General features: G+C 43.2%; 1 protein-coding gene, 2 non-coding genes and 1 pseudogene across 4 annotated transcripts; 1 reads left to right on the top strand and 3 right to left on the bottom strand.

The window, feature by feature from the left end:
* Positions 1-304462: 304462 nt before the first annotated feature.
* LOC126236956 (cGMP-dependent protein kinase, isozyme 2 forms cD4/T1/T3A/T3B) lies at positions 304463-887381 on the bottom strand. 2 transcript variants are annotated; one of them, XM_049946654.1, is made up of 15 exons: positions 887107-887381; positions 652166-652332; positions 346094-346207; positions 337377-337482; positions 337120-337183; positions 334360-334437; positions 332697-332791; positions 327243-327389; positions 319961-320108; positions 311901-312064; positions 309632-309809; positions 309391-309520; positions 308406-308532; positions 307980-308042; positions 304463-306341 (listed from the first exon to the last, which is right to left on the bottom strand). In XM_049946654.1, exons 1-15 carry the CDS (start codon positions 887142-887144, stop codon positions 306176-306178), a joined length of 1785 nt encoding a protein of 594 aa, XP_049802611.1. In that variant the 5' UTR covers positions 887145-887381; the 3' UTR covers positions 304463-306175. The 2 variants fall into 2 exon arrangements, with proteins under 2 accessions (XP_049802611.1, XP_049802610.1); XM_049946653.1 differs by lacking the exons at positions 652166-652332; positions 887107-887381 and adding an exon at positions 538768-540293.
* On the bottom strand, positions 703958-704032 carry Trnas-uga (transfer RNA serine (anticodon UGA)). Its single transcript has one exon. It is a non-coding gene; the product is annotated as a tRNA-Ser (tRNA).
* Positions 877933-878050, bottom strand: LOC126238436 (5S ribosomal RNA; annotated as a pseudogene).
* Positions 887382-909849: 22468 nt separating the features above from the next.
* On the top strand, positions 909850-909972 carry LOC126237759 (U4atac minor spliceosomal RNA). Its single transcript, XR_007545203.1, has one exon. It is a non-coding gene; the product is annotated as a U4atac minor spliceosomal RNA (small nuclear RNA).
* The last annotated feature ends 243461 nt before the right edge of the window (positions 909973-1153433 follow it).

Genomic DNA, 1153433 nt, shown 5'->3' with positions numbered 1-1153433 from the left:
CCGAGCGCCGACTATAACATCATGTTTAAACTCGCTGAAATCTTGATAACCGGCCATTGTAGCAGCGGTAACCGATCTAGCAACTGCGCCAGACAGTTGTTGTCTTATATAGGCGTTGCCGACCACAGCACCGTATACTGCTGGTTTACCGTATTTGGATACGCATGTCTGTACCAGCTTTTTTGGCGCTTCAGTGTATTATCCATTACGGATGTTAGTTAGGTAACGGTTGTCTTGTTTCTACAGTAATAATCTGTAGCATTCAACCGTAATTTTTGCCCTACTCACGACTCAACAACGCGTTTCTAGAGACAATGCTCTCATCATCAGATTGTAAAACTTAGCTCATTAGATCAAAACGGCCGGCCGGAATGGCCGAGCGGTTCTAGGGGCTTCGGTGTGGAACCGCGCGACCGCGGCGGTCGCAGGTTATAATCCTGCCTCGGGCATGGCTGTGTATGTTGTCCTTAGGTTAGTTAGGTTTAAGTAGTTTTAAGTTCTAGGGGACTGATGACCTCAGATGTTAAGTCCCATAGTGCTCAGACCCATTTGAACCATTTGAGATCAAAACGCAAAACAGTTCACTAACACGACTGTGGCGTCACAAAATAAAACGGAATAAAAACGCTTTGGGCGCTGTGTCCTTGTCTTACACTAGAATCGACGGCTTCAGTCAGTGGCTTCGCGTCTCACACCGCACGCTGCAGCAGGCAGCGCCCTCTGATTCGATGTAGGCTCAGAGTGTCAAGTAGACGCCTATGCAGAGCTTCGGGGATGGTTGTCAGCTGACATGTCCAAGGCGTTACAGCGTGAGCGCAGCTATTGACTCAACCGTAATGCAATGTTATTGGCCGCCTACATTTTACTCATTTGCTAAGTGTACAGTCATCAGCTTAAGGCTTCTTCGTCGAAGAATTATTACAAATTTCTGATTATTTATCTGTATAAATATAATTCTACAAAGGTGTTAAGAAATCTCATTTCCTTGTCATTACCTTGTGCATACAGAATATTGCCAAGTTTCTTTTCATGAATGTCGCTCCAGTTCCTTCAGCAAGTCGAGTTTTCTCCCTCTCTTTTCTAACTGCAAGATTTCAAAGTTTCGTTCTAATCTCTTAAGGGGATGTCCTTGTTCCATTTTATTTCCTGATCGCCGAAATTCTGTTGCTAGACTTTTTAACGTTTTAACCTGACGAGCAAAGTTTTACAATCTGATGACGAGAGCATTGTCTCTCGAAACGCACTGTTGAGTTGAATGTAGGACGAAAATTACGGTTGAATATTACTGATTATAATTATAAAAACTTTATATAATCAGTTGACAAAAGTCATAGCAAACTTCCTGATATCGTGTCGGACCTCATTTTGCCTGGCGTAGTGCAGCAGTTCGATGTGACATGGACTCAACAAGACTTTGGAAGTCCGCTGCACAAATAATGAGTCATGCTGCCTCAGTAGCCGTCCATATTTCTGAAGGTGTTGCCGGTGCAGGATTTTGTGCAGGAAGTCTTTCGATTGCGTTCCATAAGTCTTCGATGGGTTTCATGTCGGGTGATCTGGGTAGCCAAACCAGTCGCTCGAACTGCCCACGAGGTTCTTCAATCCAATCGTCAACAACTGTGGCCGGTTGACATGGCACACTGTCATCCATAAAAATTCCATCGTTGTTTGGGAACAGGAGGCCCCTGAGCGGCTGAAAATGGCCTAAAAGTAACCGAACGTATCCATTTATAGTCAATGATCGACTCAGTTGGTCGACAGGACTCAGTCCATTCCATGTAAACACAGCCCACACCACTATGAGGCCACTACCAGCTTGCACAGTGCCTTGTTGACAAGTTGGATCTATGGCTTTGCAGGGTTTACGCCACACTCGAACCCTACCATCGGCTCTTACCAACTGAAATCGGGACTCACTGCCGAGATCACGATTTTACAGTCGTCTAGGGTCCAACCGATATGGTGACGAACCGACGAGAGGCGCTGCAGGCGATGTCTTGCTGTTCGCAAAGGCACTCGCGTCCGTCAGCTGCTACCATGGGCCATTAATGCCAAATTTCGAAGCACTGTCTTAACGATTACGTTCGTTGTACATCCCACATTGATTACTGCGGTTATTTCCAAAGTTTTGCTTGTCTGTTAGCACTAACAATTCTACAGAAACGCCGATGCTCTCTGTCGTTAAGTGGCCACTGCGTTGTCCGTGGTGAGAGGTAATGCCTGAAATTAGATACCTTCGGCACACCCCTGATACTGTGGACCTCGGAATATTGAACTTCCTAACGATTTCCGAAACTGACTGTCCTATGCGTCTACTACTATTCCGCGTTCGAAGTCTGTTAGTTCCCGTCTAGTGGCCATAAACACAACGAGAAACTTTTCATATGGACCAACTGAGTTCAAATGACAACTGCGCCAATGCACTGCCCTTTTATACCTTGTGTACGCGGAACTACCGCCATCTCTATAATTATGTGCATATCGCTATACCATGATAATTGTCACGGCATTGTAAGTACATCTCGTACGAAATGCATCTCGTAGAAAGCTTAATATGCAACGAGGACTATGAAGGTTGTTCACTGAGGGCGTAAGAAATGCTGTATCGTATGATAGCAGTCCGGCACCCTGCTACTGTAAGGAAAGTCCCATACTGCCACCAAGTGTCGGCTATAGTAGAATTGGGTTAGCCGTGTTTGGGACGACGTAGTAGGCGTTGCGCAACAGCCGCCTCTTCAGCCAGTCGGCTGTCCTTCGGTCCGCTAAACCGGCGGAAGCCGCCTCTCGGACCGGCGACCCCACGGCGCCGCCACCGGTTATAACCGGATCTCTGATCGCCGCATCGTCACCTGCCTGCTGGAACCTGCGACGGCTTGGCGCCGCCTGCTCGGCTGCCTATCTCACAGGGCACGCAGGGGCTCCCTCGTCCTTCCGTGCGTGCGTCATCATGTTTATACAAGTGGGAGATTGTAGCGCTTACAAGGCGAGACGATGAAAATTAATGAAGTGAATTAGCCGTCCACTCTGATAACACTTCCCTATTAGCAGATAAAACAAATCTTACCTGCAGATCTCCCGTCCCTTGGTTGTGGAGGCATCAGAAATCTGCACTACTATAGGTGTTACTGTTGGCAGAATAAATGAGATATAAGAGGTGATCAAAAAATTTTCGTTCGAAGGCCATACAGTCCAGACTCGAGATGCCAGTCAGGCAAAATCGCCATGAGCATTGAGCCAGTCGTCCCACGGACGCACCAGATTGAAGGTGCCTATTCGGTAAAACACCGTGTGCTACTGCGTGAATTAGTCCGTAACTGCCTACTGCAAATTCTCGTCCGATAGGAATCGTTGCCCCTTCGAGACCTTTTTTGAGGGACCGAAGGCGTGATAATAGTATGGTGAGAGATCAGGACTATAAGGCGGGCGCACGAGTGTCTCCCGCTGGAGTTGACGTAACTTCGGCTTTACGACATTTGCGATATGGGGACGCACCATCACAAAACTTGGCGCACAATGACACAAAGACGGTTTTCGACAGACATACTGCCCCACATACATTCTTCATTATCCAACGGATCTCTGCGAGTGTTTGTTCTTCGGCAGCCAGGAAAAGAATAAAAGTACGCTAGTCCTGTTTAGACACGATTGGTAATAATATCGCCAGAGTCCACGTACCGCATTTACTGCGCATCCATCGGAAAGACACCAATCCACACCGACTCCTTGCCTACACGTTTTGTGCTTATATATCTGCGTCGGACTCGCGTTACGTTACGTACACGCTGCAGCAACGCCCTGAAAGGGAAACATTTTGATCGCCCCTTCATCTTAAGAGGAAGGGGAAAGGCTAAAAACAAGTAACAGACAAGCGGTAAATTAATAGAATAAACATACAATGACCGTTAAGAAACAATATTAAATGGGAGGTACCGGCCGGTGTGGCCGAGCGGTTCTAGGCGCTTCAGTCTGGAACCGCGCGACCGCTACGGTCGCAGGTTCGAATCCTGCCTAGGGCATGGATGTGTGTGATGTCCTTAGGTTAGTTAGGTTTAAGTAGTTCTCAGTTCTATGGGACTGATGACCTCAGCTGTTAAGTCCCATAGTCCTCAGAGCCAATTGAAGCCATAAATGGGAGGTAGCGTTGTTACAACATGGTACGACCTCAGTCCTCAGTTCTGGGTTACTCGCCGGTAAACTGGTCTTTCATAGGAAATACAACAATCACAGAAAAACAACTGAACAAGATATCTGGTGAAAGGCAATGAACTATCAGAAGTAACGACAGGAGAGAACGCATTTGGCCGTGAGGAATACGAGATGCCGAAAACAAAGGGCGGTGAGCGCTGCATCGTGAATTCGTTGTGCAGGCTGTTTGCACCACAAGCGGCTGCGTCGCGTAATTACGCGGGGCGAAGTTGGCGCGTGCATACTGCCGCAGTGCGACCGAAATTCTACTGACTGGTTACATACTAATGATAGCCAGTTCGTGTTAAACAAGATGATAGCAACCTCGTCAATAATTACCAGCAAAGTCGTGAGGCAGTGTACGAATGAGCAGCGTATGAGATCTGCATCCGAATGCGGCGTTGTGTGCTTTTATGCTCTCCGAGGAAGCACCATGCAGTGGAGTGTCTAGTTTAAGAAAAAGTAGTTCCTGTAGCTAGCCGTACCGGTGACTGGAGTCTAGCATTTACCGTTCCTGTTGCTTTTTGGCCCAAAGGACAGGAAGACGCTCCATGTGCTGGTGACAGAAAAACGACTCCCAAGAGGGAAACGTTTTCTTTCATCACTGACGATTATGAGGGAGAGATTGAACGGAGCGGTCTCGTCCTTTACCGATTTACGCCATACTGTGGATTTCTTAAATTAATTTATCGACTGATATTAATCCGCCCTCACTATCCAATAGTCATCTATCTGGGTAATACTTTTTACTTAATTACACAGTCGGTCCGCGACTGATACCACTGTACTTGTAATTTAGTCTTCTGTGTGAATTGTGATTATAAACATTGGTTATCAAGTAATTAAGCAATCTTCCATTGCAAGGGAGTGGACTACACAGCCACTGCGACCGTCCCACGTGTTTGTAATACATCGTGGAAAGACCTCGCGTTTGTAAGAGGAAGCACGAGGCTTAAATTGGGCCAGGTTACCGCACACTGCTCGGAATACCTTAACCTGTAATATTTAACAAAGTACTTGCCACAATAATTTTATTTTGCAACTCTTCCATTGATCTGTGTTTGCATACAAAACAACAATATAGGAATTCTGGGCCCACCTTGCTGGAAAACACTTTTGTTATTTATTTATTACCCATCATCGGTGGGTTTCTTACTCTTTTTACTAAACGTCACAACATGGTATTTAAGATTGCTGTCGCTGTTTGCGGTATATTTTCTGCGTTTTTCTGTTGCCGTTTTTCTGGGCATACATCATGTCATCTGCAACTGTGTGAGAGACTTCGTCGGACGGCTTGCAGCTACTTTTATACACAGAAAAACATAACTTTCGCAGTTCATTTATAATCCAAAACATAACGTCATCTTGCTGTTCTGTGTATAAAAGTAGCCGCAAGCCGTCCAACGAATCGCTCACACAGTAGCAGATGACATGTTGTATGCCGAGGAAAATGGCAACAGAAAAATGCAGGAAATATGTCGCAAACAGCGATAACAATCTTAAATAACATGCTGTAAATAAGAAGTAAAGAACCCACAGACTATGCCGATATTTGTCGCTGAAACTGGTTCAAGGAATAAATATGTAACAAAAGTGTTTTACATCAAGGGGGACCCACAATTCCCATATTATTGTTAGAGTACATGCTGCTTACCGATTATTGGAAAACGCACGTAATTAGATTGAAGCCTTGGAACTAAACAGAATTCAGAATCGCATCTGAGTTACTGTTGAGGCACCAGTGATTGTTGAAACGCTTGATTTGAAAATAATTTATTTTCCGGTAGAATTGCACATAATGGTAATACTAAATTACTGGTTTCGGCTATCATTGCCCACGACTGAGAATGTAGTTTCCTCACTGACTGGAGTTAACTGCTGCATCTTCCTTGTGGTCTGAAAATAGTCTCTCAGAAGCAATACCAGCGTCCAGCGTGGGTGAAAGAAGTAACAGTATTGTAAGCAATTTTTATTATACAGGTTCTCACACTGTGTGATGGATTATTGATGTATCTGTGGATATCTATCCTGAGCGACAGTCTTTTGAAACTTCTCAGTCAAGTCGAGTCTTAAAACTTCCGGTGAATGTTTCGTTTTGAAAAGAGGAATCAGTCTGTAAGTGAAAGAACTATTGAATAATGTGGGAGGTTAAACGTTGAGATAGGCTTTTCAGCTACAAACTTGCGACTCATTGCTCCCGCATGAGATGGGGGTTACCTACATCGCGATAAAATCGCGTGAAGTGGAACGGATGTACCTGTTGGTGTCAACGTAATAAACATGTTTCTAATCTCTCTCGTAAATTCTTATTTAATGTTCTACCAGTAGCCAGAAATCCACGCGAAAGAATCTGCTGTCGAAAAGTACCATCGGTATTGCTGTACCCACTAATTAGCGGTACTTTAAAATATAACATTCTGTCTGTTGTTCATAGGCAAAAAAAAAAACAAAATTGCCGGAAATTTTGTTCGAGAAGTTCTCGTCATATTCAGTCATGGGTTACTAGTCTTGATAACACTCAACTCCATCGCCCACTTGTCTTCATGTAAAAGCATTTTGAACAAGCTTTTTTACATGTTCCTACAGTTCAAATCTTCACTCACGATCCGCAGAATGACCTGGATATTTCTAGGAACCCAGACCAATCATATTTCTAACAGTGGGATAGAGGGGGTTAAGTGGAAGGTTGCAGCAAAAAAAAAATCCAGCCGAGACCATATGTCCTTACATGTGGACTACATAAACGACCTAGAAGGCAACGTCTGTGGTTCCCTGTGACTATTTGCATGCGACAGTGTTATATGCAGTGGCGTCACTTCCTTAGGAAATTGTTGTAAAACTCTTGGTTCAAACAGCTTGACTATCAACGTCGACATACGTAACGTGTGATGAGTAATCAAACGAAAAGACTCGACATCGATGACGTGGCATGGCATTTCTATTAGGTCGTAAGTTTTATTTCATACAGATCGCGCTTTATTTTGTGGGGCCTGTTTCATTTGCCTGTTTTGTCTCAGTGATCTAATTGCAGAGGGCGAGGTTACTCTGGCGTTGTTTATGCATTTGCCGGACGGGAAGAGTGCGAAGGTGAGCGTCGTCCGCTTTATCAGGCAGGACAGACAGTGCGTCCTATCGCGGCCTCGGTCCATGTTAGCATAAAAGAAGACCAGTGACTAACGTCGTGTTTGCTCTCTGCTATCTCACAAGACGCTCATTGTTTGTCTCCGAAGTCGACGCTCGAGACAAAAGCTATCCGGTTCGAACGACTAATCTCACAAGAACGAGAGAATGATGAAAAACGACTCTAGGGTTGCATGTTTTACTCTTACAACATCGAACGAGCGACACACAGAACAATAGCTACCCATTACCCAGTTTCATACTATAAAACAGTGAAAAACTAAAATTTTTGTAGTTCACTTGAGTTTAATAAACCTCAATTTGTAAGTAATTTGCGTACAGACGCCTGCATTTCCTATTTGTCCTCAATTACGTTTATTAATTGACATTGTCAGCTGCAGTGGAAGCGATGTCACACTAACTATGGTTGTTATTCTTGTCACAGAAGTTTATTCGCCCAGATGGGGCAATTTTTTTTCTTCATAAATGATCTGAAGATGGCGATATAATTTTGTTGAAACCAGTAGTCACAGTGTATTTTTGTGCGATCTGCGCGAATAAACTTCTGTAATAAGAACAACAAACGTGTTTTGTTTGCCCGAGAAATAACTTAGTATCTTAAGCAGCACGTCATCGTTTCTAACTACCTTGAAGACTACACTAAGAAAGTCTTTCTCTTAAAAATGTAAATTAAATGCGTGTTAAACCCAAAATTTGCAGTGAGGCAAACATTTTTAAAGTTTTATATTATTAAAGACATACTTGACACTTTAGAAGTTAAGAGTATTCCTGGATGTGCAAAAGTGTTATCTAATATATCTGCAAAGTCGTCGTCATATTTTCTCGTTGTTCCTGATTGATAATAAGTCACAAACAAAACAAAGGTCATTGGTTCTGATTTTAAACACACCATTTATCTATTTCCGGCTTCCTCTTACATAATTATTCTACAGTGGTGCGTTTCGTGTTTTTCCATTTTTCTCCCTACTCCACTCTAGACCATCACCTCCTTTCGAGAGTCCCTTCGTGTTTTTTGTGTCCTTACCACCTCTATTTTATATTCTTTTTCTGAATTTCCTGTTCAGTGAAAAAAAAATATAAATGTCCTGTGGCATTACTGGCCTGTTTATCCTATGGGGTGGGTTTAGACGCCTGGCGGAGAACGTGTTTTTCCATCGCGCACATTGGCGTCACCTTTCCATGGAGATACATGAGAGTTGTATCGTATGTGTATTTTTAGTGTGTTGTTGTTGTTGTTGTTGTTGTTGTCGTCATCTTCAGTCCGAAGATTAGTTTGATGCAGCCTTCCATGCCACTCCATCCTGTGCGAGCCTCTTAATCTCCGAATCTGCAGCCTACATCCATCTGAACCTGCTCACTGTATTCATCCCTTTGTCCCCCACTACGATATTTACCCCTCAGACGTCCCTCCAATGCTAAACCGGTGATCCCTTGATCTCTCAGAATGTGTCCAGCCAACTTATCTCTTCTTTTAGTCAATTTGTGCCAGAAATTTCTTTTCTCGCCAATTCTATTCAGTAACTCCTCATTAGTTACGTGATGTACCCATTTAATCTTCAGTTTCTTCTGTAGCACTACATTTCAAAATTTCTCTCGTCTTCTTTCCTAAACTGTTTATGATCCATGTTTCTCTTTCGTACGTGGCTGCACTCCACAGAAATAGCTACAGTAAAGACTTCCTAACACTTAAGTCTATATTCGATATTAACAAATTTCTCTTCTTCAGAAACGCTTTCCTGCCATTGCCAGTCTACATTTTATATCCTTTCTGCTTCGGCCTTCATCAGTTATTTTGCTGCCCAAATAGCAAAACTCATCTATTATTTTAAGTGTCTCATTTCCTAATCTAGTTTCCTTACCGTCATCCAATTTAATTGGACTATATTATCCTTGTTTTGCTTTTGTTGATGTTCGTATTGTATCCTCCTTTCACGACACCGGCCATTGCTCCTCGAAGTGCTTTGCTGTCTCTGACAGAATTACAATCTCATCCGGCAAATCTCAAGGTTTTCATTTCTTCTCCTTGGATTTTAATTCCTAATCCATTTTTTTTTATTTTTTTCCTTTATTGCTTGCTCAATATACAGATTGAACAACAAAGGGGATAGGCTACAGCCCTACCTCACCCCTTCTCAATCACTGCTTTCGTCTCATGCCCCTGGACTCTTGTAACTGCCATCTGGTTTCTGTACAAATTGTAAATAGCCTGTCGCACCCTGTATTTTACCACTGCTACCTTCAAAATTTCAAAGAGAGTATTCCAGTCAATTTCCTCAGAAGCTTCCTGTAATGCAACAAATGCTATAAACGTAAGCGTACCTTACCTTAACCTATCTTCTAAGGTAAGTCGTAGGGTAGGTATTACCTCGTGTGTTCTTGCAGTTCTCCGAAATCCAAACTGATCTTTGTCGAGGTCGGCTTCTGCCAGTTTTTCCATTTTTCTGTAAAGAATTCATGTTAGTTATTTACAACCGTGACTTATTAAACTGCTAGTTCGGTTATTTTCACACTTGTCAGTAACCGCTTTTTTAAAATTGGAATTAATACTTTCTTTTTGAAGTCTGAGGATATTCCGCCTGTATCATACATCTTGCACACCGTATGGAAGAGTTCTGTCATGGCTTTCTCTCCCAAGGCTGTCAGTAATTCTGACGAAATGTCGTGTACTTCCGGGCCCTAGTTTCGACTTAGATTTTTGAATGCTCTGTCAAATTTTTCTCGCAGTATCATATCTCCCACATCATCATCTTCATCTGCGCCCGCTTCCATATCTATAACATTTCCTTGAAGTTCATCTCACTTGCATAGACCCTCTATATATTCCTTCCACTTTTCAGATTTCCTTCTTTGCTTAGCACTGGTTTTCCAGTATGTTGATGAGTGTAATGGATGCGTGGATGCGCGTACAGCGTACTGTTAAGTTTGTGTTGGATGATGATGATGATGATGATGATGATGATGAGAGGAGGGAGAATCTGAACACGGCGCTGGCACGCAGCCTGCGCTTCCAGAATAGCAGTATGGCGTCGCCGAGCTTAACGTCCTCATCTGACTGATAGTTCACCATCAAGAGAGTCGTATGTCCTCAGTTCATGGGATATTGCGCAGAGGTTTGCAATTTAATTCACGAAATTGGCGCAAAGATTGGTTCTCAAAAACTTTCCACCATCACCTCTGCTGCCATTACCAGTCAGATACTGTCAGCGAAAATTTCATCAGTTACGAAAATTAGAGCCGGTTGAGCTTCGAGACGAGTGAAACCGCACTGGCGCTCTTCACTGACCACGGCTAAGGAGGCGTGTACTGCTGAGGAGCAATATACAGCTGTAGCGCCTGTATCCATATGACGCTAAGTATTTGCAGAAGAAAATGGTTTGTGGGACCTTTGAGCTCTTGGATGTATACTTGATCATTTTCTATATTTTACCAAGTTGGGTGAATATACTATAGCCTTATGTGCCTGAATATTTGGATTTCTGCGTTAAAACTAGAAGTTTGCTTATGAAACTATGTTCCCGGCAACGCTAAGGTGATCCTGCGAGTAAGCTTTAACTCTCAGTTCGTCATTCTTTTTACCATTATGGTAAGCTTCGTTACATTCGCTTTACTCGACTTACTCTGTCCCATAAGTGTCTGAAATTGCGTGGGACAAAGCAGAATGACAGCCACCAAAGCCATAGTACCGTCAAAATTTCATAATCTATTCACTTTATCAAAACCAGTTTTCGATTAATGATATTCCGGGAGCGTCAAGTATGTTTGAATATGATTAATACTTTTTATATGTGATGACACAATTACATTTTTCTGAGGAGGATGATGTATTTTTCTTGACAGAATTTGATAGCTATTGCAAAAAAAGTATGGTCATATATCACATCTAAAACATTACAGTGAAGTTTTTGGCATGTGAGGTAGGCTAACAGAGAGACGAAGTCTATGTTATAGCGCAGTTTCAGCTCTATTCTTCTTCTCTTCCAAACACTACCTAACAGCACGGAACCAGTGGCATGCCGCAAACGTTGTTAGGTACTGTTTCTAGCTGGTTTACGAACGTCATTAAGAAATAAAATCAGTAAAAATCTTACATTGTAATATCTCCTGAACTGCAGCACATTTCTGTATTCTCTATTAGTTTTCCGGCCTCGTGACATGCTGTAAACGTATAGCGAAAGGAAAGACTGATTTGATTTCGCATTAAGTCGTTAGGAGTGGAAGACAAGCTTTTTCTCCTCTTCGCGAATAACTACAGGTCGCAACAACTACTTAGCTTATTTAACCATTGCACTCACATGGAAGTACAGCTTCAGGTCTCCCTTCACATTTCACTATTACTGATGATCGTAGCGCATGGACCGACAATCTCTTCATTGAGACAAAGAGTCATTAAAGAACTGGACACGTTCTGCAGACGAGGGTAAAGGCACTTTCATTCAAGTCTTCCCTGATGCCCCTAAAACGTTTCACCTCAGTGTCAAGACGTTCGCCTAAACAATGCTACCTCTGGCGTGTCAGTCCTCACTCCCGTCCTACCCTTACTTCGTTTCAAACGACACATCAGCATTGAGATCACAAAACATTTAACTTAACGCACTCTCTGCTGCCGGAGAAGGCCAGAGATCATAGGTCGTGACTGTACCAACAACTATCAGTTGTAGAATTTTGGAACACATATTATGTTCGAGTATAATGACTTTTCTGGAAACTAGAAATCTACTCTGTAGGAATCAGCATGGGTTTCGAAAAAGACGATCGTGTGACACCCAGCTCGCGCTATTCGTCCACGAGACTCAGAGGGCTATAGACACGGGTTCACAGGTAGATGCCGTGATTCTTGACTACCGCAAGGCGTTCGATACAGTTCCCCACTGTCGTTTAATGAACAAAGTAAGAGCATATGGACTATCAGACCAAGTGTGTGATTGGATTGAAGAGTTCCTAGATAACAGAACGCAGCACGTCATTCTCAATGGAGAGAAGTCTTCCGAAGTAAGAGTGATTTCAGGTGTGCCGCAGGGGAGTGTCGTAGGACCGTTGCTATACACAATATACATAAATGACCTTGTGGATGACATCGGAAGTTCACTGAGGCTTTTTGCGGATGATGCTGTGGTGTATCGAGAGGTTGTAACAATGGAAAATTGTACTGAAATGCAGGAGTATCTGCAGCGAATTGAAGCATGGTGCAGGGAATGGCAACTGAATCTCAATGTAGACAAGTGTAATGTGCTGCGAATACTTATAAAGAAAGATCGCTTACCATTTAGCTACAATATAGCAGATCAGCAACTCGGAGCAGTTAATTCCATAAATTATCTGGGAGTAGGCATTAGGAGTGATTTAAAATGGAATGATCATATAAAGTTGATCGTTGGTAAAGCAGATGCCAGACTGAGATTCATTGGAAGAATCCTAAGAGAATGTAGTCCGAAAAGAAAGAAAGTAGGTTACAGTACATCTGTTCGCCCACTGCTTGAATACTGCTCAGCAGTGTGGGATCCGTACCAGATAGGGTTGATAGAAGAGATAGAGAAGATCCAACTGAGAGCAGCGCGCTTCGTTACAGGATCATTTAGTAATCGCGAAAGCGTTACGGAGATGATAGATAAACTCCAGTGGAAGTTTCTGCAAGAGAGACGCTCAGTAGCTCGGTACGGGCTTTTGTTAAAATTTCGAGAACATACCTTCATCGAAGAGTCAAGCAGTATATTGCTCCCTCCTACGTATATCTCGCGAAGAGACCATGAGGATAAAATCAGAGAGGTTAGAGCCCACACAGAAGCATACCAACAGTCCTTCTTTCCACGAACAATACGAGACTGGAATAGAAGGGAGAACCGATAGAGGTACTCAAGGTAACCGTCAGGTGGCTTGCGGAGTATGGATGTAGATGTAGATGAACTATGCTTTCCGTATTTTATTTACTTCACTGGCGCACATTAAAGGCGGAACAATTATGGAGGTGGAGGCGGGGGAGGAGGAGGCAAGGTAGCTCTTTAACTCTTCCCAACACATTCTATACACTTACCGGCCAAAACGATAACTGTTGAGCAAATTGCGGTGATTTTAAAGTTTGCTCAGAAGTTTCCATTCTCAGAAGTAATAATAAATAAGAGAGTGGGTATGTTATTAATAATAAAATCATTAACCCCAACTTCTTTTCCTCTAAACTCATGAGTTCGTATCATTTAGTCCCATTAATTCAGAGCAGGTGAGCTGTTTGTCGTTTAGTGGGATGGCGCCTGATTATTATACTAATGAAACTGTGAAGCTGTGTTCTGTAGTACTTTACCAGGTTCTCTCAGACGTCAATAGGAGGACATACAGTGAAAAATTTCGGCGCTGAGATGAGCTTTGTTGATTTTAGTAAAAAAAAAGTTTTGCGAGGGCAGTTTTCTGAGTTTCTGTCAGGTTGTCATGTTTCTTTGTCGCAAGAATCTAAAAAGTCCTTTCGTTAGTGCCGCACTGCTGCACTGCGGTTAAAGCCTGGTATCCACACTCAGCTCACCTGTAGCAGATGCTTTGACCACTCCCTTCCTCATAGACTGGGCCGCAGCACAAAGCAGGAGACGGACTAGGCAAAACTTGAGGCACATCGCGACAGACGAAAGTTTGGTGGCCTGGCCAGTAACCTCCACAACATTTGTTGCTTCAGTCCTTAAATTCACTTGTTAAACACGTTTAAACAGAGATCATGTTGCATATACTGATGTCTGTGACACTTAACTAAGATTATATGGCTGGCCGTTGTGGCCGAGCGGTTCTAGGCGCTCCAGTCCGGAACCGCGCTTCTGCTACGGTCGCAGGTTCGAATCCTGCCTCGGGCATTGATGCGTGTGATGTCCTTAGGTTAGTTAGGTTTAAGTAGTTCTAAGTCTAGGGGACTGATGACCTCAGATGTTAATTCCCATAGTGCTCAGAGCCATTTTAAGCCGCGCGGGATTAGCCGAGCGGTCTCAGGCGCTGCAGTCATGGGGCTGTGCGGCTGGTCCCGGCGGAGGTTCGAGTCCTCCCTCGGGCATGGGTGTGTGTATTAGTCCTTAGCATAATTTAGGTTAAGTAGTGTGTAAGCTTTGGGACTGATGACCTTAAGATTATATGCAAAAATTTCAGACAACAAAACGAAACATGGTATAGATTACAAGATGAGAGTTTTTCATGCAAAATCGTACAGAAAAGGGCTTGATAAAGAATTTCTCGAACTCAATATACTCAAAAGAAACACTAGTTGCAGCTGACTTACATTCCCAACGTAATACCTGAGCGTTTGTGAAATCTAAGAATCCCGTCATGCATTCGGGAGGACGACGGTTCAATCCCGCGTTCGGCCATCGTGATTTAGGTTTTCCATGATTCCCCTAAATCGCTCCAAGCAAATGCCGGGATGGTTACTTTGAAAGGACACCGCCGACTTCCTTTCCCGTCCTTCCCTAATCCGATGGCCGGCCGAAGTGGCCGTGCGGTTAAAGGCGCTGCAGTCTGGAACCGCAAGACCGCTACGGTCGCAGGTTCGAATCCTGCCTCGGGCATGGATGTTTGTGATGTCCTTAGGTTAGTTAGGTTTAACTAGTTCTAAGTTCTAGGGGACTAATGACCTCAGCAGTTGAGTCCCATAGTGCTCAGAGCCATTTGAACCTAATCCGATGAGGCCGATGACCTCGCTGTCTGGTCTCCCTCCCCCCCCCCCCCAAAAAAAAAAATCCCGTCGTCATTAACAATTCCTTTTTTAATCTTTGAGCCAGGGACGTTTTACTCACAGGTGCAACGCTAATCGACTGATGAATAAATTGAAGTATTTTCTTGCTCCGGGAGCCATTTGCATTTTCTTTAACCTGTTTCGCACCATACAGGCATCTTATTCGTCAGATAGACAAGAACCTACGTAAGAAAGTTTTAAAAGCTGTCTACCTATACCTAGAAAGAAAGAACAAATGTGGTCTTAAGCGAGACCACGGTTCACCTTTCAACATGAACATCACTACTCTGCAACTCACAGTTAAGTGCCTGGCAGTGCCTATAGCGCCCTTCCTGATTTATAGGCTTTCTCTGGTGCGCGGGTAAATAACCACGATGGCTGGAACTACTACTGACACCTGGGCGAGCTACTGGTGTGGTGAAATTTCGTGAATGCTAATGTGTTGGTAAATATGTTGGAGAAGTATCCATTGTAAAAACCACGCTGCCTTGGCTGCACAGTGGATCGAGAAACTGGCTCACAAAGGAGCGGTCAGCGACATCTGTTATACAATCGGTCGACCATCAGGCTTTCCGAACAGAGCATCGCTGAACATATTAACATGAAAAACTTAATTGATTGTAACCTTGTCTTTTGTTTTTATGTTGAAATCTCGTTAATGGTGTAGGTGGAAGGCCAGATTTTATAACTGAAATATAGATAAACTTAATAATCATTCAAGGCTAGTTAGGGAAAATCTGCTCATTGGAAGTTTTATGTACGAAATAAATCGAAGTTGCGTTACAACAGACGCTGGTCTTTGTTATTGGTGTTTGTAGTGACTGAAGTGTTTGACTCGTGTATTCACTTGGCACCAATCTACGATGAGGAGTTTTATGTAATTAATATTGAAGAAAATTTTTGAGGACGAGCTACGTGTTTTAGTCCTTCATATTTATATACGCTCTTTGGGGTTTGTTAATTTCGGAAATATCAGCGAGATCAGGAACTTTTCGCCAGCTGACTAAAGTCAGTCTGCTGATAGATTACGGGGTTTAATTCAAGCCCCTTATTGTGTGGGATCTCCCTGAAGTGATATTTACGTGGTGAAAATTCTTAAAGTCAAGTAGGGCCTTGGGTAGACTGAAGAACGTTCCCCCATTATAAGACAGAGCACCACTGTAAGGAATGCACTTGCGATGACCTCTGAAACATGAGCTTTACCGCTCTAGTCGACTGACCTCTCTAAAGACATTTCCTCGCAACAGTAGATTTATAGTAATGTGAAACCAAAAGACACTTATTGACTTTTCGAGTTTATTAAGATGTCAATACAACACCGCAAAGACATATCACTCCGTCTTAAGCCTCTTTTCTGTCGCAAATTATAGGGTGCACGAACGTTATGAAAAGTCTTATACATAAAAAAAGTTTTGCATCACCCCGGTTCCCACAACTCCTGAAGATAGACGTTGACTGTGGATATTGAATCACAGACACAGTCCCTTTGACTGTTCATGGATGTCACCAAACTCGCCCAAAGATGTAAACAACCATCCATGAGCAACGCCTATTAGACAGAGGGGGTCCGACAGTCGATCAGTTCTAGTCATTCCACCAGGAAGGAGGTACATGGCTCATGTTGTCTGTAGTTCAACCATGCCTAGACGGTCAATACCGCAGTTCGATCTCGTCCGCATCGTCACTTTGTGCCAGGAAGGGCTCTCAACAAGGGAAGTATCCGGGCGTATCGGAGTGAACCAAAGCGATGTTGTTCGGACATGGAGGAGATACAGAGACACAGGTACTGTCGATGACATGCCTCACTCAGGTCGCCCAAGGGCTACTACTGCAGTGGATGACCGCTACCTACAGATTATGGCTGGGAGGAACCCTGACAGCAACGCCACCATATTGAATAATGCTTTTCGTGAAGCCTCAGGACGTCGTGTTACGACTCAAACTGTGCGCAATAGGCTGCACGATGCGCAATTTCACTCTCGGCGTCCATGGCGAGGTACATCAATGCAACCACGACACCATGCAGCGCGATACAGATGGGCCCAACAACATGCCGAATGGACCGCTGAGGATGGGCATCATGTTCTCTTCGCCGATGAGTGTCGCATATGCCTTCAACCAGACAATCGTCGTAGACGTGTTTGGAGGCAACCCGGTCAGTCTGAACACCTTTGACACACTGTCCAGTGAGTGCACCAAGGTGGAGGTACGCCGCCGGTGGTCATGGAAGGCGCGGTATAGGCTGTACAATACGTGAATGCCATCCTCCGACCGATAGTGCAACCATATCGGCAGCATATTGGTGAGGCATTCATCTTCATGGACAACAGTTCGAGCGCCCATCGTGCATATCTTGTGAATGACTTCCTTCACGATAACGACAAAATATCAAATGGCTCTGAGCACTATGGGACTTAACTGCTGAGGTCATCAGTCCCCTAGAACTTAGAACTACTTAAACCTAATCAACCTAAGGACATCACACACATCCATGCCCGAGGAAGGATTCGAACCTGCGACCGTAGCGGTCGCGCGGTTCCAGACTGTAGCGCCTAGAACCACTCGGCGGATAACGAATCGCTCGACTAGTGGCCGGAATGTTCTCCAGACATCAGCCCTATCGAACATGCCTGGGATGGATTGAAAAGGGCTGTTTATGGACGCCGTGACCCGCCAACCACTCTGAGGGACCTACGCTGAATCGCCGTTTAGGAGTGGGACAATCTGGACCAACAGTGCCTTGGTGAACTTGTGGGTAGTATGCCACGACGAATAAAGCCGTACATCCATGCAAGAAGACGTGCTACTGAGTATTACAGGTACCAGTGTGTACAGCATCTGGACCACCACCTCTGGATGTCTCACTGTGTGGTGGTACTACATGCAATGTGTGGTTTTCATGAGCAATAAAAAGGGCGGAAATGATGATTATGATGATCTCTATTCCAATTTGCTGTACAGGTTCCGGAACTCTCGAAACCGAGGTGATGCAAAACTTTTTTTGAAGTGTGTATAACAAACAGCGCGATAATGTCGAACTAGTGCTGTCATCAGCTACGGCTTTGTCTTTAGTACGCATTCTTTGTTCAGTGCTAACGTGTATGACCCAAATTCGACATTTCCTTGGTGGGAGCACTGGAAAGGCGAGCATTTAGCATCCCCAGCATTACTAAGCCGCTATTTGAAGGCTGCACAGCGGATGCGGTTTTAGAAAGCCGACGTCAGTGCCCATGTGCTATTGCATAACCCCGTCTAATGGTGATACTGATAGCAGTCGGTTGTCACTGTATCCTTTACGAGGCTTCATCGCTGAGTTGTTATAGTCATATTTTCAGTTATTTACGAATTCAGTTATTCTTCACAAAATGCAATATATTTCGTACTTAAATCCTAAGCGTCTTTCATTACTAGCCAGTCCCATTCTAAACTTGGGTGGGCAATATGAGAAATGATGGATAATGAGATGCCGTAAGAAGGTACACTTTTCCGTATTATAGGATAATTCGATCCTGACGAATTAAATGTTTGTAGTGAAGCTCAAGAAATATGAGAAGCAATTTGCTCACTTTGATTCAAGCGAGTAGAATTTACGAATATGTCTGTCGCAGATGAAATCAATGTATGCATGATGATGGTAAACTAACCATTGACAATGTCACAATATTGAGAGAATGAAATAATTGTTCGTGTTTTACGATTTCTAGTTAAGTTCTCCTTCCATTATCTACTTCTGATGACCCCGTCGACAGAATGTTAAACCTTAATAATACTTTCTTTTATTGGGAATGGTACACAGGAAAATAAATGAACTGAATTACCTCATTTATTAACATATTACATGAAAGCAAAGGTCGTACTGGACCATAATTCAATATACGAGGGAGTCCTGAACAATAATCTCTCCGAATTTTTATGTGAAAACTCTTGAAGCTTTCTGGATAAAACAAATGATATTCTACATGTTTATTCTACAGTCTACATATTTATTTCCCAGCATAGTCATCCTGGCGACGAATATATTCCTTCCAAGGAGAGACCAGTTTGTTGATACTGTTAGAGTAGAATATTTGACTTTGTTGACCTAACCACAACTTCACTTCTGCTTGCATCGCTTCATTGCTACCAAAGTGAAGTCCTCGGAGGTGGTCTTTAAGTTCTGGAAATAGATGAGAATAGGATGGGGCCAAGTTGGATATGTATTATGGAGGATGATAAATGACAGTGAACCCAAGGCGTTGGATCATTAACGATTCTGTAGTGCTCGTGTGTGGCCTAGCGTTGTCCTTCTGAAGGATAGGCTGCTCCATGCGTGGATTAACTCTTCGAATTTGGAACTCGATTCACTACGCTGATCCTCACGCGTCGACTCGGTAATGCTACATACCGCCATGTTACACAATATAACTCTGAGCCCTCTAGCGGCAGACGCCTGCAAATATGTAGACAGGAAGAATAATGATGTATAATGTCATTAACGTTTGTTTAGTTTAAAACGATTGAAGTGTTTTCACATAAGAAAGTGTCGAATATTTTGTGAGATGCTACTACTCTTAGAGACACAAGTAAGTCACATGGGTCTGAAAATGTATACTTTCTGGAATAAACACTTCTTTACGGGAACAATGCACCCTTCTGCACTCCGTCGTAAAGAATGACGCACCCTTTGAAGTACAGCCGGTTGTTATTGTACCTGCTGGCGTGCATCGAAGACGCGGCCGTGTAGTGCCCACACATCATTCGCATGCATGGCATAGACCAATTCCTTCAAATGTCACCATAACCAAAAGTCCAGGAGACTGATATCTGGAGAACGAGCAGGCCAACGAACCCCCACACCCCCGACCAATGCCGCCGCAATGAAATGTATGCATCAGATGTTCGCACACGTTGCGAAGGAACTATGTTGGTGCACTGTCATGTATGAAACCACATCTGTATTCGTTGCTACAATGGCACAGCCTCCAGCAAGGTAGCAATACATTACTGAGAAAGTCCAGATAATGTGCCTGACGTAACCTTCATGGTAACACATATGGCCATATTAATATATTGTAAAGTACGCCTACCCATACGTTGATTGAGTATCGGTGTTGATGCCCGCTTTGCTGAATTGCTTGGGGATTTACAAGCTAGTTATGGAAATTCACAATACCATACCTTATGAATCATGCCTCATCGGTAAATAAAATCTTGGATGTGAACAGTGGATTCGCGACATACTTCTGCAACATCCATTGACAGAATTGCAGTTGCCATGGTGATCCTGTGGCCTTAGAGCTTGAAAGTGATGTAGATGATATGGATACAGCAACTGCTGGTCCCAGGGGTTTCTTTGCCCAGAGGTAGCACACGCTCCTCCATGTCACGCGTGCGGACTGTGCAAGGGTACCTGTGTTCCTCAGACGCTGTAAAAGTCGGCCTAACAGCTTATGAGAGGATATTTTTCAGCGTAGAGTATTTGGGCTGGCAGGCAATGTCCATTTGCTAAATCATACAAGAATATCGTATCCGCCATTTCACTTGTCGATTATTCCATTGCTAACAAAGGGATGAAAGAGAGGAAATCTAAATGTACTACTCCATTTGCACGTACACCCAACGCAATAACAGTAAACACACAAGTGAATCCGCGTTTGGAAGAAGGTAAAACACCATGATACGTACCAGGGTTGACAGTACTGTACAATAACGCACACAAACACGACGAAAATTAACGTAGCCTAAGACACGACTCTAATCACACAACTGTCTGCAGACCACCCAATGGTAGGTACAGTTCTGTGAGAAGACATAATATCTTGCTGACACATTTGACGGAGCGCCAAATATATATCCGCAACCAAGTGTCGCACATCCCTTCCTATAAACACGTGTTTGTCTCGGAAAAGATGTGTTTCCGGCCCCATGTTTACTGGACTTATCTTTCTTGTTTCGATGTGTACTATCACTTCTCAAAGCATTCGACATCTTTTTTGAACACCCTGTATTTGTAAAGATACCTAGAGTGAATGGAAAGACAAAAAACGACAGGCCTACATCAGTCGGAAAAGCGAAAACTGGCTTATAGCGGAGCTCGTATTCCCTAGCACGGCAGCCCTCGAGCAACAGGCTGTGTCTATCAGGAAGCCGCACTGCCAGGCTGAGCGGTGTTGACAGATTTCGACAGCGCGCCGCCACTATCGGGCAAAGGTCGCAGGCGGGTCTGCGCGCTATCTACTGTTCTCACCACCCCCACATTCCTGCCTCACTCGCACGACGAAGCTGTATTTAACGGCGTATTATGTGTTTCTCCAAACCAGTCCCATGGTCCCGCACAACTATCAAAAAGAAACTATACGCGGATGAGGCTGAAGATGATGATGCCCATGGAAGTCGTTCTTTTTTTTTTCTTTTCTTTTTTTTGCGCTCGACGTTAGGCTCTTTAGCGCCCATATTAAAATAGTGAGTAATATGTGCGACTAAAACGGTAAAACGTTACATCATTAAAAATTTATTAAAAGAAAGTAAACATCACACACACACACACACACACACACACACACACACACACACGAGCGCGCGCTACGCGACTCATACGAAAGTGAAACACACGGTCATGAACATTCTCGTTAGTGGCATCTTGTCTCTGAATATTGCATTGACTCTGAGTCAGACTTCGGCGGATAATTACCTATTGTTTCGTTAACTGCTTTCCATTGTACAGCTCAAGTTACTTGTTTGCGCCCATCATCCGACGATTGACGTAGCGAGAATCGTCTAGGCACGCTATTATCAAATTCAATCAAATAAAAAGTATGTGTCCTGCTGATAAGCAACGACAACTGTGACAAGCGGAGTGCTTCCCAGTGTGAGTGCATTTTGTGTCTCCATTTGTTAACTGCTGTAGAATGAAATATGATCATTCGTCATGTACTGCGTGAACCGATTTCTACTTTCGGCGTGAAGGCGGGTTGATGTCACAGGTGGACTGCTGGTTGGAAGTCCATGCCGTGTACTTAACACACTCCAGCAAAAATTTCCAGCCTCAGGTTCGGCATCCAGATCAGCCTAGGAGGACAAGCAATGATGCGAGATATCGCCCGATGTTCCGATGGTTCGGAAGAATAGTACTGTAAGTGCGCTCCCCTTTAGTTTGTTCTGTTCTTGCTGCAGCTGCCGGAGGGGCAGAGCAGGACCGTGGCAGAAGGCTTCAACAAGGCGGTCTGTAACGTAAGGCAATCGTGTTAGTACTGCTCAGAAATCGTCACAGAAGGGAGCGGCTGCAAGGAACAAGACAAATTGTGCAGCGATTTGTACAACAATGGGCGATCGAAATATTCACCGATTAGTCACAGATAATTTGGTAAACCTACTGCAGATGTTTTTTGATGTAAGAAGCTTTAACCTGTCATCATGCGTCAATCATCGGTCAAGGAAACCATCTCAGATCGGTCGTTCTTCGCGTTATGGTAACATGAGCCACTGTGTTAGTCAAGGGATCTAACCAGGAAACAGATCCTATTTTGAAAACTTACACTTGTTTAATAACACTCTAATAACAAGATAAACAATGTTATAAGTAAACTATTCTCTCAGATGACAAGTTGGTACATGTAAGTCAGAAGTGTGTACAATAACAGACGCGAATTTTAACAGCCCTGTTTTTTGTACTTTTATTCTGCACTCCAGGGAGTAGAACTAGCTGCTGTAGATCCTACCTGTTAGAGAATCGCTATTCTTTTCAACCGATTTCCGGAAAAACTGACAACGGGAGGGAGGGGCTCACAACTGGGAATAAATCGAGGAAACGGATTACCTGTTTTGGTATTTGCCTGAAAACCAAGGGAAACTTCCCAAAAGCCTTGGCCAGAACGGTAGGATTGAAACTACGTTTAATTTATTTCTGGAAAAAGGTTCTCCATTGTCCCATAAAAAATTAAAATTTTGTGTGTGTGTATGATGTGTATCTGCTGTCACCCAAAGGAGACGTATCTCATGTGTAATCCAATGACCTACGAGCATTTGAATAACCAATCCAGCGGAAAAATTATGTGCTTGATGACAGGTGGCAGGAAACCCAGGAGAAAAATGAAACGAAGATCGTACAATTTTCCACCAGAAGAAAGAGCTGACAAAGAGCGCGATGGGGCAACAGCGTGTTGGTTGACCTGACTGCGTGGATTAGAACGCGCAAAAGCAAGGCAGGACGAAGAAAGTAAATTATTTTTTATTTGAGGAGGGAGATATATACAGTTGATAGTTCTTTGAGCGGGCTGCAAAGGAAGTAGTCTATCGGAATTCGAGGGCTATCCTGCTCCTTCAACATATGCCAGTTAAAAGTAGGACAGATCCTGTATTCGTTTAACTTGTACGGACAGTTATGCAACCAGCACCAATGGCTTCTGTACGATTCCTTCAATTCTTTGTGAAGTTGAATCTTATTCCTCTCTTAGTGTCATATCTCAATACAGAAAACGAACGCGAGAGTTTTCACGACTTCAATACGTTCCATGTGTAACGTGCGTTTTCTGACTTCTTGAACTCTCTGATACTGAAGGAACACTTGTGGCTACTAAATATAGGAATTGTTATCAGTAAACACCAGCTGAGGAATAAGCGAATTATCTAGTGAATGTGTTATTTGAAATGGTACGAAGAAATGATAGCAGGACGTAACTATTGTTTTCCGTGAATTCGCTGTGCCCAGTTGTCAATGATAGTTGACAGCACAGGTAAGAGTATTTTAGCCTAGCTCTACGTCATATTACCGTAAATAAAAGCTAGCGCTAATATGTTAAAGTACTAAAAGAACGAAAATCTTTTACGGATTTTCTGATGATTTCGTTGCAAAATAATTATTTCTTGAACTGTAGTTTTGTGGATCCTACGACCATAAACTAGAACTAGAAGTTCTTTCTTAGCTCTTCATTCTTGTGATAAATGACCAACGAAGTCCTATAACATAATTCATGCCAAACACAACACAATACTTTCTAAGAAGCAATCGTATGAAACGTAGACAGGTGAGCAAATACAAAAAAGTATGTTGTCTTACGACTGAGATGACTAAGCTATACAGAAGAAATATATTACATGTGAAACTCTGACGAAGTAGAAGTAGGGTAAGGCTCAAGTACTCTCGAACGAATTAGAAAAATTTGGACAAGCGTCTGGATACTTAGATAATCTGGATATTTCGATAATACGAAACAAACATAAACGATGTTCAGAAGGCGCGGATGATAACATAAGATAACCAATGAAATTAAGAATAACAGTGTTAAAAATGACGGCAAATGCAAATTGAACAGTAACCGAACTCAGATGTAAATATGGGGCTCCGTTGCACTCGTATACACAGACAAGCCAAAATATTATGACCACATGGCTAACAATGTGTTCGCCATCCTTGGAACGTAACACAGCTGCAATTCTGTGTGTTATATATTAGACAAGACCTTCGTAAGTTTTCGGAGATATGTGACATCAGCTGTCTACGCAAAAGTAACACAATTCACGTAAATTACGTGACGATGGTTTGTGGGTGTGGAGCTGGCGTCTGATGACGTACCAGATGCTCCTCAAATCAATGCAGTATGATCCTCGGCTTGTGATAGGAACGGGTGACCTACTGGAAGATGCCATTGTCGTCAATGAAGACATCGATGCTGAAGGGATGTAGGCGGCCCGCAGTAATGTCCACATAGCCCACACTCGTTATCGCGCCTTTGACTACAACGGCACGTCCCATGGACACCCAGGTGAACGTTCCCCCACAGCATAGTACAGGTTGTTTATAGACTGGTTATACAAAAGTAACATTTAATTGTGAAAAAGGGGAAAAAATTACAGAAATGTTTGATACAACACTGAATGTAGCATATCTTCAATTTGTATTTATAAATGTTCAATGTGGCTACCTTTTGTAAAACGGCAAATGTCCCATTTGTAATCAGGTTCCTGCAAAATCCTATGTAGCAAATCTTGACACACGGTGGCAACTGCTTGTTATCCGTTGTCGCAGCTCGATACGTTTCCCGGATGCGGGGGAACAAACATTCTACCAGTAACGTAGCCCCATACACAGAAGTCAATTGGGACTAAATCACGTGATCGTGGTAGCCAGAACATTGTTCCACCGTGTCCATTCCAAGTCGGCACACTCCTACGGAGATACACGGCAACTTCACGAGGGGTGGTGCGCCAGTTTTCTGGAAAATAAATTCTGCGTCCATCCTGTCGTAATTGAGGCATTCGACAACGTTCAAGCACTTGCAGGTACAGTATGTGAGTTACAGTTGACTTGACAAAAAGAAAGAACCATAAATCTTGTTACTGCTTACTAGGAAAAAACCATTATCTTAGGTGAACCCCGTACATGTTCGATTACGTGACGTGGTTTCTATTCATCCCATGTCCTAAGATTACAATGATTCACTTTACCGCAGATGTGGGAAGTGGTTCGTCACTGAACCTAATTTTATTAAGAAAATCATGTTCAGTCTGCATTTTGCTAACCATTTCTACACAAAACTGCTCGTTATGCTGTGTCACTTTCTGTTAAACCTTGCAACAGTTTCAATTCGCAGGCTTTGAATGAGAGGCGTTTCCGTAATATGTTCCACACTGTAACGCTAGGCATATTCAATTCTAGGCCGGCACGTCGCGTTAATTTACCCGGACTAGGAAGGTAAGTCTGCTGATCTGTCCAACAGCTGTGTCAGAAACTGCTAGCCGACCCTGACCCAGCTTCCTGTGTGATACACAGCCAGTTCCGATCAAATGATTGAACCAATTAATAAAAATTTATCATAGAGGTAGTAGCTTGCAATATTTAGTCCTGAATTGTCTCTGAACTGTAGAAGTGGATCTGGATTCATGAAACCATAAAGAATACTGCACACGCTCTGCACTGTTATACGACTAAATGATGTCTGTTGGAATAACTCATTCGCGCTTGCCACCTAGTGAGAACGTCGGTAACTAACAGTGTTAGATGGGAATAGAACTTTAAGATATACTGTATTCATTGATGTATCTGATATTTCTGTAACTTACTTATCCTTTTCACAACTAATAGTAATGGTTGAGGACTGCGGGGACCCTGCCACCGAAGGTTCGAATCCTCCCTCGGGCATGGGTGTGTGTGTTGTTCTTAGCATAAGTAAGTTTAAATTGTGTGTAAGTCTAGGGACCGATGACCTAAGTAGTTTGGTCCCTTAGGAATTAACACACATTTGAACATTTTTTTGAGTAATGGTTGAAGTCAGCTGCGGAGCAGCATGTTCAACAGTGTGCGCTGAACACTGTGCTCGAAGCACTTGTGCCTGCACCGTAATGGTACTCCGTCATCAGATCTGCCATAGATCGCCTTCTATCCTGCTTTACAGGACAGGCCAGTCTCTGACTTCCAACACCTTGTCACTTATTCACGGTTTCACCGTCCTTCATCCACTTCCCATAGAGCACGCGACAGCCGACCAACGTAGCTGCTCCAGGACTCATTCTGGAAACATCCCCCAGGCTGTGGCTAAGCCATGCCTCCGCAATATTCTTTCTTCCAGCGGTCAAAACTGACTTTTTTGATAGGCAAAAAGCGTGAAGTGGCGTATAAACTTCTTCAGTCAGTTCAGAGATGGAGGTACTGGACCCCAAGGATCTGATGGTTGCAGAGTGGCGTGTCGCAACCGAAGCGATAGTGGAAAAAGTGAAAATTAGTCACGGAACAATTTTCAACATATTGCAAAAAATGGTTCAAATAGCTCTGAGCACTATGGGACTTAACTTCTAAGGTCATTAATCCCCAAGAACTTAGAACTACTTAAACGTAACTAACCTAAGGACATCACACACATCCATGCCCGAGGCAGGATTCGAACCTACGACCGAAGCGAGCGCGCGGTTCCAGACTGTAGCGCCTAGAACTGCTCGGCCACCTCGGCCGGCCAACATCTTGCACATCACGAGCGTGAGAAAGAGCGACATCTGCTGGCTCCTGCGACAGATCACCACCATTTCAATATCCAACCAAACCGAGGCACGATAAGAAGTGTTCAGCTGTGTCAGGTCCATTGACACGACTTCTGTAGCCAGCTAATCGTTATGTAGGATAGTTGGGTATATTTCTATGGCTCCCCAGGCATAGTAGCGAAGTAAGCCAACGTGTGGATCCAGAACCGCCCGTCAAGGTGAATACGCAACCATAAACAGTTTTTTGGGATTATAGTATGGTGGTAACTGTTTATGCTCGTAATGGCAGAAGTTTACTGCCCAAGGATACGGCAGTATTTTTGCCCCACGAAACAATGGCTCATTCTCGAGAGAACACAGTCATATATGATGCTACTTTGAGCTATCTGTAACAAGGTAATTTTTGAGCCTGGGCATCCCTTATCAGTGAAAATAAGGCTTCTATAATCAAGGTCTCTTGTCATCCATCGTTAGGGAAAATGCGTCGGTCTGATGGAAGAGCATATAGAGAAGAATCAATAACCTCACGATGTTCCATGATCGTAGCTTGGCACCTTAAAACTGCCCACGAACGCCCCTTAATGGTAGGCTAGGGCAGAAGTGCTGAACGGGCGCCTGCGATGTAGACAGCCGGTGGTACAGGTTTTGAAAACGACGCAGGCAGACGCCGCGCTTCCGGCTGCAGGCCACACAGTGACACGCACGGCCCGCGTGCTGCGGCTGCGTCGGCGGCAGACGGTCAAGGCTGGTTACATCAAGGCCGAAATGCAGCACAGCGCCCAATACACTCTCCGCGGGAGTGCCGTCGCCTTAAAAGGGAACAGCAACCTACTGCGCTGCATGTTGAACTCTACCGCAGAAGAATGTATCGCCCGAAAGAGATTGGTTCAAATGGCTCTAAGCACTATGGGACTTAACATCTGAGGTCATCAGTCCCCTAGAACTTAGAACTACTTAAACTCAACTAATCTAAGGACATCACACACATCTATGCCCGAGGCAGGATTCGAACATGCGACCGTAGCAGCAGCGCGGCTCCGGACTGAAGCGCAGAAATAGATTGTTCCGACTAAAGCAATTTTCTGATTTTATTGCTCTACTGACCACACACAGCGAAAAAAAAGAATTCGTGGACATTCGACCTGAAATGCCTATAACTCTGACTAAAGGCAGAAGAATCGTTTCATGTGAATTTTTCTAAGAAAGGAAAAAAGAGAGGTTTACGATAAGACCACACCAGGTAGAGCACAAGTTCATGTAGGTCAGATGGTGCAGGAAATCAGGAGCGGCCTTTTCAAAGAAACAATTAGTGAATTCGGCTTAATCGGTTTAGTGGAAGCACACAGAACCTAAACCTGTAGCCCGGACTGGGAAATGGACCACTTAAAGCTTTGCTTGATACGAATTTCACACAACGCACTTCTCAACATCGATAGTCATAATGTCTGTACCTTCACATTACAGTGTCCTTAAGACACGTGTGTGGACTCCGTGACTTATGGAATTTTGGATCGGTCCTGCAGGCGTGCTCGGAGGGCTGAACTTGCGTACTTGCTTCGGTGATGCATACACTAAATTAAGTAAACGATACGAAGATTAGCGTAGCCCCTGCGCAAGGATGATCATTTAAAAAATAAAAAACTGGTTAAGGTGACCTCGCGATGAACCTAAATACGGGTTCGACTCCCAGTCTGGCACGGATTTTCATTTGTCACGAAAAGGCGGAAAGCCTCCCTCGCGGGGTGGAATCAGAGCTAACTATTTGTAGTATCGTTCCCAGAACCGATCGCGGTACTCTGGTTTGGAGCCGAGTGGAAGGCTTCAACCGGAGGCTCAGACGATTCTGCGGAGATCGGGGGTGCAAATTTCTCGACCTCCGCTATCGGGTGGAGAAATGTAGGGTCCCCCTGAATAGGTCAGGCGTGCACTACACGCCGGAAGCGGCTACAAGGGTAGCGGAGTACGTGTGGAGAGCACATGCGTTTTTTTTAGGTTAGAGAATTCCCTCCCTAGGCCCGACAAGACGCCTCCTGAGACGCGGCGAGGTAGGAGTAGGCAAAATGCAACAGGGAATAACAATATTAATGTGCTAACAGTAAACTGCAGAAGCGTCTATAGAAAGGTCCCAGAACTGCTCTCATTAATAAACGGTCACAACGCCCATATAGTACTAGGGACAGAACGTTGGCTGAAACCAGACGTAAACAGTAATGAAATCCTAAACTCAGATTGGAATGTATACCCCAGAGACAGGCTGGACAGTGAAGGGGGAGGCGTATTTATAGCGATAAGAAGTGCAATAGTATCGAAGGAAATTGACGGAGATCCGAAATATGAAATTATTTGGGTGAGGGTCACGGTTAAAGCAGGCTCAGACATGGTAACTTGATGTCTCTATAGGCCCCCTGGCTCAGCAGCTGTTGTGGCTGAGCAACTGAAGGATAATTTGGAAAATATTTCGAGTAGATTTCCCCACCATGTTATAGTTCTGGGTGGAGATTTTAATTTGCCGGATATAGACTGGGAGACTCAAACGTTCATAACGGGTGGCAGGGACAAAGAATCCAGTGAATTTTTTTTAAGTGCTTTATCTGAAAACTATCTTGAGCAGTTAAACAGAGAACCGACTCGTGACGATAACATATTAGACCTTCTGGTGACAAACAGACCCGAACTATTTGAAACAGTTAACGCAGAACAGGGAATCAGCGATCATAAAGCGGTTACGGCATCGATGATTTCAGTCGTGAATAGAAATATTAAAGAAGGTAGGAAGATTTTTCTGTTTAGCAAAAGTGACAAAAAGCAGATTACAGACTACCTGACGGGTCAACACAAAAGTTTTGTCTCAAGTACAGATAGTGTTGAGGATCAGTGGACAAAGTTCAAAACCATCGTACAACATGCGTTAGATGAGTATGTGCCAGGCAAGATCGTAAGAGATGGAAAAGAGCCACCGTGGTACAACAACCGAGTTAGAAAACTGCTGCGGAAGCAAAGGGAACTTCACAGCAAACATAAACATAGCCAAAGCCTTGCAGACAAACAAAAATTACGCGAAGCGAAATGTAGTGTGAGGAGGGCTATGCGAGAGGCGTTCAATGAATTCGAAAGTAAAGTTCTATGTACTGACTTGGCAGAAAATCCTAAGAAATTTTGGTCTTATGTCAAAGCGGTAGGTGGATCAAAACAAAATTTCCAGACACTCTGTGACCAAAATGGTACTGAAACAGATGATGATAGACTAAAGGCCGAAATACTAAATGTCTTTTTCCAAAGCTGTTTCACAGAGGAAGACTGCACTGTAGTTCCTTCTCTAGATTGTCGTACAGATGACAAAATGGTAGATATCGAAATAGACGACAGAGGGATAGAGAAACAATCAACATCACCCAAAAGAGGAAAGGCCGCTGGACCTGATGGGATACGAGTTCGATTTTACACATAGTACGCGAAGGAACTTGCCCCCCTTCTTGCAGCGGTGTACCGTAGGTCTCAAGAAGAGCGTAGCGTTCCAAAGGATTGGAAAAGGGCACAGGTCATCCCCGTTTTCAAGAAAGGACGTCGAACAGATGTGCAGAACTATAGACCTATATCTCTAACGTCGATCAGTTGTAGAATTTTGGAACACGTATTACACTCCTGGAAATGGAAAAAAGAACACATTGACACCGGTGTGTCAGACCCACCATACTTGCTCCGGACACTGCGAGAGGGCTGTACAAGCAATGATCACACGCACGGCACAGCGGACACACCAGGAACCGCGGTGTTGGCCGTCGAATGGCGCTAGCTGCGCAGCATTTGTGCACCGCCGCCGTCAGTGTCAGCCAGTTTGCCGTGGCATACGGAGCTCCATCGCAGTCTTTAACACTGGTAGCATGCCGCGACAGCGTGGACGTGAACCGTATGTGCAGTTGACGGACTTTGAGCGAGGGCGTATAGTGGGCATGCGGGAGGCCGGGTGGACGTACCGCCGAATTGCTCAACACGTGGGGCGTGAGGTCTCCACAGTACATCGATGTTGTCGCCAGTGGTCGGCGGAAGGTGCACGTGCCCGTCGACCTGGGACCGGACCGCAGCGACGCACGGATGCACGCCAAGACCGTAGGATCCTACGCAGTGCCGTAGGGGACCGCACCGCCACTTCCCAGCAAATTAGGGACACTGTTGCTCCTGGGGTATCGGCGAGGACCATTCGCAACCGTCTCCATGAAGCTGGGCTACGGTCCCGCACACCGTTAGGCCGTCTTCCGCTCACGCCCCAACATCGTGCAGCCCGCCTCCAGTGGTGTCGCGACAGGCGTGAATGGAGGGACGAATGGAGACGTGTCGTCTTCAGCGATGAGAGTCGCTTCTGCCTTGGTGCCAATGATGGTCGTATGCGTGTTTGGCGCCGTGCAGGTGAGCGCCACAATCAGGACTGCATACGACCGAGGCACACAGGGCCAACACCCGGCATCAAGGTGTGGGGAGCGATCTCCTACACTGGCCGTACACCACTGGTGATCGTCGAGGGGACACTGAATAGTGCACGGTACATCCAAACCGTCATCGAACCCATCGTTCTACCATTCCTAGACCGGCAAGGGAACTTACTGTTCCAACAGGACAATGCACGTCCGCATGTATCCCGTGCCACCCAACGTGCTCTAGAAGGTGTAAGTCAACTACCCTGGCCAGCAAGATCTCGGGATCTGTCCCCCATTGAGCATGTTTGGGACTGGATGAAGCGTCGTCTCACGCGGTCTGCACGTCCAGCACGAACGCTGGTCCAACTGAGGCGCCAGGTGGAAATGGCATGGCAAGCCGTTCCACAGGACTACATCCAGCATCTCTACGATCGTCTCCATGGGAGAATAGCAGCCTGCATTGCTGCGAAAGGTGGATATACACTGTACTAGTGCCGACATTGTGCATGCTCTGTTGCCTGTGTCTATGTGCCTGTGGTTCTGTCAGTGTGATCATGTGATGTATCTGACCCCAGGAATGTGTCAATAAAGTTTCCCCTTCCTGGGACAATGAATTCACGGTGTTCTTATTTCAATTTCCAGGAGTGTATGTTCGAGTATAATGACTTTTCTGGAGACTAGAAATCTACTCTGTAGGAATCAGCATGGGTTTCGAGAAAGACGGCCGTGTGAAACCCAGCTCGCGCTATTCGTCCACGAGACTCAGAGGGCTATAGACACGGGTTCACAGGTAGATGCCGTGTTTCTTGACTTCCGCAAGGCGTTCGATACAGTTCCCCACAGTCGTTTAATGAACAAAGTAAGAGCATATGGACTATTAGACCAATTGTGTGATTGGGTTGAAGAGTTCCTAGATAACAGAACGCAGCATGTTATTCTCAATGGAGATAAGTCTTCCGAAGTAAGAGTGATTTCAGGTGTGCCGCAGGGGAGTGTCATAGGACCGTTGCTATCCACAATATAATTAAATGACCTTGTGGATGACATCGGAAGTTCACTGAGGATTTTTGCAGATGATGCTGTGGTGTATCGAGAGGTTGTAACAATGGAAAATTGTACTGAAATGCAGGAGGATCTGCAGCGAATTGACGCATGGTGCAGGGAATGGCAATTGAATCTCAATGTAGACAAGTGTAATGTGCTGCGAATACACAGAAAGATAGATCCCTTATCATTTAGCTACAAAATAGGAGGTCAGCAACTGGAAGAATTCCATAAATTATCTGCGAATACGCATTGGGAGTGATTTAAAATAGAATGATCATATAAAGTTGATCGTCGGTAAAGCAGATGCCAGACTGAGATTTATTGGAAGAATCCTAAGGAAATGCAATCCTAAAACAAAGGAAGTAGGTTACAGTACGCTTGTTCGCCCACTGCTTGAATACTGCTCAGCAGTGCGGGATCCGTACCAGATAGGGTTGATAGAAGAGATAGAGAAGATCCAACGGAGAGCAGCGCGCTTCGTTACAGGATCATTTAGTAATCGCGAAAGCGTTACGGAGATGATAGATAAACTCCAGTGGAAGACTCTGCAGGAGAGACGCTCAGTATCTCGGTAGGGGTTTTGTTAAAGTTTCGAGAACATACCTTCACCGAAGAGTCAAGCAGTATATTGCTCCCTCCTACGTATATCTCGCGAAGAGACCATGAGGATAAAATCAGAGAGATTAGAGCCCATACAGAAGCATACCAACAATCCTTCTTTCCACGAACAATACGAGACTGGAATAGAAGGGAGAACCGATAGAGGTACTCAGGGTACCCTCCGCCACACACCGTTAGGTGGCTTGCGGAGTATGTATGTAGATGTAGATAATTGACGTGAGTCCTGACTCCCAAAATACGAATCCATTTCGCTACGATTCATTTTTATGGAAGCTGTAACTTAGCTAAGTACCTCACAAATAAAAACACAGATTACGTAACATATTTTCTGACCGTGTCCGCCAGAGCCAGTCTCCGGTGTTTGGGTGAAGGAGGTTTTCTCCAGTTGGAGATCATGTTCCAGCCTTTCTGTAATTCTTCTAAAAGTCATGGTGGTTTTAGTAGGATAGGAGATGTTTCAGGCATCTGTTGGAAACAAAGGCCCTACTGGGAGCAGTATTTTTTGGTGGAGTGATATGAGGGAAAGCGAGAATTGTCGATGACACTGCCTGCATATGGCTAGTACGTCTGATTGGGGAAAAGACTTGAATGATAATATGTGAAATTATACTTTACCACTTAGTCATACGTTCCCATCGATATCTTTTGGGTAAGCTGGCAGCTGTGCTTTGATTTGGAGTTCTTAGGAACGGTGTTTGTGGATGGGTGGCCGGGAATGTCAGTGGTAACTTTGGTGTGCCTTGGCTGTTTCTAGTAACTGTATCTACGCCCTGTTTGGGTATCACCTTACATAAGATTGTTTTGGTTATTAATCCTCTGAGTTGGCACTTGATTTATTTGGAAAATTGATTTGCGTTCTTCAATGTTAAAAGGAAAAGGAGTCAGAAGTGGTACCTTAACTTCAATGTACCTTTTTAAGATGCTATTCTGTGTATGTTAGTATTGTTTCTCTGTGTGTAAAGCTCTTATACCTAATTGTACTCTACCCATGTAAAAGTGGTGTCTTCCGATGCAAAACGTAAATACCGGCTTCTGACCAACTTTTCAAGCCGAACTTTTGGCGTCCCTCGTCGGCAAACACTTGGTTCTAATTTAAACTACTTTGCGTTACTAATGTTTTTAAAAGAGGTCCAATCTCTTTTGGGGCGCATTTAAATAATTCTTTACATTGTTACTTATTGGCGCCTCTAAACATTTTTGCATTATTGATGTTTTGACCATAATTTGGTAATTGGTCTCATCTGTTTTGGGGTGCATTTAAATAACTCCTTCATATTATTCCTTATTGCCGGCTTCCTAATATTTTGATTTTGGGGGGGGGGGGGGTGCGTTACAGTACAGTGACTGTATTATTTTGATAAATGGGCTCTGGTTACCAGTGTGTCCTTGATGTAAATTTGCTGTACTGGAATGAAACCGTTTACTTATTCTGCTGAGTCTGGGCTCAGTAGTCCCGGTTCCCTGCATCCTTAACCACCTCACGTAGACAAGAATGAATTATATCTTTTGTAACTCAATGTTTTATGTGAATGTACCAAATATGTTTCGTTTGTTCATGCTAGGCATTTTCAGTGGGACCACTGAAATAAAACATTAAGCGGAAAAATATGGAATTTTTTGTTATGGATATGGTGAAGTAAACTGAAGCAGCAGCTGAGGGAAAATGGCTGCAAATATTAACAGTACAAATACGCAGACTGTTTCTGGAGCTCACGACATCGATGAGAAATTTACTGCCAGCCCAGTCCTTGTGGAGTTGAGTTGGCAGGACGTGAGCCCTGTAGGGTGGTGTTGGTTTTTGACTGAAGTGATCCTTCGTGAGTAAAAGCTACTTTTCACATACAGAATGATTACAAGGATCAGAAGTACAATCCCGCGTGCAGACGCGGAATTCTCTGCAGCCCTTTTCCGGTTCTCTACGTGAGTGTTGCCTTTTAATGTGCATGTCAGTGGGCAATAGGTAGACGCATCTTTTATCAGGAAGTGGATCCGTTAACTAACTGAAGCTAACGTTAACTAAACAAAATTGACATGGTGAGGTTTAACTGAATCAAATAAATTTCATTTATTTCCATGGAAATTTGAGTGTCCTTTTATGCGTGTGTCTTGACGTACTGACGTTGGTCCGTATTACTGTTTTGTGTTTGTGGCGATTATCAATTAGAATGAGTAATGGCCAGTTGGAGGCGGCCAATGAACTGTTAGCGGTTTACATATTGCAGTGCAGTGGCTATATCTCTGAATCTTTCTGAAACTGGTCTGATTGCTCTTCGGCTTTGTAGCAGTGAGAAGTTTGATACTGCCTCGTGAGTTAAACTGAGGCCGGTGACCGCTATTTACAATGATTCAATGTGCGAATGGAATTTCGCACGACACCACGTAAACTCCGAGAACGGGTGAATAGAACGTTTCAACTACTAACAACCAGGATTAGACTTCTGCCCACATCTGGAAAATATCATATGGCTGTTAGTGTCTTTTATATGTTGTATCTGGTAGCTGCTGGGATTATTCGTTTATTATTCACCATTTTCGTAGTCCAAAAGTAAAGTCCCTAAACAAAAGAATACAGTCACAATAAAGACATGTTAAATATTGAAAAGGATATGGCCAGTCAGTCATGACTTTCAGCCTATATTTCGTTTTCATTTTCTGGTTTTCATTACTTTAGCCTTTCCCCCTTTGAATATGATTATTCTGAAACTGTGACAATCCATAATTAGCTTCAGATTTGGAAAGTGACTCCTTACTGCTACTGAAAACCGCGTTTTTTTGTTTTACGGGAATGGTGTCATGTATTCGAGAAGAAAATGAGATTTATGTAACTTGTGGATGACAGCGATTTACCTAAGCTCCCGCAGCATTTCAACTGCAGCATAATAAAAGTATGTGGAGTACAGCGACCGTTAATACTAATTAACACTTGTTTACACAGACTACAGAAGAGATATCTACATAAGCTGTGATTGGCGTTGTTAATCTCTTCATACGTTCGTTATACTCTGCTACAGTACAATCTATTGTCTCGGGGAATCTCAAGCATACAGTTTGTCATTACTACTTTCGTTAAAAAAATAATGAAATAAAATAAAATCTGCTTCAGTTGTGTTGATTACACTTCAAGGACGTACTTCATAAACGCTTCAAGGTATCGAAACACCGGCGTAACTAGGGCGTAATTTGACAAATACTGAATAGTATCGAAACAGCTGTATGAAGCAATAAATAAATTTTATTAATTATTTTATTAAATATTCCTATCGTGGTAATTCTCCATGATAATGCAAGCTATCGAGAAACACTGTCGCGGTCAGGAAAGCAACTGACTGTCGAAGAAACAGCAGAATGACACAGGTGTAGCTGATGAAGTAGTGCCTACTGAAACCAAAGATTACATTGCACCAACACTGACACGTGCCTCCAGCGTCTTTGTTTTCGTTACTACGTATAATGTGGCAAATAAACCTGTTCAGTTTCTCCGCGTCAAGCGACTGCACACGTTGCAGAGTGGAGCTTATTCGTAAAGCTCTGTATTCAGCAACAACAAATTTTTCTATGTCTCTGTACTTGATGTGTTTCTGATGTTCAGTACAGCGGTGAGCAAGGTTCGAGTAGACTGTTCTATATAAATATCGCCTTATTCGCTTGCAAAACTGTTGATACCTGGGACTCTGAGGAAATGGCTATCCTGCACAGGGCGCAACGTCTCTGGTTTTCTTAGGTGTCCGAAAGAGTTTGTACTCCAACATCTGTTTAAACTTCGTCCACTTCACTTGGTGTTGTTCCACAGAACGGAACGATAGCCATCTAATTTTGTGGTATTGCTTGACTAGATATAGATTTGCAATTTCCAGAGAGATCTGTCTATTTTATGTTTCCCATGGTCACTCTGTCTGAATACAGAGCTTAGATGATTATTTCCGCTGTCAATATGTTCTCGTACGATATGCTTTTGGCTTTGTATCAGAGTGTTCAGCGAAGCTCTCTTTTGGGGAGGAAGACAGAAATTCTAAACGTTCACTTAATGGTCAGTGTGAGTAGGTTTACAGCACACAGAGCGTCCAAGCCAACCGTTTAACTTCCGCTCAACTTGAACACCTAAGCAGAGTACCTGTTTCTCCCTCTCCATTTCCACAGCGAACTTTACGCTGGGATTTATGTTGCTGGTGTTACCAGTGAATTCCTGCAATATTTCCTACCCATGGCACCAAAAAAAAAAAAAAAAAAAAGGTTTTCATCAGTATGACGAAAAAAGCAGGACGGCACTGAGAAGCATTGTTTAAGGCATGTTCTTAGAAATTCTCGAAGAAAAAATTGACAGCACCTGATGATGAAAGTGGACCCATGGGCGTTCAGTCGCTCACTTTATAATACACTGTCTACGAAAAAAAAAGAAAAAAATTAAGCAGCCAGAGCGGCAGGTGGAAATGAAATGAAATGAAATTCCACAGGTTGAGAGGGTATGTGATGCTCTTTTAATGATTACAATATCGAGTCAAATTTACTAAGAATTTGGCAGTATGAGCCAACTTATCAGTATGACGTTGCACCTGCTCTGGCCGAGATTCACGCTATGACTGTTGGAAGAGATTTTGTATGCTCTCCTGAGACAAGGTGCTCCACGCAACAGTTGTCACTGGTCCTTGTTATGTTTGGTACTCTCACTGTGCTGGAGTTGACATCCGAACTGGCTACACGCACATTCTGTTGGCGTCAGGTCTGTGGATCTTGCTGGCGATGGGTGCACTTCAAAATCAAGTATTAGTAGAGGCATGTGCCTCGTGTTGACCAGCATTCTCTCTTTGGAAAATTATAGAATGAAGTTGTGTCACATGGAAGGTAACACTGGAGGAAGTTTAGAACTTTCTGTAGGGGTTGAGGAGGAGGATATGGTAGAAATGAAGGCAAGAAAGATGATATCGTCAGCACATGAAAGAAGATGGATAATAAAAGATGGTGTTCAGATGTTAGATATTCCTTTTCGTTGTAAAAACTTGGTACCTGTAGTAAGTAATCAATAAATCTTTAATAATTTAAGGTGCAAATGATATAAATTTGGAAGACGAAAGAAGACTTTCTAGGTGCTAGCAGTTATAAACAGCTGCAACAGTCTGAAACGTCATAACCTCACTGTCCATTCACTACTAATTGTTTTACTACATAGGTTATGAACCGCATTGCTCTGATATCTCAGAGCGTATATACACTAATAATTTGTACATCGGTTTAGGCAGATAGGAGTAATACGATCGAAAACAAGTCTGCAACAAACATTGCCGAAAAAAGGTTAGTATACCCTTTTAGAGGCTTCCAATTCATTCAAGATTTATTGTTGCAACAGTGCACATTGAGGACATGAAATGATTCCGTTCACAGGTCTGTAGCACAAACGGTTCTGAGGTACCAGATATTTAACCACGCCAGCCATACTAGCTTCCACCGACGGCGATGCAGGCGCTGATTGTGGCATCCCGTCGATCGCACAGATTGCGAATGCTGGCCTGGGATGTGTTACGCACGCGTTCGACCTGCTCACATAGTTCAATAAGAGTTGTTTGTTGACGAGTCACACGAGTCACTTCTTGTCCCATTTTATCCCACACATGCTCAATTGGAGGCAAGTCCGGAGATCGTGCTGCCCGGGAAGTTACTGCACGGCTTTCAGAGGACGATGAGGTTTACAGGCAGTGTGTTGGTGAGCATTATCCTGTTGGAACAACACATAATGTTAGTGTTGCGACAACGGTAAAATGATGGGTCTAACATTATTCTGCTCTTCCTGAGGCTGATTAGCGTCTCCTCCAGAAACATCAAGGTGAACGGGAGTTGTAGCTTATCACACTCCAGTCTGTAAGGCCTGGTGGTGGGGCCTGAGTGTTTTGGATGAATGCACTCTAAGAGACAGCTCTCACAATGGATACGTCGTATGCCTTGCATCCAGGCAGAATCTACTTCCATTTCTGTGGACCATGACTGGCCGTTCTACCTTTCAAGTGACCTTCTGACGGCACCATAGAATGCTGTGGCTTGAGTGGAAGAGGGGCTAGAAATGTGCGTGCCCGTAATCCCACTGCTAATAACTGGTTCGCAACAGTTCGTGTTGAGACGCCTGGGTTCACAAACCCTCTTATGGGTTGGGGTTGGGTTGTTTGGGGGAAGGGACCAAACTGTCATTGGTCTCATCGGATTACGGAAGGACGGGGAAGGAAGTCGGCCATGCCCTTTCAAAGGAACCATCCCGGCATTTGCCTGGAGTGATTTAGGGAAATCACGGAAAACCTAAATCAGGATGGCTGGACGCGGGATTGAACCGTCGTCCTCCCGAATGCGAGTCCACTGTGCTAACCGCTGCGCCACCCCGATCGGTCAAGCCCTCTTATCTGTGTTGTGTGCCACTGCTGCTCTTACAACACGACAACCCTGGCGGGCGTCTGTGCAGCGTAGACGTCCAGTACCTCGTCTACAGGTGTCAGAATGTTCACGTGACCACTGATGCCAGCGTCGTTACACTTCTGGCACAGCACGTCCAACTTGTGAGGGAGTTCGAAAGGACCATCTCGCCACTCGGAAGACAGCAATTTGCCATCTTTCCAACTTGCTCAGTTGGCTGTAGGAAGTACGAGTGCGTATCCATCGCATGGTTGCTTGCTTGCTTCACCCGTTTGCACCACACTGGACCTGGCTGCAAGCACTCCCTATTAATGGGCAGACGCAGATGCCGCTCTGGTAGCTATGCCACCGGGCTATCTGTTGGCAGGCGACGGTGAAACCATCATCAGTACATCTACTATCCTCCAGGTGGGATATACCGTCATCAGATCAAAAACGACGTCGTCTTTCCAGGGGTACTAATTTTTTTCCGGAAATATATGTTAGAACGAACTGTCTGCAACCGCAAGTGGAGGAATAACAGCGGTCCGTTATCGAGCGATAGCAGATACGTGTTACCTCTTTGGTTGCGAGTGCTCTTAGTCCATCTGCATGTAATTACCTGTTAAAACTTACCTGCCCTTACCCGGTATGCAGTCGTTCCTACACTCCACTCCAACTTATGTGGGATCGTTAATTTTCGCATGAACACAACGCAGCTCAGGAACAGTTTCGTACCAATCAAACAAATAATACGCTACCCCGGTAAAAAAAAACACGGTAAATTGTTGGAACCCTACGTTCTATTAGTTTGATTCACATCAGTACAAGAAAAACGTAACGATACAATAGTCATGCGCTGTAATTCCAGAAGTCTGTACAGTAGACGCTGATTCCGATTAATAAGAACCACTTTTACAGTTAACTCACCAGGGACTGCCATTTGACGTCACTTTAATATTGCAGCTGCCGTGCAGGACTTGAAAAATGCAACTCCAAGACAGTTTTGAATCTACTGGGCAAAAAGATACACAGCTTTATCCAAGACGATAAAAGTATTTCCCCATACAATCACAAACAGAAGGTCGTCAGCGACGATTTAATACAACACTGAGGAAGTTCAAGACTAAATAATAACCATCGTCGTACACATCACGTGCATGGTGTGAGATGACGTAATTGCACGACATAAGCATATTAATAAGCTTACTGCGCCACTGAGGTGCAACTGCTATCAGCTGCAGGTTCTTTCCCTGCCAACACCCGACGCGTTCTACCTCGAAAAATGGTCTGTGGCTTCTATTTATAACTTTTCTGCCGACTGTGACTTCAGACACGTCACTATTCCTAATATTTTCGTTTTTGATGTTATTGTGCACTACACTACTTCCTCAAGTGTCAAATATCTAGTACCATCGCTTGAACTAATTTTACAGTAATGCTAACTCCTTAAAAATGAATTCTTCTAGAGGGATTATTTTTCCTTCTCACACCTTTCAGAGACTGAGACCTCGTGTTGCTAAGGGCTGTCTGCCAACCACCCGTCAACCTGCGTCATATTTTCAGTAGTATACATGCTCCAAGACTCCAGAACGAATTTCGCTCCAGCCCCGCCATGAATGACTTTCATTTCACCAGGCCCTCAGCTGTACGACCGTCGGAGGCGGCCATCGTGCACTCCAACGAATTCTGATGCGCACGCTCCATTATAACGCAAACATCAATCATCCAAAGGTCAGATAAGAAGCACTTTGCCATAATTCATATTACACTACACGGAGCACCCATTAAAGATACTTTCCACTATTTCTTCTCTTAGTTTATTGACTTGATTACTTGGTCAGTGAGATAATAGATCACTGCCTCACCTGAAGGTAAGTTATCAGTAAAATTCTTATTCGAAAAAAATTCAGAAGTATCGCTGGGACTTCGTTGTATGTTCTCTTACACTGAGGTGACAAAAGCCATGGGATACATCCTACTATCGTGTCGGACCTGCTTTTGCACGGTATGATGCAGCAACTCGACGTGGCATGGACTCAACAACTCGTTGGAAGCCCTAGCACAAATATTGGGCCATGCTGTGTCTATAGCCATCGCTAAACAAGAAAGAGTTGCCGGTGCAGGATTTTATGCACGAACTGACCTCTCGATTACGTCCACAAACATTCGATGAGATTCATGTCGGGCGACTTGGGTGACCAAACCATTCGCTCGGATTGTTCATGATGTTGTTCTGACCAATCGCGACCAACGGTTGCCCTGTGACATGGAACATTGTCTTCCCTAAAAATTCCATCGATATTTTGGAATATGATGTCCACGAATGACAGCAAATAGTCTCGAAGCAGACGAATATCCAGGGGACCCAGTCCATGCCATGTACACACAGCCCACACCATTATGGAGCCACCACCAACTTGCACAGTGCCTTGTGGACAACTTGAGGCCATGGTGCAAATGGCTCTGAGCATTATGAGACTTAACATCTACGGTCATCAGTCCCCTAGAACTTAGAACTACTTAAACCTAACTAACCTAAGGACATCACACAACACCCAGTCATCACGAGGCAGAGAAAATCCCTGACCCCGCCGGGAATCGAACCCGGGATGAGGCCATGGCTTCATGGGTTCTGCCTCAAACTCTAACCCTACCATCAGTTGTTTCCAACTGAAATCGAGACTCAGCTGACCAGGCCATGGTTTTTCAGACGTCCATGGTGCAACCGATATGGTCACGAGCCCAGGAGAGACGTTGCAGGTGATGTCGTGCTCTAACCACAGGCACTCGCGTCAGTCGTCTGCTGCCGTAGCCCATCAACCCCAAATTTCGCCGCACCGTCCTAACGGATACGTTCGCCGTTTGTCCCACACTGATTCTGCCATTATTTCACGCATTGTTGCTTGTCTGTTAGCACTGACAACTCTACTCAAATTCCGCTGCCCTCGGTAGGGTTAAGGGAAAGCTTTCGACCACTGCGTTGTCCTTGGTAAGAGGTAATGCGTTAAATCTGGCATTCTTGACACGCTCTCGACACTGTGGATCTCGGAATATTGAATTTCTTAACGCTTTCCTAAATGGAATGTTCCATGCGTCTAGCTCCAACTACCATCCCTTGTTCGAAGTTTGATAGTTTCCGTTGTGTGGCTATAATCACGTCTAAACCTTTTCACTTGAATCACATGAGTACAAGTGACACCTCAGCCAATTCACTGCCCTTTTATACTCAGTGTACACGATCCTATCGCCATCTGTATATGTGAACATCGCTATGCCACGAATTGCCACCTCCCCGTATATGGATAATCATCGCCGACCACACATATTCGATGTTGGCAGTGATGATAAAGGTTTTACACTACTGGCCATTAAAATTGCTACACCAAGAAGAAATGCAGATGATAAAAGGGTATTCATTGAACAAATATATTATACTAGAACTGAAATGTGATTACATTTTCACGCAATTTGGGTGCATAGATGCTGAGAATTCAGTACCCAGGACAATCACCTCTGGCCGTATTAACGGCCTTGATACGCCTGGGCATTGCGTCAAACAGAGCTTGGATGGCGTGTACAGGTACAGCTGCCCATGCAGCTTCAACACGATACCACAGTTCATCAAGAGTAGTAACTGGCGTATTGTGAAGAGCCAGTTGTTCGGCCACCATCGACCAGAGGTTTTCAATTGGAGAGAGATCTGGAGAATGTGCTGGCCAGGGCAGCAGTCGAACATTTACTGTATCCAGAAAGGCCCGTACAGGACCTGCAACACACGGTCGTGCATTATCCTGCTGAAATGTAGGGTTTCGCAGGGATCGAATGAAGGGTAGAGACACGTGTCGTAACACATCTGAAATGTAACATCCACTGTTCAAAGTGCCGTCAATGGGAACAAGAGGTGACTGAGACGTGCAACCAGTGGCACCCCATACCATCACGCCGGCTGATACGCCAGTATGGCGATGACGAATACACGCTTCCAACGTTCGTTCACCGCGATGTCGCCAAACACGGATGCGACCATCATGATGCTGTAAACAGAACCTGGATTCATCCGAAAAAATGACGTTTTGCCATTCGTGCACCCAGGTTCGTCGTTGAGTACACCACAGCAGGCGCTCCTGTCTCTCATACAGCGTCAAGGGTAACCGCAGCCATTGTCTCCGAGCTCATAGTCAATGCTGCTGCAAACGTCGTCGAACTGTTCGTGCGATGGTTGTTTTGCAAACGTCCCCATCTGTTGACTCCGGGATCGAGACGTGGCTGCACAATCTGTTACAGCCATGCGGATAAGATGCCTGTCATCTCGACTGCTAGTAATACGAGGCCGTTGGGATCCAGTATGGCGTTCCGTATTACCCTCCTGAACCCACCGATTCCATATTCTGCTAAGAGTCATTGGATCTCGACCAACGCGAGCAGCAATGTCGCGATACGATAAACCGTAATCGCGATAGACTACAATCTGACCTTGATCAAAGTCGGAAACGTGATGGTACGCATTTCTCCTCCTTACACGAGGCATCACAACAACGTTTCACCAGGCAACGCCGGTCAACTGCTCTTTGTGTACGAGAAATCGGTTGGAAACTTTCCTCATGTCAGCACGTTGTAGGTGTCACCACCGGCGCCAACCTTGTGTGAATGCTCTGAAAAGCTAATCATTTGAATATCACAGCATCTTCTTCCTGTCGGTTAAATTTCGCGTCTGTAGCACGTCATTTTCGTGGTGTAGCAATTTTAATGGCCAGTAGTGTACATTGGTGTTGCAGGTTAGGATCAACCATAGCTCCTATGGACTTCGGCAGTTTTACCACTCTGACGTGGCTCAGAGGTTGATCAAGTATTTGTGAATCCTCTCCTCTGTTGTACACGAATTTCTCTCCTTGTGATCACATTAATCCATAAGCTTAAGATATTCCAACTAGTATCCTCACTCGAGTGCAATGTTTTCTTATTTTCACCGGAGTAAAGCAGGTCGTTAGCAAATTGGACTAACACTTGGTAACAGAACGATTCAAATCCCGTGCGGCTATCCAAGTTCAGGTTTTAATTCTGGGACGATTCTTCTGGAAAGGACATGGCTTATTTCTTTTTGTATCCTCCTTGCAATCTGCGCTTGTGCTCCGCATTTCATGACTTTGTTGATGATTACAGGTTAAACCCCGATATCATATTCCTTCCTCGTTTTAATTACACCACTGATCCGAACCATAGCGTGAGAGCACTAGACGGTAACATACTGTACCTCGATCTGTTCCTTCTCCAAAGAACCTTACGAAAAAGCTCTCCTAATACCACTAAAATCATATTTTGGTTCTGACATGTCACAATGATGATATTTACAATACAATTTTTAAACTTTATATTGACCACGAAGGAATTCAACATTAAATAACGTTTAAAATCAACGTTTTACGAGAAACACACACTGTAGGTTAGCGAGCATTTCGCTCTCATTTAAGTATATGGCCGAAAGAGTTAGCCTACAGGAATTGTGAAACGAACTCTGTCGTCTAGGAGCGCGTGTCACAAAGAGCGCAGATTCACCACGAGATGGGGAAAGTCACAGGCGTCTATTGTCTATTGAGGAATAAGCGCTGTAGTGTGCAAGTGAGACAGACGAGAACCTACGTCATAGCGAAACCCAGTAGAAGCCCTTTTGGCCAACGAGACGTAGCAATGTTAAATATGGCGGACCTAAGATCGCCCATAAAGGGAAACGTTAATGGAAACTATTTAATTCTGTAGAAATGCAGGGAACCACGCCACAGTAATTTTAATCTGCCATTCTCCATAAAATTTCCTCGTGATCCTAATAAAACTTAAATATTGATCATATCTAGAATAGTTTAGGATTTACTGTTAAAGTTAAATTAACAAGTTTTGTAACAAAGACCTGAATGCTAAAATCTGAACGCTTTCGTCTATCTTAACGATCGACTTCATATAAAAGCGCGTAATTAAAATGACAAACGTTGTAAATATCAACTTTATAACTTTATTTGTTTAAAAGATATGGTAAATTTAAATTATCAGTATTTTCAGTTAAGCATCAGATCATCAGTTCCTCCACATAAAACACACTGAACGATGACAGCCTGCCACCTTATTGAATCATTAGGTAATAGAATATTTGTTATAAATTTTAGTGCATAATAGTTACTTTTGTTCTTTATTTATTTATCAGAAAGCACATTGGTGCAAAACTACTGGCCGTGACATTCAAAGTTAAGAAGGAAATTATATTGGTTCTATGTAAAAGAATTTAACGTTTATTATGTATTGGATATTATTGTTACTTTATTTAGAACGTGGAAGTGGTCAAGCTTTGATTATTTAAATATATTAAAACGTAAAGTAATGTAGAATAAGCTGTAGCCAATCAGATGGGCGGCTTCAGGAAAGGGAACTGTGCTAGTCAGTTAAGCGAAGAAGTCCGGCGCGCGGGAAACGCGGTCGGAGACGGGCTGAGGGCAGTTCTGGTCTACACACCAAAGGGAACAGTTCGGATTGGGCCGCAAAAGCGGACTGTCGGTCTTTAGGTAGCTAGGAAGTGAAACGACTTAGAAAATTTCGCGCTGTGTGGTATCGTGGAACTTCGTCTCTGCGCGGTGAGCAGCCGCGCTCCTGGTGTGAACTCTTAACTTTTCGCAAAGTTAACGAGGTGGAGTATCGAACTTGTAATTCGCTTTGACATTGTGAATGATCTAACTGTGTCAAATGGATATAAGCTCGAGTGTGACAGTAATTCGAAATACGACCACTTTCGCTATTAGTTTGCTTTCTAAATTAACATTGTTGTTGTTATTATCTTCAGTCCTGAGACTGGTTTGATGCAGCTCTCCACGCTACTCTATGCTGTGCAAGCTTCTTCATCTCCCAGTACCTACTGCAACCTACATCCTTCTGAATCTGTTTAGTGTATTCATCTCTTGGTCTCTCTCTACTATTTTTACCATCCACGCTTCCCTCCAATACTAAATTGGTGATCCCTTGATGCCTCAGAACATGTCCTACCAATCGATCCCTTCTTCTACTCAAGTTGTGCCACAAACTCCTCTTCTCCCCAATACTGTTCAGTACCTCCTCATTAGTTATGTGATCTACCTATCTAATCTTCAGCATTCTTCTGGAGCACCACACAAATACTTTCAGAAACGACTTCCTGACATTTAAATCTATTCTCGATGTTTACAAATTTTTCTTCTTCAGAAACGCTCTCCTTGCCACTGCCAGTCTACATTTTATATCCTCTCTACTTCGACCATCATCAGTTATTTTGCTCCCCAAATAGCAAAACTCCTTTACTACTTTAAGTGTCTCATTTCCTAATCTAATTCCCTGAGCATCACCCGACTTAATTCGACTACATTCCATTATCCTCGTTTTGCTTTTGTTGATGTTCATCTTACATCCTCCTTTCAATAAACATTATTGTAACCAAATCGCAACTGTGTGGCCCACATCATTTATGGGTCGTTAATTTAATTCCCGATATCATTATTACTGTTATTATATGTTACGTTAACTTTGTATTTCGCAAACTTCTCATCAGCCAGACAATTTAACCAAAGGGTCACAAGTGTCTAATTTAGGGTGTAGAATGCAAAAAAAATGGCTCTAACTACTATGGGACTTAACGTCTGAGGTCATCAGTCCCCTAGAGTTAGAACTACGTAAACCTAACTAACCTAAGGACATCACACACATCCACGCCCGAGCCAGGATTCGAAGCAGCCGCGTGGTTCCGGACTGAAGCGCCTAGAACCGCTCTTCCACAGAGGCCGGAGGTGTGTAATGCGACACAGATGCTGTTCAACCCCTTAACGAGTTTGAGCCAAGACATTTCGACGAAGAGGAACCGCATGTGAGCCCGAACATCTTTGGGATGTTAGACCGCAACACAAACATATTAATCAAAAAGATTTAAAAACTGGACAGAAATAAATTATACCTCGTAGTTATCCAGTTACTTCTGTTTCTTTTATTCCCCTAAAAATATTTATTTAAAACGAAATATGATTAGTAAAAGAATGAGCCTTTGATGAGTGATAGAGGGGAAACAAGAGGAGGTATTCGTTTTACTAAAGTCTTTCCTAAAATATGTTTAATGTTACCGTCTGGAAAAAGTATCTGAACCACCATCCATCATCGCATACCTGGTAACTGAGGACTGAGCACCTTGTAAACTGACGCATGCAGTGATGAAGAATGGACACGAAACACGACGAGGAGGCTACCTCCACAGTCTCTGTATCTTAAGGAGTGTGAGTAAACTCATGAGAAGCACGTGATTCCGACGTGTACGCCGCGCGGGATTAGCCGAGCGGTCTAGGCGCTGCAGTCGTGGACTGTGCAGCTGGTCCTGGCGGAGGTTCGAATCCTCCCTCGGGCATGGGTGTGTGTGTTTGTCCTTGGGATAATTTAGGTTAAGTAGTGTGTAAGCTTAGGGACTGATGACCATAGCAGTTAAGTTCCATAAGATTTCACACACATTTGAACTTTTTTTTTCGACGTGTACATTTGCTTTAGAGCCAATAAAGTTTTAAATTAAGATTCGTAATTTACGCTAACAATGTAGGGAAGTTATTCTTTTGAATTTTTGTTTTTTAATGAAAGTATCCACGCAGCGGCAGAACATTTACATTATGCAGTCAGATGATTATTTACAGTCCCATTAACGTATACTGTGCTGGTTAAAATAGTTTATCCGTGGATTTTTGGTCGGTTTCCTTAAAAGCGATGGTCACCCATACAGAATTACGGTATGGACTTTACATTTTATTCGACGTTAGTGCTTGGGATCAATTCCACTGAGACAGACTTTAGAAACCGCCAAAACCCAGGCTAGCCATGAGATGGTGACAGGACTAGCCTTCGGTCACAGAATAAAAGAACAAAAAAGTAATTGCCAAATAGTGGATGAGCCATTGTCCAGCACTGGAGGTGGGACGGTAGAGGACAATGGCATGGGCGAGATTAACATTAAAGATAAAGAAGTCGTCGTATCTCCACAAATACCTCAGAACTGGAGGAATCCTGCGAACTTGAAAAGGATAGCGCGCGTGACAAATGCGCAATTGATGCCGAGCATTAAAGAATTCCCGCTCTCAAGAAAATATGCCACTCTCCAGGCTTTAAACATTCATTGCAACACAGCTCAGTCAGGGTGAAATAAGATCTTGCCTGAAGAATGCTGGAGGCCGCTTTAAACGTCTAACTCCTAACCATAGGAGGATGGTGTGTATGCGCGGAATGTGAGTCTACAGAATGAGGACAAGTCGTTCCCAGCTTCAGCTCTATGTTAACTATCGCTAGCGTCGCCCAGTTTGGGGCAGGGAATGCCTAGTCTTAGTGAAGGATAAGGAAAACAGTAGTTCCAAGTATGAAGGTACGTTGCGCAAGGTGACGCTTGGAAGGCAAATAAGGCACTACAGGTTCATTTACAGGCACCACTCTTTGACGCAACTCTGTAACAGTCTCTCAGACGGACGAACGTTAGCACACAGAAACATCCGACAGACGTCATCACAAGCAACCACACTAGCGGCTGCGCAATTAAACAGCCTAGAAAACTGTCCTTTTGTCAAACCAGGAAAAATGAAGGTCAGAATGTAACACTGTCGCGGCACATTGTGTGGAATTATGTATCACATTATCTTCCTATGACTCACTGAGTTCTTTTTCTTCTCTCTTTGATATGAAAAAAAGTTATTGTTTATGGGAAAGCAGGTGTTGCGTCTTTCCTACGCACTTGGAGCTATACCAAACACATGTTAATAGTAATTTCTAATGGGATACTGACTGTGACCTTGTTGATTGGAAGATCCTGCCATTTGCTTGAAGTGACTCAGGAAAATAACAGAACACTAAATCTGGAGGGCAGAACCGATTACTCAGAAAAAGACTTTGATGTTTTAACGATTATGCTGCCTCACACATTTTGGTTTGTATCAGTAACCTTGGAGAACAACCACCACATGCTGAAGTCTACAATTCTACGATACCGTACATGATGTGTCCTGCAAATACAAATACAAAAATAGGCGAACGTACTGAAAACAACTGGGCAACAAAAAATCGGGACTATTAGAAACAAATTCCTTAGTTCTGGCAGAGTAATCACTTCTGTACTCGTCTTATTAGCAAGGTAGTACAATAAAGAAATCCAGTGACGCAGAATAGCATTCACAGTAACTCTATCCTTGTTACTGTTCTGCCCCCCCCCCCCCGCCCCCACCACGCGTCCACGGATTATATCGTCTTCCGAAGATCCACAACGAAGGGGCTCCTCTTCGGACTATCGCCAGTGGTATTGGTGCTCGGACATAACATGGGGTAAAGTACCTAGCAACCGCGTCGACTCCAGTAGCAGGACGGTGCGTGCATCACATTAAGAACTCGGCTGATTCCGTACATCTATTAGAGAGACTGCAGTTGACTGCAGTTTTGATGTAGTCACTCTCTCTATTCACGCTCCTCTACCTGATTCGTTACCGCTAATTGATGTGAGAATTGGTGTTGAATTAACGAACATATTCGACATGTGTAGACTTCTACTTACTTTTTTAACTAATGACCAGTTGTATGAACTGCGACATGGTCCTGTTGGAGATTTCGAGTAACGTGCCCTGGTATTGGCAGCACTGAAACCTGCATTTTTTCAGATATGTAGACGATACTTTTGTTGTCTGGTCACATGGAAGTGAGAATTTAAGAGGCTTTTTAGAACGTCTGAATTCATCCACTCTAATATTCGCTTCACGATGGAAGTGGACAAGGATGGTTGCCTTCCCTTCCTCAATGTGTTGGTCAAGAGGAAGACTGATAATACAACGGGACTTGTCCTTTATTGAACGCTATTTACACTGATTTATACCTTCAGGCTGACAGTTGTCATCATTCTCCTCAAGGCGAAGGTGTATTTTCTACCTTGGTTCGTAGGACCCAAGCCACTTCAGGTAGTAAAAGTTTATCAACTCGAAGACACCTTTCGCCACAATGGTTATAGTGTAACGCAGACGTGCTTTTCGCTTTCGACCAACCGTAATCTACGGAAACATGAGATGAAACTTTTTTTTTCGGGCACCACTTAAGATTATGGCCCTTTTAGGATCTGCAAAGGATGATCTTGGTTTGAATAAGGCAGATGTCTACCGTATCCCTTGAAGTTCTGGCATGCCACAAGTTACATTGGTCGCATCATCAGGACCGTGGAGGACCTGTGTATTGAGCGCAAGTATTACACATGCTAGCAACAACCGAGCAAATCTACTGTTGCAGAACACTGTCTTGCCACCAGTAATCCAATGGAACATAACAACACGAAGAGTCTGGCATGGATTCCAGCTACGCTGATAGTATTAATAAGGAAGCACTTGAGATTTAATCAGCATGTGACCTTTTCAATAGAAATTAAGGCTCTTGTTCAAAACTCTGCTTGGAATTCTGCTCGTTCTCTAGCCCAAACAACAGAGGTACAGAGTTTTTTTTTTCTTTTTTGCTGTCTATAACTTCTTGCACGGCGCTCTCTCGTTGTATTTGTGCCTTGAAGCTAACTGGATATACATCTGTCAAAATATCGGCGGTTGTCGAAGACCTCACCCGGCTACGTTGCATTAGGTTGTTTGAACGTTCTATACGCCGAGAGAAACAAGTTTTTGCTGCAGTTTAGTGTGTCACGTCATCTGTTGTCACAATGTACATATTATCAACAACATAGCTTGCTTCTTAACTACGCTTTAGTGCCCTTATTATGCCACTTATCTGGCTGTTTATTTCCAGATACAGTCTGTTAAGTAAGAACGTAGTCCGCTTTATACACAGATGATAAAAGATATCGATTTGTTCTTTCACAACCCAGCAGCGGGGACCGTCGTCCACGAAGATCATGAAAGCAGCTTACGCGTCGTGTTTCTCAAAGATATTTGATGCCGACTGTCAAATGCTGGTTCATCGACAAAAATGAAGACTGGGTGCTGCAGGACGACAATGAAGCGAAGCACCGCAGCAGGCTTTGCAGCGACTGGAAAAAGGAGAGAGGTGTGCAGGTACTGGATTGGCCCTCCGACTTGCCTGACGCTAATCACATTGAAAATGTATGGGCTTACATAAAAAAAGAAGTTACAACGAAAAAAGATCTTCACTTTGAAACAGCTGTCAACGCAAATTCGGTGCGTTTGGAGATCTGAATAAGAGGAAAATCTGGTTTCAAACACGCCTCGGAGATGCCAAGCAATTATCGATGCTGCGGGTGACTAGATGTATTATTAAATGAAATTGCATTTTCCTTTGTTCATAAATGGTGTATGTAAAATTTTAGTTTGTTTTCGAATACATTTTTCTACTGATTAACTCGACCACGATCTTCCTTAACAGACTGTAACCAGCTACGCGATAAAGTTTCGCCCCTATGGCCAAGTCCATGAAGAACGTTTTATAGTTAGAAGACATGCTCTTTGTTGACATGTGGCTAATGAGATATTTCTGTGAGCATAACTGGTAAACATGTCAGCGATTTCAGTTCTTCATCGTTTCTCTTGGGTAAGACTCATCAGTTGATGCTGACCTGCTGACTTGCCGAAGACTATCCAGAATAAGCTGCAACATACGCAAAAGTTGAACATAAAGTCCAAAATATTGCTACGAGCAGTTTATGTGTAGATCATAAATTAGACACAAGTGCTTGTAAGTTGCTACTGCAGAATACTTTTCTTGTAATTGTAACAGTCTACAGATCCCCTCTAGGACACTTCCAGATATTTATGAGAAATCTAGATGTATTATTGAGCTACCTGTGAGACAAGAACAAACGGTTAGTGTTAGTAGTTGTTGGAGATATCAGTGTAGGTTTCTCGAAAGACTGACAGAAAAAATGAACTGGAATCATTTTTCGTCATTTGGGTCAATATTCGTTAGTTACTATCCTAAAAAGTTATCCAGAAAGTGCATTAAGAAAGAAGTAAGCCAAGGCTAACTAATGGGAATAAAATTTCATGTCAGAGAGAGAGCGAAATGTATATAGAGGCCAGAAATAAGTCAAGATCAGTAAAAAGAATACTGTAATATTTTTAAGGAAAGTCATTAATACACCCTCAAATAGTGTGCCCTGACAGAAACTAATAATGCAGATAATAAAATTAAAAGTGTCTGGGATATTGTGAGACAGGACAATCAGTCAGCGTACAAGATACAACAATTAAACAAAAAGAGAATATTGTTAGATATTCATGATTCACAAATTGCAAGTTTAATTTTACAATCACTTCATAAACAGGTTTAAATGGTTCAGTTCAAGAAGCAAGAATTATACATTTCGTTCCACAAACTTCAAGCGACTGGAAGTATCACCAACATCCATCGCCGGCCAGGGTGGCCGAGCGGTTCTAGGCGCTACAGTCTGGAACCGCGCGACCGCTACGGTCGCAGGTTCGAATCCTGCCTCGGCCATGGATGTGTGTGATGTCCTTAGGTTAGTTAGGTTTAAGTAGTTCTAAGTTCTAGGAGACTGATGACCTCAGCAGTTAAGTCCCATAGTGCTCAGAGCCATTTTTAAACCAACATCCATCACTAAAATTAACTGAATTATAAAAATTCTAAAAAAAAACGAAAGTTCATATGGTGTTCATGGTATTTCAAACAGAATTTTGAGAAGTTATTCTGACTTAATAAGCAATGTCCTCAGTAATATACCGTATGTAACGCGACACTGTAACGGGATTTTTCCAGACAGATGAAGATTTACAATTGACGGAATGTTTTTATAAAAAACGTGACCAGAAAGACTTTAATAATTATAGTCCAGTTTCCTTACTGACGTCTTTTCCAAGAATACTCAAAAAAGTAATGTACTAATGACTGACCTCATATTTAAGTAGAGACAACTTACTTAGTACATCACAGTTTGAATTCCAGTGGGCTTGCTCGATAGAGAAAGCTATTCATACGTTCATTTACCAAATTTTACAAGCCTTAAATAATAAAATATCGCCAGCTGGCACTTTTTTGTCTCATCAAGGCTTCAGATTACGTAGATCATATTACTTTCTTACAGAATTGATGGATTTATACGCAACTGGCAAAAATCATACACAAAGAACAGAATGCAAAACGTTGTGCTGAATAATTCAAACATTGTTGAAAGAAGAGAAAACTAGTTCAAATGGCTCTGAGCACTACGGGACTTAACTTCTGAGGTCATCAGTCTCCTAGAACTTAGAACTACTTAAACCTAACTAACCTAAGGACATAACACACATCCATGTCCGAGGCAGGATTCGAACCTGCGACCGTAGCGGTCGCGCAGTTCCAGACTGTAGCGCCCAGAACCGCTCGGCCACCCCGGTCGGCAAAACTTTTGTGACTGGGGAGAAATCACGAAGGGAATTCCACAACGTTCAGTTTTGGAGTCCATTCCTATTCACTGTATATGCGGGTGACCTTCCACTTAATATTCATCATACAGAATTCGTACTTGTTATTGAAGATTAGAGAAAAAGCAACAGAAGAGATTTTTAATGATGTTTTTCAAAGAATTATTAAGTGGTTCTCTGAAAATGAGTTCTCCCTTAATTTTGAGGAGACACGCTATACTCAGTTCTGTACAGCAAATAGAGATGTACCAACAATTGATGTAGCACATGAACAGGAGTAAACAGCACAGAATGGTCCAAACTTTTGCGTTTACGTACTGATGAAAACTACAACTGCAAGAAGCATATTACATAGCACCTCACAAAATTTTAGTTTCTGCTAGTCTTGGAAACAAATGAATCAACCTCCACACTTACCATCTTGTATGGAGTAATTTTTGGGGGTAAATCATCACTCGGGACATAATGACTGCACAAAAGCGATCAGTAGGAATAATATGTGTTCATCTGTATATGTCATGTAGGCACCTCTTCAAGAAGTTAGGTATCTTAACTGAATCATTACAGTATGTATATTCCCTGACGAAATTGGTCATATATAATTCACATCCATTTGAGAATAGTAATGTCCATATCTATAACTCTAGAGAAAAAAAGGAAAAATATCCTTACTGCCCATTACTGAAGCTTTCAGTTGCTCAGAAAGGAGTTCAATAAGGAGTAACAAAAATTTTTGATCATTTTCCCAATCCCATAAAATGTCTGACAGATAGTAAAGCAAGTTTCAATCTAACCTAAACCCATGGGCAACTATTCAGTGGAAGAATTTTAGTATAAAAAACATGTAACCTGTAAAAATATTTAGTTTTACGTGTTATTTTAGGATTAGGACTAATAAATGATACCTTAATTAATGTCAATACTAATCATATGTTGATAGCATGTAAACTAACTCGTTCCTCAACTCTTTGATGAAGGAATCGTTCAAATTATTTACCGAACACGTATATCACCTAAACTTAGGTGACAAAACGAAGTCAACCAGAAGAAGATAGCTGAATTAACACAAAAATATACCACTAAAGCAGGAAACCACAAATGAACTAACAACAAGTACACTGTAAGTGTTTACGTCAAATACTACGGTCACTCCAAAAGATATGCACACTATTTTTGTAAAAATACAGTTTTCATTCTGCAAGTGTGAAAGTTTTACAGTGTGTAGATACATCCTTCCCGCTTGTTTTCAAAGTACTTCAACCTGTTCCCGTGAGTGGCGCCGTCACAGCATGTCTTCAAGATGGCTGCTACACTTGACGTTCGTCAGAAGCAACGTGCTGTCATAGAATTCCTGTGCTGTGAAAACGAGACAGTGGGAAACATCTATAAGGGGTTGAAAAAGGTGTATGTAGATGCTACTGTCGATCGCAGTACAGTTAGTCGGTGGGCAAGCAGGTTACGTGATGAAAGCGGGCATGGCAATATTGAGGATTGTCCTCGCAGTGGCAGGCCTCGTACTGCACACACTCCAGACAATGTGCAGAGAGTTAACGAATTGGTGGCCGGCCGAAGTGGCCGTGCGGTTCTAGGCGCTGCAGTCTGGAACCGCGAGACCACTACGGTCGCAGGTTCGAATCCTGCCTCAGGCATGGATGTGTGTGATGTCCTTAGGTTAGTTAGGTTTAAGTAGCTCTAAGTTCTAGGGGACTAATGACCTCAGCAGTTAAGTCCCATAGTGCTCAGAGCCATTTGAACCAACGAATTGGTGACTGTCGACAGACGCATCACAGTGAACAAATTGTCACGCTACGTTGGGATAGGGGATGGAAGGGTTTGCAGAATACTGAAAGTGTTGGCGTTAAAAAAGGTATGTGCCAGGTGGGTTCTCAGGATGTTGACAGTGGCTCACAAAGAAACAAGAAAAACTGTATGCAGCGAACTTTTGGAACAGTACGAGAATGGTGGAGATGAATTTCTTGGAAGAATTGTAACAGGTGATGAAACATGGCTCCATCATTTTTCACCAGAGACGAAGAGGCAGTCAATGGAGTGGCATCACGCAAATTCACCCAAGAAAAAAAAATCAAAACCACACCTTCTGCTGGAAAAGTTATGGCTTCGGTGTTTTTCGGTTCCGAAGGACTCTTGCTTGTAGACATCGTGCCAAGTGGAACAACCATAAACTCTGATGCATATGTGACGACACTGAAGAAACTTCAAGCTTGACTGAGTCGTGTTCGACCATATCGTCAAAAGCAGGATTTTTTTCTGTTGCACGACAATGCACGGCCACATGTCAGTCAAAAAACCATGGAAGCGATCACAAAACTCGGATGGACAACACCGAAACACCCGCCTTACAGTCCTGACCTGGCTCCATGTGACTATCATGTCTTTGGGAAACTGAAAGACTCTCTTTGTGGAACAAGGTTTGAAGATGATGACTCCCTTGTGCACGCTGCCAAACAGTGGCTCCAACAGGTTGGCCCAGAATTTTACCGTGCGGGTATACAGGCGCTGGTTCCAAGATGGTGTAAGGCAGTTGAGAGGGATGGAAATTATGTGAAGAAATTAAAATATTGTTCCTAAAGGATGTATCTATACACTGTATAACTTTAAAACATGTAGAATAAAAGATAGATTTTTTAAAAAAATAGTGTGCATTTCTTTTGGAGTTTTGTACATCTACATGTTTCTTTTAACCGTAAGTAAAATCATAAAATAGTTGAAAGTATATGAATGTTAAAGCACACAATAGAAACTGTATCATGGTAACATACATGTAGTTATTGTCGTATGTGAAAAATCTGGAACATGCAAAATATAACATTTGGCTCACTTTAAAACTGTACCCGGAAAATACTGTACCCGGAAAATACTACAGTCTACAATGCACAACAACATACAATAAATATCGTGTTTGGGACAGAAGACCTTCAAGAGACAAAAATAACAACCTGGCCCATAGACAATTGAGACTGCTGGAATCACGAATATCATATGCATTAATTTTTCAGTATGTGATTAAGACGAACTCATAATGATAACAAAACTAAAAATAAATGTCCAAAGACCATCTTCATGTACCTCAGCCTCATTTAATACAAATATCCTAGGTACAATTACTTAAACAATGTACCATCAACATACCTCGAACAGCACAGAGACAGTATGGCACCAATGTACCTAGAAGTTCATAGCTACATTGCATCAGCCTTTCTTTCTTTTCTTTTACTTGTGCCTTGATTCATGGTTTCGCACGGTCGGTATGATTAGAATCGGATCTGGCAAGGATAATTTTAAGGGGTGGCCAGATGACCTCTCTGCCGCCACCTCGTACCCCCCAGGATGGAATATGGGAACCCCAGCAGTCTGCGTCTAACGTAATCCATGGAAGAGTGCGAACATATTCAGACGTTCAAAAATGGTTCAAATGGCTCTGAGCACTATGGGACTCAACTGCTGTGGTCATCAGTCCTCTAGAACTTAGAACTACTTAAACCTAACTAACCTAAGGACATCACACACATCCATGCCCGAGACAGTATTCAAAACCTGCGACCGTAGCGGTCGCGCGGTTCCAGACTGTAGCGCCTAGAACCGCTCGGACACTCCGGCCGGCTGTTCACACGTCTGCGAGTCGTGTAACTAAGGCTGAACGTGGGGACCAGCCCGGTATTCACCTAGTGGATTGTGGGAAACCGCCTAAAAACCACATCCAGGCTAGCCGGCACACTGGCCTACGTCAGTAATCCGTCACACGGATACAATCCTGGGCTAGCGCGCTTACCCGAGTCCAGGAAGCAGCGCATTAGCGCTCTCGGCTAATCTGGCGGGTCAACTACACTGCATCAGTATTGGGGAACAAAATGTGGAACGCTCTCCAGTGCCTGTTGATCTCTTACCATATACAGCACACACAAGTGATACTCAATGCACAGCAGCACACTCTCCAGGAAAGGTGTACATAACGAAGTGTAAAATAATTTTGGGAAGTTCCAGTCAAAATGACACATTAAGTGCAATTGCGAACACGGTACAAAAAGAATAACACCGCAAAAAATGCAACTTATACCGAATGTGATGTAATATACAGGGAACTATGAGGAAAAAGAAACGCAATTTGGATATACACTCCTGGAAATTGAAATAAGAACACCGGGAATTCATTGTCCCAGGAAGGGGAAACTTTATTGACACATTCCTGGGGTCAGATACATCACATGATCACACTGACAGAACCACAGGCACATAGACACAGGCAACAGAGCATGCACAATGTCGGCACTAGTACAGTGTATATCCACCTTTCGCAGCAATGCAGGCTGCTATTCTCCCATGGAGACGATCGTAGAGATGCTGGATGTAGTCCTGTGGAACGGCTTGCCATGCCATTTCCACCTGGCGCCTCAGTTGGACCAGCGTTCGTGCTGGACGTGCAGACCGCGTGAGACGACGCTTCATCCAGTCCCAAACATGCTCAATGGGGGACAGATCCGGAGATCTTGCTGGCCAGGGTAGCTGACTTACACCTTCTAGAGCACGTTGGGTGGCACGGGATACATGCGGACGTGCATTGTCCTGTTGGAACAGCAAGTTCCCTTGCCGGTCTAGGAATGGTAGAACGATGGGTTCGATGACGGCTTGGATGTACCGTGCACTATTCAGTGTCCCCTCGACGATCACCAGTGGTGTACGGCCAGTGTAGGAGATCGCTCCCCACACCATGATGCCGGGTGTTGGCCCTGTGTGCCTCGGTCGTATGCGGTCCTGATTGTGGCGCTCACCTGCACGGCGCCAAACACGCATACGACCATCATTGGCACCAAGGCAGAAGCGACTCTCATCGCTGAAGACGACACGTCTCCATTCGTCCCTCCATTCACGCCTGTCGCGACACCACTGGAGGCGGGCTGCACGATGTTGGGGCGTGAGCGGAAGACGGCCTAACGGTGTGCGGGACCGTAGCCCAGCTTCATGGAGACGGTTGCGAATGGTCCTCGCCGATACCCCAGGAGCAACAGTGTCCCTAATTTGCTGGGAAGTGGCGGTGCGGTCCCCTACGGCACTGCGTAGGATCCTACGGTCTTGGCGTGCATCCGTGCGTCGCTGCGGTCCGGTCCCAGGTCGACGGGCACGTGCACCTTCCGCCGACCACTGGCGACAACATCGATGTACTGTGGAGACCTCACGCCCCACGTGTTGAGCAATTCGGCGGTACGTCCACCCGGCCTCCCGCATGCCCACTATACGCCCTCGCTCAAAGTCCGTCAACTGCACATACGGTTCATGTCCACGCTGTCGCGGCATGCTACCAGTGTTAAAGACTGCGATGGAGCTCCGTATGCCACGGCAAACTGGCTGACACTGATGGCGGCGGTGCACAAATGCTGCGCAGCTAGCGCCATTCGACGGCCAACACCGCGGTTCCTGGTGTGTCCGCTGTGCCGTGCGTGTGATCATTGCTTGTACAGCCCTCTCGCAGTGTCCGGAGCAAGTATGGTGGGTCTGACACACCGGTGTCAATGTGTTCCTTTTTCCATTTCCAGGAGTGTATATACGAGGTGTGGCTAGAAAAAAACCGGACTAGTACTGGTGAAACAATAAAACGAATGCAATAAGGCTGAAAGTCGCGTGGCCTGTCACGTGACTCTCGCTCCGCCTACTGCTCGAGTTTCATCTGCCTCCTGCACTCAGTCTGCCCGTGGCGTCTGTTTTAAGTAGTTGACGTTTTGTCTGTGCGTCGGAAAATGTTGAGTGTACAGAAAGAACAGCGTGTTAACATCAAATTTTGTTTCAAACTAGGAAAATCTGCAAGTGAAACGTTTGTAATGTTACAACAAGTGTACGGCGATGATTGTTTATCGCGAACACAAGTGTTTGAGTGGTTTAAACGATTTAAAGATGGCCGCGAAGACACCAGTGATGACACTCGCACTGGCAGACCATTGTCAGCAAAAACTGATGCAAACATTGAAATATCGGTAAACTTGTTCGACACTTTCCTTGTCAACTCCTGTTAACTCAGACACTGCTCTGATTGTTAAACGGCGATCTTGTCGAACAAGTTTACCGATATTTCAATGTTTGCATCAGTTTTTGCTGACAATGGTCTGCCAGTGCGAGTGTCATCACTGGTGTCTTCGCGGCCATCTTTAAATCGTTTAAACCACTCAAACACTTGTGTTCGCGATAAACAATCATCGCCGTACACTTGTTGTAACATTACAAACGTTTCACTTGCAGATTTTCCTAGTTTGAAACAAAATTTGATGTTAACACGCTGTTCTTTCTGTACACTCAACATTTTCCGACGCACAGACAAAACGTCAACTACTTAAAACAGACGCCACGGGCAGACTGAGTGCAGGAGGCAGATGAAACTCGAGCAGTAGGCGGAGCGAGAGTCACATGACAGGCCACGCGACTTTCAGCCTTATTGCATTCGTTTTATTGTTTCACCAGTACTAGTCCGGTTTTTTTCTAGCCACACCTCGTACTCCTATGAAACCAGCAAGTAAAGTTCATGACGTAACAGAAAGCTGTGCGAAGAGAGTAAACCAGTAATAGAAATATCTAGAATATCTAACATAACAGTGGTGACAAGTAAATTGACGAGCATTCCAATCCCTCACCCTAGGAAATGGACAAACCTGACCGAAAGGAAAGAAGCTAATGTTGAAGAATTGCTCATGCAAGCCATAGAACACATGAGGTGATAAAATATATATTTCTTTGTTTCAGATGTGGCATTTGTTAGCACGTTGTAGAGTATACACTCCTGATGTATGGCAGGTAAGTTTTAATGGGTATTTTGTTGCTATCCATGTATATGTTCATATTTTTATGATATTTTCTCTTCGGCATGCGCTGACAACTAGTAGTAAGAAGTTCTGTGGTACATGGACCAAGGTTTAGCTTTATAGTGGTGAATACAATGAGATTACTTCTCTTTTAGCTTAGACAGGAGCTGAGTTTTACACATAAATCATTCGCTTGTTCATGTTTTTGGTTTTCACTGATGCCTATATTTTTAGGTATGTTTATTTCGTGTTATTCTATAATGACGTAAGGGTATCTACATTATATCATGAGCTGGCTCCATACTTTCATGTCACTCGCGCTGGGTTAGATTCAAGTGAATTAAAGTTGTCTGCATTACGTAGTGTGTTAAATACATTTAGCAGATTTGATCATCTTTACCATAGTAGAATATATATCTAATCGTTTTGCTGGTTAGAACCCCATTTCTTTCCTTCCCACTTTTCTACTCCCTCCCTAATCCCTCCCTTTTGAAACTCCGTGACATTACAGTTGTAAACGCTATTTTTGCTTATTCGCGGTAGGATCTTTGACTAGAGCGAGAACTACGTCTGATGTTGGTATGCATTGGCGATTGGTAGTATCTTAATGGTTAGAAAATTAGATTTAGGTATGAAAGTGATTTTCGGTTATTTTAGGTCCAGTCCTGAGGCTGATATGCTTTGTTTTTCGTCTGTTATCGGGTTTTTTTACTCTTTTCGACTCAGTTTTATTTAATATTAGTGTCACCGTTTTTACCATATAGTTCCATGCTTTTAGCGTTCATATGGCAATTACTTGTATCTACTTTCATATATGCTTTTTGCGTATGTTGTACTTGGGGTTTTCTAGCTCCACTATAAGATGCATCTCAATAGCTAAAGTATCCCTCCATCTACACACTCTCTCCTTTTAATTAGGGAGGATGGGTTACATGTATTATGCTCGATCTCTTTATCTTTAGTGGTACTTTCTTTTGTTCCTTACCTGATATAGTTATTATACATCGCCTAATTTAACATGGACTTTAAAAGTTGTGATACTAATTTAATGTTGCTACCAGTACAGAATTTTGTATATTATTTATGTGCCGAGTTTACTTCATCGTTTCTCCTCTATGCTTAAATGCCACTTTTGTCCTCCCTCCTTCCCGTCAACCATCCTCTCAAGCCCTTTCCTATTCCCTGTTATTACTATGGTCGTTGACGTTATTTAATTTCTTCGCATTTTTAGATGCAAAGAATTTAGCAAGTATTTGTTTTTCAGACTTCATGTGTATATGAAGCTGGTAGATTGCGATTTTGTAGCCTTTTGCTGTTTAAATGTGTCTATGTTTCTCTACAATTCATTGAGAGAGCGTTTGACTGGTTTTTATTGAAATTCAGTGTCATCGTTTTATGGGTTCCGTGTTTTTAGCAATCATGTGACATTTTTATGCAATTTATTATAGAATCCTTGCTTATGCTGTGTGCTTGGTTTGTTTTTATGTGCGTCGTTGTAACATGATATCACAACAGTTGACTTATTCCTCCCTAGCGACCTCCTCTTTTTAGTTACGTTTTGTGACTGGATTTTCGGGATGAAGTGACCACTGTCGCTGTGGTTCTGACTTGACCAGGTGGTTACTTCTGTACCTTGTAGATAGTCTGTCCCAAGCAAGGTATTTCCGTACGCTGTTGTGCATTTATATGTGGCCTGCAATTAATCTACATCATTTTGGTTTCTTGCTGCTACCTTCCATTTCTTACATTACTTTTGTGTTCTTCCACATACGTCTCTTTTTGTTTGTAAAATGAGCTGCGGGCTTTTTGTTTGTAAATTACTGTATATGTTTTCAGTTGGATCTTGCACCTTTGTTAAATCTAAAACTGCTGTAGACTTGTATTTTAGGAGTACAATTTTTAATTTCACATACGGCAGTAACTACATCTATGGTAAATATGATACAGTTTCTACTGTGTGCTTCGACGTTCACATACTTTCACCTATTTTATGATTTAGTTATGGTTGAAGGAAATATGTATTTGACTTAATCACTCACAGTGTATTTGTTGTTTGGCTCGGCTCTGAGCACTATGGGACTCAACATCTTAGGTCATCAGTCCCCTAGAACTTAGAACTACTTAAACCTAACTAACCTAAGGACACCACACACATCCATGCCCGAGGCAGGATTCGAACCTGCGACCGTAGCGGCCGCGCGGTTCCAGACTGTAGCGATTTGTTGTTTGTTCGCTTACGATTTTATGCTTTTGTGATATACTATTTTTATATTAATTCAGCTATTAGATGTAGTCATTGCAGCTATTTATATTGTTCCTTGGCAAATAGTACGTCAGAACGGTGTAAGTGTTGCACCGCAACAAGTCGTTTGAAATAAATTTCTGTGATGATACGGTGGTGGTGATTCGTTTTCTTTACTTATATCATCAGCTTTTGTCCCACGTCTGCGTGAACGATGCACATTCAGAAGTTGAACTTTCAAGTCTAGCGTAACATGTATGCCGAAATTCTGAGCTCTCTGCCAAGTACACCAGGCATCGACGAACACCACCAGACGATGCACGTATCCTGGCGAGAAGCGTTTCTTCGTAAGGAACTGGTGTGACGCACGCGCAGGCACACGCACAAAATCAAGATACGTCGGATCACGGGATCGAGGAGGCCATGCAGTTGGATCTCCATTTCAGATCCAACACATGGGATATTTGGCACTGAGTCACGTAATTGCTCATAAAAGTGTGCAGTTTGTCTGTCTAGTTGCGTGCACCCATACGTATAGAGAAATAACATCTTCTTTGCTGAACTAAAGGTACCTGTCCGCTGATTTTCCTTGTTGTTCAAGACATTCCAAAGCTTTCACTGGCTCATTGCGCAAGCGTTTGAATCACCCTATATACTGCATGCAACCTGATAAACCGCGAATAAAACTTCGTTATGGTAGACCATTCCTTCATGTGCTCCGATTTTCATTTTGCGCTCGCGACAGTTTTGACATTGATCCATCCGATTCTTCTTAAGCCGTATCATGATAACGCTTTTCTGTAAATCTCATTTGCAAGTCGTCTGTTTCATGGCTCTATGACACCAGCTAAAATAACTTTCTGGCTCCTGTGACTCCTGCAGATTTTAGTAACTACGGATGTTTATCGTAGATTTCTGCTCATTTGTTTGAGTTCAGACCATTCAGTGATCTGTCGAACTGTGACGTCATTACTGGATCATCCTTTTCATTCACATCTGCCTCCTCGTTTCTTCCTCCCATCACGCTTCGGGACAGTTTTTCTCTGTCCCACTAATTTTCGTGGTATTCCTGATATCTTGCTGCTGTTTACTCTTAACTCACCAGAGATTCCTTATCTGAATCTCATATGTTAACACATTTACTTTTTATTTCCAGGCCGGCCGCTGTGGTCGAGCGGTTCTAGGCGCTTCAGTCCGGAACCGCACTGCTGCTACGGTCGCAGGTTCGAATCCTGCTTCGGGCATGGATGTGTGTGATGTCCTTAGGTTACTTAGGTTTAAGTAGTTCTAAGTCTAGAGGACTGATGACCTCAGGTGTTAACTCCCATAGTGCTTAGAGCCATTTGAACCATTTTATTTCCTTACATTCCGTTTAAGCTTTCTGTGCGTCACGATTATTATTCGTACAATCGTGTTTTCCTCAAGTTCCTTAGATGTCTCTCTTATCCATTCAGCGTCAGACTGTTTAGGGTACCCATTAGCCACGTTCTTAAAGGACGTTCATATATTTTCTCTCTTCATTGGTAATGTGGAGCATTACGGAGTTTTCCACGAATTTACCCCCGCGTTTTAAGGATATTTTTCGTGTTCTGTCCTGCCTCAAGTATTCTTTTGTTATGTTTCGCGAATTTTCTACGGAGCTACCTTGAGTGCTTCCACTTATGTCATTAGTTATTGCCTCAGGTAATGTCAACGCCGTCTCATTCTGTCACAGATTTTCAATATTCATTTCGGTTCATAAAACTCTTTTTATGCTCGTGAATATTGATTGTCACTGCTTGATCATGGACTGAGTCTACGTACCCATAATACTCGTCTTACTTGGTGTAATTTAACGACATCAAAATCCAGTTTTACCTGGACTGACCGCTTACCTCCGACCACAGGTCATCATGAGGCATGTGGCATCATTTGGTGTTGTATCGTCCGATAGTTATTGCCAGTTTCCCCATTTCATCTTTGTTCGCCAAAATCTACTAAGCTTCCAGGGAGGAAGAGGTACAAGATTCGTCGTCTACGTGAGGTGGGCTAAGTTGCTAATAGCAACACGCTGGCCTTCAGCATCCAATCCCTTCTGGGCACGTTGTCACATGACCATAAGACCACCGTTCACATATAAGGATGCCGAGCAGAGTCCCTCTCCTTTGGGTTTCGACTTCGAAGCGAATACAACTTCACTGCAAACTTCGATAGTAGATGTGTTCCATACGGTAACTACGGAACTATATCGACCATACACACCCGTCGAGCTTAGCTGTGAAGATGTGTTGTGATCCCTCATACACAGCTTAACAGTAGCAACGGTACACTAACAAGGGAACGTTCCCAAGCGTCAATAAAAGATCGTTATGAAACTTGGCGGGTGTGTAGAGGAGGCAAAATAGTACAATGCGCTGTTTTGTCGAAAGTCGACATGTTAAGAAACGTGGCTGTTGTACTAAGGTTTATAATTTATAAAAAAACAGCTACCAGCCACATGTATGGTTTAAAAAGGTTTATTATCTTCAGACCATGACCGGTTTCGGATTTTTTTTTTTTGCAAATCCATCTTCAGATGGCAGTTACAAGCATTCTAAGTTGGACCTAGTTTTGTTTTTGTTATTCGTTTGCTGCACTGGGAAAGAAAAGAAATATTTTTGTTGACATATCGGTAATGGTATTTTTACAAAAGATTAACTTCTTTTACAAAACCTAATTGCTCATGAGATAGAGTTTTGTTTTAAACTTAGTAAACGTGCAGGTTAGTGTACTTACGAGCTATGTAGCTCTGCCTGACGAAATATTTGTGCGTTTATGTTTTCGAGCGCAAGCTTAATACACTTTCCAATATGCACTATGTGAGTGCTATTCCATTCAATGGACGTCACTTTCAACCTCATCATCTTAATTACACACGCAGCACACACGAATAACGTTTACAAAACGTGGCCCAGCTTCATATTACAAACGAGAACAATATTTGCAAAGAGCTTACAGTCATAACGATGTTAACTTACAGATGCTGTATAGTCGATATGGGTACAGTAAAATATCTCTTTGCTATTGTATGCAATTAATCTAAATCGGAATAAATAAAATTACATACAAATAAGATTACAAACATTATATGTAGTACAGAAATACTGTGTGTTACTAATTAGTTGTTACAATTTTAGGAGATAAATTCTAATATATGACATGATAAGCAATGCACATGTTTTCGTTATGCAATGTTTCAATGACATATAAGCAGTTTTTGGGGGCCTGTATACTGAATGTTTTTAATGGAATATTAGGCTTAAGTTATTTTAAAAAAGTGAAAGCTTCTTCAAAGTTATTGAGGAAGGGGGTGTTAACTGACTCTGTCTGTTCATTCAGAATGAGATCAGGGAACCTGTTTTTATGTGTATGAATCTCAATCTCCTCTAAGAGATTCAATGTGAAACCCTTGTCTTTGAGGTGTAATATCTGCAGGTTGTTTTCTATATTCTCAACTGTATGATTGTTTTCTGCAAGATGGGTGGCAAAAGCAGATTTGCTTAGGTTTTTCAGACGTAGGGCATCAAGGTGTTCCTTGAATCTTGTTTCAAAAGCTCTACCTGTTTGGCCAATGTAGAATTTAGGACAGTTGTTACACTTAAGTTTATAAATTCCAGATCTTTTATGGGGTATGCTATTGTGTGGGAGTGAGTGTATGACTCTTTGTTGGAGTTTGTTATGGGTTGAGAAACTGATTTTGACATTCTTCTTCTTGAATAGGTTGGAAATTTTGTATGAAAGTGGGCCTATATATGGTAGGGCTATATATTTTACTGATTTTTTGTCTTTCATAGTTATTGTGGCTGTTGCTTGTTGCAAAGACTTATTGCTAGCAATTTTTTCTTTTGTTTTTTGAGAGAGTGTGTCTATGATTGAAGCATCATAGCCATTATTTTGGGCAATTGATTTGATTATGCTGATTTCTTTGTGCTGTTCAGTGGGGGTGAGGGGTACTTTATGCATACGATGTAGCATTGACCGGAAATTAGCCATCTTATGTTGGTTCGGGTGGCAGGATGTGTTATTGATGGTAACATCTGTGGTTGTTGGTTTTCGAAAGATACCAAAATGTTGTTTGTTATTTATGTTTGATATTTTGAGATCCAGAAAATTGATGCTATTATTTATTTCATGCTCCACTGTGAATTTGATGTTGTTGTGTAATTTGCTCAGATCTTCAGCTAAGGTATCAATTTCGCTGCTGTTACCATCAAAAAGTAATAGAGTGTCATCTACGTATCTCTTGTAGTAAATTATTTTACTGTTCCTTTGGTTATTGGATGAGAAGAACTTTTGCTCAAGATGGTTAATGTAAATATCAGCTAATAATCCAGCAAGACTGCTACCCATTGCAAGGCCATCATTTTGTTTATAGACTTTATTATTGAAGGTGAAGTAATTATTAGACAAGACGAGTGTGAGGATCTCTATTAACTCATATATTTCTGGTAGATTGATCTTTTTGTGTTTTAAGAGGTTACTTTTTATTATGTTAATTGTTTCATCTACTGGGATGTTAGTGTATAGGTTTACAATATCTAGTGAGGCAAATGTAGCTGTTGGTGGTATGTGGATGTCTTTCATATGTTCTACAAGGTCCACTGTGTTTTTAACTGTATAACTATGTTCGAACATGTAGTAGGTGGTAAGGAGATCCTTCAATTTGCTGCTTATGTAGTATGCTGGGCTGTTTCTTGAGTTCACGACAGGGCATATGGGGGAATTTTCTTTGTGGATCTTAGGCTGTGACCGAAGTTTCGGTGCAGTTGGATTCATGGTAATGCAGTCCCGAATTTCATATTTATTTAAGAGGGATTCAAAACTGTTGAGTAATTTACGAAGTTGAGCTTGAAATTTTGCTGTGGGGTCTGATTCTAGTTCTGTGAAGTTATTGGACTGAAAAAATTCTAGAGTTTTTTCAATGTATTCTGATTCATACAAAACAACAACTGAATTTCCTTTATCAGCCTTTACCATGAGAGCTTTGTTAGCAGTAAGTTTATCATTGATATCATTAAGAATTTTTTGTTCATTATTAATTATATTATTTTTTGAAAGCATGTGTTTAGTGATGAGTTTGTTGGCTTTAATTGCCAACGCATTTTTCTCATTGGACTTATGTTTGGCAGTGTCACATGCCAGTTTTGTAGCTGCTATTAGGTCTTTTATGTTCTTATTAATTAATCTTGGGGCAATATTATGCTTGAAGCCTTTATCTAAGAGGTTAAGTTCATTGGGATTGAAAGAAATATCTGTTGTGTTTACCACTCTGTTATAGAATATGTGCTTCTGCTGTTCCCCAGTGTTACGTGGTTCCTTTAATTTGAGTTGAATGAGGGATTTTAACTTCTTCTTGTGCCTAGAGGACATATGTTGTTGTTCTCTGCTAAGAGCATGATTAATATGGTGTATTACATATGTGAACTGTAGAGGTGAGAGACTATTTCCTAATTGTAAATGCAACTTCTACATAGATTTATTCAGCTTATCTTTCTTCTTATATTGTAATTTGATTTCTGTTTTTATCCAAGTAGTTTCACATTTTACTTTAGCAAGCATAGCAGCTTTTGTTTGACTATTGACCTTAACTTTAACATAATTTGGGGTCACTTTTTCTAACAGACATCTTTTGTTGAATTTTATGTTGTTAATTGTTTTCATTACATCAGTCTTACATTTTTTGAACGCATGTAACATTCTCATTACCTGGCTAGGTAAGCTTAACGCTATTTTGTCGAAAGTCGACATGTTGAGAAACGTGGCTGTTGTACTAAGGTTTATAATTTATAAAAAACAGCTACCAGCCACATGTATCGTTTAAAAAGGTTTATTATCTTCAGACCATGACCGGTTTCGGATTTTTCTTTACAAATCCATCTTCAGATGTTACCATCAATAACACATCCTGCCACCCGAACCAACATAAGATGGCTAATTTCCGGTCAATGCTACATCGTATGCATAAAGTACCCCTCACCCCCACTGAACAGCACAAAGAAATCAGCATAATCAAATCAATTGCCCAAAATAATGGCTATGATGCTTCAATCATAGACACACTCTCTCAAAAATCAAAAGAAAAAATTGCTAGCAATAAGTCTTTGCAACAAGCAACAGCCACAATAACTATGAAAGACAAAAAATCAGTAAAATATATAGCCCTACCATATATAGGCCCACTTTCATACAAAATTTCCAACCTATTCAAGAAGAAGAATGTCAAAATCAATTTCTCAACCCATAACAAACTCCAACAAAGAGTCATACACTCACTCCCACACAATAGCATACCCCATAAAAGATCTGGAATTTATAAACTTAAGTGTAACAACTGTCCTAAATTCTACATTGACCAAACAGGTAGAGCTTTTGAAACAAGATTCAAGGAACACCTTGATGCCCTACGTCTGAAAAACCTAAGCAAATCTGCTTTTGCCACCCATCTTGCAGAAAACAATCATACAGTTGAGAATATAGAAAACAACCTGCAGATATTACACCTCAAAGACAAGGGTTTCACATTGAATCTCTTAGAGGAGATTGAGATTCATACACATAAAAACAGGTTCCCTGATCTCATTCTGAATGAACAGACAGAGTCAGTTAACACCCCCTTCCTCAATAACTTTGAAGAAGCTTTCACTTTTTTAAAATAACTTAAGCCTAATATTCCATTAAAAACATTCAGTATACAGGCCCCCAAAAACTGCTTATATGTCATTGAAACATTGCATAACGAAAACATGTGCATTGCTTATCATGTCATATATTAGAATTTATCTCCTAAAATTGTAACAACTAATTAGTAACACACAGTATTTCTGTACTACATATAATGTTTGTAATCTTATTTGTATGTAATTTTATTTATTCCGATTTAGATTAATTGCATACAATAGCAAAGAGATATTTTACTGTACCCATATCGACTATACAGCATCTGTAAGTTAACATCGTTATGACTGTAAGCTCTTTGCAAATATTGTTCTCGTTTGTAATATGAAGCTGGGCCACGTTTTGTAAACGTTATTCGTGTGTGCTGCGTGTGTAATTAAGATGATGAGGTTGAAAGTGACGTCCATTGACTGGAATAGCACTCACATAGTGCATATTGGAAAGTGTATTAAGCTTGCGCTCGAAAACATAAACGCACAAATATTTCGTCAGGCAGAGCTACATAGCTCGTAAGTACACTAACCTGCACGTTTACTAAGTTTAAAACAAAACTCTATCTCATGAGCAATTAGGTTTTGTAAAAGAAGTTAATCTTTTGTAAAAATACCATTACCGATATGACAACAAAAATATTTCTTTTCTCTCGCAGTGCAGCAAACGAATAACAAAAACAAAACTAGGTCCAACTTAGAATGCTTGTAACTGCCATCTGAAGATGTATTTGTAAAGAAAAATCCGAAACCGGTCATGTTCTGAATAAACCTTTTTAAACCATACATGTGGCTGGTAGCTGTTTTTTATAAATTATAAACCTTAGTACAATGCGTATTTTTCTTTGGGCCCAATTTCGTTTTTAAAGCGTAAAAAGCACCCCGAAACATAATTTAGCATTTTAAGTTTAAAGGGAATATCTTCGAAACGATGATATATAAAAACATTTTTCATATAAAAGTTGATATTAATTAAGTTGCAGAAAACTCTACAATTAAGCTTTGAAATACTTTTAATTTTTGCAAAATACCCCACCATGGTTAATTTTCAACATAAATTGAAGAAGCTTTCAAGATTCATACATCCCTGCACAATAAAAATATTATTTTTGTAAAATAAGCTATACACAAGTTTTTTCAATATACGGAATTAAAATATCGAAACATTCATTACCATTCTAATTATTTTTTTACTTATATTTTTTAACTTTTAAATTGTTATTTTACGTTTTACATTCATGATTTCTTTTAATTTTTAGTTTCCCGTTTCACATAGGTGTATTTTATTAGTTGAAAATAGTAAGTAACTCATTATTATGACAGAAAATAATTAAAATAACAATAATCTGCAAGAAAATGCTTAAAACATAACTTTTTTTACAACATGTACATAAAATGAACGAAATTTTTTCACGTAATATACACGACGGAGAAGACAAACAAATTTCACGTGTGATTATATAAATATCCTGATTTGTGTCAGCTATATTTCAGTTCATTGGTAATCCTTGCCGAAGAGAACTTATTATGTACTAGTGACTGCAGTTTGATTGTATTGTTTCTCAAGTGGAGATTCACCTCATAATCATCATAATCATTAAACAGCACTAGATCTGAAAATCTTCCCGCCAACTTCTTCCAGCATCGAAAGCCATATACGTTCCACGGCTGTACCTGTGCCATCGAGGCCTTTGGGATCACCAGACGTTTCTTGTCCAGGGACACTACGGTCAAAACGGTTTTTTTCCCATGCTGACCACCCGTCTTTGTACAATTGTGAAAGAAAGTAATGATGAATTTAGACCGCGAAATCGAGAATCCCTTTCTGAAGCGCTGAGTGTCCTTTTTACAACATGGAAATACGTAAACAAACGTCTGACCGGGTCTATTTGAAACACGCTTTCTTTCCCAGTGAGTGTAGAATACCTGTATTATTGTTAGATTATTGCGCTAGTCACTGCGAAAGAACTGTTTAGAACATCGTAACTGAAGTCAAGGAACTTGTTCATCTGGTCATCCCAAAAGGCTAGACGGTACACGTACAGCCGCCGTACATATGCGTCTTTCGCTGTTGGACGAACAGTGAGAAGTTTGTCAGATTTGACAGTTGGGAATGTTCTCTTGTTGGTGTATCGTTGCATGAGGGATCACTACGATCTTTACAGTCATGCGCGACGAGTGTGTGTAGTCGGTACATTATCGTACTTACAGTATGGGACACACGTTCTATCAAAGTTTGCAGTGAAGTGCCGTTGACTTCGAAGTCGAAACCCAAAAGAGGGGTACACTACCCGGCAGCCTTGTGCGTGAGCGGTGGTCCTTTGGTCATGTGACCACGTACCCAGAAGAGATTGGTTGCTGGAGGCCAGCGTGTTGCTGGTAGCAGATCTCGCATTCTGCACCTCTCCCTCGCTTGAGGCTTAGTGGATTTTGCTGAACAAAGACAAAACAGAGAAAAATAGTAGTGACGATAACTATCCAACGTTAAGACGCCAAAGTATGTGAAACGTTTGTGTACGTCGATGTATATAAAAGCCGAAATCTGACATCAGATAACACTGACTAGCTCACACGCGTACTGTTCCTCCCATAATCTGATTACCCTTGTGTCGTACACTTCTTTCAATGTTCTGTAGACTTCACACAAGTGAACTATTTATTCTGAGTTCTTGCTTGATAAGGGGCAATGAAAATAACTATACTAGCCACTGCCATGACGAGAGGCAGACACTAAGAAAAAAGACGAGACGAGGTTAACCAGGCTGGCTCAGCACCGACTGGAGCGGCAGGGTGCTATCTGTGTACTGGGACCCGGCGCGGCGGGCTGTTGACTGTCGCGCGTTCGGCCCTTCTGAATGAACACAGCGCGTGTTTTCTGCTGCGTCACACACCACAGATAGGGGCCCGCGGCTCTCTCCGCCCAAGGCACACAGCAGAATTTTCCATCCACCCCTGGCCTGTCGCCTTAAGGTAATTGTGGGCCAACATTTGGCTGCCTGAGGTGCCGGGCAGTGACACCAGACCAGCTGTCCCGGCCGCTGCGGCGTCTCGAGGTCGTCCAAACAGAAGCGACCACACAGCAGCTGCTGCCAGCACATTCGTCCCATGTTTAGTGTCGCCTCGATAGTTGGCCGGCCTGTTTATGTACCAAACACACAGCGCTCGCTTACAAAATTGATAGCCTCGTCACCGAGATGCGTTCTCCAATTCGCTAGGAGCCATTTTATTCCACACGGATCAAAACTACGCAATATGCAGAGAATCACGATCCTACATCACTGTCTCAGAATACAAAATTATTTATGATTTTAATTTACTTCGCTGGATCACGTATATTTTCCTCAGCCCATTTGTGGTTGACAATAATGCGAAAAAACGTCGATATGATTTCCAACTTCACCCTCTTGCTAATCGAATTAATGTTTTCGTTCATAAAACTCACCTCTCCGTAAACAAATTTTTTTGATGGCTTGTAAGTTAAACTATCTGAAATCATAGAACTTTTCGCTGTCGCTTTCTCACAGTAGCCCTTGACTGATGACTGTTTTGAAAAACATCTGAATAACTTTCAGTCGAGGTATATGCCGCAGCTTCCGTACAAGGGCACCACAAATCGTTTCCAGAGCCACGTGACTTTAAACAAATATAAAAACTCCAAGATCCGTGCGTTCTTCCGTCGTCCACCTACATGCTATGAAATTGTCAAAAATGTGTGTGTTTATACCCAAAGCTAAGAAACGTACAGAAGACCACAATGTCAGGAAGCGTTACGGACACTTTGTTGGCAACCTACTAAAAATGTTAGATCTCACTTAACAGATATAGTGGAAAAATTTGTAAACTTGTGGTAAGGTCTTATGGGACCAAACTGCTGAGGTCATCGGTCCCTAAGCCTATACGCTACTTAATCTAACTTAAACTAATTTACGCTTTAGACGACACACACACCCATGCCCGGAGGAGGACTCGAACCTCCGACGTGGGGAGCCGCATGGACCGTGACAAGACGCCCAAGACCGCGCGGCTACCCCGCGCGTCCAGATATAGTGTTTAATAAATAAATGTGATCATCAATGTAAAACTCAGCGTACTCGTAATCCGTCTGCTGTAATTTCAATGGGTTTTTTACTTCATCACATTTCGAAGATCCGTTTCTTTACCAAAGCTTCAAGTGGACATCGAAGGAGCTTCATTGCACGACAACACGCTGGAGACGTGTGCCTGTGAATTATGCTGATTTCTGTTCTATATAGTATCGTGATGAAGTAATCTCAGTATTCAGATATTCAATAGTCTAGACAGTTTCACGTTACCACGTGTACATCTGGCACTCTCCGAACTTGAATTATCAGTGACAACTGGCTTTGTTAAGTTTGACTTCCGATGGTGCTTGTGTCAGTAGTGATCATCACCGTATCTCGGACCACGCACTACATTATTTAGATAACATACACCTGAGGATGTACCTGCATCGTATGAAACCGGTTTACTAGTCTCTGACCGACTAGAATAAAACAGTAACGCGGCAAATTGAACTCTCAATCAGTATCATCAGCATTTCAACACCTCACTATATTTTAATTTGAGTGTTTGTTTCAGAGCGTAATGAGGTAACTTCCACTTTTTCTCCGAAGGAGAAGACGAGAACTTACGGCTAACGTAGAAATTTATCTGCAGCAATACTAAAAGTACATTACAGTACCTACTGACGTCTATCGACAAAATTTAATAGTTTTAACACTTTTTCTGTTATCTCAGTGTGAAAAGAGTTATATTTCCAAGGTCATGTAATGTTTTCTTTCTGTACTACTATTTTTTCATGTTCTATTGCTCTTGCATTGCCCACTACTAGTTTCTTATTCTTTACTATTTATCAATGTAATAGGTATTGTACCGATGAATCCGTTAACTCATGCAGTACGTAATGACTGAAAGATTGCTATTCCATCGTGAAAAAGCAAAGTTACTGAAGTCACCGACAGTGCATACTCGATACAAGAAATCACGTTATCGGGCGTAGCAGGGCATTTCAACCAAGTAGCATCGGTTATGATAAAAAGGGTAAATAAAATACTATTAAGATGACAGAAGAAATCACATGTAACCGTGGGTACTCCGAAATCAATTACAACTCAGTATCACAAAAACAGGGCAACGTCCTTACCGCAGTGGTAATACCGGTTCCCGTCAGATCACCAAAGTTAAGCGCTGTAGAGATTGGCTAGCACTTGTATGGGTGACCGTTCGGGTCTACCGAGTACTTCTGATAAGTGGGGTGCATTCGGCCCTTGTGAGGCGATTTGAGAAGCTAACTGACCGAGAAGGAGCGGCGTCGGTCACAAAAACTGACGACGGCCCTTCATATCGGCTGAGGATGACACGCCCGCCGGTCGGTACCGTTGGACCTTCCGAGACCTGTTCGGACCGATTATAACAACAAATATTTGTGTGAAAAACACCAAAACCTGCACACTTTAAAAGGAAGATTAGGACCAAGATCAACTGTTTACATCTGACTCAATCAATTAAAGACAAACTTTACATTGATTTTCACTCTTGATATTCTCACCCGTATAAACGGTTACACTCGAGTTAGCTAATCAGGCCAGAACACAATGTGTAGGCATTTTTGTAGCGAAAAACTTTAGATATCTTAAATTTGGACATTTATGAAAGAAAAAGTATGCCCGCATCTCGTGGTCGTGCGGTAGCGTTCTCGCTTCACACGCCCGGGTTCCCGGGTTCGATCCCCGGCGGGGTCAGGGATTTTCTCTGCCTCGTGATGGCTGGGTGTTGTTTGCTGTCCTTAGGTTAGTTAGGTTTAAGTAGTTCTAAGTTCTAGGGGACTGATGACCATAGCTGTTAAGTCCTATAGTGCTCAGAGCCAAAGAAAAAGTATAATTTAGAAGAACGTTCATCTTTCAAGCTGAGTTTTTCTTTTACATTGATACATTGAAAAAACATTTTTCATCTCATAGAATATATGCGATTTACTTGTGAAGAACAACTATTGTCTCTAGGGACGCAAGAGAAAATCCTCATGATAATTTATTTCTAAGACGTGTCAGCGGTAAAAATGAAGAAAGACATATCAAATCAATTGTACCTGAGCCCGATGGTATCAGCATTCTAACACAGATATTAACGTTGCGGTGTTGCCTGTCACAATAAACAATAAATCATTCGTTTACTTGCTACAGAAAAATAAGATGCACGGAAAATTTAATGGGGATGAAGAGAAGTCAGGATGTTTATTATGATAAAATTTTGCGCACTCCACGTAGATAATTAGGAAATACTTATTTCACATCTCTAAATGGAGTGTGACGTATAATGATTTGCAAAAATAGACCAGAGGAAAACGCACCTTCGGATAGTACTGCCACAGTCATAAAACACGGTTGGCTAAATACAAACTGGCAGCAATGAAGATTCTGGGACAAGTTCGTCTCTTCTACAGACCAAGACAGCCGTACGCAGAATCAACAGGGAACTGCAAAAAGAGTCAGTTCACCATTATACCTACTCTCTTGTTATGCTAAAACAGTAGGAAATTTTTAACATCCTCCAACAGCACGGAAAAAGTGTCGGACGGGATACAACCTCCTGTGAAATAATTCCAAGAGGTTTCTCTGAAATCGATCTATGACAAATCTTCCGAAATCTCGGGATCAAGAAAATAATTTCGTTTGATCGTGATGGATGTCTCTTTAGCGGTGTTCACATAGAGTCTGGGATTACTGATCATGACGCAGTTGTTACAACAATGATGGGTATGTTACTAGCCTAACTTCAGTAAAAGAAATAGGCAGCCACATGTTTCATATCTCAAACGGCACTTGCAAACAACTAATTCTATAAATGAGTACGTAGAGTAAATGCAGCAAAGTGTGACAACTTCAGTGACAAAAAACATCTCATAACATAAATCCTCCTAGATTCGTCACAAATTTTGGCTGCGTCTTAAAACTGTCCATGGTGCAAAACGTAATGCCCAGATACTTTTTGATAGTAAGGCGACGGAAATCTAAAACAGCTATTATGTTAAACGCTGCTGTTGATGTTTTGGCCGTCAGTCCGAATGCTGATTTGATGCAGCTCTACTCTATCCTGGGCAGGCATCTCCATCTGTTAATAACTACTGCAACTTAAATCCTTCTAACTATGCTTAATGTATTCATTTCTTCGTCTTCCTCTACAATTTGTACACACCCACACTTTTCTCCAGGATTAAATTGGTAATCAATTGATGTCTCAGAAAGTGTCCTATCAACCGATCCCTCCGCCTAGTAAACTTTAGCCACAAATTTCTGTTCTCCCCAATTCTGTCCACTACTCCTTCATTAGTTGTGCACTCTATCCATCTAATATTCAGCATTCTCCTGTCGTACATCATTTCAAGAGCTTCTTGTCTGAACTGCCTGTCGTCCAGGTTTCGCTTCCGTACAAGGCGACGCTCCAGGCAAATACCTACAGAAAGGTCTCCCTCACACTTAAATTTATATTTATTTTTCAGAAACGCTTTCCTTGCCATTGCCAGTCTACATATTTTATCCTCTTTACTTCGGCCATCATCAGTTATTTTACTGTCCAAATAGCGAACACAAGCGCCTGGTTTTTTAATCTAATCACCTCAGAATTACATGGTTTAATTCTGTTACATTCCATTATCCTTGTTCTGCTTTTGTCAGTGTTCATCTTATATCCTTTCAAGACACTGTCCATTCCATTAACCTGGTCTTCCAAGTCCTTTGTTGTCTCTGACAGAACTGTAGTGTCATCGGCAAACCTCGAAGTCGTTTTTTCTCCCTGAACTGTAATTCCTTCTCGAAATTTTTTATTTGTTTCCTTTACTGCTTGCTGAATAATATCTGTGATAGGCCGCAATCCATTCTCGCTCCCTTCTCAACCAAATAACGTTTCGATCTCTATATTTTACACCCGCTAAATTCAGCAATTGAAAGAGTTTATCCCAGCCAACATTATCAAAATCATACTCTAATTCTACAAATGCTATGACCTTAGGTTCGGTTTCTTTCATCTATCTGCTAAGATAGGTCATTGGGTCAGTATTGCCTCGCGTATTTCCACAGTTCTCCGGAATCTTCCCCGACGACAGCTTCTGCCAGTTTTTCCATTCTTCTGTAACTACGTAATTCTTGTCAGTATTTTGCAAACATGGCTTAGGAAAGTTTTAGTTCGGTAATATTCACACCTGTCAACACCACCTTCCTTTCGAACTGGAATTATTACATGCTTATTGAAATCTGGAGGTATTTCACCTGTCTAATGCATCTTGCACACGAGTGCTAATAATTTTTTCATGGCTGGATCTCTGAAGGGAATCAGTAGGTCTGAAGAATTGTTTATTCCAGTGGCTTGCTTCCACTTAAGTCTCTCTGTGCTCTGTCAAAGTCTTCTCTCATTGTCACATCAACTACCTCATCTTCATCTACTTCCTCTTCCGTTTCTATGATGTTCCCTTCAAGTTCATTTATTTTGTATACCCCTTCTACACATTGTGAGCTTTCCCTTTTGCTTTGTACTGGTTTTCCATTTGAGATATTGATATACGTGCAGGCACTTCCCTTTCCTCCAAAGTTGTCTTTAATTTTCCTACAGGCGGTATCTATCTCTTCCTTAATTATACACGCTTCTATAGCCTTGCATTTCTCCTCTAGACATTCCTGATTAGTAGTCACTTTCCACTTCCTGCCAGTCTCATTTTTAGACATCTGTATTTCTTTTCGCCTGCTTCATTTGCTGCCTTTTTATACGCTATTGGTTCCATCAGTTAAATTCAATATATACTGTGATATATATCGATTTCTGTTAGGCTTCGTCTTTTTATCTATTTGGTCCTCCACTGCCTCCACTATTTCATCTCCAAGTTCCCAATTCATCTTCCACTGTATCCCTTTCCCCGGTTGCAGTCAATCGTTGCCTGCAGCTCTCTCTGAAACTCTGAACAATCTCTAGTTCTTTTGAATTATACAGGTCTGAACTCGAAACTTTTTGCAAATTCATCAGTTTTAAACTACAGTTCACAGTCAATAAATTATGGTCAGAGTCAGCATCTGCACCCTGGAAATATGTTACATTTTTGAATCTGGTTCCGAAATCTCTGTCTTACCATTATATAACCAGTCTGAAACCGTCCAATGACTCTAGGTCTCTTTCGTGTATATCTTCTAAGAAAATGTTTAAAAATGTTTATACGAAATATTTTGTCTACATCGAAAATCGTATATAACATTGAATTTGATAACTAGTTTCGGTTGTCCACACGACTATCCTGAGATCAATCTTGGTAAAGACACTGAGTCAATGTCTACAGTAAGGTTACCCCGCATCGCACGCGTACAGCGATACATTCTCGTACACTCTGAAGAGCCAAAGAAAGTGGTACACCTGCCTAACATCGTGCAGGGCCCCCGGCGAGCACGCAGAAGTGCCGCAACACGACGTGGCATGGACTCTACTGGTGTCTGAAGTAGTGCTGGAGGGAACTGACACTATGAATCCTGCAGCGCTTTCCATAAATCCGTAAGGATACGACGGGATGGAGATCTCTTCTGAACAGCACGTTGCAAGGCATCGCAGATATGGTCAACAATGTTCATTCCTGGGGAGTTCGGTGGCCAGCGGAAGTGTTTAAACTCAGTGGAGTGTTCCTGAAAACACTCCGTAGCAATTCTGAACGGGTGGGGTGTCCTGCTGGAATTGCCCAAGTCCGTCGGAATGTACAATGGACATCACTGAATGCAGGTGATCAGACAGGATGCTTACGTACGTGTCGCCTGTCAGAGTCGTATCTAGACGTATCAGGGGTAACATATCACCAACTGCACACACCCCACACTATTACAGAGCCTCCACCAGCCTGAACAGTACCCTGATGACACGCAGGGTCCATGCATTCATGGGGTTGTCCCTATACCCGTACACTGCTATCCGCTCGATACAATTTGAAACGAGACTCGTCCGACCAGGCAACATGTTTCCAGTCATGAACAGTCCAATGTCGGTGTTGACGGGCCCAATCGAGACGTAAAGCTTTGTGTCGTGCAGTTATCAAGTGTACAAGAGTGGGCCTTCGGTTTCGAAAGCCCATATTGATGATGTTTCGTTGAATGGTTCGTAAGCTGACACTTGTTTACGGCCCAGCATTGAAATCTGCAGCAATTTGCGGAAGGGTTACACTTCTGTCACGCTGAACGATTCTCTTCAGTCGTCGTTGTTTCCGTTCTTGCAGGATCTTTCTCCGGCCGCGGTGGTACCGGAGAGCTGATGTTTTACCGGATTCCTGATATTCACCGTACACTCGTGAAACAGTCGTACAGGAAAGTCCCCACTTCATCGCTACCTAAGAGATGCTGTGTCCCACCTCTCGTGCGCCGACTATAACACCACGTTCAAACTCACTTAAATCTTATAACCTGCCATTATAGCAGCAGTAACCGATCTAGCAACTGCGCCAGACAGTTGTTGTCTTACGTAGGCGTTGCCGACCTCAGCGCCGTATTCTGCATTTTTACATATCTCTGTATTTGAATGCACATGCCTATACCAGTTTGGCGCTTCAGTGGAAGAGTCAATGAAGTGCTGGTTATACTAACGAGACACACTTCTTATGGATTCGAATAGGTTACAACCAGGGTTGATCTATTGTGCTTATTTGTATATTTTTTCTACTTGGATTCGAGAAGTTATTCTATGTAACAACGAAGTGTAAAATGTTTCATTCTCAGGAGCAATTTTAATCAGCATGGTTTCGAAATACTTTTTTATCTCGTTGATATGGGCATCACTTTAATAAAGTTGCACCCTACATGAAAATCGGCGAAGATATGCTGACAATGCGGTGTAACCTTACTGTATACTTTTACTCAATGTCTTTACCTTGATTGTTCTCAGTATGATTCTGTTAACAACCGAAACTAGTTATCAAATTTAATGTTGTATACTGTTTGCGACCTAAACAATGAAAAGATTTTGTGTAAAATTTGTTTAAAATTTTCTGAAAGTACTTAAGATGGCTTTCTTCATTCCTTGATGATGTGAGGCGTTACTAATAATGTTCTTTCATGGTCCTTAAAGAAGTGTTGGCGATGACAAGTTATGCTATGGGCAATATTCTACCAGATATGTTCCTCTTTCATTTATTAACGTTAAATATAGTTTTGTAACGACCATTCTCAGAGGAAAACATAAGAATATAGCTTGCCATTCCTTTGCTACCCATTAAAATTAAAACATCATGAATGCGACATGATACAAGCGTCAAGCATAAAACATGCTTCAATATACAAATGAATAGCATTTCAGCGTAACTGCACAAACCAGATAGGAGTAACGCCAATACATCATGTATGTAAGGAAAGATTACGCAGAGCATTCCTCATTCCGAGATAACATATAACCGTTAGTTTCCGGCCGATGTGGCCGAGCGGTTCTAGGCGCTTCTGTTTGGAACTGCGCGGCTGCTACGGTCGCAGGTTCGAATCCTGCCTCGGGCATGGATGTGTGGGATGTCCTTAGGTTAGTTAGGTTTAAGTAGTTCTAAGTTCTAGCGAACTGATGACCTCAGATGTTAAGTCCCATAGTGCTTCAAATGGTTCAAATGGCTCTGAGCACTACGAACCTGTGACCGTAGCTGTCGCGCGGTTCCAGACCCCATAGTTCTCAGAGCCATTAACCGTTAGTTATTAGTGAGAAGGTCATACTAAGCTTTGTGTAGGAAGCAGAAATTTCTACTAGCATGTGTCTCAATTCGACAGCATAGCGGCAGGATCGTGACCTATACATTTGTTGTGGCATAGTATTGCTGCGTACGTTGGCCGGGATTCTACAACTCTCATGCTAATATGGAATCGATGGGTTCAGAATTGTCATTCTCATCATCACGCGTTCTCAAGCGCCTAGCGCCCGCGAGTATAGGCAGACTGCTCAGCAGTACAGCATCGTACAGGAGCCGACGTACGTTCAGTCAGAAAAAGGGCTTGCATGCAGCGACGCAATTATGACACAGTCAGTGTGACAACATCTGGTGCGTCACTGACTGTCAGTACAACGATTTTTGGAACTTCCTACGACGTTGTAGCATGGAGAGGGACACCAATAGTGATGCGCCCAACGACTATATTGGACATAAGAGAGACACAGAGTTACCTTTTCTGATGAGTTCCGGTTCTTCGTGCAGCATCACGATGGACATACCATGTGTGAAGAGTTCGAGGACAACGAATATTTCTATATTACGTTCGTCGTCATCATATGGGCCCAACACCTGTTATGATAGTATGATGTACCTTTAGGAACACGAAAGGAAAAAAATTGGAAATTTGTGGTAAGGCCTTATGGGACCAAACTACTGAAGTCATCGGTCGTTAAGCCTACACACTACTTAATCTAACTTAAACTAACTTACGGTATGGACAACACACACACCCATGCCGGAGGGAGGACTCGAACCTCCGACGGGGGAGCTTCACGGACCGTGACAAGGCGCCTTAGACCACGAGGCTATTCCACGCGGCCAAAAAAGGCTTAACACAGTAATTTGGCCAACAGGTGTCGTCAAATGGGGTGAAGTTGATCGGTTTTTGAATTGGAACTTAAATATTTCTGAAACCACTAAAATTAATATATTGGTTTCTCTTTTGGAGCATAAGTATTAAGCTAAAGAATAAAATTTTTGGTTTCAACTGGCTTTTGCTCTAACAGATCGAAAAAATTTTAAAATCTGTGTCGCTCAGTTTTACTCCTCTGGGAGTGAATTTCATTCATTATTTGCTATGTGATAAACGTGGCCTGTTTATCAAAATGGCTCTGAGCACTATGGGAATCAACATCTGTGGTCATAAGTCCCCTAGAACTCAGAACTACTTAAACCTAACTAACCTAAGGACATCACACACATCCATGCCCGAGGCAGGATTCGAACCTGCGACCGTAGCAGTCGCGCGGTTCCTGACTGAGCGCCTAGAACCGCTGGACCACACCGGCCTGTTTATCACTTCAGGGTGACTTTAATTGTTCTGAAACTTTATCAATAACTGAAAGATAAATCTGGGATAATAATTTCATTTTCATGCTAATTTCAGAGTAGCATACAAAGAAATTTTAAGGACAAAAAAATGTGATCACAAATTTGCTTCACGAAGTTCCATAAAAAAACGTATGCTGTGTACATTGAACTCTGACATGTTAACGTAAAAAGAAAAATCCCTCTTCTTCCAACTACTGAATTGGCCAATTTTTATACAACATCTGAAAGCTAGATTCTGTTAATATCATCAACTACAATCCACACAAAATCAGACTCATTTCTACAAAGGATTGTAACATCTGGCTGCCCTTGGTATTTCGTAAGAACTTTTCTCTTAAAGTGTTTCACTGTTTTCTTGGAGCAGTGTTGAACTAGCACCCATTCAGACTTACTTGGACATATCGAAGATCTAGAGCGGAAAGCGGAAATCCCCAATTAGCACAACTGAGATCCTGTCAGTAGAGCCACTTCTTCTTTGTCACTAAAAACCAGCTGACCACCTTCTGTTTTACCATAATGTATATTACAATTCCTTTGGAAATTTTATACTCTTGGTTAGCATTGTTAATGTTTATTTTTCCATTTAAAATTTCTATGGGAGATTTTTCTAAAACATGCATACCATATTTCTTAAGTTCAGCTGATTTACGTTTGTAAACAGGCAGCATTTCCACATTGACAACTCTTACGATCTCAGCTATAAGAAGCAACAAAAAGAACGGTGACAAACATGACAAATACATAAGTTAACATACAGACGTTTGCAACATTCACTTCACCACTCCACCACTGCACTGTTGTAAACAATAGTTGCTACATTCACTGTCTCACATTGTTGCTGCGTTCATTAGGTCACTTTCTTGTCGTAATACGAATGTTTGTTCATAGAAGGACAGATCGTGAAAAGACGGTCAGTTTCTCCTCCGGTTTCTCAGGTGGCCATACTCACCTCGTTTCCATCAAGAATTTGCAATGTTTTATTTCTGTCTCCATGAATACGTATGAATAGACTAAGAGAATAACTTTTGTTATTGCTCTAGTTGGCGTTGGGATAGGTCAGTGTAGATCATTCAAAAGACCTAAACAAATGAGTAGTTTTGTTTCAGCCTCACGGATAAGTATTAGCTCACAAAAGAAGTTTTAAAAAAATCAGTTCTTCTGAAAAGGATTAGTATTCAGTCAGAAATTCAGAGCGCAATATATTTAGCCATTTCCACGAATTAAAGCACTTTGTAGCAATAACTGTAATAATTTAAATAATTTCCATCCGCAAAATATAGTTCTGTAACATAAATTACTTTTTGAACTTTTCGGTCGACTGCTCATCAGAAGTCAACTTCATCTCATTAGACGGTATTACGTTTATGGAGATCTGATGCTGTGTCCTCTATCTGAGGTGTTTTTCAACTACGATGGAGGGCTGAAAAGCAATACCTCAGAATTTGAAGGCACTTGAAGATTTTTAAATAAAACAAACTTTATTGACATCCTACATCTTTATTTTTTATGTCTTCAAATTTATTTCTCAATATAGTCATCCTGGCAACGAACACATTTCTCCCGAGAGACCACTTTACTGATATCGTCACCGTAGAATGTTTGATTCTACTGGTGGAGCTACATCCTTATCTCTGCTTGTGCCGCTACATCCTCATCAAAGTCAAGTACTTGAAAGTGTTCTTTAAGTCTTGTAAGTACTCCAAACTCTGTCACAGTTGAAGTTAGCACCACCTCTTCCAAACATTATGAGCATCAAAAAACCAACATTACTGATGTCGATACAGTCATCACCGTGCACAGCTTTAATTATTTCATGGATTTCAGTTGGAAGCACGTTTTCTGTGGTTATGAACTCGATAACGGCACGCTGTTTTCCACGCACCAATATAGTTATGTTATACACCACCATGCTATGCCCAACAAATTGGAACTCTCTAGCTGGGAAGGGCTGCAACTTGAATCATCGAAGCGGGAAAGTCGACCGAGTAATATGCATAGCATTTAATACCTCAACAGATATTGAAAACAGAATAAAAAATCAGCATGCCCTCGTACGAGATAACCCAAAATCACATGTTGGTCGTGCTGCCCTGATCTACCATGACACAGAGAGGGTTCGACTGTTCCCTGAGCAGCACCTGCTCCAGATCTCTCGTCCATTGAAAAGATCTCGTCATGGGTTGCGGAGAGCGTGATACGCTAATGCTGACCAGTGATTCCTACTCAAGATCTTTGGTATAGACCTGAGGCAGTACGGAGGGAAATACAACACTTCCTCAGCTGGGTTGTTTGTTGTTTGTTTGTTTTGCTTTCGGGCGCAAAAACAACTGGGGTCCATACGCGCCCACGTCAAAACTATAGAACACGAAAACAGAGAGGAGTTAAAAAATGACTAAACGTCAATTCCAATTGACATAAGACAGCTAAAAACAGGGACGTGGAGAAAGGGCTACTAAAGACCGTACAGAAACGGAGGTCCAAAACTAAAATTTAAATTTGCTTCGCCATATTGCTTTGACGGATAAAAATTAAAATGCAGCCGACAGCCCGCGCGTCATTTGCTAAAACGGCCGATAACTCACACGACAAACCCAAGTGGGAACGTAAACGGTTAAAAAATGGACATTCTGCCAGGAAGTGGCGGACAATTAAAACTTGGGCGCAACGTGTACAAAGTGGTGGGGGAGCGCCACTTATCAAATGACGTTGGCTAAACAAGCAGTGCCCAATACGCAAGCGAGTTAAAATGACTTCCTCCCGGCGGGAGGGCCGGGAGAAGGTTGTCCATGCCTCTGGGAGAGGCTTAATACTCCTGAGCTTATTCCCTTGAAGGGAGACCAATGGCGACGCCAAACGGACACCACCTCCTGACAGACGGCAACACAGAAATCATTGGAGGGAATATAGGAACTAGTGGGCTGGGGTACGACGCCTGCAGCCTTGGCAGCAGCGTCAGCAGCCTCGATTCCTGGCAGACCGACGGGACCAGGAACCCACATAAACTTCACAGTAGCTCCACCAAAAGTGAGCAAGTGACAGTTTTCCTGGACCCGTTGCACTAAGGAATGGGCGGTGTACAGCGCACATAGACTTTGAATGGCGCTGAGAGGGTCTGAGCAGTGGACACAATTGAAAAGCCGGGATCGCCAGGTGTACTCCCTGCGCTGACAACAGGCGAAGAGCTCGGCTTAAGCAGTCTGCCGGAAGCCGATATCTAAAGAAGTGGGCGCCAATGACGAAGACACACCCGACACCACTGTCAGTCCCAGAGCCATCAGTGTACACAAAGGTACTATCGCGAAATTCCATGCGAAGGTCGTGAAACTGAAGGCGATAAAGCGAGGCTGGAGTAATCTCCTTAGGAAGCGAATGTAGGCCAAGGTTAACACGGGCTACTTCACAAAGCCAAGGTGTTGAAGGGTTCACACCCACCGGGAAAGTTGCAGCTAGTGTGAAGTTAAGCTCCAAAAGCAAGCGCCGAAAGCGGACTCCAGGAGGTAACACAGAAGAGGAACGCGCCCCATACTGGCGATCAAAGGAATCTTCAAAGGAGGAGGCATAGGATGGGTGGCCAAGTATGGCAGACAAACAGCATGCATACCTGTTGAGGAGAAAGTCAGGGCGGTAGGACAGTGGCAGTTCTGCTGCTTCAGCACACAGACACTCAACTGAGCTAGTGTAAAAGGCACCTGTGGCAAAACGGATGCCATCATGGTGGATAGTGTTGAGGCGGCGTAAGAGGGATGGACGTGCAGGCGCTTAACAAAGAACCTATAGTCGAGTTTCGAACGGTCAAGGGACCGGTACAAACGGAGGAGGGTGACTCGATCGGCACCCCAGGAAGTACCATTGAGGACATGTAGGACAATGAGGGACCATGTACAGCGGGCTGCCAGGTAAGACACATGGGAGGACCAAGAGAGTTTCCTATCAATCACGAACCCCAGAAATTTCGTAGTTTCAACGAACGGAAGGCCAACAGGCCCAAGATGTAAAGATGGTGGGAGATACCATTTGCGCCGCCAGAAGTTCATACAGACGGTTTTGTCAGTGGAAAAACAAAAGCCACTGTCGTTTCTCCAAGAGTAAAGACGATCAAGCCAGCGCTGAAGACGCCGCTCAGTGAGACAGATCTGTGGGGAACTGAAATAGATGGCAAAATCGTCAACAAAAAGGGAGCCACAGATGCCTGGTGGAAGACAGGCCATTATAGGGTTAATGGAAATAGCCAAGAGGACGACGCTCAGGACGGAACCCTGAGGCACACCGTTTTCCTGGATAACTGTGTCCAACAAGGCAAAACCCACACGCACCTTGAAAACTCGGTCTTTTAAAAATTCCTGAAGGAAACAGGTCAGGCGGTCATGGAACCACCACATCTGAAGAGTACAGAGGATACAAGTTCTCCAGCAGGTGTCGTAGGCATTCTCCAAATAGATAAACACGGCCACAGTCTGGGATTTCCGCAGAAAACCATTCATGACATGGGTGGACAAAGTAAAGATATGGTCAACTGCAGAACGCTGCGCTCGAAATCCACACTTTGCAGTCGTTAGTAAATTGCGAGACTCGAGCCACCATACCGGCTGGGCATGAATCATACGTTCCATCACCTTACAAACGTAGCTGCTGACAGAGATGGAGCGGTAGCTAGAAGGAAGGATTTTGTCCTTACTGGGCTTAGGTATGGGTATGACGGATGCTTCACGCCAACGTTCGGGAAATGTGTTCTCTGTCCAGGTGCGGCTGTAAGTGTTAAGCAGAAAGTGCTTGCGCGCAAGAGAGGCGCTGCAACATCTGAATGTGGACAGCGTCTGGCCCTGGGGCGGAGGATCGGGATGAACTGAGAGCATGATCTAGTTCACTCATAGTAAAGGCCACATTGTAGCACTCACGATTCTGAGAAGAGAAGGGTATCGCCCGAGCCTCCTCAGCTCGTTTCCGGTGGAGGTAGGCAGGGTAATAGTGGGAAGAGCTCGAAACTTCCGCAAAATGGCGGCCCAAGGTGTTGAAGATACCAATAGGGACCACGATAACATTGTGTGCTACCGTCAGGTTGGCAGTTGGAAATGGATCTTGGTCCCGGAGACCCATTGGAGGTTGGCCCATGTTGTATCCGCGGACCCAACGGAATAGCGCGCGCGCCCTGCCGTCGCATCGCTTGCCACAGTTTCCCGTCGCGACCGCCGGCGGCGCATGGCGTTGCCGCCGATCGAAGACATCGCGCCATTGTTGAGCTGGGGCCTACAGCGCCCTAAGGCTACACGATATAACAGGAGCGCTGGCCCCGAGTCAGGGAGTCTTGCAGACAGCTCGTTGCAGTCGTCAGTGCCGTCGTTCGTTGCCTGGTTAGCTAGCTCGCTGTGTGATTCAGCATTGTATAACGACTTACGCCACGAATCAGGAATATTCTTTGGACACTAATTGGAACTGTATCTACGGTACCCTCTTCGCTGTCAATAAAGCTAAGTAACTGTTTTATACTAGCTGGCGCTTCTTTGTCACTAATCGTGTCCTGCCACCAGATTTTAGTCACAACCTGGTCACGTCCTACTCCATATCCAAATTATGGTTGCCACGCCCGGGCAACCATAAAAGCCCACATGACAGAGGAAGGGGTGGAACTGTTAAAAGAACTAATAAATGAAATCCAAGCGTCTAGGACACGACATGATAAAGAGGAACTGTGAGGAATGGAATGTCCTGCAGCAGTAAGGATAAAGTTTACGAGATATTCCACCTGGTCATTACAGCTAGGAAAATCTTGTTCTTCGAAGTTCGCCAGGGAGAAGTGAAGCTGCCAGTCGGCCTTAGCAAGCTGCCATTTGTGTATGCACATGGATGGGGTAGGAGTCAGCAAACGGATAGCACATGGGAAATGGTCGCTCGAGTAGGTATCAGAAAGAACAGAACACTCAAGATGATGGGCAAACTGTTTAGTGCATAAGGATAGGTACAAATGGGAATAGGTGTGCGAGGAGTCACAAAGGAAAGTGGGTGCTTCAGTGTTAAGGCATATGTTGGTTAAGAAGGTCAACCAAGAGGGCACCTCTCTGAAAGGTTTTGGGAGAACCGTAAAGTGGATGATGAGCATTAAATTCACCAAGTAGCAGAAATGGGGGAGGCCCAACAAGCTGAAGAATGTCTGCCGTGGTGACATCAAATGACAGAGGAACATAAATGGTACAGACAGAAAAAGTCAGGTGGGGAAGGAAAAGGCGAACTGCAACAGCTTGAGGACTGGTAGTCAGGGAGATGGGTTGACTATGAATGTCATCCTGTATGGGCAGCATGACGCCTCCATGGGATGGAATGCCAGCCTCAGGAGGAAGGTCAAAACGAATCGGTAAGAAATGTGAAAGCTCAAAGTGGTCATGAGGTCGCAGTTTCGTTTCCTGAAGGTAGAGTACAAGGGGACTCTGCATTGCAAAAAGTAGCCATAAATCCTCTTTGTGGGCCTGAAGGCCACGAACGTTCAATTGGAGGAGAGATGATGAGGAAGAGGTGTAGGGATGTCATCTCAGGAGCTGCCGAGTCACAGCCAGTGAAGAGTCGCTACCACATGGCACAGAAGCAGGAGGATCCTGCTCCATGGGGTCCACACAAGCATCGACTTACTTGTGCGGTTGGTCTGTGGAGTGCAACGCTGAAAAACGGTTGGTGGTACGCACCGGCGACATGGAGGCCAGCCAGGCTAAGGTATCATACGGCGACACTGTCGAAGAGGATCTTCGAGTTGGCGAAGGAGAAGACCCTTTTGCCTTCTGTGGACTTCTTCGAGCCTTTCCGGTTAGAGGAAGACTCGGGTGTTGTTTGGCTGGATGGATGGAGGAAATCTTCACTGAAGTACTCCTTCTGTCCTGTCCGGCCTACCAGTTGTGTAGCTGGTGGCTTCGGCCCTTGAGGCCAGAGTTTGACGGCTTGTTGCACAGCTGGACGAGGGGATGGCGATGCTAACTTGACTGTGGGCGATTTCAGAACTTCAGAGCTGAATTGGAGGTCGCATGTTTGCATGGCCATGTCCTTCATGGAGCGAGGGGTAACAAGAACAGAACTATAGGTGCCAGACGGGAGAACACACGGTTTGGGACTAGCCAGTAACTTGTGAGCGACTGGGTAAGGCACTTTTCCCTTTACCCGAACCTCTTGGACAGCCCGCTCATCAAGATACTTGGGAAAATCCCGAGAGAAGGTGGCGTGGCCGCCATTGCAGTTGACACAGCGGGTAGAAGGAGATGAACAATCGCCCACGTATGCATCCCTACCACAGATTAAATATTTGACTGGGTGTCGACAAGACGTTCTAGTGTGGTTGAAACGATGACACAGGTAGCAGTGCATCAGGTTCGGAATGTACAGCCGGCCTGTGATAATTTCATAGCTTTCTTTCATCTTGGACAGCAGCACCACTCTATCAAAAGTGAGGAAAAGAGAGCGGGTGGGCACTAAGGAAGAATCTATCTTTGTCATTACACGATGGACGGCAATGACATCCTGATCAGAGAGGTAAGATTGGATTCGGCTTCGGTCAGACCGTCGAGCAGGAAGAATTCAGAATTCTATGAGCCCCGACATGAACAGGGTAGCCGTGAAGAAGCGATGCGGCATGCAGTAGTTGTGCTTGTGAATCAGAAGTAGTCTCCAAAAGTTCTACGAAACGCTTCATTCCGTTTACGTTTCGTAGACATTGATTGTGAAGATTATTGGCTCATATAAAATTAATTGTTGGTAAGGCGGGTACCAGGTTGAGATTCATTGGGAGAGTCCTTAGAAAATGTAGTCCATCAACAAAGGAGGTGGCTTACAAAACACTCGTTTGACCTATACTTGAGTATTGCTCATCAGTGTGGGATCCGTACCAGATCGGGTTGACGGAGGAGATAGAGAAGATCCAAAGAAGAGCAGCGCGTTTCGTCACACGGTTATTTGGTAACCGTGATAGCGTTACGGAGATGTTTAGCAAACTCAAGTGGCAGACTCTGCAAGAGAGGCGCTCTGCATCGCGGTGTACCTTGCTCGCCAGGTTTCGAGAGGGTGCGTTTCTGGATGAGGTATCGAATGTATTGCTTCCCCCTACTTATACCTCCCGAGGAGATCACGAATGTAAAATTAGATAGATTCGAGCGCGCACGGAGGCTTTCAGACAGTAGTTCTTCCCGCGAACCATACGCGACTGGAATAGAAAAGGCAGGTAATGGCAGTGGCACGTAAAGTGCCCTCCGCCACACACCGTTGGGTGGCTTGCGGAGTATAAATGTAGATGTAGATGTAGATGTAGATGTAGATGTAGAAGTAGAAGTAAAGTGACATTCTGTAAACGACAGCAGGATTTCACAGGGCCGGCAATTGCATCATCACCTTTCTGAATAATAAACAGATTTGCCATGGCGAAGGACTGACAGTCTTCAAAACTTGAGACCAGGAGGAGCCGTGGTGCTGACGGAAAGGTCTTTGAATCGTTAGCTTCATTCCGTTTACGTTTCGTAGACATTGATTGTGAAGATTATTGGCTCATTGCGAGAAAATCCCCCATCACTGCCAGCATCTCCGATGGCGCGCTCCTTCCAAAGGGGGCCCCCGTCACAAGGGGGCACACCAGCCTTAGGTGATTGTTCATACCTCAGGTCACACCTCCTAAACACCTGACAGAGGGACCAATAGGCAATCTTGGAAGGTTGCAGCTCAGGCAATCATCCCTCCTTGTGCCTGGTCTGTACCAGGGGGGTACGTGCAAACACTACCTGTCGAACCGGGGCTGGGAGTCACGCGTTACCCAGCCACCTGTTACGCGTCAGACCCGTGGGCCGGCCTTCAGGAGCGCACAGGGAGGAAGAAGAAAAAGACGAACCTCAAACGCCGAAGCGGAGGAACGAAAGGAGAGGTAAACAAAGAAAGGAAAAGGGAACGAAAAAAGATGGTGAGACTGTTCTTACGTCAGGGATAGAAATGCGGAACATTTTTAATAACACCCCTGACATCTTCCCCAAAGGAGGGGAAGAGAAAAGATGCTGCAATGGATGGAGCCCCGTGGTAGCCCTCGGAGGGTCCTCAGCTAGGTTACAACCACTGTTGCTGCTCGAGACACAGTTGTAATTTTAATCTTAATAAAAAAAGTAGTCAAAATCGCTATAATATCTTTATTTTTGATGGTAACGGAGTTTCAGTGTGTGAGACCATGTGAGGACGAGAGGCTCTAAAGCATACGATATTTGTAATGTACCGTATAACAAAACCTGTCCACTTTAAAAGAGAACATAAAAGCAACATTAGATATGATCTATTATCTGACTAACACATCACTTTATTTCATACAACTTATGTTGCTTTTACACTAGTGCTTAAGCAGGACAAATTTTGCCATACATGACACTTCATAAATATTTCTGCTGTGAGCCAGCCGCGGGTATCTGCTGTTTTCTTTTTATTCATTCCACTGCATTTTCCCTTTTTACTATGTGTTAAATTGATACCGCGATTTTCGCTGTTTTCTCCACCCCTTTCCCTATGTGTGTGTGTCCGCACGCAGATTTTCTGGCCTTTCTTTACGTTAGTATTCGCAGTTCTCATTTCAGTAATTTTACAGTCTTTTTCAAAAGTAGTCTCATTACATTTTACGATACATCTTCATTCATTTCAGTGCCTCTATCTGAAGGTGGTCTTATGGACCGAAACAGGTTACCAGAATCGAAAATAAATAAATTATTGTGCTTTTTATTCCTGTTTATTAAAATAATACGTACTGTCACCGTGGGTCCACAACTATGTTGTAAATATTTATCTACGCAGTAAATTTCGTGTGCTGTACGCTCCCAAAATCAGTTATAACTTTAATTTATTGTTTCTACTGTACTGTACATGCACAAGAAGCCTTTTAGAAGATCTGGGATCAGACGCCGGTCCTGGGACTCAGATTTAGATTTTCTGTGGCGTTCCTAAATTGTTTAAAGCGAATGGCAGGAGGTTCCTTCAAAAAGGCATGACCAATTTCCTTCTCCATCCTTGTCCTACGGTATGTGCACTTGTATCCTGTTTTCATTGTCGGCTGAACCTTCCTTCCATCCTTCCTAAAATCTATGAGGTTTTCTGAATAATAACCTAATTACTTGCTTTGGAGAAAACAGCCTTATGCATGACAAGCAGTATACATATGAGTAATGCATGTTGTGTGAATCAAATTGGCTCTCTTCAGACGTGTTGTCCTAACGCCGTTGGTAGGGGTAACCAGGCGGGGTCAATATTTCTTTCAGTTCAGCATTGACAGGTACTAAGGAAGAACACGTCTGTATGGCTAAACAGAATGTTCGCTGGACTGAGGGTTTATTGGAAGGTAGATGCCTGTCCTTATCCTCAATAGAGGTTCGCCCACGAACAACGAGGTAATACCAAATAGCGCCAAGTGTGATTGTGCAAATACTGTTCATAGTAAACGACTTAGCGAATATTGTTAGTTTAAATCGGCAGTTACCTATGTGAAAATACTGTTGGCCAATAACTGTAGTAGTAACAACTAATGTTCATGAAGTTTCAGCGTGGTGCAGCTAGCGCACCTCAGAAAATTAATGCTGTCCGTCTGCGGCGTTGTGCTGGAGTCGGAGGTGTACAGATTTTCCGTGCAGCCTGCATGCCCCTCTCTCCGCCGCAACCAGTAAGGCAGCACAACCTGCCGCAACGGAGACACAAGGGCACAGTGGTTAAAGCAAGCCGACTTGGGTTTCCGCAATCCTGGCAAATTTCACGGGACCCGGCCAGCCTACTGCACCTGACAGCAGGTTGCGCTATCAATCCAACGTTACTACAAAATTACCAGGCGTGTGTCTGCGCAGGCAGTCTCACTTCAACTGAGCTATCTTAGCGGCGGGAGCCACAGAATAAACAAACCATACTTAAAGGATATTGAGGATAAATAAAGAATTGTGTAATACATACTACCCAAGAAACAGAGGCCAAGTCCTGCGGGAAAAAAGTTATCGAGTGTTTACGAGGCAGCTTCCAATTAACCGATAGGTTTCTCGCAATGCAAATTGTGTAAAAAGGTATTAAACACTCATCCGAGAACCTCGAGTGTGTTACGACATGTTTGTAAATTTGACCAACACCTTCCTCATCCATTTATATAAATCAGACAAAGACTTATTCACTGACAAGTGTGTGGAAATGGAAATTTGTGCTAAGGACTATGGGACCAAACTGCTGAGGTCATCGGTCCCTAGGCTTACACACTAATTAATCTAAGTTAACCTAACTTACGCTAAGGACAACACACAAACCCATGCCCGAGGGAGGACTGGAACCTCCGACGAGGGAAGCCACGCGAACCGTGAAAAGACGCCTGAGACCGCGCGGCTACCCCGCGCGGCCAAGTGTGTGGAAATGTGTGCTAAGGACTTCAGGCCATTTTCTAAGTTTAGGGCGCAGATTAACTGAGATATGAAAAACAACGTGGCTCAGCGGTTATTAAGAACCACATCCTGGTGGTATGCAACGTAGTGCGAAGAAAGCTTAGTATGAAAGAGAAGCTTCTTCTTTCTGGCATGTAAGACATGTACTATTAACATTAAACTAATATGAAAAACGAACCTCGTATTTGCTAAAATGCATTTGGGAAATTTAGAATGAACTATTTTGGCCACTTAGAATGAATTCAGTGCATCCATAATACACGTCTTGGGAAAAGTAGTTGAAATTTGTATACCTGGGGGCCATATTCGGCTCGAACACAATAAGGTTACAGAAATTAAACTTCCAAAAGCCTACCTTAGTTGATGTTGTAGTGTAACCGATATTTTCAGATCCTTCGGTACAAAGGATGGCCGGCCTGTGTGGCCGAGCGGTTCTAGGCGCTACATTCTGGAACCGCGCGACCACTACGGTCGCAGGTTCGAATCCTGCCTCTGGCATGGATGTATGTGATGTCCTTAGGTTAGTTAGGTTTAAGTAGTTCTACGTTCTAGGGGACTGATGACCTCAGATGTTAAGTCCCATAGTGCTCAGAGCCATTTGAACCATTTTTTGGTACAGAGGATTGTTCTGCTTACTACAGAAAACATGTATTAGGTGTGACCTGATGATGCTTCCAGGAGGAGGAGGAGTTGGAGGAAATTAGTGTTTAACGTCCCATGTAAAACGAGGTCATTAGAGATTGAGCACAAACTCGGATTAGGGAAGGATTAGGAAGGAAATCGACCGCGCTCTTTGTCAAAGGAACCATCCTGGCATTTGTAATGATCCTTCGAACAGAAAATAGCTAGTACTAGTCGAAACAGGCTGAAGTTGTAGAGAAAACGGTACTTTTCAAAATAAATGGGTAAGCGTGAAATACGTTGAAACGGAAAAAAGGGAGAAATAAAATTCACCGTGCAATGACGCAAAATTAATACATATTTCACTGTGCCCCGTCTTATGATACTCGGGTAAAAAACAACTTTTCATCAACTTCCAAACCCTACTCATAGCACTACAATGAAGGCGTAGAGCGCGCGGAGTGGCCGTCCGGTTTGAGGAGCCATGTCACGGATTGCGAGGCCCCTCCCGCCGGAGGTTCGATTCCTCCCTCGAGCATGGAGCATATATATATATATATATATATATATATATATATATGTGTGTGTGTGTGTGTGTGTGTGTGTGTGTGTGTGTTCTTAGCATAGGTTAGTTTAAGTTACTTTAAGTAGACTGCAATTGTAGGGACGGATGACCTCAGCAGTTTGGTCCCTTAGGAATTCACACACATTTGAACATTTGAAAGGGTACAAAACAAACTTCTACGTAGCGTACCACAGCGGGAAGACGGACAGGAAAGCGGGACTCCTATATCTGCTTGGACTGGCCACAGCTTAGCTTGGACGACAGCAGAGCAGCCTGCCCGTTCTGCTGAAAGCGCGCGGCAGCTTGCCTGCCTAGCTAACAGGCAACCATGGGCAGGTTAAAAGCGGAATGTGTACACCACTGGAGTCAGTCAGCCTAACCCCTACTGCAGACTGCAATCACCGCATGAGGCTACGACATGTTGCTCGGACGTTGTGGCAGGTGTTCTAGGCGATAGTAAGAGAGACGCCTTTAAATGTGAAGTTTTTTGGTTGGCTTTCACCGTGTATGTTATGACCAACAATTGAAAATACTGTTTACTGGAATCCGAATAAATACTGCAACAAGTCGGTAAAATTTTTCAGTTCTTAGTAAAGAGAGTTGGGAGCTAACTTGGAAAAATTTCCGACAAAATCGATCTGCTGTACAGTCCATCACACCGATATGTCAAGAGCTTCTGCTTGCAAAACTGTCCCAAATCAAAACCGAAAGCCTTGTAACGGCCCAGTTACACACATTTTCTACTCTCGACAAAATATTAACTTCAAATATAAGTGAGGGGGGCATTAATTTCAAATTGTTGCTGAGTGTTGCGAGAAGGCTAATGTAGAAAAATCTTTTTGTTAATATATTTGGAAAAAATTATGTTTCACATCGGCGAGTTGGAGCCTCCAGGCTGAGAGTTCCAGGGAATGCAGTGTTAAGATGACAGATGCGAAAGCGGCGGAGGCGTGAATAAGTACCTAAGAGGCGGCGTCCACAATCACAACCGTCACAAAAAAGTAGATTTCAATGGTTCTACGAGGGCAGTTCAATAAGTAATGCAACACATTTTTTTTCTGAAACAGGGGTTGTTTTATTCAGCATTGAAATACACCAGGTTATTCCCCAATCTTTTAGCTACACAACACTATTTTTCAACGTAATCTCCATTCAATGCTACGGCCTTACGCCACCTTGAAATGAGGGCCTGTATGCCTGCACGGTACCATTCCACTGGTCAATGTCGGAGCCAACGTCGTACTGCATCAATAACTTCATCATCTGCGTAGTGCCTCCCACGGATTGCGTCCTTCATTGGGCCAAACATATGGAAATCCGACGGTGCGAGATCGGGGCTGTAGGGTGCATGAGGAAGAACAGTCCACTGAAGTTTTGTGAGCTCCTCTCGGGTGCGAAGACTTGTGTGAGGTCTTGCGTTGTCATGAAGAAGGAGAAGTTCGTTCAGATTTTTGTGCCTACAAACACGCTGAAGTCGTTTCTTCAATTTCTGAAGAGTAGCACAATACACTTCAGAGTTGATCGTTTGACCATGGAGAAGGACATCGAACAGAATAACCCCTTCAGCGTCCCAGAAGACTGTAACCATGACTTTACCGGCTGAGGGTATGGCTTTAAACTTTTTCTTGGTAGGGGAGGGGGTGTGGCGCCACTCCATTGATTGCCGTTTTGTTTCAGGTTCGAAGTGATGAACCCATGTTTCATCGCCTGTAACAATCTTTGACAAGAAATTGTCACCCTCAGCCACATGACGAGCAAGCAATTCCGCACAGATGGTTCTCCTTTGCTCTTTATGGTGTTCGGTTAGACAAAGAGGGACCCAGCGGGAACAAACCTTTGAATATCCCAACTGGTGAACAATTGTGACAGCACTACCAACAGAGATGTCAAGTTGAGCACTGAGTTGTTTGATGGTGATCCGTCGATCACCTCGAACGAGTGTGTTCGCACGCTCCGCCATTGCAGGAGTCACAGCTGTGCACGGCCGGCCCGCACGCGGGAGGTCAGACAGTCTTGCTTGACCTTGCGGCGATGATGACACACGCTTTGCCCAACGACTCACCGTGCTTTGTCCACTGCCAGATCACCGTAGACATTCTGCAAGCGCCTATGAATATCTGAGATGCCCTGGTTTTCCGCCAAAAGAAACTCGATCACTGCCCGTTGTTTGCCACGCACATCCGTTACAGACGCCATTTTAACAGCTCCGTACAGCGCTGCCACCTGTCGGAAGTCAATGAAACTATACGAGACGAAGCGGGAATGTTTGAAAATATTCCACAAGAAATTTCCGGTTTTTTCAACCAAAATTGGCCGATAAAAAAAAATGTGTTGCATTACTTATTGAACTGCCCTCGTATATATTTGTCAGGAGTAGTTTTGTATCCATTTTGGACTGACACATTTAAGGTTTCAGCAAGCTCGGGCTATTGCACTTAATATTAATTGATTTATTTTTAACGATAAGAACAAACAATTACTGGGAGCTGAAGAACGTATATTTTTCTTTAAATAACATGAAGGGGTTGGATGAAAATGTAGAAACACCGCGAGAAATGCATGCTTGGACATAATAACAAGTCTGCAGCTAGTGGTTCGAATGGCTCTGAGCACTATGGGACTCTGAGGTCATTAGTCCCCTAGAACTAAGAACTAGTTAAACCTAACTAACCTAAGGACATCACACACATCCATGCCCGAGGCAGGATTCGAACCTGCGACCGTAGCGGTCTCGCGGTTCCAGACTGCAGCGCCTAGAACCGCACGGCCACTTCGGCCGGCCTGCAGCTAGTGCTGGTCTATTTGACCACGAACGGTACATTTGAGATGTCCTCAAAACATGGCAAGTGTCACTCAAGGTCGTAACAAAGTTCTGTGTAGTTGTGAGTGCATTATGTCGGGACATCTGAATTCGAACCTCGGCAAATAGTTTCTGCTTGTATGATGGATGCTTTCGTGACAAGGTAACCGAAGTGTTTGGCCTTTTAAGAGGCACTGCGTCGAAGATTTATACCGCATACACGGAAAGAAGAGAAACCTCATCCGCTCACTCACAACGCGGACGATAGTTTGCGCTTGAATGATGGTGACAGACGGTCTTTGAACAGAATTGTGACTAAAAGTGAAAGGACGACGGCTTCAAAAGTCACTGCAGAAATCAATGTCGCACTCGTGGACCCTGTAAGCACCAAAACAATAGGAAGGGAGCTGCCGGAGCGGAAAATTGCTCAGCGAGCTGGAACTCCAAAACCGTTCATCAGTTGCGCAACGGGCGTTAACAGGCAAACGTGGAGCTGGGAGTTATAAAAAAAAATGGTCCAAATGGCTCTGAGCACTATGGGACTCAACTGCTGAGGTTATTAGTCCCCTAGAACTTAGAACCAGTTAAACCTAACTAACCTAAGGACATCACAAACATCCATGCCCGAGGCAGGATTCGAACCTGCGACCGTAGCGGTCTTGCGGTTCCAGACTGCAGCGCCTTTAACCGCACGGCCACTTCGGCCGGCTGGGAGTTATAAAACCTGGACTGTGTAGCAATGGAAGAAAATCATTTGGTCACATGAGTCTTTTTGTACAGTGTTTCCAACTTCTGCCCGAGTTTAGTCCCAAGAGTGAAACCTAGCAGGGATTCGTTGATAGTTTGGACGGCCATATCGTGATATTCCAGGGGCCCTATGGGATACTCTGCAAGGTCGTACTGCGGCCAAGAATTGTGTGATCAGTTTGGCAGATCAGGTCCTTCCCATGGTACAATGATTGTTCTCAGGTCAACGTAAGCACATCAAAACTCTCCTCCTCCGAAAGGTGATACGTTAAAGTGCTTACTTTCAGCTCTGTCCAATATCGTTCATCTTTACACCTGGAGTCAAAGAAAGGGCATGATTCCCCTCAAGATAACGCCACCCGTAAGATTTCCAGAAAGGTGCGATTTAACGACCAGCTTTTTTAATTGTGCCCTTCGTCTCCTGAATCAGTTACTGTAAAAGGGGAATGTGGCTGATGCGGTACAACGAAGGCCCTTCCTGTTATATTTTAACCCAACTGTCTATCAGTGCAGTTCTGTATGTCGTAGCTTATCTAAATTTGGCCCTAGGAAAAGGGGGGAAGCGTAGAGGTGATGGAATGATACAATTTTCTGACATGATAACTATATTGAGAAGGGAATTTAATTCCTTATGACTCTTGCTTTTATTAGTTACAAAAGTCTTCTGCACACATCTTCAGTAGGGATGGGCAATCCGCTGATGAACTGATTCAAAGAGTGAGCATTTGGGAATTTGGAAACACGAGCTGTAGCTTGTCCGATCCGAAATTTCTCTTTAGCGCCGTCAAAGAGCGGAATGAAAACTGTTTGGGAGTGGGAGGCAATCACTGTCCCGGCGCTCCAGTTCAGAGTTTGTGTGGACCTGGGACAGGGGGAGCGGGCATATTCAGCGGCCGCAAGACAACTACACTGACGTTAGGAAAATTAAAAAAGGATCAGCTGAAATTGAAACAAGATTTCCCAACGAAATGAAACTGTAGTTACGACATTTTGCAAAGATTTTCTCTAAATAAAGAGCCAATGATTTATCGCTTCAGGTAGAAAATCGCTCACTTTTAGAAATTTTGGAAATTTGTGGTAAGTTCCTAAGGGACCAAACTGCCGAGGTCATCGGTCCCTAGGCTTACACACTACTTAATCTAACTTAAACTGATGTACGCTAAGGGCAACACACACACACACACACACACACACACACACACACGCCCGAGGACACGCTACTACCCCGTGCGGCTCCGCTCACTTTTAATTTAATAGATAAGAGACAGTGAGATTAGGCAAGACGCAATACAAATTTAGAAAGTTATCGACGAACTAACTAAAGAAGTGTCCTCAGATAAAAGTTACACTGTCAAAAATGAAAATCTTGCCTACATCAATGGTGCGACAAGCAATAGTTTTTAAAGGAAAAAATAAAGAAAAATCTCAGGAAATAGATGTAGCTTATGACAACTTACTTAAAGGCTTGTCAGATCGGTGATTAACAAATTTTTTTTACTCAGACAACTCCACTGCAGCCCCTGTTCAAACCGTAAGAAGTTGCAGATGATTTCACATTTCGTGAATGATACACGAACGTCGTAGTAAAAATTAAAGCGTTGACTGTTTAATAAGAATAAGCACATCTGAGTCCCTAACAAGTTTGCACCGCAGACTTATTTGACTTGAAATAGTGATCATTCAAATTTTTGGAAATCCAGGAAACTTCTCAACACAAGTCTGTACAAATTGTTTCTCAAAATATAATGTATCACAGCTGCGTCAGTGCCCTGTGAAGCTATGTCTTCAAAAGAAAGGCATATAGGCACTAAAAAACGAAACTGACTTCGAGTAATTGAACAAATTTTGTTCATAAATCATAACAGCGATCAGTTTTATCTTCTTAGGTCTGTATGTTCTCCCACTAATTGTAAAGAATGAATGTAGACAATTTTTAGAAGTAGAAAACAGAATTTAATTATTACAGTCTGTATTTAAAATTGTGTATCTTTCAATTAAATTATATGAACTTAACAACAAGGAATGTTATTTTTATAATTTCCTCGTCGAAACCGAAAGAGTTCGAAAGTAATCCACACGAATTTTTTATAACAACTTTAAAAATAAGCTCACAGAATACCAAACACAAGGTATATGCTTCAAGAAAGAAAATGGGCCATTAGTCCTAAACAATCAAGAAAACTGCAAGGAACTTGGCAAATATTTCATTACTTAACCATCGAGAATTAACACCAAGATTCCCACCTCAAGAACCTCTGCACACTAAATCAACTACATTTCCGCCAAAGGAAGAAATGCCAGAGAGATCAGAAGACTGAAAGACAGTACAGTATTGTAGGAAGATGGAATCATAGAAGAAATTCCCGAACAAGGAGGCTGAAACACCACAAAGGAAATCACCAAGACCATTCGAGTCATTTGGCAAAAATTACAAAATCCATAAGACTGTAAATGCGTCACTTCACCCGTTACATAGGAAAGGAGACAGAACAGATGCACATAACTATACCGGAATCTCATTAATATCAGATGCATACAAAATTCTGTAGAAGTGTCTTCTCGACTGAAACCAAAATCTTAGAATTTTTGCTGGATTCAGGCCGCTCATGTCCAGAGCAAATAGTGAACCTAAAGCTAATCCTAAGATGTCAACGAAGTTGTAGCAAAAAGTTAGGCTGCATACTAGTCGATTTCAAAAAAACCTATGACTCAGCTGGCCGGGAGATAGAGCAATGTCTAGATCTGAATACTATTGCAGTCATAAAACAGACAGCAGCGCGGGGTAGCCGCACGGTCTGGGGCGCCTTGTCACGATTCGCGCGGCTCCCCCGTCCGAGTTTCGAGTCCTCCCTCGGGTATGTGTGTGTGTGTGTGTGTGTGTGTGTGTGTGTGTGTGTGTTTGTACTTAGCGTACGTTAGTTTAAGTTAGATTAAGTAGTGTGTAAGCTTAGGGACCGATGACCTCAGCAGTTTGCTCCCTTAGGAATTCGCACATATTTGAACATAAAACAGGCACTGACAGACACAAAATCCTAGATTAAGTTTATGGGAGAAATCTCAGATCCTTTATAAATATAACGGGCTTAACACAAGGAGATAGACAGTCTCAATCAGTTTTCAATTGCTTTCTTGAGAAAGTGATCCAAGAATGGCGCTAACAAAAATCAGTCCGCAAAACTGACCAATAAGTCACTTTTAGACAGGAGCAATTTATCTACAGATTGTCTAATATTTTTAATGACTTGGCAATCTTACATCGTAACATTTCATCAGCCCAAAACGAGACTGAATTCTTGAATGAAACTTGAACGAATATTCCCTTACACCTTTTGAAGGAACAGAATGCAACCAACGAGCACGAATATTCAGGGAAATGAAAGTAAAGAAAAGTAAAACGAGTTCCACAATTTAAATTTCTCTGTAAAATCATTCAGGAAAATGAAACTGGAACAAAATCAAACGAAATTAGATACCAAAAGATGAAAGCTGCTTACCGCCTTATCTAACGTATATACAACAAGAAATACATTTTCGAAACTAAAACATTACAATGCAGTAATGGAACCAGAAACACTAGTTCTTAACAGGAAAATTGGCACCAGAAAGAGTAGAAAATGATATACAAAATCGTAGGGAAAATTCTATGCCCGAAACATGTAGACGAACATAACCGAATCAAAGACAAATAGTAAAACTAATAATCTACAAATATCCATAGTGTCATTATAAAATGCAGGTTAAGACGGAATTACAAAACACAGTCAAAGTCTTTAACAACACGCTTAAAGCACGATTAAATGTACTGATGAGATCACAAGTGATTTGAAATTGGCAGGAATTATACCATAAGATGTCCAAAACCGTGAAATCTTCAAGGTCAAAATCCACAAATGGCAAGCTGACCAAGGGGAAAAACCAAAGAATAACGCTGTAGCAGCATGGTCTGAAGAGATAAAGGAAGCACACTGGAAGAGAGTGAAATATATACAGGCACAAAGTAACGAAAATGGCCACCTGTAAGTACTTTTCTCAGTCGTAATGAGCTTACTCGCAGATAACAACAACAACAATTATTATTATTATATTTATTATTATTTTATTATTTCCCAAGTTGTTAAAAAAGTTAAGAATGTTGTGGTGATAGCTTTGATTTTTACTGAAGATAAAATGTAGGACATTTTCGGAAATACTGAGACGAAACGGGTACTTATTAATATTTCTCTCTACTAATGAAAGAGAACCAAAGCAGATAAATTCAAAGGTGTTAGGCTTGAATTAAAAAGGCAAGGCATCTTCCTTTCACTTACTTTAGTGAGTGATGAATAATGAAAGAGAGTGAGTAGATTTCAGCGAGTGAGCAATCCTGATTGTATCTCTGGAAATACCACTTTTGCCCACCTCTAGTCCACATTCTGCGAAGTCTTCGCGGCCATTCATACACTTTCGTTAAATTACTATTTCATATGATGTTGTCATGGGTTTGAGAGGGAACTGATTATTGCTTAAGTGAGTGCAAAAACATACTAATGCTGTGCGTGTTGAACATGCAATGTGTGCCAGGAAAAATGTTCAGTATTTTAGAAAGCAATAATACAAACAATATCGAATTTAAAAATTCATACAAATATTTTCCCAAATACCCGTGCGTTTAATCTCACAGTTGTTTCCATGTTGCATTTGTAAGAAAGTTCATAAAAATTACCAAGTAAATATAATTACTCGCTCAAGTAGTATACTAGTAGAAAACGCAATTATTTATAGTAAAAATTAAACATTCTAAAGACGCACAGCGTCTTCAAAGCACGTTAATTGCAACCCCTCTTGGAAAGCTTTGGTGCACTTTTGTTTGATGATAACAATACTGTTGAAATGAAATGAAATGTCGCGTGGCTAGGGCACCCCATTGGGTAGATCGGTGGCGTGGTGCAAGTCTTTTGAGTTGACGCCACTTCGGCGACCTGCGCGTTCAGGGGGATGATGTGATAATGAAGACAAGACAACACAACACTCAGTCCCTGAGCGAAGGAAATCTCCGAACCAGCCACGAATCGAACCCGGACCCCTTGGCACAGCATTCGGCCACGCAGACCAATCATCTATCGAGGGATAATACATGATATGGGCAAATCACAGAGAACCTAAACCCGTATTTCGAGACGGAATTTGAACCTTCTTAATTCAAGTCCAATATGTTACCACTACGCCACGGCTCTTAGCTATGAAATTAGTCAATCAGTGCATCGCTGTCATAAGTGTTACAGATAAGATTACGTCTCAGACATCTGTATCCACACTGAAACCTATGCACCAATTAATAATTGGACGAAAGTTAGCCCCGCGTTTTTAACTCAAATTTGTCCTCACAATACCCTACTAAATATTCATTGTTTTCCCTGAAACATCCAGTATAGTGTAAAAATTAAGAGTAGAGCAAAGAAATATATATGCAACAATACTATAGTACTATTTGCTCTTCTTTTCGTCTTTTATGAAATTGGATGAAATTGTTAGTAATCATAAATATTGACACCATTACAGCCAATACCAAATGATGCGACGTGCATCCAGTACTGAAATAAAGAGTGGTTGCTAGGTGTGGAATCACATTTCTAAAACAAAACGGGTGGGTAACGGAAGTATAAAGCGAAGCAGTATGAGGTGGAATAGGGGGTAAACCTGTCATGTTTGTTATGTTACCAACATGCGACCATTTTAGAAATGGACATCTTGGATGCAACTCGTAACTTTATAATGGAAATGGGGTTTTGTGACTAGGGATGGCGGTTAACGCTGAAACAACCGGTTTCCGGTTACAACTTTTTTCTAAAACGCTCAAAATAATCGGTTTCTGAAACAACCGTTTTTCGGTTGTTTATTCCTGTTATTATCTATAACAAACGTAGAAATCTAACGAACATGGCTCGAAGTAAACGTGGCTATCACACGTCCTGATGTAGTGCAGAGGAAGTGTACATAAATTCTGCGCTGTCTTTAGAGGAATGACCATGTGTTAAGGTGGCCTTTGGCGCAGTAAATAAAAGTGGAGAGCAGCTATTTTACAATCGGGTAACAGCATTATGGCCGGGTCAGTTTATAACATGTCAGTGCAGTGGAGTTAGAACTTACAGACATGCAAGGCGGTAGGCTGTTGCGTAATAAGTTTCATCATAATAAAAGTTCCGGTAAAATCTATAAAAATTTTCTTCGATATAAAATTTCATGACTTCATACTTTGCAGTACGGCATTTTCAGTGTTTGGACCTATGTATTTAACGCGTGAATAAAATAGTCACGAAATACACGTTTACGTCAATTTAAACTTCGTCGGGAAACGACATTCATAGTAAGGCTGCATCAGCCGTAACAAATATCACGTTTCATAATTAGCTGCCCTATATTCTATGCCTCATTAATTAAAAGAAATGTAAGTTTCATTTCATCGTCATTTCTCATCGGTGCAACCGTTTCAGGAAATGAATTTGCCGCGAAAGTCATTAATTAGCTACCGTGAATGGATAAATCTCCGCAGAAGTACTATCAGTGAGCACAGAATTGACTCGTTGACAACAGTTTCTTGCGCCGAGCTGCCTTGTTCCGACTCCTCCTCCTCTCCGCTTCCCACCTCTTCTCGCCGTGAGACGGCTGGTTGCTTACAGCTGATGCTTAAGCGCGAGCCAGCTCACACAAGCAAACCGGTGAACAGCCCGGCACTACGTGTATTTCTGTATATGGAGGCATGTGGAGGAAATAACTGTGTATGCGTTGGAGATCAGAATGTCGGAAGACGGCTCTTACAATTACACGAGAAATATTACGGCTTCTCACAAACAAATAGCATTCAGATTTGGCTTCTGTGTGGAAAACCCGTAGCTTGACCTTTCCCCTAATCAGAATGTATATGGGTTTACTACCAACTGCTTTGTGCTGTTGCATATCCAAGCATATTGTACGCTACACGGCAATTTGACGTTTGGCGCCCTCCTCCATAGTATTGCTATCTTAACGCCAAGAGGAGCGCTAATGAACGCTACAGAAAATAACGAAGCTCCGACAGCTAACAGATACATGAATAAACTCACTGGTTAAACATGAACGACGCCTTTGACGCAGTGTCTTTCACAAGAGGACGACAGCAGGGGCTGAAGTTTATCTCGAGCGAGATAGATGCATGCACCACGCACGCACGCACGCACACGCACACACACACACACACACACAAACACACACACACACACACACCAGTACTTCAGACGTCAAATGCTCAATGAGGCCTCAGTTTCTGATCTGCTGCTGTTCTCACGTTGCCCATTGAGTAGATGAAGGCTAGAAACAAAAGCCGAGATCTGTGCCCTTATCTTCTTTTGAGTGGTGTCGTCACACTATAACATCCAGAATGGCTTCAGTGGCCGGAGACTGTCTCATTCCGAATATCTGCAGTCAATTACGAGACATATTTCTTAAATAAGGGAAGAGACTAACAGTCAGAGTTTTACGTCTTAACTTGTGATATGGTTACATGATGCATGTTTCGGTAGTAACTATATGAGCAACTCTTTGCTCATTTAGATCTCCTCAGACGTCTACGACTGTATCCACTGATAGACTGACTGACCTACGTCTACATACATTGAAGAGCCAAAGAAACTGGTACACCTGCCTAGCATCGTGTAGGGCTCCGCTAATAAGCGAAGTGCCGCAACACGACGTGGCATGGACTCGATTAATGTCTGAAGTAGTGCTGGAGGGAACTGACACCATGAATTTTGCAGGGCTGTCCGTAAATCCGTAAGAGTACGAGGGGTGGAGATCTCTTCTGAACAGCACTTCGGAAGGAATCCCATATCCGCGCAATAATGTTCATATCTGGGGACTCTGGTGGCCAGCGGAAAAGTTTAAACTCACAAGACTGTCCCTGGATCACTCTGTAGCAATTCTAGACGTCTGGGGTGTCGTATTGACCAGCTGGAATCGCCCAGTCCGTCCTAATGCGAAATGGACATGAATGGATACAGGTGATGAGACAGGATGTTTAGGTACGTCTCACCTGTCAGAGTCGTATCTAGAAGCATCAGGGGTCCCATATCACCACCTGCACACACCCCACGCCATTACAGAGCCTCCACCAGCTTGAACGTCCCCTGCTGACAAGCAGGGTCCATGGATTCATGAGGATGCCTCCATACCCGTACACTTCCATCCGCTCGATACAATTTGAAACGAAACTTGTCTGACAAGGCAATATGTTTCCAGTCATCAACAGTCCAATGTCGGTGTTGACGGGCCCAGGCGAGACGTAAAGCTTTGTGTCGCGTAGTCATGAAGGGTACAGAAGGGGGACTTCGCCTCCGAAAGCCCATTTCGATGATGTTTCGTTGAATGGTCCGGACGTTGCCACTTGTTGATGGACCAACAGTTTGCGGAAGGGTTGCACTTCTGTCAAGCTGAACGATTCTTCTCAGTCGTCGTTGATTCCATTCTTCCATGATCTTTTTCCGACCGCAGCGATGTCAGAGAGTTGATGGTCGTACGGCAAAATCCCCACTTCATCGCTACCTCGGAGATGCTGCGCCTATAACACCTCGTTTAAACTCACTTAAATCTTGACAACCTGCCACTGTAGCAATCTACCAATTGCGCCAGACACTTGTCTTTTGTAGACGCCGACCGCAGCGTCGTATTTTGCCTGTTTACATTTCTCTGTATTTGAATACACATGCCTATAAAAGATTCTTTGGCGCCTCCGTGTACATAATCCGCAAGCCACCATACGCCGCATAGCGGACGGTACCCCATACCACTACTAGTCATTCCCTTTCGTTTTCTGTTTGCAAATAAAACGAGTGAAAAACGAGTCTAAAAGCCTCTGTTCGAGCCGTAATTTCTCTCATCTTATCTCCGTGGTCCTAACGAGAAATGTACGTTAGTGGCAGCAGAATCAATCTGCAGACGACCTCAAATGCCGATTCTCTAAATTTCTGCAATACTGCCTCGCGTATAGAGCGTCGTCTTACCCCCAGGGTTTCCCATTTCAGTTCATGAAGAATCTCCGTACCACTTACGTGCTGATCGAACCTACCGGTAACAAATCTAGCACTATGCCTATGAACTGCTTCGATGTCTTCCTTTAATTCGACTGGAGGGGATCCCTATAAAACCTCGAATTAGGAATGAAATTTTTCTGCTTTTTTTCTTCATTTCTCGTGTTATTCGTTAAATCCTCATTCATTTTTCGGGAACTGAATTATACTCATTCATCATCAGATAGATACTTTTGCTACTATTTCCTACTGCGACTACGCTAAAATAAGCACATAAATTTGGATATCTGCGTAACTCAGAGTCAATGACTGAGACTGTAGTATATAAATCTTAGGTGCAGGTGAAAATTATTCGAAATGAGCGTAGATCCAACGAATTGAGTGGCAACACACTCCGCATTCCTAAAATTATCTCGCCCTTGTCTCTTGGCCATACAGTCACATAAGTTATCCGTACGATGTTAAATCCTTATTACAGTGTGATTCAGTGTTAATCAACATACAAAGCGGCTCTTTCTGACATGGTAACTGCTTGTGGTACTTATCTGCGAAACGTAACTTTTTTCTCCTTTGAAGTATTTCGATATGCATCGGTTGGTCGATTTGGGGGAGGGGACCAAACAGCGAGGTCATCGGTCACATCGGATTAGGGAAGGATGGGCAAGGAAGTCGGCTGTGCTTTTTCAAATGAACCATCCCGGAATCAGCCTGAAGCGATTTAGGGGAATCACGGAAAACCTAAATCAGGATGGCTGGACGCGGGTTTGAACCATCGTCCTCCCGAATGACAGCCCAGTGTGCTAACCACTACGCCAACTCGCTCGGTTTTGCATCAGTAGCAGCATTGCTCTTTGTGAGAAATAAATGTGTGAAAACATCGCAAATAAATGCAATGTTAAAGTTTCAGCCTTAGGGCAAAATGTAAATAACTGCAGTACGCTATGCTCACTCCATAGACATTCTTGACTTATCGCTGACCTGCCCGATCATTCTGTTAAAATGGAAAAAAATTAATCTATACTCTCTGTAAATGTGAACAGATGAAATGATGTATTGTACGTCAGTCTGACAACAGTCATGTCCTTCTGAGTAACTCATCAGAGTACAAACACAGCTCTCAAATGACAATATGAACCTTCTATTATTGGAGAAGATTTTACTGTGTTAAAATATTGAGAATAGAGGTCAAAACGCACTGTGAAAAACAATAATTTGTGTTTTATGACTCTGTATGACGAATAAAATCGACCACTGTTCCGTTCACAGTCACATAACCAAAACATATCTTGAGACGAATACAAATAAAATCACTGAGCCTAGTGAGCGACCAAAAGCAACCACACAGTTAAAGTGATTAACATTTGTGATTCGTAACAGACGAAGCCAAAGTATCAGCTTTCTAACGCACTTGAAATTAGTTTTTATGTTGCATCAGTACAGGCGACGCATGAAGAAATATAGTTATAAACATTTCGAATATAGAAAATAAAGTAGGTGGGCAACGTTCTCGGAAAAGCGAATTATCGTTGAATACCCATGTTGTTACCCCATTAAAAAAATTGTGACACAGTGAGATGAGGTTGTGGTAGAAAACTCGCCTGTGTACGTAATTTTCATGCTTCGTTTAGAAGAAATCCGGAATAGTACCTTCAAATGCTGAACAAATGTTTATCATATTTGTTATATGTCATAATAATATTGATGTCGATGTGGCTCCAATCGTAATAGTAACGCAACTGCATAAACTAATGTAAAAATATGAAGTTACGATTAACAGTACTAAGAAATACATAGACAGCATCCTGGCAACTATTGCAATGGAAGGTCAGTCGTTCCTCCTATTAGCAGTTTTCGCAGGTTTATACCAACGGAAACCGCTAGAAGAGCAGACTTCGTCGATTCCAGCGTAGGACAAACTTATATGGGCTACGCATCCTTGTAGATGCCCGCTTGTTGGGTAAACATGACACAAACTGCGCAGTTCCCGGCTCCCAGTTATCTCGCACCACTATCACCCCGCGTATGTACACCGACTCTGTATACAGTTCTTCCAAACAATAAACAAACGTCATTTTGCACACAGTCATTGCAGGGATAGAAATATCACTATTGCAATGCATCCAGATAAGACTCCTTTCCCGTACCAAACCTGGCCTAAGTGAAAGCTATTCTAGATCTCACATTCAGGAAAGGCGGTAGGGTCATTCATTATAGCTATAAAAACTCATCCGTTTTCACCCTGGATTTAGCTTTATGTGAGAATCTCGCCTTCGTCCAATAATGGAGACAATCTTGTAACTAAAACTGTGCGATGTTTGCAAGAATAGATCTTGTTCTGATGTTTTCGTCAGGAAACGTAACTCACAAAAGGGGAGAACGAAACAGCAGCACTTGCATATAGCGTTCAAAAGTATTTTATAGAAAGCATCAGTTGCATTTATATAAAGATACGAATGTGACAGGAAAAACTGCCAGTGGATATTTGAAAACTGTGTAATTATAATCCATTTAGTACAAAACTACATTTAGTTTAATCTAAGTTACCTTGCATCAAAACAGAAATAACTATTCTTCTAGCTCAAAGGTACCTTGTAATCTAAGTATGTAACAATAAAGTGAAACTATTTTGGAAACTGAAGAACAAAACAGTATTTCATTCAATATGCAAGGGCTTAGATCATAGCTACAAGTCTTTTTGACATTGAATCACAAGCTTTTGTGACAGGCAAGTGGGACTTTGCCAAAAGGCAGCAGCAAATTCATTCTTGTTTGAATAGCTTCTATGATGAACACGTCGATCCAGTGCATCTCAGAGGTGTTCAGTTGTATTTAGATCCGGGCTCTGGCTCGGCCACTCCAAACGTTTGATTTTTTATCTGAAAATATTTTTTTTTAAATGACCGGAGTTTTGAATATTGTCTTACTGAAACACCCTATTATGTGATATATTCTTTCTCCCAGGCACAACCATGTTCTTTTCTAAAATGTCACTGTACGGGAAACGATGCACTGTGCCTTCTATTTGGACTACTGGACCAACTCCACGTCTATAAAAAGATCCCCGCACCGTGATGCTGCCACCAGCGTGGTTTTTGTTGTCCATTTGGTTTTTTGGCCGACGCATATACTACACAGCTTCAGAAGAAAATACAATGAATTTACTTTCCTCACTCTATAAAACTTTGGATCGAAGTGTGGCATTCCAACTTTGGTCTTTCTTTGCAAACTCTATCCTGGCCTTCCCATTTTTTGAATTTATGGGAGGTTTACGCGATGGGGCGCGATGGTCATCTACCATTCACATGTAGGTTCAGTCCTTGTTGCTGCTCCAGATCATTCCGAATTTGTCTAGTCGACTGACTGCCACTGCAAATCATTCTATCTTCCTCCCCCCCCCCTCTTTTTTTCATTCGAGGACGACCTGACCTTGGATTATTGGCTAGTGTTCCTTCCTTTTTTTCCATCGCTTCCACACACTTACTAGTTTTGATATGCCATAGCCGGCCGCGGTGGCCGAGCAGTTCTAGGCGCTTCAGTCCGGAACCACGCTGCTGCTACGGAGGCAGGTTCGAATCCTGCCTCGGGCATGGATGTGTGTGATGTCCTTAGGTTTAAGTAGTTCTGAGTCTAGGGGACTGATGACCTCAGATGTTAAGTCCCACAGTGCTTAGAGCCATTTGAACCATTTTTGAAATGCCATAGTCTCTAACAACGCTAGACTGCGACCTTCCTTTCTTCAAAGCATCCAGTACAACTTGTCTCACATCAGGCGTGTATTCTTTGTGTTTTGGCATGCTTCTAGTTGTTTCTACAAGTAAACAAACATTATCTGAACGCCTAAGCCTTAACTAGAATATTTTTGAGCTAAAGAAATAGGCTTTTATAGTCACAGTGTTAGTGTATTACCTTGGTCGCGCGGTTTAAGGCGCCAAGTCACGGATTTCGCGGCCCCTCCCGCCGGGGTCAAGGATTTTCTCTGCCTCGTGATGACGGTATTGTGTGCTGTCCTTAGGTTAGTTGGGTTTAAGTAGTTCTAAGTTCTAGGGGACTGATGACCATAGATGTTAAGTCCCATAGTGCTCAGAGCCATTTGAACCATTTTTGAGCCTCCCGCCGGAGGTTCGAGTCCTCCCTCGGGCATGGATGCGTGTGTTGTAAGTTAGTTTAAGTATTGTGTGCGTCAAGGGACCGATCACCTCAGCAGTTTGGTGCCTTAGGAATTCACACACATTTGAATATTGAACATACCACTTTGCTTATTAACTACACATGTAACCGCAGCGGCATGAAGATCCTGATGGAGTGACACAGTTATCTGCATTGCTCTGTTGTTTTTTTTTTTTTGTTATGGTTTTAGGGCGCAAAACTGCTACTGTCATTAGCGCCCGGTCTGTGACTTAGGAAAAGGTAAAAAAACGAAACTGGAAACCAGCAGGAATGGGAACGAAACTCAAAAAATTGGGGAAACTAAAGACAGAAAGAAAGCTTAAAAAAACCACTATAGAAGGGGGTTGGTTGTCCCCAAAAAGAGCTTCAAATGACTGACGTCATCTCACTGGCACTAATAAACTCGAGAACGCGATCGGCTGAGCGCGTGTCATTTGCTAAAATGGAAGATATATCAGGCGACAGCTGTAGACGGGCGCGTAACGGAGTAAAATAGGGCATTCAAGTAAAAGGTGTCTTACCGTCCACAGCTGAGAGTAGTGGGGACAAAGTGGGGGAGGATCGCCACTTAAAAGATGTCGATGGCTAAAAACACAGTGCCCTATGCGGAGTCTAGTTAAAATTACCTCCTCCCGACGACGCGTTCGGGAGGAAGAGGTCCAAGCACAGGGAAGAGCTTGCTCTGTTGTGACTGCATGCAAACAGTACTGACAAAACAACACTGAAACTACAGTATACCTTTGAGCGCCACTGCATGTACTAAAGCGAAATCTGTTTAAACTGAATAAAGTAATGGGACTGTATAATTTTGAAACTTTTCAACATAAAACAGTACCCATGGCATCTTGTGGTCCACGTCAAGTCCGCTGCTAGTTGATTATTAATATTACATCCATTAAACTGGTCGGTCAACCTTCATTTGTTGTACTCTCTCACCTTCCAAGCAACTTGGCAGAGGAATAAAGTTCAAAAAATTAACTGAATGTGTGAGACAATAAGTAGAACGCTAACATAGAAGCTAAGGAAGGAAACAATGCTGAAATTCTTCAAGACTATGACGGTAACAGCAGTGTTAGGCGGTGCTGGAGCGGAGGTCCTTGCTAGCAAAAGCAAAATCAGAGTACAAGCCCCTGAAATTTGATTTATTAGATTAGTTGTGTGGGTGACATAGGACGACAGCAGGAAAAGAAGACATACAAAAACACTTCACATTTGCGACTTGAATGATTAAATCTCAGAATACCGTCAAAACCTGCTGTATCATGTGGAGTAAATGAGCGAAAAACGTTTGTCAACATCTGTCTACTTAGAGGGTTCTGCGAAATGTGTGGATCAGAGAGACGGAAATTTCAAGTTCAAGGTTCTCACGAGGTCGAAAGCCCTATTGCATGAATAAGATTATTATTATTATTATTATTATTATTTCTTTACTTTCTCAGACGTTATGTCTGGTCAAAAATGGAAAGTGACGTGGACCTTGATCAAGTGTGACTTCCTTTTAACTGTACGGTATATGTTATATTGCATTTAGGAACTTTCGGATAACTGAACATGTATCAATAATTACGGATTTCTGTAGTTGTATATATAAGTTTGGATGTAGCTGTATTGCATTGATGTACTGGTGGATATTGTGTGGTATGACTCCTGTAGTTGATAGTATAATTGGTATAATGTCAACTTTATCCTGATGCCACATTCCTTGACTTCCTCAGCCAGTTGGATGTATTTTTCAACTTTTTCTCCTGTTTTCTTTTGTATATTTGTTGTATTGGGTATGGATATTTCGATTAGTTGTGTTAATTTCTTCTTTTTATTTGTGAGTATGATGTCAGGTTTGTTATGTGGTGTTGTTTTATCTGTTATAATGGTTCTGTTCCAGTATAATTTGTGTTCATCATTCTCCAGTACATTTTGTGGTGCATACTTGTATGTGGGAACGTGTTGTTTTATAAGTTTATGTTGTAAGGCAAGCTGTTGATGTATTATTTTTGCTACATTGTCATGTCTTCTCGGGTATTCTGTATTTGCTAGTATTGTACATCCGCTTGTGATGTGATCTACTGTTTCTATTTCTTGTTTGCAAAGTCTGCATTTATCTGTTGTGGTATTGGGATCTTTAATAATATGCTTGCTGTAATACCTTGTGTTTATTGTTTGATCCTGTATTGCAATCATGGATCCTTCCATCTCACTGTATATACTGACTTTTCTTAGCCATGTGTTGGATGCGTCTTGATCGATGTGTGGCTGTGTTAGATGATACGGGTGCTTGCCATGTAGTGTTTTCTTTTTCAAATTTACTTTCTTCATATCTGTTTATGTTATGTGGTCTAAAGGGTTGTAGATGTGGTTATGAAATTGTAGTGGTGTAGGCGATGTATTTATATGAGTGATTGCTTTGTGTATTTTGCTAGTTTCTGCTCGTTCTATAAAGAATTTTCTTAAATTGTCTACCTGTCCATAATGTAGGATTTTTATGTCGATAAATCCCCTTCCTCCTTCCTTTCTGCTTAATGTCAATCTTTCTGTTTCTGAATGTATGTGATGTATTCTATATTTGTGGCATTGTGATCGTGTAAGTGTATTGCGTGCTTCTAGGTCTGTGTTACTCCATTTCACTACTCCAAATGAGTAGGTCAATATTGGTATAGCATAAGTATTTATAGCTTTTGTCTTGTTTCTTGCTGTCAATTCTGTTTTCAGGTTTTTTGTTAGTCTTTGTCTATATTTTTCTTTTAGTTCTTCTTTAATATTTGTATTATCTATTACTATTTTTTGTCTGTATCCTAGATATTTATAGGCATCTTTTTTTTCCATCGCTTCTATGCAGTCGCTGTGGTTATCCAATATGTAATCTTCTTGTTTAGTGTGTTTTCCCTTGACTATGCTATTTTTCTTACATTTGTCTGTTCCAAAAGCCATATTTATATCATTGCTGAATACTTCTGTTATCTTTAGTAATTGGTTGAGTTGTTGATTTGTTGCTGCCAGGAGTTTTAGATCATCCATGTATAGCAAATGTGTGATTTTGTGTGGGTATGTTCCAGTAATATTGTATCCATAATTTGTATTATTTAGCATGTTGGATAGTGGGTTCAGAGCAAGGCAGAACCAGAAAGGACTTAATGAGTCTGCTTGGTATATTCCACGCTTAATCTGTATTGGCTGTAATGTGATATTATTTGAATTTGTTTGGATATTAAGTGTGGTTTTCCAATTTTTCATTACTATGTTTAGGAACTGTATCAATTTAGGATCTACTTTGTATATTTCCAATATTTGTAGTAACCGTGAGTGGGGTACACTATCAAAAGCTTTTTGGTAATCAATGTACGCGTAGTGTAGCGACCTTTGTTTAGTTTTAGCTTGATATGTCACCTCTGCATCTATTATCAGTTGCTCTTTACACCCTCGTGCTCCTTTGCAACAGCTTTTTTGTTCTTCATTTATAATTTTGTTCTGTGGTGTATGTGTCATTAATTTCTGTGTAATGACTGAAGTTAATATTTTGTATATTGTTGGTAGGCATGTTATGGGGCGATATTTAGCTGGGTTTGCTGTGTCTGCTTGATCTTTAGGTTTCAAATAAGTTATTCCTTGTGTAAGTGTATCAGGGAATGTGTATGGGTCTGCAGTGTAACTTAAATAATTTAGTTAGATGTGAATGTGTTGAGGTGAACTTCTTTAGCCAGAAATTTGCTATTTTATCTTTTCCAGGGGCTTTCCAATTGTGAGTAGAATTAATTGCTTGGGTGACTTCATGTTGCAAAATTATCACTTCAGGCATTTGTGGTATCATCTTGTATGTGTCTGTTTTTGCTTGTGTCCACCGTGCATGCCTGTTATGTTGTACCGGATTTGACCATATGTTGCTCCAGAAGTGTTCCATGTCTGTTATGTTTGGTGGATTGTCTATTTTAATGTGTGTGTTATCTATTGTCTGGTAAAATTTCTTTTGGTTTGTGTTGAATATTTGGTTTTGTTTCCTTCTATTTTCACTTTTTTTGTATCTTCTAAGTCGTTTGGCCAATGCTTGTAATTTCTGCTTCTTTTCATCTAATTGCTCTATCGCTTCTTGTTGTGAGATTTTACCTGACCTTTTTCGTTTTTTTTCCTGACATTTCATTTCTTATAAATTGTGTTAGCTGTCCGATGTCTTTTCTCAGTTTTTCTATTCTGATCTGTAGCCTGTGTTGCCATGCTGGTTTTGTGGGTTTCCTCTGTGTGTTGGTTGGCTCTGATCTCTGCCTAGTGTGTATATTTAGTGTAGTGAGTGCTCCTATATAAACCAGTAGTTGTAACTCTTCCATAGTTGTGTTTTCATTTATTTTGTTGTGTATGATTGTGTTGATAGTTTTTATTGTTGTTTCGACTTGTGGGTAATTTGGCGGTCTATGCAAGAATGGTCTAATGTCTGTATTTGTGTCTTTGTATTCTATATATGTCAGCTGAAATTTTTCTTCTATATCTAACATTGTGTCACTCCGTGTTCTATTTGTGCTTGTTCTGGTGGCTGTCTTAAGATTTCGTTTTCCTCTGATTGTTTAATTGATGCATGTTGTTCTTTGTTTGTTTGCTCTGGGATGTTTGAGTCCATTACTGTATTTTCTACTTCTTCTGATTGCACATTATTTTGTTCCAGTATTTGTTGTACTTGTTGTTTGATGTTTTCTAATTCTGACTGGGGTATCCTGTTATTTTTTTATTATTACACGGATCTGATCAGCTAGTCGTTGTTCTGTTAAAAATTTTAATTCTGGGTATCTGGTAATAAATGTTGTGTGTACTTGTGATCTGTATCCAGTGGTGTTGGTTCCTAGGTTTGTTGCTTGGTAATAACAGAACATGAGGTGTCGATTAACTTCATCTGACCATCTCATCCTCTGCCTTTGTTTTCCTTCTAGGGTGGTTGCAAAACACCTCTATTTGAATTTAAATCATTTTCCAGTTGGCTAGCAGTGTCGTTACCATTGTGCGCGGGCATAGGGTTCAAGCGTCGTCCCCGACCATGACGGCGCTTGTCCGAGGCTTCTTTAGTTCTGTCCTGAACCAAGTAATCACACTAAAAGGGGGGTTAGCCCTATTAGTGGTTTGTTCTTTTCGCCGCCTTTTACGACTGGCAGAACATACCGGAGGCCTATTCTTTTCCCGGGCCTCCACGGGGTTTATTATTATTAATATTATTATTATTATTATTATTTCTTTACTTTCTCAGACGTTAAGTCTGGTTAAAAATGGAAAGTGACGTGGACCTTGATCAAGCGTCACTTCCTTTTAACTGTACGGTATGTGTTATATTGCATTTAGGAACTTTCGGGTAATTGAACATGTATCAATAATTACAGACTTCTGTAGTTGTATATATACGTTTGGATGTAGCTGTATTGCGTTGATGTACTGGTGGATCTTGTGTGGTATGACTCCTGTAGTTGATAGTATAATTGATATAATGTCAACTTTATCCTGATGCCACATGTCCTTGGCTTCCTCAGCCAGTTGGATGTATTTTCCAATTTTTTCTCCTGTTTTCTTTTGTATATTTGTTGTATGAAATGATGTTATTATTATTACTATTATTATTATTTCTGCCCGTGTTGTTCTTACAATAAGTCATCAGATTCCGCACACACTATTGCCATAATGTCCAAACTCAATCTGTACGAATTCTGCTATGGTTGATCACCTAGTTACCAGTTCAAGAAGCCACATTCAGTATCTCCATGTTATTTATGCCACTCCTTCCACTCTTAACAAAAATTTAGTTTATACACAAGAAAATACGAGCAATCTATTGTGCATTGGTGTTGGTTTGGTGCCATCATCTGCCTCAGTGGTTGCATTCTTCAACGCTCACTTATTCAAGGATGGCGATGACACATTTACTACACATGCTTACATTATTTACTTATTTAACCAGATATATTAGGCCCTTTAGGCTGTCTCTTACTTTTACTTCTTCTTCTTTCGAGTCATCGGTCTTCAGATTGGCTTCGCGCAGTGTCACGAATTCCTCTCCTGTGATAACCTCTTCATCTCCAAGTATTACTTGCATCCTAAGTCATAGATTATTTGTTAGATACGTTCCAATTCTGTCTTTCCCTACAGTTTTTACCCTCTACAGCTATCGCCAGTAGCATAGAGGTTATTTCCTGATGTTTTAACACACGTCCTATCATCCTGTCCCTTCTTACATAGGACGAGGATTTTCCATATACGCTGATTTTTGTATCACTTTTTAATGAAAATAATTTCGTTATTGTAGTTAAAATAGTACTGTTAGTGATAAAAGAAAAGAATGATTTAAAGCAATATTTGCATGTATCTAATGCCTCTGGGAATTACAGTACTGACTATAAAATAAAACAATAGCAATATTAGTATTAGTACTATAGCTGCTGCTACTGCTACTGTTACTGTTACTTATAGTAATAGTAATGAGCAAGTACACAAAATTGAAATATTATGACTAGGTAAGTACTAAAAAAGAGAAATTCAGACGCACTGCTTCGTGAAGTGATTAAGGGCTCGTGGCGAAACATATTACTGAGCTATAGTAGACTGAAGAGTACTTTCAGGTACAAAAGCAAAGACTGGTGTTGTATGAGATCGGTCATCAGCTGTCATTCCGAGTTATAACTGTGATTCAGTTATGTAATATTCTAAAGAGTCATTGTAAACACAGGATCTTACAACGGAAAGGGATTAAAAAAAAAAGACAGCTTCAAACTGCCGAACAGTACTGGCGATTAACTTCCAACAACGCGTCCAACCAGCCACAGAGTCTCTTACAAAGAAAGCGCAGTGAGAGTTCCAATGCAAAGCCCTACACAGCGCTGCAACACAGAAGCAGCCCACTTACAGCAGTATGTCCAATACGTCATGAAAATTACGTCGTGGGTATACTTGCCGTGTGCCGATGTATGAACGATTATACTGTTTCGGGACTTCGACCCAAATATATCTTTGTGGCTGTGAATATTGGCTTTGTCATGGATAGGTGCAAGCACAATTAGAGTCCCATTTAAAGAAGAAAGCCTACGCTTAAATTAAACAACGGATGAACTGTTGCACATAAAATTTATTTTAATGGCACCGGAAATTATTATACGCTCGAATGACGAAAGACAGCCTCAAAATTCTACCGCAGGATAGGAGACCGTTTAGGATCTTTCAGTTAAAGTATTTGATTCCAGTCTGTCTTCAACACTATCGTGTGCTAGAGGCACGAAAGGAAATAAATCGGAGCCTACGCATGCCCTCTTTGTTCCCCCCCACCTGTTACACCCATCGAGTCTTAGAAAGACATCTGTGTCTAAATTTACGGAACGAGGTATTTTCTTTTAGCCATATCTTCTCCAGAAGCATTACCTAACATTGCGAAATATGCCCGATGTCGACGAGATGTTCCGGCAGAGATTTGACACTAGAGTCTGACTGAGCGTTGGGCATCCTGGTGTAGACCGCACAGTCTAAATTGAGTAAGAATAGAAAACAGCAGTCAAGAGTGATCAATATATCACCACAATTGTGGTAGTAGGAAGATCAAAAACAGAACAGAAAAACAATCTGCAACGTAATGAGCATTATTTCTGAAGACAAAAACGTAAAAAATTGATAGATAACTTATAGTCCTCTATAAGACAAGAAGAAGGAAAAAGGATCAAGGTTTTAACTTTCGTCAATGATGAAATCATTGAAGCACGTACAACAACGTGTACGCCCTTCTCATACGAAGCACTACTTCATTCACCTAGCCAGTTACGAAAATCACGAGAAATCTACTAAAAGGCCAGACAAGGATTTGAATACTGGTCTTCCAATGTATTAACTATTGTGCCAACTTTCTCAACAGAAGAAATTTATCTTGACAAGTAAACCTATGAACATCGTAAAAGGAAGGTAACTGCTTGGTTTTTTTTAATGTGTTTGTATTAGGAATTGAGAGAAAGACAATGGTGGAAAAATAGCAGATTGAAGTAATGGGGATTCTGCCGTGGAGGATGGACACCTGAATGAGAGGCACCCAAAGAAAAACAAACAACGAACTGCTAACAGAAGGTCGGCCGGAGTGGCCGAGCGGTTCTAGGCGCTACAGTCTGGAACCGCGCGACCGCTACGGTCGCAGGTTCGAATCCTGCCTCGGGCATGGATTGTGTGCTGTCCTTAGGTTAGTTAGGTTTAAGTAGTTCTAGGGGACTGATTACCTCAGAAGTTAAGTCCCATAGTGCTCAGAGCCTTTTTTTAAAAAAAAAAAAAAAAGATGAAGATAAAATTAATAGTTCCTACATCACCCAATCCTTGGAAGTATATGATGATGATGAATTCTTTACATTTGATCAATTTTCTTGTTGCTGTGCTGTTCCGCATTTCTCGATAAATTGACGTCGCATTTATGGGTCTTTTAACTAATAAACAATGCAGTAATGAATATTCTGTTTCTCAGTCCAGGACGAATACAAGATGACATGAACTGAACAAACAGAATGTAAAAAAGAAATTGCGAAGGCACGTAACTATGTGGCCGTAAAATCACGTAAGCGTTGCTTCTAGTTAGTTATTTTTAAAACAGGAAAGTGAAGAAAACTGCTTGTCATGGGAAAGGTAGATTTACCTAGTGTATTACCCGTGCATAGGTCCTTGTAAACCAGTAACGTTTCTTGCGTAGATAATAAAAACAGCTTGATTCACTATGTATTGTCTGTAAGAGGCAAAGCGTTTAATTTGTGTTACAAGTAGTGCAAAGCAGAAAATAAATTACGAAAGTGTCAGGCGTAAATAGTTACATTACTGAATAAAATGTTTCATTTTCTTTGGACGTATAAAATTTACATAATCTCGATTTCTCAATGAATGTCTACATCGTCCTACGAAAAAGTAGACAACACTCTGTTGGAATATTTTGTGAAGTCTCAGTTCACTCCCAATAGTCTCTCTACAACTGAGATTAGATCTTGACATCACACAGGTTACTGAAATTTATGTATGGTGTCCACCAACGGGTCAAATAGTACGTTTTACTTTGTGATTATGTTTATACTTAACAATATTCCATTTCTCATTACTGGACTAGAAAAAATTGTGTCAAAACACAAAATACGCCAGTACCTTGTGGTACTACATTCTCATACTTCGCTAACTACGAGTATAATACAAGAATCATCATTTACGGTCCTTCCGCTTCAGAAGTCTGCAATCAAATATACTCAGTATGTTCTGCACCTGTCAATCAGAGCTTAAGCAACGCCCAAACGATTTCGGAGTATAAGGAAAACCTTCAAGAACAGTTGACAATTGCCTCGATATTTCTAATTGCTCTTTGCTCTGTTCGAATAACAATTTGAGTTATGGGAGCACGCAAGCCGCTGATTCCGCTTGATTACACTGTGGCAAAAATCACATGTCTCAAATGGTTCAAATGGCTCTGAGCACTATGGGACTTAACATCTATGGTCATCAGTCCCCTAGAACTTAGAACTACTTAAACCTAACTAACCTAAGGACATCATACAACAGCCAGCCATCACGAGGCAGAGAAAATCCTTGACCCCGCTGGGAATCGAACCCGGGAACCCGGGCGTGGGAAGCGAGAACGCTACCGCACGACCACGAGATGCGGGCTCACATGTCTCATTTATGAGTGCGAACGCCATATTATTTTATGTAATTCAGAAGTGAAATAACCGAATTTGATGGGTCACTTGTATCATAATGAGCGTGCACTGAAAATACTCTGTATCAAAGCACTGGGGCATTAGAGCTCAATAAAATTTGAGTAGGAAACATTTTATCTTTTATCCTTATACACAATGATATTATGGGTTTACGAGTCATATTGCAATCTATGTAGATGCATAAAACGTTTAGTTGTATTACGGTGTTAATGAAAGGAAGATCAGAGATTAACATCCCGGCGATGATGAGGTCACTAGAGGCGGAGCACAGGTTCGAATTGTGAAAGGAAAACGGCCGCATCCTGTTCAGAAGAACCATCCCGGCTGCCAGACTTTGCAAAGGGCCGTCCGTGCACCGCGCTTGTTCGTGATATAGAGCAGATGTCAGCCATGCGTCTCTATATACAGGGTTATTACAAATGATTGAAGCGATTTCACAGCTCTACAATAACTTTATTATTTTAGATATTTTCACAATGCTTTGCACATACATACAAAAACTCAAAAAGTTTTTTTAGGCATTCACAAATGTTCGATATGTGCCCCTTTAGTGATTCGGCAGACATCAAGCCGATAATCAAGTTCCTCCCACACTTGGCGCAGCATGTCCCCATCAATGAGTTCGAAAGCATCGTTGATGCGAGCTCGCAGTTCTGGCACGTTTCTTGGTAGAGGAGGTTTAAACACTGAATCTTTCACATAACCCCACAGAAAGAAATCACATGGGGTTAAGTTGGGAGAGCGTGGAGGTCATGACATGAATTGCTGATGATGGTCTGCACCACGACCGATTCATCGGTTTTCCAATCTCCTGTTTAAGAAATGCCGAACATCATTATGGAAGTGTGGTGGAGCACCATCCTGTTGAAAGATGAAGTCGGCACTGTCGGTCTCCAGTTGTGGCATGCGCCAGTTTTCCAGCATGTCCAGATACACGTGTCCTGTAACGTTTTTTTCGCAGAAGAAAAAGGGGCCGTAAACTTTAAACCGTGAGATTGCACAAAACACGTTAACTTTTGGTGAATTGCGAATTTGCTGCACGAATGCGTGAGGATTCTCTACCGCCCAGATTCGCACATTGTGTCTGTTCACTTCACCATTAAGAAAAAATGTTGCTTCATCACTGAAAACAAGTTTCGCACTGAACGCATCCTCTTCCATGAGCTGTTGCAACCGCGCCGAAAATTCAAAGCGTTTGACTTTGTCATCGGGTGTCAGGGCTTGTAGCAATTGTAAACGGTAAGGCTTCTGCTTTAGCCTTTTCCGTAAGATTTTCCAAACCGTCGGCTGTGGTACGTTTAGCTCCCTGCTTGCTTTATTCGTCGACTTCCGCGGGCTATGCGTGAAACTTGCCCGCACGCGTTCAACCGTTTCTTCGCTCACTGCAGGCCGACCCGTTGATTTCCCCTTACAGAGGCATCCAGAAGCTTTAAACTGCGCATACCATCGCCGAATGGAGTTAGCAGTTGGTGGATCTTTGTTGAACTTCGTCCTGAAGTGTCGTTGCACTGTTATGACTGACTGATGTGAGTGCATTTCAAGCACGACATACGCTTTCTCGGCTCCTGTCGCCATTTTGTCTCACTGCGCTCTCGAGCGCTCTGGCGGCAGATACCTGAAGTGCGGCTTCAGCCGAACAAAACTTTATGAGTTTTTCTACGTATCTGTAGTGTGTCGTCACCATATGTCAATGAATGGAGCTACAGTGAATTTATGAAATCGCTTCAATCATTTGTAATATCCCTGTATAATTGAGGGCGACCAGTGGGAGAATAATACGTATTAGACAGCAGCTGGATTTGCTAACATAGGAATTCGTCATTTGGGGGGGGGGGAGGGGTTCCCCCAAATTCTGTCTTTGCCGCAAATTGACGTTTCTGTTATTGATATTTATATATGTATATACGTAATATTTCACCCTTTACGTCGAAATGTTATTAATTACCTCGTCTGAAATCAACTCTTGGTTATGGTGACAAAATTAATTTTTCTGTTTTTGATGCTTACTGGCATTTGCATTACTGATAAATACATCATTTTGCACTATATTGAAATATTATAGTGTATCAAAAAGTTCGCCTCGAAGACGTCTCTGGGTTGTGGTGATAAAATGATCTATAGCGTAGCCCGACGTCTAGGTTAGTTTCGGATATAACTATTTGTCAGTCAGTTGACAAAGTTATCGAGTGGGAATATTTAAGCTCGGTCCGAGGCCTAGGTTAGGTTGGAAGGTTTCTTTGTGGATTAGCGAAGACAACTAACATGAATGTGAAATATAGGTTGTGGCGGTAGATTGATTTGTAGCTATTCGAAAAACTATGTTAGCCAGGAAGCTGATACTTCTGTTTTACATTATTTTCTCTATATTTTCGTCCGGTTTCCTGCAGTACATATATAACTTGCCACGTTATAGTGCCAGTCCTATACAGCTTCATTTTGGAGTTTCTTACTTTATGTACATGAAACTCAAAGATGCTCCAATACAGTGCTGACACTACAACGTGGCAACTTTAGATGGGAGTTTTGGTGTTCTGAGCTAAGATTGTGTCTAAACTACCTCATTTGAGACACTACCATACTCAGCAGTCATTTGCGCCACAGCTGTTACTGAGTGCTTCGGTAACTCAGCTTTCATTTGATTAGTATGTTGCACTATGTTTTCACTCCCGATTTTGAAATGAGTGAAAGTACTAATGCTGCTACATTAAAGGTTTTGAGTAAGTCTTCTATGACACCAGTAGAGGTCGGCGGTCGCTATGACTGCCCTACGAGAGGAAAGTAGTGCCTATATCGCCACCCCTTCTCCTCATGCCACGCTTCCCAAAGCGGTCTAAGTTCTCTCCATTGTTTACGCTCGCGCCCGTTGCCTTGTTAAACTGTCCGCACTATACCTGGCATTAAGAGCCCAGTGATAAATTATTTATTGCATATTTGTATGTGCTTTTCCCCTGAAAACGCGGTGTCTTTCTCCGGAAATTTAGTTTTATTGCACTCTAGTACCTGGTATGTTAAGAGTGTTGTTAAGTTAAAAATTTCATATTTCCTCTGCAATCTAAAGGAAAACATAGTGTTATGTCATTGACTACACAGCAGTTTCGCCATCATAATTCCCGGTAACTTCCAAGAATGTTTGCCTGTCGAAGCCGCGGGGTCCAAACGATAGATATCGAACGTGCCATTGTAAATCTATCACGCGACTGTGGTGGCGTGCGTTAAGCGCATGTTTATAGTGGTCACTACAACAGCGACAAAGGAAGAGCGTTACTAAAATACTTGTAATTACAAAGGAAACGACTTACGTCACTCGTCGTCGTTGTCGTCCTGAGGAAGTCCATCTGAAGTGCATGCTACGGCAAGCATTCCCATTTGCCGCAACGTGGGTAGACTCTGCCAATGTCTCTCGAAAATATGGCTAGAGTGTCACATGCCTTAACTTTTCCTTGCAACTGCAAGTTTTGGAAATACAGATGTTGAAACAAGTAGAGTTAGTTTCTTTCTCCTGGACGCCCTTCTCTTTTAACGGAAGATTTCACTGATTTCCACAGCCGCTCGATTTTCTGCGTGTGCACGCTGGGGTCATCCGAAGACACGAACTCTACAGAGTGGTTGACGAACTCGTGGTCGAATCCTTCTGCTTTCAGTGTCTTGTAGGACTGAAAGTCGTCTATAATCACTTTACTACCGGGCAGTATAAAGTATCCCATCAAACCGACTAAAGTTACCTTGCCTCTAGACAACACTCTTACAACAAAGCACTTCCGGGATTCTCGTTATATACCACCGAATACCAAAATACGTTTTATATCATTCTTTAAAGGTTTTCCTCTCTGGTTTTTCCTTCTTGCTATGTGCGATTCGTCCACTTCAACAACTTTGGTTCACCGATCAGTACACTGTCGTTCGTCACTATTACATAAGACACTTATCTGCAAAACACGAAATAGTGGCACACGGTATTAGTAGATAGCACACAAATAATTTATCATAACGCCCGCCACCACAGTCGCGTGATCTATTTACAATAGCACGTTCGATATCTATCTTTGTAATTTCCAAGAATGATTGCCTATCGAAGTTGGAGGGCTCCAAACGATACATATCGAACGTGCGATAGTAATCGATTATGGAAGCATCGTGGCGCGCGCTATGATCAATTATTTGTGATAGTCATTTTTATTAGATTTGCGTTGTTTCTTCAGTTCATGTACATTACATTCCCACCGTAATTGTTTGTGATTCCTTTGGGAAATCGACACGGTTTCTCTTGATAGCGAGTGTAATGTCTGATGCTTCTGACGTTTCTTCTGCGGATTGCCTCATATGGAAAACTCTAATTCCATGTATATCCAGCATAGACATATGTTTGACTTTTTGCCGGAAATGTGGACTTCTGCCGGACGAGGAAAGGAGGGACTGTGTTGACTGTGGTGCTGCGAAGTCTGTGGACACTGACATTCCGTTGCAATTTCATTGCAGACTTTGCGGAAAGCCAACCAGCATCATAAAAAATACGTGGATCGAGTCCTCCAAGTTATAAATTGAGACGAGCGTAATTCTCGTGTCATGCTGGATTTGAGAGTACACGTTGCAAGCGATAACATCAGAAACTGAGTTATCGGCAAATACCGTGTGTGACTACTTCGGGTTTTGCCGAGAAGTGCGCTACGTGATAGTGAAAAATGACAATGTGCCAATTGGTGGACCGAATAAAACAGTAAAGCAGACGAATCTCATATTGCTAGACGAAAGAATCAGAGAGGACGACCTTCTAAAAGTGAAGTAGATCATATTTGGGTTTTCGGTGTGATAGAAAGGGAGTCCTGCAAGTGTTTCATTGTAAAGGTATTGTCCCGAGACAAGGTGACTTTAGTGAGTCTCATAAAACATTTCATACTGCCTGGAACAAAAGTCATCACAGACGGGTTTCAGTCGTACCAGACTCTCAAAGCCAAAGGATTCGACCACGAATTCGTGAACCACTCTGTGGAGTTCGTCTCTTCAGATGACGCCAGTGTCCATGCCCAGAATATAGAACGGCTGTGGAGGTCTGTCAAGTCTACTATAAGAAGAGAAGGGCGTCCAGAACAGAGGGACGAACTGTACTTGTTCCAGTACCTATACTTCCACAACTTGCGTTTGCAGGGGAAAGTCATGCATGCGATACTCTGCCGATATTCCTGCTCGATATTGGCAGAGTTTACCCTGGGTACGGGAAAAAAGGAATTGCCCCTGTCGCTTATACATCACGCGGACTGTCACAAGACGATAACACTGACGACGAGTAAGGTAAGTGGTGTCCTTTGAATTTACAAGTGCTTCTCTAACGCTTTTCTTTTGTCGTTGCATACTCGTAACGCGCGCCACGAGGCTTCCATAATGGATTTAGTATCGCACGTTCGATACGTATCGTTTGGAGCCCTCCAACTTCGATAGGCAATCATTCTTGGAAATTACCTCTATCGTTTGGACACCGCGGCTTCGCTAGGCAAGATAAGTCAGTTTCCGATGATTTTGCTTGCAGGATGTAGTCCCGAATCCAGCAAGATACAAGAATTATGCTGGTCTGGATCGATATTTGAATAGTCAAACCATGTGTTCTTGCTGATAATTGTTCGTTTTCCACAGTTTCCGCAATGAAATTGTAAAGGTATTTCACTACCAGAACTCTTCTTACGAAATTTTATAGACTTCGCCCCATCGCAGTCTACACAGCCCTCCTTTCGTCATCCGGCATTAGTCCATATTTCCGACAAAAATTCAAATAATTTTCTACATTGCGTAAGCATGGAATTAGATTCTTCCACATGAGGCAATCGGCCGAAGAAACGTAAATAATACCAGACATTCCACCCACTACCAACACAAATTGTCTGGGTTTCCCTAGCAACTCACAAATAATTTATCATAACGCCCGCCACCGTAGTCACGTGATCGATTTACAATCGCACGTTCGATATCTATCGTTTGGACCCCGCGACTTCGATAGGCAAACATTCTTAAAAATTACCTAATTCCCCATGACTCCTAACATAGGCAAACATTCTTAAAAATTACCTAATTCCCCATGACTCCTAACGAGATACATTACCAACATACACGTCGGAGTTTGCCCATAACGTTAAAGTGGAATAACTGACATTAATATAAATATAATAATTCTACGGATGAACAAATAGGATTTGCGTGTTAAACACTCACCACGGATCCATGCACCTTCAGTATTAGATTAGATTAGATTAGTTTTCGTTCCATAGATCCGTGCTGAGGAGATCCTCGTGGATGTGGAACATGCCAATTTTTTTTTTGAAGCTAAAATAACAATACTAATAGTATGAATATATACATCATTTGTTTCTATTAAAAAATTCGTCAATGGACTAGAAGGAGTTGGCCACCAGTAAGTCTTTCAGGCTCCTTTTAAACTGATCTTTATTTGTAACTAAATTTTTAATGTTTACTGGCAAATTATTGAAGATGAGTGTTCCTGAGTAGTGGACCCCTTTTTGAACTGAAGTAAGTGCTTTTAAGTCCTTGTGCAGATCGTTTTTTGTTCCTGGTATTGTACGTATGAACTGAGCTGTTTGTTGAAAAAAGAGATATATTATTTAGGACAAATTTCATTAATGAGTAAATATACTGAGAGGCAGTAGTTAGTATACCCAGTTCTTTGAAGAGGTTTCTACAGGACGTCCGTGAATTTACTCCAAAAATAATACGTATTACACGCTTTTGGATTCTGAAAACTTTTGTTTGACTTGAAGAGTTACCCCAAAATATTATACCATATGACATTATGGAATGAAAGTAGGCAAAATATGCAAGATTTTTCATTTTTATGTCGCCTATGTCTGCTAACACTCGAATTGCAAATACAGATTTGTTAAGGCGTTTCTGCAGTTCTGTGGTGTGCTCTTCCCAACTGAATTTATTATCAAGTTGTAATCCCAGGAATTTAAGACTGTCAACCTCTTCTATCTGCTCTTCTTCGTATTTTATGCATATGCTGGGTGGAAACCTCTTACAGGTTCTGAATTGCATATAGTGAGTCTTTTCGAAGTTTAATGTCAGTGAGTTGGCTTTAAACCATTTATTAATATCCATGAAAATATCATTAGCAAGTCTTTCTAGAACTACACTTGACATACTATTTATTGCAATACTTGTGTCATCTGCAAACAAAACGAACTCTGCTTCTGGCAGTGTAACTGATGAGAGATCATTAATGTACACAAGAAAAAGCAATGGCCCTAAGATGGATCCTTGTGGGACACCACATGTAATTTCTTCCCATTCTGATGATGACTGATGACTTAATTCACTAGTCCCTTGCACTGGCACCCTTTGTTTCCTGTTAGTGAGGTATGACTTGAACCATTTTGCAGCACTGCCCGTGACACTATAGAATTCTAATTTACTTAAAAGGATGTTGTGGTTCACACAATCAAATGCCTTTGACAAATCACAGAAAATACCTGCTGCATGTAATTTGTTAGTTAATGAATTAAGTACATTTTCACTGTAGGTGTAAATAGCCTTCTCGATATCAGAACCCTTCAGAAATCCAAACTGTGTTCTTGATAATATGTTATTTGTGGTCAGATGGTTGAGCAGCTGCCTGTACATTACTTTTTCTAAAATTTTTGAGAATGCTGGCAAAAGTGAAATCGGTCTGTAGTTTGATGGTATCTCTTTATCCCCTTTCTTGAATAGAGGCTTAACATCTTCATATTTTAGCCAGTCAGGAAATGTCCCAGTTATAATTGACTGATTACACAAGTAACTTAGAATTGTACTAAACTCACAAGAACATGCCTTAATTAACTTTGTTGATATTTCATCGTACCCACTAGAATGCTTTGTTTGTAAAGATTTTATTATGGACGTTATTTCTTTTGGTGAAGTGAGTGATATATTCATGTACTTGAAGCTATTTGTGAAGGCTAGTTTCAGATATTCAAGGGCATTATTTACTGATCCTGAAAGTCCCATTCTATCAGTAACGTATATAAAGTACTTGTTAAATAGATGTGCCACACTATGCCCATGCGACTTCGATAGGCAAACATTCTTAAAAATTACCTAATTCCCCATGACTCCTAACGAGATACATTACCAACATACACGTCGGAGTTTGCCCATAACGTTAAAGTGGAATAACTGACATTAATATAAATATAATAATTCTACGGATGAACAAATAGGATTTGCGTGTTAAACACTCACCACGGATCCATGCACCTTCAGTATTAGATTAGATTAGATTATGGCATTCCACATCGTTCACACCGAGCATGCGTCAACCAACGACAAGCACACAGGTACAGCGCACTGAGTAAACTAACATAGCAAAGATACTGTACGATACACCAGAGACAGAGATTGCGTAATGCGCGTTTCACAATAATAATCCAAACTTGATGTCATTTTGACGTCAAACGCAATATCGATGACCACATAATTAGCTACCGACTTTGTGAAAAGGAAGAATATGAATATTGCTGTTCCTCGCAGCAATTTAAATTGTCCTCTTAGGTTCCTGGCTAACCACATACCCGGAAATCGCTAAATATTTATTTCATTCTTCGTTCTCAGATCAGATTTAATGTATATAACATCCAATATTGCGGGCCATACTTTTACTACACTCATAAGAAAGCGACAGAAAAAAAAATTGCTTGTAACGAGACGCGAACCAACAACTTTCGACTCTATAAACCAGAACGCTATTCATTAACCACACGACGTTTAACTCCTATCTTAGTTATCATATTCTTTCTTGAACGGTTCTATCGTTGATGCATTATTAAGTGACATTTCATGATAATGGTGATGTGTTTGTGATAAATTTTCAGTATTCCGTTACATTGAAACGGCATACTGCAAATTATAAAACAAGTGTGTTCAGTTTTAATTGACAATAACTCACTCCTAAGGGAGCACTCTTAAATGAAGGCATTGACCGTCGATAAATCATTAAGTGACATTTTATTATAGCAATAATTATAATAAACAATTCCAAGAATGGCGTGTTTTTATAAATCTCGGGTAAGTGCGCATGAAATCTTGTGAAAGGCCAGTATCGACTGCTAGCGAAAGTCGGTAGCCGAACATGCGGTCATCGATACAGTGTGTGACGTCAAAATGACGTCACGTTTGCGGGAATGGTTGTGAAACGAGCAATACCCATATGCTATGGAAAAGAACGCAAAGAATTTGTCAATTTACTTACTCCTTTTACATCGGTGACTAGCAACACAGTCTAACAAGACAATTGCGATATTCCGTCGCGCTTTTGTTACCCACAGCAATAGCAGCGCCCCAAGGGACCACCAAGTGACACTTCTGAATACGATATCTGATGAGGGCGAATACTAACTTTATATTGGTTTGTAGCATAGTTTTTACAATAACGATCGTACGTACTGCCATAAAAATCGACAATAACTAAAAGACAACACCACATTCGTCTTTCTTTAGTTTCCTAAGGATCCTGGGAGATCCGGACCGGTACATTACAGGATAGTTTATTTAGGACTCCCTTGTAACGTACAGACATTTACTGAATAATTTCGTTGTCCTTTAATAATAAAAATTGTTAATAAATACCAGAAGGCTTGACCTTTTGCAGAAACACGTTGTAAATCTACCTAACAAAGCAGAATTTTGTTCGCTGCGCTTTCAGCCAAATCATGTAGTGTGGAACGTAGGAAATCCATGTTGTTGTTGTTGTGGTCTTCAGTCCTGAGACTGGTTTGATGCAGCTCTCCATGCTACTCTATCCTGTGCAAGCTTCTTCATCTCCCAGTACCTACTGCAACCTACATCCTTCTGAATCTGCTTAGTGTATTCATCTCTTGGTCTCCCCCTACGATTTTTACCCTCCACGATGCCCTCCAATACTAAATTGTTGATCCCTTGATGCCTCAGAACATGTCCTACCAACCGATCCCTTCTTCTGGTGAAGTTGTGCCACGAACTCCTCTTCTCCCCAATCCTATTCAGTACCTCCTCATTAGTTATGTGATCTACCCATCTAATCTTCAGCATTCTTCTGCAGCACCACATTTCGAAAGCTTCTATTCTCTTCTTGTCCAAACTATTTACTGTCCTGTTTCACTTCCATACATGGCTACACTCCATACAAATACTTTCAGAAATGACTTCCTGACACTTAAATCTATACTCGATGTTAACAAATTTCTCTTCTTCAGAAACGCTTTCCTTGCCATTGCCAGTCTACATTTTATATCCTCTCTACTTCGACCATCATCAGTTATTTTGCTCCCCAAATAGCAAAACTCCTTTACTACTTTAAGTGTCTCATTTCCTAATCTAATACCCTCAACATCACCCGACTTAATTAGACTACATTCCATTATCCTCGTTTTGCTTTTGTTGATGTTCATCTTATATCCTCCCTTCAAGACACCATCCATTCCGTTCAACTGCTCTTCCAAGTCCTTTGCTGTCTCTAACAGAATTACAATGTCATCGGCGAACCTCAAAGTTTTTATTTCTTCTCCATGGATTTTAATACCTACTCCGAATTTTTCTTTTGTTTCCTTTACTGCTTGCTCAATATACAGATTGAATAACATCGGGGAGAGGCTACAAACCTGTCTTACTCCCTTCCCAACCGCTGCTTCCCTTTCGTGTCCCTCGACTCTTATAACCGCCATCTGGTTTCTGTACTAACTGTAAATAGCCTTTCGCTCCCTGCATTTTACCCCTGCCACCTTTAGAATGTGAAAGAGAGTATTCCAGTTAACGTTGTCAAAAGCTTTCTCTAAGTCTACAAATGCTAGAAACGTAGGTTTGCCTTTCCTTAATCTTTCTTCTAAGGTAAGTCGTAAGGTCAGCATTGCCTCACGTGTTCCAGTATCTCTACGGAATCCAAACTGATCTTCCCCGAGGCCGGCTTCTACCAGTTTTTCCATTCGTCTGTAAAGAATTCGCGTTAGTATTTTGCAGCTGTGGCTTATTAAACTGATTGTCCGGTAATTTTCACATCTGTCAACACCTGCTTTCTTTGGGATTGGAATTATTATATTCTTCTTGAAGTCTGAGGGTATTTCACCTGTTTCATACATCTTGCTCACCAGATGGTACAGTTTTGTCAGGATTGGCTCTCCCAAGGCCGTCAGTAGTTCCAATGGAATGTTGTCTACTCCGGGGGCCTTGTTTCGACTCAGGCCTTTCAGTGCTCTGTCAAACTCTTCACGCAGTATCGTATCTCCCATTTCATCTTCATCTACATCCTCTTCCATTTCCATAATATTGTCCTCAAGTACATCGCCCTTGTATAGACCCTCTATATACTCCTTCCACCTTTCTGCTTTCCCTTCTTTGCTTAGAACTGGGTTTCCATCTGAGCTCTTGATGTTCATACAAGTGGTTCTCTTATCTCCAAACGTCTCTTTAATTTTCCTGTAGGCAGTATCTATCTTACCCCTAGTGAGAAAAGCCTCTACATCCTTACATTTGTCCTCTAGCCATCCCTGCTTAGCCATTTTGCACTTCCTGTCGATCTCATTTTTGAGACGTTTGTATTCCTTTTTGCCTGCTTCATTTACTGCATTTTTATATTTTCTCCTTTCATCAATTAAATTCAATATTTCTTCTGTTACCCAAGGATTTCTATTAGCCCTCGTCTTTTTACCTATTTGATCCTCTGCTGCCTTCACTACTTCATCCCTCAAAGCTACCCATTCCTCTTCTACTGTATTTCTTTCCCCCGTTCTTGTCAATTGTTCCCTTATGCTCTCCCTGAAACTCTGTACAACCTCTGGTTCTTTCAGTTTATCCAGGTCCCATCTCCTTAAATTCCCACCTTTTTGCAGTTTCTTCAGTTTTAATCTACAGGTCATAACCAATAGATTATGGTCAGAGTCCACATTTGCCCCTGGAAATGTCTTACAATTTAAAACCTGGTTCCTAAATCTCTGTCTTACCATTATCTAATCTATCTGATACCTTTTAGTATCGTATACAACCTTCTATCATGATTCTTAAACCAAGTGTTAGCTATGATTAAGTTGTGCTCTGTGCAAAATTCTACCAGGCGGCTTCCTCTTTCATTTCTTAGCCCCAATCCATATTCACCTACTACGTTTCCTTCTCTCCCTTTTCATACACTCGAATTCCAGTCACACATGACTATCAAATTTTCGTCTCCCTTCACTATCTGAATAATTTCTTTTATTTCATCATACATTTCTTCAATTTCTTCATCTGCAGAGATAGTAGGCATATAAACTTGTACTACTGTAGTAGGTGTGGGCTTCGTATCTATCTTGGCCACAATAATGCGTTCACTATGCTGTTTGTAGTAGCTTACCCGCATTCCTATTTTCCTATTATTAGTAAACCTACTCCTGCATTACCCCTATTTGTCTTTGTGTTGATAACCCTGTAGTCACCTGACCAGAAGTCTTGTTCCTCCTGCCACCGAACTTCACTAATTCCCACTATATCTAACTTTAACCTATCCATTTCCCTTTTTAAATTTTCTAACCTACCTGCCCAATTAAGGGATCTGACATTCCACGCTCCGATCCGTAGAACGCCAGTTTTCTTTCTCCTGATAACGACATCCTCTTGAGTAGTCCCCGCCCGGAGATCCATATGGTACGTAATACTTACGTTATTTAACGTATGAAATAAGGCATCACGATTGTAAGTTAAGGGAAAACCATAAGACGTGATAATAAAACTGATTCCCAATATACACTCCTGGAAATGGAAAAAAGAACACATTGACACCGGTGTGTCAGACCCACCATACTTGCTCCGGACACTGCGAGAGGGCTGTACAAGCAATGATCACACGCACGGCACAGCGGACACACCAGGAACCGCGGTGTTGGCCGTCGAATGGCGCTAGCTGCGCAGCATTTGTGCACCGCCGCCGTCAGTGTCAGCCAGTTTGCCGTGGCATACGGAGCTCCATCGCAGTCTTTAACACTGGTAGCATGCCGCGACAGCGTGGACGTGAACCGTATGTGCAGTTGACGGACTTTGAGCGAGGGCGTATAGTGGGCATGCGGGAGGCCGGGTGGACGTACCGCCGAATTGCTCAACACGTGGGGCGTGAGGTCTCCACAGTACATCGATGTTGTCGCCAGTGGTCGGCGGAAGGTGCACGTGCCCGTCGACCTGGGACCGGACCGCAGCGACGCACGGATGCACGCCAAGACCGTAGGATCCTACGCAGTGCCGTAGGGGACCGCACCGCCACTTCCCAGCAAATTAGGGACACTGTTGCTCCTGGGGTATCGGCGAGGACCATTCGCAACCGTCTCCATGAAGCTGGGCTACGGTCCCGCACACCGTTAGGCCGTCTTCCGCTCACGCCCCAACATCGTGCAGCCCGCCTCCAGTGGTGTCGCGACAGGCGTGAATGGAGGGACGAATGGAGACGTGTCGTCTTCAGCGATGAGAGTCGCTTCTGCCTTGGTGCCAATGATGGTCGTATGCGTGTTTGGCGCCTTGCAGGTGAGCGCCACAATCAGGACTGCATACGACCGAGGCACACAGGGCCAACACCCGGCATCATGGTGTGGGGAGCGATCTCCTACACTGGCCGTACACCACTGGTGATCGTCGAGGGGACACTGAATAGTGCACGGTACATCCAAACCGTCATCGAACCCATCGTTCTACCATTCCTAGACCGGCAAGGGAACTTGCTGTTCCAACAGGACAATGCACGTCCGCATGTATCCCGTGCCACCCAACGTGCTCTAGAAGGTGTAAGTCAACTACCCTGGCCAGCAAGATCTCCGGATCTGTCCCCCATTGAGCATGTTTGGGACTGGATGAAGCGTCGTCTCACGCGGTCTGCACGTCCAGCACGAACGCTGGTCCAACTGAGGCGCCAGGTGGAAATGGCATGGCAAGCCGTTCCACAGGACTACATCCAGCATCTCTACGATCGTCTCCATGGGAGAATAGCAGCCTGCATTGCTGCGAAAGTTGGATATACACTGTACTAGTGCCGAAATTGTGCATGCTCTGTTGCCTGTGTCTATGTGCCTGTGGTTCTGTCAGTGTGATCATGTGATGTATCTGACCCCAGGAATGTGTCAATAAAGTTTCCCCTTCCTGGGACAATGAATGCACGGTGTTCTTATTTCAATTTCCAGGAGTGTAGAATCAACCAATTTCCCAATTATTCGTAAATCTGAACCACAAACGCCAAGAACCTTCAACACGTTCGCTTCTGAAGCAAACGTGGTGACATTTAGTAAAATATGCGTTTACTGTAAAGTCGAAAGAAATGTAAGAAAGTGCGAATCATTGGACACTACAAAATAATTAAGCTTCGAGGAAAGTGGCTATGATAATAACAACAGACAACAACAGAAATACATGCTTCTCATACATGAAATCTATTTGCTTTCTCTTGCCTTCAGCGGAGTAAGGAGCAAATAGAGACATATTCGAAAGTATTTCTTCATGAATGAGTTGTAGCTAGCGTCATAGATTCAGTTTGATTCGGCAGTTTTTAAATGTATTTCACAACAACTCATGTCTCTTGGTTACTTTTTAACGCATGGAACACAAAACATAATAATTACTCCGTTAATTAAGTAGAAAATAATTAAAAACAAACACTACCCTTACGACGCATGCGACTGCTTTCTCACCTCTTGGAGCACCAGTTCGCTCCGGCTGTCAAATGGTAACAACTTTCTCAGCAGTGTGTGCATTGACTGCATGTGTTAGACTGGGATTAGAAACATTCCCATACAAGTGACGGCCTTGCCGTAAGAACTTAGAAAATAGCTTCTGAAAAATAACGGATAAATATGAGGATGTTACAGTCTATTCTTCCTTAACGCTTTAAAGGACACAAAGATGCTTTTTCAGGGTGAAACCATTCTACAAATCATCTGTAGCCACACCTATACCATATATTATATGCAAGATACAGACAATAGCTTAACTTCCCGCCAGGGTAGCCGAGAGCGCTAATAAGCTGCTTCCAAGGATTCGCGTAGGCGCTCTGGCCCCGGATCGAATCCGACCGGCGGAGTACCGACGAGGGCCGGTATGCCGGCCAGTGTGGATATGGTTTTTAGGCGGTTTTCCACATCCCGCTAGGTGAATACCGGGCTGGTCCCCACGTTCCGCCTCAGTTACACGACTCACAGACATTTGAAGACGTTCGCACTATTTCATGACTTACACTTGACGCAGACAGCTGGGGTACACTACTTTCGTCCCAGGGGGTTCAGGGTGGCGGCAGAAAGGACATCCGGCCACCCTCTGCAACTAACACTGCCAAATCCGTAATAACACGGCCGACCTCGCGTTGAAGCAGGACAAGGCCCAAAGAAAGAAAGAAATAGACAGTAGTGTAACTGACTTTCACACTGCAGAGGTTACGAGTTGAAAAATAAATTTGTTAGGGCAATTCGCTTTTTACTTACACATATTCATACAGCTGAATAACATCGTGAACGATAAAATACAAAAATCAGGAAGGCTGTTCCCAAAAACCTTTCACTGTCGAAGTCGCCCCGTCGCGATTTCTGTTACGTCACGCAGTGGTGTCTTTATTGTAGCAATTTACGCACATTACAATATCGATGGCCGTCAAATAGTCCCAGTAACTAGACGCGTAGGGAGAACTAAAAATTTGATCCGTGAATTCACCTACACGGAGGCTTTAAATCAGGGAAATATTCAATGTGTTTTCGAGGATCACACGCCACGATTTTTGTGTCTGAATACACTAGAAATGAAAATGAGCGTTTGGCGTCCTTGGCCGGGGGGCCCCTTGCGGGGCAGGTCCGGCCGCCTTGGTGCAGGTCTTATTACATTCGACGCGACATTGGGCGACCTGCGCGCCGGATGTGGATGAAATGATGATGAAGACAACACAACACCCAGTCCCTGAGCGGAGAAAATCCCCGGGAATCGAACCCGGGCGCGTAGGACGGCAATCCGTCACGCTGACCTCTCATCTGTCGGGGCGGACTCCGAGTACACTAATTCAATGTCACTGACTTCTGAGAAATGCTTTTAGATCATATGCTACATTAATTTTATAGATGAGTTCTGCAGAGTTTTCTAGACACTAATTTTGTAATCAGAAATTCTTTGATTCCTCATTATCTATGTTGTAGCCTTCATGTATTTGTGAATGAAAGGAATGGAATCGATGTCAGCACATTGTCTGGCCAAACGCAGCCTGCAAATTTGGATCGAGTTTAAATTCTACTACTTGTTTAAAGACAGATTTAATTATTTTTACGGAGACCAAACATTTCGGGCCATTAGCTGAAAGCGATTCCTACGCATAACACTACCGCGTACATTCCACCAGAAGTTAACATTTGTGTGAGACGTTTAAGTTCAATAATTTATCATTGCTTGAATCGCAGTATTTAACTACCTTGAAAAAAGCATCCTAAAATAGTATCGAGTAGCACATTGCAATCAGTTCTATATTTTTACAGACATAATAGTAATAATGTTTTTAAAATCGCACACATTCTGATCGACCAGTAGAACCGACGCAGTGGTTAAGACAGTGGAGTCAGGTACTGCAGGACGACGGTTCTAATTCCCATCTAGCCATCCGGATTAAGGCTTACCGCGGTGTCCCTAAAGCACCTAAGGAAATGGCAGAATGTGTCCTTTGAAAACGGCATGGTCGATTTCCTTTCCTCATCATTCCCCATTCCGACACTGTGCCCCATCTGCAATGACCCAAATGGCGACGGGACGTTAAACCCCAATATTCCCTTTGTTCGGCTGTTGTACAGAGATATGAGTCCAGGACGGCGTAGATGGAAGTGCACGGCATTGCGTCCTGCAGGCTCTCATATGAGCATATTATGTGTTGAACATACACAATTCATAATAACGTCTAAAGTAATTTGTTAAAAAGGATATATTTCTATTATATGAAAAAAGTGAGGGTACAGAAGTAAACAATCTTTTCACACTGACGAAAACACTGCTACACAAAAATAAAAAATGATCTCCAACTGCCTGCGCACAAACTTGGACAGATTGTAAAATAATTCCAAAATCCAAAATTATGGCTACCTCAGATAAATATAGCATCCGATAAAAGATAGTTATCTATTAAACATCGATTGAACGGATGTTGGAATTGTACATAGGGACTGCCATGTGCTACGACAATGACAGATAGGTAGAAATATGCTCTAACACAAAAAACGACGCACCACGAAGGAATCATCTGAATGGGACGCAAATCGGTAGATGTGGTGTACATGTATAGACAAACAAATTAGCATAATTTCAGAAAATTTGGATGAGTTATTCAAGACAAAGAGCTTCAAACATTGAGCAAGTCAATAATGCACTGGTCCACGTGTGGCCATTATGCAAGTAGTTATTTAGTTCCTCCCTTCAACTTAAACCTCACTGCTCAGGATTATCGTGCCAAACTCCGTCAAACTGGCGAGTTAAATCGTCAAAATCCCAAGCTGGTTGGAGCGCCCTATCCATAATGCTCCGAATGTTCTCAGTAGGGGTCGAGATTCGGCGACCTTTCTGGCCCAGGTAGAGTTTGCCAAGTACGAAGACAAGCAGTAGAAACTCCCACCGTTTGCGGGAAGGCATTACCGTTCAGAAATGTAAGCCCAGGGTGGCTTGCCAAGAACGGCAACAAAAATGGGCGTAGAAAATAGTCGACGTCCCGATGTAGTGCAAGAGTGCCCTGGATGACAACCCCAAGGGTCTCTGCGATGAAAAGAAATGGCACCCGAGACCTGGATGTCGGGCCGTATGGCAGACGACAGTCTGGTTGGCATCCCACGTCTCCAGACACACCATCGTTCTGGAATCTGATTGAGTGGAGTAGAATTGTCTTCAGTGATGAGTCCCGCTTTGAACCGAGCCACGACGACCATCGAAGACGTGTATGGAGACGCCCCAGACAGCGATGACGTACCAAGCTGACTGTCGCCCGCCAAAGTACTCGATAACAGGAGTTATGCCTGGGGTGCCATTCATTTCATAGCAGGGCCCTTTGATTGTCATCAGCGCCACCCATACAACACAGAGGTACATCGACGACATCATACGCCCAATTTTGTTGGCCATCGTGGCAAATCATCCAGGGCTTACATTTCAGCGACGTAAGCCCCCCCACACAGCAAGAGTTTCTACTGTTTGTCTTCGTACTTGCCAAACCCTATCTTGGCGAGCGAGGTCACCGTATCTCTCCTTAATTGAGAACATTTGGAGCATTGTGGGCAGGACGACCCAACCAGCTCGGGATTTTGACGATTTAACGCGCCAATTGGACAGAATTTCGCACGATATCCCTCATGAGGGCATACAACAACCATGCCAATCAATGCCAAGCCGAATACCTACTTGGGTGAGGGTCAGATGTGGACAAATGCGTTACTGACTTGCTCAATTTGTGAAACTCTCTCTTGAATAAATCATTCAATTTTTCTGAAATTGTGATCATTTGTTTGTCTGTACATGCACTTCACATCTACCTATTTCCATTCCATTAAGAAAATTTCTTCCTGGTGTGTCGGTGTTTTTGTCTTTGCTTGCATAAGTACGACGCTTCGAACACACATATGTCGTCAACGGATCAGTAAATAATAAGAAGGAAGATACAAGAACACATATTTACAACGGAATGGCAGTAACGATTTTGACATTGAGGGTAAGACGTGGTCTTTTACAGAAGCACTGGGACAAAAACTACGGTAACATAATTTCTACGAAAAGTCATAGAACTCTATAAGATGGACAAGAAAACTAACCATTAGATAAAACATAATTAAAAGTCTTAAAAAATTAGAAGAAAATAGGAACAAATGGGAAGATTACACAAAGAAAACATACAAAAGAAGACTACCCAAGCAGGTACAAGAACATAGACCTAAAGTGCGGAGGGATGTTTGAAGATCTCGAAGAAGATGGGGGTAACTCTGTACATGAAACCGTACCAGGGGTTTAGCATAAACCGGAAACTAAAGAACAGGAAGAAGTGTTCCCACTTTTTTTTTTTTCAAAAACAAAAATTGCTTTAATATCTGTACAAATAGCCGGCCGCGGTGGCCGTGCGGTTCTGGCGCTGCAGTCCGGAACCGCGGGACTGCTACGGTCGCAGGTTCGAATCCTGCCTCGGGCATGGGTGTGTGTGATGTCCTTAGGTTAGTTCGGTTTAAGTAGTTCTAAGTTCTAGGGGACTTATGACCTAAGATGTTGGGTCCCATAGTGCTCAGAGCCATTTGAACCATCTGTACAAATAAAATGCTACAGTTATTGATCACATACCGTAGTTAAACATCATTCCATCACAATCCATTTATGTAGCTTAGACGTTACTGGAAATAGTTAAAGTTTCCAGCTTGAGTGCCAAATTCTGTGTATTCGACCTATTTCCTTCTTGATAATAATGAAAGTAGAATATAAGTTGCAAATGTCAGAGAACTGTTGATAAAAAAGTTCTTCCTCAGCGAAATATCACGCATGAAATTTAGATTTTGTAGTGTGCGGTGGTGCTGAAAGCCTACAGAACTCTACTGAATCACTGAAGTATACAAAGTCTTCTAATACTTTAGCATATTATGTACCAGCTTCTTCGCTTATGAATCAGCTCCTTTATCCAGCCACTGACCAAAATTGAAATTTTATTGAAAAATCCCAATCGGTTATCGAACACTTGAAATTCTGAAATTGAGATTCACCATGTTGTTTAGCTTAAGATGTGCTCCATATATTGTTTAAATTGACGGTTCTTTGTCGGAAGATCGTTTATCGTAACTGTAGCAACAGCTGTAGCATCCCGCAGTTGTGCAGTTCAGGATTTAGTTCTAGGTAATAAAACATCTGAATAAATCATGTGAGGATTCTGGCGGCTTTCCATTCTGTTCCTATAATCCTTACACAATGTTGAATTTTTAATCTTGATGATAAAGCCCTATTTATTTGTACAGATACTGCATACTAATTACACTTATATAACGTGGTCTGTTTTATACCTAAACACTTTTATGCAGTACGACATCTTGAACAGCAAGTCACGCGCAGAAAGAATGATTAAGTTGTCAGCGTTTTCTCATCGATGCCAAGTGGATAGATAAGGGCAACCTAGCCGACAGGTGCCTAGCAGGTGATCGCTGAACTTGCTCCTGTATCAGAAATAACTAACCAGTCTTAACACTTTTCCTCCTGCGAGACGACGAATAGCAAAGCCGCTGCTGCCGGCTTGGTCACACACCAGATGTGTACCCAGGGACGTTGTTGCGTAACTTGTAATCCGTACGCTGCACCTGTGTTGCTGGCAGCGTGCTACGCAGGCGCTCTTGTTTATGCACAGCTGAATCTGTAAAACCCAGGACAGATACTGGTACAGACAAATATACCATTAAAATACTAGTGAGGCTTTAGTCTTTAGGATGTAACACGCTGTCCTACAGCTATGACAGTCTCCATCCGTTGGTAAACGATAGGAAGGCAGTTGATTCTCAACATGGAGGAGCAAAGTTCGATTTTCTGTGCGGCCATTCAGATTAAGATTTTATGTAGTTCTCCTGAATCACTTACAGTGAATTTTATATGGTTCATTTGAAAACACCATAGACGATTTCCTGCTCGATTCGCATACAATTTGAGCTTATATTCGGTCTCATAATGTCCACACAACGTTAAGTATTAATCTAAAAGACGAAATAATCTTGATAGTATCTGAGGCAGCACGTATACTCCAAATTTTGGGCACCAAAACTAATAGCAACGTAACAATAAGTACTTGATGGAAATATTATGTCAATACACTGAGTTCCCCAAACAATTATATATCGTTAGTCTGGAAAAAGGCCCACGCAGAAATCAACAACAATAACATGCTGAATAATTAGGCAACGTAGGCTGCTACATCCAAGAGAGTTTTAACATCAAGGTGCCACTGACAGATGTGTTGCAATCTGTACGGAACAATTTTAAAAAAGCCTAAAAGGAAAATTTGAAGATGTCAAATAAAAGCAAAGGACTCACTGCAACCAACTATTTATGAACTCATCAGCACGGCGATGACTCATCATATGAATTACTCGTATGAGGTTTAACTACAGGATTTTCATACAACACCTCCGCCGCTTGAACTTAAGTCGTAGTGACAATTGCAACTGCGTTGACATGAGAACGGGAAATGTAAATAGTTTTTTTTTTCAGGAAGTAGCTGAGAGGGAGGTAGGATGTCTGCACATACTCTAATAAACTAGAAACAACTTTTCATTGCGTTAAACTCTCAAAATTTTTACGGATGTTTAATGAAAATTATTTCAGAAAGTGGTTAAATTCAGTACTTATGGTACTGAACTCCGAGAAAACTTTTCTAGTTTTCTATCGGTGTTAAACAATCATTTTCCTCAAATATTTGTAATCAGATTACTATCGATGCCTTGTGTAATTTACATCATGTGTTCTAGTTATGTATGAGGGCATGCGGAAAAGTAATTTTGTTTGTCAAAAGTCTTAAAGCTTATTAAATAGAACAAACGTCATTAACATTCCACATCTTTATTCTTCATGTCTACGTACTTATTCTTCAACAAAGTCACTTTGGCGACGAACACATTTCTCCCAAGGAGAGACCTGTTTGTTAACACTGTCACTTTAGAATATGTGACTTCGCTGACGGAGCCACAATCTCACCTCTGCCTGCACCGCTTCATCGCTATCAAAATGAACTCCTCGAAGGTGTTGTTTAAGTTTTGGAAAGAGATGAAAACAGGATGAGGCCAAGTAGGGACTGTATGAAGGATGATCAGTGACGGTGAGCCAAAGGCGTCGGATTATTGCAGATGTCACAGTGCTCATGCGTGGTCTGGCATTGTCATGCAGAAGCAAAGGATGCGCCATGTGTGTGGACGAAGTCATCGAATTCGTGCTTTCAGTTTTGTGAAGGTCTCTCACGCTCCGCCAAGTAACATTACTCACCGCTACGCTAGGCTCATTTCACAATTGTCGGCCAGCCCTTGAAACGGAGCCGTGTACACGGCGTGCCACCGAGGCGGTTTCACATTTATCCGGCGGCTGTTGCGTACGGCATGGCACGGTAGCTACTTTCATTTTGTCCTTCCCAGTCTCTCAGCACAGTCCAAGCGAAATGGAATGTGAGCAGATGCTAAAATAGGTTTTAGTATGTCGAAACTGTTTCATTATATGGCGAGCTGTTGATAACCTGTCATCGGCGCATCATAATTCATTGGGTAACAACTGCAGGAACAGATGAAAAAAGAAATATAGAATTCCAAACTTTCAAAATAATTTTGTTAATTTATTGATACGTAATATTGTTAAAGAATAAATGACGATAAAAAATAAAAATTTAAACAAATTAGACTTTCTTGTTTGTAGATTAGCCAGTTGGTACGAAACAGATGAATTTTAAGAAATTTCTGATAAATTTGGTGGATAAAAAGGTGGTCGTGAACGGTGCACGCCTAAATTGTCGCAGCACATGGAGATCCAACTGCAGAAGCTGTCTGTTCATCGGTGGCGTTGTTGGCAGGTTGAATAACCTGGTAGAAGTAATGAACAAAGATTGACGAGCCTTGTGCCCATCCATGCTAAGAAACAGTTATAGTCACATCACTATTTCTTGATTCACTTCATCGTTTTTCAATGTTTACCAAGATCTGAAGCAGGTTATCTCATATTCGTCAAATGCGTCTGAAGACGGACTAATGCCTCCGAAAGAAGGTTGATGCCGATCTATCGTTTGTTTAAAAACGTTGGTCAGTTCCAGTTCCACAGGATCTGGTTTATGCTTTCTCTTCCTTTCATCTTATTTCCTGGACTTATCGCCTTTCTTTCAGCGGAAGTCAATGTCACAATCAACATCAACAAGTTCTTCATTACCGATCGACATGCTCCTACCTAACACTTTTGCCTGAAAGACATAGAAACGAAAATGTGTTCGTGTACTTCACAAGCTCCATAAATGAGCAGAAACCAACTTGATAAGTAAACTATAACAAAAACTCAGTTGCAAAAATTGTTTCATCGCTAACTGTAACTTCCTTATGTTTCTTTTTTTTCGGACATCTAACCAGCAGGTGCTCATTTACAGACCTTCACTACAGTTACAGACTGGACGTATCTTCTACAAGTAAACTAGTCAAATATATGCGTAAAAGTGTTTGATCTCTGCATAGCTAATGCATCTCCATGCTTCGAAAGTGCAGTGGGAAACAATTGCTCACAATTTCTTACTGAGAGTAATTTTTCCCCTCAAATGGATGTATTTCAATTATAAAGAATATCCGTCCATAGTGTTGATAGCAGTGGCAGATTCATTTGACCGAAATATGAATGTCGATATTGGAAGTTATGGATAGAATTGTTAATCAAACACGTTCAAAGCGTTCTACGTGGCAGTCAGTAGTAACTAAAGAACTGGAAATTTCTGAAGTTGAATATCTTCCTGGTTCAGCCGGCCCCAACATACCTTACTTCTTCGTCGGAAATGAGGTTTCTGCACTACAGAGACGCCTTCTTCGACGTTATGGAGAAAATATATTGACAGCTGCCAAGAGAATTTTCAATTGCCGCCTTTCTAGAGTTCGAAGAGACGTAGAATGAGCCGTAGGAATACTGAGCAACAAATCAAGAATTTTTCGAAGACCTTTAAACTTGGGTCCAGTGTCACTTTGTGAGTGACAGAGATTGCTATGAAACTGAAGATCCATTATCGATAATTGTTCTTGAACAAGTGCGGACAGCTAGACAGGTACGTGAAGGAATTTTAGTAAATAATCTGAGGAACATAATGATGTATTATCTTTTGAATATAGCTGGGTTTTAATCTGCTACTTTTCTAAAATACAATTCCCGGACAGACTTAATACTTGGCCCAAAGCAAAAACATGTTTGAACACTGTCAATAACACACCTTTTGAAGTATTTGAACAACTTAGTTACCGTATACATTTTGATTCCTTGTCGTCCAAGTTTTGAAATGATACGCTTAATTTATTGAATACATCAATCCACGTACTTTTTGTTGAATCATATCCTTGCAATATCTTAGAGTTTTGTCCCACAAAACTGGCCGTTCTTCCACTAAATAAATTAATCGCTCGATGTCTGTTTCCCAAACTATGTGCATGCCTACGAGGTGATATATTTTTTGCTTATTTTTTCTATCGTCAGTCTTCTGACTAGTTTTGGTTTGTGTGGCCCGCCGCCAATTCCTTTCAGAGTAGCACTTTCATCCTACGTCCTTATTATTTGCTGGATGGATTCCAATCTCTCTTCCTCTACTGTTTCATCCTCTACAGTTTCTTCTAGCACCATGGAACTTATTCCCTGACGTCTTAACAAATATCCTGTCATCCTATCCCTCCTTCTTGTCAGTGTTTTTCCATACATTCCTTTCCTCGCCGATTCTCCCTACAGCCTCCTCGTTCCTTACTTTATCAGTCCACTTAATTTTCAACATTTTTCTGTAGCACCATATCTCAAGTGCTTCGATTCTCTTTTGTTCCGGTTTTCCCACAGTTCATGTTTCACTGCCATACAATGCTTGTTCCAAACGTACATTCTCAGAAACTTTTTCCTCCAGTCAAGGCTTATTTTTGATTCTAGTAGACTTCTCTTAGCCAGGAATGCCCTTTTTGAGAGCGATAGTCTATTTTTTAAGTCCTTCTTGCTCCGTGTGGCATGGGTTACTCTGCTACCTAGGTACATCTAGATCTACATTTATACTCCGCAAGCCACCCAACGGTGTGTGGCGGAGGGCACTTTGCGTGCCACTGTCATTACCTCACTTTTCTGTTCCAGTCGCGTATGGTTCGCGAAAAGAACGGGCTGAAAGCCTCCGTGCGCGCTCGAATCTCTCTAATTTTACATTCGTGATCTCCTCGGGAGGTATAAGTAGGGGGAAGCAATATATTCGATACCTCATCCAGAAATGCACCCTCTCGAAACCTGACAGCAAGCTACACCGCGATGCAGAGCGCCTCTCTTGCAGAGTCTGCAACCTGAGTTTGCTAAACATCTCCGTAACGCTATCACGCTTACCAAACAACCGTGTGACGAAACGCGCTGCTCTTCTTTGGATCTTCTCTATCACCTCCGTCAACCCGATCTGGTACGGATCCCACACTGATGAGCAATACTCAAGTACAGGTCAAACGAGTGTTTTGTAAGCCACCTCCTTTGTTGATGGACTACATTTTCTAAGGACTCTCCCAATGAATCTCAGCCTGGTACCCGCCTTACCAACAATTAATTTTATATGATCATTCCACTTCAAATCGTTCCGCACGCATACTCCCAGATATTTTACGGAAGTAACTGCTACCAGTGTTTGTTCCGCTATCATATAATCATACAATAAAGGATCCTTCTTTCTATGTATTCGCAATACATTACATTTGTCTATGTTAAGGGTCAGTTACCACTCCCTGCACCAAGTGCCTATCCGCTGCACATCTTCCTGCATTTCGCCACAATTTTCTAATGCTGCAACTTCTCTGTATACTACAGCATCATCCGCGAAAAGCTGCATGGAACTTCCGACACTATCTACTAGGTCATTTATATATATTGTGAAAAGCAATGGTCCCATAACACTCCCCTGTGGCACGCCAGAGGTTACTTTAACGTCTGTAGACGTATCTCCATTGATAACAACATGCTGTGTTCTGTTTGCTAAAAAATCTTCAATCCAGCCACACAGCTGGTCTGATATTCCGTAGGCTCTTACTTTGTTTATCAGGTGACAGTGCAGAACTGTATCGAACGCCTTCCGGAAGTCAAGGAAAATAGCATCTACCTGGGAGCCTGTATCTAATATTTTCTGGGTCTCATGAGCAAATAAAGCTAGTTGGGTCTGACACGATCGCTGCTTCCGGAATCCATGTTGATTCCTACAGAGTAGATTCTGGGTTTCCAAAAACGACATGATACTCGAGCAAAAAACACGCTCTAAAATTCTACAACAGATCGACGTCAGAGATATAGGTCTATAGTTTTCCGCATCTGCACGACGACCTTTCTTGAAGACTGGAACTACCTGTGCTCTTTTCCAATCATTTGGAACCCTCCGTTCCTCTAGAGACTTGCGGTACACGGCTGTTAGAAGGGGGGCAAGTTCTTTCGCGTACTCTGTGTAGAATCGAATTGGTATCCCGTCAGGTCCAGTGGAATTTCCTCTGTTGAGTGATTCCAGTTGCTTTTCTATTCCTTGGACACTTATTTCGATGTGAGCCATTTTTTCGTTTGTGCGAGGATTTAGAGATGGAACTGCAGTGCGGTCTTCCTCTGTGAAACAGGTTTGGAAAAAGATGTTTAGTATTTCAGCTTTACGCGTGTCATCCTCTGTTTCAATGCCATCATCATCCCGGAGTGTCTGTATATGCTGTTTCGAGCCACTTACTGATTTAACGTAAGACCATAACTTCCTAGGATTTTCTGTCAAGTCGGTACATAGAATTTTACTTTCGAATTCACTGAACGCTTCACGCATAGCCCTCCTTACGCTAACTTTGAAATCGTTTAGCTTCTGTTTGTCTGAGAGGTTTTGGCTGCGTTTAAACTTGGAGTGAAGCTCTCTTTGCTTTCGCAGTAGTTTCCTAACTTTGTTGTTGAACCAACATTGTCAGTGTCGGAACAGAAATTTTCGTTTTGATCTGTTAGGTAGTCTGAAATCTGCCTTCTATTACTCTTGCTAAACAGATAAACCTTCCTCCTTTTTTTATATTCCTATTAACTCCCATATTCAGGGATGCTGCAACGGCCTTATGATCACTAATTCCCTGTTCTGCACTTACAGAGACGAAAAGTTCGGGTCTGTTTGTTATCAGTAGGTCCAATATGTTATCTCCACGAGTCGGTTCTCTGTTTAATTGCTCGAGGTAATTTTCGGATAGTGCACTCAGTATAATGTCACTCGATGCTCTGTCCCTACCACCTGTCCTAAACATCTGAGTGTCCCAGTCTATATCGGGTAAATCTAAATCTCCACCTAAGACTATAACATGCTGAGAAAATTTATGCGAAATGTATTCCATATTTTCTCTCAGTTGTTCTGCCACTAATGCTGCTGAGTCGGGAGTTCGGTAAAAGGAGCCAATTATTAACCTAGCTCGGTTGTTGAGTGTAACCTCCACCCATAATAATTCACAGGAACTATCCACTTCTACTTCACTACAGGATAAACTACTACTAACAGCGACAAACACGCCACCACCGGTTGCATGCAATCTATCCTTTCTAAACACCGTCTGTGCCTTTGTAAAAATTTCGGCAGAATTTATCTCTGGCTTCAGCCAGCTTTCTGTACCTATAACGATTTCAGTTTCGGAGGTTTCTATCAGCGCTTGAAGTTCCGGTACTTTACAAATGCAGCTTCGACAGTTTACAATTGCAATACCGATTGCTGCTTGGTCCCCGCATGTCCTGACTTTGCCCCGCACCCTTTGAGGCTGTTGCCCTTTCTGTACTTGCCCGAGGCCATCTAACCTAAAAAACCGCACAGTCCAAGCCACACAAGCCCTGCTACTCGTGTAGCCGCTTGCTGCGTGTAGTGGACTCCTGACCTATCCAGCGGAATTCCTTAACTTCGTGTGCTCCGTGGTCACCAATCCTTATGTTAAGTTTCTCGGTGTTCTGATTTCTGCTTATTCTCGTTCCTTTCACCTTCCTTCAATTTACTCTCAGTCCATATTCTGTACGCATTAGACTGTTCTTTCCACTCAGTAGAACCTGTAATTCTTCTTCACTTTCACTGAGGATAGCAATGTCACCAGCGAATCTTATCATTGATGTACTTCCACCTTGTACTTTAATTCTACTCTTGAACCTTTCTTTTAGTTCCGACGTTGCCTCTTCGATGTATAGATTGAACAGAAGGTGAGAAAAACTACAAACCTTCCTGACACCCTTTCTACTCCGAGCACTTCGTTCTTGATCTTCCACTCTCATTATTTCCTCTTGGCTCGTGAGCATATTGTCTATTACCGTCTTTCCATACAGTTATCCCCAGTTCTCTCAGAATTTCGGGCATCTTGCGCCATTTGATATTGTCGAACGGTTTTTTTAGTCGGCAAATTCTGTGAACGTGTCCTGATTTTTGTCTAGTCTTGCTTGCTTTATCAACCGCAACGTCAGAATTGACCTTTCCTAAAGTTAAACTGATCGTCATCTAACACTTCCTCAGTTTTCTTCTGGACATAATTCTTGTCAGCAATTTAGATGCATGATCTGTTAAGCTGATTGTACGATAATTGTGCCACTTGCCAGCTCTTGTAGTCTTCTGAATTGTGGAGATGATGTTTTTCCGAAAGTCAGATGGTATATCGCCACACTCACACGTTCTACACAGCAACGTGAATTGTCGTTTTGTTGCAACGTCTACCAATGACCTTAGAAATTCTGATGGAATCTTATCTATCCCTTCTCCGTTATGGAAATGGAAGAGGATGTAGATGAAGATGAAATGGGAGATAAGATACTGCGTGAAGAGTTTGACAGAGCACTGAAAGACCTGAGTCGAAACAAGGCCCCGGGAGTAGACAACATTCCATTAGAACAACTGATGGCCTTGGGAGAGCCAGTCATGACAAAACTGTACCATCTGGTGAGCAAGATGTATGAGACAGGCGAAATACCCACAGACTTCAAGAAGAATATAATAATTCCAATCCCAAAGAAAGCAGGTGTTGACAGATGTGAAAATTACCGAACTATCAGTCTAATAAGTCACAACTGCAAAATACTAACGCGAATTCTTTACAGACGAATGGAAAAACTGGTAGAAGCGGACCTCGGGGAAGATCAGTTTGGATTCCGTAGAAATGTTGGAACACGTGAGGCAATACTAACCTTACGACTTATCTTAGAAGAAAGATTAAGAAAAGGCAAACCTACGTTTCTAGCATTTGTAGACTTAGAGAAAGCTTTTGACAACGTTAACTGGAATACTCTCTTTCAAATTCTGAAGGTGGCAGGGGTAAAATACAAGGAGCGAAAGGCTATTTACAATTTGTACAGAAACCAGATGGCAGTCATAAGAGTCGAGGGGCATGAAAGGGAAGCAGTGGTTGGGAAAGGAGTGAGACAAGTTTGTAGCCTCTCCCCGATGTTATTCAATCTGTATATTGAGCAAGCAGTAAAGGAAATAAAAGAAAAATTCGGAGTAGGTATTAAATTCATGGAGAAGAAGTAAAAACTTTGAGGTTCGCCGATGACATTGTAATTCTGTCAGAGACAGCAAAGGACTTGGAAGAGCAGTTGAACGGAATGGACAGTGTCTTGAAACGAGGATATAAGATGAACATCAACAAAAGCAAAACGAGGATAATGGAATGTAGTCAAAGTAAATCGGGTGATACTGAGGGGATTAGATTAGGAAATGAGACACTTAAAGTAGTAAAGGAGTTTTGCTATTTAGGGAGTAAAATAACTGATGATGGTCGAAGTAGAGAGGATATAAAATGTAGACTGGCAATGGCAAGGAAATCGTTTCTGAAGAAGAGAAATTTGTTAACGTCTAGTATAGATTTAAGTGTCAGGAAGTCGTTACTGAAAGTATTTGTATGGAGTGTAGCCATGTATGGAAGTGAAACATGGACGATAACCAGTTTGGACAAGAAGAGAATAGAAGCTTTCGAAATGTGGTGCTACAGAAGAATGCTGAAGATAAGGTGGGTAGATCACGTAACTAATGAGGAGGTATTGAATAGGATTGGGGAGAAGAGAAGTTTGTAGCACAACTTGACTAGAAGAAGGGATCGGTTGGTAGGACATGTTTTGAGGCATCAAGGGATCACAAATTTAGCATTGGAGGGCAGCGTGGAGGGTAAAAATCGTAGAGGGAGACCAAGAGATCAATACACTAAGCAGATTCAGAAGGATGTAGGTTGCAGTAGGTACTGGGAGATGAGGAAGCTTGCACAGGATAGAGTAGCATGGAGAGCTGCATCAAACCAGTCTCAGGACTGAAGACCACAACAACAACAACTCCCTTATTTCATCTTCAGTCTTCCAAAGCTCTTTTAAATTCTGATTCTAATACTGGGTCCCCTATTTCCTTTATATCATCTCCTGTTTCTTCTCTATCACATTAGACAAATCTCGCCCTCATAGAGGCCTTCAGCGTACTCTTTCCACCTATCAGTTCTCTTGTCTGCATCTAACAGTGGAATTTCCATTGCACTCCTAATGTTACCATCCTCGCTTTTAATTTTATGGAAAGTTGGTTCGAATGGCTTTAAGTACTAAGGGACTTAACATCTGAGGCCATCACTCCCCTAGACTTATAACTACTTAAACCTAACTAACCTAAGGACATCACACACATCCATGCCCGAGACAGGATTCGAACCTGCGACCGTAGCAGCAGCGCGGTTCCGGACTGAAGCGCCTAGAACCGCTCGGTCATAGGACCGTCCACGGAAAGTTGTTTTGGCTTTTCTATGTGCAGAGTCAGTCCTTCCGACAATCATTTCTTTTTCAGTATTTCTAAATTTTCCATGCAGCCATTTTGTCTTAGCTTCCTTGAATTTCCTATTTATTTCATACCTAAGCGACCTGTATTTCTATGTTCCTGAATTTCCCAGAATATTTTTGTACTTCCTTCTTTCATTGATTAACTGAAGTCTTTTTTTCTGTTACCCATGGTTTCTTCGCAGTTATCTTCTTTGTGCCTATGTTTTTCTTTCCAGCTTTTGTGAATGCCCTTTTTAAAGATGTCCATACTCTACAACTGAACTACTACGCTACTCATTATCGCAGTATCTATAGCATTTGAGAACTTCAAGCGTAACTCTTCATTCCTCAGTACATCCTTATCGCACTTAAGAAAACAAAAAGGAAGGCTTATTAAGCTTATCCATTACGTATGTTTCAGAACCCGTGACTGTTTATTCAGTTTAAATGCATAAAACTGCAAAAAGGAACTTTTTTTGAAATAGTTATTTATTCATTCCATGAACCTGTTCTCGAACAATTTTGGGCTAGTCTTCAGATGGTTTTCCGGAAGTTACATATGTATTTCAAGCATGATGCTGAGTGCTGGCTCTGTGACAAGCAGATGGAACATGCTTTAACGGATTGCCATAAGTGTTGTTTACCTATCGATTTGGATTCAAAATTTAATTTTGTTCTTACTGCGACATGGAATGAATAAGTAACTATTTCAACAACAAAAAGTGACTGGTGGCGGTTTTGTGTATTTACAAACAGAAAGGAAAACTACAGTAGGATGAACGAACTGATGCCACGAAGGCTACCCTGCCCTTGCACGATTTTTTGCGCGTACACGTCATCTTCTGCTTCCCCCAGGTGCGAAGGTGATGACGCCACGGAAAACAACAAGGGACGTAAGCTCCCTCCATGAAAAACAAGGCCACACCATAACACCACCGCCTCCGAATTTTACTGTTGGCACTACACACGCTGGCAGATGACGTTCACCGGGCATTCGCCATACCCACACCCTGCCATCGGGTCGTCACATTCTGTACCGTGATTCGTCACTCCACTGTGGTTTGGTACGCGTTCCCCTCTCTCTCCACATTACCTAATGGCCGAAATCACTTGCCACAGTGATGCAAGATTAGTCGGAGAACATCACACTGGGCCACTATTGCTGATCTCCACTAACATGCTCCCTACACCAATGAACTCTTTCTCGAGGATGGCGTGATTGAAACGGGATGCATTTAAAAGGCTTCCGAGCATATAAACCAGTCTGATTAAATCGCAGCGAAATGCTGCTGGCAGGCACGCGTATCGGTAGCGGTTTCAAGGTCTGCAGCGACCTGCGTAGGAGTGAGATGTCTGTTCCTTTTTGCAACACAGTATGTTGCACTAATCGGTTCCACCACCACCTTCGTCAAACACCGTACTGTATGAACTGTCTAAGGCAATACAAAGCGTTCGTGCTGAGATTTCGATGCAGTTAACACGTCACGCCCTCTACACTTCCTTTTACTTTTATTGGTCAGGTGTTCCATAGCCATTGTCGGTTGTCCCGTAGCAGTTGGCAGTGCTTCCTTAGCAAGTGGCAATTGTTCCTTAGCAATTGTCAAGCAGTGTACGAGGAGGGGAGCAGAAGACATTTACAAACTACCGTCCAGTACCCATGGCATCCATTTTTTAACTATTATAACACACTCTGAGCTCAAATGTAATGAGGCATCTTGAAGAGAGAACCACCTCCATGCCAACCAGCATGACTTCCGGAAACATCGACCATGCAAAAACCAACTCACTCTTTTCTTACTTGACGGATCAAGGCAGTCGGGGAGATGTATTTCTTGACTTCCAAAAAGCATTAGACTCAGTACCACACCCTTGATCGAAAGCACGATGGTATGGAGTATCAGATGAAATTTGTGAGTGGACTGAGAATTTCTTGGTAGGGAGGATGAAGCGTATTATCCTACACGAGGACTCATCAGCAGATTTAGAAGTAATTTCTGTTGTGCCGTAGAGGAATGCATTGGGATGCTCGATGTTCATGTTGTATATAAATTATCTTACAGACAATATAAATGGTTACCTCAGATTTTTTGAAGCTGATGCAGTTATCTAAAATGAAAAATCTGCCCAAATATTCAATCAGATCTTGATAAGAATTAAGTGTTGCAAATATTGATAACTTGCTTTAAATGTTCGGAAATGTAAACTTATCTACTTAGCAAAACTAAAAAAAGTAATATCATATGACTACAATATCAACGAGTCACAACTGCAATTGGTTAACTCACACAAATACATGGGTGTAACAATGCAGTGGAACGGTCTCATAGATTTAATCGTAGGCAATACAGGTGGCAGACTTCGTTTCGTTTCATTGGTAGATTACTAGGGAAATATAGTCTGTTGTGTCTAAGAATCTTTCATACTCCGTTCGCTAGACAAACAAACAACTCGTATTAATGAGTTTAATTACAACAAGACAATTACAATACGTTACTTTGATAGATGAGTCGCAAGCAAAGGGTGACATACAAAATAATCAGTCTTCTCCAGAAGAGGCAAACAAGTCTGTGCGATCCCTCCCGCCGGAGGTTCGAGTCCTCCCTCGGGCATGGGTGTGTGTGTGTTCCTAGCATAAGTTATTTTAAGTAGTGTGTAAGTCTAGGGACCGATGATCTCACCAATTTGGTCCGTTAGGAATTCACACACATTTGAACAAGTCTGTGCTACCTACAGATTACTCATGATAAAGGCTACGATGCCTCGGCTAACGAAGTGACTAAAGTTAAAGCTGCTATCGAAGTGGGGCACGGTGCTTATGTCCTCTTCGCCTAGAGGCTGCTGCTGTCGCGTTGTTGTCTTGGAGGCAGGTCGGTGAGCGTGTGATTGGCTGACCTCTTCTCACAGCCCTCTGCTCTCTGTCGTTTCCGACTGGCGTGCCGGCGCTGACTTTACGCCGTAACACAATCAATCTACAAACGAGGATGCTTATAAAATGCTCGTGCGACCCATCCTGAAATATTACTCAAATGTGTAGGACACTTACCAAAAAGGAGTAACGGAGGATATTGAATGTATACGGAGCAGGAGAGCACGAATAGCCGCCATTTTGTCTTACCCACAGTGTCACGGAGATGCTGAAGCTACTGAATTGACAGACACTTATTCAAAGAAACAAATTATCCCCAGAAAGTCTACTTGCAAACTTCCAAGAACTAGCTTTAAATGTTTGTTCTAGGAGCAGATACCACCCCTTACGTATCGCTCCCGTATGTGTCGCGAGGATAAAATTAGTTTAATTACATCTCGCACAGAGATGTTTAAACAGCCATTCTTCCGGCACTCCATACGTCAATGGAACGGGAAGACGCCCTAACAGCTGGGTCAGTGGGACTGTCATGAACTTCAAAGTGGCTTCGAGTAGGAATTCAGGTGTAGATGTGGACTACATGAACATTTTTTTGGATCACCTGCTTCAGCTTCACGCTTGTTTTCCCCGACGGCGATGGCATTTTCTACCAGGATAACTGTCCGTTTCTGCCATAATCGTGTAACAGTGCTTTCAGGAGTGTGACAATGAACTCACGTTGATGTCTTTGCCACCAAATTCGCCTGATCTGATGCTGATGAAGACATCTGGGACTTAACTGTATGAATAATTATGGTTAATAGCAAGGTGTGTGGTTTGAGAATGGGCTTGTCATCCCGAAACAGGTGACCACAACGGCTGAATTTTACATCACTGCAACTGAGACAGATGAAATAAACAGTTATCCAATTTCCTCGGTACTGAACAGTTGCGGACTTGCCATCCAGTGGCAGCATCGTTCGAATAGGCAAAAAAAACCGTCAGATCGCCGAAGTTACGCAGTATCGGGCTCGGCTGGCACTTGGATGTGTGGCCGTCCAGGTCTGCCGAGAGCTATTGGCAAGCGTGCTGCACCCAGCCCTTGCCAGGCCAACTTAGGAGCTACTTCGTAGAGAAGTAAAGGCTTCGGGGACAATGGCCGGGAGAGCGGTGTGCTGACCACATACCCCTCCATATCCGCATCCAGTGACGCCTATCGGCTAAAGATGGTCCCGGCGGAGGTTCGAGTCCTCCCTCGGGCATGTGTGTGTGTGTGTGTGTGTGTGTGTGTTTTTGTCCTTAGGATAATTTAGGTTAAAAGTGTCTAAGCTTAGGGACTGATGACCTTAGCAGTTAAGTCCCATGAGATTTCACACACATTTGAACATTTTTTTGTCTAGAGATGAATCGGTGGTTGGTCGGTACCGTTGCGCCTACAAGGCCTTTTCGGACGGAAAAAGTTTATACGTCAGAGATGTCACTCTTCGTACAACTATATTTCTCTGAGATCCTACTATTTCATTTAGTAGTTGTCTCATGTACTCTGTACCTGCTGTTCTGAACTGGGGCTGAAGGATTTGTAACTGAACTATACAGAGATAATAAATTTAAAATATACACAAAAATGACTTGAAATTTAAAGCAATACGAAAAAATTAAGAGCTTCATGTTCAGATTAAAGTTACCTTGTGTAGGAAGCATCATACTCACGATCCACTTTACGTTATGTTACGGACAAAACAATCAATAATCCTTTGTAAAGGAGTAAGAGTGGAAGTATAAAAAAAGTGGAGTAGTGTACCCTCTAAATTGATACTCTTTAAAATATTTACAAGTAATGTCCGAGGAAATATTAAGATCTTCGAGTAAGAATGCACGGAAGGTGATCGCATTGTCGATGTACTGGACGACAGTGAACGCGCGAACATGATGCGGGTATCGCGGTGAAAGACACAATTCTTTGGCGAACTCAGAAGACGGAGGCAATAAACACGCTGGTGCTGTCCGAATGCTAGAATGAATGTTTTGACTTCGAACTGTTCGTTGAAAAGACAGTTTACATAGAATTATTTTCCAGTAAATTTTGTGGTAATTAAAGGAAGATAAATGGGAAGCAATTTAAATAATAGTAACCAGTTACAACTAAACTGTGGACAGTTTCACTTACTACATTACGTCTATAACGGCAATATCGAAAGTTAAATTAACTTTTGAGAGACCGTTGAACTGCGTGTAAAGGATGGCTCAGGAGGAATGGTCAACATTTAGGGATATGACAGGAACGTCCATTCGAAATCTAGAGAGCATGAGCTCTAAAATGCGTACCTTAAGAGCTATGAGCACTTCTTCAGCAGAAGAGATCTGTTTCACAGTAGCAAACTTGAACAAATGTTTGTAGCTCTTAAGGTATGCACTTTAGAGCCCATGTTGACTGAACAGCTTTCTCTTGTTTGAGTCCTCACTACCATCTCTTAAAATATGGGAAGCAAAGAGCTTGCAGCAGAAGAGATTGGTTTCACAGTATCGAAGAATAAGTAGCGCTCATAGATCTCAAGGTATACATCTTAGAGCTCGTGTACACTAGACTTCGAATGGTCGTTCCTGTCATATCCTAGGCCACCATACGTATGTTGCTAGTATTTTACGTATGACGATTTATAATCTTACCTTATTGAAAGTATGTAGCGGTTAAGTGCCACTTGTGATTCGCTTCAGAATAGGGACTATTGTCTTTATGTTTTGAATAAATATAAAAACTAGTACACAAGGTGGCTTTCGGTTAACAAGTTTACTTCAGTGGCTCAGTTCTGTTACTTATTACGAAACTAAGGAACAATACAAACTTGTGCAGTAAGATTAAACATTGCAGTTTAATTGGTGATTCACTTCAAGAATGCTAAATCTCCCCACTCCAGATGTTGTCTGTGCCTTATTCAAGAGCTCAAATTAATAGCTTTATAAAATTTCTTAGAAAAACAGGGGGGGGGGGGGAGACTGTAAAACAATGAGAGTGTATAGTCTCCCGGTTTTTGTCGACCAGAGTGATCGAAAGGAAAACATAAGAATGGGTTAAATCCTTGATACAGAAGAGGCGGGAATGCAGACAACATACAGCCAGAAAGGGATACAGCAGAAAATTCACAGAAGTAATGCTATCTGCAAAGTGGAACATAATGATCAATTCAATTAAAAAATCTACTCGTGTTAATAGTTTAATATGAAAGTAAAAGCTTGTCCTGAAATTGAACTTCTGGATCACAGCGCATGTACGGAAATGTGAAATGAATAACAAAAACTTGGTCTTACTTCGGTATGAGGGCATGAGTGTGCATTCGGAAATTTGCTGCTGCATCAAGGACTTGCTGTAGTGAAACGCTTTCCCTCTAGGATATAAATCTGGTGATTTTTCTCTGACTAATCCGATGTCTTCGTTTAAAGAGTACGACCGACGAGTCAGAGGCTTGACAATTTAAGTCAGGAAATTGGCTGGCAGCAACAAATGCCCGTTGCTGCAGATTTCTCATCGTCACCTACTGAGCTTCTATGAAACGTACTGTGTCGTCGAGTATCATGATCGGCACAAGAGGTCTCGACCACCGCAGAACACTGCACAGCAAAGCGGTATGACGAGGCGCCAGTGAGATGCTAGGGAGAAGCCGTGCCTCCGGCAGCTCCGAGGCGCCACCGACACGCCTCTGCCCTCAAACAGCGTCGCCAGAAGCCAGGGGAGGCAGTTCTGTTCGAGATCGGATCCTGCCCACTTCTAGGAAGTTTCTGTCGGAATAACGTCGTGGTCCTGCCTACTCACTGTGGCACAGCCCATGCCAGCCGTCGGAGAGTGAAGAGAGTTCCGTCTCCTGTGAACTGCGCCTACGCGCCAACGCTATGACAACTGTGTCAACAAATGTTTAAAACTTGTCTTTTCTAATGACTGTAATGAAGACACAGTACGGGCATTCTGAACTTTTATCTATTCGCCACTCAGTATAATCGCGGCTCATTTAGTGTCTTCTGAACCGCAAGTGCAGACGTGCAGTTTCATAGTTACAGCCGAGTTTGGCATGCAAAGATAAGTTTTGTTGTAATTAACAAAGTATTAGTTCTTCAGAGTGTTCTAATTAAGTGTATTATTTCTAGCTACCTCTGTGTCCGAGAAGTCGGACACAACAAAACGATCATAGGTCCACGTATCAATTGTATTAAGTAGTTCATGTCTTGTTCCACCTTGGTTTATATTTTCTTCCAATTTCTTCAAACCTATCATGCTTTTGAGGCGTGAAGCTCCCTTTCTACGAAGAGTGGTCAAGGTCCGTCTTGGGTGCTATCTCGCTAGATCGACGACCTTAATCTTGTAATACTGCGGAACATAATCGCTTTCTGGTTTCGTCCGCTTCTCTTCGGCCTCGTAATCGTCCGATGAAGATGAAGCGACCTCTTCAGTTTCTTTAAACACACCTTCTTCGATGTCCTTGTGGGCAATCAGTTTGTCTTGTTCCACGAGTTGTTTTCCTGCTATCATCTGAAAAATTCTGCGAAATATTTCTTCTCCAATTTCCATGTATTCTTCTGTTATTATTAATGCACAGGGTTTCGAAGCGATGAGACTGATTTGGAGAAGGAGCTCTTCACTGTACACAAGTGCAGTTTTTGACTGTACTTTTGTAACTTTACTGTAAAGCGATTCGGCTTCACAATCATGCACACGCTTTCATGCTGTTGAAGTGCCGGCCACACCAACACAACTACTCGCAAAATCAGACATCTTGGTGCGTTGACATGTCAGTACCTCGAGGGCTAACATACGAATGAAGTATTCTTCGTGTTTGTAACAGCTGTTCTCATTCTTCCTTCACTAACCGAAAGTTACCGGCAAAACGGGTCCACATGATGAGTCGTACCGTACTGTACGTATATTTGGAAAATGGACTCATGGTAGGTTGAATGTACCTGCAGGAATACGGTTATAATGGTAAACTATTTCCAAAATGTTAGAGAAAAACCAGATTTTTCAAGGTCAAGATTATGTTAACAATAAATGATTCCTCAGATATTGATAATTTGCACAATCATAATAAACCTGTTGTTTAGAATTACGTGGGAACGAAGGGAAAAGCAACAGTACTCCCTCATCTAACGAAATCAAACGCTTACTCGGCCGGGTGCGGACTCCTTGGTTGCTGACGACCACATTTTAATATATAGCATGCCTAAAACTTTCAAACTCGGTTTTCTAGACTACTGTTGAGCGTTGCGACTTCCATTTCACATACTTTGAAGTCCTAGCAATGGTCTACACGCTTTATCAATATGAATCAAATCTGTGAGGGCAACCGGCCGAAGTGGCCGAGCGGCTCTAGGCGCTACAGTCTTGAACCGCGCGACCGCTACGGTCGCAGGTTCGAATCCTACCTCGGGCATGGATGTGTGTGATGTCCTTAGGTTGGTTAGGTTTAAGTAGTTCTAAGTTCTAGGGGACTGATGACCTTAGAAGTTAAGTCCCATAGTGCTCAGAGCCATTTGAACCATTTTTTTCTGCGAGAGCAAGTACGCACGGTTCCCTTGTAAGCCATGTGACTGTCCACGAATTTGATGTTCGTCACTTTCTCAGTCCCAACTGTTTAGCGTATTATTATCTGATGGATTGTTTCTTCGTATTCCATAAATCATCGTACAATTATTTCTTTACTTCAAATCGGTAGCCGGCCGCGGTGACCGAGCGGTTCTAGCCGCTTCAGTCCGGAACCACGCGACTGCTACGGTCGCAGGTTCGAATCCTGCCGCGGGCATGGATGTGTGTGATGTTCTTAATTTAGTTAGGTGTAAGTAGTTCTAAGTTCTAGGGGACTGATGACCTCAGATGTTAAGTCCCATAGTGCTCAGAGCCATCTGAACCATCTTCAAACCGGTGAAAATATTTCGGGTCGAAGAACCCACGAAATTAGTTACGAATTACTTTTCTTCCGGGACGTTACCACAGTCGCATAAGATTTCCGAAATGATAACATTTCCGACGTCGATCATCATTCACCTATTGGATAATTTCGTAATTTTATGTTTGCGTATTGTACACTAGTGGCTAGACAGCTTGTTGATATGGACGACAGCTACCACTTTACAACGACGTGATAGCTGAAACTAGCAAATACGTAAAATAAACAAAAGTTACCGTCGATGAAATGCTGTCATTTTAGCTAAAAAAGTTCTGTATGGTCAAGCAGGTCACCTGCTAAAGTTCCCTGCAAACCTACGTAACGGCATGAATGAATACTATCGACCCAGAACCTGATGGAAATACACCTCTGTCAAAATTTAAAAGAATTCTTGAGGTTGTCAAAGCCTACGAATAAACGTAGATTTAATCGTGGGAAATGAACGAGAGTGTGCCGTCACGTATCTAACTAGAAGTTAACAATGACACAATAAATTGTTGAGGAGCTCAAGGAGAATAGAGAAACATTGATTTTAATGTACTATACTGCCCTTGGAACGTTTAGAGTACAAAGTGCAAAAAAACGGTAAGAAATATATATTGTCTGACAGTAGGCTACTGCAAGTGGCTTAAAAACTGTATCGTTATGAGTGAAGGACTGTATAACACTCATTGGAGCAACGTAGACATCCGTGTGCTACTTAGAAGAAACAAGTACTTGAACTGTCGAAAGAAATAGATACGTAACCAAGTATTGCATTAGAGAGTAACGAAAACTGGTTCTGACGAGGAAATAAAAGTTTTCCCACCTTGCGTTGAGTTAAACATGTTTTCAAATGTCATTAGGATACAAAGTGATTCGTCAAGGTTGCAAGAGATGAGATTAAGTTACGTACTCTGAAGGGTACCTGCTCAGTAACTAGTCACTAGTTGGCTGTTCACTTAGATATGAAATATAGTTCAGCAGGCCACAAATGTTTTGTCAGCGTTTTGGAAGCTAATAAAAAAATCTTCATCTGCTTCTCTACTTCCACTGTCTGTGGAAGGCATCTGTTCAAAGCGCGTTCTTTCCTCTGCCGTAAATGCGGATGAAGGGAATGCGTTTGTTTATTACTGGTCATTTCTTTTCGGTCCGCGCTCGACAGTGCACATTAGAAACATGTTCGGAAAAGCCGCGCCAAAAAAGCGATTTTTCAGGGGGTCATATCTCGGGTTCTGTTGATCACAGATATAGGGTGTCAAGTATTTTGGACAGCCCTTGGCCTAGCAACAATCTGTATAGCTATCGACAGAAAGGGAACACTGTAGCTCTCCAACAGTATAGAGGCAAAATTTTGTCTTTTCACACTACCTCCAAACCAAGAAAATTGAGTAAATCGTCTGGATCTTTTCCATTTGGTGAGGTCAAGGTTGGGCCTTTGATGGATTAGAAAAGCACCAGTTGTTCCTAGGCGGATACTGAAAAACAATTAAATACTACTATTTTTTCGTACCAAAACTACCACCTGTAGAGACGGCCATTTCTATTATTCCAGTTCACGGCAGATCGTCTAAATATTTACATGTTCTTAAGATGGTCTTCTCTGGGGACCTATGAACTTCTGCGGTATCATTATCCGTTACCGACATCCAGAGGTTCAAAGTTACCGTACTTATGCATGTAAAATATGTACGTAATACCCGGTCTGAGTAGTGAATACATGGCAAGAGTTCTGGGGTCATCGCATGTGTTCTGAGGTCGCCAAACTATGTTTATAGTCCAGAATGAGATTTTCACTCTGCAGCGGAGTGTGCTCTGATACGAAACTTCCTGGCAGATTAAAACTGTATGTCGGACCGAGACTCGAACTCGGGACCTTTATGTTTCCAGTCGTCATTCTTTCATCAATAAATAATTTGATGCGCCGTCTCTACACTGTGTCACATCAAATTCTTTGTACTTGCAAGTCAAACAAAGCATTTTTTGTATACTGTAAAGTAAAAAGGCAATCAGAGAAGTTGGAAATAAAAATATAGGTACAAAGAACGTAACTGCGAAGAAACCGTGGCTAACAGAATAAATACTTCAGTTGATCAATGAAAGAAGGAAGTACAAAAATGTTCAGGGAAATTTAGAAACACAGAAACACAAGTCACTAAGGAATGAAGTAAAGAGGAAGTGCAGGGAAGCTAAGGCGAAATGGCTGCATGAAAAATGAGAAGGAATCGAAAAACAAATGATTGTAGGAAGGGCTGACTCAGCATGCAGAAAAATCAAAAAAATCTTCCGTGAAATTAAAAGCAAGGGTAGTAACATTAAGAGTGCAATGGGAATTCCACTGTTAAATGTGCAGAGGAGAGAGCGAATAGATGGAAAGAGTACATTGAAGATCTCCGAGGCAGAAGACTTGCCTGATGACGTAATAGAAGAGGAAACAGCAGTCGATATTAGAAGAGATACGGGATCCATTACTAGAATCGGAACTCAGAAGGGCTTTGGAAGACTCAAGATCGAATGAGGCAGTAGAGGTAGATAATATTCCACCGGAGTTTCTAAAATCATTGGGGAAGGTGGCAACATAACTTCTATTCGTGTTGGTGTGTAGAATGTATGAGTCTGGCGATATACCATCTGACTTTCGGAAAAACATCATCCATATAATTACGAAGACTGCAACAGCCGCCAAGTGCGAGTATTATCGTACAGTCACCTTAACAGCTCATGCATCCAAGATGCTGACGAGAATAATATAGAGAAGAATGAAAAAGAAAATTGAGAATGTGTTAGATGGTGATCAGTTTGGCTTTAAGAAAAGCACCAGAGAGGCAGTTCGGTCGTTTCTGTTGATAATGGCAGCAAGACTAAGGAAAAGTAAAAAGAAAGTTCGTAGGGTTTGTCGTCCCGGAGAAACCGTTCGACAATATCAAATGGTGCAGCATCTTAGAAATTCTCAGAAAAATAGGGATAAGCTGTAAGGAAAGACCGGTAATATCCAATATGTACAAGAGCCAAGAGCGAATGATAATGATGGAAGATCAAGAATGTAGTGCTCGGATTAAAAAGGGCATAAGATAGGGATGTACTTTTCGCATCTTCTGTTCGATGTATACATCAAAGAAGCAACGTCTGAAATAAAAGAAAAGTTCAAAAGCGTAACTAAAATTCAGGGTGAAAGGATATCAATGATAAGATTCGCATTGGAGATCACGAAGTGAATGAAGCTAAGGAATTCTGCTACCTAGGCAGGAGAATAACCATGACGGACGGAGCAAGTGGGACTAATATACAGACTAGCGCTGCAAATGTGGCATTCCTGGCCAAGAGAAGTGTACTAGTATCGTATATAAGACTTAATTTGAGAAAGAAGTTTCTGAAAACGTATGTTTGGAGCAAATCATTGTATAGTAGTGAAACATGGACTGTGGGAAAACCAGGACAGAAGAGAATAGAAGCATTTGAGATTTGGTGTTACAAAAGAATGTTGAAAATTATGTGGACTGATGAGGTAAGGAATGAGGAGGTTCTCCAGAGAATAGGCGAGGAAAGGAATATATGGAACATTCTGACAAGAGAAGGGGACAGAATGGTTGGACATATGTTAAGAAATCAGAGAATAACACCCATGGTGCTAAGGGAGCTACATAGGGTGAAAAATGCAGAGGAAGACATCCAGAAAATAACTGACAGCGTAGGTTTCAAGAGCTACTCTGAGATGAAGAGGGGCTGGCACAGGAGGGGAATTCGTGGTCGACCGCAACAAACCAGTCAGAAGACTAATAACTCAAAAAAAAAGGGAGTGTATCCTAAAAATTTTGTGCATTTTTATGTAAAGTAGTTGGATGAAAGATGATAAACTGTCAAAACTTTACTGACCTACAAAATTTGTTTTTATAAATGAAGCACACCCTGCTGTAGCAGAGAAAAGAAGGGGACCAACTGGAACGTACTCCTGTCGAAGCACAAAAAAGGTGTATACACTCCTCCTTAAAAGACTCTGATAGAAAAGTGAGGCACCAACAGCCTCAGTTCTCATTCCGCCGTCTTCACGAAAAATTTTGGCATGCAAACATATTCGTGCTTTTTTGTGCTGAAAGGGAGTAGTAGAGTGAAAATGATGACGGAAGATAGAGGAGACAGTGCCAGTGGGAGAGAAAGTGAGAGGAGACAGCGATGGTGGTAGAGAGACACTGACAGTAAAAGAGAAAAAGACGTGGAGGGAAACAATAGCAGTTGGAGCAAAAGAGAGAGGAGACAGCGAAAATGATAAAGAGATGTGAGTGGAGGTCATACATAAGATTGGCGGTGGGGGGTCTGGTTCCCCCAGATCGGCGAACTTTAACACTAAAGAGTTTGCCCATTTTCCACCATCACCTATAAACACGTGTTACAGTTTCACTGGTCTAGTAGTCAAAATCTTGAGAAAACTATCTCCAAGGACACGTATGGAGAGGGGAGAAAGTGACCGAAGAGAAAGACAGCTGACTGTAAGCTAGAAAGAAAGAGACAGTGGCAATGGGTGAGAAAAAAATTGGGCAAAGAAAGTGGCAGTGGGACAGAGAGACTATGAAAGTGATAGAGGAGCAGCAGTAGTAAGGAAGAGCGAGAGAAATGGATGAAGACAGTGAAAGTGGTAGAGATAGACAGGAGAAGGTGGCAGCGTGAGAAGGAGACTGTGGGAGAGAGACATACATATAAAGTGACAGTGAGAGAGAGAGATGCTAACTATGACGACTCGTCTAATAGAGTAAGAATATGTTCAGATTCCAAAATTTTTGGTGAGGAACATGGAATTGGTGTTAAGGCAATAGGTTCCCCACGTCTCTGCCAGAATCTTTTCCAGAGGACCTTATTCGCCTTGTTTGTGCTCCGCTCCAGGAGCATTTTTCAGCTGGTAATTAATATACTTCATTTTTATGTTACAGTGGGCATACAACACGTATCTTTCATAATGCTCTCAGGAACTATAAGACAGTGATCAAAACCGAATGTCTGTACGCAAGTGAATGGCTCAGAATGACAGGAGAGGCTGGGCTGAGGGAAGCTGTGAGAATTCAGCGCAAGATCCTTCTCAACCTGATGGGTTCTATGATAACAGGCGAACAGTATAGACTTCGAGGAAGAGAAGAGTTATACAGGGACAAAGAGCGTCTTACGAGGTCAGTAAGAAAACGATGACTGAAGTTGTATGGGCATCAGTTCCGGATAGATTCCACCTGACTAGTGAAGCAGATTTGTAATGCACTGGGCAACAAACCTAAAGTCTCGGATAAAAGGTTCAAGGGACTAAGTGTAGCTCAGGAACATTGAAGTGAATCAAGAGACAACTCTCCGATCAAAGTAAAGATAGGTAATAAACAGTTTTAAGGTCTTCCACGAAGAGCAAAAGCAGAACAGCGACTAGACAGAAGAGAGAAGACAGACGGCCAGACAAACAATAAAACGTTCTTGGGTTGCAAAAAAGGATTCCAAAAACGACTTGATGTGACACTGACGTGACATGGCCATTTGACGTGGTCTCCAATAGCCCCGAATGAAACACCTAAACACCGACCGGACAGGTCTCGCATATGGAGAGACATGTGGCCAGCACACCACTCTCCCGACCGTTGTCAGTTGTCGTGACCGGAGCCGCTACTTCTCAGTCAGGTAGCTCCTAAGCTTGCCTCGCAAGGCCTCAGTGTACCCCGCTTGCCAACAGCGCACTGTAGGTCACGGACAGTCACCCATCGAAGTGGCAGTAAAGCCCGACAGCGCTTAAATTTGGTGATTTGACGGGAATGGGTGTTGTCACTACGGCACCACCGTTGGCAAAGGCCCTAAACGAGTGTTAAAGAAATTGTACCTTTTAATTTACATATGTTTCTGTAACCGATATAATATGTTATAGTTAAAATCCAGTCACTAATTATACTAATAATAGCACTTATAACAATACTCAAAAATTAGCCGCGCGGGGTAGCCGCACGATCTCGGGCGCCTTGTAACGGTTCGCGCGGCAGCCCCCGTCAGAGGTTCGGGTCCTCCCTCGGGCAAGGGTGTGTGTGTTGTTCTTAGCGTAAGTTAGTTTAAGTTAGTTTAAGTAGTGTTAGGCCTAGGGACCGATCACCTCGGAAGTTTGGTCTCATAGTACCTTTACACAGATTTTCTCAAAAAATTATTCCCTTTAAGAGCTCCATCGGGATTCCACTGTTCAGATTTATTATCTCACTAGCTTCGCGCACATTGCATTGCTCGCGTTTCTTTTTCTGAACTAGTACTAGTTTTATGCACTGTGTACATGTAGGCACCTAAGAGCTCTTATTGTATTAATAGATTCAGTATTGTATTACTCATTGCTCCTGCATATATATTTTAGGACCATTGTAGTTTGCTGTATGCACTTTATTATTGACACTCGCAAATAATGCGGTAGGCATAACCTTCTGAAGAAGGGCACTAAGTGCCCGAAACCGGCAAAGAAATTAAATTTCATTTATGCATCTGCCTGATTATTATTTCATTATATACGACTACAGTTTCTGAAGGTGGATAATATAGTAAACTGAGGTTTCTGTTAATCCTGCATTTTGAGTTCTTATTGTGATATTTCCATAGAAACTTCCATCGACTAACACATATTTTTCTTTTTATTCCTGACTGAGAAACCGAACACCAGTTTTCATAGATTTAGCTTTAAAAATCTTTTAATATAAGGAAATATTTCATAGGAGTCCAGACCCAGACCTCTACGGTTATTAGGATGGAACCAAGCAGAGTGTGGTGGGGAGAATCTGTTTACACTCGAGAGTGTCAAGGAAGCATTATTCGCAACAAAACATTTATTAATCAGAAGTACAGGAGTGTCCTCTTAAGCCGCTGGCAGACCCAGTCAGCAGCAGCGAGCACACATCGCCAGCAGTTCTGCTGCATCACGGAAGGCTCGTGTGGTGGTCGTCACATGACGGCTCGGTCGCTTGTCCCACGTGCCGGTAGCTTCGGTGCTCGCTCGGCAGCGGTGGACAGCAGCATCTGTGGGCTGATGTCTGAAGCGCTCTCGTTGGACAAGTGCGCCCAGGAGACTCGCCCGCCTGAAGTGCTCGCTGTCATGTAGAATCCGACCCGTGGCCTCCAATTGGGAGCCAGAGGCCGGCAGCATCAGTGACGGCTGCAGGAACGGGGCGAGCAGCAAAAGCGGCTCCCCGACAGCGGCGGACGGTGTACAGCTTCCTGACTCCACCGGTCAAGCCCCTAGTAGGCCAGCAGAGTGACAAGTCTCTGCTACCCATCGACGATGACTTAGAAGTTGGCGCTGCAGCTTGCCGTGACAGAGTCCCTGTACCGGAACTTGATACTCCATAGATGATTGTAGACGCTTAGATGAGCAGGGGGTGAACTGACACAGCGTCCCTTGTTCCGCGGGACTCCTGCAACCAAGAGGGAGATTAATAAAGGCGTAGTATTTATAATGGTACTTTCCGTGCGCTCTGCTGCAGCGGGGGTTGCAATGACATCACGTTTTCTCGTGTGGTCAGCTCTCCTAGTAGCTTCAGACTTTCGTAGCTTCGTCCTTCAGACGCCCTTTTGTGCTGAATCAGTGGCTGCACCATTACCGTTGCGTTATAACTGGGCTTTCTTGTGTACCTCTGCTCTTTCACCAGTGTGACAGTGTTTGTGTGTTGCCACAATGTCACTGTGCTTCACATGTGGGGTAGGGCGCTCGATCAGTCTCGCATGCCGCAATCGCTTCCGAGTTCATCCCTTCCTGCTCAGCATCTCCTCCTAGCTGCCAGTTTGCTGGTCACTGACTCAGGCGTCTTGACTTATGGAGTCGCCAGAGAAAGATTTTAACAAATTTTGAGTGTGAGCTTGCTATACTATTCCGTGGTGCAACATCTGCTCCTCCCTTCAAAACATTCGGTTCGAATTTTTCAGCTTTGATTATCTCCGCTGCAATCTCATCGTCCAAATTTAACAGTAAAATTGATACACGGCTCAATTTAATTATCCTTCTATACTCACGAAACGGAATCACATGATTTCTTGGATTCTCCTTTACTTCCGAAGCATTATACTCTGTGTCAAACTCATCGAGTTAAGCGCCTTGATCCTTATCGACACTATTCCTTACTTGCTATTACAAATTTCATAAAATTACGAGTTTATCTAATAGTTTACACGTAATCTCTTACTAGGCCTAGATTTGTTTAAAAATCAATCGATGTGTATTTGGTGCACAGGGAAACATGACTGATGTACTGGCTTTCGTTTGAAGCAGAAGTAGATACACAAATCACAATTAAAATCACTACAGCTCTGGACGATGTCACGCTGATAGCTGTGATACCGTGACTTTGCCTTTAGCGATACTCCTGTACGTGCCGAAGGATTTGCTCTGCTGTAAATCTCCCTTTCTGTGTTGCTACTGGTTCATCGAGTGAGCGTAGGATATCTGAGTTTTGGAGATTATTCAAGAATGTTAATTTTTGGCTATGGAACACCTCTAGCGGCTTCTAGGGCCAGTACAACACAGACTATGTCCACTTAAGTGTGGTTGTATCAGTAGCCGTAGATGGTAGACGAAGTGTCGTGCCTGCTGTGTCATAAGCTATATCATTTAAGATGATTTCGCCGTTCCGTAACTCCATTCTAGCTATCCCCCTTGGTTTTCCGTGTTCATAACAATTTGTAATTACAATTTCTCGGCCGGCCACGGTGGTCTCGCGGTTCTAGGCGCGCAGTCCGGAACCGCGTGACTGCTACGGTCGCAGGTTCGAATCCTGCCTCGGGCATGGGTGTGTGTGATGTCCTTAGGTTAGTTAGGTTTAAGTAGTTCTAAGTTCTAGGGGACTTATGACCTAAGACGTTGAGTCCCATAGTGCTCAGAGCCATTTGAACCATTTTTGAACAATTTCTCGCGAACTGAGTAGACCCATTGTGTGTCCACTCTCTGGAAAAGTGGACGAGACGTTAAAATTTCCCTTTGACGTTCAATCGCTTCAGGTTGTCCCAAGAATGACCATGCATCGTATGCCAATTCTCCAGTCTGTATCATCGTACTCGGAGGGGTCTTAAACTCTCCCTATGACATCCCTGTAAGTCTTCCAACGACACCAGTGAGTAGTTATCCCTTTCCCTCGGAAATATTAGTACTCTGTTTGTACCTATACCCGTTTGCCACTTCTGTCCTTCAAGACCCTCATTCCGTTTTGCCATCTGAGAAAAAGGAACGCTTATCACTTATCCTCCGCCCGGCGAAAGACGAGGCTAAACGGAAAAGATTATAGAACCTCACGTGCAAAAGTGGCTGGCTCTGAGCACTATGGGACTCAACATCTGAGGTCATCAGTCCCCTAGAACTTAGAACTACTTAAACCTAACTAACCTAAGGACGAGGCAGGATTCGAACCTGCGACCGTAGCAGTCGCGCGGTTCCGGACTGAAGCGCCTAGAACCGCTCAGCCACCGCGGCCGGCACATGCAAAAGTATTATTGTTTCTATCCCATAACATTTGATGCGAACAAAGAGAAAGTAAACAAACACCGAAAACATACTATGAACAGAATAACAAAAATCGTAATACTCCCCAGGTAATATAGATAAAAAGAAACGTACTAAAATATAGTCAAACGATAATCTCAAATCCTATCTATCGATGTGATCAAAGTGCATAAGGCATATCGGACGTATTTCACGTATTTCACTCACAAGTCTTCTGTTCGTTTTCCGCTTCCCTATATTTCTTATTCCGCACTGCGGACAGTGACTGTGCATGTACACAGCATCCAGCTCTCCCTTAATGGCTTAATTCATCCAACATGAATAATCGATATTTTTGTTCACATCTGTATGTTAAAGTTGATGGGTGTAGACTGTTTGGTCTGCACAGGATTCTTTTATTTTTCTTTAATAGAATTTTTATGTATTCCACAAATTGCAGTTTCATCTAAACCGAATTAAGTCCATAGAAGCATGGTCCTGTCCAAATGTATTTTTGGTGAGAGTTGGAGGTCTTAGTTAATCCCGCCTTTTTTCTTGTGGTGATACTTCCATAGAAACTGTCATCCCCTAACTCACATTTACTTAGAAGCCAAATACAGATTTTCATAGATTTAGCTTCAAAATGTTTTAATGTAACAAAATATTTTCATAAAAATTATCGTCCCCTATTTCACCCCCTTAGGGGTTGAATTTCCAAGAGACAGTGAAACATGTATCTTTTTCACCATCTGAGAAACCAAATACAAATTTTTAGAGATTTAGTTTCAAAAATTCTTTCACAATGAGATATTTCCATAGCAACTTCCATCCCCTATTATACGCCCTCAGGAGCTGAATTTCCAAAAACACCGAAACACGATTTTTTTTCCAACCGAGAAGCCAAATAGAAATTTTCTTAGATTCACTTTTCAGAATGCTTTCATATTAAAATATTTTAATAAGCATTTTCATCTTCTATTTCAACTCAATAGGGGTTGAATTTCCAAAAACACTGAAACATGATTTTTTTAATTTCCGACCAATCAGTGAAATACCAATTTTCTTTGATCTAGCTTTAAAAATTATTTGGTAGTTCTTTAACAGTGTTTTATTTTCAAAAAATTTCACTGGTAAAACTCCGCTGAGATACCGTTTGGTCCAGGTGTTTGTAAGATAGTGTCTTCGACCTCCTCTTCATCGATTTCCACAGTTAAGGTACTTTTTTCCCGCGTCCGAGTCTTCCACGAAAGTTGCTTGTTAACTTCTGCTGAGCACCTTCGTCGATGCGCTGAGTGCTCCTCAGTGCTGTGAGTTGGTTAAACGTGGTTGTCCTAAATTCGCTTTTTTCGTGAGCAATGTCCCATCGCTTAGCTTAAATTCAGTGAATATTTTCGCATTTGTTTTTTTTTCTCCCTCATATCAGAAGGTTTGTTGCCTTTCAGTGTTATTTTGTTTCAATTTTTGTCTTCGCAAAGTCCCCTATTAGTCATTCGTCTGAATGGTGCAGGTGAAAGGCACCGGAAGCAGAATTCCATCGCCTTCCTCTGCCAGAAACTTTTGATTCCACAGAGACAAGAGCATTTTTCTCATATTTGTATATTTTAACCACGTTTCTATTACTGAACTGCGTGTTTTCAAGTTAGCTCCAAATCTGCTAGAAAGCTTCGCGACATACTGTGTTTGCAGATGTGTGACTTTTAGTTTCCACAATCATTTTGATCGGTGTACTTCTTGTTTCTCCATATTTATTGTGATTATGTATGCAACGTGTTCGGAAAAAAGATGGGTAACGATACCGGCTGTAAAAGATAGGTAAGGCAAAGTTCCGAGTTGTGGCCCTAGACGTGTCAATCGGGACCGATCGACCGCCGTGTCACCCTCTACCAATGACATCATCCGATTTCTTGACCTTCGAACCGCTACTAATCAGTCGAGTAGCTCCCCATTTGGCCTCACGAGGATGAATGCACCCCGCACCAGTCATCAAAGAAAAATCCCTGGCAGCGTCGGGAACTGAATACGGGTTCCTCGCATTGCACTTACCGCACTGATAACACAGCTACGGAGGCGGACTATACTGACTGGAAAACTCAAAAAAATGGTTCGAACGGCTCTGAGCACTATGGGACTCAACTGCTGAGGTCATTAGTCCCCTAGAACTTAGAACTAGTTAAACCTAACTAATCTAAGGACATCACAAACATCCATGCCCGAGACAGGATTCGAACCTGCGACCGTAGCGGTCTTGCGGTTCCAGACTGCAGCGCCTTTAACCGCACGGCCACTTCGGCCGGCTGGAAAACTCAGTTTTTTCAATTATCTAAGATGTAGATTCGGTACAGCCGGCTGACTGATTGGTTACGTGCGTGAATCCAGGTCGAGTGCCATGCTTCAGTTCCCAAGTATCTCTTACCGTATTTCCCGGATTAGACGTTAATTCTGTGTATTTAATAAGTTTAGGTGTTTACTCCTTAGCGAAGAGCACGCAGTTAAAGGCTTCTGCGAAGATAATAGTTTCTTGAAGTTTTCCGAAAGGAGGAACAATTTCGCCTTTAAAGAACTCCACTTTCCCTTGCTTATTAGTACTTCCGCACGGTACAGAGTCATTGATTATTCCGGTATTGTTGAAGGTACCGTCGATTCCTGTACTGTTTGGGAGCCGTTCCATTTCTTTTAATGATATTCCTTCTCTTTTGAGAATGGCTGTTCTCCTGTCCGTCACATTTCCAGGATTAATTATGGCATTGTTTCCCCTTAATTTTTCTAATAGGATAAATGTTACTTCCTGCAGCAAGACTACGTCAGTTTCTGCGGAGTATAAGATATCTTGTAGTTTACTTAAGTGTACAGCTGAATATCCTTTATTGGTGTTCACTGTCGCAATTATATACGCCTGTTATGAGTTCATGTTCCGCTCCTCTGAATGCTGTTAATATTCGTCATGGTGGAAACGGTTTGGACCTCCCTTGCTGATTTCTGTTTCAGTGAAGTGTTGTCCTCTATTCTCATCTCAGATATACGTTGGCCAAGTAATACTTCCTGCTGTTTCGGCTGCTCTCTACCTTGAAGACGATATTTTAGGGTATTCCTTTGTTGCTGCCGTTTTCTCAGAAGATATATACGCAGTGTGAAGGTCGGGACCGAGGTTTTTACATTCCTTGAACTCTCTGCCGGTTGGACTTACGGTGGAGGAACTTTCTTCACACTAAACAGCGTTAGCTGCACTCGTTTTCATGCTCTTGTTATCAGACGTTTGCTCGATCTGTTTGTTACCTACTCTTGCAGCTTTCTCACGTACGAGTTCAGCCATCTGCTCAGTGCCATGTCTGTATGCTGCTTCTTTTTCTTTTTCTTTGGAGAAAACTTCTTGACATATTTTCAGACTTACTTGAGACAAGGTTTGGTTGCTGGCTCTGTTGTGATCTTCATCGGAGACAGTGTCGGATTCTTCCTTCTTCTCCGCACCCTGTTGCTCTTGCGTATCTATGTTCGTTTCTATGTCATGCTTCTCAGGCAGTGCTGTCTTTGTGGGATGACTACTTTCTATAAGCAGATTCTTATCAAAGACCAGTTCGTTTTCGTTCACAACTGAAATCCCAGTGCCGGAATAGTGACAGCTTGCTGCTGCATAAGTTAACGGCAGTGCGGTAGTGTTGATATCAAGGGATGTGTTACACTTTCACCAATTGGAAGCTGGGCCAATCGGGACTGAACTCACTGTGCGCGGACGTGGCCGATTGCACCATACACAGTGCAGGCACGTGGCTGCCCGTCATATGTGACGACTGCACCGTAACCACTTACATAGACATACCACTGGATATGTTTCAGCAAGTCTACTTTTGGCTGTCTGGCCCCATTTAAAACTAGAAATTAGCAGGCAGCTGTCCCTGAAATTGCCTATCATGTTCCCATACAGGGAAATTATTTTTTGTTCAAAAAATGGTTCAAATGGCTCTGAGCACTATGAGACTCAACTGCTGAGGTCGTAAGTCCCCTAGAACTTAGAACTCCTTAAACCTAACTAAGGACAACACACACATCCATGCCCGAGGCAAGATTCGAATCTGCGACCGTAGCGGTCGCGCGGTTGCAGACTGTAGCGCCAGAACCGCTCGGCCACCAGCGGCCGGCATTATTTTTGGTACTCAGCGTTTATTTCGAAAAAAAGTCAGAAGATTCTGATAGTTCGGAGACCAAGTCCTGCAGAGCCCACGATAACTTCACTTATGTTTCCATTGCCACGTTTGAATTTCATCATCCTCCAATAAAATTCAATTATTTTGTTACAGAGCTCGGTACTGTTCAGCTTTACGTAGCCAGCACAATTCAAAACTTAAGTAAGAGCGCCTAAAGGTAAAAAAATGGAAATGAGCGTATGGCGTCAATGGCCGGGAGTTCCCAGTCGGGAAGTTCGGCCGGCAAGTGCAGGTCTTATTGAGTGCGACGCCACATCGGGCAACCTGCGCGTCGATAATGGAGATGAAATGATGATGAGGACGACACAACATCCAGTCCCTGAGGAAAGAAAATCTCCCTCCCCAGCTGGGAAGCGTCTAAACGTAATTTTCATCGATTCCTCAAGCATCGATTCAAATGTGAAGGAATTCATTATCTTTGAGTTACAGTCAAACATGAATTTGAAAGTATCTTTTCGTGTTGATGGTGACATTACAACATTCTATATCAATAACTTCTTTGAGTCCTTGCTTTCTACAACAGCAAGGCACTTAACTCATCCAGCAGAGCTTTGTTTACAGTAGACAGCATCGAGAAACGGCCCTTACGCACACAACCGCCCCCACATGCAGAGTACTCCTAGATCATATGTGAACTGCAAGATTGCAATGAAATGCAATGCATTCTTGAAAGAAGTATGGATGGAAAAGGCACAGCCTGGGATCCTTCCAGGCAAAATTAACAGAGAATATCCAAGGGAAATCGTCACGTTTCTTCAGAGTTTCTTTGTGCGAGTGTGCCAGTGTTCCATTAATGCCACACACAGTAAGTAGTAGAAATTTTGATGTAGGTGTATTTACAGAAGCCGAGAGAGAGAGAGCTGTGTCTGTACAATAAAGGATGGAAATTGCATTCCAATATAATAATGACCATGTTGAGAAATAGTATATAAAATACATTTTTAGGATGGGAAATACTGTACCGATAATGTTGAAATGTGGCTAGTCCTTTGGGGTCGCCTTTCTTTTACTCTAATTATTCAATTCATAGAGTCTTATCTAATGTGGGTAAATGTACCGTGCTCTGATAACACTGTGATCGATGTGATGTTTATTAAAGAGGGTTGATAATGGTTGAGTACTAAGTTCATTAGTAGCTTATTACATAGAGTAATTTGTCGTGACGGGACTGCGTTTATGTTTTAGTGGACCGTTACGTCTGCAGCTAGGCTAAGAAAAGCTCGCTGCGCACAAAAAAGTGGTTCAAATGGCTCTGAGCTCTATGGGACTTAACATCTGAGGCCATCAGTCCCCTAGAACTTAGAACTACTTAAACCTAACTAACCTAAGGACATCACACACATCCATGCCCGAGGCGGGATTCGAACCTGCGAGAGGTCGCGCGGTTCCACGCTGAAGCGCCTAGAACCGCTCGGCCAGACCGGCTGGCCTCGCTGCACACAGATGGCGAAAATGTCCCAGAAACTCGACACTGAATTTTTACAACTTTTGTAACCAAGTCGCCACTGCCCAGCAACTTGATGATTGTTCTTGGCCGGGCAGAGAGGACTCTTCTGAATCTCCATATATCTACCTGCTGTTTCCTGTGAACTTGCTGTTAGGATCGCGAAAAATCATTTCGCACAGTGACTGAAGTGGGCCGGCAAGACAGGACACCCGTCACAATGTCACCATCGTCGCCACGAGAGTTATGTACGGTGCTTTTCTTTAAAATAAAAAAATAAAAAAAAGTCACGCAGGCACCTTCACCAGGCTGCTACCCGCGCGCATGGAAAACAGTTTCTTGCTGGGCACGTCGACTATGATGTCAGAGGACGTACAGCCGTATGACTGGAGGAGGAAATTTGCCCGTCATCTAGAGGGAAGCTCTACAGAACAGAGAATTGAGAATTTTGTGATCAGCGAAGGGAAGCTTTGACGGAATTTTTTCTTTTTTTTTTGTCGTTTTAGCTTCTTGAGAGTACTCCAAATGGAGTACTATTGGAAAATCATAGTGAAGAGACGGAGAGAACATTCGGGCTGAGGCCACAGTGTGAGTAAGATTCGGACCTTGATTGCACAGTGTGTTGGATCGAGTTGTTGGCCAAGGGCTACGATGGGCGTTAGAGCGAGGATTCGGGACATGGACGTGGAGGACGAGACTGAGGTCAACCGTTCGTGTCGACGCACAGGTATGCCGCATTGCTGACTGCGGCTGGCGTATGATGAGTACTCCGCAGTTTCATCAAAGTAAGAATGTTTAACCTGAACTTCCCCGTCCATGATGAGCGCTTTCAAACGGCAGCAGTTGCTGTCCAGTTCGCATTTCGTGGTAGCTCGCAATTTTGCAGTTCACAATCACTGTCAACGAATTAGTTACCGTCAGATTGTATTATCATAGTTAACGCCGCAGTAGGAGTTAATTTACCACCCGCCCCCAAACTTTGCCACCCGTACATCAGTACACACACTTCATTTCACTATACAATAACTTGTATGTAATCGATGTTGTTTGTCAGTTCATGCCCATTGTCATTGCTGTTGCAACAAATTTATAGTCACTTAAAATCTGATCCGTTATTTCAGAGGATATTTTAACCTTATTCATTTATTCACTTCATTCATTTATGTGGGACTTTATAGTAATTATTGTGGAATATCATACATCGCGCAACTTCAGCTTCATTGCTAAGGGTCACCATCTGCCATATACTTGTATTTTTTCCGTCGCGCAACATTCTACAGTAATGTCACCGAAGGGTCATTCTGTGCCGCAGGACACTCTGGAAAAGAAATTCAGTAGAGATATGCCATGTATCTTCCACCAAAGACGCGTTGCAGCGTTCTTGTTCAAGGAAAATTCCTAGAAAATATGCACTACGCGGTGGGCCACAAATTCAGTTGTCACTTGCAATCCTTAGACTTTGTTTCGCCTAACCAGTGCGTAGTGCCCATAAGTCAGTTGATATTACCAATTCAAGGTAACGATGTTTGGTGTTATCTGGGAAACAATGACTAGAAACTTAATACAGAAGAGCGTTTCTTATTTTCCAAACATGGCGGAAGTGATGTTTGTGATTCCTTCCTCTAACGTTTTCCAAACATCCAACCTTCCTCTCGACAAGGCATGCACAAGTTAAAATTTAAGATTTGAAGAGACTGGGCCGATACGGCGCTTTCTCGTTCAGGTAGGGTGAAGTCTGTTACTATAGATGAGAATCGTAATGTTGTTTCGTAATATTTTGTCAAATGTATTTTATTTATAAAATAAATATGACTGTTCCCATATTTGGTATAGTATAATGACCGCAACCAGTCACAATAGAATGGTGATTTTTTTTAACACACGACCGGTTTCGGGCTTGTGCTGGTTTACATTCAGGTCATGTTTCCATACTCAGTGTTAGAGATCACTGTTTAAATCGGAAACAAATTATAAGATGATGACTAAATAGACACAAATGAACGTTTGGAAGTGGCTTAGCATACTTACGTAAAGCTGGTGTATTCGTATCATTTTCATAGTACATTTGTCACATTTTTGTACAAAAGTATATCGTTTTTTACATGTTAACTGTATATAGCCACCATGCTAATTACTGGTATTACCATATTCCGTCTTTGATAAAGTAGTGGTACCTTAGATGTTGGTATCTTCAGACACACATGCACTCACAACACTCAACGTGTTTACATTTGAAAAGCAGATGTTATGGCTCAAAAATGGCTCTGAGCACTATGGGACTTAACATCTGTGGTCATCAGTCCGCTAGAACTTAGAGCTACTTAAACCTAACTAACCTAAGGACATCACACACATCCATGCCCGAGGCAGGATTCGAACCTGCGACCGTAGCGGTCACGCGGTTCCAGACTGAAGCGCCTAGAACCGCACGGCCACACCGGCCGGCTTTATTTATCAGTCTGAGGTATACTAAAAAATGAGATATATTCCGTCAACATTCGCGATGTTGAGCACTTGAAGGGAAATCCTATCAGAATTTGAAAAACTACGCTCCCGGAAGATTTGCGACAAATTTTGTAAATCAGTGTTGAAAAGATGCAATATTGGCCTAGAAACCACTCTGAGCATCTTCGTAAGTTAATTGGATCCTAGGCGTATTTCTGTCGATAATAAAGTGATATTTTCATATGTCAATCATTATTGCAACAAACGCATTTTTTACAGTTGACTTAGGGCCTACCTGTATTTCAACAACAGCTTCAGTTATAGCGAAACGGCTACAGGAAAAATGTGTAGAAATCGAAAGAGAAATGGCTGTGAAAAGCACAGATTCAGCATATAGACAAGCCACAAACACCTTCGTTGAAATTAATGACAAATGCGTCAATATTAATAATTCCACTGTTCAATGCAGAGGAGAGGGCGGATATGTAGAAAGAGCAAATTGGCACTGAAAGCCTCTACAGGGGGGATGAGCTGTCTTATGTGACGGAAGGTGAAATTTAGAGTCGATTTGAAAGAGTCAGAGGATCCAGTACTAGAATCATAGTTTAACAGAGCGTTGGAAGACCTGCTACCAAATAAGGCAGAAGGCATAGATAACATTCCAGCGGAATTTTTAAAATCATAGGGGAAAGTCGAAACCAAACTACAGTTCAGGTTGGAGCCCCGGATCTATTGGGGCTCTAGACATACCATCACATTTTTGGTGTAATATCATGCAGGCAATGCTGAGGTCAGCAAAGACAGAAGAATGCGAGAATTATTTTACAACTAGCTGATAAGAAAAATATACAGGGAAAAACTTACAATCTATTTGATGGCGATCCATCTGGCTTTAGGGAACGTAAAGGCATCAAAGAGACAGGGCTGAAGATGCGCTTCGTAACTGAACCATTGCTTAAGAGAAATCGAGACATCTTCATAGGGTTTGTCAACCTAGAAAAAAAGTTAGACAATTTATAACGGTGCAAAATAGAGAAAAAGTCTCAGCAAATTAGGTGCAAGCTGTAGAGATAGACGGGTACTATACAATGTGTACAAAACCCACAGGGAGATGTATGTAATTCTGGCAAAGAGGATACAACTTGAGAGACAATAACAACATTTGCTGATAACATTTCTGTATTCAATGAAAGTGAAGAATAATTACAGGAGCTATTGGATTGAATGAACAGCCTTTGAGTACACACTGTGCACTGAGAGTGAACCGAAGAAAGACGAGTAGGAGAAGTATAGGATTAATGAGATTAGCGATGAACTTAACGTCCAAATTGGGAGTCGCTAAACAGAAAAAGTTAAGGAATTCAGTGCAAGCGAAAGAACTCGTGGCGGATGAAGCAGGGACGACATTAAAAGCAGACCACAGTAGTCAGAAAGGACATACCTGTACCTTGACAATATAAGTGTACCAGTATTAAATATCGGCCTTGATTTGAGGAAGAAATTTACGAGAACGTACGACTGGAACACAGCATTGTATGGAAGTGCTTCACAGGCTGTTCGAAAACAGGAAAAGAAGAGAATCGAAGCGTATAAGGTCTCGTGTTATAGATGGATGTTGACAGTTAGGTGAACTTCGAGGAGATCGAGGTAAGAAAATCACACACCGAGCATTTTCCGACGATGTGACGTTGTTGCCCAGCCCTAAGAAAAAACTGATATAGAAGAGCGGCAGCGTGGAGACGGCTGCGAGCAGAATCGGTCTCCTTATGAGCTCCAGTTCGTCAACCACTTTGAAATTCTGGTGTATCCGGTGATGAGCAGCACTCACGCCTATTCAAGAGACCCACTCTACCCCCGGTAGTCGAAACCTGATCATACAAAAGGATTCATAATTACAAATATCTGGAGGTAATCCTTACAGAGGGCACATAGCGTGAGGCGGAAATCAAAGCGAGAATCCAATCCGCAAACCGATCATACTTTAGTCTGAGTCAACTTTTTTAAATCATGCAGCCCTTCAAGGAATTTCAAACAGATACACCCCGTGCGGCAGTATAGTTGCAAAACTTGGAGTATCCGGAAATGAAGACTTAAATAATCTTCTAGTTTTCCAGCGAATAGTTTTTAGTTGGGACGTTCGTGAAATTGACCAAAAGTATCAATGTATTTTATTTATTAGTAGAACTCATGGACAATACGTTCCCAAAGTTTCAGTGATGAAATCGCAGATGAACTACCTGAAAAATAATAAAATATGTGACACTACCTTCCTGCGACGCCCACTTTTTCGAACCAACACTGCAATATTAACTCAATGAATAACGATTCCGTGGATTACTTTCAAGCAAACTTGCGCAGAATGCAGCTTAAGTCCTGTGATATACACTCTTTGGTTTCATAGATCATCTGTGACTCAGTTCCGTATCACCATGTCCCTAAATTCACCCATATGGAAATGAAGCCCTAAAACCACACTATCATCTTCTACAGTTGTCAGAATTGCAACTTTTCATGCTAATCTATTTAATTATGGGAACGAAGGGGGAGTGAAGGTATTAAAGAGAATGGTCTTCAAAACAGAAAATTACACTCAAGACACGTTGTGAATAATGATTTACAACGCCTCTCTGCATCTGAAAAGACAGTTGAAGAATCAGTTAAGATCCTGAGTACAAATATGGGGCCTTCTGAAGAGGTGACATAAGAAAAAGCGTTAGGTTGGTTTTTAAATTGCATTTCCTGAAAATTATGTTTTTTTCTCAGGATCTATTAAGGCTGGCGTTATGAAATTTTGTACACTTATTTCTATACACCTAATAAATGTTGTCTAAAGAGTAAATTTTGAAATGTTTAGTGTAAGCTGAGATACAGGGCAAAGTGCTTGGAATTTTGCATGAACTTTATATTATACTTACCAAATTGTAATTAATTATTAAAATTCTCCTATTTGTCATATTCTAAAAACCTCATGAGACAAGCTTACTATATGCAAATAGATTAAATAAAGAAAATATTGCAGAAATCTCTAACAGTTTCTGAGAAAAAGGTACATATATTATTTTTTTTAAATAAAATTTTTAAATTCCATAAGAAAGTTAAATACGTATAATCAAAGAAACTTAACAGTAACTGTGTTAATTTCATGCAAAGCATAGAACAACTTTTCATTCCCGTATCTCCAAAATTGTGGATTTGGAGCATCTTTGAAATAGTGTTTCTTATAGGAGGCTCTGTGGTCTGCCACAAAAGGTAGATCACTGGAGAAAGAAGGATCCGGCATAATTGTGAACTAGTTGAAAGGTACAATAGACACAACGTTGTATGCCTAACGAAAAGGAAGCGCCTAGTATTAGCGGGACATATCGCTCAGATGGATAAACACCGATCGTCTTTGAAAACCAGGAATTTTAGTCCCTGCGGAAGAAGACACAAGGAAGTTCAACGAAAAATTGGAGAGATGCAATCAAAGGTGTCCAAATTTTCTTTCAGCAGGCCTGCACCTATATCCGCCACAACAATTAAAGCAGCTCAACCTGCGCCAACGGTCCGCAGCTCGTGGTCGTGCGGTAGCGTTCTCGCTTCCCACGCCCGGGTTCCTGGGTTCGATTCCCGGCGGGGTCAGGGATTTCCTCTGCCTCGTGATGACTGGGTGTTGTGTGATGTCCTTAGGTTAGTTAGGTTTAAGTAGTTCTAAGTTCTAGGGGACTGATGACCATAGATGTTAAGTCCCATAGTGCTCAGAGCCATTTCAACCATTTTTTTGAACCTGCGCCAACGGAGACACAAGAGTAAATGTGTAAAGCAGGCCAACTTGGATTTTCGTATGCCTGGCAAACATCACGGGACGCGTTCAGCATGCTGCACCTAACAAGTTGCGCTATCAGTCCAACGTCACTAGCCGGGTACATTTTTCTGTAAGTAGTTTCACTGCAGCTCACAATAACGGTGGGAGCAGCGAAATGAACAAACCAAACTTAAAATAGATTACGGAGAAATAAACGATTGGGGAATATACACCAGTCACGAAATGGAGCCCAAGTCCAGCAGCCGAAAGTTGTCCTGTGTTTATGAGGCAGCTTCATATAAATCGGCAAGTGTCTCTAAAAGCAAATTGAGTAAAAAGTTACTAAACACTCATTTGGGAACCTCGAGTATGTTACGAAATGTTTGTAAATTTGAATAGCAGTTTCCTCACTTCATAGGCATTTTGAAAGAGAGCAAAGACTTTGTAGCTGACAAGTGTGTGGCAATGTGTCCTAAGGACTTGAGGCCATTTACCAATGCATAGGCTTTCTAAATTTAGGACAAACATTGATTGAAATAGAAAACATGTGGCTGAGTGGATACTAAAATTCCGAGGGTATGCAACGTAGTGTGAAGAAAGCTCAGTATGAAAGAAGAGCTTGTTCTTCCACGCATGTACTTTTTAGATTAACATAATATGAAAAACGAACTTCGTGTTCGCTAAAATGCATTTTGGGAATTTAAAATGAACTGTTTTGGCCACTTAGAATGAATTTAGCGAACCCGCAGTACACATCCTGGAAAAAGTATTTAAAATTGGTATAACTGGCGTCATATTAGGCTGGAGCACACTAAGGTTACAGCAAATAGACTTCCAAAACCTTACTTTAGTTAGCGTTGCAGTATATAGACATCTTCAGGTTCTTGGGTACAAAGGACCTCGACTTTCAGAGATGGTTCTGCTTACTGCAGAAAACATGTGTTGGGGGTGACTTGATGCGTGTCAAATTGAGAATAGTCAGTATTAGCTTGAAGATAGTGAAGTTGCGGAGAAAACGGTTCACATCGAAATAAATAAATAAGCCAAAAATACGTAGAAAAGGAGAAAAGAGAAAAAAATCCACCGTTTCGTGGACTACATAGACCCAAAATGAATATTTGGTTCAAAAATGGTTCAAATGGCTCTGAACAGTATGGGACTTAACTTCTGAGGTCATCAATCGCCTAGAACTTAGAATTAATTAAACCTAACTAACCTAAGGACATCACACACATCCATGCCCGAGGCAGGATTCGAACCTGCGACCGTAGCGGTCGCTCGGTTCTAGACTGCAGCGCCTAAAACCGCACGGCTACTCGGGCCGGCAAAATGAATATTTATTCCATTCAGTCTCGTCTTGTGACACTCAGGTAAAAAAAAGACTTTTCTATACTTCCCAGCACCTCATAACTCTACAATGAAAGCGTGCAGAATAAACTGCTACGTAGCGTAGAACACAGGAAGACGGGCGGACAAGCAGATTCCTTTAGTTTAGCCTGTTTGATTTGAACATAGCTTGGCTTAGATGGATGTAAAGCAGCCCGCCCTTTCTGTTGATAGCGTGCGGCAGCTGGCCTGCCAGGTTAACCAGCCAGCATGGGAAGCTCAAAAGTGGAATGTGTACACCTCTGGATGGAATCATCGAGGACTTGCTGCTGGTCGGCAGAGAAGGTGACTGTCAACATAAGGCACAAAAGAGAATCCAGTGGAAAAGAAGCCTTTGTAGCTGCGAGTGGTCCTCTTGACTGGATCACGTAAGGTAAAGTAAGTAAAGTAAAAGGTGAGAGAAGACCCAGATGATGTACCTTTTCAGGCCGTAAAGGGGACAAGGATCTGATATCGTCCTGTGACAGCGGGTGGCGCGCGGTGCAGGTTGCGGATGTGAAGCAAAGAGAGATGTGGCGTGCAGTGGGGCCAAGTCCTGCAGGGGCAGCGTGGCGGGGCTGGTGGTGGCTAACTGCGCAGTTTGCTGGGGTGAAAGAGCGCCGCCGGACCTTTGGAGCCGCCCGGCCACGTGAGCGCTGCGCGTGCACACAGTGCCACGGAAGCGCCTGTCAGCCCAGCCTGCACCGGAATGCGATAAGCCCGCGGCTCAGTAAACTACTGCCCGCCTTGGTTGGTAAACGTAACCACTCAGTCCGCCTGTGCGGAGGAGTCAGCAGCATGGGGCCAGGGCTGAAGTTTGGACTTAAGCCCCTCACAATGCAGAGCAAGCAATAAAAGGGAACTCAGCGACAGATAAAAATTGGTTTGAAGATAGTTGTAGACTTCTCGACTTCTTAAAATTTGAAATATACACTGACGCAAAAAAAGACCGCAACACCAAAAAGTAATTAATGTAGAGTAATGAAATCTCGGGTATACATTTGTCCAGGTAACATATTTAAGTGATTAACAATGCAAGATCGCAGGTTAACGTACGCGCGAGATAAGCCATTACAAATGTGAAATGCTGGTACATTAATAACCGATTTAACTGCCAGAATGTTGAACGCAAGCATGCAAACATACATGCATTGTGTTGTACATGTGTCGGATGTCAGTTTTTGGGATGGAGATCCATGCGCGTTGCACTTCCCCAGCCAATTCAGGAACGGTTCATGCTTTTTATGGATAGCTCTGGAGTTGCCTGATGATGTCCCATATGTGTTCCATTGGAGACAGATCTGGCAATCGAGAAGGCTAAGGCAACATGTCGGGTTAGAACAGCGGTATGTGGCCGAGCGTTATCCTATTGTAATGCACCCCGTGGAATGCTGTTCATGAATGACAGCACAAGAAGTCGAATCACCAAACTGACGTACAAATTTCAGAGTGCGTGGGCTAACCGCGAGAGGGGTCCTCCTGCCATACGAAATCGCACCCCAGAGCGTAAATCCAGGTGTAGGTCCAGTGTGCCTAGCACACAGATAGGTTGGTTGCAGGCCCTTCTGACCAGCACACGGTCGTCGCCGGCACTGAGACAGAACCAGCTTTCATCAGAAAACACAACAGACCTCCACCTCGTCCTCCAATGAGCCCTCGCTTGACGCCACTGCAGTCACAAATGGCGGTGGTTTGGTGTCACTGGACTGCACGCTACAGAACACTTGTCCTCGAAGTAACAGATTTGTAACGTTCTTTGCGTCACTGTGGTGCCAACTGTTGCTCAGATTGCTGCTGCAGGTGCAGTTCGATGCGCCACAATCAAACGCCGAACAGGATGGTCTTCCTTCTCGTTAGTGACACGTGGCCGTCCGGAGCCCGGTCTTCTTGCAGCCGTACATTCACCATTGCTGACAGAAACCGTTTACAGTGGCTGCATTCCTGCCGAGTCTTCCTGCGGTATCGCAGAAAGGACGTCCAGCTTCTCGCAGCCATATTACACGACCTCGTTCAAACTCAGTGAGGTGTTGATAATAGTGTCTTTGTCGCCTTAAAGGCACTCTTGACTAACATCAGCCGGCCGTTGTGGCCGAGCGGTTCTAGGCGCTTCGGTCCAGAACCGGGCTGCTGCTCGGTCCAGGTTCGAATCCTGCCTCGGGCATGGATGTGTGTGATGTCCTTAGGTTAGTTAGCTTTAAGTAGTTCTAAGTCTAGGGGACTGATGACCTCAGATGTTAAGTCCCATAGTGCTTAGTGCTATTTGAACCTTTTTTTACTAACATCAACTCACAACATCCAATCTCAAAGGTAGCTGACTCTCAAGACCGTTACAGCGTGTACTTAAGGCAAACCTGATTTGCACCCTGATAGTAGTGACGTAACGTTTTCATCTATGCGAAAGGTTTTGGGACGACAAACGTAAATGAAAAGACGCAAATTATTTAACATGAGTACACACTAGTTTGTTAATAGTGCTGTTGCTGCGGTCTTGGAGCCCCATGTGTTGTGCAACATCCATTTCTGTCAATATAGTTCATTAGTTTGACGTTCGCTGTGTTTGTATCTATAGTATTTGGATAGGAACTTGTCGTTCGCTACACTGACCATCACTTGCGCTTTTGTAATGAAAAACACAGAAACAATAAACTTATTTTACGCAAAAGACGTCATTTTCCTGCGTGACTCTGGATTTTACTTGAGATAAACGCTGTCTCCTTTCTTTCGTCATTTTATCCTCTTGAGCATTATGCAGCGGCATTAAATAAAAATTATCGCGCTACACGATATTTGTAGAAGGCTGAAGAGAACAAAATGCCATGCCGTCCCTAATACGAATTCAACATAACGATAGTAAGCACGGGCACGACTACCATAGGTGTGAAGTTCTGTGTTATGGACGACGAAAACTTTGCAGTTCTTGTGTGTTTTTGTTGCCATATTATTAATCGTTCATTCTGAGAAGACTCTCGGTAAGGTTGCTGTCGAGACCAGCTGTTTCGATAGAATTCGGAAGATGGTGCGCGACCTTCGACAGATGTTCACCTCATCATTTTTTTCTCTATTTTCCGTCTTTCCTTTAGTTTCGTCAAATTCTTGGGGGAATGTACCGTCTAGGCAACCAATTGAAGGCAGTTTGTTTGTTGCCATACGAGTTTCGCTTCATTTATTTGGGAAGCATCATCAGTAGCATGTAATACATGTTTCGTTTCTTACATACAATAAACGTATTATGTGGTAGATATAATATGCTGATATATTACATTTTCTCATGTCTTTCTCTTTTCTTTTAGGTTAAAATAAACTTTTGTAGCAGAAAGCTCGAAATTCGAACATTCGTTCGGTGTTACTTACGATTTCCAGCGCTGTTAACTCATGAGTGTGGTCCTGGAGATGTATTCGTTAGTTTCCATACTCCAGCTGACCGATTTCTGACGTTCTTTCACCAACATTTGTCTCATCGCATATATTACTTGCCCTTTCGCCGCGCGTGATTAGCCGAGCGGTCTCAGGCGCTGCAGTTATGGACTGTGCGGCTGATCCCGGCGGAGGTTCAAGACTTCCATCGGACGTGGGTGTGTGTGTGTGTTTGTCCTTAGGATAATTTAGGTTAAGTAGTGTGTACGCTTAGGGACTGATGACCTTAGCAGTTAAGTCCCGTAAGATTTCACACACATTTGAACATTACTTGCCCTTTCGATTTTGTGATCAACATATGTGTGTTTTCGGTGTGTAGTGCTGCCAACTGTTGTTGGGTGTTTGTAATTCCTTTGTTTGTGTTGTGGTTTGATATTTTTTTCATTTGTGTGTGTGTGTGTGTGTGTGCTTGTATTTCCTGTGTGTAATTTGGTAATTCTTTCCTGAGAGGTTTTTGTTTATTTTAATCGATATTTATTAGTTTGTTTGTGTGTGCGTGTGTGTGTGTGTGTGTGTCTGTGTACTTTTCTGTGTGTAATTTTTTTATTTTATTTTTATACTATATATAAATACGTGTTTGTGTGTGTGTGTGTGTGTCTGTGTGTGTGTGGGGGGGGGGGGGGGGGGAGAGAGAGGGGAGGAAGGAGATTCATTAATTATTTATCCACCCCACATACACACATAAACACATTTTTATATATACTACAAAGAAATAAAAACATTTACACACAGCAAAATACACACGCACATAGACACACACACAAACAAACAAATAAATATCCATTAAAATAAAAAAATCACCCTCTCAGGAAAGAATTACACACAGGAAATACACACACACACACACACACACACACACACACACACACACACACACACACACATGAAAAAGTATCAAACCAAAATACAAACAAAAGAAAGACAAACACATAACAATAGTTGGCAACACTACACACCGAAAACACACATAATATGTTGTTCACAAAATGGAAAGTGCAAGTAATATATGCGATGAGACAAATGTGAGTGAAAGGACGCCAGAAATCGACCAGCTGGAGTATAGAAACTAACAAATACATCTCCAGGACCACACACATGAGCTAACAGCACTGGAAATCGTAAGTAACACCGAACGAATGTTCACATTACGAACTTTCTGCTACGAAAGTTGATTTTAACCTAGAAAGACATGACAAAATGTAATATAGTAGCTTATAATATCAATCACATAATTCGTTTATTGTATGTAAGAAAGGGAACATGTATTACAGGCCACTGATAATAAATAAAGCAAAATGCGTATGGCAACAAACAAACTGCCTTCAGCTGGTTGCATGGACGGTACATTCCTGCAAGGATGTTAACTTGTTTTCAGTTGCTACCAACGTTAGCTTTCAATACTGCGTGCAAAGAGTATCTTCACTGAACGTACCAGTAAATTTAAGCAGTTTCAAAGTCAATTATACAGGGTGGTTCACATATCCTACTACAAGGCTTCTGGGGTTATTAGAAGTGATTTGGTAGATAAAGCTTTGATCAGGAACTCGTGCCTGAAATATACCGTTTGCATGTAAAATATAAGGGGCGATCAAAAAGCTTCTGCATGAGGGCATTGCTGCAGCTTATATGAAACGTAGCGCTACTCCGATGCAGATGTGTAAACACAGACATGTAGCCGAGGGATTAGTGTGGTATTCTTGTCTTCCTGAAGTGCGTGCGGTAAATGCAGGAACGTAAACTATTGCAACGTTATTACCAAATGCGTCCAAACAAAACCAACGTGGCGTTATTCTTTTCTTCGCTGCCAAAGGACAGACACCTATAGACATCCATCAGAGAATTTAGAATATGCATGGGGCAGCGTATCTGTCGAAATCCACAATTGCCGAATGATGGATCCAAGCTCCGTGTTGGTCGTCAGTCGACACTTTACCAGTCGATCAGGGAGGCCAGTCTCCACCGGTAGACTCAAGGGACAGACACTCAAGCATTTACCCTCTAGTCCTGATCTCTCCCCATGCGAATATTGCCCCTCAGTGCCTTAAAAAAGGCAATCAAGGGTCGACGATTCTTATCGTACTAGGTTCGGCAACAGGCACTTGGCGGACTTCTTCACGTAGCAGGACATGGTGATTTACCAAACGGGCATCTTCAACCCGGTGTGTCGATGGGACGATGTCTCGATTTTCAAGGCGATTTTGCCTGATTGGCATACCGATTTTGAACTGTACGGCCTTCGAACGGAAACGTTTTGATCGTTTCTTATAAGATTAAACATCAGATCACTTTCAGCTCTGACATTTCACGGTATGCATAAAATTTGAGAGGAGACTGTTGTCTACAAGAACGACTGCGAGAAACTGGTATGTTCCGAATAAGGAGGTCTGGCACGCGCCACACTCATGACTGAAGAGGACGTCGTTCGTCACGTAGGAGAGAACCTGACGATGAGTACTGGAAACACAGCACGTGCAACAGATTGCTGTGAAGCACATACGGCAGAGCTTACTGTCTCTGCCGTTTGCGTACGATGGGAGTTTTGAAAGTGATCAGATCTTCATACTTACTTTACTTCCAAACTACATTTCCGGACATGGGTTCCTTCTCAAAGCTTTATCTACTAAGTCCCCTCTACAATCTCCAGGAAGTCGTAATAGAGACAGTGAAGCACCCTTTATGCGATTGCTATGTGATCATTAACTCCGCGTGTTGCGTCTGATTTCGTTGACAAGCACACAGACTCACTGAATCCATTTTCGTCTCTTCACTAAGGTTGACTAGGAGAAGGCTGTCGGTACTGGCTCAGCCTATCCGGTACAGTACCTCCTGTAAGTCACCTAGCCGAGAGTCTGAATGCTGAACTCGGTTGTCAACCGTTCCTTGACTTGAGAAAATCGAGGGGTGTCGTCTCAACTTAATTCTCGGACCACCGCAAAGGCGAGTAATATAGACGAGAAACAATTGAAATCACTGAAACTGAACAAATCTCCAGGCCCGGATAGAACCCCTATTACATTCTTTACCGATTTGCGGCTGAGTTTGCCCCTCCATTAAGAGCAAAAGGTAACTTTAAATCAAGAATATATTAATCTTTTTATTGATGCCTAGCTCTTCCCGGCCACGCCCCGCTGAGGCTCACTCTGTTTAACTGGAAAAGAAAGAAAAGAGAAAACACACGTTTCTAATATGTTTAGGAATTGGATATATTTCCTAATCTCCTTCTACCCCCTGACTGTGCCCAGTTCCTCCTCCCCCTCTCTATGTCGGTCTCTCCTCCTTCCCTTTCTCTCTGTCCATCTCGTCCTTTCCGCTTTCTATGTCCATTTCCTTCCACCCCTCTGTTCAACTCCAATTCCCCCTCTCTCTGACACTGTACCTTGTTCATTGTTATTACAAATTCAGATTTCGTAGTAGTATTCTAATCATAAGCCGATAGGTCATAAACACAGCTTTCCTGTTTGCTAACAACGTTTCACTACTATATATATATATATATATATATATATATATATATATATATATATATATATATATATATATATATACACTCCTGGAAATTGAAATAAGAACACCGTGAATTCATTGTCCCAGGAAGGGGAAACTTTATTGACACATTCCTGGGGTCAGATACATCACATGATCACACTGACAGAACCACAGGCACATAGACACAGGCAACAGAGCATGCACAATGTCGGCACTAGTACAGTGTATATCCACCTTTCGCAGCAATGCAGGCTGCTATTCTCCCATGGAGACGATCGGGATGTAGTCGTGTGGAACGGCTTGCCATGCCATTTCCACCTGGCGCCTCAGTTGGACCAGCGTTCGTGCTGGACGTGCAGACCGCGTGAGACGACGCTTCATCCAGTCCCAAACATGCTCAATGGGGGACAGATCCGGAGATCTTGCTGGCCAGGGTAGTTGACTTACACCTTCTAGAGCACGTTGGGTGGCACGGGATACATGCGGACGTGCATTGTCCTGTTGGAACAGCAAGGTCCCTTGCCGGTCTATGAATGGTAGAACGATGGGTTCGATGACGGTTTGGATGTACCGTGCACTATTCAGTGTCCCCTCGACGATCACCAGTGGTGTACGGCCAGTGTAGGAGATCGCTCCCCACACCATGATGCCGGGTGTTGGCCCTGTGTGCCTCGGTCGTATGCAGTCCTGATTGTGGCGCTCACCTGCACGGCGCCAAACACGCATACGACCATCATTGGCACCAAGGCAGAAGCGACTCTCATCGCTGAAGACGACACGTCTCCATTCGTCCCTCCATTCACGCCTGTCGCGACACCACTGGAGGCGGGCTGCACGATGTTGGGGCGTGAGCGGAAGACGGCCTAACGGTGTGCGGGACCGTAGCCCAGCTTCATGGAGACGGTTGCGAATGGTCCTCGCCGATACCCCAGGAGCAACAGTGTCCCTAATTTGCTGGGAAGTGGTGGTGCGGTCCCCTACGGCACTGCGTAGGATCCTACGGTCTTGGCGTGCATCCGTGCGTCGCTGCGGTCCGGTCCCAGGTCGACGGGCACGTGCACCTTCCGCCGACCACTGGCGACAACATCGATGTACTGTGGAGACCTCACGCCCCACGTGTTGAGCAATTCGGCGGTACGTCCACCCGGCCTCCCGCATGCCCACTATACGCCCTCGCTCAAAGTCCGTCAACTGCACATACGGTTCACGTCCACGCTGTCGCGGCATGCTACCAGTGTTAAAGACTGCGATGGAGCTCCGTATGCCACGGCAAACTGGCTGACACTGACGGCGGCGGTGCACAAATGCTGCGCAGCTAGCGCCATTCGACGGCCAACACCGCGGTTCCTGGGGTGTCCGCTGTGCCGTGCGTGTGATCATTGCTTGTACAGCCCTCTCGCAGTGTCCGGAGCAAGTATGGTGGGTCTGACACACCGGTGTCAATGTGTTCTTTTTTCCATTTCCAGGAGTGTATATATATCCTAAATGTGCCCATAACTTTATTACAGTAACGTGTAATGATTTGCGGTAAATCCATCGATTACTTTTCGAAATTTTTGGTAACAATGTTTCACCTTATTTAACCGTTGCCTGTTACACACACACACACACACATATATATATATATATATATATATATATATATATATATATATATATATATATATATCCTGTGTCCTTCCGAATATTCATCAGTGTACTGTGTACAAGTTTGAAGTAAACCGGTCAAGAAGTTTTCGATATTTCTGGTACTAGCGTTTCCCATTCATATATTTATTTACATATTATAGGTATTTAAAAATAGGCATATAAAAGAACGCACGTATTCACCTCCAACGTTGTGTCAAAATTTCGAAGCAGTTACAAGAACTTCCGGAGATTTAAGATTTTGAACAAACGAACTTTGACATTTTTATATAGGTTTTACCAATTATTATTATTATATATGTGATTTATGTACCATATGGTGCAAAAGTGGGTATAAAAAAAAACACGCGCGTATTCGAATGCAACGTTGTGTCGATATTTTAAAAGAATCGGTGAAGTACTTTTGCAGATTTGAGATTTTCATCAAACGAACATAAGGTTCTAGCTAACAATGTAGCCCCTTTATTATTTATAAATGTATTAATATACCATATAGCGCTTCAGTATGTACATAAAAACACGGCCGTAATCGAATGCAATATTTTCAAAATTTCAAAGTAATCGGTGTAGAATTTTCAGAGATTGCGATTTTGGACAAACGAACATGTATGTGGGGTAAATATTGTAGAAGTAGGCGAATGATTGGGTACAGTAAGCAGGTTGAAACGGATATTGGTTGCAGTAGTTATGAAGAGATGAAGAGGCTTTTTCAGGATAGAGTAGACTGCAGAGCTGCGCCAGAGCAGTCTTCAGATGGAAGACGAGAACAATAGCCATGGTCGGATCGAGAAAACAAATCCAAAGCAACACAATTTGGTGATCCCACCCCTATGTTTTCCCCTCCCTCCCTCATACGTTAGTTACCTTTCCTTGGGGCCTTGGTGGGAACTTTCAAAATCAATAAGTAAATCTAAATCTAATAATCATGGAAATAGTTCCTCCCCCCCTCCCCCCTCCCCCTCCCCCTCCCCGCCTCCCCCTCCCCCTCTCCCCCCCACCCCTCAGCTTAGCGCTTAAAGCGGCCACTTGTTTCGCTTGGGCCTTAAATCGTCCCTGGAAACAACAATAACGACACGTTTCTTTTATTTCTTTTATTTACGTTGAGACTGACACTGACCTGTCCGTGCACAATGATCTTCAGGACTTACCGTTCAGTAAACAAATTATAGGTGGCAGCGGTTATGAAAATAAGTATTTGTCTCAAACGGGGTATACTCTTGATGAAAGACGATATCGCGCTTCCGGTCTAGGCAAAGTGCACAGATTCTCACTCTCTTCCATTCGTCAAGCGGCTACGGAGTCACTTCTTTTTGCGCTAGTGAACGGTCGACTTCCGTCCCCATCCTGTACAAAATCCGTGTTTGTGCTCCGACTCTTATAACCTCGATGTCGCCGGAACGTTAAACTCAGTCTTTCTTCCTTTTCCTTCTAAAATGGCAGTTCCTTGATACATGAGGATGTGTACTATGAATAGATTATTGTATCCACAATTCTATTATCGCTTCCTCGTAAGTTATTCAATGTACCCATCTAATCTGCAACATTCTTCTTCAGCTCCGTGTGTCAAACCCACCTATACTCTCCTTGTCTGAACTGTTTATCGTTCAATTTTTCACTACCATAGAAGGTGCCAGTTCACTCAAATACCTCCAGAAAACTTTCTAACACTTCAGTTTATACTGCATGTTAACAAAATTCTTTTTTTCGAGGATGCTGTTCTTGCTATTGCTTGTCTGCGATAACATCATATCTACTTCGGCCATAGTCAGTAATTTTTCTCCCCAGTAGCAGCACTCATCTACAACGCTTAGTGTCTCATTTCCTAACCTCATACCCCAAGCAAAGCTTAATTTACTTCTACTACATTCCACTGTTCGTGTCTTATTTTTGTTGGTGTTTATCTTATAACCAATTTTCAAGACACTATTCATTCCGTTCGACTGCTCTTCCAAATTCTTTGCCGTCTCTGACAGAATTACATTGTCTTCAAGAAAGTTTCGAGTTTTTATTTCTCCTCTCCTTAACACTGATTACCTTTCCAAGCTTCTCCTTTGTTCCCTGTACTGCTGCTCAATTTACAGATTGAATGACGTTGGGGATAGGCTACAGGCCTGTCTCATCCTGTCCACAACACCTGTTTTCTTTTCATGTCATTCGACTTACCAAATTGCAGTCTATTTTCTGCACAAATTATAAACAACCTATTGATTCCTGTATTTTATTCGTGCTACTTTCAGGATTTAAAAAGTTTAGTGCCGTCAACATTATGAATAGCTTTCTTTAAATCCGTTGTTGATGTGGTGGTGGTCTTCAGTCCAGAGGCTGGTTGATGCAGCTCTCCATGCTACTCTATCCTGTGCAAGCTTCTTCATCTCCCAGTACCTACTGCAACCTACATCCTTCTGAATCTGCTTAGTGTATTCATCTCTTAGTCTCCTTCTACAATATTTACCCTCCACGTTTCTCTCCAATGGCGATCCCTTGATGTCTCAGAACGTGTCCTACCAACCGATCTCTTCTTCTAGTCAAGTTGTGCCACAAATTCCTCTCCTCTACAATTCTATTCAGTACCTCCTCATTAGTTACGTGATCTACCGATCTAATCTTTAACATTCTTCTGCAGCACCAAATTTCGAAAGCTTCTATTCCTTCCCTGTCTAAACTGTTTATCGCCCATGTTCTATACATGGCTACACTCCATAAAAATACTTTCAGAAAAAACTTCCTGACACTTAGATCTATTCTCGAAGTTAACAAATTTCTCTTCTTCAGAAACGCTTTCCTTGCCATAGCCAGTCTACATTTTATATCGTCTCTACTTCGACCATCATCAGTCATTTTGAGGCCCAAATAGCAAAATTCATCTAATACTTTAAGTGTCTCATTTAATTCGACATTCCATTATTCTCGTTTTGCTTTTGTTGATGTTCATCTTTTATCCTGCTCCCTAGACACCGTCCATTCCGTTCAACTGCTCTTCAAAGTCCTTTGTTGTCTTTTACAGAATTACAACGACATCGGCAAACGTCAAGGTTTTTATTTCTTCTCTCTGGATTTTAATTACTACTCCAAATTTTTGTTTTGTTTGCTTTATTGCTTGCTCAATGCAGATTGAACAACATCCTGGATAGGCTACAATCCTGTCTCACTCCCTTCTCAACAACTGCTTCCCTTTCGTGCCCCTCTATTCTTATAACTGCCATCTGGTTCCTGAACAAATTGGAAATAACATTTCACTCCCTGTATTTTACCCCTGCCACCTCTAGAATTTGAAAGAGTATTCCATTCAACATTCTCAAAAGCTTTCTTTAAGTCTGCAAATGCTATAAAAGTATGTTTGCCTTTCGTTAAACTGCCTTCTAAGATGGACTGATGACCTCAGATGATAAGTCCCGTAGTGCTCAGAGCTATTTGAACCATTTTTGCCTTCTAAGATGAGACGTAGGGTCAGAATTGCCTCACGTGTTCCTACATTTCTACGGAATTCAAAATCATCTTCCCCGAGGTCAGCTTCTACCAGTTTTTCCATTCGTCTGTTAAGAATTCACGTTAGTATTTTGCAACCGTGACTTATTAAACTGATAGTACGGTAATATTCACACCTGTCAGCACCTGTTTTCTTTGGAGTTGGGATTATTGTATACTTCTTGTAGTCTGAGGGTTTTCACCTGTCTCTTACATCTTGCCCATCAGATGGAACAGTTTTGCCATGGTTGGCTCTCTCAAGGCTATCAGTAGTTCAAACGGGATGTTGTCTGCTCCCAGAACCTTTTTTCGACTTAGATATTTCAGTGCTCTGTCAAATTATTCACGCAGTATATCTCCCATCTCGTCTTCATCTGCGTTTTCTTCTGTTTCCATAATATTGGCCTCAAGTACATCACCGTCGTATAGACCCACTATATAATGCTTCCACCTTTCTGTTTTCCCTTCTTGGCTTAGGACTGGCTTTCCACCTGAGCTCTTGATATTTCTATAGGTGGCTCTCTTTTCTCTAAAGGTCTCTTTAGTTTTCCTGTAGGCGGCATCTGTTTTACCACGAGTGATATACGCTTCTACATCCTTACATTTGTCCTCTAGCCATTCCTGCTTAACCATTTTGCCCTTCCTGTCAATCTCATTTTTGAGACGTTTTTATTCCTTTCCGCCTGCTTCATTTACTGCATTTTTATATTTTCTCCTTTGATCAGTTAAATCAACTTCTCTTGTGTTACCCAAGGATTTGTACTGATCCTCGTCTTTTTACCTACTTGATCCTCTACTACCTTCGCTATTAATCTCTCAAAGCTACCCATTCTATTGTATTCCTTTCCCCAGTTCTTGTCAATCGTTCCCCAATGCTCTCTCTGAAACTCTCTACAACCTCTAGTTCTTTAAATCTATGAATACTATAAACGTAGGGTTCCCTTTCTTCAGTTTATCTTCCAGGATAAGTCCTGCGTCAGTGTCACCTAGTAAGTTACTACGTCTCTCCGGAAACAAAAACCGATCTTCCATGATGTTGATTTCAACCAGATTTTTTTTCCCTTCCTTCCGTAAATAATTCGTATCTCTAGTTCCCACCTATAACTTGTCACACTGACAGTTCTGTAATATTCACACTTGTAAGCACCTGCCTTCTTTGGAATTGGAATTATTATATTCTTCTATAAGGTTAAGGATATTTCACCTGTTTCATATCGTGCATAAATAGACGGGAAAGTCTTTTACCCTGCGATTGCACTACTGACAGTAGCTCATTGGAAACGGTAAAACCCGTAAATTACATCGTTTGTTAAAAAATAAATAAACTGAAGCACCCAGGAGACAGGGTCGGCCGGCCAGTGTGGCCGAGCGGTTCTAGGCGCTACAGTCTGGAACTGCGTGACCGTTACGGTCGCAGGTTCGAATCCTGCCTCGTGCATGGATGTTTGTGATGTCCTTAGGTTAGTTAGGTTTAAGTAGTTCTGAGTTCTAGGAGACTGATGACCTCAGAAGTTAAGTCACATAGTGCTCAGACCAATTTAGACAAGGTCGTATGTCAATTTAGCTTCGTATACGGACCCACCATCCCACCATGGAAGGGTATGTAAATAATTAGAAATGCAATTCTCTGCGACAGGTAGAATGGCTACCAGAATGCGTTAGTGTTGCTCATGTTTAATGCTGTTACCTGGCCTGGAAAGACGTGTAAGAGGCGTGAACAGCATGAGATGTTGCGTGACGACTGTGAAGGACATGGAGATGCCGCGTACTCGTGAGAGACTGTGTCATAAGCGCCTCAGACTCTGAAATGGGGCCTCATTATGGGTCTTCATTTGACGGTTTATCAAATCGCGCAATATTCAGATCTGCGGATCATTCCCAAATTACAGCGTCCCGATGTTAGACTACATGAGGACGTAAGGGTAGACAGACTCGTCGCCAAGGTTCCGGTCGACTACGTTAACGACCACACCGGAGGATCGCCTTATTGTGCACCAATCACATCGTAAGCCCTTCACAGCTGCGTCTAGCCATCCAAGAGCAAGTAGCGGACTCCCTGCGACATTCTGCGGCATTCCGCGCCACTGGCCGGAGATAGCGGCAGCCGCACTAGGGAACTATCGCCCTAGGCGCTAGGCTGCCGTTAACATCACAACCCAAACGGCTGGCAGAAAACCCAAAGAGATTCTAGTCATACATAAAGCACACCAGCGGCAAGACGCAATCAATACCTTCACTGCGCGATAACAACACTGATGACAGTGTCACTAAAGCAGAGTTATTAAACACGGTTTTCAGAAACTCCATCACCAAAGAAGACGAAGTAAATATTACCGAATTCCAATCAAAAAAACTGCCAAGACGAGAAACATAGAAGTAGATATCCTCGGTGTAACGAAGCAGCTTAAATCACTTAATAAAAGCAAGGCCTCCGGTCCAGATTGTATACCAGTCAGGTTTCTCTTAGAGTATGCTGATAAAATAGCTCCATATTTAGCAATTATACACAACCACTCACTCACCGAAAGATCCGTAACTAAAGACTGGAAAATTACTCAAGTCACACCAATACCCAAAAAGGGAAGTAGGACTAATCCGCTGAATTACAGGCCTATATCACTAACGTCGATTTGCAGTAGGATTTTGGAACATGTACTGTGTTCGAGCATTATGAAGTACCTCGAAGAAAACGATTTATTTACACATAGCATGGTTTCAGAAAATATCGTTCTTGTGAAACAACTAGCTCTTTATACTCACGAAGTAAGGGGATGTCAAATTGATTCCATATTTTTAGATTTCCAGAAGGCTTTAGACCCGTTCTTCACAAGCGTCTTCTAACCAAACTGCGTGCCTACGGAGTAACGTCTCAGTTGTGCGACTGGATTCGTGATTTCCTGTCAGAAAGGTCACAGTTCGTAGTAATAGACGGTAAGTCATCGAGTAAAACAAAAGTAATATCTGGCGTTCCCCAAGGAAGTGTAGCCGGCCGGTGTGGCTGTGCGGTTCTAGGCGCTTCAGGCTGGAACCGCGTGACCGCTACGGTCACAGATTCGAATCCTGCCTCGGGCATGGATGTGTGTGATGTCCTTAGGTTAGTTAGGTTTAATTAGTTCTAAGTTCTAGGCGACTGATGACCTCAGAAGTTAAGTCGCATAGTGCTCAGAGCTATTTGAACCATTTTTGAACCAAGGAAGTGTTATAGGCACTCTGTTGTTCCTGATCTATATTAACGATATAGGAGGCAATCTGGGTAGCCGTCTTAGATTATTTGCAGATGATGCTGTCATTTACCGTCTTGTAAAGTCATCAGATGATCAAAACGACTTGCAAAATGATTTAGATAAGATATCTATATGGTGCGATAAGTGGCAATTGACACTGAATAAGGAAAAGTGTGAAGTTATTCACATGAGTACTAAAAGAAATCAGCTAAATTTCGATTACGCGATAAGTCACACAAATCTGAAGGCTGTAAATTCAACTAAATACTTAGGGATTACAATTACAAATAACCTAAACTGGAATGATCCCATAGATAATATTGTGAGTAGAGCAAACCAAAGACTGCGATTCATTGGCAGAACACTTAGAAGGTGCAACAGGTCTACTAAAGAGAGTGCTTACAATACGCTTGTCCGTCCTCTTTTAGAATACTTCTACGCGGTGTGGGTTCCTTACCAGATAGGACTGACGGATGACATCGAAAAAGCACAAAGAAGGGCAGTTCGTTTTGTATTATCGCGAAATAGGGGAGATAGTGTCACGGACATGATACTTGAATTGGAGTAGCAATCATAAAAACAAAGGCGTTTTTCGTTGCGACGGGATCGTATCATGAAATTTCAATCGCCAGTTTTCTCCTCCGATTGCGAAAACATTCTGTTGGCACCCACCTACATAGGGAGAAATGATCATCACGATAAAATAAGAGAAATCAGGGCTCGCACAGAAAAATTTAAGTGCATTTTTTCCCGCGTGCCGCTCGAGAGTGGAACGGTAGAGAGACAGCTTGAAGGAAGTTCATTGAACCCTCTGCCAGGCACTTTATTGTGAATAGCAGAGTAATCACGTAGATGTAGATGTAGATGCGTTAGTAATGGAGCCGTGACCCGGAAGCACGGACCGCTGATGATTGCACTGCGTTCTGTGATGAACCACGGGTCTGCACCTCCCCAGATGACCATCGTCGGTGAGTATGGGTGCGACATGTGGAGAGGCGTCATCCTTCCAATGTTTTCGAGAAGTACAGCGATGTTAGTCCCTGCGTCATGATGCGGGAAGCCATCGAAGATGGCATCAGATCTCGACTAGTAGTGACTGAGGCAACTCTGACGGATCAACGGTACGTCACGGACATTCTTTGTCCTCGTGTGACCTCTCATACGATAGTGTCGTGATGGCATTTTCAACAGGACAATGCTCGTTGACATAAGACATGTGTCTCTATGACTGCCTGGTGTTGAGGTATTGCCGTTACCAGCAAGATTCCCAGATCTGTCCCCTTCAGAATGCGTTTGGGTCAAGGTCAGACGTCAACTCCGTCCCAGAGCCGGTATGCAGGATATTAACGAGCAGTTACAACAGTTGTGGGCGAGCTTGCCTCAGAGGCCACAACAGCTTTATGACACCATTCTCAAAAGAATCAAAAAAATGGTTCAAATGGCTCTGAGCACTATGGGACTTAACAGCTGAGGTCATCAGTCCCCTAGAACCTAGAACTACTTAAACCTAACTAACCTAAGGACATCACACACAACCATGCCCGAGGCAGGATTCGAACCTGCGACCGTAGCGGTCTCGCGGTTCCAGACTGGAGCGCCTAGAACCGCTCGGCCACAACGGCCGGCCTCAAAAGAATCACCGGATGCATCATGCCCAGGGACGGTGCACTTATACTGATAATAGAGCTCGTTCTACCAAGTTCTTTGTATACCGCACACGATTTTGTAATCACTGAAGTAACATCAAATACCCTCTCAGCCCCTGATGTTTCATTTCGTTTCCTCCACATCCTCTGGATGCTTCACGTTTTTTGTGCTCAACGTATCTAAAAGTAACCAGATGCCAATTGCCAGGTGATAAAAGACAAGAAAACTAAATATAAACGTGCATTGAACGGTGCCACTGAGTCGACCCGTCCTTTAAGGTGTTACGAGATGTGTTTTGAAAAACGAAAAATGTGATCTCTTGAGTAAATAAACGGAAATACTCCGTTTCCGATGTCACCATACACACAGTGAGAGTGTGAGCATAATTAGTGCTGGTGTTTTCTCGCATGACAGATTAACAGTGAGAAATTGCGCCACAGCCGCCGCTGCTGCCGCCACAAGCGTTCCTGGATTAGGCTGCATATCAAAGCGACGCCGCACCGGCCGCAGCCTTGAACCAGCTTCCACTAACTCTCTGCCGGTTGAGAGAACTTTGAACCCCGGAAAGCGACGCTAATTCTGATGCGGATCGTCTGATGGTATCTCACTAATCGACTTACAAAGCTGACAGCGACATGGTAAGTCGTATTAGAAAAGTCTAGAGAACGGGAAATGTGTTGCACATGGTAATGTATTCGAGCTGCAGTTTTGGATCGGACATAATCTGTGTTTTATGTTCTTTACATCCGATGTTCATTAGCATGCGCAGAATGTTTCAGAAATAAAGAGCAGATGTCACATGTTGTTAGAGAAAACGGTAGACACACTCATATCTGCATCTGTATTCCAGAAGCTACCGCGCAGATCGTGACGGACACTATAGAGAAATATCAGCCTCATTTTCACCCCTTCAAATGCTACTCACAGATGATATTCGCGCCGGAAGACTGTCAGCAGCCCTCCGTATTTCTCTAATTTCAGTGTCGTGGTTATTATGCGAGTTGAATGTTCGAGGAGGTAGTATATTGTCAGAACTGTCCAAGGACGTACTGCCAGTTCTCCGTGTCCAGAGGACACAAAACTTCGACAAACACAACCGGCAGTACACCTATGGATAGCTCAGATAACAAGTATGCCAATGGAAACTAAAGAACCACGCGTAGCATGTTTCTTGAGCCATTATGGGACGTCTGCTCCCGGAATTTTGTGAAAAATAGTAATTCTACAGGCTAAAAATTAGTGTTTAAATGGCAATAGGAAGCTATCAGGAGCATCGCAAGACTCAGTCGTCTTGGATCACGTAGAGATTACTTCGAACAACTAAATATACTGAAGCGCCACAGAAACTGGTATAAGCATGCGATTCAAACACAGAGATATATAAACAGGCAGAATACGGCACTGCTGTCGGTAACGCCTATATAAGACAAGTGTCTGACGCAGTTGTTTGATCGGTTACTGCTGCTACAATGACAGGTTATCACGATTTAAGTAAGTTTGAACGTCGTGTTATAGTGGGCGCACGAGCGATGGGACACAGCATCTCCGACATCGCTGCGGCCGGAAGAAGATCCTGCAAGAACGGGACCAACGACGACTGAAGAGAATCGTTCAACGTGACAGAAGTGCAACACTTCCGCAAATTGCTGCAGATTTCAATCCTGCACCATCGACAAGCGTCAGCGTGCGAACCATTCAACGAAACATCATCGATATGGGCTTTCGGAGCCAAAGGCCCACTCGTGTACCCTCGCTGGTTGCCCAACAGAAAAGCTTCACGCCTCGCCTGGGCCCGCCGACACTGACAATGCACTGCTGATGGATGGAAACGTACAGACTAGACTGCGAATGTTCGCAGACAAAACGAAACGCCACATCTACTTGCAGTAATCGCTCTTGGATATCTGTTGGATAACTTCCGAAAACCGTCTTATGAGCAATGGAGTCATTCCTTGCCTGATGTTCGACTTTTACCATCCCAAACCGGTCAGCCTGGATGCAAAAACTACCTATTATTTCAATTTCGACTTCGACGTCGTACAAAAAAATGGCAAAAGAAATTTTTTCGTGTCATTTGGCTATAAATTTATAGTTTTCGGATTTGTTCCTTTAGTTGTACTGTGAAACCTTTCATTTTGCCAAGTTTCATGATTCTAGGCCAAAGGGAAGTACCCTATAGGTTTTGTTGAGTGAGTTTGCAAGTATCAAAATATGTGAGCTAAATGGCTATAGATTTTGGTTGCATTAACTTAGAAGCATATATTTATTAAAGGGGCCTGTAGCCTCACTATGTACCAAAAATTTCAACTTGATACGCCTACTTGTTCCTGACAGAAAGCGGTCGACAGTCAGATAAGCACGTCATTCTCAATGGAGAGAAGTCTTCCGAAGTAAGATGATGCTGTAGTACATCGAGAAGTTGTAACAATGGAAAATTATACTGAAATGCAGAAGGATCTGCAACGAATTGACGCATGGTGCAGGGAATGTTAATTTAATCTCATTGTAGAGAAGTGTAACGTGCTGCGAATACATAGAAAGAAAGATCCTTTATCATTTAGTTACAGTATAGCAGGTCAGCAACTCGAAGCATTTAATTCCGTAAATTATCTGGGAGTAGGCATTAGGAGTGGTTTAAAATGGAATGACCATATAAAATTAATCGTCGGTAAAGCAGATGCCAGACTGAGATTCATTGGAAGAATCCAAAGGAAATGAAATCCGAAAACAAAGGAAGTAGGTTACAGTACACTTGTTCGCCCACTGCTTGAATACTACTCACGGTGTGTGATCAGACCAGATAGGGTTGATAGAAGAGGTAGAGAAGATCCAACGGGGAGCAGCGCGCTTCGTTACAGGATCATTTAGTAATCGCGAAAGCGTCATGGAGACGATAGACTCCAGTGGAAGACTCTCTGTAGCGGTCGCGCGGTTCCAGACTGTAGCGCCTAGATGTTAAGTCCCATAATGCTTAGAACCATTTGAACCATTTGGAATGCGGAAAAACCGGGTGTTATGTGGCATTGGTGGTGTCAAGGTTTAAGGTTATTTCTTCTTTGCGTGACACTGTCGCATTGGCATGTTGAAAAAGTAGTTATTTCCTCAAATTCAAAAAATATTCGAAATTAAACAAACAGTACCCATATTTGTTGATTTCAAAGGCATATGATCACTTCGAAAGACGGACACTGCTGAATGTACTAGAGGAATTCCAGGTTGATAAATAAAATCAAGAGAACTGAGCCCGCCGGAGTGGCCGAGCGGTTCTAGGCGCTACAGTCTGGAACCGCGCGACCGCTACGGTCGCAGGTTCGAATCCTGCCTTGGCCATGGATGTGTGTGATGTCCTTAGGTTAGTTAGGTTTAAGTAGTTCTAAGTTCTAGGAGACTTATGACCACAGCAGTTGAGTCCCATAGTGCTCAGAGCCATTTGACCCAAGGGAACTGATCAAACAAACCATGAAAAGTTAACTTTTTGTCAGATCTTTCTTAAACGTTCGAAATCAAAACTGGGAGGCAGACGTGTGGATGGATTATTGTCATTACTCAGAAATTTAGTTCTGGAAAAAGTGATCATGAATGGGAAAATGAAATTAAATGTGTAAATATTGGCCGACCGAAGTGGCCGTGCGGTTAAAGGCGCTGCAGTCTGGAACCGCAAGACCGCTACGGTCGCAGGTTCGATTCCTGCCTCGGGCATGGATGTTTGTGATGTCCTTAGGTTAATTAGGTTTAACTAGTTCTCAGTTCTAGGGGACTAATGACCTCAGCAGTTGAGTCCCATAGTGCTCAGAGCCATTTGAACCATTTTTTTGTAAATATTGACAGATGTCTCCAAAATAATAATCGCCTTCATTGCCTAGCATTTGCAGCGGGCACTGCAATCCTCTTTGATAACAGACCAGAAGACATCTGTTACGCCGCGCGGGGTAGCTGCGCGGTCCAGGAGTCCTGTCACGGTTCGAGCGGCTCCCCCCGTCGGAGGTTCGAGTCCTCCTTCGTGTGTGTGTGTGTGTGTGTGTGTGTGTGTGTGTGTGTGTGTGTGTGTGTGTGTTGTCCTTAGTGTACGTTAGTTTAAGTTAGGTTAAGTAGTACGTAGGGATCGATGACCTCAGCAGTTTGATCCCATAAGACCTTACCACAAATTTCCAATTTCCAAATCTATTCCGTAGAGAAACTCCATGAAATAGCGGTAAAACTGGGCTCCAGATATCATATGTAATGTCGCATTATAGGGCATGGACTAGATCAAGATCCTAGAATCAACATTTCTTTACCATATTCGGCAAAATCTATCAAGTATCTAAGAGAGCTTACTGACTTATCGGTTTACACCGCTAGAGCATTTCTGCATGACCGGAATTTTCCCTTATGTTGCAAATGGCCGTTCTGAAACATGCAGATTCAACACCAGTTTCAAAGCTGCATGCGCTGTTCGACCACTAGCCAACAGTGTCGCTACAATCTCCGAAGACGCCATATTCTAGAAAATATCATTTCTCCTGAATGAGACTTAAAATAGCGCCAAAGGCTGGTCTGTGGCCAATAAGGGCTTATTAGTTTTAGTAAATATTTCGAGAGCATTAATGCCATAGTTCCTTTCTCTCAAACAGATTTCTGTCTACCCCCTCTTGACCATTTCGAGGTTTTGCCTCAGCCTAAAACGAAATCTTTGTTGTTAATAGAGATACATTTGTCCTCAAGAAGTATAAGCGACTGCTTAAAAATTTCCGCCATGTAACTCGAGTTAAGGATTTTGTTAACTCTTTATGCATCTTTGAGAATGTCTTCGCTTAAATAATCTTTAAATTTATCGCAAAGGTTCTGTGGGTTTGATAGAGTATATGTCGTTGTTATAACGGCAAAAATATTCCTGAGTTGCTTTGGTAAAAAGGTGCCAAATGCCTCTGCCAACGTTGTGTCCCAATACTGATCATTTTCAAGCAGTCCGTGTTTCTGACATGCTTCTCGATGCCTTCACACAGATGTCCCTTGAAGGTTTTTAGATCTTTAATGGATGTTGGTCCTCGCACAACGTGAAGCAACATTATGACGTAGTAGCATTCAACATTGGTGGGATGAACAGTATAGACACGACCAATAGTATCAGTTGCGCGTACGTTAGTATGACCTGGAGCTTGGGCTCCCCTCTTCCTCCGGCTTAATATTTTTCGTGGAACCTTCCAGAGGTAGCACATCGGAACTTCTTCCTGGCCTCGCAATGGACAGTTGCCTAGCTACTCTGCTAGTCAACGCCGGCCAGAGTGGCCGAGCGGTTCTAGGCGCTACAGTCTGGAACCGAGCGACCGCTACGGTCGCAGGATCGAATCCTGCCTCGGGAATGGATGTGTGTGATGTTCTTAGTTTAGTTAGGTTTAAGTAGTTCTAAGTTCTAGGGGACTGATAACCTCAGAAGTTAAGTCCCATAGTGCACAGAGCCATTTTTTTTCTGCTAGTCAACATATACATCAATCATTTAGAAACATCCTTCTTCCGTGCCAGTTTCACAACACAGAAAAAATTATCTATTACAAATGCTATGTGTATGACACACTTCTCTTATTTGATTAAACAGTAGAAGAAATTAATCAGTTTGCAAGAGAGTCCACCAAAACATAAAATTTACTGTTGAGCATGAAACTGATAATGACGTACATTTCTTGGATCTAAAAATCAGTAAATGCAATGGTAAACAGAAATTTAAAATGTACAGAAAATCCACTCCACGATCAACACAAAATGGCATATTATAAGACAATCCTCAAAAGAATGGAAAAAATTCCCTTAGACACAGAAGATAAACTAAAAGAACTAAAAATAATCTAACTAATACGCACAATAATGGTTACAACTCTGATACCATCAATAAACTTCACAACAGAATCAAAAATAACTACAGAACGAAGATATCTCTAAGTCCAAATAAAACAGCACTTTAACACAAATACTTCCTTCAAATTCTGCGAAATATACCTACATACCATTCATTGGTAAAGTGTCATATCACATTGCAAAGTTATTCCGTGCCAATCGTATCAAAATTGGTTTTTCCACGAATCATAAAACGAAAGAGGAAAGTGATCATGACTTAAAAACTGAAGTACACTACAGGACTGGCATTTATAAACTAAATCGTTATGTGTGCCCAAAATTTTACATTGCCCAAACTGGTAAGAGTTTCAACGTACGGTACTGTGAACAGATGGATGCTCTCAGACTCAACAACCTAAATAAGTCAGTTTTCGCTACTCACTTGGCCCCAAACGCAAACACAGTGATACGAACCGAAGAAAACTTAGAGGTATTACATTTAGCAGAAAAAGGAGTGCAGACGAATTTGTTAGAAGAATTAGAAACATACAATCACGTTCACAATAAACCTGCTTACATACTGGATAATCAACTCTAATTAAAAAGCCAAATGTACCTCCTAAATTTCATACAACACCTATAATTTGAAAAGATAGAAATAATAATTAATTCACAGAGACAATTCTTCATTCGTTACCAGCATCTCTCAAACCTAAATAATTAACTGTCCAACTATGTAAAATTACCTGTACTATAGAGAAGTATTTTTGAAGAAGCTCCAGAAGTGTTCCATATCCGTACACATATCACGTTCTTTGGTACATCAAATCAGCAGCCGATGTAAACAAATGAATCCGCCATCTTGTATTTAGTGCAGTTCATTTATCAGTATGGATAGTAAAAGAAAATCAAACGTGTCTTATTATATGCAAAAGAGGCCTTTTCATGAAGTAAGTACAATGTATAGAGCACATAAAAGTATAAAACTGTGTAATCAACAAAGCTTCGTTTTATTTTAGGACACAAACGTAAACCTTGCAAAGAAGTGAACGCTCAGGCCCGAAATTAGTAATGGTACAATAAAATAATTTTTAAAAATCTTGTGGCTAGTTGCAGTATTTCCTACGATGCTACTGCGATTGATCGGATTTTTTCTTATAACCACACCAATACGTATCCTTGTAAAAAGAGTTCGCTTTTGCCATTCAACCGAATACATGTCAATAAATTACATACGTTTCAGCCTAAACACTTTTGCTTTTATCTCCTGGTAGTCAGTCTGTGCCTGACCTTCCGTAAGTTCAACAGTCTGCGGCCTATTGAGGGTTACACGTACAGTTACAAAAGGATCCGGGAAGCCATAGTTGCTGACATAATAGGACATTGCTTCTTGAGCATATTCTTGCATGTGCCTCGGACTGCCAGTGAAGGCACATATAATATAAGAATATATGTTGTTGTTGTTGTTGTTGCCCGCATCTCGTGGTCGTGCGGTAGCGTTCTCGCTTCCCACGCCCGGGTTCCCGGGTTCGATTCCCGGCGGGGTCAGGGATTTTCTCTGCCTCGTGATGGCTGGGTGTTGTGTGCTGTCCTTAGGTTAGTTAGGTTTAAGTAGTTCTAAGTTCTAGGGGACTTATGACCACAGCAGTTGAGTCCCATAGTGCTCAGAGCCATTTGTTGTTGTTGTTGTGGTCTTCAGTCCAGAGAATGGTTTGATGCAGCTCTCCATGCTACTCTATCATGTGCGAGCTTCTTCATCTCTCAGTACATACTGCAACCTACATCCTTCAGAATCTGTTTAGTGTATTCATCTCTTGGTCTCCCTCTACGCTTTTTACCCCCCCCCCCCCCACGCTGCCCTCCAATACTAAACTGGTGATCCCTTTGTAAGGTGTCAGGCAAATCCAACACCTTCCGTGAAACCCCTGACATGATAGCAAATCCGACAGTATGTCACATAGTTCCGAATAAATCCTGACATTAAATTAACCAAAGTAATACGATCAACGAGTGAGCAAATGGAATACCACAGACTAACACAAGAACGCCTAAATGCATGTCATACCTTCCCACCGTGAAACAGACGCAGTTCTGAGGGGAGGAACGAGAACAGAAGCCGAGAGCAGAATCGTGTAGGCTAGGAGGCCCTACGATAAGGGACGGACACCCACGTCGCCAGCTGACCGCCAGGACCACCCCCAGCCCATGTTAAAAGATAGAGCCCTCCAGAAGAACAGTATAGATCTTACGATAACACTAAAAGGGCCACACCAGCTGCAAGTTTTAGCGTGAGACTTTTTCGCGTCTCTGTTACGTTGCAAACGTTAAAAACATTGCCCCACCACGAAAAGTATAACGTTTCTCATTGGATAGACAGAATTTTTGTAGGTGGAGCTTAAGGTTAACATTGAGACCCTGACTGGTCAGTTGAAAACACAGCCAGATAGCTTTTTTAAACCAACTTCGGTACATTGTAGTAAGGAGAAGTTAGGAGAGAGTTGCTTCCAAGATGGCGAGCTGTGTGGAGCTGCGCCGCCCGCCGCCCCCTGACGCTGCCTAAACACCGTCAAGGTAATGAACGCACGTGATGCCGCATAACAGCGCATAACGCTTCATTCAGAACTGCAGAAGTCTCATCTATTACACCCCCTTTTTGCGTAATACTAGTGTCGATCATCAATTAAATCTCATGGTGTTCACATTTGCTACTTGAAGTAAAAATCTGAAACGCGATGATTTTTCTGTTATATAATTATTGAGAAGCCACACCAGCCACTGTAATTTACGTCAAGTTAAATAAGTAATTAAAAATAATTGAGGGTCAATGTAGACCATTTTGATAGCTTTCTCTTTTATGAAACTTAACTTAAATCTAGATTATAGATGTGATATGGCGTAGGTCATCCTTCAATCTATTGCAGAACTTGGAAACCCATTCAGGGAATATTCGTTCACATTTTTGTTGAACGCAGTTGGTTTTTATCATCCTGTATTAAAATATTTCCTTTTATCAATAGTGCAATTTATAAACAATGTTTTGTGAGTAGAATAAAACTTCCAATGGTAAACTTAACTGCTTTTTCGACGTTATTTTACCAGCTAACTAAAAATAGGAAAGCCTTGAACCCCTTCCACTAAATTTAGTTAGTAATAAGATTCTTTTACAGGGAGTGCAGTGGAGCTGACGCTGAAATAATTAAGTATTTGATTATATATTCGCTAGTCTCACTGAACTCTTCTGAACTCTACATGTCATGTGTGGTCTGGCGTCTCCTTACCAGCAACAGGTCCCAGGTTCAAACTAGTCAATTCCCTAAAAAACACGCTCAGAGCGTCGTTGCGCAAAAGTGGTAGGGAGACACGACTTAGAACAGACACCACGCAGAATGTTAGACCTTGATGCCTCAGAACATGTCCTACCAACCGATCCCTTTCATGTCCCTCGACTCTTATAACTGCAATCTGGTTTCTGTACAAATTGTAAATAGCCTTTCGCTCCCTGTATTTTACCCCTGCCACCTTGCGAATTTGAAAAAGAGTATTCCAATCAACATTGTCGAAAGCTTTTTCTAAGTCTACAAATGCTGGAAACGTAGGTTTGCCTTTTCTAAATCTAGCTTCTAAGATAAGCCGTAGGGTCAGTATTGCCTCACGTGTTCCAACATTTCTACGGAACCCAAACTGATCTTCCCCGAGGTCGGCTTCTACCAGTTTTTCGATTCGTCTGTAAAGAATTCGTGTTAGTATTTTGCAGCCGTGGCTTATTAAACTGATAGTTCGGTAATTTTCACATCTGTCAACACCTGCTTTCTTTGGGATTGGAATTATACTATTCTTCTTGAAGTCTAAGGGTATTTCGCCTGTCTCATATATCTTGTCAGGGCTCGCTCTCCCAAGGTTATCAGTAGTTCTAATGGAATGTTGTCTACTCCCGGGGCCTTGTTTCGACTTAGGTCTTTCAGTGCTCTGTCAAACTCTTCACGCAGTATCATATCTCTCATTTCATCTTCATCTACCTCCTCTTCCATTTTCATACTACTTTCCTCAAGAACATAGCCCTTGTATAGACCCTCTATATACTCCTTCCACCTTTCTGCTTTCCTTTCTTTGCTTAGAACTGGGTTTCCATCTGAGCTCTTGATATTCATGCAAGTGGTTCTGTTTTCTCCAAAGGTCTCTTTAATTTTCCTGTAGGCAGCATCTATCTTACCCCTAGGGATATACGCCTCTCTACATCGTTACATTTGTCCTCTAGCCATCCATACTTAACCATTTTGCACTTCCTGTCGATCTTATTTTTGAGACGTTTGTATTTCTTTTTGCCTGCTTCATTTACTGAATTTTTGTGTTCTCTCCTTTCATCAATTAAATTCAATATCTCTTCTGTTACCCAAGGATTTCTATTAGCCCTCGTCTTTTTACCTACTTGATCCTCTGCTGCTTTCACTGTTTCATCTCTCAAAGCTACCCATTCTTCTTCTACTGTATTTCTTTCCTCCAATCTTGCCAATCGTTCCCTAATGCTGTCCCTGAAACTCTCTACAGCCTCTGGTTCTTTCAATTTATCCGTATCCCATCTTCTTAAATTCTCACCTTTTTGCAGTTTCTTCAGTTTCAATCTACAGTTCATAACCAACAGATTGTGGTCAGGGTCCACACCTGCTCCTGGAAATGTCTTACAATTTAAAACCTGGTTCCCAAATCTCTGTCTTACCATTATATAATCTATCTGAAACCTTCTAGTATCTCCAGGCCTCTTCCATGTATACAATCTTTTTCTGATGATTGTTGAACCAAGTGTCAGCTATGATTAAGTTATGCTCTGTGCAAAATTCTACCACGCGGCTGCCTCTTTCATTTCTTATTCCCAATCCATATTCACCTACTACGTTTCCTTCTCTCCCTTTTCCTACTGCCGAATACCAGTCACCCATGACTATTAAATTTTCGCCTCCCTTCACTATCTGAAGAATTTCTTTTATTTCATCACACATTTCTTCAATTTCTTCATCTGCAGAGATAGTAGGCATATAAACTTGTACTACTGTAGCAGGCGTGGTCTTCGTGTCTAACTTGGCCACAATAATGCGTTCACTATGCTGTTTGTAGTAGCTTACCCGCACTCATATTTTTTTATTCATTATTAAACCGACTCTTGCATTACCCCTATTTGATTTTGTATTTATAACCCTGTATTCAGCTGACCAGAAGTCTTGTTCCTCCTACCGCCGAACTTCACTAAGTCTCACTATATCCAACTTTAACCTATCCATTTCCCTTTTTAAATTTTCTAATCTACCTGCCCGATTAAGGGATCTGACATTCCACGCTCCGATCTGTAGAACGCCAGTTTTCTTTCCCCTGATAACGACGTCCTCTTGAGTAGTTACCACCTGGAGATCCGAATGGGGGACTATTTTACCTCCGAAATATTTTACCCAAGAGGACGCCATCATCATTTAACCATACAGTAAAGCTGCATGCCCTCGGGAAGAATACGGCTGTAATTTCCCCCTTGCTTTCAGCCGTTCGCAGTACCAGCACAGCAAGGCCGTTTTGGTTAGTGTTACAAGGCCAGATCAGTCAATCATCCAGACTGTTGCCCCTGCAACTACTGAAAAGGCTGCTACCCCTCTTCAGGAACAACACGTTTGTCTGGCCTCTCAACAGATGCCCATCCGTTGTGGTTGCACCTACGGTACGGCTATCTGTATCGCTGAGGCACGCAAGTCTCCCCACCAACGGCAAGGTCCATGTTTCATGGGGGGGGGGGGGGATAAGAATATATAATATTATATTCTTATATTGTGTATTCTTATAAGAATATATAAGAATACATAATATAAGAATATAATCAGCCTTCCTACATTGGTGACTTCCGGTTATTTGCTACAGCATGTCGTAAGTGAATAGTCATCAACACAGAGTTTTTGTTGATTTAGCCTGATATAAAGAAGCGTCTCACTTTAGAACTTTACGTTCATATCCACGACGTACTGAGGAAACAGCTAACGAAATTGTAATATTTTGTTTGACGATCCCTCTCTCACCATGATGCGTTGCGCATAAAACTCCATAGAAGAAACTTTCTCTTGTAAACTCTTTCCTGTGATAAAGTGGCAATCATCCTGGTCACGCCACAAGATGATAGGATACTGCACAGCGTCGTGTGAACGGTGTGTTTCTGGAATCCCCAACAATATTTAGGTCTCTGAACAATGTCACAGTGATCGCATTTTTCCAGACCAACAATGACATTGGCTACATCATTATTGGTTGGTGCGTTAAAATTTAGTTCCAGTATTGTTACCAAAATTAGTCTTCTTCAAACAATAAAAAGTTTTTAGTTCCTCAGGCTAAGATGCTCTAAATTCCTGCGCCCTTTCTGGCGAATTAGCGAAAGAATAGGCTAAAGGAGTGAATAATGGCCCATTAAAAATCCGTTTGGGGAAAAAATTTGATCTCTAGCAGCTGTTCAACAGAAAGATGTGAGTGTGTGCAGTATCACGAGATTTCACGCCATTGCCGAAAATCTATCCACAGTGACATAGAGCGAAGGCTTGGGACGCAGTCGATGGTGGTCGATGCGTCAGTAAGAGGCTCCCTTAACACTTACTCAAGTGGATCCCGCTACGTGACCGTACTGGATTTCCTCCACACACTTGGCTCTCGTCATGCTCATCTTTACCAGTAACAAAAACACAGTGCTGCGTTGATGCTCTAGATCTATACTAACATCCACACTCTACAAACCACTGTGATGTGCATGGCAGAGGATACCACATATTTGGGTTTCTTCCTGTCCTATCCGTGTATGGAGCGCCAGAAGACTGACATTCATCAAATCGTCCCCATGGTACACAAACACCTCTCATAAGCAGCTTGGAGCCAGGCGCTGGCAGCCAAGTCTAGCAGAGCCTGTAACTCAAATCATCTTTGCACACTAGCTGTTTCGTGACTGGTACATTTAGCCATCGCGAGAGCGTTACAAATCTCACAGAAAGTTTGAAGTGGGACACACTTGCAGATAGACGACGCGCCAAACTGAAGGGGCTACTCACTAAATTCCGAAATCCGATCTTCGCCGAGGATGTAGAGCATATATTATTTCTACCAACTTTCAAATCGCGCAATGATCACCATTCAAAGATAAGGTAAATTAGAGCTCGTACTGAGGCGTTCAGACAATTGTTTTTCCCTCTCGCGATCCGCGAGTGGAACAGAGGGGGGGGGGGGGGGGGGGGGGCACATTTTACTTTGGCGCGAATTGTGCCCTCCGCCACAAACCTCGTAACTTCGTAACGAGCACCAGAAGTAAAATGACCAGCAACCACATCATAGAATTAATTTTAAAACACCATAATAATGGTAACCAACACTGAAACCACAAATTATCATGAAACTACAATGGGAGAATAGAATGTGTAAATATTTCAATGTTAAACTTAGTAGTTTCCTAAAAATATACTCAAAAACATTAGGGGAAAGTGAGGCAATTTTGCGCACCTAAGGCATCTTGGGTATAACCTTTATTCTATAATACCTACAGGCTCCAATATTAGTACAGCGTTAACTTCATGTGTATACTGTAACATATCTTAAAACCATAAATATACAGCTACACGCTGTAGAAAGAAAGTGATAATTAGACATCATTGCATTGCGTCATTTTACCCGACATACCGGGTAAAATGAAGCAGAAAGTTGAGTAAACTGGCGCAAGCAATGTTATACGGTGTTTAGTTCCACACAGCTTATAATCTAAAATATATGTATTGAATTTTATGTTTATTTAAAACCGAACAACATAGTACATAAAGAAAATAGCGAAATATCACTTAAACTAACTATGGAACAGATACAGAACAATAATAATCTTTTTCTTATAAGACAGTGACAAAAATGAAGAAGACTCGAGTATAAGCTTCTTCAGTAATTGGTGTCTTGCATATCTGCAAAGCAACTAACGCTTCTTCAGACAGGAGTCACAGTTATAGTTTTCAGAAGTGTCCCACCCACAGCATTCAGAATGACACCAAAAAGCACAAGAAATACACCGGTACCATTTCTCGCCATCTTTGCCGAATTCACAACAGACTACGCTCAGAACTTTGCCTCTGGTATGTTGTGGTGGATAGCGCTCTGTCTAATATAAGTCCCATTATGGACACCAGTGATGGTATTTCTTAATTCACGCGCCGTCAAAGAGGCTCTCTGTTTTACGGGTGTACGTCCTCGGCATCTGAATACAGGAATCCGTTCTCAGAAAACTGATGTACGATGCTACTTTGACTTTCATTATGTTACCTACATTCATTGGTGTGAAACTTCAGTGGGGTAAAATGACGAACTTGGTCTCTATGCGTCAAATTACCCCAACAAGCATGGCTTATATGAAACTAAACTTCCACACTCGCGCTTTGCTTAAGACAGACAATATGTGTATAATCGTGAGTGTTACTGTGCAGAGATAGGTGCAAAAAAACTTGTATTTTATCATAGCAGGAAACGGCTTACCTCTAAGAAACTAGAGATCAAATATTAGAAGAAAAATAGACAAAACACACTCTCGCTTCTTGCGCCGACAACAGGCAAGTGACGGTTCCCACGTTCTGTATGCTTATTTGTATAACTAAGCACCAGGTGGCAGCACCCATCAGTTAAGACTAGCTCTCACAGTTAACGACAGACTGACGTGCGTCATTTTACCCGTTTCGCCAAAATCCCCTACTCGAAGAAAACATGTATTTCAAATTTTTAATACAAAAACTAATATGTACTAAAATATTAACTTCAAATGGGTATATCGCCCTTCTTCATTTATTATATTTTCAAGTATTCTTAACAGCCGATTGCTTTCGGGCGATGTTTTCACGAGTAAAAAACGAGGCAAAATGGCCGGCCGATGTGGCCGAGCGGTTACAGGCCTTTCAGTTCGGAACCGCGCTGCTGCTACGGTAGCAGGTTCGAATCCAGCATCGGGCATGGATGTGTGTGATGTCCTTAGGTTAGTTAGGTTTAAGTAGTTCTAAGTCTAGGGGATTCATGACCTCAAATGTTAAATCCCATAGTGCTTAGAGATATTTGAACCGATTTGAGGCAAAACGTAGCAATATTACTATATTCGACTTCACACAAAGTACACAGCAAGTGACAGGGTTTCCTCGGCAACTTTATTTCGCCGAGTCACCCACTTTACTTCCTTGTTTTCTCGTCTGAACTATCTCATATACTTCTTCCTCGTACAGGTTTCTCTCTCGTGAAAGTGACCTTTCGCTTTAATAATTAGTCTGTAGAAGTGAGTCTGGATGACATCGATATCAAGCACGATATGAACAACCGTGGCAGTTTGAGAAGGGATACGTAACTGGTCTGTACGAGTGTGGGTTATCACTGAGATCTATAGCTGCACGTTTTGTCAGTTACGGTGCGATTATCATAGCAGGAATTTACAAGTGGACGGACAGAAGTTCACGAATCTGATACGGAATTAAACCGACGGACAACAGGGCACAAACACCTGCGTTAATGCGTTGTTCCAGAGGAAGTCCCGAGGAACAACAAGTATTGCACCACACATGATAGGGCAAGCAGCTGCCTGTCGTTTTCGTGCTGAAGTCCTGCCACACCGTAAAAGACATTCACTGCTCTCATAGGTGGGCTCATAATGATTCTTTGGCACCTGGAAAAGCCAAGTTGGGCCGACGAATGGTAAGAAGTCGTCTGTAGTGATGAACCGCGCCTCTGTTTAAGCCGCAAGTGGTGACCGACCATGTACCACGGAGGAGGACAGAATTGATGTCATTGTCGAAAGCAACCTAGCTCACCAAAAGGGATGGGGAGTAGCTACCTCTAAATTAAAATCTCCATTAAGAACGTTGAAACTATAGTGACTGCCCAGCACCATGCTGACAGGATTCTCAATCCAGCAGTTGTCTTTCTGACGGTAGCCAATGTGGACGGGATGTTAAAGGAAGATCATGCTAGTCTTCCAACAGTAGGTATATCTAGTGGAATCTCTCCGAAGGTGCTATGATCCTACAAGCGTCAGAACCTGAGATCTATCGAACATGAGAGGGACGTAAATAGGCGACGGCACTATTTCCACAAACTAGATCGAAATGTGGGAGATGTTTCACTCACGATTCGGAAAGCAAACATCATAATTACGCAAAAAAAAAAATATCCAGAACTTAACTTTGCTTAGTTCAGCGAGCCTGCCGATGGTAGCCGAGCGGTTCTAGGCGCTTCAGTCTGGAACCGCGCGACCGCTACGGTCGCAGGTTCGAATCCTGCCTCGGGCATGGATGTGTGTGATGTCCTTAGGGTAGTTAGGTTTTAGTAGTTCTAAGTTCTAGGGGACTGATGACCTCAGATGTTAAATCCCGTAGTGCTCAGAGCCATTTGAACCATTTCGTTCAGCGATGTGTCCATACTGTAGCACCCGCTGAATACAACCTTAACAGAATTCTGGCGGAAAGTGCTAGCGTAGGAGGATAAAGCATTACTATTTTGTATCTATCTAAAACACATCTTCCACGTGGGATTAGAATTTATAAGCACACTTCTTCATGATGAAGAATTTTCATTATACTTAGTGCCCTCAGAACACAACCGACCTGTAAATTATACCCTCCTTTTTCCTTATTACTGAAGTTTTATAGCCCTAAAAAATAAAAATACCGAATATAACACTTAACTGTATCATGACCAAATGCTGCCCATTATCAGTATTATGGGACTGTAAATTTTGTACATGTAGTAGTAGTACTTGTTGTCATCGTTGTTGCGGTCTTCAATCCTAAGACTACTTCCATGCAGTTTTCTGCATATATATCTACATCTACGCAGTTATATGCGAGTGCAGGCTTTCTCGGCGAATTTCACGAGTTGTCAGCCGAGTAGCATCGTCGTCTCGTAGCAGCTACGAGAATACAGCCCGTGAAGACTTCATATATCTACGCAGTTACTCTGAAATACATAATTAATTGTCTGGCAGAGGGTTCATAGAACCACCTCTAAGCTACTTCTGTACCGTTCCACTCTCGAAAAGCGTGCGGGAAAAACTAATACTTAAATCTTTCTATGCCAGCTCTGATTTCTCTTATTTTATTATAATGATCATTTCTTCCTATGTAGGTGGGCGCCAACAAAATAATTTCAACCTGTGTGTAAAAAGTTGGTGTTTGAAATTCCATGAGATGGTCCTTTTAATGACTGCCACCCTAATTCGTGTTAATACTGCGTGATAATACAAAACGAGCTGCCCTTCATTGAACTTTTTCGATTACCTTCGTCAGCCCTATCTCATGCAAATCACACACTGCACACATGTACTCCAGAAGAGGCGGACAAAAATGGTTCAAATGGCTCTAAGCACTGTGGGACTTAACATCTGAGGTCATCAGTCCCCTAGACTTACAACCACTTAAATCTAACTAACCTAAGGACATCACACACATCCATGCCCGAGGCAGGATTCGAACCTGCGACCATAGCGGCAGAGGTGGACAAGCGTAGTGTAAGCAGTCTCTTTAGTAGACTTGCTACATTCTCTAAGTGTTCTGCCAATAAACCGCAGTCTTTCATTTGCTTTCCCCTTAACATTAGCAGTGTGGTCGTTCTCTGCGACTGCTACGGTCGCAGGTTCGAATCCTGCCTCGGGCATGGATGTGTGTGATGTCCTTAGGTTAGTTAGGTTTAATTAGTTCTAAGTTCTAGGGGACTAATGACCACAGCAGTTGAGTCCCATAGTGCTCAGAGCCATTTGAACCATTTTTTTTGTGGTCGTTCTCATTTACACTATGTGATCAAAAGTATCCGGAAACCCCCAAAAACATACGTTTTTCATATTAAGTGCATTGTGCTAGAACCTGTACTCCATAACAGCGATCTCAGTAGTCATTAGACATCGTGAGACAGCAGAAAGGGTCCCTCCGCGGAACTCACGGACTTCGAACGTGGTCAGGTGATTGGGTGTCACTTGAGTCACACGTCTGTAAGCGAAATTTCCACACTCCTAAACATCGCTAGAATCACTGTTTCCGATGTGTTAGTGAAGTAGAAACGTGAAGGGATATGTACAGCACAAAAGCGTACAGGCCGACCTCGTCTGTTGACTGACAGAGACCGCCGACAATTGAAGAGGGTCGTAATGTGTAATAGGCAGACATCTATCCAGACCATCACAAAGGACTTTCAAACTGCATCAGGATCCACTGCAAGTACTATGACAGTTAGGCGGGAGGTGAGGAAGCTTGGATTTCATGGTCGAGCGGCTGCTCATAAGCCACACATCACGCCGGTAAATGCCAAACGACGCCTCGCTTGGTGTAAGGAGCGTAGACATTGGACGATTGAACAGTGGAAAAATGTTGTGTGGAGTGACGAATCACGGTACACAATGTGGTGATCCGACAGCAGGTTATGGGTACCGAATGCCCGGTGAACGTCGTCTGCCAGCATTTGTAGTACCAACAGTAAAATTCGGAGGCGGTGGTGTTATGGTGTGGTCGTGTTTTTCATGGAGGATGCTTTCACCCCTTCTTGGTTTGCGTGGCACTATCACAGCACAGTCCTAAATTGATGTTTTAACACCTTCTTGCTTCCCACTGTTGAATAGCAATTCGGGGATGGCGAATGCATCTTTCAACACGATCGAGCACCTGTTCATAATTCAACGCCTTTGGCGGAGTTGTTAAACGACAATAACAGCCCTGTAATGGATTGGCCTGCGCAGAGTCCTGGCCTGAATCCTACAGAACATCTTTGGGATATTTTGGAATGCCGATTTTGTGCCAGGCCTCACCGATCGACATCGATACCTCTCCTCAGTGTAGCAGTCCGTGAAGAATGGACTGCCATTCCCCAAGAAACCTTCCAGCACGTGATTGAAAGTATGCCTGCGAAAGTGGAAACCGTCAGCAAGACTAAGGGTGGGCCAACACCATACTGAATTCCAGCATTACCGATGGAGGGCGCTACGAACTTGTAAGTCATTTTCAGCCAGGTCTCCGGATACTTTTTTCACATTGTGTACGTTTTTCGTAATTGCAATCCCTAAGTATCTAGTTGACTTTACAGCCTTTATATTTATGTGAATTGTCGTGTAACTGAAATTTATCGGATTCCTTTTAGTGCTAACGTGGATGACTTCGCATTTTTCATTATTTAGAGTCAATTGCCACACTCTGTATCACACTGACGTATTGTCTAAATCAGTTTGAAATTCATTTTGATCATCTGATAACTTTACAAGGTCGTAAATGACAGCATTATCTGCTAACATTTTAAACTGGCCGGTAAAATTGTCTCGTAAATTGTTTGTGTAGACCAGGAACAACGCAGGGCTTGTAATACTTCCTTGGGGAACGCCAGATATTACTTCTGTTTTACTCGATGCTAGCCATTCATGTATAGCCCTCTTTTATCTCTGCGTAACTATGCAACCTATAGTGTCTTGAACCAGCTCACTCCACACTTCTTACCACTCACACGTCTCTGCATTGCCAAGCTGACTTCTCATTCCTTGGTACCTCAGGATGTGTCCAGTCGACGGATCGCTCCTTTTAGTTGAGTTGTACCATGAATTTTCTCACCATTTCAATTCAGTATCTCTTGATTACTTACGTGATCCAGCAATAAACATCTTCAGCACTCGTCTGTAACACCGCACTCTTATTCTCTGTGCTGTCTATCTTTGACGACTGTACAAGATTACACCCAATTTAAATGCTTTCTGTTACATGTTAACACACTTTTCTTTTTCAGAAATACGTTTCTTACTATTACTAGTCTGCTTTTTATATCCTCTCTACTTTTCCCATCGTCGGGTTTTCTTATGGCCAAATAGCAAAATTCTTCTTCTTCTTCTTCTTCCGTCATGCATTAGGCTTTCCCTCAGCCTGTTGCAGCTACACCTGTCCTTCCATCGTTTTGCCGGTCTTCCAGTGCATCTTTTACCTTGCGGATCATATCGCCAAAAATGTAAAATTCAGTGTCTTATTTCCTTAACTAATTTCCTCAGCTTATTTGCTGCAATTCGACTACACTCCATTACTGTCGTTTTACTTTATTGATGTTCATGTTCTAATCTCTTACACTACCACTCCGTTCAACTGATTTTCCAAGACCTCTGCCATCTCCCGCACCTAGTTAAAATTAAAATCTCAATTTTTTAATAAACAGGCCTTGAAATATTTATTATTCAACTTCATTATCCAGACGTGAAGCACGATTTCCTCAAAAACCTCAAAATCCTTATCACCCAAGTAGCCAAAAATATAATTTAACAGAATGATACTAGGATTTCTACAGCAGATAACCAGAAATGGTGACCTTCATTTCACAAGCCTTCCACGCAATATAGAGTAACCTCTGGCATCTGCGTCTCGGCCTTTAAACCTCACGCAATGATCGCTTTGAATGTCTTGTAAGTGCGTACCACGTACTGTTTCAGAAACCTCATTGCAGCTTCATGCAACAGGAATTTGGAGCAACAGCAAGCAGCCACAAGGTAAGGCAGACTCTTGCACAATGTCCATTATACGTCCTCGGGATTGTTTCAGCAGAGAATTGGTCTTTGTGGAGCACCATTGATAAAGTGAGATAGCACAGACGCGCAAAGCACGTGCGTATATCTGACAGCCGTCATTGCAAAGAACAGCGAGAAGTGACAAAGGGAAATCATCGTGTGTTCATCGAGTTGACCCAACTCTGCATGAAGATGACGAATTTGTAACATTCGATACAAAGGAAAGTACACTGGCCGCGTGTGAATCGCCATTCATACCGGTCTTTTGTTTGCTCCATTTTTAACATTCCTTTCCAGCAGCATTCATAATATAAAGATTCCATTTGTACGTAGTACTATGTGTTCTCTCTAACGACATTAATTATGCTCATGTGGGAAATTCTACGAAACTATTGAATAGGCTAATAATGTGATGGGGCGAGGATCTCATCGCGTTAAAGTACGAATTTTACCAATTGTAACGTTAGAGTATTAAAAACTAATTAGCAGGAATGCCAGTTAAGTTATGAGTAAAACAGAGAAACTATATCAGGTCACCGTTTTATAAAGTACATTTAAAGCGGAGTGTCCAGAAGACATATGGAGAATATTAGTATTGTATGGTCATCTGTTCTGCTCACCAGATATTGTTGTACACTCCTGGAAATTGAAATAAGAACACCGTGAATTCATTGTCCCAGGAAGGGGAAACTTTATTGACACATTCCTGGGGTCAGATACATCACATGATCACACTGACAGAACCACAGGCACATAGTCACAGGCAACAGAGCATGCACAATGTCGGCACTAGTACAGTGTATATCCACCTTTCGCAGCAATGCAGGCTGCTATTCTCCCATGGAGACGATCGTAGAGATGCTGGATGTAGTCCTGTGGAACGGCTTGCCATGCCATTTCCACCTGGCGCCTCAGTTGGACCAGCGTTCGTGCCGGACGTGCAGACCGCGTGAGACGACGCTTCATCCAGCCCCAAACATGCTCAATGGGGGACAGATCCGGAGATCTTGCTGGCCAGGGTAGTTGACTTACACCTTCTAGAGCACGTTGGGTGGCACGGGATACATGCGGACGTGCATTGTCCTGTTGGAACAGCAAGTTCCCTTGCCGGTCTGGGAATGGTAGAACGATGGGTTCGATGACGGTTTGGATGTACCGTGCACTATTCAGTGTCCCCTCGACGATCACCAGTGGTGTACGGCCAGTGTAGGAGATCGCTCCCCACACCATGATGCCGGGTGTTGGCCCTGTGTGCCTCGGTCGTATGCAGTCCTGATTGTGGCGCTCACCTGCACGGCGCCAAACACGCATACGACCATCATTGGCACGAAGGCAGAAGCGACTCTCATCGCTGAAGACGACACGTCTCCATTCGTCCCTCCATTCACGCCTGTCGCGACACCACTGGAGGCGGGCTGCACGATGTTGGGGCGTGAGCGGAAGACGGCCTAACGGTGTGCGGGACCGTAGCCCAGCTTCATGGAGACGGTTGCGAATGGTCCTCGCCGATACCCCAGGAGCAACAGTGTCCCTAATTTGCTGGGAAGTGGCGGTGCGGTCCCCTACGGCACTGCGTAGGATCATACGGTCTTGGCGTGCATCCGTGCGTCGCTGCGGTCCGGTCCCAGGTCGACGGGCACGTGCACCTTCCGCCGACCACTGGCGACAACATCGATGTACTGTGGAGACCTCACGCCCCACGTGTTGAGCAATTCGGCGGTACGTCCACCCGGCCTCCCGCATGCCCACTATACGCCCTCGCTCAAAGTCCGTCAACTGCACATACGGTTCACGTCCACGCTGTCGCGGCATGCTACCAGTGTTAACGACTGCGATGGAGCTCCGTATGCCACGGCAAACTGGCTGACACTGACGGCGGCGGTGCACAAATGCTGCGCAGCTAGCGCCATTCGACGGCCAACACCGCGGTTCCTGGTGTGTCCGCTGTGCCGTGCGTGTGATCATTGCTTGTACAGCCCTCTCGCAGTGTCCGGAGCAAGTATGGTGGGTCTGACACACCGGTGTCAATGTGTTCTTTTTTCCATTTCCAGGAGTGTATAAATATTGAATACTCGGAAACGACGCAGTCCAATGTCGGATACTATTTACCTTAATTAACTTGGTGAATTTTCACGACAGATCATACACAAGACTACTTGTCTTCCACTTCTGATCAATAACAATATTCTCACATCAGGGATTCATATACTAGGACATAGTGTCATCAGTAATTTCAACAAAAAATGGGACTTCCTCGAGCAAGTATAATTTATGGTCGTCGGAGCACCTATTGAGTTAAGTACAGAGGTGTCTGACTGTCTAGGCTACCGAAGTATTTCAATCCTGTAAGTTTCAAATGTAACAACTTATGACTCTGCACTATAGAAACTCTTCGACTCAATTTTCCGCTACATTATATAAAAATAATTCCAAATTATTACTGTACTTAAAATTATTGAGCCCAGTACTTTATTGTACCACATTCGGATCTCCAGGCAGGGATAACTCAGGAGGATGTCAACAGAAAAAACAGACTTTAAAAAGAGTTTCTTGTAAGCAGATTCAGAACTGTTTCTCCTGGACCACGAGCTGTAATTCTTCCAAGTGTCATCGGTGTCATTTAAATTCCTCTGCAACACAGAATTCCCTGTGGGAGTCATTGATTAGCGATGGCTGGTCTTGTCTTTCTCGGAGCCGGTGATTTGCCCAGGAGATCAGGGAGAACGTTAGCCAATGCCCAGCTCTCTTGTTCCTCCAAATCGAAATTCATATCCTCAGGAGAGAAGTCCCCATCTGAGAGGGAGAGAGCTCGCCGATCCGTAGTTTAACTGCCACTTTCTTCAACTTTGAACTACTTTTTGAAGGACGTTTTTTCTTACTTATGGGAGGAATTGGTTGCTTGGGTTGAGGGGACGGCTGAATAGGCTTTTGATCGTGAGCAGCGGTATGTAGCTTAGGTTGTAAGCCCATCGCCGACGGCGTCCGAATGATTTCTGGTTTTCCCCCACACGTACACCGATAACTGCACGTGCTCGTACTTGAATCTTTAGTCCGAGATTGTGTGGAGAAATCACACTTGGCGATTGGCTTCTTAAGGGCTGATGCAAAAGAAGTAGCAGAACCCGGAGGTTGCACAGCTTTGAAAGCTTTTTAGCTTCACAATAGGGTATGCGTCTCGTGACTTTCAACTCCTGAACTTCCCTTTCTTCGTCGTAAACCTCACACTTTCTGCTTCATACTGGGTGGTCCCCAGAGCAGTTTCAACATTTTGGAGGAAGTGTACAAGAATTGCCTGATTCGTGAGCTGAGCCTCCACAATTTCCAAACGTAGCCGACTCATTACATCCCATACTGGTACGGCCAAATGTTTGACATTTTACTGAACGAAGTGGCGTATTTGGCGCACAGGTCACGCATTGGGAAGGACGACGGTTCAAACCCGCGCCCGGCCATCCTGATTTATGTTTTCCGTGATTTCCCTAAACCGCTTTAGCAAATTTCAGGATTACAATGAAATGAATACCCTTAGCTGCATACAGGCGTCGATATAAGTCATTGGGGACAGCTGAAAATGTGTGCCTCGACCGGGACTCGAACCAGGGATCTCCTGCTTACATGTCAGACGCTCTATCCATCTGAGCCACCGAGGACACAGACGATAGTGCGACTGCAGAGACTTACTTGTCTCTGGCACGCCTCCCGTGAGACCTACATTCGCAACTTATTGTCCCGCACTATATTCATAGTGCCCCTGCCCACATACTCATTACTCTCGGCTTCACTGCCATATATATATATATATATATATATATATATATATATATATATATATATATATATATATGAAGATGGTATCCGTTCTTTCGCACATGTTCGAAAGAACAGATACCATCTTCATATATATAAAGTTCAGGATGTTTCCTTTGAAAGAGCACGGCCGATTTCCTTCCCCATCCTTCCCTAATCCGGGCTTTTACTCTGTCTCCAATAACCTCGCTGTTAACGGGATGTTAAACACTAATCTCCTCCTTCTTTGGCATTTGAAGCTTCGCATTGGGTTAGGAAAAATGGGAGAACCTTAAGACGGATACAGCCACAAGAATGTGTTCAGGTAATTCTGGAGTGTTAAACGTTGGAATAAATGTAGCAGACTTTTACAATGTGCCATTTATTCTCCTCATGTCCGCCCCCGGTAGCTGCGTGGTCAGCGCGACAGACTGTCAATCCAAAGGGCCCGGGTTCGATTCCCGGCTGGGTCGGAGATTTTCTCCGCTCAGGGACTGGGTGTTGTGTTGTGCTAATCATCATCATTTCGTCCCCATCGACGCGCAAGTCGCCGAAGTGGCGTCAAATCGAAAGACTTGCACCGGGCGAGCGGTCTACCCGACGGGAGGCCATCGTCACACGCCATTTTTTATTCTCCTCATATAGTTCTGCACTTAACAGAAGTTAAGGGTGTTATGCAACTCAGAGTCGACAAGGTAGTCATCTAAGGCCCTAGATCCCAGAAGGTTAGACACTTGGTATGAATTAGCAGTTTCAACTAGATGTGTTCCATCATGAAGTCGTTTGACACTTTTTAGGGACCCAGCAATACCCTCCAACGCCTTGTGAATACAGAAAGGGGAGATCGTCTCAAAGGTTACAATGAAAGTGTTATGGGATACTAGTGCCCTATTACTAAGATTCTGAAACTTCAACTCGGTAGGAATGACCAACCGAGCTCTCTTTGACGAGTTAGTGTAGGTACTACCTGATGGTACACCAGCCCCATCATTAGCAGTTGTTTGATGAGACAATTCCATAGGGATTCCACGGGACGCTAGGGAAACAAAAGTCGATCCAGGCACAGCCCTGCATACCTGAGCAACTCTTATACGCGGAGCCCCTGGCGGATTCTCAAACTCTGTGGCACTGGTACAGCAACGTGATAATATTATAGAGAGAATTCAGTCGTGGTTGCAATAAAGATGAATTTATTAGTTCTTCCTCTGTGACGCATTTAGCCTGCATTGGAAGGCACCATCAGACAATCTAGGAAAATTACAAAACCCAGTACAAATGTGACGGCCATACACAAAAGTTCTAAAACAATACACCACGTGAAAATTCTTTAAGTTTACAGCATAAAAGTTACACACCCAAAGTTGTGTTGGGGGCCGGGCGAGGGCCGTAGCTAAAGCTCTCATAGTATGAAATAAATATATAAATTTTTAACACTTATCGTAATATGGGTAAATAATCATTTATGAAATGAGGAGTCAAACGCACAAACGCATAAAATGACGTCCAAGAAAGAATGGGTCAAGGACATGTGTAACGCTAAAATACAGAACAACGCCGACGGTCGCAGTTTGTACTTAAAACAAGAACGACGTTAGGTCGTACAGAAGACACAGACATCATTTGACTTACCACATGGAGACGACGCCCCTTAAACACAAAATGGAGCCTGTTTACTTCGGTCACATATGCACAACCTTACGTGTTACCACTGGTCTGGCTGGACGAACACTAAAGCCCACGGCCTCGTAGTACTGGGAAACCCGCCAGGTGGCGACGCGACGATACGGTTTCTAACTATGGAAGGCTGTGTGTAAACAATCGGGAAGAACGCCCAATCTCTGAACCAATTCACGAAATCATTTGAAGATGTGCGTCATTGCATCGAAAAACGCCTGATTTTTCGACAATAACTGTTCGTTTAAAAGCCTCGGAGATCTGAAGCGAATATGTTTCGAAATTTTGAATTCCTCAAGCAAATTTAATTTTCGCCCTTTATTTTCTAGTGCTGGATTATAAGATTTTCCAAACTAGGGGACTGATGGCCTTTAAGATGGTTCAAAATGGTTCAATGGCTCTGAGCACTATGGGACTTAACATCTATGGTCATCAGTCCCCTAGAACTTAGAACTACTTAAACCTAACTAACCTAAGGACATCACACAACACCCAGTCATCACGAGGCAGAGAAAATCCCTGACCCCGCCGGGAGTCGAACCCGGGAACCCGGGCGCGGGAAGCGAGAACGCTACCGCGCCTTTAAGATGTTCGGCAAAGGGGAACTATTTTTAATTTGCCATTCTTTCGTTAGCAAGTGTTCGCTGCATCTAACAGTAAATTACCTGATTAGTCGGTTGGTCATAATGGGGAAGAGCATACAGAATCGAGCTACTTCGAGAAAAATAATTTGGACATTAAATACATTAAATAACTTTACTAAATTATACGAAAAGGACCTAAAAACGTAATCGCAACTCATGTACCCTCACATACATCATAAGTGGAGGGAGGAATGGGAGGAAGGGTGACCTAGGTTTGCAAAGCATTTTTGTGTTCTGAATGTAACCGTGCACCAGCGAGATGTGCTCTATCCAGTTTATGTGCTACGTAACACAGATTGTTCAATCTTTTCCTAATAACATTGTCAGAAATAAGGAGCTAATAAATTGTTACAACAGCAGCTCGAAAATAACTAACAATTAGCGCTTCGAATCAGTGGAGGTTGAATGTATAGCAGACACACTAGTGGAAGGTTTCTAAAGATATCGAAGGAAATCCTATTTTCCATGAGTTGCTAAAAAAGATCCCCTTGGAGTTCATGACTTTGAGGGTAAAAATTAGTTTTGGATGTAGGCGATTGGAAATTTGGAAAGGAGCTCAGACTCAGAGTTGCAATATTAAAAGTTTTGGTTGGTTTTGTTTTCTAGGGGCTGGGATATGTAGTTACCGCATTACAGGCCAAACACTGCTGAGTCTACAGTATACGGTAAGAATACACACATGAATAGAATGGTCAGAGGTTTCTATCACTCAGCAATTGCGAATTATAAACGTAACATATAAATTTATAAATGAAAGATTGCAATTAAATGAAATCTTCAGGTACTATCTTAACGACTTTAAATGATGAGTACAATAATAAAAGTAATTTTGAGAATGCAGTATATTTCTGCAAAACACTTATTGGTGTCGATGGTCCAGCAATTAAATTAAATATAAGTTGAATAACAGGGAAACAATAGATTCCTACTGCACGTAATTAGTCATGGTTCAAATGGCTCCGAGCACTATGGGACTTAACATCTGTGGTCATTAGTCCCCTAGAACTTAGAACTACTTAAACCTAACTAACCTAAGGACATCACATACATCCATACCCGAGGCAGGATTCGAACCTGCGACCGTAGCGGTCGCAATTAGTCATAAACAACAACTTAGCTGACGAAATATTCACTTCTAAACGCACACTACTTCTTCACTATAGAAGCCACAGAAATCTCACAAGTGAACAAGTTGGCACTCTGAAGTTTTTCTGTCTGCCGCGACCACGCGCAAACCGCTCCACACTCCATGACTCTCTCGCGGCTGTGCGTCCGTCGCATTCCCTGCAACTATTCCGGACTCCCCGTGTCCTGTGTGACTCTCCCTAACGCCGCACCGTTCAGAACTCCCGTCCAGCACCTCCCGTGTTCTGTGCCATACTCTTCTCCCACTTCCATCCAGTCTCCCCATTGATGAGTGCTGTGATTGGGTAGAGCGCTCCCACCATGTCTTCAAGCCAACGCACACTCACAAACATAAAACACTTTCGAAATACTGGACTTACATTTAAATACCTTAAAAATAAATAAATATTCCTACGGCTGGACCATAAACACTCTCTAACACACATTATTAAATACATAAGTAAATTAAATAGACCTATATCAAAGGAATAGCAAGCAAAAGTAGGCCAGTAGCCTAATATCTCTGTGCTTTCTAAAACACAGTAAATAATTGACCAGTTTCTTAATGAATGGTCGCAGGTTCGAATCCTGTCTCGGGCATGGATATGTGTGATGTCCTTAGGTTAGTTAGGTTTAAGTAGTTCTAAGTTCTAGGGGACTGATGACCTCAGAAGTTAAGTCCCACAGTGGTCAGCGTCATTTGAACCATTTTCTTCATGAATAGTATATATTGGATATAAACAAAGACATAGATGAATAAATATATTTATAAACATGCTGCTACCATTTTTTCCTGTCACTGTAGAGTACTTATGGTCTGACGCGATCGATAGTAATAGACCACTTTGACCTCCAATAACTCATGTACTATTCAAGTTACATGCCTGTAATTGATACCAATTTAGGTTTACACTAATAGCTTTCTAAAGACATGTCGATCGACGAAATCGGATGAAGCGTTTAGCTTTTGGAAATTCGTTGCTGGGTGTTACTTGTATAATTTGCTGTCAGATACTAAACCTTAAAGTAATAAAGATATTGAAAATATGATTACACCATCAGAATCGTCGTGCAAATTATAGTAAAGTACATGTTTCTTTTTGAGGTATCATTGAGGTATCATGATTTATCTGGCTACTATTAATTTCTATTCGAACTGTGAAATGTCTGCCATGACGGTTTCACAAAGTCCGCCATCTTTGGCACTCTCGGCATACAGCTCTCTTTCATCGACACAGCGTCACTATGGAATGCCCTGCCACGCGCTCGGGCTGGACCCCTCTTGCTTCGGCCGACATCCGGCACCACGTGGTCGGCCTGCCGAACGGCCCGCGCCCGCCACGCGGCCCGTGCGGCCACGCGAACTGCGAACTTAGAATATTTTCAGGGCGCCACAACTCGCCCGTTACCTCACAATCTTTATGAATATCAAGAACTCATATTGCAAGCCAGTACTAAACGAGGGGAGGAAGTCTGAATGTTGGTAGACATATTTAAAAGAGCTGGAGTAAGGAAAGATAACTGAAGGCAATGTTATAGAATGGAAAGAAGATGTAAATGAAGATGAAACAGAAGTTATTATACTGAGAGAAAACAAAATTGAAAAAAAAGCCGAATCTAATACTGTCGGCTTTTTCTTTTCATTTATTTAAATAATGTTACATTTAAGGCGAAACGGAATTCAGTGCACTAACTGCAAACACTAATACTTTTAGTGCTCACAAGCACAATGCAGTGATACTATAGTACGATACACTAGAGCTTCGTCAGCAAAAAATGTGAGAGTGCTGCTAACCCTATGTGGTAAAGCATTTATCTATACTGACAATAATAGTGCTTCTATTACGCTTATTTGGTAAAAATTAAATGTCACTGCTTCTGTCAAGCATGCGCCTTGCAGATAACATTGTTGTTGTTGTTGTCTTCAGTTAGCGGACTGGTTCAATGCAGCTCTCCAGGCTATAGTAAGCTGTTGCGCATAATTGCAGCCCACAGCCCCTGCCACCTGGTTACTGTAGTTCAGTCTGTGCCTCCCTCTATAATGTTTGGCACCCTTCCCACCTCCTCCCATTTCTCTCCACTAATAACTACACTGACAATTCCTTGATGACCCAGAAAGTGCTCTATCAACTGATGCTTTCTTTTGGGTCAGGTTGTGCCACAAAACTGAAGCTATTATAATAGCTCTACATTGGTGATGAAATACGAAATGGTAATAGCCATGTTGTACATATTTTGATTACAATGAATGTGAAAAATTTTATTCTTCTTGAGGGTATCAACCGAAAATCAGCACCACTGGTGATGCTTTACCTCAATAAAGCGCAACGCGACTGGTGAAAAAAATCACGCATTTTCTAGTTGCATCGACAGAACTAAAATACCCTCAAGAATTATAAAGCAATTATGGACAAATGAAAAAAAGAAAAAGTTTATATTTGACTGTCGCATTTCGGTTATATTTTAAAGGACCTCTGCCACAACATGTAGCCCAGTTGTCAACATTTCCTACTGAAGAAGACGCTTTCATAAACGTTGAAACCATGGTAAAAGGATTTAAACAATCCTTTTAGCTTTGCAACTGACTTGCTGTTTATTGTTCAAATGTGTGTGAAATCTTATGGGACTTAACTGCTAAGGTCATCAGTCCCTAAGCTTACACACTACCTAACCTAAATTATCCTAAGGACAAACACACACACCCATGCCCGAGGGAGGACTCGAACCTCCGCCGGGACCAGCCGCACAGTCCATGACTGCAGCGCCTGAGACCGCTCGGCTAATCCCGCGCGGCTGCTGTTTATTATTTTTGCAAGAGGGTATATAATTGCCCGCAGCTCGTGGTCGTGCGGTAGCGTTCTCGCTTCCCACGCCCGGGTTCCCGGGTTCGATTCCCGCCGGGGTCAGGGATTTTCTCTGCCTCGTGATGGCTGGGTGTTGTGTGCTGTCCTTAGGTTAGTTAGGTTTAAGTAGTTCTAAGTTCTAGGGGACTTATGACCACAGCAGTTGAGTCCCATAGTGCTCAGAGCCATTTGAACCATTGGTATATAATTTTTTTCGACTTTGTGTTTTCTAGAGAACTGTGAGACTTTCCTATGAAATCAATGGATATAATCTCTGTATATAAAAGGCAATGTCCTAACTGACTGACTGACACATTATCGCCTGGCCCAAACCGCTAAAGATAGAAACTTGAAATTTGGAAAAGGTGTGGATCTTGAACTGTAGGTGTCATTTAAGAATGAATTTTTTGAAATTACGACCCTAAGGGGGTGAATCAGAGGATGGAGGGTTTTTTAAATGTTACTATTAGTCAATTTTGAAGCTAGACCTACAAAAATTGGTATTTGGTTTCTAGGTCAGAAGTAAAGAAATACGTGTATCAAATTTTTGGAAATTTAACCCTGTGGGGATGGAACAGTAGGTGAAAGCTGTTTTTGAAAATATATCGTTATTAAAGAACTATTAAAGTATTTAAAGCTATATCTATGAACAATGGTTATAAACAAAAAATAAGTGTTTCATTGTTTTTGGAAACTGAACATCTAAGGGAATGAAATAGAGGATGAGAATTTTTAAGAAAATATTTTATCATTAGAGCATTTTGAAGATAAATCTATGAGAATTTAAATTTAGTTTCTCAGTTAGAAATAAAAAATACGAGTTTCACTGCTTTTAAAAATTCAACCACATGGGGGTGAAACAGTGATTCAACTTTTTATGGAAATATTTCATTATTGATGCTAAACCTATGAAAATTTGTATTTGGCTTCTCTGTTAGAAATAGAACATACCCACTTCAGTGTACTTCGAAATCCAACTCCTAAGTGGGTGAATAGGGTCAGACTGATTCATTGACTCGTCATCCCCAGCCCAAACTGCTAAGGCTAGAAACTTGAATTTTGTAGAGGGTGCGGATCGTATACTGTAGCCATCACTATTAAGGGCATTTTCGAACTAGAACTACGAAAACTGAAATTTAGTTTCTCAGTCAGAAAATAAAAAATAGTTTTCCAACATTTTTGGAAATTCAGCCACTAAGGGGTAAAATAGAGGGTGAAGTTTTTTGAAAACAAATAATTACTGACGAACTACTAAAGAATTTTTAAGGCTACATCTATGACAATTGGTATTTGACTTCGTGCTAGAAATTAAAAAAAAAATACGTGTTTCAGTGTTTCTGGAAATTCAAACTCTAAGCGAGTGCCATAGGAGATGAAAATTTTTTAGGAAATGTTTCGATTCACAAGAAGATTTTAAAGCTAAATTTATGAACGTTGATATTTTACTTCTCTTTTAGTTATAAATATTTGTTAGGGGATGAAAGCTGTTGTGGAAATATCTCCACAAGAACGCTAAAGGCATGATTGACAAAATCTTTGGATTCCAGCTACCAGAATCGCTTTTTGGTCAGAAGTACATTCGAAAAAGACCATGATTATACGGCATTAATTAGCGCAGAAAGCTTACAAGGTGTTGCAATTTGTGAACAACACAAAAATTCTATTAAATAAAAACAAAAAAATCTCAGCAGGCCATACAATCTTCGCGAAAGAAGCAGCGCGAGCTAAGCTAGTCTCTGTAATATTTTACGTTGTGTGAATATAAGTGAGCTCTCTGTCAGGCGTGAGTTTGTTCGAGTTTGTGAACTTTTATAAGCTGATGTACTTACTGACTGAATATGTGTTTTTTATATTTATTTTGTTCTACGTTTATGGATATTGAAGTTTTTATTTGTGTGTACCATACACAGAACAACATGACAAGCGTATGTTCAAAATAAGAAAAGTGCGTTTTAATAGAGCTAATATAAGAATTCTACACACGTCCATTTTCATGAACAAACTGTATGGTCTGCGAGCCAAATAATAACCATAACTGTCGCTGGAGAGCGCTCAGAGCGCAAAATCACGTTAACCGGCTCGTGTCGTGTGCCGACGGCGTTGTGTCTCGTGACGTTGGATGTCCCGTCTACACGCACGTTAGCTGTCTCGTCCCATGTGACAACGATGTGGGGACAGTTTTGGACAAGTTGCGAAGATCCGGTGTTCCACAGGAAAAAGTTGCGGAGTTCGAATAAGTCGGAGCCCCAGGTGAGCTGTTCGCCAACAAATGTCATTGAGCAAGTACCAGATTACACATCCAGAGACCGTGTTCTCTGGCTACAAAATAAACGAACAATCCTTCGACACTATGTTGAGGTTTCCGTGTTGTTAAGCCGGGACACAAGCACGAACGGCATAACCTCAAGAAGATAGTATCAGCGAATCGTACATTCGTGGCATAAGCTCACCGGACAAAATGTCAATTATCCTTTAAGAGAGCATACTGGTCGCTATGGAGCGCTATAAATGATGTAGAACTTCTACAGACGGACACGTGACTCTGCACCGCTCATGGAAGTGATAGCAGTGAAGTGGTGTGTCTGTTCAAGTCGGACTTATGCAACCAGCGCAGTAAGATAGGTGGACGTGCAGACGTGACAGAGTAACCGAAACGAAACGAACTGCCGTGTTTGAACGTGCCCACAACCACACTGTGATTGAAAATGTCCTGTAAGTTGGCATATCAACATGGACTGTGCAAACTACAAGGAATGGTGGATAGCATGCAGTCGTGTGAACACAGTCTACGAACAGTGGTTGCAACAACATCCTAACCGACAGGGACTGGGTACGAGTGTGACGCATTGTTAGTGACAGTTGGTTCCGCAACCCACATCGACTGCTGCCGTCAGTGAATACAGGTCCATCTCAATCAGTCTCCCAATGAACACTGCGACGGGAACTGCATGCAATGACATTTACCTCGCAAAAGGGCATGACTCACAACTGCTCAGTTTCAGTGGCCCAAACAACGCAGAAATTGGATGTTGCTGATTGGAGCGTGTAGTGTGGGCTGCTGAGCGACGGCTCAAATGGCTCTGAGCACTATGGGACTCAACTTCTGAAGTCATTAGTCCCGTAGAACTTAGAACTAGTTAAACCTAACTAACCTAAGGACATCACACACATCCATGCCCGGGGCAGGATTCGAACCTGCGACCGTAGCGGTCTCGCGGTTCCAGACTGCAGCGCCTAGAACCGCAAGGCCGCTTCGGCCGGCTGCTGAGCGACGATTTTGCCTCGTTTCAAATGACGCTAGACATTTAGCTTACCGACTGATCAATGAGGTGTTTAACCCACAGTAAAGGGAGGATTTAGTTCATACCAGAGATAGTTTTGTGGTGTTTCGTCAGTGTTTCTCTTATCATACCATAGTCTACTCATTCATGTCACTGTGAACATGAACCAGGATGTTTATTTAAATATAGTGAACAAGTGCTGACCTTTCTTCTGAATCTTTGATCTGGGTATGCTGTCGACATTGCCGTCTGTCAATATGACATTGGACTTGTTCGCAGGGTTACAAACATACCTTCCTGGTTTTACAAACACTCTTTCTCATTTTCGTACCTCGTCTGGCCCGCTAAATCATCCGATATTAATCCCACAGAAAATGGCTAGGACTGTTTGGAATAGCGGGTGAAACACAATGGTCAACGTCACTGCAATACGGTAGCCTTACAGCATCTAATTATCGAGATGTGGCATACTTGAAGAAATTTACTGACTCTTTTCCCTGCCGAACTGAGGCCAGTATCAAGATTAGAAGCGATGTTACACTGTATTAGCGTGACGTCTAGTGGAAGTTACTGTTTTTTTCGCTCTATATGTTTAGCCGTCCAGCATATGTTGTCTCTGGGACACTTTTATCATCCTAACCTACAAAAGAAAGCACACAACTTACAGCTCTAGATGTTGTTTGATTATAGCCTCTTCTTCTCAGGCGAGACTTCTAGTATAAAACTAAAGTCTTTTTTTTTTTTATACAGGACGTCCCCGGAGAAATAGACAGTATTCAGGGGCTTGACAGGAAAAGCCTTTGCAGCAAAAAGCTTTATGTGCATATACCCTCTTGCAACCTAAAGACGGCCGGTGTGGCCGAGCGGTTCTAAGCGCTTCAGTCTGGAACTGCGCGACCGCTACGGTCGCAGGTTCGAACCCTGCCTCGGGCATGGATGTGTGTGATGTCCTTAGGTTCGTTAGGTTTAAGTAGTTCTAAGTTCTAGGGGACTGATGACCTTAGATGTTAAGTCCCATAGTGCTCAGAGCCATTTGAATTTTTGCAACCTAAGTCCTCAATTATTTTCTGGATCTATTCCAATTCCTGTCTTCATCTACAGTTTTTTTTCTCTGCAGATTCCTGTGGTATTATAGGAGTCATTCCTTGAAACAGATGTCCTATCATCCTGTCCCTTCTCCTTGAAAATGTTTTCCACATATTACTTTCCTCTCTGATTCTGCGCAGAACCTCCTCATTCCTTGCCTTATCGCCGGCCGGAGTGGCCTTGCGGTTCTAGGCGGTACAGTCTGGAGCCGCGTGACCGCTACGGTCGCAGGTTCGAATCCTGCCTCGGGCATTGATGTGTGTGATGTCCTTAGGTTAGTTAGGTTTAAGTAGTTCTAGGTCTAGGGGACTGATGATCTCAGATGTTAAGTCCCGTAGTGTATAGAGCCATTTGAACCATTTGAACCTTGCCTTATCCGTCCACTTAATTTTCAATATTCATCTCTAGCATCACATCTCAAATGCTTCAATCCTCTTTTTTCCAGTTTTCCCACAGTCCGTGTTTAATTACCATACAATGCTGTGCTCCCCACGTACATTCTCAAAAATTTCTTCCTCAAATTAAGGCCTATGTTTGATTCTAGTAGACTTCTCTTGACCAGCAATGCCCTTTTTGCCACTGCTAGTCTGCTTTTGACCTCCTCCTTGCTCCGTCCGGCACTGGTTATTTTGCTGCTAGGTAGTAGAATTTCTTAACTTCATTCACTTCATGACCATCAATTCTGACGTTAAATTTCTCGCTGTTCTCGTATCTGCTACTTCTCATTACTTTCGTCTTTCTAAGATCTACTCTCAATCCATATTCTGTACTCATAACATTGTTCATTCCATTCAGCCGATCCTGTAATTCTTATTCACTTTCACTCAGGATTGTAATATCTTCAGCGAATCGTATCATTGATATCCTTTAATCTTTAACTTTAAACCCGCTCCTGAACCCTTCTTTTATTTCCATCATTACTTTTTCGATGTACGGATTTAGAGTAAGGGCTAAAGACTACATCCCTGTCTTACACCGTTTTTTCTCCGAGCATTTCGTTGTTGGTTATTCAGCCTTATTATTCCCTTTTGTCTCTTGTACATATTGTACATTACCCGTCTCTCCCTGCAGTTTACCCCTATTTTTCTTAGAATTCCGAGCATCTTGCATCATTTTACACTGTCGAACGCCTTTTCCCGGACGACAAATCCTATGAAAGTGTCTTGATTTCTCTTTAGTCTTGCTTCCATTATCAACTGGTGCCTCTACCTTTCCTAATGCCTAATTGATCGTTATAAAAAAACTAATACATCCTCTACTTTCTTTTCCATTCTTCTGTATTGTATATTATTATTGTCAGCAACTTGGATGCATGAGCTGTTAACCTGATTGTGCGATAATTCTCGCACTTGTCAGGTCTTCACACTTCGGAATTGTGTGGATGACATTTTCCCGAAACTCGGATGGTATATCGCCAGACTCTTACATTCGACTCACCAACGTGAATTGTCGTTTTGTTGTCACTTCCCCCTATGATTTTAGAAATTCTGATGGAACAGTATCCGTCCTTTATTTGATCTTAACTTCTCCAGAGCTGTTTTAAATTCTTATTCTAATACTGGGTCCCTTGTCTCTCCTTAATGGACTCCTGTTTCTTTTTCTATCACATCCGACACATCTTCCCCCCTTATAGACGCCTTCAATGTCCTCCTTCCATCTGCCCGCCCTCTCCTCTGCATTAAACAGTGAAATTCCCGTGCATCTTTAATGTTACCACCCTCGCTTTTAATTTCACCGAAGGTTGTTTTGACTTTCCCATAAGCTGAGACACTCCTTCCCACAATAATTTCTTTTTCGATTTCTTCACATTTTTCTTGCAGCCATGTCACCTTACCTCCTTGCACTTCCTATTTATTTAATTCCTCAGCGACTTGTATTTCTGTATTCCCGAATTTCCCTGAACCATTTTGTACTTCCTTCTTTCATCGATCAACAGAAGTATTTCTTCTGTTACCCATGGTTTCTTTGCAGTTACCTTCTTTGTACTTATGTTTTTCTTACCAACTTCCGTGATTACCCTTCTTAGGGATGTCCGTTCGTCTTCAACCGTACTGCCTGCTGAGCTATTTCTTAATGCTTTAAGTATAGCCTTAGAAAACTTCAAGAGTATCTCGTCTTTCCTTAGTATTCCTGTATCCCACTTCTTTGCGAATTGATTCTGCTGACAAATCCTTTAATCTTCAGCCTACTCTTGATCACTACATTGTGATCTGAATCTATATCTGCACCAGGGTACAATGCAGTATCTGATTTCAGAATCTCTGACTGACCACAATGTAGTCTAACTGAAATCTCCCCGTATTACCCGGTCTTTTCCAAGTATACGTCCTCCTCTCGTGGTTCTTGAACGGTCTGTTAGCTATTACTGGTTGAAATCTTTTACAGAACTCAATTAGGCCTTCTCCCCTCTCATTCCTGGTCTGAAGTCTATATTCTTCTGGAACCTGTTTTTAGTCCTTCCCCTATAGCTGCATTCCCTCCCCTTATGACAATTAGATTTTCATCTCACTTTATGTACTGTATCACCCTTTCAGTATCCTCACATACTTTCTCCATCTGTTCATCTTCAGCTTGCGGCGTCGGCATGTATGCCTGACCTATCATTTTCGGTGTTGGTTTGCTGTCGATTCTGATTAGAACAACCCTATCACTCTCTGCCCTACCTTCCTATTCATAACGAATCCTACTCCCATTATACCATTTTATGCTGCTGTTGATATTACCCTGTACTCATCTGACCAGAAATCCTTGTCTTCTTTCCATTTCACTTCACTAATCCCTACTACATCTAGATTGAGCCTTTGCACTTCCCTTTCCAGATTTTACAGTTTCCCTGTCACGTTCAAGCTTCTGACATTCCGCACCCCGACTCGTAGAGCGTTATCCTTTCGTTGGTTATTCAGTCTTTTTCTCACGGTTACCTCCCCCTTGGCAGCCCCCTCCCGAACATCCGAGTGGGGGACTATTCCGGAATCTTTTGCCAATGGAGAGATCATCATGACACTTTTTCAGTTACAGGCTACAATGCAGTGGTTTCCTTTGCCTTCCACAACGTCATCCCGTTGATCATTGCTGATTCTGGCACAATGAAGGTGGCTTCTTATAGCGGAATTCTTCGGCCGCCAGTGCTGATTATTAATCAGAATGTAAGCGATGGCGGGCTTCGAACCCGGAATACGTTGATTACTAGTCAACGACGCTCACCCTTGACCACAGGTTCACTTTTGAAACAGAACACATTTGATGTACATTTGTTTTTGGACCAGTGGTATATACGTATGTGTGTTATCTAACCAACCTCTTTAACGTTTTATTCTACTTCACCTTACCCAGCTGCTTTTCATCTCTTTGCTCGTATGTCTTTCTGCCATAGGAATAGGACTGGACACAAAATTGAACCCTACGGGCTTCTTTGTGATTTCTTTCCAGTTGCTAAAATTTTCTACCTTTTCAACATTATTTGAATTATTCAGCACAACTTCTTGCATCCTATTTGTTAAATGTGATTCAAATTAATTGTGTGGAAATCCATCTGCTGCATAAATAACAATTAAATAACAATTAAATGTGATTTATGACGGAAATCGTTCGGAATAGGGCACATATCCATATAAAGTTCTTTTATTCAAATTAGCTTTCATGTAATATCTCTGAATACTGACCATAGCTGTATTATGGCATAAAATGAAAGCTTTTTCGGCGATTCCTGCGTTACGTTGCAATTTTATGTAATATATGTAAAAACGAATATGGTACACCTCCGTGATATGCGGGCAACATATCACTATTTCAGAGGTCCGAGGCTTTTTATTTAGCGTAGGGCTTTCATGGATATGGTGTAACATAAAAATAGTATGCATAAAACGAAGTGATAAAATTTCACAGTGTAGTCAGAAAAGGATAAAGCAGAAAATACTAACAGTATATAAATAAATTTGTATTGTAAAGCTTAGACCATTAATCCAGTCCAGCGTAGAGTTTGAAGCTTCTAAAAAATGCAATGTCATTAACAGTCTGACCAGACTCTACGCAAACACATGTCGGCGATACGGCTACTCCCCACTTGAAAAATGAGTCGTGACAGATGCCATGTGGCATTCCCATTCTGTTGAGGCTTTTCCATACGTGACGAGACACTTCTTCTCCTGGCTGTGCTGAAGTAGTGTCGAAAATGCGTGGAGCCTGAGCCGCTTTCAGGGCTTCCCAGTGTTGTCTCCATAAGTTGTTGATTTTTAAACTGCCCTGAAAAGTAGTGCTGTTAATGGTAGTGAAGGGATCTAGACTTTAGCGTCTACAGAGAAACGTTAGTCATGTCACTGTACAGTGGAAGGTGCGGACTGGCTACAGTTTTGTTGTATTCTTTAACTACTTTTTCGTGTCTGTCTTCTTCACGTAGTGGCTGTTTAACCAGAGTGGAGCGCAATATTCGGCAATCGATTACACAAGATTAAGTGCTGATTCTCTGAGGATGGTTGCGTTCACCCCCCACCCCCCTCAAGTGTCAGCGTACAATTTATGGATTTTATTGTTCCTGGTGTTGAGTTTAGCTGCGGTCTTTTCTAGACGCGTTTTAAAAGACAGTGTTCAGGTCACTGTTATCCCTAAATATTTTGAAAAAGTATTATAGGGAAATGAGCTTTTGGACCAGCTTGTGAGTGCTAAAAGGAATCCGTTAAACTTCGGTTACACGATGAATCAGTCAAATCTCAAGGCCGCAAATTCAACTAAATACCTAGGAATAGCAATTACGAACAACTTAAATTGGAAGGAACACACAGAAAATGCTGTGGGTAAGGCTGACCAAAGACTGCGTTTTATTGGCAGGACACTTAGAAAATGTAACAGATCTACTAAAGAGGCTGCTTACACTACTCTTGTGCGTCTTCTTTTAGAATACTGCTGCGCGGTGTGGGATCCTTACCAGATAGGATTGATGGATTACATCCAGAAAGTTCAAAGAAGAGCAGTACTTTTTGTATTATTGCTAAATAGGGGAGAGAGTGTCGCTGAAATGATACAGGATTTGGGCTGAACATCATTAAAACGAAGGCGTTTTTCGTTGTGGCGGAATCTTCTCACGAAATTTCAATCACAAAATTTTCCTCCGAGGGCTAAAATATTTTGTTGACACCGACCTACATAGGGAGAAACGATCATCATAATAAAGTAACGGAATCTGAGCTCACACGGAAAGATATAGGTGTTCGTTTTTCTCGCGCGCTATACGAGATTGGAATAATAGAGAATTGTTGCGAAAGTGGTTCGATGAACCCTCTGCCAGGCACTTAACTGTGATTGAAAAATATTCATGTAGGTTAGTTGTAGATGTTGAATTGTGTACTTGTGACTTTAGACCTACTTGTTTATTATTGAGGTGAAAGCACGAGACTTCAGTTTTGGTCGTTTTTGGAACTAGTCTCCTGTCGGTAGAGTATCTCCCCAGCATTGTAAAGTCTTCCGATAAGATGTTGCTGACTTCTTCTATAAACTTACTGCGGCATCCAAGTACAACTCCATCTAGGCCTTGCTGTAGAATGAATGACTGGGATTTTAGTTCCAACTTCGATGATAGTGGGAAAATGTTGGCTGTGCGAAAAATCTTCCAGAACTTTCTTTGAAACTGAAGTCGGACGGTTTTGAAAATCCTCAGGGGCAAAGCACATGTCTGGATTCGTTTCCGTATTCCAAGCAGCTGATCTGGAAGAATTATGTTCTTTGGCTTCAAAAATTAGATTAAGATTATAGGAATGAGGCCAGCTTACAAGATGTTCATCATTTTCGCCAGTAATTCGCTATTTCCAGCAGTGTGGTGACTATTAGCAAGGCAAGGCAAATAAGGCTATACAGAGGAAGGAAGAGAGAGCTACACTGTGTGATCAAAAGTATCCGGACACCCTCAAAACATACGTTTTTCATATTAGATTCATTTTGCTGCCACGTACTGCCAGATACTCCATAGCAGCGACCTCAGTAGTCATTAGACATCGTGAGACAGCAGAATGGGCCGCTCTGCGGAACTCACGGACTTCGAACGTGGTCAGGTGATTGGGTATCACGTGTGTCATACTTCTGTATGCGAGATTTCAAAAATCCTAAACATCCCTGGGTTCACTGTTTCCAATGTGATAAGCAAGTGGAAACGCGGATGGACACATACGGCACAAAGGTGTACAGGCCGACCTCGTCTGTTGACTGACAGAGACCGCCAACAGTTGAAGAGCGGCGTAGTGTGTAATAGCCAAACATCTGTCCAGACCATCACACAGGAATTCAAAACTGCATCAGGATGCACTGCAAGAACTATGACAGTTAGGCGGAAGGTGAGAAAACTTGGATTTCATGGTCGAGCGGCTGCTCATAAGCCACACTTCACGCCGGTAAATACCAAACGACGCCTCGCTTGGTGTAAGGAGTGTCAACATTGAACGACTGAACAGTGGAAAAAAGTTGTGCGGAGTGACGAATCACGGTACAAAAAATGGCTCTGAGCATTACGGGACTTAACATCTGTGGTTATCAGTCCCCTAGAACTTAGAACTACTTAAAGCTAACTAACCTAAGGACATCACACACATCCATGCCCGAGGTAGGATTCGAACCTGCGACCGTAGCAGTCGCGCGGTTCCGGACTGAGCGCCTAGAACCGCTAGACCACCGAGGCCGGCAATCACGGTACACAATGTGGCGATCCAATGGCAGGGTCTGGGTTCGGCGAATGCCCAGTGAAGGTCATCTTCCAGCGTGTGTAGTGCCAACAGCAAAATTCGGAGACGGTGGTGTTATGATGTGATCGTGTTTTTCATGGAGGGGGCTTGCACCCCTTGTTGTTTTGCATGGCACTATCACAACACAGGCCTACATTGACGTTTTAAGCACCTTCTTGCTTCCCACTGTTGAAAAGCAATTCGGGGATGACGACTGCATCTTTCAGCACGATCGAGTACCTGTTCATAACGCACGGCCTGTGGCGGAGTGCTTACATGACAATAACATGCCTGTAATGGACTGGCCTGCACAGAGTCCAGACCCGAATCATACAGAAAAACTTTGGGACGTTTTGGAACGCCGACTTCGCGCCAGGCCTCACCGAGCGGCATCGATACTTCACCTCAGTGCAGCACTCCGTGAAGAAATCGCTGCCATTCGCCAAGAAACCTTCCAGCACCTGATTGAACGTATGACTGCGAGACTGGAAGCTGTCATCAGGGCTAAGGGTGGGCCAACACCATATTGAATTCCAGCTTTACCGATGGAGGGCGCCACGAATTTGTAAGTCATTTTCAATCAGCTATCCGGATACTTTTGATCACATAGTGCAGCATTCGCTCACTTGAAGGAAATTGGTTGTGCCCACTTTGAAATATTTTAAATAAATCAAGGAGACCGTAAATGAAGTTGATAAAACGACTTTCGGATACTTAATCCCTGAACTTGGGTGGTTCTTCGGAACTACCCTGCACCGTTACCACGTGCCACTTTTATTAGTTACTGTGTGTCTGTTTGTAACGTATACCTATATGCATATAGGTGAATAGACAGTAATATATTCTTGTTCCTTATGGGAATTGGTTAGGATGGTGGAGGGTACGCCACACCAGTGTTATCTATTTTCTATCCAAATCCATTCCTATATGGAGCAAGAAAAAATAAATGTCTCTGTAGGACTTTTCATTTCCATGGTTTCTCATTTAAGTTCCTCGAGCATTATGATTGTAGCTGCGAGACTGTGAATTCGCTGAATGTCTATTGCCATATTTGGTTTACTCCAAACACTGGAACAATACTCCAGAATTGGTCGCACGAGCGTATTGTATGCGATATCAATTGCAGATTATTTCATTATACCATAATCGTTCCAAAATATTTGTCTTCCATTTGCCTTCTCTAATACTGATTTTACGTGATCGTCCCATTTCATGTCGCTTCTTAGTATTATCTCCAAATGCTTACATGATGAAACGTTCTCAGGATATTAGATACTGTTGAGTTCCTTCTCGTCGTTCTATTATCTTACATTAAGAAGAAGCTACGTTCAAATGGCTCTGAGCACTATGGGACTCAACTGCTGTGGTCATTAGTCCCCTAGAACTTAGAACTACTTAAACCTAACTAATCTAAGGACATCACACACATCCATGCCCGACGCAGGATTCGAACCTGCGACCGTAGCAGTCGCACGGTTCCGGACTGCGCGCCTAGAACCGCGAGACCACCGCGGCCGGCGAAGAAGCTACGACTCATTTCACAAAGTGAGGATATTACGTAAGTCTTTCTGCATTTCCTTACGATCATCTAACAGCGATATTTTCTTGTACACTAAAAAACTGTGATGAAATAAATTTCTGGCCAACACAAACAATAAGGCTTCTCTTCTTGCTCCTTGGACCAGAAATCAGCCAACATGTGTTCACATGTGGGATTTTTCCTTTTTCACACATACGAAGATAGAGAGGTTGAAGGATTTTGCCTGTCTAGCAGTAGCAGACGTATTTGTCGGAGCAATGGCGGTAGCTCTGATGGGAAAAAGAGTTTGTGAAGAATTTGTGGGCAGCCGGCGTGTTTGCTGAAACAATGACAGTCACCGTGAGACTGTTAGCTGAGAGCGTTCCACCCGGACACCTGTCATTGTTTTCGTTCCCATACAGGCTCCGACCGGTAAGCCGCCTATTAGGTTATCTGCCCCATTGTGTTCGTCAGTGGATCGTGCTGAGTTTGTAAAACGAACAGGAATGCGGCTCTAACTGGTATCACGCCACGCTCCACCACATTATAAATAGCATCCCACGATAGGATACTCACGCGTAAGCGAAACTCTGAGCAAAAGAAAAGGGTCTATACCCAGTGTAGGTGGTTCACAACAACTGTAGCTATGGATGGACCAAAGTAGTCAGAACCGCAAGAGGCTCAGAAATATCTCAGACATACTTTTAACTGAAGAAATAATGGTCTTCGCGAAAGTTGGTCGTACAGTGATAGCGTTTCTGATTTAAAAGGAATTGTACAAAAAAAGGAGGCATTTGAACACAACTTCAGGTGTACCCCAGAGAAGAGTGTTGGGGCTCGTGCTGTTCATGTTGTATATTAATGGCGTGGCAGCCAATGTTAACAAAGAAAGATTGTCGGTATGCATCTGTGTGGGCTCTAATCTCTCTGATTTTATCCTCATGGTCTCTTAGCGAGATGTACGTAGGAGGGAGCAACATACTGCTTGACTCCTCGGTGAAGGTATGTTCTCGAAACTTCAACAAAAGCCCGTACCGAGCTACTGAGCGTCTTTCTTGCAGAGTCTTCCACTGGAGTTTATCTATCATCTCCGTAACGCTTTCGCGATTACTAAATGATCCTGTAACGAAGCGCGCTGCTCTCCGTTGGATCTTCTCTATCTATTCTATCAACCCTATCTGGTACGGATCCCACACTGCTGAGCAGTATTCAAGCAGTGGGTGAACAAGTGCACTGTAACCTACTTCCTTTCTTTTCGGATTGCATTTCCTTAGGATTCTTCCAATGAATCTCAATCTGCCGTCTGCTTTACCGACGATTAATTTTATATGGACATTCCATTTTAAATCACTCCTAATGCCTACTCCCAGATAGTTTATGGAATTAACTGCTTCCAGTTGCTGACCTGCTATATTGTAGCTAAATGATAAAGGATCTTTCTTTCTATGTATTCGTAGCACATTACACTTGTCTACATTGAGATTCAATTGCCATTCCCTACACCATGCGTCAATTCGTTGCAGATCCTCCTGCATTTCAGTACAATTTTCCATTGTTACAACCTCTCGATAGACTACAGCATCATCCGCAAAAAGCCTCAGTGAACTTCTGATGTTATCCAAAAGGTCATTTACATATATTGTGAATAGCAACGGTCCTACGACACTCCCCTGCGGCACACCTGAAATCACTCTTCCTTCGGAAGACTTCTCTCCAATGAGAATGACATGCTGCGTTCTGTTATCTAGGAACTCATCAATCCAATCACACAATTGGTCTGATAGTCCATATGCTCTTACTTTGTTCATTAAACAACTGTGGGGAACTGTATCAAACGACTTGCGGATGTCAAGAAACACGGCATCTACCTGGGAACCCGTGTCTATGGTCCTCTGAGTCTCGTGGACGAATAGCGCAAGCCGGGTTTCACACGATCCTCTTTTACGAAACCCATGCTGATTCCTACAGAGTAGCTTTCTAGTCTCCAGAAAAGTCATTATACTCGAACATAATACGTGTTCCAAAATTCTACAACTGATCGACGTTAGAGATATAGGTCTATAGTTCTGCACATCTGTTCTACGTCCCTTCTTGAAAACAGGGATGACCTGTGCCCTTTTCCAATCTTTTGGAACGCTACGCTCTTCTAGAGACATACGGTACACCGCTGCAAGAAGGGCGGCAAGTTCCTTCGCGTACTCTGTGTAAAATCGAACTGGTATCCCATCAGGTCCAGCGGACTTTCCTCTTTTGAGTGATTTTAATTGTTTTTCTATCCCTCTGTCATCTATTTCGATATCTACCATTTTGTCATCTGTGCGACAATCTAGAGAAGGAACTACAGTGCAGTCTTCCTCTGTGAAACAGCTTTGGAAAAAGACATTTAGTACTTCGACTTTTAGTCTGTCATCCTCTGTTTCAGTACCATTTTGGTCACAGAGTGTCTGGACATTTTGTTTTGATCCACCTACCGCTTTGACATAAGACCAAAATTTCTTAGGATTTTCTGCCAAGTCAGTACATAGAATTTTACTTTCGAATTCACTGAACGCCTCTCGCATAGCCCTCCTGACACTATATTTCGCTTCGTGTAATTTTTGTTTGTCTGCAAGGCTTTGGCTATCTAAACTACACAAAAGAATTACAAGATCAGTTTCTTGAAACAGTATCATTTCCCCCCATTGCGACGCATAACTGTCAAAGGGCCTAAAGGGTGTCTACAACTGTCCTCCGTAATGGTGCAAAAGCGTGGAGCCCTGTGACCTCACAAACGGGCCCAGCGATGCTTCAAAAGCAAGACGTTGACACATGCGAAAAAGAAAGGCCAGAGCTCATAAGCTCCTGTGAGGTGTAAGGTGGGGGTAAAAGAGGTCACATGGGTACCAATTTTCTTAAATCTGCCCAACACCACCGTCGATGTGTCACAGAATGGGAAGATCGTCACAGCTCCCCCTCCCTTACTAACATCTCGCCCCTATTCTTGACGCCTCTGCGATGGAGGTTAGATCGGCGACGCACAGCGTTGAAATCACGCGATTTTGTTATGAGTGGCCGGGGAAAACATTTCAGACACATCGCTCCTCAGAATCGACATGAAGTGGCCTTTGTGTCACAAAAGGCGCCAATGAAATCTTCCCTTTCCTTGGGGCTTTCATTTACACATATTTCGCAGCCGAAAAAGAGTTCACAATGCAATGTGAAACACAACGACGTTCTTGACAACGCATGGCACAGATGACAGGTCCAGACGATTCACCCATTCTCTAAGAAAATCGTGGGGCTGCAGTCCCATTAAGCGTGATCTGACCCTTTGGAGTGGAGGAACCATTCAACGAAATTTGAACTTGATCCGAAGCTACAAAAGGTGTTCATGCTTTTTCAGCCCTCACTGTGGCGTGATCCTGGGGTAGTGTGACATTGAAACGGCAAAGGGTCTTTCTGATGCTCCCCCAATTCGGCAGCATCCTCAGTACCACCTGCGCACCTTTAATAGGAATTTTATTAATGGCCCGTCGAACATAGGCCGGTGTGAGGTGGAGCGTACACTATTAAGTTAAGTAGTGGTTTTGACATAGTACATATGTACTTTTTGTGTTTCCTTTTCTTTTTCGTTTATAAATGTATAGCTATGGTGTTCTTTTAATCATTGACAAAGGTCTTCTTAGGCACTTGTGGATTTTATTGTTGTTCTGAAGAAGGTGTAGTTATCTACGTCGAAACCTGGGTTAACACTAGGTGCCTTTTCGCAATCGAGGCGGTTTTTAGTTTTTTAATAAATTTTAATAATGTCTCTGCACGAAACACACTACCTGCCAGCGGGATAAACGAACCATTCGACACACCTCAGATTTCAAATGTGACCGGCAGGTGCTAGTTTCAACAGGGTTGTCTGTCGTGGCGACTGGTAGGGATCAGTGGGTGGATGCCTCTGTACAGAGACATTTTTAAAATGCCTGAAAAGGTGCAAAGGTGGCACCGAAGGTGTTGCCGAACTGAGGTAGTTTTAAGAAGACCCACTGCCGTTTTATTCAAGTGCATGTCAATGTTGGACTCCCATGTACGCATGTCATGGGAGTGTGTGAAACAGAAAGGCTTAAAAAACATAAACATCCTTTGTTGTTGCAGATCACGTTCGAATGTCGCCGAATGGTTTTGACATCAGGTCAAAAATTACGGTCGCACTAAATGGATCATATCATGTTCAGTGAGGTTGCAGCCCCACGATGTCCGTAGAAAAGGAGTGAATATTCTGGGGGCAATCAGCAGTGTGAAAGGCTGCCAAGAACATCGTTCTGTTGCACACCGCACTGTAAAGTGTCGCTTTAGACTGAGAAATGTGTGAAAACGAACGCGCCAAGGGAAAGAGGAGGTTTCGGTGTCGCCCTCTATGCCACCTCCTGCGGCCTTTTCGTGTCAGTTCTGAAAGGCGGTATGTTCGAAGAAAATCGCTTGATTTCAATGCCGAACGTCGCGGTTCTGGCCTCCAACACAGAGGGGTCAGGAAAGGGGCTGAGATGTGGGATATGGGGGAGGGGGGGGGGCACTTTGACGGCCTTCCTATTATGAGAGGCATCCACAGGGGCATTGGGCAGAATTTTGGTGAAATTTGATGCCAATGTGACCTCATTAACCCGTCTTGCAACTCACTTGAACTTATGAGCTCTTCGCCCTTTTTTTTCGTATTTGTTGACACCTTGTTGTCTGAAGCGTCGCAGAGCCCGACCGAGGATGACGTCACAGGGCGCCACGCTTTTCCACCATTAAGAAGGAAGGTTGTAGGCGCCTTTGTGCCAAATTCCACAATTCTGCGCCACAGTGGGTGGGGGGGGGGGGGGGGGCTGAGGCGGGGTGGGGGGGGGGGGGAGGGGAGAAATGATGGGGTTTAAAAAAGTGACCTTTTACCTGTTTTGCGCTGTGTATAATAAAGAACTACATGGAACAAGGTATGAAATAATTAATTCAGTACTTGATTACATGTCAAAGTGATGCGAAGACATAATTTGCTTGAGAAACATAAACCTGTGCATTTCACAAAACCCAAAAACGTAGTTCTCTATGACTACAACATCAATGAGTCACAAGCTGGAGTCAGTGAACTCCTGAAAACGCCCAGTGTAAAAGTTTGTAGGACTATGAAATGGAATAATTGCATAAGCTCGGGCATGGGTAATACAGGTGGCAGACTTCGGGTAGTTGGTGGGATACTGAGAAAAATGTTAACAGTCTACATAGGAGATCCTCATGCTAACCATCCTAGAATGTTTCAAAGTCAGTGGGACCCATACGTAACAAGAATAACAATGGGTATTGTACGTATACAAAGAAGAGCAGCGTGGTTGTTCACAGATTTGTCTGAATCATGGGAGGCGGTCACGGAGATGCTGAAGAAACTGAAGTGGCATATACTTGAAGAAAGACGCCAAATTTACAGTGAACGCCTAAATATTTCGAGAACCGGCAGTAAATGAGGAATTTAGGAATATACACTCATGAACCAAAACATTATGACCACCTGCTTAGTAGCTTGTTTGTCCGTCTGTGGAACGAAGTACATCACTGATACTGCGTACCGTTTGATGGTAGGTTTCTGGAAGTTTGTGGCATCAGGTGTCTACGCACAGGTCAAGCCATTCGCGTAAATAACGGGACGCTGATTTGCGTACGCCGTGATGGCGCCCGATACCGACCCGGATGGGTTCCCATAGCATTTACATCAGACGAATTTGGTCACCGAAACATCAACGTGAGTTCACTATAATGTTTCTGAAACCACTGTAGCACGATTCTGGCTCCGAGGCACGGACACTGCTGAAAGATGACATCGCCGTCGGGGAAGACATCAAGAGTAAAGGGGTGCAGATGGTTCGCTGCTGACAGCGTGTCTTCGATTACTACCACAGGTCCCATGCAAGCGCAGGGGAATGTCTCCCATAGCATAATACTGCTTCCAACAACCTGCGTCCGTGGCGCGCTGCGCGTTTCGAGTCGCCGTTCACCTGGTTGATGGTATTTCTGGAGACGACCATCGATCTAATGTAGCAAATACGTGATCCAACCGAAAAACCAACACGCCTCCATTGATCGACGGTCGGATCCGGATGGTCTTGTGCCCACTGCAATCGTAATTGGCGATGTCGTTGGGTTAGCATGTGAACACGTAGGGGTGGTCTGCTGCGGAGTTTGATGATCAACAATGTAGGATGATCGGTGTGCTCCGAAACGCTTGTGCGTGCACCAGCGCTGTGCTCTTTCGGCAGAGGTGCCACATATCACCATCTGTCCTGCTTTACAGAGCAGACAAGCCTCCGAACCTCACGTTCTGTGAACTGTCATGGACGTCCAACCATTCAGCGCCTAGTGGTAGCTTCAATGTCCTCCTACTTCTTTCCGCAGATTCTCGCGACAGTAGCACGTGAGCACTCCATCAGATTCGCCGTTTTCCAGATACTCCTTCATAGGCTCTGCGTAATAACAATCTGCCCTTCGTAGAAGTCGTTTATCTTAATGGATTTCCCCATTTGCAGCTCATGTCTTCGCTAGGGTGACCCTCGTCCGTGTCCGCTCCACATTCATACTTTTGTTACCGCGTCACTTGCCCGCAACGCCACAAGGTGGGCAATGGTCATAATGTTTTGGCTTGTCAGTGTATACTGGTGTGCAACACATAAGGGTGAAAGTAACTTTGGTGTGATGTATCTCTGTCAAGTAATATATTTCGATGAAACTTGGACCACATTAGAAAAGCTGCTACAGTATAGTACAGAGGATAACTGAAAGAGAAAACATAATCAGAGAACAGAAATGACACTTTTATGCAAAGACAAGAACTACACTGAAGATTTACGTTGTCTCTCGCATGTTACAATAGGCGGGACTAGGTTCTTAACAGGATTTGTGACCACCGTCGAAGGGCATGCTCTGCAACATGCTTCCATGCTGGCCGCGATGCTGGTGAGGCGTTGTAGTGGTAGGGTGTTCCATTCCTTCAGCAGCGCGGTTCACAGCTGCTGGATGGTCGTTGGTGTGGTGCATGTGAAAGTGCTGCATTGAGTCTCCCCAACGCAGCCAGCACCTGCTCGACGGGATTTAAGTCGGGGGAACGGGCAGGTCAGTCCATTCGCCGAATATCCGCTCGCTCCAAGAGCTTCTCCACTTGCGTGTTCGATGCAGTCGCACATTGTCATCCATAGACGTGAATTCAGGGCCGAATGCATCACTGAAAAGACGGACATGGAGAAGAAGTACAGTGTCACAATAACGCTGGTTGGTGAGCGTATCCTGTTCAAGGATTTGGAGGCAATTTTCCTAGGTGCCCTACGTACCCGTGTATGGCGAGAAGTTGGAACACATCATAAATCGTGGTGACTGCAGTGTAGTTATTGTATTTGCATAAAAGTGTCATTTATGTTCGTCTCATTACGTTTTCCATTCAGTTACCTCCTGTACTATTCTGTAGCAGTTCTTTCTTTGTATAGTCCACGTGTCGTCGACCTATGTTTCTAGACAGTGACACATCATAGGAAAGTGACTTTCGTCCTTAAGTCTTGCACACCAGTGTACTACAGCCCCCGACGTATCGCGCTCGTAGGGAACGCGAAAATATTAAACTAACTATAGGAGGTACACAGGGATTGAAACAATCGTTCTTCCCGCACTCTATAAGCGAGTGGAACGGAAAGAAAATGTGTGGTTCAGTGTGAAGTACTCTCTGTCAAGCATTTCACAGGGATCTTCAGAGGACAGTTGTAGATGTAGCTAAAAGGTGACCGTATTTCTGAAACAAAAAAACGGGGTATTTATAATTTTTCTGAACGAAAAAGGCACAAATGAGACTACGTAAAATTGTTTCGTCATAAATACGAAGATTTCAAAACTAATAACAAATAAATAAATAATGCGTAACTTACATATATTGTAGCTCTGAATTCACTCTACTCAACAGTCTGGTAGAATTATTACTGCAGGAGCAATTCCTCATTGATATTTTTCTGATGAATGTATCTTCTTCAGTAACTCCATATTACCAAATGACTTTTGTAAAAATTTACACAAATGTGATTAAAGTTTACATTATTAATCAACATAGCTGAAGTCTGTATTGAAAGAGCGTTCTTATTATATGTCCACAAACAATTAACATGACAAATCTCACGTTCGTTGGGAGCGTTAGTTTCAGATAAACAAAAGAAAACAAAAATGAATCATTATTTACATTGACATTCTCTTTAACTATTCCCACTTTCCTAATACCAGCAGTATCAATTCTCTTTATGATGAAAATCATTCCACTACTATCATGACAAGTACAATTTTCTACTATTTCAGTGAAAACAGACACAAATGTCAACAACTTCCATCTCCTTGTCACACAGTTTTTCACTTAGATTTTCACTGGATTGCATCTACTGAATCTAAGTATCTAATTTTTTTCAGAACACATTTTTAAATTACCTAATTTTTTTGTCCAAGTGTGGATTTAAATTACAATTTTTTTTATGTTACAACTATTTTTGTCTAACTTCGAATTCATTTTACCCTTAAACCAACAATTTCTAAAAGACTCTCATTAGTATCATTCATCCCAACTATTCCCTGCTCCACATACATTTGTGACTATTGCTTCAATTTTACCTTTTTATTACTCATTAATCCTATACCATGATCCTCTACTTTATCATCACAGTAGTCAGTAGATGAAGGCCCTGACATGTCGTCCATTATTTGGCTGGCAACAGCCTCATCATAAAGAAAATGTTCCTCTAATTTTACCCCACTATGATCATCAGATCACTTTTAACAACTACTTTATATTCATTCACAACATTTGGTTCTTCTTCCTTATCTTCATGCACACTGTTGTTAAGGTCACTCTTAATGTTTACCATTTGATCCTCACTGTCAAGTACACCGTCTTCTTCTCCCTTGTCACTCATTTTGCCAAACAGTTAATTACACTTAAAAAACAAAAACACTTTAATTTCAAATTGTTTCAAAGCCAGTAACTGCTGTTGTTGAAATCTGTTGCTGTTACATTTCATATCCACCATTGCTTACTGCTTCTGCTCATAATTTCCACACAACTTCCTCATACTTCTTTCCTAGGCAGGTTGTTGACAGTTGAGTTTCATGTTGACTGGCTGATGCTCAAGATGGTATCAGTGGGGATGTCGGCTAAACTCATTCTCCCATTGGTCGAAGTCCTCTTTGTAATGGTATCTGCCAGATGTCACGTTTCACATAATATAATTTGCACTGTCCCATCCACTGTACATACTGTCCTATCTCTAGTCTTAACATAATTTTAATTCATTTATGCCATATGAGAAACCAGTTCACTGTTTAACAGTCACTTCACCACTGTCTTTAACCACCTCATTTCTTCTTAATTGTTCAAGAATGTAACAATACTTAAAATGCATGAGTTCTAATTGTGCCAGGATGAGACAACTCTTCACATAGCAGCAGCAGGTGTGGCGATACTGACCTCATTTTCATAGTCTTTCCTTGGTAGCATCAGTCCCAATCACCACAAAGCTAAACATCTAAATGAATATGTGATGGTGTTTGCTCAAAGCTGTACATGACACCGTAATGTAGATTGCGCTAACACATACATTTCTTTCTCACTAAATTCCGTTACTAATAATGGTGACCAATTTGTCAAGTATGAAAATTTATTAGCACGCTAAACTAGACCACCACCTCCAATTACAATGGTGAAGTTAATTATTCTATTATGGCACAAAAGACAGCCCACATTTATGCAAAACAGTCTCAATTTTTATTTAGCACTATTGTGTAATATTTTATTACAAAAGAGATTACACTTCAGTAGTTCAGTTAATCCAGTTCAACAATCACTAGTTATGATGACAGTAACATTGCACACTCTTGTTAATCACAACACAGTTCAATTAAAATGTTCCTTAATTTGATCTTCTGTAATCACTTGAAAGTCTTTAAAGACTAAAGTCCTTGAATTTTGTAGATTTTCGTTCATGTATTTTACAGGACACATGCACGACTGTGGCATGAGCTAATGTCTTACTGATGAGCTTCCCAACTGAGAACTGCCAATTTTGGGAGACGTCCAACTACTTACAGAAATATTTTTAGTTAGAAATTTAGAAAAATATATGGATACTATTATCCTTACGTTGTGTAGGTCCCCATGTTTACATGTATAAGCACCACATTGAAAATCAGGGTAAATTACATGAAATTATTAATTAATGACTTAATTAATCAGTGCTATATGTCATACTGTACAAAAAGTAACAATAGTAGGTAGTCGAAAGAGGTTATGACAAAATCTGCAATGAAAAATGAGGTGGGTTATGAACTTTGATGCTGATTACTTTTTCAGTTAATTACTTTCCGATAATTGAAAGTTCTTTACAGGGAAGTAGGATTGCTAGATTTTCTGTTGGTATGAGTCACTTTTCTCACTTCTCTCTCATTTAGCTCATAAAGTTTTACACATTGTGAGATGTAGTACTGACATCAATTAACTGCATTAACTAGTTTTGAGTTTTCTAATGAAAACTAATTACAGTACTGTAAACAGAGCAACCAAACTAATAACATCAACAATAAACTCAAGTGAAATTAAGACTAGATAAAATCCTGAGATTTTTATGTGTGTGTTGCATGCCAGTAGATAAATGTATTGAAAATAAGATAAACAAATTTTTCAAAATATGTTTTTTCTGGGAGTAGAAGCAAAAGAAATTAACAGGTGGGAAGAATCCACCATACCCACAGACTCTTCAAAAACTATTGTGTTTGCTGAGGAAGCAAGTGTACTGATAAAAGATCCAAACAATGAGTACCAGACACAGCCAGGATGATAACAGAAGAGGCTTACAACTGATTTACAGCCAACACCTTAAACCTTAACCTTGAAAAAAAATCATATTATGCAATTCCAAAGAATTAAACTGTTTTACAGGTATCAGAAGTAGAGATCAGTGGGCATCCAGTGGGTGATCCTGGGTGTCAAGATGGATAATAAATTCAGAAATAACTGATGATGGTTGAAGTAGGCAGGGTATAAAATATAGACTGGCAATGGCAAGGAAAGTGTTTCTGAATTTGATAAGATCAAGTATAAATTTAAGTGTAAGGAAGTCCTTTCTGAAAGTGTTTATGTGGGATATAGTCTTGAATGGAAAAGAAACAGGGATGATAAACACTTTAGACAAGAAGAGCATAGAAGTTTAGAAATATGGTGCTACAGAAGGATGCTGAAGATTAGGTATATAGATCACATAACTAATGAGGAGGTAATGAATAGAATTGGGGAGAAGAGAAATTTGTGGTACAACCTGACTAGAGGAAGGGATCAATTGGTAGGAGACATTCTGAGGCATCATGGAATCACCAATTAAATACTGGAGGGAAGTGTGATGGGAAAACATCAGAGAGAGAGAGAGAGACCAAGAGATGAATACAGTACGCAGATTCATATGGATGTGGGTTGCAGTAGTTAATCAGAGATGAAGAGGCTTGCACAGGATAGAATAGCATGGAGATCTGCATAAAATGAGTCTTTGGACTGAAGATCACAACAACAACAAAATAAATTGAGGTAGCACCAGCAAGTGGATAAGCTCAGTTCTGCCTGCTTTCCACTCAGTAGTCTCTCTCACTGTGTTGATCAGCAGACAAGATTGCTAGCAAATTGAATACTTTTACTAAATTTTGCCCTATTGCATGACCTCCTGGGACATTTCAGCTAAGACAAAAAAGTATTTATTGTACAGAAGTTTGCAACAAGAATACTGAGCAAAGTTAAGAACCAAACATTTTGTAGAAGCCCCCTTCTGGAATCTACGGATTGGCTCAAATGGCTCTGAGCACTATGGGACTCAACTGCTGTGGTCATCAGTCCCCTAGAACTTAGAACTACTTAAACCTAACCAACCTAAGGACATCACACACATCCATGCCAGAGGCAGGATTCGAACCTGCGACCGTAGCAGCAGCGCGGCTCCGGACTGGAGCGCCTAGAACAGCACGGCCACCGCGGCCGGTGAACCTATGGATTCTTGTACTTAAATATCATTCCATATAATCTCTAACGATAGAGCTAAATGTGAGCATTAAAAATTTCTTTACTTTATGGGTACATTTTGAGATCAACTTTGGATCAATGCTCCAAACTTTTGCTAGTACTTTCATTTCATCTACAATTACATCAAAATTATTTCTGTAGGTAACTAGACTGCTTCATGAAGCTTGAAGAAGTTGAAAGGTATTTGTTATCACAAGTCTATGAGACTGCTGTAGCTTGGAAACTAGGTTAATATTTTCCAAAATCTTACTCTGAAATATGAGTGCAAAGACAGATTCAACAGTTTCCATATTTTCCATTACATTAGTACTTCTTCCCTCCCAACTTCCATCTTACTCTTTAAAATGATACCGGAGAGGCACCACAAAATTTGTATGGAATTCTTTGTTTGACAACAGTGAATATTATCTGGAAGACCGTCTAGTTGGGCAGAGTTTTTTCAAACTTGTTGTGACACATGTCTCTGGTCTAAAACTTTCATATACTTGTTTTCATTGAACACAGAAGCACTAAAGAAGACAAAAAGCCCATTGCACTTTGTATAAAAAAGTTGGAGTTCCACCATATTCATGATGGAATCATTTAGTACCAAATTTAAATTGTGTGTTGAACAATGTATAAATTCAGCATTTGGAACCCATACTTTAATTCTTGACTGCAAACCTGAGTATTAACCACTCATAGATGCAAACCATAGACCTCAGCACCTACCCAGTTCTATGTCCATCTTCTCTATCTCAGTTTTTATTTCAACAATGTAGGAAATGACAGATTGCTATTTACCATAAAGAAAACTCGTCAGGTTGCAGAAAGACACAATTAAGACACTCACATATAGTTATTGGCTAAAGCCTTCATCAGTAAAAGAGAGACACACACATGCCATTCATACACACAAAACCTAAAAGCAAGCACACCTCATGCATGCATGACTGCCAACTCCAGCATCTCAAGCTGGAATGCCACATCACGTGGGCTGCAAGCAGTGATCTGGAGGGGGCGGGGAAGGGGAAAGGATAGTAGTCTAGAGAGATGAACACTGTCCAGTGGAGTGTGCAAGGACTAGACTGCCAACAGATGCAGTGTCAAGAGGTTGTGAGACATGGAGTTTGGGAAAAAATATCAGTAAAGGAGAGGAGCAGGAAAAGATGGGTGGATGTGTTGGTAGAGGACAAAAAAGGGCTCTGAGCACTATGCGACTTAACTTCTCAGGTCATCAGTCACCTAGAACTTAGAACTAATTAAACCTAACTAAGGACATCACACACATCCATGCCCAAGGCAGGATTCGAACCTGCAACCGTAGCGGTCGCTCAGTTCCAGACTGTAGCACCTAGAACCGCACGGCCACTCCGGCCGGCGGTAGAGGACATTTGGAGGGGGGGGGGGGGCATGGAGGGTGTGGGAACAGTATGTTACAGTAGGCTGAGGCCTGAATAATTATGGGAGCAGAGAATGTGTTGTAAGGATAACTCCCATCTGTGCAGTTCAAAGAAGTTGGTGGTGGAGGGAAAGCTCCGGATGGCTCAGACAGTGAAGCAGCCATTGTTCAGCAGCGTGTTGTGCCACTGGGTTGTCTACTTTGCTCTTGGCTATAGTCTGGTGGTGGCTGTTCATTCTGGTGGACAGCTGGTTGGTAGCCACACCTATATATTAAAAAAAAACTGTGCAGTGACTGCAGCAGAGCTAGTAAATAACATGGCTGCTCTCACAGGTGGCCTGGCCCCTGATGGAGTTAGATAAACCTGTGAAAGATTGGAATAGTAAGTGCTGAGTGGGTGGATTGGGCAAGTTTTGCACCTGGGGCTTCCACAGGGATATGACCCTTGTGACAAGGGGTTGGGACTGGGAGTGGAATAGGGATGGACTAGGATGTTGTGGAGGTTGGGTGGATGATGTAACACCACTTTAGGTGGGGTGGGAAGTATTTCGGGTAGGGTGTGCCTTATTTCAGGGCACAATGATAAATAATCAAGGTCCTGGTGAAGGATGTGGTTCAGTTGTTCCAGTCCGGGATGGTTGCTGGTTTTTGTGGGTGATGGGAGGATTGGGGGTGTGAGGAAGAAGGGCACAGGAGATCTGTTTGTTGTCTAGGTCTTGGGTTAGTGTCTGTCTGTGAAGGCCTTGGTGAACCCTCAGCATATTGAGCAAGGGAGTTTTCATCATTGCAGATATACTGTCCCCAGGTGGCCATGCTATATGGGAGTGATTATTTGGTGGAAAGGGATGACAGCTATCAAAATGCAGGTACTGTTGGTGATTGGGTGGTTAAATGTGGACAGAGGTGTGGATGAAGCCTTAGACCTTAGAACCTTCCCAGATCATCTCCCCTGAAACCATTTCCCTCCTTGCCCCTATGACACCCTGCACACCCACCTTCTACATGCTCCCCAAAATCCACAATCCCAAAATCCTGGATGCCCAATTGTGGCTGGTTATTGTCCCCCACTGTAAGTATTTCTGCCTTCATTGACCAACACCTCCAACCATTTGAGCGCAATCTAGCGTCCCATGTCAAAGACATTAACAATTTCCTTCACTGATGCTCCACTATTCCCACTCATTTACCTCCTAGACCCCTACTGGTCAATGTTGACGCCACCTCCCTATACACCAACATCCGTCATCCCCAAGGTCTCAATGCTGTTGAACACTACCTTTCCCAATGTTATTTGGACTCCAAACCCACTATCTCATTCCTCATACATCTTACTATCTTTATCCTAACCCACAATACTTCACATTTGAAGAGAAGGTATATAAACAAATCTGCGGCACAACAATGGGCACCCTCATGGCGCCCTCCTATGCCAACCTTTTTTGGGACCATCTAGAGGAGATCTTCCTAGCCTCTCAAAACACCAAACCCCTGGTTTGGTTCAGGTTTGTTGATGATAGTTTCATGATCTGGAGTCAGGGCCTAGATGCTCTACCTTCGTTCCTTCACAACCCCAACACCTTCTCTCCCATCCAATTCACATAGTCGTCCTTAACCCAGTGTGCCACCTACCTAGATGTTGATCTCCTCCTCTCTCATGGCTTCATTCACACCTCTGTCCACATTAAAAACCCCAACCACCAACAGTACCTGCATTTTGACATTTATCATCCCTTTCACACCAAATAATCACTCCCATATAGCTTGGCCACCCGGGGATGGCATATCTGTACTGACAAAAACTCCCTTGCTCAGTATGCTGAGGGTTCACCAAGGCCTTCACAGACAGGCACCATCCCCCCCATACCTAGTCCAGAAACAGCCTCCCATGCCATTTCCCCTCACACCCTACAGCTTCTCACCAGCTCCAAGAACCACCACAAAGGAATTTCGGCTTCATCACCCAGTACCACCCCAGAATGGAACAACTGAACCACATCATTCACCAGGGCTTTGATTACCTATCGTCATGCCCTAAAATGAGCGACATCATATCCGAGATACTTCCCATCCCTCCTAAAGTGGTGTTCCATCACCCACCCAACCTCCACAACTACCAGACCCAAATCCTTGCCTGTGGAAGTCCCAGGTGCAAAACCTGCCCTATCCACTGACTTCCTATTCTGGTCCTAACACAGATTTATCCTACCCCATCAGGGGCCAGGCCACCTGTGAGACCAGCCATGTCATTTACCAGCTCTGCTGCAATCACTGCACGGTTTTTTATATTCCTATGACTACCAACCAGCTGTCCACCAGGATGAATGGCAACTGCCAGACTGTGGCCAAGAGCAAAGTAGACAACCCAATGGGACAACATGCTGCTGAACGATGGCTGCTTCACTATCCGAGCCGGATCCTTCCCTCCACCACCAGCTTTTCTGACTTGCGCAGATGGGAGTTATCCTTACAACACATTCTCTGCTCCTGTGAGTATCCTGACCTCAATATATGGTAACATACTGTCCCAGCACCCTCCACCCAACACTTTCCACCCCCTCTGTCCCATCCTCTCCTCCCCATTCTCATCTCCCGCCCTGTTTATTTGCAGCCATCTACCATTCGATCCAACCATCTTTCCTCGCTCCTCTCCTTTTTTTTGCTCCTTTTTTCCCCACCTCCCTGTTCCACAACCTCCTGATGCTGCGCCTGTTGGTAGTCTAGTCCCCGCACACTCCACCAGACAGTGTTTCTCTCTCTCCTTACCTGTACACTACTATCTCTTCCCATTCCTGCCCCCTCCAGATTACTGATTGCATCCAGCATGAAGTTGCATTCTGACCTGAGGTGCTGGAGTTGGCAGTCATGTGTGAATGTGGTGTGCTTGCTTGTTGTGTGTGTGATTGGTCTCTCTCTCTATCTCTCTCTCTCTCTCTCTCTCCTCATACTGACCGAGGCTGTGTCTGAAAGCTATGTATGAGTGTCTTTTAATTGTGCCTTTGTGCAACTTGATGTGTCTTTTTTGGAGTAAACAGCAATCTGTCTTTTCCTACATTATGATATACCTACCTGGAGTTTCCATTGTTTGATTCAGTTACTATTTTTTTAAAAGTCTCTCAGCATCATGATTCCTTACCTCATGGAATCCTAAAAATGATTCTTTATTTTAAACTCCTTTGTATGTGGTTTGCTTAAATCTAAGTTCAAATACATTACAACAACATTAACTTGGTCCTTTCTTTGTGCATCAAAAGCCGTGTCTACAAAAAGTGATAAGAATGGCTACTGTATAATTTCACCAATGATCTGCTCTACAACACATTCACTTAACTGTTGCATCACCTTGTTTTGAATTTCTTTGTTCACACATCGTTTATTAGCTTTTTTTATTTGAAAATGTGCCCTCAGAAGAGGATCATATGTGGAGAGGAGGTCTACTGTAATTAAGAAATTTCCTCTCTGTTCCCCTATTTCAGACCCACAATGGCCACAGAAAGCAGTTTGACATAGAGCTAATGTCCTTATTATAACTGGTATCCTAGAAATTATAGCTTTCTTTTGGTTCATTAAGAGTTTTGTCATGTTACCACATGCTTTAAATAATAATAATGTCATGTGATGAGGGCCTCCCATCGGGTAGACCGCTTGCCTGGTGCAAGTCTTTCGATTTGACGCCACTTCAGCGGTTTGCCCATCGATGGGGATGAAATGATGATGATTAGGACAACACAACACCCAGTCCCTGAGTGGAGAAAATCTCAATTGACAGTCCGTCGCACTGACCACTCAGCTACCGGGGGGGGGGGCAGAAATGCTTTAAATAATACACATAGTTAAATGTGTACTACAAGTTTCATGTGCTTATTTTCTCCCTTAGACTCACCAATCATTAATTTGTCCCCAAAATATGGGGACTACTTAACATGTCCCACTCCCCGCATTGCAGGGTATATAGGGCTGTTATTTACACTATTGATTCAGAATGACGTTTTATATTCTGGTGCAAAAAACTGTAATACGTTGCCAGTGGACATCAGGCAGGAAATTGAAAATCCCCAAATATTTAAATACAAAGTAAAAAAATACGTCTTAGCCGCACCTTCTAGAATATATTTGAATGTGTAGCCTCATGAATGTAAATATGCCAACTGTAATATTTGTACAAGACATATCCTGATTTTTCCAGTATATAGACAGCTATTAGGGGTCTGTGCAAAGTTAAAATACTTTGTTTGAAGTGTAAACTGAGTAGTGCAGCAGGAGAAACAGTGACCGTTTTTTAAGTAGCTGCTTTTATACATATATAAAATAATCTGGAAGTGGCCAGCAGTGGAGTCTTCTTTCTGTTAGTGTGTAACTGAACTCTTTCAACATCCTTTAAGGCTGTGGCATTTCTGGCACAGGGTTCCCTATCTTTGGGAACATTTTTCTTTGGAGTAGTGAGACTGGCATGAACTTTCTGCTCGTGATACGGGTAACAGCCATAATTATCGTATGTACAAGTGTACAACAAATGTATATTTCATATCAAAGTGAGTTATCTCTCTACTAATCTCCTGTGATAACCACAGTGGTGACTCTGACATTGTGAATGTCTCATCCAGAGTTATTTGTGCTTGTTTTCACCATTCACGCACATCGCATGCCAGACTGCATTGTTTACATCACAACACATCTACCTGTGACTTTCGGTGCAAGTGTAATGGGCCCCATTAACTCTTACATTTTTGAATACATCTTTAGGAGAGGAAATGAATTACCAAATAAAAAACACAGGTGCCATTTAAAAAAGACATACCGCTGTTCGTATCTCTGTAAAAAACAAAGTTACAATGAAGGCAATCATGCTGATTGATGTCCCCCTGACAGCTAAAGAACATTTGCTCAAAACATTTTCTAATTTGCATGGACAAACAGTTATTTAGGGTGGTCAAGATAAATGGGACACCCTGTATAGTAGGAATGACTCTCTTAACCATAAAGTTTGTTTGTTACTTTTCAAACCTATAAATTATTAATGCTGCACAATTTCACATTATTTTAAAATCCATTCCTGAGGTGTTAATTGTAGAATGAGATCTTATTATTTAACAACATTGCAGAAGACTCTAAGCCCTTGAATATGCTCAGTAAGCTCATTATTATAAAAAGGAATCAATATGTAGTTATTAACAGAACCAATGCACCATTTGATACAGCAGAACTTAACATTTTAAATACAGGTCTTAAATATAATGTCGAAATGCCTCTAGATCAGTCTGCTGTTACTGAACTGATTGTTCATATGAAAATTGCCATGAATACTGCCAAGCTCAAAAGTTGTGAACAAGCTAAGTTGCAATAAGCTTATCTCAAAACAAACTAATAACATCAATCATAGGAGAAAGTCTGCCCCTGGTAGCTGAGCGGTCAGCACAATGGAATGTAATACCTAACAGCCCGGATTTGATTCCCAGCTGGGTCGGAGATTTTCTCCGCTCAGGGACTGGGTGTTGTGTTGTCCTAATCATCATCATTTCATCCCCATCGACACGCAAGTCACTGAAGTGGCATCAACTTGAAAGATTTGCACCAGGCGAATGGTCTGCCTGACAGGAGGCCCTTGCCACATGGCATTTCCACAGAAGAAAAAGAAAAATAGTTGTCTTTTTACAGTGAAGCACATTACTAAGAACCTCAAAGAGAAACACACTCTCATCATAAAATCAGATAAAGGCAATTATTCTGTTATCTTTTATAAAAATGACCATGTAAAGAAAAAATTGGAATTGTTTTGTGATAACAACATTCATATCATTAGTAAGGACTCCAGTACTAACTACTTTCCCCCAAAAGTCCTAGCTACATTACTAGGCATGAATCCTAAGACACCAACTTTATGTTCACAAATTAAGATTCATAAACACAGTTGGCCTATTCATCCAATTATTAATGAAATTGTTGCCCAAGAAATTACTAGTTTTTCTCAAGAAATACTATACATTTACATCATTCTCTGTCAAAAATAGGAAAGAGATTATCAACTCTTTTAAAAAATGTCACTTTTCCTCCTGACCAAGTACTCACATCTTTTGATATTGTCACAGAAGAAGCCGAGTAGTGAAGTCGCATGGAGGGTCGTGAGTTCAAAACTCACTTGAACTGTAACATTCTAATTTCTATATTCGGTTTGAGTACATTCTAGAAGTATCCACAAGTGGCACGAATCATTGTACTGGAATGATCTGTAGCTGTACATATACCGTATGTGTTCTGGCCGAAGGCAGTTCACTCCGCGCTCTTGTGTGTGGTGTGTGCAGGTGCTGAATAAACTTTCTTAAGTGAAGTTAGTGTTCGTCATTCCTCTACTTACATCTTCCTCTACGTCACATTATTCTGGTGAAGATGCCGGGTTTCGGAACTTGCGATACCTCACATTATCACAGTGGCTCCCATCAGGCCACAACAGAGCTGCCATTTACGTGACGAGAAACTTGAGTTTGAACCCTATTCAACAGATCGCAATCTATCAGAAATGGAAGAAGAAGAGGACGTCACAATGACAGCAACTGTGTGCCACCACATGAGACATCCTTCCGGGTTCTCTGGTGACGATGGCCAAGATCCACACAAGTGGCTGAAGGTATATGAGTGTATAACCAAATTTAACAAACACCGTGTGTTTGACTAACGTATTTTTCTACTTGGAGGGCACTGCCAAGCAATGGTATGAGAACAACGAGGAGAAGTTCTCAAGCTGGGAAGTATTCCAGGCGGAAGTGCTCAAATATTTCGGCGACACACAATGACAGAAGTGCAAGGCTGAAGTTAAATTAAAGTGCAGGGCACAGTGTCCAGGAGAAACTACAGCATCCTACATTCAAGACGTCTTGGAGCTGTGTAAAATAGTGGATCCTAGAATGAGGGAGGAAGATAAGGTTGCACATCTCATGAAGGGCGTTGCTGAGGACATGTATCAAGCCCTACTCCTGAAGGAGGTTTCGACAGCAGACGATTTCATAAAACGGTGCCAGTATATCGAGACAGTGCACCAAAAAAGAATTACACGCAAGAAGTTTGAACGACTTCCAAACGTCGTATCAATGTCTGTGATGAAGGAAGAAACTGATTTCACAAGTATTCTTCGCCAGATAGTGAGAGAGAAAGTTCGGAAGACACTTGGATTGCACGGCGAGAAGAAAACTGAGGTCTACATCTACATCTATATCTACAAAGATAATCTGCAAATCACATTTAAATGCCTGGCAGAGGGTTCATCGAAACACCTTCACAATTCTCTATTATTCCAATCTCGTATAGCGCGTGGAAAGAATGAACACCTATATCTTTTCGTATGAGCTCTGATTTCCCTTATTTTACCTTGGTGATCGTTCCTCCCTATATAAGTCGGTGTCAACAAAATATTTTCGCATTCGGAGAAGAAATTTGGTGATTGGAATTTCGTGAGAACATTCCGTCGCAACGAAAAACACCTTTCTTTTAATGATGTCCATCCCAAGTCCTGTATCATTTCTTGACACTCTCTCTACTTTTTCGCGATAATACAAAGCGTGCTGTCCTTCTTTGAACTTTTTCGACGTACTCCGTCAGTCCTGCCTGGTAAGGATCCCACACAGCGTAACAGTATTCTAAAAGAGGACGGACAAGCATAGTGTAGGCAGTTTCCTTATTAGGTCTGTTACATTTTCTGTGTCCTGCCAGTAAAATGCAATCTTTGGTTAGCCTTCCCCACAACACTTTCTATGTATTCCTTCCAATTTAAGTTGTTCGTAATTGTAATACATAGGTATTTAGTTGAATTTACGGCTTTTAGATTAGACTGATTTATCGTGTAGCTGAAGTTTAACGAGGTCTTTTTAGCACTCATGTGGATGACCTCACACTTTTCTTTATTTCGGATCAACTGCCACTTTTCGCACCATTCCGATATTTCTTCTAAATCGTTTTGCAGTTTGTTTTGATCTTCTGATAACTTTATTAGTCGATAAACGACAACGACATCTGCAAAAACCGAAGGTGGCTGTTCAGATTGTCTCCCAAATCGTTTATATAGATAAGAAACAGCAAAGGGCCTATAACACTACCTTGGGGAACGCCAGAAATCACTTCTGTTTTATTCGATGACTTTCCGTCAATTACTACGAACTGTCACCTCTTTGACAGAAAATCACAAATCCAGTCACGTAACTGAGACGATATTCCATAAGCACGCAATTTCACTACGAGCCGCTTGTGTGGTATAGTGTCAAAAGCCTTCCGGAAATCGAGAAATACGGAATCGATCTGAAATCCCTTGTCAATAGCACTCAGCACTTCATGTGAATAAAGAGCTAATTATGTTTCACAAGAATGATGTTTTCTAAACCCATGTTGACTGTGTCAATAGACCCTTTTCTTCGAGGTAATTCATAACGTTCGAACACAATATATGTTCTAAAATCCTGTTGCATATCGACGTTAACGATATGGGCCTGTAATTTAGAGGATTACTCCTACCACCTTTCTTGAATGTTGGTGTGACCTGTGCAACTTTCCAGTCTTTGGGTACGGATCTTTCGTCGAGCGAACGGTTGTATATGATTGTTAAGTATGGAGCTAATGCATCAGCATACTCCGAAAGGAACCTAAATGGTATACAGTCTGGACCAGAAGACTTACTTTCCTTAAGTGATTTAAGTTGCCTAACTACTCCGAGGATATTTACTTCTACGTTACTCATGTTGGCAGCTCAGATGCCTCAAGAGGTCATAAGGGAAAATAAGTGGAAAAGACATTGAACCCGATCTCTCGTCCTTCACTTCCCTTTAAAACGGTAAAAAAGTCGAGACCCAGGCGAAGTTAAGTTCCTACAATGCTGCATGAGGAACCTGTTTACCAAGGAAGACTGATGTCTGAAGGACCCGGGATAACCAAGACGTATGTTTCCACTGCGGACGACCAGGAGATGTGGTGCGCTATTGTCGAGAAAGGCAGCGGATATTTGATGACAGCAGACCGATCTTAGTCCACGCCAACTCCGGGACGACGAAGATGAACAAGAAGATGTGGGTGCAAGACGACGTCGGTCACCATCGCCGCAAGCTAGTCGCTGGAGAGAACACTCCCCAACACGGCGATCAAGGTCTCCATCGCCGTTTAGAAGCTCCAGCCGATCACCTAGCCGCTGCCACCTGGAAAACTAAAGAGTGCGACCTTCTTTGAAGATGAGGCCGCCGAAGAGAAAAATCCTCCATTATCGATCACTGCAAAAATGATAGGAAACTACGTCGATATCCTCATGGATGGCCGACCAGCCCAAGCTCTTGTGAACTCTGGAGCATCAAATTCAGTCATTTCGGAGAAGGCCGGCCGCGGTGGTCTCGCGGTTCTAGGCGCGCAGTCCGGAACCGTGCGCCTGCTACGGTCGCAGGTTCGAATCCTGCCTCGGGCATGGATGTGTGTGATGTCCTTAGGTTAGTTAGGTTTAAGTAGTTCTAAGTTCTAGGGGCTGATAACCACAGCAGTTGAGTCCCATAGTGCTCAGAGCCATTTGAACCATTTCGGAGAAGTACCGTCGCCAGTTGCAGAAAACCGTATTCGTCGATAGCAAAACATCTCTGCCGAAGGTGGCTAATGGGAAATATGTAAAAGGTACAGGAAGACGTGTCATGCGTGTGGGTATAAGTGGCCATACACAGCCCTTAGAATTCACCGTCTTACAAGAGTGTAGTCATGACGTCATTCTCAGATAGGACATTTTGAAAGTTTCTCAGGCAATTATAGGTTGTGGTTACTCGAAGATTATGCTAGACAAGATGAGATACTGTGGACAGGAAGATGCGCATCTGAGTATGTGGAGACCATGTGTGCTGGATGAAGTGATCATTCCTGCAGTCAGCGCTAGAAAGGTAACTGTCATGTGTCATGCCATCCATCAACCCATGGATCAACCCATGGATCTTGTAGTGGAATGTAAGAGAAGCAAACCACTGAAGAATAACTTGGTCATCCCAGCCTCTGTCGTCTCGTTTAAGAACGGATTCGGTGAATTGTGGACAGTTAACTGTCGATGAGAAACGCAGATCCTTCCAAGATAAACGCTGAGCCGTTAATTGCAGAACAGCTGAGAGTCATAGAAACCTCCCATGCCAAGCCTGTGGGCGAAATTAGCGTTACCACTAAGAGACAAGATCTTCTAGCTCGACTATCATCAGACCTCACTAAGGAACAACAGAAGAAGCTACCTGCCATTCTTCAGGAGTTCTCTGCTTCAATCCACATCCACAGGTGAAGAGCAAATTAGACAAATTGATAGTGAAGCACCGGATTAGCACTGGAGACCATCAACCAATAAGCCAGAGAGCATACCATGTGTCAGCAACAGGACGTTGAAATACACTCCTGGAAATTGAAATAAGAACACCGTGAATTCATTGTCCCAGGAAGGGGAAACTTTATTGACACATTCCTGGGGTCAGATACATCACATGATCACACTGACAGAACCACAGGCACATAGACACAGGCAACAGAGCATGCACAATGTCGGCACTAGTACAGTGTATATCCACCTTAAGCAGCAATGCAGGCTGCTATTCTCCCATGGAGACGATCGTAGAGATGCTGGATGTAGTCCTGTGGAACGGCTTGCCATGCCATTTCCACCTGGCGCCTCAGTTGGACCAGCGTTCGTGCTGGACGTGCAGACCGCGTGAGACGACGCTTCATCCAGTCCCAAACATGCTCAATGGGGGACAGATCCGGAGATCTTGCTGGCCAGGGTAGTTGACTTACACCTTCTAGAGCACGTTGGGTGGCACGGGATACATGCGGACGTGCATTGTCCTGTTGGAACAGCAAGTTCCCTTGCCGGTCTAGGAATGGTAGAACGATGGGTTCGATGACGGTTTGGATGTACCGTGCACTATTCAGTGTCCCCTCGACGATCTCCGGTGGTGCACGGCCAGTGTAGGAGATCGCTCCCCACACCATGATGCCGGGTGTTGGCCCTGTGTGCCTCGGTCGTATGCAATCCTGATTGTGGCGCTCACCTGCACGGCGCCAAACACGCATACGACCATCATTGGCACCAAGGCAGAAGCGACTCTCATCGCTGAAGACGACACGTCTCCATTCGTCCCTCCATTCACGCCTGTCGCGACACCACTGGAGGCGGGCTGCACGATGTTGGGGCGTGAGCGGAAGACGGCCTAACGGTGTGCGGGACCGTAGCCCAGCTTCATGGAGACGGTAGCGAATGGTCCTCGCCGATACCCCAGGAGCAACAGTGTCCCTAATTTGCTGGTAAGTGGCGGTGCGGTCCCCTACGGCACTGCGTAGGATCCTACGGTGTTGGCGTGCATCCGTGCGTCGCTGCGGTCCGGTCCCAGGTCGACGGGCACGTGCACCTTCCGCCGACCACTGGCGACAACATCGATGTACTGTGGAGACCTCACACCCCACGTGTTGAGCAATTCGGCGGTACGTCCACCCGGCCTCCCGCATGCCCACTATACGCCCTCGCTCAAAGTCCGTCAGCTGCACATACGGTTCACGTCCACGCTGTCGCGGCATGCTACCAGTGTTAAAGACTGCGATGGAGCTCCGTATGCCACGGCAAACTGGCTGACACTGACGGTGGCGGTGCACAAATGCTGCGCAGCTAGCGCCATTCGACGGCCAACACCGCGGTTCCTGGTGTGTCCGCTGTGCCGTGCGTGTGATCATTGCTTGTACAGCCCTCTCGCAGTGTCCGGAGCAAATATGGTGGGTCTGACACACCGGTGTCAATGTGTTCTTTTTTCCATTTCCAGGAGTGTATATGCGACGAGGTAGAGAAAATGATGAAGAATGACATCATTCATCCTTCACAGGGCCCATGGTCGTCACTAGTGATTCTCGTCAGGAAGAAGGATGGCAGTTGGCGCTTTTGTGTTGATTACAGGAAGCTTAATAAGATAACTAAAAAGGACGTTTACCCTCTTCCACGAATTGAGGATATACTAGACTGTGTGAAGGTGGCTAAGTTTTTCTCAACCATGGACATGTACTCGGGATACTGGCAAATCGAAGTAGATTAGGCTTATCTCGAGAAAACTGCATTCACCACCCCTGAGGGCCTGTATGAGTTTAAGGTAACGCTGTTTGGTTTGTGTAATGCACCTGCCGTGTGGTTTGTGTAATGCACCAGCAACTTTTGAACGAATGATGGATAATCTTCTAAGGCACCTGAAGTGGACGATGTGTCTTTGTTATTTAGATGACATTATAGTGTTGTCAGAGGCATTTGATGAACACATAAAAAGACTGAGGGCCGTTATTAAGTGTCTCCAACAAGCCAGACTGAAACTTAATCCAATAAAGTGTCTCTTTGGAGGAAAAGAAATCAAAATACTTGGGCACCTTGTGTCAAATGAAGGCGTGCGACCAGACCCAGAAAAGGTGAGAGCTACAACGGAATTTCCTATTCCTAAAAGTACTAGAGATGTGAGAAGCTTCCTCGGGTTGTGTTTTTATTACTGTCGTTTTATCAAAGACTTTTGTAACAAAGCCAGGCCACTCCAAGAGTTGTTAAAAGCTGATGCTAAATTTATCTGGGGTGGTGCTCAACAAGATTCTTTCGATGTGCTAGGAAAAGCTCTGGCGACTGACCCTGTACTTTGTATGTATGATGAGAGAGCACCTACATAACTGCACACAGATGCCAGTGGGTATGGGATCGGTGCTGTTCTGGTGCAGGCTTCTGATGTAAGAGAGAAGGTTATAGCCTATGCTTCTAGGACACTTACAAAACCCGAGAGAAACTACTCAACTACAGAAAGAGAATGTCTTGCTGTGATCTGGGCATGTGCAAATTTCGACAGTATCGCTATTGAAGGCCATTCATAGTTGTTACAGACCATCACTCACTTTGTTGGTTGACAGGTCTTGAGGATCCAACAGGACAACTCGCCAGGTGGGCACTACGTCTTCAAGAGTATGACATTACTATAGTGTAAAAAAGTGGAAGAAAACACCAAGATGCCGACTGTCTCTCAAGAAACCCTGTGCAAGGCCATCAAGTCTTTTATGAAGATAGTGATTTTGTCGCTGCACGACAGGATCTCTCTGCTGAGCAGAAGAAAGACGCCAAGATCTCTCAAATTATGCTTGCCATAAATCGGTCAGAGGATGTGAAAGGACAATTTAAGGTAGTTAATGGATTACTTTGCAAGAAAAACTTTGATCCGTTTGGAAAGAGGTGGCTACCAGTGATTCCTAAACACATGTGCTTAGATGTTCTGCAGAAATTTCATGACACACCTGAGGATGGACATTTAGGATTTATTAAGACATACGATAGGATCCGCAAGAGATTTTTCTGGTCAGGTTTATTTAGGAGTGTCGGTCACTATGTGTCGCACTGTCGAGAGTGCCAGAAGAGAAAGGCAGTTCCTCAGAAACCACCTGGCCGACTCATACCACACCAGTCGAAACGCCTTTCCAGCGTGTTGGGATTGACGTCTTCGGACGATTTCCAACGTCCACTAGTGGCAACAGATGGATTATTGTTTTCACTGATTATTTGACACGTTATGCCATTACAAAAGCCGTGAAAACAGCCGAAGCATCCGAGGTAGCCAAATTCATCATGGAAGACATTGTATTAAAACACAATGCCCCACTGTCGTTAATTACGGATCGAGGGAAGTATTTCAGTCGAATCTTGTGACAGAGATAAACCGTCAGTGCAACATTACTCATCACATGACGACTGCCTACCATCCGCAAGCTAATGGGCTTACTGAACGTCTTAATAAGACCTTGGCCAACATGCTATCAATGTTCGTCAGTGTTGAGCAGAGCAACTGGAATGAGGTGCTACCTTTCGTGCTACCTTTCCTACAAGACTGCCAAACAAGACGCCACAGGATTTACGCCATTTTTCCTGGTGCATGGGCGTGAGGGGACTACGACGATGGACACTGTGTTTCCGTCACATCCTGATGACGTGGACGACGACTAAATCGGCCAGGTGTTAACCAGAACTGAGGAAGCTCAGCAGTTAGCTCGACTCCGCACGCTGCTGGCTCAAGAAAACGATTTAAGCTAGCTTCCTACTTCTACAGAGTAGATATGGATGGAAGAGGAGTTGCCACATTTATTAAAAACTGCCATAAATTCAAGAACATTGACATTAATAAATTCTGTTTAGAGCAGCATCTAGAAGCATGTGCAACAGAAGTAGGGTTCCATAACAGATCCTATATAATAGTAACTATTTACCGAGCACCTGCAGGAAATTATAATTTATTCATAAATCATCTAGAAGCTCTTTTGGGTTATTTAACAGTAAGAAATAAAGAAATTTTGATTGCTGGTGACTTTAATACAGATTTTCTAATTCAATCTTCCAGTAAACATTTACTGAAGTGAGTAATGTTGTCTTTCAATCTAACTCACACTGTAAACTTTCCAACTAGGATCACTAAATCCTCAAGGACAGCCATTGATAACATTTTTATAGACAAATCAAAGGAAAAAAATCATATCATAAAACCTGTAATAAATGGACTATCAGATCATGACATGCAGCTCCTTGTTTTAGATGTAAATTCTAAGCAGATTATCAAGACTGCTAAATCTGAGTACAGGAGAGTACTCAATCAACCAAAAATTGTGTTTTAGAAAACTGCTCAAAGATATGAACTGGAAAGATGTTTATAGTGCTCATGACATGAATGAAAAATATAACACATTCATGAACAATGTCAGTACCATGTTTGAAAACTGTTGTCCTCTAAAAGTTACTCAAATTAAACAGAAGTCTATAATAAAACCATGGATCACACAAGGAATAAAGATTTCCTGTAAGACAAAAAGGAAAATGTATCTGTCGACCAAGAATAGCTCCAATGCTGATGATTTAGCTAAATACAAGGAATACTGTAAAATATTAAAAAAAGTAATTCAGACATCTAAACAAATACACTACGAGAAGAAGATAGCAATGTCAAGGAACAAAATAAAAACAATATGGGATATAGTGAAAGAGGAGACTGGTAGAACCAGAAAGGAACAGGAGCAAATAGCACTAAGGGTAGATGACACATTAGTAACCGATGGGCATAGTGTTGTAAATCTATTTAACAAGTACTTTATATCTGTTACTGATAGAATGGGATTTTCAGGATCAGTAAATAATGCCCTTGAATATCTGAAACTAGCCTTTACAAATAGCTTCAGGCACATGAATATGTCACTCACTTCACCAAAAGAAATAACTTTCATAATAAAATCTTTAAAAACAGAGCATTCTAGTGGTTACAATGACATATCAACAAAGTTAATTAAGGCATGTTCTTGTGAGTTTAGTACACTTCTAAGTTACTTGTGTAACCAGTCAGTTATAACTGGGACATTTCCTGACTGGCTGAAATATGCAGATGTTAAGCCTCTATTCAAGAAAGGGGATAAAGAGATGCCATCAAACTACAGACCGATTTCACTTTTGCCAGCATTCTCAAAAATTTTAGAAAAAAGTAATGTACAGGCAGCTTCTCAACCATCTGATCACAAATAACATATTATCAAGAACACAGTTTGGATTTCTGAAGGGTTCTGATATCGAAAAGGCTATTTATACATACAGTGAAAATGTACTTAATTCATTAAATAACAAGTTACAAGCAGCAGGTATTTTCTGTGATTTGTCAAAGGCATTTGATTGTGTAAACCACAACATCCTTTTAAATAAATTAGAATTCTATGGTGTCACGGGCAGTGCTGCAAAATGGTTCAAGTCATACCTCGCTAACAGAAAACAAAGGGTGTCAGTGCAAGGGACTAGTGAATTAAGTCATCAGTCATCATCAGAATGGAAAGAAATTACATGTGGTGTCCCACAAGGATCCATCTTAGGGCCATTGCTTTTTCTTGTGTACATTAATGATCTCTCATCAGTTACACTGCCAGAAGCAGAGTTCGTTTTGTTTGCAGATGACACAAGTATTGCAATAAATAGTATGTCGAGTGTAGTTCTAGAAAGATCTGCTAATGATATTTTCATGGATATTAATAAATGGTTTAAAGCCAACTCACTGACATTAAACTTCGAAAAGACTCAGTATATGCAATTCAGAACCTGTAAGAGGTTTCCACCCAGCATATGCATAAAGTACGAAGAAGAGCAGATAGAAGAGGTTGACAATCTTAAATTCCTGGGATTACAACTTGATAATAAATTCAGTTGGGAGGATCTCACCACAGAACTGCAGAAACGCCTTAACAAATCTGTATTTGCAATTCGAGTGTTAGACATAGGCGACATAAAAGTGAAAAAGCTTGCATACTTTGCCTACTTTCATTCCATAATGTCATATGGTATAATATTTTGGGGTAACTCTTCAAGTCAAACAAAAGTTTTAGAGTCCAAAAGCGTGTAATACGTATTATCTGTGGAGTAAACTCACGGACGTCTTGTAGAAGCCTCTTCAAAGAACTGGGTATACTAACTACTGCCTCTCATATTTACTCCTTAATGAAATTTGTCCTAAATAATATATCTCTTTTTCCAACAAATAGCTCAGTTCATACATACAATACCAGGAACAAAAATGATCTGCACAAGGACTTAAAAGCACTTACTTTAGTTCAAAAGGGGATCCACTACTCAGGAACACTCATCTTCAATAATTTGCCAGCAAACATAAAAAATTTAGTTACAAATAAAGATCAGTTTAAAAGGAGCCTGAAAGACTTACTAGTGGCCAGCTCCTTCTACTCCATTGACGAATTTTTAATAGAAACAAATGATGTGTTGTATATATTCATAGTATTAGTATTGTTATTTCACCTTAAAAAAAAGTGACATGTTCCACATCCACGAGGATCTCCTCAAGACGGATCTATGGAACGAAAAACTAATCTAATCTAATCTAATCTAATGACGCGTGCCACTGACCTGCTGTCTACCATCCTGGTGACCTCGTCTGGATCTTCACTCCTGTTCGGAAGGTTGGTCTCTCTGAGAAGCTCCTCAAGCGCTACTTTGGATCTTATAAGGTTGTCTGGTGTTACTTATGAAGTTGAAGATTTCGACCCTGACACAAGACGACAAAAGACCAGAGATATGGTCCACATCCTTTGAATGAAGCCTTATAAGGATCCTGCAACCCATGGCAAATTCGAAGCTCCAGCGACAGGTAACAAGCCGAAAGGTAACAAAGAACTAAGCGGTAAGGGAAGTTCAAAGAAGATCACCGCCAGGGCGAACATCAGTCATCAGGAGTCGGATTATGCAGGACCGATGACTCATTCCCGGACTAGGACGACGTAACATCGAGACGCTGTTCTCTTAAGGAGGGAACAATGTCTCAGAACAAGTCAACTAGCAAAGTCGCCGTAGTGTAGCGGTTATTGTTGCATGGAGGGTCCTGAATTCAAAACTCACCTCAACCGTCAAATTTTTATTTCTATATTTGGTTCAAGTACATTCTAGAAGTATCCACAAATGGCAAGAATCATTGTACTGGAGTGTTCTGTAGCTTACTCCGCACTCTTGTATGTGCAAGTGCTGAATAAACCTTCATTAAGTGAAGTTAATGTTCGTCATTCATCTACCTACAACTTCCTCTGTGTGACAATATTCCAAATTTCTACACTAACATTACTGTAGACAAAATGATCCATATTACTGAAGACAATTTCACTAGGTACAAGAAATTGAATTCAAATGAAATTAAAGAATTTATAAGATTTTTTGAGAATAATCCCAAAGTGCAACTACTTCAGTTTAAACATGAATAAGATGAAGGCCTTATTATAGGAAACCGCCTTGCAGGATATCTTGCTGATATCTTCATTAATAATTTTGAAATACATTTTTAATGCCACCACACTCTAGCCAATAGCATTTCTTTCTGTAGATTATATGTTGATGAAACCACCATTTTATTAAAAGGAGATGTGGAGGACAATAAATTTACATATGAAATAGAACATCAGCACAATGAATTAGTTTTCTGGACCTGAAACTATGTGAAGCAGATGTGAAAATTAACTGTGATGTTTACAGGAAACCCATCATAACTGATAACATCATTCATGTTTCTTCGCGTTACCCCTTTAAGCACAAATTGGCATTCTTTCATGCTATGATCGACTACATTACTGAGGTGCCCCTAACCCTTTCTGCAGTTGCCACTGAACTTAATAACTTAAAGTATATAGCTGTCAAAAATGGATACCAAGCAAGGCTTATACGAACCTTTATAAAAATAAAAGCAACAAGAATATAAATTTCTCTACACTCAATAAAAATAGCCCTCCTGTTAGGAAATACTCTACAATCCCATTTCTAGGTGACAGTCCATACCATACAACTAATTTGTTTGAACAGTGTGACATCAGTGTGTCCTTTATGACCAGTAACATTGCCAAGTTGTTCTTTACACATAATGACAAGGATAATCAATATGTGACAATGAAGTGTAATGGGATAGATAAAAAAATCTACTCAAAAAGCAGCAGCAGGAGAATACACACATGAAAATGGTTTCACTTATGCAAGCTTTTGGAGCCAGTGGCTTCTTCTTCCAGCAGAAGGGTTGAAGGGGAAAGAAGAGGAGTGAAGGAAAAGGACTGGGGAGATTTAGAAAAGGGTTAGAGTTTGGAAATGTCACCCAGAACCCCAGGAGACTTACTGGACAGTTTGCGAAGGAAAGACTGATTGCCGGGGAATGAACCATACAAGATTTGAAAACCCCAGAGCTCTGAGATTTTTCAGACCTCATCTGGTGCAGTCCTCAGCAATCGGTCCTTCCTTTTCATCCCTCCCATAAGTCTCCCTTGACCCACAGTTCTGTGTGACTTCTCTGAACTCTGCTCCTTTTCCTAAACCTCTCCAGTCCTTTTTGTGCACCCCTCTTCCGTTCCCTTCAACCATTCTGCTGGAAGAGGGAGCCACTGTCTCTGAAAGCTTGCATAAGTCAAACCTTTTTTATCTCTGTGTTCTCCTGCTGCCACATGGTGAGTAGATTTTTTTATCTATCCAATTACACTACAATGGGAAACCCAGGATGGAATGTAACAATACCAGAGAAGGAAAGTTGCTACTCACCATATAGCAGAGATGCTGAGTCATGATAGGCACAATAAAATGTTTCACACACTCATAGCTTTCGGCCATTAAGGCCTTTGTCAGCAGTAGACACACACGCGCACACATACTCACGCAAATGCAACTTGGACACACGTCTGCAGTCTCAGTGAGCTGAAACTACACTCCAAGCAGCAGCACCAGTGCATGATTGGAGTGGCGACTAGGTGGGGGTAAGGAGGAGGCTGAGCGGGGAGGGGGAGGGATAGTATGGTGGGAGTGGTGGACAGTGAAGTGTTGCAGTTTAGACAGACGGCGGACGGGGGAGGAGGTAAGTAGCGGAAAGGAGAGAAATGAAATTAAAAGACTGGGTGTGGTGGTGAAATGACAGCTGGGTAGTGCTGGAATGGGAACAGGGAGGGGGCTGGATGGGTGAGGACAGTGACTAACATAGGTTGATGCCAGGAGGGTTACAGGAACATAGGATGTATTGCAGGGAAATTTCCCACCTGGGCAATTCAGAAAAGCTGGTGTTGGTGGGAAGGATCCATATGGCACACGCTGTGAAGCAGTCATTGAGATGTGTGGTATCATGCTTGGGAACAACATGATTCTTTCATGACATTTTTGCTATCTGAATTGAAAGTGAGGACACCTTATTCACATTCCTCCAGAACCTCAACAACTTCTCCCCCATTTGCTTCACCTGGTCCTACTCAACCCAACAAGCCACCTTCCTAGATGTTGACCTCTACCTCAGAGATGGGGCTACATCAGTACCTCTGTCCATATCAAACCTACTAACCACCAGCAATACCTCCACTTCAACAGCTGCCACCCATTCCATACCAAGGAGTCCCTTTCGTACAGCCTAGCCACCCACGGTTGTCACATCTGCAGTGACGAACAGTCCTTTTCTAAATATATCAAGGGTCTCACCGAAGCCTTCACTGACCATAATTATCCTCCCATCCCTGTACAAAAACAAATCTCCCGTGCCTTATCGTTCCAGTCTCCCACCACCTCCCAACGTCCCACAGTCTGGCCACAGAGGAGCATTCCCCTCGTAACTCAGTATCATCTGGGACTGGAGCAACTTAATTACATTCTCTGCCAGGGTTTCGATTACCTCTCGTCATGCCCTGAAATGTGAAATGTCCTACCCACTATCCTTTCCACCCCTCCTACTGTGGTATTCCGCCATCCACCAAACCTACACAATATACTCATCCATCCTTACACAACCCCTGCTCCCAATCCCTTACCTCATGGCTCATACCCCTATAATAGACCTAGATGCAAGACCTGTCCCATACATCCTCCTACCACCACCTACTCCAGTCCGGTCACAAACATCACCTATCCCATCAAAGGCAGGGCTACCTGTGAAACCAGTCATGTGATTTACAAGCTAAGCTGCAACCACTGTGCTGCATTCTATGTAGGCATGACGACTAACAAGCTGTCTGTCCGCATGAATGGCCACTGACAAACTGTCGCCAAAAAACAAGTCGACCACCCCATTGCTGAACAAGCTGCCTAACATGGTACCCCTCATCTCAATGACTGCTTCAGAGTGTGTGCCATATGGATCCTTCCCACCAGCACCAGCTTTTCTGAATTGAGCCAGTGGGAACTTTTCCTGCAGTACATCCTACATTCCTGTAACCCTCCTGGCCTCAAACTTTGTTAGGCACTGTCCTCACCCATCCAGCCCCCTCCCTGTTCCCATTCCAGCACTACACAGCCATCATTGCACCGCCACACCCAGTCTTTTAATTTCTTTTTATTTCTCTCCTTTCCACTACTTACCCCTTCCTCCCTCTACATCTTCTCTCCTGCCCTCCATCTAAACTGCAATACTTCACTGTCTGCCATTCCCACCATTCTATCCCTCCCCCTTACTCCTCCAGCATCCTCCTTACCCCCACCCAGTTGCCACTCCCATCATGCACTGGTGCTGCTGCTCGCAGTGTAGTTTCAGCTCTCTGAGACTGCAGATGTGTGTGCAAGTTACGTTTGCATGAATGTGTGTATGTGTGTCTACTGCTGACAAAGGCCTTAATGGCCAAAGGCTATGATTGTGTGAATCTTTTTATCATGTCTATTGCGACTCAGCATTTCTGCCATATGGTGAGTAGCAACTTTACTTCTCTGGTATTGTTTACCAAAAGAACATGTTAATAAGAAATGGAGCTGACACATCCATTACAGTAGACAAGAAACTCAAATTGACTAGTATACAATTTGAAGGAGCATGTAAGATTATTCAGGTAAGATATAGTGTCAATAGAGCACATAAATTTATAACAGGACCCCTCTATCAGTCGCCATGAGTCACATTCAGATATATCTGAAAGCTTTTAAGAAACCTCAGCTTGCTAGTGGGGTTGTACCTCAATCATGCTGTCGTCTTTGGAGGAAATGTTAAACATTCAACAGCTGACTGGGCCAGTTACTAATTTGTTTGTGGTTGGCATGACAAGATATCATGCAAAACAATAATAAATGCCTTCTCCAAAAACTACCTAGAACAAATCAATTGGAAGGTCACTCATTATAGAAATATAGTAGATTTAATGGCAACAAATAGATCTGACCTCATTGAGGATGTCCATGTTGAACCTTTTATCAGTGACCATGAATCAGTTGTATCAACTGTGATTACCAAAGTACAAAAGGCAACTAAAACAAGTAACAAGATTTACATGTACAGTAAACTAAATAAAGAGGCAGGAGTGTCATATCTTGAGGGAAACTCAAGCTTTTGAAATGTAATACTGGTCATCAAAAGGCCAACTTGCATTTTTCTCACACAACGCCATTTGATCAAGGCAGTCAAGTGATGTAGTATTTCTTGACTTAGAAACAGCACTTGACTCAATACCACACTAATGACTGTTGATGGAAATATCATAATTTGCTGTTTATCTTGTATGTCAATGGACTGCCAGGTGGTATTAATAGTAATCTCATACTTTTTGCAGATGGTTCTGTTACCATAATGAAGCACTGTCTAAAAAATCTGCACACAGTTCAGTAAATTCTTGATAAAATTGTGAGCACCAATCTACTATTGATTTAAACCTGTCCAGGCAATGGCAGTGTCACCTGGCAAGGAATGACTGCTTGTCAGACACACCAACAGTTCATGTAGTGTTAGTGAGCTTGCTGTCCATCTGTAGAGTGGGGAAGGTGCCCAATTTATCAGAGTTTGACTCGGGGCAGATTGTGATGACCTGGAGGCTCTGCATGAGCATTTCAGAAATTGCATGACTTGTCAGGTGTTCGAGGAGTGATGAGGTGAGTGTCTTCAAAATGTGGCAAAACCAAGATGAAAACATGTCCAGACATTGTAGGCTTGGGCGGCCACCCCTTATTACAGATGTTGGATGTCGTATGCTTGGCAGACTGATCAAACAGGACAGGCAGTGAACTGTGGTGGAACTAACATCAGACTTTAATGCTGGGAGGAGTTAAAGTGTGTCTGAACACACAGTGCACTCAACAATCCAACAATGAGCACCCACTGCCGATGACTGATGCACGTGCCAATGTTAACATCACAACATCGGCAACTATGACTGAAATGGGCATGTGAACATCAGTACTGGACATTGGTGCAGGGGTAGTGTGTTGCATGGTCTGATGAATCATGATACCTTTTTCATCACACCAATGGTAGGGAGCGAATCAGTCACCTTTCAGTGGAACAGTTCCTTGACATCTTTATACGGGACAGAGACAAGCTGGTGGTGGCACCATTACGTTCTGAGGAACATTCACATTGGTATCTGTGGGTCCAGTGGAGCTTGTGTGAGGCATCATGATGGCCAAGGAGTATTGAACAGTGGTGGCAGTCCACGTACACCTCTTCTTGACGATCATGTTTCCCGACAGCAGTGGCATTTTCAACAAGATAATGCACCATGTCACAAGGCCAGGAGGGTGTTAGAATGGTTCAAGGAATACAGTGTCAAGTTCCTATTGACATGCTGCCCCCCCCCCCCAAATCACCAGATGTGAAACCAGTCAAATATATCTGGGACTTGATTGAACATGGTGTTACATCTCATCGCCCCCTCCCCGGACGTTTTGGGAACTAGGTGACTTGGGTGTGCAAATGTGATGCCAACTCCCTCCAACAACCTACCAAGGCCTCATTGCTTCCATCCTACAATGTGTTTCTGCTGTTGTCCATGCCAAAGGTGGACACACCGGCTTAGGTAGGTGGTCATAATGTTCTGGCTGATCAGACTTTTTGAGAACTAGGTGACTTGGGTGTGCAAATGTGGTGCCAACTCCCTCCAGCGACCTACCAAGGCCTCATTGCTTTCATCCCATGATGTGTTGCTGCTGTTGTCCATGCCAAAGGTGGACATACTGGCTTAGGTAGGTGGTCATAATGTTCTGGCTGATCAGACCTTTTGAGAACTAGGTGACTTGGGTGTGCAAATGTGGTGCCAACTCCCTCCAGCGACCTACCAAGGCCTCGTTGCTTTCATCCCATGATGTGTTGCTGCTGTTGTCCATGCCAAAGGTGGACATACTGGCTTAGGTAGGTGGTCATAATGTTCTGGCTGATCAGTATATAATGGTAACCTCAGATTTTTTGCAGACGGTGCAGTTACCTATAATGAAAAACTGTCTGAAAGAAGCTGCATAAACCTTCAGTTAGACCTTGATAAAATCTAACTGCAAAGATGGGCAACTTGCTTTAAGTGTTCAGAGTGTAAAATTGTATATTTCACAAAATGAAAAAAACATAGTATCTTATGACTATAATATCAATAAGTCACTGTCGGAAATAGCCAACTCATATGAATACTTGGGTGCAACTCTGTGTAAGGATATGAAATGGAATGATAACATAGGCTCATTCTTAGGTAAGGCAGGTCATAGATTTTGGTTTATTGGTAGAATACCGGAGAAGTGCAGTCAATCTACAGAGGAGATTGCTTACAAATCACTCACACAATCAGTTCAAGAATAGTTTTCAAGTGTGTGGGAACCATACCAAATAGGACTGCCAGGGGATATTGAACTTATACAGAGATGGGCAGCAGGAATGGTCACAGGCTTGTTTAATCCATGGGAAAAGTGTCACAGAGATACTGAAGAAAATGAACTGGCAGAGCCTTGAAAACAGATGTTAACTATCCTGAGAACGTCTACTAACAAAGTTTCAAGAACAGCTTTAAATGATGGCTGTACAACCCCCTAGATATCACTCATATAGGAATCATGAGGATAAGATTAGAACAATTACAGCATGCATGGAGACACTGAAACAAATATTCTTCCCACACTCCATACACGAATGGAATGGGAAGGAACCCTAACAATTAATACAATGGGATGTACTCTCTGCCATTGCATTTCACAGTGGTTTGGAGAGTACAGATGTAAATTCTGATGTAGTAGATACTAGCTGATGATGGCTTAACTGCAAATCCTGGGAATAGAACCCCAGAAGAGGGAACAAAACTTGACGTGCAAGTCTATGTATGGGGGAGTAGAAAGTCTGAATACCTCCTAGTGACAAGCATGATGAAAGAAACAATGTGACTAGCATAAAGAACTGAACAACTCTTTGCATGTAGCCCAGAGCATAGCACAAAATGAGAATGAGGTCGAGTATTTTGATGTCAGCTTTAGAGCTGCTGGGCCAGGTCCATTGCCATCAGCAAGCAAACACATGGGTCAGTGCCTCCACTCATCCCCAAGGTCTATATAGGACAGGTCTGGTCACGCTACGATGATCCTTAGTGATCGCAGGCATTTTGGGTTTAGCCTATTACGTGACTGTAACAGATTGTTTTTGTACTGGGTATAGATTTTGTCACTAGAAAGTGTGTGTATTTACAAATGGGTTGCCTTGCTGCATTGAATTGTAGCAGCAATTCATCTAAAGGGATCAGATTATTCAGATTTCCTCCAGACAAAGATCGGAGAGCTAAATGGTTACAGAACTATATGAGAGACAAATGGAATCCAACAACACATTCCAAGTTGTGGGAGGTAAGTAAATTACCAGTTAAAAGAATTACAACTGAACTATTGTATGATTTCTATATAAGTTATATGTTTACAATTTTTTTTAAAGCTTCACACTGAGGATTCACAGTTCGAGTTAAGGAGAGCTGATGGAAGAAGATTGCTAAAATAGAATGTCATTCCAATGAAATTTGATGTCCCAAATCCACCCAAACTAGTTTCTCCTAAACAGAAACATCCAAAAGCAAGGACAGATGTCAATGAAGGTGAGATTTTCATCAACATTTTTCATATGTAACCATATTTCTGATAGAACACAGTTGTTTACTTTAATATAGATTTATGAAGATAACCTTCCAATCTATGATCAGTTACCATCACTTGTGTAACCTGAAATGATGCTAGTTTACGAGGAGACCAAATCAGTGGTGAGCAAATTGTGCCCAGAATTAAACTGTAGATGCACATAAATTTACAAGAAGTATTTCTGTTTAAAACTCTGCTTTGGGCCTATTGCAGTTTCTGTTGATTCTCAGTACTGTACTGGCATGCATTTTGTCGACAACATGGGTTTGCACAGCTTGTTACTGTGTGATGTGGTCAGTGAAATCTTTCATATTAAGCAAAATTCATAAAGTGGAAGATAGCAATTGTCACACTTGACGCACTAATTGTGTTATGAAAGTAATGTAGCTGCAAATGCAAAGTTGGGATCAGGCAACTTGGTTTCATAGCTGAGTGCATTCCAGTGTTTGTTTAGAGGCACAATGCTGATAAGATGGTTACTGAAAAGGCTGTTTCAACTTTTGTCTTCTTTTTTACATTTTTAGCTGTGAAATAATGGAGTTTTGTAATTATATTTCCAGCCACTGAAGCGTTTGAGGAAGAAACACATGAACAGAAAAAGGAAGCATGCAGTACAGATGAAGATACTGTTGCAAACTTGCAGTTGCAAAACAAGAGACTGAAAGCAGATGTGAGTTTTTATAGTGATGTCACTTTCATCATTAATAAAATCCACTAGTGATAAACGTGTTATAATAATTGTCATTTAATATTTTAAACATAGCTGCACAACAGCAATGGTTTCACATACTAAAATTATAAACAGCCGACCAGTTGCAATGGATAAAGAAATTCTTTACCTAGGTTTCGACAAATATAAATTTGTCTTCTTCAGAAGGTAACAATTTTACATTAGTAAGGACTAATGTACCATCGCCGTTTTTACAATTGTTGACATAGATCCATGTGTCAAAAATAAAATATAGCCCTTGAATTAGGGTTTGTCACGTTAATATAAAATAGCTCATGGATCTTGCAGAGCTTACAACCAACTTCTGAAGAAGACAAATTTATATTTTTTGAAACCTAGGTAAAGAATTTCTTTATCCATTGCAACTGGTTGGCTGTTTATAATTTTATTAATTGTCATTTACATTTATTTTGATGGATTTCCAGGAAAATGTAAAACTGATACCACAGTGTTGTTTGGGATTGTGTGTAAATAACCCTTGTGTAAATTTGAGTTTACAAAAAAATCTCCCAGTTTCAGCAATTTCACCATCATTTATCAAAATAAATATTTGTAAATTATCGGAATTTTCTTCATTGCTAACCTTTTCTTAATCATGATCCCTCAGTCAGTTGCAGTATTGGTTTGGTCTGGAGCAGTGAAACCAACATTTTTACGAGGCATGCTGGTTATACAGAATGTGACCATATTCGTTCTCACTGCAATACTGGTATGTATGACTTTTGGCTAAAGATACAATTAGTAAATTGTATTACATTGGAAGGAAAAAGGCCTTTTCATTAACAAAAGTCTGCTTTCCCCAAAGGTATCTGGGAAACATAAAGTTGTGTGTTATGCTTTAAATAGTCTGTAATTGTTCCCTGCCTTCCAATCACTGAAGCACAATGTTATTAATAAAAAAAATGTCTGAGGGGTGTTGTCGTGGAATGGAATACCTAGTGAGCTTTTCTGGCCAGATCTGTTTTGCCTGCTATCATTGTTTTTAATCAGTTTCTTGTTTTTAGGTGCATGAAATGGGTCAACTTAGCAGGTAATGTTATTAGTAATTTTCCCGTGATACATTACACAGTTTCTCTGACTCATTTGTTCACTCAGAATACAGTACAGATATAAATGTCATAAACTGTGTTGTGGTGCTCTAGCCCCAATATGGTGGCTCCATAAGGAACATCGGTGTCCAGATCATCCCTGTATAGACCTTGCCCTCTTTGACAGCCTTATGCACTATTCCCCTACAATACTCCTTCCAGCTCATCTGAATCCATCTCGATGTCCAGCAGTGGGAATATTAAATCCCTCCTCTCAGTAACTGCTATATAGGGCTTCTCCTGTGACCTCTGTTGCAACAAAACTGTAGAGGATACAAGACTCCCATACAGCAGATCGACCTTTAAAGAAGACAATGAAAATGCAGGTGGCTCCACTGGAGGGGCAGAAGATGAGGCTGCAGTAATCACTGGTCCACTGGCATCATTGGTGATGAAAAGTTATTGCCTGGAGAGTGGAGGAAAGAGGATGCCAGTTCAAATTCTGTGAGCTCTGTGCTGGTAGTCATGAGAGCTATTCCCACTAGCACCCTACTCCACAGTCATAGGTAGGATGGTGGAGGGCGTGGTAGGGTTGTATCAGGTGAGCATGCTGTTACAATTGAGAGCCACACACTGGAATAATGCCACAACCAATCTCATCACCTAGTTGGTTTGGAGAGAGCAGTGCTAAGAATCCAGCTGGTCATGGACGCAACTGACTGTGATGGTGGATCAGCAGCTACCAACTGACATCCACTGCAAACAAATGTTGAACTTAGTGGCCTGCCACTACACCTGGCAGCCACTCCTGCTGCTGGGCAAAAGATCGGGCACAAATGGCAGTCCCGTGAGGGAAGCACAGCAGGCCATAATAGTCTAGTGCATGCAACTCAGGGTGCAACAAATCCAGAAGACCCCACAGCTGACACCCATCATATGTTTCCTCTGGACTGCACCTGTTAACTGGTGTCACCCTATATGTAGCAAGAAAAGTGGACAGGGAGCCATCATGGGACAAGACAGGTATAGACTTCTTTATTTGAGTTTTGAACATTTGCACAAATCATGCCACTTCCCAGTTAGAAGCCAGGTGAAATAGGGCTGCCCTCAGATGCCAGGTACTATTTCAAATGCAAAAATCTGCAAACTCCTGTGACAAGAATTGCTGTCTGTTATCAGGGGCAAGGGTCCAGGGAGAACCCTCCATAGCAAAAATTACTAACAATGTGTGAATAGTTGCTGTTGACATTGCAGAGGACAGTTTGGTAATTTGCAGGAAATTTGACAATCCATTGGCCACTAATGACCACATGCTTCCCAAAAAAGGGCCTGCAAAGTCAACATGCACCCTATACCAGGGATGCTCCAGAACTGGCCAATGGGAAAACTGATGCAAAGGAGCAGCCTGGTTCTGTGCACAGGCCGTGCAAGCCTGTACAAGGTGACAAGGTGTTCAATATTGTGATTTATCACCAGGCAGTAGAGCTGACACTGTATCAGAGCAATTGCACGAGGAATACCCCAACGTGTCAGAGGCAGCAACTGGAGGATGCAAGGACACAGTGCCAGTGGGACAATCACATGACAGCTTTGCTCTTCTGATGCAAGCATGAGGACTCCCTGAACTATGTTGCACTGATCCCACAACAGAGAAAACATATGTCACACTGAATCTCTCCCCTGGACTTCTGAAGCAATTTCCTGGAAAAGTGGGTCAGCAGCTGTGACTTCCCATGCCATTAAAGGAAAAATGAGTAATGTCAGCTGCAAGGTATTTTCCAGTGCAAAAATGGAAGCATTCTGTCAATTGAACTCTGGAATGTATCCTGTCAACAACTGTGAAAGCACATCTGCATTAGCATGTTGGGCAGTGGACAAGTAATGAATGTCATAGCAATAATTACCAAAAAAGAGAACACACCTTTGCAGCTGGTGGCTAGCCTAAGCTGCTAGCTTAAAGGAAGGGCAGAATAAGAAAATCAGGAATTTGTGATTGGTGATGAGTAAAAAATAGCTCAATACAAAAAATTATGAAACTTCTTGACACCAAAAATGATAGCCAGTGCTTCCCTCTACACCTATGAGCAGTTACATTGTGCCACAGAAAGTGTCCTCAATGCATAAATGATGGGCTGCTTGGTGCTCTATGTGTACTAAAGTGATGGAACTACATCAGTGCCATACAGTAACACAGTGGCAGCCACTGTTAATGGTTTACCTGGTGTAAAAGAAGTCAGACAGGAAGTAGAGAACAAACATTGCTTGAGGGACTGAAAAGACCATTGACAGTCTGCAGAGTACATGAATTTGACACCATTTTTGTGAAGCTAGTTAAGAGGATGGCATATGTTTGCTACCTGGAGAATGAACTTAGTAGAATAAGAAACCTTGCCCAAAAAGGGTTGGATCTCCTTTAGGGTCTTGGGTACTGTCAGGTAGATGATGGCTTTGACATGCTCATCCTTAGGGTCAAGACCATCATTGCTAAGCACATTTCGCAAAAAATGCACCTTTGGGGAGGACTACATTTTTTCCAATTTGCAACAAAGGCTTTTTGCTAGAAGGTGTTGGAAAAATACCTACAGATTTTTGAAAACACTTCTCTTGTGTGGAGCCTGAGACCCAGAAGTCATCGGGGTAGCTGGTGCAACAGTGAATGTTCTTTATCAAGTGCTCCAAATAACATTGGCAAATTCCCAGCACAGATGAAATTCCAAAGGACAAGCACTTAAACTGGTAATGGTGTTTTATCCATCTTCAGGAACTGTATATGAATTTATTGAAATTACCAGCAATTCACTGTACATGACCAGAACACTGCCAGTGGTAGCAGTCATGTCTACAGGAGGTGTGCTTGCTTGTGTGATTGTGTTTGTGTTTTCTCTGCTGAAGAAAGCTTTGACTGAAAGCTGTAATGTGGAACAGTCTTCTCATTGTGACTGTCTGCAGCAATCTATCCTTTTCTTGATATTCTGACCTGGAGTTCCTATAAACAAAACTGTTATTCAAAAGGTGTGCTTTGTGAAATTGGGTGTGGCTGTCACTGCAGTACAGGTGTTTGATGGAGAGGATTATGAGGACTGGAGAAAACGTGAATGAAAACATATCTGAAAATAAAGAACTGCTGTACAGTGGCTTCAGCAGCAAAAATGAGCTTGGACAGTATGTTTATAGATGTGAAGAAGATAATCTAACTATAACGAACTATGTACTCGAAGTGATTACAAACAAACTATTGGAATTTGTGAATGATAAGAAGAATGCATGAGCTAACAAAAAAGGTTGATGAGTTATGCTTGAAGGAATTTACAGTATTGCAAACTGTTTGCAGAAACAAATTAAACAAATTGAGGTTAAAAGGCTGTAGTGACAGCTGAATTCACTAGAAATATAATTCAAATGACTGATTTAAATAACAAAGATGGAAATGAGGGTAGAAAACCAAATCCATTTCACACTGGAAAGAAAACTTCTACAAGCTACCAAGAGCAATTGTGTTATGGATGGGGCAAACCAGGACATTTAAAGAGGGATGGTCACCAGTCAGGAACAATCACAGATTTTGTAGACACATGGTGGACATTATAGGGGAAGTGGTCTAGGCTGTTAACAACATGGGCAAAACTACACTGAAGTGACAAAAGTTATGGGATAGAGATATGCACATATACAAACAGTGGTACTATCACATACACAAGGTATAAAAGGGCAGGGCATTTGTGAAGCTGTCATATGCACTCAGGTGATTCATATGAAAATGTGTCTGATGTGATTATGGCTGCACAACAGTAATTAACAGACTCTGAATGCAGACTGGTGGTTGGAGCTAGATGAATGGGGAATTCCATTTCATAAATCATTAGGAATTTCAATATTCTGTGATTCACAGTATCAAGAATGTTCTGAGAATAAAAATTTTCAGGCATTACCTCACACAATGGACAACGCAGTGGCTGACGGCCTTCACTTAATGACTGAGAGCAGTTGCATTTATGTAGAGTCATCAGCAGTAACTGACAAACAACACTGTGTGAAATAACCACAGAAATCTATGTGGGATGTACAACGAACATATCTGTTAGGACGGTGCATTTAAATTTGGCATTAACGGTTTGCGGCAGCAGGCGACCAACATGAGTGCCTTTGCTAACAGCATTACATCACCTGTACCACCTCTCCTGAGCTCATGACCATATTGATTTGACCCTAGCTGACTCTAAACCTGTGCTCTAGTCATATGAGTCCCAACTTCAATTGATAAGAGATGATGGAAGGGTTCAAGTGTGTTACAGACTGAAGACATGGACCCAGGTTGTCAACAAGGCACTATGCAAGCTGGTGGTGGGTCCATATAGTGCTGGCTGTATTTACATGGAATGGACTGGGTCCTCTGGTCCAACTGAACTGACCTTCTTGAGGAAATGGTTAGCTGGGCTACTTGGAGACCATTTGCAGCCATTCACGGACTTCATGTTCCCAAACAACAATGGAATTTTTATAGATGTTAATGCACCATGTCACCAGGCCACAGTTGTTTGCGATTAGTTTGATGTATATTCTCAAGTGAATGATTTGGCCTCCCGGATCACCCAACATAAATCCTGTCTAACATTTATGGGACATAATTGATACGTCAGTTTGTGCTCAAAATCCTGTACTGGCAACACATTTGCAATTATGGATGTATATAAAGGCAGCATAACTCAGTATTTCTGTAGGAGGCTTCCAATCATGTGTTGAGTCCATGGCACCTCAATTGGTGCACTACACCAGACAAAATGAGATCTGATACAACATTAGGAGGTATTCCATAACTTTTGTCACCTCAATGTATTTGCATAGTGAGGGTAACGACCACTGTTCATGTGGTTGAAGTGAGCACTGTGGTACAAGAGATGGCCATTATATGGGAAGCAGGGGCTATCAATAAAACAGAAATGGCATAAGTATCTTGATAACAGAGATAAAACCCATGACAGCATGGAATAATGCTGAGTCAAGTAATAATTTACAGATCAATTGGTTGTTGGATAGTGGTTGCTCAAATGATGTTTTTTAATAATGAAAATTATTTATCTGTGTGCATAACTTTAAAAGAGCATGTTAATGCAAAAACTGCATATGGTAAAGCTTTGGAAGCTACAAAAATGACACAATTCCAATTGAAATGAAAAATATATTTTATATTAAAGACATGGATAGGAATTTATTAGCTATTCTAAAGCAATAGAAAATCATAAAACTGTATTTGTAGATAATACATCAAAAGTTTTTGATAAGGACAATAACTTGATTGCAATTACTCTGAAAGAAGATAGGCTATAGAAAATGATATTTACAATGTAGAAGAAAAAGATTAATGCAAATAATGTCAGAAGTAAGTATAGCATGTCCATAAAGGAGAAATGGCATTGTACACTAGGACATGTAAATTTTAACAATCCAAATATGTTGTTTAAACATCATTTAGCAGATGGATTACCAACAAATTTAGAATCAAAATTTATGAAGTGACATACCATTCCTACATATACTCAGTTCTTAGCTACAGGATTCTTTTTGGGGGATCAGAGGCACAAAACATGGACATAGTTTTTAAGCTGCAGAAACAGGCACAAAGAATAATAAATGGAAGTAGTATTTGAGCAAATTTTTAAGAGATATTTGAAAAATTAGACATCTTTACTGCTCCAAGTGAGTACATCTGTTAATCTGCAGTGCTTTAGTGTGTATCATGGAAAATATTACAAAATACTGCACCAGCCCCAGATCAATGATGTAAGAATGTTATTCAGTCCTATGTATGCCAAGGTTCAGTGTCACACCTCTTCACACAGTATTCTTCTATCGCACGTCACTTTATAGCGCACTGTGAAATTCAAAAGTGTATATTTTGTAATGTAAGCCATCAGACCTATATTCAGACAGACAATTAATACTGGGTGAGATTATTTGTGACCAGGAGGATTAGAACTCTTCAGAAAATTTGAACTCTTTGTTGTCTATTAGCTAATAACTTTCTCTTTTGTGTGACATAAAATTAAATATGGGAAACATAAAACCAGCAAAGATGTGAGAAACAAGGCAGTACACATTTCTTCAATTCCTAGGTTCCAGTATTTTTTTCTCTCTAATCTTGCTACAACTTTACACAGCATGCTTTCCTTTCTGTGAAAGAATCTATTACCTCATCAAAGTTTGTCAAACATTTTGCTACATGAAAAATCATAATGTTGTTGCCTAAAATTGAAAAAGCTGTTAATATGAATAGTACCCAAGACTGGAGTGATTTCTCAATTTGATTACATCTGTTTTGTCACTGTGTGCTAGATAAAATGAAATAGGCCTTTCTACCATTGCAGCAATTGTAACACAGGCAAATAAGCGAGACTATTTTGGCACAGTTTATCATTTTTATGTACCTCATTTACATAACTAACATGACAGAACATAATTCTTGAATTACCAATATTAAATGCCTATTGGCCATACTACAAGCTAAACGTTTTGTGTTAGGAATTAGTTTCTCATTTGATTCATTCACTTCAGTTTTTCAAGCATGAGATTGAAAAGTAGTACTATGGAATTTTCATATAAATTTGGAATTGTCATATTTTTCCACATAATTTGTATGATGTCCCTGTTTCTTCTCCTTCCTCAATCTAACAAACAATCTTGTCATCACTAATTCTGTACCTATTCCTGCCATTGTCGAAACTTATTCTCCAGTTAACTTCACTAATCTTGCCAGAATCATATGTTCATTTATCCCACCTTTATTCTCCAATCAGGCATTTTCATACGACACATTTTCCATGCTGTTCCAAGAATAGAACTTAAGCAGCAGATAACTGGGGACTGTGCAACTGTTAGTGTAGCAGTCTGGCAAAAATGTTGTCAAAATTTCATTTTCTTGGCTACACAGAAGATAATGTGTAATCTTTCTTACCTGTTATTCCTGTTACTCATTTATTTCCACTCTGGTAGTCTGAATCTATGGATTTCACAAATAATTATAACAATGCTGATCATTTACACACATAATCAGCCATATGAACAAACAACGATTTGGCATTCACCCATTTGGGTTTATTCGGCTCAGCTCATATAGTCCCATCCCCTTTTGTCTGCAGGAAAGTTCTTCATGTGATGTGATGGGGATTCTTCTGGGAGAGACATCACATACACTATGCATGCATTCTAAAATCATCTAATAACTTGTCCAGAAATCAACTTAGAATGTGTTAAAAAATGTACAAAAACCAACTGGGTTGCATTTCTAAATCATATGAATAATTGATAGACCAAAAGTGGGCTGGATGCTAGGCACTTTGTGAAACAAGACTTTTTTTCTTCAAGAATATGAATTTGGCACCCACTGGAATTGTCACCCAGGGCAGATACCCTGGTTTGCCCTTCCCGCACCAGATCAGGGTCTGTACTGCACTAATAGCTCTATACATAATCATGGAACAGGAGCCAGTTTGGAGTTATATATACCCATAAAAAGCAAACAAAAACTCAAAAGAGCATTTTATATTGAGGGATAACATTATGCAGTAAATTTCACAAGATTTAAGAAAGACTGCTAAAATACATCTGTTTTAAAATGATTCGAGTGTCTATAATGGCAAACTTAGTAAGTAGTACCAACTATGAACTAATAAAGTTAATACTGGTAGCAGTTGTACTACAACTGCTGCTGCTGTCATTAATAGTAATAATAATAATAATAATAATAATGACAATAATAACAATAATTATAGTATCAGATATGAAAATAATTTATAGGTGTACGAAATAGATGTTTTCAGATCTAGCGAATACTAGAAAAGGAAATTTAAGGAGACTGCACCAACGAAGAGTACTAGGGAATGAGGAAGATCTGATAGGAAGGAAGGATGTAAAAGGCTAATTAGTGCATGCAGGGACATTGCTGCTGTAGTAGATATGTCATTAACAGTCTTCTGAAGCTGGAGATATTCAGTTTTCTACTGTGATGTGGGAGGTTATTCCAGACTCAGGTTCCTGTTACTGAGAAGGACTTCAAGAAAGTGGCTGAACAATGGAGTGGGACAAAAAGGATTTTGGTCTGATGGGAATGGGTGTTTCTGCAATGTTGTTCAGATGAGAGCAGTGCTTGATTTGCGTGGGTACGCACCGGTACTCCACAGCTCAGATTTTAAGCTGTGGTATGATGGAATTTTATTTTTACCAGTACAAATGTCGTACTTGCACTTTTAATATGAGTGGAAAAGTGTTAAAATAACATTTTAAAAATTTTAAATTTCAGGTACATCCCTCCAGAAGGTTACAGCACTGGAATCTCCATTTTAAAAAATCAAGCACTGAATAACAGTGTTAAGGTCAAGGAGAGATATGACAGTGTTCATTGATAAGATAGTAGAGAAGACACAGGGTATGGAAATCTCTGTGTTTGTCTGCATGCAGCCAGGATAGCTGTGAAAATAATTATGAAATATGCTCAAAGAGTCAAACACCACAAATATAACAAACACAGACATTCATAACCAATTCCATGCACCATGTGCTTTCCTGAGAAAGACCTTGTAGGATAACATCATTGTAATTGATAATTAGAAGTATAAGTGTTTGTACATTTTTCTCTTTCATGTAAAGAGCTTTTATGCTTTTGTAGGGCAGGTAGTGATGCTGATGCCTCCTTGCACGCTTCAGTTACATGCTCATGACAGCCAAATTTAGATTTTTATCTATTATTACTCCCAGATTCATTGATGAAGGAGAGAAGTTGATATTTGTTCCATTTAGGCTTGAAGATGGTAGGGATTCCTGATATTTTGAACTAATGAGGTTAGAATGACTAACCAGTTAGCTTGAGCTTTGGATAGGTTGTCAGTATATTATGCCACACCACACCATAACACATTTACCACAAAAACAATGATAAAAGATCAAGTTCCCAGAAATTAATTGCTCCCATCTCTTGACATAGGAGGGTGCTTTGATCATTGTCATTCTGGTAGAAAATGTGTCATCCTGGGGGCAGGGGGATGCACATTGTTGCATGATCATACCGAATTGCAAATCTTTGAACACGTACACTTGCTAGTCAAAGTTACTGTGACACTGTACTCCTTCCGCACGTGCATTTGGTCCTGACTTCATTTTTACAGATGATCACGACATTGTCGGACAGCGCAGGTGGAGGAGCTCTCGAAACGAGAAAGTATTCGGTGAATGGACTGGCCTGCCATTTTCCTGACTTAAATCCCACTGAGCACATGTGGGATGTGTTTGGGAAATTACTGCAACACGTCCACATGCGCGAACAACCATCCATCAATTGTCAACTGTGATGGTGGAGAAATGGAACACCTGATGAAGGAATGGAATGTCCATCCACAAGCAATCCGTGCAAAGCTTGTAGCAAACAATGGAGCATGTTGTGGAGCATGGTGATCATGCACCCTATTAAGAACTATATTCTACCTTTGGTAATGTCCGTGGGTAATGGCCTGCATCCATTTTGGTTATGTAGACAGATTGGTATTGAAATTCTCAATAGCTGTCATCAGGTTTATTGGTTTTGTACTTAGAAATGGAGATAATCAGCATACATATGGCATTTGCAGTAGGAAAAAACTGATGACACATCTTTTATGTACAGTGAAAAAGAGTATAGGACCCAGTACCAAATCCTGTGGGATACCTGATGCTACCTGCCTCCATTGTGACTTTAAGGTGCTGGACATGATGTACTATTGGTGATACATCAGGTATGAGCATAACCCTTGTACTGCACATGATAAGAAATTTAGGCTGCTAAGTTTGGCAGGAAAATATCAAAGTTGGTAGTGTAAGAGACTCTGTTGAAGTCTAAGAAGAATATGATAATTGCCTCTTGTGCATCCATGGCAAGCGTTAGGCCATCTGTTACCTTTATTGAGTCAGATGTTGTGCTATGATGTTTTGCAGAAATTTGGTATTCATCTAGTACACTGTTTTTAGTTAAATAGTTTGTCAGGTGGTCATGGACTATCTATTCTATAGTGCAGAAAGCATGCAGATAAATCAGTTATAGAGGGTGCTATGTCAGGGTCCTTTTTAGATAGTGGCTTAGCTAGTCTGTGTCTCTAGGCCTCAGGGAAAACATTTGTGGTTAAGGAGTGGTTGAAGATATCTGTTATAATGTGCAGTTAATGTGCAGTAGTGTTTCAGTAATAAGCTTCATCATCGACTGTGATGCAGTCATGTCAAGTAGATGCTTATTTGATTTGCATGATGGCTTTTATGATAGTATTGCAAATAACATGCTTTAGATAGAATTTTTTGTGGTTACAGTCATTTACCCCCTTGAAGTAATCACTAAGTCTCTATTTCATTTGTGATTCAGTTGTAATTGCAGGTAATGTGAAGTACCAGTTCACTTCTTTGGCTGGGGAAATGTGATCAGCTGCAGCTTTTACATTGCCTATACCATAACTATGCAGGTTTTTCCATAGGACAGCTGGTCTATTTCTGTTGTCACTTAATGTGTAGGGATATCTCAGTTTTGTATTTCTCACTGCTTGACTGACTCTGTTCCACCTCTGTTTGTACACAATGTGATTTTCAGGCATGGCTTTTAAGCCAGGTGTGCATCGTCTCTGATATCCATTAGCTGTTTTAATTCTTCAGTTACCCAAGGTTTAGATTTCCTTCTTAGTTTTCCAGTCTTTAGTGGAGCATATTTGTCATATAACTGAGTAAATTTGTTAGTAAACCCATAAAGTTTTTTTGTTTATCCCTGAGAAGTGAATTGAAGATATCCCCCAAACTATTTCTTGGCCCCAGTTGCAAGTTCGGATAAATTAATGCATTTGAAGTCTCAGTACACAGCCATTTGTGATTTCTTTCTGAGACATTCTAGAGAGTATGCTATGAAAATTGTGTCATAAGCAGACATGCCAGGTCCAGATATTTGAAAGCTACGAGTTACTGTGTTTGGGTGTTTCATTGCAAATATATCTATGTGAGTGGGACTACTGTTCTTATGGTGAATAGAAGCAAGCTGAAGAAGTGACACATTTGAAGAAGAAAGCATCCACTTAACTTTCACACTGGAAGGACTATTTTACAGAAAATGTATGTTAGTGTCACCAACTATAATTATAATCTTGTATGTCAATTCAAGACTTGAAAGAGCAGTTTTGACGAATACAAAATTCCTACTTCAGGAGGTTTGTAGAGGACACATATCAGGCACTTTCTGTTAAGGGATTTGATCACTATGGACATACATTCCTCTTGTTTATCCTCATTATTGTTGGATGTGTGTAGCATAGCAGGTGATAAATCAGAGCATATGTACACCCCTGCTCAACCCACTTGTCTGTTATACATGTCGTGTCTCAGAAAGATGTAGCCTCCAGATTTACCTAACTTGTGGGAATACTTGGTCTGAGGCAAGTCTTCAATGGAAGTATTACGTGGATGTCTATGTCTTGAAATATGTGACAGGACTAGTCAACAAGAGCTGACAGAGATTGGACATTTGACAGTGCAATGTGAAACCTAGTGTGCTCATGCGTAAACCTTGCAAGGGTGTTGCTACAGGGCATTAGTAACTCTGGGCTAGCAAGGGTATATCAACAAACTATACTGGGGTGCTCCACAGTAGGGGAGTGAGGGTCCCTGGAAGGTATCTTCAGGGAGAGGGGAGGTTCTGTGGCCAAGTCCAACAGGCTTCAACATCAGCCATTAAACAGCCCACTGGTGTGGGGAAAAGAAACTCTCTAAACAGAGATAGAATAATCTGTACACTACAATACTATAAACAAGATAAATGAAATAAAAACAAAGTGTACTATTAATGGTTCTAACAATAAGTAAAAACAGTTATATGACAATAAATTGCTAAATAAAAGTGGAAGTAAGAGAAAAAAATTAATTGTCTGAATAATGAAATAATTAACTATATTGGCATTGGAAGACTGAAAATTGAACAGAAAATTTATAATTAGTAACTACTAAAAGTAAAACTGAATATACAAATAATAATAATAACAGGAAATTGTTTTAAGGAAGGTCTTAAAAAATAAATTATTTTTTTACAAAATCGACACAAATGTAAGCACATAAACTGGAAACAGCAAGAACTACATGTTTCTTAGCTCCTAAAGCATAAGCATAAGAGTTCATCTGTACTGCAGACTGATCTTTCCCCATTTTTAGTCTTCACTATTATCATGCCATCATTTGTCCACACTTCTTTTAGCCTTAATCTCGAGATCCCATTGCTCAAAATCTTTAGTCTCTCAGAGGAGAGATCCTCACGTATTGTCAAATCTGACTTTGTGAGTTCTTTTTCACTCGGAAGATTTCAGATTTTCTTGTAAGACACAAACTTCACTATTAATGGTCTAGGTTCTGAAGATCCTGGCATCCTATGTCCCACTCCATGAATTTCATCAATGTTGTTCATTTTCACCTGCAGGCCTAGCTTCTCTTGGGCAAGACCGATCACTAATTTGTCTATATTCTATATGTTTTCCTCAGGAATAGTAAACAGTCTGAGTTTATTATGTGTCTGTATTGTTAAAGTTCATCAGGTTTCTTGATCACCTTCTGCTCAAGTAATCATGCCCTGTCCTCTGGTTTTTTTTTTTTTTTTTTTTTTTTTTTAAGATTTGTTCGGATCTTAGACCTTGCTCACATTTGTCTGTGGAGTCTACCATATTTTGGCCATCACTGCTGTAGTGACAGCATCAGTGATGGTCTGTACAGTGAGCCTGAGCTTGTTTTGTGACCGGAGCAAGGCACTTACCTCAGTCTTCATAAGCGTTGCAACATCGTGAATTCTGGACAGTGTGGCTGCAGCTCACAGTGTCAGACTGACACTGGTGCCCTCTCCAGACTGGCTGCTGGTGATGCTGCTTGTGGTTTCATAATTATCCATTTAAAATGAAGTTCCAGGTTACAGATTTTCAGACTTGAATACTGTAGTTCACGTCATATAGGAAGGCAGCCCTACTTTCAACTGTTCTGTGCATCCCCCATCTTTAACTGCTAGCCGGCAATAAGATTCTTTCATTCTCCGAGCAGCTAGACTGTGAGAATCTCTCTCCTCCATGCTGTGCTCTTGCTGAATTTCGTGGCAATGCAATTTCATACACAGAGCAACCTAATTATTCATCCAAATGTTAATGTTATTTTCTTGTACCAATGTAGCTGTAAATGTGTATATGTAAACGTTTTAGTGTGATTTACAAATGAATATGTCAGGTGACAGCAAGAAACATGAAGTTCCTCACAAGCAACTTTAATTAAATTGCGTGCCTATGGAGCATTGTCTTAGTTGTGTGACTGGATTCATGATTTCCTGTCAGAAGGATCAGAATAAGTAAAACTGACAAAAAAACCTTAAAGTAAAACAGAAGTGATATCTGATGTTTGCAAGGAAGTACCGTAGGCCTTCTGCTGTTCCTGATCTAATAAATTATTTAGGAGACAATCTGAGCAGCCTTTCTTTAAACTGTTTGCAGATAATGCTGTGATTTACCATCTTATAAAGTCATCAGATGATTAAAACAAATTAGAAAATGATTTAGGCAAGATATCTGAATGGTGAGAAAAGTGGCAATGACTCTAAATAATGAAAAGCCTCACGTCATCCATGTGAGTACTGAAAGGAACCTGATAAATTTCAGTTTACAAGATAAAACACACAAATCAGAAGGTTGTAAATTCAACTAAACACTTACAGATTACAATTTTAAATAACTTAAATTGCACTAACTACATAGACAATGCCGTGTGGAAAGCAGACTAAAGACTGCAATTTATTGGTAGAACACTTAGAAAATGCAACAAGTGTACTAAAAAGATTACTTACACCGTGCCTTTCTGCCCCATTCTGGAGTACAGTTGTCCGGTGTGGGATCTGCAGTAGATAGGATTGATCAAAAAAAGTTCAAAGAAGGACAACTCATTTTATATTGTCATGAAATGGGGGAGAGACTGCCACAGATATGATATGCTAATTGGTGTGTCAATCATCAAAACAAAGGCAGAATCTTCCCATGAAATTTCAGTTGCCAACTTTCTCCTCAGAGTGTGAAAATACTTTGTTGGCACCCAGCTACATAGGGAAGAATGATCGTCATAATAAAATAAGAGAAATTAGAGCTTCCATGGAAAGATTGAAGTGTTCATGTTTCCGCACACTCTTTGAGAGTAGAATGGTAGGGAAATATCTTGAACCCTCTGCCAGGCACTTAATATGAATTCCAGAATAATCATGTAGATGTAGATGTAGATGCAGATGCTTCACAAGTTGAGGTGGCTTATGTCCTGCATTTATAACTTTGTCAAATGTGAACCTGAAAGCAATACTTCTATTTTTGACATTCTGAGGACTCAAAAATGAAATGCAGAAGCAGGTGTCAGCAAGAGAACTGTACAGAGAATAGTAAATAAAAGTGTTGGAGCTGTAGAAACCTCATGAAAATTTGTTTTCATGTGGCCTGGAAAGCATAGAAATCACAAAAACCTGTAACACAAATTGATGGTTTTGATAATGAGATAAAAAATGCTCCATGTTTGAAATCTATATAAGAATGGAGTACCCATCATCACAAAAACTCCTTACAATTGTGCCTGAACAAATTGGCTTAAAACATAGCATTTTGTCAATGCAAAGAATTTTAGAAGACATTGGTTTCAAATATGTTAAGAAGAGAGTTCTTAATTGAAAGAAGTGGCATAGAAGCAGCACAAATCATGCCCCTTGTAAAGGTGCACATTAAAAGAGGAGGAGGTAGTTTTACTGTGTATGATGAAACATGGGTGAGTCACAATATTTCCATGAATACCTGCTGGAAAATGAGTGAAGGTACTGGCGGTTATAAATTTCCCTTAAGAAAAGGTTCTCAGATAATTATTCTGTATCTTATGATGTGGTTCCTGAGATTAAATGTGTATTTAAGTGTAAGAAAAACAGGAGTGACTACCATTCAGAAATGAAAGCTGTCACTTCCAAGAAATGGTTCACTGAACAGTTCTTGCATACCTTGCTTCAATGTCAGTCATTATAATTAGCATGCCAGTTATCATTCAGCTGTTACGGAGAAAAGACCAGGAGAGCAGATATTGTGCTCTGGTTGAAAAATAAAAATATCCCAGACAATATAAGCCAGACTCGTGCTAAGTCCTGCAGCTCATTAATTTATAAAAGTCAGGTGACAGAATGAACAAATTTGACTTTCTTGCACATGAATGTGGTCACACAGTTTTGCATTCACCCATTTACCCACATATCATGTCAGTATAATCTGATAGAATTAATTTGGGTGGGGGGGGGGGGGGGGACAAAACATTCAAGATAACAGACACTGAAATGCTTGTGCATGAAGCAATAGACAGCATCCCCCTTCAGCATGGGCACATTGTGTGAAGCACGCTGAAAAGTTACAGGTATAAGACTCTAACAGGGAGATGAAGATGGATAACAGCCTTGGTTTATCATCCCAAACTTACAAACACATGATGCAAATATGAACTTGAATAGCGATTGGTATATGATGTAGATGTTGAAACAAAGTAAAGACTCATGGTTTTAAAGACTCATGGTTTAAAAATGTTTTTCTCAACATATCAATTGCATACGTAGTACATGAGAATTTCCTAGCTTTTACTTATTAGGAATATGTAGCCTATGAAGTAATCAGACAATAGTGTTTAACACATTGCCCAAGGAGGAGTTAAGTTTTCTCAGAGTATTGTATGCTCTAACTATTCGCGAGAATGTGGCCAGATAAATTTGTCAAAAATTCCAATATTTTGATAAGTGAACCCCTGTCATTTTCAGGGAACGAATTGGAAAATGACTTCAAATTAAAGGGGGTGTTATGTGTCAAGATATTGGTGGTTTTCAACATTATCATTCAGCATTCCATCGAGTTATTCACATAAGATAATTGTTTGCTTGTTACTGGATCATAAATACGTTCTCCCACTGTAATGTCGAACAAATTTGTCTAAAATCATAATGATATGGAAAAATATGATAACATTTGACACTTTTTACAATAGTCGTTTGCACTAGTTTTTGCTACCAGTAATTCTTTTTCACGCATAGTGATTTACATTGAACTACAGTGAAACACACCCACATACACGCATTATACGCACTTTAAAAAAACTGTAGGGCGTAGAAGCAGTTATCAAACAAATCTGATTATTTCAGTTTGAGTTTGAAGTTTATTTTGTTGTGTATTACATTTTTATTTATAATATAGTCCAAATCATAATAAATGACAGTTATTGCAACCATTTTCGATGATCTTATCATTAGACAGTCATTGTTTTGAGAAAAATTGGACTTGACGTCTTCACAAAGTTGAGTCACCTGTTCTTGCCTTCCAACGTTGCACAGATGCAGCAGTAGACACAACCTCAAGGCGTGAAGTCAGATTTCTCTCATGGAGACAACTGATTGAAATTGGTTTTAAAATGTATTATTATTCCCTCATAGATGTGGAAGTATAATATGATGTACTGAAGGCAAACAAACCTGATTGTTGCCCACAGCAACTCTGTTCAGCAACATGGACTTTATTTGCCTGTTCTCTGCCACCATGCAAGTGCAGACCTCACCCCCTCCACACCTCCCTGTCACTCTCACTCTACCTCTATGCTCGGGAGGATCCTACATGATCTGGGCTATAATATGACATTATGCACTCACTGCATGATTCACATAATATTTATTAACAGCATAACTGTTAACATCACCTCCAAAATTTGCCTAAATTTGCAAGTCAAACTAATGCATGTCACTCACTGGCCGCCATCTTACTCCTCAGCATGCTGTGTTGTACATTTTGGCAGTATATTGCTTTGACAAATCCTATATCATGATGATCCTTGGAGGAATAAACAAATAAAATATGAAGTGTAAAGTTTGTATTGAAAGTAAAATGCACCATTTTTATTTTGAAAACAATAGAAGAAAATTAAATGGGACTCACTCAACTCATTGTTTCCATGGAGAAAGAGATTTTCGTATTTTTATTGATGATTATAACAAGGCAGCTAGACTCTACACTATCAAACCTAAAAATCAAGTTTATGATTGTTTTGTGCAATATGTTAATGAAACTGAAAATTTACTGGCAATGTTTTGTGGAATATGTTAAAAACTGATGATTCAACTGGGAAAACTTTTAGGAAATTGAGATGTGACAATAGGAAGGAATATTTAAATTCAGGTGTTTATTGGTTTATAAGACAGAAAAGTGTTATTTTAAATACATGTCCTATGTACAGTAATTTAATGGTACAGCAGAAAGATACTACAGGTCGATTATGGATATGTCATGATGCCTGTTAGCTGAAACAAGAATAAATGGGAGATCTGAACTGATGTTGCTTGGGCAGCTGCATACCTTGAAAACAGTACTTTAACTAATACTTTTGAAAGCAAAACTCTTGTGAGATATTGTCTGGGAAGAAATTTAATATTTTTAGTTGTATATAAGTATGGTTTTTGTACATGCATGAGAACAATGGAGAAGAAGTGGAATCATAAAGCAGACCTGGGAATTTTAATTGGCTACAGTGAAATTGGATCCATAGTATTGATTAACTGTAAGGTTACCATTTCAGAAATGTTGATATTGTGAAAGAGGATATCAGGTGTAGGTTCTAAAGGATTCAGGGAGTGAACATTTTTATTGATAATGTGTATAAAATCATAGAAAATTAATCTGTAAATATATAATGGAAGAAAAAGTTATCAAAGGTATCATGCAACCATAAAAATATCAAGAATGTGAATAAGGTCAACTACAGAATGTAGAGAGCCTGATAAATGTCATGAGAAACTTTATTTATGTAAACTTCTGTAGTACATAAACTTTTGAGGAGGCATTTGAGTAATGAGTCAAAAGTCTGGAAACAAGCAGTGGATAACAAAACTGAATGTTTTAATTTTATTAAAACTGGAAATTAATAATTAAACCAGTGAATGTAAATGTTCGTGATCCTTTTATGTTATACTGTTGTCAAAATGGATGTACAGTATACATACATTTCTTAATGCTACGTTTTTCTCACAACTTTATGTAAAGCAACTCCAAGACATGAGGATGAAAGTGGTGGAGTTTGTAAGTTTAAAAAAAAAAATCCTTGAGCATGGTATGGTTTTAAAAGAGATAAAAACATGATTGTGTATATGTATTGATAACTGCAAATTATGTGAAATTGTGATCTATATAGTTGTTTATTGATGATTTTCTAATTTGTTGTAAAAGTAAACAAAAAAAAACAAGAAATCAAGACTTTGTTATCCAAAAGATTTCAACTGAAAGACTTATGAGAAGTAAAGAATTATCTTGGTGTGTATGTATATATCACATTGAACATTCAAGGTTATACAGTACACAAATGGAAGTTATGAAGTCAGAACCAGCACAAGACGTAAGTCTCAATATCAAGTACGGAAACTTGAAAGGTGCTTTCCTGTACATTAGCTCCAGAACACAGCCAAATATAAGTTACAGTGTAAACTATTTGAATATATTTCAAAATTGTTGTAATGACACTCGCTTTAAGTATGCTTTGTAAGTAATGAAATATTTGTATCTAACAAAAGGTTTTAAGTTAACATATGGAAAAGCTGAAAATATCAATTTCTTAGATTTTTTTGTAGATACAGATTGGGCAGATTATTGTGTAGATTGTAAGTCTGCATCAGGGCATGTAATTAAATTATTGGGGAATGTAATATTTTGGAGATCTAAGAAACAAGAAAGTGTTACAAAATCTTCTACTTTTGCTGACTATGTACAATTAACAGAAGCTGTCACTGAGATTAATTTAATTCTACATATTATGAATATTTTTAATGCAAAGTCTGGTGAGCCTGTTAAAGTATACGAAGACAACTCAGGGGCCTATGGTAATATTACTAAACATTCACAAGATGTTGAAATACACTACCATTTGTAAATTAATGTTACATGAAAGGAGTTGTATATAGTTGTATAGTAGATTCAGAAAACAATATATCAGACATTTTTAGCAAACCTTTGAGCAAGGATAAATTTGTAGAATTTCAAGAAATGTTCAAAGTAATTTGATTGTGATATAAATGTAAGGAGGTGTGTTGGAATATGGTACATTTATATTGAGAGTATCAATAATGTGAGAGGGTCCTCAACAATGAGTGTATATTTGTTCACTGCACAACAGTCTGTCAGTTCCATACTGTGTTCTCAGTTTAAAGATTGACGTATGTTGCATTTACCTTGTTGTTAATAAATATTCTTCGTAGAGCCTAAAAAAGGGATTGTTTTCAAAATACTTCTGCCTTCTGTCACAGAATATTACTCAAGTGTGTGGTAACCATACAAGATAGGACTAAAATGGGATATTGGCCATATACAAAGAATGGTAGCACAAATAGTTACAATGTTCTTTGACCTATAGGACAGTGTCACTGAGATTCTGAAAACCCTAAACTGGCAGACACTTGAAGATAGACAGTAACTATCCCACAAAAGCATGCTTAAAAAGAATCAAGAAACAGTGTGAAATGGGGAATCTAAGAATATACTACAATCCTATACATATTGCTCCCATAGAACTGCAAAGACAATAGTAGATTAATTACAATGTGAAGAGGAACTGAAGCTACCAATTTGCCTACACTCCAAGGAAAAATGAAATGGGAAGAAACATTAACAGTAGTACAACAGGAAATATTCTCTGCCACACACTTTATAGTTGTTTGTGGAGTATTAGGTAGATGTAGACACTTTTCTTGGCCAAATTCTTGCTGGTTATCTTCCCCCGGAGAGTGTCAATCATTACTTCAAAAAACCTCTATCAACACAAAAACCCTTGGAGACAGTTACTGGTATCATTAAGACATTGTCAGATTTTGTACCAAAAGGCAGTGCAATCAGCATTGTCATGAGGATTGTTTTCTACGTTACTATGCTTCTTCATATACTGTCTGTCCTCATACTAATACTACAACTGCTGTATCTGTTTGGATGGGCAATCTGCAGTCTAAACCTTGATACTACAGTCTTTCCAGTGAAAGGAGAGCCCTTATGGTTAAAGTAGCCTTAGTGTGGCTGCTTTCACATCTATCACAACTAATCACATAACGTGACAGATGAGTTGTTGTCAGTTACACAGTTTCAGTACAACCAGCAGCCTTTTTTGTTTTGCAGATGAAAGCTTAAAACAGTACTGCCAGTTGTCAGATGTCTCTCCTTCTGACATATGAAGCACGGTGATTTTCACCTTTAAATGCAGCACAAAAGGTGGGAAACATTTTGGGATTGATGCCAGGGTGAAGAATGCAGTAAGCAACTGGCCCAACAAAGGGCCCATAGCAACTATGACATGGAAACAGCAGTATTCAGTTTATCTCTAAAAACACATTTGCTCTTCTGTGGGAATATTTTTTTGTCCTCTAGGACCTTTACACTTGTGGTAATGTGGTAGTCCTGGTATAAGTAAATAATAACTTCAGTTGGTCAAAAAATATTAACATTTATTTTCTGTATAATTTGGACTATTTTAAATGACACAATTGACCTTTATAAAAGATCATCAATTTCTGTATGTACAAAACACACAAAAGCAGTTTACAGATACAATCATAAAGTTTTACATTTGAGCTCACAGTTCAAATCATTTTGATGTTAGAGCATTTTATGTATGTGACATTTAATTTTTAGTATATACATAAATTTCAAAGAAGCTGGTGGGTTACCTAGCTCCAGCTGTAGATACAATCTCTTCATTAAAGAAAAAGAGGAAGTGAGTGGAGACCATCATAGAATTTCAAAACAAAAGATGACAAAGTAATTTCACACGACCTTTTCAGATCACAAAGGTAACAAACATATATGTACATAAAATACAACATGCCTCTCGTTGGCAACTTCAATACTTTGAGCAGTTTTGGTCCCTAAACTAAAGATCACTGGCGATGACCTACTTCTGCAGATAAAGTTTGAAGATAAGTGCAGATACCAAACTGAAAACTTAAAAAAATTGTAACAAAGATAAATGGCACTGCTTTTGTTATTCCGTTTGCAGATATAACAACAAACACCTCCAGTTTCTAGCAAATTTTCTCTGGATTACATGCAAGCATTGATGTTACAGCAGTAAATACATTTCCAGTAAGACTACAGAAATTCTGTTAACAAAAGTATGAGTAATGTCTGGTAAGTACAAAATAACATTCTAAAAGCTGGAGTAAAAATGTATATGCAACAAAGGAACTTTCTTCTATCTTTTCTTTCTCTGAAATACCATAATATCCTAATGCTGACAGAGCAATAAACAAAAACATGTTACTTGATCCAAGACTGCTGCATCTTTAAAATTATACACAAATTATATTTAAGGGAACAGGTTTTCAAATTATATTATTTTTCATGTAATACATGCCACAGTCTATCACCTCACTTCTTCACTGTGTGAGATAATATTCCTTTCATTCCTATTAGTTTAAATATTTATGTGTTATCCTTGTAGTGTTCTGTAATTCAGACATTTTGTATTAAAAATGTATACTTAAAGAGGAAGTAATAAATTATATATTACAAAATATAACTTGCTGAAAATCATTTCAAATTCTGCTGGATGAGAGATAGTAACACAGATTACTGACACACATATTTAAATGACATTCTTATTACAATAAACACATGGATAACATAATAATGTATACTGCAATTATTGTACCTAATATTTCCAACTAGCATGCTGTTTATTATCATGATGATTTAACTTATTATAGTTTATTTTCTCTGAATTTTGAAAAATTTGAGGTTTTTCAAGATTTACATCCTGATATGCTCAATATTTGGCAAGAACATAGATGATTAACCTGCAACAATATGTCAAAGTAATAAGCATATTACATTTAATGTGTGTACTGGATCTCTTAAAGGTATTTTTTACACTTTAGTATCAAAAAATATTCAGTCTGTGAACAGAGTAAGACGAAAGGAGGTAGCACAGCCCAAGAGAGACACTGAAAACAATTTCCGAATTGTTATTTTAATTTCTTTGAAAATATGATGAAGCAGACACGGATCTACAGCATGATTTCATAGGCATTATCTGCATTCTGTCAGCTCTTGTCACAAACACGCAATGAACCTTCCTGCACTGAGAGACAGACAGGCTTTCTGCTGTTGGCACTTTCCCCTGTAAATCTGAAACTTCCTTAGAAGTCAGCATCCCAGCCAGTAAGGTCATCAGGAGGAGGACCATCACTGTCTGGAGGGTAGGCATCGAAGTTTGAGGTGTCCGTTACATTGCGCACAACAGGCACAATGGGTGGGGTCAATGTAAGATTGCGAAGACCTTCCCAATTAAAGCCATCAAACCACCTGAAAATTGTAAATTGAAGTGTATTGGTAAAAATATCTGGCTCAAATAAATCTTATTACTACACACAACAAAACGGTGTATCTTAAGATAGGGTGTTTTATGTCTATGAAAGTACTAAAGAAACCTGCTTTAAGAAACAATTATAACAGTCTGGATATGGTGTACACTTAACTGGAAATGATTAACAGATGGCAGAATGTCAAATGATAGCTTTAGAAAAATGGTTATTTTGTTCAGGCCTTTCTGTTGAAGCTACCTGTACACTCTTTGCCTTGATACAACATGTCCCGTGTGTGCTGCAAAATCAAATGCCAGTTGCCGTGCAGTACTAAAACACTCCGGTCATGACCTAACAACCAAATAATGGTCCTTTCTCTCTGATGTTGCACATGGTTGGCCATGCCCTGCTCTTCAAGATACAGTTTCAGTCTCTATAAACTGTCACCACATCCAAGAAACAATAGAACAATTCACATTAAGACATCGGGCCACATCAGCTTGCAACTGTCCTGCTTCCATTTTTCCTACGGCCCTCCACCACAAAGAGTCTGGTGGGCATTCTGCACTGTCTGTGACTGTGTGCACAGAGATTGTGGCTGTGAGAGTATCCGGCAAACACTACCCCATTTGGTAGGTGCCCTGACGTCATAGTTAGCATGGTTGTCCATTGACCAGAATGCCATCTTCCATGCAGAACACAATTACAGACATCTGTTAACAGTTTGTATGATTATACTCTGAATCAGACACAGGACTGGGAAACAGCGGTTTGTTGCTTTAATTTTGGACACCAGTGATACTGAATTCTGAATGTCCATTATGTGAGTCACCTGCAAGGGAAGTATACCTATGTTTAAATTCAACCAGCCCTTATTAATTCTTGACTTCATAAAAATTTTCATTGATTTAGAGTACCCTTTCATCAGTGTAAATCACACAAAACAAAAAGTGTTATGACAGTATGGTACTGCTGTCTCTCTACGTGTACGAAATGCACACTGTATTATTTTAAAAAGTGGTGAGAAATCTGTAACAGAATGATATATAATTACTATTTGAGAACAACTCGTTATTCATTTCTTCACATTGCTCTAGGTTTCCTCTCGTTCTCTGTGATACAATCAGTAATATGAGAAATAATCTTCCACTGTGCAGAAGAATTATTGAGCAGTACTAGCTACATAAATATGAAATCGGATTGTGATTTGTATCATTATATGGTTACATATCATCACCCAAATAAAAACACTTTACTATGTGCAATACACATTTTGTTGCTTATTATTTGTAAAATATCCTTACTGGCAATTATTTGTTTTTCTCCAATTTACTGTCCTTTGAGTACATGCATGCACTTCCCCATCACTAGCAGGTACATAAGAGTGTGTTTTTTGCTCGTAAGTTCTAAGTACACTCAATCAAACTGATATGAGAAGTGTAGTTACAGCATCCTTATACTGCCCAGTAAAAGGTGTCTAATACAGAACTGAAAGGGTTTATGCAATTTTTCCACATATGTTGAGTTGGTTGATATCATAGGGAGCACTGTGTACTGCCATAAAAATAACAGGAAATCATATTCTATTACAGGAAAATTAAATAATAAAAGTTGGAGATTATTATGAAAATTTTCTTACTTGTGCTTCTGTATCTCACTAATACCACCCTTTTGGTAACCAAGTCTCTCAGCCGGATTGTCCCTGAAATAGACAAAGAAAAATTTAATATTATAGAAGATGGAAAGTAAACTTTGCCACTTAAAATAATTTCCAGTGTGTCACTCCAAAGACTATAGCTACTACTAGCAGCCTTCTTTGAAGCTCTGTTTGTCTTTACTGTATGAAAACACTTGTTTGATATTCTATCAACATTCTGATATGCAGAACTGCATAAACTGGTATTCTCAATCAAACTTTCATGCCCAAATCTTTGGTCTACATTCACATTACAAGATCTAAGAACATTACTGAGCAGAAGTACAGGTATGCATTTTTAAAAACTGCACTAATTTTTATTGTGTATATAGAATGAAGAAAACTAACTATGTAATTTAACTTACTCACCGACATAGTTTCTTAATAAGTGCCATGGCATTGCGAGTAATAGTCCTTGGAAAGTCTATGGCATCAATACCCTTGAGAATTATGTTGTACGTCTTCATTGGATCAGCCCCAGTAAATGGTGGTGTCCCTGATTAACAGAAGAATATAACACTGTCAGCATATGAAAATATGGCAAGTAAACCATTAATTTCCAATGTTCAGCCAATAAGTGACAGCAAATTGGCAGATACTTGCAAAATATAAAAGACTGTTGCATTTTCAGAATCCATGGTTTCTTAGCCACAAAAAAAGACAACAAAGTTTACAGTAGGAACTGTTCTTTTCTGTATTATTCTTCAGTTGCTAAAAGTGTGCTGCTACTGTGGTATTAAAAAATAACTTTTTCTGCATACACGCTTTCTCTATTTTCCCACTGAGAGAGGTGGTGCAGTGGCTAGCATACTGCACTTGCATTTGGGAGGACAACAGTTCAAATCCACATCTGGCCATCCCGATTTAGGTTTTCCATGATTCCCCTTAATCGCTTCACGCAAATGCCAGGATGGTTCCTTCGAAAGGGCATGGCTGACTTCTTTCCCCGTCCTTCCCTAATTTGATGGGACCAATGACCTCACTGTTTGGTCCCTCCCCCAAATCAACAAACCAACTTTATTTTCCAGCTCCCCTCTCCCTTCTGGAACTTTGTAAAATGGTTGAAAGATCAGCAGACACTAATATTACAACAGGTTTCCTTGCTATCTACGATGAACATGAAGAAAGAAAAAATAAATCGCAAATCTATATGTATTTCTCAGATTAATGCATTTCAACTATTACTGATACTCAAACACTTAACCTTTTGAAAAAAACAGAAATGAAAAATAAGACACTTCACAATTTTGGAAGCCAGTTTTAACCATCTGCAAGTCTACTGATGTATAGTCAAAAGGTTTACACAGAATTTATTTTACAACAAGATAAATCCACTCATAATCAGAAACATTACCTGTCAGCAGTTCAAACATAAGAACTCCAAGAGACCAGTAGTCAGCACTTATATCATGCCCACGATTCAGAATTACTTCAGGTGCAACATATTCTGGTGTTCCACAGAATGTCCAAGTTTTTCGTCCATGCTAAAATAAATACCAAGTCATAGTAAGACAGGAAATGAAAACATAATGTGTTAAATTTTATTGAAAACCATACAAAAACAATTTAAGAAACAGTAGTTAAAGGAGACTTACCTGCAGCTTTTTTGCAAAACCAAAATCCACTAGTTTGACGTACCCCGCATTATCAAGAAGCAAATTCTCTGGCTTGAGATCACGATATATAATATTACGGCTATGAAGATAGTCAAAAGCCTCAACCACACAGGCAGTATAAAATCTGGTTGTGCCATCATCAAAATGCCCTTTGTCCCTGTAACCATAAGTAAACATTTTCTAAGTAAGACATGAAATGAAATTCGACTAGCCACGTGGACTCTCTGTGCAATAACTTAATTATTTTTTGATGTGTGTATAATCAAATTAACCAAAAGTTTTTGTCACATGCATCACAAATTACAAACATAGAAAAACTACATCATAATATAGCAAAAGATAAAAATTACAGAAACCTTGGTGCACTAGAACTATACAGCTGGCAGCTGGAGAGCATTTTATGCTTGTTGTTGGAATGCTACTGTAAGTTCAATGCAGACAGATTGTCCCTAACATTACTGTAGTAATATTAACATAAAATCTTAAATCCACATTAAAATCAGGGATTATATTTTACCTTTCTTTAAAGAATATTTTGGATCATATTTTACACACATAACCAACATTCAGCACAATCATTCTCCACTCTAAAGGAGTGTTGTACTCCAAGCAATTATTCTTTTTTTTTTTACTTCCTGAATGTCATAGCAATGCACAAATATTCAGGATGACTATTATCTTTAGCCATATGTTATCTACTGAACTGTGAAAACAACAGTAGCTGCAGGTTCCAAGTGACTAGATTTACCATTCATAAGTTGTACCTTTCATGGGATGATGTGCCTGTGACCTTTTAATATGTCAGTATACAGTGGCCTTCATAGTACCTCGAAGATACAATGTGACACAGTTCAGTCTTGAAACTTACTTATTTATCTTCCTGCTAACAGGCATTTCAACACTGAGAAACCAAACGATGACAATAACAGGATTATGCAACAACCGGCTGGCAAGTGCAGTCTACATCTAGGTGGGTGTAGTGACTGGTAATATTTATTTGTCAAATCTCCTTAACAGAGTAATGATTCTGTAACTCCTTCACCAGAATACTGCACTACACTGTTATCTCTCGCCAGTTTAACTGCTTGCTGTTCATAATGTCGGTTTTTCCATAGGTCCAATAAGTTCAGTTTTGGTGTATCACAATTCAATTCAGTTATAAAGTTGTGTCATCAGACCAAACGGTGTAATTAGCATCATAATCTTTGATGCATTTGTCCAAGAAAATACTGAATATTTGGAAAGGATACATCATCTTCACTCAACATCAAGAAACCTATGCATTAGGGGACTCCACTTTCGTTGCCTGAAGGTTTTGTGACTGAATTATTGCCACTCGACACTTACAAATCTTGCGACACAAAGTTCCAATTGTTAAACAGCATGTGAAATCCTGTAAATGCCTTCACACCCAGCCCTCTCTCTCTCTCTCTCTCTCTCTCTCTCTCTCTCTCTCTAAGTGGTATAAAACAGTGAATATTCACAGTTTACAAAAGAAAAAATTACAGTGTCCCATTTATAAAAAAATTTTGCTTGCCTCATAATGTAAACAAGTCATACAAGCAACACAACAACTGCAAAAAATGGATGAGTTATAATGTTTTTTTTTTATAGAAAGAAAAGTTTCAAAAATTAACATTTGTACAAAAAAGCTTATCTCCAGTTTAAAACTGTGTTTTACATATAAATGGTCAGGGTTGCCATAGACATAGTGTTGGTTTTTTTTTTTTTTGTGTGTGGTGGTGGTGGAGGGGGGGGGGGGGAGGAGGAGTATGTGTTTGCTGCTCCTGGTAGCAGAATTTTCTGGTATTTAAAATGTTTCTATGTTTTATCTATCATAACTTGCAGTAGTATTTTTACCTCTATATGTATACTCTCTAAACCACTGTGAAATGCATGGCAGAGGGTACATCCCAATATACCAGCTATAAGGGTTTTTCCCGTTCCATTCGCACACGGAACACAGGGAAATGAGTGTTTAAATGCCTCTGTACAGCCTGTAATTAATTTAATATTGACCCCAGTTTGGCAGCTAGTGCACAGACATGCCTCTTTTGGAAAAAGTACTATTGGTATAATGTTTTACTTCAATTATCTGTACATGTAAGCCTACCAGTTACTGATCATTGTAAGACACTTTTTATGAGTAACATTCTAGATGGCAGACAGTTATATCTGTTCTATTAATAACAGAATTATAGAATGCTTAAAAATCTCATTTGGGCATACATGCAGGAAATGTACAAACCTCAAAATTGTCCATAATTCTCCTCCAAGGCAAGATTCCATAAGCATGTATAAATACTTCCTATCTTTAAATGTCTTATACAATTTGACAATAAAGTTGCAATTGGCCTCTCCCATAATCTCCTTCTCTGACATTATATGCTGCTGTTGCCTGGTTTCCACAATCTAACAAATAAATAAATACACAAAAATTTAAATAGACAAATTATTAAATCATATACTACCTAAAAGTACACTGTACAAACCAGGTAAAACCTTCTAAGGGAGTGATTTTGATATAGAGACAGAAAGAAGAAACATACTATTACATAGAAACCAAGAAATAAAAAGAGCAAAGAAGATATCAGCCCATAGAATGACATAAAATTTATGGTTAAGACAAATGTGAAACAAACTGGGATAACTTCAGGTACAGAAATGTTTGTAAGCATAAAATATTCAAAATAAAAAATAGAGAAAGTGAGACACAGACACTGTGAACAGATAAAAAATGTACTACTCAGAACAGAAATAAAAAGAAAGCTACCAAACATTGCAGAATAAGAAATAATACGGAGGAATAATGTTAAAGCAACAAAACAGTAGTAGTAGTAGTAGTAGTACAAGCAACAATAATAATAATAACAATAATAATAATAATAATAATAATAATAACAATACCCGTGGAGGCCCGGGAAAAGAATAGGCCTCCGGTATGTTCTGCCAGTCGTAAAAGGCGACGAAAAGAACAAACCACTAATAGGGCTAACCCCCCTTTTAGTGTGATTAGTTGGTTCAGGACAGAACTAAAGAAGCCTCGGACAAGCGCCGTCATGGTCGGGGACGACGCTTGAACCCTATGCCCGCCCACAATGGTAACGACACTGCTAGCCAACTGGAAAATGATTTAAATCCAAATAGAGGTGTTTTGCAGGATATGCTTCCTGCAACCACCCTAGAGGGAAAACAAAGACAGAGGATGAGATGGTCAGATGAAGTTAATCGACACCTCATGTTCTGTTATTACCAAGCAACAAACCTAGGAACCAACACAACTGGATACAGATCACAAGTATACACAACATTTATTACCAGATACCCAGAATTAAAATTTTTAACAGAACAACGACTAGCTGATCAGATCCGTGTAATAATCAAAAATAACAGGATACCCCAGTCAGAATTAGAAAACATCAAACAAAAAGTACAACAAATACTGGAACAAAATAATGTGCAATCAGAAGAAGAAGAAAATACAGTAATTGACTCAAACATCCCAGAGCAAACAAACAAAGAACAACACGCACCAATTAAACAATCAGAGGAAAAGGAAATCTTAAGACAGCCACCAGAACAAGCACAAATAGAACACGAAGTGACACACATGTTAGATATAGAAGAAAAATTTCAGCTGACATATATAGAATACAAAGACACAAATACAGACATAAGACCATTCTTGCATAGACCACCAAATAACCCACAAGTCGAAACAACAATAAAAACTATCAACACAATCATACACAACAAAATAAATGAAAACACAACTATGGAAGAGTTACAACTACTGGTTTATATAGGAGCACTCACTACACTAAATATACACACTAGACAGAGATCAGAACCAACCAACACACAGAAGAAACCCACAAAACCAGCATGGCAACACAGGCTACAGATCAGAATAGAAAAACTGAGAAAAGACATCGGACAGCTAACACAATTTATAAGAAATGAAATCTCGGGAAAAAAACGAAAAAGGTTAGGTAAAATCTCACAACAAGAAGCGACAGAGCAATTAGACGAAAAGAAGCAGAAATTACAAGCATTAGCCAAACGACTCAGAAGATACAAAAAAAGTGAAAATAGAAGGAAACAAAACCAAACATTCAACACAAACCAAAAGAAATTTTACCAGACAATAGATAACACACACATTAAAATAAACAATCCACCAAACATAACAAACATGGAACACTTCTGGAGCGGCATATGGTCTAACCCGGTACAACATAACAGGCATGCACGGTGGATACAAGCAGAAACAGACACATACAAGATGATACCACAAATGCCTGAAGTGATAATTTTGCAACATGAAGTCACCCAAGCAATTAATTCTACTCACAATTGGAAAGCCCCTGGAAAAGATAAAATAGCAAATTTCTGGTTAAAGAAGTTCACCTCAACACATTCTCATCTAACTAAATTATTTAACAGTTACATTGCAGACCCATACACATTCCCTGATACACTTACACATGGAATAACTTATCTGAAACCTAAAGATCAAGCAGACACAGCGAACCCAGCTAAATATCGCCCCATAACATGCCTACCAACAATATACAAAATATTAACTTCAATCATCAAACAGAAATTAATGACACATACAACACAGAACAAAATTATAAATGAAGAACAAAAAGGCTGTTGCAAAGGAGCACGAGGATGTAAAGAGCAACTGATAATAGATGCAGAGGTGACATATCAAGCTAAAACTAAACAAAGGTCGCTACACTACGCATACATTGATTACCAAAAAGCTTTTGATAGTGTACCCCACTCATGGTTACTACAAATATTGAAAATATACAAAGTAGATCCTAAATTGATACAGTTCCTAAACATAGTAATGAGAAATTGGAAAACCACACTTAATATCCAAACAAATTCAAATAATATCACATCACAGCCAATACAGATTAAGCGTGGAATATACCAAGGAGACTCATTAAGTCCTTTCTGGTTCTGCCTTGCTCTGAACCCACTATCCAACATGCTAAATAATACAAATTATGGATACAATATTACTGGAACATACCCACACAAAATCACACATTTGCTATACGTGGATGATCTAAAACTACTGGCAGCAACAAATCAACAACTCAACCAATTACTAAAGATAACAGAAGTATTCAGCAATGATATAAATATGGCTTTTGGAACAGACAAATGTAAGAAAAATAGCATAGTCAAGGGAAAACACACTAAACAAGAAGATTACATATTGGATAACCACAGCGACTGCATAGAAGCGATGGAAAAAATGGATGCCTATAAATATCTAGGATACAGACAAAAAATAGGAATAGATAATACAAATATTAAAGAAGAACTAAAAGAAAAATATAGACAAAGACTAACAAAAATACTGAAAACAGAATTGACAGCAAGAAACAAGACCAAAGCTATAAATACTTATGCCATACCAATATTGACCTACTCATTTGGAGTAGTGAAATGGAGTAACACAGACCTAGAAGCACTCAATACACTTACACGATCACAATGCCATAAATATAGAATACATCACATACATTCAGCAACAGAAAGATTCACATTAAGCAGAAAGGAAGGAGGAAGGGGATTTATCGATATAAAAAACCTACATTATGGACAGGTAGACAATTTAAGAAAATTCTTTATAGAACGAGCAGAAACTAGCAAAATACACAAAGCAATCACTCATATAAATACATCGGCTACACCACTACAATTTCATAACCACTTCTACAACCCTTTAGACCACATAACATCAACAGATACGAAGAAAGTAAATTGGAAAAAGAAAACACTTCATGGCAAGCACCCGTATCATCTAACACAGCCACACATCGATCAAGACGCATCCAACACATGGCTAAGAAAAGGCAATATATACAGTGAGACAGAAGGATTCATGATTGCAATACAGGATCAAACAATAAACACCAGGTATTACAGCAAGCATATTATTAAAGATCCCAATACCACAACAGATAAATGCAGACTTTGTAAACAACAAATAGAAACAGTAGATCACATCACAAGCGGATGTACAATACTAGCAAATACAGAATACCCTAGAAGACATGACAATGTCGCAAAAATAATACATCAACAGCTTGCCTTACAACATAAACTTTTAAAACAACAAGTTCCTACATACAAGTATGCACCACAAAATGTACTGGAGAATGATGAATACAAATTATACTGGAACAGAACCATTATAACAGATAAAACAACGCCACATAACAAACCTGACATCATACTTACCAATAAAAAGAAGAAATTAACACAACTAATCGAAATATCCATACCCAATACAACAAATATACAAAAGAAAACAGGAGAAAAAATTGAAAAATACATCCAACTGGCTGAGGAAGTCAAAGACATGTGGCATCAGGATAAAGTTGACATCATACCAATTATAGTATCAACTACAGGAGTCATACCACAGAATATCCACCAGTACATCAATGCAATACAGCTACATCCAAACACATATATACAACTACAGAAATCCGTAATTATTGATACATGTTCAATTACCCGAAAGTTCCTAAACGCAATGTAACATATACCGTACAGTTAAAAGGAAGTCACGCTTGATCAAGGTCCGCGTCACTTTCATTTCGAACCAGACCTAAGGTCTGAGAAAGGAAAGAAATAATAACAATAATAATATGAAGCTCATTCAATAATAAAAAGAGACAAATTGGTCTGGAAAGAAAAGCTTTTATTTTTACAAAAAAATACTTCTTCTACTTTTTGACATAATTCCCTTGAACATTTATACACTTGTTCCAATGGGCTACAAGCTTTTTTATTCCAGCTGCAAAGAACTCTTTATCTTGATGTTTGAACCAATTTCCCACAAACATTTTCATGTCCTTGTTGTCCTGGAACCTCTTCCCACGTAATGCCTCCTTCAGTGTACCAAACAAATGGAAACCACTAGCTGCTAAATCAGAACTGTAAGGGGGATGAGGCAGTACTTCCCAGCCCACTTTGTCAATGGTTTCACGGGTTAGTTGAGCAATATGAGGAAATGCATTGTCTTGCTGAAGAATCACACCTCTCCTCTGAGATCCATATCATCTCTCTCTCATGGCTGGCTTCACCTCGTTTAAAAGCAAATCTGAGTAGTATTGGCTGTTCATTGTATGCTGCTCTTCAAGATAATTACAAAAACTGGACCTTCAGCATCCCAAAACAGCATCAACATGACTTTTCCTGCTGATGCTTGGGTTTTGAATTGTTTCTTTACAGGTGAGTTGGTGTGCTTCCACTCCATGCTTTGTCTTTTTGATTCTGGTTCATAATAGTGAACTCAAGTTTCATCACAAGTGAAAATTTTGTTGAAGAAGTGCTCACCTTCTCTGTCATAACATTCCTTTAGCTCTGTGCACACTCTCCACCTTGTTTCCTTATGTAGCTGCGTCAACTCCTTTTGGACCCATCTTGCACATGTTTTGCGGTACTTCAGCATGTTACAGGCAATGTTATGAACTGTACCAAAATTAACTTGAACCTTATCAACCATCATTTCCACAGTCACATGGAAGTCAGCATGAATAATGTCATCAGTTCGCCTTTCAAGTGAGGGTGTTGAAACTGCAACTGGTCAGCCAGAACGGTGTTCGTGAGTCACTGAGTCGCGACCTTTTTTGAACTGTTCTACCCAGTTGTAAAAATTTGCATGATTCATTCAACCATGACCATAAACTTAAGACATTCTACAGTATATGCTCACTGGTGTCTCATCTTCAGCAAGTAAAAATAACAGAATGTTGTTCATCTAATGTGGACATTTCAAGCAGATCGCTATCTTGAAATGTATTTTTGAGGCTATAAACAAAACAATGTTGATACCTCAGCTGATCAGACCTCATCCCAGTGATTTTAACTGAAAGCCATAAAGTACCAAACTTGCCCTACTAACAGTTTTTTCCCCAGACCAATTTGTCTCTTACTGAATGACCCTAATAATAATAATAATAATGACAATGATAGTAAAATACCATTAAGGAGTAAATTTCTGAGGAATAGGTCCTATTCATCTAGTCCAGGACACATGTCAAAGAGTAATTGATACTCATTTGTGCAAACAAACATATGAAACAACGTACACAACAGTTTGTTTTGTTGTCAGGAATAGATTTTGTTCTTCGTTACCCTTAATTTATAAGTAACTATTTTCATCTTCACAACACTAATTTTATTAGAGAAATACATAAACTAAGACCTATGTAATAATCCTTTCACTCAAAATATTTAGGATAAAACAGTAACTTGGAAAGCATGAAGAGTAGGATTTAATGACTTGTCAATTGCAAGGTCTAAAGATAAAGAAAAAAGTCAGGCTGGGCAAGGAGTGAAACTAACTGACTGTATTCTTTTCCAAAAATCCACTCTGCCAATTTGATTTGGTTTATTCAGGAAAAATCACGAGAAACATCTGGATGGCCAGAGGAGATTTTAACCTCGCTTCTCCACAATGCAAGGCCAGTATCTTAACCACATATTAAAATATGAACAAACAAAGCTGTGTGTGATAAATATTGTGGCTTGCTAGTAAAGCCTGACACTGTCAGGTAGGAGAGAGTAGTCCTAATGTAATTTATTCAATAAAATTTTTTATTGCAATAAGCTTTTAATGTGTGGACTGCAATTTTTAACATAATTTTCCTTCTTTATTACCATCATCTCGCGCGACTATGATTTACAACCTCGTTCACTCATGATGAAGTTTTTAACTACATACTGTCATAGTCTAAAAACAAAGATGATGTGACTTACCAAATGAAAGCACTGGCACGTCGATAGACACACAAACAAACACAAACATACACACAAAATTCAAGCTTTCGCAACAAACTGTTGCCTCATCAGGAAAGAGGGAAGGAGAGGGAAAGACGAAAGGATGTGGGTTTTAAGGGAGAGGATAAGGAGTCATTCCATTCCCGGGAGTGGAAAGACTTACCTTAGGGGGAAAAAAGGACGGGTATACACTCGCACACACACACATTTCCATCCACACATATACAGACACAAGCAGACATATTTAAAGACAAAGAGTTTGGGCAGAGATGTCAGTCGAGGCAGAAGTGCAGAGGCAAAGATGTTGTTGAATGACAGGTGAGGTACGAGTGGCGGCAACTTGAAATTAGCGGAGATTGAGGCCTGGTGGATAACGGGCAGAGAGGATATATTGAAGAGCAAGTTCCCATCTCTGGAGTTCGGATAGGTTGGTGTTAGTGGGAAGTATCCAGATAACCCGGACGGTGTAACACTGCGCCAAGATGTGCTGGCCGTGCACCAAGGCATGTTTAGCCACAGGGTGATCCTCATTACCAACAAACACTGTCTGCCTGTGTCCATTCATGCGAATGGACAGTTTGTTGCTGGTCATTCCCACATAGAATGCATCACAGTGTAGGCAGGTCAGTTGGTAGATCACGTGGGTGCTTTCACACGTGGCTCTGCCTTTGATCGTGTACACCTTCCGGGTTACAGGACTGGAGTAGGTGGTGGTGGGAGGGTGCATGGGACAGGTTTTACACTGGGGGCGGTTACAAGGGTAGGAGCCAGAGGGTAGGGAAGGTGGTTTGGGGATTTCATAGGGATGAACTAAGAGGTTATGAAGGTTAGGTGGATGGCGGAAAGACACTCTTGGTGGAGTGGGGAGGATTTCATGAAGGATGGATCTCATTTCAGGGCAGGATTTGAGGAAGTCGTATCCCTGCTGGAGAGCCACATTCAGAATCTGATCCAGTCCCGGAAAGTATCCTGTCACAAGTGGGGCACTTTTGTGGTTCTTCTGTGGGAGGTTCTGGGTTTGAGAGGATGAGGAAGTGGCTCTGGTTATTTGTTTCTCTACCAGGTTGGGAGGGTAGTTGCAGGATGCGAAAGCTGTTGTCAGGTTGTTGGTGTAATGCTTCAGGGATTCCGGACTGGAGCAGATTCGTTTGCCACGAAGACCTAGGCTGTAGGGAAGGGACCGTTTGATGTGGAATGGGTGGCAGCTGACAGCTATAGTATAGACAAGCATCATTTTATAACCTGATCATCATCATGATCTTAAAATCACATATAAGAGCACTTTTACATCTGAGCTACTGCAGGCTATCAAATATGAATGATCTGGCACTTAATAGTTATAAAGCAGCTTAACTACTTAACATAATTATTTCTATAAATATAGTCCAATTAACAAATGAAAATACTGTATTGTTACAAATCAGTTACATTCCCTGTTGAACAACAGACAGACATATCGGAATATAAAATAATGATGAACAGACTCACCTGACTTTTCTTCATTTGTTTCAAAGCAAATGAACGTAAAGGATCTCCTGCAATCTGAACTAATTCAACACGGCCAAAACCTCCAACTCCCAATGTAGCCAAAACACGTAGATCTGACAGCTTAACGTCCCTGAACTCTTCATCAATCCTGTACAGAGAAAAGTTGTATCAGACAAGGAAAGAGGAAGAAATAACAAACAAAAAAAACCTATAACTAACTAAGTAGCAGCAGCATGCACCTGTTTCTCTGAGAGTGTTTATCAAATGACACAGCTATAGCATTATGATCATCACTACTTGCAGTGGGAGCAGGTAACTGTATATAAGAAGTGAAGACATTTTAAGTTGATGTACTATTCAAAGGTATAGTGACATATGTTCATTGTATAGTGCAGTTTGAAATGCAAACTCCAGGGACTGAACAGAATTCTAGAAGAAACTAATTTGTCTGGGACAAAAGTGTACCTGTTTCACTAATTGCTGTGATGAAAAGATATTCAGGATATGTGTTGTAGAGAGTGTTATGGGGTATGGTAGGGAAAACATGTTACCATGGTGTCCCAGTACGCTTAGGATGACACAGCAAGATGTCACCAGACATATGTGAAAAATTATTGCTGTCTGGAGTGTTTTACGTCTTTACATATATGGAACAGCTTCTAAATTCATCTGACTTAAAGATCCTATACTGCTCATTAATATCAGAAATTGGGACTGCAACATATCCAGCTTTTTGTCACTGTCTTTTGGCATCTATGCTGCTTCGATCATGTATTACCTTAAAAGCAAAATGTTGTGCAACACACTACTAATTGGGTGGTTATAATTCAATCAATATATAGTGTATTACATGCTTTTAGGAAATCAAACAAGTGTGGTGAATTATAAAAATATTGTAACTGTGGACTAAAGGGAAATTAAATGGTAAAAGATCACATCTATTATAAAATTATGGTAAATTTCCTACCTTGACACTGATCCTATAGAATGGCATGAAACAGATTAAGTGTGTCAGTTAGTCTGTACACAGTTTCCCAGTACACACAATTAAAAATCTGTCTAGTGTAAAACACGTACAATTTGGCAGTTACAATTGTATAGTACAATATTTTTATGGCCATGTGACAACTATGTGTGGTAAAATTTAGAACTTCATTATATGCATTTACATTGTTAGGAGCTTCCTAACTGAAACACATAATTGTAATAATAAAAGGACATTATAAAGCATGTAATGTAAGTGTTTTGAAACCTGCAACTACTTCAAAAAAATAAATAAATAAATAAATAAAATAAAATGAAACTATTTCCTACACCTCTCTTTTTGTAAGATATATTGACATCACTGTTGATACTTTCCACAAGAATGTTACCAATGCCCTCCACTCAAATTTTAAAAATCTCATCCATAAATATATTTTTATTTTACCTTATTCATTGGCAGGACTTTAAAATTTCCTCTAAAATAAAAGAATGATGTTCTGCTTGTAACATTATTTAATATAGTGTGTCAGTACATTAATCAGCTTTTGTCTCAGGTTTCAAATTCTCTTAAATCAAGTTCTGAAATAAAAACCTTTTCAGTCTACTATTTTCTCAATATATTTATTACCACACACTTATCATTCCTAGCTTCACACATGGAAAACCTGCCCCCATGTACCTTCTGTTCATTATCTTTCCCATTTCTTTCATTATTATTTACTATTTTCTCCTTTTCCTTTCAACATTCTTCAGGGGTGTGTGTGTGTGTGTGTGTGTGTGTGTGTGTGTGTGTGTGGGCGCGCGCGCGCGCGCGTGCATGCGTGTGTGCGTGTGCGTGCGCGTGTGTGTTCCTTATACTTTTTTCTTCTGTATTTAACTACTGCTCTGTTTCAATTCTTCTGCAGCTGCTTTTTGTAACCTATGTCATTTTATAATATTTCTCTTATCAATGTCTCCTTCCACTTCCCTAATTTCTCAAGTACTTTCATTTTCATGGTCCTTCTCTGATTTCTTGCATTTTACCTCATATCTGTTACACTTCTATTTTAATTTCTACTGCACGGCATCTTACTGTATCTCTTTGATTGCTATCCATACTACAGTTCTTGTGAAACATTGTTTTTGAAAACAAACTCAACTTTTTTTTAAAACAATTCACACTTAAGAACCTCTGGTTCTGTGAACTTCAACAGCCAACTATGTTTCCAGCCTAGGGAATTGCTATTGTTGCTATTTTTATTATTATTATTTCTTTCCTTTCTCAGACGTTATGTCTGGTTAAAAATGGAAAGTGATGCAGACCTTGATCAAGCGTAACTTCCTGGATGCGTCTTCCATTTAGGAACTTTCAGGTAATTGAACATGTATCAATAATTACAGATTTCTGTAGTTGTATATATACGTTTGGATGTAGCTGTATTGCGTTGATGTACTGGTGGATATTGTGTGGTATGACTCCTGTAGTTGATAGTATAATTGGTATAATGTCAACTTTATCCTGATGCCACATGTCCTTGACTTCTTAAGCCAGCTGGATGTATTTTTCAATTTTTTCACCTGTTTTCGTCTGTATATTTGCTGTATTGGGTATGGATATTTTGATTAGTTGTGTTAATTTCTTCTTTTTACTCGTGAGGATGATGTCAGGTTTGTTATGTGTGTTGTTTTATCTGTTATAATGGTTCTGTTCCAGTATAATTTGTATTCATCATTCTCCAGTACATTTTGTGGTGCATACTTGTATGTGAGAACGTGTTGTTTTATTAGTTTACGTTGTATATCAAGTTGTTGATGTATTATTTTTGCTACATTGTCATGTCTTCTGTGGTATTCTGTATCTGCTAGCATTGTACATCCATTTGTGATGTGATCTACTGTTTCTATTTCTTGTTTGCAAAGTCTGCATTTATCTGTTGTGGTATTGGGATCTTTAATAATATGCTTGCTGTAATATCTTGTGTTTATTGTTTGATCATGTATTTCAATCATGAATCCTTCCGTCTCACTGTATATATGGCCTTTTCTTAGCCATGTGTTGGATGCGTCTTGATCGATGTGTGGCTGAGTTAGATGATATGGGTGCTTGTCATGTAGTGTTTTCTTTTTCCGATTTACCTTCTTTGAATCTGTTGATGTTATGTGATCTAAAGGGTTGTAGAAGTGGTTATGAAATTGCAATGGTGTAGCTGATGTATTTATATGAGTGATTGCCTTGTGTATTTTGCTAGTTTCTGCTCATTCTATAAAGAATTTTCTTAAATTGTCTACCTGTCCATAATGTAGGATTTTTATGTCGATAAATCCCCTTCCTCCTTCCTTTCTGCTTAATGTGAATCTTTCTGTTGCTGAATGTATGTGATGTATTCTATATTTGTGGCATTGTGATCGTGTAAGTGTATTGAGTGCTTCTAGGTCTGTGTTACTCCATTTCACTACTCCAAATGAGTAGGTCAATATTGGTATAGCATAAGTATTTATAGCTTTTGTCTTGTTTCTTGCTGTCAATTCTGTTTTCAGTATTTTTGTTAGTCTTTGTCTATATTTTTCTTTTAGTACTTCTTTAATATTTGTATTATCTATTCCTATTTTTTGTCTGTATCCTAGATATTTATAGGCATCTGTTTTTTCCATCGCTTCTATGCAGTCGCTGTAGTTATCCAATGTAATCTTCTTGTTTAGCGTGTTTTCCCTTGACTATGCTATTTTTCTTACATTTGTCTGTTCCAAAAGCCATATTTATATCATTGCTGAATATTTCTGTTATCTTTAGTAATTGGTTGAGTTGTTGATTTGTTGCTGCCAGTAGTTTTAGATCATCCATGTATAGCAAATGTGTGATTTTGTGTGGGTATGTTCCAGTAATATTGTATCCATAATTTGTATTATTTAGCATGTTGGATAGTGGGTTCAGAGCAAGGCAGAACCAGAAAGGACTTAATGAGTCTCCTTGGTATATTCCACGCTTAATCTGTATTGGCTGTGATGTGATATTATTTGAATTTGTTTGGATATTAAGTGTGGTTTTTCAATTTTTCATTACTATGTTTAGGAATTGTATCAATTTAGGATCTACTTTGTATATTTCCAATATATGTAGTAACCATGAGTGGGGTATGCTATCAAAAACTTTTTGGTAATCAATGTATGCGTAGTGTAGCGACCTTTGTTTAGTTTTAGCTTGATATGTCACCTCTGCATCTATTATCAGTTGCTCTTTAGATCCTCGTGCTCCTTTGCAACATCCTTTTTGTTCTTCATTAATAATTTTGTTCTGTGTTGTATGTGTCATTAATTTCTGTGTAATGACTGAAGTTAATATTTTGTATATTGTTGGTAGGCATGTTATGGGGCGATATTTAGCTGGGTTTGCTGTGTCTGCTTGATCTTTAGGTTTCAGATAAGTTATTCCTTGTGTAAGTGTATCAGGGAATGTGTATGGGTCTGCAATGTAACTGTTAAATAATTTATATCTAAAAACAAAGATGATGTGACTTACCGAACGAAAGTGCTGGCAGGTCGATAGACACACAAACAAACACAAACACACACACAAAATTCAAGCTTTCACAACAAACTGTTGCCTCATCAGGAAAGAGGGGAAGGAGAGGGAAAGACGAAAGGATGTGGGTTTTAAGGGAGAGGGTAAGGAGTCATTCCAATCCCGGGAGCGGAAAGACTTACCTTAGGGGGAAAAAAGGACAGGTATACACTCGCACACACACACATATCCATCCACACATATACCAATATGTGGATGGATATGTGTGTGTGCGAGTGTATACCTGTCCTTTTTTCCCCTTAAGGTAAGTCTTTCCGCTCCCGGGATTGGAATGACTCCTTACCCTCTCCCTTAAAACCCACATCCTTTCGTCTTTCCCTCTCCTTCCCCTCTTTCCTGATGAGGCAACAGTTTGTTGCGAAAGCTTGAATTTTGTGTGTGTGTTTGTGTTTGTTTGTGTGTCTATCGACCTGCTAGCGCTTTCGTTCGGTAAGTCACATCATCTTTGTTTTTAGATATATTTTTCCCACGTGGAATGTTTCCCTCTATTATATCGTTAAATAATTTAGTTAGATGTGAATGTGTTGAGGTGAACTTCTTTAGCCAGAAATTTGCTATTTTATCTTTTCCAGGGGCTTTCCAATTGTGAGTAGAATTAATTGCTTGGGTGACTTCATGTTGCAAAATTATCACTTCAGGCATTTGTGGTATCATCTTGTATGTGTGTGTTTCTGCTTGTAACCACTGTGCATGCCTGTTATGTTGTACTGGGTTTGACCATATGTTGCTCCAGAAGTGTTCCATGTCTGTTATGTTTGGTGGATTGTCTATTTTAATGTATGTGTTATCTATTGTCTGGTAAAATTTCTTTTGGTTTGTGTTGAATGTTTGGTTTTGTTTCCTTCTATTTTCACTTTTTTTTGTATCTTCTAAGTCATTTGGCCAATGCTTGTAATTTCTGCTTCTTTTCATCTAATTGCTCTTTCGCTTCTTGTTGTGAAATTTTACCTAACCTTTTTTTTTTTTTTTTTTTTTTTCTGACATTTCATTTCTTATAAGTTGTGTTAGCTGTCCGATGTCTTTTCCAGTTTTTCTATTCTGATCTGTAGCCTGTGTTGCCATGCTGGTTTTGTGGGTTTCTTCTGTGTGTTGGTTGGTTCTGATCTCTGCCTAGTGTGTATATTTAGTGTAGTGAGTGCTCCTATATAAACCAGTAGTTGTAACTCTTCCATAGTTGTATTTTCATTTATTTTGTTGTGTATGATTGTGTTGATTGTTGTTGTTTCGATTTGTGGGTTATTTGGTGGTCTATGTAAGAATGGTCTAATGTCTGTATTTGTGTCTTTGTATTCTATATGTGTCAGCTGAAATTTTTCTCCTATATCTAACATGTGTGTCACTTCGTGTTCTATTTGTGCTTGTTCTGGTGGCTGTCTTAAGATTTCGTTTTCCTCTGATTGTTTAATTGATGCGTGTTGTTCTTTGTTTGTTTGCTCTGGGATGTTTGAGTCAATTACTGTATTTTCTTCTTCTTCTGATTGCACATTATTTTGTTCCAGTATTTGTTGTACTTGTTGTTTGCTGTTTTCTAATTCTGACTGGGGTATCCTGTTATTTTTGATTATTACATGGATCTGATCAGCTAGTCGTTGTTCTGTTAAAAATTTTAATTCTGGGTATCTGGTAATAAATGTTGTGTGTACTTGTGATCTGTATCCAGGTTTGTTGCTTGGTAATAACAGAACATGAGGTGTCGATTAACTTCATCTGACCATCTCATCCTCTGCCTTTGCTTTCCTTCTAGGGTGGTTGCAGGAAGCATATCCTGCAAAACACCTCTATTTGGATTTAAATCATTTTCCAGTTGGCTAGCAGTGTCGTTACCATTGTGGGCGGGCATGGGGTTCAAGCGTCGTCCCCAACCATGACGGCGCTTTTCCAAGGCTTCTTTAATTCTGTCCTGAACCAACTAATCACACTAAAAGGGGGGTTAGCCCTATTAGTGGTTTGTTCTTTTCGTCGCCTTTTACGACTGGCAGAACATACCGGAGGTCTATTCTTTTCCCGGGCCTCCACGGGGTTTATTATTATTATTATTATTATTATTACAGAAAGAAATTTTATTTACATTTACCTGACTTATTATTTGAACAAGATAATCTATGCCCTGTTTAGATTAACATGTAAAAACAGATATAATTATTGTTGAGTTGAAAAATATGAATGCATATGATCAAAATTTGAAGCAGGATAGAAATGTGCATTTAATAACTTCCAAAACAGTAATAATGGCACTGGAGCTGACTAGCACTCAATTAGCTCAGCCCCAGATATGAGGATTTCAGTTTTGGCAAATTGTAAGTATGTGCTCCACTTCGGTTTCAAATATGATTGTGATTCATTTTTATATTTTTACTTTTTTCTTGAATTCATATCCTTTAATTTTGACATTAATGCTTCGGTATTATTATATTATATTTCATACAGTTGAGAGTCTGAGAAGATGCTGTTTTCATAACAGTAAAACAAAAAACCAAAGAGTGTAAAATGCTCCCTTAATGTTTACATGGAGAAAAGTCTACATTTCAGCTGACGTACATTATTTGTCAATGCTTTGTTACCACTCTTTCCTAATTTCCTACCATCTATCATATATGATCTGTGACCCCTTCCAAAGGGATTGATGGAATCTGTTGTATGAATGAATAAATGAATGAATGAAAACAATATCTTATTTTCAAGATAGTTAATTAGACATTTATCCATAGATTACTTTTTAGGAAGTTGTAGTGAATTTACCTCCTGCGTTCAACACCTTCATCCTTGTAGCGCGTTCGAATCTCATCCAGACTTGATATTAGTTGATTGAATGTCTCACGATCAATCACCAAACATGTGACACCTTCAGGGTCAGAGGCAATAATATTTGCTGTACGCAGATCATCACTGTTGAGAGAAAATAAAAATGTAATTGACACAGTAAGAATACACGAAGCATTTAAGAGTAAACTGGAAACAGCATTACATAGTTATTTAAAAAATTTTGCCTGAGGTCTTCAACCATTTAACATCATAGTGGTTTGTACATTATAGATGCAGGTTTAGATAAATTTACAGATTTAGCTCATACTGAAAGGACAAATTATGAGTAGAACATTACACATATTTAATCATTGCCTACAACTGAATCACTTTTTCTTCAAAGATGAAATTGTTCATTATTCACAATAAGGACAGATAATTTAATTTTTCCTGCGCTAAAACTATAAACAACCAAATACTCATTTCAACACAAACATTCAAAAGAAGCAAGGAAAAAGTATTTGCTAAGCACTGTATAACTAGCATACCTGCAGTCTATACAGAAACGTACATATATACCTGAACTATAAAAATTTTATACATATGTATGTACAACATCATCTCCTAAATCACTGGACATGTTTCAACCTAACTTCGTAAACATACAACTAGCTGTCTGGAAAGAATCACTCTTGGGGTAAAACCACATACCTATCAAAGGGGTAGAGGTGAGGTGAAAAAGTAATGTAGTTCACAGTGCATGAAATCCCAGATTTTATTCATCCATTATTTAGGAATGAAAGCCCATAGTGACTTATAACAAACTTTACATATAATTTCAAACCTTTACAAAACTTTTCCTCACTGACAATCTCCACAAAATTATGAAAGGAAAAAATTTTATCACTTACTGCATTTTCACTGTTCATGCAGTAAAACTGCCACATTTAACATGACATTTTCATTTATTACTTCTTTACTTTTTACTGTATTCTCAACATATTTTGTGGATGGTATTAAAACATACCACGGAATGTACCTGCAAAATTATATTGACGTCACAAACACTGAGATGTGTGAAAAACTGCCACATCATGTACGATGTTTCAATTTATGACTTATATGCTTCTAACACTATTCATAACAAATTTTTCATATTGTTTCCACATGTGCCACCGAATATACCTATAAAATTATATCATTGCATGACACACAGTCCTAGGGATATGACATCATAAGCATTCAGATGCATGAAAAACTGCAACATCATGCATGACACATTAATTAATATGTCTTTACTACTAACTCTATTCACAACACATATTGCATACAGTATTCAAATACACCACTGAGTGTATCTGCAAAATTATATCATTGTTTGACACACTGTTCAGGTTATATAATGTCATAAACATTGAGCTTCATAAAAACAAAACTGCAGAGTTAAATTTGCTAGAGATACAGATGAAACAGGGTGTGCACAGATATGTGTGAAATATATCTAACATGTGCATACTCTAGCAAAGCTGTGGGAAAAAGCAGCACCTAAACCCCAGGATCCATTTCAACCACACTTGATACACATACTACAGTTATTACTTAATATCTGGAAAGAAATTGTGAGTGTAGGAACCACCAGCCTGCTATTGAGTGAGGTGATAATCTAGTGATGGCGAGACGAGATGGGGAGGAGGAGATGGACACATAAAGGGAGAGGAAAAGGTGGAAAGAAAGAGAAGGGCATGGGGACGAGGAAATGGACAGAGGAATGGAAAATGATGAGATTGACAGAAAGAGGGGGAAGCAAGAGAAGGACAGGGAGAGGAGCAGGAGATGGGCAGAGAGGGAGTTGGGATGAGGAGATACACAGAGAAGGGGAATGGGGTGATAGCCAGAGAGAGGCGAAGGAGCAGATGGGCAGAGAAGGAGAGGAGGAGCAGATGGACAGAGAAAAGGGGAGCAGCAGATGGACATAGAATGGGGAGGGGAGGGGAAAGGAGGAGATACACTCTGGAATAAATACGTACATGGGCAACCCCAGGTACTCAGATAGTTTTTCAATATTATAGATAACACAGAAGCCCCACAAAGGCAAATATTTCTTTTTTAAAAAAATACTGTAATTTTTTATAATATTCTATCAAGGTCCATGCATATCAAATTAAGTACTCGTACATTAAAAGCATAAAATTAAATAACAACTGAAAAAGCTTCCCCAGTCATTAATTAGCTACTACACAATGTGTTGATGTGTTCATTTTGGTATTATCAACATCATAATCAGCTGTGTGTTATACACTGAAGAGTAAAAGAAACTGGTACGCCTGCCTAATATCTTGTAGGGCCCCTGTGAGAACACAGAAGTGCCCCAATATGACTTGGCGTGGACTCAACTAATGTCTGAAGTAGTGCTGGACGGAACTGATACAATCACTCCTGCAGGGCTGTCCATAAATCCATAAGAGTATGAGGGGATGGAGATCTCTTCTAAACAACACGTTGCACGGCACGCCAGATATGCTCAATAATATTCATGTCTGGGGAGTTTGGTGGCAGTGGAAGTGCTTAAACTCAGAAGAGTGTTCCTGGAATCACTCTGTAGCAATTTTGGACGAGTGGGGTATTGGAATGTCCTGCTGGAATTGCCAAGTTTGTTGGAATGCACAATGGACATGAACAGATGCAGCTGATCAGACAGGGTGCTTATGCACATCACCTGTCATATCTAGACATATCAGGAGTCCTATATCACTCCAGCTGCATATGCCCCAAACCATTATAGAGCCTCCACTAGCTTTAACAGTCCCCCACTGACATGAAGAGTCCATGGTTTCATGAGGTAGTCTACATACCCGCACACATCCATCCGCTTGCTACAATTTGAAATGAGACTTCTCCGACAAGGCAACATGTTTCCTGTCATCAACAGTCCAATGTCTGTGTTGACAGGCCCAGGCAAGGCATAAAGCTTTTTGCTGTGAAATCGTCAAAGCTACATGAGTGGGCCTTCAGCTCCAAAAGCTGATATTGATGATGTTTTATTGAATGGTTCACATGCTGACACTTGTCGATGGCCCAGCATTGAAATCTGCAGAAATCTGCAGAAGGGTTATGCTTCTCTCATGTTGAACAATTCTCTTCAGTTGGTCCTGTTCTTGCAGGATCTTTTACCGGCCACTGTGATGTTGGAGATTTGATGTTTTCTCTGATTCTTGATATTCACAGTACCCCCGTGAAATGGTCGTACAGCAAAATCCCCACTTCATCGCAACCTCAGAGATGCTGTGTCCCACCACTCATGTGCCGAATATAGCACCACGTTCAAACTCATTTTAGTCTTGATAACCTGCCATTGTAGCAGCAATAACTGATCTAACAACTGCATCGGACTCTTGTTGTCTTATACAGTGTGTTACAAAAAGGTACGGCCAAACTTTCAGGAAACATTCCTCACACACAAAGAAAGATAATATGTTATGTGGACATGTGTCCAGAAACGCTTACTTTCCATGTTAGAGCTCATTTTATTACTTCTCTTCAAATCACATTAATCATGGAATGGAAACACACAGCAACAGAACGTACCAGCATGACTTCAAACACTTTGTTATAGGAAATGTTCAAAATGTCCTCCATTAGCGAGGATACATGCATCCACCCTCCATCGCATGGAATCCCTGGTGCGCTGATGCAGCCCTGGAGAATGGCGTATTGTATCACAGCCATCCACAATACGAGCACGATGAGTCTCTACATTTAGTACTGGGGTTGCGTAGACAAGAGCTTTCAAATGCCCCCATAAATGAAAGTCAAGAGGGTTGAGGTCAGGAGAGGGTGGAGGCCGTGGAATTGGACCGAATCTGTTGTTGAGAAGCGTACGAACACTTCAACTGAAATGTGCAGGAGCTCCATCGTGCGTGAACCACATGTTGTGTCGTACTTGTAAAGGCACATGTTCTAGCAGCACAGGTGGAGTATCCCGTATGAAATCATGGTAACGTGCTCCATTGAGCGTAGGTGGACGAAACTAAAATTAGCTCTAACATGGAAATTAAGCGTTTCCGGACACATGTCCACATAACATATTTTCTTTATTTGTGTGTGAAGAATGTTTCCTGAAAGTTTGGCCATACCTTTTTGTAACACCCTGTATAAGCAGTGCCGACTGCAGCGGCATGTTCTGCCTGTTTATGGATCTCTGTATTTGAATACGAATGCCTATACCAGTTTCTTTGGCGCTTCAGTGTATAATCAAGTTGTGCAATGTGATATAAACAGTACAGATCTACATGAAGTGTGAGATAATCAAATTGAACAGAGAAGTTGCAGCATTAGAAAATTGTAGCGAAATGCAGGAAGATCTGCAGTGGATTGGCACTTGGTGCAGGGAGTGGCAAATGTCCCTTAACATAGACAAATGTAATGTATTGCGAATACATAGAAAGAAGGATCCTTTATTGTATGATAATATGATAGCAGAACAAACACTGGTAGCAGTTACTTCTGTAAAATATCTGGGAGTATGCGTGCGGAATGATTTGAAGTGGAATGATCATATAAAATTAATTGTTGGTAAGGCGGGTACCAGGTTGAGATTCAATGGGAGAGTGCTTAGAAAATGTAGTCCATCAACAAAGGAGGTGGCTTACAAAACACTCGTTCGACCTATACTTGAGTATTGCTCATCAGTGTGGGATCCGTACTAGGTCGGGTTGACGGAGGAGATAGAGAAGATCCAAAGAAGAACGGCGCGTTTCGTCACAGTGTTATTTGGTAACCGTGATAGCGTTACGGAGATGTTTAATAAACTCAAGTGGCAGACTCTGCAAGAGAGGCGCTCTGCATCGCGGTGTAGCTTGCTCGCCAGGTTTCAAGAGGGTGCGTTTCTGGATGAGGTATCGAATATATTGCTTCCCCCTACTTATACCTCCCGAGGAAATCACGAATGTAAAATTAGAGAGATTAGAGCGCGCATGGAGGCTTTCAGACAGTCGTTCTTCCCGCAAACCATATGCGACTGGAACAGGAAAGGGAGGTAATGACAGTGGCACGTAAAGTGCCCTCCGCCACAAGCCGTTGGGTGGCTTGCGGAGTATAAATGTAGATGTAGATGTAGATGTAGATGAAGTTGATAGCAAACAAATGTTCAAAAGTTGTGGAATTGAGAACTGCTTGGACCACAAAAAATTTTGTTTACTTTATAATCATTTCATTATTGAAATAATGGCAAAAATTTGCAATTAAAAATGGTTTTCAGTTCCACAAAATGAAATATCTAATCTGTGCACTGAGACAGAAACCAATTTTATAATAATTTCTCAGTGATAAAAGCTATTAAGAGAAGCAGCGAAGTTTGCACTACACACAATTCTTACCATTGATGACAGCTGACAGTAATATGAAATGGTACATCAACAATGCCACAGAGTCAAATACTATATTAAGACTCACCCTTGTAAAGCCTTCTCTCCAAAGAAATCACCTTTGTGCAAAGTCCGGACATACTTCTCCTCGAGTGAATTGGGCTGCTTCATCGTGACTTTCACCTAAAAAGTAAAAATTAGTATAATCTCTACAGTGATATGGAGATTTATCAGAGGCAAAAGTACAGGAAGGTTCAAGAGCGATATGCTTAGGATGTAAAATGGTCAATGCAAATGTGCTACAGAATGTACTAACTGTGGTAAGTATGAAGTACAAGCAAATAAGATTGTATGGTGTCAGCTCACAAGCCTGCACGATTTTGACTCTGTCAAATGAATCCATGTACACATACATAGCTCCAGAATCTTACACTTCAATACAGTAGCAGCAACTAAATGGAGTCCACCTCCATAGCTGAGTGGTCAGTACATCCAAATGTCATGCGAGGGGTCCCGGTTCAATTTCTGTGGGCGTCAGAGATTTTCTCCACTAGGAGACTGGGTGTTGCATTGTCTTCATCATCATTTCATTCACATCAACACACAGTTTGCTGAAATGGTATCAACTAAAAAGACTTGCACCAGGCGACCAGTCTACCTGTTGGGAGGGCCTAGTCATTTGCACAGAAAAAAAGCCAAGGACTGAATGACCACAGTGTCACCCTCAGCCAATGGCAGTATGAAGGGATGGGGGTCAGTATGCCAATCTACTGGCCATTGTTGGATAAGCAGATGTGATGCCAATACTTTTCATTCAAGTAGATCTGCAGCTGGCATCACGAGGCTGAGTGTACCACAGACCAGTCTTCCCACCAAGAAAATATCCCTAGTAGTACCAGGAATCAAACTGAGGTTCTCCATATGGCAGCCATCTGCATTGACCACTCAGCTATGGAGGCAACTTAATGGGCTACCTTAGTAATTCTCCGGACAACATGCAGTGCAGTCAGGCTAAAGACAAACCACCAGTTGGTAAACACTCCATTTAGAGTAAATATTGCTTCAAAAATTATTCTTATAACATAACACAATTCTATATAGTCATCCCAAAATTAATGTAATGAGAAATGGTAATATCTGTCCACTTATACACCATATCTACGTTTTTGGTAACACAGGCTCCAAAATGACTTTAATGATTTTTGAGAACTGTGGTTTTTACCCTACAGCCCCCTTTCTATCTGTCGCCCTCCTCCTCCTACAGTCCAGGGTTATTGCAGGACGCTTTAATATGATTAACTAGTCCAATGGTAATGATCTGAATCCATGGATACAGTGGTGTAATCCTTTCAATTGCTCAAAATTACCATGTTTGACATATAAATGCCAATTCTTTTAATCAGCTTAATTATTTGTTCCAATGCAGAATAGAGGTTACTTAGGTGATACTATAGTCATGTCGGCCTAAGAAAATCCCTGATGGCTAGAAGCACTGTTGCCACTTTCCAACTGCACAGTGCTAATGGCTGCAGGCAAAATCACCTATGAAGTTCTGACTACACTGTCGTGTTGCCACAGAGCTGCTTATAAAATGACATTAAGTGACTGGTTGAGACAGATACATGAAGCTGCGCTGCACTGCCCAGCCCACTGCAACTGTAAGGGATCTTTTTAGGCCGACTCATTTATAATCTCTTAAATAATACCAAAACACACACACACACAAATTTTACAAAGCTTCTTTTACATACCTGTCCTTTGCTAATGATGAAGAATGTGTCACCACGTGCTCCTTGCCTGATGATGTAGTCACCCTCATTGTAATATGTCTGCAAATGAAACAAGTAGAGAAGAATCAACATTTTTCAATTGGAAATAAAATGTCATTTTACTAACATAACTAGGTTAATGAAGGAAACAAAGACTCTACCAATATGGTAGCGATAATCTACGTCTACATCTTTTACGTAGCATTTACATTTTGACATGTAAAATTTTTTAAATATAATATTGTCAGTATTTGTTTACTGATAATACAAAACTAGATTATCTGATGTAATTCCAACTTTACAATTGGAATTGTGGCATTAAGAATGCCCATTGCTTTAGTTAATCAAAGCAACTCTCTCTCTCCTTTGTACTGAACGAAACAATTTAAATTTGTACACACAATAGTAACAGTGATGTAGTGTTCACCTAAAGACTTCTCCTTCAAGCGCACCTTATGCTATAGGCCTGGCACTAAGCTTTTCAGTCTTTCTACTAATGATATTTCAGCAGCTGCTAAATCTGTTTTATCCTCAGCAGAAACTTCCATCATTGTATCCAATGTTTCTGCAATGAACCACGGTTCATTTCCTTTGCTGGCCGTATCGAGTAAAATGATTCCGACATCCTTTAGTGTCAAACTGTCTCCCTTCGTTATTCCTAATATTCCACTGATCTTTAAGAGGTTTGCCCGAGCACTTCAATCAGAGCACTGTTGTGTCCAGTCAAGCAATGTCTTATTATCTGACTGGGCCATATCCTTAAAACAACTGGGTGCATGTGGTGCAGATTTTTGAAGTACTGCTTCGCATAACAGACATTACAGCTTCCATCAATGTAGTGTCACTACAATCTGCTTTGAGTGATGCAATGTCTCCCCACATTTTGTAAAGACCTTTTCAACCTTCAAAATCTGGCACATCAAGGGGGTTATAAGATTATTTAAGCACAGAAGTGCTCAGCACCTATCCATTTTGGCTTTGTTGTAAATATTCAAAGTTTCAGTGTTTCCTTGTGGTAATTTACACACTTCTCAGGTGGAAAAGCCATTTTCATCCATACTTTTTGCACAAACTGATGGTGCGCTACTGCTTCATGAACCTCTGCAGATGAAGTCACAACAGATGCTTCACAAGATGGAGGTTCATCATGTGGGATACTTGAGTCACTCAAAATACAATCACCTTTTTTGGAAGAGTCAAGCTCCATTGTACTATCTTCATCATCATCATCACCAGAGAAAATATTTGTCAAAATTTCCAGACATCTCTGCTGCCCTTCAAACAGTGTCTAATATATTAGTGATGTTAAAATGCTCCATGAAAAGTGGCTTCCATTGTAAACCATTCAAATGCTAGTCCAACAATTTGTTCATAACCTCTGAGCAACTACTAAGGTACAGAAAATCAAATAAACCATTATTTTTAGCACAGTGTGACAGTCCTTGATACATCATATCAAAAAGAGCCATATTATGACAAATGTATCTGACAAAAATTAATTTTACTTGATTCTGTTTTTTTTCTTTTTTGCACACTGACAAACATGTTTCATTCAGTCATCATGTTCTGTAGACCCACCTGGCAGGGAATCTTTATGATGTGGAACAAGTCAACTTACAGATCAACAAAAAGAAGCAGCTATTAGAAAAGGCATTAATAAGAAGTTATCATTATAATATTCATTTGCGTACTCAAGCTATATTTAACACAGTAAATAGGCATGAGCATCACATCTTTGAAAAAGCTAGTACCCACTCTGTTATCCACTGATATAGTTCCTGCTTATGTCCTACTACAAGCTTAATACCTACATGGTCACATTACAATGAATATCTACATCTGTAACCAATGATGGCTTGTTTACAATGAGTGCTACAAATTATCATTAGCCTAATAAGAATCTTCAATTGTTTAATCAAAATAATCAGATAATTTAGAAGTAAAACTACTCCCTTTTGGAAAAATGTATCTATACATTGTCTGTATAATAAATAATTTCAAATAGCTGCAGCATTGCATTATCAGTGGGCACATAAACTTGACAGAATGTTCCTTCTCAGTCTTGTACCTGTTAACAACTCATCACTTCAACCATTCACTGAGTTTTTACCTTTTTTCCTTAACTTATTTATATTCCATCAAAACTTTCCATTTATAGATCTGAATGTGTATTATATGGAACATCTTTACAAACTAGTTGTAGGAGACGGGGTAAGTGACAAAATATTTTAACTGACACTTCCCTGGAACCTGTGTGTGTCACTGTTGTTTAGTCACATCACTGGCCAAGCAAGTTATCTAACAGAAAAAAGTCACAGTTTACCTGTCACATTACTTACATTCAAGATCAGTAGTTGTAATAATGTTCAGTGTGTAAAATTGCATTTCACTATAACACATAACTCAAACACTTATCTATGTAGCAAGTCAAGTAACGTGACAACAAAAACATGAATTGCACTTGTAAAATGCAACGCAGGAGAAATATCTGTAAACAAAGGTGTTTGTTGTACTAATCATGCAGTCAACACAATCATGTACATGACTGAATTTATGATAAAATCAAATCCGAACAAAAAATGAACTTCCAGTAACAATTTTAGATTTAAAACTCTCCAGGAACTTAATATTAAATACTACAGAATGAACTATGATTAGTACCAGTGTTAAACTACAGTTCAGTAACTAACAGTACATCATGTTTGAACAATAATTCAGTACGCTACAGAAAACATCACTTACCTCTTCCAGCACATCTGATATCTTTGTGAGTGTTTCTTCAGGTAAGTTCTTGAAGATGGGAACACTAAAAAAAAAAAAAAAGAAAAAAAAGAAATAAACAGAGATACAGAGAAGGCAGTAACAAAATGTACAATTCACTGCCCTTTCTTTGGCAAAAGAATCATTCATGGATGTTTAATGACTGCTGAGAGTTACATTACATTTGTCTTTTGCACTAACAAATTATGTTTACAAAAGAAACTTGTGTGACAACATACCTCTTGAGAAAGTCGGTGTACTCTGCCTGCCGGCTGAGGCCAGTCCTCATCATGATGGTCTGGAAGCATTGCCGCTCGATAGCCCATAGCTTACAATCGGTCGCCGCTGCAACACCCACCATCTCATTCATATCACGGAACAATAAAATAGCTTTGTATGAGTATTTAAAACTAATTCAGTGTTAAAATATATCAACTGAATGATAATGCAACTGTCCATCATGTGAACGTTACTACTCCTGATATGAGGTCAGTTCAAAATGTAACTTCCATCTGGATATTACAGGAATACTAGCACACATTACCACTCTCTATTATACATGGTGTCCAAGGAGTAATGGTCAATACTCAGGGATATGACAGGATTGATTATTTGCAGCAAAAAAGTCTGACAAATATGGCCTCTAAAATGCATACCTTAAGAGCTATGAAACTTGTTCAGTAGAAGAGACATGGCTCACAGTAGCAAAGATGAACAAGTGCTCATGGCTCCAAAGGTATGCAATTTAGAGCCCATGTTTGCTGAATTTTTTTCTTGTTTTGCACCATACCATCTCTCAGACTATGGAAAACAAAAACAATGCAGTCGAAGAGATTTGTTTTGCAGTGCCACAGATGAAGAAGTACTCAAAACTCCTGAAGTAAACATTTTAGAGCCCATGTTTACTAGACTTTTTAGCTCTGAATAATCATTGCCATCATACTCCAGAGTATGGACCAGTCCTCATGGAATACCCAGTATAGTTATTCAAGCTAAAGTTTCTTCAGCATCTTTTTCTCCTACACTGACACACTTATTGCAGCATACACTCTTGCCATAGAACACTTCTGCCAGTGACCTTAAAGACGATTCAGTAGCATCATCAAGCTCTGTATCCTTAACAAAATGCATTGACAATAGCCAGTTTTCAAATTGAAGAACAGGTTATAATTTCCATTAGCCAAATCAGGACTATAAAGATGAACCTTTATCAACCTCCATTTGAAACTTGCCAAGAGTTGTTGATGTTTCTCTTTTTCTTTATGGCAGGTGGGTGGTATTATGCAGCAAAACCACACCAGAACTCAAAAAACATGCCATGTCACTTGTTTTGAAGTGACCTTTGTAGCTTCTTCTCAGGTCTTACTGTACACTATTCAGTTGTAAACTGGATCAGCAGTTGTCATTTCATGTCCCAGAAGACAATGGCCACAACATACTTGGAAGAAAACAACTGCAACACTCTTAAATTTCCATGAACTTCTGTTTTGTTGCTACATATGCACACAGAATCCATAGCTCATCACCCACATCAATATTATCAAGAGAACGATCACCTTTGTCTGCGTACCACAGCAGAAACATGAGAGCTTAATCCATTCTGTAGAATCTTCATTTTGTCTGATAAAAACTCACCATAATTTACTCCTAATGATGTAAAACAATGTTTCTACTACAAGAAAACTGTAAATGATAATTCTTTGATTGTGAGTCCTCAATTTTTCCTTAAGTTTTTGAAGATCATCATCTTTATGCCAGTGACTGTTAAGAGTTTTTATTACACACTATTGCAATTTTGGCCTTAGGCCATTATCAAGTGATACAGCCAAATTGCAATAGTGTGTAATAAAAACTTATAACAGTCACTGGTGTAAAGATAATGTCCTTCAAAAAGTTTTTTATGACTGTGAATCCCAGCTACAACAAGTGTTTTCCTTAAGTGTTATGTCTACTTTTTACAGCTGATTTGTGCCTACAGATAGTTGTGCCCCATTTGGCTGATTGTGCAAACAGATTTATGTAGCTGGTAAATGTATCCACAAAATTCAGGTAGTAAAATAAAGATTGAGATTATTCATTTCTATCTGTATTCAATGGAACTGAATTTTATGTTTAAAAACTTAATTTTTGTACTGTACAATGAATTCATGTATTTCATATCTTCTGAAACACTGCTAGCAATCAAAACCCCACAATTCCCTTTTGTTTGATGCAAAGGAGTCAATTCCTGTAACTTTGTAGTTTCTTCCATATACAAACTGATATCATGAAATATTTTTCTTCACTTTTCAAGGGCCATTAAGGTAACCTGACATCCTTGTGACAGCTAATGATTCCAGGAGCTTGTGTGTATTTAACTCGGAACAGTCAATGACACACTTCTGATGCTGCACCACTGCTTAACTGACTGAACAAGACTTTCGATGTCCATTGGTCTACACAACAATTTTTATTATTTCTGTTTTCTGCTTTTGCCTACTGGTATGGCACAGTGATAACAATATGACAGTGTTTGTTTATTCCCATTTTAGTAAAAAGTCTATAGCAAAATGTATATAATTTAACATTCTATAATAATATACTTTTTGACAAGCAAAATTAGGTTCTCTCTACAGATGGGCTAAAATAAATGCTATGAACTTTGATTAGGAGATTACTGATCTCTTTCTATTGGCTGTGTTTATTGCCTGCAAGAGTCATCAGGCAATTTCATGAGGAAATCGCTATTGCCTTTTGCCTGTTACCAATTGTAGTAGAAGCGGCCATAGTTAAACCATTATCTTCCTTACTTTGTTCCTTTTCTCCATGACACTGCCTTGTTCAGTTACCATGTAACTCATTGGACACAGCTTCACATGGATGTGTTTTTTGTACATGTGCTTTACAAATAAGAGTAATAAATTACAGTGATACAACAGTCTCTGAGTGTTGGGTGCAGGATACTTATACACAGTACGCTTAATGGTTCCTTATTCTTATCATATTTTTTGACTGTGAGGAAAAATCAAATAGATCAAAGACAAAGACAAACTGACATCTACAAGGACTATTCAAAAAGTAATGTCTGATAGGCTGCAAAATGGAAATGACAGTGAAAATCTAATAAATCATTGCATACATGTGTTGGGCAGTGTGTCTAGTATGCATGTCAGTTGCATCATGTCACTCTTTTCACTTCTGAGTACACAGTGGGCACATACAGATGCTAAGAACAATGGTGTCTCCTCCCAAGTATGGGTGCCCACTAATTTCATGCAACCCCCACATAACACTCCTGTCATGTACTTTCTTCTTCATGACAGTACTTTGCCACACACTACAGGAACAATCAGGAAGCCCCTGCACTGTTTTCAAAGAGAAGAGTTTGATCACCCACCATACAGCCCAGACTTGGCTCCCTCTGATGTTCATTCATATGAACCGCTGACTATGAAGACAACATTTTGGCACAGATATCGATCTGCAGTCCATCACAGACAAGTGGTGGGAAGCACACGCAGCTGCCTTCTATGACGAGGATACTGGAAAGTTGGTACAATATTACCACAAATGTCTTTAAGTTGGACTGGCGACTATGTAGAGAAATAGCTGGCAGATGTAGTAAACTGTTGAAAATGAAACATTTTTATTCTCATTTTGGCTTCAAATTCACGACCGAGCAGACCTCACTTTCCAAATAGCACTTTTACTTATATAAATTTCACGACACACTTATAACTAACAGCTAAAAACATAGAATGTAAAATATTATTACAATAAACTAACGTCTCCCCTTTTTAACAGAGAGTTCATTGTACATAAGACACTGCATTACAAGGGAAGGAAGACAATCGGTCAAAACTCAACTGTTTTTGTGGGCGCAGAGTTCACAACAAATCTATTTACAGAAACGAAACGTGTTACACCATGAACGCCCTGATAGAACACTATAAAGCTGATATTCCAGTACTTGCGTACCTCTTGAATATGTTGATTAAAATTTCACCCATACACATATGAGCTTATTTTCAGCACAGAAAATAGCAACTATACGGATAAAGAATTATGCGAGAACATGATCGCTATACGGTGTGTCCGACGTTACTGGAACATTTGAGGTGGAGATGGCAACACAGCACGCCCAGAGGAAGTAGATGATCTGCAGTTTATTACCATCTTTCGTACTTTGAGAAAGGTTGAATGATTGCCATGAGGGACACGGGAGAATCATACCAACAGGTCGCACACACCATTGGCTGTAATGGAATGACTGCAGAATGAATGGTGGCGAAGTGGCACGAAGAGTAGGCTCGGATTCTTACAGGAGGACCAATCCATGCGAAGATCATTCGACTGGCTCTGATGAATAGATGGATGGCAACAGCTGAAATCTGGGAGGAGGTTTCATGCAGATGTGTCACCATGAACCGCCGGGAACATATTGGAAGCTGGGTTGCGATCTCGAGTTCCCATGGGTCATTTGCCGCTGACGCCTTATCACAGACAATGGAGAGTTGCATGGAGCACGTGTCAACAGGGGCATTGAACGGTTTTTGTGGTTTTCAGCAGCGAGTCTTGCATTCATCTGTGGACGTCAGATCGACACCAACATATCAGTAGACGACCTGTTGAAAGGTCGTAGGAAGCAGCGCTTCTCCTGACCCGTACATCTCCAATTCCTGCACTCACGATGTTGTGAGCTACTGGATATGACAGCGGGACTGATACGGTAACTGCTGATGGGAGTGTGCTCGCCAGTCAGTGGCAAGAATGGTAAACGTCATTGTCATACACTTCATAACCAGGGTACCAAATGGCATATTCCAGCAGGATAATGCAAGGCGCCACACTGCAGTTTACACCGCAAACACCTCGAGGAATGTACGGATCCTCGACTGGCCTGCTTGTCACCCGTAAAGCACGTTTGGTGTGCGATGGCACGGCATATAGTTTCATACCAACCTCAAGCCATCAGTCTTCGTGAACTGAGGCAGCATGTGTTTGAAGCATGGCTAGAAAGTCCTCAAGATGATATTCAGGGGCTATTAGCTTGCATGTTACAATGAACACAGGAGTGTACTCATGCCCATGGGATCAACATCACACTAATAATGATGATGGCTATGTTCCGAATGAAATCGAAGTTTAATCGCTTAATACCAGTTATGTAATGTTCAGCTCCAGAAAGTTTGATAAATAACGGATAGGTGCTTCATGGTGCAACACTTCCCATTTCCGCCAGTGTATTATATCGCGACCTTAACTGACAAAACACGCAAAAAACTGAACTTTTCACGATGTACACCCTTTATACAGAGTGAGTCACCTAACGTTACCGCTGGATATATTTCGTAAACCACATGAAATACTGACGAACCGATTCCACAGACCGAACGTGAGGAGAGGGGCTAGTGTAATTGTTTAATACAAACAATACAAAAATGCACGGAAGTATGTTTTTTAACACGAACCTACGTTTTTTTTAAATAGAACCACGTTAGTTTTGTTAGCACATCTGAACATATAAACAAATACGTAATCACTGCCGTTTGTTGCATTGTAAAATGTTAATTACATCCGGAGATATTGTAACCTAAATTTGGTGCTTGAAACCTCCGACGTTCAGTTGCGTGTTGTAACAAACTCGGGCCACGGTCGGCGAGCAGCATCTGCAGAGACATGTTTACGATGACGGCCGTGTTTACGAGTGTGGCTGTAGTGCACTGTTGTGGTTTGGTCTAGCTGTCGCAGTGTCCGCATGTAGCGCTTGTTGCTATTGTTATTCTGCATTCGTCTCCGCACGCAGACCAACTGTAGTACACCGTGTTACCAGACGTCTGTGATAGTGTAGTGTTGTAGGAACTGTGACCATGGTGTATTCGAACTCTGAAAAGGCGGAGATGATACTCATATATGGCGTGTGTCGACGAAATGCAGCTGAAGCCTGCAGGGTGTATGCAGAACGGTACCCGGACAGAGAGCATCCAACGTGCCGCACATTGCAAAACATCTACCGCCAACTGTATGCAACAGGTATGATCGTAGCACGCAAACGGGTCCGTAACAGGCCCGTCACAGGAGAAGCGGGTGCAGTTGGTGTGTTAGCTGCTGTTGCCATGAACCCACACATGAGTACACGGGACATTGCGAGAGCCGGTGGACTGAGTCAAAGTAGTGTCATGCGCATACTGCAGCGTCACCGCTTTCACCCGTTTCATGTGCCGCTACATCGGCAATTACATGGTGATGACTTTAATCATCGAGTGCAATTCTGTCAATGGGCATTAACAGAGAATGCGTTGCAGTTCTACCTGTTTATCGATGAAGCGGTTTTCACAAACCACGGGTCAGTGAATCTACGGAACATGCATTACTGGTCCGTGGACAATCCTCGCTGGCTCAGACAGGTAGAGCGACAGCGACCGTGGACTGTAAATGTATGGTGCGGAATCATTGGCGACCACCTCATTGGTCCTCACTTCATTGCAGGGGCCCAAACAGCTGCAACATACATCGCGTTTCTACAGAATGATCTGCCAACGTTGCTCGAAAATGTCCCACTGGAAACGCGTCGACGTATGTGGTATCAGCATGATGGTGCGCCTGCACATTCCGCAATTAACACTAGGCTGACCCTTGACAGGATGTTCGACGGGCGTTTCATAGGACGTGGAGGACGCATAAATTGGCCAGCCCGTTCTCCTGATCTTACACCTCTGGACTTCTTTCTGTGGGGTACGTTAAAGGAGAATGTGTACCGTCATGTGCCTGCAACCCCAGATGATATGAAACAACGTATTGTGGCAGCCTGCGGCGACATTACACCAGATGTACTGCGGCGTGTACGACATTCATTATGCCAGAGATTGCAGTTGTGTGCAGCAAATGATGGCCACCACATTGAACATCTATTGGCCTGACATGTCCGGACACACTCTATTCCACTCCGTAATTGAAAACGGAAACCACATGTGTATGTGTACCTCACCCCTCATGGTAATGTACATGTGCGTCAGTGAAAAAGACCAATAAAAAGGTGTTAGCATGTGGACGTTATGTGCTGTTCCAGTCTCTTCTGTACCTAAAGTCCAGCACCGTTCCCTTTGGATCCCTACGTAATTCGGTGCTCTCCGATACACACGATCGAACAGCGGAGGAGTGGTACTCAAGCGTCAACTTTAGGTTACAATATCTCCGGATGTAATTAACATTTGACAATGCAGCAAACGGCACTAATGACGTATTTGTTTATATGTTCAGATGTGCTACCAAAACTAACGGGGTTCCATTTAAAAAAACGTAGGTTTGTGTTAAAAAACATACTTCCGTGCATTTTTTTATGGTTTTACACTAGCCTCTCTCCTCACGTTCGGTCTGAGGAATCTATTCGTCAGTATTTGATGTGGTTTACGAAATATATCCAGCGGTAATGTTAAGTGACTCACCCTGTATGCCTTTAATCACTCTGAAGATGACAAACCTTTATAGAGGAGGCAGTCAAATGAAAACGAGACAGGTGGAAAGAAAGTTAGCAAACTATTTACCATTTCAAAAGTAATCACCAAACTGTGAGACAAGATGGTCAATGCCTTCACGGAAGAGTGACTGCGGTTACTTAAGGAACCACGATTATACCTAGGCCTGCACCTCTTCGTCCGAAGCAGATCGGCAGCAACGAATGTCTTCCTCAAGTCTCCAAAAATATGGACATCCCAATGAAACTTCTGCAGAGTACACTCTAAGATAAAAAAAAAAAAAAAAAACGGTGCACCACTAACGAATTATCCGAATGGGGAGGATATCTGTGGATGTACCACACACGTACAGACAAACAGATCACTACAATTTAAGAAAAAATGAATGATTATTCAAGAGAAAGAGCTTCACAAATTGAGCAATTCAATAACGCAATGGTTAACCTCTGGTCAGTTATTCGGCTTGGCATTGATTGGTTTGACGACCTCCTGAGGGATATTGTACCAAATTCTGTCCAATCTCTGCGTTAGATCGTCAAAATCCCGAATTGGTTGGAGAGTCTTGCACATAACACTCCAAATGTCTGCACTGAGGAGAGATCCGACGACCTTGCTGGCCAAGGTACGGTTTGGCAAGCACGAAGACAAGCCGCGGGAACTCTCGCCTTGTGGGTGCGGGTAAACCCTAACTTGGGCATCAAGGTTGCCGGATCTCTCTAACGCGGCAATAGGACAGAATTTGGCACGGTATCCCTCAGGAGAACATGCAACAAAACTATCAGTCAGTGCCAAGAAGAATAACTGCTTGCATAACCACCAGAGGTGTACCAACGTATTACTAACTAGCTCAGTTTGTGAAGCTCTGTCTGCATATGTGCATCACATCTACCGATAACTGTCCTTCGGGAAATCCCTTCGTAGTGCGTCTTTTTTTCGTAAAAGTGTAGTCGAAACAACCTTGCCAACATATTGGCCCACCACACGGTGTTTAGCCCTTACATATCCTCCACACAGTCCCGATGTCTCCCCATGTGATATTTTTTTTTTAATTTTATTTTGTTGTAGGCCTGAAGAAAGACATTCGTGGATGTCTACTTGCTTCGGACAATGTGGTGCAAGCCTGGGTAGCAACCGCAGATATTTTTCCACGAAGGAACTGTCTTGTCTCACATGGGGACACGCGGGGATAAATATATTAACAGTCACGGCGATTACTTTTGAAATAATGGAAAGCTTACTTGCTTTCTCCATCTGTCTCGCTTTCATTTGACTGTCCCTTCTATGACAGTAATTATTATTACTTCTCATAACATTTTTCTATTAAATACTTCTTCGTCGAGTTGAGATTATAACCACGAACTTATTTAATCAATATTTAGGTAACATCCAATAGAAACTTCCATCGAAATGAGCTTATACATAGTGGTAGTACAGAATTAACTTGCGGAAACTGGCATGAACTACTCCGCCGGCTGAGGTGTTACAGTATGTGCTGGACTTACCCTTGATGGTGGCGGTCCTCTTGCAGTTGTAGAGTATGGCGAGCTCACCGAAGACCTTGCCCGCTGCGAGCGTCGAGAGGTACTTGTTCTCACGCGACACCTCCACGCGGCCCTCTGCAAAAAGAAACAAAAAGCCGGCGTCAGCACGAGAGAAATTATTGCAGTTCTGCAACAGAGCAACGGCACTTCCCTGTGGTGCTTTCCTCGCAAGTGAAAGCGAACCAAATTCATACATCAGTTTCGGTCCATAAGTTTACACTAATAGATTTCGCGATTTGATTTCATTGCGTAAGCGTCTTTCAGTTCTGTTCTGCGAAAGTGGAAGTCAATGCTAAATATTCATCTTATTGTTCCACTGCTTCGTTACATAGAGTAATAGCACTTTCGCTTTATTACGTTGTTTACTTTTTGGTTTCGCAATCGGCTAAAAGAAGTGGTAATTTGTAATGTAGTTTATCATCTTCTAGTTCTCTCTATCAAGATTTGTTGCGCCAGTAATGTTGGTTCTGGATTAAAATATCACTCTCCAGCGGGGTGTGATCTAATATAAACTTTAATGAGGGATTAATGCCAACGTACTGAACCGATTTTCTAACCCGGAAATTTGCCTTTCGTGGCCGAAAGATACATATCAATTTTCATTGTAACACACCCTTTTGCTCTGCTAGATGGTTGTAATATGCTATGAGGACTCGAAGTCACTTTACGCCATCACAGTAAAAAATCCCAAGGTAGGAACCAATCTCTAGACGTATGTATTAAAACGAATTCTACATAGAGGGGATATATTGTAAAAGTACCAAAAAGTGCAGAACCCTCTATGTAACGTTCTATTAAAGGAAATACCTTGTTGTATTCAAGGCACTTATGTCTATGATATTGACTGGCAACGTAAAAATTGATAGGCTTTGCAACACTTCAGATACGAAGTATGAAAAATGTATTTCGCAGTGAACCGAGTTCATCCCTTTCTGAATTGTAATATAGGTTTACACCAATCGAGTACCTGCTCAGCTCCTTCTTAATTTTTATCATTGCTGGTGGAATATGTCACCAAACGATGTCAACTTTATTCAGAAGCCGAATCACCACCGCAAGATCTCCAGGAACAATGGCTACAATGTTCGCCAAATAAATGAAGTGATCTCACGTAAGACTTATGTTTAGGGCAAGATAAACCGCTTGCCAAAAAGTCACCAAATCAAATCGATCTTCAGGCCTCCGACAAAAATACGGCAATTTACTGAGAGCAGTTAAAGACGCAGCAGGTCTCATAATAGTTGGGGGTCTACAAGATGACTTGCGAGAGTGGCCAGTCTTACGTCGGGTAAACAGTGCAGGAGTATCATGAGAAGTCTCATCGCCTACGCTACCCTAAAAAAAAAAAAAAAAAAAAAAAAAAAAAAAAAAAAAAAAACGCGTTAGCTGAACATGCTGTAGAAAATGGTCACCGGGTCGAACTTGGCGAAACATCTGTCATAGGCTCGCAATAATTGCCATCGAAATAGAAATCACCAATAATATCCTTAAGACGGTGGCCTACAGTTCAGCGCGACGTGGGATCCAACGATCGTGAGGTTGAAGTGGGCGCATCAAACGCCGAGTCAACATATGCCCATACAAATAGTGATTCCGTGATTGGGGCCCACAGGAAATACGAGCCCGGCAACGAATTTGCGACGTCACGCTAGTTCCCTTATCCGAGATACATCGCGAACGGTCGGCTACGTTCGTGGGAGGCGGGAAATCGGTATATCAATGAAAAGGTAGCCAATAAAGTCATTTACTGTGTTCACGTATGTTATCGAGAGCGTGAGTCTATCTAGAAGCGCAGCTACGGTGTTACAGTGGTCTCAAACAGTAATTCGCTCCCCACTGTAAACGATTGTCGCGTGCTGTGACGTACGCCCCAGTGCCCGTATATCTCTTTGGCCTCGCGTGAGCACCAGTGACGTCACAACCAGCAGCTGGTGTACATAAGGGGATAACAGCAACCCACGGGCAGTCATACTACTTGACATTGACAAGGGAGCGCTTTGTCGAAAGCTCGTGGCATTTTAACCACTTGACACGTCTGAAAGCCAAGTACAATTTATTCATGGTTCAAAAGTCGCTTAGACTGATTCATTTTAAGAATTAGACAAAGTTAACGGGTCTGGATAATATAATGCCAAATTAATCGATTTCTACTGTATCGCCGGCCGCGGTGGTCGAGCGGTTCTAGGCGCTTCAGTCCGGAACCGCGCGACTGCTACGGTCGCAGGTTCGAATCCTGCCTCGGGCATGGATGTGTGTGATGTCCTTAGGTTAGTTAGGTTTAAGTAGTTCTAAGTTCTAGAGGACTGATGACCTCCGATCTTAAGTCCCATAGTGCTCAGAGCCATTTGAACCATTTTACTGTATCTCTTGGTGTACCAGGCACGACAACGAAATAAAGCGGAAGTGAAATAGGCCACAACCAATTTTTATATTAGCCTAACACTATAAGGATCACATTCGAGGTTTTAAACGATACGGAAGAACTGTCGCCTTTTTGCAATTAACTGAAGTGTTCGATATCGCTTGGCCAACTCTCAACCAAATTGTCATCTTTAGGCCTAATCTAAACCTCGGCAACGCTACAGATCAGTCTGGTATAGCAACATACATTCCAAAAACGTAGCATCGACGAATAAAAAGTATTGTCATTGTTCTGCTCTCTTCCTGTTTACGCATGCGTGACGGCACACGGCATACCACCATCAAGTCATGGGACGTAGCAGACATCGGGTATCGGTACATTAAGTTGACTCGTTTTTTGGACTAGTTTTGAAAGCGTTTTGTAGTTCTCTAGAAATTTGGAACACCCGATGTGGTGTTCTATTCGGGCACATTATTGAAAAGTATTTTCTTTTGCGTTTTACGGACAATTCGTGGCCGCTACGTTTGACTCGACATCCAGTTCGAGGAGACGGACGGGTCACTGTTTGGCGTGTCTTTTAAACCTTTCCGAAGGCGTATTCAGTTTCAGTGGCAAATGTGTCTACAATTACTGTGAAGTCGCATGTACAAAAAAATAAATAACATTCAGCACATAATTTTTCTCAGGTGCAGCTTCTCGCTGTTGGTTACGGATGCGCGATATAGTTTCCCAGCGTCCCAGTTGGCCGTGCTCTGTGTCGATATCGATCTCTGCACAGTTTCCGCGCGATTTCACCTGTCTGGGGACAGCGGTGACAACGGAGGCAAGTCGAGACGGACGGGAGAAGGGGGTCGTGGGTAGCGGTGCATGTAAACAGCGGGTGGTGGTCCCTGCTCGGGGCGGCGACACGGCGCGATGTGGAGCAGCGCCGGGGGCGGATCAGGGAAAGCAGGCCGCCTGTCCTGTACTATCCCGTGACAGACAGGCCACAAGGACACGGCAGGGAAAGCGAGCGAGGCGAGGCGACGTCGCCAGGCCGCGGGCAAGAGTGCACCGCGAGGCGGCCGGGTCGCACTGTCTCACCCCCGAGACAGTGCGTCACCAGGAAGAAAATATTCGGTACACACACCACGTTCACACACTGATCTAGTGGCGGGCCCACTACAACCTCCCCTCCCCTCCCTAAAAAAAAAAGTACGAATAATTAATGTAACTCATTTTTTTCTCTGCCAATTTTGGCTGAAAAAAATGCAAAATTTGTCGAGGGACATTGTGAAGTATTACCGGTTCAGCCTCTATAGTTTCACGAAGTTGCGTTAGGTGGCGGTGCTATACGTAGCCCTCAGAATGGCGTCTGTAACTGAGGTGCGTTCCAAGCAGAGAGCTGTCATTGAATTTCTTTCGGCGGAACGCTTGCAGAATGTCTACGGAGACCTGGCAGAGAACGAAAGGACGGCGAGTCGTTGGGCCTGTCATCATTGCATCACGATCGCGCAAACTTGTCCGATATCCCGCGTGCCGGCCGGCCGCACACAACTGGGACTCTTGCAATGTTACAATGTGCGGTCACACTCATTCGAGGTGATCGACGGATCACAAAAAAACACCTCGCTGCTCAACTGCACGTCTATGTTGGTAGTGCTGACAAAATCGTCCTCCAGTTGGAGTACTCAAAGGTGTACGCTCGCTGTGTTTTTCCACCCCACAGCGCCGGCCGCGGTGGCCGAGCGGTTCCAGGCGCTTCAGTCCGAACCACGCAGCTGCTACGGTCTCAGGTTCGAATCCTGACTCGGGCAGGGATGTGTGTGATGTCCTTAGGTTAGTTAGGTTTAAGTAGTTCTAAGTTTAGGGGACTGATGACCTCAGATGGTAAGTCCCATACTGCTTACAGTCATTTGAGCCATCCACCTTACAGCCCAGATCTCGCCCCTTCCGACTTCCATCTGTTTGGTCCAACGAACGATGCACTCCACGGGAAGCAGGACGTGGATGTTGGGGATGTTATTAATACAGCAAGACGTTGGCTACGAGGTCGATCAATAGTATGGTACCATGCAGGCGTACACGCCCTCCCAGAAAGGTGGCTTAACGCCATCGCATCGAAGGGAGATTATATTGAAAAATATTGTTTTGTTGCCAAATGAGTGGCGAATAATATGGTGCATTGGAATCCTGAATAAAACCACCCTGCTTTCAAAAAAAAGTGTTGCTTTACTTACTGAACACTCCTCGGACTAAATGCGGTTATCCCGTATGTATTACAGAGATTTTAATGAACTGTTTTACTTATTGTTTTTGGTGCTGATAAACATCTAAATCGTGGCTGATGAATCCACTTACACCCTGAAGAAACAGATCGCAATGGGATCACAAACGACCCATACAGAAAAATCAATGCGAACTATTTAGCATAATTTCACTGTAAGATTTCAGAATCCTTCCCCACCAAAACCGATGGGAGAAAAAGCTCTTCCATCATTTTTCGGGCGTACATTCGACGTATTTTTAATTCAGTTCCGATATTTCGGCTGACAACTTTTCTGCCATTCCATGGATTACGATGAAGTTAAGATACTGGCCACAACCTCATCTTACTGGGATTCAATGGTCAAGGAAGTTGTGGAAATACAAATAGCAGACAATATGCTCAACCGGTAGGATTGTTTCTTGCTCAACAAATCATGGGAAACCCTCATTCCAGCCCGCATCTCGTGGTCGTGCGGTAGCGTTCTCGCTTCCCACGCCCGGGTTCCCGGGTTCGATTCCCGGCGGGGTCAGGGATTTTCTCTGCCTCGTGATGGCTGGGTGTTGTGTGCTGTCCTTAGGTTAGTTAGGTTTAAGTAGTTCTAAGTTCTAGGGGACTTATGACCACAGCAGTTGAGTCCCATAGTGCTCAGAGCCATTTGAACCAAACCCTCATTCCACGTCTGCGTTCACAAACAAAATATTCTAAGTCTTCATGCTATCCATAATTATCAACAACATACTTCATAAGCACTGTTTGTTCACCGCTTCTACGCTTGCTTTGTTTTACCCTTAGAAGCCTCAGGTTTATCTATGACTGACGCTCTTGGTACCAATTAGTGTTATCTATTACGCATGAGCGTTTATTCCACAGTATGTAAAGTGCTTTAAAAATTTGCAAGCGACTCACCTTGAGAATGGCTGCAAGTCGTCAGCCGAAATATCGGAACGCAAATTAAATATATCCCGGGTGCCGGTCCGAAAAATTATGGACTGCTCGTATAAAGAATGATTTAAAGTTAAAGGTATTTAAACATTCCTTTGTAAACGGAATGAGTGATTGAGTGATAATGGCATGCAATAACATCATCAGGCTTGTGGGCGAATGCTCGATGTCTTTACAACTCTTCCTTCAAAGGCGAACATGTTTTTCTCGGACGAGTGTGCAATATATCGCAGCGCAAAAGCGAGAAACTCTCATTTTGATGAAGAACTTTATCACAACCCACCACATGGTATTACATGGACTGGTATGTCCGTAAGCCACTTGGTAGTTCAATATTTCTTCGACAGTGTTTTGAATCACATTGCATATCTCACCTCGTTACGTGACTGGTTCATTCCACGTCTGCAGGATCGGGGATTGCTCGGCCGTATATACTTCCAGCAGGATGGAGCATCAGCCCATTACGCTAAGGCTGTTAGAGAATATCTCAATGAGGTATTTCCTTATAAATGGATTGGACGTGGTTATGTTCTGCATCTTTGGAGAGGTCACCCTAAAGCCCTAATGTTTCATCTTGTGGCAATGCATTATGGGGGTTCATTAAACGGGAGGTTGTTGTCACACGTTACGAGACAACTGACGAACATTCTTACTGCTGTTCGACGTGCATTTACTGCCGTCACAACAGCGATGTCGAGCAGAATTTCGCATCGTTCGTGGAGGAGAATCATACTCCATTATGAAAACGCTGATGGATACATAGACACATACATAATAAAGAATAGTTACAATACCTCTAAGTTCTCCTCTGTCATGCTCCAACATCAATAGAGTGAGACCATCTATGAACATGAGGACTTACGATAGGGGGACTTCATGATCCCTCTGTATGTATCAATAAAAAGTCGATATTTGCATAAGCATATGCTCCACATCTGAATTACTAGAACGCTATCCCGAAACTCAGAACCCAGTGACACTTACAGCGTAAGGGCAACAAAAATTCGATTCTCAGTACTTTGCGTTGTTATTAACCGAATATAAAAATTTACGCTATGATAATATTTTCATTAACAGGTATAATCTTATGTGAGCCGTTTAACGCTGTAAGTTTTACAGTTAGAAACTGTTTGTTTGTCTTGAGGCAGCGTTAACTGATGGAGCACGAATATCTATTCGAGAATGACAGCACTTGGCGACTTCCAGAAAAGATTAGACGTAATTCCAAAACCTTACGAACCTTTTTCTCGCTAACACTCTCTCTAAATGATGAAAGCACTAAAGTTTATTGATTACAACATTTTCGCTGTTCATGCAGTCAAACTTCAGCGTCAGTCATGAAGTTTTCATTTAGTACTTCTTTACTACCAACTCTATTCGAAACACAGTTTGTAGGCAGTATCCACATATACCACCGAATTTACCTGCTAAATTATATCATTGCACGGTACATAGCTCAGGAGATACGACATCAAACATTTAGATGCGTGAAAAACTAGCTTTTGCTTAAAAGGGCGCACAGTAAAACTTCAACATCAGGCATGAGGCTTTAATTTATTACTTCCCTAGCACCAAATCTAGTTGTTCTCTTTGCATATATTGCCTGCATGTGACAAACAAGAACGAGAAATAGACATACTTAGATTTGGTAGCTGATTAGTTTTTATTTACGGCAGAAATAGTTTTTCGGTTTTTCCTAATTATTATTATTGTTATTATTATTATTTCTTTCCTTACTCAGACGTTATGTCTGGTTAAAAATGGAAAGTGACGCGGACCTTAATCAAGCGTGACTTCCTTTTAACCGTGCGGTATATGTTACATTGCATTTAGGAACTTTCGGGTAATTGAACATGTATCAATAATTACAGTTTTCTGTCGTTGTATATATACGTTTGGGTGTAGCTGTATTGCATTGATGTACTGGTGGATATTGTGTGGTATGACTCCTGTAGTTGATAGTATGATTGGTATAATGTCAACTTTATCCTGATGCCACATGTCCTAGACTTCCCCAGCCAGTAGGATGTATTTTTCAATTTTTTCTCCTGTTTTCTTCTGTATATTTGTTGTATTGGGTATGGATATTTCGATTAGTTGTGTTAATTTCTTCTTTTTATTGGTGAGTATGATGTCAGGATTATTATGTGGTGTTGTTTTATCTGTTATAATGGTTCTGTTCCAGTATAATTTGTATTCACATTCTCCAGTACATTTTGTGGTGCATACTTGTATGTGGGAACGTGTTGTATTAGTTTATGTTGTATGGCAAGTTGTTGATGTATTATTTTTGCTACATTGTCATGTCTTCTGCCGTATTCTGTCTTTGCTAGTATTGTACATCCGCTTGTGATGTGATCTACTGTTTCTATTTGTTGTTTTGCAAAGTCTATATTTATCTGTTGTGGTATTGGGATTTTTAATAATATGCTTGCTGTAATATCTGGTGTTTATTGTTTGATGCTGTATTGCAATCATGAATCCTTCCGTCTCACTGTATTATTATTGCTATTATTATTTATGTCTTTCTTGTCTCAGACGTTATGTCTGGTTAAAAATGGAAAGTGACGCGGACCTTGATCAAGCGTGACTTCCTTTTAACCGTACGGTATATGTTACATTGCATTTAGGAACTTTCGGGTAATTGAACATGTATCAATAATTACAGTTTTCTGTCGTTGTATATATACGTTTGGGTGTAGCTGTATTGCATTGATGTACTGGTGGATATTGTGTGGTATGACTCCTGTAGTTGATAGTATGATTGGTATAATGTCAACTTTATCCTGATGCCACATGTCCTAGACTTCCCCAGCCAGTAGGATGTATTTTTCAATTTTTTCTCCTGTTTTCTTTTGTATATTTGTTGTATTGGGTATGGATATTTCGATTAGTTGTGTTAATTTCTTCTTTTTATTGGTGAGTATGATGTCAGGTTTGTTATGTGGTGTTGTTTTATCTGTTATAATGGTTCTGGTCCAGTATAATTTGTATTCATCGTTCTCCAGTACATTTTGTGGTGCATACTTGTATGTGGGAACATGTTGTTTTATAAGTTTGTGTTGTAAGGCAAGCTGTTGATGTATTATTTTTGCTACATTGTCATGTCTTCTGGGGTATTCTGTATTTGCTAGTATTGTACATCCACTTGTGATGTGATCTACTGTTTCTATTTGTTGTTTGCAAAGTCTGTTATTTATGTTATTATTATTATTATTATTATTATTATTATTATTATTCGAAATAGTTATAGTGACGGGAGGTAGTATGGCATAGGAAGTAATAATGTTAACTACAATTTGTGTAACAATCAGTTCAGCCTATGTTTAAATTATATATAACAGTCTACAATGGAATAAATAAATAAAATAATAAAAATATCTACATATATCACTTAATGTACCTGCAAAATTATATCACTGAACGACGCATACTTCAAGAGAAGTGGCTTCATGAACACTGAGGTGCCTGAAAAACTATGTTTTGCTTACAGTTGAGCCCCATCCGTTGTTTCATAATGAGAGTACTTGGCTACTACCAAGAAACTCTGAGCATCATTTCAAGACTTCCCTAAACTTTTTCTCGCTTACACGTTTAAAGGCAAACATTTAACACATTAACTCAGTTGTAAAGTGTCAGACGTCTGAAGCTGTTTTATGCATGGGAGCCGGCCGAGTGGCCGAGCGGTTCTAGGCGCGACAATCTGGAACCGCGCGATCGCTACGGTCACAGGTACGAATCCTGCCTCGGGCATGGATGTGTGTGATGTCCTTAGGTTAGTTAGGTTTAAGTAGTTCTAAGTTCTAGGGGACTGATGACCTCAGCCATTTGAACCATATACATGTGAGTTTTGGGGATTTATTGATCTCCTTCTACACCATTGAATCAATTTCAACCAAACTTGGTAAACACATAATTTGTTCTCTGGAAGGAAGCACTATGTGGTAAGAATCACCTACACCACATTATGGTGTGGATGACAAGAGGCTGATACAGAAGCATAACATAGAAACGTGTGGAGTAATTACAACCAAATTTTGCATATTTATAAATGCGTTATTTGTGTTACTTGTGGCATTATTTGAGGGGTAATACATCCTTACAATACTACGCGGGCGAAACCGAAGGTAAAAAGTTAGTATTTTTATATACACTAATTTGCGAATTTCCCAGCTGACGGAGGATAACACAACATGAAAACCAGATATCAAGAAAACTGCAACAAATTCTAGGCATCCAGAATGAGATTTTCACTCTGCAGCGGAGTGTGCGCTGATATGAAACTTCCTGGCAGATTAAAACTGTGTGCCCGACCGAGATTCGAACTCGGGATACTGGCAGAAGTAAAGCTGTGAGTACCGGGCGTGAGTCGTGCTTCGGTAGCTCAGATGGTAGAGCACTTGCCCGCAAGGGTCCCGAGTTCGAGTCTCGGTCGGGCACACAGTTTTAATCTGCCAGGAAGTTTCAAATTCTAGGTAGTTACAAGTTATGTTTATCACAAGATACTTCTCAGCTGCTCGCCTGAGGGCATACCCCCGTAGAGAAGGTTGCTGCCTGACCGGAAGCAGAAAACATTCCAGCCTGAAAAAAGACCCCATTCACAAAATGACCGCACCCGCTGCCAACAACTGATCTAAACGCTGTAGAAATGTTACTATCATAGAAACAGCTGATTTTACTAATCTGTGTTTAGAAGTGAATTATATACAGAGTTGTTTTACTATAATAACAGAGGCTGCGCCGTTGTACTCGGGACGTACAAAAATACATGTATAAAAATAGTCATCTTAGATTTGTCATGACATACGCGAAAACTAGAGGTCGTAACCCAAGTGTCTCCACTCTGTGAGTCACTTTCCTGGTGCTGGTCCAGATGCAGATAACAGGTACCGTCGCGCGTCGTGTGGAATCTGATATAACAAGCTGCAGTCATGCTTTCCCACACGAGCCGCGTAGCTTAGGTACGGACTGAGTTGGAAACTCTGCAACCGTGTGTAGTCGCAATGTAGTGCGGGTTGCCCGCCGGCTCGGCGCTCCTAGCAGGCCGAGACACGCAGCGCTCGCTATAAATAGCGGGAGGCCAGGAGGCCCGTGGCAATGCGATCGCCACCTCCCACCGTGACCTCGCATTGTCCAGCCTCACCGCCTGCATAAACGCTGTCTCTGGACAGTTCCGCGTGAAGCTCTGCTATAGTCTGGCGGCGTAGCGCTAGAATCCCACAGAGTCGAGAGAGGGAGAAATGCAACGTAGTTTACTCAAGACGACGCAGTAACTTCAGAAGAAGACAATATCAACAGAATAATTACTTTTTAGCCGTTATATATATCTTTTTAAAAAATCGGACAAAAATTCGCTTGACGCCTTTCTCCACTCATTCCGAAACGTGTAAATGTACACCAGATGTGGCGACTGAGAGATTTACACCGAATAAATTAATAAAAGAAAGTACTGAATCCAGTGGTAAAAAACAGGTCAGAAACTGTTGCAGAAGCAACAAAAAAAAGCATGCCAAATTTAAAAAAAAACGCAAAATCTCCAAGATTCGCGATGTTTTCCGGAAGCTCGAAAGTCAGCACGGACTTCGATGCGAGATGCTGTTAATTAGGTTCCACAACGAAGCTCTGTCTCGAAGTCTGGCAGAATATCAAAAGAGCTTCTGATCGTATGTAAAGTACATCAGCGGCAAAGCACAATCAATTCCTTCACTGGGCGATACCAGCGGTAATATTACCGATTACAATGCTACTAAAGCGAAGTTACTAAACTCGGTTTTCCTAAATTCCTTCACCAAAGAAAACGAAGTAAATATATCAGAATTAGTATCGGAAACAGCCGTCAACATGAGTAACTTGGAAGTAGCTACCCTCGGTGTAGCGAAGCAGTTTAAAACCACTTAATAAAGATTAGTCTTCCGTTGCAGACCGCATACTAGTTAAGTTCCTTTTAGAATATACGATACGATAATTCCATACTTAACAATCATACACAACCACTCACTCGACGAAAACTCAGTACCTAAAAACTGGAAAGCTGCACAGGTCACACCAATGCTCAAGAAAGGAAATAGGAGTGATCCAATGAATTACAAACCCCTATCAGCGGCGTCGATTTGTAGTAGGAGTTTGGAATATATACTGTATTCGAACATTATGAATTAGCTGGAACAAAACAGTCTATTGACATCAAGTCAGCACCGATTCAGAATATATCCTTCTCGTGGAAATAGCTCTTTATTCTTACGAAGTAATGAGTGCTGTTGAGAGGGGATCTGAAATTGATTCCATATTTCTGGATTTACAGAAGGCGTTTGGCACGTCTAATCAAATGGTGTTCCTATGGAGTATTGCCTTAGATGTGCGACTGTCAGAAATCAAATGGCTGCAAGCACTATGGGACTTAACATCTGAGGTCATCAGTCCCCTAGACTTAGAACTACTTAACCCGAACTAACCTAAGGACGTCACACACAGTCATGCCCTGTGACCGTATCAGCAGCGCTGTTCCGGACTGAAGCGCCTAGAACCGCTCGGCCACAGCGGCCGGCTCCTGTCAGAAAGATCACAGTACGTAGTAATCGACGGAAAGTCATCGACTAAAACAGAAGTTACATCTGGCGTTCTCCAAGGGAGACAAGGGTAACGTCAGGGGTGCCCCAGGGAAGTATGATAGGACTGCTGTTACATTCTATATACATAAATGTCCTGGCGGACAGGGTAAGGAGTAGTCTGCAGCTGTTTGCTGATGATACTGTGGTGTATGAGCAGGTTTTATCGTTGAGTGTCTGCAGGAGGATACAAGATACTTAGACAAAATTTCTAACTCGTGTGATAAATGAATGGCAGCTAGCTCTAAATGTAGAAAAATGTGAAATGGAATTAGCATGTAAGGATTGTAGTAGGGAAGGCGAATGGTCGACTTCGGTTTATTGGGAGAATTTTAGGGAAGTGTGTTTCTTCTGTAACGGAGGCGGCATATAGGACACTAGCAGGGCCCGTTGTTGAGTGTTGCTCGAGTGCTTAGGATCCGCACCATGTCGGATTAAAGCAGTACATCGACGTTATTAATAGGCGAGCTCTTAGATTCGTTGGTTCGAAAATTAGGGCCTGTACGGATGCATATAGACAGTAGTTTCTCCTTCGTTCTACTTGCGAATGGAACATAAAAGGAAATGAGTAGTAGTGGTACAGGGTATCCTCCGCCAACCACCATACGGTGGCTTGTGGAGTATGTATGTATGTATGTATGTATGTAGATGTAGAAGTGTTATAACCATTCTGCTATTCCTTATCTATATCAATGATTAACTGAGCAGCCCTCTTTGATTGTTTGCAAATGATGCTGTCATTTACCTTCTAGTAATGTCATCAGAAAACCAGTGCCAACGGAAAAAAGACTTAGACACCATGTGTGTATGGTGCGAAATGTGGCAATTGATTGTGAATAAGGAAAAGTGTGAGGTCATCCACATGAGCACTAAAAGAAATCCGTTAAATTTCGATTACATGGTATATTACACAAATATAAAGGTTTTATATTCAACTAAATACCTGGGAAATATAATTATGAACAAATTACAAGTGGAACGATCACAAAGATATTGTTGGGATAAGGCAAACCAAAGACTGCTTTTTATTAACGGAACACTTAGAAGAAGCAACAGCTCTACTAAAGAGACTGCTTACACTGTGCTTGTCCGTCCTCTGATAAGAGTATTATTTTGCGGTGGGGTATCCTAAACAAATAGGACAGACGGAGGATATCGAAGAAGTCCAAAGAACAGAAGAGAGGGTGTCACAGAGATGATACGCGAGTTGGGGAGGCAAATATTAAAATAAAGGCGCTGTCGTTGAAGCTATTGTCCTGACAGATCCAGCGGCAGGAGAGGTCTCTCCCATACCCCCAGCTGGAGAGCTCTCTCTCATATCCCATACCAAAGATCCCATCCGATTTACCCATTCATTTTAAGTGACTTCGATTCCCAATCAAGGTTTCGTTTGCAGCAGCAATAGACAAGGCTCAAGGTCAAGAGGGGTGTAAGAGGAGACGGACAGGGAAGAGGGGGCGAGAGTAAATGGGCATGGAAAGAGACAGAGAGGGGGGAGGAAGAGACGAGTGAGAGAGGGGGGAGCTGGTGACAGACAAGAAGAGTGGGAGGATGTAATGGACGGACAGAGAGACGAGGAGTAGTTTAGGACGTATATCAAATTGTCATATATATTTATCAACTGCAAAGCGTTACCGGGTTCGCAAGTATATTTTAAACACATTTTGCATGCCAACACAACCGGCAGTTTGTGATCGACTCCCGACTGTCTTTTAGATGTACTGAATTATCCGTGCAAGTGGTCATCAGCGTAACTTGAAATTATATGATTCATAAGACACGTCATAATTCTGGCATTGGGCTTGTATGACTTGTTTGACACAAGGAAATGACGTAACAAGCAATAAGAACAAAGCGAAGCAGCCTGAAGTGAATCTTGGGAGTTGCTGTGAGTTTTGGCACGCTATCGACAGCGGTAGTAAGCAGACATGCATGTTTTTCTAGATTCCATTGCATTGTTTCTGCCCAGTGTCAGGGTGGCAACACTCATGGGGCGAGATAGCTCAGAGAATTTCAGTTATTGCTGTTTACGCCTGGACGCCACATAAATGAAAGTTAAGAAACGCTTCAAAAAATGAAGCGTCCGATCCTGGACAACCAAGCACTGCAAGATAAGTACTCGTATATTTACAGGAACTGTAGTTGCCGGCCGAAGTGGCCGTGCGGTTAAAGGCGCTGCAGTCTGGAACCGCAAGACCGCTACGGTCGCAGGTTCGAATCCTGCCTCGGGCATGGATGTTTGTGATGTCCTTAGGTTAGTTAGGTTTAACTAGTTCTAAGTTCTAGGGGACTAATGACCTCAGCAGTTGAGTCCCATAGTGCTCAGAGCCATTTGAACCATTTGAACTGTAGTTTTGGGACTTGATTGCTGGGGGCTCGTATTAATGCCATTTCCAATAAACGTAGATAGACCCGAACGGCTTCAGATTACTACACACAGACACGCGAATCTATGGCAGCTAGCCTTTTACTGCTTCTTATGCCGTCGTAATATGCAGTGTGTGCTGAAATGACACTTTCTGTAGTTGTCATTTTACTAAGAAACGCGTTCGTGACTGCTGCTCATGGTTACGAACAGGCGTGCACGTAAGACGTAAGGATACAGAAAGAAGAGTTGAAGACAGCAGTGAACAGAACAAGGATGAACATAAACAGGAAGAAAGATAGTGGTAATAAGCTATCACGGCAGCTTTAGCAAAATGCGTTAATCATTGATTATCTCTGTACCAAATCTCACGCTTCTCGGCTTTGTTTCCGAAGTTCACTGAACCTTAAGCTAAGTCGTCCTAAAGCGTAGAAAGACAACACAAGCATCTTCCACTCTGTATCACTTCTACAATACACCTATTGATACAGTAGGATCGCGTTAAAAAGACCCTGCTTGCAATTGCTGCATTCGTATGAAGCCTCTACTGTTCTGATCGCGGCAAAGCACATCTCCACTAAACCAAAACTGCTTTACTCAACACCGCAACTCCATTTCACGTTTGTAAATTGTTTCACGCTCTATGAATACCAACTACGAAGGATGAAAATTCTTAATCACCAATCGGCCTCAATCACGTGCAAATCCAATATCTACAATGAAGTGCCCTTGAACAGATGGCATTCTTAATATTGTCACCGCAGTGTGGTTAACTAGGCGAGTCGGGCGACAGATGTCCTCGTTTCTCGTAACGTAATCAACGGTTTCAACATACGTGTCGGTGTGCGGACAACTTTGTAGCGATGAACTGATAGCGTGACGGCATGATAGCTACGTTCGCCGCTATGAATAGAAGAGAGCAGTACAGAGATAACGGCGGGCTTTCAGTGATACAGAACAATGCTGATCTTCGCGATAACGTACAGCATGTGTGACGCAACCAGACAAAGCAAGGAGCAGGGGGCAGAGCCGAATTACGTACATTACATTACGTTATGTTACAGTACGTTAGCACACGCACAGTCTCTCGCCTGAATGTTAAAAATAACTGTAGGTGAAACATGTACGTGCAAGAAACAGTCGCAGTGACTGGTCCTGAGATATTCACTACCTCCAGAGTGTCTTACACTGATGAACCACAGTCGTACAGTCTTCCTCGCTATCACGAAAGTATCTCTTGGATTATTATTTTAAGTGTTATGGGTTAGTTTCTACAATTTTTATGCAATATGTACATCTATATTGCTTAATACCTTTATAACGTTTCGCCTCCGAGAACAGAAGCACCTCCAAAGCTGTAACTAATTGGACTAAATGACGTTTTGTAGGTTCTAGACGAAATATTATTTTTGTAGGCGTTCATTTGTACAAAAGTCGAGACCAAAACTTGATGTTGTTGCCTTAATACACATTGGTATTACTGTAATACGTACAAAATCGTATGTAACTAATGGAAACTGTAAGCAAATAATGCATGGCAAGTATTGCAACACACTATTATGACACTCATTAGTCTATGAAAAGTATATGAGATACAAGATGAGACACTTCATAGAGATGTAAGTCACTTAAAGTTTTGCTGTATAAATTACAAGCAGCACAGTTAATTTTCCATCAGCTAAACTCAAACCAAGTGTTAATTCTTTTGCAGTGAAGCAGTTAAACGGTCTCTCTACGAATTCTAGACGTTATAACTGAGTCAGTCGTAACAAGAGAGACTAAGTATCTTCAAAGTGGTGAGTAACATGGAGGCGTGAGATGACGCGAACAGAGTAAACAAAGCTTAATGTACATAAGTGACTGACCAATTCATACAGTATAATAGGTGTTTACATACAGGTGCTAAAACTATTAAAATATAAAGCTGAATGAAGTGTCCAATAGTCTGCTGTAGCTTATTAACTTAAGTCAGTTAGAGACTCACACAATCGGTTTCGCAACTTTTAAGTTGCATCTTCTGGAGTATATAAATGTCATATTGTATAGGCTGTTATTACAGAATGTCGCAGAGTAACATTTGTCATGGCTAGGCAAAGTTCTCGGCCTTCCTCAGTTGATAAAAACCATTATCGATAATGAATGTCCTCTCTGTATTAAAATAACGAACTGGCATCATTTCACCGATTACAATATATTCCTGTGGGCTTATGTCAAAGAACAGACGATGCCCCACGTAAATGTTATCTACGAAAAAAATTTGGTGCGATGGCCGACACGCTTATGTGCATTCGTTACCAACATAATAGTAACTGTAGCAGCAGACAACAAAAACTACGAGGTGTCCGTTGTGTTGTCGGAGCGCGTGTGGTGGCTGCCGTCTGGGTTAACATACTTTAATGTATACTTGGCAACGCTCATTTTCTTTACATGCGCTGCTGCTGCTGCTCGTACATTATGCTGAATTTTATACAGTGCTGCTGGTGAAAAGGCAGTGTATATAAACTAGTGGCTTTTGGGGTTCATATGTCACTAAGTTCCATGGCTTACTACCAAATTAGCAGTAACAAGCGGTAAGACAGTGTGAGGGTCTAGCACACTAATTCGCCTGAAGCGACTGTTAACCCTTTAACGAGGAACCCTGTCATAGGTTGAATCAATGACGGCGAGCCGTCATTACGAGACGAAACAAAATTTTAACTTACCTAAAATTATCAGTGAGGAGCTATAAAACGTAAACCAGTCAATCGAAGTCTCAATTCCTTTTCTTGTGTGACAAAAATGTCACATGTGCACCGGTTTCCCGCTAGGTATCCATGAAGCTTTTGATGCTAGTGATGTTCAGAGATGGTGTTCAAAATGCCGTCTGATGAATATTGATCTATAGATATTGCTGACCTTCTATAGATTTCTTTTTGTGGGAGAAGTTGAAGCATTTGGTGTACGAGACAATGACAGACATTGCAGAAGAGCTGACTCCCCGTTTGTCTACAGCTGCAGCCATTAATCGTGAAACACCTGGTGATTACAATAAACGGACATTTTCAGCAAAATATCTCTAAAACAATATTCATCATACAGAATGTGAATATCGTCTCTGAACATCACTACAGTCAAAATTTGATGGACTCTAGCGGGAAAATAGTACATTTGTGTCATTTTGGCTCATAAAATACTTGTCTTTTTATCTCCTGGAAACAATCTAAAATTTTGTAAACGTATTGTTTACACCCTCTGTATAACTGGATACCAATAGTAACGTTTAAAATTAGTGAGTCAGCTATCCATCGCATTATATGGAAAAGCATTTTTTATTGTTTTCAGAACGAAGATATGGAACAAGTATTCGACTCTGTTATGTAAAATTAATCCTGTATTTTATGTGAAAAGTACTAATGTGCGATAATTTATTCGTTAAAAACAACAAACAAATATGTACTTCTAACTTAGGCAGTACCGGCACAAAGGACGCGTCCAAAATGAGGATGCTAAATACACTATCCAATCAAAAGTTTCCGATCACCCCTATGGAATGTGGAATTGATCATGACATGTTACGAGAGATGGACCTGCAGTATAAATGTTGCCGGGGAATATCGTGTTGTCAGTAGGGAAAAACCAGTGGCAGAATGGGTCGGTCACGACAGCTCGGTCACTTCGAAGGTTGAATATTCATTACACGTTACCTGAGTAAGAAATCCATCAGGGACATTCCAATCCTTCTAAAGCTGTCCAAGTCGATGGCTCTAAGCACCATGGGACTTAACATCTGAGGTCATCAGTCCCCTAGACTTAGAACTAATTAAACCTAACTAACCTAAGGACATCACACACATCCATGCCCGAGGCAGGATTCGAACCTGCGACCGTAGCAGCAGCGCGGTTCCAGACTGAAGCGCCTAGAACCGCTCCGTCACAGCGGCCGGCGCCCAAGTCGACTGCTGATGACGTGACTGCGAAGTGGAAACGCGAACAAATAGCCACAGCCACAGCAAGACCCTTACGTACTGACGACGAAGATCGTTGAGCACTGCGAAGTGTGATTGTAAAAAGTCGCAATGAAATCAGCGGAAAACTTGGACAGTTGGAAATTTGTGGTAAGTGCTATGGGACCAAACTGCTGCGGTCCCTAAGCTTACACACTACTTAATCTAACTTAAACTAACTTACGCTAAGGACAACACACACGCCCAACCCCGAGGGAGGACTCGAACCTCCGGAGGGAGGGGGAAGGTGGGAGGTGGAGGGGGGGGGACCCTTGCTAACCGTGTCAAGGCGTCCGTAGACCGTGCGTCTACCACGCGCACGTGCGGCTCAGCGGAAGAAATCATTCGTGAGTTCCCTAGTTCTACCAGTTGGCCAGCTAGCACAATGATTGTGCATAGCAAATTAAAAAGAATGGAGTACAAATTTCGAGCAGCTATTATAAGCCAGACATTTCTGTAGTCATTGCGATGCAACTCTTGACGTGGTGCAAGAATCCACGCCGCTGGACAGTGGATGACATGAAACGAGTGATCTGGAGTGATAAATCACGCTATAATCTTTGGCAGTCCAAAGGAAGAGTTTGGGCTTGGCGGATCCGTGCAGAACGTTACCTGCCACTGCGTGTAAGCACGGAGAACGTGGTGTTACGGTACGAGGGTGTTTTTCGTTGTTAGGCTGCGGTTCAGTTAGTGCGCTAAATTAGGAAGGATACGAACACATTTGCCAGCATTGTGTACTGCGTACTGGAGAGGAGCAGTTCGAAGACAATGATTCTTTGTATCACCATGAAAACACAGACGTCAGGAAGCAGCATCTGTGAAACAATGGTTTGTGCACAATAACATTCCTGAAATGCGTTACTTCCTTATAAAATGTGTCCTCAACTTCTACAATTTTTTTTTAAATGATGAATCTTGTTTTCACTGTTAGAATTTTATTTTACGATTTCAATTTCGGTTCAAATGGCTCTAAGCACTATGGGACTTAACATCTGAGGTCATCAGTCCCCTAGATTTAGAACTACTTAAACCTATCTAACCTAAGGACATCACAGACATCCATACCCGAGGCAGGATTTGAACCTGCGACCGTAGCAACAGCGCGGTTCCGGACCGAAGCGCCTAGAACCGCTCGGCCACAGTGTCCGGCTTCAATTTCTGCATTAAACCATTTTCAAGCGTAAAATTTTGACTTGCATGTAAACCTATGTCAGAATCTTATGCTTGAAAATAGCTTAATGACAAAATTTCAGTCCTAAAATAAAAGTGTAAAAGCTGAAAGCAAGATTACATCACTTAAAAAATTCCTTAAATGGACTGGCCTGCCCAGAGCCCATCCTGAACCGAACGGAACATCTCTGAGATGAGTTGGACTGTTGGAATACTGATTTCGCTCCAGACCCCAGCGTCCAACGTCGCTACCTTTTGTGGTTTCGGTTCTTGAGGGAAAATGGCCTGCCATTACTCCACAATACATTCTGATACCTCACTGAAAGAGTACGCAGCAGAGTTCAGGCCTTCAGAATGGCGAAAGGTGAACAAACACCTTATTAATGTCCACTAATAACTGTCCGGATAATTTTGAATAGATGGTGCACGACTTTACATTGTGGCGTTTAGTCTCGTGTCGTGCGTCCGTTCGCTGATATCGCATTTCCATTTACAACGGCGCTAGCTCGCTCGCGCGGTCGATTCCATTAATACGTGAAACCACAACGTGCGGCTGTCACAGGCGTTAAAAGGTTAAGTTTTCCCGCTTCCTGATTGATGTAGGCGGTGTTTGGCCGCCCGGAAGACCCGCTCGCTGAGAGCTAATGATCGGAGCGTAGCGAACGCGGCCAGCCGTGGCGATGCAGCGGCCGGCGGAGTTATGAAACGCGGAAGAGCGCTCCGCCGCGCCCCCACTGCGACGGCGGGCGTGGGGGCGGCTCGCAGACACGCCGTGTGAAGCGGCGCCAAACGGCGCTCTCCGCGCTCCGATACAGGGAGGCGTCAACTGTACGGAGAAAGTGCTAATCGTGCTGCGACGCGAAAAGTGTTTCCTCAATCGCTCAGGCGCTTGCTACACGGCGCCATTGCGCAATCAGCGTATGCGGTAGGATTAGTTAAGGTGGGTACTTCCACTGGAGTCCCGGCAATGATCTCCTCAACTATTGCGTGACGAAAACTATTCATCCTCGCACGCCACCAGCCGATAGAAGGCCTTCGTCTCGCCCACGTAACTTCCGTGGTGTCGCACGAATTCCATTTCACTTGCGCCTGTGGCCTGAACCCGCGCGCTATCATTGATGTGCGAGGCACTACACAAATTACGGGACGTGTTGCTCCGCAGGAAACGTCTGTAGGCTGACCAAATGAGACACAAAGGTTCCAGTGAAGGGAGCTCAAACAGTGGCATCAATATACAGTGTACCCAGTCTGGAGGCAACGCAGGCGTGTATTCTCACATGCAAACGATCGTACAGGTTTTGGTTGGGATCCTGTAACAGATTGTCCCAAACACCTTGCACCTTTTCTTGCAATGTGGCAATGATTCTTGTATGCTCTGCTGAACTAATTAATTCCCACTTCATCATGTCCCACACGTGTTCCAAACGGTGAGAGATCTGGTGATCTTGCTGGTCAGCGCAGTTGTTGTACACCATGAAGAGCACGTTGCGCTCCAGCAGTCTTATGGGGACGTGAATTATCCTGCTGAAAAATCACATCATCTTGTCGAATAAATGAGGATGACGACCTGTGCAGTGTAGCGGTCACCGGTTACTTTACCCAGCAGAAACACCACGAGTTGTAACTGATGCCCCGCCCCCCCCCCCCCCCCACACACACACACAATGAAGCCTGGTCTGGGAAGTATGTGTGGTGGGCAAATGCACTCCAGAATAGGCTGATCACCATATCTACGCCGTACACGTGTACATCCATCACTCCCATGCAGACAAAAACTACTCTCATCACTGAAGACAAAGAGTGCCATTCCACAAGTCGACTCTTTGACGACACCAGAGTAGCTGTGCTTGACGGTGTCATGGTGTCAGTGGTAACACGTCTAGATGTACATGAGATTTTAGCACTGCTGCACGCAGACCAATTCCAGCAGTCCTTGGTGACAGATCAAGACAAACATGTGCCCAGATTTCAGTTGACCGCTGCTGTTCCAGAACCTGCTGTACGGGTGTTGACATGTTCCACAGAAAGCAGCGACAAACCACTGCTACAGTTATAAAACAGTCTGAATAAGGGCCACCGGCTCACATTCATTCGCAAAACAGGATTTAACTGATCAGTAATTCAAAACCAATGACGTGTCCCCTGTAGCTATCTTTCATTCCGAGGTCATTCATCTTGCGAAGTCCGGCCGCTGTAATGGAGGACATATACACATTGCCTCCGAGCTATTCCTAGCACTTATAATTTTTGCACAAGCAAAACTTGATAAAGTGACCTGGCGTAGTTCCAGAAACGAAGACAAATCACTGGTTTACCGAAGATTATTCCGCCATGCACGGCTCTAACCTATATATGAAAGCCTGTTTTAAGGTTGTTATAAGCTGTATCAATCGTGTAATTTGATTTTCGGTCACTTTTAAGTTTCCACGCAACGGATGGATCACAGTTAAAATAGTCTCTTCACTCACTGCTTGAAACACTTCCTTAGGAAGTGCAGTCCACCCACGAAAGGGGTTGCTTACGAAATCCTCGTTCGACCCATATTTGAATATTGCTCGTCTGATCGTACCAGATGGAACTGATAGAGGAAATAGAGAAGAACAGCTGTGTGTTTCGTTACAGGTTCATTTAGTAAGCGCCAAAGCGTCACGGAGATGCTCAGCCGATTCCAGTGGCAGAAGCTGCAAGAGATGCGTTCTGCTCATGATGTGGTTTGCTGTTAAAACTCCAGGAGTTCTGGAAGAGTCAATTTTCTGCGAACCATTCACGACTGGCGCAATGAAAGGGGGAAAAGGTGGGGGGGGGGCGCAGGATATTTTGGGTAACACCTCGTCCACGTTACGTTTCAACCCAGAAGTATTAGATGTTGCCGGCGTGCATTATCATTTGTCTGGAAGCACTGATACGGCTGGAGTTAATGTTCACTGCTGCATCATCGCCAAACTGTACTGCACACCCTAGTGCACAAGAATTTACGCTTTTTTTGTAGACGGAGTGTGATAATTTTGACAGTCACCGTTTCAGTATTCGGAGGAGAAGAAAAATAAAACTGCTCGACGATTGGGGCATAACACTGATGAAATTCATGAAGATTTAACGGACTCATAATCTGATCAGGAACCGTAGGTCGCCACCACTGGAACACTGGCTATGGGCTTTTTCTTCCTTTTTTCTAGCACGATTGGAACTGAAGAAATCGGGATTAACGTCCCGTCGACGACGAGGTTATTAGCGAAGGAACAAACGGCCGAATGACCCAAATATGGGGGAGGAAACAGGCAGTGTGCTTTTCAGAGGAAGCATTCCGGCATTCGGCTTAATAGATTTAGGGAAACCACGGAAAACCTACCCCTGAATGGACAGTGGGGGATTTGAACCCCGTTCCACCAGGATACGACTTCACTGCCTTAACCACTCCGTCGCCTCGGTCTGAAAGTAAACTGATGGGTCTAGTCCTGTCGGGGAACATCTCTTACTCCTTAAATCTTCATGAATTTCATCAGTGTTATGCCCCAATCGTCGAGCAGTTTTATTTTTCTTCTCCTCCGAATACTGAAACGGTGACTGTCAAAATTATCACACTCCGTCTACAAAAAAAGCGTAAATTCTTGTGCACTAGGGTGTGCAGTACAGTTTGGCGATGATGCAGCAGTGAACATTAACTCCAGCCGTATCAGTGCTTCCAGACAAATGATAATGCACGCCGGCAACATCTAATACTTCTGGGTTGAAACGTAACGTGGACGAGGTGTTACCCAAAATATCCGGTAACTGGAATACTGTAACCAAAGTTGCCGCGCGGGATTAGCCGAGCGGTCTCAGGCGCTGCTGTCATGGACTGTGCGGCTGGTCCCGGCGGAGGTTCGAGTCCTCCCTCGGGCATGTCTATGTGTGTTTTTCCTTAGGATAATTTAGGTTAAGTAGTGTGTAAGCTTAGGGACTGATGACCTTAGCAATTAAGTCCCTTCAGACTTCACACACATTTGAACATTTTTTGTAACCAAAGCAACAGCAGTACTATCTCCTTCAGCAGCCGTCTCATGTTGTGTAGTTTAACTGGCAGTCTGCTACGTGACATTATTTAGACTGTACGTGCGTCGTAACTTGTGTTGGTTTCGTTCGACCCATTCAACGAACTGTAAGCCTAAGGAAGTGGCTAAATTTAGTGAACAAAAGATCCCACAAGAAATAATGTTTCAGTATGAAGAAAACTGAGGCTAAAATCAACCGAGTGTTAAGGGAGGCTACGCATTAACAACGTTATGAACATTTCAGATGTCGATGAATCAAGAGGACCACAACATTTGCTTCGATTTTCATGAAGCACAACTCAGAGAACTGACGGTAGTTTTTCTGATGATCTTGAATTTTGTCCGTAAGGAATATGTAGTTGTTCAGCCTGGTAAAGGGGAGCGGGACATTGTACTACCACGTTTTAAAGAGACTGAGAAAACATGTACAGTGTAATCGGCGTGAGGCATTTAGGACTATGCATGCAGGTGGCCAAGGTGAATGATTTACTTGTAAATACCCAAGCCACTAGACGGTGCACGGGGGTGAGTAACTTGTGCCACTACTAGTCATTTCGTTTCCTGTTCCACTCGCAAATGAAGCGAGGGAAAAACAATAGTCTATATGCCTCCGTCCAAACCCTAATTTCTCTACTCTTCTCTTCAAGTCCCTTATCCGAAATTTACAATGGCGAAAGTAGAATCGCTATTTAGTCAGGTACAAATCCCAGTTCTCTATACGTTCTCAATAGTGTTGCGGGAAAAAAAGTCCTCTTTCCTCCATTGGTTCCCACTTGAGTTCGCGAAGCATCTCCATAATACTCGCGTGTTGCTCGTGCCTGCCGTAATCGCCTCTGAATTGCTTGAATGTTTTGCTTTAATCCGAACTGATGGGGATCCGAGACACTCGAGCAATACTCAAGAACGGGTCGCACTAGTGTTCTATAAGCGATCTCGTTTATAGATGAGCTACAGCCCGACTAAGGTTACAGATTCTAATAAGACCGATACCAAAGTACTGCACTTCAGTTTTTTATCCTTAGAAAGAAAGATTAATCGAGGAAATAGAGAAAATTAAAAGAAAAATGGCGCGTTTCGTGGCAGTTTCGATTATTACGTGCGGGAAGATTACGTAAATGTTCATTAAACTCCGGTGGCGTACGCTGCAAGAGAAGCGTTGTTTATGATGAAGAGAGTTACTGTTAACATTCCGAAAAGGTACGTCCCAAAAAGAGTAAAGCAGCGTATTTTTTCCTTCCAAATATATCTCACCCCGGCCGCTGTGGCAATTCGGTTCTACGCACTTCAGTCCGGAACCGCGTTGCTGCTACGGTCGCAGGTTCGAATCCTGCCTCGGGCATGGATGTGTGTGATGTCCTTAGGTTAGTTAGGTTTAGGTAGTTCTAAGTTCTAGGGGACTGATGACCTCAGATGTTAAGTCCCATAGTGCTCAGAGCCATTTGAACCATTTTTTAACGTCTGAGGTCATCAGTCCCCTAGAACTCAGAACTACTTAAACCTAACTAACCTACGGACATCACACGCACCCATGCCCGAGGCAGGATTCGAACCAGCGACCGTAGCGGTCGCGTGGTTCCAGACTGAAGCGCCTAGAACCGCTCGGTCACTCCGGCTGGAGAGATGGCGGCGTAAACTAGCGAGTAGACTAGACTTCGGTTGTCAATGCGCGCTCGATTTCTTTTGGTTCAAGGGGAGGGAGTTCTCTGTTGCTCGAAGTATTCGATCGTGATAAGCAATTCTAAGCATTTTCGGCAGATACCGCGCATGTCAAATTGAAAAGGAGCGTGGTGTCTCTGCGAAGATTGCTCAGTAGCGACTGCGCTTGAACAGAAACGCTGTAGCGGCCTGTAATGACATGCAGAGAAGTTTGCCAGCGGCGCGCTCGAGCAGAAAGAAAAGCGCCGGCTGTGGCGGCAGCTGGAAGTGGACCGGACGGGACGGAGTGGAGCGCGGCGGCGACTTTCACCGGCCGGCGCTGGCTCCGGGGCTGGGGCTGACCTCGATAGAGCCGCTGCAGGCACGGCGCGGCTGCCCGAGCCTGCAACGCACAACACAACACGGCGACGGCTCAGCCAGCGCAGGACACCGTGCCGGCTGGCGGCGCTTGCACAACCGGCCTGGCTCGCCTGCAAATAGCCGATGTCGGGAGCGCTGCTCGCTACTCTCCTGCCCCGTGTACATTGTTGACAACGCGGCGTTGTCAACCTTTTCCTCATCCTCTCGAGTTGACTTCGTGTCCACATGAAGGACATGCAGATACACTATATGATCAAAAGAATCCCCTCATCTAGAGTAGTAAAGCTCCCCATAGACTACCGTAAGTAAGCGCAGACAACAGCAGTTTTGAAACTTCCTGGCATACTAAAACTGTGTGCCGGACCGAGATTCGAACTCTGGACCTTTGCCTTTTGCGGGCAAGTGCTCTACCAACTGAGCTACCCAAGCACGACTCAGAACTAGCACTCCTGTTATACAGGAGAGCTTCTGTGAAGTTTGCAAGGTAGGAGACGAGGCACTGGCGGAATTAAAGCTGTGAGGATAGGTCGTGAGTCGTGCTTGGGTAGCTCAGTTGGTAGAGCACTTGCCCGCGAAAGGCAAAGGTCCCGAGTTCGAGTCTCGGTCCGGTACACAGTTTTAATCTGCCAGGAAGTCTCATATCAGCGCACACTCCGTTGCAGAGCGAAAATCTCATTCTGGAAACGGTAGTTTTGCTAGCAGCTTTGGCCAGTTAAGGTCGTACCTGCGTTACCTGTACGTTGGGTGTGTTGCATACCTATCTGGCGTTACCTCATAACAATCGCTTTCTTTACATATGAGATCGGTGTCTTAGTAAGATTCCTCTAGAAACGACGATCAGTGAACTGTCTAGAAACAGATTGAGCATATATAAAGGACCAGGTAACCTATGGAACATCTTTGTACTTCATAGTTATCCACCTGTCTGTTACTTAAAAATAAATAGTATTCATTGCAAAACTGAAATTGTCAATATTTAATTCAGGTTTTATTCGAAAACTGTTGATTTGCAACGTGAAGTAATGGGAAGTCGTAGTAAAAATAACGAAAGCAATACACATTTATTATATAGCGCTAGAAAACGCAATTTCCTCAACAGAAATAAAAAATACCGCAAAAGAAATATGTTTCAAACATCGCTTCAATACTTCGTCGTTTCTTTTATTCATAGGTCGACCGCTATGGGCGAGCTGCTCTAGGCGCTTCAGTCCGGAACCGCGCGACCGCTGCGGTCGAATGTTCGAATCCTGCCTGCCACAGGCATGGATGTGTGTGATGTTCTTAGGTTAGTTAGGTTTAAGTAGTTCTAAGTTCTAGGGAACTGATGACCTCAGATGTTAAGTCCCATGTTGTTCAGAGCCATTTGAACCATTTTTTTTTTTCATAAACAACTTTCGCATTTATCAATAACAACAGAAATTCTTGCCTTTGATCGTACTGAAGAACGTTCTATTGAGTACAGAGTAAGAACAATAATTATATATGTTTTTTATGTTTGTGCGTGTAACTGTACTAGCATAGAAAGTAATTTGTTTGGTTAGATAAAAGCGCCAAATCAGGCAATCAACTGATTTTTATTATTTACAAACGCAATTTATACTCTGTAAGGGTCTAAAAATACCCAGTGAACTAACACTGAATAATGTACGATTCTAATTACGTGCAAAACAAATAACCAAACAAACAAAAAACGAAGAGAAGTGGTCGGCTTCCAGTTTCTCCCTCATACATTCATTTATTTTTATTTTCCTACCAATTCTATCGGTATTACCGGTAATCCTACGATTTACTACGTCATTTATGTAGGGTACCAGAACTACCGAACCGTAGTTTCGGTAGAGCGTAACTCTACCTACATTCCTACGTAATACGGAATTGACCACGAGGTCTCGTAAGAGGCGGACCCTCCAGTATAAAAGGAGGCGTTGAGCACTGTGTTGTCAGTAGAGAAACAGCAGCTAGGTCGGTCAGTATAGATTAGTGAATTGAAACGTGAACTAGTCATTGGATCTAACCTGAGAAACAAATCCATTAGGGACATTTCCGTCCATTTAAAACAGTCCACGTCGACTGTTGCTGATGCAATTGTGAAGTGGAAACGTGAAGGAACAAGTCAGCTACGTCAAGACCAGGCAGTCCTCATTTACTGACGGACGGGGAACGTCGATATTGCGGAGGGTGGTTGTAAAAAATCGCATGAAATCAGTGGGAAGAACCACTCGCAAATTTCAAAGTCCTCCCAATAGTTCACAAAAAAAAGGAGGAGGCCACAACGGTCGAGCAGCTCCTCATACGCCACACATTTCTGCACTTAACGCTAAACAACGCCTCGGAAAGTGTAAAGATGGACGCCACAAGACAGTGGATGACTCTAAACGAGTGATTTTTGGAGATGAATCACGCTATACCCTGTAGCAATCCTATGGAAAGGGTTTGTGATGGAGAACGTTACCTACCATCATATGTAATACCAACAGTGAAGTGTGGAGGACGTGGTGTTACTGCAGGGGGGTGCTTCTGTGGTTAAGGTGTCCTCAATTTACTGCACTTAGAAAAAAGGTAAGTGCGGAAGTAGATCAACACTTCTCAGCATTGTGTACTGTGCACAGTAGAGGAACAGTTCGGAGAGGTTGGTTGTATCAGCATGACAATGCACCCCGTCAAAAGCAGTGTCTATGAGGCAGCCGTCTGTGGACAATAATATTCCAGATATGCACTGGCCTGCTCCGAGCATGGAGTTAAAAATAAGAGGAGTTGTCATGACGTCACAAACTTGAAACCGACCCAAGTGAAGATCCGCCATGTTAGCTACCCCAAAAACATTCGCTTCTGGTGTTTTGATTCCGTGTAGTCGTAAAGTGTTTTGATAAAAAATGCTAACTTGCGTCGCTTACGGGCGTACTAATCGGTCTGATTGTAGTCTAAAGTTTAAACCAATCACATTTCATTCGTAAGTGACTTATTTAAGCGCTATTTTCTTACATATACTTGAAATTCTGATGCACTGTAAAGTTTTGCAGTAAGGTTTTATTTCTGTGATTTGACTTTAGATTTCGTATCAATGCAACGCGAAGAGCGGAGGTGAGCAATACGCTTGGTTTCCATTGTTTGGTTATTCACTAGTAACTGAAAAGTCCTGGCAGGGAATATCCTGGAAATGGGGACTAATCTTTTAAAATGCAGTAATTTAATATAAAAGTAATGTAACAACATGTAGTTAATTAAATCTTCAGTAAAATGTGTGGAACACCTGTTACAGCGGTTAAATTATAAGTACTTATAGGGTTACATATTTGTTAAAGCAAAGTTCCCTATCTATGCCCAGGCTATTTAGATCATTACATTAATCACTGTGTTACCCTGTAAACTGCTGTTATTCGCCACACTGAACTGAACGTCACTTGGTAGGTACAATTTAAATGCAAAGCAGATGTGTAAACTACAATGGGCCTGACAATCTTAAATTCAGTTCTTTTCCTTCGTAATTTAAGGAATCTTTCACTTTGTTGAAATGAAAGCTGGCTTGTTTATATCATCCCTGCATACATCTATGGGACACCAAAGGAAATAAGCTAAGTTTCTAGCAAACTTGAACATTTAAAATTTGTATTTGCAACGAATACAAATTGGTGCCTCTAAACTGTCCATCTTTGTTTGGAGTTCTGGCTTTATCAATTATCGACACAAACACAATGAAAGTGAATAGAAATGGATTACGAAAGCACGCTTTTCATAGCACATACTTCTCTTCTCGGTTATTCGAAGTGTATGAACAAAAAGGAATTACAATACTGAGATCAGAAGCGTCATATTTTCGTGACGTATTACCGAATCGAATACGCGTTCCTTATGCTGTGTTGTTCACTAAAACAGTGTAACATTTACTATATAAAACAAATATCGCGTGCACACGACAGAAATAACGAACAAGAAGCAATTGTAAACACTCGTCTGCTAATGTTTTGGGGGATCCAAGATGGCGGCAGACCCCGCCCACTGGCTTCAAAACAACGTACAGCGTAAGTCTGTAGCGCCATCTCCCTTTATTCTACATCCATGGCTCCAAGTCCCTACCTCAACCCGCTGGAACACCTTTGGGATGAGTCAGAACGTCGACTACGCTCCAGACTCGTGTCCAACATCACCACCTTCTCTGTTTTCGCCTTCAGAGGAAGATGGGATACCACCCATTCAAAACGCCTTCAGCACAGTTCAAGTTGTCATAAAGTCGAAGGGTGGACACATCCAAAATTAATGTTCACTAATAGGTTTCCGCATGCTTTTGATCAGATAGGTATATAAACTCAAACGTCAAGACTGTGAGATGAAATACGTTTATCAGACAGGAATAAACTTTTAAATAACGTTCAAGGAAGATAACAGTATAAGAATGGTTCGTCGCAGGAGCAAAGCACCTTAAGAATGAGCATCACTTGTTAGCAATCATGACGGACAGTCTGAATATATCATATTTACAATAAAAAGATTATTTATGGTCAGATTTACAGGAAAATAAATATTTTCCATTTTGAGAGAGAAACTAGTCAGCGTGATAAACAAAAAGGCAAAGCGTCCAATGGCTCTTTCTCGGGCCACGTTTAAGATGTTCTTGAGAAAAGTGCCCGTAAGCCTAATTCGCTTAATAGTAACTAAGTTTTCATGTTTTCAGTTTGTAATTTCTAATGTACGTAGTGACGACAATTTGGAATGTGGATCAAGTGTCATCAGGATCCGATTGGTTGCCAGGTATTGCGCAGAAGGGAAGATACATCTCTGAATATTAATTTCTGGTAAATCAAAGAAAGATGAAAGTAATATGAAGTGGGAAACTTAACATCGGGATTGATGGTCACGAAGTAGATGAAGCAATACTATTACCTAGCCGGCAAAATAACCAATGACGACGGACGGAGCATGGAGGACATCAACAGCAGACTAGCACAGGTAAAAAGGACATTCCTGGCCCAGAGAAGTCTATTATTATCAAATATACGCCTTAATTTGAGGAAGAAATGTTTTAGAATGTACGTGTGGAGCACAGCATTGTATAATAGTAAAACACGGATTCTGGGAAAACCGGAACAGAAGAGAATCGAAGAATTTGAGATGTGGTGCTACAGACGAATGTTGAAAATTAGGTGGACTGATAAGGCTAGGAATGATGAGGTTCTTTGTAGACTCGAAGAGAAAAGGAATATGTGGAAAACACTGACAAGAAGAAGGAACAGGATGATACGACACCTGTTAAGACATGAGGGAATGATTTCCGCGGTAGTAGAGGGCAAAAGTTGTAGAGGAAGACAGAGATTGGGATACATCCAGCAAATAATTGAGGACGTAGGTTGCAAGTACTACTCTGAGATGATGAGATTGCCACAGGAGATGAATTCATGGAGGGTCGCATCAAACCAGTCGGAAGACTGATGACTCGAAAAAAAATATATGTTCTGCCACATCTCAACAGATGCAAACATTGTAACATAGGTGTAAGATTGTTTTTAGAGTTGCCTATGACGTAGATACTCAGGCGTTCAGGGGTCACTGAATCGAGATCTGTAACGCAGGTTGGCACTCAAGTATAATTAACAAGCTATTGCAATATTTGCAAGGTGAGTAGCAGTTGACTTTCGTCAGTCAGTGAACAGAGATCCGTAATAACGAACTTTATACCATCATACGTATGACAGAGACTCTTATATGTTTTACAATGCATGTTTGTGTTTATTTTTGCCTGTGCCTAATGGAATAATACTTTTCGGATACATAATACTGCTTGGACTGTTTCGACAAATTTACGTTGCATGTATGTTAGTAAGTGAAACAACACGAAATTTTGTGCGCTTCCCTTGTTTATAGAACTTAATAATGGTAACATGTGCTCCTGCAACATTTGTTTTTAAATTAAATAGATCACACTTTTCGATAACTAGAGCCTCAAAAAATCGTACTGAAAGACAGGAGAGCTATACATGAAAGGAATATCTTAAAAAGCAGTGTAAAGACAAGAAACTTTAAGACAGGAAAAGAAAGTGTTTATAGATGAGGTGAGTGCTCCGATACTGTGAGAAGAATTTGACAGACCACTGAATAACCTAAGTCGAATAAGGGACCTGGAGCAGACGACGTTCCATCAGAATTATTACAATCTTTGTGAGAATGAATGATGACAAAAATTTTCTACCACCTATACGTGATAATCTATGGGAGAGGCGAAATACCGGCGGACTCTCAGTGCTAATCCCACTCACAGTACTAATTCAAATACCAAATAAGGCACGTGCTGACGGGTGTGAGTATAGCCGAATCATCAGTTTCGTACGTCATGACTGCAAAATACAAATACGAAATACTTACAGGAGAACTGCTAAACTGGGAGAGGCCTATGTGGGAGAATACAAATCTCGGGTCTCGTAAAACGTTAAGGACCCACGAGGCAATATTGACTCTACGCCTTATATTGGAAGGGGAACTAAAAGAGCCTTAGCCTTTTCCGTCACTTATAAAGATTCACTGACAAACACAAAATATTTAAAAAAAACACATTTATTGATCTTCTCACTAACCGTTTCGGGAAATTATACGTACACCGTTCTCCAAAGTAACGTTGCCTATTTACTGGGGTGGTTAACTTTAAATGCGAATATTTTAGGTAGAGGACATATAATCCTGCGAAACACATAGAGGGAGTACTGGTTACAGTTCTTTGTGTATTTCTGTTGGAAGAAGTGAGTTTTTCTATACAAGGCCTAGTTGGAAAGCTCTCGACCGCACAGGGTAACATTGTTACTTAGGTAACAGAATACAATTAACTTTTTCCATCCCTGAAGTGCGATTCCGGGAACACCGCCAAACACGCAACTACGTCTACCACAACATCTTCGCTGAAATGTAAACTTTTCTGGCCCCAGATGTTTTTAGATGTGGAAATAGGTGGGAGTCATAGGGTGGCAAATTTACAACAATTCGTACAAGTCCAGCAGGTTCTCCTTTGCCAAAATTACGTTAACCATCAGTTTCGTACGAAAATTGCAGCGAAATGCAGGAAGATCTGCAGCGGATAGGCACTTGGTGCAGGGAGTGGCAACTGACCCTTAACATAGACAAATGTAATGTACTGCGAATACACAGAAAGAAGGATCCTTTATTGTATGATTATATGATAGCGGAACAAACACTGGTAGCAGTTACTTCTGTAAAATATCTGGGAGTATGCGTACGGAATGATTTGAAGTGGAATGATCATATAAAATTAATTGTTAGTAAGGCGGGTGCCAGGTTGAGATTCATTGGGAAAGTCCTTAGAAAATGTAGTCCATCAACAAAGGAGGTGGCTTACAGAACACTCGTTCGACCTATACTTGAGTATTGCTCATCAGTGTGGGATCCGTACCAGGTCGGGTTGACAGAGGAGATAGAGAAGATCCAAAGAAGAGCGGCGCGTTTCGTCACAGGGTTATTTGGTAACCGTGATTGCGTTACGGAGATGTTTAGCAAACTCAAGTGGCAGACCCTGCAAGAGAGGCGCTCGGCATCGCGGTGTAGCTTGCTGTCCAGGTTTCGAGAGGGTGCGTTTCTGGATGAGGTATCGAGTATATTGCTTCCCCCTACTTATACCTCCCGAGGAGATCACGAATGTAAAATTATTGAGATTCGAGCGCGCACGGAGGCTTTCCGGCAGTCGTTCTTCCGCGAACCATAGGCGACTGGAACAGGAAAGGGAGGTAATGACAGTGCCCTCCGCCACACACCGTTGGGTGGCTTGCGGAGTGTAAATGTAGATGTAGAATTACGTTTCGCAGGAATGACTAGACTTTCACGACCTGGAACCTGGTAGTCAACTCTTTATAACCGTTAGCAGGTACCTTGGCATCTTAATTGGCCATCAACGGCGCGCTGGACGATTTGCAAATGAGTGGCCACGTTAAATGTCGCGTAGGACGGACGAGGCCACGGAGCCGCCGCGGCACGTATATGGGAGCTGGAGACAAGACAGTCACGAGACACGGCAGGGTGCTGCTAGGGGCCGGCGCTGCGGCCGCGGCTTTCCTCCGCTCGCTTTCACGGCCTGCCTGCTCTCTACACGGTCTTCTCCAATTGCACCGATCCAGTTGGCATCGCCCATTGGGGACATCTCGCGGGCCGGTTGCCAGCCGTCAGTTATTAGCGCTTCTTTCGCTTCAACTCTTTGACAACCGCACTCCCTACAGTAAAGAGCGCCTGCACTCTTTTCTTAAAAATGGGAAACTTTCATTTTGGTAAACGTCAAAATTATCTGTTTTACCTAACAGTTTCTATGTTAGCAACCTTCGTTACATCTCATTTAGACTATTTTCAGTGCTCTTCTCCGCAATAAATCTTGCTATCGTTTACTAGAACATTGGCGCTCAACTCGGTAATATTGAAACTACCGACACAGACGTTTTATATTGACCCACGACGAAAATGGTGGACATAAACCACTCGTTGAAATCCGCTATTGTAGTTATTCTCATGACATCAAAATCGCTTGCTTTGGCAATTCATAAGCAAACTCTGAATCTAACACTCCGTCTTCAGGCCACGAGTGGCCTACCGTGACCATCCGACCGCCGTGTCATCCTCAGTGGAGGATGCGGATAGGAGGGGCGTGGGGTCAGCACACCGCTCTCCCGGTCGTTATGATGGTATTCTTGACCGAAGCCGCTACTATTCGGTCGAGCAGCTCCTCAATTGGCATCATGAGGCTGAGTGCACCCCGAAAAATGGCAACAGCGCATGGCGGCCTGGATGGTCACCCATCCAAGTGCCGACCACGCCCGGCAGCGCTTAACTGCTGTGATCTCACGGGCTCCAGTGTACCCACTGCGGCAAGGCCGGTGCCTACACACAACCTATATTTTGAAAAAAGAAATTCTTTGCGTCTTTTGCCCTTGCCATGATCCTCTTCTGGCTACTTTTTCAGTATTCGACGCTTGGAGAGTTGAGTTAACCGGAGATACCAGAAGATTCCTGAAGATCCCAGCAGAGTGGTAGAATCGTCGAATAACTCAGAGTATTTCACCTCTAATGACAGCAAGAAAGGCTGTCTGTAAGCACGGGCTCGGAAAGATTGTTCGTCACAAAAATACCGGTCTGTATCCGAATACATTTGATACTACAGCTATCACCCTAATAAACATTATGAAGTAATGATTCACCCAAATGTTATTTTAATAGCACTGTACTTCACTAGGCACACTAGTATTGTAAGTCGTATGTCGTCGTATTCCTCCGATCTATTTGTTCATATGGATACCAAGTACAGTATAGATAGAGCAACTGCCACAGGTGAAAAATGTTCTGGCGTAACTAAAAGCGCCGGAACGAAGAGGAAGAACGCAAGACCACAGAGAGTGGTGAGGCGACGTCGGACAATAGCGCGCTGACCACGGCGTCACCACGATAGCAGCGGCACCTGGCCGAAGTGAATATAAGCGCCGCTCCTGCCAGCCTAGGCCGGACATTAGTGGACAGTATTCGCAGAGTACTAGCACGGCCTAGCAGAGAGAACAGTTATTAGTGCTCCATATCCATTGCTTGTATGGACTTTGTGTATAGAACATTTCTGTTTGCATGTCGCCCATGGCTTGCGACACTTGTTCTAAGTACAAAGCCAAATATAGTCAATCTGCTTTATTGAAATAAAACTACTAATGTTATTTGCTTGAATTGTTGTATACCATTCCGAGAACGCAGCATCCCTTAGGCAACCTATACGAGACGAGCGGGCAAGACCCCACAAAAAATGCCTGGGGATTGGATACAGACATTTCGTATTCACAGCCTGGAAATCACGCACTCACTTATCAAGTCACACACACACTGATACGAGTCCTTCTCTGAAACGGCGAAAAATGTAGAGGCAATAGTCTATGATTTCTTCCTCCTGGTGGATACATGGAACGGTTGAGTGGAAAGTGAGATTTTTGGTGGGTGTATGTATAAACGGAAGGAGAAATAAGCTATTTGCCACAGTCTTCATTCTTGATGTCATTAGTGCTCAATTATGGTACAGATTCGGTTAAGATCGTCGGAAAATAATGCAGTATATGTGGATTTGAGTAAATTCCATCTCACATAATAGTCTTCAGAAATATGGCGCTTACTCACCGGTCGAATAAACATGATGTTAGCATAGGTTTGAAGAGAGAGTTATGGTCGAACGAACTGCTAACGTTCACGCCGGAGTACTCTGCGAACATTACTGAGAAGGAGCCTTATCAGCCGAGTTTCCAGGAGGACTGCGCTTAAATTAGTAGCTCAGATATATCCCAATGAAGGTGAGTTGCGCGCACATACACATACACAGACCTGCACGTGCGCAGAGAGAGAGAGAGAGGGACCCCTTCGACTTCATTAAGAAATTGAAGCTTAAAACAAATGAAGCAAAATTTTGTATTCTTATTGAAGAGAACGTTTATAAGGAACATGTTTTAACCAACGATTCGCAGCGCATCAGAACTTCCATACAGCACTGAATGCCAGGTGCTTGTTGTAGGTTACAGCGTTTTTATGTAATGCACAAATCAATTTATACGTCGCTGTGCGATGGACTGTTTGTAAGTATTCTATTATTGCTTCGTGTATTGTTTGTGTAAATGAATCAAATGCGCCGAAATGGTATAAATGGTAAGACTGGTTAAAGGCGCTGCAGTCTGGAACCGCAAGACCGCTACGGTCGCAGGTTCGAATCCTGCCTCGGGCATGGATGTTTGTGATGTCCTTAGGTTAGTTAGGTTTAACTAGTTCTAAGTTCTAGGGGACTAATGACCTCAGCAGTTGAGTCCCATAGTGCTCAGAGCCATTTGAACCATTTTTTTTTTTTTTGGTAAGACTGGTATACAATGAATGAAGAAGCAATAACGTAAAAGTACATCAGTGCGAGTAGTTCACAGATGCGGAATAACCAATAGTAACAGAAAAACCGTATTGTGCTAATTAACGCGTGGTGTTCCTTAAAAGATGGACTATGCAATTTGGTCCCGAAAAACAGGGAAATCTGCATTCGAGCCCCAGTCTGGGACAAATTTTTCAGTATTCACTACAGGTCCATTACAATGTGTATTCGCCATATCTGAACGGTTAGCAATGGCAATCTTCATCTTCATTGACTTTATCCCCTTCGAATCATTCATTTCATTTCAGGACATTTAATTAATTTCCTGTATCTATAGGCTCTTTCGGGGCGAATAGTAAACAATTTACGAGGTGGAAGTGTAAGCTAGTCGGAATGAAACACTCCTTATAAGATAAGTTCAATTTTTGTTACAGAGACACAGCTGCTCGCATGTAACCCAAACAAATACTCATAGATGGTGTTAAGGCAAATGATTCAATTCAATGTTAACTTTTATTAATTCCACCTCAGACTTTGATGCGCTTTCGAACTGTCTTGACAACACCAAATCCAGCTCTTGCCAGGTTGTCTTGACATTGTTGTATGAGAGTAGCACTGTTCTTAATCATAATGATCAATTCGTCCCTTGCGTTCACTTCTTTACAGACTTCGCTTTTCAGCCATTCACAGAGCTAAATTTAAAAAAGTAGGAAGGTTAGAGGACCTTGCTGGCCATGAGACTTGACAATTTCTGCCGAAAGATCTTATGGTGAATGTTACGTTTACATGATGCGTCATCTGACGACCAGAACGTGCAGAGACCGCGTCGTGAGGAAAGACATGCCCATCCTTGTTGCCAGAGGAACCTCTTCCAATAATGCTGGAAGTTCGTTCTCAAGAATGTCTCTGTCACGAAGCCCTGTAAGACGATGTGGTAACAACTGTTCCGGTCACCTGTCACAGCACACCACGTTATTACAGAAAAGCGTTCTTGAAAACGTGGCTCCACCAATGAACGTGGGTCTTCATCGGAACATCGATGTGAGTTACTAATGTTATTAACAATGTCGCAAGTGAAAATGGCTTCATCTGTAGACAGTATTAATGGCATTATCGCCATACTGGGCGTTTGTAAACGCGTGCGGAATGTTTAAACAATACGGCATAATTAGCTAACAAAGCAAAATCACAAGCCCTAGATCCAGTTATGTAAACTCAAGCACAACTCCACAACTTGGACTTCAAAAGGGGATTAATAATCGATAAATAAATCCATAGTAACTGTTGTACCCTCATGCGAAACGAAAACATTTCATCTGAAACCAGCTGTATGTCTCCACCCAATAAAAGATGGACACAGCTTATTAAGTTGTTTTTTGCGTTAGTCTATTTTACTACCTCCTAAAATATTTACTATTGAACGCCCTATGTACCCCGATGCCAGTGTGAGCTTTGAGTCAGTCTTTCAGCGACTGCTTTCCCCTAGCGGTGGAAGAACCTCTGGTGGTAGTGTTCGTAAACCATAGGTCGAAACATCATCCACAATAAAAGTGGGTCTGGCCTGGAAGCGTTTCATACATCCGAATGGTCAAGGTGACTGCTCTCGACAAGGAAATCCAGGTTCGTGTCTCGATGTAGCACAAATTTTTAACTATCACCACAGTTCATTTAAGAACTTAACCTTTCACATTGTGTCAAGACCTTCGAAAGATATAGATACTACTGAGGCAAACAGCAGAAACTTAACAATCCAGACAATTATTACAACGATGACGTGTTGGTGAAAGTGCCGCGAGACGCTTAACGCGTCTGTGACCGGCTGTACATGTAACGAAACTGAAACTGAGGGACGCTCGAGTTGGGATTGGAGTGAGAGTGGCTGCTTAAAATTTCGCGTCCGCCACTTTCCATTACGGGCGTAGGTGTGACGAGGCAGTCGGAGGTCGACGCGTAAGGCGCGCGGCGTGCGTGGAATGCAAGCACACGGGTGCGTAATGCATTGTAGTGTGGTGCTCCCCCGCCGCTCACATACGCGTGCCGCCGCCCTTGCCACAAAGAGGAGTTCCACTGGACTTTCTATTTTTAACCTAGGCAACACCCAAAGGAAGCTCTAACATCTTATATCTACACCTGTACTTCGCAAGAAACCTTCGGTGTATGGCGGAGGGCACTTCTGTCTCAACTATCACTTTCCCCATTTCCCCGTTCCACTCACAAATGTTGCATGGGAGGAACGACTGTCGGTTAACTTTCACGTAACCTCCAATTTATCAAATTTTCTCGTCGTGGTCATTTCGCGAGACACATTCTGGAGGAAGAAATATGTCGCCCACTCTTCTTGGAAGGGACGATCTGTGATTTCGACAACAGACCTCTCCGTGATGCACAGCAAGTCTCTCGTTCGCCACCGCAGTTAGCCACGCTTCTTTATGGCGCTCCCGCAACACGAACAAGGGAACAAACCAACAACAGTTATATTCTGCCGTTTCCAAGACTGCCCGATGTTATATGTCTTATGATGCAAACGTATATTTTCGAAATCCAACAGAGTTTTAATTTTATTTCGTCCTTCATAAAACTGTTGTTGAAAGGCTACGACACTGAAAACAATGATTCGATTTTCAAAGTATAAGACAAATGCTGCCGTCATTCACGATTAATAATTTAACTACTCCTACACGTTCCGAATAACTACTTCCATTATTATTTTATTATGTCACAACATCCCAAAAGTGACACTTCCTGTTTGTCAGCTGTAACGTTACCATAAACCGAAGCCGTGCAATTTTTTGTTAGTAGTGTCGTGTTTTTGTTTTTAGAACTAAAAACTTCGAGTGACAATCAAAAATGAGCAGAATTGCTACAGGGTGGCTCCAGGAACACTCTTCTGACTTTAAACACTTCCGCTGGCCACCAGACTCGAGCATTATTGAGTAAGTCTGGGATGCCATGCAACGTGTTCTGAGTTTAAACACTTCCGCTGACGACCAAACTCCCCAGACATGAACATTATTGAGTATACCTGGGATGCATTGCAACGTTCTGTTCAGAAGAGATCTCCATCCCCTCATACTCTTACTGATTTATGGACAGTCATGCAGGATTCATGGTGTCAGTTCCCTCCAGCACAACTTCAGACATTAGTGGAGTCCATGCCAGGTCGTGTTGCGGCACTTCTGCGTGCTTGCTGGGACGCAGCACGATATTAGGCAGGTGCACCAGTTTCTTCAGTTTAGTACACATGTAGCAAAATTATTTGTATCACTTTATACATTTTTTTAAGAAACAGTGTTTGCTTCTCCTTTAAAATTAAAAAAAATGAGGATACGAAGTTAGCATTGCATACAAAAAAAAAAAGGTTCAATTGGCTCTGAGCACTATGGGACTTAACATCTGAGGTCATCAGTCCCCTAGACTTAGAACTACTTAAACCTAACCAACCTAAGGACATCACACACATCCATGCCCGAGGCAGGATTCGAACCTACGACCGTAGCAGCAGCGTGGTTCCGGACTGAAGCGCCTACAACCGCTCGGCCACAGCGGCCGGCTCATTGCATACCATCGATATTTACCACTCATCAGTTACTTTTGTCTGAGAACTTCTGCGCTTGTTCAGATACTACACTTGGACACTATTCGCTCCGGCGAACAGGATGCAGTATTTTCTACTTCGCGTTTACGGACGCGCACATACGCGTTCCAGAAAGACTCGCTATCCCGGAGGTCATCAGCGAGGGGAGGGATGATCCGCTGATAGCTCGCCGCCGGTAAACAAAGAGCCTCCTTCACCCGCTTCCCTTCCCTTCCCTTCCACTTCCCGGGCTGGTGAGACTGCACGGCCTCCGGGATAACGCCTACGCCTCGCTCCTTAACGCCAGGAGCTAGGCGATAAGATAACGGAGCTACCGACTGATTAAGACGGTGTCGCCCTATCGCTCTAGGCTGAAAAAAAAAACGTGGGAAGAGATGATCTTGTCCTGGAGGCAGACGAACCAAGAACCAAGAAAACCATGCTTCGAGATGACTGCCGAAAGTATATTTCCTTACATAAAATTGTCCAGACGTTGATAACCGTACAAGTGATTGCCATTTACAAGTTGAAAATACAAGCAGGTACAACACTTGCAGGTACAGCAATAAGAATGAAAAACTTTATTCGCTATCGCGTAACGGAATAACAATGGCGCTCTCCAGCAGAGGAGACACTGGTACGGTAGCTGCACTGAATAAAAATCTTTAATACACTGCCCGACCGAAAGAGTGAAGAGATGGTAGGATCTCAATTTAGCTTCGCACATGTACACACTATGGACGGGTATGTAAATCATTAGAATTGCAAGTTTTCATGACAAGTAGAACGGCCACCAGATTGCATTGGTTGTTCGTGTTTACGGTTGCTACTAGACCTGTTGTTCATTCAAATGGCGTTAATCGCGTCAGATTATGAGTGACCACTGTGAAGGACCTGGAGATGCTGTGTACCCGTTGGAGACAGCGTTATCAGCACCTGACAGAGTTTGAAATCGACCTCACTGTGGATCTCCATACGGCCGGCAGGATTTGTGGGGCATACGGATGGGACTTTGATCCCGAACTGGACTGCTGCGGGAACATGAGATTCCGGTCAACCCCGTCTCGCCACCAGAAGGGAGGGTCGCCGTACTGTCCACCAAGCACTTCACAAACGCTTCAAAACGGCGTCTCCCTTCCTAGAAATAATAATTGACTCCCAGCAACATTCTGTATCATCCCGCACCACTGGTCGGAGACTAGCACCAGGCCGACTAGGGAATTACTGTCCCACGCATAGTGGCCGGCCGCGGTGGTCTAGCGGTTCTAGGCGCTCAGTCCGGACCCGCGCGACTGCTACGGTCGCAGGTTCGAATCCTGCCTCGGGCATGGATGTGTGTGATGTCCTTAGGTTAGTTAGGTTTAAGTAGTTCTAAGTTCTAGGGGACTGATGACCTCAGATGTTAAGTCCCATAGTGCTCAGAGCCACATGAACCATTTGAACCCAATCTAAATCAGTGCATGCATCTAGGCTAAAGGGAGGCAACGTTGTACAGAGAAGAGGGCTTATGTTGCTAAGCTCTTAGTAAATCTGACTCGCCCTTATAATCACTGACATAGAATCACACACAGTGTCAACCCGTGAAGTTTCCTTTCATTTGCTCATCCATTTCTGAGTGCTTAATTTTTTGTCGGGCAGTAGCGAGGATTCCCCTTATTCCCTCGTATCGAATACTAATTGATTTGATACTTACGTATTAAGTATCCAGTATTTCGTTATGTTCCCCATCATGCCGTAGACACATTTTCTTATGTCTCCACGTTCTTCTTGACATATTTTTGAGCATGTCCGGTTTGTAGTGCGAAATGCATCGTCAACAGAATTGCGCATTTATTCACTTGCAACATAACGACGGCAGATTCATGCACCATAATGACTTCCCATAATGAGATGTCAAGTGAGGTGAGGTCAGGTCAGGACTTCTTGGTGGCCATTTCAAGGAAACTGATGCTGCTGATGAATGACCGTCCTGGAAAGTGTTCGTTTAGGAACTCGTGCACTGCAAGAGCGAACTGAGGAGGCGCTCCGCCGTGCTCCAACCACATGCGTTCTGCGAGGTCCCCTTTCCTCAAGCTGAGGTATTAATTGTGCTTCTAACATGTATAAATAATCCGCGCCTTTCACCGTCCTTTCAAAAAAGTACGGTGAAGCAGATGTGATTTCATCGCTACACATATCATTACGTGAGGCGGGTTTTTTCTAACTGCCGGCCGCGGTGGCCGTGCGGATCTAGGCGCTCCAGTCCGGAGTCGCGCTGCTGCTACGGTCGCAGGTTCGAATCCTGCCTCGGGCATGGGTGTGTGTGATGTCCTTAGGTTAGTTAGGTTTAAGTAGTTCTAAGTTCTAGGGGACTAATGACCACAGCAGTTGAGTCCCATAGTGCTCAGAGCCATTTGAACCATTTTTTTTCTTTCTAACTCGACTGTGTAATGAGGTTCCTCTTTGGTCCAAACGACAGTATTTCTAGCATGTTAGCTGCGATAAATAGCACGTTCATCTGAAGACGTAACCTTTGCACGGTTCACTGCATTTGGAAATTGAGTTAACAGAGCACAGCACGCTATAACGCACTCACTCCGGTTAGTATCTGATAACTAGTTTACGAAAGTCGGTCGAAAAGGTCTGACCTTAAGGTATTTTTTCACGTGGCCTCACATTGTTGCCCTCAGTGTACCGAGTTCCGAAGCACGTTTACGTTTACTTCATAGGAGATTGTTCAATCGAAGCACAGACTCCGGCACATGTTTCTACTCGTGTCTTTTTTCTTCCTCTCCGCGGACTGTCTTTAACACTGCCAAAAGCAGAAGCACCTCTTTCGCAATCCAGAAGTGTTGCCTTCCCTGGAATTTTCACATAATCTGTCTCATTGTTTGTCCTGTGTACTGTCGTTCGTGCACCCACACACTTGTCACTAAGCGCTCCTCAATTTTGTAAATATGACCGCTCACATCTGCTATGGCTACAAATTGAAACTCGACTGCGACTGTGTAAACATGCAAATATGCATTCCAACAATTGATAACTTAACCTGGCTACCGAGCCGTGGCGGCTTTCGTGAGGGCGCTCGCTTAATTGTACTGGCGCCACTTGTGCGCGCCCCTATCGACTCTGGCCCTCGTCATATCATCTTTGGTGGGTTGTGTGTTCGCTCTGTGTCTTTGTGGTGGTGAGTCGTGTGTCGGACACGGAGGTGGACGAGTGTGCCTGATTACTGGCGTCCTGGCGATTCCAGCGACTTAACACCGTTGACGGGTGGGCTGTGTGGGCCTGCGTTTTCCTGCAGTGTTGACCGATGATGATGATGATGATGATGTTTGGTTTGTGGGGCGCTCAACTGCGCGGTTATGAGCGCCCGTAGAAATTCCCAACCTTTGCTCAGTCCAATCTCCCCACTTTCATGAATGATAATGAAATGATGAGGACAACACAAACTCCCAGTCATCTCGAGGCAGGTGAAAATCCCTAACCCCGCTGGGAATCGAACCCGGGCCCCCCTGCTCGGGGCTACCGACGAGTTTAGTGGGCAAGGAGCGTGCACCGTGGTTACGACGTGCATGAATCAATCTTGGTGTGCTAAATATGCCGAGATGTATTGAACAACTTCTTAGCAGCCACGAGCAGCAGGGCAAAACCATCCGTTGCCTACCTGGAGGCTTGAAGCGATTGGCCCTCTCGCCATTCGTTTGAAATTATCTATGAAGACTGTTTAGTAAGTACTGCACTTAAGGATTGTTAATTCTGCCCGGTGTGAGCTGGCCAAGAATCCAGTTTCTTTATGCCTTTCGGTGATCCCTTTGGGGTTGTGTGTCTCAATCTGCAGGTTTCTGTATGCGCCAAGCTAGTATTTTGCATTGTAATCTCGTACTTGAAACCGTGGTTTGATATTGAGTATTTGATATTACTGGTTGTAATTTCTGTTTGTTGTAGAACTCATAGCCCTTCCTGGGGCAAGTTACTGGATTTGCTAATAAGTGTTGAGGAGCCCTTCGGGTTACAGGTGTATAGTTTAACAGGCCATCTGGCTTGGTGCGTATCCCCATTACAGTGTTTATCAGTCCTTAAGAGGTCCCAGTACAGGTATACCTTGACGTTTTAAATCTTTTTTGAATTATTATGTAATTATTCCTTTAAATGTCCTTGTACATTGCTTCTTGTCATTGTTGGGGAGGTTAACTTGCAAATTATGAGCGGACCGCTCCCATAGTGAATGGTTGAATCTATAATTGCCCATTTAAGTATTACTGTTTGTTAATTTTTATCAGACTTGTTTTGCTGTTTCTTGTTTGGTATATGTTGACAGCCTTGTATCAGCAGCGGTGGAGGCGTTGCTGTACTGCTGGTCCGGAGCAGGGATGCATTTTCCTCCTTCTTCGGCGGATTTTCCGTCATAGAACGAGGCCTAACTGTTGGCAGGTCGCACGCGATTCTGCGGATCTCACGTTCCAGCCTAAAGCTGGGTAGTTTGTTGTTGTTCTTTTTGTACCGTTGTCGCCGGATTAGGATGTATTTGACTCAACAGTTTTGTTATTGTAAGGCCCTTGTGGGGGTGTGATGAAATTATTTGGGCCAACCGAGCACTGAGTTTCTTGATTTCATTAAAAAATTAAGGGTTTATTTGCCATTATTTTAATTGTTTTAGGGCTCCGGTAGTTTAAGCACTTAACGTGATTTATACGGAACAAGCTTGCTGCTAATCAGTGAAGTACTACGGTCTTACATGTGGGTAGCCTTTGGGCAGCTGTTATTAAATAAAAATATTTGCTTGGGAATGATAAATGACGCACCGAGTTGGTCCTCCCCCCATCCTCCTCCTCCTTCTACGTGTTTTTCTTTTTTTAAATTAATCCCGATCCTTGAACTTGGTCTCAGCTACCAAATTATAACAACATTTGATAGTAAACAGGTGTTTCAGGGGTACTTCTCGCCCATCCTGTCTATCGCCACAATCATTTCCTCTTCTTTTTTTGTTATTCTTAGAGTAATACATTTTCAAAAGCCACCTCATTGGTGACACTCCAGCTTGTACGATACAGAAACAATCGGAAACGTTGGAGCGGCGCATCAGCGAGCTACACGCAGCTTACAAGCGGAGCTCGCGCGACCGTCACGGCCCGTGTGTGTCGGTATCCGCCGTCCATGAAGGCGACTTCCGCCGAAGCGCAGACTGCTGGCGCTTCTAATAGCCGGAGCGCCCGTGGCAGACAGCGGCGCTCGCACGTATTACTGTACTCATACCCGGCACTCACCGGCCCTCTCCCCCGCGATTACACCCACGCCAGTGGCGGCCTCCTTCTCTTCTCTCTCCGCCAAGCGTTTCGGGGACAACGATTTCTGTCCCGTTATACCTGTACCTTATGGGTCACCCTCCAGGTTCAGCTTTCAGCATTAACCTGAAACTCGCGAAGAGTAAAAGACCGACCAGGTCTACAAGTGCTGGCGGCAAAAACAGGAAAATCTGCATGAGTACTCCTCTCCGTCTGCTCTCACGTTGGCCTCTTTACACGCCACGTACAGAATGCAGGAGAGAAGTCTCATAGATCGTTCACTCCTTCCTGCGTCGTGTATTTCTTCCCTGTGATTTTTGAGTTGTGACCGAAGGACGATACGAATATTTATATTGTGCAGTGAGGTGACAAAAGTCATGGGATACCTCTAAACATCACGTCGGACCTCCGTATGCCCGGTGTAGTGCCACAACTCGACGTGGCATGGACTCAAGTCGTTTGAACTCCCCTGCAGAAATATTGGGTCACGTTGCCTAACAGTCGACCATAACTGCGAAAGGGTCGCCGGTGAAGGATTATTATTATTAATTATGTCCCATGAATGATCGATGAGATTCACGACGAGTACTTCGCCTCAAAACCACATGATTTCTACGGTCGTGGAACCGGAAAGTTACATCAGCGTTAGCAGACTGTTGTAAATAGCGAAAGATAATATTTTATTGATGACTAACGTCGCTGTTATGCGTATCTGTTGTGTTTGTTAAATTTATGGAAAGACGCTAAGAACTTATACACCAACCCAATATATACTTCACAAGCCATTCCATGGCGCAGGTAAAAATATTACCAATTTTCTTTCCTTCTCAATTCGTGTATTGAGCGAGGGAGAAACGACTGCCCACATGCCAGTGCGCCTGTGTGCGCGCGCCATAATCTCACTTACCTAATTCTCGTCGTGCGCAAGCGAGGTATACGATGGTGGCAGAATAACAGTAACCCAGTCTTCTTCGAATACAGGTTCTCTGTATTCATCCAACAGGCTTTCGTGAAAACTACATATTTTTTAATGTAACGAGTCCCATACAAGTTCTCCGAACATTTCTTTTACACTTTCGTATCGACTATCTCGATTTGTTAACGATCCTAGCAGCTCGCCTGTGAAAATGTTCGATGACTATTGTCAAACCTATTTGATGAGTACTCCAAACACAGGAATAACTGATCATATTCACGTGATGTGTGTGACTTTCCTTACAGAATCCTTGAATTTACCGAGAAACCTTACGACGAATTTACGACCCGCGGTGCCTCTGGAATCCACTTCGAGCCTCACGTGGTCTGGAGGCGTTAGAGATCTCCAAAAGACGAAAAGAAAGTCTTGTCGGCGCGGGACTGACTACACACTTTCACGAATATCCTGCACCTGATCAGGTAGGTAATAGTGAAACAAAGTTTTTGTGAGATGTGTAAGATGGTTCTTCAGCATATAAGAAGAGAAGGCTTACACCACAGTACCAACGTATTTTGCTATCCATCCAGATATATCTCATAACTACCAACGGAAATTAATAATTATCTGATGTGATCCTTGAAGTTTTTAAAAAAGGAAGGAAAATCAGTGTTTATTATTTCACGGATAAAGAGGTCATTGAAGACAGAGCACAAGCTCTAGGTGTGGGATGATAAATTGATCCCTTGAAAGTTTTCCAGGATAAAAAGTACTGCATGAAATTTCGGGATTACAGCCGAATGACCTCCACATCTCACCACGATATTTCGGCTGACAACCACTCACTGTAAAACACTAACTGCCGTCTCACAGTTGGCAACGGAAACACGCAAAGTAACAGCAACCCAGTCTTCTTCGAATACAGGTTTTCTGTATTCATCCAACAGGCTTTCGTGAAAACTACATCTTCTTTCGTGTAAGGATTTCCATTCATGTTCTCCGAACATTTCTGTTACACTTTCGTATCGACTATCTTGATAGCGATCAGCGCGGGTACGCAGCATATCCAATGATGCGCACCCGCTGCGTCACGCGTTCGGTGGCTCCGACTACCAGTGCCCTCCGTTACTGCGATGTAGCATAGTTGGCAACAGCTACACGGCCAGTCCCAGTCGCAGTTTTCGACAGTCCTCAGTCTTTGTCAGCCTTCGACAGTTCGCTCGTGCATTAGTGGCAGGAACCTCACGCTGCATGACGCTTTTTCGTTTGTTTCTTGTAATAGTTGGACTTCAATGAGAAAGATATAAGTAAAACTTCTGTTTACTGCATTTACGTGTTCGTTAACCATCTCTCTTCCTGTCCAGCTTAAGACAACAACTATTGCACCTCTCCTTACCATTGTGCACAACGTAGTACGCAACGCTAAGTACAAAAGGAAATCCGCCATGCCATTCTCAAAGGAACCATCACGGCATTCGCCTGGAGCGATTTAGGGAAATCATGGACAACACAAATCTGGGGAGTCAGACGGGGATTTGAACCGTCGTCCTCCCGAATGAAAGTCCAGTGAGCTAGCCACTGCGCCACGTCACTCGGTCCCTTGACAGTTTTTCAGCGAAAAAAGTATTTTGTGAAATTTCGGGATTGCAACGAAATGACTTCGACATCTCGCCACGACATTTCGACTGACAACCACTCAGTCGCTTCCAGGTGAATGTTTGATGCCGTAAAACATTCACCTGCAGAATGGTTTCCAGCCGAAATGTCGTGGCAAGATTTCGACGTCATCTGGCTGAAAATTGGAAATTTGTAGTAAGTTCCTACGGGACCAAACTGCTGAGGTCATCGGTCCCCAGGCTTACACACTACATAATCTAACTTAAACTAACTTACGCTAAGGACAAAACTCACACACACACACACACACACACACACACACACACACACACACATTGCCCGAGGGAGGACTCGAACCCCCGACGGCGGGTGGTGGAGGGGAGGGGGGGGGGGGGGGGACGCCGCGCGAAACGTGGCAATGTGCCCGCGGCTACCGCGTGCGGCATCTGACTGAAATCTCGAAACTGCGGAATAATAAATATCTCATTAAATCACGTATTTAGAGAGTGTGTTAGTGACTTAGGATAGAATAACGGTGATCAAAAACATCAACAGATGATGGGCTCAGCACTTTTTGTTCACACAGCATTCCAACACCCTGCATACCATTGTGTCGACCAAGATGTGACTGCCAGTGACAAGTGCGGAATCTCATAAACGTAGCAATGGCCGTGGAACGGAACTTACGTAATACAACTGTGTTCAAACGACAGCAAAGCTATATAGCTGGCCATCTGGCCTGATGTTCAGGATCGTCGTGTGAACCGCTCTTGAAGCCACGAGTAGTTTGGCGAGAGTGCCATTATTGTGAGTGCGGGTTGATACCGCTCCGGTGTCGGCATGCCCAGGAAACGGATAATGATGATCGCTCGTATTCACAGCTCACTCGGCTGCCATTGCAGAACCGCCTGGCTCACGCACGTGGCAGGTAAGAGGGAATGCGGCCGTGCAAGCAGGCAGAGGTCACAGCGGTCGGTATCAGCTGTTCTTCCGCTGGCATGTGGAGGACACCGCACAACGAGGTGTGCTCTAGCAGACAAGGCCGTGCTAGTACATTCCTTTAAGTGGCCATTTCCCGCCACAACGACATAAAACTTAGTTTTTTTTCTTCCTAAGAATTTTTCTTTTGGATCCTACACCACTTTAAGACCGGAACATTTTCTGTTTTAAGGGCTTCGTACCTTAATCGGTAGAAAAGGAACCCATATCGAATCACTTTGTAATCTGTCCGTCTGTCTGCGTCCGTTTGTCTACCTGTCCGACCGTAAAAACCCTGTTCTCCAGGAACTGGTAGATGTATCAAGCTGAAATTAGTCACAAACTAAGGTTATAGTTTCTTGGCGGTGTAAATATTTGAAGCTTCTATGTCAAAGCAATGAAAACATACGGTCGTTTATGTGGTACATTTTGATACTCGAAAACTCACTCATCAAAACCTACCGGGTACTTACCGTTAGCCTAGAATCATGAGATTTGGCAGGCAATAAGGTTTCACGGTACAAGTAAAACAAACAAAAATCCGAAAAGTGTTGATTTATACTTGTATCACACGAATAATTTTACCATTTGCAATCCGACTGTCTGTCTCCCTCTCTGTTCGTTGAGACCCATTCTTCTTAAGAACGGGTAGACATACAAGTTCAAATTTCTGTTAAACAGTAAGGTCTACAGTTCCTTGGCGGTGTAATAAATGTAAGCATGTAAGTCAGTGCAATCAAAAGATACTACCATTTGTGTCACAAACTTTGATATTCGAAAACTCACTCAACAAAATGTATTGGGTACTCACCGTTGGACTATAGTAATGAAATTTGGCAAGAAGCAAGCCTTCACAGTACAAATAAAGGACAAGTATCCGGCAATTATTAATTTGTAATTACATGAAACGTAAGAAATATTTTTGTTATTTTGTTAAGGCTTCAGACTTAAAACATTCTCGAAACTCTCGCAATTCCCGCTACTCATATCTTGCCAGTATCAATGTCGATAACAGCATTATTTACAGGTTTGACTATAAACAACGCAGGATTAAAAATTCAATTCACAATTATATTTATTGGAGCAATTTTAAAATCGTCGAGATTCTCGAATACCAGGGTCGAGGAATTATCTGTACATACACACATCACTAAATTTGCACGGAAGCTTCAGTGCGTGAGTCCTACTTGCCCCTGGCCAAGGTTTTAAGAGAAGGACAAGTGGTTTCTGCGGTAAGTTCAATACGTACGCACAGTTAATTTTTCTTTACATAATTTTGATGCCTTTCGTATTCTTATTACGTTTACACACATACCCAGACAGTAACTAAAACTGAATTCCTTTAGCCAGTGACAAGTGTACGTTATTTTGATTATACGGCGCGTTTCATAATTCCTATTACAGACATATGGTGGCTCTAGGTGGGACTTAGTAGATAAAATTTCGATGAGGAACCCGTTTCCGGAAATCTGCCGTTTAGAAGTAAAACACGTTCGAAGATCGGATAACTTTCAAATCTCCCGCATCACTGTACACACAATGCACAGACACAGAGACAATGAGTTCTGACATTTGTCTTCTACACGAGCTGCTTCCACTGCCAACGATCCTTCGGTTCGTTGCACGAGATGTATCAGCGACGCCCGCTTTCATAAGCACGACCCACAAGCCCTGGTGCGCGTCTGAGGAGTGCCGCAGTCAACCCTAGGAGGTGCGACCTAGCTATGTAGCACAGTGGTTAGCACACTAGACTCGCAGTCAAGAGGACGACGGTTCAAATCCCCGTCCGACTAACACGACTTAGGTCTTCCCTGAATTCTCTAAATCGCTCCAGGCAAATGCCAGGATGGTTCCTTCCAAACAGCATGGCCACTCTGCTTCCCCATTCTTGAAACAATCCGAGCTTCTCCGTTTCGAATGACCTCTGACGACGAAACGTTAACCCCATCTTCCTTTCCCTAGTTGCGGAGCTCCAGTTTCTCTCAGCTGCTGTTGTTGTTAATCGGACAGAAACGGACTGAAGCGATTAGGATAACATCTCGATACATGTGTTGTGCAGCTCTACCGTTACGAACCGAACTGTGGCGAAGGAGATTTTAAGGTAGATCTATCATCAAACTTATTTTATATCCAAACAGCACATTTCTGGACATGGCCTCCTTGAACCAAACTTCATCAGCACCTCCCTTTTATAGCCCCTACAAGCTCCTAATAGGAATTGTTAAACACCTTGTACGTGGTCATGTACGAACCGGTTCCGGTTCGGCACATGTCCACAGCTAATTACAGCAGCACCGATATTTGTTTCAGACTAGACCGTGCCCGGCGTATGGGGCTCTGTCCACCGCACTGCGCCTGCAGAAGCAATCCGAGCAGCAGTTGGCACCACTGTGAGACAATGAACTGTCACAAATCGGTTACTTCGAGAACAGCTTCGAGCCAGAAGCCCTTTAGTGTGCATTCCACTCACCTCATACCACCACCATAGGTGACTTCAGCGGTGTCAAACGAGATCTGACTGGAGGGCGGGGAACATGTCTATTTCGTTTTCTGATGAAAGCTGATTCTGCCTCTGTGCCAGTGATGACTGTGTGTTGGTCAGGAGGTGGCCACTTTAAGGCCTGCACGCAATCTATGTACGTGCTAGACATACTAGACCTACACCAGGAGTTATGGTCCGGCGTGCGATTTGGCATGACAGCAGTAGCACTCTCAGTGTTATCCTACAAACTCTGACCGCAAATTTGTACTTAGTGATTCGACCTGTTGTGCTGCTATTCACGAATACATTCCAGGGCGTGTTTTCCAATGGGATAATGCTCACCCATATACAGCTGTTGTAACGCAAAGTGCTCTACAGTGCGTCGACATGTTGCTTTGGCCAGCTCGGCCTCCAGATCTGTCTCGAGTCGAGCACATATGGGACACCATCGGACGACAACTAAAGCGTCATCCACGACCAGCATTACCCACTGTTGTGTTGACCAACCAAGTGCAACAGGCGTGGAACTCCATTCCACAAACTGAAATCCGGCGCCTGTACAACACAGTAGCTATTAAAGTACCAGCATTTCACATCTGAAATGGCTTATCTCCAGATCACATAATGCAATCTTAATCACTTAAATATTTTACCAAGATCAATGTATTCCCGAAATTTCATTACTCTACATTAACTATTTTTTGATGTTGCGATTTTTTCCATCAATTATATATTACAAACCCACAACAGGAAATTTGATGCTCAGTTTATAATTTCTTAATTGGGTAAATAAGAGTGCCAAATGAACGATCTGGTGAAACACACTATCTACATAGTACGAAGTAATTAAACAGGTCCTGAATAATCATGACGTTGACAAGCTATGTCACAATGGTTACGCCAGTAGCGTCGTGCTGGCGGGTAGTGAGCTAGCAGCAAGTGATCTTTGGGCGACCTCGGCCGTGTGACACAGGCGGACGTGAGGGGAGCCTTGGCGCACTGCCGCTGCTGACTGGGGGACCCCAGCAGTAGTCCTGTACACCAGCTCAGTTAGGCGCGGTGACAGTTACAAAGATATGAATTGACATGGCTCCATTCTCGACGTTCACAAGCTCTCAATCGACTACTTATTTCTACTCAGCTTCCTGTATTAGCAGTCGGTATGACACCGTCCTATACAGCTTTATAGGGCGAACGATCGTGTAAGAGGTTCGGCGTGATTGCTGATAAATATATTCAAGAGATAAAGTAAGCAATAATTGACTATTATCTCTAGCTCACCACATCGTTGGTGCTATAATGCGGACTTATAGCTTCAGAAAACTGATAACAGACACTATGTGATCAAAAGGATCCGGAGACCTCCAAAAACATGTTTTTCATATTAGGGGCACTGTGCTGCCACCTACTGCCAGGTACGCCATATCAGCGACCTCAGTAGTCTTTAGACATCGTGAGAGATCAGAATGGGGCGCTCCGCGGAACTCACGGACTTCGAACGTGGTCAGGTGATTCGATGCCACTTGTGTCGTACGTCTGTACGCGAGATTTCCACAATCCTAAATACCCCTAGAGCCACTGTTTCCGATGTGAAAGTGAAGTGGAAACGAGAAGGGACACGTACAGCACAAAACCGTACAGGCCGACCTCGTCTGTTGACTGACAGAGACCGCCGACAGTTGAAGAGGGTCGTAATGTGTAATGGGCAGACATCTATACAGACCATCACACAGGAATTCCAAACTACATCAGGATCCTCTGCAAGTACTACGACAGTTAGGTGGGAGGTGAGAAAACGTGGATTTCATGTTCGAGCGGCTGCTCATAAGCCACACATCAGGTCGGTAAATGTCAGACGACGCCTCGCTTGGTGTAAGGAGCGTAACTGAACCGTGGAAAAACGTTGTGTAGAGTGACGAATCACGATACACAATGTGGCGATCCGATGGCAAGGTTGGGTATGGGGAATGCCCGCTGAACATTTGCCGGCGTGTGTACTACCAACAGTAAAATTCGGAGGCGGTGGTGTCATGGTGTGGTCGTGTTTTTCATGGAGGGGGGCTTGTACCCCTTGTTGTTTTGCGTGGCACTATCACAGCACAGGCCTACAATAATGTTTTAAGCACCTTCTTGTTTCCCACTGTTGAAGAGCAACTCGGAATTGGCGATTGCATCTTTCAACACGATCGAGCACTTGCTCATAATGCACGGCCTGTGGTGGAGTGGTTACACGACAAAAACATCCCTGTAATGGACTGGCCTGCACAGAGACCTGACCGGAATCCTATAGAACACGTTTGGGAAGTTTCGGAACGCCGACTTGTGCCAGGTCTCACCGACCGACATCGATACCTCTCCTCAGTGCAGCACTCCGTGAAGAATGGGCTGCCATTCCCCAAGGAAACTTTCAGCACCAGATTGAACGTATGCCTGCCAGAATGGAAGCTGTCATCAAGGCTAAGGGTGGGCCAACACCATACTGAATTCCACCATTACCGATGGAGGGCTCCACGAACTTGTAAGTCATTTTCAGCCAGATGTCCGGATACTTTTGATCACATAGTGTAGGTCAGTATACTGGAAGATCCATAACTAACTTGTAATCTTTGTGTCACTCGGTCTTTCCCTTTAGCTTTTTAGAGCAAGGAGATCCATATTTCTCCTTGTCATAACCCATCGAGGATAAACTTACAGGGACAATTAAGCCAAGTCAGGAGAAGTTCTATACCCTGATATACGCCACATTCATCTATACCGCCCCAGCTTGATCTGGTTTGCGTTCACTGCTGCTATTCCCTTTCTGATGCAGTTCAGTCTCCTCCAAATCTTCCATCTCAAGTTCTACGTCGCTAGGCATCTCCTGCACTCAAGCGCAGTCATTCGATGCTCGGAAAGATCCTCGTTCGAGAATCTCTTACAAGATTTAAGTCTTCCAGGTCTACGGAAAGCTCTAAATAAGGAGAGGCGTTCGCCGAACGTATGCTTTAAGCTTCTCAGTATGTTGGTGACCGGTTCTTAGGGAGTTGTGGTCCGTAAATCCTGCCGCTTTGCATGGTACATCGAGTGGCTTGGGTTTCACGCAACCGGTTATTATTCAGCATGTTTTATTAAAGCTCAAGTTGACCTTCTAGACTTTACGGGCCTGGACTACACCGTGCAACCATATTCTGCCGCAGAGAAGCACAGTGCCTCCTTTGGCCTGCTCCCCATTTGCTGTTAGCAAGTTTTCTGAGCACGTCATTTCTTGCTGCGACTTTATGACGGGTCTCATTGCAGTGATATTTACACGTCTGTGAAAGGTTCAGTGCGACAGCCAGGTCTGTCATTTCGTCTGTGTTTTCCAGGGTGGTGCCATTACAGGTTGCATTCAGTTTTCGGTTTGCTTGTTTTGGGCGAAGAGAGAAGGCCTGTCTTGTGTCTTCGACAGCTTTGGTTTAAGGGATTTTTTTCTGGAAATATTCTGTCTTCTTAGAGCGCGTTGTAGGTTTTGTTCTACCTACCCAAAACTCTTTTCCTGTGCTATGAAGGCCATATCGTTGGCGTACAGGAAGTACTCGATAAATGTAAGATTTTGTAACCTTTGACCTTGACGATCAGACACAACCATATTTTACGATTCTCTTTCTACTAACGATAAAAGCAGTTCGCTTCCGCTACTTAAATGCTTGCCTAATTGTGCTATGAACCCCAGTCTGACGTCATACACGTAATACCACAGAGGACAAACGATTTAAAAGGTAATAAGCTTTAGCTAGCTATTACGCTGTTACTCTCTTCATTCGATCATGCTTCCACTTGTGCTTGGAGGCTAATTTGGTTGTATGCCATATCCCATAACAGAAAGCTCTATCTGCACAGGACTAGAGACGCTGGTAGGCTCACAGCAAAAGGAGGAAGTAACTCTCCAAGAGAAATAACAGTAAAGAATAACTATGCAGTCATTAAAACATGGGTACTGTAAGTGAACATAATAAACTACACAATTCAGACTTCAATTTACCTTCCAACGTCCTCGGAGAGAATGCGGAAGTAAAATCTCGACTCCATGACGAATAATCATTGGGCAACGATCATATCTCTACTGACAGTGTAGCCAAGATTCAAATTCCACTGGTTGTTTTATCGTAGTCATTAACCGAATTCCTAGAAAGATTAAATACCTGAGTGACGGTCTGAGGAAAGATTTAGGAGGACGAGATTAATAAGAGATCTTGTAAGACACCGCCGGCCGCGGTGGCCGTGCGGTTCTGGCGCTGCAGTCCGGAACCGCGGGACTGCTACGGTCGCAGGTTCGAATCCTGCCTCGGGCATGGGTGTGTGTGTGTGTGATGTCCTTAGGTTAGTTAGGTTTAAGTAGTTCTAAGTTCTAGGGGACTTATGACCTAAGATGTAGAGTCCCATAGTGCTCAGAGCCATTTGAACCATTTTTTCTTGTAAGACACCAGCCTGTCGCTCATCTATACGGATTTAATAGAAATAAAAAACTGTGTCTGTTGTACAGATATTTTAATTACACTCCTCACGAATGAAAGTGCAGAGTGTCTTCATCTTTACACCATCTCCATTGGTAGGAGGTTTAGTGGCAGGAAGTAAGTGGCCATAAGTTGCGGTCAGTGAAACCTACAGTGCGACCGTGGCTTACCTTCTTCCGGCCACAGTCATGAGAAGCAACGGCTTTCGTACAGTTAAGAGTGGGACACTGTCCTCTGGCACATAGCTTTCTCCCAACGTGGGAGGAGCCACAAATGTGCCAAACTTACGGAACATGGATGCCGATGCGCCATACTTTAACTGAGAGTGTTTTTAATTTCACAGTTAGGTCCACTTTGTCTTCTACTATCTTACGTGGCAATGAGACGAGTTTGTCAGTGTTTATGAACTTCGTGTATTTTCTGTATTCTAGGGCGGCGATATATCTCCACACCTCTTTAACAACGTTCTGGACAAATCTGACTAGAGCGGGAGAAAGAACTGAAAGTTCAGAACTACTGAGAACTCATATACGAGGGTTGGAACTTTAATAATGGCAACTATTTATTTACAGCTCGTACAAAATAGATGTGTGTTTCAGTGTCCTTGAGAAAGTGTCATCACTTCTGTCTCTAAGCTGGTCGAAGGTTCTGTTCCAAAAATGAACAGCATAGAGACAGAAATGACGACCCTTTTGCAGGACTTGACCCTCATTTTGCAGGACAGTGCTCAAGCACATACAGTGCAAGCTGTTACTGATTTGTTTGACTGAAGGGGCTGTTAAGTGCTTTACCACCTACTACACTCCCATGACTTAAACCCTCGTAAGTTCGACTCGATTTCTAAAATGAAGAAAACACTTCACGGCATTCGCTTCAGAAATGCTACAAATTAATCGGGCAATAGTCCGCGCCGCTCGAACTGTCAACACAACTGGCAGTGCTAAGAGTATCCTACGACTTCCACATCGCTGGCAACGGGCTATACACAATGCTGGTGACTACTCTGAAGGTCAGTAAAACATTGATACACGTATCCATTTTGTACGAGCTGTAAATAAATAGTTGCCATTATTAAAGTTCCAACCCTCGTAGTTATAACGACAGAAAGTTGACAACAATATTTTACTCTTACCCATTTCAGACGAAAAATATTTTATAATTTGGTTTTGCAGACGAGAAAACAGCAATCAGTCGGACAGAAATCCTCAAGGAATGCGCTGAGAATTTTCACTTGTAAATTTCATTCCAAAAAACTCACTTGAAGTGCTCAAAACTCAACATCCAAATTCTCTCTACAAAGTATGGTCAAACTGAGGGAGTCCCGTCTTCAAGTACGTATGCGAGATCATTGACCCTCTGGGGAGAAAACATAGGACAAAGAATTAGCATACTCAAGAGAAACTAGGGAAAAATTCACGGCATTGACAATAAAAATGTCTGTCCACACATATAAAAATCAGGCACTGAAACCCATCTGTCTAACAAGGAACACTGTACGCCAGCTAAAATCTCACATGGAAAACAGCCTGTAAGAAAAACGCAAAATTATGAGAAAGATTCTCGGCCCACGCAGAACAAGAGATGGTTTCAGACTGAAACTCCGGAAAACAACAGAAAATTATTCAACGTCGCGCCACGCATACGAAACGGAAGATATAAATTTCAAGGACACATTCTCAGATTCCCAGCAACAAGGCTTACCCATGAAATTTAATCATAGACGGAACAACTGAAAATTATCCAAAATAGATGATGAAAGACTCCAGATAAATTCTTCGAAAGTCTTACCGTTAGACAGAAGTGTTACATACAAATATCTGACAGACAGAAAGTGCAATCGCAGAACGAAACTGAAGAAAACAAGAACAGAATAGACTGAAAAAAGAAACAAAATTCATGGAGGAAAAAATGAGAACTGCATGGAAACTCAGTACAATATAATCATTTGTTGAAACACAGCAAAAACGGATTCAGAAAATACGTCTTGTGAAACACAATTGATCTTTATTCACACAAAGTAAAGAGTGCTATCGACGGTTCATCCAAAGTTGACTCCATAATTCTAGATTTCTAGGAGGCTTTAGACATCGTTCCTCGTAACGGTCTTGAAATCAGACTGAAATTTTCACTCTGCAGCGGAGTGCGCGCTGATATGAAACTTCCTGGCAGATTAAAACCGTGTGCCGGACCGAGACTTGAACTCGGGACCTTCGTCTTTCGCGGGTAAGTGCTCCACAGGATGAGCAAGCCAAGCACGACTCATGAGCCATCCTCACAGCTTTACTTGTGCCAGTAACTCCTACCTTTCCAGAATGAAATTTTCACTCTGCTGCGGAGTGTGCTCTGCATGGTGAAAATTCTGGAAACATCCCACAGGCTGTGGCTAAGCCATATCTCTGCGACATCGTTTCTTCCAGGAGTGTTAGTCTTACAAGCTTCGCAGGAGAGAATCTATAAAGTTTGGAAGGTAGAAGATGAGGTACTGGCGGAATTAAAGCTGTGAGGACGGGTCATCAGTCGTGCTTGGGTAGCTCAGTCGCTAGACCGCTTGCACGCGAAACGCAAAGGTCCCGACATCGGGTCTCGGTCCGGCACACAGTTTTAATCTGCAAGAAAGTTTCGTCTCGTAATCAAATTGCATGTCTAAGGAGAATCGTCTCAGTTGTGAGACTTGGTTTGTGATTTCTTAGTAATTGAGGGAAAATCACTGAGTGAAACAGAAGTGATATCTGTGGTTCCCTAAAGAAGTGTTGTATTGTAGGCCGTCTGCTGTTAATAATCTATATAAACGATTTACAAGAAGATCTGAGCAGCCGTCTTAGATTGCTTGCAGATGATGCTGTCCTTAAACCGTCTAGTAAATTCATCAGAGGATCAGTAAGAATTACAATATGATTCACACAATCTTACCTGACCATTGAAATGTGTGAAATTTTCCACATGAGTATCACAAAAATTCCGTTGCTTGTCGAGAACACGATAAACCATACAAATTTAAAAGTTGTCGATTCAACTAAATACCTATGGATTACGGTTACAAAAACTTAGAGTGGAACCATCACACAGAAAATGTGGGAAAGGTGACCAAAGCTTGTGTTTTATTTGCGGAAACCTGTAAGACGCAACAAATCTACTGAATTGGTTGCCTATACTTCGCTTGTCCGTCCTCTTCTAGAGTCCTGCTGTGCGGTATGGGATCCTTCCCAGACTGTATTGATGGAGGACGTAAAAAAGATAAAAAAAAGAGCAGCTCGTTTTGTATTACCGCGAAATAGGGGTTTGTATATTAAAGTGAGATAGGGGAGAGAGTGTCACAGAGCAAGGTGCTTTAAGAGAAAGACATCGTTTCGACGAGACTTTTTCACGACATTTCGAACATCGACTTTCTCCTCCAAATGCGCAAATACTACGTACGGAAACATGAGGATCGTGAGAAAATAAGAGATGACGCGGGAAGATTGAAGCGTCTATTTTTGCCAAGTGCTATTGGACAGTGGAACGGTCTGGAAATAGTGTGAAAGTGGTTCTACGAATCCTCTGCCAAACACTTAAGAGTGAACTGCAAGAGAAGTCATGTATATGTAGATCATCATCCGGTCCTGTGCGAGCCGGCCGCGGTGGTCTCGCGGTTCTAGGCGCGCAGTCCGGAACCGTGCGACTGCTACGGTCGCAGGTTCGAATCCTGCCTCGGGCATGGATGTGTGTGATGTCCTTAGGTTAGTTAGGTTTAAGTAGTTCTAAGTTCTAGGGGACTTATGACCACAGCAGTTGAGTCCCATAGTGCTCAGAGCCATTTGAACCATTTTTGGTCCTGTGCGTGTAGTCTACCAGCAGTCTACAGAACAGTAGACTACAATTCGCTTTCCGTGACCTCCCGTCGCGCCCTCGTTACTTGCCCTGAGATACCGCTGGAGCAGTGATTGGTGCGCCCCCATCTGAGACCCACGCATCCCGGCCGCGACGACGCAGGGTCTGGGGTCTGGGTGGTCGCTTGCCTCGATAAGACCGGTTTCTGCACAAGTGGCCCGCCGTCCTTCTCCCGGATGTCACCAACACCCACACTAACGCGTCCGCGTCCGTATTCAGGAGTTGACTCCTGATATACGAGCAGAGGGCGACAGCGCCCAACACCGACTCGTCTTTCTCGCCGAAACGCCTGACTCAGCAACCACGCTGCAGGCGATCAAATTAACCCGGCTTTCCAAACCTTCCAATGAACTGCTGTCCACACGATTACTTTTTTACAGAGTTCAAGACACAAACAGTTCCAAATTCATCTGACGGAAAGCTCTCAGGTTTCCAGCCGGATGGCGGTTTTATAATACTGCATCCCGGCTAGAAACCTTGGAGTTTTTCATTAACTATATATGCCGGGAAAGTCTAATTCACATATAAAACCTTATTCGTTATTTGGATTTGCTGATCTTCCATTTTCCGAGTTTGTAGCTAAAATAATTGGATGTAAGATCTGCCTGTTACGCGAAAGTCTGTTTTCCCTTATGAACCAAACTTGTTTCATCACCTCTGTGGCACGATCAGTAAAATTAAGGTTTGATTAAAGAAAAACTAGATGATGGCACAGTGGTGATGAAACGTGTTTTGCTTCACGTGAAAAAGAACACAGTATGTGGCATAATAGGCGGACGTTATATTCAGCAATTTTAAATAGTCTTCCTGCATAAATGATTCGACAGCAGCCCGCATCTCATGGTCGTGCGGTAGCGTTCTCGCTTCCCACGCCCGGGTTCCCGGGTTCGATTCCCGGCGGGGTCAGGGATTTTCTCTGCCTCGTGATGGCTGGGTGTTGTGTGATGTCCTTAGGTTAGTCAGGTTTAAGTAGTTCTAAGTTCTAGGGGACTGATGACCATAGCTGTTAAGTCCCATAGTGCTCAGAGCCATTTTTGATTCGACAGCAAAATCTAGAATTTCGGCGCTATTCACATCGATCAGATAATCACAGCTCAACCAACCTCCGACTACGACAGAATGAGGAGGTGTACTATAAATACCGTATAATGTTCTGTTCTGTTCTGTTCTGTTCTGTTCCTCGGAAGGGAAAAAATTATAGAGGGTTCCAGTCTATCCGACGTCTAAGTCAGTGTAGACAGAGCACTAACTTAGCTGGGCAAGCATGAATGGGACGAAAGTAATGGTGGCATACTGGAACGTCCAACACAGACATTCACCTACAGCGGTGTAGGGAAAAAACAGAAAATATGAGTTATGGTGATTGAATGAGGATTTGAATAACGATATTCCTGAATAAGAGTTAGATGCCTTAGCCACTGTGTAATCTCGCTTGGTTAGAAACACATTCATTCTGAAGCACAAAACACAATCCAGCCAAGTAAAAAACGTTTTAGCGTGTATAGATAGTTTTGTTATTTCTGTCTCATGAAAGTTTTCGATGTAAACGACCCACAAACAAGTAAAGCTTAGCAAAAAGGTTAAGAAATGGAGAGAAAGGAGAGGTTCTGGTGGCAAGCTGTATCTTTCACGCAATGCGTGAGCCGAACACTGATGATTGGTGCGTGAATACAATATCTGTCTGCTGCAACGTCATCGTCCAGCTGACGACTACGCTAATTAGCGAATTTTGCAAATCATTTGATAATGGTGCCCGAGAAATACTATACAATCTTAAGAAACCTGTACCAGCCTGAAATGTAGAAAAAATTGCGACGGGTGAATTCTCTACACCTGACCATATACCTCTCGGATATTCAAAGATCTGACACTCAGGCAGAAAATACTGAAGAGCTCTAAATATCAACATTCTCCCCATTTCCTCTTTTAATAATGAGTAAAGTTGCTCTAAAACCCTGACAACACCACTGTCAACATTCGTTTGCTGACCGATGATTTCTTTATCCTCTGTGTAAGGCACCACTGAAAGAAATGAAAAAAACTTTGATTCCTGTAACGATGAGGTTCTTGGTGAGAGAGCACAACGTCAAAACTGGACAAAAATGGGGGAGGAGTTAAAAAAAAATCAAATGTGTGTGAAATCTTATGGGACTTACCTGCTCCGAGCGGTTTTAGGCGCTTCAGTCTGGAACCGCGCGACCGCTACTGTCGCAGGTTCGAATCCTGCCTCGGGCATGGATGTGTGTGACGTCCTTATGTTGGTTAGCTTTAAGTAGTTCTAAGTTCCAGGGGACTGATGACCTCAGATGTTAAGTCCCATAGTGCTCAGAGCCATTTTGAACTTAACTGCTAAGGTTATCAGTCTCAAAGCTTACACACTACTTAACCTAAATTATCCCAAGGACAAACACACACACGCATGCCCGAGGGAGGACTCGAACCTCCGCCGGGACCAGCCGCATAGTCCATGACTGCACCGCTCTAGACCGCTCGGCTAAGCCGGCCGAAGTGGCCGCGCGGTTCTGGCGCTGCAGTCTGGAACCGCGAGACCGCTACGGTCGCAGGTTCGAATCCTGCCTCGGGCATGGATGTGTGTGATGTCCTTAGGTTAGTTAGGTTTAACTAGTTCTAAGTTCTAGGGGACTAATGACCTCAGCAGTTGAGTCCCATAGTGTTCAGAGCCATTTTGAACCGCTCGGCTAATCCCGCACGGCAGTGGGGGGGGGGGGGGGGGGGAATCGGGGAATCGGCCGTGTCCTCTGCGAAGAAACCATCCCAGCACTCGCAGGAACCTAAACCAGATCACCGTTCCTCCTAAAGTCGAGACCAATGCCTCGAGGGTCACATCCCTTCTCTGAGTGCGCGTCACTTGAAAGGCGTGTAGTTCGCTAATCATTCTATCAGCCATTAATTTCAGCTTTCAAAATCAGTTGTCCTTGGGAGCCTTAGCTTTCATGAAAGAAACGTCCTACTTGTATCGCAGATCTCCTCGTGGTCGCCTGTGTGAGCCATATATACGGTCCACCCTGCCACAGAGTTGCCCGAATAAATAATCACAGGAGGATATAAATGACACTTTGTTATTATACGATCTCAGTCGTCCTTTCTAATGATTATTTTGTTGCACAAGCTGCTACATAGCTTGGTGCCATCAAAATGACACCGGTTGTCCACATTCAAACAAAAGTCGTTTCGGATAGATCATTTCTCTCTGTTACTGAAAATCTTTGTTTCACATTCGGACTGACTAAAATAAACATCCAGGAATTGAGATGTCTGAAATTAAATTTTGCATTTTCTGCATTAGACCAACCATAAAAATATCCTGCACATCAACATATGTGTTCCGAAAGATGTGTATCTGGAGAATAAAAGTACATTTTACGCACAGCTCTTCGGAGATTAGAAAGCTGACTGGTCAGCCACTTGGAATTTACATTTACGTTTTCGTGTCACTTGTCTTCGTGCCTCGCTGTGACCTTCAGCATCTGACAGTATCTCTTAATATGTTATTAACACTCTAATGGAGCACTTAATATCTTACTCTGATTTATATCGAAGTACGACGCTGTTCACCATTCGATTCATAATACACAGATTGTCTTAGTCTGAATCTTTTTAAAGTTTTATCATGAAGGCATGCAAAAGAGAGAGCATTAACATAGATTATCGCGAGTACTGAGCTTACTCGAAGCAGACTGTGAGATCAGGCGGTCACGTCATTTTTTTTTTTTTTTTTTTTTTGTAACACAGCATACATTAGGAGTGTTTCCGAGCACTAGAGAGCTTGGAAACACGAAGCTGGAGAGCATATTACTACTTCATATGTTCAAAGTTCGGGTCCTGATCATGCCGTAACTACTTCCGGCACTTTGCGAGACTTGCACATGAATGTGAAAAACGCCAAACTGCAGCGTAGATCACAATTACATATTATACTACAGAGTCACATCTAAAAATAATTTTAATATTCAGTTCAGATTCCCAAATGATAACAAATTTTCTTTTCAAGTTACCAAAGTCGCGAAGTAGGTTCTCCTCTTCGCTGTCATACGTTGTTGACGCAGCGGGAAATTATTTTGCAATACAAATCATGCGTGACAGACTGTCAGTATCTTTGGCTGTGGTCAGTGTATTCGTAAACTGTCAGACTCTAACTTTCGAGACAGACTTTTCATTTCCGATGACATTTCATAGAAAATTATGACAGGGCGTCATACAAATAGTGATTCACAGAAGTACCTTCAAATTCAGAAATAATTCAAGGGGTTGGCGGAATAAAGTGTTAACCATGAAAGCGTATTTTGAGTTACTGCATGCTACATGTTTGCTTAAATTCAAACACAAGAACATAAGGACGAAAGAATTTATATAGTACACGGTGCTTTCAAGCCCCAATTGAGGAGCTACTTGACTGACAAGTAGCGGCTCCGGTCACGAAAACTGACAACGGTCGGGAGAGCGGTGCGCTGACCACATGCCCCTCCGTATCCGCATCCGGTGACGCCTCAGAACTGAGGACGACACGGCAGCCGGTCGGTGCCTTTTTTCTTTCAAGCGATACATAATAAACTAACTGTTACTTGCATGAGGTGCTTTCGGCCAGTAGTGTATGAAATGGTTTTCGCAGACTACCTGTAACAACGATGTTGTGCCTCCAACCGTCAACTACCAATTAGTTGATGTACTAGATAGTGCACTAAGCACCGAAACTGATAGCCATATAATAAATAACATCGTTAGGGCAGCTGTTGGTATTCCATCTTATTACACAAGTGAAGCGCCGAAGTCGTTCAAATCTCGTCAGAAGGACGGGCATACAAAAACTTCAGTGGTCCTGGCGGTTTCATGAGAGTGATTTCTGCTGCGAGGCGCCGGCTTCGGTATGCACATGTGGACGTCGCAGCTCGTGCAGTACCCGCCACGGCTGCTGGCGCCGGCCCAGGCGAAAGGCGGAACTCTGTATATAAGCACCAGCTGCCTACCACACAGCAAGGCCGGCGTGCGGTCCCGCCCCCTGACGTCACACGCCGCGGCCACCCGCGCACCGCCGCCTAACGGTCAGCCAAGGAGCAGATCACTGCTCACTCTCCGCTCGTGTCTCAATTTCCAGATCAGCTAGCAGCGTTGGGAAAACCTGCCACCTCGTGAACATGCACCTTACCGCTTCGCATTCCCTAGCCGCGGAACCACTAGGTATAACAACCTAGTGATTCCTTTCAATTTGGGCAATTTCCATGCATTTTCAGCGGTACTCGTATTTCCCGGATAGCCAAGATGACAGCCACCTACAATCTTGAAAAGGACCCTGGTAGTGCACTGCACGTGAAATGATAAGATTCTCAAATTGCCAGTATCGCAATGCGACTGAAATCCTTGAACAACTTGGTAGGACCTCCAAGGAAAACGAGTGATCGTGAGACAATGAAACTTCGTCGAAATATTTGTAAGAACATGCGGAAGAGAAATAGTGAACAAATCATTGAAGGAAACACATTTTAATTTCCGCTTGAAAGAGTAACGTTTATCAATTGCGTACCTTGTATACAAGTTACAAACGTTGCTCAGTGTGACGACCATCTACATCCAGACAGCATGGAACTTTGTACGGACACCAATTGTTCGCAGCACTTTTCAAACAGTGAACCATGGAATGTTTAGCTATCGTGACACAGCTCGTGCACTGCTTGAAGGGTTGCACAAATGGTTCAAATGGCTCTGAGCACTATGGAACTTAACTTCTAAGGTCATCAGTCCCCTAGAACTTTATTATCAAAACCATTATAATTATACAAATTTAACCCACTACCTTAATACATTAGTGGGTCCTAACAGTGATACATTTATTTTAAATTTTTGCAGCTTAGTGTAGTTATTAGTGGGTGAGCTACAGTTAACATTAGTAACAATGGGCATTTAATGTCTACTTATATTATTTATGCCTAATTCCTATTACTAATTTAATTTAATTTATATATGTATTCTGCAGCGTCACATATGTGCCAGTGAAGATATAAACCTACTTTTACTTGCCCTGCTCTTCGAGCTAACCCCGAAGAGCATGCCCCTGGCACTGGGCGGGCCTCGATGTTAAAATTCGCTGCAGTCCCTATCTTAATTTCCTATAACTAAGTTCTACAAACTAACCTATCCTACGTCAAGTCCGGTGTGTGTGTGTCGCAATCGGTAGTTGTCCCCCACTCCCCCTAGTCCTGCACGTGGCGGTTCCCAACTTACAGGTAGTCGGCCAGTCCTCGCACAGGCGGTATGGGAATAGGGCTCTAGGACTCAATTGGTGGTTATTGTCGCTCATTTCTTACTGTATCTCTCCGAAATAGTCGATTAGAACCTTTCGAGATACCTCGTTAGCCAGGGTGTTCAAGATCTGAAAAGTATCCTCTCGTCTAAGTAGTTGGTGTGTGTCACGGTTGGGTAGTCTGTCTCGTAGTCCGTTGGCGATATCATTGAAGAGGGGACACTCGTAAACTACGTGCTCGGGCGTGCCCTCCGGATCGCCACAGTCGCACGCTGGTGTTGCCCTATTCCCAAATCGACAGAACTTACAACTACTTAAACCTAACTGTCCTAACGATATCACACACATCCATGCCCGAAGCAGGATTCGAACCTGCGACCGTAACAGTCTCGCGGTTCCATACTGTAGCGCCTAGAACTGCTCGGCAACCCCGGCCGGCGAAGGATCGCACATGGCGTTCAGCATTCTCAGCCATGGCAACAGTAACTTCTTCAACAATTTGTGGCGCAATTGTCCATCGGGTTTTCCGAGGAGCAATTCTCAAATCGTCAGTTAATTCGAACTTCCGAATCATGTTCTTCAACCCCGATGTGGAACGAGGACCTCTCCGTATTTCTTTAATGCGTCTATACTGTCTAAGAATAGCAACAGTCTTGTTGATCTTTTGATAAAACAGCTTTGCGAGTAAACTCTTATGCAAACCCGTGTTGACTGTCAGCAGTTGTAATGCACACTGATGGTTGTGTTTCATACCTATGATGCCGTGCCAGTACCGACGCCTAACGGCAAATCATGACACCAACACTGCAAATCCTGCAACGCACGGTCTGAAAATCGTTCCTATAAAATTGAGTGCCCACACAGAAATCGTTCCTTCTCTACGCTGGCTCAAGTAGTGGAAGTTTAACTACAGCAACCCTGTACTTCACAAAGGAAAAGAAAATTAAGATTCAAGGAACGGACAAGATCAGTACACCAGCAATACCACAACATTTCTGTCTCTGGATTTCTTTTCTGCCTGCTGCAGTTCATATCATGTCAGACACGACGACACGGTCTTCAACGGAACCAGTACGCTGACAAAATCAAGTGATCGGACGGTATTATTTGTCGGAAGACCGAGTCTGGGTTGTCAAGTCGGCTGATGCAAATGTATCTGGTAACACTTCGGTGACTCTCGCATCTTTGTGATGAATATGAGATGAAATGTTCAGGAAAACACACACATTCTGTGCCCGAGCGAAAAAGATTCTCCACCAGGCCTGGAATCGAACCCGGAACCCCGTGATCTACAGGCGACAGCGGTAACGACTACACGACGAGCTGTGGACATTACACTGACCACAGATTGCTTGCGATCAACTCCATCGGATAAGCTTTATTACCTGCGGGAAATGACGTCACAGTATGTGCCCAGCGAAGTGGCTACCAGGAACGAGGGACTTAAGAGTGGAACAGAGGAAGCAAATCGGCACTCAGCAAAGGCTGAAATCCTGGGGAAGATTACCTGACAATGCATATACTTGAGGTACTGCTAGAACTAAGTGGCCGAGAGGTTCTAGGCGCTTCAGTCTGCGACCGCTACGGTCGCAGGTTCGAATTGTGCCTGAGGCATGGATGTGTGTGATGTCCTTAGGTTAGTTAGGTTTAAGTAATTCTAAGTTCTAGGGGACTGATGACCTCAGATGTTGAGTCCCACAGTGCTCAGAGCCATTTGAACCATTTTTAACTAACTAAGAAGAAAACTCCCCACTTCTACTAACAGCTAACAGAAACTGAACAGCTGCAGTCTGGTCATAATGAAAGCTTGTCGCTGTAGGAATCAATGTAGGAATCAATGAAGGGGTTACAATCACGAGAGGGAAGGTCCGTAGAGATCATGATATAATGGAGTTTCAGTACTGTCGACGTGGTTTGTTCTTTTCCACAATGACAGTTCACGTGTCACAGGCTCCAGTACTGTCCGCAACATATTCGAATACAAAATGTTGTTATACGGAAACATGCACGCCGAGTGGCTTGGTGGTTGTGAAAATAATTGTGCATTTGATGTAAATTCTAATGTTTCAATCTGTTTAATGTGAATTGTGTCGCTCATATCACTGTAATGCCGTCTTGTACTGCGTAATATCGTTTTTGTGCTGTCGTAAATTAGTATGGAAAGAAAATAAATGGGCGAGTGTGAAACCTGACGCCGCGCCCTCTACAATAGCGTTCGTATCCGGGAGATGGATCAATATTAGTCTAAATGCACTGCGCGAAATACTGTGGATAAGTTTTGGATTTAATGCAGGCCACGCACGATTTCGTGTCAATAAATACGCATCGCCTCTGGTCGGCAATGGATTTATTTCACCAACAAGATTCATCAGCTCGTCTAGTAGCGAGCATTGCTGCTTCTGGATCACGGGGTCCCGGGTTCGATTCCCGGCCGAGTTGGGGATTTTCTCTGCCAGGGGACTGGATGTTTGTGTTGTCCTTCTCCTCCTCCTCATCATCATCATTCGTGACAGTGGCTAGATTGGATTGGGTAGTACAATTGAACTGTGTAACAATTGAGACTTTGTAGGGGCGCTGATGACCGCGCAGTTGAGCGCCCCACAAACCAAACATCATCATCAGCCCAACAGCGCGTCTGATATGACAATCCGTTCTGTTGACGAACCGCTGTATACTCCCGACGCGATGACCTGTTCTTTCACCCAAGAACTCTTTTCGGGGAAAAATAATCACAAGATCGGAGAAGTTTGCATCCGGCTCTAGTTCGGCGACACTAGCGTCCGCCAGCGACCTACAGCAGCAGGCACCACTAACAGCGGCTGTCCACAGTACTGCGTCACGCTGTACGCATGCGCAAGAGTGCACGCAGAACGTTGATTAGTGCTGGACGTGGCAGCGCGTGACGGAGTTGGCACAGAATCGGACGCGTCGCAGTGAGTGGAGAGAGCTGTCAGTACCTGTGACCCGTGACACCAGAACCGCAGAGGCGACGAGACACGAGTCCGCTCTCCACTGTGCCCGGCTGGACGCCAAGGTTCCCATCGGCCATCAGCGCGGCTTTCCCCGGCTCCGAGGATAACTCTTTGGACGTCAAGCGTGACAGGGATGGGACGGCTTTTGAATTACCTATGTCTTTCGCACATTAAATGTTTCAAATGGCTCTAAGAACTATGGGACATAATATCTGAGGTCATCAGTCGCCTAGACTTAGAACTACTTAAACCTAACTAACCTAAGGACAAAAAATGGTTCAAATGGCTCTGAGCACTATGGGACTTAACATCTGTGGTCATCAGTCCCCTAGAACTTAGAACTACTTAAACCTAACTAACCTAAGGACATCACACACATCCATGCCCGAGGCAGGATTTGAACCTGCGACCGTAGCAGTCGCGCGGAAACCTAAGGACATCACACATATCTACATCTACTTACATACTCCGCAATCCACCATACGGTGCGTGGCGGAGGGTACCTCGTACCACAACTAGCATCTTCTTTCCCTGTTCCACTCCCAAACAGAACGAGGGAAAAATGACTGCCTATATGCCTCTGTACGAGCCCTAATCTCTCTTACCTTATCTTTGTGGTCTTTCCGCGAAATATAAGTTGGCGGCACTAAAATTGTGCTGCAGTCAGCCTCAAATGCTGGTTCTCTAAATTTCCTGAGTATCGATACACGAAAAGAACGCCTCCTTCCCTCCAGAGACTCCCACCCGAGTTCCTGAAGCATTTCCGTAACACTCGCGTGATGATCAAACCTACCAGTAACAAATCTAGCAGCCCGCCTCTGAATTGCTTCTATGTCCTCCCTCAATCCGACCTGATAGGGATCCCAAACGCTCGAGCAGTACTCAAGAATAGGTCGTATTAGTGTTTTATAAGCGGCCTCCTTTACAGATGAACCACATCTTCCCAAAATTCTACCAATGAACCGAAGACGACTATCCGCCATTACATGCTTATCCCACTTCATATCGCTCTGCAATGCTACGCCCAACTATTTAATCTACGTGAATGTGTCAAGCGCTACACCACTAATGGAGTATTCAAACATTATGGGATTCTTTTTCCTATTCACTGCATTAATTTACATTTATCTATATTTAGAGTTAGCTGCCATTCTTTACACCAATCACAAATCCTGTCCAAGTCATCTTGTATACTCCTACAGTCACTCAACGACGATACCTTCCCGTACACCACAGCATCATCAGCAAACAGCCGCACATTGCTATCCACCCTATCCAAAAAATCATTTATGTAGATAGCCATGCCCGAGGCAGGATTCGAACCTGCGACCGTAGCAGCAGCTCGGTTCCGGACTGAAGTGCCTAGAACCGCTCGGCCACAGCGGCCGGCACACACCAAATGCTTAGATGTTCTGGAGGAAGCACCACAAACTGCTTTTCACCATGTCACCATGATTTGCCTCCTCATTACCGACAACTTCGCCAAATATCAGCCCGCATCTCGTGGTCGTGCGGTAGCGTTCTCGCTTCCCACGCCCGGGTTCCCGGGTTCGATTCCCGGCGGGGTCAGGGATTTTCTCTGCCTCGTGATGGCTGGGTGTTGTGTGCTGTCCTTAGGTTAGTTAGGTTTAAGTAGTTCTAAGTTCTAGGGGACTTATGACCACAGCAGTTGAGTCCCATAGTGCTCAGAGCCATTTGAACCATTTTTGCCAAATATCAGGAATAAGAATGCGAAACTAAAAAACATCTAGGCTTCTGATGTCTATATCTTACAATATTTTGTAACTTACATTGCACTACATAAAGCGTGTCGAGGGAAAGTGGGAAACAGTGCAGTGGTTGTCGTGTCGAAACAGAGCGATTTATGTAGCGTCCAAAAAGGGCATGGTTATTGGCTTTCAGCCCAAGGGTGGTAGCGTTTCCGAAACGGCTGACTTCGGTAACTGCCCGCGTACCGCCGTGTTTATAGTATACCGTGCATGGCAAAATGGCGCTACCCAAAAGCGGTGCCGAGCCAACTGTGGTGCACTGTGGGCCAATCATGATAGGGTGAATGACGGCTACGACATGTGCAACTGTTGAGTAACTGATAGCCCAGAAGAACCAAGGGGCTAACAATAGTGTCTCCTAAACCGACCGTTGAGCAAAATGTTGCTGCGTATGGGCCTCTGCACACCTGGTTCATGCACCCTCGCTGACTGCTGCTCACCGGCGACGCAGGGTGGAATTTCCACGCCAGTACTGCAACTGGACGCTCGCTGAGTGGCAACAGGTGGCCTTTTCAGATGAATAACGTTTTATGCTCCACTGCACTGAAAAATACCCTGCAACAAACGTCGGAAGGGTCCAGACCGGAAGAGGAAGCGCTATGGTCTGGACAATGTTTTCGTGGCAATCCCTCGATAATCTCATCAGTCTGGAAGGCACAATGGATCAAGACAAGTTTGCAATTATCCCTGGGGACTAGGTCCTGTGCTACGTGTAGTCTGTTTCTCCTCAGCACGGCAGCATCTATCAGCAGGACAATGCAACACTCGCGCAGCTCGCAGTGTGGTTAGAGAAGCTCCAGGATGAGTTCACCGTACTCCCCTGGCCACCAAACTCTACGGATTTAAGCACAGTCGAGAATCTACGGGGCCACCTCGATCGGGCTGTTCGTGCCTGGATTCTCAGCCGAGAAACGTAGCGCATCTGGTCACGGCACTTGAGTAGGCGTGGTTCATGTCACTGTCGGTACTTCCAGAACTTCACTGACTCTCTTCCTGAATGTCCGCGCTGCAAAAGGTGGTCATTCTAGCTTCTGACAGGTGGTCAGATGATGAGGTTGGACAGTGTAGCCGGCCGCTGTGGCCGACCGGTTTCAGGTGCTTCAGTCCGAAACCGCGCTGCTGCTGCTACGGTCGCAGGTTCTAATTCTGCCTCGGGCGTGGATGTGTGTTATGTCCTTAGGTTAGATAGGTGTAAGTAGTTTTAAGTCTAGGGGACTGATGACCTCAGATGTGAAGTCCAATAGTGCTTAGAGCCATTTGAACCATTTGATATATCTAGTAATTTACGCTCCTCATACTAGCATCATGATGGAAAAAAGTAATAATAATAAAATAGGAAAATCGAATTTGACATGTCAGCATTCTTCGTGGCAACTATTCTGTAACTTTTCTAATAAAATAAGAATACTTTGAAGTGTGAGTGAAAAAAAGCGATGACTATTTCAAGTACGAAACTTAAAGACACATTATTAGGCAACAAATGAAACTGACGCTGTGAATATTTATGGCGGATTCTTAATGGTCTCGCTGACAGTTTTCCGTTCTTTCCTACCTTTGAATCCCAGTCCCGTATACAGGAATAGATAGATGTTGCCCATTGGGCCAACGGTAAACTACACACGTTCGCCCACCTGCTATCGCCGCTTATGCAGCTATATTTCACAACGAAGAGCTACATACAGAACAGAACTACGGTCTTCAGAAGCTTTCTAGGTAGTTATGACTTACAGTCTAATAACTTGTTGCTCCGCCATTGCCTTGGGTAACAGCTGCCACTGTACGAATTTTAAAAGCTCCTAATAAGTGGAATAATGTAATGGCACCAGGTGTTCATTTGCTAACGGACAACATTCACACATTTTACGCTATTCGAGGTGTCTTCACAAAAAACCACACATCCCCGTGTTCCCAGATGAATGTCTCCTCCTTGCACAATACTGCCATCACTGCTCAACTCTTGGAGGACTTCTTTTTGTCAAGAACAGTTGTTATGTAAGTCAGCTACTAAGGTCACGCAAACTACAGATCTCCAGGATATTAATTCAACTAGTGATGCTGTATGGATGTGATAATATGTACATAGCCCGGGAACAAGAAGTCCACAATTTCCTTGTTTATAAACGCCAAGCCATAAGGAAAGTCATAGACTCAGTAGGAGAATAATAAATCCGGTACTGGATGAATTGTACGAGAGCCTACACGATGCAGGTCTGATATGACGAACATGTCAAATGTGAGAAAGCCAAGTCATTCCAATTGACATGGGAACAACAGTCATGGCCTGCGAAACTGCGCTTTCTTTCTCTCTCTCTCTCTCTCTCTCTCTCTCTCTCTCTCCCTCTCCCTCTCTCTCCGCGAAAAACGGCCAAGAGACCGGGCAAGAAAAAAAGCGAAAAATTTGTCTTCTTCAATGCTTACATGAGACCAGCACACAAGCTGATCTACCTATACATCGAAACTTCGCAAGCTACCAGACGGTGCATAGGGGAGGGCACTTTTAGTTCCTCTTAAGTGATCCCCCATTTCCTGTTCGACTTGCGAATGGCGCGTGGGAATAATGATTGTCGGTAAGCTTCTGTACTAGCTCGAATTTCTCGCATTTTCTCATCGTGACCATCTCGCGAGACGTGTATGGGAGGAAGTAATATGTTGTCCAACTATTCCCGCAAAGTATTCTCTCGAAATTTCAAAAGTAAACCTCTCCGTGGTACACACCGCCTCTGTTATAGCGTCTGCCACTGGATTTTGTAGGGCGTTTCTGTAACGCTCCAGCGCCGACTAAACGAACCCGTGATGAAACGCGCCGCTCTTCGTTGAATCTTCAGTATCAGTCCTGTCCGGTAAGGGCTCCAGATTTATAAACATATTCAGGAATCACTCGAATAATCGCCTTCCTACTATTTGCTATACGTGGTCATTCCACTTAAGATCTCTCCAGTTACTGCTAGATCTTTTACGGTAGATACGGTTGCCAGTAACTCTTCATCTGTAGTGTATTTGTACAGCACTGGATTTCTTTTCCTGCGTATGTGCAATGTGTTATATTTATTTACGTTCAGGGCCTGCACCTTTCATCAATCATCTGAGGACCATTCTGCAAATCGATACTGGTTGCCGTCGCTACTTTCTTACAGAAAACAGCATCACCTGCCTTCTAAAATTTGCTGACTTCCAAAACTTCCGTAGCTTTGTACTAAATCAGTCACATACATTGTAAACAGTAACACTGAGAAATAATAGTCGCATCGCATACGATAAACTCAGTCGTAGGTATCTTAAGAATGAGAGATATTGTGAATGTATTATTCGATCACGTTTGTATAATTTCTGAATACAGGTACGAAAAACAGTTAGTAATCCTTTGTTAACTATTCGATATCTTCGTAGCCGGGCTGCGGCTATAGTTCTACGAAAATGTCACCCAGTACTTTGGAACTATACAATGGCTACTGTAAATGCATGCCTACGAGATATAACAAATGTGGCTAAAATCAGCCAGCTTGTGGGTGTGAAAAATAGCAGTGATTCAGTCCCATGTAGCTGAAGATAAGCAACTTGAACATGAGAAGTTAATTAGTACGAAAAACTAAAAAGCCTCTCTGAGCCCTGAGTGTTGATTAACGCTTTCTGTGCAGCTTATCTGTAAGTTCTTCTCAGACTTTTCATTATATTACGAGCACATGGTGGGAACATTAACATTATATCTTGTTTACGGCGGGATACTTTCACTATATACTACAGCAACGTAGCAGATATTGAGTATGTTTTGGATGCACCATACTCTATCGGCACTGATTTACAGGTGGCTTACAACGTTCCAAACAATTTTGAATGAAATTTCATAATTGAGTTTAAAATTAATTTCCAGAAAAATTAAATGACTAGGTGATTAAGAGCAAGTACATGTGTAGGATGACGTGTCTAAGTGAGAAGGTGATGAACATTACTTTCTACGAGGCGATAGAGCAAGACACTGCCTTTCCGACATGCGCCGCATATCGTAGACACGATCTGTATATTAGCAGGGAGCAACTACATGCTTGCTAGGTTTCGCTCTGCAACTTTCCTTGCAGTAAGAAAGTGCTCTTCACTTGACGCTCTTACTGCCCTTAGAACCTCCCTTTCTAAGTTAATTATAGTCGAAAAAGCGAAATATAATTCCACTGAACGCAACGTCCACAAGTTGTAATCGGAAGGAATGACGACATCAGTGTACGAGTATCACAAATGATCAGACAGATTACACTCGAATTACGGCGGAAAATCCTAGCAAGACGTACTTGGAACAAACGGAAGTGCCAGCCTGCCTATAGCTAAATTCGGCGTAACAAGTACAGTAGAGTACTGACGGACTCCCTTCGACTACCGAGCACGATTGCAATAATTTAGACGCTACACTCGTGTTCGGGAGAAGCAGAGAACAAATCAGTAACTATTTGGCCTCCTGACTTAAGTTTCCCTAAATCTTTCCGAATAACCCCAGAATGGTTTCTTTGATAGAGACAAAGCTCACTCGTCCGACCAAGTCCTCAAAATAACCAAATTGTTCTATCCTTAATTCGAACTCTGCATGACGTTAGAGTCCACGCTTCCTTTCTGGTTGACAAGCAATTAACTTTGGTGTTCCTGTGATACAGTGGAGACAAGCATCTCACATCAGAAACCAGCTGACGCCAGACTAGAGACTACGTTCTTGCTAGATACATGCGCAATACTTCTCGGAGTACTACTTTTTCCGTGAACAGCCTCTGCTACCACAGCTAACCAAGTACATCGTAGTTTTCAAATGGCTCTGAGCACTATGGGACTTATCATCTGAGGTCATCAGTCCCCTAGAACTTAGAACTACTTAAATCTAACTAACCTAAGGACATCACACACATCCATGCCCGAGGCAGGATTCGAACCTGCGACTGTAGCAGTCGCGCGGTTCCGGACTGAAGCGCCTAGAACCGCTCGGCCACTGCGGCCGGCATCGTAGTTTTCCTTCGTGCCTCTAAGAGATTACCAACGATACTGAGCAACAGTAGAAAACAGGTGGGCAGTCCCGCTTCGTGACTTACAGCTGGTGCTAATTGTAATGATGTCTCGTCCGGTGTGGATGGCACTCCGTTCATCACAGCCATGGGAATTTCCCGGTGAGTCACACTTCAGTCTTGGCACTTGCGGCCAAGGCATTCGTGACGGCTATCCAACCAACGCTGGCATCATCGTGCTGCAATAACTTGGGAACTATGTCCTACGATATTCAAGTACTCTCTTTCTCACATAGTTCCTAAAGCCCACCGACGCGGCAGTAACGTATAACGAAAATGTGTTCTCATGACGTGCGCAAGTAGGTCTGTTTATTTTTTCAGTTTCAGATCTTCCGAGGAGCAATTGGGTTTTTGTATGCTGTATTACCTACCTATTCGTTCCCTTTGAAGTCCATGGGATCCTAAACAGTTTTCTCCAAAACCACAATTCAAATGAGTCTATTATACGACGTTTAGTCTTTTTCATGATCTGCGTCTCACGCCGGCACATCACACCTGGGAAATACCATAGCCCTTACTATTCGAAATTTTGTTGTTAAAATCATGTCTTTACTTCTTGAAACGTTGTCAAGGTTGGACAATGCCTTTCAATCAAGTAACAAGCGTCTCTTGATTTAGTGGCTATAGTCATCATCATCATCATCATAATCCTGGGAGCCGAGGCAGTTGAAAATAGAAACTACCTCCATTGTTTCTCCTCCCACAAGTCATGAAGTGATAGGTGTAGCCTCCATAACTTTCGTGTTCTTGGCGTTTAGCATTATCTCAGCATTTGCCCTTTCTTCTTTCACCTTCACTAAGCGGATTTTTAACTCTTCTTCACTTTCTGCCATCAGGAAGGTATCATCTACACAATTAATATTATTTTTAATTGTACCCGATATCAGAATTCCAGTTTGTTCTTCCTGTAACCCGGAATTCTTCATAACGTGCTCTCTCTCCATACAGATTCAATAAATAAAGTGACAATAGACAGCCTTATTTATTTTAAAAAAATCAAGTGTAGCGATATTGCTTACACACTAGGTGCTTTGTATCATCTGAATGTAAGTAATATATCAGCGGTTTGAGATAGCGAAACATTATGTTCGAGAAGTGACTTTATTTGCAGTGGAAATTAATTTCCGTAGAAGTAAAACTAGCAACTTTTATATACAGGTAGATATTGAAACATCAAGTTATTTTTTGTATAAAACAATTTACTTTTGTAGCGATCTAGGAACGCTCTTGAACAGAGAAGTACAATGATGTAATGCCACTTATTTTTTGCAGTTAAATGTTTCACATAAAAGCCAAGCAATGTTCTAAATATGAAGCTCTACAATGGGTTGCCTGATAGTTTGTCAGAAGAAGTAGGACTACACTGTGCCGTCAGCACTGTTGCTCACGTGCAGTTAGTTTTACACCTACTCCTTTGCGAAATATTTAACTGTGACATTAATGACTGTTGTATCATAGCGATCTTTCTTTTATGGGCTCTCGAACATCGTTAAAGAGGTTGGTATTACGTTCCATTTACATAACCATATTTGCTTCCAGTTATCGGTAGATAAACATAGTTATGTATATTTATTATGGCAGAGCAGTCCGCCCCCGGTAGCTGAATGGTTACCGGCACGGTAGCTCAACGTGTTCGGTCAGAGACCTGGTTGGCCTCTGTAATAAAAAAACTGAGTGAAAGAATCAACAACGAATTTGAACGGATGTCATGTCACGTCCACAACGACCAAACACAATGGGAAAAAAAAAGTCAGCGTGACGGATTGTCAATCCTCTGGGCCCGGGGAATTTTCTCCGCCCAGGGACTGGGTGTTGTGCTGTCATTATCATCCTATCATCCTCATCGACTGCAGGTCGCCGAAATGGCGTAAAATTTAAAGACCAGCACCCGGCGAACGGTCTGCCCGACGGCGGGCCCTAGCCATACGAATAAATAAAATAAATGGCAGAGCATTCTGAACTCTGCGTTCTCTCTCTTGCCAGAAATCTAGTTTTGATACCTCGAACCATTTATTGTGTATCGCAGGCGTACTTTTTCTTTGGAGAAACCTGTATGGTCTCCAAAATTATTACATAAAGCACCGACGGTTATTTTGGCCGAGGTGTCGATTCATAATAATGCAGTTCTTCTGTGGGGAAGAGAGGAAGATGAGATAATAAGAACGAAAGACGATATGAAAAGTAACACGATTTCATATTCGTAATTGGTTGCATGATTTCGTATTTGTATTTGTGATATCTGCTACGTTTCCCTGTGTGTAACATCTCTATACTGCTTGCTCTGACGATAACCTATATATTCCAAAGTAAACAGGTTGGATGTTGAGAGTTCTTGTCTTATCTACAGTTATTATATTTAAGGTACCATTAGTGTGCTAAAGGCGTAATATGGCAGTTCAGGTAGTTACTATGGTGCCAAATGTGCAGTTAATATGTGAAAATCGAAAATATGTTTCTAAAACATGTGACAGATGTGCAGTTATGATTTGGATGCTCCAGCTATATCTAAGTAGACTAATACCTTTCAACACATGTCACTTCAAATTTTTTCACTTGTGTCTATTTAGTCAACATCACGTAACTGCCCTTTTATTTAAACAATGAACTCCAGCACTGAATGTGGAAACACAGATATGAAAGTAAAATCATCTGAAGATGGGCAAAATCCCGAAACCGGTCGTGTTTTAAATAAATAACCTTCAATTGTGACTGGTGGCGTATCTTATTCTACATCCTATACAGTTCTTACGCGGCTAATATCAAATATTTAACTCGTGTATAAAGTTATCAGACTCTGAAGCTGTTTTCTATACATGGAAGTTCAGATCTTTAAGGAATGGGGGCGGCGAGTTACTGGTATTCAAGATCTTACGGCTCCCACTCTGCGCAGTCAACTTATTATTAACACCATTCAACTACTCGCGTCGTGGTAGCCGGATGATGTGTCAGGTTAGTGCAGAAGTTCGTAGCGTTATGTTTCGGGTGTTGTTGGTATTCCGGTTGCTATGGGATTATTTATCGATTGTAATTTTTTTGTGGTTCACTGTTTATACTTGGGGTTATATATTGTCATTTTATCATTTGGATACCGGTGGAGCTGTGGACGCTAGAAATCGGAACATTTCCGACATATTCTTCTGTTTGAGTTCAATGGAGGGGTGACGCCAGCGGAGGCATTCAAAAACATTTGCGCCGTATATAGGGATAATACCGTGGGACAGAGCATGACAAGACAACGGTTTTGGTCGTTTTAAGGATCATTACTTTGACGTTAGTGACCTTCCACGTTCAGAAAGACCTTCGGGGTTTGATGATCGTTTAAAGGCATTAATCCAAAATTGTGCAAATCAGTGTGCTCGACAACTGGCAAATGTGATGAACTGAAATCGTTTCACCATCGTGCAACATTTATATGCAAATGGGAAGCCTGAAAAATCGGGTGTAGAGGCAACGCTTACTCTAAGTCAAAATAACTAAAATTAGCGGATGGCCATACTTGCATCGCTCCTTGCTCATCATCAATTCGCTCACGATCAACACCGCCCATTCCTATGCTGTATCGTCACTGCTGACGAGAAATGATGTCTTTGTGCTAACATAACGAAAAGAAAGGAACGGTTGACCTCAAACAAAGCAGCAATTCCACGTACAAATACTGTGCGCGCACACACACACACACACATACACACACACACACACACACACACACACACACACACACACACACACACAAGGTATGTTATGTATCTGGTGGGACAGCGACCATGTGGTGTATCAGGAATTCCTTCCCCGAGGTGTAACATCACTGCTGACATTTGTTGTCAACAACTGAGACGTTTTGCAAACACAATCCAAGAACAACGACCAAGAATAGTACGTGAGTTGATGCTGCTGCCCGACAACGCCCGCCCCCAATCTGCTATCTGGTTGATTGGCTGGTCGACTTGGGGGAGGAGACCAAACAGCGAGGTCATCAGTCCCATCGGATTAGGGGAGGATGGGGAAGGAAGTCGCCCTTGCTCTTTCAAAGGAACCATCCCGGCATTTGCCTAAAGCGATTTAGGGAAGTCACGGAAAACCTAAATCAAGATGGCCGAACGCGGGTTTGAACCTTGTTCTCCCGAATGTGGCGCCACTTTGCTCGGTGCGCTATACTCATGAAAACCACTAAGAGTTAGGTTGGGAAGTTATTCCACACCCACCTTATTTACCTAATCTTGTGCCCTCAAATTTTCACCTTTTCCGCTCTCTATCGAGGAACCTTCAAGGTACTTTCTTTCCGCATGAAAATGGGCTCCGAACATAGATCGACGAGTTCTTCGCCTCAAAACCACGTGATATCTACAGTCGCAAAATCGAAAAGTTGCCCCATAGCTGCCACACGGTTCTAAATAGTAAAAGAGAATATATTATTGATTACTGAAGTCTCCGTTATGTGCATCTGTTGTGTCTATTAAACTTACGTAAAAACGCTACGAACTAACGCGCTAACCCAATACACGCAGGCATGTGATGGCACCCACTACGAACACGGTAATCGATTCCAAGCGGAAAGTGTCTCGTGTAAGACGGGCTGTGGGCGCGCTCGATGCCCTGAGGGGAAGGAAGGGCAGCGGGCTGCCAGCCAGACGGCGGTCCGCCCTCAGTATGCGCGCCGAGGTATCAGGCGATCCCGTTGCTGGCCACGGCGCCCGCCAGCTGCTGCCAGCTGCGAACCCACCGCCCAGATCGTGTCGCACTCTGCAAACTGCTGCTCTCGTCGTGCGCTGGCAATCCATTTATGGTCAGTGGTAGGTGAAGTAGGCCCCTATCACCACCTGATCTTTTAACCCCCTACGCAAACAGAGGGGTGTTATACACCGCTCAACCAGAACATTATGACCACCTGCCTAGTAGCCGGTATGTCCACCTTAAGTACGGATAACGGCGGCGACGCTTCGTAGCTTGGAAGCAGTGAGGCTTTGTTAGGTCACTGGAGGTAGTTGGGAGCATATCTGCATACACAAGTCACCTAATTACCGTAAATTCTGGGGAGGGGGGAGACGCGCTCTGGAGCCACGTTCAGTCACATCCCTGATGTCTTGGATCGGGTTCAGAGCTGGAGAGCTGGACTGCCTGCACATCCACTGGAACTCGCTACTGTGGTCCTCGAGCCACGCCATTACACTCTTGGCCTTGTGACATTGCGCATTATCTTACTGGAAAACGTCGCTGCCGTCGGGAAACATGACCGTCATGAAGCGTGTTTGTGGTGTGCAACCAATGTACGATACTCCTTGGCCATCAAGGTGCCTTGCACGAGGTCCTCTGGACCCATGGACGCCCAAGTGAATCTTCCCCAGAGCATAATGCAGCCGCCGCCAGCTGTTCTCCGTCTCGCAGTACAGGTGTCAAGGAGCTGTTCCCCTGGAAGACGGCGGAATCGCGCCCTCCCATCAGCATGATGAAGCAGGTATCGAGGTTCATCAGTCCATGCAACGCTCTGCCACTGGGCCAACATCTAGTGCCAATGGTCACGTGCCCATTTCAGTCGTAGTTGCCAATGTCGTGGTGTTAACATTGGCACAAGCATTGGGTCGTCAGCTGCGGAGGCCCATTGTTAGGAGAGCTCGGTGCACCGTATGTTCAGAAAGTTTCACTCTTCTCAGTATCGAAGTGCGATGTTACTTTCGCCAGTCTGTCCAGCTTATGACGTCCGACATCTGTAACGTGGGGTGACCGCCCAGCCCAACGACGTCTGTACATGGTTTCACCTTGATTTTCCACATTCTGACCATACCCCTTGAACACCAGACGAGACATGCAGTTTCCGAAATGCTCGTTCTGAGCCTCCGTGCCATCACAATCTGCCCTCGATCAATCTCAGATAGATCGCGCACCTTCCCCATTCTACACACAGACAGCAAGCTCACTGACACTACATGCACCTTGCGTGTATCTGGCTAGTAGTCATTCCTCGCCAGGTGACACTGCTATCGCCTGGATGGGTTTATATGTTGATAGTAGGTCGGTGGTGATACTCCAGGATAGCCGACAGCGTTAACGTGCTGCTTCCTGGACTCGGGTAGGCGCGCCGGCCCCGGACCGAATCCGCCCGGCGAATTAACGACGAAACAGCCTGAAAAACCACATGTATTCTGCCCGCAGTATCACACCAAAGTGCGTTAACCATGTCCGCGAATTCGATTCTGTTCTGTCTCAACCATATGTCTCACTAGTTAGCCCTCTGGGTTTTCAGCTATACATGCAGACTAATATACTTACGGAAAAAAAGCCCCAACACAAAAAAATTAATGTAGAGTAACGAAATTTCCGGAATATATTCGTCTAGGTAACATACTTAAGTGATTAACATTGCAATATCACAGGTTAATGTAAGCGCGAGATAATCCAGCCTGTGAAATGCTGGTACATTAATAACCTATGTAACCGCCACAGCGATGAATGCAAGGATGCAACGTCCTTTAAGTGGGCTGTAAAAGTGCTGGATGTCATTCTGTGGGATGGTTCAAATGGCTCTAAGCACTATGGGACTTAACATCTGAGGTCATCAATCCCCTAGACCTGAACTACTTAAACCTAACTAACCTAAGGACATCACACACATCCATGCCCGAGGCAGGATTCGAACCTGCGTCCGCAGCAGCAGCCCGGTTCCGGACTGAAGCGCTTAGAACCGCTCGGCCACAGCGGCCGGCTCTGTGGGATGGAGTTCCGTGCCTGCTGCACTTGGTCGGTCAATACAGGGACGGTTAATGCTGTGTACGGATGACGCTGGAACTGTCGTCCAATGATGTCCCAGATGTGCTCGTTGGAGACAGATCTGGTGATCGAGCAGGCCAAGGCAACATGACGACACTCTGTAGAGCATGCTGGGTTACAACAGCAGTATGTGGGCGAGCGATATCCTGTAGGAAAACATCTCTGTAATTCTGTTCATCAGTGGCAGCACAACAGGTCGAATCACCAGATCGACGTACAAATTTACAATCAGGCTTTGTGGGATAACCACGAGAGTGTTCCTGCTGTCATACGAAATCGCACCCCCTGTAGGTACAGTGTGTCTAGCACGCAGACAGGTTGGTTGCAGGCCCTCAATTGACCTCCTCCTAACCTCATCATTGGCACAGAGGCAGAATTAGCTTTCGTCGAAAAACACAGCCTCCACCCAGCCCCTCAATGAGCTCTCGTTTGACATCACTGAAATCGCTAATGGTGGTGATTTGGAGTAAGTGCGATGCACGCTAGAGGGCGCCTGGCCCGGAGCTGTGCTTGAAGTGACCGATATGTAACGGTTCATTGTATCACTTTGGTGCCAACTGCTGCTCAAATTGCTACTGAAGATGCAGTACGATGCGCCAGAGCCATATACCGAACTCGATTGACTTCCAATTCGGCAATGCCACGCGGCCGTCCAGATCCTAGGGACCACAAGCGCCAGCAGCCACGTACAGTGGCAACATTCCTGCAGTATCACAGAAGGAATATCCAGCTTCTCGTAGCCCTATTAAAAGACCTCGTGCAAACTCAGTGAAGTGTTGATAATGTCGTCTTTGTCGCCTTAAAGGCATCGTTGACTAACATCAACTCAGCAAGTCCAATCTCAATGACAACTATCGATCACGACCGTTACAGCATGTATCTGAATCAAACTGATTTGCATCCTCACACTCGGGCTACTAGTGCCACTCGTAAATGACTGTCGCGAAACTGAAATAGAGATCATCTTTCAGGTTTAGAAACACGCGTACCAATTTTCGTCTATGTCGCACAACGCCTCCTTGATGTTGCGAGTTTTTTCCCTTCGGTGTGCATACATGAATCTATGAAGTAATTATTTGTGACCTTTACATTACTCAGAATATTACTGTCTCGACAAATTGCAGTACTGCTGTAAATATTCTCCGCCTTCTGTTGCCACTCTTAGCGGTACGTTTAGCGAAACAAATTGGCGGAGAGAGGTCAGCTATTGAGGCTGCAGCTTCTGGAGACTGGCGTACCAAATCGCGCGGATTACCGTCGGTGGATCGATGCCGTAAGAGAGCGATACCGTCGATATAAAACGTGTGCCGGAGGCGCTTTAAAGAGCGATAAGACCGACACATTACTGTCGGGGCGATGCTTATATTAGGGCGGTGTGCAGTGTGCGTCTGGCATTTGCAGCAGCTGAGCGGAGCCGGGGAAAGGTTAGGTCAGGCAGCGTGCGGCCTTGGGGAACCGGGAACAGCCAGCCGGACTGCCCAAGCTGTGCGGCTCCACCTCCACTTACGCTTACCCCTCCCCCCCCCCCCTCACCACACCACACCCAACATGCTGGCCTGCTGCCCCCTCTTCCGGTGTACCCCTACCCCTCTGAACACTCGTCTCGTAAAGGGTAAGGTTCGCCGTAAGTTTCGTAGATGGCACCCTGGACTGTTGCTACCAGGGAGAGGGGACGGCTATTTCCCATGTCGAACCTTCCGGACTGCGCGGCAGGTAGCAGGCTAGATAGAATACGTAAATGGCTGTGTGCGCAACCCCGTCGCTCTGGAATCTTTCTCAAACTCTTTAAAAGAAACTACTCGGAAAAAAATCGATTCCGCTGTATCTCAGTCTCATTCAAAAGCTTCATGATGGACTGTCTATCCTTTCGTTAACGGTCACACTTATTAAGATATTTCAAAGTTAAGTAAGCTGCTGCAGAAATTCGAATAGTCTGAAATGAAAAATGGGCGTCGCTATGAGTTTGCGTATGGTGAATTTTCTGTGATACATTGCTGCAAACGAAATGTAGCTAACATACTGAATTATTCTTTAAACTTGGGAGGAGATCTACATCTCTCTCCAGTCTCGAGATAACGTACGTAGTGCACTTAGTTTCGATGGCACATCCTGATTATAAAGTCCGTATGAAGTATTAATAACAGCCGACGTATCTCACAAACGGTCTGAGACACTGACAGGAGATTTTGACAAATGATATCACACAAAAAGGAGTGTATTTTGCCATGTGACTAATGAGCGAAACTGCGTTATCTACCGCGATATGCAAGTAATCAGATTTTTTAATGCGATAACGTAATTTTTAAGAGCCTTCGATTCAGTTTGCAGAATTCTGTCAACTGTCTGTTAAGGTGAAAACAGAATATCAGTATCTTTCGTGGACTAAAAGATTATATACTATGGGCAGTGAATTGCTTTCATATTTCTCGGGTCGTTGAGATAAAATCCTTTAGGCAATTTCAGTCCCAGTCATTTATTATTGAAGTACACTTGGGTATAGGATCCATCAATATTGCCACAGAGCTGGTGATTTATTTTTCCGAGACTTCTGATTCACTTTGTTTTTCTTCTGAGAAGTGTCCTCAGTGAGAAGTTTTGACTAATATTTAACTTCTCTTGTTGCCATATTAAAATTTGCTTCTTTTGCCAAAACACAGCAGAGGACTGAAAGTTTCATCTCGCTAACATTTCAATGCGGATGAAATATCGATGCAATCCCGAAGCAGTGTATTATTAAGCTAGCAATTGAGGGCAAAGGACGTCAACAATCTATGAGAAAGTCCATTCTCAGTAAAAATAAAATAAAAAAAATAACGTGTAGTTCCTTCACGAATGTTGCTGCAAAACCACAGCAGTTCTCGTTTGATCAGCTATTGATGGCTCGTGCTTTGTGCAGTGCTTTATAGAGTAAATGTGTAGGTGTAGATGTAAATCCCAGTAGGTAGTAGACATAAGACCAATTGCCGCCTTGGTGTTTCTTCAATGAAGGATGAAAGTAAAGAAGGGTAGCCTTTAATTTTCCATCAACAGTGAGGTCATAAGACACGGAGCACTAGTTCAGACTGGATAAGAATGGAGCCCCATTAGACATAGATCTCTACCCTGGGTTGCACAAGAGTGAAAATCACCACACGTAATCGAAATGGACGATGAGCTGAAACAAATTAGCTGTGGGGTATTGAAACCAAATGTTAGTGGGATGCTACAACGATTCCTAATCAAATTAGCCTGTCTCTGACAGATTCTAATGACAAGATTATCACAACAATAAGAACAATAAGATTTTTCATAACCCTTATAAATAGTGCATTAGGTGTTATGACATACTTTTTCGTTAGTGCAAAAACTTCTTAGGAAGCAAAGAAGAAAACGCAAGTGATCACTCTGCTTGTGTCATTTAGCCATTTCCCTTCAGCGGTTTAGTACGAAGTCGAGAAATGTAAATAAAGATGCTCGAACTGGAGCCATGGCAGTGGTAATTAAAACAAACAACGCAGATATAAGGTTCGTAGCCAGGTTTGTTCATCAGTGTGCGAGAGACTATGGGCAGGAACTTTTTTCCATGACGCTATCACTTTCTTCAGTCCCACAAATAACAATGAATATGTGTCACAGACAAGGGATGTTCTAGAAAACAGCAGTAGACAGCTATGTTCCGCCATTAACAAGCATTCGCCGCTCTGATCACACACAGTTTGAGTTTCTGAACAGGAGCTTTCTCTGCCTTTTGACACCGTATTGTATGGCTCGTTAGGGTTGCTAACAGGGTGTGTCGCTTGAGAGAGGGCTTGTCAGCCAGAAATCCGTATCCACTGCAGCAAAAATTGTATATTCATGCAACTGAGACGGATAAAATAAAAAATTATCAAATTACCTAAAAACGAGCCATTGCGGACTTACCACCAGGAGGCAGCACGCCTCGAATCAGCAACTCTTATCAATGCCAACAATGAATTTAACTGTAATATCCTTTAGACAAATCTTTGCTACAAGAGTGATACGCCTACGCATACGTTAAGAGTCTTTGTACCCTGTAGCTACGCAAGGTCATGCAAAACATCTCCATATGACAATGAGTAACAACTTGGTTTAATATACGCAACAGCTTCGCCTCCCATGTGAACTAATCCGAGATAGTGTGCTTGAGCGCTGGGGAAATGACTGAAGCTCTTTAGTACAGTATTTGAGGTATGCAGCTCATCTCAGTCACATCAATAAAACAGACAAAAGTACTAGTGCGGAACGATATGAAGCGGGATGAACAGATGCAGTCAGCAGGGCAGCCAAAAGGATGACTTGGACGCACTAGAAGACTTTTGGGGAAAGTCTTGCACAGTTGGTGCAGGGACCTTGTGGGACATTGCCCTGACTACTCCTCCAGTCTTTGGAATCCTCATGACGGCAAATTAAACGGGGAGATCGAAGAAATTAACGGGCGATTTCTTAAATTAGTTACAAGTTTGCTGAATTAACACGAGATTGTTTAGGGCGTTATTCGAAAATCTTATGAGGGGGGAAGGGGATTGGGGGTGGAAGTGTGTTTTTTTCGCAAAACAAACGGTGAAACTTCTGTACTGTCTCCATCGTAAGTCTGAACTGTAAGAAGAACTACTCCAGCGGCGCCCGGCCGGAATGAGGTGCTCTGTTGTGCGTGACGTAAGACAGATGAATGTTGTGAATAACTGTGTAAACAGTTGTCTTAATTTTTACATGCCGATACATCAGTCTTCTAGTCTTTTACGTAACTGCCAATTCACGGGAAAGAGCACTTTTACTGGTGTTTTAAGATATATGCAATAACCTGTCTGTCGAGATCTGAAAAGGGGAATTTTAAATACAGAAACTGGTTATCGAGAACAATGACTATTATTAGAGTTCTTGGCAAAGAAATGTATCTTCTCTAATGTAATATCACAAATCGCCCCTTGGGGCTCCAAATAACTAAAAAAAAAAAAAAAAGAAAAAGATTCTCTAAATCGATTAAGGCAAATGCCTGGATGGTTCCTCTGAAAGTACACGGCCGATTTCCTTCCATAATCCGAACTTCTGCTCCATTTCTAATGATCCCGTTGTCGACGGGATGTTAAACAAGAATCCTCGTGTGACCGTCACAGGTAAGGCTTTACAAAGCAACTGCAACAACTGTTATTTATGAATGGCTCTTAGATCAAGCATAGAATTCAGCGACGAGTCTCTACACTGCTAACCAACCCGGAAAGCCGCGCGTATTACCATGCGGATTCAGTGATTCGGGGAGGGGGAGGTGGCGACAGGAAGGACATTTGGCCCCTCTGTACAACAACACTGCCCAATCCAGAATAACATGCCGCCGACGACGCCAAAACACAAGAAATGGCTAGGAAAAAAAGAAGACAGAAAACACACCTACTTGGGAAGCAAGCGTGATGACAGCGTGCAGAGAATGGCCTGAGGATGGTGTAGTGTACCGAAATGGATAGCCAGTAGACAAAATAAAGAAAACGTGCGACTATAGACTAAAACAAATATTTTTTTCTGAAAGAAGGAGAGTCTCCTCATTGCTAACAGAGACGGTGGCACTTCCTGGCCAAGAAGGGAAAGGCAGACGCAAATTGCGGAAAGCGTTCACGGAACAGCCAACTGCAGAAAATCGAACAGTGGAGATTCCAGGCGCGTCTTACTGCGGAAGAGTGTCTCCTTCCATGTCAGCTGAGATTACTTCCGGTGGCTCGCTTTAAGCGCGGACGTAGTAAGTAGTTGTGCAATCTTGGAAATATAAGTCCCGCTTACTTTCTCCTTTAGATCTGCCAATGTTCCAGTTATGTTGTTTGCATATCTATATTTTCGCTCACCAAAGCGGCAATACATACAAAGAAAAGAATCAAATTTCAATCTGCGCTTTTACTTCCCGCAGTCGTGCGTTCACCAACGCATGTATTGTGCTGAATTAACCTGGCGATTAGCCACAAACTGAAAACATATTTTCTCGAGGCTAGGACCTATATCTGTTTCATCATCTGTCGCATAAATCTAGTAATACCAGAAATATTACTAACAACGTTAGTATTTTATTGTGGTCTGCAGACAGAAAGCGAAAGGGTAAATCATAGTTCAAACTGTCATTGAAAACGTTGTTTGAAGGTTTGTTAATGATTTGGTGTCTAGGTGTGGAACACGTAGTGTTCGATAATTCTGTTCTGAAAACGAATGTGATGGAATAAGCAAATATAAGGGAATTGTATTGCTGTGTGCTGTGCGTCGTCCTCTGTGGGGGAGCAATTACAGTCGCTACTTGCGACATGCGGGTCGCCTCCTCGATTCCCGCCCACAACTGTTTATCTTAAACATTTGTGATTTCTACAAATTTGTGGTACTTATTTATGGAATAGGGGTAGCACAGAGTTCTGCGGCCGGACGAATTATTTGCCGTACCGGTAATATATTATATGCACAAACCTTCCTAGTGAATCACTCTCTCTCTTAGTGAAATGCGTACAAAATTCCCTGACAGTAGTTTCTGAGATTACACTTCACCTACAGACAGAAAAACGCCTTTGAGGACTTAGATTTGTAATATTTATAGATTGTAATTTATTATAACATTCTACGTAGTCTATGTAAAAATATGAGTAGTCTGTGCTGAGTCTTTGACGAGACATATGGTTAAAAAAAATGCTGCCCATTCGCGCCATGGACGACGAAACACTAACAAATCTGAACGTTTAGCTCGCACTGGGAACAGGAGCGTATGCTGCCTCGAAAACAATACTTGCTGTTAAATAATGAAACTGGTTACAACAATTTTTTCATTTAAAACTACTGGGGCGTTGCTCCACTGTGCTGAGAGTTCATCCTGCTACATTTCTGACACCGCTCGATCATCGAGAATCCACGAAACGTTCTTTAACGAGCCATATTCGTCTGTAGAGAGATGCAAACGCTCTTACGCTTGTATACCAACACAAAAGACGATCTGTTTGCGATTCATGAATAATGTTAAAAGCTGCACTAATGGATTATGAAAGACAAATATTTGTGACGTTAGTTGTAGTTCCCACGCTACTGTACTGCTTGTTGATTGAGGCTGTCCAGTCTTATAGTCAGTCTATTGCCCGGTGCTTCCTGCAGCGTGCTAATTTTTAAATATTATACCTAACGTCCTCGCCACCCTTTCAACACTATAATTACTTTCAGTGTCGAGTTCACTATTTTCTAGGTTCCATCGCTTAAGCTCCGCTAACATGTCCCTGGCTCAGAATATAGAAAAGTCAAAACAACCTCCGGTGAAAGTAAAAGGAAAGGCAGCAACGTTAAGAGCGCAGTGGAAATTCCACTGTTAAATGCAGAGGAGAGAGCGGATAGGTGGAAAGAGTGCATTAGAGGCCTCTATGAGGGGGAGGGCCGCTCAGGATTAGCCGAGCGGTCTGGGGCGCTGCAGTCATGGACTGTGCGGCTGGTCCCGGCGGAGGTTCGAGTCCTCCCTCGGGCATGGGTGTGTGTGTTTGTCCTTAGGATAATTTAGGTTAAGTAGTGTGTAAGCTTAGGGACTGATGACCTTAGCAGTTAAGTCCCATAAGATTTCACACACATTTGAACATTTTTTGAGGGGAAGGAGTTATCTGATAACGTGATAGAAAAAGAAACAGGAGTCGATAGGGGATCTAGTATTGGAATCAGAATTTAGAAGAACTTTGGAAGACTTGAGATCAAAGAAGGCAGAAAGGATGGATAACATTCCATTGAAATTCCTAAAATAATTCGAGGAAGCGGCAACAAAACGATTATTCACATCGATGTGTAGAGTATATGGGACTGTCATCAGACTTTTGGAAAAAAAACATTATTATCCACATAATTGCCATGAGTGAAAGAGCCGACAACTGGGAGAAGTATCACACAATCAGCTTAATAGCTCTTGCACCCCAGGTTCTGATAAGGATAATGTACAGAAGAGTCGAAAAGAAAAGTGAGGAGCTGTTAGATGACGATCAGTTTGGTTTTAGGAAATGTAGAGGCACCAGAGGGGTCAGCTCTGGCTTTGTGGTTGATAGTGGAATCAAGACTGAAGAAAAATCAAGATTCGTTCATAGGATTCGTCGACATAGAAAAAGAGTTCGACAGTGTCAAGTGGTGCCAGATGTTCGAAATTCTGAGAAAAATATGGGTAAGCTATAGGGATAGACGGGTAATATACAACATGTACCGCTACGGTCGCAGGTTCGAATCCTGCCTCGGGTATGGATGTGTGTGATGTCCTTAGGTTACCCGGCCGAAGTGGCCGTGCGGTTAAAGGCGCTGCAGTCTGGAACCGCAGGACCGCTACGGTCGCAGGTTCGAATCCTGCCTCGGGCATGGATGTTTGTGATGTCCTTAGGTTAGTTAGGTTTAACTAGTTCTAAGTTCTAGGGGACTAATGACCTCAGCAGTTGAGTGCCATAGTGCTCAGAACCATTTGAACCCTCAAGTACAAGCACCAAGAGGGAACAATAAGAGTGAAAAACCAAGAACCAAGTGCTCGGATTAAGTACGGCGTAAGACGAGGACGTAGTCTTTCGCTCCTACTATTCAGTCTGCATGTCGAAGAAGCAATGACGGAAATAAAAGAAAGATACAGGAGTGGGCTTCAAATTATAAGTGAAAGAATATCAATGTCAAGATTCGCTGATGACATTGCTGTCCTCAGTGAAAGTGAAGAAAAATAACAGAACCTATTGAATGGAATGAACATGAGTACAGTAAATGGATTAAGAGTAAAAAGAAAAAGGAAGAAAGAAATGAGATGTAGCAGAAACGAGAACAGTGGGAAGTTTAACATCATAATTGGTGATCACGAAGTAGATGAAGTTAATGAATTCTGCTACCCAGGCAGTAAAATAACCCATGACGGACGCAGGACGGAAGTCACACCAAACCAGTCAAAAGAGTGATGACTCAAACAAAATAAACACACGTCCCTTCTGTCTGATAAGGCTTATCCATTCTCCACTTTTCTCGCACTATTACTGTCAGCGTCGATTTAAACCTCTCTCCGTTGCTCTACATTACAGATACTCCCAGTTCATTCTCCTCTCCACAGTGGGCGGCAACGAATGAGAGGCGGGAGTGGGAAGTGAACGGAATGCGAACGAAGGCAAGGCAAGGCAAAGCTGGGCCAGTCAGGAGTAGCTGGGAGGCATTTCCCGGCGCGGGATGGCGGTGAGTCACGCCAGAGGCCGACATGGCCGCTTCCTCAATCACAGCCGACCGACCACACGCACCGCCCGCACAGCACACACACGCACGCAGCTGCCGCGGCCTACGCGCCCGGCTGCTCCTCCTATCAGCTGCTCTATGGCTGCGGGGTCGCGCGAATGTGGAGCAACCAATAGCACGACGAGCTACACATCTCCCCTCCGAGAAAACGACGTGCTCTCAGCTGTTTGCTTCATAGGCGTACCAGAAAGTCCACTATTCCGTCTGAACACGCGGCTACTGCTACAGCTTCAACTGATAACGCCGACAGTGGTCCAGTAATCACAAAGCGTGCCAACCTGCAAAGCTACCCTCATCGTCTGTCACTTTTCACACACTGTCTACCCTTCTTCCATGTCATTTCATCGGCCGAACTACTATATTATATGTACTACATAGGGTGGATGCATAAATCCATGCCGTTAACCATTAGACTGCCACCGCTCCATTGTGAACCATTCGTTGTCCTTACTCAATTTTTTTATCTTTAGACTGGAGTTCGAGTGTTGAGAACAGGAGCTTGGATGTTGCTACTACTTCGTTCTGGCCACTTTCAAGGCCAATCACAACTGGTAAGAACAAAGGGAGTCGTTATTTACCACACTAAATAGCTGCTGCTGTATCAGAGATGCACATCACTGGAACAGAGGTATTATTTGTGGATCGAGAAACATGCTGGGGTTGTGGGTAGTGAGAAAACTGACCAGTTAACGACGCGACGATAATTGTCATACAAGGGCAATACATCCCAGCGAATGATCTCATTCCAGCAGTTAGAGACATGGCCAAAAGCAAATGGAACAAGATGTGGGTGGACGAACGTGTGCACAAGGTCACCTGGTACAAACAAATCCACCTGCACCTACCGAAGACCCAATGCTATGCTCAAAAGTGGGCTCTGAAACGCAAATCTACTGACGCAAGTACTGAGAGAGTACGCGAGGATCTTTGCCAAGTTGAAATTCAACCACGACTGCCACCGACAACAGCTTTCTAGACTCCACGTGGTATCATCGCTATACTGTAACTGAGGGAAACTACAGGACATTCACGTCTTTTTTGGCTGCTCTCGATACGGAAGGAAAACCGACTGGTTGATTACGCAGCTTGCCCGCATGCACCAAGCACTTTCTTTTCGCGCGATAATTCTCCTGTTCACGAAGAATTAAGACATTTATACGAGGGCTATTCGGAAAGTAAGATACAATAGATCGCGAAGTGGAAAACACTGTGAAAATCAAAAATGTTTTATATGCAACCGTTACTTTCACCTTCCAGCAATTTCTCTAGCTAGTCGCTGCTCCGACTTGCAAGTTAGGCATTTGTCATAGCGTTTTACCAACTTCCTAATACCCTCGTCATAGAAGGCAGCCGCCTATGCTTTCCGCCAATTCTCTACTCTGCTCTACAACTCATTGTCTGCACCAAAAGTTGGCATCATAGCTAGTGGTTCATGTGAGCAGAAATGAAACTCAGTGTGAGCCAACTACGGGCTCTATTGTTTGTGATCAAACACTTCCGATCGAAAACGCTGTAGGAGCATCTTCATTCCCCTTGGAGAGCGCTGAAGAGAATTGTCATGAATAAGGGAACGTGTCACAGTTATGTTAAATGGGCTGCATGACATCAAGTCAAATCTCTCACCAGGCTGTCGTACTTCGCGGGAGACAATATTTTCTAGGCACCTTTAGGTTGTCACTGTGCGCTAAGAACTGAAAAGAGCGACGTGACGTGATCGACGGGCTTACTAGAGGACTGCCCAACACTGCTGTGCAAAGTTTTCTCGGATTTTCACCGTGGTTTCCATTTCGCGTCCGAACGGATCTCTCTCTCTCTCTCTCTCTCTCTCTCTCTCTCTCTCTCTCTCTCTCTCTGTGTGTGTGTGTGTGTGTGTGTGTGTGTGTGTGTGAGAGAGAGAGAGAGAGAGAGAGAGAGAGAGAAGGAGGGAGGGGTGGGACGGGCCGAGTAAGTAATGGTTTGCTTCATTTAACACTAGACGTGTTTTCATGAAGACTCTTAGAACTAATCGTAGGCTGAAGAGACGAAAAAAAAATGCTTTTCGTGCCGATACGTAGCTAACCTCGCTTGCTGATCATTTTAATTCGTCCTTAGTTGTTAAAAGCTGCGCTAACCGCAAAATTATTCATCATACCTTGAGAAAGAGAGACTGCTTAACATTTGAATTCATATCGCTGTAAACGAATTTCTCTTTCTCATAAACAATTGTCTTGCTATTGGCAAAGTGCATTTCAAATACTCTCTAATCCAGTCATAACTGTAACTCTGCTGCTCAGATTCTAACATTCATCTACTACTTTTAGTGTCTTATTTGCTAATCTAATTCCCTTTGCATCGCCTAATTTGAATCGACATCATTCCCTCACCATGCCATACCTCAGGATCGGGACAGTTTAATCCTGTAACATAAAGCAGGAGTCTTTGCACAGCTCGTGTTGTGAGCGGTAGACGCCTGGTCCAGAAATGACTGACCGATACAAGGCGGTCCCCTTGTTTACTGATTTCACGTGTTGCCGTCGTCAACACTGAAGCTACATTCATGTTCATCACACAGGCACCGCAGCTCGCTTCATTCACATCCCTATCTCTCTTACTTTTATTTCACTCATACCATAACGTACTAAGATAATAGGTGCGCCTTGAAACTAATTCATATATAGAAATGAATCAAAGAAAAAAGACAAATGATAGACCGAGCGAGGTACCACATTGGCTAGCATACGGGACTCGCATTCGGGAGGATGACGCTTCAAACCCGCGCCCCGCCATCCAGATTTAGGTTTTCCGCGATTTCCTTAAACCGCTCCAAGCAAATTCCGGGATGGTTCCTGTGAAAGAGCATGGCTGATTTCCTTATCCATCCTTGACACAATCCGAGCTTGTACTCCGTCTCTAAGGACTTCGATGTTGACAGAACGTTAAACCCAATCTTCTTCCTACAAAATAGTGATACAAGGCGACACACTCTACGTCGATCGCATCACCTGTGATTTACAGCGACATAGGTACATTTTACATGTCGAGAAAGCCATCGACTTTACTTTGTATACACAGAAACAAACACACGCACACATGCTCTACGTTTCCGTATTTGATGTTTGTTTGATTTAAATTTAGATCCCATCCCCCCGTTCTAAATAAGGTTTCCGAGATGTTTTTCTGTGCTAAGATTAATGATGATGATGATGATGATGATGATGATGATGATGATGATGCTGACGTATCCACAGTAAAACACGGCACAGTGCTTGCGAGTATACATCGAGACGCACGCATCATAAGTACTCATTGCGGTACTCTATATTATGCAGCGAAAAATTTAACCCATGGTACACAGGCCCTGAATAACAAATCTTAGACCATCTGCAAAATGTTACAGCCGAGAAAAGACAATGCTTGTGAGTTCCGTTAAACACTGCAGAGTCTCGAAATTGTCGGTGATTCTCGCTATCTGTAATCCCGAGCCAGTGTATGTACAAGTCGTTTTACAAGCTGTTTTATATGTTAAAAATATGTATTTGTTATGTGGATGTTACGTATTGGAGAATGTGTGACGCCTTTGAAGATGGGCCGCGGAGTGGAATATGTGTCCACACGCCGTAACGCGCCAAAGGCAATTTAACTGGAATTAATTTTAAGTGCAGTCTAGTCTGATCAGATTGGCTTGTTCGTTCTAATGTACGGATCTTTCAGCATCAACAAATATTTATTAAAGATTCAATTTAGTGAAAAAGTTGTTCTCTATTTGTCTGTATTGAATATTAATTTTACAGCAAGAACAAAGTCTAATTTTTCGTATACGTTGGAGCCTGGAGAGGTGTTTATGGGTTGCAAGACTAAAAACAGATACGAAGTTTATCACAGTAGTCATCTCTGCTCTACGTACCCTATTACCCTTTCTTTTTTACGCTTTAAAAGCCGAACCTGCAAAAGTATGAAAATTTATATTAACAGCCAACGACGAAGTGACTCCACACCGCGTATTAGTGTGGCTATAAAATAACGGGACTGATGCCGTCACAGAGTAAGTACCCATACGCCACACATGAATGACCGAAAGCTGTAAAGCGGGAAGCCTTCTCAGTCGAATGCGGCATCTCTGGTGATCCGTAGACAAATCTGTGTGGCCCTGGTCTTCGGTTCTGTAAGAGCTGTTATTTTGTTTTGCCGGAAAAATGATAAGTGTAACAATGGAGCAACGAACTGTCGCTCACTTTCACGTGAACTTACGAAAAACTTTCACTGAAACCTATCTTTTACTAAAAACAAGACAATTTATAACGTTTTTGAGTCATTCTAGCGTTTCCAAGATGGCCGAGAAGCTGATGAAGATGAATCACGATAAGAACACCCTTGAACATCAAAAACGGATGAAAATTTCGAACAGATAGGCCTACGTAATCTGATACGAAATGACCGTCGGTTGAGTATTAGGTCAATTAGTGAAACTTTAGGAATTGACAAAGAATGCGCAAGGCCAATTTTACGTAACCAGTTTAAGATGAGAAAAGAGTGTGAGGAACTGGAGCAGAAAATTCTCACGACCGAACAAAAAGAAACTCGTGAAAATTTTTGTAGTGACACTTTGAATATGATTGAAATGATCTAAATTTCTTGGAAAGAGTGATAACATGTGACAAATCTTGGTTTTTCACTTATGATCCAGAAACTAAGCGCCAATCCATGCATTGGAAGTGTCCAACTTCACCGAAAGCGATGACAGCTCGAATGAGCAGATCAAGATTAAGTCCCATGATGATTTATTAAAGATACTCATGGAATTGTGTATCTTCATTGGGTTCCTGAAGGTCAAATTATTAATCAACATTACTACCTTGAGGCTCATGCTCAGCTCTATTAAAAAAAAAAAAGACCCGAATTGTGGAAGAACTGTCGGCCGGTGTGCCCGAGCGGTTATAGGCGCTTCAGTCTGGAACCATGCGACCGCTACGGTCGCAGGTTCGAATCCTGCCTCGGGCATGGATGTGAGTGATGTCCTTAGGTTAGTTAGGTTTAGTAGTTCTAAGTTCTAGGCGACTGACGACCTCAGATGTAAAGTCCCATAGTGGTCAAAGCCATTTTGTGGAAGAACAAATGATGGTTGCTGCTTCAAGACAACGTACCGACTCAAACCGCAATGTATGTTAAGACGTTTCTAGCGATGTACAACATATCTGTGATAGACTACACACCTTATACGCCTGACTTACCACCATGTAACTTCTAACTATTCCGTGAACTCAAATCTGCTTCAAAAGGAATAAGGTTTCAGTGCGTTGAAGCAGTGAAAGAAAAAGCGGCACGCGTCATCAAGTATTTCACAGAGGAAGATTTCCAGCACTGTTTCCATTAGTGGAAAATTCGCATGGAGTGTAGTAGGGACAGAGCTGATGGGTATATTGAGGATGAAAAATAAATATATATGTTTTTAAATAAAATGTTTCACAGCAGTGGTCTCGTTATTTGATAGCCACACCTCGTGTATCACCCCGTCCGAGAGTCAAGAGTGCTGTGAAAATGACGGACGTAATCGCTCTTCACAGCGCCCATTCCTTGATAGTGACGAATCACCGTCGTTATTTCCAAAGGCACGTAACTGGACTTAACGAGTGGCCTCATGTACATTTCCGTCATCCCTCCACGCGTCCATCACAAGTGACACACACACAGTGGAGTGACCACTCGCGCGCTCTCACCCACGTTACCCGGGGCCCGCCTACACCATCCTCACCATTAGGTCAGTAGCGCGGAGGCGTCTTCTTTCCGGCGTCCGAGCCCACCCCTTGCGTGTCAGGGAGGAAGACCCACTTAGTGTCGCCGTCTGATGTCACATCCTGTGGTCGTCTCTCGTCCTGCACGACGCCTCCGCGCATCCGAGCAGTCATCGTAGATGCGTCATCGGTCCGCCTGATACGGCAGCCGCTTTGGAGGAACGCAACGCCTTTTGCGCAAAACTAGTGATGGGTCGTGGATCAGTGGAAAGATTCCGGGCACAAGAAAAACGTATACAACGATAGAAGCTGAAGAAAGAAGTTGAATCCTAATAACCGTTAATTGGTAGAGCGTGCGGTAGATGTGATACGGCTATACTGACAAGGGAACCTCCCCATCGCACCCCCCTCGGATTTAGTTATAAGTTGGCACAGTGGGTAGGCCTTGAAAAACTGAACACAGATCAATCGAGAAAACAGGAAGAAGTTGTGTGGAACTATGAAAAAACTAAGCAAAATATACAAACTGCGTAGTCCATGTGCAAGATAGGCAACATCTAGGGAAGACCGAGTTTAGGAGCGCCGTGGTCGCGTGGTTAGCGTGAGCAGATGCGGAGCGTGAGGTCCTTGGTTCAAATCTTCTCTCGAGTGAGAACTTTACTTTCTTTATTTTTGCAAAGTTATGATCTGTCCGTTCGTTCATTGACGTCTCTGTTTAGTGTAATAAGTTTAGTGTCTGTTTTTTGCGACCGCACCGCAAAACCGCGCGATTAGTAGCCGAAAGGACGTGCCTGTCCAGTGGAAACCGAAAACATTTGATTGCAAGGTCATAGGTCAACGGATTCCTCCACAGGAACACACGTCTGATATATTCTAAACGACACTGGTGACGGCATGTGCCTCACATGACAGGAATATGTTGTCGACCCACCTAACTTGTACACTTGGTGAATGGGTAAACAGATTCTTCTACCTTGCCCAAATTAGGTTTTCTTGTGGATGTGATAATCACTTCCAAAAAAGTGATGAAAACATAAGATTGTGTCACATAAACTGCAACAAATGAATGCAACAGTTTCACAGTCGCACAGTTTCGTCTGTGCTCTGTAAAAACATATGTTTTTATCGTTTTCAAATTTTTCCGTGTGTAGACCGTCAAATCCTGCATATGTCCAAGCAAATCTGAACATGTCCTGGAGTTTTGGAGAGCGAAATTGATTATATGTGAGTGCCTGAACTTTGATAATTGTCTGAAAATAAAAAATTAAAGTTTTCTCCCGAGGGAAGACTTGAACCCAGGACCTATCGTTCCGGAGCTTCGCACGCTAACCACGGGACCACGGCGCTCACGGTTTTACACTCACCTAGTTGTTGCCTATCTTGCACATGGACTACTCAGTTTGTATATTTTGCTTATTTTTTCATAGTTCCACACAACTTCTTCCTGTTTTCTCGATTGATCTGCGTTCAGTTTTTCAAGGCCTATCCACTGTACCAACTTATAACTAATTCTGAGGGGGGTGCGATGGGGAGGTTCCCTTGTGAGGTGACAAGAGTCATGAGACAGCGGTATCCGCATATACAGATGGCAGTAGTAGCGCGTACACAACGTATGAAAGGGCAGTTCATTGGCCGGATCGTCATTTGTACTCGGGTGATTCGTGTGAAAAGATTTCCGACGTGATTATGGCCGCACGACGAAAATTAACAGATTCTGAACGCGGAGTGGTAGTTGGAGCTAAACGCATGGAACATTCGATCTCGGAAATCGTTAGGAAAATCAATATTCCGAGATCCACAATGTCATGAGTGTGCCGAGAACACAAAATTTCAGGCATTTCCTCCCACCGCGAACCACGCAGGGCTTGACGGCCTTCACGTAACGACCGAGAGCAGTGGCATTTGCGTAGAGTTGTCACAGCTAACAGACAAGCAACACTGAGTCAAATAACCGCAGAGCGAAATTTGGCAGCAGATGATCGACACGAGTCCCTTTGCTAACAGCACAAAATCGCCTGCAGCGCTCTCCTGGGCTTATGACCATATCAGTTGGATCCTAGACGACTGGAAAACCGCCCGCATCTCGTGGTCGTGCGGTAGCGTTCTCGCTTCCCACGCCCGGATTCCCGGGTTCGATTCCCGGCGGGGTCAGGGATTTTCTCTGCCTCGTGATGGCTGGGTGTTGTGTGAAGTCCTTAGGTTAGTTAGGTTTAAGTAGTTCTAAGTTATAGGGGACTGATGACCACAGATGTTAAGTCCCATAGTGCTCAGAGCCATTTGAACCATTTTTTTGACTGGAAAACCGCGGCCTGGTCAGATGGGCCCCGATTTCAGTTGGTAAGAGCTGATGGCACGGCTAGAGTGTGTCGCCAATCCCACGAAGACATGGATCAGAGTTGTCAACAAGGCACTGTGCAGGCTGGTGGTAGCTCCATAATGGTGTGGGCTGTCTTCACGTACAATCTACTGTGTCCTCTGATACAAACGAAACGATCATTGACTGGAAATGGTTATGTACGGATACTCGGAGACCATTTGCAGCCATTCAGGGACTTCATGTTCCCAAACAACGACGGGATTTTTTTTGGATAAGCCACATCACCAGGCCACAGTTGTTTGTGATTGGTTTGAAGAATATTCTGGACATTTCGAGCGAAGGATATGGTCACCCAGACCGCCCGACAAGAATCCCATCGAACTTTTATGGGACGTAATCCAGATATCAGTAAGTGCACAAAATCCTGCGCCGGGAACACTTTCGCAATTATGGAGGGCTATGGCTCAACATTTCTGGAGGGGATCCCCAACAATTTGCTGAATCCCTGCCACGTCGAGTTGCTGCACTACGCCGTGCATTACGAGGTATCCCATGACTTTTCTCCCCTCAGTATATACTAAAAGTAGCACTGTCACCTGAGCTGCGAAACATAGGTCAACTAACAACTGATGAGGGGAAAAGGACAACGTGGAACGCAATGACTACTAAAGCTAAACTTGTCTCCGATAAAGCAATGTGTTCAGAAATGAAGAACAACACGACCTACTTGTTACCAAGCGGTTGTATCGAGATTATGTTATTTCGCGGAAAGGAAAAAAAACAGAACTGCCGGGACTACCTCACCATAAAGTACAAGAGAAACTTAAATACAAGAAAGATAAAGAAAACGTCCCACACTACGAAGAATTGTTAATGTAAAACTAAAAGCAACAGAAAAAACGCCGTAGTTAATGTATGTCGCCAAAAATGTAGGCAATACATACCAGTCTCAAAGACGTAAGTCTATTGTGTTGGGGATATTTATTGATTTTTTAAATATTTTACGGTTGTCTCTTAAATTTCTCTCCCTAAATAACACTCAACATAACAGCACATTATCAAATTAGCAAGGGAATGTGGTTCAATTGGTCCTGAGCACTATTCGACTTAACTTCTGAGGCCATCAGTCGCCTAGAACTTAGAACTAATTAACCCTAACTAACTTAAGGACATCACACACATCCAAGCCCGAGACAGGATTCGAACCTGCGACCGTAGCGGTCGCTCGGTTCCAAGAGCAAGGGAATAAAGAAAAAGTTTTTTTATTTATTGTTTTAGATTATAACATAGTTTGCAAGACGTCGTACATGAGGATGCTTCATTGAATTATAAGCACTTCCTCCCTGACAAAAACTATTTCGTTGGAAGTAATACATCTCTAGCGCCTTCTTTCACAGAGACAAAAACATCCGTGCGTGTAGCTCGCAGCGCTCGGCATGAGCGTATCTTTAGGAAGTATTACTTTCAGTTACATCAAATGTTACATTTAGTTAACTACAAACGGCGAAACTAATTCTGTAAGCCGGCCGTTGTGGCCGAGCGGTTCTAGGCGCTTCAGTCCGGAACCGCGCTGCTGCTACGGTCGCAGGTTCTAATCCTGCCTCGGGAATGGATGTGTGTGATGTCTTTAGGTTAGTTAGGTTTAAGTAGTTCTAAATCTTGTGGATGGATGACCTCAGATGTTAAGTCCAATAGTGCTCAGAGCCATTTGAACGATTGAATTCTGTAATGGCCAGTACTCTCATGTTTGTGATGTACCTGTAATATTTTGCGAAAGGAACAAGACAAATCTTTTTATGGATGTTAAGAAATGGGAGTGAGAGGGAATTAGAGAAAGTCTTATTGCTCGATCAAACAAGTCTCTGGACTGAATATCACAACAACAACGAAAACAACAACAACAACAACATTGTTCGTTATTTAACTAGTCCAAAAGTTTCTTTTTTGCAGTACTTAAGATGATTTTTATCACTGCCGATACTCTGCGTCTTCAGAGAAAGAAACACGAAGGAAAAAAAAAATCCCATTCACGACCCCCAATAAATAGTCCGTCATATCGGTCTTAATGAGGGTAATACATCACTGCCTTCCTCCAATCTGTGCACTGACTTCCATAACACCTTCATTCTGGATAAACATATGCACTTAAACTACGTAACACTGACTTCTGTAGTGCCGTCGTTCAGGCAAACCATATCCACTTAAACAGCATAACAAAACATGTCAGCTTTGACATACCCCGACCATTTCATTACTTCAGGCGTTTCTACGATGCCACCTTAAGACGCAGGTAAAATACCGTCATTAACATAAATGAGGCCTCGCGATAACGATATGTAGTTTTTAGGATCGCGTATGGTCTTAAAAGTCACATTATACAGGATTAAGTACGCCAGTAATCAAAGTACGGGAGTATACTTTTTATTTACTAGGATAGCAGCAAATATATCTTCAATTAAGAACTTTTTGGGTGCTACCACTAGTTCTCGTTACTGCCTCTCGCAAACACCAGCCATCAATAAAACAGAAAGAGAGATACAGCAGAGGTGACGCAGTACGAACATTACGATGCGTCTGTGCGTGCAGCGTAATGCAAGTAATATCTTAGCTCAGTCTGATTAGTTTATGGAACTTATGGCTGTCAAATTAACTGCAATTCAGCTGTAGTAAACTCAAAAAAAAAAAAAAAAAAGAAGAAGAAGAAATCACACCAGTGGCGCAGCACTAGCCTTAGTTGCAGCAAAATATTCACATCAACTGCACGAGCTCTGTGTGTGTGTGTGTGTGTGTGTGTGTGTGTGTGTGTGTGAGAGAGAGAGAGAGAGAGAGAGAGAGAGAGAGAGAGAACTACCATTACTCACGAAGAATGGTTTGAGTTTAGCGGTAATTAACATTGAGGTGTTTAACGCTGTACCACTAGCTCAGTTCGCCAAGTAAAAAGGGAGGAAAGAAGGTTAGGGTTTTACGTCCCGTCTACGACGTGGTCATTAGCGACGGACGACATGCTCTGATGGGGAAGGACATGAATTAACTCGACATTTACCCTAGGAATTTCGAGAAACCTCCGAGAATTTCAATCTGCATGTCTGGAAGGGGACATGGACCACCGTCAACGAGTCCCTCGCCTTACCACTACGTCATCTTGCCCGGTCGCACGATGGGAATATGGCCATACAGTATGCAAGCAGTTACGTCTTCATGGTGGCTGTTTTTCATTCTTCATTCGTGCACATTAGGCTTGGCCCAGAAGTTGTTGTGGTCTTTACTCCGAAGACTGGTCTGATCCAACTCTTTCACAGTAGCCTGTGCTGTGCACGTCTTAACATCTCGGCACGACTACGGCAACGCACATCCAATCGAACCAGCGTACCGTAGACAACTAGCCGCTTCTACTACTCACGTTGTGCCATACATTTCTTTTCTACTCAGTCTAAGTGCATCCACCTTAGAATGTTCAATATTCCTCCGTGGCTTTACATTTCAGAACAAGCTTCTATTCTCTTCTTGTTGGAAATGTTTCACCTCCGTACAAGGTTACACCCCGGACAAATAAAAACAGAAAAGATTTTCTAAGACTTAAATTTATATACGATGTGTAAACATTTATGTCTTTCAGAAGCATTTTTCTTGCAATCACCAGTCTGTATTATATTACCTCTAGACTTCGGGCACAGTCAGTTATTTCGCTGCTCGAATATACTCGAGTTTATGGCCTCGGCTACTTAAGAATTCGCGATATATGGCCTCCTATATTCGCACTGCTCTTTGTTATTCCAGGAAAATATCAAAATGACACGCCTTTATTCCAGGAAAATATCAAAATGACACGCCTAATGGACAGCTCAGCTTTTTCCCTACAAGCGTGTTATTAAGACGACATCTCCATCATTTCGCAGTGAAGCTGACGATTAAAACAGGTGATTAGATAAAACAACTGATAAAAGTAGAAGTTGTCCAGAAGCATTAAGGAAGCTATTTCCGTTATCATCAATAACGTATCATCAAGGAAAATAGCTGTGTGATCATTCATTACAGCTGAACTCGGTACCTATAAACAAAAATTTAAATTAGAAGTTCCGTAAATTTCATATCTCACCGTATTTTTCTATGGACAGAAAGATGAAATGCATTCAAACGTTAGAAACAGGTACTAGAATTTTTTCACACACTGGCACGGTTTCTCAATATCTGTTCCTATAATCATGTAATTGCGTTGGTAACACCTGGTGAAAGGTGTCTCCGAGGTCGTAAAGTGCCGTTACGGCAAAAAGATAAACGACGTTCGTGCTGTAAGTGGATGAGACCAGGTTAGCTGCACTCTGGAGGCTGAGTGTTGCATAATGCTGGATGGCTCCGTACATTCAAGAGTGAAAGTGAACGTCATAAAAAAAAAAGGCAGATGGAAAGTCTGCAACCACACAGGCGAATGCTACAGCACAAGCGATGCCTTTAAAGGGCGACAGTTCAGAGTAACGTAACGGAACATAAAACCTTTAAAGGGACAAATCGGAGTAATAATAATAATAATAATAATAATAATAATAATAATAATAATATGCCAGTGAGACACTGATGTTACACACAAAGGCCGACCTTGAGAAGATTTTCACACACGAAAGAAAAATCATTAGGAAAATAATTGGGCCAAAACTCACGGACGATGGGTATAGGCTTCACTCCAGGGACACCACAGAGAAGTTCTCCAACATCGTAGCGGACAAAAATGGTTCAAATGGCTCTGAGCACTATGGGACTTAACTTCTAAGGTCATCAGTCCCCTAGAACTTAGAACTACTTAAAGCTAACTAACCTAAGGACATCACACACATCCATGCCCAAAGGCAGGATTCGAACCTGCGACCGTAGCGGTCGCGCGGCTCCAGACTGTAGCGCCTAGAGCGGCTCGGCCACCCTGCGTAGCGGACATTAGAACGAGGTGACTAAAATTTTATGGACACATAAGCAGACGCGCGCAGACCAGACTCACCAACAGAATCCTCAGATACATCCAGAGACTAAAGATCACTACACCCTGGATGAAACAAGTCAAAATTGATCTGGAAAGAGCTCAGATAAATTCAGCGGACGTCATGGACAAAGGCGTCTATAGACAGAAGGTGTACAAGTGGGAAGTGATGTCAGAGAAAACAGCACCTCAAGGCCAACGGCGAAAGTGAACGGAAGAAAGGAAGGGAGCCTTTAGTGAACGAATGAAGGAGAACTGGAAGAACAAGTAGTCATGAATGTTTCGCGTGGCCTGATAAAAGGTCTGTAACGTGTGTAATAATAGTAGTAGTAGTAGTAGTAGTAATAATAATAAACAACCTAATAATTGTGAACATTGAGTGAAATATGAATTATTGAAGAGTTACAGTATCGTACTGAGATATCAAACTTCGAAATATTTAAGTGCATAACAACTACAAATATTTTTCTGCAGTTTCTTTTTTATTCCTTTTAATTGTCCGCGCTTAAACTTTGTAGTTGGCTTGGTAATTTCTGCCTTCTTATGCGCCGAAAATCTCTTCATTAATTCCACTATGTTCTTTTTTTCTTCCATTGTTCTGGCTATTTCTTGCCAGTCTCCTTCTTCACGAATCTGTGATTCGTTACTGATGCCCCGAAGGCTGAGACCGATGACCTCGCTGTCTGGTCTCCTTCCCCAAACCAACCAACCAACCCCGAAGGCTAAACGATTTATTATATGTTTTCTGTGGTTTTCAAGTTTGTAAAATTTCCCTAGTTCCTTCTAACCAGCCGATTGCATTACTCATATTGAGCAATCTTTTGGTGCGTCTATTCTTTCGCATTCTATAAATGTGACAATAGAATTGAAAGGGTCTATAGCGCGCTGTGTTTGTGATGTTACCTACCCGCATGTAGATTTCAAATGTTCCTCTCTTCATCCAAATTCTACTTTTATGTGTGTCGACATGTTTTCTGAAGAATTCAAATGGTTCAAATGGCTTTAAGCACTATGGGACTTAACATCTGAGGTCATCAGTCCCCTAGAACTTAGAACTACTTAAACCTAAGTAATCTAAGGACATCACACACATCCATGCCCGAGGCAAGATTCGAACCTGCGACCGTAGCGGTCGCGCGGTTCCAGACTGAAGCGCCTAGAACAGCTCGATCACAGCGGCCGGTTCTCAAGAATTATCCACGCTTTTCTTTTCAATTGCTACAAATTTAGAGTGCCCAACAATTATTATGTTCATTATTTAGTGTAACTCATAATTCCTGGAAAATTTTATATTTGACGCCTTTCGGTAGTTTGTATGCCCTATGTCTCAGGTGCAGCTCTTTTAGCAAAGGTAATGTGTCTGTGGTGTTGACAAAGAAACAGAAGAGACACGGTGAAATCTACTGGCATATCTTCAGCTATTCCTCTCAAACAGTGTCAAGGGAGTCCTCGAGCTTAGTGCTACTATCTGAGGGACGGATCACCACTAACAGTGCCACATATTGTCACTCAGTGACACTGCGGGAAGGTTCGGAATTTAACCGGCGGCATGGCTTAAGTTTGGTATTAGGAATTTAATACAGTGAGTTCGCCTCCTTTCCATGCCACACGCAGTCTTTTAAAGAATTGAAACCCTATACATAACAACTGAAATACCACCGCACACCAGTGACCTCAGCGATGGAAAGGGATCTACAGAGGAGCTATAATTAAACTCCCCCATGACAAACGAGTGATCGAAGGACACTGAAACTTTGTGGAAACATTTATAAGGACACTCGAAAGAGACATAACGAATAAACCATTGAAAGAAACACATCTTAATTTCCATAACAGAGGGTAACATCTGTTAACTGCGTACCATGTTTATGTTCCAGGTTACAAACGTTGGTCAGTGTGACGACCATCTGAATCCACGACAGCCTGGAACAGTACTAGAGATTGCTTTACTGCTGCCTGAAGCAAAGGTAGAACACGGAATGTTAAGCTGTCGTGACGCAGCTCGTCGTGCTCTGCTTGAAGATCACACAGCGTCCCGCATTGTCAGCCACGGCAACAGTAACTTCAACTATTTGTGGCGCAATTGGCCGTCGGACTCTCCCAGGAGCAATCCCCAAATCACCAGTTACTTCGAACTTCCGAATCATGTTCCTCAACCGCGGTATGAAAAGAGGTCCTCTCCGTATTCCTTCAGTAAGTCGAAACTGGCGAAGTGCAGAAGCTCGATTGCTGTTGTTTTAATAGAACGGTTTTACGAGTAAAGCAGCAGTAGTGCTCATTGATGCTTGTGTTTCAGCCCTACGTCGCCGTACCAAAACCGACGTTTAACGGCAAGTCATGACACGACACTACCACCACCACCAACGCAGATCTTTCACTGCATAGTCTCATCAACATTCGTGTAAGTTGCGTACCCACACGGTAAATAGTCTTCCGTCTACACTAGCTCAAGCAGGAAAGTTTAATTACAACCACACTGTATTCGTGGCATCCAGGTGGTGAGTCGCACAGAGTCTGGTGGGGCAACTATTCAGCTACTGAATTCGTATTCAGTTGTCGAGAGGTTCAAATCGCCGCCTGACCCTCCCCCTTTTCCCCTCTATAATGCTTATCTATTTGAGGTTGCACTGAATTTGATCACTTAATGCTTCGATTACACTACCTCGAAAATATAACTCTTGCTTGGAAATTCAGTCTCAACTGTTCAGTATCTTACCTCATACGAATTCCATACTATTTACCACCGAGAAATGTATGCTGTCCTAAATTCTGAACTGAACAATACGTTCTGTAGTACTTATATAATGAATGTAGCTTTTGTGCCTGTTGTTTCTTATTAGACAGAAGAACTGACTGTATCTGATAGCTTATTTGTAATATAATTCTAAGCTGAGTAGTATTACTCATACTGCACTTAATTGTTTCTACAGCCATCGATGTTAAGGATTTTAATCGCAGACTTACTTGCGCAGAGCACCGAATAGAGTAATAACGTGCGGTCTGATGACGTGAGCCAAAAATGGTTTAAATCCACGTTACACATTATAAAGCTGCCAGTCTAATTTAGAAGTCTTATCTATCATATGTTTTCTATTTAGTGTTTGTTTAATATTGAGCAGGTGTCCAATTATGTGCTTTAAACACACTAATCGCAAACTGGCAACGTACTGCAAACGCAGGATTGTGATGTACTAACGGCAAACAGATAACGAGGGTACGTCTCTCATCAACTTGACATCATCCCGAGGAGAATTTTCAGACTCCGAAAGTTAGATTTACAACTAGCAAGTGATAATATTGAAGAAAGCAAGGAAGATTAGATTAAAAATGTCACATCGATGACTAAGGCATTAAGAACAGAGCAGAATTTCTGTTGGGGAATGATTGAGAAGGGAGTCAGGCGCGCCCCTTCGAAGGAATCATACCAGCATTTACCTTAAACGATTTAGGAATTTCACAAACAACCTGAACCTTGACGCCCCGACAGAGATGTGAACCGTCGTTCTCCGAAATACGAGTACAGTTTGCTGACCACTGCGCAACATGGGTCGGTGATAATACTGAAGATAACTATAGCAGAATCTGGCTGTCATTTATGGCGTCCGTTACGCGCCTCAAAGCCTAATCTGTACACAAATTAGCGTCGTCAGGATTAGGTTTCAGTAGGTACTGGGAGATGAAGAAGCTTGCACAGGATAGAGTAGCATGGAGGGCTGCATCAAACCAGTCTCTGGACTGAAGACCACAACAATAACAACAACAAGAGAATGTTTTTAAAAAATAATAGTAATAATCGGAACCGGCATATGCTTCAATGAGTAGGCCATTACAACATCCTCGAAAAACTAAAAGACAGGGCAGTATTAAAGCGAAGTTTTTTATCATGAATTAATATGCCGCCTAAATCTGCTCGTTTTGTGAAAGTAGCAGTGTTCAGCCTACAGAGCTCTGAATGTTTTCCCAGGCAATATCGTTACTATTTCTCTGTACACTGCTTTTTATACAGAATAATGTAGGTGTCGTATCTTCTACAGACGCAAATCTTCCGCACAAGCTAAGGTCGCTTTAAAACAGTTCACAATCTTAGTAACCTTGCACCATTGCCAACCGCTTTACTTAAACGCACTGGACAAGACGAGTTGTTGCCCTTCCAAAGCAGAAGGAGTAAGTGCTTGCAAGGAAGTGATAAACAGAAAACACAAGGCTAGCCGGTGAGCAGGTGATAAGCACGGCGTTTAACGAGTTCTGGAAGACCAGCCAGTGCCTCTCTGCACTGCCTTCCGACTGACGCGATGCTTACGCTGCAAACTTCCGAAAAAAGGAAGAAAAAAAAGATAGTGAACCATACGGCAAGAAGAATGAACGAGCAGAAGATGTTCATAATAAGCACTGTATTCCTGAGATATGGTTGATCGAGAGCTTGTACGTTACGATTCTCTAGCTAGCACTCTAGGCGCCGCTTTGTGGACACGTATACAATGATCGAGCAGCGAGATATCTGAGGATCACATCCATGCAATCTTTGACGCGCACCTCTCCCCGCTCCCCCCTCCCCCTCCGACCATGACATTCAGAGGCTCCGAATGCATCGCGAGGAGTGTCCACATTACACTGAATTCCTCGAAGTCATATATCACGCAAATTTCCTCTGAAGTGCTTAACGCGAGGTTGGATTCAATTCTCCGCGCTAGTCTACCCTGTGTAAGTCTTAATTATGTATAGCTACTGCAGCTTCCCCGAGGGAAGACCTCGGGGAAGATCAGTTTGGATTCCGTAGAAATATTGGAACACGTGAGGCAATATTGACCCTACGACTTATCTTAGAAAATAGATTAAGGAAAGGCAAGCCTACATTTCTAGCATTTGTAGGTTTAGAAAAAGCTTTTGACAATGTTGACTCGAATACTCTCTTTCAAATTCTGAAGGTGGCAGGGGTCAAATACAGGGAGCGAAAGGATATTTACAATTTGTACAGAAACCAGATGGCAGTTATGAGTCGAGGGACATGAAAGAGAAGCAGCGTTTGGGAAGGGAGCGAGACAGGTTTGTAGCCTATCCCCGATGTTATTCAATCTGTATATTGAGCAAGCAGTAAAAGAAGCAAAAGAAAAATTCGGAGTAGGTATTAAAATCCATGGAGAAGAAATAAAAACTTTGAGGTTCGCCGATTACATTGTAATTCTGTCAGAGACAGCAAAGGACTTGGAAGAGCAGTTGAATGGAATGGACAGTGTCTTGAAAGGAGGATATAAGATGAACATCAACAAAAGCAAAACGAGGATAATGGAATGTAGTCGAATTAAGTCGGGAGATGCTGAGGGAATTAGATTAGGAAATGAGACACTTAAAGTAGTAAAGGAGTTTTGCTATTTGGGGAGCAAAATAACTGATGATGGTCGAAGTAGAGAGGATATAAAATGTAGACTGGCAGTGGGAAGGAAAGTGTTACTGAAGAAGAGAATTTTGTTAACATCGAGTATAGATTTAAGTGTCAGGAAGTCGTTTTTGAAAGTATATGTGTGGAGTGTAGCATTGTATGGAAGTAAAACCTGGACGATAAATAGTTTGGACAAGAAGAGAATAGAAGCTTTCGAAATGTGGTGCTACAGAAGAATGCTGAAGATCAGATGGGTAGATCACATAACTAATGAGGAGATATTGAACAGAATTGGGGAGAAGAGGAGTTTGTGGCACAACTTGACAAGAAGAAGGGATCGGTTGGTAGGAAATGTTCTGAGGCATCAAGGGATCACCAATTTAGTATTAGAGGGCAGCGTGGAGGGTAAAAACAGTATAGGGAGACCAAGAGATGAATACACTAAACAGATTCAGAAGAATATAGGTTGCAGTAGGTACTGGGAGATGAAGAAGCTTGTATGCGATAGAGTAGCACGGAGAGCTGCATCAAACCAGTCTCAGGACTGAAGACCACAACAACAACAACAACAACAACAACACTGCAGCTTACATCCATTCGCACCTGCTGATTGTTGTCGAATCTCGGTCTGCCTCTATAATTTTCACCCCTCCACACTTTCCTTCAATATCAAATTAAGTTTTCCTTAATGCATCAGGGTGTATCCTATCAAGTAATTTCTTCTGTTCATCAAATTGTACCATAAATATGTTTTCTCTCCAACTCGATCCAATAATTCCTCATGAGTTATTTGATTTAACCATCTAATCTTCAGAAAACCCCTGTCGCGCAAAATTTTTACATCTTCTATTCTCTTCTTGTCTGAACTGCTTATCGTCCACGTTTCACTTCCGCACAAAGCTGCGCTCAAATTTCTCTTCATCAAAAACGCTTTTCTTGCTATTGCCAATTTACATTTCATATCCTCTACTTCGACCGACGTCAGTTATATTGCTGCCCAAACAGCATTCATCTAGCACTTTTAGTATCTCATTTTCTAATCTAATTCCGTGAACATCGCCTAGTTTAATTCGACTGCATTTCATTGCCTTTGTTTTATTTTTGTTGATATTCGTCTTAAAATTTGTCTTCATGTCACTATCCATACCATTGAACTGATCTTACAACTCAATTGCAATTCTGTCCGAAACGACAATGTCATCCGCAAACCTCAACGATTTTATTGCTGCTCCCTGAACTTCAATTCTCTTTACTAATTTCCTCCTCGTTTTCTTTTACTGATTTTTCAATGTTTAGACTGAATAACATCTGCAGTATAAAGTTCATTTCAATCATATATACCCTTCTTCGTGTTACAATTTTAACAAACGTTACTATCTAACTGCTAAACCAGACAAATAATGTGAATGGTCGGCAAGCATTTTAATGACCTATAGTTCTCCAGAGCAATATGAATTCAGTGTTGGTAAAGTTAGCAGTGTTCGGTTATGTATGCTAGTGGTTGCATTTGATGCGTCAGTAGATATATGGTATGCAACTCGCGGTTGTCGCGTACGTGACGTGTGGGCTCCACGTGGCAACTAGTTCGCCTGAGAACAATCGGTTACGAAAGTCAGCCAGCACGCACGCACTGAATGGCCAACGGACGGTCCCAAAGTTCACCAAGCAGACTCCTGTTCTGGCAAGCTAGCGCCTGTCTCGCATAACATCACAGTACCGCGTAGTCGTCGAACGCTGGCCTGCAATCAATAGAAACATGCCGTACAAAACACGTACGCTCACGGTCAAACCCTTGCCGACGCTGAGAAATCAAGGCGTTCAAGTGTAAACAATAAGAAGTCTCCAGTAAAGAGGATGCTTATAGGTAACCCCGACAAGAGGACAACCTTGTAGGAGCGCCTGGAGAAGAATAGGGAAAATGACGAAACATTTCACCAGTGACGGGCAAGACACCAAGCTTCGTGTTTTGCAGTCGCAACAAATTCCTGTATCATCTACAGTACCTGGGAGTTTGGATTTCAAAACTTATGTCAGCTAGTCCTGTCCCGTGCTTCCGTAGCGTATTATGTTGTGTATCGATGCGGCCTTTAACAGGTTTCTTGTCTTTCGCTGGCAACCGTCTACCGAGTCACCGATCTGAGCACGACTATTGCCTCGATGCAAAGTTTTAATCTGCGAGCAACAATTTTTGACTAGACACGGATGTGACTAAAGCTTACATTTTAGTGTAATGTCCTGTCCTGTCCTTTACCACGAATATGGAAAATAGGGTTGGAACTGTAATAGTGGCAAGTTTTAAAGTTTTACTATCCTGCAAAGTAGTCATCAGCCATGTGTACAATCCGTTGCCAGCGATGTCGATGTCGAGGACATCCTTAGCAGCGCCAGTTGTGTTGACCGAGTAGAGGGGTCTATTTCCCGAAGAATCACAGCAACAGTTCTGAAGGCAACGCAATGAAATGCTTCCTTCAATTTGGGAATCAGTCTTCAAGATTCAGGAGTGTGGTGGGTAGTTCTGCATTTCCCAACCCCATCGATCGAACGTGCGCCATATGCGCCTGGGAATTGATCTTCAGAAAGAGTCGCCGCTTCTTTCTCTGAGCTGTACATTTTTGGCCGGCCGCGGGGGCCGAGCGGTTATAGGCGCTTCAGTCCGGAACCGTGCGACTGATACGGTCGCAGGTTCGAATCCTGCCTCGGGCATGGATGTGTGTGATGTCCTTAGGTTAGTTAGGTAAAAGTAGTTCTAAGTTCTAGGGGACTGATGATGTCAGATGTTAAGTCCCATAGTGCTCAGAGCCATTTGAACCATTTTTGTACTTTTTTGGAACTCAGCCTCCGACCAACTTAGAGAAAGAAGCGGCAACACTTTCTGCAGAACCCGCGTATCGTATTGCAGGATACTGCTCTCGCCCACATGGCGCAAGCTGCGATGATCTGTTCGATCGATTGGCGAGGAAGTGCAGCACACTCTCCGGGCTTAAGCACTTGTGACTTCAACTTGATTCCTAAACTGAAGGAAGCAGTTCATGCCATTCGCTTCAGAACTGTTACCGAGATTCGTTGGGCGATTGACGGCTCCGATTTAACTATCAACAGAGCCGGCGCTTACAAGGGTATCCAACTACTTCCCCACCTCTCTCAACGGGTTTGCACTACGCTGGTGACGACTATGAAAGACAGTAAAAAACTGAAACCGGTATCTATTTTAAGTAAGTTGTAAATAAATAGTTCCATTACTTGACGGAGAAATACATTCATGGTAGAGGCAGGCGACCGTTCAAATTTGCCGCAACTAGGAAATAAGGAAAGGTCTTATTCGCACAATTCTTTATTAAGCGTTTCAAAATTTCAAGTCTACAAAGTGTACAAAGAACCCAACGATAGCAGATTTGTATACAGTAACATAAGTATGCAACTTGGTGATCGATTTCCAGAATTTTCAATTAATATCGTACTTTAGCATATAGACTTAATATAATACAAACCTCACCTCACACAGATGTCTTTGACAGTGCCGTCATCTATTCGAAGAGAACCAGTGCCAAACTGACTGTGGCGTTAAGCTATCTAAGCTTCAGTCTGAATATGAAATATTGAAACGCGTAACACTTAAAAAAAGAACTGTGCCATCAGGACTTTCAATATTTCAAAGCTGTGCCAAATACATAGTTGCCACTAGTCAAGTTCCAACACTTGTACGTGCACATATCCACGAAACTTTTACTTGCACGTAAGACCTGGCTTGATACTTGCTTCGCTGAGCAATCTCGTGAAGAAATAAGCAATTTCACTTCTGACAGGCGGGTCGTTCCAGGTCGTTCCCTCAGGAGCGGCGAAATTACGCGAAAGCCAGCGTAAAGAAGAAACCTCCCCGACTTGTCGCTAACTTTCTGTTCGGGGGCAAAAGTTTTGCTGCCTGGGACTCACGACCCCACTGGGCGACACGTGAAAGGCATGACTTGCGCTACGGTGGCCACTGGCAGGCTATTTGGGAAAACAGCCAGTCACCGCGCTTTGCAGCCCGCTGCTCGTTTCTTACTTCTCGGACTCGTACCGAACTGGCAGGGGATAATGTAATGAGCCGCACGTAGCTTTCATCCTGAATCGCCTCGTCCCCTTTCACAGCACGCCCCTGTCGCCTCCCTCGCTGTACGTGTGAGGGTTTGCCTCTCCACCGCCACCACAGAAACTTCTCGTCGGTTTCAATGCACCCAGCTGCGCTCGGCCCCCCAGCCAGGTGTGTACTGGACGCACGTCGCTTCCACAACAAAGGCCCGTCCCGAAACTCTACCTGGCCTCGCGAGCAGCTGCTGCCTGCCACTCAGAGTTTCTTTTGCCTGTAGCCGAATGGTGGTTGTCTGAAGCACTGCTGCATAGCACAGGCTGACGGAGCAAAATCTGAGAGAGAGAAAAACTGCAGAGTGCTTCTAACTTCACCCACCCACCTTCTATACATCTGAAACTAAACTCCGTCCGAACAGGCCAGGTAGGCCCAACGGTACCGACCGGCCGCCGTCCATCCTCAGCCCACAGGCGTCGCTGGATGTGGATACGGAGGGGCATGTGGTCAGCGCACCGCTCTCCCGGCCGAGACCGAAGCCGCTACTTCTCATCAAGTAGCTCCTCAGATTGTCTCCCAAGGATTGAGTGCACCCCGCTTGCCAACAGCGCTCGGCAGGCCGGATGGTCACCCATCCAAGTACTAGCCCAGCCCGACAGAGCTTAAATTCGATGATCTAACGGGAACCGGTGTTACCACTGCGGCAAGGTCGTTGGCTACATTCTATACAACTACGTTCTGCGTATTTTCAGACAGTAATAATGATACACATTGTCGTCCGATTCTTAAGTATTGTTCATCAGTATGGGACCTTGCCAAGCAGGATCTCCACACGTGTTATAGAAATGATGTCCGCCCCCGGTATCTGAGTGGTCAGCGTGACGGATTGTCAATCCTCTGGGCCCGGGTTCGATTCCCGGCTGGGTGGGGGAATTTTCTCTGCCCAGGGACTGGGTGTTATGTTGTCCTCATTATCATCCTATCATCCTCATCGACTGCAGATCGCCGAAGTGGAGCCAAATTGAAAGACCGGCACCCAGCGAACGGCCTGCCCGACGGGGGGCCCTAGCCATACGATTAAATAAATAAATATACGAGGGCAGTTCAATAAGTAATGCAACACATTTTTTTTCTCGGCCAATTTTGGTTGAAAAAACCGGAAATTTCTTGTGGAATATTTTCAAACATTCCCGCTTCGTCTCGAATAGTTTCATTGACTTCCGACAGGTGGCAGCGCTGTACGGAGCTGTTAAAATGGCGTCTGTAACGGATGTGCGTTGCAAACAACGGGCAGTGATCGAGTTTCTTTTGGCGGAAAACCACGGCATCTCAGATATTCATAGGCGCTTGCAGAATGTCTACGGTGATCTGGCAGTGGACAAAAGCACGGTGAGTCGTTGGGCAAAGCGTGTGTCATCATCGCCGCAAGGTCAAGCAAGACTGTCTGATATCCCGCGTGCGGGCCGGCCGTGCACAGCTCTGACTCCTGCAATGGCGGAGCGTGCGAACACACTCGTTCGAGATGATCGACGGATCACCATCAAACAACTCAGTGCTCAACTTGACATCTCCGTTGGTAGTGCTGTCACAATTGTTCACCAGTTGGGATATTCAAAGGTTTGTTCCCGCTGGATCCCTCGTTGTCTAACCGAACACCATAAAGAGCAAAGGAGAACCATCTGTGCGGAATTGCTTGCTCGTCATGTGGCTGAGGGTGACAATTTCTTGTCAAAGATTGTTGCAGGCGATGAAACATGGGTTCATCACTTCGAACCTGAAACAAAACGGCAATCAATGGAGTGGCGCCACACCCACTCCCCTACCAAGAAAAAGTTTAAAGCCATACCCTCAGCCGGTAAAGTCATGGTTACAGTCTTCTGGGACGCTGAAGGGGTTATTCTGTTCGATGTCCTTCCCCATGGTCAAACGATCAACTCTGAAGTGTATTGTGCTACTCTTCAGAAATTGAAGAAACGACTTCAGCGTGTTCGTAGGCACAAAAATCTGAACGAACTTCTCCTTCTTCATGACAACGCAAGACCTCACACAAGTCTTCGCACCCGAGAGGAGCTCACAAAACTTCAGTGGACTGTTCTTCCTCATGCACCCTACAGCCCCGATCTCGCACCGTCAAATTTCCATATGTTTGGCCCAATGAAGGACGCAATCCGTGGGAGGCACTACGCGGATGATGAAGAAGTTATTGATGCAGTACGACGTTGGCTCCGACATCGACCAGTGGAATGGTACCGTGCAGGCATACAGGCCCTCATTTCAAGGTGGCGTAAGGCCGTAGCATTGAATGGAGATTACGTTGAAAAATAGTGTTGTGTAGCTAAAAGATTGGGGAATAACCTGGTGTATTTCAATGCTGAATAAAACAACCCCTGTTTCAGAAAAAAAATGTGTTGCATTACTTATTGAACTGCCCTCGTAAATGAATATACGCATGTGTATTTGTGTGTGTTCCACATCTCCTCCTAAACCACAGGACCGATTTCAACCAATCTTAGTACTCATACCCGTTACTATCAGGCAACAATCGCTGTGGTAGTAACAACCAGATACCTATTGTAGTTCAAGAGATACGACGTCATAAACAATGAGATGCGTGAAAAAGTGCCGCATCACTCTTGACGTTTAAATTTATTGCTTCTATACTACCAACTCTATTCGCAGTAAATTTAGCAGGCAGTATCTATATATGTCGCGGAATATACCTTCATAAATACATCATTGTATGACACACATTAAGCAGCTGCGCCCAGAGTACAGAAAATATTCGGGATCATCTCACACCGAGTCTACTGCAGGAGTACATATAAGGTAAGAATAAATTAAAGGAAGATGTTCGTCTTAGTCACAAGTCAAACATGTTTCTCTACTGTAGACATGCTGCACTAAATAACTGACGGTTACGTGTCAGCATACGAATGTAAAGCTTTCCTGAATTTCGATTTGACACAATTCCTGAATTTCGATTTAACACAAACAGTATCGCCGAGGAGCGCGAATGACACCCGACAGATCTCCCCTTTTCATTTCAAGAGTCTACAGTTTCCAGTGAGACTTGCATTTGCCATTACTGTTAACAAGCTGTAGGGCCAATCTCTTAAATACTGCGAGATGCATCTGACATCTCCATGTTTTTCTCATGGACAGCTTTATGTCGCTTGCTCACAGGTGAACTCACACAAGAATTTATTAATCGTAGCTCCTGGACATGTAACTAGAAATACTGTTTATAATCAACTTCTGAGTGAAATAGACATTAGAGAGAAACTGTAATTTGCATACTACGTTTCTTAATTTGGATACTGTCCTTTTACATTTGTACATCATTGTTAGTTCACTGTAAGACTGTTTCATAATTTCAAATATGTTGTCACGAATAAACGGAGACGAATTTTTTTATGTTACACTACAAACGCAGTTAATTTTTTTTTTGTTTTCGTTTCTAATAGACAATTGGAAACATGAATACCCGGGCAATGTCGGATTTGCCAGAAAGTAAAACAGATAAAGAACGTCCAACAAAGAGTGGCACGTTATGTCATGGGACCGTTTGGTCAGCATGAGAACATTACAGAGATGCTAAACAAACTGCAATGGCATTTGCTACAATAGAGGCGTTGTCTTTTACGGAAATGAATAAAATAAAATAATTTATGGCATTATGGCCGAGAACCCCACCATGTTTATTCTTTGTTATTGGACGTCACTGCGGCGACTTGTGGTGGTGGTGCTGATGATGATGATGATGATGATGATAAAAGAACACCATGTCCCAAAGCGGATAAAATCTGCGACCCGCCCGGCAATAGAACCCGGGACCCCAGGGGGTAGAGGCAGCAAGGCTAACCGCTAGACAACGAGCTGCGAACTGTATCAAGGAAAAGGTTCCTGCTGAAATTACGACAGCGTACGTTCGAAGGAGACTTGAGCAACACATTTCTTCCTCCCGTCGGGCGGAGTGCCCGAGTGGTTTGAGGCGCCATGTTACGGATTGCGCGGCCCCTCCCGCCGGAGGTTCGACTCCTCCCTCGGGCATGGGTCTGTGTGTTGTTCTAAGCCTAAGTTAGTTTATGTAGTGTGTAAGCCTAGGGACCTGCAGTTTTGCTTCCTCCCACACATGTCTCGAGGAGTGACCACGATGAAAAAATCAGAGAATTTACTACTCACACGCAAGTATCTGGACAGTCAGCCTCTCCATGCACCCCTCGCGAGTGGAACAGAGAAGAGGGAAAATGGTAGTGTCAGTAGAGATACATACTGTCACACACCGTAAGGAACAACAATGTAGATGAGGATGATATTATTATTATTATTTGCGAATAAACTCATCAGAACTACACCCATATTTATTACATTCAATATATTCGCAATTGCTAATAATGACCACCATCAGCTGTAGAATGGAATGACGACAGTGAAAATTTGTGCCGGACCTGGACTCGAACCCGGGTTTCCCGCTTATCGCGAGCGATTGCCTTACCACGTGGCTGTCCGTGCACGACTCACGGCCACACCCAAACTTCCATATGTCGTCAACCATATTTCTTTCTTTCTTTCTTTTAATGTGGACTTCCTTTCTCTCTTCAGCCCATGTTGTTTCAGTCTTCTTCTTTGGTTTTCTCTCTTGGTGAACTTGTCATTTGTGAATTTTGGACCTGAAGATTTCACGGGTTTTGACATCTGCTGGGGTAATTATTGACAATTTCAGATTAGTTTTTACCCCTTCAATCCATTTCATCGAACCCGTTTTAGTCTGTTCCTCTTGTCCAAAGAAATCAACTGTCTGCGTTCCTTCTCTTAATGTGTCAATGGAACCTTAACGTGCGTTTCTCCACCTTTTTTTTTGAAATATGGAGTTCATCTTCGCCAGTTTGTACCACAACACGAGTACCAGATCACAAGTACAGGGTAAGACATAAGGTCAGGAAGGTATTAGTTTCGGAGAGGTAAGAACTGCGAGGCCGCCAGGCTAAGCGCTGAGCATGAGAGCAACAATATTTATTATGATGTTCAGACCTAAGCGTTTAGTGCAGGTACCGTTACCTTGTAGCAATATGGAGTTATTTTGATCAATGGTGTACGCGTTTGGCGGCAAGTAAAGAACGGTGCTTACAAGGGAACCTCCCCATCGTACCCCCCCTCAGACTTAGTTGTAAGTTGGCACAGCGGATAGGCCTTGAAAAACTGAACACAGATCAATCGAGAAAACAGGAAGAAGTTGTGTGGAACTATGAAAAAATAAGCAAAATATACAAACTGAGTAGTCCATGGGTAACATAGGCAACATGAAGGATGGTCTGAGCACAGGCGCGCCGTGGTCCCGTGGTTAGCGTGAGCAGATGCGGAGCGTGAGGTCCTTGGTTCAAGTCTTCTCACGAGTGAAAAAGTTTACTTACTTTATTTTTATAAAGTTATGGTCTGTCCGTTCGTTCATTGACACCTCTGTTCACTGTAATAAGTTTAGTGTCTGTGTGTTGCGACCGCACCGCAAAACCGTGCGATTAGTAGACGAAAGGACGTGCCTCTCCAATGGGAACCGAAAACATTTGATCGCAAGGTCATAGGTCAACCGATTCCTCCACAGGAAAACACGTCTGATAAATTCTATACGACACTTGTGACGGCATGTGCGTCACATGACAGGAATATGTTGTCGACCCACCTAACTTGCACACTTGGCGAATGGGTAAAAAGATTCTTCTACCTTGCCCGATTTAGGTTTTCTTGTGGATGTGATAATCACTTCCAAAAAAGTGATGAAAACATAAGAGTGTGTCACATAAACTGCAACAAATGAATGCAACAATTTCACAGTCGCACAGTTTTCTCTGTGCTCTGTCAAAACATATGTTTTTAACGTTTTCAAATGTTTCCGTGTGTAGACCGTCGAGTCCTGCATATGTCCAAGCAAATCTGAACATGTCCTGGAATTTTGGAGAGCGAAGTTGATCACGTGTGAGTGCCTGAACTCTGATAATTGTCTGAAAATAAAAAAATTAAAATTTTCACTCGAGGGAAGACTTGAACCAAGGTCCTCTCGTACCGCAGCTGCTCACGCTAACCACAGGACCACGGCGCTCCTGTGTTCACATTCTCCTTCATTTTGCCTATGTTATCCATGGACTACTCAGTTTGTATATTTTGCTTATTTTTTCATAGTTCCACACAACTTCTTCCTATTTTCTCGATTGATTTGTGTTCAGTTTTTCAAGGCCTGTCCACTGTGCCAAATTATAACTAAATCTGAGGGGGGTGCGATGGGGAGGTTCCCTTGTTAGTACTTAACGTCCTGTGGACGATGACAGCATTGCAGACTGAGTACACGTTCGAACAGTACACGGTTGGCGGAGGAGAGAGAGGCCGGGTTCTCTTCAGACGAATAATCCTGACATCATTCTACAGTGCTTTAGGGGTACCAAGAAATCCTAAATCTGAATGACAGGACGAGGATTTGGCCTCTGGTCCTCTAGAATGCGAGTCCCACTATCTAAGCATAGTGTCACCTCAATCTATCACGAGAACGCTCCTAGTAGGTAACAGGTACAAACCAGAGATGATTCAAATGAGCGAGAACGCAAATGAAAATGAAAAGAACAGATGAAGTACGATTCCGCACAGCAGCCACTGCAATGGGTGTTTGTATATTCCACCCATAAGCTTGCATGAGGCGAATAAATCATCTTTAGTTAGCTGAGCACATTCCTTTCCCATGTGACACGACCTGGAACTGCAGCTATTAGACCGAGCAAACAAAATTAGCTGTGCGTCTTCCATATGATAATGCTGACAAGATTAAGAGGCATTAACCTCTGTCTGAAAGTCGTTAAGACGCAGCAAACAAATTACCAGTGCAACAGCCTTGAAAGATTGTGTAAAATACAAAACGAACTAAGGATTTTTTTCAGAGATAGTATTGCTTTTAACGAGTTAAGCTACGGTTACCTGCACACCAACCACGAAAATTCTGGACAATAAATTAGACGACGAAAGTTAACAGTCCAAAAATGAAAACCGCAAGGCCCAAGATGTATTAGAAGCTGACTATAGCACTACGTGACGATCACCTCCTGTACTCGCCCCGTATTGTCCTTTTTTCTTCCGACCATTTAGGCCCGTCACACACTGCCCCTCTTCCCGTTGACCCCCCACTCACCACTGCACTAGGTCCCTTGGCCGTCTTTATAAACGGTCATATCCGGTCCCACGCTATTTTCGTTGGCTGCCTTCTCATTGAAGCAGACATCGTTTATTGACTGTGCGATACTACCACCACTGCTGGTTAATTCTTCCATATCCAGGTATTATCTTAAACATTGACTCGCTGATAGGTGCATGAACAACCCAGCCGCGAAATAATTCGTTCGAGTTAAAAAAAAAAAAAAGAAAAAGGCAGTTAACTGCCAGACCAACAACTTTTTCATCAGTTCTAAAATTCACCCATACTATTTGTTATATTTTTAAATATATTTACTTTCAACTCTTCAGAGCAAGTTGGGGTGTTGCACAGATTCTTTCCTTTCAGCAGAATCACAGCAAGTTTGAAATGGACCAGTGGGGATTCCAAACTGGAATACTGGCCTCGCCTGATGAGCGCACACTCCGATTTAGAGTGAAAATTCATTCTGTAAGGCACTGATTGTGAAATGCAAGTCACCGGGTTCGAGTCCCAGTCCGACACATAGTTATAATCTGTAAGTAAACTCACTTTTAATTTGTTTGTGTGTGTGTGTGTGTGTGTGTGTGTGTGTGTGTGTGTGTGTGTGTGTGTGTGTGTGTGTGTGTGATAATGGGTACATCTTACAGACAAACATTTCAACAAAATATATATACAAAATCAACAGCAACCAACTGGCTACATACATCATTAGTTCAAAGTATATTTACCGTTGATGCTGTCAGCCACTTTAAAATTGTGAAACAGTTAATAACTTTTGTGTTAAAAATCACGTCCACTACAGTATCTGTGATCGGTATTCCAATAGAATGTACACTCTAGTCAATAACTCGAGCGGGTAATGCAGTAAAAAGAACCCAAGTACACAAGCGAGCGGGGAGAGAGATGTCTTAAATTTGCTCTTCACTGGCTAAGTATCGAGAAATAATAGGAGACTTCTATGACAACATGGCGTTCAATATATTTTATTCTCATCAGTAAAAATAGGGGTCTTCACAGACCATCTACCTCTATCAGGACTGGGTAGCTGTTCGCGAGCACTGCCGCGAAAGTAATCATAAAATAAGATACCACAAGATCAGTACCGTTCCGCTAGCTCCGAATTTCTGGGTCAACACAATTCAGGTATCACTCGAAATCATTGTGCTGAAAAAAATAATAAACATGAAATGATACACCTGTTTAATCAAGGCTTGAAATGCGACACAAAATTTATTAAGATCAGTTCAGTCCTTTTCTGTTTTTTTTTTTTTTTTTTTTTTTTCCAGAGCCGAAAATTCCCGAAGGGCATACATTTAGGGAGCTCCAGTGCTCTGAATCGAACTCTGGAATAATTAGCAGCAATACAGTGAATTTATACTCCTGTGAAATTTCTAGGTCTTCCGAATGTAGTGACTATGAGGTTCTGCAATGAACCGCTAATGGCCGTATTAAACCTTCCAAGCATTGCTTGCTACAATATAATCGTACACTCACTGAGATAGTCCGTCACTAAGTGGTACGTGTATCAAAGCTTGACTCTGGGAGAAGCCAGCGTTGGTTCTCCGAACAACGGAAGTAGGGCAGTGCAGAGAAACTGCGACAATATTCCTGCTGCACCTTATTCATCTTCATGTTTGCTTATCGTCATTTCAGTCATTCGCAAATTTCTGCGAATTTCCTTGGATAATTGTGAGAGTTTGCTCACACATAAACTCCATCAATTCCTTTCCTGTTTCTTTGACCGTGTGATTAAATCTGAGCTAACGTACCTTTTTTAAAATCTTCACTTGGCTGTTTGACCTCTGATCACCTCAATTGTTTTTGAGGGAATCTTTTTTGTGTTTACTTATCACCCCCTATTTTATTTACAATCATAGTAGATATGCTTCAATATTAAAATTTTGTTCACGTAACTATAGAGGAACATTTAAAACCTGTGCCCTTGCCCGAGCCAGACTCGATGCCGTCGGTGAGAAGGTAAAAAATGCAATTTTTAAGGACCTGATGCAGCATTCGTATGATTACAGATCAAACCACAGCGCGCGTATTTATTTCCATGGAAGTATTAAGTGATTGTGTGTACAGCATTAGATCACATGAAAAACATTAGAGAGGGGTATATGACGGTGCGTCAACGAAGACTGGCATTCTGTGGCACACTCAACAACACGGTCGTTAGCAGCGAAGGGCAGCGTGGATCTAACAAGGATAACCGAAGTAGCGTCGCCTAAGTATACCCGACTAAGATTATAAACACATATCTACACAGTAAAAGTGCAGAGTACCTGTGAACTCTTCTAGCTGTTGTTCATTCTTTCCAGAATCGTTATATGGGCTAGCGCATGTAAAAATTGGCATGAAGTTATTCGGACTTCACCACTGTCGGTTAACTTTTATGTTACAGAGGAGGCCGGCCGAAGTGGTCGTGCGGTTCTAGGCGCTGCAGTCTGGAACCGCGAAACCGCTACGGTCGCAGGTTCGAATCCTGCCTCGGGCATGGATGTGTGTTATGTCCTTAGGTTAGTTAGGTTTAACTAGTTCTAAGTTCTAGGGGAGTAATGACCTCAGAAGTTGAGTCCCATAGTGCTCAGAGCCATTTGAACCATTTTTTGTTACAGAGGAAATAAAAGAAGGAGAAAAAACTTCTAAATGGAAGCAAAAACTCTTGTATACTATACGGGTTGCAAATGCTAGTCCTGCCAGGAAGAGAGGACGACTTAAAAAATCTGTTGATTGGGACTGAGAACCTCTTTACTGTAGAAATTGAAGCTCAGGATAGTAATCAAAAAATGAAACTGATAAATTTAAGCAGAAAGAAAACTTATTAGACGCCAAAATAACGTATGATTTCTTCTATTAAATGACATCTTCCAGAAGTATGAAATTCTACATCTACTTCTACAAGGGCTGTTCGGAAAGTAAGGTCCGATCGGTCCTGAAATGGAAAACACTGTGAAAATCAAAACTGTTTTATTTGGAACATTTAGCTACACTTTCCAACTACTTCTCTACGTAGCCGCAGCTCCGACTTAGACACTTGTCGTAGGTAGCGTTGTACCAACTTTCCAACAAACCTCCGTCATAAAAGCTTCCGCCTATGCTTTCCGCCACTTCTGTACGCTGGTCTACAGCTCGTTGTGGTCCCAAAATGTCGTCATAGCCAGCGGTTCATCTGAGTAGAAATGAAATTCAGGGGGATCCATTTACGGGCTGTGATCAAACACTTCCCATCAAAAACGCTGTGGGAGCCCGTACATTGCCCCTGCAGAGTGCGGACGAGAACTGTCATGAAGAAGGAAATGCATGACAGTTACGTTATGTGGGCTGCATGATATCAGGCGAAATCTCTCGCTAGGCCCTCATACTTGGCGGGAGACACTATTTCCTAGGCATCTTTAGGTTGTCGCTGTGCGCTCAGAACTAAAAGGAGCGACATGGTGTGATCGACGGGCATATTAGAGGCACTGCCCAACATTTCTATGCAAAGCTTCATCGGATTTTCACTGTAATTTACATTTCGCGACCGATCGGGCCTTAGTTTTCGAACAACCCTCGCACATTCCTCAAGCCATCTTACGGTATGTAGCGGAGGGTATTTTGTGCACCACCGTAACTTCCCCCATTTCTGTTCAAGTCGCAGATAGTGCACAGAAATCTGTGTCAGCTTGAATATCTCTACTTTTTCCTTTATGGTCTTATCGCGAAACATACCATAGAGGAAGTAAAATAACGGTTGACTCTTGTAGGAAGGAAAACTTTCGGAATTGGAATAGTAAATCACATCGTCATAGACAACTTCCTTTTCGTAGCGTGTGTCACTCGGTTTAGATGAACATCTCCTTGTTGTGGATAGTGTACACACAGATATTCAAGCTGACTGTTGCCTGGTCAGCCACCTTGGCTTTCAAGAGAGGGGAGACACTAAACCAAAAAACATGAGGACATGTAGAGGGAGGGGTCGCCAGCACCAGTGCTGCCAGAATGCAGTGTCTGCACATAAAATCCCGCTGTCATTTCAAGAAAAACTTAACTTGCAAACTGTCAGAGACAGAGCATCGTGGTTGTTGTGAAAAGGTTAACAGCTCTCAATGTTTTTCTGTTGCGCCATTATTTCAATCTGCGCCCCACCCGTCGCTCGTAGAACATCAAGATGATATTGGAGTTCTGACCATGTACGGCTCATCAGTATAGATTCAGCAGTTCTGACTTTTTCATTGATTCGTGCACGTATGGTAGCAATGTAACTGACTGGCGTTGTGTTTACGCAGTTCTTGACGTTATCTCCAAAAGGTGTCTAATGACGAGACATCGGAAGAACGCATGGTCCACATGCGATGGGACCATCACGACTCAACCACCTCTGAGGAAATGTGTCGTTCAACACATCCAGCATGTCCAAACTCCAGTGTGCGGGTGCACACTATCGGGCTGGAGGATGACGGACGGCTGCAGTTCTTCGATCTGGCGCAGCACTAACTGTTGGAGCATTTCCAGGTAAACATTTCGCGCCAGGGTTTTCTCAGCGAAGAAAACTGGGTCTGTAACCCTATCGTGCATTAGACTACACTTTACATTAAGCTTCGGGCTATCACAGATGTGTTAACGTGTGTTGTGTGAGTCTTCGGATCCCCAACTCCTAAAGTAGTTGTGATACCCACGTTCAGAAATGTGGGGTGTTACTTGATCTGGAAAAAGGCACTTTTTCAGGTAGTCATCGTCAGCATCTATGGAGACCAGCATAAAACATGTGAATACGTACCGCAGAGGACGATAATTTGGCTGCAGTGCTTGGAGGATTTGCACTTCGCACACCAAAAATTATGTAACCACTTATGTCACACTTTCTGGGCAGTTGATCTTCCTTCCCACAAGCCCCGTGAAGAATGACGAATTGACTTCTGAGGCTGCGTTGAAACACACCTGGCACTCTATGAGCATATGCTTGACACACAAGGGGATGACCACTTCGAGGAAGGTCTTTGACACACCCTACCTCTTAAGTTTTTTAACCCTTTCATTATCGTCACAGATTTCTGTTCTTCATACCAAATGACACACTGCGTCTTCTCCTGGTATGTCGTCACTTTTATACACTCCAAGTTAAAAATGGGTCAAATGGCTATGAGCACTATGGGACTTAACAGCTGATGCCACCAGTCCCCTAGAACTTAGAACTGCCTAAACCTAACTAACGTAAGGACATCACACACATCCATGCCCGAGGCAGGACTCGAACCTGCGACCGTAGCAGTCGCGTGGTTCCGCACTGAAGCGCTAGAACCCTCGGCCACCACGGCCGACCATCCAAGTTAAATTTGCGACAAAGGACAAAGGGAAAAAAGTTTGAGGGTTGGTAAACGTTTTAAGAAAAACCACGATGCTCAATTTCTAATAGTTTCCAAGGAAATATTTTGTGAAATGAGAACGGTGCTTTATGGTCACCCTGTACCTGCCAGCCACGTATCGTATTCACGCCGGTGGGTGACACGGCGCCGCCATGCCTCGAGTCTACGACTCTTCCCTCTTCCTTTCGCATGAGAACGTGAGTCCAGGGGGAAAGCAATGATACGCAGGGGCTCGCTCATTAGGCACGCGTGATGGACTTCTTCAATAGGGGCACGTCGCCGGAAAACGGCGGAACACTTTCGCCGCTACGCTACGCTGAGCGCATACTTTTACGACCGCTCTTCCGCTGCGATGAACCTTCACAATCAGACCTGCCTTATCTTATTAAGTTCAGCGGTGAACAGAGCAGTAAGACTGAATACCTTTACCTTTCGCAATTATCATGAAAGTAGTGTCCTGGAAAACTCAACATCGGGTGCAAGGTACATTTCTACACCGGAAAGGATACTGACTTTCCCCGAGCAGCGATGGGTCAATGCCCGCTCCCAGAAACACGATGGCGTAGTGGTGACAACAGAAAGGAATAACGTAGCCAATACCCTTTACCGTTTGCAACACTTCTTCCACTCTCCTTGTATTTTCAACAGTTATCTAGCGGTCGCAAATTTGACCAAGGTCATCGTAAATTAATTAGAGGGCGAAGAAGACACAAACAGGTAAATAAGAGCTGTTATCGTGTGCTTATCACCAAGCCCTTGTCCCTGTTTCGACTTTGATACATCTTGCAGCATCTTTACTGAAATTTAACGGATACTAATTATATACCTAATCTAGATTTAACAGTTAACGAAAAGCACTTCTAGGTAAAGTCAGTGTGTATTACACGATTTCAACCTACGAGAAACAATACTACAAAACTTCCTGGCAGATTAAAACAGTGTGCCCGACCGAGACTCGAACTCGGTACCTTTGCCTTTCGTGGGCAAGTGCTCTACCATCTGAGCTACCGGAGCACGACTCACGCCCGGTACTCACAGCTTTACTTCTGCCAGTACCTCGTCTCCTACCTTCCAAACTTTACAGAAGCTCTCCTGCGAACCTTGCAGAACTAGCACTCCTGAAAGAAAGGATATTGCGGAGACATGGCTTAGCCACAGCCTGGGGGATGTTTCCAGAATGAGATTTTCACTCTGCAGCGGAGTGTGCGCTGATATGAAACTTCCTGGCAGATTTCAGGAGTGCTAGTTCTGCAAGGTTCGCAGGAGAGCTTCTGTAAAGTTTGGAAGGTAGGAGACGAGGTACTGGCAGAAGTAAAGCTATGATTACCGGACGTGAGTCGTGCTTCGGTAGCTCAGATGGTAGAGCACTTGCCCGCGTAAGGCAAAGGTACCGAGTTCGAGTCTCGGTCCGGCACACAGTTTTAATCTGCCAGGAAGTTTCATATCAGCGCACACTCCGCTGCAGAGTGAAAATCTCATTCTGAATACTATACTTCAGTCCGCACTCACACTGCTCGCTGCAAACTTTACAAAACTATTTTTAGTCTGTCTATTGTCACTCAGGTATATTCCCAATGAAAATTACTGAATCTCATACAAAACACTGTTTTAGAACATTTAGCATTTCCCAACGTGCGTGCGTGTTTGTTGATCTTACAGCACCAGGGCCTTTTGAAAACGACGCAACTCCCTTCATAACTTCTTATTACATTACTTTCACCGGAATTCTCTAATCAGTACACTTCTTTTTGACACACTTTCACCTCTCACCTTCTGTCGTCATTTATCTCACTTTTAATAATCGCAGTATTCAATATAACTTTATTTTACTCTAGATGATCTCTATCTACCCACACGCCACATAACTGTACTTGATTCTTGGCTCCTAATCGGTGACTGACTTGAGAATACACGCGCATTTAGCTCAAAAAACTCTCATTTCCGATGTGAAAATGGTCGACGAAGAGAAAGAAGAGACTGCGAAATCATTAAAAGACGCAGCAAGCGAGAAAGAACCTGCCGTGACCCTCCTGAGCAAGAAAACCTTGCTGTTAAGTGAATGTGAGATATACAGCACCTGGAAACGTAACTTTCACAGTTGCCTTGTTCTTAAGAGGGACGCCTTGCCTAGACGCAGTGCAACAAATGAGCTCCTCAGAAAGGAATGTAAGACAAATAGCGATTGGGATGAAGTGGACAACAGCAAAAATATTGTGGGCGCGACGAAAATTAAACATCTTCTATAGGTAAATCAAGTTCAAATGGACCCTAGCCACCACCTCGAAAAAGTACTCGGTTTTGTTACCGATGGGATTACCCTATTAGAAAGGTCAACATAAAGATAGAGTAGAACTAGAATCCACGACCAGGCATACTGGGCGACTTGTGGAAGAGGGCGAAGAACAGAGCTCAAGAGATGCACAGACTCTGATATTCTTGTAGTCCTCTGAGCAAGATCACGATGTCGTGGTGATAGTGGTGGAGATGACCTCGGAATGCCCCTGAATAGATACAGGGGAACTACGGCACACCGAAATTGGATTGCCCGTTCTTAATTTGAGCCCCATTCGCCCAGAATACGAGACTCGGTTTTTGCCATTGCACCTCCTTTTTGTAGTGGGGGTGGTGGCGGCGGGGTAGCGGGTCGGGGGTCAGAAGTAGAATCGGAACTACCTTTTGAATTCGACAAGGATGGAGGCAAGGAAATCAAATTTGCCCATTTAAGTACTATCCAGACATTCTTCTGAAGTGATTTTTTGTTTAAATCAGGAAATCCTAAAACAAAAAGGCCGAACAGAAATTTGTACCCGATTTCCGAGATTACAATGTCCATGTACTGCCCATCGTGCCGTCCTTTCGTTGTCTTGTCCACAATACTGTGTTCTGTGGTAGTGTTGTCTCAAACCATCATTGTGGTGCGCCAGTCACGTGCTATGGGTCTGTGACAGACAACGCAATGTGATTTAAGTCGTGCAAAGGGAATTTCTGATCGGTTGTAGGTGTACGTGTATGAACGAGAGCATGAGCTGGTTGGCGAAGCCAAAATGGGAAACGTAAAATAAACTGCAATATTACATCCGGAATGGCTGTTAAAAAGGGTTTATTCTCTACTCACAACAAAACAGAATTCACCTCACAGATCAACGATACTCGTCACAATACGAACGCATTATCTTGGCACTCTCAGTTGCAGTATGAAAGCACAAATCTCAGTTTCGCATCTAACGCTGATTTATCCGCGTGTAACTAACAAGAGAAGAAACGTAAGCGGTCATAAACTAAAGCAGAATTTCAAGAAAACGGAGCTAATTAAGCTTTTGTAACTGCAAGCGGAAAACACAGCGTATCAGTACTGTTCCGTGTTAACTTGTGAAATGCGAACGTTTATCTAAAAGAGATAACAGTACGAACACATAGGAGTACTTTTTCATGTTTCTGCAGAATTCGAATAAAAGCTTTAACTTCGGCATAAACTGATGCAAAATATTGCAACACCGCTGGTGAATAAACGAAATGTGGCTTACATTACTTTTCTATACTTTACACCATTGTTCCGACTAGCGAAAGAGGTGAAATACGGATACCCCCCCTCACTCGCTCGCTTGTTGGTGCTCTTTTTCCTACTCCATTATGTTCAATATATCCGAAAATTAGTCTTTTTTCTTTAGTTATAGCTTGAAGAAAGGGCTGCAAACCAGCCTACGGTAAGGCATTCAGAATTAGTGTGAATGGTTTCTGTTGATTTTATCCGCTAGCAATTTTAGTGACTCTACCTTCCTTTACAGAAAACTTTAGAAGAAGTTGTTTACTGTATGTTTAGGGCTCAAACTGAAAGGATTTCATGTTGTTTGCTTGTCTTTTGTGGATGACCTAGCCATTTTTGCTAACAATACTGACTCATAAATCATAAAGATTGATCGATTTACAGAGATAGCTGAGAAAGTACGATAACAGTTCTCCGTTGACAAGACAAAATACACGACAAACATCACCGATGGACCAGAATGGATTATTTAAACCAAGGTAGGATTAGTAATGTGAAGAATCTTCCATACCTCGGTGAGGTAATCCAACAAAATAGCTTACAAATGAAAGCGATCGATCTTAGGACCTGCAGTGCGGTTAGAGGCGCCGTGGTGTTGTTCTTAGCATAACTTAGTTGAAGTAGTGTGCAAGTCTAGGAGGAACCGATGACCTCGGCAGTTTGGTCCCTTAGGGATTCACACAACTAGTTTTCTTAGGATCTGTAAAGTGGACAGAGTATATCGTCTGCCGAAAAACTTTTATCATAAGAAGTCGCCGAGCACTGGAGTCAAATTAAGACACTACACTGTACGGTTGTTAAGCCAGAAGGGCTTTATGCGTCGACGACTTTAAATGTGAATAGAAGGGGACAGGCCCATACACCAGTCAAAAGAGAACAGAGGATACTAAGTAAGAGTTCAGGCAACAGATAAGATTAATGGGCAAATACACTCCTGGAAATGGAAAAAAGAACACATTGACACCGGTGTGTCAGACCCACCATACTTGCTCCGGACACTGCGAGAGGGCTGTACAAGCAATGATCACACGCACGGCACAGCGGACACACCAGGAACCGCGGTGTTGGCCGTTGAATGGCGCTAGCTGCGCAGCATTTGTGCACCGCCGCCGTCAGTGTCAGCCAGTTTGCCGTGGCATACGGAGCTCCAGCGCAGTCTTTAACACTGGTAGCATGCCGCGACAGCGTGGACGTGAACCGTATGTGCAGTTGACGGACTTTGAGCGAGGGCGTATAGTGGGCATGCGGGAGGCCGGGTGGACGTACCGCCGAATTGCTCAACACGTGGGGCCTGAGGTCTCCACAGTACATCGATGTTGTCGCCAGTGGTCGGCGGAAGGTGCACGTGCCCGTCGACCTGGGACCGGACCGCAGCGACGCACGGATGCACGCCAAGACCGTAGGATCCTACGCAGTGCCGTAGGGGACCGCACCGCCACTTCCCAGCAAATTAGGGACACTGTTGCTCCTGGGGTATCGGCGAGGACCATTCGCAACCGTCTCCATGAAGCTGGGCTACGGTCCCGCACACCGTTAGGCCGTCTTCCGCTCACGCCCCAACATCGTGCAGCCCGCCTCCAGTTGTGTCGCGACAGGCGTGAATGGAGGGACGAATGGAGACGTGTCGTCTTCAGCGATGAGAGTCGCTTCTGCCTTGGTGCCAATGATGGTCGTATGCGTGTTTGGCGCCGTGCAGGTGAGCGCCACAATCAGGACTGCATACGACCGAGGCACACAGGGCCAACACCCGGCATCATGGTGTGGGGAGCGATCTCCTACACTGGCCGTACACCACTGGTGATCGTCGAGGGGACACTGAATAGTGCACGGTACATCCAAACCGTCATCGAACCCATCGTTCTACCATTCCTAGACCGGCAAGGGAACTTGCTGTTCCAACAGGACAATGCACGTCCGCATGTATCCCGTGCCACCCAACGTGCTCTAGAAGGTGTAAGTCAACTACCCCGGCCAGCAAGATCTCCGGATCTGTCCCCCATTGAGCATGTTTGGGACTGGATGAAGCGTCGTCTCACGCGGTCTGCACGTCCAGCACGAACGCTGGTCCAACTGAGGCGCCAGGTGGAAATGGCATGGCAAGCCGTTCCACAGGACTACATCCAGCATCTCTACGATCGTCTCCATGGGAGAATAGCAGCCTGCATTGCTGCGAAAGGTGGATATACACTGTACTAGTGCCGACATTGTGCATGCTCTGTTGCCTGTGTCTATGTGCCTGTGGTTCTGTCAGTGTGATCATGTGATGCATCTGACCCCAGGAATGTGTCAATAAAGTTTCCCCTTCCTGGGACAATGAATTCACGGTGTTCTTATTTCAATTTCCAGGAGTGTATGTTTGAGATCGAACCAATAACATCGTCAATTAAAAAGAAAATATGGTTGTTGTATGGGCACACCTTTACACTGTCCAACGAGTGTCTAACAAAGAAAAAATGGAACTTCCTAATGCTCAAGGCATAAATTTTTGCGATGGTTCCAAGAATGTGACAGAGATCATAAAATAATCGGTATCCCAGAGGTCAAAAATATAGCTAGGTGTGGATTTACACAAATGGTAAAAAAATTGCCGGGTTTTTAAGCTGGGGAGAACAACTCAGAAGCCGGAGGGGGTCTCTGTCAGAAGACTGAATAGACTGATACTGACAGGACATCAAAGTTGGCTGACGAGAAAGAGGTAAAAATGAATAATGATATTGGCTGATAATTCTCAGTTTATAGAGGCTCAATTTGGTTGTGAAAAAAGGGTTTATATTACAGTCACGAATGTGAAAATAGTTTGAAGAGATAATAACTTATTTGTCTTAGAACAAGGAGTTCGGTAGATCACAGACCAGAGAAACAGATCAATGTAGTCAACAACCCAAGTAGCTGGAGAGGTCACTGCTCTAATTAAATTACGTCTGGAAAGGAGCATGAAAATACTGAGTAATCAGCGTGGCTGTAATTACGCCCGAATAACAATTTCGAGCTGTATACGCATCTTATCAGCAGCTGAGGTCAAAAACTAATATCCGAGACAGGGATAGTTATCAGCGCTGCTGTATGAAGCGTGAATGTGCAATCCGCGTGTTGTTTATATTATAAACTTCTGCCGCAATATCGACCGTGCTGAAAAGATATCAAGCGAATGGATTATGAAGAGACAGTTCAGCAGCTAGGTGAAATATTTTGGGTGTAACACTGTTCTAATGACGATTAACAAACATAGGCAGACTGTTCACTGTTACAAATTAAAGTTGATGCTCGCTTATTGGTACTGCAACTGCCACGTAAGCAAACAAAACAGCACATCGTAATTTTCAGTAATTCTGTCTTGTACTTCCATACTCCAATTTCTACATGAATATGTCTGTGTCCTGGATGCCGCATTAAGGTGTGTGGTGGACGCAACTCCGTTTCTTTCTTACCAGTTCTATCCGAGAATGGTGGCAGGATAAAGGAAGACCGTCTACAAGCCTCTGCCTAATGCCGAATATCTCTGATTTTACCGTCATATTCATTTCGTGGGGAATTTATGTGAAGAACTAAGATATAGGTGACTCTTGTTGAAACGTTTATTCTCGGCATTTTAACGCCTTCCCCTCCACTCGCACTCCGCGATGCACCACGTCTCTCTCCCCTAACGGCTGGCAATCCATGACACTCTCGCGCACACTAGTCGAGCCAGTGACATAACGTGCAGCTCTTCTCTGAATCTTTTCTGTCTTTTATGTTACTCCTGCAGCGTAAGAATGCCAGTTTGACGGGCAACCCTCATGAATTTGTCCAACAATAGTTTTGTTAGCTACTTTCTTTTCGGAGTAGTGTACTCCTTAGAACTGTTCCAATATAACTCCGTCTCTACTGAAAATAGTTTCAATTGGCTGTTTTGCCTTAATTAACCCGCACTGATATCCTTAAGAATTTTGTTTTTGCAACTGTTTCGAGTGATTGATCACAAATGACATAATCAAACAGTAATGAGTCATTCCGCATATTTATGCGCTATACACTACTTAATCGAAAGTATCCGTACACCACTATGTAATGCGACATTGATCACTAAAAGTCATGACAGGTAGACCCGCGAGTATAAAGGAAGGCAGAGAGTACTGTGTCGCTAATAGATGTGCAGTAACAGAGAATGGATCAGTCACGTGAGCTCAGTAACAGCGAAAGTGAACTACTCATTGGAAGACACCAGAGTAACAAATTCTCGGGGACATATCAGCCGAAGTCGATTGCTGGTGATTGTCGCGTGGAACGGGAAGGAACAACCACAGGTAACCCAAGACCAGGCAAATCTCATGTACTGACGAACGGCGAATGTGAGCATTGCGATGGTTGTTGTGTAAAAAATCCCATGAACTGAGCGGAAGGAATCACTCGTGAGTTTCAAAGTGCTACCAGCAATCCAGGTAGCAGAATTACTGTGCGTAAAGAGTTAAAAAGAAAGGGTACGGTGGTTGAGCAGCAGCTCATAAGCGAGTTATTTCTACTAAGCGACGGTTGAGGTAAGAAGCGACGCCACTGGAAGTTGTGTAATTGGAAATGAATGATTCTTCCTGTGACAATCCGATGGAAAGGTTTGTTTTGACGAATACCTGGAGAAGATTACGTGCCATCAGGTGAAGCAGAGACGGTTGGTTGGTTGGTTGATTTGGGGGAGGGGACCAAACAGCGAGGTCATCGCTCCCATTGGATTAGGGAAGGATGGGGAAGGAAGTCGGCCTTGCCCTTTCAAAGGAACCATCCCGGCATTTGTCTGAAGCGATTTAAGGAAATCAGGGAAAATCTAAATCAGGATGGCCGGACGCGGATTTGAACCGTCGTCCTCCCGAATGCGAGTCCAGTGTACTAACCACTGCGCCACCTCGCTCTGTAAGTAGAGAGAAAGTGATGTTACGGTATAAAGGTGTCAACCGTAGTTAGAGTGTGGTCGCCTTTTTGCGATTCAGAAAATACTAAATGGGGAAAGATACGAACACATTTTACAGCGTTGTGTGCTGCGTACAGTAGAGGAACAGTTCGGAGACAATGATTGTATCAGCCTGGCAATGGGCATTGTCGTAAAGCGCCATCTGTGAGGTAATGGTTTGGAGCCAGTAACGTTCCAGAAATGGACTGGAATGCGCAGAGTTCCGACCTGAATCCAATAGAACACCTTTCGGATGAGTTAGAACGTGGACCAGACACCACCATTCAACATCACTACGTTCTGTGGTTTCGACTCTTGAGGAAGAATGAACTACCATTCCTCCACAGTCATCCAGGCACCGCATTTAAAGTCTTCCTAGCAGAGTTGAAGCCTTCATAAAGGCGAAGGGCGGACACATATTAATGTCCACTAAAGAGGAGTCCGGATACTTTTGATCATGTCGAAGATCAAATACAACCATTGCACCTTGCGTCTTGCGTCTTCTAGAGCTAGTCCTGGATGACTTCCTGAACTCACAGAGGACAGTGTACTGTAACACCTACATGTGTTACGCCTGCAGAAGGATGAAGACACTAGATTACTAGTTGTCCTTTTTTTCTTGGCCGTAGCCTTCCTTGCTTCTGGCTGTCTGAGGACTATGGAAGGGTCACCACGCCCTACCGCACCAGTGAGCAACAACAGAGCTATTCTTCCACTAGTTAGGAGCGTAACTTGGAGATAAGGACCAGGGAGGAAGATAGGTGTGAGCGTTGTTTGCTGGCGGCAGGTCTACACGGGGAACAGAGGACTCTCACAAGGCAGGGAGTGCTGACAGGGGCGGCGGCGTTATCAGCGGCCGCAGGAAGAGGCGCCTCCAGTTACCGTGCAAACACGCCCTGCCCAGCAGCCGCGCTCAGCGCCCCGTAATCCAAGCTGCGTACACACCGGGCGCTTCCGAGAAACCGCTGCTGAGAATGTCTACTGGCACCGGAGGCCGGAAGACTGTCTCCTGGACCTTCTCAGGGCAAAACCGGCACGTCTGGACGTGTGCTGGGAACTACGCTCCGGATCGTCTGTCCGACTGGCGCAAGGTTCTGACTGTAAGTTCCGCTGTGCCCTACGGCAATTCTCTCGACTGAAATGACTGTCGGCAGATGTGTTTCTGAGGAGATACTCAGATTCTAAGGAACTTCACCGTTAGATCTTCAGGCACTGTTCTAGTAGACAGGAGATAACCGTTAAATTTTAAATGTGTCGTTAAAGTATATGTAACATCTAACTATGAGTGGATTACATTGCATTACTTCACGTTCTGTGTCCTCTGTTCGCATTAAAACATAATTCCAGAAAACAGTGTATCGAAAATCGGGTGTGAAAGAGTGTCTAGCTGGCCGCTGTGACCGAGCGGTTCTAGGCGCTTCAGTCCGGAACCGCGCTGCTGCTACGGTCGCAGATTCGAGTCCTGCCTCGGGCGTGGATGTGTGTGATGTCCTTAGGTTAGTCAGGTTTAAGTAGTTTTAAGTCTACGGGACTGATGACCTCAGATTTTAAGTCCCATAGTGCTAAGAGCCATTTTAACCAAAGACTGTCTGAATGAATCGTGCACGGGAAAAAAGGGAAAAATTGAAAGTTTCTATACTCATAGTAATGACAGGTTATATTGAAATTCTTATGGGTGATCGGGTAGGTCCACAAATTATCGGCATCGAAGAACAGACGGATTACAGAACATTCACTTGACAACACATAATACTTCTTGCTCATTATGAAGTCGTTACGGATAGGTACACTACGAAAAAGGCGAAAGAATACGCAATGCAAGAGATCTGAAGAGGGAGTGAGGGGATAGGGAGGGGCCGATCGCGGTGGTCTAGCGGTTCTAGGCGCCCAGTCCGGAACCGCGCGACTGCTACGGTCGCAGGTTCGAATCCTGCCTCGGGCATGGATGTGTGTGATGTCCTTAGGTTAGCTAGGTTTAAGAAGTTCTAAGTTCTAGGGGACTGATGGCCACAGCTGTTGAGTCCCATAGTGCTCAGAGCCATTTGAACCATTTGATAGGGAGGGCAGAAAGCGACGACAATAACGACATGTCTCTCCATGATGAAAAAAATGTATGAGAATAATGTTCCGCGGCATAACAAAACTACATAAACGACAGTAACTATACAATTCATAAGATGAGGAATGCTCGTCATATGGCATAAATAATTTCCCTTTACTTTATTTCACTGCAATTGTCACGTTTCGGTTTTTTGTTTCTCTAATTGTTAAGTTTTGTTCCTTCATGTAAATAGCGAGAAAAGGGTCATCATTTACAGGAGGAATAGTCAACATTTCGGCATATCGCACGAACCATCACTTGAAGCAAAACACTTGAGGCGCCATGTTTCGAATTGTGCGGCCCCTCCAGCTGGTGGTTCGAGTCCTCACTCGCGCATGGGTGTGTGTGTGTGTGTGTGTGTGTGTGTGTGTGTGTGTGTGTGTGTGTTGTTCTTAGCATAAGTTAGATTAAGTATTGTGTAAGTCTAGGGGCCGATGATCTCAGCAGTTTGGTCCTTAGGAATTCACACACATTTGAACATCTGAACAAGCAAAACCATATACACATATGCCATGTTCCAAATGGTTTCAGAAATAGAACACATCGATTGTACGGTCTTACTTATTCTCTGTAGTGTTCACTACACTGTCAGGTTTATTAACGTACACATGTACAGCAGTTAGTAAACATCACAACGTGCGTTTCACAAAGTATCAAAAGAGAAATAAGATTTTCAACACATTCATCTTTAAGCATTATCGTACACATAGCTGTTGCACAGTTCACAATAAATGTCCGAATATCCCAGCGTCAATTTCAGGGCATTTGTGCACTCCTGGGAGAACATATGTTGCTCGTCTGAATGCCTCCGCACGTTCACTACAGAGGACAGCACTGTTCATGATGGGACCAAGCAGTTCATCTCGCGTGCTGACCTTTTCTTTATACACTTCAGACTTTATCCAATCCCATAAACAAAAAATCAGTAGCGTAAGATCTAGCCATCTTGGTGACCACTTTATTGTACTACCACGACGAACTCGGTGACTAGAGTAAGTGGGATTCAGACGTTCCGTCACACATACGTTAAATGTGTTCTACCCCGGAAACCTTTATGAGCGTTCCTGTCATATCCCTGAAAATACTGACAGTTCCTCCAGAGACAACCTGCGCCCAAGAGAGAGAGGATGGGGAGGGGCCAGAGAGAGAGAGAGAGAGAGAGAGAAAGAAAGAAAGAGAGAGGGAGGGGGGAGGGGGGATGAGGGTGGGTTGGTTGGTTGGTTTTGGGGAAGGAGACCAGAAAGCGAGGTCATCGGTCTCATCGGAGTAGGGAAGGACGGGGAAGGAAGTCGGCCGTGCCCTTCTAAAGGAACCATCCCGGCATTTGCCTGGAGCGATTTAGGGAAATCACGGAAAACCTAAATCAGGATGGCCGGACGCGGGATTGAACCGTCGTCGTCCCGAATGCGAGTCCACTGTCTAACCACTGCGCCACCTCGCTCGGGGGATGAGGGATCTACTACTTATGTACAACTGAAATGATCTTACAGTACGAACGAAGAATGAAACACAAATTTATTGTGCGAAGACGTTGCTGACACAGAGAGTATTAATAGAGTGTTTTGGTCGGAAAAAGTAACACATGATTACAATGACGACAAGTCTACTCAATCAACTTGACACCTTAGTGCCTGTTTCCTGTTAGTTATCAATGCTACGCAAAAATAAACAGCGCTGTGACATTAATAATCTATCTCGTGTCAGCTAACTGGCTACACGTTTGATGTATTGGTAATTTCTGCACGCATTAAATCCCACCAGGACAATGATGCGATGACGTAATTGTCATGAGTATTGGGCAGCCTTGTCGCCATTGTGTTTGCCGTCCAAAGTGGTATTGTGTGTTGAATTAAAGCGACGGCAGCACAAGCAGGTTTGGAGAGCTAAGCTGAAAAGCCACCATGGAATCTGATAAAGAAATATGCAAAAGATAGTTAGCGACTTCAGGTGCTGAAAAGACGTCAAAACTTGGAAAATGAGGCGGCACGAGAAGCAGGAGGGGGCAGCGACCCGAAGCAGATCAGCAAGGACGCCTCAGCCGTTCCCCCGTGTATTGAGAAAAAGAGCTGGAAATACCCATTACCACACTGTGAACAATAGGCTAGTCAGGCAGAAAGGCGCGCGAAAACGAGCCTGTTAGATTTGTGAGAAACTGCGAATTATTTACAATTGCCAGCGAGGTCATATGAGTTGGTCCACCGAGAAAAAGATACAATCAGGCATGCCAGAAATGCTTTTAATTCAAGTAATAATCTGCTTATAGATAAGAAAAACCATCTGAAGGTTAAGAGGAGGCTCATGAAATGTCGCATAACTGGAGGTACCGTATATCGCACTGAGGCACACGAAAGGAGGATAGATGGACAGAGACAGTACGAAGTTTTGAATAAGCAGAGCTGAGGAGGAATTATGAGCTCAAAAAGAGTAGAATACAACTAATGTCGTACGTTGTTCTTGGCGTAGGTTCTGCTGCCTAATAGGATTTTCTTTTTTCGTACTCAGTGAGACCTTCGTTCCCGCAATAAACGCGGAAATCAAACAAAGACTGAGAAATTTTCTCTCTCAGTTTCAAGATACATAGAATCAAAATATTAAATTTAAAAGGCATCCACTGTTCGCTATTTTCTCCAAAATAGTGTTCCTGTGGTTGAATACAAAAAAATCACTAGTATTTTCCTATTCACTGTAATTTTTTGAAATTCTACTCAAAAATCATGTTATAACTGGCGGTCATACCATTATTTGGGCAGCCTAGAACCGCCTGGCCACAACGGCCGGCTTTTCTTGTTAATTTGTCCCTTTTCAACACCCACAAGCAGATAAAGGCACATATGTAGACACAGGCAGCAGATCAGCTTCTTCCTGTTTTTATTGTATACTATAAATGGATTTTGTATAATTTTCTATTTATTACTGTTACCATAATTTCGTTTCTCTTTAATTATTTTACAGAAAAGGCAGATAAATCTTTAATCTTTTAAAGCTAATGAAGCATTGTACTTCATTGCTACGTCACTTGGTAAAAATATTTCCAGACTAGGATTGGTGCGATTCTGCAGAACAACGAATCTCTGGCAACGACAGAGAAAACCTATCGTACAGACCAGGTGGGGCCAAGTCTTGTACAATACACGGCAACAGGGCCATTATAGGCTCAGCAATGCTGTGCCAATTCTTATGCCATGTGTTCATTGCTCGTTTCTGTCGGCATTGTTATTAAAATAGCACTGATAGTTTTTCCTATTTCTTATAATAACGCAAACCAGTGCAAATTTTACGAACAAATATTACTCCTTTTTTAAAATAGGTTTATTTAAAAACAAAAAACTGTAACACTGCTGGTGTGGCTAATTGATATTCCGTTTTTTTACTCCATTATTAGTAAAAACTGGAAAAACTGGAAAACACCTGTTATACCCGAGACCTGTTATTCATAACTAAAATACCAGTATCGGTTTTAACCGGTCTGTTTTTCGCATCCCTGTTCCCGCAGTTTGCATTGTAAACTTCGTAATTATGTTGTTGATGACATGAGCGAGAGGTGGAGCTCTGTGTCTGCATATAGTCTAACCTTACTGGAGAACACCAACATGGCCGCAGAGTGAAACTTACAATCCGACATTCGGACTGCCATCCCCAGTACAAGATGTCCTAGTTTCATAATGACACTATGGAAAGATTTGGCTCGTAAATGAGAACACTGACGCACAATCTGTGTGGTGCATCACTATCTCTCTCCCTTGCCAGCCAAATACTGCAGAACGGCATTTATTTCACAAGCATAATTCTAACCGTAAAGCTTTGGGCTGGCGGTTGGTCCAGTAACATTGAAACTTATATATATATATACTGCAACAGGACCATAAAATATGCGTCATCAGATGCCGGTATCGCGCCAGCAGACCTTGGCTTCTTGCAGAACAGAAAGCGAAGATACCGCCGCTTATCGAACTTGATAATAAGGGGGTTAGGGACAAAGCACAGGCTGCACACGAGACACAATGAATAACACGCAACTGAGTACCTATATAAATCACAATTTAGTACATAACCACATAGGTATCTTCGCGAACTTACATCCGCCGGTTTGAACGTGCTGTGACATTTTGTAAGTCGTATTCTCCATACTAGGGTATTCCACTGCGCAGACTGAATGTTATCTGCGTAAATGAGTACCTATGCAATATGTTTTGTTCGTCTTTATTGGGGTGTAACAGGCGTAAAGCTATTACTGGTGGAGTAGTCATACAGGATTGCTAATGACTGGGAAGAGGGCGGTCGCCGGCGTGCGTAATATGCCATTACAGCTTTCAACTCCAGCCAGCGAGAATGGCCTTTTGAGATCTACGCTGCGACGGCTGTCGCAAGAATTATATACATACCCGTTCTGAGCAGAAATACGGAGTATTTGCATTCCAGCCGAGCTCCTTTAACAGGGAAAAAAATTTCATAAATTTGAGTAATAGAAGTACCTAGGAGTCGTTTGGGAAGTCAGCGAAACGATTAGGTATAGCATTCACTATGAGGAAAATACTGTTTCAAAAATGACCTTCAAATCCTTTAGAGGGAATAAATCTATATAAGAACGTATTTTTTGTTATTCGTTGCTTGCTTCAGGAGACAGCGTAAGTTGAAAAGGAACAGGGTGCACTATGGCGGAATTCCCGCGTAAGCACAAGGCGACATAGTTTCGTGAACTCCACATAGTTTACCACCAGAGACGGGTCTCATATAAAGCTGAGGACGTAAGTCTTTGAAACGATAATGCGAAAATCCCGGTCGAGTGGTTTATCACACTCAGGATTTAATCAACATAAATCACGAGTACTGACTCGTCAGTTCGTTTAGTGAAAATGCAAGAAGGAAGGTTGGAGTTTAATATCCCGTCGAAATCGAGACCATATAAAATGAAGCTAATGCCGTCAGGAGAAAAATGAGGAGAGGAATCGACCACATCATTATTGACGGAACCATGGGAAACATAAATATCATAAGGGACGATGATATGACATTCGTTTTTTCCTAACATACATCCCTGCGTTATGCCGCTCCGTTGAGGCACTCAGGTCCGCAGCTCGTGGTCGTGCGGTAGCGTTCTCGCTTCCCGCGCCCGGGTTCCCGGGTTCGATTCCCGGCGGGGTCACGGATTTTCTCTGCCTCGTGATGACTGGGTGTTGTGTGCTGTCCTTAGGTTAGTTAGGTTTAAGTAGTTCTAAGTACTAGAGGACTGATGACCATACCTGTTAAGTCCCATAGTGCTCAGAGCCATTTGAACTATTTTTTTTTAGGCACTCATTGTTGTCATAAATACAGGGTGTTCGGGATAGAGGTGTACAAAAACATTTGTTTGTACTTCAGTATCTGTTGAGACTTACTTTACTGGCGCAACATCCTATAAGGGAGCTCAAACTTTTTTATGCATGTTGGTACAGTTCAATGTGGGCACCATTTCTAGCTCGACAGATGTCAAAACGGTACACCACTTGTTCATAAGCATGACAGGTGTTCTGGCTTCTACTGCACCGTAGACCCGTTGTATCCAATGTACCAAATTTGGCCCCCCTGTTCTGTAAAAAACGTCCTTGATAAACCCCCATGCACAGAAATCCAGCGGAGTCAGATTGGGGGGATCCGGCAGTGAAAGGCTCGCCTTTCCGCTCAGGAAACATCTCATAGAGAAATGTGTAACATCCCCGTGATACGGGGTAGGGGGAGGGGGGCGGCACCAACCTGCTGGAAAATGATCTCGGGAGGCAGCTGTGGAACTGCATACTTTGCCAACATATCAAGCAGATGTGCCTTGTCACTCAGCACAGTTCATGAAATAGTGAGGATCACATCTGGGAGAGTGTCTCGATCAACTGCATATTTACCCAAGAAGATAAAATGTCGAAATCTTTGGTTAAAAGGATTTGTTTGTCTATACCTGTCGCCCAGACATGCAGTATACCATGATTGCTTGGGATGATGGAGTCAATGGCCTCTCTGTTTCATTGTATTTTCTATGGGAATCACTTCGCAAAGCAGGGAAAACAGCACAAAAAGTTGATTAAGATACTCCATACATAGAGAAACTTCCTACATGGTAAGTAGGATCTGCTTATTCACCTTGATGCAACGCTCCTTTTGCTCTCGTCGATAGGCTGTTAGTAACTGTCCCTTTTCACATCCCTCTATGTTTGTCTTGCAACAACTACAGCCTTCCTACCTGATGATAGAGTGTTTCATTTATATCATATAGAGCAACAAAGTAAAATACAGCATTTTCGTATATTTTAATGACGTGTGGTCTTACGATGCAATTTCTGCTGCAAAAATAAATAAATAATTAAATAATACACATATGAACGAGTAGTAGAACGTTATCGACTGTGTCAAACTTAACCGAAAGATATGTAAGTAAAAACAGAAGACAGTTTTTCTTTGTTTTTGACTCATGGCGGAACCACATAGAGGTGTGTGCGCGTGCGCGCGCTTGTATTAATTTTGGGTACTGGGCCACTTCATTATAAGACACTAAAGGAACTAAATTGTCGACGTTTCGACCGACTTTAAAGCACTCCTCTTCGGTCGAAAAGTCGGCAATTTATTGCTTTAGAGTCTTCTAACGAAGCGGCCTAATGCCTAAAATTACACTGAAGGAAAAAAAATCGCAACACCAGAAGTCCAAGAACTAGTTGTGCGAGATAAACTACAGTTGGTAGGCGTGTTTTTACATTTGAAAGATGATTTCCGTTCAAACTAGTAGTGCCACTATGAAGATGTAAATCATGTTTGCTTGAAATACATGCTGCAACGTCGTGAGAGTTAATTCCTTTGAGATTGGAGATGATGAGTTGATGTTGGTCAAGAATGCCTTTAAGGCGACAAAGAAGCCATTGTCAACACTCACTGAGTTTTAACGGGGTCATGTATTCAGGCTACGAGAAGCTGGATGTTCATTCTGCAACATTGCAGAAAGACTAGGCAAAATGTAGCCACCGTACACGATTGCCGAGAGCGGTGGTGACGGGAATGTACTGTCGCAAGAAGACCGGGCTCTGGACGACCAAGTGGCAATACCGAGAGGGAAGACCACCGACCTCGTCGTATGGCTCTGGCGCATCGCATCGTATCGCATATGCAGCATCAATCTGAGCAGTAGTTGGCGCCATGATAACACAACAAACTGTCACAAATTGGTTACAAGGACAGCTCGGAATATGATGATGATGTTTGGTTTGTGGGGCGCGGTTATCAGCGCCCGTACAAACTCCAAATTTTTCCACAGTCCAATTTTTCCTTAGTCCAATATAGCCACTGTCACAAAAGATGTTTATGATGATGATGATGACGACACAAACACCCAGTCCCCGGGCAGAGAAAATCACCCTCAGCCGAAAATCGAACCCGGGACCAGGTGATCCAGAGGCAGCAACGCTAACCAGTAGACCACGGGCTGCGGACGACAGCTCGGAGCTAGACACCCTGTACCGTGCACCCCACTGACCCGACACCACCGCTAGGTCTGTTGCGTTTTCTGGTGAAAGCTTGTTCTGCCAGTGACGGCCGAGTGTTGGTCTCTGTCTCTGTGCTAGACACCTGAAGTTATAATGCGAGACACGATGTCATACGACAGCAGCAAGTTTGTACGTCAGTCTGGTGATTCGCCCTGTTGAGTTGCCACTTACGAACAACATTGGAGCGAGTGTTTGTCAACAGGATAAAAAATGTTCAAATGTGTGTGAAATCTTATGGGACTTAACTGCTAAGGTCATCAGTCCCTAAGCTTATACACTACTTAACCTAAATTATCCTAAGGACGAACACACACACCCATGCCCGAGGGAGGACTCCAACCTCCGCCAGGATCAGCTGCACAGTCCTTCAACAGGATAACACTCGCCCACATACCGCTGTTGTAACTCAACATGCTCTCAGAGTGTCGACAAGTTGCCTAGGCCTGCTCGATCACCAGATCTGTTTCCAATCGAGCACATGTCGGACATCATCGGAAGGCAACTCCAATGTCATCGCCGGCCGTTGTGGCCGAGCGGTTCTAGGCGCTTCAGTCCGGAACCGCGCTGCTGTACGGTCGCAGGTTCGAATCCTGCCTCGTGCATGGTTCAAATGGTTCTGAGCACTATGGGACTTAGCATCTGTGGTCATCAGTCCCCTAGAACTTAGTACTACTTAAACCTAACTAACCTAAGGACATCCGACACATCCATGCCCGAGGCAGGATTCGAACCTGCGACTGTAGCCTCGTGCATGTATGTGTGTGATGTCCTTAGGTTAGTTAGGTTTACGTAGTTCTAAGTCTATGGGACCGATGACCTCAGACGCTAAGTCGCATAGTGCTCAGAGTCATTTGCACCAATGCCATCCAAGAACAGCATTAACCGTCCCTGTACTGATCAATCAAGTGCACCAGGCACCGAGCAACATCCAGCCGCTGTATAACTCAATATGTGAACGTTTGCATGTTTGCATTCAACAGTCTGGCGGTTGAATCGCTTATTAATGTACCAGCCTTTCACATTTGAAATATCTCGCGTTTGCATTAGGCTGTGGTCTTGCAATGTTAATCGCTTAAATGTGTTACCTAGACAAACGTATTCCCGAAATTTCGTTACTCCACATTAATTACTTTTGGGGTTGCGTTTTTGTCAGTGTATTTTATTCGGAGAGACACTGGCCATGGAAGCCTCCGAACTTGCGTCTGCTACCAGTACTACATCCTCTACAGCGCTCCAAAGCAAAATGTGCTCTTCTAAGGGGGTCAGTAATACTTCGTCCAGCGAGCTTCTTCACGATGATGATGATGAAATCCCATACTCCGTGACAGAGCGTAGGGGAGCGATACTGGAGACTCGCACCGCCGTACTAGGCAAGGTCCTAGTGGAGGTGGTTTGCCATTGCCTTCCTCCGACCGTAATGGGGATGAATGATGGATGAAGACGACACAACACCCAGTCATCTCGAGGCTGGTGAAAATCCCTGACCCCGCCGGGAATCGAACCCGGGACCCCGTGCTCGGGAAGCGAAAACGCTACCGCAAGACCACAAGCTGAGTAATACTTTGTCCAGCGAGCTTCTTCACATGTCACGTATTTACAACAACAAAACATCTCGGGCTATTTTAGTAATTCATTCTGGTAAGCTGTTTAAAGCCTTCCAGTTATGCTCGTCTCTAACTGAAGAATATTTGTCGTCCTCAGTAGATGGCTGCCATCGCAGACTAACCGGCATCGCTCGAATGCGGTGCGGTCTCCGCTCAGGCACGCCATACTCTCGCGTGGAAACAGCGACGGGGCCCGCCCCGCAGCCTCCGCTTTACGACGCAGCGGCGCTGCCGTCGGAGCACGGGGCGTGTGGACGAGTTCCGCCTCGGAGCAATCTCCCTGGAGTGCGGCAGACGGCCGGGCCGCCCGCCCCATCTGTTTGGCAGTAGCGCACGTCGGCGCCCCGCCGAGCGTGTTTCTCGTTAACAACAGCGGCGGCCGCTTATCCCAGCAGCCCATCGGCACGGCCCGCGAGCCCGCCCGTCGGGCCCAGCTCTGCTGCTCCAGTCTTTTCCTTTTTATTAGCATTCTTGCACATCTACCCTTTCTCGTCAAATTAACACGCTTTGCTACGTTCCTAAGGCCAAAAAGAATTTCATACTCTTTTCGGCCGAAACAAGAAGAAAGGGCTTAGCTACCTTCCGGAGAATAAACAAGCGTCTAAAGAGGAATTCTACAAATTACAAGACACTTCTCAGTTGATTAAACGAGGGCCTGGCATTTCCACCTAATACACTACTGGCCATTAAAATTGCTACACCAAGAAGAAATGCAGATGATAAACGGGCATTCATTGGACAAATATACTAGAACTGACATGTGATTATATTTTCACGCAATTTCGGTACTTAGATCCTGCGAAATCAGCACCCAGAACAACCACCTCTGGCCGTAATAACGGCCTTGATACGCCTGGGCATTGAGTCAAACAGAGCTTGGATGGCGTGTATAGGTAAAGCTGCCCATGCAGCTTCAACACGATACCACAGTTCATCGAGAGTAGTGACTGGCGTATTCTGACGATCCAGTTGCTCGGCCACTATTGACCAGAGGTTTTCAATTGGTGAGAGATCTGGAGAATGTGCTGGCCAGGGCAGCAGTCGAACATTTTCTGTATCCAGAAAGGACTATACAGGACCTGCAACATGCGGTCGTGTATTATCCTGCTGAAATGTAGGGTTTCGCAGGGATCGAATGAAGGGTAGAGCCACGGGTCGTAACACAACTGTAATGTAACGTCCACTTTTCAAAGTGCCGTCAATGCGAACAAGAGGTGACCGAGACGTGTAACCAATGGCACCCCCATACCATCACGCCGGGTGATACGCCAGTATGGCGATGACGAATACACGCTTCCAATGTGCGTTCACCGCGATGTCGCCAAACACGGATGCGACCATCATGATGCTGTAAACAGAACCTGGATTCGTCCGAAAAAAATGACGTTTTGTCATTCGTGCACCCTCGTTCGTCGTTGAGTACACAATCGCAGGCGCTCCTGTTTGTGATGCAGCGTCAAGGGTAACCTCAGCCAAGGTCTCCGAGCTGATAGTCAATGCTGCTGTAAACGTCGTCGAACTGTTCGTGCACATGATTGTTGTCTTGCAAATGTCCCCATATGTTGACTCAGGGATCGAGACGTGGCTGCACGATCCGTTACAGCCATGCGAATGAGATATCTGTCATCTCGACTGCTAGCGATACGAGGCCGTTGGGATCCAGCACGGCGTTCCGTATTACACTCCTGAACCCACCGATTGCATATTCTGCTAACAGTCATTGGATCTCGACCAACGCGAGCAGCAATGTCACGATATGATAAACCGCAATCACGATAGGCTACAATCCGACCTTTATCAAAGTCGGAAACGTGATGGTAAGCATTTCTACTCCTTACACGAAGCATCACAACAACGTTTCACCAGGCAACGCCGGTAAACTGCTGTTTGTGTATGAGAAATCGGTTGGAAACTTTCCTCATGTCAGCACGTTGTAGGTGTCGCCACCGGCGCCAACCTTGTGTGAATGCTCTGAAAAGCTAATCATTTGCATATCACAGCATCTTCTTCCTGTCGGTTAAATTTCGCCTCTGTAGCACGTCACCTTCGTGGTATAGCAATTTTAATGGCCAGTAGTGTAGATAAAATCTGTGGCAGCTAAAGCCGCACATTCGCAGCCTATCAGCAACAAATCCGACACAACTCGTGAGAACACAGCCAAAACTGCCAAAGCACAGAAATTTAAGTAAGGTAAAACAGAAGGGATAGAAACTAAAAAAAAAAGAAAAAAGGCATGGCCTTCGTTTCTGCCGAGTGAAATAGTAGTAATGGTGAGTACACATCAACTTCTCATATTTTCGGAAGGTTAACACACAAAGGAATCACTGATACTGGCTGCGAGCGGCCATTGATTTAAATCAACTCGGAAGGTTGAAAATTTGTGCGGGACCGGGATTCGAATCCGGATCTCCTGCTCTCCAGGCAGATGTTCTGAAGACTAAACCATCTGGACACAGTCGTCGTATCAACTGCGCGGACTACCTTAGCACGCCTCCCGTCATAACCCAATTCTTGACTTATCCACACACTACGAATGTAGTGCCCCTCGTCCGTTATCGTCATTACTCTCCGCATTTCGCCGATTGCCATATTTCAGAAGATTATCTTTCAAATGCTGTATTTTTCTGAATTACATTTTATTGGTCATTATAGTAAAGCAATGTAGTATGGTTATATTAAAATATTATTGGTATTCTCTGCCTCGTGATGGCTGGGTGTTGTGTGATGTCCTTAGGTTAGTTAGGTTTAAGTAGTTCTAAGTTCTAGGGGACTGATGACCATAGATGTTAAGTCCCATAGTGGTCAGAACCATTTGAACCATACAATCATGCCATACAACCGCGTTCCTAAATTCGTCATACAAACTTCTGTAATGTGGAGGGAGCACCGAGAGAGAATGGTTGGAACAGGAATCCATGACGGGAACAGCTATTTATTCTACAGGAACAAACATATCAATCAGCGCGTTCCACTTTTGCACATATAATTGTAATATGTAATTTACTGAATATCGAAGCAATAACTGTGCTGCCAATGCACGGTTCTGAGGTACGCGACGAACGTACAGTATTCTCGTATCATACTATGCACTCTAAGTATCCTCTTGTCCTAAAGATTCGCATCCTGTCATACAAACACATCAGCAGTTATCACGGGGCACCGTCACCACCAAAGAGAATCAGTCACAAATGTAAGGGTACTTATACAGTTGATTAGAAATTTAAATTACTGCAACATACTACCGCTTTTTATGCCACTAACAAAGGATCCTATACTGGCACTTGCAGTCGGCTCTCCCTAGATGTCCCATGAGTTTGTTAGGGGAATTTCACAACACATTGTACACAAACTTCTAATTCTTCGTGTCAATTCACGTGTTGTCTTTTCAGAAGGTTGTACATTAGAGTAAGACCAATTCTTCGGCCGTCACTTTACGTCCTGTCTGTTTAATATGCAACACCTGGATATCTGTTACTGTCATAAGACTTTTTGTTGCCTTCGTAATTTTTGTTGAAGTCCCATCCACACATTGCCCAACGTCAACCGGTATGCAGAATAAAACAAATTAATATCACAGTGACTAGTTAATTCTTAAACTAAACGCTACTGATCTTTAATCGTACCATTTCAGACTGCCACTTGAGGACTTGATAGCAATGCGATAGTAACTACTTGGCACTATAGTTGATAATGTGCTTCATATACCGCATCTTCTGTACACCTCTTTCCCCAGCGGTGCGCAACTGGAGTTACAACTTTCACAAAACACGACGCAGATGTGAAAGCTGATTATTACAGAGACACAAAAGAAGAAAAAGCACTGATTATAACTGCTGTAAGTGCCTCGCGGCTAGATGTGGGATAGCATTAAGCGCGCAAATATACGGCAAGCAGCGCGGCGGATATTATACAGCAGCCGTGAGCAGACCAACAGCCCGTCTATTTACAGCACCGGCTGCATCAGCTGATGCTTCCACTCATGCAGCCTACAGTGAAAACTTGGCACATTACGTGCTGTAGGCTTTTTGACAAGCGTTTGACAGATGCAGCCTAGTAATGAAAATATGTGGTTACAACATATTAGACCACTTACGCGATTCGGCTACACCAGAATGGTGACTAAAAACAGTTAATTGTCTCGTTTTCAGAGGAGAGACAGTTATTCCCTCAAGGAAGCAATATAGGGCTGCGACTATTTGCGAATGATACAGATACCCTGGCAGGTATTGTTGGTGCACCTGTGAGCGAGTTCGTGGGCTGTGCGCTTGTGTACACGGGGTTTTCTCTCAGTACAAAGCATGGCAACACACTCAAAATTATTTCATTATACCATCCAAGATCCATCACAGAATTCAAAACCACGAATACCTAGAAAGGAAGGAAGGAAAGAAGATCGGAGTTTAGCGTCCAGTGTTCGATGAGACATTAGAGTTGAGGCCCAGCTGCGGGAAACGCCCGTGTTATTTTCAAAGAAATCATCCTCGAATTGGACTTTAGAGATTTAGAGAAACTACCACGAAAGCCTAAATTTGGATGAGAGAACGGGGATTTCAAGCCTCGTCCAGTGTCTTACCACTACGCCATTTTGCTAGCTGTAACACCTACGAATATCCAGCGACAGCAGTTTCAGGTAGTACGAAAATATAAATATAGCTGTGAGGAAAGGTAGACGCCAGACTTCGAAGACGTTACCCGAGTATTTCTGCTCGTATGAACTATTTTGACATATTATCATCTTAATAGTGCGTTTCTGAATTCCTTCTGGGTTTGTTGCTATGCCTACTTGGTAAGAACTCTAAACGCTGGAACAGTACTCTTAGAATTGGTCGATCAAACACCGTACATGCAATTTTCTTGACAGAAATATTACATTTTCCCCAGAATCCTTCCGACAAATATAAGTTCTTTATTTGCCTTCCCTATTAGTCATTTCTCACGTTTGTTCCATTTCAATTCGCTTCGTAGTATAACGTTCATGTATTTAACCAACTAATGACGCGACCCACTGATTTGCTTTTCCCGCAGCAATGCTGAGTCGTACTCATTCGCTTTAACAGCGTCTACTGTATGGCGACACGGAGGAGTATTCGTATTTGTCCATTTTTGCACACATTCCTAAGAATATTGTTTCCAGGTACGATTTTTCTCCTGTTGGTTTCTTGTCTTCGCGTTCCTCATTCTGTCATCGTTGGCTTTGTTTCATGGAGAAGATTCGTCGAAAGAAACCTGTTTTCTGTCTTGTTCCCCGAAAGTACTTGTGCCACTGACTGTCACTTTATAATGGCGTGATGGTCGCTCCTACCTCTTCTAACTCGAACGTAATCACACCGCTGCCACTGCACCGTACCTCCTCCGGCTCAGCTTGCTATCGTAACCGCCCCCGCCGTCTGCTGAGATTTTTAAACTCTTCGCGAACTCATTGAAATTAATTCATTGAAATTAACACAATTTCAATAATTCTAAAAAACGAACGCTCATGTGGTTTTGAGATTTTTAAACTCTTTGCGAACTCAATGGAGCACTGGTACATACAGTACTTAAGAGTATAGCCACGATAGGAATTCATTGAAATTAATACATTTTCAATAATTCTAAAAAACGAACGCTCATGTGGTTTTGAGAGAATTTCAGAGTTCTGAAAAGATGTTCGAACGTAAGGGGTAACGTCCTTTGTGATATATGCAATACACTACTGGCACAGGGAGTTCGAAGTGGCCGTGCGGTTAAAGGCGCTGCAGTCTGGAACCGCAAGACCGCTACGGTCGCAGGTTCGAATCCTGCCTCGGGCATGGTTGTTTGTGATGTCCTTAGGTTAATTAGGTTTAACTAGTTCCAAGTTCTAGGGGACTAATGACCTCAGCAGTTGAGTCCCATAGTGCTCAGAGCCATTTGAACAGGGAGTTCTTCCTGGCAGGTAAAAACATGCCACTGTTAAATCGCTTCATAAGAAAGATCACGAGACAGACTTAAACAATTATTGCGCAGTTTCATTACTGTCATTTTCTTCCAAAATATTCGAAAAAGTAATGTACTTAAGAGTAGTCGCACACTTACGTGGAAACAATTTACTTTGCATACCACAGTTTGGATTCCAGAAATGTTGTCCGACTGAGCATACTATTTATACTTCCATCAAACAAATGATACAACCGTTAAATAATAATATGTCTCCAGTTGGTATTTTTTGTGAGCTTTGCAAGGCGTTTGATTACGTAGATCATATTACTCTCTAAGAAAAAATCAAATATATGCAACTGATTGCTTTACACGCAGCAGGTTTAAATCACGCTTCACAAACAGAATTCAAAAGTTGTGCTGAATAATTCAGACAATGACGGAAAAGTAGATAATTTTAGTGATTGGCGCAAAATCACAACGGGAGCCCTGCAGGGTTCAATTTTGGGCCCATTCCTATTCCTTATGGCTGTGAATAACCTTCCACTTAACATTCAAAAAGCAAAATTGGTACTTTTTGCAGACGGTACTAGTGTTGTAGCAAATCGCATTAGAGGGAAAGCAACAGAAGAGTTGGTAAATGATATTTTCCAAAGAACTATGAGGCAACGAACCATCTGATATATTTTGCATTTTCACTCAGTGTCGCACGGTATAATTCTCTGGGATAAGCCATTACTCAGAAAGAAAGTACTGATTGCACAAAAGGGAGCAGTAAGAATAATTTGTGGTGCTCACCCGTGGACGTCGTGTATGTACTTCTTCAAGGAGCTAGGCATTTTAACTGCGCTGTCAAAAGACATACTTCGACTAATGAAATTGGTGATAAGTAAGCCACTACAATGTGGGAAAAACAGTGATGTCCATACCTGCAACACTTGAGGGAAAAATGACCATCACCCATCGTTAAAGCTGGCAGTAGCTCAGAAAAAGAGTTCAGTTTGTAACAAGAAAAATGTCTCATAATTTGCACAATAAAATAATATGTCTGGGAGTAGCGAAGCAAGCTTTAAGTCCAATTTAAAATCATTTCTCCTGGACAAGTCCTATTCCACTGACGAGTTTGTACTTAAAAAGTGGTGGCCAGTAACAAAAATTAAGTGTAGTTACATGAGGAGACTTAAAAATAATATGTTCATTAATGCTACCACTAATCACGTATACATATCCTGTAAACCGACTCGTCCCACACCATTTCGAAAAATGAATCGTGGAACTTGTGGAACATATGACCAGCTAAATAACTCACTCACAGAGGGATTTACCTCCACGGCGTGAAGCGCAGTGTGGGAGCAGCAGCCTAATGAGTGGGACCGCAGCTGGTTTCCCCGGAGTTTTCCCATCCCACGCAGGCGAGAGCCATCCCGGCGCCGTAATCTCGCATCGTTCTGCCACCTCCGCGAATTCTTAAGAGCGCACCACGTAGCGTCTGTACTGTGTAGGGGCCGCGGCGCGCCGCTACCACTGTCAACTGGCAACGCCCTTTGAGTAGCGACTAGCGCATCATCAAGATCTGAATCAATAACAAACGGAAGCTGTGTACTCCGTAACATTAACCATAAGTCACCAAGATTCAGTGATTAAAAATAAAGCGGAATAGACAAAAAATGGTTCAAATGGCTCTGAGCACTATGGGACTTGACATCTGAGGTCATCAGTCCCCTAGAACTTAGAACTACTTAAGGACATCACACACATCCATGCCCGAGGCAGGATTCGAACCTGCGACCGTAGCGGTCGCGCGGTTCCAGACTGAAGCGCCTAGAACCACTCGGCCACACCGGCCGGCACGGAACAGAGAGAAAAATTAAATTATTTCAGTTGGATAAATGTTCCTCGGTTTTCTTACTGGGTAAAACACTGCTGCTTCTGAATTGTGTTTTCTTCTTCGGCCTACATCTGAAGTTTCGATACCAGATACTGTGGTTGTTGAGTTATTAAAGACGTTATACGGCGTCGTGTTCACAAGCTGCGTACAGCAAGTGCCGCCAAAGACGCCGCTCGACAGCATGTGGAACAGATCAGTGGAGGAAACTAATCATTAATATTACCAGCCCTGCGAAGTGCGTGTCAGACATTTCTACTGTACGACTTATTACAGTTTCTTCCCTTTAATTCACGGAAAGGGCAGGGAGAAAAAGAATACTTGTACGCATCCGGCGTTTTAATTTTATCAAAATGTTCAAATGAGTGTGAATTCTGAAGGGACCAAGCTGCTGAGGTCATCGGTCCCTAAGCCTACACACTACTTAACCTAACTTAAACTAATTTACCCTAAGGACAACACACACACCCATGCTCGAGGGAGGACTCGAACCTTCGACGGGGGTAGCCGCCCGAACCGTGGCAAGACGCCCTTAGACCGCGCGGTTACCCCGCGTGGCACTTAATTTTATCCTGAAAGTATTAACAAGAGCGATATGTGATGAGCTACAGAATGTATACGCATTACAGTCTGAAAGCAGAAGTTTGAGATTTCATAAAGAAGTTCTCGTAAGATACGCGACGTCCTCCTTCGGGTACGTGCCAGTTGTGGGTTTTCAGTATTTCGCCAGTCAAACGAGCACTTCGCTAATCGAGCAGCTCTTCTTCGTGACGACCCCTCTTAGATTTCCACATGGATTTCGACACCGTTCCTGACAAGCGACCTCAAATCAAACTGCATGCCTATAGAGTATCACCTCAAGTGTGCGATTATATTCGCAAGTTCCTGTTAGAGAGATCACAGTGCGCAGTAACTGCCGGAAAGTCATTGAGTAAAACGGAAGTAATATTTGGAAATTTGTCTTTAGTTCCAATGGGGCCAAACTGCTGAGGTCATCGGTCCCTAGGCTTACACTTTACTTAATCTAACTTAAACCAGCTGACGCTAAGGACAACACACACACAACCATGGCCGAGGGAGGACTCGAACCATGACGCGGGGAGCGGCGCAAACCGTGGCAAGGCGCCCCCCTAGACCGAGCGGCTACCTCGCGCGGCAGGGAAGTAATATCTGGCGTTCCCCAAGCAAATGTTACAGGTCCTCGCTGTTCGTGATCTACATAATCGACATAGGAGACAATCTGAGCATCCCTCTTACATTGTTTGTAGATGACGCTGTTGGTTGGTTGGTTGGTTGATGGGATTGAAGGGACCAGACTGCTGCGGCCATCGGTCCCAATGACGCTGTCATTTACCGTCTTGTAAATGACATCAGGTGATCAAAACCAATTGCAAAATGATTTAAACAAGACATCTGTATGGTAAGAAAAGTGGCAATTGAATCTAAATAATGAAAAGTGTGACGTCTTCCACATGAGTAATAAAAAGGATCCGATTACATCGGTTACACGATCAACCAATCAAATATGAAGGCCGTAAATTCAATCACAAGTAACTTACATTGGAACGATCACACATAAAATGTTGTGTGGAACGCAAACCAAAGAATGCAATTTATCGCCAGACCCTTAGAAAATGACCGAGCGAGGTGGCGCAGTGGTTAGCACACTGGACTCGCATTCTGGAGGACGACGGTTCAATCCCGTCTCCAGCCATCCTAATTTAGGTTTTCCGTGATTTCCCTAAATCGTTTCAGGCAATTGCCGGGATGGTTCCTTTGAAAGGGCACGGCCGATTTCCTTCCCCATCCTTCCCTAACCCGAGCTAGTGCTCCGTCTCTAATGACCTCGTTGTCGACGGGACGTTAAAAAAACACACACACACACACACACACACACACTTAGAAAATGTAACAGGTCTAATAAAGAGGCCGCTTACAGCATGCTTGTTCTACTCTTTGAGTATTGCTGTGCGATGTGGGATCCGAATCAGGTGGGACTGGCGGAGGAAAAAGTGCAAAGGTAAGATTGTTTTGTACTATCCCGAAATAAGGGAGAGAGTGCCCCGGACATGATACGTGATTTGGGAGGCAATCACTAAAAACAAACGCGCTTTTCGTTGCGGATGGATCTTCTCGTGAAATTTCAGTCGCCAACTTCCTCCTCTGATTGCGAAAATATTCTTTTGGCGACCACCTACATAGGAATAAATGATGATCCTGATAAAATATGAGAAATTGGAGCTTGCATAGAAAGATTTAAGTGCTCGTTTTTCCCGCGCGGCATCAGAGAGCACAACGGTAGAGAAATCGATTGAAGGTGGTTCCATGAACCCTCTGCCAGGCACTTGATCGTGCATTTCAGGCTGACGCAGATCCCAGATACTTGGTTAGGTCCCTTACTGTTTTTTTTTTCTTTTTCTAACTAACAGTGTAGTTTCTCAGCACCCTGCAACTGAATGGAGCCCTGCCAGTTCGCCTTGGACCCCACAGAACCTACGCCATGTTTCCGCTTTAAATTCCCATCCACTGTTAATACCGGCTGTTTTTTGGCGTAACTCTCTCTCGTTGCGATTAATCATAGATGCAAATAAAAGTATACCACGTTTTAATTTTTCGAAAAGCGCACAACTACGTTTCTCAACGTTTCGAGCTACTTCCAACTTTCTGACAAGTTGATATTATTTTGTTAGTATTCTTCAGGATACGTGTGTATAAGCATAACAACTGCTCTGCTCCCCTCAAACGGTCATAAATGTAACATTAAATATATCAGTCATATCACATTGCCCTACGCCACACCGAAACTGTTTGTCACTGCGTCGACGATGTTCCATCTTGCACAGAGGTAGTCAACCTGTCGTACCTACCGTCCATTTTTGTGTCTCTGTTAGCAGCTAAATTTTCTAACCGCCCACCAGCTTTACAGTAAAGATGATTCATAAACTAGGGAGGTAACTTTACGTTCTAAAATTTATAAATCAAAGTTGCAACAAGATAAACCAAATAATAATAATTACTTACCAAATACTTTATGTTAAAATTGTATGAAAACATAATGAAAATATCTTTAACCCCCAATTGCACACCGGCCACCATGGAAGCTGGAGCGCGGTAGGGACCACGTTGATTACCACTGATCTAGGAAAACGTGCTACGTTCTGTGTCAGGAAGCCTCACATCAGTTGCAAGTTGCAGATACACGGAAGTCCTTTCTATGTTCCTCATCGATACGATATTCACTCAAAAGCGCTTCGAAAGTCGAAAAACAACATTTTTAAAAGAAATTTTCGCCATTGGACTGTTAATTGTTCATTTATTTTACGCAATCATGATTTCATCTTTATTGATCACTCTCAAGTACATATTGAAATATTAAAATGTGTCTGACCTGTCCGTGACATGTCATCGTCAAAAAAACATATTTCTGTCTTATAAACCAGTTGTCGTATTACAGTGCATATCGAGGATATAATATGGCTGACATTGCGGAAAGTGGAAAACCATTAAGACACTGTATGTCATTAATACAAAAATAAGTGACGAATGTAGGTCACACAAATATATTGTCTGTTAAATATGCCATAATATCAGCCGTATTACTGTGTGTGTCCTCGATATGTACTCATATATCCTCATTTACGTGAAGTGGGGCAATGACATGTCACTGAAGAATCAGACATGTTTTAACAAATCGACATGCATTTGAGAATGGCTATAACGCCCAGATCGCGACTATGTGAAATAAATGAACAGTTAACAATCAAATGGCGGAAATTTCTTTCAAAAAATTCTATATGACTTTGGTTCCCCACGAAGGAAACATCATCAAACGACAACAGTTTCACCTAGTTACTACAATGGTTTCCAAGTGATTGATTCTCTCTGAAAATTCTAGGGTAAGAGTTACAGTTGGAAAAGCGCCTAAAAACAGGCTGACTCGTATTCAACACAATCGCTGCTCAGTGCAAACCATCGAGTCGATCCGGGAGTGACTCAGTCTGCTGTCCATGAAGCAAGCGCTCGGTGCCTTTCGTCAGCTGAGCAGGTTTCTTGAGACTCCGCCGGCGCAGCGTTAACGAACATCCTTTCAGTAGTGTGTTAACAAGAATCTACAACGCGGTCAAACTTCGTGCAACCTCGAGTCATTTCCGTGGACAAGCGTACGCGTCTGATACTGCGCCTGGAGTGGTGGAATCAGTAATTAGCAAATGCTGTCGCGATCTGGAAGTAACGTGCCCACAAAGAAGTTCTTTACGTCCCCTTGCCTCAGGCATTATGCCTGGGCACGGACCGAAACGAGAGCTCTTTTGTTTTGTTAAAAAAAAAATTGCCGCAGACTTCCGCGAAACAAGTGCAGCGGGAAGCTAGCAAGGGCGCGTTGAAGGGCGCTGACAGATCTCCACCACAGCTTTTGACTACAGGTGGGTTCGTTAGAGATTTGAGCCAGTCAACTTCGAGGTTTTAGAGGCATATCTGAAGCTTCTCTTCGCCGAGAACAGATGACAATCACATCGATGTCTTTATTGGAAGGCAAAATTGGGGGATAAGATCCTGTCGACGTCAATGTCATTAGAAGACGGAGCACAAGTACGGAATAACCAAGAAAGAGAGAGAGGGGTGGGGGGCGGGGAACCACAGGAAACAAAGATCTGAATTATCGACCTCAGAATTACTGCTGTAATCATTGTAGCACCTGGCGCAGTAAAATTGATGGGAAGAACTGCATGGTCTTAACTGAGACTCTGGAGGAGACCGTACTCGGTTGTACTACATAAAATTAATAGACTATTTGTACATGACACAACAAATAATAATAATAAGAAGAAGAAGAAGAAGAAGAAGAAGAAGAAGAAGAAGAAAAAGCAAAAGGAGTGGAAAGGTGAAGGGAGTGAGGCAAAGATGCTGAATCAGTAAAAAGATCTTTTAAAAATAAGTCCTGCATTAGAAGTCTCTGGAAAGAGTCTTTAATGGTATGGTACTGTTAGGCAAAAATGATACATTAAGAGGTTTGCTGAGGGAGTTGAAAAACCGCTGTTAACAATATGCTGTGAAGATAAATTTGTGGAAAAGACAGTGGCATAAAGGAAAGGATAGGAAATGAGAAAACAAAGCAGGAATGCAGTTTCAGGTATTTAAACAGTATTATGAGGTGCGACAAGGACAGCCTTTTACTCAAGAAGGACACTGGACTGACAGTTAGGTGAAGTCCTGATGGTAAACCAAATGTACAAACCAAATGAGTGTCGCAGACATCATGTCTCCAGACATCGCTCGTTCGAGCAGACAGGAATTTTTTAACGAGTTTTTTGCACCGCTCTAGATTTTGGACGCTCTGTAAAGAGTATTCGCCGAGGTCACGACAATAGTGTCTGAAGTATTTTATTCCATTCTCTGGGCACAGCTGATCTCCAGACCAGAACACCACGAAACCAGCGAAGCGAATGCACTTAGTAAATAAACCGATTTTAGACTGTTGAATTAGTTTTCCATTTATAACTGCCTTACAGCTACAGACAGTGTGGGGACTTCATGCATATAAATCGTGAAATATTAAAACAAGCGAAAGAAAGGTTGTAACCAGAAAGTCTCTCATCAGTTAAAACTTCACCCCTCTGTGTGTTGACAGCATGTAAGATCATCGCTGATTCTCACGGTTGTTCCCAAGAAACGTAAATTTGATCTCGTGCTATAAGTTATCTTCAGAAACAATGACATAAAAAGTCACGTGAAAAACAACAACTCGTACTTTTCGGAAAATTAATTACAGCGTTAACATGATTTTATCAAAGAAAATCATCTGGAACAAAAGTTTAAGAGCTTTATCAACATACGAAAACCTGATCTACAGGACATATGTCTGTATTGCTTGATATACTGTGAGAATTGTCCACTACGCATTTAGCAAAAAATTGTACTGTCCTATAAGGCGTTAAGTCATAACCAACTGCTTCTAATTCACCATTCATATCAAACATACCGCTAACGGTTTTAATAAATATGTTGAATAAATTCGTGACCACAGATTACAGTTTTCTTCGTTATGGTGAAACATTGAAGGAAATATTTTTGTCGTGTAAATGTCACTGCGTATAAGAGATGTGAATCTAATAAAAACTTTGTTAGTCAGAACAGGTTACAGATAATAGGGAATACAGACCTAACACACGGAGTGTTATTAAACGAAGCAGCCAAGCTCACGTCTTCGTAGTCTACAAGTTTAAAAATGATCTGTGCCGAGACAATCGTTCAATAATCCAAAGTTGATACTTGCGAATACCCAGGACGGAAAAGAACGGAGTATAGCTGAACAACTTGCATTCTTTTTTTTTCCCCCTTCAAGAAAACAGCTGCAGCGTAACCATGAAATGTGTAAGCGAGAGAAAAAGGCTACACGTTTACGAAATTGTGCTCCACAGCCTCCAAATAATAATCCGCCATAAACTGAATTAGCAGTTAACGTGCAGAACAACATAGTGAAACACACCGTGATCCGAGGTGAACAGGAAGCACCTTTCAGTTAAATCTTCTACGCTACAGCTACTACTGGAGGTGAGCCAGTCTATGATCAACATCCTTCCGCCGATATTGACCTCGACATCGACGGGCCTTTAAACCATAACCTTCCATTTTTCCTTTATTGTACAGTTACATGCGAGAGGGAACAAAAACAGGATGGGACCAGCGATGCAGTGACAGGAGAAGTAACTGTAGGGTGCCTTGCACATTATAGATGCAGATGTAGATGGGAAAAATATTGATGCCCGCCAACCGTGGAATAATTAGATAGCGTGTCATCTTCTGAACGATAGCAGCGTTCATTTCGTGAAGAATATAGTAGCATTACAACCCTTTGTCAAATGTTTTACTAGTGGCTAGAGTTGCTGCCTCTAGATCACGGGGTGCCGGCCGAGGTGGTCTCGCGGTTCTAGGCGCGCAGTCCGGAACCGCGCGACTGCTACGGTCGCAGGTTCGAATTCTGCCTCGGGCATGGATGTGTGTGATGTCCTTAGGTTAGTTAGGTTTAAGTAGTTCTAAGTTCTAGGGGACTGATGACCAAAGATGTTAAGTCCCATAGTGCTCAGAGCCATTCGAACCATTTTTCTAGATCACGGGGCTCTGGGTTCGATTCCCGGCCGGGTCGGGGATTTTCTCCGCCCTGGGACTGGGTGTTTGCGTTGTCATCTTTTCATCATCATTCGGGAAAGTGGCGAGACTGGACAGTGTAAAGACTGGGAATTCGTACGGGCGCTGATAACCGAGGAGTTGAGCGCCCTGCAAGCCAAATACCACCATCATCATGTTTTAGTTCGATCTACGAGTGTAATGGTTTTCCCGATTTGTAGTAAATTTAGCGATACAGTAGCCGAAGTTTCATTGAAGGGCTGCTTACACTGTCGATACGGTACACGAAACAATGTATGAAATATTCACGGTCTTCTTGTCACTTCAAATTGGAGTAAAAAGAGTTAGTCACCGTGACGTCACATCACCAGAGACTGTGTCTATCGTGAGATGCCAGTGATGGAAAGTTTTTAAGGAAAACAATACGGCAAGCATCTCTGTAGCCCCTCATCACCGAAAGCGCGCTTTATGGCTCCGCTAAGATTATAGCCGCTGTCCACATTAAACTTAGTGCTGTACTTACGTATCTTTACAGCCACTTAGATGATACTGTACCATTTGGTAGATACGGCAAGAAGACCGACAATATTTTGTACAAAGAAGTCTACTGATAAAACCAAGTCTGCCGTCTGCTTTACCCACAACTGTGCCTATGTGCTCATTTCATTTTATATCCGTACAAAACGTTACATCCAGGTACTTGTATGAGTAAACCGATTCCAAATGTGACTCGCTGCTATTATAGTCAGAGGGTAGTAAGTTTCATTTTGTGTGTGTGTGTGTGTGTGTGTGTGTGTGTGTGTGTGTGTGTGTGTCTGTGTGTGAGAGAGAGAAGCATAATTTTATACTTCTGAACATTTAAAGGAAGTTGCCAATGTTCGCATCACTTTAAAATATTATCAAGATCAGACTGAATATTAATGCAGCTTCTTTCAGATAGTTCTTCATGACAGATCAATGCATCAGCCGCAAAATATGTGAGGTTAATATTAATATTGTCCGGATGATCATTAACATACAACATAAACAGCAAGAACACTTCACTGTCGAAAGAATATGTCGAAATATGGAGATTTGCACGAGAACATAAAATTCGATCTAGTCGCATCATATAAACATGAATTTCTTTCGATTAAGACGGAAGTCTTATAAACTTTTCACTAACTGTAATTAATTAAACCTGCAACACAAAATTCGTAAATATTTCACATCACATTTCCACTTAGAAATACTGACCTGTTTATTGTCACTTTCACTGAATGCGGAATGTTCCCCGTTACAAAAGTTGGTGTAAATTTATCTCTTTCGTGATCTGACACTGATGTGAGTATGTAGTTGTAATATTACGAGAGTACAATGATAATTCGTAGTCGTCCTATCCTTTTCCATGCTCCTTGTCGTCATCTTACTGAGAGGCCTGCTTTTATTTGCTCGCTTGTGACGAGTAAATGATTTATTTCTCGTGTTACTGGTTGCCGACGTCTAACCAAGGGAGCTAGCTGGTGGGACTGACACTTTCAGGCATCCTGATTAATAAGAGTAAGAAATGCGTTTCTTCAACATCTCTCTGTCTATAGTCGTAAGAGTGGGCGCCCAAAACACCGAAATAACACTGCCGTGGGTGGAGCGTGTGTAGTACGCATTTCTGCCGCTAGGCGTGTATGACACAAGCCACTGCCAGTTCACTACCGCCTGTGTTGTCGACCTGACTTGTTCTGTTCATCTGCAGTGATTGCTTTTGCTAGGGTTGTTTTATTCTTGCTTCGTTTTCTATGTTTAAGTGAACTACGCGCAACTGTGAAATTTTGATTTCTACTCCGTAAAAATACTGTCGAAACTGTTTTAATGTGGGAAACAGCTCACCAAGATGACGCTTGGGAAAAAACTAAAGTGTACGAGTGGTTTGCTCGATTTAAAAATGTCGCCATGTCGGCTGACGACAAACTTTGTTCTGGAAGTCCATGAGCTGCCTGAACCCCATAGTTCAACTGTGTTAATTTCTAAGGGAGCAAACTGCGGAGGTCATCGGTCCCTAGATTTACACACTACTTAAACTAACTTATGCCAAGAACAAAAAAAACACACACATACACACACACACACACACACGCCTGAGGGAGGACGAACCTCCGGCGGGAGGGGCCGCGCAGTCCGTGACAGGGCGCCCTAGACCGCTCGGCCACTCCGCGCGGCTGCATAGTTCATTCAGAGTTCGTTCCCCCAGGTCAGACCGTGAATCAGACCTTTTAATTGGAAGTTTTAAGAAGATTGCACAACGTAGCTGTTAAAAAGACCCGATTTGTGGCAGGCAGGAGAATGGTTCTTCGACCAACACAGCGCACCTCCACTCACAACCATCTCTGGTAGACAGTTTTTGGCTAAAAAAGGCATTGTTCCGCTGCCCCGCGCACCTTACTCGCCTGACCTGGGCTCCGTCCGACTTTTTTTTATTTCAAACGCATGATGGGGCATGAAAGGACGCCGATTTGACAACATTGAAGTAGTCAAGAAAAATACGAGGGAGCAGCTATCAGCCATTTCTACAAAAGATGACTACAACAAATGTTTCAAACAGTGGAAGCACAGGTGAGACAAATGTATTAACTGTAATGGAGAGTATTTTGAAGCGGATAAGGTTATTTTGTAAAATTTGAAAATACACTGAAGCGTCAAAGAAACTGGTATAGGCATGCGTATTCAAAAATAACGATATGTAAACAGGCAGAATACGGAGCTACGGCCGGCAACGCCTTTCGGACATGTATCTGGCGCAGTTGTTAGATCGGTTACTGTCGCTACAATACTACGTTTTCAGATTTAAGTGAATCTGAACGTGCTGCTATAGTCAGAGCACGAGGGATGGGACACAGCGTCTCTGAGGTAGCGACGAAGTAGGGATTTTCTCGCACTACCATTTCTCCGACATAGCAGCGGCAGGAAAAAGATCCTGCAAGAACGGCACCAACGATAACTGGAGAGAATCAAAAAAATGGTTCAAATGGCTCTGAGCACTATGGGACTTAACTTCTCAGGTCATCAGTCCCCTAGAACTTAGAACTACTTAAACCTAACTAACCTAAGGACATTACACAACACCGAGTCATCACGAGGCAGAGAAAATCCCTGACCCCGCCGGGAATCGAACCCGGGAACCCGGGTGTGGGAAGCGAGAATGCTACCGCACGACCACGAGCTGCGGACTTTAAGTGTCTCATTTCCTAATCTAATTCCCTCAGAATCACCCGACTTAATTCGACTACATTCCATTATCCTCGTTTTGCTTTTGTTGATGTTCATCTTATACCCTCCTTTCAAGACACTGTCCATTCCGTTCAACTGCTCTTCCAAGTCCTTTGCTGACAGAATTACAATGTCATCGGCGAACCTTAAAGTTTTTATTTCTTCTCCATGGATTTTAATACCTACTCCGAATTTTTCTTTTGTTTCCTTTATTGCTTGCTCAATATACAGATTGAATAACATCGGGGACAGGCTACAACCCTGTCTCACTCCCTTCCCAACCACTGCTTCCCTTTCATACCCCTCGACTCGTATGACTGCCATTTGCTTTCTGTACAAATTGTAAATAGCCTTTCGCTCCCTGTATTTTACCCCTGCCACTTTCAGAATTTGAAAGAGAGTATTCCAGTCAACATTGTCAAAAATTTTCCCTAAATCTACAAATGCTAGAAGCGTAGGTTTGCCTTTCCTTAATCTTTCTTCTAAGATAAGTAGTAAGGTCAGTATTGCCTCACGTGTTCCAATATTTCTACGGAATCCAAACTGATCTTCCCCGAAGTCGGCTTCTACTAGTTTTTCCATTCGTCTGTAAAGAAATCGCGTTAGTATTTTGCAGCCGTGACTTATTAAACTGATAGTTCAGTAATTTTCGCATCTGTCAATACCTGCTTTCTTTGGGATTGGAATTATTATATTCTTCTTGGAGTCTGAGGGTATTTCGCCTGTCTCATATATCTTGCTCACCAGATGGTAGGGTTTTGTCAGGACTGGCTCCCCCGAGGCCGTCAGTAGTTCTAATGGAATGTTGTCTACTCCCGGGGCCTTGTTTGGACTTAGGTCTTTCAGTGCTCTGTCAAACTCTTCACGCAGTATCATATCTCCCATTTCATCTTCATCTACGTCCTCTTCCATTTCCATAATATTGTCCTCAAGTACATCGTCCTTGTATAGACCCTCTATATACTCCTTCCACCTTTCTGCTTTCCCTTCTTTGCTTAGAACTGGGTCTTCAGAGTATATTGGCTTTTAAAAACTGGCCTTTTTTGGGTACCCCTGGTACGTTATGACGGAGGCTGAGATGACCACTAGTGCCAGTTCTACACTGTCTGCGGCGCTCTAAAACGACCATGGTGCTCTTTTAAGTAAGCGAGGCGGGTGGAAGGGAGGGGGGTAGAAATATTTTGTGCTGTGAGTTTAGTTGGAAGCTGGGGTGCGGTGGTTCTCGAGTAGAGCTGCCGTCACACGTGCGCCTACTAGAGCGCAGGCGCCGGTGCAGGCAGCGGCCGTCCTTGGTCAGCGAGGAAGGCGAGCGGAGCCGGAGCCGTTATACCGCAGCCTGCGCCAGCCGCCTTCGCGCCGCGGTGGTGCCCTGGGTACGGCCTTGGGCGCCGCCGCAGACCGGCACGCCACGCCACGCCACGCCACGCAGCGAAAGTGAGCGCCGGCAGCTAACGGCAAGCGACCGGGCGACCAGGCGCAGACGGCGGCTGCCTGCGGCCCGCACAGCTGACAGGCGACAGCCGTCGCACCTCTGTCTGCCACACACTGTCGAGTGCACGGCAGATGCTGCTTCCTATCACAGCTTCTTCCCATTCCATTCACGTAGGGAGCGCGGCAACAATCATTGCTTAGGCCGGTATTACACTACCAAATTTGTTTGTCAAAGATTTGATCAAAGACGTGATCAAATATTCAGACAAATACCGGGTGATCAAAAAGTCAGTATAAATTTGAAAACTTAATAAACCACGGAATAATGTAGATAGAGAGGTAAAAATTGACACACATGCTTTCGAATGACATGGGGTTTTATTAGAACAAAAAAAAAGTTCACAAAATGTCCGACAGATGGCGCTGGACAGCAAAACGTCAGTGACTGCGCATGACAATCGTGTATAAAAGGAGCTGTAATGAGAGAGAGAATCAGATGCGCCAGCAGTCGCAGCATGTTGACGTTACCTGAAAAGGCGCTTTTAGTGAAGCTGTATTATCAGAATGGGGAATGTGCTAGTTCAGCGTTACGATCCTATCGCCATAGGAAGGGGATTCGAACGGGTAAAGGTCCGTTGACAAATGCAGCTGTGGCGAGAATGATATCGAAGTTCGAAGCCACGGGTTGTTTAGACGATAGACCCCGTAGTGGCCGACCGAGTACAAGGCGTAATGCTGCTGAGACAGTTCAGGAAGAAATCGAGACTGCAGCGGGTTCGTCTCTGCACGGGGAAGTCAGCGCTCGTGCTGTCGCACGTCGCACCGGCATTCCATACACTATTGTTTGGTTGGCACTGAGGCGTACCCTCCGATGCTATCCGTACAAAATCCATCGGCATCATGAGCTGTTACCTGGCGATTAAGTGAAGCGGAGAGCATTTGTGGTGTGGGCGTTTCAAAAGATGGCGGAAGATTACGATTGGTTGAGTAACGTGTTGTGGACCGACGAAGCTCATCTCACGCTCCGAGGGTCTGTCAACGCCCACAACTGCAGAATTTGGGCTGCCGAAAATCCTAGAACTGTCGTGGAAACTCCATTGCACGACGAGAAAGTCACGGTATGGGTTCGACTTACCACATCTACCGTTATCGGGCCTTTTTTCTTCGAGGAAATGCGTGATTCTGATTTTGTAACTGTTACTGTGACGGGTGAGAGGTACGCCGATATGTTACAGAATCGTATCATCCCCAGCCTGGCTGATATAACACCTGCTGGAACGTACGATGTTTATGCAGGATGGCGCTCCACGCCATATTGCTAAACGCGTGAAAGATCTCTTGCGCGCGTCCTTTGGTGATGCTCGTGTGCTCAGCCACCACTTTCGTCATGCTTCGCCTCCCACGTCCCCAGACTTCAGTCCGTGCGATTATTGGCTTTGGGGTTACCTGAAGTCGCAAGTGTATCGTGATCGACCGACATCTCTAGGGATGCTGAAAGACAACATCCGACGCCAATGCCTCAGCATAACTCCGGACATGCTTTACAGTGCTGTTCACAACATTATTCCTCGACTACAGTTATTGTTGAGGAATGATGGTGGACATATTGAGCAATTCCCGTAAAGAACATCATCTTTGCTTTGTCTTACTTTGATATGCTAATTATTGCTATTCTGATCAGATGAAGCGCAATCTGTCGGACATTTTTTGAACTTTTGTATTTTTTTGGTTCTAATAAAACCCCATGTCATTCCAAGCATGTGCGTCAATTTTTACCTCTCTATCTACATTATTCCGTGATTTATTCAGTTTTCAAATTTATACTGACTTTTTGATCACCCGGTATATTTGACAAAGATCTTGGACGTAGCGCTAGAAGGGGTATTACACTGTCATCGTATCAGTTGCATGTACCACAATTGCACTCTGTGCACATGCGGAAGAGAAGCGGGGGCGGGGGGGGGGGGTGGGGGAGGAAACGTACCTGGGTGAAACCGTGGGTTTTACGACGACACGATAAAAGCATTCAACAAAACTTGTTACGTGAGCTTGGTGAATATAGACTATCTTCAATGCTTGTGGTTTACCAGGGGTTTCACGCAGACTTTTCGTTTCCCAGGCCACTCCTGTCCTAGACATTAGCTCGCCTTTAGATGGACCAAGATGGACTTTAAGTGGTCTCCAGAGGACGACGTTTTCGCTGGCGACAGGGAACCTGTTGAGGAACTCTTCTTCCCTGATCCATTCTCGTTACTTGCGTTCTCCACGTTTCTCAGGCCAGTATATTCGGAGCGAATAGTTGACTGTTTTGCTCCCTTCCTGTTTTTCCCAACAGATGCTTCCTTCTCAATTTGCGCCACCTCTGCGTTGAGTATTTCTTCATCCCTGTCTGATGCAGTGTCGATGGTATCATCTTAGACGTTGCGGTCTTCGTCAGAATCATCAGATGATGATATCTCAAGACCTGATTCCACTGAACCCGTAACTGTCGGTATTGCGTAATTGGTCAGAACATGAAAAGAAAATGGAAGATACGGAAAAGGTACCACAACCTACTTGAAACCAAAACGTTCTTTTGAACACGCATCCAATCACATACCTATAGCAAATTAGTCGCTCATTACTAAACGTTCGCCGAATCGACAAGTGCATTTTGTTTCTTGAATACTACACGTTAGTCGTTTCAACGAATCAACATTTACGTTCACACATCGATTCGACGCTTTAACTTCGGGACGAAATATGGTCTACCTGACCGAAGAACGGCATAGGTCACTTCCGCCGGCGATATCACACAGCCGCAGACCTTCGGCCCCTTAAAAAAGACTGTGAAAGGCCGACGATTCCAGTCGGATGAGGATGTGCAGCAGGTAGCTACAGACTCCACACAGCAGCACACGGTGCTTTACCAAATAGGTATCATCAACGTGGTGCGTCGGTGGGAAGATTGCGTTAATACTCAAGGTGATTTTGCCTCACTGGTTTACAGATTCTTGGCTGTAAAGCCCTCGAACAGAAACTTTTTTGATGGTCCCTTGCAGATAACTGCTTGATCTGTCAAGACGTTGAGGTTGCTACAAATACTGTCAGCCAGTTCATTTACGACATGAGCAGCAAGGGCCCCACCACACTTTTCCGGAGCACGCCTGAAGTTATTTCTACATCTTTCCACGACTCTGCATCCAAGATACCATGCCGCATTATACCTACGCTCATGGAATGCCAGGTGCCCTTCTCCACCCAGAACGAAGAACGAGGAAGATTAGGAATGGTCGGCCACTCTGGCAGAGCGGTTCTAGGCGCTTCAGTCCGGAATCGCGCTGCTGCTACGGTCGCAGTTTCGAATCCTGCCTCGGGTGTGGATGTGTGTGATGTCCTTAGGTTAGTTAGGTTTAAGTAGTTCTAAGTCTAGGGGACTGACGACCTCAGATGTTAAGTCCCATAGTGCTCAGAGCCACTTGAACTATTTAATTAGGAATTAACACCTTGTCGAAGGTAAATTCACTACAGATACAGCATAAGATATATCAGAAAGAAAATCAGCCGTCTCCTTCTTTCAAAGGAACCATTCAGGTGTAATTTAGGAAAGCTTCGGAAAATCTAAACCCGGATAGCCCAACGATGATTAGAACCGCCGTCCTCCGGAATACCATCGCGTTGCCTCGGTCAGGCACATCCGGAACAACCCATTCACAATTCACTGACTGAGGAAACCAAGGGCATGTTAACGCCAATACGACCATCACTAGTGACGCACTGTTGCGCTAGAAAAAATATGGGTTGATGATAGTTTTACTTCACGTCTTTAGGGCATGTTCCCTGGTGGCATCTGTAGACTTAGCAGGACTATAAAGACATGATGCTCGAGTGTGTGTCACTTGAGGTGGCGCTTCGACGCAAAGACTTGTAAGAAGCACTTCCGGTTAGGATGTCGTAAAAAGTATTTCGATTTTAGTAATAGTAAGAAACAGTCACGTTCTGTCGTAGATCTTCTAAAGAGTAATAAAGTTTTGTATGGAATTAAAGTTTGGAAATTGATGTTTGTAAATTCTGTCAATCAATCGAATTAAATGTTGCACAACATAGAAGTTATAAGCGTGAAAACTTTTAATTTCGTAGTTAGCGCCCGAACGACTATTTTGGAACCCTGGAAAGCATTGATTTCATGTAAATTGAAGGTGGAGGGGGGGAGAAAGGAAAGGAAAGGAAGGAAGAAACTACTGATAGCAGCTGCATTGACAGTTTATGCGGATTCAGCGGCGACGCATGAAAATTTGTGCCGGACCGGGACTCGAAGCCGGGATCTCCTGCTTACCAGCCACTGCACCACCCGGACACATCGTTTATCGCAAATGCGCGGACTATCTCGGCATGCTCCTGCCGACTCACATTCCCATCTAGCGCCACCTATCCGCAGGCCCTATCCCTGTCCACGTCCACGTCCACGTCCTCCACGCTCGCTAATTCCTGCCGGCGGTCGAATGAAATGAGCATCCGCACTGAAGATTGTAGATTAATTGTCCTTCGAGGTTAATCAGTTATATGAAAGTGTGGTGTGTGTTCTTTCGGACATCTCGAAAAGAAGAGACACCACGCTTTCATAAAAGTTTTGATTTCTTCGTACAGAAAGTGTTCAAGACCATCAAGCCCTGAAATGAAGACAACGTGGCCATCAACAGAATCAGCTAAGCAACATTGCATTAAATGCATTAATGGGAGAATGAATTTCAATAATAGTCAAAAATGACGACATCCTTGGAAGTGGATAGTCGTAAGACACTTATTCTTCGGGGAAACGGCACGTTACAACGTCAATAGGCATAGCAATGCAGTGACTAATAACACCAGAATGTTATCTCTTCAGCGCAATCTGAAAACTACATTTTAAAGTGCCAGATAAGTGTTTTCCTACAAAGTTGCCATGGTCACTGGTTCAGACATGTCGTCTGCTCAATAGTAAACTGAATGGGGTGCGTTATAATGTAAACTACGATTATGCAGAGAGAATTGTCACTTTTCTAAGTGACGGTTTCAGTACTTGCTTGACAGATGTGATATATCTGTATCAGCGCAAAATCAGCCCTGTAGGCAAATTACTCTCCTCGATGAAATCCTACAGTCTGTATTAGCGAACGGTTTGCTCTTCTGGGAGGAGCCTTGCAGCTCGGGTGACAACAGCCCGTTAACGGCACGTGAGGTAAGAACCGCCGTCGGTCGCAAACTCTGCAAGATAGCGTCCTCGGCTGTCGGGGTTAGTGTGGTGTTGATGACTCATATTTTGTCGCCGTAACTGTGCGAACAGTACTTCACTGTCACCTGCTCCGCATACTTAGCACCTTCCTCTGAGACACTGCAGCCCGTAATTTCGCCACCACATTGACTTGCAGTACGGATGACACAATACGTGTTCGCGCGTGAATCACGCATGCGACGTGAGGACAACCGGAAATGTGCCCTTCTCAGCGTCACCTCAACATTTCTGGAACTTCCCACAAAGAGGTAAGCACGACAGAACACCAGCTCCACTTATTTGATCATGTAAAAAAAATACTGTTTTTCATTTGATATTTACATTCCTAAAGCGGCAATAGTTTCACTCCTACAGGGTAAGCTCCCCCATTTTAGCGAAGAAATGTCAGAATACATACAAGGACGATGTGTTCCTTCTTTGAGAACAGTAATTTTTCATTACAGCTGTTGCTACGGGCGTATTTTGTACTTTAATGTAGGAGCAAAACTCAAGAGGAGATGGTTCATGAAGTACAAGAAAGTCGTGGCAATATGTAAAAAATGCGTCATTTATGTCTGATAGTGTTGCTCAAATAACTCTTATGTACTTTTACTGATCTAAAAACAAACCTCACAGATTACTTTTCTTCCAATTACGCCTATTCACTTCAAGATTCTCTCTAAATTAGCGAAATTAACGTTTGGTCGCTTAGCCATGCATGTCTAGCAGAAGTAGGGACATGTGGCTAGTTTCGTGTCTCGATTCTGAGTCATAAGGGAGGGAGAAAAATTCTTCCGTTGGCAGGTGACCGCAAAAGTCAGTGCTCTACTTAGCTTTTCAGATATTAGAGTGTTTCTTCTTTACTTATTTTTGTTTTGATTACTTGGAAGAAGAAGGAGAGAGAGAGAGAGAGAGAGAGAGAGAGAGAGAGAGAGAAGAGCGTGAGAGTCGGGAGAGAGAGAGAGAGAGAGAGAGAGAGAGAGAGAGAGAGAGAGCTAGGCTAAAGTTGTTTTTGGAGAGTTATTGACAGCATAGTTCTGAAGTCGTCACCTCGTACTGTAAATTACATTTTAGAGCCGAGTCTTCCATATCGGGAGAATTTATCGAAACGCGAAGATTTGCAAGAAAGCATAGTTCGATTCAATCGTACGACATAAATAACGTTTTCTCTCTTGTGTGAGAGAAGTCTTAGTAACGTCGCACTAACTGCAATGAATAATTCGTAAATATTTGTCATCATATTTCCGCTTAGAAATGTTGACCTATTGATTGTCTCTTGCGCCGAATATGGAACGTTCCCCGTTACAAATGTACGTGTAAATTTATCTCGGTCGTGATTTGACAATAAAATGAGTATGTCCTGATAGATTAACAATAATCTGTAGTCACCCTACCCTGGTCGTCATCTTAGTGACGCTGTTAAAAATAAATGACTTATTTCCCGTGTTACAGTTTACCGACATCTAGCCAAGGTAGCTAGTTGGTGGGGCTGACAACTTAAGACATCATGGCGAAACTAATAAGAGTAGAAAGTGGGAATTAAAGATACCCTCGGGCCTCCATACCTAATATCGTCTGGAGCGAAGAAACCAAGAGTTACCCAATCATATAAGTGTCATGAAGCCTGTGTCTATGAATGCATGTGATGGCCAAACCAATTTGAAAACATGTTTGCTTGCTGAGCTGTAACGAAAAGAGGGAACGATTTTGCGTTACTTAATTTATAAAAGGTGGGTAAATTTTGCAATTTTTACCACCTGACGCGACTGGAAATCCGAGAAGATTTTAAAAATTCATATCGCCACGAGACCATACATTCATACTTTGCCTACATACTTCACCCACACAACTACAACGGAATCTACATAAGATGAAATGAAAAAGAAGAGTACAGTACAGAGGTACATACATGCAGCTGGCAGGTAAAGAGCTGACCTCCAACATCTTTGACTCGATGACAAAAACTAGAATGTAAATGTCAAAAAAGTTCAGGGAAAAAGATGAACACAGCTTACATCCCTCCAGAATAGCCATTGTGTCTTCTGTAAATTTTCGAAAAATGGTGGAGTGGTGCGAAATAAAAATGAATATCCGTCAGAATGCTGTATGACATTAACTGACCGGTTAGCGAAATAATAATAATAATATTCTGTCAATGAATGAGTTTTCAATCCATATTTCAAATAATTACGCCAGTTACACACAAAAACGGTAACAATAGAAACACATAGTTCTTTGTTGTTTTTACAAGACAACATAATAATAATAAATCAGTTACGTGTTTGAGGGAATTAGTCTTGATATTGTTCAAGAAACTTTTCTAATAAGTGTTTGAAGAGATGTTGTGGAATTATATTATGAATATTATTACTATTATTATTATTATTATTATTATTATTATTATTATTATTATTTACTATCCTCATCATTAAAGGAAATACAAATTCACCTGGCTTTCAGTTTCCGTTTCAATGTGACGCTGATTCTAACTTAAGCATCGCTAATTCCCAGTCTATCGTCGACTATTAACAAAAACATGAAAATATTGCGTCCATAAACAGGCGTCAATAAATTTAATAAAAACTGTTAAGCGAGATTCGTTATGACTAACTACATAATTAGGATTTCGGTCCCTTACAAGGGAAGCGAGGACCAGTGTAAATAAGTTTGTCGTCTAGCTCATGCACGTCTCTATGCCATTTAATAGCAGCAGTTATCACAGTGAAGGAGAAGACTAATTACTCTGAAACTATTGTACCTGAAATATGACATTACCGACATGAATAAAGTTCGAACGGAGTGGATAAACACTCTGAGTGTTTTTCAGAGGGTTGTCGTATTACTCTGTGTTTTGTGGCGGACTTATGGTGATTGTATACTACAGGCTTTTTCACCGTTCTGTCGATATTTTCGCAGAACCAAACGTAACTGGGTAACAAATGGAATAAATCGCAATTACATTACTACTCTGTAAGGAGACACCAGAGACCAGTGGTCCCGTACAACAAAATGCTCAGAACACACAGGGTGATTACAGACAAACTGTGAAAAACAGAAACACATTGCGCACTACACTGGATAGAGAAAGGTTCAAAGTTTTATGTTCTCACAGACACTATGCCATACACTCAACATGAGCGCTATGCGTTGCTTGAGGAACATCGAAACCGAGTCCACTACATTCCACACACGAATCAACAGGTCCCTGTTTATTGCAGTGACAGCTTCAACAGTTCGATTTCTCACATCTTTAAGAGTAACTGCCATAGGCGGCACAAAGACTCTGTCTATTATGTACCCCTACAGGAAAAAAAATTGCAAGGTGTGAGGTCCAGTGACCTGGGAGGCCAGAAGCAGTGAACAGGATCTTAATGCCCACCTCTTCCAATCCAGCGTCGTGGGGTGGTACTGTTAAGATAATGCCGCACCTCAAAGTGAAAGTTAGGCGGGGCGCCGTCATTCATAAATGTGAATCTTGGAATCTTCGTGAAGTTTGCAGCACGTCCATGTACAACACTTCTGTCACAGTTTACTCCATAAAATGGAAAGGTCCATAAACTTTGTGAACAGAAAACACATTCAGTGTCGATGAGTCTCATGTTCGACCACGACGCCACGATTCTGTGATCCACAAATCCTTACTTTACGGCGGTTTACTTTACCCGACAGATGTAACGTCTATTCGTCCGAAAAGATGTGTCGTTCGGAGAAAGTGCCCTTTGCCATATCCTGAAGAAATGAAATGCAAAATTCAGACCTTCTGTTATGGTCGCCGGGACACAATTGCTACAGTAACTGCAACTTGTAAGGCTTCATTGCAGGCGTTGATTCAGAATACGCCAACCGATGTTCCAAGAAGTTGAAGTTCCTGGCCGGCCGTCTTGTGGACATCCGAGCCCTCTGTGTCAACGCATATCGGATACCTCCACATTTTTATCAAACGTGTGTGGTCGACTAGTGCTCTCTCCTCTGCATATACAACCAGCTTCCAAGAATTTTTTATGTCAGTCATAAATCTGCTTGTGCACAGGCGGCATCTCGCTCAATCGACGGCAGAATCCACGTTGCATCTGAACAACTGACTGACTTCGCGCAAATTTCAACAAACAAAATGACTTCTATTGTGGCGTAGTTGCCGTTTTGCTGCAAAAAAACAACAGCACTTCTGCGTCAAAACTTTAAACCTTACCCTATCCGGTCACTCGTGCAATGTGTTCCTATCATTTATAGTTTTCCCGCAATATATTTAAAAAAAACTGAAATCTGTTCTTTCTTTTTGAATCGCCCTGTATATCTTAATAACCTCCGAAATTTTCTCAGTGGAGTTCTAGTGCATCCTACATACACAATATTACGCAGCATCCCATGTGTTTCATAAACAGTGGATACCTGTTTTATTTACCGGCGAAATTTGTTTTTGTTTTCGGTTGCAAAACTTATCTTCAGTGTTCGTAATCAGTTTATCAAGTCTTTCGGGCATATTATTATATTAACGTGCTTGTTTACCCCATGCAAAATAATCGGTAGTAGACTTATCAGTACCGTCTGGACAGTTTCAAAAAGTTTTGTATGCTGCATTACAAGTAGTATTTAAGATAATAAATATGTTAGGACTGCTGGTGCCAGTAAAGTGCTAAAAACTCGTTAGGCAAAGAACTGAAGAAAAAGAAAAGTATCTCTGCAAACATGGGGCATCCTATTTTTTATCAAAAGGAATGTACGTTCGGCTAAATAATTCGCAACCGCGGGAGGACACTAAATTACAAGAGTCTGTTTCGCCTTGCAACGATGCTTGGCGACTTCAGTTGTGGCCAGTAGACGCGCTGCGTCAGGTTTCATGGGAACTTCGCTTCCAAGAGGCGAACCACAGCATGCGTAAACAGTCATTTCTCGAACATAGCCCAAACAGGACCACAAAGACAAACAACATTTACAGTTGCGCTGCCCGCCTTCAGCACAGCACAAAACTAATCTGCTATGTTGTATAAACACTCGCGTCCTCTTTTAAGGACAATATTTATATTCAGCTGAGCTAAACTTCTCAACTGCGAAGGCTGACATGGAATTAAAGTAAATGTTTGGTGGTAAATTCCGGAGCTCCACTTATTCCTTAAACAGCATTTCGCAGTCGTGTTGCTGAATGGCTCAGCATCGACCTTTGTCCCCCTGACTGCAGCAGTATTATCGCTCTGCGAGCAACGCCGCACGTGCCTTCGCATATCAGCGGACATTATCATCGACAATGAATACTTGTTAACCATGAAAGTTTACAGTCTTGGGGAAAGAGTCAGCTAAGAACACTTACCAAATTCCTAGAGCGCGCGCTCTGCACCGCCCAACATAATCTGCTGCTTAATTCAGCTGCACAGCGGAGAACAAAAATGACGTGCTTCATCTACACAGGCCATTCTGAAGCTTAATTCTTGCCCAGACGTCGGATGAAGCACATTAAGGCTACGTGAATACAGCACAACAGTCACACGACATAGCTGGAACGGTATACTTTACGGCCCGGCTTACGAGCAAAATCGCTGCAAAATACGAACAGCTACGTAATGCAATGCAAGCAGTAAGTACAACTGGTACGGAGTTAATCTCTGTACCTACTCCCTCTCCAGCCTCTCGTGCCGGTTGCACCTCTCCTCTCTGTTTCACTACTAAGTAGGGAAAATTGAAAAGTTCTAGGTATGGTACAGAAACGGCGTTGATATCAACGAAATTATTTTTTTCCTTATGTTGTTGCGCAAATCAAGGGTCAGTTTGATCTAGGCAATAATTATGTTCATAAGGTTTTTTGAAATAGCCGTGCTGTGCTTCTGCCATTCAAAGGGACAAACTGGGATGTACTGCTGCCATAAAATTCTTTGTTTTACTACTAACGGAAATTCATCCAAGAACAATGATCAGCATAAAGACGTCCTGCAACTCGAACGACGGAGGAAAACAGAATTAATAAAGGGTACAATAAGACTGAAAGCGCATAAATACCTGATTTCATGAATATGTCATCCGCTTTACAGTGGCTTGCAGAGGTTTTATGTAGATGAGTAGAGATTATGGCATACGCTACGGGAAGACTTATCTACGAAGAAGCTTCGTGCAAGATGGATAATCGGAAACAGACTAATGAGTAAGTTCTGTAGAGTTTCGGAAGGAATCCAAAAGAATTTCTGCGCCAGTTTGTTACTGTGGAAGAGACTTTGCTGTATATGAAAAAAAAAACTATGCCACCAGCCGGAAAGGTAACAGTCAGTGATTTCTGCGATCCTGAATGCATTCTTGTTATTGGTTACCGGCTAAAGTGTAAAACTGTAGCTGCCAAATAGCGGTAGTGTCTTCTGTACCAGTTGGACGAAAAATGAGGGGAGAGCCTAGATTGCAAAAAATGTTATAATGGGAAAAATACGCCTGTCCTCAAAGATACTTTGTCAATGGTTGAAATGAGAGATTTAAAGTAAGAACTGCCTGAAAATGCACCCGATGCCCTGGATTTGACACAGTCTAGCATCTCGTGCAGTTCCACAAGTGACGTTACTTCTGGTTTTGATTCCTATGAAGGAGCTGTGGCAGCTATGGGTGGGTATTTTGCAGAGATTGCAGAATCACAATACAGAGACGAATCTACGAGTCGTGGATTCCTGAAGCGACTGTTCAATATGTCTCCACCACCGTGTGTCGCCTTCGCATTTCTCCATTCACGGAAGTGACACAGTGCGCTATACGCAAAGGCGATCAAGAGGGTAAAAATTGTAAGTGTAATAGAAAGTAAGAGAGTATGAAATAGACTGCGAAGAGTGCTGGGATTAGTACATCACAGCAAATGATGAGTAGTGTAAGAAAGCATGATACCTCTTAAAAGAGAGAAGTTACGAACGAAGAGTAGTAGTGCACAATAAAAAAAAACACGTTTCCCAAAGCAGTAGAGGAATGTGTCGATTTCTGAGAATATAACATACGTTACCTTTTCTCGCTCGCAATGTTCAGTCATTCGCGCGAGCGGGAGATTAGATACACAGCTCATATGGACGGAAGAAAGTCTTTCCTTAGTTATGGGTGCAAGTATGCCACGGTTACTGACTCAATTCTTACCAGGATGAACAGAACTCCCTCTTCTTTGCCCGATCAAGGGCTACAGATAGCAGAGCATTACTGTATCCATGCAGGCTACACCTTGTTATTCTTGAAGTGGGAAATTAAACTAAGAGTTACTAAGGAACACTGCCGATATTATTTGGATACTGGGATGTTTATCATGAACTATCAGCTACTGCAAACTTAACTTCAGCAGGTTACACTTATCACTACATAACGACTCAGCTTGTGAGGTTTCTAGTATTTCAGTAACTTCTTTCCCAACATCTCAGCAAAGCAAGCTCTGGTTTTTCACAGGCGATGCTGTTATCTACAACGAAGCGTTATCTGGATATAACTGCACTGATATCCACACAGATGTTAATACGAATGCGGCCTCGTGCAAATATTAGCAACTGGATCTTAAAGCAGAGAGTGTCTATTAATAGCCACGGGCATTAGTAATCGCAGAAGATTTAGAAGATTTCTTGTCCACGACAACAATAATAACGACAACAGGAACACTGTCATGTCGTACCAGTATCTGAAAATGCCTCTTTATATGGAACAGTTTATTGCATGCGATCTTCACAAATTCGCTGCTTTTTCTCTATAAAATAAAATAATACAATAAAAAAACACATTTATGGATAGGAGTCATGAGTCATGTTAACACAGCCTGGAAACTGCAGTCGAAGAGGCTACACTTTAAAGATAAATCTTCGTCCAGCAGGTACAGTAGCAAAAATTGCCATAATTCCTGACACAAATATCAGCTTTACTTCTTCCTGGAACTTGTTCCACCGATGCTGCAACAAGGCCAACCACAGAAGGAACATTGTAGAGCAGAACTTGCAGAAAACACTGTGCTGTGAGCCAGTTGCTTGAAATGCACGTTGCAACAACTTCCTGATTGATGGTGAAATAAGTAGCTGTATAGATGGGGGACGAACAACTTACAAATAAATTTTGGCTTTCGCAAAAATGTCATTTATTAACCTGATCTCCAAGTTGGTCAATGCATTAGTTTTTTTGCTTTCCAAGTCCTTTACCCACTCAGGACAGAAATTCATTTCCAACACTGCTTACTAACTAATTCACCTCATAGATAATCTCTTCACTGGGCGAAGTTTTCTTGCCTTCAGTCCATTTGGCAGTGTTAGGAAACAGAAACGTCACATGCGGCTGAGATTGTCATGTAAAAAGTACGGCGAACTGCTTCCTGCCTAAACAACTTCGTCATTGTATTCCTGCGGATGATTGAAGTAACAGCCAAACACCGCGCTGTTTATTGTTGGGTGGAACGGTCACAACCGTGAAGGCGATGTGCTTCCATTAAACTCGACTGCGTACAGCTAGCGGCCGAGGGGTGTCGGGTACCGGCAGCTGGGGGCAACAGGTGGCAGTCGCACCCCAGAAGCCCTACAAAGGGTTGCCTGGACCCCTGAGGCGCAAGCGCCCTCCTCTTTCCCAGGGACCCATATCCCGGTGAACAACAACCAGGGGCGACAAATAATAAAATGATGTCTAATTACGGATGCATAAATCTTGTAAATTTCTAGGAAAGAGTGGAAAATTCAGATAAGTGGCGTAACTGTAGGGAAGTTGAGACACTGGGGAGCTTTTGTCGGCTGTTGCACGCGTCACGGGGGTGCGACTAATTAATTCTTGTCATGGGGTCCACTAGCTACATTCTAAAATTCTCAAGTCGAGACGGAAATTAACAACTGATGGTTATTTGCAGTTACTCGCGTTCTGCAGTAATAAGGAGTGTGAAAGTACTATGTGTCACTAAATTTCAATGAAATAATTGTTAACTGAAGCCACAGCATTCGACATTTCACTTATCTACATAATAGGGCCTAACGATCGCATAACATACAACGCGCGAGCGCACAATGCGTCTACGACCTTTCACACTAATGCGCTCACTCGAACTCGCTGTGGCTGCCGATCACACTACTGCAACAGTGCCCAAAACAATGCTTTCATAATGGCGTATTATGGCAATACAGAAGTCACTGCGGAGTGGCCGAGCGGTTCTAGGCGCTACAGTCTGGAACCGCGCGACCGCTACGGTCGCAGATTCGAATCCTGCCTCGGGCATGGGTGTGTGTGATGTCCTTAGGATAGTTACGTTTAAGTAGTGCTAAGTCTAGGGGACTGATGACCTCAGAAGTTAAGTCCCATAGTGCTCAGAGCCATTTGAACAGAAGTCACTGCGACCTCACATATCGTGGTTCTTGTATCTTCTTCAAGCAGATGCAGTGCACAGTTTTTGGTGAAAAGCTGCTGCCGACTTAAGAGACGATATAAATTGTGTAGCCTGTCTCTCTGTACAGTGACGGCCGGTGAACCTGCGTCAGTGCGCTACAACTGTAAATGTCGCACTTTCTCTTCTAAGGCGAGCTGGAAATGGCATTAAAAGCGCGCCATTTCTCTTTGAATGCTTGTTGGTATGCAAATGAAATGGACGGAAACGTGTTTTGTAGCGCTCTGTCCGCGATAACTAGAAATGATAACTGAAATGATGGTCAGCTGTGCTACGATCAACTCAGAGAAGGGACGCAGCTGTGTGTTTTGGACTGTGCGTGCTTTCGAGGCCCATGAGAAAGACAGGTCGCAGCGCGAACGTCACGAAGGTAGACCTGAACTCGCTCGCTCGATCAGCGCAGCAGGCAAAATGCTTTTCTAAACCTGTTAACTCGCAGCTGAGCGTGTACGTATTAACTAGAAGTGTGGTGTCACCGCTAGACACCACACTTGCTAGGTGGTAACTTAAATCGGCCGCGGTCCTGTAGTACATGTCGGAACCGCGTGTCGCCACTGTGTAATCGCAAACCTAGCGCCACCACATGGCAGGTCACAAGACACGGACTAGACCTCGCCCAGTTGTACGGACGACATAGCTTGCGACCAGACGTACAAAGTCTTCCTCTCATTTGCCGAGAGATAGATTGAATAGCCTTCAGCTTAGTCCATAGCTACTACCTAGCAAGGCGCCATTTGTATCAGTGCTTATAGCTTACTAATATTCAAGAGAGATGTATTCCAACAAGAGAATAAAGTTAAGTATTATAATACTACGTACTTTTCTTCTTATTCATTAATAAGTCTCATGTTCCAGAACTTCAAGCCCGTCTGCGTTAGTTTAGCGTGCACCTAGCTACCTCATTGTGTCTATGCTGTATGAAATAGACACAACAAGAAGTATATTTTCTAGTGGAATCTGCTATTATGAAGTCTTGCTGATAACAGTACTACAAAAAACTGCTCCACAAAATTTCGGGAGAACTGCCGGATGTCTGTAACTTCCTGCCACAATATTTCGACGCATACTCTTCTGGCCATCTTCAGGTGATACTAGCGGAAACGCTGAGCTTTGGCGTTGTACGCCGGGAAAGTTTTAAATCTCACAGTACTAGAACAAAATTTAAGATCAATACTCGATATAAATGGTATAACTGCTTCCTTATAGCATTTAGTATCTTCTGCTTAACAGTCGTCATTTCATACAAGAAGTGGTGCCGTATGCAACTGACAATCATTTTTGCAAGATTTTAATTTTATTGTCCCCCAGTACAGCCGTAAGAAATTATAAGTCGGTCTTTGGACTTCCGATCATTGTAGGACTAATAACAGTAAGAGTCCATAAAAGCGGATTTCAGTAGAAGAAGCAATTCTCGTTTGTACCTACACTCCTAGTTACGAGTTAACAGAAGTAGAAACGCAGTTTGTCTGCTGTGTTGAGCGAGCGGGGAGCTCAGGCCTATCTTCGTGACGTACTCGCCGCGGCCTGTCTTTCTCGTAGGCCTCGGCATGCTCTGTGACGTTATCCCTTCCAGCACTGTGAGTACTGCGTCGGTCGCAGCACGAGGTTAGTGTTTTTGTTTGACAGTGGTTCAAATGGCTCTGAGCACTATGCGACTTAACTTCTGAGGTCATCAGTCGCCTAGAACTTAGAACTAATTAAACCTAACTAACCTAAGGACATCACACACATCCATGCCCGAGGCAGGATTCGAACCTGCGACGTAGCGGTCGCTCGGCTCCAGACTGTAGCGCCTAGAGCCGCACGGCCACTCCGGCCGGCGTTTGACGGTGTATTTAAATCAAACAAGGAGACCAAAATTATGTGAATAGAAGCAAGCAAATGTCCCGTTTCAGGTTCCTATAATATTTTGCCTAAGTGGTCTGTAGGGCAATAGTAAAACGCTCCCTAAAGATTTATGCATAGATGATGAAGTCCCATACTCCTTGACAGAGCGTAAGGGTCCTAGTGGAGGTAGTTCGCCTTTACCTTCCTCCGATCGTAATGGGGATGAAGTATGATGATGAAAACGACACAACAACACCCAGTCATCTCGAGTCAGGTGAAAATCCTTGACCCCGCCGGGAATCGAACCCGGAACCCCGTGCTCGGGAAGCGAGAACGCTACCGCGAGACTACGAGCTGTTACGCATAGAGTATGGGGTTTTTGAGCAGGAGCTGTAATGGTGCTATGATACAGCGGTCGTGTGCACTGACTGACAACTAGTCGGCTTGGGTTCGATTCCTGCTGCTACTACCATTTTTCTCTTCATTTTATTTTATTCCTCGCAGTGTTAAACTATTGATTATAAAATTATTTTAACACATTTGCCAAACGCGCGAGCGAGTTAATCCGATCTGCAAGTGTGAGAATGAGTTCCAAATATTTGTGTAGCGTGTATCTGAGGCCAGATTGGGTACCAGCCCAGTATTCTCCTAGCGGGATGTGGGAAACCGCCAGAAAACCGCGTCGAGACTGGCTGGATCACCAGCTCTCGTCGTTAAGGTTATCCGGGGTCAGTTTCGCCTCCTCTAGTTCCGGAAGTGGCGCATTAACGCCCTCGGCTATCCAGGTGGTTCAAAAATGGCTCTGAGCACTATGGGACTTAACATCTGTGGTCATCAGTCCCCTAGAACTTAGAACTACTTAAACCTAACCAACCTAAGGACATCACACACATCCATGCCCGAGGCAGGATTCGAACCTGCGACCGGAGCGGTCACGCGATTCCAGACTGAAGCGCCTTTAACCGCACGGCCACACCGGCCGGCGGCTATCCAGGTCGATTTTGTTGACACTGTCTTACGTGATTGATGTCACATGTTCCATAGAAAGAAAGGTGACTGTTATGCAGTAATAATAGTAAAAAATACACTGAAACTGAAGTGAGGACGTTCCATGAAATTCTGCTCGAGCACTGTAGTTTGTTTGGTACTGGATATTTGAACAACACATTCTTTGAGCGAACACTGCGCATTTGGGACTATCCTTACGCCTAATTGAGGTTTCTTCGAGATTAGTGATAGAAGAATACCGAATTAAGGTTCATGAGGAAGTTGAGATATATGTCTGATGTAAACAGGTACACAGCATTCTGAATAAAATGCGCTGTGTGTGCCGCGTTAGTTGACTCCAGATAAGGAACGCTCGTGGAAAGCCATCTTAGAATCATGTTTGGAGAAGGTGAAGAAAAATTCTGTGGCGTCAGTACGTGGCTATAGACGCAACTTCGATTTATCATTACATCTTTAAGGCAGTACTTTAGCCGAAGCAGTGGTTGGTGGAGATGAAAGTGCTTCGTGAAAACTGGAAACCGGGTACCTGGACTTACCGGGTACCATGGCGACTGTCTACTAGGAAAACGGTAGAACAGTGGCGGTTTCTCATTTCACAGGTCGTTTGAAGCAAGAAACCACTCGGTTTTGTCGAGCAGTCTTTGGTGGGGAGTCAACGTAGAAAATGCTTAATAAATCTAGGCTCCTGTCACGCGCTTCATTTCGGTAGACCCGTACCGCAGTAAGTTTGTAAATGGTACAACACAGTTCCTTCTCGATACTATGTGAGACGTCATCTTATTTCATCTCTGTGTGTCAGTTTCAGCCTATGGGCTTTTTTCTCGACCTCAACAAGGTTTTTCAGAAGTTCAGCATTATTACTCCTTCGTGCTAGTAAAAATAGAACTTGCGCTGAACGAAGTTGCGATTAAAACTGACTTGCGGATAACATTTAAGGATTTATCGTAATGTATCAGTTGACATTACACCGCTACAATACAAATGAAGGAAGACCTGTGTTACGTTCCGCTGACGATGGGGCGATTGGAGACTGACAAAGAATTCGGGGTGGAATAGATAGGGTTGGAAGTCAACCTGTCCTTTCCAAAGAAACTACCCTTTACTGGTCTTACGCAATTTACGCGAACTACATAAAAATATGATCGCCAGACTGGGGTTAGAACCGCCATCCTTCCATACGCGAGCCCAGTGTCTTAACACTGGACCTCTTGGTTAGGTGAATTAAAATACATGAAAACAAATTTATTGCAACAATAGCGGAACTTTTTCGTCTGTGTTTGACACTATATGATAACAATACTAAATAGGAAACGCTTTCCTGCTGTTCTGCAAATATTATTTTATCAATGGAAGGCAGCTGCCACCTGACGATGAACTGAGAAGTCGATAGCCGGTTCGTGATAAAATAAATAATATTTGAATATCATCAGGAAAGTGTTTCCTGTTTAAAAAATTATCCTAGATTATTGGTACATTTTCTTCTAAATTTGCCACTCGGTCTGTATTTACCAATGTATATTGTAGCTCGGCCTAAGACGCCGTCACATATGCAACAACAACAGTCGCTTGCCGAATAATACCTTTCGAGACGCTAAGTTTCGTGTCTGGTGGTTATTTCATTTCGGAAAAAAAAACCATTTTCATGTGTGTTTGTGCGAGATGATAGAAGTGTAAGCCTCATTTAATACACGTGTCATATGGTTGAATGAGCCCGTCACAGATGAATTTGGAATGGATGCAATGAAGAGAATCCAGTCTCGACACGCAGTCTACTATCGAATAATGCTTCAGAGTCAACCATGCTTAACGCCTGCGGACGGGTGAGTACCACACTGCCACATACCTTCACCTCACTCCGTCACGCAATGTGGACGCGTTTCGAAATCAAGCCGCAGCCTTGCGCAGAGTTTGGTGTTCAGGAACATAACGTCGCTACAACTCTTTTCCTGTGCGGCAGAGACGATGAAGATTTCTTCCACCATCAGATTTAGGAAATTTTACATTCGTGTTAAGTGCCACAAATCTAGTTTGCGTTTGGTGCGACCTCGTCTCAGCAGTTGGTGGCACAATACGACCATCTCAAGTCTACATCATACGCCGCAAGCGTGGCGGAGGGTACTTTCGGCACCGCAATCTGATCCCTCCAACCCTGTTCCACTCGCGAATAGTGCGCGGGAGGAATGATTGTCGGTAAGCCTCAGTATTGGCTCTAATTTCTAGAATTTTCTCCTCATGGTCAATACGCGAGATGTATGTTGAGAGGAGGGGGGAGGGGGAGAGGAGGAAGTAATATGTTGTCCGACTCCTCCTGAAAACTGCTGTCCCGAAATTTCAATAGTAAATCTCTACGTGATGCACAATGCCTCTCTTGTAACGTCTGCCTGTGGAGCTTGTTTAGCATATCTGTAACGCTCTCTCGCCAGCTAAGCGATCCCGTGACGAAACGCGCCGCTCTTCGATGGATCTGCTCTATCTCCTCTATCAGTCCTACCTGATAGGGTTCCCAGACAAATGAACAGTACTCAAGATTCGGGCGAACAAGCGCCTTATAAGCCACTTCTTTGGTGGATGAGTTACATTTCCTTAAGATTCTTCTGATGAATCAGAGTCTGGTATCTGCTTTTCCCACAATCCGTTTTCTGTGGTCATCCCACGTAAGGTCGCTCTGGATATTTTACGGCAGACGCTGTTTGCAGCTGTTTGCCATCAATAGTGTACCTGTACATTGAATATCAATGTAGACAAGTGTAATGTGCTGCGAATACATAGAAAGATAGATCCCTTATCATTTAGCTACAAAATAGCAGGTCAGCAACTGGAAGCAGTTAATTCCATAAATTATCTGGGAGTACGCATTAGGAGTGATTTAAAATGGAATGATCATATAAAGTTGATCGTCGGTAAAGCAGATGCCAGACTGAGATTCATTGGAAGAATCCTAAGGAAATGCAATCCGAAAACAAAGGAAGTAGGTTACAGTACACTTGTTCGCCCACTGCTTGAATACTACTCACGATGTGTGATCAGACCAGATAGGGTTGATAGAAGAGATAGAGAAGATCCAACGGAGAGCAGCGCGCTTCGTTACAGGATCATTTAGTAATCGCGAAAGCGTTACGGAGATGATAGATAAACTCCAGTGGAAGACTCTGCGGGAGAGACGCTCAGTAGCTCGGTACGGGCTTTTGTTAAAGTTTCGAGAACATACCTTCACCGATGAGTCAAGCAGTATATTGCTCCCTCCTACGTAGATCTCGCGAAGAGACCATGAGGATAAAATCAGAGAGATTAGAACCCACACAGAAGCATACCGACAATCCTTCTTTCCACGAACGATACGAGACTGGAATAGAAGGGAGAACCGATAGAGGTACTCAGGGTACCCTCCGCCACACACCGTCAGGTGGCTTGCGGAGTATGGATGTAGATGTAGTGGATTTCTTTTCCTATGTATGCGCAACATGTTACATTTATTTACGTTCAGGGTCCACTGCCAGAGCCTGCGCCAATCATCAATTCTCTGCAGGTCGTTCTGCAAATTCTTACTATCTTCTGGCGTTGCTACTTTGGTATAGACTACTCCATCATCTGCGAATAGCCTTAAAGAGCATCCGACGCTTTCTACTACATCATTTTTATATATATTATGAACAACAACGGTCCTATCACACTTCCCTGTGGTACTCCGGATATTACCTTCAAATCTATCGATTTAGTTCCGTCAAGAGCGACGTGTTGAGTTCTGTCTGCAAGCAAGGCTTGAATCCAATCGCAAGTCTCCTCCGATACTCCGTAAGCTCATATTTTTTCATTAAATGCCATGCGGGACGGTGTCATATATACCTGCAAATCCACCTACTAACATGCAATCGCCACCACATTGCGCAATCACTGTAACGGAACACTATAATAATGTGTAGTGAAGGATCAGCTTATTGGATGTGTTAGTGTGCTCAAATACAATGTAATTTATAACTGAATTTATTTACCTACCTTGATTTTTTTTTCCTTATCATAACACCTCAAGGTTCCTCTCCGTATGAACTAAAGTTATTACCGAGTGTCCTTACTGAAAGAACATTAAAGCCCAGTGTTTTGCTAATTAATGCCTCTTGAACATAGTAAAAAGAAAGTTAAAGTTAATGTGGCAAGAGAGTGAGTTAAAGTAAATGATGCTTGCTGAAAATAATTTTCTTACTAAAACGGCTTATTGATATGTTGTTGCCAATTTCAAAATTAAATGTTCTTAAGACTGAGGCTTATAAAGTTTTGCTTAGTAAATGATCACATTGCTGCCTGTTGTAAATCGCAGAAGGTGAGTCAGTATCTTACAAATATGTTAAATGTGTCTCTCAGTGTAGTAAAAGTGAAAAACTGCAGTTGTGGAAAGTTATATACTCATGCTTGCTAAGCACTTGTTTCTTTTGGGTATTGAAAGTGTATTGATAGTGTAATAGGATCCACAGATTATCCTTTTTGCTCATGATAAATAACAATTAGTAGAAAGACCACTATTTATGAAAACAATAATTTCTTTATTCAAAAAACAGTGAGAAGTAACCTGTTAGTGAATCCATTTAACTTTCATTCTAAATAGAATAGTATTAAGTTGAGAGAGACTTAACCTGTGATCAGTTCATAATTTTGCAGTGAACTACATTTACAAATTTATGAAAGGCTTCACGCGTTCACATTGATTGGTGTCAATCCCAAAAACAATTGTATGACTTTAACTTCACACTCAATGCGCGGAAATCACAGGATCTAAATAAGAACTTACAATTGCTTAAAGTGCTGTCACTTTGCACTGTCTCACCATCTGACACCTCAGCAAGATAAGCGTTCCGCGAAAAGCCTTTTATCATTGATACAAGTATGACATCATATCACACCCACGACGCTTCAAAGGTCTCTTTTCGCCTTCTATGATGTGCACGTAAAATCAGCTGTGAAGAACAGTAGATTTCCTACAGACGAGAGTGGCGACATTACACTCAGTGGTGGGCGCGAAATGATTGCAGCGAAAACAGACACTGGAAGAATTCTGTACCCATCTCTAAAGATGTTGCCACGGAGGTATTCATCCGAAACAGTTTTTTAGTGTGTACAACGGAGCATACAGACACAAAATGGGCTCCTATATGGGAATAATCCTCAAAATTTATTTGCTATCCTAGCCACAGCGACGTTTTGGATCCTTCAAAGAGGAAGGTGTCACTCCAAACCTTGGGCGTATTAAATTTACAGAATAAAGATAACAGGGCAGCATACACAGATGCCTTCTCAACGTGTCATTTACAGTCCAATCACAAGTAGCGCATATAACATACAGTGGTATAGACTAGTTTCTGGTTGTGTCACCTGCAGATACTGAAGACATATCTATACACATAGGTAGTCTCTTTCAGTTATAGAAGTTGGGAAATGAGACGTAAAATTTCAGGAAACGCTGCGGGTATTTAAAATTTCTTCTTGCTGTTAATAACGTCATTTGACTGTCGAGATGTAGGTTAATAGATTTCTAATGCCTTTGGAACGATATGACGTTCTTGATCAAAAAAACTAGTACTAACAGTTTTATTTTTGAAATTTTAGAGATATTGCCGAAGTTTCCAATTGTAATATACGACTAACAAGTAAGTCAGGTCCTTCTGCAAAGGCGTATGACCTTACCTTCGAGGAGACGGTTCAATCCCGCGTCCGGCCATCCTGATTTAGGTTTTCCGTGATTTTCTTAAATAACTTCAGGAAAATGCCGGGATGGTTCCTTTGACAGGGCATGGCCGACTTCCTTCCCCATCCTTCCCTAATCCGATGAGACCGATGACCTCGCTGTTTGGTCTCTCCCCCCAATTCAACCCAACTCAACCCCTTAGCTTCGAGAATGAGCGAGGTGATGCATTCGTTAAGACAATCCAGAAGCAGGACTGAAATTCTCTGCGAGCATCCCGTCCACTAAATCACTTGAGACGAAAGCCGGGATGTTTCCGTTTCCTGCGAGAAGGTTACGGTTGATTTACCGCACCATCCATATTCAATCCTAGCTTGTGCATCGCGCCTGATGAGGAAGTCCAACCGAGATGCTCCTAAATAATTACCAGTACGTTATCTCTCACTGTACTCTGTTCACAAGAAAAAACTTGTAAGCCTAAAATATGACTGAAAATTTATTGAGCCTGAAGATGGTTCCAGAGAAACCAGAATTACAAAGTAATTTGGAAAACAATAAGCAAAACCACGATGACAAGCGTGAAAAACGTAACCCATTATGCAAGATTAGTCGCCAACTAGTCCGAATGAACGTGACATGCTGTATTATCAACCGCATCCGATGACAGTTTTGTGGCATTCAAGAAAAGAATTTAATAATTCAATGACCAAGACAGTACCTTGCTGATTTTTTAAGGGCGTATGTAAACTCCATGCAATTTTCTATGGATAGGGATCAATGAGAAGAGGAGTAAAATGTGCGCAGAGATCAACTTGCACGGACTTCTGCGTCTCGTTAGAGCAGGGCTGCCCAATTTTTTAGCTTACCTGGACCACACTGGAAGGAGACGATTGAGTGTTAAAGTACTTCCTCTTTCCGATAATAACGTCATGTGGCCGTCGAGATGTATGTTACCAGATTTCAAATTTTTAAACAAATAAAACAGATCCTACTCTCTCTCTCTCTCTCTCTCTCTCTCTCTCTCTCTCTCTCTCTCGGTAATTACAAATCGTAGAATTGATGTGACATTTGGCTTCTATAAGGGTTCGATCGAAGTGGTTGCAATTCTCAGGGCCTTCATCTGAGATTTTGGTTCTATTTTCACTCTTTTTTGTGCTTTAGGAAAGTGTTTACAAACGTATGTGATTCCAAATAAAGATGACACATATAATGCATGACTGTTCAGCAAGGGTTATTTGTCTCTGGGCAGGTATGATTCGTGTAAGTCCAACGAAGATAAGTCATTTCTTTTTTTTTTTTTTTTGTACACAAGCTGATTATTTTTTTGAAAATTCTGAAATATATTTTCAAATGCTTGCATCAAAATCGGAAAGATGGCTGCATACCTCATCCTCTCTTTAGGATTGTATTTACATAAACGGAATTTTATGAATTTTTTTAAATACCGATCGTGTGATAGATGTTGACTCCTTGGGACGCACTGATACTTGCTTTGCGGCGCATGCGACCCGCGGGATCATCGCACACTCGCCTGCCTTAGAGTTTCTCGTACATTTAATGCATTAGAAATAACAGCCAACCAGTTGCAAAATACAGGTTTATTAAAGCATGACCATGGTTTTGACAGTTTTAAAAGCGTCTTCTTCAGAAGACATTTTACCTATTAAGAAGTTTACGAAATTGTGTGTGGAACAAAGATAGTAACATCAAAATATGCGAAACAATTTTTAGTGAAGCATACCCACGTGGAATCGCAATATCTACAGCCAGTGTCACAGACGTTGACTGTCTAGGGCATGCCATTCACTTAATCACCAACTAAAATACATTATACAAAAGTAGTAGCTGTCTACTGTAGCGCTTTGTTTAAAATCTTTTTAAAATATCACATATTTGCCGCTGGATGAAACAACATATTGTATGACACTTATATAAAAACTGACTTATATAAAAACTGACATTTAAATATAAAATGTGCCATCGGATCCTATAGAGCGTTAATATGTCACGTTCAGAGCTAGCCAGTTTTGTACAAACCTTCCACGTGGCATACTATACGAGGTGGTTGTATCCAGCGTCAATTGTGTGATATTTTTGAAAAAGTTTTAAGATAAATCCCTACAGCAGACGGCTGCTACCTTTATATAATGGATTTTAAATGGTGATTAAGTATATGGCATATACTACACAACGATCCTGATATTGGCTATAGGTAATGTGATTCTACGTGAGTATGGTTCACTATTTTTTTTAACATTTCCTGTAATGGCCGCTATCGACAAGGGATCTCAAGTTGATTCCGTATTTCTAGATTTCCGGAAAGCTTTTGACACCGTTCCTCACAAGCGACTTCTAATCAAGCTGCGGGCCTACGGGGTATCGTCTCAGTTGTACGACTGGATTCGTGACTTCCTGTCAGGAAAGTCGCAGTTCGTAGTAATAGACGGCAAATCATCGAGTAAAACTGAAGTGATATCAGGTGTTCCCCAGGGAAGCGTCCTGGGACCTCTGCTGTTCCTGATCTATATAAATGACCTGGGTGACAATCTGAGCAGTTCTCTTAGGTTGTTCGCAAATGATGCTGTAATTTACCGTCTAGTAAGGTCATCCGAAGACCAGTATCAGTTGCAAAGCGATTTAGAGAAGATTGCTGATGCTGTGGCGGGTGGATGTTGACGCTAAATAACGAAAAGTGTGAAGTGATCCTCATGAGTTCCAAAAGAAATCCGTTGGAATTCGATTAGTCGATAAATAGTACAATTCTCAAGGCTGTCAATTCAACTAAGTACCTGGGTGTTAAAATTACGAACAACTTCAGTTGGAAAGACCACATAGATAATATTGTGGGAAGGCGAGCCAAAGGTTGCGTTTCATTGGCAGGACACTTACAAGATGCAACAAGTCCACTAAAGAGACAGCTTACACTACACTCGTTCGTCCTCTGTTAGAATATTGCTGTGCGGTGTGGGATCCTTACCAGGTGGGATTGACGGAGGACATCGAAAGGGTGCAAAAAAGGGCAGCTCGTTTTGTATTATCACGTAACAGGGGAGAGAGTGTGGCGGATATGATACGCGAGTTGGGATGGAAGTCATTAAAGCAATTTTCTCTTCCGAATGCGAAAATATTTTGTCGAGCCCAAGCTACATAGGTAGGCATGATCATCAAAATAAATTAGAGAAATCAGAGCTCGAACAGAAAGGTTTAGGTGTTCGTTTTTCCCGCGCGCTGTTCGGGAGTGGAATGGTAGAGAGATAGTTGATTGTGGTTCGATGAACCCTCTGCCAAGCACTTAAATGTGAATTGCAGAGTAATCATGTAGATGTAGATGTAATTTTGCTTATTGTAATGCTACTATCGTTGCTCAACACGGATTGTCGTAATCTTCAATAGGGAAAAATCTTCTGAAAAATACGGTTTTAAAACCGTCGAAACCATGGTCAGGGTTTAAAAAAACTGCATTTTGCAACTGGTTGGCTGTCGTTTCTAATGCACTGTAGCACTTGTTTGCACAGCTGCTGAAGCGCAGCGATGATCGAAATCTAGTGGCTATGTTTACAGACTGCGAGTATTAGGCGGCAGCAGGTGATGCGTCTGTACCTGGCAAGGTGTACGTATTGCCGGTCCGGCGCGCGCGGTACGAATGGACCGGCACGATGAGGCGCGGCCGGGGGATGCTGAAATCGTCGTCTCCAGCTTGTTGTTGTTGTTGTTGTTGCTGCTGCTGCTGGCCGGTGGTCTGCCAGCGGCTGGACACGGGGTCGGGGTCGGAGTCCCTGCGCGGTCGGCCGTTGGGGGTGTAGACGGGCCGGTAGTCGAGGTGCCGCGCCACGCCCCCGCCGCCGCCTCCCTGGCGCTGGTAGCGCGCGGCCGCCGCGCTGCTGTTGTGCCTGGTGAGGCCCCGACTGGCGGCGCTGGGCGCCTCCTGGTAGCGCAGCAGCGGGCTGCTCCTGGACGGGTGTATTCGACTCGCGGCCACACCCCTGTCTACCGTCTCCGCGTTGCCGACCGCCGCTTGCTTAGCGCCGTCCCCGGCCTCCACACGGTACCTCGCCACTTGGACTGCTGCGGCGGACGAGTCGCCGTTCCTCTGGGCGTCTCCGTTCTCCGTCGGGGCATCCTTGATCGCCGCATCGACCCCTCGCACTGTAGCAGTATCGTATTCCGAACGAAACCTAGGACTGCTTCTCGTCGACGGTGGACTAGCGTCGTCTTTACTAGCTGCGCCCTTAGGCATCGGCTCCTCGCTGGAGTTCTCTGCACTCTTCTCCGCGCCATTGAGTTTGTCGTACCGATACCTACTCGGCAGAGCTCTCGAAGTTTCGCCGTTAGCCTCGGTGGTGGCAGGTGAACCGTTCTCTTCAGCGCTGGTACCACCGTTGCTGATCCCGGGCACTGCTTTGCCATTTGTGCGGTATTTGAAAGGCGGCGTCAAACTGTTACGGGCACTTCCGCTTTCCTCCGCCTCGGTCAGTACTCTACGAGGCTGCCCTGGCCTCGGAGGTGCGTCCTCCTGCGAGCTCCTGCCAACTTTCGGGGCGTCCGCCCCCGCACTGTCGTAGTAACGGAAGCGGGAGCTCTTCGCAGTCGCGTTAAACCAGTCGTTGCTGCCGAAAGGCAACAGTCCATTCTGTTTCTGCGACTTCGTCGTATCGCTCGACACCTCGACCGCTTCTCTTCTCCTGTTCTCGAAGTACGACCTCGGGCTCCGGTTGCCTGCGACGCCGCCTTCGCCGTTGGCTATTTTACCGTTCGCTCTCTCCGCGGCGCCGTTCGAGTGCCACACCCGGGACTGCGCACCCTCGATGGACCCGTTCGACTGGGAGATGGTGTCCTTCTCGGACGCTCTGTTCGGTTCCGCCGCTATCGCCTTCTCCTGCTGGCGATACTTGGAGATCCTAGGGGCGGCGACAGGAATTGTAGCAGCGGTTTGTAGCGTTCTAGAGGGCGCTTCTCCGGGTCGACTGCCGGCGGCGTTCGCAGTTTCGTTGCGCAAGCTCCGCGGCGGCACTTCGGGCCTGTGCGGTGTTTCGCTCTCCTGGTGGGGCTTAGGCGATTCGGCACCGGCGGCATCCTTGCGTCCGAAGCGCGCGTCCCTGGCAACAGCTCCGTCGCCATCGGTTGCCGGCTGGTAGCGGCCTTGGGGCCGGCGGGCCGTTGCGACAGAGGCCTCCTCGTAGACGTGCTCCGCGGCCGGCGTGGGCGGCGGGGGTGGCGTGGGCTTGTAGTAGCCGAGCCCCGGGCGCGCCGCCGCCGCGTACACGGGCCGGTAGTCCAGCGCCGAGCACCGCCGCCAGCTGTCCTCGTACAACAGCGCCATCAGACGGCGCGAAGGCTCGCCGCCCGGCTGCAGCTCCGCCTCCAGGTGCGGAGGCGGCGCCACGTCCGCCGCCAGCGGGGGCGTTGGGGGCGGCGCGGGGGCGGGCTCCGAAGGCGGGGGCGGCAGCTCCCCCGCGGGGGCGGCACGGCCCGGGTAACGCCGCATGCACAGCATCTCTGCCGTCAGCTGGCCGACCGCGCGTCTCCACGACACTCCATCAAGCCCATACGGGCCTCATTAGCCGGTCTGTCCGATAAGCACCTTCTGAAAAACGCGGCCCCCACGGCGACGAGAAGCACACCGCTGTCTTCACAACGCAGGGGAGGTTTCATGCATCGTTCAACTACCTCGCCGATACTAAATATCTCTGACCTATTCTTCATACGCTGTGATTTTCACCACCTCATAGCTAATTCTTGATAATCCTAGATGTAAACAGGCGTAATTTGTAGAAATTTTTATTTGCTCCACACGTCAACTTCCGTCCAAACAGTCCTCACAATTCGTGAGCAACACTCTTTCACACTTCTACTGCTGCCCAGATATAAATAGTGCTCTAAATACCTGCTCAGTTAACCCTTAGCGGGAAAGAAGAGTGGCCTTTTAGCTCTCTCACAAAACGCAGTATCGTCTACGACAATAAATGATGCCACTATAGGAATAAAAATATCACTAGTTACTATTCGGAAACATACAACACACGAAAAAGACGTGGCGGTTCTTCATTCAGACTGTCATTCCCTCAATTTGCATTATTTTAAAAGACAATGAGTCTTGTAACTTGTTGCTGAGCACCTACAAAATTTTATCTGTACCCGGCACGCACAAACCTGTTAACAGCTGAGCAGAATGTATTTACCTACGCATAACAAACAAACTTTGCACTTTTGTGAAACCAAAGCGTCTTGCGTTCGCCTTTCAAGTACTGGTATTATGGCAGCCTCAGAAGTACAGAAATCAGTAAGATTTGCACGTTTTAGAGCAGTTTCCGATATTTTTTACACGGTGCCCGCTCAAGAAGCTGTTTTTAGCACTCGTGAACTATTCCTCATGAGACTCGTTTGCAGTAGTGTAAAACAGACGAAACACATCACAGTTGTTCTTTGGTGTACGGGAGCAACATCACGTCGACAGGACACACTCGCGGCGAGGGACAACGTCGGCACGAACCTGCGGATGTCACTCGCGCGGGCCGGACTGGACGCACTCCCTCCGTACGACGCAGCGCAATCCGCACTCCCCGCCGCCCGCGATGCTACTGTCCGAGATGTGACAGCCGAGGCTGCTACCGCAGCGCTGGCGCCGCGCGGAGGAAGCGGGAACTAACGCGAGGAGAAAGGTACACAGCGCTGCCGTGTGAGCGCACGCCGAACTGCCGAGCTCGGCGGCAGCGTAGATCCGCTAGTTTGGCAATATCATTTGCCATCGTTACGTAAGATCGCCACCAGCAAGCTTAGAGAAGGGCGTGGCGCTGTAACCCTCCGTGTTAACCCCCTCCGACAACCCACGACGTTGCCGATACTCGGCAGCAAACCCGTCTGCGCAGATCGGCTGGAAATAGCGCGCGGTGCCCGGTTGGCAACTTCAATGGCCTTCGCTGGGGGACAAGGCGCCTGCGGGGGAGAACTCGGGGTCGCGACAGCCGACGGGAAAAAAGGAAAAGAAAGGCAGAAAAGAGGCTTTCTTCTCAAGGAGAACTGGACGCCGGTCCCAGCAGTCTCCGTCTCGCCGGGTAGAGTCTGTCTGAGCCATCTGATAGACATCGAGACGATGATGCCGTCCGTAATCTCCCACACATGCGCAGCCACCTCAAATCCTTGCGGCGGCATTTATCCATGGTATCCATGATAACCTTCTTTACAAAGTGAGTATTTGTCATAAAACGTAAAGGATACTCTATAACAACTTCACAAGTCACTACATTAACTGTCCGTTTAAGATGTGTTTCGGAAGCTTAGCCCTATTATCAGTTGACAGTTTTGCTTTTTAGGTCATCATATTGCTCCCAGAAAAGCAACGCCGTCGAAATTTCTGTTAATGTTTTCAATTTATCATTTTTTTTATACGGCCATGGTTAACTTTCACTGTTATTTTTTCGGAGTGAAAGACATTAATGTAAGGTTATTTTAATTAATGTCGTAGTCACAAAGAACAATATGAAATAAATATCGCACAGTGCATTTTCCAATGCAGGAAGGTGTGGGACACACACGTGTAATTATAGGTACCACTGGGGCTCGAGAAGATGACTGCGAAGAAAACTGGGACATACCAGTGGATAAAGCATCTCTTCGACTTTTTATCTCTCTTTACAGATGCTTGATATGTTCACAGTCTCTGGCGCAGCACGCATCAATACACGGATTGGGCAAAAATATGGAAACACAGCCAGAAATGCCAGCTTGAAGATAAATGAAGATGCCAGCCTAGCCTGCAGGTGGCGCTGTTGTCTTTGACCACGAACGGTACCCGTGCAATGTCCTCAATACGTTGCAAGTGTCATGGTTAGTGTGTAGTTGTGGGAAAAAAATGGAAATTTGTGGTAAGGTCTTATGGGACCAAACTGCTGAGATCATCTGTCCCTAAGTTTACGCACAATTTATTCTAACTCAAACTAACGTACGCTAAGGACGACACACACACCCATGCCCGAGGGAGGACTCGAACCTCCGACAGGGGGAAGCCGCGCGGACCGTGACAAGATGCCCTGGACCGCGTGGCTACACCGCGCGGCGTTTAGTTGTGAGAGCATTATGTTAGAGCTAAGTGAATTCGAACGTGAGCAAACACGTTGCTTGTATGGTCGGTGCTTCCGTAACCAAGGCAGCTGAAGTGTTTGATGTTTCAAGAGCACCGTATCGCAGAACCATCAACCGCTAAATCACAACACGGACGATGATATGTGACAGACGGTCACTGAAGAAGATTGTGACGTAAAATGAGAGGACGACAGCTGCAAAAATCACTGCAGAACTGCATTTCGGACTCGCGAACACTGTCAGCACCAAAACACGAAGGGAGCTCCATAAGCAGGGAATTGAAGGGCGAGCTAGAATTCCAGAATCACACATCAGTGATTCAATTTCCCGTATCGTGGTGCCGAAGCCATAAAACTTGCACTAGGCAAAGGAAGAAAGTAATTTGGTCGGATGAGTCTTTTGTCGCACTGTTTCCAACTTCTGTCCGCGTTTAGGGTTCAAATGGCTCTGAGCACTATGGGACTTAACTTCTGAGGTCATCAGTCCCCTAGAACTTAGAACTACTTAAACCTAACTAACCTAAGGACATCACACACATCCATACCCGAGGCAGGATTCGAACCTGCGACCGTAGCGGTCGCGCAGTTCCATACTGAAGCGCCTATAAGCGCTCGGCCACACTGGCCAGCCCGCGTTTACATCCCATGAGCGAAACGTGGCTGGGTTCTGTGATGATTTGCGCAGCCGTATCATGGTATCCCGTGGTTACTCTGCAACGTAGCATTAGTGGAAAGGATTATGTGACCACCGGCCGGGGTGGCCGAGCGGTTCTAGGCAATACAGTCTGGAACCGCGCGACCGCTACGGTCGCAGGTTCGAATCCTGCCTCGGGCATGGATGTGTGTGATGTCCTTACGTTAGTTAGGTTTAAATAGTTCTAAGTTCTAGGGGACTGCTGACCACAGCAGTTAAGTCCCATAGTGCTCAGAGCCATTTGAACCATTTTTTTGATTATGTGACCGCTTGGCCATGGTACAATGTTTGTCTCCCAGTGCACTGACGCTGCGTTCCAAGACGACAGGGTCCGTATTCACACGGCTCCCATAATCTAGGACTGGTTTTGTGAGCATGAAAATGAAGTATCGCATCTCCCTTGGCCACCAGTCACTACATCTCAATATTACTGAGCCTTTGTGGTCTATCTTGGAGAGGGCAGTGTGTGATCGCTGTCCACCTTCATCAACGTTACCTAAACTCGCCACTGTTTTGCAAAAAGAATACAACTTTCCTTGGAAACTATACAAGACCTGTGCTTATACATTCCGAGACAACTGGAAGCTGTTTTTGAAGCCAACTGTTTTCCCACAGCGTATTAGGCATGGGAATGTGTTGTGTTGTGTTCGTGGTATTTCCTTATCACTTGTACGTGTGTGCGATTCGTGGGCACGAATTGACCGGAAAGTTGAGACAGCGGCCCGCTTTGCAAGTCGGTCCATTGGGTTGTCTATATAGACGCGCAAAGTAGTCCGATAACATAACATGGAGCGTAGTGGAGCAGTGTGGCAACAACAAAATTTAAGACATCACAGCCTAAAGGTGCAAGATGTAATTAAAATAATTCTGCAAACCATTATCAGGTTTCCCTTTACCAATGGGACAGTAAAACAGCAATAATGTGAAGCTAATTGCCACCAGTTCTCTGATAAACCTATCTTGGGACACAAATGTCCCAATGGTAGTGAAAGGGTTAAGCTACGAACGATGTACATAAAGCGTCACATAAACATGAGCCGAAACATTATCTGTGACACAAGCATCAAACTGAACATATGGCAGAATTACAATTCAAGCAATCCCACTAAAAATGTATCGCAAAAGAACAGGAGAGACTTGATTAAGGCGGCTCAGGTAATTCAGCCTACATCAGTTTACGTAGACACACTACGTCTAGCAAGGAACAATAATGTGCATTGTATCTTCCAAAATCTTCGCAATCGCAGTTGGGGGAACGTAACAAATGTATCAGTTTGATTGCAACAATATTCGGTGAATTAGTAAAGTGAAACAAATCTAGAACTGGTATAGTGTATCTGCCGTCATGTGCATACGCGTTGCGTATTTCCTTCGAGAGCTCTGCATTTGAGCTTCAGACACTGTTTCCAAACTGTACTAAAATGAAACAAACGTCTATAAATTTCTATAAACATACGATTTGCTTAAAGATTATTATATCTCTTTAAAAAAAATTATGTATAACTATTTATTTTAGAGGAAACACTCTCCTAGTAAATTTGTTTGTCCTTTGATTTATCGTGATATGTTACTGATTTTTGGTGAAGTTAGTTTTTACGTTTAGCTTTCAAAAAAAATACAAAAGAGATATATTAAGCAAAATAATGAATTTTGTAGGTTGCTAATTACGTATTATATCTGGTTTTATCGAGCGCCAGGCTCCCTACAAATTACTGTAAATGCAATAGCGTAGTATTACTCAGCTCCAGTTCACTATCACAGAAAATAGACAAGTTTTAATAAAATTGTTTCACTGGATTCCTTCAATTAATCTCACTGAATATTTTAACATAATTTCTTCCGCTCCGGCTATCAGACACTGTGATGTGAAAAAATATTTTTAAATGTACAGTGCAATGGCGGCTAATTGTTAACAGTCAGAGATCACTGTTACTCGCTCCCCAGCAGCTGGAAACATGCTAAATAATTTTCATTAAATATTCTTTTCATAAGATAAATGTGGCGTAGGTTCTTGAAATAACACACGGAGATCACTTTATACTAATATATTCTTACTAGGACACAGTTTACACCATTAAATATTTGCAATTACGTTACGACAGAAACAAACGCTAGCGCAGCACAATAGCTTGCGTACCTTATTCCAGCTAACACCAGAACGAACAGAACAAACAGACTAGACAGAAGAATGAGCATTGCATTGTATTTTATACTCTTACAAAGATAATATTTCTTTTAATTACTTACACATCATAATCTCATAAAAATGTCTTTTTTGCATCTATCGATCTATATTGTATATTTTTACAGTTAGTGTTATTACCTTTCGCAGATAAATCGATGTTTGCAATTCATTTTGAGTAACATACAGTCATTTTCATTTATGTTTCACCTCGATAATGGTGAGTATTGCAAAAGGGACACTACAAGATGTAAAAACATAATCCACAACTTTATTATAATTCCGCACACCAGAATATGTAAAAAGACCTCTAAAATTTTTGAAAACCAGAAGACAATAACTACTTATATTGTTTTTTGTGCATTCTGTGAACAGTGCTTGTGAAAGTTCAAATGTGACTGTAAGAAAAACAGGCATTTTATTGTTACCCCGCTTTTCATGTGGAAGTGGATTGCTAGCCCTGTGACTTTAACTGTAGATTGATTGTTCTAAGCTGCATTCCAAACGTACAAGGCGAAGCTACCGTTCAGTTATTTGAAGGGTACGGTATAAGAAAAAGGCGGTCAGGTGTGAATATCTGTGTTCGTGGCCTGAACATCTGCCCCCCCCCCCCTCCCCCTTGCCCTCGCCAACCCCTAGAAATCGGAAATCGTCTAAAATTTGTTTACAGTGTTGGTGAACATTTAAGAAATCGACGAAACGGCCTTCGCCACTTAGGAAGCAGTTCAGCGATATTCCCGGAATAGCAGAGCGCCGATTCCAGAGACTAAGATGCAACCAGCACAAGGTAGCAAGTCTCTGAGGTGACATCTCTGAATTTACCTGTCAACAATTCGCCGCCTTTTTTGTTGCTGGGATTAAAGTGTGCCCAACAGCAAAACAGTATTCATGTCACTTAAGACGATTACTACTGGTATTCCACATAGTACTAATTACGTCTGCAGCCCAACAGATTTTACTCGTTGTCAGAACTTTGCATTCCTGTGCTAACATTATGGTTTATGAAAGAGGTTCTATCACTATTAATTACAACTCTGCTACAACATTTATGGAAGTGCTTTTTTAATTAGTTTGTAAGGTGAAGGCTGCATCAATGTATTGGAACTTTCGAGTGTAAAACATCGCTGTTGTGAAACATAACATACAATTGGTTTCAGCTCTCAACTACTTCTAAGTTAAAATGGCTTACAAAAGTAGTTTATTACTCATTGTAAACAAGCGCTAGTCAGTTTTACACATCATTTACTTCCAACTATAGATCACGTTGCCACAAGTTTGTATTCCAAGCAGCAATTAATTTTTATCATTACGATCGATCTGAATTCTTACGACAATAAGCTGTTCACGCATGTCAGCAAGTATATATTCAGTTTACTTATTCTGTGAATAACATTTTACATAAAGCGCATTTGCGGCACTTGCCCACACACATCCTTTCGGCAGCTAACAGTTAACATGTATAATCACAACTACAGCAACACTTATAACAATTGTGTATTTATATCTATTTATGTATTTACTGTGTGCATTGATTGTGACTGTAGATGTGTCTGTGTATCGCAGGGATAAGGTCAGTCGGGTGTAAGGAGAAAAGCTACCTGCCAAATATTTGCATACGTGTATTCGCTCAAGTTCTAAACTTATGCGCTGTACTGATTTTGACAGAAGAGGCGTGGCATCTCAAGCTATGTTTAGATAGCAAGGTGTTGCAGTGCATACATGCTGGTGCCGATCTATTAAATGTTTGTGACGGTGTATTCTACTCTGGGAATAAGTGTATATTCAGTGTGGGAAGAGTACTGCTTACGTACACATTTGTTGATTACAGTGAGAGCATACTGTGAAGATGTAAAATGTTTCAGAGCTCCACGAAATTTCGTAAAACTGTCTTAACCCGAGTCGTGGTATTCAATCAGTCAGTAGGCAGAGAACTGGGTGACAGTTAGGACGGTTTTAGCCCCTCTGTGTACTAACATATGGAGAAAACCTCGGTTCAGTGTCTTGAACGGTTGACGAAATTAAACGGATGCAAATTTTTGGAAATCTACTCAGTAAATGACAGTATCACAAAATAGATATCGAGTTGTCACCAGCTTAAACGGCGTGTTTTCACATATTTGTGGTACTTTCTGACGAGTTTTCCCCTCTGGAATGTGCAGCTGAAGGACAATGGAAGGCCGGTCGACCAGCGACCACACTGCGGTTACAGGCGGACTGCCGCAGCTCAGAGGCCGAATACTGATACCCCAGGCGGTTGTTCGTGCTCCTAGCTGTTCATAAACACGCAAACGCAGATTTGCTCCTTTCTGGCTAAGAGTCAACGACCGATCCAGCACATTGATCCTATCTCCTATTCTATCCTGTTTTACAAGCTGGTTCTCTACCAATTAAGTCATACAAAAACGTCTATTAATGGAAAAAGGTCTTATCATAAAAGCGGGTAATGTTAGCTCAGCGATAAGAACAGGATTTAAATCAGTGTTAAGTCAAACTATTTGAATTTTCCACAGTTTCAAAGTTTCCAATATGTTTTCGATAAGGGGTAAATTATCCAAATACTTATTTACCTTTTTTACAATGACCACTGATTCTTTTTCAAAAAATGGCTCTGAGCACTATGGGACTTAACTTCTGAGGTCATCAGTCCCCTAGAACTTAGAACTACTTAAACCTAACTAACCTAAGGACACCACACACATCCATGCCAGAGTGAGGATTCGAACCTGCGACCGTAGCGGTCGCGTGGTTCCAGACTGTAGCGCCTAGAACCGCTCGGCCACTCCGGCCGGCGATTCTTTTTCCTTTTTATGTTCCACTCGAAGCAGTAGAGCGGAAATAGGGCCTATTATAGAGTAGCGATCCTTTTCAGCCAATGCTACCACGCTAGTTGGTAACGGAGGAGACGGGCTCCCAATTGAGAATAAGTGGGAGGAAATCATCCATTCTGACATTAGCTTTGCAACCAATGGGAACCATTTGAAAAACTTGATCGGAGCCCGAGGATTTCATTTATTTCTGAGACAATTTCGATCACAGTATTTAACTAAAACCAAAAATTTGTGGAGTACGGTTTTACGTAAATCCGAGTGTGTGAAATTGTGTATGACTCGTGCTCATTGTTGAATAATTACTTGAAATTACCTGTAAGATTAAAACAGTTTGCTGTACCGGCACTCGAACCTTAGACCTTTGACTTTCGCGCGCCGGATTAGCCGAGCAATCTAAGGCGCTGCAGTCATGGACTGTGCGGATGGTCCCGGCGGAGGTTCGAGTCCTCCCTCGGGTATGGGTGTGTGTGTTCGTCCTTGAGATAATTTAGGTTAAGTAGTGTGTAAGCTTAGGGTTCAAAATGGCTCTGAGCACTATGGGACTCAACTGCTGTGGTCATAAGTCCCCTAGAACTTAGAACTACTTAAACCTAACTAACGTAAGGACATCACACACATCCATGCCCGAGGCAGGATTCGATCCTGCGACCGTAGCGGTCGTGCGGTTCCAGACCGTAGCGCCTTTAACCGCTCGGCCACTTCGGCCGGCTAAGCTTAGGGACTTATGACCTTAGTACTTAAGTCCCATAAGATTTCACACACATTTGAACATTTTTGAACCTTTGACTTTCGCAGGCAAGTGCTCTACTGACTGAGCTATCCACGCGCGACACTCACTCCGTCCTGACAGCTTTACTTCTGCCAGTACCTTAAAAACTATAGTTCAAAATGGTTCAAATGGCTCTGAGCACTATGGGACTCAACTGCTGTGGTCATAAGTCCCCTAGAACTTAGAACTACTTAAACCTAACTAACCTAAGGACATCACACACATCCATGCCCGAGGCAGGATTCGAATCTGCGACCGTAGCGGTCGTGCGGTTCCAGACTGTAGCGCCTTTAACCGCTCGGCCACTCCGGCCGGCAAAAACTATAGTTCAAGTCCCGGTCAGGTACAGTTTTAATCTGCGATGGAGATTCAAATTAGAGCACACCCCGCTGGCCGGCCGGATTGGCCGAGCGGTTAAAGGCGCTACAGTCTGGAACCGCACGACCGCTACGGTGGCAGGTTCGAATCCTGCCTCGGGCATGGATGTGTGTGATGTCTTTAGGTTGGTTAGGTTTAAGTAGTTCTAAGTTCTAGGGGACTTATGACCACAGCAGTTGAGTCCCATAGTGCTCAGAGCCATTTGATTTGAGCCACACCCCGCTGCAAACGGAAAATTCACGCTGGAAACTTCTCTTCAAAAATGTTCAAATGTGTGTGAAATCTTATGGGACTTAACTGCTAAGGTCATCAGTCCCTAAGTTTACACACTACTTAACCTTAATTATCCTAAGGACAAACACATACACCCATGCCCGAGGGAGGACTCGAACCTCCGCCGGGACCAGCTGCAGAGTCCATGACTGCATCGCCTCAGTCCGCTCGGTTAATACCGCGCCGCGGAAACTTCTCTTCATGTAACGACGAACTCATCAGGTAACCGAGAATTTACAACAGAAGTTGCAATTAGTGTGCCTCACGTACTATTTGCGAATCTCGTTTCGTCGTGTTACACCAGTACCGTGACTAGCGTGGGTGGATATGCCAGCAGTATAAATCATTTCACTCTCGTTGCGCCGAACAAGAAGACGCTGATTTGTATCGTAAACAGAGTGTCGCTGTTCACAGCAGCGACCGCCAGCTCAGCGTTCGACAGAAGCACGTACCGGGCAGGCAGCGAGAGATAGCCGTTGCTGGCAGCGCTCGGCTCCCAGCGCCCTCGCGACCTGCCACGGCCCGTTACGGCAGTGGGCGCTGGCTGTCCCGAGCCATTCCGCTCACGTGGCGACACTACTTCCACCGTGTCGGCATTCGAGGGTCGTCAACGCTAGCCAAACCTCTCACCCGGTACTTCGTTCACTCTGGGGCATAGGGCGACGTCGCATCACATCCCAAACAGTCTCTGCTTTCGTATGGCATCATATTCTGGGGTAACTCATCATTTAGTAGAAGAGTGTTCATTGCACAAAAGCGTGTAATCTGAATAATTGCTGGAGCTCATCCAAGACACCCTACAGACACTTATTTAAAGAGCTAGGGATCTTCACTGTAGCCTCACTGCTAACAGATGGCGCTGTAATCACCATACGTAATGCCTAGTATAAATAGTGATCCGAAGCCCAGAGCGATCAGTTACACTATTGAAACGTGAAAGGAGGTTAGCGTACCGAAGGAAGAGATTAAAACCATGTACTCCATTGAACAACGTGTTTTTCTGGTGCTAGAGTACCACAGGTTAGAAGAGAGTCCTACGGCAACAAGGCGAAGTTTTCAAGCACGATTTAATGTTCCAAAAGGACCCGATGCGAAAACCATTCGTACGCTCTTCGCAAAATTTCAACGAACAGGCAGTGTAACTGATGCTCTAGTGAGGCATGTTGGCCGCAAGCAAACCGCAGTTACGCCTGAAAATATCGCCACAGTTTCTGGAATTATTCAGCGAAATCCAATGTCATCCGTCCGTAGCATTGCATCTGAGACTGGTTTGAAGGGTTCCAGCACGCAGAAAATACTGAGAAAGAGCCTACACATGTTTCCATTCAAAATTCAAACGCACCAGGCCATACCCGTACGAGCTGTGCAACAAAGGGTTGCCTTTGCTAATCAGATGCTCACAATGATTGATAGTGAAGGATTTGATGTTGGCTGCATCTGCTTCAATCGGCGATCTCTGTGGCATGTGAATCCATTTCGGTTGAGACACTACGAAATGTGATGGCGAATTTCATTCTTCGTTTGCGCCACCTCTGTAGTGCCAATGGTGAACATTTTGAAAACATTGTGATGTGATGGTTTGTAAAGATTGTTTTCATACGATTATTTCACTTATGTATGCTGATATGAGCTGTACAGCGTACAGCGCCATCTATTAGCATCTTTTTTAACTATTATTTCAAACTGCTTTATAAACTTCTTACAGCTTTCACAATAAACATACCGTTTACTGCATTCCTCTATCGATCTTTGTTTTCGAGATATTTAATTTTGAAATCAGGGAGCCCTTTTCTGGACACCCTATATATATATTCGCTTATGAAATTTGTTTTTAACAATCCGAACGAATTCACAAGTAATAGCAGTGTACATGGCTACAACACTAGGAGAAAGGATGATCTTCACTACTCAAGGTTAAATCTAACTTGGCTCAGACAGGGGCAAATTATGTTGCCACAAAGGTCTTTGGTCAGTTACCTAATAGCATCAGAAGTCTGACAGATAGCCATATAGCATTTAAAAGGAAATTAAAAAATTTCTGAATGGCAACTCCTTCTACTCATTAGATGAATTTTTGGATATAGTAAGTGGGTAATTTCCCCACCCCCAAATCATTGAGAAGTGTCGTATTTATGATCTATGGAACAAGTATTAATCTAATCTAATATAATCTGAGTAGGAGAGCAGTATGGCCAAGGCTCTCACAGAGGGAGTTGGCTACAAGTTGCGATATGTGGCGGAGGGTACTTGTGTACCGCTGTTACTTCCCTGTTTTTCCTGTTAAAGTCGTGAATGATTCGCTGGAAGAGCGATTGCTGGTGGGTCTGCCTTTCAGCTAGAATCTCTCTTATTTTGCCTCCACGGTCTTTTCGCGGGATGCACGTAGGAGGGAGCAATTTGGTTGACTCTTCTAGGAAGGTACGCTCTCGGAAATATAGCAATAAACCACACCACGACGTAGTAACGCTCTCGCTTGCTAAAGGAACCTGTAACAAATCACAGTGCTGTTCTTTGGATCTTCTCTATGTTCCCTATCAATCCTATATGGTATGGATCCCAGACTGACGTGCTGCATTCAAGTATCGGTCGAACGAGAGTTTTGTAAGCTACCTCCTTCCTGGGTGGACTATATTTACTGACGATTCTTCCAAAGAATCTGTCTGGCATTACCTAACCTGCGATAAGTTTTACGTGCTGGTTCCGCTTTAAAACGCCAACTACGCTTACTTCTAAATATTTTATGAAAACGACTGCTCCAGAGGTTGTTCGGCAATCGTGTAGTCATACAATAATTGCTCTTTCTGCCTATTTATGCCCAGTACATTACAATCGTTTATGTTTAGGTTCAAAAATGACTGAGCACTATGGGACTTAACATCTGAGGTCATCAGTCCCCTAAACTTAGAACTACTTAAATGTAACTAACCAAAGGACATCACACACATCCATGCCCGAGGCAGAATTCGAACCTGCGGCCGTATCAGCAGCGCGGCTCCGGACTGAAGCGCCTAGAACCGCTCGGCCACAGTGGTCGGCGAACTTTGTCTGCAGGAAACTCAGAACGTGTACTCTCTTATGACAAGGTGTCATTCTTGCGCAATGGCCTCAGCATGTACGACATGTGTAACTTACTGTTTGAAGTCTCCTCGTCTGTACGGGATTAGGTACGCAGAGCTGGTCAACATTTGCATCAGAACACAGACACCAACGAGAAACCAAGTGCTTGTGTGATAGGATGTATGTTACGGAGTGTGCGAGGTGCGCCAGAACACCAAGTCTTGAAGGCGACACCAGAACGCAATTTATTTGTCGCACAGACGCTACTACAAGCCCGACTTGCTGAATCAGAGTTTTTAGCCAGACAAGACGCTCCTCGAATAAACGCGTGGCCCGCGCGAAGCTGCGTCTGCGGACTCTGCAGTCGCCATGTGGTTGGCTGTGGCTGCCGATCCGGGAGGCTCCAGCTGTGGTCGCGCCTTTGTGCTTCCTCCTCAACAGGTGTAATTACACAGGCAAGGACGCGCCGGCCGGGCCGAACCTCGCGTGCTACGACGGCTGGCGTGACAACCTCGCTTCGCCAGACCACCACCAGACCTTACACACTGCTCTTACATCGCTGCATCCACTCTACAATACACGGTTTCACGGCCAGTATTTACAAATTTACGTATTCTTTCGCCACTTCCCGGTAGAATAATTTCATATTTAAGGTTGAAAAATAAACAACTGCCGTTTGTTCTAATAATAATTTGTTCATTTCGAAAATGTATTCAGCTTACTGAGGCATCGTCACGAAACTGACTAGCGTCCACAAGAGAAACTAGGGTTTACGAAGTCAAAAAATAGAAACAAAGATACTATCAACTCATACAGAATCTTTGATCATGACATTAGATGAGAAATGATAAATCGAGCTCTCGTCGCTCCTGTTATGCACCAAGCATGTTAAAACACAATTTACAAGATTGATACTATCCATCACAGTACATCAGAAAAAAAAAAGATGGGCGTTAGGCTGTAGTCTGAGGCATGTTTCTGTGTTTAACGTTGCTTCTCCTCATGAAGGAGACATCATCAGAGGCTATAAAGACACAAGATATTTAAACTTTAACGAGCTCAGCTAGCAGAACTGTTTGTGCGTTTCCGCGCGCCGGCAGCTGTAACCGAGCGGTTCTAGGCGCTTCAGTCCGGAACCGCGCTGCTTCAGGTTCGAATCCTGCCTCGGGCATGGATGTGTGTGATCTCCTTAGCTTAGTTAGGTTTAAGTAGTTCTAAGTCTAGGGGACTGATGACCTCAGATGTTAAGTCCCATAGTGCTCAGAGCCATTTAAACGTATCCACGCAACGGTTCGTGTCGTGACGTCATCAGACCGCTGAAGATTGCGGGGTCTCTCCGACGTGTGTCTTCGATCTTGTCCTGCAGTGAGTTCTAGTCCGATCCACGAATGATGGCTTTTCGCGCAACTCGACACAAGGACGGTGTTTGCGTTGTTCCACGCGACGTTTTCGGTAAGTCCATACAACTGCGTAGCGTTCGAAGGAAACGTGTATACTGCAAATTACTTCTCTTACTTGCTTGCACAGAATTTTTCGCTTACCACCACCATCAGCAATAACAACTCGCAACAACTTGAATAAAAATTCAGCTAATAACTCGCTACGATCACGTTTAATGCTCGCGTTAGTTACGACATTCACAGCGGAGCGCTCAGAACACTACTGAACCCTCTTTGGTTGCTGGAGAATGCGAGACGCAGATGCGCAGAACAAACCTAAACTCGACCACCATCGTTAATGACTCCAACTATAGTGTTATTTATTTAACTTTAAGGCCCACAACTTCTGCAGCAAAAGCTCCATAATCAATAATCATCATGTGGTGTTGCAGTTCTTCTTATGTCCGTACTTCCTATGAAAATAGGACGAGGAAATCCGCCTCATCCAAGAGACCTTTTCAGTTCCGTTTTACCCAGACATGTTTCAGCACTTTTTGTGCTATCTTCAGTGTTTTTTTTATTTTCTTACTTACGTGAAGGAAACATATGTGGGTAAACGAAACTGAAAAAGGTGTCTTGCATAAGGCGGATTTCCTAGTCCTAGCTCTATAACCCTTTGAGTACCAGTAGTTTCTGTCTGAAACGACCATTTTATCAATTTCTTCTTCTTTTTTTAAGTACCAGTCCCTTTCGCATGAAACGCCTGGGGGATGGCGTTAGGTATGTCGATCACAGACGTTAGATGAAGCGTAGCTTGTCCGAAATATTGTCGAGTCTTAGAAGACTGTTGCTCCGGTAGAGCCATCTGTTGAACCTACCCTCTTAGCGTTAATGCGTTGAAATGGCAGTCAGTTCTGAGTATGTACTTTGAGACAGTACAGTTTCGTTGATGAATACTCATCATCAGACAGTTGACAATTTTTAATGCCAATTACCACTCGTCGAACAGGTACATCGCGGCAAAACAGTCTAACGTTTTATTCCTGCTATAAGTGAGATCACTGCAATAGGAACACTTCACGAAGACTCAGAAATATGGAGGAAACAGGCTTCAACCTAACCTCCTTGAATGAAGCCACCGATGCTATTGCAAGATAGTGATACATTGAGGTACTCCTACGAATGTATTGCATTGCAGCAGTCGTTCACAGAGTTCAAACAAACAGCCGTCGTGGAGATTGTGCTACATGATTGTAGGAGATAGTGCCATATTGTTCTTTATTGTAGAGTTCATGTTGAAGACATCATATATGAAGTTACTGTAACGTAAATTTGAGTTTGTACTTCTGTTTTTGTGAGTGGTTTCGAACTGAAATCACTGGAGCAGTATGTACTTTTGATATAAACTTATTTTATTTTTATTTATTTATTTATTTATGCATTTATTTTACCTGGCAAGATATTATTCAATTTCAGACCAATTTTTTATTGTTATTTAGGACTATAATTTGTTTTTGGTATCGTGGGTTCACGAAAGTTTCAAGATGTTGGACTACGTCTAGGAAAAACGCGAAATTGCTTTCAAATATATCTCAGGAAATTATGGGTGGCTGTAACTGTGTGTCCCAGCGGTTCCAAAGTGAAATCATATGCTTAAAACAAGTGACTATTAACTACTTGTCAATTTCTTCTTATATTCGTTGTTGGTTTCATTTGTAATGACATATTCTGCAAAGAACCGACGAAACCTTCAGTCAATGCAAGTAAATCTAAGTACTTTGTTTGAATGAGCTGCCAAGGATCGCTAAAGATCTACAATAAGTATAATTAAATAATTTTCTTTGTGTTATAGATCGCTGAAGATTCCTAGCAAGAATAGGCGAAACAAGGTTGGTACGCATTGAGCAGCAAAAGATGAATTATTCTTAACTATATGATAAGAGCATAGTTGAAGTAACAACTGAAAACATATGGCTGGAAATATTAACAATATCAATATTTGTTATGAAAAGACTCAAAATATCAGGAATTCTGAGGACAACGTATTTTTTGGAGATTCGTACGAAGACGTTCAGAAAGTATTAAATGCAATAACCGAAAGTAGCTTACCTTACGGTGTCCGCATTACTATAAGAAACACAAAAAAATTATGCTTAATTCGAAATAGGACATTTCCCATTCGAATATTTAGACGGAAAGACGGCTGCTTGCATTACCTCGTCTCCATATTACGTCCCCACGAGACAGAAATATAGACACTGAAGAAAGGCAAGATGTAAACACTGAAACGTGCTGGTGATGTGGATCTACAGACGTACACCCAGAACATACTCGACACCCACATTCAAAACTACGGAAAGTTTAGTTGGAAAAGCAAGAGAACGGAACTCCAATATCTCGTCCATGTGTAAAGGCGTCCTGAGCGGCTGACACTCCAAGATAAAGTGGACGTGGAGGTAGGATAAAATGGATCTTACGGTTTGGAAATTTAAGAAGTTGCTTTCAGGCATACTCTAATGACGCCGACGGAACAAGACAAAAAAATGCATGTCGATCAACAATAAGAGTAGAGATAATGGCTCATGATGGAGATTGGTCCATAAGACGTTAAAGAAGAAGAAATAACAGTGCAATGTTTCTTATCCGCCTCTCATTAATCTGGATCACCGGTTCGTCGGAATCTCTCTCTATCTCTATCTCTATCTCTCTCTCTCTCTCTCTCTCTCTCTCTCTCTCTCTCTCTCTCTCTCTCTCTCTCTCCGATGAGAATCATAAATTTAAATTCAGCCAACCACCACACACTGATCACGATGTCAGTTATAAAGTAGTCATTGCTTTGTACACTACTATATTGCACGCATTCGTTGCTAGCGTGAAATGACATCAAAGGGAAGGGAGCAGGCAAAAAGATGCGCTGCATACAATGGATTGTTGAAAAACATTGGTGTTGGAACTTCAGCGACGTCATATTAGTAGTACATTCTACGGCCAGCCATTTTTGAATCCACTAACGCATTTTACACACTGAATAACAAGATTGGTTACCAAGTCGACCCGTTCGCCGAAACATTCGTAAACATCCCAGGATGCTCAGACATAGGCGTTATAGACGTTTATGACTATGTGTGAAATGACGATGACGCGACGGAATGATTTCTGGTGACTAAATTATCACCGTTTGTTTATCTACAAACAATGACGATGGAGAGGATGCGTTAAGTGACGATGTTGGCCTTCAATATGAAGTTGTTACGACTGATACGGAGACAACAGAATGTGCAAAATGCTGATTTACTGGACGATGTTTGGTTGGTTGGTTGATTTGAGGGAGGGGACCAAACAGCGAGGTCGTCGGTCCCATCGGATTAGGGAGGGAAGTCAGCCGTGCTCTTTCAGGGCGCAGTCCCGAATCCTCCCGAAACCAGGTAGGTAACCAGGTAACAGGACCGAATGCTCCCAAACTGACACATTGTACGTTGGTTGTATTATAGACAATAATATAATTATCTCTGCCATGTTCCTTATCTCCTTCCCTTACCCTTCCCATGCTTTAAACAAAAAATATTGATTCACTTAGCCGGCCGCAGTGGCCGAGCGGTTCTAGGCTCTGCAGTCTGGAACCGCGCGACCGCTACGATCGCAAGTTCGAATCCTGCCTCGGGCATGTATGTGTGTGTGTTGTCCTTAGGTTAGTTAGGTTTAAGAAGTTCTAGGGGACTGATGACCTCAGAAGTTAAGTTCCATAGTGCTCAGAGCCATTTGAACCATTGATTCACTTATGCACGCTTTACGCTTGACCTTGAGCGGGACTTAGTCGCTTGCGCTGTGCCGGCTGGACTTTATCTCAATAAGATAAAAGATAAAAGTTTTAAACATACAATACACGCGAAAATTTTTTACATCTTCCGCTGTATCTTCATATGCTTTCCTTTGCCCTCTTGGAGTATTCAAAACGTTTAGAACTGCAACCTGCTTCAAACGGGAGGATTCGGTCTCATCGTTTTTCAGAGCCTTGCGGGCTTGGGAGGATTCGGTACCATTTCTCTGACCGTGGGAGGATTCGGGGCTGCGCCCCTGTTTCAAAGAAACCAGGTTTATCTGGAAAGCCAGGCGGAAACACCACTGGACGGACTATTGCTGCTGAGATGCCTGGGTCATCATGCCACACGTAAAAGACGCACGAATTTCGCTCAAAAGAAATTTGCTGCTTATGTCAGTGTTATAAGACTCCCCGCATATATTTTTTTTCTTTTTCTTGAGATCTGCGCAAGATTTCTCTGAAGAAAATGCAGAACTTGCATTTGCGCAATGTCATTCTAATTTTTTCTGAATTTCTTGATTATCCATATTTTAGAGTACAGGGTGACCTATACAGTCCCACCTAGACCGAATAAACGAGGTTCAACGGTGTTCGTAGTAACGTTAACTTTCCTTTTAAGTAAATCTTTAATCTTGCCAGCGAGCAAGAAATGTAATCTGCTTGTTGGGCTCCTTTGTAACAACGGCAGTGGGCCGGCGCCGTATCCTCACCACGAGCAAAGCCTCACCTCCGGCAGCTTCGTAACGCCGCAGTGCTGTGTTATGGCGGGCCTTGGCACGCAACGTGACGGCCCCTGTGACCCTCTTGTGAAGGGGCGTGGCGTGTCGGCCACCCTGCATACCGATGACTGGGGCCTTACCGCACAGCGGGATACTCACTGCTCCCAGAACCCAGCACGACCCACAGCAGTCAGTCTGCTAACTAGGACACGGTTCCAACTGTGGACATCAATACACTGTTATTTAAAGCAAGTCTGAACTACGAGGTGTAAAAGTCGTGCCCTGAGGGTTTCGTACAGACTTAACGGGTTATGTCTGTGAAACTGTTCAAAAACGTTGAAATTTGTCACCAGATAGTTCTGAAAAATGTTAAAAATATTGTCTACAATTTTCAGAATTTAATTCGTGCTCTAAATGACGTAAAAGCCATCTTGTTTCAACCAATGCGCACTGCCACGCCCTCTTTTGTACACGACTATGTTCTTTGCGATATTTTATTATTTCCTGCCATCAGAGAAGACATCCGTATAGTATAGAAGACCGTGAGCCCATTTGCGATGCGCTTAATTAAGATTTATTAAATAAATACACATATGGTGGAACAAAAAAATTCGAATGAAAGCTTTAAAACCTCATTTAGAGGAGATGCGCAAAGACAACATTTTTCTCAACTACTGTTGTTACAAACTCCTCATATGTTGCTTATCTGATGATCAATTACCGTAACAATGGAAGGATCATGATCCTTATGAACCTGGGATTTGATGAAGGTTGCTTCACTCAAAACCTACCGAAGAAGAGTGATGAAGCGCGTATTGCTTGTCTGTAACGTCAAAAAAATGGCTCTGAGCACTATGGGACTTAACATCTATGGTCATCAGTCCCCTAGAACGTAGAACTACTTAAACCTAACTAACCTAAGGACAGCACACAACACCCAGCCATCACGAGGCAGAGAAAATCCCTGACCCCGCCGGGAATCGAACCCGGGAACCCGGGCGTGGGAAGCGAGAACGCTACCGCACGACCACGAGATGCGGGCTCTGTAACGTCAATAAAGAATATTGCTATAAGGGCATGCTAGAAGGATCGGACTAGAAGGAGCTACAAGAAGACCAAAAAGTTCTGATGTACGATTATGACCAGCCCAAAATTACTTGTTTCTGGCATAAAGGCCAATAAAATATTTTTTCTACATTCCCCGCAACTTTCATTTTTCAGTGGCTCTGAGCACTATGGGACTCAACTGCTGAGGTCATTAGTCCCCTAGAACTTAGAACTAGTTAAACCTAACTAACCTAAGGACATCACAAACATCCATGCCCGAGGCAGGATTCGAACCTGCGACCGTAGCGGTCTTGCGGTTCCAGACTGCAGCGCCTTTAACCGCACGGCCACTTCGGCCGGCATTTTTTTTTTCAGTGTGTAAGGAACATTTTCTGGTGCACCATTGCAGATGATGATGAAATTTGCTATAGACTTTTTACATTCTATAACACAACTTCCCGCTGCACAAAATTTTTCGTAGTGCTTTACTGTCAAACGTATTTCAACTTCTGTGAAATAAAAATTGCTATGTACCAAACACATAAATTTAAAACAGTTGATGCGACAGTTCTAAGACTGCTGTCAATAAACTGGTACACATATTTGCTCATCTAATTACTAAGTAAAACTTAGCACATTTTGAAGTGATAAGTCAGGTAACCTTTGAGGAAATGTTCCTCCTGTAATAACATATGCTCAGAAGTATCTAGGAATGTAATGATGATTCTCCATCATCCTAAAAAGTCTGTAACATAATCACGGCATCACCCCGTTTATACGTACATTTACAGACGCCCGCGCCTATAACTTTGACGCTCTGTAGTCTCGTTGGATGACGTTTCCCGACATGGGTTCCCATTCAAAATACGATGTACTCACTCCCTTCTACAAGTCCTCGAAGTCTGTAACGGGAATTTCTGACCACCCTGTATACCTGTGTGTTTTCTCATACATCCCGCCTTATATATATATATATATATATATTTCATCTATGGGTTTTGGTGTGGCGGAGCGGTTCTAGGCGCTTCAGTCTGGAACCGCGCGACGGCTACGCTCGCTGGTTAGAATCCTGCCTCGGGCATAGATGTGTGTGATGTCCTTATGTTAGTTAGGTTTAAGTAGTTCTAAGTTCTAGGGGACTGATGACTTCAGATGTTAAGTCCCATAGTGCTCAGAGCCATTTGAACCAGTTTCTATGGGTATTGCTGAATGAGTTTGCGAATATCAAAATAAGTGACCTAACTGGCTATTTATTCTGATTCCAATTTTTTTTTACGTCGCCAAAGGAGAGTAGATCTTAGTATTTAACAAAAACTTCAATTTGATACCTCTCCCGTTCCTGAGGAAAAGGGGTCGTAACAGACGCGCAGACAGATAAACAGGTGGACAACAAAGTCCTAACGATTCCGCTTTCACCGACAGAATGCGGAACCCTCAAAATTAACGCGAATTTCCTAAATTCGCGTCACAAGGGGCGGTAGGGGGAGTGGTGGGTAGGAGGTAACAATTATTTTGGATATATCAACCATCCCGATACTTATCAGCGACCTAGCGGTAACAGCTGCAGAAGAGAATAAAGGTGTTGACAGTGGAGGAGATACCCGCCCAAAGGAAGTCAAGTGGTCACGTCGAGTCGACAGCGAGGCGTGATCTGCAGCTGGTTGTACAAAGCGAGGCAGAACAAACGGCGCTAAGTGGAGACAAGAAGAGCGCCAGACAATACGCGCGCTATCGCGGCGGGGCGCCCACGACTCTGAGGCGGAGGGAGGCACACCGGCCGCTTTGTATACCTCCTGCCGGGGTCGAGCGTTACAAAGAAACTCTCACAGGCGGATAGCGGTTCCCTTACATTTTCTGCTTTTTCAGTAACGACGCCGTTTCCTCTGCACGACTACAATTTCCCTTAGTTTGTTGTGTTACCGTGTCGGCAGTACTAGTTGTGCTAACGTAGGGGGGCTCCAAGATTACTTGTCACAAGCCAGCAAACCGAATCTGTTGCCAGTCATTTCTTAATTACCGGTGTAGGGTCGATTCACATTGGACTTAAAGGAACGGCACGTCAAAAAATCCCACAATACATTACAAACGGCCGCATTTACACAGACTCTCCGAGGCGCGTAGAAATTTCAGAGCATCAACAGAACGAAACGGGAGGGAACTGTACGTCGCCGTCAAGGTATCTCCGCAAGAAGGTTTTTAAGTTTTTTGGGCGCTAACGTCGTCTTTTCGTCTATTATTATCAACAGAAGTTGACGTATTCTCGCCACGTTCACTCACGATGAAGTAGTGGATTGCCTCTCTTCTAAATAATTACTCTATTGCTCACTCGTCCTCAAGCCACATTACAAAGGATGCACCAGATCTTTGTATAAAGGGTGTCCCCAAGACGAATGGTCAGTATTCAGGGAAATGACAGGAACTATGATTCGAAACAAAAAGGTATAGTAAACGTGGGCTCTAAAATAAATAGCTCAATAGCTATGAACACTTGTTCATCTTCCCTACTGTGAAACACATCTCCTTTACTGTACAAGAGCTCGTAGTTCTTAATGTATGCATTTTGGAGACATGTTTACTAGAAATTTTTTCTTGTTTTGGTCCATACTATCTCCTCCCAAAAGATGAAAACAAACAGCTTGCAGCAGAAGAGATTTATTTCACAGTATCGAAAATAAAGAAGTGCTCATAGCTCTTAACATATGCATCTTTGACCTCACATTTACTAGACCTTTTTACTTCGAGTGATCATTCCTGTCGTATTCCTGATACTGATCATGCCTTCTGCGACACTGTGTATAATAAAACGTGGTAATTTTTGCTAGCATTCCTCAAATACACAGACGGATGTTACATTCGAAATTGACCTCGTATCAGGAGTAGTAGACGTTCACATCATGGATATCTGAACATCATGGATATTTAGATTGTCACAAAGTCATATATGATATTTGATACTCTGCAGATGGGCAGGTAATTCTGTTGTACGTTTAACCCGCTACCTCTTGTATCCACCGAGATACTGAAATAAGCATAGTTTTTTGTAATGGTATCATATACCGCTACTTCGGAAAAATATCCGAGATATTATGATAAAATTGAAAAGTGTGGCGACCAGAATGAAACACTGCGGAATAAACACAGCCAAGTTCGTGGCAGGCTTCGTCATTTTGTGCAGCAATAAAACAGGCCTAGCCTAAACGCAATTCTTCTGGGATCTATGTTACACGGCAAAAATACGAGGTCACTTAAGATTGTTGTAACGAACTATACGCTAACTTCTACGAGGGCGTGCTGAAAAGTAATGTCTCAGTTTTTTAATGTGAAAGCTCTTACAGCTTTTTAAATAAAACAAACGTTATTAACACTCTATATCTTTATTCTTCATGTCTTCATATTTATTCTCAATATTGTCATCCTGGCGACAAACACATTTCTCCAAACTAGAGATCAGTTTCTTGATACCGCCACTGTAGAATGGCTGACTTTGATGAAGGAACCACAACCTCACCTCTGCTTGCATGCTTCATCACTATCAAAGTGAAGTCCTCGAAGGCATTCGTTAAGTTTTGGAAACAAATGAAAATCGGCTGGGGCAAAGGCGGGACTCTGTAGAGGATGATCGATGACAAAAAACCCAAGGCGTCGGATTATTGTACATGTTGCAGCACTCCGTGTGTCTCTTATAGTCATGCTAGACGAGAGAGTGCTCTATGTGTGGAGAAACTCCTCGAAACGCTTCCGGTTTCTCACGCACCGATATAGCTACATTACACATCGCCATGTTACACGCTACAATTTGAATACCTCTAGGCCGGCCGCTGGTGGCCGAGCGGTTCTGGCGCTATAGTCAGGAACCGTGCGACCGTTACGGTCGCAGGTTCGAATCCTGCCTCGGGCGTGGATGTGTGTGATGTCCTTAGGTTAGTTAGGTTTAAGTAGTTCTAAGTTCTAGGGGACTGATGACCTCAGCAGTTGAGTCCCATAGTGCTCAGAGCCATTTGAGCCATTTGAATACCTCTAGCAGCACGGCATCGCAACTTGTGTCATTGAAGCGGGAACGTCTAGCGGGTAATATGCATAACATGTAATAACTGAACCGGTACTGAGAACAGAACAAAATATACGAAGGTATTACTTTTCAGCAAACTCTCGACGCGTCTCAGTAAGAACTTGAGAGAAATATTTCACATGTATGTACGTACTCATGATTAAATGAACAGATTTTTTGAAAACAAGTAAATAGTCAAATGGCTTGTATAACATGGAGTCTGGCACGACAGGCCCCCTCCCTTCCGTTTGGTAACGTTTACACCGCAATGGCTGATTCCAGCCACCTGACTCCCAATAATTTTAGCTCACTTCTCGGATACCTTTGCGAAAAGCTACACCACCAACACAAAAAAGCGTTATATCACTGTACTTGTCGTTTGAAAACTTCTCGAATGCCATTCAAAAGCTATACAATATTGCAGTGTACTGCAATACCGCATTTATCCGCCGATAGCGTACAAGCGACTTCCAATTAAAACAACTGCCATGTACGGGAATATACATAATGAATGTACGAGTACAGCGTGTTGACACGCGGTTGATGACATTTGGAAGTTTGTGTCTGACAGTGAGTCGTCCTCAGATAGCCTAATGGTGAGGCAACCACTCGTGATAAGCGGGAAACCGGGGTTCGGTTCCCGGTCTGGCACGAATTTTCGTTGCCGTCATCCCATCATACGACGTCTGCCAAAAAATTCCGGAACATTAGTAATTCCGCGCCAGTGGTGTGTTGGAATTAAATGCGGTTGGCGTCCCTGCACACGCCTGTGTTCAAATGGTTCAAATGGCTCTGAGCACTATGGGACTACTTAAACCTAACTAACCTAAGGACATCACACACATCCATGCCCGAGGCAGGATTCGAACTTGCGACCGTAGCAGTCGCGCGGTTCTGGACCGAAGCGCCTAGAACCGCTCGGCCACCGCGAGCGTCTGTGTTCAATGTGTAGCTGCAGGAAATTTCATTATTGTATGCCTGTATTGAGTAGAACGTTGTGTCGCACAGTTTGCGAATTTCGAGATGCCAGAGGAGCAACGCATGCGAATTTGGAGATTGCATAGTTAGATGAGCAACGCGTCTGCATTAAATTTTGCGTGAAACTCAAGAAAACATTTACAGAGACACACCAAAAGTTGCAGGAAGCCGACGGTGATGAGTTCTTAAGCCGTACTCGGTGTTACGAATGGTTCAAATGGCTCTGACCACCATGGGACTTAACTTCTGAGGTCATCAGTCCCCTAAAACTTAAAACTACCTAAACCTAACTAACCTAAGGACATCACACACAACCATGCCCGAGGCAGGATTCGAATCTGCGACTGTAGCGATCGCGCGGTGCGAGACTGTAGCGCCTAGAACCGCTCGGCCACCTCGGCCGGCTTACGAATGGTTCACACGGTTTAAAAATGGCCGGACGGAAGTTCAGGATGACCCTCGTTCAGGACGCCCTTCGACCTCTACCGACGACGCTCACGTCAGAAACGACAACGTAATTGTGCGTGCCAACCGAAGACTGACTGACTGACTGAGATATTGAAGAAGAATGTAACTTTCCAGTTGGATCGTGTCATGAAATCAAGACACATCTTGGAATGCATTGGGTCGCCGCCACGTTCGTCCCACGGCTCATGAGTTAAAACCAGAGAGACCTTCGCTTCTCTATCTGTGAAGAGATTTTGAATCGCGCAAAAGAGAACTAGATGTGCCTTAAGAGAATCATAACTGGTAATGAGACGTGGGTCTACGGTTATGATGTTGAGACCAAGGTTCAATTGGCAAAATGGCTCGGGAAAGGTCATCCAAGACCAAAAAAAGCTCGTCAGATCACGTCATGTTGATAATTATCTTTGACTCTGAATGATTAGTTCGTCATGAACTTATGCTACAGGGACAATCTGCTGCGACGCCTACAAGAAAATGTGAGACGGAAACGACCTGAAATATGTCGAGACAATTCATGGCTGTTGCATCACGATCACGCACCCGCACATTCACCCCTATTGGTGCATGGCTATTGCACAAAATACGAAATCACTGTGTTGCCTCACCCTCCGTACTCTTCAGATCTGGCCCCTGAGGGCTGTTTTTCATTTCCAACGTAGAAAATCCCGTTGAAAGGACGAAGATTTGCAACGGCAGGCGAGATAAAATAAAATTCGAAGATGGTGCTTCGCACAATCCAACAAGAGGCGTACCAAAACTGCTTGTGCAAGTGGAAATGGCGTTGGGAGCAGTGTATCAATTGTGTGGGAGTATTTCGAAGGAGACCATTCACAATAAGCAAAAGGTATGTGTAGAATTTTTTGAACAGACCTCGTATAGCTGGAGGTTGTCCATATTCGCAACTGCGAATACGTTTCATGTATTCAACGGTAGGTTTGAAAGATTTAACACGGCATGTTCGTTACGTATAACTCAAAGCCACATCCTTTATGAATTCAAAAATTAGTTGCATGTAGCCTGAATACCAACTACCACATCAATAGGCACAAAACCTACTTCGAATCACTAATTTCCCTCAGTTCGCTCGGTAATGAGATCTTTCTTGTTGTCATAACGAGAATACGCAAGATCGCCCCCCTATGGTTGCAGTCACCTCCCACATTCGACAGGCGAGGAAGATTAGTTTTAGCAAAACAGCTGGTGAACGTCCTTGTACGAACTGTCTTTGGCCTCCCGTTAGCGTTGAGATAACATCGGCTTTGAAGTGAGACAGATAAGATCCCAAAGCGATAGCGCTTGCGCGTTAAACGCACGTCTACACCCCCCCCCCCCCCCCCGCCGCTGAAAGAGTAAGAGTTGGGGTGGCGGGAATTAGGGAGGGTAAAGGGGGGAAGGGGGTTATCCGTAGAGAGGACAAAGAGGGAGAGGAGGGGAATTAGGTTGTGGGTTGTGTGTGTGTGGGTGTGTGTAAGCCATGTTAGCAAAACAACCTTGAAACAGAAACCAACTGTGAAACAGTTATTCACAACGTTGGTACCAACTATACGACGCCAACGACGGCGTCTTTGTGGTGTTAACAAGTGTAGTGCGACAAGAGGTGCCGTTTAATTACCTACGGACGTGTTGGTAATTCGGCGGTAAGCCGCAATTTGCAATCTGGTAATCCTGTCCCGATTTCCAGTACTCCGGGACGCGAGTGAAACCAGTTCCCGGTGACCAATACGCCCGGGCCGCCAGCCATTAGCAACCCACTGGCGAAAGCCAGTCGCCGTTCACCTCACAGCGGCCAGATGCAATACCGAACCAGTCTGCCCAGAATACTGCGTGGGGGAGTCGCGTAGTACCTACTCTGATACATTCAGGCAGCCACTATCAAGTCTGACCGACCAGAACGTGACTTTTCTTCTCTTTCCCACATTCTACTTGTGGTATTCTAAGTGGGATTCCGACACTATAAATAAATAAATAAGTAAGCAAATGATATAAAAAACAATGCACGTATTTATTTTGTACTAGCTTAGCGCACGCTGCTTCGTCGCGTAGGCTGTAAGGTCTACACAGATTTTTTTTCTTTTATCGAATTTTTATGTTGTTCACAAATTGCAACATCATCTAAATTTTTCCCACTAATTAATGCCGTAGAAGCATGGGCTTTTCCAAATATACTCCTGACTAAAATGCGATTCTGGTAGCTAGATTCCGAGGTCTTTGTTAAGTCTGCCTTTTGAGTGCTTGTGGTGATATTTCCACAAAAACTTCCATCGGTAACACTTTTTCCTCTAGGAGTCAAATAGCAGTTTTCGTATATTTAGCTTTAAATATGTTTTACTGTGACGAAATATTTTGATAAAAATTTTCATCCCCAATTTCACCCCTTTATGAGTTGAACTTCCTGAAACAGTGAACCACATTTTTTTTTATTTCCAGCCGAGAAGTCAGGAACCAATTTTCATAGATGTAACTTTAAAAATGCTTTATTAACACTTTAACAATGATCTGCTTTCAATATAATCTTTCACCCGCCGTTTTACCGCCTTAGTGATTGAATTTCCAAAAATGTATTTTTTATTTCTGATCGAGAAACCAAACACCAATTTTCGTAATTGTAGCCTCAAAATTACTTTAGCAGCGACATATTTTCAAATAACTTTTCATCCCTGATTTCAACCCTTTCGAAATGGAATTTCAAACAATCCTTTATGAAACGATACCTATAGTGTAAGATCAACATTCTCTCCGAATTTTAAGTTTCTATTCTTAGCGCTTTGGGCTGGGCGATGAGGAGTCAGTCAGTCAGGAGATTTCCTTTTACATATAGCGATAAACTACAGACAAGCTTTTCTACATGACCTTCACCGGTCATGGTCCTAGGAGGGTTTGTATGCTGTTCTTCCCAACTTTGACCGAACTTACCCAGCCAGTTGTAGGAGAAGCTGCAGTTTAACATAAACTGCGAATCGTGGTGCAACTAGACATTTGTCATGTACCAATATCATTGCCAAGGAGAAAAAAGCGACGAGTCGCGGAAGAGGAGACGTAAAACCAACTAGGGATTCGAACCCTTGAATTTCAGATTCATAGGACAACACTAAAACACTTATTTTACTGTTTACCACATTTTATTCAGTAAATAAGTTTACACACTCACATCAGAGTAACAACGTAAAGTATTTTACAATGTAACGCATTTACGCTCCACACAGCGGTGTTCAAATCATCCTTCAGTTAGATGATAGCCTTACCGTTACGTTGTCCTTCCTATCTGTTTTCGCACATTATTAACGGTATCCTACCTTGTCTCCCATCATGACCGTTCAGCCGTACTTGATGCCCACCAGCAAACCACTGGTTATCCCATTGTGGCATCCAATAAATGCTCCCAACTTTGAGAGTGATTCGGGGAAGGGGGCAAAACAGCGAGGTCATCGGTCCCAGCAGATTTTGGAAGGATGGGGAAGGAAGTCGGCCGTGCCCTTTGAAAGGAATCATCCCGGCATGTGCCGGAAGCCATTTAGGAAAATCACGGGAAACCTAAATCGGGATGGCCGTACGCGGGTCTGAACTGTCGTCCTTCCGAATGCGAGTCCAGTGTGCTAACCACTGCACCACCTCGCTCGGTCGCAAGTTTGATGGTTACCGCTATCATAATGCGCATTCCGCAACGGGCGACGTATCATAATAGTCAAGGCACAGGACGCGCATTACGGGGAGGCGTTGTTCAAATCCACGTTGGATTATTCTCGAGCCTGTTCGCGCTTACTGAGACACAGTACACGAGCTTCTGAAAGCGTGGTGAACTACCCACCAAAATAATTTCCACGCAGACCCAAATGGTACCTGCATCACATTCCTATCAGATTTATTAGCGTAGCTCACTCTCCGGATGACTTATTGTGCTTTAATGAGCTGTATAGAGTTTTACAGGATGTCCGTTTTAAACGTATAATAATATAAAATGTAATAACTTGAGAAGTAATTGAGATATTTATTGACGTTATGTGTTTACCAATGTGTGTCTGATTACACACCCAGTAAACGTCGATAAACCTGTCCTTCAACAATCCAAACCACACATTCTCTTTCGGAGAGTCACGTTTGCACTCTGTCACTACGTAGGGCGGGTTCAGTTCCCCATGTGCGGCAGTTGTGCGTATTTACCTCTTGCCTCGTCCGAGAAACAGACGAAATCAAGGCATGCCTAGTTCTCATCCATGTTTTCCAGAAATGCCTCCGCGAATGCCTTCCGTCGCGGCCTGCCCTAGGCTTGATTTTGTGAGGAAGCTGCAGCTTTTACGCCCGTAGGCTCAACTTTTATGGACGATATCGTATACTGTGGAATGAGGTAACTGTAGTTGCCTGATTGTTTGTACGACGTTTCCGCTGGAAGGTCGAACGGATTAATTTAACAATAATCTCTGGAACTGCGTGGTTGGCGTGGTAGTCCGACATCGAAAGCGAACTCCCAGTTTTCCGAAGCCACTTGTCCCATTTCTTGATTGTTACGTAAAAGGGAACATCATCAGTTGGACGCAGTCCATACTCATGCCGAAAAGGACGTTGTACCAGTGAAACAGACTTTAGCTCCACCCCACACCTTCGGGTGGCTTGCGGAGTAGGTTTTTTTTTTTTTTTTTTTTTTTTTTTTTTTTTTTTTTTTTTTTTTTTTTTTTTAATCAATCTACTGACTGGTTTGATGCGGCCCGCCACGAATTCCTTTCCTGTGCTAACCTCTTCATCTCAGAGTAGCACTTGCAACCTACGTCCTCAATTATTTGCTTCACGTATTCCAATCTCTGTCTTCCTCTACAGTTTTTGCCCTCTACAGCTCCCTCTAGTACCATGGAAGTCATTCCCTCACGTCTTAGCAGATGTCCTATCATCCTGTCCCTTCTCCTTATCAGTGTTTTCCACATATTCCTTTCCTCTCCGATTCTGCGTAGAACCTCCTCATTCCTTACCTTATCAGTCCACCTAATTTTCAACATTCGTCTATAGCACCACATCTCAAGTGCTTCGATTCTCTTCTGTTCCGGTTTTCCCACAGTCCATGTTTCACTACCATACAATGCTGTACTCCAGACGTACATCCTCAGAAATTTCTTCCTCAAATTAAGGCCGGTATTTGGTATTAGTAGACTTCTCTTGGCCAGAAATGCCTTTTTTGCCATAGTGAGTCTGCTTTTGATGTCCTCCTTGCTCCGTCCGTCATTGGTTATTTTACTGCCTAGGTAGCAGAATTCCTTAACTTCATTGACTTCGTGACCATCAATCCTGATGTTAAGTTTCTCGCTGTTCTCATTTCTACTACTTCTCATTACCTTCGTCTTTCTCCGATTTACTCTCAAACCATACTGTGTATTCATTAGACTGTTCATTCCGTTCAGCAGATCATTTAATTCTTCTTCACTTTCACTCAGGATAGCAAAGTCATCAGCGAATCGTATCACTGATATCCTTTCACCTTGTATTTTAATTCCACTCCTGAACCTTTCTTTTATTTCCATCATTGCTTCCTCGATGTACAGATTGGAGAGTAGGGGTGAAAGGCTACAGCATTGTCTTACACCCTTCCTAATACGAGCACTTCGTTCTTGATCGCCCACTCATATTATTCCCTCTTGGTTGTTGTACATATTGTACGAGGGCAGTTCAATAAGTAATGCAACACATTTTTTTTCTCGGCCAATTTTGGTTGAAAAAACCGGAAATTTCTTGTGGAATATTTTCAAACATTCCCGCTTCGTCTCGTATAGTTTCATTGACTTCCGACAGGTGGCAGCGCTGTACGGAGCTGTTAAAATGGCGTCTGTAACGGATGTGCGTTGCAAACAACGGGCAGTGATCGAGTTTCTTTTGGCGGAAAACCAGGGCATCTCAGATATTCATAGGCGCTTGCAGAATGTCTAAGGTGATCTGGCAGTGGACAAAAGCACGGTGAGTCGTTGGGCAAAGCGTGTGTCATCATCGCCGCAAGGTCAAGCAAGACTGTCTGATCTCCCGCGTGCGGGCCGGCCGTGCACAGCTGTGACTCCTGCAATGGCGGAGCGTGCGAACACACTCGTTCGAGATGATCGACGGATCACCATCAAACAACTCAGTGCTCAACTTGACATCTCTATTGGTAGTGCTGTCACAATTGTTCACCAGTTGGGATATTCAAAGGTTTGTTCCCGCTGGGTCCCTCGTTGTCTAACCGAACACCATAAAGAGCAAAGGAGAACCATCTGTGCGGAATTGCTTGCTCGTCATGTGGCTGAGGGTGACAATTTCTTGTCAAAGATTGTTACAGGCGATGAAACATCGGTTCATCACTTCGAACCTGAGACAAAACGGCAATCAATGGAGTGGCGCCACACCCACTCCCCTACCAAGGAAAAGTTTAAAGCCATACCCTCAGCCGGTAAAGTCATGGTTACAGTCTTCTGGGAAGCTGAAGGGGTTATTCTGTTCGATGTCCTTCCCCATGGTCAAACGATCAACTCTGAAGTGTATTGTGCTACTCTTCAGAAATTGAAGAAACGACTTCAGCGTGTTCGTAGGCACAAAAATCAGAACGAACTTCTCCTTCTTCATGACAACGCAAGACCTCACACAAGTCTTCGCACCCGAGAGGAGCTCACAAAACTTCAGTGGACTGTTCTTCCTCATGCACCCTACAGCCCCGATCTCGCACCGTCGGATTTCCATATGTTTGGCCCAATGAAGGACGCAATCCGTGGGACGCACTACGCGGATGATGAAGAAGTTATTGATGCAGTACGACGTTGGCTCCGACATCGACCAGTGGAATGGTACCGTGCAGGCATACAGGCCCTCATTTCAAGGTGGCGAAAGGCCGTAGCATTGAATGGAGATTACGTTGAAAAATAGTGTTGTGTAGCTAAAAGATTGGGGAATAACCTGGTGTATTTCAATGCTGAATAAAACAACCCCTGTTTCAGAAAAAAAATGTGTTGCATTACTTATTGAACTGCCCTCATATATGACCCGTCTCTCCCTATAGCTAACCCCTACTTTTTTCAGAATCTCGAACAGCTTGCACCATTTTATATTGTCGAACGCTTTTCCCAGGTCGACAAATCCTATGAAAGTGTCTTGATTTTTCTTTAGCCTTGCTTCCATTATTAGCCGTAACGTCAGAATTGCCTCTCTCGTCCCTTTACTTTTCCTAAAGCCAAACTTTTCCATTCTTCTGTATATTATTCTTGTAAGCAGCTTCGATGCATGAGCTGTTAAGCTGATTGTGCGATAATTCTCGCACTTGTCAGCTCTTGCCGTCTTCGGAATTGTGTGGATGATGCTTTTCCGAAAGTCAGATGGTATGTCGCCAGACTCATATATTCTACACACCAACGTGAATAGTCGTTTTGTTGCCACTTCCCCCAATGATTTTAGAAATTCTGATGGAATGTTATCTATCCCTTCTGCCTTATTTGACCGTAAGTCCTCCAAAGCTCTTTTAAATTCCGATTCTAATACTGGATCCCCTATACCTTCTAAATCGACTCCTGTTTCTTCTTCTATCACATCAGACAAATCTTCACCCTCATAGAGGCTTTTAATGTATTCTTTCCACCTATCTGCTCTCTCCTCTGCATTTAACAGTGGAAATCCCGTTGCACTCTTAATGTTACCACCGTTGCTTCCAATGTCACCAAAGGTTGTTTTGACTTTCCTGTATGCTGAGTCTGTCCTTCCGACAATCATATCTTTTTCGATGTCTTCACATTTTTCCTGCAGCCATTTCGTCTTAGCTTCCCTGCACTTCCTATTTATTTCATTCCTCAGCGACTTGTATTTTTGAATTCCTGATTTTCCCGGAACATGTTTGTACTTCCTCCTTTCATCAATCAACTGAAGTATTTCTTCTGTTACCCATGGTTTCTTCGCAGCTACCTTCTTTGTACCTATGTTTTCCTTCCCAACTTTTGTGATGGCCCTTTTTAGAGATGTCCATTCCTCTTCAACTGTACTGCCTACTGCGCTATTCCTTATTGCTGTATCTATAGCGTTAGAGAACTTCAAACGTATCTCGTCATTCCTTAGTACTTCCGTATCCCACTTCTTTGCGTATTGATTCTTCCTGACTGTCTTGAACTTCAGCCTACTCTTCATCACTACTATATTGTGATCTGAGTCTATATCTGCTCCTGGGTACGCCTTACAATCCAGTATCTGATTTCGGAATCTCTGTCTGACCATGATGTAATCTAATTGAAATCTTCCCGTATCTCCCGGCCTTTTCCGAGTATACCTCCTCCTCTTGTGATTCTTGAACAGGGTATTCGCTATTACTAGCTGAAGCTTGTTACAGAACTCAGTTAGTCTTTCTCCTCTTTCATTCCTTGTCCCAAGCCCATATTCTCCTGTAACCTTTTCTTCTACTCCTTCCCCTACAACTGCATTCCAGTTGCCTGTGACTATTAGATTTTCGTCCCCCTTTACATACTGCATTACCCTTTCAATATCCTCATACACTTTCTCTATCTGTTCATTTTCAGCTTGCGACGTCGGCATGTATACCTGAACTATCGTTGTCGGTGTTGGTCTGCTGTCGATTCTGATTAGAACAACCCGGTCACTGAACTGTTCACAGTAACACACCCTCTGCCCTACCTTCCTATTCATAACGAATCCTACACCTGTTATACCATTTTCTGCTGCTGTTGATATTACCCGATACTCATCTGACCAGAAATCCTTGTCTTCCTTCCACTTCACTTCACTGACCCCTACTATATCTAGATTGAGCCTTTGCATTTCCCTTTTCGGATTTTCTAGTTTCCCTACCACGTTCAAGCTTCTGACATTCCACGCCCCGACTCGCAGAACGTTATCCTTTCGTTGATTATTCAACCTTTTTCTCATGGTAACCTCCCCCTTGGCAGTCCCCTCCTGGAGATCCGAATGGGGGACTATTCCGAAATCTTTTGCCAATGGAGAGATCATCATGATATTTCTTCAATTACAGGCCACATGTCCTGTGGATACACGTTACGTGTCTTTAATGCAGTGGTTTCCATTGCCTTCTGCATCCTCATGTCGTTGATCATTGCTGATTCTTCCGCCTTTAGGGGCAATTTCCCACCCCTAGGACAAGAGAGTGTCCTGAACCTCTATCCGCTCCTCCGCCCTCTTTGACAAGGCCATTGGCAGAATGAGGCTGACTTCTTATGCCGGAAGTCTTCGGCCGCCAATGCTGATTATTTATCGGACCGAAGACGTTTTGATTATGAATCAAAGACGCTACCCCTACACCAGGGGTATCATGGAGTAGGTAAGTAGATGTAAATGGAGATGTACAGAGGAAGCACGGATAACACCTTCTGCTGTGGAGTCCACATGTCTACACTCCACTGACACGCGTTTACGTGAACAGAGTACTTTCGTGCATGCGCAGGCGGTATCAACTACCGCTAGCAAACATGGGAAAAATTTTGAGTTACCATGCTTGTAGATGAAAAGCGCAAATAAATACCTGAATTACGTCACACGTTATTATATTTTATGCTATTACATGTTTCACTCGGACACACTGTAATGAGGGTGAATTTTTTCAACCATGTACAAACACTTAGTGATTGATCGATGAGAATATACGGAACAAAAAAGGTGTAATGAACTTATCTCAGGAAATGCATGGTTTCCATGCTTGAGACCATTTATTCAGTCATACACTGTTACAGAGACTGCGGTCTAATAAGCGCTGTATCATGCAGCCACGGTTACAGTATGTGCTGAAAATGGTTTTCATGTGCCTCAGCGTATGCGAATACGTGCCGTAGCATGTTCTGTCTCACACGATCACATCGGCCAGGCTGTACACGACAGTGTCAAAGGCAGCATGAATACGCTGTTCCAATGCCTCCACATTTGGAATATGGCTCTGGATACACGATGCTTTTGGGAGGGCCCCATAACAACCTCGCAAGGGTTGAAATTCGGTGAACGAGCAGACCATGTAATATGATTCCCTCGTCCAATCCATCAACCAGGGAAGACATGATTGAGATGCGACCAATTGGGCTGCAGCACCATCACGTAGCAACCGCATAAAACTTCGAATCATCAACGGTACTTCTTCCAGCAGGGGAGGCAAAGTCACCCGCAAGAAACGCAGATAGTTTCGGACTGCTGGGCGACTTGGAAGGAAGACTGGTCCCAAAATACGGTCTCCGATTACCTGGGCCCACATATTCCGGCTGCACCGATGCTAATGATTCGTTGTCACCATACCATGGAAGTTCTGCATACTATTCCACAGATCACTGTTATGAAAGTTGAAAATACCACTCCGTGTAAAGGTTCCCTCATCTGTGAATAGGATGGATGACACAAATCCCGGAATTATGGTCGCCTGGTGAATAAACCACATGATAAAACTGCTCCCGATGTGGAAAGTTTGTCACTATTAAGCCCTGCACACGCTGTAAGTGATAAGGATAGTAACAATTGTCATGGAGAATGTTCCACAAGATTGTGTGACTTACACTGTGCTGGCGGGCCAACTGCCTGGTACTGACACGACGGTTACCTTCCACAGTGTTAATCACATTTGCCTCCAAGTCTGGTGTCCGAACATTTCGGGTACGTCCTTAATGATTTCCGGCTTCCTGAAACGACCCTGTCTCAGACAAACGGCGAAACACATTGAATGCCGTGGCTGTTCTCAGCGGGAATAGGTCTCCTGATACAACCTTGCTGCCCGCCGCCAATCACTATTTGCCTTTCCGTAAGTAAACACGATCTCGACAAACTCTCGATTCGAATTCGGAACCATCGTGTACAGCACATCCACTACAAGGTGAGTCAGCAAGAAAAGTTAATGGGACACAACATTACAACTACTATGGCAGGAGAGGGCGCTAGGGCATGACATATGAAGAACAGTGCCACCCTCTAGGAGGAAATAATGCATACTGTAACTGTGCCTGCATGGTACAGTGCGTATTGGACTGCAGTCTCTGTAACAAAGTATGATCGAATAAATGGTCTCTAGCATGAAAACCTGCGTTTCCAGACATAAGTTCAATTGACTTTTCTTGTTCCGTAGTCTTCCATAGATCAATCCCTAAAGTTTGTACACAGTGGAAAACATTACCCTGTATGTTAGTCCAGCAGCGCTCCAAAAAGCACGCTGTAGTGTGTTCTTGCGTTTCAGTGGGACCTGTGAAGCTGCTGAAAGTGCCACATTCCATTTAATATGTGCTTAACGGAGGAGTTTTGGTAGTTATTTGTCATGGGTTTGCTGTTGTTTTCGGCTGCCGCTCGAGAGGTTGATGTGTTTAAAAAATGGAAAGTGTATTTTCTGCGTTAATCCGCATCCCGCTCCTTTGCGTTGAAGTTTTTAGGTTTACTAGAATCTAAAGCCTGGGTATGTTAACTGCATGGTGTTTCCTACGCGCGACAGTCTCTGAATTGTGCAAAAAGCATGGTTGAAGTCATTGGAAACAAAGTATGTGTAGACGAATAGAAGTCACTAGCATGAGACCCGTAATTGTTATGCTGGCACTGCCATTTTATTGAAACTCCCTAAATAAGGATCCGGGTATATTTTACTAAGTAAGCGCTACAGCATGTACAGGGACTGTAACTTCTGACGAACACACACCTCAAATCTTGGTAATGGGTTATTTATGAGGATTTTATTTATAGGGATAGTTATCTGTTGAAAGTAAAATTGTCCCAGAGTAATAACACCTGTGTTGCTGATGGCTTCCTAATGTGTTTCTGTGCACTTCGTTTCAGCAGTTACCTCATCGAGCTGAAAATAAGTGGTGTGTTCTAACTGGAAGTCTGGAGACGTTATCGCTCGGTGGTCGGTACAGGACATAGTCTGTGAACCCCCATTGGTACAGGAATGACACGTTCTCTAAGCATTTACTGTTGATTCTTCTTAAGAAGTTTAGCTGTCAGAACAGCAGAGCCTGTAGATGCTCCTCCGCGCAACAGGCAGCTGGCGGGTCGTTTGATCGCTGTGCCAATTTTGCTCCGCGTTTTGAGGCCATATCAAGCTACTTCTCTCGCTGAGTCCTAAATGTGTTGCCCGCTTCTCGGCCAGACGTTTCAGGGGCAGTGGTCGGTTGTTGGTACACTCAAAACACTGCAGTCGTAGCAACTGCAACACAAGTGTAAGGGGCATAATCGATTTACTTCAGAGAAAAACTCTAGCGTAAGGTGCCATCATCGGTCTGTAAAAATCTTACAGCTTCCTGTCTACGCCGTGCTCCTATCCTTAGTACATGCTTTGAGAGGAGATAGAATTAGTAATTCTGAACAAAAAAATCATATGGACATATACCCCTCCCAAATGATAGAGCACATTTAATGGGTTTTGTTATTTATTTTCTGCATTATGCAAAAACTGTCACAGTAGTGTAGAGGAAGTCGAGACGAACAGTTTCGTATATGACACCTGTGGTCTACTAAGTCTGAAAACTACCTCCAAATGACCTACAAAAACTACCTAAGCAAGAGTTTTCAATATTCTTGCGCTCTCTTGGGGCAGACTATTATACCTATAGAAAAGAATGAATAGGACCTTCTTGCAGGAAATTTAATGTACTGTAGTTTAATTTTCTTCTGAAACACATTTTCGCTAGAGGGTGCGGTTTTCGAGTTATAAAAGAAAACGTACAGAAGTGATATTACGTATGTTTTATCGCGGAAACCATTCGGTATTAGGCATATGTCCATAGGAAGTTTTTTGTTCCGAATCTCTAATCTTATCACTCCTCACAGCGTGTACCTTTCCTCCTGACGCATCGTGAATACCGTGCATGATTGCTGCGTAGCATCTGATACCGCTACCGTGCCCACTGCTAATCGCACTGTTCAACTGGAAGCCAACAGCTTTTCTGTATTACTCTTTATAAAATCAGTATCACGTTGTACGATCACTAAGACTGCAGCTTCTTGCAACGACGAAAGACACTCCAAAACATAGCCAAGCTTTGTGTTATATGTTTATGCTGCGCTGAGGAAAAGTTCCTTCAGGAAAGGGAGGCTGCAAAATTCCCTAACAGCTTAACACTCCCCAGCGATGTCCGCCTCCGTAGCGTAGCGGCAGCGTTACCGCCTACCACGCAAGGGGTCCGGGTTCTACTCCCGGCAGGGGAGTGGGTGTTGAGTGTTGTCCTTCATCATCATTTTCACTATCATTGACGCGCAACTCGCCGATGTGGCGTCAACTACGGAGGACTTGCAATAGGGCGACGAACTCCCCCGAATGGGGCCTCCCGGCCAACCATGTCATAAGATCATTTAATTTCAGTTCCTAGCGACAACGCCCTAAACCGGACAAACCTTACTGCAATCTAAATTTTAAAAAAATAATTATATCGAACTTCAAAACCAATTTGTTCCATATAGCATAACACAAAGCGAAGCAGGAAAAATATTGGTGTAAGTCATTTTGCGATAGGCCTATTCCTTCGCTTGTAATTGAAGTCTAAACTTGAGTCCCCCTAATACAAAAACTGAAGACGGTATGCCTTTGCCTTCCCCCGATCTTTGAAATGACTTACCCAACCAGTCACAAGGGAACTTGCTGTTTAACGGGCAATCCAACCCTCGCTGCACAGAGTAATACATCATTGTCAGACGTGAAAGAAGAGATACGTGACACAAAAAATCTTAGGACCGATTCGGATCGAACTCCGAACCTCTGGATTAGTATTTTGGCACTCAAACAATTCTACAGTAGTTCCGTTCAGTTCACTGGCTCAGTTGGGCTTGGGAAAGACATCGGCTGTGACCCGTTGATGTGCACCATACCGCTGTTAAGGAAAACAACGGAACATGACTGGAAGCTGATATGAAACGTTCTCCCTCAAAGTGCGAGTACATAGCATTAACTACGGCGGTGCAGCGTCGCCCAGTCTCCAGTCACGTTTCACTATGTACGTAGTTTTGGTGCCTCAATCACTGACTGCGATCTGCTCTCGCTTACGACGGTGAACTGAGACCGTCGTCCCCAGTCTTGCTGATACACGTGCGATATTCACTGCTCTTGCCCATGTATTTGGAATGACGACAGTATCACATTACGAGGCCACTGCTCCTGAGCAGGAATATGCCATCTGAAGACCCTGAACCTATCAGTGCAACCCTTCGCCTTGACGACGGCTTGAACTGTACTTGGGATACTTTGAATAAGGTATCTGAATGTCTATGGAGCGATGGAAGCCCATTCCTCCTCAAGAGCCGAAGTTATTGATGTTATACGTTGAGATCTGGAGTGAAGTCGATGTTCTAACTCACCCCAAAGGTGTTCCATTGGCCCAGGTCGAGACTCTTGGCAGGCCTGTCGATTTCAGGAATGTTATTGTACATAAGCCATTGGCTAACAGATACTGCTTCCTGACAAACCGTTCCTCTACAGACGCAATACTCAATGTTGTAAAATACGTTCATAGTAATGAGAGCAACAAGGAGACCACACCCCCAACCAAAAGAAACCGTAACCCCACCTCATCTGCACTTCAGCCTTGGCATTACTCACGATGGCATTCGCCAAATCCCAAATCCTTCCATCAGACTGCCAGAGGGTATAGCGTGATTCATCACTCCAAATCACTCGCTCCCAGTCATCGACTACCCAGTGGCGTCGCTTTTTACACCACGTCAAGCGTCACTTAGCATTAACTAAGAAATCGATGGCTTATGAGGAGCTGCTCTACCATTGTGCCCGATTCTTTTTAACTCCATACATACAGTAATTGTGCTATCTGGACTTCTGGTAGCACACTGGAAATCTCGAGTCATTCTTTCTGCTTGTTTCATGTGATTTTTTACAGTCACCATTGGCAATGCTGGACGGTCCCTGTCCGTCACTACACGAAAGCTGCCAGATCTTCGTGTACCCTTGCTTGTTCCTTCCCGATTTCACTTCATACTCACCTTGCCAATAGCCCACTCGAGGAACTTCAGAATACTTGAAATGCCTCTACTGCATCTGCTGCTCAGATGAGATCGAACAATTATTCTACGTTCAAAGTCATTGGGCTCTTCTGAGGGGCCCATTCTGCGGTTACTGCTTTTCTACCGACAGCGCAATACTCTACGCCTCCTTTTATACTGGCGGCCCACCTCTCGTGAATGCCGCAATATTTAGCGGTGTCCGGATGCTTTTGATTGGATACTGTATTAACTCCGTGCGGGGTGTGACGAAAGCAGGTTATTATTAACGCTCTTGTCTTCCAGTCACTGGCCTACAGTGTCGAGAAAAATTCCTCATGTCTGGCAATACACAGAGTGCAAGATAGGAAGCGACACATTTCGCAAATTGATACGCCACGGCAATATTAATAATTTTTTCATAATGCGGGACCACTGTCATAATATATTTCTTTGCAGTCAGTACCGCCATTAGACTGTTGTTTATTTGCAGTGTTACATTTACACGATCATGATTTCGGCTTCAAAGTGCATTATCAAGTGTTTTAAGTGTTATACAGTGCCTAAGATGGCATACTCTCGTATTTAAAATACATGGCACTTTGAAGCCGAAATCATGATGTGTAAGTGTAAATGTAACACTGCAAATAAACAACACTCTAATGGCGGTACTGACTTTAAAGAAACGGCAATATTAGTTTCACAACCCTGTTTTCTGAGTATACGTGCCTACCCAATAGATTAGACCGAACCAGTTCAAAATGAGATCGCTGATTGCTATCTTAAATAGTCGTATCATTTTCGTTTCATCAGACCTGATGACTGTTGGTTCATGAACATTCGCTCGATACAGCTTTATCAATAATCCGACATACTGAGTGGGTGAGATATGAGTCGTTAGCAAAAAGTGAATTACATGTTACGCTATCCGAATAACTCTGTTATCAACTAAAGTGTGTGCAGTTTTATGATCCTTCAGGGCACGTAAGCTTAGGAGTTGAAACGTGCGTGATTAGGAAATTACTAATATTCGTACTGATCTACACTGAGGAAGAGTGATAAGAAATGAGGTTCTCCACAGAATAGACAAGAAAAGAAGTATGTTGAAAACACGAAACAGAAGAGACAGCACGACAGAACATGTACTGAGACATCTGAGAAAAACTTTCGTCGTACCAGAGGGAGCTGTGGAGGTCTTAGATTGCAGGGGAAGAAAGAGACTCTAAAATGAAGAGGCTGGCACAAGAGAGAAATCCGAATACATTAATTTCGGAAGAGATTCTAAAAGCGAAAGAAAATTTTTAAAACATCTTTTTGGTGAACAGCTGTTCCGATTTACGAGGTTATAACCGATTTTTATGCCAAGGGAGGAACACCAATTCGATAGGAGGAGTAGTCTTTTAGATAAGGCACGATTTTATTAACAGGTAGTTGCCATGGGAGTGCACGTCGTAGCGTGAACAACTTAATGCACGCAATACGTTAGCACAGCTTAGTGTTTACATATTTCTGTTGTACATAGCGCTGTGTATGATGTCTCGAGTGTCCTTAGGCACAAGAAATGACGGAGATTCCTCTGAGAGCGTTCTCACTGAAAGATGAAAGGCGACGCATGGACAAAAAGCGTCAAATTATGGTTTCCGGCGTGAAACGCAGCGAGGACTGTCGTGAAACCGTCACACGTTATTAATAGCCCGAGATAAGCTTTTTTCCATATACTGCTGGTATCTGTTAACGTATTCTACAAGTGAACAAGAAAAGTCTCATCTGCTAATGAATCACAGAACAAAGGATGTTCACAACTCAAGGCAACCGAGGGCAAACACAGTAAGCGCTTTTTTTGCTCTGATTGTGACTAAACATCCGTGTTAAAAGGAAAAAACATAGCTCGGAGTTTACGGCCGGTCGAGATCATTGTCATTAGAGGTAGAACTCGTTAGACAAGCAATCAATCGCGCCTTGTTGAAACCATCCCAGCATTAGCCTGACGTGATTCAAAAAAACTAAGAAAATGTGACACAGGATGTATTCAGGGAGATTGCAGTTTTGCTAGTCCTGAGAGTAGAACGTCGTAACCACAACGATGCTTCAATCTTTCGTTTATTTTTCAAACGGTCATTAAATAAAATATCATTGCAGATAATGGAAAATTTTGGAATTTTGTGGTAAGGTCTTATGGGACCAAACTGCTGAGGTTATCGGTGCTTAAGCTTACCCACTACTTAATCTAACTTAAACTAACTTATGCCAAGGACAACATACACACCCATGCCCAGAGGTGGACTCGAACCTCCGACGGGGGAAGCCGCGCGGACCGTGACAAGGTGCCTGAGACCGCGCGGCTACCCAGCGCGGCAGTTATTGGTTGTTAGCTATTCTTCAAGTGCTCTGTATTACTGAACCGTGTTAACGATCTACCAAGTCGACCTTTGAAACTGTGATTAAGTCACTTCCAGTTAAAATAAGTTTGCACGCAAGGTAACGTACTGGAGAACAAGCAAAAAGAGAAGATTTTGTGACAGAAAACAGTGTGTTGTAGTAAGACACTTGGCTTGTAATTGCTTGTGTGCGTTCAAAATCTTATTACTGCTTCTTACGTTCCACAACAACCTCGACATAGCGTTGCCATTCTTTCAAGTTTGTCTCACTGTTTTATGTAATGGCGACACCTCAAGAGAAATGTACTCGCAAGATGTGTGTCACTTAACGGCAGCGAGGGTACCTCGCCAACTCAACAAATGTCGGACTAGTCACGAATAAATTTAAGAGCGGTAAAAAACATTGTTGCAAGCTCCCGCAAATCAACAAATCTGGCACCATGGAACTTTTCATTACGATTAGACAGCAATAATTTATATTATCAAGGCTAACAAACTTCTGAGATAAAACAACAATAAGTGTGCTCCTTCTGCTGTAATTCTGTAAGATAAAGAAGATGACATTTTTTCAATCGCTTTGGCTACTTGTTTTGTAGCGAATTTTCTTCTGTCAGGAGGTCTCAACCAGCACAGTGTCAGAATTTTGAGGAATGAGTACCGTGGCTAAATATTTAAACACAAAAAGACTCATCAAATCAAAACTTGTTCGTTGTCACTGGACCTTTGTTATTTGTGGAGGAGACTGTGACCAGCACTCGTTACCTTTTCATACTACAGAATTGTTTATCACCTCAGTTGCAACAAGTTTCAAACTACTTAATTTTCACAAATGATAGCGTTCCACTATGTTTCATTTTAGAAGTCCAGAGCATCTTAATGACCCATTCCTAGGCGTTCTTTCAATAGAAAAGAGACACGAGACCATGTTTCTTTTACTTCTTTTTATTCTAATTAGTAACAATTAAATAGTATTTCAAGGGTTATTACTTTCTTTTATTTTTGCCATTCTACCTGTGTATGTTTTAGTTACGTATAATTACGTTTTCTGTACAAGTTATTTTCGTATTGTACATATTTTTATGAAACTCTCAATTTCTACTTAATTTTATTTACAAATTGTGCAGGCGGAGCCCTACATCTTGCAGATACTTGAAAAATGTCTTACTTCAAACCGCAAAGAGCTCCTGACAAAATATTTTTTTAGCTTATTATCAGGTACGATGTTTATGTCACCCTCAGTTATCATAAATGTAGAATGCCTCCACATGAAAAGGGTGAACCTAATCAAGAGTGGGGAGGGGGGGGGGGGCGGGGGCAAGACCTGTGTAAGGAGTATTTTTAATATTTTGTAAAACTTATAAGAAGCCATAAAAAAGTTCCAGGTCCGACAATGTTAAAAACTTATGCAAAACCGACTTTTAAATCATTTTCTTGAAAGAAAAACATCTCACTACTATTTAGTTTTTCCTTTCCCGCAGAGATAGACGGGGAGGGGCATCCCTTTGTCTGTGGATATGGGAGCCCCCGAACCTGATGACAGTGTATGAAGGTTGATTATCGGCGTGAGTATATTTTGCTATTGTCAGTATAATGTAAAGTGTACGGCAGAGACGCACTATGGCTTTTATGTTATAACACTTGAATATTATCCAAAGATCAAAACCGGTAGCACATAAGGAATTATCTTATCTGCAGCTCTTCGTGATTTAAGACACATTTTTCAAATTTTATGAGCATTGTAAATACAGGATGTTTTGAATACTAGGTGACAGATCCAAAGAAATACAGCGTAAAATAAATAAATCATGTTCGTTGTGTGTTGCCTTCGCTTTCAGCATATCTACAAGTATCGATTTGATATAGCTCGAGCCACACACACACACACACACACACACACACACACACACAGAGAGAGAGAGAGAGAGAGAGAGAGAATTAGTTGTAATCTGCGGATGATGGATACGTGCTGAAGATGGTTCAAATGGCTCTAAGCACTATGGGACTTAACATCTGAAGTCATCAGTCCCCTATACTTAGAACGACTTAAACTTATCTTACCTAAGGACATCACACACATCCATGCCCGAGGCAGGATTCGAACCTGCGACCGTAGCAGCAGCGCGGTTCCGGAATGAAGGGCCTAGAACCGCTCGGCCACAGCGGCCGGCCATGCTGAAGATTTTGATAGTACTGGTCGAAATGGAGAAAATTAGATATGCGATGAAATACTGAAAGGGGGTAACGAACCGACCGCTGTGACCCGTAATAACAAATGTTGCGGCGTGTCTCGTAACGGCCACACAATTCAGCTGCAGTCCTCCTGCTAACTTCTCGATAATCGCCGCCTGTGCTATAGAACAAGCTTTCGTGTCGTCTTCTACCTCTTAGCTAGCCTTTTAGGGAGGAGGAAGTGTCAGCTACCGAGGTCGGTGAGATCAAAGCGCAGAAGCACGGGAGATAAGCACGACTGCTCATGCCTAATGCATCCGCGGGGTAATACCCAACTCAGGGCCCTTGTACAAAGATTTCCAAGGACAGGATACACGCAGGTACAGACTAAATCATTTTTTTTAATTAAATGTCTGTTTAGAGCAATCCACACTCTCCTGACGCACGCATTTAGTCAACGTTATGTGAAACTCCAAAGTAACGCAGTCGGCCACTTGAAAATTTATTTGTGCAGATCCGTAAGTCCTTTGTATTTCTTACTTAGATCTGTAAGTCCTTTGTATTTCTTACTTACGCGAACCAAAATACGTTTCGATGCACTTATTAACAATATGTTCTTTTTATATCAAAAGATCTGCCACGTTTCTGTGGTAATAAAAAAAGGCATCATGGCTTAGATTACCATTTATTAAAGAGAAAGAGAACACTCACGTTTCATTATGGTATAGAGTTTCTGAGACATTACTATTTTTAGGAGTTGCGGCATTTCCACTGGAGATACGCTTGTGTACAAAAATTATGCAAGAAAGTAACTTTCGCATGGTTTGTCAAACCCAAGTAACGTTGGTCGAAGAAACTTGGAACACACTTCAAAAGAGGGTACCTGAAAAAAAAGAATGAAACGTATAGAAATAACACTTTTCTTCAAAGACAATAATTAATTTAGAGATATCCGCTTCAGTTGTACTAACATTTATTTAAATCACGACCGGTTTCGAAATTGCATGTTGGCGGACACTGTCCGCCGCTGAGCAGCCGCACGGCAGGCACGCCAACCACTGCTGTGTGGAGGACCTCGCCGGAGATCGAAACTGCTTATGGTCTAAACACACTGAAGAGCCAAAGAAATTGGTACACCTGCCTAATTTCGTGTAGCGTGCGAGCACGCGAATGTGCCGCTAGACGACGTGGCATGGACTCGAAAAATGTCCGAAGTAGTACTGGAGGGAATTGACACTTTGAATCCTGCTGGGCTGCGCATAAATCCGTGTTAGTATGAGGGGTGGAGATGTCTTCTGGAGAGCACGTTGAAAGGCATCCCAGATATGCTCAGTAATGTTCATGTATGGGAAGTGTGATGACCATCGGAAGTGTTTAAAATTAAGACAGTGTTCCTGGACATTCTGTAGTAATTCTCGACGTGTGGGCTGTCGCATTGCCCTGCTGGAATTTCCCAAGTCCGTCGGAATGCACAATGGACATGAATGGTATTCAGACAGGATGCCAGGATGCTTACGTACGTGTCACCTGTCCGAGTCGTATCTAGACATATCAGGGGTCCCATATCACGCCAACTGCGCAAGCTCCCCACCATTACAGAGCCTCAACCAGCTTGAACAGTCCCCTGCTGACATGCAGGAGCCATGAATTCACGAGGTTGTCTCCATACCCATACACGTCCATTTGCTCGATGCAATTTGAAGCGAGACCGTCCGACTAGGCAACATTTTCCAGACAACAGTCCAATGTCGGTTTTGACGGCCCAGGCCAGGCATAGAGCTTTGTGTCGTGCAGTCATCAACGGTACACGAGTGGGCCTTCGACTCCGAAAACCCATATCGATGATGTTTCGTTTAAAGCTTCGCACGCTGATATCTGTTGATGGCCCTCCATTGAAATCTGCAGCAATTTGTGCAAGGGTTGCACTTCTATCACGCTGAACGATTCTCTTCAGCCGTCTTTGGTATCGGTCTTGGAAACCAACTCTCGCTGTCGCCATGCCAATGGAGGGCGTGAGACTGCGTGTTTTGCAGCCCTTGTACATGTGGTTGCAGTTGCATGCACTGTTTGACTTCGGTCCATTATTTCCTATTGCACTATCTACCGATCATCTCCGGCTGCAGTTGACCGTGGTCGACCACCTCCTTTCCTTTGGGCAACAGTGCCTGTGGTTCGGAATGATCCACATGGATGCGAAAAAATGCTGTGGGCAATACCTAACTCCTGGGATACACTCACCACACTTCGTCCTCCTTCCAGTTTCCCGATGACGTTTCCTTCCGTGAAGTCATAAAAATAATTGCACGGCAACTGCCCGTTGATTGACTCAAACTCTTTTTTTTATTTATTTATTTATTTATATATTGTTCCGTGGGACCACATTTAGGAGAAGTCTCCATGGTCATGGAACGAGTCAATACATGAAATTATAACACGATTGTAGAAACAGATGAAATGAAATATAAGAAACATATTCAGGCGACAAGTCGTTAGTTTAAATAAAGAAAATCAAGAATGTAACACTGGAATTTGCTTAATTTTTTAGCTCTTCCAGGAGCTCCTCGACAGAATAGAAGGAGTGAGCCAAGAGGAAACTCCTCAGTTTGGACTTAAAAGTGTTTGGGCTACTGCTAAGGTTTTTGAGTTCTTGTGGTAGCTTATTGAAAATGGATGCAGCAGAATACTGCACTCCTTTCTGCACAAGAGTCAAGGAAGTGCATTCCACATGCAGATTTGATTTCTGCCTAGTATTAACTGAGTGAAAGCTGCTAACTCTTGGGAATAAGCTAATATTGCTAACAACAAACGACATAAAAGAAAATACATACTGTGAGGGCAATGTCAAAATTCCCAGACTATTGAATAGGGGTCGACAAGAGGTTTTCGAACTTACACCATACATAGCTCGAACAGCCCGTTTTTGAGCCAAAAATACCCTTTTTGAATCAGAAGAATTACCCCAAAAAATAATACCATATGACATAAGCGTATGAAAATATGCGAAGTATACTACTTTTCGTGTTGAAATGTCACTTATTTCAGATACTGTTCTAATGGTAAATAAAGCGGCATTTAGTTTGTGAACAAGATCCTGAACATGGGCTTTCCACAACAACTTACTATCTATCCATTCTGTCTGATTAAAATGTCAGTTCTTGTTGAATTGTGAGTTAGAAACTGTAAAAACTGAGTCTTACTGTTCCTTCAACTGAAACGTGCTAAGAGGCCAGTTCTATTTGGCACTATTTTCACAATGACTCACCTCGTGGCCTACGATAAATACACTGAAGCGCCAAAGAAACTGGTACAAACATGCGTATTCAAATAAGGAGATATGTAAACAGGCAGAATACGGCGCTGCGGTCGGCAAGGCCTGTGTAAGACAGCAAGTGTCTGGCGCAGTTGTTAGATCGGTTAGTGTTGCTACAAGGGCAGGTTATCAAGATTTAAGTGAGTTTGAACGTGTTGTTATAGTCGGCGTACGAGCGACGGGACACAGCATCTAGGAGGTAGCGACGAAGTGAGGATTTTCCCGTATGACCATTTCACGAGTGTGCCGTGAATATCAGGAATCCGGTAGAACATCAAATCTCCGACAGCGCTATGGCCGGAAAAAGATTCTGTCTGCAACGACGATAGAAGAAAATCGTTCGATGTGGCAGAAGTGCAAACCTTCTGCAAATTGCTGCAGATTTCAATGGTGGGCCATCAACAAATGTCAGCGTGCGAACCATTCAATGAAACATCATCGATATGGGTTTTCGGAGCTAAAGCCCACTCGTATACCCTTGATGGCTGCACGACACAAAGCTTTACGCCTCGCCTGAGTCCGTCAACGCCGACACTGGAGTGCTGATGACTGGAAACATGTTGCCTCGTCGGACGAGTCTCGTTTCTAATTGTATAGAGCGGAGGACGTGTACAAGTATGAAGCCTCATGAATCCATGGACCCTGCATGTCACCAGGGGACTGTTCAAGCTGGTGAAGGCTCTGTAGTGGGCGGGGCATGTGCAGTTGGAGTGATGTGGGACTCCTGATATGTCCAGACACGACTCTCACAAGTGACACGTACGTAAGCGTCCTATCTGATCACCTGCATCCATTCATGTCCATCGTGCATTCCGATGGGCTTGGACAATTCCAGCAGGACAATGCGACAACCCCACACGTCCAGAATTGCTGCAGAGTGGTGCCAGGAACACTCTTCTGAGTCGAAACACTTCCGCTGGTCACCGAATTCCCCAGAAATGAACGTTACTGATCTTATCTGGGATGCCTTGCTACGTGCTGTTCAGAAGAGATCTCCACCCCCTCGTAGTCTTATGGCTTTGTGGACAGCCCAGCAGGATTCATGGTGTCAATTCCCTCCAGTACTATTTCAGACATTAGTCGAGTCCATACACGTAGTGTTATGTTGCTGCACTTCTGTGTGCTCGCGGGGGCCCTACACGATATTAGGTAGGTGTACCAGTTTCTTTGGCTCCTCGGTGTATAAGGCTAAGCGCACGGCTGTGAGACGTCAGAAATGTAGTGTTACTGGTTGATAAAAGTTGGAGTGAGGCCATTGTGCATGTCACTTTGTTTGCTTCAGTCCATTTAAGCTATAAAATGACGTATATTTGGTGCGTGGTGATCGTTGCGAAGTATGAGAAATACAGAATTCTTCATACCACAAAGCACGCTGACTCTAAAATCCGCAGTAACCGGTTGCAGTCTCACGAACAAATAGCTGTATCAATCAGCTGCATACGAAGTTGCTGCACTGTGGGTGATGTTAGGCTTGCATACAAAAAGAAAGCTGTGGAAAGAGATGGAGATATCAAAGGCCAAATATGTTCATTTGAACTCCAAACCACCTAACCTAACATAACCTTCATAAATGCCTCATTGGGTGATTTATATATTGGTTCATACGTTTCTGGAATAATGCGTAAAATGGTACATTGTCCGATTCGATTAATATACCGAAAGCTGGAATAGGTTTCGGCTGTTCCTAAAAACCTTAAATTAGCCATGAGACCTCCTGTAGCTGAAATAGCATTCATGATTTAAAGAATGAAACACTGCACCAGTTATGTATTTTGTCATCATTTGCACAATGCTTTGCGACATCACACAAAATACTTACGTGAATTTCTTTTTGATAATGGGAATAAATTCTCGAAAAGCGTAATATTCGTAAAAAGGAACTTCAAACTGAGCAACGAAGGAGAAGAAACTAAGACGCTGAGGAACTTCATCCGGTGCTTTAAGCGGTAAGTGAGCGGTTTTTAAATGGCTGTGTAGTGTGGTCCTTCCACTATTATTTTTAACTAGATAGGGAGGTTTAAAACTACAAATTGTTCTGAACAATTACGGCGAATAATTTGTACTTGTCTACGGAAAAAGAGGTAAATATATCTGGAGCGCGTACTTACTACTTACGATGCATAGGACGTCCAGAACGGATCGGAACTTCATTTACTTACCTGCAACAAAACAAAATGCACTTAGTAAAAAAAGCAGTTTGATATCATGACTACGTTACTGTATTTCCATACTATGAGTCAAGTCAGCTCCCAACATACGAATAGTCTTACCATTAATCTTAAAATGGTACACTCAGATCCAGGCAAATAAAAGAATTTTGCATTTAAAATAGACATCATAGAAAGAAGGCAGTAACATGGATGAGAAGATACGGAAGAAAAAATAATAGCATTCCAATAATGGAATGTGAGTACTGAAAAAAGCTTCATAGCATGGAAGAATTCACACAATTGATGCAGGAAAATCTTGGAATATTTACTACGCTTTTGTTAGTCGTAGTGCGAAATAGAACTATCATGATATAATCTGGAAATAAATCTTTTCGACAGTACTTAGACAGGTATTTGCGCACAGCAGCTACTCTGAACATAACACCGAAGATGCTGTAGTCTTTAAATCAAATAATATGCAATCTCAGCAGCACGACTTTCGCTAGGGAAAGTAAGTCTTGCATTGTTCCCGGGGAGATATCTCGCACCGGTTTTTGAATATTCATGCGTTGCAACACTTGTGAGCGTAGGGCATCGGGAACGTAGTTTCGGCCGCCGCCGTTAGAGTGCGCACCGACACAGCGGTGAGTCGTTCTGCCATCTAGCGGCAAAGCAAGCAAGCAGGAGCTCCATGCAACTTCGCTGGAAGTTGCATATAAACAACTATAACCCAAAGCATGTTTTAGTACGTATATGCTGTCGTCAGCGGGTACTTTTATTCAGTTCTGTATAATTTAAGCATGTTTTAAGTAATAATTATTCTAACGAAATGAGGCCTAAAACATTTTGTCTGTTGTTATTGCCTCAACTTACTTTCGTACATTGGGGGGTTATGTAAAACCAGCTGTAGATCACTGTTTATCGATTACTTGTCACCCACAATTAAGTGACGTAATTGTGAGTTTGGTTAGCGAGTTAACAAATCACTTCATCCTTAAACGCAATTTTGTTGTGCGAAAATATTTCGCGACTGTATTTTACGATTATTCGAAAGAAAGAACATGTCTTTTTACTTCTGGGTGCATATTTTCTTTCCTATGGATGCAGGAAGGTACAATTAATAGTTGCGTGCATACGTGACCGAATTTCATCTTACTATGAAAAATGATATGCATTGTGCAAAATAACTCCCTAACAATTCACCGATTGGTCGGCTTCAAGTACTGTTTGTTACCATTTTAAGCTGTTAAAAATTCTTCAGAGGAGACACGACTTAAAAACCGTGCACAAGCCATTGTCCTTATAATGTCTTATCAAAGAAATATTTAGGTATAATTACGCGTATGGCAAACTTATTTCGATATGCCATTGTTTGCTATGTATTACAATTCTAGATTCACATTGTAGTGCTGCTGGTTGTGAAAGACAAATGAGAAAGAAACAATTTTCAGAGGTTTTCTCACGTGACAGACCTATCCAAGAATTAATGACATTTTCTGTGAATAGCATTTCTGCATAGTAATAGCAGACATCGATGGCTATGAAATTCTAGCGATACAGTGATACAAGATACAAGCATTTATGGTTAAGCTGATTGCGAGTTTCGAAAGATTCGGAACTTAAGGAAGGTTTATTTTATTAATTTATTTAACCTGATCTGATTCGGATAATTAGGCCCTCTCTTACATCGGACCAGGATTTTTCTCAAAAGTCAATGCGGCAACCCGGCAAAGACTGGAAAGGGTGTTCCGCAAAGCGCTTGACCTCTTTCTGTTATCTAATGCAGTGCGATAGATCATCTGGTAAAAAAATAATATCGGCTGTAAACGCTAAGACAGACAATAACTTTTGAGATGCATTACAGTGATAGTACTGTGTGTTCTGCTAAGTTGCTAATAGTTCAGAAAACAATTAGTGGCATGATGTCTTTAACATATTACAGGCTACATAGAAAAGCAGGTAACTTTAAAGAGACTAACAGCCTTAAAAGACTCTGCTACGCGTTTCTTTTAACATTCCTTACACGAATGTATATTCCTTCAATATAGCCTCATATATCTCTCTCTTATCTGTTACAGATAGGATGGATGGTCGTATCCCGTCGTGGAGAATAAATGGTTCGGAATGGAGCACTGAAGGTCGGCTTTTCTACATTTCAGAGTCCAGTTTTCTCATGAGATCACTACTGTAAACTAACGTTACACTCGTTTCACATGGAAGTCTGTTCGTAATGATGATTCCTTGGGGTTCATAATCAAAGGCTATCATTTTGTTGCCCACTGAGCTCGTCTTTTTGTTTGTGAATCAAATTTCATGACTAATGACTTTTTAGTGTACGAGTGTTTCGCTTTTAACGTAGAAAGTTAGTGTTCCTGTGCCCACCAGTTTCAGTTTCTGTATAGCCAGCTAATTGCACGAAACATTTCCTCCTTCGCATCAGTCATTTTGGAATGTATTTTGAGAGCTAAGGTTGATGAAATTGTTATGGCCTCATAAACTTCTTCACATGTTACACGACGATCTTCAAGAACGTGGGCCAATGTTTTAAATCGTTGAATTTTTATCTTACTGTTTTTATACCATATTTTAAACTCCTACAAACATCTTGAACACGATTAGGAAAACGAGATACTGTAACACAGTCTTCCGTTCACTCACCGCAAATTTTACTTAAAACACTGTAGAGTTTCACCGCGTAAGCATTTGATCTTTAAGCTACATTTCAAATCTTCTACAGACAAAAGACACACTCCTCGTGCAGGTGCCATTTAAAGAATACGTTCTCTCTCTTAAAAAAAAAAATAGAGGACGGTGAGAATAAAACTCGTTGTTGAGTCATTCAACGGAAACTAGTAATTTTCACTTTCCTTGCGTCAGCCAGTTATCAGTGCTACAAACCCGTACGTTATTTGTAAAATTACCCTCATATTATCATAATACGTATTGGTTGGATAATTCGAATCGCGGAAGGATATACGATGTTTTAAGTGCATTTGTGCTCAAGTAATATTCTGCTTACAGCATGGTATAGCTTGTGATACTCGAGCAGTTGACTGTACCGCTGTTCATGAATACCGTGCTCCTAGTCCTGTTTGTTTGTAGGTGCATACCACAAACAGTCTAGCCAACAAGTGTTTGCTCCGTGGCCAGTGAGTCAAATACTTATTAATCATACGGCTATATATTTGATGAATTCACTACATCGTGTCAGCTCCAGGGCAGCCAGGTTTTTCTAAACTAAAGTCTGGATTTTTGTCGAATATGACACTTTTAAACAGTACTATATTGGGATTTTTAACGTTTGATTTTAACGTCGCTTTCGTTTCAATGACACGCACTAAACTATGAGAGGGTTACAATATAGTGAACATTACAGCTAATCATCTTTATCTTTGTAAAGGCATGAATAAACCTTCCACCATTCGTAATTAAAACTGGTTTTCAATTTCACTTTTTGCTTCTTTTTTGGCAGTGGTACTTCATTAGTTTCGCTGACGACGAATCCAGTACTGTAAAAATGGTTCACCATCAGTAACAATAACCAACTGTTTCGATCGATTTATGACGCGCTACTGAGTTTGTTATAACTTAGCCGACTGCAAGCCCTGCCCTCATACACACCGCCACCGAGCGGGGTGAGCAAGCCACAGGTGCTTCTTCAAGCACAAGTCGAGGAAAAAATCATGCCCGCAACTAAAATTTTCATGTCTATTGATATTTTAAAAAAGATCGTAACTAAAACAGTTAAAGTACGTACACTGATCACAAGGAAAAGGAATACTCGTAACAGAGTGAAGTACAACACACAGTAACAAAGCAGACAACAATGCCTACCTCACACAGTGCTGTCACTTGTATAGGTACCGTTGGCTGCAGCCAGAAACAAATGACTGTTGACCGAATCCTATCGAACTCTACCGGCTGAGGCATTTTTTGTCCTAAATTGGCGTTTGGTCATCGTCATAGAGCGAGTCAGGTCTAGGGATCTGATCGGCCACATTAAAGTTGAGACTCTGAACGACTGTTGACTGCAAGACTTAAGAGTAAGAGCTATATATTTAAGTTCAATTACATTAACAAGAGTGCCTCTTACCTCGTATAATGAGCAGATTATATTGTGTGAAATATTATCCGTTCCGGTGTAATCAAGATTCTTATGTATTACGACAAGATTTTAATCGGGAGTCGGGTTTTCAACAAAAAAAAAAAAAAAATCGGGACAGTCCCGCCCAAATCGGGGTACCTGGAAAGCCTTGCCAACTCCCACATTCAGATTTTCACCCTAAGCGACTTGTCCTTTACTGTCAGTACCTGGCCAACCTTAAATTGAAGAGCAACGCAATATGAAAGTGAATTCACTAAACAAACGAGTCAGTCCACTTACCTTTCTTCACATTTATTTCTTCGTTTTCGGTCACAGGAACGTTGAATATTTGTAAGAATTTAAAACTGTCATCTGAAAGGGTTTTCTCGATTCGAGTAAGTCTTACGTAGCGATTGACAGCTTAAGCTGGCGGTTTCTGTACAGTTTTTTTTTTTTTTTTTTTTTTTTTTTTTTTTTTTTTTGCTCAAATCTGTTCTGTCTCTGCTCTCCGCAGACGGCATTTCATTCTCTTTCACTGTGGTTGTCTGAGGACACAAACATACCTTTTTGCGTATGCTCCCCATCATCTCAACACTGTGTTTGCATTTGCACCACCATAAAAGCGGAACGGCTGTAGTCGAAAGGAAGAAATTCCACGAAACTCAGCTCCGATTTCTCATTGATCTAAACAACGGAATGAGAACACATACTGTTGTACTGCAGGAAACCTAACAATCCAGCGTGTTTATTGTAAAGTAATTGCTGGAGATTTTACGTGCTCCTGACATGATGGTAAGCACATCTGTTGTTCAGTGCCGTTCAAGAAGCTATTCAGAATGTTTCACTTGTAACGAGGCCGTTGGGATTTACTGCTTGATTACTCTTTCTAATTTAGAACAATGGTCGTGAGCATATCGAAACACTCAATGCTACACATTCATCTTTTGGATTTGCAGCTCTTGTATTTATCCGTGTTTGCAGTTAAAAGCCGGCCGGAGTGGCCGAGCGGTTCTAGGCGCTTCAATCTGGAACTGCGAGACCGCTACGGTCGCAGGTTCAAATCCTGCCTCGGGCATGGATGTGTGTGATGTCCTTAGGTTAGTTAGGTTTAAGTAGTTCTAAGTTCTAGGGGCCTGATGACCTCAGAAGTTAAGTCCCATAGTGGTCAGAGCCATTTGAAACAAACACGAATGTTGACATAGGCGGTCAGTGATGTAATATGAACGGAAATCTATTGAATTTAGTGCCAAATATGATTACTGAAATCAAACTTGTCCTACCATTTCAACGTAATGACTGCTATCGTATTATGATGTTAGATTGTGAAGTGACTAATAAAAACGGCATTTTCGTTTAAATGACTTTTTAATGAAATAACGTCAAAAAAGTTCCGAAAGGAGTCATCGAGAAGCTGAACTTCACAAAATGTAATTTAACTTCGCTGAATCGCCGCATCGTTGCAGTGGACGTCGTGAATTTGGTGGCAAACTGACATCTCCCCCACACTCTTTCTGAGCGTCTCCGTGAAAATTTTACGTTAAATACTTCATAGTGGTAAACCTGTTCCTATGACGTCTCAATATATTGTCGCCACATATCCATCAGTGTTGCCAAGTTCCTATATGACATGTGAGAAGTCCTTACATCATTCACGTTCAAAGTCCCTACGAACGCAAAAAAAAAACTGACGAGAAAAAAATCACATTGGGCAGTAGCATTTCCCCTTTATTAAAAATTTCGTACACTGAACAGGCACTGTTTTCAAACAAAATATTCACAATGTAATTTGGGTATTGTGTTCTGCGCAATTTTAGAATCAACGAAAATGTCTTTTATGAGTTCATCTATACGATCAGTTATTGACAAAGACAGTGAGTGCTCAGCAAATGTTTTCGCCAATCGTATTTCAGCAGCTTTGGTATGCTCTTCGATCTTAAGTCTTGCGGTGCTTGTAGTAGGTTGATGGTACGCACTATGGTTCTGAGCACAATGGTACTTAACATCTGAGGTCATCAGTCCCCTAGAACTTAGAACTACTTAAACCTAACTAACCTAAGGACATCACACACATCCATGCCCGAGGCAGGATTCGAACCTGCGACCGTAGCAGTCGCGCGGTTCCGGACTGTAGCGCCTAGAACAGCTCGGCCACTGCGGCCGGCTGTATGCACTATCAAAGCACTCATTGTTTATTAAAGTTTCGCACTCGACTTCTCTACGAATGGCGATTTGCGTGTTTCAAAAGTTCGCTTCTTCCAACACACTAACTAATATCACACACCCTGCAACGAACACGATAACTGTCCTTGGGGATCTGCAGTTAACCACCCTTTAAATTGTTCTATTCTTGCCACACTTCCCTAAATTTCTGTCTTCGGCATTGCTTGTCACTGTTTTGTAACTCTCTTCTTTTTAGGTGCTGAGGACATAACAAAAAAAAATTGTACTATAGTTGCACACTCCAAAAAATAGACTTTAGAAGCTTGTATTAAGGCGAAAGGAACTGTTCATCATTTATTTTCAACGTGTGAACACACAACAAACACAAACGCCACTGCGGAAGTTACGAATGTAACTATGGAAGTAGCAATGGTGCAGAGATTATAGGTAGACGGCTAGACGTTGCCTAATGGTACTCTGGTTTCGCTCGTTGCATGTCGGCCCATTCGGTGCACTTCGTGTTGATTGTTTTCTGAGTTGCCATTTCTCTGTTAATCATTGCGTTGTATTCCAACGACTTTAATTTGCGTTCTTTGCTTCAAATAAGTGCCACATTTGAAAATGATTGTCTCATAATGCGTATTCCCGACGAGCGCTAAGCAATAAACGCGGCAGTATTTCCCCCGTCACGTACCATTTCCAGACAGTGGCTACAATGCTTTCCTCTGAAACACGTTTCACGCCTAAGGTAGGCACTTATAGGCCAACCTCCCATACGCAATGCTGACAGACGTATATAATGTTTAAAATTTATACTGTTTGGCAACGTTTACTTTTTTTGTAATTTTTCTTTCTTGGACAAAAAGTCCCTGCATTTTACAGAAAGATCGGAAATCCGTCCCTACATTTTGGAAAAAAGAGCCAAAAGTCCTTACGTGTAGGGTCATGCCCCTATGGTTGGCAAATGTGATCACACGACTATAGCTTACTCCGCGCACCACTACAACTGTACTGAAAAGCACTGCCTCACAGACAGCTATACAGTGTGCTGCTACTGCTCGAGTGAGTCTTTTAACAACAACTATAAACTCTTTGGCTTACCCAGTGCACTTATATTTGACACGTTAACAAAGCTATTTACGTATACATATAGTATATGTATATTTTATATTTTCTACTACACGTTCTACTGTTTGCAAGTTATGTATCACAAAAGATTCAAATGGCTCTGAGCACTATGGGACTTAACTCCTGAGGTCATCCGTTCCCTAAAACTTAGAACTACTTAAACCTAACTAGTGAATAATAATGAACCATTATGGCATTTTCTTTTTTTGTAACGTAATAAACTTTTATTTCTAAATTAACAAAATACATTGCTTGATCAAAGGCACGTTTAGGTTTACACATACAGTAATCGTATCTTATCTTTTCGTATAGTCTTTCTTTTATTTTCTTTATGATTTAGTTCTCTCTATTAAGCAAAATTTTGTGTTTTTATATTTGTCTGTTTTCTAGTCTTTTTTCCAGCTCCAGTTCTGTGTGCACTTATTAGATCTGTATTTTTTTATGAATATTTAATGGCATTTAATGAGATTAATTTGGTTGGCGCCATAAGATGGCGTCCTTTAAATTTGGTTAAACCTATTGACTGAGACATATTTCTATGGTACACTCAACAAAACAAAGTATAGACATATATATGGATAGTAAATTTAGGGAGAGTTGTTTGATTGTGGTTGGAGATAGGGAGAGGGGGAGAGAGAGGGAGAGAGAGTGAGAGGAAAACATTTGATATATGGTAGTAAATCATTGCGAATCGTCATTTTGCATTTTGTCACAACTGTTTATGGTTTCCACGATTATTAAAATGAATGTTATTGAATTTGTGCAGTACTTACATATCACCTTTTGGACACGCAGGAGATAACCACTATTTTAGCACTTTATCTAGTTGTGTGACGATATGATTGCTGTATCGCACTCTTTCACATGTGAGAACGCAGGTGATGCACTGCCACTTGTCACACAAAACACAATCAAACACTCACTAAACACGCACTTTGAGGGTGTTGGAGGATGTGGGGGTATCTGCGTCAGCAAACGGTGGGGTCTTGAGGGGCTATGGGAGAGCGTGGTGTGTCAGCGTCGTGTGTCGTGGTGGCGGCGGCGTCGGCGTCGGCGGCGGCGGTCGCAGCGTGTGGGGACGGAGGGCGTCTTTGAAGGCGGCGTCCAGCGGGATCTGCAGATAGTTCTGGAACGTCTGCCGGTAGTTGTTTTTTCTGCCTGGCCCTTTTGTGCTCCTCCCAGAGATCTGTGAGGAGCTGTACTGTGTCCGTCTGCTTTTTGGAGATTATCACATGCGCTGTCATTGCAAGTGTCCACATGGTCGCGACGCGCTTTGGCCGAGGGAAGCTTTTTGCCTCTGGGATGGTGAGAGCCGTGATTTCTATGTTACGGTGGTCCGCCCTGTTCATGTGTGCCACCATTCTTCTACACGTCTCCCATGTCTGCTGGCTTGTCCGGCATGTGAAGCGGTGTTCCAGGGAGTCTACTTGGTTGCACGCTTCGCAGTTCGGCGACTCAAGCATGCCGATGCGTGCTAAGCGCTCGTTTGTGGGGATCGTCTTGTGTACGACTTTGTACCACGTGTCTCTAGCTTCTGGAGGTATGGCTTTTTTGGAGAGATTCTTCCAGACTTGTGGCCACTCGTGGCCTGGAAGATTCGTCTCCGTTCTGCTTCTGACTTGTTCACCTCGTAGCGCTCGGTAGATTTTCCCTGCAGTTCTCATATCCTTGATTGCTAGTTCGCCGCTCTACAAGTTCTATAACGCCACTACGGCGACTTGCGAGTGAATGAATATGAAAGACACGCAACACCAAGTCATCTCGAAGCAGAGAAAATTCCTGACCCCGCCGGGAATCGAACCCGGGACCCCGTGCGCGGGAAGCGAGAACGCTACCGCAAGGCCACGAGCCGCAGACTAGACCTAACTAATCTAAGGACATCACACACATACATGCCTGAGGCAGGATTCGAACCTGCGACCGTAGCGGTCGCGCGGTTCCAGACTGTAGCGCCTAGAACCGTTCGGCCACTCCGGCCGGCTATGTATCACAAAAATAATAAGAAAAAAAATAACTTTTCACACTGAAATATGAGAGAAACTTTACACATCTAGTTCGCCCCTCCAATAAACATGGTATTACTTGTTTCTTTACAGAACATGTGGATACATCGATATACTTCAGACTGAATTACTAAACTACAGAGACAAACAAGAGAAAAAATTATGTTGTTCCATTATGATTTGAATGTGCATGTGTGCTGAATGTGTGTTATTCTTTTGAATCTACTGTGGCATTGCCGACACTGCTTCATATGCGTGACATCCACAGCTTTGACTGTGACAGACACGTGATACTTCTGCTTTACTTTTCAACGGACAGTTCGAATGTTGTAACCGAGAAGGTGGCGTAGAGGTTAAGACAGTTCAAATAGAGCTTTAAATTTCAGTTTTATCACAGCTTCCCTAAACCACTTCAGACGAATGCCGGCATTATTGCGGCCGCGGTGGTCTCGCGGTTCTAGGCGCGCAGTCCGGAACCGTGCGACTGCTACGGTCGCAGGTTCGAATCCTGCCTCGGGCATGGATGTGTGTGATGTCCTTAGGTTGGTTAGGTTTAAGTAGTTCTAAGTTCTAGGGGACTGATGACCACAGCAGTTGAGTCCCATAGTGCTCAGAGCCATTTGAACCATTTTTGAACCGGCATTATTGGTTCTGCAAGGCCACGGGCGATTTCCTCACTCATCCAGCTCAGTTAATGTCGCGTCTCTACCAACTGCCATGTCCAAGAATACTCAGTGCCCTTCCTTTCGACTGGCAGCATTCGACATCCTTCCCGTTTACAATGAACTTGAATACTTGTATCCATAATTTAGCGCCCTCCGCCATAAATCATCTTGTATCCATAAAGGATGTGAAAAAAGTTAAGTGCGGAATTCAGGTGGACGAAATAATCCCACGCAGTTACTTTATAAGCACGTTTTTATTGGGCCACGTTATTGTCTGCGTGTCTGTTCGGTACAAATTTTGCAGCTGATTTTAAACTGATTTCTCGATGAGCTGGAGATTTGAAATTTTAAACATAGCCCAAAACTGGGTGACAATGCAATATTAAGTCGCTTTCTTGACTCGTGTGTGGCGGAGGGTACGTTGTATACCACTGCCATTTTTGCCTCTTCCTGTTCCAGTCACGAATTGTTCACGGGAATAGCGACTGCTGGTAAGCCTCCGCGTGTGCTCGAATCTCTATAATTTTTATCTTCAAGGTCTTTCCATGAGATGTACGTAGGAGGAATTAATATATTGGTTGTGTCACGTGCAGAGAGACTGAAATAAACCTGAGATTTATCACATTTCTCTGTTGTAATCTCATCAAAATGTTTGAAACCGATTGAAAAATTTCACACACGTAAGACTAAAAAACAGAAAACAATTATTTGGATAAAAATAAAAGTTCAATATACCATATTTTTTAACTGGAATAGAAAATGTAACACAATTTCTCCTAGCCCCATTCAAGCTCCTAACACACAGTCCTGAAAATTCGTGACAGAGAATTTTTTGTAGGTATGAAAATGCAGTTACTTGTAAGATTTAAAACTAAAATCGTTGGGTGCATGCGATACATAACTGATGCATGAATAGTTCACCTCCTTACTGTTACACTGCTTATTAATTCATGCATGAATAGTTCACTTTCTTACTATTACGTATGGTATATTAAAATTCGTACTTATTCAAATAATTAGTACCATTTACGACTTCAACAACACCACAATGATTGCTAATACCTAGCTCATCTTCAGTGGTGATACGTATATTTAAAGAAGAAACATTCTAATACTCACTTCGCCGTTTCAGTTTTCATAAATTTATCCTCAATCCATTATTCTCTTTCACAAGTAAGGGGACAGGCAGAGAAAGACAAAAAAATACTTACCTGTCAGCCTCCTCTTCATAATGGTCAAAATAATCACTAAAATTCTCACCAACCGCGTTGAACACTGTTAGATTTAAGCCAGGCAAAGGAACAAACCGACTTTAGAGGTGGTATTAGCACACTGGACATATTTAAGTCGTGAACGAAACCATGTAACGGAGAAATGAATTGCCAATATTCTAACATAATTACAAGATGTATATATAGCCACCTGGGTAGCACAAAATTACTGTCAAATTGACCATGGTTTCGACAGCTCTAAGGTGGTCTTCATCAGAATAAAAATTACATAGGATTACATGTAATCAAACCATGGGTGAAAAACTTCTGAGCAAAGTGCTCTCATCAGATAGAAATTGTCACAAGAATAAAAATTAAATTGTAAAAACGTAACAGGTTTGTCAACTGGATAAAATATTCCATCGAAATGCAATGGCAGCCGCGAGGTCGCTTAGGGCCAAGACCTGTGACGGTAGCGGCTGGTTGATGCACACCTGCACATCATCGGTGTGCACATAAATGAATTGAGTTGTAATTCTCTGTTGTACATGAAACGGCTAACAGAGTGCATTACTTGTTGCTCGTGTTTAGTGTTGTTACCAGGTCTAGTACGGGGTATACACTTCAGCGACAAAAAACTGGTATAAACAAGCGTATTCATATACAGAGATATGTAAACAGGCAATATGCCGCTGGGGTCAGCAACGCCTATATAAGACAAGTGTTGTTGTTAGATCGTTTACTGCTGATACAATTGCAGGTTACACGTCGTTGTCGGTGTGCTACGTCAGTGTTGTGTTTGGTGCTGTTCTCCCGTGACGTGAAGAGCTGTGATTTTAATCGCGTGCTGGACTTGTCCATAGTGTTCCTGTCAGTGATTATTATGTGCTACTCCACCCATCGCAACTTTTATGCTCCGGCCGTACTTCGTCTTGTGTTTCTTTTAATCGTCACAGGGCCGGCCGTTGTGGCCGAGCGGTTTTAGGCGCTTCAGTGAGGAACCGCACTGCTGCTACGGTCGCAGGTTCGAATCCTGCCTCGGACATGGATGTGTGTGATGTCCTTAGGTTAATTAGGTTTAAGTAGTTCTAAGTTCTAGGGGACTGATGACCTCAGATGTTAAAGTCCCATACATATTGCTCAGAGCCATTTGAACCATTTATAACATGGCACTGTTTCTGTTACGCAACTAAGTATTACTGATTATTATTTTTTACCTTAATTTACAGTTAGTCAGATGCATTTTAGATTAATTGGTCACAAGCATCAAAAGTAATTTGCACAATTATGTTCGTGTTCAAAAGTAGGGTAGCTACGGCGATTCTAGATGAGATACTGTAATCGGAATTTAAGAGTACTTTCACATTGCTAGCGGGATATATGGCGCGCGCGCGCACACACACAGTTTCCAATTATTAAAATTAAAAGCATATTAGTTTCACTCCTAATCCCACCAAATTAAACTATCAAGGTACACGAGGCGAAAGATGCCGCCAAACCGGTTTGTTTGAACTATGCATTTCTCTAGTAGGTATGATCCTGTTACAAATGACACGTCCTCTCCTTCTTCCAAACTTCGAGCTGACTTACCCAGTACCAGATGTCAAGGGGGTCCCATGTGCCTGGTAAACGATACTGTCACCCTCTCTCGTGGTGGTCAGATGCGGGTCAACAGAACCTTGACGACTAAAATAGTATGCCTCATGCAGACCAACATCCGTCCTCTGTCACATCTGAGTCTACCACAAATCTGGATATTGCACGATTCGACCAGCTGCCCAACCAGAGGCCCAGAATGAGGCCCCTTTCAAAGTCAGATGCTTCAATGTATTCTTCGAAGCAATAGGGCTACCTGATATTATTGTTGAGATTCGATAAGTGACAGAAAAAATACTAGGACCGATTGGGATCTGAACTCTAGACCACGGTATTTGCTGTCTGATACTTACACTTCTTTCATTTTTTTTTTTTTTTTTTTTTTTTGCAAATCATAACATTTCACAAAACCACATCCCAATAACAGAAAATAAACTCAATATTGTACATTGTAACACTCAATACGATGTCCTGTACCGAAGCAATACATCTGCCACTGTTAACTTCTGAAGCGATGTCCTCGTCATGACAGCCGATTTTATCTTTCGTCTATTCCATATCGCCGATGCTCCGCAGTGAGTCGGTCTGTGCTCCATTGTGATTTGCAGATCGCATGACTGACACATGAGTGGGAAACTCACATAAGCGAGCATTCCGACCTCTCTATGACTTGTGTGTTACAGACCAGACCTCTTTCCAGTTCCCGTTTTTGCGTTTTCTTTTTCTTTTTCAATTTTGTATGGGATCTGACGTGTTTCCCTGTACAATTTTATAATTCTGACATTCCGGTTTATGGTCCAGTGTTTACAGCTTTGTTCCACAGACGACGTTCGGAAGTGCTATAGGTAGCTCCTGAAAAAGCGTACGACTGTCGCTTCTTCGCTCTGCAGTGATGTTTCATGAATTAAATAATTTGTAAGGCTTTCAGTCGTGAAGTTCCGAGGATACAAAATATGTTTCATTTAAAGAGCGGGGATTAAGAGTTTTCGGAAGTGATGGGTCGAGAAGTTTTATACGAGCAGTGATAAGCTACCTTTAGAATAAACAGAAGATGAGATACTAATGAAGTATAAGAGATTCTTTAAAATCTGATTTCATTAAAAAGCACCTGTAGTGTATTTGCTGTCTGTTTTTTCATCCAAGGTGACCCAGAATTTCTAAATTTTCTTTAACGTAAGTTTGTGAATGTTGCGATACAGAACTTCGTAAACTGAACGATCGTACAGTGATATAGTTTTTTTTTTCTTCCAAATACGATTCCCATTTATTTACGCATATAGCTTCTCTAAGATCGTCTGCTTCGCCAGGCCACCATGGAAAGCCAAAAATCAGTGATCCTCAAAACGGAGAGTCCTCCCTTGAATATAAATGAGTTCAATAAAACAAGACTCTGCAAACAGTTGAGTGACATTTATATGTAAAACAACTGCTTTTCCATGTACCCGATTGGTATGCGAGTCCTGCGTGTATTCGAGGAAATTGTTACCCGGATGAATTTCTACACGATTAATCCTCTGGACACTGCGACAAGAGAACATATTCTGGCTAGCCGATTTTTGGGTCGACAGTAATTTTAAGATGGTTTACTAGATTTTAACTTATAATTTTGTAGTGATTGCTGAAGGCAATTTTCTCGTGAATCTGGTCTGAGCGTGTAAGGCCAGAGCACAGAAGTGAAAAACGTTTACTTTTCTTTTATCTTCTAGCGTGCTAACTTGTCACTGAGCGGACGTGTCAACGTTTATGAGCCTGACACTGTATAAATGCAAAATATAATCTGATGATCGTTTTGTGTGGTGTGCTTCCGTCTCACCTACACACAATTATAAATCCCTACACAAGAATGTCTGATGTTAGAAAAGGCGATAGAAAGAAAACCAGGCAAGTCAGGGGATAAGTGAAAGGTGACAATGTGAAATTACTGAACTCGTAGCGTAAGCAATTAGAAGTTTCTGCTATTACAAACATTCTCCAGGCGACAAATTATTTGTACATAAATCATGCTAATGGCACAAGTGTTATGCCGTAACGGGCTTTCGAAACAGGCCGACGGCAATTAACTTTTAAACAGGGCGCCGCTTACCGCGCCGTATAAGGACGGTGCCCCAGACGCTTCATTAAGTTAGTCAAACAAAGCGCCGTCAGATGGCACCTCCGCGCCAGGTTCGCCGCACTGCGCACAGATGGCGCTTGCGACGCGTGTCGGCGTCAAGCAGAGCGCGAGCGGGAAAAATCTAGTGCGGCGAATTTCAAAGCGCAAGAAAGGCAGCACTTCAATTAGTAAGAGGCAGACCGGTCGGGCACTTGAGTTACCGCAGCGAGTTTTGTATGATAGGGACAGGTTGAAGCTGGCGTTTGCGCTTTTTCTCTCCACGACACGGCACTGCCGGCGCGTGCTGCATGGTAATCCTTGGGCGCTCTTGCGAAATACGGCAGCCAATCTGACAACCCATCGAGTGTACGTGTCTGCTTTTTGTCACCTAATCGTTGGTTGCATAGTAAGTAAATTGAATTTGCTTTCAACATGACATACGAAGAACATCTGACATATGAGGGATAATGAACCTTGTAATAAGACGGCACAGACGCAGCGTAAGATCTGTACATGGTATATCTGTACTACCAGCGAACATAGCCTCGTGTCCGAGTCGTCTGAAACGGGTGCACTCACCTACCAGGGATAACAGTACCAAACGTGGAACTTGAGAGAATTTCAGAAATATATTTCCGCCTGGGGGAAAATTACAGGTGGTGGCACAATTTCTGATCAGGAAACAGTGACACAAATAAAAAATGACTGAATTATGTATATCCTAGTACGAAGTTCATCTATAGGTTTTTATGAGCCAGTTTGCTAGTGTCAAAATAGGTGACATAATGGCCGTAGATTGCATCGACTGAGAAATTTCAATTTCTTACACCGCCTAGGAATAACAGACCTTTATGTTTGACATGAACCTCAACTTGATACCTCAACACGTTCCAGAGAAAAGGGCGTTCTAACAGACAGACTGGCAACAACTGGCAAAAAATATTTTTGTATGATATAATTACAAATTAACAATTATCGGTTTTTTTTATTTATTTGTACTGTGAAATCTTGCTTCTTCCCAAATTTCATCATTTAGCTCAGCGTGAAGTACCCTACAGGCTTAGACTAGTGAAGTTGCAGGTACCAAAATATGTGACAGAAATTGCTATATCTTTTGACTGCATTGACTTAGAAGCTTAAACTTTTTACACCGCGAAGGGACCGTAGTCCCTAGCAGTTAACATACGAGGGTTGGAACTTTAATAGTGGACACTAATTACTTACAGTTCGTACAAAATAGATACGTGTGTCAGAGTTGTTGACCTTCAAAGTAGTCATCAGCATTGTGTATAAACCGTTACCAGCGATGTGGAAGTCGTAGGATACTCTTAGCAGTGCCAGTTGTGTTGACAGTTCGAGCGGCGCTGTCTACTGCCCGACGAATTTGTAGCAGTTCTGGAGCGAATGCCGTGAAGTGCTTCCTTCAGTTTAGAAATCGAGTTGAACTCACGAGGCCTTAAGTCAGGGGAGTGCAGTAGGTGGTATAGCGTTTAGCAGCCCCATCAGTCAAACGAATCAGTAACAGCGGCAACTGTACGTGATTGAGCATTGTCCTGCAAAATGATGGTCAGAATCTGCAGAAAGTGTCATCACTTCTGCCTCCTATGCTTTCATTTTTGGAACACAATCTACGACCAGCTAAGAGACAGAAGTGATGACACTTTCTGCAGGACCTGGCCATCATTTTGCAAGACAATGCTCAAGCACATACAGTGCAATCTGTTACTGACTGATGGGGCTGCTAAGTGCTATACCACCTACTGCACTCCCCTGACTTAGGCCCTCGTGAGTTCAACTCCATTTCTAAACTGAAGGAAACACTTCACGGCAATCGCTTCAGAACTGCTACAAATTCGTCGGGCAATAGACCGCGCCGCTTAAACTGTCAACACAACTGGCACTGCTAAGAGTGTCCTACGACTTCCACATCGTTGGCAGCTGGTTATATACCATGCTTGTGACTACTTTGAGGGTCAGTAAAACTTTGAAACACGTATCTATTTTGTACGAGCTGTAAATAAATAGTTGCCACTATTAAAGTTCCAACTCTCGTATATATCAACTTGAAACCTGTCCCCGTTCTTGAGAAACAAGGTCTTTTCAGACAGACAGACAACAAAATGATCATATAAGGGTTGCATTTTTACTGATTGAGGTACAAAGCCTCAGAAAGGGATCTGGAGATCAAAGGTTGTATCGATACCTGCAGTATGTTACAACTTTAGTATAACTACCATAGTGTAATTCAAGTGGCGTTTTTAGGATTAATTCAAACTCCAGCGATAGAATTTAGGCTGTTGTTCAAGACTATTTTATCAGCACTTTGGAATAAAGGACCCGTGAGTTCCGGTGTCTGATTACAGCATAAAACTGTAACCTTGATTTATTAGGCTTTTTAGCCGAGTTTCTTTCGTTTCTGTGAAAATATTTCTGCGACAGTGAAAATGCCTTTAATATGCAATCATCGGATCCATCACGGATGGATCAGGTCTATCGTAGGCGCCTATGTACAGATGCAAAAGTCATGAGGTGTCTTTCCCGTCGCCGTGGGAACAGCTCAGCATAGCATCGTAGGCTAGTTTTCCACTGCATTCAGTGAACCAATACACGAGGTGGATATGGGACAACTCTAGCCATACTGATGTGTAACACTTAACATACGACTAACACTGCCAGAAGAACTAACCCGCGACAGAACAGTGCAGCACTAATTTCAGATTTGAGGGCGAGAAATAAATTGGTTACTACTCTCGACAACGACAAGTGCCGTTAGCGAATGGAACAAATTTGTTTTCAAACAACACACACAGTGCCTGCCGTCGACATCTGCACTGTTTTTCAGATATTTTCAGTACATTACAGACGCATAAGTAACTGGAGGAAAGACATCGAAAGAAATGCCGCGATACCGGAGATCATGGGCCCTGGATTCCTTAGACCAAAAATACTCAGGGAACATTCCTAAACAACCTACGAAATTTGTCGATGAAGTATTGCTTCGCCCTACATAACTGTATAATAACTATTTGCATAGAATTCCAAGTACTAAAATCTGGATAGTCATGGCAGAGAGAGGCTATTCGATACAGTACATCGAACTGAGGCATCAAGGGATCACCAATTTAGTATTGGAGGGCAGCGTGGAGGGTAAAAATGGTAGAGGGAGACCAAGAGATGAATACATTAAGCAGGTTCAGAAAGATGTAGGTTACAGTAGGTACTTCAAGATGATGAAGCTTGCACAGGATAGGGTAGCATGGAGAGCGGAATGAAACCAGTCTCTGGACTGAAGACGACAACAACAACAACAACAACATCGAACTGCGCGACCTTTCAGAGTCTCTAAGCAGTAACATCTGGGATAGGCGCTCGCAGAGCCAAAAACATTTCGACTAACAAAACAACCCCAAATAAGCGATATGTTTTCGCCAAATTAGCTCTGTTGGTTGGTATACCATCACATCGCTTGGGCACCTAGGGCCGGAGTAATTTAGGACCGGAGTAATTTTGCTGTAGTAAAAAAATAGTAAAAACACAATAAAAATGAATAAAATAAAAGTAAAAATAAAATAGAACAAAAACCAAAATATACAAAAACAGTAAAAAACTGTTAAAAATAATTGAAAAATGAATGTTTCAGTTTTTCCACGTAATTTTCTATGCATTGTCTGCGAGTGATAAAGCAGGCATGTTGCTTATGCTGACTCCGTACTTTTGTCGCGTGTATCGTTGAAAGAAGAGGAGAAAAGTAACTTATGCAGAATGAAAAATATCAGGCATTAAATCTCTTAGAAAGCAGACGCGTTTTCTGGAATGTCCGATTGTACACCCAATATTGTTGAATTACCAACACCTATACAAAAAAAGAATCGTTATGAACTGCAGTTTTACGTATTGACTACGCTATCTTAGTCAGTTCATGTCCGATTGCTATTCGAAATCCATACATTACCTTCAGTTCGAAATTATACTTGGATGGGGAAGAAAATCATTAACTACTCCGTCGACGGAACAATCGCAGCATTAATTAGCAAAAAATTACGAAAACTAGAAACTTGGGTGTCCCAACGGCGTTATGAATTATGTTTCTCGAAAGTACGAGTCCTGTGTTTTAATTAATGAATCATCTCATTCCTTCAGCATACATGTGGTTTACTTAGAAACGTCTCTGTTTAGTTCCAAGTCAGTTTGCACGTTATTAGCCCACATTAATGAATTTATCAAATTAATCGAAATACTTGTGTTCACATTCAGTATTTTACCATTTTAATGAATTACTTCTCTTACAGGAGTCAGAAACAGAATAAAATAGTGTGAATGTTAATGCCATAGTAGAATGTTATTCAACTAAGAGATCAATAGAATTGCCAAACGCACCATAATTATACACATTGGTAACGAAAAAGCTTGAAAATCAAGTAACTTTTTGTTACACTATTTCATAAGCATGAGATTTTATGTTAGGCAATAATTTACGAAATTACAGTGTCGTTGCAAAACGTGAAAGAGGTCAGTAATCTGATATATAGAGTGTCTTAAAAAGAATGACCGGATTGTAGAATGTATTAATTACGAAACAGGGGCCATGCCGTAGAATTCTATCGAATCGCCATTAGAAGCCAGCCCAAGCGGCCGCTCAACAAAAGGCATTTTGTGCACTACAGTTTAGCAAGAGGCAGCCAGTGATTACAGTCCAGCGTGAGTTTCGTTGGAGTTCCGGGTCTGACCCGCCTTTGCCAAAAAAAAAAAAAAAAAAAAAAAAAAAAAAAAAAAAAAAAAAAAAAAAAAATTCGTCGCTGATGTCAATTTGAGGAGAAAGAACATTTATACTAAGGTAACAGTGCTGGTCAACCGTGCACTTCAAATGAAACTCGAAAGAATTCAGCAAATTTTTGCGCGAATTCCACAGAAGTCTACTCGCCGCACGAGCAGCGTACTTGTACTTTCAGCTGCGACTGTCTAGTGAGTGGTAAGTCAATGTTTTGTCTGTGAACTATACAGACTACTATTAGTGCAAGCTCTTCCAGTAGGTGATAAAAGAAAACCTGTTAACTTCAGCTATGCTCTGCTGGAAGATGGAAGACGATAGATTTTTATCGCGGCCAGTTTTCAGTGATAAAGCTACTTTTCATGTTAGCGGTACAGTAAATAGACGCAACGTGCGCATATGGGGGACTTCAAAACACTCGTGCATTTCTGACCATGAAAGACACTCGCCTAAAGTGAACATTTCCTGTGCCACTGCTTATGAAACAGTTACGACCCTCTCCTTTTTTCCTAGGAAAACACAGGGACTGGTGTGAAATATCTGCGAAATTTGCAGACTTGGCTTTCCCCATAACTTGAAGAGCGCAGATCTCCCGTGTCATACATTAAGATTGGAAGTAAACTTTCATCCCTACACTTTTCTGAGACGCTGCACTGACCATCAAAAGCCGCATTCAGTTAAACATGAAATTGCAGACTGCGATTATGGTTCCATATCAACTGCAGAATATTCAGAATTAATGAATATTTGTGGCAGTCCGAAATTGGAACACGGATTTCCCGCTTGTCATGAGCGGTCGCCTTAACCACTTGGGCTATCCGAGCGCGCTTCCAGAGGCGGCCGCGCGGGTAGCCGCTCGGTCTAGGGCTCCTTGACACGGTTCGCGTGGCTCCACCCGTCGGAGGCTTGAGTCCTCCCTCGGGCATGGGTGTGTGTGTGTGTTGTAAGTTAGTTTAAGTTAGATTAAGCACTGTGTAAGCCTAGGGACCGATGACTTCAGCAGTTTGGTCCCATAGGAACTCACCACAAATTTCCAAAATTTCCTCCAGGGAGGGCTCAAACCTCCATTTGTCTCGGTGTCTACTCTCCCTTGTTCTCGCGCTATATTACGTTGATTCCCAGGGTGAAACACTGTTTTCTCACGTCATGACGCACTGTACCCACTGCCATACACTATGCTGTGGCCTGCGGAATGCACGTGTTGATAAAAAAACGTATAGATTACGTAAAAAAACGTAAACTCCGTCCGCAGGCCCTAGACGGGCCAATCGGTACTGACCAACCGCCATGCCATCCTTTGGTTCAAATGGTTCAAATGGCTCTGAGCACTATGCGACTTAACTTCTGAGGTCATCAGTCGCCTAGAACTTAGAACTAATTAAACCTAACTAACCTAAGGACATCACACACATCCATGCCCGAGGCAGGATTCGAACCTGCGACCGTAGCGGTCACGCGGTTCCAGACTGAAGCGCCTTTAACCGCACGGCCACACCGGCCGGCCATGCCATCCTTTGCCAACGGCGTCGCTGGATGTTGTATGGAGGGGTATGGGAACAGCACACCGCCATTGTCAGCTTTCGTGACCTGGAGCCGCTACTACTCCGTCAAGTAGGTCCTCAAGTGTCAACACGAAGCGCAGTTGGCCACAGCAGTGGGGTCGACATTGCTTCACATCCCTGTCAGTACTGTCCAGAACCTCATGAACTCTTTTCTTGCACGTCTCGCAGCGGCCAGAGTTGCAAAAGGTGGTTATTCAGGGTTCTGACAGGTGGTCACATTAATGTGACTGGAAGGTGTATCCTTTCCTATCAAGTCAATTGGCACAACGCCACGAGGCGGCGTTCAGCCAAGCGGTGGTCAGTGGCCATATGGCTCATCAGTGTATACCACTCAGAAAAGTGGTTCATTTCGCCTTATTATGTCAGTGTCATTTCAAATTCTCAGCATTTCGTCGACGGCAGGGTTGCTGTGAATGGGACACTACCTTAGTTCATAGCGACTGGGGAAGTTAACGGCCTGAGTCGGGCTGAAGAGAGAAGAAAAACCCTACCAGGAGCGATACAGGAAAATCGCACTGCACATAAATGCGTATTGTCACACTCGGTTTTGAAGTCGATCTCCTCTGATAGCAGGCCTTTCTACTTCTCACATAAGCTAACCAGCAGCTGGCGTAGTAGTATCGTACTGAACGTTATCTCCCGTAAGGTACCTGCTGTGGTAGACTGCGATGACGGCATTCTCAAGGCGACCTCTGCGTTCGTATTGGTGCAAACTCCAGCTTAATCGCAGCGGTCAACTACGTGGCTGGGACTGGAACTGGAAAAACATGTTCCTCCAGGGCCGGCTTGCTTAACAATTTCTGCACAGTGATTACTGACAAGCAATCTGTGTCACATGTTCATTAAGGAGCTCCACATCGAATGAACGGAATCCCATTCAAATAGTGGCTGTAGCAGGAAAGGATAGCAGTAGCCACTTCATTTTTTTTAACCTACTTTAGAAACTAGAGTTCAGATTGTTGTCCAAACCACCACCCCATACATGGATATACAGGTTTCAAAGCCAGCGACTAATATTCTGCAGTCCCTCAAAAGTGTTGGCAATTCCTACAACAGTCTTGGTGCGAAGGCCAAACGCATCTCCTCCGCATCGCAAGTCATTTGATTACTTTCTTGAGACTGAGAAGCTTATGTCCACGAATCAGCACGGATTTACAAAGCATCACTCGTACGAAGTTCAGCTTGTCTTTTTCTCACATGATATACTGCGAACTATGGATGAACGGCAACAGATAGATGCCATATTTCTAGATTTCCAGAAGGTGTTTGATACGTTACCGCATTGCAGATGTTTATAAAGCTACGAGTATGTGGAATAAGTTCACAGATATGTGGATGGCTCGAAGACTTCTTAAGTAATAGAACCCAGTACGTTGTTCTCGAGGTCGAATGTTCATCAGAAACAAGGGTTCTTCAGGAGTGCTCCAGGGAATTGTGATAAGATCTCTGCATACATAAACGATTTGGCGGACAGGGTGGGCAGCAATATGCGGTTGTTTGCTGATGAAGCATTGGTGTACGGTAAGGTGTCGAAGTTGAGTGGCTGTAGGAAGATACAAGACGGCGTAGACAACATTTGTAGTTGGTGTGATGAATGGCAGGTAGCTCTAAATGTAGAAAAATGTAAGTTAATAACGATGAGTACGAAGAACAAATCTGTCACGTACGGATACAGTATTATTAGTGTCCCGCTTGACACAGTCAAGTTGTTTAAATATCCGGACGTAACGGTGCAAAGCGATATGAAATGGAACCAGCATATGAGAACTGTGGTAGCGAGGGCTTATGGGGAAAATTTTAGGAAAGAGTAGTTCACCTGTAAAGGGGTCGCCTTTAAGATGCTGGTGCAACCTATTTTTGAGTACTGCTCGAGTGTTTGGGATCCGTGCCAGGTCAGATTGAAGGGAGACATCGAACCAATTCAGAGGCGTGCTGCTAGATTTGTTACCTTTAAGTTCGAACAACACATAAGTGTTACTGAGATGCTTCGGGAATTCAAATAGGAATCCCTGGAGGGAAGGCGACGTTCTTTTCGAGAAACACTGTTGAGAAAATTTAGAGAACCGGCATTTGAAGCTGACTGTCGAACCACTCTACTGCAGACAACATACACTGAGCGTGAGTACCAGAAAGATAAGATGCGAGAAATTAGCGCTTATACGGAAGCAGACAGACAGTCATTTTCCCTCGGTCTATTTGCGGGTGGAACAGGAAAGGAAGTGATAAGTACTGGTATAGGGTACCCTCCACCACGCACCGTGCGGTGGCTTGCAAAGTATCTATGTAAATGTAGAAGTGTGTCACATGTAAACAAACATATTATCGCCACGTGTAGTTTGCGACACTTACTCCCGAAACTTGTCAGTACAGTTGAACGTTGTAAGTTACAGACAAGATTCGCGTAATTTGTTCGCCGAAAACCTATTTTTGATCCAATCATGCTAATACAACGCATAAAGAAAAACGGCCTTAAAAAACACTATGCGCAAAATCTTTAAGATGCTAGTCGGTAAGGGATGGTGGAAGATTGGAAAATAAGGAGTAGATGGTGGTGATGGTGTAAAGGGGTGGTAGCGAAAGGAGGAGGCAGTGAGAGGGAGTGATGTGGAGTCAGAAAGAAGAGGAAGGAGGAGCATCCAATGGTGGCAGACAAATTGGATGAAGGAGAAGAAGCGGAAGAGGAAGAAGAACTCGTCCTTGCGACTGTTTTCCTACAAATCCTGAATACTGCCATATGAACAGGCGGACTCAAGTTTGCCGTACTTAAGCCTGATTTTCTGTTAACACTTTCATGTTACTGTACATCGTTAAAAGCATAGTTTCGATCCCGAGAAGTAGAGTTTCGATCCCACGACTGAGTTTAGACCCACGACTGAGTTTAGACATGTGCAACAGTTACAACTGCCCAAGGTATCAATGATCGTACTGATTCTACCCTTGCCCATTGACTGTCTACTGGAAGAATTTAAATTATTGCTATTAATGACTGAAGCCGAGCTTTGAGTTTATTAATCAGAGAGCGTCTGAATATGAAAAAGTCATCTGTCATCACTCCGGAGACTGATTTGATGCTGCTCTCCAAGCTAATCTACCCTGCGCAAACCTCTTCATTTCCAAATAGCTACTGCAGCCTACATACATTTGAACCTCCTTGCCCGCATCTCGTGGTCGTGCGGTAGCGTTCTCGCTTCCCACGCCCGGGTTCCCGGGTTCGATTCCCGGCGGGGTCAGGGATTTTCTCTGCCTCGTGATGGCTGGGTGTTGTGTGCTGTCCTTAGGTTAGTTAGGTTTAAGTAGTTCTAAGTTCTAGGGGACTGATGACCATAGATGTTAAGTCCCATAGTGCTCAGAGCCATTTGAACCATTTTTGAACCTCCTTTCTCTATCCATCCCTTGGTGTCCCTCTACAATTTTTACTCCCCGCACTTCCCTCCATTATCAAACTGACAATCACTTGATGTCTCAGGATGCAGCCTAAGATCGATCCCTTCTTTCAGTCAAGCAGTGCCATAAATTCCTGTCTTCCTCAGTTCTCTTCAGTACCTCCTCATTAGTTACTCTATCTAACCACCTACTTTTCAGCGTTCAGCGTTCTTCTGTAGCACCACATTTCAAAAGCTTATATTCCCTTCACTCAGTCCTTCGTTGCGAATGTGTCTGGCATCTCAAAAGAGCTTGTGAGTGTCTGGGCGCGGCTGTAGAAAAAAATGGGGACGATAGAGAAGAATGCACGAAGTGGTCGGACCCGAAAAACCACCGAAATAAGAAGATAGGATTATCCGAAGGTAATGGATGGCATAGCGCAATAGATCTGTCCCACCCATACGTGATGATCAACCGGTAATGCACGGGTTAATGATCCATGTTTCGACAGTTAAACGTCGCTTCGCAGCTACAGATCTGAATGACAGGCGACCTTGCCGAAAACCTATGATAAGTGCGAAAAACAGGAAGGCCGGATTACAAAATGGTTCAAATGACTCTGAGCACTATGGGACTTAACTTCTGAGGTCATCAGTCCCCTAGAACTTAGAACTACTGAAACCTAACTAACCTAAGGACATCACAAACATCCATGCCCGAGGCAGGATTCGAACCTGCGACCGTGGCAGTCGCACGGTTCCAGACTGTAACGCCTAGAACCGCTCGACCACTCCGGCCGGCGCCAGATTACAGTTTGGACCACTGAAGATAGGTTAAAAATTCTATGGAGTGATAAAAGCAAGTTTAATATCTTCTCCTCAGGCGGGATGTAGTACGTTCGACGGCCTATAAACCAAAGGAAGTACAGAAAGTACCAGGTACCAATCATGATGCACAGCGCACTAACAGGCCACATGGTACCTCACGGAAAATGAAATATGCCTCGTAATTGGAAATTCCAGCATGACAATTTCTGGACATCTGAAGTAAAGGTACTCGATGGCCAGGCTAAAGTCCACACTTAAACCCCATAGAACATCTTTGGGGTGAGCTGGAGAGACGTGTTCGCCAATAAAAGTGCACCAACAAGAAGACTTTGTAGAAAGAATTCTGTGGGAAATGGAAGAAGATTCCTCAGGCGCAACTGGTCAAACTCGGGAATCTACGCCATCCAGGTGTGTTGCAGTAATACACGCAAAGGGCTATGCGATCAAGTATTCGGCCAAGAACATCATGGATCAAGTCTCATTATGGATTTTCTTCTTTACTTTTGAGCCCATGTAATTTGTTCATTTGTGGTTTATTACTGATGCAAAGACAAGAACTGTACAGCTCGCATAAGGAAATGAAGTACACATTATAAAGATTTGGTAATTAAGTTCTTTCTTTTAAATTTACTTCTAAAGAATTTGTTTTCCGAATTCATTATTCTACAGAACACTTTTGGGCGATACTGTGCTATTCGTCTGCACTTCATTTCGATACAAGGTTACACTCCAAGCAAATAGCTGCACAAAATTCTTCCTAACACACAAATTTATATTATATCTTAACAAATTCCTCCTTTTCAGAAATTCATTCTTTTCTATACCCAATTTTCATTTTATATTATCTGTACTTCGGCCATCATAATTTATTTTGCTGCCAAAACAGCAAAATGCCCAATTACTTTTAATTTATCACTTCCTAATATTTATAAAGTGTCTCCAGAATCGCCGCTGTGTGATATTAATTTTTATTTTTCCTTGTCGCTACAGCTGTTTCGGCTAAACTGCCATTAGCGAGTGACCTGCGGTACAACAAGGCTGACATTATTTTCATTATACATTTTTATGCTATAGTAGGACATTGAGCATGAATTGCTACTTACGTGTATATTGTCTAAATGGACTGACATACATATAATATCGTTGGCAACTGTATTTTGATTATCTTTCCGTATCTACCGAAATGTTGTTGTTGTTGTGGTCTTCAGTCCTGAAACTGGTTTGATGCAGCTCTCCATGCTACCCTATCCTGTGCAAGTTTCTTCATCTCCCAGTACTTACTGCAACATACATCCTTCTGAATCTGCTTAGTGTATTCATTTCTTGGTCTCCCTCTACGATTTTTACCCTCCACGATGCCCTCCAATGCTAAATTTGTGATCCCTTGATGCCTCAGAACATGTCCTACCAACCGGTCCCTTCTTCTTGTCAAGTTGTGCCACAAACTCCTCTTCTCCCCAATCCTATTCAATACCTCCTCAGTAGTTATGTGATCTACCCATCTAATCTTCAGCATTCTTCTGTAGCACCACATTTCGAAAGCTTCTATTCTCTTCTTGTCTAAACTATTTATCGTCCACGTTTCACTTCCATACATGGCTACACTCCATACAAATACTTTCAGAAACGACTTCCTGACATTTAAATCTAAACTTGATGTTAACCAATTCCTCTTCTTCAGAAACGCTTTCTTTGCCATTGTCAGTCTACATTTTATATCCTCTCTACTTCGACCATGCCGGCCGCGGTGGTCTAGCGGTTCTGGCGCTGCAGTCCGGAACCGCGGGACTGCTACGGTCGCAGGTTCGAATCCTGCCTCGGGCATGGGTGTGTGTGATGTCCTTAGGTTAGTTAGGTTTAAGTAGTTCTAAGTTCTAGGGGACTTATGACCTAAGATGTTGAGTCCCATAGTGCTCAGAGCCATTTGAACTTCGACCATCATCAGTTATTTTGCTCCCCCAAAGAGCAGAACTCCTTTACTACTTTAAGTGTGTCATTTCCTAATCTAATTCCCTCAGCATCACCAGACTTAATCCGACTACATTCCATTATCCTCGTTTTGCTTAAATACCTGATAACGCCGTCCTCTTGAGTGGTCCCCGCCCGGAGATCCGAATGGGGGACTATTTTACCTCCGGAATATTTTACCCAAGAGGACGCCATCATCATTTAACCATACAGTAAAGCTGCATGCCCTCGGGAAAAATTACGGCTGTAGTTTCCCCTTGCTTTCAGCCGTTCGCAGTACCAGCACAGTAAGGCCGTTTTTGGTTAGTGCTACAAGGCCAGATCAGTCAATCATCCAGACTGTTGCCCCTGCAACTACTGAAAAGGCTGCTGCCCCTCTTCAGTAACCACACGTTTGTCTGGCCTCTCAACAAATAACCCCCCCCCCCCCCCCCCCCCCGTTGTGGTTGCACCTACGGTACGGCCATCTGTATCGCTGAGGCACGCAAGCCTCCCCACCAACGACAAGGTCCATGGTTCATGGGGGGGAGGTACCGAAATGAGATGGTAATTAATTTGTTGTGATAGAAATCTGACAGGTTTGCAGCTATGATCTATGTTTACAAATTATAAATGGTTCAAATGGCTCTAAGCACTACTGGACTTAACATGTGAGATCACCAGTCTCCTAGACTTAGAACTACTTAAACCTCACTAACCTAAGGGCACCACTCACATCCATGCCCGAGGCAGGATTCGAACCTGCTACCGTAGCAGCCGCACTGTTCCGGACTGAAGCGCCTAGAACCGCTCGACTACAGTGGCCGGTTACAAAGTATAAACACATACACATCATATATACATTGAACGACAGGTCGCTCGAAAACGGCAATTTAGCCGAAACAGATCTGTAGCGAAAGGGAAAAAATACATATTAATATCACACAGCAGTGAGTCTGGACACTCCTTATAAATATGTCACTTGCTGATTTACTGTGCGTTGTAGGCCCTATAGAACATAGAAATTTTCTAATCTCATTCCCTCAGCATCGTCTGATTCGTTTCGATTACACTCGATTGCGCCTGTGTTGCTTTTGTTGACGTTCGCCTTATAACCTCTTTCCAAGACACTGTCAATTCCTTTCGACTGATGTTCCACGACCTTTAACGTCTTGGTCATAATTACAATGACGTCGGCAGATACCAAACCTTACATTTCTTCTCCTTGAACTTTAGTTCCTTTTCCAAATTTCTCCTTTCTTTCCTTCACTGCACGCTTAAGTACATAGTGGAGTCAGAAAGGAACGAAGATTAGAGTTTAACGGCCAGCCGACAGAGCGGTCTTTAGAGATGGGTACAGATTGAATAACATCGGGGATACGCTGCAACCATATCCGGCTTCCTTCCCAACTACTGCTTCCCTTTCATGTTCTTGGACTCACATCTCATCCACATATATTTTCCGCAACTGACCATTCGGTGCGTGGCGAAAGGTACCTTGTCCCATTAACAGTCATTTCATTTTCTGTTCCACTCGCAAACACTCTAGTCTTATCTTCATGGTCCTTACGTGAAATGTGCGTTGCCAGCAGTAGAATCGTTCGGCAATCAGCCTCAAATTCCGGTTCTCTAAATTGTCTCAGTAGTGCTCCTCGAAAAGAACGTAGCCTTCCCTCCAACGATTTGAGTTCCTGAAGCATCTCCGTAACAGTTGCGTGTTGACTGTCTTATGTGTGTCCAAAACAACACGCTCGACAATTCCACTCGATTTGAAACAAAAAATAGCTATCACTTTCTTTTTTACTGATCGAGATTTTCTGAAATCTACGGGTGTGTCATCTTCAAAGACCCACACTTCGTTTTGAGTCTTAGTCGGCACGTCGTAATAGTACAGCCAAGTTTCGTCACCAGTCACGATGTTATTCACATACTGAGATTGTCCCCTAGAAAACTCCAACATCGCCCGTTGTGTCATCGAGCAGATACCGCCAGTCTGTCCGGCACCAAGAGACAACAAAGCTTCTTTACTCGCATCTGATCATGCAGAATCGAATGAATTGCTGGTGCATTTAGCCCTAAGGTATCCTCTGTCTGCTTATAAGTCACTCTCCTGTCTTCCTCTAGTATTTTCCTCACAGCATCAATGTTTTCCTCCGTAACTGATGATCGTGGCCTTCCCGTCCTCTCTGCGTCCTCCATAGCGAAATTTCTTTGTTGGAATTCTCTGTACCACCTGAATATAGCTGTACGATGTGGACACACATCACCGAGTACAAGAGTCGTTTCTTCAAAGGACTGGTCTATGTTAAAACCACGAGCGAAGCTGTACCGCAAAAGTGCCCGAATCTCACTTCTTGACCACGATGCCGCAGCAAGCACTTCCACCTAACCCTGCTAGTGAACGACTGCCCCCACAGACTTAGCACAGCGGCTACAAAGCAAGTAAGAAGTATTCTCAGAACACAGCAACAATCAGCCTCCTGCGACTCATTGTTGCGTCGTATTGCAAAACTTTCCTCTGTATACCACATTACTATGAAAAACAAATTACTTAAATTTACGTTTGGCAGCTGTTTTTCATGTTCCTTGTGGCAGAACGCTATGGATATCACGAGTTCATACAACCACAATGCTCCTCAATGTAAGTGCGAGAACTGCGTATGTTTTAGAAGAAATTTGCAACAGCCGTAGGGTTTCCTGGTTCCTCGTGTTGCCTCGTATGAGAAGCAGTGAGATGGTGCGGTGCGGCGTCACTTGGGTGGCCAGCCCGTCCAGATGAGGCTGAGCGGCGGCCAGCTTCCAGCGAGATTTGGGACGGCGCGTCGCGGTCCGTTAGGCGTGAGGGATGGCCTCCGGCCGAACCACGCCCGCTGGCGCCAGGCCACGCCTGGACTGGAAGGCGTCTCTGGCGCCAGCACCTGCCACTGCCCGTGTCCGTGACCCGCGGAGTCGCCTCCGACAAGGACGCCGCTCCGTGACGTCACTTGTACAAATCTCAACGTAAGAACTAGGCGCCGATAATGCGTTGCCTTCTCATGTCCTCCTCTACAGAGCTTTTTTTTTTGTTTCATTTTACTGGCATTTGGTGTGCGTAATATGCAGTCAGCATGGATTACTACAAATGTGTTAGAACATGTGCTGTACGTAGTCTCTGATGATTACACTGGTAATGGGTCATGCGGATTCTCTCTACTCTTTCGACAGATATTTGCAATTCCTTTTTTGCAATGTGTATACGGAATGAGTCCAAAAAAAATACTACTCATGACATCTCTCATAGTCCGCAGCTAGTGGTCTCGCGGTAGCGTTCTCGCTTCCCGAGCGCGGGGTCCCGGGTTCGATTCCCGGCGAGGTCACTGATTTTTACCTACCCCGAGAAGACTGGGTGTTGTTGCGTCGTCTTCGTCATCATCATTAATCCCCATTACGGTCGGAGGAAGCACCGGAAAACCACCTCCATTAGGAGATTGCCTAGTACGGCGGTGCGGGCCTGCCGCACAGTTCCCCCACGCTCTGTCAAGAACGAAGGGGCTACTTCATCATCATCTTTCATGCTACGTCCAATGTAGACGGAGAACACAGCGGTTGCGCGGTCCCAGACTGTAGCGCCTAGAACCGTTCGGCCACTCCGGCCGGCGGGACTTAACATTTGAGGTCATCAGTCCCCTAGAACTTAGAACTACTTAAACCTAAGTAAGCTAAAGACATCACACACACCCATGCCTGAGGCAGATTTCGAACCTGCGGCCGTAGCAGTCGCGTGGTTCCGGACTGATGCGCCTAGAACCGCTCGACCACAGAACGAGGGTTACCCGTGACATACTGATGTGGGTTACTACTTGTGTAAATGTGACACCAGGTCTGTTGCCAAACAATGATTGATTGGTCTTATGCTAGAAGCTAGTTACCGTAGTGTTGACTGTTGTCTTTTATTGTCTGTAATAGTTTAGAATTTGTTCTGTGCATCATCAGTAACGACTGTACTATTTGTGACAGCAGAGTGTCACACACCCGGACGGCTATAGTAATTTTCACCGAAGACGGGTAACTATGAATAAAGTTTCATTTAGAACCGAAAGCGTTTCAGTACCATTTGGCACAACTCTCTGAATAGCAGAATATATTTACAAATACCCGCAGAGAACGTAAGCGGCTTTAATATCGAACCGTCTGCAAGATTCTGATCTGTTTATTCATTCTGCAGCAGACTCGCCAGAGCCTTGGCTAATGCTTTGCCCCGCCTCCTCGTCGGTATTCATCGATTTCACACACCTCCTGGCCATATAGATTCAGCAGTCCGGATTCCTATCCTTACAGAGAATGTGTCACATGTTTCGAATGCCACAGTTCGAAATAAACTATGATCAACTGCGGCAATTTTGCAAGAAACTTTCAGAACCGGTACGTAAGCAATTCCTGTCCGTTTCACATTAATTTGCCCTGTCAGATTCAACGTGAAAACTGCCACTAAATCCATCAAAAAGTGTGTCATACAGCGTGATTAATGGACGATACCGAGAGAGGGGTTACGGGAAGCCTTATTTAATTTCATGCATTTAAAGATGAACTGTTCTACGGCTGTGACGTTTAAAGCCGATAAATCGACATCATAGTTTTTGCTAGAAGACCTGATAGAAGTTCTCGCCATCCGCTGCCCTAAGCACTGTTATGGTTTTGTGAATAATCGACGCTGTGGCCGAGCGGTTCTAGGCTCTTCAGTCCGGAACCGCGAGACTGCTACGGTGGCAGGTTCGAATCCTGCCTCGGGCATGGATGTGTGTGATGTCCTTAGGTTAGTTAGGTTTAAGTAGTTCTGAGTCTAGGGGACTGATGACCTCAGATGTTAAGTCCCATAGTGCTTAGAGCAATTTGAACCATTTGAATAATCGAGCAATATCAATTACACATGAAGCACGCAAAAGAAACTACTGCTTTCTAGTCTCTTTAAGAGTACCGCTGTTACCGAAACATCACCTTACAACCTGAGCAGGGTAACACGAAATGGTGTGTGTTTGCAACAACTGTAAGAAGTTTCTAGCAGTCAGATGTAGTACTACAATGACTACGAAAGGCTGCAAAAATGTTTTGTCCAGTGTTCACTAACATGGATCAGTCCACTGAAACACAGAAACGAATAATTGTGCTTAGCACTGAAGGCCACATTGTGCCACAATGCCCTCACGTTTCTATAACGCTGCAGAATGAGAGTGTTAAATTTACGATCGAAACATGCATGTTACGTAGCGTAACCTTTTCCAGTATCAAGCTGCAGTACCTACTGGATGAACTGAGAACATTTAGCTCAAATATGGCGAACATGTGCGTTGTATATCGCGCTCTAGATAAGTAAGTTCCCTGTAATATACGAGGGTAATCCCAAAAATAAGGTCTCCAATTTTTTGTAAGTACATAGACCTGTTTATTTCAACAATGATTTACATCAGTTTACAGTTTGAACGTTTAGCTATTTTTCGACATAATCACCATTTCTGTCGATGCATTTTTGTAGGCGCTGTGGCAGTTTTTGTATGCCCATGTCGTACCAGCTCGCCGCCATGCTGTTCAGAAAGTTATGAATCTGTTCTTTCACCTCGTCGTCAGAGCTGAATCGCTAGGGCCACAATTAACGCTGACAGGTACTGTAAGACTGAAAAAACTCAAACGGGCAATTCAGAACCGGAGAAGAGGAACGTTGAGCAAGGGCTTATACATTCTCCATGACAACGCTCGCCCACACATCGCTCGGCAAACCGTTGCTCTCCTGCAACAGTTTCAATGTAACGTAATCATCCACCCACCCTATAGTCCTGACTTGGCGCCCAGTGACTATCACCTGTTCCCTAGGTTAAAAGAACATTTAGCCGGAAAGAGATTCAGCTCCGACGACGAGGTGAAAGAAGAGGTTCATAACTTTCTGCACAGCATGGCGGCGGGATTATATGACATGGGCATACAAAAACTGCCACAGCGTAAAAATGCATCGACAGAAATGGTGCTTATGTCGAAAAATAGCTAAATGTTCAAGCTGTAAACTGACGTAAGCCACTGTAGAAATAAACAGTTCTATGTACTTATAAAAAAAAATAGGAGACCTTACTTTTGGGATTACCCTCGTATAAGGGGCGATCAAAAAAGTTTCCGTTTGCGGGTGTTGCTGCAGCGTATACGCAACGCAGAGCGACTCCTATGCGGGTATATAAGCATCGACATGTATGCAAGTGATTAGTGTGGCATTCGTGTCTTTCTGACGTGCATGCGATGAATGCAGAGACATGAGCTAAGGCGACGTTATTACCAACTGCTTCTAAACACGACCAACGTGCTGTTACGCTTTTCTTCTTGGCTGCTGAATGGGCAAACACCGGTAGACATCCATCGGAGAATGAAGAATGTGTATGTGGCAGCATGTCTGTCGAAAACCATCGTTGTGTAATGGTGCGCCAAGTTCCGTGCTGTTCGCGATTCGCTCAAATGTCGTAAATCAGTCAAGAGGACGTGCAACAGGCAGTTGCGGACGTCTTCACGCAGCAGGACACGGTGTCTTACCAAACGGGTGTCTTCAGTCTGGTGTGTCGGTGGGATGATTACCTCAATGCTCACGGTAATTTTGCATAATTGGAATACCGATTCTGTATTGTATGGTCTTCGAACGGAAACTTTTTGATCGCCCCTTATAAAATAAGACGGCGAATACCCGCTTTAGTTTAATTCCAACAGCCGTGCAATATTGCGAAACGAGGGACTGGTAAACTCTAGCTACAAAAGGATAACATGTCGTGAGTCCTTAACAAGAGTCTTGCACAGACATACGCCGCCTATCCTACTTTACAGAGCGGGCAAACCTCCACGTTCTGTAATGAAACGAGGAAGTCCAACACCTTCTCGCGTCCATGTGGCTTCGTTCTTCGACCACTTTCCATATTCGCTCACGACAGTAGGACAAACAACCGACCAGGTTCGCTGTTTCTGAGATGCTCCTCCGCTGACGCCCCAACGTACCGATCTGCTTCTCCATTCGCCTCTGCTCCGATTATATACAGGGTTATTACAAATGATTGAAGCGATTTCACAGCTCTACAATAACTTTATTATTTGAGATATTTTCACAATGCTTTGCACACACATACAAAAACTCAAAAAGTTTTTTTAGGCATTCACAAATGTTCGATATGTGCCCCTTTAGTGATTCGGAAGACATCAAGCCGGTAATCAAGTTCCTCCCACACTCGGCGCAGCATGTCCCCATCAATGAATTCGAAAGCATCGTTGATGCGAGCTCGCAGTTCTGGCACGTTTCTTGGTAGAGGAGGTTTAAACACTGAATCTTTCACATAACCCCACAGAAAGAAATCGCATGGGGTTAAGTCGGGAGAGCGTGGAGGCCATGACATGAATTGCTGATTATGATCTCCACCACGACCGATCCATCGGTTTCCCAATCTCCTGTTTAAGAAATGCCGAACATCATGATGGAAGTGCGGTGGAGCACCATCCTATTGAAAGATGAAGTCGGCGCTGTCGGTCTCCAGTTGTGGCATGAGCCAATTTTCCAGCATGTCCAGATACACGTGTCCTGTAACCTTTTTTTCTCAGAAGAAAAAGGGGCCGTAAACTTTAAACCGTGAGATTGCACAAAACACGTTAACTTTTGGTGAATTGCGAATTTGCTGCACGAATGCGTGAGGATTCTCTACCGCCCGGTGTCTGTTCACTTCACCATTAAGAAAAAATGTTGCCTCATCACTGAAAACAAGTTTCGCACTGAACGCATCCTCTTCCATGAGCTGTTGCAACCGCGCCGAAAGTTCAAAGCGTTTGACTTTGTCATCGGGTGTCAGGGCTTGTAGCAATTGTAAACGGTAAGGCTTCCGCTTTAGCCTTTTCCGTAAGATTTTCCAAACCGTCGGCTGGGGTACGTTTAGCTCCCTGCTTGCTTTATTCGTCGACTTCCGCGGGCTACGCGTGAAACTTGCCCGCACGCGTTCAACCGTTTCTTCACTCACTGCAGGCCGACCCGTTGATTCCCCCTTACAGAGGCATCCAGAAGCTTTAAACTGCGCATACCATCGCCGAATGGAGTTAGCAGTTGGTGGATCTTTGTTGAACTTCGTCCTGAAGTGTCGTTGCACTGTTATGACTGACTGATGTGAGTGCATTTCAAGCACGACATACGCTTTCTCGGCTCCTGTCGCCATTTTGTCTCACTGCGTTCTCGAGCGCTCTGGCGGCAGAAACCTGAAGTGCGGCTTCAGCTGAACAAAACTTTATGAGTTTTTCTACGTATCTGTAGTGTGTCGTGACCATATGTCAATGAATGGAGCTACAGTGAATTTATGAAATCGCTTCAATCATTTGTAATGGTCCTGTACTTTCCTTGCCGTGTCACCGAGCGAGGTGGCGCAGTGGCTAGCGTACTGGACTCGCATTCGGGAAGACGACGGTTCAATCCCGCGTGCGGCCATCCTGATTTAGGTCTTCCGTGATTTCCCTAAATCACTCCAGGCAAATGCCGGGATGGTTCCCTTGAAAGGGCACGGCAGACTTCCTTCGCTAATCCGATGAGACCGGTGACCTCACTGTTTGTTCTCCCCCCTCAAACAACCGAACCGAACCCTTACCGTGTCACGTGACTGCATTCCATGACTCGGTGTGCTGTGATCACAGATTTTGGGCTCCTTAGTGTATATTCAGAAGAATAGTTGTAAATGCTACATCTTTGACCGAAATGAGCAGTTTCTTCAGAATAGGACACTAAATTCACAGTTAGCGTCTGCTTTATGAGTACATGCATGATGTGCACGGCTAAAGATTGTACTTAATATAGCTATCATATATGGGCGCATTAAAAACGCCTCATTTTGAGACAAAATTTAATTGCAAAGCTCCCAGATCTATATGCACTAAAGCGTTTTGGTGATATTCGTCTCGTATACATCCCTGAGTCCAGCATTACATCTCCAGCTCTGTCACCTTGTTCTCTTATCTCAGTTTCAACTAAGATTGTGAATCTTCTATATACTTTTGTACCTCTACTCTCTGTCCAAGATAAGCTGTGAGAGAACAACGCTCTAGTTCCAAGATTTGAGAAACAGAAAAACTAAAATAACATGGAAGTGTTACGATTAAAATAGTCCGGTAGGTTTTAAGTTAGGTGACGATATTATTCACGAAAATTATGGTAGTAACCACAAGAGCCGCCATGCGGACATAAGACAGACAAGTGTAATATTTTATTAGGTATCGTATTTCTGAAACAAATCACGAATATGACATCGCAAAGTTCATCCCATTTATCAGCCAAGAAAATGGTTCAATTTAAATAAAATAACGAAATATATTTCGGACTTAGTCTAGTTCTTTTACTTAATTCGTATTAGAATTGTAAATAAGAGACAAGTCTATAGGACTTATTATGAAAATGTTCTTTTATCATTTACTTGACGTCACAGACCTGTTAAAGAGCCTTTCTAATACATACTTCGTACGCAAACAATACAGAATGTGTTGGAGGAATAATCAAGAGCGGGTAGCTTGTTTGATGTATACTCTTTTACTAACTTAGCGTCCGCTGCTTCGCTCGCGAAGACTGTAGTATTTGAAAATACTTTGTTTTTCTTTGATCGAATTATAATAATGCAAAAATTGCAACACTTAAATTTTCACACCAATTACCGCCAGGGAAGCATGGTCTTCCTGAATGTACTTCTGCCCAAAAAGCGATTCAGGTAGCTGGAGTCCAAAGTTTTTGTTAATCATGCATTTTGTGTTCTTGTGCTGACACTTCCAAAAAAACTTTCATCCCTGAACACACACACACACATATATATATATATATATATATATATATATATATATATATATATATATATATATATCGAACTGAAAAGTGAAATGATAGTTTTCACAGATCTAGCTTCAAAACTGTTTTAATTTAACGAAATATTTTCTTAAAAACTTTCATCTCCTATGTCACCCCCTTAAGAGCGGAATTTCGAACAGTCCCTTATTGAACGATGCCTACATTATAAAATCAGCACCCTCTCCAAATTTCAGATTTCTGTCCTCTTAGCGGTGTGGGACGGCCGATGCTGGGTCAGTGAATTAGCCTGGCCCTATTTCACTGCCGTGGCGTCGACTGCAATAAGAGTTGCACTTGGCGGCCGAACTTCCCCGAATAGGGGCCTCCCGGCCACCGATGCCATACGCTCATTTCCATTTTCCAGGGGTTGAATTTCCAAAAACACTAAAACACCTTTTTTTTATTTCTAAGCGAGAAGGCAAATACCAATTTTCGTAGATTTAGCATTAACAATTCTTTCACAATGACATATTTTATTGTAACGTTTCACCCCCTTAGGGGTTGAATTTCCAAAAATACTGAAACACGAATTTATTTATTTGTAACCGAAAGGCCAAATACCAAGTTTCAGAGACGTGGCTAAAAAAATACTTTAGCAGTTCTTTAATAATGGTTTATTTCACCGACTATTTCATCCTCGTACGGGTTAAATATCCAAAAATGCTGAAACACATGCATCTTCATTTCTGGCTGAGAAACCAAATACCAATTTTCGTAGCACTACTTTTCAAATTGCCTTAACAGTGACATTAAAAAAAAATTTCATCCCTTATTTTACCCCTTAGGGATGGAATTCGAAAAATTCCTTCTTAAATGATGCGTTACGTATAAGATAAACACCGTCTGCAAATTTCAAGTTTCTATCCTTAGTGGTTTGGGCTGTGCGATGATGAGGCAGTAAGCGAATCAGTCAGTCCGCACAATACTTTTTACATGTAGAGATTAGCTGCTGCAAAACTACGTTTCAGTTGTTTGAAAGTATCGCTGTCTTATCTGTTAATAATAATCGCTCTGATTTAGGCAAGATTTTTCCTTGTTCAGCAGCCTACAATAACGAAAAATTATAGTGTTTCAAAATACTGGCTAAGAAACCATTGACAGTTACTGTGAGAAATGTTTTTTTCAGTGTAACTGTGCTCCTTAAGTAAATATGCTATTATGTGATTCTGTGATAGTGAGATCTGTTTCATGATTGTCCTTATATATTCGTGAGTAGTAGCTCTTATTAGCCTTTAAGTAAATCGTACACGTTTGTTAGTGAACAGCTGAACATTCGCTGAAATCATTACTCAATGGTATTTACAATTTCAAATTAATTTCCACCATATTCAGCTGTTAATGATTGCGTTTTAAGGGGCTGCAGGTATAGTTTGCTGTAAGGAATTATTTTTTTGGTACGAAAACTGCGAAATGGCTTCCTAGTACGCCAAAGTAAAACTGCCTCGAAAAACAATGAATTTGGAACTATCGCGTGCAGCGCCTTGAGTTATTTATCGCACCTTGAAATTCAGGGTGTATCAAAAAGAATTATCGCGATTTTTAAAAAAATCAAAACTATTATGTTATTTGAGGTAGGTGCGGTGCGTGAACACCGTACTGTTGGAAAGAACAAATTTTCGAGTTTTACGTGGTTCCCGCTAGGTAGCAGCAGTGTGCGCCCACTTCAGTTCTAGTAAAAATGGTGTCGCGACAACAGAAAGCGTTTTGTGTTCTACGTTTTGCGCAGTGCGGGTCAGTAATAACTGTTCAGTATGACTTTCGTCCTAGGTATGGTGTGGATCCTCCTACAGCACAGAGCATTAGACGATGGCATGAACAGTTCCGAGAAATAGGTTGTTTGTGCAACGGCAAATCGACAGGCTGTCCCAAGCGTCTGACACAGACGTCGAACGCATCCGACATAGTTTCTTAAGGAGTGCGCAGAAATCTGTTCGCCGTGCAGCTCGACAGCTCCCCGATGTCCTTCTGACTTGTGTTGCGTGGACGTTTACACACGAAACCATGAAAAATTCAGCTACTCCAAGCACTTCGTGAAAGTGACAAAAGACAACCTGTGGAGTTCTGTAATATCGTTCTTGGCACGATGGAGGATGACAGTTTTCTTCCACGATTAGTGTTTAGTGACGAGGCAATATTCCATTTTAATGGAAAGGAGGAACGTCATATTGTGAGAACATGGGATATGGAACAACCACACTAAGTTGTACAACTTGAGAGGGACTCTCCAAAATTTAATGTGTTTTGTGCAGTTTCACGGAAAAAGCTGTACGGTCCATTTTTCTTTGCCGAGAACACTGTCACAGGAAGCACATATCTCGATATGCTTGAGAAATTTCCTTTCTCACAGCTGGAGACTGATTCGAACGACTTCATTTTCCAACACGTTGGGGCACCGCCACAAAGGCATCTGGAAGAGCGGGAATTTTTAAATCAAAGGATTACTGAACGATGGATCGGTCGCATTGGACCAAATGATTAGTCCTTACATTACTGGCTTTCAACGTCACCGGACCTGACTGTATTTCTTTTGGAGGTTTATGAAAGACTCTGCTTATGTGCCTCCGTTACCAACAACAATGAATGAACTGAGACATCGCAGCTGTGGAAGCTGTAACAGGACATGCTCGCTGCAGTGTGAGAACAATCTGAATACCACATTGTCATATGCTGTGCATCGCAAGGGGGAATACTGAGCACCTATGAAAAGGTATGAAAAACTTTGAGTTTCCAGTTCATCAAAAAACAGAATTCTTTGTTTATGTTTATTAGTTTCAGAAATATAGATGCGCCAAAGCGGGTGATTGTTTTTGATACACCTTGTAATTTTAGAGACGAAATTATTCTATTTTTCATTCTATACTTTAGTATATATTTAATCTTCCCTCGTTCTTAGGGAACCTAAAATTTTACTCGCGCACACTCCTCCACGTAATAGCTACTGGTACTAGTTTCATACTGTGACTATAGAGTAAGCACTATTATTTGGAGATCTGTATAAGCCGAGGGTAATGAGTCAGGTGGTTGTATGTAAATTTGATCCGCAAGTGAAAACTGTTCGAAATGTGCACACATTCAACATGCTGATTGGTAGCACTCTCCTACAGAACAGAATTCATTTAGCACTTATCTCGTAAATATATGGCCACACAGTCACTTCGTTTTTTACGTTCATTACAGTGTGGTTTGCGTTTAACAACACAAAAGCGCTTGATACAAATATGATAGTTGTAATTAGAACTTTGTTGTACTTACCTATGAAAAGTAATTTTTCCTCCATTGCGAATTTCGAATTGCATTCGTAGGAGCAACAATTCAGCACTTTTGCAGTTATTAATAGAAAATGTGTGAAAATAGAATAAATAGTCGAATATTAAAGTTTATATCTTAGCACAAAATATAAACAACAGGGTCACAAGAGCGTTACGTGACTCTTTTCGTTCAGTGTTAACTACATCCGCAGTACACTATGCTCTCTACAGAGATGTTCCTACGCTGTGGCCTGAGAAAACAGTGGAACGTAGCCATGGAAATTTAAACAAAATTTGGCAGTCGGATGTGGCACGTGACGTTTCCTGGCAACGTAACGGACGACGGTGGTTGCGCAATTCACGTAATGTGGAGACCTAACGACACGAGAAGCGAGAATCCTACAAATGTAGTAATGTCAGCGCCAGATGCCTGTTTACACATCCTTTGTATTAATGGGAATAGCTCTTCGTGTAGCTGCGTCAGAAGCTGTCATAATTTGTTAACAAGACAGACGGCGAAATTGTCGAGTGGCGTGCCATAGCAGTGAGAACAGGTATGCATTAAGAGCACCGCTTTTCGTTTCCACGGTTCAAACGGTGATACTGTAATTGTTTTACATTTTAATGGTCAACTGTGTTTACGAACTTAATTAGCTAATTTGCTGGCTTTCTTCTACTCGCAAAAGTTTTTCATTTTGCCAATGAGGTTTTTTCTGTGACTACGACCAGATTTTTTTTAGATCTAGTCCTTAGTTGATTGTACATTATACAGCGAAGTACTACATTCAAACGCTTATGTCTTTTATGGTGAACATTTCCTAAGGGATATCTTTCAGCTTGAAGTAGCAGTCAATTTTTGTTAACTTTGATTGAAAGGCACGGGTTTTAGACATTTTTCCTAAAACTGCAGAATAGCCTTTTCAGAGAGTGTAGCTATAAATTTTCAGTCGTCTCTTTCTCAAAGCGTGTAGATTATCCCAGAATGTTGTAATTCGTGGCATTTACTTTTTAATCTAGATGCAATTCGTACAAACTGGTCCGGATTTTTTTCTCTCAATTTTTTCTAGCTTTTTAATACATTAATTACTAAACTGCTTCAAATCATCATGTCTGATGCTTATGATGCTTCAGGTGTAGTAATAGAACTGTTAAACTGCCTTTGGTTTTGGGGCTTTCTTTTCCTTGGCCGTGTCACATGCAATTCTACAGGCTTTTATACATCCCACATATTCCCTGTTTTTGCTTGATGGTGTAATCCTGTGAGTTACTAAATTGTTGCATAATTAAGATGTCAAAGAACTACCTATCGGGATATCGTAGACATCCAGCTGTGTAATCATTTTACGTATGAAATTTAGAGTCCAGGTTCCATTTCTAAATAATAAACACATTCTACTGAAATTGAGGAAAGTAAAATAAATACGCGGAAACACATTTAGGTTTACGGTAATGAATCCACAGTCACCAACGATTATTTTGCTGATTTTCAGTGTTTAAAAATGTAATAAAATCAAGAAAAATGTAGCTAATATGCGGATAAACAGACAGATAAGTGATTTTATTCCAATATAACCGGATACATGACATTGATTTTAGAGTATGACTATAGATCCAAACGCTGAGGTTTGGTTTCAGGGGAAGGAAAACGTTGCAGGATGAACATCTTTCCGGAGCCACTCTTGCTGCCGTGAGGTATCAAAATGCGTGGAAAATTGGGACAAATGAACGTGACCGATGTATAACCATTACATTTCTTAATGAATGGTTCAAATGGCTCAAAGCACTATGGGACTTAACATCTGAGGTCATCAGTCCCTTAGACTTAGAAACTACTTAAACCTAACTAACTTAAGGCCATCACACACATCCATGCCCGAGGCAGGATTCGAACCTGTGACCGTAGCAGCAGCGCTTCCGGACTGAAGTGCCTAGAACCGCTCGGCCATAACGGCCGGCAAATTTCTTAATTAAGACAGGGTGATGTGGCTCTATTGTTAAGGCATTGGATTCTTACTCTGGGGCGGCGGGTTGAAACATCCTTCCGGCCTTCCAGGTTTAGGTTTTCTGTGGTGTCCCTAAATCGCTTACGTCGAATGTTGGGATGGTTCCTTTAAAAACGACACGGCCGATTTTGCTCTATCCTCCTCGAGACCGAGAATGTGCTCCATGGTTAATGATCTCGTCCTGAGTGATACGTCATTGTATAACTTTACCTCCTCCGTAGCCGAAGAAACCATTATCCAACAAAAAGATTCGCACTTCCGAAGAATTTGTTTTCGGCTTGTTCCGTATCTAGTGAGGCAGCACACTCTTGTCTCGCATTTGGAAGGACGACGGTTCAAAACCGTGTCCAGCCATCCTGATATAGGTTTTCCGTGATTTCCCTAAATCACTTCAGGCAAATGCCGGGATGGTTCCTTTGAAAGGGATGGTTCCTTTGAAACGGCACGGCCGATTTCCTTCTCCGTCCTTCCATAATCCGAGTTTCTGCTCCGTCTCTAATGACCTCGTTGTCGACGGGACGTTAAGCATTAATCTCCTCCTGTTAGTGAGGCAGCAGCAGACTTTTTACCCGTAAAATTAAGATCGTGATGTGCTTCAGCGTATTACCACTGAAAAAGGAACAAACATATTCACTAATCTGCAAAACAGGGCGCAGAAGTGTAGAATAATGCTGAAGAACTCATCTCAAGTCAGCGACGACATGTGAACTGACTCATTTACTGAGACACTTGTCTCTGTCTCGCGGTCCTGCTTCTGTTTTCCGTGGTTGCTCATATCGATACAGCTGAATGTCAGGACAGTTCCTTAAGTCGGGTGATCTCGACTGCGCGCAGGGCCAAAATTTTATCTGCTCCTGAAATAGCGAACTGCGTGCGCGGTCAATTTCCGAAATAGGTCATCTACGCGTAGTGGTCATCTCTCAGACTGCTAAGCTAGACCAGTCACAGATACGGTTAAAGACGCTTGATAAAATACTCATGCTCACAATGGGACACTTGTTAACGTATTTAAAAAGACACAGAAACTATTTTCATTCCGTATGGTAATAGTAAGAAATGCTTTTTAAAACATTCAAACGTTTCATATTTTCATTTCTGTACCTTAAAAGCAATTCATTTATATTCTGCACATGTTTTTCATGTTTATTACCAGATCGGTGAAGCCTATCTGTACCATGCATTTCAATATAGGTGAAATGCCTCACAATCATTGGGGTGTAAACCCACATTCGGAGTCTATGAAGTTCGTTTGAAAATAATCAGCACGACATATAATACTTTCACTTCCGTGTTTAATCCTCATTGAATTTTCCACAAAAGCACCCCCTCCTTTGTCGGGTGGTAGAAAAGACAAACCAGATACGCAATCTAACCATGTTCCATAGCAATATTACAATCCATTTCTAACTTCGTAGTCACCTACGAAGAGTAAAAAATGGCTCTGAGCACTATGGGACTTAACATCTGTGGTCATCAGTCCCCTAGAACTTAGAACTACTTAAACCTAACTAACCCAAGGACACCACACACATCCATGCCCGAGGCAGGATTCGAACCTGCGACCGTAGCAGTCGCGCGGTTCCGGACTGAGCGCCTAGAACCGCTAGACCACCGCGGCCGGCTACGAAGAGTAGGCGCTGCCACACACAGCAAGCCATTTTATACACTCAGAGGAAGTGGATAACGACAACAGCGCTGCCCAACAATTCCGTGCGAACATTACTAAGTAGCAAATAAACCACTCGCGCGCAATCGACCTACTTACAACACACGTTATTGCGAGCAGTTGACCTGTTTGCTGAGGTAATAACGAACCTGCTCTCGCCCAGTTGGGCAAACAGTAAACCTTTTCACACACAGTCGGTACCCACCGACTTAAATAGGCCGCAGTCGCTTTCCTTGACCATGCTCCTCCCACACGACTGGGGCACCATATCCCAAAATCCCAGTATCGAAGAGATCCTAAACAGCAGCCTTCTTATTGGCAAGATTCTTTTGTTTATTTCGTCCTGGAAGCAGCATAAAGAAAGTATAACATTTCATCAGGGTAACGAATACTGTTGTTGGTCGCATTTGGAACACCTGGATATAACCGCTGTTGGTTTCTGCTGCCCATCTTCTGTTAGATAAAGTATCAACCTGGTCTTCATGGTTGCTTCTCGCAAAAATTTTCTTTTCGGTGCCCAAAGTCACATTCCATACTTTGTGATATGAGATCGGTCTGAACTGAGTTCAAAGCAAGAGCAAAGCTACAAAACATTCCGCCATGCCCATTAGAGTTTGTAACGACAAAGGGTCTCCACAGTCTACGTCTGTGTACACATATACTATACTCTGAGTTTCCATGAAATTTGAGATAGAAGGTATATTACAGTATATCGTAGCATATGTAAATATTTCTTCTTGTTCCGCTCAAGGGCAGACCTAGGAAAAAGCAATTGCTTGTTTGCTTTGTGCATCTCTTGCGCTTGAGGTACATATGAGGATGGGGGTGAAGTTTGAACTGTCACTTTTAAAAAGTAAAGTTTTGTGTGATAATCTAATTTGTTCTTCATGATACGCAGGGAACTGAGGAGTTTGCATAGTCTCCGGCACGAAAGTAGCTCCTACCAATTTTGTAAGCTACTTTTCACGAAATGTATACGTTACCTTACTTCGAGTGTTTGCTGAATTTATCTCACGCTCTCTCGTGCGTGAAAGACGTTTGCTAGCATTCGCAGAGCCCTTTTCTGCATACGCTCGCTATCCCCAACTTTGTGCATCTCTTGCGCTTGAGGTACATATGAGGATGGGGGTGAAGTTTGAACTGTCACTTTTAAAAAGTAAAGTTTTGTGTTTGTTTGCGGGTGCATCACTGCAGTCTTGATGCCCATTAGTTCACATGGCACACTACTGCAGCACACCGCTAGATGAGCACGCCGTAGAGGAGCGAAAACAAGATGTCGGAGATTATTTCTACAGTGGAGCATCGTGCGGTAATCATTTTCGGCAGCAGCGGAAATGTTGCGGGCGTATCATGCCAATCCAGATGGCTAAAGAAGTCATCTGGATTAGCTTGACATAGCGGCAATGCTTCTGCTTCTGTCGTAAACTGATTGGTGCACGATTTCCACTGTAGCAATAATCTGCGCCATCTTGTTCTCGCTCTTATTCGACGTGTTGAGGCATTTCAGCGACGGGATTTCAATGTGTACTAAGACTGCGAACTGAAAAATAATTGACTAACGTATTTTTTCCGAGGTGATAGTTAAAACTTTGACTACCCCACAAACAATCACTGCAATAATTACAATGTTTTACAGAAACTAGTTTTTAGACAAACCGCACTTTTCGCAGCACCTTAATATAACTCGAAACATGCAGTTTACTTTCCGTACAACTGAGCTAACGTAACCGTTCCACTTCTTACGCGTACACGTCGTTACGCACTGGTGCTATGACTGACCATAGTATAAATGTTACTCTCGGATCGTGTGGTCAGAGACGACTACGACTACTAATAGTACTGCTACTGTACATTTCATAAAGCGCAGATTTAAATTTTCCTATATTAGGAGTAGGTTGCCAGTCTTTCTATCACGCTGACGTTTTGTCTAGTTTTTAACAGGTAACGTTCTTATGCGATCCATAACCCGGCAGGTTAGCCGAGAGCGCTCATGCGCGCTGCTCCCTGGACTCGGGAGGCGCGCCGGCCCCGGATCGAATCCGCCCAGTGGATAAACGACGAGGGCCGGTGTGCCGACCGACCTGGATGTGGTTTTCAGGCGGTTTTCCACATCCCACTAGGTAAATACCGGTCTGGTCCGCACGTCCCGCCTCATTTACACGACTCGCAGACATTTAAGATACGTTCGCACTCTTTCATGATTTACACTAGACTCAGACAGCTGGGGTACAATGATTCCATCCCGGGGGGTACGGGGTGGCGGCAGGAAGGGCATTCGGCCACCTTTTCAAACTACCCTTGCCAAATCCGATTGTAACAACGCCGACCCTGCGAAAACTGCGGGACAAAGGCGTAAGCAAAAGAAGAAGCAGCTTCTTATGAGGGCCATATAACCTTCAGCAGATTTAGTATTGTGAATTATACAAACCGCTGCCTGCCGGTGTGGCCGAGCGGTTCTAGGCGCTTCAATCCGGAACCACGTGACTGCTACGGTCGCAGGTTCAAGTCCTGCCTCGGGCATGGATGTGTGTGATGTCCTTAGGTTAGTTAGGTTTAAGTAGTTCTAAGTTCTAGGGGACTGATGACCTCAGGTGTTATGTCCCATAGTGCTCAGAGCCATTTGAACCATACAAACCGCTACGTTATTACTGAATAACACGAACTGTAACTAATCTCTTAGACTTTCCTGTGGCTTATAACATAATCCTTGTATATCCGTAAATAACTCTCCATAAAGGCCTAGATAACGTGCAAGATTGGTTAGTTATCCTATATGAGCGGTCTTATTTCATTTGTAATTCGTGCAGTGCTGAATAAAAAGGTTTTCGACGCACAGTAACTACCTGATTACTTCTACCCATGGCATGAAGATTATAGTGCCTGACAGTTGCGAATTGAGCTTCTCATGATCGGTATTTTCGGAAACCATCCTGTTCCTACGGAGGTGCTCATTTTAGGCGCTGATTCACTGTTACGTTTTACTTCGCAACAGGTCTAAAATTCTTATGCATAGTTGTTGTGTTATAAGACGGGAATTCTTCGCATAAATTCTGCCATATTTTCTATAGACGGTTATGACCAATACCTTTCTTCCGATCGCAGAGAACAGTTCGAACAAGGGATCTCCGTTGAATCATAATTAATAGTAGAGAGACAGGCGCTATCAGGGCCTTTGTCTTGTTAAAAGGTTTTATACAAGAGATCATCAATGTGTGGGTGACTTGCCGCCGAACGAGGTTGTTAACAGGGAAAACATGAGGCGACAAATCCTTGTTGGTGTCGCTATTACATTAGCTAGCAACCGGAAGGTTGCGGTAAAAGGTTTCAAAATTGGACGCGTCCCAGAATGAGACTTGAACGAGGAAAACACACGTATAGGATGTCGGAAGAGGAAAACGTATTGGCAGAGCGAAATCCGGTAACATAATCTGTCCCTTTGTTATAATCTGAAGGATATGACGCGCTTGTTTCCCACAAGGATGGAACAGTTCTAGTCGAAATTTCAACAGACCTAAATTCTACACCGTTTTAAGGACCTTTCATATTTGCGGGCTGCCGAGAATGATGTGTATGTGTATGCATACGAAGTCTTGCTTCGCTGTTGGAGGAAGAAAAGGTGGCCATATGGGCTCCCTCATGAATAAAAACACATCACCACTCGTCAAAAATCTCAGGGGAATTTTACAAAGTTTTAAATATCTATTTTTAACAAATGTATGTTGTAGAAATAGTGGGACTGGAAAGGGACCATACTGTACGAAATGTGGTCAGCAGGTGTCACGAATCAATATAATAAATCAAAGGATTTAAGTGTTAAGTCATTTGTCCACAAAACAGTCGGCATTAAAAGATTCCCACTGATCGAATCATGTTATGCGCTAATTACCGACCCACTTAGACTTCCACAGGGAATTTCTTTAAATTTGAACAATGTGCCACTTTAAGGTTAGACATAAGTCACAGGTAGCGTAAATTCATGTTTTTACTGCCAAACTAGGCAATTTAAAGTTTGCAATGCATTGCTAAACGCCACGCAATTCCACTGGCAGCCCTATCAAAAGTATCTAGAGTGCCCAAATCACCAAGTATTCTCTTTGCAATTAACTCCTACGCGTCTGTTGTCCTCGTTGTCTGATACTCTGTACCTGTGGAGTTGGCAATTCGCTTAACGCAGACCACAGACATCACACTGTACATATGAAATGTAGGAGACATTGGATAAGACATTTACTGTCGGCAGGGTGTAATAGCTTCATATGCAAAATAAGTAATAGCCCTATTTTGTTGAAAATGGCTCACTGTCTTAAGCAAAGCACTCCGTCTTCAGGCCACAAGTGACCCATCGGGATCATCCGACCGCCGTGTCATCCTCAGTTGAGGATGCGGATAGGAGGGGCGTGTGGTCAGCACACCGCTCTCCCGGTCGTTATTCTTGTGGATTGGCAGGAGCCAATCCACGGGGTTTGGAGGAAGCCGAAAGGCACGCGTTTAGCTCACGCAGGCTGGCGTGAGGTCTGGAACAGGACACGGTTATTATAGTAGCAAAAATAGTACGTAGCTTCTGGAATACTTAACTTTAATCCATAATTGGTGAACATCGGTCTGACGGTACATGCATCACAAGATCAATAGCAATTGATAATGGCGCCTTGCTAGGTCGTAGCAATTGACGTAGCTGAAGGCTATGCTAACTTTCGTCTCGGCAAATGAGAGCGTAATTTGTCAGTGAACCATCGCTAGCAAAGTCGGCTGTACAACTGGGGCGAGTGCTAGGACGTCTCTCTAGACCTGCCGTGTGGCGGCGCTCGGTCTGCAATCACTGACAGTGGCGACACGCGGGTCCGACGTATACTAACGGACCGCGGCCGATTTAAAGGCTACCACCTAGCAAGTGTGGTGTCTGGCGGTGACACCACATTTATGATGGTTTTCTGTGATGGGAGCCGCTACTGTTCGGTCGAGCGGTTCTCGATTGGCATCACGAGGCTGAGTGCACCCCGAAAAATGGCAACACCGCATGGCGGCCTGGATGGTCACCCATCCAAGTGCCGGCCACGCCCGACAGCGCTTAACTTCGATGACCTCACGAGAACTGGTGTATCCACTGCGGCAAGCCCATTGCCTCACTGTCTTAATGTCATTAAATAAATTACTTTTATTTCTAAACGGACAAAATCTAGTATTGTCAAGTTCAGACAAGATACAGTTGCCATTTTGACGGAGCGAGGTAGAGTAGTGGTTAAGTCAGTGTTCGAATTTCATAGGATCGGATTCAGAGCTACTGTCTAGTTCGTTGCAGAGAGGACATCAGTTAATCCTCGCACTTGCAAAGCCAGCCCTCAACGATGCGAACTGTGTAAATGTAGCATCAACATGGGGAAAATATTACCACGGGACTGGCCTGATCAGCCAATGTGGCCATATAATCCTTGACAGTAATACGACATTCTGGCAGAGTAACCATCGAGGCCCATGAAACACCGCAGTATGGATGTCGATGTCATCATCAAACCCCCCGTTATATTTCACTGTTGACAGGAAGCAGTCTGCATCGTAGACTTGAGACGCTATACGTCAGGCAAGCTCTGCCACAAGTTGTCAACAGTGTGAAAAGAAGACTCGAATCCGACTAAATGACTTTCTTCCATTGCTCCGAAGTCCAGGTATTACGGCTTTGAAACCAGGTTTTCCTGCTACTGGCATTTGCATCAATGATGAGGGTGTTTGAAATTCCAGCTAGCCCTTCACTTCCCAGCTTATGGAGCTCCCTTCATGTTGATTTGGTGTTCGCTGCCGGCCGCTGTGGTCGAGAGGTTCTAGGCGCTTCAGTCCGGAACCGCGCGACTGCGACGGTCGCGAGGTTCGAATCCTGCCTCGGGCATGGATGTGTGTGATGTCCTTAGGTTAGTTAGGTTTAAGTAGTTCTACGTTCTAGGGGACTGATGACTTCAGATGTTAAGTCCCATAGTGCTCAGAGCCATTTGAACCATTTGGTGTTCGCTAGTGCGACATTCAGTTCTGCGCCGATTTGCAGCTGCCCCTCATTTATCGTCACAATTCTCTTCAATGACTGTATTTCACGACCACTCAACACACACTTCCGTCCTCGTTGTGACATAGCAGACGACGTTTTCCCGATTTCCCTGTATCCGGCATAAATTTTCGATTCGGTGCCTCTTGAAACGCCAAACACTTCGGCTACGTTGGTCAGGAAAGCACGCAGCTTACGAGCACCAAAAATTTGCCGACGTTCGATTTCACTTAGCTCCGCCATAACGAACTAACAACTACACAGAACACTGTTCTGACCACGAAAGACACTTAAATTTGTTGAGGGAATTGCACAAGTACCGTTTGTGGTCAAACACAACAGTGCCACCTGCAAGCATGGCTAGCATCTGCATTTATGTTCAAGTATGCATTTATGTTCAAGCATGCATTTCTCGCAATGTTTCAGTATTTTTGTCCAACCCCTATTGTTGGACTTCTTTAGGGCATTTAACCCCTTAGCTTACAATGTCGTGTGAGAGACGTAGCGTGCCGACTTGGCCAAACATCACCTAGACGTATCAGAGACGTGGTACGTTTACCGCGCCGAACAAGCGCATGTCGTGTGCGAGACGTCGTCGGTCGGCCGCGCCAAATGTAAACCGAACATCCCTGACACGTTGTGGAGTTGATCGAGTACACGCGGCATATACGAAGTGTTCTTCGCCGCATTAGAACCTGCTGACATTACAAAAATGCTTTCACAGTATTCCCGACGCGTAGCTTGACGAGGAAACAATGATTTTGCAGGATATTTTGACAGCGGCAGTGACAGTGGTAGCGACGTTTTACCCCCTGTACGAAAACGGTGTAAGCGGCTGGTGATTGAAGATGATACTGACGAAGAAATGCAAACATACCAGCAACAATCAGAGTCGTAGATGTGGCAAAAGGAAGACAATGAACCAACAATCTGGACGTATACGGAAATTCCCGGAATAAAGGAAGCAGCTTTACAGCACGTGAGTACAAGCATAAGAGAATTAGACGTTTTCTATGTAATATTTAACAGTACATTTTGGGAAAACATCGTAACTGAGACGAGTAGATATGCATAAGTCGTACTCAACAATGAAAAGAAGGGACGAAAAATAGACCAAAAATGGTCTCCTATCGGCTGTAACGAAATGAAAATATACATTGCGCTATGTATAATCGTGGCTGAAGTAAGGAAACCGTCGATTCAGATGTATTGGTCTAGGAGGGCCGTTATAGAAACGCCAATATTTAGGAAGACGATGACATTCAGGAGATTTCTGCACATAAGTAGATTTCTGCATCTAGCGAATAACAGTTTAGCCAACAACATAGATAAGCTGTACAAACTAAGGCCAGTCATAGATATGTTCAATCAAAAAGTTAAGGAAATTTACACAATGCAAGAGAATATTGCCATTGATGAATCATTAATTAAATATAAGGGGCGCTTATCCTACAAACAATTTAACCCATCAAAAAGAGCAAGGTTTAGTACTAAAATTTATAAATTGTGAGAGTCAAGTTCAGGATACTGCTATGATTTTAAGATATACACGTGACAAACGTGATGCTAGTGGCAGTGCCTCTGAAAGTGTAGTTCTAGAACTATCACAGTCATTACACGAAGGGCATAGCCTATATTTAGATAACTGGTTTTCTTCACCGAAACTTTTCAGAACTCTCCTCACCAATACAACTAGTGTGATTGGAACAGGGCGCTCAAACAGAAAAAATATGCCCACAGACTTCCTGAAGGCAAAAATAAAGAAGGGAGAATATACAGTGAGGAGTTGTAATAGAATATTGGCACTAAAATGGAAAGAAAAACGACACGTTTAAACGCTTTCCACAAAACATTCAACAGCAGAAATGATTGTCACAGACACACCTCTCTGCAATGAGTCGTGGAAAACGAAATGTGTCGGGAATACAATAGAGGCATGATTAGAATTGATGGCCAAGATCAGATGCTCGCATTCTTCCCTGTGATGAGAAAATGTATGAAAGGATACCGTAAGATATTCTTTTACCTATTTGATGTTGCTTTATTTAACACGTACAATTTCTATTACAAAATACATTGCGGCAAACGACAGAGCTAGGCAGAATATAGGATTCACACTGCAGAATCATTGTTGAAAACTGCACCTTTATCGGAATATAATCGGAAGGGACGATTAGCATCCGGCGATATACAACAAAGACTACACGCGCAACATTGGGCACATTTTCCCAAACATATTGATCCAATATCAAAAGTAAATCCTGCGAGAGCTTGTGTAATGTGCAGAGAGCATAAACGACGCATCCAAACAACGTAGGAATGCAAAAAGTGCAAGGTTGCATTACATGTGCCAGATTGTTTTGAACGATATCATACAATCGAAGAGTATTAAATTCGTGTACATGTCATGGTGAAAAAAATGGTTCAAATGGCTCTGAGCACTATGGGACTTAACATCTGAGGTCATCAATCCCCTAGAACTTAGAAGTACTTAAACCTAACTAACCTAAGGACATCACACACATCCACGCCCGAGGCAGGATTCGAACCTGCGACCGTAGCGGTCGCGCGGTTCCAGACTGCAGCGACTAGAACCGCTCGGCCACACTGGACGGCGTCATTGTGAAGACGTTGCGTTTGAAAATATGTTAGCCAACGTACTAACGTAACATGTCCCAGAATGTTTTGAACAAAATATTATACAGTCTTAGATCATTGCATTGTTGTGAATATTATTATTAAGATGTATTTCACTAATGTATGTTTGCTTATAAAGGGAAATAAAACGTTTGTGAATATATCGTTGCGTTTGAGACGATGAATGTTTCGTTTCCAATGGGCAACTAATCGTCATTATTTATGATACCTGTAGAAACGTCACGTTACTGGTATCTCACACACGTACTTACAAATCCCGAGGGCGTCTGCACGACTTCGGACGCCACGAGGCGTAGTGCACCGCAGCCTTAGCGTGTGTAAGCGCTGGGAATCGTAAGGCGCATCCGTACCTTGCAGCCACTTACGGCTCACGCTAACGGAACTTAAATCGTAAGGCAAAGGGTTAATCATTGACAATGGAATAATGAGAAAGTTAAACCACTCTCGCGGGTCAAAGAGAGACACTGGCCTTCATTTGTGTTGATTTGGCAGAGTAGCAGTGCAAACAGTTATCCGAGTCTGCTAATAAACGTCTCCAATCAAATCCACGGAGCAGCTAGTCGCGTAATTAGTCTCGCACTGACATCGCCAAGACTACGCGGACTGTGGCCACGATCACGAGCGTGTCTCCTTGCGACACCACGGAAGCCCCAAGAACGAACGAAGGGAACGTGTCAGCACTGTAGTGTCTTTGGTGCTTTAAGGGGAGCTTTACTATCTTTGGCCCGAAAAAAGTATGTTCTTTGGGAATTTTTTTATCGGGATGTGTTATAGATATCAATGTCAAATTTGGTCAAAATTTTTATTGATATTTCCTCTATAAATTGGAGTTTTTCGACCAGAAATGTCGACGAGCAAAGGCGGAAGTGCCGTCGGAACGAAATAAAATTTCGATGTAAACCTCCACGCGCGGTATGTCACAGGTGACCCAGCTCGTCTGAAATCAAAACTGAGTTGACGTTAGCGAAGTATATAAGATTCTATAGGAGTTGCACCTCGCCTAAGTTATTTGGACCATAGGAAACAAAATGGCGGCTATTTGAAAAAATAGGGTTTTTTCATCGATTTTTCGACTTCGTCGGCCAAGTAAAAATATTTATAGTTGATAGATTGGAATAGAAGTGGTATAACTTCTAGACAATCTAGTTAGCTTCGTCGGAAACAAAGAATCATGCCAATCGGTTCAGTAGATTTGAAGTTTCAATACCGCGCGATAAAAAAAAATCTTCATTTCGAGAAAAACGCGTTTGAAGTTTTGACTACATATAAATGCAATATTTTGCAACGTACGTTCAATCTGATATTCCGGGTCCACAACCTAGTTCTTCCTCTTCTTCATAGAGGGCGTTCTGCTCGATCTGGGCCATCCTGCGCTGCTCCAGAGCAGCTCGTACGGACGGTGACAAGCGGTTTCCGGCCGCTTGAAGCCGGTGGTCGTCCGAATGCTTGCCGAACTGTGTCGAATGGAGTCCCAGGGTGTCGTCCATCGTTGTGATTGTCTTCAGAATTGCTGAATACCCTTCATTAAAGCTGCTCACTGCCAGGGAAGTCGCAGTCTCCACCGTCTTCGCACCAGAATGCAAGTGCTTGGGAGCTAACTTCCAAACACACGCGTTCAAACTTTCATCTGAATTTTGTGTGTTTCCTCCCAAACACCGGTACAATAACTCGTCCTCCGAAAGAAAAAAACTGGTGCGTGAAAAAGGCCAATTTCAGGCAGGTGCATTTTTTTTGTTCAACCGCGAATAACAAACATTTTCTTTCCGTATTCGGAAAAACCGTTTCAGGGGTCGGTTCTAAACACTTTTACGGAACCAAAAATGCAGTTAAAAAATCGATGTTTTGAAACAAAAGATAGTAAACCTCTCCTTAACAGCATATTGTGCAGTGACGGGACCGACTTGCACAAATAAGCAGAATGGCCCACTAGCGTTTGGCATCGCCCGAAACGACGGCAGCCAGCGCGTGTGGCGAGTTTTGCCCGCTTCCTGCGTCCGTATCGTATCAGCAGCCGCGCCACGCTTCCTGCCAACAGCGGCGGCGGCGCTGCCCACGCGAACGCTTTCCGCCAGCCACAGCGTCTCCACACGTGTCGCGCACTGCCACAAGTTCTACGGGCAACACGTAGGTCACAACTTAAACCAGACGGGGACAGATTAAATAAAAAACCCTTTCCAGGACTACAGCCTTCCTGGAGAACCTACGCCCTCTGCGCATCCACCGAAACAAAATTCTCTCACCATATTCCTTCATTCTTCGTATCTCATCTGTGGATGGCTCTTTCCCTGTTGTTTACCACGTGTTCGGACATCCTATATAACAGGCCGTTTTAACATTCTATTCGGCATATTTTCGTTCCGTTAAGTAGCGTCTCATACTGTGTATGGTGGGGGTACTTTGCGCATCGTTTCTTTGCTGTTCCATTCGCGAGTGGTTTGCGGGAGAACAATTGTTGGTAAGCCTCCGTGTGGGTTACAATTTCTCTGATCTTTTTATGAAATACACCGACGCACCACGAAGGAATTATCCGAACGGAACATAAATCGGTAGATGTGATGCGTATCTACAGACAAATAAACGATCAAATTGGATTATTTATTCAAGAGAAAGAGCTTCACAAATTGAGCAAGTCAGTAATGCATTAGTCCACCTCTGACCCTTATGCAAGCAGTTACACGGCTTGGCACCGACTGATAAAGAGTTGTTGGAAATCATCGCTGGTCTACGGGGCTCAATTCGAAGCGAGACTCGTCAGTGAAGACACTTCAACTCCAGTGAATGAGATTCCAGGCCGAAGACGTGTCTGCAAATGCTTCGGACAGCGGCGGGAAGCCAACCCGAGTGTTGCCCGCGCGTATTACTCGACAACCAGGTGTGATGCTGTGGGCTACCACTTACTTTCATATCAGGACCCCTTCGGTTGTCATCCGCGGCACCACTACTGCAAAGCGGTATGTCGACAGTATTCTGCGCCCTGTTCTGTAGCCATACGTGGCAAGCCACCCTGGGCTTACATTTCAGCAAGATGACGCCCACCCGCACACGGCAGAGTTTCTATTGCTTGTCTCCGTGCCTGTCAAACGCTACAATGGCCAGAAAGGTAGCCGGGTCTCTCCCGTACTAAGAACGTTTGGACCATTATGGGTAGGGCCCTTCAACCATATACCGATTTCCGTCCCATTCGGATAATTATTACGTGGTGCGTCTTTTGTCTTAGATCGTATCTAGCACGAACCAATACACTGCATGACTTCTAAGAGAATACGTTCTCTAAATTTAAACGGTAAACCACCCCGTCATAATGGACGCCTCTCTCTAGCAGTGTCCGTCACTGGATTGTGTTGAGCATCTCCGAGACGGTTTCGCGCTTACTAAATGAACATGTAACGAAACGCGCTGCTCTTCTTTGGATCTTCGCTATTTCCTCTATCAGTCCTATCAAGTAATTGTTCCAGACTGACGAGCAATATTCAAGTAAATTTTCTTCAGCTGCGAAGATACTATTGTGAGCAGAAGCCTACTTAACCACCCACTATGGAACCAATGAGCTGAATTCAGTAAACGAATAATGAATTTTCATACATGACAGAGTAACTGATTTATTGGTTTGATCAGTAACGAACCATGTATTTCTGTCGATATACCCAGGCATTCTGAAGAAAAGCGATAATGTTTGTTTCTGGGGAATCGTCGCAGCAATTTTGCTTGTGAGAATGACATCGTTCAAACCACGAGATGTGTATGTTGATATCCAGTAAGCGTGCTGACGACCATGGTGTTGAATGACCTAAATCAATAATAATAATGATATCAAGTTCGCTAGACACGATAGATTGCCCGAAGAGCATACCGCTCACTACCCCCCAGGACTTTTTAGTTGCCGGCCACTGTGGCCGAGCGGTTCTAGGCGCTACAGTCTGGAACCGCGCGACCGCTCCGGTCGCAGGTTCAAATCCTCCCTCGGGCATGGATGTGTGTGATGTCTTTAGGTTAGTTAGGTGTATTTTTTTTTTTTTTTTTTTTTTTTTTAGTCAGACGTTCACTAGGCTGTCTGGGTATGTAAACTGTGTGTTCTCCCAGTGTGTCTGCGATTTCTTACATCACTTCCAAATGTTCGTATAGTAGCATAAGAACAGCGTCCGGATAACTCGATGGATGCCGATGTACCTGTATTACACACGCAAACAAAGTTCATACTCGGCGCGGTGGCTGATGGGAGCGACAGTAAAGGCATTTCCCATTTACAGTCGCTCTAATCAACCATCGCGCCGAGTGTCATCTTTGTTTGCGCGAACAATACCTGCATTTGCTGCTAATTTAAGACAACGAAGATTACTGCATCGTAATACGACACGCTATTTCCGCATAACTATCGCACTCCCAATATTTCATAAACGGATCTAGATATTTAAACAGGAAAAAAATGGTAGAGTATATTGCGGGGGGAATAATAATGCACACCCCCGTGATGTTTGTGATTGTAAAAGGAGCTGTAAAAAATTGATATTACAATGCTTGTTAACGATTACAACGAATGTGCTTTCAACAAATAGCCGGGGAATCGTTTGCGTTACGCCCGATATGCATCGTTACGTGGCAGTACATATGAAACTAAGGTATAGCGTCAGATTTCTGTTTCTCATTTCAAACTTTTCCCTACCATTTTTTTTTTTCGAGAAGCGCCACTGCAGATTTCGAATTCTATCAAAAAGCACCAGACTACTTATAAATAACCAGGTTTTGTGCTGTTTCAATCTCTCTCTCAGTCTCTCTCGGCGTAATAACTCCTTCAAATGTTCTCGCAAATTCCGTTACATTGTCGGTATGAAAACTGGCACAATATTTTAACTAGGTAGATGCTCGTCGTTTTCAGGAGCAGAGCCGACAAGCTGATTCGCTGGAAAAGCGCAGGCATCAGAATGCTCCCCACTATTTCGTCAGTAGAGATGAGTAGTTACCTCTATGATATATTGTGCCGTTTCCACAACATCGTCCGACGCAACGTCCGAGAACCTTTCGCTCAAAAAATATTGTTTCAAGATGAGATTTACAACCGATGTAGCAGAACTCCACCCCACCATATTTGCGAGTTATCACTTATTGAAAAAGCTGTTTGCATATATGGAATAGATTATGACACAATCGGCACGTTCCGTGGAACGTACCATATATTGTAGTAAATACAAATAAGTAAATATTGAATGTCCAACTATTTGTGCATCATCCCCTTTCTCAGGTTTACTTTGAGCTGTCGCTGACAAAATGAAAATCAATACGTGCAGGAGAAATGATCCTAATACATGATTAATTACCTGCAGTTATATTCAGAGTTTTCCTCTGTTTCTAAATTTATTGGGATGGTATTCTTTTCCACTATAAGTAGTAGGTACTTCAATTTAAATCATTAAACTGATGAAGATGCAAAACGTAAAAAGTTTTGTAACCCATGTCCACTAATCAGAATTCATCGACAAGCATTCTGTTTCTGTACTTAGCCATGATGGCAGTCAGCTCTTGAATTATTTCTCAAACCTCAAGTTTTTCTTTGTGTAAGCATGCGATTCCGGTGCGTAAGTTCAAGATGTCAGTCTGCGACAAAGGCTAACGGCCTGACTCCATTATTGCGTTTCTGGCAGTGAAGTCTACAATGACGAAAAAATGGTAATAGATTATTTTCTGAATCCAAAGAAAAAGGCGTCACTCTGTGTCGTTACCACTACCACAATACGTCTTTCCGCCCTCGCCCCCCCCCTCCCCCTCTTTCCTTCCTCCTTACGCACTGGACTAGTTGGGTTCAATTTGAAATAACATGGAAGTTCATGATAACCGCAGAGAAACATGACAAAAATAAAAGAAGCTTGGCGTCTTTCGCGGCGAGTTGAACTAATATAAAGATCTCTCTGGTTTACAGCCGAGTGAGTTCGTCGAAATGGCGCGAAGCGAAACTTAATGGCACAAGGATGCGTTAGTGTGTTACGTTAGCTCTGTCGGACTGTTGGTTCGAAAACGACCACTGTAATCGATTTTCGTAAATGTTCGTAAGACGTGGGAAAATAATGAGGGATGATCTCTCTCCTCTTTCCGCAGTGTAGAATGTCCAACGTGACTCTGGATTCAGACAAGTATGGCATTTAATCGTGAGCTTTGGCGCACAGTTTGTGTTCAGAATCCATCCACCCACGCCTCTCTTCCCTTCCCCCGGCGATTAACACTCACGGTAATTTCTTGCAACACCAGATTCTAATGTGTTGCTTCTTGATCCATCACTATCGCACTGGCACACGTACAATGTTCAGCCAAGTGAAAAATAACTCCATCTCCGAATGTCCCTTTTTTCCAGTATTTCAGGGATAGCGATCTGTTTCACTCGAGCTTTCATCAGGCTGTCCAGAGAATTCTACACGCCAAGTTCCTAGCGATACGAGGGACATCCTCTGTATTCTCAGGTCTTCCAGTCGATTACCAATTTTCCTAGTCCATCTCAACAGTGTAGTATATACACCGGTGTGCGAAATTTAAGGACGAAAGTAGAAATGTAAGGACGAAAGTAACTTTCGGATAATATGTCAGTGCCAAATAACATATCTCGACGAAACTTGCTGCAGTATAGTGCAGAAGGTAACTGAAAGAAATACACAATGAGACGAACAGAAATGACACTGTTATTCAGAGGCAATAATTACCATGAAGCCAACGCGATTAATAACGACCCCTGAACGTTACAAAAGCCAGGACGTGGTTCTTACTAGAGTGTATGATCACCAAGGTCGGCAACGCTTGCTCTACAACGTGCTCCCACGGCGGCCACTAAGTCGGTAAGGAGTTCTCTTGCTGGTCGTTCCATTCCTCCACAAGCGCGATTGAAAGCTAATGGGTGGTCGGTGGTGGATTTGGACGTGCCGCAGTACGTGCCCCCAACGTACTCCGCGCGTTCACAATGCCGTTCTTTCTACGTATGGTGCAAGTTTCACAGAGCTCCGTTATTTGGCAGTGACGTATCATGCGAAAGTTACTTTCGTCCATACGTTTTGAAGGCCAGTGTACTTACGCGTGACAAATACTGGTCTACTGCGATGGCCTGCTCCAGCGATTTCGAGAAATGAAGATCCAAGGGTGTACCAACATGCTGACTGCAATACGAGAGCGCCAGCCGTCGAGAAGCTGCGTTTCCACAACCGGCCCGAGTCTGCGTCCACTGCGTTCGATTTTCGATCAGGAATGAAGAATATTACTAGTGATAATGACACTGGTACAGTGATGTTGAGGCATATGAAGGAATCGTGAAAAAATAAACATTTAATTGTGGATAAATTCATGCGCGTATTAAACAGTTGTGTGCATGAAATAAGTAAACTTCTTGTACTACGTTGTCATTGGTAGGCTGCCAAGAGTTGCTGTGGTGACTATCATAAAATACTGCAAATTGTAGTACAGGTTTGCGTCACACACATTTTATGAATGTCACTTTCTGAATGCTTATTTTGTTTTTAATTATGAGAACGGAAAACATGCCTCTTTAGCTTTTAATAGAAGACCTGTATTACACTTCGCTAAGTATATATCACTGTGTCTGTCATTACTATTATCGTTACCTTCCGAGTAAAACGAGTCGTCGGAGCGATGCAAGTGTTTGCTGGAAAATTTGGAAAATAAATTACGAGACTCGAATGTGGTACTGACCGACTTAAAGTCTGCCGCTTCAGTCATCTGCGCTGAAGCAGCTGGTGCGCTCGAATTATATTCAATAGGCCTGTAAAACTCTGAACCTCGATTCCTCGAAAACACTTGCCAAGCGCGTCGTACTAGAGCACCATTTATTACATCTAAGAATGTACAGGGTGTTTATAAATGAATATCGGGATTTTAACGCTTTATAATATTTATTACATTAAACTTACAGTTATAAATGATATGTCAAATGAAAGAGCAACTCAAACAGTTTTACCAAGAACCTTACAAACGTTCAATGTGAGCACCATTTGTCACACGGCACACAATTAGTCTATAGCCCAAGCGCAGGGCAGGCCGCAAGAGGCCCAATGACAGGGCTTGCTTTGCATGGCCTCCACGTTCACCCGACTTAACGCCATGCGATTTTTTCCTTTGGGGTTTCATCAAGAGAAGAAAGAATATCTATTCTCTGAAAAACTGAAACACTGCAAAATCGTCACTTCTTTTTAACTCCTCTTGTTAAAAACTGATGTGCTAGGGGAAACATATTCTGTAATTCCACTTGACTGTCGAGGTACCAGTGAAATGGCACTGAGATTCTCGAAACGTTTTACCTACACGACAGCTGAGTAACAATACTATCTGTGGGCTGAGAAACATACGTGATGAGGTTTATCCCAAGTCATACATTTTGAAACATGGGCAACTGGTGATAAAATGCGAGCAGCACAGTTGTTCCTGCAAACCGCAGAGAGAAAACAGTATCTAGTGGAGCCGCAGCAGCTTAAGGAAGACACGAAGGGCGTCTGGAGCCAGAAGCTCCCGGTACTCACCCTCCATGACGTAGACGATGCTGCCCACGTCGCCTTCCTTGATGATGAGGCTGCCCGCCGCATACTCCACGGGGTACATGCAGTCCACGATCTCGCGGATCTGCGCCATCTCCAGGTTCTTCATGAAGTCATTGTCCAGGATAGCAGCCTTGATCAGTTCCCGCGATCTGCAAAGCGAAAACAAGAGCAAACACTTTAGTGCACTGCTTACATCCATCTGGGACTTGTGTTGGCAATGTTCAGTATATGAAGGTAAACGACATCTATAAGTGAAGCAAAACCCGTTCACACTGACATATTTTCAAATCTGTCATCATTAAGACTAGTACCTTCGTCTCTGTTCTCGTCTGCGAGGGTAACTCTTAAATGTTTGCACAGTGCCGTCGTACGAACACACAGTGGTTTATTAATATAAAAATTAGCGGACGCGTCGGTCTTCGTTGCAGCCCAGTCTGATCGTAAATGTCGTGGAGGCTATAACATCTCGAGGTGGGAACTCCAAACTCGTCACCAGAATCAAAGAGCAGAATCGACGCGTACAATACCTACTGCAAGCCATGCTTGGCCGACAATTTTTTGGATGTGTAAATTGTCAAAAGACGATAGCCTGTCTCTTGTCATTCGCGATCGTGGAATTGAAGCAAAATTTGAATCTGCTGGTGATATGGCTGTGTATCATAGTTTATATATAGTAAGCATACATCTATGACCCGTAGAAGTAAGGGATGTAACGATCTTGTTGATAAATTGCGTCAGGTTTCAGTGTTGCCATATCAGTCCGCGTTGTGCTCTTATGATGCAAACAAGGCTGCGCCACTCTCCATTCGAACCAATGTAATGTGTCCTGTAATCGTTTCTTTCTTTCGTCAAGGACAAGGAGTCACATCCACTACTGACGTCAAGACTGAAAAAATCTGTGACCTGACTTTGTCTAACAGAAGAGTGATTTGATGAACCGGCAGGTCAAACGTGCATTAGCACGCTTTTCCGTACGAAATGTACATTAGTCACGGATTCCGTACGAAATTTACATTAGCCACGGTTTCCGTATGATATCATGCATAACAGGCTCAATTTTCGTAAAGTACGATTAAGATCGGTACCAAAACAAATCAATGAAAAGCGCAAGCGCAATCGTACGATAAACTGAGAATCTGTCAACAGCTACTGAACCAGCATGCTAGGAAATTAAAATGTTTTGAAGCGGATCATCAATCGAGGAGATGCATGGGTACTTCACTTTATGAATGGAAACATCCTGCAACGATGGAACAAGTGCGTTGAAAACACGATAACTATTTTAATAAAATCATCTCATTGCAAGTTCTAAGCTGTTGTAACAAATTAGAAAAATGCTGTGCAGATAGTTTTTGACTTGTCCTGGTACTTTTAAAATAGAAGCTTAGGATGACTGTTTTGACAAATGTTTTCAATTTCATGTTACCTCATGGGTTTTCGAGATATTAGTGATGTGCTGCAGGACTCTGAGACTAAATTCTGCTATTAGGGGTAGCGTTGCAAAGGGCTGTGAATTAGTATGAATACACACTGCAGTGAGGAGTGCAAGTAGATTAAATTGGGAAGTGTAGTGCGCCTAGGCAGGCACGGAGCGCAAGACTGTTGGAAGTTATACGGTCGTCTTGACGCTGCTCGAGTATCAGGAATACGTATGTGGTCGGCCATAGGAAGAGACCGAAGGAGGAGTGTGGTGCTGGATCTAGAACACTATGCCTAGTGCCCACCGCGAGAATGAATGTTTCCTGATGACGCTGAGAGCACGGGACGGGGCAAGAAAATAGAGAGAATTGGGGAATCATTTTAGCAACGAGAGTGGTAGTAAATGGGGAAATCGACTGACAAAGGGCATTTTGACAAAGGGCGCAGTTGTGACATGGCACCTGGAAACTAACATCTTGGAAATGGTATATCTGGCCACCTGCTCGCTTGCAACTGTCGTGGGGACGTACGGGAAGTGGTTGAAACACAGTGAAATCACAGGAGGCGATAGTGTTGGACGGCCATTCCACCAAATGCAATTGCTCAGTGGCGACACTATCGGCAGCCAACTCGTTTCACACAGACCAGGTGCCTCTAATTCACGTGGTCGCGTTAGCTGTGTGTAGGCACTTGGTGACACATACCTCCAGAAACCCACCAAGGACTTGTCCAATCCACGCCGCGCAGAATCGCTGCTGCATTGCGTTCCAGGGGTGCACCGGTATCTATTACGCAGAAGGCCATAATGTTTTCGCTCATCAGTGTACGAGAGTGTCAAGGTGAGAACGTAAATCATTACCTTGGGAAGAGTAATAACGGTATTTGGGAGTGGTCATGAAACGATCCACCAGCCTCTGTCGTACGTGTTGTGGAAGAACCGTAAGATGAAAGCTGAAACGTTCGCTTCAGTACACAGACATGCAGTGGCTCTCTCTTAGTCCGTTTGGAAACAGATCTTGAAAGAGGGTGACCAGACACAACAAAAGCGCTCTCCGCCGTGCACTCAGCAGCAGTGGTTTGAGGTGTATGCATTCAGATTAAGAACTGCTAACCTTCCAGCCATATTTTTGACAAACCAACAGTCAAAGTATACACCACGCTTGTCCTGAAACAAATTACCTCCAGATCATCCCAGGCAACGTCGCGATTGGTTCTCACACTGCACTAAATTTGGAGGTACGTAACGCATCTACTGCGATCGCAATCGCAATCTCTCTCTCTCTCTCTCTCTGTTTTGCTATCTACCAACCTACGTCGCGAGTACAGATATCGTAACAAGATTATATGTAGTTATGCTGGAATAATGTACGTAATAGCAGCGACGCAATCACAGTGATGATGCGGTAAGGATGTACGATGGACTCGGGTGAAACCACATCCAATCACAGCAGGAACGTACGCCTCATTCTATTCCGTTTGATAAAAAGGCGGCTCTCCAGCGACACTTCTAACCTGGCCCAATTGCGATAAATACCTTCGCACTTGATGTCTTTGTTTCTTTTTCTTCTCCTCGTTCGATGCCTCACAATACCGTTTGACACGTTTTGTCATTATTTCCCGTAACTTCGGAAACACGTGACAAGATCGCCTTACATTGTGGTAATGCTTCTGCGATTCCGTTAGCTTTATGGAAGGGCATTGAGGTCGTCGATCGTGGAAGTACTAGTACAACGGCAATCGTTGAGATGCAGGATGCGATCACTACATCACTGAAACGGTAAACCCGCGTTCCGCGGAATAACAAACAGTCCTTCAAAGTCATTGGAAGATTGCTTCTACAGGCTAAGAACAAGAGCGGTCCTCGTACCTAGGTCGTTACTCGCAGCATTGACCTACACACGCCGGAAGGATAGCAGTAAGAACATAACATTTTAGTTTACAAAATGACAAAATGCGACTTCACAGTTCACCCAATAAAAAGCCTTAAGAACATCACATAACATACCAGTGGAACAATTTTTCTTATTTACTTCAGAAGTAAGGACTGCAGGTTACTGTTAGTTCGTATGGAGAAAGAAAATCGACCGCATGCTTTTTAAAGCAAGTTCCCGCCATTTACCTTAAGCGATTTAGGGAAAGCACGCAAAATACAAATCTGGCTGGGCTGACCGGGATTGGAATCGCCATCGTCCCGAATACGAGTCCAGCGCCTTACCACTCCGCCATATTACTCGGTGTGTTTAGCTCAGCCAGGACGCACTGGGCTGCACTGGACTCGAATCTCTCTAATTTTATCATCGTGATCTTTACGCAAGATACAGGTAGGGGAAAGCAGTACATTAATTCACTGTTCTAGAAATGTACGCACTCTGAACTTCAACGGTAAACCACACCGTGATCCTGAAAGCATCTGTTACAGCGTCTGCCACTGGTGGTGTGTGAGCATGCCTGTGCCGCTTTCGCGGTCACTATAGTCGAGACGGCGATAAGAAAATTCCTGAGAGTTCGCAGGGCTGTTGACGGCTTTCAACTGCGGAGAGCTACTGCTGCGGGAGAAAACAGTGGACGTCTAGAGAGCTGTGGCAACACTGGAGCGTTGCCATAGAAACGTTAACAAAATGGCGCCACGTTGGTTTTGGCAGGTGTGCGAAGCTACCGCGCCCAGACTGCTGCATCTGTCAGGGACCAACTTACGGCGCTCGACGTAGACGAATCTGTGACGCTACGCATTGCTCTTCTTTGGATCCTCTCTACTCTCTTCTATCAATTCTAGTGCCTGGTTACCGGTCCCAGACCGGCAAGTAGTATTCAAGTGAATTTTGTAACCTACCTCCTTTGTGCGTAGGTAACCCTTCTTGAGGATTATTCGAATGAATTTCAGCCTGACAGCGGTTTTTCCTGCGATTAGATCCATGTAGTCGTTCCGTTTAAGATCGTTCCGTTTAAGATCGTTCCGTATGCATGCTACCAGATATTTAATGGCTGTGGGTGCTTCCAGCGATTGTTCGGTAATCGTTTAACCATAGAATAACGGGTATTTCCGCCTATTTGCTACAAAGCAACGGTCGATGACCTATATAATCCTTGTAAGGAGAGGTCCTGTCGTGGTGGAACAAAACTTTAGTGACCAGCGATCGTTCCGCACAATGTCAGAAGCTGCTGCTAGATGCTTAGCACCAGTCACCATTACGCAGTCATCCACCTACATTTAGGGGCGGACGGAAATGATTTACAATTGCGTTGGTATACAAATACCGGTCAAACTGTGAGTACGTCTCCCGTGATCAACTAATTCTAGCATACCACGCAGACGCTATGTGGCAGTTGTGAACATTGAATATTTGTTAAGTAGAGAAAGCTATGAACAAATGGTTCAAATGGCTCAGAGCACTATGGGACATAACATCTGAAGTCATCAGTCCCGTAGAACTTAGAACTACTTAAACCCAACTAACCTAAGGACATCACACACATCCATGCCAGAGGCAGGATTCGAACCTGCGACCGTAGCAGCAGCGCGGTTCCGGCCTTAAGCGCCTAGAACCGCTCGGCCACCGCGGCATGCTAGCTATGGACAAGATCGATGGCGACTATCATGTATAAAGAGCGATTGCATGGTTTTTGTGGAAAGAATGAGTGAAAACAGCAGATATTCGTATACGTTTAACTGCGGGGTGTGGTCAGTGAGCTCCTGGTTACGCGAAAGTTCATAGCGATCAGCAGTGGAATGGTGAGAAAAATTTATGTCACTGTAGTTCATTGTTGTGCCACACCCACCATATTCATCGGATATCGCACCTCCTGATTCTTCGATAAAATTAAGGACAGGTGGAGCAGAAGGTTCGGCAACAGCGAAGAACTGAACACGGCTGTCCGCGAGTGGGTGCGTAGTAAAGCAGCTGGGAAATTGTCGATATCAAATGGTTCTGAGCACTATGGGACTTAACTGCTGTGGTCATCAGTCCCCAAGAACTTAGAACTACTTAAACCTAACTAACCTAAGGACCTCACACACATCCATGCCCGAGGCAGGATTCGAACCTGCGACCGTAGCGGTCGCGCGGTTCCAGATTGTAGCGCCTAGAACCGCTCGGCCGCTACGACCGGCTATATCGATATCCTTACATAATATTACGATACATGTTGGCATTATTTCCCTCCCCCCCCCCCCCCCCCCGATATATCGATATCATAATGGGAATAACGAGTGTTGCTATTTTTAATTTCTATTTTTTTCAAAATTTTTGGAGTTCTTTTGAAACTGTAGTAGAACACAATTTTATTTACACTTTGTGAAGGATTCTTACTACTTGTTGAGCTTTCATTACGTCCAGTCTTTTCCTTTGACTGTATGAAAGAAGTATATGTGGCACAAAAGTAGTAGACCGAATGCAGTAGGCGGTGGCGGTGTGAATGGAAGCCGGCCGCGTTGGCCGAGCAGTTCTAGGCTCTTCAGTCCGGTACCGCGCGACTGCGACGGTCGTAGGTTCGAATCCTGCCTCGGGCATGGATGTGTGTGATGTCCTTAGGTTAGGTAGGTTTAAATATTTCTAAGTACTAGGGGACTGATGACCTCAGATGTTAAGTCCCATAGTGCTCAGAGCCATTTGAGCCATTTTGTGAATGGAAAAACAATTAACGCAACTAGTGTGCTATATCTTCACATCGGCGTTCTTCAAAAACAGTTTGCTGAAAATGATGAACAAAACTCTAAATGACAACACTGGTCTTTGCGTTAGGCGGAGACGTATGAAGGAAAACGGTGACGTGATCGGCGCTTGGCGCTACCAACAGCAACTACAATGTTTAAATTCACCACACAATTTCGATACTACAAATGCTAGGTCGCTGGCTTTGGGCTATATGAAAAACAGGGAAGTCGACATGTGATACAGACAAGTCCGATATGTGACGAAACCTAACGATGGACCCATCGGACACTTTTTATTGCTGGCCGTTATGGCCGAGCGGTTCTAGGCGCTTCAGTTAGGAACCGCGCTGGTGCTACGGTCGCAGGTTCGAATGGTGAGGCCTGGCCTGGATGTGTGTGATGTCCTTAGGTTAGTTAGGTTTAAGTAGTTCTAAGTCTAGGGGACTGAAGACATCAGATGTTAAGTCCCATAGTGCTCAGAGCCATTTGAACCATTTTTTTGACACCTTTTATTGTGCCACTTGCATGCAGTTACCTTTGTTAGCAAAGTGGCTATCGCCAAGCGTGAAGTGCATCGTTTTCCTTTCAATTCTTGCCCTAAGGCACAAAGGCAGGCGGATAGGCATGCTGCTAGGTTGTTGATGTACACAATATGTAATAATAAATCAATAATTAAATATACAGCTCTAAAACCGACAGCATGTTAACAATGTGCAGCCAATATTTTTATACACGGCGATATCATTTTCCGTAATGTATCGATAGTTTTCATTCGATATATAGAGTCGACAATTATGCACTTTTAAATATCGGTATATCGGATTCCCCATATTTTTAAAAATATCAACAGTCCTGGTGCGTAGTACCGCCAAACAAAGGTTCCGCGATCCGATAATGAAGTCACCAGGAAGGTGGTAGCGGTGTATTGATGTCGGTAGGGAGTCTGTTGAAAGACTCGACGTAGATTCATTCATGTTCATTTTCTAAATAAAGTAAAAAAAACTACTACGATAAATTATTGCCGAACGCCCCTCGTACAAGCAGCGTTCGGCGATCCGACCCCAGCGCGTAGCGGCTGGCCCCCAGGTATGTCTACTCCACTCCTCTGTACCTACCGCACGCCGGAGCTCCACCCAGGCAGACCGGTTCGCTGACCGAGCCTAACACGCCGCGCCAGCAATTTGGCTGATTTTCCACCGCAGCTACAGCTGCCAACTACAGCCTACAGCCCCTCTCCCTACCGCCCCCCCCCCCCTGTCCTTCACCTGTTGCTACTCAACACGCTGCCCACTTCCCGTCAGCCCATTTTCGATTAGAACACGCCATTCGCAGCTCGTTTCTACGGCAATCAAGTCATCATCGTGTTTTGTGTGTGTGTGTGTGAAGGATATCTGGCTTTTTATTAGTATCTTTTTTTTCTGACCGGAGGGGCACGTTTTAGAGAGAAGGCTATGTGACTCGCATCGTCGATGTTCCTTACAAAAAGTTGATTGTGCAGCCAAAACGAGTTTCCCATATACGATACACAACGGTTGTTGGAGACAGAGCAAATATGTCGTGATGATGTGGTGTAATGACGTCGGGTGGCACACCTAGTTATCGGAGACATGAAAACGGGCTGAGCTGTTTACGAAGTCTACGGTGCCTGCGCGACAGTTTTCGCCTTGACACAGAGATGTCCGTAACATCAAGAACTTTGTAACTGGTTTCCACTGTTATCTATTGGCGAAACTTTTAATTATCATTGAAGAAACAGCCACTCTCTGACTACATTTCATAAATTTTTATTATAGAGCAACTATGTTTCCGGTTGCAAGTCTCTTACGCGTAAACCGGAAAACCCACACTGGCTAGATTTAATGAAGGGCCTTGGTTCTGATATGTTTGTTGTACATACGGTTACTGCTACAGGTGATTTAGAAATTAAGAAACTAGTTTATTCAGCAATTTCCATTCACTAATGAGTTGTAGAATTATTTTCTGGAGAAATTCAAGTTACTGGGATAGTATTTTCCGAATGTACATATGTTCATTAATGTCCTTTGTCAGTACCAATTTTTTATCCACAAAAATAGAGAAGAGAGTGAATATGACACTAGAACCAAACTTTGTAAAGATTTCAAAGGATGAAGTTAATACAGAAAGTAGTCGTATTCATGGGCGCACACGTATTCAACAATCTGCCAGACCACATTAAGTGTGATGTAGATAATGTAGTGGAGCTAAAATCTGATTTAAGGAACTTTTTATTGTGCAACTTCTGCTTCGTTGAAGAGCATCAACACAGAAACTCCAAAATATAAATTAATCTAAAACTTAAAATTTAAAATTAGCACTGCAATACAGTAATGTAATATCATTTCACTGTATTACATTTAAATTTAACGTACATTATTGGCTACTTTCCACATCCCGGAGACCATTCTCCATGGGATCCGTGGAATAAGGCCAATGTAATGCAAGAAAATGTTATCACACCATTTCAACGAAGTCATTGTTGGCTTCTAGTGTATTAGGGAACAAAAAAATCTAGAAGCCACGAAAAAGTGATAATCCTAAATTTCGTTCATCAAGATATTATTATATAAACCAATGAAATATGATATTACGAGACAACGGCATAATATTTATTAGATTATAAGCTATTGATAGTTTTTTCACCACAGAGTATTGACTGTGAGATAGTACATATTATGCAGTTGACAGTCAAATCTGTTTTAGTATTATTAGCTGGGGATGGATACTGAGATGCAAATTTTATAACTGAACATCACAGGGGGAGCATGAAAAAAAAAGTTCAAATGTGTGTGAAATCTTATGGGACTTAACTGCTAACGTCATCAGTTCCTAAGCTTACACACTACTTAACCTAAATTATCCTAAGGACAAACGCACACACCCATGCCCGAGGGAGGACTCGAACCTCCGCCGGGACCAGCCGCACAGTCCATGACTGCAGCGCCTGAGACCGCTCGGCTAATCCCGCGCGGTGAGCATGAATAAGGAGAAAGTTCAACTGTGTTTTTCTTTGACTGTTCTGGTAGTACCCTGGAAGCCAAATCAGTATGGTCAGTCAGCAACAGTTCTAGGTTGTTATTCGATATTTTGAATGTCTAATACTTCAAACCCTGAAAATACCTGACCTGGTCCCGGTCCCGAGTACTCTATTTCAACATCTGTGGACATTTGTTGTTGGCTTGGAAACAATGCTGTGCTGAGGTGGAGGTCCTTAACTGCGCTGCTGCTCCATCCTGTTTGATGTCCCATTCATCCAGTTCATAAGGATCCTTCTGGTGTTTTTTTTCCCCTCTATGGAATATGTACCATACTCTTGCTAGGGTATTTTACGCAGCACTTTTATTTATGGGAACTGTATGTGTTGTTGCGAAACATATTCTTCCATGCCTCCTTGGAATAGGAGGTCTCTTAATATGCATTTTTACTTTCAGTGGTTTGCCTATTGTAATTGACAATCTGTCTCTTAAATGCATTACATATCCAACCACGAAAAGGTTAACATCTTTGGTGGATGTAGATTCGTTGTTTCATAGTACACTAGAATATATGTGAACAAAATCTTTGAAACAGGCACAACGGAAAAAGGGGATTGCAATCGGAAACCAACGTCGTATAAAATAAAATTTCGTGAAATACATAAAATAATCTGTTCTTGTGTAGTAAACTGCGTCTTCGTTATACTGACACACGTTGCGCAATTGCGTAACCAGTGTTAATTTGACCTGCAGAATAGCTTTCTTTACATAATGAGTACAACGGCATTCCTGTGTATGTCTCTTTGAACTGGATAAGCCGGAACACCGTTCTTGGATGTTTCTTGCCAACAATATTCCTCCAAAGCATGCGAAGGTTTTAAGAAATCTACTATAACTGAAAGACGGGTAACTGAATTAAAACGTGGCCATGACATCACTTGGAGATTGAAGATGGTCCACAAAAATGAAACTGAAGCAACAATATGTAAACGCAACAAGAAAATGGTATCGGGCCGACACGATTACATATGCATTAAGTACCTTATGCCACAGTAATGTTAAAAAAGAAGGCACGGTTCTTCTTGCACGAAGAAAGAACTACACGAGGAAGCTTTGTGCAAAGTGGCTGACGCATTTGTCGGATACCACCCACACCCAAATGCAAAAGTGGATGTCTCAGAGCTAACTGCATAGATTTTTTTAAAAAGTCCATTTAAATTTTTGTTCACTCAAATTGTTGTTTTCTCAAACGCTGAACTGTTTCTTGTTATTGATTATTTAACAAAGAACAAAACAATATCTGGCAAACACTCGGAATCGCCATGACTAAATGGATGGAAAAACACATAGCGACCTCGATCACAAAAGAACAAAAATCTCTCATTAGGATAATGCACCTGGCAACAAAGATGTTTTGACAGTGGGGAAAACAGGGAGATGTAAAGAAGGACCTGTTGATACCTTCACACCACTCTCCGTATTGGGCGCACTGACTATCACTTATTCCGCTAGTATTTTTCTACATTGTCATACCACTGGTTACAAACAAACAGTCAATATTTGCTGGAAGTCGTTGATCGGATTTCACTGGAAGGTTCAGATTTTGGTGGTGGCTGCCGAACGCTTGCAGATAGGGAAGGGGGGGGGGGGGGGGACCGTCTCTAGAGGGTCGCGGTAGGTCGACAATATTCTACGCCCTTAGTGTCAATCCATTCTCGGCTTACGCTTAAACAAGGTAATACCCACCTCCAGACGGTGAGGGTTTCTACTCCTTGTCTTCGTGCTCGCCAAACCCTACCTTGGCCAGGAAGGTCACCGGATCTCTTCCCAATTGAGAAGCATTTTGGACAGGGCCCTCCAACCAGCTCGGGATTTTGACGATCTAACGTGCCAATTGGACGGAATTTGGCACCATGCCCCTCAGTAGGAAATCCAACAACTCTATCAATCAGTGCCAAGCAGAATAACTGCTTGCGCAAGGATCAGACGTGGACCAATGCGTTATGGACTTAGTCAATATGTGAAGTCCTTTCTCTTGAATAAATCATCAATTTTTTCTGAAACTGTGGTAATTCGTTTGTGTGTACATCTACATCACAACTACGATTTCCGTCCCATTTCGTTAATTCCTTCATCGTGCGTCTTTTTTTTTCTTAGACTGTATTTTTAGTTTACCATGAAGTACCCTTCAAGAGCTACTTGTTCTGTCTCTGTCCATGGTTTGGTCTCAAACGTGAATCAGAGATTGGTAATGAGGCACCTGAATCCCTCAAGAGCGCCGACACATTTCTTGACGGGCCATTGGCGTAACGCAACCTACTGCATCTAATTGGGCGAAGACGAACCTCTGAATGTGCTTGCGGTGAATAAGAAATAACAAAACATGCTGCCTGGGGACGTCGGCTGTACGCAGATGTTGATGCCAATCGCCAGCAACTAAAGTCGCATGACACAATCGATACCAGGGAGATACTGCATTGAGAGACAGCATGGCAGATCCTTTCAAGAAAGGCTTGGGTAGTGTGTCACCTTAGTTAAGTTCAGTCCGCTGCACTACGGGTGGCTGCGTAGGGAGAGAAGCAACGCAACGATGACAACTGAGGTTAGCTGTGTGCCAGACTAACAGCCGACAGAACATTCACGGCAGTCATAAAAAAAAAAAGCAGCAGAGTGGAAGGGCAGCCGTGGGCTGTGACTCGCCACCCAGGGAACTAGGAACTGGGTGACGTGGACCAGCATGTACCGGTGCTCCTCACTAGCAGCAACACAGTCGTTCCCTGCAAGCAGAGAGCTGGCAGAGAACGGAAGAGCCAGATCCCATCACAACTCCCTCTACAGAGCCCGAAGAATGCCAGTCGCCTTGCCTCACTGAATACACCGGTTCTAGTCAAATCACCGAAGTTAAGCAATGTTGGGCGTGCCCAGTACTTGAATGGGTTAGCACATTGGTATGCTATGTGCTGTTGGTTGCTTTCCCTTCGTTTATACACCTAAGGGGATGAGGGACGGTGGCGCAGAGCTCCTGATCACCAGTCTTTGCGTCAATGTCTTGGTTTAAATCGTAGACCTCTCTGCAGCGCCTCACGAAGCGAGGGCAGGTGACACTGTTGAAGGTGATCCGTATCTCAGATGAGTACGTTACGCTCTGTGGCCCGCTAGGTGCTTTCGAGAGGAGTAGACTATATGCCGGCACCGGATTTCACCCTCTGTCCTCTCATTTCATCATCATACAACACAAACAGAACGCATCAGCATCTCCGCAATTTGGTGGAATTGCGCGATCAAATCCTCAGCGAGGAGCTCAACCTAGATGCGACTTACCTGCACAATCTTGCGGACTCACCTCCTGACCGAATCCAGGCTATTATAAAGTCCATGGGCGGAATTACACGATGTTAAATAATTCTCGCAATGATTTCTGTATGGATAACTAATTTTTGTCCCATTACTTGCGTTCCACGCGGAAAAAAATGGACTGCTGATAGCAATGTGTTTAAATTACAGGTAACAGGTTACAACGTAATAAATAAATATATCTACATTTTCATAACAGTCACGTACATATCAGAGCAAAGCACACGGTACGTGATTAGCTTGCTAGGAGCTGAAATAATGATCTGGCAATCACTTTTCCGCCTTGTACGGGAACCATAGTTCGTGTGGTTTGCGGCTAAGCGCAAGCGCAAACCTTGCTTAACGCCATATCCAAGAAGGCGGATTAGTGGCGCAGGGGGCAAGTCTTTATGGTTCAAAGAATGGCCCTAAGTACTATGGGACTTAACATCTGATGTCATAAAAATATACTTAGAACTACTTAAAGCTAACTGACCTAAGGACATCACACACGTCCATACCCGAGGCAGGATTCGAACCTGCGACTGTAGCAGCAGCGCGGTGCCGCTTTATGGCTGACTAGACTGTGTGTGGCCAATTTCAAAACATTCGGCGTCACAAGAGCCCTGAAGTTATTCGGCCCTCGTGCGGCTGCAGGCAGCGGCACTGAGCAGCAGACGACGGGAGTCGTGTATTGTTAAAGGAAGATGAGGAGTGGGAGTCGCGGAGGTGTGACGGGGTCGGTGTCCGGCTGCCCAGGGCGCATGCGCGCGGGCAGCCAGACACGCCCAGCACGCGCCAGTGCGGGTAGGTCGCGGCGCGGCGCGCTTTCACCGCGCAGGCGGCCAGATACCTGGCCAGCTCCCACGCAGACACCTGTTGCGGCTGCGAAGCCCGCGCTCCGACACCTTCCGCGTCAGCCGCTGTTACTCACTCGGCTGAACCCGGCTGCGCTCGTACCGTTTACAACCGGTGCACATAATACTGCTCTGCGGTGCACGCGTGTCCTGTAGACACTCGGTCGAGCCAGTGTAAATATCCAAGTCGTGCTAGTTACACAGGCGCTGCGGTCATACCTCAGTTCGCCTAAAGTAGGTCACCATAAGAATGAGGAGTGACGATGGGAAAAGAAAAATTCAGAATATTGCACGGTAGGTGGCAAACTTTTTTGATGCTTCGAAACGCTGGTACTGTCATTCGACAAATATTAGTTATTAAACATCCCAGACGGCTCAGATGACGCGTCAGCTCTTCAAGATATCTGCGCAAGAGTGACTTCTGAATACGGAAAGGTCTCTACCGATCACGGTTCAAAAATGGTTCAAATGGCTCTGAGCACTATGGGACTTAACATCTATGGTCATCAGTCCCCTAGAACTTAGAACTACTTAAACCTAACTAACCTAAGGACATCACACAACACCCAGTCATCACGAGGCAGAGAAAATCCCTGACGTACGTACGTACGTACTACGTACGTTCTATGATTGCTGTATCAGCTACACGAACAGGTGACAGGGTATGGATTACACACTAACTAAACCTGTGTTCACTATCAAAGCTACTTTATATTATAAATGTCAGTGTCCTGGTGACATGCTATTTGACTAACATGAACCATGACCAAGACATTGACTTTTATAATGTAATCCGATGCGAACGTCATCGGGCTCCTCAGCAGGTCAAAACGGGCTCATTTCCTAAGACATTTTAAATTAATATATGTAAAGAAGACATACATGTAAGAATAATATTGAAGAAAAGTGAACAGCGCACGCCTTTTGGAGAAAAACCGACACACAAACACAGAAGGATATCTACCAAGCAACAGAAAAACAGACAGAGAGAGAGAGAGAGAGAGAGAGAACAAAATTAATGAGAAGAAAATAACATTTCTTAAAAAATATTGTGGGTAATTCTTTGACGTGGTCAACAGTTCATCAGATTCAGTGAAGAAGCCCTCACCGTGTTGAGTACAGCAGTAGTAACACACGCAGTAGCAAACGCCGACATACCTAGAGAGGTACGAATACAAAGTCCCAACAAGCGAGACTAACCACAGATTCCACGCACCACACATCTAGATGCTCTCAAAGCTTCCATGTTCTCTAACGCGCCACCAGTTGCCTTTTCACTCCAGAAGACGAAAGTTGGGAGCTACATCAGCGCACCCTTGTGCTACACATTTAACGAGACTCGTCGGAAGTAAAGCCGAATAACTCGTTTATATGAGATAGAGAACTGGGAAGGAAAGGGAAAGGATGGGTTGGAAACTCGCAACTTTCAGCCGCATCGTGATAATGTAACGGCGAAAGTCGAGAATTTGTGGCGGTCCGGGACTCGAACCCGGATTTAAGGCTTCTCATGAGCGGCTGCCTAACTGCTTCGGACATCCGGACACGGTTCCTCCCCGAGGCAAATTTCCAGCTTATCGCACGCTGCATTGCGGAGTCCCTTGTTCATTAACCTCCTACTCGCAAATTATTGATCCCCGTAGAAGTTCAAACTATATTAGTGCATTCGCATTCTTACGGAAATGTGTGTGTCAGATTTATACAGTACTGGTTGACTCGTCACACTCACTGTTCCCGTCTGTAGGTATTTTCGTGGTATCAATCGACGTCACATGTTCAAAATGGTTCAAATGGCTCTATACACTACGGGACTGAACATCTGAGATCATCAGTCCCCTAGACTTAGAACTACTTAAACCTAACTAATCGAAGGACATCACACACACATCCATGCCCGAGGCAGGATTCGAACCTGCGACCGTAGCAGCAGCGCGGTTCCGGACTGAAGCGCCTAGAACCGCACGGCCACAGAGCGGCCGGCTACGTCACGTGTCTTGGGTGGCTGTGCAGTCCTTGAGGATGTGACGAGCCGTTAGAGGTGTTCCACGGATAAACTGTGAGAGTTTTGCTTGCCGACACGAGCCTTTTATTACGTTACCTATGACTGAGTGGGTGTTACAGTATTTAAACCATGCACCATTAGATGTTGGATTACGTGAGAGACTGGAATTTGGGGAAGGGGGCATGGAGCGGGGAGAGGGAGAGGGGAGATGGAGCAGGGGTGGGACGGGAACTCTCGTCGTCTGTTCAGTACTAGATGCCCTCTCCCTCCCTCCACTCCCCCCTCCCCCTGACAAAAAGAAAGTAATAAAATATGTTCTTCGTTCCTGACATAGACACAAATGCTAATTACCTACCTACACCATGCTGTGCACATAATAATACAAACTATACAGGGTGGTCCATTAATAATGACCGGGCCAAATATCTCACGAAATATCCACCAAACGAAAAAACTACAAAGAACGAAACTCGTCTAGCTTGAAGGGGGAGATCAGATGGCTCTATGGTTAGCCGGCTAGATGGCGCTGCCATAGGTTGGGTTGGGTTGTTTGGGGGAAGAGACCAGACATCAAGGTCATCGGTCTCAGCGGATTAGGGAATGAAGTCGGCCGTGCCCTTTCAAAGGAACCATCCCGGCATTTGCCTTTAGCGATTTAGGGAAATCACGGAAAACCTAAATCAGGATGGCCGGACGCGGGATTGAACCGTCGTCCTCCCGAATGCGAGTCCAGTGTCCTAACCACTGCGCCACCTTGCTCGGTACTGACATAGGTCAAACGGATATCAACTGCGTTTTTTTAAATAGAAATCCCCATTTTTATTACATATTCGTGTAGTAAGTAAAGACATATGAATGTTTTAGTTGGATCACTTTTTTCGCTTTGTGATAGATGGCTCTGTAACAGTCACAAACGTGGTATCACGTAACATTCCACAGTGCGGACGGTATTTGCTTCGTGATCCATTACCCGTGTTAAAATAGACCGTTTATCAATTGCGGAAAAGGTCGATATCGTGTTGATGTATGGCTATTGTGATCAAAATGCCCAACGGGCGTGTGCTATGTATGCTGCTCGGTATCCTGGACGACATCATCCAAGTGTCCGGACCGTTCGCCGGATAGTTACGTTATTTAAGGAAACAGGAAGTGTTCAGCCACATGTGAAACGTCAACCACGACCTGCAACAAATGATGATGCCCAAGTAGGTGTTTTAGCTGCTGTCGCGGCTAATCTGCACATAAGTAGCAGACAAACTGCGCTCAATCGGGAATCTCAAAAAAGTCGGTGTTGAGAATGCTAAATCAACATCGATTGCACCCGTACTATATATCTATGCACCAGGAATTGCATGGCGACGGCTTTGAACGTCGTGTATAGTTCTGCCACTGGGCACAAGAGAAATTACGGGACGATGACAGATTTTTTGCACGCGTTCTATTTAGCGACGAAGCGTCATTCACCAACAGCGGTAACGTAAACCGGTATAATATGCACTATTGGGCAACGGAAAATCCACGATGGCTGCGACAAGTGGAACATCAGCGACCTTGGCGGGGGCCGCGGTGGTCATGCGGTTCTAGGCTCTCAGTCCGGATCCGCGCGACTGCTACAGTTGCAGGTTCGAATCCTGCCTCGGGCATGGATGTGTGTGATGTCCTTAGGTTAGTTAGGTTTAAGTAGTTCTAAGTTCTAGGGGACTGATGACCACAGATGTTAAGTCCCATAGTGCTCAGAGCCATTTGAACCATTTGAACCTTGGCGGGTTAATGTATGGTGCGGCATTATGGGAGGAAGGATAATTGGCCCCCATTTTATCGATGGCAATCTAAATGGTGCAATGTATGCTGATTTGCTACGTAATGTTCTACCGATGTTACTACAAGATGTTTCACTGCATGACAGAATGACGATGTAGTTCCAAGATGATGGATCTCCGGCACATACCTCACGTGCGGTTGAAGCGGCATTGGATAGCATATTTCATGACAGGTGGATTGGTCGTCGAAGCACCATACCATGGCCCGCACGTTAACCGGATCTGACGTCCCCAGATTTCTTTCTGTGGGGAAAGTTGAAGGATATTTGCTATTGTGATCCACCGACAACGCCTGACAACATGCGTCAGCGCATTGTCAATGCAAGTGCGAACATTACGGAAGGCGAACTACTCGCTGTTGAGATTAATGTTGTTACACGTACTGCCAAATGCGTTGAGGTTGACGGACATCATTTTGAGCATTTATTGCATTAATGTGGTATTTACAAGTAATCACGCGGTAACAGCATGCGTTCTCAGAAATGATAAGTTCAGAAAGGTACATGTATTATGTTGGAACAACCGAAATAAAATGTTCAAACGTACCTACGTTCTGTACTTTAATTTAAAAAACCTACCTGTTACCAATTGTTCGTCTAAACTTGTGAGCCATATGTTTGTGACTATTACAGCGCCATCTATCACAAAGCGAAAAAAGTGGTCCAACTAAAACATTCATATTTCTTTACGTACTACACGGATATGTAATAAAAAATGGGGGTTCCTATTTAAAAAAAAAAACGCAGTTGATATCCGTTTGACCTATGGCAGCGCCATCTAGCGGGCGAACCACAGCGCCATCTGGTTTCCCCCTTCAAGCTAGACAAGTTTCGTTCTATGTAGTTTTTTCGTTTGACGCTTATTTCGTGAGATATTTGGCCCACTCACGATCAGTAGACCACCCTGTATATATTTGCTTGCATATTCAACTTTTTTACACCCAGTGATGATCCGTGGAAGCTAAATCACATCGATTTACTTAATGATACTTGTATCGAGTAAACACTTACGACAGCATTCCTGCAATCTATGCAAAAAACAGCCACGTCTGTATCAGTGTAACGTTTGCCACATAGGAGATTAAGAAAAAGAAACAAAGAAGATTTCGCTATCGGATTACGAAATAATAGTCTCAACACGATATTAAGAAATGCCGTACCTCATTTCAGTGTGTAGAGTCCAGCAGGAAGGGAACCGTTGAGGCCCGTGAGCGCAATTGCCATACCAGACCGTCAGCCATAAGTTATGGCTCAGGTGAATGACGAGAGGTACACGCCATCTGTCTCTGGAACTCCACGGCCTCTTCTTGTTCTCGTCGAGTCCCATACCTCTGCACCGAGATTCTGGAGTTCCAGGCTGGAGAACGTAGCTACACCGGTTAAATAAATGTGAATGAGCCTGTTCACGTTTTTTGCTGAGCATGCATCAGAGTCCTCTTCAATTGAGGAAGGCGGGACTTTGTTACTTTCTCAGAATGCACGAAAAATAATTAAAATATTTGACCAGTGCGGGTCTGAATGAAGAGAGGGCACGAGATGCCAACGACTGAATTCTTTCTTTCCGTTCTGGAACGCGTACACTGTTTATTAAAAGTAAACAGCAAAAGTTATGAATTCCTTTGCTCAAATAACTCTTGTGACCTTTGCTTTCTACACAGCAGCAAAGAAAAACAGTGAAACAAAGTTTTAGCTGTAACTTGGACTAGCATTTTCGTTGCGCTGAATGCAGAGACCAGCTACACAAAACAACATGGATCACAAGTCCTCCACCACTGTGAAAGATGATGGTGCGTATCGCTTCTTCACTTCTGTCTAATGCAGAATTGTTACTGATATTGTTTCTGAGCATCTCTGAACACAGGAACCACCATTTTTCAGTTCTCTACAACAGCCAAATGAAATGCAAATGTCTTCATGTAATACGTAAGGAGTTAAACATCTTCGCATCAGCAAACCCGCAGTCACAACAAACTATTTTAAAGAATGTCGAGCAGACGGTATCTGAGCGGAAATTATTTTTCGCTCGCAGCCACTTCGAGTTTGTGCTAGTTCAAGGAACTCGTTCGTTCCGAATGCCACATTGTAAGTATTAATGACTAACTGTCGTACCAAATTCTCAGCGATACTGCCCATCTCCGCAAGTAACATCAGTTTCAGCAGAATTTCGGATATCTTAAATTCTCAGAGTTAGCGTAATACCAACACCAAACACAGGTCCAGAGTCCAGAGGTGGTACACGACAGTCGTAGTGTATTCTATACCAGCTCTCGATAAAAATAATTGGATTGCATGGGAAAAGAATGAATAACCTGCTCCATTACATTTTTTGTGCGCTGTCGTATAAATCCTGCTTCTTCTTCTTCTACTTCTTCTTCTTCTTCTTCTTCTAATATTTCGGCTATATAGTATTCAACCATCTTTAGCGTGAGCGGAAAGTCTAGCGCTCCAGCGCTCGGTCCGTCCTATTAAACTCGCGGACCGCGCCACAGTGAATGCGGCCACAGGTGCCAGAGACGTTGATCGGCGACGAAGTGGTTGGTTGTTTTGGGGGAAGAGACCAAACTACGAGGTCATCGGTCTCGTCGGATTACGGTAGGACGGGGAAGGAATTCGGCCGTGCCCTTTCAAAGGAACCATCCCGGCATTTGCCTGAAGCGATTTAGGGAAATCACGGAAAACCTAAATCAGGATGGCCGGACGCGGGATTGAACCGTCGTCCTCCCGAATGCGAGTCCAATGGGCGACGAAGTGTTTAGATAAGCATGAATATGTGTACTGCTTTGCCGGCGATTAATGTCTCTGAAAATTTTCATTGGGTGCGCTCTTTGAAATGCTGAAGTTCCGGGGATAAAATACTGGAGGCGAAAAGTTATTTACAACTTGTACAGGAACCAGACAGCAGCTACACCAGTACAAGCTGTTGTTGAGAAGTGAGCGAGGCAGAGTTGTAGCCTCTGCCCGATGTTGCTGTATACTGAGCAAGCAGTAAACGAAACCAAGGAGGGATTTTGTAATGGAAATAAATTTCAGAGAGAAGGAAAAACTTTGCCGTTTGTCGATTACGACGGCGAATCAAACATAAATGGGATTTATGTTCCTGAGCATCAACAGCTGGTAAGACGTTAATTGCAATTTTTGTATTGTTGGGTGGGGCCGTTATGAGCGGGGAGAGTTGGCCGCTACACACTTTCAACATCTCTCCCAGTAATGCTAGGATATCTGAGAAACAGATGAACCCCTTCACTGGGAAACTGATAATTATAAAATTTGTTGCTCGTGAAGGAGTTCCAGCGACCAAAAATTTTCCAGAGATTGCGCAGCTCGGTGATTAAACATAGCCAGGGACGTGCGTTTTTGCCTGACAATGTGTTCAAGGGAGGTTGGTGGGTGGTTTGGGGGAGGGGACCAAACAGCAAGGTCATCGGTCCCAGGGATTAGGAAGGATGGGAAAGGAAATTGGCCGTGCTCTTTCAGAGGAACCATCCCGGAATTCGCGGGAAGCGATTGAGGAAAATCATGAAAACGTAAATCAGGATGGCCGAACGCGGATTTGAACCGTCATCCTCCCGAATGAGAGTTCAGTGCGCTAACTACTGCTCCACCTCGCTCGATTTCAAGGAAGGACAAGAACGTGTGGCAACCCAGTAACACGATCGGCATCCACGGACCAGCATTACAGACAAAAACATTCGTGCGGTTCGAGGCATTCTTGAAGGCGATCAACGAGCAAGAGTATCAGAAATTGCAGAACAAGTCGGAATAAGTTACGGGAGCTGTCAAACGATCATTACAAATGACTTACAATTCCGTAAAGTGTGTTTCAGATGGGTCCATCGCCTTTTGACCGAAAATCAGACGTTGAGACCTTTGGAGGTCTGTCACAGTTTACAGCAAGGTTTGCGAAAGAAGGTAATGCAATTTTGCTCTGTATCGTCGGCTGCGGCGAAACATGGGTCCAGAATCCAAACAAGCCAGTAAGGTGTGCCGTAGGAAAGGGGAGGGAGCCCCAGCGAAAGCCAAGACTCGACTGTCATGCTGGCAAGCTTCTTTCAAACTTTTTTTTTTTTCAAATGGCGAGGCATTTTGTTATTGACTTTTTTCCATGAGCAACGCCAATCAGTGCTCCGTACTACTGCGAGCTGTTGAAGAAGGTGAGGGATAGATATCGCTGCAAAAGACGAGACCAACAGATTCGACAGTTCACCCTCCTCCAGACAGTGCCAGCCCCACACTGCAGCTCTATCGGTCTCCAAACTACAGGGAGTGCACTGGACTCAACTTGATCGTCCTCCTTATAGCCCGGATATACCGTCTTGCGATTTCCATTTGTGTGGACCGCTTAAAGAAGTTCTAGGACGACGCAGATTTGACGATGACGAGGGCGTGGAGGAATTTGTGCGCAATTGACTCCTGACGCAACCAGCTTCATTCTACGATGTTGCGATAAAAAACCATCCTTCTTGCTGGGAAAAATGTATTTCTAAACCGGGAAGCTATGAGGAAAAGTAAATTGTAACTAACTTTTTTTAATAAATGATTTTTTAAAATAAAATCCCGTTTATGTTTTATTCACCCTCGTATCTGAGAGACGGCGATGGTCTTGAATGATAAGTATGAGTCAGTGGATAGTGTCTTGAAAAAGAAGTTATAAGATGTACATTACCGAAAGTAAAGCAAGAATAATCTAATGTTCTCGAATTGAAACGGCTGATGCTGAAGATACTAGATTAGACACCAGAAATAATCCATTTTTTTATTGTTTTTTTATTCGGGGAGCAAAATAACTAACGATGGTCTAAGTACATCTACATCTACGTGATTACTCTGCTATTCACAATAAAGTGCCTGGCAGAGGGTTCAATGAACTACCTTCAAGCTGTCTGTACCGTTACACTCTCGAACGGCACGCGGGAAAAACGGGCACTTAAATTTTTCTGTGCGAGCCCCGATTTCTCTCATTGTATCGTGATGATCATTTCTTCCTATGTAGGTGGCTGCCAACAGAATGTTTTCGCAATCGGAGGAGAAAAATGGTGATTGAAATTTCAGGAGAAGATCCCGTCGCAACGAAAAACGCCATTGTTTTAATGATTGCCACTCCAATTCACATATCATGTCTGTGGCACTATCTCCCCTATTCGCGATAATACAAGACGAGCTGCCCTTCTTTGTACTTTTTCGATGTCATCCGTCAGTCCCATCTGATGCGGATCCCACGCCACACAACGCGTGGTGTAAGCAGTCTCTTTAGTAGACCTGTTGCACCTGCTAAGTGTTCTGCCAGTGAATCGCAGTCTTTGGTTGGCTCTACCCACAACATTATGTATGTTATCGTTCCAATTTAGGGTATTTGTAATTGTAATCCCTAAGTATTTGGTTGAATTTACAGTCTTCAGATTTGTGTGACTTATCGCGTAATAGAAATTTAGCGGATTTCTTTTAATACTCCTGTGAATAAATTCACACTTTTCTTTATTCAGGTTCAGTTGCCACTTTTCGCGCCATACAGATATCTTATCTAAATCATTTTGCAATTCGTTTTGGTCATCTAATGACTTTACAAGACGGTAAATGACAGCATCGTCTGCAAACAATCTAAGACGGGTACTGACATTGGCCGCGCGGTCAGCGCGGCTCCCCCCGTCGGATGTTCGAGCCCTCCTTCGGGCATGGGTGTGTGTGTTGTCCTTAGCGTAAGTTAGTTTAATTAAGGTGTAAGCCTAGGGACCGATGACCTCAGCAGTGTGGTCCCACAGGAACTTACCAAAAATTTCCAATTCCTACTAATGTTGTCTCGTATGTTGTTAATATAGATCAGGAACAATAGATGGTGTGTAACACTTCCTTGGGAAACGCAGTATATTATTTCTGTTTTACTCGACGACTTTCCGTCTATAACTGCGAATTGTGTAGATAGGGTATAAAGTTCAGACTGATAACAGCGAGAAAATAATTTGTGAAAAAGAGAAATTTGTTAATATGGGATATAAATTTAACTGTTAGGGAGCCGTTTCTGAAGGTGCTTTGAAGTGTGGTGCTACAGAAGAATGCTGAAGATTAGATAGGTGGATCGGATAACTAATGAGGTGGCACTAAATCGAAACGAGGAAAAAATGGTTCACATGACTCTGAGCACTATGGGACTCAACTTCTGAGGTCATTAGTCCCCTAGAACTTAGAACTAATTAAACCTAACTAACCTAAGGACATCACACACATCCATGCTCGAGGCAGGATTCGAACCTGCGACCGTAGCGGTCGCTCGGTTCCAGACTGCAGCGCCTAGAACCGCACGGCGAAACGAGGAGAAAAGACATTTATGGCCCAATCTAATTAAAAGACGTGAGCAATTGATAAGACACATCCTGACGCATAGTGACTAGTGAATTTGATAATCGAAGGAAGTGTGGGCGAATGGTATGAATTGTGGAGGAAGAGATCTGTGTACCTTAAGCAGGTTCAAGTGGATGTATGTCGCGGTAGTTATGCAAAGTTGAGGCTTGCACAGGACAGACTAGAATGGAGAGCTGCATCAAACCAGCCTTCAGGCGGAAGATCAGAACAACAACAACATTCCATGCCCTTGCATCTCCACTGATTCCATCCTTATTTTCATATAACTGATTCGTCTCGATGGGAAATTAATCCACAACTTTTAGTGCAGATGCATATTTACGTTCGATCGCCAGAGGAAATCTAAAATTACTGAGCACAGAGAACATGGGCGGGGATTGCATAGAGCTGACTCTAGGTGGGAATGTGAGTCGGCAGAGGAGCGTTTGTGATAAACAATGTGTCCCGGTGGTGTCGTGGTTAACGCAAGTGCCTAGTAAGCAGGAGATGCCGGGTTCAAGTCCCGGTCCAGCCTACATTTCACTCGCCGCCGCTGATTCCGCATAAAGTCACTATGCAGCTATCATTAGTCCTTTCCCTTTCTTTCCTTTTCTGCCCTCCCCCTCCCCTCCTACACTTTCAAGTTACATAACATTTATTGAACAATTCCTTTCATTTGAGTGAAAACAATTCGATACATATACGGACATGTCTGAGAGAATAGACACCATTTTTTGATCTAGCAGCCATTACGAATTAACACACAAAGGAATTACAGACATTGGCTGTGGGCGGGCGTTGACTGAAATCAATGGCGAAAGTTGAAAATTTGTGCCTGGCCGGGATTCGAACCCAGGTGTTCTTCTTACTAGGTAGATGCTCTGACCACTGTGCCACCTGTACACAGTGGTCATTGCAGCTGTTCGGAGCACCCTAGCGCGCCTCCCGTCAGACCCAAATTCTCAACTTATCCATACGCTACTAATGTACTGCCCGTCGCCAATTATGCTCACACTGATTAAGACGAGACGGCCAGTGATCTCTTCAGTGTAGGTGAACATCAGGCTCGAACTCTTTCGGGAATTGGCAAAATGCCGAGAGTAATGAGGATAATGGGCAAGGGGCTTACATTCATAGAGTGTGAATAAGTTGAGAATTTTGGGTCTGACGGCAGGCGTGCCAGGATAGTCTGTAATGACCACTGTGTCCGGATGGCCCAATGGTCAGAGCGTGTGCCTAGTAAGCAGGAGACAAGGGTTCGAATCCCAGTCCGGCACAAATTTTCAACTTTCCCAATAGATTTCAGTCAATGCTAGCTCGCACCCAATGTCTGTAATTCCACTGGTGGTAACCGAGTAGGTGTGAGATCTGTTACGTATTGGTGACGGCCAGCGTCCCAGCCGGAGCCCCCTGGCGGGGCGGTCCGTATTTCTGGAGGTCGGCGTGTAGCCCGGATGGTCGCGCTCCACTGCCCGGCCTGCTATTAGCCACGGTCGCACGTCCCGCGATAAGCTGCTAGCCGGCATTCTGCCGCGCCGCCTCATTCAGCGGAAACCTGTCCGCGGCACCGCGCCCGCACCAGTTTATTGCCAGCGGCCGGCGAGCAAAACACGGCGCCTCGCGCAAGAGGCAGCGCCAGGAACCGTACCGCTCCCTCACCGCCGTTCCACACACTGCCAAACACTGTAGCGCTGACAGTGCCTACAAGCAGGTTACCTCAGTATTCTACATACTGCGCAAGCCACCTTACTGTGCGTGGCCCGGTGTACGCTGTACCACTACTAATTTCCTTTCCAGTTACACTCGAAAATATAGCAGGCGAAAAACTAATATCTATAGGCCTCCGCATGAGCGCTAATTTCTCGTATCCTATCTTCGTGCACCGCACGGGAAATGTATGTTGGCGGCAATAAAAATGTTCAAATGTGTGTGAACTCCTAAGGGACCAAACTGCTGAGGTCATCGGTCCCTAGACTTACACACTACTGAAACTAACTTGTGCTAAGAACAACACACACACCTATGCTCGAGAGAGCACTCGAACCTCCGGCGGGAGGGGCCGCGCAGTCCGTGACATGACGCCTCAAACCGCGCGGCCAATCCGCGCGGCAGCGGCAATAGAATCGCTCGGCAGTGAGCTTCAAATGCCGGTTCTCTAAGTAGTGTTCCTTGAGAAGAACTTCGCGTTCCCTCCAGGGATTCCCGTTTGAATTCCCGAAGCATCAACATAACACTTGCTTGTTGCTAGAACCTACCGGTAACAAAGCTAGCTGCCCGCCTCTAAAATTGCTTCGATGCCTTTCTTCAATCCGATCTGGTGCGGAACCCAAACACTCAAAGCAATTCTCAAAAATAGGTTGCACTAGCATCATATGCGCGGTCTCCTTTGTAGACAAACCTTCCTTTCCTAAAATGTTCCCAATGCACCGAAGTCGAACATTAGTCTTCCCTACGACAGTCCCCAGACGTTCGTTCCACTTCATATCGCTTTCCAACGTTACACCCAGACATTTAAACGATGTCACTGTGTCAAGCACTACACTACTAATACTGTATTCGAAAATTTGTTTTTCATACTCATCCGAATTAACTGTCCGCAGCTCGTGGTCGTGCGGTAGCGTTCTCGCTTCCCGCGCCCGGGTTCCCGGGTTCGATTCCCGGCGGGGTTAGGGATTTTCTCTGCCTCTTGATGACTGGGTGTTGTGTGATGTCCTTAGGTTAGTTAGGTTTAAGTAGTTCTAAGTTCTAGGGGACTGATGACCATACGTGTTAAGTCCCATAGTCCTCAGAGCCATTTGACCCATTTTTTGAACCGAATTAACTTACATTTTTCTAAATTTAGACTCAGCTGCCTTTCATAACGCCGACTAGAAATTTATACATGAAATGCGTTCGTAGTTGCAAATGTGGTCTACCATCAGCTTTAAATGCAATGACAACAGTGAAAATTTGTGCCGGATCAGAACTCGAACCCGCATTTCCCGCTTACCGCGGCTATTCGAGAACGGCGCCGCCAGACCCAAACCTCGATATGTCGTGAACCACATGTCTACAACCATTACTCGTACATCAATTATTTATATTCCAGTACAGCCGCGATATTTTACTTGAAAGTCGCTTGCCCTGTGACGGCGGAAAAGTACGATATTGCTGTGCCTATGTTATTCCGAATTACGATGCAGTGTTCCTTCGGACACGCGTGCATGCATGTCTGAAATAACACTGCATCGTAATTCAGAATAACACAGACATAGCTACATGGTAACTAAAACTTTGTCTAAGTCATCTTGTATCATCCTCAAGTCACCCATCTTCGTCACCTTCCCGTACACCACACCAGTATCAGCAAACAGCCGACAATTGGTGCCAACCTGCCCGCCAGCTCATTTATGTATATAGAAAATAATAGCGTACTACCACACTTTCCTTGGGCATTCCTCACGATATCCTTGTCTCAGATAAACACTCGCCTTCGAGGACAACATACTGGATTCAGTTACTTTAAGAAGTCTTCGAGCCACTCAAATATCTCGGAACCTATTCCGTATGCTCGTACCTTCGTTAACAGTCTGCAGTGGGGCACCGTGTCAAACGGTTTCCGGAATTCTAGAAATATGGAATCTGCCAGTTGCCCATTACCCATAGTTCTCAGTATATCATCCAAGAAAAAGGTAAGCTGACTTTCGCACGAGCGATGCCTTCTAAAACCAAGCTCATTCGTGGACGTAAGCTTTTCTGTCTCAAGAAAATTTGACATTTTCGAACTGAGAATATGTTCAAGGATTCTGCGGCAAACCGATGATAGCGATATTGGTCTGTAATTTTGCGGGTCCTTTATTTTGCCTTTCTTGTACACAGGAGTCACCTGCGATTTCTTCAAGTCGTTTGGGACTCCGCGCTGGGCGAGAGATTCACGATAAATGCAAGCTAGGCAAGGGGCCGTTGCCGCGGAGTGCTCCTTGTAAAACCGAACTGGGATTCCATCCGAACCTGGCAACTTATTTATTTTCAATTCTTTCACTTGTTCCTCTATGCCAGGGATGCTTATTACCGTGGCGTCTACACTGGAGTCTGTTGAATGATCGAACGACGGTATATTTGTAAGATCCTCCTGCGTGAACAATTTCTTAAACGCGAAATTTAAAACTTCGAGCAAAGGAGCCGCAAAAGTCCACAACTTCAATCTACCTCCGACTTTTGCCTTCTGAATTGTTTTGACTGGCCACACAGAATGCCAATCAAAAGTGGCAAGAGAACTGCTACTGAAGTGTCGCTGTTTTTCTTACTCCTTTTATTTTCATTTCTTAAAATTGCAGTATCAAAAGACGTTCCTTGTCAAACTACCTTGTAAAATTGTACGTAGTATGTCGAACATAGTTGGTAACGCCACCATCAATAGACTGTTCCTCTATCTTTTCCTATATATTAACATAACTTTTCCCAGTATTTTATATACATATTAGTCAACAGTAGGCTTAAATAGCCCTTTGTTAAACATGTATCTCTCTGTTCTAACATCATGCCATCATCTGTATCAGGCATGGGCAACATTTGATGACCCACAGACCTGATTCACATACTTCCTTAACCTCGCGCGCCGCTACGTCACGTGATGCGACAGCAGCGCCCTGAGAGCATAAAGTCAAACCTAGTGCGTCCGTGAAATTAATAGTCATGGCATAATGCATCGATATGAATGACACAACTTTACCGACACGCCACACTAACAAATTGAGCCTCAAAACACACGTTTTTGAGCATACATTCATTTTATGTTCACCCCATCTTCAGATGTCTACTTTTATTGACGCGTCGTAAACTTTCTTTCTTTACTTTCCACGTCTTACAACAACCGTCTTAAAAACTTCCGTTGCAAAATGCTACAAGCCGTTAGTAATGAAACAATGATTACGACACGTAAATGTAAAAACCTCAACATGGGATGCAAGGCATCTCGAAATGCCGTCATGGAAAAATAAACGCCTATAAATGCAACTCGTTGCAGCCATTTCATTATAAATTACGTTCAGTTTAAACACTTTCAGCGTTATATACGTTCTCACCCGACAAAATTGCTTACTGATGTAAATACGAGAAGGAATATTCAGTCTGCAACCGCGTGACCGCTACGGTCGCAGGTTCGATTCCTGCCTTGGGCATGGATGTGTGTGATGTCCTTAGGTTAGTTAGGTTTAAGTAGTTCTACGTCTAGGGGACTGATGACCTCAGATGTTAAGTCCCATAGTGGTCAGTGCGATTTGAACCATTTTGAGAAGGAATAGATAAACATAAACGGCAGTCCCAATTGACAAGCAGTGTCTCCGCGGGCCGTATACGGACAGCGAGGCGCCGGCTACCAACCCATGATCCACTGTACATCCGTATTCCGCTACACACCTGACGCTGTGTGGCGGAGGGTACTTCTCGTGCCAAGCTGAATAACTGATTGCATAAGGGCAGAGGTGGACCGATGCATTATTGACTTGCTCAGTTTCCGAAACACTTTGTCTTGAATAAATCATCCAATGTTTTTGAAAATGTGATCATTTATTTATCTTTACATGTGCATCACAACTACTGATCTCCGCCCGCCGGCCGGTGTGGCCGTGCGGTTCTAGGCGCTTCAGTCTGGAACCGCGTGACCGCTACGGTCGTAGGTTCGAATCCTGCGTCGGGCATGGATGTGTATGATGTCCTTAGGTTAGTTAGGTTTAAGTAGTTCTAAGTTCTAGGGGACTGATGACCTCAGAAGTTAAGTCCCATAGTGCTCAGAGCCATTTGAACCATTTTTGTTTTCCGTTCCATTGGGATAACCGGTTCGTGGTGCGTTTCTTTTTTCCTTTTTTTCGTCTTAGAATGGACATACCATGCAACATCTCAAAATATACTCTTGTTGATTAGCAATTTGTACCGCCGACCCCTTCAATAACTCAAACTTGTTTTGAGATCTCCTGAACTTCTAATTATTGAGAATCGATTATATATTGATTATATAGTGTAGATCTTGTGAAAATGTGTGTGAAATCTTATGGGACTTAACTGCTAAGGTCATCAGTCCCTAAGCCTACACACTACTTAATCTAAATTACACACACACCAATGCCGGAGGGAGTACTTTAACCTCCGCCGGGGCCGGCCACACAGTCCATGACTGCAGCGCCCTAGACCGCTCGGCTAATCACTCGCGGCTGTAGTTCTTGTAATGTCTCACTACTGACATCAGGTTGGATGTGGTGAAATAAACACGCAAATAAAATGGTGCCTAGAAAGAACCAGAGAAGATGATGTATCAGTTACTTTCTCCCATGGACAGAAAGATTTTTTTTGTAATTTGTAGGTCGCTGAAAAACCTTGTTGGAACTGAAGTAGCTCGGCGCTGCAGATATAAGAGGTTAATTCCTCGTGGAGTAAGGAAAAACACGGAGTAGACCGCCCACCGAGAGGGCGACGCAAGGAGGCAGGTCACGTCACCGGCGGCGGACGATGCAGATTCGGACGGACGTGTCCGCGGAAAATCGGCTGGCAATAAAGCAGCCCCACCGGTACGGAGTGTGGAAAGCAAACTGTGTCCTCCTACGGAGCGCCGCGCGCCGTCCACGGGATAATGGGCGACACGGGCGCGCAGAGATCTATCATTTGGAGCCCCAATTACCCGCCGCAAACGGCACCGCCGAGGACCGCCACTTGCGTCAGCGCGCCGTAAAACTTAACGGCGCGGAGCGGAGCGGCGCGCGGCCCACGCGTCCCGCAGCCGGCGCCAACGACACGCAGAGCCCAGACACGAGTCGATGCGACGGAGGGCGGCGGGCGACGGCTGCGGCGTCTCCGCTGGACGCGTCCGTCACATACTGAACGCGGATAGTTCCGCTCCGCTAATTAGGTACCTGTTCCAAATGGCTCTGAGCACTATGGGACTTAACATCTGAGGTCATCAGTACCCCAGAACTTAGAACTACTTAAACCTAGAATGAGATTTTCACTCTGCAGCGGAATGTGCGCTGAGATGAAACTTATCAAAGCACACTCCGCTGCAGAGTGAAAATCTCATTCTGGAAGCATCCCCCAGGCTGTGGCTAAGCCATGTCCCCGCAATATCCTTTCTTTCAGGAGTGCTAGTTCTGCTAGGTTCGCAGGAGAGCTTCTGTAAAGTTTGGAAGGTAGGAGACGAGGTACTGGCAGAAGTAAAGCTATGAGGATGGGGCGTGAGTCGTACTTGGGTAGCTCAGATGGTAGAGCACTTGCCCGCGAAAGGCAAAGTTCCCGAGTTCGAGTCTCAGTTCGGCACACAGTTTTAATCTCCCAGGAAATTTTACTTAAACCTAACTAACCTAAGGACATCACACACATCCATGCCCGACGCACGATTCGAACCTGCGACCGTAGCAGTCGTGCGTTCCAGACTGTAGCGCCTAGAACCGCTCTGCCACAGCGGCCGGCTACCTGTTCCAACTTGAGTTGCTCAGTCCGAAGGCTGGTTCAGTGCTTCTCCCCTCGCTAGTCTGTTCTTCGGAAGTCTCATCGTAACCACACAACTACTGCACCCTACATTTTGAACCTGCTAACGGTATTCCTCTCTTGTTCTCTCTCTACAATTTTTACCATCTAATCTTTCCTTCATTACCAGAGTGGCACTGTTTGCTCCCTCAAAATGTGTCCTATCAACCGATACCTTCTTTCTATATCGACGTCAAACTCCGCAAGCCAGTTAATGGTGTGTGGCGGACGAGCGTCCTTTTGGTACCACTAACTGATCCCCTCTAACCTGTTCCATTCGTTTGCGGCGCGTGGGAAGCATGATCGTCGGTAAGCCTCTCCGTCAGCTGTTATGTCTCGAATTTCTCGTTGTGGTCATTTCGCGATACGTACGCCTATATGTGAGGAAGTAATACATTGTCCGATTATTCCTGCAAAGTGGTCTCTCGAAATTTCAATAGCAAGCTTCTCGATGTAACGTCTGCCAATGCAGTTCGTTGAGCATATTGGTAACGCTGCCCTGACGACATGACGAAACACTCCTCCCGTCGTTGAATATTCCCGTCTCTTCTACACTGAGGTAACAAGTCAAGGGATAGCGCTCTTGACATATATACACCGATGGCCATTAAAATTGCTACACCAAGAAGAAATACGGATGATAAACGGGTATTCATTGCACAAATATGTTATACTAGAATTGATATTTGATTACATTTTCATGCAATTTGGGTGAATATATCCTGAGAAATCAGTACCTAGAACAACCACCTCTGGCCATAACAACGGCTTTGATTCGCCCGGGCATTGAGTCAAACAGACCTTCGATGGCGTGTACAGGTACAGCTGCCCATGCACCTTCAACACCATACCACAGTTCATCAAGAGTAGTGACTGGCGTATTGTGACGACCCAGTTGCTCGGCCACCATTGACCAGACGTTTTCAATTGGTGAGCGATATGGAGAATGTGCTGGCCAGGGCAGCAGTCGAATATTTTCTGTATCCAGAAAGGCCCGCACAGAACCTGCAACATGCGGTCGTGCATTATCCTGCTGAAATGTAGGGTTTCGCAGGGATCGAATGGAGGGTAGAGCCACGGGTCGTAACACATATGAAATGTAGCGTCCACTGTTCAAAGTGCCGTCAATGCGAACAAGAGGTGACCGAGACGTGTAACCAATGGCACCACATACCATCACGCCGGGTGATACGCCAGTATGGCGATGACGAATACACGCTTCCAATGTGCGTTCACCGCGATGTCGCCAAACACGGATACGACCATCGTGATGCTGTAAACAGAACCTGGATTCATCCGAAAAAATGACATTTTGCCATTCGTGCACCCAGGTTCGTCGTTGAGTACACCATCGCAGGGGCTCCTGTCTGTGATGTAGCGTCAAGGATAACCGCAGCCATGATCTCCGAGCTGATAGCCCACGCTGCTGCAAACGTCGTCGAACTGTTCGTGCAGATGGTTGTTGTCTTGCAAACGTCCCCATCTGTTGATTCAGGGATCGAGACGTGGCTGCACTATGCGTTACTGCCATGCGGATAAGATGCCTGGCATCTCAACTGCTAGATATACGAGTCCGTTGGGATCCAGCACGGCGTTACCCTCCTGAACCCACCGATTCCATATTCTGCTAACAGTCACTGGATCTCGACCAATGCGAGCAGCAATGTCGCGTTACGACAAACCGCAATCGCGGTAGGCTACAATCCGACCTTTATCAACGTCGGAAACGCGGTGGTACGCATTTCTCCTCCTTACACGAGGCATCACAACAACGTTCCACCAGGCAACGCCGGTCAACTGCTGTTTGTGTATGAGAAATCGGTTGAAAACTTTCTTCATGTCAGCACGTTGTAGGTGTCACCACCGGCGCCAACCTTGTGTGAATGCTCTGAAAAGTTAATCATTTGCATATCACAGCATCTTCTTCCCGTCGGTTAAATTTCGTGTCTGTAGCACGTCATCTTCGTGGTGTAGCAATTTTAATGGCCAGTAATGTAGATGGGGTAGTATCGCGTACACAGGGTATAAAAGGTCAGTGCAATGGCGGAGCTGTCATTTGTACTCATGTAATTCATGTGAATACGCTTTCGACTAGATTATAGCCGCACGGCAGGAATTATCAAAACTTTGGAATGGTAGTTGGAGCTAAACGGATGCAACATTCCATTTCGGAAATCTTTTGGGAATTCAATATTCAGAGATACACAGTGTGCCGAGAATACCAGTTTCAGGCATTACCTCTCACGACTCAGTCGCCCACTGCCATCAGTTAACGGCCGAGAGCAGGCGGCGTTTTCTTAGAGTTGTCAGCAGACAGGCAACTGCATGAACTAACCGCAGAAGTCAGTGTGGGACGTACGACAAACGTATCCGTTTGGACACTGCGGCGAAATGTGGTGTTAATGGGCTATGGCAGCAGACGACCGACGCGAGTGAGTGCCTTTGTTAAAAGCACGACATTGCCTGCAGCGGCTGTCCCAGGCTCCTGATGACATCAGTTTGACCGTAGACGACTGGAAAACTTGGCCTGGTCACTTGAGTCTCTGTTTCATTTCGTAAGAGCTCATGGTGGGGTTCGAGGTTGGTAGACCCCACGAAGCTATGAACCTAACTTGTCCACAAGCCACTGTGCAAGCTGATGATGTCTCCATAATAGTGTGTTCTGTGTTTGTGCGGAATGGACTGGGTACTCTGTTCCAAATGGACCGAGCGAGATGGCTCAGTGGTTAACAGACTGGACTCGCATTCGTGAAGATGACGATTCAAACCAGCGTCCGGCCATCCAGATTTAGGTTTTCCGTGATTTCCCTAAATCGCTTCAGGCAAATGACGCAATGGTTACTTTGAAAGGGCACGGCCGATTTCCTTTCCCATCCTTCCCTCGTCTGAGCGTGTGCTCCGTCTCTAATGAGCTCACTGTCGGCAGGACGTCAAACACTTATCTCCTCGTCCTACTACTGTTCCAAATGAACCGATCATTGACTGTAAATGGAGGCCATTTGCAGTCATCTGTCAGCTTCATGTTCCCAAACATGTCACTGGACCACATTTGTTCGCGATTGGTTTGAAGAACATTTTGGACAATTCGAGCAATTGATTTGGTCACCCATACGGCCCGACATGATTCCAATCGAACGTTTATGAGACATTATCCAGAGGTCAGTTCGTGCGAAAACCCTGCACCGGCAACACTTTCGCAATTATGGACGGCTATAGAGGCAATATGGCTCAGTATTTCTGCAGGGGCCTTCATCCTGATGTAGAGACAAAAGTCGTTTGGTGCCAAGTCATAACTATAGGCAGGATGTTGAAAAAAATTGTCCATCCAAAAAGTATGGCTTTTATTCGTTGTTCGATTCGCAGTGCGATGTCGTGCATTGTCGTGTAGGAGAAGGATCCCTTAGGTAAACATTCCATGCCGTCCATGAGAATATTAAAGAGAATTGTCCATGAAATTTGAGGTACAAGTAGCTTGGAAATTGTGTCGCACCCACAATTTTGTCAATATGCAGCACAAATATAATCGTATGTGAATGTCTTCTTCCTCGACTACTTTCATCAGGCACATCTGTGCGACCATCACGCATACCGCATCCCATAGACATTACACAATCGGCGATGGATTTCGGCGACATTGATTCATTATGCTTTGCTTTCAGGAAGCGAATGACAGAACGTCCCTCGCAACTGGCGAGAGATGTAATCAAACCGCCCATTACAATCACATGCTGCTAACACGCTGGCGAATGAACCATAGAGCTGACTGACGCAACGTGACCTTCAAAGTCTCTTTTTCCAAGCATGAAACTTACAAGAATCTGTTTACTTTGAATAGCCCATAAGTGCGTTTCGGAAATGCTTCCACCCTTGCGCAAAAGCCAATGATCATGCCGTTTTGCAGCGCAGGTAAATCTCTGCCTTTTCGCAGTACGACAGTAACCGCACTGTTTTCTGCGTCCCCCCCGATACTCTTCATATACCCTCCACTGTTAATGTTTCCACCTGCCGTCGTGAGCTGTTTTGCACATTGACGTCGAACACACACAGTGGTCACATTAACGTGCCTAGGCAGTGTACATTCGATGTTAACGAATATCTCTTTTTCAAAAATGCCAGTATTGTTACTGCAAGTTTCCATTTTATGCTTTTTAATTCTGCCGTAGTTAGTGTTCTGGCGTAACAACAAGCGCCGAAACGAAGATCAAGAACAATACGGCAGAGAGGGCTGTGAGACGACATCAGCCAATAGCACGCTGACCAGGACGCCACCCCGACAGGAGCGGCATCTATACGGAGAGAATAAAAGCGACGCGCCGCCTAGCCTCGGCCGCACTGGGAGACGAGCTGTGACTTGTAAACAGTATGGAAATTGTATGCATTGAAGGACATTGATTATTTGCATGTCGCAAATCGCTTGCGACCAATCTTTGTAAAGACGCCAAGTTAAGTATTGTCAATCTACTTCATTGCAATAAAAACCATTAATGTGGTTTGCTTGAATTGTTTGGCTGTCCGAGAAAGCAGCATCCTAGGCACCCTATATTACACGAGTGGGCAGGATACCACAGTTAGCTATTTTAGTGCTCAAGTAACAAAACACATATTTTGTCTCTAATGTCAAATTTCCTAATATAATATCCTGAAGTATCGCCTTATTTAGTCCACTACGTTCATTTGTCTTTGTTTTACTTACGTTGAAATTCATTTCATAGTCTTTTTTCAAGTCTTTTGCCGACTGTGTCCAAATTAAAAGCACCGGAGTTTTTAATTTCTCTTTCCTTTACTTCCCTTTCCAAAATCCCCTTAGTCTCCTTTATTGCTTTCTCGGTGTACTGATTGAATAACAAGGAGGATACGAGTTCAAGCCTATCTACTCCATTCGCAACGACTGCCTTCTTTTCCTGTCCTTAGACTCTTATGATTGCAGTCTCGTCTCTATACAAGTTATAAATGATCTTCGCTCCCTGCATTTCATCCCTGGTAGCTTTAGAATTCCAAGGAGTGCTGAGTGTCGGAACTGGTTGTCAGCCCGTTTCGTTGTTACAGATACGAAGGTATGAGCATACGTTTTTTCGCCCATGTCGAGTTGTAGAACAACTGGTAAATTCCTTTCCCCTTACGTGGTCGTTCGGGAGGCCAGCACCGAGCTAGCCATTTATGACACTCGCCGTCGCACAGTTACCACAACATTCCGCTCTTTTCCAGACGTGACGTGCTACAAATGACGGTAGAAGCGTGCCAAAATGGAGAAAGAGAAAGAAACACACTTTGTTGTAGAGCTTCGTGAGAATACGACGGGATTACAGGCAGCTTACTGCGCCGCACTGCAGCGCTTCTTACAAAACGTAAATTATCTAAAATAGGTACAGAGACAAGCGAATAAGAAATACAGCATCAGTTTCATTCATTGTGATTTACAGTATCTCATATTTCTGTCTACTTTTATCTATTGACAAAAGAGCTCGCCAAATCCTTCCTATACCCGAATCGAACAAATTGCTCTCACTTTCTCTCCCTCACGACACTCATTGGGAACACAGTCTTCATTGGATCTGCTCCTCTTGTAATTCACTCAACGAATTTTACATGCTGTATCTTACATCTAAATTGATATTCTACATATTACGCGTTAAATTCATTAAGATAAGCATGTCAGAAGTTACCTCTAATACGGAAAGAGGAAAAAAATGCGCACTTTATATTCATTCATGAGTGCTACAACAGAGAAAAGTTACAAGAAGGCAGATTTAATCTACGATAATTAGCAGCAATGGACATGATAAAAGAGATGACAGGAGAGGAAAAAGAATTAGTGAAGACAGATGTGCCGTCACAAGAAGCCACAAGTCTGCGGTGATTCAAATGCTCTGCCAAGGCGATGCGGCGGTGGTAGAGCTCGCCTCTGTGGGCGTGTTCCGAAAAACGGGGCTTTTTTTCCCTTGGCGCGACCGACACTGTGTTTAGATCTTCAGCGGTGCCCGTGGCAGAATGGTGGTTCAGCGGTCACAACGTGTTGCCGGTGCCCTGTAGGCTAAAAATGGTTCAAATGGCTCTGAGCACTATGGGACTTAACATCTGAGGTCATAAGTCCCATAGACTTAGAACTACTTAAACCTAACTAACCTAAGGACATCACACACATCCATGTCCGAGGCAGGATTCGAACCTGCGACCGTAGCAGCAGCGCAGTTCCGGACTGAAGCGCCTAGAACCGCGCCCTGTAGGTGGCTGAGTTCTTGGACCTGTGGTTATTGTACTGTTTGCGTATGTTATATCGTCGGTATATTTCATAGACGGCGGAACAGCTGTGAAAACTCTTGCTTGATCGAAAGATATTCATAGGTAATGTTTAATGTTAAGGGCAAAAAGTTTATAGCTGCAGCGAGGCTTTAACTCGACACAGCGCATGGGCAGTGTTGGTATTTTTATCTAATTTCACTATGGTGGTTACGCAGAGAATGTGTGTACAGTTACTCCATGTTGGTATAGCCGAGTCGAATTGATTATCATTTTAATGCTTCTGTAATTGTGGCAATGTGTTCACCTATGAATCAGGGGTGCTTCAACTGACGTGTTAAAACTGTGGCCGGAGGAGCCTTATTTGAGTAACCAGGTAATGGTCGCGTTTCTGAGAGGCTTTGTGCGATAAGAAATATTTTCATGGTGTAATTTTTTCAGCATGAGTAGCGGATATAACTGTATTTTGTGAAATTGTGCAAAGGGCAATAGAGTTTGTTAAACACGCCGGAGTACCGCTTGACTGCGTTATTGCCAAACGTAGGCAGCATTCTATAGCCCTGCACATCTAAATGTGAATGTCTCTCGTACGCGCTGCACATTCACTTCACTCATACTGGGAGTCGGCTTCTCTTTGTCGGGCACAGGCAACCAGTCGAAACGAATTTGTTGTGGCAGTGGTAAATGGCCTTCCTTGTTGGTGGCTTCTTACCGTACTTGGTTCTAAACATCCGTTGAACAGCTGTAGCACTCTGGTTTTTATCGAACTCCAACACACAGAAAGCGCGCTCCACACCTGAACTCGCCACGTTTGCGACGAGCGCTGTCTATCGGCAAATTACCAAACTACGCTGTGGCGGTATGCATGAAACAAAACTCTCTGGGTTTCTCTTCAAAATGACATACGTATGTTATCTGTATATTGTTTGGTTCTTGTGCAATAAATAATTGAAAATGTTCCCGGACTTCATGTACATACTGTAAGATATAATTTTTACTGCCTTTAGTTTCTTTATCATTGGTGTTCTTTTTTATGCAAGAAATATTTGTGAAATAATATACATTCAAAAATAACGTTCACTCAGGGCTTCACCCAGCCCTACGTGTAGCGACCTGTTGCAAGTCTCTCTGTTGGCCGTCACTTTGGCAACTTGAGTGTCCCTAACCTACCCCAGTTACCCAACCGAGGAAATGGAACCTACAGTTTAACATGGAATCCTTACCAGGTGTCGTTCCTGACGACTCCCCACATCGTAAGAGGAGGAGGTCAGATTAAACAGAGACTTAAAATTCCCATGGTCCGACCGGGATTCCGGGCAAGAACTTTACCACTAAACCACCAACCCGTACTAGACGAGAATAACATGACCTAACAAATTGGACGTCGGGGTCGTCTGAGACAGAGCACAAGCTCAGAATGTTTCGAAGATGGGAAAGGAAATCATGCGTGTGCTTTAGAATGAACCATCCCGGCATTTGCCGGGAGCGGTTTTGGGGAAATAACGGAAAACCTTAATCTGGATGGCCGGACGCGGATTCGAATTGTCGTCTTCCCGAACGAGAGTTCAGTGTACTAACCACCGTTCAACCTCGCTCGGCGTAAACCGGAAAATGTGGAAGCATTTAAAATGTTTTTTATTCCAGTCTTTGATCACAATATCAATTCTTTAGACGACGACCGGTTTCAGTCCGTGATGACCATCTTCAGAAGCATTTGCCCTTACTGCTTGACAGTGTAGAAAGTGACCATACATGTAGTTTGGGGGGGGGGGGCGTTGAGAAGTGACGGAAGGAAGTGTTTTTTGCCTTCCTCTTAAAAGCAACAGGGTATTTATGTATAGAACGCAAGTTTGGTTTTTACAGAGGCGGAAGGGAGAAGTTTGCGAATAATTTTGTTTTACGGAGGGGCACAACTAGGATACTAGGTTAGTTGGACCTTGCGTTTCGCTTATGATATGACAAGTATTCACTCTATGATGCAAGTACTGTGGGGCATGTGCATTGACACGCAATTTGTCTGACCACAACCACCTAACTGGGTGTGTGAAGCACTGACGTAGTCGGATGTTGCAGATGCAACGCATACAACCGTTCATGGTTAGTTCTAGCCGGGTAGTGTCCTCACTACCTGGGCATGTTCGATTATATCGGAGTAGTGGAGATTGGGTAGAAAGAGTGACTGCACAGCCTTACGTTTCGCATACTGTTAAAACAAGTTCCGTAACTTTTTGAGAGTATAGAGAAAACTGGAAGTGTTCCTGCATGTAGCGACCGTACTTCCTATCCAGTTGAGGTGGTCATCCAAAGGTATACCGAAGGTCTTCACTGTTTTTTTTTAATTATTAGAAGGTATTGGAATACTGTCGAGAGTATTAGGGTGTAATTGTTCGCGACATTCGAAACTGCGGATATCCAGCGTTTCCTCGCATTCTGACGTAATACAGTTTCCTTATTTGGGTACAAAATTACGTATTTCTGCCTAACATAGTAATCAGTTTCGTCGTTCTTCTCCTTCTTCTGCTTCTCCTGTATCCTGGTCTTCATACTGTATCTTGACGGGAACGGCATGGTAATTCTCGTCGTGGCAATGTTCGTGGTAGAGGGTGACCGGTGACAATATTTGTGTAATCCATCTGTCTGTATTTAGTATTATCGTATGCGAACGTGTGCGAATGTTTTTTAACGCTTAGGTGTCTTGTAAATGAGCCGGGTCGTAAGTAACAGCCCAGTATTCACCAACTCTGATGTACACCGGCCCTCCCCGTTGAACCCCGGAAGGTCCGACTCGGGGCGGCGCGCCTCTGAATACTGGAAGCGGTGTGCTAACACGCGTATCTACCCGGTCGGCTTTTTTTTTTTCAATTGCAAGGATAAAGGAGAGAAATCCTGTTTTTTTAGTTTAATGCGAAGTTGTTATCAAGCCAAATGTTGGATTGAACACCACAGTACTTAATTGGGGATGATCGTATTGGAGATACCTACCTTCGACCTTTGAACAAATTTAGGCAGTTGTAGAGGGACCTACAGTTAGAATCACGCCACAGCTTGGTATTTCTAACATGCCGGTATTCAGATCATTGCAAGAAGTGAAAGAAGCGATATGTGACAGAAAATCGTCGAGATTAGTGAGGATTGAACCCCGAACCTTCGGGTATATTGTTTGGTTCAAATGGCTCTAAGCACTATGGCACTTAACATCTGAGGTCATCAGTCCCCTAGACTTAGAACTACGTAAACCTAACTAACCTAAGGACATCACACACATCCATGCCCGAAGCAAGATTCGAACCTGCGACCGTAGCAGCCGCGTGGTTCCGGACTGAAGCGCCTAGAACCGCTCGGCCACAGCGGCCGGCTATATTGTTTGATCCTTACCCATGTTGCTACTGACGACAGTCACGTATTTTAAGTACTGAAATTTTTCGGTTAGTGCTTACACGATTTGCAGAACGAATCTATATTTGATCGCTGCCGTTTAGTTCTACGATGCTACGTATATGTACAAATTACTACATTTCAATTTGGAAAAAAAAACGAAGTAGATCACGTACGATCGTAATCAATATTGGTAAGAATATACTATGTTTAGTGAAGATGTTCGTTAAATTGATCTATGTGATGACAAAACTACAATACGTTGAACTGTTCCGGAAATATTTGAGGTTACTCGTTTAGGCAAAGTGGTTTCGAAGAACCATCTCGTCATCTGTCATAAGCGATTTAGGGAAATGATGGAGAACCAAAGCCTGCATGAGCGGACGGGGATTTGAAGCTTCGTCCTTCCGAATGTGAGTTCACGGTGTTAACCACTACGTCATTTCGCTGGATAGTAGCTTAGGTGACAGGTTATGTATCAGATGACAGAATAAGTTAAATTACCTACTTTGTCTATATCGATAATTCTAAATAAAAGGGATACCTCATACTTACACGTCTGAATCCTGAGATTCACATCAGCAGACAGAGACTGAAGCGATTTCTGAATCCCTTTCGGCCGTAATTACAAGCCCCTTTAGGGACGAATGATCTCATGACAGAGCTGACAAGTCTCCCAGTGACGTAGCCCCAGGTCCGGACCCTACGCAGCGCGAGCGCATCGCCAGTGCGGCCTGGCCGTGCGTCGTGAGTCAGCGCCGGCCCACGGCGTCGGTTCCGGGAGCGCGTATTATTAGCTCCGCGAGCGCACAACATCCGCCACTGATGGAGCGCAGAGACAAGCCGCACCGGCACCGCACTGGCGGGGGCTCTCGCCTGGCCGGCGGCAGCAGCCGCGCCCACCGCTCTACATCTGCAATCTGCATCTACACCTGTAGTCCGTAAGACACCGCACAGTAGCTGGCGGAGGGGTGTTAGTGTACCAGTCTCATTTTCCTCCCTTCCTTCGAGGAGTAATCATAAAGTTTTAATTATCACCTAGAAATAATAATTTATCTGGTTTTTTTCTTTTTTGTTTGATTACAAGTAGAGCGTGCACACAGTACGTTAGTCCGTATCTACGCTGACGGCGCGGGAGTGGAGTGGACACCGGCCGCATCGGTGGCGGCTGTAGGCTGAACGAACACCGCGCAGCAGCGGAGGTGCGGGCCGACAGCTGAAGCCTATGCAGTAACGCACAGGCTATCTCGCGTAACTTATAATCCACAGCTGCCCAGTCGGCAAACGATCGTACACTACTGGCCATTAAAATTGCTACACCACGAAGATAACGTGCTACAGACGCGAAATTTAACCGACAGGAAGAAGATGCTGTGATATGCAAATGATTAGCTTCTCAGAGCACTCACACAAGGTTGGCGCCGGTGGCGACACTTACAACGTGCTGACATGAGGAAAGTTTCCAACCGATTTCTCATACACAAACAGCAGTAGACCGGCGTTGCCTGGTGAAACGTTGTTGTGATGGCTCGTGTAAGGAGGAGAAATGCGTACCATCACGTTTCCGACATTGATAAAGGTCGGATTGTAGCCTATCGTGATTGCGGTTTATCGCATCGCGACATTGCTGCTCGCGTTGGTCGACATCCAGTGACTGTTAGCAGAATATGGAATCGGTGGGTTCAGGAGGGTAATACGGAACGCCGTGCTGGATCCCAACGGCCTGATATCACTAGCAGTCGAGATGACACGTATCTTATCCGCATGGCTGTAACGGATAATGCAGCCACGTCTCGATCCCTGTCTCAACAGATGGGGACGTTTGCAAGACAACAACCATCTGCACGAACAGTTCGACGACGTTTGCACCAGCATGGACTATCAGCTCGGAGACCATGGCTGTGGTTACACTTGACACTGCATCACAGACAGGAGCGCCTGCGATGGTGTACTCAACGACGAACCTGGGTGCAAGAATGGCAAAACGTCATTTTTTCGGATGAATCCAAGTTCTGTTTACAGCATCATGATGGTCGCAACCGTGTTTGGCGACATCGCGGTGAACGCACTTTGGAAGCGTGCATTCGTCATCGCCAACTGGCGTATCACCCGGCGTGATGGTATGGGGTGCCATTGGTTACACGTCTCGGTCACCTCTTGTTCGCATTGACGGCACTTTGAACAGTGGACGCTACATTTCAGATGTGTTACGACTCGTGGCTCTACCCTCCATTCGATCCCTGCGAAACCCTAAATTTAAACAGGATAATGCACGGCCGCATGTTGCATGTCCTGTTCGGGCCTTTCTGGATACAGAAAATGTTCGACTGCTGCCCTAGCCAGCATTCTCCAGATCTCTCACCAATTGAAAACGTCTGGTCGATGGTGGACGAACAACTGGCTCGTCACAATACGCCAGTCACTATTCCAGATGAACTGTGGTATCGTGTTGAAGCTGAATGGGCAGCTGTACCTGTACAAGCCATCCAAGCTCTGTTTGACTCAATGCCCAGGCGTATCAAGGCCATTATTATGGCCAGATGTGGTTGTTCTGGGTACTTATTTCTCAGGATGTATGCACCCAAATTGCGTGAAAATGTAATCACATGTCAGTTATAGTATAATATATTTGTCCAATGAATACCCATTTATCATCTGCATTTCTTTTTGGTGTAGCAATTTTAATGGCCAGTAGTGTATTAACAGGTTATATCAGTACGACCAATAATTTGACAAATCTAGACATTTGAACCCAACAATTACTCACTAGAGTGCCAAAAAAGGAACAGTCGCAAATACGGGTGGTTATAATTAAAGTGCTGCTACTCACGGAGGACCAGCGTGCGTTGTAATTGTCGTGTGCCAGGGAAGCCTGGTAGGTATCCTCATCTGTTAATGCGGAACCGAGTTACGCTGGAAAAGACATCAGTTCCATTTGTGGCCACCAGTTGCAAATCTGGCGCTGTACACTGTAGTATGACATCCATACTGTCATTTGACAAGCCATAATGAGAGTGAACAGTATGGCTATCGAGAAGGGACACCATGCGCTCTTATTGGAACTGTTTTGTGTGAACGGCAGCAATTACACTGCTGCACTGAGAGAATATCGAGGACTAAAAGGTCTGAGGAGAGGCCCGATGTCATTAAATGATTTGAAGAAGATGATAATGAAATTTTAAAACACAGGTGGGTTTGGTGTGGCACCTGGAAGAGGGACTCGGCTGCTGCTGCTGCTGCTGCTGCTGTAACTGACCAGGCAGCGCGTGGCCCAGGTAGTGCTAGTGCTTATTCAGTGTCACGAGAATGACCGTCCCACGGTCAGACGTACAGATAGTTTTGTGCTCTGTTTTACGCAAGTACCCGCAAAAGATCCAGACGGTGCAGCAACGTTCTGAATCACTCTTCGTTTTCTGGCATGGATCGAAGCTGGTGACATGTGGCCAGACAACATTCTATGGAACGACAAGGCACATTTTACACTACAGGATGCAGTGAATACACAATACTGCCGGATTCGGTGTACTGTTAAACCGCGTGTTGTGCACAAAGAGCTATTGCATTCACCATACATGACTGTATGCTGTGGATTCACAAGCACCTTTATTCTCGATCCAATCTTCTTTGATGAGAGTTTACGCAGAGGGCCTGCCAGACGTACCGTGACGTCTGAACGCTATCGAGACCACCTTGTACAACATGTGATTCCTGCAATCGAAGAGTCCACTGTTTTCATGCAAGATGGAAAAAAACGTCAAGTCACTAGACCAGTGAAAGATGTTTCTAATTAAATCTCCCACGAACGTGTTATCTCTAGAGGTTTTCCAAGCCTGCAAGATCACCATGTACTTTTGGCTCTGGGGATATCTAAAAAAAAAAGTGTTTGCCAGGGACACGTTCGGTCTCTACCTGATCTGAAGGCCAGTATGCAGCAACACGTTGCTGATTCCACTGCAACTGCTGCTTGCGGCTGTTGATCACGTCGTTTCGCAGACGCAGAATCTCGTCGACGTCTTCGCGTTCATACTGACCAAATTGTGTAAGTGGCGGTTAATACTAAAATCAACATTATGCCTTTCTCACTAGTTTGATCTTTTCCGCCCACGTCTCATTCCTAATTCATTACATATAAAAATATGTATATATGTCTTTCTTGAATTCAAAGCGCCTGATTTGCACCTGGTGGTGAAAATCGGACTAATTTTTTTCCAGCGCAGATCGGTTCCGCATTAATGCATTACAATATCTACCAAGTTCCGTTGCTGTACGATGATTACAGTCAACACTGGACGTCCATGAGTAGCTGCACTTTAAATATAACCTCCCGGTAAAAGGTATCAAGTAACGAAAAACGACAGCAAAACTAAGTTTTGCCATAAGAATATCTCGTAATACATAAAAGGGGTAAAACACATAGACATCAATTACTCAGATTTTGACAGTGTGACATAAAGAAAAGGGGTCACGTGGAAATTACGTTTAGTCCCCTAGCAAACTGTTCAGTAATCTATACCTTTATGTATGCATATTACAAACTAGAGTTTGCCACAATGTTTTTTTGTCTGTATGTGATGGTTAATCTCAGGAATTACTATAAGGATTTTGATACGGTTTTCGCTAAAAGATAGTGAGATTCGCGAGGGAGGTTTGTGTATGTAATTTATTACTGCTACCTCAAGTAAAGTCGTCTGGCTGTAGATACTTAGTGCTACTTGTGTGAAGCTGGGGCAACTCTCTAGTATTATCTAAAAGTAAAATTTTCTTCTCATCCATCCACATCCTTGGGAAATAGTGAAGCCTTGAGAAGTACTTGAAGCTATGCTTTTCCACCTCTTCCTCTAGTCTCTCTATTGTGTGATTGCAATAGCTAGTGGTTCCTGCAACCCACGTCACCATAGTTTTTCATGAGATTGTTGCTTCATCATTTGCCTCTTCCGACATAAATTTAATGGTATTATACATAATCACAAGTTCCTGACTACAAGAACTTTCCCTGTACCTACGATGCATGAAGACGGCGGTGGTGTACTATTAGTGAAGAGGACGCTCAATGTGTACATGTCGGTGCGTGACAGTAAAGTGGGACGGCCACCCCTTCGGGACAGCGGCATGGACTCGCCCAGTGCTCACGACGCAAATGCGTTTCTGTACAAGCACCACCTTACTTTGTGTCAGTTCTACATGTCTGCCGTCGTATATCGCAGTATTTTGTTGGCGCAGTCACTTCCAATGTGGTCAAACCAATCTGAATGACGAAGAACGAAGTGGCAGGCCATCTCTCTATGAAGAAACGGGACTCACAAGAGAGCGGACGCCCTAGTGCTCAAACATCGGAGTATCAAAATCGAGGTGATAGAAGAAGAAATGCGAATCAGTTGTCAAGATCTCGCACGTCATTCTAAACGTGACAAAGTTCGTCACCTCCTGGGTCCCGCGACTGCTCACACTCGTCCAAAAAATCCATCGAACCGAGGTAGCAGAGGAAATGTTGCAGCTGAGTCTGATCACAGCAGATGACGCCTACACTCAGTCAGCATGGATGAGTGTATCACTACGACCCTCGCACAAGCGGTGGAAACGTGTAGACTCATCAACGCAGAAAAAAAGCGAGAAACCGTCATGGTGCAAGGTGATACTCAGTATTTTTTAGGAGTGTCATGTTCTGGTCCTAAAACATTATGTTCATCAGGGGCAAACCGTCACAGCAGAATACTACCGAAATCTCCTGCAGAGGTGGACCGTCCAGACGAAGCGCTGCAGGCAGCTGACCACGAAAATTAAGTCGGGCCTCAGGACGTCCATAGATAACATAATGGTCAATGCGACTGGCCGTAAGAACAGGAAACTAGTTTTCGAACAATTTTTTACTAGTCGCGGTATGGTCATTACGTTGTAGATCAGTATTTTTCAACGGAACTAATATCATTTCATGTCATCCAGTCTTGCTGATTTCATGGCTATTACCTCCATTAATTTCGAGTCAGTGAAACTGATTCAATTGGAAGAAAGACGGCACTGACTGGTAGACTCTCGCACTTTAAAATTGGGTAACCATTAATTTTGGGTAAATGTTTATTTGATTTATTTGCAGTTTCATTCGTCAGATGCGAGCTCTTCATATCTTGATTGTCCTGGTGACAACACGTTGCAACCTCTGATGAGGGAAGCTAGTAATAAATCAAATAATAAGTGACCCGTGATGGTTTATTGTAGATTAATCGATTTATTTTGCTGCGAGGCAGAGGTTACAGCTATTAAACTCTAGACAAATCAGGGCGAAGACACGTTTTATTACCCTTTTCGGACATTACTCTTTCCGTTGCAGGTTTTTCGCAAATACTCTACACGAAATTCGGACGAGTCCTGTCCTACTAGCCTATCAAAAACTAAACTATAACCCCAACTTTCACACCTTCTCCAATGAGCTGGCTGCTTACACGCTATTAAAACGTAGAACGTAATACAATGGTGAGGAAGGGAGTGGAGGACGTATGAAAGGCAAACACAAGTGAAAGGCAAACACAGCGAGAGGGGAAGACCGAAGCTTCACCAAAAATTTTTAAAAAATAGATTCTTTCATCCCACTTCGAGAGATACACGGAGAATTGCAAAGCTACAGAATCTTCTCATTCTGATCTCTGCTTTTGAATGAAAAAACAAATATAGCAATTTGAACATGTAAAATCATGCATAGTTGAAATATGTTTCCAAATCAAAAGCTTCTACAAGCTTAAGAAACGAATTAAAAAAAAGAGTCTTTTAAAATTTCTGTTTTGCATTCTAAAGGCGTTCGACGATGCACCACAGTTTCTTTGGAAGACAAACATATCATCATAGGGGTTCTTCCCGGGTTTGCTCGAAACATTTTTGATTCACAAAAGCACGTTCGTTACACTGGAAGGCGATTTTTATAACGTGTCTAATATTTTTATTCTTTTTCTGTTACTTTTCAAACTTAATTGTTTATTAAGAAGACGAAAATAACTACCCAACGACAACTCTCCCGTAAATACTTATTTTCCACAATTTAAATGAAACGTCAAATTTTTTTCGGTACATGATTATGTTAAACAACACCCTTTGGTTGGACGGTATGTCCCATGGCTTTCTTAAGTCTCACATCATGGTATAATAAACGAAGTAAGTTTAATGAATACCTCGTACAATGTGGAGCTGGACTATCCATTTCTTGAGGAACACTCTGTGCGTGTTTCCGAAAACGAATGCGTCGTCAGGACGCACGTGACTCCTACAACGGTTCGAACGCTACGACACGGTCGCTGCTATTCCAAGTTCACTCAGATGACTTAACGAAGTCGTTAGCACCGTAAAGGTGTTTATTGAGAGTCGCTGCCTCCAGCAAACTATTGCGAAATGCTTAAATACTCTCCGAAACAAAATATAAAAGGGGACAGTGTCAAGTTTGTTGGCTGGAACGTCTTACAGAATAAACTGCAGAAGACGGGAAATGGCGATCGCGTTGCCTTTAGCGTAGGAGAACACTGATCAAAATAGTGGAACGACCAAGTGGGGCGATATAATGCAGGGTATTCCAGAGCCTCAAGGACGAACTTTAGGGAACCACAGGTCACACAGAGCGTTATTTCGTGCTATGGCACGTGCGTCTTTTACGTGCCGTTTACATATCGTGAAAGAGCTAATTAAAATCAGCATATTTAAAAACGCAGTTAATCACTGCCTCTTAAATATTACGTACTATAATAAAAGGGTCACATAAACTAGGAGTTAGTTATAAGAAAAAATTAGGATTTGGATAATTAAAAAGTAAACTTTTGTTATTTGACAATGTCCCATCAGAATATAAAGCTGTTACTGACAAATTGTATGTCCAAAATCTGATGGAAAATGCTAAACTCCTTACCTCTTCGCGAACTCAGTATCTCCTTTATCGTAGAAGGTTGCTGATTCAGTTTTCAGGGAATGGGAAGCACAGAGAATGTAATGGACATGTAGGGTATCATTGTGGTCATTATTTCAGCTGAAAGGATGTGTGTATACTGTGTGCAGTGAGTGAAGTGTGTGCGGTGATGAATTAAGTGCCGGCCGGAGTGGCCGTGCGGTTCTAGGCGCTGCAGTCTGGAGCCGAGCGACCGCTACGGTCGCAGGTTCGAATCCTGCCTCGGGTATGGATGTGTGAGATGTCCTTAGTTTAGTTAGGTTTAATTAGTTCTAAGTTCTAGGCGACTGATGACCTCAGAAGTTAAGTCGCATAGTGCTCTGAGCCATTTGAACCATTTGAACTTTTGATGAATTAAGTAGACTATAAATAATTATATGCACGTACGTTTGTTAACCGACATGTATCAAACCGACATGTGTAATGCCTTTTAAAACGATTTGTGGATGAATAAACAACTAACTAACTATCATTGATATGTACGTAAGCTTCTCAGAATGAATCCAACAACTGTAAACAAACTGCATTTTATTTAAGGTATCTATGAATAAATGTATAACACATGTTAGAACAGTCTACCCCCAAGCCTCATTACACGCTTGACACCTCTGCAGTGCAGTGAGTTAAATTGTTCTGTTCCAAGGTGTGAAACTCGTCATTGTTTCGGGCAGTCAGCTCGGCACAACTGTTTACACCACACGCCTCACATACCTCAATATAAGAAACTCAATGGGCGAGTGGTGAACGTGCCAGCTATGCACCAGTCGCTGCTCAGCGTAAGCACTGTTCCCTGCAGTCGATAAATCGCTGTGAGCGCGTTGCAACGCGTAAGTGCACTGGAGCTCAACCAATAATGAAGCGCCAAAGAAACTGGTACAGGCTGCGTATTCAAATACAGAGAAATGTAAACAGGCAGAATACGGCGCTGCGGTCGGCAACGCCTAAATAAAACAAGTGTCTGGCGCAGTTTCTAGATCGGTTACTGCTACTACAATCGCAGTTTATCAAGATTTAACTGAGTTTAAACGTGGTGATTCAGTCGATGCACTAGCGATGGGGCACAGCATCTCCGAGGTAGCGATGATGTGATGATTTTCCCGTACGACCACTTCACGAGTGTACCGTGAACATCAGAAACCCGATAAAACATCAAAACTGCGACATCGCCGGGGAAGGATCCTGCAAGAACAGGACCAACGACGACTGAAGAGATTCGTTCAGCGTGACAGAATTCTAGCCCTTCCGCAAATTGCTGCAGATTTCAATGCTGGGCCATCAACAATTGTCAGCGTGCGAAACATTCAGCGAAACGTCATCGACATCGGCTTTCGGAGCCGCAAGCCCATTCGTGTACTCTTCATGACGGGGCCCGTCAACAGCGACATTGGACTGTTGATGACTGGAAACATGTTGCCTCGTCGAACGAGTCTCGTTTCAAATTGTATAGAGAGGATGGACGTGTAAGGGTATGGACCATGCATGTGAGTAGGGTACTCTGCAAGCTAGTGGAAGCTCTGTGGTAATGTGGGGCGTGTCCAGTTGGAGTGATGTGGGATCCTTGATCCGTCTAGACTCGACTCTGGCGGGTGACAGATGCGTAAGCTTCCTGTCTGATCACCTGCATCCATTCATGTCCATTATGCATTCCGACACCCCACACGTCCAGACTTGCTACAGAGTAGCGCCAGGAACACTCTTCTGTGTTTAACAAGTTCCGCTGGCCACCAAACTCCTCAGACTGAACATTATTGAGCATATCTGGGATGCTTTGCAACGTACTGTTCAGAAAAGATTTCCATCCCCACCTCCTCCCGGTAATCTTACGGATTTATGGACAGGCCTCCAGGATTCATGGTGTCAATTCCCTCCAGCACTACTTCAGTCATTAGTCGAGTCCATGTCACGTTGTGTTGCGGCACTTCCGCGCGCTCGCGGGGCCCTACACGATATTAGGCAGGTGTACCAGTTTCTTTGGCTTTTCATAGTTGGTGCCAGAGGTTGATGCGGATTAAGAGTGGAATGAGAACAGTTTTCGTAATATGATCTAAGTATCATTCCAGACAAATGTTCTCAAATAACTTTTGGTAGTTGGATCTAAAAATTTACGCAGAGGCGTAGGGCACCGAGAGATTTCAGTTGGCTCTTGTATTTTCGGTAAGCTTTGTAAAACAACAACAACAATTTCAGAACATGGAAGACAAGCCAGCATCGAGTATTGCAGACGCTAGAGTAGAGTTTGGTTCCCTGTTGAGTTCATCTGGACCACGGTTGTGAATGTTGCTGATCGGCAAGTACTGTATACTATACGCGCAGTCTAACTTGACGTTCCACGTGGGGAATACTTGTAGTGGTGGAACTGGCCTAATCCCCAACGGAGCTTCCAGCATCCCCCACGCTGAATGTCAAGTTAGACAGCGCATATAACAATTATGTTTGACATCGAATCATGTATAAGTTGGCGTCCCTTTGGTTGTCAGTTGTCATCACTGCGCGTATTTTGGACAGTCAAATGAAAAGAACATAGACTGAAAAGAAGTAAGTAAACTATCTATTATATCAAAAATAATTGTCATAACTGTTAACAGATTTATCCCACTTTGAGACTAAACGGTCAAGCATTCATGTAAAAATGTTTTTGGTTGTCTACGGAAGCATGATCGCACCGAGCGATGCACATCGACGGCACGAATCTCGCTCTTCAGGGCTCCAAAAATACGGAAATCACACGGCAGAGAGGTCGCGACTGTATGGAACATGTGCAAGGGCTTCCCAGCGAAACTTCTGCAACCCAGTCGAAACAACCGTGGCAACATATGGGCGGGCGTTGTCTTGCAACAGAATAATGCCGTTTCGACTACGCTGTAGAAGATTCGTTGAGAAGTCGTTACACATCAGGCATACAGAACCCGATCTCCCCCCATGCGATTTCCATGTTTTTGGAGCGCTGAAGAAAGATGTTCGTGACCGTCGATTTGCTTCGGGACGAAGAGCTGCACGGCTGGGTACAATCATGGTTCCGTAGGCAACCGCAAACGTTTTTCAGTGAAGCTACTGACCTTCTTGTCTCACAGCGGGATAATGTATTGACAATTAAGTTGATTACTTTTGAAATAATAAACAGTTTACTTTCTCCATTTCTCTCGTTTTCATTTGACTATCCCTTATCGTCTGTCCAACAAGATGAGCCACGTGTAAATGCTAAATGGTGCAAGAAAGAAGAAACGAACTATTGACGGGAAAAAGGAAGATGACGATCAAGCAGAGAGACTTGACGAATATATGTGCGGAGTCCATGATATGCTCAAAATAATTCCATTATTGAAACTTCCTGGCAGATGAAAACTGTGTGCCGGACCGAGACTCGAACTCGGGACCTTTGCCTTTCACGGGCAAGTGCTCTACCAACTGAGCTACCCAAGCACGACTCATGACCCATCCTCACAGCTTTAGTTCTGCCAGTACCTCGTCTCCTGGGCATGAGTCGTGCTTGGGTAGCTCAGTTGGTAGAGCACTTGCTCGCGAAAGGCAGAGGTCTCGAGTTCTTCGAGTCTCGGTCCGGCACACAGTTTTAATCTGCCAGGAAGTTTCATATCAGCGCACACTCCGCTGCAGGGTGAAAATCTCATTCTGGAAATTCCATTATTGATTTTAATTTTTGTGGATCAATTAAAAATGCATGAAAACTTAAAAGGTAGGAAACTGGAAGCTAACGAGAGGAGACAGAAAGGGGGAGCGAAAGGTCTGTGGCCTAGGCGGCCACCCTCTGTAAATCCAGCCTTGTGTTTAACGTAGGCCTCGTCTCTGAACAACGCTCGTGGCGCTCCACTGCACGAATTCCATAGGAGGTACCATATCGGGTAGTACTAGCACCTGCATCCTCCGAAGGTAGTAGTGGATCCGTGTCTATCAAAGTGGTTACGTGGTATACGCCCATAGCACGCGTCCTATTTCAGAAGCATTACTGTGTATTGCGTAAACGGTCCCATGACGCCGTGAATATGATCTGGTGTTCTAGAATCAATCTTTCAAACTCTAAATGCTTAGGACTCTCTCAGTGTTCGTGATGTGGACGGATCTTAATCGGTTGTGCTACATGCTTTTATATCATCTGCGTGCATGTCCGTAACAAATGACCGGTTTTTGCTATTGCTTTACATTGTTTATTTGTGCAAACATGTTTCGCCTGATCACGAGAAGCACTACTAGCGCATCCTATAGTGAATCACTGAACTAATATATAGTTTAAAAATATGTGCAGCTACATAAGAAGTATGTGTGTCGCTATTACAGTTGTAACGAGAAGTACTAATAACTTTTGGAAGGGTAGGAAGAAAGAGGCTAGGAGTTTATTGCGATGTTCTTATCTTCCCAAAACGTATTCGTCTTCTCACTACAGATATGTTATCTGTCAAATGTCAATGGCTATTTGAGCTTCAGACTCCTTTCTGTCTGTTGTCTGGACGTGAACTTCAGAGAGTCCATCTTCTGTCTGTATGTAATCTATGTAGTTGTCTGTGATTCAACATGAACTTCCGTGACATCCTTTTGGAAATAAGCTGTCATCGTATCTTGCTTTCTTGTGTTCCGTTTATGACAAACATTTTCTTCGCCCTTCTTGCTATATGTTAGTAAATTTCCAGACCTCATTACTTTACAATGGAGCTACATCTAGCGGTCAGAGAACATAATTATTTTCAGCTTTAGCACATCCAGATAGTTTGTCGTCATTGCATTTTCGATGGGGTAAACCCTGGCAGTTAATAACGCTGTATCTATTATGTAAAGTGGTTTTGAGGGAATGAATCTATAATAACTATGAAATTTAATTTTGGTGGAAACAGTTTTCTTGTTACCCATATGCCAAGGCATTGTATAGGCTTTTTAGAACTTTCCTGTGCAGTTTCATGGGTTACTCTATACAGGCTGGTCCACTGATCGTGACTGGCCCAAATATCTCACAAAATAAGCGTCAAACGAAGAAACTACAAAGAACGAAACTTGTCTAGCTTAAAGGGGGAAACCAGGTGCCACTATGGTTGGCCCGCTCGATGGCGCTGCCATAGGTCAAACGGATATCAACTGCGTTTTTTAAAATAGGAACCCCCATTTTTATTACATTTTCATGTAGTACGTAAAGAAATATGAATGTTTTAGTTGGAACACTTTTTTTGCTTTGTGATAGATGGCGCTGTAATAGTCACAAACGTATAAGTATGTGGTATCACGTAACATGTCGCCAGTGCGGACGGTATTTGCTTCGTGATACACCACTCGTGTTAAAATGGACCGTTTACTAATTGCGGAAAAGGTCGATATCGTGTTGATGTATGGCTATTGTGATCAAAATCCCCAACGGGCGTGTGCTATGTATGCTGCTCGGTATCCTGGACGACATAATCGAAGTGTTCGGACCGTTCGCCGGATAGTTACGTTATTTAAGGAAACAGGAAGTGTTCAGCCACATGAGAAACTTCAACCACGACCTGCAACAAATGATGATGCCCAAGTAGGTGTTTTAGCTGCTGTTGCGGCTAATCCGTACATTAGTAGCAGACGAATTACGCGAGAATCGGGAATCTCAAAAACGTCCGTGTTGAGAATGCTACATAGACTGCACCTGTACCATATTTCTATGCACCAGGAATTGCATGGCGACGACTTTGAACGTCGTGTACAGTTCTGACACTGGGCACAAGAGAAATTAGGGGACGATGACAGATTTTTTGCACGCGTTCTATTTAGCGACGAAGCGTCATTCACCAACAGCGGTAACGTAAACCGGCATAATATGCACTATTGGGCGGCGGAAAATCCATGATGGCTGCGACAAGTGGAACATCAGCGACCTTGGCGGGTTAATGTATGGTGCGGCACTATGGGAGGAAGGATAATAGGCCCCCTTTTTATCGATGGCGATCTAAATGGTGCAATGTATGCTGATTTCCTACGTAATGTTCTACCGATGTCACTGCAAGAAGTTTCACTGCATGACAGAATGGCGACGTACTTCCAACATGATGGATGTCCGGCACATAGCTCGCGTCCGGTTGAAGAGGTATTAAATAGCATATTTCATGACAGGTGGATTGGTCGTCGAAGCACCATACCATGGCCCGCACGTTTACCGGATCTGACGTCCCCGGATTTCTTTCTGTTGGGAAGGTTGAAGGATATTGGCTATCGTGATCCACCGACAACGCCTGACAACATGCATCAGTGCATTGTCACTGAACGTGCAAACATTACGGAAGGCGAACTACTCGCTGTTGAGAGGAATGTTGTTACACGTACTGCCAAATGCGTTGAGGTTGACGGCATCATTTTGAGCATTTATTGCATTAATGTGGTATTTACAGGTAATCACGCTATAACAGCATGCGTTCTCAGGAAGGTACATGTATCACATTGGAACAATCGAAATAAAATGTTCAAACATACCTACGTTCTGTATTTTAATTTAAAAAATCTACCTGTTACCAACTGTTCGTCTAAAATTGTGAGCCATATGTTTGTGACTATTACAGCGCCATCTATCGCAAAGCGAAAAAAGTGGTCCATCTAGAACATTGATATTTCTTTAGTACTACACGAATATGTAATAAAAATGGGGTTCGTATTTTAAAAACGCGGTTGATATCCGTTTGACCTACGGCAGCGCCATCTAGCGTGCCAACCATAGCGCCATCTGGTTTCTCTCTTCAAGCTAGACTTGTTTCGTTCTTTATAGTTTTTTCGTTTGACGCTTATTTCGTGAGATATTTGGCCCGGTCACGATCAATGGACCATCCTGTATAAGTGAGTGTTGGCGATAATTATATCTACAGGGTGTTTCAAAAATGACCGGTATATTTGAAACGGCAATAAAAACTAAACGAGCAGCGATAGAAATACACCGTTTGTTGCAATATGCTTGGGACAACAGTACATTTTCAGGCGGACAAACTTTCGAAATTACAGTAGTTACAATTTTCAACAACAGATGGCGCTGTAAGTGATGTGAAAGATATAGAAGACAACGCAGTCTGTGGGTGCGCCATTCTGTACGTCGTCTTTCTGCTGTAAGCGTGTGCTGTTCACAACGTGCAAGTGTGCTGTAGACAACATGGTTTATTCCTTAGAACAGAGGATTTTTCTGGTGTTGGAATTCCACCGCCTAGAACACAGTGTTGTTGCAACAAGACGAAGTTTTCAACGGAGGTTTAATGTAACCAAAGGACCGAAAAGCGATACAATAAAGGATCTGTTTGAAAAATTTCAACGGAGTGGGAACGTGACGGATGAACGTGCTGGAAAGGTAGGGCGACCGCGTACGGCAACCACAGAGGGCAACGCGCACCTATTGCAGCAGGTGATCCAACAGCGGCCTCGGGTTTCCGTTCGCCGTGTTGCAGCTGCGGTCCAAATGACGCCAACGTCCACGTATCGTCTCATGCGCCAGAGTTTACACCTCTATCCATACAAAATTCAAACGCGGCAACCCCTCAGCACCGCTACCATTGCTGCACGAGAGACATTCGCTAACGATATAGTGCACAGGATTGATGACGGCGATATGCATGTGGGCAGCATTTGGTTTACTGACGAAGCTTATTTTTACCTGGACGGCTTCGTCAATAAACAGAACTGGCGCATATGGGGAACCGAAAAGCCCCATGTTGCAGTCCCATCGTCCCTGCATCCTCAAAAAGTACTGGTCTGGGCCGCCATTTCTTCCAAAGGAATCATTGGCCCATTTTTCAGATCCGAAACGATTACTGCATCACGCTATCTGGACATTCTTCGTGAATTTGTGGCGGTACAAACTGCCTTAGACGACACTGCGAACACCTCGTGGTTTATGCAAAATGGTGCCCGGCCACATCGCACGGCCGACGTCTTTAATTTCCTGAATGAATATTTCGATGATCGTGTGATTGCTTTGGGCTATCCGAAACATACAGGAGGCGGCGTGGATTGGCCTCCCTATTCGCCAGACATGAACCCCTGTGACTTCTTTCTGTTGGGACACTTGAAAGACCAGGTGTACCGCCAGAATCCAGAAACAATTGAACAGCTGAAGCAGTACATCTCATCTGCATGTGAAGCCATTCCGCCAGACACGTTGTCAAAGGTTTCGGGTAATTTCATTCAGAGACTACGCCATATTATTGCTACGCATGGTGGATATGTGAAAAATATCGTACTATAGAGTTTCCCAGACCGCAGCGCCATCTGTTGTTGAAAATTGTAACTACTGTAATTTCGAAAGTTTGTCTGCCTGAAAATGTACTGTTGTCCCAAGCATATTGCAACAAACGGTGTATTTCTATCGCTGCTCGTTTAGTTTTTATTGCCGTTTCAAATATACCGGTCATTTTTGAAACACCCTGTAAGTTAATGCCTGATGTTGACATGGGTCGTCTCACGTCTGTGAGCATGGAGTCCACGTGTAGCGCTTTATCGTAAGACATTTGGGGATCGGATGTGATAGAGGTCGTATGAAGCTCCTCTTGAGTGTGCCTGGTTTCAGTGATAGTCCGAGCAATTATTATAATATCATCAGCAAAGGCTATTATTTTACAGGCTGGTTGCTTAACTTGCAGCTCCTGTGGAAGAAGGTTGCAGCGCTAAGTAGATACTATCGTAACGCGTGTTTGTTTTACTACGTTCCACTGTTTTTTCGGAAGGGTGGTGGACGTGGCGTAGTGTCCCTATTGCTCTTTATGTTCTGGAGTAGTTCGCATATTCGCAAGCAGGTGCAATTGCCTCCATAGAGCCCTCGTAGAAATGTGTTCCTGATGTCCCACATTCAAATCGGCGGCGATCTACATTCCAGTGGACTTTCGGTCGCGCCGTATTCACCTGAAGACGCAACGTGACTTGTGTTCGTCAAACACCGAGCGCTCGTGCTGCGCGGCGTGTGGAAGCTTCATTCCTCTGACACTGACGATCCACTGTAGACGTTGCTGGTCAGAAATACTAATTCTTGAGCAGTGCTGCAGTGATCACTACACACGCACCTTTCTGCAACAGGCTTCTCAGATATCGAGCCTACGCTTCAGCTAACCGCCAATTTCGAGGGCCATATACGGCACATCTTCAAATGGAAAATCGCCTGCTGAGACTTTTGATGACCCATTTTATTACGACATACCAAAATTATCACTCGTTTGCGAACTAGCACTAGTTGAAAAGTTTCTATCAATATCCTGTGCCCACCCGCAACACCCAGGGTTAAAGTTGGATCGTGTGTTAACCTACAAACAACACTGTATGAACACCAGACAGAAGGTATTTACCAGGAGCAACCTTAGTCCTAAGCTGACAAACACCACAGCTCAGCGTCCTCCGCACATCCCCCCCTTGCCGTGTGTTTCTCTGCTGCAGACCACGCCATTACAGTCTGGAGCAACTCTTCACACGCTATCCAAGCTGATGTGGCTCTTGACGAGACAGGCTGCATAGCCGGCCGCGGTGGCCGTGCGGTTCTGGGCGCTGCAGTCCGGAACCGCGGGACTGCTACGGTCGCAGGTTCGAATCCTGCCTCGGGCATGGATGTGTGTGATGTCCTTACGTTAGTTAGGTTTAAGTAGTTCTATGACCTAAGATGTTAAGTCCCATAGTGCTCAGAGCCATTTGAACCATTTTTGAACAGGCTGCATGGTCACAGGGTGCCTACCAACCCCACTCAACAAGGTATTTCCATTCGTGGGAGTAGCACCTCCAGATGTAGGGAGACAGGTAGTAGCAGGGAATGAAAAGAAGCAGCAAGAGACAGATTCAAGGCATCCATTGTTCGGGACGCACACCTATGCATCACGACTGAAATCCAGAAAAGCTCCCTACTTACTAAAGCACCAACTCAAAGCTGAACAGAAGCCCGCCGAACTGAGCTGTGGAGAACGAAGTCTTCTGGAGGATTATGGACAAAAAGGCAAGCTACCATCAGGCTGTCATCTCCAATACGGGACCTGGAAAATCCTCAACAGGCTGAGAACAAGAGTGCAAGTCTAATTTGAAGAACTGGGGTATCAATGATGAATGTTGTGAATGTGGCAGGACTCTCAACACTTGTGCACCAACACCACGAGCGGTCCCAGTGGAATGGAAGACTTGTTTGTATGGAATAACCGTGCCATTCTGGTTGCTAAACGTTGGACTCAGAATGTGAAATTTTCTGTAATTAATATTCGATTGCAGTTTTTAAATTGTATTCTAACGTTCTACGGACTCAAATAAGTAAAATGTCCTGCTCAGAAAGTAAAGAAACTGCTGTGGTGTTGTACACTACTGGCCATTAAAATTGCTACACCACGAAGGTGACGTGCTACAGACGTGAAATTTAACCGACAGGAAGACGTTGCTGTGATATGCAAATTATTAGCTTTTCAGAGCATTCACACAAGGTTGGCGCCGGTGGCGACACCTACAACGTGCTGACATGAGGAACGTTTCCAACCGATTTCTCATACACAAACAGCAGTTGACCGGCGTTGCCTGGTGAAACGTTGTTGTGATGCCTCGTCTAAGGAGGAGAAATACGTACCATCATGTTTCCGACTTTGATAAAGGCCGGATTGTAGCATATCGCGATTGCGGTGTATCGTATCGCGACATTGCTGCTCGCGTTGGTCGAGATCCAATGACTGTTAGCAGAATGTGGAATCGGTGGGTTCAGGAGATAATACGGAACGCCGTGCTGGATCCCAACGGCCTCGTATCACTAACAGCCGAAGTGACAGGCATCTTATCCGCATGGCTGTAAAGGATCGTGCAGCCACGTCTCGATCCCTGAGTCAACAGATGGGGACGTTTGCAAGACAACAACCATCTGCACGAACAGTTCGACGACGTTTGCAGCAGCATGGACTATCAGCTCGGAGATGATGGCTGCGGTTACCCTTGACGCTGCCTCACAGACAGGAGCGCCTGCGATGGTGTATTCAACGACGAACCTGGGTGCACGAATGGCAAAAGCCGGCCGCTGGTGGCCGAGCGGTTCTGGCGCTACAGTCTGGAACCGCGCGACCGCTACGGTCGCAGGTTCGAATCCTGCCTCGGGCATGGATGTGTGTGTTGTCCTTAGGTTAGTTAGGTTTAAGTAGTTCTAAGTTCTAGGGGACTTATGACCTCAGCAGTTGAGTCCCGTAGTGCTCAGAGCCATTTGAACCATTTGAATGGCAAAACGTCATTTTTTCGGATGAATCCAGGTTCTGTTTACAGCATCATGATGGTCGCATACGTGTTTCGCGACATCACGGTGAACACACATTGGAAGCGTGTATTCGTCATCGATATACTGGCGTATCACCCGGCGTGATGGTAGGGGTGCCATTGGTTACACGTCTCGGTCACCTCTTGTTCGCATTGACTGCACTTTGAACAGTGGACGTTACATTTCAGATGTGTTACGGCTCAAATGGCGCTGAGCACTATGGGACTCAACTGCTGAGGTCATTAGTCCCCTAGAACTTAGAACTAGTTAAACCTAACTAACCTAAGGACATCACAAACATCCATGCCCGAGGCAGGATTCGAACCTGCGACCGTAGCGGTCTTGCGGTTCCAGACTGCAGCGCCTTTAACCGCACGGCCACTTCGGCCGGCAGATGTGTTACGACCCGTGGATCTACCTTTCATTCGATCCCTGCGAAACCCTACATTTCAGCAGGATAATGCACGACCGCATGTTGCAGGTCCTGTACGGGCCTTTCTTGATACAGAAAATGTTCGACTGCTGCTCTGGCCAGCACATTCTCCAGATCTCTCACCAACTCAAAACGTCTGGTCAATGGTGGCCGAGCAACTGGCTCGTCACAATACTCCAGTCACTACACTTGATGAACTGTGGAATCGTGCTGAAGCTCCATGGGGAGCTGTACCTGTACACGCTATCCAAGCTCTGTTTGACTCAATGCCCAGGCGTATCAAGGCCATTATTATGGCCAGATGTGGTTGTTCTGGGTACTGATTTCTCAGGATGTATGCGCCCAAATTGCATGAAAATGTTATCACATGTCAGTTCTAGTATAATATATTTGTCCAATGAATACCCGTTTATCATCTGCATTTCTTATTGGTATAGCAATTTTAATGGCCAATAGTGTAGCTGTGCGAGGTATTCCTTTTTTAAGGATTGCTAAACTCCCATTATTGATGGCAGATGATGAACAGATAATAAAACAATCTGTCGTAAGACGACATAAAATTTAACTACTTTGACTTACTTGTCCTGCCACATGTAAGCACGGCGTTGTATACGCCGGTGTCCAAAGCCCCAAAAAACAATAATAAGTCGTTGAGTGCAAACGCGTTCATGCAAGTATGGAAACGATGTATGTTATAAGTGCACTATTTTCGTGTTTCAGTACATTGGTTTATGTTTTAATTTTCCGCTTCTATATGTTGTGGACGGTGGCAAATTACTGTCATTAGAGGTTCAGCTGATAGCGGCTGCTTGGTGCGCAGCAAGCAGTGTAGGCGCTTCCAGTCCGTCCAGCAAGAACACATGGGAGAAAGCTCGGCCCACGGAGCTGCAATAAGCTGTACCTGACAAGCCGGGAGCGTTCTCCCAACTTTAAGGCTGCCAGCTCGTCAGCGGCGCGTTCCTCCCCGTACCATTACTAACGTTTACGATCGCGTCTCCCAGCACGTTAACGAGGCTGCGCCGACGTGCAGCGGCCGCCATTTCAGTCTGTTTGCGTTTATTTTCTGCTCGCTGTTTGACGTACTGTCTAACGCCCCGCAGTGAACACGCTCATTAGCCGGCTAATGGAGCTACTCTTGCCGCCTCTTTGTTTGCTCAAACCGTAATCCTGGAGTGTTTATTCGTTTGTTCGTGAGGTGTTTGAGCAACAAGAAAGCTTTGAGTAACCCAGACGTTAGCTGTGTAGAGAAAGAAAACCACCTGCATCTGAAAGTCACTTTAACATCTGCTCGGATGTCCGGTCCACCTTTTCGTTTCACATTTTGGAGAAGGTATTGAAATTTTCTGCATTCCTATACATTTGGGATTGCTACTGCATAAGGGCTTTTCGGTTCTAAAATTAACGCACAGTTCCTGGTTCGCTGTCAGCCTTCAGTGATGCCGAGCTCATCCCTCTGAAACTATTATCCGTGACCTGTTAATTCTTCATTATCACCCTTTGTTGCCGGCCGCTGTGGCCGTGCGGTTCTAGGCGCTGCAGTCTGGAACCGCGAGACCGCTACGGTCGCAGGTTCGAATCCTGCCTCGGGCATGGATGTGTGTGATGTCCTTAGGTTAGTTAGGTTTAAGTAGTTCTAAGTTCTAGGGGACTGATGACCTCAGATATTAAGTCCCATAGTGCTTACAGACATTTGAACCACTTTGAACACTTTGTCATTAACAGATTAATTCCTTCATCTTTTTATACCTGCTATTGCTAGCCTCTTTTTTGTTATTTAATACGTTTTTATAATAGGGTAGTCTCAACTTTTTAAAAAAACGCAAACTGTTTTCTTATTTTCAGTAAAGAAAGACTTTAACACTCTCTGATATAGTAAATATGAACCATACCGCTGCATATCTCTTAAAAATTATAACATATTGTTAAGCGCGCGTTCTGCTCAATGGACCAATTTCTCGACATCATAATTAGGAACTTCAATCGCAGTTTCTTGTCTCTTTTAGATCGTACAAGATTTGTTTCTTCATGAATTTGATAAACGGACTGGTCGTCGAAATCGCCTTTTGTCAAATCATGAACGGAAACCGCCGTGCATCAAATTATAAACGATTTTTTTGTAACATTGTTTGTTTCGGTTATAGTTTTATTTTTATTGAGCATTACACTGAATTTTACCGAAAACAGCGAAAGTACGTTGCTTTAAGTATTTTTTTACCAAAAGTTCGACAATAAGAACGTGCACAGTTTGTTGTTGTTGTGGTCTTCAGTCCTGAGACTGGTTTGATGCAGCTCTCCATGCTACTCTATCCTGTGCAAGCTGCTTCGTCTCCCAGTACCTACTGCAACCTACATCCTTCTGAATCTGCTTAGTGTATTCATCTCTTGGTCTCCCTCTACGATTTTTACCCTCCACGCTGCCCTCCAATACTAAACTGGTGATCCCTTGATGCCTCAGAACATGTCCTACCAACCGATCCCGTCTTCTGGTCAAGTTGTGCCACAAACTTCTCTTCTCCCCAATCCTATTCAGTACTTCCTCATTAGTTATGTGATCTACCCATCTAATCTTCAGCATTCTTCTGCAGCACCACATTTCGAAAGCTTCTATTCTCTTCTTGTCCAAACTATTTATCGTCCATGTTTCACTTCCATACAAATACTTTCAGAAACGACTTCCTGACACTTAAATCTATACTCGATGTTAACAAATTTCTCTTCTTCAGAAACGCTTTCCTTGCCATTGCCAGTCTACATTTTATATCCTCTCTACTTCGACCATCATCAGTTATTTTGCTCCCCAAATAGCAAAACTCCTTTACTACTTTAAGTGTCTCATTTCCTAATCTAATTCCCTCAGCATCACCCGAATTAATTCGACTACATTCCATTATCCTCGTTTTGCTTTTGTTGATGTTCATCTTATATCCTCCTTTCAAGACACTGTCCATTCCATTCAACTGCTATTCCAAGTCCTTTACTGTCTCTGACAGAATTACAATGTCATCGGCGAACCTCAAAGTTTTTATTTCTTCTCCATGGATTTTAATACCTATTCCGAATTTTTCTTTTGTTTCCTTTACTGCCTGCTCAATATACAGATTGAATAACATCGGGGGTAAGGCTACAACCCTGTCTCACTCCCTTCCCAACCACTGCTTCCCTTTCATGTCCCTCGACTCTTATAACTGCCATCTGGTTTCTGTACAAATTGTATAGCCTTTCGCTCCCTGTATTTTACTCCTGCCTCCTTCAGAATTAGAAAGAGAGTATTCCACTCAATATTGTCAAAATCTTTATCTAAGTCTACAAATGCTAGAAACGTAGGTTTGCCTTTCCTTAATCTTTCTTCTAAGATAAGTCGTAAGGTCAGTATTGCCTCACGTGTTCCAGTGTTTCTACGGAATCCAAACTGATCTTCCCCGAGATTGGCTTCTATTAGTTTTTCCATTCGTCTGTAAAGAATTCGTGTTAGTATTTTGCAGCTGTGACTTATTAAACTGATGGTTCGGTAATTTTGACATCTGTCAACACCTGCTTTCTTTGGGATTGGAATTATTATATTCTTCTTGAAGTCTGAGGGTATTTCGCCTGTTTCATACATCTTGCTCACCAGATGGTAGAGTTTTGTCAGGACTGGCTCTCCCAAGGCCGTTAAGTTTATCTAAGAAAAAACTAATGTGGTCAATTATATAAATCTGTGTGAACATTCCATGGTAGACTGAATTAGTAGTTGTCAATAAAACTTTATTTCTCCATTGTTTTTTATTCTAAAATGGCACAGTAGTCTTCATTTCACAGGTAAAAATTATAATTTTCTAAACAGCAGTTTTAAAAAAAGGTTATAATATTTTATTTTCGCTACGTGGCGATCCCATCGTGTATTTTCCGGAGTAGAGGGCTCCATCACACTGCCTACGCCAGAAAGAACTTTTATTAATCGTCCAGAGTCAACAGTGTCGAAGAGTGGAAAATGCAAACTAATTAATGCTCTGCCTGCTATATCAGATCGAGTCTCTTGTACAGGGCAAGTCACGTAAGACGCAGCATCCTCTTTATTTTGTAAATGTTTAGAAATATCGAACGAGGCACGTTTGGTATGTAAGAAAGAGTCTAAATCTTCCATCGATCAAGATATTGGAGCAAGTACGGTTTTTTTAAAACGGAATGATATACTTTTTAACGGCATGCGAAAGCGCTTCGAATCCGAGAAATATTTTAAAACTGAAAGGAAAATCGGCCGGAATTGTCTGCCGCATTGTAAACAAGATCATGCCATACTATGTCGTTGTATCAAGCCCTTCGCCAGTTTAGTTTTCTGCACTGAAGAACTAGCAGGAACTGTGTCCTCTATCGGCTGGTAATTTCTGCTTGACCATTTCTTGCATACAGACTTATACACCAATGATCAGAAGATAGATACGCTACTTTCGTAAGGCGAATGTTAAAGAAATTTTGTCGAATCGATAATGAAAAACTCTGTCGTAGAGGAAATGAGGTTTCTATCGTAGTGGCGAAGGCGTGTCTAGCTGCATATAACGACGGAATCTGGCATAAAAGCACTGGTGGCGGTGTTTACACTGCTTAGCCGACTCCTGCCACATTGCTTTCCAATTTTAGTTCATTTCTCGGATGCTTTTGCGTATCGTTTTAACATTAATATAAAAAACCGCTATATCACTAATTTTCTTTTGAACGCCTATTGAACGCAATTACGAAAAGTGTACGGCCCTGTTAAATGAGCCGCGCGGGATTAGCCGAGCGGTCTCAGGCGCTGCAGTCATGGACTGTGCGGCTGGTTCCGGCGGAGGTTCTACAGCTACATTTATACTCCGCAAGCCACCCAACGGTGTGTGCCGAGTCCTCCCTCGGGCATGGGTGTGTGTGGTTGTCCTTAGGATAATTTAAGTTAAGTAGTGTGTAAGCTTAGGGACTGATGACCTTAGCAGTTAAGTCCCATAAGATTTCACACACATTTGAACATTTGTTAAATGAAAACCATACTTGCTGCAATACCTCGATCGATACAGAAGTTACGACTTCTTATGACATATCAAAGTACATGGCCCTTAGTGTACTTTCATTTGGCGTAGTACTCGTTTCGATATCTGGAACCCTCACTCGGTATACTGCTTTTTCTTTATTTCATGACAAATGGAACCAATGAAAAGTCGGAAGATCAATCACAGAAGTCAAGTTATCCCCTGTAAAAGGATTGTACGTGATGTTCAGTGTTACTATCCCTGCGCCCGGGGAAGCCGTAGCAGCCTGTAGGCATGTCAGTTTCGACAAAACAATCTTAACTCTCCTGTCACAAGGTGGAATATCAGAACATATGTCACACTGCCGTGTCGCATACGACACTTGGCTAAAAAACTGTTGTTTTTTTTCGTCATAAGGGATTCATTTGGCTTACAAAAACAACATATCCCAGCGCCCACTAGCGTTGTTTCCTGTGGAAACGAAAACAAACGTGTGGGATCTGACACCGCCCTGTGGTAGGAGGGTTAACAATCAACATTGGCCTAAATGGTCTAGGACTTGGCTACTCGTTTTGTACACACGTACAGGCCACTTTCCTCCCTCCGTTCCGTCGCTGCTCTGACGGTAGGTCATGTTGAGACCACAGCAGATTACAAATCTCTCCTCTGTACTGACCGCGATCCGTCCATTGGATCGGAAAGCTATGCTCGGCTGCTTGGAGTGTCCTGTTCGGGAGGAGCAGGCTACGTTTCGGATTCTCAGTGTTCCTTACTTTCGTCACTAAGTTCAAATGGTTCAAATGGCTCTGAGCACTGTGGGACTTAACTTCTGAGGTCATCAGTCCCCTAGAACTTAGAACTACTTAAACCTAACTAACCTAAGGACATCACACACATCCATGCCCGAGGCAGGATTCGAACCTGCGACCGTAGCGGTCGCGCGGTTACAGACTGTAGCGCCTAGAACTGCTGGGCCACTCCGGCCGGCTGTCACTAAGTACAAACCAATACACACTGCAAAGTACATGCACTCTACACAGTCAGCCCGCCGCGTTGGTCTAGCGGTTCTAGGCGCTCAGTCCGGAGCCGCGCGACTGCTACAGTCGCAGGTTCGAATCCTGCCTCGGGCATGGATGTGTGTGATGTCCTTAGGTTAGTTAGGTTTAAGTAGTTCTAAGTTCTAGGGGACTGATGACAATAGATGTTAAGTCCCATAGTGCTCAGAGCCACTCTACACAGTCAGCCGTGCGATGAAGTGAACCTCAACTACTGGGACGTGGAACCATTTATCAAGGTATCGAACAGTCTAATACAACCAAGCTTACTTCACTTTCGATCACTCGACAGGCTCCGGTTCGTTGCACGGATGTAGGGAGACGCCCCCGCACTTTATGAAATCGCTCTATTTGCCGCACATCCAACACGCTCCACGTGAAAGACATATTTCGCGCGGAGCGGTTCGGTAATTAGAGCCAGGCTGGGCAGTGAGCCCGCGCGGCTGAGCAGGTGTTTGCAGCCGGGTGAGTGGAGCGCGGCAGCGCTCCAGACACGCGACGCCAAGGCCGGCCGAGCGCGTGGTGAGGGCGCTAATCCGATAATGCGTGCCGCGGCTGTCCGGTCGTGGCACACGCCGCCGAGTCACTGGCAGCCGAGACACAGGGCGAACATGACGGCTACGTCCACCCCCAAATACTTCTCGTGAAGGCAACGGCACGAAGAGCAAGGATGTGACTACAACACAGCCCACAAAAAGTTCATAATGACGCTTATTTTAGTTTACATAGTTACGAATCGTTTATTCCAGGGAACAGCCAGGAATCCAAAGAAAACAGTCTGTTGCTGATAATAACACATCCATCTACATCTACATCTATACTCGCAAGCCACCTGACGGTGTGTGGCGGAGGGTACTTTGAGTATCTCTGTCGGTTCTCCCTTCTATTCCAGTCTCGTATTGTTCGTGGAAAGGAAGATTGTCGGTATGCCTCTGTGTGGGCTCTAATCACTCTGATTTTATCCTCATGGTCTCTTCGCGAGACATACGTAGGAGGGAGCAATATACTGCTTGACTCCTCGGTGAAGGTATGTTCTCGAAATTTCAACAAAAGCCCGTGCCGAGCTACTGAGCGTCTCTCCTGCAGAGTCTTCCACTGGAGTTTATCTGTCATCTCCGTAACGCTTTCTCGATTGCTAAATGATCCTGTAACGAAGCGCGCTGCTCTCCGTTGGATCTTCTCTATCTCTTCTATCAACCCCATCTGGTACGGATCCCACACTGGTGAGCAGTATTCAAGCAGTGGGCGAACAAGTGTACTATAACCTACTTCCTTTGTTTTCGGATTGCATTTGCTTAGGATTCTTCCGATGAACCTCAGTCTGGCATCTGCTTTACGGACGATCAATTTTGTATGGTCATTCCATTTTAAATCACTTCTAATGCCTACTCCCAGATAATTTAACTGCTTCCAGTTGCTGACCTGCTATATTGTAGCTAAATGATAAAGGATCTTTCTTTCTATGTATTCGCAGCACAATACACTTGTCTACATTGAGATTCAATTGCCATTCCCTGCACCATGCGTCAATTCGTTGCAGATCCTCCTGCATTTCAGTGCAATTTTCCATTGTTACAATCTCTCGATGTATTACAGCATCATCCGCAAAAGCCTCATTGTTTCGATTTAAAAAAAAAATGTAGTAGTAGTTAACAAGTTTTCGAAATAGATATCGCCTATAACAGAGTTACAATAATTATTTGTTAATTTGAAAGAAAATGTATAATTACTTCATTTACCGAATTTCCGCCATAAAACAATTCTTTTTCTGAAAAAATATTGTGAAAGGTAAATGACTAATTTTGGCATTGTCTTCTGTTTTGAGAAGACAAACCGAAAGCTAGAAACAGTCCTGAGAGATTTCAGCAGAAAATATAAAGTCAAAACATGATTTCTAACACTTTTTTCATACAGAATACAAATGTGTACGTTTAAGACACTAATGATCTGTTGAACATACAAATAACTTACAGCAACAATGGTGATCAGAAGCACAGCTGGTATTAGCGTCCTACAAAAGACGACAGAATTTTATCCCTTTCAAAACAAATGTTTCAATTAAATTTTAAACAAAAGAACGACAACAATATTCAAACTGAAAAACCTGACGTAGATGGAATACTTTTCGAGCACCTGCTTTCTCTGTTACGAAATACTCATCTTCATATTGCCTGTCTATGTTGTACACAGCATTTACGTGGGCAGTGGTTCATAATTTCATCAGGAACAGATTTCGTTGACACCATTTTACCCCTACATTTCTTGTATCCCTCACATTTGACTCTTGAATTCCGTATAACATTTCGCTTCTAACTATCTTCATTGCCTTTTTACTTGAGGTTCATCTTCACGTAGGCATTGTAAATAAACTGTGAAACGGTACCAAATTAGAACCAGACCAGTTATTATAACAACACTAGTTTAACCTGCACACAACTCAGTGATGACTATAAGCCATAATACGGAATGACAGCCGACAGATTTTCGCACTACAGTTTGTGTTAACAGCTAAGTTAACAATTTTTCTTCTCTGAATAACTCTTTACATTTTCCTTCTCTTTTCTTTCTTAATGGGTATCAGGAGCAAAACAGCTGAGAGTAGATGCCTTCACAGTCAAACTGATTCTGACGTGTATAGCGAGCGTATGCATACTGTGACATTTATCTATGGTCACCGGGGCCAAGGAGATACACGGGTCCTGCAGCGATCTTGTCACGTCACCCAAGTCCACTTGTACGCGACACTTCGCGAGCGCCCGGTTCCACGCAGGGCCCACGGGAAATCAATACTTAATTGAAAAGAAACCCACTAAAAGTTTTAATTTTGTTGTGTACTATCGAGAGCTTGCATGCATTTAAACACCTAGTCAAAAATTGTTAACTTCGTACCAAATGACGATGGCTAAATTCAATACGTAGTCTAGATAAAATGATCTCGCAGCGACAATGTGGACAAGAGGAAGTCCCCCAAGCTGTTGAGAGAGATTTAATCTCTCTGAGTTTGTTTCCACGGAAAGACAACCATTGTTCGTGACAGAGTGTTCCAGTGCATAACAAAGCTGAGATCTGCCGAGGGGCAGAATAGCTGAACGGCCTGCGGAGTGCGGTTGCAGCCTAGGCAGCCCCATCAACAGCCTCACTGCTTGACACACCGACACGGCCAGGAACCCGTACGAACGGCGCGTCAACGGTGAAGTGAAGACATTCCTGGATCTGAAGGACGATACGTGTACATCGCACGCAGGCTCTGGAGACCGCTGAGGGAATCTCACTGAGATTCCGTGTCGCTGGCTGTACAAGGTGTCACGATAAAGGGCAAATAGCTTTGCGGTAAAAATCGAGCACTGGTCGGAAAGTCGGTATGTAAAAGCCTCTTCGCCGATATCCACCTTCTCGCCGAAGCTGCACTTCCGTTCGACTTCTTTTTGTAAGAATTCTCGGCTTCTCTGCAAATTCGTAAAATTAACTATATGTGGCTACCAGTGTGGTGCAAACCTTTCTATCTGAGGCCACTTCGGCTGCTTGCGTGCCAATTAGTACCTGGTTTTTTGAAACGACTCTCGTTTAACCTGACCAGGCTGAGGGGACCTCGTTACAGACCATTCCACCGCACAAAAATCACTTATTTTTAATATTATTGGGGCCGCCATAAACCTCTTCTATCCTGTTCTTCCGCTGACGAGCTCCTCCAGACAGTTGTTCTGAATCATATCTGTTCCTATACCATGTCACCTGTGATGCAAAGTTCCTGAAGATCTCTTCGTTTCAAGGAGCCATTTCTTGTGAAGTACCATTATTTAGTCTGTCATCATCCATTCTGACGTGACCGTAAAACGTTAATTACGTCTTCCCGAAAGCGTCAGTTTTTTCGGTGTGCTAAGATCACCTTCCCATCCAAATTCCGCTCCTGCAGTCTCAGCCGAAAAAAATTTACTTAGATTTATTTTCCTGGCTTTTTTTTATGTCTCGAATCAGTCATCAGTAAAATACAATCATCTATAAAATAAAATCAATATCTCTCTCTCTCTCTCTCTCTCTCTCTCTCTTTCTCACACACACACACACGCACAACATTTACAATTAGTTGGAAAGTCCTTAATTAAAAACTTAAATGTGAAAGAAAATGAATTAACGTAAGGAAGATAGAAATAATTTCATTTATATGTGATTGTCTGCATGCAATGTTTCTCTGATGGCGCTAGACATCGAAATAAACTATTCAGAAAATGACGGCGCATAAAAAAATTTTGATGTTAATTCGCGTAATATTTTGTGTTATGCAATAGAAAAGCAGCTTTATTTTTAATGAAACGAGCTAGATTGCTTTTTTAATAATAAACCAAAAGAAAATTATTTGTAAATTGAAAATCATAAATATTTGTAGGATTGTCACGTAAAAGTACACTTTCATTTATCGCAAGAGGAACAATGTTACTGTTGATGCCCACAATATAAAGAAGTTACTGCTGAACTTATCCACGAAGCAATTAAATTTTGCCGGCCGCGGTGGCCGAGCGGTTTTAGGCGCTTCTGTCCGGAACCGCGCGACTGCTACGGTCGCAGGTTCGAATCCTGCCTTGAGTATGGATGTTGTGATGTCCTTAGGTTATTTAGGTTTAAGTAGTTCTAAGTTCTAGGAGACTGATGACCTCCGCGGTTAAGTCACATAGTGCTCAGAGCCATTTGAACCAATTAAATTTTGCTCTTCCAATAAGCACCGTTCCATTTGTGCTCGCCAGAAAGGTTTTTTGGCGATATTATGTAATCGATTACAACATACCAAAAAATCTTACAAACAAAACACGTACATTTCTGAGACCCGTTTCAACAATACTAATTTTGCTCAATCTTCCAAACGAAAGTCTGTAACTGATCACTTTTAGCGTCCGACAGATTTCAAACGGTGGTTGCTTCAGCCACTCATACGATAAAGCTTGGCCGCTCGATTTCCAAAAGATACGACACTTCGTTGTGGCACATACAATGCTCCATTCGTTACGGAAGACGCTCCTCACTGAGAACGCCATATTGGTTTGCTAATGCGACTTCGGTCCGCTCGCGTACCTGCTTTCGCACCCAGGAAGTACGTATTTTATTCGTCGTATTGGATTTTTACGTCACCTTATTCGTTTCTCTTCACCGTATCGAACACCCGGACAACGCATATCCGCCACACATCTCGAAGATCGCAGATATCGATAGCCCTACAACAATGCTACCGACTGAATCTTGCAGAAGGTGGAGGTATCTTAAGGTCTGGGGTACTTTTTTTAAACAGTCCGTATATAGGAGTGCGCTAAGAAGATTAGCATCGTGAGGGGCTGCCACGGTCTCCCGGCGAGGCAGCATGGGAAAAATTACGAGACGGGACCGGCGGCAGGCAGCGCGCACAGAGCTGGCTGTGTTTGGCTCGGCAGCTGCGGCTACTTAAGCTGATTTACTGGTCCCCGGTCTGAAGGCGCGCTACGCCACGCGATAGCCATCGACGGCTGCGGCGATTCGCGGTAGTCCCTACCACAAAACACGCGCACAAACACAGGCCCAGTTCTGATTCGTACAACTCTGGAGCTCGTTCTTTCAACAGAAGTCCATACACCAGTTGTGCTACGTATGGGAGGGCATCTACGACGAACCCAGAAAACCAATATTGCATTTTCTTCTCCTTCCTCATTTATACTTCATGCACGGTGGCTTGATCAATACGCAGTGTGTCCCAGAAATTTTGCAAACCAATTTCGAGGGCTTGCAGAGGCAGCCTTGATGAACAAATCGAGAATAGGAACCTTTGTCCACAGATGTCATCCAACGATGCTGCAGAGCATCGACGCTATAGGCGCTGGCGCCTGTCACTAGGCTACCCATTCGGCGACAAACGTGACTTTCTACCCTGACTGACCGAAAGAGTGAAGTCTCAAAACGATGCTTGTCATTCAGTAATCGCAACTCAGTACCACATTTGCCACTGGAGAAGATGGGACTAGCTGCTGCGTAGAAAGCCCTTTCATCTTATGAATGTGATGCTCTGTTACCTCAGTGGATGGTTTTGGACATGAGTTTAATCTGCAGTTTATTTTTCTCCTGTATACTCTAAGATTTTAGAGGGTTCAGGAGAAAAATAAACTGTGAGTGGAAACCAGTCTCTGAAACTGTCATCCACTGAGGGAAGAGACCATCATATTCATAAGAAGAAAGGCCTTTCTACGCAGCAGCTAGATCCATATTCTTCAATGGCAGTTGTGGTACTGTGTCGCGATAACAAACAGCATTGCGAGACTCTCCACCTAAGGCCCATAAGCGTACAAAGTCACGTTTGCTGCCGAAGGGGTGGCCTGGTGACAGGCGTCAGCATCTATAACTTCGACGCTCTGTAGCGCCATTGGATGACGTTTCTGGACATGGGGTCCTGTCCTCTAAACATCCTCTACAACCACTCGATGTTTGTAGCAACATTTCTAGGACACCCGTATGCCATATAATCAAGCTTACTTAAATAATGGACACACCATATGCGGACTATTTTGTATGACTTGCTGCAGATCATCAACAGTCATCCCGTCATCTTTTACAATTCAATTTCTCGCACTTGGAGCTTGAATTATTAAAGCATCTATGCAGTTAAGACAGAAACACTCTATAATTTGTCACTGTGTTCTAGGTGCCAGGCAACTAAAACTCCATCAAAAATGTAAATAAATGTACTAGCGAAGTGATATAAACTTGTAAATCACTTTATGTACACACTAATATATATGTATCTTTCTGTTCAGGATTTTACGAGGTGCGGCTAGAAAAAAACCGGACTGATGCTGGAAAAAACATTTATTTACAATTATTTACAATTTCATGTTATCTCCTTCAATGTACTCTCCTCCTCGGTCTCTACACCGCTCCATACGAATTTTCCACTGTTCATAGCAATGCTGCAGATCATTTTCGGTAAGTCCATACATTACTTCCGTCGCTTTTTCTTTTACTGCTTCAACAGTCTCAAATGTAGTTCCTTTCAAAGCTGACTTGACTTTAGGGAAAAGAAAAAAGGCACAGGGCGCCAAATCAGGTGAGTAGGGTGGATGATCTAAGATGGGAATGTTGTGTTTTGCCAAAAACGTCTTCACTGACAACGCACTGTGAGCTGGGGCATTGTCTTGGTGAAGGATCCATGACTTTTTTCTCCACAAATCGTTCCGTTTTCTCCGTACTCGCTCACGTAGGGTAGCCAGGACGCTAATGTAGTAATGCTGATTCACTGTTTGTCCCTCTGGTACCCAATCAATGTGCACAATCCCTTTGATGTCAAAAAAAACAATCATCATTGCCTTGAATTTCGATTTTGACATTCGTGCTTTTTTTTTTGTCGTGGAGAACCAGGAGTTTTGCAATGCATCGATTGGCGTTTAGTTTCGGGATCGTAAGTACAAAACCACGATTCATCGCTAGTAATAACATTTTGTAAGAAGGTGGGATCACTTTCAATGTTTTCCAGGATGTCAGAACAAATCATTCTTCGGCGTTCCTTCTGTTCAATTGTGAGACACTTTGGAACCATTTTTGAACACACTTTGTTCATGTTGAAACTTTCATGAAGAATCTGCCTAACACTTTCCTTGTCAACTCCTGTTAACTCAGACACTGCTCTGATTGTTAAACGGCGATCTTGTCGAACAAGTTTACCGATTTTTTCAATGTTTGCATCAGTTTTTGCTGACAATGGTCTGCCAGTGCGCGTGTCATCACTGGTGTCTTCGCGGCCATCTTTAAATCGTTTAAACCACTCAAACGCTTGTGTTCGCGATAAACAATCATCGCCGTACACTTGTTGTAACATTACAAACGTTTCACTTGCAGATTTTCCTAGTTTGAAACAAAATTTTATGTTAACACGCTGTTCTTTCTGTACACTCAACATTTTCCGACGCACAGACAAAACGTCAACTACTTAAAACAGACGCCACGGACAGACTGAGTGCAGGAGGCAGATGAAACTCGAGCAGTAGGCGGAGCGAGAGTCACGTGACAGGCCACGCGACTTTCAGCCTTATTGCATTCGTTTTATTGTTTCACCAGTACTAGTCCGGTTTTTTTCTAGCCACACCTCGTATTTCGACACACAACCTCACTGACACTCAGAGAAAATGAACCTATCATACTTCTGATTGACTTGTAATGTACTTGCAACTGGAATGCATATAATGTGGCTGCATGCTGTTGAAATGCGTAGTGCTGATTAAATATTAGTAAAAAAGTGACTCAAGCAGTACAAATTATTTCATAAATTTACAACACAGTCACAGTTCTCAAAATATTCCATATAACATGGATGAAATTAAAGGAAAATATTCACTACCGAATCAACGACGTCCTCATGGATGCAGTTTGACATCCCTTTGGGGGCTTAACTCAGGTGACGTAGTAATGCGGAAAAATAGTCCGGGAGGCTTTATCTAGTTATATTTTGCTAAGATCGATTAGGTCCATCACTGGATATGCAATACAATCTCATGTCTTAGTCACCAAATGTTTCCAGAACGAAGGAGGTCATCTGACGTTTGCGTAAAAAGAAAAATGAAAAATTAAAAAGCAAAAACACTTTGATGCGATGTGTTGAGCACGGCAGTACGGTAAATGCTGCTTACATTCGGAAAAAAATATGTTTTGTTTTACCCGAGAATCATTGTACCAAATGTTCATCTTCTCATGTAACAAAGTCCGTCGACAATCCAAACATATTCGACTTATATACATTGATGATAGTGGAACATGTTACACCACGAAGCATCAGTTCGATGTTTATGAAACTCTGCAGAGATGTTCATCATACGAATATTACAAGATTAAACTTTCATTCCATATGGAACTGATGCCCATCATCAACACCAGTATGAGATGTGTAACACACTGACTCGAAGTACACTGTGTAATCGTTATGGCGTGGAATCAAACAACCATCGAACGTCATTCTGAGAAATTCCTTGCGTATCTCAGACACAGCGTTTAGGTCATGAAATTAGCAATCTCGAGGCTGATATGAAAGAAGTAGCTCAGATCCCAGCGTTGCCGGAGCATGTATTTATTCCAGTCTTCTGTTACTCCATATCCTCCTTTCCTCTTTGTTCATCTCTTTTTGCGCTTCTCCCTGTCCATCTGCTCCTTCCTCTCTCTAAGTTCATCTCTACTTGACCCTCTAAGTTCATCTCTACACCCCCTCTAAGTCAATCTCCGCCTCCACCTCTACCTGTCAATTTCGTCATCTCAACTCTCACTCTGCCCATCTCCTCCTTTCCCTCTCTCTGGCCATCTTCTCCTCCACCTCTCATCACCCATCTCAGCTTTTTCCCCACCCGAACAGCAGGCTGGTGGTTCTTACCTCCACAGTGTTTCTTTCCAAATATTAAGTAATATGTTTCCAAAGTATGGATAAATCGATCCAGGGGTGTAGAAGGAGCTTTCCTCTCGCGTCTTACTAAAGTACGCACATGTCATATATATTTCACTTATATTTAACATATTTCACACATATTTGTACCTATATTTCACCTGTATCTGCAGCGAATTTCGTCTTGCAGTTTCGTTTTCACTCAACTCAATTTTTATGTCGCCATACCTCGTGAACGATGTGTCGTAGAATGACATAATTTTGCTGGTATAGTCAGTGGTATATTTGGATGCTGTCTGCAAAATTTTTGCGAATAGAGTTGGTAGTAACGACGTAATAAATCTAAAGGTCACACATAATGTGGCATATTTTCACCCACTTCAGTGTTTATGACATTATATCTCCCGTACCATGAGCCATACAATAATGTAATTTTGCTGGTACGTTTAGTGGTATATGGGAATGTTGTCTGCAAAATGTATCGCAAATACGGTACGTAGCAAAGAGGTAATAAATTAAAACGTCACGCTCCAAGCGGCAGTTTTATTGCACGGATAGCTAAATGTAGTAAGCGATAAGCTTATTTGCCTTTCCTCATTTTCTGGGGATAGTCTGCGAGAAAAAGTTTTATAAGGGTTTGAAATTACGTGTAAAGTTTGCTGCAAGTCACTAAGTGCTCTCATTCTCAAATAATGGATGAATAAAGTCTGGGAATTCGCGCGTGGTGAGCTAACTGATTTTTAAACTCCACCCCCACCCCTTTGATAGATAAGTGGTTCTTAGCCCCACAACGATTTTTTCCAGACAATAAGTGATACGTGTACCAAGTCTGTTTGAAATCGGTCCAGTGATTTAGTAGGATATGTGGAACATATGTACATACATACATATATTTTTACAATATGTATGGATGTATAAATATATCTTCCTATTGCATCGTGCACATGTTATATGGGTGATAAATCAAGAGGCTGGCCCGGCCAATCAAGGATCTGTACATTCCTTAAAGCATCTGCGATGTGAACTGCGCTTGAGGTTTGTCTTTATCTTGCTGGAATATGCCATTTGGTACTCTGGTCATGAAGGATATGAATATAAGCTTTACCATTCTTGTCACATATTAGCGAGTTGCACAATCAGCAAACCGCCCCGTTGTATCCTCAGCTTCCCACAGCATGATTCCAAGAGTTGGAGAGGTATGCGTCTCGAGGATCGCTACTCCTCGGTCGTCTGCGGACACCATGGCGTCGACCTGCCCGCCATAAACAGAAGTGAGACTCATCGCTGAACACTACATAATGCCACTCAGAGTCAAAGTTGACTCTGGCTATTATTTGTTGTCTGTGGTGCGGTGTCAGCGGGGAACGACCCAGCTTCCAGTAATCTGTTCCCCTACGGTCCCTGGTAACACTGTGCCTGTAACCTCTGTCCGCACTTCACCTGTTTCCATCCGTCTGCTCCTCAGGCCCAGTCGAACGACCTTACCATCTTCTCGCGGTGTAGTCCTTTTGGAAGGATGCCTCCCTACCGTTCTTGCCACACCGTTGTCCCTAGTCCATCGCCTCTCACTCGTTCTGCAGCCATTAGGCTACAGCTAACTGTCTGTGCGATCTGTCGGTATTATGCCCTCAAGTTCCTCATCCAAATGATTCTACCTTTCTCGAAGTCCAAAAGAAGGAAATAAGTTGCATATGCAAGTCCACTGGATGTGCTGTGAACAGCCATAATGTTCTCCCCCCCCCCCCCCCCCCCCGTCTCTGTACTGAAAATACAAAAAAAAGCTCGCTTGAGGATGAAATTTTAATAAACGCATCCCACTTGCAGCAGTTTGGTAGCGTTCGCTGAAGGTATTCATGGTGTAAAGTTTTACATTCGCGCCAGGGTACATTGCCTCCTGTACCACCTATTCCCAGGCACTGTGCAATTTTTACGATACTGAATATCCTACCATTTCTGTAGCCTGTACCACTTCCCCTTGAGTTGCTGATATATCCATCGGATTTAGCGTAGCTGGTGGTAACCACCATTTGGCTTTCCACAGAAAGTAGATTTAAGCAGACGTTAAGGTCTGAGTAACCACAAACATCACCATTGCGCGGTACGTGAGACACTATGTTTCGCCAACACGCGTTACGAATCCCATCTTGCTTGATGAGAAGCACAAGGTACCAGAAACAGCGACGACAGGATTCAAATGCGATCACAGAAGTCCAATGTACCGATGGGAAAGCTTAGCTGCGAACCTCTCTGGTGCACCCAGATTCGCAAAACGTTCGATTCGAGAATAACGTATGCCGTAACGAAAATGGTGAAACAATGGCACCATTTCTTATTGAGGTAGACCGGCTAGGAATACTTTTGAAAAGCTCATCAGCAGCAGTTCCAAGAATCGTCATTGCCTTAAACTGATATTATGGACATTACTTGGAAGTAATACAGTCTATTGACAAAATTTATTGTCGCCTCAGCTTATACGAGTACAAAGCTAATTGTGTCACATGCTACCGAACTTCTACTCACCAGCCTTTTATAGGTAGCGACCTATCTTTCCTTATACATCATTTTGTATACTTGGCTTTGTAAACGCGTAGATGTATTAATTTAAACGGGAAAACGTTTATAACAGACATTTCTGTGTGAGAATATAAGAACTATACACTAGTGATCAAAAGTATCCGGACACCTGGCTGAAATAGACTTACAAGTTCGTGGCGCCCTCCATCAGTAATGCTGGAATTCAATATGGTGTTGGCCCACCCTTAGCCTTGATGACAGCGTCCACTCGCGCAGGCATACTTTCAATCAGGTGCTGGAAGGTTTCCTGTGGAATAGCAGCCCATTCTTCTCGGAGTGCTGCACTGAAGAGAGGTATGGATGTCGGTCGGTGAGGCTTGGCAAGATGTCGGCGTTCCAAAACATCCAAAAGGTGTTTTGAAGGATTCAGGTCAGGACACTGTGCAGGCCAGTCCATTACACAGATGTTATTGTCGTGTAACCATTCCGCCACAGGCCGTGCATTATGAATACGTGCTCGATCGCGTTGAAAGATGCAATCGCCACCACCGAATTGCACTTCTTCAGTGGGAAAGAAGAAAGTACTTAAAACATCAGTGTAGGCCTGTGCTGTGATAGTGTCACGCAGAACAGCAAGGGGTGCAACCTCCCTCCATGGAAAAAACGATCACACCTTAACACCGTTGTTGTTGTTGTCTTCAGTCCTGAGACTGGTTTGATGCAGCTCTCCATGCTCCTCTATCGCGTGCAAGCTTCTTCATTTCCCAGTACTTACTGCAACCTACATCCTTCTGAATCTGCTTAGTGTATCCATCTCTTGGTCTCCCTCTACGATTTTTACCCTCCACGCTGCCCTCCAAAGCTAAATTTGTGATCCCTTGATGCCTCAGAACATGTCCTACCAACCGGTCCCTTCTTCTTGTCAAGTTGTGCCGCAAACTCCTCTTCTCCCCAATTCTATTCAATACCTCCTCATTAGTTATGTGATCTACCCATCTAATCTTCAGCATTCTTCTGTAGCACCACATTTCGAAAGCTTCTATTCTCTTCTTGTCCAAACTATTTATCGTCCATGTTTCACTTCCATACATGGCTACAATCCATACAAATACTTTCAGAAACGACTTCCTGACACTTAAATCTATACTCGATGTTAACAAATTTCTCTTCTTCAGAAACGTTTTCCTTGCCATTGCCAGTCTACATTTTATGTCCTCTCTACTTCGACCATCATCAGTTATTTTGCTCCCCAAATAGCAAAACTCCTTTACTACTTTAAGTGTCTCATTTCCTAATTTAATTCCCTCAGCATCACCCGACTTAATTCGACTACATTCCATTATCCTCGTTAACGCCTCCGAATTTTACTGTTGGTACTACACACGTTGGCAGATGACGTTGACCGGACATTCGCCATACCCACACCCTGCCATCGTTTCGCCACATTGTCTACCGGGATTCGTCACTACACACAACATTTTTCCACTTTTCAATAATCCAATGTTTACGGTCCTTACACCAAGCGAAGCGTCGTTTGGCATTTACCGGAGTGAAGTGTGGCTTATGAGTAGCCGCTCGACTCTGAAATCCAAGTTTTCTCACCTCCCGCCTAACTGTCATAGTACTTTCAGTGGATCCTGATGCAATTTGGAATTCCTGTGTGATGGTCTGCATAGATGTCTGGCTATTACACATTACGACCCTCTTCAACCGTCGGCGGTCTCTGTCAGTCAACAGACGGGGTCGGCCTGTATGCTTTTGTGTTGTACGTATCTCTTCACGCTTCTACTTGACTATCACATCGGAAACAGTGGACTAGGGATGTTTAGGAGTGTGCAAGTCTCGCTACAGACATATGACACAAGTGACACCCAATCACCTGACCACGTTCGAAGTCCCCTATTTCCGCGGAGCGCCCCATTCTGCTCTCTCACGATGTCTAATGATTACTGAGGTCGCTGATATGGAGTGCCTGGCAGTAGGTGGCAGCACAATGGACGAAATGTGAAAAACTTATTTTTGTTGGGGAGTCCAGATACTTTTGATCACATTGTGTATAATTCACGGCAGCTTTGTTCTGCCTCACATCACAGTACGAAGGATCCCGGCATCGCTAATTTCCCGAAAGAAATATGAGACTATACAGGAACTGTGATGAAGATTTCAGTTTTTGACGCCCTTTTGATGGTAGGGATAATAAGGTACAGCAGACTGCGCCAATGAACAATTATCCGGTATCTGGCGGTCCAGCTCACCTGCATGTGAGATGTTTCTAGCAGTGTAACTAAACAATATTTTTATAGCGTGTAACGAAAACATGTTAGTTTTCCAAGTGCACAAGGCAATTTGATGGCACCTAACAAAAAAGTATCTTGTCACTGTGGACTTCATTTGCTATCTGTTATTGTGTTGTTCCATAGTAAGACAGCTGGTACTCGTCGAATATTTATCTTCATTTAGTAACCATATGTATTTTAATTTACATGTTTTCCTTAATTGTTACTCATACCACCGTCCAAATCCACTTTTAGTCGCGTTATAAATTGACTTTATCCTATCCTTCGTCCAAATTTAGGCGTCATAGATGAAATGTGTCAGAGTATTGAAGGAATGTAGAATTTCAAGGACACAAACATTTTAGGGGAGTGCTGAAGGTCAACGTAAAACTCAAAATTGCTGAAGAAATTGACTGCGCCAGTCAATCCTCTTTTTCTCTGTTGTATTTTTTTGATTTCCGTGCCTGAGAAACAAATTAGAGAATAATTGTATGAAAATTCCACTTTATGAAAGCCACTATTGATATACTTTTCATTCACGTTTTATGCTTCGTACGTTACGTGCTATGCTCGTGCTTCTGTGGCTAATTTATAGGACTAACAAATTTTGTCAATGAATTACAACAGATGATTGTATGATGAAGGCTTAAAACTATTTCTAAAAACGCAAATGATAACTGTAGTTATTACAAGATAATAGCCAGTCTTAATCATAAACACATTTTTTGTAAGCATTTTTCGACTGTCACAGATTCATCCTCAGATCCTGAAACCGAAATTTCTGTTCATATCTGAATGCGTAGATAAAGAAGTTCACTTACAGATGGCAGATGCTTACAGACGCTGGTCGTCTGCAGTCGCAGATGTGCAGCAAAAAACGATATGAAACACATGTTAAGAGAATCTGCCACTCAAAACAGCCATCGGATAAAAAACGAATTGCAATAAAGACAAAAAGAAAAACATCGGCGAGAAGAGCTATAGCAACTGATCTGAAAATACTTCTAGTTAAGATAAATAGCTTTATTTGCCGACAGATATGCATGTTCTTTAAATTCGTAAAAATTTCAGGCGCTCTAAATATATCCAAAGTGCATCTTTTAGGAACATAATGATATATTAATAATATCTTTGCGTCCTGTTTTATTCTGGTATTAGTTTCAAATTAGAACTAAAAGCTGTTTCACTGCTACCTACTTTCCAGTGTTTTATAAAGCGGGCGACGAAGGATTTGTTCGTTTGGCCTATGCAAAATTTCAGATAGATGCCACATTTTATCTTATACACAGCTGATTCCTTATTGCGGACTACTCTTTCCTTACAACATGTTTTCATGTTAACGTTCATTTTCCGTACTGAATAGTACTCTAGTTTTATTGTCAGAGAAAGAAAAAGCAATTTGATCAGACACTTTTTATGCTGTAAGGCAATGCCAACGAAATATTTTTATTGCTTTATTTATGTACTGCAGTTTCGTGTTTACTATCGTCACTGCTCCTCCATGTATTTTACTATTTTTCTTTGTTTTTAAATTGAACATGTGATGGGGTTAATGAATGGGTGTTGTGTGATGTCCTTAGGTTAGTTAGGTTTAAGTAGTTCTAAGTTCTAGGGGACTAATGACCATAGATGTTGAGTCCCATAGTGCTCAGAGCCATTTGAACCATCTGATGGTTACTCTCTGAGAAATAGCCGCCGGTAATGATACCGCGTGTGTGACTCGAGCCTGGAAAGTTTCACGAGTTTTCGTATTCAGTGCTAGCAGCGACACACAGCTGCCTGACAGAGTTAATACATTCGTTGTATTGCGCAAATTTAAACGGTGAGTCCGTTGTAATATACACTCCTGGAAATTGAAATAGGAACACCGTGAATTCATTGTCCCAGGAAGGGGAAACTTTATTGACACATTCCTGGGGTCAGATACATCACATGATCACACTGACAGAACCACAGGCACATAGACACAGGCAACAGAGCATGCACAATGTCGGCACTAGTACAGTGTATATCCACCTTTCGCAGCAATGCAGGCTGCTATTCTCCCATGGAGACGATCGTAGAGATGCTGGATGTAGTCCTGTGGAACGGCTTGCCATGCCATTTCCACCTGGCGCCTCAGTTGGACCAGCGTTCGTGCTGGACGTGCAGACCGCGTGAGACGACGCTTCATCCAGTCCCAAACATGCTTAATGGGAGACAGATCCGGAGATCTTGCTGGCCAGGGTAGTTGACTTACACCTTCTAGAGCACGTTGGGTGGCACGGGATACATGCGGACGTGCATTGTCCTGTTGGAATAGCAAGTTCCCTTGCCGGTCTAGGAATGGTAGAACGATGGGTTCGATGACGGTTTGGATGTACCGTGCACTATTCAGTGTCCCCTCGACGATCACCAGTGGTGTACGGCCAGTGTAGGAGATCGCTCCCCACACCATGATGCCGGGTGTTCGCCCTGTGTGCCTCGGTCGTATGCAGTCCTGATTGTGGTGCTCACCTGCACGGCGCCAAACACGCATACGACCATCATTGGCACCAAGGCAGAAGCGACTCTCATCGCTGAAGACGACACGTCTCCATTCGTCCCTCCATTCACGCCTGTCGCGACACCACTGGAGGCGGGCTGCACGATGTTGGGGCGTGAGCGGAAGACGGCCTAACGGTGTGCGGGACCGTAGCCCAGCTTCATGGAGACGGTTGCGAATGGTCCTCGCCGATACCCCAGGAGCAACAGTGTCCCTAATTTGCTGGGAAGTGGCGGTGCGGTCCCCTACGGCACTGCGTAGGATCCTACGGTCTTGGCATGCATCCGTGCGTCGCTGCGGTCCGGTCCCAGGTCGACGGGCACGTGCACCTTCCGCCGACCACTGGCGACAACATCGATGTACTGTGGAGACCTCACGCCCCACGTGTTGAGCAATTCGGCGGTACGTCCACCCGGCCTCCCGCATGCCCACTATACGCCCTCGCTCAAAGTCCGTCAACTGCACATACGGTTCACGTCCACGCTGTCGCGGCATGCTACCAGTGTTAAAGACTGCGATGGAGCTCCGTATGCCACGGCAAACTGGCTGACACTGACGGCGGCGGTGCACAAATGCTGCGCAGCTAGCGCCATTCGACGGCCAACACCGCGGTTCCTGGTGTGTCTGCTGTGCCGTGCGTGTGATCATTGCTTGTACAGCCCTCTCGCAGTGTCCGGAGCAAGTATGGTGGGTCTGACACACCGGTGTCAATGTGTTCTTTTTTCCATTTCCAGGAGTGTAGTTCGACGTCTGGCATGGTCGTGTTTTTTTTTTTTTTCTTAATAGGCGTGATGATTACTTCTGAGTGTTCTAGGACATTGGGTGAACAGGGAATACAAGCACTGTTTGACAAGTTCTGTCCTGGATGTAAAGCATGTGAAATATTTTTAGCCTTGCGAAGCGGAGTGCGTCCATCTGCTAAGTGTTTTTGTTTTCAGTAGTCTAAATAAACTGGTCTCCATACCCATTCTGAAGCGGACGTGGTTCAATTCGTCTCTGCCAAAGAAGCGGTAAGCTCAACAGAAATGTTTACTGGTATGAAAGAGTCCTAGCTATAAACCGCTCGTTTACAGGCGGCATGAAGGAAAATCGGCAAGTTGGGGCGCATATAGATCTGAAAGTAGCAAATAACTCAGAAGTGATATGAAGGTGATGTAGATTTCGAAGTATTGAAGTTGAAGAGTCAAACAGCACCGAAGGCGAGTATCTCCAGTGAGCCTCACATTCCTCGTTGGAGCGAAATCGTATGTATGTGAGCAGTACCCATATTGAAAGAAAGCAGCCGAAAACAACTGCAAGTGCGCCGTCTAATAAAAGCCACAAATTTAGTATTAGAATCGTAGCCATATATTAAAAGAAGGCAAAAAATTACGACGGGCCAAACTTAAATATTATATTTATCACAACAACATCTGGAGATGCAGCAGTGTACTTACTTTGTATACTTCACTGTCTGAGAACTTAACAAAAACTAAAACATTAACGGCACGTCACTAATCGGCGTGGAAATTTGCTGACAGAATCTTTAATTGCTACCATTATTTATCGAGTGGTTGTTACTGTGGAAAATAGCAAATATAGAGATGTATATTTAAAATATATGTATGTATATTTTAAACCGCTTAGAACGACCGTTAATCGTTTTTTAGACGCTACCGAACTTTCACGTTGTTTGTAGATACACTGACTATTTGTTACGGGGCCAGTAAACTCCTCCACCCTACCACGGAATCTTTAAAGAATCGAACTCCATTGCATAAAACACCGTATCTCCCGAAATCTGTGTAACACAACTGATAGTATTTTGCAGATACATTCAGTGGTGGATGTGGTTGCTATCTGCAAAGTGTGTTGCGAACAGAGTTAAAAATAAATGAATAATAAATTTAAACGTAATGCCTGATGAAATGTAAGAGATGGCTTTTTCTTTAATTATTTCATGTGTGTGTACGGAATGAAGGGCGGCTGCGAGAAAAAGTTTCGTAGAAGTTTGAAATTATGCGTAAAGTTTGTTGGAAGTTGCTAAGTGCTCTTGTTCTCAAATATCTGATGAATACTGTCGGGGTATTTGCGCCCGTGAGTTATGCAGCCTTATGACAAATACACAGTTTCTGACTTCAATATTTGACTTATCGTGTTTAACGTTTAATGTTAGACTATACCGATTAGATTATGACAAAATTTTAAATTTAATTCCGTCCATAATTATATGACGTATTGAAAATCAAATTTTTGTTGTGCTCGAAGCCGTTAGACAGGCAACTTGTAAATGAAACAGTGTACCGTGCAGTTTTAACCGTTTATCAATACAGATACGCTCGAGAAAAATCGGTGAATGTCAATTACAAACCATCATTTAAAATATTAGTTTAAAGTGTTATGTTAGCACGACACTGGAAGTCACACCACACGAAGGGACTGTGGTAAGCACCACATACGGTACAGAGGGTACAAATGCAAAAAACTAGGCGTGGTAAAAGAAAAAATGGTTCAAATGGCTCTGAGCACTATGGGACTTAACATCTATGGTCATCAGTCCCCTAGAACTTAGAACTACTTAAACCTAACTAACCTAAGGACATCACACAACACCCAGTCATCACGAGGCAGAGAAGATCCCTGACCCCATGGTAAAAGACAAAAATTGGGACGCGTTTTTGTGACATGTGAGTTATTCCTGACTAATACCATATCTAACTACGTCTTAAGTTGGGAAGTTGACATTATTAAACCAATTTGCAATTAATGTATCTTATCCACCGTGATCGCATAAACTGCAACTTTGGCTAAGATGATGTGGTTGAAACTGTGACCGATCGTTTTACAATGAATTTAAAAACTTTTACTCTCCCATTAGTAACTTTCGAGTCACTCAGTTGGTACATGTCTACAGACATGAAGTGCCTTTACATACCACGTGATCGCTAACTCAGACAAATTATCTGGGATTGTTCAGGCAAATTTTCTGAGTATTTTTGTCTCAAATGTTCCAATGTGTGTGAAATCTTACACACTACTTAACCTAAATTATCCTAAGGACAAACACACACACACCCTTGCCCAAGGGAGGACTCGAACCTCCGCTGGGACCAGCCGCACAGTCCATGACTGCAGCGCCTTTAGACCGCTCGGCTAATCCCGTGAGGCAGTATTTTTGTCTTCATTGGCTCGTTACAGAGAGATTCATTTCATTTGATTCTTGCCCTTATTTAACTTTCTATCTGTATTGTATGGAAAATATCTGCAGAATACTGCAAGGTCACAATAAGTGTCATATCTGGAAAAAAACCTGTTCAGTCCATTCACGCACTTACTATTCACAAAAGCAGTGTCCACTTTACACTTCGCCCTAAAGACTACGTATAATACAGCTCGGTTCTGTCTCGGGTTATTTTTTGCGACTGTGTTAATTGTACGTTAACTGTGATACACTGTGGAATGAATAGAATTACTGATGAAGTTACAGGGTGTCCCAGGAGGAATGATCAATATTCAGGGATAGGACAGGAACGATCATTCGAAGCAGAAAAATCTGGTAGACACGGTGTCTAAAATGCATACCTTTAGGGCTATACTTATTTTACTTTACTTTATGGTCCGGGTGTGAGCATCTGAACTTTTTTCTCCAAAACTCTACAGCTTTGATGGCCTTGTTATTGCTCAAATATAGATCTTCCGCTGTGCAAACAAATTCCTTCCGTTGGCACATGAGCAAACTTTTAGCAGTCTGTGTTTCTCCGCATTCATACTGGTCATCTTCTGAGCAGCCCTACTTAATCGTGTTTACTTTACATTTTGCGACCCCTGTTCTTGATCTATTCAGTGATCTCCACAAACTATATAGGCGGAGGGTCTCACTACGGCCTTCTGATGGTGCTGTCCGTACGACAAAGCGCTTGCTTGACTTAAGACGAGTTGGAACTGTCTTGCGGCTATACATTAACTGCCGTGGGTCGATTTGCTGCTTTTTCCCTTCTGTTTCACTGGCTACCGTGCGTCTGATATTTGGTGGTGCAATCGCTGCAAGAGGGCAAATTTTGTGGACAGATTAATAGGTCTCAGTCATCCGGTGATAATCCTGAAAGTCTCACTCAAAGCAAAGTCTGCTTGTGTGAAGTGGCTAGACGCCTTCCATATTGCAGCCGCATATTCTCAGCTGCAAAACAATCCCATTGCTAATGATCGAAGAAGTTCAGGTTGCGCTCCTCATACTGAACCAGTTAGTTTACTAATAATATTGTTCTTGCATATATTTTTCCTCTTAGATTAGTGTAGTGTTTTTCTTTTTATAAATGTTCAGAAGCGAAGATGTAAAAGAAGTCCTCTGCACTTTAAAGTCCATGTTCACTGGACTTTTTTCTGCGAATGATCGCCGGCCGCTGGTGGCCGAGCGGTTCTGGCGCTACAGTCTGGAACCGCGCGAACGCTACGGTCGCAGGTTCGAATCCTGCCTGGGGCATGGATGTGTGTGTTGTCCTTAGGTTAGTTAGGTTTAAGTAGTTCTAAGTTCTAGGGGACTTATGACCTCAGCAGTTGAGTCCCATAGTGCTCAGAGCCATTTGAACCATTTTTTTGCGAATGATCATTTCTGTAATATCCCTGAATATTGACCATTCTTCCTGGGACACCCCATATAGTTTCACTGAATTATGCAATGCAAGAGCGTCAGAATGATGCTGTGGCGACTATCTGCTGCAGCGACGGCAACCACATCACAGAAAAAAGTGATAGTTAATGCTCTCAACGAGCGTTTGGAGACCACGGGTATCATTCACCTAAATATTCAGAACAATGTTCCTGAACAGTGTCCGAAATTTTCTCAGTGAAGTTCGGTTTTACACCACGTAAGTGCCTGTGAAGAACCCACTGTCTGAAGATGAACGTTTCGTTGCTCGACCGCTAACCAGTAGGAGTATAAAACGTTTTAAAAAGCATTGCAAAGAGGCTGTCCGTAATTTCGAGCGTCCACTGTAGTTCCAAGAATTTTTACGTTGAGCAGTTAGAAGAACTTACATAAAATTACAGACAGACGTGTTTTAGAATACGTTGGTGGCGGGGTTCGAAACGTAGCAGTTCGTGATTCACAATAAATGCACAAGTTAATAGAGCGCCAGTTGTATTTTATCGTGTTAAACACCTCGAGCTTTCAAAAGTATCTCTCTCCTAAAGGTAATTCACAACATATCAAAACTTTGCCTGTGCTGCAGCCATTACTTAAGTTGTGAATGTTTGCTATTACATCGTTACGGTTCAGGAAGGTTACGCTACGTATAGGCGAATATTCTTCCCAAGCATTAAAGCCTTTTTTTCCTCTTCGTTCGCTGACAAATTACAGGTACTTTAATACGAAATGTGGCTGCTTGGACCTGAGGTATGTTTATGCTTCTGTTGAGACTACCTCCAGTAGTTGCAGAAAGTAGTGCTGTAGATATCAGGAAACAAAGAAAAGACGCATCATCTTCAGCGAAACAAAAATACTTCGATAAAATTACAATTAATACATTGTACGTAGTTTTTCTTGTTGTTACAACAATTATTACGATAGCTCTTACTAACAGGATCGTTCAGTGTGTAATGCCCCAATTTTTTTTCTCAGAACATATTTATTGTTAAGAGTCAGAATTTGGTGACAATGTACATCAACATGTCTTGTTCATGTCTTATATTTCTACGTAGTCTTCATCACGTTATATGGCCGTACGCCAACGTTGTGGAAGAGTATGTATTCCCTGTTGGTAAAAGCTCTTGTGCTGTAGGCGTAGCAATGTTTTCACTGCATGACGGACACTCTCGTCATCTTCAAAGTTCGTTCCCCGTAGAGAATCTTTAAACGGCCCAAAGAGATGAAATGGCCTTTCTTTGAATCTTGTGGTCCGCTGTGAGCATTCGTGGAATCGATCGCGAGCACCTCCTTGAATATCCGAGAGTCCTGGTCACTGCAGGCGCACTTGCAATGCTGTAGAGCCAATTGTCGAGTTGTGATGGGCCGATCGGCGCGAATAATGGCATCCACACGATTCAGCATGTCTGGAGTAGTGCTTCTGACAGGACGTACCGAGCGTGACTGATCACGGAGCTCTCTGCACACAAGAATTCAATAACAGCACGCTGCTTGTAACGTGGATCGATATGCCAGTCAGACGAAATCGCGATGAGGAGGAAATCGCGATGAGCATAGAGAAAATCATTCTAAAGATGCACCAGGTTGAAGATACCCGTTTGGTAGAACACTGTGCCTCTTGCCTGAAAACGTCCGTAACTGCCTGCTGCACAATCTCGTCCGACGAGAATCGTCGACCCTTCAACGGTTTTTTTAAGGGACCGAAGGCGTGATTAAGGACTATCGGGTGGGTGTTCGAGTGTCTCCCATTTGAATTGGTGCCAGGAAATTTGCGATATGGGGGCGTGCGTTATCATGAAGCAGCAGCATCCGTTATCGCAGAACGGTAGTTTTCGACAAACGTGCTGCCCCTTAAACATTCTTCATTCTACTATGGTTATCTGCCGGTGTTTGTCCTCCGGCAGCCAAGGAAAGAATATCAACACGTTTGTCCTGTTTGTACTCATTTCGTAATAACGTCGCCATAGTCCACGTTTTTGCATTTACTGCACGCACACCGGAAAGACACGAATGCTACGCTAATCCCTTACCTACATGTCGGTTCTTATACACCCGCATCTGAGTGGCGCTACGGTGCCTATCCGCTGCAGCAACGTCCTCAAACGGAAAATTTTTGATCGCTTCTTATAGCATCAGTCATAAATTTTCGTGGTGCTGGTTATGGAATTGTACACTCACTGTAAATTATCTATCTTCTCGCGCGCGTCATCGAAAGACAGCGAAAGCTTAAACAGAGTCTTACGGCGTATCGGCACAGATGGCGCAGTGTTTGCTGCCGCCATAAGAGGCGTCTGCATGTATTCCTGGCGCGACCCGCAGGCTTCTCCTTAACTACGCCTGCTGGCGAAAGCGGGGACATGGTGATGCTGGGAGCACTTTCGCGTAGCTCTTGCACAAGTCCCAATGCCGTGGGCAGGTCAGCAATTGGAGGGTTTCTTGTCCCCTTAAGTACTTTGCGTCGGAGACATCTCATGCCACGACACTACCGGAAACGAAATCTGTCAGTCAGGTAGTGGGGAACGTAAACGGTTTCTAGACAGAAGCACCGGCTCTTTGACTCAGTATCACTTACGCTGATTCTGCCTCAAACTTTAAAACGGAGCATGTAGTTGATAGATCGTTGCACTCTGGGGGTGTGCTTTCATTATGCGGACTACAGCTGCAAGGAATATTAATTTTTACAGCCAGTCCCATACTCGAAAAATAAGCATTTTCGACAAATGAGGGAAGCATTCACTGCCACCCTGGACAAGATGCCATTGGAGATACTGCACCGTTGCCTCCTTCGACCCGTTATGTAACATCATAAAGTGTGTACCTATGCGCCGGCCGCTGGTGGCCGAGCGGTTCTGGCGCTACAGTCTGGAACCGCGCGATCGCTACGGTCGCAGGTTCGAATCCTGCCTCGGGCATGGATGTGTGTGTTGTCCTTAAGTTAGTTAGGTTTAAGTAGTTCTAAGTTCTAGGGGACTTATGACCTCAGCAGTTGAGTCCCATAGTGCTCAGAGCCATTTGAACCATTTTTTTGTGTACCTATGCCGTGTCGGTGACTGGCACGAGTGCCTGTTCAGTTTAGTGTCGTGTTTCTGCGTTATGGATGAATGGAAGGAAGAGGGTGTAAACTGATGCTAGCACACAGCCCATTCACTAGGAAAAAATTGGCCATGGAACTTAACGAACCCACCCGACGGAGAAGCGTTAACCGAATCAAACAAAATGGTTCAAATGGCTCTGAGCACTATCTACATCTACATCTATACTCCGCGAGCCACCTTACGGTGTGTGGCGGAGGGTACTTATTGTACCACTATCTGATCCCCCCTTCCCTGTTCCATTCACGAATTGTGCGTGGGACTTAACAGCTGAGGTCATCAGTCCCCTAGAACTTAGAACTACTTAAACCTAACTAACCTAAGGACATCACACGCATCCATGCCCGAGGCAGGATTCGAACCTGCGACCGTAGCGGTCGCGTGGTTCCAGACTGAAGCGCCTAGAACCGGTTAACCGAATCATAAGAGACGTTATGGGGAGGACAATGACGCTAAATCTGGTTGTTAAACTTGAAGCAACAACCCTTCCTCGAACGCCAACCAAATACTTGTAATGAATTTATTTTTGCGCCATCAGTATTCGAAAAGGCTATCTCCGAATCGACGTGCTCCACTCAAGCGTGTGTCAGTCAGATGGGTGATAGTAATTTAACACTTGAATTATTTGTACAAAAGAAACCATCGTCCGTACTAGGCTATTATCAAGCGCCTAAAATGAAGCAAACCAACATCGAACACACTACGTATAACATCAGTACATACGTTACAAAAACTTCGGTTTTTGTAAGGTATCTACAGATGTTATAGTATGCGCAATATTGATTTGCTTCATTTTAGGGGCTTGATAATAACGTAGTTGTCGAAATCAGCCGATTGCACAGCTAATAAAAAGAGAGAAACAATACAGCCTCATATGGACCATGTTTTCATTCACAAAACTTCTAGAGACTGTGATCCCACACAATAGCAAAATCATAAATTACTTGTGTCGCAGGTTCGAATCCTGCCTCGTGCATGGATGTGTGTGATGTCCTTAGCTTAGTTAGGTTTAAGTAGTTCTAAGTTCTAGGCGACTGATGACCTCAGAAGTTAAGTCGCATAGTGCTCAGAGCCATTTGAACCATTTGAACTTGCGCCGCCGATATTCCTGATCAGACAGTCTTATACAGATTGAAAATCAGAGTCCGAATATTACCTTAGTAACACGAGTGAGGGAAACAGCCTATATTTAAGTATCAAAACGGTTAAAACAAATAAATCAATATATATTAGAAAAGCTTCATATTTATTGATGTTTTTAATTTTTGTTTCTGTAAAAGGAGGCCAATTGCTCTCCCACATGGAGGCGAAAACTGGATGCTAAATGTTAGCGTTAAATAGCTTATAGTAAAAGGAGTGTGGAAAAACAGATCTTGGCTCCTAAACGACGGACGAATTAATTTTCAAGTCAATGCTATTGTTATTGGGGGTTGTCGCTCAACTTTATAATCGACAACGATTTACTCTCGAGTAGAATCGTGATAATGCAATGGACCTCAAAGGCTGTGACTAATTTTTATAGTGATCCGGGTTCCATACGAGGTCAATTTTGCCGGCCGGAGTGGCCGAGCGGTTCTAGGCGCTGCAATCTGGAGCCGCTGCTGCTACGGTCGCAGGTTCGAATCCTGCCTCGGGCATGGATGTGTGTGATGTCCTTAGGTTAGTTAGGTTTAAATAGTTGTAAGTTCTAGGGGACTGATGACCTCAGATGTTAAGTCCCATAGTGCTCAGAGCCATTTGAACCATTTGAGGTCAGTTTTAGGTGTTGTGATAACCATTCCAGGTACCTAGGTGACGAAGGGGAATCTGGCACACACTTTGTGACTGCTCAAGGGTTAGACAGCCTCGCTTATAGGTTTTAGAGAACCAGAGGCCGATAATGAGTACGCACCGCACGCCGCCAGTGCAAATACAGAAGTCACGCAACGAGACGAGCAGGTTAGTACGCGACGTGAGGCCGAAATCGAAGCACGAGCTGACGAAACCAAGCGCGAAAAGGCGACACTCCAGGTAGGAAGTGAAGCCCCCACATTGACAGAGCCGCTCACGCGGAGCGCAGAATGCGACAGAGATTGTAACGTCGCAGAGAGACACTTCGAGGTGTGCCATGAAATCGTAGGATATGCTCATCCACCAGCAAAAGAAGACAATGTTGTTTCATTCACGGAAGGAAGAGTTATCAGTACTCTTTCTATAAAAAAAAATTGGGGGTACTGGCACACTAGATATAACGCAGAGACAGTTACTGAAGCTTTCAGTAAATCTGATTATTTATTTAAGTATAAAACTACATTGTAATTAACATAATCTTGCATTAAAAGAGTTTTCAAATTCAAATCATTTCATGGGTGTTGTAGTCTTCACGCCTTCTTATAAGTGGCAGTCAAATGAAAACGAAACAGGTAGAAAAAAGTAAGTAAATCGTTTATTATTTCAAAGGTAATCGCCATAGCTATTATTTATTTGCGCTTGCCTATAGAAGCGTGATTGTACCCACGTGTGCACTTCATTATCCGAAGCAAATCGACGGTCTCTAATGTTCTTTCTTCAGGGCCACAAAGATATGGGAATTGCTCGTGGAGAGACGAGTGGACCTCTCCCCATGCGATTTCCATATCTGTGGACTACTGAATAAATACATTCGTGGCTATCGATCTGTTTAAGAGGAGGAGGTGTACGTCTGGGTACAATCATAGTTCCATACGTAACCGGAAACATTTCCCTATGAAGGCACTGACCGCTTTCTCACAGCGAGATAATGAATGAAGAGTTATGGCGATTAGCTTTGAGATAATAAACAGTCTGTTTACTTTTTTATATCTGTTTCGTTTTCATTTGACCGCCCCTTGTACTTCATTCTTGGTATCAGTAGCAAGATGTCTGCCGTTCATAAACCGAGAGGGTACATAACACACAGGTTGAAACAACTGAATTTGAGTACCAACCATTGTTACGAACCTCAGATTGGTGACGGTTTTTCACACGTGCGTTCAGTGCTCAGGTTAACATTTTCAATTTTATCATCCACCGACAAAGTCAGAAATTCCAAACTTTTCCCTCGCACAAAAATTATAGGGAAATTTTAGATTGTTAGATGTAGGGGAACAAGCAAAACTGCTGATCTCACTTTAACCTCTAAGATAAGTAGCAAAAAAGGCAGGACACGCCACACAATCACGCATACGACCAACAAGGAGGGAACAGTAAGTGAATAACCAAATACCGCGTGCCCCGTCTCTCAACTGACTCATACAACAGGAAAGCAGACTTACAGATTGACTGTCAGCGATTCAATTGTCGAGAACGGTTGTCTGTAGCTTCGAAACGTTCGAAACAGTTAGATGTATCGTTTTTCCCACCACAGACTGAACTGGAATCGTTCATACTGCCATTGTCATTATGTAAAAATGAAATAGATTCGATTTACGTCCGTGGAACAAATCGTTAGCAACCTTTTAAGTTTTCCGACATCTGAGGAAGTGACTTTGCGTACAGAAAAGCTTACGGGTATGCGTCTCGCAACGTGCCCCCAGAAGAAGGTCACCGCTTAAGGTAAACAGTTAGCGGTGAACCATGTGCTTTCCCATGCGTCATAGTGGCGAGAGACACCCGTGAATACCTTACTCGGACGCGAGTGATTAATTATAGGAGTTGCAAACTCCCGGTGTATTGCGAATGTCACATGCCATTCGAATTAGTATGTATTTATTTTGGTTAGATAGTAATTTGTGTGTATATGAGGACGTAGTGTACTGGAATGCACGTGGAGAGGTGAAGTGTCGAGTGCACGTGCGACTGCATCATATCTGTTCCCTGACGCACCGTGCAGCGCGAGTTCAAGAGCATCCGCCCGTGTTAAAGGACGAAATGTCGGTGTTCCACGTCCCGTCGACAGCGAAATCAATAGAGACGGACACAAGCTCAGTTTAGGGACGGAAATCGACTATGGTCATTCAAGGGAACCAACCAGGCACTTGTCTTAAGCAAGCTAGGGAATTACGGAAAACTTACATCAGATGATCGAGCAGGGATTTGAACCGTCGCCCTCTCGAATGCCAGTGCAGTGTGCTAGGCAATGCGTACCTCGGTCGGTCCGTCCGTGTTAGGCAGACTGGGACACCTTACACGAAATTATAACGCAGTTCACGCCAATACAAAACCATTTAACTTTATGTTGTTTCTTTGGTTTAGGCATAATTTTAATATGATGTGCACAATTCTTTGTGTCTATTCTCAAATGATATGTCGAGTTGGATGACGCTAGAGTGGATGACGAGTGCCACCCACACACAATAGCCCTGTAAGCTTCATGGAGCAGTTTTAGAGGACACGCCTGGAGCACCACGTGATTGTTGAAGAAGCAGTTTATTTGTACGGCAGTCCATCTTAGAAGGTAGGGAGTTACAACCGCTTGAATATACGAGTACAGAGTTAGGTACAGGCACTACTCTGCCTCGTCCCTTTTTTCTCCTTGTTAACATTCGAATCCGTTCTCATGGCTTGCTCAGCTGGCGTTGTAACTCTTATTGAAGGTACATGAGGCCTCCAAAGATAGATAATGAACACCTGGCACCTGATGATCGCAGATGGTGAGTTGCAATAGAAATCATAGACTTCTCTTGCATTTATTGCCAATGTGAATCAACCCCGCTGAGAAGTATTGTTTATAGTATTGCCTTGTTACCCACAGCATTCTATCTCCCCTAGCCTTTGGTAGTCTAAGAAAGCCTATCATTAATATTCCCCAGTTTGCATGCTTAATTATCTGGCTTGGCACCCACTTTGCGGGTCTAGATTTCTTTGATAAATGTTGTTGCTGTATGACGTTTATTCTTGTCACAAGAGTTCCATACGTCTTAATTCTATGTGTCTTGTATGTAATTGTCGCTTTTTTGTCCATGAGATGATGACCATGTTCAATGTAGTTTATATGCTTGCTCTGTTCTTGCCATGTTGTTGGTCCTTGTGCATTTTCTTTACATATATCTTATCACAGTTGCTAATGACTTATTAAGGGCATCATTTGTGGTAATTGCTGATTGGGCTTAACACACTTTGGACTCACCTAGAAACAATGTCACGTCCCCGTAAGACCCACTCAGCTTGCGAATGAGATGCAGTTTTATATATATATATATATTAAGAACTGAACACTTGTTTTACGAACAGGTAATCTGTGTGAAAATATGGACACATTACAATGACTCTGAACCTTCTGTACCGAAAGCTTAAGAATCATGCCGATGAGCAATGTAATACTTTGCAACCCAGGCGCATAGGTCAAGAGCTCTGCACATAGGCCACACATGAACGTGAAACTTTCCTGAATGCCAGACAGGACCGGTTAACTTTGTGTGTTTGCTTTACTCTGAAAGAGCTGGCCCATTTAGTCGAAAGTCAACCAGTGGAAGGAAGCATGAGTTCAGCTGGCCCGCATCACCTCCTCAGAGCCACAGTACATGGGAGCTGAAGCCTGCCCGCTGTCATTCAAAGCCATATAAATACAGAGTCCATCGATAGGTGATATAGAGTGGTTTATTTCCCCACTGCTACTCGTGGTCTAGCGGTAGCGTTCTCGGTTCCTGAGCACGGGTTCGATTCCCGGCGGAGTCAGGGATTTTCACGTCCCCGAGATGAATGGGTGTTGTGTCGGCTTCATCATAATCATTCATCCCCATTACGGTCGGAGGAAGGCAACAGCACATCACCTCCATTAGGACCTTGCCTAGTACGGCGGTGCGGGTCTCCCGCATCGTTGCCCTACGCTCTGTCAGGAAGCATGGGACTTCATTTCTATTTCCATTGTCCTACCGCAGAAGTGCCCGATTACTTAGTCGTATCTGCACCAAGTCAAATTGGCCCAGAGATTATATTTGTATTGCTGATCTGTGACTGATTATAACAATAAACTGTTTCTATGTATTTACCATTTTTATTTTTTATTCAGTTAATTTTGATGGCCAGCATTGTCAACAGTATTAGCATTTCAGTTAATCAAATTTGACTTTACCGCAGTGCATGAACTGCCTTTCGTCAAAACAAATGACAGAGTTTTCAGAATGACCTGTTGAGAAAAATAAGTCCTTGCATTTGGGGTGAACGTCTCTCTTTAAGACATTAAGTGGTAACATAAATGCTCGTAAAAATACAACATTTCAAACGCCAAATATGTAAGAATGTATTTGACTTTAGACTGAGAAGTTGGTTCCCTTGCAAATTTTTATATGAATTTATACTTAATCAGTACTTGCTTAGTACATTCGTAGCCATTATCATCATTATCAACTTAGTTCAAGTGCTGCTGTTTACGAGAGCTGGTTTTACGAATTACACACACTTAAATGTTTGAACAACATAGTACCTAATATATTGTCTTCAGTTTCGTTTTTCACGACAGCACAATGTACGAGGGTGTGCTGAAAATTAATGCCTTCGAATTCTTTGTGTGAAAACTCTATAAGCTTTTTGAGTAAAACAAATTTTATTAATATTCTATATCTTTCTTCTTCTTTTTATTGTTTGACATGGTCAAAATGGAGATGCACGACCTGTTGTACTGAAGCTGTGGACTGACCATGTCAAACAATACATAGACGTGTCAGGTCAGGCGTCTGGAGACTATAGAAAATTTTTAAAAATCTGAAAATAGGTTGTCTATAAGCCGAAACTAATTGTCAAATAAAATAAACTGCTGTCTTGACTCTCAACGATTTTTCTGAATTCACAGCTTTATTTTTCATGTTTACATATTTATTTCTCAACACAGTCCCCCTGGCGGTGAACACATTTCTCCCAACGACAGACCAGTTTGTTGACACCGGCACTATAGAATGTTTGACTTTGTTGTAGGAGCCACAGCCTCGCCTCTCTTGCGCCGTTTCATCACTGTCGAAGTGAAATCGTCGAAGGTGTTCTTGAAGTTCCGCAAAAAGATGCAAATCGGATGGGGCCACGTCGAGACGGTATGGAGGATGACAGTAAACCTAAGGCGTCGGATTCTTGCAGATGCCGCAACGCTCCTATATGTGTAGGGCCGTCTGGCACTGTCCACGCTGAAGGAGAGGATGCTCCATGTGTGAACGAACCCTTCGAATTCGTGCTTTCACTTTCTCACGCATCGACATAGTTACGTTATACGCGGCCACGTTACACGCTACAATTCAGAGCCCTCTAGCGACAGAGGGCTGCGACTTGCGTCAGCGAAGCGAGAAAGTCGACCAAGTAATATGCATGACATTTCACACCTCAACCGATATTGAGAACAGAATAAACAAAACGTCCGAACAGGTATCGACCGGCCGCCGTGTCATCCTCAGCCCTTAGGCGTCACCGGATGCAGATACGGAGGGGCACGTGGTCAGCACACCGCTCTCCCGGCTGTTGTCAGGTTCCGCGACCAGTGCTGCTACTTCTCAATCAAATAGCTCCCCAATTGGCCTCACAAGGGCTGAGTGCACCCCGCTTGCCAACAGCCCTCGGCAGACCCCGACGGTGCCAGTCGAGCCCAGTTGCGCTTAACTTTGGTGATCTGACGGAATCCGGTGTTACCACTACGGCAATGCCTTTGGCTCTCGTATGAATCGGGCATAAGGAAGTAAAGCAGAATCAATTTTTTAATTAGCCTGCCTATGTTGGATCATACTAGAGTTCTTAAATTATACACGAGATCTGTCTCCGTTTTTTGCACTAGTTTCAAACATTTGATTGTGTTCTTCTCCAGAAATCTGTTACATCCAATGTAACAGGCTAGTGACAATTCGTGGCGCCAGATTGTAGTTAGACATGAGATGAAGTTCGAGCATTTTCAGCTAGCACACTCAGACAGATGCAGATCGATGACCACTTCACTTACAGGTCACTGACCGACATGCGCAAGAGGCATCTCCAAGTTACCTTCAGAGTCTGCAGATAATGCAATAAAGTCATAAGTAAGCGTTTCGACCACTGCGCCACCTCGCTGGTGACGACCTACGGACGAGTGCAATGCCTGGTGTAAATGAAGCTATAAATCATCTGGACTCTTTGCTAACCTCGAACCTCTTTGCGTAGAAAGGCGGACGCGGTACGCGCAGTGGACTAGGGCGCCGCCGCAGCCGTTTCTTGCTGCTCTTACACTCTCCTCGCTGCTCTTTTTTCCGGCCCAGCGTCTCCGCGTGACGTCACCGCCTCCCACTGCACGCCATCTTCCTTCCACGGCAGATCGTCAGAGCGGACTCCGCCGCGCTACACGGCGCCGACTGGTGGGCGGTAATTCGGACCCTGACGCCCACGACCTTGTCTCAGCCAAACCGGCTGCCGCTGGTCTGCCTGTTGCGCCGGCCCTTTAAGCGCGAGGGTCACCGACCTGAGGGCAACCAACCTCACACGCTTCCCTCGTCGTCCCTTCTCAACGATCCCGCCACAACAGTGTTTTAGCTCAGTGTAATCGAGGGAATAAAAGCATTACAGCACTCGTTCCATTAACACCATTATGTTTCATTGATGATAATGTTTTCCATCCATCTCCAAACATGTGGTAGAAACTAATCAGCCAGAACACTACGACAACCTACCTATAGCCTACCTTTGGCACGGATAACAGTGGCGACGCGTCGTGGTATGGAAACAGTAAGGCCTTGGTAGATTGCTGGAGGAAGTTGGTACCGCATTTGCACGCACAAGTCACTTAACGCCCATAAATTCCGACGATGGGGGCGGTGACCTGTAACGCCACGTTCAATCACGTCACAGATGTGTTCGATCGGGTTGGCGAGTTGGGGTGGGAGGTGGGGGGGGGAGGGGGCAGCAGATCAATTGGAATTCGCTACAGTGTTCCTCGAACCACTCCATCACACTCCTGGCCTTGTGACATTGCACATTATCTTGTTGAAAAATATACCTGCCATCGAGAAACATGATCGTCACGAAGGTGTGTACGTGGTCTGCAACCAGTGTACGATAGCCCATGGCTGTCATGGTGCCTTACACGAGCTCCACTGGATCCATGGATGCCCGCGAGAATGTTCCCCAGAGCATAATGGAGCCGCCGCCAACTTGTCTCCGCCCCGCAGTGTAGGTGTCGTTGACCTGTCCCCCTGGAAAACGACGGATCCGCGCTCTTCATCGGCATGATGAAAAAGGCATCAGGATTCATCAGACGATGCAACGTTCTGCCACTGTGCCAACGTCCAGTGCCGACGGTCACGAGCCCGTTTCAGTCGTAGTTGCCGATGTGGTGGTGTTAACATTGGCACATGCATGGGTCGTCAGCTGCGGAGGCCCATCGTTGGGAGTGTTGAGTGCACTGCGTGTTCAGGCACACTTGTACTCTGCTCAATCTGAGTCTGAGTGAGTTCCGCCACAATTCGCCGCCTGACCTGTTGTAACAGCCTGCCCAGCGTACGATGTCCGACGTCTATAATGAGAGGTAGCCGCCCAACCTCACGACGTCTAGACGTGGTTTCACCTTGGTTTTGCCACGAGTTGGTGACACTCGTCGCAGCACTCCTCGAACACCCGACAAGTCGTACAATTTAAGTAATCCTCGTGGCCAGCCTCCGAGCCATCACAATCTGATCTCGGTCAAACGCAGATAGATCGCGCGCCTTCCCCGTTCTACACATGGACAGCACGTTTCCTGATACTACATGCACCCTGCATGTGTCTGACTAGCAGTCAGTCCTCGCTGAAAGACGCTGCTATCGCCGGGACGAGTTTATATCTAGAGTATGTCAGTGGTCATTATCTTCTGGCTGATCGGTGCATATACTGCAGATTACCATTTACATAACTAGATATGTGGTATTGCCAGCTATTGTGGTACCACATCGAAGTCGACAACGCTTATCGATACTACAAGGCTTAACGAGGTTCCGCTGCAAACTGCAATGAGCAATCAGAGGCGCTCCAGTAGACCACGCCTCCGAAGTCAGCACAACTACACCCTCGTGCTGAGGTCGGCATAGCGTTGAGCACACAACAGCTCTTCCCAACTTGGGACTTCAGCTACAGCAGTGAACATCATAGTGTAGAACTAACTAGTAGTTAGAGTCCCTCATGAAATGTATTTTCGTAAATGTTGCGTTTTGTGCTGCAAGAGAACTGTTTGTTACTTAGTGCATCAAGTGATGCTTTTATAGTCAGTGTCAGTTGAAATTACCCATTACTCCTGTACCAAAGAAGTGTGCAATGTTAAGTACATCTTTTATTCATTTATGTAGTAAATTGTAAGTAATATTACATCTGTTGTAGTTGAAGACGAACCATCTCCCAGAGCATTCAAAGAGAACTTGCAGTTGTGATCAGACGATTGTAGTTTCGTGTGGTCATAACAAGATTTAAGAATTGAGACAATCCTGTCCATGAAAGAGCTGTCCACATCCTCGGATGATGTTACCGTGTAAAAATATCGCAGGTGACGGCAGCGTAACAGTTCACCCAACGTTAGTAACGAAACCGGTATAAATGTTCGCTACTGGGACGACGAAATGGACGTTTCATGATCTCCACAGTGATACTGATCACAATCCTGGCCTACGGCAAGCAAGCCAGCGATAAATATTAAACAAGCTTATGGCGAAAGAATTACTTTAATGCTGTGCAGTCCAGACCTTGTGGAGTCCATCTTCGGGAGATGTTTAGAATAACAGTAAACGTTTTTCATCCTTCCTACTCTTTATCCCGTTATCTTCACGAGGCCGACATGTTAATTTCTGGATTTTGCAACGTTAGTGGTAGGGGGTGGTCGGAAACCCTTTATAAGCTGCGTTTAACAGGACCATACCAGTGGATGTAACTGAATACAGCACAAGAAAACAGCCATTTGACATGAACAAAGTGAGTGATTACTGTAAAAAATGTGAATAGCAGAATAACAAACGAAGTGAATATTCCCTCATATTGGGTTACCCTTCTCCTTGTTCATAGGATGTCCGCAGCTCACGCTGAGACTGTGTAGAACAACTCTAATATATATGCAAACTTTTTTTTTAAAAAAAATATTTTCGTGTATTCTAGCCTGAGGATGAGCTTTGTGCCATGAAAAATGTTGCTTTATTACGCAGTTTTAGTACATCGACAAAAATTTGCGACTGGTAGCGGTCTGTGAGAAACCGTTTCAGAAGTACAGAAAATATATTCGCAGTTGCGAATGTGAACCACCATCATCTGCATATTGGAATGATGACAATGAAAATTTGTGCCGGACCGGGACTCGAATCCAGGTTTTCCACTTTATGCGAGCGGTCCCCTTAACCGTTTCGGCTATCCGTATACGAATCACGGCCAGACCCAAACTTCAATATGTCGTCGTGCATGTGCCTTCCGTTCAGGAGGACATATTTATAGAGACGAAGAATGCAACATCCTTCTTAATAACCAGGCACTGCCATTTCGTACTTTTCGAAAGTGTTATGACTTCAAACTTTTGCCACTTAAAAGAACGAGTAATATAGTGAAATACTTAAATAGCGTAGTTGTATCAAATGAAACTGTGTTTACGGTAAGGTAAAGGTAAAGCTGTTATCAAACCGAAGAATGGTTGAACACCACAGTGCTTTACTGGGCATGGCCCTGTTAAAGGTTGCATGCCGTTGCCTTGCTCCAGTCTTTGATCTGATTACTCAGCATATACAGAACGACATACTGTTTAACGTGGATTCCGAAACGCATTGCTACTCATGGTTTTCACATGGACAGACATTGGCAGAGATCAAAGATATGAAATGTGACAAATAACAGACTTAGAACTGACCGTGGATTGAACACATAACCTGGCATTTTTGCACCGAGCCGTCTAACCACACAACTTGTACCTCCCAAAATCTCCGTATTATGACAATTTTTCTCTCGAATGATACAAATAACATCCAAAAAGATACAAATCAAAACGTACTTGGTGTCGAATAGCGCAGGAGGAAGGCATATGCAAGCACGTTACAAGACGCTCATTTCAAAATCACAGTGATGCTATGAAGAAGCAATTCCTGACAAATACTTACACACTATTTTTAAGCAAAGCTTGAGAAGTCAGGTGCAGTCGTGGTCATCTCGAGAAAAGCAGCCATATCGTGTCTAAGTGCGCTTAAAATTTTCACAGTAGGACGGACAATATGCTGCGGTGGCTGCGGCGATGAGACACAGCTAAGCTAAGCACGCTCCAGCTAAGTGTTGCAACAGCGAATGTGCCGGTCGTGATTTTACGCCGTCAACGGTGGCGCAAGTAAGCTGCCATTACAGTGAAAATAGCGCCACAATGCGCGAAGACGCTCTCTCAGACTGGCAACTGTAGCTTAGCGTGACAGCTGCACGGTGATTCTCCAACCTGACGGACGACCAACAATGTATGGCGCATTGGTTAAGGAACAGAAGTCGCATTCTGAAGGAAGACGTGCTATAAAATTCCCGTCTAACCACCCAAATTAAAGTTTTTCACGGCATCTCTAAATCACATATGGTACCTTAGAAAATAACACGGATGATTTCCTACACCCCCCCCCCCCCTTTCCTCATCCTATCTGAACTTCAACTCCGTCTGTAATCGACGGAACGTTGAACAATCTTCCTTTCGTCTCGCTAAGTTCTGAAACAGTGAACGAAAGTCACAGCTGGTTCGTCTCAATGAGGTATTATAGAACAACTACAAGTCTCCATATTACGAATGGTTATAATTAAACTTTCGCTACTTGTGAGGGCCCCCATGATACATGAGTGATCGTAAGACAATGAAACGTTGTGGAAACATTGGTAAGGACATGCCGACGAGAAATAACGAATAAACCATTTTAATTTTTACATGAGAGTGTAACATTTGGTAACTGCGCATCATGTTTACGTTCAAGCTTCCAAACGTTGCTCGGTGTGACGGCCGTATACATCCACGACAGCCTGGAACCACACTGGATAGCGTTTCACAATTGTTCGCAGCACTTTTCGAACGGTAGACCATAGAATGTTCAACTGTCGTGGCACAGCTCGTGCTCTGGCTGAAGATGTCACATTGCGTCAAGCATTCTCAGCCATGGCAACAGTGACTTCACCAATTTCTGACGCCTTTAGCCGTCGGCCTCTCCCAGGAGCGGTTAATTCGATCCTCCGAATCATGGTCTTCAACTCCGGTACGGAAACAGGTCCTCTGCCTATTCCTTTTATCCGTCGACACTCACGAATACCAGCATCGCTATTGCTGTTGTTTTGATTAAACAATTTTACGAGTAAAGCCGTGCTCATTTTATTGAGACCCATGTTGACTGCCTACAAATTTAATTCACAGTTACGTTTGTGTTTCTTACCTACGTCCCCGTATCAGTACCGGTGCTAATGGCAAGTCATGATACTATCATTACCAACAACGCAAATCCAGCAGCGAACAATATGTACATCATTGCCACACGTACAAAGTTACGTACCCGTACGGTAAATATTCTTTCCATCTACAGAGCCTCAAGTAGCGAAATGTTAATTATAACCACCCTGCACATCAACAAAGAATCACGCAGGGTCACGGTGCTGTCAGATCGTTCGCTTACGATACTGTTGAGTACAAAAAAGCGTTATCATTGCAAGATTGTAATGATACGCATGATGACTCAGGCCGTATTTATATCTGGTGTACCGAATGACTGCCCTTTTAAATGTAGATAGATGCAGCGTTATATCGTTAAGGGAAAAAACTCGATAGTACACATTCACAATATTAGTGTTTAGCTCCTGGAACTCTTCACATCGTTTGAATTTGTGGCATTAATACTACGAGGGGACTTCATATAATAGATTACACATTGTTATGACAGGCCAAATAGATTTTATTGAATGCTACACTCCACCTCAAAGTGACTGTGATAGATGGCACTATTTTTCAACATAGTCGCTAAGTCTTTATAAATAACAGTCAGAACCTTCTATTAACCATTCAATTCCTCGGTGGAGGCATTAGAAAACCGCTTTGTGAATATCCTCATCGTTGGAAAATATCTCCCCCGCCTCCTTCCTTCCCCCCCCCCCCCCCCCCAAGATGTTCTTTTAATTTGCCGGAAAGATGGGAATCAGATGGTGCAACAGCTAAACTGCATAGCGCATGGTTCCAAAGTTTCCCTCAAAAATACTGTAGGAAAGCTTGTGTTGCGCGCGCCGTGTCGTGTCTCGCGCTGTCGTGTGTATTTCCGCGCCTCTTGTTCTTTATGGCGTTGTACAGCGATGTCACCGTTGCACAGCAGGACTCGCCATTAACGATTGTTCCCTTTGCAATAAACTCTGTGTACACAACTCCTTCGCAGTCGAAGAAATAGATGGCTATGAACTTCTCTGCTGATGGCACAGATTTGCATTTTTCCCGCGGTGGCGAGGAGGTGTCCATTTCGTAAATGCTCTCTCTGTTGCACGTGTGAAATGATGAACTCTTGCCTCATCGCGCGCAGTGATGCAGCTTAGCAAACTATTGCCTTACGTGGCGTTACACTCCAGGAAGACCAGAGTCGCCGTAAACCTTGCGCCTTTGTGTGCAAGTGTCAGTGTTCTTGGAACCCTGCGTGGGCACAATGGCCGATACAGCAGACGATGTCGGACGATGGACTGAGAAATGCCTAATGCGACCGAGCGAGGTGGCGCAGTGGTTAGCACTCTGGGCTCGCATTCGGGAAGACGATGGTTCAAACCCGCGTCCGACCATCCAGATATAGGTTTTCCGTGATTTCCCGAAACTGTTTCAGGCAAATGCCGGGATGGTTCCTTCAAAAGGGCACAGCCGACTTCCTTCCCTATCCTTCCCTAATCTGATGGGACCGATGACCGAGCTGTTTGCTCCCCTCCCCCAAATCACCCAACCAACCAACCAACATACCGCGATGCGCATCTACTAAGTCATTTCCGCGACAGTCACTCTGCTTTTTCTTCGACTGTCCGCACATTGTCGTATGTGGTCGATATCGGTGGCCTTACTTCCTGATCAGCTTCAGCCATGCCTGTGCGACCTTAGTCAAATTGTTGGACCCATTTCACAACGGCTGGATGCGATGTTGCATTTGGTCGATATACGACCGGAATTTCAATATTAATCTGTGTGCAATTTAAACGTTTTGCACACAAGAACCGTACTGCCCCACGAACTCTGGAGTACGTTTCTAGTTGCCGCACCAATCGCTCGCACACTGCGATGCATCTGTTATCCGTACCAAGCCGGCCGAAGTGGCCGTGCGGTTAACGGCGCTGCAGTCTGGAACCGCACGACCGCTACGGTTGCAGGTTCGAATCCTGCCTCGGGCATGGATGTTTGTGATGTCCTTAGGTTAGTTAGGTTTAACTAGTTCTAAGTTCTAGGGGACTAATGACCTCAGCAGTTGAGTCCCATAGTGCTCAGAACCATTTGAACCATTTTTGTTATCCGTACCACAGCACAACTGCGACTGGCAGGAAACCCGGAACACGTACATTCTTGTGACAATGCGTCATTCTTGTGGCGCAATGATCTTATCGCGAGACGACATGTTTAACTGATTGTCTGAGTCCCAACGTACAAGGTTATGTGAAATGGAAACAAAGCATGAAATCAGTAGCAAAGGACGCAAGTAGTTGACTGACATATGTCGGAAAGATTCTGAGAAAGTGCAGTGCGTCTATAAAAGAAATCTCAAACAAGACGTTTGTGTGTCTTGGACTGAAGTACTGCTTCTGCGTTCGGAGACCGTATTAAGTAGATCTGACACAAGATGTCGATGTGGCGGAGATCCTTTCTGAAGTGAAATGGCAATATTTAGAAGGAAGGTGAAGCTATATTGGGAAATTTGAGAGAAATAGTATTCCACGTTAACTGCGCAACCACTCAACTGGTTCAACCGCATACGCTGCCTAGTGGGGTGAAATAACAGGTTTGTTCGGTGAATGCCGGCATGAAAAATACCCATTCGCAGATGAAAGAGAAATCTGTCAGAATGGTTGGAGATGAGAATTGGCCGTTCTATTGAGAACCAAATACCGCTCCATCTACAGCAACTTCATTTGTCTATAAGGACAGTGTAGGTGAATATGGATTGGGGGTAAGAAATGAAAGAGGAAGCCGCCTGGTAGAATTTTGCGCAGAGCATAACTTAATCATAGCTAACACTTGGTTCAAGAATCATCAAAGAAGGTTGTATACATGGAAGAACCCTGGAGATACTAAAAGGTATCAGATAGATTACATAATGGTAAGACAGAGATTTAGGAACCAGGTTTTAAATTATAAGACATTTCCAAGGGCAGATGTGGACTCTGACCACAATCTATTGGTTATGAACTGTAGATTAAAACCGAAGAAACTGCAAAAAGGTGGGAATTTAAGGAGATGGGACCTGGATAAACTGACTAAACCAGAGGTTGTACAGAGTTTCAGGGAGAACGTAAGGGAACAGTTGACACGAATGGGGGAAAGAAATAAAGTAGAAGAAGAATGGGTAGCTTTGAGGGATGAAGTAGTGAAGGCAGCAGAGGATCAAGTAGGTAAAAAGATGAGCGCTAATAGAAATCCTTGGGTGACAGAAAAAATATTGAATTTAATTGACGAAAGGAGAAAATATAAAAATGCAGTAAATGAAGCAGGCAAAAAGGAATACAAACGTCTCAAAAATGAGATCGACGGGAAGTGCAAAATGGCTAAGCAGGCATGGCTAGAGGACAAATGTAAGGATATAGAGGCTTATCTCACTAGAGGTAAGATAGATACTGCCTACAGGAAAATTAAAGAGACCTTTGGAGAAAAGAGAACGACTTGTATGAATATCAAGAGCTCAGATGGAAACCCAGTTCTAAGCAAAGAAGGAAAAGCAGAAAGGTGGAAGGAGTATATAGAGGGTCTATACATGGGAGATATGATACTGCGTGAAGAGTTTGACAGAGCACTGAAAGACCTGAGTCGAAACAAGGCCCCGGGAGTAGACAACATTCCATTAGAACTACTGACGGCCTTGGGAGAGCTAGTCCTGACAAAACTCTACGATCTGGTGAGCAAAATGTATGAGACAGGCAAAATACCCTCAGACTTCAAGAAGAATATAATAATTCCAATCCCAAAGAAAGCAGGCGTTGACAGATGTGAAAATTACCGAACTATCAGTTTAATAAGTCACGGCTGCAAAATACTAACGCGAATTCTTTACAGACGAATGGAAAAACTGGTAGAAGCGGACCTCGGGGAAGATCAGTTTGGATTCCGTATAAATGTTGGAACACGTGAGGCAATACTAACCTTACGACTTATCTTAGAAGAAAGATTAAGAAAAGGCAAACCTACGTTTCTAGCATTTGTAGACTTAGAGAAAGCTTTTGACAACGTTAACTGGAATACTCTCTTTCAAATTCTGAAGGTGGCAGGGGTAAAATACAGGGAGCGAAAGGCTATTTACAATTTGTACAGAAACCAGATGGCAGTTATAAGAGTCGAGGGACATGAAAGGGAAGCAGGGGTTGGGAAGGGAGTGAGACAGGGTTGTAGCCTGTCCCCGATGTTATTCAATCTGTATATTCAGCAAGCAGTAAAGGAAACAAAAGAAAAATTCGGAGTAGGTATTAAAATCCATGGAGAAGAAATAAAAACTTTGAGGTTCGCCGATGACACTGTAATTCTGTCAGAGACAGCAAAGGACTTGGAAGAGCAGTTGAACGGAATGGACATTGTCTTGAAAGGAGGATATAAGATGAATATCAAGAAAAGCAAAACGAGAGTAATGGAATATAGTCGAATTAAGTCGGGTGATGCTTAGGGAATTAGATTAGGAAATGAGACAATTAAAGCAGTAAAGGAGTTTTGCTATTTAGGGAGCAAAATAACTGATGATGGTCGAAGTAGAGAGGATATAAAATGTAGACTGGCAATGGCAAGGAAAGCGTTTCTGAAGAAGAGAAATTTGTTAACATCGAGTATAGATTTAAGTGTCAGGAAGTCGTTTCTGAAAGTATTTGTATGGAGTGTAGCCATGTATGGAAGTGAAACATGGACGATAAATAGTTTGGACAAGAAGAGAATAGAAGCTTTCAAAATGTGGTGCTACAGAAGAATGCTGAAGATTAGATGGGTAGATCACATAACGAATGAGGAGGTAATGAATAGGATTGGGGAGGAGTTTGTGGCACAACTTGACTAGAAGAAGGGATCGGTTGGTAGGACATGTTCTGAGGCATCAAGGGATCACAAATTTAGTATTGGAGGGCAGCGTGGGGGGTAAAAATCGTAGAGGGAGACCAAGAGATGAATCCACTAAGCAGATTCAGAAGGATGTAGGTTGCAGTAAGTACTGGGAGATGAAGAAGCTTGCACAGGATAGAGTAGCGTGGAGAGCTGTATCAAACCAGTCTCAGGACTGAAGACCACAACAACAACAACAACAAGGACAGTGTAACGAAGGAAAGAAAGATTGGTGTTTAATGCCTGGTCGACGACGAGGTCGTTAGAGACGAGGTAGGCTTCGGTTCGTGATGGAAGGGTCACAGTTTGTTACAGTCTATCTCAACCCCGATATTTAAATTGTCAGCTCCAGTTTTAATGTACGACATAGATCGATAATAATAATGCCTATAATATTTCGTATATCAACATTTGTTTATATCAGTATTTAGTACAGCTTTAGCGCAATTCAGAGAAATACAGCCTTCGGAAAGCATTCGTCCGAACATTACTTATAAGGAGTGATGAAAAAGTTTCCGTTCGAAGGCCGTGCACTCCAGAAACGGTATGCTAATCATGCAAAATTGTCGTGGGTATTGAGGCGATAATCCCACCGACGTACCATGTTGGAGATAACCGTTTGGTAAAACATTTTGTCCTGCTGCGTGAAGAAGTCCGTAGCTGCTTGCTGCACATCCTCTTTCGACGCGAATCGTCGACTTTTCGAGGCCTTTCTTAGGAGACTGAAGGCGTAATAGTCGCATGGCGAGAGATCAGGAATATATGGCGGGTGCTCGAGAGTCTCCCACTTGAGTCGGCGTAACTTCTGCTTTGCGACGTTCGTGATATGGAGGCGTTTTCTGTCGAATCGCGACTAGCACGAAACTTGGTGCACCATTCCACAACGGTGGTTTTCGACAAACATGCTGCCCCATACACATTCTTCACCCTCCGATGGATGTGAACCAGTGTTTGTCCTTCGGCAACCAGGATAGCAATAACAGCACTTTGGTCCTCTTTGGACGTATTTGGACGTATTTGGTACTAACGTCGTCATAGTTCAAGTTGCTGCATTTGCCGCACGCATATCGGAAAGACACAAATACCACGCTAATCCGTTGCCTACACGTTAGTCCTTGTATACCCACCTCGGAGTGCGCGTTGTATACCCCATACAGCAACGGCCCCAAACGAAAACCTTTTGATCGCCCCTTGTAGAAGTAAACTAGCAACCCGCCCCAGCTTGACACGGAGAGCACTAAGTAACTAGAGCCGGAAGACTTGTCTGTCGCAGCATTAGTAAATTACGTACACGAACCTTCCTCGTGTACCAGTCTGCCTATTAGCGAAAACCGTAACTAAATCCCTGCAGTGGATCCTGAGATTAGCTTTCACACGCAGGGAGAAAAAGGCTACAGGGAACTTCAACCTACACTCATGCTCATAAATTAATGGTAATTGCAGAATGCGGTGTCACACCTCGTGGCACTACAAAAAATGGTTCAAATGGCTCTGAGCACTACGGGTCCTAACATCTCAGGTCATCAGTCCCCTAGAACTTAGAACTACTTAAACCTAACTAACCTAAGGACATCACACACATCCATGCCCGAGGCAGGATTCGAACCTGCGACCATAGTGGTCGCGCGGTTCCAGACTTAAGCGCCTAGAACCGCTCGGCCACACCGGCCGGCGTGGCACTACACAAAACTGGCGCTAATAGCATAGGCACATAGGGAACACACACGACACAGATCTGTAAGTCCACAGGATTGGTGATAAGTTGATAAAACCGTCCCGAAACACATGTGCTACAAAACGCCTCTATTTCCTGTGCATGTACCCCAACATCAATATGGGATATGATCACCATGCACATGTACACAGGCCGCACAACAGGTTGGTATACTCTGGATCAGGTGGTCGAGCAGCTGCTGGGGTATAGACTCCCGTTCTTGCACCTGTGCCTATCGGGGCTCCTGAAGCGTCTTAGGGGTTTGAAAACGTGTAGCGATACGTCGGCCGAGAGCATCCCAGACGTACTCGATGGGGTTTAGGTCTGGAGAACAGGCAGGCCACTCCATTCGCCTGATAATTCTGTTTCTAGGTACTCCCCCACGATGGCAGCTCGGTGGGGCCGAGCGTTATCATCCATCAGGAGGAAGGTGGGACCCACTGCACCACTGAAAAGGCGGACATAGTGGTGAGAAATGACGTCCCGATACACCTAACCTGTTACAGTTACTCTTTCAAAGACATGCAGGGGTGTACGTGAACCAATCATAATCCCACCCCACACCATCAAACCGCGACCTCCATACAGGTCCCTTTCAAGGACATTAAGGGGTTGGTACCTGGTTCCTGATTCACGCCAGATGAAAACTCGGCGAGAATTACTGTTCAGACTATACCTGGACTCGTCCGTGAACATAACCTGGGACCACTGTTCCAATGACCATGTACTGTGTCCTTGACACCAGGCTTTACAGGCTCTCCTGTGACCAGGGGTCAGTGGAATGCACCTTACAGGTCTCCGGGCGAATAAACCATGTCTGTTCAGTCGTCTGTAGACAGTATGTCTGGAGACAACTGTTCCAGTGGCTGCGGTAAGGTCCCGAGCAAGGCTACCTGCAGTACTCTGTGGCCGTCTGCGGGCACTGATGGTGAGATATCGGTCTTCTTGTTGTGTTGTACACTGTGGACGTCCCGTATTGTAGCCCCTGGTCACGTTTCCTGTCTGCTGGAATCGTTGCCATAATCTTGAGATCACACTTTGTGGCACACGGGGGGCCTGTGCTACGACCTGCTGTGTTTGACCAGCCTCCAGTCGCCCTAGTATTCTACCCCTCATTACGTTATCAATGTCTGTTCTTTGAGCCATTTTCAACACACAGTCACCATTAGCACGTCTGGAAACGTCTGCACACTTACTCGCTGCACCTTACTCTAACATGCACCAACACACCTCTGTGTATGTGGACTGCTGCCAGCGCCACCGTGCGACGACTGCAGGTCAAATGCACCGCATGGTCATACCCCGAGGTGATTTAAACCCGCAAACCGCCCACCAGAGCGTTGTTTCACCATGTATGAGCATTATACTTAATGTATGAGCATGAGTGTAGTAATATGAACAGATGTGCCATGCAGTTGTTTTGAGAACTGTAATAACAACAAAACTTCATAACTGCGACAATATCAAAATTTGCACAGTACAAAATCAATAGATGTATTCCCTCGCCATTGTCAATATTTCACGCAGCATTACGATTCTGCACACAGGTCTGCAGACTATATGGACCGTGTAAATAAGGGAAATAGTGTTTCCAAAAAGTCATTCAGTCTATTGTTTCTTTAATAGTGTGAGTTTGGGGAGGGGGAGGGGGAGGGGCCAGTGGAGGGGACTGTTGCCTCTCTGTCTCGCGTTCCTCAACTCCTGCAGTTTGCCGGTCCTGTGAGAGGACTCTCGTATGTGTTGTTGAGAGCAGGTTGGTCATCGTGTGAGGGGCCGCCTTTGGCTCAAATGGCTCTGAGCACTATGGGACTCAACAGCTGTGGTCATCAGTCCCCTATAACTTAGAACTACTTAAACCTAACTAACCTAAGGACATCACACACATCCATGCCCGAGGCAGGATTCGAACCTGCGACCGTAGCAGTCGCGCGGTTCCTGACTGAGCGACTAGAACCGCTAGACCACCGCGGCCGGCTGGGGCCGCCTTTAACAGGCTGCAGTGTTCTCCATACGCGGTCAGGACGCAAGCCCATCCAGGGGCAAGAAAACTGCAAAGTATCCAGTAAGTAACGTAGCTTGTGATTTTCTGGAATTCTTTACCATTTTCGAGACTCTTCGTTTTCATGTTACTTTATTCTCCGAAATTTAGTTTAGATTTTTTGGAAATTTATATACACAAAAATAGACACTATTTTTACAATTTCTTTTTTGGACGGAGAATTCTCTCTCCATGACTATCTCCCCCATGGTTCCACGACTGTTCGAGGTGCGGCAGAAACTTGGATCCGGGAAAGAATGGCCTAGGCAACCGGCAGTGTCATTTTCAAATGTGTTTGGGGAAACCACGTAAAACCTAAATCTGGATGCGAATGCTAGTCCAGTGCCTTACTGCGGCGCTACCTCGCTCGATATAGTCTAACGAGCCTAGATCAAGAGTCATTTAGAGATCTACAAAAAATGTACAGCGCCGAGACTATTTTAGTAATCAGAGGCCGGTAACGAACCGCTGTATAACGGTTATGTATCGCTCAACATTAATTCAGAGCGGTGTCGGCCGTGTTATTTACATACAGTAACGCCTACTCCACTCAAAATACATCGGCGCGCACGTTCAAAAGGATAGTTACGGTTTCACAAAAAGAGGCTTTGGTTCCGTCGGCTAACACAGGTTGCCTCATTCATTCTCCGGTCACGCCCTGCTCACTCAATTTACGTCCACCAGCAAAATGTAAGAAAATAAAACGTCTCGCCGAAGTAGAAAGCTAACAGCTTTTGCAAATCACGTCTGATGACCGGTTTTCTCGCTGTTCGGTGGTCTGATCACAACAATACTTAGAATATTCTGATGCCACTCTGATGAAACGCCATGAATCAATATTCGGCTTACGTCTCAATATTCATGCATTCGTTTCCTTTGAATTTACTCTTGAAAAAAGTGGACAAGTGCGAATAGAACTCGCGCTCTGAATGTTCCGTACAAACTTAATTATGGGTATATGTCTAGTTCACCATTTCTTATACCGCAAAGGGACCGTTGACCTTAGTATTCGACGTTAATTTCAACTTGATGTCTCAATCTGTCCTTCAGAAAAATGGATCTTAACAGATGGATAACAATTAGGAAAAATTACGTGTTATAATTGCAACAATCTACGTACTACTACTTTTAGTGTACTGTGAAACCCTGCTTCTTGCCGAATTGCTTCACTTTGTCAACGGGACGGACGTTATAGCTTCTGATCAATCAGTTTACGAGCATCGGAATATGCGACATAAATGGCGGTATCTTTTTGTTGCATTGACTTAGAAGTTCACATTTTTTACACCGCCGAGGGACCATGGACCTCAGAATATGATATAAATTTTATCGTAGTACCTGTCTTCGTTCCTGAGAATAAGGCACCTTAACGGACGGACAACAAAGTGATCGTATAAAGGTTCGGTTTTTTACCGACTAAGGTAGGGAACCCTAAAAAGAACAACACACTTAAATCCCGCTTGCGAGAACAAACTTCCAGTATTTACGTTAAAAAGAAGCATGTAAAAGTCATGTTATAAGCAGAACAAAGAGTAAACTTCCAGAACTCACGTTAATTGGAAACTTTCCATACTGCACATAAGAATCTGATTACCATGTTGTAAACCTTTGCATTATTATTATTATTATTATTATTATTATTATTATATAATTACAGGTCACTGTTTCGAAATTTGAATCGATATACGCGTGCAAGGGCTCGCCGAAAATTGCGACGTAAAATGCTGCTCTGTCGTTTGCACGTACGAGCCGAACGGCGAATCTGGCAACGAGAGAAATCGCTTCCACGAATTCGTTCATCGGCGTCCGCCACGGCCGCAACGCGTAAAAAACTAAAGTGGGCAGCTTCAGCAAGGCCGACCAGCCAAAAGGGAAACTGACGTGTCGAACGAGACCTGCGAAATGCATCAAGCACCAGCAAATGGAAAACGTAAGCGGCCTTTTATATAATTAGCATTGTGGCAGCCAGAAGAGTCACAATACGTGACATCGCTCTATTGCTTTGGGCGCCTCATCCATCAGCGTGGAACACATACGCTGAGCGAGTTTGCTCGGTAATTTCAGTCGCTGGAGGAGGAGAGTTCTGAGTTCTGTCCAGCCATCCTGACTTAAATTCAGCGTTTTCCATAAATCGATTCCGAAGAATGCCCGCGTGATTCCTTTAGAGATAGCCACAATCTATCAGCTCCAACATACTTCTCCAACAGAGCCACGAGTTCGCCATAAATGGCGAGGGGATTTCAAATTCTAATATTCCATATATCTGTATATTCTCTAGGTTCTTGCATACCAGACCAACTATATGGAAACACAGAATCTGAACTTCCCATCCCTACCTATGAAAACATGTATTTAGAAAGTTAAACATCTACTAGAGTATCCAATGCTATTTAAAACGAGATAAAAGTCGAAATTTTGTAAAGCTCGAAAATGTGATACGTTGGAGAAGTCTGCTGCGATTTGACTTTTTTATTAAAACTTAATCAACCGATAAAGTCTCTCAGTCATTGCACTGTATTACCAATCTTGGTTATCGCAACTACCACTTTCGAGTATTTTAAGGGAATCCATACTATTTACCATACTAATACTATACACTGAGGAAATAAAAGTGATGGGATACTTCATACTATCTTCTCGGACCTTCTTTTGCCCGGCGTAGATCACAACTCGACCTGGCATGGGCTCCACAAGTCGTTGGAAGTCCCTTGCAGAAATACGTGCCATGCTGCCTCTGTAGCCGACTATAACTGCAAAAGTATTGCTGGTGCACGATTCTGTCCACGAACTGACCTCTCGATTATGTCTCATAAATGTTCGATGGGATTGATGTAGGACGATCTGAGTGGCCAAATCATTTGCTCAAATTGTCCAGAATGTTCTTCACATCAATAGCCGACAAATGTGGCTCAGTGACACGGCGGATCGTGATCCAGGGAACATGAAGTCCATGAAAGGCTGCAAATGGTCTCCATGTAGCCGAACATAACCATTTCCAGTGAACGATTGGTTCAGTTTGACTAGAGGTCCCAGTCCATTCCATGTAAACATTGCCCACACCATTATGGAGACGACATTGCCTTGCACAGTACCTTGTCGACAACCTGAGTCCATGTCTTCATGGGGTCTGTCACGCACCTTAACCGTACCATCAGCTCTTAGCAACTGAAGTCGGGACTCGTCCGACCAGGCCACGATTTACCACTTGACCGATATGGTAAAGAACCCAGGAGAGGCGCTGCAGGCGATGTAGTGCTATTAGCAACGGCACTCGCGTCGGTCGTCTGCTGCCATAGATCATTAACGCCAAATTTCGCCGCACTGTCCTAACGGATATATTCGTCGCACGTCCCACGTTGATTTCTGCGGTTATTTCAGGCAGTGTTGCTTGTCTGTTAGCACTGACAACTCTACGAAAATGGTCCGCATCTGGTGGTCGTGCGGTAGCGTTCTCGCTTCCCACGCCCGGGTTCCCGGGTTCGATTCCCGGCGGGGTCAGGGATTTTCTCTGCCTCGTGATGACTGGGTGTAGTGTGCTGTCCTTAGGTTAGTTAGGTTTAAGTAGTTCTAAGTTCTAGGGGACTGATGACCATAGATGTTAAGTCCCATAGTGCTCAGAGCCATTTGAACCATTTTTCTACGAAAATGCCGCTGCTCTTGGTCGTTAAGTAAAGGCGTCGACCACTGCGTTATCCGTAGTGAGAGGTAATGCTTGAAGCTTGTTATTCTGGCCACAGTCTTGACACTGTGGCTCTCGGAATACCGAATTCGCAAACGATTTCCGAAATCGAATGCCCCTTGCGTCTAGTTTCAACTACCATTCCGCGTTGAAAGTCCGTGAATTCGCATAGTGCTGCCATAATTGAGTTGGAAAGCTTTTCACATTAAGCATCTGAGTACAAATGGCACCTCCGTAACACACCGCTCTTTTCTACCTCGCGTACGCGATACTACCTCCAAATATATATGTGCACATCGCTATCCCATGACTTTTGTCACCTCAGCGTAAATGCGAAAGTAAATCGTCTATTATATTTTTACTACTTCAGCGCTGAAACGATTTTGATTAAAGTTGGTATAGACATATCTCGAACCCATTGCGCGTACAGTAGCGTAGTTACTCACCATAACAAAACTGCTGATACGTGAGCGCAGCCGCGGGTAACAGCCAGTGAAAAACAAATATAAAAGTGCTGATTCAGTATACGAACTGACAATAAAAGTAGTGTTAAGTAAAAGACAAATATTATAAAAATGAAAGCTTTTTTTTTTAAAAAAAAAGAAAGGTTGAAAATTGATGCCAGTTGGAATAAGAAATCAAAAAAAAATCTTGCTTTTTGTTGTTACAAACTGTTTTTGAAGAATAAGGTTACAGATTCTGATGGAACAGTGCAACGATCTGCACAGAACAAGTGTAATAATGTGGGGGAACAGTCGTATTAACTCTGATGTAATGCTCGCAATGAAGACACGCACGACGAGTTCATACACTGGTGAGCATTAGGAAAGACAGCCTAAGGAAGAAAATGAAAATTAGTCTTCAATACTCCTTCGGAGAAGGGTTAATGAGGGAAAAAATTCCGGATAGGGCAAAGACGTTGTGAGTGTAAACCACGAGAATCCGCTTTAAAATACACTTCTTGTAACGCTAGAGCAGTTACGACAATCTTGGCTCGATCTCAACTATAGTAAGGAATACTAACATTATCTGCCAACCTCTTTCGCATCATGATAGGTTATTACGCATTACTATCATTAAGTAGCTGTTTGACTCTCGCTGTTTATAAATTTCGTTATTTTATTACAGAAGACAACAGATGCAGCATGGTAATCAGAAAAAGCATTACAGTATTACGCAGCAAGATTACCAGCTTTCTGAGAAAGAAGAAAACGATTAGTTAACTATTCATTTATTACAGAAAAGAAATTAAAATTTGTGAAGAGATTTATCTGGAGTATGCTAGCTCCTGTTGCAATACACACACAAAGCGTTCAAAGCTATAGAAATAAATAAATAAATAAATAAATAAATATATATATATATATATATATATATATATATATATATATATATATATATTATACACTTGTGCGGCGACTGTTGCTTCGGACAAGTAGGAAAGAAAAAACACCACATAAATGTGTAAATAAGGCGAGACGACCAATGACCTGTTCAGTGCAGATGCCCACGAGGCTCGAACTCTTAAGGGAACTGCCGGCACGGTAGCACAGCGTGTTCGGTCTGAGGGTTAGCTGCCCTCTGTAATAAAAAAAACTGAGTGAATGGATCGACGATCAACTTAAACGGGTGTCATGGGAAGACCATCCTGAACAAATGCAACGAACAAAATGAGATTAAACAAAAAATTAAAAAACAGTAGTCCGAGCATCTGCCTAGTAAGCAGGAAACCCTGGTTCGAATCCCGGTCGGGTGCAAGTTTTCAGCTTTCCTCAGCTAACGAGTGACAGTAGGGAAAAAAGTTAACTTATGGACGTATTTTGAAAGAAACTTCATAACAACTGAAAATAATAAAGCGAAACATTTTGTACATTTCTTTATCGCAATAAGGTTTTAACAAACATGTTGGAATACTAAAATGCACATTTTCACGGCCGGAAATATCATGTCCCTTATAATTAGCCGGGCTGTTATGCCGTGGTCGGTTGACATGTGTATCGGTTGACACAGAATTCATCAACCGACCACGGCATAACAGCCCGGATAATTATAATGGACAGAAAACATGTTGGAAGGAAAAAAATTGGTACAGAAAACCAGGGGGAGGACAAGAAAGAAAACAATAGAATATCTATTGGAAGTATCAAAAACTCAGAATTATGGAAAAACGAGGAGGACAGCACAAAATTGAGAAGAGTGAGTGCAACGATGAGGAATGGCCTATAGAAGTTGATTGATGACTGACTTGATTACCCGAACAGTAACTGCCGTAGTTTGTAAATTGTACTCCGCAGAATTCACGAAAACGCGCTTTGTCTGGTTTGATGCGACTTTGAACGGAGGACGTGGTGGAGGTGGTTGTTGTTCCCTTTAGTCCGAAGACTGGTTTCACGCAACTCTCCACGCTGGACTATTCTGTGCAAGGTTCGTCATCTCTGCATAACGTCCGCAACTCACATCCACTGTAGTCAAGTCCTATTGATCCTCTGTAATTCCTTCACCCCCACCCCCCCTCCAACAACCGTATGAGATTACGCTCCACACAAATATCTCCAGGAAAGAGTTACCATCATTATTTACATTTATATTCGACATTAACAAATCTCTCTTTCTGAAAAACGCTTTGCCGGCCGGGGTGACCGAGCGGTTCTAGGCGCTTCAGTCTGGAACCGCGCGACCGCTATGGTCGCAGGTTCGAATCCTGCCTCGGTCATGGATGTGTGCGATGTCCTTAGGTTAGTTAGGTTTTAGTAGTTCTAAGATCTAGGGGACTGATGACCTCAGATGTGAAGTCCCATTGTGTTCAGAGCCATTTGAACCATTTGAGAAACGCTTTTCTTACAATGTGACTTATTTTGCTCCCCAAATAGCAGACCTCGGCTGCTGCTTTTAGTGTCTCGTGTAGTAATCCTATTTTCGCATCGTCACTTCATTTAATTCGACTATAATCTATTAACATTGTTTTGTTTTTGTTGGTATTCAACTCACAACGTCTTTTCAAAACACTCTCCATTCCACTCAACTGATTCATGAATTCCTATGATATCTCTGACAGTGACGCAGTCATTAACAAACCTTAAAGCATGTGGAAACACACATTCCCAAGTTTCAGCTGTGGGGTTGTGTTGACCTTGACTGCAGCTTAAGGGAAAACGACCTTTAGTAGCAGCAAGAGTCACCGTGACTTGCAGTTCCATGAGCAGGTGTCTATCATGTGCTTTCATCTTACGAAGAAGAAAACACAATGTGTTAAACATACTACCTGCCCTTCACAAATATAACTCAGCGCTTAGCTACTTCATATTTAGGGAGTGTGAAGTAATACGGCGAACTGGGGATTTTGATGAGCCAGACACTCACTGCAGACTTAAAACGCCTCTCAGTTGCTCTCAAAGTGTTCTCCCTAGACGACAGTCGTATCTGTCTAACCTTAACTGAAAAGTGAATAGAGCTCGTGGCGTGACTCGCTGTCTTTTCCGGAAGAACGCAGAAAATGCCGTGCCGGAGCACTGAGAATCAGATTCCGGTCTAAGAATATAGTGCATAATGCGGTTATTTACGTAAATTCTGTTCATGAGTGTTTCTTGTTCTAGTTTTATTCGTCGCTAATTCCAAAATTCCGCATGGCGTAAACACATTTAGTGATTGATTATGCCCGTTCGTGTTGTGCACGGCGTATCCACTGGCTTGGAAAGAGTACTGCGGAATTGTCGGTATAATCTTGTGGAACAAGCTGTAGTTGCTGCTTGTGACGTAGCTGGGTAGAGAAGTGAGTATTTCAGTTCACAGACGGAGTGTGCATTCCATCCACAAAATTGGGAAGCCAGCAGGAAAGTGGTTACATACAGGGAGGTTCACCAGGAATGCAATGACACTCTTAAATATGTGTATCTTATCAGTATCTGACAGGGTATCTACTAAGAAACTTCCTGACAGATTAAAACTGTGTGCCGGACCGAGACTCGAACTCGGGAACTTTGCCTTTCGCGGGAAAGTGCTATACCAACTGAGCTACCCAAGCACGACGCACGACCCGTCCTCACAGCTTCAATTCTGCCGGTAACTCGTCTCCTACGTCCCAAACTTCACAGAAGCTCTTTTGCGAACCTTGCAGAACTAGCAATCCTGGGAGAAAGGATATTGCGGAGACATGGCTTAGCCACAGCCTAGGGTATGTTTCCAGAATGAGATTTTCACTCTGCAGCGGAGTGTGCGCTGGTATGAAACTGCCTGCAGATTAAAACTGTGTGCAGGACCGAGACTCGAACTAGGGACCTATGCCTTTCGCGGGTAAGTGCTCTTCCAACTGAGCTACCCAAGCACGACTCACGACCCGTCCTCACAGCTTCAATTCTGGCAGTATCTCAGTTGGTATAGCACTTGCCCGTGAAAGGCAAAGATCCCGAGTTCGAATCTCGGTCTGGAACACAGTTTTAATCTGTCAAGAAGTTTCATATCAGCGCACACTCCGCTGCAGAGTGAAAATCTCATTCAGGGTATCTTCTGAAAACTAATGCCTCCGATTTTTTTATTCTGTTCTCAATATCGCTTGAGGTACTACATGTCATGCGAACTACATACTCTTATTATTCGGTCGACTTTCCGGATTCGGTGACGCAAGTTACAACCCTCTGCCACTAGAGGGTGCCGAATTGTAGCGTGTTACATGACGGTGTGTAACGTAACTACGCCGGTGAGTGAGAAACAGCGCGCTGTAACAGAATTTCTAACTAAACACACATAGAGCACCCTCTCCTTCAGGATGACAATGGCAGATCACACACGAACGCTGCGACATCTGCAATAATCCGACGCACTGAGTTTACTCTCGTCGACCATTCTCCATACAGTTCCGACTTGAAGCCTTTAGACACTGATCCGTTTCGAAAACTTAAAAAAAAAAAAAATTCGAGGACTTCTCTTTGATGGTGATGAAGCGATGCGAGGAGAGATGAGGCTGTAGCTCCATCAGCGAAGTCAAACATTCTGCAGTGACAGTATCAACAAACTAGCCTTTCGTTGGGAGAAATGCGTTCGCCGCCAGGATGACTAGGTTCAGAAATAAATCTGTAGACATGAAGAATAAAGACGTAGAATGCTAATAAAGATTGTTTTACTTATAAATCTTTAAGAGTTCTCACACAAAAATACGGAGGCATTACTTTTCAGAACGCCCTCGTACATGTACAACTAGATATGTGCTGTAGAAGCTGTTGTGAAGTGAATCGCAGAGGGTACTTAGCGTGGTACGGTATGGAAGTGTTTCTTACAGATCGAACAGCGTGTAGAAAGCAGGAAAAATTACTGCTGCAATGGCTCCGTCAGTGCTGTAATTAGTCTAATTTTGTCTTCGCGGTTCCGTGCTGTACCGATATGTGGGTGGCTGAAGTATGTTCCTAGATTCTTCATTTGCGACTGGTTTCTGGAATGTTGTAAGTAGACTTTTACGGAAAAGTTTCCTTCTATCCTCAAACATCTGCTACCTCACGTTTTCCAGCATCTCCGTTACGTTCTCCAGCAGGTCAAAAAAACCTGTGACCATTTGCGCTGTTCTTCTCTTTATACGTTCAATATCTCCTGTTATTCAATGTGGAATGGTTCCCATATACTTGAGGAATACTCTTAAGATTTCTTATAAAACCCTCTCTAGCATTTTCCCAGTATCCTGGCGATAAAGCGAATTCTGCCACGTGACTTACCTACGACTGAGCCTCTGTGGTCATTCTACATCATATCCACACAAACTGTTACATCCAGGTATTTGTACGGACCAGATACTTGCATGAGTTAACTGTTTCCAGTTGTGCCTCACTGATAAGGATAGGATACTATTTTGGGTAGGATATTAAAAATGGTTCAAATGGCTCTGAGCACTATGGGACTCAACTGCTGAGGTCATTAGTCCCCTAGAACTTAGAACTAGTTAAACCTAACTAACCTAAGGACATCACAAACATCCATGCCCGAGGCAGGATTCGAACCTGCGACAGTAGCGGTCTTGCGGTTCCAGACTGCAGCGCCTTTAACCGCACGGCCACTTCGGCCGGCGGTAGGATATTACTTTGGCGCGTTTTGTGAAGTGAAAAATTTTACATTTCTGTATATTTAAAGCAAGTTGTCAATCTTTGCTCTACTTTAAGAGCTTATCAAATTATGCCTGGATATTTCTACAGTTGTTTTCACATAGTACACATTGCAACATCTGGAGGAGTGTGAGGTCACTAGAACTTTAAGCGTGGCTGTACTTCAACAACGGTGCACATAGATACTTGATAGAATAGGAAAATAACAGCCAACCAGTTGCAAAATTGGTTTTGTTGAATTCATAAACATAAGTGACGAGTATTATAAAATTAGAGAAATCACCGCTTGGAATTGAAAATTTAGGTATTAATTTATTCCATGTGCTATTACAGAGTGAGACGGTCGAGAAATAATGTGACAGTTGTTCTATTAACCATACACCAAGCAATTAACCCTTACTGCGTCTGCGATTCCAGATGACATAATTAAGTATTCCTGGCTTTTTTGAGCTTCCCAATGCTTCAATGATACCGTTTGGCATCGCTTCACGTAGTTACAAGTTTGGCCAACGGATCACAGTGGCGTTTGCTTTCATGACTCGTCGTTTGTTTTGAAGTGCAGGACAGAGAAGTGTCGTGAGTTGTGCTACGGCATTTGTGAGTGAACAATAACTGTTGTGTTTAGTTTCATTCTGTGTATACTGAAATTCTTCGTTATGGAACCAACTTTACGTAGTTCCTCAAGGGCAAGGGAAAGAAATACGTTAAATTTACAATACAGTTATGTATGTATTTTTTTGAGTAATTAGTATGTAATTTCTAATGATGCCACATGGAATCATTTTATTTATTAACCAATAGCTTCAAAAGAACCTTTGCAATGGATGTGGCATATGTGCAACATATACAGTAAATATTCATCACAAAAGAAATTTTCCCCCATTTTTTTCTAAATGTGACGCACAAAGGGTTAAGTGTAAATTGCAGAGTAGCCGTGTAGATGCAGATCCTCCTCGCTACTTCCACACATCTACATCTACATCTACATCTATACTCCGCGAGCCACCTTACGGTGTGTGGCGGAGGGTACTTATTGTACCACTATCTGATCCCCCTTCCCTGTTCCATTCACGAATTGTGCGTGGGAAGAACGACTGCTTGTAAGTCTCCGTATTTGCTCTAATTTCTCGGATCTTTTCGTTGTGATCATTACGCGAGATATATGTGGGCGGTAGTAATATGTTGCCCATCTCTTCCCGGAATGTGCTCTCTCGTAATTTCGATAATAAACCTCTCCGTATTGCGTAACGCCTTTCTTGAAGTGTCCGCCACTGGAGCTTGTTCAGCATCTCCGTAACGCTCTCGCGCTGACTAAATGTCCCCATGACGAATCGCGCTGCTTTTCGCTGGATCATGTCTATCTCTTCTATTAATCCAACCTGGTAAGGGTCCCATACTGATGAGCAATACTCAAGAATCGGACGAACAAGCGTTTTGTAAGCTACTTCTTTCGTCGATGAGTCACATTTTCTTAGAATTCTTCCTATGAATCTCAACCTGGCGCCTGCTTTTCCCACTATTTGTTTTATGTGATCATTCCACTTCAGATCGCTCCGGATAGTAACTCCTAAGTATTTTACGGTCGTTACCGCTTCCAATGATTTACCACCTATGGCATAATCGTACTGGAATGGATTTCTGCCCCTATGTATGCGCATTATATTACATTTATCTACGTTTAGGGAAAGCTGCCAGCTGTCGCACCATTCATTAATCCTCTGCAGGTCTTCCTGGAGTACGTACGAGTCTTCTGATGTTGCTACTTTCTTGTAGACAACCGTGTCATCTGCAAATAGCCTCACGGAGCTACCGATGTTGTCAACTAAGTCATTTATGTATATTGTAAACAATAAAGGTCCTATCACGCTTCCTTGCGGTACTCCCGAAATTACCTCTACATCTGCAGATTTTGAACCGTTAAGAATGACATGTTGTGTTCTTTCTTCTAGGAAATCCTGAATCCAATCACAAACCTGGTCCGATATTCCGTAAGCACGTATTTTTTTCACTAAACGTAAGTGCGGAACCGTATCAAATGCCTTCCTGAAGTCCAGGAATACGGCATCAATCTGCTCGCCAGTGTCTACGGCACTGTGAATTTCTTGGGCAAATAGGGCGAGCTGGGTTTCACATGATCTCTGTTTGCGGAATCCATGTTGGTTATGATGAAGGAGATTTGTATTATCTAAGAACGTCATAATACGAGAGCACAAAACATGTTCCATTATTCTACAACAGATTGACGTAAGTGAAATAGGCCTATAATTATTCGCATCTGATTTATGACCCTTCTTGAAAATGGGAACGACCTGTGCTTTCTTCCAGTCGCTAGGTACTTTACGTTCTTCCAGAGATCTACGATAAATTGCTGATAGAAAGGGGGCAAGTTCTTTAGCATAATCACTGTAGAATCTTAAGGGTATCTCGTCTGGTCCGGATGCTTTTCCGCTACTAAGTGATAGCAGTTGTTTTTCAATTCCGATATCGTTTATTTCAATATTTTCCATTTTGGCGTCCGTGCGACGGCTGAAGTCAGGGACCGTGTTACGATTTTCCGCAGTGAAACAGTTTCGGAACACTGAATTCAGTATTTCTGCCTTTCTTCGGTCGTCCTCTGTTTCGGTGCCATCGTGGTCAACGAGTGACTGAATAGGGGATTTAGATCCGCTTACCGATTTTACATATGACCAAAACTTTTTAGGGTTCTTGTTTAGATTGTTTGCCAATGTTTTATGTTCGAATTCGTTGAATGCTTCTCTCATTGCTCTCTTTACGCTCTTTTTCGCTTCGTTCAGCTTTTCCTTATCAGCTATGATTCGACTACTCTTAAACCTATGGTGAAGCTTTCTTTGTTTCCGTAGTACCTTTCGTACATGATTGTTATACCACGGTGGATCTTTCCCCTCGCTTTGGACCTTAGTCGGTACGAACTTATCTAAGGCGTACTGGACGATGTTTCTGAATTTTTCCATTTTTGTTCCACATCCTCTTCCTCAGAAATGAACGTTTGATGGTGGTCACTCAGATATTCTGCGATTTGTGCCCTATCACTCTTGTTAAGCAAATAGATTTTCCTTCCTTTCTTGGCATTTCTTATTACACTTGTAGTCATTGATGCAACCACTGACTTATGATCACTGATACCCTCTTCTACATTCACGGAGTCGAAAAGTTCCGGTCTATTTGTTGCTATGAGGTCTAAAACGTTAGCTTCACGAGTTGGTTCTCTAACTATCTGCTCGAAGTAATTCTCGGACAAGGCAGTCAGGATAATGTCACAAGAGTCTCTGTCCCTGGCTCCAGTTCTGATTGTGTGACTATCGCATTCTATACCTGGTAGATTGAAGTCTCCCCCTATTACAATAGTATGATCACGAAACTTCTTCACGACGTTCTGCAGGTTCTCTCTGAGGCGCTCAACTACTACGGTTGCTGATGCAGGTGGCCTATAGAAGCATCCGACTATCATATCTGACCCACCTTTGATACTTAACTTAACCCAGATTATTTCACATTCGCATTCGCTAATAACTTCACTGGATATTATTGAATTCTTTACTGCTATAAATACTCCTCCACCATTGGCGTTTATCCTATCCTTGCGGTATATATTCCATTCTGTGTCTAGGATTTCGTTACTGTTCACTTCCGGTTTTAACCAACTTTCCGTTCCTAATACTATATGCGCACTATTTCCTTCAATAAGAGATACTAATTCAGGAACCTTGCCCTGGATACATCGCTCATCTTGAATAACAGAAGCTTCAGAGTCGGCCGATCGAGACTCTTCGCCACGGATTAAGAGGTTATCGCTGTCTCATGCAGGACTGGCATCTATCACTGATGTGTACTGTCCGTCTTTAACATCAGAGCGTTCACTTGGTGGTAGGTACACCTACATAATGCCGCCGAACCAAATGCAGTCCGTGGGGTAAAGCTTAGTGCGGGCGATAAAAAGTTTGTTCGAAGGCCTTACAGTCCAGAATGTATATGCCAACTGGGCAAAATTGCCGCGAGCAGTGAGGCATCGGAGTCACGCTGCGTTGCATATACGATGCATTAAGGCTCCCAAATGGGAACTTCCAGACCGCCTCTTATACACCACCAAACGTGTGTGTTTGTGAACGATGCCTACGTGGTGTAGGCCACACTCCGTCAGGCCCTCCGCCACACACCGTCAGGTGGCTTGCGGAGTATGGATGTAGATGTAGATGTCAGAGATGCCTGCTCAGTCCCTGAGGCAACCAATCTTTATTGTAATCTCTCGCCTCTGCCTAACTGAACACTTGTATTCAGGTAGTTGCGCCAGATGCTCGTTTTCTAGAGAGGGAGAGGCGGAGACATAGCCATTGACAATCGGTCGGCTATCAGTATTGGACCGCATTGTGGGCGCTCGTAATAGATATGGCCTTCTTATCCTTTGTATACTAATGGCACCGTAGCTAACGCGTCTTGTCTTGCCTGCACTGACAATGTATTTCACGCGCCATTAAGATAACTGCATACATGTGTGGGGGCAAGAGACTGTCTACGTCTGTCTCATACGAGTGTATCGGCTCTACTGTCGGGCACTGTATGTTGTGTGCGATTCCATTAACAGAGACGTAACTGTGGTGTCCCAGTTTGGAGAGCAGACCGCCCACGCGCCATGTCCTGGAAGGTCCTGCGCCTGTAGTAATCACCTCCACCCTCCCCCGGCCCCTCTCACAGCCAGTTGCCGCGTGGACTGAACAGGCGCGGCAAGATTTGCAGGCCTGAGGACCGACGCTTTCTCTCGCACCGACACGCTCCCGTGGGCACTCGCAGCCCTGTGAGCGGAACGTGCTTGCTGGCACGCATTGGCGGCCCACCCACGCTCTTACCTTTCAAAAGACAAAAACACACACACACACACACACACACACACACACTCTAGTATGTTACATCAATCATGATACAACACTGGGAGTCTTAGGTCCCAGAGAAGCCGAAAAATCTATGTCACAAGGTCAACACATTTTTTTCTCCGCCAGTTTCCGTTGAAAAAACTAGGAATTTGTTATGGCACATCGAGGAATATTCCCGCTTCAGCCCTTGTAGTTTCATGAACTTCTGGTAGATGGAGGTCTTATACGTAGTCTTCAAAAGTCGACTGTAACGGAGGTGCATTCCAAGCAGGGAACTGTCACAGAACTTCTTTTGGCGGGAAACAAGTGCATTCCAGATATTCACAGACGCTTTCAGAATGTCTACGGAGACTTCTCAGAGAACAAAAGCAGGGTGAGCCGTTGGGCGAGGCGTCTGTCAACATCGCAACAAGGTCGCGCATACCTGTATACCTTTCCGATCTCCTGCATGTCGTCCAGCCTCACACAGCTGCGACCTCTGCAATGTTAGAACGTGCGGACCCTCTCATTCGAAGGGATCGACGGATCACAACCAAACACTTAGCTGCACAACTGGACGTCTCTGTTGGTAGTACTAACAAACACGCTCACCGATTAGGGGCCGGCCGGTGTGGCCGAACGGTTCTAGGTGCTTCAGTCTGGAACCGCGCGACCGCTACGGTGGCAGGTTCGAATCCTGTCTCGGGCATGGATTTGTGTGATGTCCTTAGGTAAGTTAGGTTTAAGTAGTTCTAATTCTAGGGGATTGATGACCTCAGATGTTAAGTCCCATAGTGCTCAGAGGCATTTGAACCAATTAAGGCACTCAAAGGTGTGTGCCCCCTCGGTTCCTCGCTGTCTAACAGAAGACCGTACAGAGCAACGAAGGACCAGTTACGTGGCTGGTCGTGACAATTGTTTGTCGAATATTCTCGCAGGCTACGAAACATACGGTCATCACTTCGAAAATGGCTCTGAGCGCTATGGGACTCAACTGCTGTGGTCATCAGTCCCCTAGAACTTAGAACTACTTAAACCTAACTAACCTAAGGACATCACACACATCCATGCCCGAGGCAGGATTCGAACCTGCGACCGTAGCAGTTGCACGGTTCCGGACTGCGCGCCTAGAACCGCGAGACCACCGCGGCCGGCTCATCACTTCGAACCGGAAACAAAACAGCAGTCCATGGAGTGGCGCCGCACCACCTCTCCTCCGAAGAAAAAGTTCAAAGCCGCACTGCCAGCCGGTAAAATCATGGTGACGGGCCCGCTGGGACCCTGAAGGGATTATTCTGTTTGAAGTCCTCTTGGTGCAACGATCAACTCTGAAGCGTATTGTGCTACCTCATGAAACTGAAGAAGCGACATGAGGATGTTCATCGCCATAAAAATGCAAACCAACTACTACTTCTCCAATGTGAGTTCAGGCATGTGGCAGTGACATGCCTGAACTCGTCCTGTTTTCAACCTAGTCAGTTTTATTGTGGTAATAGGGGTATCTGTGGGGATTTTAGTAGTTTCTATCTATGAGATGAGTCCTACTATGGCAATTTTCGTGATTTTGAATGAATTGTTTCCGTTGCCATTGGTCCATACCACGTTCCACACATCAATCGCAACACAGATACAGTAATCTCATACGTTGTTCTGATATAGACACGACGTGCTACTGCCGATACTACAAAAATCTGAAGATTATCCAGAGAGACCGAAGCTAGAGTCATTTATTAAAAAATGTGCACCTAGGACCGAAAAATAAACGATATATTAGAACTGTTTTAAATATCAATACAGATGCTGTTCATTCGCTGCGAATATGTGGCTACAGTGGCAATAGAAATTCTCAGATAATTTAAATTGGAAACTTTAGAGGAAAGACGGTGTAGCTCCCGCGAAAACCTGGCGAGTAAAACTTGTATTCGAAGATGACTGTATCACCAGCATGAAACGAGTAGGGACGATGAAACCAAGTTAATAAAACTTAGGGGACAGAGAGAGGCATACGCGTAGGACACAAAGGAATTCACGACATTAGTTGATTTATATCAATGGGACAAGTTAAAAATTTGTGCCGGGTCGGGACTCGAACCCGGGTATCCTGCTTACTAGGCCGATGTGCTGACCATTACGCCTCCCTGACACACTGGTCACCACAAACGCACGGACTACCCAAGCACGTATCCCACCAGACCCTAATTCTCAACTTATACCACACACTACTGATGTAGTGCCCCTACGGACATGTCCAAAAGAAAAGACACCATGTATATAATTAAGGCGAACGCAGCCAATGATCCCTTCAGTGCGGATGCACACCAAGATCTTAGCAGCAGTAATCCGTGCAGTTGAGGTGAACACTTTGTCCGGATGGCGTAGTGGTCAGCGCATCTGTCTAGTAAGCAGCAAACCCGGTTTCGAATCCCAGTCTGGCACAAATTTTCTACTTGCCCCATTGATATAAATTAGTGCCCACTGGAACATAATGTCTTTCATTCCTTTGCGTCTTGATTCATAATGGCTACAGGATGAAGATGGTGTCTATTATTTCGGACATGTCCCAAAGACCACCACATATATATCCAGAATGAGATTTTCACTCTGCAGCGGAGTGTGCGCTGATATGAAACTTCCTGGCAGATTAAAACTGTGTGCCCGACCGAGACTCGAACTCGGGACCTTTGCCTTTCGCGGGCAAGTGCTCTACTAACTGAGCTACCGAAGCACGACTCACGCCCGGTACTCACAGCTTTACTTCTGCCAGTACCTCGTCTCCTACCTTCCAAACTTTACAGAAGCTCTCCTGCGAGAGAGACGAGGTACTGGCAGAAGTAAAGCTGTGAGTACCGGGCGTGAGTCGTGCTTCGGTAGCTCAGTTAGTAGAGCACTTGCCCGCGAAAGGCAAAGGTCCCGAGTTCGAGTCTCGGTCGGGCACACAGTTTTAATCTGCCAGGAAGTTTCATATCAGCGCACACTCCGCTGCAGAGTGAAAATCTCATTCTGGAAACATCCCCCAGGCTGTGGCTAAGCCATGTCTCCGCAATATCCTTTCTTTCAGGAGTGCTAGTTCTGCAAGTTTCGCAGGAGAGCTTCTGTAAAGTTTGGAAGGTAGGAGACGAGGTACTGGCAGAAGTAAAGCTGTGAGTACCGGGCGTGAGTCGTGCTTCGGTAGCTCAGTTAGTAGAGCACTTGCCCGCGAAAGGCAAAGGTCCCGAGTTCGAGTCTCGGTCGGGCACACAGTTTTAATCTGCCAGGAAGTTTCATATCAGCGCACACTCCGCTGCAGAGTGAAAATCTCATTCTGGAAACATCCCCCAGGCTGTGGCTAAGCCATGTCTCCGCAATATCCTTTCTTTCAGGAGTGCTAGTTCTGCAAGTTTCGCAGGAGAGCTTCTGTAAAGTTTGGAAGGTAGGAGACGAGGTACTGGCAGAAGTAAAGCTGTGAGTACCGGGCGTGAGTCGTGCTTCGGTAGCTCAGTTAGTAGAGCACTTGCCCGCGAAAGGCAAAGGTCCCGAGTTCGAGTCTCGGTCGGGCACACAGTTTTAATCTGCCAGGAAGTACCACATATATATGTTTAGAAGCAGACAGTCATTTCTCCGTCGCACTGTACGTGAATGCAATAGGAAAGAAAATTGATGGTGCGAGCCACTCTCCACCAGGCACCGCACAGTGGCCTGCGGAGTATTTATGTAGGTGCAGACAGGTACTGCGGACCTAGCGACGCGGAGAGTCTGCGCTCCGTCGCCACCCAGCGCAGAGGTTCACCTCGCCGGCGGCGAGCGTCTCGCGCTGTAGAAATGGGTCGACCCCGCCTCTCGAAGGTCAGAGGCAGCCAGCTTTCAGCGAGCGCGGGGCAGCCGCCACACACGCCGGTGTCGAAAGCCCGGGCGGCCACCCTCGCCAGCACGCAGCTCGCTATCAGTCATCTTCAACAGCGCGAGGGGCGACCTTTCGTGGCAACCACTCTCCGGCGGCGCGGATGCATAACTCGTTATCCGAGGCGCAATCTGCCCGGCCCGCAATGGGCACACAGCTGACCGCGGCGGGCAGTTTTCTCATTACGGCCGGCGCGAGCTTAACCGGCCGGCTTACGTAAGGCCGGGGCGCCGTTCATCAAGGCACGCAATGCCGCGCTTCACAATACATAAAACGTCACCAATGGATGAAGTCATTATGTTGTAAGCAGCGTATTTACTTCGGCTGCCTAAGCTCGAAAATAAGCGCACGCGAGCTTGTGTGAACGTGTACGTGTGTGTGTGTGTGTGTGTGTGTGTGTGTGTGTGTGTGTGTGAGAGAGAGAGAGAGATATATATATATATATATATATATATATATATATATATATATATATGAGATGAGATGAGATTTCGTCTGCGGTCCCATCCATATCTTCCACATTAGAAAATTATAACAAGCGTTTCGTATTAATATATAATCTAATTATCAATCTATTTAACACAATGATTACGAAGAAATGTGCTGGGTGGTGCACCTACTCACAGAAGTTCAGTGTGAGCTGTAACTGTCGTATGGAGCGAAACATGGTGAGATGGCCATTATCTCCTGCTTGCAGCCCCTCGGGCAGGCGACAGACCGCAACGTAATTACAGTGACGGGTATGGAAAGTATTAACGCCTTGTATACCTTGACCCAACACTGCCAGATTGATACTCCAGTGTTTCTATGCCAGTGGCATTTGAAGATCAAAAATTTCATCCTTGCACGAGCTCTCTCTCAGTACAAGTAGAAGCCATTTCTACAGGCGGAGAGCCGGCCACTGTGGCCGAGCGGTTCAAGGCGCTTCAGTCCGGAACCAAGCGGCTGCTACGGTCGCAGGTTCGAATCCTGTCTCGGGTGTGGATGTGTGTAATGTCCTTAGGTTAGTTAGGTTTAAGTAGTTCTAAGTCTAGGGGACTGATGACCTCACATGTTAAGTCCCATAGTGCTTAGAGCCATTTGAACCATTTTTTACAGGCGGAGAATGGTGTGAGTACTTTATGGCTATTACGATGTCTAATGTTACGGGACTTTTTAGGTGGCGATCGTAACACAGCAAGCCCAGAGGACGTGGTACTCTCATGACAGCCAATCTTTTCCAACACGCATTTTAGAGAAACTTCTATGAGTCCTGGTAGGAGATAGCACCAAGCAGAACAGCTAGAACCAAAAGCAGGAAATAGGTAATGAAAATGTCTATGATGTGTTCCTGATCCAGACTGGCTGTAAGGCCTAATCGTAAAATAATGTCGTAGAGCGGTATGGAACTGCGAAATCCGCAGAGTCGACCTACAGTCCTCGACTAGTAGGTGATATCGGTTGCTCTTTGTGTTTTTCTGAAGCCAGTAGTTGGTGATCATGAGTGCTCAACCAAGCTATTCTTTCCTGGAAGCCAAGTCTGCATGAAACGAGAGCGCGTCCCCGTGAGCTAACGTGGAATTCTGCTGAGGCATTTTCCGGATTTCTAAGCGGAGTGTTGTTTTGGTGCCCAGTTGGTAGAGCCCATTTATCAGGTCGCGGAGCCAATAGCTACAACGGTCTTGGCGAGGTTTAACAGGAGCGAATAAATTATCTTTGTTTCCGGGAAAATTTGGGAGTAACGTTTCTGTTTGACTTTTCCTTTATCGGCATTGAAGTGTATCCTTGGTTTGTTGTATGAAGATTACTGGCGGAATCTGTCAAGAGCCTATTGGAGAGAATGAACGAATTGTAAACGGTATGCACATTCCAGTCCAGCGGTCGGATCTCAGAATCTTCCTGTAAATATATGGATTTCTGCAGGGCTTACTTTATCGATATCGGAGTCGTGAAAAATTTAACCCTGCCTGGCAGCCAAAGCGGCGCTGACGACAATTCTTTTTTCTCTTGGGCGGGCGCGCGCGCGCGCGCGCGAGTTTGTGTGTGTGTGTGTGTGTGTGTGTGTCTATATTAGTATATTTGTCACTCCTTTCCGTTGAAACGGCTGGACGGATTTGGTCGAAATTTGGAATGGAGATAGCTTATACCCTGAATTAAGACGTAGACTACCTTACATACCTATCTATCAAAAGGGTGGGGATAGGACTGAAAAACAAGTGTAGCCCAGAACGGGCGAATAACCATACTTTTAGCCCGCCCGGCTAGCCGCGCGGTCTAACGCGCTGCTTTCCGAGAGGGAAGGCGTGGCGTCCCCAGTACGAATCCTCCCGGCGGATGAGTGTCGAGGTCCGCTGTGCAGGCCAGCCTGTGGATGGTTTTTAAGGCGATTTTCCGTCTGCCTCGGCGAATGTGGGCTGGTTCCCCTTATTCCGCGTCAGTTACACTACGTCGGCGATTGCTGCACAAACACTGTCTCCGCGTACACGTACTCCATGATTACTCTACCACGCAAAACTTTGGGGTTACACTCGTCTGGCATGAGAAGTTCCCGGGGGAGGGGGTTCCACTGGAGGCCGAACTGCACAATAACCCTGGGTTCGCTGTGGGGCGGCGGTGAGGTGGGTGGTCTGCTGTGGCCTGTTGTGGGGATGGGAACCACTGAGGGCTACGGCGGGACGAAGCCTCTCCGTCGTTTCTAGGTCCCCAGTTCCATACACATTACACAAACACAAACACACACACCCATACTCTATTCATCCAGTATTTGAGAATGAGAGCACGATGTGATTAGCAACAAGCTTTACATATAATATCAAACTTTTATGATACTTTTTCTCGTTGACAACCCCCTCAAGATGCTGAAAGAAAGAAATTTACCACTTATTACATTTTCGTTGTTAATGAAGTAGATGCATCACGTTTTCATTTATTACTTCCTTACTACCAGATCTATTCACTACGCATCTCGCAGAAAGAAGCCACATATGTATATTACTGGTTTTACATGCAAATTTATATGATCCTACGACATATAATTCAAGAGATGCATCACGTTTTCATTTATTACTTCCTTACTACCAGATCTATTCACTACGCATCTCGCAGAAAGAAGCCACATATGTATATTACTGGTTTTACATGCAAATTTATATGATCCTACGACATATAATTCAAGAGATACGATGTTGTAAGCATTGAGCTGCGTGAAAATGAAACTGTAGGGCGAAATTCGCTAGAGATGCAGGTGAAATGTGTACAAATACGTGTGAGATAAGTTAAATACATATGAAAGATATTTGACGTGTTCATAGGAGGCCAAAGCAAGGGTAAAAAGCTCATTCTAAACCCCTGGAACAATATCAACTAAATTTGGTACAGATATTAGTTACAACCTGGAAAGAAGTACTGTGGAGATAAGACCACCAACCTCCTATACGAGTGGGGATGATAAAGTGGAGGGGGGGGGGGGGAAGGAGGAGATGGACAGTGAGGGAGAAGGAGGAGTTGGACAAAAATAGGGGGAGGAGAAGACAGACAAAGACAGTGAAGAGGAGGAGGACATGGACACAGAAAGGAAAGAGGGTTAGATGAACAGCGAGAATGGGGAGAAGCAGTTGGACAGGGAGAGGGAGGACGAGGAGATGGATAGAAAAATGGGGGAGGAGCAGACAGACGAATAAACGATTGGTGTAAATATTTTCGTATATACCTAGGTATTTTTTATATACGACTGCTTATCCGCGGGTGACGCCGCAAAGTACAGTTAGTTGTTAGTTCTGTATCAGATAAGAGAATTACTCTGGTTCCGCCAATAAACTTTCGTGATTAAATCTTGACAACCCCAAGGAACCTCCCAGGTGCGAATGAAAGGAACTTTTCGCATTCATTGATTGTACAATCTTGGTGTAACAGTGGGGCGATCCAAGCGATATCTGAAAACTGTGCATCCACGTCTAAGAAAATTAATCAACAACGCTATATTGAGGTGACCTCTGTTACAGCAGACTTATGGTTTGTAACACGTGTTTCGAAATACAGACTTTTCGTGACATAAACAAAAGTCTGATTTGTGGCGACGAAGGTGGATAACGAAGGGTTTAACCGCGCAGAGCTCCGTGATCAGCAGAGCTCAGCCGGCGCGCGGCGGTGGCCAAGTTAATTGCGCCGTCACGTCACCCTCGGGCCTGGGCAGCGGGTACCGGCCACTGGAGCGGCGCCGACTTAGATTTACGAGACGCGGCCAGCGGGCGGCGGACGGCGGCAAATAGAGCGCAGTGCTATAGGCGTTGCGCCAGCCGGCCCATTACTCAGCGCCGGCGCGACGGCACCGCCCCTGCTGGCTGCGCCCGCTGGACAACTCCAGCTCCGGGCAGGTACCAGCCGCCACGCCTTCGCTGATGAGCGACGCGCCTCCAGGGTCCACGGCAGCGGGCGCGCGAGTGCTGTCGTCACAGTCATGGAGGGCTTTCACATCTTACATCGTGAGAAATCTGCTGCTCACATGTCATTCGTGCGTAGATTTTAAACTTCCTGGCAGATTAAAACTGTGTGCCAGACCGAGGTTCGATATCGGGACCTTTGCCTTTCGTGGGCGAGTGCTCTACCACTGGCGGAAATGAAGCTCTGGGAACGGGCTCGTGAGTCGTGCTGGGGTAGCCCAGTCGGCAGAGCACTTGCCCGCGAAAGACAAAGGTCCCGAGTTCGAATCTCGATCCGGCACACTGTTATGATCTGCAGGAAGTTTCGTATCAGCGCACTCTCCGCTGCAGGGTGAAAATTTCATTCCGTGTGTAAGTTCGTTTACCCTTGCTCATACATAGAATTAGTAATAAGTAAGCAACTATCTCTCTACTAATAACCAATTGTGTGTGTGTGTGTGTGTGTGACTGGCGGTAAACGGCTAGAAGAATTCATTCCGAGGTATTCACCGTCGGTCTCTAACAAATGTCTCCTCTATCGTATCATCTTTTTATATTCTTCTTAAAAAACAACAAAATTTTATTTACATTTCAACCTTAAATTGTTGTTATATTGAAAAGTATTATTCTTTGTAAATGTTGCAGATAAAACAAAACAAAAGAAAACTGTAAAAAGATGAAAAACGAAAATTGTAAGATGTACGACCTGTTTTAAAACATCAGATAACTTGTCTGTAATCTGGCAATAAATGTTTCAAATGGCTCTGAGCACTATGGGACTCAACTTCTGAGTTCATTAGTCCCCTAGAACTTAGAACTAGTTAAACGTAACTAACCTAAGGACATCACACACATCCATCCCCGAGGCAGGATTCGAACCTGCGACCGTAGCGGCCTCGCGGTTCCAGACTGCACCGCCTAGAACCGCACGGCCACTTCGGCCGGCAATTTGGCAATAAATAAATAAAATCCTTGTTCATGGTGGTTTGGGTCTATGGTTGTAGGTTAAATTGCTTCAACAAATATAGCAGACAGCCACTACCTATACAGAGTAGTTGTTGTTGTTGTTGTTGTTGTGGTCTTCAGTCCTGAGACTGGTTTGATGCAGCTCTCCATGCTACTCTATCCTCCGCAAGCTTCATCTCCCAGTACCTACTGCAACCTACATCCTTCTGAATCTGCTTAGTGTATTCATCTCTTGGTCTCCCTCTACGATTTTTACGCTCCACGCTGCCCTCCAATACTAAATTGGTGACCCCTTGATGCCTCAGAACATGTCCTACCAACCGATCCCTTCTTCTAGTCAAGTTGTGCCACAAACTTCTCCCCAATCCTATTCAACACCTCCTCATTAGCTATGTGATCTACCCATCTAATCTTCAGCATTCTTCCGTAGCACCACAATTCGAAAGCTTCTATTCTCTTCTTGTCTAAACTATTTATCGTCCATGATTCACTTCCATACATGGCTACACTCCATACAAATACTTTCAGAAACGACTTCCTGACACTTAAATCTATACTCGATGTTAACAAATTTCTCTTCTTCAGAAACGCTTTCCTTGCCATTGCCAGTCTGCATTTTATATCCTCCTTACTTCGACCATCATCAGTTATTTTGCTCCCCAAATAGCGAAACTCCTTTACTACTTAAAGTGTCTCATTTCCTAATCTAATTCCCTCAGCATCCCCCGACTTAATTCGACTGCATTCCATTATCCTTGTTTTGCTTTTGTTGATGTTCATCTTATACCCTCCTTTCAAGACACTGCCCATTCCGTTCATCTGCTCTTCCAAGTCCTTTGCTGTCTCTGACAGAATTACAATGTCATCGGCGAACCTCAAAGTTTTTATTTCTCCTCCATGGATTTTAATACCTACTCCGAATGTTTCTTTTGTTTCCTTCACTGCTTGCTCAATATACAGATTGAATAACATCGGGGAGAGGCTACAACCCTGTCTCACTCCCTTTCCAACCACTGCTTCCCTTTCATGCCCCTCCACTCTTATAACTGCCACTTGGTTTCTATACAAATTGTAAATAGCCTTTCGCTCCCTATATTTTACCCCTGCCACGTTCAGAATTTGAAAGAGAGTATTCCAGTCAACATTGTCAAAAGCTTTCTCTAAGTCTACAAATGCTAGAAACGTAGGTTTGCCTTTCCTTAATCTAGCTTCTAAGATAAGCCGTAGGGTCAGTATTACCTCACGTGTTCCAATATTTCTACGGAATACAAACTGATCTTCCCCAAGGTCGGCTTCTACTAGTTTTTCCATTCGTCTGTAAAGAATTCGCGTTAGTATTTTGCAGCCGTGACTTATTAAACTGATAGTTCGGTAATTTTCACATCTGTGAAAGTACGGGGTGGGCTGCAATCTCAAAGGGTGCATGGCAAATACAGGACGTGCTTGGATCAAGGAACAGTCGAAATTGTAGTTGTAAATTGTTGTAGTTGTGCTGGTAAAGTCCCTGAGCTTCAAGCGCTAATAGAAAGCACAGAAGCTGAAATCGTTACAGGTACAGAAAGCTGGCTAAAGCCTGAAATAAGTTCTGTAGAAATTTATACGAAGTCTCAGACGGTGTTCAGGAAAGATAGATTAGGCAGAATTGGTGGTGGAGTGTTTGTGTCTGTCAGTAGTGGTTTATCTTGTAGTGAAGTCGAAGTAGATACTCCGTGCGAATTGGTATGGCCGAACTAAGTTAATAATTGGCTCCTTCTACCGACAACCAGACTCCGATGATATAGTTGCTGAACAGTTCAGAGAAAATTTGAGTCTCGTAACCAATAAATACCCGTCTCATACGGTTATAGTTGGTGGGGACTTCAACCGTCCCTCGATATGTTGGCAAAAATACTTGTTCAAAACCGGTGGTAGGCAGTAAACATCTTCCGAGATTGTCCTAAATGATTTCTCCGAAAATTATTTCGAGCAGTTAGTCCACGAACCCATGCGAATTGTAAATGGTTGCGAAAACACACTTGACCTCTTAGCCACAAACAATCCAGAGCTGATAGAGAGCGTCATGACTGATACATGGATTAGTGATCACAAGGTCGTTGTTGCTAGGCTCAATACCGTTTCTTCCAAATCCACCAGAAACAAACGCAAAATAATTTTATTTAAAAAAGCCGATAAAGTGTCACTAGATGCCTTCCTAAGAGACAATCTCCATTCCTTCCGAACTGACTATGCAAATGTAGACGAGATGTGGCTCAAATTCAGAGATATAGTAGCAACAGCAATTGAGAGATTCATACCTCATAAATTGGTAAGAGATGGAACTGATCCCCCGTGGTACACAAAACAGGTCCGAACTCTGTTGCAGACGCAACGGAAAAAGCATGCGAAGTTCAGAAGAACGCGAAATCCCGAAGATTGGCTAAAATTTACAAACGCGCGAAATTTGGCACGGACTTCAATGCGAGATGCCTTTAATAGGTTCCACAACGAAACATTGTCTCGAAATTTGGTAGAAAATCCGTAGAAATTCTGGTCGTATGTAAAGTACACAAGCGGCAAGACGCAGTCAATAACTTCGCTGCGCAGTGCCGATGGTACTGTTACCGACGACTGCGCCGCTAAAGCGGAGTTATTGAACGCAGTTTTCCGAAATTCCTTCACCAGGGAAGATGAATGCAATATTCCAGAATTTGAAACACGAACAGCTGCTAGCATGAGTTTCTTAGAAGTAGATACCTTAGGGGTTGCGAAGCAACTCAAATCGCTTGATACGGGCAAGTCTTCAGGTCCAGATTGTATACCGATTAGGTTCCTTTCAGATTACGCTGATACAATAGCTCCCTACTTAGCACTCATATACAACCGCTCGCTCACCGATAGATCTGTACCTACAGATTGGAAAATTGCGCAGGTCGCACCAGTGTTCAAGAAGGGTAGTAGGAGTAATCAATCCAACTACAGACCTATATCATTGACGTCGGTTTGCAGTAGGGTTTTGGAGCATATACTATATTCGAACTTTATGAATCACCTCGAAGGGAACGATCTATGGATACGTAATCAGCATGGTTTCAGAAAACATCGTTCTTGTGCAACGCAGCTAGCTCTTTATTCGCACGAAGTAATGGCCGCTATCGACAGGGGATCTCAAGTTGATTCCGTATTTCTAGATTTCCGGAAAACTTTTGACACCGTTCCTCACAAGCGACTTCTAATCAAGCTGCGGGCCTATGGGGTATCGTCTCAGTTGTGCGACTGGATTCGTGATTTCCTGTCAGGAAGGTCGCTGTTAGTAGTAATAGACGGCAAATCATCGAGTAAAACTGAAGTGATATCAGGTGTTCCCCAGGGAAGCGTCCTGAGACCTCTGCTGTTCCTGATCTATATAAATGACCTGGGTGACAATCTGAGCAGTTCTCTTAGGTTGTTCGCAGATGATGCTGTAATTTACCGTTTAGTAAGGTCATCCGAAGACCAGTATCAGTTGCAAAGCAATTTAGAAAAAATTGCTGTATGGTGTGGCAGGTGGCAGTTGACGCTAAATAACGAAAAATGTGAGGTGATCCACATGAGTTCCAAAAGAAATCCGTTGGAATTCGATTACTCGATAAATAGTACAATTCTCAAGGCTGTCAATTCAAATAAGTACCTGGCTGTTAAAATTACGAACAACTTCAGTTGGAAAGACCACATAGATAATATTGTGGGGAAGGAGAGCCAAAGGTTGCGTTTCATTGGCAGGACACTTAGAAGATGCAACAAGTCCACTAAAGAGACAGCTTACGCTACACTCGTTCGTCCTCTGTTAGAATATTGCTGCGCGGTGTGGGATCCTTACCAGATGGGATTGACGGAGGACATCGAAAGGGTGCAAAAAAGGGCAGCTCGTTTTGTATTATCACGTAGTAAGGGAGAGGGTGTGGCAGATATGATACGCGAATTGGGATGGAAGTCATTACAGCAAAGACGTTTTTCGTCGCGGCGAGATCTATTTACGAAATTTCAGTCACCAACTTTCTCTTCCCAATGCGAAAATATTTTGTTGAGGCCAACATACATAGGTAGGAATGATCACCAAAATAAAATAAGAGAAATCAGAGCTCGAACAGAAAGGTTTAGGTGTTCGTTTTTCCCGCGCGCTGTTCGGGAGTGGAATGGTAGAGAGATAGTATGATTGTGGTTCGACGAACCCTCTGCCAAGCACTTAAATGTGAATTGCAGAGTAGTCATGTAGATGTAGATGTAGATGTCACCACCTGCTTTCTTTGGGATTGGAATTATTATATTCTTCTTGAAGTCTGAGGGTATTTCGCCTGTCTCATACATCTTGCTCACCAGATGGTAGAGTTTTGTCAGGACTGGCTCTCCCAAGGCTGTCAGTAGTTCTAATGGAATGTTGTCTACTCCCGGGGACTTGTTTCGCCTCAGGACTTTCAATGCTCTGTCAAACTCTTCACGCACTATCATATCTCCCATTTCATCTTCATCTACATCGTCTTCCATTTCCATAATATTGTCCTCAAGTACATCGCCTTTGTACAGACCCTCTATATACTCCTTCCACCTTTCTGCTTTCCCTTCTTTGCTTAGAACTGGGTTTCCATCTGAGCTCTTGATATTCATACAAGTCGTTCTCTTTTCTCCAAAGGTCTCTTTAATTTTCCTGTAGGCAGTATCTATCTTACCCCTAGTGAGATAAGCCTCTACATCCTTACATTTATCCTCTAGTCATCCCTGCTTAGCCTTTTTGCACTTTCTGTCGATCTCATTTTTGAGATGTTTGTATTCCTTTTTGCCTGCTTCATTTACTGCATTTTTATATTTTCTCCTTTCATCAATTAAATTCAATATTTCTTCTGTTACCTAAGGATTTCTACTAGCCCTCGTCTTTTTACCTACTTGATCCTCTGCTGCCTTCACTACTTCATCCCTCAAAGCTACCCATTCTTCTACTACTGTATTTCTTTCCCCCATTCCTGTCAACTGTTCCCTTACGCTCTCCCTGAAACTCTGTACAACCTCTGGTTTAGTCAATTTATCCAGGTCCCATCTCCTTAAATTCCCACCTTTTTGCAGTTTCTTCAGTTTTAATCTACAGTTCATAACCAATAGATTGTGGTCAGAGTCCACATCTGCCCCTGGAAATGTCTTACAATTTAAAACCTGGTTCCTAAATCTCTGTCTTGCCATTATATAATCTATCTGAAATCTGTCAGTATCACCAGGCTTCTTCCATGTATACAACCTTCTTTTATGATTCTTGAACCAAGTGTTAGCTATGATTAAGTTGTGCTCTGTGCACAATTCTACCAGGCGGCTTCCTCTTTCATTTCTTATCCTCAATCCATATTCACCTACTATGTTTCCTTCTCTCCCTTTTCCTACACTCGAATTCCAGTCACCCATGACTATTAAATTTTCGTCTCCCTTCACAATCTGAATAATTTCTTTTATTTCATCATACATTTCTTCAATTTCTTCGTCATCCGCAGAGCTAGTTGGCATATAAATTTGTAATACTGTAGTAGGTGTGGGCTTCGTATCTATCTTGGCCACAATAATGCGTTCACTATGCTGTTTGTAGTAGCTTACCCGCATTCCTATTTTCCTATTCATTATTAAACCTACTCCTGATTTTCCCCTACTTCATTTTGTGTTTATAACCCTGTAGTCACCTGACCAGAAGTCTTGTTCCTCCTGCCACCGAACCTCACAATTCCCACTATATCTAACTTTAACCAATCCATTTCCCTTTTTAAATTTTCTAATCTGCCTGCCCGATTAAGGGATCTGACATTCCACGCTCCGATCCGTAGAACGCCAGTTTTCTTTCTCCTGATAACGTCATCCTCTTGAGTAGTTCCCGCCCGGAGAACCGAATGGGGGACTATTTTACCTCCGGAATATTTTACCCAAGAGGACGCCATCATCATTAACCATACAGTAAGGCTGCATGCCCTCTGGAAAAATTACGGCTGTAGTTTCCCCTTGCTTTTAACCGTTCGCAGTACCAGCAACAGCAAGGCCGTTTTGGTTAGTGTTGCAAGGCCAGATCAGTCAATCATCCAGACTGATGCCCCTGCAACTACTGAAAAGGCTGCTCCCCTCTTCAGGAACCACGCGTTTGTCTGGCCTCTTAACAGATACCCCTCCGTTGGGGTTGCACCTACGGTACGGCTATCTGTATCGCTGAGGCACACAAGCCTCCCCACCAACGGCAAGGTCCATGGTTCATGGGGGGACTATACAGAGTAGTTTTTCTAAATGGGGACAAATGGAGGGAACTATCTCTGAAAGGGTAAGGACCAAAAAAAGACAGCGACATGCGGTCGAAATTGCGTACCTAGAGGGTACAGCTGCACTCTATCAAAACTCGCTACCAAAACTGCGGTTCGGTATTATTGGTACACTACATAAATGACGTAGTAAATTGTAGGATTACCAGTAGTACTGCCAACACTGCTGAACACTGATCACGAGCTCTGTGTCAGAAGTAGGAAGATGCCCCAGCAGCGGGGGGTAAGCCACACGATCTTGTGGAACATTTTCCCGACAACTGCCACTACCCTTATCACTTAGTACGCGCGCATGTCTTATTACCGCCTCCCTGGCGACGGCTCTGTCGCACAGGCCGCGACGGTGCCTGGGTTTGTTCTCCATCCTACTCACAGCCCTTAGGCTACCTTTAGGAGAAATGGTATTGTTGACCTTCACAACGCCCACCTGTGGGTTAAGGAGAATAACAATAGTACGACAACAATGAACCATAAGCACCGGAGAAGGGGGAGGAGGTAGGATGTTAGAGTTTAACGTCCCGTCGGCATCGACGTCATTAGAGACGGAGCACAATCTCGGATTAGCGAAGGGTGGAGAAGGAAAGCGGTCGTGCCCTTGCGAAGGAACAATCCTGGCATTTGCATTAAGCGGTTTAGGGAAATCGCGGGAAACCTTAATCAGGGCTGCCGGACGCGAGTTTGAACCGTTGGCCTCCAGAATGTGTGCTAACCACTACGCTAACCCGCTCGGTATCAGCTCCGGTTCAGCCGCAATGTGTGTGTGAGGGGATAATTGGTAATCGCCTCTTCCATGAGGAGCTAAAACAGTAGTGCCACGCAACATTCCCACTTGCCTGGTGTGTCCTCATGCGTTCTTTCAATTACTAAAACCAACACTGTTGAAGATGTTTAAAAATGTTAAAATGTGTGTGAAATCTTATGGGACTTGACTGCTAAGGTCATCAGTCCCTAAGCTTACACACTACTTAACCTAAATTATCCTAAGGACAAACACACACACACACACACACACACACACACACACACACATGCCCGAGGGAGGACTCGAACCTCCGCCGGGATCAGCCGCAAACTCCATGACTGCAGCGCCTTAGACCGCTCGCCTACACTGTTAAAGATCTTTTATCTCCAACTTGAAGTGGGTATGCCTCTCTCGAAACTCTGTAAGAGTTATTAAGAAGCGATATGGAAAGGAAGGACCGCTAAAATGGCTAACGGAAGACGTAGATTGGAAGAGTTCCCGGAAAATGGAATGTATCTCGAAAGGAAACCGCATACAGGCCGCTAGTGCGACAGATTCTAGAATATTGTTCCAGTGTTTGGAGTCGATATCAGAGAGGAGTGACAGCAGACAGCATCGTACCGGACTGGTACAGGCCACACGAAAGTGGAACAGAAATACTCGGGGAACTTAAATGGGAACCCTTGGAGGAAAGACGACTTAGTTCTGGCGAAACCCTGTCCGGGGAATTTAGAGAACCTCTATTCGAAAAAGACTGCGCATCCGTTACCGTGTCACACCCTACATAGAAATCATGAAAATAAGATACGAGAGATTAGGGAGCGTACAGAGATACATATCACGTGTCCCTCGCTCACTACAAGAAAGGAATAGCAAAGAGAACCGCTCTTATTGGTTCGAGGTACCTTCCACCATTCACTGTACAGTGGTTTCCGGTGTATGTCTACAATGCCAATTTTTTTTTCTTTCATCCAACTCTAGCTGGCGTTAATATATTTATAGCATCGTCAGTTCAACATTGTGGTCGATTGCATGTGTAAAGATAGTTTTACCTTCTATTCTGTAGCTTCTTTCCACATTTATATTCATGGCACACACATTTTTTTTAACTTTCACTGGGCATCAGTGAAATTAAAAATGTGCGTATGCTATGCACATAAACGAGAAAAAAAGGAGCTACGAGTTACATAATAGCCGTGGAAGACGAATCTCGTGCTGGACAAACGTCAGAAGATGACTAAACGACCGTTGGCCGAAAATCCTGAGACGACCGCCAACGGGCAGAATGCCATTTCTGAGCGAGTTCGTTGCTGGAGCTCATGACAGAGCATAATTACTCATTCGCACCCTCAGCGCAGATCTGACGAGATATCTTTATTGTTGCCATATACTGGTCAGAATTTCAAGAAGCTACTTGTTCGTACATACAATGTAGAAGGCATAGTTTGATTCAGAAGCGTAAAAAAAAACTTTTAAGTCTCTTGTAGGTCCATATGCGTGCATGTCTCTGCTGTTTAAGCTTCACTTTCTCGTCACGAGATCGGAATGAAATAGCCTTGATGGCTATGGCCAACAGTCTGTCCTTCTATGCAGACTATAGTTATCAACACTGAAGCACAAAATAAACTGGTATAGGCATGCGTATTCAAATGCAGAGGTATGTAAACCGACAGAATACGGCGCTGCGGTCGGCAACGCCTAAATAAGACAACAAGGGTCTGGCGCAGTTGTTAGATCGGTTACTACTGTTACAATGGCAGGTTATCAAGATTTTAGTGAGTCTGAGCCATGGGAGACAGCATCTCCGAAGCAGCGATGAAGGGGGGGGGGGGGTTTCCCATACGATCATTTCACGACTGTACCATGAATGTGAGGAATCCGGTAAAATATCAAATCTCCGACATCGCTGCGGCCGGAAAAAAGATCCTGCAAGAACGGCAACAATGACCACTGAAGAGAATCGTTCAGTATGACAGATCTGCATCCCTTCTGCAAATTGCTGCAGATTTCAATCCTGGTCCAGCAACAAGTGTCAGCGTGGGACCATTCAACGAAATGTCATCGATATGGGCTTTCGGAGCCGAAGGCTCACTCGTGTATCCTCGATGACTGCACGACACAATGCTTTACGCCTCGCCTGGGCCCGTCAACACCGACGTTGGGCTGTTGATGACTGGAAACATGTTGCCTGGTCGGCCGAGTCTCGTTTCAAATTCTATCGAGCAGATGATCGTATATGGTTATGGAGACAACCTCATGAGTCCATGGACCCTGCGTATTAGAAGGGGGCTGTTCAAGCTGGTGGAGGTTGTAATGGTGTGCGGCGTGCGCAGTTGGAGTGATATGGGACCCCTGGTACGTCTAGATTCGACTCTGACAGGTGACACTTACGTAAGCACCCTATCTGATCACATGTCTCAATTCATATCTCGCAGCTCTCGAAGAATAAAATTACAATGAAACCCAGACCTTTAGCTGTTGACAGGCGTTGATAAATATCAATGACAGCTGAAAATGTGTGGCCCGACCGGGACTCGAACCCGGGATCCCCTGTTTAATGGCAGATGCTGTATCCGTCTGAGCCATCGAGGACACAGAGGATAGTCCGACTGCAGGGACTGCTGTCTGGCACGCTCCACGTGAGACCCACATGTCCAAGTTACTGTCCACATACTACATTTGTAGTGCTCCTGCCCACTTTACTAATTACTCGCGGCAGCCAATCTACCGATTCCCGTAAGAGTTCGGGGAATGTGAGTGCATCCGCACTGAAGAAGATCAGAGATAAGACCCTGTAATCGAGAGCAGTGCTGGTGTTCTTCACTATAACCTGACCCGGAGTCCGTTCCGGTAGCCGAGTGTCAGTGCGTCTGACTCCCATGCAGCGGGTTCGATTCCAGCCGGTTCTGAGACTTCCTCTGCTCGGGGACTGGGTGTTGTGTGGTCCTCATCATCATTTCAGCGTCATCGACACGCAAGTCGCCCATCGTGGCGTCGACTAAGAATGCTTCCAACTCGGCGGCGGCGGCCTGACCCGGACAGAACATTTGGATAACTTCACAGGAGGAGGAATCATCGGGAAACTGGAAGAAGGACAAAGCGTGGCGAATATCACCCAGGAGTTTGGTATCGCTCCGAACCACAGGCACTGTTTCCCAATAGAGAGGAGGCGACTGACAGTGGTCACCTATAAAAGCACATGCAACAGTCAAGAAGGGACTGAAATCAAACAGCGGGTGCAACTGCAGCCACATTTAACAGGACTGGAGGGCAGGACATCTCACTCAGTACAGCGGCACGGCGACTGGTTGCGTTCCGTTGAGACATGCACGTCGGCGGCACCGTTTGCGACGCCGGCAAGAGCATGGGGAATGGAGCAACTAAGAGGGGGGTCGCGCGCTCATCTCGGATGAGAGCAGGTTCAGTCTGAGTAGTACCGGGTGATCAAAAAGTCAGTATACATTTGAAAACTTAATAAACCACGGAATAATGTAGATGGAGAGGTAAAAATTGACACACATGCTTCGAATGACATGGGGTTTTATTAGAACCAAAAAAAAAAAAAACAAAGTTCACAAAATGTCCGACAGATGGCGCTTGACTGCAAAACTGCTACCATGACCGGTGAGACGTACGCCGGTATGTTACAGAATCGCATCATCCCCAGCCTGGCTGATAAACACCTGCTGGAACGTACTATGTTTATGCAGGATGGCGCTCCACCCCATATTGCTAGACGCGTGAAAGATCTCTTGCGCGCGTCGTTTGGTGATGATCGTGTCTTCAGCCGCCTCTTTCGTCATGCTTGGCCTCCCGGGTCCCCAGACCTCAGTCCGTGCGATTATTGGCTTTGGGGTTACCTGAAGTCGCAAGTGTATCGTGATCGACCGACATTTTCTAGGGATGCTGAAAGACAACATCCGACGCCAATGCCTCAGCATAACTCCGGACATGCTTTACAGTGCTGTTCACAACATTATTCCTCGATTACAGCTATTGTTGAGGAATGATGGTGGACATATTGAGCATTTCCTGTAAAGAACACCATCTTTGCTTTGTCTTACTTTGTTATGCTAATTATTGCTATTCTGATCAGATGAAGCGCCATCTGTCGGACCTTTTTTTAACTTTTGTATTTTATTGGTTCTAATAAAACCCCATGTCATTCCAAGCATGTGTGTCAATTTTTACCTCTCTATCTACATTATTCCGTTATTTATTCAGTTTTCAAATTTATACTGACTTTTTGATCACCCAGTACTTCTGGACGTACCCTCATATGGCGAGACGTGGGAACACGTAATGCTTCCAGGAACATGATCGTTTTCGTGACCAAGGTGAGAAGATGCCGTGAACATAATGTTGCGCTGGCGTACTGACCTCCAAATCTTTGAACACGGTACACTCATTGGTTAAGGTTATTGGTGACGCTCTACTCCTTCCTCATGCGCACCTTTTAAGGAGTGCATTCGGCTCCGACTTCATTTTTATGGACGGCAACGCGCGTCAGAATCGAACAGTGCATTTAGAGGACCTCTTGGAACGGGAGGATATTCCGCAAACGGACTGGCCTGCTCGTTCCCCTGACTTCAATCTCATCTAGCGCGTTCTCATCTAGCGCGTGTGGGATGCTTTGGGGAGACGTATCGTAGCACGTCCACACGCACCAACGACCGTCCAGCAGTTGGCAACCGCACTGGTGGACGAATGGGACGCCCTACCACTACAACTTCTTACCAACCCGTGGTCAGCACGGGAGAACGTTGCATTGCCGTCCGTAGTGTAGAGGCACCTTATTATGAACCGTGTCCTGCCTTTGTAATGTCCCACGGACCAACATAAATCGAAGTGATTTCGGTGAAATTATTGTCTTTGAAGAAAAGTGTCTTCGCATATTTGTTTCAGTTATCGCCCGTAGAAATGTTGGAACACGTGAGGCAATACTGACCTTACGACTTATCTTAGAAGAAAGATTAAGGAAAGGCAAACCTACGTTTCTAGTATTTCTAGACTTAGAGAAAGCTTTTGACAATGTTGGCTGGAATACTCTCTTTCAAATTCTAAAGGTGGCAGGGGTAAAATACAGTGAGCGAAAGGCTATATACAATTTGTACAGAAACCAGATGGCAGTTACAAGAGTCGAGGGGCATGAAAGGGAAGCAGTGGTTGGGAAGGGAGTGAGACAGGGTTGTAGCTTATCCCCGATGTTATTCAATCTGTATATTGAGCAAGTAGTAAAGGAAACAAAAGAAACATTCGGAGTAAATATTAAAATCCATGGAGAAGAAATAAAAACTTTGAGGTTCGCCGATGACATTGTAATTCTGTCAGAGACAACAAAAGACTTGGAAGAGCAGTTGAACGGAATGGACAGTGTCTTGAAAGGAGGATATAAGATGAAATTTAACAAAAGCAAAACGAGGATAATGGAATGTAGTCGAATTAAGTTGGGTGATGCTGAGGGAATTAGATTAGGAAATGAGACACTTAAAGTAGTAAAGGAGTTTTGATATTTGGGGAGCAAAAATAACTGATGATGGTCGAAGTAGAGAGGATATAAAATGTAGACTGGCAATGGCAAGGAAAGCGTTTCTGAAGAAGAGAAATTTGTTAACATAGAGTATTGATTTAAGTGTCAGGAAGTCGTTTCTGAAAGTATTTGTATGGAGTGTAGCCATGTATGGAAGTGAAACATGGACGATAAATAGTTTGGACAAGAAGAGAATAGAAGCTTTCGAAATGTGGTGCTACAGCAGAATGCTGAGGATTAGATGGGTGGGTCACATAACTAATGAGGAGGTATTGAATGGCATTAGGGAGGAGAGGAGTTTGTGGCATAACTTGACTAAAAGAAGGGACCGGTTGGTAGGACATGTTCTGAGGCATCAAGGGATTACAAATTTAGCATTGGAGGGCAGCGTGGACGGTAAAAATCGTAGAGGGAGACCAAGAGATGAATACACTAAGCAGATTCAGAAGGATGTAGGTTGGAGTAAGTACTCGGAAATGAAGAAGCTTGCACACGATAGAGGAGCATGGAGAGCTGCATCAAACCAGTCTCAGGACTGAAGACCACACAACAACAACATCGCCTGTACTGTATCAGTCTTTGCATGTATGGTCCATGTTTTATCGAGCTACGTTACTTAGCAGTGACTCATCAGGGGAAAGTTACTTTCGTCCTTGAGTTCTGAACACAAATGCATGTTACTTTTGAATACATTATGGGAGTAACAATGATCAATGTGTCACAAATATTTATTATCAAAAACAGTCTTGATCACAATTTATTTACGCTGCAGACAGCCTTCAGCCAGTGTTGACTACAGGCCGCGGCGAGTGACTGCGCCCACGCCGTAACTCAGAGCGCGCCTAATTCCAGAACGGGGAGCCGCAGCCGCGCCCTGCACTGTGTGTCGTGTTCGGCGCGTCGTCTGCAAGATCCGCGGAGCTGACTCAGCCGCCCACGGAGCGCGGCACAACTCAAATGCCGGCACCTCCCGCTGTGGCCGCCAAGGGGAGCTGCCCGCCTCCCAGCAACCGCCAACTGGCTATCCACAATGAGAACAAAAGCAACAATTGTTCATCGGCTTCCCAACCAGTTACACAATTGCGGGGTATCCTTGTGAAATAAGCACCCACAGTTGTCATTTGATTCAACTGCACTGATGGACGTGAAAATTGCGTTTATGTTATAGTAGAGACGATATTTGACCAAATTTGTAGGTGATTTTGGTGTGTACATTTAGTAAAAACAGGTGCCATCTCTGCACTAACAGTGAAGCTAATCTGGCTAGGCATCTAGTCGAACTGAGCTTGGATGGCAGTAGTCTTTCCATTCTGTTTCATCTCTCTGCCAGAGTTAACCAGTGGCAGTGGCTGGTGAATTGTACGGAGGACTGGAAAGCGAGATAGAACACCGAATAAATTACGGTTGGAACAACTGGAGGAAAATGAGTGGAGTGTTATGTGACAAGAAGCTGAGCACTGGGTTGAAAGGGAAAGTGTACAAGTCGGTGGTAAGGCCTGCTATGATATACGGGGCAGACACATGGTCAATCACAGTAGCCCAGGAAAGGAAGATGGAAGTGGCGGAAATGAGGATGCTGAGGTGGATGTGTGGGGTAACAAGGAAGGACAGGATTAGAAATGAATTTGTTAGAGGAGCTGTGAAAGTGGGACCCATGGGCAAAAGATACAAGAGAGCAGACTAATGTGGTACGGACACTTACAGAGAAAATGGGAAGAGTATATCGGAAACAGAGTTGAAGATATAAAGATTGAAGGAGCGAGAAGGGGAGGAAGACCGAAGATGAGGTGGAAGGAGAAGATATCCGGGGACCTAAGGGAGAAAGGATGGAAGAATGTAGAGGCAATGGATAGAGTACTATGGAGGAGAAGGTTTCAGAAGAGCAACGCCAACCCTACGTGACGTGGGACAAGGCGACGATAAAGAAGAAGAAGTGGCTGGTGAATGGTGGCATTCCACCCTCTCGACATCGCATGATCAGGCGTTTTCACTGGGTGAGAGAGCTGGAGAAAGACCTGATCAGGGCAAAACTCCATCACCCCCTCGTAGCAAGATATATCAGGATAGTGCGAACAAATCTGTCGTCTTGTGTTGGCTTGTTGAAAGATATGGAGACCGCAAAGATAGTTGATGGCCTTAATACGTCAGTAACACCTGCTATGCAAGCTACTGGCGATGCGAACCAGAGGTGACAGAGTTGTGAATCCAGTGGCGCCCGCTACTATGACGACAGGCGCCAGGGCCAATTGAGACCCTCTATACGTGGATACGTCCATGCTGATTCTGTACAAAGAACCGAGACTCGTCTGAAAAGACGACGTGGCACCCCTGCTGTATCCAGTGTATCACTGAGGCACACCACTGTCGTCACGACTCGAGTGTCGCTTTAGAGCAGGTCGCCGTGTTGACAGTCCGGAGCACTAGAGATGTCATGGAAATGCCCCTGTTGATAACTGTTTTCTTTCAAACCTGACGTGGCTGTACGATCACGCACGGCTGAATGAGCAAAATGTCTCTCCTCTCGGGCGTTAGTCGCATGGAGCTGCTGATATACACTCCCGGAAATGGAAAAAAGAACACATTGACACCGGTGTGTCAGACCCACCATACTTGCTCCGGACACTGCGAGAGGGCTGTACAAGCAATGATCACACGCACGGCACAGCGGACACACCAGGAACCGCGGTGTTGGCCGTCGAATGGCGCTAGCTGCGCAGCATTTGTGCACCGCCGCCGTCAGTGTCAGCCAGTTTGCCGTGGCATACGGAGCTCCATCGCAGTCTTTAACACTGGTAGCATGCCGCGACAGCGTGGACGTAAACCGTATGTGCAGTTGACGGACTTTGAGCGAGGGCGTATAGTGGCCATGCGGGAGGCCGGGTGGACGTACCGCCGAATTGCTCAACACGTGGGGCGTGAGGTCTCCACAGTACATCGATGTTGTCGCCAGTGGTCGGCGGAAGGTGCACGTGCCCGTCGACCTGGGACCGGACCGCAGCGACGCACGGATGCACGCCAAGACCGTAGGATCCTACGCAGTGCCGTAGGGGACCGCACCGCCACTTCCCAGCAAATTAGGGACACTGTTGCTCCTGGGGTATCGGCGAGGACCATTCGCAACCGCCTCCATGAAGCTGGGCTACGGTCCCGCACACCGTTAGGCCGTCTTCCGCTCACGCCCCAACATCGTGCAGCCCGCCTCAAGTGGTGACGCGACAGGCGTGAATGGAGGGACGAATGGAGACGTGTCGTCTTCAGCGATGAGAGTCGCTTCTGCCTTGGTGCCAATGATGGTCGTATGCGAGTTTGGCGCCGTGCAGGTGAGCGCCACAATCAGGACTGCATACGACCGAGGCACACAGGGCCAACACCCGGCATCATGGTGTGGGGAGCGATCTCCTACACTGGCCGTACACCACTGGTGATCGTCGAGGGGACACTGAATAGTGCACGGTACATCCAAACCGTCATCGAACCCATCGTTCTACCATTCCTAGACCGGCAAGGGAACTTGCTGTTCCAACAGGACAATGCACGTCCGCATGTATCCCGTGCCACCCAACGTGCTCTAGAAGGTGTAAGTCAACTACCCTGGCCAGCAAGATCTCCGGATCTGTCCCCCATTGAGCATGTTTGGGACTGGATGAAGCGTCGTCTCACGCGGTCTGCACGTCCAGCACGAACGCTGGTCCAACTGAGGCGCCAGGTGGAAATGGCATGGCAAGCCGTTCCACAGGACTACATCCAGCATCTCTACGATCGTCTCCATGGGAGAATAGCAGCCTGCATTGCTGCGAAAGGTGGATATACACTGTACTAGTGCCGACATTGTGCATGCTGTGTTGCCTGTGTCTATGTGCCTGTGGTTCTGTCAGTGTGATCATGTGATGTATCTGACCCCAGGAATGTGTCAATAAAGTTTCCCCTTCCTGGGACAATGAATTCACGGTGTTCTTATTTCAATTTCCAGGAGTGTATTACAGTGAGTTGATGTGGGTCCGTCGAACCCATAGACTCAATATTCACATGACATTCGTCGGACCGCAACTACCGTGAGCAGCTGTAGCGTGAAACTATAAACCACAGTCTCGATAGGTTACGACCCTACTACTGTCGAATTCTGAAATCCGCTAGTAGGCGTTTCTCGTTCTTACGCGAAGTGTAACACGATATTCCCACAAGCAGCCAACATTCAAATGCGATCACTGAATGAGAAACCTGCTGCATGCTCTTTCCCTCTGTACAGAATGTACATGACGTTACTCCTACCTCCTGTGTGCGGGTGGACTGAAATGCTAATCATTTGCATATCCAAGCTTTCCAATTAGACGTCTGTTGCATTCCGCCTTCGCGGCGATGTAATTTTAATGACCGGCGATGTATATGGAAATTGGTTTACGTCTTCAGACGTAATGTCACTGTCTTACACGAATCTTGCGTGTTGGCAACACGATCTCTGATGCTGTGCAGTGTGGACTACTTCGTGTGAAATCTTACGTGTTCTTGGCTGCATGTATTTTGTTATTACTTTACTACGTGGCACTAAAAACGATTTAAGAAGTTAATAAGCGAATTTGTATTGTGCATTTCCTTTTTGTTTCATCGGGTATCACTTAACACAATGTCCTCACTCATATTCGACCTAACTTTAGAATACCAACTCTTTTAATGTTGCGCGGTCAAGAGAGTACGGAAAATTCGAACATACGATCGCATGTAATTCAGTACGTTTACCAATATGTTCTATTTGTACTTGCTTATAAAGGTGCTAATTATCGAAAGGGATGATATCATCACTAATGTTTCTCCTACACGACATATGCTGTGGATCATGGAAGACGAGATAGCTGTAACCATCTGAAGAACGGCACAGGTACCTGTAAAAGGACATAGCGTAAAGGAAAAAGTGTTATTATGAAATAGTAACCCTGAAGTTTCATTTTATTATAATACGGCATGTGACTAAAGGAGATATGGAATTGAAGACTGCAAACAGATCTTATTTTTTTTTATTGTACTGTGAGATCTCTCACACCGATAGGCTACACAGGGAAACTAGCCAGTGACGAAAAAGAAAGAAAGACAGACAGACAGACAGAGAGTTAGTTTTGAAGAGGTAAATGAGTTAAATATTTTCAGAGAGAGATGTGCCAGATTAACCGCAGTAAGAAATGCCTTGTGTTGAAGATTACAAACCAGGGCTAATTTACAATATGTTAAAACAGTTCTGTTCTAGTTCTGAAGAGCTAGCTACTAATGGCTCACATGCACCTTCGTGCACACATCGGACTTTCTTTTTCTAAGTCCGACTTCTTAACACCTTCTTGCACCTCCGATTTAGTGTTTGGGAGTTTTTCCTAAATCACTTCATGTGAGTATTGGAAAGTTTCCTCCAACAAGGCCACCGCCTCCTTCGTGCTCTGTCCTTCCCCAACTCAGCTAGTGTCACCAGAATCTTAACCTTCTTCTCTTCCATTTCTGCAAAACCTCCTAAGCATTCACCAGCAGCAGCTGCAGTTCCATATTCAGAAACTGTAAGGGTAGTTATCAAATGATACAATCAACAAATAATTGGGCACACATTCAGTCAGAACCTAGATCCTGGAAATAGAACTGCGCTCATTCATACAGGGTGTACACGAAGTCTGGGAACACATTCAATTATTTATTGCACATCATCTAAACATTGTACAGATGTCATAGGTATTGCATTTTGAAGAGAAACTCTGAAAGTTTTTTTAAAAACATTCGATATGCGAACCATGAGTGACCCGGCAGACGTCAATGGTAATCGAATTCTTACCACACCTGTCCTAGCATGGCATCGCGACTGCGGCAGTCGCTTCCCGTATTCTCCCCCGGAGCTCTCCTACATCAAGCGGTAGAGGCAGTACATACACCAGAGCTTTAATGTGTCCCCACAGAAAAGAGTCATTCGGAGTGAGATCTGGTGGTCGGGGAGGCCATTTCATGAAACAGCTATCCTCTTCTGTAGCACGGCCGATCCATCGATGCGGCAGATCCGTGTTCAGGTACCCACGAACTTCACGACGAAAATGGGGTAGAGCCCCATCCTGCTGAAAGATGAACGGAGAGTCCGATTCTATTGCATTTGAGGCATCAGCCATTGCTGCAACATGTCCAAGTAGTAATATCCAGTGACAGTGCTCTCGGCGAAGAAGAATGGCCCGTACAGTTTTCGATGTGACAAGGCACAAAAAACATTTGCCTTTGGGGAATCACGCTCAAATTTGGTGCATTTGTGTGGATGCTTTGTACCCCAGATTCGACAGTTATGGCTGTTCACTTTCACACTAGTGTGGAAAGTGGCTTCGTCACTAAAAACTAAGCGCTCAATAATGCCAACCCCATCCTCATTCAATTTTTGCAACTGCAACTGTCGTCGTCATTGAGCATTTGCACTAACTCCAATTTGAATGGTTTCATAGACACCTTCTCACGCAGGACTTTTCACACTGTCATTGGAGCCATTTCGAGTCCACGGCATGCACGACGCACCGATTTCTTTGGACTCAATGTTTTTCGTACACGCTCCACATTCACTTCACTCACACTGTGGGTCCGCTTCTCTTTGCCGGGCACAAGCAACCCGTCGTAACGAATTTGTTGTGCCAGTGGTAAATGGCCTTCCTTGTTGGAGGCTTCTTACCGTACTTGAACATCCGCTGAACAGCTGAAGCACACTTGTTTTTGTCGAACTCCAACACACACAAAGATTGTTCCGCACATGAACTCGTCATGTTTGCGACTAGCGCTGACTATCGGCAAATTACCAAACTACACTGCGGCGGTATACGTGAAAAAAACTTTCAGGGTTTCTCTTCAAAATGACGTATGTACAATATCTGTAGAATGTTTGGTCTGGTCGTCTGCCTGCTAACGGTTTATAGGGGCAACAAAAATTTGATTTTCAGTATTTCATATAATTACTGACCGAAGTTAAAAATTTAAAATGCTGATGTATGTACTAATTTGGAGGTATAACCTCATCTTAAAGACAGGTATTACACCTACAAACTGTGTACTCGTCTTGTGGTAGCGTAACTCACGGCGCGCAAATTACACAGGCTGTATTCATCCAGTATTTGAAAACGGAAGGACTTAGCGACCTTCAACAAACTTTACACATAATCTCACATCTTTTCGAAGGTTTTTCTAGCAGACACCTCTCCCCAACACAAAAAAATTAAAAAGAAAGAAAGTTTATTGCTTACTATATTTTCAGTGATCATGCAGCAAAACTTCAGCATAAGGCTTGATATTTTAAGCTGTTACTTCTTTACTACTAACTCCATTCGCAACACATTTTGCAGACAGTATCCACATATACTGTTTTAATTTGTGGTAATGTCTTATGGGACCAAACAGCTGAGGTCATCGGTCCGTAAACGTACACACAACTTAATCTAACTTAAGCTTAGCTAAGGACAACACACACACCCATGCCCGAGGGAGGACTCGAACCTCTCCGACGCCATAGACCGCTCGGCTACCCCGCGCGGCGCCACTGATATACCTGCAAAATTATATCACTGCACGACATATAGTTCAGGAGATATGAAATCGTAACATTGAGTTGCGGGAAAAATTAGTTTTTGCTTAAAATGGAGCGCAAATAAGCAGACTGTTCTCATCTAGTGTTTGAAAATGAGAACACTTAGCGACTTCGAACAAAATTTAAACATGCTCTTTTATATGTGGGAATTAGAGATATTAAAGAATCGGAGGAACTGTGTTGGGGGGAGGGGTTGGAGGGTGGTTACGGGTGTTTGCTATTTCAAACGCTGCGCCTCTATATAAAGTGGTCTTCAGTATGTATAAAGCTACCAGGAATTCTGATCAAACATTGGAGAGTATTGCATCAGGGGCAGCTCGCCGAAACAGAATGAACCTTGAGAAAACAAATAAACTGGAACTGTCATGGCCTAGTAGTTCCGTACTAGCTGTAAGCTGCAAAAAGTCACTTGAATGGGAACGAACTGGTGTGCGTTTGCTGCTCGGCGACAACAGCCGTCACTTCTAATGGCCGCTTACGATCTCAGTGGTTGAGAAAATTTCGTGACTTCAAGACTATGGACTACATGTTGCGTGACCTGATAATACGCAAGTCAAAATATGCTGTCCCACCGTATACTTAATCTCCGTATTCTTTTGAACAAGTATAAAAATTTATTGACAAATGCTGCATTTAAGAACCAGTTTTTCGGTATTATTGGGCATAAAGCATTATATGATGTGCAATATCACTCGGCTTTCATGTTCAGCCCGGCATGGATTTAACTAAAAAATCCACCCTCCCGAACTTTTTCTATTTACTCTACAAGATTTTTAAAGAGCAGCAAACCAAATAATTCATGAGGGCAGATCAGACGAAAAAAAAAAATCTTCTACTACCAGCCGCGCTACTCAATAGTCTGTCTCTTACTATACATATCCATCATTATTCGGGTTCTGTTCATAATCTTCCTTTGTTGATAAAAGGTACAAAATAAAGTTTTATGACGCCACGGTATTCTAGTTCATACTTTTGAAAGAAACACGCTAAACAGACCTTGAAAAGCATCCCATTATGAAATTGAGACTATTTACACTATTGCCCGATACGCCAGAACACCTGATCAAAAGTATCTAGAGACCTGTAACTGGTTATTAGTACGGGTTGCCTCCAACCTTCGGCTTTATAGCGCCTTGAAGTCTGCCAGGGACACTTTCAGTGAAACAGGTGGATGTCTGTGGAGGATTAGCAGGATTCTTCCTCAGGAGCAGAAATCAGACATGGTAGTGATGTACGAGGTGCATTCAAGTTCTAAGGCCTCCGATTTTTTTTCTCCGGACTGGAAAGAGATAGAAACATGCGCATTGTTTTAAAATGAGGCCGCGTTCATTGTCAATACGTCCCAGAGATGGCAGCACCGTACGGCAGATGGAATCTTACCGCCAGCGGCGAGAATGAGAACTGTTTTAAATACTTAAAATGGCGACGTTTTACTTACTTGAACAGCGTGCAATCATTCGTTTTCTGAATTTGCGTGGTGGTAACCAATTGAAATTCATCGACAGTTGAAGGAGACATGTGTTGATGGAATTATGGATGTGTCGAAAGTGCGTTCGTGGGTGCGACAGTTTAATGAAGGCAGAACATCGTGTGACAACAAACCGAAACAACCTCGGGCTCGCACAAGCCGGTCTGACGACATGACCGAGAAAGTGGAGAGAATTGTTTTGGGGGATCGCCGAATGACTGTTGAACAGGTTGCCTCCAGAGTTGGCATTTCTGTGGGTTCTGAGCACACAATCCTGCATGACGACCTGAAAATGCGAAAAGTGTCATCCAGGTGGGTGCCACGAATGCTGACGGACGACCACACGGCTGCCCATGTGGCATGTTGCCAAGCAATGTTGACGTGCAACGACAGCATGAATGGGACTTTCTTTTCGTCGGTTGTGACAATGGATGAGATGTGGATGCCATTTTTCAATCCAGAAACAAAGCGCCAGTCAGCTCAATGGAAGCACACAGATTCACCGCCACCAAAAAAATTTCGGGTAACCGCCAGTGCTGAAAAAATGATGGTGTCCATGTTCTGGGACAGCAATGGCGTAAATCTTCCCCATTGCGTTCCAAATGGCACTACGGTAACAGGTGCATCCTATGAAAATGTTTTGAAGAACAAATTCCTTCCTGCACTGCAACAAAAACGTCCGGGAAGGGCTGTGCGTGTGCTGTTTCACCAAGACAACGCACCCGCACATCGAGCTAACGTTACGCAACAGTTTCTTCGTGATAACAACTTTGAAGTGATTCCTCATGCTCCCTACTCACCTGACCTGGCTCCTAGTGACTTTTGGCTTTTTCCAACAATGAAAGACACTCTTCGTGGCCGCACATTCACCAGCCGTGCTGCTATTGCCTCAGCGATTTTCCAGTGGTCAAAACAGACTCCTAAAGAAGCCTTCGCCGCTGCCATGGAATCATGGCGTCAGCGTTGTGAGAAATGTGTACGTCTGCAGGGCGATTACGTCGAGAAGTAACGCCAGTTTCATCGATTTCGGGTGAGTAGTTAATTAGAAAAAAAATCGGAGGCCTTAGAACTTGAATGCACCTCGTAGGATCCTGGCGTCTGAAGCGAAGTTTTAACTCATTACAAAGGTGTTCCATTGGCTTCAGGTCGGCTAATCCATTTCAGGGATGTTATTGTCCACAGACCATTGCTCATGGATGCTGCTTTATGGTAGGGTGCATTGTCATGCTGATACAGACACCATGTCTGAACTGTTTCTCTACAGTACGCAGTACTCAATGCTGTAAAACGTTCCGTATTTGGCGCCTTCTCAAGTGCAATAAGGGAACCACACCTTAACCACAAAAAAAACCAACACAATCGTAACACAGTCTCCTATTTACTTTACTGTTGTCACTAAACATGGCTGCAGGTACCATTCTCCAGGCATTCGCCTTATTCGGATTACCGTAGGGTATTGCGTGATTTACAACTTTAAGTGACTCTTCTTCAGTCATCCACTGTCCAGTGGTGTGGCTCTTTGCACCACCTCAAGCAGCGCGTAGCACTGAATACAGGCGTGTGTGGATTATGAGGATCTGCTCGACCCTTCTACTACATTCTTTTTCGGTCACTATGTACCGTCATTGCGCTAGCTGGAATACTGGTAGCGCTTTGGAACTCGCGAATGATTCCTTCCTCTGATTTCCTGGGACTTTTTTGAGCACCCTTCGCAATGCTCGACAGTTCCTGTGCGTTGTTCAAGAGGTCTGTCTTCTCTTGGTTCGTCTCAGGTTCCTAATTCGCCAATCATACCACGAAGAGTCGAACCGGGAAACTGAAGGAAGACTGAAATGTCCCTGATGGTCAGGACATGTTGGAAGCCGCCGTGCTATCCTGACTGCCCCATTCTACTGTTTCTGCTTCTCTACTGGGAACAGTCTTTCCAGCCTCCTTTTATACGGTCGGGTCCGCCTCTAGTAACATCTGGTGGTTAAATCCACATGAAGTTCCGATGTTCGGACACTTTCGATCAGACAAGGAATACTCCGCAAGCCACTACACAGTGTATGGCGGTGGGTACTTCATACTAACACACACATACACACACACACACACACACACACACACACACACACACACACACACATCAAAAAAGTTTTGCATCACCTCGGTTCCCAGAACTCCTGAAGATACACGTTGACTGTGAATGTTGTACCACAGGCACAGTCCCTTTGACTGTTCAGACATGTCACTAAACCCGCCCAAAAATGTAAACAACCATGCATGAGCAGCGCCTATTAGACCGAGGGGGTCCGACAGCCGATCAGTTCTAGACATTCCACCGGGAAGGGGGTACACGGCTCGTGTTGTCTGTATGTCTGTAGTTCAACCATGCCTAGAAGGTCAATACCGCGGTTCGATCGCGTCCGCATTGTTACTTTGTGCCAGGAAGGGCTCTCAACAAGGGAAGTGTCCAGGCGTCTCGGAGTGAACCAAAGCGATGTTGTTCGGACATGGAGGACATACGGAAAGACAGGAACTGTCGATGACATGCCTCGCTCAGGCCGCCCAAGGGCTACTACTGCAGTGGATGACCACTACCTACGGATTGTGGCTCGGAGTAACCCTGACAGCAACGCCACCATGTTGAATAATGCTTTTTGGGCAGCCACAGGATGTCGTGTTATGACTCAAATCTGTGCGCAATAGGCTGCATGATGCGCAGCTTCACTCCCTACGTCCATGGCGAGGTCCATCTTTGCAACCACGACACCACGCAGCGCGGTACAGATGGACCCAACAACATGTCGAATGGGCCGCTCAGGATAATCACCACGTTCTCTGCACCAATGAATGTCGCATGTGCCTTCAACCAGACAATCGTCGGAGACGTGTTTGGAGGCCCGGTCAGGCTAAACGCCTTAGACACACTGTGCAGCGAGTGCAGGAAGTGCAGCAAGGTGGAGGATCCCTGATGTTTTGGGGTGGCATTATGTGGAGCCGACGTAGCAGCTGGTGGTCATGGAAGGCGCCGTAACGGCTGTACGATACGTGAATGGCATCCTCCGACCGATAGTGCAACCATATTGGCAGCATATTGGTGAGGCATTCGTTTTCATGGACGACAATTCGCGACCTGGGATAGACTGAGAAGGGCTGTTAATGGATGACGTGACCCAACAAACACTCTGAGGGATCAACGCCGAATCGCCGTTCAGGAGTAGGACAATCTGGACCAATAGTGCCTTGATGAACTTGTGGATAGTATGTCAAGACGAATACAGGCATATATGAAGGAAGAGGACGTGCTACTGTGTATTAGAGGTACCGGTGTGTACAGCAATCTCGACCACCACCTCTGAAAGTCTCGCTCTATGGTGGTACAACATGCAATGTGTGGTTTTCATGAGCCATAAAAAGGGCGGAAATGATGTTTATGTTGATCTCTGTTCCAATTTTCTGTATGGGTTCAAATGGCTCTGAGCACTATGGGACTTAACAAAAAAATGGTTCAAATGGCTCTGAGCACTATGGGACTTAACATCTATGGTCATCAGTCCCCTAGAACTTAGAACTACTTAAACCTAACTAACCTAAGGACACCACACACATCCATGCCCGAGGCAGGGTTCGAACCTGCGACCGTAGCAGCCGCGCGGTTCCGGACTGAAGCGCCTAGAACCGCTCGGCCACCGAGGTCGGCTTCTGTATGGGTTCCGGAACTCTAGGAACCGAAACGATGCGAAATGTTTTTTGATGTGTGTGTTATCATTTTCTGTCCTATTCCATTCGCATATTAAGCGAGGGAAAAATAACGGCCTATGTTCCCCCGTACCGACCCTAGGTTCTCTTATCTGATTCTCATAATAACTGCGAGACATATATGATGGCGGCAGAACTGGCAGATAGTCTTCTCGAATAACACCTCTCCAAATTTATCCAACAGGGTTTCGCGAGAACTGCATCGTCTTCCTTCCAAGGCTTACATTTATGTTCCCACTACATGTTTCCGGAAACATTCGTAAGAACTCTATTGCTTTTACTATGAGAGTAGCGTGTCTCTGAATTCGCTTCACATCTTGTATCATGCTTACCTGATGAACGCTTCAAACATTTGGACAATACTTCAGAATTGCTCGCACTATCGTCTTACACACCGTTTCCTTTGTATATGCACTTCAGTTAACTAAAAACGTTGCGACAAATCGAAGTCTTCATTCGCCTTCGCTTATACTGATTTTACATGTTCATCCCATTTCATGTCGCTTCTTAGTGCTAATAATTTTAATATTCTTTCTTTACGCATGTTAAGGTGTAATACGTTATTAGTGATAATTATTTGCATTCAACTACTTTAACAATACCTGATGCAATTCAGCTACCTGTTCCAAGAGACACTGCTGTCACCAGGTTGTTGACTCACGTTTTGAGCCGTCCATTAATTAAAATAATATAGAATAAAATGAAAAACGAAAATTCTGCACGTGGACAGAAAGCGAGAACACTCGACTCGCTGGAAGAATTAGAAACAGCCATTCTCGAGAAGAAATTCAAATATGTTGTTAATATGCAAATGAGAGACAACAGGACAGAATTTTAATAGCATTTTGGACTTAGCTAGAGGGTGGCCAAAAGAGATATTTGGAACTATATACGTAAATAAGGTGTGTATTTTCAGTGGCATCTCGGGCATAGTAGATCACAATTAGATCTGTACAGCAAGAAAAACTCTTGGTACCCATAGCTGAAGAAGAGGACAAGGCCTGTTGCGCAGCTGCGGTGTGTGAAACGAACGATTTTGTGTAAGAGGAGGATCCGTTGTTCAAAGTGTTTATTTTATTTTATGAACGTCACAAATGTGTCAGTAACTTTAGGAGATCGTTCTCTCTTAAAACGAGTAAGTAGTTGAGTTTTATCGAGTACTACTGATGTGGTTAAATGCAAAAAAGCTGTTACTGGTCGTTTTATTCGTCAACCTACGAATTAGCTACGTAGCCCCCTTCCCCCTCTGTCGCGCCACGGTGTCGAGATACCGACGGCGGGAGTCAGGCAGCTCTGCATCCCACAGACCGCGAGAGGCGCGGTTTTGTGGGCGCAGCAGCCCAACGCAGACCAGACGGGACCAGAGCAGCGCCGGGCCGGGTACCGGCGCGTTTGCTGACTACTTGTCGGCGGCGAGCCTGCGGTTTCGCCTTCCTTCCTGACGCAGCGACCGCGGTAAAAATAGAGCCGACGGCTGAGGCAGCAAACCGATACGCCCGCTCGGCGCCACGAGCGCTACCTCCGCTGCCCGTAACCCTCCGTGGGCACTGCGACACGTGTCAAGTGCGCACCCGCCCGCCGGGACACTGCCTGCAGTGCCGCGACCTGCACTGTCGGGTGTCCTCGTGAGCCACACAGAAAAACCTGCGAGCCCAGCCTTAAGCCGTCTGCTCACGAACCGTAGTGTCAAACGTGTTCGTTGAGCACGCCGAGTTCAATGTTCTGCTGAGCGATCAGAAACGATGCGATTTGTGCATACGGTACGTGGGCCCCAACGTGGTAAACGCGATCGCAACGCCATGCAGCGGCAATTGTCGGCTTTATCGGAGTCGTAAATCACACTTTTACGAAATGGACGGCCGTAGAATTCCTATATTAGCTCTATTAAAACGTACTTTCTTCAGTTGCCGATATGTTAGTCAAATTGTTCTGTCTGTAGTATACATACGCTACTGGCCATTAAAACTGCTACACCAAGAAGAAATGCAGATGATAAACGGGTATTCATTGGACAAATATATTATACTAGAACTGACATGTGATTACATTTTCAAGCAATTTGGGTGCATAGATCCTGAGAAACCAGTACCCAGAACAACCACCTGTGGCCGTAATAACGGCCTTGATACGCCTGGGCATTGAGTCAAACAGAGCTTGGATGGCGTGTACAGGTACAGCTGCCCATGCAGCTTCAACACGATACCACAGTTCATCAAGAGTAGTGACTGGCGTATTGTGACGAGCCAGTTGGTCGGCCACCATTGACCAGACGTTTTCAATTGGTGAGCGATCTGGAGAATGTGCTGGCCAGGGCAGCAGTCGAATATTTTCTGTATCCAGAAAGGCCCGCACAGAACCTGCAACATGCGGTCGTGCATTATCCTGCTGAAATGTAGGGTTTCGCAGGGATCGAATGGAGGGTAGAGCCACGGGTCGTAACACATCTGAAATGTAGCGTCCACTGTTCAAAGTGCCGTCAAAGCGAACAAGAGGTGACCGAGACGTGTAACCAATGGCACCCCATACCATCACGCCGGGTGATACGCCAGTATGGCGATGACGAATACACGCTTCCAATGTGCGTTCACCGCGATGTCGCCAAACAGGGATACGACCATCGTGATGCTGTAAACAGAATCTGGATTCATCCGAAAAAATGACATTTTGCCATTCGTGCACCCAGGTTCGTCGTTGAGTACACCATCGCAGGCACTCCTGTCTGAGATGCAGCGTCAAGGGTAAACGCAGCCACGGTCTCCGAGCTGATAGTCCATGCTGCTGCAAACGTCATCGAACTGTTCGTGTAGATGGTTGTCGTCTTGCAAACGTCCCCATCTGTTGACTCAGGGATCCAGACGTGGCTGCACGATCCGTTACAGCCATGCGGATGAGATGCCTGCCATCTCGACTGCTAGTGATACGAGGCCGTTGGGATCCAGCACGGCGTTCCGTATTACCCTGCTGAACCCACCGATTCCATATTCTGCAAACAGTTATTGGATCTCGACCAACGCGAGCAGCAATGTCGCGATACGATAAACCGCAATCGCGGTAGGCTACGATCCGACCTTTATCAAAGTTGGAAACGTGATGGTACGCATTTCGCCGCCTTACACGAGACATCACAACAACGTTTCACCAGGCAACGCCGGACAACTGCTGTTTGTGTATGATAAATTGGATGGAAACTTTCCTCATGTCAGCACGTTGTAGGTGTCGCCACCGGCGCGAACCTTGTGTGAATGCTCTGAAAAGCTAATCATTTGCATATCACAGCATCTTCGTCCTGTCGGTTAAATTTCGCATCTGTAGCACGTCATCTTCGTGGTGTAGCAATTTTAATGGCCAGTAGTGTAAATAAAAACTTCAATATCCGTTGAAAATATTGTACGACAAAAAGGTAAGTACCATGTCGTCAATAAGGACATTAGCTTATAAAAGTTCCATTACAATTAGTACGATAGAAATTTACAATTGTTCTCCGCATAAGATAAAAATAATTTCATCGTGCTCACTTTTTAGTAAAACACTAAGGTCATTCTTACTTGATTACGGTTCCTACTCAGTACCAGCACCTCTACAACATGACAATTACAGAACTTAAAAGAAAAAAAGGGCAAAATATCTTACTGCAAGACGCGCAAGGTGTCCTGTAGATTAAGCCAATCGAACACACTCACTCCTCAAAAAGAGCGCACTTATATTTAAATAACATCGAATATTATAGTATATACTTATATTGATCTAATAAGAAAGTATCAGAACCTGTTAACAAAGCGAAGGATAGAAAAAAATATTTGCATGTAGTGGGATGCGAATTACCAAGATTCCACACATTTCATCACGATCCTATGACGCTATTCATTGAGTTACAGCGATGTGTGTCAACCATATCTAGCGTGTCTCCATGTCCCTAAAGCTGACATTTAATTATAACTAATTCTACCAAGAACAACGCGTTTTTAATGGATCATCAACACGCCGTTGCCTTCACGTGGCATACTCTCATAATACGCAAGTTACAATAGTTCTTTTACTACGAATATGAGTGTTCTCGTCATTCTATTACAACGAATCATACAATTAACTGCTGGCTTTCGACAGCTCCTCACTTTTATCTTCCAAATAAACTACGGCGGAACCAAATTCCTGTCTACTTTACAAGTTCAGTGATCGCTGTAACAATATTGGGGATGACGAGGGTCTATCGCTGCAAACCAGCTGAATTTCCCTGACTGTATCGGAAATGGCCTGTCGTTACTTAAACTATAGGAGACACGTCCTACGTTTCGTGGGACGGGCGGACGACGGTGTGTTTCGAAATACGAGGGGCGTTCAGAAAGTAAGCTCCGATCGGTCGCGAAATGGAAAGGACTATGAAAATCCGATAAAGCTTTGCACAGATGTGTTGGGTAGTGTCTCTAGTATAACCCCAGTTAGCATCACGTCGCTCTTCTCATTTCTGAGCTCGCAGTGAGTGCGTAAAGATGTCTAGAAAATAGTGTCTGCCGCCAAGTACGAGGGCCTGGTGAGAAATTTCGCCTGAAGCTATGCAGCTAACATTACATAACTGTCGTGCTGTTTCTTCTTCAAGACAATTCTCAGCCGCATTCTGCAGGGGCAATGAAGATGCTCCTGCATCGTTTTCAAATGGAAATGTGAGATTACCCACAATACAGTCCGCAATTGTCTCCCCCTGAGTTTCATCTCTGGTCACATGAACCGCTGTCTTTGAAGACAACATTTTGACACAGACAACGAGGTCTAGGCCAGCGTGGAGAATTGGCGGAAAGCACTGGCGGCTGCCTTCTATGATGAGGCTATTGAAAAGTTGGTACAACGCTATGACAAAAGTCTAAGTCAGAACGGCGACTACGTAGAGAAGTAGCTGAAAGGTGTAGCTAATTGTTACAAGTAAAACATTTATGATGTTCACTGTGGTTTCAATTTGGCAATCAATCGGAGCTTACTTTCTGAACAGGCCTCGTATACTGTAGTTGATGCTGTAGTAAACACTAAACAGAGGGGAGAACAGGAAGCAGTACGTTTTCGTGGAGTACTACATTCCTATGAATGCTACACGAATAAGTGTGCTCTGCGAATCACTGAAATGCGTGTGCCATACATTAAAGTTTCTTCCCGTTCCGTTCAAAGACCGAGCGTGAAAAGTATGACTGCTTGTGCGCCTTTAGTCCAATATCGGTGTTCACGGGCCCAGACGAGGCGTAAAGTTTTGTGTTGTGCAGTCATCAATGGTACACGAGTGCACCCTCGGCTCCGAAAGCCTATATCGATGAGGTTTCGTTGATTTGTTCGCACGCTGACACTTGTTGATGGCTCAGCATTGAAATCTGCAGCAATCTGCGGAAGGGTTGCACTTCTGTCTCGTTGAACGATTCTCTTCAGTCGTGGTTGGTCCCGTTCTTGCAGGATCTTTTTCCGGCCGCAGGATGTCGGAGTTTGATGCTTTACCGGATGCCTGATAGTCACGGTACACTCGTGAAATGATCGTTCGGGAAAATCCCAATTCATCGCTATCTCGGAGATGCTGTGTCCCATTGCCTGTGCGCCGACTATAAAATCACGTTCAAACTCACTTAAATCTTGATAACCTGTCATTGTAGCAGCAGTAACCGATCTAATAACTTCGCCAGACATTGTTGTCTAATATAGGCATTGCCGACCGCGGCGCCATATTCTGCCTGTTTACATATCTCTGTATTTGAATAACCATAACTATAGTTTCTTAGGTGCTTCAGTGTGCTACACTGTTTACTAAATTATAATTGGCAAAAATATCAAAAAATATTAGAAACAGGACCTAGAATATGAATAGAGTAGGTCTAAAGGAAACAAAATGAAATAACGGTTACACAATGCGTTTGTGATCTTTGATCTTCAATATAAAAATGGTTCAAATGGCTCTGAGCACTATGGGACTCAACTGCTGAGGTCATTAGTCCCCTAGATCTTAGAACTACTTAAACCTAACTAACCTAAGGACATCACAAACATCCATGCCCGAGGCAGGATTCGAACCTGCGACCGTAGCGGTCTTGCGGTTCCAGGCTGCAGCGCCTTTAACCGCACGGCCACTTCGGCCGGCGATCTTCAATATACTTCTGGTTCGTATTTCGTGTTTCTCTCGTTTGAATGGCATATGCTGTGCACGCAAATGATTTTCGTATGAGCCACTCAGATGCATACGGGGAAACATAACTGATGAAACTGTTAATGGTTGCTTTAGGTATTTATAGAAATCTCATCTTTTTGCTTATATCTTATGTTGTCTGGCGCATCATTACTATTCTTTTGACTCGTATTGTTAAGCCTATTTATCCTATTCATTTGACTAAATCTATTATTATTATTATTATTATTATTATTATTATTATCATCTAGTTGGCCGATATCTTTAGTGCCGCGCGGGATTAGCCGAGAGGTCTATGGCGTTGCAGTCATGGACTGTGCGGCTGGTCCCGGCGGAGGTTCGAGTCCTCCCTCGGGCATGGGTGTGTGTGTTTGTCCTTAGGATAATTTAGGTTAAGTAGTGTGTAAGCTTAGGGACTGATGACCTTAGCAGTTAAGTCCCATAAGATTTAACAAACATTTGAACATTTTTTTGATATCTTTAGTCGCCAATCGTTTCTGGTAAAGACCGGGGTAACTCCTTGAACGAATCCTCCTTTGATATATGTCAATATGCAGCAGTGCTCATTACTAGACGGCACGATGTCCATGAGTTTTGCAAATCCTTCGGCCTAACTTGTTTGCTGCATCACTGCCAGCGCATGACTATTCGTGAAGTGTGCCTCTGTGAGAACATTCGATACTCCGCGGTAAAATTTCTGCACTCGCGTGGCCCCCGCGAGCCAGAGCTCGTGCAGAAATGGAATTGAGCGCGCCGCCCAACCTGTCCACATTCCTCTGCTCTGTCAGGACCATACCGAACGAGCGCAGTGACGGGTGCCCCCACAGAATATGCAAAACGGCGCCTGTGAAAATAGCGGCGTAAATCAAAGGGGCGCGGCCTGCGGGTTTCGCCACAGCCCAGCTCGGCATGGTGTGGCAGATCTGGCGCACACGACTTATCACGGCAGGGGCTGCGGTTTCCTGTGGGCCGGCCAGCGCGGCACAGCCCAGAGCGGCCGCGGCTGCACGCGGTCCACATGGACGCCTCCTCTGGTCTTTGTCATATCGGCAGCTCTACACTGCAGGCAGCATAACTTCACAGTGCAGTCACAGCTCTGCTGACGGACAGTCACTGGACGAGGTTCTCGTGTGTCAACGCATAAGGCTCTGTTTGTTTCATGTTCGTCATCTCTGCCACTTCAAATGGCTCCAAGCACTATGGGACTTAACATCTCATCAGTTCCCTAGACTTAGAACTACTTAAAGCTAACTGACCTAGGGACATCACACACATCCGCGCCCGAGACAGGATTCGAACCTGCGACAGTAGCAGGCGCGTGGTTCCGGACTGAAGCGCCTAGAACCGCTCGGCCACAGCTGCCGGCTCATCTCTACCACTCCGTGGAATATCAAGATTGTGTACCGGACCTTCACTCGAACACGCAACCTCTACTTTTGCAGGTGGTTTTCTTACCGACTGAGCATTCAAGCTTTATTCACAACCAGCCGTACAGTTTCAACTGCAGTAGCACCTCTCTCCTACTTTCGAAACATCGCAGGTCTCCAGCGAACTTTGCACTACTGTCACTCTTGGAAGAAACGGTAATAAGGGGAAGTGGCTTAGACACAGCTTCCGGACGGAGGGGAGAAGGGGGGTAGTTTTCAGATCGAAGTTGGAAAAGTAGGAGAGAGCTAATGGTGCTGCTAGATTTGTTGCCGGTAGGTTTGATCAACACACGAGTATTACTCGTTATGTTTCGTGAACGCAAATGGGGATCCCTTGATGGAAGTCGGCGAGCTTTTCCAGGAATACTATTTACAGAACCGACAATTGCGGCTGACTGCAGAATGATTCTACAGCCGCCCATGCGGCTCAAGAAAGGATCGCGAAGACAAGAAAAATTAGATACCATTTTCATATAGTTAAGGCTAACCGGCCATTGACCTTTTTCTGTGCGGATACGCACGCTTTGCCTGAACTCTTACGGGACTCGGTAAGATTTTCTGCCGCGAGTAATGAGTGCAATGGGCAGGGGCACTACGAAAGTAGTGTGTGGACATTAAGTTGGGAATGTGGTTCAAAATGCCTCTGAGCACTATGGGACTTAACATCTGAGGTCATCAGTCCCCCTAGATCTTAGAACTAGTTAACCTAACTAACCTAAGGACATCACACACATCCGTGCCCGAGGTAGGATTCGAACCTGCGACCGTAGCAGTCGTGCGGTTCCAGACTGAAGCGCCTAGAGAACCTCGGCCACCGCGGCCGGCTGGGAACGTGCGTCTCACGGGGAGCGTGCAAGGGATAAATCTCTGCAGTCACACTATCCTCTGTGCCTTAGGTGGCTCAGTTGAATATATCGTCTGCCATGCAAGCAGGATATCCCGGGTTCGAGTCTCAGTCGGGGCACACATTTTCAACTGTCCCCGTTGATGTATATCAATGCTTGTCGACAGCTTAAGGTATTGATTTAATTATAATTTCAAGAAAAATTAGGGCTTATACAGAGGCACAGAGACAGTCTTTTCTCCCTCGCTTCAAATGTGAGTTGGAACAGGAAACGGAATGGCTGGCAGAGGTACAAGGTACCTTCCACCGTGCATCGCACCGCACTGCACATACGAAATAAAGAACTGAAGCTGTGAAGACGGTTCATGAGTCGTGTTTGGATAGCGCAGTCGGTAACAGCATTGCCTGCGTATCGCAAGTCTCCGGTTTGGAGTCCCGATCCGACACACAGCTATAAGCTGCCGGGAATTTTCAATACACCGCAACTCCGCTACAGAGAGAATGTCCCATTCTGTGAACATGTAATCTGTGTTTACAGCAGAAAACCTCTTTATCAACAGAAGTAACTGAACTGTCGATTCAGACCGTCAGACCGTCGATGACTGTGATATGGGTTTGGTAAACACTGGTTGCAACGCATCTCTAGAAAATACTTTTAGGATGTGAGCTCGGTGACGGGGAGCTAGAGGGGGGGGGGGCGATGTACGGGAAGCTATAGCACTGATCTATTCTACCAACCGCCAGTTTATTGCCTAGGAAATTTATCACCGCAGGGGTGCAAGATATTACTAGAAAATGGCTGCTAGAGATGTAATTGAGATACTAGATCCAGCAGATCAGATCAACCGCAAACGATTTTTGTTCTACATGAAAAAAGAAGTTTGACAGTGCGATCAGTAACGAGTCGTACCAAAGTAAATTTTGCAATACGATACACCACTGTCGTGAAACCTACAGGTTTATGGGTCCCTGACAAGAAAAATTACGTTTGCTGGCCATCCCATGCATATACATAGTTGATTCGTTGGACTCATTCTCCATGAAATGTCAAAACTCTTCCAAAGTGAAAGAATCTCTTAATGGAGTTATGTGAGTCTCTGTCTATTCTCTGGTTTTGTAGCCTGACGCGACTGCACTCGACAGCCTTAGTAAAAGCACACAGAAGATAGACCTATTAGAAGCGTGTTAAGGAGCTGTAATTCATCCATGAAAGAGCCGCCTTACAAAATCCTCATTCAACCGATTTTTGAGTGTTGTTCGTCATTCTAAGATCTTTCAGCGGCGCGAGTCACAGGATCGTTTAAGACGCGCTAGAGCGTCACGGAGATGGTCAAAAACTCTAGAATCAAACTCTACAAGAAAGGCGTCGCACATACCGGGAAAAATTACTACTGAAATTCAGAGAGCATCAAATATGAGAAGGATCAGATCATACTAGATTTCTGCTTCCCACGTTCATTTTGCGAAATGGTCATGACGGGAGAATCAGAGGATTGTCCAGTCATCCAGTCATAGCTTGTGCTATGTGTATAATCACCTGGTCGTCGGCGGGACATCAAATTGTGAACAACTGATCTAGCACTCTGCCTTTTCCTCACTACTAAGAGATTGATAACGCTAGTAATTTTTACAATTCATGAAATACTGTTGTCTTTCTTACTGAAACCTTAATGTCGCGTCTGTATAGAAATCTGTAGGGAACAACCCGTAACTGCACCATTCTGATAAGGACTGGGTCCACAGTCTTAAAGTAATTCTTGAATGCAGTGATTCCGCATATGGCTGTTAAAAATGTTTATTGAGGTTCCAGTGTCTGCATTTTGTAATTTTCAAGCATACTGAAAGTAAAAATTGTCACAAACAATATTCGTTCGAGAAAAAAGGAGTAACAGACCTCCAAAACTGAGCGTATATATGTACTTACGTCGGATGTTGAATTCCATTCTACAGCGTTAGGTCGTGACATGCTGGGACATAGTTCCCAGCTGTCTGAATCCAAATACGTCTTTTTGTGTAATTATACCCGCGCTTCCGGACACGAGCCACGTAGGACACACAATAATTTTGAAGTTTTGGTTATACTCGCGTGTTATGACATGTCTTGGATTCAGCAATAAATACAAGTGCCTATATGAAAGTCGTATCCTTAACTTCCGGAAGGCATTCGATACAGTTCCACACTGCCGCCTACTGAAAAAAATACGAGCGTACGGAATATCAGACCAACTGTGTGTCTGGATAGAAGAGTTTATAACAAACACAACATAGCACGTCATTCTCAACCGAGAGAAGTCATCAGATGTAATAATAACTTCGTAAGTGTTACAGGACAACTACTTTTCACAATATACATAAATGACTAAGTAGATAACGTCGCAAGTTCCACGACGCTTTTCGCGAAAGATGATTTTGTATACAGGGAAATTGCGACGCTGGAAAACTGTAGCGAACTGCAGGAAGACTGCGGAGGATCGACGCTCGGTGCCGAGAGTGGCAACTGACGCTCAATATAAACAAATGTAATGTATTGCGAATACATAAACAGGAAGACCCTTTATTGTATGATTACACAATTGCAAAACGATCGTTAGAAGTAGTTACTTTCATAAAACATCTAGTAGTATCCGTACAGAGCGATTTGAAGTGGAACAACCTCGTAAAATTAATAGCGAATAACGACGATGCTGAACTAAGATTCTTTTGAAGAATCAGGAAATGTAGTCCATCAACACAGGAAGTAGCTTTCAAAACGCTCTTTTGATCAATACTTTAATATTTCTCGCCACTATGGATACGTACCACATAAGACTAATGGAGGAAATACAGAAGATCCAAAGAAGAGCGGCGGCTTCCTTTACAGGTTCGTTTAGTAAGCGCGAAAGCGTCAGGAAATTCTCAGCCAACTCCAGTGGCATGACAGGCGTTCTGCATCACCGTATGGTTTACTGTTACAGTTCCGAGAGCATACATACCTAGACGTATCAACCAATATATTGCTTCCTCCTATGTATATCGCGCGAAAAGATCATGAAGATAAAATTAAAGAAATTCGAGCCCACTTGGAGGCTTACAAAAAATCGTTCTTCCCGCGAACCATACGCGGCCAGAACGACAAAACGTTGAAGTGACATTAGTATACAAAGTACCCTCCACCACACACCGTAAAGTGGATTGCAAAGTACTGATGTAGATGCAAATGACAGCAATCATTCTGCATAGAAGTAAAAATTATATCCCTAACAACACCGAAATGAATCGCTCGTGTAGCTAGATGGCGGGTGATTATAATAAAGAGTGTGTAAACACACAGTATGTTATTTTGAAAGCAGTAAGGTATTACTATGTACGTTAGAAAATGTAATCCGCTGTGACCTACGGTTCTAGGCGCTTCAGTCTGGGAACCGCGCTGCTGCTACGGTCGCAGGTTCGAATCCTGTCTCGAGCATGGATGTGTGTGATGTCTGATGTCCTTAGGTTAGTTAGGTTTAAATAATTCTAAGTCTAGGAGACTGATGACCTCAGATGTTAAATCCCATAGTGCTTGGAGCCATTTGAACCATATATATATTGTTGGCATAGTTCGATAAGTCTTTTTCCATATTTGTTGGTAAATTTATGGACGGGATATTATCCTACAGTTTTCCAGTATTGTTTTGCTTTTCCTATCTGAGCATTGAAATCACTCAATAAGATTTTGATGTCTTACTTCAGAATTGTAGCCATTACTTTCTCAAGATCGGTCCAGAATTTCTCCACAGTCTGTAAATCCTTTCTGTTAGCAATGTCGGTGGGGGCATGAACATTAATGAAGGTATATTTCTTGTTAGCGCACTGCATGCACATTGTCATAAGGTGGTTGCAAATGGGGCACACATCTCTTATGGAATCTGTTATATTTTTACGTGTGACAACAGCCATTCCCAAAAGTGGAATACCTTTAGAAATACGTTTTTCTGTTTAACACTTAAAGGTGCGGAAATTTCCATAATCTACGGTGGCTTCATCTGTGAATCGTGCGTCTTGAAGGGCTAAAATCTGAATTTTTTGTCGATCAACTCCTGTACTAGGTTGTGTAATTTTCCCGGTTGAATTAGAGTGTTGATATTAAATGTGCCTATATAAGTGATAGTTTTGGATGGAAGTCTGCCAGAGAACTCAGATTTTCTCGGTGTTCGTGACTGCCCAGGTCCCCCAGACTCCGAAGACCCGGTTGCCGCCGGTTGGCGGGTAGATAGAGTACCACCTGGGGTAATGTTATTACTTTCACGAATCATGATAGCTTATAATTGTTTGTCCAATGTTTCCACTGGGTTAGTAAAACCAGAGAGCGTTAGTTCCTGGAGCAATTATTGCAGTCGCCCCTAACATGGGGAACAGACACTGACCAGAAAGCCGCCCATTATGGGTTCAGACACGTCTGGGTTTGCTATCGTTAGCTTTTATATTAACCCTAAAAGCAGGGCCGCCTCTTCCGCCAGCTCCGCCCTACTGATGATCTTCATCTCCGTCTTCACTGCCGTTGAGGTCTTCACCGTTACCCGGGCAAGGGACCCTCACAAGGTACTATTACCCGGGCAGATGAACCAAGAATTTTTATACGAGATGTGAGTCCTCCCCCTCCTCCTTTCTCAACCGGGCTTGGGACCGGCTTTGTAAAAAGAATATAAAGAGTAAAAGCAATGAATGCAAACTGAAAGTAGGTGATATCTACATACATAAGTTCATATACTTCAAATCGCAATTGTTACGTCTTTTGATAAAAATAACAATCACAATGAAAAATGAAAATAGCACTGTCAAAATTGCAGTAGCAATAAATAGCTTTAGCAGTCATGTGCGGAGTGACTACATTCAATGAGCATAGGCTACTTGCACAAATATGGAGAGAAGCCTGGGGAGTCGCCTCGTTCAATGGACCCCATAGTATGTTCTCAGCGCTGTCACATCACATTACATCAGGACGGGAAGAGGAGTACCTGAACGTAGTTCTCACTGAATGTTAGACAAGATTCTTAACCAGGTAGCAGTCTCTTCTTGCTCTCTCAACATTTAACCTTCTCAAAGTAGTAGTGGTTACACAGTGTCACTGCGTCGTGTGTTGTTCACAGCGCCGCCGGTGATTTAGCCATACTCTGAAATAGCAGAGATTTTTTCTACTTTCAGCACTGAGGAGCAGGCAGTATTGAGTGCCCACCGCCTGCTGATGTGGCTCGTTATTCACTCGTACTTGCGCAGCCCGGTATAACTGTGCACCTCCATTAACAAGCCGTGCGCCGGCAGGTAACACTGGGGAGTTTGCACGCCCACGCGCTGACGCGTCGGGACTGGCAGTTTAATGGCTGACGGTGAGCCAAACTCCCGGCCAGGGGCTGACTCATGTTGTCATGTCGTGTTTCAGCACCTCACTCGTACGATAATTACGCACCATTACCTCTGCAAGCCCTGTGGGTTTCTCTACTGATTTATTGTTAGAGGCGGTAGTACCTTTGTTGCTAAACTAACGTGTCGTTAAAATCGGTAGAACTTTAAGAACTCGAGTCCTTACTCGCGACTGAAATATATGGAGGTCGGAGTGCGGGAATGGGGGAGGGGAAGCGAGGGAAGGAGGGGGGGGGGGTGTTGGAGGGATAAATGGTGGAGGGTAGAAGATAGCAGTGTTACTTTAGATTACAGTTTCCACTCCGGTTTGATTTAAACTTTTGCGCATCTGTTTCCAAGAAGTCGTCAGTCTCAAGTGTAACAGTCTTCTGTTGCTACAGTCCGATTAAAATTACTTGACAACTGACATCTGTGACTTGCTATTACAGTATTGTCACATCGGCTGACGCTCGGTTAAGGGCGACACAGCGGATCACTTCACAAGTGCTGAACCGCTGTTCGTGTAACGTGGGGCAGTGTTGGGAACGACTGCTGTCAGGTATAGCGGGAACGCGAGGCACACTGCCCACAGTTGATTTTAATTGACCAATGGCTGTACTGCGGCAGACGACGCGTTTTGTAGTCCTGAATTTACGATCGCATCCTAACCTAACCAAAACTGGATGTGCAATGTATCCGAGAAAACAGGACTCAACCTGCGACAGAACTGTTAATCACGCTCACGTTGTTCGTGGTAATTGTTTAGAGCTGACCTCTACGACCAAACAAAAGCCAGTTACCTTAAAACGAGATTACCAGAGTCCCAGCAAATAATTTTAATAACATTTATGTACGCAAATTTGTAATCACATTTCGCATGAAACTTCCTGGCAGATTAAAACTGTGTGCCTGACCGAGACTCGAACTGGGGACCTCTGCCTTTCGCGGGCAAGTGCTCTACCATCTAAGCTACCCAAGCACGACTCACGCCCCGTCCTCACAGCTTTACTTCCGCCAGCACCTCGTCTCCTACTTTCGCATGAAGTACTCGTGCTTACTGCATGTGAGAAAATCGCCCTACTAGGTTTCGTCAAGATAAGAATACGTATTTTCGTGTTGTATTTTGAAGTCTTGTGCACTTAACGACCACAACATAAAGATAATGCAGCCTTGTTCGCGAGCGTTGTTCGAGCTCTCGCCTGCAGCAATTCAGTTAAGTCTCGAAAGGTCACGTCAAATAGCAGGACTGCGACAGCATGCAGTTGTAATTTAATAAAGTGCTTCTGGGTCTAGTGCTTATAACTGACAACTGAGAGCATTAGGCAGTGCACGTTTTTGCACGAGCCTCAGACAGGGAAAGGACGAGCGAAAGACGTCCTCGGGAGACCGCAGAGTAATCTTTGACCGTAGCTAATCATTCTAAATTATCCCTAACGCCGACGAGATTTCTCCTTTCTATGATGCTACCAGGACCACAAGAACGAAGCCTACAGCTAGATACAAAACTGCATTACGTGCTTCTTATAGAGCTCACTCTCTCTTTTTTTTCCAAACTTTCACTTCAATTTGCAGGGCTCAGCACAACTCTACGTAAACGTTACAGGAGCACTTCATACTGAATTTAGTTTGCTAAGAAACTGATTTGTGTATAAAGTAACAAATCCAATTTAAAATATACACCTGCGTCTAACAGTCTGTACATAAAATATCATACACGACATAGCAAAAATATTTTTATAAGACTTGTAGGAATTTCTCGCACGAACAAAGGATAAAAAGTTGAAATAAAGATGTGTTCAAATATCCTTCGTTTCTGAATTATTAATGAAATCTTACATTAAACAGATTTCGTGCTAAAATCCAAAAAGTGAAGTTTGTGTCTAATAATTACAATTCATGCTGTTAGCTGATCGAATCCCATTATCAACACAATTCGGGCTAGATACTACCACTAGGGTAAGATTACCGTGTCGACCAAAATTCCACGTGTCGGTCTGGAAGATTATAAAATGTTCTCCCAGCTCTTCTTGCAGGTGTTGTCAACAAGGGCTATATTCAGAACAGTCTTCAGACTTCGCAGAGGGTGTGACCATGCTAATAAGAAGAAGCATCGGTTTTCGACCACACTTGAGGAAATATGTTTATATACACTAGATATTCCTTGTTTTCGTTTGAATAATACGCTCCCCAAGTTTGTAAAGGTAATTCTGATACAGGTCACCGTCTAAAAGTCAGTAACTCCATGGAAGTATTAGACATCTATTTTCTCCCTAGCCTACCCAATTGAAATGTGCTTTCCCGTGGTTTTTACTGAACGTATAATAAACTTGTAGCAAATAACATTTAAGATCAGCGTTCTGAATGACAAAGATAGGGCAATGAAAAAAATTAAAGTAAACTATCGATCAATATTATTCATGTACATAATGTGAAATTCGATTGTAGCCTCTGGTTCGCCTCTGGGTGTGGTTTTCTGTCTGACTAGCGCATGTCTATATCACGCTTTTTGATAATAATACCGTATCCAAAGTTGCAAGAAGAAATAAGAACTGAGAGAAAACAACAGCGGGAATTTATTTGCATGGTATAATGTGAAATCGGTTAAAGGTATTCCTTCCGAACGTGGATGCGAAAACATTCGAAAACGGTAAGTTATGGATGGAACACAAAATATGCTTTGAACTACGTCGGCAGCATATAAATGGATTTATTTTCCACTACCATTTTCGAATGAAGCCCAAAGCAATGTGAGAAATGGAGGAAGTATGCATAACCAACAACTTTCTTCGTATTATTGCAAAACGATATTTCAGTAATCTGGACCTTTCATACGGGTTGCAGGGAGATTAAGTAATACAGTAGATACATGTAATGTACATAATACAGCCTGGCAATGTTTTTTAAAGTGAAAAATGTTAAGCTGAACCATGGTTAAGTGTCCGCGTAAAGTGTAGTCTTTTATAACTGGCTAGCTAAGTCACTTCAGAACTTGGACGAAGACTAATGGAATAATCTCCAATAGGACCACACCTAGTAAAACACTGTGGTGTTCAAATCAACCCTGGGTTTGGCGACTGCTTCACCTTTTTGCCATATCATAAAATCACAGTGTTGAGGCACTCAGGGTAGATAATATGAACTGAGTATAGATGAACTTCTGGTAATAATGCACATTTCTAAACTGAAATATTGTCAAGTTGGTACAAATCCTCTAATCAGAGAAGATTTGTCCTCATACGTAGTGCGTAACGACTTTGCAGCATAACCATATATAGGGTGTCCATGAAGTCCTGCTTTTATTTCAGAAACTCGTAACTTGGAAACAATTATAAATATAGAATCGCGATTGGCTGTAAAACGTAAAGCAGCTCTCAGAGCAATTTCTTTCCTTTGTTCTTTGTTGCAGATTTGACTTGGAGTGCATCAATGCATCAAAATGGTGACAGACCAAGAGAAGGCGCAATGTGTCATCTGGTGTACCAAACCCAAATCTGTGACAGCGGTGCTGCAGAATTGTAGACACCAATATGAGATGGCATCACCGGCAACAACAAACATAATGAGGCGGTTCAACAATTTTAAAGAGATAGTCGGTGACGAAAACCTCTAATAGCATGGCCACCGCGCCCTCCCCATGTCACGCCATAGCACTTCTTCTTGTGGGGTTGCGTAATACCAGTCAATAGCCGGCCGGGGTGGCCGAGCGGTTCTAGGCGCTACAGTCTGGAACCGCGCGACCGCTACGGTCGCAGGTTCGAATCCTGCCTCGGGCATGGATGTGTGTGATGTCCTTTGGTTAGTTAGGTTTAAGTAGTTCTATGTTCTAGGGGACTGATGACCTTAGTAGTTGAGTCCTATAGTGCTCAGAACCATTTGAACCGGACAATAAGATTGCTACTCTTCCTGCTCAAATCAGTGACGCAGTCAGAACAGTCGATGCTACAATGCTGACCTCTACGTTGGCAGAACGTAAATATCGCCTTGATATTCAACGAGCGACGAGTTCCGCACACGTTGAAATACGCTGAGGTGACAATAATCATGGAATTGCGATATGCACATATACAGATGGCGGTAGTATCACGTACACAAAGTATAAAAGGGCAGTTCGTTGGCGGGGCTGTCATTTGCACTCACAAGGGGAGGCCGCCAATTGTGAAATTCAGATTCGATTCATACTGCGCATAATAAAAGCTCATGGCCAGAGGTGTAATGTGGCAAAGCACCAAGATGCACTTCTCAGCCGTTGTCGAGTAAATCGACAGTTAATAGAAACCGTTGCGGTGAAATACTCTCTGCGATGTATAACTTCCTATAGCGTCGTGGCGCAGTGGTAAGTGCTTGGGTTTGTAAATCTAAGGTCGCCGGATAGAATCTCGCGCCATGCATTTTTTTTTAGTATTTGTTTTTTGTAATTCATATATATATATATCATGGGGTCTCTAATTCGAACGTTTGACTTACCCTATACGTATTCGTTTCGGAATATCGTTTCTACGTCTTCCGTTAACTACACGTGTAAACATTATGAAGACAATTAATAACATTTGTGAAATACAACTTTGTTTGCAGAAAACATAATCATGTTCGAAGTCGCCAGTTTTTCCACGACAAACGACTTTCAGCAACTTATTATATGCATAATTGTTGCAACTGATTGCCGTGAATTATATATATATATATATATATATATATATATATATATATATATATATATATATTAATTACAAATAACAAATACTAAAAAAAAAAGTTACATTAACTGTCGATTTTCTCGACAACGGCTGAGAAGTGCATCTTGGTGCTTTGCCACATTACACCTCTGGCTATGAGCTTTTATTATGCGAAATATGAATCGAATCTGAATTTCACAATTGGCGGCCTCCCCTTGTCAAGTGAAAAGTTTAGCGACGCGATTATGACCTCACGACAGCAATTAACAAACTTTCAACGCTGAATGGCAGTTGGCGCTAGACACATGCATTCCGACATCCACAATTTCAAGAGTGTACCTCTCAGAACGGATAACGCAGTAGTCGACGGCCTTCACTTAACGAGCGATAGCAGCGACGTTTGTGCAGAGTTGTCAGTGCTAACAGACAAGCAACACTGTTTGAAACAACCGCACAAATCAATGTCGTGCGTACGACGAACGAATCCGTTAGGTCAGTGCGACTGAATTTGGCGTCAAGGAGCTACGGCAGCAGGCGACTGACCCGAGTGCCTTTCCCAACAGCACGACACCGCCCGCAGCGCCTCTCCCAGGCTCTTTACCTTATCGGTTGGCACCTAGACATTTGGAAAAGCGCGGTCTGGTCAGATGAGTCCCGATTTCAATTGGTAAGAGATGATGGTAGGGTTCGAGTGTGGCGCAGACCCCACGACGCCGTGGACAAAAGTTGTCAACAAGACGCTGTGCAAGCTGATTGGCTCCATAATAATGTGGGCTGTGTTTACATGGAATGGCTTGGCTCTGAGCACTATGGGACTTAACATCTTTGGTCATCAGTCCCCTAGAACTTAGAACTACTTAAACCTAACTAACCTAAGGACAGCACACAACACCCAGCCATAACGAGGCAGAGAAAATCCCTGACCCCGCCGGGAATCGAACCCGGGAACACGGGCGTGGGAAGCGAGAACGCTACCGCACGACCACGAGATGCGGGCTACATGGAATGGACTGGATCCTCTGGTCCAACTGAACCGATCGGTAACTGGAAAAGGCTTTGTTCGGCTGACTGGAGACCATCTGCAGCCATTCGTAGGTTTCATGTTCTCAAACAACGATGCCACGTCATTGGTCCACAGTTGCTTGCGATTGATTTTAAGAGCATTCTGGCTAATCCGAGCGAATGATTCGGCCATCCTGATCGCCCCACATGAATCCCATGGAACATTTGTGGGATATAATCGAGAGGTCAGTTGGTCCACAACCACCTGCACCGGGATCAGTTTTGGAAGTATGTACGGGTATGGAGACAGCATGGCTCAATATTTCTGCAAGGGACTTCCAACGACTTGTTGAGTCCGTGCCACGTCCAGTTTCTGCACTGTGCCGGGCAACAGGAGGTTCGACACGATATTAAGAGGTGTCCTGTGACGTTTGTCACCTAAGTTTAACCGCATAACAGAAAAAAATTGAGAGTTGTTAAATACTTTACAAGTTCTGACTTTCTGAAATGACGGCAGGACTTTATGGACACCCTGTATTTAACGAAGACAGCGTAGTTTAGAGTCTAGAATATGGACTTCAGAGCGTGCTGCAGTCAAAAATATTTTTCCTTCGAGATGCACACACGTAAAGTGTGTTCTGCATTACCCTTCACAATGACGTAAAGCGAGTCTTATGATATCTTTTTATGATTCAGTTCTAGCACCAAGTGAATGCGCCACCTGACACCACTGCTGCACGTTTCCAACTATCTAGCAGTGCGAAATAAGCACTGCGAGGTACAAAGTTGGCCGTAGCGACCGCAACCGGTTTGGCTGAAATAAAATAGTGAATGAATAAGTAACCGGTTGCTGCCATTAATGTGTCGCCTTATCCAGAAACGTCGCAGATTCCTGCTGATCTATTACGAATAAAATAGCGCTATTTTATCCACGATAATGGTGACTGAGCACCGTAGCTTTGGATTAAATCAGTTGAAGAGTTACAGCAATCAGAGTTATTTTAAAATTTAATTTATGACAAAATGCGTTTTGAATGTCCACCTACCTACAGTCGGTTTAATGCAGCTATATACCCGCCATCATTTCCGTTGACTACATTTTGAAAACTGCAGCTGTCATGCGCAAACTAACAACTTCTTTAGTCACCCTAATTTTCGAGCCTCATATTAACGTGTAAATTACAATTTAGGTATATTTAGTGTTGCAGCGCTGCAGTTCGCCAACTTATTACTGGAACTAGGAGCTATTTATTGCAGTACTAACGTGAGCGCATCTAGACGGTAATTTAGCCGTTAATATGCGACTCGGGAAACAGGACTGCTAGAAGAATTGTTATCAGGACAGCCGCAGAATTTGAAACGCCGTCGATAAAATGACGGCAAAATCGTGGGTGATAGTCCGAAACGTGTCTGCAGCTGTTAAAGTTCGAGTATCCTCACCCCTTGATAATCGAGTAACCAGCGTTACCGGTATCCGCGCCAACCCCCTCCCCCTGACTCCCACTGCAACCAACATACCCCCTTTTCTTTTGTTTAATACCCATCGCTGATTAGCCTGCTTGCCCGTTCATTTCAGTAAAAAGTACCCATTTCAACAGCTCTTTTTGTGATACCATTCAAAACATGGAAGACGCACAGTTCTAAAGTCGCATTGCTTTGAACAATAAAGCAAACCCGTTTTCATTTTTTCACTGTCAGACAATACAAAATAATACAAAACCGTAAAGAGAACAAGCACAGATAGTAATCTTTACACATCCACTGATTTGCTTCATTTGGCATAACGAGTGTAGCTGTACCTGGTAGCCCTACCCAGAGCTCGATCTGTAGACAAGACTACTACACTACTAATTTTGACATATAAACATCGGCCACAGACAGGTTTCATATGACAGGCTTCCAAATACTTTTGACTCGTGTATTTACTTGGGTCTTACTTTAATTTAAATTCAAGTTAGCGACATTGTTAAGAATTTTGCAAACACTAAAGCTCGGAAAATAAGTCACCTACAAACATTTTTTTGTTATTTTTTAAACTGAATGGCTAATTATATTTTTCAAAGTTGTATGTGTAATAATAAATGAATATTTTTGTGAAGTCTGCAAACAAAATGAATCCCCCCCCTCAATAACTTTTTTAGTACTAGGGCTGGATAAGCTAGTCAACCTAACTTCAATATCAGCAGAGGGGGCGGGGGGGGGGGGGAGGGGGCGGAACTGTCGTTGAACACAGTCCAGTCCGAATCTCGCAATGATTTCCTTCAATACATCTACCCCCTTCTCCCTCTTTAGTCCCGTACCCTCCAATTCTTTCCCTTCGCCTTCTCCTCCTCTTTTCTTTTGTCCTTCGTCTTTTTTCAGCTTCTGACTAAAACGCACCCCCGCGGTAATGGCACCTAGGGCACGCCGCTCCGGAACCGTGCGACTGCTACGGTCGCAGGTTCGAATCCTGCCTCGGGCATGGATGTGTGTGATGTCCTTAGGTTAGTTAGGTTTAAGTAGTTCTAAGTTCTAGGGGACTAATGACCACAGCAGTTGAGTCCCATAGTGCTCAGAGCCATTTGAGCCATTTGGCACGCCGCCTCGCCTCGCCTCGCCTCGCCTCGCCCCCCCCCCCTCCCCCCCAACCATGCTCCTCCTGCCACACTTCATTTGCCCCACTGCCGCTTGGACATTTAAAATTACGACATGGCGTACTTGACCCCTCGAATACCAACGCATTTTCCATAACACGCTGTACCAAGAGGGGGGGGGAGGGTACGTTATTCCCACCCTATGGAAATTGAGAAAAAATACAAAATTCATTAACTGCTGTTGACTTATATCAACAACATGACAATTTGTTTTAGCACATTCAAAGAAACATCAGCCAGTTTCAATAATGTGTGCTACCAATGGGGAGTCAATTTATGCCCATCTTAAAAAAATTAAAAATGTAAATTGCGTTGATTGTTGTTGGGTTTTACTCACAACATACTTTTTAGAGGGATATTGATGTATACGTAAGGCCTTGAACTTGAAAATATTGACTATGACATACATTTGGGAAATGACATATAAGAGGGTTGACTGAAAAGTAATGCCTCCACCTTCGTAACTGTTCAGCAGTTTGCAGCATTGGTATGCGGCAGGTACTGGCTTGTTCCGTATCCTCTTCTCTACAGCTCCAGTTGGCGGGAAGCCTTAGCATTGGACGGTTGTGTTGTTACAGTGTAAAGTATGGAACCCTGCGCAGACGGTTGGCCAGTGCGATCTAAGCAACGTGCAGTCATTGAATTCTTGGCAACAGAAGGTGTCACCCCAAAGGAGATTCATCAGAGAATGAAATCAGTTTATAGTGATTGAGTTGCTGTGAGTACTGTGCGTCGTTGGGCGAGTAAGTTTAAAGATGTTGAGGCGGGTCATCCGGGGTACCTATCGTGCGCAGATCTTCCGATAGCCAAGCAAAGCAATAATGTGATCCACACGTTCTTGTGAAATGCCGATCGTGCTTGCAATTTCTCTGAGTGATACGACGATCGTCCTGAATCAATCTGTCAACTTTTTGCTTGTGAAACTCGGTGGTTGCTGTCACAGGACGTCCAACTCTTTGTTTGTCACGCAGGTCGGATGTTCCCGCCTCAACATCTTTAAACTTACTCGCCCAACGAAGTACAGTACTCACATCAACTCAGTCACCATAAACTGCTTTCATTTACTGATAAATCTCCTTTGGGTGACACTTTCTGCTGTCAAGAAGTCAATAACTGCACGTTGCTTAAATCGCATTGACCGACCATCTGCGCAGGGTTCCAAACTGTACACTGTAACAACACAACTGTTCAGTGCTAAGGCTTCCCGCCAACTGGAGCTGTAGCCAATAGGCTACGGAACAAACCAGTACCTGCCGCATACAAATGCTGCCAATTGTTGAAGAGTTACAAAGACGGAGGCATTAGTTTTCAGTCAACCCTCGTACTACTAAGACAGAAAAAATTTAAAATATTTATGAATCTGGGATAAGAATTCATTAAAAACAATAAAAATTACTTTCAAAATTTTAAAATATAAAGTAAGTGACTAGATTACAATATTTTCAAAAGGGTGGCACAAAGTAACCCCCGCCCCCCCCCCCTCCCCTCTTGGTATTGCGAGGGTTAAGCTAATCTAGAACAGTTCCGTGATTTACTCAATCAAGAGCCTTTGAGAGATTACAAAAAAATTACAGCGGGTCATATGTTCTGTTACTCGGAGCATCTGATTTTCTTACTATGGTGAGAACAGTCTGTACTGACAGATAAATGTGTTGTGGCTTCCAGGCTGGCGCAAGCCTTTCCATTTTACGCCACTTCGACCGCTTGCGTGTCAGTTTCGCTACTAATTTTATCAAACAGCTTTGTCATTTTGTGCAACGAGACAGGATGGACCTCTTATGGACCTTTGGACCACAAAAAGATATATGGCGGTCACCGGGAATCGAACCCGTGGCCTCCACCTAAGTTTCTAGCATCCCTAACTACCAGACCACTGAGGTGGCGTTACCAGTTGGTGTGGAAGACAGAGATTGCGGTGTGGGAGCCGCAGTAGAGCAGCCTGCCCGCAGTGCGCAGGCATGGCAAGCGGCGCGGCGCGGCGGCAAATTGTCGCGCCAACTAGGGCGCCGCGAAAGCTTTCTCCAGGGCTCCAGCGAGCGCGCTCCCAGCCTCCAGCGAGGTCCCATCACCCTGCTGCTGGAGCCGGCCGGCTACATTCTCCCAGCCGTGCGGCTGCGGCACCGCAGCGCACAGAGCGAGCCGTCGCCCCACCTGTCTACTCAACTAGCGACTTATTGCTTTGTAAGAAGCATTCTCTGGAGCCGAGAATGAGCTGCCAGGGCAGGACTGTTGTGCAAGCAGTGGCGCCTGCAACTCCAGGGAGAGCACAAGTCGCAAGGACGCTGACCGCAAAAACTCGCGCACGTGGCCACACTCACACCTGGTGTTGGCTATGTCGCCGACTTCAGCGTGAGACACGAAGGAGGAGCTGTCGGAATCCTCTGTTACGAGTGGCGCTACAGCGCCGTCGACACCCAACCCAATGGGGCCAGCCGTGACGAGTCACGTGGACAACGCCCATCGTGAATTATATGGGACGTGGCGCACACAACGAACACTCCAGGATCGTCAGGACATCCAATCATGTAAGTGGTCGTCTATCTCAGCGCCTGCGATCGGCAGCGACGTAACTATACTCCTCATGTCTTTGCACACACACAAACACATTTACACAGACATTAAGCTTTAATTGTTTTGTCTGGGACGTATTCTCCCAGAATTACATTTTTGGTCCTGACCAGGGTTTTGAGGAGGTTTCTCTTGGTTGTAAAACAAATGTCGGAACTGCGCCAGGTTTCTGGTTGGAAATACCTTAACTCTGCTGTGGGTCACAACTCGATGATGATGATGATTGTTTGGTTTGTGGGGCGCTCAAATGCGGGGTCATCAGCGCCCGTACAAAGTCCCAATTTTTACACAGCCCAGTTTTTGTACACAGGACAATCTTACCACTGTCACGAATGATGATGATGATGATGATGAAATGATGAGGACAACACAAAGACCCAGTCCCAGGGCAGAGAAAATCCCCAACCCGATCACAACTCGGACAGCCCACTCCATCTGTAGGAACATAAGAAAAGGTAAAGCAATCACCAACCAGAAGCCTGGTTTGAGCATTTCTGTGCTTTACTAGCCACGGTCCTACTGGAGCTCATATGCCATTTCCTGTATCTGGCGTTTGAACTGACTTAACCTAAGACTGACCTGGCATCGAACCCTGGGCCTTTCTATCTGTTGTCTCGACTTAACCACTGAGCCACTAAGTTATACAGGGTGATTTTGCTAAATGTGGACAATCTGATGGAAACAGTCCCTGAGAGTCAAATGAAATTGATTCCAGAGAACTTTTTTCGATGCTGAGGTGGATTTCCAATGCAGTTGGAGGAGCTCTGCAATGCCATTCGAGTTTAGGGGGAATACGAAGTGGGTTGAGGCGTAAATGTGAATTTGGATTGAGGAGAAAGGCGTGCTGGTTCAAATGTGTGTGAAATCTTATGGGACTTAACTGCCAAGGTCATCAGTCCCTAAGCTTACACACTACTTAACCTAAATCATCCTAAGGACAAACACACACACCCATGCCCGAGGGAGGACTCGAACCTCCGCGGGGATCAGCAGGCGTGCTGGAGTAGTCCGTGCAGTTGGTTGGGTTGTTTTGGGGAAGAGACCAAACTACGAGGTCATAGGTCTTCAAATGGTTCAAATGGCTCTGAGCACTATGGGACTCAACTGCTGTGGTCATAAGTCCCCTAGAACTTAGAACTACTTAAACCTAACTAACCTAAGGACATCACACACATCCATGCCCGAGGCAGGATTCGAACCTGCGACCGTAGCGGTCGTGCGGTTCGGTCATAGGTCTCATCGGATTAGGGAAGGACGGGGAAGGAAGTCGGTCGTGCCCTTTCAAAGGAACCAACCCGACATTTGCCTGGAGGGATTTAGGGAAATCACGAAAAACCTAAATCAGGATGGCCGGACGCGGGATTGAACCGTCGTCCTTCCGAATGCGAGTCCAGTGTGCTAACCACTGCGCCACCGCGCTCGGTAGTCCGCGCAGTTGTGCAAAACGACTGTGCCAGGGTGGCGTAGTGGTTAGCGAACCAGCCTAGTGAGCAGGAGACCCGTATTCGAATCCCAGTCTTGGTAAAAATTTTCATTCATAGCTCGTCTGCATAATTACATCAATCCCTGAGAGGATAAGGAGCAAAAAAGTCATATGGACATGTGGTTGTAAATGCGTTGCAAGGGCGGTACACCCACCTGAAGATGGAGATAAAAGATGTTCAATGATTCAAAGCACCCATCAGGACACACAACGCAAGTGGGAATGTTCCGTATGCACTGAAGTTTTAGCTCCACACTCAACTGGGCAATGAACTGGAGCACCACAATGAAGTATCTAAATTACCTTTCATACCGCGTAGGACATGACTTCCAGCGTGGGAGCAGGGCCACACGCAGAAGTACAGATATGCAGCGCTTGTTGAGACCCACAAGGCAGTCGCCAATAACCCCGCGCACACACTGAGGGTGAGCTATGCTGATCGTTCACTGCCACTATTCCATGGGGATTCTTCGTAGTCCATAGGCGAATGTTGTGAAGGTAAACCACACATCTATAAAAAGGGCGGATGACTGAAATGCCAGCACCGAAGTGGCCTGTGCGATGAACGAGCGACAAAACGGTTGTCCTGTAGGGAAATTCGTAGGTAACAAGGCCTGCACGCGTTGTAAATGATACGAATAGTGACAGTTTTCATAGAGAACGTTTCGCACTTTCATCTGGCTTCATGCCGGCGGGCCACCTGTTTGGTGCTGTTACTGGGGTCGCTGTCAAAGATTTTTTACCCCCCTTCCAGTGAGTGCACTTCATTTGTAACACATTTTCGGCGATATGTCCACAGGACTCTCTTGCTCTTCATTCTGTCAGGGATCGTTTCCTGCAGTTTGTCCCCACGTAGCAAAAACACGCTGTCTTTAGGGATGTTCGTATATAACGCTGTTCGTTTCAGTCCACCGGCCACGAGTTTTTACGACGACTCAGCGCTCCACAGACTTACCACCTACAGATTCCGCCATTCACAATGCGAGCCGGCGCAGGCGACCACAACGGACTTCCCTTGGCTCCGCACAAGTCCGCAGTCGCAACAGTAAGACATTGCTTAAGTGCAACGCTCATGTTGCATGGCCGGCCACTGTGAAAGAGCGGTTCTAGGCATTTCAGTCTGGAACCGCGCGACCGCTACGGTCGCAGGTTCGAATCCTGCCTCGCGCATGGAGTGTGTGATGTCTTTAGGTTAGTTAGGTTTAAGTAGTTCTAAGTTCTAGAGGATTGATGACCTATGATGTTAAGTCCCACAGTGCTCAGAGCCATTTGAACCATGTTGCATGTGTACCTAAAACGTGCGTTAGTAAACATCAGCTCTGTCTTCAATCAATGACTGAAGAGTTAGTATTTAATATGTTGTCGACATTCTCTGGCGGAGCCGGATGTGGGTCAGACTTTTAGAGTACTTAGTGTAAGCAACAGGCCCTGCAGTCGGCTGAAATAGTGTAAGGAAACTGCAGGTCATCTACATCTGAATAGCGGCACGTCGATTTGAATCGTCCATTTGAATCCCTTCTGACGAAATCAATCCAGTGTACCGACCAGTGTCACCTCCGTCGGTTCGCGCAGAGCGTAACGAGATATCTGGAGACCTGAAGCAAAGCGTACAAGATCGAAAATTCAGTCGGGTGTGTGCTAGGACTGATTCGTCAATAACGCACGAGTGTCTTTCCTGCACACTTACGATCTAGGTTTATCGTTAGTAGCTTAACCTTCGGGTTTCGAGCAACTGACGTACAAGCAGACAGAGGCACTCCGACATGTCGGTGAGTGCTACAGACTGAACTTCAGCAAACCAAAACCAACGAAGACGAAAGTTTCTGCCGCCCACAAACGCTGACAACAAGGCAATGAGGAGCCGACGGTAAGATTGTTTGATACCAACGCCCTCACAATAGCTTCCCTCGCTACCTGGGACGAGTGCTAGAGGAAACACTGCAAGAACGTGAAGCCACAAACCAGTGCACGCAACAAAATTATTCTACGGCTGGCTGTATCTGAGCGCAAACGTCCTACACACATGCCTCACATTTTAATTTTGCTATGGTGAATAATATACATGGTCGGTACAACACACTTACAAAAAAGTGGACGTTCCACTGATTCAGTACTGTAGTTATTTTCAGAATGTTTAAGATCAACCCTCTTGGCAAACTCCACACCCTTGGCTGATTGTGTCTCGTGAAATTTTCAGACATGCTGCAAACCACAGGCGTTTAAGTGCGTCCAGAAAGCTCACCGCGACCGTATGTACGCTTATGTACTGACTGATTTTTTTTTTGTTCGCAGTATCTCGAATCAACAGTCTTGAGCACAGTGTGTAATAATGTGGTGATAGGAAACTAACAGCTTTTACAAAGTAGTGAATGAACAATGTCAAGAATCTTCGAGGGGAATACAGTTGACAGATAAAAGTGCAGATGAGATGTACCAATTTTTAGTAGTGTCCTTGCTGATGACTGACGTGAGAAAGAATAGAATGAAGCATTACAGGTATTCGAAACTGATGCCTGATTCTGATAATTCTTCGAGTATTATATTTTAGTAACACAGGCGTTTTGGGGGACGTTAAGAGAGCGAATTTTTTGACAGTGAAATTCTAGTCAGCTCTAAATCCATTCAGAGATTTTAACACTGACGAAGGTAGACTTATTCCCAAACAGTATGTACACCAAGAAACAGGCACAGATTTGGAATAAAATATTTTACATTGAGCAATGTTGAAACGAGATTTTGTAGTGTACATAGCAAGAGGTACAGAAATCGAAGATCGTTGTAGCCTTGGTGTTTTGGCTCTGTTGCAATTACACTACTGAAACGTTACCTCAACAAAAACTTTTACGCTTCCATATAATATTTATAAAGTAATTAAAAGAATAAAATGAGTGGTTGAGAAAACAGTACACCATAGCTTGTTTCATTTCAAAAACGTGTGTAATTCAACAATCAGAAAATAACTCAGACCAGAGTCTTCAAAGGGTTAAACCGGAAGGAAGGAAGGAAGGAAGGAAGGAAAAGAGGAAACTTAGGGTTTATTGTATCGATGACGAGTTTATTGGAAGGGCAGCACAAGCTCGAATAGGGCACCAAATTCTGCTAATCTGTATCCGCACAGCTGGGATGCTATGATGCGCCAGCTCCAGGCCCGGAAGCCTGTGACCTGAGTGAAGACGGGTGTCGCCACTTACCTCCGGTAACTTGTCAATGAGTTGCAGAATCCGTGTAACGAAGAACCGCTGATGTAGTATGTTCTTAAATTGGACCAACACACTATTAAGCAGCTATTCTACATTCTTAGTTCAGGTAAACAAGACGTCCGATTTCAGACAAGTATGAAGGTACCCCATGAGGATCACGTTCAGGGAACGAGGAGAACATCTTCTGCCAGCCACGTGTGTCTGTTCAGTAGGCGGAAGTAATGCTGTCCACTTCCCGGACGCGCACGACTTGGTGCGTTTCCTCCACGACCTTCTACATCTTCGTTGACCAGTAGCACTCGCGCTCCGATATCACAGCCAGGATTTTTGTATCCTGTTCCGTATCCTGTGGATGAGGGGAAAAGGAAATGACGTGCGTGACACATATCTGGCTTACACATTAAATCAGTTGATGGTGTCTGCGGAGAAAACGATAAAATCAACATAATGTCTGCAAGTGCGAAGCAATCGTTCGTTATATCGAGAGAAAATGCAGGGGGTCCAGTATTTGCCCTAAAACGATTAGTCGGCCTTTTTTTTCAAATTACTCGCATTTGTCTGATGTTTTAATGACACTTTCTACAGATGTATCGTGAAATCAGCACAAAATAATCTGAAACATTGTAGCCAGTAGTTATGTTCAGCGTAGTGATAATTCTGCTTTTGAGGGCCAACACGAAGCATGTGGCTGACAGAGAAACACTTGGGAGTAGAGAATATAGTAATAGACGTTTAAGGTCTTGTGTCTCCTCGAGCTTTACCTGAAAGGCCGTATAGTATATCACAATAGCAAGCTGTCATTGGTAGGCTCACTAAGGATGCAGTGAGCTTACCTTTCATGAATTTCAGATTAGTGATGAATAATATAATGTGTTGTTACGCAAATAATTTAATGTATACGCGAGAACCAGTTCCACGTCATTGCGTATTACAGCCATACAAATGAAGAATTCATTATTGCCTTCGGAAGTATAGCTGCTATCCTTCAAGTCATCAAATCAAAGGCTATCCGATCATCCACTTGTGAACACAGTTGCGTTTCCTGTCAGTTCATTTCTCTCGTTTGCCGTTCGCTGTGGGTTTAGTTGCGTGGATCTTGTTATTGAATGGTGAGTGTGTAGTTTGTTCCGATCACCTGTTTCACTGTATTCATCCAGAGAACCCGTTGCTAAGTGTAATTATAGTACGCTTCTTTGGTTAACCATATCCTCATTGCCTTCTCCAGTTAATTTGTATCACCCCTTCTGCAGGTGTTAAATTAATCCTCTAACCATTTATTTGCGAAATCGTTGTACTGTTTGTGCTGTTTTCCTTTTTGATGAAACAGATGTTTTATTTTTACGGTTTGGAATGCTATGTATCATAACAGTGAGTTTTCCGTTCCTTGTGACACAGCTGTCACCACAACAAAACCATCAGAAACCGTTTGTTATATTGGTTCGAACTGGAATTTAAAATGTTTTTGCTTCCCGCCATAGCTCATAAATGCCACCAACAATTTTTTTTTAACTTTAAATTTGGTACATCTGCGAATATTAAGGCGCCACTGCATGTTTGTAAAACAATTGAACGTAATTACGTATCAGTTCACCCAAACACAAATCATAATATACAGTACAAGAGTAACGAACTCAAATAAACACATGAGGATAACTTGGATTTTAGGTTTGATCGCACGTCAGTGTCGAAGCATTAGAAGTTGCAAGTGACACAGTATACAAAAACCTCGCCAGTTACAAGTAAGGCAGACGGTCACGCTATCACCGTAACGTAGAACTAATCGCTTTGCTTCGTAAAGATTTACATTGAAACTTATATTAAAAAATAAAGACCTTCAACTCATCTCTTACGGTAAATAAAACAAACCCAGCAATGATGGTGCAACAGCACCAAACCATGTCTCGGTAGATGTCAACAAATAAAAAATGTCTTTTTGCTCTAAGTGTTACCCTCAAAGCTCGTTAAAAAGCGTAAAGTCGCTCTAACATCAATTCGAAGTGTAAAGACACAGCTATACATATATGTTTTAAAATTAAGTCATATATAACTCCACATACAATAGCATTCTTCTTAACACTTCTGTGAAGTCCGCATGACAAGTTCGGAGTTTCCAGTAGTGGGGCCGTCGTGACCTGGTTATGCAGTAGTATCCATGGAAGCTTGATTAAGATCCTAATTTGTGTGATAGGCGTTATTCAAAGTAAAACTTCAGCGATGACAATAAAGATGCAAAGTTCCTACAGGGGCAGTTACAACCACGGAATTTGTTTAGAGTTCTTGCCCTCGAACAATGTCACAGAAGTGTGTACCCTTGTTCTAGCAGAGCAGATGGGTGGTTCTACTCTGTACCGGAATGCATCTCGTTGCTGTTAAGGAAGCCAACAGTTGGAATTTTATTACACCCACAGTCGACCATTCGGAGAGCGTTCTTTGCTAGAGCATCCATCTTTTTGTTTCCTATGTTTCACCAGCAGTTTTTAGTCCAGTGCATGATGGCATTTTTGTTACGAGTTTAGCACTGGCGTATCATTTCTAGTATTTTGTTAATTAAATTGTTATTATAATTACTATCGGTAGAGGTATTTGTAAGTAATAATGCCGAGCCGGAAGAGCTTTCTTCGCACACATTTTCACGAGTATTAGACGGGTTCGAACAATAGTGAGCCCAGTTTACACCATAAATACCTCGCCTGTTTTCGCAATAAATAAGAGCACGTCAATAATTTAACGATTCAGACACATTGCCATCAGATAATTTCCCGTTCGTCTCCATTAGTGCTCATGTTCAATGCGTTCTGGTGCAAAGAAACATCGTCAGAGAGCAATACAAGTTTTTTAAGGGGCACAATGTTGATAAATTTGGGTTAAGCAGAGAATATCTCTCTTCCACATAACATCTCGCTATTAGGTATCTAATCTCTCGTACAATTACCTCTTTCTTCAACCGGTAAGGTTAGCAAATGTATTTACGTCACACGCCAAGCAATACCTCACTGAATCGCCGAGAAGGGCATTGGTGAACACAGATCTCATGGCTATCGCACATGTTCGTGCACTGAATCACGCAACGTATTAAAAGTAGAACAAAAGCGTATACAGCCGTAATCTATACATAGACGCACCAAAATTCGGTACCGAACAATTCCGTGATCATTGTCCAAGCTCAGACATGTGCAGCAAAACAGAGCAGCATGTTAATTAATATCTGTTACGCCTGTCCAGTTGTGGTAAAAATATTGGCTTACGACTTAAAAACAAGTGCAAGATAATTTACCACTTTCTTAAGAAGGCAGTAAAGGGTCTCAAGTTCAACCCCTGACATGCTGCAGGAGTACAAAATGCAATTTAGAAACATCCTTCGTACTTTATTGTTATCCTACAGTAATCTGCATTTCTTGTCGTTTGTTCATCTTTCTATTACAGTCACTTTGCATTGGGTTTTAGTAAATACCTGTTATGTTATACAGTTTTATATTTTTTATCCTTCGCAGCACAATGTGATTCTGTGGCACGGTACAAACTAATTTTGCTATGCTGATACTGCTCGTCACCCTCTGATTTACTTTACAAAAGAAACTAATATAATAATACATGGTGTACGTAAATTCCGTTTACAGACATCGACGACTTGTAGTCTGGACCAACACTGTAAATTTTTAGCGTAGGAACTTCTGTCCGGAAACGTACCGTTTTCCCAATACACGCAACACACTATCGAATCCTCCGCATTTTCGGCATCACTGACTAAGGTATTATCTACGTCATTCACCGATCACCCCATGTCCCACGCCCAAAACAGGTTTGTTCACATGCCACTCAGTTTGTGATCTGACCAGAGGGGTTTGTACCTGCTGTTGTGGTTGATTGGTTGGTTTGTAGATTAACTGGACTGAACTGCCTGATTATCAGCCCCTCTTCTGTTGTGCTTGCGGTCTTTGTCCTTATTGTTTTCCACAGTATTCATAGTGTATTCTATAGTACAGAAAGCAAGCTATACGTACATATCATTTTTAGTGTGTTGCTGTTGAGCATGGGGAACTACACCTATGCAGAATACGCTGACAAGGTATTATTGCACAGCGAAGCCCGAAGCAATGGGAGGGCAGCTCGTCAGTTGTATGCGGAGCGTTTTCCACACCGCCGACTGTGGTGCTCCACGGCGGCTCCACACATGCGAGTTGGAAGGGGCTGTACTCCATGCAGTGGAAGAGAACGCGACGACGAGTACCAGAAACTTATCAGGTATATTGGCTGCGCATCAACAAACTTTCTGGCGTGTCCTGAATGAGCAGCAGTTACACTCGTGCTACCCCCAAAAAGGCACTGCAGCCACAGGAGTTTGCATCGCGAGCGCTCTTCTGCTGGTGGTCGTCGCACAGTTGTTTGGACGAGCCTGCCTTCCCACGGCGGTCCTTATCAAGGATGAAGCCAAGTTCAGCAGGGAAGATGTTTTCGATTCCCACAACAGTCATGTGTGGGCTGATGAAAAGCCGCACGCTGCACGCTCCATGAGTTTCAGGAACGATACGGTCTGAATATTTCTGTAAGGTTCCTGGGTGGATGTGTTATTCGGCCATATCTTCTTCCACTATAATCTCACGAGGGCGGCGTACTTGCCAATCCTCGACGGCGCACTGCATGAGCTCTTAGAAGATGTGCCATTACATGTGGCTCAAACATGTGGTTCTAGCACGATGTCGCATCATATCATTTTTCACGTGCCATACTAGATCATCTGTACCAGCGATTTAGGGCATCAGTGGATAGGTCGTGGTGACCTACGCGTCGTGGGTCGGCGCAGCTTGCTCCATGGAAGTCCACCGGCCGTTCTGGAGTCTGAAGATGATCCTTGAGGATTGAAACCGGTCACTCCAATTAAAAGAAATTTGCGATCAAGACTGTTTTTAATTATATATATTTGATTATATTATATAAGATCGCTGATAATGTTTTCAAAAATATTACTCTGCAGATCGTTACTGTCTTCTGGCATTGCTACCTTCTCATGAGCAACGCCATCTGCGAACAGCCTTCAAGAACTTCCGGCGCATTCTACTATATCATTTATATGTTGTAAACAGTAATTATGCCATTACCTCCTTGGGGTACTGTCGATTTCGCTCCATTTAGAGGGACGTGTTATGTTTGCAAGGAAGTCTTGAATCCATCACAAGTCTCGTCCATAAGCTCGTACTTCTTCACTACAAGGCAGTGAGGAAGTTTATCAAATGCCTTCCTGAAGCCAAGGAACACGGCATCAACCTGGCCGCCGATGTCTACTGCGCTCGGGATCTCACGGACGAAAAGACTCGTAAAAGTTTAGACCCAATTTCTCCGAAATTATTTAGAAGCCCATACTAAAACAGCATGTGTTACAACTAAGTATTTACTACAGTGATGCACGAGATGAGCAAAGGCTGTGGCGATTCCCTTGTAGGCACAGGCACACATTAAGCTAGTTTCAAGAGGGAAGGTAGCATTAGAAGAAGAATTAGCCCGTTCCTCCCTCTATTAAGAGCAGTAAGGCTGCCGCCCAGCCGGGTCACTGGCTCCCCCTTGTGTGGGCGCCGCGTCACGCACCCCGCCTCCCTTATACAGCTCCCAGCTCTCACAGTCGCGACAGGTCCGCTGGCTTGTCACAGCCACTCACAGTAGCTATCACGTTGCCACGGAATATCAAACAATCCCAGTCCAATTCAGCGCGCCGCTAAATTCCGAGTCTGCGGCGGGTGTGTCACATCGTTATTCCGCAGGGAGTACGTATTCCGCGCACGCATTGCCGTTTCCACGTAACACGCACGATCCCATTGCAGTGCGGGCTGTTTCTGTTCTCGCACGCCTCGCCGCCTAGCAGAGCGACGGTTGCTCGGGACTCGTTCCTCTGGTTGTTACGCTATTTGTATCAAGTCTCGACACAGTTACGGAATCAGCACCGAGTGCTAAATATGCGCCGCTTTACGATCAACATCATCGTCATATGTGCCGTGAGCCATTAAGAAATTCTTGTCGTTAAGAAATTTTGGTCTAATGCAATATCTACATCAGAATTCAGATCAAACCAGTCTCTAAAATAGAATATATTCTACTGTATACCAATTATTAATTTGTTTTTCCTGAAGTCTGCATCAGAGCAAAAAATGGTTCAAATGGCTCTGAGCACTATGGGACTTAACTTCTAAGGTCATCAGTCCCCTAGAACTTAGAACTACTTAAACCTAACTAACCTAAGGACGTCACACACATCCATGCCCGAGGCAGGATTCGAACCTGCGACCGTAGCGGTCGCGCGGTTGCAGAATGTAGCGCCTAGAACCGCTCGGCCACCCCGGCCGGCCGTCAAAGGAAGTGAAATCTGATTTCGTCTACTGGAAGGACAATAGGCAATGTTGCCTGGAATATCAAAGGGGTGTGGCTGGGGCCGCCCGTTAGGTAGACCAATCACCTGCTGCAAGTCTTTATAGATGTCGCCACTTCGGTGACTTGCGCGTCGATGAAATGATGATGAAGACAACGCAAGATACAGTTGCCGAGCGGAGAAAATCTACGATCCTACCGGGAATCGAACCGGGGCCCTCGCATGGCAACCTACCGCGCTGACCGCTCAGCTATGGAGGCGTGCGTCAAACGGGTTATTATCATTGACAACAAGGATACAAGAAACAGTAGCCTGGTGATACTGAAACTTCCTGACAGATTAAAACTGGTATTACTGGCCGATATTACTCTACACTAATGGAACTGGATGAGAACACACGCAAAATGAAGCCTGTATCGACAATGCAGCTTCACCCATACGTGTTTTGGCAATTGAGAAACTGAATGATTGGAACTTTTACGTTGTACTCCTGATTTTAACATCCCACATTTAAAGAAACGTATGAGGGGAAAACGTTTTTAATCAAATGAAGATGTTATACCTGCCGTGAATAGCTATTTTACAGGTTTTCCAGAGCGGTGCTTCAAGGAAGTAGTCTAATCATTAAAAAAACTTTGGAAAAACAAAGAGCCTATTAGTCAAAGAGGGTGCTACATTGATGAATAAGTGGTATTTTTACTTGAGACACAGCGTTTCACTGCGAAACCGGGAAATTCTCTCTTTTCTGTCGTTTATACAAGGAGATAATGTCCCAACTGAACAACTGGAAGTGATTTATATGCGCGATGAATAAGAAAACGGACTCATATGTCTTCCGTGGTCCTTACAATCGCCAGATTTAAACATTACGGAGCCACTCCGTCTCCTTCACAGTCCTTAAATGCACAGGAGAAGGTTCATTGTGAGTAATGGAATAAAATTTAAGTGACTATTTTTGTACCTACTACACGACAATAGGATGTTTTGGGCATGAAGCTGTGCTGCTGCACCGTAAGGCCATTACACAAACTGTCAGTAACCTCCTTAAATGTGCACTCTGTGGGCTTTGTAGCGCTATAGAAATGTCATTAGGTGATAATGTGACACTCCACGGCTGACCTAAGTCGTCGTAATGAAGCAGTATGCATCTTCCTGTCGATTGTACGGAATCAGCGCAGTAAAATTAGTCTACATGGAAAGCGCGGCGGAATGGCAGGAAGGAACTATCGTATTTATATATTCGCATGTCCACATCGTGAATCAAGTTGCCCGATTTGTTGACGTATCAACGCCGATTGTTCACCGTGTCTACAAGGTCTGCCATTCCCACCAACATAACACGCCTTAAAAACAGTGGCTGTAAAAGGAATCTAACAGATAGGGAACGAGGACGAGTTTCACGCCTCATCGATCAGAACTAGTTTCAAATCCGACAGAAATTGTTACTGTCGGTGGATGCAGATCCATCTCAACCAGCTTCCGAGTGAACACTGAGATGTAACTGCTTACAATGGACATTCGAAGTTTGGTATCTTGCAGAGGGCACTGCTCACAGCGCCACGTAAGGCTGGACATTCGTAACAGGCGAAACGACGAAGAAACTGGATAACATCTAACTGGGATCTTAATACTGATTTTTGCCTCTTTTTCAAACTACACAAGGCGTTGAATGTACCGACGGCCCAATATCGCGCTTAATATGAAGTGTGTGTTCACGGCGGCGATGATTATATTATGTTTCGAGGCTATTTGTTGTACCATGATTTGCGCTCAATCATTCAGGTTACGGTGAGGATGGACTATGATATTTATTTAAACATTCTCCTTGACGAATTGTCGGTCTTTTCCCATATCTGCATCATGAGCATGCAGTGAACATTCTCGTCTTCCAAGATGTCAACAGCCTTATTAACAAGGCTGTACGCATATGTTCTTGGATTAACAAACACCTACGCACCGTACTGCACCTGGACTGGCCTATTAAATCATCCAATTTTGATCCCAAAGAAAATGTCTCGGATTAGTTGGATCAGCGAATGAAAGATAGCAATCAGCAACCCCACCATTTAGTAGATGGCTGTGATACAAGGGTTGAACAAAAATATGGAATCAGCGAGAGAAGTGCATGCTTGAACATAAATGCAGATGCTAGTCAAGTCTGCAGGTTGCGCCGTTGTATTTGACCACGACCGACACATGTGCAGTGGCCCCAGTACGTTGTAAATGTCAGTCGTGTTCTGTTCTGCGTAGTTGCCAGTGCATTATGTCGGGTGTTGGTGGGATGGATTCGCAACTAAAGTAGCCAAAGTGGTGTTCCAAGTGGCACCATATCGAAAATTTATAATGCATACAGGGAACGCTGAAAAACATCATCCCGTAACTCTCAGTACGGTCGAAACTGTGTGTTAAGTGATCGTCACGGATCGTCATTGAAGGAGATCGAGACGAAAAATAAGGAAACTGCTGCTGCAAAAGTCAGTGCAGGACTGAATGCCGCAGCTGCAGACCATTTTAGCACCGAAACAAAACACTCGTTCGACCTGTACTTTAGTATTGCTCATCAGTGTGGGATCCGTACCAGGTCAGGTTGACAAAGGAGATAGAGAAGATCCAAAGAAGAGCGGTGCGTTTCGTCACAGGGTTATTTGGTAAGCGTGATAGTGTTACGGAGATGTTTAGTAAACTCAAGTTGCAGACTCTGCAAGAGAGGCGCTCTGCATCGCGGTGTAGCTTGCTGTCCAGGTTTCGAGAGGGTGCGTTTCTGGATGAGGTGTCGAATATATTGCTTCCCCCTACTTATACCTCCCGACGAGATCACGAATGTAAAATTAGAGAGATTCGAGCGCGCACGGAGGCTTTCCGGCAGTCGCCCTTCTCGCGAACCATACGCGACTGGAAAAGGAAAGGGAGGTAATGACAGTGGCACGTTAAGTGCCCTCCGCCACACACCGTTGGGTGGCTTGCGGAGTATAAATGTAGATGTAGATGTAGAAACAACACGAAGGGAGATTCTTAAGCAGGGAACTGCAAGGCGAGCTGGAGTTCCAAAATCACTCATCATTGAAGCAAATGCCCGTAACACAAATCGTGCAGCCCACGCTTCAAAACCTGGTGTATGAAGCAGTGGAAGAATGTCACTTGGTCGGATGAGTCTTGTTTCACATAGTTTCTAACTTCTGGCCCAGTTTACGTCCCAAGAATGGAACATTGCGGGGGTTCGGTGATGGTTTGGGCAGCCATATCGTGGTAGTCCATGGACCCCACGTATACTCTGCAGGCTCGCATTACTGCCAAGTATTATGTAAACGTTTTGGTTAATCAGTTCCATCGCATGGTACAATGTTTGTTACCAATGTCGACGTGGTGCACCAGAAGAACAACGCTCCTGTTCACACGGCTCGCATCGCATAGGACTGGTTGTTCTGAGCACGAAGATGAATAGTAGCGCCTATCCTGGCCATTACAGTCAACATATATTGGTATTATTGAGTTTTTGAGGACGAATATGGAGAGAAGGATGCGTGATCGCGATCCACTTCCATCACCGTTAGCTGAACTTGCCAGTATTTCCCTTGAAAACCGTACAAGACCTTTATTTATCCAGAACGATACGAAAGGAATTTGATTTGAACACAAACTGTTTTCCTACACCGTAACAGGCAAGGCAATATGTTGTGTTTTTGATGTTTACATACACTACTGGCCATTAAAATTGCTACACTACGAAGATGACGTGCTACGGACGTGAAATTTAACCGACAGGAAGAAGATGCTGTGATATGCAAATGATTAGCTTTTCAGAGCATTCACACAAGGTTGGCGCCGGTGGCGACACCTACAACGTGCTGACATGAGGAAAGCTTACAACCGATTTCTCATACACACAAAGCAGTTGACCGGCGTTGCCTGGTGAAACGCTGTTGTGATGCCTCGTGTAAGGAGGAGGAATGCGTACCATCACGTTTCCGACTTTGATAAAGGTCGGATTGTAGCCTATCGCGATCGCTGTTTATCGTATCGCGACATTGCTGCTCGCGTTGGTCGAGATCCAATGACTATTAGCAGAATATGGAATCGGTGGGTTCAGGAGGGTAATACGGAACGCCGTGCTGGATCCCAACGGCCTCGTATCATTAGCAGTCGAGATGACAGGCATCTTCTCCGCATGGCTGTAACGGATCGTGCAGCCACGCCTCGATCCCTGCGTCAACAGTTGGGGACGTTTGCAAGACAACAACCATGTGCACGAAGAGTTCGACGACGTTTGCAGCAGCATGGACTATCAGCTCGGAGACCGTAGCTGCAGTTACCCTTGACGCTGCATCACAGACAGAAGCGCCTGCAATGGTGTACTCAACGACGAACCTGGGTGCACGAATGGCAAAACGTCATTTTTTCGGATGAATCCAGGTTCTGTTTACATCATCGTGATGGTCGCATCCGTGTTGGCGACATCGCGGTGAACGCACATTGGAAGCGTGTATTCGTCATCGCCATACTGCCGTATCACCCGGCGTGATTGTATGCGGCGCCATTGGTTACACGTCTCGGGCACCTCTTGTTTGCATTCGGATGTGTTACGACCCGTGGCTCTACACTTCATTCGATCCCTTCGAAACCCTATATTTCAGCAGGATAATGCACGACCGCATGTTGAAGGTCCTGTACGGGCCTTTCTTGATATAGAAAATGTTCGACTGCTGCTCTGGCCAGCACATTCTCCAGACCTCTCACCAACTGAAAACGTCTGGTCAATGGTGGCCGAGCAACTGGCTCGTCACAATACGCCAGTCACTACTCTTGATGAACTGTGGTATCGTGTTGAACCTGCATGGGCAGCTGTATCTGTACACGCCATCCAAGCTCTTTTTGAGTCAATGCCCAGGCGTATGAAGGCCGTTATTACGGCCAGAGGTGGTTGTTCTGGGTACTGATTTCTCAGGATCCATGCACCCAAACTGCGTGGAAATTTAATCACATGTCAGTTCTAGTATAATATATTTGTCCAATGAATACCCGTTTATTATCTGCATTTCTTCTTGGTGTAGCAATTTTAATGGCCAGTAGTGTATTTTGTCCACCCCCTGCATACCTGACGAAATGTCCATCCCCTGGATATCCAAAAAATGTGTGAAATACATTTCTTGCCGGATTAAGGTCATTATCGGGCTAGAGGCATTGTTACACGGCATTAGTATGACGTCTTTTGGGATCACTAATATTTTGTTCAGTGTGGTTATCAGTTGAGTGTTGATAGTAGTTTGTGGAGTTCGCGCAGGGATTGGCTGCTAAGGAGCTCCACGTTCCGGCACGTGCAGTTGCGGCAGAAGGATCCTTCCCTTCTCTCCAGAGGCTGCAGACGGGAGAGGTGTATAGCCTGGCGCCAGGCACAACAAGACCACGACTGTAGCAGCCTGCAGGTGGCGCTGCGCCCTTCCTTATAAAGGCTTCGCTTCGAAATTGCTTCTGTTTTTTTCACGTCCCCTCGCGCTGGAAGGATGATGCGGTTTTGATTAGCAGATCTGTCTCTGTCCTCGCGCTCCAACCGTGTTCATTCGCGCGTTGAGATTATCAGGGCTTCACCGCAACACTACGTCCGGTCGCCAGATACGTGTTCTTGCTGCTTCCCTGGCAGGCGTGTGGACCAACAAGAGCATAAGCAGGTGTTGCCGTGGAAAGGGGCGAGCAAAGAGAACACCGCGACGCGTGTCCGTTGTGGGAGCTGTAGCCAGGGCAAGTGAAAGGTGCTGCGGCGCATATGATCACCGTGTGCTCGCTCACACAGGACGCATACGGCGACTCCGTGGCGCCCCGGTAGCGTGCAGAGCGACGTGAAAGAAGACGGGGACTTTTACAAAACAAAATAATCACTAAGTTTCCTTTGAGTTAGATTCGTATGTCGTTCATTTGCACTACGATTACGAGGGCGTTCCGCCGACATTAGCTTAGGATTGCGACATTTCCAAATGAAAAAACGTGAAGGTATTACAAACAATCTTTACGTGAACCAATTTTTTACGAAAGCATACTTCTCGGTTGATCGAACATTCTTAACTCTTTCATGGATTTGATGTTATCACAGTATCGACAACAAGTAAGATCCTTAGAGTTATAACTGTCAATCAACAAATTCTTTACACATTGCACAGAAGTCTCTCTCTTCCATCAGTCAAATGTATATTAAATAAGGAAAATGTCCTTTCCGCAGCTCCCTGTAGGCAGGCATTGCAAAAGAATATTGCACAATTTTCAAAAGTTCTGGATATTGATCTCCAGAGCGACTGTCCATGAAATCACGCCACCTATCAGATACAGTTTTCTCTAAAAACGTTGATTTGGTTTACGATTTCGTCTGTTAACCTAGAAACATTTTTAGGCAGTTCGCTTCATCAATCTTTAGACTTATTTGAAACATTACCAACAATTAAAACACCTATCAATTACGACGCCACGCCCATGACCGACTCGATGGGCGGTGCGCTACTCTAGAGAAGCGAAGCCGAAAATCAAACCGGGCGAGGTGGCGCAGTTTTTAGTACACTGGATTCGCATTCGGGAGGACGACGGCTCAAACCCCCGTCCGGCCATCCAGATTTGGGTTTTTCGTGATTTCCCTAAATCGCTCCGGGCAAATGCCGGGATGGTTCCTTTGAAAGGGCAACCCCGGCACAATCAGAGGTGTTCTCCGTCTCCAATGACGTCGACGTAAATCGTGACGTTAAACATAATCTTCCTTCCTTCATAAAATCAGGTCACCGCGCCAGGAGAGTAGACGATTACCTGAAGTGTTGCCAACCTTCTTTTATCTCTCCCAGTTTATGCCCAACTTCCATTTCAGTTCGCCAGATGACACTTGACATCACAAACGACAGCTTAACATGGAAGTTCAAAAATCGTTTTTTTTTTTACTGTTTCATAAACTGTCTATCTCGGGCTGAAGTAGAACATCAAAAACCGGGTGGAATCCGGATAAACTGGGTAATTTGGGTGACCTCACGTTACAACGGTGGAGGTTGTTTCCGGCTGACCATTCCAAATCAACCATTATTTTTTCCAGTTGCGTTGTTGTTTCTGTAGTTTTCATTATGCCCTCAGATTGAGCGCCAACGCCGGCCGTTGTGGCCGAGCGGTTCTAGGCGCTTCAGTCTGGAACCACACGACCGCTACGGTCGCAGGTTTGAATCCTGCCTCGGGCATGGATGTGTGTGATGTCCTTAGGTTAGTTATGTTTAAGTAGTTCTAAGTTCTAGGGGACTGATGACCTCAGATGTAAACTCCCATAGTGCTCAGAGCCATTTTTTTGAGCGCCAACGTCGTCAGCTAAACCACTATCCCTACCATCATTCTCCGCAGACGAACAAACAGCAATAATTTCATCATCATAAATCATCATTTCTTGCCGATTATCTTTCAAATCTGACCCCACTGAAGTTCTAAAACCAGTTTAAGCAACAATGTTTTCGAACAATTTTCCTTTGTCCATAACACGGACTGCATCTTTTCCTTCAAGGACATAACGACGTTGTTTCTCTTTGAGGTTGCCGATGATACAAACATTCCAATAAATGGCGAATCAAGTGTAATGTTAAAAGATCGACTAATAAAACATTTGTGGACATTAGTCACTGATTCCTAGCCAATTCTTTGTCACTTAACTTTGAAAAAACGCACTACATGCAGTTCAGAACTTGTAATGGGTGTCCCACGAGTATGTGCCTAACATATGATGACAAGTAGATAGAAGAAGTGGACAGTGTTATATTCTTGGGATTACAGATTGGTAATAAATTCAACTGTAAGGAGCACACTACTGAGCTGCTGAAGCGTCTAAACAAATCTCTATTTGCAATGCGAATTCTGTCAGACATAGCGGATATAAAAATGAAAAAGCTAGCATACTATGCTTACTTTCATTCCATAATATCGTATGGGATTATTTTCTGGGGTAATTGATCAAGCCAAGCTAAAGTTTTCCGGGCACAAAAACGTACAATAAGAGTTATATGTGGTGTGAATTCAAGAACATCCTGCAGAGGCCTGTTTAGGGACCTAGGGATACTAACTACTACTTCCCAATATATTTATTCCTTAATGAAATTTGTCATTAAAAATATATCACTTTATCAAACCAACAGTTCAGTTCATGGAATCAATACTAGAAATAAGAATAATCTTCACAAGGTTTTTAATTCACTTACTCTTGTAAAAAAAAAGGTGTGCGGTATTCGGGAACACACATTCTCAAAAAAATGGTTCAAATGGCTCTAAGCACTATGGGACTTAACATCGGAGATCATCAGTCCCCTAGACTTATAACTACTTAAACCTAACTAACCTTCTACTCCACTGATGAATTTCTCAGTAGAAGCAATATATATATCAAACTTCTGCACCATTTCAGTGCAGTAATGTGTTCATTGTAAATAAGTATTGTAGTAGTTCTATTATATGTTTATTACCGTACGAATAAAAAAACATTTTTAAAATTTTAAATTCAATGAATTAATGCGATATTAGTAAATGAGAGTTGTAAAATGATCCTTTCATATAGCGTTCATTAAAAAAAAGACGATCATTCCACTTGGGACCTGTGAAAGGTACATTAGTTTATTTGTTTTAGTTGTAAATATCTGTCATGTATTATTGTTTTTCTGACATGTTCTACATTCTGGAGGACCTCCTCACTACGGATCAATTGGAATGAAAGTAACTAATCTAATCTACGCTGACAGCAAACCTGAAACAATACAGTACTATATAACTCAACGTCAACCTGTTAACTGATACAGTGCCAGGATGCATGTGTCGCGATTGGCTAAATTTAAATTTAATGATTATCATCGTAGAATGTTGCTGCTATTATTTTCGAATCATCAAATTCGGAACAGTTACTGCAATGAAAGAGGAGTCGATCCGGATAGAGCAGAGACTAGTATTAATGAGGGCCGAGCAAACGAGGCTCTACTCTAGAGTTAGGGGCGAACCATGGCGCTCTGGAAATCAATCAAAAGAAATCTTTGAAAGGTTTCCATCCTAATGCAAATTCAAGCGAAGAGGAACAACTAAGCGTGAAGTAGATTCTGGTAATGTTCGTAATTTCTAAAATCTACGAGACAGGAAACCTTACAGCCGTATGGCCTCAGAAACCACGGCAGAATTTACCGTCGATTTACAGAATATGACCTTCTCAGAGTGGTGGATTCGAAAAGAAAGAATGACTCGTCGGCTGGCAGACTCCCAGGAACACGTTCTGCCGTCTTATCGGAAAGGCTTTTTTTCCTCCCCCGTTCCACACCCTGTAGTAGAATTGCATCTTAAGTGCATCTCACCAGCGTAGGTCACTGTAACATACAGTATGTCACCTGCCCCTGCAGTATTAATACGGCCTTCAAAAACAATCTACGAGATTTTTATATTCTCTCGTTCGCTACGCGGAAAACAGTACTCCTGCAGATAAAATGAACGAGACCTTTTTGTAGGAAATTTAATTAAGTTAAATTTTTTATTGGGATACATTTTCGCTGGAGGTCACGGTTCGGTTGTCGAGTTATTCAAGCAAAACTATAAAAGTGACCTTCAAATCACCTCTACTCCCACACTCATCCCTCACCAGTCAGGATTTCTAGTTTGTTGTTCGTGACACTCCCTCCTGCTAATCTACAAAAATTTCCGACTTCACGAACTATTCCCGATATTCGACCTTTTTTGGTCTCTATTGACCAGCATAGCGGGCCATTTCGTTAACATTAATGTAATCGTGTCTGTGAGGATAATAAAAGGAAAACGACTTTTGTAAACGTTACACTAAAACTAATTACGTTAACTGTCCTATTCAGAGTTGACCAGTACCTTCGTAGTCAGAAGGCCCGACGAATACAACGATGTAATTGTTTGTATTATGCCGCTAAAATTCACTACAATGTTACGTAAAATTTACACAAACGTCAATTTTACGATTTTTAAGTGCTCGGCTAAGCTTGTGACAGAATATCGTCAGCCAATGGAGACCAAGAAGAATGTCGAATATGGGAAATAATTAGTACAGTCGCAAATTTTTGTACAGTGGTAGGAGAGAATGCCATGAACAACATCCTAGAAATCCTGACCAGTGAGAGCTGAGTGTGGAAATGGGGGTGCGTTTGAAGGTCACATTTGTATATTATTTTTCTTTAATAACTCGAAAACTACGGCCTCTAGGGAAAACGTATCCCAGTACAAAATGTAACTGCACTAAATTTCCTACAACAAAGGTTCATTTCATTTTTTCTGTAGGACTAATAATAGTTTGATAGTTTGTGCATTGCGCACGAGAGAATATGAAAACTTCGCGGGTGTTTGTTGAAGGCCAGTTACAACATTGCGGGTTGCATAAAACGTCGCTGGTAGGGACACCTGTATCACTCTGCACTGTAGCGTCTTGTTTGAACTGGATGTTGATGAGAGAAGGAAAAGGATGAAACCTGGTGCCGGCATAAAGGCCTACGCCTCTCGAATACCACCACTGGGGCCACCGAGCTGCACGACCCCATCTGATGAGTGGATCATCATTAACGATGTCACATGCCATCACTCCTTGAGAGACTGAGGTGAGGTTTGAAATTGTATCAAAGACATTGGTGCGAAGTCTGATGATAGGAACTTTACGCTAGCACACATCCCCCTCTTGCCGGCCAAATACTGGAGGTGTACCTGTCTTCCAACACCAGGATTCCGCTATGTCCGTGTCGAGTGCCACCGCACTGGCGTACGTAAGTAACTTTGGCAGCAGAGGATTCGAGTTTGTGCCTAAAAATATCAGTACGAAGCATTCGACAGTTCTTGAGTTATATAGAGTACAGCGCGTATACGATCTATCCTATTATGTCTGTGGGACGATGTCCAGGCTGAATACGAAGATAGATGGTGAAACTGTTCGAGTAAAGTGCAGAGTGATTCGTTAAAAGTTTGCACAATTAACGAGAACGATTTATGAAAATGCTCTCCCCTCCCTTCCTCCATCTCCCTCCAGCCAGTCAGCGCTCTACTACAGAGCGACATCGCTTGTCGAGAAGTATCTATCATATTTTAGCGCATTAAACGTGGTTGGTCGGAAAACCTCAAACTTTATTTTCTCGAGAATTTTTGAGAGGTGCATCGAACTGCTTTGCGATAGGTATATTTGCGTTCTGAACGTACCGTGCCATAAATATAAAAAAATTACAAAAATCCGATTGCCGAGGGTCCATTGTGAGTAGGAGAACTTTGATTAAATCTGGACGTGCGGAGGGGGACGAGTATGGGATTTGTAGAATACGCTGCCACAGCCGTAAAAATTTACTCCAGTGAATATAAGCGAATGAGCGGTTACAGATAAACCGTATTAATTGTTGCTTACAACGTTGACTCAGGCATGCAGTTAATGTATAATGCAAGGGTGACAAGAAACAATCTGAAAAGCATGTAAGGTAAGTTGAGCTGAGAAATAATTGGTAAGAGAAAAATTCCATACGTTGCACCGTTTCCAAATTAATTAGCACTGAAGTTAGCCAATCGTGACGTTGCGAGTGAAATTTCAAGTGGCCCGCCAGAGACGGTGTCGCGAAACGTTTTCTTCGTTTGGTTTCCTACAACTGAACAAGAGACCGATAGGAAAATTCGATATGGGAACGTAGTAAGGACTGAACCCGAGCCAAAGGCTGCTCATCGTGCGCTATCATCTATGCTATGAGAACAAATGACACTAATCCGGCGGGCCGATCGAATTTGCGCGATTCATTTTCCAATAAAATGTGAGTGAATACAGACTCGTGCTGATTATGTAAAAGGATCCTCTATCGGTTCTTTAGTCCCGTCGCAACACTGCCATCACTACAATTCTCATAGGCTGACGTCATCCAAGGCACTATAAGTTACACAAGCAATGCCGAATGCTGCAGTAGACAGATGAAACGTCCCAGCAATAGCACGCAAGTCGCCAGAAACTTGCCACAAGGCTGACAAATAAAGTGAATTAGTCAAGTCATATATTTAATTTCAAGTGCAGCTTCGCAAGTAAAATCGGAGATCACGTGGACAATTCAGCCGGTCAACAATTAATCAAGCCATTTACATATACTTCCACAACAAATCTGAAATTCATGTAGACCGTAGTTATACAACATGGAGATGTGACTTGAATGGACAAGTGGTCCGGAGTGTTCGGTGTGGCGTGGAGCAACAGTTAAGCACCGGCGCGGATTTTTCGTTTGTGGAAGGACGGCAACTGTCAAGCAACAGCGCAGAACTGTCTCGTAAATGCCCAGAAAAATAAAACAAGAATAACTGGAAAGATGTGTGACGCCACGGCTGTACAGAGAATCGAAACAGAACTCTGCAGCGGTGACACAGCGCCACAACTATCTGGCTGGTCCCTTTGTTTCAGCAGACAAGAAGCCGACAGATGGACAACTGGAACTTGTCTCTGCTCACAGGTCTTGCGAGATGTCACCAGGAATAAACAGCAAAAAGAGGGGGCCCCGCACTCACGGTGCTCGTTCCGCAGCACCGGTTCAAAACATTTGAATTTACAATACCTATCGCGGCGCAAGAAAAAGGTTCCACGAGTTACGTATCAGCGTATTGCTCCTCGGGGAGAAGTTCCACGTTGACCAGAATGAAGAATGATAAGAATAACGACCTCAAGCGGTCGTACAAGTATAACACTTACTAACTGTACAACATTAAGGGACTTACTTTACTTTTATCTTCTATTGTCAGCGATGTCATCACGTGTGCATCTTTCGATCCTCCGCGACCAAGGTCGCTAATAGCATTGCCGCTTGATCCATATCTAGCCGCTACGAAACCCTGGTGGTAGAAAACCTGCTTGATCTAAGACTGGAAAATACAATAAACAATATTTCGTTTACAATATCGTCATTGTCCCTTCCATGGCAGTATGCCTAGTCTGTTAAAGAAGAAACATTTTTCGCCAGGAGGTGGCGTAAAATCTCTGATAATTAGACTGTGTGCCAACGTCGTGAGTTAAGTAGCAAACGGTTACACTGTGTATCATGTAATGGGAGCTTGAGAGTGGTCCGAAATTTCTGAAATGACAACATTTCCGCCATCGAATACAATTGTTTCTTTCCCACTACTGTTCAGTTCTGGCTAATATGCCTTTTTCAAGCGGTAGCAGTCGTGCAGGAGGACAAGCCATCAAGTTCTCGAGCCACCACCATATGTCGGACAAACAAAAACCTTGCGACAGTTAATCATGGATACAATTGGTGTAAAAACATTTTATAAATGATAGCAGAAACGAGAACCTCCGTCAACATACATACTTTGCAAGCGACGATAGACTGCGTGGTGAGGGTATCTTTTACTACTGCTGCTCCTTCCCTACTCCGTTCCACTCGCAGATAGCGTTCTCAATAGTTTTTCGCGAAAAGAATGTCGTCTCCCCTTCAGACATCCCCACTGAGCGAACCTACCTGTAACATACCCAGCAGCACGCCTCTGAGCTTCCTCGATAACTTCCTATAACCGCGCCTGGGCGGTACTCAAGTCTCACAAGGTGGAAGGAACGAGGATTAGAGTTTACTGTCCCGTCGACGAAGAAGTCTTCAGAGACGGAGTACGAGCTCGGATTGTTTCACGGATGCGGAAGAAAATCCACCGTGCTCTTTTATGCGAAAATCCTGGTATTTTTTCTGGAGCGAATTAGGGAAAGCAAAAAAAAAATCTAAATCTGAATGGGCGGACGCGTATTTCAATCGTCGTCCTCTCGAAAGAGGGGTTGCACAAGCGAACCGTACACGGTCTTCTTTATAGATTAAGTACACTTTCCCATAATTCTGCTAATAAGTCGAAGTTCACCATTCGCCTTCTCTGAAACCAGTCTTGCAAGCTCTTTCCATTTCATAGTGCTTTGAAACATTACGCTTAAATATATACACTATGTGATTAAAAGTATCGGGGTACCCACAAAAACATACGTTTTTCATATTAGGTGCAGTGTGCTGCCACCTACTGCCAGGTACTCCGTATCAGCGACCTCAGTAGTCTTTAGATATCGTGAGAGAGCAGAATAGGGCGCTCCGCGGAAGTCACGGACTTCGAACGCCGTCATGTGATTGGGTGTTCTTTTGTCATACGTTTGTACGCAAGATTTCCACACTCTTAAACATCCCTAGGTCCACTGTTTCCGATGTGATAGTGAAGTGGAAACGTGAAGAGACACGTACACCACAAAAGCGTACAGGCCTGCCTCGTCTGTTGACTGACACAGACTGCCGACAGTTGAAGAGGGTCGTAATGTGTAATAGGCAGACATCTATCAATACCATCACACAGGAATTCCAAACTTCATCAGGATCCACTGCAAGTACTATGACAGTTAGCCGGGAGGTGAGAAAACTTGGATTTTATGGTCGTGCGGCTGCTCGTAAGCCACACATCACGCCGGTAAATGCCAAACGACGCATCGCTTCGAGTAAGGAGCGTAAACATTGGACGATTGAACAGAGGAAAAACGTTGTCTGGAGTGACGAATCACGTTACACGATGTGGTGGTCCGATGGTGGCTTTTGTGTATGGCGAATGCCCGCTGAACGCCATCTGCCAGCGTGTGTAGTGCCAACAGTAAAATTCGGAGGCGTTGATGTTGTGGTGTGGTCGTGTTTTTCATGAAGGAGGCTTGCACCCCTTGTTGTTTTGCGTGGCCCATCACAGCACAGGCCTACATTAATGTTTTAAGCACCTTCCTGCTTCCCACTGTTGAAGAGCAATTCTGGGATAGCGATTGCATCTTTCAACACGATCGAGCACCTATTTATAATGCACGGCCTGTGGCGGAGTGGTTACACGATAATAACATCCGTGTAATGGACTGGCCTGCACAGAGTCCTGACCTCAATCCTACAGAACACCTTTGGGATGTTTTGGAACGCCGACTTCGTGCCAGGCCTCACCGACCGACATCGATACCTCTCCTCAGTGCAGAACTCCGTGAAGAATGGGCTGCCATTCCCCAAGAAATCTTCCAGCACCTGATTGAACGTATGCCTGCGAGAGTGGAAGCTGTCAACAAGGTTAACGGTGGGCCAACACCATATTGAATTCCAGCATTACCGATGGAGGGCGCCACGAACTTGTAAGTCATTTTCAGCCAGGTGTTCGGCGACTTTTGATCACATCGTGTTTCAATTTCACTCTGTCAAGGAGTACACCACTAATACTGTACTCTAACATTGGAAGGATTTTTCCCTGCTCATCCGCATTAACTTAGATTTTTCCACATTTAGAGCTAACTGCCAATCATCAAAAATGGCTCAAATGGCTCTGAGCACTATGGGACTTAACATCTGTGGTCATCAGTCCCCTAGAACTTAGAACTACTTAAACCTAACTAACCTAAGGACATCACACACATCCATGCCAGAGGCAGGATTCGAACCTGCGACCGTAGCAGTCGCGCGGTACCGGACTGAGCGCCTAGAACCGCGAGGCCACCGCGGCCGGCTGCCAATCATCACAGCCGACAGAAATTCTGTACAAGCCATCCAGCATCCTCCTTCAGTCACTCAACGAAGACAGCAAACAGACGCAGGTTGCTGCCCACCCTATCTGTCAGATCATTTATGTATATAGAGCATAAGAACGGTTCTGTCACACTTCCCCGGAGCACTCCTGACGGTGCCTGTGTCTCCGATGAACATCCTCCGTCCAGGACATTATACTGGGTTCTACTACTTAAAAAATCTTCGAGCCACTCACACATCCGTGAACTATTCTACACTCCTGGAAATTGAAATAAGAACACCGTGAATTCATTGTCCCAGGAAGGGGAAACTTTATTGACACATTCCTGGGGTCAGATACATCACATGATCACACTGACAGAACCACAGGCACATAGACACAGGCAACAGAGCATGCACAATGTCGGCACTAGTACAGTGTATATCCACCTTTCGCAGCAATGCAGGCTGCTATTCTCCCATGGAGACGATCGTAGAGATGCTGGATGTAGTCCTGTGGAACGGCTTGCCATGCCATTTCCACCTGGCGCCTCAGTTGGACCAGCGTTCGTGCCGGACGTGCAGACCGCGTGAGACGACGCTTCATCCAGTCCCAAACATGCTCAATGGGGGACAGATCCGGAGATCTTGCTGGCCAGGGTAGTTGACTTACACCTTCTAGAGCACGTTGGGTGGCACGGGATACATGCGGACGTGCATTGTCCTGTTGGAACAGCAAGTTCCCTTGCCGGTCTAGGAATGGTAGAACGATGGGTTCGATGACGGTTTGGATGTACCGTGCACTATTCAGTGTCCCCTCGACGATCACCAGTGGTGTACGGCCGGTGTAGGAGATCGCTCCCCACACCATGATGCCGGGTGTTGGCCCTGTGTGCCTCGGTCGTATGCAGTCCTGATTGTGGCGCTCACCTGCACGGCGCCAAACACGCATACGACCATCATTGGCACCAAGGCAGAAGCGACTCTCATCGCTGAAGACGACACGTCTCCATTCGTCCCTCCATTCACGCCTGTCGCGACACCACTGGAGGCGGGCTGCACGATGTTGGGGCGTGAGCGGAAGACGGCCTAACGGTGTGCGGGACCGTAGCCCAGCTTCATGGAGACGGTTGCGAATGGTCCTCGCCGATACCCCAGGAGCAACAGTGTCCCTAATTTGCTGGGAAGTGGCGGTGCGGTCCCCTACGGCACTGCGTAGGATCCTACGGTCTTGGCGTGCATCCGTGCGTCGCTGCGGTCCGGTCCCAGGTCGACGGGCACGTGCACCTTCCGCCGACCACTGGCGACAACATCGATGTACTGTGGAGACCTCACGCCCCACGTGTTGAGCAATTCGGCGGTACGTCCACCCGGCCTCCCGCATGCCCACTATACGCCCTCGCTCAAAGTCCGTCAACTGCACATACGGTTCACGTCCACGCTGTCGCGGCATGCTACCAGTGTTAAAGACTGCGATGGAGCTCCGTATGCCACGGCAAACTGGCTGACACTGAAGGCGGCGGTGCACAAATGCTGCGCAGCTAGCGCCATTCGACGGCCAACACCGCGGTTCCTGGTGTGTTCGCTGTGCCGTGCGTGTGATCATTGCTTGTACAGCCCTCTCGCAGTGTTCGGAGCAAGTATGGTGGGTCTGACACACCGGTGTCAATGTGTTCTTTTTTCCATTTCCGTAAAACCATCGTCATCCGGCCGTAGAATTCAACGTACAACGTGGTGACTTCCACTCCCCCGTACTAGCGAATGCTCAGAAACGATCCTGTACATGATGCAGCGCTTTCCAGTGGCAGATGTCTGGCTCGCAAATCACACGGACTGTTTACGAAATGGACGCGTGTAAATCACTTACGTTTGTTCTATTAAAAAGCATATTTTCTCCCTTGACAATATGCTGGTCATGTAGTCCAGTCTTAAGTATACATAAATAAAAACTTTGATCTCCATGAATTTGTCATAAGGCAAGAAGGATGTTCCGTGTCCAGTCAGTAAGACCACCAGCTTATAGAAGTTTCATTACACTGGTGCGATAAAAGTTTACAGCAGTCTTCTTCATAACAAAAAATAAAAAGAAAAATATTTCATTATTCAACTTTTTAGTGAAATGCTAAGGTCTTTATTATTTTATCACTGACTGTTCAGTAGCAAAATCTTTAGAATTTGTGAAATACTAGACTTGAAACAAGAGTGCAAAACATCTTACGGTAAGTAATGTAACCTCTCATGGCACTTATAGTTACGTAGCATCGAACATTACAAAACATTCTTCTCTTAAGTTAATAGGAAAAGTCCCAGAATCTTGCAGAAAACGCAAAGGTAATTAAAAATATACTGGTTTTAACAAGATACGAACCAGCTGCAAACCACACACAGCAATTCAGAACCCGCGTCTCTGTTCATCATACTATGTAGAACTTTCACAATACATGACCTTATGTTATTTGTTACCATCTCCTGAAGATTTAATCGTCGATATGTTATAAACTGACATTTCATTATAACGAACCCTAGCAAAAATGAAGCGTTTCTGATTGATTTCAATGTGCCAATGCCTAGAATTAACATACTTTTGTAACACGCAAATTATAATGCGAAAACTTCTAAATAAGAAATATCTTTAACCACCAATATGCCGTTTCTCGTCTTTTATTATAACAAATCATACCAATAACGACGCGTTTTCGAGAGTTCTTAAATGTGCTGGTGTTTTGAAACGGTTGGCATTCTTAAGATGTAAGTTATAATATAAAACCCAACAAATATGGACTTCTACTGAAATCCAATATGGTGTCTCCCAACTCTGTAGCACTAGATAGGTAGGCAGAGAATATTTGACATTGCATTTCACGTTCGGATAGGCTCCGCAGCCTTGTTTTTTTTCACGCTATGGTGTCAGAAACTCAACTTTGTCTTTCAAATGCACAGTCCGTGCGACGACGGCTGAAACAGTCTTCAGCGGGGGACTGAGCAGCCCAATGCGAGTCATCTGTAATAACATAGGTTGCCATAGCAACGGCAGTCGTCAAAGAGGCAATGCCATTAGCAAAAGAGGGCACATTGGGACGTCGTTCTCTCTCGTGTCAACACAGAGTACGACGCGCGTGTGTAGGCAGCGCGGGCGATATTCGGCCACGGCGCTCAATGAAAGTTCAGGCAGTGCGAGGTGTGTGGACCAGCGAAAGCGGACTGCGCGGGACAGGGCGCCATAAAGCAGACTCCGGCAGATTCGGCGGGGCCAGCCCAACCGGGCTTTCTACCTCTCTGCCCGTGGGGACTTCCCGCCCCGCATCCAGTTCCGCGGAAAATACCGGTATCTCCGCGATTTTGGTAACCAATAAAGCTACTACTGGACTCCACTAATCGGGTGAGGGGATCTTTATCACTAGGTTAAACGTTTGCTACAATCGCTCTGGTTTTCAAGACTCCTCTGCCGCACCCAGTGAAGCTTGCTGGTAAATACGACACATGTCCCACGGACAATGTATTACCCTCCCGTTGCTAGCGGCCACCTGTAGGCAGAAGTTTCTAAAGTGCTTGCTGTGGCCTCCAGGGTAAGGAAACATGAAAATTCTGTGAGACTTAAATTGGCACCCTGTCCAGTCTCGAAAGTGGAAAGCACTTGCAGGTGGTCCCTGATTAATTAGCAGACTGGTTTAAACATCATTTGTATGTTTTTATGTCGATAGTAGTTATCTCTGGTTCAGGTCTCTATTGATGTACCCTGTCAACTGAAGGTGCTCTAGGCTCATGCGTTGTAACTCTATTTCAAAATGTTACCCATCGTTAATCTTTAATCAGCCCATATCCGTTGTCTTTGGAAGACAGAAGTTTCACATTTGATGCCTCAGTTCCGATCGTCGAAAAAAGGTTATCCCCGTATCCCTGCGTTCCAACGAAGCAGTGTCAGCTAATTCTCAATCCGTTCAGCATTCTATGCTTTGACTCCACTAACTTATTGAAGTTTGAAATAACGTGCGTCGCCAATGTTCTAAGGTGGCCTTGTGAGGGGAAGTGGCAGTAGTTCTGTGATCTTTGGCACTGGGAGCTTGGTTCCTGAGTACATGTGCGACAGGTATCTCTTTGGGCTTCCAGAATTATTATTGTTGTGGGTAGATGAAATCGCTTGTGTGAGTGTCTTGCTTCGGCTGGGGTGTGTGCTCTGCTTGGAGTTGTACTGTTGTCAGTAATTGTGAAGGGTTTTATTTTTCTCCTTCTCAGAGTACGCTGAATGAGGTAATATCCGACAATCAATTTCTGTTTGCTGTCATTACAAACGTTTGAACGATATGGCTGGGGAAGACTTTCATTCCGCGAGCTATAACGTAGAAATTTAGTTCCCAGTTAACATAACATTGTCTGGGTCGCTATTTTGTGATTACTGTGCATGAACTCAGGTAATTATTACATCACTCTTCAACCTTTTGAATGCACTCAGTGCAGAAATAAGATTTTTCTAAAAATATTTAACACATGAGCTTGCTGTTACTACTCGTGTCCAGTGGTTTTCAGTGGCAATAGAATTTAATAAGAGATGTGCACGTACTAGCAAATACTAAACCTGCTAATAGCTCATGCTTTCTCAGTTAAAGTACTGTAGCTTAATTGAAACAGACTTTTTTATTTAATTAATCCCGGACCTTCATGTTTCCGTTTGATGATTACAAACCTGCTGACAACTGTCATGCTTACACGCATTGCACTGTTGCGTGATTCGTAACATGCTCGCCTGCGTAACGCATTGCACATTGCGTGATTTAATAAAGCGGTTTTAGCAAAAGTCGCGTTATTTATTTCAAGACTCAGCAGAGCGTTACATTACAGGTAGCATGGCAGAGTATAGTTGAGCTTCTTTGTCTTTGTTGGGTGGATAAGAATTGGCATTAGCGCCAAGACAACATTTTATTCAGACTATTCAGGGAACAGTGAACATTTAGACATTGCTGTACAGATTCAGACTACTGTCAGTAACTGTACATAGTTGTTCTACATGTCAATTAATGTCGCAGTCTTGACTGTTGGAAAATTGACAGTCACAGATGCTACGTCAAACTCCCTATTGTATTGAGAATATTGCTTTCAGAAATTTCTGTTTTATTATTTATCCATATTATATATATATCTACAAGCACATTTCATATTCAGAAACTAGTACAGTCTTATTGCGTTGGTGTTAAATGTACTGCCTACATAGCTTAGAGATTATACAATAACCACCATTGGACCTTCAATTCTACATTCAGAATATTATGCAGAATCATTATACAATTAGAATGATACACGAACATGTACGAAAGTTATACAATAGAAGTTCCGAGTCGAAGATATCACCTTTTAACACCTGCACTAACAGATTTAAAATTTAAAGTTACCTTCTCCCATTCACCACCATACTTTTTGTGGATTCTTCTGTTTTGATCAAGAGTTGCTTCCAAATAAGCCGCCCCAGTGAGGGTTGGTAGGGGTCTGATGCAAGTGCGGACAAGGCGGTCCTATAGACATAATTTGGTCGAGCACTCCAAGGTCGCTGTCCTCAAAAAGCAGCAGTCTACCTGTTCACGTGGGAATTTGAGGGTTAAACGGACAGAGGGAAGTCTAGTCTTGCTTTGGATTTCGGTCGGCGTGTTTCGGAGTGCAGAGGGGCTGCTGCACTTGAGTAACGTATTAAGCAGAAATGAAATCGCTTTCTGTTGATCGTTCTCACATCTCGCGTCACAAATGTGTGTCGAGGTTCTGGCTTGCATTTTGGCGCTTGGTGAATCAGTATTCACAACATTGCCACATCTTTAGCGTGCATTTATCTATTTTCAAACTTGACGTTCGTTTTTCGGTGTGGTGTCCAGTTCGTGTTGCATGGCACAGTTTCGAGTTGACATTAGTCGATCCGAATACTAGGGCCATTCATTTATCATCACATCTCGTCTACTGAACTGTTTTCAACACTTTGAAGTCTTCCTTTGTGGTAATGTATTGTACTGTGTGTTTCATGCACTAACGATTGGGGACTTCATTGCGCTTTGTGTGAAATTTTACTATCTTGAGTCACAGTTTTCCTGGTTTATTCGTGATCCCTTGTCAGTGTTTGAAGATTCTAATATTTTTTGGATGATTTGCACTTTGCAATCTGCATCGAGCTGCCTCTCATAATGTTATAGATTTTCCGCCTTCTCTTGAAATACCAGTATTACTGAGTCACTATTACGATCAGTATACACGTTTCTTAAAACTGCAGTACGCTTCAGTCATTTCTCTGCATGTTTTGCAGACCAAAGGCGATTATTCAAGTAGAATTGCAGAGAGAGATGGCGGTTTATCACTTTACATAGGACATGATTATTTTGTGTAACAGATTGATTGGATTAACAGATTGATATAAGGATGCTCAATTACACGTTTTCAAATCATACTATAAGCTTATCTCAAATTAGTACTATCATAGAATCCATGCAGATGTTTGTGTACGACTGCTATTATTACGTTGGGCAAAGTACTGTATATCCATCCTTCTCTTATTCTATTCCTTTGAAAAATTGTTGTCAGATAGACTCATTATATTTTTTGGGTGTGAACTTTACTCGGAAGAGGGCAGATTTTTAGGGTATGTTTAAGGATACATATTTGCGTGCAATACTAAATTAACAAGACTGTAGCTTACAAGTCTAACTCTAAAAATTTTCACTTTGGGTTTTTGCTATCAAATTTTTGTTAGTCAAGAAATATATGCACCAAATTAATGTGTCCATAAATTATATTTACAACTTAAGACTTTAATAATTTTAAAACGAAACTAGATAATAACGAATGGTTTTCAACATCTCATAAGATAACTTAAAGTTTTGACCACCCCTCTGGTTCCTAAATATCCATCAGTTCCTAAATGAAAAGTTTCCAGATAGTTAGATTGGACGATATTGCCCAATTCCACGGCCTCCAGAATCCCCTGACCTCATAACACAAGACTTCTGCCCATGGGGTTTGGTAAAGGATATGGTGTACCGAACTAAGGCTAGAGATCTACAGGACTTGATTTGAACAAGTCACCTTCGACGTCTTGAATCGTACGTAGAGAGAAATGGAATTCCGACTACACATTATCCTTGCCACTAAGGGTGCACACGTTGATGTGTACAAACGAGGAAACAAAAATTTATGAGTTATCTTATCACAAGTTGAAAACCATTTGTCAATATATACTATGGGTTTAAAGGTATTAAAGTCTTAAGTTGCAAAGATAATTTATGGACACCCTATACATAAATACAGAACCTTTTCTGCATTATGGAAATTCGCTACGTTTCTTCTTGTGAGGCCTGTTTTCTTCTGCAAAAGATGGTAACTGCTGTTTTTTTTCTTTTTTTTCTTATCACTTATTCTATTACTGTTAATCTCTACATCGGTACTATAGCGTTGTCAAAAAACAGAATTCTATTAGTTAACCAACATGAGGAAGGTGCAGGGGAAAAGTTTCGGTAGCAGAAATTATCCGAGGCTTTCTCAAAGACTAAATCAGAGATAATCTTAAGCAAGATAATCTTTAACTCGCGGAATACTATCAAATCAAGTACTGATAAAATAACAACCTTATTCAGGCTGATCGTACGAGGACATGATGACATGATTAAAAATCCTACAGAAATGCTAATACCGTATAAATGGCTATAGGCATAGTGGAACAATAGTCATTCAGGGATTTAGTCCACTAGTACAGTTTTAGAAGAGAAATTCAACGGAATTGTATGAATGAACACTGGCCAAAACGACGATAATGCTGCAAAACTCAGTTCACCTACAATTGACAGAACCTGACGACATAAAAAGGGACAGTTTAATTGAAAGGTTTAACTATTTAAGGCCACGTTCTCATAGCAAGCTATTCTTCAATGGGCTGCACGAAAATCACACTCATCCTGCCTCGGGCATGGATGTGTGTGATGTCCTTAGGTTGGTTAGGTTTAATTAGTTCTAAGTTCTAGGGGACTGATGACCTCAGAAGTTAAGTCCCATAGTGCTCAGAGCCATTTGAACCATTTTTTGAAAATCACACTTAGCTCTTCACGGAGAAAATCCGACAACTGCCCGACGCCGATATTAGTAAAATACAGAAACTTAAAATGTTGTAGCAACGTAGAGCTTTCTCAGCACATACTTGACGCTTTCGGATTGTACTTAACAGATGTGGATACCTTTTGTTATCCCGGACAGCACTGCTTTGCGCAGTTTGCAAAACGCCTCTTGCATTGTCTGATACCTGTGCTGGCTCGATGTGCGAATTCTACAAAGCGTAGCGCCACAGGGCAGACGCTGACACAGATGCCGCCGCCCACGCCGATGTGACGTCACGGCCAGCAACGCGAGCAAAAAGTATCGCGCAAGCGCTTATGTATGTGTGTGTGTGGTTCATGGCTTTCCTCGGCTCACCACTCTCTAGACGGCCATTCTTCACAGTTTCTCTGCCAGACCCGACAACGCAGTTCTTAGCGACCGTTCTGCAGCCCGTAGCGTGATTACGTGTAGTAGCAGCCCGAGTCGATTCAGCTCTCAATTGCATCTCATGGCCAGAAATATTAATTGACCCACCATACCACGTTTACTTTCGCAAGAGTGAATACATCCGACAAGGGAGCAGGGGTAAGGAGTGATGAAGGTTATTTCCCGTAGCACAATCACAAACACTGTGATGTTCTTTCTCTTTCTCCGCTCTCTCTCTCTCTCTCTCTCTCTCTCTCTCACCTGGCAAAGTGGAAAGATTGACCTTGGGCTCCATCCACGTGCTCCAAACGAAGCGAGACGCATGCGACTTCGCTACGCTACGTAACCAAGCCTCGGTCTATTAATGAGTCTTTTTATTGTATTGGCGGATCTCGGTCAAACTCATACATTGTTCTGCGGGTGAAATTGTTTTAATAGGGGTCGCCAGCATCGCTTTGGCCAACGAAATAAGGTTAATTAATTTTTGTGGTCGCTATTATTGCTTTCTATTGTCTTTCCATTAGCGTTTTTACTTTGCAGATTGCGGATTTACGTTCCGAAGTCACGGCTTCATCATCAGGGTCTCACTGGAGCGCCTTACACAACAACTGACTCCTTAAAGATGAAGCTGCGACTTCGAAGAGAAATACACGCAAAGTAAAAAACGCTTTTGGAAAGACAGTAGATGAATTTTATTAACAGGTTAATTAACATTTATGAAATGTTCTCTCAGTGCTTGGAGGAACAAAGATACATTAAAAGATTGAAACACACAGTAATAATGTTCCGTAATAATGTTTGTTTTATATTTTGTTGTGAACCGGCTTTCTACTTTCTGGTGCATCGTGACAACTGAACACTGAACAGACATTTCACACACCTCAGCGAAATGCGTGACACTCAAAGATTGTTTATCAATACGAAAAACACAAAGTTGGAAAGGTTTAATTTGACATGGATACAGAACAATAAATACAACCTAAGGATATACTGATTGTTTTAGAGTCTAAAGATACTAGTATAAATTCGTTTGACTGACCTAAACATATTTAACTATACAAAAAACATGTACAATGTAATGTAAAGTTATTGGTATATACCACCTTTGTGTTCATTTTACATCAGTGCGAGTATTCTTTAGAGGTTTTAGCTAGTGTCAGTATAACTTGCGTAGTTCGATATGTTTAGGTCAGTCAAACATTGGATTTAAACTAACCTAACCTAACCTAACCTAACCCATATGAGATAAGAGTATATATATATATATATATATATATATATATATATATATATACTCTTATCTTTGGAACCTAAAACTTTCTGTACATAATATTTATAGCTTTGTATCCAACTGAAATTGATGGCATTCCAATACTGCGTTTTTCGTAATGATACTTAACCTTTAAACGACCCATATCTTTGGAAATACTGTACCACTTTTTGTATTCTCTGCCTCGTGATGACTGGGTGTTGTGTGAGTCCTTAGGTTAGTTAGGTTTAAGTAGTTCTAAGTTCCAGGGGACTGATGACCATAGATGTTAAGTCCCATAGTGCTCAGAGCCATTTTGAACCACTTTTTGTAGAGCTAGAAGCACTCGCTCATGTTGTGTGGACTGTCTGCTGTTCAGTCTTCAAGTTGTCATGACGGCGTACTAAGCCGAAAGCCGGTTCACAACAAAACATAAATATTATTTTGGAACGTTAATACTATGTATTTCAGTTTTTACTTAGTTAGTTAACCTTCATACTGGTTTCGTACAACATCCTTGGAAGCCACTAAAAGAAATGTCAAGGGATGATAGTTCAGTACTAAGAGAGAGAGAGGGTAAGATCTCACTGTCTGTAGCGACAATCTTAGTATCTAACACGACTGTATGTTGTGGAAGTGGTTCAGTACTCAGAGAAGCAGTCACACTAAACCAAACATTTAAGTTTCCGCAGAAACCACACAGTTTGCTGCCATTTTAACGGCTTCTGCACATAAAACCTTCATACAATTTTCTAAAAAATTTTAAGTCTACTGCCAAAAAGTAACCCTGGACTATATAATAAGTCCCAAAAAAATTATCACGTTCACTCGGTGTCCTGAAGGACCCCAACATGCCCTCTACAGTTTGCACACGTTCGCAACTGACCCCACAAAATTTCAAGTCCAGGAGGCGAAGAGACAAGGAGATATTCAGCTGTGTACTTGACAGCACTGGTGTCGATGAAGTGTTAGTAAAATACAGTCGTAATCACAATTTGGATCAAAGCGAAATAAATAATCCGCAACGACTCATCGGCGAATATGGGTTCCTCGTATCAACAGAGTGGGATATTAATAATATTCAGTCTTCGAAAATTTATAGGTGGCCATAACACTCAGCCTGTACATGTATAGCTGCGTGCAACTTATAATACTAATGGCTGTACGATTTTAAGTGTTTATAGCGACAGCCGTAGTATCTACCACTACCGTAGGCTGTGGAAGTGCTGATGTCACGCGAAGTCATTTAGTACAGTTGTCGATAGTACAACAGTGGGTATTTTTAAAAAGAGGAAGGGGAATCCCCGTGACAAGCTTGTGTAATGTATTGCGCAGTGGACTAGCTTACGAGACAGGGAAGCGAACCCACACCCCGATCGAATCCGTGGGCATAAGTAACGCCCGTTGGTCTGGTACAGAGGCAAGGCCGAGTGTTTTTTTTTTAGGTGGTTTTCGCTTAGGTAAAGGCCAAATTGGTCTGCAAACTACGTCTCAGAAAATTCTTAGAACAAGAAGTAAAAATACGATAACATGCATACGAAATGTTATAAGATTCACCGACGGACAGCCTACGTAACTCCCACCTCCCCATTACGTACTAATAGCAAAGAGAAACTGCCACATTTATATCGGACTGGGAAAGAGGATGCTGTATGGGCGCAGCTAAGATCAAGATTAACTGAATCCTGCCTGGCAGCATTACTTCAGCGTATTATAACTGCGCCATGTCGACTAACTGATGACCAAATTCGAGGGCATTTAATTAGTAGAGAGAGACGTTAGCATAACGGGTTAGCGAGAACATTAAACCTAAAAGAATGTTTTCGTGTTACGTTCATCACGTAGGGACTGACTTGCTTCATCAAATAAGAGAGAAGGTCGCGAAATATGATCCGTTGAACACCGTATTCAGAAAGTCACTGAAGCGACTCTAAAGTCTCTAGCGGTCACCATTCCAAACGAAGAAAGGTTATCATCGCGCTAGAGATTACTTCAGACACGAATGTCTTTGATAAACTCTATAACCTCACTGATTTCTAATTGCATTTGTCTGAATAACACTTCTATAAACTGTTCATTTATCGAGGCAGGCGAATGTGTAAAATACAGTTTTACTTGAAGTGTGAGTAGAGGCTTCGGAGGAAAGTCTACGTTTTACTGTAAGACGGAAACGCCAGAATATGTGCGAAGAAATGAGCAGCGACATCTGTTCGAAACACGGTTGCTGCAATGGAATGCTCGCGAGAAGGTGTCATGGCGTTATGAGCATTTTTTACTGCATTTACAATTTCTGAATTCTCGGTTACAGGTAGTAGTATCTATAAATCGATTAAAGACAATTATATTTGTCATTAGATGTAGAAACTGAGTCCCATAAAAAGTATGGAAGAGTGTCTGCGGTCATTTATACGCTATTCACACCAGAGGGACTAAAAGATTTATCAGAACAGAACGGAAATAAAATAGAAAAATTACGAATATAATGTCAAGACGTCTGGTGACTAGTGTGGTGATAGCTAACCGAACTGTAGAACACACGATGAAGGAATGGAGGGAGACTTAGAGTTCAGCGTCCCGTCGAGGACGAGATCTTAAGCGGCGGACTAAAAACTCGGACTGGGGAAGGTTAGTGAACGAAATCAGCCAGGTTCTATCCATATGAACCATTCCGGCATTTCCCTCATGCGATTTATGGAAAAACAAATCTGGATGGCCTAATGGGATATGCAGCGCGTCCTCCAGAATGCAAATCCAATGTACGACCACTGCTCCACCTCGATTGGCAGAATTTACAAAACGGTGCATATAGAACATGGGGACATAGTTCCAGGGAAAGAATGTGCAACTTCTATGAAGTCCACAAGAATAGATGCGTCTGTTTAGTATATCAGAACTGTCATAAGTGCGGGGTGTGATTACTCCTTGCAACATAGCAGCTCACACAGCGATATGCGACGCCGTTAATGGTGGTGTCAATGTCCTTCATAGTAAGATAATCCCATTCTTCTAGTAAGGGCACCGCCAGTGCGTGCCACACAACGTATAATTAAAGCACTCCGTCTTCAGGCCACGAGTGGCCTACCGGTACCATCCGACCGCCGTGTCATCCTCATTGAGGATGCGGATAGGAGGGGCGTGGGGTCAGCACACCGCTCTCCCGGTCGTTATGATGGTATTCTTGACCGAAGCCGCTACCATTCGGTTGAGTAGCTCCTCAATTGGCATCACGATGCTGAGTGCACCCCGAAAAAATGGCAACAGCGCATGGCGGCCTGGATGGTCACCCATCCAAGTGCCGACCATGCCCGACAGCGCTTAACTTCGGTGATCTCACGGGAACCGGTGTATTCACTGCGGCAAGGCCGTTGCCTCAACGTGTAATAGATACGTAATATCTGCAGCGCTATAGATATTTTTATTCAATAATCGCCGAAGATCAAAATCAAATTTGTATACTCAGAACATAAATTGAGTATGTATTCCAGCGAGGCTGTATAGCACAACTCGGTGCCTAAATATCAAGTCGAGTGTTAGGTAATAATTGTGCAGATGGGAATTGCTGCACTTGTGGCGTCTTCCAGATTTGTCTTGACATACGCACAAAATGTGCCCCAACCGGCCAAGGACGTCACGAGAAGGTTGTAATTCGTTTTAGGGATCAGGAAAGCAATGTTCTAGCATCCTAACCACTAGCCTCATACATTTGCCATGTAGACTACATCTGGTGTCCAGGTAAATAAAAAAAAAAGTCTAGCTGGAGGTGAAGATGCGCTTAGTGTAATATTGCCTGCGTCCCGTGTTTAGTACCAGAGGAATCTGTAAAGATGAGGCCATAGCTCCGCTTTGCCAGTAACAGCCAACTCAAGGAGATGAAGAAAACCCTTTATTTCCACTTTTACTGCTGCTGTATAGCGTTAACACATCTCATTCCCTAGCCGTGCCGGTGAGCTCTTGCTGAGGCTATTGTTTACGACTGCGTGGTTCCGTGGGAGAGAGACTTTCTTCAGCATGTAGGTCATGGGTGTAATACTCGAACAGGCTCATGTCAAGGGCGAATAATTCCCGTGACGACATATGTTTATCAACAGCTGTTGTAAAAGAACACACGAAACTTCTTAAAGTTGTTGCAGGAAGCAGCACTATGCGGAAGATGTAGTAGAGGGAGCAGGAAATGATCAATGATTATGCCTACATTCTGATCCTGAAAAGACTAAATATATAATAATTTCGTGCAGTGGTTTGGAGCTCACGAAATCGAGAATTCTGACTGCAGCTCTTGTGGGGCGGAGGTGGCACGTCGTGGGCCTTCTGGTGCGGAGTTTGTGGTTATCATTTCGGAAGTCTGGAATTAGTGATCCTTCGTGGTCAACGAGGTTACTTTCCCGGTACGGAAAGCTGACCAAGCGTTCCAAAGTCCGTAACCGTGTGCGCGCACCTGATTCTGCTCAGGTACTTTCCTATTTTTCTTGGCGAGTGTTGCCGATTAGAATGATAATGGTTCGTGTTTTAAGGCGCTAAACAGCGAGGTCATCAGTGCTCTTTGTGAATTAGTGAGCGTGGACTTGTTAAAAGAAGACCCAGGGCAGAGAATGGAACCTTTAGCGAGCTGGGGGTGAAATTAGATAAATGTTACGAACTTGCCTAGGATTAATTCATTCAATAAATTTAATGCGTTTATGTGAAAAATTTTGTAGTACTGTTTTTGTGTGTCTATTCTAGGCTCTTGCTAATCCGGCCATTCCTTGCACTTAGGGGTGTCTGATTAGCGGAGGTGCCGGGTTATTGAGTGTGTCTTAAATTTTGTGTAAGCACACAGGAATTATACTTGATTAAATCCAAAAATAAATTCATCTAAGTAGAAAACGCAGTCCTTTAGTGTGTACATGTACAGTAATATCACTTACTACGGAACATGTTCCAAATTTTTAGTTGTCACAATTGTGGGTTGTAGCTTATCCCCGAAGTTATTCAATCTGGATAATGAGCAAGCAGTAAAGGAAATCAATAAAAAATTGAGTGTATGAATTAAATTCCAGGGAGATCAAATAAAACTTTCAGATTTGCCGATGACATTAGAATTCAATCAGAGGCAGGGAAGGACTTGGAAGAGTAGCCGAACGGAATAGACAGCGTCTTGAAAGGAAGATATAAAATGAACAACAAAAGCGAAAACAAGGGTAATGGAATGTAGTCGAATTAAATCAGGTAACGCTGAGGGAATTAGACTAGGAAACGACACACTTAAAGTAGTAGATGAGTTTTGCTATTTGGGCCGGTGGCCGAAATGTGGCAATGGCAAGAAAAGCGTTTCTGAAGAAGAGAAATTTGTTTATATTGAATATAGGTGTAAGTGTTAAGAGGTTTTTTTCTGAAAGTGTTGGGTTGGGTTGTTTGGGGGGAAGAGACCAAACAGCGAGGTCATCGGTCTCATCGGATTGGGGAAGGATGAGGGAGCAAGTCGGCCGTTCCCTTTCAAAGGAACCATCCCGGCATTTGCCTGGAACGTCTGAGAGCGTTTGCTTGGAGGGTAGCATAGTATGCAAGTCAAATATGGACGATAAATAGTTTACACAAGAAGAGAAGCTTTTGAAGTGTGGTGATATAGAAGAATGCTGAACATTAGATGAGTAGATCACGTAACTAATGAGAAGGTACTGAATGCAACTGGGGAGAAAAGCAATTTATGGTGGTACCTGACTAAAAGAAGGGATCGGTTGATATGACACATTCTGAGACTTGAAGGGATCACGAGTTTAATATTGGAGGGAAATGAGAGGGGGCGGGGGTACAAACGGGAGAGGGGTGCCAAGAGATGAACACAGCGAGCAGATTCAGAAAGATGTAAGTTGCAGAAGAAGAGGCTTGCGGAAGACAGAGCAGTATGGAGAGCTGCATTAAATCAGTCTGCGGGATGAAGACTAATTGTACAACAAGAACAAGGGAAAGGTTAAAAATTAAACATTTCAGTGCAACTAACCGTCTAGTACACCTTGTAACAGGCCATGAGCCATTTCATCTCCTATTAAACAGGACAGGAAAACGGGATTCGGGACGGTGTGGCTGCGACGCCCGTTTAGGGGCTCCTGAGCTTATAATATCTGCGACTTCTCCTTGTTGTGAGGCAGCGGAAACCAATGGAAGACAGTTACTAACACAGGCCGTAACACGGCTGCTTGATAACCTCGATACATTTGAAACACTGTGTAAAGTCTTTGTTGTAATATCTAATAAAATACAAAAAGATTATGCGGAAACGCATCAAGGCGTGCTGAAAAGTAGTAAGGCCGAATTTTTTATGTGAAGACTATTAAGGCTTATTAAATAAAACAAACGTTATTGATATTCTACGTCTTTATTCGTCATGTCTACATATTTGCACCCTCTGCCGCTAGAGGGGTCCGAATTGTAGTGTGTAACGTAACTATGTTGGTGCGTGACAATGCTGTAATAGAGTTTCTAACCGCAGAAAACGCGCCTCCAATTGAAGTCCATAGTGTAATGAAGTGCAGGGTGACGATTGTATCGACATCAATAACGTGCGAAGTTGGACTGTTCGTGCTCGTAATAAAGAAAACGGTGGTGCGAACCTCAAGGTGTTTCTAAAACTTAAAGAACATCTTCGAGGACTTCACCTAGATAGTAATGAGGCTGGTTGGCTCTGAGCACTATGGGACTCAACTGCGGAGGTCATTAGTCCCCCAGAACTTAGAACTAGTTAAACCTAACTAACCTAAAGACATCACAAACATCCATGCCCGAGGCAGTAATGAGGCGGTGCAAGCAGAGGTGAGGTTGTGACTTCGTCAACAAAGTCAAATATTCTGTAGTGACGGTATCCTCGAGCCGGTCTCTCGTCGGGAGAAATGGGTTCGGCGCCATGGTGACTACCGTAGGTGTCGACAGATAAGACGATAGTCGAAACATGAAAAAAGGCACCCAAAATCGGGGTCGTCTTATACGACAGATATAAAACATGGATAGAAATTTACATAAACTAACACCATTAAAAATAAATCACTCACTAATGAATTAAAACGCTGCGAAATCCTCGTAATAATCATCTAATAAGGAAAGCAGCTCCGCAAGTACATCATCACTTCCATTGTTGAGAAGCTCGTCTGATGGGTCCCATTCTGCACCTTATGAATCGATTTGCTCTTCGTCATCAGTGTCCCACAACAAATCGTCCTCAGTCCAATATATAGCATTGGAAACCTCACACATCTTGGAGGATTTTATCACTGTTTCCACTTTCTTTTTTCCCCCATGATTTGATCACGAAATCACAGTCTCTTGCCTTTCGTATACGACTTTTCGCCACTTATCATCCAATTGTTCCACTGTTCACGCATGTGATCTTTGAATCGTTTATTCAGAAGGACGTCTAAAGGTTGTTGCATCGAAGTCTAACCACGCAGTATAATAGCAATCTTATATTGCTTCATGCTATGTGATTTTTGGTATTCTCAGTTATGTGACTGCGAAACGTATCCCACAAGTGAAAACGTGGTTGATTTCGTAGAGCATCTGGTCGACTCTGCCACATATTTTTTATCCACAATATTACACCATTCTCGTCCATCTATCCCTTTTCCCGGAAAAAAAATCCTTGGAAATTTTATTTTAGGAACGGTTTTTCGCTTGAAAATGACCACAGGTTTCAACTTCGTTCCGCCTCTCGTGCATGTTACTACTACTGTAAACCTGGTCTTTTCATGGCCTGCACTTCGGACTTCAAGAGTTTTTACACCTTTTTGTTCCCAGAGTTCTGTTGTTTATCATGTCAAAGTTCATCGGTGTTTCATCCGTGTTTCTGAAACGAGATAGTGGAAAGTTGTATATTTGCCTCATACGAATAACAAACTTATGAAAACTCGTAACTTTATGGTCAAGATCTTTCGGTAATTTCTGCGCTATTTTTGTTTTCTACCATATTACCAGATTTTTTCTGCTCATGAAACGACTGCACAAATCTACTGTTGCTTTAAATTCTTTGCCCTGCACTGGATTTGTTCGTGCCGGCTTCAGTCCATAAGCCCGAATCATATTTCTTGTAACAACACAACAATTCTGCCTCTATTCTTGTATCCATTCTGCAACGCTATTTTCTAAATCTGGCCAGCAAGCAACTCCTCTCCTCACAGAATACCTTTTCTTAGGCATTTATTAAAAACAGGATCTTCATTTTCTCGCCAATTCTTACCATCCTGTTACATCGAAAGCCCTTGCTGTAGCAGAGTTGTTCGATTCTTTAACTTGTAACTTGAATATTGCTTTGAATTTCCTTCTTTTTGTTGGTTCTAGCATTAGACATACACTTTACAAATATTGCACCGATTACATGTACAGTGCAACTCTCTGAGCATAGAACACAATGTACAACAATACTTGTTAGCTGTTCATATAAATTCGTTATTCGGCACGAGCTTCTATAGACAAAACCGTAATAATTCTGAAGGAGGCTTTTGCTTTATGACGTGTGCAACAGTACCAAATTTTTAGTAGTACAGAGCAGGTGTGTCTGCAAAAATGAATAACGAATACGACACTTTCATACACACTCACGATCATTACCCACATCAGCGAACGTAAGATAATCCAGATGATCACTGTTCTAAACTAAAGTTTCAGACCGTTGAATAGTTTGGGAATAGTCTTATAGGACGAGCATCATACAGTAAAACCATATATCTTTGACGAACATTAATACTTCTTATCTGAAGGTCGCCTTATCCGCAAAAATATGCATTGTATTGAGGAACAAATGTGTAGACATGACAAAGATGTAGAATGTTAATACAGTTTGTTATGTTCAAAAACTTGTACGAGTTTTCACATAAAAAGTCGGGGGCAATACTTTCCAGGACGATTTCGTAATGCTGCTGGCGATGTCGATCCGGATTCCGGTCACCCGCTGTGCAGCTAAGGACGAGAAAAGATGGAATCGAGGGGAAGCTCTTTATCCCATGTGGAAACAGGAGTTTGGAAATTATTGATTTTATTTCGGCGGGACTGCTGTCAGTCAGTCGGGGGATAGATTGCTCTGCCGAAACTGAAGGTCCCTGCCTTTCATTTATCCCCCTCACAGGATGAAGTGGTTTTACAGCATACTGCTCTTGTAATAGTAGTAGTAGTAGTAGTAGTAGTAGTTAGTTGTTAGTTTTATCTCGTGTGAAAGTGTGTGAACGTGTTCCAAACGTGTGCAGATCGTGTAACTGGGGCGGGACAGGGGTACGAGTCCGGTATTCACCTTGTCATATGTGGGAAAATGCCTAAAAACCACAACCAGGCTGGTTGGTACACTGGCCCTCGTCGTTAACTAGCCGGCGCGCGGCTATCCGGTAGGGTCAGTCATCAATCTGAAAGACTATGCTACATGAAGTAACACGTTTTCGGGTGGTACATCTTGCACTGTGGCTCCACATCAAACTATAGGCCCCTACCGATGAACGAATTAGCTGATTGTCAGGCTAGACGAATGGAATGTCAACCAGTAGCATATTAGTACGCCTGTTATTGTGCTCAGGTGCTCGTAGCAATATTCGGGTTCCCATACTAAAGAAGTACTGGCAGAAGTAAAGTTGTGCCCGGTTAGCTCAGTCAGTGTGGGTATCTCCGGAAGGAAGTTACAGTTTTCGTGTTCATGATTTTCCAACTTTTTTGCTACGTTTGACTGTCCAGAGAAAAAAATGCTACTTTAATTTATGAGGAAATTGCCCTGAACGACTGACTGTTTTCGTGATGTACGTACGTGAGTGCATGTTACTGCGAACTTACAACGATTGTGAGCAGGGCTATTTGTCATTATTGAGAAAGCGGAAGTATTACGGTAGTCCTGAAAGTAACAAGGGCGTCAGAAAATATTTGGAATAAATGGAATGGAGGCTGTTTGTTTGCATGCTCAGATCGGTCCATATTTACTCGTATCAATTTAGTCTCAGCTCTTGGCTGTTTTGTATCAGCGGAGTCCAGAATGGGGAAAGGAAGGGAAACGAAGTCTTTCGGCGGTACAGTACTTTCTGTAGGTTTTAAAAGGGGATCAGTACTTCGAGCAAATCACTTTAATGTGGGGGAATAGTGTCCACACTGATCGCGTATTAAAATTATTCATTGTGTACGAGGCCTGTTCAGAAAGTAAGCTCCGATTGATTGCCAAATTGAAACCACAGTGAACATCAGAAATGTTTTACTTGTAACAATTAGCTACACCTTTCAGCTACTTCTCTACGTAGTCGCCGTTCTGACTTAGACTTTTGTCATAGCGTTGTACCAACTTTTCAATAGCCTCATCATAGAAGGCAGCCGCCAGTGCTTTCCGCCAATTCTCCACGCTGGCCTACACCTCGTTGTCTGTGTCAAAATGTTGTCTTCAAAGACAGCGGTTCATGTGACCAGAGATGAAACTCAGGGGGAGACAATTGCGGACTGTATTGTGGGTAATCTCACATTTCCATTTGAAAACGATGCAGGAGCATCTTCATTGCCCCTGCAGAATGCGGCTGAGAATTGTCTTGAAGAAGAAACAGCACGACAGTTATGTAATGTTAGCTGCATAGCTTCAGGCGAAATTTCTCACTAGGCCCTCGTACTTGGCGGCAGACACTATTTTCTAGACATCTTTACGCACTCACTGCGAGCTCAGAAATGAGAAGAGCGACGTGATGCTAACTGGGGTTATACTAGAGACACTACCCAACACATCTGTGCAAAGCTTTATCGGATTTTCATAGTCGTTTCCATTTCGCGACCGATCGGAGCTTACTTTCTGAACGCCCCTCGTATTTTCAGCTTCGGGTACAGACCAGAGTATCTAAATCACTTAGTGACGAGAATGATGCTGATGTACAGGAACTAGTGGAAAAAGATCTGCGGACATCGTACCGACAGCTAGGTGAGCCCATGCCCTTGCTGCAGCTGTAATGCTCGTCATTCTGCGATATCATATTCAAGAGAAGAATTTTTGCTCCTTGTCAGTGTCACACTCCATGACAGACTAAGGTTAGACATAGCTTTCTTGTACTGCAATGATATTCTCAAAAATTCTTGCGCATTGTTACTAGCGACATTATTCACTTTTAAAGTACAGTCTCCCAAAAAGATAACAAACAAGAAGCAGGTATTTGTAAATAAAGGTGCATGTGTTGCAGTTCAGAAATAGTGTTCTATTAACATGATAGCCTTTTGTTTCACCGTAAGACGAGCACATTGCAACACGTGGGGCTCGACCAAAAACAAAATTGTAAAAGAAGGACGTTGGGAAATAGAATTTCCAAGAAAGAGACCTGAGAGATGTTCTAGCAATTGGATTAAAAATTGACACAACCTACAATGTTCAACAACAGTTGTATTTAAAATTGTTTAACGTTCCTTGGACACTTTTTGACGTATTATCTGTTGGATTTCGCCTTGGGGTCGTTGGCCGACGTCTGTTTAATGAATTTCCTGGCGTTTCCCCAGCACAAGAGGCTGGTACTATCAAAGATTCACTCTTCGTAGCTGATGACTGACTGGCACCTGCGACGAAGAGTGTATCTTTGACAATGCCATCCAGTCATGTTGGCGAAACGTTAGAAAAATCATTAAATAAATATCGACAGAAATTCCGAAGGAGCTTACGGGCGCTGGAGATCTGAGACGAAGGACAACAGGCAGTATATCAGTTGGATTTAATTTTCTGGGCACCCTCCGCATCGTATCGCTTTTGATTCCACAAGTAATACAGTTCGCTCTTGGACGCTTAGGACGAATAAATTTCCCATCCGCCAGATGACGCGTGGGGACTTTTAGTGCTGTCTCACTCTATTATTAGCTTCTCTGTTAGCCTTTAAGGAAATCGCTGCCGCTTTCCTACCAACGGCGAATGCCGTAAGGTGTCGAGACAGCGAGTTTATCGTGGGTGAGGACCGCAGTTGTTTACCAGCGGCCGGCTTTGCGGCGGTGATCCCGGTGTTGGCCACGATGGCGTGGAGTGCAGTGGAGCGGCACCGGATCACGCCCGTGGCCAGTGGCGCGTCACGCCGACCGGCTGCTACAACTGCGGGCGTCTGCTCAGATGTCTGTTGTACATACACACAAGTAGATACTGGGCGCACTACGAGAGGCTAGCTACTGCGCACCCTCAAAAAAGCTCCATCGTTCGAGGACTGTGAGGACGCCAGAGTGTAATTCCGCTAGTAATGACTTCGTTTTGCATTTCTTGAAGGAAAGGGAAAGAGGACGTAGATATTGCCGATCGCCGTCGTTTTAGATGTTTTGAGGAGTCATGCCTTTGTTTAGCAAGCGCAGTCGTTGCACCATAGGCTCTTCGGGCCTTTCTGTGTTTGTTGTGACAGAATTGTCGAGCACGCCTCGGTTCCCAGAACGGAGACTGCCGCAGAGGAGCATGTTCGAGCGACAGACTGGCTGATTCGTGGGTTGGTGACTCACCGGGGGCTCTTGGGCACAGGCCGCGGGAGCGGGGGCATCTCCTCGCCCTGGGGCGGTTCTGCACTGATGGCTTGCCGCTGCTGGCGCCTCTGGGGCTGCGACAGCGGCACCACCTGCCGGAACTTGTCGATCTCGTTGTGCAGACGACGCAACTCGGCATCGCGTGCGTCCAGCTCCCGCTCGAGGGCTGCGAGCCGGCGTTCGCGAGCCGCCAGCTCGGCCTCCCGCGCCGCCACCTGCTGGCGCAGTTCCGCGCACGATCTGCACGCCACGCAAGCCATCGCGACACTGACTGACAGCCGGGCGGCCGCATGTTCGCCGAGACGCCGAGGGCTTGCGGCGGCGTCCGACGTCTACCGAAGGTACGCGGCCGCCGCCGAAGACTGCCGGAGTTCCCCGACTGAGTACGACTCCCATGAGGCTGGCTAGGGCGGTTCGCAAATTCTTGCTCGCACATATTCCATTTATTAATGACCCGTGTGCCCGCAACTACTCTCTTTTTTCTCTCGCCAGTGGAGGCATTGCGACAGTGGAGGCCTTGTCCCGATTATCTGATTATGAGTAAATGATAGAGTAGCGCCCAACACACAGCTGCTCGTATTTCGCTGCCATACAGCCTGCCATTGTGTCGTTTCATTCACGCCAGTAGCACCGTACAGTGATTAATACCAGCTGGGTCGAAAATAAAAAGGACTGTAGGCCAATTTCATTTTAACATGCACGATATCCAGCGTTTGGAGACGGAGTGAGTGCTGGCGCTGAGGGTAGAGTATCGCTGCGAAAGGGTCAAGGCGAAAGGCTATCACACAGAGTACAAGAGGTCACTCTCTGTCTCATCTCTAAACAGTACCTAATAGAAAATTAATTGCGAAGTTAACTAAAGCAATTTATTCAAGAAATATAACTTCCGTTACTCTGTGCCGTATGGTTTCGAACAATCTTTTCACGTCAAAGTTGTAAAGAACTCGATGCCCTGCTGATAGTGTAATTCTTTTCTAGACTCAAAATTAATGGGTATACGGATCTGAAACCAACACATGTAGCTCAGGGATCTGACGTGTATCTTCTAGTTTGTTTATTTCCTGACTGCCTGTCTGCACGAGTAGATGAGCCAGAAACGTACAAGTTACTAAGGTGGCGATCTTCTATGAGGAAGCCCAAATTCTGTTGTGGTTTACAGAGTCATTTCGTCCGCATTCTGGTGCAAAGAGAGTTTGCTCAAGTACACGACAGATCCAGCAACACACAAAGGTTGTAAAAGTAGGGAACAGGAAGTTTCTGGACCCAGGAAACTGAGGCTGAGCCTGTATATATAAAGGATGCAGAAATCGCACGATCTGTAGCCAACAGACCACACACGGCAACATAAATTTACACAGAACGTGTCGAAACACATGATAGGAACAAAGATTTTTTTTCAGAAAATCTTTCATTCGGCGCTCTAATAAAGTCAAAACTCACATTTCGGGGTCGTGTACTAACAAAGGACGTCCAAACGCTGAGTTTACAATATCTAAATGATGACTGAGGATACGTTTAGGATATTCTAATGTGAATGTCTGATGCGAACTGGTGTATAACCTCATTAACGGACCATCTGTGATCCCAGAGCTGGCCGGTGTGGCCATGCGGTTCTAGGCGCTTCAGTCTGGAACCGCGTGACCGCTACGGTCGCAGGTTCGAATCCTGCCTCGGGCATGGATGTGTGTGATGTCCTTAGGTTAGTTAGATTTAAGTAGTTCTAAGTTCTAGGGGGCTGATGACCACAGATGTTAAGTCCCATAGTGCTCAGAGCCATTTGAACTATTTTTGTGTTCCCAAAGATGGTAATCAGAGCATCAGCACAGCTAGTCATACGGACAGGAAACGCCTTCCCAAAGGTTGCATACTTTCGACCGTGCGTCTGTCTTCAGCAGCAAAGTAGTCGCCACACTAGGAACTGGAAGTGCCGAGTGGTGTGGATGGGACTTCTCCACAGTACACGGGGTGGAACGATGAACAGTCCACGGTCCCACACGTCTCCTCGGTTTCTTCTCCTGGGGTTATGTCAATGATCCTCTTTATATCAGTGAGTGCTTGCTTGATCTTAAAGACCATTGCGTCCGGACTGTTCATGCCTTCGGTACCATCAGATCACGTATACTGCAGCAGAGAAGGTGAAAATTGAATACAGGCCGGATAGTCTTCAGATAACAACTTCGAAATACAACTGTTACTAGAAAAACAAATTTTAAAGCCCTCCTCCCCCTCGTGACTAACGTGTGAGGGTTCCATGTCAGTATATCCACTACTCTGGATACTGGAAATAAATAAATTGCGAGTCTCATACCCTGCATGGCTACGTCGATACACATGCATTACAATGAACACGTTTCTACCTCTTCGGCGTTAGGAGCATCATGAAATGATCCCAGTGCAATCGTGGCCATGGAGCTAGTGTCAGGCACATCCTCTAAGATATTGTAACTTAGGTGTGTAAAACAAGAAAAGCAGAAAATCACGAACTTGCTTACATACATAACACAGTAACTCGCTGGAGTGGCACTTACTTTGCGAGTGCCTTTCGTGGCCTGTTCGGTCGTACTTTAACGAGATTAGGCCGTGCTAAAGCATTAGTGTGTCTCGTTAAGTGCCTCGCAACCGTGTACTGCAATAGATTGCCGGCAAGAGGAGAGCGTATACAGTGGGCACCAACTTCGCTTCTTTACGATAAGAGCATTGCACAAGATACTGTTTGAAGTTGTTGAGGCAGTTTTCGCACTTACCGTGCCAAAGAGGAACTGTGTGTTCGCCGTGCTGGCGCCCGCTTGGAAACGTGAAAAATTTCGCTAAACGAGGACTTAATTTCGTAATAATCACAAACAAAGTGGACTCAAGCCTTAGTAAACAAAAATTAGTCGGTGTTCGCCGGCCGGTGTGGCCGAGCGGTTCTAGGCGCTACGGTCTGGAACCGCGCGACCGCTACGGTCGCAGGTTCGAATCCTGCCTCGGGCATGGATGTGTGTGGTGTCCTTAGGTTAGTTAGGTTTACGTAGTTCTAAGTTCTAGGGGACTGATGACCTCAGATGTTGAGTCCCATAGTGCTCCATTTAGCCGGTGTTCAAGAATAGGACCGCGCGGCTAGTCGGGCGGGCCTAATGAACATTACTCAACTGTATTCAAAAATATTTAATTTTACAGCTGTGCTTCGTGGAAAAGGAGCTCCATGAGAGGTAGAATACATACTAACCATCCGGAGTGTAACACGAATCAACAATGGTTTTCTGAAATTTTCATCTTAACGTCGAACGAACCATGTCTAAAATAATGAACCTATGTACTGATACAGTAAACATACGTGTATGCAGTCGCAATAGTACCGATGATTAATTCATTCTCCCGATATAGGGAGATCGTTTTGCATGTAGGGAATATCCGCCTCACAACCAGCACGAACTCCTTTACGCAAAGATTTCCCTGCCAATGTCCTCTTGAACGCCCATGAACGACGCGATTGCGCTGATCGAGAGCTTGAATAATGGGAGGGGGGGGGATGCGCTCATACATTCATCAGAATTTCTGCAACGAGATATTAGGTCCATAAATCTTGAGGTTCCACAGCATAGGAATCTGAGGGAACAGTCCTCTCACCCACGTCGAATGATTAGGTGTTAAACGAAAGCAAAAATCAAACTACATTGTATTGACAATTTGGGACATTGAAGGAGTGTAGGATATCAAAGATGAGAGGAGGGGTGGTGTCTGGTTGAAAGGACACATGAGAGGCCACGTGTAAATTCCTAAAAACTCTTATTATTAGTTTCTCCGTCGTAAGTTTATGGCAGTTAATGAAAGAGAGTTTTACACCAGACGTTTTTCGCATTTATTTACGAAATGTCTTCTTTGGTCACTCCGGAAATGCGGATACATAAGTACAATTTGTTTGTCACAGATTAAAAATGGTGTTTCTTTATAAAGCTGGAATATAATTTAATTACCGTGTTTCTGTCTCTTTTTCACATATTCTGCAAACCACTTCTTTTTCCTTCGTCATTAGCGGAGGCTGAGATCGAAAGATACTTTGTTGAGCTTTTTACCTGGCATTTTTTTTTTTTACTTATTTGAAATCGTAAGAAAAAGTGCTTTAAAAAAAGGGCACAAAACTGGAAGTGTAAAAGCGCAACGAAGTTTCTTTCGACCTCAGCCTCCCCTAACAACGAAGGAAATAAGAATGATTCGGAGAGTATGTAAACAAGACACAGAAGCACGATAAATAAATTGCACACCAACTTTATAAAGATATACTGCTTTTAATCCATAAAAACCAAGATGTACGATCATATGTATTCACATTTCCAGAATGGCCACGGAGAATGCTTCATAAATAAAAGCATCTGGTGTAAATTCTCTTTAATTATTTGCAGTAAGATTAAGACGGATAAACCAGTAATAATTGATTATAGCAACTGCTGCGGAAGATGGCCATACAAACGGCACGCGTGCATATATATATATATATATATATATATATATATATATATATAGAGAGAGAGAGAGAGAGAGAGAGAGAGAGAGAGAGAGAGCCGGGGGGGGGGGGGGGGGTGAGAGGAGACGGAAGGATTCTACAGCGCCATTGCATCCTTCCTAAAATAATAAAAAAAATGGAGGGAAGATATCTAAAATTATACGCTCATAAAATACACGTTCACATAAAATCTCACTCACTCTGTTTATAACAATCCCATCACTTTCAAATTATCAAATTATTCATTTTAAGGATGTGTTGGTGTTACGTAAATCGTCACACTTATTCGGCATACAACGCACAATACAGCAGTTGTAACAAACACAGGTACGCCTCTAAAGAGTCACGGTCTCGACAGCTGAATGTTCGTGCTTGAATCATCAAACAGATGTAGAAGAAGTTGGTATATAACCGAGTAGTTAAGGATAAAGCAAGATAATGGCAGTCTTCATTATTGGGATTTCAAATTTATTTTAGTTAAAGATAAGTAAGGCATTAACATATATGAACTGTGAGAGCTTATTTTACACGGTTTAAATAACATTTAATATAACTCAGCACTGTGCAATACGGTTATACCAAATATCTTGGGGTAAAAACAGGTACTCTGTGGAGAACAAACGGGCAATGTTATAATTTCCGACTGAGGCATGGGATACATCGACTCTCAAGCAAGTCATCTTTAATTCACCCTGTACCCTCTTTAGGGGCCACCTCTCACACTTTGAACACTTTACCGTCATTTCATTTTCTTGTTGCAGCTAGATCTCTTTGCAAAAACGACAAAGCGTTTTATTCTTGTCTTCATTAAAGCTGTTTGCCCCATAAGTCTTCAGATTCTTCTCACTCTCTTTTATGGTCTATACTCGGAGTTCTTCAACAATTATTTTAATCTGCAGGGAAGATGCCTTTGTTGCACTGAGTTAATTTTTGTAGGGAGACTCCGTGATCACGGCGAATTTTCCTCTTTACTTGGTTCACGATGATCTCTCGTATTGAGGAAGTGGCTTATCACTCTGGTGATTCAGTGAACAAAGACTGTTTGCACTTCAGTGGACGGAGCAGGATGCGTAGAAGAAACAGTAACTGACTCTGTTGTGTTCTGGGAAGCTGGCGCTATTCTTTCTGATGTATCTGACAGTGCAAATTCCTCTTCATCAAATGCATCTCCTCTAAGCGGGAAAATATCCATCTTTTTAAATCCAGATAGGTCCTTTTCAAAAATGGCTCTGAGCACTATGGGACTTAACATCTGTGGTCATCAGTCCCCTAGAACTTAGAACTACTTAAACATAACTAACCTAAGGACATCACACACATCCATGCCCGAGGCAGGATTCGAACCTGCGACCGTAGCAGTCCCGCGGTTCCGGACTGAGCGCCTAGAACCGCGAGACCACCGCGGCCGGCTAGGTCATTTTGTACTGTTTCTGTTCTACTGTACGCAAGTCCGAAAAACGGTAGTATTTGGTTCTGGGTTCTCACTATTCCCGGATGCCTGTTGACCCATGTCTTAATGGCTCAAATGGCTCTGAGCACTATGGGACTCAACTTCTGAGGTCATTAGTCCCCTAGAACTTAGAACTAGTTAAACCTAACTAACCTAAGGACATCACAAACATCCATGCCCGAGGCAGGATTCGAATCTGCGACCGTAGCGGTCTTGCGGTTCCAGACTGCAGCGCCTTTAACCGCACGGCCACTTCGGCCGGCACCCATGTCTTAATTTCTTGACCACGTATAGCGCTTAATAATCTCATCGAAAATGAAAATGCCCGCATCTCGTGGTCGTGCGGTAGCGTTCTCGCTTCCCACGTCCGGGTTCCCGGGTTCGATTCCCGGCGGGGTCAGGGATTTTCTCTGCCTCGTGATGGCTGGGTGTTGTGTGCTGTCCTTAGGTTAGTTAAGTTTAAGTAGTTCTAAGTTCTAGGGGACTTATGACCACAGCAGTTGAGTCCCATAGTGCTCAGAGCCATTTGAACCATTTTTTGAAAACGAAAATATATCTCTTCCATAAGGTTCAAATGGCTCTAAGCACTATGGAACTTAACATCTGAGGTCATCAGTCCCCTAGACTTAGAACTACTTAAACCTAACTAACCTAAGGACATCACACAACACCCAGTCATCACGAGGCAGAGAAAATCCCTGACCCCGCCGGGAATCGAACCCGGGAACCCGGGCGCGGGAAGCGAGAACGCTACCGCACGACCACGAGCTGCGGACTCCCGGTTTCATCCCCATACCCGATTATACCCCAAATTCCTTTACTTGAACATGCAAACTAGTATTCGTATGGGTGGTTCGGTGATTCAGTGGTTAATACCAGACTACTAATGATCTGCAGTTATGTCATTCATCACTTATTGCACTTCTGTCATATCTGGAGATGGGAAAAATTTAGAGTTGCATCGTGGTTCCGAGTGTACATCTACGCGATTAATCTGCAACTCAGAATTAAGTGCCTGGCACAGCGGTCATCGAATTACCTTGAAGCTATTTCTTTATCGTTCCACTCTCGAACAGCGCGCGGGGAGAAAGATAAGTAGCGTTGTCCGCTTCTTGTTACATCGGCTGACTACATAGTGCAGATTCCAGAGAAAAAACAACTTATCCGAAAGAAGGCTGATTCACGAGGCATGTTCTGAGATATCCGGAAATAAATTAGATGCGGACAAACACGACAGCAAAAAGAAATATGGTAGAGGTCGAAAAAGAATTAAACGTGTGGTATACATTACTGACGACCGGTGTAGCAAAAAAAATATTATACAATCACAGAGGTCTTGTTTATTCAAAGTATGGAATTTTTCGACTGTGGTTGCCCTATATATAAAGTAATGTGTGAAAGAGAAGGGTTCAGCGCCCCATTAATGATGAAGTCATTACGGACTGGGCACAGGTTCTGATTCAACATGGAGGGGGAATGAAATCCTTACCCAAGCCAGCATCGTCTTAAGTAGGCAGCAAGAAGACAGAGAATCCACGTCTGGAAGGCCGGACGAGATCTGGATCCCGAAAGTATGTGAAAAGAGGCGAGTGGCACGGCTTAAAAACACGCGTTGGCTGGTGTCAGCTCAAGTCGTTAAAAATAGTAGTGTTGTCTGTGCTACGAGCAATACATAAAAAAGGAGAACAGCAGTATGTCGCAGTAAGTGAGAAACTGGGACAGGTTTATCCCATCTGATTTGATTTAACCAGGAAGACAAAATAACTTTGGCTGTAGCCCCTGTTCCTCTCACCGAACTACGTTTATTGTGCAGTATTCTAGCCATAGACTCTTCAGGAATTAATGACCCAACATTGTTTATCTTTTGGCCTCCAGCTGGAAGATAAAAATATGGTGCAGTTTATTCGCCCGTACCACAGGGTCTGTGGCAAGACGCAGTCAATACCTTCGCTGCGCAGTGCCGATGGTACTGTTACCGACGACTGTGCCGCTAAAGCGGAGTTATTGAACGCAGTTTTCCGAAATTCCTTCACCAGGGAAGATGAATGGAATATTCCAGAATTTGAAACACGAACAGCTGCTAGCATGAGTTTCTTAGAAGTAGATACCTTAGGGGTTGCGAAGCAACTCAAATCGCTTGATACGGGCAAGTCTTCAGGTCCAGATTGTATACCGATTAGGTTCCTTTCAGATTACGCTGATACAATAGCTCCCTACATAGCACTCATATACAACCGCTCGCTCACCGATAGATCGGTACCTACAGATTGGAAAATTGCGCAGGTCGCACCAGTGTTTAAGAAGGGTAGTAGGAGTAATCCATCTAACTACAGACCTATATCATTGACGTCGGTTTGCAGTAGAGTTTTGGAGCATATACTGTATTCAAACATTATGAATCACCTCGAAGGGAACGATCTATTGATACGTAATCAGCATGGTTTCAGAAAACATCGTTCTTGTGCAACGCAGCTAGCTCTTTATTCGCACGAAGTAATGGCCGCTATCGACAGGGGATCTCAAGTTGATTCCGTATTTCTAGATTTCCGGAAAACTTTTGACACTGTTCCTCCCAAGCGACTTCTAATCAAGCTGCGGGCCTATGGGGTATCGTCTCAGTTGTGCGACTGGATTCGTGATTTCCTGTCAGGAAGGTCGCAGTTAGTAGTCTCTTAGGTTGTTCGCAGATGATGCTGTAATTTACCGTCTAGTAAGGTCATCCGAAGACCAGTATCAGTTGCAAAGCGATTTAGAAAAGATTGCTGTATGGTGTGGCAGGTGGCAATTGACGCTGAAGAACGAAAAGTGTGAGGTGATCCACATGAGTTCCAAAAGAAATCAGTTGGAATTCGATTACTCGATAAATAGTACAATTCTCAAGGCTGTCAATTCAACTAAGTGCCTGGGTGTTAAAATTACGAACAACTTCAGTTGGAAAGACCACATAGATAATATTGTGGGGAAGGCGAGCCAAAGGTTGCGTTTCATTGGCAGGACACTTAGAAGATGCAACAAGTCCACTAAAGAAACAGCTTACACTACACCCGTTCGTCCTCTGTTAGAATATTGCTGCGCGGTGTGGGATCCTTACCAGGTGGGATTGACGGAGAACATCGAAAGGGTGCAAAAAAGGGCAGCTCGTTTTGTATTATCACGTAGTAAGGGAGAGAGTGTGGCAGATATGATACGCGAATTGGGATGGAAGTCATTACAGCAAAGACTTTTTCGTCGCGGCGAGATGTATTTACGAAATTTCAGTCACCAACTTTCTCTTCCGAATGCGAAAATATTTTGTTGAGCCCAACCTACATAGATAGGAATGATCATCAAAATAAAATAAGAGAAATCAGAGCTTGAACAGAAAGGTTTAGGTGTTCGTTTTTCCCGCGCGCTGTTCGGGAGTGGAATGGTAGAGAGATAGTATGATTGTGGTTCGACGAACCCTCTGCCAAGCACTTAAATGTGAATTGCAGAGTAGTCATGTAGATGTAGATGTAGAGGATTCTTTCTCCAGTCCCATCATCTAATGATGTTTCTTGAATTTCCCGTGGCCAGTAAATGAACGTACCATGGGTTCAATCTGCCTCCTGTTCGAGCACGTCGAGCGATGCGGCGCAGTGGTCACCGCACTGGCACTGGACTCGGATTTGGAAGGACGCCGGTTCAAATCCGCGTCCGGCCATCCTGATTTAGGTTTTCCTAGATTTCCCTAAATCGCTCCAGGCAAATGCTGAAATCGTTCGTTTGAAAACGCACGGCCGATTTCCTTCCCCCTCCTTGAAACTTTCTGAACTTGTGCTCGGTCTCTAATGACCTCGATATCGACGGGACTTTAAACCATAATAATCTTCTTTTCCTGTTCAAGCTCAGGATCACAAGGCTTCTGTTTAACCATGATTTCGAAATCGTTAGCTTTCCACTTTTATATTTTTTGGGTTTCATTCCAATGATTCACGTACTGCCTCCTAATTCAGATGCGTAATGTACGTTTTACCATCGCCTTCGTGATAATATGGACAGGATTCGGTCCAACAAATCGAGTTGTTGTACCTGCCGTGGCTGGCGGGTTTCTGTCATATGGGAACGCAATGTTTCCCGACTACATTATTCCATGAAATGTTTTTGGTTTTCTTGCTGCGTGAGACTTGAGTGAAAAATCGAGCTTCTGACGACTTTCTGGAGTGAACTATTAACTATGAAGGGGTGATCAAAAAGTTTGCTGCGTATGTGCAACGTAGCGCTACTCCGATGCGGATATATAAGCACCGAGATGTAGGGGAGGGACTAGTGTGGCATTCGTGTCTTGACGTCGTGCGTGCGATAAATGCGGAAAGGTGAACTACGGCGTCCTTATTACGAAGTGCGTTCAGACAGGACCAACGTGCTGTTATTCTTTTCTTGGCTGCCGAAAGACAAACACAGGTAAAGATCCATCGGAGAAAGAAGAATGTATATGGGGGCAGCATGTCTGTCGAGAGAGAGAGAGAGAGAGAGAGAGAGAGAGAGAGAGAGAGAGAGAGAGAGAGGTATGTAGGTCGATGTAGCCTCTGATCACGCCCTGCTTGGAATATGTAAAGATTACTTCGCTCTCCGGCAACATCAATCGATTTTTTGTGGATGCTTGTAAACGGCGAAGTGTCTGCGGTCTCCTCGGAAATAACACCAACACAATTACCCCATGCTCACTCAAATTTGCACGACATCCCAAGACATTCAAACAAATTGCGCATTCCAATCACTTCACACCGCCAGATTTGCAAATTATCTGTCACATAATTCGTAGCCATATGTGTAGTAGATACAACGGCCTTTTCGAAGGATACGTCCCATCGTTCACGTTAAATGATTTAGGCAAACCAGAAAAAACTGAACCTTTATGGTCGGATGAAGGTTTCAATCCTGCTTCTTCAGAATGCAGCTCGGATAACTTAACCACTGAGCATTTCTGTTTGAACTTTTATTCTGTTTTCTTATTAAAACTCCCGACTAATTTAATCAGTGTTGGAAGATGCAGGCGCGCCAAAGGAAATCTTTCTTCGGAAATTAAAATTGCTAGTTATCCCAAGTTGCACTGCGATAAGCTTGTCCATTACTTGCAGCATTTACACATACGCGACAATAATTTAAGCTGGTGTTTACCTTCCAGAGGCATTTGAAAACAGTTTTGTTTGTTTCACTGCAACTTTATGTCTTGCAAAGAGTGTTTATCTTTTCGTCGTCAGTCAGTCCTGACAGCGTTTGATTTGAGTACCACCTCTAACGCATGACGTTAGAAGCGTATTAATCTTGTATTTTAGTAGTTACGCACTTCCGTCCGCGAGTCCTTCATACGTAATGGAAATTTCTTTGAGAAACTCAAGCACTTTAAATATGTCCAGGGTTCCGACTGCATATAAAAAGAGTATGTATTGATTTGAAAAACGGTTTACAAGACATAAATGTCGAAACAGATCTCTCCCTAGAGTTTCAATAATAATCTCTACGTTGTACCCTCCGCCAAGCACCGTACGGTGGCTTGCGGAGTATGTATGTAGATATAGATATAGGGCTTAGCAATGAGCAACAAGATCTAGTCGCAGGAGGATATTGGTGAGATAACAGTACGTTTCCGCATCCAGTGACTTAAAATATTATTTCAATTTATGGATAAATAGTAATATTCACGACTAATTGTGGTAAATCAGTTAGAGTGAATTCTTAAGCGAAATGAGCACCTTCCAGTATCCACTCAGGCATCCCACATTGCCGGACAGTAGTACGGGATGCCTATGTAACCGGCGCTATTCTGTTCGAGAAGCAATCGGAGACTAGAAAGGCGCGATCATCACAGGTTTAATGCAATGCTGGCCATTAAAATTGCAAAGTTTAGCAACAACTGTACTCATGCTTGATCAATACTTCAGCGCAACAGGACTAGAACAGGTGAAAGTAACGCCTTGTACATATTGTATGGCTTGGTTCAAATGCCTCTGAGCACTCTGCGACGTAACTTCTGACGTCATCAGTCGCCTAAAAGTTAGAACTAATTATACCTAACTAACCTAAGGACATCACACACATCCATGCCCGAGGCAGGATTCGAACCTGCGACCGTAGCGGTCCCTCGGTTCCAGACTGTAGCGCCTAGAACCGCACGGCCACTCCGGCCGGCACATATTGTATATAAGGGAAGATGACGTAGCGATTTTCTCATTCAGAAATCGCATTTACGTGTTGGCTGTTTGCAAGGAGACTGCGTTTTGCCTCATACATGCTAGGTGCTGGAGCACCATTAAATCTTGGCTCCAATGAAAGGCCAATCTGTAGCATAGCCGGGGGCCTCTGTTAGCTCGGAGACTGATACTTTCATTTTCCATTATTTCCTGCAGTAGGGTCTCACAATTACGCCAAGATGAGGCCAAATTATGAAATGAACATTTCAGTTCTTTATTACGTTCATAGTATGTGGATAATTATTACTTTGGAACTGTCTAATCACAACCGAATAGCTGTGCACAGTTTTTGTGCCATAAGCGTCTCGCCTCTATTCTTTACAAAGTCTCTTCAGCAGCCTGGAATATCTCCATATTTTTGTTTATAATATTTAGTTAGGATTTAGGACGTTGTACATATAGATTAGAAACGGTTCTGGCGCTTGTTGCTTTTCTATGATGTAGCTCTACTTACAGATTTTGTGTATGTTTATCTACGTGTTGTGTTCTTGTTCTTTTGTTAAAAGGTAATTACCATTTGAAAATCCGTTTTCACACTTCACAGCACTGCGAACTGAAAATTTGTTTTGATGTTATGTTTTGGATGGTGGTGTCAACTACCGAATGCTATTGCCAGGTATTAAAACACCTCAACCATCGTCCTACAAACATGGAACAAGATATGAAAATAATCAAAATAAATAACCAAAACAAACGCCTTATGCAATTGCAGGAAAACTACTACATCCATCAAGGATTGCTGAGAACAAACATGTGATAAACGACTAACCAAACATCAACAGACTTTATACTTAATAAAACAAATAATAAGATAAAAAACATTCCATTTGTACATGCAACCGTATTAACACACACACACACACACACACACACACACACACACACACACACACACACACACACACGAAAACGAAATTTTAAACTGCATTTATCAGACGATGAACAGCTGTTAACAAAGGAACAAGAGCACAACTTGTACATCAACGTCCACGAAATCTGTAAGTAGAACTTCGCATTATTACTACAGCATAGAAAAGTAAAAAGTGCCGTAACCGTTTATAGCCTATATATGCAATGTCCTAAACGTAAACTAAATAGTACAAACAAAAATATGTACATTATTCCAGGCTACTGAAGATGCCTTGCCAAGAATAAAGATGAAACGGGTATGGCAGAAAAACTGTTTTTTATTGATTTGTGATTAGACGCTCCCAAAGTAATAATTATCAACATACCGTAATATTATACGGAACTGAGGACAATGGGAGTTACAAAAGTTGATATTTGTTACGCGTTCGTGTGCATTTTCCCCTGCAAAGGGAGTTCATTTCTCCGAAAAGTGTTACGTCAAATGGTTATTTCTTCCGCAGTTGAAACGAAAACGTATCGCTACGTCATCGGCTATAAAATCAGCTTTCCCACCACCATGACTCTTCAGTCAGTGGCATCAGGTGGTGCCAACACAACTTCAAGTTTAGGAAGTACGCTGCCTCTCGCCAAGTTTTCTCGATTCATTGTGTTCGTCTCTTATTTCAAGCCTGTATAAACAGCAGAAAAATTAGTTAATTAGTTTCTCAATGCTGCCGACAGGCCAAAACTCTTTACTGGCACTTTGCGGCCACACTAACCTACAGTGGACCGCTTACAAACAAGCATTCACACCGCAGAGCGAAGAGGGCTGTGTCTCCAGCAGCAGCGCCAGAGCTGTGTAACGCCCGCTCCCTCTCGCCTTGAAGGTACCTTCGCGGCTATTTCTGACATTATGGCACTGGCCGTTGCCCAGCGCGCCTAATCCACTAATAATCTGACTCACTCACTTCCGCGGCGGTGGACTCGCCAAGTCGTAATTTTTGCACGCGCCCGCCGCGCGTTACGCGTGAAGGCAACGTTTCGGCTCAGTACATCTGCAGGAAATTCTGTAGAAACGCTTTGACTTGGCGTTTGCGTCTTACGCTGATTGGCCATACTGCATCTTTTCTTATGGGGTCCACAGCGTACATAATATCGCAAACTTTAATTTTATTTAGGTTTGTGGCCAGATCACCCGATGCCCTGTTGGCCAGTCGTCAGTTAACCTAAGCGACTTAAGTCGTGTATCGTGTAAACATAGCTATATACTGTCTAATCAAGTTAATGTGACCGCCGGTCAAAAGCTGAAATAATCACGTTCTGCAGCGCACACCGCTGCGAGATTTGAGGGAAAAGACTGAGAGAGGTTCTGGAAGGCGCCGGCAAGGATGTGGAGCCACGCCGATCAGTGCAGTGGCCATCTGCGCTAGGTTCACGGTTGAGAATCCTTGGCGCAAACGAAATGGTCGCATAGATTCTCGATAGGGTTTTAATTCGGGTACTTTGGTGGCCACGGGATTACGGTAAACTTGTAACCTCCCTACAGTTTACTACCGTAACCTCGCAATAAAAATGTGACTAACCTCCCAATGAAAATTGTGGCCTTCATATAATCTTTCAATAATTAACTGACTGTGAATCTAAACTGGTAAATCTGGACGTCAGCAATGCTGCGTCATTGCCCTGAAAAGTCATTCTGAATAAACTGAAAAGTCGTACCTCAATTGTGTCGCCGGATAACGCGTATATATCTGCTCCTATAAGAAATTTTTCTGGCACAGCCCAGTGCAATTCTGGTCACTAGATTTGTTATGTGTAAAAAGAAACAACTGATTTTTCTTTACGTTAATAGAGATGACCATAGAAAGGAGAAATTAGTAAAATCCTTAAATTCAGATGAATGATTATCAAAAGTTATCTTTATGAGAAAGATTATTATTAAAAGATTTTTTAAAAACATTTACATGGGATTTGATATAACAAAAGTACAAAACCAGTTGTTATAAATTATATATGCGCGCGGCTGCTTTTACCTTACACTACATCGCTCACGCACGACCGGTCCAACCGTCCGACTGCCAGCTGCTGCTGCTGCTGCTGCTGCTGCTGCTACTACTATTACTATTACTACTGCCAACACTGCTCTCTGGTCTGCGATTCTATTGTAGCTTACATATTGCAGGCAGCGCGTGAGCAATCCATCGAAATTACATCTACTCGAGTGCGCTAGCAATAAATCCCTTAGTCATCAAACTACTCCGAACCACGCACGTACACTGCGAGCTGTGTGACACGTTGCATTTTTCTACTGGTAGATGCCTTCAGACGAAGAAAAACAAACTGCACTTAAGAGTGGACGTGGTCCCTAGGGATTGATGCATACTCGTGTTGATCCGTTTTGCCTTCCATGGACGAGCGGTTCTAGGTGCTACAGTCTGGAACCGCGCGACCGCTACGGTCGCAGGTTCGAATCCTGCCTCGGGCATGGATGTATGTGATGTCCTTAGGTTAGCTAGGTTTAAGTAGTTCTAAGTTCTAGGGGACTGATGACCTCAGACGTTAAGTCCCGTAGTGGTCAGAGCCATTTAACCTTTTTTTTTTTCTTTTTTTTTTTTTTTTTGCCTTCCAGGATGACGAGATCACCCAGGGAACGCCACGGGAACATCTCCCATACTGATAACTGTTGTAGGGTGTTCGCTTTCAGACGTTACACGCCGTACACGCCAACGGCCATCTGTCAAGACGGAGCATAAAACGCTATTCGTCTGAAAAGGCCATCTGTCACCATTCATTGGATTTCTGGTTGCAGTACTAGTATGAAAATTCTAGCCTTCGTCGCCGACGAGCAGCAGTTAGCGTGGGTGAATGTGTGTGAAATCTTATAGGACTTAACTGCTAAGGTCATCAGTCCCTAAGCTTACACACTATTTAACCTAAATTATCCTAAGGACAAACACACACACCCATGCCCGAGGGAGGACTCGAACCTCCGCCGGGACCAGCCGCACAGATCATTATTGCAGCGCCCGAGACCACTCGGCTAAGCCCGCACGGCAGCGTGGGTGAATTAACCAGGCGCTTGCTACCGAGGCCCATACACGGCAACTTTCGCTAACGATCGTTGAGAAGACACTGTTGGTAGCCCATTGGTTCATCTGGGTGGTTCGTAGCTTAACAGTTGCACGTCTATTCGACTGCACACATCTCCGCAGCCGTCGTTCACCCCTATCATCTATGGCCCGTAGAGCACAATAGTTGTCTCGCCGCCGGTTTTGGGTAACGCTGTTTTGCCATGCACGGTATACTCTATCCACGGTGGCACGCTAACAATTAACAAACAAAGCCAGTGATCGTGCGCTTTTGGACGTCAAATAAATCGCTCCGTTTCCACATTGTGACAACGACTCTATTGTTTTCTGCGTCTCCCCGACACACTATTCTCCACCTGCTATCTGTGAGTAGGTTATTGCACGTTGACGTCGAACACAGGGTGGTCACATTAATTGTGATCGGGCGGTGTGTGTAGGGTCTCCGCGTTCTGGCAGTAGACGGAACACTTGGGTCCGACCGTCGGCGTGTCATCGTCTACCAATGGCGTTATCGGGTGCGTCATGCAGAATCATGACATCGATCTCCCGGTCGTTGTCGGGTTTCTTGGCCTTTGAACCGCCGCTAATGGGTCGATTAGCTCCCCATGCAGCTCAGTCAGTCTCACGAATCTCAGTGCACCCTGTACCAGTCCTCCCTCCAAGGAAAACTCCCTGGCTGTACCGGGAATCGAACTCGGGTTCTCAGCAAAGGAGTCAGCCGCGCTGACCATTCAGCCACGGGGCCGGACTTTCTTGCAGGTATTATCGTATTTTAACTACAGAGCCCTCTAATTGTCCGGGTTAATGTGGACCGAAGACTGTACAAACAACCGAAAAACACGGATAATCCTAAACACTCATCTTTTTACAGAAACCGTACCATGTCAATTAGAAACTCGCTGCATTACTTACGGACTATAGTATCTGGAAACTGCCAACTTGTTTTCAAAATTATCACGTGTTTTCTTTTATTTTCAGGAAATGATCATCAGGTTTTTCTGTTTCTCTGTGTCACTCACTTCTTTTTCCTGGTGACGGTGATCATTTTCTGGGAGCTAAAACATCGATACAATTAAGCGAATTTTCGCTTGTATACTCTAGTAACAGACCAAAGCATGAGTGCCTCGGTGTGCGTGATAACTGGTTCCTCCATAACTAAGCCTTCGCTCTGTTCCTCTGCCTAACGCACTTCGTTCGCTATATCCGCATCATTTCGCTGCTCAAATCTTGGTTTATAGGCATCGCTGTTTAGCCACTCATAGATGTATTCGTCAGCAGCGTCCTCGTAACCACACTTTTACTACAAACGAAAATATTTGTTATAATACTAACATATTACTTAGATTTTTTTTTTAAATCCGTAAACTATGCATTGACAGTCGGCATGCACCCACGTAATCGGACCTTTCTGTACTTCAGTATCGTTTTTTCTGAGTAGGTGTTTGGGGACCAGCCCAGCATTTAACTAAAAGAGCGTGCAAAACAGCCTAAAACCCACACGCAGGCATGCCAGTGTACCAAACCAGACGCGGATTTTACTCAGGGTTGAGTTATCTCCCTCTATCGCAAGCCAACGCGCAGCGCGTTAAGTTATAGAAGGAACTCTGCCTTACAGCACTGTAACTACCACATACTTACAACGTATAACAACAGCATTCAGGCAAAATGAAACGATTTGTTTAGCAACGGAACATACGTTTCATACGAATCGTAATTTGATATTAACGAAATCTACGACTTTAAGTCTTTGGTAAGGATATGGGAGCAAGATCTTCGTTATGACACTAACGTTGTTACCCTTTTTCATGGGTGTTTTGGGAGACTAACTGAATTAATGACGATGGGTTGTTGTTCTTTTATCGAAACTGGATGTCGAGTTCGTATCCCAATCGTTTAATTCACTGCGGCGAGTGTAACGTTGTGTTTGAGTTGTTATCCATGATTATGGGAACAGAAGGAGAGTTTGAAGTTCTGTTCATATTCCATAACGCCCTGTGTTCTTAGATGATATGCCTTATGTCGGGAATCATTTTATTGCCCATATTTATTGGTAAGAAGCCATTCGTCTTCATATGTCCTTCACCTGATCACCGAATACACTGTATTCTGTATACAGTTTCACGTGATACTGAGCCACCACAGCAGGTGCGATGTGATCAAGCGCAAAATTTACTCTCTACTATTTTCTGTGTGCTATTTACTCTACGCTCGCGCTCCCTGAGTTCTCAAGAGAGCCATCCAGAACGCAGATCGATGGAGACAAGCCAAGGCGTCGCTCCTGGTGCAGAAACAGGTTATTACTTATCTTTGGTTAGAGGCTAGAGGCTGTGTGAGAATCAGAGGGGATGAAATGGCAGATATTGCCTCCGAATCGGCTTGTACTACACACTTCGTAGTGAATGAGATATTGCTTCGTATGGCCACACTGCAAATATTTTGAGAATGAGCAAATTCATTTTTCGACGTAATTCGCCAAAAATCAGGGTGGCGATTTCATAGCCTGAGAGATACTGATCACCGAAGCAATAACCTGCAATTCCCATCACGTAAAGAAATTTCATACACGAAACTTACTACATTAATCCAAATACACGAATCTAAAATCTGTTTTTTATGTGGCAATCAGTAATTGAGTTACGAAAACTTTCTCACCTTAGAGTCCTTATGTATGATTAAAGTCATAAATTAATCATTAATCAGGACCAAAGAAAATACACGCATATGCAATCAAGCTCCAAATAAAGTTTTTTAAATAGCTCGTGAACTGAAATTTCACATGGAGAATATGCAGTTTCATAATGTAAACATAGCTAAAGGTGTTAAAGCCAAAATCTTGAAAACCACTTTGAAATTTCATGCTCTTAACGGCGTTGCAAAGGAATTTATATCCCAGTGACGTGTAAAAGAGCTTGTGGGTTGCTACTCAAGACAGTCGTATTAATGCGGCATAATTTTTTTTATTGACTTGATCATATGATATTCGCTTCTGTACAGGCAAATACGAGAGGCGAGCAAGCCAGCAGTCTCGAAGAGAATAGTGAAGGCATGACAACTGAAATCGTCGTGGTCGCAGTCATCTTGTTCATTTCGTTCTTATACTAAAGTCGCAGATGGAAAACTGCGTTGACACTAAGCTAGGAATTCAGCAGAGTTCTTATCATCAGATAGAAAAAAAAGTTTAAATTGCATGGGGGCTTAATTATATAGAATGCTAATAATTTTAATTTTAATCGCTGTCTGTCCGGTTACGCAGTCTCGTAACCGGTTGGCCCTGACTAGTATTAGTACGCAATCTGACTGCATAGAACAACAACAAAGAATGAAACGAAATTTCCATTAACACAATTAATTAATTAAGTCCCCAGCAACTATGAAAGCTACGAAACAACAAGGCACAAGTGTAGCTGTTCTGTGTGTGGAAGTGTGATTCAACGTACACATCTGGCACGGTTCTTCCTCAATACGACAAGATACTTAAAACGCCATTTACAATGAAGAAATTAAAAAAAAACAAAAAAAAACAGAAATACTGTAATTGCACATAGAAACCAGAATTACACTCTAATACATGAACACAAGCCAGATGCTTTGTTGACTGAACCTGTGACCAAGTGGCATTATTGTTTAAGACATTTGAAATAAAAAAATTTTCTTTACCTTCATATATATTGACGAAAAGTACACTCTGATCATTACAACATCCCCCATCCAACAACATCTGGTGTCTAGCCCATCAAAACAACTGCACACAACATGGCCTCAAATAGTACAGCTATCATCATCCTCTCAGCAAGGCACTAACCACCACAACTTCTGAACAAGCACTCTCCACGACGACTTCTCAACAAGCACAGCCAGTGGAGGCGGCTGAATAAAACTCTTTGGCGCAATCTCTGGCGCTGTGACTCAGTGTAGCCACCTTTCAAAATCTTTCCGAAATAAACCGTTTAACTGTTCGCAAAAAGGCCAAATTTTGCCCTTGCGCCATTTTCAGAATCAATCTTTCACTTTGCAGCAGAGTGTAGTGTCCTGAAACAATTTGACGCATTATGACGGCGAGTCGTTAGGAAGTCTTAGTCAACAGTGTGCCATTTATTATGTGCTGTGGTTTCGTACTATCTACAGAGCAGGCGCCTTCGCACTGTCTGCAATTGTACACATTATTAATAGTGATGGAATAAAGCGCGCTGCTGGTGTCCACCGTCAGGGGAAATATGTGAGCTTAAAACCACAATATCATCTGGAGAATAGCTGAAAATATAATTAGGCCAGAAGTAAAAAATTGTGAAGAAACGCTCTTAGAACGAAAGAACGATAGAGAAAGAAACTGACGCTTTCGCATTGTTGAACGTTCGCCTTCACGCGCTCTGGATACTACTCAATAAGCAGATGTGTCGTGCTGGCTGCCTAAACGAGCAGGCGTATCGTGGACGTAAAGCTTCTGTTTACGTGCTAAACGCAGGAATCTATTAAGAGTTATTCAGAAAGTCTGCGTAACGTAGAAATGTTTAGAGTTAATGTCTTTGCTATTATTTGATGGTATTAAAGTAGCACATAGATGAACAATACCAACCACGCGTAAATGGCGACATAACTACCTAAATGCAAACATTTACATCGAAAGGGGTGCTGTAACATGGTGCCTCACTAGGAGGTAGCTATAATAATAATAATAGTAATAGCACAATGATTCTGGACTGTGGGCTAGTCGTGTTTGCATTGTACGACATCAACTGCGCTGAGCTGTGAACTAAGCATAGAGAATGTAATCATTAATTGTTAATTCCGTGGTGACACTTTTTTATTTATTTGTAGAAATTCTATGGAGGATAATTTTTTCCTTTGTGCACTTAGAAACAATTTATGGAACAATTAGGTATCTGTTTGTGAACACTGAACAAGTTGCAAAAGGTACTGAGTTGCTTCTTTTATGCCGATCTTCTACAGTACTCATCGATTTTGGAGCACAACGATTTCTTTGTCCTGTCGTTACAGCTGATCTCGCGTAGACAAATGCTAATGAGAAAATACTAGGCAATTATCTTTCTAACTAACACATTTGTGCTTAGTCCCTATGAAGGAGAGAGAGATTCTATTAATTTACAATTCTTTTTCAGCCTGCATTCGTATTGGATTGGGTCCCATTCCCGTATTATTACACAGCGCAATAACAAACTGAATAATAAATAAACCGCGCTGGTTACTTTTTAAAGAACAAACATATTGGGTGCGGAAGCATCAAAGAACACCAAGCATCCGAACCTGTTACTGGGGACTCCAACCTCCAATTAACATGTTCTGCGTGCAACATACAGTGTCTCGACCGTAAGACTACTAAACTATTTCCTTGCAAATGTCTGACGTTCAATTATTACCAATATTCTTGGCTGTAAGGGGTTAAATTGAGCTGTGTGATTGAATTGCATAACACTCTGTCAGTAAGCATGTGCGAAACTTCACAAATGAAAAAAATGTAGAACTCCACGTACTGAGTCTACGTAGATTACTCAAAATGAATATTTCTGCAAGAATGTTTTTTTTTTAAAGAAAGTAAAAAAGAAAACCCACTTGTAAAGAAAGACGATCAAGTTTCCTGTACAATAATAGAAATAAACCTGTCACGAACAACTGCACTGGATGTCCTCAGTAAACATCGTGTTAGATCAAGATTATAAAGTGTCGCCCCTATTTTGATGAGAAAGAAAATTTCTCTTTACAGCTGTACTGACTTGGGAGTCATCCCAGTCGTCAGCACATCTCTTTGACCTTGCGAAAGAAAGTTTGACGTCAAAGATTAATAAAATTTTATCACAGATGGACTTAGAAAATGAAGATGTAATTCTATAAGTGCTGTATGGGCCAGGAAAAATTGCGATCCTTCAACTAAGTGTCAATGCAGTCAAGAAAAAGCAAATAATTATGTCCGAAATGCACTCGGTATTGTTTACATATATTATTAAATCCTCAGATTTACCGATCCGAAGAAGATAAATTCAGCAGTGATCCTACTTTTCTTATCAGTTACGTCGTAAACTACCTTGCTTACCCTGGAAATCATCCTCGAACTAACCTACAATATAGTCATTAAAATCATAATAATATATGTAAACAATACCGAGTGCATTTCGGACATAATTATTTGCTTTTTCTTGACTGCATTGACACTTAGTTGAAGGATCGCAATTTTTCCTGGCCCATACAGCACTTATAGAATTACATCTTCATTTTCTAAGTCCATCTGTGATAAAATTTTATTAATCTTTGACGTCAAACTTTCTTTCGCAAGGTCAAAGAGATGTGCTGACGACTGGGATGACTCCCAGGTCAGTACAGCTGTAAAGAGAAATTTGCGTGATTAGAAACCGACCGCCAGCCTCCAGAGGCGCACGTAGTTCCGTCTTCGCTCACCAGATGGCTCCTCCGTAGAAAACTCTTCTTTACGTCCAATAAACGGCAATAACTGTGCTAAAATGCAGTTTATGGAGTAGAATTTTCACAGGAAATTGTGTTCTAAATTTTCTTTATCTGTGGGGAAGTTAATTATTATTCCAGAGAAATATTTTATGACATAATTGATATATACTCTCAAAAAAGCACGCGTACGTTACACCTATTTAAAACTACTGCACGTTTAGTACAGTAGTCCTTGTCTGGGGGAGCAAAATGCCCAATGAACGTCTAGTGAGGGCATTGCTGCTAACACCCATTTACATATTCAACTCGCACCCTATCCTACCCAGATAGAGTGCAATTTTTGTAACCCCCTTACTTCATAGGGGGTATAATCTCAAATCTAAATACAATGTTATAGTACACAATCCATTATAAGAACAAATAACAATTTTCTATCAGACAATGTATGAACACGTACACTCATCATTAAAATTTTAAGGACAACCATTAGCTAAAACTACTCATAAACAAGAACCTCCTTTGCACATCGTTAACTTTTCAGAAACTAACACTGCCTAAAAGTATTCATGAGCAAGTAACATATTTCGCATATCGTAACATGTCCAACGTCAAGCACTTAGAACCGGAAGGATAATAAACAAGTAAAGCTAAAGTGGAGATTTTTTTTTTTAAATAGAAACAACTGGAGTCACTTTTGTGCTGGTTGAATAAGACTGCTTCTAGCGTCGTGGGGGGTCTTTGTGTAGATTACTGGCATCCATGGGTTTAATCCTAGTGCACAAATCACTGCAAACTTTGCCATAGGCAACAACTCCCACGTCGTGACTCATAGGACCATGCTACAAGGTCATCAGTCACAAAACGAGTCCTAAATGCGTAGAGTCGCCAGTTTGTGGTAAAAGCCGTCTGGTCATATTGCCGTGGCGTGTACTAATGGTAGTATCCACGTTTTGGTGGTACCAACGATACTGAGGATTAAAATAGTTGCGCGAGATGTACAGTGAATGCGGTGGTCGGTTCGGTCCGTAGGCGGGGAAGCGAATGAGGTCCTTGGGTGAGGTACAGGAGGGGAGGAGACGGTTTATTTTGTACGGGTAATTTTGAGTGTGTTTACACAGATGCAGTCCAAAGAACTGTCAGAGAGGCCGTGGCAGCAGGCCGCTGTCATTCAGAGTGAGGCGGCAGGCTGTTGGCATTACGCGTCAACTTGACACTCCAAGACAGGCCCCGCGTGCTGATGCGTAACTCACCGCTGCCTGCATTACGCAACCAGTGGAAGCGACGCGTGCTGGCGTGTCTTCGTCCACTCACCTGGAAGAGAACACAACATACTGTCAGTCGCAGACACCAATTACACGGAAAACAAAACCAACAAGCATTGCTACAAAATGAAATACGAACACCATGAAATAATCGCCTCACATAAATTCAGCTAAATTCACATATTTACGTGTTGCATCGTATACAATCGTAGGCAAAGCGTTATAAACCAATGGACTGAATGTCTTGGACAATTCATTAACTTGTTTAATTCCTCCTAGTCATTACGCTGTCCTACAGTGATTCGTAGAGACTATCATGGAGCTATCGAAGGATATCCACACTACTGCCATCCGCGATCGAAAATGTTCAAGGGACGTTCCCAGTCTTGTAAAGAGTGTGACGTGTGCCAGACGCATTCAATGCGAGACCTAATGATGGGGAGGGGAACAGGCAAACATCTTAGGTTGTGGTCACAATGGCTCCGACAACGATCGCCAGACGCCATTGCCAGAGGTCGCCCGATAACGTTGGCCAACATCTTAGACACCCTGCGTCCCACTTACTTCCTCAGTATTTGGCGGGATGAATGCCACGACGTCTCTGTCCTTAGAAACGACTGCTGTGTTGCGGCTTTTGCCATTAAAAAGAATGCATATGAATGAGTTATTGAGTCTCGAAAAGAACGCGGTGAGTACTTTGCACTCTTTCACTCGGATAACCAGACAAGTTTTATGAATATTTATGATACGAAGAGGAAGGCGCTCTAGGTGACTTCCACCAACTCCCCTTCCCTGATAATGCCCTCATCCCTTCCATCTACCCTTCCTACCTACTTTGATCCTCCCCTTCCACCCCCTGTGTTTTTTCCCAAGGGCACCCTCTCCCTCCCTCCTCCCCCCCGGGCTTCCCCTACCCCCTACCTTCTTTCCTCCCCCTCCCGTCTCCTCAGCCACTGGGAGCTCCACCCTCCCCTCTCCCTCGTGCCCCACCTTTTCCCCTCTTGGCAGTGAACATTCGCGCGCCGGAGATCGTCGCCAGTGTTTGTGTATGCCATCGTGTTAGTGATTCAATGTTTCGTCGTTTGTGCTCCTTCGTTCACGTGCGTTATTTCCGTCGTCTCTGTTAGTGTCCAAGTGCTGAACGTTTTTATTTGGACGCTGCACCTGTGAACGACTTCACGTATTTTATATTTGAGTGTCTACTGTTGTCTATCCACCGTGTTGTTTCGTTTTTTGATGTCTCCACTTGTACTGAATGTATTATCTATGGCCGAAGAACGGCGTAGTTTCGCCGCTGCCGGCCTACCTTGTACGAGATTTCAAACTGACAATAAAGAGAGAGAGAGAGAGAGAGAGAGAGAGAGAGAGAGAGAGAGAAGGCGCTCCATTATACAGGGTGAGGCAGCTAAGATAGTCCACCCCAAATACATCCGAAAAAAAAAAAAATATCGAGGTTGGTTTCCACCAAGACGTAGCTGACAGTATGACGAATTTCCGGACATTCGCAAATGATTTTTCTTGTTTATAGTCGCCTAATTACGAAACCAACTTTGTCTTTCTTCCAATGAAACTATATACTTTTTTCTATGGCATTTGAAAGAAGCTTATAAGAGAACTTAGCGACAAAATATGTATGGGACTTGATCAAATATTATCAAGATAACAGCGCCGTAACCACTGTCCCACCGACAGGAGAAGAAGTTCCACGAACGTCTGCCCTATCAAACAAAATGCAAGTAAATACGAGGGGCGTTGAGTAAGTAACGCAACACGTTTTTTCTTGCCCACTGTCATTTGAAAAAAAATGCGGAATTTTTTGTGGGACATCACGAAATATTCTCGCTTCAGCCCCTATAGTTTCATGACGTTCCGATAGCTGGTGGCGCTAAACGTAGCCTTCAAAATGGCGTCTGTAACGGAGGTGCGTTCCAAGCAGAGAGCTGTCACTGAGTTTCTTTTGGTGGAAAACCAGAATGTCGCAGCTGCTTATAGGCGCTTGCCGAATGTCTACGGTGACCTAGCAGTAAACAAAAGTACCGTGAGCCGTTGAACGAAGCGTCTGTCGTCATCGGAACGAAGTCGCGCAGACCTGACCCGTCTTCCGCGTTCAGGCCGGCCGCAAACAGCTGTAGCTCCTGAAGTGTTGAAACGTGCGGACACTCTCATTCGAGGTGAACGACAAAAATCCAAACGAACTGTTCCTTCTCCATAAGGCAAGTCCCCACACAAGTCTGCGCATCCGAGAGCAGCTCACAAAACTTCATTGGACTGTTCTTCCTCAGAGACCCCCACAGCCCGCGTCTCGCACCTTCCGACTTCCATCTGTTTGGCCCAATGAAGGATGAACTCCGCGGGAAACAGTACACGGATGATGGGAGGATTACTGATGCACCGAGACGCTGGCTCTGACGTCGACCAGTAGGGTGGTACCATACGGACATACAGGCTCTCCCAGTAAGGTGGCGTAAGGCTGTTGCATTGAACAGAGGTTATGTGGTAAAAATGTGGTTTTGTAGCCAAAAGAGTGGGGAATAATATGGTGTATTGGAATCCTGAATAAAACCAACTTGCTTTTAGAAACAAAAGTGTTGCATTACTTACTGAACGCCCCTTACTGAACGCCCCTCGTAAGTAACTCAGGTACGGTGTGTGTTTATTACCACAGTTGTCATACCAAGAGTTCAAAATGTGGACCTTGAACATAGCTACATGCTATAAAGTGATTCTGGAGAAACAATACGGCATGCTGAATTTCATGCGGGAGTTAACAGCAGGACATGCTCGTGTTAAGTTATTTCATACCTTCGGAAGTAGTCTGGAAATTCGCGTATTGTGCGCTACAACTTGTAGAAAATCACACCTCTATATATTTATTCATTTTGGATAAATTTCGGGTGACCTATATTAGCTGCCTCACACTGTATACTCGAGACGATTCGTGGTGACATTTAAAAGACAAGATTACAAACACTCTGCACAACTTTAAATAAATTAACATTCCACAAATGTGATTCAACGTATGTATGAAAGACACATACATTTTAGAAAAAGATACTCTGAACATCTAAACCAATGAAAAGTGGGAATACATAAATCACGTTCGCAAACTACCTCATAGAACAGAATCAGCTTCCTATGGGCATAAAAGCGTTGATGAACAGTAACAATAATTCGTAGGCGGCTAATGCCCACCTACCAAGACCCAAAAAAGGGATATCACAGCAACTTTAACATCAAAACTGTTATATGCCACCTTTCTCAGTTCAACATGTAATTTTTCGAGGTCATAATCTACGTCTAAAATTCATGGTACGGATTTTGCACGTGTTGCTGATGACATGTTGCTTTAAGTATAGATATGGTGCTGAACAGTACATGTATAGTGTAAGATAAGGTAACGTTTAATGAATTATGATTGAATTTTTAAGTCGTTAGAAACTTGTGGTTTCCAGTAACTAGCGATTTGAGACCACAGATTAAGAAACTCTCTCTGTTGTGATATTCTCATCCCCAGAGTGGTGCATACTAGTCCTTTCTTGTACTAAACTTCAGAATTTTTCGCAATTGCTGTTTCGCCTCTTGGAATGTCGCTCAATTCCACTGAAAAAAACAAACTGATTTTAATTCGAAGTCTATACGTTCGAGCGGTGAGATTGGTAGCACGGAGACCGCGCACGTTATGGCGTACCGATGTCGGTCGACGTCGATATCAAAGTGTGTGTGTGTGTGTGTGTGTGTGTGTGTGTGTGTGTGTGTGTGTGCGTGCGTGAAATCTTAAGTGCTAAGGTCATCAGTCCCTAAGCTTACACACTACTTAACCTAAATTATCCTAAGGACAAACAAACACAAACACCCATGCCCGAGGGAAGACTCGAACCTCCGCCGGGACCCGCTGTATCAAAGTGACCGCAGCCATAGAGAGAGCACTCATCAACAGTAGTGGTGTTCGTATGGTATTATCCTGCTGTATAATACTTCTTTCTGAAGTTGTAGGAACGAGAACAGAAGACTGGAAAAACCATTCACCATAGGTGATCTGTAGTCACAATAGTCTACTGCTTCTGCAGCACTACGACCTGAGCTGGTCCCGTATCTCACCTCCGGAAAACTCCAGCAGTTACTGGTCTCCTGGTTGATGTCGCAGTGACAAAAAATCATCACTGAAGCCAAGAAAGAATGACTTCTCATAACGAAACTCAGCTATTTATCCCTTTCGTTGTGTCTATGAGTACATTATCGGATGTGGGTTGCACGGTGATGAGGTGTGTGAGTAACCTGATGAACAGCATCATCGGTCGCAGAGCAGCTTTCACCGAACGGTTCGCAATGGTCCTAGCTGACACTAGGGCTGCGAACTGGTCACGATTCGTATTGCGGTAGTTGTACGAGAAGGAATATCTGTTAGTCCGTTGCAGTTACAGCCGTGAATTTGTATTATGCTTCCTCGCGGTGCCGGGTCCATCACGTGCGTTTCCTTGGAGCGTAGGCATCAGTGTTGATGCGCTGCTAAGCACCTCACTTCACCCAGGCAAGGTAGGTGGGGGTAAAAATACGGTTGGGGCAAGAGAATATGTCAAGTTTTCAGGTCTCTAAAGCAGAAGTTCACCAATTTCCCACCAGGCAGCGCATACATCATCGCTCCTCTGTTCTATACTGGAACCTTGTGGCAGTCGGACGCTTTATAGCTGCAAACAATACGGTAACGACTTTTTTACCTTTTCGATGTAAAATTTATGTAGTTTTGATTGAATTTTAGGTCATCATAAATCTGTTTCAGACTCAGAGGAACTGACAGCGATAAGCTCCAAAATCCTCCGTATCTGTACAACTTTAATTGCATGTGTTACTGTAGAGTGACAAAAAAGAAAACAGCGGAATGGAGTAAAAGTACGCAGGTCTATTGGTGCAGAAGTTCGCAGGGCGTACTTTTACCCCATCAAGAAACTATTTGCGAACATTTACCCCATAATATGTAGGTTGACTTTTGTAGTCCCTTCTAGCGTATTCAAGATCCTTTTGTTGGTGATTATTCACCTTAGATGCTTCATTATTCACCTTATAGAATTTTGATTAATTTTCCATTTCTGTAGTTTTCTTTCATTGGGTAGCGATTTTTTCATACACACTTTGAATATAGCTACATCTTCCACAGTAGTATTTTTCCCCCATAAACCAACCGAGAACATAAATTCGACAGCCGTTAACAGGGCCCCTCAACCGTTAAACCCTTGGCCTAACCTTAGATGCCTCATTATTCGTCTTAGAGAATTTTGATTAATTTTTCTTTTCTGTAGTTTTTCTTTCGTTGGGTAGCGATTCTTTCATACACACTTTGAATATAGGTACATCTTTCACAGTAGCATTTTTCCCCCAGAAACCAACCGAGAACATAAATTCGACAGCCGTTAACAGAGCCCCTCTACCGTTAAACCGTTGACCTCACTGAAAATGGGAGCTCAGTACGATAAGTATCCATAGGTACCGGCTGCCTTAAGAAAACCGTCTTAAAACCGGCAAAGGTAATGAGCACCTCGACCGATTTAAAGAAAACTTTTTCATTGGAGGTAGAACAAGCAATAGCGCAGCGCTACATTTCCCTCGATAAATGTTTTTTCGGACTTACTCTTAGATCATTACGACACATACGTGAATTCGACGAAAAATACAGTGTTTCTAATGTGTTTTTACAAGTATTTATTTGTAATCCTTTTCATTTTCTTCATTTGGAGGTAAAACTACGCCCACGCACTCGTACCCCACAACATGGGTGATGAGTACGCAAAACTATTTTTTAGGTGTGAACTGCAGGGTGGGGTCTTTCATTACCTTACCGGAATATGCCGTTTGATACCCTGGTCATTAGGGGTATCACAATATGGTTTACTACTCTTACATACTACCAAACCAGTCCTGTTGACAGAACTTCCATTCGTGAAATGTTGCTAAACCAAATTCGTCCATAATCTGTACCAGACTATGTTGCAAAATTTATGCGGTTACTTAAGAGCCTGAATGTCGACAGCGGCTCTACATTAAATGGGTAGGAGCAGGAATGGGAGAAATTCAACGGGGCACTTTAGAGCTGAAGGGAATATATTTTACTCTTGCTGAAATTGACTGCACGCAATTTGTTCGAAAATACGCGATATTTCTGCGGAAGCCTCGATGTTGTGAAACCGCAGTAGTTAATTGTGAATATAGCGCCTCTAGTCAGATATGAATGGGTAAGGATAGAGGCTGTGTGAATGAGTAATCTCCTGAGATAGGCCACAGTTGCCGACGCCGCGTGGCCAGACCCAGGCAGTGTGTCACCCACCACTCCAGCAGGTGGCGAACGGTACGAGAGGGAACCGCAACGGTGTGTGGCGGCAGTATCTGGCACATTCCTAGAGGTTCGGTCGCTGTATTGCCTGTATTGTCGTGATTGCTCGTGAAGCACAGGTTCAATGCCCTCCTTGTGGTGGCCGTGGGCTTTACGCGTGCCGTTTCTCTCTCTCTCTCTCTCTCTCTCTCTCTCTCTCTCTCTCTCTCTCTCTCTCTCTGTGTGTGTGTGTGTGTGTGTGTGTGTGTGTGTGTGTTACAAAGCGACTGCAATATGTGTCAGCAACACATCGAAAAAATATGGAAAATAACAATGAAGAGAAAGAATGAGCTGCTGAGTTTTTTTTACACACATAAAAAAAGTTTTGCATCACCCCAGTTCCCAGAACACCTGAAGACAGACGCTGACTGTGAATATTGTATCACACACACAGTCCGTTTAACTGTTCAGAGATATCACTAAACTCCCCCAAAGATGTAAACAACCACGCATGAGCAGCGCCTATTAGACGGATGGGGTCCGACAGCCGATCAGTTCCAGTCATTCCACCAGGAAGGAAATACACGGCTCTTGTTGTCTGTAGTTCAACCATACCTAGACGGTCAATACCGCGGTTCGATCGCGTCCGCACTGTTACTTTGTGCCAGGAAGGGCTCTCAACAAGGAAAGTGTCCAGGCGTCTCGGAGTGAACCAAAGCGATGTTGTTCGGACATGGAGGAGGTACAGAGAGACAGGAGCTGTCGATGACATGTCTCGCTCAGGCAGCCAAAGGGCTACTACTGCAGTGGATGACCGCTACCCACGGATTGTGGCTCGGAGGAACCCTGACAGAAACGCCACCATGTTCAATAATGCTTTTCGTGCAATCACAGGCTGTCGTGTTACGACTCAAAGTGTGCGGCATAGGCTGCATGATGCGCAACTTCACTCCCTACGTCCATGGCGAGGTCCATCTTTGCAACCACGACACCATGCAGCGCGGTACAGATGGGCCCAACAACATGCCGAATGGACCGCTCAGGATTTGCATCACGTTCTCTTCACCGATTAGTCTCGCATATGCCTTCAACCACACAATCGTCGGAGACGTGTTTGGAGGCAACCCGGTTAAGCTGAACGCCTTAGACACACACTGTCCAGCTTGTGCAGCAAGATGGAGGTTCCCTGCTATTTTGGGGTGGCGTTATGTTGGGCCGACTTACGCCGCTGGTGGTCATGGAAGGCGCCGTAACGGCTGTACGATGCGTGAATGTCATCCTCCGACCGATAGTGCAACCATATCGGCAGCCTATTGGGGGGGGAGGCATTCGTCTTCATGGACGAGAATTCGCGCCCCGATCGTGCACATCTTGTGAATGACTTTCTTCAGAATAACGACATCGCTCGACTAGAGCGGCCAGCATGTTCTCCAGACATGACTCCTATCGAACATGCCTGAGATAGACTGAAAAGGGCTGTTTATGGACGACGTGGCCCACCAACCACTCAGAGTGATCTACGCCGAATCGCTGTTGAGGAGTGGGACAATCTGAACCAACCGTGCCTTGATGAACTTGTGGGTAGTATGCCACGACGAATACAGGCATGCATCAGTGAAAGGGGACGTGCTACTATACTGCACCCCAGTATATTCCCTTATTTCCCTGCCTGTGGAGCTTTCTTTGTCTTCACCAGCCCGTTTCTCGTACAGTCCTCGCTTTTCGGACAGTGAAATAATTGCACGACTTCTGTTGCACCTTCCTGAAAGTCACATTTAAGCGTGTAGCCATTCCTCATTATACCACTCGTCATTTATTTCATCTTTGCTTTTGTTCACTCTCGGCCCATTCTGTGATAAGTAGGCTGTCTACTCCGTTCAGTGATTCCTCCTAAGCCTTACTTCCATCCAGAAGAGCAGTGTTTTAAATGGCCTTTTTATTAATTCGTTTTCCACATACTTTTATTCTTATTCTTCTTACTAGCTGTTACCCACAGCTGCACTCGCATAACAGGCGTTTTTCTGATGAGTGCTGCAGAGTAAGAAAGCTACTGTATGTGCAACAACATCAGGTGCCCTCACGTGTCTGCCTGTTCGGGTAAGCATAGCCTGTAACGTGCACCCCACCCTGCCCCTCCCTAGCTGTCCCAGCGCACCATGCATCAGCATACTCTGCGTTGCTGCCCAGCAGTGCGTACAGAGGGCCACGGGCAAGCGCATTCATCCATGCCTTATGCTATTGAAGTAGCTACAAATTATACAAGCTGTACATTATGTAACAGATAGTGTGCGAGTATGGACAAAATATACTGAAGAAGCATCGTATTCATTGCTTTGAATTATATCATGTAGCACACATCAACCAAAAAAGAAGTTTGATAACTGAGATAAAAATCAATAGTTAAAGAGTACATAACTTTTTAAAAGAGTAAATATTTTTTTTCCTAATTCGCGTAATATTCTTCTAGTTAATAAATATCTTGTACTAGACACATTCTAAAGTAGTCTCCTTTCTTCCTCAGGGTTAAAATTTTATCAAAATCGGGTCAGCGGGTTAGTCGTGAAAACATAACAGAGCTATTTTCGCAATTATAATATTATTATGGATAAAACTCTCAGTTATGATATATTTTTCCATGACTCGATTTTGATTTAATAAAACCTATATATTGCCCCAAGCTATGCTCAAGTTACCTGTGAAAACCCCGTGAGAATTCGTCTAGTAGTTTTGGAGAATGGAGTTCAGACAGCCAGAGGCAACAGTTCTACATATTTATTATTATTATAGATACTCTTATTACTATTCAATGTTTATGGCACACTGATGCGAGGCAATTATCTTATTTTCATTCCGTGGCCAAATACTCTCCTGTATTTGTCACTTATCCTTACAGAGAAAAGTGTTCGTCGCCATCTGTGAATCATATAAACTTTATAGTGCAGGTTTTCGTATTTTAACTGAGTGTGCCACCGAAACTCTTAGCGGCAATAGAATTTCGATAGATGAAGTTCGAAAACTGCCTAAAACCACATTCATGCTTTATAGGGAGCGAGAATTCGAGTCCGGTCTGGTTCTTCTGTCAGTCTCTCAAGCCAGCACGGTGTGTGCTAAGCAATATGGGCTTGTTAACCTTTAACTCTCTCTGTCAGCTGTCCAGTCAGAACAGCAGATACTTGTCACAGAGAGTTACCCACAATCCTTAATTGTAGGAAAGACAATTATTTGACGTCTGTTTATAGCTGCTTTTAGCGTTACAAACTAACCGGTTTCGTGCAATATCGCTCATCTTAGCGTCTTTTCTCGTAGTTACAACGTAACTGGTCTTATTAGAACTATCAGTTCACTGTCTTACGATGTTAAAAAAGCGGGCCATCAGACCTGCTAATCACGGATTCTCATGACACTTACGTATGCTGTAGAGCAGGGGTGGCCAAGATTTCGGCTCACAGGAGCGCTAAAGCGCTCAGCCTCGCTGGGGGGGGGGGGGGGGGGGGGAGCGGGGAAAACAACCAACACGCCGCACTTAAATGGCAGAGCAGTCGTATTGCTTACGACTTGGTTTTATAGAACACATTACTGAACAACATATATCACAAACGAAACAGGTTTCCAGTATTAATTATTTTTGATGCTATGAAGACATAATACAGTTTTTATCTCTTACAAATTGTGGGCAGACGCAGACTATTTCGCAGAGTTCTGCATTCAAGTCGGGACTGCTACGGTCGCAGGTTCGAATCCTGCCTCGGGCATGGGTGTGTGTGATGTCCTTAGGTTAGTTAGGTTTAAGTAGTTCTAAGTTCTAGGGGACTTATGACCTAAGATGTTGAGTCCCATAGTGCTCAGAGCCATTTGACCCATTTTTTTTGCATTCAAGTACCCACGTAATCGCGACTTATTTAGTTTCATAATCGAAAAAATGTCTTTCACACAATATGTCGATGGAAATATTGTAGCACTTTTGCAATCTTAATATGGAGACTTCGAAATTCTACCTGAGAAACGCAATGTAGACGTCGTGGATAGTTTTAACGTAAAATATGTGTATAAAACTGGAATTACCTTACAGGTCAATCAGTTACGTCTGCATATGCACAGATGTGCTTTCGACTGAAGTAGCAAATGGTCTCTAAAACAGTTCGAAAATAGACGTAGGACTGGCATTGTCCTCAAAACCTTTGTAAAACTATCGTCCTAATTCTTGCAAGGCCACAACGATTTATTCAAATCTCGTTCTGTTTTTAATGCCAGGGAGCTTAGAGAACTGGATTGTCGTTGTCGTAATGTGTCCCTTCTACAAGGTGATTTTCTTTTTAAATGCATGCCAGTCAAATCAGAAAGAAGCTAATTTGCAATGTCTTACTGTGGGCAGAGTGCATCAACTCCACTTAAAATGCAAAGTCAGCAATCCATTTCAGCTGTTCTAATTTTCGTTCCTGCACTCATTTTTCCTTCATAAAATCAACAGCGACGTTTAAATAGAAAAATCGTTACAGCCATGACCCTTGACTTCACCAACGCACTTTGCAGTAATATATAAAGTCTCCATACTCGTCGTTCATTTCCATTGAAAACTGTTGCAACTGAAAATAGAATAATGGGTGTGACTTCAGGAATGTTGCTATCCGTACTACCAATTTCTTCGAGTGCTCCATATCTGCAAATTTAGCACAAAGTGCTTCTTGAAGTATAGAACAATGAATCCCATCTGTCAATGGTTGTAATTTTTTGCTGTTTCATTGTCATCTAAAAGTTTAAATTTTTTCTGCTCGAGTACTATAGTGTCGTTTCATAGCAAGTACGCAGTATCCGTCGCTTATGTGAACTGAGAATTCTCATCTCTCTCTCCTGTCATTCCCATTCATTTTAAAGAATTGTGACGATAGGTCGTGAGAGTGTTTCTTTTTGTGCAGACAGCCACTGGACCTGTGAAAGTCCTTCATACCACTAACAAATAGCGAAGGTAATCAAACTGATGTTGAAGCTCTTTTGTCTGTGTTTGCTTTAACAATAACATAATATGTTTTTGAGTGGGGTCCGTCCGCCTTTAGCAAAACACAGTTTGGTTTTTTGTCCCAGACATGTTTCACTGCAGTTGCAGCATCATCAGTGTTTTTTTTATTATTGTAGCTGTTAAACATAAGGAATGTTCTTTACTGTTTAAATACATATAAATATTCGTTTCTAAATCGTAATTACAGGTTTATGAAGAGCACATGACATTGTGTATTCGTACCTTCTTACCACATGATGTGGTTCTCCTGCTGTATTACGTTTTTACAGTGACTTTTTTTTCATTAAAAGAAAGAGAGAGGGGGGGGGAGGAGGAGGGGAGAGAGTAGGTTTAAGGGTTTATCATTATTATTATAATTATATTTCTTTATTTTTAGTTTTATGTTTCTTTACACACACACACCTAAGAAATTCTGAACAACCGCCAATGACTTCTTCGAGTGTTCCACTCCCTGCCATCTTGTTATTAGAGCTGGTAGACAGTGACAACTCAATACATAGAACTTGACAATGAAGAAGATTTCGAAAAAAGAAACCGTAAGTGAAACATAATATAAATAGATAGATACACACACATACACACACACACACACACACACACACACACACACACACACACACACACTCACACACACACACACACACACATATATATACACATACACAACCTTTCCCATAAATTATTAATCTCAAGCATAGCCATAACAGATTAGAAATCGTAATTTTTGCGTGAATGTTTTGCCTTCATTAAGTTGTATATAGTTGAAGGTGACAAACTGTAAAGAAAAAAAGTCGCTGTAAAAACGTAATACAGCAGGAAAACCACACTGTGTGGTAAGAAGGTATGAATACACAATTTTATGTGCTCTTCAAAAAGCTGTAATTACCATTTATAAACGAATATTTACATATATTTAAACAGTAAAGAACATTCCTTATGTTTAACAGCTATAATAACAAAAAAAATCAGTGATGATGCTGCAACTGCAGTGAAACATGTCTGGAACAAAAAACCAAACTGTGTTTTGCTAAAGGCGGACACCACTTAAAAACATACGTAAATAGCGAAGGGTAAACAGCGCTGACACCACGATTCTGCCGAACTCTAAGAGTTTTGTGACACCCGCTAAATGCCGTTCCGCAATGACAAATGAAATGTCGCGCTGTTACGGGCACTTCCGAGAAGGACCGAGAAATGCCGAGTGTCAGGCCGGGCCTTGGCCCGCCTGCGGTCCCATACGCTGCAAGCCGTTGGCCGTTGCTGCTGTAAGTGTAAAGTGCCCGACTAGTGGCTTTTTCTGCGACAGCCCCTAATTTCCCAGAAAATCGATGTTGAAGTTATATGCCCTGTTTCAACCAAGTGAGGGTAGGGCAGCGGTGAAAATTCACTGCCATCTTGCTAGCAGTATAGGTTCAGATACCGCCCGTGTTTTCTCTATCCATTTTATCGTACACAATATCATTAAATAGCATGTCATAAAAACTATTCAAAAACAGTCACTTTGGCGTAGTAATTTCATTAATAAACCAACTATTACAACAAACTTTCTTGAAATATTTGTTAGATAAAATAGATTACAGGATCGTCTTACTCGCTATCACCTGTATTTACTTGCACTTATCCTGCGGAACGATCGTTAGAACATAAAACACAGTAGCTACTAATCACTTGTTTGCAAGAAGATAACCAAAACATTATCTGAATTCGAATGCTCTACGTAAACAAGGTTTTAAGATTATATCATGAATTGTAATGCAATAATGCGGTTCAATGAAAAGTAGGCGAAGGCAGTCTACATTTCATTATTTTAAGAACACGTGGAAAAGAATTTCGTTGAAAGATTTAACGAGACACCTCTTTTGATGTTTTTTGCCCTCACAGCTGAAAGGCATTCTTTGGAGCGAATATTTTATCGCGCCGAACTGAACCCGTAATAACAGTCCCCGGTCTGGAAAACAGAACAGGACTTAATGTAATTTCTACCATTCTGAGTACTGGCGAAATGTTCTGCTCCTACTCTTGTTGCCTTGCCCCACATCCCAGGTAACACTGTTATACGTATTGCACGCAATTACGAGGGAAAACTGTGGCGAGGTGAACTCACGAGTCCATATTTGCGGCCATTAGGCCCAAAAGTAGGCTAATTTGCATCTTGCGTCAGAAAAATGCACGCGGATCTATCGGAAGGTCCGTGAACGAACTGGCGCCGGGTTGTTTGAATGGCGCCATGCTTGCCTTCTAGTTGATACGGACGTCGCGAGGTGTCGCTGCCGTGCGACTGTTGACACGCCACAGTGCAGCTAGTTCGCGTACGTACCGTTAGGTGTCACACCCGTACAGCGCGCTCGCCTGTTCGCGTTCATTTGCGTCAGTCAGTATTTATAACGACCTCAGGCGCCGCGACAGGCAGAAACGAGCTTGACAGTGACAGACGTGGCCTGCGCTCTGGTGTCCAGCTTCTGACGTAAATCTCCTCTGCGGCACTGTGTCTGATTGGGCCACCCAGTAATATAGTATCGTAGAGCTGCCTCATATTCCTGTGCGTCACTGTATCTGAGCAGTACTGTTAGGATCTGCGCGGTGATATAAGACGACGCATAGAGGCTGTCTGACATGCCCAGTCTTGCGAGCTGGACCTGTGTCAACCATTCGAGGTAATTGATCACGCAATAGCACTTGACGTCTGACTGACATCCGTGCGGCATCTTCCCACGCCTCGCCTGCGCCTGTAGACAGTGGGTGGATGGGGAGGGGGAAGGGGAGGGGTGGCGCGGCCTTGACCACAATATTGCGGCCGCAGCGAGTAACGCGCCCACGTATCGAATGCCGAAACGTCGACCGCTGTTCCGGAAATGTGCCGACACGCCGCCAGGGACGTGTGCGCTTCCGGTCAAGGACGGGAGGCGGGAGATTCCCCCACCATGCGGCACGCGGTCGACAACTGCTGTTTAATCGATACGTCCTTGAGATGGTGAGGAGGGCCGCTAGATAAGCCACACCAATCTGAGCACTGTGCGCGCCGCAACACGCGAGCCCGTCGCGGACAAGTTTTGTTCCTTTTGCAGACCGCAGTAACGATATGAGAGAGGTTACTTCTAAGTGATCTACCAGTTAGTTTCAAAACAATAAACTTGCTGGCACAGCTAAGGTTTCTTTTTATGCAGAGTCCCGTCCACAGGCACAACTTTGTCGACTCTTTTCTGTCGACAAACTACTGTGTTAACTGATATGTACGGAAATGCTACAAAACCCACTAATCTTCAAGTTTGTGATAACTTGGTATCTCAAGAAGACATTTACTCATTAAAAAGTTTGTCGACAGCGATGGCACAGCGGTCATACAAATGGTGCAACTTTGCCAGCTGTCACGATCTTCTCCATTATCCATTACTTTTGAAGGAGAATTTTACGGACGGTTCCGTAGCTGATAAAGATTTGCTTATCACCAAAAAATGCAAGAGAAAACATCATCTATACTATGAAAACAAAGTATAAATAATCGAAACATCAAAATGGACTTCAAAATAAATTCATGAAATGTTGATCAGAGGAGGAAAATTTTCCTAAGTTTTCGTTGTAACGACGGCTAATTACACAGATAATCTTTTCCACACCGAGTGAATGTTCATCAGATTTGTATAGGACGTGAAAACCCTTAACTCTGTCCGTTGCATACAGCGCTTCACTCTCCTCTGTGGGGTGACAGCTAGTCCCGACTCCATTCTCAAACAGCCTTAAACTGGCCAGGGCGCGCTTCGGGATGCGTAAAAGACAGGAAGGGTGAAAACGCATGTGGCTGTTTACGACCTTCCGTCCGATATACAACTAGCAGAACTTTTTTTTTTTTTTTCGCGGATCACATTATTGTAATCAATCCAACCGTCCGAACGTGCATACAGCAAAAGAAGGAATGGTAAATAATGTTCTTAAAACTATTATTGGGTGATTTCATGCAAATGGTCTTATTCTCAATTTTAAAAGACAAATCTTATTCACTTCTGTACATTTTGAGGTATGATACCAATTTTTATTCTATAATGTAGTACGAAATTACGTTCTGGAACAACTTATCTTAAAGAAAGAAAGATTTCATTGCTCTAATCCTGCAGTAAGAATAATGGGTGGTGCTCACCCACAATCATCTTGTAGACGCCTGTTTATGGTCTTATGCATTTTGACTGCTGCTTCACTGTATATGTACTCCTTCATGAAGTTTATCAAAAAAATCACTGCAATTCCAAAGGAACAATAATGTACATGATTGTAATAATAGAAGAAAAAATGACGCTCATTATTCCACGGTAAGATTAGCTTTATCACAAAAAGGTACACAATGCTGCCCCCAAAATTTCTGATTACTTATCCAATAATATAAATTGTCTGACAGACAGGTAAGCTAAAATTTGAAAACAAACTAAAGTTTTTGACTGACAACTCTGCCTATTCAGTAGAAGAATTTCTATTTGTGTGGTATATAAAAGATGGTGGATAGGAATTACAAACTCAAATCAGTGTTTTTTAATGTAAATGGTCAGCATGCAGCCATATTTGCATATGAATGTGTAATATGAATGCAGAATGACTTGTTCGACATCATTACCATTGATCGTACAAAAGGTCCGTGGAACATAAAACAAACAAAGCAATGGTTAGTATTAAAAATGGCTCTGAGCACTATGGGACTTAACATCGGAGGTCATCAGTCCCCCAGAACTTCGAACTACTTAAACCTAACTAACCTAAGGGCATCACACACATCCATGCCCGAGGCAGGATTCGAACCTGCGACCGTAGCGGTAGCGCGGTTCCAGACTGTAGCGCCTAGAACCGCTCGGCCACTCCGGCCGGCGGTTAGTACTATTTAAGAGTATACACCTCTAGGTACTCTGATCCATATTAATTCTGCTGTAAGAGACATTTCAGAATCTCCTCGTTCTTTCGAGACACTGTTTTGTTAAAGGGCATTTGTTTTCAGAATTTTACGATACGAGCAGCACAATCTGTTGATAACTTGGCGATGGTCTGGTCTACATCGCCAGAGAGCAATGGCGCACTGCCTCCACAAAGAGCTGTCCCAGTACACAATGCGATTGCTCCCGACTGATCACGAACTTGAGAGTGGATTTCCTATCGCTTCTGGTGCATGGATCTGACAAGGAGACCACACGGCAAACGGAATTTTGTAATTTGCGTTACGTGAAGTTCAGAAATCAAATATCAATTTTACAATACAATTCGACGCAACTCTAAAAAATTCTCTAGAAAATCAACTTTGAAGTTTACCGAATGTGTTTAATTCACTAAGATTAAAACAATTTTCCAATTAGTCTGTTGGATCTATGGTACAGAATTTTGAAGAATGGACAAAAAACATAGGGAGTTGTGCAACAACATTGTGGACAAGACAATTTAACGGAAATTAATAACCTTTAACTTGGAAATACTGTCATTATAATATATTGTTAAAGAGATTGCGTTTGTGTATCTTCCGTTTGTTGTACTATTTGTATGTTTATTGGATTGTAGTTTTCAATAAAGTTTGGGAAAAAATACTAGAACGCCAGCTTGCTCCAAAGGGCGTGCTGGGTTCGAATCTTGGCCGATGAAAATTTTTAAATGAAGTTGCTTATTCTAAGATTATTTCCGTGAATCGCAAAATACATAAAGATGAGGAAAAAGTAATGTTCGATACTGGTAATCGCACGGTCGAGTCTCGTTTCGGTCATTCCGGTTCCTTTTTTTCGTTCGATTATAATAGCTAAGTCATTTAAGCATAAAATTCATTAGGCTAATTAACAAAGACCTGATTGCCATTTTTATGAAAACTGTATGTGAGTTGGGGGGAGACAAGATAAAAATGTAGCATTAATACGGCGGGCTCGACGACATGAAAATTGTTTTTCGTGTTTTTACGACGCTTGTAACTCTGGGTGGTGGTAAGTTCCTATGGGACCAAACTGCTTAGGTCGTCAGTCTCTAGGCTTACACACTACTTAATCTAACTTAAACTAACTTACGCTAAGGACAACACACACACACCCATGCCCGAGGGAGGACTCGAATCTCCGATGGGAGGAGCCGCGCGAACCGTGGCGAGGCGCCCTGGACCGCGCGGCTACCACGCGCAGCGTAACTGTGGGTTCTGTGAGACCACAATGGGCACAGTCGCAATAATGAGCATTTGATTTTTCATTTTTGCCCAAAAAATTTATCTTGTAATGCTTTTTAATTTAAAGAATCTTTACTAACAATCTTTTATGGAAGATCGGTAATGAAGAATTCATATTTGCATTGAAAACTGGAATTTTGCATGCAGTATGTAATTAGAAGTAAGATGATGTTCATTTTTCATAAAACTGATATTCATACTGAGTAAATTATCTTATATTTTATGAATTTTATATTTAAATGACCTAGGTATTCTAGTTGAACGAAAAAATAATGACCAAAACGACACTCAAACCAACGATTAACACTCCCGAACGCCACTAATACTTGATTCTTGTTTGTATATTTTACACCTCATGGAATTTCTCGTGGAACATGTACTTTCGTTCACGAATTTGCGTCGGCCGGGAATCGAATCCGGTCCGTCAGCATAGCAGGCGAATATTCCACCACAGGACCATGAGACCCATAGACAAAGTATCTAAACTTTAATGACTTAATCACGCTCGGAAAAATTCAGTAGATTTTCCTGAGAATCTGTGAGAGTTACATCGAACTACGTTGGGAAACTGAAAACCGTGTTATGAACTTCACCTACCATAAATATAAAAATATTTACAAAAATCCGATTGTCATGTGATCTCCTTGTTAGAATTGATCGTTGAGGGGATGTAAACCCCAATTTTCCTTCCGTCTAAGTTTAAAATCTTCCGCTTTCCCGGCACGTTTATACACCGTTACTGAAGATATAAAGGCATGCGAGTAAGGGGCTGTATATTATGAAGAGTGTCTCGCCCCGAGCATTAGAAAGGACGGCAGACTTCTGCCACAGGAACTAGCGTGGGTGTGGATATGGGTGTGGCTGCACCAGTGTGGATTTGCTTTATCTTCCACTGTTACTGACAGGGGGATCTTTTCGATTATCTTCATATGAAACATTTGCATCATACTGAAACTATCACTGTTATCTGAATGTTAAGCGTTAAAGTCTGAAATACGATGTATTTGGATCTGCTCTCGATGGCATAATTGTTTTTACGTTTATTTATAAATTATATATTTACTATCACATGAAAATGTTTACTTACAAATACTGAATCATAATTTCTGAATAACAGTAAAATATTTTTGTTTTTAACCATCAGTTTCATGAAGATGCGAGTATTCCAAATAAATTAAAATTTGGTTCAAAAACTCGAAATACAAATTTAAAAAAATACTTTTATATTTATAGAAACTGAGCGATATTATTGACCTGTATATTATTTTTATGATTTAACAATAACGCGTTTCGCATGTCTGAATGAAATCTTAACTTATTTTCATGCGGTTACTGATGAAAAAGATGACATCTTCGTTTAAAAAATTACTGTTCTTCATTGCTTAGTTTATATTTCCATTTGACACCAGATGAAAAATGTAAATAAAAGCAAAAAAAAAAGCTGCTACTAACGAGAATAGAACCAAGAACCTCCCTGGCTCCCCCCCCCCCCCCTCTCTCTCTCTCTCTCTCTCTCTCTCTCTCTCTCACTTTGTCTCACACACAAACACTACACAATGAGCTACCAGCAATTCTTTTAACACGATACAAATGTTTCGAACATAACAGTGCCTGCAAACTGTCTCAGCATCAAAGGCGATTTTTCGACTTTTTTTGAGAACTGCGCCGCATTACCCTAGGAAATGAATGACCAGTCACTGACTTTCAAATCTTGTAAGTATAAAGAATATCAAAGAAGACTAATTCGAAAGGCGTCGTCATGACGTTCAAGCAGCACTCATAATGTTACAAATAACAAACTTCTGCCTGAATCGGGGGGATACAATCGTTGGGCCACCACTTTCCAAATCAGCCTTTCAGGAGCGACGGGACAGGTCGTCGAGCACCTACGTGGACGGCGCCAGATTGCTTTCACGCAACCCACTCCCACTGCGAATGTGCTAACCAGCCCCGTCCTCAAGGCGCCGTGTCTTAACACGTTCCCCTCCTCACACGAGCGAGCCCCTGTGATGCGTTCCCCAGTGCCTCCGGCGTGCGTTGCTACGGGCCCGGTACCTGTGTGGTCGGCTTGTCGCCTGCGGAAGCTGCAAGATCGACCACTTGCACTGCCAGTCACACCTTGGGATCGCACTGGATCATCTGGCAAACAAGAACGTCTGTATACCGACACACTTGTTTGTCACGCAGGCCCGGAAATTGCGCTCGCTCAGCTTGCTGCTCTTAACGCGTCTTGTCGAGATAAGGAAGGCAGCACACACCTCGACAGCGCCACGCGGTGGCAGATCAGCGTCCATGGACGCAAGAAAATTGGCGAGATTTGCAGGCAGTGTTCGGAAATTACAGACAAAATGTTGACACGGCTTAAATCGCAACAAATAATTTGGACCAGCGGTTAAATAAATGAATTAAATTCTGAAAAATCGCCTGGATTTTCATTCCGGACAATCTGATGGTGATATTGCACAGCACTCGATGCGGGTGACGATATATAATTACAAAGCCGTGACGTACAGTAACGCAGGAGGAAAGCGACCATGATACATACACAGTCTGAATAAATTTTAGTAGGTCGAAAGGAAATATTTCATTAAATGAATACAAAATGACTTTACTAATATAAAGTGACGCGTTTCGGCGTACGCCATCATCAGATATTCCTGGCACTGAAGCGAACCAGTGGACCTGATAGTCACATGATATTAACGTAACCAATGTGGACAGACCATATTTATACCATTTAATGAAAATACCGTGAACATCAGGAATCCAATAAAACATCAAATCTCCGACATCGCTGCGGCTGGAAAATGACCCTGCACGATCGGGACCGACGACGACGTGATAGAAGTGCAACTCTTCCGCAAATTGCTGCAGATTTCAACGCTGGGCCATCAACAAGGGTCAGCGTTCGAACCATTCAACGAAACATCATTGATACGGGCTTTCGGAGCCGAAGAGTCACTCTGGTACCCATGATGCCTGCACGACATAAAGCTTTACGCCTCGCCTGGTCTGTTAACATCGACATTCGACTGTTGATGATTGGAAACATGTTGCTTGATCGGACGAGTCTCGTTTCAAATTGTATTTCGGGCGGATGAACTTGTACGGGTAGGGAGACATCCTACATGTCTGCAGAGGACTGTTCAAGCTGGTGGAGGCTCTGTAATGGTGTGGGGCGTGTGCAGTTGGAGTGATGTGGGACACCCGATACGTCTTGATACGGCTCTGGCAGGTAGCTCGTACGTAAGAATCCTGACAGATCACCTTTTTTGTGAGGTGATTGGTCTAAAAGTAAGAAATAAAACAGATTGGAGAACCATTTGACACTAATTTGGAAGGCCCGCGAAACAATGTACAGCAAATGAGGAGCCGATTGAGAGTTTAAAGTTCAATGTTTAACTGAGAATTTTTAAAAGTTCTAGAGGATATTTGCTCGGAGTAATTTCAGTCAGTGGTCTCCTTACATCACTGACATATGAGCAAGTCTGATACTGTTTACGTCGTTTTGAGCGTCATTCAAAGGCGTGTCAAATGATTCTCTAACCTATTTCGTTAAGCCAAATGCTGAACCTGTTTATCCCCTCTGTGACACTGTACCAGTGTCTGTAATTAAATCGTTTTGATGACGTCAAATAATATTAGCGTCAGGAGTGATATAAGAATACCAACCGTGCCCTTATAAATAGCATCGGGCTGTTGCTAGCGTAAATGTGATCAGCCTGCGGATGGGAGCCTTCACCTGACTGGAATGGTTTCTGTGCGGTCAGTCAGGCCACGAACTTATCCAAGTGGCCTATCCGTCAGAAAAGAAACTGAAAAGCTTCCTATGATAAATGAAGCTTTTTGTTTTTAGAATATATTATCATTTTCGAGAATCTCAATTTTCATGCTATTATATTATCCGAAAGTTAGCTGAAGAAATTTAGAAGTATGTGTAAGAACATAAACATTTTTATGTCCGTTTCCATAGCCGAGTGTTCAGCGCATCTGATTCTCATGCGGAGGAATCAGGTTCAATTCCCGGAGCCCGCCAGGAATTTTTACTTGGTAGATGGAAGCTACGGAGTGTATCCAGCCTTTTGATGCCAACTGAGGAGCTACTTGAATGGGAAATAGCAGCTCCAGGTCACGAAAACTGATAATGGTCGGGGCAGTGGTGTACTGACCCCATGCATCTCCATATAAAAGTGCATGGCGCCACATGGCGTGGGATGGCGCGGCTATTGGTTAACGTAACATGACGTTCAGGGCCTCATCGTGGAGTTTAGTTTAAAAATGTTTTTAATAAAATTTTGTTTGAATGGGGAAATAGGTCATTGCATCAAAGAGTATCCCACCCCTCCACTTGGATATACGCCTGTCGCAAAAGGGAAATCATCGTATTAAGCAGTTCCTCCAGGTACGAGGCGATCACGTCCCTCGTCTGGCCAACAGCGTGTACATCTGGAGACGATAGAATCTACCGAGTGGGTGAGAAGTCGCTCCCTAGTTTTAAACTTCCATAAGTTTTGTGATTGTTGAACGTCGTCGTGTTTTGTTACACAATTTCTGAGAATACCTTGACCGTTCGTAGCATTTTATTACGGTGAACAACAAGATGACAGTAAAGCTGACTTTCCAAGAGCGCGCCCAGGTCGCTTTGCAGTTTGAAGTGTGACGATCCGTAGCAGTTGTTCAGCGATGATGGCAGGTGTTCATGGCCTAATGCCACACTTGATGCTAAGGGCATTAGGATTTGTCACTAATTGGTCATGTGCGGATAAACCACGAGGACAACGACCTTCGGTGGCGTGATCTTCAGAAAATGTAGCGGCAGTGAGGGACATCTTTATCCGCAAACCTCGTAAATCAACGCACCAGGCAGTTCATGAGAGTGGAATTAGCAGGTAGACCTGATCCGGAAATCCTGGAAACCCCATTATGTTCGAGAGTTATCGTTGGAGGATTGGTTCAAATGGCTCTGAGCACTATGGGACTTAACTTCTGAGGTCATCAGTCCCTTAGAACTTAGAACTACTTAAACCTAACTAACCTAAGGACATCACACACATCCATGCCCGAGGCAGGATTCGAACCTGCGACCGTAGCGGTCGCGCAGTTCCAGACTGAAGCGCCCAGAACCGCTCGGCCACTGCGGCCGGCTTGGAGGATTGTGACAGGCGGATGCAATGTGGGGAAATTATGCTGTCATGGCATAGATTGTTTGGAACGATGAGACGGTGTTTCACGTTGGCGGATTCGCCACTTGAGAAACTGCCGTTATTCGACAGAAACAAATCCAGGAACAACAAGCGAAAAATCACTAACTCGACCAAAATTGACAGTCAGGTGTGGTATGACAGCCGATCATCTCATTATTCCATTACTATTGCGAGAAACCATGACCAGCAGCAGCACGCCGTCTTCAGGCCACAAGTGGCCCATCGGGACCATCCGACCGCCGTGTCATCCTCTGTTGAGGATGCGTATAGGAGGGGCATCTGGTCAGCACACCGCTCTCCCGGTCGTTATGATGGTTTTCTTTGACCGGAATCGCCACTGTTCGGTCGAGTACCTCTTCAATTGGCCTCACGAGCCTGAGTACAACCCGGAAAATGGCAACAGCGCATGGCGGTCTGGATCATCACCCATCCAAGTGCCGGCCACGCCCAACAGTGCTTAACTTCGGTGATCTCACGGGAACCGGTGTATCCACTGCGGCAAGGCCCTTGCCTAGAAACCATGAACAGATGCTGAATTAATATGTGGCCAATGATATCCCAATGGGACAATGTCGCGGATATAATTTTTCAGCAAGATGGGGAGCACCACCACATTTTGCCTCCATTATTCGTGATTGGCTGGACGAATACTTCCCAGGTTGTTGGCTGGGACGGCGAAGACCCCATGAATGGCCACCGAGAAGCGTCGACCTCACGCCTTCTGACTTCTCGTGGGGTGGGGCCAAAGAAGAGGTGAACCGAACAAACACATGCACTGAATAAATTAGAGGAGAGGATCACATGGTCCTGAGAACAGACTACAACTTGTTCCGTTTGTAAATATTCATTAATATCAAACTTATGACATGGCGAACTTCTCACCCACCCTCTAGTATTATTTCTAACGATGGAGTCCAAGAACAAGCCCGCGCTGTCCCTGACACGGCAACAGCCCTACTACTAGTTCCACTGCTGCTCCACACAGGGACAACGCAACACAACGCAATGCTGTTGATGAACGGATGGGACGCTCTCGGCCGGCCCCTGGTATCTCCTGCGGGCCACCGGTCGATACAGCTATGTGGGTCACATGACGACACCTGTAATCGCTGGCGTAAACAAGATGGAAATCTGCCAGCACTGGCCCCTCTGCCTTTATCGCTATACGCGTTGAATACAGCCGCACCAACTTTACAGCTTCGTCACGTTTCAGCGAGACCAGTGCATGACGAGTCTAGTTTCACACGTCACTGTTAGTCACACTTCATTAGGCGAGTTGAAGAAGTGTCTTACATTCGAGTCCAGGTTAGCCAGAAGGCCGTGTGGTCAGCGCACTGGTCTCGCTTTCGGGAGAACCACGGATCAAATCTCCGTCCAGCAATCCACATTTAGGCTTTCCGTGATTTTCCTAAATCGCTCCAGGTTAATGCCAGGATGGTTCCTTTGAAATGGACACGGCCGATTTATTTCCCTAATCCGAGCTTGTGATCCGCTTTTCGAGCCGTGGATATGTACACAGACTTTTATCAATTTCCTTCGTCTTCCTGATGATAAATGTAGTGTTTCGTTCACTTCTGTTATTCAATTTCAGAATAAAGTCTGGTCTACGAAATAGTAGATAGAAAGCCAAGTCCGACGATTTTTGTTAATTCTGAGCAAATGGGTGAAATAATGAACTCAACAAATTAATAGTTATCTGCTTTGATTTAACACCTATTGTCTTGGACGGTGAGTGTTCATTAGAGACAAACATATCGTCAATAGTGCCTCTGTTATGTTTTCCGTGTACGTAAACGATCTGAGTGATAGGGTAAGATAGCTATCTGCGACTGTTTGCTGATGACGTAGTTTACAGGACAGTGTGGTTGAGTGGCTATAGGAGAATGCAGGATAACTTGGACAGAATTTCTATTTGATGTAATAATGGCAGCTTGGTCTAAATGAGTAACAATATAAATTAATGCAGGTGAATAGGAAAAACTTTCTGTAATGTTTGAATATCGTATTAGTGGTGTTTTCGTTGATACAGTGACATGGATGAAATATGCGAGTATAGGCGTAACGCTGCAAAGCGGTACCAAATGCACCGAGCGCGTAAGATGGATAGTAGAGAAGGTGCGAATGGTCCACTTCAGTTTATTAGTGGCGTTCTAGGAAAATGTAGTTCATCTGTCAAGTAGACCACATATAGAACACTTGCGTGAGCATTTCTTGAGTGCTAATCGAGTGTTTGGGATCTCTACTTCTTCCTGTTGTAGTCTTCAGACCGAAGACTGGTTTGATGCAGTTGTACGCGCTACTCTATCCTGTGCAAGACTCTTCATCTCCGAATAACTACTGCAACTTGCATACTTCTTAACATGCTTACTGTATTCATCTCCTGTTCTCCATTTACAATTTCTACATCCCCACACTTCCTTTCAGTACTAAATTGGTGATCCCATGTCGTCTCAGAATGCGTCCTGTCAACCGATCCCTTTTTTTGTCCAGTCCACTAATTTCTTCTCTCCCCAATTCTAGTCAGTACCTCCTCGCTGGTTACATGATCCACTCATCAAATCTTCAGCGTTCCTTTGTAGTACCACATTTCAAATGCTTATATTGTCTTCTTAGCTGAAATCTTTACTGTCCACGTTTTACTTCCGTACAACGCTACACACCAGACGACATATACATTCAAGAAAGACTTCCCAACACTTATACCTATATTATATGTTAACGAATTACTCTTCTTCAGAAATACTTTTCTTGCCGTTCCCACATTAAATTTTATGTTTTCTCTACTTCGGCTATCATTCGTTATTTTACTGGCCAAATAACAGAGCTCATCTACTACTTTAAGTTTCTCGTTTCCTAATCTTATTCCCTGAGCATCACCTGATTTAATTCGACTACATTTCATTATCTTTGCTTTGCATTTGTTGATGTTCATCTTATGTCCTCCTTTCAATACACTGTCCATTCCTTTCAACTGCTATTCCAGGCCCTTTGCTTAGTGAGACATCGTCAAACCTGAAAGCTTTTATTTATTCTCTCTGAACTTTAATTCCTACTCCAAATTTTTCTTTGATTTAATTTACTGCTTTATCAATGCACATACTGAGTAACGTCGGAGACATGACATATCTTCCAAAAGGACAAGAGCCGTAAAAACCCCAAGCTCAGGACGTCACAGAACGTAACGAAATGTAAGTGCCTGTTGACATTACATAACAAGGCTGTATCCGTTCAAAATGACTGTGACGTGATAGAGCGGAAGACTCTAGTACTATTGTAATTTTTAATCCTGTCATTTCATGCATGATATTGTTGAATTATAGTCTGAAACTCTACAGTAATTATATTTTGTCTATGGCGTCTCTGTGTTACGGAGAGAATATAGTGCAGTCTACCATAAAGGAACATATATATTTACTCAAAGAAATGCTATTTAATATGTAAATGTTTAAGCAGACTTAAAATATAAACTGTACTGAATTTACACCTAGAGTGGCAACACTAAGAGGAAGAAATTTAACGGCAATTATTATTCTAGCAATGAAAAGTCTTATTACTAATCACCCAAATTTATTGACGTTATTGGATGCCCATAGTTAGGAGAAATCTGATTTACACGAAGGCACAGAACGCTCTTATTTAAGTAAATCTTTTTTGTGCTGTGGTAACTCTGGACTATGTAATTCGGATAAGAAAAGGCTTACACGTACTCAGTTTTACACTACGCAGTCACTTACATTTTGAAGGAAGACATCTAAGAATGATTCTGTTGCGGGCATACACATATTGGAAAAGTTCAGAAAACTTGTATTGCGACCACATACAGAGAAACCTATGCATATTAATTATTAGAACATTCAGAATGCAAAATTGTTTATGCAGAGCTAGAGACAAGTTAAAGATGAACGTTCGAACACTTACTTGGGAGAACTTGTTTTATAGCACACTCATTTTGAAAAGTTGTCGGTACTGAATTACTGGGGAATACTACATATTTGCCCAGCAATAATTAGCGAAAATCAGACATCTTCTTTATTTTAGCTACTTTTAAAATCAATTACAAACGATCTGGACAACATTAATTCAGATTTAGCATTTTTCTGCAAATGATAGTTAAAACGTTTAAACCGTAAATGGATAACTCGCGACTATAGGAATGAAGTCCAGTGCCAAACCAAAATCGCAGAACTTTCACCCTTGTTACGGCAGATGATTAAAAAAAACCTGCTACCTGCTGTTCTCCTTCATGTACGTCGCTCTGGTGCGCGTTTGTGCCTAGTAGAGCCGACAGCTTCTTATAACGCTGTCCTATCAAGTCCCCTGTCTGCCTGGATAATTCTCGATCGCCACGAACGAGGCGAAGAAACGCTATTGGGTCACGATGGTGGGTCAGTGTGATTTAGTTTTTTAAGAACAAACCGTCAGCCTCAGTTCTGCAAAAATCCACACTTACAGAGCAAAGACCAGCATGTGCAAGAAGCAAGATTGGAAGGTACGGTGATGAGACAAAGCATTATGATCCCCTGCTTAAGAAGCGTGTTGGTCTACCTTTGGAATCCAATGCAACAGCGATTCTGTGTCCCATAGATTCGACAATTTCAGACATATATGATACCTGATGTCTACGCACAAGTCCTGTGGAGCTGGCACCTAGTACAATCTTTCTCACGGTTCAGACTACGTGACACGGACTGTTATTCACAATGGTTCAAATAGCTCTGAGCACTATGGGACTTAACATCTGAGGTCATCAGTACCCTAGAACTTAGAACTACTTAAACCTAACTAACTTAAGGACATCACACACATCCATGCCTTAGGCAGGATTCGAACCTGCGACCATAGCAGTCGCACGGTTCCGGACTGAAGCGCCTAGAACCGCTCGGCCACAGCGGCCGGCGGACTGTTATTCTGATGGACTATGTAATCGTCGTCGGGAAGGATAACATTCATGAAAGGATTCTGGTGGTCTTCAATAATATGGACGAAGTCCACTGGTGTCATGGTGCCTTAGTAACTAACGCAGGACCCATGGAATTCCAGGCGAATGTCTCCCGTAGCATAATAATAGCCCCAACGGCCTGCAGGCGTGACGCGATACACGCTTTGAGCAGCAATTCGCTTGGATATTGACGTACCCGGATGCATCTATCTCTCTGGTGAAATAAGAAATGTGATTCATCGGATCAGGTTACACGTTTCCATTGATCCAATGTGTAATCTCGATGGTCCCTTTGCCCCTACCATCTTTTTGGCGATGGCGTCTTGGCCGGCCGGGGTGGCCGAGCGGTTCTAGGCGCTACAGTCGAATCCTGCCTCGGGCATCGTTGTGTGTGATGTCCTTAGAACTACTTAAACCTAACTAACCTAAGTTCTAGGGGACTGATGACCTCAGAAGTTAAGTCCCATAGTGCTCAGAGCCATTTGAACCATTTGATGGCGTCTTGTAAACATGGGGATAGGTGGAGGTCGCCTGCTGTGGAACTCCATGTTTAACAATGTGAGCTGAACGGTGTGTTCCCGACAGTGGCACGCAACAGCCGACTACATTAGTCGTTTCCGTAATGCCCGTTTCTAGGCGTCGGGCTACTACAGCCCGCCATTTGCCAAAGTTCGTTGCGTCAGTGGATTTCCCCTTAGCGGCCCGTAGCGTCGCTAGAATGATTCCCCACCCGTCTCTGCTCCACATGCATACGTGCATGGTGACTATTATTGAACTATATGAAAAAAACGTAAATAGTTACAAACTACGCCTGCACACACTTTATGCAATATGTAAATGTCACTACAGATATTCGGATTTAGGTTATGACATGTTCTATATGCCTGCCATCGTTGGTGACGATGTGGCGCAGATGAATAGCGAAATTCTGCATGACCCGCTGAAGTGTCAGAACATCGATGCTGTCGATGACCTCTTGAATGACTGTTTTCAGCTCACCAATGCTTTTGGGGCTATTGCTGTGCACTTTCTCTTTAATATAGCCCAGAAGAAGTAGTCGCATTTGTTTAGATCCAGAGAATATGGCGGCCAATCGAGGCCCACGCCAGGGCCTCTGAATACCCCAGAGCCAGAATGCGGTCCCTAAAGTGCGTCTCCAGGATATCAAACACTCTCGTGCTTCGATGTGGTCGAGCCCCGTCTTGCAAGAACCACATCTTGTCGAAATCACGGTCACTTTGTGTAGGAGGGATGAAATCATCTTCCTGAATCTTCACGTACCGCTTGGTAGTCACCGAATATCGCACCGATTATTCCATGACTGGACATTGCACATTACACCGTCTTCCATTGAGGATGAAGAGCATTCTCGATCGCGAAATTCGGATTCTCAGTCCCCAAAATGCGCCAATTTTGCTTATTGACGAACCAATGCAAATGAAAGTGGGCTTCGTTGCTAAACCAAACCATGTAGCGCATACTAATTCCCATCATGCCCCGCGGCCAACAGTGCAGTTTGAACGTCCCAACGCAGACCGTTCAGAAGTTACGGCGATTTTATTTTATATAGTTCAATAACTGACACCCTGTACTTTCCTTTACATCGGCCTAAGTGCGAAACAGATTATAGAAGAGGCAGTACCGCGCAGTGGAGTAAGATGGTTGGCATCCCTAATCTTCAACGCCATCCAAACACACACACACACACACACACACACACACACACACACACACACACACAGAGAGAGAGAGAGAGAGAGAGAGAGAGAGAGAGAACAGGTGTGTACGTCAGATGTGACGGAGCGTGTTGGTGAATCCGTGGCGAAATGGGGCCCCGTAGCCTGAAGGCCGGCGCAGCGGTGGCCGGCGGGAATGCGTCCCGCGCCGCGCCGTGCCGTGCCGTCCCGATTTTCCGCTCACGTGCCGTTTCGGCCCGGCCAGTGGGCCGTTGGGCAAGCCTCGTGCTGTGCCGTGGTGTGGTGTGGTGTGGTGTGAGCGGCGCCAGAGAAAGCCACGCCACGCAGCGCCACGGCCCTGACACGGCGCGTCCCGGCCGAACGGCACACCACACGACGCGACGCGCTACCGCCTGCATGCCAGCCGTGGTCCTGGTCCCACCAGCTCTGTAGTGAGCGGCAGTTGACACCACGAATCCTGCAGAGCTGTCCATAAATCCGTAAAAATACGAGGGGTGAAGATGTCTTCTGAACAGCCCGTTGCCAGGCATTCCAGATATGTTCAACAATGTTCATGTTTGGAGAGTTTGGTGACCAGCGGAAGTGTTTAAGCTCAGAAGACTGTTCCTGGAGCCACTCTGTACCAATTCTGGACGTGTGGGGTGTCGCATTGTCCTGCTGGAATTGCTCAAGTCCGTCGGAATGCACAATGGACATGAATAGATGCAGGTGATCAAATAGGATGCTCAAGTATGTGTCAGCTGTCAGAGTTGTATCTAGACTTATAAGGTTTCCCGTATCACTCCAACTGCACACGCCCCACACCATTTCAAAGCCTCCACCACCTCGAACACTTCCCTGCTGACATGCAGGCTCCATGCATTCATGAGGTAGTCTCCATACCGGTATACATCCATCCACTTGATACAATTTGAAACGAGACTCGTCCGTGCTGGTGACATGTTTTGAGTCATCAATGGTCCAATGTCGGTGTAAACGGACTCAGGCGAAGCGTAAAGCTTTGTGTCGTGCAATCATCAAGGGTACACGAGTGGGCCTTCGGCTCCGAAAGCCTATGTCGATGATGTTTCGTTGATTGATTCGCACGCTGACACTTGTTGATGGCCCAGCACTGAAATCTGCAGAAGTTTGCGGAAAGGTTGCACTTCTGTCACGTTGAACGATTCTCTTCAGTCGTCGTTGGTCCCGTTCTTGTAGGATCTATTGTCGGCTGCAGCGGTGTCGGAGATTTGATATTTTATCCGATTCCTCATATTCACGGTACACTTGTGAAATGGTCGTACGTGAAAATCCCCACTTCATCGCTACCTCGGAGATGCTGTGTCCCATTGCTCGTGCGCTGACTATAACACCACGATCAAATTAACTTAAATCTTGATAAGCTGCCATTGCAGCAGCAGTAACCGATCTAACAACTGCGCCAGACACTTTTTGTCTTCTATAGGCGTTGCCGACCGCAGCGCCATGTTCTGCCTGTTTACATCTCTCTGTATTTGAATACGCATGCCTATAGCAGTTTCTTTGGCGCTTCAGTGTATTACAACTTAGTTTCGCCAAACTGTGTCTGAACAAAAGAACACTTTACGACGGCGTCAAACTGAATGAGGCAGTGCACCGACCCCATATTCGGGAAGATGGACCTTGCCCTGCCGCCCACTCAACCCGATTGAAGTTTTCTGTGGTTTTGCTGTTCATTCAGGACAAATTCCGGAACAGTTACTTCAGCAGGGCCACAACCGACCACCAATCCTATCCCCGTAAAAACATATTTACGTACCATATTCTTCCTGCCTTTCTGGTGCCTTTTATCCAGCCAACTGCAGGTTGGGCTTGGTGTGGTACTCTTCCAGTTTCACCAAGAACCAACCATCCTCGTATATAGACTATTACTTCACTGGGACTGCCACTCCCAAACGCATTTTAAAGTTACTGCTAGCACCACCCTCCCACTCCTCAGAGTACCCCCTCTGTTTGCGTTTACAATATAATTGGATGACCAAATACGACATCGCTTTTCAAAGACTTTCGACACCATATATCTGAGGCGGACGTGGGAACCAGCCTGGCATTTTACTCAGTGGATGTCTAAAAACCACATCCCGGTTGTCTGGCACAGCCGTTTCATCATGAGCGCTTCCACATGGTCCAGAGGCAGACGCTTTAATGTACTCGGCAACAGGCCAGTTCACACTGGCCACCACGGCTCCGTCACGTCATAGCATCGTCGGGTCATACGGTATCCATACTCTTCGTCACATCACATCACGCCAATTCATTTAGTCCAGTACTGCACGGTGAAACTGAGGATATGAGTTACCATCCGTGCTACAAAAAGTCTAAGTAATTAAGGAACTAACAACGATAAACTTTATTAATGGGAAAATCCAACTTCATAACACAGCTGCTTTATCATTTTTGTGTGGTAAAGTACTCAGAAGTGAAACAACATTTCAAAACGTCGATAGTTATTTGCTGGCGAAAATATAGTCATATAAACACATCAAACAATATTTATAATACAATAAATAGAATCCGTTTACCTTATCCATTACCGTTTCTTCCTTACGAAACTAAAAATATAATAAATCACTTTATTTTTCTCTTTCATTACAATTGACGTTTTCACTTAAAATGTTATTTAACAAAAACTGCTTTATCACCTTATGTTCTCATTTATACACAGTGTAGATGTCAGCTCTGGTCTGTCACTGCAAAACCTAAGTCATTTCTCGTTTTCGCGTATCTTACCTCGTATATGAAAGAACACTTAATGCTAAAATATCACAGTCGTCATGGAACATTTGTAGTTTGCCACGAAAACAAAGCAACATAATAAAATGTAGACTAAGAAGACAATTGTATCATGAGGGAGCATGACAAAAATAGGTTAACTTTGCAATAATAGTAGACAATGACATCATCAGAACTTTTTTCTTGAGAGACCTTGATGCGACGTGATGGACCATTGACGGCCTGTGTGAAAGTTGCCATTTGAAATGGATTGTGGAATGCTCTGATGCGATGTGACGTGACGTGACAGCCGCTGTGAAGTGGCGTTTTCTGGGTGCTTTATACTCTTTTCTTTGTATCTATATATCTGATCTATTTACTCTGATTGTATTAAGATGAATGAAACCTATATAAAAACCAAATAATCCCTGGATGAATACATTACATATAGATATGTATACATATACAAAGCAGTGTGTTTCTACGTGAGAGTTCTCTTCCCAAACCCCTGGATTGATTTCAAGAAAACTTCAAGAATATCAGCACTGTGGAGTTTACAACCCCCTAGATATAATGGGAGCAGAGGTACAGGCTTCAAGCCCCTGATGTGCATTCTTGTCAAACAAAACCGCAGCAGCCGTTGAATAATCCTTTATTGGAACAACTAATTTCGCAAACTAAAGTTGCATCATCAAATACATATTCAAATCATTTACAGCAAAGCGTAGAGATTACTGGACGTCCCAGTCTCTCTGTCAAATTGTATTAAAACGTCCTTAAAAGGAACAGTTGTCACAAAGCGGCTGGCGGAATGAAGGAGACAGCCATCGTAAATACAGGGCATTTACCATGGCTGCCGCCCCCCCCCCCCCCCCCCTTGCGCCTCTCAAATTTTGTCTACTGTTCCTTTCAAGAACGCTTTAATACAACTTGACTGAGAGTGATGCGGGCGTCCAGCAATCTGTACATTTCACTGTAAACGATTTGAAAATGTACCTAATAATGTAACTTCAGGTCGCAAAACCGCTTGCACTAATAAAGTATTACTAACAGCTGCTGTGGTTTTGTTTGACAAGAATACATTCTTACAGTGCAGTTGTCCCTGTATTAACAGCTGCTGTGGTTTTGTTTAACAAGAATACTTTCTTATAGTGTAGTTATCCCTGTATTAAGTGTATTGCTCTCATGTGTAGATTGCCTTGCACGACAGTCATGTTGTGGGAGTAGTATTGGCCTTTATCGATCTGTTTTGCGGGTCTTCACGAGCGGATGGGAACGGCTGAAGAGATGGAGGAGATGGATGAATAAATAGATAGATAGATAGAGAGAGAGAGAGAGGGGGGGAGGAGGATATGGACAGAAAGAGTGTGAAGTAAGATGAGGTGGACAGAGAGACGGCGCAAAGGAGGTGGGCAGAGAGAGGGGAACGGATGAGGCGGAGAGAGAGAGAAGAGAGGGGGAGGAGAATATGGAGAGGTAGAGGTGGTAGAGGTGCACAGAGAGATGGTTGGAGGAAGACGTGGACAGGGCGAGAGGTGAGGAGAAGTTGTGTGCAATATGTAAGTCTAAAGCGTACGCTAGTGAAGTTGCGAAAAAATGTTTAGTAAATAAATGAGTATACAAATAAATAAATAAGAGCCTGCCTAAAAGCGTGTCTCGGTTCTTGCAACCTCCTTCCGCGGCACAAAGTCTTATGCTGTTTTCACGTGCGACTTGAAATCAGATTTGGACTTGAAGCTGATCGAACTTTGTGACGTCATTACGTTACTCGGGATGTAAAATCAGGAACCTCGGATTTTTCCACCGTAGAGAGGAACGTGGGCAATGAGATGGGAGATCGCGTATGTCCTTGACGCCAAGGAACCTTCCTTCAACATGTTTAATGGTGACTTAAAGATGATCGCTTGGCTGATACGGATTGTGTTTAAGTAAATTACACATTACAGCAGTTTTTGGTGGCTTCGTCACGTCGCTCCTTAAATAAATAATATTGTAGGCGATAGAGACTCAGACTGTGAACTGAAAGGTTTGTGCTTCACATCCTGCTTTCTGTAAACCCTTTTTATTTCACCTTCATTTTTTTTCTTAAATATTGTGGGGTTTTGTTACTAACTTAGTAGACGTATGTTCTAGTTGTTATGTATAAATAAGACGCTTTTTTGTTCAGGAGTGAGTTTCTTCAATTTTGTGAAAATTTCAGGGAGCATGAACAATTAACTGCAAATCTGCTGTGAGAGCTAACGAAGCTATTTTGCGTGGGTCCATTTTCGTAAGCGAATTGTGTGCTTCGTGAGTTATATAAAACTGGAAACTGGCGCTGAAGAACATTGCGGTGGGAAATCACGTTGAGGAGCACGTACCATGTTATGTCCCAGTTACTCTTTTTGGCAAATACATTTCGATTCCATCACGTACAGAAACAGGTCCCGTGCGTGGAAAGCATTAGGCCGAAATACTGCTACTGTCGGTACCACCCGTTCACTTTCACCCATGGTGTCACCAAAATGACGCACATAAACCACGCCTCGAAATCCAACATTCGTAATATTATTTCATTACCCAACTTTCACCGTGCCAAAGGTGCCCCGAATTTTAATAGCAATAGTAATAATAATAACCACATGGTGTATGTTACCCGACAAAGGGAACTGAAGAGTTGATCAGTATGGCAGCACGGGCGTGTTTAGGTTGGAGAAACAGGGAGAGGGATAATATAACAGAGAACACTTCACTTCAGTACTGTTGTAAGTATACTGCTGTCACGCGCAGAACTTCTCCAACGACAATGCCCTGCATAATGTAACAATTAAACACTGGACGGAAATTTTGTTTGACGATACTTCTCGCACACTATCACTATGTCAAAATTTATTCGTATTGTAATGCGCGTGAATCAGTGTTTTGTTGAGGTAAATCATTGCTTATTTCAATGCTGACGCTTCATCTTTTCGAAAAATCGAAATCTGCATGCCTTTTTCGATTATCTCGGTTGCACATGATGATACGCCTATGTGGCAATTTTTAAAACCAAATCTCAAAGACAGAAAAGATATCTGAGTTCCATTGCTTGCCTTGACATCCCATTCTGTGAAATGAAACCTCTAATGTTTTGGAAAATTTGGTACTTCGTTGTATTATTTTTAATACTGGAGGAATTGCCACCGAACACATTGATACGTATTGCCGGTAGGTTATTTGCTGCGCCCACTTTGCGTCTTCTCCTTTGCTTCTAGACACTCGGATACAGCTCGGCGCCGTGTATCTCCTCCTTCCATAATTAGAACACCTTCGACTTGCTCAAATGACATTTTCCATGCGCGTTCCGTCATCACTGCCGCTCCTTTCTCCTCCTCATCGCCAATCAAGTTCATGACGTTAGCAGCAGAAAGCCGCGGCTGTCCGCAAATGCGTCTCCCGCGACCACTTTCCACGTTCACACTGCCACCTAACAACGCCCACACTTCCAATTGGAACACGACTGTGCTGCTGTAGTCACGTAACCAAATACTTCAGCTACGGTCGGGAATACGGTTCGCTTTGGCGAGTAATAAAATATTGTAATATAATAATAATAATATGGAATGGACAGAAAAACTCGGACATTCACACAAGACACTCGCAGACCACATCCAAAATAAAATTTATGGCCTAAATCTCTGAACCCTTCAAGATACATGCAGGGATCAGACAAGAACATGGTCTCTCACCGCTTTAATTCAACATGGTCTTCAACAAAATTATAAAACAACAGGAAGGCTCTGAGCACTATGGGACTTAACATCTATGGTCATCAGTCCCCTAGAACTTAGAACTACTTAAACCTAACCTAAGGACAGCACACAACACCCAGCCATAACGAGGCAGAGAAAATCCCTGACCCCGCCGGGAATCGAACCCGGGAACCCGGGCGTGGGAAGCGAGAACGCTACCGCACGACCACGAGATGCGGGCAAACAACAGGAAGAAGAAAGGAAATGTGATTCAGTTAGAAAAAGCACTTGCAAACAAGACACTCATAAAATGCCTGGCATTTGCAGATGCCCTAGTAATGCTGTGCAATAGCAGACAAGACGCACTGGGATACCTAAATGAAGTCTCTGCCAAAACAGTTCTACAGATATCATATACATGGAAAAAAGAACAATACACAAGCCATGCAAATAAAGTACCGAAATGTTAACAGAGTGGAAAAATTCAAATATCTTGAGGAATATATACAAATAGGAGGATCAAACAAGGCATCCAACATAGAACGAACAGAAAAAGCTTAAGAAAGCGTACAAACTGACACGGACGCACTACAATAAAAGAAACATTTCAAGACGGGCCAACCTCAGGTACTACAATACAGCTGTACTGCCAGAAGCACCCTACGCACCAGAAAGAACCAGAATCGGCGCAACGGGTATCACAGAGACAGAAAAAATAGAACGTAAAATCATCAGAAAAAATTTTGGAGACGTACACAGAGGTTTTATGTGGATGGAGAGACCAACGAAGGAATTATACCAACACATGACGGACTCATCGGAAAACGCCGACTGACATTCTATGGACACATACATAGAATGAACAACAACAACAGACACACAAAGAGGACTTTTGGTGTAGTAAACATCTCAATCAAAAAACAAATTGGTTTCAAGAAATAGAACAAGACCTAAAACAAGCAGGGATCAGTAGGGAAATGATTAATGAGAGAGACAGATTCAAAAAGAAAATAATGAACATGAAATCAGAAGTAGAAGAAAGGAAGAAAACAGGAAAAATATGGACAGAGCAAAGGAAACGAAACACAATCAAAGAATGAAGACGATTTCAGAACAGAAAAAGAAGGAATCAAAAATGAATAATCATGTAACATTCAAGTTAAACACTGACTTAACAGCAAAAATGTATAACAACAACAACAATAATAATAACGTTTTCACTAACGCGTCGTGTTCCACTTTAGGATAATTTGCAATTCAGTAATTTTGAAACCAATCTTCCGAAAATGTGTAAATCTGATTTGTCATGTAGCAACAAGAAGCTCCCACATCATTGACAAAGTCATAATTTACACAATATAAAGCTGAAGTGTCCACTCATTATGAAACAGTATGGTACTTCGCACTAACACTGTGAACACCGTCTGGAGACTACAACTTTTGCGTGCGTATAACAGAGAGGGGTATGCTGATTGTCTTCTGTGTTAAACACAGCTTCCAATTTCCTAGATTTCTTTGCCATTTTTGAGACTCTTTATTATTGACGTCACTTTACTATCTGAACGTTATATGTACAAACTCGTAACTGGTACATAAATCCGTTTAGTAAATTGGGAGGGCGTTGGGGGGTTTTTGGAGGTGGCTATGAACCTTACGATACCCATCCCCCCTCCCCCCCTCCAGATCCGCACCTGCAATAATTATAATTGTTATCATGACATCAAGAGATTTGGGTTCGGCAAATCACAACCATACTGTTACCTTCCAACATAACCTAGACCTCGGCCTACACTACAGATCAGTTCTGCCACCACAGCCTACATTTCAAAAAATAACATACACAGAAACTAAATATTACCAGTGTTCTTTTCTATTTGTGCTTTCACGTGTCGATCTGAAAAGCCACAACATTATTACTTCACGGGTGATAGACGACGACCGGCTTAGGTTGGTCAGGCCCAGTCACCAACACGCTGTTGGAGCACCGCGTCTCCCCAGAAGAACGCCAACGGTGCTTCACACATTCGTTGCTAATGGCTCATTACGGTTTATTTGCCATGCCTGTTACTGTGCCCTCATCTTTCCTGGTATTAGTCTCATACTTACTGGTGCTCAATCGTAAGTAATGAAAAAATGGACATAATTTCTTCAACAACTTTGCACTCGTTCAAATGTTGTACACGAATGTTGAGTGACTTTCTTTGCACACGCTTCTCAGAGATTTTTTTTTTTCATTTTCATGCTGCTGAATAACGGGATTCCAAACACAATCAATGAGCGGTTACTGAGCACTTAGCGCAAGAGGGGTACAAGCTGTCTAATATTCACAGAAGCTACAGGAAGGCAAATTAGGATTTAGCGTTTTGTCAATGACGATGTCATTCGAGATGGAACACAATCACGAAATGGAGAATGACCTGGTAAAGAACGACCGTGTCCTGTTCAAACAAATCACCACGTCGCTTGGTAGACGTTTACGAACTGTGCAGCCAAGACGCCACTGACAAGAGAAATGAACATAATTGGATTAAGAAATTTACAGATAAGGAAACCGACATTAATGATTCAGCACACGCAAGACCCTCAGTAACAGTCACTGATACGAGTTATCAAGTGGAAGAGAGTTCCGCTGCAAACGTAATCGTAGCCAAATACTCATTGACAAACAAAATCTAAACGAAGCCAGTTTAGGGCAAGGAGAGCTATGCGTGAAACTTTCAACGATGTCAAAAGTAAAATTCTATCTACGTACTTGTAGTATGGGCAGGAATTGTCGGAGACAGACTGATTGGTCTGTACACTTTACCAAACAGATTAACAGGTGCTGCGTATCACCGGCTGCTGCCCGATGAGTTTCGGCGCTGTCGGAGAACATTACTCTTGCAGGAAGTCAACGACTGTGGTTGACGCACAACGGGCCCCACACCACAAATTTTCATAGCATGGGTTCTCCGTTCACCGTACCTGTATCGGTTGGATTTCTGTCTATGGGGACGTTTAAAGACATTGCTGTACGTCCAACCCGTCGACCACATGCCGAAGCTACGGGAGCGTATGACCAATGCACGTGACATAATCCGAATGTAGCTAGGTTTATTTGCGTGATTCGTCCATATCTGCGTCATACTCCGCAAACCACCTAACGATGTGTGGCGGAGGGTACTTCTGGTACCACTAACTGATCCACCCTTCCCTGTTCCACTCGCAAGTGGCCCGTGGGAGGAATGATTGTAGGTATTCCTCTGTATTAGTTATAATTTCTGTAATTTTCTCGTCGTGATGATTTCGCGAGACGTATGTGGGAGCAAAGTGCTGTCTAGCTATTTCAGTAACAAGTCTCTCCGTGATGCACCACGCCTGTCTTATGGGGTCTGCGATTGGAATTTGTTGAGCACATCTGTAACGCTCTCGCGCCGACTAAACGATCCCATGACGAAACGCGCCGCCCTTCATTGCATATCTCTCTCTCTCTCTCTCTCTCTCTCTCTGGGCCGGCCGCAGTAGCCGAGCGGTTCTAGGCGCTCAGTCCGGAACCGCGCGACTGCTACGGTCGCAGGTTCGAATCCTGTCTCAGGCATGGATGTGCGTGATGTCCTTAGGTTAGTTAGGTTTAAGTAGTTCTAAGTTCTAGGGGGACTGATGACCTCAGAAGTTAAGTCCCATAGTGCTCAGAGCCATTTGAACCATTTTCTCTCTCTCTCTCTCTCCCTATATATATATATATATATATATATATATATATATATATATATATATATATATATATATATATATTCTATCAGTCCTTCCTGGTAATGGTCCCAGTCTGATGAACAGTACTCAAGAATCGGTCGAAAAAGGGCTTTGCAAGCCAGTTAGTTCTTTAGTGGCTGAATCACATTTCCTTAAGATTCTTCCTGCGAACGTCAGTATCGATCTGCTTTTCCTACAATTCGTTGTATGTGGGCGCTCTCCGATGAGGGTCTGAAAGATGTGCCAGGATCCATGGTAACCACATGCTGCTCTACCTATAGTAAAGAGATGGGAATGTGATCATGGAATCAGCCACATGTCAACAGATACTGATTTACGGACACATACAATACAGAAACTTTTCTTCGCGTTTTGACCCATGCTATCTCCTGTAAGAATATGTGAATTTGTTTTTTAACGAAAAAGTTACGTGCAAAAAAATTTAGTGTTTTTAGATCAGATAAAAAGAAACATCTTTTTTATGTGACAGGAACGTCAAAGGTGCACCGTTTCCCCACTAGAGATCCAGGGATGTTTCGACGCTACTAACGTTTAGAGATTATGTTTAAACTGCCGTGTTATGAATATTGCTTTACAGATGTAGCTGAAAATGTCCGTTACAGTGATGCAAACTGGCATTTACGAGCTACACGCTGAAAACAAACATGTTTCACTAAAAAGTACTGCAGTTTTATCCAGAAGGAGAGCCAGCTCCTCTGTATGTCGGTGTCTCGTACACCAAACGTCTTATTTGTACCCATAGCAAGAAATCCACGGCAGGCTACATCGTCTCTAAAATAGTAGTTACCTCATAGCAATTTGAACAACGTTTCCGACAACACCAGCGTCAAAAGCTTCATGTATCCCTAATGGTGAAACGGAGCAACTGTGTCATTTTGTCACATACAGTGTTTTCTTTCATCTCCTTGCTCCTGTAAACACACTGAAATTTTGTATTGCATTTGGGGCGTAAACAACTACGTACGTGTATACAAAATTTTAGATTATTTAGAGGAGCTAGGAGATTAAAGAATGTTTTCCTGTGTGACTAAAATATCACAGGTGCATATTCACTAATCAGCCAGTAGGCTATGACCACTTATCTGATAGCCGGTATGTCCACCTTTGGCACGGATAACAGCGGCGGCGTGTCGTGGCATGGCATGGAAGCAATGAGGCCTCGGTAGTTCGCCGGAGAGTGTTCCCACCACATCTGCACACACGCAAGTCACCTAATTCCCGTAAATCCCAGGGAGGGGGGTGATGAGCTCTGACGCCACGTTCAATCACATCCGAGATGTGTTCGAGCGGGTTCAGATCTGGCGAGTTGGGGGACCAGCACATCAATTGAAACACGCCACTGTGGTCCTCGAACCACTCCATCGCACTCCTGGCCTTGTGACATGGCGCATTATCTTGTTAAAAAATGCCACTGTCGTCGGGAAACACGATCGTCACGAAGGGATGTACGTGGTCTTCAACCAGTGTACCATACTCTTTGGCCGCCACGAGGTCCACTGGAACCATGGATGGCCGCGAGAATGTTCCCCAGAGCAAAATGGAGTCGCCGCCGGCTTGTCTCCAGTGCCGCAGTACAGGTGTCAAGGAGATATTCCCGAGGAAGACGACAGATGCGTTTCCAGCAGCATGTTGAAGAAGGTATCTGCATTCATCAGTCCATGCAACGCTCTGCTACTGAGGCAACGTCCAATGGCGATGGTCACGAGCCCATTTCAGTCGTAGCTGCCGATGTCGTGGTGTTAACTTTGGTACATGGATGGGAGATCGGTTGTGTAGGCCCATCGTTGGGAGTGTTCGGCGCACTGTGTATTCACCCACACTTGTACTCTGCCCAGTATTAAAGTCTAATGACACTTCCGCCACAGTTCGCCGCCTGTTCTGTTTTATCTACGGCGTCCGATATCTGTAATGAGGGGTGGTCGCCCAACTCCACGTCGTGTGGACGTGGTTTCATCTTGATAATTAAAACAAGACCCTACGCTGCCGACAGGCGTTGATAGACATCAACGTGGACAGTTGAAAATGTGTGCCCCGACCGGGACTCGAACCCGGGATGTGCTGCTTACGGTTTCGTCAAGTTTGGAGACGCTCACTACAGCACTCCTCGAACGCGTGACAAGTCGTGCAGTTTCCGAAATGCTTGTGCCGAGCCTCTGGGCCATCACAATCTGCCCTCGGTGAAACTCATTCTAAACACGAAAAGCACGCTCACTGATACTACGTGCACCGTGCAGGTTTCTGATTAGCAGTGAATCCTCGTCAGGTGACGCTGCTACCACCTGGACCATTTTATATCGACAGTAGGTCGGTAGTCGTAATATTCTAACCGATCGGTGTATATATTTTGTATCCAGTGTGTGCGCGGACAATGAGGTTGTACGAAGTTAGCAAGAAACGAAAGAGTGCCAGGACAGGGAGACCTGTTCAGCGATGAGGCATGTGGTAAGCTTCCAGGCGTGCATACGGAGTGAGCCCGCCTGACTAGCATCAGCAACACAGTGTGCGGGCCTTGCCCTCGTGACCGCCGCTCCGCTGCGTTACGACACGAGCAGAGCCGGGAGCGGTCTTCAGGAGCGGGTGGCGTCCCGGGGCTGGGCTGACGTAGCACGAGTGGCTCTGGCGCCGCCTGCGCTGACTCTAGCGGACGCGGGGTCTCTGCTGGTCGCTCGTCGGCCTCGCTGTACTCCCATCCGGAGTGCGTTACTCATCGCCGGCTAGTGACGGGGGCTAGTTTACGACTGCTCTACGAGTTCTTGGGACACCGAGATGAGCCACTTAGCGGCTAGTGAGCCACCGCGTCCGGTTTCTTCACGTGACAGCCAAGAGGAAATCACGCTAAGAGCCGCCGCACAAGAGCCGTCCATTTGCATCGCGTCCGTCTAGATCACAGAGCACTGCTCTGATCAGTCAGTTGGTACTTAACCTGTCAGCGTCAAGAGTGAAGCGTTTTCAATAAACGACCAAACGACCATGGCTATGAACGAGAAGGAATCCGTTAATCTGGTTACTGCTGCTGTCTGCATCTGCATAAAATAAATAAATAAAACCGAAAAGCAAATGGCACAAAAGATGGATTTTAGCTAGAACATAAGTAAGTCATTTAAAGTCAGTTCTTGTCGTTTTATACTCATCCATAACAAGAGAACTCACTGTATACGCCAACGACGGCGATAGCGACGCAGACGACAAGGTATGTCAGACCACCAGCGCCAACCAGTGGTCTCCTGAGCTGGATACGTAAGCCCGCATGGTGAAACACAAACAGATTCGTTTGTATGTTTGTTAGTTGTTACTTCGTTATGATCCGATAGCATCACCGAGAACGTCTATCGCATATTTCACGGAATTGCTATGGATTATTATGCTGGCCGGATATTCAATCTCTATAATTATATAAAATGAACTGTCCTGTCTGATTCACTGACTTATCATCGCCCAGCCCAAAACGCTAAGGATAAAAACTTGGCATCTGGAGAGGGTGTTGATCTTGTACCGTAGGCATCGTTTAACCCTAGAACACTAAAAGAGGGAAAATGTTATATTGTCACTAAACCATCGCAAATTTTATTACACCATAGCTTACTTAGAGGAAGTCATAATTTATAGTTTATGCACTAGTATATGGCGTGTCTTCAATGGTATGTCACATATAAAATAAGTACAAAAGGTTCTGTTTTACACACAATAGCCGGCCGAAGTGGCCGTGCGGTTAAAGGCGCTGCAGTCTGGAACCGCAAGACCGCTACGGTCGCAGGTTCGAATCCTGCCTCGGGCATGGATGTTTGTGCTGTCCTTAGGTTAGTTAGGTTTAACTAGTTCTAAGTTCTAGGGGACTAATGACCTCAGCAGTCGAGTCCCATAGTGCTCAGAGCCATTTGAACCATTTTTTACACACAATAGAGACAATATCAGATTCGCGAGAACGGTGATCTAATATTAACTGCAATCGTAAATTTTACGAAGTTTTAGTGACCTAGTGTTAACCACGGATTTTTCTAAATTACATACCTAAGGGGGATGAATGTTTTTTTTTGAAAATATGTTGCTATTAAGGCAATTTTGAAGCTAGAATTAGGAAAATTAGTATTTTGTTTCTCGGTCAGAATAAAAAAAAGTGTTTCAGCATTTTTTGAAACTCATTCCCAAAGGGAGTGAAATAGTGGGTGAAAGTTTGTTTGAAAATAAATTATTAAAGAACTACTAAAGCATTATTAAAGCTACAGCTCTGAAAATTGGTATTGGACTTCTCGGTTGGAAGTACACAACACATCGATTTTGTCTAAATTTCACAGAAAAAGATCTTTAATACATAAATTTTTCAGTATGCCTAACATATGTTTATAAAATTATTTTTGTTGTAATTACTATGCAAATTAATAACTACTAATGACAAAATACATTCCACGTTTAAATACGATACACCGGTCGCTGTGACAGAGCGGTTCTAGACGCTTCAGTCCGGAACCACGCTGCTGCAACGGTCGCAGGTTCGAATCCTGCCTCGGGCATGGATGCCTATGATAGGTTAGTTAGGTTAGAGTAGTTCTAAGTCTAGGGGACTGATGACCTCAGATGTTAAGTCCCATAGTGCTTAGAGCCATTTGAACCATTTTTAAATGCGATTCCATGCACAGGAATATCCGTTTGAGATGAAACAGTTCAGTACCGGGTGTAAGACAGGAGCTAATAAGTATGGAACCACTTATCTGGTTTGTCTGTTTCTTTTTTTAACTCGCTATATGAAAATAAATTAAACTCGTTGGAACAATTTAACTATGCAAAGACTGATAGCCACGTAAATAGTAATTAACTCTTTTGTGGTGTGTAGATTTACACCTGAGCTACAGACGTAACAACATACAAATTCGATTAAATAAAAACAAAACAAAAAATCTGTGAAGACCATACAGTCCACGTGAGCGAAGCAACGGACACACAGCTAGTTGCTGTACAACAAAGGATACGCCTGGATTTGGTTCTGTGCGTTGTACTTACGTTAACCGTTGTTCTGCAGTGCACTCAACAAACGTGATGGACGGCACGTCATTACAGAATCAATACAATAGACGACAGTGAACGAGGACTTGCCATAGCTAGTCACTTGCCAAAGAGAATTTGGCAGATTAAGCTCAGAAAAGAGGAGCGCCTCTACGATAGTACTTCAGTATGTCCCACCAACGCATCTGAATGCAGGAAACAATCCTTGGCTCTTCTTTCATGAATACGCAATGCTGCCCTTGAAACTGGATTGCAAGTCACAGCCAGCATATATACATTTACTGAATTCTGCGGTCATTTCAGCATTCCCCAGTGCAGGTCTAATCAGAAAGATATAAATTTTGACAGATGTTCGTGAAGCAACCAGTTGATGTTGGGACGTATGAGATAGATCTTAGATGTCTTGGTGAATGCAACAACGTTACAACAGTATCATGTTCGAGTTCAAGAAGCAATAGTGCCTCGCGTACATTAATGAGAATCTTCAAGTACTGTTATTAAGTACTGTTACGCGCACCGCGCGACCGCTACGGTCGCAGGTTCGAATCCTGCCTCGGGCATGGATGTGTGTGATGTCCTTACGTTAGTTAGGTTTAATTACTTCTAAGTTCTAGGCGACTCATGACCTCAGAAGTTAAGTCGCATAGTGCTCAGAGCCATTTGAACCAACTGTTACTCGCAATCAGTGTGGCACGAAGTATTTTTACTGGCGATTCATTTCGCTTGTTTAGCGGCGCTGTGACGGATCCGACAACGGGTATTCGTTTCTCCGTGAACACTTATGAATTCTCTCTCTCTGTTGATTGCTGCGGACCTGCTCAGTAATATTATCTTTCGATTGTCCCTAGAGTGGGAGGATTGAGCGTTATGAGGCGCAGATATGAACTTATCTTCGAATAATAACATTCCTGAGAGCTGTGTCGATCTCGAGATAAAGATGACGTGTTTGGAAGTAACTTGATCTCTTCTCATGTGTGTCAAATAATATCGCTTCTGTGGTCTCGGCAACGATTTGGAAGGCAACAGCTATACCTTACTTCAAAAACAAAAGAATTTTGAAAACGACCACTACTGTGAGTAACCGAAATGCTCATTTTACACGCAATTCAGGTGTTACGCGTCGCTGCAACCACCTCCTTATAATGTGTAATACGAACTTCAAAAATTTGCATATTCATATAAATTTATTGTTACCACCCCCAGAATTTCACGAGTATCTTCAAATGCCACGTTGATTCTAGTACTGAGGTCAGAGAGTGTAACCAACCAAGGCTGTGTGAAATATCTCTTCGTTTACGTTGTTGTGTTTGTTTTTGTTGAGGTCTTCATTTCGAAGGCTGGTTTCGTGCAACTAGCTACGTTAGTCTATCCTGAGTAGCCCTCTTATCTACAAATAACCACTCCAATTTACATCAAATTAAACCTGCTTTCTGAGCTGATCCCCAGGTGTTTCTCTAAAGTTTTACTCCCCACACTACCCTCCCTTGCCTATTTGACTAATCGCCGATACTCAGAATGTGTCATACCAGCCGATTCCTTCTTTTGGTCAAGTTCTGCCATAATTTTCTTTTCTCCCTAATTAGATTCAGTATCTCTTCATTAGTTATTCGATTTACCCATCTAATTTTCAGTGCGCTTCTCTACTTCCGTACAATGCTACACTCCAGACGGATACACTCTGAAAAGATTTCCTTACACTTAAATTTACCTCAGATGTTAATAAATTCCTAATTTTCAGATACGTTTTTCTTTATATTGCCATATTATCTCTACTTCAGCCATCATCAGTTATTTTGCGCAGTAACAGCAAAACACAGCTATTACTTTTAGTGTCTCGTTTCCTAACCTCATTCCCACTGCATCGCTTGTTTAATTCGATTCATTACATTACCCTTGTTTTACTTCTGTTTATGTGTATCTTACAATCTCTTTTCAACACACTAGCCATTCCATTCACTAGCTCTTCGAAATCCTTTGTATTTCTGACGGAATTTCAATGCCATCGGCAAATCTCAAAGTTTTTATTTCTTCTACCTGAACTTCAATTCTCTTTCCAAATTTCTCCTTGGCCTCCTTCACGGCTTGCTACATGTACAGATTGAGTAACATGGGGGACAGCCTACAGTCCTGACTCACTCCCTTCTCAACTACTGCTTGCCTGTCATGCCCTTCGACTCTTATAACTGCAAGTTACTTACTGCAGTAATTTTTGATAACCTTTATCTTCCTTCATTTTATCCCTGCTAGCTTCACAATTTCAACATCGTCAAAAGCTTTCGTCAAAAGCTTTCTCTAGATCTACAAATGCTGTAATGCTTTTTTTAACGTATCTTCTAAGACAAATCGTAGGGCCAGTAGTGCCTCGCGTGATTCTACATTTATGTGGAAATAAAACTGATTTTCCCCGATCTCGGTATCTAACACCTTTTCCATTTTTCCCTAAATAATTCGCGTCAGCATTTTGCAACAATGACTTATTAAACTGATGGCTTGGTCGCATTCACATTTGTCACCACTGCAATTGGAATTATTACATTCTTCGTAAAGTCGGTATTGTTTCGCCTGCTTCATATATCATGTACACCCGGTGGAATAGTTTTGTCCCGGCTGGATCTCCCAAGAATCTCAATAATTCGGAGGGAATTTCGTCTATTACAAAGGCATTACTTCCACATAGGTGTTTCAGGGTTCTAATAAATTCATCACATAGTGTCATATCCCCAGTCTCATCTTCATTTACGTTTCCTTTCCTTTCTATGAAGGCGCGCTGAAAAGTAATGCCTCCGGATTTTTATATTAATACTCTTAAAATATTTTAAATAAAGCGAACTTTGTTAACATTCTACGTCTTCGTTCTTCATATTTGCAGCCCTTTGCCGCTAAAGGGCTGCGTATTGTAGCGTGCCGTGTGGCGGCCTGTAAGGTGACTATGTCGCTGTGTGTGAAACAGGCTGCTGTAATCGATTTTCAGATTCAAATATCTCGCCCACACAAGGAGCACCGTCTGCTTCAGCATGACAATGCAAGGCCACACACGAGCGCTGAGACATTTGCAACAATCCGACGCTTTGGGTTCTCTATCGCCTATCATCTCCCCATACAGTCCCAATTTGGCTCCATCCGAATTTCATTTCTTTCCAGAACTTAAAGAACAACTTCGAGGACTTCGCTTTGACAGTGATTAAGCAGTCCAAGCAAAGATGAGATTGTGGCACTGTCAACAGAGTCAAACACTCCACAATGACGGTATCACCAAACTGGTCTCTCCTTGTGCGAAATGTGTTCGTCGCCAGGGTGACCATGTTGAGGAATAAATATGCAGACATGAAGAATAAAGACGTAGACTATTAATAACGTTTGTTTTAATTAAGAAGCTTTAAGAGTCTTCAGCACGCCCTCGCATAATATTTACTTTCAAGTTAATTTCCTCTGTACAGCCTTTCTATACAGTCTTCACCTTATCCTTCCTCTGCTTACTGCGAGTTCCTGAACTGAGCCCTTGATATTCGTCCAGCTGCTTCTATAGTTTCAGGAGGTCAGTTTTACTCACCTATTGACGGCGTCTATACTACTATTCATGCATGCTTCTACATCCATGCATTTGCCTCTAGAAGTTCCTGATTAGCTACTTGCATTTCCTGTGACTCTCATTTTCAGGTGTCTGTATTCTCCATCAACTGTTTCATTTGCTGCATTTTATATTTTCTCCTTCCGTCAAGTAGTACTCATTTTTTACAAATCTCAGGCAGTAAAAATCAAGAGATGTGAGGTCCGGCAAACAAAGTGGCTATACAACGATGACTTTAAAACTTCCTGGCAGATTAAAACCGAATGTCAGACCGAGACTCGAACTAGCGAACCTTGCCTTTCGCCGACAAGGGCTTTAACGACAGAGCTACCAAAGCACGACTCGCGAACCGTCCTCACAGCTTTACTTCCGTCAGTACATCATCTCTTACCTTCCAGACTTCACGGAAGTTGACCTGCATACTTCGTCGGACTAGCACTCCTGGCAGAAGGGTACTGTGGAGACATGGTTTAGCCACGGGCTGGGGTTTGTTTCCAGAAGAATTTTCACTCTGCAGTGAAGTGGGTACTAATATGAAGCTTTATGGCAGATTAAAACTCGTGTGCCGGACCGGAAATCCAACTTAAGACCTTTGCTTTTTGCGGGAAAGTGCTCAGTCGGGGAGCACTTGCCCGCGGAAGGCAAAGGGCCCGGGTTCGAGGCTAGGTCCGCCACAGTTTTAATCTGCCAGGAAGCCTCACATGCAGTATGAAAATTCATCCTGGGAACAGTAACTATGGCTTTTAGATGTGTAAGTAGCTGTTTAATAATAGTCTCGCAATTCAAAATGTGTTTGTAAATCCAGTAACTATGCAGTCCTCGAAACTTATTTCCTTTGACTGGTTTCAGATCAAACGGAACAATTACTCTGAGCAACGCAAGTTCTCATTTTGCGTTCAATATTGGTGTTACATGTTGCATTCAACTACGCCTTATGAAATTTGTAGTATCAACTTCAGAAAACATTTAAGACACCTAGTACTGCTTGTATTGCATATTGTTAAACTAAATAAATATGAATATCTCGAAGATGTACATACATATAACACGATTAAAGAAAATAACTTTTGAAGCTTCAATGGTGACCAATTGCTGTAAATGCTCTCGCCAGCAACATGCGTTACGGCTATGTTTAATCCGTTATGGGCCGGCCGTGGTGGCCAAGCGGTTAAAGGCGCTACAGTCTGGAACCGCGCGACCGCTACGGTCGCAGGTTCGAATCCTGCCTCGGGCATGGATGTGTGTGATGTCCTTAGGTTAGTTAGGTTTAAGTAGTTCTAAGTTCTAGGGGACTGATGACCTTAGCAGTTAAGTCCCATAGTGCTCAGAGCCATTTTTTTAATCCGTTATGGAGAAAGCGAAACAAAGAATGACTGGAAAACTTCACTTTAGAGCAGTATAAGAGTAGTTGGTAAATCAGTCTTTGCGAATGAGTGTGATTTACAACAACTGCGAGTAAAAGAGGGGATCGCAAGGATTTTGGTCGCAATAGAGTCCACAGCGATGATACATTTTAATGAAATCATTTTGCCACATGGCTGTTATTGTTAGGACTGAACCATCATTCATTTCATGTTGTTGATAGTGTTCAGCTGTATGACCATTCTCAGGTGTAGAGTATAATCCTTTAAATGCAAATACTGGATTACACGCAGCTTCAACTATGTTCGTTATTTTCCCATTTTTATTCAAGTAACGCATCATCAATGCTTAGTTGAATCATTGCTTTTCTCAAGTCAAAACAGCGACGCGTTTCATTTGGAATTTGAACAGGTGGTTGATGGAAAAACGTTCCTTTCTCAGCTAACCAAGAGTCCATCAGTACAAGTTGTTGAAAATCCTTCATTCCCAGAATAATTTAAATGTGATTCTCGGCAGCAGCAAGGGGCTTCTACGCGACTCAAAAATCGACGCAGCATTCGCTCACGTCTGATGGAGTGGCTTGACGTGTGTTGGGCAAGGCAAGAGGCGGAACAAAAATGTGCCCCCTGTCTGTCGTCCAGATGACTTTCCGGTCCTTCGGCATTCTTCTGGTTTCTTTCGCCATCGCTACTTTGAAAGCAGCCGTCTCGTGTTACTGTGCCGGAGACGTAAGGAATTCGGGAGAAGAAATAGATGGGACAAGGACGCCATGTGCACTCTGCAGCTCAGTCTGAATGATTCGTACAATTTGCAATGCATACCGAACAGCGACAACCTCTACGTATAACATTTGCCTCACCGCCTTCAAAATTGGTAGGTTACACTGACGTATCAATTGAGTCGGAGTCAGATGTTTTCCGGTCCCGAATGTGGGAACAAGTTCCATCGTTTTAGCGAGGTGAGCGAGACAGAGGTGATGACGACCCACAGCTGCAAATCGTTACCTCACGAATTACTGCCCTGGGTGAAGTTCCAAAGCTCCTAGAGGGCTGCACATAGAGAGTGAGTGAGAGATTACAGGCGGATTGGAGGGTTCTGTGCATTGGAACAGATTGTAAGTAACTTTATCACCGTTTAAAATGGAAAATTTTAGTTCCATTTTACTCTGACAAGTGTCTGTTATACGTTTTGTAGCAAAATGAAACATCAATAACCAGCTGTCTGCATCCAGCTGACAAATATGTAACACAATATCATTGTTCCACCTGAATATGAGAGTCTAAACTCTCGAAACGCGTAGTGGGATAAAATAAAAAGAGTGACTGACGCAGATAATTATTTTATTTGAACTTTTATTTTCATAAACAATCCAACACGGACGACATAAGAATACCGTACAGAAATTCTGAGTGGATTCTACTTCTCTGATGTGAGATAATAAAGGCGAAGGAAAGAACATTTTTAATAAAATTAGAAGAATTATGTTGCTGTCTGCTCCACAGAAAGTCTGATTCACTTTCATACCCACGAATGATTGTTAATTTGAATTTTTCTGTAATTAGTAGATGAACAGTAGTGAGAATAGTGTTAATAAGAGGACAAAGTACCGTTAATATTTGCTTGAACGTGGACGACATGATGGACTTATAGCCAGCCGCTGTGGCCGAGCGGTTCTAGGCGCTTCAGTCCGGAACCGCACTGCCGCTGCGGTCGCAGGTTCGAATCCTGCCTCGGGCATGGATGTGTGTGATGTCCTTAGGCTAAGTAGTTCTAAGTCTAGGGGACTGATGACCTGATATTAAGTCCCATAGTGCTCAGAGCCATTTGATCCATTTTTGATGGACTTATGGTGGAGGAAAGAATAATATCTGACGCTCCTCGTGATAACAAGACACGATAGAGGTATTAATAGAGATATTTCATTAATTCTGCTGTTTCAAGGCATGTTGGCAGTAATTAGCTAGCTTCTGTTCTCATCTTAGTCAGAAGCCTGCAGCGCAAATGACGATTACAATACCGATAACGGTACTGCTACTCAAAGCTGCATTCGTTGCCGATTTAAATCCACTGAGCTAGCCGTCTCGGCGCGTTGGGTCGCGTTGCGCAGTTATTAAAGTGAGGTGGGACCCCGGCGAGAGCACTGTGGACACTTTCATTGTCGACAGTAAGAGCCAGGGTTCAGTTGGATGCAACACAGCATGGCAAAGCGCCGGGTGACCCGGCACACAGCTAACCACTGTACTGGCGACACGCCCGCCCACCCCTCTATTCCTGGCGAGCCAAGGTCCCAGAGCCTCAGTGTCACCTGCAGGCGGGCGCTCCGCTACACTGCGAGGCAGCACGCGCTCCAAGAGTCACTGCCAACTGGTTGCGTTCAGACCAAACTATCACTGATGTTTGACTACACTAATAAGCCGCTGTCTACCCTGAAACTGGTGCCACTGGTGGCGTTGCGGCAACGTGACACGTTAAGGAAAGTATAGACTGAGGTGACAAAAGTTATGGGAAACCTCCTAATAACGTGTATGACCTCCTCCTGCGCAGCCGCAGTGCATCAAATCGAAGTGGTATGGACTCGACAAGCCGTTGGAAGTCCCCTGCAGAAACACTGAGCCATGCTGCCTCTATAGCTGCCCACAACTGCGAAAGTGTTGCCGGTGCAGGTTTTTGTGCACGAACTGACGTCTCGGTTATGCCCCGTAAGTGTACGATGGCATTCACGTCCGGCGATCTGGGTGGCCCAATCATTTGCTCGAATTGTCCAGAACGTTCTTCAAACCAATTACGAACAACTGTGGTCCGGTGACATGGCACATTGCCATCCATAAAAATTCCATCGTTGTTTGGGTGTATGAACTCCACGAACTGCCGCGAACATAACCATTTCCAGTCACTGATCGGTTCCGTTCGACCAAAGCATCCAATACATTCCGTGTGAACACCGCCCACACCGTACAATGTAGGCTTTCACGGCCGGTGTTGTCTTCAGTTGAAACTTCCGGGCTGAGAGGCCGTGGTCGATGTATAAAATTTCCACCTGACGTTTCGTCTCCATCTGCGGGAGTCATCTTCTGAGGCTACTGCCGGACGACCTCAGAAGATGACTCCCGCAGATGGAGACGAAACGACAGGTGGAAATTTTATACATCGACCACGGCCTCTCAGCCCGGAAGTTTCACCTGCAGACCGCCCACGCCGTTAGGGAGCCACCACCGGTTAACACGGTGTCTTGCTGATAACTTGCATCCAGGGCTTCGTGGGGTCTGTGCCACACTTGGAGCCTACTATCAGCTCATACCAAGTGAAGTCGGTACTTATCTGACCAGTCCCTTGCTTTCTAATTGTCTAGGGTCCAACCGATGTGGTCACCAAGACCACTGCAAGCGATGTCGTGCTGTTAGCAAAGGCATTAGCCAGCTGCCACAGCCCATTAATGGCAAATTTCGCCGCACTGTCGTAACGGATACGTTCGTCGTACGTCCCACATTGGTTTCTGCGGTTATTTCACGCAGTGTTGCTTGTTTATTAACACTGATAACTCTATGCAAACGCCGCGGCCCTCGGTCGTCAAGCGAATGCCATCGCCCACTGCGTTGAGTATTGAATTTCCTAACAATTTCCGAAATCAATTGTCCCATGCGTCTAGTTTCAACTATCATTCCGCTTTCGAAGTCTTTTAATTCCCGTCGTGCGGCCATAATTAAGTGTGAAAGCTTTTTACGTGAATCACCTGAGTGCAAACGGCAGCTCTGCCAATGCTCTGCCCTTTTGTACCTCGTGTACTTGATACTACCGCCGTCTGTATACGTGAATATCGCTATCCCATGACTTTTGTCTGATCAATGTATAAGCTGAGCAGATACGAATGGGCCGCAGATAGGGAAATCCATTGACATAAGCTACTTTGAGAAAGGACAGACTGTAATGCACCAGCCTCTGGAAACGAGCCTCTAGGAAACGGCGAAACTGTTCGGCTGTTCCCGCTTTACTGTTGCGAGCAACTATGAGAAATGGATGAAGGACGGTGGAACCACGAGAAGGCGACAAGGTGTTGGACTCCCACACCTCATCACAGTGGAAGTCGGAGGCTTACCCGCTCCGTAAAGCAGGACAGACGGCGAACTGTGGTAGACCAGACGACAGAGTACATCCATGGTGCACGGAAAAGTGTTTTGGATACACGGTTTAGCTGACACTGTTGAAAATAGGGTTCCGCAGTAGAAGACCTCTACGTGTTTCATAGTGACCAAACTAAATCGTTAAATACGATTTCAGTGGACACGGGACAATCTAAACTGGGCCATGGATCAATGGAAACGTGTCACGTGTCGCCTGTCGCATGAACCACGTTCGTTGTTGCACCAGATCGTCTGGAAACGCCGTCACCTGGGTGAACGGCTGCTCGAAACATGCACCGCGCCACGGACGACGTACGCCGGTTGGGACGGTATTATGATGTGGAGGGACGTTCACCTAGGCTTCCACGGGTACGGTAGTAGTAATGAAAAGCAAAATGGCAGCAGTGCTTGAACATTACTGCATCCTTTCATACTCGGTATCTCCCGAGAGAGAGCTCAGACATCTTTCAGCAACATAAATATCCATCATGAATGGCCAGAATCGTGATATAGTTGTTTGGGGAGCATTATAGTTCTCTCATGTTGTGTCTTTACCATAACGTTCGCCCAATCTGAACTTGATGGGACTCAGCTATAACGCTATTGAGCACCAGCTCCGCGCCCACGAACAACCGACACATAATTTACGGGAATCGTGTGACCTGTACGCGGATATCTGGCGCAACATACTTCCACACATGTATCATGGATTTATCAAATCCAGCCGGCCGGAGTGGCCGAGCGGTTCTAGGCGCTTCAGTCTGGAACCGCGCGACCGCTCCGGTCGCAGGTTCGAATCCTGCCTCGGGCATGGATGTGTGTGATGTCCTTAGGTTAGTTAGGTTTAAGTAGTTCTAAGATCTAGGGGACTGATTACCTCAGATGTTAAGTCCCATAGTGCTCAGAACCATTTGAACCTTTTTTTATCAAATCCATGCTACGCCTGAATCGCTGGTCTATTACGTTCTAAAGGTGGACCAACTCGCTACTGACCGGATGGTTGAAATGTTTTGGCTCGTGAGTTGTTTACTTTGCTCACATTTTGTTCGATACTTAAAAATGGCTCTGAGCACTATGGGACTCAACATCTGTGGTCATATGTCCCCTAGAACTAAGCACTATGGGACTCAACATCTGTGGTCATAAGTCCCCTAGAACTAAGCACTATGGGACTCAACATCTGTGGTCATAAGTCCCCTAGAACTTAGAACTTCTTAAACCTAACTAACCTAAGGACATCACACCCATCCATGCCCGAGGCAGGATTCGAACCTGCGACCGTAGCAGTTGCGCGGTTCCTGACTGAGCGCCTAGAACCGCTAGACCACCGCGGCCGGCCTTCGATACTTAACTCGCGCACTTACCAAAACGCACTCATCATACATTCCCATTATGTTTCGAGGTAAAAAATACTTACCACCGTGGTATTTTCATCATCTGACTTCTGGGAGTAAAAGGAGAAATTGTTAATTAATTTTGCAGACAGCGAAATTAAGGATCATGTAATGGCAAATGTGACAAGTGGTTTACTGAGAGAAGCCTTCGTGTGCCGTGTCTGAAACACCGACCTGATACACCGAGTTTAGCACAATGAAAGTTGCAACGCTGTATTTATTCCACCGTCATCACATGACCTGGTCTCGCATCCGTTGCATGCTATGATCAATATTGATTATGATACTGCTCAGCATAGGCTCTACAGGAAGTTATTCTTGTAATCTGCTTTTCTTTCATCGTCGAATCGTCATACGTCCGAAACTATTGCTGGAAATTTATTTTGATCTTAGGCTGGTGGACAACTTAGGCAACGATTTTCTGCTTTTTGTAGGTGCAGCGTTAGTTCTGCGTGGCTACGGAATTTCTGTTTCAAGCATGAGGTGAAGCTTAATTTTCGGGCATCGTTAATTTGCCCATCGATTGTCATGCAACTGTTTGTGGATTCGTTTGATGTGTTCACAGCTTACCGCAATGCGAGGGTAATTACCTACAATATTGTAGACTAGAGCTTGGGAGGATATGTAAGAATGATTTTGTCTGATATTGTTTATGTCGTATAAAATTGGGGGCATACTGAAAATTAATGTCTCCGGATTTTTTAATGTGACAGCTCTTGAAGTTTTAAGTAAAAACATGTTATTAACATCCTACATCTTTTGTCTTCATGTCTACAAATTTGCACCCCTCTGCCGCTAGAGGGCTCCGACTTGCAGCGTGTAACACGGCGTATTTTAACGTAACTGTATCGGTAAGTGAGAACAGTGTGCAACAATCGAGTTTAGAATTCGAAGAATTGATTCGCTAAAAAAAAAAAAGAAAAAATGGTTCAAATGGCTGTGAGCACTATGGGACTCAACTTCTGAGGTCATTAGTCCCCTAGAACTTAGAACTACTTAAACCTAACTAACCTAAGGACATCACAAACATCCATGCCCGAGGCAGGATTCGAACCTGCGACCGTAGCGGTCTTGCGGTTCCAGACTGCAGCGCCTTTAACCGCACGCCCACTTCGGCCGGCAATTTGTCCGCACACCATCTCTTTCAGCATGATATGACAACGCACGAGCACTGTGATATCTGGAGTAATTCGATGCCTTGGGTTTACTGTCATCGATCATCCTCCATACAGTCCCGACTCGACCCCATCCGATTTTCTTCCAAAATTTTCGATAACTTCACTTTGACAGTGATGAAGCGTTGCAAGCAGAGGTGAGGTTATGGCTCCGTCAACAGAGTCAAACATTCTACAGCGACGGTATGAAGAAACTGGTCTGTTTTGGGAGAAACAGGCTCGACAGGGTGGCTATGTTGAGAAATTCATAAACCGTAGACGTGAATAATAAAGATGTAGAATACTAATAACATTTGTTTTATTTAAAAAGCTTTAAGAGAGTTCGCATACAACACTCGGATCATTACTTTTCATCACGCTGTCGAAGACAATGGGGTCATTCCTAAGTTTACAAAGCACTGGATCGAAAGTGGGCGATACAGGGTGAAAACTGGAAATAAGACTCTACTGAAACATCCCCTTAGAAAAATTTATGAGTGACTGTGCTGGTAAACCTCTTACGTTATTTGATTTTCAAACGGCTGAGCAGAACTGAACGTGCTCAGACATTTCTCTCTTTACTTATGCTGATCAACACTAAACTAACACAATATTTTTAGCGCAACGCAATCTGACTTTCAATAATCCCTACAAAAGAATGGCCCTGACTAACAATAACCTTTACCTTTCATGAATCACTTACCTCACAAAAATTTTCGCTACTCGAACTATTGCAATACAGCGAGGGCCAATACTGTCAGCTAAATAAAAGATACTAACTACTGATAGGCATGGTTAGCAAATGAAAGATTTTGATGGAGAACAAACAATGTATTTACCTTAATAATGTTCCAGTATTACAAAATTTACTCTTTCTGATGGACACAAGTCCAGATCGTCCGCTCTCAAAATTCTGCCATCTCTCACCCCACATCCACCACTGCTGGCGGCGGCTCACCTCCAACTGCGCAACGCTACGCGCTGTTCAAATCCAGCTGCCCAACACTACAATAGCAAATATTCCAACAATGCAAACCAGCCACAGCTTGCACACAGCACAGTGAGTGATTTTCGTATAGAGCGCTACGTGGCGTTACCAACATAAAAACCTAAGCAGCCTACTTACACTACTAATGTCAGTATAACGCAGGATATTACGTAAATCGTGTGTCAAGTGACTCACGGTTAGATAGAATACGAGTTTTCTTCTGGTTGGCTAATTTTAAGATGAGGCAGTGGTTAATGAGGTATTCGAACTCCGAAGCGATTTGGTATTTATGCAGACACAAAGTACAGCCCACCAAGGAGCAGCAGAATCCCAGGCCTTGCAACCAGGATTAGTAGCGGCGGCTTTCGGAATACAATTGTACGGCCTCCACAAAGCCAGTATTAATAGGCACGAGAGCAAACAACGCGGTGGACAATAGGTGCGGAAAATACGCGCGTGCACACGCTCTTCATCTGCAGACGCATTCGTTTCCGTCATGCACGTCTCGCCGGCTTCATCCGGAACGAAAACCTTTACCTGACTGTGGGGCGGTTAAACACGTGCGAACTCTTGCTGGCGGAGTCGAGTATGACGAATGCCTGGTAACGATCAGAGCTAGCGCCTAGCGGCTAGCGGGACAAAAGCTGGCCTGCAATACTCGACAACTACACAAGTGATAATACAGTCAGTGAGAAGAGTTCCACGCTGCTTGGTTTACTCGAAGCAAAGCTGCAGTAGAAACAACCCCACTGTTCGAGGATTTACGGCTTACATTTAAAAGTGCAATAAAAGCCAAACGAAAAAATAATAAAACAAATATTTTTACTCATTGAAAGTACTTACAAGACTTCCTGACACTTAAACCTATACTCGATGTAAACAAATTTCTCTTCTTCAGAAACGCTGTTCACATGTTCAAATGTGTGTGAAATCTTATGGGACTTAACAGCTAAGGTCATCAGTCCCTAAGCTTACACACTACTTAACCTAAATTATTCTAAGGATAAACACACACACCCATGCCCGAGGGACAGCGCCATAGACCGCTCGGCTAATCACGCGCGGCCTCAGAAACGCTTTCCTTACAATTGTCAGTATACATTTTATATTATCTCCACTTGCACCATCATCAGTTATTCTGCTGCCCAATCAGCACAACTCAACTACCATGTTAACTGTCTCATTTACTCATCTAATTCCCTCAGCATCGATTGATTTAATTCGACTACTTTCCATTATCCTCGTTTTGCTTTTGTTCATATTCTTCTAATATCCTCCTTTCAAGATACTGTCCACTCCGTTCACCTGCTCTTCCAATTCCTTTGCTGTCTGACGGAATTACAATGTCATCGGCAAACCTGAAGGTTTTTATTTCTTCTCCCTGGGTATTAATTCCAACTCCAAATTTCCCTTTCGTTTCGTTTACTGCCTGCAGATTGAATAACATCGCGGATAGGTTACAACCCTGTCTCACTCCCTTCTCAACCACAGCTTCCTTTTCATGCCCCTCTACTCTTATAACTGCCATTGGTTTATGTGCAACTTGCAAACAGCCTTTCGCTCCCTGTATTTAACCTCTGCCACCTTCAGAATTTGAAAGAGAGTATTCCAGTCAACTTTGTCAAAAACTTTCTCTAAATCTACAAAAGCTATAGACGTAGGTTTGCCTTGCCTTAACCTATCTTCTAAGATAGTCGCAAAGTCAGTATTAGGTTAGATTGTTTGGGGGAAGAGACCAAACTGCGAGGTCGTCGGTCTCATCGGATTAGGGGAGGACGGGGAAGGAAGTCGGCCGTGCCCTTTCAAAGGAACCATCCCGGCATTTGCCTGGAGCGATCTAGGGAAATCACGGAAAACCTAAATCAGGATGGCGCGACGCTGGATTGAACCGTCGTCCTCCCGAATGCGAGTCCAGTGTGTTAACCACTGCGCCATCTCGCTCGGTCTAAAGTCAGTATTGCCTCGTGTGTTCCTACAATTCTATGGAATCCAAACTTATCTTCCCCAAGGTCGGCTTTACCAATTTTTCCATTCCTCTGTATAGAATTAGTGTTATTATTTTGCAACCGTGACTTATAAAACGGATAGATCCATAATTTCCTCACCTATCAGCAACTGATTTCTTTGGGATGGGAATTATTGTATTCTCTTTGAAGCCTGAGGGTATGTCGGTGTCTGAAACATCTTGCTCATCAGATGGAAGATTTTTGTAATGGCTGCCCGTGCAAAGGCTATCACTATTTCTAACGGAACGCTATCTACCCCCGGGGCCTTGTTTCGACTTAGGTCTTTCAGTGGTCTGTCAAATTCTTCACGAAGTATCATATATCCCATCTCATCTTCATCTAATGTCCTCTTAGATTTCCATAATATTGCCCTCAAGTACATAACTCTCGTATAGACCCTCTATATTCTCCTTCCACCTTTCTGCTTTCCCTTCTTTCCTTCGAATTGGTTTTCCATCTGAGCAATTGGTATTCATACAGATGGTTCTCTTTTCTCCAAAGGCCTCTTTAATTTTCCTGTAGACGGCATCTGTCATACCTGTAGTGATGTATGCTTCTACATCCTTACATTTGTCCTCTAGCCATTCGTGCTTAGCCACTTTGCACCTCCTGTCGGTGTCATTTTTGAATCGTTTATATTCTTTTTCGCGTGCTTCATTTACTGCATTTTTATATTTTCTCCTCTCATCAAATTCAATATCTCTTCTGTTACCCAAGCATTTCTACTAGCCCTCGTCTTTTTACCTATTTGATCCTCTGCTGTCTTCACTATTTCATCTCTCAAAGCTACCCATTCTTTTTCTACCGCATTCTTTTCCCATGTTCTTGTCAATCGTTCCCTAATGGTCCCTCTGAAACTCTCTACGACCTCTGGTTCTTTCAGTCCCTATTTCATTAAATTATTACCTTTTTGCAGTTTCTTCAGTTTTAATGTACAGTTCAGTTCATAACCAATAAATTGTGGTCAGAATCCACATATGCCCCTGGAAAAGTCTTACAATTTGAAACATGGTATCTAAATCTCTGTCTTACCATTATGTAATCAATCTGAAACCTTTCGGTGTGCTGGTCGATGTGGCCGAGCTGTTGTAGGCGCTTCAGTCCGGAACCGCGCTGCTGCTACGGTCACAGTTTCGAATCCTGCCTTGGGCATGGATATTTGTGATGTCCTTAGGTTAGTTAGGTTTAAGTAGTTCTAAGTCTAGGCGATTGATGACATCACATGTGAAGTCCCATAGTGCTTAGAGCCATTTGAACCTTCCGGTGTCCCCAGATCTCTTCCACGTATGCAGCCTTCTTTCATAATTTTAATGATTAAGTTATGCTCTGTGCAAAATTCTGCTAGGCGGTTCCTCTTTCATTCCGAACCCATAGTCTATACTCACCCAATACTTTTCCTGCTCTTCCTCTTCCTACTATCGAATTCCAGTCCCCCATGACTATTAAATTTTCCTCTCCCTTATCTGCGTCAATCATTTCTTTAGTCGCATCAACCTCTTCGTCATCTGCGAAGCTAGTTGGTACTTGTACCACTGTGGTAGGCGTGGACGTCGTGTCTATCTTGACTACAATAATGCGTTCACTGTGCTGTTCGTGGTAGCTCATCCGCCTTTCTAGTTTTTTTATTCATTGTTGTTGTTGTTGTTGTGGTCTTCAATCCTGAGACTGGTTTGATGCAGCTCTCCATGCTACTCTATCCTGTGCAAGCTTCTTCATCTCCCAGTACCTACTGCAACCTACATGCTTCTGAATCTGCTTAGTGTATTTATTCATTACTAAACCTAAACCTGTATTCACCTGACACTAAATCCTGTTCCTCGTGCCACCGAACTTCACTAATCCCCATTATATCTAACTTTAACCTATCCATTTCCCTTTCTAAGTTTTCTAACCTACCTGCCCGATTAAGGGATCTGGCATTCTGCGCTCCAGTCCGTCGAACGTCAGTTTTGTTTCTCCTGATAACGACGTCCTCCTGTGTGGCCCCCGACCGGAGATCCGAATGTGGGTCTATTTTACCTTCGGAATATTTTGCCCAAGAGGACGCCATCTTCGTTTAATCATACAGCATAGCTGGAAGCCTTCGGGAAAAATCGCGGTTGTAGTTTCCGCTTTGTTTCAGCCTTTCGCAGTGCCAGAACAGCAATACTGTTTTGGTTGGTATTAAAAGGCCAGATCAGTCAGTGATCTAGACTGTTGCCCCTGCAACTACTGAAAAGGCTGCTGCCCCCCTTCAGGGACCACACATTAGTCTGGCCTCTCAACATGCTGTAGTTCTAAATTCAGATAAGGAAAACAGTATCATAAACAGGAACACATGAAAAAACGCTGGAATTCTTTTAACAAGAATGGCTGAGGCCCAAAAAACCGAATTCAACTACTTTATTAACCCTAGATTACTAAACCTTCGCAAAATTTTCCACTAGAGTACAAAACAGGACATTTTGCACTTAATTTGGTATGTAACATATAGCTGGAGATCTAATAAGTGTAATTAACTAGTGCATAACCTACAAATTATGACTGCCTTCGAATGAAATGTGGATTAGTAAGCTTTACAATGGTTTAATATCAATGCATCATTTTTGCCACTTTAGTGTTCCAGGGATAAGAAAGTATTAAATTTTATAGAGATCTTACTCGGCAAGACTGAAAAGCGTTGGTGTACAATCAAGAATTCATTTGCTCCCAAATTACGAGCACAAACTGAAATATTTAAAGAATATGTACAAGTCAGATAATCGTGAATTGTATGAGGAGCGCTGCTTACTACGCATAAAACCAAATGACATTGTTAGTAAAAATTATGTTTATGGCAAACAATATGCGATTAAAAACTAAGAGGAGATTATACGTCAAACAAAGGACACGAAACACAAAATATTCAAAATAATTTTCGTTACACATTACCAATCTATACACTGACGTCCTAGTCAATGAAACAATCCACATTATCAAAGGCAGTATCAAAGGTATATCCATACCGGATGAATTTATCTCAACTACTTTGTTTTCATTACCCGCTAGACAAGACAAAGACATCGCAATGAGAAATTGTCTTGCTCCACTCCAGCAAATTGCTGAAAGCGTTAGCGGAGGTTTTCTATGGCGTTTTGGGTCGATGCGGCGCTAATAACGGCTACATCTTGTATCACTTCGTTTAACCAGGCCGGTCAGGCTAAGCGATGGTGGTATGCAGAAAGATGAGATGGCAACAATACGTCCGGAGTAAATCACGCTTGCTATCAGTAGACCAGTAGTGTGATATATATATATATATATGTGTGTGTGTGTGTGTGTGTGTGTGTGTGTGTGTGTGTGTGTGTGAGTGTAGGATAACAGTGAACAACTGGCCCAAATCATTTAAATGAAGGGCTGACTAAAAAAAATTTAATTATATCCGGACTTCGATATACGAAGGTCTGCACTACGTCACAATAACCCCCGAGGACTATGTTAGTGAAACGCTTTCCTGCTCGAAATGTTTGGCCTCCCCCACCAAAATTCTGGTAACTACAATGGACATCGAAAGGTGAAAATACCGCCTCTGTTCAAAATGTTTGGAGAGTGCGTTACTAAAAACAGAGATAAGTTAAGAGTGAGGTTTTAATACTACGGGTGTTCTACATTGTCTCTCGGCACTTAAGTACAACGCACAGAACGTTCAAACAACCATGCGAATTTATCAGAAAAGTCCTTCTTTGGGATGTTGTTCAACTTGTGCGTCACATTCGCTTGAATGTCAAGGCTGTGACCCTTCATGTGAATATCTACACTTTGTGGTATGTTCGTACTCGTAAGACCAAGTTTCGTCACACGTGATGATCTTTTCCAGAAAAGTATTGCCCGCGTTTAGTATTTCAATCAACTCGCGTTAGGCGTCCACGTGTGGTCGCGTTTGTGTGAGATTCATGGTGTGTGGGAAAAACTTCGCTTATTTCTGTGTCTTCTGCAAAACATCCTGGAAAATATATGGAACACGTGATTTCGAGGTGTTGCTCCATTACGATTTGCGACACAAAGACGTTTGACACACTACTGACGCACGTCCACTACTGAACACTGCCTGCTCACAATTGGCTGGTCGGATGCACAGCAGTTAGTTCTAGTTCCCACCGTAGTTACTGCGCTGACGTCGCTCATACGCCACGACTAAAATCAATCTCGCAACTTTTTGAGGGGGGGGGGGGGGTGTGCATGCTCCATCAATCAAAAATACAACCCTGTGACAGACGCCACTTGAGCGACATAATTTTTAAGACTTTTTTTCAGTCATTTCGTAAATTTACTTGTTGGAATCTTTTATGTTCTTTCATGAATTATGTACTGTCTTTCGAAACAGGAAAGTGATTGTTATAATTTGAATGTCATTTCTGCCGTATCTATTGTGTCTCATATTGTCTGATCAACAAAGTGAAGTACTCAGAAGACATAGCCGGATGTTAGTGTAGCTACGTACACGTACACGTCATCAGTGGCTATGTAAATTATTGGAGTTGAGTTCTCTGTGGCAGGTAGAACCAGAGTGCACCAGTGTTGCTACCAGAGGTGGTAGAGTTTAGAAGTCGCGCGAACAGCGTCACATATTGAGTGATCACTGAAGGACACCGAGATATTGCGTACTCGTGTGAGACGGCGTTATGTGTACCTGTCAGTGTGTTGATGGGGCCTCATTGTGGGTCTCCATTTGACCGGCTGGTCAAATCGTGCAATATCCACATTTGTGGGGCATTCAGACGTGAGAGGGGCACGATGTTGGACTGCATGGGAATGTGAGTGCAGGCATACTCGTCAGGAAGCACTCCGTCGTCAGGCCACAAGTGGCCCATCGGGAACATCCGACCGCCGTGTCATCTTCAGTTGAGGATGCGGACAGGAGGGGCGTGTGGTCAGGCCACCGCTCTCCCGGTCGTTACGATGGTTTTCTTTGACCGGAGCCGCTACTATTCGGTCGAGTAGCTTCTCAGTTGGCATCACGAGGCTGAGTGCACCCCGAAAAATGGCAACAGCACATGGCGGCCTGGATGGTGACCCAACCAAGTGCCGGCCACGCCCGACAGCGCTTAACTAACCACTTCTGACCAACCCAGGGGTTGACTGTCATATTGTGCCCCAAGCATACCGTAACGATATCACATTTCCACCTACCAGCCGAGAACGATTCCTAGTAACCACTGGAAATAACTCTAGTCGTCGGCAGAACGAAAATAGTTGTTACAGACAAGCTGTCCGGCTGCATCATTTCGCGCGTGTCGAGCGTGTGGGTCCCTGCCGTCCTCCGTGGGACGTGTCACTCGGCTTGAGCGCAGAGCAGCGCCAGCGCGGCGCGGCGGTCTATTTGCGTCGCCGTGTGTCAGCAGAGGCGCCCACGCGCGGCTGACCTCCGTGGGAGCCGGGGTCCCAGGCCCGCCGCCTGTTGCGCCTGCCGACCCCGGCGTGGCCTGACTCACGCACTGCAGCACTCCACGTGCCTATAAGGACCGGACCCGACCTCTCATGTGCAGGTTGCTTACTGCATCCCAGAGAAACCTCTGGGCTACTCCCCACAACAAAGAATTATACAAATAAAGTCTCGAATCCAAATATTTTAAATGATAAACTTAACAACATCCAATGCAGACTAAGGCTAATAACAAACACCAGTATTATGGGTTCTCCAGCACTGTTCAGCTACTGAATATTAGACTGTCCACAAGTCTGTAATAAGCTATCTGATCAAATCGCCCGGGACACCTGTATGTAATGCAGACTTGACTACTAGATGTCACGAGAGGCAGATCCGTCAGTATAAAAAAAGGCAGTACAGTTGACCCAAGTCGACGGAGCTGACCCGCTGTAGGCGACCTCAGAGATCGCCCCGAGGCGGCGAACAGAACAGTACAGGCGGATGAAGTCGTCGGAGACGAGGACTCCTGATGTCCTACGATGAAAGAGAGTGGTACGGCCGGATCTTCCGCCGTGATCGCTGACGACAAATACGTAATAACTCCAGCAACTCCAGAAGGGTTTTCAGAGATTTCCGTCGGTCGTAACATCAACGCCAGAGTTGTCCCCAACCCCTCTATATTCCCAATCGGCAGATTAGCCCACGCATAACCCTATCGTACCGTAAAGATCGAAAAGAAAAAAAATCCCAATTAGTACCCATGCTAGCAACGTACCCAGCAGACTGCAAAGAGCAAACTGCAAGCTCTCAAGCAGCCCGCTTTACCCTTTCCGGGTGAAAAAAAATTCTGTTGTCAGTAGAATGGGTCAGCCAACACAGCGACTTCGAAAACATACTACTCATTGGACGTCATATTAGTAACAGATATTTCATTATTTTATCCATTTATGTTGGAGAACGAAACGATACAAACAATTAATTGACAGAGAGAAATTTCTTCATTGGCCATTACCAGCACCTTTCAAACCAAAGTTATTAAATGTCTAACTGTATAAAATTATTTGTAGTATGTAGAAGTACGTTTGAAGTAAGTCCAGAAGTTTAACGTAACTGTACACATATCACGTTCTTCGGCACTTCAAATCAGCAACCAATGTAAACAAATGTCTGTGCCACCTTGTTTTTCGTTTAGTTCATTGATCGGTCTGGATTTTGGAAGAAAATCAAATCTCTGTCCTATAACATGTAAAGGAGGGCTTTTCAGGAAGTAAGTATAATGTATCGAGCATATACACGGAAGAGCCAAAGAAACTGGTACACCTGCCTAATATCGAGTAGGTCCCCCGCAAGCACGCAGAAATGCCGCAAGACGACGTGGCATGGACTCGAGTAATGTCTCAAGTAGTGGTGGAGGGAATTGGCACCATGAATCCTATAGAACTGTTAAATGGTTCAAATGGCTCTGAGCACTGTGGGACTTAACATCTATGGTCATCAGTCCCCTAGAACTTAGAACTACTTATACCTAACTAACCTAAGGACATCACACACATCCATGCCCGACGCAGGATTCGAACCTGCGACCGGAGCGGTCACGCGGTTCCAGACTGAAGCGACTAGACCGCACGGCCACACCGGCCGGCTATAGAACTGTCCACAAATCCGCAAGAGTACGAGGGGGTGGAGATCTCTTCTGAACAGCACGTTGCAAGTCATCCCAGATATGCTCAATAATCTTAATGTCTGGGGACTTTGGTGAACAGCGGAAGTGTTTAAACTCAGAAGAGTGTTCCTGGAGTCATTCTGTAGCAATTCTGGACGTGTGGGGTGCCACATTGTCCAACTGGAATTGCTCAAGTCCTTCGGAATGCACAGTGGACATGATTGGATGCTTGTGATCAGACAGGACGCTTACGTACGTGTCACCTGTCAGAGTCGTACCTAGACGTATCAGGGGTTCCATATCACTCCAACTGCTCACGCTCCACACCATTACAGAGCCCCCACCCGTCTGAACGATCCCCTGCTGACATGCAGGCTCCATGGATTCATGAGGTTGTCTTCACATCCGTACACGCCCATCCACTCGATACAATTTGAAACAAGACTCTTCCGACCAGGCAACACGTTTCCAGTCATCAATAGTCCAGTGTAGGTGTTGACGGGACCAGGCGAGGCATAAAGCTTTGTATCGTGAAGTCATCACGGGTACACGAGTGGGCCTTCGGCTTCGAAAGCCCATGTCGATGATGCTTCGTTGAATGCTTCGCACGCTGACTCTTGTTGATGGCCCAGCATTGAAATCTGTAGCAATTTGTCGAAAGGTTGTACTTTTGTCACACTGAACGATTCTCTTGGCACTGGCCAATGATCACTCGCTAATCCAATGAGAGGCACGAACACTAAGTGAACTTTCTTATCGAGCAGAACCAACGCCTTTCTCGGGCTTACACCAGCCAACAGTATGTCACAGCGTATGCAGAACACTAACAACGGTAGGGTAATACTGCTTCGAAATGTAGAGAGCTGGCGAATCATTTTTGTCTCATATTTTGAATGTTAACGTGCGAATAAAAGATTTTAATTGATTTAATTGTGGATTCTTGGTGAAACATTGTAAATTGCCGGAAAAAATATTAGTACACCCTTATAGAGGTTTCCAATTCACTGAAGGTTTATTGATGCAACAGTGCATATGGATTATATGAAATGTTTACATTTACAGGTCAGTGCCACAAGTTGTTTTGAGGTACCAGGTATCGACCTATGCTGAAACACCCATATTAGTACGTGGTGTAGCCTGCACGGGCGGCAATGCAGACACTGACTCTTTTGTCCAGTCGATCGTACAGATGCCGAATACTGTCCTGGGATACGTTACTCCATGCCTGCTTGACCTGTTCACGTAGTTCTGTAAGAGTTGTTGGTTGACGAGTCGTACGAGTCAGTTCTGATTCCATTATCTCCCACACGTGCACGATTGCAGACAATTCCAGAGATCTTGCTGGCCACGGAACTTGCTGCAAGTCTTGTACAGAACATCGAGTTTCACGGGCAGTGTATGGACGAGCATTATCCTGTCGGAACAACACATTGCCTTCCTACTGTAAGAACGGCAAAAGAACTGATCTGACGAGATCCTGCTGTTCTGTTTAACGTCCTCTCCAAATGGTTCAAATGGCTCTGAGCACTATGGGACTCAACTTCTGAGGTCATAAGTCCCCTAGAACTTAGAACTACTTAAACCTAACTAACCTAAGGTCAACACACACATCCATGCCCGAGGCAGGATTCGAACCTGCGACCGTAGCGGTCGCGCGGTTCCAGACTGAAGCGCCCAGAACCGCTCGGCCACCAACGGCCGGCTCTCCACAAACACAAAGGGGAACGAGAGTTGTAGCTTATCGCGCCCCAGGCCATAAGTTCCGGACGAATGCGCTCTACAAGACAGTGCTCACAGGTCTACGTTGTACACGCAAACGACTGTTACTTGCGTCAGCCAGAATCTGCCTTCATCGCTGAAAACCATGGCCCGCCATTCCATCTTCCAAGTGACGCTCTGCGGCACCAGTCTATCCGTTCACGTCGATGCTGTGGTGTGAGGGAAGCCGGGCTGGAGGTGTGTATACCGAGTGCCACTGCTAAGAACCGGTTCCCAGCAGCTCGTGTTCACACGTCTGTTGTGTGGTAGCTGTACGATTTGTCACTGTTGGCCTTACAATACTACGACTCCAAACGGCGTCTGTGCTGCGTGGATGTCCAGAAGCTCGTCTACGGCTGTGAGAATGGCACGTGACCACTGATACCAGCATCGTTGCACAGCTGACGCAGCACATCCAAAATGTGACCCCTTTAAAACTCGCTCAGTTGGCTGCAGGAAGCACGAGTGCACTTCAGTGGCATGGTTGCCTGCTTGCTTCGCACTTTCGCACCATACTGAGCCTCGTGGCTGTGAGCATTCCCTATTAAAGTGTAAACACAGATGGCTCTCTGGCAGCTATGCCAATACGCTATCCGTTGGCGGACGACTGTTATTAGTACATCTACTATTTCCAGGTGGTAAATGCCATCATCGGATCAAGATCAACGTCGTCTTTCCAGGTGTACTAATTATTTTTGCGGTGGTGTACAATGTTTAAACTAAACGAAACACTTTATTGGCCTTGTTTCACAAAATTTATTATTACTGTACAACCTAGGCTTCGGGTTATAAGCCCATTTTCTAGTACATAACTGATCGCAAATATCAGTTATGTACTAGAAAATGGGTCTATAACACGAAACCTCACCGTACAGACATAATAAAGTTTGTGAAACAAAGCTAAAAAAGTGCGAATAAATGTTTCCTTTGGCATGACGACCGTCGTCCCTCACAGACAGACGATACAGAGACATAACCCAGTGTTTTGTTACGCCGCCGTGCCCGAAACCTACTATTAAACACACCCTGGCAACAGAACTGCTTCTAAGTATGTCAATGGACGTTTTTCATAATAAAAGTACCTGTTAATTCAAGACATATTAAAAGTAATTTTATCTTAGCCGTTCAGGGCTCAGCACTCCACAACTGCTCAAACGGAGGATGTTGAAACACGTATGTTGTGCGGCAGCGATGCTGAGGCATTGTAGAATCTCTGACCAGAGCAGTTGCGCTCGAAGCGCAGTGCAGTACAGTTGTATCTCGGTAGCAGTCGGGTAATGTAGTGTGTCGCGAGCAGTCGCGTAAAGTAGTCTGTTGGTAGCTGTCGCGGAGAGTAGTATGTCTGTAGCAGTTGCGTCGGCGGGCGTCGACACAGCGATGGTCAAGATTCAGGACAAGGTATAATTTTTTTAAATAAATGTTTATGCAGCTTTGCGCTTATCAGATAATGTAAGGTCCACTCATTGTAATTTAACTTTCAAAAATCGCCCCCAATAATAATTTGGATTTAAAAACAAATTTACAAACAATCATTCAAATTCCCTCCATTTCCCTTTAACAAAATTTTTTTTAAAAAAAAAAAAAAAAAAGGCAATTGCAATGTTTTTCCTCCAAGCCGCAGCCAACAATAAGAGCAGAATTTTGACATGCAGTTTTAATAAGGTAAGAAATTTATTCTGAATTCGCACAGGGCAAAGACCGACATTTCGGTTAAATTGATTTTTGAGTATCACTGTAGTTTCATTGTCATGGGATTCTCGTTCATTATTTTATGGGAACTTGCACTTGAGTCAGATAGCGAGCTTTTATTTAATTGTCTTTGTCATTAATATTTTGCGGGAGGCTACACTTGGCTCCATTTCTAATAAGTATTGTCATTATTATTTCTTGTGGGGAGGTTACACTTAGCTGTGGCTTCATTTCTGATAAATATTATTCATATTTTTTTTTAAAATTTTTGTGGGGAGGTTACACTTGGCGACACCCAGTCCAGGATCGTATTTCGTTGTGAATCTTTTGAAAAACAGTCAGATATCTGCTCTTATTGCTTAAATATAATTATAATTTGGCGCAACGCTTTTATTAATTTGTGACTTTCTTTCCTCAGATCATCGGCAATTCGTTGCTCTGTTGTATTTTGTTTGTTGCTTTTGCATTGTGTTTATTTGTTTTGTGATTTATTGTGACTATTGTGAAAATGCCGCGAAAGACTGTGAATAGTGTATCGCGAGGTATTATGAACGAAATTACCGACTTAAACATGACCGATAGCAATTGTGAAACGCAGAGTAATGATGACAATCCTGCGTTCACTGACAATCAGTGCGTTCCAGTCACCTCTAATGATGATTTTTGTCTTAATGATGAACAAACGAACTCGGTTATGTCCTCTGTTGATTTGACAATCGATGACGCGGGACGCTCTATTGTAATGAGCGCTGCCCAACCTAACACAACCGGTTTACTAGATTCAAGTAACGTTCAGGCAAATATTTCAAATGAAAATGAACGGGACACAGAAAGTACGCCGGATTTATTTAATTCCGAAATAGTGAGTGACAATGTATATCCGACTGAGAAACCTTTTTGCAAATCTCAGAATAACCAAATGGTTGCAGAAAGCGAAACAATTCGAGATCCTCCATTAAATAGCACAGAGAATAGAAATGCTAATTCTGTATCGGATCCAATTATGGCACTATTGCTGCAACGAGTTAACCAAATTCTTGAAGAGAACAAACAACAGAGTGAAGAGTCCAAACAACAGAATGTAAATCTCAAACAACTTAATGAACAGGTCAGACAACAGAGTGAAAAACAAGACAATCTTAATGAAAAATTAGATAACAATTCCAGACAGTTAAATGAAAAATTAGATAACAATTCCAGACAGTTAAATGAAAAATTAGATAACAATTCCAGACAGTTAAGTGAACAAATTAGAGCCGTTGCCGCGCAGTGCCATGACACTAAGGAACAGTTACGCGAGGAAATCGAGGCTTGTTCGCGAAAAAGTAGCGAAGAAATTAAGTCTGTTGCTCAGGAATTAAGGGAATTGCAAACAGCTGCAACAGAAACACTTAGAGCGGAAATCAGTACAGTCGCTAAACAATGCTCTGAAAAAGCTACACAATTACGCGACGAGTTTAAAGCAATGACGGTAGAACTTTCGCGCACAATGGATGAAAAGATTGACGCAAAATTCGAACAACAGAACACACAAATTAACGAACGTCTTAGTCTTCACATAGAAAACAGTAATACGCGTTTTCGTAAATTTATTGATGATCAAAATAAAGTAAAACGCCAGGTAATGGAAACAATCACTGCACAGAGACAAGAAGACAAACGTAAAATGTTTGCGAAGGCAAAAACGTATGTAGACAATAATATTGCCACAGTTTCGGACAAAATTAATACCATCGAACAGTCAAACACAGAATTACGTGACGAAATTTCTGATCTGAAATCGAAAACAGACACATACATAACAGATTTTCAAACAGTGACTGACAGACTCGAACAATTAGAACTAACACAGGATTCCGATGTTACAAAACTGAACGAAACTACACGTAAATTGCAAAACCAGATTAATGCCAATGACACTAAAACCGATGATCAGGTAAAAATACTGACTGAAAAATGTGATGAATTGGCCAGTCGTATTGACGTCATCGAAACTACTAATGACAATAAATCAGACGATACTTCACCGGTTGCATTTAATCAAACACCTGAATTTCAAAATCTACAGCAGACAATTAATGAGATCGATTCGTCTAATAACACATTGCGTAGAAAGTTGTCTAGTTTACAGCAAGAAGTAGCAGAGATAAAAAATATTTCGGTTAATAACACATCACAGCAGACGCCACTTTGTGGACATTTGCCAGACTCACGCAGCGCGTATAATTTGAACAATTTACAGAGACTACGCGACTTAAAATTCGAAAAGCCACGCGACTTAAAATCTGAAAAGCTACGTAACTTGAAGTACGAAATGACACAGACAAACAGATTCTCACACAAACCTGAACGTTTTCTTAAATTCAGTGACGAGAACGTACATTACGAGCAATTTTTATTTCTAAGAAAATCGAAGGAACTTAATAATGACAGAGCACAGATACACGATTTGCACCGTATAAGACAATTTATTTTTGTACTTTCACCATTATTACCTGTAATGCAGAAACGAGCTTTGAACCTGTTACGACATTTTGCTATTGTACTTTCATCAGTATTGCCTATAATGCAGAAATTGGAATTAGCAAGAATACAGCAGTTTTTGTTTGGAATTTTACCGACATTGCCTGGAACGCAAAAGCTAAAATTTATTTGCAGTGCGTAATAGACCTCAGGGGATTCATTACGCTTTAATGAATATGTGCCGTAGCGAGCATAGGGCCCCGAGCTGCTGTAGTGCTGTTTCATCTTTAGTTTTCTGCACTGCTGCCTTCTCTTCTACTATCCTTTATATCTATCAAAACAGCTCTTTAACTTTTGCTCTACCTAGAATTAAGAATATGTACTGAACACCGGATATGACAATTTTTACCGAATGTGACAATATTCAGTAGGCACTCCCGTAATGACAACTAACAACGTAATTTTAATAACAGATAAAATCGTAATCATCAGTATGTATAAAATTAGCAGCAACAGCAACCACATTTTGGTAACAATAGACGTTTTTCACCGTAACAGCATGAAAGTCAGCCGCTTAGCATACCTAACCAACAATGCAGTCTACAAGGTCAACCAAACTACAATGTTTCGCCGCGTGCACGTATAGTCCCAGCTACAATAAATAGTAACGCACAGCAGAGAAATAACTACGTACAGAAAACACAATATTTCGACTCGTATCGCTATGCGCCGTATAGAAGTGACTATTATGACAGACGTAAAATTAACGAGCACAATTTTCAGCGTACATTTCATTACAGTCGATCTTTTCAGCAGCAAGAATGTCAGCAACAACATATAATCATGAATGAAACAGACAATAGGTGTCATCTATAGCGTAACATGTCAGTAAGAAATAACAGAGCAGTTTAAATAGTCAAAATACCACAGCATCGTCCCGTAAATAACAGCACGTACGACAGAATTTGACCAGACACAGTACAGGTAGTCTATTCCAGTAACGTAAGCAATACTTATTGACACGCAGAATTTTGTTCACGAGAATGTTATTTGAAATATGCTTTGCTGAATGCTCCACTTTTATCGCACCCAGATCTTACTAGAAATTTTTCTATTGCCACCGACAGTTCCAACACAGCTTTAGGCGTACACATTTTTCAGGAAATTGAAGAAGATGGCTCAATAGTAATTAAAAACATCGCATTTGCAAGCCGCATTTTGTCACCTGCTGAACGAAATTATTCCGTTACTGAACTAGAAACATTATGTGTTGTATGGGCTTTTACGAGATTTCGGCACTTTCTTTATGGCAGACATACCACCGTTTACACAGATCACAGAGCTATACAATTTTTACTTTCAGCTAAATTTACTCACGACAGATTAAGCAGATGGAAACTGTATTTACAAGAATTTAATTTTACGATTGTTCACATTCCCGGTACACAAAATGTTATAGCAGACGCACTTTCTCGTTCTCTCAGCAACAATCAGCAAGACGTAGCAACCAACTTCTGCAAAGCAAATTTCAGCGTCATGTACATTCAACAAGTTGCATTTGAAAATTTTATTTCATCATCATTACAGGACATAGCACGAGAGCAAAGCAAAGACAATGTGTGGAAAGAAATTAAACACCTTTGGCAAGATAAGAATAATGTTACGATTAGAAACCACTACACTGTACGCAATGACATTCTGTTTCGCCGCTCTCATCCAGACAGTAACAATTGGTTATTATGCATTCCTGACGAACTGGTTAACAAATTAATCTGGTACACTCATTTAAGCTACGCACATTATGGAGCAAGAAAATGTTTTCTGATACTGAGACAGAACTGTTATTTTGCCAGCATGGAAAAACGTATACGACGAGTTTTAGCGTCATGTAAAATTTGCCAGAAAGCTAAGTCTGACACCACTTCACACATTCCTCCATTATATCCCATTGTACCTGTTAAATTAAGACATATGGCCGCAGTAGACATTTTTGGTCCAATTCCGAGAACTAATAGAGGTTTTTGCTACATCTTTGTCGCTGTTGAACTCACTTCAAAATTTGTTACCTTCACTCCGTTACGCAAAGCTACTGCTAAAACTGTTTCGAAAGCATTTGTAAAGCATTTCTTATTTCATGTAGGGCATGTGATGAAAGTAATTTCTGACAATGGATCACAATTTCGTTCTGTCATATGGACACGCATGTTACGAGCTAGAAACATTTCTCCGATTTATATATCCAAGTACCACGCTTCTTCGAACCCTTGTGAACGACTAATGAAAGAAATTGGTAAACTGTGTAGAATATACTGCCACAAAAGACATGTTAATTGGGACACACACATACACTCATTCCAAGATGTAATTAATTCCATTCCAAATGAATCCACTATGCTATCTCCGTATGTTATACTGAAAAACGTTGAACCACCAAACAAAATTAAAGAATTAGTAACATTTCCTACATCTCGTCGATTACGACACCACGAAATAATTGACATTGCGCTGAACAACATCAAACGTGCCGCAGAGCGCCGGAGAAGACAGCAAAAACAGGTTTGTAGACGCCGAGACTTTCACGTTGGACAGAAGATATTAGTACGAACACACTATTTATCCAGCAAATTAAAAGGTAAGTGCAGTAAATTTGAACTTCTGTACGCAGGTCCATATCGGATTCGTAGCATTCCTCACCCCAATGTTGTACACGTCGAAACTCTGAGAACTAGAAAATCGAAAGGCAATCACCATATCTCCAATGTTAAAGCGTTTATTGAATGAACATACATAATGAGTTATCACACGGTAATACATTTTCCAGATATTTATGTGAACAATTATTGATGATTATCGTATTTTTTCTTGGCAAGTGCCCGGCAAGGTAAGGTTAGCAGGTCGCTCTTCTTGTCGTTACACATCAGACCGTGCACATTTTTTTCAAAAGAACTTATACATTTTATGACCAGTTATGCAAGTATAATTATATGACTAATTACTGATGATGACTATCGTATTTTTCTTGGCAAGTGCCCGGCAAGGTAAGGTTAGCAGGTCGCTTTTCTTGTCGTTACACATCAGACTGTGCACATTTTTCATTTTTTTGCGTATGATTGTTTTCCTGTTTTGTTTGTATGCATTGTGAACTAGTCAAGGTGTAACACACACCATTTGACTTTGACATTTTTGCCCTATGATATCTCAACATCGTGACTGTTTTACATTTTTCTTTTTTTTTGCTGCTGCATTGTGATATTCTCTGTACACTTTTTGCCTTTGAACACTGTCTATGCTTTTGACATATTACGTTTTTCTGTCATGTTATGCTGTATGCTTAATTGTGTCACCATTAACCAGTCATTATTTAATGGGTATATGATTTAAATGCAAGACATTAATCTTTGTTCATCAATTTCAGAAATAAATGATGCGTACAGGAAATGAATTAAACAGAAGTGGGAATTTCACCTATGGAATAAACGAAAGAAGATGCAATAAGCTAATGAGGACGAGTAAATGGATCAGAATTAACAAGCATTAACCAGAATATATTATACACATCGCAGAATAGCAGTCTTAACTAATTTTTTCTTTCAGAATACAAAGCGATTGATGCAAGCTGTCAGACAGAACTACACATTTTAGTTTTAAGTGATGAAATATGGTAGGGATTAGGAATAGTTGTGTGATGAATAATGAAATGATTTTTGCAGATGATAATGAATGCTGATAATGAACAATGATGAAGAATATGGTACTATGAATAATGAAGTTTTTGTTTACAGGTGATGATAATGATGGAGTTATGATGATATGAATAATGAAGTTTTTCTTTACAGATGAGGATAATGTTGAAGTTATGTATTTATGCTATGTAGTTATTTAAGTATTTGTTGCAGTTTACTTTGACAGCAGGTGTTATATTGCGTAGTAGGATGACTGAAGGTTTTGGAAAGGACAGCTATGGAACACATTTTTTATACACATTTCACTACCTGTTAATTCGAAGTTCACTACTTTTCAGCATAGTCTGCGTTTCTTCTTTCAGCTCAATAATCCATTTTGTATTTTTCTTTCAGGAGAAGCTTTTTATGATACTTACTAAACTTGTTACCTATTATACCTGTTCTAGTACTTACATTTTATTTTTTTTACCCATTTGTGTCTATCGTTATAAATGTCATCACATATACTACCTTGTGTCACAACCTTGCTACAGCTGACTCATGACGAATGACGTTACACATTTTTCATTATATGAACAACCTAGAAGCAATTTTTTCCTCCTTTTTTTTTTTCTCTTCTTCTTGCTTTCCCGTATAATTAGCTAAAGCAATGTAGTGCTAGCACAAAAACAAAATGTATTACCAGTCTCATATAATGTCACTAGTTTATGACATAATTCAATAATTGATGGCCACTGAGTGCCAATAATTAGTGTCACATAATGAACTATGTATTAATTGTCATTAATTAGGTACTGTATTCAATTTTGACTTCATATCTTTAATAATAGGCCACTGAGTGCCCATAATTAATGTAACTTATAATGCCCATGCTTATTAATGCTACTAATGTTTTGTACTATTCAATACTTGCTGGCCACTGAGTGCCTATAATTAAGACTTTTTATGAACATGTTCTGTAATATTACATTCATGGTACAGAAATGTTCAATAACTGAGCTATGTATGCCGCATACTACTTATGTAATCACCTATTAAGGCTTGTCTGTTAGTTAATGTCCTTCAACTTCTGAGCTAACTACCCTGAATTACTGTAATATCCATTTGTCCTATACATCCTCCTAATCATGGAGCACTATATTTGGTTTTGCACTAATTCTACGTTGGTGTGCCTCTTAAGAGCGTGGTGTTGACACGACATGCTGTCCACCACCGTAAGCGAAGAAGACGTTATTATGGTCCCACTGTTTGGTGTACCTGATGTACTGCCAAATGATAGCATGGAATAATACTATGACGTTTCACTGTCTTGATACGCTGATAAATACTTCTGGGAACGGAACTGCAGATTGTATCACTTAGTTGTGATTCTGTGGAAAGATATGGACTTTCAGTGCAGCTACGTGCAAACTAAAGTGCTACAACCATGATGCAATCCTTTCCTTTCCTATCCTAATAGTGAAAATCATTTTTTTACTAACACCATTTATGTTCATGGCCTATACATTTTTTCGATTTATTGAACTCCAGTGCGAGTACACTTGTGTCACTTGTCGACATGATTTTTGCCATTTGTTGTCAAAATACTAAAGACATTTTCGATTTGTTTTGAAGTGCAGTATGTGTGCACTCTTGTCATCTCTATTGTATATACTTTTTGTCATTTGATGATTATTTACCCTTGTGTTTATTTGTTATGAAAATGTTCAAAAGCTTTTCAGTGCATGTGCACTTATGTGAATATGTTTTCAACTGAACTCCAGTGCCTCTGCACTCTTCCCAATTTACGATATGATTTGTGTTCATTCTGTATACCTTTTATGATTTATGTCACTTGTTACTCATTGTATATACATTTCGTTTTTTTTTTTTACTGATATGTTCTCCACTGCAGTGCATGTGCACTCATGACACTTGTCAACATGATTTTTTTTGCCTGTTATGAAACTGCTAAAGAATTTTTCAGTGTGTGTGCATTTTATTATCTGTCAAATAATTTGTATATACATTTTTCCTGATTTGTTTTGTACTTATATTTTGTCTTGTCTGTAATGTTTTGTAATTGGTGCATGCGCACAACATTTAATTCATGTATTACATCCAAATATTTTGTAAATGTTAATTAATTAAAGGAAAAATTTGTTACGATGGCAAGTCCAAATGACTCACCATCGCTGCCAAATTTTTGCCCCCCCAGTGGAGGGTTATGAAACACGTATGTTGTGCGGCAGCGATGCTGAGGCATTGTAGAATCTCTGACCAGAGCAGTTGCGCTCGAAGCGCAGTGCAGTACAGTTGTATCTCGGTAGCAGTCGGGTAATGTAGTGTGTCGCGAGCAGTCGCGTAAAGTAGTCTGTTGGTAGCTGTCGCGGAGAGTAGTATGTCTGTAGCAGTTGCGTCGGCGGGCGTCGACACAGCGATGGTCAAGATTCAGGACAAGGTATAATTTTTTTAAATAAATGTTTATGCAGCTTTGCGCTTATCAGATAATGTAAGGTCCACTCATTGTAATTTAACTTTCAAAAATCGCCCCCAATAATAATTTGGATTTAAAAACAAATTTACAAACAATCATTCAAATTCCCTCCATTTCCCTTTAACAAAATTTTTTTTTAAAAAAAAAAAAAAAAAGGCAATTGCAATGTTTTTCCTCCAAGCCGCAGCCAACAATAAGAGCAGAATTTTGACATGCAGTTTTAATAAGGTAAGAAATTTATTCTGAATTCGCACAGGGCAAAGACCGACATTTCGGTTAAATTGATTTTTGAGTATCACTGTAGTTTCATTGTCATGGGATTCTCGTTCATTATTTTATGGGAACTTGCACTTGAGTCAGATAGCGAGCTTTTATTTAATTGTCTTTGTCATTAATATTTTGCGGGAGGCTACACTTGGCTCCATTTCTAATAAGTATTGTCATTATTATTTCTTGTGGGGAGGTTACACTTAGCTGTGGCTTCATTTCTGATAAATATTATTCATATTTTTTTTTTTAAAATTTTTGTGGGGAGGTTACAATGTTTAGCCGGCCGCGGTGGCCGAGCGGTTCTAGGTGATTAAGTCCGGAACCACGCGACTGCTACGCTCGCAGGTTTGAATCCTGCCTTGGGCATGGATGTGTGTGATGTCCTTAGGTTAGTTAGGTTTAACTAATTCTAAGTTCTAGGTGACTGATGATCTAGATGTTAAGTCCCATAGTGCTCAGAGCCATTTGAACCATTTGAGGGTGTTTCGGAAAGAAAGTGCAACCATTGGCGTGACGTCTGGAACAGATTTTTTGTGGAATTATCCACTATTTCAAGCTACTACAGGTTTATCATCGACTGTTGGCCATTACGACGAGCTAGAACCCGTGCAGCCAGTAGCTACAACTCCAAATACTGCGTGCCTGTCGTCCACAAAACAGAACTCCTCTTAGTCTCCACCATTCGATGGTGAGCCTGCAGCAACTCGAAATCTGGATAACAGGACAATAAATTACTTCAAACCATCAGAACATAACTGGCTACAATTTCATCCAAAAGCATCGTTTAGTTTAAAATTATACGTCTTCTCAGGATACTTCGCATTTTTGGCGAATAACGTCCAATCAGCTGAGCTACCCGAGAATCCCTCGCGACAATGTATGTAAGTGTCTGACTTAACTATTTAACTGTCCCTCTAAGACATTTAATCCCATAAAACAGCAGAGATGATGCAGCTATGATCAGTCTATGCTAGGTTTCTGCAGCTGATGAATGATCATGTTTTCCAATGCCTTCAGCCACACCTGCAGTCCACGTTAAGGAGAGTACACACCAAAACCAGAGAAAACTTAAACAAAAAAAGCTACTTATATATGGCACACAATACAGGTGAACTACAACACAGGGACCTTATCGTACAGTCCAACGTCAGAGTAACAGTTTTCACACCCATTAACACGAAAGCCAAGTAGGTTCTTACACAGTATGGGAACTATTAAAACAAACAGCAACTGCACAATTCAGAAGCACATGTCCCACACGACAGCACCTCTGTAAGTTGTGTGACGATGGGACTGGGTCGGCATAAGCCGACACGGAAACCTAACGAGATTCACAATCGTGGCCGCGCGGGCTAGCTGTCTAGGTGCCTTGTCACGGTTCGCGCGGCTCCACACCCCCCTACACCCTAGGAGGGACGAGTCCTCCCTCGGGCAAGAGTGTGTGTGTGTGTGTGTGTGTGTGTGTGTGTGTGTGTGCGTGTGTGTGTGTGTGTGTGTGTGTTGTCCTTACCGTTATTTTAAGTTAGATTAAGTAGTGTGGCAGCCTAATGACCGATAACCTTAGCGGTTTGATCCCATAGGAACTAACCACCAATTTCCAATTTTTTCACAATCGTGAAAAACAATAGCGAAAATAACCTATGAAATATTTAGAATGAGTTATTTCATATGCCGGGGATATCTAAAAAGAACTGATCAGCAACTGTGAATTCCACGCAGTTTTAAGAAGTGTACACTGAAGTGAGAAATCTACATCTATATTTACATGGCTACTCTGCAAGTCACACGTAACTGTGTGGTAGAGGGTTCATCAAACCACCTTCACCATAATTCCTTGTTATTCCACTCTCGAACAGTGCGCGGACAAATCGGACACCTATATCTTTCAGTGCGAGCTCTGATTTCCCTTAGTTAATTGTGATCGTTTCTCCCTATGTAGCTGGCGTCAACAAAATATCTTCGCATTCGGAGGAGAAAGTTGATAATTGAAATTTCGTGAGAAGATCCCGCCTTAACGAGAACCGCCTTTGTTTTAATGGTGTTCACCCCAAATCCTGTATCATGTCCGTGACACTCTCTCCCCTATTTCTCGATAATATAAAACGTGCTGCCCTTCTTTGAACTTTCTCGGTTTACTCCATTAATACTATCTGGTAAGGGTTGCACACCGCGCAATAGAACGGTAAAAGAGGCCGCAAAAGCGTAGAGTAGGCAGTCTCTTAGTAGATATGTTGCATCTTCTAAGTGTCCTGCCAATAAAACAGCGTCTTTGTTTCATTTTCCCCATATCATTTTGTGTGTTTTCTTTCCAGTGTAAGTTATTCATAATTGTAGTTCCCAGGTATTTAGCTGAATTTACGGCCTTTAGATTTGTCTGATTTATCGTGAAACCGAGATTTAACGGGTTCCCTTTAGCACTCATGTGCATGACCTCACACTTTTAATTATTTATGTATGGTCAATTGCCAAATTTTCGCACCATACAGATATCTTATCTGAATGGCTTTGCAGTCGGTTTTCATCTTCCGATGACTTCACTAGACGATAAACGACAGCAACATCTGCAAACAATCTAACATGGCTGCTCAGATTGTATCCTAAATCGTTTATATAGATAAAGAACAGCAAGAGGGCCTATAATACCACCTTGGGGAACGCCAGTAATCACTTCTGTTTCACTCGATAACCTTCCGTCAATTACTAAGAACTGTGACCTCTCTAAGAGGAAACCACGAATCCAGTCGCATAACTGAGACGATGTTCCATAAGCACGCAATTTGATTACAAGCCGCTTTGAGGCACATTGTCGAAAGTCTTCTGGAAATCTAGAAAAACGGAATCAATTTGAAATTCCTTGTCGATAGCAATCAATGCTTCGTGTGAGTAAAGAACTAGTTGTGTTTCACAAGAACGATGTTTTCTAAATCCATGTTGATTGTGTCTCAGTACACCGTTCTCTTCGAGGTAATTCATAATGTTCGAACACAATATATGTTATAAAATCCTGCTGCATATCGACTTTAATGTTATAGGCCTGTAATTTAGTGAATTACTCCTATTAACTTTTTTTAATAATGATGTGACCTGTACAACTTTCCAGTCTACGGATACGGATATTTTCGTCGAGCGAGCGGTTGTATATGATTTTTAAGTATGGGCCTATTGCATCAACATTCTCTGAAAGGAACCTAACTGATGTACAATCTGGACCGGAAGACTTGATTTTATTAAGTCATTTAAGTTGCTTCACTACTCCGAAGATATCTACTTCTAAGTTACTCATGATGGCAGCTGTTCTTGATACGAATTTAGAATATTTACTTTGTCTTCTCGGTGAAGGAATTTCGTAGGGCTCTGCTTGAGTAGCACTGCCATCGATAGTATTTCCATTGCTATTACACAGAGAAGGTATTGATTGCGTGTTGCCGCTATCGTACTTTACATACGACCAGAATTTCATTGGATTTTCTGTCAGGTTTCGAGAAAAGTTTCGTCGTGGAAACCATTATAAGCATCTCGCATTGAAGTCCGCGCTAAATTTCGAGTTTATGTAAAAGTTTGCCAATCTTGGCGATTTAGGTTTCGTGTACCATGGGGATCAGCTACATCGTTTGTTAATGTATATGGTATAAATCTCTCAATTTGTATAGACACTGTTGCTTTGAATTCAAGCCACATCTGCTCTATACTTACATTGTTAATTTGGAAAGAGTGGAGATTGTCTCTCAGAAACGCATCAAGCGAATTTTTATGTCTTTTTTAGTATATATATTTGGTGGATTTGGGAGTTTATTCAGTCTCGCTACGGTAACCCTGAGTTCTCTAATCCATGTATCCGTTTTGATGCTCGTTATTAGCTCAGAATTATTTGTTGCTAAGCGGTCAAGTGTGTTTTCACAGCCGTTTACTATTAGCGTGGGCTAATGAACTACCTGCTCGAAATAATTTTCACGCGTATAGCACAATTTCGGATGAAGTTTTATGCATACCTCCGGAATTAAACATGAATTTTCGCCAACATGTCGAAATTAAAGTCACCACCACACATAATTTTATGAGTCGGGTACTGGTTCGAAATTAAACTCAAGTTTTCTTTGAACCTTTCACCAATTGTATCATCTGAGTTGGGAGGTCCGGAAAAAGGACGCAATTATTATTTTATTCCGTTTGCCAAGAATGACCTTTTCCCATTGCAACTCATTATCTACTTCAATTTCGCTACAAGATAAACTATTTCTAACAGCAACAAACTCGCTTATCCTTTCCGAACATCATTAGGTCTTTCGCAAAAATTTCGGCTGATCCTATCTCCGGCTTTAATCAGCTTTCAGTGCTCATAACGATTGGAACATAGTGCACAATATTAGCTCTTGGAGTTCTGGTACTTTGGCAACAACGATACGACAATTTACGACTGTTATGCCGATGCTTACTAGATATACGTTCTTCCTGTGTTCGAGCTGCACTCTTTGAGACTTAAGCCCTTTCTGTGTTTCCCTGAGGCCCTATAACATAAAAAAAGAATTTCTCAGTCCACGCCACACAGGCGTGTAGTCGCCTCCTGCGTGTAATGGAATCCTGACCTATTTAGAGGAACCGGAAACCCCACCACTCTATGGCGCAAGTCGAGTAATCTGCAGCCTACACGATCGCAGTACCGTCCCAGCCTCTTCTGATTCAGACCCTCCAATCGACTCTATACCAGAGGGCGGCAATCGGTCCTACCGATTATGCTGCAAATGGTGAGCTCTGTTTTCATCTCGCAAGCAAGACTGGCAGCCTTTACCACTTCTGATAGCCGCTCGAAACAAGAGAGAATCTCTTCCGATCCAAAGAACACACATCATTCTTACTAATATGAGCTACCATCTGCAGTTGGCTGCACTGTAATCTTCATGGCATCCGGAAGGATCCTTTCCACGTCCGGAATTAATCCGCTCGGTAGGCACAAGGAGTGAACATTGGCTTTCTTCCCCTCCTTGTCGGCTATGTCTCTAAGGGAGCCCCACAACGCGCCTAACATTGGAGCTCCCAACTACCACTAATCTCAACCCCTGTGACTGCCCGTATCTTACAGGCTGTGAGGTTTTCTCTGAAAAAGGACAAGCGACATCATCTGGCTAAGGGACATTGTCAGCCACAGATAGCACCAGAAACCTCCGGGAAGTCTTTCGCAGTCTGGCAAGCCCCGACCTTCCACTCTACCATGGGTTAGAGGTCAACCTCAGCGCGAGCAGTAACTGGGTTGGCCACTGGTGGGATCGATCGGCGGACTCGGGAGTCGTGCTGGAGGTGCGTTGGATCCCCATGGCCGGTCCCAACAGTGATGTCTGTCCACTGCAGCCTCAAGCTCTGTACACGAAGCGAGGTGAGAGCGAAGTGTCACCAAGTAAGTTTCAGTATTAGGTTCAAATGGTTCAAATGGCTCTGAGCACTATGCGACTTAACTTCTGAGGTCATCAGTCGCCTAGAACTTAGAACTAATTAAACCTAACTAACGTAAGGACATCACACACATCCATGCCCGAGGCAGGATTCGAACCTGCGACCGTAGCGGTCACGCGGTTCCAGACTGAAGTGCCTAGAACCGCACGGCCACACCGGCCGGCTCAGTATTAGGTTTGAGGTCACCATTGCGTAAGATTTGATGTGCAGCTGCATTTAATTCCAAAATATTATACCGACATCATATTTTATCTGCATTTCCAACGACATTAAAAAAGATGAAATATGTATTTGTGTATGAATAACGGGTCATACTTTCTCGTAACAAACAGAAAATGATACAGACACAACTGAGGCTGCTGTTATTTCGTAATTACTATCCTTCGTAGCAAAAAGGCTCACAAGTGTTACTTTCTTTACTACCATACCAGAAGCAACGGAATCGTGCGGTGTGTGTGTGTGTGGTGTGTGTGTGTGTGTGTGTGTGTGTGTGTGTGTGTGTGTGTGTATGTGTATGTATGTATGTAAGTATGTATGTAGAGATGGTGGTGGTGGTGGAGGAGATAGTAAAACTTTTTTAAACAACTGACTGCGACATAAAAATTTTTACAGCCGGAAAAAGTGAATTCTCGAGATTTATATGACCTTTTACAGCCTCATCACAGTGATGAAAACGTCCATCTAAGCGTCGTGAGTAGCCAGGTAATAAAATTTATTATCGCTGAAGCTAGAAATGAAGAGGACCAATGCTAAAGACAAGCCTCAACACTTAACCACTTTACACTACTAAATTCTTCACAGATACGGGCAACACCTGCGGGAAGGGTCTGTTTCACGTCACAAAATCCGCCGAGGTAATGATTTCCCAACACACTGAAGCACAGCCACGCGCTTCCCATACTAGCGCCAAGTTCTTGCACAGTTGAATCCTGAGCAGCTGGTATGCTCAGCGGATTTGGCACAATATAGTTCTCCCTTTTCCTCAGATTTGGACAGAGTCGTCAACTGTGTGCACCACCACTCACGAATTACACACAGCCACATCGCGGATGAGGGAAAGATTCCCAAAACCTTTGACTGTTCAGAATGAAGTGACATTATGTTCGAATATGATAGCTGTGACCCAGGCTGTGATGGCATGTTCATGGGATCTTCTCTCCCCTCAGCGGAGTGCATCGAGTATGTGGCTATGTTGTGTGGATTACTTTGTGTCTCGTGCGGTGAAGTTGGTTGGTTGATTGGTTGGTTGGTTGGTTTTGGGGTTTGATGGGGCTAAACATCGAGGTCATCAGTCCCCTGTTCCAAACAGACATACATGTAAAAGGTCTATACAGTGAAAGGTCTCTGTTGGATTCCTTTCATGTTAATTTCTTAAATCTGTTGTCATTTACGGCATAAATTCCTCGTCTAAATTTACTGTGGCGTTTCTGACTATCTGGGAGGAGACTGAGTAGTGGAACGTGTTACTTTTACACATAAACAAGAACGATCTGTCACACTACTACACTTGAAAACACAGTTTATATGTAATTCATGTCACACAGTCTCATACGGAACCTACATCTGCTTTCTTTTATATACTGTATATGATAAGATACTGTCATCCCCCTTCCCTTCTGTGTGAGAGGATGAATGAGCAAATGTATTTCTAGTTCCATGCTTGAGGGTATCAGACAAGCCTGTCTGCTAGAGACAGGCTTTGCTTTCTAAAAGCAAAGAGGTTTCTATCCTTAGTATGGTCCTGTCCGTCCCTTGTCATGTTGGTATAGGAAGCTGCCTCTCTGGTCACTTCCGTTTTGTATACGGAAGCACCCTTTGTAGGAGCCCAGGTCAGTCTATCCGCGGCGAGCGTCTGAAGTGGTAAGATCTCCGGCTAAGCGCGTGTCTGCTAAGTCCGTAGGACAATGGATTTCTTAAGATCAGCCTAACTGAAAATTTAATCACCTTTATTTCAGGTTTAGCTCTAAAGCATCTAATGTTATCTTAAATTGCAACGCAGCGTAATTCGCGTGTGAAGTTCAGAATATCTTCCGGTAGTTGATCAGTAACTCTAACTAAGATCATCAATCTTAAATGCGAATGCTCGTGTGATTATAACGTCTCGTCTTGACAATATTTTTCAATATAGCAACTTTTCTTTATGTTCAACCCACGTGGGGTGTACTTTGTGAGACCAGTACTACGTGCTTATACAACTGTTTGACCCATCAGGTTAATAGTAAGACGATAGTAACCAGTTCGAGGTTTTTCTTTAGTAAATTGCGTTTCGATGTAATTTATTTTAATTATCAAAATTATTGTGGAGTTACACTCTTTGTGTAAACCAAGTTGACCACGTGAAGCATGTGGTGAAAGCATCAAAGTAGCCCTCAGCTATTCTTTTCGGGAAGATTTCACAGAGAGTTAGTATGAATTTAGTATACCAGTGTGTGGTAATTTCATGACGGACAGGATTGCGCTACGAACGTAACTTCATTGGGTGAAAATTGAATCGGTTGATTGTGGTTAATTTCCTCTTGCATATGTTTCAACGTTCTTCGTGTGTTATTTTATGAATGCAGTGTTGTATGCAGTCTCCCAATCTTGGCTCCATATTTGATGCGTTCCGTAAGATTACAAACTCACATTTCCACAGTCCTAAATAAGGCACCAGCTTAGTTATGACTCAAGTTTAATATGCTGAAATTTCAATGATCAATATTAAAATAAATTTCCAAATAGAAACTGATTTATTTCTTTTATTTAAATTCTCTTTTATATATATATATATATATCACCGGTTGTCGTATGACTATTATAAGATTATAATTAATGTTAGTCTGGTTGGGAATTTGGTAAGCTAGACTGGATACCTGGTGAAACAGTTGCTCAGTAATGCAAGGTTAACTTACCCAGACAGCTCACAGCTTTTAAACTGCTTTTATTGTCTATCAGCACCGCTTTCATAGCAGATTAAAGCAACAACGTTACAACAGTAAAAGCGTAACCTCTGCACCCAGATGGAGGGAACACCAAGGGGTACAGAGCTAAAATGAACACCGCAATAACACAAAATAGAGGACACTGAAAAGGAGCAGAGCAAATAGTTGACTAGAGTAAAACAGACTACAGTGCGGTGAAGTGTCGTGTTTGTGTTGTTACAGATAATAAGGGGAATATTAACAACCCCAGAGTAAGCAGAATGCATACTACTCTCAAACAGCTGTAAGAGGGTTGCCGGACATACACTGACAACAAGTTTTGCGATACGGCATCTGTTTATAAAATGTTCTCTGCGTCTTTGGAGCGTCTAATTAATGTAAAACCTTGTACCTTCGGCGATTAAGTGCGTCGGCATCGCCCAGACGGAATGCAATGGGGGTTATCGTCCAAATATAATTTTTTCAAAATTTTCCTTCATTCGACGCGGTAGGAAGAAAGAACATTTTATACAACAGTATTAAATGCCGTTGCACTGTGAGGCGACGCATAGAGATTTGGGACTGAACACAGGACTTTAGCGCACAACCTGCACGTCGCAAGCTGTACACTATCATCTCGCCACCTATTTTCCGTCAAATACTGGTTGTGAAAATTATATTGACCAGTTAGATTCGAACTATTGCTTTCAAATCATGCGGTACCTGTCCAACAGCATAAGAATGTCAGTGCTCCGAATGTTCTGAATTCGGCATAGATCCGGCTGGTCGAGGTAGGGCCTGGCAAGCACGCAGACAGGCCGTGTGCGAACGGGCATTGTTTTGCTGAAATAAGCCCAGGAGGCTTGCCATTAAGGGCAACAAAACGGGGCTTGGAATATCATCGACGTACCGCTGTGCTGTAAGGGTGCCACAGGTGACAACCCTAGGGGTCTTGTAATGAAAAGGAATTGCACCCCAGACCATCACTCCTGGTTGGCTCGCCGTACGGTGGACTGCAGTCACACTGGTATCCACTCCTGTCTGGGGCGTCTCCAGATACGTCTTCTTTGGTCATCGGGGTCCAGTCCGAAGCGGTTCTCAACACTGAAGATTGGATTGGATTGTTTGGGGGAGGAGACCAGGCAGCGAGGTAATCGGCCTCATGGGTTTAGGGTGGGACGGGGAAGGAAGTCGGCCGTGCCCTTTGAAAGGAACCATCGCGGCATGTGGCTGGAGCGATTTAGGGAAATCACGGAAAACCTAAATCAGGATGGCCGGGCGCGGGATTGAACAGTCGTCCTCCCGAATGCGAGTCCAGCGTGTTAGCCATTGCGCTACCTTGCTCGGTAACACTGAAGACACCTTTACTTCAGTGAATGACATTCCAGGCCGAAGACGTGTCTGGAGACACCCCGGACGGCGTTGGGATACCAACACCTGACTTCCGCCCGCCCTAAGACCTGACACTCTAGGGCAATGGTCTGGGGTGCTTTTTTTTCATAGCAGCACCCGTTTGGTTGTCATCCGTGGCACCCTTACAACAAAGCGGCACGTCAACGATATTTTAACCCCGTATTGTTGTCCTTCGTGGCAAACCTTCCTGAGCTTACACTTCAGCAAAATGTTCAAATGTGTATGAAATCTTATGGGACTTAACTACTAAGGACATCAGTTGTTGTTGTTTTTTTGTGGGAAGAGACCAAACTACGATGTCATCGGTCTCGTCGGATCAGGGAAGAACGGGGAAGGAAGGCGGCCGTGCCCTTTCAAAGGAACCATCCCGGCATTTGCCTGGAGCGATTTAGGGAAATCACGGAAAACCTAAATCAGGATGGCCGGACGCGGGATTGAACCGTCGTCCTCCCGAATGCGAGTCCAGTGTGCTAACCACTGCGCCACCTCGCTCGGTCAAGGACATTAGTCCCTACGCTTACACACTACTTAACCTAAATTATCCTAAGGACAAACACACACACACACCCATGCCCGAGGGAGGACTCGAACCTCCGCCGGGACCAGCCGCACACTTCAGCAAGATAATGCCCGCTTGCACACGGCGAGAGTTTCTACTGCTTGTCTCGTGGTTGCCAAACCCTGCCTTAGCCAGCATGGTCGCCGGATCTCTCCCCGATTGAGAACCTTTGGAGCATTATGGGCGGGGTCCCTCAACGAGCTCCGAATTTTGACGATCTAGCGGTCCAATTGGACAGAATTTCGCACGATATATCTCAACAGGACATCCAACAACTGTATCAGTCATTAACCAGCCGAATAATTGCTTGTACAAGGTCAGAGGTGGACCAGTGCGCCGGCCGGAGTGGCCGAGCGGTTCTAGGCGCTTCAGTCTGGAACCACGCGACCGCTACGGTCGCAGGTTCGAATCCTGCCTCGGGCACGGATGTGGATGATGTCCTTAGGTTAGTTAGGTTTCAGTAGTTCTAAGTTCTAGGGGACTGATGACCTCAGATGTTAAGTCCCATAGTGCTCAGAGCCATTTGAACCATTTTTGAGCCAGTGCGTTATTGACTTTCTCAATTTGTGAAGCTCTTTCTCTTGAATAAATCATCCATTTTTTCTGAAATTGTAATCATTTGTTTGTCTGCACATGTACATCACAACCTCTGATTTCCATCTCATTCGCACAATTCAGTCGTAGTGCGTCTTTTTCTGTCTTAGAGGATGTTTTGTAAACAATACAGTTTGTTTTTGGCGGCAGGTTAGCGCAGCGCGGCGCGGCGCACGTGTCGCTCTGTGTCGGCGCCGCGCCGGCAGCCGCACTGTGTCCCGCTCAGCTCTGTTGTGTTGCGTTGAGTTCTGCCGCGGCGCTTCCCACGGCCCGGCTGGCCGCACAATGGGCGCGTGACCACGCAGATTCCGCGTCCACACACAAAGCGCGAGTACGCCACCGCGCTACACTAGCGGTCTTCAGCGCCGCCGCCACAACTGCAGCTCCCTCGTAAATACCGGCGCCGATACGCTCCATTTGGGAGCGAATACGCGCGGGCCATTCCACGGCGCCAAGTACTCGGAACCGGCTTTCAAATCGGCCACTCGCGAAAGACAGTGCCCGCACTCTTCTGAGCAGCGTCGCCCACCCTCCCCCCTACCCGACTGCACAACACACTGTGCTTATTTATTGTCTCTCCAACATAAGACGTGGACTCCTTTGTGGACGAGTAACGTCGTCGATATGGCCGCACACACAGATGCCCCCGAGGCTGCTCTCTCTTGTCCTCAGTGGAAGATGCCTTCTGGGTGGCGGCACGGCTACGTGTCGAACCCCAGCACAATACTCTGCAAGCCACTGAAATTCCGACACCATGAATCAGCATGCAGCAAACGTCACGCTGAAATATACCACATGCTCGGATTTCTTTACATTGTTTATTATTGCTTACAATTTCAACACCCGCCACCTGGAATCTAATGCGAGTCATACTTTCACTACACTATCTTGTATATAATTATTTAAAATTAAAATTAACTCGTTCCCCGATACACTGTCTCGTCAAATTTTTAATCAGGTATGTTTCTTTTAGGGTGTTGCATAATTCTTTTTACTTTATCTTCTTATTCTTTGTCGGGTTACCGACTCTCTTGTATTTCGCAACTCTGCCACATTTCTTCTTCTTGTTTCTAATTTTTATTCTGTTCAACTGTACCATGTTCGCATACTTGAATCCCGTGCCTCTGGTATTGTACTGGATTCTGTAATAACATTTATACATTTTACTTCCTATTTAACGTGTTTGTAGCTCGCCTAAGAGAATCTCTTTCCCCTATTATAGTAAAAAAATGAAATGAGCGTTTCGCGTCAATGGCCGGGTGGCCCCTTACGGTGCGGATCCGGCCGCCTTGGTGCAGATCTTATTACATTCGATGCCACATTGGGCGACCTGCGCGCCGGATGGGGATGAAATGATGGTGAAGACAACACAACACCCAGTCCCTGAGCGGAGAAAAATCACCAACCCAGCCGGGAATCGAACCCGGGCCCCTTAGGACGGCAGTTCGTCACGCAAACTTTTTTTTTTTTTTTTTTTTTTTTTTTTTTGTAAGGCCTGAGAGAAGGGTCGGGGGAAAAGTGGGCAGGGGTCGTCTTCCGAGGCCTGGCCTCAATGTCCCGTTCCCGCCCTCCGAGCGCCAAGGAAAGGAAAGGGGTTCGATAGGATCTAAGAGAACTTTATTGAATCAAATTCACTTATTTATAAGTATACATCTATATATATTTCACACGTATTTATTTAGTTTTATATTGTATATATATTTAACTGAATCCTACTACCGCCACCAGAGGCTTCTGAGTCGTCTTCGCGTAATTCAGCTATCGGGGCGGACCCTATTGTAGTGATTTTTGATTGAGACCTTGTACCGGCATTTTGGCGCCACCTCTCGTTATCTTTACTAGCGCAGTCAGCCGCTTCCGATTCTACCAGTACGTGTGTACACTGCGTGAGCACGGATCGGCCACCGGCACTTTGTTCCGGGGCCGTGTTTACAGTTTGATCCTGGTCTTACTCTACGATACTACGACCGATCACCCACATCGGACGAGGTAAGCCGACAGTCACACTTTTTAAATGTTCTTCTTTATGTTTATTTTTGATGGTTTTTGTACCGTGTCACATGGTGTTCTTCACGTTCGTTCTCCGGGTATTTTAGGCGTATTTGACGAATGATTTTTGGCAGTAATCATTTTAACATTTTTTACGTGCTTTCCTGTCCTTCACGTCTCACACATTTAGTAGTTTGCACTTTTGAGTATAGCTGCACAGGATAGGATCACACGCCCAGGTATTTATTTTATGTCCAGTTTTCACTGTACTTGGAGATAACATGATGATGCCCTACGGGGGTAAAACGCTTCCTTTTTGAGCCAATAAAGATCATTGTGCAACCTAGGAGGGTCTTTTAATATTGATCACAATATAAGATTGTTGCACCAACGCACCACAATGCACTGGAATAAAGGTTATGCCTCAATTACATTTATAAAGTAACTGGTGATATTTAGTATAAGGGAAATCAAAAACTTATAAAATATTAAACAAAAAGGAAAAACACTCAAAACCTTTAAACCATGTAGCTATATCTGTTAATCATCTACACTACCATCGCAACTGATGGCGTTCTGGCAGCTCCTAATGAAACCACTGGGGCACATCAGGATTTAGGAAGACACGAGTATACAGGGAGTTCCAGGAGAAATGGTCAGTATTCAGGGATGTGACAGAAACGATCATTCGAAGTAAGAAAATGGGCTCTAAAATGCATGTCTTGCGAGCTACGAGCATTTGTTGAGTAGAAGGGTTGTGGTTCAAATGGCTCTGAGCACTATGCGACTTAACTTCTGAGGTCATGAGTCGCCTAGAACTTAGAACTAATTAAACCTAACTAACCTAAGGACATCACACACATCCATGCCCGAGGCAGGATTCGAACCTGCGACCGTAGCGGTCACGCGGTTCCAGACTGAAGCGCCTTTAACCGCACGGCCACACCGGCCGGCAGAAGGGTTGTGTTTCACAGAATCGAAGATGAAAGGTTTAACTCATTAGGTATGCATGTAAGAGCCCTTGTTTACTAGACTTTTTTGCTTCGAATGATCGTTCTAGTCGTATATCCCAATTCTGCTCATTCCTCCTGGGACACACTGTATTTTTCAAGTAACACCTGCTGCAGAATTCCACACTCATAACCTTTGCTAACATTACTTTTTTCTGTGCGAGTGAGTCTCCGAAGGAAGGACGGAAGGAAGGAAGAAGAAAGCGTAGAGTTTAATGTCCCGTCGGCTACGAGGTCATTACAGACTGTGCATGAGCTCGGATTAATGAATAATGGGGAAGGAAATTGGCTGCGCCCTTTCAGAGGAACCATCTCGGCATTTGACCAGAGCGACTTGCGGAAATGACGGGAAACCTAAATCAGGAGGGCATGGATGTGAGTGATGTCCTTAGGTTAGTTAGGTTTAAGTAGTTCTAAGATCTAGGGGACTTATGACCACAGCAGTTGAGTCCCATAGTGCTCAGAGCCATTTGAACCATTTTGAACCTAAATCAGGATAGCCAGACAAATCAGGATAGCCAGACAGGGATTTGAACAGTCGTACTCCAGAATTAGCGTTCATTCCACTTGGGACCTGTGGAATGGTACATTAGCTTATTTGTTTTAGTTGTAAATATTTGTCATGTACTGTTGTTTTTCTGACATGTTCTAGATCCTGGAGGACCTCCTCACTACGGATCAATTGGAATGAAAGTAAATCTAATCTAATCAAAGTGTGCTAAGTCTATTGCGCAACCTCGCTCTGTGCACCACACACCTTGTGGTGGCTTGCGGAGTATCTATGTAGATATAGATGTCTCTAACTGTGTCACTTGGTGTACCAATGCCTTTTATTTGAGTCCGCAAAGATTCGTAGGCGGTGCATTCTGGTAGGATATTGTCTGGTGTACCATTGTCTCTGCGTGCACACACATTTATCTGGTATAAATGCTCATGGTATCGTTTATAGCCTGACAGGTAGTGAACCGAGCTTATAGATGGATTTTCTCGCCTCATAAGTAACGGCTCCTTAATGATCCGAAATATGCCATATACTCCGCGACCTGTTCAGTGTAGGGGACTGGTGGTCTCAGAAGTCAAGTCCCACAGTGCTTAGAGCCATTTGAACCATTTCGAACCTGTTCGGTGTTATCCTAGTCTTTTTGTCACTCCCGCACTTCCCAAAATTTTAACTCTACTTTGGTTCTTATTTCCTGACGCATAATTTCTCTCACTGTGGGAAGATTCCCTTTGCAAAGGCAGTAGAGAAACCCCTGTATCTGAAAGTATCTTTTGGGCATATGCCCAGTATAAGTGCATCCACCGGTGCCGTTCCAAAGGCTCCTTCAATCCTCAAGAGGGAAATTCCCCATAGCATCCCCCCCCCCCCAAATTTAGTGGTAAAATGGCCCAGTGCATAGCCCGTCAAAAACTGAAGGCAGGTCAAGCATGAAAACAGGAAAAAGGTGTATTGAACTATGGAAAAAGAAGCAAAACATGAACAGTGAACGGTCCAAGCTCGAGATATGCAGCATAAAGCAAATAGCAAGGATCACCGTGTGGTGATGGTGTGGTCACGGTGTTGGACTGCAAAGCGAGAGATCCGTGTTCAAATCTCGCTCCTGCGCTCCCTTCTTTTTATACAAACTTATGAACTTTTCGTCCGACTATTGACGTGTCTGTTCTCCTGTAGTCTTGGTAATTGTCATACTACACATTGCTTATGAAGTATGAGTAATGTAAAAAAATATTACCGTCGCAAGTAAATGTGATGAATAGTGAGAGCAGGCGAGATGCCGCTTAGACCCCTCACAGAAATGAAAAATAAATAAATAAATAAACGGGTGTGGACTACATTACAACAAGGGAATTCAAGACTCGAGACTTCCAAAACGGAACGCAAGAGTCATAACATGTGGTACTTGTCTAGAACGAATAGGCGCTACGTACGTCTGGAGGCTCCTTCTTTACACCTCGCTGTAACAAACGGATGTCACACGAGGACACAGACGCAAATTTCAAAATGGTTCAAATGGCTCTGAGCACTATGCGACTTAACTTCTGATGTCATCAGTCGCCTACAACTTAGAACTACTTAAACCTAACTAACCTAAGGACATCACACAACACCCAGTCATCACGAGGCAGAGAAAATCCCTGACCCCGCCGTGAATCGAACCCGGGAACCCGGCCGCGGGAAGCGAGAACGCTACCGCACGACCACGAGCTGCGGCGCAGTCCAACACCATTACCACAGAACCACGACACAGGTGCTACCCGTATTTGCTTGATGTAGGACATCCTAAGCGTTGACCGTTCACTGTTTCTATTTTACTTATTTTTTCACAGTTCAGTACGCCTCCTTCCTGCTTTCATTACGTATCTATGTTCAGTTTTTGACGGGGTATCCACTGGGCCATCTTACCAGTCAATCTGAGGGTGGTGCGATGGGGAGTTTACCTTGTCAGCAGCACAGACCTCTGTGTACGCCTTAGGACTGACTTCCCGACCGTATCGTAGCTTGTGTGCCCAGAAGCTGGCTGTAATTGCTACGATAGCAGTGTGGATTGCATCATGACGGAGTGTAGGCAGTTGCAGTGGGACATTGGAGTCAATGCTGCCCAGTCTTGCCAATTTTTGTATAACTTTGGCAGCTTTCTGAAAAATCTGAGAGGTATTTGTGTGAAAGTTACCCTTCTCATCCAAGTGTTTGCCAAAATTCTTACATATCTCATTGCGTCCACCCATTCTCAGAGTAGGGTCCTGCGAGCGGGACAGGCTGCCTTTGAGCAACAAAAAAATGGTTCTAATGTCTCTGAACACTATGGGACTTAATTTCTGAGGTCATCAGTCCCCCAGAACTTAGAACTACTTAAACCTAACTAACCTAAGGACATCACACACATCCATGCCCGAGGCAGGATTCGAACCTGCGACCGTAGCGGTTCGATCGGTTCCAGACTGTAGCGCCTATAACCGCTCGGCCACTCCGGCCGGCTTTGAGCAACAGGTAGGTAGTCTTTTTCACTGGAATTCCTGATTTATTATCCGAGCCCCAGTTTTGCATCTGACAAGGGAACCTCCCCATCGCACCCCCCCTCAGATTTAGTTATAAGTTGGCACAGTGGATAGGCATTGAAAAACTGAACACAATCAATCGAAAAAACAGGAAGAAGTTGTCCATGCGCAAGATAGGCAACATCAAGGACAATGTGAGCTGAGGAGCGGAACGAGAGGTCATTGGTTCAAGTCTTCCCTCGAGTGAAGAGTTTAAGTTTTTATTTTCAGTTTATGTGACAAACTCTTACGTTTTCATCACTTTTTTGGGAGTGATTATCACATCCACAAGAAAACCTAAATCGGTCAAGGTAGAAGAATCTTTTTACCCATTCGCCAAGTGTACAAGTTGGGTGGGTCGACAACATATTCCTGTCATGTGACGCACATGCCGTCACCAGTGTCGTGTAGAATATATCAGACGTGTTTTCCTGTGGAGGAATCGGTTGACCTATGACCTTGCGAAAAAATGTTTTCGGTTCCCATTGGAGAGGCACGTCCTTTCGTCTACTAATCGCACGGTTTTGCGGTGCGGTCGCAAAACACAGACACTAAACTTATTACAGGGAACACAGACGTCAATGAATGAACGGACAGATCATAGCTTTGCGAAAATAAAGAAAGTAAGCTTTTCACACGAAGGAAAACTAGAACCAAGGACCTCTCGTTCCGCAGCTGCTCACGCTAACGACGGGACCACGGCGCTCCTCAGCTTGCACTCTCCTTGATGTTGCCTATCTTATGCATGGACTACTCAGTTTGTATATTTTGCTTATTTTTTCATAGTTCCACACAACTTCTTCCTGTTTTCTCGATTGATCTGTGTTCAGTTTTTCAAGGCCTATCCACTGTGCCAGTTTATAACTAAATCTGAGGGGGGTGCGATGGGGAGGTTCCCTTGTGAGCAGGCACATCACACGTTTGGATGCTGGGATATGCAAATGATTAGCATTTCAGTGCAATCGCAACAAGCTTGTAGAAGTAACGCTTTGTACATTCTGTATGTAAGGAGAGATCACGTGGCTGCTTTCTCATTCAGAAATTCCATTTGAATGTTGGTTGTTTGTGGCAAGATTGTATTACGTCCCGTGTAAGGAGGAGTAACGTCTACCACCACGTATTGGAATTCGACAGAGTTAGGAATCGTGTCCTATCAACAGTGGTTCTTCGTTACACAGTACTGTGTGGATCATACGACTGTCATGCGAATACACGCTGCGCAACAAAACTACAGGATCATTTTTTCGAAACCCCGTAATTGTCTCCCAGAGCGACGCATAAGTTTGAAATTAGGCTCAAAGGCGCCTACAAGCATACTCTGTAATGGGGCAAAAGCATGGCGGCCTGCAACGCCACACACATTCTGAACATCAGGATGGAATGTGTCAACCAAGTCGGTGCACGATTCTTAACGTGTATCGAAAATACCAGCTGCATATAAAAGAGGATGAAGCAGCACGACGTAGATCAAGTTATCCTTATGGATGGGTCAAGAGGGACATAGCATTTGTTGGTTTGGAGAAATCTTTTGACGAAGTTGACTGAAAAACGCTCTATGGAATTTTAATGATAGTAGCGATTAAAAAGAAAGACAGGGGGCAAAACGCTCTGTACGATTTGTACAGTAACCACACCGCAGCTGCGAGATTCGAAGGGCGTGAGGTGAAAATAGTAATTGAGATTGGAGTCAGACAGGGTTGTAGTTTGTCCCCAATGTTATTCAGTCTGTACATTGAGCATTCCTTAAAGGAAAATGACGAGATATTTGGAAAGGGAATTGAAGTTCAGGGAGAACAATTGAAAGCTATAAGGTTTCCTTGTGACATTTCAATTCTGTCGTTAGTGGGAAAGAACGCGGAAGACCAGCTGAATGAAACGGATAATGTCTTGAGAACATGTTATAAGACGGACATCAACAGAAGTAAAACAAAGGTAATGTAACGCAGTCGAATCAAATCAGGCGATGCTGAGCAAATTGGAATAGGAAATGAGACTATTGAAGTCATGGATTTCTTTTTATTTCGTGAGTAAAGTAAATGATGATGGCTGAAGTAGAGAGAATATAAAATGCAGACTGGCAATAGGAAACAGAAAAGCATTTCTGAAAAACTGGAATATTTTGACGTACAATATAAAATAAAGTGTCAGAAAGTCTATTTTGGGGGTGTTTGTGAGGATGTAGCCTTAATAGCATCGTGTAAAAGTGAAACATGGGTAATAAACATTTCAGACAAGAGAATAGAAGCTTTTGAAATACATAAAGATTGCTGAAGATTAGATGGATTATTCGTACGAGTAACGAAGAGGCACTGAATTAAACAGAGAGGAAAGAAATTTATACTAAAACGTGATTTAACGCGTTCACGCCGGTGTTGAGAATTTTGTTTCTTGCTGTGAGGCGTCGCGCGTTTTCATACTTTACGCATCTGGCGACACTGCTTTCCCTGTTTCTCGCCGTGGGTTGGAGGCCGTATTCAGACTCACTAGGCAACTATTTCAATATGGTAATCTTTTATTTTGAAAGTAAATTCTGTTAAAACAGCGAGAGATCACAAAAAAACTTTGTACTAGGTTAATCATAAATTTGTAATATCTCATTTGTTCAGAATGCTGTCTCGTTGACGGTTCACACTAAATTGTTTTCGCAGCTGTTAGTTGCACCTGGCTGATGGGTAATACGATGGAACGAACTAAAGTGAGCCACCAGCGATAAGTGCTGGTGTGCGGGTGTCAAATAAATGATCAGTTGATGGGACACAACGTCAGGCATCAAGAAATAGTCAGTTTGGTAGTGGAGAGAAGTATAGAGAATAAAAATTACAAAGAGAGACGAAAACTTAACTACAGTTAAAAGGTTCAAATGGACGTAGGTCGCAACAGCTGTGCAGAAATGATTTGCACGGACAGACTAATGAGCAGAGCTGTATCAAATCAGTCTTCGCTTCGAGCAGAAGGCTACACCAAAACAACTGGGTACTCAAACCGTACACGAACGTTAAGTCATACATCACAGGTAGAAACGAAGATGTATGGACCATATTGGGTAACTTAACACTTGCGGCTTTACAAGGAAAGGCGATGGGAGTTTTCGCAAGGTGAGAAATGGAAGCATATAATAAAAATGACAGTGATTGTGAAAGCGTTCTAGGCAGCGAATTAGTGCTCGAACGGTATGAACTCAGTTTGTGGTTGCTTGGTAACGGTCACTGTGTTGAGGACGGCATGTACGGACCTGCCGCAGACTTGCGGCCGGCTGCCGGTAGAGGGCTCTGCCGTGCTGCTGCGCACGCGGTCTATTAATAGCCCGCGTGACGTCACGGTGACACTAGAGTGGCCTGTCCCGCGCGGACGCCGGACGTGCGACGTCACACGCTACGCAGCGCGCGGCCGCAGGACGGCCGAGGCGACGGGCTCAACTGACCGCGCCGCAGCGACACTGACTCTCCACAAGGCACGTTCTCGGGGCCAGTGCGAGGAAATCCCCTCCAAAATAATTCTTCAGACACTTGTGGCCTTTACTTGCACCGTTGGTGAGCAAGACATTTAAAAATACAAGGCTATTACTATGAACGATTCATTCGTTTTCAAAGCTCTGTGTTTCCCAAGGAATTACAGTAACAAATATGATGCATGAACAGAACTGTAAACTCAACAAGTTTGCATTTTCACATGACACACGTCTAAGCGGTAATGAAGCTTTTATTCTATAAATTAACTCGCAACAGCCTGTCAATGATCACTGTAGCAGCATTGAAGCGTTCTGAGCTGTTCTGGTGTTCTTGGCAGTGGCGGTGTGTTCCGAAGTTCTCGGCAGTGGTGGTACGTAAACACGGTCCTTAATGTAGCCTGAAAGGCGTTGGGTCAGGCAACATACGGGACCAGGGGAATAGAATCGCATCGTCTTCACCACTACGGCCAATCTAGCGATGCGGAATTTCGTCGTGTAGTTAGCAAAGGACATTGGCGCTCCAGAGAGGGAGTGACGGACTTGGAAGATGAAATACTTGGAATCAGCAGTCAGATGTGGAAACAACCACAACTGCTAAGTATCAAGGTAAGAGGAACCCGTCACTATCTTCTCACAGAAGAAAAACTCCCCTTACAGTTTTGTCTGTGACGCTGCAGAGAAAACATCAACCTTCGGCGAACCTAGTTCATGCGCCACAGCTTCATGAGGAGTTTCAGTGCCGCACAGTCTCACATTGTGGCATCAGGCTGTCCACAATGGACAGCGGACGCAACTTTCTCTCGCCGTCACCACAGTTGCATCTGGCACAATTGGTCGACCAACACTTTTCTGTTTACACAGACAGACAGTGTACCTAAACTGTCGATACCAACACACAAGGTTCCCTTTACATGGCAGTTCTTTTCCATAATTCCTTCTGAATGCATGATGCACCGTTGTAACAGATAAACATTTCGCATATTCCAACACATAAAAACTCGTTACTTGATTTCTCACCGTTTTATCAAGGCACTGCTCTCGTAACCCGACTGATGGGCACAACGCAAACTCGGCAAGTTTACAGTTACACTCACGCATCAGATATATTTGTACGCGTAATACATAGGAAAATATAGAACACTGAATGCTGGTTGGTTGCTTGATTTAGAGGAGGGGACCAAACAGCGAGGTCATCAGTCCCATAGTATTAGGGAAGGATGGGAGAAGGATGTCGGCCTTTAACGGGCCTGTAACACCGAAAATGTAGGATGCAGGGCTCCTGCTACCGATATATAATTTTTTCAATTGTATGTAAATAATTGTAATTTAAATGCTTTCTTTTAGTAAGTAAGGACATTGCTTCACTGTATGTGTATATTTAGGTAGAAGTCTGTTGACGTTTTATTGTATTTTTCTGTGTTTTACTGTGAAACTTTTAAGCTCTGGCAAAAGCCAAAGAAATTGTTATTTGCATCGACTAGCAACCACAATAGCAGTGCTTGTGCGTTGTAAAATCTTTGGATAGGGGGTTGTTGCGCAGAGCGCGCGGAGAGAGCGGGAGACGGGTTTCAGCGCTTGCAGTGTGCGGTGTGTTAACGCTCTCGCAGTAGAGAGTACCATTTCGGCGGCATCATGTACCGGCCAGATGACTAGTAGCAGGAGGAAGGACAGTGGACGGGCGGAAGAGGCTGTATTAATTACGATTGCCCGTTCCTGTAATTAGCCATGGCCCCGCAAGATACTACCGTCTTCAACAACAGCAACAGTTCCAGCAACACACATTCGTCGTCGGCTCCGAGTTCCGTCGCACGCACAGCACTGAAGTAAGATTGAAATGGTTCAAATGGCTCTGAGCACTCTGGGACTTAACATCTGAGGTCATCAGTCCCCTAGAACTTAGAACTACTTAAACCTAACTAACCTAAGGACATCACACACATCCATGCCCGAGGCAGGATTCGAACCTGCGACCGTAGCAGCCGCGCGGTTCCGGACTGCAGCGCCCAAACCGCGTGGCCACCGCGGTCGGCACACTGAAGTAAGACTGTTCATTGGTAGAAAGTATTAACGGCTAACCCAGTAGCACGACTGAATGTGATTTGATTAATGGACTTTATTTAAATAATAATCAGTTAAATTCAGGGCGAATGTGTCCTCATTGCCCTCAGACATTGTTACCAAGCAGGGTCCTTGTTCCCTTTTTTCCTTACATGCAACGGAAGAAGTTTGAGAATCTATCACTGGAAAAAATCCAAATCTAAAGAAAATGCACAAATTTAGAGTGTGGAAGTTTTATTTATTTTACATATAGCTTGGAGCACATGGCTGGTTTGGTACGTATTCTAGTATATATAATTGTGTTCAAGTTAGTAAAAAAGGCTCTGCTGTTCAGACAATAATATAAAATCCAATTTGAAAATTAAGTAACCGAAAAGTAAAAAGTGCTTGCCTTTCTCTAAATTTCTTTGATGCCATTATGGTGAGGTCTCTGAAAGTCATTGTTCACGTAACGACGTTCAATACTAACATACAGTTTGAGTGGATATTTTCAAATAATTACTCGATTGCCTTTTTCAAAATTTAATGACAAACTTAACGTAAAAGTGACATCTCAGTTTTCTTTATCATTACATGTTGTTGTTGTTGTTGTTGTCTTCAGACCCGAGACTGGTTTGATGCAGCTATCCATGCTACTCTATCCTGTGCAAGCTTCTTCATCTCTCAGTACTTACTGCAACCTACATCCTTCTGAATCTGCTAAATGTATTCATCTCTTGCTCTCCCTCTACGATTTTTACCCTCCACGCTGCCCTCCAACGCTAACTTTGTGATCCCTTGATGCCTCAGAACATGTCCTACCAACCGGTCCCTTCTTCTTGTCAAGTTGTGCCACAAACTCCTCTTCTCCCCAATTCTATTCAATACCTCTTCATTAGTTATGTGATCTACCCATCCAATCTTCAGCATTCTTCTGTAGCACGACATTTCAAAAGCTTCTATTCTCTTCTTGTCCAAACTAGTTGTCGTCCATGTTTCACTTCCATACATGGCTACACTCCATACAAATACTTTCAGAAACGACTTCCTGACACCTAAATCTATACTCGATGTTAACAAATTTCTCTTCTTCAGAAACGCTTTCCTTTCCATTGCCATTCTACATTTTATACCTCTCCACTTCGACCATCATCAGTTATTTTGCTCCCCAAATAGCAAAACTCCTTTACTACTTTATGTGTCTCATTTCCTAATCTAATTCCCTCAGCATCACCCGACTTAATTCGACTACATTCCATTATCCTCGTTTTGCTTTTGTTGATGTTCATCTTATATCCTCCTTTCAAGACACTATCAATTCCGTTCAATTGCTCTTCCAAGTCCTTTGCTGTCTCTGACAGAATTACAATGTCATCGGCGAACCTCAAAGTTTTTATTTCTTCTACATGGATTTTAATACCTACTCCGAATTTTTCTTTTGTTTCCTTTACTGCTTGCTCAATATACAGATTGAATCACATTGGGGACAGGCTACAACCCTGTCTCACTCCCTTCCCAACCACTGCTTCCCCTTCATGCCCCTCAACTCTTTCGCTCCCTGTATTTTACCCCTGACACCTTCAGAATTTGAAAGAGAGTATTCCAGTCAACATTGTCAAAAGCTTTCTCTAAGTCTACAAATGCTAGAAATGTAGGTTTGCCTTTCCTTAATCTATTTTCTAAGATAAGTCGTAGGGTCAGTATTGCCTCACGTGTTCCAACATTTCTGCGGAATCCAAACTGATCTTCGCCGAGGTCGGCTTCTCCCAGTTTTTCCATTCGTCTGTAAAGAATTCGCGTTAGTATTTTGCAGCTGTGACTTATTAAACTGATAGTTCGGTAATTTTCACATCTGTCAACACCTGCTTTCTTTGGGATTGGAATTATTATATTCTTCTTGACGTCTGAGGGTATTTCACCTGTCTCATACATCTTGCTCACCAGATGGTAGAGTTTGGTCAGGACTGGCTCTCCCAAGGCCGTCAGTAGTTCCAATGGAATGTTGTCTACTCCCGTGGCCTTGTTTCGACTTAGGTCTTTCAGTGCTCTGTCAAACTCTTCACGCAGTATCGTATCTCCCATTTCATCTTCATCTACATCCTCTCCCATTTCCACAATATTGTCCTCAAGTACATCGCCCTTGTATAGACCCTGTATATACTCCTTCCACCTTTCTGCTTTCCCTTCTTTGCTTAGAACTGGGTTTCCATCTGAGCTCTTGATATTCATACAAGTGGCTCTGTTTTTTCCAAAGGTCTCTTTAATTTTCCTGTAGGCAGTATCTATCTTACCCCTAGTGAGATAAGCCTCTACATCCTTACATTTGTCCTCCAGTCATGCCTGCTTATCCATTTTGCACTTTCTGTCGCTCTCATTTTTGAGACGTTTGTATTCCTTTTTGCCTGCTTCATTTACTGCGTTTTTATATTTTCTCCTTTCATCAATTAAATTCAATATCGCTTCTGTTACCCAAGGATTTCTACTAGCCCTCGTCTTTTTACCTACTTGATCCTCTGCTGCCTTCACTACTTCATCCCTCAGAGCTACCCATTCTTCTTCTACTGTATTTCTTTCCCCCATTCCTGTCAATTGTTCCCTTATGCTCTCCCTGAAACTCTGTACAACCTCTGGTTTCGTCAGTTTATCCAGGTCCCATCTCCTTAAATTCCCACCTTTTTGCATTTTCTTCAGTTTTAATCTACAGTTCATAACCAATAGATTGTGGTCAGAGTCCACATCTGCTCCTGGAAATGTCTTACAATTTAAAACCTGGTTCCTAAATCACTGTTTTACCATTATATAATCTATCTGATACCTTCTAGTATCTCCAGGATTCTTCCATGTATACAACCTTCTTTTATGATTCTTGAACCAAGTGTTAGCTATGATTAAGCTATGCTCTGTGCAAAATTCTACCAGACGGCTTCCTCTTTCATTTCTCTCCCCCAATCCATATTCACCCACTATGTTTCCTTCTCTCCCTTTTCCTACTCTTGAATTCCAGTCACCCATGACTATTAAATTTTCGTCTCCCTTCACTACCTGAAGAATTTCTTTTATCTCATCATACATTTCATCTGCAGAGCTAGTTGGCATATAAACTTGTACTACTGTAGTAGGCATGGGCTTCGTGTCTATCTTGGCCACAATAATGCGATCACTATGCTGTTTGTAGTGGCTTACCCGCACTGCTATTTTTTTATTCATTATTAAACCTACTCCTGCATTACCCCTATTTGATTTTGTATTTATAACCCTGTAATCACCTGACCAAAAGTCTTGTTCCTCCTGCCACCGAACTTCACTAATTCCCACTATATCTAACTTTAACCTATCCATTTCCCTTTTTAAATTTTCTAACCTACCTGCCCGATTAAGGGATCTGACATTTCACGCTCCGATCCGTAGAACGCCAGTTTTCTTTGTCCTGATAACGATGTCCTCCTGAGTAGTCGCCGCCCGGAGATCCGAATGGTGGACTATTTTACCTCCGGAATATTTTACCCAAGAGGACGCCATCATCATTTAACCATACAGTAAAGCTGCATGCCCTCGGGAAAAATTACGGCTGTAGTTTCCCCTTGCTTTCAGCCGTTCGCAGTACCAGCACAGCAAGGCCGTTTTTGTTAGTGTTGCAAGGCCAGATCAGTCAATCATCCAGACTGTTGCCCTTGCAACTACTGAAAAGGATGCTGCCCCTCTTCAGGAACCACACGTTTGTCTGGCCTCTCAACAGATACCCCTCCGTTGTGGTTGCACCTACGGTACGGCCATCTGTATCGCTGAGGCACGCAAGCCTCCCCACCAACGGCAAGGTCCATGGTTCATGGGGGGGGATCATTACATACTCACTTAAAATTAGTGTCAAAAAACGTGACAACCTTCAGTTGCCACGTCAGTGTTCAATAACAAATGTTTTTCTTTCCCATCATCTCGTACACGATTTTGTATGTAAATCGCCCTAGTGGGCTGGCGACCGTAATTATTTCCTTTTCGTTCACTAGTGTAACTTTTGGATTCATGATAAGTATTACCCCTTTTCTGTCCAGTGTTTTTCGTGAGTGAACGCACAAAATAACTTTCATTTTTTCCAAATTGTAGCCCTGTTTGGTTTAATTACTTTTTTATTTTTAATTGACTTTTATATCAGGAAGATCGGTTGTACACTTTCCCCCTACTTATCGGTATTACTTCTTCGGGAAAGATAGCCTTATCCAATTAGAAAAATTCCGTTAGGTATACACTCGATACACGGTCACATTTTATATCGCAAGTAGGATAGGTCGATTAGTAAGGGGGAGGTTACAAACCATCCCGGTATTTGCCTGAAGCGATTTAGGGAAATCACATAGAACCTAAACCAGGATGGACGGACGCGGGTTTGAACCGTCGTCCTCCCGAATGCAAGTCGTGCTAAGCTTTGCGCCACCTCGCTCGGTAACAATGAATGCGAATGAATGATTTATAGTGGCCCTGTACATCTGATATTTCTCTGTAACAGAAATAACTTTCTGAATCTTATTCTAGTGCTAAATATTAAAAAGAAGAAAGAATTCATGTTCATTTAAGGTGACAGCTGCAAGAACTAGACTTGTATGCTTCTAGCTTCAACAGAAATGTGCTATCTATCCCGCCACAACGATCGTTGGTATTTTATGAGTTCTGTTTACCACTTCCTGTTCACCTTGAAAACATAACACCTTTCAATTACTTGAAAGGGTGACACTGGATAAATGTGGTCAATATAAGAGATACAATTTAAGGAAGCGAAGAAGAACCACTAATTACCTACACAAATTATTAATTTCCCGTTATCAGATCGTGCTGCCACATTTCATGTTATGAAAGTGGCATTTATACGAGGACCTGCTATTATAAAAATTGACCCAACTTACGCAATGTACGAGAATATGCTGAAAAGTAATGCCTCTAAATATATGTACAATCTCTTTAAGGTTTTTAAGTAAAACAAATGTTATTAACATTCTACGTCTTTGCTCTTCACGTCTACATGTTTATTTCTCAACGTTGTCATCCTAGCGAAGAACCCACGTCACCAACGAGAGACCAGTTTGTTGATACCATCGCTGTAGACTGCCTGACGTTGTTGACAGAGCCACAAACTCACCTCAGCTTGCGCCACATCATCAGTGTCAAAGTGAAGACTTGAAGATGTTCTTTAAGTGTCCGCCCCGATAGCTGAGTAGTGAGCGTGACTGACTGCCGTCCTAAGGGACCGAGTTCGATTCCCGGATGAGTCGGGGATTTCGCTCAGGGACTGGGTGTTGTGTTGTTTTCATCATCATTTCATCCCAATCCGACGCGCAGGTCGCCCAGTGTGGTGTCGAATATAATAAGACCTGCACCAAGGCGGCCGGACCTGCCCCGTAAGGGGCCTCCCAGCCAATGACGCCAAACGCTCATTTCCATGTCTTTCAGTTCTGGAAATATCCGAAAATCGGATGAGGCCAAGTCGGGATTGCATGGAGAATGATGCATAACACTGACCCCAAGGGGGCAGATAGTTGCAGATGTCGCTGCGCTCATGTAAGGACTGGTATTGTCATGCTGAAGGAGAGAGTGCTCCGTGTGTGGAGGAAGTTTTAGAATTCGAAACTCGACTACAGCATGCCATTTCTCACGCACCGATACACTTACGTTACACACCGCCATGTTACATGCTACAATTCGCAACCCTCTAGCGGCAGAGGGTTGCACATATGTAGCCACGGAAGGATAAAGATGTAGAAGTTAATAACGTTCGTTTTATTTAAAACGCTGTAAGAGCTTTCATATAAAAATTCGGAGGACTGACTTATCTGCACACCCTCGTATCTTCCCGCTAAATTATCAGACAGCTCCAGCATTATCTTCTTTTGCCTTTTCCGAAAACATATCTGAACGGATGATTTTCATTTACAACGAGTGTGCTTTAGGACCAGCAGACTAAAACATTACCACTGAAATCCTTTTCTTGGCAATACTGTTCTCATTGCTGCCATCAGAACATTTCTTTGCCATCTAAATGCGTAATGTGGAGTGAGAATCACCAGAATAGCTCTTGCTTATGGCGTAGCTATCATCTATTTAACGGACTCCTTCTCCAGGCCTTCAAATGCCCCAGAAATGTCATCCGGCTGCCGTGTCATCCTACGCCCTGCGGATACGGTACGGACGGGCATGTAGTCAGCTCACAGCTCTCCCGGCAGTTTTCCTTTCCTGACCGTGGAGCCACTACTGCTCGATCAGCAGCTCCCCAATTGGCATCACGAGGCTGAGTGCATCCCGTACCAACCCTCCCATCAAACTTCCTTCGCAGTACGGGCAATCGAATCCGGGTCCTCCGCATGGCAGCCATCTACGCTGAGCAACTGCGCTACAGATTCAGCCCTACCACCTGTTAAGCATGTCTATACAGTGCTGTCTTCTTATACCTCTCTCTCTCGCCTAAATACGAATATTTTTGTACATAATGCAGGATATTTACACAAGAAACTAAAATAAAAGTTTCGAAAATAATTCACTGACTCCGAATTCCTTGACATTAACTGTATTACTACCCGCTAGTGAAAATGAAAATTTGTGCCGGATGACGACTCGAGCCCGTTTTTCCCGCTACCCGTGAGCGCTCCCCGGACCAACCCAAGCTTTCACGTCACACTGCCTACATCCTCGTATCGTTGTTACTAACGATAGTAACACTGGTCTCTCCTCTCCCTGTAGCGAGAATCCAAGTGATGTTGCCAGCGTCAAGTGATGAATTTAGTGGACTACGATAGAAGGATGTAGGCAGTGCGACATAGAAGTTAGGGTTAATCTGGGGAGCGTTCACGGTTATCCGAATCTGTTAGGGCGACCGCTCGCGAAAAGTGAGAAATCGTGAGAAATCTAGGTTCGAGTCCTTGTCCGGCGCAAACTTGTCACTGTTAGGTAGCAGATCTATATCCAGTACAGGAGATGTTAAGGAATTTACAGTCAGCGAATTAATTTCAAAATGGGGAATATTCTAGCGATGATATGGGCGACAAAAGGGGAATCCCGTTGACTTAAGCAATGTTGACAAAAGGCAGATTGTTACTTCCCGACGTATGGGAACGAGCGTCTCAGAAATGATGAAGCTGCTTGGTTGTCCAGGTGCTATTATTATGAGCATGTACGGAAAACGGTTGAAGGACAGTAAAACCACGAGTAGTCAACAAGGTGTTGTCCATGCCCCATAACAGAATTTGGAGGTTGGACGTTTCTCCGTTCCCGTTCTGCAACGCAGAACAGGCGGCAGATTATCTGTGTCTGATCTGGTGACAGAGTACAATGCTTTTGCAAGCACAAGCGTTTCAGACCACGCCTTTCAGCGCAAATTCTTGAACTTGGGGCTCCACTGCAGACAACCTCTAGGTGTTCTTATGGTGACCCAATGTCTTTGTCATGAGATCACCGAGATCAAACTGTCGATCAATGATGGGTCACTTGGAGAGATGTATCATTTTTCTAGTAACATCAGGCCGATGGTAGTCACGGATATGCCGTCATTCAGGCGAATGGCTGCTGGAAACATGCACTATGCCAAGGGCGCAGGCCAGTGGAGTCACTATTATCCTATGGCGAAGGGGTGGTAGGGGGTATTCACCTTAATTTCCACGGGTAGCTATCTAATGAAAAATGACAACTGTGCAACTTTCTCGACGGCGATGACATCTTGCAGCTGGATAACTGTCCATGTCACAAGGCCAGCTTTGTGGTACATTTGTTTGAGGAGCATTATAGTGACCACCCATTTATGTCAAGAGCAGCAGATTTGCCATATCTGAACCCAGTAGATCACACCTGGGACACTATTGCACACCACCTAAGTGGACGTTAACTTGTATGCTGCCGAAGAAATACCAGTGCAACTTTTTAAATCAACAAAATTGATAATTAATGGACGTAAAAAATAAATATAAATGCATAATTAATTACTGTAAATGGTACTATAATATCTTGCAAGACCATAGGGTCTGACAAGACAAATGACAGCCCAGTGCGCAAACCATGCTAGGAGGGAACTCAAATGAGTTTTTGTGTTTCTGAGAAATAACGTCTCTCACAACAGAATAGAGGACCGGCCAGCGAGTCGCCATTCCTCTGCTACAAGTCACTTTACCACACTCCACATACACACCCTGGGTAATGCAGCACATCTTGTAGTGGTGCGAAGCTCTGCAGCGAGTGCGACTGAAAGGCAGGAGCTGAACAAGTGAACTCCCTGTTACGCGTCCGCAGCTCGTGGTCGTGCGGTAGCGTTCTCGCTTCCCGCGCCCGGGTTCGATTCCCGGCGGGGTCAGGGATTTTCTCTGCCTCGTGATGACTGGGTGTTGTGTGCTGTCCTTGGGTTAGTTAGGTTTAAGTAGTTCTAAGTTCTAGGGGACTGATGACCATAGATGTTAAATCCCATAGTGCTCAGAGCCAGCCCTGTTACGCTATAAACATCGAACAATTCCCACTCTGGTAACGGCCGTGAGCACGTTTCGTTGCACTCCTAAATCTGTGTAAAAGGTTGTAAGTTATTAATGAAGTTTTGTTGTTACTTATCAAATACTGTTCTTTTACATCTTTATTTATAGAGGCACGTAGTTCTGGCGTCCAGCAAAACAAACTTTTTTGATGTTGTGTGAATAATAAACCGGTTCTTTGCAGCTCTGTGGCTCAGTGAGTAAGTGTCGGAATATCCGCTCGAAAGTCTGGCGTCTCATGCCGAGTGGCCACTAGAATTTTCTGACACTTGTCGCTTCTCTCATCTCCAGCAAGGACTGGTATACGTGGAAAGTTCCGTGTTGCGTCGTGGTTCGGGGTCAAAGTTAAATTGTATGTTCTCGCATAACTGGCTGGATGTGTAATTTCAAAGGACGGACGAAAGTACTGCCATGCCACTGTCGGGGTCCGTACATTATAAGACAAAAAAAAAGGACACTCCACCAAAGAATTATTCGAATGAGAGGGAAATCGGCAGATGTATGTAGATGTATTGACAAACAAATGATTGCAGTTTCAGAAAAACTGGATAATTATCCACGAGAATGAGCTTCACAAACTGAGCTAGTCATTAACGCGTTGGTCCAGCTCTAGCCACTATGCAAACAGTTATTCGGCTTAACACTGGTTGATAGAGTTGTTGGCTGTCCTGCTGAGGTATATAGTGCCAGATTCTGTCCAATTGGCGTGTTATATCGTCAAAATCTCGAGCTAGTTGGAGGGCCCTCTCCATTATGTTCCAAAGTACTCAAATGGAGAGCCATCCAGCGACCTTGCTATCCAAGATATGGTTCGGCAAGAAGGAAGCTCCGTGGCAGACGGCCATTATCTTGCTGAAATGTAAGCCCAGGATGGCTTGCCATGGAGGGCAACAAAAAGGTGCGTAGAATACAGTCGACGTACCGCGGTGTTGTAAGGGTGCCGCTGATGACAAACAAAGGGTTCCTGCTATTAAAGAAAAGGCATCCCAGACAATCATTCCCGGTTGTCGGGGCCCGGCGGGCGACAGACAAAATGGTATCCTAGCGATGTCCAGGCCGTCTGGAGACATGCCTTCGCTGGTTATTGGAGCTAATTTAGAAGTGGGATTCAACAACGAAGACAATTTTACTCCATTCATGCGGTAGGAAACTATCCTGACTGTCGTCCTCCATACAACCCGATAAACATGAGTGATCGTCTGGAGTGTAATTTCTTTTCATAGCAAGATATCTTTGGTTCTCATCCGCGGCACCCTTACAGCATAACAGTACGTCGACGACATTCTACGCAGTTTTGTTGCCAAGCCATCCAGGGCTTACATTTCAGGAACATAATGCCCACCGGCACATGGCGGTAGATTCTACTGCTTGGCTTCGTGCTTGTCAAACCATACGTTGGCCAGCAAAGTCGCCGGATCGCTCCCAGTTGAACACGTTTGGAGCATTATGGGCAGGGTCCTCCAACCAGCATGGTATTTTGACGATATGACGCTCCAATTCGACAGAATTTGACATGGTATCCCTCAGGAGAACATCTAACAATCCAACTACGAATGCCAAGCCCAACAACTGCTTACGTGAGGGCCAGAGGTGGACCAAGCGTTACTAAGTGCTCAATTTGTGAAGCTCCTTCTCTTGAATAAATCAGCCATATTTTCTGAAACTGTAGTCACTTGTTTGTCGGCAGATGTACGTCACATCTGTCAATTTCCGTCCCACCTCTTCGTTCTTACAAATGACTTCGCTTTCATTTCACTGAATTCAAATAAAATTATAAGCCACAAAATTTGATGATTTGCTGCAAAAGTTTCGCAAATGATGTGGATATGGACGAGGATATACCTGCACAAAATATTATCATAGTGTAATGAGTGGCAACTGCTCTTGACGTGCACAAATGTTTAGTTTCGGCTTTTAGGGGACGTAAAATTTTTGCAGCATTTTCCTGTAGGAATAATGAGTCTTAGCTGGAGACAGTCGTGACACACACATACTCGGGAGCATGCGGATGACTCATAGGAAAATTACCACGTAGACTCAACAGAATGTATGCTACTGACACAATGGCAAATTTCAGTCTATCTGTGAAAGAGACTGCTCACAATTTGAATGCTGCTTGTGTGTTTGCGGCGTCTATATGAGTTCGGAGTAAACAGGCGACATCACACGTACACGAAGAGGGGCAAGAGGGCATTTCTGTTATATCTGGCAGTCTCTCTCGAAGAAGAAAAGATCAAATATTTCGCATTTTTTTTTTTTTCTTCTGCAGAGCGTACAGTCACTCTTCAGCACTACTTCCGAAGATTCAAATGGTTCAAATGGCTCTGAGCAGTATGGGACTTAACTGCTGAGGTCATCAGTCCCCAAGAACTTAGAACTACTTAAACCTAACTAACCTAAGGACATTACACACATCCATGCCCGAGGCAGGATTCGAACCTGCGACCGTAGCGGTCGCGCGGTTCCAGACTATAGGGCCTAGAAACGCTCGGCCACCCCGGCCGGTAGTTCCGTAGAGCCCACAGAAGTATTGACTAATAATAGGACCCACGATAACACAAACAGTATTCGTCCCATGCTTCAGCTATGAATAGAATAGGAAAAAAAAAACTTTGATTTGTGCTACAAAAAGTAACTTCTACCATCAGCTTTATAATAACTCTCGGATTACTGATGAAGGTTTTTAAAGCTACAGAGTACCAGGGTTTTGATTTTATATTCAGGAGGAGCCACAGAGGCATCAGCCATTTCTGATTCACGTTTCCGTAGTTTCCTCGTTCACTCTTGGAGAATGTCTAGCTTTTATCTTAAGTTACGTAAACGGTAATTACATTCTGAATCAATCGAAAAAAGTATCTTGTGAACCGCCTGTAATGTCTTAGCTGTAATAAGAAACACGATGCCATCTGGCTCGTACAAAATGTATTAACTATAATCTACAGAATACACCCAATTACGTACTCGTCACAAAGCCACATAAGCTGTGCATACAAACGATAAGGAGATAAGTGAGCGCGTCTGTACGATGACAAAGAGCATTCACACACTGCAGTCAACATTGTCGAGCAGTCAGCCACGTGGCTTTAGGTGCCACCACGTGGCTACCGCGTGCCAAACACGCGACCCTGCCATAGCGGCACGCGCTCACACACCTGTGGCTACCCCACCAGTTGCTAGCTGCCCTTTGAAACCAGGTGTGCCACGCGCCTGTTGCTTACCACATTGTCCTTTAACCAGCGCAGCCCGCGCTGCCTCTGGTTAGCTCCCTGTTCGTTTCAAGTGCCTGCGTGTTCCCCCCCCCCTTTCCCCCCCACCCTCTCAATCTCTCTCTCACTGTAGCGATGAGCGCAAACGTTTGACCGCTGCCCAACGCAAAACAGTGTCTCCCTGGTGGCGTTACGGTGAAGTTACGAGGTAGAGAAACTACACAGTCCAGTCACATTAACACGACCACCTGACAAAAGCCTGAATAACAATCTTTTGCAGTGCGGACCGCTGCGAAATGTGCACAAAAAGTGTCAGTGAGGCTCCGGAATGTGTCGACAGGCCAGCTGTGCTAGGTTTCTCGGTCAAGAATCTCAGCCGTTACGGAAATGCTTCCACCCTTGGCCTGATCGTCAATCATCAATCTCATTTGGATGTCAGATAAAGCGTCGCATTTCCGCATTGCGACAACGGCTGCACTGTTTTCCGCGTCCCCCCGACGCACTTAATGTACCGTCCACTGATAGTGCTGCCGCCTGTCGTCTGTGGCTGGTTATTGCATGTTGCGTCGAACATAGGCGGTGGTCACATTAATGGAACAGGATCGTATGTATGAGCAGCGCAGAGACGAAGGGGAATCATTCGATATGAGGCGCAAATCCACTGATGTAAGCGAATGTGACACGAAGAGCAGAGTGTTATGGCCAAGCACCTTCATCTCAGAGGCGGATCGACTGATCACGTACTACTGTCCTGAGCACCTACTGAAAGTGGTCGATGGACTTCGAAACCACGAGTAGGCGACAAAATGATGAAAATCCAAGTCTCATCACAGAACGTGGACTTCGGAGGGCTGCTCACTCTCTGGAGCAATATAGGCAGCTGTGGCAGACGACACAGAACACTGCTGGTGCTGGCGCAAGTGTTCAGGTCGAATCGTTCAGCGGACATTGTTGCAGCAATGCAGCTGACGGCCTCTGCGTGTTCCCAAGTTGACCCAACGACATTGTCAATTACGGTTACAATGATCTAGATTGGACAGGAGATCAGTCGAAATTTGTGGCCTTGTCGAATGAATCACGTTTCTTCTTACACCAGTTTGAAAGTCGTGCCCGTATACACGGCTGCTCAAAACATGCACCACGGCATTGTCGCAGGCCAGTAGGATAGTATTATGCCATGGGAACGGTCACCTGGAGTTACACGGGACCTGTGGTAGTAAACGAAGGGTCCATGACAGTTGTGGACTATGTGATCATTATTACAGAAGGCCGGCATCCCTTCAATCTTGATGTGTTTCCCGACGGATATTGATGATGATGATGATGATGATGATGATGATGATTGGTTTGTGGGGCGCTCAACTCTGCGGTTATCTGCGCCCATACAAATTCCCAACGTTTGCTCAGTCCAATCTCACCACTTTCATAAATGATGATGAAATGATGAGGACAACACAAACACCCAGTCATCTCGAGGCAGGTGAAAATCCCTCATCGCGCCGGGAATTGAACCCAGGACCTCCGACGGAAATTGCCTTCTCCGGCAGGATAACTGTGTCACGCGTTGGATTCGTGCTACAGTGGTTTGGGGAGCATGACAGTGGATTCAGGCTGATTTATTGGCCACCAAATTCGCTTAATCTGAACCCAATGGAAGACATCTGGGACGTGGTCGGGCGCTAGACCCGCAATCACAAATCACCGGTCAAGTTGTGCCACAAATTTCTTGTCTCCCCAGTTCTGCTCAGTACCTCCTCGTTAGTTACATGATCTATCCGTCTAATCTTCAGCGTTCTTCTGTAGCACCACATTTCAAAATCCTGTATTCTCTTCTTGTCTAAACTAGTCATCGTACATGTTTCACTTCCATACATGGCCACATTCCAGACAAATACATTCAGAAAAGACTTCCCAAAGGTGAAGGCTGTTTTCGATTTATATATCCTTTCTACGTCGGCCATCATCATTTATTTTGATGCCCAAATAGCAAAACTTATCTACTACTTTTAGTGGCAAGTTGCCTAATCTAATTCACTCAGCACCGCCTGTTTAATTCTACTTTATTCCATTATTCTTGGTTTTCTTTTGTTGACGTTAATCTTATATACTCCTTTCAAAGCACTGTCCATTCTCTTCAACTGATCTCCCAATTTCTTTGCTATCTCTGACGGAATTACAATGTCATCGGCAAACTTCAACGTTTTTATTTCTTTTCCCTGAACTTTAATTCCTACTCCAAATTTTTACTGCTTGCTCAGCGTACAGACTGAATAACATTGGGGACAGTCTACAACCCCGTCTCACTCCCTTCTCAACCACTGCTTCCCTTGCATGCCCCTCGACTCTTGTAACTTCCATCTAGTTCCAGAATGAGATTTTCACTCTGCAGCGGAGTGTGCGCTGATATGAAACTTCCTGGCAGATTAAAACTGTGTGCCCGACCGAGACTCGAACTCGGGACCTTTGCCTTTCGCGGGCAAGTGCTCTACCAACTGAGCTACCGAAGCACGAATCACGCCCGGTACTCACAGCTTTACTTCTGCCAGTACCTCGTCTCCTACCTTCCAAACTTTACATCCCCCAGGCTGTGGCTAAGCCATGTCTCCGCAATAACCTTTCTTTCAGGAGTGCTAGTTCTGCAAGTTTCGCAGGAGAGCTTCTGTAAAGTTTGGAAGGTAGGAGACGAGGTACTGGCAGAAGTAAAGCTGTGAGTACCGGGCGTGATTCGTGCTTCGGTAGCTCAGTTGGTAGAGCACTTGCCCGCGAAAGGCAAAGGTCCCGAGTTCGAGTCTCGGTCGGGCACACAGTTTTAATCTGCCAGGAAGTTCCATCTAGTTTCTGTACAAGTTGTAAATAGTCTTTGCTCCCTGTATTTTATCCCTGCTACCTTCAGATTTTCTAAGAATATTCCAGTCAACACTGTCAAAAGCTTTCTCGAAGTTTACAAATGCTATAAATGTAGGTTTGCCCTTCCTTAACATATCCTCTGAGGTAAGTCATAGTGTCAGTACTGCCTCGCGTGTTCCTGTATTTCTCCGGAATCCAAACTGATCCCAGAGGTCGGCTTCTACCAGTTTTTACATTCTTCTGCAGATAATTCGTGTTAGTATTTTGCAACCATTACTTATTAAGCTGATGGTTCGGAAATTTTCGCACCTGTCAGTAACTGTCTTTTTTAAAAATTGGAATTATAACATTATTTTGAAGTTACAGGGTATTTCGCCGGTCTCATACATCTTGCGCACCAGATGGAAGAGTTTTGTCATGGCTGGCTCTCCCATGGCTGGCAGATCTGACGGAATGTCGTCTACTCCAGTGGCCTTGTTTCTACTTAGGTTTTTCAGTGCTCTGTCAAATTTTTCTCGCAGTATCATATCTCCATCACATCTTCATCTATGTCCTGTTCAATTTCTATAGTATTGCTTCCAAGTTCATATCCCTTGTACAGGCCCTCTATACACTCCTCCCACCTTTCAGCTTTCCCTTCTTTGCTTGGCACTCGTTTTCCATCTGAACTCTTGATATTCATAGCACAGCTTCTGTTTTCCCCCAAAGGCCTCTTTACTTTTTCTGTATAAACTATCTGTCTTTCCCCTTGTGAAATTTGCTTCTAAATCCTTCCACTTGTCCTCTAGCCATTCCTGCTTAGCCATTTTGCACCTTCTGTCAGTCTCACGTTTTAGACGTTTGTATTCCCTTTCTTCTACTTTATACTGTCTCCTTTCATCAATTAATTTCAGTATCTTCTGTGCCAACAAAGGATTTCTACTAGATCTTGTCTGCTTACGTATTTGATCCTTGGTTGCCTGTACTATTTCATTTCTTAAAGCTTCCAATTCGTCTTCTACTGTATATTTCTTTCCGCTGTTCTAGTCAACCGTTGCCTAATGCTCCTTCTGCAACTCTCAACAACCTCTAGTTCTTTCAACTTATCCACATCCTATCTCCTTAATTTCCTATCTCTTAATTTCCTCTCCTTCAGTATGACAAAGATACACAGCTCTATAGACACGAGCGCTGCGATATCTGCAACAATCCGACGCCTTGGGTTCACTGTCATCGATTATACTCCATACAGGCCGAATTGGCCCCATCTGTTTCAGATCTTAGAGAACACCTTCTTAATGGTGAAGCTGTGCAAACAGAGGTGAGGTTGTAGCTCTGAAGTAAATATTCTACAGTGGCGATATCAACAAACTGGTCTTTCATTGGGAGGGATGTGTTCGTCACCAGGGCGAATACGTTGAGAAGTGAATATGCAGCAATAATAAAAAAAGATATAGCATGTTGATAAAGTTTGTTTCACTTAAAAAGCTTCAAGAGTTTTCACATAAAACACATGAAGCCATTACTCTAGTATGTGCAGATTATAAACTTTCAAGTTACTGTGCTTCTTGACTCGAGGATAGTGATTATTCTTGGAAACTGGTGCTTAAAGTTGCGTAGTCTGTTGCACAAAGTGACTTGCTGTTCCGGATATCTCTGACACGAGAAGAGTATGTGATTTACGTCACGTTCGTATGTTGAGTGGAACGACTGAGCTGAAGAGTCTCCGACGCTTACGCCTTAGAGATGATAGACATCTTTCCCTGAATGCAACAAGTACTTGTTGTGGGCGTTAAGTATGGTCAACCGAACGTCCTCCCCACGAACCAAAGTCTTATGGAGGGAGCGTTTTGTAGATTATGACGTTCTTCCTGGCGTCTTGTGTCTTGCAGCTATTTCTCCAAGCGTTATAGCCGCTCGATATAAATTTGGGGATGTCGTAGATGATTTGAAAGCGGCAACAGGCAAGCGTCCGTTGTGCGCTGCGCCCTTTGTGAAGAGTTGGGGCAATGTTTTGATAACGGGGAGGGGTGGGAGGGAGGGTCCCGGTGCGACTTAATCTACAGTATATTCACAGAAGATCTACACTGGCGTAGTTCATCTACCTTCTGCACTGCATTCACAAGAAGAACGGTGCTGTCTCTCCGTGTCGTTGGCGTGCTGAGAGCCAATAGTACACTTAGCCTGTCGGATGTAATGAGGATATGCCTGCTCCTTCGTAGCAGCCTCAGAAACAAGAGAGCTCACGCGAGTTAACTTCTCACAGTCAAGAACAGATCACAGCTATTGAGCAAGAAAGGAGTTTGTCAGCATTTTGTCCACGTATTCAATGACTATTACTACTGTCCCAGGAGCATACGTTGCAGAGGCAGCCAGTCCACCGATAAGCAGGCGGCCTCTACGGAGCCACCGCGCCACGGCCGGCGGCTGCGTTTAATGAGCTGCGTGTAGTCGCGTGCCACGGCCCGCAGGCACGCAAGCCAACCGGCCCACACAGAGCCCAGTCAGAGAGTTATCAGCCTACAGCACCATCACCCTCGTCCCATTAAAAGAGCGACAACACCAGGAAAGACAGGTGCTAATCTCCGTGCGGCTGCTGAACAAGCGCCAGGCGAGGGCAGTCGAACCGGATATTTCATTCTGGACAGGCGTAATACCTTCAGTTCTCAAGAAGAGTGTACGAACTACAGTTCCAAGGAAGGGAGGGAGCATACAGGTCTGAATATTATGGAACAATGGGTTTAATAAGCCGTGGTCACAAAATGTACAGAGGAAAGACGTGCTTCGGTGGTTGTATGCACATAAAAACCCTTCGGCAAAATGGAAGTAATCAAGGAGAACATGTTTGTGCTGCTTGTAAAAGCTTTTTATTATGTACTAGCTACGCCACGCAGTATTACCTGCTGTTAAACACTTTTTTCTGACAAGAAAAATGTTCAGTTATGTATTTTCCCAATCTTCTATTAGCCCATCTTCTCCTTCCTCCTCTCTTTGTCAATCTTCTCCTTCCCCCTACCTGTTCGTCTCCTCCACCCCTCTCTATATCCATCTCCTCCTGTCCCTTCTCTCTGTCCAATTACTCCTCCCCTTCTCTCTGTGCTTGCCGCTCGGAGTGGCCGCGCGGTTTGAGGCGCCGTGTGACGGATTGCGCGGCCCCTCCCGCCGGAGGTTCAAGTCCTCCCTCGGGCGTGTATATATATATATTGTTTTTAGCGTCAGTTTAAGATAGTTTACGAAGTCTAGGGACCGATGACCTCAGCAGATTGGACCCTTAGGAATTAACACACAGTTCTCTGCCTAACTTCTCCTCCTCCTCCTCCTCCTCCTCCTCCTCCCCCCTCCTACTCCTTCTCCTCCTCCTCTCTCTGTCCAACTCCTCCCCTATCTGTATCAATCTCCCCCCCCTTCCCTCACCACTTTATCAAACCCATCCCAATGGGGGACTGGTGGTTCTTAACCCCACCGGATTTCTTTACAGATCGTAACTAATATGTGTACCACATTTGGTTGAAATCGTTGTGGGGAATGAGGATGAACTTTTTACCGATGGCTTTCCAGCGCACTCGCACATCAAATATATTTTACTTGCATTTAACATATTTCGCACGCATTTATATACATACTTCACCCATATCTCCAGCGAATTTCATCCTGCAGTTTCATTTTCACGCAGCTCAATGTTTATCACGTCGTCACCCCTGAACTAGGTGTCTTACAATGATATAATTTTGAAGGTGCAGTGGTATATGTGGCTACTGTCTGCCAAATGTGTTGTGAACAGAGTTAGTAGTAAAGAAGCAATAAATTAAAACGTCATGCATGTTGAGGCAGTTTTTCAAGCATATCGGTTTTTGACGTCATGTGTATGTGTCGTATAATGACACATTTTAAGCGAAAAGTACGTCCAGTGGAATATGTGAATACTATCTGGCAAATGTGTCGCGAATGAAGTTAGTAGTAAGCAAGTAATAAATTAAAATGTCTTGCTTAATGAGGCAGTTTTACTGCATGAAGAGCGAAAATGTAGGAAGCGACAATAATTTTTACTTTCATCATTTTGTTGTATTTGTCAGCTCGAAAAAGTTTCATAAGGGTTTGAAATTGCGTGGAAAGATTGTTGCAAGTCACAAGTAGTTTCATTCTCAAATACTGGATAAATACAGTATGGGTATTCGCGCCTCGTGGGCTACACTTGTTTTCCCCCCTAATCACTTTGATAAGTAGGGATATATAAAGTAGCTTATGTATTAATTCATGGATAAGCTATCAAATTTCATCCAGATCCGCCCAGTCGTTCCAGCGTGAAAGAGTAACAGACATACTGGCTTACACACACACTCACCCATCAACTTTTGCCTTTATAACATATGTATAGAATTAGGTATTTAGTGTCATTGCACAAATGACCAGAAGCATTTAGGATAACATGAATCTTTCTTTCTTTGGCTGAGATGTACATGACGTAGTTGATATTGCAAAGTTTAAACTAACCTACAGGCTTTATCACCGCATTACATTTTTTTCTAATTAACCAATCGGCTGCTCGTTGGATGCTGTCTCCGTCTCTTCCTCCCTGCTGCTAATCTCTTTATCTCCAAATATGGGTTACAGCTAAAATTATCGACAACCTGTGAGACATACTGCAGTGTTTGCCTGTACCACAGTTCATCACTACTACTTTTTTCAATCCCAAACTAACTATTTCTGATTACCTAATCATAATTATGTTCCATTAGTCAGTCCTCTTTAAATGTGGATTTTTTTCACACATTTCTTTCCTCAACTATTCTTTCTCGTATTCCTTCATTTTGTAATTCATCTCTTTACTTAGTTTCATCATTTTGAAGAACGACAGGTGATACTGTTCCACTCACTTCTCCGATTTTCCCATAGTCCACGTTCCACTTACAAACGATGTTGTGCTTCAAATGTAAAATTAAAAACTTTTATATCAAATGCCTAGCATTTTTGGGTACAAGTTGAGCCATTTATCTGAAGAAGTTGAAAGGTGGCTACACTGAGCCACAGCGCCAGAGATCGCTAGAGAGCATTGTTCCGCCGCCTCCACGGGCAGTCATTATTGAGATGTGCTAGAGGTCACTGCTTGGGGAGAGCTCGTAGTAGTCAGTTGGTGTTCAGATGTGCTAGTAGGGAGTGCTTGCTGAGATGTGATACTGAAAGGTTCTTGTTCAGATGTGGTAATAGCGAGGCGGTGTGGAGATATATTGTAATTATGAGAGTGATTTTGGTCAATATATGAAGGTAACGAAACTTGATTTATTTTTCATTATTTCCATGTTTTAAATAATGTGTCATTACAGGTTCAGTCAACAAAGCATCTGGCTTGTGTTCTTGGATTAGAGTGTAATTGTGGTTCTCTTGAGTAATTATGGTATTTGTATTTTCTTTAATTAATTCAGTATAAATGGTATTTGAAATTCTTGTCTTTTGAAGAAGAACCGTGCCAGATGTGTACGTTGAGTCACACTCCCACACACAGAACAGTGATACTTGTGCTTTGGTTTCGTAGGTTTTATAGTTGCTGGGGACTTAATTAATTAATTAATTAATTGTGTTAATGAAAATTTCCATTTCATTCCTTGTTGTTGTTCTATGCAGTCAGATAGCGTAATAATACTAGTCAGGGCCAACCGTTACGAGACTTCGTAAACGGACAAACAGCTACTAAAGCAAAAATTAAAATTATTTGCATTTCATTTAATTAAGCCCCCATGTACGTGGCGACCACTGCTTCGGATCGTCCCTTGGAATCTTCTGATTGTAAAAAATAGTAGACAGTAGCATTGTTGTAGTAACTTGTAGTTTAGTAATTATAGTCTGTTTTGCATGTGTAGATTTGGTAATTGTCATTCTTATAATGGTATTTTTTCTCTGAATTTGATTTGTTGTCTTGTATACGCGTTTGACGATTTAGTGCAATTATTTCAATTGTTCGTTAATCGTGTTTGAGGGAAACATTTCGAGTGAATGGTATTGTTGATGATAAAGAGTCATTGTGTGTAATTTTCGTACAGTGACGAGTTTTGTTTGTTTTGTAAATGATTACGCGATCAATGAAAAAGGCAAAAATGATGAATAGTGAGAATGATGAAATTGTTGACATGGCGAACTCGCCAACACAAGAGAACAGTATGTTGAATAATGAAGTGGAAAACAATGTAATAAGTCGGGAAAATAGTCCGGAACCAATTCAAAACTTTTCACAATTAGAAAATTTTCAGAATTCGAGACTAACGACAGAAGATTCTGGAATAGTATCGAACACAGATGGCTATACAGCTATGACGAAGGAAACTGGTTTTGCGAGAAATGATAGGGGCGAAAAGAATTTCGAACCAGATCAAATGGAGCAGTTGATGGGTATAATATTAAATTTGGGATCTGAATTAAAAACACAGATGGGAACAATGGAAACACGAATGGAAACACGGATGGGAACTTTGGGATCTGAATTAAAAAATGATATGGGAACAATGGAAACACAGTTTAGATCTGAATTAAAAACACAGATGGAAACAATGGAAACACGGTTAGATTCACGAATAGGGACTTGTTTTAAAAATATGAAAGATGAATTAAAGAGAGAAATCAGAGAAGAAGTACAACCAATTTTGAATACTCACAATAGTAGATTAGTTGCAGTAGAGATTAGACAAAGGGAACAGGATAGAGAACAGGAAGAAAGAGATCGCGTGATAGTACAAAAATTTTCAGAGTTAAATTTACAACGTGCACACGATAAGGAAGAGATATTTGAGAGAATCGAGGAATCCGTACCAAATGACAGAATAAATAACTTAACGCAACAGTGTGAACAGTTAACTACTAAATGTGACAATACTGAAACCCGAGTTGCGACACTTACGGAAGACGTAAATAAACAGAAAGAGCAATTAGGTGACTTATCGGAAAGAGTTGAGGAGATTTCAGATAAATTGACAAATCTTAGTTTAAATGGGGATAGAGATTCAGATGATACAGCTCCATTACCATTTGCAGAAACCGAAGAGTACCAGAACATAAATAAGCATGTTGAAAATCAGGGAAAGTTTAATGAACGCGTTAAAAGGGAAGTAGAGGCATTACGAAAGCAAGTCAAACAAATCGAAGGTGAAATCGTAGGAAAAGACAGCAGAAGAAATTTAGAATCACAGATAGCAGAGGGCTTTGAAGAAGATAATTTGTTTCATTTACGGGACGCAACAAGAGAGCGCCAGGCGCGCGAACTTGACAATAATCGACATTCAAACTGGGACAGACGCGGTAGGTCTTTGTCGCCACGAGGCGAAAACTTTGACTATAAACACTTTTTGACTGTTCGGAAATTTAAGATCTTTTACAATTCTAGGAATGACATACGTCCATGTTCATGGTTGGATCGATTTACGTGCGCACTTCCGCCAGATTTGCCACTGAGTCACAAAATGAAATTTATGTGCAGCTATTAAAGTCCTCAGGGGATTCACTATACTAAGTGAATATGTGCCGTAGCGATCACAGGGCCCCGAGCTGTAGTGGTGCTATTTCCCTTTTAGTTTTCTGCACCGCTGCCTACTCTTTCACTATTCTTTGCATCTATAAAAAACAATTCTTCTACTATCCATCTATGTAGACAGTAGGTAAAGATTAACCGGATATGACGATTTTACCCAAAAGTGACTTCGGAAATTACCGTTTGGACTTACTATATTTTCTGCAGCATTCATTCGTAGTTTAAACGAAATTTTACCTGTTTATCTTCGTGACAATATTACTTCATATGTTGAGGACATTCTTATTGCTAAACGTTCTTGGAGTGAGCACAACAAAATTTTGGATTCATTATTAAGTATTTTTGCACGAGTTGGCATTAGAGTGAACTTAGAAAAATCTGAATTTGGTCGTTCTCAGGTGAAATTTCTCGGTCACCTTATTTCTACAGAAGGTATTCTTCCTGATCCAGAAAAATTAGACGCTATTCGTAATTATGCTGTTCCTTCCACAAAACGTGATGTTCGTAGTTTCCTTGGTGTCTGTAATTTTCTTAGACGCTTTGTTAGATTGGACAATTTGGCCACACCTCGTTTATGTGAATTATCTGGAAAAAATTCTAATTGGTGTTGGGATGAGGAAGCTCAGTCAGAATTTGAACAACTTCGTGATGCTTTAGTTGCTGCCCCACTTCTTTCACATCCGGATTTATCTAAAGATTTTTGTTTGGCGACGGACTCATCATACAAAGGCCTAGGTGCACATTTATTTCAAGAGATAGAAGAAAACGGCGTTGTAGTACAGAAGACTATTGCATTTGGAAGTCGTGTTCTCTCTAAATCCGAAAAGAATTATTCGATTACGGAACTTGAAGCTTTGGCTGTTGTTTGGGCTTTCACAAAATTTCGCACATTTTTGTTTGGCAGACATACTAAGGTTTACACCGATCATCGAGCTCTGGAATTTCTTATGTCGACAAAATTAACTCATGGCAGATTGTCACGATGGGCGTTGTACCTACAGGAATTTGATTTTCGTATTGTTTACATACAGGGATCTTCAAATATTGTTGCTGATGCTTTATCACGTGCACCTATGGGTTTGAAACAATGTGCTGAAGAGGACTGCAAAGAAAACCATTATTGTTTGATGTATATTCAAGGTGTTGCGTTTGAGAACTTTATTTCGTCTTCGCTCCAGGACATCGCTAAGGAGCAAAATAAGGATCCAATCTGGAAGGACATTAAGGAGAAGTGGAGGAGAAAGGAAAGCGTAGCGATTAGACAGCATTATTTAGTTCGCAATGACATTCTTTTCAAACGAAAATCGGTCGACAACTCTGTTTGGTTAGTTTGTATTCCTGATGAGTGGGTCAATAAATTGATTTGGTACACACATATCAGTTATGCGCACTTTGGTCCCAGAAAATGCTTTCATAAATTACGAGAAAATTGCTACTTCAGTAATATGGAAAAACGTATTCGATCTGTTCTTGCCAAATGCAAATTATGTCAAAAGGCTAAGCCGCCAACAGTTTCTCACAGAGCACCGTTGTTTCCTATCATTCCAGCGAAATTAAAGGAGATGGCTGCAGTCGATTTGTTCGGTCCAGTGGTTCGTTCTACTAATGGTTTTGCGTACATTTTCGTAGCAGTGGAACTGACATCAAAATATGTGTGTTTTACACCGTTACGCAAAGCAACAGCTCGTTCAGTATCTAATGCTTTCATCAAACATTTTCTTAAAGAAGTTGGTCATGTTGATAAGGTTATATCAGATAATGGATCACAGTTTCGCTCTAAAATTTGGCTTCGTACTCTACGGCGTCGGAAGATTAAACCAATTTTCATTTCACTTTTTCACCCTCAATCTAATGCTTCAGAGAGATGGATGAAGGAAATCAATAAATTGTGTCGTCTTTATTGTCATCAGAATCACAGAACGTGGGATCAGTATCTTCATATTTTTCAAAATATTCTGAATGAACTCCCTAATGATTCAACTTCTTTACCGCCTACACTGATATTAAAAAATAAAGCACCGACAAATCGCATTTCTGAAATCGTTCCTTTTCCGCCTTCCCGAAAACTGCGGCATTCTGAAGTTGTGAACCTGGCCCTACGAAATATTGCGTCTGCGGCTGCGAGAAGAGAGAAATCAGCTAAACGTCCTGGTCGTTTAAAAATCTTGTCAGTTGGTCAAAAGGTATTAATTAAGTCCCATCGTTTATCTCACAAAGGAAAAGGCTTGTGTCGCAAATTTTTTCTGCTTTATAACGGTCCATATAGAGTTCGCAAAATTATTCATGATAACACTGTTGAAGTAGAAACTCTTAAATCTCGACGCTCTAAAGGAATACATCATATATCGAACGTTAAAATTTTTGTGGAATGATATAATTTTGAAACATTTTTGTGGAATGACATACTTTAGAGAAACTAACAGCTACATGTAAACATGCGGAGAGTACAAGGATACCGCGCTGTGTTTTGGCGGCGGCGCGTACTCAAAGCAACAGTCAGTCTGCGCGCCGCACAAGGCAGTCGTTGACCGCAAACAATCACTTCCTACGTCACGCGCCTACAGCTGATCGAGCGCTCAGTGCGAATGCACTGACAGACGTAAATAAATACACAGTTTAATTTCTCCGAATAAATTCTGTATAAAGCTATAAGGACTTCATAAATTATGTTATTAACGTTCAGTATTTTTCAGGATACGGTGTGTAAAATATTTAAGACCTTCAGGTAAATTCTGTGTGTGTCCGACGTTAAGACGACTTGCTATGGAGAAAATTTCAGGAAGAATGTAATTTCGAAGAAAAAAGTAATAAACTAAAAAGGGTAACTATTAATTGAGTTTATTTTTCAGGTAACATAATTCCACTTAGGTACGTACTTTAGACGTAATTTGCTGCTTGCGATTACGTGATTCATACTTTGTGCTAATTTCATGTTCTATGAATTTACTAGTGAAGCGACGTGCTTGCGCACATTAACTCATTTCTAAAATGATTGACTAATGAACAGGGTTGTTATTTGTATATATTATGCATCGCTTGGCTGCTATGATTTTTCACTGATGTCATATTTTTTAATTATGTGCCTGCTGTGCTTATTTATTTAAATTATAATTGTCACCTGATTAATTGTGCTGATGTGGTTAGATATGTAAGTTATACTTTGTGATTTATCTGCTTGCGCCTTCATGGGTACTTATTAAGATTACATATGAACATTTATTTGCTTATGTCGATGTGATGCTAATGACCTGTTTATTGTGTAAGGCATGTTTGCTGCTGTGCGTATGGATTGCATATTTACACGTTTCTGTTTTGTTGTCATAACTACTCTTCAATTTAGAATATAGAAATGCTGATATACTGTGTACGTACATAGAGTTTAGGTCACACTATTGTATTAATTATAGATTGTTCGCTTGGCCGAGCCTCGTTGTAAGAATTGTGCTGCATCCACTTGTTGACATTCTGTTCTCTACTGGTATATTTACTCGCTATTGCTTGTTTTGCTTACGCTCAGTGCCTTATATTTTTAAGATAAGAAAATGAACTGCAGTAATTCTACGAACGACATTAGTACAAGAAAGTCATAGAAGTCACATGAGCTGAGGTTTTATGGAAGCTGTATAAATTTATGCTAATAGGAAGGAAGCTAACGACATGACATACCAAAACTAGGTTTAGACCATTGACAGTATTACACTGCATTTTTCGTGAGCAATTGAAATAGGAAGTGACACTTGACACAAAAAAATACTCCACATGTTTGCTTCTGCCATGATTCTTGAAGGGATGTACACACTGTGAAATATTGTGATCATTCACACTCCGTAATCGTACTTAATTACTGAGAGTTATTCGAACTAAAGGCTGTTAGAGGTCATGTATGCATTTCTTTTATTTAATGATGGACAAGGAACCAAAATGTATCTTATAATTTATAATGAGTAGCAGATTTGGATCAGATGGATTACACGAGAGGTTGTGTGTTGACATTGTGTCTTCGGATTGTATGAGATGATGAATTGAGGTTTGCATTAGGATTTTATCTGTACTTGTTCGAGGAGACTGACTAGAGGAAAGAGTTGTTATGGAAGTGAAACGATATTGGTGCTAAGGTTTATATGTTTTGACGTATTGAAGAGATATTATTGAGATTATGTGAAGTTGATAATTATTGGAGTTTTCGTGGACAAGAGGTAAGGTAAATGATATTGATGATAACGTTTATATGTATCGACGTATTGAAGAGGTATTAGTGAAGTATTGAGATTATGTGATGCTGATGATTATTGGAGTTTTGGTGGATAAGAGGTAAAGTAAGTGAGGAGCATATTTTTTTGTTGGTCTATATGGAACAAGGAGGATGAAGATGGCAGACTAGAACACTCAAGTAGAAAGAAGATTGTCTACACACACACTTTGTTAAATCACTAAGCACTATATACTTTTTTTTGGAGAGAGGAAGTAATTGCATATCTTGGCTCACTGACAGTTGTTCAGCAACTGTACATTTTATCTGGCTTGGCAAACATTGGTCTTGACATGATGACTATGACGTTGACTAACTATTATTGACTGCTATACATTGCTGCCACTACTACTTGATACACATGATGAACATAAAATTTTGACAGAATTGCATTTACACAGTTAACACTATTCAACTACACAGTAGCACTAAATGTGGATGAAAGATGAGTGAGTGTGTTTTGTGTGTTTTCCTTTTATAATCCCAGAGAAGGGATCCCAACCTATCTCCTAAATATTATTTTACTTGTTTGTTGTGGCTTGCACTGACACCCATAAATATTATAGGTTTACTGCTATTTGTGTATTGTAATAGTTAATATGACAATTATCTGATATCATTTGTGTGTTTATTATTATTTGTATGATGAACTGTCTAATTAGTGATAGTGAATATTATGGACTGTGATTTGCACTTTTTCTACATGATTGGTGCCACTAGGACATGTTTAATTTCTGCTGATGAACAGCGTGATTAGTGATAGTGAATTTTATGGACTGCGGTCAGCACCTGGTCACCATTACTGGGTGCCACTGATGGACTGCTTCTACTGAAAAGATGTTACTTGTGGGTGTCTGCACCTGTTCAACATTGCTGGTGCCACTAATGGAACTGCTTCTACTGAAAAGATGTCGCCTGTTGATGTCTGCACCTGCTCAACATTGCTGGGTGCCACTGATGGATTGCTTCTACTGAAATGGAGTCACCTGTTGCTGTGTGCACCTGATCAACATTACTGGGTGCCACTGATGGACTGCTTCTATTGAAAAAATGTTACTTATTGGTATTTGCACCTGTTGACCATTGCTGGGTGCTACTGCTGGAACTGTCAACTTCTTATTCTTGGGCTATGGAAAGCGTTTATGTGAATATTTGTATAAACTGATTTTTGTGTATTACTGTTTGTGAAAAGTTAAGAGACTCTTACCTGCACATATTCGTCATTGCTGACGCTATTGATTGAACTGTTTAACCACATAATACTTGTGTAAACTGTTATGTAAAGTCACATGTATGACAGAATTTGTATTGCTTACTGTATTCTATATAATAGGTTATTGAAAGGTCAGTGCAAAGCCAAAATTTTATTTAGTTATATGATGTTTACGTATTAATATTATCTTTTATTTTTGTCTGTATTTTTTTGACGAATTTGGTGGTATTTTCACCACCAATGCTGGCAAAAATACCATCAAATTCTAGCCGTGGAGGAAGGGCATATGAAAGGTGGCTACACTGAGCCACAGCGCCAGAGATCGCTAGAGAGCATTGTTCCGCCGCCTCCACGGGCAGTCATTATTGAGATGTGCTAGAGGTCACTGCTTGGGGAGAGCTCGTAGTAGTCAGTTGGTGTTCAGATGTGCTAGTAGGGAGTGCTTGCTGAGATGTGATACTGAAAGGTTCTTGTTCAGATGTGGTAATAGCGAGGCGGTGTGGAGATATATTGTAATTATGAGAGTGATTTTGGTCAATATATGAAGGTAACGAAACTTGATTTATTTTTCATTATTTCCATGTTTTAAATAATGTGTCATTACAGGTTCAGTCAACAAAGCATCTGGCTTGTGTTCTTGGATTAGAGTGTAATTGTGGTTCTCTTGAGTAATTATGGTATTTGTATTTTCTTTAATTAATTCAGTATAAATGGTATTTGAAATTCTTGTCTTTTGAAGAAGAACCGTGCCAGATGTGTACGTTGAGTCACACTCCCACACACAGAACAGTGATACTTGTGCTTTGGTTTCGTAGGTTTTATAGTTGCTGGGGACTTAATTAATTAATTAATTAATTGTGTTAATGAAAATTTCCATTTCATTCCTTGTTGTTGTTCTATGCAGTCAGATAGCGTAATAATACTAGTCAGGGCCAACCGTTACGAGACTTCGTAAACGGACAGACAGCTACTAAAGCAAAAATTAAAATTATTTGCATTTCATAGAATTAAGCCACCATGCAAAGTTTCTTCTGTACTTGACCATTTGGTCCCTTACTTCGTTTACCTTTGGTATTGATTTTCCTTATATGGCCGAATTTATTCAACTGTTCTATAACTGCATTCTCCAAATTTGGTGTCTAGTAGTCTCGCATCTTCATTACTACTATTCCACAAAACTTTTCTCTTTCTTAGTTTGTCCGTAACCCATACTGTGTGCTAAGTAGGCTGCCCATTCTATTCAAGAGTTAATATTCGACTTTATCCTTTGATAGGTGTCCATAAAGTCCATTTATCGTTTCTGATAATCTTAACTTGGAAATTATTAGAGATTGAGAATCGTGATTTGTTGTAAAGCGTTTAGCAGCTCTCAAAGTTTTTTTTCCTTGTCCTTTGTTGGAGATTTGATTTGCAGTGCATCAAAATGGCGACAGGTGAGGAAAAGGTGCAATGTGTCATCTGGTATGCAGAATTCCAATTCGTGAAACACTTTTGCTGAATTATCGACGAATATAAGGAAGAGCCCCACCGGCAAAAGCAAGCATATTTAAAGAAAAAGGCAGTGCCAAAGCCCTTCCTCGAAATGGATGTTCCCTCTGTGTCTCAAACAGTTGTTCACCGAGTGCAAGATTCATTTCAATGCAGCCGCCAGAAGTCAATCCGTCGTTCATCACGCAAATTGCGGGAAGCAAGATCAACTGTCCATAAAGTGTTACGTAAACGGTTTCAACTTTTTGCGTACCAACTGCATATTTTCCAAGCATTGCAGCCGAACTGCCATCCCCTCTGCGGAATGCATTTGTGATTTTCATTCTGTTCTCTATAGATGCTGAAAACGACTGCTTGAAAAAAATGCGTTTCCAGATGAAAGAACGTTTCACATATCTGGACATGAGAATCACCACAACATTAGGATTCGGTGCTCCTAAAATCCATGCAATACACGTTAAGACATCCGTGATAGTCTTAAGTATAATGTTTCGTTATGTCAATGCACGGTAAGGGGATAGGCCCATTTTTCTACGCACAGACAAGTATAACGAGAAATATTTACGGGACACGCTAGAGCAGTTCCTGCTACCTAAGATCTAAGAACTGAAGCCGTCCATCATCTTCCAGTGCGACAGTGTGCACGCCCACATTGGAGTCTGGAAATGCCATGTGACTAGCGCCTCCCGTCGGGTAGACCGTTCGCCTGGTGCAAGTCTTTCGAGTTGACGCCACTTCGGCGACTTGCGTGTCGATGGGGATGAAATGATGATAAGGACAACAGAACACCCAGTGCCTAAGCGGAGAAAATCTCCGACTCAGCTGGGAATCGAACCCGGGCCGTTAGGTGTGGCAGTCCGTCGTGCTGACCACTCAGCTACCAGGGGCGGACACATTGGAGTCTTCAACGTGATGGATGTGCAGAATGACATTAACTGAGAGATGGATGGGTGGTTCCAACCCATGGCCCCTGCACTCTCCCGATGTCACGTCATTAGATTCCTTTTCGTAGGGTTACATCAAGGGTCGCGTGTAGAGAAGTCGCGTGTAGAGAACGCCAATCAATGACATTGCTGTCCTTCGTGCATGAATCAGTGAAGCAATCAGAACTGTTGATGATGTCCTAAGAGCGACGAGCAGGCCCCATATGGAAATGCTGAAGTAACAGAAAAAAGGTTTTGGGAGTTGCCAAGGGTTTTGCATCAAACCACGATGCTCTGTCTCTAACATTTTTCAAGTTATGATTTAGAGGGACTTAATGTACACCGCGTAGCTCTTTGCGTTGATTGTTTTTCTATATACGCTGTTGTAGCAAATTTTAACTCAGGTTTATCAGCTTAAAAATTCCAAGTTGGACCGCGTTACTGATAACACCGCAATGTCACGAGACAAGTTTACGAGCTGCAAAAACATGTACAGCTTACTGGTCAAAGTAGTATCTATGCAAGCCCGTATCCACCAGGGTGTGCTGAAAAGTAATGCCTCCAAATTTGTTATATCAAAACTCTTAAAGCTTTTCAAATAAAACAATCGTTATTAACATTCTACATATTTATTCTTCATGTCTACATATTTATTTTTCATTCTAGTCATCCTGGCTATGAACATACACTCCTGGAAATTGAAATAAGAACACCGTGAATTCATTGTCCCAGGAAGGGGAAACTTTATTGACACATTCCTGGGGTCAGATACATCACATGATCACACTGACAGAACCACAGGCACATAGACACAGGCAACAGAGCATGCACAATGTCGGCACTAGTACAGTGTACATCCACCTTTCGCAGCAATGCAGGCTGCTATTCTCCCATGGAGACGATCGTAGAGATGTTGGATGTAGTCCTGTGGAACGGCTTGCCATGCCATTTCCACCTGGCGCCTCAGTTGGACCAGCGTTCGTGCTGGACGTGCAGACCGCGTGAGACGACGCTTCATCCAGTCCCAAACATGCTCAATGGGGGACAGATCCGGAGATCTTGCTGGCCAGGGTAGTTGACTTACACCTTCTAGAGCACGTTGGGTGGCACGGGATACATGCGGACGTGCATTGTCCTGTTGGAACAGCAAGTTCCCTTGCCGGTCTAGGAATGGTAGAACGATGGGTTCGATGACGGTTTGGATGTACCGTGCACTATTCAGTGTCCCCTCGACGATCACCAGTGGTGTACGGCCAGTGTAGGAGATCGCTCCCCACACCATGATGCCGGGTGTTGGCCCTGTGTGCCTCGGTCGTATGCAGTCCTGATTGTGGCGCTCACCTGCACGGCGCCAAACACGCATACGACCATCATTGGCACCAAGGCAGAAGCGACTCTCATCGCTGAAGACGACACGTCTCCATTCGTCCCTCCATTCACGCCTGTCGCGACACCACTGGAGGCGGGCTGCACGATGTTGGGGCGTGAGCGGAAGATGGCCTAACGGTGTGCGGGACCGTAGCCCAGCTTCATGGAGACGGTTGCGAATGGTCCTCGCCGATACCCCAGGAGCAACAGTGTCCCTGATTTGCTGGGAAGTGGCGGTGCGGTCCCCTACGGCACTGCGTAGGATCCTACGGTCTTGGCGTGCATCCGTGCGTCGCTGCGGTCCGGTCCCAGGTCGACGGGCACGTGCACCTTCCGCCGACCACTGGCGACAACATCGATGTACTGTGGAGACCTCACGCCCCACGTGTTGAGCAATTCGGCGGTACGTCCACCCGGCCTCCCGCATGCCCACTATACGCCCTCGCTCAAAGTCCGTCAACTGCACATACGGTTCACGTCCACGCTGTCGCGGCATGCTACCAGTGTTAAAGACTGCGACGGAGCTCCGTATGCCACGGCAAACTGGCTGACACCGACGGCGGCGGTGCACAAATGCTGCGCAGCTAGCGCCATTCGACGGCCAACACCGCGGTTCCTTGTGTGTCCGCTGTGCCGTGCGTGTGATCATTGCTTGTACAGCCCTCTTGCAGTGTCCGGAGCAAGTATGGTGGGTCTGACACACCGGTGTCAATATGTTCTTTTTTCCATTTCCAGGAGTGTATTTCTCGCAACGAGAGACTATAGAGTATTGACACCGTCACTGTAGAATGTCTGACTTCGTTGAAGGAGTCACAACCTCACCTCTCCTTGCACCACTTCTTCATTATCAAAGTGAAGTCCTCGAAGGTGTTCTATAAGTTTTGGAAATAAATGAAAATCGAACTGGACCAAGTCGGGACTATGGAGGGGATGATTGATGACTGTACCCAAGGCGACGGACTGCTGCAAATGTCGCAGTGCTGGTGTCTGTAGGGCTGTGTGGCATTTTCATGCTGAAGCAGAGGGTACTCCGTGTGTAAACGAATTTTTCGAATTCGAAACTCGTTTACAGCACGTTTCTCACGCACGGACGTATGTACGTTAAACACCGTCAATGTTACATGCTACAATTCGGAGCCCTCTTGCGGCAGAAGGCTTGAAATAGGTAGACATGATGAATAAAGATGTACAGTGTTATTTAACAGCTTTAAGAGTTTCCACACACGAAATTTGGTTGCATTACTTTTCAGCACGCCTTGGAAGTTATGGCTAGTTAGGTAGATAGTTTGGTCACGATGAAAATGTGAATTCTTCGTAAAATTTAAGCCTGTACTGAAAATGTCTGATCTTGGCATAGGTATTGATGCCGCTGTTACATGAAGCACTCAGACAGTGAATAGATAAGCCTAGAAAATGGTTTGGAAGACAAGAAATTCCTCACAAAAATGCCTGCCTGCTTAAAGCAGGTAAGTTCCAGGTGATTCGTGTATCTCCTTTCGCAAAGAGTCAGTAAGGGATCTTCCAACATCTCATTTATTGGTTCCGTCATGACACAACCTCGCTTATTTTTTTGGGAGTGACTGGAATGCCGTTTCTTCGAAAGGTCTACCTGCAGTTCATACACTACGAAAAATATCTGAGCGTGCTCAAGCCCCACATGGATTACATCAGACTGTTGGTTTACCTGGTTGGCAGCTATATACATGTTTACACGAGGAAACAACAAGATATGTGTTGCTCGCGTGACCACTAAGTGGACTAGAAAGAACTGACGAGTTTATCTTTACTCATCTCTAAAGCTATAACTTGGAAAATAATAAGAAAGGATATTTATTCGTTTTGTGTAACTTCAGTGTCCGTGGTCTCTCACGTCTCGTAAACCAGCCCTGTATCAGCGCAGCTCAACAGTCTGCGTGAAAAACTGATTCTATACAGTGGTGTCATTAGCGTACCCAAGTTCTTAAACGAGTGGCTACAAAGTTTGCAGTTGAACGCTGCATGTCGTTAACTTTGAGCGTGTTCGTAAGCTTTTACACAAAGAGTTAAATGCAGTAAGACGGTCAGGGCAAGACAGCGCTGCCTTTGTAAGTAGTATTTCTTCAAGTAGCCTTTCTTCATAATATTATCTAAAGACAAGAGAGTGTTCAGCTGGAAACAGAGTATCCGGCATCGCAACGCAGGCAGGGAATGCAAGCTTATGTATTCGTGCTCGTATTTACAAAGAAACCTCACAGAACCTTTCCGCCATAAAATCGAGGCCACGGGCATCGTCAATACACAAGAATTAATTTATGTGAAACTGAGAGAAGAACTTTATGTCTGCCCGTCACATAAAATTTTGCACTTTTTTGTGACTACTGCGAATGGTAGTCGTAGAAAATAATATATTCAGAATAGTAATGGGTTGCAATGATATACATAGTGAAAAGTTGAACTGGAAAAAAAATTCTACTGTGACTACACATAATGTATGTCCCCGTGGTGCGCTATAGTGATTTGAAGAAACCATGGAAATCATTAGTCCATTTGGACTGACTGGAGAGAGAATTCTTGTGCTTAGCTAGCTGGAGGGTTAAAAGCTTTTAATCCTAGAAACTGAGATTATCTACAAAGTATGGACACTCACATTTGCGTAGTCTTTGTTATATCATTTTAGCGACGACACTATAGCAACAAATGCGGTTTTAACGAAAGTCTAAAACTAATTATATTGTTGACAAGATCGAACATTGCTCATGTTTTGTTACTGAATTTTACTTATATTTTCAACCGCACGTTTCACCTAACTGTTTTATGTACCTTCAATTGTCTTGCAAAGAAAATGAATGTTACAATAATTATTTGTATTATTATTTGATCAATGACTCGTTTGAACTTAAATGTGTAATCCTCCATAGTAGCATTATATACAGGGCGTTACAAAAAGGTACGGCCAAACTTTCAGGAAACATTCCTCACACACAAAGAAAGAAAATATATTATGTGGACATGTGTCCGGAAACGCTTACTTTCCATGTTAGAGCTCATTCTCTTCAAATCACATTAATCATGGAATGGAAACACACAGCAACAGAACGTACCAGCGTGACTTCAAACACTTTGTTACAGGAAATGTTCAAAATGTCCTCCGTTAGCGGGAATACATGCATCCACCTTCCGTCGCATGGAATCCCTGATGGGCTGATGCAGCCCTGGAGAATGGCGTATTGTATCACAGCCGTCCACAATACGAGCACGAAGAGTCTCTACATTTGGTACCGGGGTTGCGTAGACAAGAGCTTTCAAATGCCCCCATAAATGAAAGTCAAGAGGGTTGAGGTCAGGAGAGCGTGCAGGCCATGGAATTGGTCCGCCTCTACCCATCCATCGGTCACCGAATCTATTGTTGAGAAGCGTACGAACACTTCGACTGAAATGTGCAGGAGCTCCATCTGCATGAACCACATATTGTGTCGTACTTGTAAAGGCACATGTTCTAGCAGCACAGGTAGAGTATCCCGTATGAAATCATGATAACGTGCTCCATTGAGCGTAGGTGGAAGAACATGGGGCGCAATCAAGACATCAACAATGCCTGCCCAAACGTTCACAGAAAATCTGTGTTGATGACGTGATTGCACAATTGCGTGCGGATTCTAGTCAGCCCACACATGTTGATTGTGAAAATTTACAATTTCATCACGTTGCAATGACGAAACTAAAATGAGCTCTAACATGGAAATCAAGCGTTTCCGGACACATGTCCACATAACATCTTTTCTTTATTTGTGTGTGAGGAATGTTTCCTGAAAGTTTGGTCGCACCTTTTTGTAACACCCTGTATATTTATGTGACCCACACATCAACGTAGCAAAAGTGCCCCACAGTCACACCATCATATCCCACGCCAACGATCTCCCCCGCTCTTCCACCTCTACAGTTCACAAATCTCCATGATCCGTCGGTTAACCCAGCAGGAAAGTCAAGCACGGTTCCCAACAACAAAGTGAAAACTGTCATGCAGAAAAACTTACTGACACAGGCTAAGAATAGGAAACGTAAATGTGAATGTACACTCCGTATCCTTTAGTTATAACTAATAAGCACATTAAGCTGCTCAAAAGGGGCTTCTATGAAAGACGACATAGCTACATGCAGCCGACTCAAAACCAAATATTTAAATTTCTGTTAAATCTTCTGTACTGAGAGGCTCTGGTGGATGTATAAGACTATTTACTAACGTTTCGTCCCCATCTGCGTTAGACATCTTCAGAGATGAAGCTGGTAACAGACGTTCCGAATTTATAAGAATGTAATTGGCTGCGTAAAGAGCCCCTCCGCACGTTACGTGAAGTTGAATGCAAAGGACTACTGGATAGGTAACGTCACTCTTGATTAAAAGTAACCGCTCGTTGGAAATACACTCTAGGTGGAAAGCCAGCATACATATTTCATTGAACTCTTTCTTTCTTATTGTTAAAATTATTATGTTGTGTTGCTTAAGGCTTTTGTGGTGGACTAGTTGTCGGAACAGTTCTGGGACGAAACATCTGATGTCATGATATTCCATACACCGTTTCTACCATTGCCGGAGTGGCAATCTTATATTGCTTCTCTATACAAGCGCGCATGATAACTCATTGTCTCGGCTAAAACGGTAGTTTTGCGAAATTTTGTTTCACGATTTCCACATTGTAAATTACCGGGTGATCAAAAAGTCAGTATGAGTTTGAAAACTGAATAAATCACGGAATAATGTACATAGAGAGGTACAAATTGACACACATGCTTGGAATGACACGGGGTTTTATTAGAACCAAAAAAATACAAAAGTTAAAAAATCTGATCAGAATAGCAATAATTAGCTTAACAAAGCAAGCCAAAGCAAAGATGATGTTCTTTACAGGAAATGCTCAATATGTCCACCATCATTCCTCAACAATAGCTGTAGTCGAGGAATAATGTTGTGAACAGCACTGTAAAGCATACCCGGAGTTATGGTGAGGCATAGGCGTCGGATGTTGTCTTTCAGCAACCCTAGAGATGTCGGTCGACAGGTAATCCCAAAGCCAATAATCGCAACGACTGACGTCTGGGGACGTGGTAGGCCATGCATGACGAAAGTTGCGGCTGAGCACACGATCATCACCAAAGGACGCGCAAGAGATCTCTCACGCGTTTAGCAATATGAGGTGGAGCGCCATTCTGCATAAACATCGTACGTTCCAGTAGGTGTTTATCAGCCAGGCTGGGGATGATGCGATTCTGTAACCTCTCACCCGTCACGGTAGCAGTTACTGACGTTTTGCTGTCCAGCGCCATCTGTCGGACATTTTGTGAACTTTATTTTTTTCTTTTTTTTGGTTCTAATAAAACCCCATGTCATTCCAAGCATGTGTGTCAATTTTTACCTCTCTATCTACATTATTCCGTGGTTTATTAAGTTTTCAAATTTATACTGACTTTTTGATCACCCGGTATGTTCCGCTAAGGCGGACTTATCTGTTTCTCCAAAGCGACTGCTCGTCTCCTATTCGCCTGAACGAGTATAAATTCGTCTTTTTGTCGTTCCAATACACATTCGGCCACCACTCCATAGAACTTCGTATATACCAGCTGTAGCCAGCCAACCAGGAAACTATAAAATTTGGATGCCGACTTGGCACCGAGAGAGTAATCCCATGATGGATTATTTTTCATTGGGAATGATGTCACCTACTAGATACTCATATACTTGTGGCTTCAGTTTTATCTCTGAAAATATCTGGGGCAGATAGATATGAAACTTTTTACAAAAGCTTGATACAGGATGGGCACAGCGAATCTGACCAGGAAAATATTTACAATAAAACAGGCGCGGATTTGACCCTTGTTACTAAGAATCACAGAAGAGCTGGAAATCTTCACCGCTGACGTTCATTTTGCCACTTTTTGCACTGCATATTTTGCTGTAATTTTTTGACAAAATGCTTTCAGTCTAATCACTGAGCCAGGTCGCGTCGCGCAGTGTTTAGCACACTGGTATCGCATTCGGGAGGACGAATTTAAATCCGCGTCCGACCATCCAGATTTAGGTTTTCCGTGATTTGCCTTAATCGCTCCAGGCAAATGCCGTAGTGTTTCCTTCAAAAACGCACGCACGATTTCCTTCCCAATCCTTGCAACTTTCCGAGCTTGTGCTTCGTCTCTCTAATGGTCTCGATGTCTACAGGGAGATCGACCCTATTCTTCTTTTTTCCAGTCAGTCTTTTGCGCAAACAGTTTCGCAGACGTTTTGCACAAATTGTGATTCGCCTAAGACTAGCCGGTGAGCAAGCGATGTTTTATCGTGAGCACTATTTTGTGTTGCATTCAGGTAGTCTCTAAGCACGTCTGTTCGTAACGACATAGTTCTGTCGAGGCAATAACATACTATTAAAGTCATTCACTTGCGACACATAGAAGCACAGCGTAATTATTTGAGAGTTTATTAATTTCAATTTATAATCCGTTTTGGAATCAAACGTATCCGCCAATGTTCTGAGACTGTATACAGCAACGCCATCTGTTAGTAGCGTTAGGAACTGTTTGCGTAAATGTTGTCATTTCCGTCTGACCACTTAAATATCTGTGAATAACGTTATTTGTGTAATAAATTATTTCAAAAGTTAAACTAAACTGAAATTTGTAATGTGCGTTAAAAAGAAACAAAGAATGTAAAACATTTATTGTCCTCTTACGAGGGCTGTCTAGTTAGGCAGAGTTATTTTATTGTAACAACTTTGAGAGTAGTGATCTGCGACAGTCGGCTCATTATGGCAATGACGTGTGCTCTGTGTGCATTCTCTGACAATCGAAGAAATAAATATGGAGGAATAACGTGGCATTATACGGAGATACTTCAAAAAGAGATGTGCCACTATGTAATAACTAACGTAACGTGGCTTTGCAATGACTGAGGACGGACATGGAAATTATTTATCTGCAACTAAACTATGACGTCACAGCAGCCATCCAGCTAAGTGATATTTACTTGTAAAGTTATGTTTCTCACTGACGTTTCGCGTCCACATTCGGAGCTTAAAGAGTTAAACGCAGTGTAAATAACTGATTTCTTAATTTAACTATTTTCGCAACCCTTCATTACAAGTTAGTTTGGCACTCAAATATAAAGCTTTGTTACGAGCATACTGTTTCAGCCATTGCAGTAAGTTATCCAGTATAGTAACTCCACTATATTATCTGCATGAGTTGTTATATTGCTTAGTCCATGGACAGTACATTAATGTGAGTGCATGATAGTGTGAATGATTTTTGTAGATGTTAAATTACTAGAGTATTACGTGATTCAGTGATTATATTCTAACACGTCATTAGCTACACTATACCAAATTTCCATTTGCCATAGCTGTTTTGTTTCAGTCTAATTAGTAGTTCTCAGTAAATGCACACAAAACCAGGGTAAATTACCGCCGGTACTGAAATTTAGTTGTAGCTCGGCGCTGGGTAGTCAGATTGAAAGGGTACAGTACCGCCCGACATTGAAAATGGGTACAACATTCTTCGTTATTCTTACAACATATTTTTTCTAATAATAACTCAATTTCAATTAATACAGCGTAGCCGGATACCAGTGTGGGAAAGAATGACAATTTATTTATTTAATTTATCACATTTGCACTCCCACAAAATAAATCCCTGCATCCAGTTTGGTGAGATCTGTGAAATGAATGAATGTATGGTCGTCTGCTAACCGCAGATAGTGAATGTGAAAATATGATCATCTTTGAGACGATCCTTTGGTCACCTTTGGTGGAACCAAAGAGATGAAATTTACCTGAGCTTTGAGCACCTGAAATGGCTGACCAATACGGTAGCAAGGTGCTCACCCATTTCGACAGAGGTGCGAGAGGACCTGAAGAACGGCCATGTTTTCAGGACTCTGCCGCTGGATCTAGTGTTGGTAAGAGCTGTTTTAGGTGTGCTCCGTAAAGACAAAAGAGTGGAGACATGGTATGCATGTGAAATACTTAAGAGTGGTTTGGAATAATAATTTCTCTATTTCAGGAACTTTTGTGGGGGGGAATTAAATGTCAGGCAGGTAATATTAAGGAGATCTTAGTAATCTTCGGAAGTGACCAACGGTCACAATGAAACCACGTGTAGCAATAAGTTGAAATAGTTCCGAGTGCTTAAGTTAAGCTGAATTACTAGCGTGTGTACTATAAGTTGGAAATATTTAAGAAATGGTGTGTGCAGGACTTGAAATTAGAGACGAGTACTTCCACGTGGTGAGTACTGTGTGAGTCTCAATCCGTGTGACGCTTGATTCAAACTATAACACTCTGAGAGAGAAACAAGGTGAGTCAGCCGCCTATCCAGCAACGCCACTTGGCTTGCATTGCACAGGAAGACGTGCATATATCCTCCAGAGTTCGTAGCAGGGAAGAAAAGTTACGAAGTGGGGCAGTGTCGTGTGAAACTGGGATGAATTTTAATTGAAGTGGGAAAGCTGAAAGTGATGCGATTATAACGTTGTGACTATTCCTTGTTTTTGTATTCTATGTTGCCAGCGTAATGTATTTCATGAAATTTAAGTATGTGTGGTTGGCATGGGATAGTAACAAGATAGTTTCAGAGGCAGTGGGTTATGCATGTTCCTTTTTGTACCACTCGGTCTGGAGGAAAGTTTCGTGATCATGGGTGTGAGAGTCGAAGTGTGATATATAGCAAAAGATCCATCATCCTATCCAGAAAGTGCACTGTAGCGTTAAATAATTACGAGACCATAAGATAGAGAATCACCAATGTAAAGCCATGCCCACTGGGCGGAATTTCTCATGTGTTATTGTTGTAGGTTATAGAATTTGTGTGTTTAAGTTATAGAATTTATCGGAATAAATAAGATAGTGAAAAGAAAAAGATTGGTGGCCTTTTCCTTCGAATTGTATGTTGTCATGCTATCCAGAATTTATAATGTGTGCGCCATTCATATTCAGTGCGATGGCCACGTGTTGATCAAAGCCTTTAAATAAGAAATAAAATGTGGTATTGCCAGTGCGTAGTGAAGTCCGAGTTGTGTAAATTACTAATAGTCAGATGTGCGTTTCCGTTGCGTAATATTCAAACAGGAGAATAACTTGTAACTTAATTGTGAGTACTAGAGTTCATGTTACTCGATAAATAAGAATGAGTCCACTCGCTTGGCGGACCACTCATCTTGCAGGCCTGACTGCTTGATGCCACAGTATGAGCAAGGCATGTGGGTGCCTCTCAAGATGTCTTCACGGTCACATTTTCAATTAGTTAACTACTTTTGTAGGAAAATATGCGATGGGTGCATTACATGCGCCCGTTATATGGTCGTCTCACTCACCCAAGCGTAATGACAAAGCGAAGGACTGGGGATCCAGCACGCGGAGAATGCGCATGCCCACACATGTGACAGCAACCAATTGACGCATCTAATTTATAATTTCCAACGTTGTCCGTCGAAAAAAAAAAAAACTGAAGTCGTATGCAGTTGCTGACTGAGAGACCTCGAAGGCAGGTTGGAAAAGTTTCTTCTATCCTTCGCAAAGATTAGGACCTATTGCAAAGATTGAAGTAGAACCAGAACCTGACCAGACAGATATTCCAGAACCTAAGAAGAAGAGGCGACCACGCTGTTTGTGAATGACCTTCAACTCCTTCAGAGACAAGTACTTTAGAAGTAAGAAAATGGAACCCTTTGGGTATTATAAAATATGGTATCTCAGTAGACTATTTTGGAAGATTTTGTGAACAAAACTTTTGGGTGGTTTTGGGCCCATTAATGGCTTGAAAATAAAAACAAAATTCATCTAAAAGGTGCTGTAACACTGAGTAAAAATACTAATATTTTGCCAAAAAAAGCTGTGAAGGGTACTCAAATTTTTCTCAGCTTGGGACCAGTTTATTTGGTATTCATCTTTGTACACTATAATGTAACCACTTAATGGGTAATGTTAAAGGAGTCCCTACCATTGACAAAGGACAGTTTAAGTGTAATATATATACAGAATTTGTTTTTGGAGTGTGTCAAATTAAACAGACGTAATAAAACACCTCATCTCGAAACACACATTTCCCATAATCAATATTTAACCTGTCATAAGCCACACAAATTTAGAGATTTATTTTTATTTCTTTTTTTTACGAAATGGTCAGAATTTAATGTTGAATGAAGAAGCTGCAAAAGCTCAAAATACAAATAATTCGACAATATTTCGCCTTTCGCTTTCCATCTCACATTTATTGTTTAGGAGGCTATCTAACCTTGGAGCAGTTGACCTACTAGCCTAATTTTTATAATTTGTGGTAAGGTGTTATAGGACCAAACTGCTGGGGTCATCGGTCCCTTTAGCTTACGCACTTCTTAATCTAACTTAAACTAACTTACGCTAAGGACAACAGACACACCCATGCCCGAGGGGGGACTCGAACCTCCGACGAGGGGAGCCGCGCGGACCGTGACAAGCCCCCCCCCCTCCCCCCCAAGACCACGCGGCTACCCCGCGCGACCCCTACTAGCCTACTTATAACTTTAAAGAGCCTTCCTAATTGTGATGACGGTGATTGATGGGATACGAAGTTCATTGTGTTTCAGAATTCTTTTAACATGTCGTAAATAACGCAAGCATATCGCGATCTGTGTCAGTTCCTCCAGAAGGAGGGCTGTCCGCTCTTTCGCAAAAGTATCTGTTAGTCGCCACGTTCCAAGCCTGCATCACTCCTCGCTGGTATTTACGGTTGTCTGTGAGCACAAGCGACGGCTTACTGTGCGCCGCGATTTTAAATGTCAGCGCAGCAAGTAAACGGTAATTTATGCTGGGCACGATGCTATCGACACATCGCACAACACGCTGTAGTTGTCTATTCGCCTTTCAATCAACAAACCACACCAGCCCCGTGGACACAATTGGCACAGCAAGAATGATTTCAGACACAGAAACAAAATACGCAACAGAAAATTCAGCCATGCTCCGGAACCATGTGCGCAACTCGCCCGCAGTTATTGTGAGCAATTTGCGTACAAGAGAAGAAACAGAAATTCGTACGCAATCCCAGTTTCACGCGTCCGATTAGACTAGAGCCACTAAGCTACTAAAAAGAACTGTAGTTCGCTTTGTAGCCTCCTATCCATAATTAATTATATTACGTTAAGTCTTCAAGAAATAAATTCCTGTTTTAATGACCAGTTTATTGCGGGAATATTAGGGTTAAACGTCCCTCTGAGTACTAGGTCCCTAGAGGCGGAGCACAATATCGGTTTGGGAAAGGGTAGGGACTTAAATCGACCTTTTCCTTTCACGGGAATCATCCCGGCATTCACCTTAATCGCGGAAAACCTTAATCTGTGTGTGTATGGGTAGAGATTTGAACCGTCGTTGTCGCGAATGTCTAATCAATGCACCACCTCACTCGGTTGATCATTAAAGACTAAATTCTTAATCTGATTTTGAGAAAAAATAATGCAGAATGCTTTCTCATTCGCTGAAAAGTGCAAATTACATAAACGATTGTCCTAAAAGAGGAAAAGAGTCCGCCATGTAATTGATTCCCCAGTTCTTAAGGGATGTAAAGGAAGGTCATGGAGGGAAGTAACCAAAAAGGATTTGACGACTGCCTCAATGAAACCAAAGAATATGAGGGTTAAAGAAGGAAAGAAGAATAGGGTTTTATATCCTTCGACGGTAAGGTCGTTGGAGACCCTTTACCTGCTAAGTTTGTACAAGTAAAGGGAGGGATATATATTATGGCCTTTTCAAACTAACCACTCCGGAATTTACTTTATGCAAATTAGGGAAACAACGGGAAACTTAAGTCTGATTACTCAGTGGCCTGACATAGATCTAAGCCACGTTCCTCCCGTTCTGAACCTCGCTCAGTGAAACGGAAGGATTTCGGAGGATGCTATGCGGAAGGAACGTGGGGAAAAGAATATGTATATATACAGAACGGTACTGAAGGACATGGGGTAAATAAATTATACGAATATGACGCAGATGCTCAATGAAAGTGACGATATTGTTTAGCTTCTTTTTAGTGGACTCAGATACTGACTAGTGGGTAATATCGCCCACCCTTCGGTTTAAGTTTTTTCCTCTTTTTATTCAAGTACAAACGGTAGAATTTCTTACCGAGAAACGAAACGTTTTCGAAGTTGAGGAAGGAAAGTTGAAGTCTTTTTTGTTAAAATTTACGATGTACTTCAGTACCTTTATTTACTAACTAGCGGCCAGTGCCTGAAAAATGGACAGCTCGCATCACTTGCACCGGTCTCTGCAGAACTAGCTATTTCCTCTGTATTACTGCAGTTAAAAAGGAAAGGAAAGAAAAGTACTTCTCCTCGCGCAGCCGGTGAGTGCGCTAGCTCCACATCTCTCGCCATTCCCCGCGTACACACAAACGATTTCTCGACAAATGCTGCTGCCAACTTCTTTTCCGTTCACTACCAGTTCGAGCAAAAACGATCTGTACATAACGAAGTGGGTGGCCGTGAGTTCATTAAAAGCAGCACTCACTTTCTGATGAGAGAAAGACAAAGAACTACGGGGTTCCAGTTACCCATTAATGCCACTTCAAACTAAGACAAACAACAAAAACACAGCAGCAGATCATAGTATGGAGCTTGGGAGGTTCTGACGTCGCAGGGCGAAGGACTGTTCAGCATAGTGCTTGAAAAAGAGTAAGTGCTAGGGAGTGACTTCAGAAACGGTCCGACCTATGTACGAAGCGCTCCGCAGTTTCAGCATGTAGTCATGAGGCGTCAGTGGATACTGCAACAGGTTCCCATTTTTTGATGCATAAGTTCCGCCTTGGATATGGCTAGATTAGCGGTAGTTCTAGGAATTAGTGATGGCTCTCTGTAAATTTCAAATTACAAGGAGGATGGTGAACTTGTGATAGGCTGAACATTTCAACTATTCACACTTGTTAATCTGGTAATTACCGTAGCACACTTTCTTTGTCCTCTATCGCTTTCAATTAAGTACCTCTATTGCTAATCCGTGTGGTGTGACATAAAAAAATTATTGAAAACAGCAACAGAAAAACGTCGTACATTTTAATAGAATAAAACAAAGTTGCTTGATGAGTTGCTTGAGATAATGTAGATCTATATATATTGTACATTAACTTTCCCGCCGCGTTTTTCTGTCTGTGTGTGAAGCCTAATCTGAGGAACTACTGTGTCAATTTGGATACGGTTTCCATTAATATACACACTGACTCATGACGAAGGTTTGTATATATGATGTATTACAGCGTCCGACCGTAGACATTTAGTACTACTCGTGCGAAGCCCGGACTGGCAACTAGTTGGTTGATAACGGTACTCAATTTTAACAAAAACGATTTCAACTGTCCTTCCTCATGTACGAATACGTTTCGTTTCTCGGTAAGAAATTCCACCGTTTATACACTCCTGGAAATTGAAATAAGAACACCGTGAATTCATTGTCCCAGGAAAGAGAAACTTTATTGACACATTCCTGGGGTCAGATACATCACATGATCACACTGACAGAACCACAGGCACATAGACACAGGCAACAGAGCATGCACAATGTCGGCACTAGTACAGTGTATATCCACCTTTCGCAGCAATGCAGGCTGCTATTCTCCCATGGAGACGATCGTAGAGATGCTGGATGTAGTCCTGTGGAACGGCTTGCCATGCCATTTCCACCTGGCGCCTCAGTTGGACCAGCGTTCGTGCTGGACGTGCAGACCGCGTGAGACGACGCTTCATCCAGTCCCAAACATGCTCAATGGGGGACAGATCCGGAGATCTTGCTGGCCAGGGTAGTTGACTTACACCTTCTAGAGCACGTTGGGTGGCACGGGATACATGCGGACGTGCATTGTCCTGTTGGAACAGCAAGTTCCCTTGCCGGTCTAGGAATGGTAGAACGATGGGTTCGATGACGGTTTGGATGTACCGTGCACTATTCAGTGTCCCCTCGACGATCACCAGTGGTGTACGGCCAGTGTAGGAGATCGCTCCCCACACCATGATGCCGGGTGTTGGCCCTGTGTGCCTCGGTCGTATGCAGTCCTGATTGTGGCGCTCACCTGCACGGCGCCAAACACGCATACGACCATCATTGGCACCAAGGCAGAAGCGACTCTCATCGCTGAAGACGACACGTCTCCATTCGTCCCTCCATTCACGCCTGTCGCGACACCACTGGAGGCGGGCTGCACGATGTTGGGGCGTGAGCGGAAGATGGCCTAACGGTGTGCGGGACCGTAGCCCAGCTTCAGGGAGACGGTTGCGAATGGTCCTCGCCGATACCCCAGGAGCAACAGTGTCCCTAATTTGCTGGGAAGTGGCGGTGCGGTCCCCTACGGCACTGCGTAGGATCCTACGGTCTTGGCGTGCATCCGTGCGTCGCTGCGGTCCGGTCCCAGGTCGACGGGCACGTGCACCTTCCGCCGACCACTGGCGACAACATCGATGTACTGTGGAGACCTCACGCCCGACGTGTTGAGCAATTCGACGGTACGTCCACCCGGCCTCCCGCATGCCCACTATACGCCCTCGCTCAAAGTCAGTCAACTGCACATACGGTTCACGTCCACGCTGTCGCGGCATGTTACCAGTGTTAAAGACTGCGATGGAGCTCCGTATGCCACGGCAAACTGGCTGACACTGACGGCGGCGGTGCACAAATGCTGCGCAGCTAGCGCCATTCGACGGCCAACAGCGCGGTTCCTGGTGTGTCCGCTGTGCCGTGCGTGTGATCATTGCTTGTACAGCCCTCTCGCAGTGTCCGGAGCAAGTATGGTGGGTCTGACACACCGGTGTCAATGTGTTCTTTTTTCCATTTCCAGGAGTGTACTTAGACAAAAAAGGAATAAAGTTAAGTGTTCTGAAACCGAAGGTCCGTTGGAACACAACAGTACCTTTCTAGAAATCGGCCTTGCTCCGACCTTTGAACTGACCTAGACAGTTACAGGAGGGGCTTTAAGCTGAATGTGGTCTGCGAAACACGGTGCATCTCGACATTTTTTAGGCATATAACTCGTCGGCAGAGGTGAAACAAGCGACGAGTGACAGGATGCATCACAGGACTGCCTGGGAATTGAACCGCTGCTGACCTTTGGAATTTGAGTCAGATACTTACATAGTTGGTTACAGAGCGACACCCAATTCACATTATTTTGACCTAAATCAAAATAACTTGCTAAAATTTTATATAGCACTCAAAGAAACAAATTTTCAACGTTTCGATCAGGTTTAATTAATTTATTTCCATCTTATAAAAACCACATTCGTGAGGATATTCTTCCCTATACACCGAGGCGACAAAACTCATGGGACAGCGATATGCACATATACAGATGCCGCTAGTATCGCGTGCACAAGGTATGAAAGGGCAACGCATTGGCGGAGCTGTCATTTCTACTCCGGTGATTCATGTGAAAAGGTTTCCGACGTAATTATGGCCGAAAATGGTTCAAATGGCTCTAAGCACTGTGGGACTTAATTTCTAAGGTCATCAGGCTCCTAGACTTGGAACTACTTAAACCTAACTAACCTAAGAACATCACACACAGCCAAGCCCGAGGCAGGATTCGAACCTGCGACCGTAACAGCAGCGCGGTTCCAGACTGAAGCGCCTAGAACCGCTCGGTCACAGCGGCCGGCTATTATGGCCGCACGGCAGGAATTAGTAGACTTTGAACGCGGAATGGTAGTTGGAGCTAGACGCACGGGTCATTCCATTTCGGAAATTGTTTGGGAATTCAATATTCCGAGATCCACAGTGTGAAAAGTGTGCCGAGAATACCAAATTCCAGGCATTATCTCTCAGCACGGACAACGCAGTGGCCGACGGTCTTCACTTAAAGACCGAGAGCAGCATCGTTTGCGTGTAGTTGTCAGTGCTAGCACACAAGCAACACTTTCGCAATTATGGACGGCAGTAGAAGCAGCATGGTTCAGTCTGCTGGGGACTTTTAACGACTCGTGCTGTCCATGGTAGGGGGGTTTCTGCACTACTCCGAGCAAAAGCAGATCCGACGCTATATTAGGAGGCATCCCGTGGTTTTTTCACCTCACTGTATATAGTTATAGGAGACTCACTAGTCTAGTGAGAAGGAGACTTCAAATAAGTTGAAAATGTGCCGAGGACAAGCTAGGACATCTGTGCTGCGGCAGCAAGTAGTTAACAGTAATATTCGTCGTCAGTAATACCTTAGAGCTTATTCACCAAAAGCGTTGGTCGAGAAAGCTTATAGTCTTACATAAAGGAAGAAAAGAAAGATTACCTTTCAGCGTCTCGTCGAAATCGTGAAACACTAGCTTAAATGGAATGGAGAGAGTGAAAAGAATGGTCCTGGCACTTGTCTGAAGTAGTTGTGCCACGGTTGACCTAATTCAACATGATCGGACGGGCCGACCAGCATGGCCGAGCGGTTCTAGTCGCTACATTCTGGAATCGCGCGACCGCTACGTTCGCAGGTTCGAATCCTGCTTCGGGCACGAATCCTGCCTCGGGCATGGATGTGTGTGATGTCCTTAGGTTTAATTAGTTATAAGTTCTAGGGGACTGATGACCTTAGAAGTTAAGTCCCATAGTGCTCAGAGCCATTTGAACCATTTTTTTGATCGGACGGGCATGTGAAACCCGTGCTTCCAAACTGGTTGCACTTCTTTTATCCATTATGGACTCTCAGATATTTCCGTTACCGTGGAATGCAGTTAGTTTCCTCATACCTGGGCTCACAGCCTTAATGTACTTACTGAAGGCTAAAACCATTTGGTACTATCATAAGCTGTTTAATTTGTTGGAAGCAGTGAAACTTTAATTTCGACATTTATTTTGCATACTAGCAAGTTTTAGCCCGAGGACATTTTCACAGACAGATTTACAACGATGGCAAGTATAATTTAAAATTAATTCGTTTAATATTAAAATAAGAACTTATTTTTCGAAAGAAGCAAATCGAATTCTCTTGTATACGGACGCAGTTACAACAGTAACGACTAAGAGCACACGTTGCACTGCACGTTTGGTTATCATCATATTTATGTAAAGGAAATCTGGGAACAAATTCATATTCCGTGGCTTTGAATAGGATGTCATACACCTATCACTTCACGATAATCCAAACATACATTCTCACGTATCTAGTGCCCTAGCTGTGCCCAACAACGAAACAATAACATTCGTCGCTTCCTTCTCCGTTGATGCTGTCCGCCTCTGGAACAAGCTGCCCTGCCCTCTGGACACAATTAAATATCCTGCTGCTTTAAGAAAAAACTGGCGCTCTTTTCTCCGTCACCCTCATTACGTCCCTCAAAAATTAACATATACACTTCCTTTCCTCCTGTCTTCATTAATCGTGTTATCGTGTTTCCACATTTTCCTCTTTTCACCATCTTCCATCGCTTCTCTCATATCAGTTGCTGCTAACGCTCATATTTAAATCTATCAGCCTATAATGCACCCTAAGATGAGAAAGAAAAGAAAGGAGGAAACAACGCACCACGAAGGAATCACCCGAAAGGGATGGAAGCCGGTAGGTGTGATGTAGACGTACTGAAAAATGAATGATTACAGTTTCAGAAAAATTGGATGGTATATTCAAGAGAAAGAGCTTCACAAACTGAGCAAGTCAATAACGTATTGGTCCACCTCGAGCTCTCATGCAAGCAGATATTCCGCTTGCCACTGGTTGACAGAGTTGTTGGATGTCCTCCTGAGGGATTTATGCCAAATTGCGTCCAACTGACGCATTAGATTATCAGAATCCCATATCTGGATGCGACCTGGACAGCAGTGGGATTTCAACCTGAGTGTCACCAGCCATACTGCCCGACAAGCGGGAGTGAAGGTCTGGGGTGTCATTTCATTTCATAGCAGGACACCTATGGTTGCTATCCGTGGCACTCTTGCAGCACAGCGGTACGTGACGATATTCTGTGGCCCGTTTTGTTGCCCTTCACGCAAGTCATCCTGGGCTTACATTTCAGCAAGATAATGCCGTCAGCGCAAGGCGAGAGTTTCTTCTGGTTGTCTTCGCGCTTGCTAAGCCGTACCTTGGTCAGCAAGGTCGATTTTGTTGTTTGGTTTGTGGGGCGCTCAACTGCGCGGTCATCAACGCCCCTACAAAGCCCCGATCTTTACAGTCCATTTTAGCCACTTTCACGAATGATGATGAAATGATGAGGAGAACACAAACACCCAGTCCCAGGACAGAGAAAGTCCCAAACTCGGCCGGGAATCGAACCCGGAACCCTGATCCAGAAGCACCAACGCTAGGCACTAGACCACGAGCTCCGGACGTCAGCAAGGTCACCAGATCTCTCCATAATTGATACCGTTTGGAGAATTACGGGCAGGGCCTCCAACCAGCTCGGTATTCTGACGATCCAAGCACCATTTGGACACAATTTGGCACGATATGCCTCAGGATGACATCCAGCAATCAGTGCCAAGTGGATTAACTGCTTACCAAAATGGGCTAACGTGTTATTAACTGGCTCAGTTTTTTAAGCTCTTTCTCTAGAATAAATCATCCAGTTTTTCTGAAATTGTAATCATATGTTTGTCTGTACATGTACATCACATCTATCCGTTTCCCTCCTATTCAGATAATTCCTTATTCCTTAGTGGTGCATCCTTTTTGCTCTTTTTTTGCCTTAGAGCGTATGTCTTTACTACTGTACTTCTCTCGAAGGAATACAAACGGTGTTTTTTATGCACTACAGTAATTTTTTAATATTATATTCCATGTTAAATGTATTTAATAACATACTCATAGTAACTGATGTAATGTAAACTATATAGAATTCTGGTTAGATGTAAGAGATGGTCTGGTGTCCCAATCCTGTCAGGTTAAATAAATAAATAAATAAATGAGCATATGCCTAAGAAAATGTCCACATGCCGAATTGGGAAGTACAGCAAAATAAATTTTGAAAAAAAAGTTCAAATTTTTTCGACAAATTAAAGGCCTGTGACAGTAAAATAGATTGGACGTCCGACAATTTTAGCTATGAAGATAACCGAAATCAGTCACTTTTTGTTGTTGATTATATATATAACACATAACTAGTTCCGAATGTGTAAAAATTAATCTTCGAACGAAGACGTGTGGTTAGCAACTTACACCTCATTATGCACTGTAAGTAAACAATAACATCGAAACAGACTGGTTGCGTTAATGATGTTAATATTTAAAACACTACTTGTCCTTAATCACCTCGCGTACTCTCTTACTGTAGTCTTACAAAATTAGATGGTTGGTCTGAAGAGGTCCTTGCGAAGTCCAGCTCATACACGGCAGTCCACCCGCAAAACTAAGACAGCCGCGAGTTGACATCGATGTGATGCAACACCGTTGGCATCACAGTAGTTTGAATGGGACATCGATCCACAGCCGCTAAATAGCTTTTGGGAAAGTTCTTCACTTGTTTTGCACAAGTGGGCTAGCTTTAAACTCACGCAGCTCATCCAGTTTTGTACTGTCAAATTTATCCCACCTCCTGTTAACATGGACTATCAACACGAAATAACATAGAGTCGAAAATTCTAAGTTCTAAGGTGGACGTATTGATGAAAACTTAAAGTGTAAAAACCATATAACAGACCCACTAAAACATTTAGGTCCGGCTACTTTTGCCATAAAATAATTGCCAAGTTTGGGGATGCACTAGTCACTAAGTTGATATATTTGGCATATATTCATTCATTCAGGTCTTGTGGGATAAAACTCTGGAATAACAGAGACAGAAAGTATTTATTGCACAAAAGAAAGTCATTAGATTTGCGCGCGGTTGTAAGTAAGTTAGAATATTAACCACAGCCTGAAAATGCATTTATTCACTTAAGTAATTTGTTATCAACAAACCATTTGAGTTTGAGAGAGCAACAGAGATATTCACAAGTATAGTATAGTATAAGAAGGTAATGTGATCTGCATTACCCTTTAATGAAACCTGACTTCGGCTTATAAAGGGGTGAACATACAGGTATAAAACTGTTTGCCTTTCTACCCATGGAAAGAAATTGACAGATAGATATCAGAAATGTTCTCAAATGTACATAAAAATGATTCTCCTTAACAACTCATCCTATACTACAGAATTCTTGAATAGAAATAATTTACCATTTTTATAGGAAAAACCTATAGATGACCAACATGAAGCCATATATAACACTTATCGTGAACATGGTTTATGGAACAAGCAACTGTGTATTGGTGTTCTGCAAGTTGGCAATTCTAGACGACACCAAAGAGTGTTCCGTGTTGCCTTGGATGTAGTGGACGTTACTTTGGCGATCTTCGCAAAACTAAACGTGGAGGTGAACTCTAAAGAGACACAAGAAAGTTGATTAGTTGAGAAATCGGGGGTAGGCGTTTCTTGCGGCTTAGGAAATTACGCAGCCTTGGCCTGGTCATTCTAACAAGCTCAAAATCTTGTTCCTAAGCATGTTTATTCATGTACGCAGCAATTCCGCTGACATGATTAAGCACTGCTGTTAGTCGCCATTCTACTGTTACATGCAAGTCCAGGTGAACGCCTCTGAAAACACGGAACAACTGCACATGCATTGCCTAGTCGCCCACGCCTAGTGAGCGATAAGTACCGATCGGGTTAACCGCTCGGCCGGTGTAGAAGGGAACGGTCTCCAGCAAATTTCAAGTGGTTGTGCCGGATCACTGTCGGGCCATGGATTCTAGAATTCATCTAGGATTCAGCTGTATTAGCCACAAAGGAGGGCAGATTTTTCAAGACAAATCGTGACTGAAATCTTTTTACGCGTCCTCCACGAAATAACAAAATGACCAAGAGCTTTAACTCTACAGCTAGAGCGAAATAAGGTGATTGTATCTTTGCAGCTCTGTTTAATTCAGTACAGTATAATTCAATAAATAGACGGAGTACGATGGGACGCCCCCCTCTAACATTACCTTTTTTATAGAAATAACCGATACCATTTATACTATTGATTCTGGTGTAGGTTAACATTATCTCAGTAGTTTAACTAAAAGAATTTCATATGATTTTGTATACTATGTATTATTTTTTAGACTAAAATGTATAAAAAGAAATTGATTTGTTAAACTCTGTATGTACAGTTAAAATTATTCTTCTTTTAGAAATACTTGACATTTAAAAATTTCTGGCATACTTAAAATTCATATCATTAATTGCACAATCTAAAGCTAATTATTAAATTCATTTCCGGATTCATTTATAAAATAATGATATAACTTGGTGATGAGTCTTCTTTTGTCAAGAAAGTTTGTAAACTCTCTTGTTTTGTAAACTCTTTGGAATATTGTGATACCGCAGAATGTTAGTAGTAGTGGGTTGCCTCTGATGGAATCAAAAGTGTTTTTGATTGTGTTACTAATAATGTAATTTGTAGTGTGATAGAAGTGTAAAGTGTAAAGACGATGTTATACTGAAAAATATGACAAAGAATAATATAATTCAAGATTAATACAGGCAAATCTTTATCAGTTATTTAGTCATAAGGAATCCACAACGTTAATTAAAAATTTCAGCCGGAAGAATGTACCCCTAGACGCAAAACCTGGAGCCAACAACAAGAGAAAATGAAGTAAAAAGTTTTTCTTTTGAATATCTTACGCCTCTCGAAGCTTTCAGAAATTGTGTGCAGAGACAGAGAATTTTAATAGTGATGTGTGGGAGGGTAAGATTACAAGAGGCGAGTAGTAATGAAATCCAGTCAGGTTTGTGCATATACAGATAATGATGCAGTTATGTTAAGAATCACCCCTAGAGAAATATATGAAATGATAGAAGCAGAAAGAGCAAAAACTGACCTCACTGCAAGTGAAAGTAGCAAAATATGTGACAATGCCGAATTGTCAGACTAGAAGACATTACATGACGTTATGGCCTCTATAAATATTTTAAAGGCTTTCGTTGCTTAAATTATCTAGATCTTCTTTTAACTAATGACGACAATACAAGATAACGTATCAGAGAAAAGATACAAGCAGAAAACAGAGGTGCTTTGCAAACTCAGAGATATTTAAAATTTGTATCGACAAAAACAACGAAATTAGAAGAACATTACCATAATTCTCGTGTACGACTAGTTGTTATGTATGAGTCAGAAGTGTTGACGATAACAAATGCCGATGTTAACAGTCTCAGGCCCTTTAAGCTCCAAAATCTGTGTGAGGTATCTACGGGAGTGTGAGGGACATACGAATAGATCATAAGACGTAACAATGAATTATAGCAACTTGGGCAAGAGGAAGATATAGTTAAATTTATCTAATACTAGCGAACACGGCAATGCTAAATACGTGGGACTTGCATATACGTCTTGAACTCTTTCGCGCCCGTCTCTCTGGCCGTCCCCTTCTCTTTGTCCATGTCCACATCCTCCCCCTCTCTCTATCCATATTTTCCTCCACACTCTCTCCGTCCATCTACTCCTTCCCGATCTTTATCTCCTCCCCCCCCCCCTCTCCCTGTTCATCTCCTCTTCTCTGATCTTGAGCCTTGTCTACTGTTGTTGCACTGATTCCTTAATAGTATTCTAAATATAAACCAATAAGAAATAATGCGACTTTGCTGTCGTCTGTGAAAACCGACTGCGAGAAAGAAAACAAAGGATCACATTGTTACGTATACAAGTTTTGTTTAGAAATGTGTATAATGACAAAGAATATATATGGGAGAAACAATATCTTTAAATGTGTAAATGTCCCCCTATTGTAGTTAAAACTGACTTCGAGAAAGAAAACAAAAGCGCTCATTTTCACAGCAGAGTTCAGCACATAAATTTTCCTTATCGCTATAGGTTTTTAACAGAAATCTGTACACTGTTGTTTAAGAAAAATAGTATTTGCCTGTCGAATGTTTGTTACAGAATCGTGTGAAAAATTTGAAGTAAATCACTAATGAATTTTTTGAGACTTTTGGTAACATCTTTTCCCATTAATATATTACGTATATTAATAAAGTGTATAGCCTATGTCCGTCCAAATGTTCATTAGAGTATCGTGTAAAAATTTGAAGTAAATCGGTCATGTGCTTTTCGAGATTTTTGGTAACAACGTTAAACGACGACTTACCTCGATATAGTAGTATAGTTACGAGAATACGTTGGTTAGAATCTATATAGAGAGGATGACAGACTATGGGATGCCCAAGACAGTGCTGAAAGGAAGGTCGTACTCCTTGACGAGGAGGGGCGACCAAGAGTAAGAGGGATGGACATTGTTTTGATTGACCTCACTGAGATCAGAGGATGGAGGAAAAAAGCAAAGGGAAAAGCTGTATGCAGGCAGGCTGTTGAGGATGCCAAGGAGGGTTGTAGTGCAGAAGGAAAGGGAGAAGGAGGTGTTGCCACGGTCCCGGTATCATTTTCGCACAATGATATCGTGCAGAGGTAAAGTTTCAAGAACATCTTCCTCAACTCTACATGATTGTTTTGTACCAACTGGATTCTTTCTCTGAAGAAAGCTCTCTCTTTCCTCCAACAATCTGCTTACTGTCTGCAACCGTTCAGCTAGCTTCCGTGCTCTTGCCTAAGTACTTTGCCACCTCTACTGTCGAAATTATCTTTCACACCTGCATGTATCTTCGCTAGTTCACTCTTATTCTAGACGCAGGAAGTTGAAATTTTGTCCTTAATATTAGACCTTCTCTTATCAACAGAAAACACATTGAAGATTTCCTGAAATATGTACTTGTGTTCTCTGGTGAAGGAATTTTGGAAAACTGTTTCATCACTGTTGTCGCACAGTGAAGGTAGTGATTGCGTCTTTCCGCTGGTGTTCTTTTCACAAGCGATTTGTAATCAAACTGCGTGCCTATGGAGTGTCGTCTCAGTTGTGTGACTGGATCCACGATTTCTTGTCATAAAGGTCATAGTAATTGACGGAAAGCCATCGAGTAAAACAGAAGCTGGAATTCCGCAAGGAAGTGTTATATGCTCTACGCTGTTCTAATCTATATAAACGATTTGGGAGACAGTCTGAGCAGCCCTCTTAGATTGTTTTCAGATGATGCTGTAACTGACCAGCTCGTGAAATCATCAGATGATCAAAACCGGCTGGAAAATAATTTAGACAAGATATCTGTGTGGTATGAACAGTGGCAACTGATTTTAACTAATAAAAAATATGAAGTCATTCATATGAGTACTAAAAGGAATCTGGTAAATTCCTGTTACACGATAAATCACACAAAACTAAAGGCTATGGGCTCAAGTAAATATATAAGGATTGTAATTAATAACAACTTAAATCAGAATGGTCACGCAGATAATGTTGTGGGAAAGCAAACCAAATACTGCGATTTATTGGCAAAACACTTAGAATATGCAACAGATCTACTAAAGAAGCTGCTTACATTAAACTTGTCCGCCTTCTCTTGGAGTGCTGCTGTCTGTGTGTAATCCGCATTAGATAGGATTGACAGCGAGCATCGAAAAAGTCCAAAGAAGAGCGGCTCATTTTGTATTATCGCGAAATAGGGGACAGAGTGCCACGGACATGATAGCGTATTGGGGGTGGCAATAATTAAAACAAAAAGCGTTTTTCATTGCGGCAGGATTTCTCATGAAATTTCAACCAACAACTTTCTCTTCACGGTACGAAAATATTTTGTTGGTGTCCATCTACTTAGGGAGAAATGATCATGATCAGAAAATAATAAAAACAGAGCTCGCACGGAAAGATTTAAGTGTTCGTTTTTCAAGCGCGCTACTCGACAAGAAACGGTAGGGGAAACAGCTTGAAGGTGATTCGATAAACCCTCTGCCAGGCACTTAGCTGTGAATTGCAGAGTAATCTTATAGCTGTAGATGTATGTCTTCAAGTACTCGTATGTATAAGATATTAGTGGTAGTATCCATATTCTAAAATGTTTCTTTCTTGTTTTGATGACTATAACATCACCTCCAAATGTTGAACTGCTTTCTTTAATACCCGGTATTTCCAGTCTTTGGCAGGTCATTAGGCTTGTCCGGTTACGTCCGCCTGTTGGTATGTTTCACATGCCCGTGAGCAATAAAAAAATGGCTCTGAGCACTATGGGACTTAACATCTATGGTCATCAGTCCCCTAGAACTTAGAACTACTTAAACCTAACTAACCTAAGGACATCACACAACACCCAGCCATCACGAGGCAGAGAAAATCCCTGACCCCGCCGGGAATCGAACCCGGGAACCCGGGCGTGGGAACTACTTAAACCTAACTAACCTAAGGACATCACACAACACCCAGCCACCCCGCCGGGAATCGAACCCGGGAACCCGGGCGTGGGAAGCGAGAACGCTACCGCACGACCAGGAGCTGCGGGCCCGTGAGCAATAATTCACTATCTGAAATTCAGCGAACCTTGCCAAAACAGTGAACCTCACATAGGAGAACAACACTGAAAAAATGTAGATACCAACAACGCAACATGAATGATACTTTCTGTACGATCCACTGTCCACATCTTTATGTAAAATATACTCATAGTATGAAATAACTCATATAAATCCATTGTGCGTCAAGACAAAGCTCGTGAGTTACTTCGTGCCGTACTGCAGAGCATGTAGGAAGAGTTAGTGTTGTCAGCAGCAGCTCATCCTCTGAGAGAAAGAATATTAGCTGTTTTGTTGAATCAAACGGCCTTCCACTGAATGAAAAACACAAATTAAGATATATTATTGTAATTATTATTTAAATGTCAGGCCTCTGTGGCACGTTAAAAGTGCGGGAGAGGTGTGATGGAAAACTATACTTGGGAAGCGCGGGGGGGGGGGGGGGGGGGGAAGACACTGAAAACTGTTGCCTCCTCCCCCCACCAACTTCCCCTTCGACGGAATCGCAGGTATCGCACGAACTTATTTATAGGTCAGTGTCACGGGGACTGCTTTCACTACTGTTGCTTCCGTATCGCTGCGCTTGTACAGGCAGAGCGAGTTATCTTCTCGCGATAAAGGACTGTCCACTGCATTTGTTTTCCAAGCGACAAACGCCACTCACTGCTGTCGGCTATTTTCGTCCGTCCCATTAAGGGCCAGTTCTGGGTTGCGCCTCACGTCGAACGCTTAACAAATCAGCAGATTGCGCCATGCTCAATTAGGTCGCCTAATGTGTCCTAAAATAGAAGCCGGGCCGACGCAGCTGCCTCGTAGCTCCAAAGAGAATCTGCTGTTACAGGTCAACAGCTCGCCAGCACTTAATCTATGAACGACTGTCACTAAAATAACAAGTGGTTCGCATTGCATATACATTATATAGCTTCTTTCGGAGTTCAATTCGTGTTACATTTTAATGGGTCTCGGAAGTTCGACCCGACAGCTCGCTAGCACTTAATCTACGAATGACTGTCACTAAAATAACAAGCGGGTTGCATTACATAGATGTCTACAGCTTATTACGGAATTCAATTCGTGTTACATTTTAATGAGTCTCAGAAGTTCGACGAATTGTTCGTTTTTCCTGACTATGAATAGGATAAACATACCTAACTCCGTGATATACTTTAATCGTGATAGCACACGTATTATTTGTCGCTAAGTAATGTAGGCCTTCTACACACAGTTCCAAGTGTCCTCAAAAAATGGCAGGAATATCATCACACGGGAAAGACATTCTGATCAGGAATGGACGCTGTGTGCGGAACAGGTAGTTTGTTTGTTGTGTGAAGGGAAATACATCGTTTGCTGCTCTGGTCCTGTTATACAAGTTCATTAAGGTAAGTTGCTGAAGTATTAGTCGTGCACTTACTTGCAACAGTATTACCAGTGATACATACTAATAATCTTAGTCATCATAGTTGGATTTAAAAGCCTTATTACTGAATTATTCAATTAGGAAAACGACAACAACTCTTAAGTTTTGTGTTGATTTCAGAAACAATGACTCCATCTCTAAGCAAATTTGAGAATAAGGACAAACCAAAAATGGGTGATGTGTGCAAAAGAAGACAATCCTATTCAACTAATGACCTTCGTGGAGTACTTCAGAAGGTTTTGGAAGAAAAGTGATCGATATACAAAGCTGCTAAATATTTCTCCATTTTATAGAATTCTTTACAAAACTATGTAGACCTCAATGATGATGACAAAGACAAAGTGACCATTGGCAAAATTGATAGACTGTTTGCTGTTACGAGTGAGCTGGAAGTTAAATTGGTTAATTTCATAATAAAAAGCAGAAAATAGGGTTTGGCCTGAACGTTAACTGAATACTCTGCTAAATCAGAGAAATCAGTGTCTAAGGGGAAACAGAAGACAAAGAACATAAGAAATGATGTCAGCTGCGCCACTTGTAAAGACAGCTACAATTGCGGAAAGAATGAAAGAGCTTGAATTGAGAGTTGTTTTTGTCTGCGATGCTTCAATGGTAGTTTTAAGTGCGTTAAGTGAACATTATCACGAAGTTAAGTTTACTGTATAATGTCACAGCATTAGGTGTGCTATAACTAAATCAGGTAACATGCCCACTTTGTTTACTGCGTTCTTTTTCATTTATTAAACGTTCTTTACCATGGGTCACTAGAGCAATATATTGCTCTCTTGCATGTAAAATATACAATTTCTATTGTTTTGCTATTTCATTTACAATCATTAATATTACGAAGCTAGGTAGGTTTACCTTACACTGCAAATCGCCGAAACTCAAATTTCTTCTCCACTGTGACACGACTTGAACATTGACAGAACCCTCTGTTGTCCCGGTGCACGGTTGTTTCGGCCACAGGTTTCCGTCCGCAATTTTTTCCTTCTCCTGGAACCCTCTAAAACCTCAAGTGTTTTTCGATATACAGGAGAAAAATAAACTGCAGGTAGAAACCCTTGTCTGAAACAGTCATCCGCCGAGGTAACAAAGTATCGCTTTCATAGGAGACAACGCCTTTCTACGCAGCACCTAGCTCCATTGTAAAATTCTTTATAAAAATTTGTTTGTTTTTCCGCCAATGAATATGAAATGCGTAATGTTAGTCTTACGCAGATTTACTGTGTGATGTGTTTTTGAGCCAATGACTTAAAATCTGCAAAACCAATACGTAATACACACAATGAAATCGATCGCTCTGAACTTTAACCAGTCTCGTGAGCATCGAGTTCTATGGCCCTGTACAATAAACTGACAAAATTCCCTGTGCAAATAAACAATGAAATAAATTTTTCTTACCTCTAGAGTCGCAATTAATGTAATCTTGGTATTCTGTTCTCTCCACAGTAGGCATAGAAAATATTCAGTCTTCGCACAGCGATGTGCAATGCCGGCCGTAAAATATCTTCATACAGATAATATCAGTAGATCAGCTGATAAATGAATAACTTTGCAAAGGTGCAGTGAAAATACTGGATATTATCTCAGCGCTGTGCAATGATGTCCGCATTGAATCTGTTACAAACATTAACACTTTTCTGACTCTGGCAAATTAATATTTTTCTGATGCCGATTTAAAAATAATTTCTTTAAAAAAATTCATTGGATTTAAATAAACACGGCATGGAAGAGGATGAGATACTGATAAGGGGATATGCTAAGACCGAGTGCTTAAATTTGAAAAATGTATTCAAAATAAAGCTTCTGCTTCACAAAATCTGATGCGAAACATTTTACATTAACTTCAAAGTCCATGAACTTCTCAACTGTTCTACAATTCTCACCTACTGACGTAATTAAAAACACTTTAATTGTTACATGAGAAACAATCTGACGTTGTTTGACAAAACACATTCAACAATTAAACTTCTCTCTATCAGGATCACAAAACACTCAAAATATTACAAATCGGGTATACCTAATAAAACTATACATTAAATCTGATGGGAAATACTTGATTCCCGCATTCAAGGGTCAGTACTGTAAAATTCAGCGAAATCCACAAGGCGTTGCTGCGTACTTAAAACTAAATATACAAAATTTCATTACCTTACAAATTTGTTCCAGTTGTTTTCTCTTTGAGTTACAGTATCAATTCATTACACTTCTACAATTGCCATCGACAATAGTCAATATTTGTTAACGATCAGTATCACTTCAATTTTTGATAATATATGGTACAAATGGCTCTAAGCACTATGGGCCTTAACATCTGAGGTCATCAGTCCCCCTAGACTTAGAACTACTTAAACCTAACTAAACTAAGAACATCACACACATCCATGCCCGAGGCAGGATTCGAACCTGCGACCGTAGCAGTCGCGTTATAGCCTTACAAATTAATAATACAAACTTTAGTCTTTTATATAAATAACTACCACCTAATATTTACTGTCTCTGTGTGAGCACAAACAATATCATTTATCACTTCATTTTGTAAAAACTGTATTACGCTGCGATCACAGACCACCAACTAAATTCGCACAGCTAGCCACTAGCTTTAAGTCTTACAGCCTACCTACTTAACAATCGATTTTGCCTCTCAGGTAATATCTTTGGTTCAGTGGTGTCAAAGATACAATCTCTTCTACATATGATAACCGTTTCAGGTCATTTTTCATGAATTATATTACAAGTGGACAGCTCACACTATCTTCTCCACTGGCGATTGCAGCAGTGAGTCACTGTCTTTGAAGAACAAAAACATTTCGAGATATTTCGTCTAAGGTCTGTCAGCGTACAAAACCATATTTGGTGCTGAAGGGGTGGCCTAGTGGCAAGCGCCATCTATAACTTCGACGCTATGTAGCGCCGTTGGCTGATTTTCCCGGACACAGGTAACTCCTCTCCTGTATTTGTTTCTCGAGGCACCCTCTATAACCCATCGAAGTACCTCACATTTCTGGGACACCCTGTGTATAGCTGGATGTAATACTTTCATGTTAGAGTGTAAAAAATGCTGTACATATAAATCTATCACGCATATACTTCCCCTTGTCTTATATCTCGCGTAGGACCACAGGTCAAGATAATAGAGATTAGGACAAGTACAGAGGCATTTAGACAGTCACAAGTAAACCCCACCCCCATCCTCAGCCCCGATTCTTTGAAGAATCTAATTCCGTTGTATGATACAAATTCACAAATGAGTTGATCTGTTAATTATTTGACTTTAAACATTTAAGACTGCAAGAGCTGACAAGTGCGAGAATTATCGCACAATCAGCCTGACAGCTCATACATCCAAGTTCCTGACAAGAATAATACACAGAAGAGTGGAAAAGAGAATTGAGGATGTGTTAGATAACTATCAGTTTGGCATTAGGAAAGGCGAAGGCACTAGTGAGGCTATAATGACTTTGCGGTTGATAATGGAAGCAAGACTACATAAAAATCAAGACACGTCCATAGGATTTGTCGACATGGAAAAAGCGTTCGACAATGTAAAATGGTGCAAGGCGTTCGAAATTCTGAGAAAATTAGGAGTACGCTATAGGGAGAAACGGGTAAACACAATATGTATAAGAGCCAAGAGGGAATAGTAAGAATGGGCGACCAAGAAAGAAGTGCTCGGATTAAAGAGGGTGTGAGACAAAGATGTAGTCTTTCGCCCCTTCTGTTCAGTCTGTACGTCGAAGAAGCAATGATGGAAATAAAAGAAAGGTTCAGGACTGGAATTAAAATTCAAGGTGAAAGGATATCAATGATACGATTCGGTGATGACATTGCTATCCTGAGCGAAAGTGGAGAAGAATTGCATGATCTGCCGCATGGAATGAACAATCTAATGAGTACAGAATATGGATTGAGAGGAAATCGAAGAAAGACGAAAGTAATGAGAAGTAGCAGAAATCGGAACAGCGAGAAACTTACATCGGGATTGATACTCACGAAGTAGGTGAAGTTTAGGCATTCAGACGGAGCAAGGAGGACAGCAGAAGCAGACTAGCACTGGCAAAAAGGGCATTCCTGGCCAAGAGAAGTCTATTCAAACGTAGGCCTTAATTTGAGGAAGAAATTTCTGAGTATGTACGTTTGGAGCACAGAATTTCATGGCAGTAATAGATGGACTGTGGGAAAACCGGATCAGAAAAGGGTAGAGACGTTTGAGATGTGGTGCCACAGGCGAATGTTGAAAATTAGGTAGACTGATAAGGTAAGGAATGAGGTGCATCTCCGCAGAATCGGAGAGAAAAGGAATATGTGGAAAACATTGACAAGGAGAAGGGACAGGATGATAGGACATCTGTTAAGACGTCAGGGAGTGACTTCCATGGTACCAGAGGGAGCTGCAGAGATTGGAGTACATCCAGCAGACTATTGAGGACGTGGGTTGCAAATGCCACTCTGGGATAAAGAGGTTGGCACACGAGAGGAATTAGCAGCGAGCCGCATCAAACCAGTCAAAAAACTGATGATACAAAAAGAAAAAAGTGTAAAACCTTTATGTTTGAAGAGACAATACACAGATCGGTTTCGGACTATTCTCCCATTGACTAATGATAAAGTCAAAATCAAAAGTGTCAAGACTGTTACAAGTCTTACAAGTGCTCTCATTCTCAATCAGTGGATGACCATAGTTTAGATAAGATTAGATTAGTACTTGTTCCATAGATCATGAATACGACACTTCGTAATGATGTGGAACGTGTCAGGTTAATAAAAGGTGTCTATACAAGATATTAGATTACACAAAATATTACATGACACTCAATTATTTTCAATTTTTTTTGGGAGGGGGGGGGGTTGGGGAAATTACCTACTAACTTACTATATCCAAAAATTCATCTAATGAGTAGAAGGAGTTGCCATTAAGAAATTCTTTTAATTTCCTTTCAAATGCTATATGGCTATCTGTCAGACTTTTGATGCTATTAGGTAAGTGACCAAAGACTTTTGTGGCAGCATAATTTACCCCCTACTGAGCCAAAGTTAGATTTAACCTTGAGTAGTGAAGATCATCCTTTCCCCTAGTGTTGTAGCCATGTACACTGCTATTACTTTTGAATTCGTTCGGATTGTTAATAACAAATTTCATAAGTGAGTATATATATTGTGAGGCTACAGTGGGAATTTAAGGAGATGGGACCTGGATAAACTGAAAGAACCAGAGGTTGTACAGAGTTTCAGGGAGAGCATAAGGGAACAAATGGCAGGAATGGGGGAAAGAAATACATTAGAAGAAGAATGGGTAGCTTTGAGGGATGAAGTAGTGAAGGCAGCAGAGAATCATGTAGGTAAAAAGACGAAGGCTAGTAGAAATCCTTGGGTAATTTAATTGATGAAAGGAGAAAATATAAAAAAGCAGTAAATGAAGGAGGCTAAAAGGAATACAAACGTCTCAAAAATGAGATCGACAGGAAGTGCAAGATGGCTAAGCAGGGATGGCTAGAGGATAAATGTAAGGATGTAGAGGCTTATCTCACAAGGGGTAAGATAGATACTGCCTACAGGAAAATTAAAGAGACCTTTGGAGAAAAGAGAGCCACTTGTATGAATATCAAGAGCTCGGATGGAAACCCAGTTCTAAGCAAAGAAGGGAAAGCAGAAAGGTGGAAGGAGTATATAGAGGGTCTATACATGGGAGATATGATACTGCGTGAAGAGTTCGACAGAGCACTGAAAGACCTGAGTCGAAACAAGGCCCCGGGAGTAGACAACATTCCATTGGAACTACTGACAGCCTTGGGAGAGCCAGTCCTGACCTAACTCTACCATCTGGTGAGCAAGATGTATGAGACAGGCGAAATACCCTCAGACTTCAAGAAGAATGTAATAATTCGAATCCCAAAGAAAGCAGGTGCTGACAGATGTGAAAGTTACCGAACTGTCAGTTTAATAAGTCACGGCTGCCAAATACTAACGCTAATTCTTTACAAACGAATGGAAAAACTGGTAGAAGCCGACCTCGGGGAAGATCAGTTTGGATTCCGTAGAAATATGGGAACACTTGAGGCAATACTGACCCGATGACTTCTTTTAGAAGATAGATCAAGAAAAGGCAAACCTACGTTTCTAGCATTTGTAGACTTAGAAAAAGCTTTTGACAATGTTGACTGAAATACTCTCTTTCAAATTCTGAAGGTGGCAGGGGTAAATACAGGGAGTGAAAGGGAAGCAGTGGTTGGGAACGGAGTGAAACAGGGATGTAGCCTCTCCCCGATGTTAATCAATCTGTATATTGAGCAAGCAGTAAAGGAAACAAAAGCAAAATTCGGAGTAGGTATTATAATCCATGGAGAAGAAATAAAAACTTTGAGGTTTGCCGATGACATTGTAATTCAGTCAGAGACAGCAAAGGATTTGGAAGAGCTGTTGAACGGAAAGGACAGTGTCTTGAAATGATGATGTAAGATGAAGATCAACAAAAGCAAAACGAAGATAATGGAATGTAGTCGAATTAAGTAGGGTGATGCTGAGGGAATTAGATTAGGAAATGAAACACTTAAAGTAGTAAAGGAGTTTTGCTATTTGGGGACCAAAATAACTGGTGGTCGAAGTAGAGAGGACATAAAATGTAGACTGGCAATGGCTAGGAAAACTTTTCTAAAGAAGAGAAATTTGTTAACACCGAGTATAGATTTAAGTGTCGGGAAGTCGTTTCTGAAAGTATTTGTATGGAGTGTAGCCATGTATGGGAGTGAAACTTGGACGATAAATAGTTTGGACCAGAAGAGAATAGAAGCTTTTGAAATGTGGTGCTACACAAGAATGCTGAAGATTAGATGGGTAGATCACATAACTAATGGGAAGGTATTGAATAGAACTGGGGAGAAGAGAAGTTTGTGGCACAACTTGACTAGAAGAAGGGACCGGTTGGTAGGACATGTTCTGAGGCATCAAGGGATCACCAATTTGGTATTGGAGGGCAGTGTGGAGGGTAAAAATCGTAGGGGGAGACCAAGAGATGAATACACTAAGCAGATTCAGAAGGATGTAGGCGGCAGTAGGTACTGGGAGATGAAGAAGCTTGCACAGGATAGAGTAGCATGGATAGCTGCATCAAACCAGTCTCAGGACTGTAGACCACAACAGCAACAACTACTTCAGAGTGGAGCGCCAATGGACTACCGTAATCTGCCGACCTCGGGTACGGAGGCGGGTTAACTACCGGTTAACCACCGCTGAGGTCCTAGAATGGTGAGGGGGACGACAGCGCGTGCGGATGTCCCTGGCAGGGGCTGGGCGGGGCGGGCTCCCGGCCGCGTACTAGGCGGTGGCCGCGAGGAGTGAATCAGCGGGCGAGCGGGCAAGGGCCCCACGCACGGCGCGACGGGTGGGCGAGAGCGAGCGCGAGCAAGGACAGGGCTCGCTCAGCCGCCCACGCCCACTCGGCGTCGGCCCTGGCCTCTAACAGGGCGGCGGCTGCGCGCTCGTCCGACACGCACCGTACGATCGCCTGGCAGAAGTCTATCCGATAGGGCGCGCAGCTCTACAACTGTCATTTCTGACGTATCCGATCTGCTGAATATGGAAATGTGTCGTGGCCGAAGCACTAATTTGGACACCATGCTCGAGGGGCGTTGAATAAGTAAAGCAATACTTTTGGCTGCAATGTTCCGTGTCGTTGCACATTCTGTCAGTGGCCAGTGCTGCCCGCAGAAAGCGCTTTCTCTTTTTCCGAAACCAGGATCCAATACACCATATTATTCCTCACTCTGTTGGCTACAAAGCCCTATTTTTTAACATAATCTCTGTTCAATGCGACGGCCTTACAACACCTTGCTGGAAGGGCCTATATGCCCGCGTACTACCACTTTACTGGTCGACGAGTGTGTCGCGACTACCAACAGAGACGTCCAGCTGAACAGCGAGGTGTTAGATTGTGATCCGTCCATTTCCCCTAATGAGAGTGTCCGCACGTTCCAACATTGCAGGAGTCACAGCTGTGTGCGGCCGACCTTGCTGCGATGATGACAGTCGCCTCGTTCAACGAATCACCGCGCTTTTATTCACTACCAAGTCTCCGTATACATTCTGCAAGCGCCTACGAATATTTGCGACGCCCTAGTTTTCTACCGAAAGATGCTCGTGGCAGCTCACTGCATGAAACTATAGGGGCTGAAGCGGGCATATTCCTCGATGTCCCACAACAAATTCCGCATTGAAAATTCCTGGCAGATTAAAACTGTGTGCTGGACCGAGACTCGAACTCGGGACCTTTGCCTTCCTACAACACGCCTTTGGAAAGGACTACGCTCGATTACATTAACGCATCAAGTCCCAACAACATAAAGTCATTTTTCGCAAAACTGGCCTTTATAGTCAAGGCAAATAACGAATACAAGAAGAAACTGGCAAAAAGTAAACAATCAGGTCTTTTAAATTTTATGATTTCACTTTGGAAGCTTTGGGAAATACGTGTTTTCAGCCACCCATCATTTCGTGAGATATTCCTTAAACCAATTTCGCAATTTTCCTGGACACATTCCAACATCTCGGAACTTCAATACTCATAATGCCAAAAACTAATTATAGTCCTCAATAACAAGCAAAAATGGGCTTAAGCTTTAATAAATTTACATCACACTAGCTGCAGTGCCCGTCGTTATGCGAGATGTTCAATATATGCATGTCAGACAACAGCAACTATTCAATAAAGAAGAGTTTGTAATCATGTTTCTGTCAAATTCTCGAGTTTTCGCTCGTCCCGCGATCTACTGACGTTTGAAGTTACAGTCTCCAACACTCGTATTGCTGCTGTAATTTATTCTCGCAGTGAAAATTACAGTCAGTTTGCCATGACATATTTTGTTTGTAGAAATTTGATATTTCATAAATTTTCGTCATTGTTTCATCACAATGTAGCAATTTTAAGTAAACCAGCCAAGAACTTTGAAGTAAATCGGTCACGTACTTTGCCAGCTGTTTGGTGACAACGTTTATCCTCCTGCCCCAATGTACCAGGATCCTTCCATTGGTGCCTTGCGTGCCCCAACGATACAGATAGCCGTACCGTTGGTGCAACCACAACGTCGGGTATCTGTGTGAGACCAGATAAACGTGTGGTTGCTCAAGAGGGCAGCAAGCAGCATTTCCAGTAGTTGCAGGGGCAATGGTCTCTATGATTGACTGCTCTGGCCTTGTAACATCAACCAAACCGGCCTTGCTGTGCTGGTACTACGAACGGTTGAAAGCAATGGGAAAGACAGCCCGAATTATTCCCGAGGGCATACAGTTCTGTTGTATGGTTAAATGACGATGGCCGCCTCTTGGGTTAAATATTCCGGAGGTAAAATAGTGCCCCATTTGAATCTCCTGGCGGGGACTAGTCAGGAGGATGTTGTATTTAGGAGAAACATAACTGCCGAACTACGATCGCAGCGTCGAATGTTTGATTTCTTAATAGGATTGGTAGGTTGGAAAATTTAAAACGGGAAATAGATAGGTTGAAGTTATATATAATACGAATTAGTGAAGTTCGGTAGCAGCAGGAACAAGACTTCTGATCAGGTGAATATAGGGTTATAAATACAAGATGAAATAGGGGTAATGAAGAAGTAGGTTTAATAAGGAATAAGAAAATACTAAAGCGGGTAAACTACTATGAACAGCATAGTAAACGCTTTATCGTAGCCAAGACAAACACAAAGCCCACAACCACCGCAGCAGTGCATGTTTCCACGCCAAACAGCTCCGTAGATGACGAAGAGATTGAATAAGTATATGATCAGGTGAAAGAAATTATTCATGTAGTTAAGAAAGACGAAAATTTAATTGTGATGGGGGATTGGAATTCGATAGTAGGAAAAGGAAGAGAAGGAAAAGTTGTAGAACTCGGGACAGAACATGATTCGTTCGTCGCAGAAACATAGTTTAGGAATCATAAAAGACGATTGTATGTGTGAAAGAGATAAGGAGACGCTGGAACGTCCCAGATTGAATACATAATGGTCAGTCAGAGAATTAGATCCCGGGTTTTAAATTGCAAGACATTTCCAGTGACCGATGTGCACTGTGACCACAATTTATTGCTTATTAACTGTAGATTAAAACTGAAGAAACTACAGAAAGATAGGAAATTAAGGAGATGGCATCTGGAGTAGTTGAAAGAACCAGGGGTTGTTGAGAGTTTCAGAGGGAGCATTAGGGAACGACTGACTAGAACAGGAGAAAGGATACAGTTAAAGATGAATAGGTAGCTTTGAGAGATGAAATAGAGAAAGATCAAATAGGTAAAAAGACAAGGCCTAGTAGAAATCGGTGAGTGACACAGGAGATCTCGAAATTAATTGATTAAAGGAGGAAAAACAAAAATACAGCAAATGAAGCAGGCGAAAGGGAATACAAACGTCTAAAAATGAGATTGACAGGAAGTGGAAAATGGCTAAGCAGGAATGGCTAAAGGACATGTGTAACGAATTAGACTCCTATTCCACTAGCGGAAAGATAAATACCGCCTACAGGACAATTTAAGAGGGCTTTGGGGAAAAGATAAGTAATGCTATGAATATCAATAGCTCAGATGGAAAAACAGTCCTAAGCAAGGAAGGGAATGCTGAAAGGCGGAAGGAGTATATAGAGGGTATATTCAATGGAAATGAACTTGCCGGCAACAGTATAGAAATGGAAGAGGACGAAGATAGAGATGGGAACATGATGGTGCGAGAAGAATTTGACAGAGCACTGAAAGACCTAAGTGAAACAACGCCCCAGGAGTAGACGACATTCCGTCAGATCTACTGGCAGTCTTGAGAGGCGGCCATGGCAAAACTCTTCCATCTGGTGTGCAAGATGTATGAGACAGGCGAAATACTCTTAGACGGCAAGAAGAATATAATCATTCCAGTTCCAAAGAAACCCGTTGCTGACAGGTGTGAATGTTACCGAACTATCAGTTTCATAAGTCATAGTTGCAAAATATCAACAAGAATTGTTTACAGAAGGCTAGAAAAACTGGTAGAAGCTGACGACCTCGGGGAACATGAGTTGGATGCCAGACAAATGTAGGACACGCAAGGCAATACTGACCCTACGACTTATCTTAGAAGATAGGCTAGGGAAAGGCAAACCTACGTTTCTAGCATTTGTAGGCTTAGAGAAAGCTTTTGACAATGTTGACTGGAATACTGTCTTTCAAATTCTGAGAGCAGAAGGGGTAAAATACAGGGAGCGAAACCTTATTTACAACTTGCACAGAAGCCAGACGGCAGTAATAACAGTCGAGGGGCATGAAAAGGAAACAATGACTGAGTAGGGAGCGAGACAGGGTTGTAGACTGTACCGCTATTGTTCAAGCTGTACATTGATTCTGTCAGACACAGCAAAGGGCTTGAAGAACAGTTGAAAGGAATCGATAGTGTTTTAGAAGGTAGATATATGATAAACATCAAAAGCAAAACACGTATAATGGAATTCAATCGAATTAAATCAGGTGATGGTGACGGTATTAGATTAGAAAACGAGACGCTTAACGTGGAAGATGAATTTTGCTATTAGGCAGCAAAATAACGAATGATTGGACGAAGTAGAGGGAATATAAAATGCAGACTGGCAATGACAAGATAAGCGTTTTCGAAGAAGAGAACTTTGTTAATATCGAATATAGATTTAAGTATTCGGAAGTCTTTTCTGAAAGTTTTTGTATGGACTGTAGCTATGTATGGAAATTAAACATGGACGATAAGCAGTTTGAAATTTGGTGCTACAGAAGAATGCTGAAGATTAGATGGGTAGACCATGTAACTAATGAGGAGATGCTGAATAGAATTGGAGGGAAAAGAAATTTTTGGCACAACCTGAGTATAAGAAGGGATCGGTTGATAGAACACATTCTGAGACACCAACGGATCGCCAGCTTAGTACTGAAAGGAAGTATGGGAGGAAAAAAATCGTAAATGGAGACGAAGAAATGAATAGAACAAGCATGTTCAGAAGGATGTAAGTTGCAGTGGTTATAACGGAGATGGAGAGGCTTGCATGGAGAGCTGCATCAAACCAATCTTCGGACTGACGATCACAACAGTAACGACATTTATAAATTGTGTGTAATATATATATATATATATATATATATATATATATATATATATATATATATATATATATATTACACGAAATCTTACGTAGACAGTGATCTTCTTCTCGTCTTGAAGGTAAAGTGGGCCAAATTTCATCAAGGTCGGAATAAAACTGTAGATTTGCGTGAATTACAAACAAACAAGCGGACATTCTTCTTTATATACGTAGATAGAAGCACATACTGCTCCAGTAGTTTTATTTTGAAGCCACTTATAACAATAGTAGTAGAAACTCAAATTTACTTTACAGTAACTTTAGATACACTTACCGGACATTCTGGACAACTTTCTAGGAAAGTTACTTTCAAATACTGACGCGAATGTACTGTAGAGTATACTGAATTTCACATTAACATCTCTTTCCATATATAGCTCATCCCATACTAACTCTTATACTTAAAAAAAAAATTACCCTGTTCTCATTAATAAGACTCACTGCTTTGTACGAACATATCTCAGAACTTTAAGTAACTACATTGTTTATTTATAGTTATCGTACATCATGACCAGATATTCCGTTAACAATTTGGCACACATTATTTGTTTCAGCCTGAGCACTACCGATAGAAATGTTATCAATCAGGAACCCACTATCTGGCTGCACGCGAGTTGGAAAATTCGCTACTGAAATTAGATTGAAACAAACACAAATAATGAGTCTAGTTCATTTTCCATGTCAGTGTCTTAAGAAATCAACAATGAAATCTCCACAAACTAGTAACTGTTTCTTCTGATCTGAGACGTAGCTCAATAATGTATCTAGATTTCTCATAAATAGTCGAAAATTATGTAGAGAGGTTATGTAGGCTGTGACACTTACAAGGAGAATTATTCTGCAGTGGCAACTCACAAGCACATGCTTCTAGTTCTGTTGCAGACAAAAACTGCTCATTTCAATACCTCTGGCTTTTGCCCAAGTTTTGCATATGTTGTAGTTCGTCCTCTTTCCGTACTCTACACGTAAATGATGCTTGTCTATAATCCGTGATATTTAACTTCTCTATCCATGTGGGAACATGGTATTCAGAAAGCCGCAATTCACCTACCACTTCAAAATTTTCCACATCTTTTAGACATACAAGAAGTTCACGTACCTTGTTTCTCAGTGCCCTAATGTTGTGATGAAACAGGCTAATTTTACTTGTCGAATCTTGAATTACAATCGCTATACGCATGAAATGACCGTACAACGATTGGAATTCACGATATCCAGTTTTATGGCGCTATACGATAAGTTCGTTGATTTGAAAAAAAAAGCGTATGGGGCCTGAAGATAGCAAAATAAGTTGCCGAAACTGGTTGCTTTCAGAATAAAATATATCTTAAAGTGTACAGCTGTTGGTAAAGTTTATTGATATTGAACAGTACGTACCAGCCGATGTCCCGTGGCCGTGATGGACCAACAGAACAGATAATTTTACTTGTGTGGAAACTGTTACATATATTATGATCCTGTGCTAATTTCTTTCAAGGTTGTCCATAACCTGACTGTAAACTATAATATGTGACCTCTAACTGCAATAATCAATGGGATTTTGCCATGTGTGCTTGTGGGCACCTTTACACTGTCCCAAAGATTCTGAGCTAATGTGCCCTTTCCCCTCCTACTCATGTCCAGGCCAAAATTTATGTATCCCCGTCTCCCAATTGCTGCAACAGCTGCACCACAGATATGATAATTCGTTTCAGCTGAATAAAATCTTCTCGGTTTTCAAGCCGCGTCAGTTCCAATAAAATTCTGGAGCTTTCGATAGCTAGCTCTGCCATCGTCCTCAGGAGTAAAACTACTGACTAGGAATTTTGTTGGAATTGAAGCGGCTTGAAAACCCAGAAGATTTTATTCAGTCAGTCAGTCAGCTCCTTCTTTAGACGGCTGACAGCTCTGTTAACGAAGAGCTGGTTTTCGTGCTGCAAAACTTCCGGAAACCCCACACGAGTGTGTGCTGTTGCTGCTCCTATTTCCTTCAGGTCACCTTTAATACTATACGTTGCTAGCCAGAGTGTTTCCTGCTCCTACCGTAAGTACCTGATCTTCATCGAAATCTCTGCACAAAGCCCCTATGTTATCTGTCACATGGTTAACCTTGGTACTAGGTTTCACAATGCTTGTTACCTGGCAGTTTACACTTAGCGTTTCCCGTGGCATCTGGCCTATACCCTCCCGTGACTGCTTCCTGGCAGTAGGACGCTTTTTTTCCCCTTGACTTTTCTACCGACCTTGCCTCAAAGCTGTTCCGACGAGTCTGCTGCATCTACTGCTGCTCAAAACTGACTGAGCCTCTTCTCCTATTTCGGGTAAAAAGTCAGACTCATTGCTAACCGTAATTTGAAATGTGATCTCTGAGGTTTTCTCCTTTTGCCTTTTACTTGTTACCTTTTCCCACTCCCCATTATCTCGTTCCTTCTTCAGCCTATTTAATCCAAAATATGCCACTTCTAATTCTGCCTGAAGAGCACAGATCTCCCTTACCTCTTCCACGATTCTCTTGTCTTGACAGCATAACCTGTAACTCCACAGGCAAGATTTATACTTTACTGTCCTCCGCGATACGATAGTCCCAGTGAGACACCTACCCACAGCCTTGACAAATTTGTCCTATACTCACTACGTTCCGGCAGCATCCATATTTATCCCACCTGATGCTGCATTTACAGCAAATCGAAAAAAAAAATCTAACACACACTTAAACTGCAATAAAGTAAGAACTAGTGAATACTTATCTTCCGACGAGTTGTGCAGCTAACTTCTTTTCTACGCCATATTATTTTAACGTGTGCGGTGACTGCAGACGTTTACCTGCAAACGAAAAAAAAAAGATTAATTACACACATAATTCGTTCGAAGTGATGATGAAAACTTTATGCCCACCCCTCGTATATACACTGAGGCTACAAAAATCATGGGACGGCGATAAGCACTTATACAGACGGGGGTAGTATCGCGTACACAAGTCATAAAAGGCAGTGCATTGGCAGATCTGTCGTCTGTACTCAGGTGATTCGTGTGAAACGCCTTCTGACATGATTGTGGCCGCACGACGGGAATTAACAGACGTTGAACGAGAAATGATAGTTGGAACTAGATGCATGGGACATTCCATTTCGGAAATCGTTTGGGAATTCAATATTCCGAGATCCACAAAGTCAAGAGTGTGCCGAGAATACCGAACTTCACGCATTACCTTTCACCACGGATAACGCAGTGGACGATGGCTTTCACTTAACGACCGAGAGCAGCGGCGTTTGCGTACAGTTGTCAGTGCTAACAGACAAGCAACACTGCTTGAAATAACCGCAGAAACCAATGTGGAACGTACGACGAACGTATCCGTTAGGTCAGTGCGCGGCGAAATGTGGCGTTAATGGGCTACGGCAGCAACCGAGTTCCTTTGGTAAGACCACGGCATCGTCTGCGGCTCCTCTCCTGGGCTCGTAACAGTATCGGTTGGACTCTAGATGACTGGAAAACAGTTGCCTGGTCAAATGAGTCCCGATTTCGGTTAGTAAGAGCTGGTGGTAAGGTTAGAATGGGGCGCAAACCCCACGAAACCACAGAGCCAAGTTTTCAACAAGGCAATGTGCAAGATACCCGCTGCTCCATCAATGTGTTGGCTGTGTTTACATGGAATGGACTGGGTACTGGTTATGTTCGACAACTTGGAGACAATCTGCAGCCTTTCATGGACTTAATGTTTCCAAAGAACAATGGAATGCGCCATGTCATTGGGCCATAATTCTTCGAAATTGGTTTGAAGAACATTCTGGATTATTCGAACGAATGATTTGGTCACCCAGATTGCCCGACATGATTTCAATCGAACATTTATGGGACTTAATTGAGAGGTCAGTTCGTGCACAACTCCTGCACCGGCAACAGTTTTGCAATTATGGACGGCTGTAGAGGCAGCATGACTCATTATTTCTGCAGGAGACTTCCAACGACTTGGTGGGTCCAAGTCAGGTCGAGTTGCTGCACTAGGACGGGCAAAGGGAAGTCCGATACGAGGTGTGGGGGAGGAAACCGCATCACATTTATATTCGAATGCGCGGCATTGGAGGTTAAAAGACACAGAATATTCGGATCAACCACATCTGATGAAATTGTGTCTAGCAAAGCACTGGTAAAGGATCTCCTTGCACTGGTCGAGGGCATTGGTTGGCTTTACCAGAGACACAGGGAACGATACCGCACAATAAACTCTGCTTCGCTGTGGGCAGCAGCGGGCTTGACCAATGCTGTGTTTGCTTCCCTGATAAAATCAAATCAAATATCAAATCAAAAACTCAAATCAAGTCCGGATAAGGAAATGAAAAATATAACCAGTCTCGAAGCTTTGATTTCTCAATTCCGAGGCATTGGCATTTCGGAGATTTTGCTCCATAATCAGTTGACAGTTTTGAAGTGCATCGTACAGGCAGAAAGAAATATTGCGAATACGTGGCATCCTTTAGACTAAAGAATCATTGTAAATCAGATGACACAATCCATGTACACAGAAGAGGAGTCTTGCATCAAGCACTGACTATTCTACACACACACACACACACACACACACACACACAAAGGTTCAAGTTACTGCCACCTGTAAGTCTGAATGAAAGACTGGCAATGAATACAGAAGGGCAATACAGAACTTCAACGAGACATGACTATTTCCTGAGACCGCATCATGTACAGCTGATCCAACCTAATTTTCTATTGCTTCTCTTCTTGTATACTATTTTTTCTTCAAAAGAGATGAATTTGTTGTACACAGTTAAATTTAGAACGCAAATGAAATAATTCAAATTATTTTAAGAAATATATAGACACTGTATTCGTAAAAGTAAATTAACTACAGGTTTCATTTAGGTACAAATATTCTTTGTTAACATACGTAAAACTAATGTCAACATATGAAAAACTAATTAATGTCCACTGATGCACAACCTTGTAATAATATATGGATACCAGAAGACGTAATGAGATATACAACTATCTGTAAACCAGAATACGCTAAATGCCTGTAACATCTTTGGTACTGTTTATAATCAGTGTTTATGTATGTTTAAAGATACTTCTTCTTTGTCTATATATATATTCAGGGTCAGCAAGTAACCACTTGATATTGTCCTAGGGGCTGAAAACGGCCATAACATAAATACGTTTGATGCAGCTGGATCTCCTACATAATCTAATGGATAACAACAGTTACAGATGGCCCGTGTCCAATATGAAGATCATGCTAGACAAATAACAAATGCCACTATTCGTCTAATGGTGATGCAAACGTCCGTTTTGCGAAACTGCCTCGTCCATCGTTAGTCGACTGTGATCTGACATCGGTGAATATCGAACGCGCGTTCTTCTGATGTGTACAAACAATGACATTTACGTGAATGTAAGTCAAATCCTAGTGTTGCCTCTCACTGTTCGATGGGATAATGCAGTACCAAATTTATGCAAGACAGTATACATTTCCACACATCGCTGCTTAAACTGAACTTTATTAACTCACATTTTCCAGAATGACGGATAGGTCGTCGTGGTCAGTCATAACGGCCACAAAGAACCGCCTTAGCATTTTTCTTTCTTTTTTATGGAGTTGGACAACACTGATTTAAAAACTTGCGAAAAAGTATTTTGTACTATTGAGAACAGAATGAGGGACGTTTTTATCGTAATCTCCCGCGATTACTTTAGAGAAGCAGTGGATCATGTAAAAGGTTTGTAAGTCCTGTGTTTAATTTGTATCGGTATTAATTGTTCAAAAGATTCTGAAGTTTATCTTTCATACTTTTTGGTCAGGACGTGTTTGGGAAATAGGTGTCGACTAACCATGCACCCTGTATTTTACATATAGAATGTTGTTCAGCGAGACGTAATAACAGAAGTTATCACCTCCTGGAAAGACACTGCAAAATTTCTGAACCTCTTCCTTTCACTAGAATTCCACCAACAGTTTACCATATATATGACTTAACGTTTAACGCTTGTTACCAGAAAGCAGTAACGTACCTAGTATGGTTTTTCCCCCTCACGGAATCTTCGTAAACGGCACGGCAAAAAGACAATGCCACTATTGTTAACACATGAAGTACCGAGTTGATGGCTCACAGAGGTAGTTATTAGCTACTTGCGTAAGAACGTCGGGTTTGCGACACTTCCTGCATACGACTGAACGGAGCTGGTCACAGAGACACGTGATGCGGATTTGCAATATCGCGCCCAAGGAGGAACAGTTCAGCTCATACTGAAAAACTTACCTGATCACTGACGAGATGGAATCAGTGCAGTAAGATGAGTAATGTGGAGACAGAATGGCAGCAAAAATCTGTCGTGTTTGGTCGTACCCATCGACCACACCCGAATGGAGTTCCCCGAAATGCTTAGTGTATCAATGCGGTCTGCCCAAAGGGTCTTATAGGAATGGTGTAACACAGGCGTCCATGTAACACGGCGCAAGTACAGTGGTATAAAAACATCCTAACCGAGAAAGAACTGACATGTGTTTCCCGTCTCGTCCGTAACAATAAAATTCAAACCTGACATCTGACAGAAGTAGCTGTGTCAGCGAATACACGTCCATCCCAACTAGCAGAGCGAATACTGCGTAGGGAACGGGATTCACAGGTCATCTGAAGTCGGGTGCCTTGCAAAAGGCCATTGCTCCCAGCGCTGAGCGACACGCCAACTGCACAGCAGTCTCTGGGGGCCTGTAATGTGTCCGACGAGTCGCTATTTCTCCACTTTACATTTGCTACGAAGCGTCAAGTTGCTCGATGGCCCAATGGGACTTTAAACCCGCATGTGCGGATGATGAAATTCAGGACTGAGGGGGTTCTGTAATGCTTTGGAACTGTTTTCATACCACGACTTGGGCGCACTCACTCAGGGTACAGTGAATATTAACCAGAATGTTTATTTCAGCATTCTTTGTGACCAAGTGTTGCCGTTTCATCTAAATCTTTCTTTCGGTACGTACCATCTCAACAATGAAAATAGGATTCTACGGTTTGTGTGACAACATAGTATACATTAGTTTGAGTGGTACCCTGGTACGGTGTTACACAGGCTTAACAAAGGACAGATTCCGATTTAAAACAAATTTTATATCCTGATTGTTATACTGAAACGAGTAAACGCCTACGGCTTCGTTTTGTCATGTCTTGTGAGCATCTTCCAGTGGCAACAGTCGTGCTCATAAAGGTGCACGAATACTTTCCTGGTTTGACAAACACTGAGGCATACGGCAAGTGATATACACCGAAGAGCCAAAGAAACTGCTACACCTGCCTAATATCGTGTAGGGCCTCTGCGAGCACGCAGAAGTGCCGAAACACGAGTGGCATGGACTCGAGAAATGTCTGAAGTAGTGCTGGAGGGAAATGACACCATGAATCCTGTAGGACTGTTCATACATTACTAAGAGTTCGAGGGGGTGGACATCTCTTCTGAACATCGCGTTGCAAGACATCCCACATATGCTCAATAATATTCACTTCTGGGGAGTCTGGTGGCCAGCGGAAGTGTTTAAACTTAGAAGAGTGTTCCTGGAGCCACTCTGTACTAATTCTGGACGTGTGGGGTGGCGCACTGTCCTGATGGAATTGCCCAAGTCCGTCGACTGCACAATGGATACGAATAGATGCCCATGACCAAACAGGGTGTTTACTTACGTGTCACCTGTCAGAGTCGTATGTAAACTTATCAGGAGTCCCACACCACTCCAACTGCATGCGCCTCACACCGTTACAGAGCCTCCACCAGCTTGAACAGTCCCCTGCTGACATGTAGGGTCTATGGATTCGTGAGGTTGTCTCCATACCCGTACAAACCATCTGCTAGATACAATTTGGAACGATACTCGTCCGACCAAGCAACAGGTTTCCAGTCATTAACAGTCCAGTGTCGGTGTCGACGGGCCCAGGCGAGGCGTTAAACTTCGTGTCGTGCAGTCATCGAGGGTACACGAGTGGGCCATCGGCTCCGAAAGTCCATATCGATGATGTTTCGTTGAATGGCCCGCACGCTGACACTCGTTGGTGGCCCAGCATTGAAATCTGCAGCAATTTGCGGAAGAGTTGCACTTCTGTCACGCTGAACGATTCTCTTCAGTAGTCGTTGGTCCCGTTCTTGCTGGAGATTTTTCCGGCCGCAGCGATGTCGGAGATGTGATGTTTTACCGAATTCCTGATATTCACAGTGCACTCGTGAAATGGTCGAACGGGTAAATCCCCACTTAATTGCTACATCGGAGATGCTTTGCCCCATCGCTCGTGCGCCGACTATAACATCACGTTTCAACTCAATTAAATCTTGACAACCTGCCATTGTAGCAGCAGTAATCGATCTAATAACTGCGGCAAACACTTTTGTCTTGCAGCGCCGTATTCTGCCTGTTTACCTGTCTCTGTATTTGAATACACATGCCTATACCAGTTTCTTTGGCGCTTCAGTGTACTTATAAGGAATGATCAGACTCGCTACTGTATGATATTAATTTTTATTTCTTTCATTTTCAATACAGATCCGTTTCGGCTAACATTCCCATTGTCGAATGACCTGCGGTAGCATGTGGGTGATATATTTTCATTGCACATATTTATATTGTGATAGAACATTGAGCACGGATTGCTGCGTACGTATATATTATCTAGATGGACCGACATACGTATAACACACTGGAAACTATTTTGCCTCCTGTTATATGTATGTTGAATTAAGTTAATCGTTAATTTGTTATGACAGTAATTCGACAGTTTTAGAGGTACGATGGCATACTTTTACAAAGCATAAACACTGTTGTGCGGATGATGTATACATTATTTGGTTGTGTCCATCTCAATAGTTGCTGTGTGTTTGTAGTAGTCTATGTTTATAGCGATCTTAGGTGCTATTAATTTACAGGAATTTATTGGTTCGTAGCTTTTATTTGACGTTTGTGTTTTTGTTCACTTCTGTCTTGATAATTTCTCGTAAATTATGACATTATCGTACATATAGTATTAGTGGTCTGACATACACTGATGAACCAAAAACGATTAACCACTGCCCACCGCGCCGTTGGATGAGGGCACGTAACGCGGTAATAAAAGTATGTAAGTGGAGCATAAACGGACAGGACATCACTCTAGCAAAGAACAAGGGTTGCAAATGGGGAAATGCATTGAGATAAGCGTCTTTGACAATGGACAGATTATTATTATGCAAAGCTCGTGAACAAGTATCTCGAAAACGGCGAACCTGGTCAAATGTCCACGTGCTACTGTCGAGAGCGTCTACCGAAAGAGGTAGAAGGACATTGAAACTGCCACTAGGGGTCAAATAGTTGGAAGTCCACGACTCTTCACAGAACGTGGGTTCCGGAGGCTTGTCTGCTCTGTAACGCAGGACAGATGTCTATAACAGGCAAAAATGATCGAGATTCTCGATTCCCGGAGTGGAATAACTACACTGAACAGCCAAAGAAACAGGTACCCCGGCCTAATATCATGTAGGGCCCCGCGAGCTCGCAGAAGTGCAGCAACACGACGTGGCGCGTGGACTCGACTAATGTCTGAAGAAGTGCTGAAGGAAACTGACACCATGAATCCTGCAGGGCTGTACATAAATCCGTAAGAGTAAGAGGGGAGGGGATCCCTTCTGAACAGCATATTGCAAGGCATCCCAGAAAAGCTCAATAATGTTCCTGTCTTGGGAGTCTAGTTGCAAGAGGAAATGTTTAAACTCGGAAGAGTGTTCCTGGAGCAGTTCTGTAGCAATTCCGGACTTGTGAGGTGTCGCACTGTTCTGCTGGAATTGCCCAAGTCCGTCGGAATGCACAAGGGATGCAGGTGATCAGACACAATGCTTACATACGTGTCACCTGTCAGAGTCGTAACTAGACTTATCAGCGATCCCATATTACTCCAACTGCACACGCCCCATACCATTACAGAGCCTCCACCCGCTTGACCAGTCCCCTGGTGGCATGCAGGGGCCGCCCTCTGTGGCCGAGCGGTTCTAGGCGCTTCATTCTCGAACCGCGCGACCGCAACGATCGCAGGTTCGAATCCTGCCTCGGGCATGGATGTGTGTGATGTCCTTAGGTTAGTTAGGTTTATGTAGTTCTAAGTTCTAGGGGACAGATGACCTCAGAAGTTAAGTCCCATATTGCTCAGAGCCATTTGAACCATTTGAGCATACAGGGTGCATAGATTCATGAGGTTATCTCCATACCCGTACACGTCCATCCCCTCGATACAATTTGAAACGACACTCGTCTGACCAGGTAACAAGTTTCCAGCCATCAACAGTCCAATGTCAGTGTTGACGAGCCCAGGCGAGGCTTAAAGCTTTGTGTCGTGCGGGTATCAAGGGTACACGAATGGGCCTCTGGCTCCGAAAGCCCATATCGATGATATCTCGTTGAATGGTTCGCACGCCGACACATGTTTTGGCCCAGCATTGAAATCTGCAGCAATTTGCGGAAGGATTGCACTTCTGTCACGTTGAACGATTCTCTTCAGTATTTGTTGGTTCTGCTCTTGCACGATCTTTCTCCAGCCGCAGCTATGTTGGAGATTTGATGGTTTACCGGATTCCTGATGTTCAGGGTACTATCATGAAATGGTCGTAGGGAAAATTCCCACTGCAATTCTACCTCGGAGATGCTGTGCCCCAACGCTGGTGCACCGACTATAACGCCACGTTCTAACTCACTTAAATCTTGATAACCTGCCATTATAGCAGCAGTGACCGATGTAACAATTGCGCCAGTCTCTTATTGCTTTATACAGGCGTTGCCGACTGCACCGCCGTATTCTATCTGTTTACATATATCTGTATTTGAATATGCATGCATATACCAGTTTCTCTGGCTCTTCAGTGTATAATTAGGTTTGTTCGGTAACTTCAGTGGCCAATTTTTTTGCTGCATGCATAAACTTTAGTCAGTTGATTAATTTACGACTGGCAGTGGAAGTATGTTAATGCGTCGCCCATGTTGAACCTCAATAGAAAGCGTCTCGCGTGATGGCGAGGTCAGGCAGGAAGAGAGACGGTTTTCACCTGGACGGTAGGCGGAAAGTGAAGCAGTAACGCGATCAGGAAGGCCGCGGAGGGCAGCTGCGTTCTGTGGTTTGGAGTTCAACGATACGCCGAGCGTACACAGCCGGGCAGGTCGCCACGGCCACCGTCCCTCAAGGTCTCTATGCATGGGTTTGTGCTCTCCTGACAGAGCTGCTGCCTCGCTGGCGACTGTTCAGGAAGACACTGACATTTGCGCTCTGGGTATCTGTGGAAATATGGATCCGTAATGTTTAGACTGCCATTCAGTCGCGTTTTATTGAATATATCTCCTCGCGAGAACCTTTTTTCGTTGCGGGAGTGCGAAGGGGGAAGGAGCAATTTGGCTCGAGACGGCTTTATTGCGTTTGGTTTCACCAAATAGGTTCAAATGGCTCTAAGCACTATGGGACTTAACATCTGAGGTCATTTGTCCCTTAGACTTAGAACTACTTAAACCTAACTAACCTAAGGACATTACACACAGCCATACGCGAGGCAGGATTCGAACCTGCGACCGTAGCAGCAGCGCGGTTCCGGACTGAAGCGGCTAGAACCGCTCGGTCACAGCGGCCGGCTTGGTTTCACCCTTTTGGCTCGTGTTATCCTAGAAAACGAAAGATGAATTTCACAATTTGCGACAGGGTCGTGGATTAAAACAGTGATCCTGGAGGTGTAAAATGAATTTCATTTATTTTCCGTTAATGATCACAGAAGTTTGGTCCTTAGACTACCATTTTCGGTCGGCAATGATCATCTTCAGATCTGCAGCAAAACATGAGAAATGAAATAAATCTAGTGAACAGATTACGTCTTAGAACATCAAAATATGTCATAACGAAAAATTATTACTTTCGTGGATGTGAAAACATGCACTTAAAATATGACGAGGCATACCTGTTTCATAACATGCCCTAATATAATAAAGGCATAGCGATATCGTTAAAAAAATTTACTCAAAAATCAGCTTAGGATCATCCCACATATTTAAAATATGTTGTGAACTAGGCCACAGTTCCGGCAGAGTTACACTTTCTCTATCGCTACTGTTGCAGTGCAGTAGCCACAGCATATGCCTGTGCCGTAAGCTCATTAGCTGTGGCTACTGCAAAGCCACACATATTCGACAATTATAAAATTTTACGGTATGCAATAAATGAAGAGATGTCTACAGGGTGTAAATTTTAAGTTGACAAACAAGAGTAACTCGAAAAATAAGCTTCACACTAAAAAGTGTGTAGAATCCAAAGCTGATTATTTTCGAGGACATCTGCTGGTGCTAAAATTAGCCCGCCACCCCAGCCCCCTGGGGGTGGGGCGGGAAGCAACTGTAAAATTTCAAAGGGGAACCCCCATTTTTTATTGCAGAATCACATTCTACATAAAAAACTTCTTAGATTTTGTCTTAAACATTTGTTTTGATTCTTGGTAGTTGCGGCTGTAATTCAAGAAAATCCACGTTCTTTTTTTTGCGTCGAAAATGCTTACGTATAAATAAAAAATACTTATTAACTTCGTAAATTTGGATTAGCTAAAACTAAAACTCTCTCTCTCTCCCCATAGGGTGCGGTTTGAGAGAGGGGAATTAGAGTTTTACAAATGTTGCCCCACACGTTTGGGTCAACATTTGCATAACTGTAATTCCTCTCTCTCAAACCCCACCCTATGGGGGAGAGAGAGAGAGAGAGAGTTTTAGTTTTAGCGAATCAATATTTACGAAGTAAATAAGTATTTTTCATTTTTCCGTAAGCATTTTCCTGAATTACAGCGGCAGCTACCGAGAATCAAAACAAATGTTTAAGACAAAATGTACGTAGTTTTTTATGTACAATCTGATTTTGCAATTAAAAAATGGGGGTTCCCATTTGAAATTTTACAGTTGCCTCGCGCCCCACCCCTAGGGGGCTGGGGTGGCGGGCTAATTTTAGCAACAGTAGATGTCCCCCTCGAAAATAATCAACTTTGGATTCTACACATTTTTTCGTGTGGAGCTTATTTTTCGAGTTATTCTGGTTTGTCGACTTAAAATTTAAACTCTGTATTGTGTGCTTCCAAAATGTATCAGGTATTACCGTGATAAAGTGTAATAATTAAAAACACGAATAACGTTAAATTCAAAATAGTTAAAAAGGAAATGATTAAGTGATAACATATGATTTTGAGACACGTTTGTGGTCATTTTAGATAAAAATAACACCATACACATGAACAAGCTTAAGGAAGTAGTTAAATAACAAAGTTTGATAGGATAACTGGGGAAAGAAGCGAAATGAATGAAAAAAAAGACTGCAGATCTGAAGATCATTGGCGGAAACAAAAGTAATTAGTTCTGAAAGAGGAGTTTGCCACAGCACAGGTTAACAACGTTTACCAGCGAACATTGATTAGACACATTACCTATGGGGAACCCAGTGACCATTGTATGAACAAAAATCTTCTGTTGTATTTTTCAAGCCACTGGTTACAGAATTTTTCTAGTTTTTATTCTGAGAAGGATATATCCTATAATAAGGTTTATACTGCCAATATTTTCTATGTTATATTTGCAATTTGAGTACTATAACCTTTATACCATTACACAGTTAATATGGAACCTCCAGCGAAACTAACAGGTCTACTATGCTGTGTGAAAAATAGAGGGCGGGTCGAAGAAACCATGCATATCGCGTACTTTACGAATGTGGCAAATGGCATTGGCAGAAAAATAACATTAACTCCATTGAAAACACAGTTAATCAGTTAATCTGTAGTTCATGCCAGTATGTCTGTATAGGCCAAACATGCAGAAATTTCAAGAGGAGGTATTTTGAACACCTCAGAGGCTTAAAAAGTGACTGTACACATATTCCGCTTTTGCAGATCGTCTCATAGAAGTAAACGACCACCCAAACAGCTTTGAGACCGATCTTACGATTCTCAGAAAAAGCGTCTCTACCAAAAATTCACAGTCGAAGAGAACTATCACATACAAAAAGCAATGATGGCGGGAAAGTCTCGAATGATAATACAACACCATGCAACAAAACAGCGAACTGTACAAGCTAAGTTCTCCCCAACAGAGACATCACAACAGTTCTCAGTAAATTTTCAAAATTAGTGCCACACTAAACATATGGCAAACGATGAACAAGTGATCTTCCACAACACATAGCACCTCTCAAAAAAGTGGTTCAAATGGCTCTGAGCACTATGGGACTTAACATCTTAGGTCATCAGTCCCCTAGAACTTAGAACTACTTAAACCTAACTAACCTAAGGACATCACACACATCCATGCCCGAGGAAGGATTCGAACCTGCGACCGTAGCAGTCCCGCGGTTTCGGACTGCAGCGCCTAGAACCGCACGGCCACCGCGGCCGGCACACCTCTCAATGATTGTGGAAATATAAGTGTCTCCTTCAATCACTTTTTTTTGTAAAACAAGTGTGAACTAAAAATTAGAGTGAAGTTTCATTAATAATGGCGTGAAAACATTGTATACAAAGCACTAGAAAGAGATACCCATCAGAGATACACAACAGGACGAAAAATGTAAATGCACTGCTATACATAACCACCACCTACGAAAAAGTACTTCAAAAATGTACAAATTCTCTTCAAGACTTGTTGCAGATGACATGCTGTCAAAACGACGAAAAAAATCACAAAAACCGATACGAAAATTTCATTTTCACTACCAATGTAATTTTCAGGTGATCAATCTAAACAATACCAAACAAAATGCATGTGTTATAATTTTTAGGCCTACAATAGGGAAACGATTATAAACTTTGTATTTGACCCACATATGACGATACGTAGGTGTCGAAACATGCCTGGGTGTAAAAAGGAATAAATAGAGTTTTGCGTACGGCGGAGTTAAAAATAAAATTCAAATTTTCCGACGGTCTTTTTATATGTTAAAGCAAGGTCGATTTTTCTGGACAGGCCATGTAGCTGTGTGACACAATGCTCGCCTGGCACGTAGGCGTTTTAGGTTCGATTCCCGGCTGTTACAAATTTTTAAACAGAGTTGCAAACACAGAAACCCCCCACAGGATATTCCGTTTCCAGACTGAGCAAGATGATACCGTCGGAAAAATTCAGAGACTATTTTCTCGAGAATTGTTTAGAGTTGCATCGAACTATTTTGGGGACGTAATATCTGAGTTCTGAAAGTAACGTACTATAAATATAAAAAAAATAAAAATTTCGATTACCGTGTAGCCTTTTTATCAGTTTCGATGACGCCACGCAAAATCCATCGATGTATCTCCATCAGCATGGACGCTGAAATCTGTCAATGTATGCACTACCGAGCACGTAGCCGCTGTAGTTAAGACCTGGAGACTCACATTCAAGAGAAGGGAGCTCGAATAACCATCCAGGTCTCCAGATACAGATTTTTTACGTTTTCTCTAAATCCATAATTCGAACGCGAATACTTGGATGATTCTTTCGAGAAAAACACGGCCAACTTCAATCGCTATCCATATCCGTTACCATCTTTTGCTCTGCCTCTCACCTTCACTTTAAACTTTAAGGTTCCTTCGGCGCCGAAAATACTGTAGAGATAAAGATACAGCAAAGCGCCGGAGATACTTGACAAAACGAATTACACTCAGTTTGCACTACATGTTCATTACATTCAAGATTTAGTATATCTCAGCGGTTTGCACTGATATCTGTTTACGTCATTATATCTTCACTGATTTCATACCCATCGATCCATTCAATTCATTTTAGTGTATGTAATGCTATTTATAAATTACATTCCGACAACAATGTGAATTTGTATATTGCAAACTGTTTTCGGAATTTGGTGCCCAGAACCTTTGCGCACCGCAACAGCACAATAGTTGCTTCACATAAAGATAAAAAAAGTTGGAAGTCAGCTTAAAGTATTCCATTGCTATTGTTAATACTTCCAGCGGTTCTTCTTCAGTTGGTAGTTAAATGTTGTTTCCTTTGTAGACAAGAACAAGTGATTTCCGTTCTCATTTACAAGATAAACGGCAATAATCCAATCGTGCTGATTCGTTGTATTGAGCAGGTGGCCGTGACAGGTAACAGAGAGATCAGATTTTGTAATGACCTAAAGGATGAGGAAGACTGGTGTCCAAGCGTACTCGACTGTAGCCAGATTGACGATACAGGACGCATTGTAGCCAGAATCGGGAAGGTGCTTGGTTGCCGCCGTGAGAGGTCTATCGCAACTGCTCTGATTCGGGTTGGCCACAGTGATGGAGAACACACATATGATAGAAGATATCCCGCTGGGTTAGCCGTGCGGTCTAACGCAGAGCTTTCCGTTGTGGCAAGGAGCGTCTGGTCCCCGACACGAATCCGCCCGCCGGACTTGTGTCGAGGTGCGGTGAGCCGGCCAGTCAGTGGATGGTTTTTACGCGGTTTTCCATCTGCCTCGGCGAATGCAGGCTAGTTCCCCTTATTCCGCCTCAGCTACACTATGTTGGCGATTGCGGCGCAAACAAGTTCTCCACGTACACGTACACTACCATTACTCTACAACGCAAACATAGGGGTTACACTCGTCTGGTGTGAGGCGTTCCCTGAGGGGGGAGGGGGGGGGGGTGTCCACCGGGGGCCGAACCGCACAATAACCTTGAAAGAGTGGTTCGGTGTGGGGCGGCAGAGGGGTGAAGTGGACTGCGGTAGTCGTCGTGGAGTTGTGGACTACTGCGGTTGCTGCGGGGACGGAGCCTCTCCGTCGTTTTTAGGCCCCCGGTTAACATACAATACAATACAATGATAGAAGATACACTCGCTGCTTAGGCAAAGCAAACAACAGAAGGGCAAACCATACTTCATGAGTCCTAAAAGGAATCCGTTAAAGTTCGGTTGCACGATCAGTCAAATCTAAAGGCCGTAATTCAACTAAATACCTAGGAATTACAATTACGAACAACTTAAATTCTAAGGAACAACTTAAATTCTAAGAAAGTGTTGTTGGGAAGGCTAACCAAAGACTGCGTTTTATTGGCGGGACACTTGGAAATTGTAACAGATCTACTAAGGAGACTGCCTGCACTACTCTTGTCTGTGCTCTTTTACAATGGTGCTGCGCGGTGTGGGATCCGTACCAGATAGGACTGACGGAGCACATCGAAAAAGTTCAAAGAATTGCAGCACGTTTTGTATTATCGCGAAATAGGGGAGAGAGTGTCACTGAAATGATACGGCATTTGGAGTGGACATCCTGAAAATAAAGGCGTTTTTCGTTGCGGCAGAATCTTCTCTAGAATGGAAGACTTTTCTTCCATCTCTTTTATTTTGAAAACGATGTAACATGAGTGAAATTTAGATATGTGTGTGTGTGTGTGTGTGTGTGTGTGTGTGTGTGTGTGTGTGTGTGTGTGTGTGTGTGTCGTGGGGGGGGGGGGTAATGCTGGAATGAGTGACAAAGGATTTTTTGGTGCATCGCAGGTTACCCACAACTCCTTCTCAGATAAGAAAGTTAATTATCCACTGTGAGAGTAGACACTTGCTACAGTACATATTTCCTGTACATTACTCCTCCCTATTACGGCACTTGCTTGACCTGCACATCGCTACCGCATTTAAAATCAACCAAGTTGTTCGTAAATCACTTGATTGCTGCACTCCCTACTTCTGAACTGCCAGAAATTGGAAGACTTCAGGCTGTTAATCTTTGTGTCTTACCACAGCGAGTAATAATAATAATAATAATAATACTGTGTACCACACATCTTGTATCCCTTATGTAGTCACTACTGTGTCGTGCTGTCAATTAATTAATTTATGTTTCGGAGAGAATAATGTACACAGCAATTTCTAGACTACTGCAGGTACTGTCTACAACTTGGAGAATATATTTTCTTGAGATATTTATCATTTGTTGCGTATATGTCTCACTTTTATCATCCGCGATGTACGGGGACAAAGCACGACATGTGTGTGTAGTAGGTAGATTACGTGAAGAACCTGTAACTTCCACCGCACAGTACTATTAATTGAGGAAAAGCAATTGTTGATAACTTGTGTAATCAGTATTAGAATCTTACAAAATTGTGATAATAGTAACGATATTTTGAAAATAATTTACATTCTTGACTGAAACAGAATCGAGTCGTTTAGTTTTTACGCCTCAAAAAATTTCATTTTACCCCTCAGGGGGTAATTACCACCATGTTAGGATCCACTGACCTAAACGAAGCACATGTCACAGAATACTGAGATTAACACAAGTACAAGAATAATTTTTGAAGTAAAAAAAAAACACTGCCGTACGTAGCTCCGAGTATGCAGCCTAACTAAATTTTAGACTGGAAAATCAAGTAGTTAGGGTTGTTGCTCTACATCTTCGCTATGCTGGTCTGTGTGTGCAACTCGGAACGTCACACCACAGTTCCATTAACTGTGTCGTGTCAATTCCATGAACACTCTTCTTTAGTGGCTCCTGAGATCACCAGATTTGAATGTGACTGAGCTTACTTGCGTTGCAGCTGAAAGGGCTTACACGCCCTAGATCGCGCACCACGAAGCAGAGTGACTTGTGAACGAGAGTGCGTAGTCATCAATGACTGCTTTAGACTCTACTAATCACTGTGGAGCGAATGGCACAGAACACTTACCACTTCCTCATATAAATAATACAGGTTATCGAGTTTTATCCCCCTCACTGATTTCCTCCGTATGGAGCGTATTAGGGTCTTTTCCCCGTTCCAATAATGTACGGTGCCCTTGAAGAGTGACTGCTTGGACGCCTCTGTGCGTAATATAATTAGCCTGGTCTTGTCTTCGCTGACCTTTTGCAAGCGAAACGTAGGGGAGCTGTATTATTTTCTTAGATTTCTCACTTAATGCTGGTTCTTTAAACTTTTTATATAGGCTTTTGCGGTATAGTTTAGCGTTTATTTTCAAGCGTCTGCAATACAGTGAGTTAAATAAACTTGTGATCATGAGTGCTGCCCTTTCTGTATACATACAAAATGCCTGAATAGTCCTATTTCCCATTTGAGCAATATTGTAAGATGGTCACACGTGTATTATGAAGGACATCTCCGTAATACACTGGCGAAAGTTTGATGACCTCGCTGTCTGGTCTCCTTCCCCAAACAACCCAACCCCAACCAAACCCATACGCCAAACATTTCTGTAGTCATTTCTAAGCAGCGCTTGAGGTGGTGTAAAGAGCTACGTTACTTGATAACGGATGACTGGAAACGAGTCACGCTGTGTCCTTTGAGAATCCAATGTAAGGGTTTGGCTCTGGCGAATGCCTGGACAGTGTTACCTGCTTTCACGTGTAGTGCTGTCAGTGAAGTACGGAGGTGATGGTATTACGGTAAGGGGTATGTTTCGTGGTTCGGTATGGTCCCCTTATTGCGCTCAAGTAAAAAGCGAACGGCGGAAGAGTATAAACTCATCTTACAGCATTGTGTACTGAATACCTAAGAGGAACAGTTCGGAGACGAGGACTGTTTGTATCATCATTACTATGCACCTTGTCAAAGCAGCATCTGTGACGCAACTCTTTGTGGACAGTAATATTCCAGAATTGCTGTGGCCTGCCCAGAGTTCCGGCCTCAACTCAGTGACATTAGTTAGAACGCTGACTCGCTGCAGACCCCAGGGTCCTACATCACTACCTTATGCGGTTCGAGGAAGACTGGGCTGCCCTTCCGTGACAGATATTAAGACATCTCGTTGAAAATTTCCCAGTAGAGTTCCGGCCGTCAGGGCGAACACATCCCATGTTAATGTCCGCTAACAGGCGCCCAGATATTGTTGCTGAGATAGGTACACAGTTCGTTCAGTATCCCCAAACAGTCTAATTTTAGACATACTTGAGCAATATTCTGAGGCAGGTCAATCGAGTTTTTGTGTGAAATCTGCTTTATACACTGACGAAACTATGATATATTCGTACGAGCTACAAACTAAGCGCCGGCCGCTGTGGCCGAGCGGTTCTAGGCGCTTCAGTCCGGAACCGCGCTGCTGCTACGGTCGCAGGTTCGAGTCCTGCCTCGGGCATGTATGTGTGTGATGTCCTTAGGTTAGTTAGTTTTAAGTATTTCTAAGTCTAGGGGACTGATGACCTCAGATGTCAAGTCCCATAGTGCTTAGAGCCATTTGCTTAGAGCCATTTGAACCATTTTTTTGCAAACTAAGCAGCACTCAAATGGTTCTGTTTCCAGAGTGAACTAAAAGGAACTAAAGGTGTTAACTTACTTTCTTTACATCTGTCTCGTTTTCATTTGACTGCCTGTTATACATCATTACTATTTCAAAACACTGTAATACTGATTACATAAGTTACTAATAATTACTTTTTTTTCAAGTAGAAGCGTTGACGTGTGACACTGTGTGGTGGAAGTTACAGCTTATGAAAGAAATGTACGTAGATGATCTTCCTCACATAGTCCACCCACTGCATACATACTTTCTTCTTTGTACCATGGATCTACGACAGTAATATAGACATAAGCGTTACATACGCTTAAATATCTCACTAAAATGCCTACTTCGAGTTGTAGATATTTCCTGCAATGGACCAGAAATTCGATCATTAATCACTTAGCAACAAATAAACGAACTAACTGACGGCTCAACAATACGTAAGCGATCACTACTACACTGCTGTAGGGCCCACATATTATTACTATTTTATTATTAGTGGCAGTGATCAGGCACAAAGTATTGGCACCCTAGAGTGCTCCAAATTCTGTCAGTTCAAAAGTGAGGAGTTCAAAATGGTTCAAATGGCTTTGAGCACTATGGGATTTAACTTCTGAGGTCATCAGTCCCCTAGAACTTAGAACTACTTAAACCTAACTAACCTAAGGACATCGCAAACATCCATGCCCGAGGCAGGATTCGAACCTGCGACCGTAGCGGCTGCGCGGTTCCAAACTGTAGCGCCTAGAACCGCTCGGCCACTCTGGCCCGCAAAAGTGAGGAGTCGAGCAGTCAAGTGATGTACAAACAGTAAGTGAAATGCACACACTTTCACTTCGTTGCTTATAATGGGAGTGCAGGGAGTACGCGGAGCACGTGTCGCTAGGGAGAGGAGTGGTGCAGGGGAAACACGTTTGTAAGGAGTGCGTAGCCTCAGTGTAGATAGAGAGCTTCGTTCTCTGAGGATAAGTTGTAGGTAGCACTCGCATTTCACTGCGAATTGTTTCATAATTCTATGAGAAAAGATTGTTACAAATAAGCACAACCAACTATCTCACTGACTCGTTAGTTGTGTTTTAATAAAATACCTACAAAAGCTAAATATTCATTTATCTTTCGTATTCTTAAAAATAAAAGTTTTCGGAGAAAATTATTTTTCATTCTAGGAAGGCTCTGATGTAGATTGTTTCAGGGAGTGCGACCAGCCAGTATCTGATTACACTTAGGGGTAATGGTCTTAGAAAGGTTGGTTACCACTGGTCTGGTACGAGTGGAATCACTGCCGACCCCGTGTTGCCACTTAGATGAATTACAGGAACGCAGTCTTTGATAAAGTAACATGTTTATTCTCTTAATCCTTTTTAAAATTTTACAAGCATGCCCGCACTAGTAGTTCGCCGGCCAAGACATACTTCTGTTCGCTGCGGTGTCTGCAGGCTACCTGTTATTTCAACACATGACCAGATACAATGAGTTCCGCTCTCTGCGGTGCTTGGTATGGTGCACCCAACACAATTACGACGTTTCGACAGCGAGCAGGCTATACTGGACAGGCTGACACTTCCAGCTTGCAAGATGCCATCACACGGCACTAGGATTGGCAAAGTGACTTACAGACCTCAACAAATTTGTTTGCCACAAGTCATCGGTGAACCCAGCTTTCACGCAGTATCTCAAACAACTAATTATTGGACAGAGAAAAACGTCGATTAACGTGTCGTTGCCCGGATTCACCTAATTTATCGCTCAGCGACTTCTTTTTCCTACCTGATGTCAAGCAAAGTAGTGAGTGTGCAGCTGTTGGACTCAAATGATGAGGCTGTTGGCTCTTCCCAAAACCGTGTTTTTGAGGTACCAACATCATAGTGGAATTTTTTTTCGGAAACTCATCATCATCATCATTTAAGACTGATTATGCCTTTCAGCGTTCAGTCTGGAGCATAGTCCCCCTTATAAAATTCCTCCATGATCCCCTATTCAGTGCTAACATTGGTGCCTCTTCTCAAGTTAAACCTATTACTTCAAAATCATTCTTAACCGAATCCAGGTACCTTCTCCTTGGTCTGCCCCGAATCCTCCTACCCTCTACTGCTGAACCCATGAGTCTCTCTTGGGTAACCTTGCTTCTCCCATGCGTGTAACATGACCCCACCATCTGAGCCTGTTCGCCCTGACTGCTACATCTATAGAGTTCATTCCCAGTTTTTCTTTGATTTCCTCATAGTGGACACCCTCCTGCCATTGTTCCCATCTACTATTACCTGCAATCATCCTAGGTACTTTCATATCCGTAACCGTAACCTTGTTTATAAGGTAACCTGAATCCACCCAGCTTTCGCTCCCATACAACAAAGTTGGTCGAAAGTTTGAACGGTGCACAGATAACTTAGTCTTGGTACTGACTTCCTTCTTGCAGAAGAGAGTAGATCGTAACTGGGCGTTCACTGCATTAGCTTTGCTACACCTCGCTTCCAGTTCTTTCACTATGTTGCCATCCTGTGAGAATATGCATCCAAAGTACTTGAAACCGTCCACCTGTTCTAGCTTTGTTCCTCCTATTTGGCACTCAATCCGTTTATATTTCTTTCCCACTGACATTACTTTCGTTTTGGAGATGCTAATCTTCATACCATAGTCCTTAAATTTATAATCTAGCTCTGAAATATTACTTTGCAAACTTTCAATAGAATCTGCCATCACAACTAAGTCATCCGCATATGCGAGACTGCTTATTTTGTGTTCACCTATCTTAATCTCACGCAGCCAGTCCATTGTTTTCAACATATGATCCATAAATAATATAAACAACAGTGGAGACAGGTTGCAGCCTTGTCTTACCCCTGAAACTACTCTGAACCATGAACTCAATTTACCGTCAACTCTAACTGCTGCCTGACTATCCATGTAAAGACCTTTAATTGCTTGCAAAAGTTTGCCTCCTATTCCATAATCTCGTAGAACAGACAATAACTTCCTCTTAGGAACCCGGTCATATGCCTTTTCTAGACCTATAAAGCATAGATACAATTCCCTGTTCCATTCATAACACTTCTCCATTATTTGCCGTAAGATAAAGATCTGGTCCTGACAACCTCTAAGAGGCCTAAACCCACACTGATTTTCATCCAATTGGTCCTCAACTAATACTCGCACTTTCCTTTCAACAATACCTGAGAAGATTTTACCCACTGGTTGGAATAAATACAAACGTTTATAGATATATAAAGGCGAATATTTTGCGTAACTATAAAAAGTGTAAATGATAACTAACTGAAACCCTCAGCTGCCGACAGGTGTTGTTGATATACCTGGATGTGGACAGCTGAAAATGTGTGCCCCAACCGGGACTCGAACCCGGGATCTCCTGCTTACATGGCAGACGATCTATCCATCTGAGCCACCGAGGAGACAGATGAAAATACGCGACTGCAGGGACTTATCCCTTGCACGCTTCCCGTGAGACTCACATTCCCAACCGTCCACAATGAGTGGATGGGCAAATGTCTATAAGGTACATTACATATGTAGAATTGTGGACAGTTGGGAATGTGAGTCTCACGGGAAGCGTGCAAGGGATAAGTCCCTGCAGTCGCGTATTTTCATCTGTGTCTTCGGTGGCTCAGATGGATAGAGCGTCTGCCATGTAAGCAGGAGATCCCGGGTTCGAGTCCCGGTCGGGGCACACATTTTCAGCTGTCCACTTCGCACATCGAGGTATATCAACAACACCTGTCGGCAGCTGAAGGTTTCAGTTAGTTATCATTCATTCCAGGGAAAAGCTACACGGTCATCAACAGTATCTGTTCTTTCGAGAACAGTTACTGTCTTCATATATATATAGTTAAAGGCTACCCAGCCATTGATCTTCGTCTGTCCGAATGCGCACAGGTTGCCCAAACTCTTAGGGGAATCGCCAACGCGTGCGCGAGTAATGAGTGGATGGGCAAATGTCTGTAAGGTACATTACATATGCAGAATTGTGGACGGTTGGGAATGTGAGTCTCACGGGAAGCGTGCAAGGGATAAGTCCCTGCAGTCGCGCTACTCATCCGTCTCCTCGGTGGCTCAAACGGATAGAGCGTCTGCCATGTAAGCAGGAGATCCCGGGTTCGAGTCCCGGTCGGGGCACACATTTTCAGTTGTCCACATCGCACATCGAGGTATATCAACAACACCTGTCGGCAGCTGAGGGTTTCAGTTAGGTATCATTTATTCCAGGGAAAAGCTACACGGTCGTCAACAGTATCTGTTCTTTCGAGAACAGTAACTGTCTTCATATATATATAGTTAAAGGCTACCCAGCCATTGATCTTCGTCTGTCCGAATGCGCACAGGTTGCCCAAACTCTTAGGGGAATCGCCAAAGCGTGCGCGAGTAATGAGTGGATGGGCAAATGTCTGTAAGGTACATTACATATGCAGAATTGTGGACGGTTGGGAATGTGAGTCTCACGGGAAGCGTGCAAGGGATAAGTCCCTGCAGTCGCGCTACTCATCTGTCTCATCGGTGGCTCAGATGGATAGAGCGTCTGCCATGTAAGCAGGAGATCCCGGGTTCGAGTCCCGGTCGGGGCACACATTTTCAGCTGTCCACATCGAGGTATATCAACAGCAACTGTCAGCAGCTGAGGGTTTTAATTAGTTATCATTTATTCCAGGGAAAAGCTGCACGGTCATCAACAGTATCTGTTCTTTCGAGAACAGTTACTGTCTTCATATATATATAGTTAAAGGCTACCCAGCCATTGACCTTTGTCTGTGCGAATGCGCACAGGTTGCCCAAACTCTTAGGGGAATCGCCAACGCGTGCGCGAGTAATGAGTGGATGGGCAAATGTCTGTAAGGTACATTACATATGCAGAATTGTGGGCGGTTGGGAATGTGAGTCTCACGGGAAGCGTGCAAGGGATAAGTCCCTGCAGTCGCGCTACTCATCCGTCTCCTCGGTGGCTCAAACGGATAGAGCGTCTGCCATGTAAGCAGGAGATCCCGGGTTCGAGTCCCGGTCGGGGCACACATTTTCAGTTGTCCACATCGCACATCGAGGTATATCAACAACACCTGTCGGCAGCTGAAGGTTTCAGTTAGTTATCATTCATTCCAGGGAAAAGCTACACGGTCATCAACAGTATCTGTTCTTTCGAGAACAGTTACTGTCTTCATATATATATAGTTAAAGGCTACCCAGCCATTGATCTTCGTCTGTCCGAATGCGCACAGGTTGCCCAAACTCTTAGGGGAATCGCCAAAGCGTGCGCGAGTAATGAGTGGATGGGCAAATGTCTGTAAGGTACATTACATATGCAGAATTGTGGACGGTTGGGAATGTGAGTCTCACGGGAAGCGTGCAAGGGATAAGTCCCTGCAGTCGCGCTACTCATCTGTCTCATCGGTGGCTCAGATGGATAGAGCGTCTGCCATGTAAGCAGGAGATCCCGGGTTCGAGTCCCGGTCGGGGCACACATTTTCAGCTGTCCACATCGAGGTATATCAACAGCAACTGTCAGCAGCTGAGGGTTTTAATTAGTTATCATTTATTCCAGGGAAAAGCTGCACGGTCATCAACAGTATCTGTTCTTTCGAGAACAGTTACTGTCTTCATATATATATAGTTAAAGGCTACCCAGCCATTGACCTTTGTCTGTGCGAATGCGCACAGGTTGCCCAAACTCTTAGGGGAATCGCCAACGCGTGCGCGAGTAATGAGTGGATGGGCAAATGTCTGTAAGGTACATTACATATGCAGAATTGTGGACGGTTGGGAATGTGAGTCTCACGGGAAGCGTGCAAGGGATAAGTCCCTGCAGTCGCGCTACTCATCCGTCTCCTCGGTGGCTCAAATGGATAGAGCGTCTGCCATGTAAGCAGGAGATCCCGGGTTCGAGTCCCGGTCGGGGCACACATTTTCAGTTGTCCACATCGCACATCGAGGTATATCAACAACACCTGTCGGCAGCTGAGGGTTTCAGTTAGGTATCATTTATTCCAGGGAAAAGCTACACGGTCGTCAACAGTATCTGTTCTTTCGAGAACAGTTACTGTCTTCATATATATATAGTTAAAGGCTACCCAGCCATTGACCTTCGCCTGTGCCAATGCGGACAGGTTGCCCAAACTCTTAGGGGAATCGCCAAAGCGTGCGCGAGTAATGAGTGGATGGGCAAATGTCTGTAAGGTACATTACATATGCAGAATTGTGGACGGTTGGGAATGTGAGTCTCACGGGAAGCGTGCAAGGGATAAGTCCCTGCAGTCGCGCTACTCATCCGTCTCCTCGGTGGCTCAAACGGATAGAGCGTCTGCCATGTAAGCAGGAGATCCCGGGTTCGAGTCCCGGTCGGGGCACACATTTTCAGTTGTCCACATCGCACATCGAGGTATATCAACAACACCTGTCGGCAGCTGAGGGTTTCAGTTAGGTATCATTTATTCCAGGGAAAAGCTACACGGTCGTCAACAGTATCTGTTCTTTCGAGAACAGTTACTGTCTTCATATATATATAGTTAAAGGCTACCCAGCCATTGACCTTCGCCTGTGCGAATGCGCACAGGTTGCCCAAACTCTTAGGGGAATCGCCAAAGCGTGCGCGAGTAATGAGTGGATGGGCAAATGTCTGTAAGGTACATTACATATGCAGAATTGTGGACGGTTGGGAATGTGAGTCTCACGGGAAGCGTGCAAGGGATAAGTCCCTGCAGTCGCGCTACTCATCTGTCTCCTCGGTGGCTCAGATGGATAGAGCGTCTGCCATGTAAGCAGGAGATCCCGGGTTCGAGTCCCGGTCAGGGCACACATTTTCAGCTGTCCACATCGAGGTATATCAACAGCAACTGTCAGCAGCTGAGGGTTTTAATTAGTTATCATTTATTCCAGGGAAAAGCTACACGGTCGTCAACAGTATCTGTTCTTTCGAGAACAGTTACTGTCTTCATATATATATAGTTAAAGGCTACCCAGCCATTGACCTTCGCCTGTGCGAATGCGCACAGGTTGCCCAAACTCTTAGGGGAATCGCCAAAGCGTGCGCGAGTAATGAGTGGATGGGCAAATGTCTGTAAGGTACATTACATATGCAGAATTGTGGACGGTTGGGAATGTGAGTCTCACGGGAAGCGTGCAAGGGATAAGTCCCTGCAGTCGCGCTACTCATCTGTCTCATCGGTGGCTCAGATGGATAGAGCGTCTGTCATGTAAGCAGGAGATCCCGGGTTCGAGTCCCGGTCGGGGCACACATTTTCAGCTGTCCACATCGGCGTATATCAACAACTGTCGGCAGCTGAGGGTTTTATTTAGTTATCATTTATTCCACTGAAAAGCTGCACGGTCATCAACAGTATCTGTTCTTTCGAGAACAGTTACTGTCTTCATATATATAATAAAAAGTGTTACACTAGATCGTACCCATGGTCTAGGGGCGCCGGCACGGTAGCTCAGCGTGTTCGGTCAGAGGGTTAGCAGCCCTCTGCAATAAAGAAACTGAGCTAATCGATCAACAACGAACTTAAACGGATGTCTTACGACGTCCGCCCCGAGCAGATGCAACGAACAAAATCGAACAAAATGAGATTTAAAAAAAAAAAAAAAAAAAAAAAAAAAAGGGTAGGGTCTTTGATCCATAATCAAAACATATTCGGTCCCGGGTTCGATCCCCGCCGCTGCCTAAATTTTGATAAATAATCAGCATTCTCGGCCGAAGACTTCCGGCATAAGAAGTCAGCCTCATTCTGCCAACGGCTTTGTCAAAGAGGGCGGAGGAGCGGATAGAGGTTCAGGGCACTCTCTTGTCCTAGGGGTGGGAAATTGCCCCTAAAGGCGGAAGAAAAAATGGTTCAAATGGCTCTGAGCACAATGGGACTTAACATCTGAGGTCATCAGTCCCCTAGGACTTAGAACTACTTAAACCTAACTAACCTAAGGACATCACACACATCCATGCCCGAGGCAGGATTCGAACCTGCGACCGTAGCAGTCCCGCGGTTCCGGACTGCAGCGCCTAGAACCGCAAGACCATCGCGGCCGGCTAAAGGCGGAAGAATCAGCAATGATCAACAACATGAGGATGCAGAAGGCATTGGAAACCACTGCATTAAAGACTCGTAACGTGTATCCACAGGACATTTGGCCTGTAATTGAAGAAGTGTCATGATGATCTCTCCATTGGCAAGAGATTCCGGAATAGTCCCCCATTCGGATCTCCGGGAGGGGACTGCCAAGGGGGAGGTTACCATGAGAAAAAGATTGAATAATCAACGAAAGGATAACGTTCTAAGAGTCGGGGCGTGGAATGTCAGAAGCTTGAACTTGGTAGGGAAACTAGAAAATCTGAAAAGGGAAATGCAAAGGCTCAATCTAGCTATAGTAGGGGTCAGTGAAGTGACGTGGAAGGAAGACAAGGATTTCTGGTCAGATGAGTATCGGGTAATATCAACAGAAGCAGAAAACGGTATAACAGGTGTAGGATTCGTTATGAATAGGAAGGTAGGGCAGAGGGTGTGTTACTGTGAACAGTTCAGTGACCGGGTTGTTCAAATCAGAATCGACAGCAGACCAACACCGACAACGATAGTTCAGGTATACATGCCGACGTCGCAAGCTGAAGATGAACAGATAGAGAAAGTGTATGAGGATATTGAAAGGGTAATGCAGTATGTAAAGGGGGACGAAAATCTAATAGTCATGGGCGACTGGAACGCAGTTGTATTGGAAGGAGTAGAAGAAAAGGTTACAGGAGAATATGGGCTTGGGACAAGGAATGAAACAGGTGAAAGACTAATTGTGTTCTGTAACAAGTTTCAGCTAGTAATAGCGAATACCCTGTTCAAGTATCAGAAGAGGAGGAGGTATACTTGGAAAAGGCCGGGAGATACGGGAAGATTTCAATTAGATTACATCATGGTCAGACAGAGATTCCGAAATCAGATACTGGATTGTAAGGCGTACCCAGGAGCAGATATAGACTCAGATCACAATATAGTAGTGATGAAGAGTAGGCTGAAGTTCAAGACATTAGTCAGGAAGAATCAATACGCAAAGAAGTGGGATACGGAAGTACTAAGGAATGACGAGATACGTTTGAAGTTCTCTAACGCTATAGATACAGCAATAAGGAAAAGCGCAGTAGGCAGTACAGTTGAAGAGGAATGGATATCTCTAAAAAGGGCCATCACAGAAGTTGGGAAGGAAAACATAGGTACAAAGAAGGTAGCTGCGAAGAAACCATGGGTATCAGAAGAAATACTTCAGTTGATTGATGAAAGGAGGAAGTACAAACATGTTCCGGGAAAATCAGGAATACAGAAGTACAAGTCGCTGAGGAATGAAATAAATAGGAAGTGCAGGGAAGCTAAGAAGAAATGGCTGCAGGAAAAATGTGAAGACATCGAAAAAGATATGACTGTCGGAAGGACAGACTCAGCATACAGGAAAGTCAAAACGACCTTTGGTGACACTAAAAGCAACGGTGGTAACATTAAGAGTGCAATGGGAATTCCACTGTTAAATGCAGAGGAGAGAACAGATAGGTGGAAAGAATACATTGAAAGCCTCTATGCGGGTGAAGATTTGTCTAATGTGATAGAAGAAGAAACAGGAGTCGATTTAGAAGAGATAGGGGATCCAGTATTAGAATCGGAATTTAAAAGAGCTTTGGAGGACTTACGGTCAAATAAGGCAGAAGGGATAGATAACATTCCATCAGAATATCTAAAATCATTGGGGGAAGTGGCAACAAAACGACTATTCACATTGGTGTGTAGAATATATGAGTCTGGCGACATATCATCTGACTTTCGGAAAAGCATCTTCCACACAATTCCGAAGACGGCAAGAGCTGACAAGTGCGAGAATTATCGCACAATCAGCTTAACGGCTCATGCATCGAAGCTGCTTACAAGAATAATATACAGAAGAATGGAAAAGAAAATTGAGAATGCGCTAGGTGACGATCAGTTTGGCTTTAGGAAAAGTAAAGGGACGAGGGAGGCAATTCTGACGTTACGGCTAATAATGGAAGCAAGGCTAAAGAAAAATCAAGACACTTTCATAGGATTTGTCGACCTGGACAAAGCGTTCGACAATATAAAATGGTGCAAGCTGTTCGAGATTCTGAAAAAAGTAGGGGTAAGCTATAGGGAGAGACGGGTCATATACAATATGTACAACAACCAAGAGGGAATAATAAGAGTGGACGATCAGGAACGAAGTGCTCGTATTAAGAAGGGTGTAAGACAAGGCTGTAGCCTGTCGCCCCTACTCTTCAATCTGTACATCGAGGAAGCAATGATGGAAATAAAAGAAGGGTTCAGGTTCAAATGGCTCTGAGCACTATGGGACTCAACTGCTGAGGTCATTAGTCCCCTAGAACTTAGAACTAGTTAAACCTAACTAACCTAAGGACATCACAAACATCCATGCCCGAGGCAGGATTCGAACCTGCGACCGTAGCGGTCTTGCGGTTCCAGACTGCAGCGCCTTTAACCGCACGGCCACTTCGGCCGGCGAAGGGTTCAGGAGTGGAATTAAAATACAAGGTGAAAGGATATCAATGATACGATTCGCTGATGACATTGCTATCCTGAGTGAAAGTGAAGAAGAATTAAATGATCTGCTGAACGGAATGAACAGTCTAATGAAAACACAGTATGGTTTGAGAGTAAATCGGAGAAAGACGAAGGTAATGAGAAGTAGTAGAAATGAGAACAGCGAGAAACTTAACATCAGGATTGATGGTCGCGAAGTCAATGAAGTTAAGGAATTCTGCTACCTAGGCAGTAAAATAACCAATGACGGACGGAGCAAGGAGGACATCATAAGCAGACTCGCTATGGCAAAAAAGGCATTTCTGGCCAAGAGAAGTCTACTAATATCAAATACCGGCCTTAATTTGAGGAAGAAATTTCTGAGGATGTACGTCTGGAGTACAGCATTGTATGGTAGTGAAACATGGACTGTGGGAAAACCGGAACAGAAGAGAATCGAAGCACTTGAGATGTGGTGCTATAGACGAATGTTGAAAATTAGGTGGACTGATAAGGTAAGGAATGAGGATGTTCTACGCAGAATCGGAGAGGAAAGGAATATGTGGAAAATACTGATAAGGAGAAGGGACAGAATGATAGGACATCTGATAAGACATGAGGAAATGACTTCCATGGTACTAGAGGGAGCTGTAGAGGGCAAAAACTGTAGAGGAAGGCAGAGATTGGAATACGTCAAGCAAATAATTGAGGACGTAGGTTGCAAGTGCTACTCTGAGATGAAGAGGTTAGCACAGGAAAGGAATTCGTGGCGGGCCTTGTAATAGATTGTAAATGCAGCTGTCATTACTAGAACACACGCAAAACTTCATTCATCAGTGCCGTCTTTACGGCAATACGAGAAGTGTTCAAAAATCAAATGTGTGTGAATTCCTAAGGGACCAAACTACTTAAACTAACTTATGCTAAGAACACACACACACACCCATGGCCGAGGGAGGACTCGAACCTCCGGTGGGAGGGCTGCGCCGTCCGAGAAATATTCTTGCGTTTGTTGTAACTGGATATCGAAGCAATTTATGCAGACAGTCAGTTCCGTCATTCATCACTCCTGGACCCATCTTTGGCCTGAGTTTCCGACAGTTTGCTTTGACATTAGTTGGCTTCGCCAACTCACAACCAAACTGTCACATTCCAATGTAACCTATACCCCGAACTAAGCTATACATCAATCCGTCACCACAATGAGATTTTTTGTTTTCATATTCTTTGGCTTGATTGGCAGCCGGTGGGCATGTGCTAATGTGCTGCAGGAACTCAGAATATTTCATTAAAATTATGCCATTTCTGTTCGAACAGATGCAGGTACATAACAAAACAGACGAAAACTTGTTTTGTAGTGCTCTCTCCATGATGACTAGGAACCACAGTTGTCGACTGCTGAAATGATTTCGCCGGCCGCGGTGGCCTTGCGGTTCTAGGCGCTGCAGTCCAGAACCGCGGGACTGCTACGGTCGCAGGTTCGAATCCTGACCCGGGCATGGATGTGTGTGATGTCTTTAGGTTAGTTAGGTTTAAGTAGTTCTAAGTTCTAGGGAACTGATGGCCTAAGATGTTAAGTCCCATAGCGCTCAGAGCCATTTGAACCATTTTTTGAAATGATTTCAGCCACGCCATGATACTCTGAGAAGGGACGCGATGACTCTTGGACTGCGCAAGCTCTGATGTGACGTGATCCCTGCCGGCACTGTGTTACAGTCCTCGCAGTACCAAGTAAGTAGACACAAGAACAGAACTAACATGGGTGTAGCACTATCCGCAACACACCATCTGAGCCCTAACCAAGCGACCAATGAAATCAGAACCGGAAGACCAATCACAAACCGCTATATTTCAGCTGCGTGCAGGTTTATATTACTCGTGTTGTTTCTGGCGCGTTGAAGAATTATCACAAATAGGTCACTTCGATGCGATACCTTATAGATACATGTCAATTAATGACGCGTAAGTGGTAAAATGCTTCAGGAAATTCTAACGTAGACGATAATATTATTAAATGTTGTGTATGTTCAGCATGACTGCATGGTTAGAGACATCGAGTAATAAAACCAAAATAAGGAGATTAGCATCATGTTGTATGCTATTTTTTTCCCTTCTTCGTGTTCATAACAGCAAGAACGTTTGTATTCCGAATATGTCGTGAACTCCGAGGTAGTGGTTGGTCAGAAAAACTGAGAAGAATATGGTACCCAACGTTGGGGGTTTCAACTCCAAAGTTACAGATAAATTCTGTAGCAGAAAACAACGATGTATAGTGTTCGTTTTTCCGTCACTGAGTACTAGCTTTTACCGCAATACATTTTTTTTTGTAAACTGTATCCTGTTTAATTTGTAATATTGTAGCACAATGTTAAAATTGTACATGAGACGCCACTGCAAGTGGTGGTGTGTTATGACTTTGGAATAAACTGTGGTCTCAAGCTCCTTTCCCTGCCGTGATACATCACATACACTATCACACTTTAAAGCGTTTAGAGTGTGTGATTTAGAAGGATTATAGATAGACCGGCCACTATCGCCAACTCCGTCCGAGCAGGCGTCGGAAGAAGGCCCAATGGCACCAACCGACCGCCGTGTCATCCTCAGCCGATAACGTCACTGGATGCGGATTGGAGGGACATGTGGTCAGCAAACGCTCTCCCGGCCGTTGTCAGTTTTCGAAACGGCAGCCGCTACTTCTCAACCAAGTAGCTCTTCAATTGGGCTCACAAGGGCTGAATGCACCCAGATCGCCAACAGCGCTCAGTAGACTGAACAGTCACACAGCCACGTCTCAGCCAAGCCCGACACCGTTTAACTTCGGTGATCTGACAGAAATCGATGTTACCACTGTGACAAGGCCGTTGGCATTCATCACCAAGCTGCGGCCAAAAACTTCTTTCCTCTCCCTGAACCCCCCTCCCCCCGCTTCAGGGAGATCGGCGCTGGACGTCCACAACAGCGAACAGCTCAAGCCATATCTACAGTTGCTGTAGCACTTTCGCACATGACCACCGGCCGCCACTGCTGGATACATGTCATATTAATCCATGTAAATCCACCTCACGATGGAGGTTTAAAACTTCGAAACGCTTAGTGGAATTAAATAAATAGTGGCTGGTAACAGTAAACTTGTTTGATTCAATATCAATAACAACACGGTAATACCTAACCGAAATATCCGCATTTGAAGTTAATTATTGATTCAGAGTAATACCTGGCGCATCGAAGTGAAGTTGGCGACACGTATCTTACACTAGTATTAATGTGTAGAAGTTCAGTTCAATTTAATTTATGCCAAGAATTTTACACCTGCTATGTGGAAACTCTAAACCAGTCGTACATATTCAATAATCATGATGGCATAGGATGATTTATACTATGTGTATAGTAACAAGTTATGTTAACAGTAACCATAAGCATCAGTTAAAAATAACATAAAAGGAATTAAATAAGTTCCAAGCGCATAACTTCCAGATTGCATTAATAAATATGTCACTGGCGGCCTCGGGATAACACGACGTTTGTGGACTAACTACAACTATACCTACTTCTAAACCTATTGTTCTATATTATTCTACATCACCCGCACAGGCATGTACGTGCCTCGGCAATCCTCGAGTATACTCATACCCCTGTGGATGGCCTCAGCATATCTTTCTCTTTTTGTCAATCACCTAAAATTTCACCGCTGATATTGCTCAAATGGAAAGTGCTATTGATGTGCGGCTTTCACAGACTGGATTGGTAGTCGGGGGCTTCGGATTGTTAGCCAATACACAGATTTTAATAATACTGAAAGTGTATTTTTTGAGCAAACATACACTTCTTAAACCGCACAATGCCTATTGACATTAAGACACAAAAATTAGGGTAAATTAGAATGTCAGTGGTCAAAAATGGTTCAGATAGCTCTGAGCACTATGGGACTTAACATCTGAGGTCATCAGTCCCCTAGAATTTAGAACTACTTAAACCTAATTAACCTAAGGACATCACACACAATCATACCCGAGGCAGGATTCGAACCTGCGACCATAGCGGTCGCGCGGTTCCAGACTGAAGCGCCTAGAACCGCTCGGCCACTGTGGCAGGCCCATTTTCAAAATACTATATCTTGTAAACACCTCGCATTAGAATCCTGTAAGAAACACCACTGTCTCTCCAGTTTACCCTACTTTTAGGCTGTTAATGTCAGCAGGCATTGTCCCATTTTTAAAAAAGTGTATGTTTGCACAAAAAATTCACTTTCTAAATATTATTACCATCTGTTTACTGGCTAAACCGCACATCAGTAGCTCTCTCTCTCTCTCTCTCTGATGTTTTCTGTTATTATCTATAACTGAGAAAACGCTTCTTGTGATCTGTTGATGGTATTTGATATTCAGAACATCCACTTGATCTTTTAAAATAAAGGTTAAGCGGTTGCCTCTTACAAGGAGAGGACGCCTGTTCGTCATCGCCGAATTCGTTCAAATTTATGGTACTTGTAGGGCGTGGTGAGACAAGATAGTGTTCCAAGTGGAAACTCCAGATGGCCAAGCGTTTAGGAAAAAAAAGAAATTCTGATACGGATCTTTTACCATGTGCACCTTATCAATTATGTATGTGACAGTTTGTTTAGGAAGCGGTGTGTGGCTCAGCGGTAAGAGATTGGATTCGCTTTGAAAGGGTCGCAGGTTCGATTCCGCCGCGTGGCAAATATATTTGTGCTCCCTGGCAATTCGTACACTAGTGACCTCACAAGTAACCGCAACAACATAAAGGTTATTTTATTAATTTATATATGCACAAAAAGTATAGGCATAGGATGAAATGCGGGACTGCAAACATTCAAAAAGGGATTGTAATTAACACGTACACGGGAACGTCTTGTATATAATATTTCCAATCTTTTGTAATTGTACATGTACCGAGGTGATATTCATCAAAGAAACAGGGGAAGCAATAATTCTGACCGCATCTTGGGCGTATTATAAACGCCGCCTTTTTGCAGTGACATGTTTGTTTAATTTCTCTTTAGAAAAACAAACTTGATTGACATTCTGAAAACAGCTTCCTTCATCGCACAGTCTAGCAGCGAACCACGCGTAACGCAGGATGTCGCTGAATACGTGAGAAGATAGCTGCTGATGTGTAATGGAGTGTAGTTGGATCCAAGCTTCTAGGGAAGTGATTTCTCCTTCTTTCGCGAGGAGGTAAGTGCAGTTTTGACATTTTTATTAGGTTTTTTGTCTAACGATGGAAATATACATCGCATGATTGCTCTACTGGCGTCCATTTGGGAAGAATTACATTGAAATTACACGTTGGCAATCCGTCTTCATTTTGGAACAGTTCATCGTATATTTTCCATGGAGGACAAAAGTATTTGCCGCTGGTGGAAGTCGAACCCGCGACCCTTTCAATTCGAATCCGTTATCCGCTCTCTTACCACCGAGCCAAACACGGGTTCCTAAACACATTGTCACAGGGACGATTCATAAGGTGCACATGGTGATAGATCCGTATCACAATTCTTTTTATTTCCTAAACGCTTGGCCATCTGAAGTTCCCACTGGGGGCACTTTCCTGTCTCCCCACACCCTACGTGTACCATGAATTACTGCATCGATGATTTCAGCCGTAAATAGAAATATTAAAAAAGGTAGGAAGATTTTTCTGTTTAGCAAAAGTGACAAAAAGCAGATTTAAGAGTACCTGACGGCTCAACACAAAAGTTTTGTCTCAAGTAGAGATAGTGTTGAGGATCAGTGGACAAAGTTCAAAACCATCGTACAATATGCGTTAGATGAGTATGTGCCAAGCAAGATCGTAAGAGATGGAAAACAGCCACCGTCGTACAACAACCGAGTTAGAAAACTGCTGCGGAAGCCAAGGGAACTTCACAGCAAACATAAACATAGCCAAAGCCTTGCAGACAAACAAAAATTACGCGAAGCGAAATGTAATGTGAGGAGGGCTATGCAAGAGGCGTTCAATGAATTCTAAAGTAAAGTTCTGCAGAAAATCCTAAGAAATTTTGGTCTTATGTCAAAGCGGCAGGTGGATCAAAACAAAATGTCCAGACACTCTGTGACCAAAATGGTACTGAAACAGAGGATGACAGACTAAAGGCCGAAATACCAAATGTCTTTTTCCAAAGCTGTTTCACAGAGGAAGACTACACTGTAGTTCCTTCTCTAGATTGTCGCACAGATGACAAACGACAGAGGGATAGAGAAACAATTAAAATCGCTCAAAAGGGGAAAGGCCGCTGGACCTGATGGGATACCAGTTCGATTTTACACAGAGTACGCGAAGGAACTTGCCCCCGTCTTGCAGCGGTGTACCGTAGGTCTCTAGAAGAGCGTATCGTTCCAAAGAATTGGAAAAGGGCACAGGTCATCCCCGTTTTCAAGAAGGGACGTCGAACAGATGTGCAGAACTATAGACCTATATCTCTAACGTCGATCAGTTGTAGAATTTTCGAACACATATTATGTTCGAGTATAATGACTTTTTGGAGATTAGAAATATACTCTGTAGGAATCAGCATGGGTTTCGAAAAAGACGATCGTGTGAAACCCAGCTCGCGCTATTCGTCCACGAGACTCAGAGGGCCACAGACATGGGTTCCCAGGTACATGCCGTGTTTCTTGACTTCCGCAAGGCGTTCGATACAGTTTCCCACAGTCGTTTAATGAACAAAGTAAGAGCATATGGACTATCAGACCAATTGTGTGATTGGATTGAAGAGTTCCTACATAACAGAACGCAGTATGTCATTCTCAATGAAGAGAAGTCTTCCGAAGTAAGAGTGATTTCAGGTGTGCCGCAGGGGAGTGTCGTAGGACCGTTGCTATTCACAATATACATAAATGACCTTGTGGATGACATCGGAAGTTCACTGAGGCTTTTTGCGGATGGTGCTGTGGCATATCGAGAGGTTGTAACAATGGAAAATTGTACTGAAATGCAGGAGGATCTGCAGTGTATTGACGCATGGTGCAGGGAATGGCAATTGAATCTCAATGTAGACAAGTGTAATGTGCTGCGAATACACAGAAAGATAGATCCTTTATCATTTAGCTACAAAATAGCAGGTCAGCAACTTGAAGCAGTTAATTCCATAATTTATCTGGGAGTACGCATTAGGAGCGATTTAAAATCGAATGATCATATAATGTTGACAGTCGGTAAAGCAGATGCCAGACTGAGATTCATTGGAAGAATCCTAAGGAAATGCAATTCGAAAACAAAGGAAGTAGGTTACAGTACGCTTGTTCGCCCACTGCTTGAATACTGCTCAGCAGTGTGGGATCCGTACCAGATCGTTACAGGATCATTTAGTAATCGCGAAACCGTTTCGGAGATGATAGATAAACTCCAGTGGAAGACTCTGCAGGAGAGACGCTCAGTAGCTCGGTACGGGCTTTTGTTGAAGTTTCGAGAACATACCTTCACCGAGGAGTCGAGCGGTATATTGCTCCCTCCTACGTATATCTCGCGGAGAGACCATGAGGATAAAATCAGAGAGATTAGAGCCCACACAGAGGCATACCGACAATCCTTCTTTCCACGAATAATACGAGACTGGAATAGAAGGGAGAACCGATAGAGATACTCAAGGTACCCTCCGCCACACACGGTCAGGTGGCTTGCGGAGTATGGATGTAGATGTAGATGACGAGTAGGCGCCCTCTCCTTGTTAGATATTCGATGTGTTACCGTATTAAGTGCAGTCCACAAGTTTTGGTCCCTTTTGTTGTTTGCAGATCGCAAACTGAGGCTGTCTCTATCTGAAAAAGGGTCATCTGAAAACGACATGATCAGCGGAGCCTTCCCCTCCACAGTCACAGATTGACGTGTTACTGCATCCAACTCGATGCAAATGTTTGGGATATTGAGGGTGACTTGTTAATAGGTGCACCAGGACCAATGTTGCGCAGTTTGAGCCTGTTCCTGATTCTTGGAAATAAGCCATAAATCCATCTAACTACCAGGCTCGTAAATGCTTTTTATCAGTAATATCAGTTCCTGTAATCTCGTACATACGATCACATTGTTCACGCCACAACCAGTACAGCGCCGTCCTCTAACGCACCACGATATCCGTCGGAATATCCCGAGAATCACAAGTAAACGCTCGACAGGTGTGGAAGTGCTGAGAATTAATCCGGATCGTCCAACAAAGGTTTCAGAATAAATATGCAGTGCGTCGCATCGCATAATGTGTCTTGCACACAACGCCACGCATCGCCAAACATTGCGTCCAAACTGAGCGGCTGCGAGTGCGACTTCGCATGACGTCACAGAAATGTTTCAGCTCTCGTACAAAACGGGCAGTAACGGCGCGCGGCTCGGTTACGTCGACACCGGAACCCTCGGACGGGAGCTTGTCCTTTGCGAGCGCTCGGCGCCGCCAAAGGCGGAACCGTTGGTAGGCAGTAGGCGGCGAGTGCAGTGCAGACTTGCGGACACCTGCGGGGGCCGGAGTGATGGACGGCGGTTGGCGTCCAGAGGCGGCAACTCACGGAGAACAGACACAGGCGCGTCCAAGGACGGCCGCGGCGCGGCGGCAGCGCGTGGCGCCTGGGGAGGCGCCTTTCTCTGGCGCCACGGCACGCCAGGCCCATGCGGAGTAGGCGCCGGCGCCGGGGCGGGCGGACAGCCAAGGCCTGCCCTGCACATCTACACTCCGCAGGCAACTTACCACTGTGTCACGCACTGGAGCTGACTGGGGTCATACACTACTGGCCATTAAAATTGATACACCAAGAAGAAATGCAGATGATGAACGGGTATTCATTGGACAAATATATTATACTAGAACTGACATGTGACTACATTTTCACGCAATTTGTGTGCATAGATCCGGAGAAATCAGTACCCGGAACAACCACCTCTGGCCGTAATAACGGCTTTGATACGCCTGGGCATTGAGACAAACAGAGCTTGGACGGCGTGTACAGGTACAGTTGCCCATGCAGATTCAACACGATACCACAGTTCATCAAGAGTAGTGACTGGCGTATTGTGACGAGACAGTTGCTCGGCCACCATTGACCAGACGTTTTCAATTGGTGAGAGATCTGGAGAATGTGCTGGCCAGGGTATCAGTCGAACATTTTCTGTATCCAGAAAGGCCCGTACAGGACCTACAACATGCGGTCGTGCATTATCCTGTTGAAATGTTGGGTTTCGCAGGGATCCAATGAAGGGTAGAGCCACGGGTCGTAACACATCTGAAATGTAACGTCCACTGTTCAAAGTGCCGCCAATGCGAACAAGAGGTGACCGAGACGTGTAACCAATGGCACCCCATACCTTCACGCCGGGTGATAAGCCAGTATAGCGATGACGAATACACGCTTCCAACGTGCGATCACCGCAATGTCGCCAAACACGGATGCGACCATCATGATGCTGTAAACAGAACCTGGATTCATCCGAAAAAATGACGTTTTGCGATTCGTGCACCCAGGTTCGTCGTTGAGTACACCATCGCAGGCACTCCTGTCTGTGATGCAGCGTCAAGGGTAACCGCAGCCGTGGTCTCCGAGCTGATAGTCCATGCTGCTGCAACCGTCGTCGAACTGTTCGTGCAGATGGTTGTTGTCTTGCAAACGTCCCCATCTGTTGACTCAGGGATCGAGACGTGGCTGCGCGATCCGTTACAGCCATGCGGATGAGATATCTGTCATCTCGTTTGCTAGTGACACGAGGCCGTTGGGATCCAGCACGGCGTTCCGTATTACCCTCCTGAACCCACAGATTCCATATTCTGCTAACAGTCATTGGATCCCGACCAATGCGAGCAGCAATGTCGCAATACGACAAACCGCAATCGCTATAGGCTACAATCCGACCTTTATCAAAGTTGGAAACGTGATGGTACGCATTTCTCCTCCTTACACGAGGCATCACAACAACGTTTCACCAGGCAACGCCGGTCAACTGCTGTTTGTGTATGAGAAATCGGTTTGAAACTTTCCTCATGTCAGCACGTTGTAGGTGTCGCCACTGGCGCCAACCTTGTGGGAATCCTCTGAAAAGCTAATCATTTGCATATCACAGCAATATTCTTCCTGTCGGTTAAATTTCGCGTCTGTAGAACGTCATCTTCGTGGTGTAGCAATTTTAATGGCCAGTAGTGTATAAAGTGTGGGCTGCCCCACGGGGTTCTGTTCTGGGTTGACTGTTTTTCTAGCTTGATAATATCAAAGATCTTCCACATAAGGTGGCAGATGATTCAAACATTTTTTTCCTCTCTCTGGAGATGAGACAAGTGTTATTGTGAAAAACTAGAAACGTAACGTAAATGTTCTACAGGAGTTAAACAAAAATATGGAAACATCAAAAGCACAACACATAATCATGCTTAACATGGTGTAAGAAAACCGTTGGCATTCAGATAGCTTCCAGTCGTCTTGAAGTGGATAAATACAGGTTCTGTATGGTTTTCAAGGCAATCGTACCATTCTTCCTGCAACATAGTGGGAAGCTATGATGGTTATGCAAACGACCACGTACCCTTCTCTCCAATGTAGACCCTAAGGCTCAGTAATATAGAGGTCTGCTGACTGTGGTGCCGAGGGGAAGATACAATTCATCTCATACTCACAGTACCAGGCCTGTACGATGTGAGCTCTGTGATCAGGGGGTCTTGTCGCCTTTCGACACATCACCGCCTCCGGGGAACAAATATTGTACCATGGAATGTACCTTATCGATCAAAATGGTCACGTAATTCTTTGTAGCAATGCGACCATGCAGAGTCCACTAAATACCACGATATGGGTACCCAAATTATCACCGAATCCCCGCCATGTTTCAGTCTCGTGTTGTGAACTCGGCTCAAAGTCGGAAAAAGTGTGAAACGAGACTCGTCCAACCAAATGACTTTCTTCCATTTCTGCACAGCCCAGGCTTTATGGCTTCGGCACCACGTTTTCCTGTTACGGGCATTAGCATCACTGATGAGTCGTTTGGAATTCCAGCTGGCCCCGCAGTTCCCAGCTTATGGAGCTGCCTTCGTATTGTTTCAGTACTAACAGGGTTCGTTAGTGCTACGTTCAGCTCTTTAGCGACATTTGCAGCTGCCATCGTCGTATTTTTCGTCACAATCCTCTTCAGTGAATGTCTGTCAATATCACTCAACACACATTTACGCCTGCATTGTGATGTTTTTCCGCTTTCCCTCTGTGTGGTATGAATCTTAATTACGGTGCCTCTTGAGACACGAAACTCTTCGGTTTCCTTAGTATCGGAAGCACCCAACATACGACACCAACAAGTTTCCCACATTGGAATTCACTTAGCTCCTCCAACATGCTCTTAATGCACTCATAACCCCAGAGCACACTGTTCTGACCACGACTGCACTTGAAACGTATTGAGGACATTGCACACGTGCCGTTCGTAGTCAAATACAACAGTGCGATCTGCATACTTGGCTAGATTTATGTTCAATCACGCATTTATCGCGATGTTTCCACATATCTTTTTCCAACCCCTGTAGCTAACAGGTTATTCGGTACCATGGATTTCAGAGAACAGATCATTGCCTAACTGCAACAAAACGTAACGTATTCAGCTCCTGACACGGAACTCTTGAAAAAGCGAAATTTATTGTTCCAGTGATGTCAAACAGTCAAAGAAGTAAATCATTTTAAGTTCTCAAGGTATGAGGTGAGATGAAAAGCTTCTTGGAAGTACACAGCACTGTCAAAAATATCCAGCCTCCGAGTACCTTCAGTAAACGAACAAGAGATAGAAAACAGTGTAGAGCGTTCCAGTTTCAAAGATGTGTACATCGATGAGAATGTAAGATGGAAAAACCATACAGTGCTCAAGCGTTTAACTTCTGCTACTTTTGTCATAAAAATGATTGGCAACTTTGGAATTTTAAAAGTCATTCATTGATCTCTTACGGGACAATATTGTGTGGTAACTCCTCATTTATTCATTAAAATATTGATTGCACAAAAAAGTAATTAGTATTGTGGGGCTTTTCACATACGTACATTTAGCAGGTATCTTTTTAACCAGCTGGGAATATTAATCACAGCCTATCAGTACAATAATTCACTTACGATATTTGTTATCAACAAACCATCTGAGTTTGAAAGTAAAGAGATATTGACGTGTTCAACACTAGAACGATAAATGATCTGCATTATCCTGCAATGCATCTGTCACATTTCACCTATTTCTGTACCAAAGATAATTGACTCATGGCGATAACATATCTGACAGATAGCAGAACTGTTTTCCAAAGCAGATTAAAAATGTTTCTCCTTAACTGCTAAGACGATAAAAGAATCCTTGAATATAAATTATTAATCATTTATACAGGAGAAACCAATATATGGCGACCAGGTGCATTTTTAAAGTATCTAGTCTACATTTGTTCAGTAGATACGTTTAGGACATGTTCTGAGGCATAAAGGGATCACGAATTTAGTATTGGAGGGCAGCATGGAGGGTAAAAATCGTATACGGAGACCAAGAGATGAATACACTAAGCAGATTGAGAAGGATGTAGGTTGCAGTAGTTACTTGGAGATGATGAAGCTTGCACAGGATATAGTAGTATGGAGGGCTGCATCAAACCAGTCTCTGGACTGAAGACCACAACAACAACAACAACAACAACAACAGAATTAGGTGTTGCCTCATTCAGAAGAAACTGCAACAGTCATTCTGTGAGTTCCAGATAGAAACCGATTTTCGCTTCAGTAACACTTCGTTAAGCATGTACAGAAAAATATGCATTTCGGCAATTTTCATTCCCAACAGGCTTCCGGCAGAACGGCAAAAGTTGAGCGGTAAACCCTACGTCTTCAAATCCAAGTTCAAAGGTTTCCTAGTGACACGCTCCTTCTAGTATACAGGGCGATTCTTATTAAAGTTTAAAAGCACTTTTATGTAAGACTCGTGGGGACGCAAACGTCGGGAAATAGCCTAAAAGTGGGAGACAAATGTTGAACGTGTGACGTCACCAAATGACGTGCCACGCCACACGTGCAGCGATTGTGCTTGTAGATCCTACCCTCTGTCGTAGGAGGCAGCGCTATACATCGTTCCGCTAATCTATTCTGCATTCGAACACGTTTGTAAATGTGATCTGTTGTAGACATAGAAGTTAAAAAACTATTGTCCACAGTGTAACCAATTAAAGCTGTTCCTTTTTTGTGTTTCTTTCCTTTTCTCCCTTCTTTTTTGTTTCCAGAAATTACTAAAGAACACTTAATTCATTTACTGGTAGCGATGCACTTCGGAAGCTTATATTTATTTACTTGTGACACAATATAGTAGGTTTTTGTTGTACTGTACTTTCCAATTAACCAGCGGAGACAGCGAGATAGGTAAATAAAATAATGGATATTACCTAAGTGTAAACACATAACTGTCTAACACAATGCAATAAAATGCTGCCTGCCAGAAGCAAGACTCGAACACTGAGCCCCATGCGCTGAAGCCGCGCACGTAGCTCCAGAATCACATTGACGAGAATGCGTAACTTGGGCTGGGATGATCTGGTGCGACAGACCGACAGGCTCCACCGCAGCACATGCGGCGGGCTACGTCATCTGGTGACATCACATGTTCAACATTTGTCATCGGCTTTTGGGGTAATTCCCGACATTTGCAGCCCCACGTGTCTTCTACTGAATTACTTGTTTCAGCGTCATCTACGTCGCTTCGGGGTTTTTTAAACATTAATAAGAATCATACTGTTTACGAGAGCGTGCTGGAAAGTAGTGCCTCGGACATTTTACGTGAAAACTCTTAAAGCGTTTCCTTTAAATAAACATTATTATTATACAGCTTCATTCCTCAAGTCTACATATTTACTTCTCGTGTGTGATCTGGCACTGTCTTGCTGAAGCAGATGGTCCTCCATGTGTGGACAAACTCTTCGAATTCGAAAATCGATTACAACGCGCAGTTTCTCACACAGCGACATAGTTTCGTTATACACCGCTATGTTACACGCTACAATTCGGAGCCCTCTAGCGGCAGAGGGCTGAAAATAAACTGAGGTGACAAAATCCACGAGGTACCTCTTAATATAGTGCCGGGCCTCCATTTTCTCGCCGTAGTGCAGCAGCTCGACGTGGCACCAGCTCAATAAGTCTCTTGGAAGTCCCCTGCAGAAGTATTGAGCCTTGCTGCCTCTATAGCTGTCCACAATTGCGAAAGGACTGCCCTTGCAAGATATTGTGAGCGAACTGACCTCTCGATTACGTCCCATAAATCTTCAATTGGATTCACATTAGGCGATCAGGGAGGCCAAATCATTCGTTCAAATTATCTAGAATGTTCTTCAAACCAATTGTGAACAACTGTGACATGAGGAACTGTCATCCACAAAAATTCCATCGTTGTTTGGAAACATTAAGTCAATGGAAGAGCAGTTGAACGGAATGGACAGTGTCTTGAAAGAAGGGTATAAGATGAACATCAACAAAAGCAAAACAAGGATAATGGAATGTAGTCGAATTAAGTCTGGTGATGCTGAGGGAATTAGATTAGGAAATGAGACACTTAAAGTAGTAAAAGAGTTTTGCTATTTGGGGAGCAAAATAACTGATGATGGTCAAAGTAGAGAGGATATAAAATGTAGACTGGCAATGGCAAGGAAAGCGTTTCTGAAGAACATAAATTTGTTAACATCGAGTCTAGATTTAAATGTCAGGAAGTCGTTTCTGAAAGTATTTGTATGGAGTGTAGCCATGTATGGAAGTGAAACGAGGACAATAAATAGGTTAGACAAGAAGAGAATAGAAGCTTTCGAAATGTGGTGCTACAGAAGAATGCTGAAGATTAGATGGGTAGATCACATAACTAATGAGGAGGTATTGAACAGACTTGGGGAGAAGAGGAGATTGTGGCACAACTTGACTACAAGAAGAGATCCGTTGGTAGGACATGTTCTGAGGCATCGAGGGATCACCAATTTAGTATTGGAGGGCCACGTGGAGGGTAAAAATCGTAGAGGGAGACCAAGAGATGAATACACTAAGCCGATTCAGAAGGATGTAGGCTGCAGTAGGTACTGGGAGATGAAGAAGCATGGAGAGCTGCATCAAATCAGTCTCAGGACTGAAGACCACAACAACAACAACAACAAGTCCATGAATAGCTGCAAATGGCCTTCAAGTAGACGAACATAGCCATTTTCAGTTAATGATCGGTTCAGTTGGAACAGACTACCTAGTCCATTCCATGTAAACACAGCCCAAACAATATAATGGTAACACCATTATGTTGCACAGTGTCTTGTTGACAAATTGTGTCCATGGCTTCATGGTGTCTGCGGCACACTCGAACCCTACCATCAGCTCTTATCAACTGAAATCGGGACTCGTCTGACCAGGGCACGGTTTTCCGGTATAATCCAGAGTCCAGGAGAGGCGGTGCAGGCGATGTCGTACTGTTAGGAAGAACACTCGCGTTGGTGTTCTGCTACCATAGACCATGTCCTAATGGATACGTTCGTCCTACGTCCCACATTGATTTCTGCTTTTATTTCACGCGGTGTTACTTGTCTGATAGCGCCGACAACTCTTCGCAAAAGCCGCTGTTCTCGGTCGTTAAGTGAAGCCTGTCGACCACTGCGTTCTCCTTGGTGCGAGATAATGCCTGAAATTTGGTATTCTCGGCACACTCTTGACACTGTGGGTCTCTGAATGCTGAATTCCCTAACAACTTCCGAAATGGAATGTTCCATGCGTCTAGCTCCAACCACCATTCCGCGTTCAAAGTCTGTTACTTCCTATCGTGCGGCCATAATCACCTTTTCACATAAATCATCAGAGTTCAAATGACAGCTCCACCAATTCACTGTCTTTTATACCTTGTGTACGCGATATTGCCGCCATCTCTATATGTACGTATCGCTATCCCATGACTTCTGTCATCTCAGTGTATGTAGAAATGAAGAATATTGGTGCTGAGTGTTAACATCGTACAGTTTATTTAAAAAACGTGAAGAGTTTCGACATAAAGAATACGGAAGCATTACTTTTCAGCGCGTCCTCGTACAAGATTTCCTCACAATAGTTTGTAATTTTTCTCTGTAATGTGTTTTTATTTGTATATTTTACCTCAGTTTTTTCCCTGTGGCTTTAATTCTTTATTTTGTTCATAAATTTTCTTATCAAGAACTTCCGCTGTCTAAGACTTGATAGCACTAACACACACGACAACCTGTGTAATATGTTATAGACTGATTTCGTATCCTATTGTATTAAATGACACAAATATCATTGCTATATGAGTGTATAATATGCCACCGACGGTGTGTTGTACATCCGGAAACCAGTTTGGCAGATAACATTTCAAGTACAGCTCGTGATGTTTACAAGTGTGCTTTGATAATTAAGCTCACATGGTTACACAGAACCTGTTAAAAATAAAATAAAAAATATTGTTTCTTCACGTTGCATTCGCATATGGAGCGAAGAAACAACGACAGTTTAAATGACTCTATGCTCGCTGTGTTGTGCAGTGGAGTGCTTGGGTTGAAAGGGAAGCACATGTCTGAGGGATTGCTACTTAATTGCAAACCAGTGAACGAATGTCCTATGTGTCGCACAAGGCATTCACGCATTACTACCACTGGTAGTATTTTACTTTAGTTTATTTATTTTGACGTAAATATTTTAATTCATCGTTTACTCAGAGACCTCCACAAAACTATGAGTCGTGTTCCGAAGTATTGCCTTGTTTTTCTCTACCAGAGAGTGCCACAGGCCCCTCAAAAGTTGTAAGACATCAACACATACATCCCACCATAATCCACATAAATTCATCTAATAATGGAGGTTTTAGCGTTCGAAACGCGGTGTGGAAGTAATCAGTGACTGTTACTAGTGAACGTGTAGTTTCGTGCGATAAATACCTCAGAAAAAAGTTGAATAATTAGGCTAAACTGTTCTTATTGCCAAAATAAGTAACAAACTTGAAGTCACGGTACGTTTCCTCTAATTAATTTGGCGAAAACGTACGATGAACGTAACGAGTGTTCTAAGTAGATACGATCGCTTGTTAATTTGCCCTTACATCGGAAGATAGAGCTGATTACGAAGACAGACAACCCGAGAACGCGAAAAACCAACAAGCAAGATACAAAACAAGAAGCGAGAGACACTAAACTACGAAACAACTAGAAATCCGGTCACCAGCTGCAGGATGGACTCAGCACTATTTACAGTTGTCACTGCGTCACTCTACGAGCTAATCTGTTGCTTTTAGGGCGAGGAGAAAATAAATTCAGTGTTTGCTACGTCGACATCAAGATTGTTAGTGACAGAGCACCATTTAGCTGTACATGCAAAGGATAAATCGGCGGTAGTCTTTTCGAAGGAACCATTTCGCATTTGCTCAGAAATAATGTAGGTAAACGGCAGAAAACAGAAGTACGGATGTGAATGACGAGTTTTCCAAGCCGCCGACCGTTACTGTAAAATCATCTGTACGTAAGCCGAGTCAAATTCCAGTTGGATCTGAAGCATTCTATCATCACCACTATCCTCAGTCTCGCGATATAAAATTCAGAATGTCCGTTCATGACGCAAAGACATCTCTGTATTCACGTGGCATTCTGGTACTGTTGAAAAGCACAGTTCAGTCGCCAGCCTTCACGGTTTCCACGAGCAGCTTGAACTAAAGTTAACCATCGACAACCAGCCGTCTGTCTGAGGTCAATACGAAGGCGATATGGTAACGGGACCTCCACCAGCATTATTACAGCGTTACCCTCGCCCGTCTGAAAACAGACAGACATCAGGATATATTACTCCAAAAGCTCTGTTGAAGGAACATATCGCAGAGTTTTGTGACATTCGCCATACACTTATACGAACAGGGCTGTCGACAGCTGCCTCTAAAAGTACATATAATAAACTTTAGTCTTCACTGAAGAGCCAAAGAAACTGGTACATCTGCTTAATATAACGTAGGGCACCCGGGAGAACTCAGAAGTGCCGCAACACGACATTGCTTGGACTCGACTAATGTCTGAAGTAGTGCTGGAGGGAACTGACACCATGAATCCTGCAGGGCTGTCCTACAATTGTAGCAGCAGTAACCGATCTGCAACTGCGCCAGACACTTGTCTTATATAGGCGTTGCCGACCGCAGCGCCGTATTCTGCACCGTATTCTTCAACACGCATGCCTATAACAGTTGCTTTGGCCTATATACGTATGGGGGATGGGGGGAGGGGACAATCCCACGCCTACTTATCCACCTTTTCACCATGACGTAGCCATCGACTTCGTGGGCTCGCTCTAAATGTACATTGTCTTCTTAAATGAAACAGGACGTCGTTATGTTAGATGTCACGAGAGACGGACCAGACAGTATAAAAGGAGTATCATGCTGCCATTAGACAACAGTAACAGCAGAATGGGTCGTTCAAGAGAACTCATTATTTCAAACGTGGACTAACCATTAGATGTTACCTGAGTCTTCAACTCTACGAAAGCTGCCCAAGTCGACTGTTGGTGACGTGATAGTGAAATGGAAATATGAAGGAACAATCACAATTGAACCAAGACCAGGCAGACCTCAGGTAAGAGACCCTTCAACATTGCAGAGACTGGCTGCAAAAAGTTGCATGAAATCAGCAAAAGGAAGAATCACTAGTGAATCCCAAAGGGTGAGTGGTATCACATATCGATACCACACTACAGGCATCTCAAAGTTGGCAACGGAACTCCAAGTTTCCATCAAACGCCGATGGCGGTCATGTGGGATCCGATGGACCCAATGGAGCGCGCCCACTGAGCCACACCTTCATCAGCTGTGGACTACGAGCGCCCTCTGCTGCCTCAATGTACGACTCACACTCGGAGCCACTTTCCTATATGCAGATGCCTAGTCACAGCTCCAACATCGTCGTTTGTGCTTTAGTTCAGAGAGCTCATCCTTCTTGTTACTGTATTAGTTGCATTATCAGTACTGGGTCTTTGTACACTTGGGGAAATATAGGTTAAGTATATCTTCTGTTTGCTGTGTTATCTTGTTCACTGATCATTTCTGCTCCTGTTCAGCTTTCGTACGACGACGGTTGCCGCACCTCTCCTTACTTTTGTGTACGAAGTTGTAGACAAAGAAAGATTGGGGTACAATGGTCGAGCATTTTCTGTAATCAATTATAAGCGACGCTTGAGGAGGTCTGAAGAGCGACTCGACTTGGGTTTGATGAGTGGGTGGAGAATATTAGCTGCGATTATGTGTAGTATCTAACGTAATGACTGTTCTGTGCCATTTCTATGGCGCGTTACGTATCCGGCACTATCGATAGCGACTTGTATTTAGGTTTCCGTCTGGTTCGGCCTGTGCAGGCGCTGAGGCGGCTGCTGCCCTCTGCAGCGTTTTTCGCGGGGGGCCGCGCGCGATCGGTTCGGTAGTTGGATTCGCATCGAGCTGGTGGTATTTTGCCTTCCGTCCCGGCACGGATGTGTGGTCTCGTTGTTGGCGGGCCTCGTTGGTTTGGCCGTTGGGCGGTGTGGCGTGTTGGTGATGTGCTGTAGTGGACAACTGATGGATCCCCGCACGCGATCCCTCGATGTTCTCGGACTCTGAAAAGGGTGCCACGATATCGCTTGTGTTTCCGCACCCAGGAGTTGTAAGGACTGCAGGGCAGGCTTTCTGTGTGTTTGCTCTGTCCGGTCTGCGTGGCGGGGTTCGTTTCACCTTATTTCAGCTGTTGTTTATATTTTCTGCGTGATTCCGTTGTGGCCGGAATCTGGGTGTCGAGTTTTCTGCTGGTGTGCACCCGGTCGTCGCCACTGTTTTCCCGCCCGGGGGCAACCGTATCTGTTGGTGGGAATTAGTTGGCAGTGTGTGTTTTGCGTGGACCCGGTGTGCTCACGCGCCCTCATTCTGAGTTGAAATTACTGTGGTCAGGCTGGCTCGGTTGCTGGAGTGTGTGTTATTGGTTTTCTGGCTTGCTGGGGACTGCGCGCGCGCCTGTTCAGTTTTGTGATGTGGCAGCAGTCTGATATTTTTATGTGTGCTTGTTAAAATGCTACCAATTGCTTTTAGCCTTGTGCTTACCTATTTTTATTTAAATTGCTGGGCATTGTCATTTGTCTGTTCTTTTACCTTTATTTATTTGTAGTATCAATTAAGCCTAAGACGATGTCCAAGGTGCTAGCAATTGATTTTAGTCTCGTGTGTACTTAAGCCTATTTACATTCTAGGTCATTGCCATTTGCTTGTTCTTTTACTCTTATTTATTTGTTGTGCCAGTTAGCCCTAAGATGATGTCAGACCTTGGTATCTGTCAACCTTATTTTGGCTACTAGCGCTCAGATGCAATATTGCCGGGCCTATCCCGGATTTGTCATTAATTGAGATCATTTTACACTGTAGTTTTAGTAGTAGGTTTGGCAAGTGCACTTGCCTATGGTATTTATTATGTCCCTTCTTCCTCCTTCGTGTAAACTGATTTTGGTATGATTGCTAGGTCGCCTGTGTTCTTTTATTACCTATGTAAGTTTGCCCGCTGCAACAGTCGTAACATGTTTTGACCGGCAAGCGGCCCCTGTTGGCTAGAGTTTGAATGTGGTCTGCGCTGTTGATGTTGGGCTTTTCCGTACATATATTTATTATTTGAGCTAGTCATGTACGTGTTGTTGGTTCAAATGGCTCTGAGCACTATGCGACTCAACGTCTGAGGTCATCAGTCGCCTAGAACTTAGAACTAATTAAACCTAACTATCCTAAGGACATCACACACATCCATGTCCGAGGCAGGATTCGAACCTGCGACAGTAGCGGTCGCTCGGTTCCAGTCTGTAACGCCTAGAACTGCACGGCCACTCCGGCCGGCTACGTGTTGTTGTGTTAAGGGTTTTAGGGCATTTTTAATTGAGATACCTTTTGGAAATTTTATCACTCTTTTAAAGAAGGTATAGGAAGGAGTAACTTCGACTGAAAATTTAATTGTAAATTATACATTTGTGCTTCACATTATAAAATTTAACTGTGTTAGGTGAAAGTATGTAGTTTAATGCACAATGATTATTTGTTAATGTATCAAATTGTAAACAGATTTGAAGTTTCTCTGTTCACCTGTGGCATATAACATTTTTATTACCTCATATTGTAAGCAGCTTGATTTGTTTGTGTCACTAATTTGTAAGCCACAGTGTAATTTATCACAATTAATTAATTGTTTTGGGGAAATAAACCTTGAATTGTATGTCCCCTTTTCATTAACCGAATCCCATCCAAATCGTCCGCTCATGGTCGTAGGGAGCTAATAATAATGGTGTACATTGTTCGAGCAGCTCCTGATAAGCCACACGTTTCTCTAGTCAGTGCTAAGTTACGCTTGAGGTGGCGTAAAGTGCGACGGTACTGGTCGGTGTTTGACTGTAAATGAGTCATTTGGAGTGATGAATCACGCTGTATCCTGTGGCAATTAGAGGGAATGTTTTGGGTTTGGTGAATCGGGAGAGAACGTTAGATGCAGTCATGTGTAGTGCCAACATTGAAGTGCAGAGAAGATGGTGTTATGGTATGGGGGTGCATTTTATGGACAGGGTGCGACACCTCTCACTGCACTTAAGATAGCGCTAAACGCGGAAGGATATGAACACATTTTATAGCGCTGTGTACTGCGTACAGGACAGTCGGAGTCGTTGATTGTTTGTATCAGGATGACAGTGCATGCTATCATAAAGCGTCATTTGTCAGACAAAGGACACCATAAAGCAAAGGGTTGTGGACAATAACTTTCCTGAACTGGACTGGCCTGGCCTGCGCCGAGTCTCAACCTGAACCCGATGGAAAACCTTTGGTATGAATTAGAACATTTATTTCGCTCCAGACATCATCCAATATCACTACCATCTGTGGTTCCAGATATCTTGAGGAAGAACTGGTTGCCATTTTTCCACAGACATTCATATACCTCATTGAATGTGTGCTCAGCAGAGATAAAACGGTCATAAAGGCGAAAGGTGGACACATTCCATGTTAATGGCCGTTAATAGGTTTCCCAGATACTTTTCATCAGGTAATATGGATGGTAACCATACTAACGTCACTGTTTGGTAAGGCTTTTACTGCTGCCACTGGGACTGAAGAGCGCAACGTCATCCCTAGTGGCGTAGTGCACGAGTTTTTTTGCTGGTGAGTGTGACGGAGGGAGCAGCACGCACAGACGGCGGTGGGTAGGTGGCTGGTGGGCGTTGCGTTGCATCGCGTCCCGTTAGCGACGGCCAGATGAACTCAGCAGTCGCTGCCAATCGTGCCTAGGCGCGGAGGTCAGCTATAAATACCGGTTATCTGCCGGCGCGCTCCGCGACCTATTAATAGCGCCGGCCTATCTACGCCCGCGGTCTTCTGTCACCAGCGCCGCCTCTCGCTCACGAAATTAATTATCAAGTGCCACGCAATAATGTCCTGACGCAGTTCATCTCGCAACAGCTGGTTACTGCGCAAAGAAAGGGATTTGAATTTTGAGTGGAGCTCGTAATTACTGATCATATATATCTTTAAAAAGACGAAGAAGGATGAAAGTGTCACCAACCACTGCTGCACCTCAGCCTAAGAAGTCACACGACGGCAGAGATGGAGGAGCGTGCGGCCCTCCGGTTAACGTCACATGTCGAAATTAGAGTCGCTACTTTAACTTCAAGTAGTTACTCCTCAGTTGTCCTGACCTGGACATTCACATCTATTGGGTAAGTGCATAGTTTACTACCGTTCTCCCATAAGTTTAATAAACAAAATAGATACACAAAACGGAGACTTTAGTCATTAATAATATATTCTCCGTCACTATTTACAACAGTCTGCCGACTCTGGAATAAATTTTCGATTCCGTGACTGTGGAAATCACCCTGTTTTGAGGCCAAGAACCCGTCGAGTTCTTCCGAAAGGAAGTTCCTTGAAAGCTGTTTGAAAGTCTAGCAGAAAGCGGGCCGACGTTGTCGTACAGTAGCATCATTTCACGCAGTCTTCCTGGTCGTTGTTCTTGGACTGCGTCCGCAACAAATGATGATGATGATGATGTTTGGTTTGTGGTGGGGCGCTCAATTGCGCGGTTATCAGCGCCCATACAAATTCCGAACCTTTGCTCAGCCCAGTCTCGCCACTTTCATGATGATGATGAAATGATGAGGTCAACACAAACACCCAGTCATCTCGAGGCAGGTGAAAATCCCTGACCCAGTCGGGAATCGAACCCGGTACCACGTGCTCGGGAAGCGAGAACGCGACCACGAGACCACGAACTGCGGACTGCGTCCGCAACAAGTCTCAGTTGTTAACAACAAATGTCAGCAGTAACGGTCACACCTTGGAGAAGAAATTCATAGCAACAACACGCCAAATAAAAATGCCACCAACTTATGCATCAACCTAATACGTCTTTCTATAGACACCCTGTTGAGCTTCATCTACAGCTGCTCGATTACTCTCCAGTTTACAATTAAGTGTTCTGCTGAAGGCTCATAAACCACTTTCATATTTTTTCTCAACCTTTACACTCTCTAACAAAATCGTTCAAATGGCTCTGAGCACTATGGGACTCAACATCTTAGGTCATAAGTCCCCTAGAACTTAGAACTACTTAAACCTAACTAACCTAAGGACATCACACACACCCATGCCCGAGGCAGGATTCGAACCTGCGACCGTAGCAGTCCCGCGGTTCCGGACTGCAGCGCCAGAACCGCTAGACCACCGCGGCCGGCACACTCTCTAACAGCATATGGGAGAATGAACACCTAAATTTTGTCGTGCGATAAAAATAACCCAAGGCTTAAGTGTAGCTGTACTAATCATGTATACATATTCTTTAAACTAACCCGTTCCAAGAAATTTCGATAAAAAATCGTTCAAATGATCTAACTAACTAGCAGTTTTGTGAAGAGATCTAGCCGAATTGAGAAACTCCTTTCTTTTACTTATTATCACACCAACTTCTTATCATATCCGTGGCACTCCCCTCCCAATTTTCGTGATAATGTAAAACGAGCTACTCTTCTTTCAATGTTTCCGTTGAGGACCGTCAATCCGACCTGCTAAGGATCCCGTATCGCTCAGCAAAGCTCGAGAAGCAGAAGGTAACGAAGGTTTAGACAGTCTCTTTATTAGATTTGTCACACCTTTTAAGTGTACTGTCATTAAAACATTGGCTTTAGTTCGCCTCCCTGCCAACGGTTTCCGTGTGATGGTTCCTTCGCCTCCCTGCCAACGGTTTCCGTGTGATGGTTCCAGTTTAAGTTGTCTCTAACAGTAATGTCTACGTATTTAGACGAATCGACAGTCTTTTAATTTGTAGGTTTCATAGTGTAACCGAAATTTTAATAGACCTGTTTTCAACACTCATGAGGAGGACCTTTTCGCCGTGCAGATATCCTGTCTAAATTAGCCGGCCGCGGTGGTCTCGCGGTTCTAGGCGCGCAGTCCGGAACCGCGGGACTGCTACGGTCGCAGGTTCGAATCCTGCCTCGGGCATGGATGTGTGTGATGTCCTTAGGTTAGTTAGGTTTAAGTAGTTCTAAGTTCTAGGGGACTAATGACCACAGATGTTGAGTCCCATAGTGCTCAGAGCCATTTGAACCTGTCTAAATTATTTTGTAATTAGTTTTGATCTTCGGATGACTTTACTACACGACAACCAACGGCGTCATTTGCAAACAATCTAACAGGGCTGTTCAGATTGTCTCCTAAATTCTTTGTACAGATTAAGAACAGCAGAAGATCTATAATGCTTCGTTGACGAGCAGCACATATAATTACGGTTTCACCAGATGACTTCCTGTCAGTTAATGCGAACTGTGCCAAGTGGCACAAACAATATTTAAGTACGTTGTCAACAGACCATGAGGGGTAGAGGTTATTGTAAAACGTATTTATTTAGCCTGAGGTGACTTGCGTCGTGTTTCCTCGAGTATTCGATATCCTCTGCCTGTACAGCGCGATATGGAACCCACAGACCTACACGTTGCTCGAGTACTAGCCGATTATCGGCACTGCCCGCTTACTTAACTCATACGTGTCACCTGTTTCCACCCACGACGCCCACCTCCACCCATTGTAGTTCTGGGATTTCCTGAACAATAATCTACCGCACTAGGTGTCATTGGTCCCATTAAAATGTCCCTCTAGTTTTCAGTCAAGCGCCATTACTGAGCAATTGCGGGCGCATATACATGTTCAACAGTTTAATACAATCGATCAAATGTTGATATTGTTGAAGTGTGCAAGTCGTACGATGGTAGATATGTAGGGGTCGGCCATATTACCTCATTTTGCTCTTACATACAGGCCACAAAGTGTGGCCTAAACGACTCTGACACAGTATACAACTTAAAAAGGCGAGAGAGTGGACACTACGTCATCATAACGTATACTTTATGGACTTAGCGACCACTGGCAGCTTGTGGCTTTTAGTTTACAACCTGACTCTTTCCACGTACCTGGAAGGTCTCTTTCACTATGATACTTACGAAATATCACCTATGAGTGAAACGAAAACAAAGGAGCAAAAATGAATGAATATATATCCCGCAAAAAATGGTTCAAATGGCTCTGAGCACTATGGGACTCAACATCTGTGGTCATCAGTCCCCTAGAACTTATAACTACTTAAACCTAACTAACCTAAGGACATCACACACATCCACGCCCGAGGCAGGATTCGAACCTGCGACCGTAGCGGTCTCGCGGTTCCAGACTGTAGCGCCTAAAACCGCTCGGCCACCCCGGCCGGCATATATCCCGCAAATCAGATTCCTTAATGAAAGCCAACTCTTGGACTGTTCCACACAGCTTTTCGTGAAATATTTAGCATCTTGCTTAGAACGGCTTCCAACTGAGATTTTTCAGGAAGTGTGTTACATGTACTAGGTTACAGACACTGTGATCATTCGCAATGTCCGTTGTATACGCTCGATGTTCCCTATTAAGTGCAACCTCATAAGGATGCCATACGTTTTAACAGTGTTCAGGTGTGTGCCAAGCAAGCATTTTGCATGTAAAATCGGCAAACTGTTGTTCCAAGTTTCCTGCGAATGAGTCTAAAACATTCCGTCCCTTTACCTCAAATGGCTTTGAGCACTATGGGACTTAACATCTGAGGTCATGAGTCCCCTAGACTTAGAACTACTTAAACCTAACTAACCTAAGGACATCATACACATCCATGCCCGAGGCAGGATTCGAGCCTGTGACCGTAGCAGTCGCGCGGTTCCGGACTGAATCGCCTGGAACCGCTAGGCCACCGCGGCCGGCCCCCTTTACCTCCAGGCTTCACTCCAAGAATCAGTACTGATCCAGGAAAAACCGCTTGTGTCAAGACAGCTTGCTTTACTCACACAAGACACCTTGCGAACAAGAGATGCTTGTGGACAGGTAGATTCTGTCTTCTTAGAATTCTGAAAGGCCTTCGATTAGCAATCGAGATACGACCACACAGAGTGATTTGCTCGAGGAATATTTGACTAACAGAATTCAGTACGCTATATTGGACAGTGAATGTACTACAGAAACGAAAGTAATATAGCGTGTTCTCCGAAGAAGCGCAATATGAACTGCTTCCCTATTCTTAACTTCATGTGTCTGTGTTGTTGTCCTGAACAATACAATGAGTGTAATTACGAAACACAATCTGATAAAACGAGTCGCTAAATGTCTGAAACTGTATAACTGTATACTTCTGTTGCAATTGACTTCAACCAAATTAATTTGAAAACCTAGAGCTGAAAACTAAATAAGCTGTGCTGTGTAACTGTGTTGTGCACAGCAGTGAACAGTGCTACAATGCGTGGCGTCACAATACGAAACCTGCACTTCCAACACACAGAAGTAGCAGAATGGAAAATGTTGCATTAAATTATACATTGAATTTTGAAAGAATAAATAACCCAATTGTTCCTGTTAAAATTCGCCGCAAATTCGTATGCGCAAACTGACAAAATAAAATTCTAAACACTAAATGATGCACACGCAAATGCGCTGTAGGATTAAAAATATCTGAATACGAAATTAAGTCTGAAATGAATTTTACCTAAAATGAATCTGATATTTTTGAAATGCAAAGTTGACTGTAAATGATCTTGCTATTTCTGACTGTGATGTAACTAGCCATAAATTCTTGCAAAGTTTCATAGCTTACCTTTGCAGTAGAAAGTCGGTACAGCTAGAAGTGATCAATATAAAAAAATTACAGCGCAGCAATAAACCATCTAAATAACAAAGAAAGGCTTGCCCAGCGCATTGCCCCAGGGACGTGCAGCTTTGCTAAGTAGATCATGCTTCAATGACTGTTCCGCAATAGTGCAGTGCGGTGACACACGTAATGAGAAAATAAATATCGTTAGGAGACGGTAGTAGAATTTAAACTTGCTAAATCACTGAAATGAGGCTAACCTTTTTTAAAGAACTATATTGTAAATAATGAAACTTAATCTTTAGCTATTACAATCATCCTTACCACTTAAGTCCGCAGCTCGTGGTCGTGCGGAAGCGTTCTCGCTTCCCGCGCCCGGGGTCCCGGGTTCGATTCCCGGCGGGGTCAGGGATTTTCTCTGCCTCGTGATGACTGGGTGTTGTGTGCTGTCCTTAGGTTAGTCAGGTTTAAGTAGTTCTAAGTTCTATGGAACTGATGACCATAGCTGTTAAGTCCCATAGTGCTCAGAGCCATTCGAACCATTTGAACTTATTAAAATGACTCTGCCGTGTTACTAATTATTGAAATGGTAGAGGAGTGGAAAGTGTGAATTATGTGCAAGCAAGTAGAGCCACAGCAACACTTCTCAAATTAATTTTAAACAAATCATATTTCCAAAATTCCACATCCCCCATATCTTTCTCTGTGATCTGTGAGATATTTTCAGACCGCTCAGTAGCATGACCAACACCCGACCACTCACTAAACTGCTACAGCAACGACAGTACAACTGGTAACTAAAGATCACATTTCTTGTGCTCTGTATCTCTGTGGTGTAATATACTGACTACTGAAAACCTCTGTTTGAAAAATTTCCGGTATACAGATATGAAGTGTGACACATCGAATGAAAACAGAGCTTACATCACTTTTCTTGAATACCAAAAATAAGCTAGAACCTTGCATCTTCCACAGATCAGCAGCTGTAGCGATAAGCACTTGAGTGCTTCTGCATTTAGTGCAGCCGATGATTAACGCTGCTGTCTATCAGCGACAAGTGCTTTCAGGTATGTTCGGTTTCCTTGTGGACTTAGGAAGCATGTATTCCTCTTTTTCTACCAAAACTGCTGTGGAAAACTGCTGAAATAATTCCCACAAACACAAACAGGCGGACGAAAACCACTTACCCTTAGCACAAGTATACAAGTCACACAGTACGATGGAACAAATTAGAGCCGGCCGGTGTGGCAGTGCGGTTCTAGGCGCTTCAGTCTGGAACCGCGTGACCGCTACGGTCGCAGGTTCGAATCCTGCCTCGGGCATGGATGTGTGTGCTGTCCTTAGGTTAGTTAGGTTTAAATAGTTCTAGGGGACTGATGACCACAGATGTTAAGTCCCATAGTGCTCAGAGCCATTTGAACAAATTAGATGCTGCCAAACTCGGCTTGGTGTTTTACCCCAAAAAATATTCATTTATCGCACATGCAGGCATATTTCAAAACTAAGTACAGTAACACTGCAGAAAGGTGAGCGTGCAGTTTGTATGCAGCACTGCAAATAGCCTTAGAGGTGGAGGCAGAAGGAGAACTTAACCAGCAGAACAGTAAGGTCACACGCGTCCACAGAAGATGCTTCTAGAAAATAACGTGAAACGAGCCTCGCGAATTTTGATGTGTACTTTTTTGTTGTTCATGGACACAACCTGAAAATTTTAATGAAAGACTAGAACGTTCCGCTGTGCTGTAAATGGCGAGTGTCCAGCGTGGGCAAGGGACAGGACACACGTAGGAGGCGTTGCAAGTTCCGTCTGGAAATTCCACAGCTTCAATATGCGGAGAGCGTCTCCGTCCCGGTATAAAAATACAAGCAGCTCGCGTGGCCGTGGTCGCCTCAGTAAGCAAGAATGCGAGGCTCCCCACAGACGGCGCTGGGCAGAATGCAGATGGCCGTCACAAGTTTCCATCAACTCGACCGTGGAAACACGTGCAAGACCGAACCTGTAAACTGGCTTAGCTTCTACGTTGGTGGGCCATAAATAACAGTAGGCTGAGACCAATATTAGTACACTCCTGGAAATTGAAATAAGAACACCGTGAATTCATTGTCCCAGGAAGGGGAAACTTTATTGACACATTCCTGGGGTCAGATACATCACATGATCACACTGACAGAACCACAGGCACATAGACACAGGCAACAGAGCATGCACAATGTCGGCACTAGTACAGTGTATAGCCACCTTTCGCAGCAATGCAGGCTGCTATTCTCCCATGGAGACGATCGTAGAGATGCTGGATGTAGTCCTGTGGAACGGCTTGCCATGCCATTTCCACCTGGCGCCTCAGTTGGACCAGCGTTCGTGCTGGACGTGCAGACCGCGTGAGACGACGCTTCATCCAGTCCCAAACATGCTCAATGGGGGACAGATCTGGAGATCTTGCTGGCCAGGGTAGTTGACTTACACCTTCTAGAGCACGTTGGGTGGCACGGGATACATGCGGACGTGCATTGTCCTGTTGGAACAGCAAGTTCCCTTGCCGGTCTAGGAATGGTAGAACGATGGGTTCGATGACGGTTTGGATGTACCGTGCACTATTCAGTGTCCCCTCGACGATCACCAGTGGTGTACGGCCAGTGTAGGAGATCGCTCCCCACACCATGATGCCGGGTGTTGGCCCTGTGTGCCTCGGTCGTATGCAGTCCTGATTGTGGCGCTCACCTGCACGGCGCCAAACACGCATACGACCATCATTGGCACCAAGGCAGAAGCGACTCTCATCGCTGAAGACGACACGTCTCCATTCGTCCCTCCATTCACGCCTGTCGCGACACCACTGGAGGCGGGCTGCACGATGTTGGGGCGTGAGCGGAAGACGGCCTAACGGTGTGCGGGACCGTAGCCCAGCTTCATGGAGACGGTTGCGAATGGTCCTCGCCGATACCCCAGGAGCAACAGTGTCCCTAATTTGCTGGGAAGTGGCGGTGCGGTCCCCTACGGCACTGCGTAGGATCCTACGGTCTTGGCGTGCATCCGTGCGTCGCTGCGGTCCGGTCCCAGGTCGACGGGCACGTGCACCTTCCGCCGACCACTGGCGACAACATCGATGTACTGTGGAGACCTCACGCCCCACGTGTTGAGCAATTCGGCGGTACGTCCACCCGGCCTCCCGCATGCCCACTGTACGCCCTCGCTCAAAGTCCGTCAACTGCACATACGGTTCACGTCCACGCTGTCGCGGGATGCTACCAGTGTTAAAGACTGCGATGGAGCTCCGTATGCCACGGCAAACTGGCTGACACTGACGGCGGCGGTGCACAAATGCTGCGCAGCTAGCGCCATTCGACGGCCAACACCGCGGTTCCTGGTGTGTCCGCTGTGCCGTGCGTGTGATCATTGCTTGTACAGCCCTCTCGCAGTGTCCGGAGCAAGTATGGTGGGTCTGACACACCGGTGTCAATGTGTTCTTTTTTCCATTTCCAGGAGTGTATTTCATCTAATTATTTCCCTTGGATTTCCATGTTTCTCCAAGTTGAAATTCAAAATTTTCTTGTAACAGTTTTAATTTTACTGTTGATGAGAATTTTAAATTACTTGTTTTATTGGCTACAGATAATTTTTTTAAGGGCCAGAGGCGAGCCAACGCGTTATTAACTTGCTTAGCTTTTGAAGCTACTTCCCTTGAATAAATAACCCAATTTTTCTGAAATTGTAATCACTGGTTTGGCTATAAAATTACATCACATCTACCGATTTCCGTCTCATTTTACGTGGCTCTGCCATTCAATTTATTGGTAGAAACAAATGTAGGTAAGCAGTATTGCAGGGTTTGTACATAACTGAAGTCCCTCTTTAAAAGCCCGGCAAACTGACCCAATATTCAAAAAACTTTTGGGCTTCTTCAATGGCTCACCTGAAGATGAGTAGCAGATTCCCAATGGAAATGTCGTGGACAGTAGTTGAAAGCCCAAAACTTCTTTGAGTATTCAATTCGCCCAGAAATTATTAAAATTTGCTAGCTGATGGAATTGTATCGTAAGAGCGAGAAGACGCAACACACATCACCCGCGCGAGTCTTCCACGAGATTTTCGGATGCCGTGAACACATCCTAGTCTGACAAGTCGATGTTAGATTCGTGTATGAAGAAAATTTACACAGTTCACTATCTCAGTGGAACCTATTCGTTTCTTAATTCGTGTAAATATGACTGTCTCCGTGATTTCTAAACAATATATTCGTTTTCTGGAGAAGCGGGGTTCAAATACCATATCTTTCAAAAAAGCTGCAAGTGGCTATCTCCCTCATACGTGTGTATTAGAGCTAGTGCTGTGTCCCGAAAGGACCTTCTGTTACCGGGTAGACAAACCTAATTTCGTCAGTATTTACGAACAAATGTTGCTGAACGTTGTAATATCATTATATAAAAAATGATAGTTGTCAGTTTCCATTTTGTATTATCGTACATGTTTTACAATCAGGACTTTTCACTCTAGTACTTGAAATGGAGCAGCAGCTCAGTCAAAGAAGACAAGTACTTGTACTATTGCAGATTTTAGATAAATATCGGTTGCAGTTTTATTCAGTAAGACTAAAGAAATGCAATAACAAATAAATGATTATAAAAATGGCAATAAATGAATAGTCCTTTTTATAGGACAATGTAATTGGACGAAGAACATCCGTGATAGTAGTTAGTGTGTGTGGATACCCTTTTTTTGTGGGATGTTGTGAGATGGAAGGAGATCTTTCCAGCGTCCTGACATCAAATGACCAGCCAGTTGATAAAATTATTTCCGCCGAAACGTCCGTAAATGGAACAGCATGAGCCCAACTGGTGTACAAGTGAGTTGCCGTGAAGACATATCGGAACCCTCCTGCTGAAAGCAGCAGGCAAGGCAGACTAAGTCATCGTGTATGTTGGAAAAAAAAAGAGTGGTTTCAGAAACATGACCTATGGTCGGTAAAAGCAACACTCCGTAGCCTAATGTCACTTTGATTTTGCAGGCATGTGAGGGCTGGTGAAGCGAATGCGACTGACGCCCGTGATTTTCAAACAGCTGTACATCGAATCAAACAGCTGTACATCGAATACGTTTAAGAAAAGGACGTACTTGAAGTTCCGTTCGAATCACCAACACTATCACCCCTCAAAGTATTAACACTTTGCTCTTGACTCACCCTGTATAGACCTCCTTTAGCACTATAATTTTCTTCCGCTAACAGTGTTGTGTGGATAGTGGTGCAGTTTCACTAAGCGGTTTAGCAGACCACTGATCAAGAGGAAAAGATTTAGCTAATAACTAATTCTTGCTATCGTCATCCCAAATAGTCGCAAGCATGGTTTGTCGTCATAACAGTGGCGCGGCGATAGCGATGGGCACGTCGCAGCATATGCTAGTCTTCAAGTCTGGGAATATAGTTGCTGCTGCTTGAACCAAGCGTCTCTCTCTTTGGGTCATAGATTTCGGTACGTAATACTACACTGGTGTCCAAAATTAAAGCAACAAACGGAAATTTTGCAACGTTGTGTTTATTTTGCCACAAAACAGAATAAACAGGTGGTAGAAACAATGTAAAGAATACAGAACTTAAACAATGACGGAGCGTGCTGTGAATAACGTCATCAATGTCATGTTCAGGCAATAACGCCTGTTCTTCCTGCGCGCTGGCCTCTTGTGGCCGAGCGGTTCTAGGCGCTTCAGTCCGAAACCACGCCACTGCTACGGTCGCAGGTTCGAATCCTGCCTCGGGCAAGGATGTATGTGATGTCCGTAGGTTAGTTAGGTTTAAGTAGTTCCAAGTTCTAGGGGACTGATGACCTCAGATGTTAAGTCCCATAGTGCTCAGAGCCATTTGAACCAATCTTCCTGCGCAGCTGCTCGCAAGTCTTGGGGAGTGGTTGGTGGATGTTGACGTGAAGCAACCCGTCTTCTTATTGCATCCCAAACATGATCTATGGGATTCAAATCGGGAGATCGAGCAGGCCGTGTCATACGTGCAGTATCCTCAGTTTCCAGGAAAACATCAACCACTCTTGCTCTATGAGGTCGAGCATTATCGTCCATCAGTACAAAGTCTGGGAGCACAGTATCTCGCAACAACTGTACATGAGGTCCCAAGACCTCGTCACGATATCTCACAGTAGTTAAACCTTTCCGATTCACCTGTACAATTTCATGAAGAGGGGTTCGTGTGGTCAAAATAATCCCTGTTCACACCATTAGTAATCCTCCTCGATATCCGTCTCTTTCCACAATGTTCAGGTCTCGAAATAGTATTCCACATTCACTTCAGATGCGAATCCGTCGACAATCACTCTCCAGACCAGATCGGGGGTCATCTGTGAAAAGAACGTTTACCCACTGTTCACTGTCGAGGTGGCATGTTGACGACTCCATTCTGGACGTTCGCTTCTGTGAAGAGGCTTCAAAGGCACACATACAGCAGGTCTCCGGCAATCAAGGGCACTCTGTCGAAGCCTTCTCTACAGCGTTTGCCTCGATACAACATGTCCAGTGGAAGTGCTAGGTCAGATGCCATTTGATATGCAGCACTAAGGCAGTATCGTCGTGCTCTAACAGTAAAATAACGGTCCTCCCTTTCTGATGTCACACGTGGTCGGCCGTGCCACCTCCGAGAAACAACAGAACGATTCACATTAAGACATCAGGCCACATGAGTTTTCGACTGCTCTTCTTCCATTCTTCCTATGACCATCAATCGCAGAGAGTCTGGTAGGCGTCTTCTCTGTGGCATACTGCATCGTCTGTGACTCTGTACACAGCGATTGTGGATGTGGGACTACACGGAAACACCACTACATTTGATAGGTGCCATGAAATCATCGTTGTCGTGGTTTCCCGTTGGCCGAATTGCCACCTTCCACACAGAACACGACCGTATGGACATCTGTTCACAGTTTGTACGATTATATCGTGAATTAGACACAGGACGGGGAAATAGCGAGTTGTTGCTTCAATTTTGGACACCAGCGTATTTTTCAACACAGTCACAAAGCCTGTGTAAACAGTGTCTGACGTCCTACCAATCATTCCAATCCCCGACGATAGAAATCCGCTCGTTGGTCACGGAGCCATTTCAGAACCGCTGCGTGAACGTCCTCATCGTTGGAAAATCCCCCCCACACACACACATACACACATGTTCTTTTAGCGAGATGAAATCACACGGTGCAAGGTCTGCTGGACTGTATGGCGGGCCGGCCGCGGTGGCCATGCGGTTCTAGGCGCTCCAGCCCGGAGCCGCGCTGCTGCTACGGTCGCAGGTTCGAATCCTGCCTCGGGCATGGGTGTGTGTGATGTCCTTAGGTTAGTTAGGTTTAAGTAGTTCTAAGTTCTAGGGGACTGATGACCACAGCAGTTGAGTCCCATAGTGCTCAGAGCCATTTGAACTGTATGGCGGATCGGTATCATGCACGTCTATGCGGCCTCCGTCAAATTCTTGGCATCGTTTTACTAGGACAGTGTGCTACGTTGGATTTCGTCCGTACACCGCCAGAATTTCACGCTGAATCTGTGTGCAGTTTACATATTTTGACCACAAGAACCGTACCGTCCCGCGTACTTCAACTTTGGAGAACGTTTCTGGGTGCCAAGCCATTCCACTCGCAGGCTGTGACGCGCCTGTTACACATACCACAGCCCATTTGCATTCTACCAGCATTATGCAGAGCTTTAGAATATATTGTCCACGAACAGCGTACCAGTTATTTAATATCAAACAACCTCTTAGATGCAAACCGTACCAGTCGTGTTGCGATTTTGCGGGAAACCCGACAACTGCGCTTATAAAGTGATTGACGAACGGAAAGAAGCTATGGTAAACAAAAGGTGACTATTATGTGCTTCTTCTGTTTCAGCAAAACATTCGATGCTGTTGATTTTGGCATTCTACTTGCTATACTGACAAGTCAAAATTTTTCTTCAGTTGCTGCAGAGTGGTTCCACTCATACCTTTCATATAGCCAACAGCGTGTAATGATTGGAATTGACATGTCGCGATGGAAGGACATAGTATAAGCGGCCCCGCAAGAGTCAGTGTTGGGCCCATTACTTTTCTCATTATATGTTAATGATGTGTCCCGTATCCTCTCCCACTGATGATATCACCTATACGCTGACGACATTCCGTTATATCTAACTCCTAGTCCAACAACCTTGTGCGCAGCAATCCAGCATGTAAATGCTGATTTACTTGCCGTGTCAGAGTGGGCAGAGGACATAGGAATGAAACTTAACCCATCTACAACGCAAGTAACCTTAGTCGCTCATAAATGACTTATTACCTCGTGGTTCAGAGAATCTCTTCAACTCTTAATCCTAAACTGCACAGAAATAAGCTTTTCCTCTTCCGCAAAAAATTTAGAGTTAATTCTGGACCATCACTTCCATTGGACTGAAAATACAGTCGCAGTGTGTAACAACGTGTCACCGCCACTTCATTCGCTACAGAAATATAAAAAAAGTATTTCCTTTCGAACTCAAAAAGAAGCTCCTGGAGTCACTAATAGTCCCCATACTTGACTATGGTGATGCTATTTTCCAAATATTTTCGGACGAAGGCTCACACAGGCTAGAAGTGACGATGAATACTTTTGCCATATATTTATGAAGTGCTTTGTTTCGACCGTATTACTCCTGCCTACGGACAACAATCGTGACTACGTACCGATATGCGTAGAGACTATCTTTCTCTATGTCTAATTTATCGTCTTCTCAGTCATTTCACTCCCTCTTATTTATCTTCAAGTCTCACATTACTATCTGAACAGCACAACAGAAATACTCGTTCTCAACGAAGTAAAATCCTCTCTCTACCGACACAAAACACAGCCATGTTCTCTAAATGACTTACCGTATTAGGAACCCGACTTCGGAACAATCTTCCTCAAAAAAATCAGAGAAATTCCTGCCAAACTTCAAAAGACAGCTAATGACCCAGCTTCTATTACAGTAGCCATCTCTCCCATGGACTAGTTTGCAGCTCATTCTCATCAGTCTCCCTACCCCCGCCCCCACCCCCCGTTTCACCTATAACTTTTCTCTCACCCACGTTGGCAGAGTTCTTTAGTTAAATTCTGTTCTTTCATGACAGCCACTGTCACTGTCGTTTCAATCTTCTCCTCTATGTTAATCCCTTTCGCTTCAAATGGTTCAAATGGCTCTGAGCACTATGGGACTCAACTGCTGAGGTCATAAGTCCCCTAGAACTTAGAACTACTTAAACCTAACTAACCTAAGGACAACACACACATCCATGCCCGAGGCAGGATTCGAACCTGCGACCGTAGCGGTCGCGCGGTTCCAGACTGTAGCGCCAGGACCGCTCGGCCACCAGCGGCCGGCATTTCGCTTCTGTAATACTAAACATGTATTCAAATGTTCTAAGCTAATCTATATCATTCTTAATGCCGTTTACCATCATTATCGCTATTATTATTCTTGTCAGCTATTATTTTCATTATTATTATTATTATTATTATTATTATTACTATTATTATTACTGTCAGTTATTACCTGGAAAGTGTACTTACTTTAGAGTGAAAGGTATGTGCTAAGGTCTGATCAGGGTAGCTCCAGAATATAGTCGGTAGTTGCCAACCGCAAGGTGAAACGAATATAATATCTTTGAGTAGGAGGATCTTTGGTGGTTAAGAGAGCCGGGCGCGTACAGTAAAGAACCGAGGAGTGGCAGCTAGGAGCCCGGAGGAAGCAGACGTGTGGTGACAGCTGTAAGGTAGGTCGCGCTCGCTGCCCCAGACCTAACCTCAGCACGTAAATGAGACAAGATATATAATGATTTCAAATTGGTTTTGTTAGATAATATTCAGAGTTAGGATTTGTATGCCCAAGGTTTGACACAGTAAGCGTTTGGTAAAATTTTTGTAAGAATTTTTCCTGTTACGGTAGGTTTTGTGTACGACCTAAAATTTTAACAATATATGTATTGAGATCAACATTGTGTTTCTAACAGCCTGAATCATAATCCAAATCCTTTGCTTGAATTGAATATGAAAATGAGTAGTAGAGTAAAGTTACCCACCAATGAAAGAACCAAGTAAACATCAGGGCCAAAAGTTAATTTTCCAGTACCATCTTAATGCCATTGCACAAACGCCACTATTCTCTTAAATTTTATTGCCGAGTCAAATACATGTTGCATTTCTGGCAAAATGGAGGAGTGCAAGAAACAAGTTCACAGACGCAGTCAGATGCAGGTTTGCTGAATAATTAATTTAGAACAATCTTATCAATGATACTTTCACTGAGTAACACTTTTGGTTAGGTACTTTCAAGACAATACGCCTCTCTTTTTGCATAACGGCCTTAGCGTGAGACGACATGTGGAACTTATTTCTGAAGTCTCTACGTTTCTGCCACTTCGTTGCATGGGATGTCAGAATGCGCTTTTACCCAGACCGTGCCCACTTTCGGGACAAGCATGAATGATTGGCAGCAACAAGGAAAAATATGCAAGCCACGTGAAACCATTAATTACAGACTATTTCATCTCTGCGAGATGGCGCTAACTAAGCGGATTATATCAGTGGTGGGCTTAAGATTTCGCTGTCATGCTTTGAAAGAGAGAGAGAGAGAGAGAGAGAGAGAGAGAGAGAGATCGATCTTTGTCTGCCGTGGCGGGCAGCGGCGTGCAGAGGAATGCAACGGCGGCGGCCGGAGTCAAACGGAGCCGTCATTAATCCTCGTCGCGGAGGGCACAGATTCGTCGCCGTAACGAGCTTAAACTGGGCCGCACGCCTCTCGCGCGGGGCAGCTCTGACGTCGCCCGCGCGGGTTCAGACGCTGGCCGGGCTCTGGCCGTCTGCTGCCAGCTGCAGAACCACTCACTTTGCAGTCGTCTGTCTGCCACTGTACTTCACAAACGACTTGTTTCGTATAAAATATGGACAAAGATAACGCGTTGTGCGGCAGGCTCTTCATAAATTTGATTGAACTTTTTGCTAGCTTATAGATAATGTCGTACGAGAGATGGGTGTTAGCCCGGAAGAAGCTAGACACCTTAACTAGACAATGATTGTTTACGCGCGACTCAGGATTTAACAGTATAGTATTGGACTATTTCGTCAGCACGTTGCCGTGATCCGTAATCAGATGCCTTTAGCTGTCGGCTCACAACTCGCATCATGATAATGGTGTCAGTGCACACAGTTATCACACTACTGCACTTGCTATTTAGTCCGCTGACATAGTTTGATGTATGACTAGAGTAAAGGTACACTGAAGAGCCAAAGAAACTGCTACACGTGCCTAATATCGTGTAGGGCCCCCGCGAACACACAGAAGTGCCGCAACATTACGTGCATGGACTCGACAAATGTCTGAAAGAGTACTAGAGGGAATTGACATCATGAATCCTGCTGGGCTGACCACAAATACGTAAGAGTACGAGGAGGTGGAGAGCTCTTCTGAACAGCACGTTGGAAGGCGCCCCAGATATACTCAATAATGTTCATATCTGGGGAGTCCGGTTGCCAGAGGAAGCGTTTAACCCTCGCATTACCAAGCGGGGTATTCTGACAACACCAGGTTGATTTTTTTCCCTATAATGATGTTATCTGAAGCGCCATATGCCTGTGGTTTCATGACTTTATACTAAAATGATTGACGTTGAATTCACACTCATGACTGTCTAATTTTTTTGGCTTTATCATTATTATTCAACTCATTTATTGGTGGGGTTGTGAGACTACCCCGCTTGGTATGAAACGTCTTATTTTCTTATTTGTAGGAAAAGAAGATTTTGGGAAATATATCTGTCATTCATCTTCTTTGTTGAGTTTTGCCATAGATCCAGTGTTTGTTATTGTTGCTGGTTACTATTGTTGAGCTCAATTTGACGTTCACTGTTGAGCTGACATTACACGAGTCAGTATTTCATCAGCAAGTAAGAATGTCCAAAGGACTTCCTAGCGAAGAGATCATAGAAATTCTATACAATTCTGATGTCAGTGACGATGAAAATGAATGGGACATTGATAATGAACTCAATGAATTTTATAGAACCTCTTTCCAAAGACCATATCATACCATCAGATGAAGCTGATGATGGAATATCAGAAGATACTACATATTCACGTGAAAAAGTAGAAGAAGAAGAAGAAGAAGAAGAAGAAGAAGACACTGGAGATTTGTTTGTTTCTAGAAGTGGATTACAAGTTTCTAGTGAACCACCAAAAGGTGGGCGGCGTCGACGTCGCAACATTTTGAACGTAACATCTGGCCCAGTCAAAGATGGAAAAACAATCATAACAATAACAAAGACATTTTTATTATTTATCTTACTAGAAATCGTGAGCATCATTGTAGAAGAAACGAACAGGGAAGTCAAACGAGTAATTTCTTTGTGGAATGCAGCTCATTCTTCGAACAAAATGACACGAACGACATGTTGTTGTTGTGGTCTTCATTCCTGAGACTGGTTTGATGCAGCTCTCCATGCTACTCTATCATGTGCAAGCTTCTTCATCTCCCAGTACCTACTGCAACCTACATCCTTCTGAATCTGCTTAGTGTATTCATCTCTTGGTCTCCCCCTACGATTTTTACCCTCCAAGCTGCCCTCCAATACTAAATTGGTGATCCCTTGATGCCTCAGAACATGTCCTACCAACCGATCCCTTCTTCTAGTCAAGTTGTGCCACAAACTCCTCTTCTCCCCAATCCTATTCAGTACCTCCTCATTACTTATGTGATCTACCCATCTAATCTTCAGCATTCTTCTGTAGCACCACATTTCGAAAGCTTCTATTCTCTTCTTGTCCAAACTATTTACCGTCCATGTTTCACTTCCATACATGGCTACACTCCATACAAATACTTTCAGAAACGACTTCCTGACACTTAAATCTATACTCGATGTTAACAAATTTCTCTTCTTCAAAAACGCTTTCCTTGCCATTGCCAGTCTACATTTTATATCCTCTCTACTTCGACCATCATCAGTTATTTTGCTCCCCAAATAGCAAAACTCCTTTACTACTTTAAGTGTCTCATTTCCTAATCTAATACCCTCAACATCACCCGACTTAATTCGACTACATTCCATTATCTTCGTTTTGCTTTTGTTGATGTTCATCTTATATCCTCCCTTCAAGACACCATCCATTCCGTTCAACTGCTCTTCCAAGTCCTTTGCTCTCTCTGACAGAATTACAATGTCATCGGCGACATGGAGAGATATAAATGCAACTGAAGTGTACGCTGTATTAGCAATTCTAAAAGGAGCCGGTCGAACTCATGCACATCGCACAAATGCTTCCGATCTGTGGGGAGGTAATGTTGCCTCTGTTGACAACAGAGACACAGGAGCACAGAGAATTGAAGAAACCAAGGACAAGCTACAGGCCATCAGGGTAGTGTTCGACAAATTTCATTCTAACTTGTGCAAGAACTTCTATGCTTATGAATACGTGACTATTGATGAACGATTAGCAACGTAACGAGGAAACTGCCCTTTTAGGCTTAATATGAAGAGAAAGCCTGGCAAGTACGGCATTAAAATTTGGGTTTGTGCTGATGTGAAGACATCTTACTTATTACGGATCCAAATTTACGCAGAAATGGTGGACAATACTCGGGAAGTGAATCAAGGAGAGACGTTGTTTTGGATCCGATGGAACCATTTCTGAATAACGGTCATGGTGT

The sequence above is a fragment of the Schistocerca nitens genome, chromosome 2, assembly GCF_023898315.1.
Source record: "Schistocerca nitens isolate TAMUIC-IGC-003100 chromosome 2, iqSchNite1.1, whole genome shotgun sequence".
Classification (NCBI taxonomy): domain Eukaryota; kingdom Metazoa; phylum Arthropoda; class Insecta; order Orthoptera; family Acrididae; genus Schistocerca; species Schistocerca nitens.
This window is presented reverse-complemented; position numbering and strand designations above follow the sequence as displayed.

What these genes read in the sequence shown, in the direction of transcription:
- LOC126236956 (XM_049946653.1), bottom strand. Translation starts at nt 539,404, where the DNA reads ATGCCTAAGGGCGCAGCTAGTAAAGACGACGCTAGTCCACCGTCGACG. An exon ending in TATCAGATGTGCTGGAAGAG is followed by an intron (nt 334,438 to 337,119) that starts GTAAGTGATGTT and finishes TTTCATTTGCAG; the next exon opens with ACATATTACAATGAGGGTGA. An exon ending in CTTATTAAGAAACTATGTCG is followed by an intron (nt 308,043 to 308,405) that starts GTGAGTAAGTTA and finishes TGTCTATTTCAG; the next exon opens with GGACAATCCGGCTGAGAGAC.